The following is a 1,153,433-nucleotide window of genomic DNA, read 5'->3' on the forward strand; positions in this document are numbered from 1 at the left end:
TGGCCCTCCAGATGTTGCCGACCACCAACTCCCATCATTCAGCAACTCCTGAAAGGCCAAAGCTTCCTGCACGTGCTGTACCGAAAATGTTTTTACATATGAAACTGCTTTATAGATCCATGCTTAGTGTTGATAGGTTCGTGTTAAATTGCACGTTTCACAGGAAACAATTCGTGAATGGAAACGAATAAACAACAAGCTTTGCCTTATAGGAGAGCCAGCTCTAAATTTCTCATCTCTCCCGAATCTGCAGCCACTCAGTTTTCTTCTCTACAAGGAAACAGTTGTGATTCGAGGACCCGATCGCCGCTTGGTGGAATAAAGACACGTGGACACAGTGTATAAGGTTAATGGGCGAGAAAAGGCCACAACTTTATTGATTACAGCATGTGAGAAGGTATTGGCTTAGGCATTGGACCACGGAAGATTTGACTCCACCCACTCGGAGAGGGGTGAGTCTGACGAGGGGTTAACCACCAGTCGGGGGAGCCTGTTGATGCTAATACAACTATAAGCTCTCCCCTGAGGGTCGTGCCATGGCCCCCCGCCACACAGGCATTGGACAGGATCCACGACCGCCGGATTCCTTTAATGGAATACCCAAAATTGAAGGGGTGGGCGATGGCGATGGAAAAAGATTATTCCCCTCCTCCAGTTTATTCACTTCTGGGCCTACTTTCCAGAATATGGTCTGAAGTGGTGGGATGTGAGTTGGACCAGGACCTGGGAGGACAAGATTAAAACCAGCACTTGGCCACAAAGCTCGCTGTGAGTCTTTGGGTCAATAATTGTCTCTCAGCCTTGCATACCTACCCGGGTCCTTGTGAGGATGACACAGAGAAATGGAAAGCCTGGAGTACCATACTGAGCGCCTTAGAAGAAAAACGGGGATAAAAATGTAAAGGGAGATGATGTCATTCTGCTTGTGTGTTTCCGATTCTAAAGGGATGTAGAGCTTAGGTTTGGAATCACACAAAAAAGAAGCAAATCTAAAAACCAAAGGGAAAAAAATCTGGGGTGCAACCAGAATGTTCTGGCCCACAAACATTTGTTTTTACATGCAGGACCTTGGCAAATCCAATTTGTGGATGTCTTCTGCAACAACCTTGCCTAGTGGGTTGTGGGAAAGGTGAGCTTCTTCCAGAGAAAATGTGGCAACCTCATGTTAATATCAATTCAAGTAGCTGAGGAAGGAATTTCAAACTGACACTTCTGTATTTAGAAAGAGAGGAAGGTAATTGAAAACAAACAGGATACGTTTAAACAATCTCGCTTTCTCTGCTGGTGTTGGGGAACAGTGTAAGTTTTCTAAGTGGTATTGAAGCAGAATCTCTCTGGGGTGTTTGCAGAAATAGCTCAGCAAGATTTTAAGTTTAACAGTATCTTTACAAGATAAGAGAGTCTGCATTATACTATCTCCTGGAAGTTTCTGCTGCTTTTGGACTGCAGGTGGTGCTATCAGCCTGCACATAAAAAATATGAGTCAGTGCACTCTGCAAAACTTACTTTTTCTCTATCAGTTACTCCCTGGCTCCCTTTTTGGTAAGAAACAGCTTTGCTGAAAAAGAAAGTTTGCCTAAAAAGGATATATGACAAACATTTCATCTGTGGTAACAGAGACTGGAACAGGAATGTTCAAAGTTTGATACTACCAGGGGAGACTTCAGCCAGAACGTTGTTTTCAAACAGTCATAAGAACATAAAAAGATTCCATCAAGTCCACAACCAGATGCCTATAGAGAGCCCACAAGCAGGACCTGGGGCAACAGCACACTTCCCACTTCTCACGCCCTCAGCAACTGCCATTCATATTGGCTCCAGCAGTGGAACAATGGAAGGGAAATAAACAAGAATAAGCTACACTAGCATCAAGTTTGGCACAACTTGCTCTCTGTTTTGGAGGAATGCTAAGGGGGACTGGGCAAGGTGTCTTCTTAGTCTTCTTTCTTCTTCTTTACTAAATTTCTATGCCACCCTCCATCCGAGGATCACAAGATGGTTTACAATTTAAAAACACCAAAATACATAACATAAAAAGGTAAAAGACCACTGACAGTTAAGTCCAGTCACGAATGACTCTGGGGTTGCGGCGCTCATCTTGCTTTACTGGCCGAGGGAGCCGATGTTTGTCCGCAGACAGTTTTTCCGGGTCATGTGGCCAGCATGACTAAGCCGCTTCTGGCGAAACCAGAGCAGTGCACGGAAACGCCGTTTACCTTCCCACTGGAGCAGTACCTATTTATCTACTTGCACTTTGCTGTGCTTTCGAACTGCTAGGTTGGCAGGAGCAGGGACCGAGCAACGGGAGCTCACCCTGTTGCGGGGATTTGAACCACTGAGCTTCCGATCAGCTCTCTTTCTCCCCCATCCCAGAGAAGAAAATTCCATGCTTCCTATTGGTGCCAGGATGCCTTTCTGAGACTGTCCTGCTATATTTTTTTCTGATAATTGTAAGCTGCCTTGGGATTTCTCTCCGAGCTGAAGGACAGTGCAGCAAAAATTTCAAATCGAGCAAAAGCCAAAGGCGGCGAATGCAATATGTTAAAAGAGAGAATCCCAAGGAGACTGGAGCGAGGATCGTGGTTCTGGGGATGGATGCGTGTGGTCCTTCCTTCCACGGATGCCTTGCAGTTGAAAGGGAGAGCCATTTTCTCAGGGTTGCTTCCTGTATTGTGTTTTTATTAAGGTGGGGAGTGGCTGCAGCAGATCAACTCTCTGCACCCGCAGGTGCGTTGCCTGAATGAGCGAGCCAAGTGTTAGCTTATTAGGTAGCAAGAAAGCTTTGAACAGGCTCTTGTTAAAGCATAGCATCAGCAACAAAGCAGAGGAGGTTGGAAAGACTGGTTGGAGAAATGATGTCTTAGCAGGTCGAAACAACTTGTGAAAGCAACAGCAGACTTTAAAGAAAATAATGATGCTACACATTCGGATGAAGCAAAGGCAGTGAATAAAACATACCAAGTCTTGGTGTTGGAACAAGAAGGTATCTGAGGGAAGGGGCTGTAATAATCATGATCATAAACAAACTTGTCACATTCTGGTAAAAAGCTCTTAAGAACTTTACAATCAAATAGGGACTCTCTTACTTGCAGAAGATATTTGGGTCTCTTCTTTTTGGCGGTGTAAACAATTGGGATTGTGGCTTGTTAAAGAGACATATAAGGTTCTTAATTATCAAACGGGGAAATTGTGATAGCTGTCTTCACTTACACAAGGTAAAAAAATGCAGATTGGTGGTATCACATTGATAGATTCTATTATTATGCCACAGTAAAATAAGAGCTTCAAAATTGGGATTGGGACAAATTCCAGCTGAAGTTAAGCACCCCGTCCCCCACTGATTTTAATGGAAGATTTAAGCATCTGTTTATTAATGTGTATAACAACAACAACAACCTTCCTGAAAACAAATTGAGATCAGCACTCAATAAAGAGAGAAAATAATATAATCGTCATGCAAACTTTGTTCAAGCAAATCAGGATGGCTGCTCAACAAAAAAGATCATCTGGAGGAGCCCCTGCTTAGTTTCAGAAAGGTAGTAGCCTTCAGACCATACTAGGGGGCAATCCCGCAACCAAAGTTTCAAAACAAAGATTTGATTCATTTTCCAGATTAATAAATTCCTCTGACTTTTATTTCTTGCATTAAAAAAACCTAACACCCTACCCATCATGGGGGTCTGTGTCTCCAGCTATCCCACTCCTTGCCCTTGATAGTCTTATAAGTCGCTGCAGGAAAGGGACCATGAGTAGAATAATAGAATCATAGAATTGTAGAGGACCCCAAGGGACACCTAGTCCAACCCACAGTTGTCCCTGGATGGGCTCGAACCACCAACCTTTTGCTTAACAGCCAAATGCCCTGACCCACTGCACCACCCGTGGACTAACATCATGGAAGGCGTTCTAGGGCTAAGGTGAAACTGTGAAGCTCCCTCTTTATTTTTGCTATTGGATGCTGCAGTTTGGTTACGTAATCTTGTTATATATATATATAGTAGTGAAATGTGATTTTTTGTTTTGTTATATTTTCTGTGCTATGAAGTTGTTGCTGTTTTCTTTTTTCTTTTTGCTCTGTTATTATGACATTGTTTTAATCGTGTTTGCTTAATGCACTCCTGTCTCTTTGTTACGATCTGTTTCGAGCCTGATTTTGTGTGTGTAAAAGCGGCATACAAATAGAAGGAGTGCATGAGATTGAAGCACCTTTTTTCCTCCTGAAGAAAAGCAAGCTGGATGGATCTTCCGCAGCCTCCGCATACTCTCCTGGCAACCAAAGACACCTTCACCCTTGTCATACCCTCGTTTCAAAAGGGCTCTGCGGAGAGGTAATCTTATTTGTAATATAATCAGTCTGTTTACTGGTTGGGGAAATATCATCAAGTATTACTTTAAGATACTTAGGGGATGTGACATAGTCTCAAGTAGAAGCCACCCCTTTAGAATGTAAAGGTATTAGTTGGCTGGATTTGCTAATAGAAAAAACAAGCTACGGTTTTATCAAGTCTGACAGTGGGAGAGCAGTTTATTACGCTGGCTGATCACATACACTGTTTCAGAGAGGAAGGGTATTAGAGAGAGATGGCACATCATTAGCAGTAAGTAGAGGTGCGTTGCCATCTGCATACATAAATCACTCCCAGCAAACATGGAACATGATATTTCCTTCTCTTGGGAGTCAGAAAAGAGTGCAGGGGATATGGTGCCAGGGGCAAGGCAGGTGGGTGGGTAAGGGAGAGGCTGGGGCAACTGCAAATGAGAAAAATCATGCATTTGGGAAGCCTGAAAGTTATTTTCACACCTAGATCCAGCCCTGGTTGAATTTTAACACACAAATGAGGACACCTGCCTTTCCGAACCAGATGTTTTGGACGACAATTCCTATCAGCCCCAGCCAGCATGGTTGGGTGACAGCGGGTGGCTCAAATTGTGTGTCAAGACCCCGCAGCCACCCCCTCATTGGAAATAACTCACACAAGGACACGGATATTAGGTTTATGTTATTGGGCAAATGATTGAGGAAGCGAGCCAAAGAGGAAGTCCTCTGGCTCGCTCCTCTGTTTAAATGGCCCCGGCCACATCTCCCGGCCAGTGGGTTGGCTGGCCGGGCTCTGACGTGGCCAGGATCCCCCAGGCAACGGGGGACAAAGTCCCCTGCCCCCAGTGGGGAGTGGGTGACCACGCAGTCTACCGCAAACTCCTCCCCACTGGGAAGTGGAGTGGATTTCCACAAACTGGGACTTCCCAGGTGGAACAAATCCCTTCTTTTGCCTTCTCCAAGGTGTCTCCAAGGTGGTGGGTCCCTTCCAACTCTATGCTTCTTTGAGATCTGGTTTCGGATGTGAGGAAGTCCTCTCTTCTGAGGGCTTGGAGGCTGTGCACAGCACTAAAGAGGGGCAAATGGGGGCAGGTGTTCCCCACACAGACCAGCAGCTTGCTCCCCCCACCCATCTCTTCCATTGCCAGATCCATGTGATTACTTAAAGAAAGGCACTTTTCATATGCAGATTATAACTAGCAGTGCCCCTGTGTCCTACTTTACAGAGAACAGTCATCTATTCACAGGTGTCCTCGGTTTTGAGGGCTGTCCAGTCTGGCTTAAAGACAAGAGGCAAGATTCAACAAAGGGGCCCTTGTAGCAGAAATTAGTGTTAGGATATAGTTCTGTTCCACCTTTAGAACAGGCATGTGGAGTTCTTGTATGTCACATGTCTGTTTACTTCCAGCACAGTCTGCTGGGAACTTCTGTTGTATATAGCTTTTGCCTATTCTGTTTGCTTGGACACGAAGGGAAGCAGACATGTTTTCCTTTGTTCTAATGCTGAATAAACGCTTGTAAATATGCTTACATATGCCTCTGTCTGCTGCTTCTGTTGCAAAGAGTTCTTATCTCTGCTGGTTTGCGTGCTCAGTCTCTAAAGGTCTCTGAGGCTCTGAGTCACCGTTTTGATGCTGTTCCAAGAACCAGAGTTCACCTGGCTGCCGGCCGGTGGGCTGGAGCCAGCTGGGGGCCTGCCAATTGCCCCTGTCTCCCTGACACATCCCAACAGTTAGTGCAAGGATTTCTGCTAGTGCAAACAGGGCTTTTCACTCTCTCCTGCAATGGCAGCCCCATGCCCCCCCATTGCCTTGGGGTGCATGTCAGGGGAGCCCTCGGAACCATGCACAGGGGGAGATCATTCTGTCTGGCAAATTGAAATTCTTTTTGCTGGTGGAATGATCTCCTATGTTGGATTCCTCCCATATAACGGCCACCAACCCAAGTTGATGGCCACCAACTTGGATTAGACAAATTCAGGGAGCGCAAGGCTATCAGTGCTACTAATTCTGATGCCCATACTTTGCCTGCTGGAAACGGCAGAAGGAAAGAGTGTTGCCACTGTGAGAACAGGATGCTGGACTAGATCGGTCACTGGCCTGATCTAGCAGACGCTTCTCACAATCTTAGAAGGGGAGAACAAGAAGCCTTGAAATTTCCCATTAAGTGTTAGCAGCACCTGATCAGAAGACGGAACAGGCACACAAGTCATGTGGTGTTTTCCCCAATATGGAGAGGTGTACCATATTTCTAAGGCACGCGGGTGGCGCTGTGGGTTAAACCACAGAGCCTAGGACTTGCCGATCAGAAGGTCAGCAGTTCGAATCCCCGCGACGGGTTGAGCTCCTGTTGCTCGGTCCCTGCTCCGGCCAACCTAGCAGTTCGAAAGCACATCAAAGTGCAAGTAGATAAATAGGTGCCGCTGTGGTGGGAAGGTAAATGGCATTTCTGTTTGCTGCTCTGGTTCGCCAGAAGTGGCTTAGTCATGCTGGCCACATGACCCGGAAGCTGTACACTGGCTCCTTCGGCCAATAAAGCGTGCCGCAACCCTAGAGTCGGTCACAACTGGACCTAATGGTCAGGGGTCCCTTTACCTTACCATATTTCCACTCAAATTCTAGAAATTATTTCCAATTTGTGTCTACGCATTTAAATCACCACATATTTATTTTTAACATTTGTACGCCACTTCAGCCTTGAAACCTCTGAGCCATTTACGTAGAGCATAACATATACAGAAGAATAGTTAGTAGAAGTCAGAAAAGCAAATGTCATGCAAATTGGTGCCCTGTTACGTCTTCTTTTTTTGGCGATGCATAATTGACCACCCTAATGATAACTGAAACATAAGCTGGAAGTAAGACTCTAAGTGAGCTCACTCTGGCAATTTAAAAGCAGCAACAAAATCGATAGGATTTGCAAAGCTTGCCTTCCTCTGAAATGCACTTTGCCGGTTCTGTGCCCATATATATATATGAATATTTCTGGTACTGCCACTAGAAATATTTGGGGGAAACAGGTGGTGGGGCTGGTCCCCCAGGAATTGCCTCTCTGCCCATCTCTATTTCTCACCCATCAGACTTTGGTAACAGCAATACTAACGATTAAAAGGCTAGTTGAGAAGGTCTCACACTCTGAAGCAACCATTTGGCTGGACTTTGCAGACCTTTCGCCCTCCATCATGTCTGATTTTTTAAAAAAAATATATCAAAAAGAGACTTTGGGTTCAGAAAGCATGGCTGCGTGTTGGCTGAGAGACAGTCCAAATTAGTATGCAGAATCAGAATAAGCCTTCTCTCCCCCCCCCCCAGACAAAGGAAAATGTTACAAATTTTCATGTCTGTTTGAGACATGAATCTTGATATATAAGGAATCCAGACTAAATGAATCAATAAAACTGTAGGTAACCATCACCATCATTTTTAAAATTTCTTTTGGTAGACCTTGTAAGTGCAACTGTTTAGGCATCGGACAGAATTTACTTATTTATGGACACATCATCAATAGGTCTTTGTCTCTGATGTTTCAGAGGCAGTAGTGCAGCCAATCTGAATTGGCTGAAGCAAAGTTTATCAGATGTTTAATATAAGGATAAAGCAAAGCAAGGTACAGCACCAGATTTAGAGTGGTGCATGGAGTTCTCCATGGGGTGCGGGTGGCGCTGTGGGTTAAACCACAGAGCCTAGGACTTGCTGATCAGAAGGTTGGCGGTTTGAATCCCCGCGACGGGGTGGGCTCCCGTTGCTCGGTCCCTGCTCCTGCCAACCTAACAGTTCAAAAGCACGTCAAAGTGCAAGTAGATAAATAGGTACCGCTCCGGCGGGAAGGTAAGCGGCGTTTCCGTGCGCTGCTCTGGTTCGCCAGAAGCGGCTTAGTCATGCTGGCCACATGACCCGGAAGCTGTACACCGGCTCCCTCGGCCAATAAAGCGAGATGAGCGCTGCAACCCCAGAATCGGTCACGACTGGACCTAATGGTCAGGGGTCCCTTTACCTTTTCTTTTATGGAGTTTTCCACCCTAAGACCCCTCAGGGCACTGAGTCAAAGGGGGCACACAATTGAGAAGATCCAAATTTTGGCCTTGCACAGGGCACCATATTATGAAAGATTATTATATTCCACTTCTTTCTCCAGACACAATCTCAATACAAATTGCTCCCTAAACAGCAGTTATCATTACAAAATACCCCCCCCCCATGCTAATTGCTCTGAAGAGGATAATTCCTACTGAGATTATGGCTGGGGGAGAAGGTGCAAACCTCCCCCCCCCCCAGCACGCTGTAGTGTCAATGCCCCCGTCATGCCTAATTTTTTTGCGGGGGAAACTCACAATATGATTGCTACTCATGTCATTAGTGCAACATGTGGTTAGGATCTACCTTAGTATTATTATGATCATGCCTGTTTCAGATGGTGGCGCTGGAGGAGGAGGAGGACTAGGGCAGAGTGTCGTTTGCCCAAGGTCATCATTGCAAAGGTGAGGTTCAAAACAGGGACCCAGAGGTGGTTTTAGGACAGTGTGACTGGTTCTCCACACTGGGCACCAAGCCGAGAGAGTGCTTAGTAGGCACTTGGCCAGCTATGGGAAGGAGTTGTCAAGTAGATGATGCTTTCATTTGAAGACAACGTTTGAGGTCAAGAAGACTCAAAGCATCTTGTGTGTGTGGCTGAGTTTTATGTTATTTAATTTGTTAAAAAAAATCAACATGTTAAATTTATGTGTATCTTAATGTTATTTTCTTTTAGGGTTAAATTCCAGAAGAAGAAGAAGAAGAAGAAGAAGAAGAAGAAGAAGAAGAAGGAGGAGGAGGAGGAGGAGGAGGAGGAGGAGGAGGAGGAGGAGGAGGAGAAGAAGAAGAAGAAGAAGAAGAAGAAGAAGAAGAAGAAGAAGAAGAAGAAGAAGAAGAAGAAGAAACAGAGGAGGAGTCAGAGTCATCTCTTTTGGACAGGATCATCATGGATCCTGTTCAGCAAGTGGATCCTCTTCTCCTTTTTACCGGCTTTGCAAAACTCCAGTGCGGTTGAAATGTGCTAAAGAAGAACGTTTTAAATATGAGTCTGCAGCAAAAGGAGTAACTCAGCAGGGAGAATTTCTGCAAACCTGGAAGAATCGGCGTCTGCTCCTCTCTGACAGTTTTCTCCCTTGCCTGGTCAGCATTACGTTTTAAGAAGGTAGGTACATTCTGGCAGGTTTGACATATGGGTGGCGGTATGATTAAGAGTGGCAGCTTTGTCAAAATGTCAGTCTGGATGTGGTGGCTTTTGAGATGTGGGAGTTGGAAAGTGACAGGCGGAGATAGAGAAGACAAAGGCGGCAGCAGCTATCTCGTAGCTAAAATGCCCAGCACCATTCACTTTTAGAAACACCTCTGGGTTCTTTTTTTTTTTTTTAAAGTTTTTTGGACTTGGGGAAGTGAGTTGTGAAAAGTTTGAACAAGATTTTCTTCCTTCAGTTTGAAAAAACACCCTATCCCTTTCCCGGGTCTGGTGTTTCACTGCAGATATATATATATATATGTGCAATAGGAGGAATAAGCTTCTGCAAAGCCCAGTGCCTCTTGGATGCAAGGAGGACCAAATGGAGAAAAACTGATGCATATACAGTGGCACCTTGGTTTAAGAACAGCTTAGTTTATGAACAACTTGGATTAAGAATGCTGCAAACCCAGAAGTAGGTGTTTTGGTTTGTGAACCTTGCCTTGGAAGCAGAACATGTTCCGCTTCCTGTTGAGTGTGTTCCATTTGTAAATGCTGCTATAGAAAAGCATGCCTTGGTTTAAGAATGCTTTGGTTTAAGAACAGACTTCCGGAACAGATTAAGTTCGTAAACTAAGGTTCCACTGTAATGAGGAAAGGTCACCACAAGTTAGGTCAGAAAGACAGTCTAGGAACCCCGGAGGTTCCCCTCTGCCTCTCTACTTTCTCCATATGCAAACCTACAAGACAAGGTGAGTTTCACCCTACAGCTTCTGACACTTATTTCAGGCTGTTCTCTCCCTATCCCCATTTGAGACTTTAAAACATTTATTTAGCATGTGTAGCTTATTTAGCTGTGGAAATCTATGCCGCTGTTTTAGTTATTTTTAACTGGTCTGTTTTAAAAGTGTGATCTAGTGTTAGTCTTAGAGTAAACCACTGAAATCAATGCACTTACTTAAGTCTGTTGATTTTGATGGGTCTGTTCTGAGCAACATTAGCCGTGTTTAGCATCCTAATAAGTTTATCCTGTTGTCGTTTAGACTGCCTAATTCGCAGTCTGTTGAGAATCACATGCAGGCTGCATCATGTGTGCTATGTACCCAAAAGACAGCCTAAAAGTAAGTGCATATCTAAGTAGCAAAGAAGGAGTTACCACAGTCAATCTGTCCACAATGAGATTGCATAATTTGCCATGCTGCAATTGTGTCATTCAGATTTTCTTTGGCCCCAAACTGAGCCCCTCACATGTAATCGGTTGTGTAGATAAGACTGTGAAATGGGAAGGGCTAGTATTTCAGTGCGTAAAGGAGCTTTGGGATACATTAGGTAGGATAACAATTTTACGATGGATATAAACCCCCATGCTTCAAGATAGAAGCCAAGCACTAACTGCTGGGGTCAAGAGGAAACATCTCCCTGGGGCATCTTAGCACATAATTGTCCATTACAGAAGTTTTACACCTTTCTTCCAAACTTGCCTGCACACTAGCTACTGATAAAGAAAAGGTTCTGCGGCAGACAGTAGACGGTCCACTAGTCTGGCCTAAGATGGGCCAAAAAATGAGAATATATGCATTATTCCCACCACAAAAAAGAAGTCAAAATGTGGTGCAGATTTGCATAAAAAATTTCCTATGGTAATTTAGATGCCTGTTTAGAAATAATGACGACAAGCAATGCATCTCACCACATCCATGTATTCAATTTAGATTTCTGCTTGCTGTTCAAGCTATGATTCCAGGATGGTTTACAATACATTAAAATGCACAAGAGCAGTACAAATACAATTTATGAAAGCAGGAAAAAAGAAGCAAAATCCCCAAAACCTGGGACAACTCTGGGACTTCCAACAAGGGCTCCTTGCTTTTTACTGGTCATTTTGTTGTTGTTGTTGTTGTTTAGTCGTGTCTGACTCTTCATGACTCCATGGACCAGAGCACGCCAGGCACTCCTGTCTTCCACTGCGTCCCGCAGTTTGGTCAAACTCATGTTGGCAGCCTCGAGAACACTGACCCACCATCTCGTCCTCTGTCGTCCCCTTCTCCTTGTGCCCTCAATCTTTCCCAACATCAGGGTCTTTTCCAGGGAGTCTTCTCTTCTCATAAGGTGGCCAAAGTATTGGAGTCTCAGCTTCAGGATCTGTCCTTCCAGTGAGCACTCAGGGCTGATTTCCTTCAGAATGGATAGGTTTGATCTTCTTGCAGTCCATGGGACTCTCAAGAGTCTCCTCCAGCACCATAATTCAAAAGCATCAATTCTTCGGCGGTCGGCCTTCTTTATGGTCCAGCTCACACTTCCATGCATCACTACTGGGAAAACCATAGCTTTAACTATATGGACCTTTGTTGGCAAGGTGATGTCTCTGCTTTTTAAGATGCTGACTAGGTTTGTCATTGCTTTTCTCCCAAGAGTAACCCACAATAGCCAGGGCAAAAGGTCTGCCAGGCTTGCATATTGAGAATGCTGCTTTATAGAAGTGAGTTATATATATGCTTTATATAAGTGACTTGAACCCACCAGGAGTGATGCCTAAATGCCTTCTATATGCACTGTGTCAGGAAGGTTTTGGGCATCACATGGAGGACCGAGTCTCAAGCAAAGATGTGCTCTCCCATGCCCACATTCCCAGCATGTACACACTCCTGTCTCAGTGACGTCTATGCTGGCTTGGTCATGTACACAGAATGGAAGATGGCAATATCCCCAAGGATGTGCTCTACAGGGAGATGGCTTCAGGCACAAGACCTGCTGGCAGACCAACTATGTGTTACAAAGATGTCTGCAAATGTGATATGAAAGCTGGCAACGTCAGCCCTGCCATGTGGGAATTCCTTGCCGATGACTGCAGTGCTTGGAGTCAGGTTGTGTATCCACAGCAGTGACTAGAGAAGAAATGATCACTAGGAGGAACTCAGATACTGTAGAAGAAACATCAGGGTGCATGTGTAACAGTGAAACTGGAGGAGAATAAGAATAAGAATAAGAAAAAACGCCCCAACTACAACAAAACATGTCTCTCCCATATCAGTCTTTACAGCCACAGTAGGCACTGTAATTCCACCAATAGTTTGACTTTACTCCTGATGTCTCACTCCTCCATTGTTTTTTGAGATTAATGGATACCAACAACAACGGGCATGACAAAAATGTGAGCTCTGATCTTACTTCCAGGAACAATTGCGGGGGAAACTGATGAGGAGACATGTGAGTCTGTGTGGTGCAGATGCTAACTGCTGATGGGCAATTTCGAGGCTCCCGCTCTCCCTCCTTATGGTTCATTATCTTCCCAAAATAAATAAATTCAAAAGTAGACAGGCTCTGGTGCTTCTGATAATCAGCTGTTCATTTTGCTCAATGTGCTTTGGAGAAATCTGCTTTGTCAGGAGCTGCAAAACCATTCAATTTATTAGCTTCAACAAATCGGGACCTATTAGGTCCAAACATTAACCATTTTTTCTTGAAGCAGCCCCATGGTTAACTCTAATCTCAAGGTGACACTCCCGCTCCCATTAGGATTTTGTTAATGTTTAGACCTAATGAATCCTGATTTGTCGAAGCTAAGAAACCAAATTGTTTGAAATTGAGCAAATATGTGCATTTTTATGCACATTAAAAACCCTAGGACCTGCAATACTTGGCTGGAGAACTGCACTCCAAAATGAGTGCAACTGTCCAAGGATGGCTGCTATTTGAGCTGCGTATTATTTGAGAAAGTGTGAATTAGGTTGGTTTGCCTTTAAATGCGAACCCTTTTTGATTCTCCTCCATCCCTAACTGCAGTGCACCCCATCTTCTTCAGCAGTAAACATCATGCTTTAATTGGCCAAAGAAGCCACTTTGAGGAACAAGAAGGAAAAATAGAGAGAGGGAGGGAGAGAGGGAGATGGAGAGAAAACAAAACACAAGGCAGATTTTGTTATATAAAGGAGGACTTAGTTGAGATTCATGTTTCCAGAAAACTCTTGCTCTTCACTTTTTAATGAGATACAGTATGTGAGAAGCAAGGTTATGTGTGTGTGTGAGAGAGTGTGTGCGCACGAGGAAGAGAGAGGCATCTTCGTGAGGCTCCCACAAGTATTTCCTTAGCATGTTTAATTAAACAAATGGGAGGAAAAAGGAATTCCCCTTTCTCTCAGGCGCGGTGGTGTCCATGTTCCTTCTCTCTCAACAAGCTGCTAGACCCCTCTGGGAGAACAGCCTGAGGGCTCCCCGAGCAGAGCACAACTCTTTTTCTTGTAAAAGCCACAGATACTGCCTGCCTCGTTGTGCAATGCGCCTCTGTGAGAAGTCTCTGTGGTCCTACACAAGAAACACAGCTGTGGTGGGGGTTCAGCAGTTTAGGCTGCAATCCTAATTCTATTTAAGGTAAAGGTAAAGGGACCCCTGACCATTAGGTCCAGTCGTGGCCGACTCTGGGGTTGCGGCGCTCAACTCGCATTATTGGCCGAGGGAGCCGGCGTACAGCTTCCGGGTCATGTGGCCAGCATGACTAAGCCACTTCTGGCGAACCAGAGCAGCGCACGGAAACGCTGTTTACCTTCCCGCTGGAGTGGTACCTTTTTATCTACTTGCACTTTGATGTGCTTTCGAACTGTTGGTTGGCAGGAGCAGGGACCAAGCAACGGGAGCTCACCCCGTCGTGGGGATTCGAACCGCCGACCTTCTGATCAGCAAGTCCTGGAAGCCAGGAGGACTTACTGTCAAGTAGATATGGGTAGAGGATTGCGTTGCAAGATCCTCAACTGTTGTGCCCTGTTGGGTTCTGCTGTAAAGTCTGAGGCCAGGCAAGGACAATCTCAGTGCCCTGCAATGTCCTGCATCTGTTGTTTTGCTGTTTATGTTTTGATTATATATATTATGGTTTTTATGTTGATCTTTTCTGTGAACCGCCTCAAGGTATAGGGCGGTATATAAATTCAATAAATAATAATAATAGTAGTTGATATTCCTGCATTGCAGGGAATTGAACCACATGACTCCCAGGTCCCTTCCAACTCTACAATTCTATGATAATTGTGGACTGTTTTTTTTTCTGAGATGCGATGGAATCCCACCAGCAACCTTTCACTCAGCTCATTTCTAGGGAAAATTCCTGTGCATGCTGAAGGCGATAGCCTCAGAGAACTATGGAGTGGAATAGAAGCAAATTTTGGTCAAGAACTGCTGGCTCATTGTTATGTACTGAAGTTCTCACCCTGGGCCAGCAGGGGGATACTGTCCACATATGCAAATAAGGGATCGAAAGTGACGTTCAGTGATTGGATAGTTACAGAAAGTTGTTACACTTATGTTGTAGTGGAGCTCTATATAAGCAGGCTGGCTGAACCCTTCAGTTCAGTTCTGTTCTGTTCTGATCTGTAAATAAACACGAGCTGTTTGGAGAATCGCTTTGTCGTCTGATATGTTCACCCACAACTTAACACTCATGGCTTTAAAAGGCCTGATTCTTTTGGGTGAGGTCCAGATTTTGCCATTCCAATTTCAAACACTCCCCCCCCCTTTCTGTCTGAACTAATTTCCCCCTTTGGATCACTCTGGATCCCATATTCATATTTTTCAACTTTCTTGTTGAGTTTACAGGACCCTGTTCCTTCAATCCCTTCTTAGACTGGTAGTTATAAATCCCGTTCTTTCTTAATCTTGAAGTTATATAACTGGGAATTTCGTAATTTTCTTTTAGCTAGTTTGTACTGGAGGAAGTTTCAAGAGGATGCAATTTACGTCTTAGTAATATACATGATTTATTGGGTAATTATTTTTATTTGCCAATCCCATCTTGCTCTTTTCTGTTTAAACATCGCTTTTTTCATTTCATGTATACATTATTTTTATTCTTTATTCTGTTTGTTCTTATATTTACTGCTGAGTTTGTATATCTTCCTAATTTCCCTGCTTTCATTTAAATAAATCTTTCCCACTTACTTTCATTTCTGGCCCAGTCCGTTTTTGGTTGCTACCACTAGTTCCCCGAGTCAAGCTCAACGGAGCTAAAATCAAGGACCTATTTGCACTGACCTCTTTATCTTATATTATTATTATTATTATTATTATTATTATTATTAATTTATTATTTATACCCCGCTCATCTGGCTGGGCTTCCCCAGCCACTCTGGGTGGCTTTCAAAAAAATATTAAAATATTGTAATACATCAAACATTAAAAGCTTCCCTAAACAGGGCTGCCTTCAGATGTCTTCTAAAAGTCTGGTAGTTGTTGTTCTCTTTGACATCTGGTGGGAGGGCGTTCCACAGGGCGGGCGGGTGCCACTACCGAGAAGGCCCTCTGCCTGGTTCCCTGTAAGTTGGCTTCTCATGGGGAGGGAACCCCCAGAAGGCCCTCGGATCTGGACCTATAACCCAGAGTTGCATTTTAAATAAAAGAACACCTTCTACTCATGTAAAAACACGCTGATTCCCGGACTGTCCACGGGCCGGATTGAGAAGGCAATTGGGCCACATCCAGCCCCCAGGCCTTAGGTTGCCTAACCCTGCACAAGACTCTGCAAATAAACAAGTTAATTGTGCAATGAAGTGCCCTGCTTGCGGGTTTTCCATGGGCATGTGGCTGGCCGCTGTGACATTAGAATCCTGGTTGAGATGGGCCCCTGAGCTCATCATGTTCTTATGAACCAGGTCTATGCTTCCTGCCTTCCGCCACCTTTTGGATTCTTCTGTTTTCATCCCATTCCACCCCTCTCTCTTGCTCTCCTTCCTTGATGGTTTCCCATCATGCGTGGTTTTGGGGCTTCAGCCCTTAATACAGAGACTTTCTGGAAACCAGTAAGGCCAAGATATGGAAGGAAGAGCCTTCTTTACTAGACTCCAGCAGGGAGACCAGTTAAAACTGTGGGAAGAAAAGAACAATACATTGTGATCCCAACTGGCCTACATTTCCTTGCCATCCTTCGAAACATTGCTAACTGGAGACAGACACTTCAACCTTATCTGGGAAAATAAATAAACAAGCAAATAGATGCACTGAGTGAAAAAACACCAGCCCAAACGCTCCTCTTGTCATTTTAATTGAATTGTGTCATCTTGGTTTAGTTTGATAAAGGGGGGGGGAGAGGGAGTAATAATAATAATAGAGAGTTAATTAGCAGTTCACAAAACCTGTGGGCTGAGAACAGTCTGCCAGCCATAACAGGGACATCTCATGTAGATTACATTAATTTAGTAACCGTGGGTTGCCTTCCTTCCCACAAATGTGGGAGGGAGAATAGCATAATAAACTATAATAGCCTGACATGCAGATAGGATTGCGACCAGGGAGGAGGTCAGCTGCATGAGAGTTTTCAGCCATCTGCATGTTAACAGCTCCTGATGGTTTCTCCTTGCCTTGGGGAAAGGTGAGGGCGGGCTTGGTTATGTGGGACCTTTTAAGAAAAAAATAAGAAATTGAGATTCCTTGCTCCCACAAAATAAAGTTGAGCAGGTTGGAATGGGAGGGGAACACAGTCAAAGCTCCTGTAGCAGTGGAGACGAAGAATGGTCAAAAATGCCTACCCTTCAAGTGTCCCTGTTTTCCCGGGACATTCACAGAATTGCAGAAGCAATCCTGGCAATCTGGGATTGTTTCATTCTTCTCCTTCCAGTGCCACCATCTCTGAGCATGGGAGGAGCATGTTCTGGTGCTCGCAGCCACTGATTATCAAGGGAACCTTCGTGAAGCGGGACCCTCATGCTCAGGGGAGGCATTTCCACGCCGGAGCAGAGGCATAGGGCATGCACGATGCTCTCGCCGGCTTTTCTCTGCTGCCGCCAAAACTGCCACCACCGTCATGGCGGCATGAGGCACAATGCAGACAGAGGAAGCACGCAAGCAAGGAGGGAAGAGAACGAGCAGTTGCCAGGTATGGGTTGTGGCAGGAGAGGCAGCCAGCTGACTTGCGCATCATTTGGTGCCATGCTCCTGTGTGAGCCAGCCAGCCAGCTGACACACGTCATGATTTTCTGCTGAAAAATATTGGAGGGTATCAGGGCCGGATTTAGGTTTGATGGGGCCCAAAGCTACTGAAGGTAATGGGGCCCTTTATATGTCCAGCTGTCCTTCCTCAACAACAAATCAACAATTTTTTGCTGTTTTTTGTGTTGAATATAAGCTATATGGTAATTTATGGACCTAATAGGTATCTGGAGCCATTTGCACATGCAGAATGTAGGCACCCTATATATAGAAATGAGCAAACCAGTGATATTTTAGGGAGCAGGCTAGCAGACGGGGCCCATTGCTTACATCCTAGGAGCCTACACAACACAAAACACTGTTGCTGTATGTAGGTTTTATTTAATTTATTTTTTATCTTGTTGTTGTTTAGTCATTTAGTCGTGTCCTACTCTTCGTGACCCCATGGACCAGAGCACGCCAGGCACTCCTGTCTTTCACTGCCTCCTGCAGTTTGGTTAAACTCATGCTGGTAGCTTCGAGAACACTATCCAACCATCTTGTCCTCTGTCGTCCCCTTCTCCTTGTGCCCTCCATCTTTCCCAACATGAGGGTCTTTTCCAGGGAGTCTTCTCTTCTCATGAGGTGGCCAAAGTATTGGAGCCTCAGCTTCACGATCTGTCCTTCCAGTGAGCACCCTTCATGGATCACTGCCTTGCCGTGGCGAAGGGGCTTGAATAACTCAGAGAAGCTATGAACTATGCCGAGCAGTGCACCCAAGATGGACAGGTCATAGTGGAGAGTTTTGACCAAACGTGATCCACCTGGAGGAGGAACTGGCAAGCCACTCCAGTATCCCTGCCAAGAAAACTCCATGGATAAAGACAACAGGAATTTTTTATCTTATATTTTGGAAATGTACATCCAGTTTTTTCCCCTTTAATTTTTTTTGGGGCTCCCAAGAGAGTGGGGCCCTAAGCTAAATCTTGTTTAGTTTATACGTAAATCCAGCACTGGAGGGTATGAAAATGGGATTCTGAAAAAATTCAGAAGGACACCCACAGCCCTAAGTGGAATGCACAATGTCTCAAGAAACTGATACCCATTCACAGCTATCATGCGGACCTCCAGGAAGTTGTTCACAGGAGAATGTGGCCTGTTTCTCACTCCTGTGTTATGGGGCTTGTGATCTAGCCAGCCCAAATTGTTTAGGCATGCTTTTCCAGCTTGTGAGCCACCACTTGGCTACCCCTGTTCTTGCAAAGTGTGTTTATTCTTGGTCTGTGTGCCTGGAGCCAGACCAAACACGACACCGTCAGATGTATATCAAACACAATTGCCGTACTAAAACCTCAAATTTACCGCCATGGCATCGCCAAGCTAAAATTGTTTTGTGGATATTTTATTTCATTGGGACTTTGTCACTGCTAGCGTTATGATTTGGTGATGAATCCTGGCACCCTTTGTATTATGTCATTGGTTCTAAACTGTTAACACACACACACACACACACACACACACACAGCATGAGCGAAAGGGAGGCTTTTTGTTTTATTTTTATTTTAAAAAGCATTTTGGAGACCGAGAGAGGAAAAGAAAGGAACAATAACAAAAGCAAAACAGACCTCTCCTGGCTGTAGAGAAAGATATGGAACAGATAGAAATCATAAGAACTGGTTTTATCCAGCACAGGAATGGCAGAGGTAGAAGAGAGATGGTGGCCGAGGGGGGCGACACATAGTGTCATTTACCCCAAGCTGCACCCCCCCCTTAGGGATCGCTGTGGAACTAGGCTTTGCATCCATTTTCTTTTGCAAGCTCATGGAGAGGGTGGGCGATATATTGATGTATCGTCCAAAACCTCTTCAAAGTCCCTATTGTGTTATTGGTTTCATAATTTTTGACCTGGCAATATATCACAAATCATGATATACGTGTGTGGTGTGCAAAAATTATGATGCGGGAAAAACCGGGAAGCCAGCCAGTGCTCCATTGCATGGCGAGTTCCCGCCTCCCCCGGGTGGAAATAAAGACACATGACACAAATATTTAGGTTAATGGGCAAAAAATGTTGACAACTTTATTGGTTACAGGAATGAGCGGTATTGGCTTAGGCATTGGTCCCAACTGACTATCTGGCTTCAGCCCGATTGCTTGAAGATCGGGAAGGGTTAACCTCCAGTAGGGGGAGTCCTGATGATGCACATCAACTAGGAACTCCCCCGGGGTCACCGCTCGGGGCTGTGCCTTAGGCCCTCAGCTCCATAGGCTTCGGACAGGGCCACGCCCCCCGGAATCCTTTACCGGACTACCCTTCGATATTCGGGGGAGGTGATGGCACTTCCTCCCCCCCTTCATCTACATGACAATACCCCTACCAATGCCTAACCGCCAATGCCGAGGATGTTGTAACGATTTGCTACGAGGTAGGAGAAAAACCAAGTGGCTGGTGCCAATTTGCCAAGTGGAAAAATTCCTACCAGGCCCCTTGACGGCGACCAACATAGGTCCATAGCAAGGTCAAAAGGAAAACCTAAAGGGCAGGAGGGTGGGAAACCCGTTGAGCTGAGGTGGCAAAAGAGGGAGATCCCCGGCCGCGCCAGTGTGATATTGCGCAAGCCATGCCCCCCAGGCCAGCCAATTGGCTGGCCAGGGGATGACGTGGCCAATCGGAAGCTGCGGAAGCCCCATCGGACATTCGGCTTCCAAAAATAGTTTGCAAATCAGAACACTCACTTCCGGGTTTGCAGCGTTTGGGAGCCAAAACGTTTCAGAACTAAGCTGTTCAAAAACCAAGGTACGACTGTCTATCGTGATGTTTAGCTGGTGATATAGCATGATGTTGAAAACCAGATATCACCCAGCCCTACGCATGGATGAGTTTAAGGCTTGTGGAGGTGCTGCGGAGGCAGCCATCTTTCCCTTCCTGATGACAAAAGATGGGGGCTTCCTTTGATAGCTTTGATTTAGATTCAATGGCCACAGATTTCAGGGATGTTCGCAAAGCCAGTTCCCATCCCTTCCTGCTCAAAAATTTAAAAAAGTGAAAAAAAGGATCCTGTCCACTACACCTTCCTTGCTTTTAGAATGAGCAGAAAGGGGAGCTTGCTGACAGACCACTCATTTCACAGTGTATCAAATTACAGCCATTCCTGGCTTTGTATCAAATGGCACTGAGATATCTGCTTATCCGTTCCAGGTGCCTGCCAGGACAGGAGCTGTTCCTTTTCAAACCATTTATAGCCACTTATTTTTGCAGGAGCTGTTCACAGCGCGCTTGTCATCACAAACTGGGCTGGCTTGTTCGGTGCAGTGAGAGGTTGCGCAGGAGAAGGCAGGGAGCGGGAAGGGGGAGCAGGCCTCCTGTCGCTGCTTCGAAGATGGCTATTAAATCATATCCTTGGCAAAGTTTTTGCCCGCCGTTCGATGGCTTTTCTGGAGGCTGTGCACAGGCTGGTTCTGTTTGCCCATTGGTAAACTGAAGCATTTGTCCCAGGAAAGGAGCAGTAGAGGAAAGGCCCCAGAGGATGGGGTCACTCAGTGCTTTTGGCATGAGTGAAAAACAGCATCCCTGCCAACCCAGAGCTCTTTGTGCTTCAGCCCACATCTGGTGCTCGCATGTGGAATGTGGGGCTTCCCCTGTTCACTTTAGAGAGCCAGCATGGTGTAGTGGTTAAGAGCAGTGGACTCGTGATCTGGTGAACCGGGTTCGCTTCCCTGCTCCTCCACATGCAGCTGCTGGGTGACCTTGGGCCAGTCACACTTCTCTGAAGTCTCTCAGCCCCACTCACCTCACAGAGTGTTTGTTGTGGGGGAGGAAGGGAAAGGAGATGGTTAGCCGCCTTGAGACTCCTTAGGGTAGTGATAAAGCGGGATATCAAATCCAAACTCCCCTCCTCCTCCTCTTCTTCTTCTTCTTCTTCTTCTTCTTCTTCTTCTTCTTCTTCTTCTTCTTCCTCTTCTTCTTCATGGAGGAGGCAGCTCTGTTCATATGCCTTGGGAACAGAGCAGAATGGTGGTATTATAGGCCCATCACTGAATTCTCAGTTTTCACCATTTTCTTTTAAGAAGAAGAAAAATTTGGATTTGATATCCCACCTTTCACTACCCTTCAGGAGTCTCAAAGCGGCTAACATTCTCCTTTCCCTTCCTCCCCCACAGCAAACACTCTATGAGGTAAGTGGGGCTGAGAGACTTCAAAGAAGTGTGACTGGCCCAAGGTCACCCAGCAACTGCATGTGGAGGAGCGGAGACGCGAACCCGGTTCCCCAGATTACGAGATTATCGCTCTTAACCACTACACTACACTGGTTCTCCAGTGCACACTTCTAACCTTTCATGTTTTAGAATGGAAATACCTAACAGAAGTCTTAGGATTGTGTCTCTTTGGATTGCTATGGTATTGGAGTAAGTGTTGTTAATTCTTCACTTTGCTGAGGTTTTGGAGTAAATTTGCCTGAAGATTTGTATGAAGCTGGGGCCAAATTTCATGTTGTTGGCTAATACTTCTATTAGGTACTATGTTTTAGCAGACTTAAGAGGAAAAGCCACCTGGCACTCTTGACTCAGGAATTGCAGGTCTTAATTTTGGGTTCATGGGCACTTGTGCAAACTGGATAAACCGCTGCTGGATAAACCATAAACACATGCAAACACCCAACACCCACTAAGTCACCCAACCCATCAGCAAATAGGCTTGGGAAAAAGTTTTTGCTTTTCTCAGGGTGTGTGTGTGTGTGTGTGTGTGTGTGTGTGTAAGACAGACAGACAGACAGACAGACAGACACACACACACACACACACACCATGAGAAAAGCAAAAACAATTTTCCAAGCCTATTTGCTGATGGATGGGCTGAACAAATTAGGCCTGTAAAAAGACTTCTGTCGAAGCAAAACAAAGCTTCTTTCAAGCCCAGCTGCATTGTGGAAAGGGCAGGACAGTGCTGGTACAAGGGGAAGTCTGTGCAGGAGCAAAGGTGCAGCGTTGACAACCCATGCTTTTCCTTCCTTCTTAATAAGAAACAAACCTCCTCCTGCCTTTGATGTTCTGGCCAAAAAAGGAAAGGCTATGGACCAAATGAGAAGAACTACATTCATTTCTGAAATGTTACTAAAATTACTATTTATTTTTTTTGCAGAAAAATCACTCAGTACATCAAATCACATCAAAGTAACTATGATGGCCAATTATATTCCTGTTGCTTATTGTTTGAAAGTTGTTTTGGGATTGATTGAATGGGAAAGTGGCATAGAAATACAGCCAACCAATCAGTCTAACAAATCAAATGATCTTATAAAATGGCAATTTCTGTTTCACATTAAGTCATGTTACCAACACCCACCCACCAGTCCTAGGTGGGTAATAAACACTCTTCGTGGGTCACCATACATGATGGGGGCACGGGGAGAAAATCTGTTTGGATTGGTACATCAGAAGTTGTGCAGGGGCTGCCTTGATGAAAAGCTCGCAGTCTCTGTGTGGCTCTGTGCTATATTTATCTGCAAAGCACTTTTGAGCTCAGACAAACCTCCAATCTGTGGTTGCAGAATCAATACACTTTATTCATCACCTCTGGGCATGCCATCCTTTCTCTTATTAGCACTTGCCATTTGACAATCTAATTAAGGTCACCAATCAGCAAAAAAAAAGCTACTTAGAGAACTATTTTCTCCCTCCCCATCTTTAACCAGCAGAACTAATAACCTTGTAAGTTGCCAAATACTCTTCATTAGGTCCCCCCCCCTCTGGCAATGCTTCGTGACCTAGAAAAACAGGCAAAACAGAAGCTGGCTTTTATCACAATGGAGGTGGGTCTAAATGCCAGAAAATGTGATATCGCCTTTTTAATGAGCAGGTCTCACTGTTCTCCATGTTTACAAACCACTGAAAAGTGTCAACGGGAAGTGAATCTTGTGCGTGACACAAACACCCCTACTTCATCCATCCATCTATCCATCTATCCATCTATCCATCTATCCATCTATCCATCTATCATCTCCATCTCTAACACAGGCTTGCTTTTCTCAATATCTTCTCTCCTTGACTACACATACATGGAACAAAATACACATGGCTCACATATACAATATGAATTTCCCAAGGGGTGGAAATCATGATTAATACAGACTTCCGGGTTAGCGCCACCGGCAATGGTGGGCTTCCTCTGATCTGGAGGAACCCGCTCCGTGAAAATCAGGGTCTGGACCGCCACGGCGAGGTGGAGACCCATCAAAAACCACAGGCGGGAGAAGCCTGTGGACCTGGGATTCGGCTGGCACCTTTAGCGCCTCCCCTACTCGCGGGGAAACCCGACTATGGGGATCTGGAGCGACGTGGGGTGAGCGGCGCGGTGCTTCGAATCGATTGCTCTTTTCACGGAGTGAAGCCGCATTGCTGTTGTCGGAGAGCGCTGACTTTTTTCCTGTGGACAATTGGACTCTAAACAAGTACCCGTGAGTAGAACGGAAAATTGGACTATTAAACTTCGTAATTTGGCACCGGAGCGGGAAGGTCTAAACAGGAAGTCCGCCTTCCGCTTTTGTAAACAGCTTGAAGCAAAGACATCGCAAGCTAAAGTCTGGAAAGTCATCTGTAAAGGACTAAATTTCCATAGGTTAAAACTACAAACCCCCCTTGGAAGCAGGAGAAGAGGGGAGAAATCTTAAATTGTTCAAGCCTGCAAGAGAGGGAGTAAAGAAAGATAAATTTCTATCGTCTTGAACCTGGGAACGGGCTGTCAAAGATAGACGTTTGGGGAAAGTTCATTGACTGTGAATAATAACGCATGTTGACAGATAGTTAAATAAGAGAAACATATTGATTCCAATGTTTCCTTTTGCACTAAAAAGGAACAAAGATTTGAAAAACGAAAGCAATTTTGTTGCGGGATCTGCTTGTAAAAGGATGGATACAAATAGAAATTGTTTCCTCTAGAGGGAGCTTTTGAACTGTTGTTGGAGTGGACCTGGGGAACTCTACAGCTGTAGAGATTAGAGAGCGTGAGAAACAGGCTCTGACCTTGGATAAGAATGTTGACACAGGAAACCTTAGTGTCTGCTTTGTGCAGGACAAGTGCTTTGTTGGAGCAGCTTCATGCGAAGATGGATTTGATGACTACTGCAATTGATAATTTCGGTCAAACAGTGACCACTGATATAGAACCTGCTCAACAACTGACCCAGGAATCTGCCCCGACAGGGCAAATTGCGGAGAAGACAAAGGAGGAGGTTGTTGTTGAACCTCAAGTAATACAAGTTGAGAGAGATGCGGCCCTGCAGGAGCATAAGCTGTCGTTTCTGAGGACTGAATCTGGAGTGAGGCAGACTTGGAGAGACGGAGTCCTGTTGGGACTGGAGATGGCAAGTTGGTCAGATCCTCCTATGCAGGGATGCTCTGACCTTTGGGATTTGGTTTTGGGCCAGGAGGAGATTGGAGTGGTCGAGGCACTCAACTTTGGAGGGACATTGAAGTATGTTTTGGAATATTTTTTGGATTTTAGTGCTAATCATGGAGAACGGGCTGACCGGCCGAGAAGGGATAAAGACACTCTTAGGTTGTTCCCCCGAGATCTACTCCTCAGAGACAAAGGAAGGAAATTAAGAACAAGACCAGCAGAAGACAAAGTAAAGTGCAGGTACAATTATGAAGAAGATCTGCAGAAGGGACATGGAAAAGAGTTAAGAGCCTCGGACATAAGATCACCAGGTTGATGGACTAGATGGAACAGATAGAAAGGACTGACAGAACCCAAGACCAGGAAGAAGAGACGGTGGATGAAGATTGGCAGAAAGTTTAAAAATTCATTTAGAGAAATATTGCAAAATTAACAACTGTTAGGAAAATCTTGGAATGAAACTATTAGGCTTTAGTAGAAATGTTATAAGGAGTTATGTATAAATAAGTTTTTAAGTTTTAGGGTTTTTTATGGTAAGATAAGGCTAAAATAAATTAAGACAACTAAAGGACAGAATACAGTGAAAGATGGAAAGGATTTGCTGAGATAATTAATAATTAGAATACAAAAAAGGGAGGTGTGAGGAGGTCGAGGAAATAAGTTAATGAAGATAAGGGTATGGGAATATTGGATTTGTTTTTAAATTTATTTTTTTGTTCTTGTTTTTGATTTTGCTGTATGGTATGTTTGGTACTTTTTATTTTCTTTTTATTGATTTGTATTGTTTAATCTCTTTTTTCTTTTCTTTTCTTTATTTTCTCTTTTCTGTAACTTTAAATTCCCAATAAATATCATAAAAAAAGAAATCATTATTAATACAATAGGAATAGCACATGTGTCCTTTTTTTTGCTGCTCCATCACTACTTCTAAATACATGGAAATGCCTTCAGAAAAAGGATCAAGGCCCTGCTCACCTGTACGTGAATGGGAAGAAAGCAGAGAGCAATACGTTCATGCAAAACTCATATCTGATGTCAATAACGTGACATTTGTTCTTGAGAATGTGTACACTAGAGTACAAGAAGCACAGAAAGCAGCCCAGTTCAGCTGAGAAGGCAGAGGCCACCCACTTCTCCTAAAATCTAGGAGCATAAGCAATGAATTATCCAAAAAGGTTGCACTCTCTCTTTCTGACTCTCACTTTAATAGCTTTTGCTGGCCTGTGTTACTTGTCCCTTTGGGGATTCATAGCATCATAGGAAGAAGCTACTGTATGAGATTTGTGGCTGGGATTGTTATTCACAGAATTGTAGCATTGGGAGGCTTGTCTAGTTCAAACCCTCTGCTATTCAGGAATCTCAACTAAAGCATCTATGGCAGATGGCCATCCAATCTCTCCTTAAAAACCTCCAAGGAAAGAGAGTCCATCACCTTCCAAGGGAGTCTGTTCTGCTGTTGAACAGCTCTTACTGTCAGAAAGTTCTTCCTGATGTTTAGTTGTTATCTCCTTCCTTGTAACCTGAAACCACTGGTTGTGATTCAAGGACCCACCACCCGCTTGGGATAAGAAAGACACATGGGCACAGTATATTAGGTTAATGGGCTAAAAAAGGCCACAACTTTATTAATTACAGCATGTGAGAGGTATTGGCTTAGGCATTGGATAAAACAACAGAGCGTGACTCCATCCCCTCAGGGAGGGGTGAGCCTTACAAGGGTTAACCACCAGTGGGAGGAGCCTGTTGATGCAAATACAACTGAAAGCTCCCCCTGATGTCACTGGGGGCCGTGCCATGGCCCTAGCCACCAGCAAGGGCGTCGGACAGGATCCACGACCGCCGGATTCATTTACCAGAATACCCTTAAAGTGGAGCGGTAGGTGATGGCCACACCCTGCCCTCCAATACACAAACATATCCCAATGCCTAACCTCCAATACCTAAAAGTTGTGACGATTTGCTACGAGGTAGGTGAAAAACCAAGTGGCCGGTGCCAATTTGCCAGTTGGATAAAAATTCCTACCAGGCCCCTTGGACAACCAAGGCGACCAAGCACAGGTCCATAGCAATGTCAAGAACCAAGCAATGAACTAAAGGGAGGGTGGGTGATCTGACGAAAACCAGCAGCAGAATGAAAGGGGAGTGCTGTCGCGGCCATATTTGAACAGCAAAATCCCACCCCAAGCCTCCACCTGATTGGTTGGCTATCTGGGGGCATGGCGCAGCAGCCAGGCCAGCTGAGTAGGGGCTGGAAGGCCCCCTGCCAACACGCGAAATGGCTCCTGCTCACAACTCCTCCCCTCTGTAAGAAGGAGAGGCTTTCAGGTCCTACTCTCTGGAGCAGGAGAAAACAAGCTTGCTCCATCATGGCTATCATATCTCCTCTCAGAGTCCTCTTTTCCAGGCTAAACATACCTAATTTCCTCAATTGTTCCCCGTAAGGTTTGGTTTCCAGGCCCTTTATCTTCTTGGTTCTCTGCACACATTCCAGCTTGTCAACATCCTTCCTAAATTGTGGCACCCAAAACTGGGCACAGCACTCCAGGTATGGTCTGACCCAGGCAGGATAGAGTGGCACTATGACTTTCCTTGTTCAATACACTGTACTTCTATTGATGTAGTCTGGAATAGCAATAGGATGTTTTTGTTTTGCTGCAGCAGCACGCTGTTGACTCACGTTAACAGGTTAAATAAACTCTGGATAACCACCACTGTCAATGAGCAACTCAAATTCCAGGGAGCAGCTGGGCTTTCTAATGTGTATCCTGAGTGCTTTTGCTATGATCTCAGTTTTACTGTCAGATACAGTGGTGCCCTGCAAGACGAATGCCTCGCAAGACGAAAAACTCGCTAGACGAAAGGGTTTTTCGGTTTTGCGTTGCTTCGCTAGACAAATTTCCCTATGGGCTTGCTTCGCAAGACGAAAACGTCATAGAATCATAGAATCATAGAATCATAGAGTTGGAAGAGACCACAAGGGCCATCGAGTCCAACCCCCTGCCAAGCAGGAAACACCATCAGAGCACTCCTGACATATGGTTGTCAAGCCTCTGCTTAAAGACCTCCAAAGAAGGAGACTCCACCACACTCCTTGGCAGCAAATTCCACTGTCGAACAGCTCTTACTGTCAGGAAGTTCTTCCTAATGTTTAGGTGGAATCTTCTTTCTTGTAGTTTGGCTCCATTGCTCCGTGTCCGCTTCTCAGGAGCAGCAGAAAACAGCCTTTCTCCCTCCTCTATGTGACATCCTTTTATATATTTGAACATGGCTATCATATCACCCCTTAACCTCCTCTTCTCCAGGCTAAACATGCCCAGCTCCCTTAGCCGTTCCTCATAAGGCATCGTTTCCAGGCCTTTGACCATTTTGGTTGCCCTCCTCTGGACACGTTCCAGTTTGTCAGTGTCCTTCTTGAATTGTGGTGCCCAGAACTGGACACAGTACTCCAGGTGAGGTCTGACCAGAGCAGAATACAGTGGCACTATTACTTCCCTTGATCTAGATGCTATACTCCTATTGATGAGGCCCAGAATTGCATTGGCTTTTTTAGCTGCCGCGTCACACGCGTCACACGTCTTGCGTTTTTTTTTTTAAAGCCGCTTGAAGAGGCGCAGTTGCGATGGACCGTGCTTCGCAAGACGAAAAAAATCGCAAGACGAAAAGACTCGCAGAACGAATTATTTTCGTCTTGCGAGGCACCACTGTATCTTAAAACATTGGGTTGTATCTAGCACTGGGCACACAGAGTTCAGCTCATGTAGTGGGACTCTGCTCCCCATGTGCCCCCAAATTCTTGTCCATAGGGGCCTTCAACCTTGTTATCTGGAGATAAAAACTGATCATATTAATTTAGGTGTTTATATTAGAATTAATGGGCTATTCATATTGTTAATCTCAGCTGGCAATGTTTCCTTATCTCCCCCCTTTCCCCTTTTTGGTATATGTTCAAATAAAGCATATATTTGGGGTAAGTGTGCACACCCACACCCATATGATGTACATAACTGCATTACATTAGGCTTGCAAAAAATGTTCAGATTAGGATGACTATATGTATTAAGAGAAATGTTGATAAATTTTCATTATCCACACCCCCCTAATGTTTGCAAACTGATGTGGAAATTGGGTGAACTAGATTGGAAAACTGAGAAAAACCAAAATGGTCCATCTCTACCTAGAATAAGCTGATAATTTAAGATTCTTGCTTCAGGACCCACTAAGTCATGGGTAGGCAAACTAAGGCCCAGGGGCCGGATCCGGCCCAATCATCTTCTAAATCTGGCCTGTGGACGGTCCAGGAATCAGCATGATTTTACATGAGTAGAATGTGTCCTTTTATTTAAAATGCACCTCTGGGTTATTTGTGGGGCATAGGAATCCGTTCACCCCCCCCATATAGTCCGGCCCCCCACAAGGTCTGAGGGACAATGGACCAGCCCCCTGCTGAAAAACTTTGCTGACCCCTGCACTAAGCGCAAACCAGGCTTCAGGACCAAGGACAGATCACAAGAAACTACGCCTATCCAGCCTAGCACTGTCTACTCTGACAGATGTCTTGATCCTAATACCAGCTTCTTGCTTCTAGCTGGAAATGTCAGGGATTGAACTTGTGACCTTCTACATCCAAAATGTGTGCTCTGCTCCTGAACTTTGGCCCCTATGTTCAGTAGGCAATGGAGCAACTGCTTGCTATGGGTTCATGATGCAGCAACAATTTATGCACAGATTCAGGTAGGTATCTGTGTTGGTCTGATACAGTTGAAATACATAAGAAAATTAAAAAATTGTCCAGTAGCATCTTAGAGACCATAGGAAAACCACACCCATTGAGTCAATCACCCATCTCCTACTACCCTTCTGAGAAAAACCCTACCCTACCCTCCCACAATATATAAGGGCCTGGTGACTTCTGTTTCAGTGTATCTGAAGAAGTGTGCATGCACACGAAAGCTTATACCCAGAACAAACTTAGCTGGTCTCTAAGGTGCTACTGGGCAATTTTTATTTTTTTTTAAATTTATGCATGGCAACTGAGGCCAGTCTGAGGCACCTGGGCTCCTGGCGGAGGGCTAGATTTAATGTGAAGGAGGAGGACCATGAAAAAGCATGTCCTGTTGTTAAAAAAATGTTAATAGCAGCCATTTTGTGTGTGCATGTGTGCATGAACATGCATATTTATGTATGTGGGATAGAGGAGTTCACATCCGGGTCACAGTTCCACAGGAGGGGAGTTAAGCTTTCTCTTGCACCAATTTCTTGATGAACATTCCTATCTGAGGCTGCCATTTTGCAAAATATCAAAATATACAGGCTTCACAAAACTATTATTTTATCATTATTAGTTATTAAATTTGTGTACCGCCCGATACCCGCAGGTCTCAGGGCAGTTCACAGGATAACATCACAACATAAAAACATGAAATACACACTCAAAATAAAAACAAAATACCCCCCCTCCCCAATGTTTTTCCCATGAAGCAAAGGCCACCCCCTCTTCCCCTCACAAACCTACCATTCCCAGAGTTCCCTGGGAAGAGGGATTGGATGTTAATAAACTATTGTGAGAACTATAGCTCTTTGAGGGGAATGGGAGCTCCCAGAATTCTTTGAGGGTAGCCATGGCTGTCTAAAGCGACCATAAGTGCTTTAAATGCATTGTGCGAATTTGGCCTTAGATGCTCTAGAAAAAGAACTACGCTGCAGCAGCGACTTCAGAATAAGAGGTCTGCTGATTGAATACTTACTGAGATGAGTTTGGGCCATAGGCAAAAGCTGACAATGAGAAACAACATTTCTAGAATAAAGCCTGATATAGTGTTGACGCCTTTGCAAAGTGCTGGACCCTGGAAAGTATGCTCCATACCTCCATGTGGCTGGTGCACAGCAACAGTTGCACTTGCCCCCTTAATTTCTCCTATCTATCAACGCCCCCCCCGACATAGGCACATACAGCAGGTGCTGTCAGCTTGTTACCCATGACATCAGGCCTGTTCTTTCCAATTATTATGATTTTTTTATATTAAAAAATTGAGATGGTTCCATCTTTCAGCACTGTGCTCCACTTCAACAGATGTCTCCGTTTTCGTGTGTGTTGGTGTTTGAAAATTACGCTCGCTGCGGCAAAAAAACCCTCACATGGAACTTGTCAGAGCAACTCAACATGATCACAATAAAGTGCTGATTGCACTTCACGTTAGCTTCCCTCTGCCAGAGTCAAAACGCTAGCAGAACCCTAGAGAGGCAGCAGACTGTAACTCCCCCCGCTTTGGGTGAAAAAACAAAACCCCTTCATTTTACCCTCTTGGCTTGCTTTTGATTTCATAGATTATTTCTGGCCATTGGGCTGAAACTTGGCACAATTTCAGAAGAGTTTAATGCAGCGCATCTGAAGACACAGCACAGGGAGTTTTGAAAGAGTCGTAGGGGCCTGGCACTGGATAGATCTTCCTCACTAGGGGACCAATCAGGAGTTCGTGGTTGGGATTGAGTGGTTTGTTGGCTGTGTCTTCTTCCCAGCGCTAAATGTTTGTATATCTGGCTGCCGGGCTCCTCTCCTGCCAGGCTCAGCAGCACAGCCACACTGAACCCCACAGGGATGCCTCTCCCTCCTGACTGCCAAGGTGATGCAATTGATTGTTGTATTATTGATCGCAGCGGATGTACTTGCCAACTGCAATCGCTCATGAAAGTTTCATGGGACCTTCAGAGGAAGAATGTCTCGATCCGATTCTGGGGAGCGTTCGAGCACGTGGCTTGCATTCCGAGGATCCCAGGTTCACTCCCTGGCCCCTCCGGGTCAGGCTGGGAGACACTGTCCTCTGAAACCCAAGAGAGGCATTGCCAGTCAGGATAGATGGAGACCTACCTGTGGCCATCGTAATGTTGTTAGACTCCAGCTCCCATCACACCCAGCTAGGATGGCCACCAAGGATTATGGAATTGTTGCCCTCAGGTTCTGCTTGTGACCTTCTCGAAAGCATATGGTTGGTACTGTGAGACCAAGGATTCCCTTTTTATTTTTATTCATTTATTGTGGCTTAGGGCCCTCGTATTTACGGGACCGCCTCTCCTGGTATGCCCCGCAGAGGACCTTAAGGTCCATGAATAATCATAGTTTAGAGGTCCCGGGCCCTAAGGAAGTCAGATTATCCTCCACCAGGGCCAGGGCCTTCTCAGTGATGGCTCCGACCTGGTGGAAGGCTCTGTCCCATAAGACTAGGGCCCTGCAGGATTTAACTTCCTTCTGCAGGGCCTGTAAGAGAGAGCTATTCCTCCTGGCTTTCAACTTGAACTTACCCTGATCTTTTATTCCCCTTCCATCCCTCCCCCTCCCCTTTTTATGAAGATTATCAGCTCTGGGATCCCACAGCTAATTCTCCCCTGGTCTCATCGCTAGCCCCAAAAGGACTAATTTAGCCAGCTAGCCCTGGTGATCATCTAATGTTTATTGGATGAATTTCTCCCCTAAATTTATTTTTGAATTCTGAATTTATTGTTATTCATGTTTTCTACTGTATTTTATGCTGTTTTTTGTTGCATCAATTAAGTGTTTTAAATTTGTTGTTAGCTGCCCTGAGCCCAGTTTTCTGAACCGGGAAGGGTAGGGTATAAATAAATGTTATATTTATTTATTTATTTATTTATTTATTTATATTATTATTATGTTTTTATTTATACTTTTCAAATTTATACATTTCATTATTTTTACAATCAATTTAACATTTCAAAGTTGACTTCCTTCCCCCTCTTTCTGCGGTTCCATAAATTTATTTTTTTAATATCTTCTGCATGTCCAAATTCATTTAACTTGCTCATTTAATTATCTACTGTAAATATATATTCTTATAAAACTGCAGGTTATTACAGTAATCCTGCCAATGTTTTTATCTGTTTACAATTTATCTGTAAACATTCAATAAACCATTTCCATTCTTTTATAGAAAGTTTGTTATCTTGATTTCTTATTTTCCCAGTAAGTTTCGCCATTTCTGCATATTCCATAAGTTTTTATATCCATTCGCAGGAGTGCCCAAACTTTTTTCAAAGAGGGCTAGATCTGATGAAGTGAACATGTGTGAGGGCTGACCAAAGTTGTTGACTTTTTTTAGGATTGAAGTTGGAGCTTTTTTTACAATTTTACCCCAAAGTTACTGAGTTTTTAAGGATTTTACCCCAGGATATATACTGCCATGGGGGCTGGATTAAATTGACCAGCGGGCCGAATTAGGCCCCCAAAATAGACTTTGGACATGCCAACTGTTTACTGGGACTTCTGCTTCTTTCCACTTTTGGGCAAGTAAATTCTTGCTGCTGTAGTAACATACATAAATAAATTTTGATACAATTTAGGTAGTTCTGTCCCTATAATTACGATACAATAATCTTTATTGTCATTGTCCCATACAGAACAACGAAATTGAAAAAATCTACATCAGACATCCCAAAACCAACAAGCCTGCTATCCCAGCTATCCCAGCCTGGTTAACCCCCTAAAAACTCTGATACCCCATAATTAAATACAATATACTCACACAGAGACTACCTTACACTGCATTTAAAACCAAAATTGCATTTGGATAAAAACTGTTTCTCAGGCAGCTAGTCCTAGTCTTTATAACCCTGTACCTTCTTCCAGAAGGCAGAAGCTGAAAGAGATCATTTCCGGGGTGCATACTATCCTGCACTATCTCTGCAGCTTTCTTATGACACCTGGAAGCATAGATTTGATCCAAAGTAGGAAGAGTGCACCCAATTATTCTCTCCATAGTCTTTACAACCCTGGACAGCATTGTTTTTCCCCTGACCGTGCAGCCAAAAGAAAAACTTCTGGTTTTTTAAAATAAAAGTTATTTTGAACATCCTTTTCAATTCATTATATATCATTTCCCAGTAAGCTCTAACCTTACCACAGACCACCACATTGACCCTTGACCTCACCCAGCATGGCACTTCTCATGTTTTTACATTTCCAGACACCCCTCTCACCATCCTGGCCAACCTCCTCTGCACATTCCCTAGCTGGCCAGTGTCCCTTTTTGAAAAAAGCATGGCACCCATAACAACAAATGGTAGATTGTCTTCTAACCCGAGTCTTGCCACTGCCCTGCAATCACCAGAGGAACTGGTATCATTTCAGTGTGATCAATCTCTAACGTGCAGAGCTATGATCAACTGTCTGGCCCCGAACAATTATTGTCTTTGGGAGAGAAACATAGTACAAGATCAATGTCTCCTGTTCTTGAAATAGAAACTTGGCTTCCCTTCTGCCTTTATATAACAGCAGGAGAAATCATGACCCTAAGATAATGCCCTATTTCATGGACATTATCTCTGAAATTAGATTTGGCTGTTGCCAAGTAAAAGTACAGCTTGGAGCTCTGAAGTGATATGCATGGCTTTCGTTCCTTCTGTGGCAGGCACACAGTAACTAGAATATGTTAGCAATAGTGGCAAGAAAACAGGACCCCTGGAATGAACAGAACTAGCAGGAGAGGACAGGGTGGGCAGCCAGATATAAACATGTTTCTACTAATTCCCGGCTGGAGTTATTGGCACAGCTGCAAATGTAAACGATAGGCCTGTTGATACAAGGGTATTCTGTTACTTTGACACACTTCAATGCTGGGGCAGGGAAGCTGGGGTCTTGGGGGCTGAATGCTGTCTGCTCTTTCAAATTCTCCACAGCTCATGCTCCTCACTGGCTTTTTTTCACCCCAGGTGTTTCTTTCTAGTTGGAATGTGTCCCTGAATTCTGATAATGTCTCTTGCTTGTCTGGGTGGATGTGGAAGGGCACCTACCGGTAGTTAGGGAGTCATTCATCAAGAAACAGGGAGAAGATTTGAGAACAGTTGTATATAAGTGGGAGTGGCACTCTGAGCATGTGCAGCTTCAGCTGGAAGTGCCGATAAATGGAGAACTTTCGTTTTTGCTTTTTTGCAGCCGACAGACCAATGTTGTCTGCAAAAGGCTGCGTCATGAGTGCTGATAGACTGCGTCTGCCTGCGTCGTTGCTAAAGAGAAAGAGGGACTGAAACTTAAGCATGCCGTTACAGCTATTGCTATACAGTGGTGCCTCGCAAGACGAAATTAATCCGTTCCGCGAGTCTCTTCGTCTTGCGGTTTTTTCGTCTTGCGAAGCATGGCTATTAGCGGCTATTAACGGCTTAGCGGCTTTAAGAAAAAGGAAACAAACTCGCAAGAACTCGCAAGAAGTTTCGTCTTGCGAAGCAAGCCCATAGGGAAATTCGTCTTGCGGAACGACTCAAAAAACGGAAAACTCTTTCGTCTAGCGAGTTTTTCGTCTTGCGAGGCATTCGTCTTGCGGGGCACCACTGTAATGATTGTAAATAGTGCTACTGTGATGCATTTATGACCAGTCAAGCAATAAATCCCTTGACTGAGTTGTGAGTGTTTCATCTCAAAGTGTAACTTCAGTTGCTGACCACTGCTTCCAGAAACTCTGCTAAATGGACAAAAGCTTCTAACGAGGTGCCTACACATGAGTATTCTCACGCAGCGAAAGAGTGATAGACTGTGACCTTTAATACACCTAGCCTAGTGCACAAAGGTGAGATTTGCACCTGTGGCTCCTCTCACTTTTGTGCCTGATTCTGGCAACCAGCTGGGAGGCATCCCTCGGAGGGTGGCCCAGAAGAGAAAGAAAGAGAGAAAGAAAAAGTTGCTCTTGGGCTGAAAAAACTCTGAAAAAACGGTACCCCTGCTTTAATGTCAGACTTCCATGTGAGAAAGAATCTTGTGCATTGAAACCACTTTCCCAAAAGACTAGACCTTTTCCTGATAAGGAAAGCGGTAGGATAATGCAACGGAGAGTGTGGGGCTAGCAATGCTTTGGTGCCATGCCATCTAACCACCCTGGAAAGAAATCAGAATGAATGCTCAATAAGTAGATACCCTGAATATATATATATATATATTCCTGGCTTTTTTCTGGCCCACGTAGGACCAGTCTGGATAGTTGGCCTTGGTGAAGATTTGATGTTTTCATCCCCAAAAAGTTTTTGATTTGAGTTTCTACTGAAATGAGGCTGCATTTTAATGTTCTATTCTAATCTTCTTTTTAAGCTGTATTTTAATCAATTGTTTTATACCTGGTGTTAGCAGCCCTGAGCCTGGTCTTGGCTGGGGAGGGCGGGGTATAAATAAAACTTCTTCTTCTTCTTCTTCTTCTTCTTCTTCTTCTTCTTCTTCTTCTTCTTCTTCTTCATATCAGGGTTAATGCTCAGTAAGCAGATGGACTGCACGCCCCCCGAGTTGCCTCACAAGGAGCAAGCAGCAGCATTTCTTTCTGGAGCAGTTCTTTCTGGAGTACATAGCAAAACATAGGAAGTTTCATCATTAGCAGATCAGATTATCTGCCCGTGTCATGTATCCTGAAGCATTGTCAGGCTCCAGGATGGAGTGGCCGGCTGAGATGGACAAGGAGGGGCAACAGGAGGATGACAGGAGGCTGAGACAGGAGAACAGGGGCTGGAGCAGGTGGGTACTTTTCTCTCTGCCAGGATATAGCAGGAAGTCTAGAATTAGGACTCCAACCACCCTTCTTCCCTTGCATGGAGAGGAGCAGAGCAATGGAATCTTGCAAGGGAAGCTGGGGAGAGCATCAACCCACTGCTATGGCAGAGGAATCAGGGGTGGGCACAATCTAGTCACCTGGTGGGGTCCCCATCACTGGGAAAAGACCCATTCTCCCTGACACAGCAGTCACCTGCATGCCTGACAGTTTTGCAAGTCACACAAAGCTGAGTGTGCCAACCTGTTGGGACAACCCTATTGCTTCTGCGCAGTTCTCAACCCCTTGCCCTGATCTTGGACTCTAAGCTGGAACTGCTGCTGCTAGCCTGATTAGTCTCATGTTTCACGTCACTCAGCCTGAGGATAGCAGTGCTGTGACTCACTACCAGCTGCTGAGCCTTCACCTCTACTCTCCCTCAATTAGGATCTCTTTCTTACTCTCAAGTAGGAGCCTTTGCCATCAAAGTCTGGGCTGGAGTCAGAGCAGTCCAGCATTGTTTCCTCTGATCAGCAGTAACTTTCCAGGGTCTCAGGCCTGGACATTTCCCATAATCTGCTCTCCGACTTTGTAATAGGGGGTTCCAAAGATTGCACCTGAGTATCTACCAGATCTAAAACATGTGCTCTAACCTTGAGCTATGTCTTTCCTAAGGGTGAGGTTAGCACCTCTAGAATTTTGGCACTGTCTGAGATTGCCTAGCTTGCTGGACTCACCCTGCTGCATTCTTCCCGTGGGCTCCTCTCCTGTGCACAAATATTCCCATCACTAGGTGGATTTTATGAGGCCATCTCATTTGGTATGCACTTGTCACATCCATAAGTAGAGATGCGCAGTGACAGGCATCTTCCCTCTAATGGAGATCTGATGTTCCCTTTTGCAGCACTGCTCGATGGGCTTATATAATTCCATAAAATCAAAATGATTTTATATTATTAACTAGATGGGCCTTCGACAGGCTGCTTTAACCATGGATAAGTGAAAAGGAGATACAGTGGGCGGGGGGGGGGAGGGAAGTGTGAAGAGAGAGGAAAAGTTGGGGGCGGAAGCAAAAGAGGAAGGGAAAAAGAAAAACATAAGACTGTAAGAAGAGCCCTGCTGGATCAGGTCCCTGGTCCTCCTAGTCCAGCATCTTGTTCTCACAGTGGTCGACCAGATGATTGTGGGAAGCCTGCAAGCTGGGCATGAGCAAAGCAGCAGCCAGGCTATGTGCAGCTTAGGGCTCATCCACAGTTACTTTTTGCCCCTTGCTTTCTAGGCGCAAGTCCACTCCATGTCTGACCACTTTCCCCCCCTCCACCACTTTCCCTGGGAAAACCTGCTCTTTAAAGCTGAATCGGAACAAACAGCAAATTAGATTTTCTGCAGATTCCCGTTTGCTCTGATTTAGCAGTAAAGAGCAGGGTTTTTGCCAGGAAAGTGCTGGAGAAACAGGAAAAGAAAAGAAAAAGTGCTCAGGCATAGATGTTTAAAAGGGCAGACTTCTGCCTCGAAAGTGTGAGGCAAAATGAAGTCTTGATGATCCCAAAGATTCAGAGGCACAATGCCTGACAGTGGTGGTAGAAACTGCATGAAAGACATTGATGGATGCAGAGAAACCCAATCCATCTGCCTGCTCCTGATGAAAGGCCCATGAATGAAAATTTTCCTCAGTAGTCAGATCTCCTAATTTCTGCAACAATTTGCATTTTTTTAAAAAGGCCATCTGAAAATTCACCAATATTTAGTATGAATTATTTCTATTAAACACATTTTTTTTTGGGTGGGGGCATGTTTAACACACACATTTTCACAAAGCAATTGCCCTTAATATAACATATTTTGGGATGCTGTTTTCCACTAATGTCTGCATTCCCGTGCACATTTTCCTTGAAATATAATGCATTTTTGTATACATCACCTGACTGGAGAACTGCATTGCAGAATTTGGAGAAGGGTGAATTTCAAAAGAAGCCTGAATTTCAGTTTGTGTCTTGTTTCAGAAAGTGAAATTAGGAATGTTCACCTTTAAATGCAAACTGAATGCAGTTTCCTCTCCACCCCTAAAACTGCATGTTGATGGACACAGAGGAGCCCAAATTCTGTGCTTGCTCCCTACGAAAGGTCACTGAGTGAAATCCATTCCCTCCAGCTGCCTGAATCATGCTGGATTTTAGGCTGCTATCCGATGTGAGAATTTGCTCTTAAGTATTAGCTGTGATTACTATCCATAGTGTCAGATCCAGCCCAGCAGTGCCAACAAGACGGGAGTTTTTTGACATCAATTACTGTGGCTCTGTCTCCTCTCTGGGTTTCACAGCAGCCCACAGAGCACATTTCCAAGAAGCAGAGATTTGAATTGCCAGATGTTATGTAAAGCAGCACATTTCAAGGCAAGATGCCGAGTTGAATGACTGGCTCCCTTGCTCCAGAAGAAAGCAGTGGGCTTTAGTATGTAGAAAAACATTATCATGTACAGGCAAGCCAGACTCCTGCAACAGTTCGTGGAAGGCCAGAGAGCCTGCTGTTTGTAATAAAAGACAATGTCTTTGGGGCTTTGTAGAGAAATGCACACTTGGTGAGGCTGATGTGGGAATCCAAGGGGTCTGGGAGCATTGCTGATGAAAGTCACCTCAGCAGATAACTGACTTCTCCTGAGATTTACGTACTTCTGGCACAGAAGAACACCTCTTTAATTTAAATTTTGAGATCTCGTTTGCAGTGTACAGAAATGGAGAGTTTGGGGTATGGGGTGGGGTGAGGAGTCAGAAATGGACCTTCCCTGTTCAGAAATCCCCGAGCCACTGGGAGTTGAGCTCAGTCCCACTCTGAATTTTGCCCCAGCTCAAAATAGCTCAGTTCTAGCCTTCTTGCCAACCCATTTCCCACCTCCTCCTTTACCCATCCTTTCCTAAAAGCACTGGGCCACGGTTGTGGGTGGTGGAGGAGTGATGGGTTGAAGGATAATGGGTGCTGTGACTCAAGTTTAGTGCTGCTTCTAAGGTACAGGTCACCAGCCTTTTTGGGTCCATGACTACATTTGCAAACTGGAAAAATCATCGTGAGCACCACACATGAGCACGCATGCACACACACACACACACACACACACACACACACACACTCCTCCCAGCAGCAATGAGGCACGAAAAAAGTGTTTTTGCTTTTCTTTCAAGTTGAATTGGGGAGGAGGCTGATTTTCCTGCAGAGTGAAGCTGGGAAGGGAAGAGTTAATATTCCTTGCCCAGCTGAAGTCTCCCAGAAGATCCAACAGCCACTACATCAACCATGCTAGAAAAGAACCTTTCGTTGGAGCCTAATTGCAGTGGGGGAGGGACCAGTATCTTTATTTGTGAGGGGACCCAGTTGCTGGGAAGGGAAGAGTTAACCAAACATTGCTCTTTTCCATTGCAATTGGGATTTTTAAAAAAGCATTCTGATGACTACTGTTTCAATTAAAATGTAGATTTCAGATGGTTGAAGTTTCTCTTTCTAAGAAACAAAACGAAATGAAAAACAAAAGAAAACCTTATTGCCTTTCAATTTCTCTTGAGTTTTGTATTTAAATTAAAACTGCATGGGAGATATTCTCGACAAACTGCCTTGGGAGGAACGTAAATATGATCAAGCAATTAAGCCCATCAGCTTATAGGAATGATGCTGAACTGGTTGGCTAGTTCTGAAGCCACAGCTATCTCCTTTGGAAGCCACGTCATCCAGGATCCCTGGCACTTCCCCCTTAAATCAAGTATGGCCATGCTTGGTGGGACTGATGGGATTTGTAGTTCTCCAGGGGCCAGAGGTTCCCCACATCTGCCTTAGATGGTGGAATAGAAGGGTATGGCTTTAATCACCAGGGACTGGCATAGGAAACCGAGGAGCTGTTCTAGGTGCTGAAATTATATAGGGCTGGAAGGAGGAAACCATCTACTGCCTGTCTAATGTAGGAGCTTGAAGCTATGGTTATTGGTGTAAATCATATTATGCCTACAGTATAATGCCCAGACAAAGCTTTCTTTTTACATTGGTGTTGCCGGATAACTGATGGTGGACCAGTCCCTTTCTTCTAAAATAAGTGCACAATCAATCCTAATATGGACACTGTGCTGGCACAGGGAGGAATCACTGCTGGACTCAAGAGACCCCTGCTTTTCCATTCCCCCCCTGGTAATTGCAGGGACTGGGGCATCTGTGTGGATCTTCTGCATGGGATCCCAGGCTCCCTTTGACCCGGTGCAAATAGAACTTGAGGCTTGAGAGAGTTGAAATGGGGATGTTCCAGAAGATGAGCATGTGCCTCACAAGGCCTATCGTGACCCAACACACAGAAGAGGGTTGTGGGTGGGGAGCATGTCTCTCTTGCGGGAGTGGGGAACCTTTGGCCCTCTAGTCCTTGTTGAACTACAACTCCCATCAGCCTCGGCTGGTATGGCCAATGGTAAAGAATAATGGGATGTACAGAGGCAGATTTAGGGGAGTGCGACTGGTTTGGTTGCACTGGGCATTGGACACTGGGAGTGCCATGGGGTGCCATAACTATGCTGTCGAAAAAAAGGCAAGAGGTGGGGGTGCTGAATTTTCACATCACACAGGGTGCCACTAAAATTTGAGGTGCAGCTTTTGATTAATTTTAAAATGTTATTTGCCATCTCACAGAAACATTTTCCTAGACTGGTTCTTCAGATCATAGCATCTCCCTCTGAGGCACAAAGCACTAACTGAGTCTGTTTTAAAGCCTAGAGTGAATTTAATTGACAGGGGTGTGATTGACATTATCTGATTTTATTTTTTTTAAGTTCACCTTGATGAACTACAATGCAGCAGAGGTGTATGTGTGAGAGTGGGGCCTTGTGTAGCCACAAGATACCCAAGGCAGAGGGCTGATCTGGCAACCTTCTGCTTCCATGGTCATTGATGGACAAAACAAATTTGCCAAAGGAAAACTACAGCATCTGCTGAACAACTGAATGATGCAGTTTTGTTGCACAATTCTTAATGGCCTCAAACATTTGGTGAGCTGCCTTGAACGGAGAGTGTCTTCAGCCTCCTCCAGCCAGGCACTGATGGCAATTGTGTGCTTGAAGAACAGAAACGAAAGCAAATTTATAATATATAATGTAATATGTGATATCCACTTTGACCTCTGTGCAAGGCAATTGCCTCCATAGCAGGGGAGATCTAATTAGAGTCATACGTTGGTAGACACCAATCTTTCCTGCTCCTCTTGCAAGTGTGGAGCTATCTATTACTCAGTGGGTACTCTAGTTCTGAACAGCTGCTGTTTTTGTATTTTGTCTTAGTTTCTGCTTCATTATTGGGATGAGGCCTGTCTCCGTGCTGAAGGGTCCTTGTCCCCTGCAGATGGCACTGCGTGTGGGTGTAGTACTCCTCCTGGCACACTCTCCTGTCATTGAAGATCAACAATCCTGCCCTTGAAAGCAGCCCAACACAGGGTTCAAGGATCAGACTTCATTTCAGACTGTGCACCATGCATCACAATCCTACAAAGGAAGTTCAAATGAGTTTAATGAGACTTAGGACTCAGCTACATTCATAAAGATAAAGTGCTTTATATACGTTATAACACTGTGACAACCAGATGGCGCTGTGGAGTCCCATCTTTTGCCAACGGGATTTCCCTGTATGACGTTTACATGCGTTTAACTAAATCACGTTTTTGATGTGTCTGGATTCAGTCTTATATGTATATGTAGCTTTACAACACAATCTTATACTTGTTTGCTCAGGAGTATCCCATTGAGTCCATGAAGCCTACTCTCAGGTAAGTTGGTATGGGATTTCAGCCTTCATAAGCCTTTGAGCAGCCATCTCTTGGATCAGGCTTCAGCTGGTGGAATTAACAGCAGCAGCAACAGCAACAACAATTATACCCCACCCATGTTGCTGGGTTTCCCCAGCCACTCTGGGTAGCTTCCAGCAAAATATAAAAACATAATAAAATGTCAAACATTAGAAACTTCCCATTACAGAGCTGCCTTCAGATGTCTTATAAAAGTTGTGTACAGTGGTACCTCGGGTTACAGATGCTTCAGGTTACAGACACTTCAAGTTACAGACTCCGCTAACCCAGAAATAGTACCTCGGGTTAAGAACTTTGCTTCAGGATGAGAACAGAAATTGCATGGCAGCAGCGCAGCGGCAGTGGGAGGCCCCATTAACTAAAGTGGTACCTCAGGTTAAGAACAGTTTAAGTTTAAGAACGGACCTCCAGAACGAATTAAGTTCTTAACCCAAGGTACCACTGTAGTTGTTTATCTCCTTGACATCTGATGGGAGGGCATTCCACAGGGAGAACACCTCTGCTGAGAAGGCCCTCTGCCTGGTTCCCTGTAACTTCGCTTCTCGCAGTGAAGGGAACCATCAGAAGGCCCTTGGAGCTGGACCTCAGTGTCCGGGCTGAACGGTGGGGGTGGACATGCTCCATTATATCATAAGGTGAAATACAATGGATGGATGCAACTCTGATGCAACCAATGCCAGATTTTTTGTTGCTTGAAGTAAAGCTCTTTTCTGAAAGGGATGCTTTCGCAAGGCTCGCCCCTTATAGTACTTTCCTTGAGCGAAGTATCCTGCAATAACATGGTCCTGCATTTTATATACTGCTTTAAGAAGAACAGTGTATCCAAACTATAGACCTGCAATGGAAAAAGACATCTCAGCCATCATCACCTTTATAGGAAATTGAGAGGACAGGCAGCTGAAAACTGAATTATACGGAGGTCTTAGCTGCACAAAAATAAATAAATGGTACAGCTAAAAATGGCATGGGCGTATGAAATTGTCCTGGGAGTGGTGATGGAAATATGTCCCTATCACTGGCTATTAGTAATGATTATTGTTCATGAGTTCCTATGGGAGGAAGAACGGGATAAAAATTCAATGAACAGCAACAGCTGCTTCCAGGTTCAGAGGCAACAGGCAGTATTCGACAAACAAGTTGCACTAGGATTATCCCTAGCATAATTGGATCCACCCCTCCCATTCTCTTGCCCCTGAACTGCCCCTAAATCTGCCCCAGACGGTTGTGGGAAATGCCAGAGCAGATTTAGGTGTGCGTGGGAAGAGGAGATGGGGAAGCATTCCATTGCTCATGGAGAAAGCCTTGTGCCAACAGAATGTTCACCTTAAAGGTAAAGGGACCCCTGACCATTAGGTCCAGTCGTGACCGACTCTGGAGTTGCAGCGCTCATCTCACTTTATTAGCCGAGGGAGCCGGCCTACAGCTTCCGGGTCATGTGGCCAGCATGACTAAGCCGCTTCTGGCGAACCAGAGCAGCGCACAGAAACACCGTTTACCTTCCCGCCGGAGCAGTACCTATTTATCTACTTGCACTTTGACATGCTTTGGAATGGCTAGGTTGGCAGGAGCAGGGACCGAGCAATGGGAGCTCACCCCATCGCAGGGATTCAAACCGCCGACCTTCTGATCGGCAAGTCCTAGGCTCTGTGGTTTAACCCACAGCGCCACCCGTGTCCCTTCAATGTTCACCTTAGTACTCCCTTAAATAAAACCCTCTGTATATTTGAACACCAGTTTTTGGAGGGCAACACTGTTTGCGGACTTCCCATAACTATCTGGCCAGACCCTGCGATGTGATCCAGCAAGGCTCTTCCTATGTTCTTATGTCAGGTGTTTGTGGAGCTTTTTGTTTCCTTATTTAACCCCCCCCCTCTGTTTTATAAAACTTTTGAGAGCTACATCCAATGATATATTATACATAATGCTGCCTTGAGTGCATGGATGTTAAATCTTGTTTTATACACTACTTTATATTAATATTGTATATTATGTATGGTACAATATATTTTTTTATCCTGCATTTCTTGCTTCTGTTTGCAAACAGCTGCAACTCTCTGACCCAGATTTTCATTTCCTTTCAAGGCTTTTAAACACAATGAAGAAAAACGTACAGTAAGTTACTTTTTTTCTCATGGATGGAGAATATATATATATATATCTTTTCCCTCTTTCTTTGACAAACTTCACTTTCTGAAAACTTTAACATCACCGACATCCTGGATTTTTAAGCAGAGAGGCAAGGCAACAGTTAACGAGATTGTCCTCTAGCTTCCGATGTCAGCAAACATTTGAGATTTTCATTGCATGCTTGGTTCAGTTTTCATTCTTTCCCAGTCAAATTTAGCAGCTGAAACTGCAGAGGCCTGGGCAAAATTGACTTTATGTATTCAAGATGTGTCAAGAAGAAGAGGCTAAAAGGTGGTGGCAGTGGAGTGAAAAAGTCAGCTTTATTTATTTTGCTGAATGGTAAACATATTTTATTTATGCATGCAGAGAACTGCTTGCCTGAGATTCTCCACACCCCCCCCCCACTACAAGCCCAGGCCTCAGCTGGGCTGACACCATGCACCAAACAGACTCTGTGTTTGCCTTATCTCCCCAAGAATGAAGCACTCTCAGAATTGACGGAAATGCACAAACACACAAATATTCAAGACGCCTCTTGAATTAATGGGATGTGACAGGGATTAATCAATTAATAAGTATGATTAATTGATTATAAAGGCTTGAACTCGGGTTAAAACCTGCCCTCTTATTAATGGATAGCAAGCGAAGTCCGTGGAACACTTTGAGCTTATCCATACTACAGAGTTGCAAGAAATGACCGTGTATATGTTCTCCCCATATAGTTAAAGGTCCGTATAGTTAAAGCTATGGTTTTCCCAGTGGTGATGTATGGAAGTGAGAGCTGGACCATAAAGAAGGCTGATCACTGAAGAATTGATGCTTTTGAATCATGGTGCTGGAGGAGACTCTTGAGAGTCCCATGGACTGCAAGAAGATCAAAACCATCCATTCTGAAGGAAATCAGCCCTGAGTGCTCACTGGAAGGACAGATCCTGAAGCTGAGGCGCCAATACTTTGGCCACCTCATGAGAAGAGAAGACTCCCTGGAAAAGACCCTGATGTTGGGAGAAGGGGACGACAGAGGACAAGATGGTTGGACAGTGTTCTCGAAGCTACCAGCATGAGTTTGACCAAACTGCGGGAGGCAGTGGAAGACAGGAGTGCCTGGCGTGCTCTGGTCCACGGGGTCACGAAGAGTCGGAAACGACTAAACAACAACATGTTCTCCCCACACCAGTAAAAAGAAGTTTCAGTCTGAGCAAAACCATGCAACAACAGCCCTAAGTATATTCTTATACACCATTTTATGTACGTCTTGCTCTTAAAAAAGAAAAGCAACGCTAGCTGGAAGTGTGCATTGATGTGCAAATTTTACCAGATCATTTTAATAATGGATAGTGCATCTTTTAAAGGGCCTCTTTTTGGTGGAACGGCATGCCATTTTGTGGAGTTGAAGTATTTTGCTGACTAGGAAGGGTCCCATAAATTTCCAGACGCAGCACTCATTCATCACCCATTTATAATTGCTAAAAATGATTGGTCTCCTCTTATGAAGACTCTATATTACGAACATCCCTTAGAAAGCTGCTACCTTTGATGTGCGCTTCAAAGGGAGACCATGCAACAGTCTTGCTCACTTTGCAGGCAGTCGTGGGCCTACATTACAAATGCTTTCCATTAATCCCACATGCCATATTTTAAAAGATGCCGAAATTAACTGCTCATCTCTTTTCCTCCATTAGGTAGGGGAATAATCTGGCAAAATGGTTGCTAATGAGGCCTTTGAGCTGTGTGCAATATGAAAAAGCATTTCACGGAAATTAGGTTTCTCAGAGTAGCGTATTTATAATTAGTTGATTTCCTCTGTTTCGGAAAAAAACAACAACACATCACCCAAGTTGATCATTATGTCTCAATTAACTAATTATTACTATTATTTTATATATTGCCATCAGTGTACATAGCACTGTATGCAGAAACATCAACAAAAGGCCAAGTGTCTGCTGGAAGTACCAGGCAGTCTAGATCAGGGTTTCCCAAACTTGGGTCTCCAGCTGTTGTTGCACTACAACTCCCATCGTCCTTAACTAGCAGGACCAGTGGTCAGGGATGATGGGAATTGTAGTCTAAAACAGCCAAGTTTTGGAAACACTGATCTAGATGATGACACTGGGCAACACAGGAACTTAGAAAGTTGTTTTATATTGAGTCAGACCCACTGATCTATCTAGCTCAGAAATTATTATTATTATTATTATTATTATTATTATTATTATTATTAAACTTTATATCCCACGTTCATTAATTTCAATGGGTCTGCTCTCAGTAAAACCTACTTGCCTGCCACCCCTTGAATTAAAATTCATCATGGAACTTTGGTTAGCAGAAAGAGCTTAGATTAATCAAAGTTTGCCTTCTTTCTTTCCTGATGACACTTAGCTTGTGGTTTTCATTACTTTTTAATGATTAGAGTTTGATATACTAAACTATTAATATGCATCTTAAAATATATCAGATGGACGCTATGGGAAAAAACTCCAAAGGTTTGCATTAAAAATGTAGCCTGCTGGGCTTGCAAGATTTTTTCCTGCATCTGTTTGCAACCTATAAAGTTGGACATTTGGTATATATGAGGGAAGGATGGTAGCCCTTGCCCGCTCCATTTTGAAGAGGTAGGTATGAAGCTAAAGTGGGCTAGCTAAGTTTCCTGTTGTGTCATGCTAATCCAACCCATACTTCCATTATAAAGAAGCAATTATTTCCCAAATATCAAAGGAAGACACAGCAAAGAGTGCTTGTTTACTGTGCCAGGATAAACATTGGTCAAAACCTGCAGCCAGAGAACTCAAATTTAGTAGGACATTCTGCTAAAATAAAATAAAATAAAATAAAAAGGGAGCTGGAAATTGGCAGCATGACCAATAGGGAAGCTATTTGTGTTCCTTCAAATATTCTGCCATTTTCAGCTTTTCAGAACCTTTCATTCTCTTTACACTTGAGATAAGCTTTTGAGGTTCATGTGACGATTTGGGCTGCATACATGCTAAACCTTTAAAGCACACTTTCTCCTACCCCAAAGAATTCTGGAGACTAGTTTGTTAAGGGTTGGTGGGAACTGTAACGCTATGAGGGGTAAACTACAGAATTCTTTTAACGTAAGAAATAATCTTCTCTGCATGTACTTTAAAAGTATAGTGTGTTCACACTCTAAAACCAATGTTTATTTAATTTCCTGTATTTTAATTAATTTTCTTCTGGACAATCTTGCTGACTGCTAATCACTTCAGGCGTCTGCAGTTTATTAAAGCTCCCAGATTCTCCCCTTTCACTAATGTCCAATCCATTGCTAGTAACGAGATGTCCCGTCCCCAAACAGGAATGGAAAATGGGGGAAAGGAGGCTCAGACAAGCTGCTATTCACAATTTGAGTTGGTGTTTCTTGTTTGTTTTTAAAATAAGTGCATCAGTGCTGATTTGGCACGTTGAGGAGAGAAGAGAGGGCACAGTCAGCAAAGCACCTTTTTAGAAAACCAGTCAGTGCTTCTGAACTGACAATCCAGTACTATTTTCCTGCTTATGTGATTATCTCTGAGTATGGAAAATGGCCCTGACATGCTTGCAGTTGTTACCTGTGTTCTATCTTTACATCTACTTCCTCATCCTTTTTGGACTTGGTCTCGTTTCAGCCAGTTCGAGAAGCAACAGCGAAATACTTTTGCTGGCAGAGAGCAGCCCAGAGCACCTGTCAACAACCTTGACAATGCAGAACGCTTTAAGTGAAAAAGGCCTATGACAATCAAAAGGTTAATGCGGACAGGAAAGATAACAGAGCCTGATCCCTTCAGACTTCTTATGAGATATGCTCCACTGACTGATGTTGTCTGCTAAGAGGTGTTTGTACTGCAAACACAGAGTGAATGAAAATGCAGCAACAGTGGCAGAGCACAAATGGTACAAGGAAGGAAGGTTGTGTGAGCAGGATTTATGCTAGCAGTGAAAATGAGAAATGTGTCTCGGAAGAAAATGTCTGTTGAAGTCAGTACTCTCTCGGTCATTACAATATCAAGGAAGAGAATCCCTCTGGGGGGCCGTCTTCTGTAGAATTCTTGGGAGCTGAATATTTGAGTGGATGCCAACATTGGTCCGTATAGTTAAAGCCATGGTTTTCCCAGTAGTGATGTATGGAAGTGAGAGCTGGACCATAAAGAAGGCTGATCACTGAAGAATTGATGCTTTTGAATTGTGGTGCTGGAGGAGACTCTTGAGAATCCCATGGACTGCAAGAAGATCAAACCTATCCATTCTTAAGGAAATCAGCCCTGAATGCTCGCTGGAAGGACAGATCCTGAAGCTGAGGCTCCAATACTTTGGCCACCTCATGAGAAGAGAAGACTCCCTGGAAAAGACCCTGATGTTGGGAAAGATGGAGGGCACAAGGAGAAGGGGATGACAGAGGACGAGATGGTTGGAGAGTGTTCTTGAAGCTACCAGCATGAGTTTGACCAAGCTGTGGGAGGCAGTGGAAGACAGGAGTGCCTGGCGTGCTCTGGTCCATGGGGTCACGAAGAGTCGGACATGACTAAATGACTAAACAACAACAACAACAACAACAACAACAGTACACATCATATGGAATCTGCACTTTCTCCTCTTCTGATTTGTTAGTGAGAGCATCATAAGCACCCTGCTGGATCAGACCAAAGATCTTTCTAGTCCAGCATCCTGTTGCCTATCATGGTCAACCAGGTGTGTTTGGAAGCACGACATATGAGCATAAGAGCCCTCTTTCACTTGTGTTCCCCAGCAACTTGTATTCAGCCACTGGAGGCAATATAGTCCTCATAACTAGTAGCCATTGAAATCCTTCTCCATGAATTTGTCGAATCCAAGTTGGGTAGCAAATTGACCAACCCACCAGCCTGTGATTGTAACTCAGCCATCCAGGTCTTGTCTGCCCTGAACGTGGACCCAACTGTGATGGCTAAAACTGTTGATTGACTAAAGAATATAAACAGGCGAATCACCTGCCCCTACCACCAACTGAGTAAGTGACTCTGCTTATATAAATGACATATAGCCAAAACCTCAAGATAGATACATTTCCGAATTACTGAAGTACAAAATAATGGCAAGCAGGGACTTGCCCTCTTGCAAGCTGCAAAGCACCACACATATTGTAAGTCTATATTAATAAAGAACCAGATAAAGAAAAAAGTTAATTAGCTTTTTGCTAATTACATCATCTATGGCCGTTTAAACTGTGTGTTCTTGTTACTATGTTATGCATTTTTGTGCTTTTCTGTTGTGAACCACCCTGTGATCCTCGGATGAAGGGCAGTATAGAAACAACAACAACAACAACAAGAACAATTCTTAATGGGTTATCATAGTCCATGTTCTACAATGCGAAATCATTGTAGCTGCAGAGATCCTGCGATTCCTATCCCATTTATGTCAGTGTCCGTACAGACCCAACAGGATTGTAAAACATTTCTCATCCAGGGATCAGCGAGAGGACAAAGACAGCATTAATGGGTCCTCAGCAGTGGGGAGTAATGTACATTTCATGTCAGCCTCTTGTCCTGGATCTCCTGGGTTGAGGTTGCCACTGTGCTGAAATGATATTTGGTTGTTGCATGATGGATATTTCTTCTTGACTGCATGTATCTTACAAGGACACATCATGTAATGTCAAGAGAAGCCACTTTGATGATGTGCTCAGAAGCTAAATATTTAATATGGCTCTATATTTATTCTGTGGTGCATTTCAATCTTTAATTTGAAATATACTCAGAAACATGAGAGAGATATATCTATATCTATATACATTTTATATTGTTTCATGCCTGTGAAGTCATTTAACATGGCCTGCTTCTTAAGATTTTACGTACCTTTGCCATGATGCACAGGTTGAGAAGGTAGTAAGCAAGCATGCAGGATGGCAATTAATGGCATACTGTGATCCTCCATAGGATTGGGCTTATCAGTATTCTTCAGTGCATGACTGGAATAAGAGGTGGTCAGCATCTTGAGGTTGCAAAGTGTTAATTTCCACACAGAACCGTACTCCGACTGTTCACTCCTACTTTCTCCTACCGTGGCAGATTCCTTCATTTTCTTCACATGGCAATGGTGCCCACTTGAGTTCCAGAACTGAGTTCCAGAACTGAGGTGCCAGCCCCGCTCTCTGAGGCCACCCCCATAGAAACCTAGTGGGAAGAATTCAACATCATGTTGTTCTGATCACTTCATCATCAGCACAAGTGCTCGAGATTGCCAGATGGAACAGTCCCTCCTTTGCACCCTCTGCATGCTGTTATTGGGGTTCTCCTGACCCCCTAAGAGCCAATGTGTGTGTGTGTGTGCTTGCGCACGCAAGGAGATGAGAGGAAAAAATCTCCATTGTGCAAGTGGAAATCCTTTGTGTAGAGCTTGTGCTGATGGGGACTTGTTAGGTGAATCCTGCCCAGCATCTCCAACTCCCAACCTATGGAGATGACCTAAGGGGATAGCATAGTTGATGGCATCCGAAGCCACTGGGAGATTTAGTAAGTGTCAGGAACGTGGCCCCCCAGAACACAGGGGATGAGTTAGACTCAGAAAGTGAATTAAGTGAACGAGGGGCCAGATCTATAGATGAAAATTGGCTGTCAGAATTGAGAAAGGGCAGTTCGACCCCCCTTCCCAGAGAAGACTCTATTAGCTTTCACAGAGAGGAAGAGTTGGAAGGCAGCCAGAGCGTTGCTAGGCAATCAGCAGATAGGCAGAGGTCTGAGTCCGGGTCGAATTGGACTGACCAGGAGGGGGGAGTTCAGCCTTTTGATCCCCGATCCAGGTTTCTGGATAAAATCAGAAGGCAACAGAAGGGCAAGAGGGGAATGACGGAAGTCTGGCGTCCTTCCTGCTGTGGGAGGGGTGAAATTTCAGACTGACCAACAAATGTAAATGCGAGCAGGCAAGATGCTGGGCTCTGGATGTGTCTTTTTGTAAAATAAACGTACATAAAACTGCCGGATAGTCATTACTCCTTATCGGGCTTGATTGCCTGCCAGAGATCATTACAGTAAGAGTAACAGGGTTACACTTCTCCTACCCCTCTCCTGTTAATACAACCTGGTATGGCTACCAAGGCTGTTTATGTCCCCAAACTGGTTCTCAACTCAGACTGAAATGGGGCTAGATAACCACCCTCTCAATCACCTTGCCTGAAAAGGGGTATTAGTAACTTGGCAGTAGCTCAAAAACTCGAAGTCCTTTGTGTGTGTGTCCTTTGGTGCTGCATGCGTCCTGCATTTCTAGGTGACTTGATTGCCCACTAATCAGCCCACCATCCAACTCAAGTTGTAACAGTGTCAACTTATCCTTGAGTCTTGGAAGATGTATCACTAGCTGGCCATGTGATTTCTCAAGAGCAATGATCTATAATGAGCAAGTTTGGCAATTCCCATCCATTCGGCCCAAAGCAGGCAGTTTCCGAACCTTCCTCGTGCTGATGCCTCCTGGAGCTTCTTTGACTTATTGCCTTCAAAGTAAAATAACTGTCTCTGTCTGAGTGCTGTCACCAAGTTCCAAGGGTGTCAGCTTGCATAGCATAACATCAATCATGCTCGTTTCTTTTCGCTCGGGAAAACAGATCCAGAATGTGACCCAAGGTGATAGCAACTCTGAGGAATGTGGCTATCTAAATTGCTTGCCAATATCACTTGAAGGAAATATTAAAGCTTCTCATTGACCTGCCTCCTTTTTCTTTTAGAATATAAGGTTCTCAGACCCTGGAAGCCTCTGTCATCGTGTTTCATGTTAAGCGCCCCGCTGTCTTTGGTAAACTTGACTCAGACAGAACTAGGTTTTCCTTGTCAATGACAGTTGATTGAAGATGAGTTGGCAAGGCGATGTTTCTCCCACCATGAGATCACCCCATGGTGAGATCAGCGTGGAGCCGAGTCTTCTGAAAAACTTCAGCATGCCCTCATATCTCCTATCACCACATAATTGATATGTCTGGGTTTTGAGGCTAGACATTTAGCTGGTAGTTAGGAAGGCGAATGCATAGAATCATAGAATTGTAGGCTTGGAAGAGAACTCCAAGGGTCATCTAGTCCAACCCTCTGCAATGCAGGAATCACAGCTGAAGAACCCATGGCAGATGGCCATCTACCTCTGTTTACAATCCTCCAGTGAAGGAAACGTCATCACCATCTGAGGCAGCCCATTCCACTGTCGAGAAAGTTATGCCTAATGTTTCATTGTGTGTATGTTATTTTCACAAACAGATGCATTCGCGTGCACAATTTGTCTGAATACAGTGATACCTCGGGTTAAGAACTTAATTCATTCTGGAGGTCCATTCTTAACCTGAAACTGTTCTTAACCTGAGGTACCGCTTTAGCTAATGGGGCCTCCCACTGTTGCCTCGCCACCGCCGCACGATTTCTGTTCTCATCCTGAAGCAAAGTTCTTAACCCGAGGTACTATTTCTGGGTTAGCGGAGTCTGTAACCTGAAGCGCCTGTAACCCGAGGTACCACTGACTATGCATTTCTGAACACATGATTTTGCTGGAGAACTGCATTGCAAAATTCAGGGTGAATCTTCAAAGGGTGGCTGTGTTGGTTCTTGTGCTGTTTCTGAGAGCACAAATCAGGTGGGTTCTTTAAATGTGAACTGAATAGAATTTACCCCTCATCCCCATGTGAGTGTGCTTTGCAAAGGGACAAAGAGTCAGTTTTGGGGAAGGGCTTCATTACTGCAACTGCCCCTGAGCTCAAATGCAGCTGAGGAGCACTGACTTGACCAGGCAGGTCCAGAATGTCTCCTCTCTAATTAAATGCAAAAGTACATGAAGGAACCCCTTTGTGAAGTGAATCTAATTAGCCTGGAAACACGCAGGGCGGTTTGAAAAGAGGTTCTCTTTCCAAGTTCCACCAGGTAACGCTCAGTGCCCAAGAGAAGGCAAGGGTTAGGACACTTCAAAAGCAAGCAAATGGCAGGGAGGTGGTGGTGGTGGGGTCAGGTGGGAGAGGTTTCAAGGCACCTGCCCAAGCTGTGTAGGAATATATAAAAAGGCTGCTCGGAGCTCCTTGTTCTAACCTCCCCTTTTTATCTCCCTCATTATGAGCTGGGAATAAAGAGAGCATGGAAAAGAAAGGAACGATAAAGGAAAGAGAAACCTGGTTCAAGAAGCAACTTCTGTCTCTTTCAAGCCATGTTACAGCAGGAGAAAGAGCAATAAAGGATTTTGAGTTATCTCAAAGAGTTGGGTTTGAAATTGTTTTAAAGATAGGCAGTTTTAAAAACTTTTTAATGCACACAATTCCTTTATATATGTCTAAGAACATAAGAAGAGCCCGATGGATGAAGCTGGCGCTGACCCATCTAGTCCAGCATCTTCTTTTCCCAGTGGCCAACCAGATTGTTGTTGTTGTTTAGTCGTTTAGTCGTGTCCGACTCTTCGTGACCCCATGGACCAGAGCACACCTGGCACTCCTGTCTTCCACTGCCTCCCGCAGTTTGGTCAAACTCATCCTGGTAGCTTTGAGAACACTATCCAACCATCTCGTCCTCTGTCGTCCCCTTCTCCTTGTGCCCTCCATCTTTCCCAACATCAGGGCCTTTTCCAGGGAGTCTTCTCTTCTCATGAGGTGGCCAAAGTATTGGAGCCTCAGCTTCAGGATCTGTCCTTCCAGTGAGCACTCAGGGCTGATTTCCTTAAAAATGGATAGGTTTGATCTTCTTGCAGTCCATGGGACTCTCAAGAGTCTCCTCCAGCACCATAATTCAAAAGCATCAATTCTTTGGCGATCAGCCTTCTTTATGGTCCAGCTCTCACTTCCATACATCACTACTGGGAAAACCATAACTTTAACTATACGGACCTTTGTTGGCAAGGTGATGTCCCTGCTTTTTAAGATGCTGTCTAGGTTTGTCATTGCTTTTCTCCCAAGAAGCAGGTGTCTTTTAATTTCGTGACTGCTGTCACCATCTGCAGTGATCATGGAACCCAATAAAGTAAAATCTCTCACTGCCTCCATTTCTTCCCCTTCTATTTGCCAGGAGGTGATGGGACCAGTGGCCATGATCTTCGTTTTTTGATGTTGAGCGTCAGACCATATTTTGCACTCTCCTCTGGCCAACCAGATACTTGTGGCAAACTGGCCAGCACAACCAGAGCGTAAGATCACTCTCCTCTATTCCAGTTTCCAGCAACAAGAACTGTATTCAGGATCATTACGGTCTCCGCCATGGATGCAGAGCATAGCCATCATAGCTAGTAGCTATAAATAGCCTTCTCCTTCATGAATTTGTCTAATCTTCATTTAAAGTTGTCCAAGTTGGTGGCCATCATTGCTTCCTGTGGGAGTGAGTGCCACAATTTAACTATATGCATCATCATCATCATCATCATCATCATATATTTATAGCCCGCCCATCTGGCTGGGTTTCCTCAGCCACTATGGGTAGCTCCCAACAGAATATTAAAAACACGATAAAACATCAAACATTGTAAAAGTATTATTATTACTATTATTATTATGATTATGTCACTTTGAAATGCTTCACAGGAAGCAATTCATAATCGAAACAAACAATTTGAGGGAGTAAATTGATAGGTGTTCTCTCCCTCGCCTCTCAATTATACGGCTGCAGTGAGCTTGTAGTCTATTTTTTAAAATTATTTATATTTTATTGAGGTGATTTCAGTTAAAAGAAATAAAGTGATACAGGGAAAAAGAAGGAAAAGTGAGAGGGAGTAAAACAGCAAGAAAGATATATATAAAAGTGAAGAGAGAGCGAGAGAGCATGATATACGTTATTCCCATACATTTTTCAATCAATTGGTATAGTGTTATTGTCCTAGTGCTTCTGTAAATGGTAATAGGCTACTACATTTTGTATAAACTCATTCCAAATGTTATCATATTTATTTATCCATACAGAGTCTGCGCCTGTAAGCAGTCCGTTCATAAATTGCCAGTGATGTCATGTCATCAGTCCCTTGACTGATGTATATCACATCTTTATTTTCTGATGTATATCATATCTTTATTTTTCCAGTTCATTAATATCAATCTCTTGGTCCCCATTAGGGCATGGAAAATCCATTCCTAGGGAAGGCAGCACAATCAGGAATTGCTTTAAGGTGCTCTGCAGGCACAGAACCAAAAGACCCTGGGATTTACCACCCATACCTGAATCCACCAAAGGGCTGCCGCTTGGTTCTGAAAAAGGTGTTGCATCAAAAAGCAATCAAACAACAACAAAGCTTCTTAAAAATTGCTGGAAATTATATATATGGAAGATATGGATGACAATTAGGTAAGGGGAAAGAAAGCACACTTCAGGCCTGCTGAGTTTAAGGGGGCGGAACTTCCTGGTGGAACTTTGTTACAGTCTTGTTTTAGGAAGTGTAAATTAGGTAAGTTTGCCTTTCAATGTGATATGAACCGAATTTCTGCCCTATCACTACTCGGAAGGGGCACCGTTTGTTTAGCAAAAGGTTCTGTTGCACCCTCAATTCTGGGGCTCTTGTTTCCATTGTAGTCAGCCTGGTCAGCCTGATGTGCATCATTTTTGTTGAAAGCACTTGGCAGCACAGTCTGGAACACTTGTTGTTTAGTCGTTTAGTCGTGTCCGACTCTGCGTGACCCCATGGACCAGAGCACGCCAGGCACTCCTGTCTTCCACTGCCTCCCGCAGTTTGGTCAGACTCATGTTAGTAGCTTCGAGAACACTGTCCAACCATCTTGTCCTCTGTTGTCCCCTTCTCCTTGTGCCCTCCATCTTTCCCAACATCAGGGTCTTTTCCAGAGAGTCTTCTCTTCTCATGAGGTGGCCAAAGGATTGGAGCCTCAGCTTCATGATCTGTCCTTCCAGTGAGCACTCAGAGCTGATTTCCTTAAGAATGGATAGGTTTGTTCTTCTTGGATAGGTTTGTTCTTCTTCTGGAACACAGAGGATCACAAAACAGTGGTTCATCTCTGACTTTGATGCCTGCTTGGCCCCGATCTATAGTGTGAGCCCATATTTTGGGGGAGGGAAAAACCTTGCATGTTCCAATCTCTCTGCCAGCCAGGCTGACATAAGGCAGCCGCTACTGTCAAGAGTTTTGAGAGGCATGGCTGTTTTGGTGAGACATGTATACTGCAGGGATGAGGCTTGGAGGAGGAGGAGATTTTCTTCTTGTTACAGAGAGTGTGAAAGAGACTTGAAAGACCATCCATCATAAAATGCATATACGGAAAGGATCATCTCTAATTACCCAACAAGCAAGGGCTGTCTGGCGTTGCATCAAACTTTGTTTTATCCATGACATTTAACTATGCCATACAAGAACAGAAGAAATAAATAAAATAAATAAAAAATAAATAAAAAAATAAGATCAAACCTATCCATGGTCTCCCAGGTCCTAGTCCAACTACACCATAATGACTCTCATGAGTCAGTAATGACTTAAGTTGTGCCTCTACAAGGCTTTGTGTGAAGACAGGAGGCATGACCCAGGTCTGGCATACTGTGAAACTCTGATATGAAATATAAGCCATATTATGTACCGTTCCAGGTAACTCAGTAACCTGAATCTGCTGAAAACTCAACTCTGATTATGTATCTGTTCCTTGACACAGGAATAAGTGCTGGCACTCCATACCTGAGGTCAGGACCTCTGTCTCCTGTTATGGAGGAAGATCTAAAATGCAGTGTACACGACACATTTCCAGAATAAAGGTACAATAACATGAATGCAATGGACAGGACTTTTAGGGTTCATAGTAAGAGGTGATGGTGATGTCTTACCAGTCTGGAACACATGATTTGGGGAGGATAAGGGATAAGGGATCCTCCATATGACCTGTTTGCTGAACATTCATCCTGATATCCTTGCACAAAGCTTAGAGGTTGGACTATGTCTATGATTTGTTTGTGGGGAGGATATATGATGATGACTATTCAATCTGATTTGTTTCCATAGTGTTCATTGTTGTTAACCATTTCTTTTCATCCCACACTTTTGAAATGCATTTCCTCATCACTTTCAAAGTTTTTTTTTTAAAAAGTGGATTTTTTGTGTTGGGGTGATAGTGCTCTTGAATCCACCTTAATTACACCAACCTAAATTCCCATTGTTTGATCCCTGCTCCTGCCAACCTAGCAGTTTGAAAGCATGTCAAGTGCAAGTAGATAAATAGGTACTGCTCTGGCGGGAAGGTAAACACCGTTTCCGTGTGCTGCTCTGGTTCTCCAGAAGCGGCTTAGACATGCTGGCAACATGACCTGGAAGCTGTCTGCGGACAAACACTGGCTCCCTTGGCCAGTAAAGCGAGATGAGTGCCGCAATCCCAGAGTCATCCGCGACTGGACCTAATGGTCAGGGGTCCCTTTACCTTCAAATTTCCTGATATATGTGTGCATCCCCACTGCAAAATACTCCAGAGGCTATTGGTGGGTATTATTAGCCACAACACCTAAAAGGAACCTCCATATCCAGAGGATACCAAATGCTAGTGTCAATAAACAGATGCTTTGGGGAAGCCCAGGGGAAGTGCATGAAGACATCAATCAACAAAGGACAATCCACAATCCTCAGTTGATTGATGTCTTCATGGGCTGCGTATAGGCTTCCTTGAAGGATTTGATTGACCACTATTAGAATCAGAATTCTAGACAGGAAGGACCTTTGTTTCCTCCAACAGAACTCTTATGACCAGTTGCAAGGAACTGTGTCTGGCTATGATAAAGGATTTTGTAAGAAATGACCAAACAAAGCTATTTAAAAGGAGGACTTTATTTATTACACTGGAGATTGGTGCCAACACACCAATTCAGCTTTTATACACAATAAATCAGCAAAGCTCTTATTCGTTTCTGAACCAAGATTGCAGTGGCACGGAAAACACTGAAAACATCAACTTTCTTCCCTTTTTGTTTTTTATTTCTCTTTTTCTGTATTATTATTTTTTGGTACAAAACTGGTACAAAGAACAATACAAAAAGAGTTGTGCTGTTTTGATGGGTTACAAAAGAACATTTGAGCTCAGTTTAACTTGTGCACTATTTTCCCCCCTTGAGCTTTTTGCCACCCTTTAAGCACCCTGTTTTCCAAACATCAGGGATACACCAAGGCTCCTTCTGAATCAGAAAGGAATAATGAGAAAACAAACAGCCTCTTCTCTAAAATAACCACAATCATGCTGGCTTTTCCCCACTGGAAAAGGAAACATGCAAAAGAAATATGAAGAAAGCATCCTCTGTTGCACATTGATATTGGTTTTATGCTCGCCACTTTGATTGACAGCGGCAAGCAAGAGCTAAACTATAAACACAGTGAGCTAATTGGAGGTGGCTTGGTCCAGTACCTAATATTCACTATCTCTGCCAAACAAAGGTGCTTTCTGAATTTTGACAAAGCTACAGTGTCCAGTTTCTCATTTTTTAAATGCACACAGACTTAAAAAAAATGTACATACTATTTTCACAGACAGTTACTCTGAAGAATTCCAAACACCCTTTTAGAGTCTAGCAATGCTTTGAGCTGCAAAGTGTTCTTCAAGCAAATTGTACTATGTCAACTGTCCAAGTAGTATAGCAGAAATCAGCAACAGAAGTCCCTAGTGCTAAATCTGCCCCTTGAATAGAGCATGATTGTATCCCACACCTACAAGTTGCCACCCCAAGGGAAATATGATTACGAGGAAGGTGAGGTGACCTTGCTTGCAGTCTCTTTTGGAGAATAAGGACGTGTTCTGGTCCACCACCTCCCATTCTCTCCTCAAAAACAAATCTCTATGTATAGCAACCCTATGAGCATCTTTCAGGTTGTGCAAAGGGGTAAATCCACTTTTTAAAAACCACACCCGTGCACTATATACATTTATTCATCTTAAAGCATAAAATAAAGAGTAGGGCTTAAGCTGGGAGAAGCTGTTGCTCAGTGGCAGAGCACATGTTTGATATGTAGAAGGACTTGGGTTCAATCCCTGGCCTCTCCAGGCATCCCCAGTCAGTGTAGAGCACGCAATACTGAACCAGATGGACCAATAGTCTGATTTAGAATAAGGCAGCTTCATTTGCTCCAATCATGGTTGCCAGATTTGCACAAGTGCTTCTGTGACCAGGTGACTTGGTTCATTCATACAGGGTCCTCAGCTGAATGCTGATACAGAGATCTGAACTATATCCCTTCTCCTCCTCGCAGATAATTTTCTTGATCCAAGCCCAAACCAATGTGATGAAATGGGTTCTAGTCCAACAAACCTTATACCAAGCTATTGGTTTTTGAACAGAGGTTGGAAGGCCATCTGTTTTGGATGCTTTAGCTGAGATTCCTTCACTGTAGGGGGTTAGACTAGATTACCCTCAGGGTCCCTTCCAACTCTACGATTCTATAATTCTACGAAAGTGCTACAAGACATTTTGTTGTTTCTGCTGCAATAGACTAACATGCCCCCTTCTATAATTTCACAGGGTTGGTGTATCAAACCAAGAAACTTGCTCTGAGTTCCATTTATTTCCAGTAGTTCTATTTAGGGCATTCAAAAGGATATTGGTATTTACAAGCCACGGTGTGAAGATGCCTGGTGGTGATGTTTCTGTTATTAGTGATAGTGATGCTTTTATTAACAGTGAACACTGTAGCTCTCTGGCCCAAGGTGTACTGTGGGATATGATCTGGTAGGACTGGAATCTAGAAGAAAGTGAGGAGAATTCTCCGTGGTAGACGGGAGGTTAAGGATGCTGACCTCTGCTCGGAGCTTGGAAGACCCGTGGCTGGCTTTTCTGGTTGAAGTAATTGCTTTGTCACCTGCAGAGGCCAAAAGGCAATGTCTTGGTAAGAGACCTAGGGGGATAAGTAGAAAATACACACTTTCTGACTTGGACAAGGGCAACTCTTCATCGTGTTGGAGGCTAGTTTCTCTTTCTGTGTTTCCTTGTAGGACTTACCTAGCTCAGGGCACCATCCTATGCCCCCCTAAGACATTCCAGGGGCCACAGGCTATTTCAGGCCTCCTGCTCCAATGTTGGAGACACAAGGCTTCTCCAGAGTGGAGGGCCTCAGTATGTAATTGAGGCAATAATCGTGCATTAAGGCAGGATTCATACTCGATCTTCCACAAATCATTCCACTTTATTCGTTCTTCTACAATGCTGCCCCAATGTTATTGCATTATAGCCATTTGGAGAGCACAATAGCATAGCAAAAGCCAGACCCTCCCCCAACATTTCTGGGATGAAAAGTTGAAGGATTTCAGCAGGAAGTTGCAAAGCATGCACTGACTAGAAATGAAGAAGAGAAGAAGAGAAGAGTTTGGATTTGATATCCCGCCTTCCACTCCCCTTAAGGAGTCTCAAAGTGGCTAACAATCTCCTTTCCCTTCCTCCTCCACAACAAACACTCTGTGAGGTGAGTAAGGCTGAGAGACTTCAGAGAAGTGTGACTGGCCCAAGGTCACCCAGCAGCTGCAAGTGGAGGAGCGGGGAATCGAACCCAGTTCCCCAGATTACAAGTCCACCGCTCTTAACCACTACACCGCGCTGGCTCTTCATACTGGCTCTGAAGCAGTATGTCCACTCTGAAACTCTGGCAAGTGCAAACATTATTGAAATCGAGATCGCATATTGGTGCCCCAATACCAGTACAAATAATTTTGACTGCATTATAGAAAGGATGTGTAGAGGGGCCCAGAGCTCTGACATGGTAAAGGGAGATCTGATATTTGATCCACACCATCCCTGCTGCTGCAGATGTTTTTGAGCTCTAACTCTGGAGCTCTGACATCAGCAGGACAAAAAAGGATGTGTGTTGGGGACATATCAGGGACATACCAGGGGAACACCGGGAAATGGCTAGGATCCAAATGATGCTAAGGCATCCTAGCCTCGTGACATACTCAGGAGTGTGCCCAAATCTCTCCCTCCTGTTGCTTCCAATAGGAGAGGAAATGTAAAAAAGTAAAGAATAAAGATTTAAGCATAGGACAATTCAGTCTCTCACTATTCTCAGGTGAGATTCAATCACACACTGGTGAATTCAGGTTATGCAATTATAGCTGATCGGGAGGTCTTAAGCACATGTTTGCCCATCGTTACTGAAGCAAATGAGACTTAAAATTAACTTTGGTTGGATTGTACCTGTTCTTATTACCACTACTCACTTTCTAGCTACCTGCCCACTGGCTCCAGAAATAGCACAGTTGTTATATCTTTGCATGAAACTACCTTATAGAAAGCCAGACCATTTGGTCCATGTACCCAGTGCTCTAGGGACGTGGGTGGCGCTGTGGGTTAAACCACAGAACCTAGGACTTGCTGATCAGAAAGTCAGCGGTTCGAATCCCTGCGATGGGGTGAGCTCCCGTTGCTCGGTCCCTGCTCCTGCCAACCTAGCAGTTCGAAAGCACGTCAAAGTGCAAGTAGATAAATTGGTACCACTCTGGTGGGAAGGTAAATGGCATTTCCGTGCACTGCTCTGGTTTGCCAGAAGCGGCTTAGTCATGCTGGCCACATGACCTGGAAGCTGTACACCGGCTCCCTTGGCCAATAAAGCGAGATGAGCGCCGCAACCCCAGAGTCGGTCACGATGGGACCTAATGGTCAGGGATCCCTTTACCTTTACCTTTACCTTTACCCAGTGCTCTGAGTGACAATGATCCTCCAAGGTCCCTGGCAGAGGTCTTTCCCAGTCCTACTATCTGAGACCCTTTTTAACTTGAGATGTCAGGGACTGGAACCTTCTGCCTTCAAATTACGCACTCTCCCACCAAGCAATGCCTCTCCCACAAGCCCTTTCTGCAGCTCTCTAGCTCATGGGATTAACTAGCCTTGAATTTGGGTAATAATAATAATAATAATAATAAATTTTATTTATATCCCGCCCTCCCCAGCCAAAGCCGGGCTCAGGGCGGCTAACAACAATCAAATAATCAAACAATCAAATAATCCAACATTCTAAAACATTTCATTATAAAAATTAATTAAAATCAAATTAATGGCAACCGTTAAGCAAAGTTCTGTGCAGGTTGCCAGAGGAGGGAGTCAGGCTGGGCCCTGACCAAAGGTCTGGTGGAACAACTCTGTCTTGCAGGCCTTGCGGAAAGATGTCAGGTCCCGCAGGGCCCTAGTCTCTTGTGACAGAGCGTTCCACCAGATTGGAGCCGCAGCCAAGAAAGCCCTGGCTCTAGTTGAGGCCAGCCTAACCTCTCTGAGGCCTGGGACCTTCAGGATGTTTTTATTTGCAGACCGTAGGTTCCTCTGTGGGGCATACCAGGAGAGGCGGTCCCGTAGGTACGAGGGTCCTAGGCCGTATAGGGCTTTAAAGGTTAAAACCAGCACCTTAAACCTGATCCTGTACTCCACCGGGAGCCAGTGCAGCTGGTATAGTACCGGATGAATGTGATCTCGCAGCAAAGACCCCATAAGGAGTCTCGCCGCGGCATTCTGCACCCGCTGGAGTTTCTGGGTCAGTCTCAAGGGCAGCCCCATGTAGAGCGAGTTACAATAATCCAGTCTGGAGGTGACCGTCGCGTGGATCACAGTGGCTAGGTCAGGGCGAGAGAGATAAGGGGCCAACTGCTTAGCTTGGTGGAGATGAAAAAATGCCGCCTTTGTTATAGTTGTAATCTGCGCCTCCATAGAGAGGGAGGTATCGAAGATTACACCCAAACTCTTAACGGAAGGTGCTGGCACTAATTGCACCCCCGCAAGAGATGGGAGTTGCCCCCCCAATCCCATATCGTCCCGTCCCAGCCAGAGGACCTCTGTCTTCGAAGGATTTAACTTCAACCGGCTTCCACGTAACCATCCAGCCACAGCTTCCAAACATCTGGTCAGTGTGTCTGGGGCCGAGTCAGGATGGCCATCCATCAACAGATAGAGTTGGGTGTCATCGGCATACTGATGGCAACCCAGCCCAAAACTCCGGACAAGCTGGGCGAGGGGGCGCATAAAGATGTTAAAAAGCATCGGGGAGAGAATCACACCCTGAGGCACTCCACACACCAAGGAGTGGCGCGATGACAATTCTCCCCCAAGCGCCACCCTCTGTCCCCGACCAGAGAGAAACGAGCGCAGCCATTGAAGGACTGTGCCCTGGATCCCCACGTCGGCAAGGCGGTGGTCCAGGAGTTCGTAATCGACCATGTCAAAGGCTGCTGACAGGTCTAGAAGAATCAGCAGCCCCGACCCGCCTCGATCCAGCTGCCTACGGAGATCGTCTGTTAGGGCGACCAGAGCCGTCTCGGTCCCATGACCAGTGCGGAAGCCGGACTGGAATGGATCCAGAGCCGATCTGGGTACATGCAGTACTATATCTCTAGAAAAAGAGGTGATGGAATGCATCCATATAATGGCAATGGTGCCCACCTGAGAGGTATTGGAACTGAGTTCTGGTGAGGTCCATCTGAAAAAAAGCCCTGGTTAGATGGCAATGAATTGATCAGTTTCAGCATATTTCCAAGCAGTTTTTGAGTAAGGCTGCATTACACAGGATATAGATAAAGGGTTCCAAATTACCAGCTTTTCTAATTTCAAAGCACTGGCACATTTGGGCTTAGTTTTCAGAAAAATAAAGGCTCATTTATTGCAAAAATAGTAGTGTCACTGCATCTTCCAGGACATGGGTTATGTCCTATGGTTGCCTGAACATGGAATCTAACTGGGGTTCTATGCATTCAAAGCCTACAAGGCAAGGAAGCACCAGGGAAGCATTAAAGCTGATGCCACATAAATCCAATGGGAAGATCATTTCCGCCCTCTCAACATTTGATGACCACATCCTTAGTGAATGTAGATATATAATCAGTTCTGTCACTTTTAGGATTAGCTGCATCTATCAATGCAAAAAATAATAATGAATCATTGAGATGCCAGTCTTCTAAAAAAAATGAAATGGCAAAAAAGTATCACCTATGAAGGCCTCTTTGCATAAGGCATAAACCATTAAGTGACACTTTCTGCCGTGGTGTTGTTGTTAATATGACATGCCCCAGACACATGTTCAGGTTGCATTTGTTTAGCTCTTGGCTAAATTGACATCCTGGGGTATTTTCAAGGGGGCTGTAAACAATGTGTTCGCAATCAAGCAACTGCAAAACAGCATGTCAACCAATTCCATAACATGATAAGAAAGTCACCTTGTTATCTGGTTATCCATTTCCTTGAAAGGATTGCTTGTGTATGAGAGTCTCTTCAAACTCTAGTAAGAGCTGGCTTACATCGTTGTGGCTGCTGCATAGTCATAAGGACATAAGATAGGTCCTGGTGGATCATAGCAAGGGGTCATTTTCTTCAGCATCTCACAGTGGCCAACAAATGCCTATGGGTAACCCAGCAAGAAGGACCTGAGTGCAGTAATGCTCTCCCCACTTGTGACTCCCAGTAACTGGTATTCAGAGGCATATTGCCTCTGACAGTGTGCTTAGTCACAGAATCAAGGCATGCAGTGGCTGTTTTGCAGTGGCAAACTCTATAAATTGGGTGCTTGTAGCCTCACCACCACCAGTGTGCAAAGGGAGAGGATTGCTGTGGCACGGAGAAAAGTGTGCAGTTATCACAGAGAGCCACCACACACAAACACCTGATTACCAGCTACCACGTGGAAGCTCTGTTAAAGCAGAACCTCCACATGGCAAATATAATGCATGCTCATATTAAGAGTGTTGATGGATTTATATGGCATGCTAAATACTTACCTTTTGCTAGCTTCAGCTTTTTGATCTACAAAGCAAGCCCCCCCTTCTGTTCCTGGTTTTAGAGTGAATCATTACTAAATACCACTACCAAAGCTCTTTATATGGAGTCAGATAACTTGTACATCTAGCTGATTGTTTTCACCAGGGGTGGGGAAACCAGATCCTGCTGGGTTCCACCTCTCATTGACCAGAGAGATCAATAGCCATGAATGCTGAGGTGGTTAGAACTTGGGAATCCAATAACAGCTGTAGGGTACCATGGTCCATATCTCTTCTCTCACTTGCACTGACTAACAGGGCCTCTTCAGGGTTTCAGACACAAATCGCTCCCAAGTCCAACCAAAATATTCTGCAGATTTGAATCTGGGAACTTTTGCAATGCATAGTACAGTGGTACCTCGGGTTAAGTACTTAATTCGTTCCGGAGGTCCGTACTTAACCTGAAACTGTTCTTAACCTGAAGCACCACTTTAGCTAATGGGGCCTTCTGCTGCTGCCACGCCGACAGAGCACGATTTCTGTTCTCATCCTGAAGCAAAGTTCCTAACCTGAAGCACTATTTCTGGGTTAGCGGAGTCTGTAACCTGAAGCGTATGTAACCTGAAGCGTATATAACCCGAGGTACCACTGTATGTGCTCTACCACTGACGTATGGACCTTCCCCTGGAAGAAGCAATCAGAGCTAGGAAGCTTCTGAATGTTATCTGGTGTGGTGCTCTCCACTGGAGCCAATCAGATACTCAAATCAATTTTTGGGGTGGGTGAGTACTTTTTTGGGGGGGGGATTTGATATCCCGCCTTTCACTCCCTTTAAGGAGTCTCAAAGCGGCTAACATTCTCCTTTCCCTTCCTCCCCCACAACAAACACTCTGTGAGGTGAGTGGGGCTGAGAGACTTCAAAGAAGTGTGACTAGCCCAAGGTCACCCAGCAGCTGCATATGGAGGAGCGGAGACGCGAACCCGGTTCCCCAGATTACGAGACTACCGCTCTTAACCACTACACCACACTTGGTAGTTAAAAGGCTCATCTAGAAAGATTTGAGACATGGGCCAGTCAACATGAACTCTATATTATGCTGGTATAGGCTAAATACTTTCCAAAAGGTTTTCTGGATTCCGCATTCAAGCAAAATAGCGTCCTTTATGAGAGGTGGTTCTGGTTATGGCAACAAGGCATGAATATGGGATAGTTACTAAGAAACAATGAGGCTCTTAAAAATAAAATTCCACCAGTTTTTTCCATGAACCAGATAATGTTGCTCTGTAGTACATAATCATTTATGGTCTTGAGTTTGATACTTTCCACCCGTTGTAATTTTTCTTCTCTTTTTAAAAAGGTAAAAGCAATACAAAATAGCTAAAGATCACATGACTGCAAAAAGGAAGAGGGAGAAATGTATGCAAGGGGCATGCAATTCAGAAAGAGAGGGGGATAAGGTTTGTTTCATCATTTAGGAGATCAGGTAAACTTAGTGCTGGAAGGACATTGGAATGTCAGGTTAAGGGGAAGGAGTGATGGTATGAAGAAGATAGTTTTCATCATGTGTAAGTGCCAGAGTGAAGAAAAATGAGGTCCCAACCTCAAAGTAAGTCTTTTCAGCAGGCATTGGTATCATTCGGTTGACGGGCAGTATACTTCCTCCCGGGAGAGACATTGGTGGACATCCAAGTACTGTTTCACAGAATCTATCAGAAAGTTCTCCTGCAGAGTAAAAATGGGAGTTGCCTGATAGCCCAGCCTCCCAGTGGATTGTCATTTGTTAAGCTTCCCTGTTTCCCAAGGATGCCCTCTTCACAGTTTTTGTTTTTGTCAAGATACTAAAGTACAAAGTCATGTTGGTTAACCATAACGCTTTCCCCAAATAATGCTGGGAATGGTAGTTTGATGAGGATTTGGTTAATAACCCACAGGCATTGTCACAGTGGTTCCTTGGGAAGAAGGAACAGCCGTGAAACCAGTTTAAGACTGTTCATGTAGATAGGCCCACAAAACCTTCACTGGTATCTTCTTCATCCACAATCCCAACCAAAGAAAAACCAGTTAAACCAGAATACTTCAATGTAAGTCTATTTGCAGTCTGGTTCTCTAATGAGAGCTACGTGTGTGTGTGTGTGTGTGTGTGTGTGTGTGTGTGTGTGCAGCTTGCGCTTAGCATGAACATCCTTTTCACACCAATTTAGCACATGCTGGTAAAGTGGTTGGCAGCCACTTGTTCTTGCACACCCACATGGATGAGCAGGTCTCGATCCTTGCACTTGGTACACAGGAAGCTGTGCCCATCTAGCCCAGAACTGTCTATTTTGGCTGCTGATGGTTCTCCAATAGGGTTTCCTTTCTGGGAAGAGGGACACCTCGTCCCAGCGTCCCAGCCCCAGTCTAGTGCAAAGATAGGTTGGATTGCCCAGTGACTTATTAAAGTTGGGAGTTGGGGTGCAAATGACTTAAATCCAAATGCTCTGGCTTAAGTGGTTGATTGGAGTCACAGGCCACAGTCTCAACAATAGCACAATCAAGTCATGTGCAAGCAATAGCATCCCCTCTCCTGCTATGTTTGCATAGTTAACAATTATTTTTTTTTGTAATTTTGGGAGTTTCAAAAGTAGCTTTTGATATAGCCTGCTGTTTAAAGGGTACGAGGTGGCAGGGCGAAGGGGGAGAAGTTATGTGTGTGGGAAGTCTATATGCACCAAAAGTGTGGATTGTGGCTGGTTACCAAATGGCAATGAAATTGCATCCCCAGTGAGTAAAATCATGAACGATAAGACAGAATGTTCCCTCCAGAATACTTTTTTTTTTTTAAAAAAACCACATTCCATTATCAGACACGACACATTTCAAATGCTCGTTAATTTACAGAAATTGCATTTTATAGAAAATATGATACAATGAAATATAAAATGCGCGAGGAGCACTTTCAAAGTCTATAGACAAAGGAGCTTGCATTCTGAGACAGTCTTTTAAAACAACATCCACTTGAATTACATTTCTCCTCGCTCTTTCCCCTCCCTTTTTCAACTTCCAAATGAGAATTAATTTGTAGATTGGAAAAAAAGAAGGGGGGGAAGCAGGATCAGCCCCATCCCTCATGGATAATCCGATATCATTTCCCTAAAACTGTGCACATTCTTGGATTTAACAGAAATAATATCTAAGCTCTCCTACATTTTCCTCCTCCTCCTCCAACCTGCTGCAGCAGGACATCTTTCTTATTGTTTAACTCATAGATAATCCAAGATTTCATAGCACAATTAAGTGGCTCATAATCCATTAAATGTGGTTTTTACATTACACAGCCATGCAATCTAAATAATTGTACAAACATTAGACATAAACCTCACTAGTCCAAATCATTAAAGGGGAGAAAAAAAACCTTTTGTTTGATTAAAGAAAGCACATAATCTAGATGGTTTTTTTAAAAAATAAAAAATAAATACTGACCCTATTTAAAAACAAAAGATAGTATGCTACCATTTATAACAGTGAGGTCCCATCAGAATGCAGCAAATCAGTGGCTGAATTGTCACCATTTAAACACATTAATCACACGATACCTATTTATACCTCTGGCTCTTTGTTCTCATCCAATAGGCATTGGTTACACAACAAAGTACCTATTCATCAGGACAGACATGAGCTGGTTTACATATATTTGCATCAAGCTGGCTCATGACATTCAAGAGATGCTCATGTTGTAGGCCCCAGATGGCATATTGGTGATCCCCAAAGCAATTTTGGTACCTGGTGGCCCAACCAAATTTTAATCAAGGGAGAAGCATACAGGTTGTACGACATATAGATAAGTCACACACCAACATTGCATCTCTCTTTGGGTTTCACATGCAATGTCCCAACCATGCTCAAGTGGCAGGTCTTCGTATCTGGGAAGCCTTCAATTCTACATGGAGCCAACTTCAATACAGAGCCTGATCACATGCAAGGGGCCAGTTTGTGTGTCGGAACACATCCTGCCTCCCAGATTACTGTCTGGAAAATAGCACCCCTTATGGACGTTGACCATCTCTGTAGGACAAAGGGCAAGTATTTAGTGGTTCTTTCCCAGAGAGCTGGGATGGAGAACTTGTGGCCCTCCCAGATGTTGCTGTGACTACAGTGCCTATCATCTGTGACTATTGGCGATGATGGCTGGGATTTGAAGGAGTTTAACAGCATATGGAGGGCCACACCTTCCCCATCCTGTTGTAGAGGCACAGAATGATACTAAAGACATCTCTCTTGGGGATATCAGTAGTACGAATAACCCAGCACTGCACCCAATAGTTCTCAAAATGTGAAGCTGGCCACTCTATGGCGGTGCAGATTCTCGCCACAGGAAATGCAGTCTCTTCTTGGACTCCACCCTGTGGATATCATATGAATTATGAAGTGGTCTCATCATGAGTCAGACTGTGGCGTATTATCTATTCTGGCTGACAGCAGTTCTCCAGGTTGACGCATTTCCTAGGCATTTCTCTAGGCAAACTTCGAACGCTGAACCAAGACCTTCTGTACGCAAAACAGGTTAATTATCACTGAGCTATGGCTTCTCAAGGTCTATGTTAGACTGAGAAAAATAATAGCTCACTACCATTCCTTTCAAATAATTGCAGAAAGGAATGCTGTAGTGCTTACTCTCTCTTGAGGATCAAAAAGCATCTTCCCTCCTCCTGTGTGCTTTCCTGAGGGTCTTTATTGGACGTACTTACACTTCTTTCCTTTTATTTTTCTGGTGTCTTCCCTGACTGAGGGCAAAGGAGGCTGTCTTAATTTTGTAGTAGGCTTGATCTGCCTGTTAATTTTTGACATGATTATAGTTATTGCAACATAACTGTCTCCCATTGTTTTTATAACGTTAATCTTTCCTTAATGCTCCTCAGTACATGGCAAGAGCTGGTGCTTTCTATGTTCTGGAGAACATTAGTTCTAGTAGGCCTCAGGAGAACATGATCAATGCCAGACCACACCATGTGAGCTGTATTCAGAAGCAAAACTCATCATGTGGCAAATGCCTGTTGGATATAATTTTAGCACATACAAGCAGTTTTGAATTTGAGATTTGGACTGGGCTGACTATTCAAGCAGCCCAAAAGTTTGTCTGGGATAGCAAAGTTTTGTTGAGTACCAATATGTGCGAGCAGCTCAAGGGTCCTGGGCTCCATTACTTGGATCATGTGCAGTACAACTGATTTGGGCAGAAATGTTTCTTGAACCAACCCTGACCAGCACCTCACGTTGTGGGGACTTAACTCTTCAAAACAAGGACCCTCTGAAGTACCTTCCTTTTGACAATGGAGCAACATACAAATAAATGGTCAGGTAAATACGCTAGATTAATTGCTATGCTCTTTCAGTCTGCGTGTGCTTTTAAAATTAAGTTCATTGGTTTTCCTTGCTGATTCATGGAACAGATTATGTGGGCAAGTATATCAGCTGACTTGACGCAATAAACCATAGACTAAAACCATTCCGGCCTGCAGGCCTAACTAGTCTCCTCCTTAAAAATCTCAAGAGAACAAATGGCATAACCCTAGTAAGACAGTGGCTTTTGCTGGGTCTACTTCTGATGGTGAAAGAGCACGCAAACGATTTCAAGGGCCTCAAACACCTGCTTCTATTGGCACTGAAAACTGACCTATAGCAATGGCCCCCTATACTAAGTTTGCAACTCTTCAAAACAGAGATGGGCAATTTCTTCATTTGGGTACTTACTGATTTCCCGTCCACCAACCCACCTACCAAATGGCTTATATCTACATTTTGCTTGTGTTTAGCTCCACCTACCTGCTATGCTATGGAAAGGGTGGAAATTCTGGGCAACATCACACAGGCTTCAAAACAGGTAATCTGGGGCTGTACACAATGCAACTCAATGCACTGGAGTTCATGTGGCTGAACCATGTATACGAGCCGCCCCATTTTATAATCTCCGGTGACAGAGCTTCCACAGCCTCCCTAAAACCATTTCTTCAGTTGCTCACAGTTCTGCGTTCCGAACATTCGCGCAGAATTCCACATTCATCAGGGTGAACATCTGATAAGAAACGTACTACCTAACCATGGTGGATGGGATTCAGCAGGTGGAGGGAGCTTCAACGAAAATAAAAGGAAGAAAAACAACTCTCACACACAAGCGGCCTTTGGTCTTGTCATCATTTACTGTTGGGCTTATGCAAGGTCTTTTGTGTCACACGCACCAAAGGCTAACCAATGCTATTGTTCTAGGAAGCTACATCACGTGTGACCAGGTCACAAAGAGAAAACCCAGGTCGATAGTTTGCATCGGCTAAACAATGAATTATATATACACAACAGGTTTACTCAGTTCACCATCTGCTTTAGGCCAAAAGATAGCAGATTTTTTGTTTTTGTTTTAATTCAAAGCATCTTTCTTCCTTAGTTTCCCCCCCCCCACCCCACAAACAACTTGCCCATTATTTTTTTTAAATAGCAAAAAGGCCCAAAAAGAGAAACCATTCCATAGTTCCTGGTTTTTGTTTTGTTAATTCCTTCCCAGCTAGAACTGGCATAGGGTCATATAGAGTGTGGTGTCCAAGACGGTGGAAACGTAAATTATTTTTGTTTGTTTCTTTTGAACACTCCTGAGATTGAGGGAATCTGATACGTGTACCAAAAGGCACTTTCAAATATATATATCTGTATATATATTTTAAAAACAGTGCTTCTGTTCTAAGAAATTCAAGTTAAGACAGAGTGCCTTTCACTCCCTTTAGTCATAAAGTGGATAGACCAAGCAATATCCCTGCTGACACATCGGGAAAAAGAAAAACAATTTTTTTTTGGGGGGGGGACAAAAAAACACACAACCGCAGCAGAGACGAGTGTTCATGCTAGACAGCTCGATGTTCTTTAAAAAGGGGGGGGGGGAAAGAGAGAGAAACAGAAATAAAGAAAAAAAAGAGAGGAAAATAAACTTTCTAAGTCACCACTCAAAGGAATACAGTCAGCAGGAGATATTAATTTTAAAAAAGCTGCCACTTCTGTACAGTTCTTGTTTAGTCTGCTTTCACTCCTTTCTTCCTCAACACTGGGTTTCTTTTTTTACTTCTTCATCTTCATCATCATCATCTTCTTCTAATGCTATAGCTTTCCTTTCTTCCTTTCTTTCTTTTTCCTTTTGCAAAACAATAAAGTGAGGTCAGTTTAGTCGTCCTCGCCTCCCCCGTACATGTCCGCCAGTTTCTTGAACCTTGGCCCCCAGTCGTTAAGGTAGTCGTAATCTTGATCTCCGGAGCTCGAGGAGTTAAGTGAGCTGACGGACCCTGCTGTTGAACCACTGCCCTCATAGTCAAAGACAAGAAGGGAGTCGTACGGTGGGGCCGTCGGGTCATTATCTGCCGCTCTCAAGCCCTGGAATATCAAAGGAGAAGAAGGAAGAGGTTACCTCGCGCCGGAAGCATCACTCGTAGGAGCACCCTAAACGTGGCTCCATGGCGCAGAGCTTAACGCAGAAGGGTTGCATCCGGCAAAGTCATCCCATCTGTATCAGGACTTCAGCCACCTTCGCGCCATTCATTTGAGGCAGTCACGTGCCACTTTAAGCAGCTGTGGCTTTCCCCAAGGCATTCTGGGTACCGTAGTTTGTCAAGGGTGTGTTGAGACTTGTTAAAACAGGCATAGGCAAACTCCGGCCCTCCAGATACTTGGGACTACAATTCCCATCATCCCTAGCTAATAGGACCAGTGGTCAGGGATGATGGGAATTGTAGTCCCAAACATCTGGAGGGCTGGAGTTTGCCTATGCCTGTGTTAGAAGGCCCCTGTTCTCCTCACAGAGCTACCGTCTCCAGAATCATTTAACAATAAATCCCTCTTCCCAAGGAGCTTAGGGAATTGTAGCTCTGGGGTGGGAATGGGTGTCTCCTAGCAACTGCCACGACCATTTAAAGTAGCATCATAATGTTACTTAGCATGGTGTGTATGTTGGACTACCCCTTGTGCAACGGAACTTCCCTTCCCTTGCCTCTCACTGTGCTCCCCACCTAAATTAACTCTGGACGGTTGGGGAAACTCCCAGAAGAGATTTTGGGTTCAGGTGGGAGAGGAGAAGGAAGGGAAGTTCTGTTGTGCAAGAGGAACAAGATATTGGTTGGATACAACCCTATGGCCATATCTCTACACTGCACATGTTTATGGTTTTTTTAAATTAAAAAAAATCAGTTTAACTGTCAGTGTCCCTTAAAGAATCGTGATAACTCTACCTTTGCGAGACTACAGTGGAACCTTGGTTCTTGAATGGCTTAGTTGATGAACAAATTGGCTCCCAAACGCCGAAAACCCGGAAGTAAGTGTTCCGGTTTCCAAATGTTTTTCGGAAGCCAAATGTCCAATGCGGTTGTCGGCTATTGTTTCCGGGGCGCCTGTGCCACTCGGAATCCGTGACTTGGTTTGCGAATGTTTTGGAAGTCAAATAGACTTTCAGAATGGATTGAGTTCGAGAACCAAGGTACCACTGTACTGATATTCCTAGCTTCTCTTGCAGAGTTACTGTTGCCAGGGTTTGCTGGTCACAGCAAAGAGCCGTTAGACCAGTTTAAGACTGCAATGCATCGTATGCATACTTGCCTGTGAATAAGGCCCATTTAAAGGTGCTGGACTTACTTCCAAGTAAACATGCACGGGATCATGCTGCATATACATGTAGCATCAATCCAACTGTACCTGCATGAAACCATGCATTTGGTTCTGTGCCGCTAAAACAGAAACTGATCTGCTGCCCTTGTACGCCTGTGTGTGTGTGTGTGTGTGTGTGTGTGAGAGAGAGAGAGAGAGAGGGATAATTCACTCACGTTCTCGTAAATCAAATTAGCAGATGCTAGTTTGGGCTACTTATTTGATGAAGATTCTCTCTCTCGTCCCCTGCTCTGTCAAAGGAGAGGGGATAAGCTCTGTAATCAGCCATCTTTTACAAGAGTTGCACTTAAAATCAACGTGCTGTCTATTGCTACTAGTCATGATGGCTATTTACTAGTTCCAGCATTAGAGGCACTATGAATACCAGCTGCTGAGAAGGACAAGTGTAGAGAGCACTATTATGCTCACGTTTGGCTTGTGGGCTTCCATCCCACACCTGGTTGGGCATGGGAAATAGGATCTTGGACTAGATGGGTCTCAACTAGGGCCAGGGCCTTTTCAGTACTGGCCCCGACTTGGTAGAACGCTCTGTCACAAGAGACTAGGGCCCTGCAGGACTAGACATCTTTCCGCAGGGCCTGCAAGACAGAGCTGTTCCACCTGGCCTTTGGTTTGGACTCAGTCTGACCCTTATGTTTCCCTCCCCTTATGGTTTTGATCTATGGGCTACTTTTAAAATGAGGCTGCATTTTAAATTGCATTTTAACCTGTATTTTAAATTGGTCCCCCCGCCTTATGTTTTTACTGTGATTTTATTGGTGTTAGCCGCCCTGAGCCCAGCTCTGGCTGGGGAGGGCAGGGTATAAATAAAATAAATTATTATTATTATTATTATTATTATTATTATTATTATTATTATTTGCAGCAGGGAATTGAGATGGTAGTACTCAGCCCAGTCTGCAAATTCCATGTGTTTATTCCAATGATCAAACAGAACCTACAGCTCTGTTTTGAACTTGGCGCTGATTTATAGATGTTGAGAGCTGGGCCAGCAGGTACTGAAAATCACAGGGGAGGGGAGTGTTCTTGTTCCTGGATTCTGCTTATGGGTTTCCTACAAGTACCTATTTGCCCACTGTGAGAACAGGATGCTGAACTAGATGGGCCACTGTCGTGATCCAGAAGGCCTCTTATTATGTTCTTGTGTGAGGGAATTCCATCAGACATCAGATAATTCCATCCGAAATGGAAACGGGAGCAGAAATGGCCACAATTTACATGCTCATCTGAGGTCAGAAACGGAAATCATGGGAGCAAATTTGAGTGGTATTCGCCACCATTGCATTTAGAATCTGCTAATGTTGTGTCAAACCTAGACAGCATCTTAAAAAATAGAGACATCACCTTGCCGACAAAGGTCCATATAGTTAAAGCTATGGTTTTCCCAGTAGTGATGTATGGAAGTGAAAGCTGGCCCATAAAGAAGGCTGATCGCCGAAGAATTGATGCTTTTGAATTGTGGTGCTGGAGGAGACTCTTGAGAGTCCCATGGACTGCAAGAAGATCAAACCTCTCCATTCTGAAGGAAATCAGCCCTGAGTGCTCACTGGAAGGACAGATTGTGAAGCTGAAGCTCCAATACTTTGGCCACCTCATGAGAAGAGAAGACTCCCTGGAAAAGACCCTCATGTTGGGAAAGATGGAGGGCACAAGGAGAAGGGGACGACAGAGGACGAGATGGTTGGATAGTGTTCTCGAAGCTACCAGCATGAGTTTGACCAAACCGCGGGAGGCAGTGGAAGACAGAAGTGCCTGGTGTGCTCTGGTCCATGGGGTCACAAAGAGTCGGACACAACTAAACTACTAGACAACAACAACAATGTTGTGTAAAATTATGTTACTTTCTGTTTTGTTTTTGACATTTTCCCTCCATTGAAATGGACTACATTATTAATTATGTTAATTTTGGCCACAGCGGATAGTGAGATGAATAATGTACATTTTATAGTGGAAGCCAAACTGCAGCGGAATGTGAACAGCGTTGCTTGAGATGACCACAGGACGGGATGTAAATCGCTGTCTCCCTACTTCCCTATCAACAGGCACAATCCTTCTCCCCTTTATATGCACTGATTATGTGTGTGATTATTGTGTGAAAAGAGTAACAGGGGGCACATTTTTGATGGGTGAGAGCCTCGCACGCAGTATGAGGAATGAGAAGCATGAGTTTAAGGAGAGGAATTCCTGCCGGTCTCCAGAAGCATGTAAATGGGGTTGGTGTGCACCACAGTGGGCAGAGAGGAAGAATTTTTTAATGATTAAAAACCGAGAACAAAATGTCTCAAGAGCAGGAAATGGATATAATAACAAAATTAAATTGCTCCCACATTGATGTATCAGGCTTTATGAAATGGATCACATTTTCGCCTCAGAGGAAATAAAGCATCGATTGGTTTGCAAACACGCCGCCTGTCTTTTCAATAGTAAAAGGATCAAGTTGGCAAATTAAAGAAAAATATTAAATGCACAGTTTCGAGAAATGCACGGGGGAATTCATTCCTTTTCCGGAAGGCTCAAGTTCAGACAAGCAAGCATGGGAGACTGCATGACCGTGATTGCAAATGTTCCACAGCTATTGCTGTGGAATCTGGGGCTGTTTCTATTATTCTTAATTTAAAAACATGTTTCCAAGCCAGATTGGTGGCAAAGAAAATTGTGGTACTGATAAACATTTGCTAAATACAGTTGCAGTGCCTGCTCAGGGAGTTATCCTGTACTTTTGGCAAATCCCTGATTCTCCACTCCCTGTTGGCACCTGTGTGAGTTGTACCACTTGCTGATTTCTTCCCTCTCCCTCCCTGTGGTGATATTTCCACACATGGCCACTGGACCCACATGGGGGAATATTGGCACTCTTGAAGGGCAGTGGATTGCACTTATTGGTCCTGTCCAGGGGCTCCTGTTTATGCATCCCAATTCTCATGGACCCCAAGAATGCAATCTGTACCGCGAAAGAACAGAGAGTACTGGTACTTTATTACATTCACACCCCACCTTTCCAGGTGGAATGTCCATGGTATCATGTGAGCAAAAAAAGACAGAGATCTGCTGAATGAGGCCAAAGATCCTTCTGGTCTCACACTTTGCTCCCTGGATAAAGCAATATATCCTTTCATAACTCGTTGGATGTTGAACTTGTTGAATGAAAGTCATGGGTGTTGTAACATAGACTATGATGCATGGGCTAAACTTTGGAACGAGAGTCTAAAATTCACTGCATGCTCCGCTTTAAAAGAGAATGTTATGAAAATGGTCTATCATTGGTATCTCACTCCCACCAAACTGGCAAAAATGTATAGGACAAGTAGCAAAACCTGCTGGAAATGCAAGGAAAAGGACAGTGATTTTTACCACATGTGGTGGTCATGTAACAAAATAAAAGAGTTTTGGGAATCGATGTATAATGAGTTAAAAAAGATGTTTAAATACACTTTTCCAAAAAAACCGGAAGAATTTTTGCTAGGTTTGGTGGGAGAAGATATTAAGAAGACAGACCAAAGATTATATCTGTATGCAACAACAGCAGCTAGAGTTCTGATAGCCCAAAAGTGGAAGTTACAGGAGATTCCGACTGTAAGGGAATGGCAGATAAAGCTGGTCGAATACGCGGAAATGGCAAAATTGACACACAGAATTCGCAATCAGGAGGAGATGAAGTACTAAAAAGAATGGAGTAAATTTATGGTTTATATAAGTGAGAACTGTAGAAATATGAAAACGTTGGCAGGATTGAATTAAATCTTATGTCACGGTGTAATTTTTAACCAATGAAACTGTGAATTATAGATTGGAATAAGAAAACTTGCGGAAGGGAAGGACGGAAGTCAACGGCTCTATGGAGCATAAAGTAGGATATATGTAATAAGACTTGATGTTTTTGTTGGCTGGTGTTGGTGTTCTTAAATCTCAATAAAAAGCATTTGAAAAAAAGAAAGTCATGGATGTTGGCCTTTTGGAACACCCATTTAAAGAGCATAACTCACTCACAAAGTCTCCAGTGCCCCTAGGTTTGGGGGTGGGGTTGAGGTTTCATAGCTCTGTCACCATTATTAGGTTTCTCGTGTGCTCATGTCTCTTAGGAGCTCTGTGACTTCTACCTCCTTGTGTTGGACGAAGCAACCCATTCCCCTCTTTGCTACTTTGCAGTGTGTATGTTGCTTATACAGTTTTGATTTGCTGTTAAAATGGGATTTTATTGCTTGATTTGATTTCAGATAGGCTTGCTTTATGCTAGGCAATCTGTTGGAAAGTCAGAATAGAAGTGCTGTGATTAAGCAAGCAAATAAACGAATAACACTGCGTGACATTTCAGAGTATGCAGGAATTTTCAGGCGCATGGTGCAGTTCTACCGCTGAAGCCAAGTAGGTTCAGCCTTGGATGGTAGACCACCTGGAAATGATGGCTGAGGTTCAAAGGACTATTCGAGGACTTGGGCATGAAAACTTCAATTTTTAGTATTTTCTATTGAACCTTGACTATGGATTTAAGACTCTGTTGATGAATGTCTTGGTTAACAGAGCTCTATACAGCTCCCTCCCTGGGCTCTCCATAAAGACCTGCTTCAGGGTTTCTGCTAGGCTAAGGGGAGAGTGGGTTGGTGTTAAGTGGACATTATTCATTGAATTCACCATTCTTGAATACAAATGCACCCTTGGAGCAGCAGGACTTCTACAACATGCCACACACTGCTTTGGAAATTTGTCTCAGTTCCGAAAGACTTTTTTCACGCAGCATGGAGAGCAAATGTTTGAATGTTTCATATCTAAAGTTCCCTTGGTGTGTACAGAACTAGCACTGGAGATCTTCGGATCAAGGCCCATATATAAGTCTCGTTGGAGGATAATTTTGGGAGAATATCGGAGTGTACTTGTAATATATGATAATAAACAACTGTTTGCCACATAGAAACCTACTACTGTTTTGGTGCTAGGTTAAAAACCTTGGGTTGTATCCAAAGAAGTGCTACACAATTTGTTCTGTTAGTGCAAGAATTTCTGCTTGCACAATGGAACTTTGGAACTTCTCCCCTCTGTGAGCTCCCGAAATCTGTTCTAGCCTCCGAAGCAGATTTGGGGCAGGCATGTGTGTGTGTGTGTGTGTGTGTGTGTGTGTGTGATGTTCTGTTACCCAAGTGTAAATTTTTGCACTTATGGAATGAGTGCATTGCGCATTGCCCCTAATTTACCCAAGCATTTTAAGCACCGATTATGCTACTGGTCTGCTCTATTGTTTTAAGTGTGGTAAAATGTATTTTCTTTCACAAATTTGTTCTTGTTGTACTCTTTCTTGATGGGCAAAATTCAGCAAAAGTGTCCCACCAGTGCAAGCCCACGCAAGGATTTCTGCAAGTGCAACATGGTTTTCCTGCTCTCTTTCCCTCATGCACCCCAATTGGCTGTGAGGAAGGTCTGGGGAACCCCTGGAACAGCCTGCAAGGGAAGGGAAGGGCAGATCATTCCATCAGGTGAGTGGCGGGAGTTATCTGCTTAGTACTACGTTGAATTCCTTCTGGTACGCTTAGCTCAGCAATGCCCATTTTACACTATGTGCTAGTATCTTTAAGGGTTAAGGAGGGTCCAAAAATATTTCCCCAGTGCACAGTTAAAGGTAAAGGTAAAGGTACCCCTGACCATTAGGTCCAGTCGTGGCCAACTCTGGGGTTGCGGTGCTCATCTCGCTTTATTGGCCGAGGGAGCCGGCGTACAGCTTCCAGGTCATGTGGCCAGCATGACTAAGCCGCTTCTGGTGAACCAGAGCAGCGCAAGGAAACGTTTACCTTCCCGCCGGAGTGGTACCTATTTATCTACTTGCACTTTGACGTGCTTTCGAACTGCTAGGTTGGCAGGAGCAGGGACCAAGCAATGGGAGCTCACCCCGTTGCAGGGATTTGAACCGCCAACCTTCTGATTGGTAAGTCCTAGGCTCTGTGTTTTAACCCACAGCGCCACCCACGTCCCTAGGCACAGTTACCTGGGAGTAAATCCCAAATAGATAAACTGGAACTTACATCTGAACAGACATGCTTAGGATCTTGCTGTTAACAAATAAAATAGTAACAATTTTTTGGGAGGAAAAAGCTATCGGCAAAAATTGGCAGGCCCCCTTTCATGCACACATGCATCTAATTTTGAACTCTGTGTAAGTTAATTGCATCAGTAGCCTTTGCTGGCTATACGAGCCTCCAGCAGCCGTCCTGGGAAGCCTTCAAGTATGTACCTCATTAATAAAGTCCCCGATGTCCCCAGGATGGGGGATTACAGGTCTTATAGGATACTGGGGCTCAGCAACAACTGGTCTCTCGTCTACCCGTCTGACTCCGTTTGCCTTGTTCAAGACGTGATCCATACTCTCTGGCTGCTGAAGTTGACTTAAATCATAATCCTGTAACAAATGGAGAAGCAGAGAGTGAGGCTCAGGCGGCTTTTCACTGAAAACCCTTCAAGTGCCTCTATGCTGCAGAGGTCTGTAAATAACCTCACTGGCTCAAGTTCAACTGGAATTGAGGCAGAACCATTCCACCATGTGGCATTGGGCATTGATGCCTGCACCTATTTAAACATACGTGACTCATGTGATATTGATTGTTTGCTGGAGGCAGCTGAACAGTGCTCCAAGGCACATTGGGGAGCTAAAGACAATCTAGCATTGCCCTTTAATAATCAGTTATTCAGCTCATATTTGGACACCTGACAGCAAAGATCTCAGAGTGAGTTGAGGAGAGGAACAGAGTCCAATGTACCTGTTTTGCTACCTTACAGGCTTTAGGGTTGAGTTAGCCTTCCAAGTTCTGATCTGCAGTTTATTAAGAATAGTCACACCGATTTCCCAGATTGTAATCCCTTACACTCTTTACTTAGCAATCAACCCCATTAAGTTCAGTAAAGCTTGCTACCAGGTAAGTAGGTATAGGATTGCATCCCAAGTAAAATAAAACCAGATTACAAATTAAGTGCAAACTGGCATGGCAAGTTACAGAAAACTGGCTCTGGGGAGGGCTGTATGTCAACTATGAATGTTGTGTTATAAAGAGCATTGAGCAGCCCTGAACTCATGTTTGACCCTTTTTGGATTGGGCATGGATTCCGTAAAGTATGGAGTGATGAAATCTCAGAATCCAGCAAAAACCAGTTTGCAAGCAGTTCAAATAGGGTGTCCTCAGCAGCATACGGAAGTTTACAAATTGCAGCCCAACCAAGTCCTGTCTTTGGGCTGATGTTCAAGTACCAGTCGAGGGATGGGGCAGAAAGTGAGTTCAGCTTGAGTTTTAATGTGGACTTACTTAATTCACACTCCCTGAAACAAGCCATGAACAGAAACAAAGCTATTGTTAAAAATTCACACTTCTGCGAATCTTGTGGCAAAATTCTCCAGCAAAATAATGTGCACACGAAGGTCAAGTGCACACATAAATGCATATATTAGTGAAAGTAACATACAAAAAGCCAATGTATTAGGGAAAATTGCTTGCAAAAATGTGTATATTGGGGGGAATTAAGGCAAATTTGTGTATATTGGGAGAAATTCACATGAAAAGACCAGTGAATTTTCATGAGGACCTTAAAAACAACAGCCAGGAACTGATGCAGAAATGCGGAAAACTAAACTTCGGAAAAAATGAGAAACTGAGAAAAACCAAAATTGCCAGGCTTGTCCATCCCTAAATACAACATGTGGCAGCCATGGAGTTGTTACAGAGTCGTCTAAACTGTGAGTCTACATGTAGGAAGCTGGACCATGAAGATGCTCTCCTCACCTGGTCTTCTTCTCCACCTCCTTCCTCATCATACTTCAGAATATTATCCCGGACATCATCCTCAGGGTCGATGAGAAGCTGTTTTGTGTGACGCTCCTTTTCCCTGCGCTTCATCCACACCACAAACAGCAAAACCATGGCTGCAGGGAGAAACAGAAACACAATGGAAGAGATGCAGCTGAGTGAGATGATTAACTGTCCCCCATGGGCTAGCAATTCAGCCACAAGGAGGCCATTAAAAGTGCCCTCGCCTTTTCTCTACAATTGATTATTATAGAGGTGATGGTTTGTCTGGGAGTGGAGCTGCAAAACTCAAAACAGACGGGGGAAATAAATGCCCCCCTCTTGTGCTATTAGGAGCCATGTTTATTAAGCCAGAGTTAAGGGTTGAGGTCACTGTAAATAGTTCCATCACCTGAACACGGAATATCACCAAGGTGCGTATTTCAGCTAAACAAGATGGGAACAAACTGTATAGTTCCTTGCTTTTAGCGCATCACACAGCACAGCCTGAAATGAGAGATAATGACTTCCTGGTTAGCTATGAGGTGCTCTGTACATGTTAACCTATGCTGCAGCTTAGATACTGCTATATTATGTGATTTTTTTAAATTTTCAATTGACAGCAGCCTACTTCATCAGAGGCAGGAAGTAGACTGACATGGTAGTGGGTTGGGGGTTCATGGAGAAATGACGAGATGCTCAAGTCCATAGTCCAACTACACCTGGAGGGCATGCCACTTGCCACTTTCCTAGAGGGCATGGAAACACCTTGGGATGTTCTTCCAAAGAAAACCCAGCTGTCCATTTTGTTGACTTCAATCTGTAAAGGGATATCATTTGCTTACGGAGGCATTCCAGGGCAATTTAACTCCACCATGATTCCTGGGACGGTGTTTAAAATCTAGCTGTACGACAGATATGCTGGATTTCATTTTAAATTAATAGTTGTTGCTTGCCGCTTTGATTGCTTTGGGAATTTCTACTGTGGCATTCCTATTACGGTGTTGTTACCAGTGTGGCATGTTGCTTTGCGGCACGGAATGTGATGTACACTTCAAAAATGAAAGAAATGTAAATATTAAGCTGTTGCTGGCCTGACTAAGCAACAATGTTGAGGGGGAAAACCAAATGGCGTTCTATTGCTTTCCGTAGGTTGATAAGCACCCTTATTAGTCAGCTTGATTAATGAGCTTTTCCTGATCAATTATATTTGATTAATTTATACACATTTGATACGATCCTTCCTCATGTACATTGTGCTTGCAAGAGTATCCCTGTAAGGCTGAACAAAGTCCTATATTTCTCCACTTCTTCCTGCCTAAGTGCAGAACCTTACATTTGTCCCTACTGACATTCATTTTGTTAGCTTGCACCCAGTTCTCCAATCTGTTAAATTCATTTTGAATTCTGATTTTGTTTTCTGCGGCATTAGCTACCCCCCTAGTTTGGTGTCATCGGCAAATTTGATGAGCATCCCCTCAAATTCCTTCATCCAAGTCATTTATAAAGACGTTGGACAACAACGGGTCCAGGGCAGAACATCATGCCATCTAGTCCAACCCTTTGCATTGCAGGAATCTCAGCTAAAGCACCCATGACAGATGGGACCACAGTGTCTCTCTCCCTGGGACCAAGGCAGCCACAAGCAAAGCATTTCACCCAAAAGAAAAGTGGCCATTTTGGAAAAGAATTGTTTCCGTTCTCAAATGCACCCAAAGAGGCACACCAACATGTTAAAACCAGCCATGAGGCCAGCTAATTCTATAGGCTGCTTCCCCTCCCCACCCCCTCAGCCCTACTCTCTGGAAAGAATAAATCCTTTTGAATTTGCAAGTTGTTGCAGCTGGGCTAATTTCATTTTAATGATGTGCGATTCTCTCAGAAGGAATGCAACAGAGGCTGGATAAAACATTAGCTCGCATAATCAAATTTGGACTTATTCTCCTCGTCTTTATGGGCTTTCTATATATCCAAAATCACATTAACAAATGCACTGTGATACTCTTTCAGCTGCTCTACTTGGAAAGCAGATCTGAGCGTCTTTGAACTCTTTACTGAAAAGTGCTGGTGGGTTTTGCTGAAGGAGAGAAAGCAAATCGAGGAACTGCAGATCTGGTTTGGGCCAGCCTAGATAAACTTTCCTCTCTTCTCTTTACTTGAAGAGGAGCTTAGTGCAATTAAAAGAGTTGACTGCTGCTTTCGCCATCAGAAGTTGTCCTACCCATTTCCTACCCGCCTGGGAAAATGGCCACAATTAGTATGCAGAGCCAACGCAGTGTCAAGGTTGGAGAACTGGGGAATGTCCAGGTTTAAATCCCTCCACTGCCATGAAGCACATTGGGTCTTTGTGTGCTCAACACTATAAGGCAGCTATGGAGACTGGTCTGTAACAGTGGATGGAGCAATGCCCCTTGAACCTCAACCAGCCCTCACTTGCCTTGCTACAGACCCCCAGTCCAGGGGGTTCTGCCGCTTGCCAGTTTCCTCCTCTTAGTTTCAGTGCCACCTTAATAGGACACAGCAGTCAGAAGGATGGGGACCAAACTAGAATTAGTAGTCTCCGCCTTCAATGGACTCTGGCTCTACCTACTATTGGTCTCCTTGCCTCCCATCCTATCAGTCCCAATGGGGAGCAGCCACTGCTGTAAGGAGGGCATAGCTGTCAACTTACAGATTTGAAAATAAGGGACCAGCAGCCAAAATAAGGGACCTGCAGCCTCACCTGTTCCAGGCACTCCAGCCTTCCTGTCCTCCTGCAGTCTGGTCAAACTCATGCTGGTAGCTTCAAGAACACTGTCCAACCAACTTTGTAACCAGAGGTTCAACTGAATAGAATCTGAATCACATGCACCACAAGGCCTATGCAGCCTCAACTTAAGATGGCTCCCCGGTCTGGCTTTGCACTGCAGTTTGCAGCAGCACGTGCAACAAAATGGCGTCCAGCATTCAAAAACCCCCTCAGCTTGCATTAACTAGCCACACACAAGGCATGCCAGCTCCACCCCCCCAGTCGTTCTTAGACTTCTTATTGGGTGAGCAACACAGCCAAGCAACACAGTTGGAGCCTCCCTCCTCCCTGGCCGGCAGGGAGGGAGGGAGAGGAGCTGCTTCCTTTGAAATTTAAGGGACATCATTTAAGGGACATTTAAGGGACATCAATAAGGGACAGCGGCGGGACATGGTGCTGGAATAAGGGACTGTCCCTTCAAATAAGGGACACTTGACAGCTATGAAGGAGGGTGGGGAACCTCTGCTCTGTAAACGGCCTTCCAGGCCTCTCTATTTGACCTTCTGGGCTCTTCCCAGGACACACTTTTGCCTGGCTGGAATTTGTCTTTGAACTATGATAAGGTTTCTTACTTGCCTTGAAGGAGGATGGAGAGGTATGTGTGGGTATAGAAAGCTCTGACTTTTGCATGGCTGAAATGTAACCAACCATACAAAGGTAAGAGTTACTTTGCTCTGCCCACTTCTACAACAGAACCCATCCACCCCTAGTAGCTGATCCCCGTAGGGGTGCTTGCAAGGGAATGGGACCATTAGGCTGAAACACAGGTCCCCAGCTTCTGCAATAAGGTCATACTCCTATATGCTGGTCTTGAGGTTTTGCCATGGATAATTGCCTGGGTGCTAAAATCCTACAGAACGGCATTGGGGGAGACTTTATTTCAGAATAATGAGGAATTATTAAGTATTTATGCTAAGGGAGCTCAATTGGAATAGGAGTGTGTGCTGTCATCTTGGGTATGCCTCTAGCCAACAGGTTTGGAGGTTTGCTTAATATTGTTCCCAAACCCTGCAAATGCAGAGACGGCGGAAGCGTAATGAGAAATCTCCCCCAGGCTCAGACTGGCTTGGCCTGGGAAGAAGCCAAGCTCCTTCTCACTCACCCAGCCCTGGTAATCAGGAAATGGTTCAGCTTGTTTCTGAATGAATTGGAATTAGGCTGTGTAAATGACATACATTAAAAGCATATGGCACACTCCCCAAGAATCCTGGGAGCAAGCTAAGGCTGCTGGAAATTATTATTGTACAGTGGTACCTCGGGTTAAGCACTTACTTCGTTCCGGAGGTCTGTACTTAACCTAAAACTGTTCTTAACCTGAAGCACCACTTTAGCCAATGGGGCATCCTGCTGCTGCCACGCCACCACTGCACAATTTCTGTTCTCATCCTGAAGCAAAGTTCTTAACCTGAAGCACTATTTCTGGGTTAGCGGAGTCTGTAACCTGAAGCATATGTAACCTGAAGCGTATGTAACCTGAGGTACCACTGTATTATTATGTGGGGTGTGTGGGGTGTCAGAGGAGTGGTATTATCTCTGGTAGGGGGCACATCATGCTCCTTCTGGGGTAGCAGCAACCAGGAAGGAAGGAAGAAGGAAGGAGGGAAGGAAGTGTGTCCCCACTTCCAGTTACACAAAATGCCAGGCACAAGTAACACCTGGGAAACACAGTTTCCCCAGGAGCAACTGAAATGGCAAGGGCATATTTCTGAGCCGCAAAGTACAGATTTCAGTGGCATCGCTACACAGCAGAAAAAGTGCAACCTGCTTCTAATTCCTTTTCAGTTTTGTTTTATCTTTTTTTTAATTAAAAAAAATGGTCTCCCAGCTTCAGTATTTCCTTTCATCAGCATGTCACCAAATGCAAGATGGAACACAGAGAGAATGTCTTTGGATGTGCACACACCAGCAGATTCATATCCAAAGAATCCATTTGGAGGAAGGCGTTTGGCAGGGAAAGCCTCATGCTTGTTGTTGATGTTTCCTCCCCCCCCCCACATTCCCCCACTCCCTTTTCTCTTTTCCAAGGGCTTTCTGCAATTTCTACCCAACAAAAATTCACTGAAGTGAGGACAAGAGAACCGGACAGCTAATTACAGCCTCCATATGTCAATTGGCCGCCCTCCCTTCTTTTCTAGCAAAACAAAATTGTTTTCAGAGTGCTTCACATTTCTTTACCACTTTCCCTCCAGGGCTTTTTTTTTGGGGGGGGGAGGAATAAAACACAAATGTAACAAAAGAGAGAGATTTCCTCCTCCCTTAAAAAAAGCTCTGTTATTTATGCCAACTATTGAAGTCTTGCCTACCCACCCCACTTTGTCTCGCACAATAAGCAAACTGCCTGATATGAGAAAACAATATTATAATGGCTGGTTCCCCCCATCCCCCCCCCGAAAAAAAAGATATATCTTCTTTTTTGGTCACACTTATAGAAAAACTGTCCCATTAACAGCTTTACAGCTTTCTTGAAAAAGAGGCTTTCAAAAGTGTCAATAGCAGATCCAGCTCAGCCTTTTTTATCCGCTCGCACAAATACACAAAGCTCTATTACTGCTGCTAGTCCTGCTTTTGCTCTGCGCAGAGCTTTCTTGAAGCCCATTGTCTTCCTCAGTCACAGTTTTCCCTCTATTGCATTGCTTTTCTCTCCAGCGTCTTAAGAGTCACAGCTTAAGATGCCAAGCACTTGGCGGCTGATGAGGCATTTTGCTGGCGGATAATTTAAATGCCTTGGACAGAACTGACAGGGGACGTGTTGAGGCTTCAGGGCCGGCCCTCTTACTAGGCAAGGTGAGGCAACTGCCTCGGGAACAGAAAGTAGCCGCAATATGTTGGTGGTAGGAGGCTTATCTATTCAGCTGCATTATTTGTATATTTATTAATTTCTATCCAACCCTCCCTGCCCGAGGAGCAGCACTAAAGCAGCCTGGACGTGGGGGTGGGATGGCTGGGGGCGAGGTTACCGCCAGACTTGAGTTATGGCAGTGCTATGTGATAGCTCTTTATCAGGGCTAAATCCCGCACCCTTCCTAAATTCTGAAAATAAAAATGTAAGTAGGAAAGATCTTCCTACCCCCCAATTCCATTTTTCACCACCGATATAAGCCTAGGGTGGCTGCCGAACATTAAAAAGTCAATTAGAATGACAATGAATGTAAAAAAATATGTGTTTGCAATAAAATCTGTAATTTAGAACAGGGTAATGGATTTGAAAATGGAAAAAGGGTTCTCCTAAATCAAATGTCTTTCAGCTGTAGTTAATTTCAGTCAACAGAATTTTCTCAAGTGTTTAAATCATACTTTAGACTATGATTTATATGTAGAGTATGTGGGGGGGGGGGGAGTAAAAAGACATCTTGTGCTTTATTGCTCCTGTTCCTTCCCATGCAAATTTTTTTCGCTGTGCAAAACACAAAGGGGGGAAAAAGGCTTTAAGAAGCTTTATTACATTCAACATTCTTAAAAAGCAGATGTGTATTTACTGCTCATTATCATCACGTCACTATAAAATTAGCATGTGTATATTAAAAATTGTGCAGGAAATCAAAGTGCTTATTTTGCATGTGTAAATCTGAAGGCTGTTGTCTGTTCCACGTAGGTCTTTTTTTTTTAATGCCTGAGCATTTTTTGCCATTCCTGGGATGGGACGGCATCTTCAGAGGTCTATGAGATGCTCCTAAAATGCTTCCTAACATGTAGTGGTGCTTACTTATATCGTGATGGCAGAGTTCTCCAGCCACTCTTCCTCTAATTGGTTGCTGCTGGTGGGAGTGAGGAAATGCATAACACGATGACATCACAATACAGGTAAGCATCTCTAAGGACCACGGCGAGAGATTGGGGCCACTCACCGTTGGGAAAGACTTGACATGGGCTTCTGGTGCTTCTGTTTCTGTAGGTTTCCACATTCCACACATAATGTGCAGTTGCACCCTTAAACAGATACCTTAGGGCAGGGGTGCCCAAACTTTTTAAAAAGGGCCAGGTTTGATGAAGTGAACATGTGTGAGGGATGACCAAAGTTGTTGAAGCTTTTGTGGGATTTTACCCCAGGACATATACTGCCACTGGGGCCAGATTAAATCGACCGGCGGGCTGGATTAAGCCTGCGAAACGGACTTTGGACATACCTGCCTTAGGGTCTGCCATAGAACAGCAATGGCTTTTCTCACCTGCCTCTCCCTATTCTCCAGTCCATGGGAACCTTGACTCTGAGAACAGCAAAAGCAGTTGGGGAGAGAGAAGAGGAGTTCAGAAATATTTCTTTAAAATAATTTTATATGTTGTGTGTCCTTGTTGCTCAGTTTGACCTGTTAACATGGTTTTGTATGTTTTGTGGTATTTTACGCATTGTGACTTGCCGTTATTGATTATAGTTTAATAATTCTTCATTGCAATTTACAAGTGTAAACTGTTTAATTATTGTTTGCTGATATTTAATTTTACCATTTACTCTTATATTCTAATGGATTATTGAATATTTCTGAATTTGATATGAGTTGTTTATTTTCAAGTTATTGCGACTTTTTCGTATTGGATCAAATTGTTTTTATTACGTGTGTGATCTTTGCTGTCTATTTTGTTGTTTTTTTCAGATTGTAAACCGCCTTGTGCATAGTAATATACAAATTAAAAATGAAATGAAAAAGTGAAATGAAATGGAAATCTTGCTTTCAAACTGCGAATGCTAACCAATTAGGCTTCCTACTGCCATCCGGACACTCAGCATTTCCTATTTGTAGCGATTAGTCATGGCAATGAACTCCTGAATAGTTAGAATAGTCATGTGCTACCTGTTTGAAAACTGCAGCTCTTAAGTGCCCACAGCATCTTTGCAAGGGATGAAGATCAGGAGAAAACCAGAGTCACTTGGCCACACCTCTGTCATCTCTTAGCAACCTCGAGTAGGCACCTACAACCACTGTAAACAGCTTAGAGACTGATTTCGTATTAACTGCTACATAAATATATTAACTAAATACATTTATAATAATAAATAGAGAGGGGTGGGGCTTTGCATTTCTGAAGAGCTAGCCCAAAACTGCTGATCTGCTGTAACCTTGAGATAGCTGGGAGCAGCAACTGCGCTGAATGACCAAGAAGACAGTGCCTGAGTGTTGAATTAGGCTGTGGCTCCAATGTGACTCTGTTTTTATGACTGAGAAAGTATTTTATGAAAACGGTGGGCTCTGTAGTGTCTTTGTGTGTAAACAGGGACGTGGGTGGCGCTGTGGTCTAAACCACTGAGCCTCTTGGGCTTGCTGATCGGAAGGTCGGTGGTTCGAATCCCCGTGACGGGGTGAGCTCCCGTTGCTCTGTCCCAGCTCCTGCCAACCTAGCAGTTTGAAAGCACGTCAAAGTGCAAGTAGATAAATAGGTACCGCTCCGGCAGGAAGGTAAACGGCGTTTCTGTTCACTGGTCTGGTTCACCAGAAGTGGCTTAGTCATGCTGGCCACATGACCCGGAAGCTGTATGCTGGCTCCCTCGGCCAATAAAGTGACCCCAGAGTTGGCCACAACTGGACCTAGTGGTCAGGGGTCCCTCGGCCAATAAAGTGACCCCAGAGTTGGCCACAACTGGACCTAGTGGTCAGGGGTCCCTTTACCTTTACCTTTACCTTTACCTCAGCTGATACCTAACTGGCTCAGTCAGAAGCCTCTAGTCAGGACTCTCATGGCAAACCTGGGTCTCTAAACTAACGCAAAGCAAGGAGGAGGGGATCTGTAGCATAAAAGCAGCAAGAAGGAGGGTGTGCTTTAATGCTTCGCCCACTAGGTTTTCCTTGAATACCATTGGAGGGGGGGTCAGAGTTTGAATGCAGTAAAAAAGGTAAAGGTATGCAGGTGGCACTGTGGTCTAAACCGCTGAGCCTCTTGGATTTGCCAATTGGAAGGTTGGTGGTTCGAATCCCTACAACGGGGTGAGCTCCTGTTGCTCTGTCCCAGCTCCTGCCAACCTAGCTGTTTGAAAGCATGCCAGTGCAAGTAGATAAATAGGTACCACTAAGGCGGGAAGGTAAACATTGTTTCCATGCGCTCTGGTTTCCGTCACGGTGTTCTGTTGTGCCAGAAGTGGTTTAGTCATGCTGGCCACATGAGCCAGAAAGCTGCCTGTGGACAAACTCCTCCCTTGGCCTGTAAAGCGAGATGAGTACTGCAACTCCATAATCGCCTTTGACTGAACTTAACCATCAGGGGTCCTTTTCCTTTACCTTTTTAAGAGCTTGTGTGCAGGTGCTTTTGAACTGCAACACTTACTTAGTAAAATGATGATGCATATCAGGATAGCAATGATAGCTCCTGTTCCCAGCCCAGCTGCGGCAACGGCTCCTACGGTGGTGCAGTCTCCGTTTTCATCACAAGGGCACACCTTGACCTTAATGACAGACGTGTTGAACAGAGGAGGGTTTCCAGAATCCGTCACAATGACCGGAACATCATAGACACCAGCTTCCAAGTACATTATTCGTAAACTGAGTTGGGCGTAGTCACCTGCGGGGAGCAAAAAGGAGTCAGCTGCAGCACTGAGGGAGTCATATAATCATGGGGTTGGAAGGAACCACAAGGAATCGTAAGAACATGTCCACAATGAAAAGTTCCTCTCCCCGCCCCCATGACCTATGTTAAGAACATAAGTAGATCTTTGCTGGCTCTGGTCTAGCTCTCTGTTCAACCAGATGCCTAAGGAAGCCCACAAGTAGGCTAGGGGGATAAATTCAATTTGGTTTGTATTTAAAGGCAAAACTACATTCTACAACACGCTATGAGAACCAAAACACAGTCATCCTTTGAAATCCGGACGTCTTTGAAATTGTTATGGAAATGCGAGGAACTGAACTGAAGTTTGTAGACATGAGAAACTTAGGGAGCCCATACTGACAGATTTCCCCATCCCCAGCTGCCACTGAGTGAGGTTTATGATAAGCCAAGCAATGAGGTCAGTTACAGCTCACTGATTTCAATAGCCTCTCCACTTCCCTCTTCCTATGACAATGAACGAGCCGTCTTCCTACTTTCCCATCCTCAAAAGCTACTTCCTTGTTAAAGGAGAAAAGGAGGGTGACTTTTATGCAATTACAGCCGGAGGAATGATCATTGATCCTGATTGTGGCTTGTGACAATAAAAATGGAACATAAGGAAGACTGATAATAGCTTCCCCCCCCGGGCTATTACTGATGATTTATTCCCAGTTCAATCCTGATAACGGTGCATAATTATGAACTGCATTAAAACCTAGAGGGCGGGGAAGTCGAGTGCCAATGAAAGCGCTTAAGAGTTCTGCTCAAGGCCCAATCCATGCAATTTCTTATTAACTACCTTGCCTATAATGTCAGCCAGAATGTGGGGTTTAAAAAATAAAATAAATCAAAGGGAAAGGACTAAAGGAAATTTGAAAGGGTGAAGGCTGATCCCCTCCCTTGCTTGCGTCGTGTGCCAAGCTGCAAATGCCGCTGGGTGTTGCCTGCCTGGTTTACCATTTAGCCGCGTAATGGTCCAGTTCTTCCTGATGGCAGATGGCACACTTGGCAGCTCAAAGACAAAGGGCCCGATGTTTGGATCGATGTCAGCATCGGCGGCTGTGATGTTGATGACATTCAGGTTTGGCTTTTCACAGATCTGTGCCTCCTTTGGCTGGAGCTCAGGAGCATTATCGTTGATGTCAATTAGATAGATCTGGAGTGTGCCAGTGCCGCTGGCCGGGGGGATACCTAAATGAAGGAAGGATCATTTCCGTGAGTGATTGTTAAGGTTGGCATAGAAGTCGCCAGGCAGGAAGAGGGACCTGCTCTCACCATGGCCCCCTGTTTAGAAAGTACAGGAAAAGTCAACTACAGTTACCAAGGCATTGGGACAAAGCCACTGAGAGCAAAGGCTAAAGCATTTCAGACTTTAAAAAAAAGTATAGTACAAATACATACAGGAGAGACAACATGATACTTTATGAATGGTGTGGAGAAGGTGTATTGAGAAATGGTTCTGGATTTGGTTCAGAACAGACACAAGAAAACGTTTCTTCCCACAACTTAAGTCACATCTATACCACTATAACAGACATGGCTTCCTCTGAAGAGGCCTGGGGAACTGTAGTTTGCTGAGAGTTGTTAGGAAACCCCTCGCACAGCTACAGTTCCCAGCATCCTTATGGAATTTTCCATCCCTAAAGGTCACGAAGAAGTTATTTTATGGCAGAAATACTTAGAGATTACAGTCGTACCTCGGAAGTCGAACAGAATCCATTCCAGAAGTCCGTTTGACTTCTGAAATGTTCAGAAACCAAAGTGTGGCTTCCGATTGGCTACAGGAAGCTCCTGCAGCCAACCGGAAGCCGTGGAAGCCCTGTTGGACATTTGGCTTCCAAAAGAACATTTGAAAACTGGAACACTCACTTCTGGTTTTCGATCGTTCGGGAGCCAGAACGTTTGACTCCCAAGGCGTTTGGGAGCTGAGGTATGACTGTACCTATGTCCATTCTAGTTTGGTTTTAGACCTGGCCATGGTACCGAAACTGCCTTGGTTGCCCATTTAATGATATTTGTTGGGAGAAAGTGGTAACAAGACCCTGCTCTTTCTCCTTGATCTCTCAGCAGCTTTTGATACTATTAACCATGATATCCTTCTGGAAGTTACAATGAAACTCACTGAATCTTGGGTTAGTCACTGCCTCTCAGTCTAATGTATCATATTTACTTGAGTCTAATGCGTCATGGAATCTAATGTGGACCTCAATTTTCAGAACCTTGAAACCTAAAAAGTATTTGTTGATGAGTGTAAATGTGCCATTGAATCTAATGTACACCTTAATTTTTGCAACGTCATTTGGCCAAAGAAGGTGAGCATTAGATTCGAGTAAATACGGTATTTCAAAGGGTCATTGTGCTGATACAATGCAGTTAGGGAGGAATAACCATGTATGTCACTTTGAGCTCCTTGGAGGAAAGTTGGGATCAAAATGTAATAGCAGATAAACCAAACCAAACCAAACCAAACCAAACCAAAGCAACCCAAGATGAACTGAGGCTAAAAGTAGTACAAGCAACAAGTAAAAAATAACCACTCTTACATTAATAGGAAGTGAAAATAACTAATGTTGAAATCATTAAGTCAATAAAAGATGTTAAAAGGGTGATAAGTCCTAGGAGGGGTAAAAAAGGTCTTCACTGGGCAACAAAAACACATTTAAGTAAAGGTAAAGGGACCCCTGACCATTAGGTCCAGTTGTGACTGAGTCTGGGGTTGCGGCACTCGCCTCGCTTTATTGGCTGAGGGAGCCGGCGTACAGCTTCCGGGTCATGTGGCCAGCATGACTAAGCCGCTTCTGGCGAACCAGAGCAGTGCACGGAAATGCTGTTTACCTTCCCGCCGGAGTGGTACCTATTTATCTACTTTCACTTTGACGTGCTTTTGAACTGCTAGGTTGGCAGGAGCAGGGACTGAGCAACGGGAGCTCACCCCGTCATGGGGATTCGAACCGCCGACCTTCTGATCGGCAAGTCCTAGGCTCTGTGGTTTAACCCACAGCGCCACCCGTGTCCCTTAAACACGCATTTAAGGAGGTGCTAAGTGAGCATCTATGGGGGCAACATTCCACAAGTTGGGGACTATGACCGAAAAGGCCCTATATCTAGTTCCCAGCCTCCATACCTCAGCAGAACAGGGGCCCCTTCTTGGATGCTTATAAGGCCCAGGTAGACACATAGAAGAAGAGGTGTAATTTCAGGCTACCAAGATCCCAAGCCATGTAAGGCTTTCTAGGCTAAAGCAAGCGCCTTTAATTAGGCCCACAGATGAATTGGAGGCCTTCATCTCCTGCTTTGAAGCTTCCAGAGGCATCTGTTGCTATTGGCAACAGAATGCTGGGCTAGGCAGACCTTGATCTGACCCAACAAGGGCAGTTCTTCGAGTGCCAGGTAGTATCGCAGTGAAGGATTTATAGCCACATATAACAAAGGTGCAAGCTTTCCCCCTTCACACCGCTGGAGTGATGAGAGTAGCTGAAGGCATCAACCATCTCCCAGGCATGTAAATATTCAAGGTTCAAAAAGCATCCTTCAAGAGCAGACACCAGCGGTTCTAACACTGGTCTCCCTCCCCACAGGGGTCCTGCAAGATCAATGGCTAAGCCTCTAACGAAGGGTCAGCTGTGCCAAAGCTGCCAGATCAGGCTCTCGGCTTTGAGTTTGACTTTTATAAAGGTTAAAAGCCATCACTGTCCTGTATAATCCTTTGCAAAACACACACACACACACACACACAGAGAGAGAGAGAGAGAGAGAGAGGAATATTCCTCAACTCCCCAGATCTGAATGCTTCAGTAACTTCCCTCTAGTTAGAGGGGGGAACAGACCACTTTTAAATTGTTCAATATTCTTCTTTTCTCCCATCTACCATCCCCAGTGAACTGCAGACAGTTTTGTTCCAGGCTTCTACCCTGACTATTTCCTCCAAAAGCCTTGCCTGAGTAGTTTTTTTTAAAGCTCATGTTCTTGGCTGGTTTTTTTTTTTTTAATGCTTTGAAAAGAAGAAGAAATAAATAAAGCAACCCTACTCTTTTTTTAAAAAAAAGGAACGAAAAGAAACCTTCCACTGATTCTTCCTGGCTATTTTTATAAAGCTTTCCATCTTACTCTCCTTGTTTGTTTTTGCTGACTGAAGAGTCTCAGAATCCCCAACGAAGCCCTTCCAATCCCTTTCTGATTATTGTTACGTTAACTCTGCCAACCTCAAGGTCTGGTACTGAAGAAACTTTTCATTCAGCCTGGTGGCCCTGGACAGAACTCCTTCTAGGCTTGGTGCCTTGATCAGGCACTGAGGTTGCTGAACAGTAAAGCGAAGCCCAGGGGTTTTTCCACGACTACCTGCAACCGCTGAGTTAGTTATTATGTAGGAATGCTCAAGTGACTCTTCGTCTTACACAGTGCTCAGGTTATGGCTTGCGGGGGCTTAAATCTCATCTATTTATTTTACAACTCACAAATCTCTGAGTTGTGCCTCTAAAAAAAGAAAACTGTCCAAATGTGATGTGCATTTAGAGGTGAAACAGTGAAAACAGACATCAAGCACACACCTGAGTTTAAAATAGAACATTTGTTTTTGACTCGAGCTCAGTTACCAAAACAGTCTTCTAAAACTCGTTTTATTTACTGTTAAAAGGCATCTCTCTCTTTTTCCAGCCTGCTTTTCGCTGCCCCCTCAAAAACTTCATCTTTTTTACCTTGTTTGTCATCTAAGTCCTAGATGCTAATGACAGAACAGAAGTCTGCAGCAGCCTCGAAAGTGCTAGTTTTAAGCGAGATCACAGGGCGAAATACACAGAGGTTTATGAGTCGGGGACCTCAATGGTCAGGGACCAGGAAATCTTAGATGGGCACCACGAAAAACCAATTTCACAGAAGCAGGCAAACTTCAGAACCCATCCCCTAAAACAACAGGTAAAACACCAACACCCCACTCCAAACAAATAAAACAGACATCATTTCCAAGAATAGGCGGCATTCCCTCCCCAAAACAACCAACTCCTCACTAAACAAACAATTCCTTCATTTAACAAACAACAACACAAAACCAAAAACATTATTTTTAAAAAATAAATTGTATTAAAGTATTATTAAATAAAAATAAATATTGAAAGTCAGTATGTATTGGTTGGTTGGCATCTGCCTGTCTCAGGAAACAATGGAGTGTGCCTTTGGGGGTGAAGTCAAACCCTGGAGAATCACAGAGCCTGTTGTGGCTGCAGAGTAACTCCTAACTGCTGCTTCACACATTGTTTTTGCTGCATGAGCAGTGCTGAAGTGACTTCTCTGGGGCACAAGCCGGGGCAGCGGGTATGGAGGTCCTGGGCTGCCCAGACAACAAGACCCCCTTCTTGACCTCTGTTATGTACTGAGTTGAATAGGATACAAAATGCAGCAGTCTGATTGGTCCTAGAACAATAGGATTCAGAATGCATCAATCTGATTGGTCCTAGAACAATGCAGCAGTATGATTGGTCTGCAGGAGCCACCCAATCCAGCTCCAGGTGGAAGTGAATCCACAACCTGATTGGCCTACAGGAGAATCCCGGAATTAGCCAATCACGTGCAGCCCATTGTGTAAATAATGTATATAAAGCAGATATTTTGGGGGAACATTGATTCCTCCTCACCACTATGAGCTGAATAAAGAGCATGAAATCCACTCTCGACTCCGAGTATATTTCAACCTCACTGATGTGGTCCAAAGGAAAGCAGAACAATACGTTTGGCACCAATATATATTATATTGCTATGCATAAATATCAATAAATTCTGCCCCTCACTCCGCTGCCACAGTGTGAGGAACACAAGCTTTCTTCCAACACAAGGCAGTTGGTCATTTTCCGAGGTGGATCTGATTGTCCGTAAAGCCCTGCTTAGGCATTAAGCCTATGCATTCTCCATCTCAGGTAAGGGGAGACCAGGACTGCTCTTTAAGTCCCACCTCTTCAATTGCATTCCTCTGCATGGCTCTGCAGCCCTGTGCATCCTGCAGGGTCAATGGCTGCAACGAGCCCGCTGCACCATTGTAGGCTCCCCACACAATTCAGAACCTTGATTGCGAGCCTAGGCAAGATCAGGAGGCTCTCAGCTGCGGAGATGTTCAGGACCCAGCAAATGGAGAGCTGCAGGCCTGGGTGGCCAGGATCGCCAAGGAGCAGGCAGGGGTTAAACGGAACATCTCTGCCCTCTTTGCTGGAGGATACATGAGATCAAATGCCTAAACAGGGCTTACATACACCACCAGTGGTTTCTTGACCCTGGGGGAGAAAAATAACACCCAACTTTATGTGGGATGTGGCAGGGGTGCTGCAAAATAATGTTGGATCCCTCCAAAGGTCTTGTCCGATGCCTCTGATCTGTATAATAATAATAATTATTATTATTTATTATTTATACCCCGCCCATCTGGCTGCGTTTCCCCAGCCACTCTGGGTGGCTTCCAACAAAGTATTAAAATACAGTGGTCTGTTAAACATTAAAAGCTTCCCTAAACAGGGCTGCCTTCAGATGTCTTCTAAAAGTCTGGTAGTTGTTCTTCTCTTTGACATCTGGTGGGAGGGTGTTCCACAGGGCAGGTGCCACTACCGAGTAGGCCCTCTGCCTGGTTCCCTGTAACTTGGCTTCTCGAGGTGAGGGAACTGCCAGAAGGCCCTCGGAGCTGGACCTCAGTGTCCTGGCAGAACAATGGGGGTGGAGATGCTCCTTCAGTTATACTGGACCGAGGCGATTTAGGGCTTTAAAGGTCAGCACCAGCACTTTAAATTGTGCTCAGAAACGTGCTGGGAACCAACGTAGCTCTTTCAAGACCGGTCACGGCAGCCACTCCCAGTCACCAGTCTAGCTGCCGCATTCTGGATTAGTTGTAGTTTCCAGGTCACCTTCAAAGGTAGCCCCACATAGAGTGCATTGCAGTAATCCAAGCGAGAGATAACTAGAGTATGCACCACTCTGGCGAGACAGTCCGTGGGCAGATAGGCTCTCAGCCTGTGTACCAGATGGAACTGGTAAACAGCTGCCCTGGACACAGAATTGACCTGCACCTCCATGGACAGCTGTGAGTCCAAAATGACTCCCAGGCTGTGTATCTGGTCCCTCAGGGGCACAGTTACCCCATTCAGGACCAAGGAGTCCTCCATACCCGCCTGCTTCCTGTCCCCCCAAAACAGTACAGTGGTACCTTGGGTTAAGTCCTTAATTCGTTCTGGAGGTCCATTCTTAACCTGAAACTGTTCTTAATCTGAAGCACCACTTTAGCTAATGGGGCCTCCTGCTGCTGCTGCACAATTTCTGTTCTCATCCTGAAGCAAAGTTCTTAACCCGAGGTACTATTTCTGGGTTAGTGGGGTCTGTAACCTGAAGCTTATGTAAGCTGAAGCGTATGTAACCAGAGGTACCACTGTACTTCTGTCTTGTCAGGATTCAGCCTCAATCTGTTAGCCACCATCCATCCTCCAACCGCCTCCAGACACTCACACAGGACCTTCACCGCCTTCACTGGTTCTGATTTGAAAGAGAGGTAGAGCTGGGTATCATCCACATATTGATGGACACCCAACCCTGGTGATAGGATTATAAAACCCCTTCCCTTTCATCCTCGAATTGTTTCTGATTTCCTGAAGGAGCATCTCCTCTTCTGTCCTCAGCTTGGAGCATAATAAGGAGAAGAAACGTACAGCAGATTACCTATTTCTCCTGCCCCATCTTTCTACTGGTTTTACACACTCACGTATGGTGAGAGTCTACATCTTCCTTCCCATTCATCTCCCATTTGTTTCTTCATGATAGTCTGGGACAATTTCATGCATTTAATTTATTCTGGCAATCTCCCGTCCCAGCTTCATGAGGTCTTCCTTCCTCTCCCTTCCTACTTTCTTTCTTTCTTTCTTTTTTTTTTTTGCTTTTTTTGCTTGAAAACCTGGGGAAAAATATATATCTAACTTACCCTGACAACTCTGTCAGGGCAACATTCCCATTTATGCATCACATTACAGTATTATTGAAGCATGGATGATGCAGGACTTGGGCCTACCGTTGTCAGCTGCCAGGAACGTAGCCTCGTAGACGTTGTTCTTAATGTAGGCCGACTCGCGATCAAGGATGGCAGCAGTGGTGATCTGACCATTTGTGGCATTAATGTTCAGCCAGTTTGCAGGATCTGACAGCTTGGAGTATCTGCAGAGAGCCGAGAATAAATACATGGCAGTCTCTTCCAATGACATGTCCTGAATATGGCTTGAAAATAAGGCTTGAGTAGTGTTTGGGCATTCTTGGTTTTCAGACTCCTGGCTCTTCATTTCAAAAGAGCACTCAGACATTTAGTCAGGCCTAAGATGCATGTTATGTGTGAGAGACCCCCATGACTGGAACTTGCAAGACAGACACACAACAGAGTTCTGGGAAGCTGCCAATTTATTGGAACTGTGGTAAGGGCTGGGAAGGAGTGGATGAATCTCTCTATTTTGGTTCCTCTCAGTTGCTCATTTTTCCAATTCTAAATTCAGTTCTCCGCATTTTCAATTCACCGTATTTTTCGCTCTATAAGACTCACCAGACCATAAGACGCACCTAGTTTTTGGAGGAGGAAAACAAGAAAATAAATATTCTGGATTCTGGGATAGCTGCGGAGCCTGCATTCGCTCCATAAGACGCACACACATTTCCCCTTACTTTTTAGGAGGGAAAAAGTGAGTCTTATAGAGCAAAAAATATGGTACTTTTTAAGTCCTCGTGAAAATTCACCACTATTGTAGAGCATGTTTATTCCAATGCACCAATTTTCATCTGCAATTTCTCCTGATATAATATGTTTTTGTATGTTATCTTTACTAAGATATGCAATTTTAAATGCAAACTTTACCCTAGTTGTATGCATTTTTGTACACATTACTTGGCTGGAGAACTGCATTGCAAAAATTGGAGAAGCGTGAATTTCGAAGGACAGCGGTGTTTTGATTGGTGTAATGCTTCGGAAAGCACAAATTAGGTAGCTTTGCCTTTAAAAGTGAAATAAATCAACCCCCCCATTCCTATCTCATTGTACTCTTTCCCAGATCAGAACTGTACTCCCCCATGACTGCCTGCCCTGAAGAGAGAAATTGTGTGAAATGTATTTTCCCTACCCACCTCCATAGAGCAAGCAAGAGCCTGAGGTTGAAATTTTGATGTGGAAACAATTCTCAGGTTGCATCTCATTTTAAAAGAAAAGAAAGAAAGAAAATGTTTGGGGAGCCAATAAAGGATCTTATGCCTAATGTGCAGTTTGATCTTTATTGACAAAAAAGGGCCCTATAAATGTTTGGCAATTCTTATTTTGACTTCTGTAACTGCACAATTTCCCAGGAAAGTCTTCATGCCCTGTTGTTAGGCTTTGGGGGAATCAGCTTCCTCCCCCATGGTAGTAAATAATAAGTGATCAAACAAAAGGAATGTCTTACCAGTTAGATTCTTTAATAATCACAGTGAGAGACAAAGAACCTGTCTACCTAGAATGGCGGTGCTCCCAATTAAGGGATACTCCCCACTCTGTCCCTATTAATCTACATCACTCCTACGTTTTATAATCTGAGTTTGTACCTTCTGTGCTTTCTGTTCTGAGACTTTCTGAGTTTTTCTCGACCTTGGGCTGAGCAGAGGAATGCTATCCAGAGACTGTGAATCAATCTGTTAACTCTCTCTCTTCCAGTGTTTATTCTCCTAGATGTTCCCCATCCAGTATTTCCCAGCTTCTGGCGTCTGAACTGTGCCCCTCTGCAAACCACTGTTCCAAATCCATACTGTCCTCCTGCTCCTGGGAAGATTCAGGATCAGGGGGAGGGGGGGCTCCCACCATTCCTCTTCAGTGTAGCCCTTCTCAGCACGGTTTCTGACACCTGTGGTAAGTGCTGCTTATGGCATGGATACTGCCATGCTAGTGGTAGCAAAAGCATTATTTAGTAATACATGAACAGTAATAATATTGCCAGGTTAAAAATTATGAAATCGACATCACAATATGGACTTCAAAATGGTATTTGATGATATATTGCCCAGCCCTGGTTAATGCATAAAGAGACTCAGCAAAGGATCCTGATCAAGACTGTTCAAATTGAAGGAAAGGAAAATGAAAAAATAATAATCCAGAACTTTCATCTAGAAAAATAAAAATGCATGCATTTCCAGACACTCTTTATTAGAACTTGTGGATATTCAATGAAGCTGAACGTTGGAAGACTCAGGACACACAAAAGGAAATACTTCTTCATCTTGATGGCCAACAACCTGGATAGCTTTTGAACAAAATTAGGCAATTCATGGAGGATAAGGCTACCCATGGCTATTAGCCACAACACTTGTCTTCTCCCCCTACAATTGCTGGAAGCTACCGGAGGGGAGAGAAGGGACGCGGGTGGTGCTGTCGGTTAAAACACAGAGCCTAGGACTTGCCGATCAGAAGGTCGGCGGTTCGAATCCCCATGACGGGGTGAGCTCCCATTGCTCAGTCCCTGCTCCTGCCAACCTAGTAGTTTGAAAGCACCTCAAAGTGCAAGTAGATAAATAGGTACCGCTCCGTCGGGAAGCTAAACAGCGTTTCCGTGCGCTGCTCTGGTTTGCCAGAAGCAGCTTAGTCATGCTGGCCACATAACCCGGAAGCTGTACGCCGGCTCCCTCGGTCAATAAAGCGAGATGAGCGCCACAACCCCAGAGTCAACCACAACTGGACCTAACGGTCAGGGGTCTCTTTACCTTTTCCTTACCAGAGGGGAGAGCACTGTTGCACTCAGGGTTCTAATGGGCATTGTGAGAACAGGATGCTGGACTAGAAGGGCCAGCAAGAATCACTGAACTCATGGGGAATTAAACTCTGGCCCTTTTTTTTGCTGTTTCGACTGTGCCACTTGAATCAGACCTGTGCAACATGGCTTGGAAAATCAGCCACAAACAACGAAAGAGACACGCAGGCCTTCTAGCACTGAAGCTTGCAAGCGGAAGGAAAGCCATCCAAGCAATAGCACCACCACCCAATTGTTCTTCTGCTCTTGGACCAGAAAATCCTAAGCTGGGTCTTTCCCACTCCACATAGCTGGAATGTACAGCCTGCATTTGATCGGAAGGCAAACAGTTTTCTGTCTGCACACCTCAGTGCCGCTACGAGCGAGGAAGGGAAATAAGCACCCTTCAAAAGCCCGGAAGCTTCAGAATGAAACAACTAAGAAAAATGGCCTTGTTAGCTGAGACATTCCCTCTGTCCTTAAAGGTTTCACTGCCTGTCCAAAGCCAACAGGCAGAGGCAGTGAGTAACCACCGTCATTTTCTGCTCCAGACAGCTCCATCCCCGGTGAAATATCTCAACCCTCTAATGATTATAAAATGTCACAAGTGATGTAAGTTTAATTGGCCCCGGCTCTTGTTCCACAGTGTGCCCTCCTGCTATGCCAAATATATCTAGCATTTGCAATAAAGGAGCAGCCAGATAACCAGTGAGGCTGGGAGGCAGGGAGGAGAGTTAGAAACCCCCTTTTCCTTAGGACTCAACTGAGCGTACTGTGGAGAACACGGGTCCTTCTCATTCAAATCTTACAGTGGTGCCTCGCAAGCCGAAATTAATCCATTCCGCGAGTCTCTTCGTCTTGCGGTTTTTTCGTCTTGCGAAGCACGGCTATTAGCGGCTTAGCGGCTATTAGTGGCTTAGCGGCTATTAACGGCTTAGCGGCTTTAAGAAAAAGGAAACAAACTCGCAAGAACTCGTAAGACGTTTCGTCTTGCGAAGCAAGCCCATAGGGAAATTCGTCTTGCGGAACGACTCAAAAAACGGAAAACTCTTTCGTCTAGCGAGTTTTTCGTCTTGCGGGGCACCACTGTATTTAAGCTCACTCAGCTGTGTGTTCGGTTGCAGTTAGCAGCTCAAACCGATGGTTCAGTGGCACTCTGTCTCTGGAGCATATGTGTCTCTCAGCCACCACAGAGCATGAGAATGTAAGAAGAGACTGCTGGATCAGACCAAGGACCCATGAAGCCCAGCTCTCTGTTCTCACAGTGGATAACCAGATGCCTATGTTGTCAGCAGCTCCCGGCTAGTTGCCCGGGAAAGTATAAAGACAAGGAAAAGTTTCTTACCGTCCTTTTATATTTCAAACTTTACAGAGAGAGGCTATAGAACCCAGCCTCTTGGAAAATGGCATTGTCCCAAGTGAATCTCCACCCCCCACTTCTCTCCCTTTTCCTCATTAGTCACCTCCTCCTCTATGGGTGCCGCTAAGGCCATTAATCTTTGAGCTCTTCGCTCTCCTACTTTTAAGGTTCGCCGGGTTCTGGGAACTTTTAAGGTTCTGCTGGGTCTGGAATGCTTTCTAGTGACAACATGTAAGCCAGCTGCTGCTCCGGTTCTGTCTGCTCCTCCTCTCCCACTATTTCCCAACTTTCCCCTTCATCTGCTTCTGAGCTGTGACCTCCCGCAAACCTATGTTGTAAGTCTATACTGTTTTCCTCTTCCTCCTCCCTGGAGGAAGATGGGGAGGCAGTCTCCACCATTCCTCCTCCTCTGCCCAGCTCCTGACAGGGAAGCACAACAGCATTGTCCCCACCTGCAATTCCCAGAAGCTGGTATTCAAAGGCATATTGTCTCCGACCACAAAGGCAGAGCATAGCCATCATGGCTAGTAGCCACTGGTAGCCTAATCCTCCATGATTTTGTCCAATCCTCCTTTAAAGATGGTGGCCATGGTTTAACTACGAGCTGGTATAACTACAGTTTCCTGTGTCTGTCCTGAATCTTCCAACCTCCAACTTCATCGGATGACCCCGAGTTCTAGCATTATGAGAGAGGCACATGAAAAAGTATGGGGCAATTAATACACGATAGGTGGAATTCAACACCATGCAATAACAATTGTTCTGTGAGTACAAGCATTTCTGTAGGTAGTGTTTAGCTGTGTCTTGTGTCTGGAGACAATAAACACCTTCTTATTTTGAACCATGTGGGAGAGGAGTTTCCCCCTTAACTGGGGACTCTGGAAGAAGCTGTCTGCTGGGAACAGGAAACTTCTGAAGACTCAACCAGGGCTTGGCTGATACATCACACTGGTTGAGGTGTGGTAAACTACCAACTGACTTTCACAAGTCACCAGCAACCAACATGGTGCCTATTTGACTCTAACTCCCATCATTCCCAACCAGCATGATCAATGGGAGTCCAGCAATATATGGAAGGCACCATGTTGGCTATCCCTATAATATATATTCTTGCAGATATTTCCCTCCACATCTGCACATGTTGTATGGTTAAAAAAAAAAAATCCTCTTAGCAGGGTGATCCTATGATAATGTTACCCTGTATTCAGAGAGTTTAGCCCAGAGCATTTTATCACCATGGTAGAATTGACTACACTGCAAACATCTAGGTCACAAAAGCCTCTCCTCCTTACAGAGGGGAGGAGTTGCGAGCAGGAGCCGTTTCCCGTGTTGGCAGGGGGCTGGAATGCCCCCTGCCCAGCTGGCCTGGCTGCCGTGCCACACCCCCAGGTAGCCAACCAACCAGGTGGAGGCTTGGGGGCAGGGTTTTGCCGCTCAAACGTGGCCGCAGCAGCACTTCCCTTTCATTCCGCTGCTGGTTTTCGTCGGATCACCCACCCACCCTCCCTTTAGTTCACTGCTTGTTTCTTGACATTGCTATAGACCTGTGGTTGATCGCCTTGGTTGTCCAAGGGGCCTGGTAGGAATTTTATCCAACTGGCAAATTGGCATCGGCCGCTTGGTTTTCGCCTACCTCGTAGCAAATCATCACAACTTTTAGGTATTGGCGGTTAGGCACTGGAATATGTTTGTGTATTGGAGGGCAGGGTGTGGCCATCGCCTAACCCTCCACTTTATGGGTATTCCGGTAAAGGAATCCGGCGGTCGTGGATCCTGTCCGACACCCTTGCTGATGGCTAGGGCCATGGCACGGCCCCCGGTGACATTAGGGGGAGCTTTCAGTTGTATTTGCATCAACAGGCTCCTCCCACTGGTGGGATAGACTCACCCCTCCCTGAGGGGGTGGAGTCACGCTCTGTTGTTTTATCCAATGCCTAAGCCAATACCTCTTACATGCTGTAATCAATAGTTGTGGCCTTTTTTAGCCCTTTGACCTAATATACTGTGTCCATGTGTCTTTCTTATCCTCAAGCGGGTGGCGGGTCCTTGAATCACAAACCCAGATTCGAGGCACACCATGTGCTAAATCATCTTCAGCATCCATATAGACAAACAGACAGCGCCCCTTCTTCCCTGATATTTTCTAAGGAAATGCAATGCACATCCTTGCTTTAGATTGGTGGTTCCTTCTCACCTTACAGCTTGCTGCATGAACCGGTCAGGATCCACAGCTGAAAAAGTCATCAATGCCGTCCCCGTAGGTACTCCTTCCTCCAGCCTGATGAGCTTGTGGTTTGTGGGGAAGTAGGGTGGTTCATTGACATCGGTGACGGAAATGGTGACTCCTGCAGTAGACTGGAAGGACATTTGGATGCCGCTGGCCAGGGGAGCTTGGTTGGACACCATCACTGTCAGCATAAAGGCTCTGTTCATCTCATAGTCAACTTCCTAGGAAATGCAAAGAAATACACAAAAGAGACAGAAAAGCTGTGCACGTGAACTACAGACTGGAAATATGATAATCACTAGCTATCTCATTATCTCACGGGCATTTCAGAGGCACATTTTAACTTTCAAGGGCAATAGCCACGGTCATTTTGAAAGAACGCCTTTTTAATGGCAAACAAACTTGACTGTTTACTTGGCATGTGTCCCTCATGGTTGAGTACCTGCATTTGTCACATGGTCAAATTGCTTTAGCTGATGTGGGACTGTCACTCCTCCAGAATGCTGGAAGACAGCACTTCAGAATAACATGACCTACGCTGTCTGGTCTGGATAGATGCTTTCCCTGCATCCCACAACTTCCAAAGGCTTCCAAAGGCAGATATAGCTCTAGGTTTGTGGGGGTAGTTGCCAAATAATCCCTGCTGAGCACCCTTCTGCCTTAGCAGTCCTAGGTGGTGGTTGTGGTGCCACAAGACAACAGCAGTGCTGCAGTGAGTGTCAGGTGACTGTCAGCTGCTGTTTTCATTTCCCCACAATGCCATTGCAGTGAGACTATGTTGGAGACATTGTGGGAAAAGTAACTGGTGGCTCCCAGACCTAGCTATGCAGCAATGACCTTTTTCCCTTCCTAAAATGGGGGAGTAAGGCAGGCATCTGATGTGGGTCCTGCTGGAATCCTAAGCTCTGTCATCTGCCCAGTGATGCTGTTTCTTGTGGCCTGCCATATTAGCCTGTTGCAGGATGGAGAAAAATATGTCTAGTGGCACCCTTAAAGGGCGATTTGTATTTATTTCAAAAACAAGTGATGGCTCTTCAAGTGCTCTGCCAAACAAAGCAATACAAAGCAAAATACTAACAAAATAAAACTGTCAAAATAGTGTGCATTCAGTAAAATGCCTATAGTATGCATTTTTGCACATATTATTGATTGTCTGCATAAACCCTTAGAAGCAAGATAGAACACACAGCCAGCTTTATCTGGCATAGCTGATTGAACTGCTGTGTCACAATAGTAGTATCAATAATCATTACTGTTAGGATTTGTGTAACAAATTTATATACTGCACAAAGAAAAATTTACCTAAGCAACATAAGAATGACAGAAAACATGCATTAAACAAAGAATTGAATTCAAACTTATATAAAAACCATTTGGTCACTCAGATAACTAATAACACATGGTTATTTGGTCTGCACTTTGCAGAAAGCTTGATTTGCCACAAATACTATTAATATTTATTTATTTTATTATCCATGCTTTCATACTAAGATGGCTTATGTTTCCCCACCCCCAAAAATCAATAAAACATATATCCATAAAAAATCAATTAAATACTAGTGGATACTGGTTGGTTAAAAGGGGTGGAAATCGTATTATGAAGACCTGTCTAAACAGTACAGCTACCACTGCCGATGTCTAAACTGTCCCTCTGATGATGATTATGATAATGGTGAAAATCAAGAAACCCTTTTGTCATAATTCTGTGCAAATCTAAATAGGACTGAAATGGTGGTCATAGTAATGCGCAACTCTTTTACCAGTGTAATTTCAGATTTCTAAGGGAGCCTTCTTTTTAAATCTGGGCTCCCAACCTGGGGGTTAATCTGAGTTACAGAAGACCAGGGCTAAGATCTGAATCATCCTTTCAGTGGGAATACTGCATGCATAACCGCACATAAGGACTTTAGCCTATTTAAATGTGCCAGATCCACAGAGGCAGTGCCAGACAAGTCGCTCACCCCAACATATTTAAGATGGAAGTGTTAATATGATAGATATCACTTCTCTACTTAGAAGTTTAACCTGTGAGACAAAGTTTCCACACCACTTTGTTCCTGCTGTGTGTCCCCCAATATATTTTGTGCGTTATCCACCAATTTGCTGGCCACCTAATTCCTGATACATTTATGTCATAGGGCTTAATAGTCAGAACCCAACCTGTACATTTACACTGTCAGAAGTCAGAAAGCATACAAATCTATCTATCTACTGTCTTCTTCAACAGCTCAGGAGCTCAGAGCAGAACACAGGATATTCACTATGAACACATGGCTTAATAAAAACTTGGTGGTGGCACGTTTGAACAGACCGGCGAAGATTAAGTAAGCTTTCTCTAATATTTATTAGTTCACATCTCAAGGGGCCAGAACGGTGCTGTTATGTCAGGCACTGAAAACAAAAGTTACATGGCTAGGAGGCATTTAAGAAAGAATAGCTTACTGCAAGTAAAACATCTCAGGAGGAAAGGTTTAATTTCTCTCCCCCCTGCTTCGGTTAACCTTGAGTGGAGTTATCAAAATAGAATTTGCTGAAACAGTTGGGTTGGAGACACTGAATGGAATACAGGGTTTGATAGCCTACAATGGCCTGAGTAAATTCTCCTATAACATACATTGAAAGCACTCTTATGCCACTTCAAACTGCCATGGCTTCCCCCAAAGGACCCCCTTATTCCCCTCCCAGAGCTACAATTCCCAGAGCTCCCTGGGAAGAGGGATTGAATGTTAAGCTACTTTGGGAATTGCAGCACGTTCATAATCTATCACTTTGCTCACCCACAGGGAGAAGCCCTTTGCACCTCTCCTGAGTTTCAAAGATCTGGGAGGGTAGGGGTCCAGTCTTGGCACTCAATGAAATGTGGGTATGCCTAAGGGGACATGTTCAGTGTAGGAGAGGCAGAGCCGGTGCAAACAGGAACCGAGCAGGAAGAGCAAAGCGTCTCTCAAGCACTATGGACTTTTGAGGAAATGTATAGTAAGACCACCAGAAGCACTGGCAAGCACACTAGCACCAATGGGCACTGCGTTGGCGACCCCTGTTGAAAACTTCGTGGTACTTTGCTCCAGTCTATGCCACTATGTCTATGGGACATGGGTGGTGCTGTGGTCTAAACCACAGAGCCTAGGGCTTGCCGATCAGAAGGTCGGCAGTTCGAATCCCCATGACGGGATGAGTTCCCGTTGCTCGATCCCTGCTCCTGCCAACCTAGCAGTTCGAAAGCACATCAAAGTGCAAGTAGATAAAAAGGTACCACTCTGGCGGGAAGGTAAACGGTGTTTCCGTGCGCTGCTTTGGTTTGCCAGAAGCAGCTTAGTCATGCTGGCCACATAACCCAGAAGCTGTACGCCGGCTCCCTTGGCCAATAAAGCGAGATGAGCGCCACAACCCCAGAGTCAACCACAACTGGACCTAACGGTCAGGGGTCCCTTTAGCTTTTACCTATGCCAGTAATTGGTAATTAGTAGCAGACAGTTTTCTACATGGAGAATGTCCAATAATATGAACATAGTCTGCAGCCTGAATCATAGAATAGTACAGTTGGAAGGGATCCAAAGCATCATCTAGTGGTCCAACCCCCTGCTATGCAGGAATCTCAACTGAAGCATCCAAGACAGATGGCCGTTCAACCTCTGCTTAAGAACCTCCAAGGAAGGAAAGTCCACCACCTTCCAAGGGAATCCGTTCCACTGTCAAACAGCTCTTACTGTCAGAAATTTCTTCCTGATGTGTAGTCAAAATCTCCTTTCTTGCAACTTGAAGCCATTGCTTTGAGTCCTACCCTCCAGGGCAGGAGAAAACAAGCTTGTTCCATCTTCCCTCTGTGACAGCCCTTGAGATATTTGAATATGTCTATCATATCTCCTCTCAGCCTCCTCTTTTCCAGGCTAAACAAACCTAGCTTCTTCAACCGTCCCTTATAAGGCTTAGTTACCAGAGCCTCGATCATCTTGGTTGCTCTCCTCTGCACATATCCCACCTTGTCAACATCCTTGTGGTACCCAGAAGGACCATAACAAAGTGGTGGAACATCTGCATCACACACTAAAGGTCCGTGGCTTCTCTAGGTAGGGGCTGAGAATGTCCCTTGTCTGAAGACCTGGAGAGCTACTGCCAGTCTGTGTAGACATCATTGAGTTGGATGGACCAGTGGTCTGACTCAGCCTACGACAACGTCTCATGTTTGTTCTCATGGAGGGCAAGCATAATTTTCATAATAATTATTAAATAATAATAATTATAATAATTATAATAATACGTCCATAATTTCCCTGCTTCGGGCCAACAACCCCTCCTGCCAAATGTGAGGAAACCCTTTGAGAAATTAAAGCTTTGGGCTGACTGTTTATGATGAGTCGACTATACATTTTGTCCCACTGTCGCCCAGATGCCCTGTTTATTGCATATTATTTCATTGTGTCTCTAAAAGCTTAGACAGGTCCTACCTAGCGGCTTTGTAGTTTGAGAGGATTGCTGTGACCTCTTTCTAGTGGAACTGAGAGCACATAATGCAAATAAATTGAGCTATGTCTGAGAGTTATTATTTTATTATTACAATATATAAAAATATATATAATAATAATAATAAAGTACCTTTTTGTTCTAAAGGCATCTTTAACTATCGGGAACAAGCTACAACTTCTTGCTGTTATGTCAGGAGTCAGACAAACAATAATGGAGAATGCCTCCATTTCAAAACCATTTCTGTAATCCACTAGGGTTCATATTAACATTTTATTGAGTCAGATGCCACAGGGAACCTATTGCAGCACTTGGAGATTCTATGTAGGCCCTACGTGGAACGGAAAAGCCAGACTCCCCTCTCCTCCTTGTCCCCCACCCCTGTTTACAAGGCTTGCGAGGGAGATAAGTATCTTGCGCCACCAAGGAAATAGCTTTCGTTGAGATGAAAAAACAAAATTGAAATTGTACATCATTCGTTGCCTCTTGGCACACAAAGTTCGCGTGGCAGACAAACTTACAGTGAAAGCCAGTTAAAAGGGCTGCAGGTTTTAGTGAGGGATCCAGAAGTCTCTGAAGAGTTCTTTGATTGATGTGATTTTTCAAAGTGCGCCATCCAGCTGTTTGGGATATGCTGGGTCCTCAACCCCACTTGATACAAACCACAGCAAATTTGTCAATTTAGATTTCTCTCTGCTTTTTTATTTTGCCTTTTCTGCATCTGTTCACTTTTCTTCTCCTCATAGACACATGTTTCTATTTATTTAAGGCTTTTTAATTTATTTACTATTGATTATATTTATATCCTGCCTTTCTTCCAATGACCTCAGGGTGGTGTACATGGTCCTCCCCCTCCTAATTTTATTCTCACAACAGCACTGTGAGGTAGGTTTGGCTGAGAGACTGGGACTAGTTCATTCAGTGAGCTGCAAGGCTGAGTGAGGATTTGAATCCTATTTTCCCAGGGCCTGGTCCAACACTCTAACCAGTACAGTGGTACCTCGGGTTACATACGCTTCAGGTTACATATGCTTCAGGTTACAGACTCCGCTAACCCAGAAATAGTGCTTCAGGTTAAGAACAGAAATTGGGTTCCGGCGGCGCGGTGGCAGCAGGAGGCCCCATTAGCTAAAGTGGTGCTTCAGGTTAAGAACAGTTTCAGGTTAAGAACCTCCGGAACTAATTAAGTGCTTAACCCGAGGTACCACTCTACTCTTTGCCTAATATACACATTTTTGCAAGGGATTTCACTGTGATAAGGTAAATTTGTTCATTATTTTAGCTAATCTACAAATTGATAGGTACGTTAACTTTGCTCCAATTATACTTCTTTGCCCTCCTCTTTTGGATTAAGGACAGCACTGCAAAATTGAGTGAAGTGTGAACTGGAAGAGACAATCCCTAATATAAAAACTTCTGACAAATGCTAGTAAATACCGTACTTTTCTATCTATAAGACGACCCCATGTATAAGACGACCCCTATTTCTGGGGACTCAAATTTAAGAAAATGGGGAGAGATGGCACAGAGTTGTTGAGCTTTTTTTTAGGGGGGATTGATGAAAGTCGCTCACCAGTGTGCATCGCTAAATAATACACCTCCCGTCCATCCCATCGCTGGCAGAAGCTGCCAATTGCCCGCCCAACTGCCAGAGCATCAGCCAATCAACACCACCAATTAACACAGCAACCAATCAAACGTCCACCCTATGCACCACCCATGTATAAGACAACCCCCACTTTTTAGCATGATTTTAAAAGAAAAAACCCTCATTTTATACACAGAAAAGTATGGTAAGTCCTTTTATTAAGGGTGGGCGAACAAAGCATGGAATTTTTTTGACTGTTATATATGCATATATATATGTTATATATCATATATAACAGAAAAAGCAGCTTTCATCCTAACTTCAAGGATGATTTCTTGTTCCCGTTTCTGGCACGAGGCCTCTAAATGGGGATGAAGGCAAGGCTTGATGAACTCAAGATGCCAGAAAGGGGCAGCAAAAATGATCAAGGGGCTGTAGAAATTCCCCTGTTGAGGAAAAGTTATGATGTTTGGTGCTTTTTCCTTCAGAAAAAGGCAAGAGAGGGACAACATGATAGAGCTGTATAATATTATGTATTGTGGACTAAGAGGGCGGGCGGAAGATTTCCTCCATCTCTTACAACATTAGAACTTGAGGCTATTCAAGGAAGATGAATGGTGGGAAATTCAGGGCAGATTAAAGGAAGTATTTCTTCACGTGGCAAAGATCTAAACTGCGAAATTCACTCTCCTACAAAAGGTAGTGATAGCCACCAGTGCGGATGACACCTACACTTTTAATTGTTCTCTGAGACATGGAGGGGAGGTAGAAGGAAAACCAGGATGTTCCCGATCAACTCAGAAACTGAGATAGCTTCTTCAACGCCAGGACTGTCCCTGAAAAATTGGGACACTTGCAGGGAATGCGATGGGGCCTTGTTTTCTTAAGACAAAAGTTGGGGAGCAATGTATGGTAACTCTTACTTTGGGAAGTAGCTTGCATTCCAACCATGCAAAAGTCATAGGGAAGATGGGAAGCTGCCTTAACAGCAAGTCAGACCATTGGTCCATTCAGTTCAGTATTGCTTACACTGACTGGCAACAGCATCTCTCCAGGGTTTCAGGCAGCAAGTATTTCCTAGCCCAATCTGGAGAGTCCAGGGATCATAGAATTGTAGAGCTGGAAAAGGACCCGGAGGATCATCTAGTCCAACCCCCTGTCCCATATGGGGATCAAACCTGCAACCTTGCCGTTATCAGCACCGTGCTCTAACCTACTGAGCTATCCAACAATGACCTTTGGCAAAAAAAGCAGATGCTCTACCAGAGGTTTCCACACATGTCTCCATCTGGGCAAGCAAGAGACATCAACACAGGTCAAGGACACAATTCAGTTGGGCAAAAGCTCTAGAGGGCGACATGGAGCAGAGCCCGAGAGGGGTGTTGCTTGGACAGGGAGCATGACCTAGGGCAGGCATCCCAAAATTTGGCCCTCCAGAAGTTTTGGGACTACAACTCCCATCATCCCTAGCTAACAGGACCAGTAGTCAGGGATGATAGGAATTGTAGTCCCAAAACATCTGGAGGGCCGAGTTTGGGGATGCCTGGCTTAGGGCATCCGAAGAGCCAGACAGATTCAAACTCCAGGCCCTCGGTTCCCTTCCCTGTCAGAGAGTGATTCTCAGGCAGCAAGGCTGTTGGATTCCATGGGAGAATTCTGAATGGATCGGTAAAATGCTACCATTGATGATGAAGAAAGATGCAAGCAACAGAAGATTGTCTTATAGGTCATGGATTGAATCCAAGATAAGGGCGATGAAAAGGGATGAGGTTGTAGGTATGTGTGTGTGTGTATGAAAGTTGCAGGAACCACAGATGGAGCAAGTTAAAATGACTTTAAAAATAATAATTGCTTAACCAGGTAGCAACCGTGAATGTCCCCAAGGTCAATGCAAGAACAAGCTCACAAGCTTCTCCCTCCATCCTTGTGGCATTTCACGGATGGCATTGCATTCGGAGGCAGGGCAGTTTGTTAGGTAGCAGCAAATGTTCTTCGCCCATGAATCACTCTTTCACAATGCTGCTCTTTCAACTTTAGCAGCGCAGCATAGTACATTAAAAAAAATTGCTGCTATGGGAAGGTCACACTTTTCAAAAGATTGAAAAAGCTCTGTTCTCAGCAACATGCTTGCAAAAAAGATTCTTTTCGAGAACAGTGTATCGGACACACTGTGCAGGTCCTTGCCGATCAGAGCAGCCTATTCATTCGCACATCCTTTCTTGTCTTGATGGTCTATGCCACAGACTCTATGGAAAACAGCTGCAGGAATCTTATCTGCTAACTGATTCGCTTGATGTTCTCTGTGCATAATAACACACGGGGAGAGAAGGTGTTGACCCGTGCTGCTGATTTTCTAAGCAGCGTTTTCAAACAAATAGCAAATGTGGGTTTCTTTTTGGAAAGGCAAAAGGCAACAATCACCTCCGCATGCAGGTTAATGGTATGGGCATTGCGCTCAGGGTCTAAAACTTAAACGAGATATTATCAGGTATGCATAGTTGCCACTGATGTTGGTAATGTCTCGTTTTGAGGAGAATTGGTTAGATCCAAAGTTGGACTTGGTTAATGTAGACCCATTGAAATCAATAGGGTGAATTGATCATGCTAATTTAATGGTCTATTCAGTGAGAGACATGGCCTGGGAAGAGGAGCTGTGGTGGGACAGGTTCTGAGGAAAGCCCTGAGGGCAAGCTAAAAATTGGAGGTAGAGTGTTGCACCCATGGTCTCCACCCTTGCCAAAGTGCTTTATGGTCCAGACCCCTTCATTAGAAGATCTTGACTAACTCTTCTACAGGCAGAAATCTCCAATAAATTGCCCATGACAGAATTCCAAATGGGGTGAGTAGAAGGATGGAACCCCAAATGAGGTGAGCAGCACAATGTACATACCCTCACAACTGTTACCAACCCTTCATTGGTAACGGGATCTGTCCTGATGGTGAAGTGACCAGAAGGGTCTCCACTGATAATCCGGTAAACGGCATTCCAGTTGGGCGAGTGAGGCTGATCTCTATCCATGACTGTCAAATTAGCGACCACAACTTCCACTCTGTTTTCTGGAACCTCACCGGAATACTGAAAAAGAAAAAGAAAGTGCTGTTAGCAGCATGCATGTTTGTGTGTTTGGGGATCTTCACATAATGGAAGACCAACTGGGATGGTACAGAAAACGTGTGGGCCCAGTGTTTACTTTTCAAGTGCCCTCTTCAGACAACCAAGCAAACTCTTGGAGTGTGTGTGTGTGTATTGTCTCTTTAATGCGTGTTCACCTGGTTGTCTGTACGCTTGGAGGCTCTGAACAATCAGAGTTAAACACAGAGATTCAGTAGCAGCAAGTGCATTTCCCAATCTGCCTCCCCTGTTTATTTTGCTAAATTAATTAATTAAGAGTTTTCAATACCAACCTTCAACATAATGATGACACCGCAGTTTACAACAACCAAGGAAATATTTAAAAAAGACTTAAGAAATAAGAACATTGACAGTAACTATCATAAAATACATAATTTGGCACCGTGACTTGAAAACGTCTCAATGGTCGTCTGAAGGACAGTTCTCTAATGGGAGGTCTGTCAAGGCTAAGCCCAGTTTAAAGATAAAGAACCACATGGAGGGAGACTGTGAGGGGCCATGAAGTTGGCCATCAATAGTCAGCACCTGAACAGCAGACTGAGAAGGTCCACAGGTCATCTGGTAACAGTATCTCCCACTACAATACAGTGGAGGCTGGTTCAGTAGGCCAAATGGGGTGTTGCCATGCCAACCTCAGCCAGTCCCACCTTGCCAGCCTTCTTACTTACAACCAGTCTGTTATGTACTAAGCTCAGATCCTATAACAATAGGCAAGTAGGATCTTAGAATGCAACAACTGATTGGCTTGCAGGAAAAGACCAGTCAGGTTTCAGGAGGAAGTTAATCAGCCTATTAGGCTGGTAGGATCGTAGAATGCAACAACTGATTGGCCTGCAGGAAAAGACCAATCAGGCTCCAGGAGGGAAGCAGAACCAGCCAATCAGACAGGACTCATTGTGTAAATAATGTATATAAGAGCCTGAGGTTGTTTTTTTTTTGGGGGGGGAATTCAATCACTGTTTTACAAGCTACAATAAAGAGCATGAAATCACTACAGGACTCCGAGTATATTTCACAGTCCAAAGGGTCATTCTACCTGTCAGGCTTCCTCCTCCTTACTCTCATTGTTGTTCTTGCGGAAGTTGGTAGGGAGGAGGAGCTAGAATTAGTTGCCTCTGCCTGCCATTGGCCCTAGACCCACCTACTGTTGCCCTTTCTGCCTTCCAGTGGCTTAGGATGCCACCTGGGAGGGAGCGAAACAGACGGCAGTATGGATGCACATTCAACTGCCTAATAGTGTCCACAACTTTCAGGAGATTGCAGCCACAGAGATAAGACACTAAGAGTTGTCCCGTTGTCTGGAGAGGTTGCTTCCTGGTTCGCATGGAGAAGCCATTTTCAATGGCGTGTCGGGATTCACAGAATGCTGTGTGAGATAGTAAGTCTGCAGGCTTGAGTTTGCTAGCTGATGCAACTGGCTGATGCAATCAGCCTGCAATACTTTCTATGGAAGTGCTGCGTCAAAATGACTTGGCAGTAATGTGTTGACAGTTGATTGGCTGTCATCGGTTTTAAAGGGAAACCCGTCCAGCAGTAAAAGAGGTGGTGTAGAGGAGTGTGGTCAGAGAGAGCGAGAGAGAGAGAGTTAGAGGTCTTCCTATTTGCCTTAAGGTGCAGCCAGGTACTCTGTTTGACTGTGTGAACTGCTCGTGTAGCCTGTAGCCTGTAGATATTTGTATATATAAAGGTAAAGGGACCCCTGACTATTAGGTCCAGTCGTGGCCGACTCTGGCGTTGCAGCACTCATCTCGCTTTATTGGCTGAGGGAGCCGGCGTACAGCTTACGGGTCATGTGGCCAGCATGACTAAGCATGGCGAACCAGAGCAGCGCACGGAAACGCCATTTACTTTCCCGCTGGAGCGGTATCTATTTATCTACTTGCACTTTGACGTGCTTTCGAACTGCTAGGTTGGCAGGAGCTGGGACCGAGCAACAGGTGCTCACCCCGTCGCGGGGATTCGAACCGCTGACCTTCTGATCGGCTAGTCCTAGGCTCTGTGGTTTAACCCACAGCGCCACCTGCATCCCTATTTGTATATATAGCTCACAATAAATATACTGCACTGAAGAACCTGGAACTCTGAGCATTTCTGCTAAAGCGCCGTGAAGAATTCACGACATGGAGCCCAGCGATGGAAGCGTGCAGCTGTATTGAGGCAGCATTGGGTGTTGAAATTTGGCACCCCTTAACAATTTTGCACCTGGGGCAACCGCCCCTGTACCCCTCGCTTCAACCAACTGAGCTATTTAGGACCTTGGGAAGCTGCCTTATAGCAAGTTCAGTATTGTCTACGCTGGGGTAGCACGTATCCAGAGTTTCAGGGGGGAGGCATTCCCAGCCTTATTTGGCGATGCCAGGGATTGAACCCGTGGCCTTTTGCATGCAAAGGAGATGCTGTACCAAAGAGCTGTGAGCACACACAAAAAGGGGGGAGGGTGTGTGGAGAAGCCTTCGAAGCTTGCATTAGACTTTCACAGGAAAACTGTACTTTTATCTGTATTCAAAAGCTAATAAAGAGAGAAGCCCTTTCATCAAACTACTTGACTTCTGGGGCCTTGTGTATTGCACAGAAACTCGCAGAGTCTGCCTTTGAGAACACAATAGCCTTTCATCTGTAACCCAACACTCCTGTATGCTCCAGTCGTGATACTATCATCTTGTTAGGAAGAAAAATTGTGAATTTATCCAAAATGGGATCTCATCCCAGTCTTAGTGATGGAGCTCCTGTGCCAATGACCTTTAAGAGCTCTTTGGCTCAACAATAGAAGATCTTTATCTCGCAAACTCTTGGCGGGGGGTGAGGGTGGAGAGGACACGTTAAAATTCTGATCTGATAAAAATAAGAATAATAAAAAAAGCAAGCAGGGGCTTCCGTTTTCAGGTTTTGTTGAGTTTGCTTTCTCATCGAACGTACCTTTGTTTCGGTCCCGAGGAATGGATAACGTGAAACAGGAGCCACCCCAAAATTATTTGATTGTGGAGGGTAACCCAATAGTGCTGCTTCAGTGAGAACTGTTTGAATACTTTTTTTTTGGTCACCAGCTCAATGTAGAATCACAGAGTTGGAAGTGACCACAAAGGTCATCTAGTCCAACCCCCTGCAATGCAGGAATCTTTTGCTCAATATAGGTTTCGAACCCACAACCCTGAGATTAAGTGTCTTGTGGCACCTCAGGTGAATGGGTACTTAACTAAATCTTCCCTTGTTTTCAAGCAAAATCCAGTTTCTGCACCAAGGTAACCAAAATAAGCTCAGGCAGGAATATGTTGTGCAAATTAAGCACATTATTCTACAATTATGTTTTTGTGGGTTTTTTTTTTGCTTCTGGAAAACACAACAGACCAAAAAGAACAGTAGTCTTGAGAGCATTTTGGACTGAGAATTTGGAGAATTTCTAAGCATTCCTTTTAACCTCTAGAATGGGGTAGGAAACCTGTGGCCCTCCAGAGGTCATTGGACAACCAGGTCCCATCAGCCCCTGCCAGCATGCTGAACAGTCAGATGGGAGTTGTAGTCCTGCAAGATCTGGAGGGCTGAAGGCTCCCTGTCCCTGCTCCAGAAGAAGTTATCTAGAAAATGTAAGTCTATTGCTGTGAAGTAACAGAATCACAGAGAATGTGTTCCAAAGTGTCAAAAGTTATTGGAAAAATGTCCAGAAGTAGCAGCAATCAGTATTAAATCTGTACATGAAAACTTGCTGAAGTATACACTCTAAGATAAGATTGCTTTTATCTGGGCTCGGAGCAGAATGCATTTTCAGTTTCGTCCTTCGCTGAGAGCACACCCTCAAGATCACTTTAAGCACAATAGCTATCCCATAACACTTGAGTTGGATGAAGCATGCATTAGGCTGGTGCAGTCATAGTAAGTGGATAATCTTCATCCCCCACCCCCTTCAAGGAAGATGAGGATTCTAACCATTTTTTGGGACCCTAAATGCCGACCCAGGAAGTAGTAGTGACCCCAGATGGATTGTTTTGGATGAAAGGATATCCGATCCTAAGTGTGCAGCTGTGGATTCTTAGGCGGACTCCAACTGTCACTGTTGTGTGGGAAGGATTGAAAAACATATTGAAAATTCAGGTTAGCTCCAGTAAAGTGGATTAAAGGGTTCTATGGCACAGCCGATTCACTTGTTGTTGTTGTTTTATTACTCTTTCCAGTTACGGAAATGATCGAGAAATGCATTGAAAAGTGTGTGCTGAATGAATGGGAAGAAGCGTAAGCACCACACAAGCAAAAAAGGATGGATGTTCATTGTCACCCCGCAAACAAATCAGAACAAATGCTCCTTAAAGAACAGTCATAGCGTTAGCACCGTGGAAGCGCTGCACAAGCAAATCAGGATAGGTTGGCCACTTACTCATCACCAAAAGAAGAGGAAACAAATCACCCCAAAAGAAGACAAAAGGGGACACTGATTTGCTAAATACATTTACATATGCTAATTTATATGCATAGATGTAAATCTAGCATATAACTGAACTAGAAATACTGCGCATCTCACCAAGCTGACCAGGTGAATTGTGTGGTTACCTGGTTTTCTGTCCAGGGGCTAATTGTTGACCAGCCCATGATTTCGTTTCCAAATTTTAAAAATCATTAAATGGACTGAAGACTGGGCAGTTCTTCAAATGAAGGACTGCCCTCTGTAAAGTGGGACTCATAGATTAGGAAGCGAGGAATGCCATTGAGAATTGTTTGCCCAAAATGCATTAAATATTAGCAAATAGTATGTTTGGAAATGCATACATTGGGATAAAATATGGAGTGAAATACAGACTTTATATACTTTTTTGTTATGAAATGCGTAATTATTTATACACTTTTTTGTGTGTGGAGTTCATGAAGGAGGGGCTGATATGGTTGGATTGGTTTTATTTAAACATAATTTTCCGATGGAAAAATCCAAATTCTTTCCACAGTGTCATTTCACTGACTTTGGGGCTATTTGTAAAAAAAAAAAAGGGGGGGGGCTGTGGATTTAGATAATAAGAAATGAAATCTTCAAGAAAGTTCTGATTTGCACTCTTCTTTCTCAGGCATCGATTCAAACCCCATCTCCACGGGGAGCACCGTCTTCTTGTTCTGCTCCAAAGCCTTTTGAGTATGTTCTTCTGGTAAAACTGTCACACCCTTACACGGTTGCAAAGGGGATGGAGAAAGAGAGGTAGGGATGAGCAACAGGCAGCGCGGCATCTGTAAATGGGCTCATTAGTTAAGGCTAATTGTCTCATTAGAAAAGGGTGTGTGCATAAATGCAGAGATAATTTATAAGATATCCCAGTTGGGAACAAAACAGCTTCAGCCACCCTTCCCCAAACTGATGCCCTCCAGATTCTTTTGGGCTACAGTTCTGAACAGCCCCAGCTAGCACAGCTGGAGGGCAACCAAGTCAAGGAATGCAGCTTTAAAGGGAGCCATTTAAATTAAAAAGACTGGCATAAATAGCTGCTTCAAAGCTGTAAACTTCCTAGCTGAAAACTGTCTTCCATAAGGATGTTTTTTACTTTGCTTATTCATCGTTCTTGAGCATTTTTCTTCTTTCCTCAGACATTGCAATGGAGAGCTTTCATTTCTATTGGTTATAAAATGGAGGAGGTTGGGATTCAGAGCATAACAAGAGCCCTGTTGGAGAAGATCAAAGGCTTATCCACTCCACCAGTATGCTCTCCCAATGGCAAACCAGAGGCCTATAGGAATCCCACAAGCAGGAGATGGTAGAAGGCAAGCTTAAAACAAAATCTGGATGTCAGAGAACGGTAGCCATGGGGCAACCTGTATGTTCCTTTCATGATGGATTCCACCCTCCCCAAATTAGCCAGTACAGAGCAGATGGGTGGGGGCGTGGGAACCTGCTTCAAAGGGCCAACCATGAGCAAGCAAAAGATTCCTATTCGTCCCCGAAGCAACCAGTCACAATTGAAGTGAATCTTAGGAGCAAAGTTGCCAGGACTACAAAAGGGCTGGCTGGGTGGGCTCAGCATGGTTTATGTAGTCCTTGAAGTCCTTCTTCTTCTTCTTCCTTTGGCGATCACTCATAGACGAGTAAGATTGTCTTCCATAAACACGGTTTTAACAATGAGTCCTTAGGTGACTGTGGAGGCCAGTTCTGGATCCACACATCCTTCCACAGTGGGGACATTGGTTCCCGGGTGGGAGTTGATCATGGTGTGGATTTGCCAAGCGTGCCTTCCTCTTAGCATGTTTCTCCCTTGCGTTCTGAGTTCTTCAAAGTCCATGACACCTTTGGTAAACATTGTTCTCCAACTGGAGTGCTTGCAGGCCAGTGTTTCCCAGTTGTCGGTGTTTATACTACATTTTTTAAGATTTGCCTTAAGACAGTCTTTAAACCTCTTTTGTTGACCACCAGCATTACACTTTCCATTTTTAAGTTCAGAAGTCCACCCCCTCCATAGCAACACACATAGGTGTACATCTTGTCCTTCTACCTAGACCTAAGTAGGAATAGAAGTAGCTGCCTTCTGAGCTACAGCTCTACCTTTGAGCTACAGCCCATTCCAATAGCGACTTCTCGATAGCAACTTCCCTGGTCCATGTTGTTGCACCAGCTAGGGAAGTACCACCAACCTCGGGAAGTCCCAGGTCCAAAGGATTTCAACTTGCACAGCTTGGAGAACATTATTCTTGAGATTCCACTGAGCTACAGTAAGGGGGAAGAAACAACTCTGGCTCCAGTGATCCAATGGTCCGATCACCAGATGCACATTGCCTTCTATGATGCCACGCAACAACCAGAGATTAGCAAAATATATACCGTGAACCCCAGAATAAGTTGCGCCATTATGGCGTCTTTGTTTGTTTCTTTGTAGTGATGCTGTTGGAATTTGCAGAACAGGTGGTTGCTTGGATCGGAAGACTCTGTGCCATTGGAGTCTGCCAGCCAGGAGAAACAGTTTGCTTTATTCTGCCAACAAACACTGCTTTATGATAGCAAAGATGTACCCCAGACTGCTGTTTATAGGAATCCAATGTGAATACATATTAGCTCAATAAAGCTACTACCTGTGGTTTGCTTCCTGACTAAAGCGCAACACGGGGAAGGTTGGAGACCATTTAATTGAATTGTGGACATTTTTGTCGGCAACATCTGGCAACGTTACATCTCATTGCACACATCTAGAAGAGCAGCGCCTTGGCACAGGCATCTCATTTTCACTTTGGACATTTTATCCTCATTATTACATAATACATATTACAGGGGCATTGGCTAATGGATTCCTTCCTCCTGGCTCCACACATATTAATGGAAAAGTGAAAATTGCAGAGAGGTTGCATTGAAGGGAGAATACCACAGCAGGGGGATGTGTAACACGGGCAGATGTTACAAATGAAATGGTTCATGACAAATAGGCTCAGGACAAGCTGACAGGGTACCTGGCATGGACTAGGCTGCATAGTACATAAGCTGTGTAACAGCCCTGGAGAACACATGGCTGCCATGAAATTTAATGCATGGTCCATCAAAACCACCTTGCTTGAAGATCAAATATTAACCACAAGTATTCATGCTATCAGGAATATCATGCCCTCAAATAGTCAGGTGTCTATCCTTTTCAAGGCAAAAAAGAGACCACCCCCCAAAAAACAAGTAGTCATTTTGACATGTTCTGGGGACTTCCTAGATGCTGCCATCATGTCCTGCTGTTGCTTGCAAATTAAATGTGTTTTATAATGGCCTGATAAGGACCTGTGAACTGTACAAAATGTTGAGGTGTTCATTGAAGGGAAAAAGAAACTAGAGGTGGGGTACATGTTTGCAAACCCAATGGTCACATAAGGCGAGAGAGTCTCATGAGTGAGTGAACCATACCTTGTCTTTAATAGCATGGTGGGAGTGTTGGGAATCATTCTGCAAAGAAACAGTAAAGATGTTGGTACCTTTAAGAACAGTTTTTGTAAGCTCTGGGCAAATTGGGTACAGCTGGCCATGACTACAAAAGGAGGAAAAAGCTGCAGTTTGAACTTTGCCTGCAGGAAAAACACCCACAAGCTTTGCTGTTTGTTGTTTTATAACAAAAACTTTATTTGATTTGGTTTTACACCTGTCTTGTGGTGTCATAGTCTCTGTCATCTGCCACCAGGAGGAAAACCCCCCTCTATAACAGGGAGGAGTGTGGAAACTTGTTGGGACATCTTTGTTGCTTCTGACCAGTTTTGAATTTCTTTCCCTGCTCACTCTTGAGCACCGTCTGCTGCTGGGCCTGAATAAAGATCTCTTACTTTCAAGTAACAGCTTTTGTATGTTACTTGTTACTTTTGTATGTAGCTTTTGGGTGTAAATGCATTAATAATATGAACTGATGGTTCCCCCACTTCTCCTTGTGTCCCCCATTTCTCTCTCCCTCCCTCTCTCTCAATGAGTTTGCAACAACAACAATGGTTAAAGGTCACTTACCAACTAAGGTTTGTATTTGGTTTATAATCCTTAGTCAGCTTTAGCCTTCCATGTGAAACTGGACTTCCTCCTTAAGGAGCCTTCACCACCCAAAAACTACTGAGCTGTGACTGCAGAGTGTCAAAAAAAATTAAACTGCTCTCAAGGCTCTGCTGCTCTCACTGATGCTTTTAACTATTCTGGAGCAAAATAGGCCAAGGTTTAAACGATCTTCTGTGAAATGCTTCAGCTCTAACCATGGTTTATTAACTGCGGTTAGCATAGACTATGGTTAATGTTACCCACTGCTTAGCATGGTTATGTGCTAATCAGGCCAGTGTTGTGATTTTGGATTTTGCTTACTTGAATTTTGAGGGTCCTTGGCTCTGACAATGCAAAGGCATTTGTGGATGATGTACTCGTTTCAGCTTTAAGTGGCTTGAGATGGGGACTTGAAAGATCACATTTTGTCACTCTGAAATTTAAACAAGTAGGTTTATATTCCAATTTGAGAAAAGCAAATGTATCTGTCTTCCTTTTTTTGGCAACAGGAAATTGAAGTCTAGTAGTTTTTTAAAAAAAGAAATGCCCTAATCTTTGGCAATTTTAAACTCCAGGGTCTGAAAAATTCATTATTACTAACTCCCATCAAGGGGGTTCATGAAGCCAAAATTACTTAATCATCTCCGTTTAGCTTCGTGTGTAGACCTCAATTTGAAAAAAATTATCTTCTTGAATTGTTATTGCAATTAATTTTCTCTTCCTTTTTTTTTTCCTACAGCAGACTATGTTACAGTAATTAGATATTTTATAAAAATGACTTATATTCATTCAAGATAGCTGGCTTCACTTTTACATTTGATTAATCATATTACCACCGAGGTCTGAGGTTTGTCTCCAGGGAAACTTTAATGACCTCGTTTTAATTCTTCTTTTAACCATAGAGAAGGTGTAAATGAACAAATATAAAATGATCTTCTCCCCCCTCCACAATCTCAAGATTAGATCTTAGGGAGCGTTGGGTTGTTGCCCCCCCCCGCGTGGCTGACCCATTTTAAAAAGACAATCTACCAATTCTAATTAGATATAGGGTGCATTCAGACCTAAATAGAGACTTGAACTATCTCTGATAACTAAAGTTCAGCTCGATCCTTATGGATGAAAGAATTTTTAAAGGAAGGTTTAGTGTTGAAGGGTCTTGTGCCTCATATGCACACAGCTTCACCATCTTCAAAGGCTGCCCTATTTATGAATGGAGGAAATACATTTGCATCTGTGGATGGGCTTTCTTTGAAATGAATGGACAGGCCATATATACAAGAGCTAAAATGTACACCAAGCTGCTTTTTACTGACCTACTTCACATTGGAAGGGAGGGCTTTTGATGCCTGCTATTGATGGCTACAGTTGGAGGCAGCTACGATTCTGAATACCAGTTGCTAGAAACCACGGAAAGGTTTCTCACAGCCCTCTGATTGGCCACTGCGATAACAGTGACGTTGGATCAGATGGGCCATTTGCCTGATCCACAGGATCTTCTTATGTCCTTAGGACTGTCATAGTCTCTTCTCCTTTCTCCCTAACACACCTTGCTCATTAGGTGTACCTGTCCCATTGATGGGACGTGGGTGGCGCTGTGGTCTAAACCACTAAGCCTCTTGGGCTTGCCAATCAGAAGGTTGGCAGTTTGAACCCTGGCAACGGGGTGAGCTCCCGTTGCTCTGCCCCAGCTTCTGCCAACCTAGCAGTTTGAAAGCACACCAGTGCGAGTAGATAAATAGGTACTGCTGCAGTGAGAAGGTAAACGGAATTTCCGTGCACTCTGGTTTCTGTCACAGTATTCCATTACGCCAGAACTGGTCTTGTCATGCTGGCCACATGACCCAGGAAGCTGTCTGTGGACAAATGCCAGTTCCCTCGGCCTGAAAGCGAGATGGGCTCTGCACCCCATAGTTGCCTTTGACTGGACTTAACTGTCCAGGGGTCCTTTACCTTTACCCTTACCTACCCATCCCACCTCAAACACCCTCAGACATTCCATGTTTAGGCATTAAATTGAATTCAGTGTACCTGAGTGTATAGTAAAAACCCATTAATTCTACCCCACTGGATGTGGTTCCACTAAAACTACCCCTCACAAAAACAAAACAAAACAACCCTACCTTTCTCCCATGGAAAACAAAGATACAGCTATCTGGATACTTTCCTTATGTGGTAAACAACACCTGTGGGGGGCAACCCAGCCAGATGGGTGGGGTATAAATAACATTAAGATCATCATCATCATCATCATCATCATCATCATCATTTGTAGTGGGAAAACTGCAGGAAGAGGAAGTGTTAAGAAGTACTTTACCCTACTTTAGATGGCAGCCCACATATGTGCATTTTGTAAGACAGTGGTGTCCAAACTTTTTTCAAAGAGGGCCAGATCTGATGAAGTGAAGGGCCACGAGGGCCGACCAATAGGCCGTGCTTTTTTTAGGACTGAAGCTGTTCAGCTTTTTTTAAGGATTGAAGTTGTTGAGGTTTTTTTTAGGATTTTACCCCAACAAATGCCTGTTGTAAGAGGAAAAAAGTTGAGCCATAGCTACTCGTGGCTGCAACTTAGCCTTAAGCCTCACTGAGCTCAGTGGGACTCACACCCTGGTAAGCCTGCGTAGGACTGCCGCCTTGGAAACCGAAATTAAAAGCCCATTATCCCTCGCTTTCTGTGCGCTGCTTTGTGACAAAGAAATGTTATTTCCCATGGAGTGTGCTATGTAGCTCCATTAAGTCAACATCCTTGGATCTAAGCCAAATCAATCTAATCGCCTCTATCGCTGCAAACAGTTATGTGGACATATGTCCTACTCAAACCAATGAGATTGATGTATGCGCAGACCAGAAATAAGCTGCAGAGTTCAATAGGATGCAATTAGCTTAAATTCAAATATGTCAGTTTAACTGGGTTGTAAATGAGGCTGTTAATTACTCGAAGTTGTTGGAAATGACAAAGTTAACTCCTCTCCCCCATTCTTCTAGAAGTGTTATTGAAAGAGACAAAAACTAATAATTTTGTTGTGGGGGTGTGGGGAGGAAACCTTTGCAAATTATTTGGTCAGCTTTATCGGAATAATTTGCTGAAATGTGCACACAAATGGGGATGTTAAGCATCAGTCACTTTGAGTTACTTTGAAGTTAGCGGTGAGGAGTATACAGAAAGCCCTCTGCAATTCTGGCAGCTGGGAGGAAGAGACACAACGGCGATAGAGCTTCTATGGAAGAATAGTAATAACAATCCTGTTTAATTTTCTGCTAAAAAACAAAGCTCTGCTGCAACACATCAGGAGATCAGGGCATGGTTTGGTTGAGCATACATAATATACAACAGATAGTATTGTAGCTCCTTGAGATGTCAATCAGAGATGCCTGTTGGCCCCTTTTCTATCTGACTGTTACTTTAATGACAAGGGGTGGGACTTACAGAGCCTAATTTCCCCCTCCCTCAGTTGCAAATGGCAAGCCACCTGTTCTGCTATGGTCTTTTATCCAACTCTAGCTCAAAATAACCATTTCCAAGAGTTGTGGTCATCTTTCCTTTGCTGTTTTCTTTTTTCCAAAACTCCTAGACTGACTCCAAGGGTGAGCTAAGAGTGGTAGCAGAATGCCTGGCTAGAGGCCACTTTTACTACTTAGTCCCTTTGCAGCTCAAAACCACACTCCCCACGGCTTTCTCCCTGCAGCAGAATATGATTCTAAGATGAATTACGACGAGAGGGTAAAGAGTTGACTAGCTTCTCCCTGCTCACCTTCCTTCAGCTCATATGTAGCCAGCCTAGGGGAAGAATTGCTGGGGGAGAACCTGCTGAGGAAAGACTCACAGAACTCCAGGTAACTTATAGTTTGAATATTGCAGCAAGTAGCCTGGAGGCCAGTGCAACTGTCCATCTAGAAGAATATTGTCTACCATGGGAAAAGTGCTCTAGTGTCTCAGGTAGGTACCCCCTCCCAAGGGATGGGTGAATCTATCAATTATGATTTCTCTTAGTTTCCCTTTCCCCCCAGTTTTAGGTTCAGTTCTCCCCATTTCCACATCAGTCTGCAATTTTTTTTAAAAAAAGTCTTCATGAAAATTTGTCAGCTTTTTAAATTTCTCCAATATACAGAGTTTTGTCTCCAAATGTTTCTAATGTACACATTTCTGAAGAGCAATTTCCCCTAACGCAATGCACTTTTGCATGCTATTTTCAATAACATATGCATTTTTATGTACAATTTATCCCAGGGTGTGCATTTTTGTGCAAATGACTTGGCCGGAGAACCAAACTGCAAAATTGGGGGAAATGTGAATTTTGAAGGCTGGCTGTGCTTTGTTTTGGAAAGTGAGAATTATGAAGATTGGCCTTTAAATGAGAACAACACTGCATTTCTTCCCCATCACCTGCTTCTCAATCCCTTGAGCTGGAGAAGGCAGGGATTGTGCTTGAGACCTTTCGTGGGCAAAGCATGTGTCCTGTCACTGATGTGAGCCATGTTAGAGAGAGAAAATATCCACAGCACACTTTGCGAACAAGAACACTAAACCAGAAATTATAATGAAACAGAAGTGATGGTGTTCGCTAATAAAAAAACACAAGAACCAAAGTGACTTATGGATAGTTTTGGCTTTAGCGTGGTTCCAAAATTTAAATATTGGACTGTCCAGGGACAGTCCAATATTTACTTCTGCTAGATTCTGCTAGATTCATCCAAGCAATTGGCAGTGCTTCTGGCAGTGGGGAGGAAGGAATCTGGTGGCTAGGGCCACAGCCCATGTAAATATACAGAACAGAATTGTGGAGCCAGTATTTGTAATCTTTAGAAGTGGGGAAATCAGTTTTCAAAGATTCTCCTGTGTTATCTGGGGGGAAACCAGCCCCCCGGAACATAGGAAGCTGCCTTATACCGAGTCAGAGTATTGGTCTGTCTAGCCCAGTTGTGTCTACACAGACTGGCAGCTCTCCAGGGTTTCATGGCCAGGGATGCAGGGGATTGAACCTGGACTCTCTGATGTGCAAAGCTCTGCCAATAATCCTTCTCCGAGACAAAGGAGGTTTGCCATAGTATCAGGAAGTCACCAGATCCTCTTGGCTGAAGACGCCATAGATTGAACCTGGGACCTTCTGCCTGTAACGGAAGTGCTTTGTCCCTGAGCTATGGCCCTTGTCTCTAAGCCAGGGGTGAAGAACCTGTGGCCCTCTAGATGTTGCCTGGCCAGAACTCTTATGGCTGAGGCTTACGGGAGCTGGAGGTCACCCACCTATTGCCCTAAAGAGATGACAATGAAGGTCATGGTGCCCAGTGGATTCTGCTGTTGTTTTCAGTGGTGAATATTATTGGGAGATAAGTCGTTATTTAAAAAAAAATGTTTAGGGAAGTATTTAATGACTGATGTTTTAATGTATTTTTCAGTCTTTTGTTGAAAGCCGCCCGGAGTGGCTAGGGAAAACCAGCCAGATGGGCAGGGTAGAAATTAATAATAATAATTATTATTATTCTGGCAAAGCACACATTATCTTGTACCTGGTCAAAATGCTGTGAAGCACCCTTGTTGGAGAAATGTTGCTTATTGTTGAATATGAGAGTGTGAGGAAATTAATCAAAGATAGAGGTTTTGGCAAAGACTCCTGTTTAGATCTGGGAATCATCCAAGGGACTTATTTTTCTAAATGGTACCATCTGTTGGAAGCGGATCGCATCCAGCAAAGGTATTTCCACGAGTTGTCAATTTCCTCTACAAGGCTGCATTTCTAGACAACGCTGTCTGCGTATCTCAATGGCAGATGTTCTGGCATGCTCAGCCCTTTTTCAGATACAGACAAAATACTTGGAGTGGGGGCAGGGCTGGCTCAGCCCCCACCCTTGAGTTCCTCGCTGGCCCCGTTCCACAAATGCCTGTGTGTTTGGCAGGACAGGTAAAAAGGGGAACTGATGTGCTTACAGTTGAGCGCTTTCACGCCATGAGCTGCTACACTAGGCATGGGCGGGGAAAATCTCCAGCCATGGGCCAAATTAGGCCCATCAGGCCGTTCTAATTTTGCCCACAAGGCCATTTTCCATCAGCCATGCTCACCTGCCTCACACCTGCCAACGTGGCCACATCATCACCCCAATAACACAGGGATGAGTTGCATCAAACAATAAGCTGAGATGAGATAATGGATGACAACCATCTGTGTGAGCAGATCAGACCTTCATCACTCATGCCAAGGGTCTTCCTCTCCTGCCCCTACAGCCCACTGCACCCCCCCCAAATTTCCTCCATAGGTTTGGGGTACCACCCTGAGCTAATTTGGGGAAGAAGGGGGAAGAAAGGAAAAGGTGAGTCGTGTTGCACAAGTGGGAGCTTGCTGTCACAACAGTGGATGTCACCCCACTTTTTTTTTAAATTTCCTTTTTCCTAGTTGCCACTTTTGCCTGAACCCCCTAGTTTTGCAATAAATCAAATAGTTTGGAAGCATCACAGATTGTGTCTGCTGTGTCCTCTGCCACCTGCTCCTTAATCCTAAGTGTGTGGAAACAGCCTGCAAGTTATCTATGATGAAGGAAAGGCACTTTTAGGAGTCCTTTCCCTTTATTATAAGCCTAAATTGTCTCCAGGGGAGGTGTATTACCTCTGGTGGGGGACATGTCATGCTCCTTCTGGGGTAGTTTGTTCACCTTTGGTCCCTATCTTGCACTCAGCTCTCACCTGTGACTCTTAGAAGCTGTCAGCATGCAACAGCGGCCACAACCCAGGAATGGTTTTGATTAAAAGGATGGTGAGAAATACCTCTGCTGCAGACCCTGAAGAATCTCTGCCAGGCAGGTTAGACAATATAGGGCTAAACGGACAAATAACCCAGCTTTCTATGGAAGAGATTCTTTTCCCCTCCTATACACCATTGCACATTTGGCAATCAGAGATGCTCGACCATTTAGAAAGCTATTTCGGAGGGTCTGGTTTTGACTTGCATCAAGTATTCATCCGGTGACAGCCAGAACAAGACTAAGAAGGCATTTTCTATTCTCCTTGGCCTTGGCCATCAAAGAGCAGCTTTCTTCCCTCCCCGCCGCATTCCCTCCCATGCTGCTGCTGAACCAACAGTTTTGCTCCTTTTAATTATTTACAGGAGTTTTTCTCTGGACCTGAAATGCAATTAAGAGCAGATCGTCCATTTCAAGTGAAAAGCGCTGAATTCTTTCTTCAAACCAAGCAGGCTGATTTGCAACTTCCAGGATTGGTTGTTTGCATTGAACTGAGAGGCGCAGGAAATTAAGGGTGCAGTCTCTGGCATCAGGTGAGGAAGGGCTGTGTCAGAAACACGGTGAATGCCACCATCGAGAGAGGAAGACGACTCTTACTCGGTGCCATATTTTGTACCTCACTGCTAAGGCAGGGAAAAGAAAGGTCTGAGGCACAGATGGGGGAACCCTGCAGCCCTCCAGATGTTTTGTGCACTCTAGCAATGTCCATGGGCCACAGGTTCCTTAACCCTGTCCTGACTTCCATGTAAAGTAGGGGTAAGAAAAATTGGGCCTGGGGTTCAAATGCTGCCCTCCAAACTGCACACCCATCACTGATCCTTTTTGATACCCTCCTCAAATGCTTTCGCTTGGCTGGTGTGCATCCTTGCTGGGATGGAGGATGGAGGGGGATGTCAGGAGCTTGGCCTACACTCGAGTAGGACCCTGGCAGAGACACATGCCTGACTGGCATGTTCTCTCCCTCCTGGTCAATCGTTCGGGAGCTTCATTAGCTTTCTTCAGCCCGAACATCACAGCGACCGATGCCAACAGACATCGGCACACTTAGGGATCCGCAGAGTCTTTGCAGTTCACGTGACAAACCTCAGCAACTCAGCATTTTAGCTAATCTACTTTATTTACATATCAACACACACGGAGCACTGCAACATGGCTCCCTCTCTCTCTAGCATCAGGCAGCAAAGAGAAAAAGAACAAAGGACCATAGTCCCACTTCATGGAACACAGGAACACAAACATCCTGTCTCCTTCACTTCCCACTCTGCGGAGTCAAAACATATACCGTTATGTGGTAGACAACAATCCCATGACTGTAGTCATGGAGCAGGAATTCTAACAGGGGATCCCTGTCTTGCTTCTATTCCCCCCCCCAAAAAAAAGTTATAAAGAGCTGCCATCTGATGTATTATGAATTGTCAGTTTTCCCTACAATTTCTGCAGTGCGTTGCAAAGTTCACAAATCCTGAGTGCATTTGTTTTTTTTACATATACGCGACAGATGTGGATTTATTATCACAGTGACTGTAGGGTTTCGTTTCGTTTTATTTAAAAAGAAACCTGGCTACTCTTCATCCATATTGGTACTTCTTTTGTCTTTGTTTCCCTCCCAAGCCACTTCATTAATTGCTTGCCTGATACCATGCTTAGCATGAAACGGCTTTCATGCCTGGTATCAAAAAGTCTATGTGGAAAGCTTCTAATAGATGCTCAAGGCAGTTCACAAAGATTCCCCCACAAACCCAACACAGTAACAGCTGAATTAAGACCACATATTTCTCCAATAGCATACCATGTACCATCCAAATCAAAGTGCCTCCTAAAAACTTAAAGAGATGGGAGTTTCAGAATAGATGTATCTGTCAATTTTGGTTTCTTTCAATTTTTCATTCCCTGGCCCCAATCGTAAGTTCATTTTGCTACATTTCCACATCAGCTTGTGAATATATATATCTCTATATATCTATATATTCATTCCTCAGGAAATTCAGTAGCAGTTTAGCCCACATTTATTTTTAAAATCAAGCTTTTGCAAGCAATTTCCTGTAGGTATGTCTGTATGTCACTAATATATGAGTTTTATGCATACTTTACTATATACTTTTTGGACACATGATTTGATTGGAGAACTGCACCCCCAAAATTTGGAGGACTGCACATTTCAAACAATAAGAACATAAGAAAAGCCTGTTGAGTCAGGGACCCAACTAGTGCAAAGTCTTGTTATCAGAGCGGCCAACTGAGTTTCAGTTCATATATTGTTTTAGGAAATGCACGTCATGTAAGTCCACATTAAATGTGAACTGGAATGAATGCCTTCCCCATCCTTGTTGCAGAATCCTGAAAGCACGGTAGAAATGGCTCAATTCCATGACCTATTATCATACATCTCAAGCCTAGCTATACTTTCATTCATTTTAACTGAACTTACTTTCAGATAAGGGTGGTTAAGGATTACATGGAGCAGACCGTGTCCGCCATTTTGTTTTCACAGAGACCACCCAAACGCCTCTCTTAACCTCACAAGAACGGCACAAAAGCAATTGTTTGTTCCAGCATCTGTAACTCGGAACATTTTTCAGCACAGAGGCAGTTGTGGCTATATCCCTTTTTCCTTCCTCCACAATTCTTCCCTGTGGCCTCATCAAAGTCTGCTTTTCTCTTCACGCACAGACTTGCGAAAGAAAATCCAAGTTGTGATTAGGCAGGGCAGCAACTGAGAAAATGGATATCCGTAGCGTGGTTGCTTTTAAATAGGCTCCTTTTCTGCTTTAGATTCTGGCACTCAACGGGAGTACCTCAAAGCGATGCCAAAGGGCGAAATTTAAAGTAGCTTTTAATAAGACCTCCTAAGGCTTGGAGAAGTGGAACGGACCAGTGTGGTGGTGTGTTTTTTTTAAAAAAGGAAAAGGAGCTTGATTGCAAACGCTCTCTCCCACCCGCTCCTGCCCCGCCACAAATCCACAGCTCTACTAATCACAAACACTTCAGCCTGGCTAACATATTATTTTCCTTACATGGGCTACTGCAAAAGGGATAAGGAAAAAAAAAATAGAGAAGTTCTGCACAGTAGGCAAATTTAAGCTAACTTTTAATTAACATTTAAGGCACAGAAGTGTGATCATGCAAATTTGTCTGCGTCTCCTCTCGCTTGCTTGATTGTTCTTGATTGAATATGATAAAAATAGACTTTATTTGAGTTGTGTGTGGGCATGGATCCCCCTTTCGGTCCCATTCCTCTCTGATTAAGCATTTGCTAACTTTGAGTGGATGTCCTCCGAAGGCGAAAAACCGCGTCGTAGGCAGAACTGTGGAATGGCATCGTAGGCTTGAAGTTCTGGAATCAGCATGACCACGCAAGTTGGGTAAATAAGCTTCTTTCCATCACATGTGAAAAGCCCTTGATTAAAAGGGTTTTCCTTCACAGTGCCAGCATCAGCCTATGGAGGGAAGGAGTGCCGTTCCATGCCTTGACTCTTGCTTTTCAGTTCGCATGCAGCTATCACTCAGGGGTGCAGCATTCACTCAAGGCTAACACGACTCAGCAGGTCTGGTTCTCCTATCAGCACTGGGAGGGTCAGCACATGGAAACACAGTGATCTCGCAGCAAGACAGAGCACCACACACAGCCTTATCATCCCCAGATACATGCATGCACAGAACAAGAGCCAGGAGCTGCAGGACTGCTGAGCTGGATCAAGCCATGGGCTTGGAGTTCCCTGGTCCTGTTGTAAGTGATGCCGAATTTAGTGCTGCTACAATGCATTTTGATTGGGTTGCGTGCAGTGCTAACCCTACTCACCCATTGAAATGAATGAATAAGACCAGGCACCCCCAAATTCAGCCCTACAGGTGTTTAGGGACTACAGTTCCCATCATCCCTGACCACTGGTCCTGTTAGCTAGGGATGATGGGAGTTGTAGTCCCAAAACATCATCTGGAGGGCCAAGTTTGAGGATGCCTGAATAAGACTAACTTACGGACTATTCATTTCAGTAGGCCTAAAATTTAGTTGCATGCAATGCATTTTTTTGTTTTTGTTTTTGAACACTCTAAAGGGCTGGGTATTATCATTCGGGCATGTAAGGAAAAAATGGCAATTGACTACAAAAGAATCAACTGCAACTGCTTTGAGTGCATACTTCTTTGGATGAGCATTGGCCCAGAAAGCAGCCTAAAAATAGTTAAATAATAATAATATAATAAAAGAGCATTTGTTGTGGCTACTATTTTCCCCTACCGCATAATAATCCGATCCAAAGGAGTTCCTGAGGAATAATACATGTGGCATGGCACACAGGCTGAATTAGGATTCCTGCTTACTCTTCAAGTCGCAGGAGATTCAGGACAATGATCTCTACTAACTGACCGAGGGAAAGTGGGATTCCCCCAAGAGTGCAATCCTAACTTGTTCTACTTAGAAGTCAGTTGAGGGCAGACAACATAATGAAAAGAAATACTAGATGCTCCTTCAGATAAGATGAGATGCAAGCAAAGCAAAAACACCACCATTCTCTGGTGTTGATGTCCTGCATAATAACAACAATTTATAATAATAATTTATTACTGATACCCTGCGCATCTGACTGGGTTGCCCCAGCCATTCTGGGCGGCTTCCAACATAATAAAAACACAGCAAAGCATTGCCCATTTATTGCCTGTGAAAAGTAGCTGGGAAGAGATACCTAAGGAGAAGAAGGCCTGCACGACCCTTTGAGCATCAAGGGGTTCATGGGATAAATAGGCCCCAATTTACATATTAAGATAATTAGTTCTTTATCTTCCTTGCACAGACACTTCCTCCTATTTGACATATAGCTATGGGGACAGGGCTTAGCTCGTTGCTTCATTCATGCAATCATTTCCGTCAAAAACCATCATTTGGGGAGAGGGCGTTGTTTCATGTTAGTGGTTTCTCGGCCGTTCTTGTTGGCTATTGCAGATTCTCATTGGCTCTTGATTTAGAAGAAGAAGAAGAAGAGTTTGGATTTGATATCCTGCCTTTCACTCCCTTTAAGGAGTCTCAAAGCGGCTAACATTCTCCTTTCCCTTCCTCCCCCACAACAAACACTTTGTGAGGTGAGTGGGGCTGAGAGACTTCAGAGAAGTGTGACTGGCCCAAGGTCACCCAGCAGCTGCATGTGGAGGAGCGGAGACGCGAACCCGGTTCACCAGATTACGACTCTACCGCTCTTAACCACTACACCATACTGGCTCTCTTTTATGTGAGTAAGTCTATCTTAAATGTTTCCGCTCCACCCTTTAACCAGGAAAAATATATATCTAATAGTCATAATAGTATTTGTTTGCTGCTTCATCCAAAAGAAATGTCTCAAAGTGACTTAGCAACAAAATGAAATACTGACAAAAGCCAAATTGAAAACAACGCACAATACGATATTCCTAAAATGCTCATTCTGCGATGCAAGGAAAAGGATAAGTCCTACCCCACTCCACTAAAATATAAGCACCACAACAGAGGGTAACTTAACCACTAGAAAGCACCTTAGCTTGGGGCCTAGTATGGTTGTACAGTGGTACCTCGGGTTAAGAACTTAATTCGTTCCGGAGGTCCGTTCTTAACCTGAAGCACCACTTTAGCTAATGGGGCCTCCTCTCACCGCCGCGCCACTGAAGCGTAATTTCTGTTCTCATCCTGAAGCAAAGTTCTTAACCCGAGGTACTATTTCTGGGTTAGCGGAGCCTGTAACCTGAAGCGTATGGAACCCGAAGCGTATGTAACCCGAGGTACCACTGTAGTGGTTAGCACCTCAGACGAAGACCTGGAAGATCAGGGCTCAAATCCCCACTTGGCCATGAAGCTCCCTGGGTGACCTTGGGTCAGTCATTGCCTGTCAGCCTCACCTATCTCACAGGGTTGTTGTGGATATGAGGAGGTGGTGAGTCATGTACACCACCTTGAGCTCCTTGGGGTATAAATGCAATAAAATAAAATGAAATAAAATAAAACAAAACTGTCAAGTACGGTGCCAGACATGTTTCTCACAGACTACTGAATCAGCCTGTTCTTGTGTATGCACCTTCCATACCTCCTGAAGATGAGGCCCCCGAAAAGGGTGTATGCGTGTACAGTGGACGCTTGGGTTGCGAATGTGATCTGTGCGGGATGCACAGCGTTCCCGCAGCGTTCGCAACCCGCGTCTGCACGTCTGCGCATGTGCGGATTGTGATTCAGTACTTTTCCGCATGCGCAAAGCACGATTTAGTGCTTCTGTGCATGCGTGACTGCTGAAACCTGGAAGTAACCCGTTCCGCTACAGTGGTACCTCTGGATGCGAACGGGATCTGTTCCGGAGCCCCGTTTGCATCCTGAGTAGAACGTAACATGTGACTGCACATATGCACATGCGCAAGTCACATTTTGCCGCTTCCATGCATGTGCGTGACGTCATTTTGAGCAGTGAAACCCGGAAGTAATGCGTTCCGTTACTTCCGGGTTGCCGCTGAGCGTAACCTGAAAATGCTCAACCTGAAGCATATTCAACCCTGAAGCAATATTCAAGCATATTCAAGGTATGACTGTACTTCTGGGTTTCAGCAGTCTGCAACCCGAAAAAACGCAACCTGAAGTGGACGCAACCTGAGGTATGACTGTATATATTTGCACCATAGTGTGTATCACACACACAATAACTTAAGAAGAGCTTGCTGGACCAGGCCAATGGCCCATCTAGTCCAGCTTCCTGTTCTCACAGTGGCTGACCAGATGCCTGGAGGAAGCATTGCTGCAGGATTTGCTCTTCTGCTGTGGTCTCCAGCAACTGATGTTCAGAAGCATTGCTGTGGAGGCAGAGCCTTGCCATCATATCTATATTCTCCAACTTGTCTCACCCTCTTTTAAAGTCATCTACGTTGGTGGCCATCACTGCCTTCTGTGACAGCGAGCTCCATAGTTTAACTATGTGCTGTGTGAGGAAGTATTTTATTGCATTTGTCCTGAATCTCCTAATATTCAGCTTCACATTCCTCACTTTGTGCCTCAGCAGCTCATCCACCCGTGTCTTGTGTCTAAAGCCTCGTCCGAGTTATACGAACAAGAAAACCAGATTGCGTTTCTCCAGCTGCATGGCTTGACTGTCCCAGTCGACCACCAGCACAGCCAATTCCTTTTTTTGCTCCGGTCCAACTGTTAAGTTTTACATAGCAACGTTAATTCCCGCTGTAGAACACGTGGGGCTTAGCAGCAGTGTATTGCAAAGCCCTCCCGGGCTATGTTTATATCCTGAAACTATTAAGCTTCAAGCCTCCTGCTTTGATTGACAGGTAATTTGAGAGCAAGATAGGATGTGCTTTTGTGCGCGTTAGTGGTGAGCTCAGCCCTTGATTTCTCCTCCGCCGGCGCTGTGCCAAGCGCAAGCCTCCGTTGCCATCTTCCAGCCTCTTTCCTCCCCCCCGCCATAACTCAGAGCAGAATTGCTTCAAATAGAACTGTGTGGTTCTCTTGCCGCTGAAACAAATCATACTCTGAAAAGACACAGTGGGGCTGCAGTGGTGGTGATGGGAGATATCATAAGGTGGAAGGAGAACAGAGACAGGGCTTTGCGTCACTCTTGCATTTCACAACACCCAAAGCTGGCCATGGTTCTGATTGCAAAAGTCAAAGAGAAGTACACCTGTCCTGCAGGTGGAGGTGAAGCAATTTGCCATGGATACATTGCAGGATGAAGTCAAGGTACAAAACCATTCCCCACTCCCCCCAGCTGCTGGATAGAGCAAACATGTGCCTTAAATTCTGGCTGGGGTAACCAAATGTTAGGGATGTGGGTGGCACTGTGGGTTAAACCACAGAGCCTAGGACTTGCTGATCAGAAGGTCAGTGGTTCGAATCCCCACGACGGAGTCAGCTCCTGTTGCTCGGTCCCTGCTCCTGCCAACCTAGCAGTTCGAAAGCACATCAAAGTGCAAGTAGATAAATAGGTACCGCTCCGGTGGTAAGGTAAACTGTGTTTCCGTGCGCTGCTCTGGTTTGCTAGAAGCAGCTTAGTCATGCTGGCAATATGACCCGGAAGCTGTACGCTGGCTCCCTCGGCCAATAAAGTGAGATGAGCGCCGCAACCCCAGAGTCGGCCATGACTGGACCTAATGGTCAGGGGTCCCTTTACTTTTACCTTTAACCAAATGTTACATGAAATACTCTTTTTATGACTGGCCATAAATTGCTCACCTGCTTGGATGAGGACCATAGCTTTGTGGCAGAGTGGCTGCTTTGCATGTGAAAAGTCCCAGGTTCAAGATCTGGCATCTCTAGGATGCCCCTGCCCCCCGTCCAAACCCCTGGGGAGCTGCTGCCAGTCATCACAGAAAATTCTGGACTAGGTGGACCAATGGTCTTCCTATACTTAAAGCAGCTTCCTACATTATCATTTGCTTAGTGCATTTAGGCCAGGGTTCTGCAAACTTGGGTCTCCAGCTGTTTCTGGATTACAATCCCCATCTTCCCTGACCACTAGTCCTGCGAGCTAGGAATGATGGGAGCTGTAGTCCAAAAACAGCTGGAGACCCAAGTTTGGGAAACCCCGATTTAGATCCTGCCTTTATCTCACCATGGAACTCAACGTAGGCACATCTGAAATGTCAAGGTGGACTTACATCCAAGCACCAGTCTGATCTATGCCAGCTTTCAGGGCTCTGAAATGGGATGCCAGGATTTCTTGACAAACAGTGCAGCGCCAGATTTAGTGTGGTGTGGGTGGTTCCCCTGCCCAGGGCGCTTAGCAAAGGGGGCTCAAAATTGAGAAGATCCATCACTGATAAGATCCATTTGGTGGCAGCAGATTTTGGCCACACTCAGAGAGCCTTGCTACCAAAGATTACCAAAGTCCACCCCTGAGAGGTGGATCTGCTTTTTTGGTCCAAATGTGACAGGTGGGATTCTAGATGCCCCACATCCATCTTTCATGGCAGGAGTGGCTAAGCTGTTGCTCTTCAGATGTTGAACTAACTACAACTCCCATCATTTGTGACCATTGGCTATGCTGTCTGGGGTTGATGGAATCTGACACCATCCCTGTTTTAATTTATAATAATAATAATAATAATAATAATAATAATAATAATAAATATTTATTTATTTATTTATTTATTTATTTATTTATGATCGTAATTTGGTTGCCCAGAATAAAACGTGGTTTGTTGTATCGTTTGCAGCCTTGATTGCTTTTTGCAAAAATACAGAATATGTGCGAGATAGCAAATGCTTAGATTCCAGTCTTTCCTTGGGAGCAGGGGCCATCAAACAAATGTGGGGCTCATGTCTAAGAAAACATGCCCAGGACTCGGCTATTAATATTGCTAGAACAAGGCTCTATTTTTGTGCCTACCTGGAATGGATTTCTGACTATAACCAGGAGGCTGATTTATTTTAAAGGTCACTTTTGCTAAAGAGCAGTAGTTTATATAACTGTAAAATACCCTCAGGTTTGAATTATGGAAAAGAGCAATGGGGAACATGCAAAGCTGTTTCTGGCCCTTGCAAAAACTTTCTGCTCAGTTCTCAAATTTAGAGAAATGGGTGAGTTGTCCTTTATTCCTGCTCGAGGGGGAGGCAGCAGTTTTTGATCCGTTTAAGCTGGATTCTAGGCAGAGATGTCTTGGTGACCGTAATGCCTTGTGGGCTTGCATGCATGTGAGGACTTTTAATGCTCCGCGGACGTTTGAATGCCTCCTCCCAAAGCTTCTCTTCCTAAAGTTGTTGAATAGGCAGGGTGCTCTAACAGGGGACAAATGATTTGCAAAATCAAGCCCCACGATCCCCTTCTCCCTTTGCAAAGCATCTTTCAGAGAGGGATGCTTTGAAGCAAAGAGGAATGTATAGGGAGGGGAGCTCTTAACCCTTCAGCTGCCAGGTGGTCCCCCAATCTTTCTTCCAGTGGCTTCCTTCGCATCAAGGTTCCAGGCTGGTGCTTGGCAGGGAAACATGGGTCTTGAATGCTGAAGTGAGTACAGTGGTACCTCAGGTTAAGTACTTCATTCGTTCCAGAGGTCCGTTCTTAACCTGAAACTGTTCTTAACCTGAAGCACCACTTTAGCTAATGGGGCCTCCTGCTGTCACTGCACCGCTGGAGCATGATTTCTGTTCTCATCCTGAAGCAAAGTTCTTAACCTGAAGCACTATTTCTGGGTTAGTGGAGTCTGTAACCTGAAGCGTATGTAACCTGAGGTACCACTGTAGTGGGTAACAGAAGTTATGGGGAAGATTCAGAGGAAACCAGCTGGTAGAGGAAGGGGTTAAGCATTCCCTTCCAAATATGGGAGTTGTTTTAGGGAAAGAAAAGCACACATCGTCCATGGCCACCTTGCTACAATAAGGGAAGCTCAGTCCCACACTGAAAATTGCACAGGGCGAGGCAGAAAAAATGGAAGCACCTTTTGCTGAGGAAGAAACCTTTCGGGATCTGGAAAGGCAGGTTTGGATGAAACACTATCATTATTCATTTCAAATCCCCCCCCCCCCCAATGTTTTGCAGAGGAAAGGGGATGTCAAGACTTCATTGCAAATGGCTTCAGTGTAACCTATAGTTTGCCTTACAACTTCACACCGGGAAAAGTGAATAATTGGCTCTACTAACTCATCCTGTCATGACACTGGAGTCAGATTCCCTTTCTCCAATTGCTTGGAACTTAGGAACCTGCCTTATAAAAAGCCAGACCTTGCTCTATTACTATTATTATTATTAATAATAATTTATTTCTATACCGCTTTATATTTTTAAGAAAAATCTCTATCCAGCTCAGTACTGCCTACACCAGCAGTTCTCAACCTGTGGGTCCCCAGATATTGTTGGACTACAACTCCCATCACCCCTGAGCTCTGGCCTTGCTAGCTAGGGGTGATGGGAGTTGTAGTTCAACAACATCTGGGGAAACATCTGGGGACCCACAGGTTGAGAAAGGCTGGCCTACACAGATGGGCAGCATCTCTCCAGGGTTGCAGGCAGGGGTGGTGTACCCCAACCTTACCTGGAGATGCCAGGGATTGAACCTGAGAAGCTTAGCATGAATGGCAGGCCTTGTATCACAGATCTATTGCCCCTTCCTTCATGAGGATGTGGACTCTGAATCAGAAGGGGAATGGCCCAGAGGACCAGCCCCAGAAGATGGTACCACTGCCTCTCTGGCCTCAGGATGTCATATTGCTGTCCTCATAGAATCATGGAATTGTAGAGTTGGAAGAGACCCCATGGGTCCAACCCCTTGCAATGCAGGAATCTCAACCAAAGCCATCCAACCTCTGCTTAAAAACACCCAAGGAAGGAGAGTCCACCACCTTCCACTGTTGAACAGCTTCTGGAGGAAGAACTGAGGGGAGACACTCCGTCAGGCAAGGCCTCCTTCCACCTGCCTTGCCCCACTCTCTGCTTCTCAATGTGTATTGTATTGTTTTATGTACTGTGGCTTGCCGTTCTTTTATTGATTATAGTTTAGATATTATTGTAACTGTGGAGTGGATTTCTGTTTAACTTTTATATGTTGATATTATTATTTTATACTATTCTAATGATAGTTGAATGTTACTTTTTTGATGGAGGTTGCCTATTTTAAAGTTATGTTTTATTATCACATTTTTGTATTGCATTAGATTGTTATAAGATGTACATTTTTTGTTTCTTCAGCTTGTAAACCGCCTTGAGTATTGTAAGATAGAAAGGCGGTATACAAATTAAAAATGATAATGATAATGATAATAAGTTCTTCCTGAGGTTTAGTTGGAATCTCATTTCTTGTAACTGGAAGCCATTGGTTCAAGTCCTCTGGAGCAGGAGAAAACAAGCTTGCTCCATCCTCCATGTGACAGCCCTTGAGATACTTGAAGATGGCTGTCATGTCTCCTCTCATAGTGGATTCTACTGCAGAAGCTGCAATGGTACCAGAATCTCCCCTGCTCTGCAGGAGTAGTGGATGGCAGGAGAGGATTGTTTAGTTGTTTAGTCATGTCTGACTCTTCGTGACCCCATGGACCAGAGCACGCCAGGCACTCCTGTCTTCCAGGAGTGCCAGTGTGGTGTAGAGGTTAAGAGCAGTAGACTCGTAATCTGGGGAACCGGGTTCACGTCTCCGCTCCTCCACATGTAGCTGCTGGGTGACCTTGGGCCAGTCACACTTCTTTGAAGTCTCTCAGCCCCACTCACCTCACAAAGTGTTTGTTGTGGGGGAAGAAGGGAAAGGAGAATGTTAGCCGCTTTGAGACTCCTTAGGGTAGTGATAAAGCGGGATATTAAATCCAAACTCTTCTTCTTCTTCACTGCCTCCCGCAGTTTGGTCAAACTCATGTTCGTAGCTTCAAGAACACTGTCCAACCATCTTGTCCTCTGTCGTCCCCTTCTCCTTGTGCCCTCCATCTTTCCCAACATCAGGGTCTTTTCCAGGGAGTCTTCTCTTCTCATGAGGTGACCAAAGCATTGGAGCCTCAGCTTCAGGATCTGTCCTTCCAGTGAGCACTCAGAGCTGATTTCCTTCAGAATGGATAAGTTTGATATTCTTGCAGTCAATGGGAGGGGATTAGGCCCCTTTAACTGGAAAGGTTCCTTCCAGTGAGGGTGGGGCCAGCAATTGGGATGCAGCTGTGCTACTATATGGGGCTCAGTCTCAGACTGATTGTTGCTGAAGTAACATCTGAGCCCTGTCATTAGTGCATGCATAATAATATGCTGGTTGCTCCTTATGCCAGAAAGGACAGCAAGACATCCAATTTTTCTTAGGAAAGGCATTTTTTGTCTGTGTAGATGGTCAAAATCATTATCTTTTTAAACTGGAAGGGCAAAGGAGGTGTTTACTAGGCAGGACCAGCCCTGCTATTAGGCAGGGTGACACAGCTGCTTTAGGCAGTGGAAGGGAAATGGACACAGCTGTGTGTGCCCTAGAGTATGCCATGGGGCAGTCCCATTGCCTGTGCTGAATTAAGAATCGACTGCCAGCCTAGTGAGCTTCTGTGCAAGAAATGGGAAGAAGCAACATCTTGTCCTTTGCCTCGGGCAGCAAAATGACTTGGGCTGGCGCTGTTACTGGAGACTGTGCCCTTTGCATTAGCTGTGGATACAACTACCACAGAATATTCTTCTGTAATGGTAAGAAGTTGGTGATCATTTCTGTTTGAATTTAGCTCTTTTGGGGATCTATATCTGCAGCCTTGATGACAAATGTCTCAAAATTGTTTGTAAACATGATATGAATCCACTCTGCTTTAATTCTGCAGAATTTTTTTTTTTTTTTAGTCATTTTGCTTTACGGCTGTGGTCTTTGGCTGATTCTGGTAAAACTGAACTAATTCAATAGCGAATAAGGCGTTAAGGAGAGTGAGTCATCTGTACATTATGCAGAATAAAAGCAGGGATTTCTATATTGCAGTATTTCTGTATTACAGATACTGATGCCAGACAGCTGGTAGTTGCTTAAACTCTACTTACTGCATTTACAAAGTATTTGCTCAGGCAGGAGTCAGACCTTATACACTTTGGGTTTTTAATTTTTTAAATAAAAAATGGCCACTAGATGTCACTACCTTTCACTGAAATGAAGGTTAAAAGGGAAGCCTCTCTCTCTCTCTCTCTCTCTCTCTCTCTCTCTCTCTCTCTCTCCTCCCCCCACCCCATTTTTCCTGGCAGTTTAAAATGTTTTACCATCTTAACCCCTGCTTTGAGTCTTAGGATGCTGTGAGTAGTCTGTGCTGCAGTGCAGTACGGAATATGCTTACAAGGCAAGAACCAGTTTAGCTTACTGGTTGTGCTTGGATGGGGAGTCTGTGGCCATGCAAATATTACTAGGCTACAACTCACATCATCCCTTCATGCACCTCCTCCGCGAGAGGAGTGTGGCGACATGAGAAAGGGCCTTTTTTGTGGTGGCTCCCTGTTTGTGGAATGCTCTCTCCCCAGGGAGGCTCACCTGGGACCTCCTTCTCCTCATGGCTGGTCGAGTGAGGCCCATGCATCCTGGGCTGGCGCACTCTTCCATTTCTTCCCAAGACAGATGGACTACCTCTCTGGCCATGCAGACGGATAGGAGTGAAAAGCTGAACAAGATTTGGAAGTCCTCACGCTCCCCATCCCTAACCTTAAATGAGGAACATATCACAGTGTGGAATGTGTGCAGCTCTGCTTAAAATCCCCCACAGCTCAAAACATCACAAAACACTGTGAACATCATAAATAAAATAAAATAAAATAAAATAAATCCACAGCAGAAGACAGTGTACTTACAAACAAGTGAGAAAGTGTAAATACCAAATGTGTCTTTCCAAAGCATTACCTTTGATCCAGATTCTCACACTAGGTGAGAACTCTCTTATGAAGGCACACTCAGATCTGTTTGGATGTTCAAAAGCTATGTATTTACAACTTCCACAAGAAAGCATTTCCATGAAAGAACGATAGGGTGCGGGGAGTCGCAAGAACATAAAACGAGTCCTGCTAAATCAGAGCAAAGGACTGTCAAGTCCAGCATCTAGTTTAGCTGTGTGAAAACGATTGTCTAAATTCAAGCTGCAGAACGGGCTTTGCTTCCTATTTGCTGTCTTAACTGATAACTGCATTTGGGCTGAGGAAGAAATATTCTGGAACAGAGATATTTCCAGAGTCTGGTAGATCCTGTCAACATCTGGAAGCTTCCAAGCCAGGCACATGCAGGAAGACAAATAGGCCACTTGGTTCACACCATACATTTAAAGCACTATGATATCGCTTTAAACAGTCGTGCCTGCCCCCGAGGATTCTGGGAGCTGTGGTTTGTTAAGGGTGCTGAGAGTTGGTAGGAGACCCCTCGCAGAACTACAATTCCCAGAGAGGTTTAACAATTAACCCTTCTTCACAGGAAACTCTGGGAACTGTAACTCTATGAGGCGAATAGGAGCTGCCTGGCGCTGTGGGTTAAACCACAGAGCCTAGGGCTTGCCGATCAGAAGGTCGGCGGTTTGAATCCCCACAACGGGGTGAGCTCCCGTTGCTCGGTCCCTGCTCCTGGCAACCTAGCAGTTCGAAAGCACGTCAAAGTGCAAGTAGATAAATAGGAACCGCTCCGGCGGGAAGGTAAACGGTGTTTCCGTGCGCTGCTCTGGTTCGCCAGAAGTGGCTTAGTCATGCTGGCCACAAGAAATGGAAGCTGTGCACCGGCTCCCTTGGCCAATAAAGCAAGATGAGCGCCGCAACCCCAGAGTCGGCCACGACTGGACCTAACTGTCAGGGGTCCCGTTACCTTTAACAACTCTCAGTACCCTTAGCAAACCACAGCTCCCATAATTCTTTGGGGGAAGCTTCACCAGTTACCATAGCACTTCAAATATGTGGTGTGAATTGTGGCCTAGGATGTTTTAATTACCCATCAGAAGCTGCTCCACATTCTGAATCCACTCTGATGCTTGGTGGATAATTTCCCGCCGCCACCCTCAGTCTGCAACAGTATTTCTGGAATGCAACTAAACAGCTCTGCCCACTCCTAGTTTTCACACATAACACAGTCTTTTATTTTTTTTTAGTTCTTTTGTATCTGTGTATGTTAAAACCTAGACTTTCTTCTTCTTCTAAAGCTTTTCTGCAACAAGATTCACACACACACACACACACACACAGTGCATAAGACTGGATCCCAAGTTTTGTTGGTGTTGGGTATGAAAACCAAGGTGGCCATGCAATCTGATTTATAGAGGACAGTTCTCTATTTGAAGGCACCTTTGCTGTGAAAGTCTGCCTGGCATAAAGGTAATGATCCCTGAGCAGGGAGACTAGTACGGTATTTACCTTCTGGAAAGCAGCCTGAGTGGACCCAGAGATCACCCAGTTACAATTCCCTCACTATGTTGAGATGTACTGTATGGAATTATGGTAATCATGTCCAATTTTGACTCTATTCATATAATTCAATGGGCTAAGTTCAAGGTGTTGATTTGGGTGTATAATGCCCTACTCAGCTTGAGACCAGGATAGGTTAGAGATAATCTTTCTCCTTATATATCCAGTTAAAACGTTTTAAGTGCAATATACAATGTGACACTAGATGGTGGTGGCGGGCCTTATGGAAAATTCAATGTACAGTGGTACCTTGGGTTACAGATGCTTCAGGTTACAGACGCTTCAGGTTACAGACTCTGCTAACCCAAAAATAGTACCTCAGGTTAAGAACTTTGCTTCAAGATGAGAACAGAAATTATGCAGTGGCAGCGGGAGGCCCCATTAGCTAAAGTGGTACCTCAGGTTAAGAACAGTTTCAAGTTAAGAACGGACCTCCAGAACGAATTAAGTTCTTAACCCGAGGTACCACTGTACTTTTAAAAACGTGTTTTTTAAAAAAGCATTTTCAGAATGTTTTTTTATATGTGTGTAGATTCCACCTAGGTGAGGGGCTTCTGCAGAAACCATCTTATCAGGAAGTCCATTCTGCACAATATAGGAATTAAGTTTTTAGCATTGTGGCACCCAGGCGTGCCGGTCTACTGTGAAACTGATGAAGCTTAAAAGCTTCAGGGGCTTTAATCCCAGAGAGGTCCCAGAAGCGACTTTAGTCCACATTGCTTAAAAAAATTGGGTCTAGTTGACCGAATTTGAGTCACACAACTCAACCTGGTTAATTTTTTTGTTGCCTGTGTTTCAACAATCCCAAAGTTTGAGAGTCAGTAGCACAGAGGTTGTAAAGATGTGGTGATCTGCTGCGGAACGATTCCATTGAAGAAGATAAAAGTAGTTACCCAGACCTCACTGCTGGTTGCGAAGGCCCCCCCCATGACAGTTCAAGCTTGAGGGCCCCCAAAAGGTAGGTCCGCCACTGGCGGCACCTACCTTTTGAAACTGCCTCCTGTTATATATGAGATGGGCGCCATCTTTTCAGCCCCCGCTGAAGGTTTCCCTCTTCCCACAATCCTTTTAGGTAGACATATTTCACAGACTGCATCCGTGTTGGAACCAGGTGGGTTTTACTCAGAGTAGCCCCATCAAAATGGATGGACCTTGACTTCTTCACGTCCACTGATTTCAATGGGTCGATTCTGAGGGAAACCTAACTGAATACCACCCATTGTTTTTAGACATTTTTATTGTTTTATCAATTGTTTGTTTGCCACCCTGGACTCCTTTAGGAAGAAGGGTGGGATATCAATTTAAATAATAATAACAATATGCCATTTTAATGCAAATATGTGGCTTCTTTTGTCTTTTTTTCCGGCAATGTGTCTCCACTATTTGTTGGTGGTGCCTAAGTGACCAGAATAGTGAACATAAGAGGAAGAAGAAGAGGAGGGAGAGGAAGAAGAATATAATGGAGGAGGAGGAGGAGGAGAAGGATGTGAACATCTCATGACATGGAGAGAATATATATTTCCACAATCTTTTCATTTTCTCAGTATTCCACTTCAGAGCAAACTGGTAGCCAGATAGCGGAGCTTCTTCATGAATCATTTCTCACATCTCCCTCTCCCTCTTTCTCCCCCAACCCCCCAATTTTTATTTGCTGAAAGTCTTTGTTACACAGTTATCTATCAAGTTCTTTCTATCTGCCAAACCGACAAACGGAGACGAGCCGTATCAAATGTCCATGAATTACAAACACGTTGTGTGTCCATACATCATTGCGCTGATGTATTGATACTTACGGTGCTGGCAGTGAATTCGGGTGGGTTGTCATTCACATCTGTCACCATAATGATTGCCGTCGCCGTGTTCGAGAGACCGTAGTTAAGATTTCCTTCCATATCTGTGGCCTGAACGATGACTGTGTACTGCTGAACTTTCTGGAAGGGGAAACAACAAAGGGGACAAGAATGTGAAATGTTTTTTCTGTCTCTCTATACTTTTCTGCAACTTCATTTTTAAAAGAAAAAAGAAAGATATCACCCTGTTGAGATCTATCTCTGCTGCAAAATGTTTTCTTAGGACAAACTTTTGTCTCCCCTGCAAACACAAGAGACAGCAAAAAAAGCCTCATTCTTTCTCTCTCTCTGTCTCTCCTCACAATAAATGATGCATTAATATCTAGCTGGTTCTAATGGAAACTTTTCTGAAAATAGTAAGTTGTATGTGAGGTGAATAAAACTTGCAAGCCATGTTTACATGAATCCTGTAAGTCCTATTTGGGTGTTCAGTTTCCTCACATGGTTAGAATTGTGTGAGGGAGAGCTAGTTCAACTATCTTGATCATCGTGCCTATGCCTAGCCCAAATAACATTTAGGGATGAGTTAATCTGTCAAATTCAGTTTCTCCCCCACCCCTTGTCTTAATTTCAGTTCTCCACGTTTCCACACCAGTTTGCATTTTGTTAAAAAACCCAAACTCCTAATGAAAATTCATTGGCATTTTAGTGCAAATTTCTCCTAATACACTTGTTTTTGCACACCATTTTGCTTAATGCACCCTTTTTTTTTTTGCAAAGCGATTTCCCCTCCAAATAAGGAATTTTTATGTTATTTTCATTTGCATTTTTTTGTTTATGCTTTACCCTTGCATATGCATGAATGCATGCCTGTATTCATTCTTTTATTTACTCATCTGATTCCATCTCCAAATTGCTTCCCACAAAACACCTCAAAGCGATTTCACGGTAAAAACATTAGCAATAGAAACAATTACGCAATTTCATCTATGCAAAGCAAATGTAACAATTAAACATAAAATATAGAAAAAACTTTGATATGTTAAAAAACCAGCAGCAATTTCATATTGATAAAAACCTTGCCTCACAGGACTGTTTTGAGGATAAAAAGGGCCAGTCCTATCATTAGGCAGGTGGAGAAAATTGAACATATGTTGGCTCCTCCTCAGCCGCCTGACCATTCCACTCTGCTGGAGACCAGAGTTTTGTGTGCCACTAAAATAGCCTGGTGCAGGTGAGAATGCTGCTCCTTGCCAGTTCCCAGTGGACTTCTGCTTGGACTGGTCCTGAAAATGGTTTACATCCATGGACACAGACCTAAAATCTCCTGGAAAACACTAGCTATAAAATGTGATAGGGTGAGGGGACGGGTGGACAGAGACTTTTTGTTGTGGTATTGTTTTTCCTGGAGGTATAAGACGTTCTGCTTTCCCCTTATGGAAGCCAAAATAAAAAGGGAGAATTATCAGAGCAATTATCAGGCAAACAACTATAAATACCTGCAACACCAGCTCAGTGAGTTCACTTAGGCAGATGAAAATCCATTAAATGAGCTGCTAATATTGATGTGGAGCTTTAGAAAGGGAAGGGAATCTTGACGCAACAAATGACTTATTGGCCTTATCATTTCAAAGTGTCTCCTTTACTAGGAATCGCTGAAAATTGAATTTCCTCAGAGAGCCAGGATGTCCCGTCTGCTATTGACTGGGATCATCAGCCACAGATGATTAGGAATGAACAAAAGCAAGTTTTATTTTTGAAGCTGTTCAGACCCACAAAGCTGAAAGCAGCCTCCTAGAAATGTCTGGGGACAAGACGCTGGAGAAAGATTGTCTCCTGAAAGCCACTCTCCCAATGCTACTCTTTGGACTCAGTCCTGGAGGTGGGATTGGAACCAATGTAATACAGGGCCCCCAATTCCGGTTCAGGAGGATCCCATGGTAGATGGCATCAAATGCCAATGGGAGCTCAAAAATATAAAAATAATATCAGCAATACAAAGGAGATGATGTTGGACTTTCGGAGGAAGGAGGAGAACTAGCCCCGTTGTACATCGGGGAGGGCTGTGTGGAGAGAGTCTCTTCCTTTAAATTCCTAGGAGTTTATCTCAGTGAAGACCTTACTTGGAAAATAAATACAACCCAGGTGGTTAAGAAAGCCCAACAGAGACTCCATCTCCTCAAAGAATGATATCAATCAACATTTGATGATCTCCTTCTACCGGTCCACTATAGAAAGTATCCTTTCATATTGCATCACGGTGTGGTACGCTGGTTTGACATCAACTGATAGGAAGTGCCTACAGAGGGTGGTGAATACAGCACAAGATATTACGGGCTGTCCTGTGAATCTGCTGGATGAAATAGTGGAAGAACATTGCCGCAGGAGAGTGAGGAAAATTCTTAGGGATGATTCACACCCTGGCTGGCACTTTCCTGATCTCCTGCCCTCAGGCAGAAGATATAGAAGCATGATTAGTCGCACCAACAGGGTAAAGAACAGCTTCTATCCATGGGCTATTAGGCTGCTGAATGAAAAGATAACAGGGCAACTGACTTTTGGGTTTGGTGGGTTTGCATCAGTAAACGAGGGGAATTAAGACTAAGAGAGCTGAGTGGGGGGTGCTCGTGTAATCTCACTGTATACAAGTTGTACAAGTGACGATAAAGTATTTCAATAAAAAAGCAGGAGTGAGGTCAAACCCTACCATCCCACTCTCTGGAAAGGTCATCCATCAGGGTGACCAAGGTCAACTCAGTTTCATGGCTGGGCCTGAACCCAAATTGGAATGGATCTAAGTAATCTGCATCCTCCAAGAATATTTGCAGCTGCGTCCACCACCTTCCCCCCAAAGCAGGTATTGGCAATTGGCCGATAGCTGTTCCCACCCAAAGGGTCCAGAACCAGTTTCTTTAGGAGTGGTTGCAGCATTGCTTCTTTCAGTGCAGTACAGAGTACCTCCTCATGCAGCAAAGGGTCAACCACACTCTGGACCCAACCAGACAGCTTCTCTCTGCTAGATTTAATGAGCCAGGAGGGACATGGTTCAAGGTGGTGTCAGAATTCCTGCTCCATGATTGCAGTCATGGGATTGTTGTGTTTCACATGACGGTATATGTTTTGACTCCACAGAGTGGGAAGTGATGGAGACAGGATGTTTGTGTTCCTGTGTTCCGTGAAGTGGGACTATTGTCCTTTGTTCTTTTTTCTCTTTGCTGTCTGATTCTAGAGAGAAAGGGAGTCATGTTGCAGTGCTCCATGTGTGTTTATATGTAAATAAAATAGATTAGCCAAAATGCTGAGTTGCTGAGGTCTGTTACGCAACTGCACAAACTCTGTGGATCCCTAAGTGTACCGGTGTCGGTTGGCATCAGTCGCTGTGATGTTCGGGCAGAAAAAAGCTTATGAAGCTCCTGAATGATTGACCAGGAGGGAGAGAACATGCCAGTCGGGCATGTGTCTCTGTCAGGGGCCTACCTGAGTGTAGGCTTAACTCCTGACAGGGGGTACGTCAAGATCACTCTGAAGTTGAGCGATTTTATCCAGTTGCTCACAGTGGGTCTTCTTACATGTGGTTTTGACTCAAGCACATTTTGCAAGGAATTCCCCCATATATCATGTGTTTTTCTATGTCGTTTTCACAAATAAATGCATCTTTATTCACACATTCCCTTAGTATATGAATCGCAATATTCAGGTAAGTGTGAATTTTGAAAGACGGATGCATTTTGCTTCACATACTGTTTTGGAAAATGCAAATTAATAATAATAATAATAATAATAATAATTTATTTATACCCTGCCCATCTGGCTGGTTTCCCCAGCCACTCTGGGCAGCTTCCAACAAAACACTAAAATACAATAACCTATTAAACATTAAAAGCTTCCCTAAACAGGGTTGCCTTCAGATGTCTTCTAAAAGTTTGATAAGTAAAATGATAGATTTCCCTTTAAATGTGGACTGAACCAAATCCCTCTCCAATTTCTACTCAGTACAGCAGGCCCACAACTTACATGCATTTAACTTGTGCACGTTCAGCTTTACATGTGTTGCAAAAAAATATTAAAAATTTAGAAGGGGGTAGGATTCCAGGAAAAATGGCATTGACAACCCTGCTTACCATTTAACCTGATGGGTTTTGAGTATACAAGATTTTGGGTTTAGGTATGAACCCCAGAACTTAACCCGGACAAAACTTCTGTCTACAACAGAAGTGAAGTGGGAGGGGAAAATAATTTCTCCTCTCTGCCCTCCCATCCATCAAAGAACCACGGCATCTCTCTGCTTTCCTGCGCAGCTTCTTCCTCCCATTTAAACTTTGCGGCGCTCTCTTCTACCTTGTTTTCAGCATGACCCCTACAAAGCAGTGTCTGGGCTCAGAGGTCGTCACTTGCAGATTTATCAGTCGGAACAACCTGGGACTGTCAGAGCCGTTTGCTGCTCTTGTCTCACTGTCTTGCCTCCAGCTAGGGCACAGCAAAGACAACATGGTTTCTGTGTCAAAAGTAATTCGGGAACCCGTGATGCAGTTATGCAAACTTTCATCTGAACCTGAAAGCTGAACTGCAAGAAAAGGTCACGCAAGTCTGAGAAAAAGACTTTTTGATAGCAAGGCTTCTAAGTGCTTGCTCCAGCGAAGCCCCATTGCATTGCATTGCATCACAGAAGACCTTGCTGGGTGAAGCTGTTTGAAGGTGGTTGTTCCAGTAACATGGCCTTCTGTTCTGCAGCCCCCCCCCATCCCCTGACTTTTGCTCTTTTGGCTTGTCTGTTATTCAAAGAACATTACAGGAGAAAAGGCATCCAACAGTTGACCCAAGATAAGAAATCTGAAAAGTTTCATTTTTAAAAAGTTTTTTTTTTAAATTTCAAAAACTTCACTATCTTGCCATTCTTGTCCTCCCAGCCCCTCCACTCAAATCCAGGTCACTTATGAAAGCTCCGATTTTTTGAACACTAATAATGATATATTTATACAGTGGTACCTTGGTTCTCAAACTTAATCCGTTCTGGAAGTCCGTTCCAAAACCAAAGCGTTCTAAAACCAAGGTGCGCTTTCCCATAGAAAGTAATGCAAAATGGATTAATTCGTTCCAGACTTTTAAAAACAACCCCTAAAACAGCAATTTAACATGATCTTTACTATCTAACGAGACCATTGATCCATAAAATGAAAGCAATAAACAATGTATTGCAGTCACACAATCAATCAATCAGTAGCTGAACTGGGTTCCACACACTCACAAAAACAAAGAAAAAAGCTGCAAAAACCAAAACTCAAAATAAATAGCAAAAACAGACAGACCTCAGCGTAACACTCAAAACGAAAGTGTGGCACTCAAATAGGAAGTGTGGCCCTCAAAACAGAAGCGTAACACTCAAAACAGAGCACGTTTGGTTCTGAAAAAAGTAGGGAACACTTACTTCCGGGTTTGCAGTGTTTGGGTTTCAAGTTGTTTGAGTACCAAGATGTTGGAGAACCAAGGTACCACAGTATATGTATCTGTGCAGTGCTAGCTAGGAAAGGTCCCTGCATATCCCAATACCAACATAAGAACCAATGTCTCTTAGGAACATGGAAAGCTGTCAGTGGCCCATCCTAGCTAATACTGTCTACTGAGACTGGAAGAAACTCTTCAAGGTTTTAGATGGGGCATTCCCAGCCATACCCAGAGACGCTGAGGATTGAACCTGTCTCTACATGCATGACAGAAGTGCTATCAATGAGGTACAATCATTCCATAGACACCTACAGTCTTGCAAGACATCTAAGCCAGGCATAGGCAAACTCGGCCCTCCAGATAACAGGACCAGTGGTCAGGGATGATGGGAGCTGTAGTCCCAAAACATCTGGAGGGCTGAGTTTGCCTATGCCTAGTCAAAGCAGTGGGAAGGGGTAGAAGATAGAGTGTAAACCAGCTAAACACAACTTTATAAAATTGAGCTACAGGTGATATCCATGCTGGAACATATTCAGGACTGGAAAGGTCATGTTACCAAACTAGACCACTGGTTTCATCTGGATCAACATTACCTACCATTGTCTGACAGCAGCTAGCCAGGGTTTTAAGCAAACGTCTTTCCCAATGCTATCTGGTGATGCCAGGATTGAACCTAGGACCTTTTCCCTGCACAGTATGTTCCCTTCCACGGAGCTATACGGATCTCGCTTTGGAGAAAGAGTCATCTTATGGCCCAGGGTTGATGTAATATGCAAGCACAAATGGACTGGATCCAACAGTGTTTCAGTGCTTTTTCACTAACATAAGGAGAGTGGAGGATGACGAAGGAGTTGCTATGGCCTGGAACAACAGCCTGCAATCCTCAATTACCTTCAACAAGGTAAAGACTCAAACATGTTGAATGTGACAAAAAAGAAAAGTGGGGAATGCACCATTGTCTTGAGAATTCTGTTTTTTGCCTCTCTCCAAAATTGCAGATAAAGTCATACCTTGGTTCTTGAATGCCTTGGTACTTGTACGTTTTGGCTCTCGAACGCCAAAAACCCAGAAGTGTTCTGGTTTTTGAATGTTTTTTGGAAGCCGAACGTCCGACGCAGCTTCCTGCAGCCAACCAGAAGCCACACCTTAGTTTTCAAACATTTTTGGAAGTCAAATGGACTTCCAGAACAGATTACGTTTGAGAACCAAGGTACGACTGTATGTGCAAACTCTCATTGTGAGGACAGTTCCCCGTTATAGGAAATGCAAAAGAGATGAATAAAGCTAAGACTGAGATCAGTGTGAACACAAAGGAGCAAGGATTGGCATGATAGGTGCTCCACGCACCATTGATGTAATGAACTTCAGTTCTTCTGGGAAGCCACTTTGAGAAGATTGCATTTGTTGGGATTAGAGGGGAATTCCCCTTACAGCAGCAGCTTCTCCATGCCCCCAACCTCTTCGCCACAGCCAAATGACCTTTTGTGGCACTGTGGTCTAGACTACAGAGCCTAGGGCTTGCCGATCAGAAGGTTGGCGGTTCGAATCCCCATGACGGGGTGAGCTCCCATTGCTTGGTCCCTGCTCCTGCCAACCTAGCAGTTCGAAAGCATGTCAAAGTGCATGTAGATAAATAGGTACCACTCCGGCGGGAAGGTAAACAGCGTTTCTGTGTGCTGCTCTGGTTCGTCAGAAGCGGCTTAGTCATGCTGGCCGCATGACCCGGAAGCTGTACGCCGGCTCCCTCGGCCAATAAAGTGAGATGAGCGCCGCAACCCCAGAGTCGGTCACGACTGGACCTAATGGTCAGGGGTCCCTTTACCTTTACCTAATTCCCATCCCAGCCTGAAGATGAGGATAAGAGGAGGGGGGTGAGCTCCTCCTTCCTTCTGAAAGGCCAACCAGCACCACTCAGAAAGTGGCCTACAGGCTGCCAGTTAGTTGATGATACGTAGCTCAGTAGATCTCATCAGTGTTGCTACTGAGATCTTTGACTTAACAAATTCAGCTGCCTAATGGATATCACTGTAGTTGGAAGTGCAATGACATTTTATCCTAAATAGGAAGTAATGGGTGAAAGCATAGAAGGATAAAAACAAAAAAGAACACCTAGTCTGTGCATTCAGGAAATTAAAGATACCCCTGAAAAGCAGAGAATACCCCAATTATTTTGAGAAGTGATGAAAAATAAGAGGTGATCTGTAAAATATTAGCCATCAAATGCTATTTCATTTGAATGTCTAGAGCCCGGATTCATAAGGCATAGCAATTTCAGATAAGCCTCTTCAGTTATCTCTAATTAAATCACCAGTGAGGCATGCCCCAATATGTGAGAAATTTGAACGAAGCTTCCCCCCTCCCTGAACACTAACTTTTTCATGCTTGTGTGTTAAGCTGATTTTATTGAGCCATTCAGAAAATTACCATTTCAATGTGTCTTTACAATTTGTCACAGCATTTCTCTGGGAAAATCTCCACCCTCCCACCATTGAATTTTTGGGGATATCATATAGTTATTAAGGCTGCTTGACAGACAAAGAAAGGGCCAATGTCTGAGGCCCAGAGTTTGCAAATACTCAGGTATAACTCAGGTGCTTAAGGATCAGCACATTAAGAGGTGACTTGTTCTTTGAAGGTTCTATAGAACTTGTACAGTCATACCTCAGGTTACAGACGCTTCAGGTTGTGCGATTTCTGGTTGTGCACCGTGTTGAACCCGGAAGTACCGGAACGGGTTACTTCCGGGTTTCAGCACTTGCGCATGCGCAGAAGCGCCAAATCACAATCCACGCATGCGCAGACGAACGGGTTGCGGGTTGCGAACTCTGCAGGTTGCGAAGGTGCCTCCTGCATGGATCACGTTTGCAATCCTAGCATCCACTGTACTCTCAGTTTGCTTCATGCCCTCCCTCCAAAGCCAGGTGTTATTATGGGTATGCTATAGTAGCATTTCCCAACCTGTGGGTCATGACCCACACATGGTTGGTGAGGCCCCTGCAAGTTGGTGGTGGGGCTTTTGAAGTAAACCCCAAACAATTGCTTTTAATCCTTAACAAATATGATGAATACCACTTACAACGTGTATCCAAACCTCTTACAACTTGCAGTGGAACATCAGAAAGTCTTAAGACTTATGTTTCAACACTTGGGAACCAATCTCTGCTGGCTGGTGGCAAATGTGGTGAATGTTCACCACAAGGGAGTTGTTTTGAGTGACTATTACAGCTCCCTTCCAGGTATCCAGCAATCAGATAGTTGGCGTTCTTACATTCCCATAAACAAAACTGTGAATAACTTTGTAAGTACAACAAATTTCAGATTAATAGGGGCGTTACATACATTTTTGCTCGGGTGCCTCAAGCCATGGCTATAAAATTGGCAATATTTCAGTTAAACATGTACAAAACTGACTTCTGCCGAAGACCTATGGCCTAAAATTCATGTGATGATAAATCAATGGGCCACAACACCAAGCAAATTTGGGTTGGTGGGACGCCATATTGAAAAGGTTGGGAGCAAGGTTAACAGCAGCCATAGGGCTTCAGACAAATCAAAAATTAAGATTAGAATGGCAATGTTTCGAGGAATATATGGAAAAACACTGTTCTGAAAAGAATATGTTGATATACATGGATTAAGCATGTAAAGTATAAGTGAGAAAAATAATTAGAAAGGGGTATAAGAGGTGCATTATCGAAAGAATGCAATGACAATATTTAAAGATGAACCAAAGGAAGTTGAGTCGTGGTGGAGGGAAGTCACGGGGGTATGTAGAATCTATATTTGTAGTATAGGGGGTATATGTATTTTTTCTTTTTGTATCAGTATTTGTTTGTTTGTTTTATTTTCATTTTTTGTCTCATTTATTGAGATATATATATATTTTTTAAGGAAAAGGTTGGGAACCACTATACTACAGAACAGACTGCAGGAGGAAAATCTTAGGCCTGGGGGCAAAATGAAGCTGTCCATTCCCCTCTCTCAGACCCTGAGATTCTCCTTTGGCCACGCCCCTTCAGTAAGCCACACCTTCACCAGCCCTTCTTCAAACTCTGCTCGCGTGTTTTGCCTGCCTGGAATGTGTTTTTCAACTGTGATAATAACTCTTGCCTCCCTGATGGATGGAGAGATGTATGTAGGGTGCATGGTTTATATAGAAACCACTGAGTTTTGCCTGGGTGGAGTGTGGCCATCTGTGAATCTGTTGCTCTGCCAACCCTGTCCACAATGGGCATGTAGTCCCTGAAAGGGAATATGGCCCTGGTGTAGAGGCCTCAGAGTCAGCCCAAGTCATTTTAGACCTTTGGCTGCAATTTGGGCAGTTCACCTGGGCTCCCAAACACACGCTGTTCTTTAATTTCATTTATATATTTAAGAGACTTCAAAGCCATCAATATCTTTTGAAGGATATACCGAATTTTTCGCTCTATAGGACGCACTTTCCCCCTCCTAAAAAGTAAGGGGAAATGTGTGTGCGTCTTATGGAGCGAATGCAGGCTGCACAGCTTTTGCTGAAGCCAGGAGAGCAAGAGGGATCGGTGCGCACTGATTCCTCTTGCTCTCCTGGCTTCAGTGAAAACTGCGCAGCCTGCATTCGCTCCATAAGACGCATAAGGCGCTCCATAGCCGCCTGAAGCCTCCCTTCGCTGAAGGGGCGCTGCGCAGAGAGGGAGAGCTGAAGAGGCGCAGCACAGAGAGGGAAAGTTCCGCAGTACTCCTTCAGCAAAGCGGGAGGAGAAACGGAGCCCCTTCCGTTTCTCCTCCCACTTTGCTGGAGAGGTGCTGAGCAGAGAGGGAGAGAACATTTTTTTCCTTGTTCTCCTCCTCTAAAACTAGGTGTGTCTTATGGTCAGGTGCGTCTTATAGAGAGAAAAATACGGTGATTAAAAGCATTTTAAAGCAAACAAAAGGCTTGCCAGATGGAACGATTACACCCTCTCCCACATTCTGTTCCAGGGATTCTTTCGATCTCTCCAGAACTGATTTCGGGGGGCACAGAGGGAGGGGGTTAATCCCCATTTTGTGCAAGTGAGAGTCCTTTTGCTTAGCTTCTGGTGAAAGGACTTGAAGTGTAGGTGGGTTCCCATGAGGCAAGACACAGTGATAACATCAAGAACCTTTATTGAATTAACAGAACTGTGCAACAGGGGCAAAGCAACTGCTTATATACATTTCTAAAGGCCTGGGCCACTCCCACTCCCAACGTGATTGGCTGTCTAAACTTCCAAGCTGCGAATCATAACTCAGAGGCCTAAATCCTGAAATGTTCTGTGATTGGATATCATGTATCGAATCAGAACACGGGCTCAGAATCCTTAGTCCAGACTCAAGCTCAGACAAACACAGACCACTGAATACATAACAGGACTCATTACTTGAATCCCTCCCAAAGAGTTGCAGCCAGTGCTAGCCCCACTCAGAGTAGACCCACTGAAATGAATGGACATGACTAATTTAGGTTTGTTAATTTCAATGGCCCTTCTCAGAGTAGAACTTAGTTGAATACGACCTCATAACAATAATGATATTGGTTAAAAATCACCTTTATAAAAGGTAATTTACAAACATACCACAAATCAGCTAAAAATAGTTTTAAAAACAGTTTTAAAGAGTTTTAAAAACAGTTTTAAAGAGGTGTTCCCTCTTTAAAATCAAAGTAAACATCTAAGACCAAGACAACTTTTCATCCAGGTGGACAAGCTAAGCAAATCAAATCAAATGTCTTCAGTTGTTTTCAGAAGGTGCAGTTAGTGGGCGGCTGTCATATTTCAACAGAGATGCTTTTCCACAGAACAGGGGCGGCCAAAAGCTCTGCTCCACATTTCTCTGGAGCAGTCTTTAAAGAGAAACTACTCTGCAGAGTAGAGCGATTTAACTGGGTGTATAAGGGATAGTGCAGTCTCTCAAGTAACCTTGTACTGAACTGGATCTAACATTACATGTTAGTGACAAAATCTTGAGCTTAACCCAGCAGACGACTGGTAGACAGTGCAAATCCCCCAAACAAGATGTTATATGTTGCTGGCATTTATATTAAAGGTTCCTATCACCCTCCATGCCTAAATTTTATCTGACTGATTTAAAACTGATTGCAGCAGTCTCGTGAGAAGAAAACTAACAAATATTTAAATGCATTCGTACATTATCAGAGGCGATGATTCCCTTTCCTCCTTCTCTATCAGCTGTGCCAGGGATTGGCATCAAGGCAACAGGGGGATGAGAATTCCACGTAATCCACCTGATTTACAATTTACGATTTCTGGTGTGGCGCTTTTAAAAAGGACAGTCGTTCAATATGCAACATTTAGATCTATCTTAGGTACTTATCTTCGTCTTGATGCCATAAAGTCTAACTCTTAAATAATCTTTTAACACAATTCCCTGATCATTTAAAAAAAGGTAGGTTAAAGATTTGTTCGTAACGTTTTGGGTTTCTTTTTTTTGCAGCCTAGTGTTTAGCACTGAAACTGTGGTCTGCTGAACAATGACATGTAAATACCAGTTCCGGTTATCCCTCTATACCAGGCATGGCCAGACTTGGCCCACCAGCTGCTTTGAGGCTACAACTCCCATCATCCCTAGCTAACAGGACTGGTGGTCAGGGATGATGGGAATTGTAGTCCCAAAACAGCTGGAGGGCCGAGTTTGGCCATGCCTGCTCTATACTATACTTGCACTTGATTACCATCAGGCCACACCCCCCATTGGAAGATTGGCGCTGCTGCATCACAATCCTGAATTTGCATGAAGTCAGGGCAGCGTAGGGGGATGGAAAAAGGAGGCAGTTTGCATGACAGCAGTGGTCACGGCATGGGAGCAAAAGGGGAGACACACTGAGTGGGGAAAAAACAATTGTTTAAAACATGGGTAGGCAAACTACAGCCCAGGGGCCGGATCTGGCCCAGTTGCCTTCTAAACTTGGCCTGCAGGCGGTCCAGGAATTAGAGTGTTTTTACATGAGCAGAATGTGTCCTTTTATTTAAAAATGCATCTCTGGGTTATTTGTGGGACATAGGAATTTGTTCATTTCCCCTCCAAAAAATACAGTTCGCCCCCCCCCCCAAGGTCCGAGGGACAGTGGACCAGCCCCCTGCTGAAAAAGTCTGCTGACCCCTGGTTTAAAACAATGGATGGATTGCAAAGGGAGAAACATTGATGAGGTTTTTATTTTTTAAAAAATAAATTAACAAGGAAAAACACCAGAAATTGGTACTGCGCAGAAGCTAACATGTAATAACTAACCTGGTTACAACAGAACCTTTCCCAACTTCCTTCATGCTCTACTCAAACCTCTCTCATTGTTTAAAACTGCCGTTTCCCCTCCCGCAGGCTGCATCTAGTAGGTATTGCAGTGTGAATGGGGATTGCCCCTTCCACTCAACAGCTGTCAATCACAGACCAGTGCAGAGGCCAGATGAAACAATTCATTTTGGTTTCCCAAAGGCCAGTGGAGGGCTAGTGAATAAGGGGAAGATTGATATCCCAAGGTTGGGAGCTCAATATGCTGGGAGTTGCAAAAGAGAAGCCCCCTTTTTTTCTTTCACCCAACCATCCTTCTAACCACGGAGAGATACACAGCAGAACCTCTCCGCCTTATCTTTGTGGGCTGGCAGAATCATATGTTTAGTCATGTTTCGATATCCTGGTCTCATGCCATTTAGGGTAAGCCGTATTAAAAAATGTATCACTGAAGTTCAGAGAGTTCACTGGCGGACTAGTGAGCATTTACTCACGAGGATAAACCTTCTTTCCCCTCCTACTGTCCCCAACCATCAGGGATTGTCATGGCAATCAGGCGATAATCCCAGGTGATTAATCACCCTGGAAAATTTGTAAAAGAAACAAACAAACCACCAAATAAAATGGAGGCAAGTGTGAATTTCGAAGAACCGTTGTGTTTCAGTTTGAACATTGTTTCAGAAAATGCAAATTCAGTAAGTCCGTCTTTAAATGCAAACTAAATCAAATTTACTTCCCATATTTACCCACCACTGCAGCCCCTGGAGAATATATGGTGATCCAATTTTGGGGCTGAAAAATATGACCCACCCCTGAAATGGGGCTACTGATTGCTTCCCCTGACCAGTAAATAAATACACATAGGCTCTACTATCTGCATGCTTGCTATATGATTTTCTGTGAACGCATCATGTTTGTTAAGCAGGACCTACAAGTAAATAGATAGATTGATGAAAGATAGAAAGACAGAAAGATAGATAGATAGACACCCCAAATGTTTTGGAAAATCAGCTGATAATAGATCTTGAGCCCCTTCGTATTTGTTTCCATTTTCTTCATTTTTTAAAATAACCTTCACTAAAACATGGAACTTTGCCATATCTAAGGTTAGCAACAGAAAGTGTGCCCTGTCTTATCAGATACTTGCTCTTGATTAGGAGATGCAAAGAGTGGGGATGGAGGCCGTATCTTTTGTTTCCCGAATCTTTTCCATTTAGGACAATGCTATTACGTGCCTGCAGGAGTCGGAGAATAAGAAGAAGGTGGGGAGGGAACAAAGTGCTGGACCTGAGTATGAAAAACCGATGCTGTTAAAATCCAAAGAATTTGCTCGCACCTAAATAGCGCCTTTAAATTCACCTCATTCTTCAAAGTTGACACAAGGCCTGGTTTTCTAAATTGCGCATCTATCGTTAAGTTTGCATGTCAGCGATATCTATTTTCTGGGAGTCTGCAGCTTGACTACAAAAATTTGTGTGTGTGTTTTTTTTCTTAAATCCAAAACTTGGCAAGCACACAAATGCTCAAGGAAAAATGGGTAAGTGCAAGGGGGGGGGGGAGGGAGAGGCTGAACTGATTCAATATTATAAGTGTAAAGAGGAATGCAGAGGGGGTTTTTGTTTTTTACAGTCCTTTTAAAAAGGGCCCTGATCCTTCATGCGGGCGGAGCGACAGACACTTTTGCACAGTATATTAACCTCAACGGAGACAGCAGGTTCCTCAAGACGGATGAATTCCTTAATATACCGTGGCATATTTATCACAAATAATATAAAATTATGCAGCCCTCTTAATGGCAAAAGCATAGGGCACCATCCAATGCGCTCAGCGCCGCTAGCATAAGGATTTATGCTTGCGCAAGGGAACTTCCCCCTCTTTCCTCCCCCTCCAGTGCATCCATGCCCTCCCCAAATTTGCTATGGAGAGGTTGTTTTTTTTTGGGGGGGGGGAGAAACCCCAGAACATACTTAGGGACGGCATGGGGAGGAGAGCAGGTTTGTTGCATTGCACAAGTATAAATCCTTCTATTAACAGAATGGGTTACTTGGCGCTACATTGGATACAACCAGTATTTTTCTACAAGAAGTGCTGCTGTGAGTGGAGTGGGGGCTTTCTCAGGTAAGGGCTGGGAGGTTTCTTCCCTGTGCCTCAGCTCTATGGGTCAAGGAAGCTGCTCTGCCTCTCTGGCTGGAAGGACAAAGCAGCTTTCCCATGTGTCATCTGTTAGAATCATAGAATCATAGAGTTGGAAGAGACCACAAGGGCCATCGAGTCCAACCCCCTGCCAAGCAGGAAACACCATCAGAGCACTCCTGACATATGGTTGTCAAGCCTCTGCTTAAAGACCTCCAAAGAAGGAGACTCCACCACACTCCTTGGCAGCAAATTCCACTGTCGAACAGCTCTTACTGTCAGGAAGTTCTTCCTAATGTTTAGGTGGAATCTTCTTTCTTGTAGTTTGGATCCATTGCTCCGTGTCCGCTTCTCTGGAGCAGCAGAAAACAACCTTTCTCCCTCCTCTATGTGACATCCTTTTATATATTTGAACATGGCTATCATATCACCCCTTAACCTCCTCTTCTCCAGGCTAAACATGCCCAGCTCCCTTAGCCGTTCCTCATAAGGCATCGTTTCCAGGCCTTTGACCATTTTGGTTGCCCTCCTCTGGACACGTTCCAGTTTGTCAGTGTCCTTCTTGAACTGTGGTGCCCAGAACTGGACACAGTACTCCAGGTGAGGTCTGACCAGAGCAGAATACAGTGGCACTATTACTTCCCTTGATCTAGATGCTATACTCCTATTGATGCAGCCCAGAACTGCATTGGCTTTTTTAGCTGCCGCGTCACACTGTTGGCTCATGTCAAGTTTGTGGTCAACCAAGACTCCTAGATCCTTTTCACATGTACTGCTCTCAAGCCAGGTGTCCCCCATCTTGTATTTGTGCCTCTCATTTTTTTTGCCCAAGTGCAATACTTTACATTTCTCCCTGTTAAAATTCATCTTGTTTGTTTTTGTTAGCAGGGATGTAGAAGAGCCCCAGCAAAGCCTGCTTGCAAGGAGACCCTCTGTGTAGATGATGTCTGGTCCAGGTTCCGGGGAGGGTCTCCTTGTGAGGTGGAAGTGCAGTGGGTCTTTCCTGAGGTTGGTCAGGTGCTTCCCATCTGAGAGGTGCCGGAGCGCAGCCCTGGATATGACCCTTTGAATCCAGCCAGTTTAAACCTATTCAGTGTTACAGAAAGCAACTTGCACCTGCCCTAGCAACTCAAAATTCCACAATGGGGTGCAACTGATTTGGCGTCAGGGGTATCGAATCACAGAACTGCAGAGCTGGAAGGGACCCCCAAGGGTAATCTAGTCTGCCTGCTGCAACGCAGGAATCACAGCTGAAGAATCTCATGACATGGCCACCCAACCTCCATTTTTAAGCTTCCTAATGTTCTTCCTGACAAACCCAGACAACATCTTTAAAAAGCAGAGACATCACCTTGCCAACAAAGGTCCGTATAGTAAAAGCTATGGTTTTCCCAGTAGTGATGCATGGAAGTGAGAGCTGGATCATAAAGAAGACAAAGAGTCGGAAACGACTAAACGACTAAACAACAACAAATGTTCTTCCTAATGTTTAGTTGGAATCTCCTTGCTTGTAATTTGGTACTGTTAGGCATTGACCAAGGCAGCCCAAGCCCAATATCTTTTAAGGTAGTATTTGGCCAAGGTAAAACTGCAGCGGAAGGGAAACAGTGTTGCATGTGATCCATTTTTAGGCAGGGCATGAAATGATACCTAGTTACATCCCCACAGGCATGTGCCTCCTTGAGAAAAGAGGAGCAGAGGCTATCGCTTTCCCCTGTTTTTCCTTTCAGGGAGCACAAACTGTTAAGATGACTCCGAAATCTGCATTCAAGTCAGTTCCAGAGCCATAAAGAGCCGCATGCTCATTTTTAGCACAAAAGTTCTAATTCTTGGAACTCCGCATTCAAAGCCATATGCCAGTTTCTGCACCTGCAGATGCACTGAGTAAACACTCTCTTCTATAGCATACGAATCTGAATTGAAGTCCCGTACCAATCAATATGTTCAATGCGCTTGCAATTAAAAACAATTCAAAAATTGTATCAGAAATGACCAAAATATTTGTCCCTTTTTATGCAGCTTCCCAGCTTTCCAAAATTCTGATAAATAACTCCGTGCAATGCTAAGACTTTGAACTAATAGTATACTAACTCCAAGGGTGCACAGGAAAATGTTTTTCATGTTGTAGGTCCATTCATTTTCATTATCAGACTTCATTTGTTTTGCTATTGATTCATTAATTCAGCATTCATATTGTTATACCCATTCATACCCCCCCCCCTTTTCTGGCAAGGTGGGGCATAGAGGAAGTGATTCCGGCAGCTGTCTCCTAGAGGCTGCCATTTTATTCTTCCAGAAGGTATGGCCTCCATAAAAAGAAAATGATTCCCTGATTCTGGCTAGAGAAAGTAAGCCCCCCATATCCTGTATGAGTAATAAACAGAAATGAATGATCTAAGAACACAAGAAGAGCCTGCTGGATCAAGCCAACCAGGTGCCTCTGGGAAGCTTGCAATCAGGATTTGAGAACAATAGGACTCTCCCTTCCTGTGGTTTCCAGCAACTGGTATTCAGAAGTATTGTACCTCTAACTCTCAAGGCAGAGCATAGCCATTAGGAATAGTAGCCAATCAGTGGCTGAGCATTTCTTGCTGTTGTCCAGGGTATGTGCGCATACACGGGCTGCACTGGGCCACCTGCCTGGCCGCGAAGTGGGGAGCCAGGGCCAGCCAACTGCTTTGAAGGGTGCACTCACAGCACCCCTGTGAGCGGTGGCGCTGTGGCCTAAACCACTGAGCCTCTTGGGCTTGCCAATCCGAAGGTTGGCAGTTCAAATCTGCATGAGCTCTTGTTGCTCTGCCCAGCTCCTGCCAACCTAGAAGTTCAAAAGCACACCAGTGCAAGTAGATAAATAGGTACCGCTGCAGCAGGAAGGTAAACAGCATTTCCATGTGCTCTAGTTTCTGTCACGATGTTCTGTTGCACCAGAAGCGGTTTGGTCATGACCCGGAAAGCTGTTTGTGGACAAACAATGGCTCCCTCAGTCTGAAAGCGAGATGAGCACTGCAACATCATCGTCATCTTTGACTGGACTTAACTGTCCAGGGGTCCTTTACCTTTTACCTGCTTTGAGAAACTTGCAAAAGTGGTGCAGTGCTGGCAGGGTACATGCCTGTTGCATCCTTCTCAAGCTGCCCTCCAGCTGGGTGGCATGAGGAATGTGACCCCCCCCCCAGAAAACAGTGCCCAAGATTGCAGCCCCCCCCCAGGCCCACCCATGCTACACCTTTGTAGCTAATCTATATCCTGTCCTTCTTCCCCCAAGGAGCCCATGCAGATGTTCAACTAAACCCATGCACATAGCTCAGTGCTCTCCTTCCTTGCCCTGGATGTGTCATCTGAATAGGACTTTATTCTGGCGGCCTGGCATGGCAACAGATCTCTATCATCATCACACTACTTAAACATGAGACAGCCCCCCTACAAAGGTGGGGTGACAAGGAAGCGTGCAAGAGACCTCGGCAATGTTCAAGGAAGCAAATAACTCTTTCCTATCATCCGAGGGGAGCTTTTGGGTAAAGGTGAGCATCTCTTCAAGGTAACATCATCCTAACGAAACCAACAGTTGCCAGGAGATGCCCTCTGGTGAAGATGTCAGGGCTGAGTTCCTGCTGTCTGAAGTTTGTTTATTTAGTTGTCATAATGGTCGCAGCTGTCAGAGGGGGGGAAAAAACTAATCAGGAGACAAAGATGAATGGAGAAGACTGTAAGAAAAGGTCCTTTTCTACACTGCTCCAGTGCAAATAATATCTATCTCTGGCTGATGTGTAGCATCACTTTGATTCCCTAAAGGAAGCACTCTAAGGTGTTTGTGTGAAATCCTAGCTATGTCCGTTGCTGCTTGATAACGTGCAAAACAAAAATAAACCCAGCCCCCAAATTTCAGCCTTTTGCTGTCACATCCTGCCAGAACCATTTTAATATGCATGGCAAACATATTAATTCATTCTGAAACTTTTTGTTTTGGTTTTAAAAATATGAATCCTGAACATCTTTAGACCCAAGAAAGCTATTTGCTCTCCTGCTTTTAGTTGCTACAGCTTTTTTCCAGACTGCAATTTTGGCTTCCACTTGGCCGCCTATGCAGGTCAGGGCAGATTTGGTTCATACATCGAGATGAAAAAGATAAATGTAGGTCAATGAGTGCTTGTAATATGGGCTGCAAAGCCCAACATATATCTTGGGTGCGTGTTGCAACAAGGGGGGGGGGAGTCATCTTTCACTAAAAAAAAATATTGGTGAACTTACTCACCCATTGCAACCTCAAGCTCGACAGCTTCACTTCAAATGATATGCACTTTCCTTGCAATGCAGGGATGCTGGAGGGCAAGAAAATGCCCACTATGTGTCAACCTTGTAATTGCTTCTTGCAGAAAGAATGGTACAGAGACCAGTGGACCTTTTGCTTCCTCAATGAAAAGGGCCATAGCTCAGTGCTAGGTGTCCTGCTTTGCAGGCAGAAGGTTCCGGGTTCAATCCCTGGCATCTCCAGGTAGGACTGAGAAAAGATTCATATATGGAACCGTGGAGAGCTTCTGCCAGTCAGAGTGGTCAGTACTGGGTAAGATGGACCAATGGTCTAACTCAATATAAATGCAGCTTCCCATATTCTTGTATTTTAAGACAGCATCTTAAAAAGCAGAGACATCACCTTGCCAACAAAGGTCCGTATAGTAAAAGCTATGGTTTTCCCAGTAGTGATGTATGAAAGTGAGAGCTGGACCATCAAGAAGGCTGATCACTGAAAAATGGATGCTTTTGAATTATGGTGCTGGAGGAGACTCTTGAAAGTCCCATGGACTGCAAGAAGATCAAACCTATCCATTCTTAAGGAAATCAGCCCGGAGTGCTCACTGGATGGACAGATCCTGAAGCTGAGGCTCCAATACTTTGGCCACCTCATGAGAAGAGAAGACTCCCTGGAAAAGACCCTGATGTTGGGAAAGATGGAGGGCAAAAGGAGAAGGGGACGACAGAGGACGAGATGGTTGGACACTGTTCTCGAAGCTACAAACATGAGTCTGACCAAACTGCGGGAGGCAGTGGAAGACAGGAGTGCCTGGCGTGCTCTGGTCCATGGGGTCAAGAAGAGTCGGACACGACTAAACAATAACAACATATTCTTGTAGCTAGATTTTTAAAAACAGTATAGGTTGGGGAAAGGATGTAGCTCCATGGCAAGGCATCTGGTTTGCATGCAGATAGTCTCTGGTTCAAACTCTGGCATCTCCAGGTTGGGGTGAGAAGGACCCCTGTCTAAAATCCTGGAGATCTGCTGCCAGCCAGTGTTGGGAGTTAGATGGACTAAAGGTCTTGCTTGGTATCATAGAATCATAGAATTGTAGAGTTGGAAGAGACCCTGAGATTCATCTAGTCCAGTGGTTCCCAACCTTTTTTTGGCCATGCCCCAGCAAAGCATCTCTAAAATCCTGATGCCCCCCATGACATATAATTCTTATTATTCAAAGAGTGAACTCGTGTTCACATGAAGGAAGTCTAAAAGACCATTAACTGTTAATAATTCATTCTTGAATTGTCCCCTGTGGGGCGTGTGCCCCATGTTGGGAACCACAGATTTAGTCCATCCCCCTGCAATGCAGGGATATGCAACTGTTCCATACGGGGATCGAACCTGCAATGTTGGCATTATCAGTACTGCTCTCTAATCCAGATCAACTCTATGTTTCCATAATACGAGTTGTGCATGCACTTTTTTTTTTAAAAGGCAGGATCCTATACTATGGTAAACCAAATTCTGCGTTAAGCAATGCTGAATTCTGCAAAATACATGTATTAATTTATTATATAATTTTCCCCTTGGTTTCCTTCCAAGATGGCGCTCAAGGGAGTCTCCTATCCTGGCACAAACCAGACACGGACCTGCTTAGCTTTGGCATGGTGGCAGTATTATCTGAATCGGTATTCATTTATGTAGAAAGCTGCATAAAGAGGTTAAAGCAAGAGCCCTCTAAGTGGTGCACATCATAGAATTGTGGATAAAACACAGCTAAAATCCACACAAAAATAATAAAAACCAAGCATACATCAGATAACTATCATTGCAACACAGATAAAATACAGTGGTACCTCGGGTTACAGACGCTTCAGGTTACAGACACTTCAGGTTACAGACTCCGCTAACCCAGAAATAGTACCTCAGGTTAAGAACTTTGCTTCAGGATGAGAACAGAAATCACGTGGCGGCAACACGGCGGCAGCGGGAGGTCCCATTAGCTAAAGTGGTGCTTCAGGTTAAGAACAGTTTCAGGTTGAGAACGGACCTCCGGAACGAATTAAGTTCTTAACCCGAAGTACCACTGTAAGTAGCAATTAAGGAAATCAGCCCTGAGTGCTCACTGGAAGGACAGATCGTGAAGCTGAGGCTCCAATACTTTGGCCACCTCATGAGAAGAGAAGACTCCCTGGAAAAGACCCTGATGTTGGGAAAGATGGAGGGCACAAGGAGAAGGGGACGACAGAGGACGAGATGGTTGGACAGTGTTCTCAAAGCTACCAGCATGAGTTTGACCAAACTGCGGGAGGCAGTGGAAGACAGGAGGGCCTGGCGTGCTCTGGTCCATGGGGTCACGAAGAGTCAGACACGACTAAACGACTAAACAACAACAACAAAATCATATGAATGGATGGGGTTTCTGGAATTAAAAAAAAGTTTTTAGCAGGTGTCTAAAACAACATAGTGGAGGGCAGTAGCAGAAGCCATGGTGGAACTGTGTCATTTGATCTCCCGCCAGCTGGGTCACTGTACCACACCAGAATGGAGGGTGGGTGGGTGGCAGGTTTGGTGCAGTGCAAACATGCCAGCCGAACTGGAGCTCCTGCTGACACATTTGCTCCATGCTGACCTTGTCACAACCTCACCCATCCCCACCTCCATTCCAGCGTGCTGCAGTGACCCAGCCAGAGGGAGGTCAGGTGAGCCTCCGAGCCCCACAACACCAGTCTGCTATTGGTGAGGGCACCTGCCCAACATCAATAATGTCTGTATCCGATGCATGTGTTCTTCCACTGAGCATTTGCCCGTCCCAGCATATTCCACCAGAATATATGTGTTTTCAAACTTTCTCCTACTAGGGTCTACTCAAGTTGGCTGAACATTACTGAGGCCCACCAGTCACAAAGCAGGGGCAGAGCATGTCACAAAACGGTGGCAGATGCAGGCAGAGTTGGGCACAATCAGCCAGCAAATACTGGTATCACTTTCTGCTGATCCATCTTTGAAAATTGCTACTTTTTGTCATGGCATCTTCCTTGTGGCAAGAAGTTCCACAGCTCAGCTTTCCTCAAGCTTACTGCATACATTTGTTCTGGAGGTATTGTAACTGAACTTCTTCATTTTAGGCAGAGTTTGCTTATCCAGAGGCTCTTAGTGGATGGTTGTTGTTGTTGTTGTTGTTTTTAAACAATACTTTCATCTTCTCACCCCACATGGCTCTCAAAATATTTTTACTCATCTCCTGTAATTTCAACTCCCGTTCTCCTTTCACATTCAACTTGTACGATATCGTCTGCCTACCAAACTGCCAGTTTCTTTTATTCTTCTCTTAGCCCTTTCCTTTATTTAAACAGCAGCAGCAACAACAACAACTACATTCTACTTAACACCTCCTCTCAGTGGCAGAGTGTATGCCCACGTTGCCCGGGGCGGGGCACTCCCCTGAGAGGAGCGGTGCATGGGGGATGCTCTCCTGCACGCCACAGGTTAGGAGAGGGGCAGGGAAGCTACTGCCCACTCTCGCCCTGCTCTCCACTACCAGGTCAGGCTTGACCCGGCGACAGAACTGCTGCAGCCGGGCATAATGTGTGCCATGGCCGAGGAGGGTACACCTGCTCTCCTCACCTGACCCAGGGGCCAAAGCTGCACCAGGCACAAGCGCCGCGGCCAAGGCGCAGCTCCTTCTGGTGTGGAGCCAGGATCAGATGAAGGAGCTTGCTGCAGGGGGGCCTGTTTGTGCCTCCTCTCACAATTGCGCCTGGGGCCACGGCACCCAGGGCTCTGCCTCCTCTGGTCCTTTCCTCCGAGGATACAGACCTTCCTTCCCTCCTCCCTCCCATTGTAACCTTCTCTGCTTTCCAGGCACCTTTACTCAACCTGCAAGGAGTTGCAGGGGGTGGCATCTGCCTAACGCAAAGCTCTATCATGGCTAGAGGGTAGAGCAAGCAAATGAGGAGGCACTGGGCACGTTGTGATACTGAGTGAGCCCAGTGCCAACTGTATGAGAAACACTGTGTTGGCAAGTTTAAAGAACCCCCCTAGATGAATCAGGGTTCATGGTACATTCCCACCATGCCCTGGACAAAACTGTTCTGCGAACGTTAAGGAAAGATGAATCTGGAAGTGTTGTATCCTGGTTAGAAACGGCCCCAAATCACAGCCTACCCCATTTTGACCTAGCAGGGGCATTCTGTTTAGGTAGGAAGCAAAGGGATTTAGATTCCAGTCCAGGGTCTTTCGTAAGCAGAAGCTGCAGATGGTGATAAAACTATGTGTCAAGGTTTTTGCGAAGTGGATTTGTAGCCCTGTAGGGAGAAAGGTGAAAGCATGAAATATGTTTAATTTTATCGTGTGCTGCAGTCATATTTGTATCCAAGAGGGGAAGGGGACTCTTTGCCTCTGAGGCAGCCAGGCTCACGTATAGCACTATTTTTCTGCCTTGTGTCCTATTTATATGGCTCTATGTGGCTTCAGAAAAAAATAAAATAAACATCTCTTTTTTCAGTAGCAAATGTCAGCCCATTTCAGGTTTCCACTGGCAGAAGAAACTGGCTTAGTTGTAACAGTTCCCCTGTTTCTTGGGGTGATCCATTATTGAATCAATGCTCTTTAATGTGGAATGCATATTGAGCCTGGTTGGTCCATCAGAGGGGAAGACATGGTGGGAACAAGCACCATGTGACACATTGCCCGGTCCTCTGGCCAGTCATTGCTGGATCCAAATGCTTGTTTGAAAGAACATGACTTTCCACATTAAAGTTCTCACCACAGCTGCTAATCTCCTAAATAAAGGTAAAGGTAAAGGGACCCCTGGAGGGATGCGGGTGGCGCTGTGGGTTAAACCACAGAGCCTAGGGCTTGCTGATCAGAAGGTTGGCGGTTCAAATCCCCATGACAGGGTGAGCTCCTGTTGCTCGGTCCCTGCTCCTGCCAACCTAGCAGTTTGAAAGCACATCAAAGTGCAAGTAGATAAATAGGTACCGCTCCAGCGGGAAGGTAAACGGGGTTTCCGCGCGCTGCTCTGGTTCGCCAGAAGTGGCTAAGTCATGACCACATGACCCAGAAGCTGTATGCCGGCTCCCTCGGCCCATAAAATGAGATGAGCGCCGCAAGCCAGAGTCAGCCACGACCGGACCTAATAGTCAGGGGTCTCTTTACCTTTATGCCGTTTACCTTCCTGCCTACCTATTTATCTACTTGCACTTTGATGTGCTTTCAAACTGCTAGGTTGGCAGGAGCAGGGACCGAGCAACAGGAGCTCACCTCGTCACGGGGATTTGAACCACCGACCTTCTCATCAGCAAGTCCTAGGCTCTGTGGTTTAACCCACAGCGCCACCTGCATCCCTTAATCTCCTGGATAGACTACTGCAATTGACTCTATGTGGTGCTGCCCTTGAAGAAGGTCCAAAAGCTGCTGCTTATGCAAAATGTGAATTCTCAGTTGCTGAGTGGATCATTCTGGTCCTGAAGAAGTTGAACTTGAGAACCAAATACTCAGATGTTGTTGAGTTGCAGCTCCCATCAGCTCCAGACAACATGGCCAATGGACAGGGATGTTGGGAGTTCAACGCCTGGAGGGTACCAGGCTGGAGGAAACTGTGTGACTAATCCTGCAACTTAAAATGGTGCAGGGGTAGAATGAAGGAATGGGATTCTAAACAAAATGTTTCCCGCTCCCCCTTTCCTGGAGCATATTGCAAAGCATCAGTTGCTTTTCACATCAAACAAAGAGGAAAGCACTCTACTTTTCTCATCTTGACAGCAAAGAACATCTTCTACCTGCATTTGAATAATGTGAATATATTAATTAAGGTTGATAATGGTTCTTAATGATATCCATCAGCAATGGAATGAGGCTATATTTATCTTTACTTTTTTAAAAATGAGGTGCCTAAATATAATTCCCCATATTATGAAGGCCTGAAGCTATGCAAACTTTCTGTCTTTTATTAAGCATGCTTTGTACAATGAGAGTTTTAAAGAAACAGGTATTTTCTCAAGGGGCGGGTTGTACCATGCACCATGCTTATTGGGAAACATCAGCATGAAACGGGCTGTTCATGGCTACAGCTGAAGCTGCTGCTATTGACAGCTGGACAAAGCACAATTTCACTTCCATAGAAATGGGTGTTTGTGTATGAAGGGATGGTACAGTTCCATCTTCCATTCAAGAGTCTGAAGATCTCTGCATTCAAAAGGCCCAGGTTAAATCTCTGGCCATCTCTAGGTAAGGCAAGAACTGGGATTGTTCCCTCTCCGAAACACAGAGAGGCTGCCAGTTGGTGTACGCTAGCCTGTCTCATTTGCAAGGATAAAATCCAGTCTGAAATCCAGAGGACAGGTGTTGCCTATCAGTGCAGGTAATAGTAAGATGGACCAATGGTATAACTCAGTACATGGCAGCTCCCCTGAGCATCAGGCACCTACATGCTACCAGGATCTCAGTGGCAGTGGAGGACCTTAGGGTCTCAGATTTCAGTGGCACTCAGGGCAACACCAAAATTTCCCCTGGCCTCTGGCGCGCCATCCTAAATAATAGTTGTGGCATCCCCTGCAGTGCCCCTGAGACTCTGTGCCCAGTTCAACCGAAGTGGTCATGTTCCCCTAAATCCACCTTTGTCCGTGGCCTACAAGGCTTCCTATGACTCTATGATTTTAACATTTGACTGGTCAACTGACATTCCACTTATCGGTTCTTCACATGTGAGACTCTGTGATCAAAGATTCTAAATGAGAAATTATATTTTCCGTACAGGAAGATCTGGCAAATGCTGCTTCTCATTATTCTGGCCAGAGTTCTGTCAGAACAAAACGCAGCAAAACTTTATTTAAACATTTGCAGATGAAATAAATCGAGGACGGTTGTCTAACAGTGCATTGGTAATTACCCCATACATTAATCAAAACAGACAACACGCCTTCTAATGAATGCCTTTTCTCACCTTTGGAAGAGTTTTGGAGTGTCTTGTTCACCTACGTATTAGTCCATAAATATTCTAATTAGGCTCCTACTCCAGCTGAATAGGATTAGCAATAAAGACATTTTAGACTAGGTACAAAAGAGATACTCCAAACTTCCCTGTCTTGTCTACAGCTCTCCTGACATTTATAATCATGTAGAAATGTTAAATTTACATAGCTTTGCCTAGTTAGACATGGTTGTAATTATCCCCCCTGCCCAAGTATCTCTCCCCACTGTCAAAATAGGAAGACAAAAGCTGAGAATGGAAATGACAACTGGTGGGGAGAACACCTTTATAACCCCCTTTCTCAATATGAAATCTGACATTTTATGTTTGAAATTAGCGTTCCTTACAACCCAGATACAATCAGTATGAATCAACACATCAGAGAGGAATACACAAACAACCATGATGGCTATACGTTGCCCTCTATGGCTGCAAGCAGTTATGTTTCCGAATACCAGCCGCTGGAAGCCACAGGAGAGGAGAGCACTCTTGTGCTCGGATCCTGTTTATGGGATTCCCACAGGCATCTGGTTGGACGCTGCAAGAATAGGATGCTGGATGGGTCATTGGTCTGATCCAGCAGGCTCTTTTTGCATTGGGTAATTTGTATATTTTTTGGAGAATAATAATAATAATAATAATAATAATAATAATAATAATAATATATCTTTATTGTCATTGCCCCCTTCGGGGACAACGAAATTACTTGACTGCTCCATAAAAACACTAATACAGCAAGGGAGATTAGATGACTTTCAAAGTCCGGGCTTCCCATTCAGGGCCGAGATCGCTCTGGAGAAGAAGCTGTTCTTAAGACGGCTCGTTCTTGTCTTCATCGTCCTGTATCTCCGTCCCGACGGCAAGAGCTCGAAGAGACAGTGACCAGGATGCGATGGATCTTTTACTATGTCCAGTGCCTTCCTATGGCACCTTGTGGCATAAATCTGCTCTAAGGTGGAGAGTGGGCAGCCAACAATGCTCTCTGCTGCCTTAACAACCCTGCACAACCCCATCCTGTCCTGGGTAGTACAGCTTCCGTACCACACACATAAGCCATAAGTGAGCACGCTCTCAATGGCACAGTGATAGAAGGCAAGCAGCAGTTTCTGCGGAAGATGCAAGAATGTTTCTTGAGTAGGGTTACCAGACGTCCGTGGTTCCTGGGGACAGTCCCCAGATTCACCAATCTGTTCCCTGGACAAAATCTGTCCCCGGATTTTAATTAATGTCCCCGGATTTATGCCTGGGGACTTCCAGTGAGGCAACATGGTGGGTGCCATGGCAGTGAGCAGCACCGGAGGTCCCAGCCACATCAAAGTTCCAGCCAGCCAATCCGCTGGCGGGGGGGGGGCTATTTAAACTGAGGTGCGAGGCACAGAACTTCCTTCTGGCTCATTTCCTTGATCAACGCTCGCCCCGAAATCACACAGAGCTCTGCGCACCCGAGTTGGGGGGGGCGAATGAGGTGCTGAGGCAGTGAAGAGAAGGATGAGAAGCCCAGAAAGCAAGAGAGAGACAGAGACAGAGAGAGAGAGAGAGAGAGAGAGAGAGAGAGAGAGAGAGACGGAGCCTTGTGTGTGTCTTTTATTGCGTGTTTTCCCAAGACCATCGTGCACCTTTACTCGATCTCTCTCCCCCCCACACCTCTTTTTCTTGGGCATTTGTGTGTTTGTAGATGGGCTTCTCTGCCTGCCTTGTGTCAAGGTGCACGCCCGACAACTTTGGGGTTCCTCCCCCCTAAAAAAGGTCAAGAACTCTGGGCAACCCTTTTCAGTGTGGTGCAGTGGTTAAGAGCGGTAGTCCCGTAATCTGGGGAACCGGGTTCGCGTCTCCGCTCCTCCACATGCAGCTGCTGGGTGACCTTGGGCCAGTCACACTTCTCTGAAGTCTCTCAGCCTCACTCACCTCACAGAGTGTTTGTTGTGGGGGAGGAAGGGAAAGGAGAATGTTAGCCGCTTTGAGACTCCTTAAAGGGAGTGAAAGGCGGGATATCAAATCCAAACTCCTCTTCTTCTTCTAAAATAATAAAGCATGATTTTTTTTTTTAAAAGTGTCCCCGGATTCCTTGAAAAAAATCTGGTAACCATATTCTTGAGTGTGTCTGGGATATGTTTTGTATTTGTGGTATTGTGGAAAATCTCCCTATACAGTCAAACCTTGGATCCCAAACGCCTCTGTTTTGGAACGTTTCAGCTCCCGAACGTCAAAAACCCGGAAGTAAAGCTCCGGTTTTCGAACCTTTTGTGGAAGACGAACATCTGACGTGGCTTGCGCTTGAGTGCAGGAAGCTCCTGCAGCCAATCGGAAGCCGCGCCTCAATTGTCAAACATTTCGGAAGCTGAATGGGCTTCCGGAACAGATTACTGTACGTTTGACAACCGAGGTTTGACCGTATTGAGTCAGACAATTGATCTATCTAGCTAAGTTCTTTCTATACAGACTGGTGGTGCCTCTCCAGGGTTTTAGATAGGTATTTCTCCAACCCTATTCAGAGAAGACAAGGACAGAACCCTGGTCCTAATTAGCAGCTCTGTGATTGCTTGATCAGTTTGCAACCCAGCCTACTTTTACTTGGTACAGAGAAATGCCAAAAGGGGATTGTCTGATGATGTGATGAACATGGGTTCAAGCTGCATCTGTTCATCGACCTTTTCATTGATACATGCCATAGAAGTTGAGCAAGTAGGTCTTTCCCCCCCAAACACTGATAGGAGACGCTTCAGCTGCTGAGTAGATAGATGTGAGCATCATCGGTGTTAAGGGAGATCTGCGCTGCATATGGATACAGACACATTTTTCATAAGCTCCAGGGATAAACTTTCATCATTCAAATCAGATTCTGGGACTGCGTCTTAGTTCAGGTTTAAAAGCAGATCAATACCCTTGTCACAAGTAAAATAGAGTCGGATATAATCAACTCTTGTCTTGTTCCTTTCTAATATAATTTTCCACCATATTAACAGCCCTTTATGATAGCTCGCCTTCTTTCAAACAGATATAATTCAAAATCACTACATAGTTGAATTGGATTAATTTTGTGACGTGCACCCTCATGTACACACACACACACACACACACACACACGGGTCCTTTCTCCAGAAATGGAATGCTTCATTTCATTACCCAGCTAGGATTATGCATCTGTTTCATGGGTCTGTGATAAGGTAATTTAGGCAAGGCCAGGGCTGCTGGCACACAGGGGAGTGATGCACAACGCCTTTCAAGGGAGCTATTTCCAAAATTAAAGGCGCTAACACATTTCACTGCCCAAATAAGAAAAGGGTGCATAGCTTGGTGTTGGTAGAGGTTGGGGAACACTTTCAAGGGCTGCATTCCCTCCAGTGGAGACGGATTTAGGGCAAGTGGGACAGGTTCCAGCACACTGGGTGCCAAGCCTAGGGTTTGCCACAGAATGTCACAACTATGACGTAGTGAATTGAGCAGAACGGAAGGCGAGGGACGCCACAAATTGTGGCCTTGCACAGAGCGCTGCTTAAATTTGAAAGACCAAAACCTGCCTCCAGGGGTTGTAAGTGATTGTAATTTGTAAGTGATTGGTGGGGCCAGGGGCAAAAGTGGTTGGAGCAATGGTTTATTTATTTGTTTCATAAAATTGTAAAAAACGAACAAACCTCAAAGCGATTTCCAAAACTTAAAACAATGATGGGACTCTTTGTACAACTGGCTATATTTCAGCCATGCGAAAGCCAGAGAGTTCTACACACACACACACACACACACACACACACACACCCTCTACCCAGGTAATCAAGAAGAATTATCGCAGTTCAAGAAAACATTCCAGTCTGGCAAAAGCACCTGAAGATGGCTTGAAGCAGAGCCATTGTTAGGTGTAGCTTGGGGAGGAGATGTGGCCTTGGGGATAGTCCCAGGGGTTGGACACAGAGAAGCTCTGAGGACCACATTTGGACCCCGAGCCTGATGTTCCCTACTCATGTGGTGGAGCATTTCCTTTGCAGGAAGAATTGTTTGTTTGTTATTCCCCACCCACCTGGCTGGGTTTCCCCAGCCACTCTGGGCGGCTTAAAGGTAAAGGTAAAGGGACCCCTGACCATTAGGTCCAGTCGTGGCCGACTCTGGGGTTGCGGCGCTCATCTTTCTTTATTGGCCGAGGGAGCGGCATGACTAAGCCGCTTCTGGCGAACCAGAGCAGCGCACAGAAACACTGTTTACCTTCCCGCCAGAGTGGTACCTATTTATCTACTTGCACTTTGACTGCTAGGTTGGCAGGAGCAGGGACCGAGCAACGGGAGCTCACCCCGTCATGGGGATTTGAACCGCCGACCTTCTGATCGGCAAGTCCTAAGCTCTGTGGTTTAACCCACAGCGCCACCCGCGTCCCTTGGCCCTGGGCGGCTTACAACATATCTAAAAACATGATTAAAAACATTAATCCTTAAAATTTTTCCTAAACAGGGCTTCCTTCAGATGTCTTCTAAAAGTCAGATAGTTGTTTATTTCCTTGACATCTGATGGGTGGGTGCCACCACTGAGAAGGCCCTCTGCCTGGTTCCCTGTAACTTTGCTTTTCACAGTGAGGGAACCAGGAGAGGACCTCAGTGTCCGGGCTGAGCTCAGTGGAGTCGCTCCTTCAGGTATACTGGGCCGAGGCTGTTTAGGGCTTTAAAGGTCCGCACCAACACTTCGATTTGTGCTCGGAATACCCCAATTCCGTCTCCTGCATCTGCATTTACTAAGCTGAGGAAGATGTCTCTGCCTGACATTTTGAACAGTGGTCAGCTGGAAAAGACAGTTTTATCAATCATTCTTTCTGAAATAGGTAAGAGCACAGAGGGGACACTCTCATGGGCAAACTTCGCAACAGGAGAGCTCCCATTGCTCTTGAGCTGCTCCCATTAATTTCAGTGAGCCTTGCACAAGAGCAAAAAGGTGGATTGTGCTCCCTTTGTTTCTTCCAGTATTTTCAGACCCACTTCCTGCCAGCCAAGTGCCTGTCATACATTTCACACTAATGCCATGACGATAAAGGCACTGTCCTGCGATGATGACCAGTCGCCGCCCGATTGCTTCTTCAACAACTGCCGTGCGACCCTCCAGATGATTCTTTCAGATTTCATTTCAGCTCAGAGGGCGGCGGAGAGAATTCAGAAAAGAGCTCAGTACCTCACATCGCTTGGCTTGTTTCCTTATTTATAAAACCTGGGGAGCCACTAGAGAACATTTCAGCGGTGCTTAAGGAACTTCCGAACACGGGATTACGGCTTGCGTCCTGGGCTCCCAGTGGAGTATAACCAATGCCTGGCTCGAGAAAATGTCACAATTTATCAGGTAATTGCCTCCTGTTAGATGATAATGCATTAGCAGTAGGCTTTCAATAATATCACCTCAGATCATGACATAGCACTCTTCCTGAATAGTAATAATCTTCGCTTTCAGAATAAGTGGTGGCGTGCAAGCCAGCTGCTGGAATATCTGTCAGGAGCAACACAAGTGCACTAAAAACAAAGTGTTTGCCGTCGCTGGCTTGGTGTACGGGAGGGAGGGTGGGTGGAAGCGAAGGGGAAGGGGAAACAAAACACAATAGCATTGTAAGGTTATTCTGCTAACATATGCATCCATCCAGCTACTGCGTTGTTGTGATTATTATTATTATTGCTATTACTATGACTATCGTCATCAACATTTATGAATCACTTCCTATGAAGCATCTCAGAATGATTTGACTGCACAATAAAAGCATATATAAATCAGCTGCATTTATAAAAAACAGTTTCAAATCAAATGCAGGTACTTGCAGGGGTAAAAAAAATAAAAATCCACTTAGGTTTGTTGAAAGAGAACAGTGTCTTTTTTCTTTTTTTCCCTTTTAAATAAGTACATCTATCTATCAATCTCTGCTGGATCTTGCCCTTCCAATAAGGAGCTCCAGGGTGTATGGGTTTTTTGCTTTCACAACAACCCCATGAAGGAGTTGATTCTGGGAGAGAGTATGGGTGCCTCCAGATGAGGGCTTAATTTGCACATGTATTGCTGTTGAGTTACAACAACAGGGTTGTTCTTGTGGTTGGGCTTTGTTAAGCAGATTTTCCTCAGAAAGGGTAAATCTGGATTAAATCCGGGGTGTGGGGTGTTGTACAGGCTGAAATTTTGATGTCAACAACTTCAAGTTGGTGCTGCAAAAACACTTGCATGCACGCGGAGTACTGATGCCACAACAAGCAACCATCTGGAAGCACCCTGAGTGTCTCAGCTGGGATGGATCCAGCTGCTCAGAGGCAGAACACGAGGCGAAGATGAATTTATTTTTTTAATGAAAACTTTTTTCTTCATGGTTTGGGGTAGGTGGGGAGAAGTTGGTGCCTGAAACTGGGAGAAACTTGGGAGCGGTAGCCAACATAGTGCTCAAAGACCTAGGTACAAGACGTATGGTTTTGTAGCAGCCTGCTGTCAGATACACTGGCAGACACAGGAGTTTCCCCTTCTCTGAGAGCTTCTGATAAGAATTAATGAGCCTCTGGCAGGTTTATAGCCCATTTTATTTAAAACAATGTACAGAGAGCAGCCCCGGGCCACCCTCCACCAGAATAGCAGTTGGTCACTCTGAATCCCCGCTCCTTCGGCAACAGGAAGCACGTCAGCGTCCAGTTTTTCCTCCCCTGTACTTCCATTGTTCTTTAACCCTTTCAACCCTCCAAGTTTGGGGGGGAGGGAGGAAAATTCCCCCCACTCTCAAATGAAAAGCCTTCCAAATGCTCCCTATCTCCTTATCTCCTGGTTGCTTAGCTACTATCTCAAAGCTGTGCAACTCTTCCCCCAACTGTGTGGCCTCTGAATCTACTACTGGGAATGTTGAATGAAGTTGGGGAAGGCAAATTCTCCCCTTCTTCCTCTGTCAGAGGCTGCTCTGTCTGTTACTGCATTCCTCCATCTTCAGAGTCAGACCAGTCTCTGGCATCCGACTCTGGCCAGCCCCTGACACCTGCATTCTGCCAATGAATGATGGCAATCCTAGGGATATAGTTTTATGGTCTCTTTCAGGTACAACAAGATGGAGCAGGCTTCTGCAGATGATAAGAGACTCTGAGGAAGCTAGAAGCAGCCTTCTGGCAAAGGTACCACATAGTCTTTCCATCCTGCCCCCTCAAATTTCAATGAAGCTTATTCTTGCTAGAGTTTTAAAGGGGAATGTTCTGAATTTTATATGCCCTATGTCAGGGCTGAGAAACCTGTGGTCCTCCAGATATTGTTGGACTACAATTCCCATGATCCTTGCCTGTCACTGCTCTGTTGCATAAGGTCAGCCCTTCCACTGCACAGAAAGAGGCAGCCACGTCACACAGCTGATCTGAGATGTCTTGACATGTCAGCAACTTGCTAGGTAGTTTATTTATGTATTGTATTTTTTGCTGCCAGAGAATGATGCTTGTGTGGTTTTTCTGCCTCAGGTGCCAAAATCACTTGGCTGGCCTTGGGTATTATGCACCTTGACATGTGTGTGTGTGTGTGGAGGGGAACGACACATGTGCCATCTGTTCTGCCTCAGGCAGCAAAATAGCTTGGACAGCATTTAGAATATGGCTTGGCTTACTTGCATTATTCACGTCTGGGCTGCTTCTTCATTGGCTGGAAGACCCGCTGATGGCCTCCCGCCCTAGGGCCTGCAAAGGCTTGAAGCTATCCTTGGATACACTGAGGCTGCCTGCCCTGAAATCCTCCTTTGCCTCCTTGCAGGTGAGCACCAGGAATGCAAGCAACTAAGTGATGCAGAAGCAGTGTGCCTGTTGACTGTCTCTCCAGGGGTGTAGGGAATGAAACATTGCTCCTGTCCCAGACAGCCTGAAGCCATTTCTGAATCTACAGGAAAGCTGAAGGATGGGGTGCTAAAGCCATTTTGATAGACAGCTGTGTGGTAGCAATTAAGGCTCCTTGTTTCCGGCTACATCTGCCCAGAGGAGAAGACATCTTGATAAGCTTAGGATGAGCCAGTCGAGCTGTAAGGAGGATGAACCATTTTGCCAAGATTTTGCTGGTGCCCGTTGCCTTCCTGCTGCGAACATCTGGTTGTCATTTCCTCTTAACAAAGCTTGCTTGTGGCACAGGAGGAGGAGACCGTCTCACCCACTGTGCTCCTGCCTTCAATATTCGGAGGCTGCAGTGTGTAATATGAGCAGCAAAATGAGGGAAAGTGTCACCCAGTTCCTACAAATGCCCTACAGGTGAGGATACAGCAAATGAGGACATTCAGATAGCGGCAGCTCCAGGACGTGTGTGTGTGTGTGTGTGTGTGTGTGTGTTTAGGGGACAGAAAAATAAATCTCAGTGAGCACTTTTGACTTGGAAATTGTGTGGGGTGCAAAACTGGGATTTTAGTCACCATGTTGACCACTACTTGCAGATTGAAAAGGACAGGATTGTTGGGTCAGGGGTGCTGTGCCATGGAGTCTAAGAAAGTGCAACTTGTTTGAAGCTGGCTCTGAACATGCTTTTAACTTAAAGAAATGTAATAATGGAATTGCATATTCTCCAACATTTCTCTGATGAAAATAGGGACGTCCTATTCCATTAACAGATCCAGCTCCGAGCGCCTTCTGGCCGTTCCCTCACTGCGAGAAGCAAAGTTAAAGGGAACCAGGCAGACGGCCTTCTTGGTAGTGGCACCCGCCCTGTGGAACACCCTCCCACCAGATGTCAAGGAAATAAACAACTATCTGACTTTTAGAAGACAACTGAAGGCATCCCTGTTTAGGGAAGTTTTTAATGTTTCATGTTTTATTGTAGTTTTATTGTATTTTTTATATTTTGTTGGAAGCTGCCCAGAGTGGCTGGGGAAACCCAAGCCAGATGGGCGGGAAATATATATGGATAGATGATAGATGATGATAGATAGATAGATAGATAGATAGATAGATAGATGATAGATAGATAGATAGATAGATCAATATTACACACACACACACACCCCACCCATCTGACTGGGTTGCTCCAGCCATTCTGGGCAGCTTCCAACATATATAAAAACATAATAAATTATTAAACATTTTTTAAAAAAACTTCCCTATACAAGGCTGCCTTCAGGTGTCTTCTAAAGTTTGTACAGTTACATATCTTCTTGACATAGGAATCACATAAGTCCACAACCTCCAACATTTCCCTGCTGAAAATGGGGATGTCCTCCGGAAAAGCGGACAATCCAGGATCAAATCAGAAACTGGTATGGCTTCTGTAAATCCAGGACTCTTCATAGAAAGTAGTGGCTTCAATATTCAGAGGCTGCAGTGTGTAATATGAGCAGCAAAATGAGGGAAAGTGTCACCCAGTTCCTACAAATGCCCTACAAATGGAATTATTCAGATGTTTTAGAAATGACTGCCCTTACTCAGTAACTAGTTTTGCTGGAAAGCTGTTTTGAAAAAGCACCATTCCTACCTGCACAGCTGACACCTCCCACTGCTGAAGCTATCACTTCTCTCCACATCACTATTGGCTTTTGGTTGGTCATTTGGAGAACAGCCCAGTCCATCACCTTTCAAGGGGTTGGAAGTGGAGCCTCTGTTTGCAGATTCCTTCTCTTCTCCATGGGGTGAAGACATTTTTCTGCCTGAGGCAGAACACCAAATCCCCACCCCCCTCCAATTTACAGGGCAGAGTTCCAAGGGCCAGGCAAATTATTTTGGCAGCGGAGGTGGAAAATCCCACGAGCACCTCTTGTTGGCAATAAAAAGACCATCGCGGTTTAGGAAATAACAACTGGCTGACACCTCATGACATCCAAAATCAGTTGCCCGAGGAAGCTGTCTCACTCTGTTTAATGATAGGACTGGCCCCACGCACAGCTGTGGTAGCATATGTGTCTCTGGTTGGAACGCATCGAGTTGACACACACAGTTGACAGTGTACCAGGTTGCATTCTGTTTTATCTGTTCTGCTTCATTGCCACACTCCCCCCCCCCCCCCACAAATCCCGGGGGAGAGGAAGGCTCAAGGTAGCTTGCAACCACCTTTTCCAACTTGGTGCCCTCCAGATGTTTTGCAGTGGGGACAGCTGACAAACTGCCCCTCCTAATGAACAGACTCCCTACAATGGTACTTAACCTGGGTGATTTCATTCTGAAGGACAGGTTAGCTGTGAAGGCTGATTCAGAATGTGCTCCATATTTGCATTATCAGAGACCTTCTAAAAAAACTCCCCTGAGTGATATTTGCTCCTGAAAGTGCTAAAACAGCTTCTTAGGGGCCAAATACATACCCTCCAGCATTCCTCCGATGAAAATAAAAAGGTAAAGGGACCCCTGACCATTAGGTCCAGTCGTGACCGACTCTGGGGTTGTGGTGCTCATCTCGCTCTATAGGCCGAGGGAGCCGGCGTTTGTCCGCAGACAGCTTCCAGGTCATGTGACCAGCATGACTAAGCCGCTTCTGGCGAACCAGAGCAGCGTACGGAAACGCCGTTTACCTACCCGCCGGAGCGGTACCTATTTATCTACTTGCACTTTGATGTGCTTTCGAACTGTTAGCTTGGCAGGAGCAGGAGCTCACCCCGTTGTGGGGATTTGAACCGCCGGGACATCCTATTCAATAATAATAATAATAATAATAATAATAATAATACCTTATTAAAAGTTGTATAGTTATTTATCACCTTGACTTGGGGGTAGCATGACTCTATAACCTCCAACAGTTTTCTGATGAAAATCGGGACATCCTAAGGAAAACCAGGATCAAATAAGAAACCGGGATGGCTTCTGTAATTCCAGGATTGTCCTTGGAAAAAGGGACCCTTGGAGGGTCTGCAAATAGCAGCTGAGGGTGGGGATGCAATTTCTGCAGAAAACTGGAATGCAGAAGCAGGTTCTGGACTGGAGCCCTGTGGCTACTTTTACTTCAAAATAAAGGCTGGCCAATTTCCACAGACTTTTTTTTTTTTAAGTGGGTTTATCAGAATGTGTACCTTGTCCCTATGCTATGTAGTCAAAAGGGAACAAACTTTAAAACCGTAAAGCTGTGGTTTCCAAACGTGTAGCAATGTCTGGCCTATGTGAACATTTCTGCCTCTGGACCACCAAGGGTTAACAGACTAATCCTGTCTTTAAAATGCTAATACCTAACAATGGTCTGTGGATAAGTTAATTAGTGGAGCCAGCTTGTGTTTAATTATTTCACTTGACCTGGTGCAGCTTTATACAATAATCCCTTTAGAGAGGCGGATGGGGCTATTGGAAAAAAAATATGTGATTTAACCAAAAGAAAACTTTAAATCGTTTTTTGAGCCGAGCAGGTGCTTTTCTCTAACTTGAAATTGGAAGGGTACACTATTTTTCCACCGCAATGCAAGCTCATGTGGGGGAAGAAAAAGTAGATTTAAACTGCTAAGATTATGCTAAAACCCGGTGAGCCTTCCAGTCGAATACTTAACATTTTTTCCCCTTATTCAGCTGGGATTTTATTTATTGAATAATGTAAAAAGCAACCAGCTGTAGACAAGGTGGAGGGATTTGTGTGTATGTGTGTGTGTGTGTGAGAGAACAATTTGAATCAAAGTGCAGCACCCAGGGCTGGATGTGAAGTTACTCAAATGCACATGGAAATCAAGTGGTCTGCAAAAGTGGAGGTGCTCATAGAGCGTCCTGCCAGGTGGGTTGAATCTGCTAGCTTAACTTCCTGGCAGGCAGCGCCTTATTGCTCACTGGGAGGGAGGGTGTCCTGGCTCCCAGCTGTTGAAGAACAAGAACTCTAGGGAGAGTTCTTTCCAAGGTCTTTAACGTTTAGGGTGATGCTGGTTAAAGACACAGCAGGCAGTTAATCTGAAGAACAGTTATACAAAGGCATGGAAGGTGTCTAGCTAAGAAGCTGATCCGACACTAGCATAACGGCCTCGGTGCAGAATATCTGAAGGAGCGTCTCCACCCCCATCGTTCTACCCGGACACTGAGGTCCAGCGCTGAGGACCTTCTGGCGGTTCCCTCACTGCGAGAAGCCAAGTTACAGGGAACCAGGCAGAGGGCCTTCTCGGCAGTGGCACCCGCCCTGTGAAACATCCTCCCACCAGATGTCAAAGAGAACAACAACTTTTAGAAGACATCTGAAGGCAGCCCTGTTTAGGGAAGCTTTTAATGTTTGATGCATTACTGTATTTTAATATTGTGTTGGAAGTCGCCCAGAGTGGCCGGGGAAGCTCAGCCAGATGGGCGGGGTATAAATAAATTATTATTATTATTATTATTATTATTATTATTATTATTCCCCATGCTATTCTTTATAAAGGAATGGGGCAGGCTCTGCTTAGTGCAGCAAGTGGTTCTGCTCCTAAAGAGAGCAGCCTAGCACTCCAACTTGAAGGCAAGATCTGCTCCATCAGTTCATGCCTTCTTTGGTGGAGTTGGCACATAGGTGATGGGTGTGTGTGTGCCTCTGCCCCCTCTGGAGAGGCCAGGATATACACAGCATCAGGGGCACCAACTTGTCCCCCATATTGGTGAGGCACATCATGTGATTTCACGTGACGTGTCCTGCCCAGTGGGACATTCCGTGGGGAGGCAGAAGCAGAACGTGGCACTGGGCTCCGCCGCTCGGCCTCCTCCCCACGAGGCATCGGGCATGGGGAGGGGGGGAAAGGAGGTAGAACACGACACTGGGCTCCCACGGCTCCTGGGTGGGGGCTGGGGCACCCGTAGGGCACCCAGCAGTGGTGGGGGATGTCGGCCCCTTCAATGTTGTGGGGGAGGGCCCCTGTTCATAGTGCCCTCTAAACCCGGTGCCAGTGCCCAGCATCCGACAACTCCAGGGTGGCATGAGAGGCACTGTGGAAGTGTCACAGATAGGCTCTGAAGGCTGTGGAGAGAGTAGCAGGGCTTGGGGAGGGAGGCAGGGCTTGGGGCTCTTGCCTTGGAGACAGGTGATTCGAGGGAGCAGGTTGAAAAGATCCCATACACTTGGACCCTACCCAGGATACTTATTATCAGACTCCCCCAAGTCTGGCAGAGACCTCCTCAACCTGCTGGAGGTCTCCTCCACATACCCAACAACCCTGGATTGTTCTGACTTGGCCAGCCCAGGACAGAGAAGGTGAGGCAGTAGGGAGGTCAGCATGGTGCAAGTAGCCTTTCAAGTTGGTCAGATTGGTTCTGCCAGTGCGTTTGCACCATGCCACCCTCGCTGCCCTCTCCCCCCACTCTCCCTCCTGGGAAGCAGCAGTAACAAAACTGCCAGGAATCTAGCTTATCCAACTCATCTGGTGAGCTGCTTCTAGGAGGAACCATATTCAGGATCATCAGAAGCTTGGTGGTGAATGGGAAAAAGGATATATCAAACAGCAACTTACTGAGATACAAATGTACTGCGTGAGAGACCTAGAGGCCATCCAATATATATACATAGTTTTGACCCTTCCACATGAGAAGGGAAGAAAAGCTTGTTGGATCAGACCAATGGCCCATCTACTCCAGCATCCTGTTCTCACAGTGGCCAACCAGTAGAGCCAGATGAGGACCTTTGGAGGGCCTGAGCAATGAAAATATTATGGTGGCCCCATACGGAATTCAAAATGAAGGCAATACATAATGTACAATTAAAATCCAACCGGCTGTATAGTTCACTCTGCCTTAACGTGGGAACACAGATGCAAATGATTGGAAACCCTCCAGGCATCTCTATCTGGCCACTGTTATTTTTTCCTAGGTCTCATCATCTCCCATGGACTGTCCCATGGACTGCAAGAAAATCAAACGTATCCATTCTTAAGGAAATCAGCCCTGAGTGCTCACTGGAAGGACAGATCGTGAAGCTGAGGCTCCAATACTTTGGCCACCCCATGAGAAGAGAAGACTCCGTGGAAAAGACCCTGATGTTGGGAAGGATGGAGGGCACAAGGAGAAGGGGATGGCAGAGGACGAGATGGTTGGACAGTGTTCTTGAAGCTACCAGCATGAGTTTGACCAAACTGCGGGAGGCAGTGGAAGACAGGAGTGCCTGGCATGCTCTGGTCCATGGGGACACGAAGAGTCGGACACGACTAAACGACTAAACAACAAACAACATCATCTCCCTAGCCACACTCCTCACTTCATATCCCCCTTGAGAGGTCTTCCCTAGCTGGAATGCCTCACTGAACTCTGGTCATTCTTCTTCCTTGCTCGGATGGAAGATAAGAGATGTGTGGATGCGTTCAGAAATGGCCTACCTTACAAAGGCAGAATTCACATCCATTGCTCCACCCACATTTACCTCTCTCCATGCCCACTGTTGGCATGTTGCATCCAGAAGGGGATGTGGCCTTTTTGGGTTGCAAAAGGTTCTCCACCCCAACATACATTAACGTCTGTGATGGAGGAGAGGTGCATGTTTTTAATGCTCACTGTGAGGCACTTTGAGCAGGAGAAGTTGGGTAGAAATATTTCAAGCCAACAAATAATTGTATCTGCTTTCATTTCTAGGAATCCTGAGGAGAGAGCTAAACCTTGAAGAGTGTTGTTAGCAACTCACCCTCGCACGGAGCAATGGATCCAAACTACAAGAAAGAAGATTCCACCTAAATATTAGGAAGAACTTCCTGACAGTAAGAGCTGTTCGACAGTGGAATTTGCTGCCAAGGAGTGTGGTGGAGTCTCCTTCTTTGGAGGTCTTTAAGCAGAGGCTTGACAACCATATGTCAGGAGTGCTCTGATGGTGTTTCCTGCTTGGCAGGGGATTGGACTCGATGGCCCTTGTGGTCTCTTCCAACTCTATGATTCTATGATTCTATAAATATTAATACGGCATCCCCCATTCTTCCCAAGGCAAAAACAGGGCCTGTGATTCAGCAGGCATAGTGAGCAAAAAAATAGAGGCTATTTCTGCATTCATACATCAGTGGATTCCATTTTCCTGGCGTTTCCCTAACTTTTAATTTCTGCATTATATCTGAGCTTCCACACAACTTAAAGGCCAGTTCCAGAAATACACTGGAATACAGTGCAAGTTTAGTGCTCATTTCCATGTTATTTGCAAATGGATTTCCACCCCTGGAAGCAAAGAACATGGAAATGAGCACTAAACTTGCTATTTTCCCGGAAGTGGCTTTTATGTTGTGCAAAAGCTCAAATATGATGCAGAAATTAACAGTTAGGAAAACATTGGGAAAACGGAATGAGCTGCTGCCACAGCTCTTGCCACATATCTATGCATGGGAACCCTTAAGAACTTTTCTCCTCATTTAGGTCTTCTAATGAGGCCTTAAAGGACCATAAAGAAGGCTGATCGCCGAAGAATTGATGCTTTTGAATTATGGTGCTGGAGGAGACTCTTGAGAGTCCCATGGACTGCAAGAAGATCAAACGTATCCATTCTTAAGGAAATCAGCCCTGAGTGCTCACTGGAAGGACAGATCGTGAAGCTGAGGCTCCAATACTTTGGCCACCTCATGAGAAGAGAAGACTCCCTGGAAAAGATCCTGATGTTGGGAAAGATTGAGGGCACAAGAAGAAGGGGACGACAGAGGATGAGATGGTTAGACAGTGTTCTCGAAGCTACAAACGTGAGTCTGACCAAACTGTGGGAGGCAGTGGAAGACAGGAGTGCCTGGCGTGCTCTGGTCCATGGGGTCATGAAGAGTCAGACACGACTAAACGACTAAACAACAACAACAATGAGGCCTTCCTGTTAGGGAAAACTAGACACGACTCCATTCATACAATTAGCAATTGTGTGAATGGCTTTTTAAAAAAGTAAATTGATTGATTACTTGTTTAACAAAATTTACATACCGCTTACTCGGCAGATGACCTCTGAGTGGTTTACATAGGGCAATTTAAAACAGCCAATGGAGTTCCCTTTAGACCTGGTGGACATAGGGGGAAAAGGTGTCACCAGTCCCCTCAAGATTCCCCAGCAGGTGTCAGGATGCTGTCAGCGGCTCCCGGCTGGTTGCCCAGGAAAGTATAAAGACAAGGAAAAGTTTCTTACAGTCATTCTTTATTTCAAACTTTGCAGAGAGAGGCCATAGAACCCAGCCTCTTGGATAATGGCATTGTCTCAAGTGAATCTCCACCCCCATCTCTCCCACTTAATCATTTGTCATCATCATCATCACCTCCTCTACAGGTGCCGCTAAGTGCCCTCTGTCTTTGAGCTCTTTGCTCTCCTACTTTTAAGGCTCACCAGGCTCTGGGAGATGGTGGGTCTGGAGTGCTTTCTAGTGACAGCGTGTCAGCCAGCTGTTGCTCTGGCTCTCCTGTGATTTCCCAACTTTCCTCCTCATTTGACTCTGAGCTGTGACCTCCCTGTAGGGTAAGGATGGGGAGGCCGTCTCCACCATTCCTACTCTGCTCAGGCCCTGACAGCAGGGTCTCAGCCCCCCAATATTAAGGGGCAGAGGGGGCCGAACAGCTGAGCTGAGTGCAGTGCGGCATCAAAGGCAGCCTTCTCCTGAGCATGAGAAGAGGCGCTGCAGCCATGGATGCTACATGGCACTGGGCAAGACCTCCTCGTGATGATGTGCCTCCTCCTGATGACATGCATGTGCTGTGTGCTGCACACGTGGTTCCACAGGTGTACATTGGGCGTGTGACATCATTTTTGCAAAATGCTGCTGGGCCCCCAACTTTCAGCCCACGGTGGCGCCTCTGCTCTAGACATTATGGACTGCAATTCTCACAATTTCTGCCTATTGGCTATGGTGCCTGGTGCTCAGGGACATCTTACCCATAGGCGCTAGGGATGCTGGGCACCCAGGTGCCAGGCTCTCAGGGGTGCCAGGCTGAGAGTCCAGGGCCTAAGAGTTGAATCCGGGGAAGAGCCCGCACATCAGTTGGAGTGCCGCGATGGGCTCTTCTGCTGTGGGTAGCTCTGCGCTGTGATTTCGGGGGTGACTGAGCCAGCGAGATGCTGAGGTGGCCGGCTGGCTCTGCTCTCCTGCATGCCTGGGACTGGGCAACTGGGGGGGGGCACCAGGTGGATCTTTGCACCCCGGCACCACATATGCTTAAGACAGCCCTGCTGGTGCTGATGGGAGTTGGAGTCCAGCAACATAGGGACTCCACTGTGTTGGCTATCATGAATCTTAGCCTGGAGAAGAGGAGGTTAAGGGGTGATATGATAGCCATGTTCAAATATATAAAAGGATGTCACATAGAGGAGGGAGAAAGGTTGTTTTCTGCTGCTCCAGAGAAGCGGACACAGAGCAATGGATCCAAACTACAAGAAAGAAGATTCCACCTAAACATTAGGAAGAACTTCCTGACAGTAAGAGCTGTTCGACAGTGGAATTTGTTGCCAAGGAGTGTGGTGGAGTCTCCTTCTTTGGAGGTCTTTAAGCAGAGGCTTGACAACCATATGTCAGGAGTGCTCTGATGGTGTTTCCTGCTTGGCAGGGGGTTGGACTCGATGGCCCTTGTGGTCTCTTCCAACTCTATGATTCTATGATTCTATGATTCTAAGCTATTCATTTACAAATGCCTATAAATGCAAACATTAAAATGCAGGTTCAAGGAGGTCCGATCCAGAAAAGGACCTGGGAGGCAGATGAGGTTTCAAGCCTTTGCTTAAATTGGGACGGGTTTGGGCTCCTGTGCCTGCTGACTGGAAGCTTCTTGCCTAGTGGGAAAGGCCATTGCTCAGAGATAGAACATCTGCTTTGCAGGTGGAAGAAGGTCCTGGATCAATCCCTGGCTCCTCCACATACAACTGGGAATGTCCAATGTCTAAAATGCTAGAGACCCACTGCTTATGAGTGTTGACAACACTGGGCTAAATGATATGAATCAGTGTAATGCATTCCTGAGTTCCTATGTGCAAAATGTGATCCAGATTCTGAGTGCAGCGGGGGCCAAGCCCATGCAATCCCCACCACCATGACATGGACTTGACCCTGATCCATCAGAAGTGTGGTGGATGCCATTCTGCAAGACTAAATAGTGTGTGTGTGTGTGTGTGTGTGTGTGTGTTTAAAGCTGCTTCTGTCTCCTCCCTCCACAAACCCCTCACGTCCTTGCATTATGGCAATTAATTCACCAGAAGGTACAGAGCACATTTCTAAGAGTATTAGCTTGGGTTACACAAAGAAACTCCTTTTGCTAATGAGTGACATTATACACGACACTAATGTGCTATTAAAGGTCATGGTTGCACATAATGACAAAATCAAAATGGAGCGAGGTGAGATTATTTTATACACTTCTCGTACTAACACCAGCTCCCAGCCAACAGTTTAAATCTATGGCTGGCTAAATTCGGTTTAGCGCTAATCAGCTGTTTCCTTTGACAGGAAATGTTGCTGCAGAAATAGGGACAATTTCCTAGTAGAATAATTTCAACCGTTTGATTATTTTAGTAATGATACCCAAGCTTATTAACATATAAAACCTTTGTATTTATGTTTTTATTGCACAGGCCCGCAGAGTTAAAAGCTAGCAGAAATAATGCCATAGAAATGAATGCCGTTCATAGAGGTTTGCAGTTCATTATATGCAATGAATGTTCAACTTCACAAATCTCTTGGAAAGGGGCAGGACAAATAAGCAGCAAATAAGCCATGTGGAACAACTCACGAAAATGAGAGGAAAGGGTCGATTCATATCTCCTCTTGGATCAGGACCTATTTTTTGTGGGGAAATGGAGAACAAGCTCTTGTGGTCTCTGAATTGTTCATTTCTCCACTGGAACACATGCTGAAACCCAACGATCATTTCCCTTACTTCATGGGGCAAGCATATAAGAGCAGAGCATCTTTGTCCCTTCTCTCTTGCTTCTTCATGATTTCTCTCTCTCTCTCTCCCCTCCCACAACCCCACAACCAAGGATGGAAATAATAAAACCCGAAATAAAAATAAACGGAAGGCCGCCTTGCAACAAAGGTGTCATTTTCCTTATAGCCATTTGTTCTCATTTGACAAGAGACAACCTGCACACTGTGGGAAGTCACAGATATGTAACTTGGTTGCACATCAAGGTCTTTCTGGAGAAATTCTGCAGCAGATGGTGCAACATGCCTGCTTGAAGATGAGGGTAAATCTTTAGACGGGCAAAAAACCAGAAGGAGAGGGAACTGATTGGAAAATGGCAACAGCCAAAAATAACCACCAGCAAAGTAGATGAACATAAGAAGAGGCCTGCTGTATCAGGTCAATGGTCCATCTAGGTCAATATCTGGTTCTCACAGTGGCCAACCGGATGCCTTTGGGAAACTCGCAAGCAGGATCCAAGGAGAAGAACACTCTCGACTTCTGTGGTTTCTAGCAACTTGCATTCAGAAGTGTTATTGCCACCTTGGTCTGATACGCCCAAGTTAGTATTTCATCCTTCTCTTCCCAGCTTAAAGAAAGCATAAAATGGGCATGGAAGGAATTCACTTGTTGCAGAGGGAATCTCTAGTAGAGATCAACTTCAGGGCCAGGGTCAAGGGATGGTGAATCCCATGAGCAAAATGCCTAGTTAGAATGATCAGCTGCGCTGCAGTGAATCAAGGGCCCCAAGTCCAAAGTCTGAGACCTGATGTACTTAGAGGATTACCTGCTCCCATACTCCAGGGTTGGGGTACCTGATCTCCTCTAAATATTGTTGGTCTACAACTCCTATCATCCCTGATGGCTGGGGCTGGTACAAGTTGAAGTCCCACAAGATATGGAGGGTCACAAGATCTCCATCACTTTACAGTTTGAGCATCCTCCAGGTGCCTCCATTGTCTAAAGTGAGACAGGTGGTGACTAGGGAGAGGGCTCTTTAGTTATGACACACAACCTATAGGATGTCTTTGCCATGGAGTCTTGCCTGGCGCTCTCATTTATGTCCTTTTGGCTCCAAGTGGGGTCCTATTTATTCTTCCAAGCTTTTAATCTGCAGTGGGAACTGTTCTGATGCTTTGTGGTCTTTATGATGCTATTTATTCTGGTTGTGCCACATTCGGACTGTCACTGTTTGGAGGTGGGATTCACTCGCATACTATCAAATTCTGGTTGCACAGTTAAAGTTGATTTGCACAAGAAACCTGTTTTCCCCAAAGACTTGAATATTTGCAATATGGAAAGCGATGGGAAAGTGTGAGATAAGACTTGCTATGATGCAAAGTCATCTAACTCCCCACGGAACATCATCCTGGCTTGTTTTCATATTTTTAAATATTACTATTCATTATCATTTATTTTATTTTCTTAAATTTAATCCCCACCTTTCCTCCTAAATGAGCCCATATTATTGTTAGGATTTGTAAGATGCCCTGGAAATGCTTTTCATTAAACAGCACGAGGAAGATTATACCCAACCCGTCTTGTTGGAACGTTGGGATTTTGTTAATAATAAAAGCTATAATGAGTGAGCATGTCCAAACCCCTACAATGAAATAAATTATCTGATTTTGTACAAAACTTTGTTCTAGCATTATTGGTTCCTTCCACCAGTGTATGTGGGAAAAGGAAATATCATAGAATCATAGAGTTGGAAGAGACCACAAGGGTCATCGAGTCCAACCCCCTGCCAAGCAGGAAACACCATCAGAGCACTCCTGACATATGGTTGTCAAGCCTCTGCTTAAAGACCTCCAAAGAAGGAGACTCCACCACACTCCTTGGCAGCAAATTCCACTGTCAAACAGCTCTTACTGTCAGGAAGTTCTTCCTAATGTTTAGGTGGAATCTTCTTTCTTGTAGTTTGGATCCATTGCTCCGTGTCCGCTTCTCTGGAGCAGCAGAAAACAACCTTTCTCCCTCCTCTATGTGACATCCTTTTATATATTTGAACATGGCTATCATATCACCCCTTAACCTCCTCTTCTCCAGGCTAAACATGCCCAGCTCCCTTAGCCGTTCCTCATAAGGCATCGTTTCCAGGCCTTTGACCATTTTGGTTGCCCTCCTCTGGACACGTTCCAGTTTGTCAGTGTCCTTCTTGAACTGTGGTGCCCAGAACTGGACACAGTACTCCAGGTGAGGTCTGACCAGAGCAGAATACAGTGGCACTATTACTTCCCTTGATCTAGATGCTATACTCCTATTGATGCAGCCCAGAATTGCATTGGCTTTTTTAGCTGCCGCGTCACACTGTTGGCTCATGTCAAGTTTGTGGTCAACCAAGACTCCTAGATCCTTTTCACATGTACTGCTCTCAAGCCAGGTGTCACCCATCTTGTATTTGTGCCTCTCATTTTTTTTGCCCAAGTGCAATACTTTACATTTCTCCCTGTTAAAATTCATCTTGTTTGTTTTGGCCCAGTTCTCTAATCTGTCAAGGTCGTTTTGAAGTGTGATCCTGTCCTCTGGGGTGTTAGCCCAGAAATGTTCAGTTCCCTCCCCCACCACATTCATAACTAAATAAGCCACTAACTCTTCTACCAGAAAGCTCTCCCTTTTATCTTTCACTTGGTGGAGAAACCCAATCTCAGAGTGCTGCAGTTTCTGAGAGCCAAGCAGCGGTAATCACAGAGCTGGGGGTTCATGCATTTTTTAAAAGCGCTATGCGCGACCCTGCTCCAGTAATTTTTGGAAGAATTTTACTAGGGAAATTCCATACGAAGTGATTCAAAAGCCTCTGACTCTTTGGTTTTTAAGAAGAGATGAATGTGCTAGTAAAGACTATGTGTTTAAAGAAGATTGTGGGAAAGTGAGTGCCATTCCTGCTACAAGCGACACAGAGCTGAAATACTTATTATCTCAAATAAGTCCTGGTGGCATTTGAGAAGTCTCAACATTTATTGCCATGCCAGCAATACGCATGGAAATGCAGTCGCTTTCTCTGCTTTCCCCTCTCTCTGTGTCCTCCCTCCCTCCACTTTTTATGTGCTCAAAGTCCTCTTTTATAAAATATTTAGTTCAAGCTCTCCAGAGGGCTGGATCGCCTTTGCTGTAGACCGGATGAAGCTTTACAAGGCTGCAGAGAAATATACCCAGCCGCAAGAGAGATCAGTGCAGTTGTATCCAAGAATGCTGGGAAATGCTATCAGTATCTCAGCTGTTGGTAGGAACTATGGATGGGACAGAAATTCAATTCAGTTTGCATTTAAAGACAACATTCAAACTTTCCGAAACAAGTTGAAAACCGAAACACAGCCATCCTTTGAAATTCACACTTCTCCAAATTTCCGAATGCAATTCTCCCCCCAAATAATGTGTAGAAAAATGCATGTATTAGTGAGAATGACATACAAAATACATTAGGGACAATTGCTTTGCAAAAATGTGTATATCAGGAGAAAATTGCACATATGAATTGCACTGATGAATTTTCAGGAGTACTTTTTATTTTTTTTTAAAAAACCCTCAAACCAAAGTGAAGAACTGAAGACTGCTTAAGTTTAAGACTGAAAAAATGAGAACCTGAGAGAAATCAAAACTGACTGATTGGCCCATCCCTAGTTAGGAACCCAGGAAGATGGCTTAATATTGAATCAGATTGATAGCTCAGTTGGTTAGAGTGTGGTGATGATAACGCCAGGGCTGAAGGTTCAATCCCCATATGGGACAGCTGCATCTTTCTGCATTGCAGGGGGTTGGACTAGATGATCCTCAGGGTCCCTTCCAACTCTACAATTCTATGATTCTATGACCATAGGCTCATCTAGGTCAGTGTTGACCACATTCACTGGCAGCGGGTCTATAGGGCTTCAGACAGGGGAAATCCACAGTCCTACCTGGTAATTCCAGGGATTGAATGTGGGACCTTGTGCATGTAAAGCATGTTCTCTGCCATTGGGCTTTCCACCCATCTCCAACCTTTGACCTTGGGTGATCACTGTGGTCCTCTTCAGTGCCACCAAAGACATTCAAACTCTCAGATACAATTAAAGTGGTGGCACAAGAAACTCATTGGGTGTTTCCCCAATCATTTAATAAGGGGTAGTCATTCAGTTAATAGTAATGTGGTGATAGTTTGCCATAAGGAGAACTTGAAAGATGGTCTATCTCAACACACAAGGCATGTGTTGTGCTGTGTTGGGAGCCCTATACCAAGTCAGACAATTGGTCCATGATCTGAACTGTCTGGCAGATGCTCTCCAAGAGTTTCAATCAAGGATCTCTGCCAGCTCTAGTTGGAGATGGAGGGAGTTGAGCCTGGGACCTTCTGCATGCGGAGCAGGTGCTCTACTACCCCATCAAAGCATAGATGACCACGAGATGTCCATCCTTCTTCATCTGCTCTCTGTGCTGCAAGTCCTGTACCACATCCCCAGCTCACAGGCTTCCTCCTGTCATGAAGTAATCTGAAATATCTCCTTACTCCATAAGCTGCAGGATAGCATGACAAAGAAGACCAAGGATATCATCTGTTTCAGGGAGTCAGCTGAGAAGCTTCTCTTCCCTGCAGTTGTTTCATGGCTCAGGTGCACCAATTTAACATGTGTCGTTCCTGGAAGCCACATAATCCCTCCAAAGAAAGCCCATACAGATCCCTTTGTTTGTCAGTATCAGTGGCGTGAAGAATAAGCTCGCCCGAGCAAGCTGTGCTGCCTTTGCAACCCTAGGTGGGATGACACCATCTGTGGTTTATTCTGCACAGCTTCTTTTTCAGATAACTTTTTCTTTGCTGGATTGTGAAGCATTGAAACAGGAGGACCTGATGGCGCGATAATGCCAAGGCTGTGTACGCAAGCATGTACATTTGAAGTATGTTTGAAGCACACGACTTTCTCCAAATAATCCTGGGAATGGTAGTTTACCCCCCCCCCCCCGAATTACAGTGTTGGGGCGTGTGCAGAGTGCCCATTCGACATGCCAGCAGAAGGTGTCAATGGAACAGAAAAACACCAGATAGTTTGGGTCGGGTCAGGTCCTTTACTGACAGTATAATGCAGTTCCATGGCTTATAGGATACATGTTGTTGTTGTTGTTTAGTCGTGTCTGACTCTTCATGACCCCATGGATCAGAGCACGCCAGGCACTCCTGTCTTCCACTGCCTCCCGCAGTTTGGTCAAACTCATGCTGGTAGCTTCGAGAACACTATCAAACCATCTCGTCCTCTGTCGTCCCCTTCTCCTTGTGCCCTCCATCTTTCCCAACATCAGGGTCTTTTCCAGGGAGTCTTTTCTTCTCATGAAGTGGCCAAAGTATTGGAGCCTCAGCTTCACGATCTGTCCTTCCAGTGAGCACCCAGGGCTGATTTCCTTAAGAATGGATCGGTTTGATCTTCTTGCAATCCACAGGACTCTCAAGAGTCTCCTCCAGCACCATAATTCAAAAGCATCAATTCTTCGGCAATTAGCCTTCTTTATGGTCCAGCTCTCACTTCCATACATCACTACTGGGAAAACCATAGCTTTAACTATATGGACCTTTGTCGGCAAGGTGATGTCTCTGCTTTTTAAGATGCTGTCATAGGATACACACAGTTGTAATATACAGTCCTTCCAGCAGCATACAGATTCCCATGGGAATCTGGTCAGTCACTGTGAGAACAGGATGCCATTGGCCTGATCCAGCAACCTTTGCTTATGTTAGTGTGATCAGAAACCCTACCTTTATACACAGGGTGTATCTGCATATGAGAGGGAGGTAGCTTAGTTTCACTCCAAAGAAAAGGCTCCCTATGTTTAAACAACTATTTAAATAAATAGCTTCAATTTCAATGAATGGAAATCATGGTGGAGCCGGCCACTGCAATGCCATTCTATATATCTCTCTTTTTTAATTGAGGTCCATGGGCTTGGCAAGAAGGAAAGCTGTTGGAAATGTTGCATGTGGAGCTCTGAAATGTGTTTTGTTTGTCTGTTAAAGCACAGTAGTGGAGGGTCTGGGTTTGTTTGTTTTTAAAGAATGCTGTGGATACAACCCAATTACCAGGGAGAAAAGGGGCCGATACGAAGCTGTAAACTTAAACAATAACAACAATAAGAATAAAAACCACTTGGCCACGTCTTGATTATTTTAAAGTCAGAAAGCTACAGACTTCAGCTCCCCTCACCCACAAGAGATTATGGAAGAAAGACAATCATTTTTTACATCACATACAAAAAGTCCCCTAGACCTCCTCGTCTACAATTTGGCAACCTTAATTCCCTCTGGAAGAGCTCCTGTGCCTGTAGATTTTATCCGCTTTGACCAAAAAGACTTTTTAAAAAATAAATAAATAGATTTGCCTCATTTTATACAGAGCAACTTGGAACCCCAAACACAGATTGAAGTGCAGAAACCACAGTGTGACTCAGAAGCAGACTGGAATGTTTTAAAAATGCACAGACACAGATATGGTGCAAATCTCAGGGCATCTGCACACTCCTAGTATATTTCTGTATGCCTTCTGCAACAGCTCTAAAAATTCCCTTCCACCAAAATGTCTAATAACACTCCTCTGTCCCTCTTTCTCCTGGCTGTGCATTTTTCTTGCTAATCCATATATTGCTTGCCAGTGCCTGACATTTCCTCTTTAATCTTGAAACATTCCTTAACAAACTACTTTCTCCTCCTTTGCCCTTTACACGTTTCAGCAGCAACATTTGCTTTCAACCTCTTAATTTTTTTCTTTTACACTCGCCTGTTTATTTCAATGCACCTTTGAATCTCCCACTGATGAAATATCATCTGAACATCCTGAACTACAAACTACCTACTTGCCTAACAATCCCTTCATTAGCTCAATGGAAATGACAACCTTTTGTCCTGCTTTGGCATTTTACGCTGTCATGCGAGGACGGAGCTTAAAGCAGGCTGCTGCGAAACCAGCTCCCTTTAATATATTTTTTAAGAACTATAGTCCAATTATCACTATCTTCTTTGGGGATCCATTCAATTAAGTGCAGTCATAATGAGTGAATGGACACATGGCTCTGTCACCATATCTATAGCCTCATTAATGGGAACCAGGTAATATAGCTTTAAATCCATCAGTAATTCATATGATGCTTCCCTCCTTCTTCTGCAGTTTGGGTGGCTTTTTCTATCTTTACTTACTGAAGACAAGGGTAATATTTCAAGGGGTTAAAGTGTTTTTTCCAACCATGGTATGGGCCTGACTTTATTCAGTTTTGCAAACGGCATGGCAGTATTTGAAACTGAATGCTGGTTCAGCCATGAGCCCCTAGCCCCCGTCCCGCTATTGATAGGCAGACCGTTTATAGTAAAGGATGCTCTAGTGATGTTTCATCAGTGGGAGGTAATTGCTGCAAGACGGCCTCTTGACAGCTGGGGATCTCTCTGTGAGTTTGAATGGGATACCCATCAGGGTTTAAAGAAGGTGGCATTTCTCCATCTGAAGGAAGGGAGAATGGGTTCGTGTTTCCATTTGGGAAAGAGAGATAGGAGGTAATGAAGAGCAGAGAGTTTTTTTAAAAAGGCAAGGAGGTTGGAAGAGAGAAAGCTTCCAGCTAGAGTTAGCTAGTACTGGCAGTGTACTGATCACATTGCTCTCTGAGGCTCTATCACATGGGTAGGCAAACTAAGGCCTGGGAGCCGGATCCAGCCCAATCGCCTTCTAAATCCAGCCCGCGGACGATCCGGGAATCAGCATGTTTTTACATGAGTAGAATGTGTCCTTTTATTTAAAATGCATCTCTGGGTTATTTGTGGGGCATAGGAATTTGTTCATCCCCCCCCCCCAATATAGTCCGGCCCCCCACAAGGTCTGAGGGACAGTGGACCAGCTCCCTGCTGAAAAAGTTTGCCAACCCCAGCTCTAGCATGTCAGTATGCCTATTGCTCAATGGTTGAACAGATGCTTTGCTTGCAGAAGTCTCAGATTCAATTTCTGGAATCTCCAGTTAGAGCAGATAATGTAGACCACTGTATTAGGCGGTGCCATCATTCATTCCTTACTTACACATAAAAATTCTATTCCACCTATTTCTCCAAAGCAAAGCGACTATATCACCAGCCAGTAGCAAAAGCAGAATAAAGAAAAGATAATGCCCAACTCACAGATATCACTTCAAATTAGTAAGCTAACAATGCCCAACGTGTTCAACAAATTACATCAGCACAAAGATAACACAGAATGAGGTCTTCTTCAACCCTCTGGGGCCTGATGGATCTCGAGCAGCAAGGCATTCCAGAAGGTGGAGGCCACAACAGAAAACGTTCTGCCCCAAGTTGACACCAGCTTTGCCCCCTGAGGCCCAGGCAATCAGAGAAGGGTCCCAGGTGATGAATGAACCATATCGGGGAATCATAGAATCATAGAGTTGGAAGAGACCACAAGGGCCATCGAGTCCAACCCCCTGCCAAGCAGGAAACACCATCAGAGCACTCCTGACATATGGTTGTCAAGCCTCTGCTTAAAGACCTCCAAAGAAGGAGACTCCACCACACTCCTTGGCAGCAAATTCCACTGTCAAACAGCTCTTACTGTCAGGAAGTTCTTCCTAATGTTTAGGTGGAATCTTCTTTCTTGTAGTTTGGATCCATTGCTCCGTGTCCGCTTCTCTGGAGCAGCAGAAAACAACCTTTCCCCCTCCTCTATGTGACATCCTTTTATATATTTGAACATGGCTATCATATCACCCCTTAACCTCCTCTTCTCCAGGCTAAACATGCCCAGCTCCCTTAGCCGTTCCTCATAAGGCATCATTTCCAGGCCTTTGACCATTTTGGTTGCCCTCCTCTGGACACGTTCCAGTTTGTCAGTGTCCTTCTTGAACTGTGGTGCCCAGAACTGGACACTGTACTCCAGGTGAGGTCTGACCAGAGCAGAATACAGTGGCACTATTACTTCCCTTGATCTAGATGCTATACTCCTATTGATGAGGCCCAGAATTGCATTGGCTTTTTTAGCTGCCGCGTCACACTGTTGGCTCATGTCAAGTTTGTGGTCAACCAAGACTCCTAGATCCTTTTCACATGTACTGCTCTCAAGCCAGGGGAGACCATAAGTGGTGGTGAAATGCTCCTGTGTACAGTGGTACCTCAGGTTAAGTACTTAATTTGTTCCAGAGGTCCGTTCTTAAACTGAAATGGTGCTTAACCTGAAGCACCACTTTAGCTAATGGGGCCTCCTGCTGCCACCGCGCCACCGGAGCACAATTTCTGTTCTCATCCTGAAGCAAAGTTCTTAACCCGAGGTACTATTTCTGGGTTAGCGGAGTGTGTAACCTGAAGCATATGGAACCTGAAGTGTATATAGCCCAAGGTACCACTGTGCATGTAGGTGCCTGTGCACATATAGGTGCCTGTTTCCTTTCTTGTGCAAAGGAAACAGCCATGCTGTCCACTGGGAGCTCTCACCTCTTGGGGAAATGGAGAATATGCAACAGATTCTTCAGCTTCTAACCTGCAATTAATCAATCTGTTCAAAGCCATTGACCAGAATAATACTCTGCTGGAAGGCAAATGTTGTTCCCAAGCCTCGCTAAACGAAGAGCAACACCTTCAGCTTTTCTGTGGCTGCTGTTCCAAGTTGTGACAGTAAGCCTCCTACTACCATAGGAAGCTGTCTTGTACTTGGTCAGGTCAAATCATTGGTCTATCTGACTCAGCTTTGCCTACACGGACTGGCAGCAGCTTTCCAGGAGTTCAGGCAGGGGTCCCTTCCAGCCCTAACCTGGAGATGCCCAGGATTGTACCAGGGACCTTCTGTTTGCAAAGCAGATCTTCCACTGAGCTACGAACTTCTTTGTTCAATTGCCCTGTCTGGGGATGAAGCCAATGGAAGCAATTTTCTCAGGTTCTGTTCAGTCGCTGACACTCGCAGCCTCTTTAACATTCTCCACCTACCCAACTGACTTACCCAACACGAGCCGATTCTGCTGCCTAAGGGTCAATTGTAGCTGATAAGTCTGCTTCAGGCAAGCCAGAGAGCTCCATGCCAGCTCCACCTGGCACCCCTCCTGTTTTCTCTTTCCAAATCTTTTTGACGGCCCATCAGGTCCCCCACTGCTGGCTGCTGACTGGCTGTCAATGTTTCCCTCAAGTTCTCTGAATTCACCAGTGGCCACCTTCCTCCTGCTCAGAGGCGGCGTTCAAGGATTTCCGCTCTGAGGCTTGGCGGGGATGTGTCAAAGCAGCCCGGAATCCTTAAAGCCTTTATGCAGCCTCCGAGCAGAAAAAGGCAGCCCGAGGTGTTTGAAAGAAACAGACAGAAACAGTGGTGCGGGGAGGGCGGGAGCGGAGAAAGGAAAAAGCAGGGAGGGTGGGAGGGCAAGAGTTTGGGCAGCTGCCTCTCCTTGGGAACTTGGAGACTTTGAGGCAGCTTGCAAGGATAGGAAGAAAGGGGGGGCATTACGACTGGCATCTCCCTGCACATTAGATTTTGGCACTTTAGATCCATGGCTTTCAAAGAAGGAGGCAGGACTCTGAAAGTTACTGCAGTCAGTGCCAGAAGAGGCAGAGTCTCCTCCTGATCTCTCTGACCCTTCACTTTCAAGCAGGAAAAGCATGTTTGGCATAGTCAGTGTATGTCTGGGAGCTATAGCTCTATGCTGCAAAAGAGGGGAGGGGGTTCGTGACCATCATCAACACCATTATTTTGTCATCTTCACTATTTATGAAACTTGCTAGTCACTAGCTGTGACTCACAACCCATTTAAAAACATAAGCACAACTAAAAATATATTACTCTGCGAACCTCTCTTATTCTGTGAACGGCCCTGAGATCTTTTGATTGAGGGCAGGATATAAATTATAATAATAAAATAATAATACTATATAAATCTATTTATGCAAAAACACATGCGATTCATAGAAAAATACACAAAGCAGCCCTGCTTCCCTCAAGCAACAACATCATAAAGGTTTGGCGGCACATTTATAGCAAACGACACCATCATAGTTGATCAAAAGCCTAGAGGAAAGGTACGTTTTAACCGGCACAGAAAAGATGTCAGGGAAGGTGCCTGGCAGAACTGGGGAGAACATCCCACAAATCTGGAGCTGCAACTGAAAAGGCCCTTGAATCTGTCATCAGCCTCTGAACCTCCCTCAAAGTAGGGACTCACAGAAAGACTTTAGGTAACGGGACCCCTGACCATTAGGTACAGTCGGGGACGACTCTGGGGTTGCAGCGCTCATCTCACTTTACTGGCCAAGGGAGCCAGCGTACAGCTTCCGGGTCATGTGACTAAGTCCGGTCAGCATGACTAAGGCGCTTCTGGTGAACCAGAGCAGCACATGGAAACACTGTTTACCTTCCCGCCGGAGTGGGACCTATTTATCTACTTGCACTTTGATGTGCTTTTGAACTGCTAGGTTGGCAGGAGCAGGGACCAAGCAACGAGAGCTCACCCCGTCACGGGGATTTGAACCGCCGACCTTCTGATTGGCAAGCCCTAGGCTCTGTGGTTTAACCCACAGTGCCACCCACATCCCAGAAAGACTTTAGATTGAGATCTAATGGTCCATGCGTATGGTGGAGATGCAGCACAGGGGAGGATGTCTTTAACCCATCCCCTACCAGTCATTTTCTCTCTGCAGCATCACACCCATATCTTCCTCGCCCACACTGGAACTGGGGTTATGGATACACATTTGTCATACCAAAAGCGGAAAGTGGCTGGGAGGGGAGTTGCAGGAGGGAAAGCAGTGCAAGGGAGGAAGGGTTAAGAGACCCTCTCCCGCCCACTGATTCTCCTCTGCAAATGTCCCCTCTGCTTCAACTCAGAGGCACATTAGGGGTTCCCAGATGCATTCCAGCAGCTGAATATTTAGTTCAGATAAATTGCCCTAACTTAAATAAACTTAAGTTAGGGTAAGAGGTGCCTAGGCTTGTTGGAGCTGCTACTTGGGTCCCCTACTTGGGTACCAAGGCAAGCGTTGGAGGTGTTGCACTGGGATGGAGGCAAAGGCCCCCGCCCCAGTGATGAGAAGCCATCATGCATGCTCTCTGCTTCCCATTGAACTCTTACCTCTCTGTCAAGCCCAGCAGCCACTGTGACGATGTCTCCAGTCTCGCTGTTAATGGTGAACATGTTCTGCGATGGGCTCTGAGGGGTTTGCGTCACGATCCGGTACCTCACCATCCCATTGGCTGTAGTGACGTCGTCTGCATCGTTGGCCGTCACTGTCATCACGTAGGTTCCTTCACACAAGGTAGAAATGACAATAGAATCAATCATCATCTGAAATGCAGTATGCCTGTGTGTGTTGATGAAAGGGTTTAACTGGAAGATTCCGTAGAAGCTAAAGAAGATCAGGAAGAGCTCTCTCAGCACCTAGATTGGTTGATTAACTGATGTTAACTGTTGGTTAACTGCTGTTGTTCTCTGCTAGCCAACACGTGAATGTTTAACCTTAAATCACATGGGAGGCTATTGAATTGCAAATTGCCATCTTGGTCTTTGAAGCACAATATACATCAGGAGGCTTAGTCTGGTCAGAATCAAGTATTGACTTCTGAAGTTAACACTAAATACATTACTTCTGGTAAATGAGGCACTGTAGCTGCTAGAGGGCTATAAAAATTTGGGTCCTGGGCCTTACCAAAAAAGAGAAGAGGACACACAGAGAAAACTTCTGCCATTGCTATTGCTCATGAAAGTAATCCCCTTCCAGGGAGCCATGAAAAAGCAAACAAATTCCTCCCTCTTGAAAACATTGACATAAGAAGAGGCTTGCTGGATCAGGCCAATGGTCCACCTAGCCCAGCATCCTGTTCTCACAGTGGCCAACAAGATGCTTGTTGGAAACCTGCAAGCAGGATTTGAGAAGAAGAGCACTCTTCTCGCAGGAGACTGAACACCAGCAACTGGTATTCAGAAGCATTGCTGCGTCTAGCAAAATGCTGCCCCACTTCCACAGGGGTTGTGAAAGTGGGGCGGCGTTTTTGGCAGCGCTTGGAAACGTGGCTCACTAGTGGAGCGTCCATTTAACCTTTAGCAACCACCACCACAACAAAAAAGATGGTATTCACACAAGAATATCAATGGAGATGGCAGGCAGAGTTGCTGCATTAACCTGGAGCACTTTCCTGAGCACACAAAAAAACGTACTTATTTCCCAGAAATTTACAGAGGCAGCAAGGTTGCAGGCTGAAAGCAGCTGAAATCATCAAACATCCCTGGGCTGAATCACGTAGGGAATGCTATCGTACTGGAGTGCACTGAAAGGAACAAGCCACAAAGAAGCTGGAGATGAAAGCTTCAGGGTTTGAGTTGGCAGAACCTTCCAAGATAGTCTGTTGCCTGGAAGGACCCCCCCCCCCCAGCTCATATGCTATAGTTCAGGGGTGGCCAACTCCCAAGAGACTGTGATCTACTCACAGAGTTAAAGACTGGCAGTGATCTACCCCCTTTTGGGGGGTTCAAAGTTGTTGAGCTTTTTAAGGGAAAGCCCTGTTTTTTTTGGGTTGAGATGAAAGTTTCTTTTAGGAGACCCAAACTTGTTGAGCTTCTTTGGGGGGAGCCAGTGATCTTCCAGTGATCTACCACAGATGTCCAGTGATCTGCCGGTAAATCACAATCTACGTGTTGGGCGTGCCTGCTATAGTTGATAAGGGACACAATACACTGAGCAGTTATTTTGCACAAGGCTCACTGAAACGAACACGCACGGGCACAATAGTCAATTGTGCTGCATGTATCAGTTTTGCTCACTTTGCAGCCCTTAATGGTACTCAAAATCCAGGATCAGAGGTGACCACATCTCCCCATCTCACATAGGACTGTTTATGGAGCCTTCTTTGTACTTGGGGCTCATGGGGTTAACCCAGTTGGACAGAGAACCAAATACAAACCAAGCTTTGGACCTTCGAATCTCTCACAATGACAATAAAAACAAATAACTACATAAATAAAGGACCTGCCCACGAGACGCTGACACAAAACCCCCACACAAACACTATGCAAAGGTCATCACCCCCAACCTTCCCTCTCCCCTCTCAGTTTCCCCAATGTCTATGACAATAGTGTCTCAAACCGAATGTAAATGAGCTGTGAAAAATGACTCTATGAATTGAAAGTGGGGATGCTATATGTACTTTCCCTTGTTTATTTGTTTGTTTTGTATCACAAAAAATCTTTGATAAAATCTAAATTACAATAATAATAATAATCTTGGACATCTTAGCAGGGCAGGGATTTTCACAGAGGATAAGGCCATCGATGACCTGTAGGTGTGATGGCTATGCTCTAGCATCACTTTTGGAAGCAATAAGTCCCTGAATACCAGCTGCGGAGCATTGCAACATCCCATAATCACATGTTCAGCCACTTGGAGAGCAGGGTGCTGGACTAACTAGACAGAGCTCTTCTTATACTATAATGTACACTCATTTGTCCTTTCCCTAAGAAATGGATGCTTTGTCCCAAGGTAGATGCTCCATAACTTTCTCCCTAAGGGAGAAACACTATTCATGTCTCTCTCTCTCTCTCTCTCTCTCTCTCTCTCTCTCTCTCTCACACACACACACACACACACACACATCTCCCCCTTACCCATTTTTTATGCTTGGACGAAAACTTCTTTGTCACCCAGCTTCCTATACAAAGCACCATGCACTTCCACCATGGCTTATTTAAGTAGTTAGGAACAAAGCACACCCCATTTAAGTAACATGGGCAATGATGTCTTAAGACACAGCTGCAAGGACCACTCACTAGTTCTCTATCTACTTTTGCAGTCTATTGAAACTGAGATTTCCTCAGCACTCCTACTGGTTTAATCCTCTCCTACGTGCAGGAGAGGGGACCACTGTGATCATTCCATCTAGCCACCTGCCACTGCTTTCCTTGTTCCTCCCATAATTTGATATATCAGGAATAGGGATGGATGAAACTGTCCATTTCGGGTTCTCTCGGTTTCTCATTTTTCCAATCTTCAGTTCAACTCTCCATATTAGTTTGCACTGATTAGCATTTTGTAATGTGAATTTCTCCTAATGGAAATATTTTAGCACGTGATTTTTGACCAAAGCACACATTTTGCAAGGGACGCGGGTGGTGCTGTGGTCTAAACCACTGAGCCTAGGGCTTGCTGACCGGAAGGTTGGCGGTTCGAATCCCCACAATGGGGTGAGCTCCCGTTGCTCGGTCCCTGCTCCTGCCAACCTAGCAGTTCGAAAGCACGTCAAAGTGCAAGTAGATAAATAGGTACCACTCCAGCGGGAAGGTAAAGGCGTTTCCGTGCGCTGCTCTGGTTTTGCAAGAAGCGGCTTAGTTATGCTGGCCACATGACCCGGAAAAACTGTCTGCGGACAAACGTCGGCTCCCTCGGCCAGTAAAGCGAGACCCCAGAGTTGTTCAAGACGGGACTTAAATATCAGGGGTCCTTTACCTTTACCCATTTTGCAAATGAATTTCCCCCGTTTATCAGTTTGGTACGTTAATTTCACCAGTATAGGTATTTTATGGTGAAATTTACCCTCTGGTATGCATCCTTGTGTACATTAGTTGGATGGAGAAGTGAACTGAAAAATTCAGAGAAGTACAAATTTTGAAGGGTGAATTAAGTAGGCTTGCCTTTAAATGTGAACGGAATCAGATTTCTTCCCCATCCCTAGTGAGGGCTCCTTCTTTATTCTAGTATCCATATGCCCTGGATGGGGAGCCATTTATCTTGCTCCACTATCCTTTGATGTATCGGGAAGGGACTTGTGCCTCTCTGTTTTTATTCCACCCCACACTCACTCTTTCCCCCTGCTCTGTTCACTCCTCCTTCCTACAACTCTTTCAGTGCCACTTTTAATACTTCGCCGCTCCAGGCACTACAAGCCTAGGTTTGATATTCTTATTCTGGCACCTCCTTTGGCGCCTCTCCAACCTTTGTGATGAAAGAGCAACACTTTTTAAAAAAATAATTTAAAGAAATGTTCTGCATTTGCATTAGTCTAGATTTACACCGGACGTACCGAAAGCCACTTCAAGCATGACAAAATCCCTATTTGGGGCAATGCTCCTGGCTTGCAACTCAAGAGTGGATTAGGATGTGTGACAACTGCACACATGTGTATTTTATTGTGTCAGTGCACATGCTGTTTCCGAAATCTAAGTGCTCTTCCTGAGAGCACCTTTATCGCTCAAGTGATAAATGACCTTCTTGAATTCAAGGGGGTAACGGGCAAACATTTATTTTTCTTTCTAAATGGGTTGGTCTTGATCAGCGTTCGCCTCTTGACATTTCCCACTAACATGAGAACTGCCAAAGCTCTGGTCGATGAGCTGAAAAGGTTTCCTGGTTGACTGTTGCCTCTCCCGCCACCTGCTGAAAGCCACATTTGATGGATCTAGCATTGATTCCTATTATTATTATTATTGGGACGCGGGTGGCGCTGTGGGTTAAACCTCAGCGCCTAGGACTTGCCGATCACATGGTCGGCGGTTCGAATCCCCGCGGCGGGGTGCGCTCCCGTTGCTCGGTCCCAGCGCCTGCCAACCTAGCAGTTCGAAAGCACCCCCGGGTGCAAGTAGATAAATAGGTACTGCTTTATAGCGGGAAGGTAAACGGTGTTTCCGTGCGCTGCGCTGGCTCACCAGAGCAGCTTTGTCACGCTGGCCACGTGACCCGAAAGTGTCTGCGGACAGCGCTGGCTCCCGGCCTCTAGAGTAAGATGAGAGCACAACCCTAGAGTCTGTCAAGACTGGCCCGTACGGACAGGGGTACCTTTACATTTACCTATTATTATTATTATTATTATTATTATTATTATTATTATTCCAGCTCAGCAGGCATGCTTTGTCATACCCCCTGGGCTTCTATCCACACAATGACCTTGTGAAGTAGGTAGAAGACAAAATCAAGATTCAAGATTACCTTAATAGATTGGAGAAGCGGGCCAAAACTAAGAAAACAGATTTAAATAGGGACAAATGTCAGGTTCTACACTTAGGCGAGAAGAACCAGTTGCACAAATATAAGATGGGGGACACCTGCCTTGTCCAAAGTACGTGTGAACAGGATCTAGGGGATTATTTCATCTTTTCTAAAATGCTGAGCCTGTGCTGGACAGCACAAACATTGTATGAATCAGAAGTCAGCAAACTTTTTCAGCAGGGGGCTGGTCCACTGTCCCTCAAACCTTGTGGGGGGGGCAGGACTATATTTTGGGGAAAAAATGAACAAATTCCTATGCCCCACAAATAACCCAGAGATGCATTTTAAATAAAAGGACACATTCTACTCATGTAAAAACACACTGATTCCCAGACCATCCGTGGGCCAGATTTAGAAGGCGATTGGGCCGGATCCGCCCCCCAGGCCTTAGTTTGCCTACCTATGGTATGAATGTTTTGGATGTATCATTTTAATTTTAATTCTGTTATGAAGAAAGTTCTTCAGGTAAAAGTCTGAATAACATTTTTCTGTTTAGAAAATGATTTATTCCAAAAGGAGTCCATTCTTGTACTTCCAGGTGCTTCAAGCTGCACAATATTAATTTATGGAATAAGGACAATATTAATTTCTGTAATAAGGACAAAGGCTAATTCTGGATGGCTGTGATAGTTTCACAACCACAGCTCCTTCCTTTGGCCAGCAGCCCTGGCGAAGCAGGGCTGTGCCTGACCCACAGAATGCTTGTCATTTTCGTCATTAATGTACGTTAATTGCCAAAAATTATGTGTCCAAAATGGAAGGAAGACCCAAGGGCATGCAGTGTGGAATTATGACCGCCTCTGAAGTTCTAAACTCTTTGAACAGCTATCACCCAAAAGCTTTATTTTTATAGCTGTATTAGAATTGCCATTATACCAAGCTAGGTTAAAGCAAGATTGATGTTCATTAGTTAGACTTAATGCATGTTAAAACAGAGAGGTAATGGGGCATTTATCAAGAGGCCAAACCCTCGTCTAAAAACCCGTCCACTTTGCTCTTTATGCCTCCAAGCAATGTACAACCTTTCCCCAACAACACTTTGTCTAGTGCTGTGATCTAAACATAAAACAGTGATAATTATTCTTTACTGAGCTGCACCTTACAGTTTATGTTTATAAATTCTTATTATTGCCAAATCATTAAAGGTTGGTTAACCTTTTCGGTCTAATTTCCGAACTACACGATAGTTAATTTAATCATCCCCCATAGAAAAAAAAATTCAATCATTATGGGCAGACATGTAGTAACAGCCATATTATATTAGATCTTCATTAACCTGAGCTAATAATGTCTTTCAATTGATGGAAAGTTTCCCTTCTGGCAATTTTTCCTCCTGAATATGTGATGTTTTGTGGAACGGATAGTGTGCTTATGAGCATTTGAGGGGAAAGGACAGAAGTTGAGTGTGGGAGAGGAGCTTCACAAGTATGTAATGGGTTCTGAAATGAACTCCTTTAGTTCAGCAATCCCTGAGTCCTAAGGTCATAAGAAGAGTCTGGTGGATCAGCTCAATGGCCCATCTAGAGCAGCCTCCAGGTCTCACAGTGGCCAATCGTATCCCTGTGGGAAACCTGCAAGCAGGACCCATGCACAAGAGCCCTTTCCCCATTCATGATTTCCAGCAACTGGTCTTCAGAAACATTACTGCTTTTCACCATAGTCATCCTGGCTAGTAGTCATTGATAGCCTTATCTGCCATGATATTTTTTCCATCTATCTATCTATCTATCTATCTATCTATCTATCTATCTATCTATCATCTATTTATCTCTATCTCTATCTCTATCTATATATCGTATTGTTCGTTCCATAAGACGCACCTGACCATAAGACGCACTTAGTTTTTAGAGGAGGAAAAGAAGAAAAAAGTATTCTGAACGGAACAGTGGATGTATGATTTTTGTGGTTCATGCTGTGGCTACAGACATGATATGTGATTTGACGGTGAGTTTGGGGGTAGCCCAATGCAAAAATCCTGAGAATCCATGTGGATCTGTGCTTTGTAACCACGTTTTTGCACCACTGCGGCCCCACGAAACAGTGGATGCGTGATTTTTTTGGTGCAGGCTGTAGCCATGGACATGCTATGTGATCTGATGGTGAATTTGGTGTGGCCCAATGCAAAAAATCCTGAGGATCCATGTGCTTTTATCTCCCCCTCCCAGGCAGCCTCCTTTATTGCGAGAGTCCCTCATCTCCCTCCCGATCGCTTGCCGATCAGCTGCTCAGCGGCTTTGTTTCAACACCTCCTTCCCTCTTTCTTAAAAAAAAAAAAGCACAATCTGCTTTTCGCCTCTGGGCAATTCGGCTCCAGGGCCCACGCATTCGCTCCATAAGGTGCACAAACATTTCCCCTTACTTTTTAGAAGGAAAAAATGTGTGTCTTATGGAGCAAAAAATACGGTGTGTACATATATATATATATATATATATATATATATATATAATTACATTTTCTGTTTTGCAATTTAAAATACCGTATTCTTCCATGTATAACATGCCCCCGTGTATAAGACGCCCCCTCTTTTGGGGGACTAAAAATAGAGAAAATGGGGGGAGATTGTCTGTAGTTGAGCAGCTTTTTTGGAGGAAGAGGGGTTGCCGAAAATCGCTCACCCGCAGGACCGCAGCAGCCACTCACACGCACATCGGCGAAGCAACCAATCATCTGCACATTCGCCAAAGACAAGCGCCAATCGCCTGCCCAATTGCTGCAGCAGCCAATAGCCAGCGGACTTTCCCGCACCCATCAATCACCCACAAAAATATTGCTGGCAATCTCCTGCTCGCTGCATCCACCAATCGTCCATCCCAGCTCTCCACTACCCGTGTATAAGACAACCCCAATTTTTCAGCCTAATTTTAAAATAAAAAAAACCTCATCTTATACACAGAAAAATGCGGTACTTATTTTGCATCCTGAAAATATCAACGACTTCCCTTTTTCTCTTTCCATGGTTCATTTTACATATCATAAATCCCTGCATATTTTACAAAAACTATACCATTCAGTATTCCATTATTGCATCCATCAAAACTTATGTACACTGTTGAATTTATCTTAATGCTGCCAGCATTTTCAGATATACACAATTATTTCCCATATATTCAATAAATGTTTTCCAGTCTTCTTTAAATTGTCTGATTCTATATGTTAAGTCTGCAAGTTGTGCATATTCTGTCAACTTAAGTTGCCATTCTTCTTTGGTTGGGACCTCACTCGTTTTCCAATTTTGGGCTAACAAAACATGGGCCGCAGTAGTAGCATACATAAATAATCTGTTTTGACACCTGGGAATTTTAGTCTGAATTATCCCCAACAGAAAGAGCTCTGGTTGTTGTTTTTTTTTTTTTGGGGGGGGGGAGTGCCTTTAAACATTTTTTTCAATTCATTATAGATCATTTCCCAATACTCTTTTACAAGTTGGTGGCCATTACTGCTTCCTGTGGAAGTGAATCCTATACATCTGTGTGAAGAAGTGCTTTGTTTAATAATAATAATAATAATATAATAATAATAATAATAATTTTTATTTATACCCCGCCCTCCCCAGTCAAGACCGGGCTCAGGGCGGCTAACACCAGGTATAAAAACAATTGATTAAAATACAACTTAAAAACAAAAGTACAATATTAAAATGCAGCCTCATTTCAGTAGAAACTCAAATCAAAAATTTTTTGGGGATGAAAATGTCAAATCTTCACCAAGGCCAACTATCCAGACTGGTCCTACGTGGGCCAGAAAAAAGCCAGGGGAGTCCCCAAATAGGAGTTCCATCGCAGAAGGAGAAAGGAAAAAGGAAAGAGGGAAGGGGATCAAGTTGATTCCAAGCTAAGGCCAGGCAGAACAACTCTGTCTTACAGGGCCCTGGTCTCATGAGACAGAGCATTCCACCAGGCTGGAGCCAGTGTTGAAAAGGCCCTGGCTCTGGTTGAGGCTAATCTGACTTCCTTAGGGCCCAGGACCTCTAGGGTGTTGCTATTTATGGACCTTCAGGTCCTCCATGGGGCATATCGGGAGAGGTGGTCCCGTAGGTACAAGGGTCCTAGGCCGTGTGTCTTGAATGTCTTGAATCCTCCAGCATTCAGCTTCATTGCTTGTCTATGAGTTATGAGCAAGGGAGAAAACCTTTTCTCTCTCTCCACGCCATGCAAAATTATATAAACTTCTACCATGTCACCTCTTATTATAAGGTAATTGTTCCAAACACTGCAAACTTTCTACATGGGGCAGTCCATGGGGCAATCACTTTGATCATTTTGGTTGCCATTTTTGGAACCTTTTCCAACTCTACAATGTTCTCGTATCCAGTGCTATTTTTCCAGAAAAAGAGGTGCCAGAACTTACCATGAACACCTTCCTTGTTCTCTTCAAATGGCAATGGCACCCACCTGAAAGGTGCCAGAACTGATTTCTAGAAAGTTCCAGCAGAAAAAAAGCCATATGCATATCCACTTCCACTTGTGATTTAGCTTTGAGTGGCTCAGTGCCAGATCTTTTGTTAGTTCTGTTTTCCTCCTCTCTGCTTTCCCCACACATTTTCACAAACCTACCATATTGCAAGAGGGAGGGGAGGCGAAAGTTGAGGGTTGTTATCTAAGTTGTCTCTCACTATCCACAAGGAAGTTTTCCAGATTTGCTCAGAGTAGGGATTGGGGGGTGGGGGTAGGGAGCAATTTGATTCAGTTCGCATTTTAAAATGAACCTACCTAATTTGCCCTTTCCGAATCAACATGCAAACCGAAACACACGAACCCTTCAAAAATTCGCATGTCTCTGAATTTTGCACTGCAGTTTGCCAGGCATGTAATATACAATCAACTGTGTGTATTAGGGTGAAAAGTGCCCCAAATGCATGCTAGTGAAAGAAGCCTGCAGAAATGAATTATATTAGTGAAGGGTGCTTGCCAAAATGCTTGTATATCAGGCAAAATTTCATATATCATATGAGGAGAAATTCGCATTAAAATAACCATCAGTTTTCACAAGGACCCCTGACAAGAATTCACAGCCTGATGTAGCAATGTGAAGAATTGAATGCAAGACTGACAAAACTGAGAAACAGAGAAATGGAAATGGATAGATTGCCTCATCCCTCCTGAACTGCAAAGGAAGTGATTTATTGACCAGGAGGGAATACCCCCCCCCCACTGTGGTTTCCAGAATTCCCACTGGCATGGGGGATGCATTACTCATATTCTTTTACATGGAAGCCCTCAAATAGCTTTACCCATTGCTTTCACCCATGATGATTATATGGAGTCTCCACATTTAGGGGAAGTATGTACCACTAGATACCATTTGTTGGGGAACCACAACAGGAGATGCCTATGGCCTTCTCCTCTTCCTCATGGGCTTCCTAGAGGCATCTTACTGATCATGATGGGAAGCAAGATGCTGGACTAGACTACTGGCCTGATTGAGCTTGTCTTGTCTTTTGCTCTCACTTGATGCTGATTGTTACAAAAATAGGTCTCCGCAATAGGACGTGTGCCAAGGAGTCTGACTTGAATTAACACTGCAGTAACTGCAGTAGCGTCTGTGAGACTGGGGCAGGGGTACCCCATCCATGCCCCACTTTCAGCGCCGGATTACCAAATAGGCAGAGCAGGCACCAGCTGATGGGCCCCACGCCTCTTAGGGGCCCTGCGACAACGGATTGAAATACTATTGATTTGATCTTGAAAGACAATTACAATCAAGCTTTCTTAGATCAATGTTATCCCACTAGAGAGCGTGTACAAGGAACCTCCAGATACGAAGCTTTCAAAAACGTATTAGGAGATAATTTGTAAGGACCCCCCCCAACCGATATTTTGACTTCCTCGGGGTCTCCACAGGGTTTAATCTGGCACTGCCCCCCTTTGAGTGCATTTGCCTGGCTATAGTAATACCTCTTCCTTGACTGGTTTGAGAACTCTCTCTATCTTTGTGTGTGTGTGTGTAGGAACATCTGACGTGTGTGCCGTGGTGAAGCTTCATGGTCTGGCACCGGGGGGCGGAGAGCAGGCAGGGGTGTGGCTGGTGTGCATTCTGGGGGCCGTGGTGCACTGCCTGCGGGGGCATGGCATGTGTCCTGGGGGCGTGGCACTATGGGGGCGTGGCACCCAGCGCAGTGGGGGGGGTGCGGCGCTTGTCCAGGGGGCAGCCACAATGGTGGCCCCCTCCCCAATGGTGCCAGGGGCGGTGCGCTCCTCCGCTCCCCCGTTCCCCTGCCAGTGTGTGTGTGACTGAAATGCAGCCTAGGGAACTGTGCAAAGGCAAGAGAAACATCCATTGCTCCACCCACATTGGCTGTTGGACCTGTCTACTGCTAGCATACGGCCCTCAGAAGTTTGTCCACGAGACCATGTGGCCCTTGGCTGGAAGAAAGCTTCCCTACGCTCTTCTATAAGGTATACAAAATAACCTCAACAAATGCTTTTAATATAAAAGGCACTGCTTTTCTCTCTCTTGCTTTGCAATTTAAACTTAATAATATCCCTGCGGGCTTTTATACCTTGCTGTGCATCATGTTGTTCCCCTTATAATCTCCTGGCCCCTTGGTTGCAATCTGGGTGCACAGAATGAAAACATCTGTATCTACATTTAGATACGATTACACATATATGGTTGACAAGGTATGGCGCGAGCAGAGGAAACCAAATAATAGCAATTCATATCCTTGTCTGAAAAGACGTCAAGAAAAAAGAATGGGAACGGGGCTGCCCAAATAACAAGTAACAGCAATCATCAAGAATTTTAAAAAGTCATGCATAAGCCAAGAAAATGAATGAAATGCCTTCCATTCTTCTGCAGAGGCAATGAGTTGAAAAGAACTTTTGTAAACACAAAAAGCTTCAGCACCAGGAGCTACTATGGCCTCTGTGGAGCTAGGAGGATAGGGAATTGGTCCATCTAGCTCAGTATTGCCTATCCCAGGGGTAGCCAATATGGTGCACTCCAGATGTTGTGGACTACAAAACCCATCAGCCCCAGCCAGCATAGCCAATAGCCAGGAATGATGGGAGTTGTAGTCAAAAATGTCTGAAAGGCACTGTGTTGACTATGCCTGACCTAAACTGACCAGCAGTTGCTCTGCAGGGTTTCAGGTCCTAGAAGGAAATGTGGAAGATCTGAGACCCTTTGCAGGCAAAGCACCACCAGTGAGTGTTGGCCCTTCCATATGTATAAAGGTAAAGGGTAAGGGGACCCCTGACCATTAGGTCCTGTCGTGACTGACTTTGGGGTTGTGGTGCTGATCTCGCTTTATTGGCCGAGGGAGCCGGCGTACAGCTTCCGGGTCACGTGGCCAGCATGACTAAACCACTTCTGGCGAGCCAGAGCAGCGCATGGAAACGCTGTTTACCTTCCCGCCGGAGCGGTACCTATTTATCTACTTGCACTTTGACGTGCTTTCAAACTGCTAGGTTGCCAGGAGCAGGGACCAAGCAACTGGAGCTCACCCCGTCGCGGGGATTTGAACCGCCGACCTTCTGATCAGCAAGTCCTAGGCTCTGTGGTTTAACCCACAGCACCACCCACGTCCCCACAGCGCCACCCACGTCCCCTCCATATGTATACCCCACACATTTCCTTGCTTGAAGCTTCGCCTTCCCTGTAAGATATATTTTGCAGTGCTCCACTGCTATGAATGTTCCTCAGCAGCCACTATCCTTTGCTGGCCACGAGGGCAGCAGGGAAGACTGAAAGCATTTCAGCTGTATGCTGCACTGGCAGCATTTAGTAACGGTGGCTGAAGTCCTTTCCAGGTGTTCAGTGACCACATGAAGAGGGTGAGAATTGGGATAACACTCATGGTTGCTTGGAGAATAGGTCAGCGGGCACCATCCCAAGGGCCGCTGCACACTTTCCCTGAATGTGTGAAAAGGGCAAGTGACCTTTTGTGTTTGCCCACAAACTGTGAGACATGCAGGAGAAATGCAAAAGATTAGACTCTGAATCTCCAGGGGCACCCAGAAATTGAATTCTGAAATGTTTTGTTTTGTTTTGTTTTTCGGTGTTTATTTTTACTTTTTTTTTTAATTAAAGATTTTCTTGTTTTACAGAAGTATGTGTAATGTCTCTCGTATTTTTTCCATGTAACATTTTTACAAATCGGTTTCATTTGTTGAGACATTGGGGGGGGGGAAGGGGGTGGAGGGGGGAAAGATGGGGGGGTCGGGTGGCGATGTTTCTATGTTGCTTAATGTATGTAGGGTTTGGTGTCAGCGTTGCTCGTGCTGTTCATTTGTGTTTCTTTGGTGGTGAGAGAGGTTGGGGTTGGCCTAGGGTGTGATTGTTTCTTTGTGATTGGCTGTGGTGGTCTTTGTTTTCGTGTGTGAGTGGGGTGGGTGGGTGTTTTGGATCAGGTTAGCCATATTGATTTGTATGCTGTTGGTGGATTATTGTCATTGTCTTGTTGGGCTGTGTATGTGATAAAGAAATGTTGATATATTCCAAGATAGGAGTTGGCGACGCCTCTGTCATATCTGACCCCTAAGTGGCAATATCTGTCTTCCCAGATGCCAATGCCAAAGGCAAAGCCAGAACATGAACAAACAGCAGCATCTGTGGCAATGGAAGGCAGGGGTTGGCTATTTTGGAGATGGAGGCCTGGGGCCTGCTTGCACCCAACTCCCTTGTTAGATTTTCCCTCTGACAAGTTAGACCAGCTGTCTTGTTGCCCTAGCAGGGATGCCCAAACCAGATCTGCTGCAAACCCAGGATTTAAAAAAACACAACCAACAATTTGCAGACAACAGTAGCAGCCGTTTGACACCACGCACGATCGAGCTCCAGTTGGAAACTCCAACCATTCTCATTCACTGTTATTTGTTGTAATCAATGGCAGATTTTGACCTTTCAAGCAGCTAACCTAATTAATAAAGGACGTCACTTCCTAACTGCTGGAGATTATCAGCTTCATGAAAGGTGCGGTGAGATGCCTTAATGAGGATAAAAAAGAACAAGCTGGCCTGAAGAGATTTTTTTGGGAAGAATGCAAGACGAACCCTGTCGTGAGCGACTGAAGTGATGCCTTTCATGTTAACAAAATTAAGTGCTTGGTTAAGAAAACAAACAAACCTTTTCTTCTTGCACAGAAGTCTGCCGAGTTGTGATCGCATTGTTGGGATGTGTGTTCTGCGTGTTTTGTGGAGGTTGATAATCATAACTAATTAACCATGCAGGCATCGCAGGAGAAGGACTGGAGTGTAATAACGACTCATGGCAAAGCACAATCTGTATCTTCAGAACAAGCATCATGCATGCTGGCAAAGCCACATGGCCTCCATTGTACGGCAAGTCAATGAGGACATCAGGGGTGACTGTAGGGCCCCATAACAGTCAGAAGTCCTGGGCCCTAAGGAAGTTAGATTATCCTCCACCAGGGCCAGGGCCTTCTCAGTGATGGCTCCGACCTGGTGGAATGCTCTGTCCCATGAGACCAGGGCCCTGCAGGATTGAACTTCTTTCTGCAGGGCCTGTAAGACAGAACTATTCCACCTGGCTTTCAATTTGAACTTAGCTTAATCTTTTATTCCCCTTCCTTCCCTCCCCCTCCCTTTTTATGAAGATTACCCACTCTGGGATCCCACAGCTAATTCTCCCCTGGTCTCCTCGCTTGCCCAAATAGGACTAATTTAGCCAGCTAGCCCTGGTGATCATCTAATGTTTATTGCATGGATTTCCCCCCTAAATTGATTTTTTTAATTCTGAATTTATTGTTATTCACATTTTATGCTGGTTTTTTTGTTGCATCAATTAAGTGTTTTAAATTTGTTGTTAGCCACCCTGTGAGCCCAGTTTTTTGAACCGGGAAGGGTGGCGTATAAATAATAAATTATTATTATTATTATTATTATTATTATTATTATTATTATTACAAGGAAAGGGTTGTGGTTCAGTGGCCTATTCTGCATGGAGAAGGGCCCAGATTCTATCTTCTGGAGTTTCCAGGTAGGGTTGAGCAAAGACCTGTATCTGAAACCTTTGAGAGCAACTGCCAGCCAGAGCTTACAATGCTGACTCAAAGACAGCAATCAACTCTGGTTCCCTTCTTTTGAGACAAGGCTTGGAGTGTTTGTGAGTGTCTGCTTCTAAGCACTGAGGGCAAACCTCCAAAGGAGACGAGCGTTGCTGGTGTTATTGCTTATGTGAAGAATGTTGTAATTAAAATCCTTTTTGCCTTCTCTAACTCGGCGCCACGGCAGTAGCTCTGCTTCCCCCCCCCCCGCCTCCCTTCCACAGTCTTCTTCTTGTTATTGATGTCCCTTTTAAAAAATTAAATAGCTGGGAGTGAGATCTACATGTAGCAAATTAAATTGGAGAAATCTCATAAAAATAAATATTCTGCAGAATGCCAGGAACGGTGTTTTTTAAAGAAGCCAAAAAACAAAACAAAAACAAAAAAAGAGAGGAGATTATTCTATTAGTTCTCCTGTTGTTTATTTATTTATTTTATTCCTCTGCCGGCGGAGATCCCCCTGAGAGATTAAAACTGTGGACTAATGCACAGATGGGGCGAGATACTTGAAAGTCATCTGGATATTAAGAATTTAAATCTTTTAGCCTCAGCGATTTGAACAGAAAGCCAATTATGGGCCTGAATTAGTTTTCAAATTAAACTGCAATTTAAAGGTTTGTGAAATTAATCCTTTAAGGCATAGCCTTGCATTTCTACATAAGCTCACACAAAGATCCCAAATCTCCTGCCAAGTCTTGGGGGGGGGGGAGGGAAGAGGTGTTCCCTTTTACCTGCTAGTGCACTTAATGAAGAAATCGCACCGCATCCTGCCACTTGCGTTCCTGGTAAAAGGACACGGAAGAGCGTTGCTGAATGAGTTGGTAAAATTATAGGAGAGAAGGAAATGAAAGTGTCAGAAGCAAAAATTGCAGAGCAGTAGGATGTAAGAAGAGGAACCGGTCACTGGACTGTGGACTGTGAAAACAGCTCCCTTCCCTGACGAAAGCTGAAGCTTCCCATTAATTGCAAGAATAACAAACCCCCTCTGGGGAAGGGGCTGTAGCTCAGTGGCAGACAACTTGCTTTGCAAGCAGAAGGTCCCAGGTTCAATTCCCAGGAAGGGCTGGAAGAGAATCCCGTCTGAAATTCTGGAGTGCCTTTGCCCATCAGAGTAGACAATATGAAGCTAGATGGACCTTTGTATAAGGCAGCTTCTTATGTTCCTACAACTGTCTGTTGCAATGGGTTGTCTTATGAATCCCCATACACACATTCCAACACAATAGGAATATAGGGTTCCAAGACATGTTTTGGAAATCTGATTAAAGTCGATTCGTTTACACCAGGAGTAGGCAAACTAAGGTCCATGGGCCGGATGCGGCCCAATTGCCTTCTCAAACCGGCCCGTGGACGGTCTGGGAATCAGCGTGGTTTTTACATGAGTAGAATGTGTCCTTTTATTTAAAATGCATCTCTGGGTTATTTGTGGTGCATAGGAATTCATTCATTTCCCCCTAAAAAAATATAGTCCGGCCCACCACATGGTCTGAGGGATGGTGGACTGGCCCACGGCTGAAAAAGGTTGCTGACCCCTGGCTTACACTATTCTTTGCCAACCCAGTCGCAGTCCCCCTCTCCCAGAAGTCAGGCCCCGTAAATAAGAAGACACATACACAGTGTGCTATGGGATTAAATTAGGCCACAACTTTATTACATTTCAGATGTACCTTGGCTTAGGCATTGGGCGTGCATCCCTCTCAGCCCCCGGCTGGGAACTGAGGAAGGGCCAGGATTGGAAGGAGTTCAGGGGGACACTGCAGAACGTAAGTTTACACGGCAGACATCTCCAATTCCTCCCATTATGGGGTTCTGACCATGTACCGAGCACTCATGGTCAGTGGGACCCAGCGTAAAACCCCTCTACTGGGGCCTTGCTAACGCTGCCACATGAGAGGTGCGCTACTGCGCTACCCTTCAGTTACACTGATGGACTAAAGCCGGATGTCACAGGTTGATCGATCATGGCACTAAGCTAAGTAATAGCCGGTGTGTTTCTTACTGATCCCCCCAAAGGCTGAACAACTTTTGTCAACCCTCCCTTAAAAAAGCTCAACAACTTACAACTTTGGTCAATCCTCCCCTAAAATAAGCTCAACAACTCCTGTCAATGGCAATGGGTAGATCACTGCCAGGTTTTTTTATCCTGGGAGTAGATCGCAGTCGCTTTGGAGTTGGATGTCCCTGGACTAAAGGATTCTGCCCAAGGCCTAAAACCGCCAAAGTTGTGACAATTGCTACAGGGAAGGCAAAACCTGCAGAGCAGGGAAAACTCCTTCCTGGCCCTGGAAACAGTAACCATCATGCGACTGTAGCAAAGCCCATGAACCTGAAAGGAAAAGGTGTGACTAGACTGCAATTAACACTACGCCTTAAAGGGAGGGTTGGGTGGGTGACGAACTGAACAGAATGGCTGACCAGCAATGCTGGCAGCCCCCTTTTCTGGCTCCTGGCTCTGCTCCCGAGGCCGCAGCTGATTGGCTGATGGTGTCTGCCATGGCGACCTGCAGCCTATGGGGATGGCCCAGGGGATGGGGCAAAGGCAGGTGTGGCCTCGTGGGCCAGGGAAGCCGCACCGGGTCGCAAAGGCCGCCCACGTCAGGACTGGTGAGCGGTCATTCACACCAACAAAGATCAAAACGTGCTGCCGGTTCCCAACAGAAGCCTTGCGAACAAGAAAATCTTGTGAAAAATTATGAATACATTGACAACAAACCTCCTTGGCAGTTTTGTGGCGGGGTGGACTTCTGCATAACATCTGACTAGGAATGCTCTCGGGGAATTCAGTCTTTACCCATTTCAGTTTGACTGTCCTAGGCTAGTGACCAGATGGGAACTGAGCTACCCAGTACGTTTCTGAGCACAATTCAAAGTGTTGGTGCTGACATTTAAAGCCCTAAACGGCCTCGGTCCAGTATACCTGAAGGAGCGTCTCCACCCCCATTGTTCTACCCGGACACTGAGGTCCAGCACCGAGGGCCTTCTGGCGGTTCCCTTACTGCGAGAAGCCAAGTTACAGGGAACCAGGCAGAGGGCCTTCTTGGTAGTGGCACCCTCCCTGTGGAACACCCTCTACCAGAACAACAACTACCAGACTTTTAGAAGACATCTGAAGGCAGCCCTGTTTAGGGAAGCTTTTAATGTGTGATGTATTACAGTATTTTAATATTTTTTGGGAAGCCGCCCAGAATGGCTGGGGAAGCCCAGCCAGATGGGCGGGGTATAAATAATGGGCAGGGTATAAATAATAAATTATTATTATTATTATTATTATTATTATTATTACCCACAAGCCTTTGCAATTCCTGAATGGTTTGATTCAGTTCTCGGCTCAAAAAGCAGCAGAATGAATGCGTAAAAAAGAAAGAAAGAAAAATGTTTTAAAACACACATTTTAATGCAAATTTTGTGTGGTTGAAACATAGACTTATAGGTAGGGATGGCGCTTTCTGAAAATCTTGATGTCAGACTTATCTGCATGGATTTCTCCCTTCTCATTCCTATCTTGCTACTTAATCTCAATGAAAGATGAGTCTCACTGCAACAATTCCACTAAAAATGCTGGTTTCCTAAGTAGCCAGCACATACACAGAAACATACTGTACTACAATGTTTATATATTAGTTAAAAGTAAAGGGACCCCTGACCATTAGGTCCAGTTGTGGCCAACTCTGAGGTTGCGGCGCTCTTCTCGCTTTACTGGCCAAAGGAGCCGGTGTACAGCTTCTGGGTCATGTGGCCAGCATGCTTCTGGCAAACCAGAGCAGCACATGGAAAGGCTGTTTACCTTCCTGCCGGAGTGGTACCTATTTATCTACTTGCACTTTGACGTGTTTTCGAACTGCTAGGTTGGCAGGAGGAGGGACCGAGCAACGGGAGCTCACCCCATCGCGGGGATTCGAACCGCCGACCTTCTTATCGGCAAGTCCTAGGCTCTGTGGTTTAACCCACAATGCCACCTGCGTCCCATTTATATATTAGTATATATCTAAAATTACGCTGCATAAATATACAACATATCCTTCCTCCCATTCTACTTGCAGGTGAACACATTCAAAATTGACCTGGGCTAGAAACAGACTGGCTCACCCCTTCTGCTCTATTTATTTCTTTCATAAAATGTATACTTGATTGCATGCATAAAATGTATGCTTGATTGCTAAAAATAAAGAACCCTCAAAGCAGCTTACGAAAAAGATAAAACAAAATTATAAAAACGGCGGGAAATAACAATAAGAATTTAAGATTTTCGAAAAGTTAAAATAACAATAGGCTAAAAACAGGTTTAAAAAATCCACATCACTTTCTAAGCATGATATGGGTAGGCTTGTCTAAACAAAAATGTTTTTGGCAGGCACTGAAAAGAGGATGGTGAAGACACCTGCCTGATATCAATAGGCAGGGAGTTCCAAAGATTTTGTTCTTACAAACATGAAATGGGTGTTATGTGGCATCTGCAACATTCTGCTGATTGGGGTGGTTGAGTTGGCATATATGGTTTAAGGAAATCTTTCTTCTATTGTTGCAGTATGGCTTTAAAGGTAAAGGGACCCCTGACCATTAGGTCCAGTCGTGACCGACTCTGGGGTTGCGGCACTCATCTTGCTTTATTGGCCAAGGGAGCCGGTGTACAGCTTCTGGGTCATGTGGCCAGCATGACTAAGCCACTTCTGGCGAACCAGAGCAGCGCACGGAAATGCTGTTTACCTTCCCGCCGGAGCGGTATCTGTCTATCTACTTGCACTTTGACGTGCTTTCGAACTGCTAGGTGTGCAGAAGCAGGGACCGATCAACAGGAGCTCATCTCGTTGCGGAGATTCGAACCGCAGACCTTCTGATCGGCAAGTCCTAGGCTCTGTGGTTTAACCCACAACGCCACCCACGTCAGCAATGCCCAATTTGCAACAAGGAGCATCTTCTGGGGACGGAAAGCATACCTGCCACCTGTACGCCACTGAAAGAAGAAACTGTGGAATCTGGAGACCTTTATCTACTCTTGAAAGGAAACTTCTGCAGCCGGAAAAGAACTTTGCTGATTAAGACTGCTGGAGGGTCCAGTGGGAATTTTCAGTTCTGGCTTTGCAGCTGCTATTTTTTTATTTTTATTTTTGAAACTTAGCTATGTTCTTCATAGAGAGGCAAAGTTCAAAGAAGCAGAACATTATTTGAGGAGAGTAAAACATGGCCTTTTAAGATACACTTTCAATCAGCAGCAGTGCATTAAATCAAAACAGCTCGGGAAAAGGGGGGGGGAATGCTGATTTGGGGTGTGTGTTTTTAAAAATGGTTCAAATCTATTTCATGTTCTGAACTTGTTTCAAAAGCTCAGCAAAGACCCGTGTTTAACACGTAATAAAAAAAAAGCGAACACTAAAGGCTTCATCTGCATAACCTTACATTAATGACATGAGAAGCAGTTAGGAAGAATTTATTCTTCGGCATTTTTAAGGCAGAGCAAAGGGAGTTCCTTTTTAATGTGAGCCGGGGGTGCAATATATAGCAGGCTTGATATGCCTTTGCTTACATGGGCTAGCAGTTTAATTCCACAAGGACTATCTTGCTTTCAATATAATAATGTACTGTTTGGCATTATAAAACGACTACTCTCCCCCCTTTCAATAAAAGAAAGAAATAATTTCTTAGAAATCACAAAGGCAACCATAATATTCATGGGCCTCCCTTCCACCTTTATACCAGGAGATTTTAAACTCACCTCTATCCAAAAGTCTGAGGATGAGTAACTCAGCTGAAGCAAATCTCCCCACTCCCCAAACTCCTCCTCTGCAATTCTTGTCTGGGAATTTTGAGGGAGAATATTCTCCAGTGCCTGGCATTTTGACATCTGATGGCATTTAATAACCGATTTCAATATTTGATATGAACTGACAGTTGGTATGATGGTATTTGATAGCTGACAAACTGTGACAGGAAACATCTGACTGTCTTCAGTTTTTGACATCTATCTTGCAACAGCAGTTCGTTATTTTTGTATTAATGTAGTTAATACCTTTATCCAATTAGGTGATAGGCAGACCTTGATTTTAAAGCATAATGTCAAATTTCAGGATTCAATTCCATCATCACTATCTACATTTCAAAACAGAAAATCTGTAAAATTTGAATGGGTTAGAACCTTGCAAATTGCTCTGTGCAAAAGCCTCTGTTGTAGGAGCTACAACATATTGGCATATTGTCCATTGAAACAAAGCTGAAGAGTTGCACCCAGCTTGTCTCTATAACCCTTCCCAACCCTACGTTACCCAATAAACAAACTTGTACACACTTCAATTCCCAGCATTGTTGGTTGTCAACTGTCCAGAACTTCTACTGACCAAACTTCCCCAGGAAGGGAAGTCTAGTGATCAGTATTAATGTATACATGGGTAGATCTTTTCAAAGTAGGGTTGAATGACCACAGATTTCAGATTATTCACCACTGTACCTTCCCTAAACGTGACATTAATAATAATAATAATAACAATAATAATAATAATAATAATAATAATAATAATATTTTATTTATATCCCGCCCTCCCCAGCCGAAGCCAGGCTCAGAGCCACTAACAATAAAGTAACACAGCATTCTAAAATCAATTCAAAATCATAATAATGGCAACCACTGGGCTAGAGTTCTATGAGGATTACCAAAGGAGGGGGTCAGACTGTGCCTCGGCCAAAGGCCTGGTGGAACAGCTCTGTCTTGCAGGCCCTGCGGAAAGATGTCAAGTCCCGCAGGGCCCTAGTCTCTTGTGACAGAGCGTTCCACCAGATTGGGGCCACAGCCGAAAAAGCCCTGGCTCTGGTTGAGGCCAGCCTAGCCTCCCTGTGGCCCAGGACCTCCGAGATGTTTTTGTTTGAAGACTGTAATGACCCAGCCAGCAAGGTTTTCCCCATAACTTAAAGTGCATCTTTTGCATTATTGGACAAAAAAGAGTTAATTGTTCTGGATAAAGAACAAAGCAGAATAAAAGGACAAGGCTGAGCCAGTTGGCGCCCACACTTGCAGCTGTCAAGGCACCCATAGGCAGGACCATCTGACTCCATGACCTTGTCTTTTTTCTCAAAGGCATAACATCACCATTATTGCTGTAGGTGCAGAATGAGGGCTTCTCATGGCTCGGTCCCCACGAAATTTAGCAAAGGCAAGGAAGAGAAATTCAATACCCAATATAAACCTTTTAAGAGAATACAGATTAAGTAACGGGTTAGTTCTGGGGAAATACATCAAAGGAGAATGTAATTGCTTCTGAATAGGAGAGACAGTTTTGTACCCGTATTACAGTTTGGGATAGATAGTAAAACAACAAGAAAGAAAAAAATCCCACCCAAGCCCATAGCTCTAACCAGAGGAGCAAGCATTTTGTAGTCAAAGGTATCCAATTCTGATTTAATAGCTTAAAGGCTTATCCGGATTTTAAACAGGAAGAAGCTGCAATTTACTCTATCTATCATCCTAATAAGCAGAGCTAGTTTAACATCTGGTAACTCTTTTCTGTATTGATTTGTTTTAGAGTAAGACACAGGAAGTTTGATTTGCCATGGAAGTGTCAAGAGGACATCAGCTCATTTCAACGTACATGTGAGCTCATAACAGTTTTTCGCCCGCTGAAATCCTGATGGAGTGTAGGATCCTTCTTGCACTAAGAGCATTTTAAGCGTGCTGAAAACATCTGCATGCACCTGAACGTCAAAGGAATTATCCAAATGCATTCCAGAAACCCAGAGCTTGCTGCCAAAGCTCCTCCAAGACGTGCTCTTGCAAAATAGAGATCCTGCAGGAGAAGGGCTTGCTGTATACTATATAATCACTAAGGCTCGCTCAGGTTACATAGTGGGTGGTCAGTGAGTTCAATCATGTCCTGAGTTTAAAAACTAATCTGAACTGAACAGGCAATGTATAAATTGACAGTTATATGTTTCAACCTTTAAACACCTGCTGAATTTTTTTTCTGTGCCAACAGGCTTATGCAGGGAATTATGAAAATATATTTCCATAATAGGTTGTTGGTGGTTGCTGACTTTTATTTTTAATTTTTAAAGTTATATAGATAGATATAGAGATATATAGTTGTAAACCATTTTGACAATTTTAGAAGATAGTTAGTTAGTTAGTCAGTCAGTCAGTCAGTCAGTCTGTCAGTTAGTTAGTTAGTTAGTTATTTAGCGTGGGAATGTAAGGGCCCAATATTCAACAATTCTGTCCACGAATCATACAATCATAGAACTGCAGAAAGGCAGAATTGAAAAGGACCCCAAGGGCTATCTTGTCCAACCCCCGGCAATGCAGGAATCTCAGCTAAAGCATCAAAGAAGCAACAAGGGATGAGGCCAGGAGTGGAGGGACTCAGACTTTAGGCAGAATGTGCCCCCCTCTGGCCATTGGCACTCTCCACATTCTGTGCTGGCCTTGCTCAATAAATTCCTTGATTGCTGCTCTTGGCTGGTTGTGTCCTTGAAAGGGTGACCATGCTTGTCTGGCTGGAGAGCAGAGGGGTGGTGTGTGTATGTGTGTGTGTGTGTGTGTGTGTGTGTGTAGAAATCTGTGACTTTTGCATGGCTGGAACACAGCCTACTCTACCAACGTAAGCATGGCATTCATTGCTCCACACATTTTTGTGGCCCCACCCCCCACTCTCATGTGGCCCCGGGAAGGCTGCCCATGAGGAAATGCAGTCCTCCTCCAGCTGAAAGAAGGAGGTTAGGGCAAGAGTATTGTTAGCCCAGAAATGGAAGTGAGAAGAAATCCCGATGAAAGAAGAATGGCAGACAAAATTAATGGACTACGCAGAATTAGATAAAATGACAGGAAGGATTCAAAACCTGCGGGACCAGAGATTCACAGAAGGTTGGAAGAAATATATGAACTATTTGAAGAGCAACTGTAATCAACAAATTACGCTAGGAGGACTACATGAAATTTTGTAAGGAGAAATATATGAAATATTTCAAAGTAAAGAAAGAATAGAGATATTAGTTATGAGATTTAAATGTAATAGTGAAAGTAAGAAATGTATATTAAGTGAATAGTTTGGAAAATTTTCAGATGTGATTGATGGAAGTAAAAACAAAATAATGGTACAAGATATGAAAGTATGTTTAATTATGGTTGAAAATGATATGTTGAAAACTAATAAAAATGTATATAAAAAAGAAAGAAAAGAGAAGGTTAGTCCCCCCCTAGACTAGATAAAGAAGGAGATGGTGATGTAGGCAGTAGAATGAAGCAGGCATGTGGGCTGCCCCACAACAAGCTACAGGTAAGGAAGAGCACTTTTGAATGTTGTATGACCTTCAAAACAAAACAAAACCCTCCATGCAGCCAGATGAAACCTTAGCACTTCTGGGAGGCAGGTTCTAGCCTGGACATTTCTGGATGTGTGTCAGGGACTGGCTGGATGAAGAAGAGTGGTGGTGGGACCTTGCCTCCCAAGAGACCTCCAGGAAGGGCTCCAAAGATGACACCTTAGAGCCTGGAGCTGGTGGTGGGTCTAAAGTGGTGTGGTTTGCTCTATCAGCTCATTCTGCTGCAGGTGTAGACCCAGTGTCAGTACAACAGCAAAACAAAGCAAAAGAGAAGAGGTGTGGACTTTCCCCCCTCAAGGCATGAGTCAAAACACTTTGTCCCTGCTACGAATTTTGGTGCCCTATTCCAATTCCTCAACCGGCAGAAAGGCAATCAATCCCAATTGCCTTTCCTCTTGTTAAAAATGGTGTCCTCCGGAGGTTTTTTATATGACAACTACCCCAGGCAATGGAGAGGTTATGACAAATGTTTGCTGACACAATCCAGGAGGCATGTGATATTTAACCCTTCCACCAGGTAAACAACAGTGGAAGACAAATTTATCAAGGGAAAACAACCTCATTAAGTCTGCCCTGAGATCTTGATTTCTCAGCACGTTCCCTACTGTTCACAAAATAACCTACATTTCTCCTAAAAAAAATAATACACCAAACACTGAATTCCTTCACATTTGTTATTATTAAAGCTCCTGACAGATGAAATTTGCTGTCAATTAGCTGCCTTAAATTTGTCAGATGGACCGATTTAATGGACTAATTACTGGAAATAATTGATTTATCTCAATGCAGGTGGTCACATTTTGAAGACGATGAAGGCAACAGTTTCTCTTGACTAAGGAACATAGATGGTTTAAAAAGAGCATTTTGAAGAGCTAACGGGGTGGATAAAAAGCAGAGACATCACCTTGCCAACAAAGGTCTGTATAGTTAAAGCTATGGTTCTCCCAGTAGTGATGTATGGAAGTGAGAGCTGGATCATAAAGAAGGCTGATCGCCAAAGAATTGATGCTTTTGAATTATGGTGCTGGGGGAGACTCTTGAGAGTCCCATGGAGTGCAAGAAGATCAAACCTATCCATTCTTAAGGAAATCAGCCCTGAGTGCTCACTGGAAGGACAGATCCTGAAGCTGAGGCTCCAATACTTTGGCCACTTCATGAGAAGAGAAGACTCCCTGGAAAAGACCCTGATGTTGGGAAAGATGGAGGGCACAAGCTACCAGCATGAGTTTGACCAAACTGCGGGAGCAGTGGAAGACAGGAGTGCCTGGTGTGCTCTGGTCCATGGGGTCATGAAGAGTCGGACACGACTAAATGACTAAACAACAACAACAACAACAACAACAACAACAACAACAGGGGTGGATATAAGGTACGGAAACCCTTTCGCAGTGTAGAGTTTCATCATTTTTTGCTATAAAAAATGTATTTATAAACAGTGGCTAGTGGGTGAGGGGCAGTGACAGTGGTGTGGGAAGTTTGACAAGATAGAAAGAGTGGTGGCGAGACTGGAGGAGTTGAGGGTTGGTAGTGGCAGCCTGGAGTTCCCCTGACCCCACTGCCACCTTGGCTTTCTCCATTCTGATAAATGGAGTTCTACCAGCAGGAAAATCTCACTGCTGACTCCCGCCTTTCACAAGCCACTACTGAAGCTTGGCTTGTTGGGTTAGGTTCACAACACCTGGGAATGCATCCGGGCCCAATCTCTCTCAAAGATTGCAAATCGCTCCGTTCCTTGAGCCGGTGCAGTGATATTCTCCATGGAGGTTGGTTCATTCAGGAAAACTGGGCACTGTCCCACCAACCTTGGCCTGCCCTCGGCCAGCTCCCACCTGCCTGCCTGCCTTCCTCCTTAAAAGCAGCCCTGGCTTTCAGCCCTTAGCCTCAGAGTTGCTCTGCAGGGAGGAGAATGAGCACAAAAGAAGGATTAATTGGCTCTGCCTGTCATCGGCTCCAGTACTAGTTACTGTTGGTCTCCTTGCCTTCTGCCCTACCAGTCCCAATGGGTATACGCCCTCAATGGATGCTCTGAATAACTGATTTAACTGATGGGGAGTGATAGAAGATCTAAGTTCTGCCTAACTTACATTGAATTGCATTACTTGCTATCTGAGACCCAGAAGTGGTTCACGTTCCAGCCTAAGCTGCATTATGCAAGTTTCAGCTACATCATTTCTTCTGTTTTGTTTTTAATTTCCTTCTGCATTTTAATGAGAAGGGAAAAGAGAGAAGCAGAAAAAAAAGGGAAAGCCTAGAATCATAGACCAGGAAGGGAGAAATTAGGCTGCCTAAACTAGGATTTTGTGTGATGCAGGAAATCCAAGGGAGTCAATGCATCCCCAACAAATGGCCATTCAGCCTGTGCTCAAACTGACGGAAAACTCACCATATTTCCAGGTGATTGCCTCCATTGTTGAACTGCAAGGACATGGATGGTCAACGTGGTGCTCTGCAGATGTTTGTGTCCCTCCAGATTTTGCTGTATTACATATTCCATAATCCCTGACCTTTGGCCATGCTGGTGGGACTGTTGGAAGCTGTAACAACAGCTGGAGGGAATTGCATTAAGTTACCCCGCTCAAGGAACGTCCTTTGGGAAAGGAACTTTTGCATGGAAGTCAAAGGTAGGGGCTACTCAACACTAGGCACAGATCAACGTGCCAGTTTTGGCTTCTGTCAGTTTCTTGTTTTCCAGTATTATTCTCAGTTCTACATGAGTTTGCCATAATAATAATAATAATAATAATAATAATAATAATAATAAATCCTCTCAAAAATTCAACAGCATTTTAGTGCGGATTTCTCCTAATAAACACATTTTTTTATTTGCAGTTTCCCCAATTTATTTATTTTTTGCAATTCGGTGTTTCCTAATATAATACATTTTCATGAATATATCCATTTTTATGCACATTTCAGCCTAGTATATGCATTTTTGTATACATGACTTGGCCAGAGAGCCGCACTGTAAAATTTGGAGAAGTGCGGATTTCAAAGGCTGCCTTTGTTTCAGTTTTAAGAAAGTGCAAATTAGGTACATTTGCCTTTAAATGCAAACTGAATCGAATACCTCCCCACCCCTACTCAGCTCACACAGACCCCAGAGTTACGTAGTACAGCTCATGCCAGGCCCATGCAAAGCTTGTCTGAAACCCAGGGCAGGAGTCTTGAGCATGAGATGTGCTGCCTCAGCTCTGCTGCCTAATCTGATCTGATGCTACACGCAAGTATGCAGTAACTCAGGTCCAGATTTTACTATTGAAGACTTCCATAAAAAAAGGTAAAAGGTAAATGACCCCTGCATGATTAAGTCCAGTCAAAGGCGATTATGGGATTGCGGCGCTCATCTCGCTTTCAGGCTGAGGGAGCCGGTGTTTGTCCATGGACAGTTTTACGGGTCATGTGGCCAAGCATGACTAAACCACTTCTGGAGCAACAGGACACCGTGATGGAAACTAGAGTGCACGGAAACTCCATTTACCTTCCCACTGCAGCGGTACCTATTTATCTACTTGCACTGGTGTGCTTTTGAACTGCTAGGTTGGCAGGAGCTGGGACAGAGCAGCGGGAGCTCACCCCGTCACAGGGATTCGAACTGCTGACCTTCTGATCGGCAAGCCCAAGAGGCTCAGTGGTTTAGATCCATTACGTCATTGGTCAGCTGGGAGGCAAGGGGCATTCATGGCATAACAGTTTAAGTCTGGTGGAGCCCCCAACCAGCTTAGCCCTCCGAAGCCCAGGGCAAGTGTACCCCTGCCTCTGTATGGGTCTGGCCTGTGCTTTGGGCTTGTAATTGCATTACTTGCTATCTGAGACCCAGAAGTGGGTCATGCCCAGGGCTCTTGACTAATAGCATCTATTTCCTTGCACTAAAAGAATCTTGTCGTTTTTATGATTTGGTGTGAACGAACCCAATGCTGTTCAAGGGCTGAATGTGTCAACTGCTCTGGGATTCCTCCACACCCCCTCCTGTTCTTTAATGGACGCTCTACATAAAAATAAACAACAATGCCAAGGATGGGCAAGGGACACAATATAAAACAGCACTTTATTATCTAAAGACTTGCAACAGTTCCACGGGCAATTCCTACCGTACCTGGTTTGGATCCTTCATCAACGGATCCGTTATAGACCTGGTTTATGAACTCTGGTCTGTTGTCATTCATGTCAATAACGTAGATGTAGAGATCAATGGGGTTCTCTACTTTGTTTCCATTCATATCCACTGCATGCGCTCGAAGCTGTTAAGAAAAAGAGAGGAGGGGGAAAACCACGTCAGTAATGGGATTCAGCACTCGGCGGGGCTATGTGTCATCTTCTGTCATTTAGACTCTTCGACAACATTAGGATTTATAACTGTCATAATAATGGAAATTTTCTATGGGGTTTTCTATAGCAAAGCTATCCAGCTGATTTTGGTATGCATAATAATATGAACCTTGAAGTTGTGCTGCAGTTTTAGCGGCTTGCTTGAATTTCTGTGTTCTGGACAAACCTCATGAGTGGTGCAGCTGTACATATGAAAAAAGCTGCTTTTTCTATAAAAGAGAAAAAGGAAGAGGAAGATATATTGACTTTCTTTAAGCAAATCCCATCATAGTAATGGGGAAACCTGACCTCATTTCTTGAAAGTTCCACTGGATTTGCACTAAACTCTAAGTGTGCAGTATCAGTTTTGGGGGATGCTATCTGGGCTTTGGATTTCTCAAAAAACGGAGGACACATTGTCATACTTTGAAGTCCTGTTGGAACCTAAGGGTTCTTCATCCTTCCTCCTGGTTTCTGTATGGCAGAGTTACACTGTGGCAGCCTCACCGGTAGGTTACTTAGTCTCTCAGGCCACTGCATCAACAAATGTCCATGCACAGGAGAGCGGCAAATGCCTTTATAGAGACAGATTTTTTATTTCTGCAGCCCAAACCCAGAAACGATAAAGGCAAAAGCAGTCAATCAAGAAGAAAGGAAAACTTCCGGAACTTTTGTCTCTGCCAAGCCGTTATCAATACAAATATTAAGAACACATCATTTCTTCAGAACCACCATCTGTTTTTTCATCCTAAAAAACCTATCTTCCATTTTCTCAGATGATTACTCATTGTTCTGTCTATTTATGTAGGTAGTTTTTTTTTTTAAAAAAAAAATCTTTTTCCTGTTCCTAGTGGGCCATTTTCGTGGTTATTCACACTGATACTAAAAATGATTGAACACAGCATGTCATTTCAGCTGAGGACTCAACAACTAATTGCAAATAAATAACGTGTTGTTGTAGGGATGTGGAGGAGAACTTTGTACAGTCCTTTTTAAAATAAAAATAAAAATGAACTGGTCTAATTTTCACCTCCTGGATGGGGATACATGAATTGGAACAATTATTATCCTTCCAAGAGTCCACTTCTCTGAATGTTGCAATACAGTTCTTGGCTCAATCAATTTAAAAGTCCATCTTTTAGGATAAAATCTGCTTCAAAATCATGTATTTTAGAAACCAAATTTTGTGCAGGTTTAATCCTGAAATGGGATGAAATGGATTTAGGAATAAACACATGCAAAACTGATGTGTACTGGAAAGAAACTGACCTGCCCATTTCCACTGATGCAGAAATATCTGCATGTGAGCAGCCCAACTTGCACTACCTTTGTAGTGTGGGAGCTGCTACTTCCACAGCTCCTTCAAATGCCATGAAGATGTGTGGCGTTTGCTGGGTCATAAGGAAAGGGTTAAATGAGTGTGAAGTGATTGGCCAGTGGGAACCCAAGGGGAGGAGTTAGAGTTAGAGTTCATGTTGTTAAGGAGTCAGTTGGGTGTTAGAGAAGAGAGAGGGAGGATAAGTCTGGGGGTTGGGATAGTTTGATGTGAGTGAGTGAGAGAATCTGTTAGGAGGAGTCAGTTAAACAGTTGGTATAATCAGTTAGTAGGTAATATGAAGGTATAGGTCAGTAAAGAAACTAAGATTAAGAAACTGACAAGAAAAATTATCTGAAACCATAAACTTGTTAATGCTTATAAATAAACTTGTTTAATTGGTTTAATGTTAACAACTGTCTGGACGGCGTGTGTACCCAAGAGAAACGGGTTGGTGGCAGCAGGGAAGCGATCACAGTGGTGGCACAGGGATCAATAGACCGTCAAACGTCCGGGGACCCTTTATGATCGCCACAAGGTGATATCAGGAAAATCCTGCTGGTGCTGCTCCTATCCAAGTGGCTTCAGGGGGAAGGAAGGTTCAGGAAAGAGGAGAGGCTCTGGAAGAATGAGAAGACTGGTGGGAAAGGCATTCCCCTACCTTCTCCTGTGAAGATGCTACTGCTGCGTGCCCCCTTTTTCTCCTTTCTCAGCCTTGTCACTCACACTTGCCTCTTCTTCCTGCCTGATGCCCCTCTCCACTGAAAGCCCAAATGGCTCTGGGCTCTCAACCTGACCTGCAGTGATCTGGGACCCAGATCTCTCCAAATAGGTCCACATTGGCTCAGGGTTTGGGCCACAGATAAATCTGGTGACCAGCCCTTCTGATTATATACCATCCAACACACTGAGGCTGAAAACCAGGACCTGCGTCTTCCAGGCCACTCTCCCACACAAGTCATGTGACTCTTGTGAGAGCATAAAGCCCAAAAATGTGTGGTTTTGGGTTCTGGGCTCTCGTGAGAGATATCACACATACAGCATGTCCTGATTTAATCAGGGCAGTTGAGGGGTATGTGGTTAGTAATGCAACCTTGAGTGTATTGACTTCCAAGAAAATTCCATTGAGAGCAATGGCACTTCTGGATGTAAGCAGGTCTGGAATTTGTTTAATAAGCCCTCATAATGAAGTACTGCCATGCTACTGAAGTGTCTCCACATCCATGGTACACATTTTAAGGTTGCACAACTGACAGTGTGTAGTAGGTTCTAAGCATGGATGGGCCACAATGGTACTAAGATGTTCGGTATTTTAATTTTAGGACCTTCCCTTGGATTTCCCTTTTACCTTGTTCCATTTTCTTTCAGATTTTGCTTGATGAGTTTGCAGCTCTTTCTTGGGGAGATACAGCCAAATGACACCAATCGAGAGCATATACAAACACTTAACAAATATATTGGATGTCTTGAATTCCATTGTGAATCACTTTGCTTACATTGAATCTGAGCTGGCATTCTCTTGTCCGTCCGCCAACATTTAATGCAAATTTAGCTCACAGGCTACATAATTTACTGTCACAAGATGGCCAACTTTAAAAGGGGTTTAGACAAATTTATGGGAAATAAGACCATCAAGGGCTGTCAGCTATCATGGCCATGTGATACCTCCAGCATCAAAGGCAGTAGGCCTCTGAATTCCAGTTGCTGGGCAGCACAAGTGAAGAAAATGCTGTTGAATTGAGATTCTGATTGAAGCCTTCCCCTAGACACCTGGTTAGCCACTGTGAGAACAGAATGCTGGACTAGATGGGTCATTGAGTTGATCCAGGACGTTCTTCTGGTCCTGAGTTTGGAGAAATCCATTTGGAGCTCTCTCTAGTCTGCTCAGAATTTCAGCCTTTGAAAAAGGCTGGTTTCACCTGCAAAGTTGCCCACTTCGCATTCTATCCCTGACCCTGAAACATTTTATAAATACGCTAAATAATATTAACAGGAGGGGAAACGCACACCTTTATGTTCTTTTCCCTTGGTTGTGAAAGGTTATCCATTTATTCCTAACCTCTTGTTTTAAAATCCATTAACTGGAATGGTAGGAGCTCTGGTTTTCTCATCCCAACATTGCTATGTTTCTTCAGGGTTCTTTGGTGAGGAATTTGTTAAAAGGAAAGGTTAAAAAGCTAGCGAAGGGAAGCATCCCTTTGCAGAAGCCATGCTGCCTTTTCCTAAGCAAGGCTTATTTTTCTAAAGGTTTAACAATTCTAGTCTTAATCATGCTTTCGACTGATTTACTAGAGACAGAAGTTAGGTTGACATGCCTGTAATTTCTTGGATCCCACCTGGCTACTTTTATAAATTGGTTTTACTTTGGCTACCTTCCAGTCAAATGGGTTAAGAAGGTATTTTTTTATGGAGAAGTTGCATATTTTAGTTAATAGTTCAGCAGTTTCATATCTTAGCTCTTCAATAATCCTCAAATGCCACCAATTCTCCATGAATTGTTATTTTTAAATGTCATCCTTTGTCACCTCTATTTGACACAGTTCTTTTGACGCATTATCTGAGGGGGGGAAGTGGTTTTCTGCACATATTTCCCCAGCGTGTCTTGATGTGAAAACACAGGAACACAATTCACTCCATTTCTCTTCCATTTCCCCCTCTTCCCAGGCCATGCTCCTCTCCCCAGATCATACCCCTCACCAGCCTTGCTTTGCATCATTCTTGAATGCTTTTGCCTGGCTGGAATCTGCCCTTGAACTGGGATAACATCTCTTGCTTGCTGGAGTGGAGGTGTACATGTAGAGACTTAGGGACATAGGAACCTGCCTGATATTGAGTCAGATCATTGGCCTGTCCAGTTCAGTATTGTTTTTGCTTGGTGGCAGTGGTCCTTCAGGGTTCCATCCATAATTCCTTCTCACCTCTACCTGAAGATGCTGGAGAATCAATCTCGGTCCCAGTAGGGCCTTCTCAGTGATGGTTCCGACCTGGTGGAATGCTCTGTCCCATGAGACCAGGGCCCTGCAGGATTTAACTTCCTTCCACAGGGCCTGTAAGACAGAGCTATTCTGTCTGGCTTTCAATTTGAACTTAGCCTGATCTTTCCCCCCCTTCCTTTCCCCCTCCCATTTTTATGAAGATTACCTGCTCTGGGATCCCATAGCTAATTCTCCCCTGGTCTCCTCGCTGGCCCGAATAGGACTAATTTAGCAAGCTAGGCCTGATGATCATCTGATGTTTATTGGATGGATTTCCCCCCCTAAATTGATTTTTGATTTTTGAATTTATTGTTATTCATGTTTTATAGTGTATTTTATGCTGGTTTTTGTTGCATCAATTAAGTGTTTTAAATTTGTTGTTAGCAGCCCTGAGCCCAGTTTTCTGAACCGGGAAGGGTGGGGTATAAATAATTTTTTTTTACTATTATTATGATTATTATATTTTATTTTTATTAAGTTTGTATACTGCCCTTCATTCCAAGATGGCTGGGTGGTTCACAGCACAAAAATACAAAATAAAAATATGAACAAAAGCAAACCAATAACCCTCCTTTCACAGACACATTTAAAATGCTGTAGAATGTTCATCAACCAAAGGCCTTGTTGAAGACAAACGTTTTTGCCTGGTGCCTAAAGATATGTAATGAAGGCTCCAGGCGAGCCTCCTTGGGAAGAGTATTTGACAAGTGGGGAGCCACTGCAGAAAAGGCCCATCCGCATGTTGCCAACCCCTTGTGGTGGAGTCACATGAAGAAGGGCCTCAGATTATGATTGCAGGGTTTGGGCCGGTTTACATAGGTTTACATTGTGGTGCTGGAGGAGACTCTTGAGAGTCCCATGGACTGCAAGAAGATCAAACCTATCCATTCTGAAGGAAATCAGCCTTGAGTGCTCATTGGAAAAAACAGATTCTGAAGCTGAGGCTCCAATACTTTGGCCACCTCATGAGAAGAGAAGAGTCCCTGGAAAAGATCCTGATGTTGGGAAAAATGGAGGGCACAAGGAGAAGGGGACGACAGAGGACGAGATGGTTGGACAGTGTTCTCGAAGCTACCAACATGAGTTTGACCAAACTGCGGGAGGCAGTGGAAGACAGGAGTGCCTGGTGTGCTCTGGTCCATGGGGTCACGAAGAGTCGGACACGGCTAAACGACTAAACAACAACAACAACATAGGGAGAGGCGGTCCTTGAGGTATTGCAGTTCTGAGCTGTTTAAGGCTTTACAGGTAAAAACCAGCACATTGGGTTCGGAAACTAATTGGCAGCCAGTGCAGTTGGGCCAAGATCGTTGTAATATTCTCAAACTGTTTTGCCCTGGTGAGCAACCTGGCCACTGAATTCTGCACCAGCTGAAGTTACTGAGCCATTTTCAGAGGCAGCCCCACATATAACATATTGCAGTAATCTAACCTAGAGGTTTCCAGAGCACAGATAACAGAAGTTAGGTTTTCCTGTGCAGGTAGGGGTATAGCTGGGTCACCAGCTGGAGCTGACGGAATATGCACAAAATCCACATTTAAATACCTATTCTTAGAAAGTATGCATTTCTGAAAGTATTTATTCTCAAATTGTGCCTTAATATTTTTTGAAAATATTTTTTTGAGTGGCGATCTGCACTGGAGGTGTGAAAGGCAGTGAACACCTGAGGCTGCAAGCCCAAACGTGTCTTCTCAGAAGTAAGACTGACTGAATTGAGTGGGGCTTACTCCTACGTAGGTGAGATTACAATTACAGCCATAGTTTTGATTTGGGTTGGTTTTTTTCCTGCACAATTCCTCCCGAAACAGCATAAAACCCCATTGCTCCATGGGAAGGGGTTTGTTCTATGTTCATTCAAGGTGCACAATATCAAGTAGAGAACTGCTCAGGCTGTGATAAGCGGGATAAACAATTTCAGAAACGTTAAAGGGGGAAAAGTTGGGGGAATGAAAGCAGAGCACAATCCTCGGACCATCCAGTAAGATGCTTTTAAATGTATATTTAAAGCAAACTTTCTAAATGGAGATTCTGATCCCAGTAGCTACTTGTCTTGGGTTTGAAATTCCTTTTTTTTTTTTTAATCCATGTAATAGCTTTATCTGTTTTTATAGATGTAGTGGTTTTGAATTGTTCTTACATACCCACTTGCTTTATCTAAGTGTTTTGTGAAAATGTGCTTTGAGATGTGTCACAAGAAGAGACTTATTAATCACATAGATAGATAGATAGATAGATAGATAGATAGATAGATAGATAGCCTGGTGGGTTTGTAAGGACATTCCATTAAAAATCCACCTGGAAGCAGGGCAGAATGGGTTGAGTCCTGTTCTCTCTGAGAACTGGGATGGACCAGATTTCAATGCGTCCCTCCTTCCCTAGAACTGATTTGCAAATTCATGTGGAAAGCTCAGATCAGGTTAGTTCATATCGGTATCCGCAAAGACTATATTTGCCAAGCACCCTTCACCGGAACCTCTGCTTGGGGAATCCCCACTTGCCAGCCCAGCTCTTGACACAAATGTGCCATTAAACAGATGTGTCAACCAGGGCTTGTCTGCGTGTATCACGGCAGCAGCTTTAAGTGAGATTACGAGACACTTGCTCGCTGAATTGCTTTTTGCTCGAGTGCAAACCGCGAGCGAATGCATATGTATGTGGGGCAGTGCAGGCGACACGCCGATAGGCTTACAGTGCAAAGAAATTACTTAACTCCTGGAGATTTCAAAGAAGAGCTATCAAATATAATTAAAACTTTGTCTGGGAAGGGAGGGGAGGATGGGGAGGCAGATGTGAAAGGATGAGATATCTGCTTTGCTCTCTGCTTTATCTCAGAAAGGAGGTGTTTTTTTCTGAGCTGGAGATAGAGCAAAGAAGGAATCCATCGCCATTTCAGTTTGAAGATAATAACTTTAATTCTAGCTGAGAATTACTTTCCCCCCCACCCCAAGGGCAATCTGCCCTTTGCCCTTTGACATTATTGAATAGCTGCATCTAACACAAGTGGGGATTGGTAAGCAGGGAAGCGGCAAAGCTGTAAATACACAGGTGGGGAATGGACGTATCATACATATTTCATGATTTTAGAATTACACAGTACAAAATATACATTTAAAGACTAAACATGAGGCTCGGTTTCTTCTTTGTCTTTATAAAAAATATATGCAATAAATGCACTCTTGTCGTGGTGGCCAACCAGATACCTCTGGGAAACCCACAAGTAGAACTTAAGCCCAAAGGTACTTTCCCCAATTTCAATTCCCTAAAACTGACATTCAGAGACATACTGCCTCCAACAATAGAAGTGGAATGTAGCTATCAGAGTTAGTAGCCTCAACCTCCATGCATATGTCTGATCCTCTCCTAAACGTATCCAAGCTCATCTTACAGGAGTGAACTCCATCGTTTAACTCTGTGCTGTTCAGAACTGAAGGGCAAACTGGGTGGCAGGATGACGGACCAAACTAGAAGTCAGGACCAAAGATTGAGCAAGGCTGCAGAAGCACACAAGGATTCATGTCAGGAATGAGACAGCTCTCAGTGAAGATTTGCAGTCGGCTGCAAATCGCAGCCAGGAACAGAGAAGCTCAGAGGTTAATCAGGCTGAGCAAAGGATACAGCAGTTAGAGGCAACTCCTCTGGGCAGTGGAATGCAGGTTGCCAAGGGAACATTGGAGAGTGGGCTGGAAGACAGCCAAAACTCTCCAGACATGCAAAAAGACGTGAGCTTACACAGTGACAGCTTGTCAGGACAGGAAGAGGTTGGAGCTGAGCCAATCAGCCCCTGGTGTCATTGAATGGGAGGGCTGTTAGACAGGAAGCAGAGCAAGAGACGTAAAGTACATAAGTTCAGTATCTTCTGTCAAAACCGGAAGCAGTCTTCAGAGGGGTCATCACAATTGATAATGCTGGCGGCTTGTTAGGACCGTCTGGAGATTTCTGTTTGTTGTTGCAATAAATCTTCTTTTTTAACTATGCTTGCTGTGTTATCAAGCTGGGAACCTAGACTCATGACATCAAGCTAGGCTCAGGAGAACCCGTGAGCTCATTTTGTACTCCTTGCTATCCAGATGTGGCCCAAATGCCCACCCCCTGGGAGGTGGAGTCAGTACAAGCCCAAAAGGTGCTACCTGCAGTTCAGTAGTTTGCCACATGGGAACGGCTGCACATGGATCCATTAGAGCAGGTAGCAGGATGGCTGACTTTTGTCTCTATGAACCGCAGACCTCCATAGCACATCACAGGCTACTTTTGAAGCTCAAGCTACATGGGGCTCAGTTGCAACAATCTTCGCTATGCACCTAATTGTACTGCCACCACAGGCCTGATTTGCCTTGTTGGGGCAATGGACATACCCTACAACATTTCTCCAATGAAAATAGGGACATCCTAAGGAAAAGCAGGACATTCTGGGATCAAATCAGAAACTGAGGCTGTAAATCCAGGACTGTCCCTGGAAAATAGGGACATTTGGAGGGTCCGAATGGAGTCAGCGGACAACACTGGAACTCAGGGGGAAAGGAGACAGCTTAGTGGCAGACCAGAGGATCTGCTCTGCAGGCAGGTGGTCTCAGGGCCAAATCTTGACATCACCAGCTAGGGCTAGGAATGCCCGCTAGCTGAAACCCTGGAAAAACCCAGTCAGTGTACTGAGCTATATGGGCCAGTGGTCTAACTCTGTCTAAGGCAACTCCCAATGTTTCTAACACATGCACATGGAATCTACACTCTGCTTGTGGGCTTCCCTGAATTACTGAAGACAGAATAAATCACAGAGAAACCAGAGGCGTTAAAAAATGCTCAAAAATGCATTATTCATAATGACTGCAGACTATGTATGCTCGGTGTGCAGAAGCTGGGATTTTGTGCTATGGAGAATTCACTACCTGGCTATTTTTCTGTGATGAGGTGGACTTCCTTTAGAATAAATACAAGAGGCCACTGTTGAAAATGACGTATTTGTCTAGATCGACCATTGGTCTGATCTTGTCAGGCTGTTCTTAATTAAAAGATGAAGGCCTGGAGACTTAATGAAGTCCAAAGGCTATCAACTTGTCTATGGAATTAATTAAAATCCATAGACTGGAATGATTTTTTTCCTGTACTTTGCAACTGGCACCACCACAGGAAGGCACAGAAGGTTAAAAAGGAAACCCTTGCAATTTCTGATGTGGGCTGCGCAAACATTTATCCGCTGGTTTTCCTGTTCAGAGGTTTGGGCCACAGCTACTGACTCTTAATCCAAGAGGTGATCTTGTTAGACTAATCAACTGTCAATATTTTTTAAATGTAGGACATAGGAGAAAATGGGCTCCCAAATAAGAATGGACAATCAGCATTCTTAAGGTTTTGGATAGGATTCTGGTATTCTGTACCGTTTAGACTAAAATTGTCAACCAAAAGCTTTACTTTTCTGGTTTTTCACCACCACAGTTACTAATACTGGGCTTCAGTAAAACAAATCATTTAATTAGACAGCGCCTATATGATACCCAAGGGACACGGGTGGCGCTGTGGGTTAAACCACAGAGCCTAGGACTTGCCGATCAGAAGGTCGGCGGTTTGAATCCCCACGATGGGGTGAGCTCCCGTTGCTCAGTCCCTGCTCCTGCCAACCTAGCAGTTCGAAAGCATGTCAAAGTGCAAGTAGATAAATAGGTACCGCTCCAGCAGGAAGGTAAACGGCGTTTCCGTGCGCTGCTCTGGTTCACCAGAAGCGGCTTAGTCATGCTGGCCACAAGGTACGCCGGCTCCCTCGGCCAATAAAGCGAGATGAGCACCGCAACCCCAGAGTCGGTCACGACTGGACCTAATGGTCAGGGGTCCCTTTACCTTTTATATGATAGCAAGCGACAGAATAATCTGGCCACAATAAGGAAATTTTGTCCATGATATGATTATTTCCCAACTAGTCATTTTGACACTTTGGCACCCTATTTGCAGAATTAAACAATTCCAAAATACAGACGTGCTTTCACTTTCATAAGATTGAATATACTGCCTTTGGCTGTACTTGAGGGTCGATTTCAAAAAATTCCACTGGAAAAACGGTTGTCCCTGTGGAGGGGGAAGTACTGAGTCAGTAGCTCATGTGAGGAGTGACGTTATTACCCCTCTATTATTGTCCATGCTGGGTCGCTCAACCATTGCTACTGTGTCTTTTCTTCTAGCAGATCAAGATGATCAGGTGACAGCAAAAACTGCAAGGTTTTTAGTGGGGGCAATTAGAATAAGATCTATTATTTGATTATTGAAGTAAACCCCCAAAATGTATTTTCTATGGTTAAGTTTCTATGGTTAAGTTTCTACCTCTATCTTCAGAGCATTTTATTATATTTTATTGCTATGGCTAGTGGCTGATGCAAATAAAGATTCTATCATCTCTCTATCATCTATCTATCATCTATCTATCATCTATCATCTCTATCTACAGTGGTACCTTGGGTTACAGACGCTTCAGGTTACAGACTCCGCTAACCCAGAAATAATAATAATAATAATAATAATAATAATAATAATAATAATAAATTTTATTTATATCCCGCCCTCCCCAGCTGAAGCCGGGCTCAGGGCAGCTAACAACAATAAAACAGTACAAACGTACAGCACAAACAACACTCTAAAATCAGCCAGCCTAACTTCTCTGTGGCCTGGGACCTTCAAGATGTTTTTATTTGAAGACCGTAAGTTTCTCTGTGGGGCATACCAGGAGAGGCGGTCCCGTAGGTACGAGGGTCCTAGGCCGTATAGGGCTTTAAAGGTTAAAACCAGACCTTAAACCTGATCCTGTACTCCACCGGGAGCCAGTGCAGCTGGTATAGCACCGGGTGAATGTGGTCTTGCAGTGAAGACCCCGTAAGGAGTCTCGCTGCAGCATTCTGCACCCGCTGGAGTTTCTGGGTCAGTCTCAAGGGCAGCCCCACGTAGAGCGAGTTACAATAATCCAGTCTGGAGGTGACTGTCGCGTGGATCACAGTGGCTAGGTCAGGGCGAGAGAGGTAAGGAGCCAACTGCTTAGCTTGGCGGAGATGGAAAAATGCCGCCTTTGTTATAGCTGCAATCTGCACCTCCATGGAAAGGGAGGTGTTGAAGATTACACCCAAACTCTTAACGGACGGTGCTGGCACTAATTGCGCCCCCGCAAGAGATGGGAGTTGCCCCCCCAATCCCATATCGTCCCGTCCCAGCCACAGGACCTCTGTCTTCGAAGGATTTAGCTTCAACCGGCTCCCACGTAACCATCCAGCCACAGCTTCCAAACATCTGGTCAGTGTGTCTGGGGCCGAGTCAGGATGGCCATCCATCAACAGATAGAGTTGGGTGTCATCAGCATACTGATGGCAACCCAGCCCAAAACTCCGGACAAGCTGGGCGAGGGGGCGCATAAAGATGTTGAAAAGCATCGGGGAGAGTATCGCACCCTGAGGTACTCCACACACCAAGGAGTGGCGCGATGACAATTCCCCCCAAGCGCCACCCTGTGTCCCTGACCAGAGAGAAACGAGCGCAGCCATTGAAGGACTGTGCCCTGGATCCCCACGTCGGCAAGGCGGTGGTCCAGGAGTTCGTGATCGACCATGTCGAAAGCTGCTGACAGATCTAGAAGAATCAGCAGCCCCGACCCGCCTCGATCCAGCTGTCTACGAAGATCATCTGTTAGGGCAACCAGCGCCGTCTCGGTCCCATGACCAGCGCAGAAGCCGGACTGGAATGGATCCAGAGCCGATGTTTCATCCAGAAACCTACCAAGCTGTTCAGCAACCGCTCTCTCAATCACCTTACCCAGGAACGAAAGATTCGAAACCGGGCGGTAATTGGATAGATCTAAAGGATCTAACGATGTTTTCTTTAAGAGCGGGTGCACCACTGCCTCCTTCAGTTCCCCTGGGAATGTCCCTGTGCCAAGGGACAAATTGATGATATCCCCCAGGGGGGCCCGCACCTCGTCTGGACATGCTCTAATCAGCCAAGACGGGCACGGGTCGAGAGGACAGGTGGTGGGCTTTCCAGCTCGGAGGAGTCTGTCCACATCGGCTGGGGATATCCGGTCGAAGTGGTCCAATACTGGACCCGAGGACAGTCGAGGGGCCTCCAGTTCCTTTATTGTATCCAAATTGGCAGGGAGGTCATGGCGGAGCAACAAGACCTTCTCTGCAAAAATAGTACCTTGGGTTAAGAACTTTGCTTCAGGATGAGAATTTGCTTCAGGATGAGAACAGAAATCACGCGGTGGCAGCATGGCAGCAGCGGGAGGCCCCATTAGCTAAAGTGGTACCTCAGGTTAAGAACAGTTCCAGGTTAAGAAGTGACCTCCAGAACGAATTAAGTTCTTAACCTGAGGTACCATTCTATCTATCTATCTATCTATCTATCTATCTATCTATCTATCTATCTAGATGCACGGCAGAAGCACAATTCTTACAGTTGTTCCTGCTCTGGGTAGCTTTGTCCAAAGCTCTTGAGTATCATTCTCATTTTGGGCAGTTTGTCCGTAGCTTGTGTCTTTTTGAATTACTCTGAGTTATTTCTAGACAGTTATTTATACCTCACTCTTCGGCTTGCAGAGCTCACAGAAGAGCTTCACAGAACATCCATACAGAACACACACAAACATCGGAAAGCTCTATGGAGCAGAAGTCTAAAACAGAAATACAAAAGCTGGCAGCAGCAGCAGCAGCAGTAAAATCTTAAACAGTAAAATCCAGTTGAAAGAGGAAAGGTTTGGCTTATAGTGAAGGAAGTCCAAAGAGGGAGCCTGGCTGCGGGGTCTTTTTAGGAGGGCTTTTTAGAGGTGTGGAACTGCCACCAAAAGTTTCTGTCTCTTGTGCTGCTGGCCTGAGGTGATGACACAGAAAGCAATGCCTACCAAGCAAATCCTGACACCAAGGTAGGCTTGGTAGATACTCTTTTCCTCAGACGTCATTACATTCAGGGCTTTTTTTCCAGCCGGAACTCACCGGAACTCAGTTCAGGCACCGCTCAGGTGGGCGCCGTGGCAATTATAAGAGAACAAGGGATACATTTGTGGTGGCACTTACTTTTCTAGAAAAATAGCACTGATTACAGTACGTTCCATGCAAATGACTCCTGGAATATCTCTTTCCTATGAACCTTGTTTTACTACCCTGGAAGGAGTTTCTTTGGATGGAGGAACGTTCCATCATGCGAGCCCCCACCTGCAGTAAGAAGTGGCCCAGCCCAGCCGCAGGTTTGCTAACTCAAGGCAGTGGCGTTGCAATGGGGTGTGTGTGTGTGTGGCGGGTTCCATGTTTGCAGGGGTGCCAAGAGGTCATCCTGCGGGGGCTCTTGGCAGCACGAGCAGCCATTGCGCTGCCTTAGCCACTTTTGGAGGATCCTCCATTTGCGGCTGCAGCCGCGAGCATAGGATCCCGGCGCCGGCAGCAAACCGCTAAGTACAGCGCATGTGCAGCTTCACACGCATGCGCCGTACATAGTGACGCCACACATGCACTGTATAGTGGTTTGCAGCCAGCGCCACTCCAACACCGTACGGACGGTGCTGGGATCCTCTGCTTGCGGCTGCAGCTGGAGCGGCGCCGGCAGCAAACCACTACACAGCGCATGTGTGGCGTCGCTACGTACGGCGCATGCATCGTACATAGCGCTGCTGCACATGCGCCCTACGTAGTGACACCTGCCCCGGGTGTTACAACGCCTTCCTTCGCCCCTGACTCAAGGTGAACTTAGTCTAGTCATAATTGGTTGGGCTTAAGGGGGCTGTCTCTAGTACTCTTCCCATCACTGCACTACTGTGATGAGAGAGAATACATTATGGAATTTCTCTCAGCCTGCAAAACTGCACTTGAAGGCATCCTCAAGGAACTCCAGGGATCATCTAGTCCAGCCCCTTGCAATGCAGGAATCTCAACTAAAGCATCTATGACAGATGGCCATCCAGTCCCTGCTTTACAACCTCCAAGGAAGGCGAGTTCACAACCTCCTGAGAGAGTCCATTCCACTGTCAAACAGCTCTTAGTGTTAGAAGGTTCTTCCTGTACTTAGAGTAGAGCCACTAAATTAAATTACTGAATAAGATGAAGCTATATGAATTTCAGTAGCTCTACTCTGAGTAAAAGTTGGTTTAATTCCACCCTAAATTTGTATCTATGCATATAAACAAGTTGATGTAAATATTATGTAAATCTATATCTTTTTTTAGTTCTCTTTTCCCCCAGTGATGCATGAGAACCTAGTAATGTGTGTTGTATCTTTGGTTCCAAAGATCTCCCTTCAACATTTGTTAAAGATTGAAGTATTGAAGATTTTGCCAACAGTTCTATTCCAAGCAACTTCCATTACACATCAACCAGATTAATTCAAAAATTACTCTATTCCCCCTTGGTACACACAAAAAATAAGGTTGGTGTTAATTAGGGAAATGGATGATGAACACGGACAATTAAAAAAATACACACAATGATATAATAATTGTGATCACGAAGCAGTGCAATTAGGTTAAAAGGAAAGCATTTGTTGAAAACTAGGGATGGAATTAAACAGGACTCTGATTAATATCTACACTAATTCTGATTTTAATTGATTTGGAAATTGGACACCGAAAGGCAACAGTAGGAAGACACAGATCTCTGCATGTGCTCAAAGAGGGTTTATGTGAATCTGCTAATCTAGGTATCTTCATTGGATTTTATGCCTGTAGGAGACCCTCCAAGTGTCCTTATTTTCCAGGAACAGTTCCAGGTTTACAGAAGCCGTCCTGGTTTCTAATTTGATCCCAGAACATCCCTATTTTCTTTCATCAGAGAAATGTTGAAGGGTATGGAGTTCTACGACCCCCCGAGCCAAGGAGATAAATAACAATACAACCTTTAGAAGACATCTGAAGGCAGCCTGAGCTCTGTGAGTGCAGTTTTGACGCGCAGAGTGTTTGAGGACTGGGACATAGTAGGGAAAACAAAATACTTGTTTACAAAGCTATTGTATTACCAGCTTTACTGTACACTTGTGATATATGAACCACTTATATAAGCCATCTCCAACTCCTCGAAAGATTCCATCAAGGCTGTCTCTGAAAAATTTTGCACATTGCTTGGGAAGACAGGCGAACTAATGTCAGTGTACTGGAAGAAGCAAAGATCACCAGTGTTGAAGCAATGATTCTTCAACATCAACTTTGTTGGACTGGTCATGTTGTGCGGATGCCTGATCATCATCTTCTAAAGCAACTACTCTATTCTGAACTTAAAAATGGAAAGCGTAATGCTGGTGGTCAACAAAAGAGGTTTAAAGACTCTCTCTGGAGGCAAATCTAAAAAAATGTAGTATAAACACCAACAACTGGGGAACACTGGCCTGCGAGCGCTCCAACTGGAGAACAGCTTTTTCCAAAGGTGTCATGGACTTTGAAGATGCTCGAACTCAGGGCAAAAGGGAGAAATGTGCTAAGAGGAAGGCACGCTTGGCAAACCCTCACCATGATTAACTCTCACCTGGAAATCCATGTCCTCACTGTGGAAGGACGTGTGGATCCTGTATTGGCCTCTACAGTCACCTACGGACACACTGTTAAGACTGTGTTCATGGAAAACAATCTTCCTTGGCTACGAGTGATCACCAAAGAAGAAGAAAGAAGTTGAACCCCCTGCAATCCAGGAATCTCAGCTAAAGCATTAATGAGAGATCGCCTTCCTCTGCTTAAAAACCTCTAAGAAGGAGAGTCCACCACCTTCTGAAGGACTCTGTTCCACTGTCAACAGCTCTTACTGCCAGAAAGTTCTTCCTGATGTTTAGTTGGAATCTCCTTCCTTGTACCTTGAAGCCATTGGTTCGGGCCCTACCCTCTGGAGCAGGAGAAAACAAGCTTGCTCCATCTTCCATGCGAAAGCCATTTGAAGATGGCTATCATATCTCCTCTCAGTCTCCTCTTTTCCAGGCTAAACATACCCAGCCCTATGATTAAATGATTTTAATGTATTGCTAGACGGCTAAACTCAAGATCTATGATTAAAGGAAGTTCTTTTTGGAATTATAAACTCAACGTTTTCACCCCTAGCCATGAATATATCATAACGAGATAGAGGCACCCATTTCTAAGCAACCTTGAAAGCCATTGTCTTAACTCAGTATATTTATTAATGAACGCTTTTTATAAAGTAGTCCCAGGTCACCGAAAGTCGTCATTATGACAGATAAAGTTATTTCTTTTGGACTGCGAGTTTCTAATGCTGGAATCCTAATGACTCCATCAAAGGCATTATTCTGAGACCATTTCCCCCAATTATCCCCCAGTTATAATGGTCTGCCACCAGTGAAACATTACTGACAGCTCCGAAGCAGCACAAAGCCCAAGTCTCAAATATTCCTTTTGCTTCATATTTCGCCAGGATCACTGGAGAAAATAATTGCTTTTGTTCAAGGAGGATAAAATAACTTTCCCTTAGATTCCCCTTTAACCCTGGGGAAATCTCTTCTTCCCTCCAGCTAAGGAGGTAATATAGTTTAGTCGTCCCTCCACCTCTGTCCACAAGCAATGCCAACAGAGTTCAATGTATGACAAAGCAAACACAGCTTGGCGGGATCAGTGCTTGCCATGGAACTCTTTAAGAAGATGAAGTCAATGCAAGCAATCCTTACAATTTCATAGTTACTTGATTGTATCCATTTGGAAAGCCATTTGGCTCAGAGGCTGTGCTCTGCATCCACCCATTGCCAGCACAGGAGGCCAAAGGCTTCAGATATTTTCTGGGGGATCACAGGAGGCCATTCAGTATATAGGATGCAGACAGGTCTTTGCATCCATGTGTGGGAAGCAATAGATTTTGAACAAGGGCTATAGCTTAGTGGTAGGGGTGCGGGTGGTGCTGTGGGTTAAACCACAGAGCCTAGGACTTGCCGATCAGAAGGTCGGCGGTTTGAATCCCCGCAAAGGGGTGAGCTCCCGTTGCTCGGTCCCTGCTCCTGCCCACCTAGCGGTTTGAAAGCACATCAAAGTGCAAGTAGATAAATAGGTACCGCTCTGGCAGGAAGGTAAACGGCGTTTCTGTGCGCTGCTCTGGTTTGCCAGAAGCGGCTTAGTCATGCTGGCCAATGACCCGCAAGCTGTATGCTGGCTCCCTCGGCCAATAAAGCGAGATGAGTGCCGCAACCCCAGAGTCGGTCACGACTGGACCTAATGGTCAGGGGTCCCTTTACCTTTACCTATAGCTTAGTGGTAGAGTAAATTCCTGTATTTAAAAGTTCCTGGGCTGGCTTCAAGTTCATTTCTAGACCCAATTCAATGTGCTCACTTTAATGTTTAAATCCCTGAATGACTCAAACCCCAAATATCTGAAAGACCACCTCCTTCCCTATGGAGCACCGCCACCAAAATTCATCAGGATTTTAGTGCAAATGCTCCTAATATTGTATGCAATATTGCCTATATATACTCATTTCTGCAAAGCAATTTCCCCGAATACAATGCATGTCTATATGCTATTTTCAGTAATATATGCATTTGTATGTGCAATTTTCTCTAATATATGTGTTTTCTACACATTTGGCTGGAGAACTGCACTGCGAAAATTGGAGAAGAGCACATTTCAAAGGGTGGCTATGCTTCGCTTTGCAAAATGTTAATTCAGTAGGTTTACCTTGAAATGGAAACTGAATTGAATTAATCCCCCATCCCTATATAATGAGGATCTCTCTTGCAGCCTCTGTGTAAGAAGCAAACCTGGCCCAGGTGGTTCTGATTTCCAGAAAGCAGCTGATTATTTTCTTCAGACTCTTGTATTACTTCAGGGAAAACACAATAACCTGAACTCTGGTGTACTGAGATTGTTGTAGCAGATGAATGTTGGGAATGGGAAGACGGAGAGGGCTGGACAGAATTTTGGGTGCCAGATGGGCAGGTGGCAGACTGCTGCGCAGGACAGGATGTTGGCAAGACATTTTGGCTTGCAAGAGAATAGTAACAGGTTTTCAGTATCAAGAAGGAAGAGGCACAAAACTATTGGTAAGGTTTTGGTGAGTCTGTGGTTGATAAACTTGCGATTACTAGAGCAGAATTGTAGGATGAAGATAGAAATATAGTGCAAGACAGGAAGGGAAAAATGCTTTTGAAAAATGCAAGCACACAGATGCAAGTTGCAGGGGGGCCATAGCTGATTTGTAGAACATCTACTTTGTGCACAGGAAGGTCCCAGGTTCAAATCCTGGCATTTCCAGGTAGTGTAGGAATGGCTCCTATCTGAAACCAGTACTGCTGCTGCCAGTCACTGTAGACCAGGCATGACCAAACTTGGCCCTCCAGCTGTTTTGGGACTACAACTCCCATCATCCCTATCTAACGGGACCAGTGGTCAGGGATGATGGGAATTGTAGTCCCAAAACAGCTGGAGGGCCAAGTTTGGCCATGCCTGCCGTAGACAATCTTTAGTAACGTGGACCAGTTTTCTGGCTCAGTGTAAAGCAGTTCCCTATGTTTCTAAATGTAAGTGGAAAAACTGGGCACTCCATAAGCCTTCTGCATATTTTCTGATGTGATGAAAACTGTTATGCCAGACAGATAGTCACCTCTTTGGGTTGGCATGCCTTTAATATCTGAATATAGCAGCCATTAGGTTCTTGGCTCCAAAGTGAATGTAATAAATGAATAAATGATAAAAGAAATTTTAAAAAACCTGCAAAGTACTTCAGATACCAGACTTCTTATGCAAGCAACCAAGGGAAGCCTGATACGGACATATGGGCTTCCTATGGGAGGCCATGCAACGTTTAAAAAGGAGCAACAAGTGTCATGATTGCTACATGAGACATTTTAGTAGATAATACTGATCGCCACAGATCTTCCTCTAAGACAGAGGTGGCGAAGGGGATCCAGCTAGAAGGCAGGATCCTTATCTTCCCCACCTCTCATGGGCCAAGTTTGATAGGTAAGGAGCTATAATCACCTGACATCACAATGATCATTTTTTTGTCCATTTGGACAATCAACTGATCACTGTGGCTTGAAAAGTACAAAACTGCTTTGGCCCAGGCACATCTTTAGCTACCCCACACCTGGTGTCCTAGGGGAGGTGGCTGTGGTTTGGTGAAAACGGTCTGACATGTCAAATGGGGAGGCCTGGAAGATGTAATGATGTTCATCACTCCTGCCATAAGATGTCATTCTGGTTATTTATCTTCTTCCTAATCAGCTAGATGTCTTGTTCCACTGGTCTGGATGTTTAATCACCAGCTCTGGTCAGGGATCTGACCTATGAGGAAAGGAATGCTCTAGCACAGACCCATAGTAACGTTAAGAACTGGTCCTTGAGCTAGTTTTGTCCTCCTCCCTCCCTTTCATTTTTCCTCATGAGACTCTCTTAGAACTGATTTTTGAAAGCTGCTCTGAAAACCATTTTTGGGGGGTGGGGTGGGGTAGAGGGCAGGGTATAAATAAACCAGGAGCTCACTCGTTTTCAGCCTTTCCCTCAAATAATTTCTAAAGCACAATTATTGCCCTGCCCTTATGCGCCCAGTTAGGAGCTGATGGATTGGTTTCGGTGCTGTCAAAACTGTGTATTCTGTGCTTAATTCTGAGTGAGATGTGCTTTGAGATTGTCAGCTCCAACAAGAAGGTAAGAGAAGAAAATATTTGAGGACTGAAAGCCTCAAAATACTAGAAGCTGCATGCTTACGTGATAGGATGCTCTTTCTTCTCTATCCATCGGACGGGTCACGTACATTCTCCCAGACACAGGGTCAATGTTGAAGACTTCCATAGGTGGCTGGTCAGCTCCCACGCCAGTGATGCTGTATCTTATGTGGATCTCGCTGTCCTTATCCGAACGTATCTGAATAAAAGATGAAAGGGAACCATGAGAGAGCCTGGAATGCAAGGCAGGCGGGAAAGAAAGTTCATGGTGACATGCACACAAAGACACACAAAGCTTTCAAGAGTAGAGAAAAATAGCCTATTATTCTACACACATGTGGATTTAGGCAGGGGACAACTCAGCAACCTGTTCACAAAAGACCAAGGAGATGCTTGTTTCAGGAATCTTTCCAACATCTTCTGTGACACAATGCACGCTGTGTGCTTACGCATTTCAGCCATGTGTGGACTCTGTGTTATTTATCCGAGCCCCTGAGATCACAAACAATTTCTGTGAGATCCACAAGCCACTGGCTCATAGGTCCCATGGCTTGCATCAGTAATAGTGCCCAGTGGATTCCAGAAAGGCAAATGGGAATTTGGGAAACAAAAGGTGAAGTCACTGCCAGACTGGTCTGTTTTAACAATCTGTGAAAATGCACATACACAATCTCTTTATCTGATCAAAATATTTGCATGTTGCCTGCCCTACAGCCATATTATCAGGGCAGCTTGCAACAAAGAAATAAGCAAATTAAAACTGCATACAATAAATCAATAAAACCTGTGAAAACAGCATATCAATAAACCATAATACAGATATATATATATAAAGAAGAGGCAGATTATGAGACTTGGGAAAATAAAAATGACATCAAGGTAGATGCTGGGTAAGCCTCTCTGGAACAGGTAGTCCACTGCTGGAGTGTGACTACTGAAAAGGACCTTTTTTTTTTTTTAAAGGATTGCTGCACATCACATGGAAGGAACACCCAGAGAAGATGGAGCCATTCAGAGAATAACACAGTTTCCTTTCTCTTCTCCATTGCACAAAATGGCTATCAGCCCTGATTTGTCAGAAACAGCATGCTTCTGAATTCCAGTTGCTAGAAATTGGAGAGGGGAGAGTTCTGTTTGGCGCATCTCTTGCTTGTGGTCTTCCCACGGGCAACCATCTGGTTGGCCACTGTGAGAATGCAGGATGCTGAACAGGACAGGCCAATTCTGAGCACAATTCAAAGTGTTGGTGTGGACTTACAAAGCCTTAAACGGCCTAGGCCCTGTACACCCAAAGGAGCATCTCCACCTCCATCATGCAGCCTGGACATTGAGATCCAGTTCTGAAGGCCTTTTGGTGGTTCTCTCACTGTGAGACATGAAGCTACAGGGAACTAGGCAGAGGGCATTCTCAGTAGTGTTGCTCACAACTATTTGACATCTTGAAGGCAGCCCTGTTCAGGCAAGTTTTTAATGGTTGATGTTTCACTGTGTTTTTTATATTTTTTTGGAAGCTGCCCAGAGTGGCTGGGGCAACTCAGTCAGGTGGGTGGCATATCATCATCATCATCATCTAGGAGGGCTCCTCTTATAATCTTAAAATAGATTTTTACCAGCAGAGAAGTTAATACTAGATGAGGTGCTGACACAAACTGATAGATGGCTTTGACTCAGGGTAAGAAAGAGGAGATGCATCACTCACAAAAAAAAGAGGACCTACTGTATGAAGATACAGTGGTACCTCGGGTTACAGATGCTTCAGGTTACAGACACTTCAAGTTACAGACTCTGCTAACCCAGAAATAGTATCTCGGGTTAAGAACTTTGCTTCAGGATGACAACAGAAATTGCACGGCGGTGGCGCGGTGGCAGCGGGAGGTCCCATTAGCTAAAGTGGTGCTTCAGGTTAAGAACAGTTTCAGGTTAAGAACGGACCTCCAGAACGAATTAAGTTCTTAACCTGAGGTACCACTGTATGGGTTTGTTTAAAATGTGCCTATGCTAATTTATCTGTATAGGTGCAGATTTAGAAATTACTTTTGTTCTTTAAATGCAATATGTTTCGCCATTGTCTGCTGTGTCCAGGCAGCATAAAGACCTTGTGTGCAGTGTGACAGTCCCTCAAACAGGGGACCCCCTTCAAACAGAGGTTTATCCTGTGTAAAGTAGGCCATATTGCCACCCTGTTTTGACTGTGCTTGCAGTTCACCGAAAGTCAGTTTCAAGGCCACCTCTGCCACCCCATCATGCATATTTTCCCAAGGAAAATAAAAGCAAATAAACAACAAGCTCTGCAAAGATAGTTTCATTCACGTTTCCAGCCACCAGATACAAGACAGTAAGTAGGCCGGTTGAGATGTAACTGTGGCAACCTTGATCTGTTATCGCTCTGCAATCTGAAGTTAATTTTCTGATCAGCAATGTAAAGGAGTCCTTGTAAGATCAGGACTATTTCTGAAAGGGGTAAGAGAGGTGCAAGATTCAAGGGAGAAACAAACCATCTTGACACCCCCCTCAGCTTCAGAAAACAGTCTGATGAGTATCGTGGTGACAAGCAAATGCTCTCTTTGACATCTCCCTGCCCAGATTTATGAAAAAAAGAATGTGGAGGGGTGGGGAAATGGGGGTGGAGAGAGAGAGAGATAATAGAAGCCCACTTTACAGCAAAAGAAGATTGAAACTTCACATCTCGATGGCAGCCGCTTTCCGGGGTGAGTCGGGATGTGCTGATGAAGATGCACATCCATGTGCAACAGGCACAAAGGAGATGGCTATGTTACTAAATACTGTATTTTTCGCTCTATAAGACGCACCAGACCACAAGACACATCTAGTTTTTGGAGGAGGAAAACAAGAAAAAAAAATATATTCTGAATCCCAGAAGCCAGAACAGCAAGAGGGATCGCTACGCAGCGAAAGCAGCGATCCCTCTTGCTGTTCTGGCTTCTGGGATAGCTGCGCAGCCTGCATTTGCTCCATAAGACGCACACACACATCCCCACTTAATTTTTAGGAGGGAAAAAGTGAGTCTTGTAGAGCAAAAAATACGGTAAATAAATAAAAGAGCAAGCAAGCAGGCAGGGAAACAGAGAAGTTCTGCTCTGGCTGAACGGAGGCAGCTATGCAGGTAGCGACGGCAGGAACATTTTGTCCTTCAGAGCAGAGGTAAGTCAAGGAAGGGATGTAGGATTCCTGCTCTCCCTCACTGGTGTCTTTTAACTTCAAAAGCTATCAACCATTCTTTACAAGTCGGGTGTCAACTGATCAACATACTTTCTAAAAAATTGTGTTGTTCTCAGTGTCTCCTAAAGACTTTTCATTTATTTAGGCAAGCCTAGCCTGATGCGTAACGTTAAGATGTTATTTTATTTTATTATCCGTATTTTAAACAACCGCTGATTTTACTCACAATTTTTAGGTTAACTTGCTTTTTATAAATTATTTCTTAATGAGCGCTTTGTACACTATGTAAACAGCTTAGAGGTTATGGATGATTAAGCGTTATAGAAATCCTGCTAAATAAATAAAAATAAATCATATCATTTGCCTTTTAACTAATTAATCAATTGGTGAGAGTGGATGCTACCCAAACTTCAGTAGAAGAGTTTTTATGAGATACTGAAGGATTTTTAAGATAACTTTCAGCTTAATAAACATGAGCTTCCATTCATTGTTCAAAGAAAGAGCATCTCTCATATTTTGTTTGTCATTTCCCACTGTAGTCTCACACCAGGAATAAAACAGTTCCAGTAATTAAGAACTGTGCTCTCAAATCATCACCCCATTGATTAAGGGCCCCCGTGATTCATTAACTAAAACTTAGCTGATTGATCTACTGATTAAACCACTTGAATCTTGCAACCTTTGTTATTTATTAATTACACCTGTACCACACTCTTTCTCAGAAGACCCCTAAGGGCCAAGCCGTATTTAAGAATAACTGGCATAGGGTAGGAGTTCAGACCAAGGTGGTGGCAGGGCTTTCATCCTTTACCCTACTGCAGTCCCAATTGGAAAGGCTTCTCCCTGTGCCAGTTATTTGCAATGGGAGGAAAGCATCCATTAGACAGACAAAAGAAATAACTTCTTCACACAGTGCATAATTAAACTAGGGAACTTGCCTTCACAAGAGGTGGTAGTGGCCACCAACTTAAAGGTAAAGGGACCCCTGACCATTAGGTCCAGTCGTGGTCAACTCTGAGGTTGCGGCGCTCATCTCGCTTTATTGGCTGAGGGAGCCGGCGTACAGCTTCTGGGTCATGTGGCCAGCATGACTAAGCCACTTCTGGCGAACCAGAACAGCGCATGGAAACGCCATTTACCTTCCTGCCGGAGCGGTACCTATTTATCTACTTGCACTTTGACGTGCTTCAAACTGCTAGGTTGGCAGGAGCAGGGACCGAGCAATGGGAGCTCATCCCATTGCGGGGATTCGAACCACCGACCTTCTGATTGGCAAGTCCTAGGCTCTGTGGCTTAACCCACAGCGCCACCCTTACGGCCACCAACCTGGATGGCTATAAAAGAGGATTAGACCAATTCATAGAGGATAAGTCTATGGATGGCTACTAGCAACCCTTGCTATGTTCCACCTCCAGTGTTGTGGTGGGGGGGACATCCTTCCTGAGTGGCAGTTGCTTGGGAACCACAGGAGTGATGTGTGCTGTTGTGCTCATTTTCTGCTTATGGGCTTCCCATACGCATCAGGTTGGTTGCTGTGAGAAGAGAATGTTGGTCAAGATGCATCTCTGGCCTGATTCAGCAGGCTCTTCTTATGTTCCAGCAAAATAAAAATAAAAATGAGGGTTTCAAGTTTATTAATGTTTGTGTTGTATTAGCAAAGATGAAGCCAGAGAATGAGGCCAGCCTAGTATTCTCTGCTGATTCCAAGAAATAGAATGAATCAACGCTTGAGGGAATAGCTATGGGAGGCTGTCATGATGAGCTCTTGAATGTACTTCTACAACACCACTGATGGGTCACAAACCATTTGGAGGACAGAAGGATCTGGCTAGGCCAAGACTCTGATTGGTGCAAGGGGAGGACAGATGAAAGAAAGTCATAATGGAAGTTGAGGTCAATTTCTAAAAGCAGCCAAGGAATATAATGCAGGCAGTAGGAGTGACAACGCTGAGGAGTCAGAGAGATGCTTGCAGAAACAGTGATGTGGTGTTGGGACTTAGACAAATCTGAATGACTCAGTAACAGGGTCTTTTCACTATTTTGTTTGTGGTGGGCTAACCCACATGGAAGGCATTGAAATCCAGGAAGCATTGTGCTCACCCTCAATTGCCATCCTTGTCCTTGTTAACTGCTTTGTGTGCAGAATGTCCCAGCTCCAATATGCAGCCACATCATCATGCTGCAATCCTGCACAATCCTGAGATCTTTTTCATATGTACTATTGCCAAGCAGGACACACACACACACACACACACACACTCCTACACCTGGTGCATTTCATTCCCCTCCCCTAACGGCAGACCTTCTTCTTTGTCTCTGTTGAATTTCATTTTAAGAATATAAGAAGAACCCTTCTGGATCAGGGCTGTGGTCTATCTAGCTGAGCAACCTGTTCTCATAGTGTCCAACCAGATGCCAATGGGATGCCCACAACCAGGACCTGAGCACAACAGCAACACTCTCCCCTCTTGCAGTTTCCAGAAATTGATATTTTGTTTGCTTCCATCCTGCTTTTTCTATTGCATTTTGGATTTTTTCCCTATCTGCTGAGGTGTTTGCTGTCACCGCCAGTTTATGTGAACCACAAATATGGTAAGATTTCCCTCTGCCCTTTCCTCTAGAAGTCATTGATGAAAACTGTTTCACCCTCTTCTACCTGTAGGTAGTCAGAAGTTCATGGTAGGGCAAACTATACCCTGTTATAAATTCTGCTTCTGGCATTTGTGGAAGGCAAAGGTTTTGGCTAATAGCAAGATTAAAATCAACTGCTGAACTTCAGAGTCCAGGGGTGGTTATTTTTTTAAAAACAACAACAAGAAGGTCCATTACTGCTGTATTAACAGATTTAATTTCAGAGCTGTAAGATTATAGTCCTTTAGTTATCACTTAAAACTTAAAAGTTTGAAGCAAGGGAAGTGTAGCTCAAGGAGCTTCCAAGTATTTAAGGCTCTGAGATGTGATTATGTACGGTCAATGGGATAACACGCTTGAAATATATATATATTATGAACCTAGTCACCAAAATTAAAATTACTTCAAGATGAGGCTATACAAAAATGGTGAGACAATCCGATTAATTTATTCCAAATGGGGAGAGTGGCAGAGTGCAGTCCCCAGCCCTCCCTCCCTGCCCCTGCCAAAGGATGTTTAAGTGTAACAAAAAGAGTCAAAACAGCACAGGAGTTTGTAAAATCCAGAAGTGGCAGCAGAAAATCATTTCGGATATTTATTTTTGTACTTTAGGGCATCAGCTGGCGGTGTGGCTTGACACTGCTTCGGTATTAAACTCCGCATTACCACATGTCATCTTAGAAGAGCTGATAATGTGACTACTCCTTGGACAACTCACGAGGCTTTTCACAAACCTCTGTCAAACCAAATCTCTCTCTCTTGATCAATAACGGTGCACAGAGAAGGGGGCTATTTGCAGCGTCTAAAAGGGCTGGATTAGCAGAATACTGTAAATACAGATGGCAGGGACTAATTCCAGCTCTTAAGCAGTGATCATGCAAATCACTTAGGCATGCGAACAGCTCCCTTGAGTTCAAAGGGATTACTCACATGAGCAGAGTAGCTTGCGCACCCTGCATATTAGCTGAAATCAAGACTTATTTTGTGCAATCAGGGCAGCCTGGCTTGGCACCATGCATGCAAACCCAACGGCTTTGGCCATGATAAGTGCACGGCAGCTGATGTTGTCCTTAGCTCCCCTGCTGATAAGAATTTCAGTTCCTGAAACAGCAGTGGTAGCTGGTGCCATTATTGGGATCGGTAGGGCAGAAGGCAGGGAGACCAGCAATTTTGAAGGCAAAGGCAATGCATACAGCCTCCAACATCCCGGTGAGGAAAATTAGGACACCACGTCAGCGGAGGCCCCACTCCCTCTCACTCAGATCCCCCCTATCTCTCTGCTCTCTGCTCCCCCTTCTTTCACTGTCTCCCTTGGGGTTCACAACTCTCACCTCCTGCACCATCACGATGATGGGTCCTTACACACCTTCGCCCACTAACACTGCCCGCCACCTGCCAAGTACAGAAGGAGGAAGGGGGATGGTGGAACGTGACCACAAAGTGAGAGCACAGAAGCAAAATAGTCTGTATTTGGCCCCACCCTCTGATGGGAACCAACTGATTCATGCCAGAGTGCGAGACACAAAAACAGTGCATTTTTTTTTGTCCCACACTCTGGTACAGGCAGAGTGCAGGAGCCAAAATGGGACATCCCGGGTGTGTGTGTGTGGAATCAGAAGCTGGGGTGGCTTCCATAATTGTGGGATGTCCTGATCACCGCACGACTGGGTGTTAGGGAAGAAGGGAGGCAGGCAGTGGTGGAGAGTAGGCGGGGGCAGGGCTGGCATGCATCCTGGGGGGGCGGGGCGAGCCGCCTGTAGGGGCGTGGCACCCAGTGTGGGTGGGGGGAGATCCACGATGGCACCCTGCCGGGATCATGCTGCCGGGGGCGATACGCTCCCCCCGTACTCCTCTTCCTCTGCCAGTGGAGGCAGGTGGGTGCTGGCTGAGAGTAGACTGAAGTTGATGGGGCAGTGTTCCTGTCAATAGCTCATCCTACACTCAAGTAGGAGCCTGGTGGAGACACATGCCCGACTGGCATGTTCTCTCCCTCCTGGTCGATCGTTCAGGAGCTTCATTAGCTTTCTTCAGCCCGAACATCAAAGCAACCGGTGCCAACAGATATCGGCACACTTAGGGATCTGCAGAGTCTGCGCAGTTCGCAACTCAGCATTTTGGCTAATCTACTTTATTTACATATCAACACACATGGAGCACTGCAACATGGCTCCCTCTCTCTCTAGCATCAGACAGCAAAGAGAAAAAGAACAAAGGACAATAGTCCCACTTCATGGAAGACAGTAGCACAAACATCCTGTCTCCGTCACTTCCCACTCTGTGGAGTCAAAACATATACCGTCATGTGACAGACAACAATCCCATGACTGCAATCATGGAGCAGGAATTCTAACAGTTCCATTCATGCTATTGGACGAGCCTCCACTGTGCATCAGAGAGCTGATGTACATGACCACTGAAGCCACAATGGCAGATGGAAATCCAGCTCAAAGCACTGTACTGACTTCCCATCTGTGGCATCTCAGGGTGTCAATAAGCACTGCAAATGCACTATTGGGATGCTAAAGTGATAGTTTACCTATGAATTAACTATCTAGGGACATGGGTGGCGCTGTGGTCTAAACCACTGAGCCTCTTGGGCTTGCCGATCAGAAGGCTGGTGGTTCGACTCCCTGTGATGGGGTGAGCTCCCGCTGCTCTGTCCCAGCTCCTGCCAACCTAGCAGTTCAAAAGCATACCAGTGCAAGTAGATAAATAGGTACCACTGCGGCAGGAAGGTAAACAGCATTTCTATGTACTCTGGCTCCTGTCACGGTGTTCTGTTGTGCTAGAAGCGGTTTAGTCATGCTGGCCACATGACCCAGAAAGCTGTCTGTGGACAAACACCATCTCCCTCGGCTTGAAAGTGAGATGAGCGCCGCAACCCCATATCGCCTTTGACTGGACTTAACCATCCAGGGGTCCTTTACCTTCTTTACTCTATGAATGGGAAGAGAGCAGCTATGTCCAAGCAGATAGGAAAATCTGAACCACACTGATATGGTGAGAGGACTTCTCTGGACCATGGACCTTGCCTCTCTATCAGTGAAGAAGCTTCTCTTTCTCCACCTACACAATGCAAAATCACCTTGCACACTTCTCCATTCCACTGTTGATTAACAGCCAACGATCTGAATTATACCAGCTCATCTTATTTGTGATGTGATATTGCACACAGACACCCTGCCCCCCCAAAATAGGTTGGCACTTTGGGAAATAAAAAGAAGCATTTTTGCACCTTAAGGAAATCAACAAGAATGGAAGTGACTTGAAGAAAGCTTCTTTGCCTCTTTCAAGTATCCATGAGTTTTCGAGTAAGTGACATGAAACACTGGTAAATGGAAGGCAAATAAGCTTTAAATTGCAGGAGATGAAAGGCAGTATATGGAATGGAAGCCCAGGGCCAGACCAGTTAGGGCACAAGAAGTTTTCAGGATTTGTTTCATTGGTCAGCACTTAAAGAAAGCACTAAAGGAAATAAAAATGTCCTTTTATATATTAATCCACAACTGCCACTCTCCCCTCTTCACTCCTGCCTGAGTCTGTAGATTTAGTACTTAGTTGCTAAAAATACACTGGCAGAATTTTATTATCGGGATTTGTTGTTGTTTTATCTGAGACATAAAGGCGTTCACCCACATTTGTACAAAATCTCTTATTTCACTGTCAGGTACAGCCTCATGAGAGTTTTAATTAAGGGTGCCACTGAATGTCAGCATGGGGGAAGAGTGGAAACAAACTCCCCCATTTCAGAAAAGGCAATCCAGCTATGTGCTGAAGAAAATTCCTTACTGAAACTTGCCTTTGCTCATTATGACCTTGCTGGGGGAGTCATCTGCAGCACCTTGCTCATCAAATATGCAGATAACACCAAATTGGGATGGGTAGGTCTTGCCGCAGAAGACAGAATCAGGTTACAAGATGACCTTAAAAGACTGGAGAACTGGACCCAAACTAACAAAATGAATTTCAATAGGGACAAATGTCAGGTTCTATACTTAGGCAGAAATAAACAGCTCCACAAATATAGGATGGGGGACACCTGCTTTGCCAGTAATACATGTGAAAAGGATCTAGGGGTCTTAGTAGACCATGAGCTTAATATGAGTCAACAGTGTGATGCAGCAGCAAAAAAAGCTGATGCTATTCTAGGCTGCATCAACAGATGTCTAGTGTCCAGCTCAAAGGAAGTCATAGTACTGCTCTATTCTGCCTTGGTCAGACCACACCTGGAGTCCTGTGTCCAGCTCTGGGCATTACAGTTTAAAAAGGATATTGACAAGTTGGAAGGCGCGCAGAGGAGGGTGACCAAGATGATCAAGGGTCTGGAAACCAAGACTTATGAGCAATGGTTGTGGGAGTTGGGAATGTTTAGCTGGAAAAGAGGAGACTGAGAGGAGATACGATAGCTTTTCTTTCAATATCTTTAGGGCTGTTATATGGAAGATGGAGCAAGCTGGGTTTCTCCTGCTCTGAAGCCACAAACCAATGGCTTCAAGTTACAAGAAAGGGAATTCCAAATAAATATCAGGAGCACTTTTCCGACAGTAAGAGCTGTTTGACAGTGGAATAGACTCCCTACGAAAGTAGTGGAGTCTCCTTCTTTGCAGGTTTAAGCAGAGGTTGGATGGCCATCTGCCAAAGATGCTTTAGTTGAGATTCCTGCATTGCAGGGAGTTGGATTAGAGGACTCTTTGGGTCCATTCCAACTCTACAGTTCTATTATTCTGTGTTCCAGGATTTCCACCGCTGGTTGTCAGTGCTAATCCAGGGGAATCCCTCTGAGCCATCCTAATGTAACTGCAGAGGGGAATCTGTTTATTTTGTCAAGACGATTAATCTTTGATTCTTTGGGTGTGTAATATTAGTGGCAGAGTGGCACTATTTATTTCGTTCTTCAATTTATTTACTGCTTTTATTCATTGCTTTCCCTGAAAAAGTCTCTAACACCTCCAGATATATAAAATAAATAATTGTCCTTGTCCCTCCTTTATAGAATGATAATACAATAGAACAAGAATATCTGAAGGGTTTCACCCAACAAGACTCAAAAAGGGCATATCTAACATACACTTTCAGGTCAAAGGGTGACAGTCTTTAGGTATTAAATCTCTGCCAACAACTCAAAAAAAATCTAAATCGAAGATAAGCTGTCTCTTGAAGTCAAAAGCTTTCTTCTTTTCCCTGCTTTCACAGCAGCAGCAACAAGAATCAGATGGAAATCCTACCATAGCTATCAGCTTACCCAGTCACTGTCTGGGATACTAATCAGGGATAATGTTGAAAGTTTCTGACTATTTCCATAGGAAAACTTATTCCAATAAGCTATCATTTTGCTATATTTACTAAAGACGCCAATTTTAGTAGATTTGCTTTGGTTCTTAACAATGAGGATGGCAAGCCATATTGTGCCTAGAATATTGTCCCAAAATCCTTTTTTTTAAATGGATTTAGCACTTGGGGGGGGGGTGTCCATATGACTTCAAAGCTGTGTTCCATAGAGCAATTGCCCCACTGCTCTTGCCTGAAAAGGTTAAAGATGGGATTCATAGAATCATAGAACTGAAGAATTGGAAGGGACTCTGCGGGTCTTCTAATCCAATCAGAGGGTCATCTAATTCAACCATCCAACCTCTGCTTATAAACCTCCAGCGAAGAAGAGTCCACCACCTTCAAAGAGAGTCTTTTCCACTGCCCAACAGCTCATACTACCATAAAGTGTTAGTATCATCCTACTCGCATGTAGGACCCTGGTAGAGACACATGCCTGACTGGCATGTTCTCTCCCTCCTGGTCGATCGTTCGGGAGCTTCAAAAGCTTTCTCTAGCCCAAACATCACAGCGACTGATACCAAGAAGCATCAGCACACTTAGGGATCCCACAGAGTATTTGCAGTTTGTGTAACAGAACTCAGTAGCACAGCATTTTGGCTAATCTACTTTATTTACATATAATACCCTCGGAGCATTCTGACTCAGCTCCTTCCTCTTTCTCATCAGACAGCAAAGAGAAAGAACAAAGGGCAATAGTCCTACATCACGGAACACAGTAAAATAAACATCCTGTCTCCGTCACTTCCCACTATGTGGAACGAAAACATACACTGTCATGCGATAGAAAACAATCCCATGGCTGCAATCACGGAGCAAGAATCCTAACATAAAGCTCTTTCTGATGTTTAGTCCAAATCTCCTTTCTTGTAACTTGAATCCATTGGTTCAGGTCCTTCCCACTGAAGCATGAGAAAACAAGATTGTTCTATCTTCCATGTGATTCCTTTAGATAGTTGAAGATGGCTGTCATATCTCCTCTCAGTCTCTCCTCTGTCCCTCACTAAGTATACCCAAGTGAGTTGTGGCCCTTCTGTATATTTGATCTAACTTGCTTTCTAGGTTCAGTTTCATCTATTCAACAGGAATGGGCCTAATGCAAAATAAGATTCTGCATGTTTTTGCCCAAGTCCTACATGTTATCCTAGCTGAAACCAAGCTACATAAATGCCACCACAGTGGGTTCTTTTTTAAGGCTTCAGGGAACCTTAGGAAAGCCCAGGATGCTCACATCTGTAGGAAAGAGACATGCAATTCCTGAGCTTGTCTGCCCCAGCTCTGGGAACTCTGAAGTCCCAACACAAGCAGTCTCATTTATGCAAAGGCTTTGAATGCACCCTTTGTTAGCTCTCACCTGAGTCTTGGCCTTTTCTTGGCCTTTAAGCCAGTCATTCTCAGACGTTTCCTCCCCATGAAGAAGAAGAGTTTGGATTTGATATCCCGCTTTATCACTACCCGAAGGAGTCTGAAAGCAGCTAACAATCTCCTTTTCCCTTCCTCCCCCACAACAAACACTCTGTGAGGTGAGTAAGGCTGAGAGACTTCAGAAAAGTGTGACTGGCCCAAGGTCACTCAGCAGCTGCATGTGGAGGAGCGGGGAATCGAACCCGGTTCACCAGATTACGAGTCTACCGCTTCTAACCACTACACCACACTGGCTCTCCAGTTGCCAAGGGTCTTGGTGGAGCACTTAATGATTTTTCTGCCTGTTGTAGCATTTATGACGTCCTGTGCTAGATGCTGTATGATTTTAAATTCTATTTTTATTGCCTCTTTCATTCTCTATATGTTGTATTACCATTTGAATTCCATGGAATTCAGATGGTAATACAATAAAATAAAATGTAAGACATAAAAGAACAATACAAGTGCAAATCAATACAGATATTTAATTTGATGGATGTGCTGTCTCCTGCTTTCAACTACAGACATGCCACAGACCACCTGAATGAAGCCTAAGGACCATGAGACCACAATTTGGGAATCCTTGTTTTAAGCATATGGCGAGGCCAAAAGCTTTCCCTGCCAGAAACCCTTCCTGGGATTAGTAGTCAGGAGGTGGGAAAAAACTGTTTGTGAACCAGAATCAAAAGACATTTTAGAACTCTTTCAAAATTAGCTTGGTAACCTGCTTTATCTTTATAAACTCCTTTGAAGTAGTTTTTTTAACAACAACAATCATGCAATGTATAAAATTTTATGGAATAAAGTTCCAGGGGTCAGCAAACTTTTTCAGCAGGGGGGCCAGACCTTGTGGGGGGCCAGACTACAGTGGAACCTTGGGTTACATATGCTTCAGGTTATAGACTCAGCTACCCCAGAAATAGTACCTCGGGTTAAGAAATTTGCTTCAGGGTAAGAACAGAAATCGTGCTCTGGCGGCGTGATGGCAGCAGGAGGCCCCATTAGCTAAAGTGTGCTTCAGGTTAAGAACAGTTTCAGGTTAAGAACGGACCTCCGGAACGAATTAAGTACTTAACACGAGGTACCACTGTATATTTTTTGGGGGGGAATGAACGAATTCCTATGCCCCACAAATAACTCAGAGATGCATTTTAAATAAAAGAACACATACTACTCATGTAAAAACACGCTGATTCCCGGACCGTCCGTGGGCTGGATTTAGAAGGCGATTGGGCTGGATCCAGCCCCCGGGCCTTAGTTTGCTTACCCATGGAATAAACCAACCAACCAACCAACCAACTAACTAACTAAATTGTGGGCAGGTTTTTAGCCTTCTGCATTGATGTTTTTAATTATGCCCTAATTCTGATTTGAGCTGAAGTCTGTTTGCCTGTCACCAACTCTACGTTTGGCTAGAAGGAACCACTTTTTATATGCAAAAACAAAACAAAAACAAAAAACTGGGATAAGGAGAAGCTTGAATAGCTCATGTTTCTTCTCCTGCCAGTTCTCCATATGTACAAATCGCTCACAATTGCCGCAATATGTTGGGGCGAGGGAAGTGAGGTGGGGGGACGGGGGACAAGCCAATCCTCAATATGCTTATTTAGCATCTGAACACAGCTTTGGACTATTTAAACATGGGATATGGCTTTGGTCCTTTACTCGAGAGAAAACAAAGGAAAGTTCTTAAGTTGCACAAAAGTTGGCCAACAGCAGGAGGCTCACCAATGCCAACGTTAATTAAGAGCATTTCGAACAAAGCATAGCTTATGTGCAGCGGGTTATGCTTGTAAGCATTTGAACTTTGAAATTGCTGTGGCAGGCAGAATGACTGCAAACTTCCTTTAATGAGACCAAGGGAAGAAGAAAAAACACACACCCCAAGAGTTGCTTTGCAAGGGCATTCCATTCATCCGTCTTTATGGCCATATTCCCAGTCATTTGTGCTTTTTTTGCCCATCCCTTAATGCTCAAGATGTCTTCCCTCTTTGATAATCCCTCTTGCTTACAGACTGCTGCTATGGGACCATTTTTCTCCTCTAATTAGACAAATGGGAGGATCCGCCTGCATTTCCTGCATCCCTAAGCACCCAGGAAGGAACTGTTCATAGACACTTGTCAACTTTCCCAAAGATTCATAAATATGGGGACATTCCCATGGGCCATCTAAAGTCAACACTGCTTCATTCATGACAAGCCTCCACCTTTCCCCCTTTGAATGCCCCCAAGGAACACGATTCCACAGCTCCCCTAGTCAACCTGATCCATTGCTGAATGCTCAGTTCTGGTGGGACGCTTTCCCCCAATGCTTTCTTTAAATCTAGCTGACTTAATTTCAAAACCCTGTAAGCTAATGCATTAGCCCAAAGTTGAACAGCGAGATTCGGAGCTGAACAGGGTTTTCAACCCAGGATCATGATCCATGCTTTGTTCCATATGCCTGAAGGCTTTTCTAGACCCACTTCATCCTCTCCACCAAAGCTGCTCCTGGAAGTCAAAAGACCCCTAGGAGCAGCATCTGACCCTGCTTCCAACTAGCTTTCATTTAGAAAGTCATCCGGAGGGGGTGTCACTAAAATCCTGCATTTCTCAATTGTTTTTTCTGGGCAACAATAACTCCTGTCCTGGAAAAGAAAGAAAGAAAGAAAGAAAGAAAGAAAGAAAGAAAGAAAGAAAGAAAGAAAGAAAGAACTGGCTTCAAAATGAACCAGGAAGTCCCTCTACATGGGCTGAACCAAGACATACACTCAAGGAGGAGTTACAGATAGGTAGCCGTGTTGGTCTGCCATAGTCAAAACAAAAAAATTCCTTCCAGTAGCACCTTAAAGACCAACTAAGTTAGTTCTTGGTATGAGCTTTCGTGTGCAAGCACACTTCTTCAGATACACTGAAACAGAAGTTGCCAGACCCTTCTATATAGTGAGAAGGTGGGGAGGGGTATTACTCAGAAGGGTGGTGGGAATGGGTGATTGGCAGATAGCTGAGATGAGCCTGTTGACGACTCTTAACGACTGCAATAGGTCTTACAGGAAAAAGCAAGGGGTGAGAAGGTGAGAAATGGCTTTGTCATGTATAATGAGATAAGAATCCAATGTCTTTGTTCAGGCCAGGTCTCTCCATGGTTTTAAGTTTGGTAATGAGTTGTAATTCAGCAGCTTCTCCACTCAAGGAGGACTGAGCCGCTTTAAAACTGGGGAGCCCCTTCTCCATTGCCTGGTTTGATTTCTCCTAGTGTTAGGCTCTAATGTTCTCTATAGCATGCATCCACTATAGCTATGACTTCTCTCATTGGCTAAAAACAAGGAAAGGTGGGAGCAGAGGCAAACCTAGTCTCCCTTGTGCCCTCTCAAGTAAATGTATCAGTGTCCCACACCTCGGTCCCTTGTGCCCTTGGCAAGGAGATGTATCGGTGCCTTCCAAGCTGGGAGAGACCATGGCCCAGAAACTAAAAAAAATTGCTTTTCATCACTTTTCGTGCTCTGCCAGTGATTTCTTCTGTGGCCATCGGGGTTGGGGCTGCTCTATTCTGCCTCCCCCCCTCTTCCACTGGTCCAAGTGTCTTCCTGCCTGCCTCCCTCCCTCTGCTAGCTGCTTCCTCTCCTAGCCACTCTGAGCCAGAGTGGAAAGACATGATTTGTACACTTACAGACAAACAACAAACACCCCTGGACCTGTGCTCTTGGCGGACCCCAACTTGGCAACCCCTAGGTACACCCCTGGGTGGGAGCAGGCTATTTTTCTCACAAGCTGGTTAGAATGCTGCCTATACATTTTGCTTCGATTTCTTTATTCATAGAGACCTACTTTTTCTTTTTAAATGAAAGCCACACACCTGGCCTCTCTGCTGACTTTGGACCTGGTACATCCATATCCCCTCTACCCCTGTGCATGTCAGCCCTGGAATTTTTTTCCCCTCCATCCCACTCTTTCGTTGTATAAGGAAAGAGATCCTTCTGTATGCTGAAACCTAGCCAAAATGAAGTTTCACTTCTAATAGGAGGTGATCATTTTATTACATAGTTTCCATAAGCATATCTCCTCGTCTCTTTTCTGCAACATGGAAAGAGACAGGTAGATAGCAACCTCCCAGCGATGCCAGACGCTTTTCCTTTCATTTCAGTTATATTGCCAAGGAGGGAAAGGGTTTCATCACAGAAGGAAAGGTGCTTTAAAGGCAAATGACTCATCTCCAAAAAATGGAACAGCATCACCAAAGCAGATCATCCCGACACCTGCTTTCACAACTGATGTGAAAAGGCATTACAGTGAATCACCCCAGCCCTAAAATCCACCTAACCTCTAGCATTAAAACCAGAAATGATGAAATCTAAGTGAAGAACTAGAAGCTCAGCAGTGGGGCATGAGGAAGAAGGAATAGTAGCAGTGCCTTCTTGCTAGCTGCAACACTGCATTTTTCAGGGTGGGAATGGGGCTGGTGGTGGCAACTTGCAGTTGGGTACCAGGAACCCAAAGCACCTCCAGCATCTTCACTGCCTCATGCCTACCCATCACTTTCCCAGCAAGGACAGTGCTGACAGGAGGACAGCACTGCTATCACTGTGCTGCTGCAGCCATTAACACAGAAACAAAGGAAGGCAGATATTTAGCATTATTGCAATCATAATTGGCATGTCCAGTGATGAATGCTACTCCCTTCTAATGAAAATTACCTGACTCCCCAAAAAGCAAAATGTCACATTGATGGGGCAAGGCTAGGCTGGGAGTTGTTGTTGTTGTTTAGTCGTTTAGTCGTGTCCGACTCTTCGTGACCCCATGGACCAGAGCACGCCAGGCACTCCTGTCTTCCACTGCCTCCCGCAGTTTGGTCAGACTCATGTTTGTAGCTTCGAGAACAGTGTCCAACCATCTCGTTCTCTGTCGTCCCGTTCTTCTTGTGCCCTCCATCTTTCCCAACACCAGGGTCTTTTTCCAGGGAGTCTTCTCTTCTCATGAGGTGGCCAAAGTATTGGAGCCTCAGCTTCACGATCTGTCCTTCCAGTGAGCACTCAGGGCTGATATCCTTAAGAATGGATAGGTTTGATCTTCTTGCGGTCCATGGGACTCTCAAGAATCTCCTCCAGCACCATAATTCAAAAGCATCAATTCTTCGGCGATCAGCCTTCTTTATGGTCCAGCTCTCACTTCTATACATCACTACTGGGAAAACCATAGCTTTAACTATACGGACCTTTGTTGGCAAGGTGATGTCTCTGCTTTTTAAGATGCTATCTAGGTTTGCCATCGCCTTTCTCCCAAGGAGCAGGCGTCTTTTAATTTCATGACTGCTGGGAGTAGGCCTTCCCAAATATTGTTCCAGGCAGACCAAAGGCAGGAGACAAAGCTGGAGGCTGGAGTACCAGCAAGTAAAAACCAACTAAATAAATCATGTTTAGGCAGAGAGGTAGGATGTGGAAGCACACCTGTGGGAGGTCATCACCAAGAAGATGGAGCTCCCATGATCTTGCTGACACTTTCCCCCAGCCCTGTCAATGTAGCATCACTGGTGTTGGGAAGCGGCTACTGCTGCCTACCCACTCCCTCAGGTGTGCCAACTTGAATAAAATATTGGGGGCTCCAGGTAAGTCCCACTCTGCATAACTGATCACATGACACAGCACGCACACCATCTGAATGGTGATGCCCATTTTATTTTTATTTTTTGATTTTATTGGGGAGGCTGAAGCAAAAATATGTCAAAGTCTGGGAAAATGTGAAACTGAAAGAAACTGAAATGGGACGGATTTTCCTGAGCAGTGATGCAACACCAGGGGGCACTATGGGAAATTAACATGGCAATCAGACCCAACTACCCAGCACATTTTGGAGCAGTGCTTTCCACTATCAGGAAAATGGAGCTGAGGAGAAGACTCTCCAGAGGTCATTTGCTCAGGTCCTCCTTGTATCTGGGTGTGAGCATGGTGCAGCAGAAGGGAGGTGCAAGAAAGGAGCAAATCCCAATGTCACGAAATGGAAGTGAGAAAAGGAGCAGAATCTTCAGCAAACAGCCCTACAGTTCCAAGAGTGAATGCTTAACCTTCCCGTATTGAGCGTCCCAGGAGCTCAATAATGAATGACAAGAGCAGCATCAAGGGCCCTTACAACCACGCTTGCAGCGCCGGAAATGTCAGCTCCAAAATCTATTATGATAGGGCACGATCCAGCAAAGTTAAGCACTTTTCATTGATTTCAATGGGAGAGTTAAGACAGTCGGTTTGTGCCTGGGAAATGAGATAAGGGAGCCTGCCCTAATTTGCCTGGCACAGGAAGTTATGAAAGTGACAAGCTGACTGCAGCAATAACAAGCCAAGGTTGAAAACATCTCATGCTGGGTTTCAAAGAGTTCCTTCTTTGAGTCCTTTACTTTCTGAACACTAGTAATCGTGGAACATATCCTGTGTGTGACTTGCATGCCTGTGGGGCAGGGGCAGAGGGGTGCTTCTAGATCCATGATGGGTCGAGGTTTCAACAAGCACAGAATCTAGAATGTGACACAGATGAGTTTTAGTAGATGCATGAAATCATAGAACTGTAAAGTTGGAAGAGACCGCGGGCGTCATCTAGTCCAACCTCCTCCAGTGTAGGAATCTTTCATCCAATGTGGACCTTGAACCCATGGCCCCGAGATTAAGAATCTCATGCTATACAGGTGGAACCATTTTGCAGGATATAGATGGGCGTTTGTGCAGCAGGAATAAATGGAGGGGGAGGTTGGGACCCAAAATCAGAGATGAAGAGTTGCATCAGGAATGAGGATGTAGGAGAAATAGAGCTGGAGGAGGACCTTGGAAGTGCAGATCTTTGCAGAACACCCATTTCCCTACTCTTTTCTTTACAACCATGCCCTGCTTACCATATGGAGCTGTGTGCTCCCCACTCTTTCTGCGTACATGTATGTGTGCTTGTGTACAACATGCAGAAAATTATTAGAGGGTTTGCTTTGCCTCTTAGTTGATGCGTTTAAAGAAATTTGCTGAACCTCATTTTAAGCAAACACACACACAGTTTTAGTAGAGTCAGATAACTACAGCTGTTCTTTCTCTTTCAGAGCCTGCTCAATTTTAGGTCTTTCCTGTGGGAAAAGGATGCTCCAGTCTTCCTTTGTTAAGAGGGGTGAAAACGGGCACCGGTTAATTATTAATAAGGTTCAGCAACCTTGTTCCAGAAACTTCCCCATTCCATGCTGCAAAGGGATGGCCATTTTAAATCCTGCTAACTAAATGCTAGGGACATGGGTGGCACTGGGGTCTAAACCACTGAGCCTCTTGGGCTTGCCGATCAGAAGGTTGGCGGTTCGATTCCCTGTGACGGGATGAGCTCCCGTTGATTGGCCCCAGCTCCTGCCAACCTAGCAGTTCGAAAGCATGCCAAAAGTGCAAGTAGATAAATAGGTACTGCTCTGGCAGGAAGGTAAACAGTGTTTCTGTGCACTGCTCTGGTGTTCCGTTGCACCAGAAGCAGCTTAGTCATGCTGGCCACATGACCCGGAAAAACTGTCTGCGGACAAACGCCAGCTCCTTCGGCCTGTAAAGCGAGATGAGCGCCACAACCCCAGAGTCATCTGCGACTGGACTTAACTGTCAGGGGTCCTTTGCCTTTTAACTAAATGCTAAACTCACACAAGTGAGAAAGGGGAAGGATATATATATAACAAAAAATACCCCACTCTCCAAATCCATCCCAACACTTCCAACCCATGCTTTACATCCTCAAGATGAAAGCCAGGAGCTATTTGGGTCAAAGAACTCTGAAAACCTTTTAGTCCTTTGGTCCTTCCACTCTTGCCTTTGATGAAACCATTTGCAGGTGGGATCCTTTGTACCTGCTCATCTTGCCAAAAGAGACCGGGGAGCCCAGGAAGCTTCAAGGATGTCTGCTTCCCTAGTCTGCTTCACCGCTCGTCATTGTTATGTTGCAGTTCCTTGCTCTGCTGAAGAAAGGGATGGGTGTGCTACTCTTTTTCCATTTCTGTGCATGTTCCCAAGAGATACGGCAGTGATGTCAAAATCCCAGGGCCTACAGCCACAGGTTTCTCTTTGTTCCTGAACCTCTGGCAAGCAGGCTTCCATGCTGGCCTTTCACAGTGTCATTGTTCCTATTTGGATAGTGCAGGTAGGCACACATGAGACAAAGCTGCCTACAGCAATAGCAGGCCAAGCCTGAAGAACAATATTTCCCCCTTTTTTTAATGCTCAGATTTCCAGCTTATACTGTGGACACTCTTAGCTCAATCAGATGAGTCCCAAGAGCAGGGAAGGCAGCGGGCAGCATCTCAGGAGAGCCAGGGAGAAGGATTTAGGCATAAACAATGGCATCCCAAGTGACCCAATAATTTCTGCATTACCGAATATAGAGGAGATAACAGCTCATCCTTTAATGTGCTGTGGAGAGAGCTCTCAGGAGGGAAACATTACCCGCCTTCAGAGCAAAGACCAATACTCTGAAAAGGCAGAAATCTGTGTCAGGGGGAAACATTACAGGAGTGGAATGAATGTTCACAAAGATATAGGGGCTCGGCACTCTTTGGAAATTGCTAAGGGCAGAACTAAACATGGCAGAGCAAATACAGGGATTCTAAGCCCACGGCCCCCTTGTAAGGCTAAGGCAGGTGGGGTGCAGACAGGCATAGAACTGAGGGGAATATTTCTCCCCCAGACTGCCACTCCTCCCTGCAGCTCCTTTTTTGACTGATTTTCTCCAGCTAGACATCGGTGGTAGTGCAAGAATAATAACCAGACAGAGAAATAGTCAAGTATGACCAACTCATGAATACTTCCCCCAAAATGTCACCCCCCCCCCCAATTCACATTACTTTATTTTGGAATCCATGTTGGTTAATAACAAGTATTTCTGCCCTTAGCAAATCCAAGAATTTTGTTCATCCCTGAACAAAACTTTCCTTGTAATGCACTTCCAGAGGGTGAATCGATCTATGTGCCCATTGTCACTGCAGGGGGTTGGACTGGATGACCCCTGGGGTCCCTTCCAACTCTACAGTTCGACGATTCTATGAAATGTGAATCTTGAAGGATACCTGCATTTCGCTTCGTGTCTTGTTTCAGAAAATGTGGGCGCGATGAAGGCTTGCGTTAAAATGCAAACAGAACAAACTTTCTTCTAGTGCAGTATAACCACAAAAGCAAAAACAAAACAAAACAGCAACACCCCAAACAAACCCACCTCTGCCACCATTCAAGGATAACACTTGAGCCTTCAGCTGGGATTTATCTGTTTACCTCCTAAACCTCCTGAATGAATGAAAGCTCAAGAGCTCTAACTCTGGAACTGAGCATAGCAAGGGCCTGTTAGCTATTTAAACCGCTTTTTCAGTTCAGACCCTGTAACTGGGAAAATAGGCCTGATTTCATTTGGAGATGCAGGAGTTAATTATGCCCAACTCTGTCAATCATATAATATTACCAAGGGCAGCAAAACCAAGACCCCCACACTTCAAAGGACTGACTTTTTTTATTTCCCTCTTTCCTCATCAAGAGATGAGATTGTCTCTGTGCCTCGCTGGCTCCTAAGATCCCTTCTAATGGAATTTCCTGGCTCCCATACCAATGCAGAGCTTTAAATAAAAGTCAAACATATTTTTATCATCTTAAGGCATGAGGGTAAACCAGGATGCGTTTGTGGCAATTATGTGTTGTCCAAGAAACTAAGATGGAATGAACCATTATGCTTTTTTTAAACAAAACAAAACAAAACAAAACAAAACAAAACCCCAAGCTTCAGAGAAAGGGTCAAGTGAAACTGATATCTCTGTAAGGAGAGTGCTATGGAAATAATATGAAATACTTAAGAAACTTTACAAATCATTGCCTATGCTATTAGGAACCAGTTTGGCTACTTGACCCAATTCTCACACTAGTAGTTTTTTATTCACTTTCTATTTTATTTCTTTCTCCGTTTGTATACCACTTCCCATCAACCAAAGGACCCGAAAGGATCTTGCAACTGAAACTAAAAACATCACATACAGTCATAACCTATCAACAGATAATGCGGTCCAAGGAACAGCTTAAAATAAACATCCACTTACAATAAACACTGTTATTGCTATCTTCAGACAGGAGATTTTAAACTCGTGTTGTAAAAGAGGTGTTTTTCACAGCATTTTGAAAGGTGGAGAGGGAGGGAGCCACCACTGAAAAGGACCTGGACTGTGCACCCACCAATTTAGGCTCTTGCTGCTGTAAAATTATAGAACAAATGGGATCCACCTATTGTTATGAGCTGGAATCATAGAATTGTAGAGTTGGAATGGACCCCCGAGGGTCATCTAATGCAAACCCCTGCAATGCAGGAATCTCAGCTAAAGCATCCATGATGGATAGCCATCCAACCTCTGCATAAAAACCTCCAATGAAGGAGAGTCTACAACCTCCTGAGGGAGACTATTCCACCACTGAACCTCTCTTACAGTCAGAAAGTTTTTCCTGATGTTTAGTCAGAATCTCCTTTCTTGCCATTGAAGCCATTGGTTCGAGTCCTACTCTCCAGAGCAGTAGAAAACAACGTTATACCCTCTCCCATGTGAAGCCCTTGATATTTGTAGATAGCTTTCATATCTCCTCTCAGCCTCCTCTTTTCCAGGCTAAACATACCCAGCTCCTTCAACTGTTCCTCATAAGGCTTGGTTTCCAGACCCTTGATCATCTTAGTTACTCTCCTCTGCACATGTTCCAGCTTGTCAACATCCTTCTTAAATTGTGGCGCCCAGAACTTGACACAGTATTCCAGGTGTGGTCTGACCAAGGCAGAACAGAGTGGTACTATTACTTCTCTTGTTCTGGACACTATACTTCATTTTGAGAAGTTCTCCCACCCAAAAAATGTATGCATGAAAAAGCATATATTGGAGCAAAGTGGGCATGAAAATGCATAGAGTTATGAGTTTTTTTGGGGGGGGTCAGTCTGGATGGACTCCTGGGTCCCCTTACAGAACCTGTGTTCCTGATTCCATGGGGGTAGAGTATATAAGAAGAGGAAGCTTTCCAAACCAAGTTAATGGCTTTGGCTTTCTACTAAAGCACCATGATCTAGCATAACCACGTAGTTGCTCTGTGCCATAGACTAAATGAGTGAGTCGTTCCTTCAACTCCTTCACCTGGGTGGACACCATGTGATCCTAGGTAGAAGAAGTTGGATGTGAGCTGAGCTGCAAAACAGATACGGAGCTGAAGACATGTGTTTGCTTTGTTTTGAACTTTGGGGCTTCCCTGGAAACCAATGGGGAAGTAAGAAGTGTTATTGTTGCGAGCTCCTCTATCTTAAGCTCAGGTTGCATATATGGGTAAATAAAACCATATATTCTAAAGACACCACGATTTCTGCTAACCCCTGAAACTGATCCCTGAGTAAACCCAGGAACCCCTGAAGTCTCTTGCTGCTCAGAGATTGGGGTGGCACATACAGTGAAAATTACATTCTCGAATGCATTACATTAGAGATGCGTGCTTGCAAAAACATTCATATTGGGGGAAATGCCGTTTACCTTCCTGCCGCAGCAGTACCTATTTATCTACTTGCACTGGTATGCTTTTGAACTGCTAGGTTGGCAGAAGCTGGGACAGAGCAATGGGAGCTCACCACTATTGCATGGATTCGAACCGCAGACCTTTCGATCAGCAAGCCCAAGAGACTCAGTGGTTTAGACCACAGCACCACCCGCATCCCCAAATAATAGGTGGACCAAGGGTTTGACTCAGTATAAGACAGCTTCCTGTGCACAAAACAAAATAAAAACCTAACTCAAAGCACCTTAAAAGAGGCATATTCAGAAAAAGGGAGCAATGGAGATGATAGGAAAGGAGACAGTAAGAGCAAACCATAAGTAATATTCTTACTTGCACCCTTTTTTTGCACCCTACCTCCTCACTATGTACTGTGATGGATTGCAGCCATAGTTCCCAAGAGGAGTTTCCAATCTGTTACTAAATGTGTAGTAAATACAGAGGAGGAAAGTGTTTGCGATGAAAAAAGGTTCTTGTTGAAAGTCTCCTCACTGAGAGAGGAGAATGTCTCACTCCCAAAAAATAGAGGAGAATCACACCCAGATGTTGTGGGGTGTGTTTGTGTTGAATGACAGAAGCATTTAAAAAGGATCGCCCAGAACCAATTGGTTTGCCCCCTTCTGGAGCCTTAATGGGAAAGGCAACCAAAATGTTTAGACTAGGATACCATTGCAAGGAGTGTCCTCCCCCCCAGAAAGCTATAATCTTGGTCAGCAGGAATTCAAGTGACATGACTTGAACAGCGCTGGTGCAAGGCTGTGAAAGAACGGAGCGAAGAACTGTCAGCATTTTTAACTTTGCAGGAACATTCCCTGTCGCTGCAGTGTGTGAACATGTGAATTAAAAAAAATGAGAGAAAGACTTGCATTTCTCTAGGGAACAAGGCACGGGGAAAGAGGGAATTAGCAAAACCAAATCCGCTTGCCAGATGCTCACACTTCAAAATAATAAGGCATTCATGGACCCAGGGCTGAATGTGGCCCTTTAGATCTCTGTGTCTGGCCCTCAGAATTCTGCTCAGGCCACACACCCTCCCCAACCTCACCCTCTTCTGACCCTGATTCATTTAAGTTTTTTTGTCTGACTGGAATGCGTCCTTCGATCACGCCTCTTGCACCCTTAGATGGGCAATGGAGAGGAGTGTATAACCCACTAGCAATGAATGATGGGAGTTGTAGTCTAACTGCATTCTCCCACCTCTGCAACAGGAGGCCTATTGCCAGTCATGGCAGAAGTCTCTGCAACAGTCCATGGAGATCTTTCTTCTCCTCTTACCATTGTTGGTTGTATATCTGCCCTTGGAGCCATCTCCGATTCTCTCAAGAGCAAAAGGCTGAGGCATGAGTCCATGGACGGTGCCAACATTTAGGCAACCCAGAAAGAGCTTGCAGACGAAACCAGCAATTGATACGGCCTCCCAAAGGCAACAGTGTTCGATGTCCTTTCTCTCTTGTTATGAATGCTTTTAATATAAGCCTGGTCCCGCTTTTTATGACCCAGTATGTCCCTTTCTGATTATTTGGAGAGTTGCAAAGAAAGAGCTAGTCAGCACTTTGGCGCTCCCCACAGCTCATAAGCGATGGATCCAAGACCATCAAATTGAGCTCCCTCAGAGGACTCCTGTTGTCATCTCTTTCTTCATAACCTCTCCAGAGAGAGAGAAGGAGTAACGAAGCACATCAATAACCTTTTTCTCTAATTCCTATGAAGGGGTGACGGCAACTCATTCCTTTCACTGGCCAGCCATAGACACTGGGGGCTTGATTTTACACTGCAATTTCGGGTGACACCATTTAGCTGGCTAAATGACCCACCACCACCACAATCACTCCCATTACCGTATATTTCTATTCCACCTTTTCCCTCTAAGGACCTCTAAGGTGGCGTTGCATGGTTTTCTCCCTCCTCATATAACCCCCACAACAACTCTGCGAGGTAGGCTATGATTTGCGGCAGTGACTGAGCTTCACGGCCAAGTGGGGATTTGAACCCTGATCTCCCAGGTCTTACTCCAATGCTGTAACCACTACACTACACCACCCCTTGGTGCTGGTGGGAGACAGAAGATGGTTAAACCTCTCCATGAATTGCCCTGCTGGGTTTTTGCCAGCAGGGCACAAATGAGAGCAATTTCTCACTCATTGTTTTGGTTTTCTTAGTTTATGGTTTCATTCCCATTGGGAAACAACAAGGATCACAGTAGGCCAATTTCTGGGCTGCTCTAGATCTCACCTTGGTTTGAGGGGCATGGTAGGTAGATTTCTCATAGCCAAGCTTTCCCTTCGAGCTGTCCAGCATGCTCTCAATGTACCCCACCAGACCCTCTTTTAAAAAAACAAGTGATCTGTGTTCCTGCTCTCTCTGTTGCCCGAGTGCTGCTAATTGCTAATGAGAAGCCCTTAGGTCCCTGCAGTTCTTTTATGCTTATTTTGTTTTAAACTGTACTTCTGACTGTTCACAGCCATGAGAATAGAGGACTGTCAAGTGAAAAACAGGACACCTAGGTACCCTGGTAGAGACAGAGGAAATTTATTCCCACTCACATAATACTGAAAGTTGATTGGGGGGCGGGGGGAGGGGGAGGGCTCGCCCTGATAAATCAAGTGGCAGTGAAAACTGATCAAAGGAAGTACTCCTCCAAACATCACATGATGAATTTATAGACTTTAGTATTTCAAAGCACGGTGAAAGCTTAGAGACCATTAAGGAAAAAGCAGGCAATTTCATGGAGGCCAGGATAACCAATAGCTACTTACTCAGATAACATGGTTAGTACTATTTGATTTGGTATTTACATGCTGCTTACTAGTCATAATTTCTAAGCAGTGTACAGAATTATTATTTTTTTAAAAAAAAATCATACCAAGAACAATTAAAAGAAGAAGAAGAAGAGTTTGGATTTGATATCCCGCTCTATCACTACCCGAAGGAGTCTCAAAGCGGCTAACATTCTCCTTTCCCTTCCTCCCCCACAACAAACACTCTGTGAGGTGAGTGAGGCTGAGAGACTTCAGAGAAGTGTGACTAGCCCAAGGTCACCCAGCAGCTGCATGTGGAGGAGCGGGGAATCGAACCTGGTTCACCAGATTACGAGTCCACCGCTCTTAACCACTACACCACAATCCATCATAAAACCAGAAAATTACCTTAAAATGAGCTTGTACCCAAGAACTGGTTCCTGAGTTTGCTTATTTCCTCCTCCCTCCTAATCCATTTTCCTTTCGTGCCATGTATTTTTGGATTGTAAGGCCAACACCAGGGGCTGCTTTGCTTTTATTGATTTGTAAACCACTCTGAAAGCCTTTATTTTCTTTTTTTGCTGACGAGCAGGGTAAAGCATGTTTAAATTAATAAATAAAGCCTTCTTCACGTTTTGAGGAAGCATACCCCTTGGTACATGGGAGGGTCTATATAGGCCTTAGCCATCACATTAAAATCCTGCATCATAGTTCAGTCAGTCAGTTTTAGACTCTGAACTTAATGGTCACACCCACACCCACACCCTGTATCTTTAGATAGAAAAGCGTATTACTTCACTTATTTCAAACTTCCTTCAAAATAACCCTGTGAGGTAGCTTAGGTTGAGAGATTGTGACAGGCCCCAGGTATTCAGCTAATGAACTTCATGGCTGATGGGGTGATTTGAACCCAGGTCTCCGAGGCTCTAGTCAAGCACTCCACACCACATTGGTTCAGCAGGGTATGCAAATGAGCTCTAAGGCAGACCTGCCCAGTCTTCCTGCTGCCATCTAGACAGGTAGGAGTTCGATGTTAGGAAAGCTCTGTTGTTGAAATTAAACAGTGTGCTTGAATTAAAGTGAATAACCTTTGCTATTCTCCTCTCGACTTTATATATCTTGCCTTCTCCAGCAGTGTCAAACGAATGTCAGCAGGGAAGATCATTCTTCTATTTATTTCAGATACCTTCGCCGGGATCCTGAACTGCTTTTTTTTTCTTTTCTCCTTTTCCTTTTTAAGATTTGCCAATTACCCACATACCAACTGTCCCACTGATGGTCTGATCTCACCGTAGGAACATTTAGTTCAGAGATACAAAAGCTCTTTCTCTGCCCCCCCCACCTCTCCATACTGCAGCAACCATTCTATGGGTTCTAAAATCAGAGCTGGCATAAGGAGGTGCATTGCAGATGACCTCCCCATAAAAGCTCCCAGACTCAGCTGCCTCTGAATTTCTGCCCTCTGTCACCTTGCAAGCTGACAGTAGGGTGGGGGCAAAGCAGGAGTGTAACAAACCCCACAGTGCATCTTTCAAAGAAGTGTGGAACTTCCAGAATTAGGAGAGATACAGAAACGCAGGCCATCTGGTGGAATATTGTCTATGCAGACTGGAAGTGGCCAACCATGGTTAAAGGCAGAGATCTGATGTCCACCTGGACCTGGATGTGCCGGGGACTCAAAGCAGATGGGGTACCACTGAGCTGCAGTCCTTTCCCTTAAGAGGGGGCCACATGCATACATTTTGACATTGGTGTTGTCTGTTTGTTGAGCATGGAATTCAAATCCTACACAGATGTTGGTAACTGAGCTGGTTTATTAACAGCAGGGGTGATGAACCTCAGGCCTGGGAGACCACCACATAAAAATGCAAGATAAAAAACACAAAGTACATAATAAGAACACAAACTAACCAATAGTTCCCCCTTCCCTATCCCCTTCCACAACCAGGGCTTTTATCAGCCAGAACTTGCTGGAACTGAGTTCCAGAACCTTTCAGGTAGGTGCCATTGCCATTGAGGGAGGTGTTCGTGGTGAGTTCTGACACAGATTGTGCTTCAGGGAACAGAGGATAAAGAAGAAAGTGTGCTTGAATCATTTTTTGAACTAGCTGGATGTTAGCAAAGTGGGTGGGTGTGGAACTGAACAGGGTTTCTTTTGGAGCAACGTCTGCTTTTCCTAGGAGCTCCCCTTGGTGCTGATCCTCACCCTGTTTCCTGCTTTGCCTGCTGCATAATTCCCACTGAGTGACCCCCTCCAACAGTCTGGCTGGAACAGAAGACAGGTTAATGAAGTTGCTGCTGTGTTGTACACAGCCCTATTGTCTGACATGACCTTCTTATCCAAAGCACCCCAGAAGAGTTACTGCCTGCAGCTGAGTGGCTGGATAGACTTGAGCTGGGCATTGGAAGGAATGAGCAGTAAAAAACCCCCTCCTGACCTCTGAACTTGGCTTCCATGGCTGGCTGCTTCTCACAAATATTGGGTTGCCATGGCATCGGAAACTAACCTTCCTGGGCATGCAGCTGGAGCCTGGGTTTTATAATTCTCTTTTTTGAAAACAAAATAAAAAGCCTGTGTTCATATTATTTTCATTGCAAAGTCGTGATAAAACATTTTTCACCTAAACTCGGCCATCATTTGAGACTATAAATGTGCCAGCCTTCCTGTGGCATTTTCTCCAATATGAACTGCGGAGTAATATTCTCAGCATTATATGCAACCGTTATTCTATTAACATGATGGAATGACAATTGCTTTTATGATGTGAGTGTCTCTGTTGCAGGGAATGAGGCTCCAGGAACGAATAATAAACACATTATTCATAGAAACATTGGGGAGTAATCCTCTGGTTTTGCATACTGTGATGATGTAAAAATAATATGCTGAAAAATCCTGACAAATTAAAGGTATTCTGGATTATATAAGAGACTGATCCTTTAAAAATCATGGAGAAAGGAAGCAGTGGTCAGCGTCTGTATCTAGGGATTGGGGTGGAAATTCACAGGACTCCAGTCATAAAACAAAAATATAACAGAATTATTATATTACGTTTATATGCCATCTTTTCCTCCAAGGAGCTCAAGCTGTCATTCATGTTTCTCCCCCTCCCCATTTAATCCCTACAAAAACCCTGTGAGGGAGGTTAAGGTGAGAGGTTGTGGTTGTCCCAAGGTCACCCAATGAGCTTCATGACGGAGTGGGGATTTGAACCCTGGTCTCTCAGGTCCTATGGGACGTGGGTGGCGCTGTGGGTTAAACCACAGAGCCTAGGATTTGCCTATCAGAAGGTCGGTGGTTCGGATCCCCGCAGCGGGGTGAGCTCCCGTTGCTCGGTCCCTGCTCCTGCCAACCTAGCAGTTCGAAAGCACATCAAAGTGCAAGTAGATAAATAGGTACCACTCTGGCGGGAAGGTAAACGGCGTTTCCGTGCACTGCTCTGGTTTGCCAGAAGCGGATTAGTCATGCTGGCCACATGACCCGGAAGCTGTACGCCGGCTCCCTCGGCCAATAAAGTGAGATGAGCGCCGCAACCCCAGAGTTGACCACAACTGGACCTAATGGTCAGGGGTCCCTTTACCTTTACCTCTCAGGTCCTAGTCCAACACTCTTAACCGCTACCCCACACTGACTTTCAGAAAGTAAAGATCACATGGTATCCCTCTTGTCATGTGACAGGCAGGGGGATCCTGAGAACCATGACTACCATTTGATTTTACAGGGTGAGCTTGTGGTCTTCACCACTGTGAGAAAGAAAACTCTGGAAGTCACTTATTAATATTAATATTTGCTGCGATGAAGAGAAAAAGCAGTGATTTCTTTCTTCACTCTTTGCTAGCAAATAGTTTTTGTGTCCCCTCTCCCAGTTCTGGTTCCTTTGTCCTATAGGTGTACCTGTGTGTTCCATTCACACATCCAAAATTATTAGAACACAAACTGTCTCACCGATGCACCTATATAAAGAAAAAGATAAATGCGTCTAACCTAACTGGATGCAACAGCCTGAGCTGCAAGTAGCCTTCTATCAGCTATTTGGATGGATGAGACTAAATCCAATCCCATTTTCCCCCAGACAGCTGGCTAGTCATATCACTGGTCTTCTGACACAGGTCTATGAACACAGAGTCCCGCCCTTTGGGTAGTGAGAGAACAGTGTTCAGTGCACAAAACAGCCATTTCCAAAGGCAGTTCTGCACCCAGCACATGAGATGTGCACAAAAGAGTGTTTCTGCCCCAAAGCTGGATTGGGGAGCAAGTGCATTGGTATCAAACCAGGGTGTCAAAAGGAGATTCTGCACAGGCTTGCTAAGTGCCAACTATCAACTGATAGTCTGTGCTTGGTAAACACCAGGGAAGGGGCTTTGTGACTGACTGAAGGTACCTGCATAGCACCTTTTGTCCAAGACCCACTTTCCTCACGCCGTGTATGATGTCATTGGCCATGCTTCCTTGCGCTGATGGGAGTTGTAGTTCAGAAACTATGGAGGGTCAAAGATTCTCCATGCCTGTATTAGTGCAACACCACTAAAACCAGGCAAATTCTCGTTTGTGCACATTGCTTTGATGAGACTGTAGGGAAAGTGTGTCGCCCCAAACAGAACTATTCCGAACCTTTTGATAAATGTTTGGGACATGGAAATTGCAGCCATCTGACTTCTAGCCATGACCTTGGTTTGCTTTATCTGCCAGCATCTCCAAACAGAAGCAGGAGCAGTGATGAGTCGATGTGGAATGTGATAAGGACGCAGATGGAGATACTGTTAGAGATAAGACCGCAGAAGCTAAAAACAGAAAACAAAATGTAAAGCAAAAGGCAAAATGGATCGGCTTGCTGCCTACTTAGCAAGACCATATTTAAATCCTGATTGTAACCGTTGTTATGTTTGGTTTATTTGTGTTTAATTTTAAAAGAGTGCCATTGTTTAGCATTGCCTTAAGAGTTCTATGAAAATAACTGCTTGGATTTGCCTGCCATTCAACACTTCCATATTAATGCAAGTCTGTTAGCATTTAAAATTCATTACACCTTCTCAGAATTTAATCCAACTGCTGTGCAATTTGTTTTTTTTCCCCTCATTAGCATAACATTATCCATTGCATTAAGTCTCTCTGTTCTTATTGTAATAACTGTTGTTTTCAAAAATCTTATCTTAGGGTTGCAACAGTTAGGTTGCAATCATATACACACCGACCCGGGGTAAATCCCATTGAACTCAATAGGGCTCCCTTCTGAATAGAAAGGTGTGAGATTGCACTGCAGCATTCTTAGGGGCTGCATTCGGCCCCCTGGGGCTGGGTTTCCCCTTTCCTGGCTTCTGCCACAGCAAATTTTTAGCCTTTATTGTTACAGGCAGAGGGTCTTCTCGGTAGTGGTGCCCGCCCTGTGGAACGCCCTCCCATCAGATGTCAAGGAAATAAACAACTTTGTACTTTTAGAAGACATCTGAAGGCAGCCCTGTTTAGGGAAGTTTTTAATGTTTGATGTTTTATCGCTTATTATTATTATTATTATTATTATTATTATTATTCTGTTGGGAGCTACCCAGAGTGGCTGGGGAAACCCAAACAGATGGGCGGAGTATAAATAATAAATTATTATCATTATTATTTTAAGGTGCCACAAAACCCTTCGTTGCTTTTAATTAGACAACATTAACATCAAAACACTTCAAAATATGACAGTTAGGGATCTTGGGTGTTCAGAAAGTTTATAAACTAACACCAGCTCCCTGTTTTAATTTTTACTAAAGTGAACCAAATAATTTAACTTAATCCTGTTCTGAAACTTTCTCTCTCTCTCTCTCTCTCTCCCCCCCCCCCCGTTTCACATATTGTGGGCAGGGTAATGATCTCTCTCGCACACCAAGCTATTGCATTTTTAACATACCACTTTAGACTCAGATCCTCAGAGTCCGTATGTTGCTGAGTTGCCTGACAGAAAGCCAATGTTTGCGAAGGAAAACATTTTCACCCTCTCCCAGGGAGAACTAATCTGCTCATTGCCGTGAACAGTGATCCTTGACTGCTTGATTTAACCATGGAAACCTTGTCTAGGAAACCAAATTTCTAACTCAAGCAACATAGACTTGGGCCTTGTCAATATTAGGCTGTTGCCACATCTGGGTCGCCTAGCTCCCCTTTTGTGTTTTGCAATTTGCCACCAGGCGACTCTTTAAACTTTGCATTGCTCTAGAGTTCCTGTCTTTGTAACAACGCAAAACGTGCCCTTTTCGATGCAAGCTAAGAATGTGTGCTCAGAGAAAGGAGAAGGAGAAAAACAGAAGAGGCAGAAACCCAAATTGGACAGCAATATGTTGCAGCACAAAGAGTGCTCCCATTTGGGGTTGCAGCCAGGCTCCCTTTCCAGGTTATCCTATTTTGTATCCACCCTGGTTTTCCTCAAAAAAGAAGCCTACACCAGTTAGCATTCCAAACCCAACTAACAAACTACAACTCACATCATCCCTGGCCAGTGGCCATGATTGCTGGGGCTGATGGGAACTGTAGTTTAGCAACACCCAGATGATTCCCTACACTTACTGTGTCTGAAAGGCTCTTGTGTTCTGTCCAAGTCCAGTTTAAAGGTCACTTGGTCACAGTCTCTCTGTCTTTCCCCTCACTATGGGGAGATGCATTGTATTTCTATTTAAATTACTGGGTGGGAAGCAATGTAGCAGTAAGGAGATGGTTCTGTCAGAGTGAGCATTTCTGATTGTCCAGTCAAACCATCTCTCCTTTCCTCCCCCTGAGTGGTGGTTGAGGGGTTATCACAACCCTCCAAAGCAGATTTGGGGAAGGCATGGGGTGGGGGATGGGGAGAAAGAGGGAAGCCCTCTTGTGCTAGCTGGAGTTTTTACATACTTACATACCTGGCTAGTTGAATCCAGGCCACAGTAATTATTTCTAAATGTATACACATGCATATAAATCAACATTTGCAATTTTCATGCAAATCTGTGTCCTCTTTTTGGGGTGATGTGCAAAAAAACCACCCTAGATATCAGACTTGAAGCTGGCCCTGGCTAAACCAACCATAACTGTGGCCCTGGCTAAACCAACCATAACTGTGCACACGAGAACCTGGGACTTCAGAAACAGGGAGATTGTCAAGCATCTAGAAGAACACAATACATAGCAACACCCTTGTGCAAATTAATTGAAACAAAGCATGTTTTCTATCTTACTCGTAATCCTGTACTCAAAACAAACAGGAAAAGTCAGTTGATCATTATGGTGTCGGAAGCCAGCAGCCAACAGAAGGAATGATGCGCTCGCCACAATATATTGAGGTTCTTCAAAAGAGAGTTATTCCAGAGCTGGAAAAGAGGTATCCTGATGGTATTGGGATATTGCAGCAGGACCTAGCCCCCTGTCACACATCAAAAGTGATAAAGAAATTCATGACAGAGCAGCAAATACAGGTACTTGATTGGCCAGGGAATTCCCCAGACATAAACCCCATTGAGAATTTGTGGGCTATATGCAAAAGTCGCCTCCGTGCTGTAGACTGTACAACTATGGAGAAGCTCATTCAGGCGCTGATTCAAGTGTGGTACAGCCATACCTTGGGTTACAGACACTTCAGGTTGCGCATTTTTGGGATACGGACGCGCTGAAACCCGGAAGTACTGGAATGGGTTACTTCTGGGTTTCGGCACTTGCACATGTGCAGAAGCGCTAAATTGCACTTTGCGCATGTGCAGAACGCCGAATCGCAACCCGAGCGTGTGCAGACACGGCGCTGCGGATTGCGGATGCTGCGGGTTGCAAACGTGCCTCCCGCACGGATCACGTTCGCGACCCGAGCGTCCACTGTACAGGGATCCGAAAATCAACACTGACTGCTCAAAACTAGTAGACTCCATGCCAAACCATGTTCAAATGCTGCTTAAAAATAGCGGAGGTCATCTCCGTTACTAATGTACGTATATGTGAGTTTTGTACATGCATATGTGAGTTTGTACAATAAACTACTTTGTTTGTTTCAATTAATTTGCACAATTAATTTGTACATTTTTCCTGTTGGGTTACAAGTTGTTCAGGCTTGGATTAGTATCTGCAGCTCTGGGTGATAATCTGGAATTGTTTGTTCTGCATGGAATTGGCTCCATTTCTTTGATTGTGGCACCAATCAATCACTCAGTCAACAGCTGTGGAGTTTGGCACAGTTCCCCACCCCCAGCGAAGCTGTTTCGGGGAGATGTGAACCAATGTTTCCAGCACAATTGCCAACTGACCGGAAAAATGGCCTCGCCTGCTGTACTGCCATTAATGGAGCTTGCTCTGCAGAAACCAGCCATTGATGTTTTTCACTGCTTTGGAGCTGGACCCAATCACCTGCTCATATGTGTGGATCAAACCTCTGTTCAAGGCAGAAGAGCCAGGAGCTAGTGAAAATTAAAAAAAATTGGCAACCCCGAAAGAAAAAGCAAGAGAAAGAGAGAGAGAGAGAGAGAGAGAGAGAAAGAAAGAAAGAGGGAGAAGGTCCTTTCTTTCCAGATACACAGCAAGGAAGAAAGGTTTGTAATTAGATGTGCATTTTAAGTAGCCAAGGCGCAATGGGGGGCTTAGAGCATTCATATAAATTATACCAATCAGCAATGAAAGGGAAATAAATAAGGACATCAAATGTGACACTTTCTTATAAGTGATGTACACCAGTACTAAATCATGGCAAACAGTGGCTTAGAAAACAAGGACTGAAATGTCATCGCGAAATGAATTTTCAGCACCAGCCTTGCTAGATCTGTAAATGCATATGATCATCTTAATGATGTATGTTCAAGAGACATGATGAATCGCTGTGTTAAAGGGGGACTGTGGAATACGCAGACATTCTGAGATTATTCTTTAGAGAAATGAATGGCATATTGTAAACGAATCCAATGAACGGTAGCATTAAGTTTTATGCATTTGTTGCTGCTAGATCAGGCGGTTAAACAAAGGATGCAATGTTTTCTAGTCCAAGAGAGGGGGATCTGGTCCCACATTTGCACCCTTCCACCCCCCCAAAAAACAGTCTGAATTTTAATTTGCTCCCCTTTTACTTCGATGATGGTGATAATTTTAAAAAGGTGAGAAATAGTAAGGGCCAAAAGCACTGTGTTTTTGAGTCGTGGTCAGTACTGTGGAAATCAGGGATCTAATCATAAACACAGTTACAATAAAGTAATCCCCACTCGATTTATTTCTAATTTTGAGAAGGAATGCATATGGCTGCAATGTAAATTAAGCATATGACCCAGGTTCCTGGGCTATATTCATACCATGAATTTAAAGCACTATGCCACTTTCAACAGTCATGGCTTATTCCAAAGAATTCTGGGATTTGTAGTTTGTTAAGGGTGATGACTGTTGTTAGGGGGTCCCTATCCCCAACCCACCATAGAGCTACAATTTCCGGAGTTTCCTGCGAAAAGGGATTGACTGTTAAACTATTAATTACGAATTAAGCTCGATTTACCAGCAAGTCAGTTTGTAGTGAGTTAGTACAGAGAAAGAAGAATACAATATTTGATATTAGATGATGGGAAGAACTCTGTTGGATCAATCCAAAGGGCCCACCTGTTATCTTGTTTTTACTTTATTTATTAAATCTATATCCTGCCCTTCCTTCCTAAGAAGGCCTGGGTTGCAAACACATTTAAACAGTACAATTAAATATGGAATGCTCAATTTAAAGACGATTAAAAGCACCCAAAACATTTTAAAACAATTACATACCCTCACAACTAATAATTTCAAGGTTGCTGAGAACTGTATCATTCAGCCATCAAATGACTGGATAAACCGGAATGTTTCTAAATTCCCCCTGAGCATTAACGAGGAAGAAGGATGCAATATAATAGGGATGGTATTCTGCAAATGGCCACTGAGAAGGCCCTGTCATGAGTGAACCCCAACCAAGTAGTGACCAATAGCACATCTTGTTACAATGGCCAATTAGATATCCCCAAGCAGGACCTGAGCACAACAGCACTCTCCATACTTGCAATTCCCAGAAACTTTGATCTTTTTTTTGCATGCCAAAGCATAAATGAACACAGCTTTGGCATTGGGAAGAACTATACTCAGAAACCCACGGGAAAACATTTCAATATCCCGTGATGCTCCATTGTGGAGCTGACAGTTGCCATTGTGAATCCTTGTACTGGTTATCCCTCTTGAACTACTTTATGCACTGAAATGTGGCTTGATACTGGCAGCTACCAGAGCAAGAAGAAGAAATATGCAGAATTGTGGGCTCCTGCCCATTGCATTAAGTCTTTCCTGTGCTGTGATGCATTCCCTGGCTCCAGAAAGACCCCACCTCCAAGACCCCTGAACAAAAGGGGAAAAAGAGAGGGGGAAACCTTATAACTCAGTGTTGTGGAAGGGAGAGAGGAGCTATTGACCATAGCTTGTTTAATATTATCATTTGTGTCCTGATCCGATTACTCAGAAGCAAATCCCACTAAATTCAATGGGACTTACTCCCTAGTAAGTGTGCTTAGGATCTCAGTCCTAGCCACTTCAAGCAAATTATGCAATTATTATGCAATTACGGAGCTAGCTCCATAAACCTATGACGGTCATAATTAAAATCACATTCACAGCAATGGCATGTCAACTGCTTAACGTTTTCTTCATTGCAGTTCGAAGAAAACTGAGACAATATCAATTAGCCAAGCCAAAAGTAACATTTAGTTTTAAATACATTCATAAAGATGATTTTTATGGGTTACGGGTGGAAGAAGTTAGCATTTTCTGACACGCAGTTACAGAAACCCTGGTTTCAGTAGCAATGTAAGAACATTATTCCACATAGATTCAGGATGGGCAATAAGATAATTGATAAGCCAATATTTTCTTCCATTCCTTACTCTCTCATCAAACCAGTTCTTGATTCCTGTGTTGCTTGAAAGCTCAGGGTTCACAAAGTTGTAGTTAAAAAACACCAGGGCAAACAGGCAAACAGCACTCCCTCAGGAGGTGGTAGTTTTGGAGGTTTTTTAAAGCAGTGGTTAGATGGCCACATGTCATGGATGTTTTAGTTGAGATTCCTGCATTGCAGGGGGTTGGACTAGATGACCCGCGGAACCCTTTCCTACTTTACCATTCTATGCCTGACAGCCAACTCTGCCCACTACTGCCCACACCAGCTGGTATGCAGTCCCCAAGCACCTACCCATTGTCAAATATGCCCACCCTGGAGTAGAGAGACCCTCTGTCTTATCCAGTAGAAGAAGAGGAAGAATCCTGCCTTTCACTCCCCTTAAGGAGTCTCAAAGCGGCTCACAATCTCCTTTCCCTTCCTCCTCCACAACAAGCACTCTGTGAGGTGAGTGGGGCTGAGAGACTTCAAAGAAGTATGACTGGCCCAAGGTCACCCAGCAGCTGCATGTGGAGGAGCGGGGAAGCGTAATCAGTTCACCAGATTACAAGTCGACTGCTCTTAACCACTACACCACACTGGCTCTTGTGTAGGGGTCTTGTGTCCTCCTGCTTCTTTTAACACTTATGTTTTCCTTTCTGGCAATATTTGTTTATTTCATTTGTGTTTGCGATGTTTTGATACACCTGCAAAGCACAAAATGGTCAAAGGGAAAGGTTTCGAAACACGGCACGTCTCTTGCGTTTATGCATTCATCTTCCAACTTTGTCCTTTCCCACTAAAGTTGTCTGAAGGTCACCTGCTCATCCAAACCCCCCGAACCCTTTACCTCTGGCATTCCAAAGGCAGCTTTGCAAGAGGGAAGAAAATATCCAGGCACAAAGGCTGAATTTTAAAACAACAGAACTCGACACCCTTTATGGAAGCCAGGTGCAAGGAAGCATTCAAATGTTACCTCTTGCCCAAAGAATCAATTTGTGCATTGTTTGTTGTGCAGCCTGTTCTATTCTTGGTGTGCTTAGTACGCAGTTCAAAATAAATGACTACTTTTAGACTCCTTTTTTTTTTTTTGCAAATGAGAATAAATTAGAGGTTTGATCAAACAAACAATTATAACGACCATGATGTAATTATGATGTGCTATCTATAGACAACAGAGTGGGCACAGATAACCTGTCAGAAATGACTTCCAATCTGAAGGGTCACTTATCACAATCTAAGTATACCCATGAAGAACTCCTTCACCACATGTTTGGGCTGTGCTCTAGGAACAGGTTGGCAACATACAGAAGAGAACATGGCTTCTACAACTTGAGAGTTCTATTGAGAGCTAGACGCCTTGAAATTACTGAACCCAAGCCAGCCATGTTGCTTAACTACAGTGGATCTACAGTGGACGCTCGGGTTGCGAACGTGATCCGTGTGGGATGCATGTTTGCAACCCGCAGCGGTGCATCTGCGCACACGCGGGTTGCGATTTGGCACTTATGCGCATGCGCAAAGCACAATTTAGCGTTTCTGCGCATGCGCGACCGCCAAAACCCGGAAGTAACCCGTTCCAGTACTTCTGGGTTTTGGTGGATCCATAACCCAAAAAAAAAAACTCAACCTAAAGCATCTGTAACCCGAGGTATGACTGTACTTTGTGGAAGACCATCATTGGATGTAAAGGTAAAGGGTAAAGGGAACCCTGACCATTAGGTCCAGTCGTGACCGACTCTGGGGTTGCGGTGCTCATCTCGCTTTACTGGCCAAGGGAGCCGGCATTTGTCCGCTTCCACAGACAGTTTTTCCAGGTCATGTGGCCAGCATGACTAAGCCGCTTCTAGTGAACCAGAGCAGCGCATGGAAACGCCGTTTACCTTCCCGCCAGAGCAGTACCTATTTATCTACTTGCACTTTGGCGTGCTTTCGAAATGCTAGGTTGGCAGGAGCAGGGACCGAGCAATGGGAGCTCACCCCGTCGCGGGGATTCGAACTGCCAACCTTCTGATTGGCAAGTCCTAGGCGCTGTGGTTTAACCCACAGCGCCACCCGCGTTCCATCATTGGATGTACGTAACCCTTAAAAATGGTGCCCAAGAGCGAACTTCAGCAACTGTAGCCTATCTGGGAAACACCTAGAGCAGAGTGTGGCGGAGAAAGGCACTTCTCCTTTCTTGTCCCCAACATCTGGGGGATAGTCAGGGCCAGCCCTGTCATGAGGCAGAGTGAAGCAGGTGCCTTCAGGTGGCAGATGTTGAGTGCTGAGGAGGAGGCAGAGCTGTGCACACCACAGGGTCTAAGCTAGCCTGCTGCTTTCCGGTGGAGTGGAGAACGCTGTCCAATTGCCAGTGCTGAACTAAGATTCAGCTGTCATTCTGGTTGGCTTTTGTACATGTAATGAGGTGGCGGGCAGGGAGGAAGCACCATTTTGTCCTTTGCCTCAGCCAGCAAAATATCCTGTGCCAGCCCTGGGGATAGTTTTCTGTCTCAAAAGTCCAATCTGGGATACATGGATCTGGTTTTCAGATTATTTGAATTCTGGCCTATGGTGTCACTGAGCATTCTGTTTGCATCATAATTTTGGTTTTGCACCTACTTAAGCCCAAGCAGTGGAACATGGATGGCTGCTTTTACACCATTCTTTCCTCTGGGAAAGGATAGTGGAATCAATTCATCTAAAAATGTATAGGCCGAGCAGCCTTTGGGACCGCATAGCTCTAGCAGTGATAATTCCATAGGAACATTCATCTAGGCAATGCCCTCCTTGCCACAAAATCAGCTCACAGCATAGGGGGGGGGGGGGACAAGAATTTTGCTTCTCACAAGCCCTGTGAATAGTAGCTTATGAAGACAGGCCAGCCCAATTCTGCAGGAGGAACTAATTTCTCAAAGGAACCCGTAGGCTTCCCAGAAGCATCTTTTTTGATCACTGGATTCTGAGATGGACCTTTTGTCTGACCCATTAAGGTTTTTCATAAGTTCTTCAGAAAAGCTGTGTGTGTGTGTGTGTGTGTGTGTGTGTGTGTGTGTGAGAGAGAGAGAGAGAGAGAGAGAGAGAGAGAGCCTCCATTCTATCCAAACAGGTTGAAGCTTCCCCGCCATTCCTATTTATCCATTAGCCATTTTAGATCACCCTTATCAATGATCAGACTCCATCTGAAGAGAGTACTCATCTAACATGCAGGCAAATGAAGGAAATCTCTCCACTCTGAGGAAGAGCACAGGGCGCTGAGCTGAGTGCGTGCAGAATAGTAGTAGTAATAATAAGAATACCTATATTTATATGTGTACCTGCTGAGAATATCCATAAAAGCAACTGTACCAAAATGAATTTATGTGAAAATAGGGGTGAGGGTGGTGCTGTGGTTTAAACCACTGAGTCTCTTGGGCTTGCCGATCGAAAGGTCAGCAGTTTGAATCCCTGCAACAGGGTGAGCTGCCGTTGCTCTGTCCCAGCTCCTGCCAACCTAGCAGTTCGAAAGCACACCAGTACAAGTAAATAAATAGGTATCACTGTGGCGGGAAGGTAAACAGCATTTCCCTGCGCTCTGGTTTCCGTCATGGTGTTCTGTTGCGCCAGAAGCAGTTTAGTCCTGCTGGCCACATGACCTGGAAAGCTGTCTGTGGACCAACGCCAGCTCCCTTAGCCTGAAAGCAAGATGACCGCTGCAACCCCATAGTCACTTTTGACTGGACTTTACTGTCCAGGGGTCCTTTACCCTACCTTTTACCTTTATGTGAAAATAAGATATATTTAGGAGGCATGCCAAGTTTTCAGGGCACCATATTACCAAAGTCCACCCCTGCCTTCCCCAAAGTTTGTTTAGGAACAGCAGAGGTCAGTATCTCATTAGCATGGGTTTTGGAGTCACTTCTATTGTTACAGTTGTCTTTCCACCAACTGATTCCTTTGCCAACAAACAAGGAGGGGGAGAAACCTGCCTGTCTATAGCTGTCATAGGTAGGAGAGAGACAATAGTCCAGAGAAATGGAAGTAGTTCAGAAGAGGTATCACATCACTTAGTACACAGACACAAACACATTGTTGCCTCTGATCAAACAGCTTTTACAGCGTTTTGAAGAGCCGTATACAAAACCTGTTCACCAGAGGACGCAATGGGATGAGAGTACATACTACGGACAGCCTTTCCTCTGTAAAGGCATTTCAACTCTCTGTCTGTCTTCAGGCTCAAATCACCAGCTGCGGACGGCAGATTTTGAGAGCTGAGTTCCTAAGATAATAACAACATGTGATATGACACACACATAGCCAAGTTTGCTTGATCCTAGAGAAGGTGAAGGCGCATAGAGGGAGATTAAGGTAGGAACCTAAATAAATCTGTTTCAAGTAGAATCAAGACTCAGCTTATTCCCTATTGCTGTGCCTTGTGGTTTCTGCTGCAGCGCTGAGGTGGGTGACTCAAAGATTTGAAGTACAACGGAGAGCTGGGCAGTTGTACCAAAAGAAGAAGCAACTGCAGGAGCAGACAATTACTCCAAAATGAATTCTAAATGTTAGCTTTCAACCAACTATATTAATGTATGACACATATGGGTTTAAAATAGCTCAACTAGTACAAATGGAGTATAATCCCATCGTGACAATTACTCCATCTCCAGCTGTTTCGGCACTGCTCAATAGAATCTTTCTTTCCTGGCAAAAGGAATATTTAAATGCTACTTTATCAAATCCTTTATCACTCAATTGTAAATGCCATTCAGTTACCAAAGCATTTCATAAAGGTAGTAATTACAAACAGCTTCAATATTGCACATGTATTTAGGGAAGAGAGTCTTTGAAGAATTTCTAAACGAGATTTGCTGGTGTGGTCCAAATTGATTTTATTTTGTTTTTTTGCCTTTGGTCTCCTTTGTAAATTAAATATTGCCTCTTTTGTTTTTGTTTTTTGTGTGTGTTTTGGAAATGTGATTAGCCAGGAGGGGATAGGATTAAGACCATACTTCAGGTTGCTCCTTTAAAAATGCCACACAGATCAAAGACTATACAAATGAAATAAACGTCAGTTGCATATGAGAACAGGGATACACAACTCCCCGTTTAATTTAGCCTTTCCAAGATGTTGATGAGATCGCTTTAGACGAATTTGTTTCCAATATCATGATGGCTCATATGGAGTTTTTTTTAAAGACAGTTGTCTTCAACATCTTCAGAGGTAGGATCTGCCTTTAACTCAAACTTGTTACTTCACATTAAGGTGTAATGGTCCTTCTCTCTATCCCTCTTCCTGCCCCTGCATTCTATCTCCCATCGCTGCCCCTTTTAAATACTTAACAAAAATGTGACACCTGGAGTAGTCAGGTGTTCTGGCCTGGCCATGCCTTCTTACACCTGGATGGGCTGTAGCTCAGTGGTACTGCACCTGCTCTGAATGCAGAAGGTTCCAGGTTCAATCCCTGACACAGGATATGAATATTTCAGGGTGGAGGGAAAGGAGAAAAATGAAATTCTGAGTGCTGGAAGTCAGCAAACGGTGTAGGCTTCTGCAGCTGGGAAAAAGGAGGGAGCTATCACATTTCCCAATCTGCATTCCCTGAAAATAAAGCTCTGCAGTAAAACATAAGACATGAAGATACGCGGCGCCTGTGGAGAAACAAACACTGCAGAACCGAACATGAAAAAATCTCCTCTGCTGGAATCCATGCAGCCTTTTAAAACCAGTAAACCTTTAAAGAACATAAAACATTTAGATGGCATTTGTATGGCTGCATCTTAAATACCGCATTTTTCACCCTATAGGACGCACTTTTCCCCCTCCAAAAATGAAGGGGAAAGGTGTGTGCGTCCTATGGGGCGAATACAGGCTTTTGTTGAAGCCTGGAGAGTGAGAGGTGTCGGTGCGCACCGACCCCTCTCGCTCTCCAGGCTTCAGGAAGCTATCCGTAAGCCTCGCGCGCCCGGTGGGAGGTCCCACCGGCCGCGCAAGGCTTGCGGGCAGCAGCCTGCAGCCTGAAGCATGGGGCGAGCTGTGGAGCCTGCCCCGTGCTTTGGGCAGATGTCGGCAAGCCTCGCGCGCCCAGTGGGAAGTCCCGCCGGGCGCGTGAGGCTTGGGGTGGCAGCCTGCAGCCCAAAGCACGGGGCGAGTTGCGGAGCCCGCCCCGTGCTTTGGGCAGATGTCGGCAAGCCTCGCGCGCCCTGCAGAAGGTCCCGCCAGGCGCGCAAGGCTTGCAAGCAGCAGCCTGTTCTGGGGGCTGGGGTCGGGGGAAGCTCGGGCTTCCCCCGCGCCAGCCCCGCGCCGGGGGGGGGGAAATAATTTTTTTTCTTTATTCCCCCCCCCCCAAAAAAAACCTAGGTGTGTCCTATGGGGCGGTGCGTCCTATGGGGCGAAAAATACGGTAGTGTAAAATAAGGGTAGGTTTGTTAGTTGCACATTTGGAACCAAAGCACTACTGAACCACTCCTGTCCACTCTCAGCTGCTGAGAGTGGACACGCATTTTCCGGGAGTCAGCTGTCTTGTCTATACTACCCCAGCAGCTTTCTTTGTACAGTGGTACCTCGGGTTACAGATGCTTCAGGTTACAGACTCTGCTAACCCGGAAATAGTACCTCGGGTTAAGAACTTTGCTTCAGGATGAGAACAGAAAAATAAATAGCAAAAACAAAAGCGCCAAATACAGTGGTACCTTGGTTCTCAAACTTAATCCATTCCAGAAGTCCGTTTGACTTCTGAAATGTTCGGAAATCAAGGCACGGCTTCTGATTGGTGCAGGCGCCCCAGAAACAATAGCCAACAACCGCACCAGACATTTGGCTTCTGAAAAACATTCAAAAGCCAGAACACTTACTTCCCGGTTTTCGGTGTTTGGGAACCAAGGCATTTGGAAGCCAATGTGTTTGAGAACCAAGGTACTACTGTAGTAATAATAAAGCAGGTTTGAAGAATCTAGTCGAAATGTGAAGAAATGCAAATGCTGATTTCTCCCCAACTTGTACTCTGGACAGGTTCTCCTAGCCCAGACTACTCTGACCGAAAACAGATCTTTAGGATCTCAGGAAGACTGTGATCCAGCACCTGCTACCAGAGATTCCTTGCCCCCGGGGATTGAACCCATGTCTGGCACAGAGCCCCTGCAATGCTCCCCTCTGTTTGCTTCTATCATCCCAAACTCTGCTTGGAAGCCTTTGTCATTTGCAGCTGACCGCATATGACTAGCTTTGTGCATGTTAAGCAAGAAGCCATTGGATATGCAAAGAGTAATTGGCCAGAATAAGGACAAGACAGTGCCATTGATGGGTTTCCCTCCTGCTGCCCCTTTGCACCTTCAGCAATGCTTACTGGATTTTAAAAGAGGTTGACCCATGCTCACATGAAACCCTTTGCAGACTCCTGCAGCTTGCACTGCACCTCACTTTTCTATTATTGCAGTTACAAGACGGAAGATTCATCATTAAGAAGCAGTTTGAGAAATTACATCTCAGATAGGAAGATTGAGAAGAGGGAAAAGGTTATGCAGATAAAGACTGAGGAGCCAGTTTTCTTCTTAATGGGCCTGACCTGCAGGTTTCTTCAGATGCTTAAAAACCTTTTATTCATGTTCTACATTTTCTCTCTTCTTCCATGCATTTGAAAAGCACTGGAAGCCAACTGGAGAGAGGGGGTGGTGGTGCATGGAGAGATCTGTAACGCTTAGATGGGGAACGATGGACTTTTAAAAACTTTGTTTTTCAAAAAGGAAGCATCTCCAAAAGCCTCTGATCAGAATTTGTCTGGAAGAAACCACACATTTGATTGTTAGAAATAAAAGTCTAGGAAAAAAGGAATTGATCCTAATGGTAAATATTGATTTATGCTTTTTCCTCTGCTTTGTGTTCTGGTGTGGAGGAAGAACAGGCGGCCACAGAAATTTTCGGAAGATTAAAAGAATTGAGGAAATATCAAACCCAAGAGCTGAGCTACTGGCATGTCTGCTGAATTTTGTGAAGGTTAATGTGCAGAGAAAACCAAGAGAGTTAGTTTTAGAGCGACACAAACTTTGGACAGGGAAAAGTGAATCAAGTATGAGATAACAGTTTATCTTGTTTTTGTCTTGTACAGTATGCTTGTGCAGGATTTATAAAACAAAAACATTGATTTATGCAGAGTTGAAACGCTTAAAATTCCTCGCTAATATTATATCGACTTTCCGTTCCTCCTCCCTGTCTCTCATCATCAACTTTGTTGAAATTTAAACTGTAAGCTCTTGGAGCAGGACTAAGCATGCTGTCTGGGAGTACTGACTGCCTTTGGGGGTGGGAAATGATAAAGCCCCCCAAAAAAACTAGGCAGGGGGAGAGAAGAAATGGCTGGCTGAACCCCACACTGCAGGGTTCTGTGTTAAGTCCCCTCCTTGTTTATTCTGATGTCCTTGCAACATTACCAACTTGATATGGCAGAAGCGGGGTGGTGCTTGTTGTGTTTATTCAAAACAGGTCCCACACATTTATTTTCTTGAGCTCTATACCCTCCAACACTGGAATAAGGAAAATCAGGATACGACCTCAACGGAGGCTGCACCCCCTCTCACTCCGGCCTCAACCCTTCTTGGCTCCCTCCCTCCCTCGCACCTTTGCCCATCTCTGCAGCCTCTGCCTCCACCATCCATGTGGAAGCCAGTAGTGTTTCCATAAATGCAGTGCCAGCGTCCAGAAGTATGTCAGCTGGAAAGTCATGGCAGAAGGAGGAAGCGTGATGATGCATGGGGGTATGGTAAGTTTGACTTTCTTTTTTGGGTACCACGCTCTGGTGTGAGCCAGCTGACTTGCATGGGAGCCAACGTCTGGGACTGGGATCAGAAGCTGGGGCAGCTTCTCTAAATCCAGGGTGTCCTGCTTAAAATGAGACAGTTGTGCAGTATGGAGGTCTGAGTTCTGCCCCAGGGGCAGTTGCCATGACCTTCCTGGCACTTTGAATTATGGGAGGGAGGAAAAATGGAGGGTTGGATCCAAGACTGTCAGATCAGGAATTTCAGTCCTGGGGAATGAATTCATCATGCATTGGTGCATGAGCTTCCTTTGGGAGCCATGAAATAGGCGCTCTTCTTTATTTAAGCTTCCATTTTAGCTTAATATATAGCAAGGGAGGGGAAGCCTTTTCATTCCCAGGGGGCACATTCCCTTCTGGGCAATTTTCTAGCAAGGCACATGCCCAAGGTGGGAAGAGCAATGAATGCAGGTGTTACCTTTGCTTACACACACACACACACACACACACACACACACACACCCCTCTTTTCTATCCCTCACCCAGGCAAGCAAAAGGCATTATCAGAGTTCAAGGACATCATAAAGCAGACATTTCCACCCTTCCCATAGGGTGAAGCGACGGCAAATGTCTCTTTGTAGAAGAGCATAGTGGCATTTTATGCAGCTGGCTTTGCAAAGCTTGAAACAAATCCAAGGAAACAGATTGTTATCTTTTAAGGTTAGAAATCAGACCTCGCTTGTCTGAAGTGCAGATATCTTAGCAGCCTGCTATGACCTAATACTAAAACCCCAGCAAATGCAATCTCTGTCACTAAGTTAAGAGGGATCCTTGCCTCTCTCTCTGTGTTCTCTATTGGCTTTTTTTAATCTATTCACTGCAGTCTCATGCCATTATTAAAAAGGCACTATCAACACATCTCTATAGCGCTCACCATTCCATTTTTCCATTATTATTTCTCATGAAGAATCTGATGCCTGAATTTCACTTTTCTTTCTTATGCACCCTCCCCTTCTTCCAAGCGGGCTGTGATGTAGCACTTTCTGTATAAGGGCTCAAAGAGAACAATGGTATTGAATGCATTTCCATGCTAAGCATGGCATTGGGGATATTTCCAACATAGACTGAGTTGTGCCATAGTTGTGAGCCGCTTCGCACTTTAAGATCTTCAGAAGAGATCCTGTTGAGGGCAGGGGGATCAGGACTGGCAACCAGATCTAGATTGCAGGGATCATGTGGCAGCAGCCTCTGGGTGGATTTCCAGGAAGATTGACTGCCTAGCTAACAGTGCAATTCTAACTCCTGCTGAAGGTGGTTGAAAGGGCTTAAGATGGGCCAGGAAAGCCTGTCTGTTGGCCAGACACTGTTCAGCTGGGAGGGCAGCATGTCTTTCTTTAAATCCCCTGGTACTTACATGCAGATCTACTCCACAGTGCTTCAGTTGGTCATAGAGATTGGTGCTTTTTGGAGTTGGTCATAGAGATTACTGCAATGCATCATACATAGGGCTGCCTCTGCAGGTTGTTTGGAAACTTCAGCTGGTGCAAAATTCAGCAGCCAGATTGCTCACCAGAGAAGAAGAAGAAGAAGAAGGGTTTGAATTTGATATCCCGCTTTATCACTACCCAAAGAAGTCTCAAAGTGGCCAACATTCTCCTTTCCCTTCCCTTTCCCTTCCTCCCCCACAACAAACACTCTGTGAGGTGAGTGGGGCTGAGAGACTTCAAAGAAGTGTGACTAGCCCAAGGTCACCCAGCAACTGCATGTGGAGGAACGGGGAAGCGAACTCGGTTCCCCAGATTACAAATCTACCGCTCTTAACCACTACACCACACTGGAGCAAGACGGTTTGAGCCAATTACAACAATCCTGGCCTAAATGCACTAGCTGTTGATTTGTTTTCAGGCCCAATTCAAAGAGCTGGGGTTTTTTTTACCTATAAAGCCTTCAGTGCCCCAGGACTGCAATACATCAAGGACCACCTCTTTCCATATGAACCTACCTGGACCTTGCAATCATCATCTGAGGCCCTTCTTCATGTGCCCCCTCCATGGAAAGTCTGGAAGGTGGTGGCACAAGAGCGGGGCCTTTTCAGTGCTGGCTCCCCATTTGTGGAATGCCCTTGCCAGGGAGGATCACCTGGCACGTTAATTCTACACCTTTAGGCACCAGTCAAAAACGTTCCTCTTCAACTAGGCTTTTAAATGTGTTGTGAGAGGGAGGGGGTTTATTGGTTTGTGGGGGTTTTCTTGTTCTTGTCTTTAGCATGTATTTTGTTTTTGATTCTTTTATTTTTATGTTGTGAACTGCTCTGAGATCTATGGATGAATGGTAGCATACAAATAATAATACAGTGGTACCTTAGTTTACGAACTGAATCCATTCCGGAAGTCCATTCTTAAACCGAAACCGTTCTTAAACCAAGGTGCGCTTTCCTTAATGAGGCCTCCTGCCACCGGTGCCCTTCCACCGTTCGGCTTCCATTCTTAGACCGAGGTAAAGTTCGTAAACTGGGACACTATTTCCGGTTTTGCGGAGTTAGTAAACCGAATCGTTCGTAAACAGGGCTGTTCTTAAACCGAGGTACCACTGTAATAAATAGAGGCCAAACTGGGGTGGTGTTGGAGCTGCGAGACTGAAAGTCCGCTCCCTAGGATTGGGCCCTGTACTTACTCCAACTTTGAGCTCGCACCAGTATTCTCCCTGTCATCTGAAAGCCTTGTCACGCCAGACGAGGAGAATTAACTGGTGGTAAGGTAAAGGTAAAGGTAAAGGGACCCCTGAAGAAGAAGAAGAGTTTGGATTTGATATCCCGCCTTTCACTCCCTTTAAGGAGTCTCAAAGCGGCTAACATTCTCCTTTCCCTTCCTCCCCCACAACAAACACTCTGTGAGGTGAGTGGGGCTGAGAGACTTCAAAGAAGTGTGACTGGCCCAAGGTCACCCAGCAGCTGCATGTGGAGGAGCGGAGACGCGAACCCGGTTCCCCAGATTACGAGTCCACCGCTCTTAACCACTACACCACACTGGCTCTGACCATTAGGTCCAGTCATGACCGACTCTGGGGTTGCGGCGCTCATCTCGCTTTATTGGCTGAGGGAGCCGGCGTTTGTCCACAGACAGCTTCCGGGTCATGTGGCCAGCATGCCTAAGCCGCTTCTGGCAAACCAGAGCAGCGCACGGAAACGGCGTTTACCTTCCCGCTGGAGCGGTACCTATTTATCTACTTGCACTTTGTGCTTTCAAACTGCTAGGTTGGCAGAAGCTGGGACCAAACAATGGGAGCTCACCCCATCACGGGGATTTGAACCACCGACCTTCTGATCAGCAAGTCCTAGGCTCTGTGGTTTAACCCACAGCGCCACCCGCGTCCCTCATAACTGGTGGTAGGTGGAAGCAAAACTGCTTCAGGGTTCTAGCACTAAGACTTGCTTCACCGTAACTTCTGCTAATGAACTGCATGTCATTTTCATAGCTGAGTCGCTACATATCCTTGGGATAAAACTGATGTGCATCTTACCATCCAACACAGGCACTGGTCTGCATGCACTTTCTTACTAACCAAAGAGTTAGCTCAGTCAATAGCATTCCATTCCTAATTGGGAAGGGGAGAGAAATTTGGGGTTGACTAGGTGCCATCAATTTTGGCGTTGGGCAGCAAGTTCTTAAAGAAATGGGAGTGCCTGATCACCTCATCTGTCTCCTGAGAAATCTCTATGTGGGACAAATAGTGAGAGATTTTACTTTCTTGGGTTCCAGGATCACTGAAGATGGTGACAGCAGCCACAAAATTAAAAGACGCCTGCTTCTTGGGAGAAAAGCAATGACAAACCTAGACAGCATCTTAAAAAGCAGAGACATCACCTTGCCGACAAAGGTCCGTATAGTTAAAGCAATGGTTTCCCCAGTAGTGATGTATGGAAGTGAGAGCTGGACCATAAAGAAGGCTGATCGCCAAAGAATTGATGCTTTTGAATTATGGTGCTGGAGGAGACTCTTGAGAGTCTCATGGACTGCAAGAAGATCAAACACATCCATTCTTAAGGAAATCAGCCCTGAGTGCTCACTGGAAGGACAGATCCTGAAGATGAGACTCCAATACTTTGGCCACCTCATGAGAAGAGAAGACTCCTTGGAAAAGACCCTGATGTTGGGAAAGATGGAGGGCACAAGAAGGGGATAACAGAGGACGAGATGGTTGGACAGTGTTCTCAAAGCTACCAGCATGAGTTTGACTAAACTGTGGGAGGCAGTGGAAGACAGGAGTGCCTGGCGTGCTCTGGTCCACGGGGTCACAAAGAGTCGGACACGACTAAACGACTAAACAACAACAACAACAACAACAACAAGGAGCAAAATGCTGTGGTTAATTCTTCACTTCCTTGCAACGTGTGTTCTAGGGTGACCGAAACGAACATATTATGTACATATTATCTACTTGTGTTCCAGGAGCTAATTCTGCTGGGAACCCCTAGAGAGTGTTGCTGAATGCACTAACCTTTCAGCCTTTGTTAGCAACAAGCACTTGAAGAATCTAAGCCGCTTCTTGTTTTCTATCATCCAGCACAATCTCTTTTCATCAGAGAAAGACTGAAAACATCTCTGCTGGGTAGATTTGATGCTCCCAGAGGCAAAATCTTTAGAGGGGAACTTTGCATACCATCCAGCACTATAGTGTTTACCAGAATGTGGGAAGGAGATCAAAGCCACCTTTTGAAAGGTGTGATCCAGGGACAATGTTGAAATCCTTCCCTTTTCCTGCAGCCCTTGGCTTGGTTTCCATTCATTTCTCTGCTTCGTGGATAAAATAACACCCACAGTCCCTGGAGCAGGGGCACAACTTAACCTGTAAGCATTTTTTGGCAGTCTGAAAGAATCCCTTGAGGTTCAAAACCATGGCAATTCCTGGCAATTCTACTCGGCCTCCGAATGCATATCACGCACAAGTCCTTTGCTGTCATATTTACCATTTGCATAAGATGGTATTTGGCATTTCCCCCCACCCTGAGGAGGAGGGGAAAAATATGCGAGAGGAAAGGAGAAAGAAAATGTAGATTACTGGAAAACTGTCAGTCTAGCTTGTGTTTCTGCTCAGATGAGAAGGATGTGGATAAATAATGCCTTTGATTGCCTTCTGAGAGGGTGCGGGTGTCAGAAGTGTTCAAATTGCATCAGTTTCTTTCTGTGTTTCTTCTGCCAGGCATAAACAATGTGGACCTTCTTTACTTTGTTAAGAGATGCCTTTAATTCCACATGGTAATTTGCTATTTGATCAGAGAAAAGGTGCCCTGAATGAAAACTCTTTTGCTGGTGACGGAAGAGAGTATAAGGGGCCGCCGCCGCCCCTTCTGCCATTCCTCATACCAAATGCTCATTCTAGTATCATGAGGTCTGAATTAGGGGGATGTGTAGAGAAACAAACACACACAAACACACACACACACACAGAGATAATTTACTTATGCTATTTACTTATCCTGTATCCCCTATGCTTGAGGGGGCTTGCAAACGACCAAAATGTCCAATTAAAAATGAGATGGCCGTCCCCATCACATAATAGTAAAACCACCACAACAGCAATTATAAACAAATCCAGTTACCACGGAACAAGAGCTCACGACCAGCCAATCACGATGATCCATTTCCAAATGCTGTCTTTGAAATGTAGGCTCTGCAGTTCCATTAAATTGTTCCATTTTGGGGCAAGGGTCATAGCTAAGTGGTAGAGCATCTGTCTTTCATGCCTTTCAACCCCCAGCATCTCCAGGTAGGACTGGGAGAGACCCCCTTTCTGAAATTTTGGAGTGGCAAGTATTCAGAGTAAAGATTCTGAACCAGGTGGTGTGAGACCTAATATTTAGGAACACAGCATCCTCTGTTCCTAAATAGCTCTGACCCCACTTGCCTGCCCTTATGCCTGAACAGCAACATACTGTCAGGGAACTGCCATCGGAGCTAGAGGCGGAGGGAAGGCTCCAAAGGGATGCAGGAGAGGGTCCCAGTAGGGAGAGAGGCAGCCCATCTGCTGGGGAAGGAAATCAGCGTAACACCAGTGGAGAAGGGGGGCAGGTGGGGGAATCGGGGAGGAGGCTCCAAGACTCTTCACTGGAGACCAGCGGAGAGAGTACAGGTACTCCGCTGCCCACACCCTCCCTGCGCAGAAGACTTCCGCGCAGGGAGAGTAGGAGGAGACTTGGCGTCAAACAACTTTTATGCTGGAAAAGGTTTAAGAAACGCCCACTGACGGATTCTGCCAGCGACTGAGACAGTCACGATGCTGGAGGCTGTTCAGTCAGAAAGGGTTAACCAGGTAACCTAGCCAGGAGTGGCGGCAACTTACGCACGAGCAACCCCTAAACCCATTACACATACAATGACTTTTCTTTTTGCCTTCAGATACTTCTTCAAAGCCTACATTTCCCTGTGAACATTCCACTTAGCCCTTTAATTCTCACCCCTAACTGCAATGTTGAGGAAGTATGGCTCGCTGCCTTTGCCCTCGCTTCCTGCTGCATTTCTTCTTGCTTCCCCTGTGGGCCAAAGCCAAGGGCCTCTTCCAACATTGGTGGGCCCCCAGCTACCACTTTTTAAATTTCCCATCGTGCCCCAGGTTGCTCTGGGGTACCATGAGAAATGGAAAATGGCAGACCGCTCTGCTAGTGGGAGCCCTGTGCCAGGTTCGAAAATGGGCCCTGATGGGGTGTTTGGGTCTCAGGACCTGCCTGAGAATGCTGGGTGCTGTCAAAATTCCTGGCCTGTGGAATGTGGATGAGGGTTAATATTATTTTGCCAAGTTTAAGTCTCTCATGGTGGAGCCTGCACCCCTCCAGATGAAAGTGGTTGGGGATTTGTAGTCCGACAACATCTGGAGAGGTGCAAGACCTACATTGGCTCCAAGTATGTTTCTCAGCACAATTCAGAGTGTTGGTGCTGACCTTTAAAGACCTAAACGGCCTCGGCCCAGTATACCCGGAGGAGCGTCTCCACCATTGTTCAGCCCGGACACTGAGGTCCAGCTCCGAGGATCTTCTGGAGGTTCCCTCACTGAGAGAAATGAGGTTACAGGGAACCAGGCAGAGGGCCTTCTCAGTAGTGATGCCCACCCTGTGGAACATCCTCCCATCAGATGTCAAGGAAATAAACAAATATCTGACTTTTAGAAGACATTTGAAGGCAGCCCTGTTTAAGGAAGTTTTTAATGTTTGATCTTTTATTGTGTTTTTAATATTCTGTTGGAAGCTGCTCAGAATGGCTGGGGAGGCCTGGCCAGATGGGCAGGGTATCAGTAATAAATTATTATTATTATTATTATTATTATTATTATTATTATTATTATTATTATTTCCCCAACCCTTCTGTAGACCTTTTGGACAAGGGACCTTTGTGCAAAGACCCCTGGCACTTGTGGACAGAAAATGTTGGGTGTAGCCCACTGTCTCATGAAAACCTGCAGAAAATTACACCAAGCATGAGGCTTTGGGGCTAAAGGGCTTTTCTATCCAGCGCAGGATGTACTAAACACCTCCTTCTATACATAAGTATTCAGAAAAGAGTGAGTTGTTCAGAAACCTTTCTTCAGCTGGCTTAGAAGAAGAAGAAGAGTTTGGATTTGATATCCCGCCTTCCTCCCCCACAACAAACACTCTGTGAGGTGAGTGGGGCTGAGAGACTTCAAAGAAGTATGACTGGCCCAAGGTCACCCAGCAGCTGCATGTGGAGGAGTGGAGACACGAACCCGGTTCCCCAGATTACGAGACTACCGCTCTTAACCACTACACCACACTGGCTTACTGGCTTAAATGTTTGATGCACCCGTTCAGCAATGGGGATTGTGCTGAAGGGATGTGAAATGATATCATTTGGTTAAGTTGATCCACTGTGATGCAGACAATGCTCACTGCTTGATAGAACATGAGAAGCCTGGTCTCCAAAGAACCTGTGTGTGTGTGTGTGTGTGTGTGTGTGTGTGTGTGTGTGAAGAATCTTGCAACAAGCCCAATCATGAAACATAGAGAAATTCTTATAGAAAGGCTTGTGGAAGGGAAATTACAATATCTGTTCAAGAAGCGGCAAGGATATTGTATTGGGATCTGGGAAGCTTTAAGGAACAGGGAAAGTTTAAGGACTTAGAGGATGGATTGCAACCGACTGACACTGGGATTTCACCACCCCATGATATTGTAGAGATGGAAGAGGTTCAGAAAAGGACAACCAAAATGCAGCAAAGGTTACAATATTTGGGACCTTGGGAGGGGGGAGATGAGGAGGGATAACATGATGGAGGCATTTACTTACGGTGTTGAAAAAGTGGATATATATAAATTTCCATCCCGCTCTTGTGCTACTAGTAACAGGGGCCACAAATGAAGCTGGTTGGGGTTTTTTTTTGGGGGGGGGGAGAACAGACCTCCTGACCAAAAAGTATTTCTTCATAGAGTTAAAACTATGAAATTCCATTCCCACAAGATGTAGTGATGGTCACTGAGTTGGGTAGCGTCGCAAATTTACATTGAAATTCGGGACGATCCTTTATTATACAGGATTGGTGGCAACCCTAATTCAGGGCCACATCCCCCTTTGGGGAATCCTTTTGGGGGCCAAATACAAGGGGTGGGTGGGACCAGAAGAAACAGTACACAGAACTATTCACATAATTTTTACTTTTGTACTGTAGGCTAGTTTCTACACCCCACTCTATCCTGCACCCAGGCCAACAGAGGTATAATCAGGTTACAAGGACACACATCACAGCCGAGACAAAACAACAACAACCCTTCAAGGAGGCTTCAACGCAGGGCAAGTCAAGGATGTGACCTGGGAAAGGTCCAATAGGACCAGATAGGGAAGCTTAGAGGAAGAAGAAGAGAAGAAGAGTTTGGATTTGATATCCCGCCTTTCACTCCCTTTAAGGAGTCTCAAAGCGACTAACATTCTCCTTTCCCTTCCTCCCCCACAACAAACACTCTGTGAGGTGAGTGGGGCTGAGAGACTTAAAAGAAGTGTGACTGGCTCAAGGTCACCCAGCAGCTGCATGTGGAGGAGCGGAGACGCGAACCCGGTTCCCCAGATTACAAGACTACCGCTCTCAACCACTACACCACACTGGCACATCCGGGCCCCTCACTGCTGATAGAGGCTAAACCAGTGTTTCCCAAACTTGGGTAGCCAGCTGTTTTCGGACTACAACTCCCATCATCCCTAGCTAGCAAGACCAGTGGTCAGGGATGATGGGAATTGTAGTCCAAAAGCAGCTGGAAACCCAAGTTCAGGAAACACTGGGGTAAATGCAGGTAGCTAGGAAGTTCTGTAGTAGTAATAATAAATAAATAATAAATAATAAATGAAGTAGTAATAAATAAATTTTATTTATACCTCACCCTCCCCAGCCAAGACTTGGGCTGCTAACACCAAATATAAAAACAATTGATTGAAATACAACTTAAAAACAAGATTAAAACACAACATTAATATACAGCCTCATTTCAGTATGAACTCAAATCAAATACTTTTTTGGGGATGAAAACGTCAAGTCTTCACCAAGGCCAACTATCCAGACTGGTCCTACTTGGGCCAGAAAAAAGCCAGGGAAGTCCCCAAATAGGAGTTCTATCACAGAAGGAGAAAGGAAAAAGGAAAGAAGGGGAGCGGATCAAGTTGATGCCAAGCCAAAGGCCAGGCGGAACAACTCTGTCTTACAGGCCCTGCGGAAAGAAATAAGATCCTGCAGGGCCCTGGTCTCATGAGACAGAGCGTTCCACCAGGCCGGAGTGAGTGTTGAAAAGGCCCTGGCTCTGGTTGCGGCTAATCTGACTTCCTTAGGGCCTGGGACCTCTGGGATGTTGCTATTTATGGACCTTCAGGTCCTCCGTGGGACATATCGTGAGGCATCTAATCATAGCCTGCATTTTTATCAAGGCTTATAGTTTGATTAGGGTCTGTATTTTAAAATGAGCTTAAAGATTTTCAAATGTTTTATGCCAGGCAGAAGACCAGCTGCCTAAGTACTTTGGCAAGATGTTTATCCTCCTGGACAAGGGGGCCCCCTGATTTATAGCAGAAAACAATTCTCAAAGTCGTAAAAAGGGAATTACAAGTTGAGAGCAAGGTTACACTGACCCTACATAATTAAGAGTTGGTAAATAGTGCCTCCCATTAAATTTGAGACATATCTTCCTAAGGTTAAAGGCCAAGAGCAAATGGAAAAGAAAGCAACTGGCTGGAGAAGTGTAAACAGAAGAAGAGGCTTTTTTCCTATTTTATTTTGAGGCTGTAAACTATTCCTTCCTTTCACTTTGAGAAGGTTTATTCTTCTAAAAAGCTATCTATGATAATGTATGAAATATACTGGCTTAAATGTAATTATGCAAAGGATCTAGAAAGAAAGAAATGTTAAATTCTTATTTCATAGAGTCATATTGCTGTAGGAGACCAGAGGGGCAAACGAGCCCAGCCCCCTGCCAGACGGGAGACGCCATCGAGCACTCCTGACATATGGTTGTCAGGCCTTTGTTTAAAGACCTTCAAAAAGGAGATCTTTCATTGATGATGCATGAGAATGTGAACCCAAGATCTCTGACATCTGTTTAAGATAAAAATTTAAAACTATTAACCATCTGTTTTGGAGGGCAATAGGGCAAGGAGGGCAAGAGGTGAGCTGATAATTAAGGTTCCTTGTTGAGACAAATGTAAGATATATGACTGCTTATTTGTCATTTATAGATAGAAGAATATATAGCTTTTTGTATCCCATAAAAGGCAATAGGAAATGGGTGTATCTTTTAGGATTGGTTATAGCAATCAGCCAATAGGAAATTCAACCAGGCTGATTGGACAGAGGCAGCCAAAGGAGGAGCAAGGGGGCTGGGCTGAGGGAATATAAGTGCTGGCCATAATGGCAGGAGACCAGGCCAGAGCTTGGTAACCATATACCACTGTGCCTCTCATTTATTTGTCTGACAAATAAATTATTATTTTAATTTCTCTATTGCTGCGTTGAATATTTCATTCCAGCTAAGCGTTAACCACAAGCAGGGTGCTACATTCGGGAGAGGCGGTCCTGTAGGTACGTAGAGGACATCCCGTAGAGATGTAGGTAGGTCCTCCGTTGCTCCAGTATCTCAGGGATGGGGAACCTGCAGCCCTCCAGATTTTTGGTGAACTTCCAGCTTCCATCAATCCCAGCCAATGACCAGGGATGATGTGAGTTGCAGCCCACTAACATGTGGAGTGCTACAGCTTCCCATCCCTGTAGCAGTTAAATCCCCCCCCCCCCAATACACATTAAGAATGCTAATTAAAGTTCACACCATTTTACACGGAGGGGGAAACATAGTATGCAGAGAGGAGCAGGTGATGGCGCCGGCACCGAGTGTCGAATCGAATACAATATCCATCAAATCATATAGAATTAGAGTAATCATCTGTTTAATTCGATTTAGCTTGTAGCCGCTAAATGAAATGCGCGTCATGTCCCACAAATGCATCATCATCGCCTTGTAAAATGAAATACATGCAATATTAAAATGGAGATAACATTTATTAAAACCATTATGCAAAGAACCTGAGATGATATTTGAACGGCTCGCAGGGTGTGATGACTTGTTATGGTTACTCAAGCAGCTTAGATATTTATTCACAGGCTAAGCAGCTGCACTTTTTTTTTTCCGATCAGGGAAAGAGAAGGGAGGAAGATGCATGTTTCTAGACCTTCCTCCAAAGGCTCAGTTATTAGAATTACAAAGCCCAAAATCATCCTGGTGGGGAACATTCCAGAGAGGGAATGCACAGTCCCAGCTGAGGGGCAACGGCCTGTGTGTATTTGTGTTTTAAGAAGAGGGGTGTATTTGTGTAAGGGTGTGAGAGGAAGTGGGGTTTGTGTGTGTGTCACGAAGAGTCGGACACAACTAAATGACTAAACAACAACAACAACTATAGGAAGAGCTTTACAAATGGAATGCACTTTTCACCTTTGACTACACACTGTATATTGTGATGTCATATTGTATATTGTGATGTATATTGTCACTGTCTCATGGACTGAGTTTCTGCCACATGCTTTTTTAAAACTTCTGGATCATTTTGTATTTTTAACAGGTCTGGGGGGGGGGGAAATCCATTTGTAACAAGGTTGTATTATATAAATACAACAAACACACTTGACGTTTGCAGGGCCTTACTAGGACCAGTGTATTTTAAAATATTTCTTTCTTAACAGAGTTTGGTCACTGCAGCTGCAGCAGTCCATCACAATGGCCCAGTTCACATTTAACATTAAGAACAACCACAAAGATCACACAATCCCTCCCCCGTCTATTTGCCATCTCAATACCTGGGGAGTAAGCCACAATTTGGCTTAGCGTTGTGTCCGAACCTGGGATCATGGTTTCCCTTGTTCCAGGAAAGCCGCAGGTGGTAAACCAAGAACAAACCTTCATTGCATCTTGTGGTTCATCTGCTGCCCAAGGTTTGATGCAACGCAAATCATGGCTTAGCTCTAGGTCACATGTCAGCAGCAGGACAAGGGGAGGAACACAGTGGCCACAATTGTGGTTCTGGGCATGCTCACATTTGCTCAATTGCACATGGTCAGTGATAAATGTGAACTGAGTCAGGGCCCTGGTTGAAACACAGCTACACCATGACATAGCATTGTTAAAGGTAAAGGTAAAGGGACCCCTGACCATTAGGTCCAGTTGTGGCCAACTCTGGGGTTGCAGCGCTCATCTCACTTTATTGGCCGAGGGAGCCGGCGTACAGCTTCCGGGTCCTGTGGCTAGCATGCCTAAGCCACTTCTGGCGAACCAGAGCAGCGCACAGAAACGCCGTTTACCTTCCCGCTGGAGCGGTACCTATTTATCTACTTGCACGTTGACGTGCTTTCAAACTGCTAGGTTGGCAGGAGCAGGGACCGAGCAATGGGAGCTCACCCCGTCGCGGGGATTCAAACTGCCGACCTTCTGATCGGCAAGTCCTAGGCTCTGTGGTTTAACCCACAGCACCACCCGCATCCCAGTGTTACAACATTGTTACAGAGGCATTATTAGAAGGTGGGGGTGGCAGGTCCCACTGGCTAGTGACTTTTTCCAGTAACCCACCCCCAATTCCTGAAAGTTTCTAGGATCTCTTCTACTCACCTGAAGAAAACAAAACCCCCTTCCCATGTTTTGCACCCTGAAAATTGAGCTATGAAGGTGTGTCAGGGGGTGGGGGTGTATTTTGGGCTCTGTTATACTTGAAACAAGCCTTTGTGCTGATAAACGCAGAAACAGAATATGAGCGGTGGCTATGGGTGATGTGCCTATTTACTCAAAAGTAAGCCCACTGATTCCCTGGAACTTACTTCCACTGAAGACTGCTTACACCAGCTGCCTGGAGGAAATAAATTACAGATACATGGGGAAATCGTGCATTGCTTATATTGGTCCACCAAGCCAAAACCTTGAAACTTTTCTACACAAAGGCTCCACGTGTATTTATGCATAAATAAATAAATACACCTGCACTCATTTGTTCCTTTTCCTGCAGCCCCCTTCTTCTTTGCTTACTCTTCCAAAGTTATCCCTGGGCTCACCTGAATCAAACATTTTGCAAGATGGGTTGTTTTGCACATTTTTAATAAGTCTCTGTTTTGCCATCGGAAACATTTGCCAACAGTGCACATTCTGTTTGCCGACATTAACAACAGAAATTCCCTTTGAACCAACACAATCTCAGCAGGTTGGATGACCTGCTGCAAAAGGAGGTGTCTCTCCTCCCCCCCCCCCACTTTTGCTGTCTTTTTGCAAACAAGGAAGAGCTTAATTCCTTGGAAACAGCAAGCAAAACTTTCATCCAGAGGTTCCAGCTTAAGCACATCCTAATTATTTTGACTAATCACTGCAAGTCAAAGTGAGAGATCAGCACTCTGGCATGCACAGACAGACTGGTACCTTTGCAAGGTCACTGACAGTGGTAACTGAGACCCATTGGGATTGGTAGGGTGGAAGGCAAGGAGACTGACTGTAGGTGGAGACAGAACCATTGACTGGGAGAGCCTATGGATCCTGAACTGGCCTCCACAGTCACCTATGGACACACTGTTAAGACCGTATTCATGGAAGACAATCTTACTTGGCTACAAGTGATCGCCAACGAGAAGAAAGACAAATGTTAGATTTGTCTCCATCATCCTCCCTGCTGAATTCTACAACAGGCAACATTGACCCAGCAGGCCTCTTCTTAATAAAGTTCTTTCCAATCCCAAATCATTGCCCTTTTTTTGGGATTTTTGTTGAGCCTTTCAAAGCTCTGCTCAGTTACACAGGAACATAGGAAGCTGATTTTTACTGAGTCAGACCATTGCTTCACCTAGCTCAATATTGTCAGCATTGACCAGTCTCAAACCCTGAGTGAGTTAGGGACTTTCCCTAGATGAGAAGACAGGCTCCAGCAGATTGAACAGACAAGAGCAATGGGTGTGTGTCTTGTGGGATGTAAGAATCGGGTGCAGTCATGCTAGAGTAGGCATGAATGTTGTCTCAGTCCTCCAGCCGGAACATCCTGCTTTCCAGGACTGAGACGAAACTTCCTATGTGTAACTTGAGATGGGTGTGGCCTCTCTCCTGAAGTAGAAAGAACCAGAAGCACAGGTTGGCGACCATCTTGTCTCTTTTGTCTCTATCAATGCCATCTCAATAACAGTACTACTAAAATGCACCCTTGGTTCCAGGCCAAGAGAAGAAAAGGGGGGGCTTTCTCCCATAAAGAGATAGTCACCACATTTAAACTATGTTCTAACCTTATAAGTCTGCCTTCTGGGAACCTTTGTGTGAACAGATGATTACTTGTGAGTAAACATTTTATATTTTACAGAAGACTGTGTAGCGTCTCATTTTAGGAGGGATTATATGGGGAAAATACCAGGAAATATTTACAGAGTCTCTAACGAGTCTGAGCAAGCTATCTGCTGTGCGTGTGTTTTTCAAAAGGGGAATGTTAACTCTGCTGATTTTGTTGAACTTGTAAAGACAAGTTGGGATAGGATATCTTAGACAATATATCCTCCCCCGCATCCCTAAGCATTCCCACGTGTCTAATGGTCAAGAAGGTCATTTCTGCATGAGCTGCAGAGGGAAGTGAGGGACAGATGGGGCTCATCAACCTGGAAAGATAACCCATCCAGGAGAAGGAAAACTCTCATCCTGAACCTCCACTGCCTTGAGGGGTATCTTCGGGAGAAGAAAATGCTAAGCAGTAAACCCTACACAAATCTGGAGTGGAGTCCCTAAGATGCTTGGATGGTGCCTTATATGCCTCTTTCCAGCAACTCCTGCAGCCCAGCTAGTGCCAAACATATTGCTCTGCTTTCCTTTGGACCATATCAGCAAGGCAGGGAGAGGGATCTTGTCATCTGGGCAGCCCAGGACCTTTATACACACTGCCCAGGCTTGCACTCCGGAGAGATCACTTCGATGCTGGTAACAGAGCAAAAACCACAGTTTGCCTTGACCCCTGGAGGCACACTCCATCGTCTTTTGAGACAGATGCCAAGAACAACAACAAAATTGGCTCTGTCTCCTGGAGATGCTGGTGGGGACCTTATGGACTACCTGCTCCCATGTGAAACTATTCTCACACATTGGTCGTCTGCAGAGGCCCTCTTCCTGTTTCTTCTCCAATCAAAGGTCTGGAGGGCGCTGATGTGGGCTGGGACCTGCCTAGGAGAGGCACCAGAGTTATGAAACTCGCTCCCCATATGAGATACAGCCTGCCCCCTTTCTCACTTGCTTTTCGATGTTGGGTGAAGACAGTTCTGTCCAGTGGGCATGTGGGATCAACACTGAGTCATAGCTATTGTGTAATTTCCGGTTGCTTTTGTGGTTTTGGGTTGGGGGTATTATCCTTTTGAATCTCTCCTACCGTCTGATGATACGGTTAATGTTATACACGGGGGGTTTTTTGTGCAAGCTATTTTGTGGTGCCTGTATTTGTCACACAATAAAAGCAGGATGGTATATTAAACAGATACATTTTTACTACCCAGCTGCAGGGAAATTTGCTTTTCAGAGAAGCTGCCCAGCAAGATTTCTCTTCTTTCCCCGCTGCTAGCTTTGATGAGTCACAAAATGCTGAAGACTTTCTGACCAGGCAGCATCTCGAGAAAAGATTCAAATCAGCTGCGGAAGATGCTGAGAAAGAACACAGTGACATTCGGCATCCTCTTCCTCCGCTGAATAAACAGCAAAGTCGGCTCATTGTTAGGGAACAGGGGGAGAAAAGGCTGCAGCAACAGGAGACGTTTGCTGTACAACAGAATGAAAATACCCCGGGGACACTTTGTCCTCCGAAATCTCTCACCTTCCTACATTCCCTCCCTTCTGACATTGCTGTAGATGGCTGTTGCGAAGAATAATGTGATTGCTGTATTTGTCTATTTCTATATATATTTGACTCTGGGTCTTTCACAGGCAGCTGGCAAAATATGTTGTAGCGCCTGGCAGATATTATTTTGGAAGGCGGCAAAGTTAAGTTTGTCAGAGTAGGGCTGGCTTCACAGATAAGGCAGGCGAAAGGGTGGAGGGCAGGGGTTCTGGTACAAGAGGAGCTACAATTCCCAGAGTTCCCTGCAAAGAGGGATTGACTGCTAAGCTCCTCTGGGAATTGTGGCTTCATGAGAAGAACATAGGGTCTCCTAAGAATTCTCAGCACTCTTAACAAACACACCAGGGCTCCCAGGATCCTTTGTGGGAAGCAATAACTGCTCAAAGAGTTATGATGTTGCTTAGTTCTGTGAACCGCCCTGAGACCTCTGGGTATAGGGTGGTATATAAATTCCAAGAAGAAGAAGAAGAAGAAGAAGAAGAAGAAGAAGAAGAAGAAGAAGAAGTATAGTGTAGATGGGGCCACAGTTCAAGGACACATTCTAGCTAAACAAAAGCACTCAAGCCTTGGGAGAATTACATGGGCCAGTGTCACAGTGCTGCCGGGCAAGGAATTAACTCTTTATTGTCGAAAGCACACTTGCAAGTTAGGGAAAGACATGTCCATCAGTCCTACATCTCTCAGCTACTCCTAGGTGTGCACTCATTGAGGCAGTTGCCCCCACCCCCTGCCAACCTCAGCTTATATATATATATTTTCAACCAAGCTGTGCACAAGCAGGCAGAGACTATGCCTGCATGTAACCTGCTTCTGCTCCTCCCTCTTCAACCCTCTTCTGGTCCTGGGAGACAGTGGGACAGGAGAGGTGGAGGTAGGAGAAGGAAGCGGTGTGGAAGCCCTTGGTGTATCTCTTCCTTCTCCTGCACCTATACTTCACTCTCCAATCCTGCAGCTTCTCCTGCCTCTGACTCTCATCTCCTGGCTGTTACTGCCTCCCCTAGATCAGTGATCCTTTCTTCCAAGTCAGCCTTCAACCCCACTTCTCCTGATGCCCACTCATCAGAATCCAGCCACCACCTCTCCTCATCCAGTCAGTACCTGACAGCTAGACAGAGAGGCTTGGAGGGCCATATGCAGCCCTCAGGCCTTAACTTCCCTGTTCCTAGGGTTCAGGGTTGCCATATTTGCACAAGCACCAACTTCCCCAGTGATTTTCCTAGCAGCACGCTATGACAGCTCTTTAGCGCAAAACTTCAGGCCATCTTCCCAAATGTGTTGCCTTCTTGGAGCAGCTCCCTGGGAAGAGGGATTGACGTTAAGCCACTCTGGGAATTGTAGTTTTCGTTGTTTAATTAGGCTTCCTTGTTCATATTGTTTTTATCCAGTGGTGTTTATCCACAAACTACGAGGTGCCAATCAGCCCTTTCTGCCTAAATAATAAAATGGATGATGATGGATCCTGTCACTTTAAATACAGTCAGGCATGGTATTTTCTCTTCCCCCCCTCTGCATCCCAATCAATCTGTTTTCAGCCTTCCAGGGGGTCATGACACTCTTGTGTCAAGAAGCCCTAGGGATGCTCAGTCAAGTGGAGTCGATGTGTGAAAGATGGATTGATTGTAAGACACAACTAGCTAGAGAAGAGGCTGGAAGGGAGGTAGAAATATATATACAGCCAGAATCTCCAGACTCATTTTCTTTCCGCATTTGCAATAAATAAGTGTGTGGTGGGGATAAAACGAACCTTTATATAGCTGATAGCAAACCCATGTCTTTCTGTATACATCCTGGATTTGATGGTGGGTTTTTTTTTTTGCATTTAAATAATGAATTTCAAGAGGTAAAGGTCAGACATTGTGTTTCCATGCCAAGGAGGGCATGTCAGTGCTCACAATCTCCGTGGAACATTCTGCAATCCAAGCAAGGCAACATATTCAAGTTGTAGCAAAACCATGTTTTCTAATATGCCTCTGCCTCCCGATAACACAGAAGAAAATTAAACGGTGCTCTTTTTATTCAATTATGGTAAAGCCGCTTTCGGGGAATCTCAGCAAATCTCCAGCTATAGATATAAAAAAAGGAGGGCCTGTCTGAAGTTTGACTGGAGTCACAGAATATTCCTATTCTGGCAAAATTATCCTAATAGGACAGCCTCAGATTCTGGTTTTGTGCACATCCTCACCCGCAACTGCATTTTGAGCCTGAAAACTCTTTCATGTAGAAGAAAAACAACCACCCTGAAATGTACTTCTATAACAAACTGTCCTAAGATAACTCTTTAAAAAATGGTCCTCAAGATAGCACAGTCCAAAAAGGAAACTATATCATTGCACACTTACTTTTCATTAGTTATATGGTGTCACTGATCTGGGGCTTAAACAGCAAACTTCCTTGCCTGCAGTTGGAAGCCAGGATCAAGAATAAATGTGTTCGTGCCCTGTTCATACTAACATAAGTTAGCTTTGGGTAAGTGCCATAGCTCAGTGATACAAAATCTGCTTTCTATGAAGAAGGCCATGGGTTCAATTCCCAACACCTCCAAAATGGTTTGGGTATGGCTTCCTGGACAATACTGAGCCAATGGTTGGACTTTGTACACAGCAGCTTCCTGCCTTTCTCAAATACATCCTGGAGTCCACTGCCTCCTCAGAGACCGGCTTTAAGGAGAGGGGCTGTCCCTCAGACGTATAGGAAGTGTTTTGCATGCAGAATGTTCCAGACTCAATTCCTGCCATCTCCAGGTACAGCTGGTAATTTTCCTGGTCCAAAATCCTGGAAAGCCTCTACTTTGTCAGTGTCCACAATGCTGAGGTGAACAGACCTGGTATGGTCTGACCTGGTATAATATAGTTTTCTACATTCCTAACCTTGGGCCACCAAATTGCTTCCTATCATGGAGGAGCATTTGTGTACTTTTCCTCATGCATTGTATGGATGTACACATCATGACCCTATTTCCACAATACCCCCCTCCCACTGCACACCTTTTGGAGCAGGAATCTCTGGAAACTATGGGAGTTGTAGTTCAGCACCATCTGGAGGGCCACAGGTTCCTTATTCCTGCCCTATAATATACTGGACGAGGAAACAGCTGGCTGGAACCCTGAAGAGCACTCATGCTAGGAGGTAAGGAATACAGTGGCATACCGTGGGTTGCCAGTGACCAGGGCCACGTGGAGCAAGGGAAATGGATGGCGTACGCATGCACATTCAACTCCCTAATGGTGTCCACGTCACCCAGGAGACCGCAGTCACAGAGATAAGAAAACAAGAGTTGTTCCATCGTCTGGAGAGATCACTTCCCAGAGAAGCTGTTTTAAATGGAGCCCAGCAACGAAAGCATACAGCTGTATTGAGGCAGCATTGGGTGTTGAAATTTGGCGTCCCTAACCATTTTGTGCCTGGGTCAATCACCCTGTGGTGCCCCAAACTACGCCACTGAAAGAATATATAGCAAAATTTGTTGCAGGTTCCACTTGTCTGCATCTGAATGAGGAATTCTAGATTATTTCCTAATGCAGGGGTTTTTTTTGTGTTTTTTTAAAGCTGGTCACAGCTTTCCATTTTCTGCCCAACCTCCCACAAGTATATTTCAGCTTCCGTCGGTTTTGTGCAATGAATTTGCCATGTGCTGTTTGCGTCCTGAGAACAGTAGCCGCGCCTGGTATTTATAGAATGTTTCGACACATCTAGTGCTTCAAAGCGCTTCACAAAAGGAGATAACTCACTAGGACAGCCAGCCACCTATCTATTACAAAATAAATAAATCGGTTTTAAGTTCAGACTTCAAAAGGGAAGCGGTAGCTGGCCTACTCAAATCTCAGTGGGCAAGGGAATTCCGCAGAGCCAGTCATAATAGCGAAAAAGAGCATGTTCGTGGGGTGGCACACTGCTCCCCTTGCCCAGTATAGATTAATGAACAGCAGGAATGGAAATGTTAATCATTAAGAAAAGGTTAAAATGTTCTTGCTGTGCAAGAGCGCCGCATAAAAGGAGGCGACAACTGTTCGGAATACACCACATCAACGCAGAGATCTTGCAACGGCTAACTTCCAACTGGGAATATATTAGGAAGGAGAAACAACAACAGAAAAGGAATCCTCAGAGGATAAGGCGGATGCAAAAACAGCAAGCGGAAATCAATCGGAACCAGGGCACGGCTCTGGTTGCTTGATGTAAACTTCAATTTACTCTTTCCAAACTGAAAGCCAAATGCTGTGGGGTTGGAATTGGTACCGCATAGCCTTGCCTACCATCCTTTTACCAGATTTATAGCTGGAGTATGGCGCTGTGGGTTAAACCACAGGGCCTAGGACTTGCTGATCAGAAGGTCGGCGGTTCGAATCCCCGCAACGGGGTGAGCTCCTGTTGCTCAGTCCCTGCTCCTGCCAACCTAGCAGTTCAAAAGCACATCAAAGTGCAAGTAGATAAATAGGTACCGCTCCGGCGGGAAGGTAAACGGCGTTTCCGTGCGCTGCTCTGGTTCGCCAGAAGATGCTTAGTCATGTTGGCCACATGCTGTATGCTGGCTCCCTCAGCCAATAAAGTGAGATGGGCGCCACAACCCCAGAGTCGGTCACGACTGGACCTATGGTCAGGGGACCCTTTACCTTTACCTTAGCTGGAGTATCAGTCAACTAAACACAGGCTGGAAGCAACTACACATTGTGGGAAACTCCTTCCAACCTGAATGCTAACAGGAATTGAGGAATCCAACTTGCATCTGATTTGGCGTACATGTGTGACGTGTGCTTCATTTTTCTCCCCTCCAGAAAAAAGCCAGCGCATGCAAATTTAGCTTACGTTATGTTGGTGTACAGTCAATGTGCATGTACAGGAGAGGTAAAAAGATTAGGCCTGAGGCCTCCGCTCCCCTCCTATCTGTGGAGGAATGTTCAAAATTCCCCAGGTACCCACCAGGTACATTTTGCTACTGGCGTGCAGGCCCAATTGCAACTTAAATGGAGATTTCTGGCTGCCAGATTGGTAACCACAGTTTAAAAACCTCTGCCATTTCCCTGTCCACTGTGTGTGTTTCTCCTTCTTGTATATCAGGACAAGTGAACCGTTTTAAAAGCAAGCTACAGTCAAGCAATGTAATTTACGGTTGCCATATTCAGGGTTGTTGAGCTTATTTTTTGGGGGGGAGAGGGGGAAGTTGTCAAGCCATACATCCAGATTTTTCCTGGACGTTTCAGCGATTTCCGTCCACTCTTTCTGATTGCCAGAAATTCTGTCCAGGAAATTCTGGATGCATGGCAGCCCTAACAACAACAACCAACTTATTATTTATACCCCGCCCACCTGGCTGGGTTTCCCCAGCCACTCTGGGCGACTCTCAACAGAATATTAAAAACACGATAAAACATCCAAAACTTCCCTAAAGTTGAGATCATAGAATCCTAGAATTTAATCCTAAAATGGTGGCATTGGAAGGGATCCCAAGCATCATTTGGTCCAACTTCCTGGCAAACAGACATTCTCCTGTATCCTAGGTTTAAGATGCCCTTTGGTGCCTACCTTATATATCTGAGTTTCTAACACTGCTGGGGAACCCAGACCCGGCTCAGTTACCCATGCCTTAATTACTGCTGGGATGGATTGCTGTAATGCTCTCTACATGGACCTGCCCTTAGAAACAGTCTAGAAACTTCAAAGGTTCAGAATGTAATGGCCATTTTGCTATCTGGAACTCGAGAGACATCATTTGCACTGGCAATCTCTCTCTCTTCCCAGGATTAATGTCAAGTGCTGGTTTAAGGCCCTAAACAGCGGTAGTGAAACTCCTGACCCGTCAGCCAAGTTTGGCCTGGCATGGGGTAGTCAGTCTCTGTAGAAAGCAGGCTTGAAGTCACAATCTATCAGGCATCAGACAGTGACTTCCAGACTGCTGATCAGTGGTGCCTGACTCTGATAATGAAGGTTGAATAATTAGCAGATATTTAATATGCAGACAGGGAGTGCAGTCTACCACCTGTATTCGAAGTGCCACTGCATTCCAAGTTTAACCCACCAAATCTGCTACATGGCCTCAAGAACACTAGTATTGAGAAACTCTTGAGGTCTGGTTTACATTTCTCACAATGAAGAGGGCTGATAATCCTTCAAAAACCTTGGAAGGATTCCATAAGGATGACAAAAGTGCAAGTAAATATCTTTATTAATAAACAGTGGGGGGAAAGCAGAAAGCTCATCCCAACACTCTTCACACCCCCCGAGATTCCCTGCGGTGGCATTATGAGGATTAATTAATCTCTACAAAGCACCCTGTGATCCTGGGAAAAAAAGGCATTATGAGTGGGCAAATAATTATTAAAGTCTGATTAATCATGTAAGGGGATGTGGGAGGTTGCACACTTTGGTTTACAAAAGTCACCAAAATAAAGAAAAAAAGTGAGAAGTTCATAGAATCATTGACTTGGAATATAGGAGGCTCAGTATAGGAGAAATAAAGTAACCGAGATTGACAGCTTCACCTATTCCTACTCCAAAGTAAGCTCCATTGAGCTCAGTGGGAATTATTCTATAGTATACAATTGCAGTCAAAAGTTTATCCTTTGAGAACAGGATGCTGGACTAGATGGGCCTTTGACGTTGTCAGATGCGGGTAGCAGTTGCTCGTGAGTAACCAGGCAGGACTCCGACCTGTCTTTTACAGGTTTTATTGGTGCAAACCATTTACAGACTCTTGAGAGTCCCATGGACTGCAAGAAGATCAAACCTCTCCATTCTTAAGGAAATCAGCCCTGAGTGCTCACTGGAAGGACAGATCCTGAAGCTGAGGCTCCAATACTTTGGCCACCTCATGAGAAGAGAAGACTCCCTGGAAAAGACCTGATGTTGGGAAAGACTGAGGGCACAAGGAGAAGGGGACGACAGAGGGCAAGATGGTTGGACAGTGTTCTTGAAGCTACAAACATGAGTTCGACCAAACTGCGGGAGGCAGTGGAAGACAGGAATGCCTGGCGTGCTCTGGTCCATGGGGTCACGAAGAGTCGGACACGACTAAATGACTAAACAACAACACCACATTTACAGTGCAGAAACACAAAGTTTATGTCTGTCTTAGTCACTTGCAGAATCTGGGAGTGGCCCCTTCCGGTTTCTTCCCCAACATAAGAACTTCGGCACCCCAAGCCTCCTCCTCCCCTCCTTACGTTTCACCCCTCTGAGCAGGCTGGGCGACGGAAGGGGCATGCGTCCCTCCTGGCCAGCCTGGCTATGTGAGGCGCTGGGGCTCTCAGCAGCATCCTTGAGCCCTTTCCCCACTTGGCTGGCCCCTTCCTTCTCTCCTTCACTGGAGGTGTGGCTTTCCCCACTGCTGGAGGAGGAGCTGCTCCTCAGGATTTTTGGAGGCACTCTGTATCCCAATGGCCCCCCCCTGCCTCTGTCCCCTGTTCCGATGGCAGTCCCCTGACAGACATGATCCAGCAGGGGTCTACTTATGAGTTTAACTAAGCAGAAATACCCAGGTGGACGTGATTTAGTGATCTTGCTAGTGAAGTGGGAAGGTGGGATTCATTATAGAATTGGAAGGGATTTCACTCAGAAACCAATCTCTCCCTTGTCTTTTTCTGTTTTGTTTTGACTAGAGAGCACTCAAAAAAATCTGCAGGGCAGAAGGATTGCATGTTCGCTCCTTCTCATTACAGCAGTAGTCATTAGGCTAGGATGATGTGACTTTTCTCAGGGCTCCATCACCTGAATTTATCTTGTCTAACAGCCACCGCCACTGATTTCTCTTCAGCCTAGGATGTATGTTTACCTATTCAGAGGGTGAATCAGATGCAGAAGTGAGCTGAGAGTCAAGTACTCCCAGCAAGAAGACCAGTGATTCTCGAATCACCAAGGAAATGATCACATAAACAAGAGCAGGATTATTCTCTTGGGTGAACTCAACACACCATTCCGGACAAAAAAACAGTGACCTGTGAACGACCCAACGCAGTCAGTGATGGTTTTGACTGAAAGCCGCTGGAACTCTTAAGTTTGTGCAGGCAGGAATTATCATTGGATAATGCTCCTCAGATAGCAGTGCTGAAACCTTAAATTGTACAAGCAACCAAAGTATTATAAAATATAAGAAATGGCTTGCTGCATAAGGCCCAGAGTCTATCTGCTTCAGTCCTCCGTTTCCTATCATCACCAGCCAGATTCCCCTGGGAAGCAGGGCAAAAAGGAAACTTCCCAACAAAATATTTATAAGAGCTATACATCTGCAGCATCCAGTTTTCAAAGATACACTGCCCACGAGCACGAAGGCCCTATTTAGCTATCAATGCTAAGAGTTGTGAATAAACATAACTTTTCTTAAGTATGCCTGATCCGTTTCCTTTAAATAAAACCCGTCTAAACTAGCCTGTAAGTCTTCATCGTTGCTACCGAAATGGGCCTTTGAAGAAAGAGAAACTGTATATATATATATTTATTAAAACTTATATGCTGCTCTTCGGCTGAAAAAAATGCCCCCAAGGTAGCTTACAACAGCAATGAAGAGCAATATTGTTTAAAAAAATATTCCGAGCACAATTCAAAGTGTTGGTGCACCCCCAATATACCTAAAGGAGCGTCTCCACCCCCATTGTTCTGCCCGGACACTGAGGTCTAGCGCCGAGGGCCTTCTGGCGGTTCCCTCCCTGAGAGAAGTGAGGTTACAGGGAACCAGGCAGAGGGCCTTCTCGGTAGTGGCACCCGCCCTGTGGAACGCCCTCCCACCAGATGTCAAAGAGAACAACAACTACCAGACTTTTAGAAGACATCTGAAGGCAGCCCTGTTTAGGGAAGTTTTTAATGTTTGTTATTTTATTCTGTTAAAATTCTGTCGGGAGCCACCCAGAGTGGCTGGGGAAACCCAGCCAGATGGGCGGGGTATAAATGATAATAATTATTACTACTACTACTACTACTGTTGTTGTTGTTAAAAAAAACATCAGCAACAATAATGAACCAGATAAAATGAGCAGCAATAAACATGAAGAGGCTTAAAAAATAATAATACAACAATTCTCTTAAAATGCACTCCAAATGGTACACACACACACACCCATTCACCTGTAAACACAGCACACTTTTTCTTGTATACACTCAGTGAGGTTGCATTGGAGCACTGAGGCATCCACCACATCCTGCCTTATGACAGGGCTACCTCTGTGCCCTTTAATACTGCCAGTCAACCAGTATTTTCCTGTGAAACTGCACATTCCCAAGTAACCATCACAAGACTCAAACAAAATAGTAATCTTCAGACTCTGGCACGCTCCATCCAATCCACCATCTTTGGCCCTGGCTACACCCTTGACTTGTAAGATCTGTTCTTGTTTCTTTCCTTATCCTTAGGTTTCAATCCTAGCTCCTACATGCCCCAAACTCAACTTCTGAACTGCCCAATTCCCCCAGTCTCAACCCTTAACGCATCATTTCCTGCCCAGGCTCCACCCACCCTGATTCTGCTTCCTGTCTATGGACCTAGTTTTTCAAAATCAACACCTGGCATCTCTAGTCCTTATCCGAAACTCCATTTTCAATCTGGGGTGCTTGTGCTATCCGGAGTCAGGTTTGCTATTTCTGGCGTCTGTCTTCCTTCTCCTCTAAAATGGATTTTTTTTTTAATAGCTACTGCAGAAGGCCAGCATGTTGCAGAGTAACAAAACCATTTCCCTCCTCCTGCCCGCCTTCTTCATAATATCACATCAAATTGCTGAAGTAGTACCATATGGTGCTTGAGTACCAAGCCAGAACAAGTTGTTCAGCTTGTCATAATCTGGAAAGCTGCAGGAAACTTAAATAATTTCTCTGCAAAGTGGAAGATCTCAAGGCACTTTGCATTCCCCCCCTCTTCCTCCCCAGTTTTTTCTTTGATTCACACACCATTTCCTGGCACTTGCCATCAGCAGAAGTGAATGTGTGCAGTTCCCAAAAGGGATGATGTATATATTAAAAAAAACAACCCTCAACAAAATCATTTTCTCCCCCATTGAAGCTTTCTGATTCTTCAACAGCAAAAGGGATGAACCAAGTCCTCATCTGCTGTCTGGTGGGTTTTTTTGTTTATATTTGTTTTTTTTTTTTTTTAAGAAAACCTTCCCACTCATGAGAAACATCATCTTTGCTCAAAAAAGTACGGTATGTATTAATCTTATATGGCTCTCTCTAAAGGCAAACCTAGGTGGTGAGAAATCACGATGAACAGTATCGAATGAAGTCATGCTGTCTGCGCAAGGCATTCCAGTTGTGCAACGAATTCCTGTTTTGTCCAGGCATCCAGTGCCCTCCCCAAATTTCCAGGGGGCTGGGGAACCCCAATAACAGATTTAGGGGGTGAAAGGGAAGGAAGAAGGGAGGCAGTTCCAGCATACAAGTGGAAAACCTTGCTCAAATGGAATAAGTTATTTAGATACTGCCATATATGTATAAATTATGGGCTGGATTTGACTAATTGCGCTAGTGAGGTGGTTCTTGGGGTGTGTGTGTGTAGCGCACTATGTTGTTGTGGCAACTGCGGCGGGAAGATTCAAGGGGGGAGAACCATGTGTGACATCCTGGAAGAATGCTGGAATGTTGTTCTCATTATTAGTAGTAGTACAGTGGTACCTTGGTTTGCATACGTCTTGGTTTGCATACGTCTTGGTTTGCATACGTTTTGGATTACAAACATGTCAAACCCAGAAGTGCGTGTCTTGGTATGCAACCTTTTTTTGGATTACAACCCTTTTTTATTATTATTACGAGCAATTCTTTTTGGGAGGCCCCATTGGCAAAAGCACGCCTTGGGTTACAACCTCTTTTGGTTTACAAACAGACCTCCGGAACAGATTATGCTTGTAAACCAAGGTACCACTGTAGTATTGATGATGTTAATAATGGTGAAGCCATAAAACTGCTAGCAGATTTGCAAAGCTAAGCAGGGGCCTGTATGGTTCCAAATTGGATGGGGGACCGTGTGCTCAGATTCCTGCATTGAAGGGGATTGGACTAGATGATAACATTGGGGTTCCTTCCAACTGTACAAGTCTATGATTCTATAGTCTGTGAATAATAATGATACGGTCGTCATCTTATAAGGAAACCATAACCCACTATGTGTTTCCAAGAGCTGCTCCACGCCCCCAACTCAAAACAACAACAATCCACAACCCATTGAAACCAATGAAATTTGGGTATTGTTGCAAATCGGGGGGTGGGGTGGGGCATTTTGTGTCAACCCTAAATACTAGGAACTTAGGCTGCAGACAGACCATACATTTAAAGCACACAACTTCCTCCAAAGAATCATGTGGACTTTACTAAAAAATGCTGGGGATTGTAGCTTTGTGAGGGGCAAACTACAATACCTAGCATTCTTTGAGAGACATCATGGGTTTTAAATATATAATACAGTGGTACCTCGGGTTACATACGCTTCAGGTTACATACACTTCAGGTTACAGACTCCACTAACCCAGAAATATTACCTTGGGTTAAGAACTTTGCTTCAGGATGAGAACAGAAATAGTGTTCCGGCGGCGCAGCAGCAGCAGGAGGAGGCTCCATTAGCTAAAGTGGTGCTTTAGGTTAAGAACAGTTTCAGGTTAAGAACAGAACTCCAGAATGAATTAAGTTCTTAACCCGAGGTACCACTGTATATAATTTGCATCGTCTCTACTGTCTATGTTTAGTCAACAGAGCAGGAGTAAACCACTGTATTTCTTGTCCCTGGGTTTGGGGACCTAAGTGGGAGATTTGGAGATGGCATTTGCTGGCTTCAATTGGCCCCTGACCAGGCCCTGAAATAAGGAGAAACACTGTATTACAGGCTTCCTTAACCTCGGCCCTCCAGATGTTTTTGGCCTACAGCTCCCATGATCCCTAGCTAGCAGGTCAAGGATGCTGCGAATTGTAGTCTCAAAATATCTGGAGGGCCGAGTTTGAGGAAGCCTGCTGTATTATGTTGCATTATTCTTATCATGCGAAAAGGTCTACAATTTTGATTTTCATCTTTGCACCGAGCAGAGGAGAAATAAAATGGTGGGGGAAGAGAGATGATGTTTCATGTACGATGGGAGGATATAAATACATTTCTTTTTTAACCCACCTCTGTTGTTGTCATGTTTATTTGACATTGAAAAGTTGGGAAGTAACCCAGACATATGGAGGCTGCCGAAAATAAATATATTAAATTCATTAAGCGCATCAGCCCCTTCCTCTCTTGATGGAAGAAGTGGAGTGAAAATAAGAGATGTTTTGCCAGTGATGCGTGCACATTAACGGTGGGTAGGATGGAGGAAATTAGTCACTTCCCCGTCATATATGTTCATAGCGATACAGGTGAGATTATAAAAATAAATACAGGGAAATTCACCAAAGGAATAATACCACTGCAAAAGGGAGTAACTGAGGAGAATGGCAGCTACATGTCCCCGCTCCCCCCAAAAGCCACAAGCATTTGGCCCTGATTCAGAGCATGCTTGATCCTCTTCATGTGTTGCTTGAGATACTCCTAAAAGTAATCCTCCCCACCCACAAAAACACACAGTTGCATCCTGTCCTTTCCCCCCCGGGGGTACGCAGGGGTACACATTGTTGTTGCTTAGTCGTTTAGTCGTGTCCGACTCTTCGTGACCTCATGGACCAGAGCACGCCAGGCCCTCCTGTCTTCCATTGCCTCCCGCAGTTTGGTCAGACTCATGTTTGTAGCTTCCAGAACACTGTCCAACCATCTCGTCCTCTGTCGTCCCCTTCTCCTTGTGCCCTCCATCATTCCCAACATCATGGTCTTTTCCAGAGAGTCTTCTCTTCTCACGAGGTAGCCAAAGTATTGGAGCCTCAGCTTCAGGATCTGTCCTTCCAGTGAGCACTCAGGGCTGATTTCCTTAAGAATGGATGTGTTTGATCTTCTTGCAGTCCATGGGACTCTCAAGAGTCTCCTCCAGCACCATAATTCAAAAGCATCAATTCTTCGGCGATCAGCCTTCTTTATGGTCCAGCTCTCACTTCCATACATCACTACTGGGAAAACCATGGCTTTAAGTATACAGACCTTTGTTGGCAAGTACACATACCCCTAAACATTTTGTGAATCTTTGTACTTTTGTCCATTTACTGTATTTATTTCCCCCGATTTGAACTATCAAATGGTGGTTTTCTTGAGTCAAAATGAGAGTACCCCTAAACATTTTTTTAGAAGAAAAAAAAAAGTATTGGTTGCATCACCCGGATTAACTGCCCCCATGTTTTTACACTCTCCCCCACTCTATTCTGTGGGGAAGCGATACCATGAAAGGAAGGGTTGCCTTCTCGTTTATTTTTTTAAAAAGCCTTTGTTAATGAAGTCATTGCTTCAACAGTGGAACAGTCTCCCTTGGGAAGTTGCACAAAGGTAAACTTTAGATTCATTGCTCTGCTCACTTAGCCTCTGACCCAGTGGCGTGCAGCGATTTATTTTATTTTTTTGGTAGGGGAACAGTTAGAGCCAGAGACACCAGCTTGCGAGGGCAATTGGGACTGTGGAACATCATGCGCGTGAGCATCGTTCCTCCCTTCCTAAGCCGAGCAGAAGCTTCCCAGACTTTGGGAAGGAAGCACCAGACTTTAATATTTTAATACTCTAATTTACTGGGAACTTTTAGGGGACTGGCTTTGTCCCCCTAATCCACTGACCACACGCCACTGCCATGTGGCTGCTGTAATGTTGAGTAGGGGGAAGGTGCCCCTTGGAGTTAAAAAAAAATCCCCACCTGAAGTGTAGGTGGGTTCCCATGAGGCAAGACACAGTGATAACAGCAAGAACCTTTATTGAATTAACAGAACAAGGCAACTGCTTATATGCAGTTCTGAAGGCCTGGGCCACTCCCACTCCCAACGTGATTGGCTGTCTAAACTTCCAAGCTGCGAATCATGACTCAGAGTTTAAGGGCCAATGGCAGAGGACGAAATCCCGAAATGTTATGTGATTGGATATCATGTATCAAATCAGAACACAGGGGCTCAGAATCCTGAGTCCAGACTCAAGCTCAGGCAAACACAGACCACTGAATACGTAACACCACCCATCCCTACAAGTGAGCAAGGGTGTTCACCTGGGACAGCGTCCCAACTCATGGTGTCCCTCCATCAAGGGTTTCAGCCATGGCCTACTTGGACAGTGTCTCCTGTGTTGTGTCACTGAGGTGATCTCAGTCCAAATGCTATTTCATGGGCACTCCAGCTGAACATGGTCGCTTTAGTGAGGCAGGCCCATAGCATTTGCCCCATCAAGACTGAGGGAGTTATATGACTTCCTCAATGTGCACCATATTCCTAAATAATAATAATAATAATAATAATAATAATAATAATAATAATTTATTATTTATACCCCGCCCATCTGGCTGGGTTTCCCCAGCCACTCTGGGCAGCTTCCAACCGAATATTAAAAACAATACAGCATCAGACATTAAAAACTTCCCTAAACAGGGCCATCTTCAGTTGTCTTTTAAAAGTAAATTAGTTGTTTATTGCCTTGACATCTGCTGGGAGGCGTTCCACAGGGCAGGCGCCACTACCGAGAAGGCCCTCTGCCTGGTTCCCTCTAACCTCACTTTTCGCAGAGAGGGAACCACCAGAAGTCCCTCAGAGCTGGACCTCAGTGTCTGGGTAGAACGATGGGGGTGGAGACGCTCCTTCAGGTATACTGGGCCGAGGCCGTTTAGGGCTTTAAAGGTCAGCACCAACATTTTGAATTGTGCTCAGAAACATACTGAGAGCCAATGAAGATCTTTCAGAACCGGTGTTATATGGTCTCGGCAGCCACTCCCAGTCACCAGTCTGCTGTAGGCCACATCTAGTTCCAATTACAGGAACTGTAGTTTGGGAAGCGTGTCAAGAGTTAAGGGGCCCCTATTCCCCTCCAGTTTCCAGAGTTTCCTGGGAAGAGGAATTTCTTGTTAAACCACTCTGAGAACTGTGAGGAGAATGGGGGATGCCTAACAACTATCAGCATCCTTAGGAAACCACAACGGACTCATGGGCCAGCCAAACAGGGACCTTGAGGCCATTCCCAGGGATCTTGGGCAGTTAACTTCCAAACAAATTCCTGCATCGCAGGGGGGTTGGGCTAGATGATCCTTGGTGTCCCTTCCAACTCTACAGTTCTATGATTCGATGAAACTACAGCTACCGGAATTGCCCTGGGGGAATTCTCCATGATTGTGGGGATCAGCGCTTTAAATATATGGAGTGAATGTGGCCCTGGTCTTTTCTTAGCTCCGAGATTGTCACTTTCCATCTGGTTTCCTTCCTGGGAAAGTCTTTGTTTCCCGGCATGCACTGGTAAATCTTTCATGACTAAGAATGCAGCAAAACGTCTCTGTCTGCCTCTCCCCGCCCACATAGAAATGATGCAAGTGGGAGGTAAGGACTTGTTTACTTCTCAGATATACAAACATGCATGAGTGGACACAGCGAGCGAGAGATTCATTATCTCCTCCCGCTATATTTTTCTGCTACCTTTCCTACCATTTTCCTGTTCACGGGGGCAAGCTCCATGAATCAGCACTGTGACTCTCCCGCACACCTCCAGCTGTAAATCTAGGCACTGTATGATTCAGCAACATGTGGATGATGAGCTTGGGTGTTTGTGCACAGATATTGCACATATGCGATGCTCACCTCTCCTGCCTGTGACGGCTGGGCCAGAGCCAGTCCCAAAGAGAAAGTCTTGCCTTCCCTGCAACAGCATTCCTGAATAAGGATGCTCAGCTGTTTATTTTTTCTTTTCTTTTTCCAAATAATCTTTATTAGTTTTTCGATTAGATACTCCACAGACACATATTGTATTACATTTTACATTTAGACTTGCTCTTCAGAGCTGACTTCCCTCCCTCCTTCTTCTGGTTTTTTATATCACATATAATTTTACCGCATTATTTTCTTCCATTTTATATATTGTTATTCATTTTCCATATTTGTACATAGCGTATCAATAAACAAATAAGTCCTCATGTTTATACAATTCTTGTTGTCTGTCTGTATTCATTTACCACTGCTAGTTATATTAGTTTCCTTATATATTTTGCTTCTTATTATTTTCTTTATCCATCACTTTTCTTAATCTTTCCCGTTATGAGGTTTGTTTCCAATTCTACTGGTTTTACTATTTCATCTTATCTTTCCTATATACAACATAAATTTTTCCCATTCTTTTTGAAATGTTTCATCGCCCTGTTGTTGAATTTTCCCTGTTAGTTTGGCTATTTCTGCATATTCCATTACCTTCTGTCGCTTTTCTGTTTCTGTTTCTTTCTTCAATCAGTCTGCATTTTAAAGTGAACTAATCTGATTTTAAGACAGCTAATCTAATTCCTCGGCTAATATGTGGATCAAGAGACAGTCGTCCTTAGGTTCTTGCACATCTCTAGGTTTTCTAGTGCAGTTCTTGGCTAGCTCCCTGCTCCCAACTATCCATAATACTCCTGTCCATCCAAATTGTGCATGGCAAGCAGGAACAAGGAAGGAGGAGTTATTTGATTTTGCTCGCTTTTCAGTGACCTGATTCCCACTTCTTGGACCAATATACACACTGACCTTCAATATTCAAACTTCTCTGAACTTTGCAATGCCATTCTCCCACCAAACAATATGTACAACGTGCACTATATTGGGGGGGGGAGGGGGGACATGTGCATTGAAATGGAATTAGTGGGAATAAATGCATTATATTAGGGGAAATTGCTGAGCCTGGACAGCTCAGTTGGTTAGAGTGTGGTGCTGATAATGCCAACGTTACAGGTTTGATCCCCGTATGAGACAGCTGCATATTCCTGCAATGCAGGGGGTTAAACTAGATGATCCTCTTCCAACTCTTATGTTTCTATGAGTGTGTTGGCTAAAACTGCATACAAAATAGATCAGCAGAAAGATGCTGATGATATTTTCCTGAGCTGTTTTTTTTTATCACTTTCTCTGAAAGTGTGAAACAAAATTTAAGATTGAATGAAAGATGAGAAACCGAGAAAATGAAAATTGACAGATTCATCCATCCCTAGATGGGACCGAGTCCACCCTGTCCTGTTTCCATGTGAAATCTGTGCAGAAATGCAGTTATTTCTGTAACAAAATAAAGTAAAAATAATAAATATTCTTACAAAGCTGTCCAAGGGCTGCAGCTTTGCCTCTGATTCCCCCCCGCTCCCCGCCTTTTTAATAATAATAATAATTATAATAATTATAATAATAATAATAATAATAAATTTTATTTATATCCCGCCCTCCCCAGCCGAAGCCGGGCTCAGGGCGGCTAACAACAATCAAATAATCAAACAATCAAATAATCCAACATTCTAAAAACATTTCATTATAAAAATTATAATGCGGAAAGATGTCAGGTCCCGCATGGCCCTAGTCTCTTGTGACAGAGCGTTCCACCAGATTGCAGCCGCAGCCGAGAAAGCCTTGGCTCTAGTTGAGGCCAGCCTAACCTCTCTGAGGCCTGGGACCTTCAGGATGTTCTTATTTGCAGATCGTAGGTTCCTCTGTGGGGCATACCACTCCAAAGGGGCATACTAAAAACTCCAAAGCTAGTTGATCCAGACTGTGGTCAGCTGGCTGACCTGTTTTGGAGCTTTTTGTAAGGAGGCGAAGAACCAGTTACCAGACAGGAGCAGCTGTGTAGCCCTTGGAAATACAGGACTGTGGATTCTGAAGTGAACCAAACCTATGATCTGCCTGGACTGAATCAGGTTAGTCTGTTTTTGAATCTGATTTCTGCAGATTCATCTCCCATTTCTCCTCTGGACCCAGTGAGTGTATCTGGAAATGTAATTTGTGACTTATTTTTCATCTACCACACCCAGAAAACACACACCCTTCACTGATTTCGGTAGGATTGCTTTAAATGATTTTATACAAGTCTTCAGTCAGAGAAATAAAGAGTGAATTTACCCAGTGGGGGAGGGGGAGCATAGGGTGTAATTAGCACCCTCTGTTTGATGAACAGGTTCCCACATCTTTAAGTGAACCCCTTTCCTGCTTTCAAAATGGTGTTTGATGTTGCTATCACAGGGAGGACTTCAATATCAGATCACATCAGTGCAGAATACAGGTTTTTTAAAAAAGGAAATGTTTATTAACCTGGATCAGAGAATAGCCTTAGATCCTACATTAGCATCTCCATTGACTCTTAAGTATTTTTACCCAAATTTTACTGCCGGGAAAAAAGGAAGGAAGTTTGAAATACTTCTCCATCTTGGCTTCTGCCGTTCATTATATATTTGGTAAGGACTCATCAAATCTGGTGGGATTCCTCCTTTGGTCAAAGGCTGCACGCTTCTGAATTCCAGTTGTTGGAAACTACAGGACTTTCCTACAGAGGAAGGGCATCAACAGTGCTGGTAAGCTTTTCCTATTCCCACCAGGGGTGATAAATGCAATGGTGTGCTGGCTGCATTCTTCTTTGGGGTGGAGGTTCTTAACTTCAATGGGTATTCATGCGTCTACCAGTTGGGTACACAGCAAAATGTTCTCCCTCTCCAAGGCTATAGAATGCCAGTGAGTCACGGTGATTCGATTTAATTTGATTGAGAGATGAGTGAGGTGTAGGGGTCATTTGCAAAAATCAAGAGGTCTCAGGCCTGTTGAAAAGACGATGGGAACACCCCACTGGTCGAAGCTAATGGAGAGCAGCTAGGGGATGTCTGCTGATTTCTTATCCTAAGTGACAGCCTCTGTGACTCAACCTCCCAAATGGAGGTTTGGGAGTGAATGTACTTAGACAAATAGGAGCCACTGCTGATCTCTTCCAAGCCTTGTTCCTGAGGTAGATCTGTTAGGATATTTCCGTTCCACCTTAAAAGGGAGCAGGCTTTGTGAGTAACAGAGTCTGCGCATGTCCTGTTCACAGGATGTTTATGCTTGCTGTTTCCTTTCGATTTCAGTCGGGCAGAGATGCTGACACAGAACGGTCATGTTTTTCTTTGTTCTGTTCAACGCTAAATAAAGTCTGTAAATATGCTCTTCTGCGGTGCAAGCTTTCTGGCTGTGTTTCTGCTGATAAAGGATGTGCACGAGCCTGGAATGTGGCAGTCAATTTCCAAGGCTTCGTGTCGCTAATTGCTGGGTCTGCGTGGCTACAGAGATCGATGGACGTCCGGCAGCCGGCATGGGGGCTCAGATGGACGCTATCTCCCTGGCAGTATCCCAACAACAAGGTTATGGGCCCAGATTCACAGCACCTACAGGAGAGTAAAGCTGCAACAGACTGCGTCTGAGAGGTATGTCAAAAGCGAAAGAGAGGTTTTTCTCTGTTTACCTCGGAAGGAGCTTTTGGAACTCCGGCAGATTAATGGCTCTGGAAGCCAAGCCAGAGAGTTCGTGATAAATGAGCTGCCAAGATAACGAAGTCTTTGAAGGCATAAAGAGACTCCCGGCTCAAAGGAAAAGCTGAAATGGAGTTTTTCCAAGTTTCAGGGGCCATTCACTGCCCTAAGTTACATGGGCAGAATTATGAAACCTGGGCAAAATGGTGTGAATCTTTGCTGCGTCAGTTTGGGGTGTGGCATACCGTTTCTGAGCCCCCCCCAGTTCCTCTGACAGAGAAATGGGAGGCCGAAAATTTGAGGGCGATAGACGTAATCGTCTTGTCCGTCTCTCTGGAGGAGATAAAGACGCTAGCTGGCAATCTGACTGCACGTGGCATGTGGAATGCTTTGATGAAAGCTCACAAGCCAGTCATCCCAGCCCAGAATTTGACTGCATCGGAGGTCCTAGCTGTTTCCCAGAATGCGAGTGAATGCAGGGATGCTGAGGGCACCGGTTGCAAGCTGCAGGGGGAGCTGACCGTCACGTCATCCCAGGCAGCATTCCAGCCTCCAGGGGGAGCCAAGGAGTCGGCAGCTGAGAGCTCTGTTTCTCGTGGGAACCAAGGTCATCGCCTTTGCAGAGGCCGGAAAGGCAAAGGTAAACAAAGACAGATGCCTGCAGATGGCCAGAAGCAGAGGGAGGGTGAAGAGCCCGCGCCAGGGAAAAACAAAGCGTTGTTTGCTGGCACAGCTTCACCAAAGGCTAAAGGCACGTCTGCTGACCAGAAGCAGGGGGGCAAGCTGCAAAAGCCCACGCCAGTGGAAAACAAGGCTATGTTTGCTGGCAAAGCTTCACCAAAGGCTAAAGGCACGTCTGGTGGCCAGGAGCAGCAGGGGGGCAAGCTGCAAAAGCCCACGCCGAAGGAAAACAAGGGTTTGCTTGCTGTAAAGACTGCTCCAACAGCCAAAGGCAGATTTATTGTCGATTCAGGTGCGACCCGCCACGTTTCAAAGGACCGCCATCTCTTTATCTCCTTCAAGCCTCAGGAAGGTGAGATCCACCTGGCTGACGGAAGGACGTTGCAAATCGCAGGAGAAGGGACTGTGAAACTTGCAAGTTTGCACACAACCATCAGCGGTGTACTTTATGTTCCAGGCGCTGCAAGCAATTTGCTAAGTGTCCCACAGCTTACTGGGCGTGGTTTTCAGATTTCCTTCAAGAGGAGCGTCTGTGTCATCAGTAAAGGCAAAGAGGACTATTTGCATGCAAAGTTTATGGATGGTTTGTTCCATATAACTTATGATGACACTGCTGTTGTATCTAATGCTGATTCTTGTTGTGTTGCACAAACTAACCAAGTTCTTCATGCAGGATGCATTCATGATGCACATCGAAAGTTTGGTCATCTCTCTTGGAAGGCACTGGCCAAGATGCCAGAGGTGGTTGAGGGTTTGAACATCAAACCCTGTAAATTTCACATGAAATGTGTATCTTGTGCAGAGAACAAGGTGAAGGTTGCTCCAAAAGGCAAGGAATCTAGCAGGCAGGCTTCCAAGCCCTACCAGCTAGTGCATGCGGACCTGGTTGGTCCACTTACGCCCTCTTTAGGGGGAGCAAGGTACTTCATGGTTCTAATTTATTCTTTTTCCAGGTACATTCATGTGTTTTTGCTCGAACAGAAATCGCAAGCGTTTCCAAAGTTTAAGGCATTCTGTGCTTGGTTGGAGAATGTGCACGGTAAACGTATTGGTTCTCTGTTTACCGATCGAGGTGGGGAGTTCACTTCTCAGCAGTTTGAAGCTTTCCTGACTGAGAAGGGAATCCAGCATGACATGTCAACGCCCAGATCGCCATGGATGAATGGGCTTGCGGAGCGGGCAAATCAGACATTGCTGCAAGGAATGAAAACCTTGTTGCATGATGCCAATCTCCCTGATAAGTTTTGGGGGGAAGCTTTGGGGAATTTGGTTTACTCCTTTAATCGCAGATTGTCATCACCCATTGGCTGTACCCCCTATGAGAAGATGTTTGGCAAGAAACCCAACACCAAACACATGAGAATCTTTGGTTCTGACATGTGGGTACACTCCCCACAAACCAACAAGCTTGGGAAGCGTGGGGCACATGGTTTGTTCATGGGGTACGAAAAAGGTGCATACAGGGTATGGATGACTAACTCTAAGTCCATTAAGTTCACAAGGAGTGTTGAGTACAATCCTAAGTGGGGGGAAAATGTGGGAATTTTCCAGAGTTACCCAGAGGAGGATGAAGGTGATGTCAAGCAAGCAGCTAAAGCTGAGGAAGCTGCTGAGGATGAGGATGATGATGATGAGGATGATGATGATGATCAGAGTTCGGATTCCAGTTCAGTGGGCGGTGCTGCTGCTGGTGTCAGTGACAGTGATGACACAGCAGACTACCAGAGCGCAAAGGCCTCAGTCAGACCATCTGATGCGTCTGACAATGAACTGGAAGAACCACTGTTCACCATTGGTCAATTTTCTCCTAAGAAAGAGGAGATGAGTCCAGAAGACTTGCGTCTAGTACGTAGGTCTGAAAGGGCGACCAAAGGCAGACCTCCAAAGAGGTATGCTGATGAGTTTGCTAAGACAGCAACTGCTGTTCTTAGTAGCTCAGAGAAGGTGTGGGAACCTTCAAGCTTCAAAGAGGTTCAGGAGTTAACCTCTAAAGATGCTGAGCCTTGGCTTAATGCCATGAAGGCTGAAGTTGATTCCTTGAACAGGAACCAAACTTGGGAACTGGTACCGGTAGTCCCAGGAATGAGACTGGTTGGCAGCAAATGGGTCTTCAAGGCCAAGACAGACCAGAATGGCAAGGTTGTCAGACACAAAGCCAGATTGGTTGCCAGAGGTTTTTCACAGGTACCAGGACAGGATTACCACGAGACCTACTCACCCACAGTCAAATATGAGAGCATTCGGCTGATGCTCAAGGTCGCTGCGGAGGAGAAACTGCATGTTTCCCATCATGACATTAATATAGCTTTTTTGTACGGGATTTTGAACGAGGAGCTGTTCATGCTTCCACCCGATGGGATGGAGATACAGAAGGGAATGGTCTGTAAACTGCGGAAATCCTTATATGGTCTTAAGCAGAGTGCCAGGTGTTGGAACACCAAGCTCACTGAGACGTTGCTTTCTCTAGGTTTTCACCAGGGCAAAGCTGATCCATGTGTGTTTGTCAAGGAGGAGGGGCAAAACAAACTGTATTGTTTATGTTTTGTTGATGATCTTCTGATGTTTTGGAAGAATCAGGCTTTTTACCAAAGCACCCTAGCTCAGCTGAAGGAGCACTTTGACATGAAGGATCTTGGTGAGGTATCCAACTATCTTTCTCTGCAGGTGGAGAGGGACCAAGCAGGTAATTTTCTGGTACATCAAACACAGAAAATTGCTGATGTATTAACCAGGTTGAATTTGGTTGATGCAAACCCAGCAGACACACCGATGGTGACAGGTTACCAGGTAGACAGTACTGCTGAAGCGTTTTCTGACACAACGCTGTACAGATGCATTCTAGGCAAGTTGAATTTCATTGCCAGATGTTCAAGACCTGACATAGCTGTAAGCTGTAATTTGCTTAGCAGACATGCCAACAATCCTACAGTTCAGGATTGGAAAGCTCTGAAGCGCATAGCCCGCTATTTGAAAGGGACTATGCACTACAGGCTGAGGTTCACCAGTCAGAAGACTGGAGGTCTTGAAATCTTTGCTGATGCAAGTTTTGGAAGTGACACCACGGATGGTACAAGCACTTCTGGAGTATGCTACATGTACAACCACTGCCTGTTTGACTGGTTGTGCAGGAAGCAGACGACAGTGAGCCTAAGTTCCTGTGAAGCAGAACTCAATGCCCTGTCATTTTCACTCATGGATTGTGAATGGTTGATGCAACTGTTTAAGGACATCGGGGTTTCTGTGAAATGTCCTGTACAAGTGTATCAAGACAATAGATCTTGTTTGGCTTTGCTGAACTCCGAGAGTTGCAAGCAAAGAACCAAGTACTTGCAGATTAAGCTACATCGTGCAAGGGAGTGTATTCAGAAAGGACTGATTCGGGTATCCTACATGGCAGGAAATGAAATTCCTGCTGATCTGTTGTCTAAGGTTGTTAACAGAGAACAACTTAAGGTTTATGTACAAAGGTTGCAATTGGGTTGAACCACAGGTACTACAGGTTACACGGAAAGGGGGAGGATGTTAGGATATTTCCGTTCCACCTTAAAAGGGAGCAGGCTTTGTGAGTAACAGAGTCTGCGCATGTCCTGTTCACAGGATGTTTATGCTTGCTGTTTCCTTTCGATTTCAGTCGGGCAGAGATGCTGACACAGAACGGTCATGTTTTTCTTTGTTCTGTTCAACGCTAAATAAAGTCTGTAAATATGCTCTTCTGCTCTTCTGCGGTGCAAGCTTTCTGGCTGTGTTTCTGCTGATAAAGGATGTGCACGAGCCTGGAATGTGGCAGTCAATTTCCAAGGCTTCGTGTCGCTAATTGCTGGGTCTGCGTGGCTACAGAGATCGATGGACGTCCGGCAGCCGGCATGGGGGCTCAGATGGACGCTATCTCCCTGGCAGTATCCCAACAAGATCGTTATTTACCCCTTGTTGCTGATGCAGATCTTCATTTTCCCCTTCTTCCTCAGTGGGGAGGAGAGCACCATTTTGTAGTTTGCCTCAGGTACCAAAATGTATTGGGCCAGCCCTGTTTAGAACGGCGGTAGGACTCACCGTCTTGGTGACAATATGCTATGCATTGCCACTGGAAAGTTTAAAGGGAAAACACTAGAATATTGCACTGGAATGCAGCCTAAGGCTTCAGTCCTACCCTCCCCCCTTACCTGGGAGTGAAAATGATGATGATGATGTTCCCTGCCCATCTGGCTGGGTTTTCCCCAGCCACTCTGTTTAAGCTCCACCAAATTCAGTAGGACTTATTTCTGAGTAAACATGGTTAGTATTATACTGCACTACTGTTTTCTGCTTTCGGTGATGTCTCAAGAACCAGCCCAGCTCCCATATGATTTTGGTTCCTTGTTCATCCGAATGTGTTACAGAATGTTGAAAAACCTGCCAAATATCTCCTCAACCCAACTGGCTTCCTCTGAGGATTCCTACTGAAAACACACTAGCTTCACAGTGAGCTTACTTAATAGGATTCAAGTGGCCTTATCTGGATACCCTGGCATTATAGTTCTTAAATCATTGCTACACTGGCTATTCTGACCAAGTCAGAGGGAGCTGAATCAAAGCTTCAAAAATTAACTCACTTTGGATGACATGCTGAAGACTCTTGAACACTGAATGTGCAATATGCATCAACATGGCAGCTGTGAAGAGTAATAATAATAATAATAATAATAATAATAATAATAATAATTTATTATTTCTGCCCCACCCATCTGGCCAGCCACTCTGGGCGGCTTCCAACAGAAGGCTAAAAATACATTAAAACATCAGTCATTAAAAACTTCCCTAAACAGGGCTGCCTTCAGATGTCTTCTAAATGTTATATAGTCGTTTAATTCTTTGACATCTGATGGGAGGGTGTTCCACAGGGTGGGCACCACTACCGAGAAGGCCCTCTGCCTGGTTCCCTGTAACTTCACTTCTCACAGTGAGGGAACTGCCAGAAGGCCCTCGGAGCTGGACCTCAGTGTCCCGGTTGAACAACAGGGGTGGAGATGCTCCTTCAGGTATACAGAGTGTAAGGCGAGCCTTTTAAGATCCTGACACAACTATACCTGGGAGAAGTGGGGGATAAATCTGATTCAATCCACATTTTAATGCAAGCCGACCTAATTTGCACTTCTCAAAGCAACACATGGTTCAAAATGTAGCTATCATTCAAAAACACACTTCTCAGCATTTTGTGATTCGTGGAGGGTAACACTATCAGCAGCTACTAGTCATGATGGTTATGCTTTTCCTCCATGGTTGGAAGCAGAATCAGGGTTGCTTCCGAATATCAGTTGCTGAAAACCTCAGGAAGGAAAAGTACTCTTGTGCTCAGGTTCTGCTTGTTATGTTTCAAAAAGACTGGTCATATTATGGCTCTGAATGTTAAAGATACAAAAGTTCAATATACATAAAATGCTGTGATCAAATGCATTGTATTTAAAATGATTGTAGAGAAGTTTAAATTAGTTGAAAGCTTTTACTTTAGCTAATACAGTAAAGCCAAGCAGCTATCCCCAGCAGGAATTTGAAACCTGAGAAACTCCGCTGCCTTTGCCTTGTGGGAAGCCAGCAGAAAGATCACCAGATCAGATTATTGGGAGAAGGAGCTTCCAGAATAATTGAGGCTCTCTCTGGGATCAGAGAGAGATGTTCCTAGGCTGTATTAAAGGAATGAACAGCTTTGTCTGCAATACATTACTTTGTTCTTAGTAATGTTCAATTGCAACTAGTTTTAAGACTGTTCTGCAGTAAAGCTTTTGGAGGTGGAAAGCTCGTTCATTTCTACACAAAGTCCAGATCAGGGATTGATTCCGCTGAACAACTATTAACGCTGAAGACTCTTTCAGGGCCAAAACAGATAAGGCAGCAGGATACCTAGGCCTAGAACTCTCACCATTTCCCCCTAAAGCTTAAGAGCAAATAGAGACAGAGGAATAAATTGGGTCAGGGCCACGTTGCTGCAGGAAGATTTTCATTTGTACCATTTCCCTGAGACTGCCTAGTCTAAATCAAGCATTCTCACCACTGCACCATACTGACTCTCAAATATCTCTGTAAGCCTTGATACACCATTCCTTGCCCTTCACAGTGTTAGTGTTACAGATCTGTGGGTGCTAAATGGTTGGATTTTTATAACTGTTGGGATTTGATTAGAACTGATATGTAAGGATGGAGGGATAGCCAGACCCAAGTGTGTATATGGGGTGGTGAGAAGTGTGGTGGACCCACTCATAATCAGCACACGTAAAAGCTAGTTAAATAGGCATACTTGCTGGGCTGTGTATTAGGGCAGTCATCCTAGCAAATCAACAAGTGTTAATTGAAAAGACTAATTTCCTTGTGAGGTGACTGCCTGGGGGGATAGACCATTCGAAGTTCAAAGCATCAAAAGTGCTAAGTGTGAATAAGGTGTGGAAAGCTAATCCCCTTTGAGGTAATGAGCTTTAGCACATCAAAGGAGGGACCTTCCTCTGGGTTATAAAAGAGGCCAGAACTTAGGCTAGCAGTGGAGTTATGGGGTTGGAGTTGAGAGTGATGCAACCAGGAAGCAGAGATGGAATAAACTGGTGCGCTTTGGGATGATGATGCTGTGAGCCCCTCCAGTGGAGGTTGTAAAAAAGGCAAAGGTAAAGGGACCCCTGATCATTAGGTCCAGTCATGGCCGACTCTGGGGTTGCAGCGCTCATCTCACTTTATTTGCCGAGGAAGCCGGCGTACCAGCTTCCAGGTCATGTGGCCAGCATGACTATGCCACTTCTGGCGAACCAGAGCAGCACATGGAAACACCGTTTACCTTCCCACCGGAGAGGTACCTATTTATCTACTTGCACTTTGACGTGCTTTCAAACTGCTAGGTTGGCAGGAGCAGGGACCAAGCAATGGGAGCTCACCCCGTTGCGGGGATTCAAACCGCCGACCTTCTGATCGGCAAGTCCTAGGCTCTGTGGTTTAACCCACAATGCCACCCACGTCGTATATATGTGTGAATAAACCATATATCATAAAAACGCTATAGCCTCCGTTATGCCTAATTTTCCAAAGGAAACACAAATGCTGGGTAAGTGCCTGAAACCATTGAAGTCTTGCACACCACTTGGCAGAGATTGGGGTGCTGTGTAACAGCTAGGTATTCTTAGCCTCCCGTAAGCCAAGTCGCAATGAGACAGAGTGCTATTGATGCAGATGTGATAATGTTATGATCACATGCCCTGAAGTGGCACAATATTGACACCCTCCCTGGCTTTTAGATTTCATGATTTGGATTTCGGTGTGGAAAGGAGGATACAAGAGGCTTGAAAATCAGTACGGCTCCTTCTCTAATTACTGATTAATCACAAGTGAAGGTTGCTTAAATAATGATTCATGGGGAGAAGAAGGAAGTCTCATTAAGAACAAGAGGTTAAGAAGAAAAGGAAAAAAATCCCAAGACGTGTGTTTTTACAACTCTATGCAAAGAGAGAGAGAGAGAGGCCAAAATGTAGTATCAGCACATTATGAAACAGGAAACTATTGCCAAGATTTAAATTGTGCATTCATGTCTAATCAAACAGCGTAGAGGAAATGTTCTCTCAAAAGCGGCAGGTAAACCATAAGATGTAATTGAAAGGGAACGACAGAGAAATTCTTTTAATGGCTTCAGAAATACATAATAGTGTCACTGTATCCCCAAGACGCTTTACAAGGCCTAGCAGCTGTTTCGTAAATTCTGAATTGCCTCTTAAAAAAAAAAAAAGATCTAATGTGCAGAAAACTGCGCCATAAACATAATGCTTGATGCAAAATTATTTGGTAGAACCTAGGCAGTTGTTTTAAAGCGTGCATCGATCTTTGAGCTCCTATTTAAATGCCCGCCTTCCTGCAAAGCCAGATGCTACCCTGTAGTGCTTTCCTGCCATCAAGCTGAATCCATATGCTTGCTAGGTTTGTGTGTGTGTGTGCGCACGCACGCGCGCGCTCGCATGTGCACATGTGTGGATGTGTACATTTTCACTCGTGCAAAAGACATTGCCAAGCTGTATTTTCCATCAGCGACAGAAATCTCTTGCCTTGCCTCTGTAAGTTCTCCTCTGTCAAATGCATAAATAACTATTACAGCCTCGGGAAAATGATTTATGTGCTGATGATATCTGATTCTTTTTGCCCCTAAATGATCTTGTTGTTAGACGCTGCAGAATGCTATTACCAGTAAGTAAATTGTATCATCAGTTTCCTCTAAATCACAATCCTCCCAGTGGAAGGGAGCCTAATACACCCCCCTCCCACTGCCACTCTTTAAAATATATGCAAACATCCATACAACTTTACACACTCACACTCACACACATAGATCTATAACATTTCAAAGAATGGTGATGCTTCATTTGTAGCTTCCTATGCCAGGGGTCAGCAAACTTTTTCAGTAGGGGGCCGGTCCAATGTCCCTCAGACCTTGTGGGAGGCCGGACTATATTTTGAAATAAAAACAAAAATGAACGAGTTCCTATGCCCCTCAAATAACCCAGAGAGGCATTTTAAATAAAAGGACACATTCTACTCATGTAAAAACACACTGGTTCCTGGACCGTCCCTGGGCCGGATTGAGAAGGTGATTGGGCCGGATCCAGCCCCTGGGCCTTAGTTTGCCTACCCTTGCCCTATGCTATCAAGGAGGTACACAGATGCATGTACACAGCTTGTTTGTTCATCTCCAGGGAAAGGGGCATGGCTCACTGGGTGACCTTACGTGCAGAAGGTCTCAATCCCTGGCCTCTTCAGGTAACGCTGGGAATGTCCGATGTCTGAAACTCTGGTGAGCCACAGTCAGTGTAGACAATAACATACACACAATGAAACATTAGGCATAACTTTCTCGACAGTGGAATGGGCTGCCTCAGATGGTGATGACGTTGTCAGCATTGCCCTAGAGCCAGTGCACCAACTGGACTCTTGCACCTCAACCCCGACTGGGCTAGGCGAGCTGGGTAGCACCACCAGAGACCTCCTTTCTCACAGGAACAGGTCACAGTGCTGTGGACTCACAGCTCAGAGCTGAGAGCACCGGATTCACTGTCTCAATAATACAGTCGTTGCGCAGCAGAGTTTTGCAGAGTCTTGCAGAGTATAAACCACTCGGAGAGCAGCTCTGTAGAATATCTTCCTTTTATTCTATAACTACAACTATGATACAAAACTATATACAGAGCTGAATATTCTAAGCATAAATCAATGCTACACTGAGAGTCTGCAGCTGCTCTAACAGCAATCTTATCTCTAGGATCTCTAACACTCTCACTCTCTCCGATACACTGACTGACTGACTCTCTCTCTCACACACACACAGATATGTTGCTGGGCAGAATAAGTAGATAGGCAGGACACGCCTCCTTCTCTCTGGAGAGTCAGCAGAGACCATCAGGAGATGATCAGGAGATTCTTGGGTATGGGAGGGGTGAAATCTCCTCACTAAGTGCCTCTATTTTCCAGGGAAAGTCTTGGATTTAGAAAACAGGCCCGGTTTCTGATTTGATCCCGGAATATCCCACTTTTCCTTAGGACATCCCTATTTTCATCAGAGAAATGTTGGAGGGGATGAAGTTATGCGAACCCCGAGCCAAGAAGATAAGTCAATCTTATGCAACCTTAAGAAGACATCTGAAGGCAGCCCCGTATAGGGAAATTTCTTTTTTTAATGTTTAATGTTTTAGTATGTTTTAAAATATGTTGGGAACTGCCCCAGCCACTCTGAGCAGCTTCTAACATATAACATATTGTTGTTGTTTTTGTTGTTGTTGCTGTTGTTGTTATGGAATAGGACTCCCCTATTTTCATCAGAGGGATGTGGGTGGCGCTGTGGTCTAAACCACTGAGTCTAGGGCTTGCCGATTGGAAAGTCAGCGGTTCGAATCCTTGCGACAGGGTGAGTTCCCGTTGCTCGGTCCCAGCTCCTGCCAACCTAGCAGTTCAAAAGCACGTCAAAGTGCAAGTAGATAAATAGGTACCGCTCTGGCGGGAAGGTAAATGGCGTTTCTGTGCGCCACTCTGGTTTTGCCAGAAGTAAATGGCCACATGACCCGGAAGCTGTACGCCGGCTCCCTCGGCCGATAAAGCAAGATGAGCCTTGCAACCCCAGAGTCGGCCATGCCTGGACCTAATGGTCAGGGGTCCCTTTACCTTTACTATTTTCATCAGAGAAATGTTGAAGAGTGTGTGAGTGAAAATAACCCCCATTTGGAGTCTGCAAATATGGAGATGATGAAATTCAGGGGGAGTGTTGCAAAATGTGTGTGTGTGTGTGTGTGTGTGTGTGTGTGTGTGTAGAAATTCACCAATCTTCCTTGCATCTCCTCAGGCAATTGGCCTTCATTTTTATTTTCCACCAACCCCCCAGAATGATACTTAGCATAGTTTCAAGTAGCATTCTCAGGGGGAAATGGTGATTGACAGTGAGGCTGCCATCCCCCCCGCCCACTCCCAGGAGTGCCCCTTGGAAATATGCTGTGTCATGATTAGGGATGGGTAGATCGATCAGTTTTAGTTTCTCGTTCTTCTAGAATTAAGTTTCATTTCCCCCATTTCCACATCAGTTTGCTTCATTTTTAAGTCCCTCGTGAGAATATCACCACCATTTTCATGCAAACGTCTGCTAATATGCACATCTTTGCAAGCAGTTTCCCCCAAAATGCATTTTTGTATGTTATTTGTGCACTGCAAAACCTGAGGATACACACGTTTTGAATGTTTGAATTTTGTGCATATTTGTGCACTGCAAAACCTGAGGATACACACGTTTTGAATGATGGCTGTGTTTCAGTTTGCATATTGTTTCAGAAAGTACAAAATAATAATTAAAATGACCAATGGCTGGTCATTTGCTGCATACGCAGCAAAGATTAGGATCTGTGCGACAAAAACAAAATAAAACACATTTTTGCTTTTGTAGGTAACTGTTCTGAGCATGTGATGAGGTGGGAGATGTTGCTGGAAATATGTTGCTTTCCCCCGCAACAGGCATTTTCATGCCCCTGCAGCGGTTGGCTTCTTCATCTTAGGTATTCAATATTGGGCTATGATTTTTACTTCTGGCCAAAAAAAAAAAAAAAAAAAAAAAAAAAAAGTTTAGTAAACAACCATAAAGGTGCACCTATCAGCTAAAACCCACTATGAACTAGCAGAATAATAAGAAGAAGTTCATAAAGTGAAGGATTTGGAGGGGGAAGATACCCTCCCTGCTTTGTCAGAGGAATATTAAAAGGTACTTATTTGTGTCGCAAAGGTTTCTGAAAAACGGGTAGTCGATGCATAAGCATTCTCTCACACAAACACATACCCACCCCTCCAATTTTAGGTGCCTGAAACCTCCTTGACAGCTCCACTGGGATAAACACCCATTTCTGAGCAAACAACAGAATGCCTGTAAAGACCGCCTTGAGACAGTCACCCAAATTGTTTAGTTACCCAGATTGTCATCAGCAATTGTCTAATTATACAGATTTTGTTTAACAGAGGTTCCTAACAAGTGTCTGTCAACTGGAGCAAATTAGACACAAATACCAAATGCCATCAAAGACATGATCAGCTGTCCCTCGGGAGTTCTCATCAAAAATCGAAATGCCGAGAGAAGGATTGTATCCCCAGTTCGAAGGAAGCGTTAGCCAACAACACTCCTGCGGCTCATTCTTGAAACACAGACGAAACGGCACCGTTGGATGAGAGGAGAAGCATCTCCACAAGGATTGACATGGTGTGATACCTTTGGCTCTGGAAATCTTAGCTGCTATAACAGCTTGAAGTCCAGTGCAGTTGAAAGCAAAGAAAATGGGCTGATTCCTTCAAATTATTACGTGGACTCCAGCCACTACTTGCTCACAGTGTCTTGACTGCAAAAACCAGAAGACCTGCTCCCTGCCTCGTGGTCTTCTCCCACCTGGCTTGGGAGGGCCAAGGGACCTGACTGACTCCAGTTACAAACTCTATGGTTTTCCCAGTAGTGATGTATGGAAGTGAGAGCTGGACCATAAAGAAGGCTGATCGTCGAAGAATTGATGCTTTTGAATTATGGTGCTAGAGGAGACTCTTGAGAGTCCCATGGACTGCAAGAAGATCAAAACTATCAATTCTGAAGGAAATCAGCCCTGAGTGCTCACTGGAAGGACAGATCCTGAAGCTGAGGCTCCAATACTTTGGCCACCTCATGAGAAGAGAAGACTCCCTGGAAAAGACCCTGATGTTGGGAAAGATTGAGGGCACAAGGAGAAGGGGACGGCAGAGGACGAGATGGTTGGACAGTGTTCTCGAAGCTACCAGCATGAGTTTGACCAAACTGTGGGAGGCAGTGGAAGACAGGAGTGCCTGGCGTGCTCTGGTCCATGGGGTCACAAAGAGTCGGACACGACTAAATGACTAAACAACAACTCACTCTGGGGCTGCTAAGGCCAGAGGCCAGAGACCACCTGAGCTATCTCTTAAGGACACGGGTGGCACTGTGGTCTATACCCCTGAGCTTCTTGGGCTCGTCAATCGGAAGGTCAGCAGTTTGAATCCCCATGACAGGATGAGCTCCCGTTGCTCTGTCCCAGCTCCTGCCAACCTAGCAGTTCAAAAGCATACCGGCATGAGTAGATAAATAGGTACCACTGTGGCGGGAAGGTAAACGGCGTTTCCATGCGCTCTGGTTCCCGTCATGGTGTTTTGTTACATCAGAAACGGTTTAGTAATGCTGGTCACATGACCCAGAAAGCTGTCTGTGGATGATTGCCAGTTCCCTTGGCCTGAAAGCGAGATGAGCATCGCAACCCCATAGTCGCCTTTGACTGGACTTAACCGTCCAGGGATCCTTTACCTTTTTTACCTATCTCTTAGTGCAGACCCAGGTCATCGAGCCTGAGCTTTTATAGCCACCACCCAGCATGAATACCAATGGCTGCAACAGCAGCTGATATGTTCTATGTTTATAATGCGTATTTTCTTGCTGATTGTGATGTTTTAAATGTGCATTTTGTATTTGACTTCCTTTAGTAATGTTTTCTTTTGAAATGTTTAAGATGAAAGGTTTTTTTGTTTTGTTAACTTTGCTCCATTAAATGTGCATTATGTTGATGACCTCCTTTGTAATATTTTACTTTTGGAATCTTTTAAGATAATTTTAGTTTCCTGCTAATGATTGTTGCTTTGAATGCATACTTTATATTTGACTTTCCTCAGTAATGTTTCATTCTGGATTGATTCGTTTGATGTTTTTATGTAGGTTGTAGATAGCTTTGAGATTTTTTCCTTAAAAATGTAAGGTGGTACTATTATTATTATTATTATTATTATTATAATTTATATACCGCCCTATACCCGGGGGTCTCAGGGCAGTTCACAGAGTAAAATCAAGATATAAAACCACAAAATACATAATAAAAATTAAAACAACAACCCAATAACCCACCCCCCACAAAAACACACACACATTTTAAAAGGGCATAGGATGTAAATCAGATCAACCAAAGGCCTGGTTAAAAAGGAACGTTTTTGCCTGGTGCCTAAAGGTGTATAATGAAGGCGCCAGGCAAACTTCCCTGGGGAGAGCATTTGACAGGCAGGGAGCCACTGCAGAGAAGGCCCTGTTCTCGTGTTGCCACCCTCTGGACCTCTCAAGGAGGCGGCACATGAAGGACGGCCTCAGAAGATGATCTCAGGGTCCGGGCAGGTTCATATGGAAAGAGGTATGATGATGATGATGATGCCCATATTTTGCTTTTTTTTAAATTAAAAAACTACCCTACTTGTCTGCTCAGTTCAGTGCCACCCCCGCCTCTCGGCTTCTGTTGTTTGTTATTGTTGCGGCACCCCCTGTAGTGCTCTCTCGGCTTGGCACCCAGTGCAGGTGAAATATTCCCCCCCCCCCTTAAATCCACCTCTCCCCTGAGATGTAGTCCTCCCTTTTAGACCAAGTTGGACCCATGGTTCATCTAACTCAGTATGTGTCTACATTGACTTGGCAGCAGCTCTTTCCAAGCACCAGCTGGAGATGCCAGGATTGAAGCTGGGGATGCCCTCCCCCCTGCATGCAAGCCCCCCAGGCTCTTCTTATTGTTTGCTCGAGGTGATTAGATTGGTCTCAACTAGGGACAGGGCCTTTTCAGTACTGGCCCCAACTTGGTGGAACGCTCTGTCACAAGAGACCAGGGCCCTGCGGGACTTGACATCTTTCTGCAGGGCCTGCAAGACAGAGCTGTTCCGCCTGGCCTTTGGTTTGGACTCAGTCTGACCCTTATGTTTCCCTCCCCTTATGGTCTTGATTTATCAGCTACTTTTTAAATGAGGCTGCATTTTAACCTGTATTTTAAATTGGTCCCCCCCCCATTATGTTTTTACTGTGGTTTTATTGGTGTTTGCTGCCCTGAGCCCGGCTCTGGCCGGGGAGGGCGGGGTATAAATTAAATTTATTATTATTATTATTATTATTATTATTATTATTATTATTCTCTCCATATTGCTTCTTCCCAGAACCTTGTCACAGTAAGAGAGACGCAGCAAAGCAGGATTCAGTCTCCTTCTGCCGCGAATTCAGTGCTAGCAAAGAAGCATTTTGTGCCACGGAAAAGGAAGCAGAGAGAGACACCCGTTTGTGGCAGGTGTTTTAAGAGCTCACACTCTGCCCACGCACAGCGCTGCAGCAATTGAAGGGCTAAATTAAATCTCTGAAGATTAAATTAATGATGGAAATCTAAAATATTAATAAATTCTAATTGAATATTCTCCGATAAATTATCGAGGCATTCTCGGCAATTTGGTTCCACTTGCGGTTCTTGGGGAACTTTCAACTGCATAAATACAGCTATTAAAGCAATTCAGGAAAAGAGGAACATTTCCCCCCCCTCCCTTGCTCAGACAAGAGAATTCTAAATACAAAAGGGGCTAAAATTTCTTTCAGATGATTGATTAAATGATAGAGTCTGAGACAGCTGAAATCATTAAACGACGTTTTTCTTTTCAGTCCCACTGGCTGCAGCAAGGACAGCGCAAAATCCCATAGGTCTGAATACAAGGAAGTACAATAGGTATAATTATAATATAGTCCTGAATGCTATTGTTAAGAGGAATTCAAACGGTGGATACATTATTCATTCCACAGTGCAAAGTACGTATGTCTAATGTCCGGTAAACAGCAGCAGTGGAGTTCTGTTGCTGATCGTCTTTTATTTGAAAGAGCTCTTAGCAGATTTCAGGGCGGTAATTTGCTCATGGGTGGAAAAAAAATGGAAGAATCCATGTCCGCAAGGGGTTCAAATATCAGCAATCGTGACACTGACATATTTGTGGAAAAGCAATATATCCAGCAATTGCTGGATGTGCAGGAAGCCCCAGATTTAATCTCTGACATCGCCAGGCAGGACTGGAAAAGACTCAACTAACTGGATCCAACTAGTTGGTCTCGTCACCAGAAGTCCTGTGCAAGAGTAATAATAATAAGAAGAAGAAGAAGAAGAAGAAGAAGAAGAATATATTATTTATACCCCGCCCATCTGGCCGGGCCTCCACAGCCACTCTGGGCGGCTCCAAACAGAAAATTAAAATACAATAATTCATCAAATATTACAAGTTTCCCTAAACAGGGCTGCCTTCAGATGTCTTCTAAAAGTCAGCTAGTTATTTATTTCCTTGACATCTGGTGGGAGGGCGTTCCACAGGGCAGGTACCACCACCAGGAAGGCCCTCTGCCTGGTTCCCTGCAACCTCACTTCTCGCAGTGAGGGGGAACCGCCAGAAGGCCCTCGGCGCTGGACCTCAGTGTCCGGGCTGAACGATGGGGGTGGAGACACTCCTTTCAGTATATTGGGCCGAGGCAGTTTAGAGCACTTGCACAATGAGGCTTCCCCCTCTCCTCCCTTCATGCACTCCTACAGAGAGGTTGTGGAGAAGATGGGGAAGTGTGGTGTAGTGGTTAAAAGCAGTCGACTCGTAATCTGGTGAACCAGGTTCGATTCCCCGCTCCTCCACATGCAGCTGCTAGGTGACCTTGGGCTAGTCACACTGCTCTGAAGTCTCTCAACCTCACAGAGTGTTTGTTGTGGGGGCAGAAGGGAAAGGAGATTGTTAGCCGTTTTGAGACTCCTTAGGGTAGTGATAAAGCGGGATATCAAATCTAAACTCTTCTTCTTCTTCTTCTTCTTCTTCTTCTTCTTCTTCTTCTTCTTCTTGCAAAGCGCTTGTCCTGGTGCAACGTTGGGGATAAATCCCACTGTCTGTCTGAAGCTCCAGAGAGCTTCTGCCAGCTACTGTAGACCAGGCATGTCCAACTTTCAAGAGACTGAGATCTACCCCACACTATAAATAAACTGGCAATACGCGGGTAGCGCTGTGGGTTAAACCACAGAGCCTAGGGCTTGCCAATCAGAAGGTTGGCGGTTTGAATCCCCGCGACGGGGTTAGCTCCCGTTGCACGGTCCCTGCTCCTGCCAACCTAGCAGTTCAAAAGCACGTCAAAGTGCAAGTAGATAAATAGGTACCGCTCCGGCAGGAAGGTAAACGGCGTTTCCATGCACTGCTCTGGTTTGCCAGAAGCGGCTTAGTCATGCTAGCCACATGACCCGGAAGCTGTAAGCCGGTTCCCTCGGCCAATAAAGCGAGATGAGCGCCGCAACCCCAGAGTCGGCCACGACTGGACCTAATGGTCAGGGGTCCCTTTGCCTTTAATCTACCAAAGTTGTTGAGCTTTTTAAGAGAGCCAAAGTTGTTGATTTCTTGTGGGGTTTTTTGAGTAAGGGGGCCGCGATCTACCACAGACACCCCCCCCGCGATCTACCAGTAGATCACGATCTATCTGTTGGACATCCCTGCTGTAGACAATACTGAACTAGATGGACCAGTTGCATGACAGAATAAGGCAGTTTCTTGTGTTCGTGCATGCCACACATTTATTCGCTCTGTTCAAACCATCTAAGTCGGTGGACGTTATCGTATCTTGTGACAATGAATTTCATGTGTGGGTGTGCTTTACAATAATAATAAAAAATGAAAGAGTCCAAATTCTGATGTGTTTCAAGATGGCCACATCATTAAATGGAGGATTGTTAGAAATTATTTTAGCCCTTCTCTTAGGAATAATCGAGTCAGATGTCCCCAGGGATCAAAATAATTTGTTTCTTTGCACAACTACGGCAGCTTGAGTGGTATACGCTCAGAAATGGAGGGAGGGAACAGTACCATCAAGGGAGATATACGCCAGATTGGCAACCTTAACCACTAGAATAAGAGCTTGAGAAGAAAAAAAGCATTTTAGGAAGATCGGAAAATGTTTTTAGAATATTTGAAGAATCGTTGCAAACAGGTTGAAATGTTAGCAGGATTAGATTAAATTCAGCAGTATAAATTAAGCTGGGATAAAATGAGAAAGAAAAACACACACAGAGTAATCAAAATTTGCAGCAGTAATGGATAACTGGTGGAGCAGTTCAGCTGTGGAACAGACTCCCACAAGAGGTGATGGACTCTCCTTCCTTGGAGGTTTTTAACCCCTAAAACAGCAATTTAACATGAATTTTACTCTCTAACGAGACCATTGATCCATAAAATGAAAGCAATAAACAATGTACTGCAGTCACACCATTCATCTATCAGTAGCTGAACTGGGTTCCACACAGTCACAAAAAAAGAGCCGCAAAAACTAAAACTCAAAATAAATAGCAAAAACAGACAGACCTCAGTGTAACACTCAAAATGGAGACGTTCGGCTTCTGAAAAAAAGTTTGCAAACCAGAACACTTCTGGGTTTGCAGTGTTTGGGTTCCAAGCTGTTTGAGTACCAAGGCGTTGAGAACCAATACAAGGTACCACTGTAAATCTACCCCATGACAACTGATGTTCTGTGCTTGTTTTCTTAAGATGCTTTCAGCAAAACGAATCCTGCCCCAGTGCTAGGGATCATACCCAGAGGCCTAAATTCACACCTGTTCCAGCCTAGCTTTTTGTCCCTAGTTGTTCCCAGGAAATGGGACTTATCGCAAGCACATTACAGCTAGATGAGTCATTTCTTTTTCTCCCTCTCTTCCCCATTAATTTATGCAGGAGTTTTGTACATTTTGTGCTGATAAGAAAGAAAGAAAGAATTCTTGGTGCAATTCTTTGCTGTAGAAGCTGAGATTGAAGCTTCAATTACCTGTGACTGACAAAACAAGCATAATCTTAATCACCGTGGTGTTGGGTCCAGGTTGCATCATCAAGTCGTATACCGCAACGTGCATTAGGTACTGCTAAAAATATTATCAGTTTCTAGAGACTTTACACATTTTTATATATATACAACGACCACTCTGCAATCTTAAGCAACCACACACTCCTGCAGTCCTGTACACCATGCAAAATGATGGACCAAACCTTGGGTTTCAAAGCACTTTGTTCCATTTTAACTTCCTTTGTTATTGGAAGCCACAACCAATTGTCCCATGGGGGAACCACTGAGAGCAGTTTGTCCGGGACCCACCAAAACTTGGAGCTGGGCGATGAAGCCAATTAGTCTTGGCTATATGATGAGACCATTGGGGGCAAACGCTGGCTCCCTCGGCCTGAAGGCAAGATGAGCGCCGCAACCCCATAGTCATCTTTGAGGAGTTTTATCTTTTTTACCAAGGGAGAGGGAAGGTGGTAAAAAACCTTGGAGGTTTTCCCCTCCCCACCCTCCTTTTCAAATGCTCAGGAGAAAAACAGCCCTTTAGATTTTTTCCAAGCATTTTAAGGCAACACATGAAAAGCACAAATGTTTTTTTAATACAAGCTGGGATGTGTGTGTGTTTTGTGAGTGGGAGTTTGCTTTTCCACATCACTAATTTTGACTCCGCATTAATAAATCTATATTGTCAAGCAGTTATTTCTCTTAATTGTCCATTAGCTTGGGAGAAAGCACAGCACTGACATGCACGTGATAAAACAGGTATTCTGGACAATTTTTCTTAATTGGCCATTAGCTTAGGAAAAGCTTTTACTGGCAGCCATAGCAACAGCGCACATTTGCTGCATGCAAGGTACACAGAGGTGTCTAAAAAATAAGTTTTAAAAAATAGTCTTAAAAGGCCTACATTCAACAAGGATGGACATATTTGTCAATTTCAGTTTCTACTTTTTCCCAGTCTTGCCTCAGTTCACTCCATCTCTGAATCACTTTGCAATTTATTTATATTTTGCAGTTTTTTAGAGACGTCTGCAGAAAAATTGTATGCATTTCCATGCATATTTCTTCTAATAGATGCACATACAATTTCCCCCAACATGTTCATTTCTAAGCTATTTACCCTCATGCAATGCATTTTTTAAACACTGGTTTCCGCTAATCTATGACTTTCTGTGCACACATAGCTCTAATATATGTTTTATTGTGAGCCTCCTTTGGTTGGGGGGAGCAAACGTTCAAGGATTTCAGTTTGCGAATTGGTTTGCGAACTGTCATTTTGGTAGGTTTGCATTAAGATCCAAACCAAACTTAATTTCTCCTCTCTCCCCAAATGCACCTTCAGAAAAATCCACATGCCAAAAACTTTCTGTGCCTTCAGCCTGACTGACCTGAAACATGATGCATGCAACATTACTCTTTGAAGAACAGAGGATTTTCTCTGAAACGTTATTGAGAAATCTCATGCTATTTGTTGGGAAAGCCAAGATTTCCACACGGAGAATGCCTTGTTTGATTCATGCTTTGGCTCAACGACAAGAGTTAAGCTCTGCTTTAGCCGGGGGATTTTCAAGATGCACACTTTGATAGCCTCTTCTGTGACAAGTTATCAGCAGCTGATGAAGCTTAGGACGTAGCCAAGACTTTGCATTGTTTTTCCTCTGTGGCTTAACAGTGTATTACAGATGATGCTATGTTACATATGATGTTGGTGTGCTTTTTAAGAACAACAACAACCTCCCTCTCCTCTGAGTGCATAGATTTGAATACCCTAAGAATTCTCTTAGCATTAGACATTGATATTGGTAGACTTGTGGTTTCGCCTGGTGCCTTTATTGTATATTTGTAGGCACCAGGCGAAAAAGTTCCTCTTCAACCAGGCCTTTGGCTGATTAAATGGCCTTTGGCTTTTAAATGTGTTTGTGGGAGGGGGCATTAATGTTCTGCTGTTTTGTTTTACTTATTTGCTTTGTTTTTATCCTGCATTTTATTCTGTGTACTGCCCTGAGATCTTATATAATGAAGGACAGTATAAAAATCTAAATTATTATTATTATTATTATTATTATTATTATTATTATTATTAGCAATGACAAACCTAGACAGCATCTAGATCTAAAATCAGCCCTGAGTGCTCACTGGAAGGACAGATCATGAAGCTGAGGCTCCAATACTTTGGCCACTTCATGAGAAGAGAAGACTCCCTGGAAAAGACCCTGATGTTGGGAAAGATGGAGGGCACAAGAAGAAGGGGACGACAGAGGACGAGATGGTTGGACAGTGTTCTCAAAGCTACAAACATGAGTCTGACCAAACTGCGGGAGGCAGTGGAAGACAAGAGTGCCTGGCGTGCTCTGGTCCATGGGGTCACGAAGAGTCAGACACGGCTAAACGATTAAACAACAACAATTATTATTTTATTTTGCTCATGGTAAGGAACAAGGAGGAAGCCACAGGGCACCAAGTGTAATGAAAGAGTATGACTAAAGCAGTATCTTGAATGATGCTAATGGTATTCTTGGAATCTGCACCTGCGTGTAACATTCAGCTGAGAAGCCACTCAAGCGTTGGACGTTTCTTGGAGATGATTATTTCCATTTATTTATTTAGTACAAGAACTGCAGGGGGAGAACATCTTTGGAGGCCCCTCTCTGGATGCTACATCCAATGACAAGCAACTGGTGGCCACTGGGAAAAGGAACTTTTTGGTGGTGGAGTGATAAAGATAATGTCTCTTTCCCCTCCGTCATGACCCAAAGTGGCTTGCCAAAACAGTATAAATATTAAAGCCAGTTGTAGTGAACAAAACCAATAAAAACTGTGAAATACGTCTATGTAGATAAAATACAGATCCTGCCCTACTAAAAGAGGCCACAACTACCTGAAACCTTTCAAATCAAGGACCAAAATCCCAGGTAAAGAGACATGTTTTTACCTGGCACCTTGAAATAGATAAAGATGGTACTAAGCATGGGGAGAACATTCCACAAGTAGGGTGCCACCACTGAAAAGGCCCGTTCTCATGTTGCTGCCTTCTGGACCTATTGTGGAGGTGGCACATGAAGAAGGGTCTCAGATGACAATTGCAGGGTCTGGGTCAGTTCACGTGGGGAGAGGCGGTCTTTGAGATATCGGGGTGATAAGCCGCAACAGTCTTTATAGGTCAAAATGAGCAATTTGATTTGAGCCCAGAAACTAACTGGTAGCCAGGGTAGTCATGCCAGAATTGGTGTTCTGTGTTTGAACTGCCATGCCCTGGTCAACGATCTGGCTGCTGAATTCTGCACCACCTGCGTGGCTGCTTTTGAACCACTTTCGAAAGCAGCCACCCATATAATGCATTGCAGTAATCCAGCCTAGAAGCTACTAAAGTGTAGAAATTAGGCTCTTCCTGTCTGGATAGGGGTTTAACTGGGACAGTAAGCTATGTATCTACTTCTTCAGAGGAAGTGTAACTCCATCCAGAGCAGGCCACATCTAATCCATCCAGTCTAAAAAGATCCACTAACTGTCTTATCTGCATTAAAGGTAAAGGGGTAAAGGGACCTCTGACCATTTGGTCCAGTCGTGGCCGACTCTGGGGTTGCGGCGCTCATCTCACTTTATTGGCCAAGGGAGCCGGCGTACAGCTTCCGGGTCATGTGGCCAGCATGACTAAGCCGCTTCTGGCGAACCAGAGCAGCACATGGAAACGCTGTTTACCTTCCCGCCAGAGCGGTACCTATTTATCTACTTGCACTTTGACGTGCTTTTGAACTGCTAGGTTGGCAGGAGCAGGGACCGAACAACAGGAGCTCACCCCGTCGCGGGGATTCGAACTGCCAACCTTCTGATCGGCAAGCCTAAGAGGCTCAGTGGTTTAACCCACAGCGCCACCTGTGTCCCTTCTTATCTGCATTAAGCTTCCATTAATTGGCTCTCCTCCAGTCCATTACAGAAACAAGACACTGATCTAGACCATTCACCGCAGCACCTGCAGATGCAAAGAAACCTGGGAACTTCAGTTTGTCAATGGTGCTACAATGGTGGAATTGCAGTTCTGCAAAGGTGAAACTATACCATTTCCAGGTTTCTTGGGAGAAGCCCTGCACTTTAAATGCGCTTCAAATGAATGGCATGCATGCAGCCTAGAACTGAGCCTGAGGGAGAGAAGGACTTTCCTGTTCATTTTGACTGGCGACAGAAAATTATAGGTGGTCTGCTTTTGTTGTGCCTTTGTCCAGCGTTTCCTTAGTAAAAAGAAAGGTCCTTTATTACCTTTTAAAGGAACACAAGCCGGGCCTTCACTCAACAAACATCGCTTGACTGCAGGCAAATACCATCTGTTGTTTTCCCCCTCATACAGTTAGAGGTTAATGGATACTGAAATGTTAAGTTCCAAACAGCAAGATACATTGAGAACACTGGGCTTGTGATTGATAATTTCACCTCTCTTTTTTTCCTAGGCAGTTGTTTCAAGGATGTTCAAAGAGATGCTGGAACGTTCGTAGCCAAGCAGAGGTGGGCTCAAGTTTCCTTTGACTTCCCTTGCTTAAACCAAATGGTTCTGCTCGAGGCAAAGAGAAGCAGGTATGCAAATGGGCAGATTGTCAAACGCAATAAAATAGCATAGAAAGTAAGTGCTTAGGGAGGAGTCCAACATGGACATTCCATTGAAGCATGGATTTTTGTCGGAGCAATGGAACATTCTCCTCCTTCTTCTCCCCCCAGATGCTCCCAACACCTGTTGGAAAGGTTACTTCAACCCTTTGGAGCAGATTATGGTAGGGCATGGGGTTATGCAAGGAACAGAGGAAAGGGAAGAAGTCTCACTGTGCACAGAGAAGAGGGCAATTGATGGCTACTATATGCCTTCTTGAGGGATGCGGGTGGCGCTGTGGGTTAAACCACAGAGCCTAGGACTTGCCTATCAGAAGGTCGGCGGTTCGAATCCCCACGACGGGGTGAGCTCCCGTTGCTCAGTCCCTGCTCCTGCTCACCTAGCAGTTCAAAAGCACATCAAAGTGCAAGTAGATAAATAGGTACCGCTCCAGCGGGAAGGTAAATGGTGTTTCCGTGTGCTGCTCTGGTTCCTTGGCCAATAAAGCGAGATGAGCGCCGCAACCCCAGAGTCGGCCACGACTGGACCTAATGGTCAGGGGTCCCTTTACCTTTATATACCTCCCCAAGTGTTCCATTTTAAGCGAGACATTCCAGATGGACAGAAGCTGCTCTGGTTATCAGTTACCATAGGAGGGGAGAATGCTCTAATGCTAGGGTCCTGCTCGCCTGTTTCCCACATGCATCTGGTTTGTCACTGTGAGGACAGGATACTGAACTATACGGACCATTGGCACAATCCAATAGGCTCTTCTTATGTTCTTCTGTTTAAACAGAAATCCTTCCATTGACAGGACTTGTTGGTAGAACACTGCGCTTGGATTCCCGGGCTGTGTTCACACTTACGTAGGCTCACTGCATTTCTAGAGCTCGGTTTTAAATCTGGGTTCACAACACATTATATATTTTTAGGTATCAGGTGAAAACATTCCTCTTCAACCAGGTCTTTGTCTGATGAATATTCTACAGCCTTTTAAATGTGTTTCTGGGAAGGAGGGGCGGGTTATTGTTTTGCTGTTTTGTTTTTAATTACTTACTTGTTTTTATCCTGTATTTTATTTTGTGAACCACCTGAAATCTTGTAATGAAGGGCAGCATATAAATCTTCTTCTTCATCATCTCTAGAGTGGATTGGCAGGGCGGAATGTTTCATATTTCCACCCCAAGTTAATGCCTTTTGCATACATTTATAGGCACAGAAGGCTCTATATGGCCAGAGTGTTGGACTAGGAGCTAGGAGAATGCCCAGTCAGCCAGGAAGCTCACTGGATGCTCTTGGGCCGCTCATTCACTCTCAGCTTGGCATACATCACAGGGTTGTTGTGAAGATAAAATGGGGAGGGGGAAACTATGTATGCCACCTTATATGCCTCCTTGGAGGAAAGGTGGGATATAAATGCAACAACCACAGGTAAAGTAAAGGTAAAGGACTCCTGGAAGGTGACAATGGGGTTACAACACTCATCTTGCTTTTCAGGCCAAGGGAGCTGGCATTGGTCCGCAGACAGCTTTCCAGGTCATGTGGCCAGCATGACTAAACCGCTTCTGGCACAACAGAACACCGTGACAGAAGCCAGAGCGCACGGAAATGCCGTTTACCTTCCCACCAGTGCGGTACCTATTTATCTACTTGCACTGGTGTGCTTTCGAACTGCTAGGTTGGCAGGAGCTGGAACAGAGCAAAGGGGAACCCACTCCATCGTGGGGATTCGAACTGCTGACCTTTCAATCGGCAAGCCCAAGAGGCTCGGTGGTTTAGACCACAGCACCACCCACATCCACAACAACCACAACAACGTACATGTGGGAATGACTGTGCATAGGTCAGAAAAGGAGTTTCCTGCCCAAAGCTGCTGTCTGAAATGAACCGTAGCCTCTCCTCTGTTGCATCCTTGGCATACTGGTTCATCAAGACCCTCACATCAGATGCAGCTGAGGCTCAGAAAGTAAATTCATGGAATGAAGAGGGATTGCAATTGACAGGGAGGGCTGAATACGTTTGCAAGAATAACGTGGCACGTCTTGTTTCGTTTACCATATTTTCCCAAAGAACGAAACGCTTTAATGAGCAGAGAATTACTGCTCATCCCAGCAGAACTGGAAAGAGGGCTGTACTTTGGGCTTATGTGGGCACCATCCAGCGTTATTCACCTTGGCAAGGATTGAAACTTCATTCAGGCGGAGCCTCGCTCAAATACTGACAAGCAGCTAATCAACTTCCCATAAAATGGAACTTTCTGTATTCACAATAGAAAGCCGGATGATGGGGGGAGGGAGCCAAAAAAAGATTTGCCCATGAATTTCAAATTAGTTTGACCTATAAAAAAATGGGAAACAGGATGCAGGCAGCTGCAGGGAAGGCAAATTCAAGCGCACTGTAAAATGCTCACTGTGTTTGTGCCTTGCTGTTGTTTATGAATGGGATACCTCGGATTCTCTCAGTTTTGGTTTGCTCAAGGTTCTCATTTTTAAAATATTAAGTCCACTTCTATACATTTCCACATAACTTGGCAAAAAGTGAAATTAAGTCATTAGCAAAGATTCCTTAGCATTTTGGTGTGACTTGCAACTTTTGCAGAGCAATTTCTCCTTCAATAATGCATTTTTATAGCCTCCCCCCCATGAATATATACATTTTAATGAACATTTTACCCCAGCATATGGATTTTTGTACATATCACTTGACTGGAGAACTGCACTGCAAAATCTGGAGAAGTCCGAAGTTTGAAGAATGGTTGTGGTTCAGTTCTTGGGTTGTTTCACAAAGTGGAAATCAGATAGGTCCACTTCTAAATGCAAATGAATCAGCTTTCTCCTCCATCCTTAGTCATAACAGTTGAACCTCCTCTCCCTCTCTCTCTCTCTCTCTCTCTCTCTCTCTCTCTCTCATGCATACACTGATTTCATTGCACGTGGAGGTTCAGAGAGATTGTTCCTGTCAGAAAAGACAGGTCAGTAGGAAGCAGCTATCTGTTTATTTTAATTCTCGCGGTAAGTTGCCGTAGCAACATGGTATAAATGAAGAGAATAAATAAATGTAAAGAATAAATGGATACATAAAATTACTGCATATGTGGAAAGCTCATTGAAGCTTTGGAGAGAGACACCTGGGCTACAGATAGTTTAACTTCCAGGCAATGCCACAATCAATTCAAGGTTTCTGATGCCTGACAAACAGGAGTCTTCAAAACCAGATCAGAACTGTTCCCCTAGATCTTTCCGACAAGAGAATACCCTGGGGTGATGATTATCACGAGGATCTGAAAAAGCACTGAATGGTGGTCTCTGAAGACATACAATTTTTCCCTAAATGTTACATTAAAGAGAGTAGCACTTTATGGGTCAAACTACACTTGATGTCAGATAGTTCACAGTTCTTGCTCATGCTATTTTACTTCAAGTGAAAAGCTTCATTTTGAAACCTTTAAGATAACGTTTTAGTTTCCTGTTAATTATGTTGCTTTGAATTTATACTGTCTTTCTTTTGCAATATTTTGTTTGGGATTGTTTTGTTTGCTGTTTTAATGTAGGATCCTCAAGGATCTCTTTACAGGGAGCTGGCTTCAGGCACCAGACCAGTTGGCAGACCATTACAAAGATGTCTGCAGACATAACATGAATGCTGTGTAGGAATCCCCTGCGAATGACCCCAGTGCCTAGAGACAGGCAGTCAGGTTGTGTATCCACAGCAGTGACCAGAGAAAGAATGACCGCTGGGAGGAGAACACCTTCATCTGCCCTACCCGGTGGCAAAGCATCTTTTCATGTGGAGGTGGGATATATGCTGCACACCAGCCCAAGCCCTCGCACCAGCCCCAAGCTACTTTCCCCCAAACCAGAAGCTCTAAAAACAGCAAAACTGTATTTAAAATTCATGGGCAATTAATATTCCATAAATGGCTGGGCCAAACCTCAAAGGAAAGAGAAACATATTCAGTAGACACCTAACATCATGATGCCTAATTTCAGCTGATGACCAATTCCAGAAGGCTGGAGCTGAAACACTAAAAGCCTGGTTTCTAGTAGCCCCTATGCACACCACCTCCGGGGCATGTGCAGGGCTGGATTTAAGTTTGATGAGGCCCTGAAGGTAATTGGGCCCTTTATATGTCCAGCTGTCCTTTGTCCACAACAAAATGTCACTGTTTTTTGTGTTGAATATATGATATAAGGTAATTTATGGACCTAATAGGTATCTAAAGCCATTTGCACACGCAGAATATAGGCACCCTATATATTGAAATGAGCAAACCGGTGATAATTTAGGGAGCAGGCTAGCAGGCGGGGCCCATTACTTACATCATAGGAGCCTACACAACACAAAACACTGTTGCTGTATGTAGGTTTTATTTTATTTGTTTTTTTATCTTATATTTTGGAAATGTACATCCAGATTTTTTTTCTTTAATTTTTTTGGGGGGCCCTCCAAGAGAGTGGGGCCCTAAGCTATAGCTTGTTTAGCTTATACGTAAACTTGGCCCTGGGAATGTGCTGCTCTCAGCAGTGCTCCATCTGTGGGGTGCAGTTGGACAAAGGTGATCCCTTAGGTAACCTGGTTCAGAGCTGCTTATAGTAAAATCAAACTGCCTGGTGTTGACCACACAGCGTTTGGCTTACCTCTCTCAGCTTTAGTTATGTCTGTTTATGCCTCATACATGTAGAAAATAGAATGTTTAAGACCTGGCAGCTGTGAGGGCCACAGTTTTAGTTACACAGTGGAAAGCATACTGGAAATTATTTTATGGGAAGAAGGGGTTAACTAAAGAATTATGCTCCACTGCAACCCAAGGATTATTCTCCGCTGCCACTTTTTTCAATGCCTCTGCGCACATGACAGAGTCAGCCAATCATGGAATCCATACCTTACAGAATTAATTACTCAACTTAATTGCTTAATGACTGCTGGCAATTCTTAATTGTAGTTGCTTTCTTAACTCTCTGATGCAGGATAGCTTACCGTGAGCATGATCAATCCCCGCAGAATGTTTACGAGTTCTGCGCTACACTAACCATGACAATTTCAACTTGTACTCCAATCAGACTCTGAGTATGTGTCAGCTTCTCAAAATTTAAGTTTGGATACTGATAATTTAACTATTCAAACTGATTTTTATTTTTATTTTTAAAGATGCTTCATCAGTATTCTCATAGCTGTCAACCTTCCCTTTTTTTGCGGGAAATTCCCTTATTCCAGCGCCATTTCCCGCTGCTTCCTGCTGCTATCCTGGATTGTTAGATATCCCATAGATTGTCCCCGGGACAGGTGAGGCTGCTGATCCCTTATTTTTGAGGCTGATGATCCCTTATTTTCAAATCTGAAAGTTGACAGCTATGAGTATTCTTCAATCCACACTCCCAAGTTATCACCATAATAGCCCTTTTGGGGAGATAGGATCCAGTGCTTAAAACGACAACACATGGGGGCGGGGGGGGGAGTGGGGAGATCAATACGAGCTGCACCCCTCCACGATCATCATTCCCATCACCCTCCACTCATGGAGGCTGCTTTTGTGAAGGAGGAGAATCCATGGAGGTTCCCTGCGCATTTCACAACTCTGGCTTTCCAGGGCTCCAAATTTCCCAGAGAGCCTCTGCACATCCAGGAAGCCCCTTGCTTAACACAGGTGTGCTCCATGAGATGGGAATGATGACAAAGTAAGGCAGGCTAGAACACTTGTCTCCACATGGTCCTAATGCCCAAAGAGGCCTAGTGTCTTCTTGTTCCTGACTCCCCAAAGATGGAAATGCAAATGTTAGCCATTCCAAAATGGAGGCACTGCTATTGCATTATAAGCTCCTGTTCAATTATTTCCCTTCTTTGTGTTTTTTTTAAATCCATGGGTGAGCAGAGACTATTACTGCATCAAACTGGAATGGTTGGCAAGATCAGATACCAATCCTACCCAGAAAGTGGGAAGCTGTCCAAGGTCTCCAGCCATGGGATGCTTCCTAGGAGCTTTTGTTGACCATTAGACAGCTGCAGTACCTGCTAGGAAAGGGAAGCCTGACTTGCCCAGCCTTTTCATCTTCTACATGTGGCTTAAGGGAGCTGCCAGGACACTGCCAGGTACTGATGATTGCATGGTCTTCCTCCCTCCCTACAGATGGTTTGTGTGATGGAAGGGTGAGAGGGTCAGGTTCCACGATTGCAGGAAACTTGGGTAAAGTGTCCTTTGGTGGGGACCCTCCTCTGGCAGTGGACCAAAGCAGAAGAGCCATGGTGGTAGAGCTCTAAGCAGCACTGGCTAATGTTGTGCGGAACCTTTGAGCTTTTGTTTTGGTTTGTTTTTACCATTCAATAGGATTGGAGTTGGGGGTGACGCAAACATGCCTCCAAAATGGGTGGCTAGAAAAGGGAGGTGGGTCAGGTGTTATTTATCTTATGAGGTGACCTGGTCTTTCCTTCTTCCCAGTGAATTCCTTGAGGACATTCACAGTGTCTCTTTTTAAATGGGCTTCCAGCCTGGGAGCGCTTCCTGGAATGACCACATCGCCATATGATCTTTTGTCCCAGTGGCTCTCCAGGGGGCCTGGGGGAAGGCAGAAAGAAGGCTGCATGAGTGGGCCTCTAGCACTCAAGACACCCCAGTTATATTTCATGTGTCATCCAGGAAATGCATTGGGTTAAGGAGAGTATACATTTTCAGATGTAATTTATGTTATCAAGACTGCGCGTACCTTGGAGGGATTTAACAAACCACTTTTCGCTTCCGAGTGTCATGTGCTTAGCGAGGCAATGGCTAATCAGTATGGAGCAGGTAATGACAGCATTCATTTTAATCTTGGAAAGGACTCGGGAAGTATTGTTTCCTGACAAGGCATGCAAATGATGCACCCTCATTTTGTCCAATTATTTTCTAAAATTTCTTGCAATTACGTTGCAATTTTCTTCCAGAGGACAACTTGACAAAATGTTTGCCGGTGGCTTTTACTTCTTCCTTCATTTGTTTTACACAATATTTGTTTTGGGAGGTTGTTTTTTTGCTTCCAAAATAGAAAGCCTGGTAGATGCAAGATACACGGCGTGGGTTTCTGTTTTGCTTTGGCTACTGACAGCAAACATATCCATATGTACTCTGCGTCATTCAAACTTCCCTGTGCCATCTTGTAAGTGAACTGGACTATAACTTAAAAGTCTCTGCTTGTAGCCTGTCATTTCCAAGCGCACCATTAGTGATGCTGATGTCATGGAATGATCACAAACTTTCTAACTTGCTGAAGGGGGTAATGGCCAGTTACAGAGTTTTGACAACTATGCACCTAGTGGGAAGTTTGTTGGGATGAGCCATCAAACAGGGCCAATTAACAAGGGTGAGTAATGCTATGAGTGCCAGCTGGCAAATGCCTCTCTGGGAACCGAAGGAGCTAAGCAAAAGAGGAGCAGCTGACAATGAAAGGCAAGAAACAGAGGAGGCCAAAAGCTTTGGGAGAAACCTCAGGCCTGAGGTTGAGTATGGCGCTCCCCAGGCCACATACACCCTCCCCAGCCACACACTCCTCTTCCCAGGCAACACCCCTCACCACTGCACCACTTTGCATCCTTCTTGAGCATTTCCTCCTAACCTGGAACGAGTCCTTGAGCTGCAGTGCAGCCTATAACCATGGCTAAGCACAATGAACTGAAACAAATGCAGATGGGCGGGGTACAAATAATAAAAATATTATTATTTATTATATTGCTTTCTACTTCAGCCATGCATTCCCTCCTTCTGTTTTTTCCACCATGCTGGCTTTTGAACTCTAAGTGCCTATATGGAGGGACCTGTCTCCAGGGGCGGAGGAAGGGGGATGTGGTGGGGGCAGACCACCCCGGGTGTCTTCGCTGAGGGGGGTGACATTTGGCAGTCAAGGGCGGGTGATGTGCTGAATGTCCGCATTGGAGGCTTGCTCTGCCCCCATGGGCAGCTCACTCCAATCCTGGCTGCAGGGTGTGTGCACTGCTCCATGCACCCAAGTGGCTATTGAACATCAGGGAGGGCACCCTCCACACCCCACACCCCTCAGGAGTGCGCCCACCCTGGGCAGCACAGGCATAGGCTCTGCCACTGCCTGTCCCCTTGTACTGTGTAAAATGTCATGTTCACTGTCGTCACCATATAAAAAACAATTAAACATCAAAAATAAAAGTGGGTGGATAGTAAGCAAGTAAGAAAAAGAGGAGTCCATGATGGGATTTGGTTCTGGAGCATGTAAGGTAATAACAGAATCCATAATGCCTCTAAGCATGTGCAGAGTGTCTCTCCCCCACCCCATGTAACCACTAGCCTTGGCTACAGCTTCCCTGGGGTAACAGAGCATTACAGATTCACTGCAACTGTGCTTTGATAAGTGTTCCTGTTCCTGTACCATTGATCTTGAGACGTGCTCTGCTTAGGGTGTCTCTGTGTGGAGAAGCTGTATACAAATGCAAAGAATGGTAATAATACAACGGTACTTACAGCTCTGAGCATCTACAAAAATATGGCGCACCACTTGGAATTGCAAACAGCCTATCTCCAAAACACAGCCAGCCATCTCCTGACTCACGACAAAACTACATATTGCATTAAACGTCTCGCTGTGCCTTGTAAGTGCAGGTCTGTATGCTGTCACACAAATTGCCAGCCTGATGGATCAGGACCCTGACATGGGGGTAAAGGGGCTTTAACTGCTGGCCCCTTTGCTATGGCCCTGATCTGGATCACAGCAAGGTGTGTGTGGGGAGAGCTAAAGACCCCTCCCTCATCCTCTTGCTAATGTCTCAATATGGATCACCCCTCCTGAAGCAGCAATTTGTGTTAAGTTATGGAAGGGGAACCTCAGGCCAGGGGGACAAATGTGGCCCTCCATGTCTCGTTATCTGGCCCTCAGGACACTCCTAGGTCAAAAAAGCACCCACCACTGGTGCTGCTTTGCATCTTTGTTGAGTTCCCCTCTTCCAGGCTGGCGTGCGTCCTTCAACTTTGATTATGCATTTCACTTGCCCATGTGAAGAAAACTAGCCCACTGTACAAAGGTAAAATACACACTCATTGCTCCACCAACTTTTGCCTCTGGCCCTTCCCAGCACTGCCATGTGGCCCTTGGAAGGCCGCCCAGAATGGAATGTGGCCCTTGAGCTGGAAATAAGTTCCCCATCCCTGTGTTAAAAAACAAAACCCACTTAAAGGCACAGGTCTACTGCTAAAGTCGCACTGAGTTTGGCCTTTGGCGTTGGAGAAATGAGCTTCCTCTCCGAAAACGACACCTCAAACAAGCTTTGGGAAATGTGCAGGGTGCCATCGGACCGACAATCAATCATGGGTATCCATTATTCAGCCGTCCCACTCACCCTAACCAGCTGCTGTGGGAAGGGTCCTCTCGAATTTTCTGGCACGTTGATCGGCGGGATGACCCAGTCTCGCTTCTGCCGCCTCAGCCCATGAGAATTCTGCTGATGGCGCCAGGGCAGGAGAGTGTCGCTCGGCTGCTGCAGGAGGTCTGCTGACGTGTTCTTCTTGCCTTTCTGCTGATTTGGAAGGGGGGGGGAGGAAAACAGGTATTGTTTTGATTTTGCTTAGTTTCATTTACAAAAAAAGGAAGACAAAGCAACAATGCAATGCATGTAAGGAAAAATCAACTCCTCGGGACCATGTTGAGGCTCATTTGGGTTGAGAAATAACTGGGGTGTGTGTGGGGGGGTGTATTTTTGTTATTACAATGAAGCAAACATTTCTGCATTACAAAAGCGAGTGGCACTCCTATTGACAACTTCATTTTTCCACACGTATGGAGCTGTCATTAGACAATCAAGCCTTCTTCCACGACGGATTGTCTTCATTATGCCAACTGCAGGAAGCTTTATCAGCCCCTTGGAGGATAAAATCTGCAGATTCCTAATAAATATAATAAATCACAGGGACGAAATGAAACAAGCTGAAAACACCCCTGGCGTTACCAGTGGTAGGTCTGGGTCCATTACGCAGTATTAAGCTCCTCGCTAGCCTGGAATTTTAAAGCACTGCTGACTTATTTGCAGTCATCATGGAATGAGATTCAGGCAGTCTGAATGCTGTCTAAAGAGATCCATCATCTGGTGGACACTAGGTAGAAAGGAGGGTCCAAAAGAAGATTGGTACATCTTGGAGCTCTGCTTCAAACTATATTTACTTCCACACAGATCTCTCCAAATGATGACTGTAAAAACTGTGATTGGCATGATTATGTGTGTGGTCTTTCGTCAGTGGTTCTGGTCCTTAAAATGGGAACCCCATGTATTTAATTTGGCACCTAGCCTACTAAGCACCATGGGACCATGTGTGCCAAGGGCCCAGCACCCTCTTGAAGCGGAGAAATGAATATAAATGTGCAACATTAGCCCTTGTGATTGGCAGTATATTATTATTATTATTATTATTATTATTATTATTATTATTAATGACATGACTTTGGCTTATGAACCAGATGCAGCTAAATACCAAACCAAAGAGTGTCAGGCCTCCCAGAATGATGCAGGCAAAATCAGGGGGTGGAATGTCAAGCAGAGAAAAAGGTGAGGTAGGCAGCCTCTGCAAAGAGCAATGCTTTAATTTTGCACTCCTGTTACCAGCAGGAGAACACATGCACACAGTCAAACTGTGTAGGATTGAATCCGACACTCACCAGCTAGTGAGTAGAGGATTCAGTCCTGCTAACTGCAGGGTGCTTCACAAGGAGCACCCGGCAGGGTTGTATGGAAGGCTCAGTTCTTCTGACTGAAGGGTGCTTGCAACTTGGCAAGCATGTTCCCCACAGGGAAGGCACTTGTGAAGCACCACCCAGCAGAATTGCACTCTCTGCTCACCAGCTCAACCCCAATTAAATTTTCCCACTCCCCATTGATACAGGGCCACATCTAGGTCAATGGAAGGTTCTGGAATGACCTGATCAACAGAACAATGGCTTCTGTCTGCTTGTCCTGTTCTGGTATCACAGAGAAGTCCACAGGGGAAGAGAGCAAGGGATGTTGCCTGCTTCAGGACCAAGGAGAGCTCCTAGTGTGTGACTTGCTCCATAAGCATTGGAAATGAATTGAGGCCTTATGAGCGTCTGACTCCTGTTCGTATCTTCTAGGCTCCTCCTCATTTTAGAGAACCAGGGTGCCTTAAGGGGCAGGCCAAAGTTCAGGCGAAAGCCCCCCAGTCTTCATGAATTCCCCCCTCCCCCATGAACTCAAAATCTCTCCACTACCCAGTCATGCCCTTCTCAGTTTATGTTTGGGGGAAACAAAATGCAGATTTAGATGGTGTTCGTGTTTTCTTCTAGACTGTGTGATTTTGCATTTGTCATCCTGATTTAAGCAAAAACCTGTGGCCATACAACCCATATGGCTTAACTGGGCTTCTTTCTTTAAGGAGATTCAAGGCTTCAAGCTCACTTGAGAACTGGGAAGGGGAAGAGGGGCATTGGCTCTGAAGCCCCGGGAAACCAAATCAGAATCATTCCTCCATTTCTGAGCTTGCCCTGAGCTGTTTCTTGGTGCTGATAATGCCAAGGTTGCAGATTCGATCCCCGTATGGGACAGCTGCATATTTCTGCATTGAAGGGGGTTGGACTAGATGCTCCTGAGGGTCCCTCCCAACTCCACAATTCTATGATTCTATGAAAGGATGTTATCATGGTTCCCACATCAAATATAAGGATTGAGTCCAAGTGAAAATCATTTGTTGAATATCACCCAGGGGTGTTACAGCTGTACTTTCAATACAAATCTCATATTTATAAACCAAATGTGCTAGTTATCAGACCACAACTTCTGTAAGGGGAAGAACTACAGGCTAAAAAATCAAGCATGTGTCTTACTGGCAGAAGGTTCCAGGTTCACTACCTGATATCTCCAGGTAAAACTATCACATAGCACTGGGATGGGGAAACTGCGGTCCCTGGCTGTTATCAGATTCCAGCTCCCATCACTTCCAAACAGCATGGACAGTGGTCAGGGATGATGGGAGTTAGACATGGGGGTGTGTGTTTCTCATGTCTGATGTAGCAGATGATGTGAAAGACCTGTCTGAGAGTCTGAGGAGCCTAAGTCAGGACTAACAATGTTGGGTTTGATGGGCAGTTAAGTCTGAATTGGTATCAGGCAGTTTCCTACCACTGCCCTCCTAGTAATGTGGCAACAGATTTATAACACAGGTGCTAAATGCTTTCCAAATCTTAAGAGTACAAAGTCTTGCTTGTCTGTGCTTATCTCCTTCCTCTTACATTTTGAGCTTTTCTAGCACCTGTGCTTAATCCTCTTCTTGAATATACTCATTAATAAGTGGCACCAGGAAATGTAAAAGGGCACCTAGGAGCTCGACATGCATTTATGCATCCACGAGACCTAAACAATCCACATTTGCTCCATGGAACGGACCCCTTTTAAAAATCAGTTTGCAATTCCCAGCTGGGGGATCTTGAGAGAGCAGAAGCTTAGGTCAGTTTTGATAATTGGCATGCAAGAGTGAGAGACAAATTACGAAGGGACGGTAAAATAATTTGTGCTCTAGCAAGTTTACACCAGGGAATGTATGTGGGCTAAAGAGAGACTTGAGAATTAACATGACTCCCAAAGCCCTCTGGATGCAGAAATAATTAGTATCGGCTCAGCAAGACCATCCTGGTCCTTTCATTCTTTCAGAAATATTTGATGGCTAGTGAGTGGAACATAACTCTTTGTCACTTGTAATGAGGTTTTCTGACATTAGCATAGATTGCCAACCAGACTTTGAGGTTGGCTGTGTGCACTGAAGCTAAGGGGCCAATTTGGGCATTTTCAAAAGGGTCTCCCCTCCTCGCCCACTGGCTTGGTCCTCTCCATCACCATACAAAGAGGAAAGAAGTGTGATATCACACTGTTTTCCATCATGCTTCCAGTTTTCAGCTCCAAGTAGGGAGGGGAGAACTTAGTGGGATGCTAGAAGCCTATTGTGCTTTTTCTAAAAATGAAATAAATAGAACTAAATCATTTCCTTGCAAGGGGAGCTGGCTTACTTATATGTATTGATCAGATGTTTCTCATTGCTGAGATATATTGGGCTGGAAATGCACCACAGGACCCAAAGGGAAATTTCCTTCAACTATGCTCTTTCCAAGCCCAAAGGACATTGGGATGTGCTGCTTGCAAGATTTCTCATCACACTAGGCAATATCAACCCCACAGTTTGCACTGGAAGTGGGTAAATACAAGTGTCTCTCTGCTTCCCACCTGGTCCAGGTGCATGAGATGACCACATCCCACCTTCCAGCAACTGTGCTTCTGAATAAGCTGAAATTCTCCCATTTACCAGGGGCAGCCTCTATTTTCAATCCCTATCCTTGATTTGCCTCTTAGGGGTATGTTGTAGGTATCAAGGTATTTTGTTTCATTTTTTTAAGTTACAGATTATACATCTGCCAAGTGTCCCTTGCGTATTTCACAGATACCATCTCTTTTGCCAGATTAAACATCCCATTAAACTTTTTTTTTTTTTTTAGTAAATAATACTTATGTTGAGCTTGCTAACACATATGCTGCAGAAGTCAGTACAACAGAGATGGGGACCCTCATGGATACAACTCCCAGCATCCCTGCTCACGTTGCTCAGGACGGATGGGAGGTGCAGCTGAACAATATCTGGAGGGTTACAGATTCCTCATCCCTGCAGTAGAGGATAGGGTATCATAGAGGAAATGAAAGGCATTGCAGAGCAGGTGGAAAAGTCAAGGAAGACCCAGGCAGTGATCTTTCATGCAAGGATTCAAAGCATGCAGACTGCATACATTATACACATACATACCCATCTGCAGATGTTTAAAGTTGAATACAGTTATTGGGAGCAGCACCATAGGGTCAGAGGGGATTACAAAGTCCTTGATATGTTAATATCTTCTATGCAGGCTCTATATACTACAGCATCCATGATAGCATCATATGCTCTATGGATGAAAAGCAATTGTATTGCATTTCACAGGGTTTTTTCCTTTCCTTTTTCTTTCCATGGTTTCCGAATTACGAAACATGCAAAATAGCAATTGCACCAGCGCATCACCAACATAATTCGCCCTACCTAAGCATTACTGATAATGAAAAAAATAAAATAGAATATGAGCAGTGTATGCCAAACCACAGTGACATATTTAATTATAGATAACATAGATCAAATCTCCCCAATGGCATGCAACTCAGATCCATCCCAAAAGGGACTAAGGTTGGGCTGCATCACTTTCATTCAATACATTCTGGGTTTGAATGAAAGACTCCATTTATCAATGAATTATTATGTTGGCGTCTCTCCTCTGTTTAGCTCTTCCAGATGTGTGAGTTCAGTTTCAAAAACCAGTGGTGGGGTTATCTGAGTCCCTTTTTTAAAAGAATGGTCAATTGTGCTGCAGTTGAAATATGAGTGACCATTTCCACATTCTCAGGTAGCACTGTGCCCTTTAAAAATCCTAGTAAGATAACCAGTGAGTCAAATGGCATATCACTGCCTCTAATTTTTAAAATTTCTGTCATCAGCTTCTAGGTAGCTCTAACTCTTTCCCTGGTTTAGGGACATGATTTTGGGATCCAAGCTGTTTCCCAATCCTTCGCCAGCATGACACTAACTGTGGGGTGTGTTACACCAGTACAGTCAGTTACAACGTGCTTCACTTTCTAGAGTGGACGGAGACAGGGGGATGTGTAACTTTCTGTTCCTGCTGTAAGTGATTCAGCAGATGAGTGAGACTCCATAAAAGCAGAGTCACACAGCCGTTTTGTCTCAATTCGATTCAACTCTCAGTTAAGACTCATCCATTTTGCTGTCTACTGGCTCTCAGTTGGGCCCATCTTCCCAAAGGATGTAAGCCACGTTTTGTGTTTGTAACACACAACGTGTTGTAAAGCCTGCCTGTTAGGATGTGTACTGTGAACAACTTGTGAGTCAACTGATTGTTATACTTTTAAAGACAGACTCGTGAGTCTTTATTGTATTTTAAGAGGGAGAAAAGGGAAGACCAGGAATAATCCATATGGGGAAGCCAGATTGGATTAGTCATCTTGTAAAGATTCAAACGAATCTGATCAACCAGCTTCTGTGAATAGAGGGGATTTGCTCTACTACTTCACTCACTAGTGTGAGTGAAGGAAGGATAATACTTAACAAATATTTCCTTACCTATTATCCTAAACATCCCCACACAAACTGTCATTGACACCACTATCTAGCCCTACAGACATTGAAGCTCCGGTGTCAGTTGAGCCAGAGTATTTGATGTTTCTGTGGTGGTGAGGTGAGGAAATCCACAGCACTGTCTCCAATGTCAGAAAGGGAGTTCTGAAGGGAACCATGTTTGCTGGAATGCCCTCCATAGGATTGCAGTGTCAGGGAACCAATCCAAGCTTGCACTCTGGTGCATTTATCCAGTGTAAAAAATAATAATACAAAAAGTACAGAGACTACATGAGAACGAACATGAATCACAAACATTCCCTTTCAACAAAGCCTCCTTGTCTCCACCCCCAATATCTTCATGTCAAACCAAAACAATAACTCTCTTTCATCTTCATTTGTTGACAATGTGTTCTCATAGCATTAATTTCTCCCATGGTGTTTAAATAAGTTATGCATGTTCTCTGGTGTTCAAAAGCTAAGTAAACTGTGTGAACAAAACTGGTGGTGGGGCTGAGTGCCAGATCCATTCACTTTTCTGTAAAAAGAACAAGCTATGAAAGTAACAGAAGAAAAGGGAGCATTATACGCATGCATAGAGATTTCCTTTTTCTTTTTCTACAGGATCCTACAGTTGTAATAAACCTGGGGTGGACTAGATGATGCTTCTCCATGATCTGGACCATATATATATATTGAGGGCCTCCAGAAGCCCATGCAAATCCATAATATTTGGATGTGGCCCAAGTCAGGGGTCACCAACCTGGTGCCCTTAGGTGACAGCATGCCCACCATTACGTCCTATGCAAGGTGCGGCTCAGATCAACATGTACCAGAATTTGCAAAGATTGCTCAAACATCCATACATATACATTTCACAGCAGGATGCACACACCACAAAATACAAGTGGGTCTGCACTGTGAGCACTACAAATCCCATAGTGAAGCACATCCTAAGTTTGAAAAATGGTGCATATGTACCCACACAATTTTGACATGTCCTCACTGGGAATACCTGGTTCTCTGGGAAAAATTTTGGGCAATCCTTCCTGCTCTTTTATCCAAACCAACTTCAGTAGAACAAGTCCCTGTTCAATCCCTGGGCTACGGGATTCATTTAAATCCCTAGCATCACATCTCTGTGCCTCCGGTCCTCAACTGCTTGCTGGCCAACACCTGCCTTGACATCGCAGGTGCACAATCACAGGCTTGATGACCCCTTGTCTATGGGCCTTGGCATTGGCAGACAGAGACTAGGACAGAACTGCATTTTTCTCGGAGATAAAGGCTAAAGTGATCTAGTTAACAGTTGCCACTACCTCGGAGAGCAATGCAGAAAGACTCCAAAAGCCACTGCCTCCTCATTTGGCTGACAGCAGAACCAGTGAGTGTGAAACAATACCAGCTTTCACCTTACGCTACAGTTAGCAGTAACCAGTCCAGCCAGCTGGCAGTTCTCCCCTTCCAGCCAACCTGCTTTTGTTATTAGTCAGCCCCTGGCTAGAGAGACATCTGGACATTATTACCCAGCCAAGCGTGGACCACCAGTCCATTTACATAATACAAGATCAGATTTTGTGTACCAGCTTAACGGCGCCTTTTGGATTGCTGTAGCTTTTTTCAGGGGACAGAATAAGCCACCATTGTGAACCTAAGTTATGGGGTGTCTTAATGCATCCCTTGAAGGCTATTAATTTTATAGTTATTAGCTCCATAAAGGAAATATTATATGTTCTGCATGGCGATGCACTGCTTTGACTCCATGAAGAAATTAGGAATGGAGGAAGGTTTTTTTTAAATAAAATAAAATAAAATAAAATAAAATAAAATAAAATAAAAATAAAAATAAAATACCCTCCCCAAAACCCACCATGTTATTCCTGACATTTTTGTTTCCCTGCCATTAAGCTTTACTCTTTTCAGTTCCTCTTCATACGTGTTTATTTGTCACATTTGTTAGCAACCTTTCAGCAATATGTTCTCATGGCAGCTTTCAATTAAAAGTAGAAAAAACCAGCAACAAACCTAACAACTGAAGGAATAAAGAACACAAGGGGGGAACTTCCGCCAATAAAAAAAATCCGCCAATAAACAAAAGAACAGTCAAACTATAAAACAACAATTAAAATGAACTGTATGAGAGCTGTGTAACATACAAAGTCTTTGCTTGGCAACAAAAGACGTCAAAGTAGAGGCCAGGAAAGCATTAATGTGGAGGGCATTCCAAACACCAGGGCAACAGACATATGTACACACAATTATGTTTTGGAAAGCGGATTGTCCATCTGTTCTGCATGGGTTTGGCTGCCATTCGAGATATCATCACCAAACTTGGCAGAAGGTGTTGCTGAGCTGGGGGCACAGGTCACTGTCAATGTTTGGATGCTGACCGCCATTTTGAATCAAGATGGCAGACTCAGCAGTGACTTTGGTGTGACATTTTGGATGCCTCTCAAGACACAGTTGCCAAATTTGGCATGAGGGCTCATAGATGTTTGGATGCTGGGTGTCATTTTGATTCAAAATGGGAGATAGTAGACCAAAACATGCCTTTTACCTCTCTTTGGCCATTTTGTTTAGCATATGTTTGGCGACCTGTTGAGATATTGTCGCCAAACTCTGCATGAAGTTTCCCTCGGTGGGGGGAGATCACCTTCACTGATGTTTGCATGCTGGGTGCCATTTTGAATCAAGACGGCAGATCAAAACATGACTTTGGCATGACTTCACCTGATTTTTGGTGTAATGGGTCCAAACTCAACAACTGCACTATCCATTATTATTAATATTTATTTCACATATTCCTGGGCAGCACAGGGCACTCCCTATTGGTGTGTGTGGGTGGGTGTGTGATGGGATTAACGGCAGCTTACAGATAAAGACAAGAGTTACTAAAAGCATAGAAAAAACAATAATTTTTAATAATCATGTAAACATTAATAGAAACAAAACTATATACATATATGAAATCTGCTTAAAACATATAAATAGTTACAATAAAAAAGCACAGTACCGGCCCTTTCATGAAAAGCAGTCAGTTCCCAAAAGCCTGTTGGAACAAGAAGTTCTTCACTTGCTGGTGGAAGGACAAAAAGAAGGGAGCCACTCTAGCTTCTCCAGGGAGAGAGTTCCAAAGCCTGGGAGCAGCCACTAGGAAGGCCCTAGTGTGACTGTGAGGGTGTCGGAACCGAAAAAAAAGACTTCCTCTGAAGATGTCAAAATCCATGCATGTTTGTATGAGGGAAAGCCATTCCACTTCCGAGTGGGATGGTGTTGCGGTCAGATCACGTGGCCTCCACACACAGTGGGCGCTGGGGAAGCCCCGTGTCATGGCCCCCGGCCAACCAATCCGGTTGGCCAGGGGTGTGGCTTACTCCTTTTAAACCACAGTGCAGCAAGGGGGATCTCCTTCTTGTTCCGGTTTCTGTGGATCTCCTGCCCTCCCACCCGCTCTTCATGCATTCATCATATTAGCCTTGCTATGGACCTCAGTTGGTCACCTGTTGAAGGGGCCTGGTAGGAATTATTTCCACCTGGCACATTGGCACTGGACATTTGGTTTTCCGCCTACCTCATAGCAATCGTCACAACTTTGTAAGGTTTGGCAGTTAGGCATTGGTAAAACCTTGTTCGGGGGAGGGGTGGTGTGGCCATCACCTGCCCCTCCATACTAAAGGGTATTCTGTTAAAGGAATCAGAGGGGCATGGTCTCTGTCCGAAACCCAGATGGGGGCTAGGGCCATGGCATAACCCCTATCGGTGACCCTGGGGGAGATCCTAGTTGATGTGCATCAGCAGGGCTCTCCCTACTGGTGGTTAACCCTTGTGGGACTTCTTGCAGGCAGGCAGGAGTCAGATATAGTCGGTTCAATTCCAATGCCTAAGCCAATGCTGCTCACATTCTGTAACTAATAAAAGTTGTGGCCTGAATTTTGCCCATTAACCTAAATATGGTATCCACGTGTTATTATTCAACATAAAAGAGGGGGAGGGGCGGTGCAGGGTCTTGACACGCAATATGGTCTTTCAGATAGCTTTGACTTAAGCCATGTACAGCTTTATAGGTCATAACCAGCACTTTGAATTATGCCAGGAAACAGACTGGTAGTCAGTGGAGCAGTTCTAATAAGGGAGTCATAAGAGACATTATCACAGTTCAAGAACACATCCCAAGCATGCCAAAATGTGCTCAAGGAGGCTGCAGTGCAGGACTGGCGAGGACTATGGGTTGAGGAAAAGGGGTCTGGGTTAGCATCTTTTGGGCCAGACCAAGAGAGTCATATTCAGCCCACGAAACTGAGGTCACCAGACCCTGCACCAAGTTCATGGTGGTGTTCAGGACAGGGCATGTACACATTCCCACCCCCAAACTGCCAGTGCTGGATTCACTTCTAAACCAGAATGGACTCCTTCATTACAGAGGAACTCAGTTTCCTGCAATACTTCAGACAATGGCTGAGAAGGTACTGGATTTGCTGTTTTAGAAAAGTTTCCTGTTTGTAGATACTCCAGGGTAACTATTCAGGAGCACATCCACAAACCGTGCAGAGAGAAGAAATGCGAAGAATTCAATTTAACTTAGTCTGACAACAACAAAAATCACCTTTGCTTGCTAGCTATTTTTTAAAATAATAATAATGCTAGTGGAGAAACAGAGTGATGTATGAATTGTATTCTACATGTACAAGACATTCAGCTGCCATTGGCACTGGTAAAGGTAACAAACAAGATTCTTTTTATCTTATGTATGTATGTTTATATCTTTTTTTAGCAAATAGGGTGAGATTTCATTTGGCATTGTCATGCAGAAGAAATGAAAGGTTTGTGGACCGAAAGCAGAATACACACACACACACACACACACACACACTTGTTTGCTTAAATAATTACTGTGTTTGCATTTAGGTCACTGCCGAATTTGCCAGAACTGAAGCATCAGCAACCCTGAAAATCTGCAGCAACAGTAGACGAAACTACCATGTCCAATGATCCTCTTTATTTCAGACCTTGATTTGCTTCTGCCTATTGATGTTAAGCTGTTCTCTTTGTCAGGGTGTCATCCCCTCTATTTCCTAGCATGTTCCCGTCCCCCTGTTGAAAAGCTATAATGGCTACCTATCAGCCATATTTACAAATAGTTGTAAGCTCCGTGGTGAATTTAATCAAAGGCAGCTTCGCATCGCGTCCTATTAGCATCAAAACACAAATTGCTATTCATGAACGATTTGTGTCAAAGTGCTCCGAAAAACTGGCATTTTTAGCTGCAAGATGCTCTCCTGAGCACAGCGCTTCAGCAAGGGCATTAAATTAATGTGTTTGCATAAAATGCGTTTGCTAATTGACAAAGAAATGGGAATTGGGCATCTGACTTCTACTTTAAAGTTAATGAACAGCGTTGGGAAGGAATATATGTACAGGTAGACAAGATCACCTCTTTGCTCCTAAAAAAAAAAAAAGTATCTTAATTTCGGAAGCAAACAGGAACCAATCCTAACAGGCGGCTTGAAGTGCCAGATCAAACTGTTTGATCATCGGCACTTCCAAAGGCAAACAGAGGCTGTGGCACATTTGCGACCTTTATCAAAACAGGCGGCACACAATCAAGAATGCTATGTTTGCTTAGGAACTCATTAGATAAAATTACCTCCCCATTTACAGAACAGTATACAATTGCAGGGTGGTTTTTATTTTTTTATTTTCTGTTAATCAGCTAGTTAAGCAAGAAATTCATTACTTTCTGGGAGGGGTGGTTTCAGTTAACAGGAGGGCTGCATAGAACAGTTCGCATTAGAGTCAATTAGTAAGAAAAATTGTCAATTTTGGCAAGCATGCAGGATTCATTGGTTGACAGACGGGGAAAAGACTGAGTGAGAGACTAACACAGACATCTCATAATGACCAAAAAAAGGGGAAAGAAGGAAGGGAAGGAAAGAAGGCGGGTGATAAGAGATTTGCAGAATGTTCAGTGCAATTGCACTTTGCAAATCTGGTGTGCTATAAGGGGGTGTTTATGAAAGTCAGAGGTGGCCAGGTTTTTTTACTCTTAGAGGACATTTGCTTTTGCAAATAAGAGTTTGGAGACCAGAAGTACATAATTTGTTTCAGGTTCTGTAATAACGTTGGGCTCATCTAGCACAATGGTCTTCCACTGGTCTAGACCTGACTCCCAGGCTGCAACATAGAGGCCATATTCATGTTTTCACATTTGTCTTATATGTAACAGTGCTAATAATGCACATTATTAATCCTCAAATGGCAATTCACAGAAATATGCATCTTATTAAAAAATGTCTCGTGCCTTTCTCCTGCCACATTGCGGCACTCATAGGAGCTGTTAAAATGAGTGCCTCGTCAGATTAACGCGTCTTAGTCTGGACACGCACTCCGTGCTCCTTTGGCTTGGTCAGCCTAAACTGGAATTCAGCATGGCAGCAACAGCTTTGCTGTGACCCATCTGATGTGAACTTGCAACCCAATGGTGGGTCCCAACCTGCTGGTTGAAGACCTATGATCTAGCAGTAGGGGTTTGCTGGTTATGGAGCATCAGTGAAACAGCAGCATTAGATACAAAATCCAATGAGAAGTAGGGATAGTAACATAAGATCAGCCCGGTTTGATCAGCTGAACAGCCCATTGAGTCCAGCACATTGTTCTCAAAGTAGCCTATGGGAACCCCACAAGCAGAACCTGAGTGCAACAGTGCTCTCCCCACCTGCATCAGATGGACAGGTGTAATAATGTGGCCCTCTCCATCAGCATGTCTGAGGACTGCTTCCTCTTGGCTTCTTCTCTGGCACAACTGCCTCCATCAGTGATCGTTTCTCCTGCAGACGTGCATTCATAAAAGGCATATGCTCTTCTGCTATGGCTATGGCTTCTCTCCTCAACGGAAGAATGCACCAGCACTACGGATGGTTCGAGGTCCAGCTCCGAGGGCCTTCTGGCAGTTCTCTCACTGCAAGAAGTGAGGTTACAGGGAACCAGGCAGAGGTCCTTCTCGGTAGCGGCACCCACCCTGTGGAACACCCTCCCATCAGATGTCAAGGAAATAAACAACTATCTGACTTTTAGAAGACATCTGAAGGCAGCCCTGTTTAGAGAAGTCTTTAATGTTAGAGAAGTCTTTAATATTTTATCGCGTTTTTAATATTCTGTTGGAAGCTGCCCAGAGTGGCTGGGGAATGATAAATTGGGGGGATGATAAATATTATTATTATTATTATTATTATTATTATTATTATTACAAGGTTGAACGGTCTTCTAGTTTATTCCTTAGGCTTCTGCTGTAATTTGCTTGAAGGCTGCAATCCTTTCTCATTCACTCCTTTATAACTGCTTTTTAAATGTTTTTGAAAGAGATGTTTTTGCACTGCATTGCTTTCATTTCTTCTGCTCAGTGCGAAACCACCTACATTGCATGTCTTGAGCCCCATTCAACTCCAGTAATCTCTGGTTATAGCACTACAGATAGCAAAGAGTGGGGAAGACCCTTCCCCTCCCCTTCTGGAAGGCTGCGGCTGCCCATCAAGGAAGACATTACTGAGATAGAGACATCAACCACCTGCCTCCATCTAAAGCAGCTTCGAAAGGGTACTGTAAACATAAAGCACACAATCAAAGCAAAATTAAGCATGCATAAGTACCATTAATTTAAGTGAGTGAATAGAGCACATAGTTAAATCTCTCTTATTGCAAGTAATATGATTTAATGGTGCTTAACTTTGGCTGGATCACACCCAAAAATACAGTTCTAAGTCTAGCTGTGTTGCAGAAAAAAACAACAACTCAATAGTACCTTAGAGATTAGCTAATTTGTTGTAGCATGGGCTCTCGTAGGCAAGAGTTTTACTTCATAAGATGAATGGAAAGGGAAAATATAGGCACCCAGAAGTCCAGAGGTGGCATCCTAATCCATGAGGTTGTCTACCACCATGGCTAGGTGATGGCCCAAGCAAGAGGAGGTCATAAATGGCAAGGGTTCCAAGCAGATGGTAAGGCAAGATCAGAACCTTGGAGAGGCTTGTAAATATGCATTTCAGAACCACAGTTGGTGATCATAGAGCTGAGGAGGAACATGCAAGTGTCTTGGGGCACCTGGCAGATTTTTACACCCTAGGCTTAGGATTTATGAAATTCAGGGCCCATTTCCTGAATTCTGCATCAGGGCATTTAAAGGGCTGGTGTCTTCTTGTGCAGCCATTTGCTTCGACTAGGCCCTGAGTTTTCAGTCTGGGGAGATTCCGCCACAAGGCTCCCCTGATCCTCAAAGGAACCTGTGGACCTCTGCTATCAGAGTCTGGGGGCAGAGTTGTCTCCTTGGGATTAAAGGGAAGAGCTGTGGTCTCTGGTGTCTGCTGCTGCATATAGGACAGACCAGAAAGAGGAGGCATCTCCTCCTTGGGACTGCCATTAGAAAAGAAAGACCCTGTCTCCAAGGATTCCTGGTCTGCAGCCATGACAAGTGGTGTGTAGTGTTATGCAAGTGAAATGAACAATTAAGAATCGTGATTAAAATAACAAAACATGTTTAAAACATAGCCTTTTCTCTTTGGGCCATTTGCTATAGTTGAATGTCCTGGTAATATCTGGGGACTTTACAATTGCTCTTAGCTTAGATTGCTGTTAGCAGGGCATGAAGTGAATGATATGAGCCGTCAAGACAATGTCGAAAAAGGACTCAGTCTGAATCATGTAGTAAAAGTTTCCAAATGTCAAAAGTATTTCTTAAATTAAAAAAACCCCCTAGAATTGCACTTTTTTTTGTTTTTGTTCCTAACGTTGTTGCTCGCTGTGTTGGCAGTCATGAAACACATTGTCAAACGTCTCCTAAGATGAAATTTAGAGACCTTCATATTTACCATCTAATTGCAAAGCTTCATCTGAAAACTAGATTTCTCCCATGTCAGTTAACCTGAAACAGGAATGCAGCTGGAGAAGGGGGCAGAGAGCAATAAGAGCATCTGTTCCAAGCACACCTAGAGAAAGTGTGCAAAATGGAAAGCAACATTTATACAATAGCCTGAAAGTTATTTGGGAGGAGGAGCTCAGTAGCACAAGCGGAAGCATCTTTCCAATGTCATTTGGGTTTGTCAGAAACTTCATGTCAGATGGGATGAGCCTGGGATATAGGGTTGTTTTTTTTATGTCAGTGTCTTACATTCTGGAAGAGTTGCTATTGCCATGAGAAATAACCTAATGGAGATCCACCAAATGACCTGCTTATTGAGCATTCATCCTGATTTAATTGCATAAAGCTTATATTGTGGTTAGACTATGCCCACACACACAGCATACATTCAAAGAACTATTATCCCAGTTTAACAGTCATGGCTACCTTCAAATAATATTGAGAACTGTAGTTTGCTAAGGGTGTAACTCCTGTTTGTCTCCCAGAGCTACAATTCCCAGAGTGGTTTAATATTCAATTCATCTAGCAATTTTCACTCCGTAAGGCAAACAGGAGTTTCCTAATAACTCTCAGCACCAGTAATAGAATACAATTCCAATAATTCTTTGGGAGAAGCTATGATTGCTAAAATGGTATAATCCTGCTTTAAATATCTGACCCAAACGTGGCCTATGTCCAGTTGTTCTTGAGCATTTGTTCTGATTTGTTTATGACAAAGAACATTCATTTGGAATAGTCTTCCCTGTATCATTCATTTTTCAAAGCATTTCCCTTTTCCAAACCACAAAAAGCGTTGTTGTTTTTCTCCCTGGTGCTCAGGTGGCAGAGAGATTTCATTTCCATTGTGCAAACCTAATGCTTTGGTATGTGCTTGAATTCCTCCTGCAAAATATTGACAGTCTGGAGGCACCCATTGTCAGCTTCTCCCAACTGACCCAACATTACCAAAGCAATGTCGCAGCAGCGCTGCTAAGCAAGCATCTGCCAGAAGAGGCCCTCAATATGTTCTAGAGGTGATGAAAGACCTCTTTATGGAGCAACTCTTTTGGCTGTTGAACCACACCTTAAGCAGGATGGAGAAGTTCTGCACAATCAAAGAGCTGCAAGCAAGTGAGTTCAAGACCCATTCAAATTAATTGACCTAAATTAGTTATATTCCTTAATTTCAAGAGGGTCTATTCTTAGCACAACTAAAGTGGTTGTATGCAAACCAAAAATAGCATCTACGGACATTGGTTCTATGCTCTCCAGTCGACAAGAGAAGGAAAATGTGACTGACGGGAACAGAGGAAGTTGCCTTATATTAAGTCAGACCAATGGTTCACCTAGCTCACTGTAAACTGACTCCAGGGTTTCAGGTAGGGAATCTCTCCTGGTCCTACCTGGGGATGATGGGGATTGAACCTGGGAGCTTCTGCATGCAAGGCTATTGCTCTACCATTGATATAAACTATGGAACTTGCTCCCACAGGAGGCAGTGATGGTGGCCAACTTGAGAACTGAAAAATTCAGAGAGGGTAAGGCTCCCAATGGCTACTGGCCTGTTAAGATATTCCGTTCCACCTTAAGAGGAACAGGCTGTTGTGTGTCACATGCCTGTTTACACTCCAGCACAGCTTGCTGTGAACTTCCGTTTTGTGTATAGCTTTTGCTTATGTTGCTTGCTTGGACACGAAAGGGAGAAGACATGTTTTCCCCTTTGTCTGAATAAACTGCTTGTAAATATGCTTCACACAGCCTCTATCTGCCCTTCTGTTGCGAAGAGTTTTTTACTCTGCTGGCTTGCGTGCTCAACTTCTGAAGCTCGAGTCTCAGTTACATCCTGATCCAAGGACTGGAGATCGCTCGCCAACCGGCTGGTGGGCTGGAGCCAGCTGGGGGCCTGCCAAATGCCCCTGATCCCTTGGAAGCATCCCAACATGGCCATGATGGCTATACTCTGCCTCTGTGGTTGGAGGATGTACAGTGGTACCTCGGGTTACATACGCTTCAGGTTACATACGCTTCAGCTTACAGAATCTGCTAACCCAGAAATAGTACCTCGGGTTAAGAACTTTGCTTCAGGATAAGAACAGAAATCGCGTGGCGGCGGCGCGGCAGCAGCGGGAGGCCCCATTAGCTAAAGTGGTGTTTCAGGTTAAGAACAGTTTCAGGTTAAGAACGGCCCTCTGGAACGAATTAAGTACATAACCAGATGTACCACTGTAAAGCTTCCGCATACCAGTTGATGGAAACCACAGGAGGTGAGAATGCTCTCATGCTTGGGTCCTTCTTGCAGGTTTCCTAAGGGTTTCTGGTTGGTCTTTGTGAGAACAGTATGTTGGTCGAGATGGGCCACTGGTCTGATTCAACAGAACTCTTTTACAGCCCAGTGCTTTAAAAACAACAACACCCCACAATGTTTCAGGTTGTGTTCCTTCCTATAAATCTCTTCTCAAGGTTACCTTTAAAACTCCTGCCTCTGGAAACTTGCTTATATAGAATCTCATATATTTTAACCATGAGGAATCATCACAGCGGTGATTGTGTATGTTGTGTGTTGGTGTTCTTTATGGAACTTTTTTTTACATCAACTTTTTGATGCGGCATAATGTGACATTGGCAGGTGGAAATAAGAAACAGGGAAACTGGAGGTCAAAGGGCTGCAATCAGGCAGGGTAAGAAACATACATCATGAGCAGGCGTACCTGGGTCTCTGTGTTTGTTTTCTTTTGTTCAAGAGAAGTGATTTATTAGTGCATGGGTGGCTCGGTTTTATGAAAGACAGGCAGCAAACAAATTTCACCTTGGGGTGAGATTTTAATACATTTCAGGACCTTGACAAGATTAGCATATTATCTCTTCAATGCCTTATAACTTGAGCAAATGAGAGCTCTGTCAAAGTGAACATATTTGTGTGCTAACAGATCTATTTATGAGTATGGCTTGCCTGGGTGATGTGGCAGAAAGTACCTCACATATAACAAGATGGATGTATATATCTGTCTTAACCTAGCCTCAGTTGTTTATGCTCTGATGACCTCCCATCTGGATTACTGTACTGTGCTATAAATGGGGCAGCCCTTGAGGATAGGCTGGAGGCTGGAGCCAGTGCAGAATGTGGCTGCTAGGTTGGTAAGTGGGATAGCAGGATGGGACCATGTGACATCAAACCTGAAAGCACTCTGCTGGCTACCAGTGAGCGACTGGGCCCAATTAAAGGTGTTAATACTAGCATATAGTGCACTCTTTGGCCTGGTGAGGTTGTCTCACTCATTATTGACTTTCAAGAGGAATTTTTGGCTTCATGGGCAAAAGTGTACCTTCATGAGACAACTCTGATTGGTGGGTGGGACAACCTACCTATCAATTGTATGGTAGCATCATGACATCAGCTGACCCACCCACCTGTCAAAATCCATTACACAGTGGTTGTTTGGGTGTTTGGGTTGACGTTTGATTCCACAGTGGTTCCCAAGTGATCAACAGTCAACCAGCTGTTGGGAACTGAAGGATCAGCCCTCTATCAGCTGCAGAAGAGCCCAAGCCCACCTTCCCTTGCCAACGCACCCTTTAAGACTCCTGATTACACAATCAGCCATGTTTTTACCTGCCCCACATCTGATGTGGGGTCTCACGGGCCAAATTTGCACCCCTGCTGGATCACATCTGATCCTTGACCTGGATGTTCCCTTCCCCAGCATAGGACACATGGTGGTTGCATGACAAAGATGTAAACAATAACTCCTCAACAACCTATCTAGTATTTGTGGTGTTGATCATCTGACTTTCATTAAGCCAGCAAATACACGCTTCCTAAGTTATCCACAAGGAAAGCCCTTATAAGCCATGCCCAGCAAAAAGAGAGAAATAAAAAGGCTTCCCCTTTTCCCTGGGAATGCAATTTCATTCAAGTGTATCTTTCATAAATGCTGACATGAGCTAGAAGGCCAAATTATTCATTTCATAAACAAGGTTTTCTCTCTCTCCCCATTTCTTCCTTTTGCAGAATATACCCACAGGCGCCATCAACACATTCAACTGTAAAAATAGCCAGTTGGATGAGAACAGTGTGAAAAAACTTTTATCTTAAGTATTTACTGTTATTCCAGAATATCACTCCACTTTCGGGCAGGGAGGGGGGGAAGGCGGTAATTCAGCACTCTGGTGGTAAATCTGTGACCTCATTTGCATTTTCTAATTGAATTGCTATCAGGTTTCTTGCAAGAGTGAACAACCAAAAAGAGAAAACGGGGGGGGGGGGGACCATCCTGAAAAGTTCTTACACTTTCATAACACCACTTGGATTAGCTGGGGGGAGAGAGAGAGAAAGCTTACTTTATGGGTTTGTTTAGCATGAAAAATATTGTTAGTTCATGGAATGCCATAGACTTTGCCATTGAACAGACAGCCTCAAGAAGCTGGGATTTCTCCTACATCATCTGCCATTGGAAGTGCCCCACAATGTCTTGGAATGTTGCTACATCAGACATTGTAGGGAATTTTCAATGACAGACAATGTTCAGATCTAAACCCCATCACAGGGAGCCAGGATTAATGCTAACAGGGGTTCCTACTGAGCTGCTTGTGCCCAGGCTTCTCCCCACAGATATTGCCGCCATTCTGCTTAAACATATCCTGAAATGTTTGCTGGGGAGAGGGATGAAAATACCATACTTTGTTTCAAGGGGGTGACCGGGACCCAGCTTATCATTGGGCAAGACGACAGAGTCCAATTAAAGAGCAAGAAATGGTGAATTATTTAGCTTATCATCAATTTATCATCACCACCATATGGATTTTCTGCCTTAAGCACCAACATGTTTTGGTCCATCTCTGTAAGTGGAAAAGGTTACTTGGCAACTAATAAACAACTGCATCTCCTTTAGGCAATGTGAAGCAAAGCAAATAACACCACATGCACGGTCAGTTATCTCTGGATTTACAAAAATTATATAGGCTGTCCAATGATATTGTCCCCTGGTCAGGTCACTTTTCTGGGTATTGACACTTTGATATTGTAGAGCACGCCACTAAGGCAGGCATAGGCAAGCTCAGCCCTCCAGATGTTTTGGGACTACAACTCCCATCATCCCTAGCTAACAGGACCAGTGGTCAGGGATGATGGGAATTGTAGTCCCAAAACATCTGGAGGGCCAAGTTTGCCTATGCCTTCTCTAAGACATGTATAGAGAACCTGTGCCCCCCCCCCATTACTCTGAGCCAGTATGACTTATAAGGGGTGATGGGAGTTGTCGTCCAATCACATCTAGGGGGCCACAGGTTCTCCACTATGATCATGCAGCTCTGGAATCGACTGGCACTGGGAAAACATGGGCTCAATCTCAAACAAGGTGCTGTAGGTTGTAGGTCAGAGAAGTTCTATTGAGATTAATGAACCTAAGTTTAGCATGTTCATTAATTTTCAGCAGGTTTACTCTGATTAGGACTAGCATTAATGAGCTGGAGGATCAAGGCCACTGACTAGACAGAAGTTGAACCCTGAGAAGACCTAGAACTGCTATTTTATTATCATCCTTGCTGGAAGTTGCAAGTGGGCAAAGAGTGCTGTTGCTTTCAGTCCCAGCTTGCAGGCTGGCCACTGTGGATCCAGGATTAGATGGGCCTGATCCAGCAGGCTTATGTTACATCCTTACTATGTTCTGATTATTGAAGAAGGTTTTGCTTAATCAAGTGTGTGTGTGTGCTATTTGCATGCCTATTAAGACATCCAATCCTCCACTTACATCATGCAGAACTACAGTCTAGCTGTAGGTTCACCATATGAAGAATTCTTTGTCTACTCTTGTCCTCAGAGAAACATGTGAGAGGAGACCCAGCATGTAACAAAAAGCATATTTTAATTACTGCAAAACAACAACAACAACACAACAACTCTGTGCATAACCTTCAGTGGCCGCTAAGTGTGTGCATGTTTGTTTTAATTCTACTGGATTTCTGAAAAACAACATACCAGATCAATTTCCCTGAACAGACGTGTCAGGGTCAGTGCTTCAAAAGCACTGGGATTTTCACTTGATAATGTTTAGTTTCAGTGCTGTTTGATATCCTTCAAATAATCCCATGAACCTGTTTCATTTCTTTTGCAAACAAAACTCTTGTTTTGTTCATAAAAGCGAAGCAGGAAGCTTTAAATGAAGCAGAAGCTCAGCCACCCACTATGATGACACACAATAATACAGTCTGTGACCTTGTCATTAGTCTTGTTTTCCACTCTTTTTTCACCCTCCAACTATACACTAATAAGGCTTTTAAGAAAAGAATGATGTGAATTTTAAAAAGCCAGAGTTCTCTCTGTCTTGAACCAGAGTTCAGCTTGTATTAATATTCTACAAATTTCCAGTCAAATATTTTGCTAAAGTTGAAATGCACTGCAGCTTGTATTCTCTTCGCCGGGGAGAAATTTTATGTAGCTCACTCGAGACGACAGTGTGATCTGTAATACTGAAACAAAATGTGTTCATATTTGCAGAGTATAGGGCACTCCGGCTCAATTGCAAAAAGCATTAAAACAGTGTTGCTCTATGAAGGACTCAGTTTCAATAGAATCATAGAATCGTAGAGTTGGAAGGGACCCTGAAATTCATCTACTCCAAACCACTGCAATTCAAGAATATGCCGCTGTCTCATACATGGATCAAACCTGCAAACTTGCCATTATCAGCACCATCAGCCAGTGTGGTGTAGTGGTTAAGAGCAGTAGACTCATGATCTGGTGAACTGGGTTCACTTCCCCGCTCCTCCACATGCAGCTGCTGGGTGACCTTGGGCCAGTCACACTTCTCTGAAATCTCTCAGCCTCACTCACCTCACAGTGTGTTTGTTGTGGGGGAGGAAGGGAAAGAGATTGTTAGCCAATTTGAGACTCCTTAGGGTAGTGATAAAGCGGGATATCAAATCCAAACTCTTCTTCTTCTTCATGCTCTAATCAACTGAGCTATCCAGGCACAAAAATTACCCCTTCTTCACTCCCTTCTTCACTATCCCACTCGGAGGACGTTGTTCCCCCATCACCCTCAGACCCAGGGGATGGCTCCCCTCTAGCTACTTGGCCACACAAGAATTGCACACTGTTCACCAAGGGTGGCATGATCACTGGAAAAGAAGGCCTTCCCAAACTCCAGATAACATCTCCAAAAGCTCAGCTAGCAGTTCCTATTGGGAGCTGTTCAGGGTTCTGATTTGCCTTGCACTGCCCTGAGCTGACCTGAAGCAGCTTTGGGTATGCATATATGGGTATGATGTTTAGTGGGAATCTCTTTTCTTGTAACTTGAAGGCATTGGTCCAAGACCTACCTTCCAGAAAAGGATTGACAGATGAATGTTCTGCCTCTGACTGAAGACCTTTAGGGTGGTAGAGTCACCAGGTATCTGATTAACATCTCTTACCATTAAGCAGTTTAAAATACTCTTACCATTAAGCAGTTTAAAATAATGGAACATTATTGTGTTTTTAACTGTTTTATTTTGTATGTTTTTTCTTACTTTTTACTTTTTTGCTGTAATTTACACTTTTTTCTTTGCTTTCTGTATTTTTGTGAAACTTTAATAAATATCATTTAAAAAAAATAAAATAAAATAAACTCTACAGGAGGAGAAGGAGGAGTTTGAATCTGATATCCTGCTTTATCACTACCCGAAGGAGTCTCAAAGCGGCTAACATTCTCCTTTCCCTTCCTCTCCCCAAACAAACACTCTGTGAGGTGAATGAGGCTGAGAGACTTCAGAGAAGTGTGACTAGCCCAAGGTCACCCAGCAGCTGCATGTGGAGGAGCGGGGAAGCGAACCTGGTTCACCAGATCACGAGTCTACCGCTCTTAACCACTACACCACACTGGTGTACAGTCTATAACATAAAGTTGCTATATCTGACCTGGCCTCTGGAGTGAGCGGAAAAAAAGTCTTTGCCCTCTTCAGATATTTTAGAGTATTATGCCATCCTGCTCCCCCCACCCCCCTCAAGTCTTCACTTTCGCAAGCTAAACACAACCTGTTCCTTAAGTCCTTCTTCACAAAATCCCCCTCCCCCGCCCCGTCCCAGAGCCTATGCAGTCATTGCTTTCCCTAAAGGTCAGGATGAGCTGGCAGCTAATTTTCCAAAAGCTGTCCCTCCAACCTGACAGTCCTCCATCTCTAGATAATAAATTTTCAGGTTGGAAGTCTGGATTACTTCTTCAATAGCAAATGGCACGTCTGCAAAGCTACAGGGCCAAAGAATGGGATCAATGAAGGGAAATTTATTGCCGTGGGATTCTCTGCTGAAGAGCCTCAGGTACATATTCAGATGTCAGCAACACAGGCAGAGTCAGAGTCAATGTAAAAAGAGGGGCTTGGCGGAAGCTCCAGGAGCAGAGGAGAATTAAGCTTCCCTTTCCACCCATTTGTCTGAAGGCTGTATCTCAACCAAAGGGGACGATACATCACCACAAAAGAGGACGTGAAGGCAGGAAGTGGGTGAGAAATTCTCCCCAGTTCACCAAAGTTCAATCTAAAGGATGATCGAGTGGCCTTTTAAGAATAAGGAAGAACCCAGCTCAAAAGTCAATTCCCCCCTTTAGCTACATTAACCTGAAAGCCTGCACACGGGGAATAGAATTCACAGCCGCGAAATGATTCACAAGGGTCTCATTACTGCATGTTGCTATGCCTGTTTGGAAAAACATGCCTGGTCTGATTTATTTATTTATTGCTCACATCTCCCGCCCGCCTTGTTCCTAATGTTTGGATGGCCAACAGCAAGATGAGGTACCATTTTGGGATGGATCCAGAGCCCTAGGTTCTTAAACAAAGACTAAAAATAGCAATAGCACCCTCCTTCACCCCAGCCTGGGTTTATTCCTGGCCACAAAGGCTGTTGGGAAATTGAGCAAACATCGTAGCCCTTGGTTTGCTGTCTACTATGAATGCAGGGGCAATGGCTGTTGGTGGAAGAAAAGAGGCAGGAAACCGTTCCACTGTTCATTGATTCTATTGAATAATTGCTTCCTCTCCAGACACTTCCCCCTAGCCTAGCTAGCCTAGAGAGCCAGTGTGGTGTAGTGGTTAAGAGCGGTAGTCTCGTAATCTGGGGAACCGGGTTCGCGTCTCCGCTCCTCCACATGCAGCTGCTGGGTGACCTTGGGACAGTCACACTTCTTTGAAGTCTCTCAGCCCCACTCACCTCACAGAGTGTTTGTTGTGGGGGAGGAAGGGAAAGGAGATTGTGAGCCGCTTTGAGACTCCTTAAAGGGAGTGAAAGGCGGGATATCAAATCCAAACACCACTTCTTCTTCTTCTTCTTCTTCTTCTTCTTCTTCTTCTTCTTCTTCTAGAAATGGACATTCTTGGTTGATTCAAACATGATACAGTCTGTCTTGGATTGTACCATTTCAGACTGCAGGTGAAGGATCTGTTTCTGGGATTTATTTATTTTTAAACACCCCACAGGTCATGGAGAGTTAGCACATTAGGGAGAATAGTCTATATTGCTTGTTAACACGAAGACCTTTTAAATATACGATCCCCACATTCCAGCCAAGATATTAGCATGCACTGTTTCTGCACATTTTAATTGACCATTAGAGATTGTGGAGGCCTATAATGATGTACAAGGTCCTTTGAGCACAGTGCCCCAAGCCTTTCTGGGCTATAGGCCAAAATACTAACACCTTGCACCAAGGCCAGATTAAGGTGGTGGTGGTGAAATTCCCATAATAAGCCCCCTACCCACTGCCCCCACAAAAGCTTGAAACAATGTGCCACAAAAAGAGTCTTGTGGCATCATAAAGCCAACAAATTTATTGGCAATTCTCCCCCTCCCCTTCTCGGAATTGCTATCATTGTTATTTTTACCTTGTGTCCCTTGTGTTGTGATTTTTCTCCCACCAGTAACCTGACCATAGTTTCCCAGCTTTCTACGGCCTGGTGGTCCCATGCCGTCACCATAAATATTGTCTGCTCCGAGGGGATTTGCACCTGTTGGGTGGCGTAGATAGTCCCATCTGTCCTCACCTTGAAGTCCAAGTTGTCGGTTTCGTATTGGATTCCTTTACTCTCAGAGCAGCCGCTAAATTTCACTGGGGAAAAGAAGACAAAAGAGAGGGCGGTGGTTATTGAAACTGTTATTATGCCCTCGATGTGCGCAGCACTTATCAGGGTAATGTAAGCAACAGCAACAAAATCAAGATAGGTTCCTGCTGTGAGGACCTTGCATTCTAAATATGATGACAGAGGAGACGCAAATAGAGGGAAAGTAAAAAAGAAAAGAAAAAGGGGGACAGTTGCGAGAAAATGCAGTTGCACACATTTGGGGTGTGCTTTCATTGGCAAAGAGGGCTATGACATAGATCAGGGAAGTATGGTATAAAGTTAGAGAATTAGTCTGGGAAACTTGGGTTCAAATCCCTTCTCATCTAGAACACTTAAGAGGTTACCTTGAACCAATTGGTGGCTCTCTTAGGTGGCTCGTGTACCACATAGAAGGGCAAACGAAAATGATCAGGAGGAAGAGCACCTATGAGGATAAGCTACATTGTTTGCATGCTGTCCAACATTTTTGGATCCAAAACCGGGACATGTGTCTTCTGGGATGCGCTTCCGTTCATGTCACATGACCTGCACAGAGTTCTAGCCACCAAAAACACTTGGGGGGGCGGGGCTAGAACGTTGCAGCACCCAAAATGGCTGCTGAGATCTCACGTGAAAAAATGTGATGTTCCATTTTTTTGGGGCGCTTGGTAGGTCTGTGTTTGAGACACTTCATTTCACAAAAAAGATAGTGATATGACTCTGAGTGAAGTGTAGGTGGGTTCCCACGAGGCAAGACACAGTGATAACATCAAGAACCTTTACAGAACTAACAGAACTGGACAACAGGGGCAAAGCAACTGCTTATATGCATTTCTGAAGGCCTGGGCTACTCCCACTCCCAACGTGATTGGCTATCTAAACTTCCAAGTTGCGAATCATGACTGCCGCATTCTGGATTAATTGCAGTTTCTGGGTCACCTTTAAAGGTAGCCCCACGTAGAGTGCATTGCAGCAGTCCAAGCGGGAGATAACTAGAGCATGCACCACTCTGGCAAGACAGTCTGCAGGCAGGTAAGGTCTCAGCCTGTGTACCAGGTGGAGCTGGTAGACAGCCGCCCTGGACACAGAATTCACCTGCACCTCCATGGACAGCTGTGAGTCCAAAATGACTCCCAGGCTGCACACCTGGTCCTTCAGGGGCACAGTTACCCCATTCAGGACCAGGGAGTTATGAGACCTTTCTCATAACACCAGAAGTGATGAACCACCAATAAAGCTGGATATTGGAAGTGTCAGGACAGATAAGAGAAGAGAAGGCACTTCTTCACACTGCGCAGAGTTAAACTCTGGAACTCGCACCCACTGGGAGCAGTCATGGCCACCAATTTGGATGGCTGCAGAAGAGGATAAGACAAATTCATGGAGGCTGTCAATGGCTACTAGCCATGATGGCTATGCTGTACCTCCACAACTGGCGGCCACAATGCCTCCACATACCAGTTGCTGGAAACGGCAGGAAGCGAAAGGGCTCTTGTGCTCAAGTTCTGCTTCCTGGTTTTCCACAGGCATCTGGTTGGCCGCTGTGCGAATGGGATGCTGGACTTAGATGGGCCATTGGCCTGGATCCAACATGCTATTCTTATGTTCTTATGTGAAGAGGGAAGGGAGAGGACGCAGCACTGGGCTGAAATTCTCAATGATGGACTCCTCTTTTAATCATCACATCTGGAGCCAGCCTAACTTCCATGTTTCAGTGTGTAGCTTTTGGGCTCTTCGTGGGCATCTGGCTGGCTGCTATGAGAACAGGATCTTGCACTAGATTGGCCTCTGGCCTGATCCTGCAGACTTTTCTTATATAAACTTATCCATCAGGGTTCTTCTTAGGTTCAACCTAAGCTAATTCCCATAATTATTGCGAGGACAAAGTTGTCATGGCGGCCACTTATGCTGAAATATGTTCTTTTGGGAGAAAGGGCAAGGCAGATCTCTGATCAGCAACTTCACATAAAGAGGAGGTTGGGAGAGAGAGCTGAAGGGAGAAAGGAAAAGGAGGACGCGAGAGTTCAGATGGGAAACAAAACCCCATAAAAGGACAGTGGCTGGATGTCAGGCCATTTCTGATAGTGTGCTTGATGTTCTCAAAGAAACATCAAGGAAATTATATAACGGTGTATTTGACCTTTCAAGAAAGCTCTTGAACTTTACTACCATTCCCAGAGAAACTGCTAGTGGCTATTTCTAGAAGAGTCCTTTCTAAAGTTTCATTACATCTGAGAGGCAGTCGATCCCCACTGCTATGAGTGGATTCCTCTCCTGCCTCCATTATCCACTGAATATGATGAGAAGCAATTAGCCACATGGCTGGTCTGTCATTTTGTGAAGCCTACAGCTATCTACCTAGTCTATGGGATGCTTACGCATGCCTTAATGGCAACTTAAATGTCCATAATCATTCCGTTAACAGATTTTATTTTTTTACTTTTGGGTTGGACGACAATTAAAACACTCCACTGAAACCGAATCCTTCTCTCCAACTCAGACATACACTGTCAGTCTGCTTGACAGCCATCTTGCCCTTCCTTATGAAAGAGATTTGAGACAATGTGACACGAAACGTACTAAGGAAATGCAGCTTAAGTAAATGCCATCTGATAAATGTGTTCATATTGTAGAAACTACAATTGTGTTTTAATAGCACGTTAATTGAAAAACAACAACAGAGGTCTCTGCAGATGGTGGGGAGGTGTGTGTGTCAGCAACAGGCTGGATGAGAAACATTGGGAGCCACTAGCCCAAGAGCTCCCTGGGGAGGACTCTGAAGATGACACCTTAGAACCTGGAGCCTGGTGGTGGAACACTAGGCAGCAGAAAGGAAGAGCTAGGAGCTGATAGAAATAGGAGACAAGTGATCAAGGAGAGTCCAGGATAGGATTAGAAGCTGAAAGTCACAGAGTGCACACAGACAGTCCCTGACTCTGGGGTTGTGGTGCTCATCTCGCTTTATTGGCCGAGGGAGCCAGCGTACAGCTTCCGGGTCATGTGGCCAGCATGACTAAGCCACTTCTGGCAAACCAGAGCAGCGCACGGAAACGCCGTTTACCTTCCCGCCGGAGCGGTACCTATTTATCTACTTGCACTTTGACGTGCTTTCGAACTGCTAGGTGGAAGTTTTTAATGTCTAATGCTGTATTGTTTTTAATATTCAGTTGGAAGCCGCCCAGAGTGGCTGGGGAAACCCAGCCAGATGGGCGGGGTATAAATAATAAATTATTATTATTATTATTATTAGTGGGCAGGAGCAGGGACTGAGCAACGGGAGCTCACCCCGTCGTGGGGATTCGAACCGTCAACCTTCTGATTGGCAAGTCCTAGGCTCTGTGGTTTAACCTACAGCGCCAACCGCGTTCCATCTGTATATCTATAATGGTGGCAAAATAGCCACATTCAGGCGTCCAGTGCCCTCAAGGGATTCTAAGTGTGTTAGGGAGAATGTGCAACGGTCTGGCCCTGCTGCCACTCCATATACATAGGCCAAAGGCCCATAGCAGGTCCAGGTATGTATGTAGACTCCCTATGCAATTTAGAAGCCCAATCATGTGGGCATCTAAATTGTATGGAGAGCATGAGCAGAGAACCTGCTTTGGCTCTTCCACTCATGGACCATGGTGGGACTCGGCTGTCAGGGATGCAATAGATGTGGTGGAAACAATGGGTTCAGCTCCACTCTCCCAGCCCACAGGATTGTATTCATGTTTGCCACGATGCCCAAAGAGGACTTATATAAATGTTGGTCAGTCAATCAAGATATATTAGTCAGCAAACCCTAATACTTATGTTAATGTATGCTGCTCTGGATTTGAACCCTGGAGGCATCTAAGGTACTGGGGTTAAATGCATTTGGCTAATATCTTTTTTAATCCACCATTTTTTACCCTGAAAGCCATCTCACAGGTTCACTTTGACTTGCAAAACTGCCTGGTAACATCCAAGAGAATAACTTGTTTTTAAAACATTTACTCTCAAATGGACAGTCTCAAGATGATTTGCAGCTTCAGCTTGCTTCAATGATTTATACATAGTTTGGGGACTCAGTCTGAATATTTTTTGTATATATTTGATACTGTAATATTTTAATGTTATACTTTTGTTTTGTTTTTACCTTGACTCCCCCCCCCCTTTCTTTTAAATAAGCCTTGCTGCAACCGGTAGTTTGGTGTGAGTAGACTAGGTCTCTAGCGACAGTTAAAATATAGTTTTGGCATTTGATTTGCAGATGCATTGAGTGAAGACTAGACACAGACTAGCGCATATATTTTTAAATTACTCTCTTCTGGCTCATTTTAATGGCAGACATAAGTGATACCTTCTAGACTAAGAGCAGGAACAGACAACAGTTTCTAAAGTCATGAGCATTGCTGGAGAAGCATTTTCCATGGGACAAGGCCTCATTTCATTTGCCCCACCCTCAACTAGGGTCCAGAGGTTGAGTCTAGCTGTTTTTGACTGGTTCTCTGTTTGGGAGTCTATATGTTATTTCCAGGTATGGATGGCATCTGATGGCAACTTTCACCTGCTAGAAGGAAACACAGCAGCATAAGAGTAAAGGTAAAGGGACCCCTGACCATTAGGTCCAGTCGTGGCCGACTCTGGGGTTGCGGCACTCATCTCGCTTTATTGGCTGAGGGAGCTGGCGTACAGCTTCTGGGTCATGTGGCCAGCATGACTAAGCCACTTCTGGTGAACCAGAGCAGCGCACAGAAACGCCATTTACCTTGCCGCCGGAGTGGTATCTATTGATCTACTTGCACTTTGACGTGCTTTCGAATTGCTAGGTTGGCAGGAGCAGAGACCGAGCAACGAGAGCTCACCCCGTCACAGGGATTTGAACCACCGACCTTCCGATCGGCAAGCCCTAGGCTCTGTGGTTTAACCCACAGAGGGAGGGGGATAATTTTCAGCTACTCCCCCCACCCCCCGCAGTGCTCTGTATGTTAAGTACTGGAATTTAATTCATTGACATTGTTAATGCTTCTATGTATTACTAGGTGTTTAAATCTGATCGGTTGGTAACTGAATTCTAGAGAGTTCTCATGGGATTGGCTAATGTTGATCACATGGGGGGTATCTAGTGAAGGAGAGACTTATGTGAAGCAAGATGACTGTCTTTAAGAATCAACTGTGAACACTGCTAAGTTGAATTGAGTGTTGGAGTGCTCCTTCTCTGCCTGAAAGAAAGAGAGCAAAGCTGTCGGAGAAGGTAAAAATGGAAATATCTCATAGGAGCTGCAACATATATAATTGAGATACAGAAGGGTGAAAGTGCTGAGCTCTGGAAAGAGAGGAAAATACAGTTGTTTGGAAGTTAAAAGAAGAGACAGTGAGCCCATGCTTGGAGAAGCATGTAAATATTATGTTTTAATTCACCTATAAGTTTCTGCAAGAAAAGTTTTTTGAATATTAAAATCTGGACATTGGGTTTAATTTCCAAGAAAGTGTGCCAGTCATATATGTGATTCGAGCTTCTCAGCTGTATTTTCGCTACCCTTTCATCAAAACTGTACCCCTTAAATCCTACTCCAGAGGGTTGAGGAACCCTCCAAAGCAAGTTTAGGGAGAGTGTGGGTTGCTGCAGGGGGCATTGCTGCAAATTGCCTTTATTCCCTTCTGGATATGGATTCTCTTCCATCAGCAGATGGTCACTGTTGGAGATCTCCTTTTGTGTTTAGCCCACCATTTTCTGGCATCAAGCAGAGACCTTTTCATTTGCTCAAGGTGTGTGTGTGTGTGTGTGTGTGTGTGTGTGTGTGTGTGGAGAAGAGAACAAAGTCCCAGCTCTTTCTTTTTCTTGTCTGCTGCCAGCATCGTTGGGATGCTTACTTCAGAGCGTGCATTTCTGAACGTTTTTATATTGCTGTCATTTCATGCCACCATTAGCCCTCTCCCAGCGTGCACTCGCAGGTTGCAGAAAGCTATGCACTCTCGTGATGTTAAAAACCTATCAGCGTTCGAAATACTTCTTACTACTGTTCCTAGGCTCCTCCAGCATCCCCCCCCCCACCTTGCAAATATTTACAAGAGTGGAGTAAAGCAAGTCCACTTTAATGAAGTGGATTTTACTCCTCTTAGAATGGGTGAGAAGAACCCAGTTTTTTGTGCTGAAGAAGATAATCTCCCACAGCCCATTTGTTTGAACACATTGAAATATCTGTAGATACGAACATTCATTCATTTATTGGGTAGGCAGATGCCTTTGGAACTGTCACCTACAGAGGGGTGGAAATGACAAGCCAAGCCAAGAGCAAGTGTCACATTTGACTAATAAACAACGATGGATAATGTCCTAGGTTTTTTTTGTGGGGTGGTTGTTAGTGGGGGTATCTATGCAATTACTGTGGGAGAATTAGGTTTTAAGCAATTTCACTGTCACAGCTTGCTCAATTTAATTACAGTTTATTCCAAAAACCCAGGAGGGGAAAAGGTGCTTCACTGTTTTGTTCCGTGAAGCGAATTCCACCCCACCTCAGCCTTTGCTTTCACCTTTTTATTGCCATTTGGCATGTGAAAATGATCTCGTACACCTGCGACGTGCAAAGCATCTCAGTCTTGACATTTCCGCCCCCACAATCAATGCCTCCCACCTCTGACGCTGGGGGGGGGGGGAGAGCGGAAAATATTGGTTTCTATGGACTAGGTGAAATAGGCATTTTTGGACCCCTTTCTAAACCGGTACATTCAGGAAACGGTATGTTGCCATTAAACTTGTCTGTCATTTCTTTGAACTATTTTAAACACAGGTTGCAAAAATCAAAGCACTGGGTTTCCCGATTGCACTCAACAGCTTTGAAGATCAACTGTGGAGGGAAAGGACCAATTCCCTGTATATTTTGGGGTGCTGATTCACATGTGCATGCCAAGGGCTCCCTGAATCTTGTAGCATCATTTTTCACTCCTTCCAACAGCACCAACTGGGTTGGGCTAAAAATAAAACCATTGAGAAACCATAGAAAGGTACCAGCATGCTCAGGGAACTCTGAAGCTCGCAAAAATAAGAAAGAAACCCCAAAGGGGGCACTCCACAACAACAATTAAAAAAAAATAGTCCAATTAGGATCCAACATGTCCAGCAGCCACATAATTTTGAGTGTCAGTTGGAAAAGAAAACTGGAGGGTAGGTGAAATGGAGTATATTGGGGTGGGGAGCATGGATAGCTGGCTGGAACCTTAAACAGGAGAACTCCTGTTAGGTGAGGATACACACTGCAGCATTTTGTTGCAGATTCTGCTTAAAAGAGCAACTTTAGAACACTGTTCGAATGCTTGGGAACATTAAAGTCTCCAAGTTATATGTTATCTTACAATCCTTACAACAGTCCGGTAAAGTATGTATGGACCTCTGAATATGTGCAGGCCTCCATCACATTGTCAGGGGTCCTCATCAGATTCCTAAATATATGGAAGAGCTGTCTATATGTAGAGTCCATTTTCATATTAACAACAGCAGTAGATGCACAGTGTTAAATACAGTGGTGCCTTGGTTCTCAAATGCCTTGGTTCCCAAACACCGAAAACCCGGAAGTAAATGTTACAGTTTTCAAAAGTGGGTTGGTTTTTTTAAGCCAAACGTCCAATGTGGTTTTCGGCTATTGTTTCAGGGGAGCCTGCACCTTAGTTTTCGAACATTTTGAAAGTCAAACGGACTTCTAGAATGGCTTAAGTTTGAGAACCAAGGAACCACTGTATTTGGCGCTTTTGGATTTGCTATTTATTTTGCGTTTTTGTTTTTGAGGCTTTTCGGTTAATTTGTTTTTGTGACTGTGTGGAACCCAGTTCAGCTGATTGATTGATTGTGTGACTGTGGAAATGGATAAAAGTCCTCCCTCCAAACAATGACCATCATCAGAGCAAGTAAGAAAATAATAATAATTTTAATTTCCATCATCTACAATACTGTCTTATTTGTTTTATAGCACAGTACATTGATTATTGCTTTTATTTTATGGATCAATGGTCTCGTTAGAGAGTAAAATTCATGTTAAATTGCTGTTTTAGGGGTTGTTTTTAAAAGTCTGGAACGGATTAATCCGTTTTGCATTGCTTTCTATGGGAAAGTGCGCCTTGGTTTGGAATGCTTTGGTTTTGGAACGGACTTCCGGAATGGATTAAGTTTGAGAACCAAGGTACCACTGTATATATACACTTTAGCGATACTGAAAATACTTAAACATCTGCTTAAACCACAGCAGGTTGCTCCAATATGCTGCTCTTGAGTCTTGTGTCACCATGTTGATTTCTGTGCTCCATTATCTGAAAATGACTGCCTCGAAGACAAAAGGCCCTCTGTGATTTGCTAATTATTTCTATTAGTTTAAAACAACGCTGGCTAAGGACAGGGGAAGCCAGGAGAGAAATCAGCTCTCCTTTTAGAAACAAGCTGAGGCCCTTGGTTGGTACTGGGCTTCCCGAGGCAGGAGGACAAGAGAAGCCACGAAGGGCATCTTACGGGCAGGGATGCTGTTTCAGGTGTCCGGAGGGAGGGAAAAGGGATTGCAGGAGGGCAGGGCTGGAGAATTTGTGGTCCACAAGTTGTGGCTGGGTTACATCTCCCATCACCCCAAACCATTAGCCTTGCTGTCTGGAGCTGAAGGGAGTTGGATTTCAATGACATTTGGGAGGCTACTGGTTCCCCAGCATGCCCTCCTACATACCTCAGACGAAAATAGGGACAACTCTCACTCCCTCACAACTGACCCTCCTTGATGCCCCATTTTTTGCCCCTGTCCCAGAGCATTTCCTGTCAGAAGAAGGGCGAGTTCCTACCACCACTTCACCAACGTGACACAGCACACACACCCTCTGCCATCCCGAGAAAACCCCGTAATCCTGATTTTATTTTATTTTATGGTAAGGTAAAGGTAAAGGCAAAGGCACCCCTGACCATTAGGTCCAGTCGTGGCCGACTCTGGGGTTGCGGTGCTCATCTCGCTTTATTGGCCGAGGGAGCCGGCGTACAGCTTCCGGGTCATGTGGCCAGCATGACTAAGCCGCTTCTGGAGAACCAGAACAGCGCACAGAAATGCCATTTGCCTTCTCGTTGGAGCAGTATCTATTTATCTACTTGCACTTTGACGTGCTTTCGAACTGCTAGGTTGGCAGGAGCAGGGACCGAGCAACGGGAGCTCACTCTGTTGCAGGGATTCGAACCACTGACCTTCTGATTGACAAGTCCTAGGCTCTGTGGTTTAACCCACAGCATAGATTAACAAAAGGAAAGAAAAAAAGCACACCGATAAATACATTTTAGAAAGGGGCAAAATTAGATGCAGATGCACAAAGCGTTTTCTTTTTTAATGAAGACTCCTTGAACTCTGCTTCCCCTTTCTTCCTGCCCAGGGCAGCCCTGTCCTCTGACTGCCCCTCAGAGTTAGCACATCATGGGGGTCTGTGTCGCGGTGATGACAGCTTCTCCTCTTCTTCACCTGCTCTCCAGCAGCCACTACAAGCTGCCCAAGGGAGGAGGCAAGCAGCGGCCATGGAGAGGCAACAAGATCGCAGCCGCTGTTGCTCAGGAGAAGCGCCGGTTCGTCCTCCTGGGGGGCTCGGCGGCAGCAGCACTGGCTGGGAAACAGGGACACTCTGGGATCATATCAGAAGCTGGGTGGCTTTCATAATTCTGGGACTGTCACTGGAAAATCAGGACATTTGGAGGGTACGCAGTAGAGGATGCAAAGATTGACAACCTGCTCTTGGAGATATTCCAAATTACCGTATTTTTGCTCTATAAGGCTCACTTTTTCCCTCCTAAAAAGTAAGGGGAAATGTTTGTGCGTCTTATGGAGCGAATGCAGGCTGCGCAGCTATCACAGAAGCCAGAACAGCAAGAGAGATTGCTGCTTTCACTGCGCAGTGATCCCTCTTGCTGTTCTGGCTTCTGAGATTCAGAATATTTTTTTTTCTTGTTTTCCTCCTCCAAAAACTAGGTGCATCTTGTGGTCTGGTGCGTCTTATAAAGCGAAAAATACGGTATATTGCAAAACAAAAAAAAGCAACAAGGGATTTTACCCAAACCTGGTCTGGCTCTTTTTCTATATATTTGCAAGGTGTTGCAGACTCAAATAGAAATGGGGGAGAAACTGGTTCAGTTTGCATTTTAGTATGAACCTATCTAATTTGGGTTTCCCCAATCAATACATGCATCAACATGCACCTGCCCATCAGGAGTTGCACTTGGAAGTTTGCAACACAGTTCTCCAGCGAGAACAACAATGTGTACAAAAATGCCATATGCTAGGGGAAATTGTGCATGTGTGCGTGCGCACACACAGTGTCTATTTGTGAAAATAATGTCAGAATGCATCATCTCAGGGGACGATGCTTGCACAAATGCATATGTTGGGGAAAATAAACAGGCAAATGCACACAACTTTCAATGAGGGCTTTTAAAAGAGTTTTCGAATCGGAGGAGCTGAACGTAAGATTGCAAAAAATGAGAAACAGAGGGTAACCAAAACTGACAGATGCGTCCAAGTTTGAGGCTTGGATTCCGGCAACAGGAGCCAGGCATCTCTCTTATGACTGGGATAGCACTCAGGTGCAAGGAACTTTGGGTCTGATCCCTGCTGTGACATTTGTGCAATTAGGTAATTTTAAACTTAATTCTAGACTCTGAGGTCTGAAGGAGGGGGGCTCCCTCTTTAGATAGCAATGTGCATTGCTTCACTTACTTCGAAATACTGCCTTGCTGCATCTGAGAACCTTCATGCTCATTTTGCAGAGCAGGAGCTGAGACGTTTGTCCCATGAGACCAGGGCCCTGCTCTGTCATGCTCTGTCCCATGAGACCAGGGCCCTGCAGGATTTAACTTCCTTCCGCAGGGCCTGTAAGACAGAGCTATTCCTCCTGGCTTTCAACTTGAACTTACCCTGATCTTTTATTCCCCTTCCATCCCTCCCCCTCCCCTTTTTATGAAGATTACCAGCTCTGGGATCCCACACCTAATTCTCCCCTGGTCTCCTCGCTGGCCCAAATTGGACTAATTTAGCCAGCTAGCCCTGGTGATCATCTAATGTTTATTGGATGGATTTCCCCCCTAAACTGATTTTTGAATTCTGAATTTATTGTTATTCACGTTTCATATTGTATTTTATAATGTTTGTTGTTGCATCAATTAAGTGTTTTAAATTTGTTGTTAGCTGCCCTGAGCCTGGTTTTTTGAACCGGGAAGGGCGGGGTATAAATAAAAATTTATTATTTATTATTACCTGGTGTAGACACTGCTTCTTATGAGCTAAAGCCCCGGGGCTAGCCCTTGTAATAAACGCGATAGCTTGCCTTGAAAAGAAAGCTGGCAATCAATCTTAATGGGTGTAAACACTTCTTCTAAATCACGGGATGTCAGTGAAACTACTTTCCTCCTGGCTTTAGGGGACGTTGTGTTCGCATCCTGCGCTCTAACTCTTGCTCCGGACAGGAGATTGGGCTGCATGACCTACAAGGACCTTTTACAGCGGCATAATTCTATTTAGAAAGCTGAGAATGACTGCAATTTGCAAGGGAAGCAACTTTTGAATTAAAGAAGAAAGGGGGCGGGGGGGGGCTGCCTTTACTCAAAGCTCAGATCTCCCCAGACTCAGATCTACGTTCCTTTGACCAGCCTAAAGTCTCACGAACCACTGTAGACAGTTAGTGTTCAAACGCTGCGGCGTCTGTAATTAGGGTTCGAGATAAACAGCAGAGCTTTGCATTTTATCAATTTTACATGGGGGTTGGGGAGAGGGGAAACCGTGTTTAAAAATATATGTGCGTATCAGCCTGTGGAACGCTTCACTGATGCTTATCAGAAGCTTATGCCAGAAGGCGCATCAAATGCCCACCAGAGAGAAAGAAGGCATAGTACCTTCATTAGCAGGAGTTTTCGGTTTAACCCTTTACCCTCATCATTTTTAATTGCTTGCTCTGTGAAGGGAGGGCGGGTGTCGAATTGGGGGAAGGCATCCCAGGTGATGAATTGATCAGTCCAGCGAGTTCGTTCATGTGCCGCATGTTGTATTCAAGAAGCGTGCAGAAGAACACTGCCTTTCCATAACTATGCATTTCTGAATCAATCCTTTTTGAAGCATTCATTCTACCGCGCAAACAGCCAGTCCCAAATATTTAATAATATATAATAATAATATTTTTTTATTTATACCCCGCCCTTCCCAGTTCAGAAAACCGGGCTCAGGGCGGCTAACAACAAATTTAAAACACTTAATTGATGCAACAAAAAACAGCATAAAACGTGAATAACAATAAATTCAGAATTCAAAAATCAGTTTAGGGGGGAAATCCATCCAATAAACATTAGATGATCACCAGGGCTAGCTGGCTAAATTAGTCCTATTTGGGCCAGCGAGGAGACCAGGGGAGAATTAGCTGTGGGATCCCAGAGCGGGTAATCTTCATAAAAAGGGGAGGGGAGGGGAGGAAGGGGAATAAAAGATCAGGCTAAGTTCAAATTGAAAGCCAGGCGGAATAGCTCTGTCTTACAGGCCCTGCGGAAGAGGTCCTACCCCACATACACACAGGAGCCAACTCCTAGGGGCCAAGGGGTCTTCACCCTCCCAATAAAATATTTGAGGGGGCCGAGCCCCCCAAAATTGATAGGCATTGCCATTCAAATAGTGTTCGTGCAAAGCATCATGTGATTGATTATGTGGGGCAGGGCTTACCTGCTCCCCCATATTTGATTCAAGTTGGCACCCTGCACTTAGACAGCCATCTTTGGAACTCCCTGCCTAATGAAATCAGTTCAGCGCCTTCATAGTACTCTTTTTAGCACCTGGTAAAAACCTTTCTGATTAGACATGTAGAAAATGCCATGTGGTTTAATCTGGTTTTAGCTTTTTGGTGATTTTAATTATCCTTTTGAAGATCCTAAATAGTTGTTTTTATGGTTCTTCACCAATAATTTTATTGTATTATTCTTTTTGTAGGCTGTATTCTAATCAAACGGTATATACTTGTTGTGAAATATAAATATGATAAATTCACATCAGCGAAAAAAAAAGGGGGGGAACACAGATTTGCAAGTGCTAATTTATGGGTGTATACACAAATTTATAAATGTTGACTATAAGCTAAATACAAATACGATACATCCCATAATATGGCATGTGTGCTGCCCAATCTGCTGCCCAGGTACTAACTGCTGACGGGCAGTTTAAGGCCTTTCTTCCTCTCCCTTCTCAGAGTTCTTTATTTTTAATCTGGACTTGGCATGTTAGTCCTTTAAATGAATTGCTCCATTAAACAGAAGGCTGTCCACTGACAACTCTTCAAATAGAGGACTAATATCTGTAAGGAAGGTCACATAGCCACTGTATGCTGACCCGCTTTAGAACTGATGTTCCAGGTCAGGTATATCATAGTTTGCTAGAACAGGAATGAACAATGAGCCTGAGTTCTCACAATCTTCCTTGAATCCACTGAAATAAGCAGCATAAATAAATAAATAAATAAATAAATAATAAATAAGCTAGGTTCACTGTAGGGTGCTCTCTCAGTGTGCAATGAGATGAGAAAGGGGCAGGAGACCCATCATTTGACAGTGGAATGGTCTCCCTCAGGAGGTTGTGGCCTCTCCTTCCTTGGAGGTCTTTAAATTCTATGATTCTATGACCTTCTGTATTTTTCTTTTAAAAAGAAAGCGAGAGGGAGAAGTAAAAATGATCCGGGTGGTGAATGTTGGATCAGTGGTTATTCAAACTCACAGGAGAATTGGAATGCTGAACTAGAATTATGATAGATCGAATATACAGAATGGGGAAACATACCGTATTTTTCCATGTATAAGACTAGGTTTTCCCCCTAAAAAATAATGTCCAAAATTTGGGTGCGTCTTATACACGGCGGACATCTCCCCCCATTTTCTTAAATCTGAGTCCCCCAAAATAGGAGGTATCTTATACATGGAGGCGTCTTCTAGATGGAAAAATATGATACATCACAAAAACGAGGTGCAAGGAGCCATGTTTCCTGTATTGTAGGGGGGGGGGGTAGGACTAGATGACCCTTCAGATACTTTCCAACTCCACAATTCTATGATTCTAAGCCTTCTCCAAAGAAGGCCTGCTTCCTTATTCTGTCTTGGGGAAAAAATGAGCCTACACTGCCCCCCACTTTCAGCCATGTATCTGCTCACCCAGCCTGTGATGCAACCCAGCGCCTGCATTAAGTGATACTCATTCCAGTAGAAGCAGAAGGCTTTTATTTTGTAAGTAAACACAAGACATTTAGTTCCCTGCCACTCTCCTGGGATTGGATTGTACGGATTACAAAGAGCTAATGATGTAGAGTTTAACGGAAGACACAAAAACTCAAAGGATAGGATTTAGCTCTGCTTTTGCCTGGGAGAACACATTTAGCTCCATGAAATTTTTATCACCTCTAAATGCACCCTTCTTGCAGGTAGAATCTTGGTGGTTGGGTTTTTTTTTTTTTTATTGCACTTGGAAAACTAGCTGGCAATCATCTCCTGGCTTCCTCTTTTTTCTCTTAACACAAAAACTATTGAGTCAGCAATAGGCTATTACTGTATTTTTCCATGTGACTCAAATTTTTGTGACTCAAAATTAAGAAAATGCACTGTGCGCTATCTGTGTATAAGATGACCCCTTATTTTAAACTTCAAAAATTTAGGAAAAATATAGTCTTATACACGGAAAAATATGGTATATTTGAAGTTTAGCACCAGTGTAAAAAAAATAACCTTTTGTTTATTATTGCAGGCCTATCAGGTTGTGGGAAAACCACCAACCCACAAAGTGTCTCAGCAATATGCCAATGGCTACCGATATGACATCCGGGTGATGGAGGAGAGAAAGGATGCAGTGAAAGGATGCAGCCGATAAAATCTGTGATCCACATCACATAGGAGGCTGCCTTAGGTTGAGTCATTTAGCTCAGCATTGACTGAACTGACTAGTAGCAACTCTCTAGGGTTTTAGACAGTGGGTTTTTCCAGCCCTTACCTGGAGATGTCAGGCACTGGACCTGGGACAGACACTCTGCCACTTACCTACAGTGTTTCTCCTTTTCCCAACTAGCTGCAATTTACATTTGCAGAGGCCGATCTGCAAAGGCCAGGGCTTGCCACCGCACAGCTGGAAGGCAGGCATTGGTGGAGAAGTCACAGGGTGCCCCACTCAACCATGGAGAACTGAACCTGCCTTTCCCTGCCACCAGATCAGCAAGACCAGTCTAATCCCAAGCAGGAATCTACTACAGGACGGACCCAGAAGATAAAATGAAAGAACGCTCTGCCTCATGAGACCAGGGCCCTGCGGGATCTGATTTCTTTCCGCAGGGCCTGTAAGACAGAGTTGTTCCACCTGGCCTTTGGTTTAGGACCAGCCTGATCCCTTCCCCCTCTTTCCTTTCCCTTCTGTGATGGAACCCCTATTTGGGGACTTCCCTGGCTTTTCTGGCCCACGTAGGACCAGTCTGGATATTTGGCCTTGGTGAAGATTTGACGTTTTCTCCCCCCAAACAGTTTTTGATCTGGGCTTCCACTGAAATGAGGCTGCATTTTAAGTAGCATTTTAATCTTGTTTTTAAGTTGTATTTTAATCAATTGTTTTTATACCTGATGTTAGCCACCCTGAGCCCGGTCTTGGCCGGGGAGGGCAGGGTATAAATAAAATTAAATAATTAAATTAAATTAAATAAGTAAATAAATAAATAAATAAATAAAATATACACCACTTATTGTCCCCTTTAGCTTCCAGTCAACACCACTCAAAACACAAGCTGGAAAAAGTGATATCTCTTTCATACTCTATGGGTGGTAAAAACTGTTCTTGTCTACAGGTAGAATCATAGAATTGTAGAGTTGGAAGGGACAGGGTCATCTAGTGCAACCCACTGTGATGCAGGAATCTCAGCTAAAGCATCCATGACCGATGGCCATCCAACCTCTGCTTAAAAACCTCCAAGGAAGGAGAGCCCACCACCTTCTGAGGGAGTCCATTCCACTGTCGAACAGCTCTCACTGTCAGAAAGTTCTTCCTGGTCTTTAGTCGGAATCTCCTTTCTTGTCATTTGAAGCCGTTGGTACCTTCTGGGGTGGGAGAAAACAAGATTTCTCCATGCGACAGCCCTTGAGACATTTGAAGATGGCTATCATCTCTCCTCCCAGTCTCCTCTTTTCCATGCTAAACATACCCAGCTCCTTCAACTGTTCCTTGTAAGGCTTGGTTTCTAGATACAGTGGTACCTCGGGTTACATACGCTTCAGGTTACATACGCTTCAGGTTACAGACTCCGCTAACCCAGAAATAGTGTTTCAGCTTAAGAACTTTGCTTCAGGATGAGAACAGAAATTGTGCTCTAGCGGCGCGGCAGCAGCGGGAGGCCCCATTAGCTAAAGTGGTGCTTCAGGTTAAGAACAGTTTCAGATTAAGTACGGACCTCCGGAATGAATTAAGTACTTAACTCGAGGTACCACTGTAGTCTCCTACCCTAAGGCAGCTCCTCACAAAAAAATAGGCCACAGGGTGAACCAGACTCAGAGAAACAAACACAAGGGCCAATAGAACCTGTAATAAGTCCAGATACCAACTGAGTCAACACAGCAAAGCACTTAGAGTGCTAGAGACTAGGGCTCAAATCGCAACTCAGCATCAAAGCTCATGGGGTGACCTTGGACCAGAAACTTTCTTTTAACCTAGTCTACCTCACAGGGTTGTAGTGAGGAGGAAATGGGGAGGGAGAGAAGCAGTACACCGCACTGAGCTCCTTGAAGGAAAGGTAGGATAGATAAGTAATAATAAATAAGTATCCACCCTGGTATAACTATCATGGGACCCAACAACATCAGCCATAGACCCAGGTTCAATTCCTGGCAGCTCTACTTTCCAGGTACAGCTAGGAGAGATCTCTGTGTGAAATCTTGAAGGGTTGCTGCCAGCCAGTGCAGACAATACTGAACCAGATGGACCAATGGTCTGGTTCAGTATAAGGCAGCATCCTTATGCAACATCTGCTTGTGTCTAGACTTCAGCTATAGAATTGATGCTTTTGAATTATGGTGCTGGAGGAGACTCTTGAGAGTCCCATGGACTGCAAGAAGATCAAACCTATCCATTCTTAGGGAAATCAGCCCTGAGTGCTCACTGGAAGGACAGATTTTTTTTTTTTTTTTTTAAATAATATTTATTAAAAGTTTCAAAAATACAGAAAGTAAAAAGTAAAATACATTTCAGATCCTTATTTTCATATATCCACTTTCTGGGACTCCCCCCTTCCCCCACCCCTACCATATTCCTTTTTCATGTTGTTAACTCCACAAGCTCTCAGTTCTAATTATAAACATAATTTGTTTAAACCATTATTCGAATTTAAGATTTCTACACTCCTCATCAATACCCTTAATAAAAAACCAAAAATTTCTTTCCCAGAGCCCACCCCATTTTCATTCCACAATTTCCCTTTTTTTAGTAATTAAGACACCCCACATAGTAGAAATATCAGAAATAAGAAATAAAAGATATAATAGATAAAACAAAGCCAGTTCAAAAAAAAAAGAAGTTGACAAGCCTTTGGATTTTAGTTCTCCCCCTCTGTCCCCGGTTTAATTTCCCCCTGACCACCAAACCATGTTATCCGCCTGGAATTCTTACAATCCATAAATCGCCTATTTCCCCCAACTCCTTGCTGGTTTTGTTTTGTTTTGTTTTTTTTTTTTTTTTCCTTTCATAATTATTTTTAAAACACTTAACTTCAGATCTTTAATAAAGCTCCCCCCATTGTTCCTTCCAAATTGTAGTCCAGTTTCCTCTTGTTCCGCTGCTGAAACGTTCTAATTCAGAAGCTTAGTAAGTCTGCAGGGATTATTGTTATTCAGGAACAAAAACTTGCGTTCAGTCCCTTCCTTTCTTCAATAGAAAATTCTATTGTCTCCTTTAGCTGAGCACCCTGTAGACAAAATATTATTTCCGTTTTGCAGCTTTCCCAGAAGATAACCAGTTCTGTAAAATTCCAATGGTATTTTTCCACTTACGACCATCTTTGTAATGTCCCGAAACTCCTCTAGGGGGATTGTTGTAACTTTGTTTTCTCTAGTCCAAAAGTCCGATTGTTATCCATATTTTCGCCATTTTGTATCCAAGTTTTAACAAGTTGTAACAAATTGTAACAAATTTAGCCAGCAAAGTTCTCATAATAAAATCCTCTCTGCTTTCCGACTTTGACAGCTACTTTGACAGCTGTCAAAATCTCCGACTCTTTTCACCAGGCTCTCTCTTCAATCACCCCGGTTCCCAGGGGGGGGGGGGTTACGTTTCTTCTCCCTCAATTCGTCCTCCAGCACAGTTCTTATGATTCCCCATCGTGGAATTCTTAATTTTTATCAGCAATACAAATCTTTTTGGACCTTGGTTTCCCCGTCCTTGTCTTGGAAGGTTTACAATAGGGGGGGGGACTGACTTCCTTTTTGGATCCCCCCCCGCTCGTGTCCAATTCAAAAAGAAATTCTTTTTTTCCTCCTTTTAAACCCAATTTTCAAATTACTCACGGGTTGTTGTTAAAAAGTCCGAATTTTCAATGGAAGAAGTCAGCGCTCTCCGCCGGATGGCATGCGGCTGCGCTCGGCAGGGATAGCAGAGGACTCAAAGCACCACGCTTCTCCCCGGCACCCGATCCGTAGCCTTTAAAAAGGCTCCTTCACGAGTCGGGAGGGCGCTGACGGTGCCAGCCGAGTCTCCATGTCCACGGCCCTCGTGGCCGTGGTTTTTAAGGGTCCCCGCATCGCCGGTGCGGTAGGACCCAGCCCCTGCCGAGCAGGCTCCCTCCGGAGCTCGGAGGGAGTCCGCCATTCGGCGATGGCGCCAACCCGGAAGTCCACTGGAAGGACAGATTGTGAAGCTGAGGCTCCAATACTTTGGCCACCTCATGAGAAGAGAAGACTCCCTGGAAAAGACCCTGATGCTGGGAAAGATGGAGGGCACAAGGAGAAGGGGACGACAGAGGACGAGATGGTTGGACAGTGTTCTCGAAGCTACCAGCATGAGTTTGACCAAACTGCGGGAGGCAGTGGAAGACAGGAGTGCCTGGTGTGCTCTGGTCCATAGGGTCACGAAGAGTCGGACACGACTAAACGACTAAATAACAACAGACTTCAGCTGCAGTTTCTGGCTGGACAGCTCCACTGCTGTCTCTCAAATCCTCACCCAGCCTGAAACATGCTCCTTGCTATGGTTGGACAGCTTCCTTGCCGTGCTTGTAAATGCACAACTCCAGCTCTCGATTGGTAAAGCACGTTTGCTTAGGAGATGTGAACAACTGCTATGTTTACTCCTTTCTAATCAAGACTATTGAAAATCTGGAAGAAATTTAACCAATTATATCTCCTTGGTTAAGCTCTCTCACTCTCGAGTCAATGAATCTTCTGCCTTCGTCAATATCTGTTTAGTAAACTGCATGCCAGAAGCTTTCTAATGAATACGATTAGCCTTACATGCAAACAGAAAAGTACTTAGGGCAAAACAAGGCAGTTTACACATCAACTTTGTCTCAAGTCAATTTTTCTCTTTTGGAGAAGTCAATAGCGGACATTATGCTGATGGTCTGAGAAGATCATTCTTTGGCTCACCAATTTTTTCCAGAGTTATTAAACAATATTTGCCCAATATGTCACGGGTTTGCAAAACAGGACCATGATTTAGCTTTGGATATTTATTCAAATGAAGCTAAAACCAATGCATGGGATACAAATAGCATGATAAAGTGCAGCTGTTATCATAAAGCACGCTTCGATTAAACTAGGTTGTACCAGCTCCAAGGCTGAGAACAATAGGTCCTGTGCTGCTAATAAGAAATTGAACCACCTGTGGCCTATTGTTTTAACTGCAGGGACCAGAAATATCTAATTTAGACTTGCATCTGAGATCATAAGAGAAAGCATTACGGTGACCCAATTAGGGATGGAGGAGGAAACTGCTTTTAAAGGATTTCTGCACAGAATTTTGTGCCTGATTGAGCCTTTCCTGCATTGGACCACCTCTTTCATCAAGAACCCACTTAATTTTGAGCTGCTTGCATATTGCCATTTTTATTTTATTTTAAAAGCCCGACTAATTATATGCAAAATTATACGCAATATATTATACATAAATAACATATAAGAGAGTTAAGCCCCATGTGATGCAATATTACTGCAGCATAATTTTGTAAGTAGCAATGTACAAGCATCTTTATAGTCATATGAACAGCTGTATGTATCTGTTTATGTCCTGGATACTTCAGGGAATCTGGTGTGCGTATTCATGTACAGCAGTAATGGGAGGAGATGGGGTGATCCAATTATCAAAGATCAGTGGTCTTATTTGACAGAGTTTCTCCTGATTCCTCCTGTCCTACCTTCCACAGTGTTCTAAGGACCCCCCAAACCATGGAACTGGATTTTTTTTGGTGGGGAGGCCAAGGGGTGGATAGCAGAAGGAATAGGCAACAATTCCTTTCCTCTCTCTTCTGCTGATGGCAGATTCTGCTGGATTCAAGAGCCTTCCATCAGCCCAGAAGACCATATTCTTGACATCCTGGCTTCCAAAGACATCTGGGAGGACTGCTGTTGGAGAGTAAAATCCTGAAACTAGACAGCTAAATCCAGCAAAGGACTTCTTACTCACCCTAAATCTGCCCATCTCCCAACGTCCCCCATTTGCCTGAAACCAGTTTGACTCAAACAGAGGTTGCTTAAAGAAAGAAGACTTATCTCTCACATTTGGGATGGGAGTAAGAGCACCCTGGAGAGGATGACTTCCATAGAGACTAGATGGAACCCCTGCCCCCGCTCCAAAAAGATGACTTATAGCAGCAATCAGGCACAAACTCATTCTGAATATGCTGGTTAAAGCAGCCTCCTTTCTCCACATAGAACTGCTATTTACCCTGCAGTCCTAACCCCACTTAGGAATGTGGGTGGCACTGTGGGTTAAACCACAGAGCCTAGGACTTGCCGATCAGAAGGTTGGCGGTTCGAATCCCCGCGACGGGGTGAGCTCCCATTGCTCGGTCCCTGCTCCTGTCAACCTAGCAGTTCGAAAGCATGTCAAAGTGCAAGTAGATAAATAGGTACTGCTCCAGCGGGAAGGTAAACGACGTTTCCGTGCGCTGCTCTGGTTCGCCAGAGCGGCTTAGTCATGCTGGCCACATGACCCGGAAGCTGTACGCCGGCCAATAAAGCGAGATGAGCACCACAACCCCAGAGTCACCCACGACTGGACCTAATGGTCAGCGGTCCCTTTACCTTTACCTAACCCCACTTAACTGGAGTAAGCCCCATTGAATTCAACAGGACCCACATTTGGAGAGGCATGGTTAGGATTACAGCCTGAGTTAGGTGTTTGCTTGGTTTTATGTCCTCCATCCTTTGCCCTATAACGGAAGCATTCGCTGTAGATTCTAAAAGGCTGATATGCTTAGGATCAATCATTCTGCCTCACTGGAATATAAAATGCATCCGGTCAGATGAAAAACGAACACACTGGGACAATTTTTGAGATGGAAACCATTGCGTTGCAGTAGGTTAGACACCTTATTAAGGTTCCCCGCCCCCCCAACCAGACGAAAAAACACTTTCTAACCTACCTGCTCTTATGCATATATCTATGACAATCATTTGTGGCTTAAAATGAGGGGAAGAGCCAATTTGTATAAAGATCCATTGTCTAGTGGTCTGGAGATGATTCCTGCTAACCACTGAAATCCAGGTAAGTGAATATTTACAAGCCTGTCTCACGACATACAATATTTAAACACAATGTTAGCATATGCACAATGGATCTAGGCCAGAAGTTGCTACAGGAAAACTTCTAGGACACCACTCTGCCTGGCCATCTGCCCTCACTAAGCCTCTGAGCAGCTGACAACTCACTTTTGCTTTATTATATGACATTCGATGTCTACTTTCTGCAACTGCTCAGTTTCACCTGCACTGCTCTCCATGCCATCCACCCTTAAGCAGGGGCATACTTTGGAAACCTCTCACAAAATGGCACCCTACGCAGGGCCAAAATTTGCCACTCCCAAATAGATTTCCTGATGGTTCTCCTCTCTAAATCCAGCACTGCTTTACATACCTTGAGGTGCTCACACGTTCAGTAAGTCCTCAACTCTTGCGGCGGTTACATTCTGGGGGTCATGCCTAAGGCCCAAATTGTGCAGTCAGAAGACATTGGGTGCAGTGACAGGTCGGATTGCCAAAGTCTTTTTCCCAGATGCTGGTCCCCTTTCTTACCCCTTTTTATTCTTTCTTTTTTTTGCCAAGTGCATATAGCTGAATGTGCACAAGCTGAATGTGCATAAATTGTAAGCTTACCTTACTGTACCTGTGAGTCCACCCCTAGGTTTTCTGTATTAATTAGTGCTTCACAACAAGGGGGTGACTGTGCGATTGCGGCGCAATCATTACAGCAATAAGAAGGCATGGAATTAAAAAAAAAAGTGATCCAGCTTAAAAGGGTGTGAAATATACGATACTCAGAGTTGAGTATGAATTTCATGCTCTTTATTCAGCTCATAGCAGTGGCGTAGCGTGGGTTGTCAGCACCCGGGGCAAGGCAAGTAATTTGCGCCCCCTAACCCGTGGATTTGCACCCCCTAACCCGTGGATTTGCGCCCCCTAACCCTAACCCACAGAAGTTGCGGCCGGTGCGGCCGGCACCCCCTGCACCCCCCACGCTACGCCACTGGCTCATAGTAGCAATGAATGAAACTTTCCCCAAAACGTCTAGCTAGATATACATTATTTACACAATGGGCCCTGCATGATTGGCTAATTCCGGGCTGCTCCTGTAGGCCAATCAGTTTGCAGATTCACTTCCTCCAGAAGCCTGATTGGCTGCTCCTGCAGGCCAATCAGGTCGCTGATTCACTTCCACCTGGAGCTGGACTGGGTGGCTCCTGCGGACCAATCACACTGCTGCATTCTGCATCCTTTTGTTCTAGGGTTCAGCTCAGTACATAACAGGGTGCTAGCTTGACACATGTTTAAAGGCTCCATTCAGAAGTGTTAGCTCTTTGCAGCAGAACCATTCGAAAAGCATACATGCTATTCGTGCTCGCCTGAGGGATATTCTGTATTCCAACCCACCTCAATCAAAAGGTGGGTTAGAAGATTTGGGAAATACGTCAGCTCTCCCCCAAACCCTTTTTTCCCCCTTTTCGGACAATTCCCCTTTAGTTCTTGATTCTATTTACAACCCCAAAACAAATAATTCCACATTTAATATGGCTGCCTGAAAACCTAAAACTAGAACATGCCACACTGTAACATTTTGTTGCAGCCCTAGGATTATTATTTTTTAAACCATTCATCACCGGTGCTCAAACATGCTTTCCTTAAGTTCCTTTTTTTTTTTTTGCTGACCAGGCTTATCACATCCTTATGCAGCAGCAAGGTTGCATTAAATGGTTATCCCGGCTGCACCTTTCCCAGCAGGTAATTGCAGCCTCCTTCGTTATGGGTGAGTCTGCAAAGGAGATAAGGTGCTCCGTGGGTTGTCAGACCACACAATTTACACCCCAGTAGGCTATATAACCCGTCTATGGTCCTGGAGCATGGCACGTGGAATCACACCACCTCCTCGTTAGAGTCATCAGGTTTACCGATAAACTAATGAGATGCTTTGCAATTAAAGGTTTCAGCTAGCAGGGAAGCTCTTTTTGCCTTCGCTCAGGCCAGCCTGGGTGCTTTCCTACCTGCCAATAAATAATCCCACACAGCTTCTGGCCTTGTTGCAGGGCTTTCCATGATTAACTCTGCATAAGTTGGCCCAAATGACCTCATGGATTAATCAATGTGTTCCGTCTCTTGGAGAGCAAAGTTCAAGCTGTAGGAGCTACCTCCGATAGGGCTGCGTGTTTTAATTATGACTGGAGTATGAAGTAAATAAATCCCAGTACAGTCAATTTGTCAGTAAAAAGAAAAAAAAGAGAAAAAAGTCTCCCGTTTTGCCATTGTAGCACTAACGATTTATTTTTATTTGGAAAAGCACAGGCGTTTGCTAATATATTTATAAAACTGAACATTTCAGACATCAATATATGTACAGGAGGCTGGCTGCAGATGTAAGCTTTGCAAGCAAATGGTAACAGCAATGCTTCAGAGGTGAATAAAATTAGGTAAAATATGAACTGCCCGCATCTAGACAGACAGCTCAAGGCCTGGCTGTTTATTATGTCCATGACAGGCATCAGAACTGAAATGGATTTGCTTCAAAAGCTGTAAAATTTGACGTAAAGTCTCTTTGAATATTCAAATATTCACCACATGTTTGCTAGCTGAACCAGGCAGCCCGCCATGTTTAACAGCAGGGCTTATATATGGTTGTTGGTTTCTGACAGCATTCGCTAGATGGATGACATGCAGCGGTGCTTTGAAATGGATGGTATTTGATGGCTGGCATGCAATAGCATGCAGTATTTAGCTAAAAGAGATCCAGTAAGGTCTCTCCCCAGCCTGCCCTCTCACCCAACCAGATGGGAGGTCAGAGAAAAATCCCCGGCAGTTTGAGACTTGGTCTTCAAAGCATCAGATTAGGGTGGATGCTTTGGTTTAGGGAATTACAAGCAGTTCCTAGGCACTTCATTCCTCATCCCCACCAGCTTCCCTGCTTTCTTTTCTTCCAGTCTCCCAGCAGCCCCTATAAAAGGAAGCACTTGGGATGAACCTCCTGTTATTTTGCTTTGTTTTGCTTCATCAACCTTAGCTTTCTTGCTTTGCCAACTAAATCCTTGGCTTTCCCACTCACCCTCCGGACACTAAGAGAAAATAAGTAAACACACACCCATAGGCACGACAGCCCAAGTGTTTGGGGGCTGGGGTTCACAAAATCAAATCGCCAAAGAGGCACACAGAAGCATCCTGATAAGTTTCTCCCCCCGCCCCACAACACCTTCCTTTAATTTACAATTTGAGATGAACCGTTTGGCAGCTCGAAACGCCTGGCACCGCGTCAGCGTCGGTTTGCTGGGGCTGAATCCAAACACGAACCTGAACTTTACCAGCTCCGCTCGTTTTTGTAAACAGATTCCCTTTGCCTGCCAAGCGCTTTCCGAAAGGACACAAAAGACGGTGGCTCCCCCCCACACACACGCAAAGGGGGGGGGAGATGCACAGCCCTCAGCACACATTCTTTTACTTAATTAAAAAAAAAGAGAGAAAAAGCAGGAGAGAGGCACTTCATCATTTGAGTTTCGTTGAGAAGCATGGCAGCGTTCCTGCTGCAGCTTCAGTTGCGCCTGCGCCATCCAGCTGCACCCAGAAAGGTTGGGATAGAAAACATACAACTGGGCAATATTCAAAGCCCACTTCTGCCAAATGGTACACCTGCAGCCTCTGTGGACTTCCTGGTGTTGGTGTGGGAGTCTGGGAGCTAAGGTGTGCTGCCTTGAAGATCTGGAACACAGCTTGATCTGGTAGGGGGGCCTTTCCCCCCCTCCAGTTTAGGGATGGTAAAGGACATTGATTTGGTTCGCATTTCAAGGTGAACCTGCCTCATTTGTGCTTTCTGATACAGTATGCCAACCTTTCTCAAACTTGGGTGCCAAAATGTTGTTGGACTACAGCTCCCATCATCCCTGACTACTGGTCCTGGTAGCTAGGGATGATGGGAGTTGTAGTCTAACAACATCTGGGCATCCAAGTCTGAGAAAGGCTGCAATAGGCTAAGGGAAATGCAGCCATCCTTCGAAACTCACACTTCTCCAGGTTTTGCTATTCTCCAGATAAGTAATGTGTGCATAAAATGCACAGAAAAAATGGGAACAGAAATGTATGCATCAGTGAAAGTAACATATAGTAATGCATTGTACAAGGATAATAATAATAATAATAATAATAATAATAATAATAATAACATATTTATTTATTTATACCCAGCCCATCTGGCTGGGTTTCCCCAGCCACTCTGGGCAGCTTCCAACAGAATATTAAAATACAATAATCTATTAAACATTAAAAGCTTCCCTAAACAGGGCTGCCTTCAGATGTCTTCTAAAAGTCTGGTAGTTGTTTTTCTCTTTGACATCTGGTAGGAGGGTGTTCTACAGGGCGGGCGCCACTACCGAGAAGGCCCTCTGCAAAAGTGTTTATGTGCCAGGAGATGCACACCTACAGAGTCTCAGGTAGCTCACGTAGCTAAGGTTTTAGGCTCAGACCAAAATTTCAAATTTCAGAGACGCCCTGTGCAATGCCAAAATTTGGCACCCCTGCCTCTTGGCTTCAATTCAACATCATTGCTGTGGTACCCCCTGTGGTTCCCCCAAGGCTCCATGCCCAGTGAAATACAACAGTTCACCCTCCTCAAAATCTACCTCTGACTCCGCTCCCATAGTCCCTAATACAGGCATGGAGACTTGTGGTCATCCAGTTTTGTGTGCCTTCAATCACAAGTCTGTTCTGTCCTGTTTTCTGAGGATTTCTTTTAACAGTTGCGAAAAATTCTCCTTTATACTGTTACCTGTTTTTGTTTGCACTTGCCCATAAAATAAGCATTTTCTATGCATTTCCCCCAAAATACATATTGTGCACATTGTCTCCCTCCCCCACCAAAACTTATGCGTCATTGCATGCATTAAAACAAAAACTTCATTGCAAAATTCAGACTGTGCAATTTGATTGTTATCTGATTGTTACAACCCTGGAAGCTATGAATTAGGTCAGTGCACTTTAAAACCCAGACTGAATGGAATTCACCTCTATCCTAAGAGATGAGGGGAGTTGTAGTCCAACGACATCGGCAGAGCCACTGTTTCACCATCCTTGCCCTAATGAGTGTTATGTTCAGCAAGGCTGAACGTATGGAATATCAAAAGTTTTGCCTCAATTTGACAGGGGCTTAATTAAAAAAAGGAGCAGCTCATTCAGCTTTTAGGGTGGGGCAACTGACCCTTGAAGCTTTCCTGCTGCAGCTGCTTCCAGTGGCAGCTGAGAGCTACTGGATCTCAGGTAGGTTTTGTCCCAACACCCCAAAATTTGTCCCCTGAAGAGTCCCAACCCTTTACACAACCTGCGAATGAGATCTCAAAAAGGGTGTGTAAGGGTGTGTCAGAAAAACCCTGCAATGTGCATTGATGGTGTTGCAAAAACGACAATGCAGAAATAATTGGAGTGGATTGCAGATCCTGCTTCCCTTTGGCTGAATCCTGTTTGTTTCTTTTCTGTGTGTTTTTAAAGAACGTAACTGTTCTGCTGTCTTTGGGAAAATCCTCCCTTGCAATTGCTTTCTGAGCAGGAAACTACATATTTTCTTGCTTCAAATTGTTGTTGTGTGTTAAAGCTGCCCTCTTTCTGGAGTGCCTGAGTTGCACAATACACCCAGATTGCGGCGGATATTACAGGTTATCAGAACACCCTGCTGGGTGCATGATTGCTTGGACAACCCCGTCACATCTGTGCTTTGCCTTCAGAAAGCAGCCCAGGGTCAGGGGGCCTCTCTCCCAGCACTGCACACTGCCGAGTTGCGGTTTATCAGACGGTGCTCTTTGTCCTGAGGCACCAATTGCCCATCATTTGTTTCACATCAGGCTTTTGCCATTAGATATTGCTGTCAACGATGGGCATTTCTCCCGAGCTGTCAATCACAGGCAGCACAACTTTAGGGGATATGCGCAGATCCTCCAAGCAAATCACCTAGCATTTGCTCACATCTGTTGAAGACCTTTCTTGTAGAGCTTCTTTAAACTGAGTCGGAATACTGGTCCATCTAAGGTCACCGTCATCTGCTCTAACTGGCAATGGTATGCCATGGTCATCTTGTTGTTGTTGTTTAGTTGTTTAGTTGTGTCCAACTCTTCGTGACCCCATGGACCACAGCACGCCAGGCACTCCTGTCTTCCACTGCCTCCCACAGTTTGGTCAAATTCATGCTGGTAGCTTCGAGAACACTGTCCAACCATCTCGTCCTCTGTGTTCCCCTTCTCCTTGTGCCCTCCATCTTTCCCAACATCAGGGTCTTTTCCAGGGAGTCTTCTCTTCTCATGAGGAGGCCAAAGTATTGGAGCCTCAGCTTCAGGATCTGTCCTTCCAGTGAGCACTCAGGGCTGATTTCATTAAGAATGGATAGGTTTGACCTTCTTGCAGTCCATGGGAGTCTCAAGAGTCTCCTCCAGCACCATAATTCAAAAGCATCAATTCTTTGGTGATCAGCCTTCTTTATGGTCCAGCTCTCACTTCCATACATCACTAAAGGGAAAACCATAGCTTTAACCATACGGACCTTTGTTGGCAAGGTGATGTCTCTGCTTTTCAAGATGCTGTCTAGGTTTGTCATTAGGCCAGAGATATTTCCCATGACATCAGAAGATAAGAGGACCCTGCTAGATCATTCCAAAGACCCATCTAGTTCAGCATCCTGTTCTCATAGTGGCCAACTAGCTGCCCCTGGGAAGCCCACAACCGTAAAACCATTCTCTTCACCTGCAACAGGTATTCCAAGGCATATTGCCACCAACTCTGGAGGCAGAACTACTGGAGGCCCAGCTACTTGAGATCCTTTAACTCAGAGATGGAAAACCTGTAGTCCTTTAGACTGTTGGACTCCCAACTCCCACCAGTCCCTACCAGCGTGGTCAATGATCAGGGAATGATGGGAATTGTAGTCCAACAAGAGTGGGAGAACTGTTCTGCCAACAGTTTCCTTCTTTCTGTAGTCATTTTCCAGTTTCTCCACCACCGAGCTTTAACCCTCAACATACACACAACGTTCTTCTGATTCAATGCAGCTATTAGTATTGTTGTCATTGTTCCTAGTTTCCAGAAAGCATAATGATGAGCTTGAAAGCGTATGAGTTCTGGGCAGCATGGATGTCAGAGAATTCCAACCAAAACAGGCATGGGAGTGCTAATTGGTGATGTTTGATTTTTTTATGGAAGAGAAATTAATCCAGCGAATATTATTGCTTTTTGAAGTTGTTTCAGCCTACGAATGATGTGTCACTGATTATATCCCTCCGCCCCATTTGCTTTGAGCTTCCTTTGCATTGAAATAAACGGGGCTGCAATAATGCAGTGACACTGTAATTTATGTAATTAATTACATAACTTGCATAATTTTGCCACAGCAGACAGCGAGACAAATATTGTAGGTTTCAGCAGAAGGTGAACTGCAGTGGAATGGAAACAGTGTTGCATGCAATGCATACAGGGTGGAAGAGGAAGTGATGCCTCTCTACACGCTTAATAGTCCTTTGGGGGTCAGTGTTCTGTGTTCTGCATGGCTCTTTGCCCATCCATTACCAGCAGATGCAGAACGAATTGTGCGAATTGGAATGTACATGAAATCTCTTAAACATCTCACAGAATCCCCCTTCTCTTGGCGAAGAATTGAAATCCTGGCACACAATTTTTTTTTAATAAAACACACACACACAGAAAGCATGTCTCCTTGAGGACTTAGCAGACATTCAAATGCAGTCAAAAACCATTGCTCTCCTACTGATTACACCAGTATGCAGTCTTTGCTGTCCCTCAACTGTTATCCATCAGCTCTGCTAAGACAAGCCAGATTGCTTGCTTGCTTGCTTATGTATGTATGTATGTAGTATGTATGTATGTATGTGTAAGCATGTGGGTTGGGAGTGTCTTGTTCCAATTTCATTTCAGATGGGCGGGGTATAAATAATAAATTATTATTATATTATTATTATGTAAGCGTCTCTGGGAGTCTTTTTGGCTGATAAGTGGGGTACAAATGTTACCAACAAACTCAGCATTTAAAATCAATTTTGTTGAGCGAGTCACCCAAGCTCTCAAATGACACCAACGTTGGTTTGCTGCCAGCTATTGATTATTTTTCGTTTGCTGCATTCTTTATTTTTATTTTATAATGAACAGAGGGAGGGGGAATAAACGAAGGGAGGATTAATGGCATGCAAAGGATGCCCGCATGAATCATTCATTGCATGTTGTTTTGCATACCTTACACTTCGGGAGGGGTATAATTTCGCACGCCAACAAAAAGGCCCGCTTTGCAGTGCTCTGCGTTTTCCCTCAAAAATTGCAGGTGCGTGAGCGCGCTGCTCCCAGACTCTGTCGAGTGACTGCCTCCTCGCTTGCCTCCTCTTCCATCTTTCAGAAACACTGACATTGCTACATTCATCCTGCTGCAGCTAAGGGCCATTTCACACATTACAGAGAGACAAATCTAAGTTTGCCACCGACTGTAAACGCAGCAGGAAAGATGCTGGCAAGCGGGACTCCCTGAGGAGTGTGCTTGCATGATGCATGCCTTTAAATTAAAAACACCTCTTTGTTGCATTCACACTTAACTCAGTTGGAGCTTTTAGCTTATTTGGCAGTTGTCAGGTTTATTTAGATGCTTGTGGTTGTTGTTTTTTTAATCTGTACTTTACATATATATCTATTTTACATATTTCTTATTTCTTTATTGCTGTAAATGCACATTTCTTTGCTGTCGGATGCCTCAAGTGCTCAGAGAAGAAAAGTGAAATAAAAATGGAAACACAAAATTGTTTATCAATTTATGTTGTTGTTGTTCAGTCGTTTAGTCGTGTCCGACTCTCCATGACCCCATGGACCAGAGCACGCCAGGCACTCCTGTCTTCCACTGCCTCCCGCAGTTTGGTCAAACTCATGCTGGTAGCTTCGAGAACACTGTCCAACCATCTCATCCTCTGTCATCCCCTTCTCCTTGTGCCCTCCATCTTTCCCAACATCAGGGTCTTTTCCAGGGAGTCTTCTCTTCTCATGAGGTGGCCAAAGTATTGGAGCCTCAGCTTCAGGATCTGTCCTTCCAGTGAGCACTCAGGGCTGATTTCCCTAAGAATGGATAGGTTTGATCTTCTTGCAGTCCATGGGAGTCTCAAGAGTCTCCTCCAGCACCATAATTCAAAAGCATCAATTCTTTGGCGATCAGCCTTCTTTATGGTCCAGCTCTCACTTCCATACATCACTACTGGGAAAACCATAGCTTTAACTATACAGATTTATACTATACGGATTTATCCATTTATAGGCTGCTTAATTACCAACATTTCTTCGTGGTGCACGTAAAAATGAAAAAGCAATGGATAAGATCAATTAGAAATGATCCTAGCAACAGAACAGTCTTTGCAATGCACCTGAAGTTCAACATAGAGAGGGACTGTCTAATCTCAGCCTGGAGGGAGTTCCAGAGATACAGGCCCACAATTCTGAATGCCGTGAATATGAGCCATGCATCTGAGCCATGGGGGGGATCACTAACAGTGGATCCCCCAGAGATCCCAGTGAATAGGCAGGGATCCTTGAGGCATCCTAGTTCTAAGTTGTTAAGGGCCTTGTAAACTGATACAAGAATGTAGAATTTGGTCCAATCAACTAACACTTTAAGGCAAGCTCCATTCACTTTGAACGATCAAACCCGCAGATCACGTCAGGATCCTGCCTCTGGGGTGAGCATCCCCCTCCTGGCCCATCACTTTGGATGGGCATTGCCTGGAAAAGCAGGCGGGAATGGGTTTATAAAATAAATTTAAAAAACAAGAGAAATCATTGCAACCACTGACAGTGATGCAGAGGCATACAGAAGCTACAGTTGCATCCTCACTAGAGCTTGCAGTTCAGGTTCTCCCCGATCCTCACAAAACTCCAGCCAAGTTTTCAATGTGGTCTCTATACGTTTCAGTGGAAGCAACGTGAGCAACTGCATCATGCTGGAGTCAAGGCATTTCTGAATAGATGCCTTCTCTTTATATAGCAGGGCCTTTTGGTTGGAAAACGTGCACATTTATTTGCAACCGATGAAGACTTTCCCGATTTAAAACTCAGTCTGCCTATCTATTTATCCATCTAACTACTTTGCCTATCTTCTCTACATACACATAACTGAATATACTCAGAACCCATTGATGTAGTTGCAGATTTTGAAGCGTAGTAACTCATCATACTATCTTACTTTGATTCAGACCACTGCTCCATCTAGCTCGGCATTGCCTAGCCCAGGCATGGCCAAACTTGGCCCTCCAGCTGTTTTGGGACTACAACTCCCATCATCCCTAGCTAACAGGACAGGTCAGGGATGATGGGAACTATAGTCACAAAACAGCTGGAGGGCCAAGTTTGGCCATGCCTGGCCTAGCCTGACTGGCAGTGAGAGGTTGCAGCTCTCCAAAGATTTCCTCCACCTTTTCAAAGTGTTGGCGCTGACCTTTAAAGCCCTAAACGGCCTCAGTCCAGTATACCTGAAGGAGCGTCTCCACCCCCATTGTTCAGCCCAGACACTGAGGTCCAGAGACAATTCATCTTGCCTTGGCCACAAAATACTGCACCAGCTGAAGTTTCCGGTTATATCAGCTGAGCAGGGGTAGGGCAGATCACAGGGAGAGGAGTTTTAGTATCCCATCCCCACTGACCAGCTGATCAGTTAGCAATTTTGCTGTGGCAAAGAGGAGGCTCTGTGTGTTTGGCCACACATGCACGGGTTTTTGGTCTGCGCCTGTTTGTGTCTGTGAGATAGGGTGTGAATACAGCCACTTTTGCAACCCCCATTGCTGATGCAAGTTGTTCTAGAGAGAATGTGAAACCCCCCCACCTCAAATCTTTGACATTCTCCCTGGTTTTTGGAGTTCTGCTTGATTATATCAGCTCATAACGCATCTCCCATAGGGATTTACACCACTGGAGTTTATAGTTTCTGCAGCAGCTATTAAGGAACATCTCCATCTACAGAATCTCAAGCTATAGGGAATTAGGTTTGGGGAAAACAAGACCAAGCTGCTGTCTTACCATTCAATGTTTCAAGACAGGAAAGCTGCCTCATCAAAGCAGATTTAGGACAAAAGACAGAGGAGGCCAGAGGAGGAGGAAAAGGATCAGCCAGGAAGGCCTCAGGAAGATTTCAAGTCAGACACGATCCCTACTGAATTGCGGTGATCTCCCGACACACATTCCACTCCCTCTCTAGGGCTGAGAAACTAAATTGCATCTGCTTATAACCACATATGAAGCCATCCCACAAAACCTTAAAAAACTAACAGAGTTGCTACTTTGGGGATGGTTTGCCTCTTTGGGTATTCAAGTGTTCAAGTGGGAAAAGGATCGTTTAAAATAAAAATGATATAGAACCATTTTTAGGCTTCTCTCGTTTATCAGTATGTTGCTGTGTTTATACACAGTATATCCTCTCCAGGCATGCCATCCCTTCAGGGGTGAATATGTCCCTCTAGATCTCTCAATATGGCCCCATGGGCTTTCTCTCTAGGTGTCACTCCCCTCTCCCAAGGCCACACCTTTCACCTGCCCTGCTTCCCCCACCCCTCCTGGAGAGATTTTGCCTTGCTGGAATGTGGCCTTGAACTCTGATTGTGCCTCTTGCTCATCCAGATGGAGGATACAGAGAGGTGTGTGTATGAGCATGTAGAAACTAGCTGGTTGGCATCCATCTGTCTCGGGAGACAATGCGGGGTGAAGTCAAACGGTTAGAAGGTTGCAGCACCTGCTGTGTCTGTAGACTTATAACTGCTGCCTCCTGTGTTGTTTTTGCTGTGTTTGTAGTACCAAAGTGACCTCCCCAGGGTGCAAGTCTGGGCAGGTCCTGTATGGAGGTCCTGGGATGCCCAGACGAGAAGACCCCTCTCTCAGTCTCACTGATGTGGTCCAAAGAAAAGCAGAGCACCAGGTTGGCTGCAGGAGTTGCTGGAAGGAGGCATACAAGACACCATCCAACCACCATATGGCTGGCACTCCAGATCTGTGTAGGGTTTACTCTATAGCCTTTTCTTCTCCTGAAGATGTCCCACAAGGCATATAGGCGCATTGCAGGAGAGGTTTAGGATCATCGTTTTCCTTCTCTGAGATGGGCTACCTTCCCAGGTTGATGAGCCCCATCTGTCCCTCATTTCCCTCTGCAGCATATACAGAAATCACCTTCTTGACCGTTGGACCCACTATTGGTGTCATCCACTTCACCCACCAGAGCCTGTCTTCACTTGCAGGTAAAGTCCCTAACTCACCGATGGTTTTGGACCACCGGCTATCCTCACCTAGCTTAGCCTGCTAGTCAAAGCTGTTCCCAGGGTGTGGCCATTGTCACATGCTGACAACTTCTAGGAGCCACAGGTGAGAGCTGAATGCAGGGCGGAGGCCAAAGGTGGACAGAGTACCCCAGAAGAAACATGACATGTCCCTCACCAGAGATACTGCTGTAGAAACTGGCCTACTGTACAAAGGTAAATTTCACACCATTGCTCTGCCCACTTTTTTCTCTGACATGTGGCCCCCAGAAGGTTGCTTCCAAGGGAATTTGGCCCTCAGGCTGAAGAAGGGTTTCCTACTCCTGTTTTGTTGGTTCCCTCTCCCTGTCAACATTTAAATGGTAAGCTCCTTGGGGCAGGGAGCTGGCATTTCTGTCCATGCCACCGTCTCAACTTTAGAGAGTCTCAAGCTCTGTGTGAATTGATGGTGCTGTTTAAATAATAGATAGCAATAGCAGCAAAAGCATATTTTAATCGTACTTGAAGCAACAAAACAAGCAGCTTATGCCTGCCTAGAAGGGAAACAACAACAAAAGTGGTGAGTTGATGGCAACACATATATTGCTTGCTTGCAAATGTAAAGCAGTTATGTCTGAGATCACATTAAGATGCTAAGACGACGGAGGCCTTGATCATTAATTTTGGATAGTGCTGCCCATTAAATTATCTCTGGGAAAGCTCTCTGCGCTTCACCTCCACTCCCTTCCATCTCAGGGATGCTGAAAGCAAACACTAATTGCTGATTCCTCTCCACCTTCCCTAAAATACTTGGGAGGAGGGTGTGGATGCATGCGCGAGTGCATGGGTCCATGTGGCAAAACGGAATTGCAACGATTAGCAGCACCCATATCATTAGGAGAAACTATGGAGGTCTTTTGTTAATCATTCAGAAATAATATGATAAATATGCAATGCAGAAGTGTTTGCGGAATAAAACATGATAAAACTAAGTGGTGCAAGATTGAACTTGTCTCAGAGAGAGAGAGAGAGAGAGAGAGAGAGGAAAAGAGGGGTTACATTAACATAATAGAATTCAGTGCAGGCGGCCATCTGTTTTAATTGAGCAAGCTTATTCGTACAATGCTCTGCACCGCTAATCTTGTTTAGATTAATGTTAATGTTCTATTAAAAGGCAGTTTATCATCTCACAATGTGAAGTTAAAATAAGCACACCCAGATTCTGCCGTTAAGGCAGAGGGAGAAAATGGATAGCTCATTACCCAGCTATTGATCTCCCTACAACACAACTATTAAGGCTGGGAAGTTTTGCTGGAAAGTAACTCATGATCTTCTTCCTTAAGGTTGAGTGTAAATGAACACAGATGAAAAGTTTGGCTTCCCTAGTTAAAGATTTAAGACAGGCTGCTTGGCAAAATGGGCTCAGATATGTACTGAGGCTGAGGGGAGGGGGCGGCGGGGGGAGACAGAAGGCGAGTACAGACGGGATCTAATGGCCAGTAAATTCTTTCAAGTCATGAAAGTAGAAATCAAGACAGCTTTTCTTTTTCTTTTTTTCACCCACTGTCATAGCTTATGGTGAGAAAACAGTGTCTTTTCCCTCCTTGTCTGTATTTTAATGAGAAAGCCAGGAGTTGACCATTTCTTGGAAACATGCCTATCATTAAGAACAATCCCAAAGGCAAAAGAAAGGAGCTCGGTCTGCGAGCCACAAAGAACATCTGACACCAGAATCAATATAACAGAGATCAGCATTATCAGCAGTGGCAACGGGTATCATTTTCTGCAAACATGGTGGCTCCTGACAGTCTTTCTCGGGACCTCCGAGAGCAGAAGCAAAGTCCTTCTGGGGGGGCAGAACAGTAAGTAAGCTTGCTCTCTTAGGAAAAGTCTGCACTAGGCTTCCACAACATTAATCTGCCATGCATAATGCAGTCTAAACACCGTGTTACTGAAACACATGGGACTGCTTCCGAAGACAATTCAGAAACCTCTGCTGGTGCAGAATTCTGTGGCCAGGTTGGTCACTGGGGCAAGGCAGTCTGAGCATATAAAGCCAACCCTGGACTGACTGCTCTGACTGCCAATTAGTTTCTGGGCCTCATTCAAAGTGCTGGTTTTCACCAATAACGCCTTAAGGACCGCCTCTCCCCATATCAACCTACCCAGACCCTGCAATCATAATCCAAGGCCCTTCTTCGTGTGCCTTCTCCGCAAGAGGTCCAGAGGGTGGCAACATGAGAACAGGCCTTTTCTGCAGTGGCTTCCCATCTGTGGAATGTTCTCCCCAGGGAGACTCACCTGGAGCCATCATAATATAGGTGGCACTCAGAAACTATCCTCTATAACCAGGCTTTATGGCCTTTAGCTATCTGTGGTCTTCTAGAAGTGGGTAGTTTTAATGTATCTACATGGGCTTGTTGGTGGGTTGGTTGGTTTGGTTGTTAGTCACTTGACCCAATCTAGTTGTATGTAGTTGACTACTTGAGTAGTCCATGTCAAATGCACATCCTGGTGTGAATAACACATCATGGCTGGATGTCATTTATATCCTTTTTTCTTCTTCTTAGACCATTAGTTTCTCTTGCAACACATGTACCATCTTGGGATGGCACTGATCAGTGAAATGCAAACAAAACGAACCACAAGGGGAAATAAGATGAAAAGTCAGCTGCAATGTCACAAAACTACCCTCTTTCACTATTAGCAAAGCGCTCCTCTCTTCCCCAGATTTCATTCCAAATCTGAACCCAAAGGGTACAATTTAGTACTAATTGTGCCTATATGTACTGGAAACGAATCGAAATAGCACTAAACAGAGCAACCATCAAGCAAGCTCATGTGCTCATTGCATTGCTGTAGAAATGCAGGGATAAAAATAATTAACATCCCATTTTACCTTCATCCGAGGATTTCATAATGGTTTGTGGACATTTAATAAACGCCACCATGCGTGTGCTTTAGAAAGCGGTGACTTGGAATAAAAGGGGGGCATAAACGGCCGTCGCAGATAACTACCTGACCATTAAGCCTCAGTTCATCGCTGCAGCTAAAAGAGCTAATGTGATCCTTGGGCAAGAATCAGGCAAGAATGTTATCGAGAGGAAAGAAGGGAGAGAGCTTTACCTCCATTGCAGCATGCCATGCATGATGAAATGGCAGCGTTAAGAAAATAACCGCTTTAATGTTCTAGTAGACACCAGGATATGAGCCCATTCAAGGGGTCTTGGGGGAAGAATTCCGTCTGTACAGCAACACAGAGAAAGGGACTATCGGGAGGCTGGTTGCACCAGCAACTAAGTTTCTCAACATCCACAATGTGGAAACCTCAAGCCTAGGGGACCGTACACAGTTCACATCCTCTCCCAACACCAGCCCTGATTTGCACCCACCTCTAGTGTTTTTGCTTGGCTGGAATGCAGCCTTAAACTCTGATAATGCTTCTTCCATGCTTAGATGGAGAGAGGGGTGGATGCACACAAGCGCATGTAGAAACTAGACTACTAAGGTAGAGCTCACAATGTATCGCTCTCCTCACGTTATACTCTGCCCCCTCCCCTACCAATGGTATAGGAAGGCCAGATTTTCACCTTTATTTACTTTCTGGTCCCCAGCAAAATGCTCCCTCCACGCCTTACAATCATAACTACAGAGACCGACACATAATAAAAGGCTTCCAAAAAACATCCTATTGTTTAAATCGGAAGCAGTCAACAAGGTGCCCTGCAGACATTGTTGAACTCTAATGCCCATCCTTCTCAGCTGGTGGACCTGATAGCTGAGGCTGATGGGAGCTGTTATTCAACGTTATATGGGTGGGGGCACCATGTTGACTACTGTCGATTTAAATCACTGTGAGAAAGACAACAGTTATAGCAGCCACCTGAGGAGATGCAGCAACTCATTTTCCAAGTGACAGGAGCAAGCTGGCTAGGGTCGCCATGTTTCAAACAGTGAAAATCCAGACAGAAACATTGTTGAGCCTTTCTGGCTAGGAAAACTTCTCTGGGGAGGGAGTTTTGGAGATATGGTGCCACCACCAAGAAGGATCTTATCACAGGGGGCAGCATCTACAGCAAGGTGCTCCAACCCATTGGCCCACGAGGCCATTTTTGGTGGCCCTCAGCAGCATTCAAGAAAAAAACAACATATGAAATCCTTTTTAAAAATAAAATAAAATAAATGGTTGGCTGTCATGCATTTTTAATGAATGCACATACATCTATTTGTGTATTAATGGTGTTTAATAATTACCGTATTTTTCGCTCCATAAGACGCAGCAGATCACAAGACGCACCTAGTTTTTGGAGGAGGAAAACAAACAAAAAATATTCTGAATCTCAGAAGCCAGAACATCAAGAGGGATCACTGCACAGTGAAAGCAGCAATCCCTCTTGCTTTCTGGCTTCTGGGATAGCTGCGCAGCCTGCATTCGCTCCATAAGACGCACACACATTTCCCCTTACTTTTTAGGAGGGAAAAAGTGAGTCTTATAGAGCAAAAAATATGGTAAATATACTAATTCTATTGTGTATTTAAATATATATATCTAATTAAATATATTCAGTAATATTAAATATATTGTGAACACATTAATTCGCAAAATGGAAATTTAATTCAGCATGTGTTGACCCACAGTGTCGAAGTCCTCTTGGTCTGAGAGGTTGGCTGGCCCTCATCTTCAGAGTCCCCTCCAACATCCATCAGGCATGAGGATATTTCTATAGGAGCAAAGGTTTTCCTTCATATAACTAGGGCTCTGGCTCTTTAGGGCTTTATCCTCTTGCCCAAGACCCCAGGAAGGAAGAGCATTTGCATATAAATACATATTCATGTGCACATTTCCTCTGTTATGCAAATTGTCATGACACATATTGTGTTAGCTTCAGGCAACTCACATTCTGAAATGAGCAGTGGCCCTTTGGCTCCTAGTCTATTCCTGATTTGGACCTCCTCGCTGAACAAGCTGCCCACCCATGGACTAACCTTGTGTAAACAGCATACCAATTTTCTGATTATCCAGATGCTTCGCTTGTCCCCATGGCCAATCAGATTAATGAGTTTGCAATGTAATTATTTCACACGCACACACACACAAAAATATGCATGCAAAGCAAACAGATCTTTGCAAAGAAGCGGGTCCTGGCTGCGTCTCCTCCTGGCACCCCCAGCGGCGGCAGCTCCATCTAATTCCTAAGGTGCATTACGCTCTTGGCCCATTTAGGTAATTTGTCAGGATGGACGGAATACACTTTTTGTAATCAGAGGCCGGAGGAATTAAAAGAGCTGGCGGAAAGGATCCTGGGAAAATGCATGCAATGCGGAGAATGGGAGCAATCAATACAAAGCATCACACCTTGAGAGCTCTACCCTCTGGCCAATTCTTTCCCCAGAGAAACCTATCCAGAAATAATAATCGGGGAGATGACAGCTGAATGATGGAGGCACAACAGGATATCTATTATTTATTATGTGCCCCTCCAACGCTCTGGGCTGTGTGCAGAATCCTGACAACGCTACAAAAAAGAAGAGGTCAAAAGGCAACCAAACCTCAGCAATTTCCCACTGCCCCCCCCCCATTATGCCAGAGGGGAGGGGAGGTTTCTATCTGGCTACTACTCAGCCAAAAGTAAGCATTGGTCCTATTGATTTCAACCGGAGAGAAAATCCCAGGCTTAAGTCTCTCTGGCAGAAATCAAATGGGCTTCAAAGTGCTTAGCTTTGGCTGAATCATGCCCAGTAATAGTTCCCCCAGTGGTTAATATCTTGGGGACCTTAGACCAGGGTTTCCTAGTCTGGGCACCATGGTTTGGTTTAGGAAACCACAATAACATCCTAAAAGCTGTGCATGCCCAGGAAGCGATGGCTTCTTCCCAGGCCAATAAACAAAGGTGTATGGGGGGGGGGGGGGAGATTATGTTATCTCATCCACACAACAGAGTTTTCTAAATTTTGCACATGGCTTGGCTTAGCTTTTTACCCAAATCCAGGCTGGCTTGTCCCCCATGGACAAACCACAGGTGGTAAGCCAACAATAGACCTTGGTTACAGATTCAGGTCGGTAGCCGTGTTGGTCTGACGCAGTTGAAATATAATAAATAAATAAATAAATAAATTGTCCAGTTGCACCTTAGAGACGAACTAAGTTTGTTCTTGGTATAATCATAATAAATAATAATTTATTTATTTTTTAGACTCCACCCTTCCCGGTTCAAAAACCGGGCTCAGGGCAGCTAACAACAAATTTAAAACACTTATTTATAAAAGCAGCATAAAATACAGTATAAAAACATGAATAACAATAAAATTCAAAAATCAATGATAATCCCCAGGGCTAGCTGGCCGAATTAGTCCACTTGGGCCAGCGAGGAGGCCAGGGGAGAATTAGCTGTGGGGTCGTAATCCGTGACGGAGGCACGTCTGCAAACCGCAGCGTTTGCATCCTGAAGCACCACGTCTGCGCATGCGTAAGCAGCGAAACCCGGAAGTAACCCATTCTAGTACTTCTGGGTTTCCCGTGGTCCGCAACCCAAAAACATGTAACCTGAAGTGCCCGTAACATGAGGCATGACTGTAAATAGTGGGAGGGTGGGGTGGGGTTTACAGCTCATAGTTTGTTTGGAGTAAGACCAGAAACCTATCCTGGGTTGAGACGTAACCACAGCTTAGATCTCAGTTTTATGGTGGCAGCTGGACCAAGGGAGGAGTAAAGTGACTATAATCTGCACTGTGTTTACCAGAAAGCCTTGCTCATTCACACTATGCAATAGCTTGGTCCCTTGTGATGTGTGTACCATGCCGTTTTTGTCACTTTGCGAAAATATTTCATATGCACGTGAATTTTTGATGCAGCAAGAGCTCAGCCAATAGGCAAGTCCTCATATTCAACCCATGTAAATGGGGAGTTGCCTATAGTGTCTGGAATACCACAACAAGCAACTTAGACTTCAGACCTAAGCACCCTTACTAGGGAATAAGCCCCACTGAGGACAGCCGGATCATGGGGACCTTGAAGACATAGCGCAGGATTGCGCTGTTAATTGCCCACTACTGATTTAGACCATTAACCCTCTTTTCCGCCAGCTGCTTTTCCAAGACAGATTGAGGAACATGCGACTTGAGCTAAACGAACCCTGAGCCAAATTTGCCAAGGCATTGTTATCTTCCCCGGGATAAATTATGCATTCACCCATTGTTTGAAAGTTTGGAAATCACCGTTGGTGGTAAACTTTTCACTAGAACACACAGATGGTCCTGCCTGATCCTGTTAATGAAAAAAATCTCTCACGCAGCTACAAAAACTGACGCGATCATCTGTTTTTCAACATTCGGGGGGAAAAAAGAATATCGAGCGAGGTGTAAGGTGCGATACAAATGAGAATAATTAGCTTGTGCCATCTGTGGACATTAAAAAAAAAAGTAGGGGGAGAAGAAGAAGATGAAGAAGAAAGGAGAGTCTCTTTATTCCAAGGTTTTCTAATGGTAAGCATTATATCTTCAGCAAAGTATGCAGTTAATAACTTTTCAATTTATGGCGACCTTCTGCTCTGATTTACTTAAGGAACTAAGATACTTGCTGCGCCTCACACCTTTCCCACCTTATAATTAGCAAGTAATAAAAAATGCCATTAAAAAGTAATAAGTCTGCAGCTCTCCGACAACCCACTGATTAATTCTACAGTTTGCAAAGCACTTTGGAGGTTACTTGGCTGAACCTCCAGTTTTTAACCCAGTTCTCCGGAAGTAAGGAAGTCTTCCTGCGCCACAAAGTCCAGAAGCCTAGCGATGGCTGTTGAGAGGTGTCCTTTGGGATGACAAATATCAATGCAAGGCTTTTCAAGGTTCATGAAGGGGTCGCGGTGGGTCTTTGGGGGGCAAGCGTTCAGTCACAGTCTCTTGGTGGTATGAAGGGCCTTGGCGCCACGCTGATATTTACTGAGCTGTGCTGTACCGTAGCTAAATGCTCGATGGAGACCCTGTGTTGAGAACTAGGTCTTGACAGCACATTTCTAAAATGCTGCAGGAGGGTGTGATTACAAGGGGAAGCAGTGAGTTGGGGAGGCATACTTAACTCTTTCCTCCCTTGGCTTTTTTCTTCTGCAATCCCCTCCCCGTACCTGCTTTTCCTCCTATGAACACCACAAGCCCAGCCTCCCATTCTTGCAGTGGCCAACCAGATGCCTGTGGGAAGGTCCTAGGTGCTTCTAAGAACCACACCTGGGAAAAAGAAGCTTGGGGAGGCGAGTGCAAGGCAGAATCAGCAGGTAGGAGATGGGTAAAACATTCATTTTCTCTCCTCCAAATTGCACTCTTATCTAGCCCCCTTTTTTGATGTTCTGCAAGGTCCAGGCTTTGCAGACCAGTATCATTTGCTTAATATCTACTTTGACTCCGACTTGTACCTTTTCAGAAATGCTGTTTTAAAAGAAACAGCTTCCCACACCACTCCCATTTTGTACCACCCTGAGGAACTGGCCAGCACAGTAGAAATATCCACAGGTGGAATCCCTTTGCTTCTCATTCCAGCACGCTTCACAACAGTACGGGCACATAGTCAGAAATATATTGGATTGCGGAAGCCTAAGGGTGCATTGAAATGGGAGTTTGCAATCCATGCACAAGAGTCAGACTCAGCCAGGGCTGCCAGACATTAACCAAGGCAATGTGGGACCCAAAAGTGGCAAGCCACGTCAAGGTATGATAAGATAGGAAATGTCAGGGGATTGTTGAAACATTTTTCAGACAGGGCCTAAAGGCCTGGAATCTTAATTTCTAATCACATATGCTTTTTTTAAAAAAAAAAAAAGTAGAAAGGATTTCCCATTTGGGAGCTGCCCACAGGTAATTTGTCTGTTCACTGTGAGAACAGGATGCTGGTCAAGACAGGCCTTTGGCCTGATCCAACAGGGCTCTTGGGATCTTAGAAACCAGGAACATTGGCCTCTAATAGGAAATCTATGCTGGTCTTCGAATTGTAGCATACATTATGCATCCTACTTGGGAGATGTTCCCACAGAAGAATATGCGCAAAACACCCTGATGTACAAGGACTGTGCATGAAAAAGATCTTAGCTGCCACTCTCATGCTGTTTTAAATACCATCAAGAAGAAGAACTTCATATATTATTGAGGAAACATGCAACACTTCCTTGCACTTTTCTACCAGGCTGAAGAAGCCATGTTTGGCCTTCTACAATCACCACCAGTAAGTAGTGGTACATTTAACTAGTTCACATTCTCCCTTAAAAAAATACATTCTGTCTTTTATGATGTTGGGTCTGCAATGAACTTCATGCTGGCGTATGCATATAATCCTGAGTATTTGTTTCCTCCGTTTCCTCTGCACTACCACAATCTGCGGAAGGGTGTTGACGAGTGGAGCTGAATCCCAATGAGATTTTCTTGGGAAGCGTCCAAGCCAGGCTGTGGTCATTGGTTGATTCCAGAGAATATGTTTTCCCACTTAGGGACCTTGAGGTCCATCTGGTGGGAGTTGAAGGCTTGAGCCAGAGCAGGAATGGAGAGCCTTTGGGCCTCCAGATGTTCTCAGGCCACAGTTCCCACCATTCGTGACTGCTGCTCATGTTGTGAGTCCAGCAATATCCACAGGGCCACATGGCCAGCACCTGATCTGAGTCGGAGAATTACAAAACTGTGCAAGTGAGCTGGACACTAAGGAGCACAATAACCAGCAAAGCTTCAGAAGAAATTGAAATACTTCTGTCCTCACTGCCAGTTCCTTCTCTTCCTGGCTACCTGCTGAGTTATCTGTTCCTCCAGAGTAGACTCCTTGACAACAGAGGCTTCTGGCAGCCAAACCAATGCTGATGCTGAGCTTCCCTCAGGTCTGCTACCATCTTTGCTATGGAGGTTCAGGGGGTGAAGGGGGGAACACATTATTGAGGCAGTGTTCAGGATGAGAGGGGTTTATTGGAGGCGGCAGACAAAACATCCATGTTCTAAGGCATTTGGAGCTGCCTCGGGACTTGGGTCCATGCCTCTGCCTCAACAGAGTTCTTCCTGGGGTCTGTGTCAGGCAGGATCCTGACCGCTGGATGCTGAAGAAGCCCACAGGCACTATCTTCTGCTCCACTGACTGGAGAGGAGTGGTCAGGCTCCCATTAATAATGATAGGTTTAGTGTTGCCAGTCAGTCCCACATGCTGATGCTCCATAGCTTTTCTTAGTCTGATAGTCCATGGTCATTTACGAGGCTAGAGTCAGACTGTCTAGGTCAAGCCCTGGAGTCCATGACCAGATGATTCTGTGGAGAACCATTCTCCCCAGACTTAGGCCACTACCAGACTGTCACCATTTTGCAGGTGGAATGTATAAGAAGAGTCCTGCTGTATCAAGCCAGTGGCCATCTGGCCCTGCCCCCTGTTCTCACAGCAGCCAATCAGATGCCTAAGGGAAGCATTTGGAATCTGTGGTGTACAGTCAAATTCCTGTTGCACAATTAAAACAGAGCTGGCCTTCTTGTGCAAGAATCCATCTTCTGCCACCCCCAGCTACGCTTTTCACAGTAAGGAAAGTGATGGAGAAATTATGTAAGAATTATGTAAGAATATTATGGTTATGAGAAGTTGGGAAAAATAAGATTTAAGTTTTAAGCTTTAAGGTTTTTTATAGTAAGGTAAGATTAAAATAGATTAAGGTAAAGTAATGACAGAATATTATGAAATATGGAAAGGATTTGCTGCGACAATTAACAACTAGGATACAAAAAAAGGGAGGAGGAGGAGGTCAAAGAAAGAAGGTAATGACAGTTGAGGATTTGAGAATGATGGATTTGTTTTTGAGTGTTTGTGGTGTATTTTTGTTTTTTGAATTTGTATTGTTTGATGTGGTCTGTTTTTTCTTTCTTTTTTTCTGCTTTGTTCTTTTCTGTAATTCTAAAAAATTTTCAATAAATATCATTTTTTTAAAAAAGAGAGAAATGCACCAGAAAATATGGGATGACAATTGCTTAACAATGGCCTCAGCCCTGTATACCTGAAGGAGCTTCTCCACCCCCATTGTTCAGCATGGACACTGAGGTCCAGCTCCGAGGGCCTTCTGGTGGTTCCCTCACTGTGAGAAGTGAAGTTACAGGGAACCGGGCAGAGGGTCTTCTTGGTACTGGTGCCCACCCTGTGGAACACCCTTCCTTCAGATGTCAATGAAATAAATAACCTTTTAGAAGACATCTGAAGGCAGCCCTATATAGTGGTACCTGAGGTTACATATGCTTCAGGTTACATACGCTTCAGGTTACAGACTTCGCTAACCCAGAAATAGTGCTTCAGGTTAAGAACTTTGCTTCAGGATGAGAACAGAAATCGTGCTCCGGCAGCGCGGTGGCAGCGGGAGGCCCCATTAGCTAAAGTGGTGCTTCAGGTTAAGAACAGTTTCAGGTTAAGTATGGACCTCCGGAATGAATTAAGTACTTAACCCGAGGTACTACTGCATAGGGAAGTTTTTAATGTTTGGTGCTTTGGATGTTTTTATATATATGGAAAGCCACTTAGAGTAGATGACAACCCAGTCAGATGGGCTGCTTGTTGCTGTTGCTGTTGTTTAACCTCACCACAAAACTGTGTGGAAACAAAGATGCTCCACAAGCAGAGCATCTGAAAGTGGCCTCTGTCTGATGGCAACCCTGAGTTGGTTTTGGATTCTGCTTTCCTGTTGCCCCTGGATGATTCACTTGCGCGAAAGGAGTTGGGTTGTTGTTCTTGTTTTTTGCCGCACACGCATTCACCTGCTCTCTGCTTGTGACACGCTGTGGCTGGCCTGGATTCTCCCTTTTCATCACACATCACAGATGCCGAGGTATGTTTTGAACTGAGGCAGTATATAGGCAGCCAGCAATGTTGTTGTTTTTTTTTTCCTGGTACAGCTTTAACCAAAAGAACAAACACAATCTTGGCTTTTAAAATATCCAAAGGACAGCAGCGTTGCAGAGTAAATAAACACTAAGTCGGGCATCTGTGTGTCTCAGAGCTGAATGTGCGATACACAGCTACGTGGTTTCATCAGGGCTTAATTGAAGACTTGGCTTGAATTTTAGGACCACAGCTTAATAAGTGAGCCAGTGAGCCAGTGTGGTGTAGTGGTTAAGAGCGGTAGACTCGTAATCTGGTGAACCGGGTTCGATTCCCCGCTCCTCCACATGCAGCTGCTGGGTGACCTTGGGCCAGTCACACTTCTCTGAAGTCTCTCAGCCTCACTCACCTCACAGAGCGTTTGTTGTGGGGGCAGAAGGGAAAGGAGATTGTTAGCCGTTTTGAGACTCCTTAGGGTAGTGATAAAGCGGGATATCAAATCCAAACTCTTAAACTCTCTTAATAAGAAAGGGACTCTGAGCATACACTGAGTACTGTTCTGCCACAGCACACAATTGGGATGACTGGGTAAGGCTGCAGAGAAAGTGGATCGGATAGGGTGACCATGTGACCTACTTTGGAGAGGACAGTCCTCTGTTTTGACAGGCAGTCAGAATATAGTCCCCTTTATGAAGATGTCCTCAATTTAAGGACTGTTCACGTCAGAACTATTAACAGTTTTGTACTCAGTTAGGTTTTTTTTTCTTTCCCCCTCAACTAGCATCTGTGTTGCCAGACTAGATGGGGTTGAAGAAAGGGTTAAATTCTGCTCAGCCTGAAAACCACCAGGGATTTTGCAAAAGGAGCAGAACTTTGATAAACATCTCCAGTCTTGCATTAGACAAAAGCCTACATGCTACATCAATCCAGGCACTCGCATGCAAAAGGTCTTTCAGCATATCCTGAAGGTCAACTGATACTGAATACAGATTTGATGCAAAAGGATAAGGAGATGGCCCCATCAAGTTGAACTCAGACCAGGTTCCACATAGGCTACAGAATTAGGGTGGTGTCCAACTAAATAACTGCTTGTGCAAGGATTACTGCCAGAGCAATGGACTTTCCCCTACCCACCTGCACCCCACAACCCCAAAATCTGCTTCAGGGGATTGGGGGAGACCCCAAAACAGATTTAGGGGTGCAATGGGTGGAGAGGAGGGGAGAGAACAATGATAAATCCTTGATGGAATGTTCACCTTCGTGCTACAACCCTAAGGGAGTACAGCTTTGTGATGGTGCAATGCAGTATCTTACATCAAAGTTCAGCAGGCCACCTCTGTGTCTGTTTTCGAAAGGCTGCCTTCTATTTGAAGATGCTTTCTGCTTGAAGGTTTCCCAGTTTGAGTCTGGATAAGAAGGGAGAGTGAGCAAGAGCCTCAAAGTTGTCCATCTGCACACTAAGCTGATGCAAAAGCCACTTGGTGCCTTCCTCACGAAATTAGAGCAATTCTTTCTAAACATGCCCCAATAGATATACATTATATATCTATATCTATCTATCTATCTATCTATCTATCTATCTATCAATACATATACATATACATTAGAGATACAATAGATATACAGTAACCTAAGCATACTTTGTGAAAATTGGTATCCTTATTGTCCTATTTTTGTGTGATACAAAACCTTGTATTTGGCAATGTACAGCTGGCCCCATGCTAGGACAGGATCCCTGGCAAACATCACAAACCCCCAAACATCAAAGAACCCCACCAAGAAAGGGGTCAGATAAAGCAGAGCAGAGGGAGACAGAAAGGAGGGGTGGAAAGAATATCAAGATTCTTATTCCTCATTGGTTGCTGAGTAGCATCTTGAAGCCAGCACTTCTGGTAGAGGCACTGCACACCTTACAAATTCAACTTGTCAGCTAAGGTGTCTTAAGTGGATGTGTGAAAATGTAAAGTATACATTTGCAATGCAGACCAGCCCAATTCACAGTTCCGGAAACAATACATTAATATCCTTTGAAATTCACACTTCTCTGAATTTTGCACTGCTGTTGCACCCACCCCAAAATGTGTACAGGAATGTTTACTTTTGTGGTAACTGTGCATAAAAATGCATATATTAGAAAACATACCAAAACATACAATTCATTATAAAAAGTCCCCCCCCCCCCCCAGATTATGAGAAATTGCATATGGCACAGAATATGTTAACAACAATGTAAACAAAAATGCCAATTACTTTTCATGAGGATTTTTTTTTTAACCCTACAAACTGATACAGAAATGTGGCAAACTCAATTTATGTCTATGAGAAAATGGGAGGGCCACTAATACACACATCACACTCCTTTTTCGTTTCCGTGGCTCCCTGACTCCTCCTAAAGCCACCCTCTAGAGATTTCCCACCGCTGATTGATAGCGTGTCAAAGTGTCCCTTTTAAAGAGTCTCTGAGGCCATTCTGCTGCCTGCTGTTTCCTTCCGCTAAGTGCTGTCTGTCATGTAGCAGCAGTGAGATTTGCAACGATACAGTTGTGGGTCATCCCACAAACCCCTTTTGCAAGCCTTTTTAGCCTCACAGTGTATTCAAACAGAAAAGGTTAGCCGTGGGCATTAGCGAGTTTCCTTTGTATGGGGGCCATATTTTATTTTATTTTATTAACAGACATGAACATTTCAGAACCTAGTTTTGACATCATTGTGCCTTAAAAAAGCAACAACCACAGAATTAAAGTGTTGAAATAGATCCTTGGAGGTCACCTGGTCCAAACCAATGTTCCATGGAGGATCTGCAATGCATAGTGCAACTACAGCATCCCTGACAGAGATGGCTGCCCAGTATCTGCTTAAATACCTCCAGCAGGTGAGAACTCACCACATCTCAAAGGCGGTCTAATCCATTGTCAAGTGGCTGTGATTACTGGGAACAGCTTTCTAATCTCTAGATCACGGTGGACCAATTTTCCATACTGAGCAGGTCACAAGAGTACTTCAGCATGGAACCCACAGGCTGCACGCTGCCTTCTTGCAATGAGGGAGGGGGAGGAAGGTAAACAGTGTTTCCGTGCGCTCCTCTGGTTCGCCAGAAGCGGCTTAGTCATGCTGGCCACATGACCCAGAAGCTGTACACCGGTTCCCTTGGCCAATAAAGCGAGATGAGCGCCGCAACCCCAGAGTCGGTCATGACTGGTCCTAATGGTCGGGGTCCCTTTACCTTTACCTTAGGGTTTGGGAAGGAGACACAAGGCTCTGGCAGGGTCTTAGAGCACTCCCAGCTCCTTCCCAAAGCTGAGAAAGTATTCACTAAGCTTTGGGAAGAAGGTGGAAAGACTCTATGACCCTGTCATAGCCCTCATGCCTTCTTCCCAAAGGCAAGTGCCTCTTTTGGGGGGTGCCAGCACAAGGGCAGAGAAGAGTCATCAAATGTTGACAAGGGTCGCGTGTTGGACCGCGGTGCTTTAAAACAATACAAAACTACTTTTTTAAAACAAACAAACAATCTCACTGTGAAAATAATATTTTCCCATTTGGGAAAAGTGGGTGACATTACTGAGAGCCGAGGATCTAAGATATGGGGGCCAAATGCAGCCCCCACCAAGCCTCTCTTATCGGACACTCAGAGTATTTTCAGGCCACATCCTAAACTGCCCTTCCTCCACCCCCATCATTCTACCCGGACACTGAGGTCCAGTGCTGAGGGCCTTCTGGCGGTTCCCTCATTGTGAGAAGCCAAGTTACAGGGAACCAGGCAGAGGGCCTTCTCAGTGGTGGCGCCCGCCCTGTGGAACACCCTTCCACCAGATGTCAAAGAGAACAACAACTATCAGACTTTTAGAAGACATCTGAAGGCAGCCCTGTTTAGGGAAGCTTTTAATGTTTGATGTATTACTGTATTTTAATATTTGGTTGGAAGCCGCCCAGAGTGGCTGGGGAAGCCCAGCCAGATGGGTGGGGTATAAATAATAAATAATAAATAAATAATAAATCATCATCATCATCATCATCATCATCATCATCCCATAATGCCTTTTGAGATGGAGGATAGAGAGGGTTGTGGGTGGGCTTAGCAGCCAGCCTACACCCATGGCTCCACCCACTTTCAGTTCTAGTCCCACCCACCACTGGAACATGGCCCCAGAAGTGAATGTTGCCTTCTGAACCCCAGCCCACTGCCTGATCCTTTTAACTGGAGATTCCAGAGGTTGGACCTGAGTCCTTCTGTATGCAAAGGATGAGGTGTCTTCATGGGCTATTTCCCCGTCCCTAGAGGGAGCTGCTGGTTATGAAGTGTTTCCTACGTGCTTCAAAGATGTCAGATCACAGCCAAGGTATTTGGGATGGGTTGAGCATAACAGTTTGGGGACGTTGCGCAGAATATAAAGACCATCATCATATGCTAGTGAATTAGCAGAAGTGTTTGTTTGATAAGACTATCACCCTCACCGAAATGCAGAAAAGAAATGTTAATTTAATTGGATTGCTTTGTTTCCTATTTATCTTAAACACATCAACAATGACGGTCGCACTAGACAACATTCCTTAAAAAGAAAAGAAGCCAGACTAAGAAAAGCTGCATTTCTTTTATTCGCTTTGATTTAAATGTAAATTGCCAACTATCTTTACAACCAGAAAGTGTGTGTGTGTGTGTGTGTGTGTGTGTTGAAAGAGTGGTGGGTGAAAATATATGAGAATCCACAAAATACATGCTAAATGTTGTGGTTCTCGCTTGCTTTATGGTGCCGCTGACAGATGTCGGCCAAGAATGGTAAATTCCAATCAAGTGAAACTGAAGATTAATTGCAAAATCCTTCAAAGCCCTTTTTTTTTTTTTTTGGAGAGGGGAGGAGGGAGTATGGGGAGTGACGGGATGGGTGGGGGGAGGAGGGAACAGGTAAGTATACATAAAGATGCAGAGACTCTCACAAATTTACATCACCTATAATTAGATTTGCTGAATGCTACACAGTCGGAGGACTCAAAACTACAAAAAGTGCCTTTGTGTGCAATAAGATGCACGCACAGATACATGAGATGTGTATAATTATAAACAGTTGTTGTGCCTGCCCATGTTTAATTCCTATAAAGCAAAATCAAGGCAGCGACAGCCTTCTAAGTAAAAGCAAAATGATTAACTGAAAAATAAGGAATGCTGACAAGGACACACAATACATACACACACACACACACACACACACACAGAGAGAGAGAGAGAGAGAGAGAGAGAGAGAGAAATACCTTAATACTCATTGATGAATGTGCTCAGAGCTCCACTCAGACATTTTGATAATATGATCAGTAAACATATTTGGGGATGAGTACAAAACATTCACTTAAAATTATGGAAGGGATCCCATGGACCATCTAGTTCAGTAATAATAATAATAATAATAATAATAATAATAATAATAATAATTTATTATTTATACCCCACCCATCTGGCTGGGTTTACCCAGCCACTCTGGGTGGCTTCCAACAAAATATTAAAATACCCCCTGCAGTGCCCCCAAACGGGGATCAAAACTGTGACCTTCCTCATTCTATGTTCATCCGCCTGGTTGGAAGGGGGCTATGGCACATTCACACAATACATTTGAAGCACTATGATGCTACTTTAACCAGTCAGGGCTTCCCCCCAATAATTCTGGAGCAGTAGTCTGTTAAGGGTGCCATGACTTGTTAAGAGGACTCACAGAGCTAGTATGCTCAGTTTCCTCGAAAAGGGCATGGGCTGTTAAACCGCTCTAAGTTAAATTCACAGCTTTGGATCCAGCATAGAGCAGACATGCCCCAGAGTCTCCAGCTTCCAGGACCTCACTCACTCCAGTTGGCTTATTTTTTCTCCATCCTAGGATGACATGGCACCCAGGAAGGTGAGGTGAGAAAACACTCATCCATTTGTCTCTATGGCAACTGAGCTCACTCTTTAAAATGTGGACGATGGGTACTAAGCTGAGCAGCTAAGACCATTACCTTGACAAAGGTTTGCTCTTATGGATTCTACAGAAGGGGATATCACAGATAGCACCCAAACTGTATGTAGCACTACGCATTCTTTAGCATGTGAAAGAAATTGTGAGTTTTTCTTACATCAACTCCATGCTGGAAATCCTATTGCAAATGTGTCTGCATTCCTCAGTAAAAGCAAAATTACAATATTACATGTTACAGTGTATTTAACAAAAAGGCATCCACACACATAACATACACAAACACTTGCAAAGGCACAGCTGATATCCCTTCAAAAGCAAAATTACAGCTGACAATCTTTAGCTTTTATTGTTCCATATAGCCTATATCTGCCAACTAGCAAAAAGGAAAAAGAAGAAGAAAGAATCTGTCTATCAGCTGGATAGCTGGATTATTTCAGAATTAGCTAAACAGTTTCCCCTCCTTCCCTTCCTCTTATTATTAATGGCATATGCATATTTAATTTTAGAACTGTAAATCATATAATTAAAGCTCTGCCTGAAGAGATTATTATGTTTCGAACACAGCTCTGCATGGTAGAAGGAAATGGGAGAAAGGGAGACTTTCATATTTCTAAATTTAATTCAAAATCTAGACAGGTTCGAAGAAAGGAGCAGCGGAGATGGTCTTTGCTAGAGGGACAGATTCACCATGGTCCTTCGACGCCTGAGGGAGGGTAAATAGATTGGCCTCATTTCGGAAGCTCTAGCCTTTAAACATTTTGGAGGTTTAATCTGGGTCTCAACTCAGCATCACATAATGCATACTGCAATAAGGTACTGTTCCCAAGTCATGTACCCCCTTTTGAGACTTTAGTCTTACAGGCATGCCCTGTCTTGGGAAAAGATTTGAATTGTTTTATGCAGCTAAAAAGGGACGTGGGTGGCGCTGTGGGTTAAACTACAGAGCCTAGGACTTGCCGATCAGAAGGTTGGCGGTTCGAATCCCCGCGATGGGTTGAGCTCCCGTTGCTCGGTCCCTGCTCCTGCCAACCTAGCAGTTCGACAGCACGTCAAAGTGCAAGTAGATAAATAGGCACCGCTCCGGCGGGAAGGTAAACGGCGTTTCTGTGCGCTGCTCTGGTTCGCCAGAAGCGGCTTAGTCATGCTGGCCAAATGACCCAGAAGCTGTACACCGGCTCCCTCGGCCAATAAAGCAAGAAGAGCGCCGCAACCCCAGAGGCGGTCACAACTGGACCTAATGATCAGGGGTCCCTTTACCTTTTTATGCAGCTAAAAGAAACCTCCAATGGTAAGTCTGCTCACCTTTTCCCGGTGGGCGGTGTTGTGGCCAGATAGCAGGGTCTCAACAGTTTACCGGCCAAAGGAGCCGAGGGACATCACCTCTCTGCTGTGTCGTGCTGGCCGTGTCATTGTTGCTGGGGTTCTGCCCCCGTGGGACAGCCCCGGTCAGTCAGCTTTCAGGATGGGTGTGGCCGCTGGTGATTTAACTGCGGCGCAGCTGGCCAGCCCCCTCTTTGAATTGTTTAATGCAGCTAAACCCCCCCCCCAAAGATAACGTAATATTTAAACAATCTGCCATGTACTCTTTGGAACCCCAGGGGGTACGTGTACCACAGTTTGAAAAAGACCGAGGGAAATGCTAAAGATTGTTATGAGGCACATGACCTTTGGCATAAATGTACAATTCTGGTTTTACTCAAGCTCTCGATAAATGAAAAAATTGTCTTCCCAAGACAGCTTGCTTGTGCATTCTCAGAGAGATGGCCACTGTAATGCAATTGTCTAGCAACCAGAGATGAATTATTAAAGCCTGTTTTGTTATGTGCATGGCAAAGTCCACTCCTGGCCTATTCTTGAGGCTGCTAAATAATCACCTGTATGGGACTGGAACTACTACGTCTCCACTGACACCGAGGAGATTGATCATTTTTAAACAATGGCAACAATGCAGACGCCTGGCCCCTTTTGTCATTCACTTGCATAGGAGGAGGCAGCAAAAATCCATTCCCCATTCTCTCTCTTTGTTTAAGGCAGCCATGAACGTAGAAAGCCGCCTTTAATGGGCAATTCTAAATGTGTTTAAAGGTCATAAAATTAGACACAGGAGAAATATTGAAGAAATGAATGCCCAAGAAATAATAGTCATATGCTACATATACACGTTCACACTCTTTGAAAACATCTCATTATGGTTTCTTAAAATATCCAAACCATGCCATCCAGGTTCATACCTACAGTCGTGAACTATATGAATGGAACGAAGACTGTAATATTGCAAAATTCCACAAAAATATGAAATGATATAGGGCCAGGACAATTTAAATTTCACATCTCCTTAAAAAGTTCATATTGCTATAAAGCAGTAAGGTTTTACAGCAGATATCCTTCATCAGTCCTCCATGGCTCATCCAACATCTTACATAATATCTTTAATAAAATATACATTCACACTCTTTAACTCCAGATTAATCACTATATCACTGGTTCCAAACTGACAGTAACTAATGAGATTTAAGCTCATGCAGATTTGGAGGAGGATTATACAAGTGCAATCAACAACTTCCCCAATTAAAGGTTTTGTTTGTTTGTTTTAGCCCTGCTTTAAAAAAACAAATGAACAGACTAATATTTCAGACAATAGAGTTTCTGTCAGGTACAGTGGAACCTTGGTTGTTGAACGTAATCCGTTCTGGAAGACTGTTCAACTTCTGAAACGTTCAACATCAGAGGAGCAATTGCCAGCTGGCAAAATCAACTGAAAGAAATGGAGAAATGTGCCTTAGGCACTTTCAAAAATGAAAGCATTCACTTCCGGGTTGTCGGCCTTTGAAAGCCGAAATGTTCGACTCCTGAAGCGTTCGACAACCAAGGTTCTGCTATAGTACTAGAGAAGGCAGATCATTGGTCAGATGTGGCACGGATCCTGTATTGGGCAGGTCAACCTCTAATCACTCTAACATCACAGTGATATTCTAATACTAAGTAGGAATAGCCTGGAACCAGAACTGAATAAGAACTCCTCAGAGGATGATTCCACCCAAATCCATAGAATGTACTAGGACATAAGGGAGTTGGCATACCTTGGAGTACACCGCGAGGCTGCCACCTGGCTATATGCACTGCAGGGGTACCTGTAAATTGGGGAATATTTGCACTTTGATAGCACATGCCCCACAGTCCCAGACTCTCCATAATCAGCCGCAAGACCAGAACCAGTGAGGAGCTCAAACTAAACTCTGCACTAGAAGCACACATCTATTGGCAGAAACATTTGAACAGTACTCTGGAGCAGGAATGAAGAATCAAAGCCTTTGGAGGGGGATCTTTCTCAGTTGGAAACGTGCATCGTCACATGGGCAACTTTTTGGAGTCTGCATGCCAGTGGTGGGTGGAGCCAGAGGCAAAAGTGGGAGGGGCAAAAGATGTGAATTTTACTCTTCTATACTAGGCTACTTTCTACCCAAAGAGAAGACAAGGGTTTCTATATGCAAACACACCTCTTCATCCCTCCAGTTGCCAGCAAGCAGAATGACCTATCCCATTCCAGCCAGAAAAAAGGATGTGAGGAGGCCAGTCCATCACCACCCATGCCCGCCATCTGAAACAATCATCTCAGCTTGCCTGAAAGCCCCTCACTTTCTGCTTAGATGTTGATGGAACAACATCACCATCTGCCCATCTCCATCTCCGAATCCTTGGCTAGACAGCTCCCCCGTTACTGTGGTAAACCTTGCCATGGACCTGATCCCTGTCCAGCTGGTCAACTGTCCACTCCTGCTGGTAGAATAATGAATCTAAGCACACCACCCAGAGTTGGCAGAACTGGGGCAAGTACAAAGAGATAGTGTTGGGTGGGCATGGCCATCCTAAAATGGCCACACAAGCCCAACTGGGTGGCCTGTGGACCTGATTTGTCTCACTGGTTCCCTACTCATGATCTAGAGCTTGCATGATTGCCACATTGGGCCAACACTGATCCATTAAGGTACTGACTTCCTATCTCCAGCCAAGAGTACAAGCACATGTTTTCCCACATGTAGGGCAAAGAAAGCGCTACAGATACACCAAACAAAGCTCTGTGAGGTCCCTGTGACTGGCTGACAAGAGTGCTTGGTGGCTGCATTTGTCACTGACTTCTTTGTCTCCATCACCTTGAAGCCCTCTGCTTCTATGGGTAAACTCCTTGAGTGTTGGAAGGGTAGCACCAGAAAAGCATGAAGCTAACAACACACAGTATTGTAACAATTTGTGGGTTGCAATGCCAGGCCATTGCAGAAGGAAGTCTTGAACGCCGAGTAATCCTGAACTGTGAATTACAATGTTAATCACTTGATCAGGCCAATTTATTATGTACATCTGACCTGTTTAGAACATTCCGTCTCCAGATGAATGTTTTTTCGCTATAAAAAGCCAAAGATTTGTATTTTGACTCTAAGGACATAATTGTGCGGACAAAGTTAATCTTAAATGCTATTATGGAGGCAAGTTAATACACTTTCTCCCAGTGTACTTATAATCCACATTTTGCCAGTTAATTAGATGAGTATATGCTCCTCCATCCCACTATATGTGACACAATTAAGAAACTGGGCTTTTTTGTTTTAATTACAGCAATGTTTTGACATGTTTTGACAGCACCAGTTTTCTACAGTTTGCTTGTCTGGGTAGTGGTGGGATAGAGTTATCTGTTTACAGCCTATATAACCTTTATGAAAGAATCATACGGTCAGCCAATTAAAACTCAGAAGATTGAGAAGGTCGATGCTCAGCCTCTCCCACGGTATTTCACATTAAAATGTAAGTAGATCATTCCTGTGGCACAGGCCATAATGAGAAAACACACAACAGAATGAAATGCAATGCTTTCTTTCTGCCCTTGAGATGATGTTGAACTACAACTCCCATAATCCTTTGCCACAGGCCTCAGGGTGGTGGAGACATTTGATTCAGTTCACATTTAAAGACAAACTTTTCTAATTTGCACTTTCTAAAACAATACCCTAACTGAAACACAGTCATCCTATGAAATTCACATTTCTCCAAATTTTGCAATGCAGTTTTCCAACCAAGTAATGTGTCCCAAAAAACAAATGCACATTTTTTAATGCACCATGGTAAAATGCACATTTTACCGAAAATGACATGAAAAAGTGCAGTACATCACATTAGGAAAAATTATTTCAAAAATGTGCATATTAAGTGAAACTGCATGCAAAATCTGCATTTCTGGAGAAATTGACACTGAAATGCTGTTGAATTTTCATGAGGACTTAAACATCTGGAAACGTATAGGCAGAAATGTGGAGAGCTGAAAAAAAAGGCAAATTGACAAAACTCAAAATGGACAGATTCTCCCATCCCTCTATAGGCAATGCTGGCTGAGGCTGATAGAAGCCTCTCCTTCCTTGGAGGCTTTTAAGCAGAGGTTGGATGGCCATCTCTCATGAATGATCTAGTTGAGATCCTTGCATTGCAGAGGATTGGACTAGATGACCCTTGGGGACCCTTCCAACTCTAAGATTCTGTGATTCCATTTCAGTGCCCCCTCACCCAATCCACTGCAGGGTGTGCTTGTGTAAGTGGTGGGTGTCTCCCTCTTTCCGGCCCAGAACAGCTTTACTAGCCTCATTCTGCCAGCGGAGAGCTTCCCATTCCACTCACTGATGGGCTTTCTTCTGGTGGCAGCCTTGTTGGACTTCCTTCGCCAACCGAGTTTGCACAGCGACTGGGGCAATGGAATAAAAACTTGCCTGCAAGATCTTTGCTTACTTTATTTTTACATAATAATCAAACAGCTGCAACACTCCACTCCACTCCAGCCAGTACTATACAAAGCATTTGGTCAACTTAAATACAGTTTTCAAACTAATCAATTACCCTATCACATTGCCGCATTCGGTGCAGCAGGTAAACTTCCCCTGCTAATTAGTTGAATTGTTGAGATGCTACAGGTGTGTTGAATTGTCAAAAGCTCACAGCTGTGCTGCCATGCAGGTTATAATTACAAACACACACACCTCTGAGTAGCACCATTGACCACATTAATATTAGGACAACCCAAAAAATGGGTATTTCAGGGGTAGAGAGGGATGGATATGTCTTGGGATCAGATGGATCCCCAGTGCCATCAGTTGACAGCATGGGTCCAATTTGGTTCTGATCTCTATGCCAGCTCCAAGCTGGTGTGGCCTGGAATAGGCTTTTGCCTGCCTCCTTGCCTGCTGTCCTGGCCAGAGTGAGTGACAGGCCTGCAGATACGGCGGTGTCTGAACGGCTGCACCAAGCCCCACTACTGCCCAGACAGGGTTTGAATCATTCTGCAAAACTCCATGACAGATGACAACAAGGAAGCCTCTTGGGCTCTTGCAGATCTGATCAGCTAATCACAGGCATCGGAGCACCCAGTTCTTCATCAGCTTTTCCTGCATGAGCACCATAGAAATGAAGGCCGATTGCATAAGCTTATTCCCTTAAAGAGAATCTCTCTCAGACAATTTATAGTGGAATCTAGGTAAGTATGCATGCCATTGCAGCCTTATTGGAGGCTTTTGCCCAGGCATCCGTTAAAGTTTTTATGACTCCTCCATATGGGAATTCCAAATGCGAAACACTAAAAATAAACTTCCAAGTTTGTTTTATTGTGCTTGCCCGTGACGAACAATTGCACACTCAAAAGGCAATGGGTTTCACACTTTACAGTAAAAAAATCCTCCTACATAAAACTGCTTTCCTTATAGCAGCTGTTTTCTGTGGCTGTTGGATTCCTTTTTATAACTTGCTGCCTTGCCCCCTTGGCAAGTTCTTCCACGGGTGTTACAAAATAGGAAACAGAAACATATTTTATGGGCATATGATTTGTGAACTGGCAGTATTGGCAGGATTATATTTTAACAAAAAATTGTACTGGATGCTGGAGAGGGATAAAAACCCTTGGGTCTCTGATGAGTACAGATCTAACTACAGCAAGAGAGAGAGAGAGAGAGAGATGCTCAGAAAGCAATTACTTGAGGGTGGATGTTTAGAGCTTTTCTTGCAAGGGGATATAAACTATGGAGCTTGCATATTTTGCATTAGGACCTCTTTCTGGGTATAATGTTTCGGGTCCTTTTAATCCTGAGTCAGAGGCCAGATTAGTTCAAGAGGCCTAAAATTCCTCCATTTGGTCAGAATCTTCTGGCTGGCTGTAACTGATAATGGCTGATATAAACGTCCTGGACCAATAAAGCATGGGGCCAGTCACACAGGCCTCTTAGATTAAGCTACCGTATTTTTCGCCCTATAGGACGCACTTTTCCCCCTTCAAAAATGAAGGGGAAATCTGTGTGCGTCCTATGGGGCGAATGCAGGCTTTCGCCGAAGCCTGGAGAGCGAGAGGGGTCGATGCGCACCGACTCCTCTCGCTCTCCAGGCTTCAGGAAGCTATCCGCAAGCCGTGGGAGAGCTGCACGACTTCGCGCGGCTCTCCCATGGCTTGTGGAGAGCTTCCTGTTCTGGGGGCTGGGGTCGGGGGAAGCTCGGGCTTCCCCTGCCCCAGCCCCGCGCCTGGGGGGGAAATATTTTTTCTCTCCCCCCCCCCAAAAAAACTAGGTGCACCCTATGGGCCGGTGCGCCCTATGAGCCAAAAAATACGGTAATTCCAGCAGAGGAAGTGCATAAACAAACAAACAAACAAATAGTGATCTCAAATGAGCAGAACTGTTTGTTGCCCAAATTGTCCCAGACAATGTCATCAGAATCGCATCCTGCAGCCATGAGGGCAACCAGCTCATTTGCACGCACTGACGAAGCCACGGGACATGGGAGGTCTCCTAATTAGCTATATTACTTTGGCTAAGGAGATGATTTAATGAAACCTCGGTTATTTAAACAGCCGGAGGATGTCCAAACAGACAATCCAATTAGCAATCAGACGGTTCAATCAATGAGATTTCTCCTTATAGAAACCAGTGTAAAGAAATTACTAGGGGCACCTATGATACGGTTTGATTTTCAGGGAATTCCTGGGAGAAAAGGGGATGCACTAAAATGAAAGTTTCCCCAGGTAAGAATCTAAGAAGAGCCTTCTGGAGCGACCCAACTTGTCCAGAGCCCCGTTCTCACAATGGCCAATCTGATGTCTATGAGCCCACCAGGAGGACCTGAGCAGAAGAGCACTCTCTCTAGCTTCAATCCCCAGCAGCTGTTATGCAGAGGCACAGCCTCCAAGAATGGAGGCAGATCTTAGCCATCAGGGTTAGTAGCCCCTGATAGCTTTATCCTCTATGAATTTTCCTAATCCCCATTGAAAGCCATCTAAATTGGTGGCATCGTTTAACTATTGAACTGTGTAAAAGAGAACTTGCATCGTTCGTCCTGGATCTTCCAACATTCAGATTGATCCTTGCTCCCTTTTCTCTTTCTGTCATATGCAGTAGATGTGGCACACAACACAGGGTATAGCTCCCCAAAAGGTCAAGCCAAGTTGAGTTCCCTCTCCTCCCCCACCCCCAATTTGTCATAACGTTAACAGATTATTACTTGACATTCCTCATGCCATGAGTGCCTCTGTACTGCATCAGCCAATGACATAGAACAGGGGTCAGCAACCTTTTTCAGCCGTGAACCGGTCCACCATCCCTCAGACCATGTGGTGGGCCGGACTTTTTTTTTTTGCGGGGGGGGGGGGAGGGATGAACGAATTCCTATGCCCCACAAATAACCCAGAGATGCATTTTAAATAAAAGCACACATTCTACCTCATGTAAAAACACCAGGCAGGCCCCACAAATAACCCAGAGATGCATTTTAAATAAAAGGACACATGCTACTCATGTAAAAACACACTGATTCCCAGACTGTCGGCAGACCGGATTGAGAAGGCGATTGGGCTGCATGTGGCCCCCAGGCCTTAGGTTGCCTACCCCTGACGTAGAGGATCAGGGAAACCCACAATGTGGTAATATTGAACCACACAATTACATAAACCATAGTTATTTCTGCAGACTAAATTATGCAAATTGGCTGTGTGTGTGTGTGTGTGTGTGTGTGTTTATCTATCTATTGACGCAATGCAACCTTCCTTCCATAAACAGCCTTACAAAAACGTAGTCCTTTTGGCTCAGACCTGATCAGTAGATGAAAGAGGAGTTGAGAAAGCTGCAGTAAGGTGTGGGCATTCTGGGAATGGGACACTGAAGTATACAAGCCATTATGACCTTACCCAATAACTTCTGGAAGGATTTTTACAGCAATTGCCTGCATATATTCAAGATTTTCTCTGTGATAGTGAGAGACAGTTGTAACTGGGGTTTTTTTAATTAAAAAAAACTAAGGTTCTCATGATGTTAAGACCACAGTTATGCACCCAACTTGCTCAAATATTGATTCAGGGGTTGTTTTTCACTCTGCCGTGTGAATTTCTTTATCTGTAAAGAAAGCCAGACTGACCTAACTTTCTCTTCCGCCAGACAGCCACAGTTATGTTTACAAAGTACATTGCTAATCACTCCGAGCAAGTATCAGCTTAATATCATTAGCTTTGACAATCTGGAGCTGGGATTTAAAAGAATTATTATTTTTCTCCTAGACAACGTAGGCCTCTTTTTGATCTTTCCACAAAGCCAGGCAATTGGGGGGGGGGGGAGTCCTCCATATTTTTCTGCACCTATCCAAAGAAATTTATCCTTCACACCCTGCCTCGTGCCATATGTTGGAAGCCAAACGAGTGAAGGATTTAGCTGTCAGCCTCTGAAGGCACTACAGGCCCGGTTCCAACTCCTCAGAGCATCAGATCTGAAAAGTATGACATTTCACTTTAGCTTCTGTCAGCACTATCTGCAGTGCATCACGGGCACCGTGCGGAAAATATTCTTGATCGGCAGCTCATATGCACTGGATAAAATGTTCATTAATCTTTTGCTATTTTTTTGTGGTGAACGGCTGAACTTTTTTGTATGTGTGATGCAAGAAATCTCTCATCTGGCTAGCACTCCCAGGAACATAGGAAGCTGCCTTAGGCTGAGCCAGAATAGTGGTCCGTGTAACTCAGTATTGTCCACACAAGGGCTGAGAATGGCATTCCCTTCTGGGCAGCTGACTGGGAGTCACATGCCAATGGCAGACATGAGTGTTTGTAGACATCCTCTTTTGTAAAAACAGCACCTCCCCTTCCCATAGAAAGCTAGCACAGCAAATAGTTGTTGTTTAGTCGTTTAGTCATGTCCGACTCTTCGTGACCCCATGGACCACAGCACGCCAGGCACTCCTGTCTTCCACTGCCTCCCACAGTTTGGTCAAACTCATGCTGGTAGCTTCGAGAACACTGTCCAACCATCTCATCCTCTGTCATCCCCTTCTCCTTGTGCCCTCCATCTTTCCCAACATCAGGGTCTTTTCCAGGGAGTCTTCTCTTCTCATGAGGTGGCCAAAGTATTGGAGCCTCAGCTTCAGGATCTGTCCTTCCAGTGAGCACCCAGGGCTGATTTCCTTCAGAATGGATAGGTTTGATATTCTTGCAGTCCATGGGACTCTCAAGAGTCTCCTCCAGCACCATAATTCAAAAGCATCAGTTCTTCGGCGATCAGCCTTCTTTATGGTCCAGCATAGTAGGTTAGTCTATAACTTTTCTCCAGACATGTGCCAAGCTTTTCGTTTGTCATTTAGTTGCTGGTCATTTTCCATTAGTGCAGTCCACACACCTCTTCCACCTACATGGAAACCAGGTAGGGCCATGGAGCGTCCTGATTCTCAGAGGACAGAAATTGCATCATAAATTGGTTAAAGATGAGAGACACATATGATGGAACTCCAAAGTTTATCAATGAGCGGGAACACTTAGAGTTTTGAAAGCTCAATAGATTTACGAATAGAAAAGACAAATACAGAATTGCTCATGCATTTCACAGTGTACCACAAGCATATATATTTTTGCTTAATAGAAGCTTTGGTATATACAACTGGGCACACTCTCTGCCTCTTGCCCCAGCATTGTAGCACTGGCTCTGACATTAGGCACAATGAGCCACTTGCCTCAGACAGTGGGTGCTGGGGAGACTGGGGCAGGAGGTGTTGGGGAGGTGCTAGGAGTGCAGAGCTGTGTGCTCAGTTCACCCATCACTGCACCCCAAATCAATGTTCAGTGGTCAGGTTTATTCTTATTTATTTATTTATTTATTTCTTAGCCCTCATCCAGTTCACCTCTGAGTCCAGGTTATCATGACTTCTCCTGACTCAGAGGTTACAGAGAAACAGAGCTTGGTCCCATCAGTGTTTTGATGGCATCTCAAAATCTCCTAATCCCCGCTCCCTACAGCTTCATATAGCTATTATACAGCACTGGCGACAAGATGGTATCCTGCAGCATCTCACAGCACAACCACCAGGGGGCTGAAAGACAACTACCCTACTGACCCTGGGGGTGATGATAATAGTGAGAGATTTTACTTTCTTGGGCTCCATGATCACTGCAGATGGTGACAGCAGCCACGAAATTAAAAGACGCCTGCTTCTTGGGAGAAAAGCAATGACAAACCTAGACAGCATCTTAAAAAGCAGAGACATCACCTTGCCAACAAAGGTCCGTATAGTAAAAGCTATGGTTCTCCCAGTAGTGATGTATGGAAGTGAGAGCTGGACCATAAAGAAGGCTGATCGCCGAAGAATTGATGCTTTTGAATTATGGTGCTGGAAGAGACTCTTGAGAGTCCCATGGACTGCAAGAAGATCAAACCTCTCCATTCTTAAGGAAATCAGCCCTGAGTGCTCACTGGAAGGACAGATCCTCAATACTTTGGCCACCTCATGAGAAGAGAAGACTCCCTGGAAAAGACCTTGATGTTGGGAAAGATGGAGGGCACAAGGAGAAGGGGACGACAGAGGACGAGATGGTTGGACAGTGTTCTCGAAGCTACCAGCATGAGTTTGACTAAACTGGGGGAGGCAGTGGAAGACAGAAGTGCCTGGCGTGCTCTGGTCCATGGGGACACGAAGAGTCAGACACGACTAAATGACTAAACAACAACAACAACTTATATCCCACCCAACTGACAGGGTTGCCCCAGCCACTCTGTGTGGCTTCCAGCAGAATATAAAAGAAAAAAATGAACACAGGACATTACAAACTTCCTGAGTCACCTTTTCAGATAAGACTAGAACCTCTGTAAAACAGTGTCTCCACTACCCATCCTACAAAGTCAGCTCAGAAGGAAGCCATGGTCAATGCTATCAAAAGCCAACAGAATTCAAGTAAAAACAAGAGGATTGCACTCTACTTACCCTCCTCCCAAGAAAGGTAATCTATCTGGGTGACCGAGGCCAATTCATTCCCATGACCAGGCCTGAACGCAGTTTGAAAGAGGTCAAGGCAATCTGCTCCATCCAAGACTACTTGCAGTTCAAGCTGGCTTCAAATGGTGCAGGGACACCATCTTGCTTTTCACCTCAGGTAGCAAAATGTTTTGACCTGGCCCTGACTGTCCCCATCCCCTGTGATGTCTCAGCAGCCATTTATGCTGCTGATTCAGCGGTCCTTGGAGAACTTCAACGCTGCTCAGCTTGGCTGTTGCATTTCTGAAGAAGGAAGTCTAGAGAGCAGGGATGGGGAAACTTTGGCCCTTCAAAGTTGGACCCCATCTCCCATCAGCCCCAGCCAACATGGCTAATTTTCAGGAATGCTGGGATTTGTAGTTCAGCAACACCTGGAGGGCCCTAACCTCTCTACCCATAGCCTGGAGAGTAGGAGATAGGGCTAGGATTCACACCTTTCACCTCATCATGAAGGCCTGATGGTGCTTTTCCACTACAGCTGGTTTCCCTTTGTGCCACACATTTGTTGGGAGCATTTCTTGTTGCTGTTTCATCTCTATGTGAAGGTGTTCACTGAATTATGCAATTCGACTGAAATCCTTAAAGCAGCTTGCTTAAAAATAGCCTTGCTGACAACCCTAGAAACATGCCAGAATAAATGTTGCGAGAGATCACAGTTAAGCCTGCTTGAAATATTTTTATTCTTGTTTGTGTTTCATTTTCTATAGCTTTATTAGTATATAAAGAAATAATAATAATAATAGTAATAATAATTCCAATTATCATCATCTTCATAGAATATATAGTTAAGTTCAGGCATTTGGTACAGCAAACCTCAATTGGATCAGCAGAGTACCCACATGTTAGGTGATGGGTGGGCATTCTGTATTGGCCATCAGACGATGGACTTGTCCACCCGCCTTGACCCTTCCTCCAGCCCTAGGAGTCTTCAGAAGGGAGCTGCTGCTAGAACAATTGGAAAGGGTGAGAGGCTCCAGAAGGGGGTGATTTCCAGAGGAAGAACTGTGAGGGGAGAGTGTCTCTGTGGTTGCCCTCATGGGATGATTGGTTTCACTGGTGCTGCCCCACCCTTCAGCCCTAGCAGCCTTCAGAAGGAAGTTGCTTAAAGGATACTTGACCTATTAGTAAGCTGTGTGCTTCATGGCTGGAGACAGCAATGCTTCTGAATACTAATGGTGCTCCTGAACACCAGTTCTTGGAAACCACAGGGAGCAGGGGAGAGAGTGCCTTTGTGCTCCGGTCCTGCTTGCAGGTTTCCCACAGGCATCTGGTTGGTTGCTGTAGCTTCCAGGTCAAGCACAAGGGAAGCCTCATATAGAGCACATTGCAGTAATCCAGTCTTGAAGTAACTGATGCATGAACTATGGTGGCCAGGCTTTCCTGGTCCAGGAATGGCCATAGCTGTCCAACCAGTTGCAGTTGATAAAAGATCCTTCTAGCCGCTGAAGCTACCTGACCCTCCAGTGATAGAGATGGATCCAGAAGCATCTCCAACCTGCGAACCTGCTCCTTCAGGAGGAGTGAAACCACATCCATGGCAGACAGTTGTCCGATTTCTGAGACATAGGAACTACCAACACACAGTGCCTCTGTCTTCCCAAGATTCAGGCTCAGCTTGTTTTTCCTCATCCGTCTCACCAACGGCCATCCAAGCGATGGGCCAGGGATTGCACAACCTCTCCCGATTCAGATGTCATGGAGAAATAGAGCCCAGTGTCATCAGCATACTGATGGCACCCTGTCTCCAAACTCCTAATGACTGCTCCCAATGGCTTCATGTAAATATTAAATAGCACTGGAGATCAGATAGTGCCCTATGGCAACCCATGAATAAATAAGCTAAGTTTCTATTTGCAAATTGCTCTGTGAGGTGTGCATAAGGTAAGATCATAAAGACAAAATTCACCAAGTATTCCTTATTTAAATAGATTAATCCAAACTGCTCCCAGATCTCCCGGGTCTCCTGGATAAACCAAGCTCACACCAGCCACTGAACATGTAGCCACAGACATTCATCAGCATCAACCTTACTGCATGCTTGTGAAACATGGACCACTTATGAATGCCATCTCCAACTCCTCGAAAGATTCCATCAACGGTGTCTCCAAAAAATTCTACACATCACTTGGGAAGACAGGCGAACTAATATCAGTGTACTGGAAGAAGCAAAGGTCACCAGTGTCAAAGCAATGATTCTTCAACATCAACTTCATTGGACTGGTCATGTTGTGCGGATGCCAATTATCATCTTCCATAGCAACTACTCTATTCCAAACTTCAAAATGGAAAGCGCAATGCCGGTGGTCAACAAAGGACATTTAAAGACTCTCTCAAGGCAAATCTTTAAAAAATGTAGTATAAACACTGACAACTGGGAAGCACTGACCTGCGAGAGCTCCAATTGGAGAACTGCCTTTACCAAAGGTGTAATGGGCTTTGAAGACACTTGAACTCAGAACAAAAGGGAGAAACATGCTAAGAAGAAGGCACGTTTGGCAAACCCTCACTGTGATCAACTCCCACCTGGAAACCTATGTCTCCACTGTGAAATAATAATAAGAAGAATAAATTTTTATTTATACCCCGCCCTCCTTGGCCGGGCCGGGCTCAGGGCAGCTAACACCGGATATAAATCACAACACAGTGGTACCTCAGGTTACATACGCTTCAGGTTACATACGCTTCAGGTTACACACTCCGCTAACCCAGAAATAGTGCTTCAGGTTAAGAACAGAAATCGGGCTCCGGCGGCGCGGCGGCAGCAGGAGGCCCCATTAGCTAAAGTGGTGCTTCAGGTTAAGAACAGTTTCAGGTTAAGAACGGACCTCCGGAATGAATTAAGTACTTAACCCAAGTTACCACTGTAAAACATAATAGAAAAAACCCCAAAACCCCAAAAAACCAGTTAATTAAAATACGGCTGAAAATATGGCTTAAAATGCACTCTCATTTTAGTAGTAGTTCATAAATCAAGACCATAAAGGGAGGAAACATCAGATATTCACCAGAGCCAGCTATCCATGCTGGTCCTACATGGGGCAGCAAAAAAGGCAAGGGAAAATTTATATACCAAATCCCATATAAGGGGTCAGAGTGAGTCCAAGCCGAAGGCCAGGCGGAACAGCTGCATCTTGCAGGCCCTGCAGAAAGATGTCAAATCCCACAGGGCCCTGGTCTCTTGTGACAGAGCGTTTCACCAAGTTGGGGCCAGGGCTGAAAAGGCCCTGGCCCTAGTTGAGACCAATCTAACCACCCTGAGGCTCAGGACCTCCAAATTGTTGTTATTTATGGACTTTAAAGTCCTCCTCGGGGTATACCAGGAGAGGCAGTCCCATAGGTACGAGAGTCTTAGGAAGAATTGGCCTCCACAGTCACTTATGGACTCACTGTTAAGACCGTGTTTATGGAAGACAATCTTACTCAGCTACGAGTGATCATCAAAGAAGAAGAAGAGTCACTGGACATTCATCAACATGGTTTGGAGGCATCAATGTGGAAAACACAGTCTAATCATGCCTAAGCTTTGAAGAAACAAAGCTAAGCTCTTCAGATATTTGGAAGTGACCATCATATCAGCTCTCAGTCTTCTGCACCTTGGCAGGCCAGAAGTGGCCTGCAGGTCAGCTATTCCTGCTCTGAACTTTCCATGGTCAATCTGGCTGCACGATACAAAAAGAAGCCCTTTCGTCTGCCACGTTGGACTGTACAGTTCCGTTTTATCTTCGCCTAAGCCATCGTCAGTGGAGCAGAACCAACGTGCTTATGGGGAAAGCCGCTTATGCCGCCCGTCTCTCTGCAAGTTCTCTTTCTAAAGCGCCATGAAATAGACACACAATGACGCTATTTTCAACCTGTGTTCCAGTCCCTCTAAAGTGAGGACGGAAATTGAGGACACATGTCAACAGCATCAGCTCAGGCCCGTCACGCAGGGACACAGATGGGGTTGTCTATTCTGCACTGTTTCAGGATTGATGGGAAATTGGGGGGGGGCAGGGTGCCAGCAGCGGGCTAAGGAACACAGGGATCTGTCTTATACCAGATCATGCAACTTGTCCACTTAGCCCCATATTACTTACTCTGGCTGGCAGCAGAATGTGCTCTGCATTTGTGAGGATTCACTGCCACGGTATGTGCTCTGGAAAGCCACTTCCGAGCTAGAGAGGAGGTGGGGTTGTGGTCTTCACGCCCCTCCCCCACCCTCGCGGGGGCTGGCTCCAGCCCCCGCGATGCTAGGGAATCCTCGGACACGTCATCCCTGGACCAGCCAATCGGCTGGCTCGGGGGGCGTGGCCTCATGCATTTAGGTCTGGCGTGGCCGAGGGTCTCCCTCTTTCCCGTGCCGCAGCTAGCCAAGTTTTTCCCCTCCCCTCCCACCCGTTAGGTTAGACTCTATGACGATGCTATGGGCTTCGGTTGGTCGCTGTCACGGGGCCTGGTAGGAATTTTCCCATTTGGCAGATTGGCACCAGCTACTTGGTTTTCACCTACCTCGTAGCAATCCGTCACAACTTCCCGGTATTGGCGGTTAGGCATTGGTGGGGGTATGGATCTTTTGTTATGCAGATGAAGGGGGGAGGGAGGAAGCGCCATCACCTTCCCCCAAAACAAAGGGTAGTCCGGTAAAGGATTTCGGGGTGTGTGGCCTTCTCCTAAGCCTATGGAGGTGTGGGCCCATGGCACGCCCCTGAGCGGTAACTCCGGGGGGAGCTCCTAGTTCACGTGCCTCAGCAGGACTCCCCCTTCTGGTGGTTAACCCTCACCGGTCTTCCAGCCAGCGGGCTGAAGCCGGTTAAGTGTTAGGACCAATGCCTAAGCCAATACCACTCAATTCCTGTAATCAATAAAGTTGTGGCCTAATTTGACCCATTAACTCGAATTCTTGTGTCTCGTGTCTTTATTTCTGAGGGGGGAGGCAGGAACTCGCCACGCAACTCCCTGCCTATTGACATTATGCAGGTGCCTTCACTCTACTGTTTTCAGATGCCTGCCGAAAACCTGTCGGTTTCAGCAAGCCTGTGTAAACACTTGATCTATTTGCATAGTTACATTTGTTTAAAAAGTGTTGCAGGTTGGTTTTTTTATTTTAAAAAGCGATTTATTTATTTATATTCATTTAAAAATATTTATATATCACTATTTTTTTTACAAAAGGGTGTTGTACAACAGTAAGCCATATATATATAAAATAGGAAATCGGCTAAGTATTGTGGAAAGTTGTATTGTTAGTTGCCTGTTGGAATAGAAAGCCTTTTCGCAGGTGTTTAAAAGCAGAAACAGAAGGTGCCTTCTGAATCTCTGTTGGAAGAGAATTCTACATGCCAGGGCAGATGATATTGAAGTCTCAGTTACTTGTTGCTGTCAAATGAGTCTTTCCAACTCAGGGAATGACCAACAATCTCCTGCAGATGATATCAGTGATCAACCTGGGATTTAAGGGTTTAGGCAGTCCCTAATACGCCCTGATGGGACGCAGGTGGCACTGTGGGTTAAACCACAGAGCCTAGGACTTGCCGATCAGAAGGTTGGCGGTTCAAATCCCCGCGACGGGGTGAGCTCCCGATGTTTGGTCCCTGCTCCTGCCAACCTAGCAGTTCGAAAACACGTCAAAGTGCAAGTAGATAAATAGGTACCACTCCGGCGGGAAGGTAAACGGCATTTACGTGTGCTGCTCTGGTTTGCCAGAAATGGCTTAGTCATGCTGGCCACATGACCTGGAAAAACTGTCTGTGGACAAAAGTCGGCTCCATCGGCCAATAAAGCGAGATGAGCGCTGCAACCCCAGAGTCGGTCGTGACTGGACCTAATGGTCAGGGGTCCCTTTACCTTTAATATGCCCTGACCTAAGTTGTCCAGGGCTTTGTAAATTATTACAAGGTTTTAGGCATCATTATTTTTAATTGGTCTCTATGTTTTAGCAATGGATCTGTACACTGCCTAAAGATTTTTATTTTTGAGCAAGCAGTATAAAAATTATCAAGAAAAAACAAGAAAAAAACATCCTGTTCTGTCATTCTGTCAATGGAATTCATCCCCGTACTTTAGGTATCTTCAAATAAAAATATGCCCACAAACATGTACAGACAGAGACTTATACAGCCTCCCACAAAAATAATATTAGGGTAAACCTGCACTTGTGAGCACTCAGCAATGTGAAACTGAACTGCAACACCCCCAGGGATTCTCTAGCGCAAAACATGTGGAGGAAAAAAACACATGCCAGGCTTTCATTATCTCCCTCTTTCATACTGAGTTAATTTCAGGAGGCTTTGCAAGCTTGGAACATGTGAAGTCGAAGGATCTAATGAACAACTATGTATGGGTAAACATGGCTAATTAGGCACCATCAAACCGTTACAAACTGACAACTACAATTTTCATTTATTGATGTGGTATGGATCTTCTGCTCTTTGTAAACAATAGCTAAAAAAGCGGGGCAGAGGGGTGAGGAAAACTTTTTGAACTATTAGGTGCAGGATGCATAATTAACTCCTGGTAGCAGAGACATCACCTTGCCAAAAAAGGTCCGTATAGTTAAAGCCATGGTTTTCCCAGGAGTGATGTATGGAAGTGAGAGCTGGACCATAAAGAAGGTTGATTGCCAAAGAATAGATGCTTTTGAATTATGGTGCTGGAGGAGACTCTTGAGAGTCCCATGGACTGCAAGAAGATCAAACCTATCCATCCTTAAGGAAATCAGCCCTGAGTGCTCACTGGAAGGACAGATCCTGAAGCTGAGGCTCCAATACTTTGGCCACTTCATGAGAAGAGAAGACTCCCTGGAAAAGACCCTGATGTTGAGAAAGATGGAGGGCACAAGGCGAAGGGGACGACAGAGGACAAGATGGTTGGATAGTGTTCTCGAAACTACCAGCATGAGTTTGACCAAACTGTGGGAGGCAGTGGAAGACAGGAGGGCCTGGCATGCTCTGGTCCATGGGGTCACGAAGAGTTGGACATGACTAAACAACAACAACAACAATTCACTGCCCCAAGAAGTTGTGATGGCCACTAACTTAGATGGTTTTTTAGAGGGACAAAAGGAAACTGCAACAAATTGTTGCAGAATGTTATGCTCCTATTCACTGTTGGCAGCCTTGTCCTCCCCCATGAGACTCCAGTCCATCCCCCTCCCTCCTAGTTTCGCATTTCCCTCCCACAATAGCACTATATGGCTACTGAGCATGAACAGTTCTCATAGAGTTGGGTCCCCCCCCCCAAAAAAAAATGGTTTGTATCTGCGTGTTTGTGTTTGTGTGTGCTTTTCCAGACTTGTGGATCCCCCATGTGGAGTCTTCATTGGTGGTTTTTAAGCAGAGGTTGGGAGGCCATCTGTCGTTGGTGCTTTAGCTGAGATTCCCGCATTGCAGGTGGGGTAGACTTGATGAACCTTGGGGTCCCTTCCAACTCTACCATTCTGCGATTTCACTGCTAATCTTTTAATGGGACTTCTATTTCTTCATATGCAACCAAGAAGATTCTGCTCACAACCACATAGCTGGCCAACATTATTTTACTTTCTAAATGTGCTCATTTATTTCTCCAAACAATGAGCCGACAAAGAGTGCAGAAGTCTGAATATACTAGGTTTTCTTTGTTGGTGAAAAGATTACCCTCCCTCCTTTCAAGAAGAGATGCCTGAACGCAGTAAGGGCAAGGTGTGTGTGTGTGTGTGTGTGTGTGTGTGTGTGTGTGTGTTTACCGCTGGCACAAACAGCTAAATCCTTCTTTATCACGGACCATGAAGGAATGTAATCACACTCATAAAATGAACACCCGCTCATAATAGGTTGGAGATGAAATGCCAGATAGTAGAAGTATAAATCTGGAAATCCCATACTCCCAGAATGCCAGGCCCCGCTGCAGATTTTTGTCAGAGAAATGAGGTTGTTTTGTGTGTTCCCGATAAAGTCTATTGTGAATTTATTCAAGCAGCTAAGTAAGACGGCAGTTGCCTGGAAAGGCAAAACGCCCATCAGGTACGCAACTCCAGGGGCTACACTCATCCCACACGACTTTGATCCATCTTCACAAAGATAGGAGAGCTTGTTGCCATCTGCTGTCTTCGGAGATTTGTTTTCTAATAATATCACCAATTGACGGAGCACTTTGTAGCAGCAACAATGAGCGTTTATGGAGAAGGGTGGGGGAATAATCTGCTAAATACATAGTGAAAGCTTCTCTCTTCGGAGATGAAAACAAAGAGATTTGGTAGGGGCAGCTCTCACATGTATCAATATCACTTGATTTACTTGGCACTTGTGCCTGGGCCACTGAATGTGGGATCCGAGTCCCTTGAAAAACTCCCTCAACTGTTCCTCCTAAGGCTTGGCTTTAAGACCCTTGATCATTTTGGCCACCCTCCTCTGCACATGTTCCAACTTATCAACATCCTTCCTAAATTGTGGTGCCCATAATTGGACACAGTATTGTGGCGCTGTGGGTTAAACCACAGAGCCTAGGGCTTGCCGACCAGAAGGTCGGTGGTTCGAATCCCCATGAAGGGGTGAGCTCCCGTTGCTCGATCCCTGCTCCTGCCAACCTAGCAGTTTGAAAGCACGTCAAAGTGCAAGTAGATAAATAGGTACCGCTCCGGTGGGAAGGTAAACGGTGTTTCCGTGCGCTGCTGTGGTTCGCCAGAAGCAGCTTAGTCATGCTGGCCACATGACCCAGAAGCTGTACACCGGCTCCCTCGGCCAATAAAGCAAGATGAGTGTCGCAACCCCAGAGTCAGACACGACTGGACCAGTCGTGGGGACCCTTTACCTTTACCTTACCTATTCCAGGTGTGGTCTGACCGAGGCAGAATAGAATGGTACTATGACTTCCCTTGATCTGGACCCTATACTTCTGTTGATGCAGCCTAGAATAGCATTAGCTTTTTTCGCTGCTGCATCACACTGTTGAAGCTTATGTCCTACTAAGAACCCTAGATCCTTTTCACATGTACTACTGGTAATCTAGGTGTCTCTCTTCTTATATTTGTGGAGCTGGTTCTTCCTGCCTAAGTGTAGAACCTGACATTTGACCCTATTGAAATTGATTTTGTTACTTTTGACCCAGATCTCCAATCTGTTAAGGCCATACTGAATCCCAACTCTGTCTTCTGAGGCCTCCCAGTTTGGTGCCATCTACAAATTTGATGAGCATCCCCTCAATTCCTTCATTCAAGTCATTCATAAAGATGTGGAACAGCAACAGGCCCAAGAAAAGAACTTTGTGGCACCCCACATGTCATTCCGCCGCCCCCCCCCCCCCGGAAAACAAGGAACCATTTATGAGTACTCTTTGGGTTCAGTCAGTCAACCAACTACAAATCCACCTAACAGTTACCTTGTCCAGTCAACATTTCCAAGCTTCTCCACAAGAATATCATGGGGGATTCTGTCAAAAGCCTTACTTAAATCAAGATACACTATGTCCACAGCATCCCCCTGATGTTAGATGGTGTTAGATCAGCGATGGCTATATTACATCAGTGACCTGCTATATCAGCCACTGAGGGTACTTCAGATTAACTGTTAACTCCCAAATTGCACACAATCTCTCATTCTTTAGCCTTATTTATTTCAAATTCCTCCAACCGCTTGCTTCAAAAGTAATCTTCATTGGGACTACTCCAGAGAAAATGGAGCACAGACGTTCTCCAGACAAGTCTGGGTCTCTGAAATGCAGAGAAATCTCTCTTCTCAGCATGGGGGAGAGAAAACCCAGAATAATCAAACCTTGTCCTTCATGCATGGAGACCAGCAGCCATTAGTCTCCATTGGCAGACCTGAAGAACAAAAATTTCTTTTTGATTCCTTCTGTACACTGTGCCGATATTTTATGACCCACTGCAATAACCACAAATTGCTAACATTTATTAATCTCGAAAGTTTTTCCCCTCTCCTAAGCATGAGCTACAGTACAGCATGGGTCTTCTATAGGGGGAATCCAGCTCGCAGAGCAGGGGTCAGCAAACTTTTTCAGCAGGGGGCCAGTCCACTGTCCCTCAGACCTTGTGGGGGGCTGGACTATATTCTGGAGGGGGGAAAAGAGAACGAATTCCTATGCCCCACAAATAACCCAGAGATGCATTTTAAATGAAAGCACACATTCTACTCATGTAAAAACATGCTGATTCCCAGTCCGTTTGTGGGCTGGATTGAGAAGGTGATTGGGCTGGATCCGGCCCCCGGGCCTTAGTTTGCCTACCCATGTCACAGACAATGCTTCCCTCCAAATCCAAACTGAAATGGAAAGGATGGTGCAAAGGAGCAGAGAAAGCGAAATTTGCATTACCAACTGCCAAGCAAAATCTGAGCTGGACTTTTCCAGAGAGATTCACTCTGACAGGACTCCTACCTGTGGTTGTGCAAAGGTCTGCAGCCAGAGCCACTCCAACCTCAGAACTGTGACATCAGAAAGGCCAAAAAAAGGAGGTTATGTCAGGGGCATGTCATGGGTGCACCAGGCGTGGCTGTGAATCTGCATGGTCCAAAATCCTCCCATTTGCCTGTGTGGTGGTCAGAGTGTTGGACTGGGACTGGGGAGGCCAGGGTTCAAATCCCCGCCTAACCATGAAGCTCATTGGGTGACCTTGGGCCAGTTACTTCCTCTCAGCTTAATCTACCTCACAGGGATGTTGTGGGAATTAAATTAAATGAGAAAACTATGCACACCACCTTAAGCTCCTTGGAGGAAAAGGTGTGATATAAATGCCTCAAAGAAAGAAGGCAGGAAGCAACTAACCAGTCTTGGGAGCAACGGGAAGGAAAAGGTTTTCGGAACATATCAGTGGTAGAAGGCCAAAAAAAGGAAGAGGAACCTCATTTTCCTATTCCCAATGCAATCTAACAAGGCAGTAGAAAAGGCAGCTCTTATTCTGCCTTGATTGCTCCCTTTCCCATAGGATTACTCTTTTAATCAATTAATATAACCAATTAGCTGATGAAGCATTGCAGCATAACCCAATCTTGTAGGCACTGGGACAATTCAAACTTTAAAAAATCACCCCACGTGGCACTTTTGTATCAAATCAAACAATACCCACGTTCTCTAAATTTTCTAAATGCAAAAGTTAGCAATGCAGCTATGAACCATATTTTAATTTTTTCCCCTTTTGCATCACTGAATACTTACCGAGCAGAAGGTACTATCTGTGATAAATGCTACCTGTCAAAGCTTTTACTTTGATCATGCTTGAAGGAGGGAGGGGGGCCAGAGGAGGAAGGATTTCTAAATCATTTGCTTGGAAATTTTTAATTCTTAAGTGGGTTGTTTGTTTGCCTCAAAGGGAAGCTCTAACCTATTTTACATTGTCAACTCTATTTTTAAACAAAGTTCTTCTTTGTACTTTAAAGCTTCCCCCTAAAATACTTCTTAGGCTCATTTTGTAAAATTAAAACGGGAGAGATGTTTTTTAAAACTATCACCTGCATCAGCAAACTTCCTGGCACTTTTATTTATCCGCTGGCTACAGGAAGCAGAAATCTGACTGAGGGCTCCATTTGCTTAGATTAAAAGCATCCTGCTAATTCTGTTGTTTTGCGTGGCACCACGACAGATCAAAGTGAGTCAAACATCATACGGCGCTGATCTTTGACGGGTGGGTCGGGATCCACTAGTGCACCAGGACCTGATCCAAGGTGAAACACAACAAGAGCCCAATCACTCTGCAAAAACATGGTAAGAGATTAAGGGAATGGGTCTCTAAAGACATGGTTGGGTTAAAAGGTGGTGGGTTTGAAAAGGATGGAGGCTACTGTCATACAAGAAAATTTCCTCTTCTCTTCACGTTATCTGAGGACCAAACTATATATTGGGGGCATGGATTCATGACATGATCTCATGCTTAAAGCTCCACCAGCCCAGCTACACCTTGTCAACTTCTACTAACATATGAACATAGACAACTACCTTACTCCGAGTCAGACAATGGGCTGACCTAACTCACTGTTGTCCACACAGACAGGCAGCTGTTTTCCAAGGGGTCAGGTGGGGAACATTCCCAGATTTACCTGGAAATGCCGGGAATGGAAGCAGGGACCTTCTGTACACAGTGCAGATGCTCTGCTACTGAGCTATTATTTATTTCCTTCATATACCACCTTTCTTTTCGAAGCATCTCAAGATGGTGTAAATGGTTCTCCATTTCCCCATTTCCTTATTCCCATCTTTCATGATGGGCTCTGAGTGAGCTCCAGGCATGATGCTGGCACATTGCATGCCTCATGCGATAAAACATTACAAAGGGTATGAAGGGCTGTTGATCCTGATGGCAGCAACACACTCCTGGTGCATACAGCAGATCACCCAAATGTTCCTATTTTCCACGGACAGTCCAAGATTTACAGAAGCCATATCAGTTTCTGATTTGATCCTGGAATGTCCCGCTTTTCCTTTGTTGTTGTTGTTTAGTCATTTAGTCATGTCCGGCTCTTCGTGACCCCATGAACCAGAGCATGCTAGGCACTCCTATCTTCCACTGCCTCCCACAGTTTGGTCAAACTCGTGTTAGTAGCTTGGAGAACACTATCCAACCATCTCGTCCTCGGTCTTCCCCTTCTCCTTGTGCTCTCAATCTTTCCCAACATCAGGGTCTTTTCCAGGGAGTCTTCTCTTCTCATGAGGTGCTGGAGGAGACTCTTGAGAGTCGCATGGACTGCAAGAAGATCAAACCTATCCATTCTTAAGGAAATCAGCCCTGAGTGCTCACTGGAAGGACAGATCCTGAAGCTGAGGCTCCAATACTTTGACTGCTTTCCCTTAGGATGTCCCTATTTTCATTGGAGAAATGTTGGAAGGTATGAAGTTATCTGACCTCCGAGCCAAGGAGAAAAGTAACTAGACAGCCTTTGGAACACATCTGAAGTTTCTTAATGTTATTATGTTTTTAAATATGTTTGAAGCTGCCCAGAGTGGCTGGAGCAACCCAGTCAGATGAACGGGCTATAAATATTATGATCATTATTGTGAAATAGGACATCCCTATTTTCATTAGATAAATGTTGTAGGGCATGCATATAACAGGGATGGGGAACTCAGGCAGAAATGTGGCCCTCCAGGCCTTTGAATCTGGCTCTCAGATTTCTCCCTAGGCTACATGCCCTCCTGAGCCATTTGCCTTGCCTAGCCCTCTCCTTAAGCATTCTTGCCTGGGTGGGATTTGTCCTCAAGCTTGAAAATGCCTCTTGCTTGTCTGGGTGGGGCACAGAGGGGCATGTGTAGAAGTTCGCCCACTGTGCAAAAAGTAAAATTTGCATTTGTTGCTTTGCCCCCTCCCCCCTCCTGCTGGCATGTAGAAAGGTTCCCTACTTCTGACGAAGAAGTCAGTCAAGAACTCAAGGATCTGACGAAAAACCGTCTCTAGGCACAGTGGGCAGGGGGAGATGGAGAGATTCAGGAAGAGGTGTGCCCTCTTATTTTATTTACAGAGAGGTGTAAGCCTCCTCAAAACCTTAAGCTACTTTTACTGGTTGTCTCGTAGGCGAGCGAAACAGATGTGAAGAAGGCTGCTTTCTAACCCTGGCGCTTTCGCAGCAGGTCTGCCAACTGTCAATAAATTTATGAACAGTTTGTAGATCTACGGGAAGTTTTGAAGGGGAGGCAAAAGAGAGAGAGAGAGAGAGGGAGGGGGAGAGGGAGAGAGAGAGAAGCAGCCCAGGAAGGCAGAGAGGAAACATATTTATTGAGGACAAGCTGGCAAACACTTCTGGTTATAGGCAAGGGAAAGAAGTGTGAAGTTGCAGAGTCAAGCCACAGCTGTCTCTTTCCACGAGGGAGAAAAAGGAAAAGAAACTCAGATACAGTCAGAAAGCCTGTGCTCATAAATTCTATCGTGATAAATACAACCACCAGGTTTTCAAGATCGCCACCCAAGCAGAATGAACAGGTGTGGTTCTTGGTGGGACTTCTGATCCCAGATATAACCCTGCTGGGATTCAGTGGCATTCCCAGAAACCTGCTGAGATTTAAAAAAAATTTTAGTTGCTGTGGTTGTATGAATCATGGCCGCGGCATGTCAGCTCCCGCTCTCACTTGAAGGAGAGCCGTTTCAGACAACTTGTGCCCCCATGCCATCCTGGTGGGTTTCTGCAGTAATAGTGTGGGAGTTATAAATCAAAATCAATCAATCAATCAATCAATCAATCAGAGTATTGAACTAGATTGCCCTTTGAGAAACTTCCAGCACTACAATTCTATGATTCAGTAAAAGGCAATTTGATTTTTTTTTTAAGAAATCAAAGCCATTTCAGATACAAATGTGACTGCATGAAGGCAAGCCATAAAAGCAGGGACAGGCCTGAGGGAGTTTCAATGTGGGGACCCTAAATTTGAAAATGTGCCCAGTAACCAAATTCCTATGAGGACATGGGAGCATTTCTCTTACCTTTCAGATAAACTAATTGCTTTCCTGTCCTTGAACACCTCAGCAAGGGTTAAATTATATCAACAGAGTGAATGAAATTGGCAGGCCTTTTTTGTTATGCAAATGGAAGCTGGCACAGCCTCTGAGTTGTGGGGAAGCTTTAACTCTTTCTCTTTCTGCCATGGTTCCCAACAAAACCACTTCTTTGAAGCTTTGGTAAGAGTGAGTTCTGGTGAGAATGTGGCCCAAGAGGAACGCATTAAGAAGCCTGTATTTCTCTTGTGTCAGACTCCCCTTGTTGAATTGCAGCTCCAGTGGCTGAATCTTATAATAATGAAAATTTTCCTAATCAAAAATCACAGATATGCAATATTGGATTCTTGTCTCATTACACATGCTAAAGCTATTTTTGGTCAACTGCATGCTTTCCCATGCTTTTTCCTGTAGGACTAATTGCAGTTGTTAACAGTCAACAGGTTTACCACACCCATTGAGTCAATCATCCATCTCCTACTACCCTTCTGAGAAAAACCCCACCCCACCCTCCCACCATATATAAGGGTCTGGTGACTTCTGTTTCAGTGTATCTGAAGAAGTGTGCATGCACACAAAAGCTCATACCAATAACAAACTTAGTTTGTCTCTAAGGTGCTACCGGAAGGAAATTTTTTATTTTGTTTCGACTATGGCAGTCCAACACGGCTACCAACCTGAATCTAGATATGCAGTGTGAGTCTGCTCTCTCAACCTCTTCAGTGAAGAGGTCATTGCAGAGATCAAGGTTTAAAACCCATGTAAACAAGATGCTAGACCTCAAAGAATCCTGCAGAGGTAGGTAATTTTCACACACCCCAAATCCCATATAAACAAGCCCTATATTTTAATAATCAGGATTCTCTCCAAAACTATACATTGAATGACTTTCTTTGTCAAGTGCTTCCTCCCTCCTTCGTTTCATTAGCATGGATTTACTCTCAGTCTGCATCCACTTTATTTATTCCTGATAGTTTAAAGAAAGCATAATAATGAACCTATCCCTGAATTTTTGGTTAGACTAAAAATGCATATCCATGAGGTACTCTTTTGAGTTTCCTATTTTTGTTTGAATTAATTATTTGCTAGGCTCTCGCATGAATAATGTTGCTAAAAGGAATCCTTGACTTTGCTTTTCTATACATTTTCAAAGAGCATGGTGGCATTTTCTTTCCTGAGCTGGGAGCAGAAAGTTCTGAATCAAGCTGGAATACAAATAGCACAGCAGGAGAGAACAAACTTTGGAGGAAGAGTTTCTACTTCCCTGATTTTCTTTTTTTCTTTTTCCTCAAATACAGATGTGTTTGGACCTCCAGACATTGATAAACAACAACTCCAGACATTGCTGGACTACAATTTTCACAAGGAATATCTATCTATCTATCATCTATCGATCTATCATCTATCGATCTATCGACCTATCTATTATCTATCTATCTATCTCACACAAACTGATGTGGAAATGCAGAGCACCAAACTTAATATCAGAACAACAAGAAAATGGTAGAAACTAACATGGACAACTTTGCCCATCCCTAACCAGGAGCACCCTTCAAGTCCGCCTCCAGTAAGAGGAGGGCAGAATTCTAGCACCTTTCTGAGTTGTGCAGAAGAGGGAATTTCAGTGAGAGTGGTGTGTTGGCGATCACTCATAGCATAATAAGATTGTCTGCCATAAACACGGTTTTAAAAGTGAATCCGTAAGTGATTGTGGAGGCCAATTCTGGATCCATACATCCTTCCACAGTGGGAACAGAAGTTTCTTGGTGAGAGTTGATCATGGTGAGGGTTTGCCTAGTGTGCCTTCCTCTTAGCGTATTTCTCCCTTGCATCCTGAGTTTGAGTGTCTTCAAAACCCATGACACTTTTGGTAAAGGCTGTTCTCCAACTGGAGCGCTTGCAGGCCAGTGTTTCCCAGTTGTTGGTGTTTATACTACAATTTTTAATATTTGCCTTGAGAGAGTCTTTGAACCTCTTTTGTTGACCACCAGCATTACGTTTACCATTTTAAAGTTTGGAATAGAGTAGTTGCTTTGGAAGACAATAATCAGGCATCCATACAACATCACCAATCCAACGAAGTTGATGTTGAAGAATCACTGCTTCGACACTGGTGATCTTTGCTTCTTCCAGTGCATTGGGATTAGTTTTCCTGTCTTTCCAAGTGATGTACAATTTTTTTTGGAGACATTGATGGAATCTTTCGTGGAGTTGGAGATGGCATTTATAAGTGGTCCACATTTCACAAGCATACAGTAAGGTTGGTAGTACAATAGCTTTGAAAACAAGCATTTTGGTTTCCCTGAGAATGTCCCAGTCCTCAAACACTCTGCACTTCAATTGGGAGAAAGCTACACTCTCAGAGCTCAGGAAATGCTGGATTTTGGCAGTGTAGACCAGGCAGTGTAGACCAGCCTGAGCTAGTTGGGCCAATAATCTGGCTTGTTATATGTCATCTCCTTCAGTTCCCGTGAAGGTTGGATGGGCAGGGCTGCTCCTGCTTCCTGCTCCAGCTGCCAAAGAGAGGATGAGGCATAGAAGAAAGGAAGATCCTTCCTGTCAGAATGGCAAAATGCTTACACAATTTTGCTCAGCGTCCAGTGAGTTACCAGCTGACCAACCTGGTCTCGAGTCCCTAGGCAAGAAACATGCTGCTTCTTCTTTATTTATTTTTTGCCTAGGGAAGACTGGAGATGTGTGAAATTTCTCAGCAGGCCTAATTGCTCTTCCGATTCCACAGCATCATTGCTAATATCACATGCAATTAAATGGGAAATGTAGAGTGGCAGCCCAGCACAGACTACCAGCAATTCGTTTGTACAGTAGAAACTTTGGGATGACAGTGGCAGGGAGCAGGGGAGGGTAGAGGGGAAAAAGGGAATGTACAGTAACTGCGGCCTGGGGAACCAGCAGAAAGCACATGGCATACAAAACGCTGGGAAAGTCTGTTCACAGCCGGCGTTTCATTAATTTTTGCCAGGGGAGGAGATTGCTTTGCACAGCTTTACTACCTCTCTGTTTGGGGGCAAGTTGAAAAGCACAACACAGAGTGCAGCCAAAACTGCCAAGTTTCATACAGTAAAAAAAAAAAGGTGGGAGGGAGAGGAAAAGAGAGAGGGTGGGGAGGGGAGAGAAGGGGAAAAGGGAAAGGAAGGTGAATCATCCTCATGCAAATTTCTTCTGGCAAGCCACAGAGAGATGTGCAATCAGTCAGAACTCAAGGCTTAGCAGAAGACATTTTCAACAAAGCCGGTACTCAGGCAGGGGGAGCAGGTGAGTTTCACACAGGAGCAGGTGCTACAATGAGCTTCTTGTACAGTTCTGCCTGGGATCACTGTAGCAAGGCAGCCACCAAATGAACAGGCTTAGCCAAGGAACTTTTCAACAAAGGATGGGGGAGCAGGTGGGTTTCAAGCCGGAGTAGACTCTGAAATGAGACACCTGTAAGGCTCTGCTTGGGATGAACAGTGGCGTTGACCTCCAGAGTGAGCTTTACAGAAGGCTGTGCAGAAGAAGTTGCCTTGTCCGATTTACCTATCCATCCCACTATTGTTTATTTTGATTGGCAGCGTCTTTTCGGGATCACAGGCAGAGATCCTTCCCGGATTCCCACATAGAGTGAGTAGGCAGCAGCCTCCAGGCCCTATGCCTTTTAGGGGCCCCGAGACAATAATAATATTGATTTGATCTTGAAAGATAACTACACTCAAGCTTCCTTAGTTCAGTGTGATCCCACTAGAGCACATGAACAAGAAACCTCCAGATACGAAGCTTTCTGCTAGTTAGCGTGTCGCAAGTTCCTGCCGACTCCAGATCCTAGTAGAATATTTGCAAGTAGCCAATAATTTGTGATGAGCCCCCTGAGATTTTGACTGCCTAGGGGCCTGAACAGGGTTTAATCCAACACTGGTCCTTCCTATGATGCCTTCCTGGTCCAGGGTATATCCTGGGAGCTTCTGCATGTAAGTCCTGTTTTCCTCCTTCCAGATGTTGATAAAAACACATGCAAAAGGTTGACAAATTAAAAGAGAACTTGCCTTCCTTCTTTAATGGCATTTCATTTTTTCCTCTTGGCTTTTTAAGACTTCTACTTACTGAGGTTCAGCACCTTAACAGCAGTCTGACTCCACATATTAAGATGTCATCTGGCTTTCCAAAAGCACACTAGACCTACGCCAAATATTCACTATATCCACAGGCACGATTTATTTATAACCTACCCTGTCCTTAGTTAACAACATTTTATCTCAGTCACCGTGGGGAGGTGATGGGGAGAAACAAGCATTTTGGAAATTCCTATGGAACAAAGAAATCTACAGAAATCCCTTCATTATCAGCACTCAATCACACAGCTGACAATTACGAGAACGAGACTAAAAAGAACCCTAAATGACAGCCATTGAAAAATTAAAATACGACACAAAAACAAGTACACAGGGAATAAAGTTTCAACAGAATGATTGATAGTATGGAGAGTTCAACAGCAACAGAGACGGGTTTGTTACATTGCAATGCCTTTTATTATTTTGAAAGGTTTTTAATGAATATGTCGCAACTCGCATTTTCTGAACCAATAGGCTTTTGACTTAATGGATTTAGATCTATACTCCACTGTAATAATAGGGATAGGTTAAGTTAACAGCCCCCTTTCAGCTCATTCAACAACACAGCAAAAACTAATGAATTGGGGTAGCATTCCTAAATTACAGATTAGGGAACGGAAGCTAAGACTACAAACTACAAGAAAGAAGATTCCACCTAAACATTAGGAAGAACTTCCTGACAGTAAGAGCTGTTTGACAGTGGAATTTGCTGCCAAGGAGTGTGGTGGAGTCTCCTTCTTTGGAGGTCTTTAAGCAGAGGCTTGACAACCATATGTCAGGAGTGCTCTGATGGTGTTTCCTGCTTGGCAGGGGGTTGGACTGGATGGCCCTTGTGGTCTCTTCCAACTCTATGATTCTATGATTCTGTGATTCTATGATTCTATGATTCTAAGATACTGGTTTGCTTGAGGACCAGTGGATACATATCCAGATTTTGCAGGCATTGCCTTCTCATTCTGGATTCTTATTTCTCAGAAATGCATGGAATCTGCATGAGTTTTCTCCAACACAAATGTCATTCGCCTTAGTAGCTCATCCATCTTTTCCACAGCACAATACTGATTTCAAAACTAAAGGATGTCAATTTTTTAATTGATTCTTTTTACCTCTTAATGTTTCTTTTTTGAGGTTTTGGGTAAAATCTCAAAGACTAAAGCTTCCTTGCTCCACCCCTCCCCCAAATCCATAAAATCTATAAAAATATGGATTTTAAACCAAAACACTTTAAACACGGAACAAACCTGAGTCCTCCAGATACACCATGTGCCACATACAAGAATTCCCTAAAAAATTGATTAGCAGATCCATGGTTTTCAGCTCTACTAGAAAGAAATTCCCAAAAATAAGTGGTCAGAGAATGATTTGAAGGCACCTAATGTAGCTTTCCTGCTGACACTAAGCATCTGTGTTCTTCATGCTGCCTAGACATACTGGTGTACACGTTACCAGTTTAAAATGTAGCTAGGTCACTCTTTTTCTCAATTTGTATCAAACCTGGTTTGGAAGGGGAAACACACTGACAGGACAGAGGCAGGATAGATGTGGATTGGGGCTAATGTAAGCAGCTGTGGGAGTTAGCTGGATGCAGAGTAAACAGGAGTGTGTACACAACCCCATTTAACAACCATATGCAAACTACTCTTGAATGCCACAGAGCCAAAAGACACATAGCAATATACTTCTCTTGCTGGCAAAATGTTTTTGCAGACCATTGTTGTGAAAAAAAAATGCATACCTTGTTGTGAAATAAAATGCATACATTTTGCAGACCATTGTTGTTTTGCAGACCATTGTTGTGAAAGAAAATGCATACATAGGTTGCTGGTGACTTTTAACCAATAAGCTTAAAAAGAAGGAAATTTTGGTCTCATTCAGTGCTCTCTGTCCACAAATGCAAGGGTGGGGTTTTTTTTTTGCGCTAGTAGATGGTTGAATTTTAATGCTGTGCAACGGAGGAATCCAACGCAGAAGTTGCGGTAGTGGAAACTCATTGTGGAACAGATACAATGCAAAATAGGCAACATTCACACTATACATTTGAAGCGCTACGATACCACTTTAAACAGTCATAGATTCCCCCTGAAGGATTCTGGGTGCTGAAATTTGTTAAGAGAGCTGAGAGTAGTTAGGACACCCTTATTCCCCTCACAGGACTACAACTCCCAGAGTTCCTTGGGAAGAGAATAGACTGTTAAATTACTGTGATGAGAACTGTAGCACTTAATGCAGCCCAAAGTTTCCATTTTTGAAACAAACAAACAAACAAACAAACAAAACCTTACTAGATTGTCCTTAGAAATGGTAGATCCAGATTAAATGAGAGGGGGTGGGGACAATATAGGATGGCATCATGAGGAGGACATGTGTGAAATTTTCATGGAAGTGCTTACGTCGTTGACTTTTGAATAAATAAATAAAAATGCAGCTATTGGAGAGCACGTATTAAGACTTGTGCATCTCATTGTCCAGATCCCTGTATTTCTTTTGTGCTTATGTGTGTGTTTGCGGGGAGGGAGTTATGTCATATCTGATTATAGTAAATCTTCCCCATCTCCTCCATTCCATCTGTCCATAATGTTAACCTACACTTTGAGGAAAGAGCGGTCTACATTGTCTAATGCACCCTTCCCCTCAATTTTAATGGATTTGGTTCTGCCTGCAAAGTCTTAGGGAAAGGGTCTTTTTGAAGGCGGCTGCTATGTATTCATGAACAAGCATAATAGCACAGGTAATGTGCATCTGCAAGTATCAGAGGGTAAGACTCACCCTTTAAAAATAATGGCTACGCTCAGATAGTACTGGCCAGGGAGCGAAATACATAAAGCCTTTTCATGTACAAGAGGCATTGATGGATTTGCAAGATAGTATATCTGTTATTTCTCCCTCCCCCTGAGGACAGCATCTTTTGAAGTAAATAATTCACTTCAAAAAGAGAGAGAGAGAGAGAGAGAGAGAGAGAAGCGGGGGGAAAGCGAGAGTAACATTTATGAAAAATCAGCAATTGTCTAACCCCTTCTTGCCACCTGCACAGCAATTTACCCTTATTTTAGGCATTGCACTTCATCTCAGCCATTCAGTGAGATTTTGCTGTTATGGTTTTGACTGGGGGGGAGGGCAGGAGGGAGAAGAGAAATCGTATTAAATATTCTGAAGGGAAACTAAGCCAGACTGCATACAATTTGAAGGTAATTTGTATTAAATTATGTCTCCTGCTTCGCTGTGTATGGCGGGAGACAATGTACATTGGCAAGAACAGCAGTTGCTCTAAGTTTCTCGGAGGGGTACGGGAAAGGCTTTCTAAGGAACAAAGATTATATATGATCTCAAACGCCAAGGAACCTGCAATGAAGTTGATACTATCTAGAAAGGGCTGCATCTTGATGACATTCCTTTCTCAAAGGGCTGTGTGTTCCTGAGAGTGACCCTATGTCCTACTTTACAGAGGACAGCCTTCTTTTTGAAGGATTGTTCTATCTCAGAGTTTCCCAAACTTGGGTCTCCAGCTGTTTTTGGATTACAACTCCCATCATCCCTAGGGACCAGTGGGAATGGTAGTCTGAAAACAGCTGGAGAGAGACCCAAGTTTGCTTTATCTGAAGGGTTGTCCCAGTCTGGTTGAAAGGCAAAGATCATAAGCAGCGAGGAGAAGGTCTTTGAAATGGTCCACCCATGGTTAGATCTCAACAGCGGACTTAGCAGGCCCTTAAATCACCTAGTCCAAGTCTTCTCTTCTGTGATGAGATGGACTGCATGTCGGATTTGTTTTCAAATTTCCATCTCTATGCACATATTGTATTTTGTATGCATTCTCTTTTGGCATAAGAGGCTACTCTACTCTAGCTAGATTAGACTAAAGGTCTAATTAGTCCAGTATCTTACTTCACAAAGCAGCTAACTAGAAAGCCCACAAGCAGAGCTAGAGGGGAACAGTCATCTCTCAGTGGTGTTTCCCCAGGGATTCATATTCAGTCTCTACCAAAGGCTGGGAAATAAATGGTGCTATCAAATAACTAAAAACTGAAAATTCCAACCTCAGAGAACTGCAGCTACCACAGACGCAAACACAAGCCACCCAAGATCTCTACACAGTTCCTGTTCACTTGCCTAGCAGCTGTTTGTGTGAACTCACCCCACTGAAAAGCACTGTGCCTGAAGTGACGCCAGCGGTTTGTTATCTGAGGTGTTGTGTAGGCATACCTTCCAACATCCTACAGATGAAAATAGGGACATTTCTCACTCCTCCCCAACTGAACCTCCTTGCCCCCCCCCCATTTCCTGTGGTCCCCTCCTGCAGACCTTTTCCACCACAACTACACCAACGGGACACAGCTCACACGCCCTCCATCGCCCTGAGGAAACACCTCAATCCTAATTTATTGTATTCTTTCATAGGTTTACAAAAAGAAACACACACACACACACACACACACACACACACACACACACACACACACTGTGATGGCCTGGGACTCGGGCTCAGACTTGGAACCAGAGGAGACTCAGTCTGCACCAGATCCTTTGCCTCAGGCATCATCTGAAACAAGTCTGGGGCCTGACCCTGAAAAGTTCCAGTCTGCACAGGTTCCCCTGCAACAAACACCAGCTGGGATGAGTCAGGGGCCGGAGCCTGCCCTGGCTCCAGATGCGGGGATTACCTTGTTGCCTTCAGCTGGGCCATCACTTACAGCTGTTCCACTACCGGTTTGGTCAGGGAAGGCTGAGGCGGCCCCTGGGTCTAGTAACCCACCGACGTCTCCCGAGCTGCAGGGACTAAGGTCTGAGAGAAGGAGAGACCTGAGTACTCGCAGGAGGAGTGCTCACCTTCGGGCGAAACAGGGAGGTGAGTCGCCAGGGGATCAGGACCAGCCCCTACCCTGACAAAGATAAAAGGCTGTCGGACCCCGCTCCAGATTGCGGGAGCAACATTGCTGTTGCTAGAGTCTGCCTGAGATCCTGTACCTGTCCTTGCCTGGTATCCTGCCTTGGCTCTGTCGGACTGACTCCTAGCAGAACCTTCGGATTCTGGACCGGTCCTGGACGGCGTTTCACAGGTTACCCCTGGGCCCAGCACGCACACACACTAATTTATAAACTACAAAAGGAGCAATGCTAGACGCAGATGCACAAAGCACTTTTTTAAATTAAAAGAATCAAGACTCCTTGTGCTCTGCTCCCCCTTTCTTCCCACCCTGAATGACCCTGCCCTCTGCCTGCCCCTCAGAGCTGGTGCACCATGTGGGGCTGGGCCTCAGCCATGGCAGCCTCTCCTCTTTCTCACCTGCTTTCCAGCAGCTGCTACGAGCTGCCCAAGGGAGGAGGCTGGCAGCAGTAGCCATAGAGAAGCAACAGGATGGTTCCTCACAGCTGCTGTTGCCACCGCCATCATCATCACTTGGGATAAGCGGTGGCTCATCCTGCTCCCCAAGCTCAGCAGCAGCGGTGCTGGTGGGGGGAAATGGGGACATTCCGGGATCAAATCAGAAGCCGGGATTTCTTTCGAAATTCCAGGACTGTCTCTGGAAAATCAGGACACTTGGAGGGTATGTACGTGTGAAGACTCAGTTCCCAGAAACAATGTGTCTCTGGGCGGCTTCCAGTGCATACAAAAACATAATAAAATGCCGAACGTTAATAATACCAGTCTGATCCAATGCAAAAAAAAAAAAAAAAAAAAAAAGTGTCCCGATAACTTTAAAATAAACAACTTATATCAAATAAAGCAATATTCAGGAATCCATTAGAACAGAATATTAAACAGTAAAATTAAATATCTGCAAATAATAAACAGTTTGCACTTATCAGTTACAATAAAGAATTGCTAAACTGCAATCAGTGAAAGTAATGGCAAGTCACAATGCATAAAATACCTCAAAACGTACAAAACCATGTAAAAGGATCAAATAATCATATAAAATTTATTTTTTAAATATCCTTGAACTCTTCTGATTAACAGGTGATTAACAGGCCAGCTTTTATATGTCTGCCACTAGCTCCAGCTTCAGCATCAATTTCCAGGCCACAATAGGCCTATATTATCAGACTAGTGTCTGGAAGTCCCAGCCCCGACATGTCTGAAGAGCCACATTGCGTCTTCTGCCTAGAAGCCTCTAAGCACAGTCCCCATGCATGCCATAGAGCTGAAGTATGCGTTGGACACATGCTGGCATTTTATAAGTTTAATATGGCTTAAAGCACAGCATCTGTGAAATGGATGATAACTTGCAGCACTTGTACGGTTCAGCATATTCAGAGGTTTGCCAATCTGGTATCTGTCAGGGTTCAAAAGTTAATTAAAAACCAGCAGGCAAGATGTATGTATGTATTTATTCCTCAGCTTTTTTTTTTTTTTTTTACTTTTTACACATTTTCAGGGCAATTCCATCCCTGCAGTACTTAGCCCATTCAACTCCCTTCTTGGCAAATGTAATCTCTTAATAAGTATAATTTCAAATGATCCTGCAGGTTTCATGCCTCCCAAAAAGATACGTGAGGGTTTCGTGTTTACTGTTCCTTTCGCTCATTTTTGTTTTGTTTTTGGAGGGTGTGTGTGTGTGTGTCTGTGTAACGGATCATATTGTCAGAAACAGATATGTGATTTTGATTTGCCCCCTAGGCATCGAGGTAATTTCCCCATGCTATTTGCTCTGTGGGCATCTTCACAACACATTGTGAATGGATTTTGTGATGTCTCTTTGAAAGCGCTGCATGCACAAGACATGTGGAATCAAACTAATGAAGCAACCTCTCTCTCTCTTTCTCTTTCCTCTCTCCCTGGCTCTCAATACTCTTCTCTGACGCTTCCTCAAGCTTATACAAAAGAGGTCTCGGATCGGACACTGACAGACAAATATTAAAAATAGAAAGCTCTTGGAGTTGGTCCGCATGTTCTTGAGATAATGAGGTCTTAAGAAAGACGTGGATGTTCACCTGGAACATTAGATCTGACATCCCTTTTGAGGTGAAAATTGCTAGGCTTTCTGATGACCTGCTTCCTTGCCAGGTACACACAGGGGGAAAGGCTAAGGGCTAAAAGAGGAAGAAAAGAGAGGCAGAGATGAAAGATTTCAGAGAATCGTAGAATTGGGAGGGAACACCAAGTCTATCTAGTCGACCCTGCAATGCAGGAATCTTTGGACAAACTGACAACCCGGAGATTTAAGAGTCTCATGCTCTACTGAAAGAGAGCCTTGCTGTTTTCACATCCCTAAGTATTTTAATTTATCATTTATAATATAAATTTATATTAAATTTATGAAAAAGGGATGCTACCAGAAACGTATTTGTGAGAACAGAAGTTGCTGCTTTATGCAGTGTCAGATCTTTGGTCTGTCTGGCACTAAAACTGCTAGCACGTTTACAAAGCTAAGCACTTAATAGAAACAGCAACATTTTGTGCCTGGGGAAAAGGCATTTCTCCAGTCTAGCGACTGATGGGGAGCTGTGTGCAGAAGGGGCTGTGGTGCAGCTGCTACTGTATCTTCCCAGCAGGTGGGTCAACGTTGCTTATCAGGAGGGAGAGGTGGCAAGGAAGTTCTCACGGTGCATGGAGGTTGGCTCCAATAGTGCATTTCCATGGCATCAACCTCCTTACCATCTACCCCTTCCTCTCTTCCACCTGGGAAACATCAGCACCCTACTTGCAAGGATGCCCTGTATCCAAGGCCAGTCCTTTACTCCTGAGGAGTAATTCATGCCTCAGGAGTCCTTGCCTGTGGTTAGACACTTCACTAGATGGGCCAGGTTTCCATGGCACATTTACAGGGCCACCTTTCTGTCTGGCTGAGGACCTGATCAGCCTTGATGACAGAGGATGAACTCATCTTGGGGGTATGGATGGCTCCTCCTCAGCTTTGCTAGAGGATTGTGACTCTTCTTCCCCTAATTGAGTCTGACCCAGGGTTTGGTGTAAGGCCAAGGCCTCCTGCATGGCTGACTCCACAGGAAGTGAGTGGGCCACACCTAGTTAGTCACTTTTGTCATAATAATAATAATAATAATAATAATAATAATAATAATAATTTATTCTTTATACCCCGCTCATCTGGCTGGGTCTCCCCAGCCACCCTGGGCGGCTTCCAACAAAGTATTAAAATACAGTGGTCTGTTAAACATTAAAAACTTCCCTAAACAGGGCTGCCTTCAGATGTCTATGCCAAATATGGTTGTAGGAGTTGACTTCTCGTGAGTATGGCAAACATTTGAGGAATTCAGTCTTTGTGAATCCCTATGCAAAATGATCTGATCCACCCCCTTGCAGGTCAGAATTTAGCTGCCCACCAAACTCCCCATTTTTCCAAACATGGCAATGTGGTTCTCAGCAGCTTAAAAACACACACACACACACACACACAAACACACACACACACACACAAACACACACACAAACACAGATACACACATGAAAGACCTTTCCATTCTATTTTTGAGAGAAAACTTATATTTAAATTCACATTTTGAGAGAAAACACACATTTATACACATTTTGAAGGGTTTTTTAAAAAAATTGCTGGTGAATACAGAACAGAATGGAATTATGGGTAAAAACGTTCAAAATCAACACAGACCAGAAAGAGACAGGTTCATCCACCCCTATTCCACCTTCCCCTGCTGTGAACACAAATTATGTCTCTTTTCTCCTTAAAAAGAGAGAGAAAAGGGAGGGAAAGTGAGGGGGGAGGAAGAGAGGAAGAAGGAAGGGGGGAGACCTGCATTTTTTGAACTGCTTAGAAATATATATTCATCTGTATTTCGCTGTTGATTATGAAGGAATTGTTTGGCCAAAATCCTAAACGGTTCCAGTGAACAGTAATATTGATGTATGAGCAAACAGTCACAGCAAGAAGGCAAGCAAGCTTCACAGAATTAATTTTAATTATTATGCCTCTGTTATACAATTAGATCTTTTTTGTTCCAACATTATTTCATTTATAAATTTTAATTAAAAAGCCCAACCCTCCACAGCGCTTACATTTATGCAGGTATTAAAAACCCCCCAGTAATAACTATAGATTTCCATATATATCTGCTGTTAAAGGGGAAAGCAAACAATAGAGTCATCTCCTAGACGGTTTTTAATTTCTCAGCAGGAATAAGCACTCTATCATTTGAAAAGTGAAAGATACAAATGGCATAATGTGAGAAGAAAACTGCTTTTGTGCACTTAATATGCTATTTTTACATAAAATAAAAATTTGCTAGTGCACACTGACCTCCCTGACTACTGAAATCTCCTCCCTCTACCCCTGTGGGCACATTTGCATAACAGATATAGTGTTGCCAGCACCATTCATCCAGTGCAACTTACTTTATATTGACAACAACAGAATGTGACTTTCAGGGGAGGGTCATGGGCCTTGCGGGTGCCAGGAAAAGCCTCACTGAACACATGCACATCTCTGGGTGCCACACGGGTGACCAATGCTCTACCAAGTAGGACTTCCACATGCCAAAGTTCTAGATAGGTAGGTTCCCACAAGCACATGTATATTTCTCATGTGAGCTGAACCTCATCTACCTGAATACTTGAGGTAGCAATAAAGAGGAGGGCAAGGGATATGGGTGGTGCTGTGGTCTAAACCACTGAGCCTCTTGGGCTTGCTGATCAGAAGGTCGGCGGTTCCAATCCCCGTGATGGGGTGAGCTCTTGTTGCTCTGTCCCAGCCCCTACCAAACTAACAGTTCGAAAGCACACCAGTGCAAGTAGATAAATAGGTAACGCTGTGGCAGGAAGGTAAATGGCATTTCCGTGCCCTCTGGTTTCCGCCACTGTGTTCCGTTGTGCTAGTAGCAGTTTAGTCATGCTGGCCACATGATCCGGAAAGCTGTCTGTGGACAAACGCCGGCTCCCTAGGCCTGAAAGCGAGATGAGCACCGCAACCCCATAGTCGCCTTTGACTGAACTTAACTGTCCAGGGGTCCTTTACCTTTTACCTAAAGAATATTTGTCTCCGACCAGGGTAATAACCAGTTCATTCCCATGTAGCAGGAACTGATTTCTTAAATGTGTTCAACGTAGGACAAGTTCTCTCTGAGGGGCGCGTGGGGCAGAATTTCCATTCTGTTGTTGTTGTTGTTGTTGTTGTTGTTAATAATAATAGAATTTATATGCTGCCCTATACCTGGAGGTCTCAAGGCAGTTCACAGTTTGCATTTAATGGCAGGCCAACCAGATTCACACATTTTGAAACAACCACAGCCTTCCTTTGAAACTGGAACTCCCTTATTTATTTGTTTTTCAAAAAAGAAAAGGAAAAAGAAAAGAACCCACAGAGTAGGGCCATGGGCGGCTCGGGCTCAGCCTGCTCTGTATGCCAGGGCTGCTGCCAGCCCAAGCTGGAGAAAGAGGCGCAAGGGCGAGGGTAATCTGCATGCTGCAGCCGCTGTCACTTTAAATAGTCAGAGCTCCCTCCCCCAAAGAATTCTGGGAGCTGTAAAACGTGATGAGAGTTGTTAGGAGACTCTTGTTGCCCCCGCAGAGCTGCAGAGCTGCCTGGGAAGAGGGATTGATTGTGAAACCCCTCTGGGAATTGTATCTCTGTGATGGGAATAGGAGTCTCCCAGCAACGCTCAGCACCCTTAACAAACCACAGCTCCCAGAATTCTTTGGGGGAAGCCATGATTGTTTAAAGTGGTATGACACCACTTTAGATATATGGTTTGAATGTGACCTTGGACTCACCAGGGTCAGCCTTCCTCAACCTCAAGAGTTTTTGGTCTCCATTCCCATCAGCCCCAGACATCACAGCTGCGTTGTCTGGGGCCGTGCAGAGCTGCAGTCCCAAAACATCTGGCTGCATCAGGTTGCACTGTGCCTAAGTTTAGATCGGGAGCAGGGGCTTCTCTTCGGCTTTGCAAACTGCTGAGCATATTGATGGCGGAGGAAATAATGGCAGCTTGGGAATTGGATTTTTACATATGCTCCTAAATTTACAGCATATACAAAACTAACTCACATTTGCACATGTATGGAGATTGGCATCCACTTTTCAACCAATAGTGCTCTCCTATCCACACACACCCTGCCCCCATCCCCGATGCAACTAATTTATGGAGGTTTGTACTTTGGGATGCTACATTATTCCAGGCCTGTGCCAAATCTCTCAGAGCTCAATAGCCAGCCTGCCGACTTAAATTAAAGGATTCATCAAGCCCCCTTTTTATTCATCCACAATCTGAATGTGCCCATTATTTTGCACTGCCTCCTTTCCCGCCGCTGCCCTTTTCCCCCCTCTCCAGTTCAGTTCAGCTTGAATTTCATTACAGCTTTTCTTCCCCCCATCTCTTTGTAGGTCCGCATTCATCACATTTGTTCTGAATGGGAAAGTCTCCCTATCTGCGGGGAATGTTGACAACAGATTGTTTCACAATTAATTGAAAAGCAAAACCTGGACATTCTCAATCACCTGCTGATGGGAATTCCTTGGTACAACCTCAGTAAATCAACGGTGCGTAGCTGCGGAGAGGAAAGGCAGCTCCGAGTGAACAGCCAGCCGTCGCTCCAACCATATGAATGCACAGTGAAAATCAGGGCTTAGGTGGGAGTAGAGAGCCTTCGGAAGAAAGATCCCTCTCCTCCACCAAAGCTTGAGTGTGACCAAGGAGATGTCATTTGGCCTGGCGGAGACAGCTCAGCAGGGTTGCCAACTTTTCTGTGAGTTTTGCTCTTATGCATTTAACATCAAACCCAAGGATAGCTATTACACACGGGCAAAAAAGAAAGACACAGAGGTTTGCATATGCTAAGGTAAAGGTAAAGGGACCCCTTACCATTAGGCCCAGTCGTGGATGACTCTGGGGTTGCGGCGCTCATCTCGCTTTATTGGCTGAGGGAGCCGGCGTACAGCTTCCAGGTCATGTGGCCAGCATGGCTAAGCTGCTTCTGGCGAACCAGAGCAGCGCATGGAAACGCCGTTTATCTTCCCGCTGGAGTGGTGCCTATTTATCTACTTGCACTTTGACGTGCTTTCGAAATGCTAGGTGGGCAGGAGCAGGGACCGAACAACGGGAGCTCACCCTGCCACGGGGATTCAAAACGCCGACCTTCTGATCGGCAAGTCCTAGGCTCTGTGGTTTAGACCACTGTGCCACCTGCGTCCCTGGATGCTAAGGTACAAACGCACATTTAGAAGCAACAGCTACAATTTAAACAGAAATACAATACATAGAGGGGGAAACCAAGTGTTCTGTGCTAGTGACAGAGTATATGCTACCACTGCCAGGGGTGTGTGGGTGGGGAAACACCCGCCCCCCGAGAGGGGCAGGATGTGGAGGGAGCCCGTGGTGGGAGCACCAGGCTAGCCCCCACTGCTGCTTCAAGGGCACCTTGCAAAGCAGCATGGGGAGCACCTCCTCTTCTCTCCTTCTCTCTGCCCTCAGGTCAGACCTGACCCAGGAATGGAGCTATGGCCGACTGGCTTTGTTGGGCCCTTGTGCGAGGGAGCTGACTCCCTTGCACATTGGAGTCAGGCCCCGGAGGCTCAGTCCGGCCGCGGCTTCCCTCCCCATGGCCTTGATGAGATAGCCTGCTGTGGGGGTACCTGAACACACACCCTCAAAAAAAATTGCCCATGGGTCATGCCCCCCCCAAGCTATTCCACTCTTCCTTGTGCCATCCATCTCAGTTGGCTGTTTAGGTGCTGACTGTGGCTGTGCCCCTCCTGATCTCCTGCTGGAAGATATGACTGAGTTGTGAATGCCATAAAGCCCAATATGAGACTTAGAACTTAAACTACTTCAGATAAGCTTGAGATTCCTGCATCGCAGGGGGTTGGACTAGATAACCCTTGGAATCCCTTCCAACTCTACGATTCTATAGTCTCAGAGGCAGCTTCTTCTAGATCAGCGGCTCTCAACCTGTGGGTCCCCAGATGTCATTGGACTCCCATCATCCCTGAGCTCTGGCCTTGCTAGCTAGGGGTGATGGGAGTTGTAGTTCAACAACATCTGGGGACCCACAGGTTGAGAAAGGCTGTTCTAGATGAACCTTACTGTGTGATAAGATCTAGGAGGAAGGCTGGCTCAGAGTATCACTGTTACATAGGTTCAGCTGACAGCAAAGAGAAGAATATTTTGTCTGTAATGGCCCCCAAAGCTAAGGAATAATTGTACTGACAAGGTTTAGTAAGCAACCTCCAATTTAGCAAGTTCTGAGTTGAATTAGAGCAAGGGGGTTGCAAAAAAGCATCCTTCTCTCGTTTACACCTCTTTCACACCCCTTTAAAAAGAGGCAAAATGTTTGCAAAGGTATATGTCTCTTGCAGCGCCAGCCCAAAGTGTCTTAATGCCTACAGTGAAGGACAATATGATAGTGTCTCCTAATTCCATGCACAGAAGCTAACTGAATTGGCAGCTTCCTCATGGTTACAGGATGATATTATGCATCATATAACAGAAAAACATGGCTGGGGGCTCATAAGGAGCTGGTATTACTGCCCCAAGCATCTCCAGCCCAAGGCGGTTGCCTCACTCTGCCTTATGTTAGGGCAAACCCTGAGTCGCTTGTCTGACTGTGAAATAACCTCCAAGCGTGACAGCAACTTGCCCCATGGTGTACCGTGACCTTGTACTAAAGACCCAGGAATACACGCGTTCATTAGGTCAATGCATGCACATGAATCTGTGTACACATGTAGGCAAGGACATTAAAAAACCCCAGCAACCTTGCTGACACTCTTTCACCGCAAATTAGTTGCATCCTCCTGACATTCAGCAGAAGGCAGATGAGGATGCCCATCTCATAATACGGTCTGGATGGTTGACATTCACAGTTGGCTATGCATCGAAATGCAATGGTGTTGAGCTGCATTGAATGCCTTTTAATGGGATGCACATTCAGTGATCCTTCAAGTGCACATTCCCATCACCATCTTGTGCAACTAGAGCAGGACCAAGTTATGGAGATCTTGCCCTGCAGTGCTGGTGGGCAACAAAATGGCCAGTACAGTCTAGCAAGGCAAGGAGTGCTGGCTCAATAGCCTTAGCAACTGGAACAATTTCCCTCTGCCACCCATTCACAGTGAGGGCAGTGAGAGTGAGCTCTGCTCGTCCTCCCTATCATCAGGACAAATGTGATTGGCTACCTGGTGAATGTCACCACCACATTCATCCTGTGATCACTGATTGGTTGGAATCACAGTGGAAGAGAAAGAAACTCTAATATCATTATATTAGGACTTCAGACAGGCATGAGGGGGAAAACCTAAAGGTTTGGCCTTTTACTGCTGAGGAAATTGCTATGGTTGAAGAAGATTTTAAAAGGACCTTCTTTACCCCACAAAACCCTCAGAAATGCTCTTTTTCTTTTTAACTTTCCCAAAGGTATTCAAAACCCATCTCATCAGGACAAAATTTGGATACTGATACTAATGCTGGCTAGTTGCAAGTTTCCAGGGCGGCGGCGGCGGGGGGGGGGTCTGTGTCTACATTCTTTTGTATGTTGAAGATTTTGTGGGCATCGTGAAAATCAGTGCATCTAAGGAAGTGATTAAAAAAAACAAAACAAAACTATGTTGCCTCTACGCCCCAATTCAGATGTTGACTAACAATACGGAAATGTCTCCTTCTGTTCTGTGCAAAACGGTTTATTAAAACAAGAGTCAATATCATCCTATATATTAAAACATCACGCCAAGTGTCAGAATAGTAACGGATCTGTCAAGCTTCCCCATTACAAAGCCCTATTTCAAGCCATAAAAATCCCCCTTGGGCCGAAAATTGGCATACAAGCAAACTTGAAAGGAAGCCATTCTGTGGGGTTTGAATCATAAGAGTGCAAAGAAAATTGATTTAAAATGTTTGAGAGACTTTTTGTGCTCATATAGCTGTCAAAAAATGAGCTACACGCTTTAACATCCCCCCACCCGGGGGGAGGGAATGCTAGCTTTTGTTTTGTTTTTGATTTTTTTTAAGTCCCCACTGAAAAAGTCAAAATACAGATAGGGGGAAATGGTCAGACTGAAGAATCAGGGAAGATCAGCTGTAAATGGTCGGGATAGCTCAGTTGATTAGAGGATGGTGCTGGTAACACCAAGGCTGCAGGCCTGTACGGGATATCTGCATATTTCTCCATTGCAGGGGGTTGGACTAGATGATCCTCAGGATCCCTTCCAACTCAACGATTCTATAATTCTATGAAGAACATAAGAATACCCCTGCTGGATTAGGCCAAAGGACCATCTAGTCCAGCATCCTGTTTTCACAGTGGCCAATCAAATGTCTCTAGGAAGTGTTAAATCTCCAGGAACATAAGGAGTGATGTCTGCTGTCTACAGAGAAGTGATGTGATGTTTGCCAGGAGGTCTTTGCTCTATCTGTGTCAGCGGAAGCAGACTCAAAATCTTGTCGTTCTGGGGAGTTACCTTCTTAGGCTGGGGTGTTAAGAGGCCAGAAGAGGAGTTCAAGTCTATCTCCTACAAGGCAGCATCAGTTCCCCCGCCGTCTCTAGGAAGCTCACCAGAAGGACAAGAGCACAACAGTGCTCTCCCTCCCCACCTCTGAAACCGCAGGACACCTACGTGGTTTGGGTTCCCCAGCAGCAACCATATGCCACTGGTTGGACCCAATTTAGGGAACAGATGGGGAGTTTGGGGCCAAACTGAAACTGGAAAATGGTGGGTTGTCCTTCCAGACTAAGGAGCGCCTTCAATGCTACGTGTTGCACCACTGCGTCTCAACTAGGATGCTTAGAGCAGGGCAGGCTCTTTCTTAACCAAAGTCAATGTGGGGTGGCACACTGGATTGACACCACAGCATATGGGGAAGGGGATGTTACCCTTTCTCCCTTCTTCTGCTTCCACCATCTCCTGGTGGCCCTGGGCATCTCCAGGTGTGTTCTCTGTCTGAAAGCCACTGAGAGCCACTGTCAGTCAGTGCAAGCAATACTGCGCTGGATGGACCAGTGGTTGGACTAAGTATAAGGCATCTTCCCATATTCTTCTGCTATATTCTCCAGATACGTTATTTAGTTACTTAAAATTTCAGGTTTAGGAGCAAACAGTAGTGTCGGGAAGGGGTGATTTTTTGCTGGGGGGGAGACCAGAATGGGAAAGAAAGAGCAATCCCCTCCCTGCATGCCATAGTCCTACACATTCCCCCATCATGACCAAGCTCCACAATTTGGGGGCCATTACAGAGAAGGCCCTCCTGCAACTCAGAGGGAGATGGCACTGTAAGAGCCTCTCCTGGAGATTGAAACATCTTGACTGGCACGTGGGGGGGGTGCACTCTTGTGGGTATTGGGGGGGAGAGCGGTTTAGGGCTTAAAAACACAAAGTTGGGTAGCTTGAATTAGGCTCAGAACAAAATAAGCAACCAGTATAGCAGGATGGACATTGTGCTTGTCAAAAGGCAGTGAAGGCCATCAACTTGGATGCTTTAAAAGAGTAGAAAAATCAATGGGGCAGGGTTTCCCAAACTTGAGACTTCAGCTGCTTTTGGACAAAATTCCCATCATCCCTGACCACTGGTCCCGCTAGCTAGGGATGATAGGAGTTGTAGTCCAAAACAGCTGGAAACCCAAATTTGGGAAACACTGCTTTAGAGAATATGGCTATTAATGGCTACTAACCCAGATGGTGCTGTGGGTTAAACCACAGAGCCTAGGACTTGCTGATCAGAAGGTCGGTGGTTTGAATCCCCGTGACGGGGTGAGCTCCCGTTGCTCGGTCCCAGCTCCTGCCAACCTAGCAGTTCGAAACCACGCAAAGTGCAAGTAGATAAATAGGTACCGCTCTGGCGGGAAGCTAAACTGCATTTCCGTGCGATGCTCTGGTTCACCAGAAGCGGCTTAGTCATGCTGGCCACATGACCCGGAAGCTGTCTGCGGACAAATGCCGGCTCCCTCGGCCAATAAAGTGAGATGAGTGCCGCAACCCCAGAGTTGGCCACAACTGGACCTAATGGTCAGGGGCCCCTTTACCTTTACCTTTAACCCAGATGGTTATGTTCTACCTCTACAGTCAGATGTGGCATGTTTCTGAATATCAGTTGCTGGTGGGCAGATTTTTGTTGCTTTCAGGTCCTGCTTGCATGCTTTCTATAGGCATTGGGTTGGCCACTGTAAGAAACAGGATGCTGGTCAATCTAGGCCATTGGTGTGATCCAGCAGGCACTTATTATGTAAGGTCAACATCAACCCAATGCCTACAGCCTCTCATTTCTCACCTCTCTTTATGCTATGATATTAAACCAAGGCTCTCCAAGTAAGAACGGGTTTCAGACATAACTAACTTGAAGAACTCTATTAATTTGAACTAGGATTAAAGTATGTATACATCAAACTTCAGCTGCAAGATGGATACATTTGTGTTGGTGTAAAATCTGTACGTGAGCAAGGTCATATGCCGTAGGGAACAGGAGCTATTGGAGTTCAAAGCCTGATTGTTCAAGGGCACTTAGAAATAAGATATCTGAGTTGTTTAAGGCAACCAAAGTATCAAATAATGTTGAGTGCCATATGAACATCAACTCATTCCGGGGCAATAAAGTGGACCTTTGGGAAATAAATAAACTGGTTAATTTATCACACAAAGAAGCGCTCTGGGTATTATCCAGTGTAATTTTCACACTGGTGAAGAGGATCATAAAACAAAAAGTGATTCAAACAACCCTTTGCGGCGTTTGGTTCATTTCCCTTCACCTTGCAGAAATCAATACAAACTTTTGATTTACCTTGAATCTGCTCTCTCTCTCCAATGCACCTTGTGTGCATAACTCAAACATTCAAAAGCTTCGCATCTCTACAGAAGGCAAGGTAGGTGTTTGTGGCACTCCTTCCTAGCACGGCACACAGAGCGAAAAAAGCACTTATGTTTACTCGTATTAATTTGAGTGCTGGTATTACCAGACAAGAAAAGATTATATTTGTGCTCTTTGTTTGCTTCTAATTTCTTTCAGTATTGAAAAGCGATTACCAAACCAAAAAAAGTAAAAAAGAAAAATCTCTTTGCAGTATGAATGCAAACAAGAGGTCAAGAAAGAGACAGAAAAAGCTCGTTGCACAGATGTGCTAGATTTTCTTCGTTGTCCCAATTTGCATTCTCCAACTGGAAATCAAGCAGGGCTTGGAAGCTTGGCTGTATTAATTGCAGTATTGCTAAGTCATTCTGATAAGGGCACTTGGAGGGTATATGAGAGATGCCTCACTAGTGTTTTGGTAGCTGGACTATGGAATCTAAGAAGATAAGAACATAAGAAGAGCCTGCTGGATCAGTCCAATGGCCCATCTAGTGTCGCATCCTGTTCTCAGAGTGGCCACCCAGATGCCTGTGGCAAACCCGCAAGCATGGGCTGAACATAAGGGCATCCTCCTCTTCTGTGGTTTCCAGCAACTGGTATTCAGAAGAATTACTGCGTCCAACCATGGACAAATAATCTAAGACAAATCTTTTCACTGGATGCTGCTGATTTGAAACCAACATGTGCTATTGACATTGTCAGAGTTTGTATAGTTTGATAGCTTGCTATCCAAAATGTCAGGAGTCCAGTCCCCGGCTGATAACACAGTGAACGTAGTTAATTTAAAAGGATGACTTATTGTCAAAACAAACAGATCACTCCGGACGACTCTAACACAGCCTCCGCCATCATCAATCATGATGACCCTTCTGAAAAATGCTTCTGGCAAGACCAGAAGCAACTGAACTTTTGCTTCATATGTCTTTTGTTTTGCTTCCTATCTTGCAGCCCTCCCATTAGTCAAGACCTCGGTCTGAGGGGGTTAGCTCCCTCCTCTTCCCCATTCTCTGAGAGGCTGTCTCTTAACTCTTTTCCACCTGTTTGTGCTTCCTGCAAGTGTTGACTGCGTTCCCGTTCACTCTCTGCCATTCCCTTATCAGCTGGCATTCCAAGGAGTGGGGGATTTGGCACTAGGCAATGCTCATCCTGCATGGCAGTTAACCCTCTCTGTTCCTGACTGCTTTCTTCAATTGGCAGCAACCCTTCCGTGGAAGCTGGCTGCAAACTTTCCCTGGAAACTGGCTCATTCATGACACAAAGTAACTCATAATCAGAGTATGCTCACTAAAATTGATAAACTGAAGTTACTTACATCTTCTGATTTCACTGTGTCTGCTCTAAGATTGGATATTGCAGGTATCAGCCATACTTTCCTCATTCTTCCCCTAACCTTGAGCTACAAGCCAAGCCACTCCTCCAATTCCTAGTTGTTGCTGTGGCATCACCAGTGGCAGGCAGGCAAGGAAGTCTTTCTCAATTTCTTTGGAGTTTGGACATGTTGTTTTCAAGGTGACCATCATCATCATCATCATTTATTTATACCCCGCCCATCTGGCTGGGCTTCCCCAGCCACTCTGGGCGGCTTCCAAAAAAATATTAAAATACTGTAATACATTAAACATTAAAAGCTTCCCTAAACAGGGCCGCCTTCAGATGTCTTCTAAAAGTCTGGTAGTTGTTATTCTCTTTGACATCTGGTGGGAGGGCGTGCCACAGGGAGGGCGCCACTACCGAGAAGGGGAAATCTCACTTTCCAGGGTCCCTGGAGCATAAGATACTGCTGTAGCCATGTTTCAAATGCCATGAAGGAAAAGGGGAAAGATATCTCTACGACCATAGCAGCAGCCAGAGAAGTGCATTTACAAACTCATGGAGAGAAGACTGGAGTTTCAGACTCCATCAAACTTTGGATCACGTCATAGTGAACATGATGAAATCTGAATAAGCATTGGGATTAATCAAATAAAATCAAATAAAAACCACTCAATTTGCTGAAACCAATCCTGTTCTGAATTGGGCGTGTGGGGTGTTCATCACCTATCACTGAGTGTCCTAAAATCCATTACTGCATTAAGATGGCAAAGCCACATCTGTCAGAAATCAGACAAAAGTTTCACAGACAGCAAATTATGTGCTTCATCCACCTCCCAAAGTTCAAAGACTTGAGGTTGGGGAAAACATTTGTCCTAAAAATTCAAGTTCTTTTTCATTACGCTGAAAGACTACCTGTGAAGAGTCTTGGTCAATTAGCATAATTAGCATAATCTAATATAATCAATGTCATTTGAAATTTATGTTGTTTTTTAATGTTATACAGTGAACTTTACCAATGAACTGGATGCTCTGTTATTTCCAGAGGGGAAATGGTGTATGTGTTAACCATCACTTTAAAATATGCCAACATTATAAATGTGTACATTTCACTACTCAGGAGCAGGTGGAAGGAGAGAGAAAGAGGACGAGACCCACAAAGTTTATAGCTGTTAAAACTGCAGAAATATCACACATCCTACAAGCTAAGCTGCTGCTTTTCCCGAGAGCTGTCAAACAACCATTACATGGTGGGTTTAATTAAGGAAAATAAATGATAAACTATTCCAAATTTCAGAATATATTTCTCGCTTGAAAACTCTAAAATAACAACAGTATGTGTTTGTGTGCTCATGCACTTGTGTGTTTATGGGAAAAGCGAAAACACAAAATTAATCATCTTCAACTTGGAAAGAAAAGATGAGCAGCACCGTATCTATCTGACAGCCAACATCTGTAATGATTATGAACTGGCTTATTAATTACCAATACTGTGATGAGACCCAAGGCGCCATCGATCCGCTGCATCCAGAAAGTTCGCTTGCAGAAGGAATGAATCTTAAGGTGCTTAACTGTTGCACCTGCAGACATTTAATTATTACGCAAGGTAAATCATTGCAAGAACAACATTTAATTTCGGAATAAATGATATTTATTGAAAGATTTTTTTTTTAAAAGTTACAAAAGAAAACAAAGTAGAAAAAGAGAGAAACAAGCCACTTCCAACCATACAAATACACAAAATAAGAGAGAAAAAAACAAAAATACACCACAAAAATTTAAAAACATTTAAAAACAAATCCATTATTCTCAACTCCTCAACTGTCATTACCCTCTTTCCTTGACCTCCTCCTCCTCCCCTTCCTTGTGTCCTGGTTGTTAATTGTCACAGCAAATCCTTTCCATATTTCATAATATTCTGTCATTACATTACCTTAAACTATTTTAATCTTATCTTACTATAAAAAACCTTGGAACTTAAAACTTAAATCTTATTTTTACCAACTTCTCATAACCATAATATTCTTACATAATTCTTTAAACATTTTTACTAAACCCAAATAATTTCATTCCAACATTCTTCTAACATTCATCAATTTTATAAAACAGTCCTAGTAATGAAAAAAAGAAATAAAAACAAATCCAATCTTCATCCAGCGTCCCTTCCTCCTGGTCCCGGGTTTGTCAGTCCTTATTATCCCATCGATCTGGCGCATTAACCTGGTGACCTTATATCCGAGGCCCTTAAGTCTCTTCCATGTCCCTTCCGCAGCTCTTCTTCATATTTGTAACTGTATTTTCCCTTGTCTCCTGCTCGTTTCACTCGTGGGAACTCCAGCTTAGCAATATTTTTGACCCTTCTCGACAGATCAGCCCCTTTTCCATAATCGACACTAAATTCCATGTGGTATTTAAAAACATGTTTCAAAAACCCTCCAAAATTAAGAGCCCCCACAATCCCAAACATCTCACGGCCCATTGCCAGACTTGAAAAGTCCAAACATCCCTGCATAGGAGGGTCTATCCAACCCCCCATTTCCAAACCAAACCAAACTTTTTCTTTCCAAATCTGGCTTTTTCCAAGTTCATTTGTCAAATCCAAAAGCTCATATTCCTGTTGGGCCTGTTCTGTCAGGGCACACTCCTGATTTAATTCCTGGGTGGGCTCCACATATTTTCCCACTGCCTGTTCAAAATTTCCCACTGCCTGTTCAAAATTTCTAATCGAATCAGCCATCAAATTCGTCTTCTCATGTAGCTGTTCCAGTAGGGCATTTGTTTTATAGAAAGCACACAACAGAGCTTCTGAATACATTGTCCTGCAAGGTCAGATGTCTATTCCCACGATTGTAATCTGTAACAGCTGCCAGCTCCCAGGAGTTGGTTACAGTTTCACAGTCTCCCTCCAGGGGGAAAACTTCTATTTGATCTTTCTTTTAAAGACAAGTCTAGCAACAGAGTTTCCTTTTTTCAGATATTTTGTCAATATTTGTTCCGTTAAGGTGCGAAAGGAAACAATGCAATCACTATGTTCCTCTTCTTTTAGCTATCTGTCAAAAGCGTTTATCTCTGGTCAATGAGCTTCAAACGTCAGCCCTGACACCCTGCTCCAGGATCAGGACGGTGGAAAGTTACTTTACTTTAAACTCACTTCTGCAGGTTTAAACAGTCCAAAAAAGATCCCCCTTCTTCTCCTGCTGCCGAAGGGGGGTTCAACAATTTTAAATGATGAAAGCCAATCCTTTAGAGGCGATTTTCTGAGCTCTAGTTTACGTTGTCTTTGCTTTATTCTGTCTACAAAGAAACGGAAGGCTGACTTCCTGTTTAGACCTTCCCGTTTCAATACCAAATTGAAGTAAATTTTTAAGTCCAATTCCTTTCTGCTCACAGGTCCTTATTTAAAGTCCAATTGTTCAAAGTTTAAGTACTCACGGGTGCTTATTTTAGAAGCCAAATTGTCCCAGGAAAAAGGCAGCGCTCTCCGGCAACGGCTGTGCGGCTTCGCTCCACGGAAATAGCAGTTGACTCACAGCACCGCGCCGCTTCCCCCTCTTCGCTTCGGAGCCCGTTAGTGGGTTCCTTTGCGGGTTGGGGGGGCGCTAAGGGTGCCCACTGAGTCCCATGGTCACAGGCTTCATCCGCCTGTGATTTTTAAAAGGGTCCCCGCTTTGCCGTAGTGGAAAAGACCCGTTTCGCGTGGAGCTAGTCCCTCCAGTTCAGAGGGAGTCCGCCATTGCCAATGGCACCACCCCGGAAGTAAGAACATTTAATTTCAGGGCTAGTTTATTTACTCGAAAACCACTGGGCATCCCAACACAAAGCCCACTAGTTCTTACAACCCCATTATCTATTAATAAACCAAATTTCCTAAGGAAGAGTGAACTTCAGAACTAACCATGACCTCAGATGCCACATGTTTCTGTTTAATGTTCCCAATGCTGCCATTTATAAGCTGTGTTATGGGCTAGAAATGAATGGTGAGGGTTGTGGTTTAGAGGGAAAGTTCATGCTGCAATAAGGCAGTGATGATGGTGATGACATGTGGTACCCAACCAGGGCATCCTTTAAGCACAAGGATTTCCACTTGAGCAATGGTACTTGACCCTCTCCTCCCATCAAATGTGCCTCGCACCTAGAGATCTGAACTCCTGGGGGGAGGGATAGGAAAAATCCCACCTCCCCCAAACCCAATCAAACCACATCTCCCCCTGTTTTTCCCTTGAAGCTTTTTTTTGCCTCCCCCCGAAAAAAACTGAAGAGCATAAAGGCTAGTGAAATATTTTCTTTTAGAATGATGAACAATTTTTTTAAGGCCAGGTCTTCATATATCTACTCCCCATTAAATGATTTCTAAAACTGTGTAACAGGAAGACATGACTGAATAACTCCTCGAAAGATTCCATCAACGGTGTCTCTGAAAAAAAATTACACATCACTTGGGAAGACAGGTGAACTAATACCAGTGTACTGGAAGAAGCAAAGATAAGTAATGAGTCTTCAACATCAACTTCGTTGGACTGGTCATGTTGTTCGGTTGCCTGATTATCATCTTCCAAAGCAACTACTCTATTCCAAACTTAAAAATGGAAAGCGTAATGCTGGTGGTCAACAAAAGAGGTTCAAAGACTCTCTCAAGGCAAATATTTAAAAATGTAGTATAAACACCGACAACTGGGAAGCTCTGGCCTGCGAGTTCTCCAATTGGAGAACAGCCTTTACCAAAGGTGTCATGGGCTTTGAAGACACACGAACTCAGGACGCAAGGGAGAAACGTGCTAAGAGGAAGGCAAGCTTGGCAAATCCACATCGTGATCAATTACCACCCAGAAACCAATTTCCCCACTGTGGAAGGACGTGTGGATCCAGAATTGGCCTCCACAGTCACTTACGGACTCGTTGTTAAAACCGTGTTTATGGAAGACAATCTTACTCTGCTATGAGTGATCACCAAGGAAGAAGATAGATGATAGATGATAGATAGATAGCTAGATATAGATAGATAGATAGATAGATAGATAGATAGATAGATAGATAGATAGATGATAGATATAAATGATATAGCTATAGCTATTGATATAGATGGCATGAGGATTTCTCCTTTGAGGAAGGGGAACACACAGATCAGGCTTCACTCTTCTCTGTGGCTGTGCACCAGAGCTTTCCATGTTGGTGACACACTTTTTAGACATGTATCATTTCGCGACACAGTAATTCAGTTTTACTAGCAAACTGGAAGTTAAACTAACCCCTTTCCAGCCCAAGAGGAACACGGGGAGCATTCGCGCAACACACCTACACACTGCAGCCGACACACTAACGTGTCATGACACACCGTTTGGAAAGCTCTGCATTATACCTTTACATCACAACTGAAGCATATTTCCCCTGTCAAAGAATTGTGGGGACTGCAGTTTGTTAAGCATTTCTGGGAAATGAAATTTTGTAAGGGATAAACTGCAGTTCCCATGATTTGTTGAGGAGGAAAATGTGCTTTGACTGTGCTTTAAAGGTATATTCTCTCATTCTTTCTCTTGTTTAGGAATGGGCAAATCTGCCAGTTTTAGGTTCTTTCAGCTTCTCTTTTTTCTTTTTGCAGTTCTACATTTAAAAAGAGAGACATCATGAAAATTCATCGTTTCAGTGCAAATTTCTCATAACATGCATATGCTTGTATATACTTTTGCCTGGTAGCTTGGCAAAGCAATTTCCATCAATTTAATGTATTTTTGTTATTTTCTCCTATACATGCATTTTAATGCACACTTTACTATGGTATATGAATTTTTGTATGTGCAATATGACTGGGGAACAGCACCTTGCGAAATTTTGAGAAGTGAGGATTTCATAGGATGCCTGTGCTTCAGCTCTTGTGCCATTTTGAAAACTGAAAATTCACCAGGTTCTCCTTTACACGCAGCCTGAATCAAATTCCCCCCAATCTCTCCTCTCTTTAGACAGAAATTAATCTCAGTGAAGGAAACAGTAACATTTCAAATAGTCTCGCTCTCTCAGGTGTCTCGGGACTGTCTCTTTTTATAGACTAACACAGCTGCTCTGCTAGAACACATCCCATAGGAATTATGATCTATACCGCTATGTATTTTGCATTCAAGGAATGATACAGAAACCGAAGGAGAGAGTGACGGCAGGGCATTGAACACAATGGGTTGTTTCAGGTCATCCAAGTTCCATTTCGGCGTTGCAAACGCTTAAGCGAAAGCTGGCGCTGATCCTGTTTGAAACCCTTTCTGTTCCTTCCACAGACAATGTTGTGTGAAACATGTAAAAAGCTCAGAAACAAACACACATTTGTTACGCAGCAAGCTCTGAAGATCTCGTGCTGAATGCTTTGTAGATTATTCTTCAGTGTTTTTGGGAGGAAGCCAACACACACACACACACACACACACACACAAAACACATCAAAAACCCTGAACTGAACACCAGAGATAAATAGCACCAAAAATCTGTTTATATTTCCAATCCATCCACCCTTTGCAGACGAAGCTCTGGGAGTCTCTTGTCAGTGATAGTACCATGTGTATGCATGAATCCATGATATACAAAGACACATCTTATGCATTATGAAGACACAATTTCTGTGCCATTTCGGCATCATTCGTATGCTACAGGAAACTCTTGTTCTTTGCAATCAGAGGCCCTGGTAAAAACGATACCACTGTGCCATGTTTAATTAACAGAAAGTTAGCTTATGGAGTATTTAATGCCACACCCTTTGGTTAGGCCGCATTTGCACTATGCCTTTAAAGCCGTATCACACCACTTTGGCTTTCTACAAAGAATCCTGGGAATTGTAGTGTTTTTTAAGGGTGCCACTCTCCTCAGAGAGCTACAATTCCCAGTGTGATTTTACAATCAATCTTCTCTTCCCAGGGAACTCTAAGAACTGCACTTCTCTGACGGGAATACAGGTCTCTTAACACCTTTGAGCACCCCTAACAAACAACAGTTATGGGACAGCGATGGCTTGGGTCACTGTTATGTACTGAGTTGAATAGGATCCAAAATGCAGCAGTCTGATTGGTCCTAGAACAATAGGATCCAAAATGCAGCAGTCTGATTGGTCCTAGAACAATAGGATTCAGAATGCAGCAGTCTGATTGGTCCTAGAACAATGCAGCAGTATGATTGGTCCGCAGGAGCCACCCAATCCAGCTCCAGGTGGAAGTGAATCCACAACCTGATTGGCCTACAGGAGAATCCCGGAATTAGCCAATCACGTGCAGCCCATTGTGTAAATAATGTATATAAAGCAGATATTGTGGGGGAACTTCCATTCCTCCTCACCACTATGAGCTGAATAAAGAGCATGAAATCCACTCTCGACTCTGAGTATATTTCAGTCACCTTGGTGGATAACTTACTCAGGAACAATGTGTGTCCCTGTTCGTTCTTCTGGAACTCTTGGTGGCTTTCTTGCTTCGCTGGGATGGGACTTGGAGCCATTTATAGTGGTTCTTCCTGGAAGGGAGTACCTAGAAGGTGATGCTGGGGGATTCGTGTTCAATGCCTTTCCTTAGTCATTGGTCTGTGGGGTCCCTTAGGGTTCTGTTTTGTCATCCATCCCCCCCCTCCCCGATATGTAACATTTACATGAAACTGCTGGGAGATGCTGTCCGGAGTTTTGAGGTTTGTTGTCACCAGTATGCAGCTGACACGCAGCTCCATTTCTCCCTTCCACCTATACCCAAAGAAGCTATCTGGGTTCTAAACCAGATTTTGTCATCAGTAGTGGGCTGGATGAGTGCGAGCAAACTGAAACTTAATTCAGACAAAGCAGAGGTGCTTTTGGTCAGTCAGAAGGCAGAACAGGAAATAGGGATTCAGCCTGTGCTGGATGGGATAACACTCTCCCTGAAGACACAGGTTTGCCGTTTGAGGACACAGACCTGAGAATGGATGCCCATGTCTCTGTGGTGGGGCACAGCCAAAGCTGCACCCATACCTTGAGATGCCTGATTTGGCCACAGTGACCAATGCCTTAGTTACACCCTGGCTTTTTGTTTTGTTGTTGTTATTATTATTATTTTGTTTCCCGCCCTCCCCGGCCAAGGCCAGGCTCAGAGCGGCTAACATCATAAAAACAACGCAATCTGCATAAAAACAGACATCAGTCAATTAAAATACATCTCAAAATTAATTCAGACAAGTTAAAATCTGGGTGAGTGGCAATTATCAGGTTGGAATTGAGAGTGGTTAATACTTGGCAGGACCAACTTTTCCCACTGATCATACAAGGACCTGTGAGTGGGTTGAAGGCCTCCTTCGGGCTTGTTTTATACAAAGGAAAGTAAGTCAAACTGCTTCCTGCCCCAAGGCCTGGCGGAACAGCTCCATCTTGCAGGCCCTGCGGAAAGATGTCAAATCCCGCAGTGCCCTGGTCTCTTGTGGGAGAGCGTTCCACCAGGCCAGGGCCACGTCTGAAAAGGCCCTTGCTCTAGTCGAGGCCAGTCTAATTTCCCTGGGGCCCGGGATCTTCAAGGTGTTGTTTTTAGTAGACCGTAAGGTCCTCCGTAGGGCATACCAGAAGAGGCGGTCCCGCAATGTGCTCTACATGGGGCTGCCTTTGAAAAGCGCTCAGATACTTCAACCGGCTCAAAGAGCTGCAGCCAGATTGCTGACCGGGGCTGACTATAGGAAGCAGACAATTCCCTTGCTAGAACACCTCCACTGGCTACCAGTCTGATTCTGGGCACAATTCAAAGTGCTTTTCATGACCTATAAAGTCCAACACAGCTTAGGTCCAAGCTCTCTGAAAGACTGTATTACCCCATACAAACCTGCCTGGGTTTTGAGATCTTCAGGGGAGGCCCTTCTCTTTGTCCCACCACCCTTACGGGCACACTTGGTGGGAATCCAGGAGATGGCCTTCCTGGTGGCTGCTCCCAGACCTCAGAACTCCCTCCCTAGAGAAGCTACATTGGTTCCTTCCTTGTTGTCCTTCCTCTGGTAGGTGAAGACGTCCTTATCCAACAGGTTTTGGGGAATGGGCTGCTTTTAATAAAAGGCCCAGTGGTGTGCTGTTTCTATTGTAATTATTTGTATGATTTTAATATATGCATATAGCTTTAATGTTGGGACGCGGGTGGCGCTGTGGGTTAAACCACAGAGCCTAGGGCTTGCCGATCAGAAGGTCGGGGGTTCGAATCCCCACGACGGGGTGAGCTCTCATTGCTCGGTCCCTGCTCCTGCCAACCTAGCAGTTTGAAAGCACGTCAAAGTGCAAGTAGATAAATAGGTACCGCTCTGGTGGAAAGGTAAACGGCGTTTCCATGTGCTGCTCTGGTTCGGCAGAAGCGGCTTATTCATGCTGGCCACATGACCCGGAAGCTGTACGCCGGCTCCCTCGCCCAATAAAGTGAGATGAGCACCGCAACCCCAGAGTCGGCCACGACTGGACCTAATGGTCAGGGGTCCCTTTACCTTTACCTTTATAGCTTTAATGCTATCAAAGTTTAATTCTTGTTGTTTTAAAAAATGATTGCTTATAATGCCCCCCCCCCACCGCACAATGCTTTGAGTCCCATCAGGGGAAAAGGTGGGATATAAATCAACCAATCAATCAACTCCTGCAAGTCTTTGAGGAAAGCCATGACTGTTTAAAGTGGCATGATACTACTTAAAATGTATAGTGCAGACGGGCCCAAGCTTTGATGGCTCTGGAACACAAACATTCATGGAAGGTGGTTAGTCTTTCATTGGTTATTGGGCAAGTGAGTTAAACAGAACACCCATGCAGAAACAACAGAACTATAAACACCAGATCCATCTATCTGACCAGATGAACCACTTCCTATGGGTTGCAAACAACAACAACTATAGCCTGCACTTCCACAGATGCACTTGCCATAAGGTCTCATGGTCCAGATCATGTGGCAGTTATACATGCCAACAGCAAACCTCCCTGCTTCAATCATCTCAAGAGGAAACAGCTGGTTCCAGATGTCACTGCAGCCATTTGTGGCCCGCAACTATGCAGATAAATATTTGGGGCATGCTATCGAATAACTGTTATCCACAAGGAAGCTGGAGGAGGCTGAGGACCCCCCAAAACCACATAAAAGAACCCCTTATTAAAGCAACATTTAATATAGGACACAGTGAGTACAGGATCAGTGGGTATCTTTAAACCTGTTTGCAAAAGAGCCTTTGGCTACAATCCAGGATGTTGCTAAACATGCTTAAGCCCCACTTATTTAAATGGGGCTTAAGCGTGTGTAACTGTGAACTGGATTGCAGCCTTTGTCAATAGCTAATGTTTACTGGATATATACGTCATTGGGTTCTAACTGTTGTGTGTTTGCAATCTTTGGAATGTGCATGGTACCATTAATGAGAAATCTTCCCCAAAGAACTGAAATCTGAAAGGGGGGAAATAGAGTGTTTGCAGTTGCTTTATCTCTGTATTTATGCAATCTGTTTTATGATGCTGTTTCTGGCTTCCTCCACAGTGATGGGTGAGGGAGTGGGGAGGGAAAAAAAAGACAAATCTGCAACAGAAAATAAAACACAGGACCTTTGTCATCCTTGGCACGTAGCAAATTTGTGTTTGATTTTGAGCTTCAAAACATTTCAGAGGCATCGCTCTGGAAATAAATGAAAATGGCATGTACAACAGGAATAGGTGTTTTTTCCCCCCTCAATAACAAAATAAAACTGAAATAATACTTATTGCTGTAGGCTATGATCCAAAACCCACTTAACTGGGGATAAGTGCCACTGAGTTCAACAGGACTTTCCAAGAGACATATATAAGATTGTACTGTAAGGGAGCTTCATGCATTATTTCAATACTGCTTATAACAATCCCAGGACGCGGGTGGCGCTGTGGTCTAAACTACTGAGCCTCTTGGGCTTGCCGATCAGAAGGTCGGCGGTTCGAATCCCCACAACGGGGTGAGCTCCCGTTGCTCGGTCCCAGCTCCTGTCAACCTAGCAGTTCGAAAGCATGCCAGAAAGTTCAAGTAGATAAATAGGTACTGCTCCGGCGGGAAGGTAAACAGTATTTCTGTCCACTGTTCTGGTTTCGGTGTTCCGTTGTGCTGGAAGCGGTTTAGTCGTGCTGGCCACATGACCCAGAAAAACTGTCTGCGGACAAGTATCGGCCAGTAAAGCGAGATGAGCGCCGCAACCCCAGAGTCGCCTTTGACTGGACTTAACCGTCCAGGGGTACTGTACCTTTTTTACCTACCTAGATAAACTTAAATAACTTAACTGCAACTGGACTTAACTGTCAGGGGTCCTTTACCTTTACCTTCTTTTATAATAACCCCATAAAGTAGGTTCGTACAACCACCCCCATATCGCAGAAGGCACACTGTGAACAAGAGACAGACAATGGTTTGCCTAACACAGCAGTGGAGAACTTTTCCAGCCCAATCCCTTTTGGGCAACCTTCCAGGGACCACATGGTGAAGGTGGGCGGGGCCAGAGGCGAAAGTGGGCGGAGCAACACGTGTGACCCTTACCTTTATACAGAATGCAGTCAGAGGTTTCTGCACACACCCTCTCATCTCTCCATCTCCCATGCAGGCATGCAAGAGGCATTCTGACAATTCCAAGGACCTACAGAAGCACTCAAGGAGAGTGTGGAGAAGGACCATGGCCTAGGGTGCAGGTTGTGGCTTGCAGAGCATCTCAGGGGCCAGGCAGAGAGACCTGGAGGGTACAATCTGTCCCTGGGCCTGAAGATCCCATCCAGTGGCCTAAGACCAAATTGAGAATTCAGGGCGTACCCACAATTGGAATCAGCTCAGCCTGTTAGCCATTGCACCACAGTAGTGCTCAAGGTTCCTGATTGTAGTCAGTCTGGTAAACATGCTTGACTAAATGTCCTCCTCTTCAGGCTGCCTCAGACAATGCAGACAGCCTTGGATCTGGAGCAGGCAGGAGCAGCACATAGAATTATAGAACTGTAGATTTGGAAGGGACGCTGAGGATCATCGTCCAACCCCCTCCAATTCAGGAAGCTGCAGCTGTCCCATACAGGGATTGAACCTGCAACCTTGGCATTCTGAGCACCAGTCACTAATCAACTGAGGTCAAGCTGTGCACCTCCACAACAATTAGACATTTATACTGTGGCCTGGTACCTCCTACATGATAAGACATTTATAATGCTTGGCGGTTGGCTATATTTGCCTTCTCCATAAAGATGCGGAGGGAATTAATGTAAATGTTTCCTCAATGTTTTGACTATGCAAATTGCCATATGCCTTATGCATGATTCTCATTTGCATCCTATGGTGAAAATAAATGAGAGCTCCGTTAAAAACGATGCCACGGCACACCAACAAACCCTCAAACTTTGGCATAATGGAAAGCCTTCTCACAAGTTACCATGGCTGAGCCGCTCAATGTTATTAGCACACGTTGCATAATGGGAGCAGCCAAACAAACTGCACCAAATTAAAATCTAGATTTCAGTAGGACTGGCAATGTGAATAATCACATGACTCCCTGCTGCAGTTCAGTGCAGACACAAAGCTTGGCACTATTGGGTGTGGAATGAAGCCATTGGAGGATCCCTGCTTTGATTTCTTCCTCTTTTTTTCAGAAAAGGGAAGGCACTGGCAACTCACAGGGCTTCAGAAATAGGGTCTATCATTAGTAGACCATGGGAGGTGAACTCAGAAGTGGCAGGGGGGCTGGGAATGTGGAAAGAACAACGGGAGGGAGACCTGCTGCAAATGGATGTTTCTTTTTCATCACTCCTACAATGTATTCTGCAATCAGAAGCTGCAAGAAAGTACATACATACAAATGCCTCTCTTCAGAGTAACACAGAGGCCAAACTTCACAAGCCGGCGGGACAGCCACATTTAGACTACTGAAATGCATTGTCTGTGGGGCTGCCCTTGAAGGCAGTTTGAAAGCTGTGGTTAGTGCAAAATGCAGCCTCCAGAATTTTGACTGGGAGAACTCAGTGGGAACACACACTATCAGTTTTGAGGGATCCGTACTGGTTAATGGTCTGAGCTCAACTCAGTGGGCTGGTGCTCACCTTTGAAGTATTTCAGGGCTGGGGACACAGGAATCTTAAAGATAACTGTCACACATATTGACCTATCCATGCACTGAGACCCTATTCAGAGTGCTGTCAACTTCAGAGGTCAAGAAAGTGGCAGCATAGAAGAGGGCACTGCCATCTTTGCCATTCCCTGGTTGCAGAACTCCCTCCTCAAAGAGGATCGCCTGGTCCACCCTGGATTCTCTTTCAGGCATTAGGTTAAGACCTTTTTATTCTACTGGGTGTTGTAACAGTTTGCATTTTAAAATAATACTGAGAGCATGATGCTGTATTTTTAAACCATGGAATCGAAGTGTTTACTTTGTGGTTGAATTGCTAATCCAATTTGTGCTAATTATATTATTTGTTCACTCCTGTTAATTGGTTTATTGCATATTTTTTTATTATTGTGCTTTATTTTAAATTACGTTGAAAAGCTCCCTGGAATAAAGATTACCAAGGGTGGTGTATGAATACCGGGAAACAAACAAAGAAACAAATGAATCCATGACTAGATCTCCCACAAATTTGCTACGGCTTCAAAGATGCTGCGTTGGACCCAATCAGCTTTGGTAAGCCATTTGCCTTGCAATCTCTCTTGTGGTTTCCAGCAACTGGTATTCAGAAATACGGTACTGCTGCCTCCAATGGTTGAGATGCACCTCTGTAGGGAAAGAGTTCCACATGCACAGACCTGCCAATGAAAAGACCCATTGCACTACTGGTTAAATATTAGGAATAACTTCTTGATGGGACCAGGGGAAGAGTCAGACTCAGAAACTGAACTAAGTGAACAAGGGACCGACTCTGCAGATGAGAGTTGGCTGACAGAGTCGAGAAAGGGCAGTTTGACCTCCCTTACTGGGGAAGACTCTGTTAGCTCTCAAGAAGAGGAAGAGTTGGAAGGCAGCCAGAGTGTTGCTAGGCAATCAGCAGATAAGCAGAGGTCTGATACCGTGTCAAGTGGGAGGGGGGAGGCCAGCCTCTCAGTCCCCGTCCTAGGAGACTGGATAAGATCAGAGGGCAACGGAAGGGCAAGAGGGGGAGGGTGGGAGTTTGGGGTCCTTCCTGCTGTGGGAGGGGTGAAGATTCAGACTGACCAACTATCATCAATGTGAGCAGGTGAGAAGCCATGCTCTGGATGTGTGTGGGTTTTTTTGTTGTTTTTTTTTTGTAAATAAACATACATAAAACTGCCGGAGAGCCATTACTTCTCATCGGGGATTGCTTGCCTGCCAGAGATCATTACACAGGCTGCCTTGGCAGGTAGTGGACTTTCTTTTGTGAAAGTTTGCTAAGCAGAGAATGGCTAGCCGCCTATAAGGGATGCTGTAACAGCAAATGTCCTGCATCAAGAGCAGCATGGACTAGATAGCCTTTGAGGTTCCTTCCAGCTCTGTGATTCTATGATTGCACTGCAAATTGGTTTCTCAAAAGGCTACATTGTTGACTTGGGATAATCCGTTAATGGCTATTGTGGATATCCCTTAATTTTGCAAACCAGTCCTTAATTGCCTCATATTCTAGCTAAATGCCTTTGTAGGGCTCTAATTTGCTGACGATCTGCTTTATGAATTTTCAGTTTTACGAACTCTTCCTTAATTTTATGAACTTCTCAATCCTCAATCAGCTCATAAAGATCTTGAAGTGCCTATTTTACTAATTATCTCCTAAGCATCTTGTTTAGCAGTAGAGATCCCCCCCATCTCAAACACACCTTAAATCATGCCTAATGGGTTTCTATTGAATGCCCACAAATATGACAGCGACGTCAACATTAAGGAATTGCTTTGCCATATATCACTGCATAGTGTGGGTGGGTGTGGGGGGAGTAGTTGATTTAAAGGCTGAGGATCTTTCATCATGAACATCAATCACAGCGATGCTTTGTGGGAAAATCTTTCAAAACACACAAACATCTATTCACTAGCATGGCCATTCACCAGATTCCAAAAACATTAGAATGTTTCAAATGCTTGTGATTTATCATTTGGCATTTGTTTTTGTGACACCCCTCCCACCCCACTTTTCAAGGCAAAGAAGGGTGTCTGATTGGTTCCCTGGCAAGGAAAAGAAAAGAAAACCACAAACAGGAGGCTGCTGGCCCATTTGTGATCCAGTCTGAACTGTGGGGATTCTGTGTGAATGGGCTTCTCCCTTTAATGTCAGTCATTTGCATGGATTTGTCCAGAAATGAACTGGGAAGAAGAAGAAGAAGAGTTTGGATTTGATATCCCGCCATTCACTCCCTTTAAGGAGTCTCAAAGCGGCTAACATTCTCCTTTCCCTTCCTCCCCCACAGCAAACACTCTGTGAGGTGAGTGGGGCTGAGAGACTTCAAAGAAGTATGACTGGCCCAAGGTCACCCAGCAGCTGCATGTGGAGGAGCGGAGACGCGAACCTGGTTCCCCAGATTACGAGACTACCGCTCTTAACCACTACACCACACTGGCTCTCAGTGTGGGAGGCTTGTAGGATTGTGGAAGTTGTTGGAAGTGCACATCCAAACAGCCACACCCCAAGGAAACAGATGGATTGGGCTATGGGGACTTGTTCATTCATTTATTACAGTTATAGTCTGGTGGTTCTTCATACCCTATGACAGACCCTCCAAGTGCCCCTATTTTTCAGGGACAGTACCAGATTTACACAAGCCATCCCGGTTTCTGATTTGATCCTGGAATATCCTACTTTTCTTTATGATGTCCTTTTTCCTTCGGAGAAATGTTGGAGGGTATGGAGTTATCCAACCTCCGAGCCATCTGAAGGCAGTCCTGTACAGGGAAGGGTTTTTGTGTTTAATGTTTTATTATGTTTTTATATATGTTGGAAGCCACCCAGAGCCACCCAGATGGGCAGGGGAAATAATAATAATAATAATAATAATAATAATAATAATAATAGATAAAAGAAGGAAATTTTGGCACAGCTGTAGGATAATCAGAAACTTTGGGTGTGTTTCCATAGCAGAGACTGAGGCAGTTCATTTTGAAAGGATGGAAAGGCTTTGCTCATTAATAGTACAGAATTGTAGAAAAACTAGAACCCACCCCCCTGTCCAGGGCTTGAATTCTTCACTGCCATCCTCAGCTTCCCCCTGCCCAACATATTAACTCTCAGCTCATCCCCCCCACAGCCAAGCTCTGCTTCTGAAGCATCGCTAGTAAGATGCTGCAATCAATTTCTGCATCTAAGAAAACATGCTGCCGTACATTTCTTCTCTCTCTTTTTTAATTAACCAGGTTTAACTAAACCAGTCTCTTTGTGCCTAATAATCTCAGAGGAGAGGGCTCACCCACCTGACCACCTTGGGAAAGCAGTTCTCTTCCAGAGTCTCTACATATAATACGTATCACCCTTTTGAAAGATGATTGTGGTGAGAGCATTCTTCTGCATCTCTGCTAATTATTCTTCAAGCTCAGAACACCATTAAAATCTAGTAATGCCCATTTTTCTTCTACAATAAGCATTGTGATGTTCCAACACAGACACAGCTAAATAAAATAAAAATACATGGGAAACAATGGCCTATTTTGCAAGTTGACAAAAGCAAAAAAAAAAAAAAGTTAACTGATGACTTTGATCTGGGAACTTTCTTCAGGGATACTTGCATATCCAGTCATTGCTCAGACTCGTCTTCAGTTTCTACCAAAGAAATAAATAAAATGTTCTTGTTCCTAAGCAACTTCGATGCTGAAGCATGAGTCACGTCAGCCGGGGGGTGGGAAGAGAACAAGCTGCCCTTCTGCGACTCAGAAGGAAGGCGATTGAAAGGGAAACATTTAGCTAGAGCAATTATGTTGGAATAGAACACAATGGAGATTTCATAGAGGAACATCTTGCTCTACAATCCCAGCAGGAGCTGAAAGATGCAAAGGGGAAAGGGCTCCAGGGAGAAGATCTGCACACAGAAAAAGAGTCTGTCAGTCAGTGTTACTGAATATCTATACATACTGGTAGATCAGGTGTAGAGAACCTGTGGCCCATAGGCCTCATTAGACTTGCCAAGCCCTGGAGGATGGCCTCCTGGGCTGCTTGGGGGGAAACGGTGCCCATGTTCCATGCGCTTGACATGATAGATCACATCAGGCGCTGGGAACTTCAAGCCATGGCTGAAATGAAGAAGTGTGCTCTCAACTCTTCATCCGAACAGAAAAAGCTGGCATTTTTCATACTTGGCACCTTTTTCTGTCATCCTGAAGTCAAGTTGGAGATGCAAAGGATTTCTCTCTGAGGCGTGACCTGAGCTTCACCCAGCAAGTAAAAAAAAAAAAAAAAAGAGTCGTCTGAAGTCATTGTGACATCAGGTGATGGTCAGATGGATCGCCACCCTGGTCAGGATCTGGACCACTGGTTGGAACTTGTTCCCCATCTCACTCTGCAATAGACAGATAAGGTTGCTGTGGAGAAGAAACACCTGCTTGTTACCCTCTGGACATCGTTGCCAAATCCTGCCCAGAAAGTCCAGGAGTTTCATGGGAACTCTCCTGAGGTGGATTGGCACAGCCTCAACTAATTCCCCTTGCCTTTGCTACCCTGTTCCTTTACCTTCTCTCCATATTGGTCAGGAATCTTTAGAGAACAGGAAGCCACATGTCCCGCCTGGAAGCATAATTACCGAGAGCGGTTTAGAAAATCCAGTAAATTCTTTGGGTACCACACTCTCCAGAGGTCAAGGGTGATCTATAAAGGTACGCCCACCTTCAGCCACCTCAACAGTGGCATTACCTTTGATGTGGACTGGTTAATGTCATAAGGAATCGTGCTCAACCACAGCAGAAGCTTTGATATGTATGTATTTTTCCTTCAAAAAAGAAGCAGCTATGGGTTTTAAACCATGTTTTGAGAAGACGGCAATGTTGGAACATTCAGCAATACGAAACCTGCTAGATAACAAAATTCTGATTCACACATTATCCTGGGATACATGGATCAGTATCAGAATTTGCAAAGATTGAATTCCTCAAGTATATATTGTGTATGCGCGCGGGCACACACACACTACATACAGCACCTTGAACGGTCTTCACATACTCAATCCCTCTTCAGGTGTTGCCTCCCTGCATGATATAGAACCCTCAGAGTAGAAGCAGGTCCCAAGCTTCAGATAGCTCCTCTCCAAGTTGCATAGGCAATGTGGAAGGGGATGGAAATATGTTCAGCCTCGTGCAACCCTCACATGTCACCTTACCCCAGTTCCTCAGCCCCTTAAGAGGGCTACAGTCTAGTTACAAGGCTGCTGACCACTTCCATATCATCCAACCAACAGCACATAGCCCCATCGGTCTGTAGGCCTTGGACAGCCTTGTGCCTTTCTGAGCAAGTGGGATTTCCATTAATGTTCTGTGGCACAAGCTAGGAAAGGCTCTTATTGAAGCCAGAGCACTTGCAGCCACTAGTTAAAACCTGTTTCAAAGATTGCAGCTTATTTCTCTCGACACCCTGCTCTTAATTTGTCATATTTAGCTGGTTTTACGAGTCAGCTGTAAGAAACCCACTATATTCTGCAAATAGATGTGCTCTGTACTTTAAACTGATATGTCATTTATCTCGTAGTTAAGTGCCCTATGAGGTTATGCAACTCATCTTTGGCTTTGCAAACAGGTATTTTTGGAATGCTTGCTCTGGCCATTGGCTACTTTATATAAAGCAGTTGAGTCACCCAAAGAAAAGAAAAGATAAATGTTTATACCTTTGATCAAGAGTCTTTGAAGGGCTCATTAAAAAGGAGAGGCAACAGATAGTTCTAAGGGTACACAGACAGGCATGATTTGTGTGGTGATACAACAGAGGAACCACACTCATCAAGCTATTTTGTTCAGATGCATTATATTCTACCTTCAATTGAGCTAAAAGTTGCCGAAGAAGTGGGAAATGCACAGTACTGACTGGCCAGAACCAGTTCAAGCACAACCCCTGTATGTAAAATATGTATATTGTACACTAAATACCTCAATGCAACACGTACTATAACACAAAACAATGCAAACTCAAATAATATATGCAGGGTCTCAAATCAATCTTGGAGAGACATATACAACATTACAAGTTACTATTCAATGTCACCGAGTTCAAGAGTTCAACTGTAAAGTACTGAAGGCCAGAGCACAGTTTCTCTGTGTTAAATCTTGTAGATAAGAAGCTGTGTATGAGGAGGATGAGACATCCGGGTAAAATCTTTGTTTCGTCCCCTTCTTTCAGGCTGGTCCAAGAACATTGGTCCAAGAGCTGAGTGCCCACTCAGGAGCTGATCCAGTTGTGAGCATTGATTTGCCTGTTCACCAATGTAAAATGGCCATGGCTATCTGCTAAAGGGCAACAACAACCAAAGACAGAGCTGAGATGTGAGAACAAGATGGGCCGGGACCTGATCCAGCAGGTCTCTGGTTCTTTATGGGAAGTCTAGAACATGTCTTGCAGATGTTGCTGAACTACAACTCCCATCAGCCCCAGCAAGTATGACCACTGGGCAGGAATGTTGGCAGTTGTAGTTCATCAGCATCTGGTGGATCAAAGGTTCCTCGCACCTGACCTAAAGAGTATTCACTTCATTAAAAAAAAATATCCATATGCCTAGAATGTAAACGAGCAAATATCCACCACCATCCAAAAATAATCACTCAGAAACTGAATTAGTGGTGACTGTTTAAGTTAATATTCCACTGTGTTGACATGCTTTCTGTAGTTTAATATATTTTTAAAATGGTCTGATTTGCAATGTTACTTGCTTTACACCAAGGCAATAATGCCACTAGTGGCAGCATGCCTTTCATCCTTTTTAGAATGCTTGTTTATTTCTTCTAATTTAGAGCCAAACTATAAAATATTAAGGAGTTATTAGTTTAAAATATAGAACGGAAAGCATCTGAAAATAGACCTATACTGTAGCCAAAGCATTCACGGCTCTTCATACATTAATCAATAGTTCATATATAAATAATTAGCACCAAGTTCACTTGGTGATGAAAGTGGAATTTCTTTGAATAGAAGGGAAAATATGAATATGAAAATACTGCTCATTCTAAAGTTCATTCTAGAGACTCTTCCCTGCTGAGAAGAGGGCAATAATGGATTTATTTTTTCATGGTCTGAAGCTTTTAGAACTTTTTGAAAAAAATATATTTGTGTTTCCCTTTTTTCTTTGAAACATCCAAAAATGAAAGGGCACTGGAGTTTCTTCCATTCTGTCTTTCAAGGTTTCATCATAAACAGAAGTTCTCAAACTTAGTCATACTGAGATGTGGGTCTTCTTGTTCATAGGAGGCTCAGTGTATACTGAATGAGACCCTTGGTCCATTGAGCTGAGAGTAGCTAACCCTAGATGGCAGCAGCTCTCCAAGGTCTAAGATGGGGTGTATCCTAGACCAGGGCTGTCTGGCAGGGCGGGATGGTGATGTTTACATGACCTCCCATCATAAAACTCCTTCCTTGGAGGTTTTTAAGCAGAGGTTGGATGGCCACCTGTCATGGATGCTTTCGCTGATATTCCTGTATTGCAGGGGGTTGGACCTGATGACCCTTGGGGTCCCTTCCAATTCTACAGTTCTATGATTCTATGAAAAGTCTTCCCTTAGACATGTGTGGGTGACTTCCTGGTCCTGAATGGGGCAACTGTGCCCCTGAAGGAGCAGATGCACAGCCTGGGAGTCATTTTGGACTCAAAGCTGTCCATGGAGATGCAGGTCAATTCTATGTCCAGGGCAGCTGTCTACCAGCTCCATCTGGTACGCAGGCTGAGACCCTACCTGCCCGTGGACTGTCTCGCCAGAGTGGTGCATGCTCTAGTTATCTCCCGCTTGGAGTATAGCAATGTGCTCTATGTGGGGCTACCTTTGAAGGTGACCCGGAAACTAATCCAGAATGTGGCAGCTAGACTGGTGACTGGGAGTGGCCACTGGGACCACATAACACCGGTCTTCAAAGACCTACATTGGCTCCCAGTACATTTCCGAGCACAATTCAAAGTGTTGGTGCTGACCTTTAAAGCCCTAAACGGCCTCTGTCCAGTATACCTGAAGGAGCGTCTCCACCCCCATCATTCAACCTGGACAATGAGATCCAGCACTGAAGGCTTTCTGGAGATGTGTGTTTAATATGCAGGAATATCCAACCCCCTAGGTATAGAAGGACTGAACCTTTTCAACTGGAGAGTCAAATTCCATGTCGGTCAGCCCTCCCAGGGTTGCACACCAGTGGCGGGCATGCCCAAAGCAAAAGAGGGTGTAGCCAAAGTAGGTGTCACCACCCCACACCGTCCCCCCTCCCCCCATCTCTCATACACATCCACACATACAGACTAAATACTCACATATGGGGAAAACTTACTCACCCTTGCAGCACACCTATTCATGAAGCTCCACCACCAAACAGCCCAGCACCTGGTGACTGCTTTTCATTTTTATATGTATTTTAAAAAACCCTTTCAGGAGATGATTTCTCACACTAAGCCTAATTTGACCCTAAGCTTCTGGTGAAAAAAACCCCCCACCTTCTTTCTAGTACAGGGACAGTTTTAATGGCTCAGGGACAACTTAGAAACATAGCAAGCTGACAGAACATTGGCTCATGTAGCTCAGTCTTGTCAACACGGATTGTCAGTGTCTCTCCAGGAGTTCAGGCAATGACTTTCACAGCCCTAACTAGAGATGCCAGAGTTTGAACTCAGGACCTTCTGCATCCAAAGCAGATGCTCTTCCACTGAGTTACAGCCCTTCCCCAAGAACCAAGGCTGCACCTTTGTCTCCTTCGCCTTCCCCAGAGAAGGTACCAGCACCACACCTTCCTCCCCATCATTGTATGGTGAGAGGGAGGAACTCAGCAAGAGGAACCTACTGCTAGAGATAGAAAGGCAGCATAGAGCACTGAAAGAAAACAATTAACTCTTATCTCCTTCACTTTTTCCACCTTGCAACTAAATTCTGGGTGTTCAGCATAAAAATCTAAACAGCATTAGCAATCACAAGGCCCACAATCCCTGGCAGTAAGACTCCCTATGTTTTGGCTCCTTTCAAGGATCATTCAAAAGCACCCTTTAAGAAAGATAAAAAAAGAAAGTGCACCGCAGACAATACACATTGGTCTAGTTGACACACAATGCTAAGCCAAACCAATCTCAGAGAGATTATCATGGCTCCAGTGCTCCTTCCCTGGTTCTGCTACTACCATGCTACTGGCAACTAAACCATGGTTTGGTTTACCACTGTATGCAAATATGAGCTAGCAGTCTATTGGCTTCAGATACACCATGTTGGATGAGCCAAGAACAAACCTTGGCCGCAGTTCTTAGTTTGTCTGCAGTGAGACAAACCACAAGCTCAGATTTGTGCTAAACCATGGTTGAGTTCCTGGTAGCATGGCAGAAGTAGAATTGGAGGAGGAGGTGGGTCCAGGAAGTTGCAATGTTTGCTTGTACATGCTATGCCATAGTTTGTCTTAGTGTTAAGTGCAACTTGGGTCATAAGAGAAGTGAATTCCCCAGCCCCCTGGTTTCCTGAGTTGCTCACTCAGCACATGAACCCATCCACTGAGAGAAGTTAGGGCAGTTTTGTCACCTTTCCCAAGCAACTAAGCTATTATTTCTCAAGGGACAAAGGAACACCTACTCCATAAGACCAGCAAAGTTAATAGATCATCATAAGCCTATTGGCTGAGAAGTGAGCTTTCAGAAGAGAAATAGTGTCTACCTCATATATTTTCAAGGGATTTGTCCTCTGGCTCTCTCCTCTTCTGTCAGCTTTATGTTTTAGAGATGAAACTGTATGTCTATATTATTTCGCAGCTTGTTAACTAGCAGCCTTAGGAAGACATACAAACTATAAGGGATTATTTCCTCTTAATAGTACAATTTTATCTCCGCCATATTTTAATCAGAAAGAAATACTGGAAGAACATTTGAGAAAAGGTTGTTTAAAGGGGGGATGAAATGAGAGCTAGTGCGGCATAGAGACAATGGCGATGTTCTACCTCCACCGCTGGATAAATTATGCCTCTGAATACTAGTTGCTGAAAATCAGAAGTGAGGAGAGCACTGTTACACTCAGGTCCTGTTTCCAGACTTCTTGTAGGCATCTGGTAGGTCCTTGTAAGAACTCCCATCATCCCCGCCCACTAGATGGCCTGTCTGGGGCAGATGGGAGTTGGAGTCTAAGAATATCTTTAGGGCCAGAGACTATCCACACCTGGTCTGCGATAAAGCCTCCTTTACATATTGCCTAGGGAAGTGGTGGCCAAACCAGCCCTCCAGGTGTTTTGGGACTACAATTCTCATAAACTCTGACCATTGGTCCTGTTTGCTAGGGATGTTGGGGGTTGTAGTCCCAAAACAGCTGGAGGGCCAAGTTTGGCCACCACTGCCCTAGGGTGATGTAATCCCTATTGCTTCCTTTGTGGATGTCCCAGTTCTGCTCTAAATAACAGGTACATCTTCTACCCACATGGTTAGGGTGGAGAGCATGCAGTGGGTAGGACCTCCACAGTTAAGCAATATATCACCAGCACTGTACATTGCCTGCCCAAATTATAAAGTAGTGGTTGCCTTTGGAGTTATATATATATATGCAGTGCGTGTGTATGTGTGTGCATTCACATGTGTGTACCTAACTGGTAATAGAATGGCGGTTGCCCCGGGTGCAAAACTGTTAGGCGCAAAATTGCAACACCTGGTGCTGCCTCGATACAGCTGTTCACTTCTGTCGCTGGGCTCTGTTGAAAGTGGTTTCTCCATGTGAACCTGAAAGTGACCTCCAGACAACAGAATGACTCTTCTTTTCTTATCTCTGCGGCTGTGATCTCCTGGGTGACACTGATGACGTTAGGCAGTTAAATGTGCATCTGTACTCCATGTCTGTTTCCTTCCCACCCACTACCCTCCACACATCCCCGGGTGCTGGCAACCCATGGTAAGCCAGTGAGATCTGGTAGGGTTCTTTTTATGATTCCTTGAAGAATAATTCAGCCTTCTCCCAAACCTCCATTGTTGGAGGCCATATGCTCCTGAATACCGGTTTCTGGAAACCACAGGAGAAGACAGGAGAAGTCCTGCTTGTGGGCTTCCTACAGACATCTGGTTGGCCACTTTGAGAACAAGATGCTGGATTAGATGGACCACTCCTCTGATCCAGCATGCTCTTCTTGTGTTCTGATGATACCCTCCAGATGTTCTGGGCTACAGCTGCCATCCGCCCCAGTCAGCAATGGCCAGCTGCAGGTTGGGGGAGGCTGGGGAAAAAGAAAGAGACCACATACGAGACAGCGCAAATGAGAAAGTGAAGCTAACTGACATGCCTCTGTGTTGCATTGGCATCTCAGACAGGCCATCTCTTATTATGAGGTGCCCTTAGAGAGTTCAGCTGGATGGAACCGCTTAGCGCAGCAAATGGATTTGCTAAACTGAGAAGAAGTTGGCCCTTTTCTGAACACAGCAATCTGTGCAACTGCACATAGGGCAGGCTGTTTCCTAATTGTTATGGATAAGGTACAAAGCTTTTTAACAATGGTCAACAGCAAGTGAAGAAAAAAAGGAACTTAAGAGAGGAAAGATTGGGTTTTATGTGAAACTGAGATTAACTGCTCCCTTCGCCATCCACCTCCCTATAGCACCCTATCCAATGTGATAAAGCTTCACGGGTGCTTTTAGGAAGGTAATTACCTCTAAAACAGAATTAATGTAGCTCAAGTGAAGTAAGTGACCTGCAAGCTCAAGTGGCATAAAGGTTATCTCCACGATAGTGACTAATACAGACCTTTCTGACCACAACCTAATTCTGACATTTAAAGCTACTTCCCAACATATTTTTTTTCCACTTCTTTGAACACTGGCAGAATTTGCTCTTTCACCATGGCAATAACAGCCCAGACCTGAAAAACGTGTCCCTGCTATACAGGTGAGCCAGCTACAAGCTTTGCTTTTATAACAGCACTCTCCAAAAAAGCATTTCTCAATGTTTATTCACAACATTGTCACCTCACCACCTCAGCTATCGCAAAGCTCATTGCTATAGTTCAAATAATCAAGGCCAGAGTGATAATGCTTGGATTTGTTTCTTAGCAGCGATTTGCAATGTTCAAAGGTAGACCAGCGGGAGTAAAGTACATTAGAGAAAGGAGAGGTAATCCATATCTCTTCCTCATGAGCCATTTGCTGTCTTCATTTAGCACATCAGTTGCTAAATACAAGAGGACACCACAAACTGATTGTTACAACTTTGTGGGCACATAGGTTGACTGGAAACTCGGGTGCCTTTGATGTACCCTTCCATTATCATCACGTCAATTACTTCAGACCTATTATTTAGGTCTTGCGGAGCATCTAAAAGTCCAATGCCTGCCACTACTGGACCATCAGATAGATAGATAGATAGATAGATAGATAGATAGATAGACAGATGATATATGCAGACAGGCAGGTGTCAGGGACTGGGAAGAGGAGGAATGGTGGAAACTACCTCCCCATCCTGACCCTTACAGAGAGAAGGAAGAGGAAGACAGTATAGGGGTTTGAGGGAGGTAGCAGCTCAGAAGCAGATGAGGGGGAAAGCTGGGAAATCATGGGAGAGCTAGAACAACACCCAGCTGACATGTTGTCACTAGAAAGCATTCCAGACCCTCCCATCTCCCAGAACCCAGCGAGCCTTAAAGAGCCTTAACGAGCTCAAGGACAGAGGGCACACAGCAGCACTCGTAGAGGAGGTGATGATGATGATAGAGGAAGTGGGAGAGATGGGGGGGGGTGGAGATTCACTCAGGACAACACCATTATCCAAGAGGCTGGGTTTTATAGCCTCTCTCTGTAAAGACTGATTAAAAAAAAAAAAAACAACCCACAAAACTTTTCCATGTCTTTATACTTTCCTGGGCAACCAGCCAGGAGCCGCTGACAGCATCCTGGCAGCAGGTATGCCATCTGGTGCTGATGGGAATTGTAGTCAAAACATCTGGTGACAAATTTCCAATTGTCATCCTTATTTCCATTGTGGTACTTATTGCACCATGGGTATGAATGTCAAAATGTCAGTTGACCGTTGCTGGGGAAACCTAGCCAGATGGGTGGAGTATACACAATAAATAATAATAATAATAATAATAATAATAATAATAATAATAATTGCATGTGTACGCATATATTAACCATCTTCAATCATTGTGTCTAGGAGCTGTGGAGTATAGGGAAAAGAGCCCCATTTCACTGGGAATCACAATTCCACACATAGTCAAGTGAGCACCGGACAAAACGAGTTTCGCTTAGGAATCTTGGCATTCTATAACATAAAATTATTTCACTACTGACCATAAGTTTACATTGGGTGCCTTTAAAAGAACACACCCCAAAGCAAACCCAAGTCCATGAGAAACCGCAAGACAGAAAGCATCTCTCCATGATGAAAAAGAAAATAGTAAAACACAGCAAATTGTACACAGCAGAGCGAGAAATCAATTAATTCAACAAGACATAAGATGCTAAATTATTGTACCAGTAGATGTAGCCAGTGGTTATCATCAATAGCCTGTTGAGTAATTGCCTTTGCTACTGCAAGAATACAATGTGGTGCCTGTTATGTATTTTAGACACTTTCCAGACTGTACTATAATTTTATTGATTACCAGATCAGCGGCAGGGGGGTCAGTGAGCGGCATTATAATTTAATGTCGATCTAGCATATTCAATTCATTGGTTTTCATGAACTCTGAGAACAGTTGCCAAGTTTCATACATTGCACTGAAACTACTTGGAAAAGCACCATGTGTGTATAGATCATGTTGCCCAATATCAAATCAAGAGTGCATTGCCTTAATCTACTCTGAAGCAGTGACCAGCTCAAGATTTCTAGACACTTGCTAGAAATCCATCTTTCCCCACTTCAGCAATTCCTCCTCTTCAACTTTCAGGGGAGCAAAACTGATGGGGTCATTGACATTGATGGTGGAAAAACCAATGCTGTAATCAACGTGAGGCTGGTAATGTTTTCCTCCTTAGTACGCCAGGAGACACAAGCATCAATGGCTGGGACTCATCCAGACAGACCTAATTACCAAGTCAGGAACTAAGTCTCTCCAGCATTCTCACAGTCGAAATATGGAGAGCTCACTCCCATGCCCATTGGGGATATCGTGGAAAGTGGCTTTCCCCTGCCTGGACAGAGAGAGATTAACTTCTGTAGTCTGTACTTTGGAATTCTTAGCTACCACCTTCCAGCTTCTGAAATTTCTCCAGGCATTGTCCAGTTACTTTGAGCCTGTACTCAGACTAAGAAAAAGGATGCATGTTGCAGAAGTTTGTGATTGGGGGATGCAGATGAGGGACTCTATAAATGGGGAATGGTTTCGAGGGCTCAATATGTTTCCCAGCAAAGGAAGGGGAGTCATGAGGGGAGTGTGTATGGTGGACTTCCCAAGTTTCTAGGACTCATCATGCATCAGAAATGCAAGGAGACCTAGAATTCAGAATGAGTCCAAATTAGCTCCATTTAGGCGAGTTCATTCTGAAGTGTCCCTTAAGACATCTGCAATCAACAGAAATTTTATTTTTAAAATGAAAACTGAAAACTTGCAATATACTGCATTTGTCTGAAACCATGGACAAAACATCTCTGATAATATTTTCCTTCCAGAAGCATACCTTGTATTTTCTAATTGTTGAACGCTGGGCTGGACATCTCATTTTCTTTTTAATTGGAAAACTCTTTTCGAGTGGGAAACATATAAGGTTGTACCCAATGCTAGTGCTATTCATTCCGTTTTGTTGGCTATTTTCTGAGTCAATGCCTCCCCTGCTTTTTTTGGTTTCCTTAAAACACAGTTTTGATTCATATTGTGTTACATTTTAGTGTCTCAAAAGCCCCCTTTATTACTTAGAAGGTTCTTCGCTTGAAGTTCAGGGATAACTAATATAAAATGAAGGCTGGAGACAGAGGCCAAAAATATGCCAATGGAATTTAAAATACCTGCTCATTTCCAGATAACCTCCCCCTCTCAAATGTTGGAACATCCTATTTATAGGGAAGGCAAGTTCCCATTTAAAGTAGAAAGGGTACACTAAGAGCAGAAATGAAAGCAACAGAGGCAGCATTAAAGAGTGAGATTATTCAGGAACAAAATGGAAGTGATGGACTTAAAAATGCCACAGGCATCCTTCGGAAAGTATTATTAATAGGGAAGGTATGCAATAATGTATTCCTTTAGAATTATATTTTCTACTCTTCAGAAGTGCAAGAAACTTACTACAGGTCCAAGTTCTGATGTGATATTTTGCAATGGAATTAGAGTTGCTGGCAGAAAAAACAATGCTGCCTGATTTTTGCATGTGCTAATCTACTCTCAGGTATTGTCTAGGCTACATTATACTGCTTAGAGATGGATGTGCTTTTAAAGAGGCAACATTAGTCACAATTATGTCTATTACTGCTAATAATGTTCATCCATTTTTATTTTTATTTAAATGATGTGGCTTTGCACTGCAAAAACCATAACCTGCTTTTTGAGGATAAAACATATCCTAAATACGTTATTCCGGTCCGAGCGAAGGGAGGAAAACAACTTGGTGGAAATAAAGGAGAAGTTTCACATGCACCTAATACCCAGCGCCACTTCATGGATCCCTGCCTTGTTGCGGCAAAGGGGCTTGAATAACTCAGAGAAGCTATGAGCTGTGCCGTGCAGGGCCACCCAAGACGCACAGGTCATAACCGAGTGTTTAGACTAAATGTGATCCACCTGGCAAACCACTCCAGTATTTTGCCACGAAAACTCCATGGACATAAAAAAGGAGAAGCTTTGAGAAGCAAGTGAGAGTTTCCAAGGCATGCTCTGGTTCATGGGGTCACGGAGAGTCGAACACGACTAAGATGACTAAACAACAACAAAATTACCCAGCCAGATAGATCACTCGGAAGAAGAAATCTAGATAGGAAGAGTAGGTTAAATTGTATCACTGTTGCTTGCTGTAAAGTGGTCCTTGATCAAACAATGGGGGGGGGGGGGAGAGAAAAGGGACTTCAATCAATAGCGACTGGGTGACTGAGTCTGGGAGACACTCATCACTGAAAAAACCTCATGGATAATTGCAGAAAAATGGTTCCCAGTGATTCTTTCTACACAGTTTAGCACCTGTTCCTAGAATGTGAATAAATAACCTCTCCACATCACCTGCTGAAAACATTCCAATGCACCTTCTGTTTGTTTTTCAGGCTTCCTGTCCTTACACCTGTGTTCTAGATACACTCATAAGCAGGCAAGGTTTCACATTTACACCATGCTGCCTCTCTCACATTGATTGCGTCTTTTATTTTCTGCCGTTCCTGGAGAGAAAAATAATAATGAAAATACTACACAAATGCTGAATAGAGCGTCATCAAATAGTCATGGGGATGTTTTTTATTTTTATTTTTAAGGCTTATAAATAACTCCTCCACAAAGAACACACAAACTGCACATTTCCAAACAATTACGTGCATGAAACAGAACCAGGTCCAGTTTTTCAAAAGGAATCTGATTCCAATGAGGCAACTCGATTGCTGTATCAGTTATAAAGCTACTTCATTGTTCTGCATGTTTATGGATTTTTACTTCCCCGCTCCACTGAATCAGTATAGAACTATTATGCTATCCTCTTGCTTTCTGTTGAGGTGCTGCAAAAGTCAGGGGTCCTGATCCAGCTACACACACAAGCAGACAGATCCACACACCTTCCCAGTGGTCCAAGATCAAAGGTTGGTGCTGTCAGATCTGAAGCAAGATGTGTAGAAAAACTATGTAGAATATCCAAATGCATTTGTGGACTTTGCTGTTTTTCAGTAGGTTTATATTTGCTGTGTTAAATAAGCCATTCAAATTGTTTGACCTCCACTGGGTGGTGATCAAAGCAGCCACCTACTCAGCTGTTTACACCAGCCTTCTACAAAACATGTCTCTCCCGTATCTGTCTCTACAGTCACAGCAGGCACTGTAACTCTCCAACAGTTTGCCTTTACCCACAAAGGTTTGCTCTTCAATCATCTCCCGAGACAGACAAATGCCAATGACAACAGCCTTGAACACTGGAGAGAGCTGATGCTGTCATTTCTCTTTCTAAAGAGCTCTCAAGCTACATCTTCAAACTGTGAGATTAAGGCATGCTTTGGGGGTTTCTAAGGGAAGTCCCTGGATAAAACACACTAAGGGAGGTGGATGAGCACATGCATGAATTGCAGTCCTCTGGATCACATCCCAAGAGTTCCTTCCAGTGTTGGCTGATGCCCATTGGTAGGACAGGAGCCTAAAAGTCAGAGGAGCCAGAGCCTACTAATTCTATTTCTGTCCCCTTCCTTTGGTTGAGGTCTACTAGAGCAGCAATCAAACTATGGAGGAGGAAGCAGTGCTACCCCTGGACTAGTTGTAAGCAAGAACGGAAAAGGGTTCACAGACAGCAAACTGAGGTTGGCGGGGCCTTGCTCCATTCATCAAAATGGACCAGCAGATTTTGGAAGTGTGTGTTGTTGGGATGTTCCATTCCACCTTAAGGCATGATTGTTGTGTGTCACATGCCTGTTTACACTCCAGCACAGCTTGTTGAGAACTTCCGTTTGTGTATAGCTTTTGCTGCCTTGCTTTGGACATGAAGGAGATCGGGCATGTTTTCCCTTTGTCCTGATGTATGCTGAATAAACTGCTTGTAAATATGCTCACACAGCCTCTCCTGCTACTTCTGTTGTGTAGTGTTTACTCTGCTGAATAGCATGACCTAGCTTTTGAAGCTCGGGTCGCAGATTCATGCTGGTCCAAGGACTGGTGTTCACCTGGGACACCGGCCGGTGGGCTGGAGCTCATTGGGGCCTGCCAATTGCCCCTGTTTCCTTGGTTGCATGGCAACATGTGTGTGTGGGGAGCTTCAGAAAGGAGGAGAAGAAGAGGAACCCTGCTGTTTGAGTGGAAATCTGCTCACACCATGTTTGGTACGACCCCACACAAACAAATGTCTCTTCCCATTCTAATCTCCCATCATAGTTTCCTGTTTCACTTCTTCTCTGTTCCTGATGACATTATGGGGAAGAAAAACACCCTCAACCACATTTTTTTTTTTGTTGGTTCCCTGTACATATGTCTAAATAATTATCAAAGAAGCTGCATGGTTTGCTAAGGCGGACCGCATCACTGAACAACTCATTTTCTACCAATGTAGCCCTAGTATAACTTGGTCCTTTTGGTAGTAATTGAATTCAGCCTACTGCTGTCAAAACAGAGAATTTATGAATAATAAACTGATTGTAGCCAGTACAGCTAAGTCCAAGATAGCAAGCTCTGTCAAGGAATCTGATGAAATTTAAAACACAATAAAGATTAATTTAGGCCTAAACTTACGCTGTTTCCACACTGGACAATAAAAAGCAAATAAAGCTGTCACTCTCATGTAACATAATCTATAGAGCTACAAGGTAAAGAAGTGTTGAGACAAAATAAGTTGGCCAGAGATTTTGGGGGGTGGGGTGGGGTCTTATTTAGCAGTAACATGAAAAAATATATGCCACAAGTAACTTGAACAGTCTGCACCTCATCTCATTTTTCATTCCAGTTAATGTAGTTGTGTTTCTTAATGGGAAAAGTTAGTACCTCAAAAAAACAGATACTAAAACAGATACTGAAGATATTTATACCTGGCCAGTCAGAGGAAGTCAGTCATTCACTCATGATGTAACTTGCAGGTATTCCACTTATTTTTAAAGTTTATCCACAGCTTCTAGTAGTTCTCTATGGTGATCCCTAAGTTGGGTTTTCCACAACTCACCCCCTGCCCATCACGAGCCAGCTGAGGCTCAGTGTTGGGCTGTTTTGATGGTCATTGGCCTGATGGCATCCTCAGCATCAAGGCATCTTCAGCCAACCATCAGTGGTGTAATTTGTCCAAGACAACAGCCAAGGCACATTATCGATAAGTCTCCTTGGAGTGGGTGAAGGACAGGGCCTCCACAGTATATAATGTCAAGCTCCCGTGGTGATTCAGTTCATATGACATAAGGCACTGGGGGAGAAGCCCAATTATTTCCACCAGGCTGCCTCAATTGATCCATGAAGCTGTTTTGCCCAAGCAATACCCACCTATGTCTGGATTGAAATGGTTTCTGCAGGTTCAGTCAACCACATGTGCAAGGCCTTGTGCAGATAATCAGTTGTTTGCTGGTGATGAGCTGATAGTCCATAAAGCCAAAAATGGCTCACCAGACACCAGGTGGCTGGCAAAGGGCAGCCCAAATTTTAGCTCGCAGGGGTGGGAAAAATAAGGATCTGGCTTGCCGTGCAGCTCCAGTCTCCCACCCCATCAGAAGACTTGCTGTGAATTAGTGAAAAGCAGCAGAAATGACAAAAAACAAAACAGGAACAATATCTATATAAAGCAGCTAAGTTTGGCAACGCAGCAGCTTCCAAATTTTCCGTTCTTAACCGCAGCATTAAAATCATTAACAGGGAAATAAAAAGTACATATTCCTGCTGTCTGGGAATTAATCTTTGAGGTCACCCCGTAAGCCAATGGAGAAGAAGGATGTGTAATCTCATTACAAATTCAATAAAACTATTCCATCATGGGGGGGGGGGAGAGAATTCAGCAGAGTCTGTGGCTTCAAACCACAGCCCTCCATAAATCTGTCTATGAACTACAATGTTCAATTAATCTCTGAACCCATTTCAATACTGAGTCATCATCTTTACTGCGGTTGACATCTCTGATCTAAGAATAGGTACCTGTGCATGCTGAACTGTGACTTATGAAGCAAAGCCATTAGCACTTAGCCGGGAAGTTTTATTACTTGAAAATCACAGGTCAGAATTTTGAAATGTGACATTCCCCAGCAGCGCTTAACCAAATTCGGCCGGGAGCTTATTTGTGTAAACTGGCACAGTTGGCTCATTAGTGCACGCTTTGCTTTTGCAAATGTTGATCTCAGTTGTTGCTTCCACCTGCCTAAGAGGAGATACAAGTTTCCAGAAAACAATTCTTTCTACCTGCTGTATGGGGGGACAAAATACACTACAGGGGTCTTTGCAGACCCTGCAATGAGAATGAAAGAACATAAGAAGAGACCTGATGGATCAGACTAGAGGCCTGTGCAGTTCTCTCAGTGCCCAACCAGATGCCTATGGGAAGCCCACAAGCAAGACATGAGTGTAACAGCAATTTCCCACAAAAGTTCCCCACAACTGGTATCCTGGAAGTAATGTAGCCATTATGACCAGTAGCCACCAGTACTTCTTGTGGTAGCAGATCTGGCTATGTGTTTTATGAATAAGTACTTTTCTTTTTTTGGCCTGTCCTGAATCTTTCAACATTCAGATTCATTTGACTGTGTGTTGTGTACAGATGGTGGGGAAATTTTGCTCTGCTCATGTTTTAATATGAACCAACCATAGTTTGAAATTCCCTGGAACAAAATGCAGCTATGCTTGACAATTCACTCTTTTCTGAATTTTGCAGTGCTGTTTTCTTTACAAACCGAAATGCGTACAGGGATGTGTATATTACTGGCAGTAATCTACCACAAAATGCATTCTGTTGGGAGAAATTGCTTGCAAAATGTGTATACTAGGCAAAATTGCATGCTAAAATATTTCCATCAAAAGCAGTGTACACTGGTGACTAGCATGACTAAACCACTTCTGGCACAACTGAACACTGTGGCAGAAACCAGAGCGCACGGAAATGCCATTTCCCACCGCAGTGGTACCTATTTATCTATTTGCACTGGCGTGCTTTTGAACTGCTAGGTTGGCAGAAACTGGGACAGAGCTCAACTCGTCATGGGGATTCGAAATACCGACCTTCTGATTGGGAAGCCCAAGAGGCTCAGTGGTTTAGAACACAGTGCCACCCACATCTTTACCTGCAAGCTTCCTGTATAAATAAGCACACCACATGCTTAGAGAATAAATATATATGGAATTAGGGACTGATGGGAATGAAACGGGAGGCTAACCTGCGGCCTTCCAGGTTTTGCTGAACTCCAGCTTCCATCATCCCCGACCATTTGCCATGCTAGCTAGGGCCAGTGGGAGTCATAGTTCAGAAACATCTAGATAAAGCAAGGGTGAGGGGCTGTGGAGCTTCAGAATATTAACCAGTCTAGATTCCTTAACTCCTATACCTGGAGCCTGTCTTTACCTACAAGGGCTAGGGCAAGATTGTGAATGTGGTAGTATCATAACTCATGTCTGATGCTTTTTCCACAAGTGATGGGCAACAGAAACATTGATAAATTGCATGTAGTGGAAACACTCAACTACGTTCGCGGCGCCATAATGTATCTGAACGAGCAAGAAAAGGAGGGTGCTACAAAGCCTTCTGCCTGACCCCAACCCCTGCTGGAGGCTTGGCATCTGAATAACATTATTCTGACTGCATCTGCAATCCTTGTTTGCTGTTAAGCTCACCCACCCTCCCACCAGCTCCGGGTAGCCAGAGGTGTTAGCAGAGCAGAGAGGGACAGCTCTACAATTTTGACAGATGCTCCCTTCAAGAACTTTGTTGCTCTCACTGACGATGCAGTGTTTAGGCAAATTAACCTGTCCACAAAAAATTCTTTATTACTATGCTTGAGCACAGATGGAAATATGAACCTGACAGTCCTGGGTACTAGCTCAGCAATTAACTGAAACGTTTCAATAGACTAATGAACTTTCATTTCAGGCATGCTCTCTGTCAGGAAAGGAGACAATCTGTTGTTTGAGGAAATGTGAGAGAATTTCAAATAGATCTTGACAGCAGAGAAATACGAAAGGTTGGAAAAGAACCCAGATAAAACACTGGAATACCTAAGCAATTGGGGCAGTGGAGGAGGGGGCAGTCTTGTCAACTTGTCCACCCCCTCTGGTGTTTTGGATGATAACTCCCATCTAATAGGGGCTGATGGAAGTTGTATTCTAAAACATTTGGAGGGCATCAGGCAGGGGAATTCTGTTCTAAGGTCAGCTGGTGTGTTATTCTTATATGTCCTAGAGTTTTAGAGATATCTCCAACATGCGGATGCCCAAATGAAAACCTAGCAGGATCTTCTGGGGGTGGCGGGAAGAGAACATCTCTTCTTACTGGAGAGGTCAGTCATGGTGGAAACTGTTGGTTCGTTCCATGGGCCAGCTCCCTTGCCCCCGAGACACTCATCTTTACAAATAATAGGCTGCTCATGGATGAAGGTAAAGGTAAAGGGGTGCCTGACCATTAGGTCCAGTCGTGACCGACTCTGGGGTTGCGGCGCTCATCTCGCTTTACTGGCCGAGGGAACCGGCATACAGCTGTGGCCAGCATGACTAAGCCGCTTCTGGCGAACCAGAACAGTGCACGGAAACGCCGTCTACCTTCTCGCCGGAGCGGTACCTATTTATCTACTTGCACTTTGATGTGCTTTCGAACTGCTAGGTTGACAGGAGCAGGGACCGAGCAACGGGAGCTCAGCCCGTCGCGGGGATTTGAAATGCCGACCTTCTGATCGGCAAGTCCTAGGCTCAGTGGTTTAACCCACAGCACCACCCGCATCCCCATGGATGAAGACCAGCTCATAAATAAGGAAAGAGAGACTTGGGGGAACAGCTAGATTGTCTGTCACTGTATAGGGCAGATTCCTCTGCTCCTAAGGGTTGAGTCATTTTGGGAGAGTGTGTGTAATTCAGTGGTAGGACATCTGCTTTGTCTGCAGAAGGTCCCACATTCAACTCTCAGCACCTCCAGGTATCTTAGTAGCATCTGCTGAGGTAGATGAACCAATGATCTCCCTCAGTATAAGGCAGCTTCCTGTCTTCCAGACAGGAAATGTTAATGGTTTGAAATGGCCTTTGGCTGCAAACCTCGAGAACCTTTCTAGTGACTAAGTTGCATTCATCACAATGGGACTCCCTTCTTTCTGGGTACAGATGCTCAAGCATCTGAGCACACATAGACTGGTTGGTTGCAACTTTACCAAGTATTTATGAACAGTGAAATCCTGTACATGCTGACTCAGAAGTAAGCTCAGCTGACTTGTATATACGATTGCAAGCTAACACCACTATTTAATATGTATTTTTACCCCTTCTTAGGGCAACACTCTCACAAAGAAATACACCAATTAAAACATGGGAGGATATCTATCTGACAAACCCTTACTTGGGAGTAAGCCGCATTGAAGTCAATGATACAAATGTCTGAGTGAATACTATAGGATTGTGCTGAAAAGCTCTTGCATTTTAAATAGCCATGCTATAACCCAGGGAAATAAGTACGTGCGCACACACACACACACACACACACACACACCACTTAAGATTCATTTATACATTTTAAATACAGGAGACAGAAGAAGCCATTGTGCAGAAACGGGAAACGAGGCATGTTATTCTGTGTAGCAAACAGAATGGTTTGCAAAGGTACGAGTATGCAGAGGTGTTAGCATAGTTAAATAAGGAATTTGCTCTTTGGGAAATAGATGCATGGTTTTAAAGCATTCAGGAGAAGAAAGTGTATGAAAAATGCATTTGAAAGTTGTAAAAACACATCAGAATGACATTTCTGGGAAGAGATTTAAATTATGCATATGGCACACTTTAATGGTCTGTGTGGACTTGGCTTTTTTTAAAAAACACACAACAAAACTCCAATAATGACAAAAACATAGTCTGAATCATACTGTTGTGGAGGAGAGGGCTTTCGAAAGATAGTAGCAGTCAGAAGCAGAAATGTTTCTGTAGACCAGTTGCTGTCCTCGGGTCCTGCTTGTGGGTTTGCGATAAGTACCTGTGAAAACAGGATGCTGAACTGGCTCATTGCTTTCTAGAAAGACTCTCAGTGGCTCTCCAAGGCAGGAATCTCTCCCAACCCTACCTGAAGGTGCTGGGGATTGAACTGGGACCTTCTGCAAGCCAGTTCTCTGTCCCTGAGCAATAGCCCTGCAGGGACACGACAAGAAGCAGAATATATGCATGGCACTTTGCTCTGGTCCAGTGTTTTTCCCTCTACAGTGATAACCACCTATTTGGTTTGTGCAGGTTGGAACTCCCATAACCAAATGTTCCTTCAGATAAATAAAAATATAGTGCAGACAAACGACTTGCATGGCAGGGAGGCAGCTAGGCTAGAAACCTTTCCCTTGACTTCCAGTTTGTACATGGAGGGCTATTCCCTCCCCACTTTTTGGGTATCATATCTTCCCACTCCAGCTGTGGTTTGAAATTGTACTCTGAAGCAGAGGATGTCACTAGAATTGGTTAAGTCTGCTAACTGAAAAGCACAGTGGCCACCAGAGCACAGAGGCAGGGGGTGGGACTGTCACAAAAACCCACAACAAATGAAGCCACCACAACAGTTTTCTGCTTAAGCCAAGACTGTGTGGCTTGTGTCCGACCAAGCTGAAAGTAGAAAAACCCTGCAATTTTAGAAGAAGTTACCTGAGACCTTGATAGTCTGCAGTACGTTGTTGGAAACCTGAATTTGGCTGTGTGTGTGTCCACAGTTATGCAAGCTTGGCTTTTCATCTATAGGGAAGCATATTCTTTTGACAATACAAGCTAAGCTTCCCAGTAACATATATCACATTCCACCTGTTTAGCATTTCTTATTGTCAGGGCCACAACTGCATAAACCGATGCAATATTGAAGCTAGCAGAATTTATTGCCTAAGATGGAGAATCCACAAAGGACGTCAAAGTTAACATTTTCCGTGCAGCTCAAAACTTTTGCATATTCAGTAGCTGAATAAAATGCCCCCTTGCCTTTTTGTTTTTGCTATTTCTGAATAAAAACTTGAAAATCTTATTGCTTGCCCGGTGAGTTGAAGGATACAAACAATGACAAAAAAGTATCTATTATTTTTTTGTAATTATCCATCATGTCCTTACTTTGTGGTTTATGGAGGGATAATTTTGCCTTCCAGTTGTATATAACACAGCACTTAATCTTGGGTGAAAAACTAGCACTGTAATAAAATGGCACATGGCTTTGGCTGCAGTGCTTATAAACAGTTTGCTTCTTTCATAATAAAATATTTAAGCCGAACATTGCAGCTTGTTCCCTCCAAGGATCAGGACTTTGAATAGCCCCAAGCCTGCCATACCGTGGATTGGAAATGCTCCTTTTAAAAAAAACAAACCCAGGAAAAAAACCTCAAAACAAGGTATTAACTGATGTGCTGTGTAATGGATGTTCTTAAGCCATGGCAGACCTTTTAAAATCTTTAAACTATTAACTTCCTGGGGAGTTAATAGATCCCAGGAATAATTGTTAAAGTTTTAAATGAGTCTTTCCTTTTATATAGGAAAAAAAGGTCAGCACAGTAAAAATGTCATCAAGCTCCTAATATTTACCCTCAAATGAGCTGCGTTTGGGGTCAAATCGTTTGGGGAGCTCATTTCATACCGGTTGACATTTTGGGTCAAACGTTCTCGGATCATATCATGACGATTGTGCCGAAGGCTTCACCACAAACACAGACTGGCATCAAAAGTGCCTTTCTGTGCTTCCTCCAGGTGCCTCCAGGTTTGTGGAATTGTTGGATTCCATTTGTAGTATGCGGATGACTGCACCAGTCTAATCTGAGGTGGGGATTGGAATCAGATCAGGCCCAATGCCACCATATGGATCCCAAACCTCTCCACCTCCTTGTCCATGGAAGTACCCATTTCAGGGCTCTCTGTGGGCTTCCAACAACTGGCAGAAGTTCTCCAGAATTTCAGGTCGTGTTATCCCCCAACTTTATCTGGATATGCTGGGGTCTTCTGCATGCCAAGCGGATGTCCCACCACCAAGCTACAGCCTTTCTCGTTGTGTTATTAGCTGCTGAGCTTGCTAAAAGGAGGAATCCACAGAAGCTTGTGAGTACAACACGAACACCACATTTGGCCTGTCAAGGTTTAGCTATAAAACTAGAGGGGGGTGGAAATAGGCAGATGGCTTATTGACTGAGTGAATCAATTGCTTTTGTTATCCACGCTCACGAAACCATGCATTATATATCAGCTTTCCATGTCAAACGGTCTCTGCTCACTTCAGGAATGAGGTTTCCTCCACTTAACAAAAAAAAGCGCGCAGGTTAATTGAAACAGGTGTTGGAGCAAGTCAATGAAGCTGCTTGGATGGACATGACGCCGGAGCCTGAGAAAAATCTGTGGTTTATAACTGCACGGCTCTCTCAACTCCTGTGATAATTAAAGATAGAGTCGAGTTTCATTGCAAAGGGGAGAAGAGCTCTGGTGGAGAAACTGAAGGGGGGGAAAGTAGCAGATGTTATAAACAGACTCAAAAAGGAGGCTGAAGGGATCATGGTGCTGGAAGTGCCACAGAAGGGATCAGATCATTCAGTTTGCAATTGAAGGGTTAATTCTGTTAATGCTCCAGCCAGCTAACAAGATGGAGGCAGGTGGAGGTGCTGCTTAGCAACCAAGGAGAGTGCCACGATCTTCGCTGAGGTAGCATGTGCTCTAACCGGCAATTGTGAGGGAGTTTTTCCTTTGTATGCTTGATGAAATGTCTTCCTGCTCCATACAAGGCCTGAGCTAGGAAAGGCAAAACCTTCCTGTTCCTTTCTCCTCAAATTATACACAGTTTTTGTTCAGAGTCGTCTTTAGTAACGACTCTGTGACATGGAGCAGGTTACCCAGCTTTAGCGCATTGGCTATTGTCCGGACAGCTGAAGTACCTTTATATCACTTTGGTCCATCTGACCCATAGGGAACAAGTGATAGCAGTCCAAGTGAACGACATTGCAAAATTCTGAGAAGTGCAAATTTCAAAGGATAATGGCATTTTATTTCGCCAGATGTGTTAGCACTTGTTGTCTGTTCCAAAGCATTCAAGTACCAATGGAAAGAGTCAGTTAACCTTAGGATATTTCCTCAAGTGTTCTGCTGTTAGATTACTTAGTCTATAGCAAGCTGAACAGAATAAGCTTGGATCATCATTGACCCATGACATATCTATGGCCATTTCATACTGGGGATCTGATGAGATGACCTCAAAGGGCCCCCAGCTTTCATCTATATGAATAACTACATTTGTGTGTGTGTGATAGGCAGGGTCATCTTGCATTTCAGTTATTTCCTTCTAGATTCTCAGAAGAGTCAGATGTTTTTAATTACCCTTCTACTATAATTTGATTATGGCATCAGCATTCACTGAATTACCCTTCTACTATAATTTGATTATGGCATCAGTATTCACATTGCTGCTGCAGTGCTTTTTTTTCTTCCCCCAGCGCTGGCCCGCTCCTATTTTTAAACTCCACAGCTGGCAAAGTTTGCTCTTGGTTCAGAGTTGGAAGCAGAAATTGTCAGCCGCAATACAGTCTTGATGGTGAATAAATTTGAAAGCAAACAATGCTTTTGTGGGCTCTCTTGAAGTTGAATGCTGTTCTTGAGTACAGAGAGATTCTATCAGTGACATTGGACGCTGCATGGGTTTGCATACAAATTTGGGTTTAATTCCTTCGAAAAGAAAAGTACTACAATTAGGGATGATGCAAAATTCCTCAAGTGTCAAGGATAATTCTGATGACAGTGCAGGATCCAGATATTAGATACATATTGCATATTCCCCACCTTACAAATATTGAAGGGGAAAGGGGAGTTCAAGAGATAGGGCTGAGTGGAAAACTCGTACCCTGTTCTGCAGAATCTGCATCAGACTTGGACTCAAAATGCTAAGATCATTGCAGAAAAGCTACAGCAGGATGCACTTTGTTTATGACCCCTAATTTATCGGGTTCACCCATACTGCTTGTATTTGAGATGTTGCCCTCACTCCAAATGGGTTTCATTTGCCATCATCAGTTATAGTATCAAGTGTAGGGATCAGATGGGATTACCATGAGGAATTATAAAATATACATCAAGCCATCGTGTCCACGATGAATGCATTGTGTTGACTGGGTTTGATATATTGACGATAATTTCTGATTAAATCTCATAAAATTCTACATTCATGCCTTTTTCCTCTACTGCCCATTTCTCTCTCTTCACAAGTCACCCACACACTTAGACAGGCAGGCATCCTGGGTCCTCAAAGATAATGGGCAGTTTCGTCGATGTAGCTTTTCTTATATATTAATCTTAGGATGTTAATCTTAGGGCCAGGAAACAGGTTTCACATTAAGGTGATAATGGTCACTGTCCTCCTGGCCATCCTTCTTATCATGTGTACTGATTGTTTATGACCTCCGGGGTTGCTGTATTCGCTCCTTTGAAGTTTTCATTCATTTACTCCAGAGTATGCATGCCTAACTAGTGTTTATAGTTTAACTTTGTCCCCACTTGAGGTTTGTTTGAATGCTCAAAGGAAATCTGATTGGTTCTTACGAGCACTGTGTAAAGGATTCTTTTGCTAATAAAATGGCCTGGTGAGGGGTGTGATGAAATTCACTCCCTCCGAGAGCCTTGCTGGTCAAAGCCTCGTGTCTCATTTTAATCAGGGTCCAGTCCTTCCTTTGGCCTCAGTATGCAACAATCAAGTAGCCAAACCTGATTGGCTACATAGTGTTGTGACATCATCATGTCCACTCTAGGATCCCTAACTGGTTTTGATCAGTCGAGGAAGAACGAAACATGCTTCATACTACATTGTTTACCATACCTGTGTGCCATAAACTAGGGATAGAGAACCTGTCCACCCACCTACAGATCATTAGCATCAGCACCAGCCAGCATAGCCAGGGGATCATGGGAGTTGTAGTCCAGCGACTGGTTCCCCTTCCCTACCATAAACCCTCAAATTATCTCTTTTCTACAACTCCCATTTTACAGGAACGTTAGACAATGTGGCAAGTGGCTTCTCTTGCTCCTCTACACGTGTTACTGTCACTCTAATTATGACGGGCAATTAATACGGAAACGAGTGTTTGTCACAATAAATCTCCTTTGCAACATGCAAATAATACAATTGTATATTTATGCTGCTTTTCATCCCAGAGGATCCCAGAGCACTTCAAAAATGTCCAGGCAGCAGCTGTTTGATAGCAGCAACTAAGACTGAACAACAGTTTAGGGGCAGAAATCAGAGAAGAGCGCTGTTCCCTGCTGAAACAACAAGGGGAATTTAGGTAAGGGAAAATGTAATTACCCATGCTGCCATTTGGCCAATATGCCTGGAGGGCTAACATCTTGCCTTATACAAAATGTTGCCTTGAACCACTCTGAGGGCATTCATCTGTTGACAAACAGGGATTTAAAAAAAAAAAAAATGTATTGGGGAAGGTTGTACAGCACAAACACAGCTGAGCATTCTAATTGAAGCCGGTTCTAGGTTCTTTATAACATGCAAATGAAACAAATGGCTTATTTCGGATTACCTTAATGTGTGTTTTTAAAGCCCCCCTGCCACTGACCATAACAGCTTTATGAACAAAATGAATAAAGAGGGCAAAAAGCATCTGAAACAATGCAGAGCCAGAATCTCTTTGGCACAGATGCAGGAAGCATTTCTGTCCCCACAAATCTGCAACTTTTTTATACGTAAGAAAATGCACAGGCCCTGGATGCATTCCTATCTTCCTACATAAGATGTCCAAACTACTCTTTTTTAAAAAAAAAAAAAATTGGAGATTTTTAAGAGGCCGACTGGGAAATGTTGAACGCAACATTGGTGTGCAGGACTCACATTTAAAATTGTAAATATGAAACTCCATCCCTTATTCACGCAAGTCAATTAGGCCTATGGCCAACACAAAGTCTTTTAATCTATGAACAAAGTGGCAGAGGGGTGTAAGTCAAATTTAATCCATCCAACATCAGGATATAGCATAGCCTATTAGCTAAGTGGAGCCTTGGAGTTCCAGCTTAGTTAAGTATAATTAGGGGAAACCCTGGAAGAGAGGGAGAGAGAGAGAGAGAGAGAGAGAGAGAGAGAGAGAGAGAGATAATTATATTCACCTCCTGTTTCATTGTTATGTGGGTTATACATGAGATTCAGGACACACAAAATGAAGTGTTTTGTTCACACAGCACATAGTCCAGCTATGGAATTTGCTCCACAAGCTGTAGAGTTAGATCAGCATTTGCCAAACTCGTGTCTCCAGCTGTTTTTGGACTACAACTCCCATCATCCCCGACCACTCATCCTGCTAGCTAGGGATCATGGGAGTTGTAGTCCAAAAACAGCTGGAGATCCAAGTCTGGGAAACACTGGGTTAGACAAAGTCATGGTGAATAAGGCTATCCATGGCTACTAGTCACGATGGGCCTGTTCTACCTCACCTGGCAGAGGCAGCATGCCTCTGAATACCCACAGCTGGGAATCAAATGCACGGAAAGTGCTTTTGTGGGCTGCTTGTGGGCTTCCCATGGGCATCTCACTGGCCACTGTGAGAAAAAGGACGCCAAACTAGATTGGCTTTTGGTTTGATCCAGAAGGATTCTGCTTGAGTTCTTACTTTTAATATTGAGCATAGCCAACTTAGTACAGAGATTCTATCAAGTGTATTGAGCCCTCACCTTTCTTTAATGGAAATATATATATTAAGGACACCCCTATGTTTACTGCCATTCTTCAATGGGGAAAGGAGGAACTCTATGAATTCAGTGAAGTTCTGCCTTTTTCATCAGTCTCCTCTCAAACTGCCGCCAACAGGAAACCAGTATGGCAAACTGATATAAGCAAGCTCGCTGCACTGCCGAGGAGGCACCTTAAACAGAATTTTCTAGCTAATTTCATCTTCATGAAGGCAAGAAGACACCAAGGAAACTAGTTTAATGTCCTTTGAAACACTATAAAAATAATCAGTGGTGTGTCTATCTCAGGGGATGCGAATCAGTGGCTCTCCATATCTTGTTGGACTTAAGTACCCATCAGTCTCGGCCACTATGGACAATGGAATGATGGGAGTTGGAGTCAAATGACACCTGGAACATGACATGTCCCCCATCCCTGGGCTAAATATCTACTGACATTTATTTCTGCTTTTTCTTCTTCTTTAGTTCTGTTTTCTTTTTTTTGGGGGGGGGAATACTTAAGAGGCTCCCCCCTCCCTTGGCAATTAAAAACAGTCATCAACACTGCATTTCACCCTGGTTTTCCTTGACAATCCCTTATGATTAAAAGACTCAAATAAATACCTGCAGCTTATCCTACGTTTGCAAAAGTAATGAAAACATGCAATTTTAGCAGTATGCCTAATTATTTCTTTTTTTATTCTTTATAAAAGTGTGTGTTTTGTTCTGACTTCGTGTGATTTCCTCCTCCCACCTCAGTGCAGTTTTTATATCATGATTTCTCCCGCCTGGGACACAAATTGCTTGTTTAGTTATGAGCGTCAGTGATTGGCACACATTCATCCTTAATTACCTTATTTGTCTCATTGTTTCTTTGTGCTGCCCTGCGCTAACTGCTGGCCACCAATTTAGGAAGGCTTCACATGGCCAAATTCTCATCTGATGGGAAGGATCACTATTGAAGATAATGGGCCTGGAACAAAGGCTACTTCGAGCGAAGAGCTTCTTCCCGTGACGGCACATGGAAACCTCCTCCCCTCCATGCTCATCACATGACTTGAGACACCCGGGGAATATATTTTTATTCTAACATTCTTATTACATCCTGACAGAAGCTTGATTATCCCTGGATATCCTCTGCAGGCAATATTAATTTTTCCGTTCCTCTTGTCTAGGGTTAAATAGCTTTTTAAAGAAGTCTGCTTTGTAAAGAAAAGTTTATTAGCAACCTTGGGCGTCTTTGTTAAAGTACAATGGCAGAATTTTAAAAAAATGCTTCTAGACATACAATAGAGTCCTGAATGAGTCTTCTTTGTCAGAAATGGAAATCATACAATTGTGCCACAAACTGGTGTCTCAACAATGCATCTGCATCGTGTGTGACTTTTTGAATTACGGAAGAGAGTGTGAGCACATTCTCAACCTCCTTTACTCCAGAAGCTGGAGTTTTGGCTCAGGTAAGTGTCTGGAAAAAGCCACAACTGCATGAAACCATCATCACTGGTTCATTCGGGCTCTTGTCCACATGTTCCTCATTGCCTACAAATCAGTCGGGAAGAAGAACATCAGATGGGAGCCACGTGACAACTGAGCTGTTGACAGCAACATTAAGGTCATCATTAAAGCTGTGGTCTAAAACACAAGAAGGGCCTGGTTGGATCTGACCAAAGTCCAAGTAGTCCGCCATGCTGTTTGGCAATAGTGGCCAATTGGAACCCCTCCTTCCAGTAACAGCATAAAACGGTCCCACCTTATTAGGGGGAATCCACAGACCTGCAGAAATGTCCTACTATTATGACTCTGGGAATTATGAGAGGCAGAGAGAGAGAGAAAAACTCTGGTCCCTTTTTCTATAGCCTGCCTACATATTCATTCTCTCTCTCTCTTTTCCATTTGTTGACGCTTGTTAGAACTAGGCCCAGGTTGCTGTTGGGGCTGTTGAATTGTGCAGATTTTGTACTATTATTATTGTTACTGTTGCATTTAAATAATTCCCAGGTGCTCTGTAAGCTTTTGATCAAAGAGGGTAGCACATGTCTTTTTAGAAAAGGACTACAGTGGTACCTTGGGTTACAGACGCTTCAGGTTACAAGATGCTTCAGGTTACAGACTCCGCTAACTCAGAAATAGTACCTTGGGTTAAGAACTTTGCTTTAGGAGGAGAACAGAAATCACGCAGCGGTAGCGCGGCGGCAGCGGGAGGCCCCATTAGCTAAAGTGGTACCTCAGGTTAAGAACAGTTTCAGGTTAAGAACAGACCTCCAGAATGAATTAAGTTCTTAACCCAAGGTACCACTGTATAAGCCTCTCTGTTCCAGTTTACAAAAGCTCCCCTGCCTTTTTTCCAGACTGTGTGTGATTCTTATTCACAACTGTGTCCCAGGAAGTTGTTTCAAGCCTGTGTCTAGAGATAAGAGATCTGGGATTAATGGATCCTCAGTTTCTTAACTCAAATGGTTAGGGGCGAGCATATTTGTCTCCTACGGGGAGCCTTACAAACCAGACACAGCTGATGGTCAGAGGCTTCTCCAAGGAAACACAACTTAAATCTACAGTGTTGGCTTGGGCATGATTTCTATTAATCGGAATCCAAGTTTTTTTCCTCTTCCAATGAATGCATTAACTCTGGCGGCAAAAACACTTTGCAAGACTCAACATTAAATCACTTGGCTTTCCTTTGAAATGTTGGGCTTTTGTAAAAGAAAGAAAAGAACAATCAGTTTTACCTAAAATTTATTTGATTTTATTTTTCGCTTGGACTTTCCTAAAGCGCTCTCTCTCTCTCTCTTCCATTTTGTGTTAAAGAAAGCTGGAAAAATTATGGTAATTTTAATGCCCATTCTTCTCCTCTTTCTCTCTCCCTTTTTTGTGAACCACCCTCAGTTTATATGTATAAATAACTAAATGCTCTTATTAGAGCTAACATACTGAGAAATACATTCGCTCTAGCTTGTCTCTGTGTGAAATTGCAGGAAAATCAGCTTCCGTCTCTCGTTTTGATTTCCCCAACACAAGCCCAGTGTTTTTGATCTATTATTCCCTTAATGCCTAGTTTGACACTGGGGCCACCTGGCCATTATAGGAAGGCAAAGGACAACTCTTCTGTTGGCAGGAAAAACAAAGAAAAACCCAACATTTCTTCTAGGACCAAACATATTCATGCCAGCATGGCGGTCAATTTCGGCTTGCATTAACTGAGATGGCTGTCAATGACCACCAGAAATGGTATTCCAGCAGAGGCTCTGGAATGCGTCAGTCACACAAATTTGTGAATTGCCAACACCAACATTGCCAGGAACTTGCTGTTCCAGCTGGACCACTCATCTAGAGCTGCCAATGAGGTTGGCTGCTCTGCTTTATAATTAAGATTTTTTATTTCTTTTAAATAATTTGATCAGCAAGTATAACACCAAAAGGACATATTAACCATGCAGTCCTAACCATATATGCTCAGAATTAAGCTGTACTGAATTCAGTGGGGTTTACCCACAGGTATGTGAGGGTTAGGACTGTAGCCAGCCACACTATTTCCAGACCCAAATTTCCAGAGCCCCCTGTTTCCCATCAGAGCTTCCATTCACAGGGGGAGAGTAGCAAGAAACCCCATGTGGAAGCATCAGTTTCTCTGCCACCAAATAATGTCTCTGAACCCACAGGTTGCTCAGAATGCAGCCAAACAGAGGGAGCATAACCCAAGTGGTATTGATGTAAAAGCACTCTACCTCATGGCAGAAATCAATAGCTTAGCAGACATTCCAATCCCGAGCCCAGTTGAATGGACCCAAGATCCCCTCTCAAATCCCTGTCTGAGAGTGAAAGCAGGAGGCCAATGGGATCTGAACAGAATTTCCTGTTGAGTCAGGCATAGCCAGAAGTCCACAGATGCCATTCTCATTAAATTCAACATTGCCTTCCACTGACAAGGTCACAGCTGTATTCCTAAGTGAGTACTCCAGCCTATGCATACAAAGTCTAAAGTGGGGTGTATTTTATAACAGAAAAAAATAAATAAATGTTAGCTTTCCCCCAGGAAACCTGTCATAACCTGATCATATTGTGGTATACCTTCAAACCTCTCTGTGATTGTTTATTTAAACAACAACCAAAAACACATTTTTTTACCATTTTTTCCTTAAGCTTCTCAGAACCTCAGGCACAGCCTGTGTGTACAAATAATAAAAATAATATATATATATATATTTAATGTATCTCCTGCCCATCTTGTTGGGATTCCCCAGCCACTCTGGGCAGCTTACACCATATCTAAAAACACAACAAAGCATCAAGCATTAAAAACAAAATATCCTATACAAGCAACAAGCAAACCAAAAAATCAATAGAAACGAATAATAACAACAATAACAATAAGAAACAGTTTACAGTTATACTCAAGTTAAAGTAACCCCCAACCCCCAACTAAACATTTAACCAACATCAACCCGACAAAAACAAAACAGAGGAGCCAAAATTAGAACATTTTAACCAGTTGCCCCAACCCAAGAGTGTATGCAAATCCCAAGACTGGGGGATTTCTAGATCTGAATAACGAATGACCTGACTTCTATGTTTGATGATGTTGTGTCCTGATGGCACATGCTTTGGCGATCCTCTGATACATACTTGGAACATATATCTTTTCCCCACTACAATATGCGCCACCCGATGTTATTTCCTTATTCTTTGAGAACATTACAAGTAGCAACAGAACATATCAATGCTGGTTAAATGCACAAATGATCCTGTATTGCAGCAGAGGGGGCAGAGGGGGTTGGAACAGATGGCCTTTGGATCCCTTCTCAGTTTGATGAATCTATGATCCAGGGAGCCTAAAGGGTAAACAAGAGTGAACTAATAGTCTTGCTCAGATAGAGACAACTTGTACTGGATAAAATATGAAGCGTGCAGCTGTTTATTTTACAGATTATTATTATTTTTCCTTTTACACTTTGAAACTTTATGGGATCTCATTAGCCGTTTTATTTTACAAATGAATGTTCTGATGCTAGCACTTAGAAGGCAAAATGGCTCTTGTATTTTGTGTGTAAAAGAGGGGAGAGGTGCAGGATAATACCCACATCTACTTAACACAGGACTTCCTCTTTCAGTTCAAGTTCATGCAGTCATTTGGGGAGGGTACTCTAAGAATAGGGTGCTAGGGCACAAGGAGTCTCTTTCTCTCCATCCTTCAAATAAGGTTGAGAATGAATGGGGACAGTATGGGCTGTTCGACAGTGACATGGACTCCCTTGAGAGGATGTGAACTCTCCTTCCTTGGAGAATCTTTATTCATGCATTGTAGGGGGTTAGACTAGTAGACTAGTAGACCTTTCGGGCTCCCTTCCAACTCTACAGTTTTATGATTCTTGATCATGCAGAAGATGAACATGACAACGGTTTTAATTTATTAAAAGGTAAAGGTAAAGGACGCAATGGCAGTTAAGTCTAGTCAAACCTAGCTATGGGGTTGCAGCGCTCATCTCACTTCAGGCCAAGGGAGCCAGTGTTTGTCCACAGACAGGCTTCTGGGTCATGTGGCCAGCATGACTAAACCACTTCTGGTGCAACGGAACACTGTGATGGAAACCAGAGCGCACAGAAATGCTGTTTACCTTCCCGCCACAGTGGTACCTATTTATCTACTTGCACTGGTGTGCTTTCAAACTGCAAGGTTGGCAGAAGCTGGGACAGAGCAACGGGAGCTCACGCCGTCACGTGGATTCAAACCGCCGACCTTCTGATCGGCAAGCGCAAGAGACTCAGTGGTTTAGGCCACAGCACCACCTGTGTCCTCTGCCATTCACCCTTTGGTCACAGGCTGGTTTACAAGAATTTAAAATACAACATATAAACAGTTTTAAAGTATTATGATTACAAAAAAAGTGACCATGAAAAAAAACCCTAAGGCGTGTTCTGAAAATATCAATCTTACAGCAGACTAGAGAGGTACACTGTCAGCATTCACCAAAAATTGTATAATGAGATTGCCTCACTCTGTGTTGTGGGAGTTCCATAACATAATAATAATAATAATAATAATAATAATAATAATATTTTTTTATTTATACCCCGCTCTCCCCAGCCAAGGCCGGGCTCAGAATGTCCTCTTCTGGGCCACTGCCACCCTGAGTGTCTGAGGATTGTTTCTTCTGCTGAACTTAACACTGGGGGGCGGGGTGTGTGTGTTTCAGACATTATGATTCCCTCCAAAAGCTGGGGGGAGAATTGTGCAAACTAGGGCTGGTATTCAACTATGTTGTACTCAGATTAGGTCCACTGAAATTAATGGACCTCTCTTAGTCATGTTAATTTCAGCTGTTCTGCTCCGAATAAAATCTAGTTAAGTTCCAACCTGCTCCCCCCTCCCCCCAATGATTGGGCATTCAAGTCCTGACTGCAATGGATCATGCTGGAAGAGATCTTCATGATGGATGGTAGGAGATCATGTATCTCTCCCACCACTTCCGCTCCAAAATAAATCCATGCACAGCAAAATCCTAATACTGACCAAATTACCATCCATGTACAATAGTCTAAGCCCCTGAACTCAGCAGATGGCTTCAGAATAATTCCTTAAAAGTCTGGTGCTTGCATCCACATAAATAGCCACATGACCATTTACGATTTCAGCTGCCAATCTCTGTAAAATGAATGATGGTTACAGGGTGCCCAGATCTACTCCTGCCTCCTGCTCTCCAACAATTGTTTTCAAAAGTACACTAAAAACTAATTCATTCAATGACTTGGACGGGGGCCAGGCTGCCCGAATAATCAGCATAAACAGAAAATTATTCCGAAGGTTCTGTTTGTTGGGTTCTGGAAATGGAGTGCAATTAATTTTCTGTCCTCCTAGGTGAAAATATTTGGATAGAATGCCCTTTTCGGAAGCAATAGCCTTTAGGTTCTCTTACTTGCAGTATGAGATGACCGCTATTTTTCTTGTCAGCACGGGAACCAAAGAAAGAGAAAGAACCACAGTAAAAATGCCAAAGAAACAGGGAATCTTTACTGCAGAAGTTAACTGTCTGAATATAATTACTAATTTAACACAGTGTACTTGACTGTGGAAGACTTGTACATTGCAGTTTCTGTCCAAAGTCAAACTTTTTTGGGGGGGGGGGCTATTACTCTCCTTATTTTCTTCCATACACCTCCAAGTATTTCACTCTCCTTCTTGGTTTATTCCCAGCCAATCATGGATCATATTGAGAAGGGTGTTATTATGTAACCAATGAGACTTAACCTAAAAGAGTGTAGAGAAATTGTCCAGAAAAGGATGTGTGTGCTTAATGTGTGCACATGTACACGCATGTGTGTGAGAGCACACACACAAAAAACTTCTATCATTGTACTCAGAAAACAGTTTCAGCTCAGCACTATTATGGACCATATGTGATACATGCAGGTAAAAAATTCAAAATGTAAAGGAAGGAATGGCTTTTGTTGTAATTGTTTAAGTCTTTCGCCAAAGCAAAGGAATGTAATAAATAAGCTACTTTTAGCCAGAAACATTAATTTATCTCATTTGACCAGAAACTGAAGAACCATAGAAACTGGGCTAGTCGTCTTTTTATAGCAGCTATATAGCAAAGCAGGTGTTCCTAATGGAGTGCTATTTAATAATAATATTTTTAAAAACCCAGTCTGTAATTGTGTCCAGCTATTCAAAAGCAAGCACAACGTGAGCCTAAGCTGCTCTTGGTATACTGGCCTTTGACTGAGTCTCATGAACACAAGGCCCATAAACAAAACAGGGACTTAGGGAAGGCCAACAAGCTCTGTGATGGAAGAATGTATTCTGTAGAGGGGTTACATGTTCAAACAATGGCACTCCTATTCCTGGATCTCTGGTAGCGGGTCGAGGAAAGAGCTTCTCTGGAGATTTTGGCAAGACTTCTTCCAGACAGGGTTGGCTGTGCTGGACTCGATGGAGCCTCTGCCTGACTCAGGAGAAAACAGCTTCTTGTAAAATTATGGATTCTTGAGAGCAATCCCACAACAGTGAGACATGCCAATAAAAATGCATTTGCTGTTTCTGCTGACACTTAACACAATATTATGAATGAAAATATTAGTGTTGGCACTGTGACAGCTTGTGATGTGCCCTCTTGGATTTAGTATACACACTATGCTAGAAAATGAGAAGGGGGAAAAAAAAGAGGAATCTTAAGTCTACGGATAGCGGTGGTACTTAAAAAAATAAAAAATAAAGTCAATGATCTGCTTATGAGAAATGGAGACCTACTGATGCAAGCTGCAGTCTTGCTGATAAAAAATGGATTTCCCATAGCTGTGCCAATAGCGGTGGGAACTAATTGGCCTGAGTTTGCTCCTGCTGACAATCCTGCATTTGTTTTTGGCTCATGGTGGAAGTCCCAATCAATCACCAAGCCCAGCTATCTCTCACCCATAAGGAGGCTGCAATTAAGACACAGCTCCCGTGTATTCAGGGAAAGGAAATTGATACAAGATTATCTGAACCTGATAGAGGCTGAGCATGGAACAGCTCATAGATCTCCAGCTAGCCTCCCCAACCCCATCTGTAGCCAGCTTTCCATCTTCTGCTCTCTCGTTTAATGGCTTTGGATGTCACTGAAAGTGCCAGAAAGTGGATGCGTAAAGGACTCGTGGTTCAACTGCAATGGGTCCAAAGGGAAACCTGAACTCAAGGTGCAGCCGCAGCTTGTGCTATTTTCTCCAGCCAAGCTTATCTTCAGACAACACATTATTGTCAGGACCAAAAGGATGTAACAATCCCAGTGCCACCGAAAACAAATAAAATGTCAAGTTATCTCCATAACAGACAGCTGTGTTACCGTCCAAAATAAAAAATCCCTTCTGACACAGGGTAACAGCTGTTATTGCAAACAATACTACCTGCTCTTGTCCCTTTGGTTTTGGTATCTTGTGTTTCTTTGTGGCCAATAAACATTCAGTCCCAGCACTGGAACTGGCCAGAGATCGGGACGTGAGTAGATGTCTACATAAAGATGGGAATCTAGCAAACAATGAGATCTTGTTACAACCATTTCCCCACAGGAACAAGGCATAGGTATACATGTGGGGTGGGTGGATGTATAGCTCAGCTTTCAAGAACTGCACAGAACACGTGTGTGCGACTTTCAAAGGTGGAAGCACTTTTCTTGAATTTACAAAATCATTTGAGTCACTTTACAGCCTTCCAACAGGTGCTCCAAAATACCCCAAAGCAAACTTAAATAAAATCAAGGTGCACACCCTTTCTGAGTATGTTTAGATGAAATAAAAGCACACATCACTTGCATCAGTACAACTGAGCCAGCATAGCAAGCAATATAAGGTCAGGTTATGCACAAAGGGTAAAGCTCTTCCTGGGCTGCATCACTTTGTAAGATGAGCACAATCAAATGCTTCCCTGCACATAGGAAATACACCCTTCTGCAGGAAAGGCTAGATTGAGCTTCCTTCCTGGGATGCTAGCTTAACATGTGCAAGGCTAGTATTTGTGCATGCGTTTCGTGCACAGAAATGTGCAAACACGCAAGCCTCCTCATGCATTAAAGGTCACAAACCAAGAAGAGTTCATTCAGTTCTTGCATATGAGGGAGACCTGGGACGCTCTTGTTAGCCTCACAGCCTGCAGTCACTGAACTCTTGTATCACAGCATGAAAGTTTGCAGGAGGGACGCCACGATATTTGTGGAGGCTCCCTTTGTGATTTAGAATCCAGATTGCATTGCAATGAACATGGCGGCCCTCAGCCACCAATTCTGCTTGGAGTGCTGCTGCCCACCACTGCTGCCAGACAAGCCCACTAAGGCTCATGAACAGAGAAAGAGGCAAACCTGCCTGCCATCTTACTTAAAAGCCAGACCAAGGGGTTGGCACTGACTTTCAGCTTCCTCCTCCCCAGTCTCTGTAGAACTCAGCAGGGAGAAGGATGGGGACTAAACAAGAATTGATTGGCTTCACCTGTCATTGGCTCCTATCTACTGTTGGGCTTCCACTCTGCCCGTCCCAAAGCGCACCAATGACTATTGCCAGGATCTACTCAAACCTGGAGCCAGGCCTGGGGGAAGCAGCCTGTGCGGTAGAGAAGTGACAGGAAGTTTAAGCCTCTCCATGCTGATTGCTTCTCCATGGCAACTACCTTTTGCTTCACCACATAGTGCTCCAAGCACAATGATGTACTTAAAACATGGGTAGGCAAACTAAGGCCCGGGGGTCAGATCCGGCCCAATCGCCTTCTAAATCTGACCCATGGACGGTCCGGGAATCAGCGTGTTTTTACATGAGTACAATGTGTCCTTTTATCTAAAATGCATCTCTGGGTTATTTGTGGGGCAAAGGAATTCGTTCATTCCCCCCACCAAAAAAATAGTCTGCCCCCCCAAGGTCTGAGGGACAGTGGACCGGCCCCCTGCTGAAAAAAGTTTGCTGACCCCTGACTTAAAACATCCATTGCAAACCACGCAGAATTGAGTGGAAAAGGGGTTGGAGGGGAAGGAAGGGCCAAGAGCCAGTGTGGTGTAGTGGTAAAGAGCGGTGGACTCGTAATTTGGTGAACCAGGTTCGCTTCCGTGCTCCTCCACATGCAGCTGCTGGGTGACTTTGGGCTAGTCACACTTCTCTGAAGTCTCTCAGCCTCACTCACCTCACAGAGTGTTTGTTGTGGGGGCAGAAGGGAAAGGAGATTGTTAGCCACTTTGAGACTCCCTAGGGTAGTGATAAAGTGGGATATCAAATCCAAACTCCTCCTCCTCCTCCTCCTCCTCCTCTTCTTCTTCTTCTTTTTCTTCCCACTTTCCTATTTCTCTGCCCCAAATCCCCTCCTCCCAACCCCCCCCGTGTTCTGTTAACAAGAGGTCATCAGGCTTTTGATGCATGTGTTCGTGTGTAGTGTGCAATCCTACCCCAAGTCTCAAGACAGGGATGGGGATTTTCCAACCTTGTTGTTGGACTACAACTTCCACGATCCGAGATGGCTGGCCATGCTGATTGGGGCTAGGGATGGGGGACAAATTCAATTTTGTTCTCATTTAATGGTTCATCTACCTAATTTGCACCTTTTGAATCAATGCAAGAACTGCAATGCAGACATCCTCCAAAATCCGCACTTTCCGAATGTTGTAATGTTGTAACGCACCAGGCAAGCAATGTGTATAACAGTTCATCTCGTAGAATAAGTTGTGCATAAAGGTGCATGAGTCAGTGGGAAAAAACCCATTGAAATTCATTACATTAGGGAGAAGTGCTCTGCAAAAATGCGTATATTCAGCAAAATTTCATACAAGCATGTACATGTGTCAAGGCTGCCTCAAGTCTCAGCTCACAAAAGACCAACGCCTATCTCTTCTTATATACAAAAGTGTTTATTGCAGTTCATTGTTTGCTTCACATCCGAGGCGCGCAGCCCTACGTCTGCTAGGCTTAGACCGCTGAAGTCCCCTCTGAATCCGTCCCTCCCCTGCACCAGTTTAAGAGGCTTGCGCTGCTCCACCTCTTTCTCTCTTTCCTTTTCCGCAGGGTCTTTCTGCCCGCTGGGGTTTCGCCCCTCCTGGATTCCTCTGACGTGGAATCAGACTGCTCTTGCCCCCTCCTGCGGGCTTTGGGACCTGGCCCCTCCTCCGGGCTCCCTGTACTTCCGCGCGCCTCTACATTTGAACTTGGCGTGTGCGCCCAACCTCTAACTTTCCTTTTGACAGCTACGCTACTCCCTTCACTACTCCCCTCCCCTTCCGGGAGGGTGGCTTGCTCCGACCTCCCTCCTTTCTCTGCTGCCGGAGCCGCTTCCCCTGATACACTGAAACCTCCACCCCCTTCGCTGCGCTCTGGCGGGGAGGCTGGTCCTGACGCCCAGCTGCCACTTTGGGATCCCCCGCTGGCCCCCTGCTCCTGACACGTCCCCCCTGGGGCTCCCCTGGCCTTGACCACCGGCGCCCCCTTCTGGGAATCCTCTGATTCGCTGGAAAGACTCATGGAATCTCTTGAGTCATTGTCATCCTCTTCCTCGCTGTCCTGGGATTCATCCCCATCGCTCTCCATCTCCTGCCTACCCTGTGCCTCTGTCCCTGAACCCCTGACAACATGTTATAGGACATAAGAAAAAAAGATGAATTTTTATTATATATTTTTTTAAAATGAAAATGGCAAACTGCTATAGAAATGTGGAGTACAGTGGTACCACAGGTTAAGTACTTAATTCGTTCCGGAGGTCTGTACTTAACCTGAAACTGTTCTTAACCTGAAGCACCACTTTAGCTAATGGGGCCTCCTCCTGCTGCTGCTGCTGCACTGCCGGAGCACAATTTCTGTTCTCATCCTGAAGCAAAGTTCTTAACCTGAAGCACTATTTTTGGGTTAGCGGAGGTTGTAATCTGAAGCGTATGTAACCTGAAGCGTATGTAACCCGAGGTACCACTGTACTGAATTTAAGATGGGGGGGGGGGGGAGAGAGAAACTGAACTGGAGATATTCACCTGTCCCTAGCTGAGGTCAATGGGATTTGGGGATTTGGGATTTGGGGATTTGGGGATTTGGGATTTGGGATTTGGGATTTGGGGGCTCAACACCATCTTGAAGTCTGCAAGTTCCCATCCTTGTTTCAAGACGACATGATATTCTCTATCCTATTGTTTGTAATCTCTCCTGATGAAGAACATCACAGCTCAACAGTCATTGTGGCTTGCCGTTTTCCTTTAAGAGACCCTTGAGACACACTTATGAAACTTCCTCAGTCACCTTTATCAGTTTTAACTACTTTTATGTCTCCTAGAATTGCCGCATCATGAACCACGGTATTAGAAGAACTTGGTGCTGTCAGCAACTCTCCCTTCGGCTCCAGACACCACAGAAACAAGCGTACTACGCGGGGCTAAAGAACTCTTCACAACTTTGTTTGCAGAAACCCACTTTCATAACACTTCTCATAAATAATAACAGGTCATTTGACTTGGAAGGAATCAAGATTCTCATTTCATTTCTATAAATAGTTCTGGCACCTTTTCATTGAGGACATTTGCAAGCATCGGTTCCATTTTCTGTTGCAAAACCAGTACTTTAATTTTAAGCAAGATGCTGTTTTTCAAGTGGCCAATTCAAGCAGCCTTTTTTCCAGAAATGGAAATTAGTCTTTTGCAGTTCTTTTCACTTAAACCCTAGACAGCGACTGTCAAATTAGGAAACCATTTAGAGTGGTTTCTGTGTACAAGCCATTGTTGCATTCTTTTGGGTCTCCAAAAGCCTTGGGAAGAATATTCCTTTCTACTCCCATGAACATCCTCTGTTAAAAGGCTGGGTAAATCGGAACAAATGGCATTTTGTGGAAAACTGTTTGCTCTAATTCAGCGCTTAAAAACAAGGGTTTCCTGGGGGCTGGGGAATGCAGTGGGGCAAACAGAAGTATGGCTGAGCCCTATATTTTCCTGGAGGTAGAAGGTGGAGAGGAAGAGGGGTGAACTTCTTGCTGATTACAGACTTTACCCTCTTAAAATATAGGTGTACATTTATGATTAGTACCCCATCAACTCTGGATGAAAAATGCTGTGAAATGACATATAGGTGTACCTCGGTTCTCGAAAGCCATCCATTCTGGGAGTCCGTTCGACTTCTGAAAACATTCTAAAACCAAGGCGTGGCTTTTGGTTGGCTGCAGGAGCTTCCTGCACTCAACTGGAAGCCGCCTCGGAAGTTCGGTTTCCAAAAAAACATTCGCAACGTAACACTTACTTCCGGGGTTGCGGCGTTCGGGAGCCAAAACGTACAAGTACCAAGGCGTTCGAGAACCAAGGTATGACTGTACACGAAAAGCAATTTGATGGGAATGGGCCAACCATGAAATGGTCCCACTGTTTGGGAGAAAGGGTGGGATAAAAATTAATAAACACATACCAAAAATGACCATTTCCTTCCAATTCCTAATCCTGTGCCCTGACAACCGGCAGAAGGAATTTGTAAAGTTAGGTTCATGTTCTCTGCCATGTGGCCTCAGATGTGTGAACCACACATGACCATGTTCTCATCTCACTGAAGTCTTTGTTGATGCCATCAGAGATCTGCAGATGTTTTACGTGTTCAGGAATCTCAATATTTTCCTTGCACTTCTTTTTTTTTGGGGGGGGGGGGACTGCATAAGGCCAAGTTCACAAAACAGTGGATGATTGTAGCTGTGCAACAGGTACAACATGCAGGAAATACTTCCGTCCTGCACTCGGGGCCCTTTGCATCCTTGCCAACCATTCCTCCTGCAATGTCTGGCTTTTTCTTGAATTAGGAACAAGGGAGATGAAGTTCTATGAAAAAGGCTGAGTACAGCCAGAGGGAATGTAAGTGAGCAGGCAGCACTGAGAGAAAGAGCTAAATGGGGACTCTGCAGGCTATGTTAGTAGTTGCTGGGACTGGTAGCTACCACAGTCATCCACAGCTCATCACTATGTGGGGCTTCTTTCACAAGCCCATTTGAACCAGGGCTTGTGTCAGGGACCAGCAGTTGGATTCCTTTTCATGGAGACTGAGGACTCTAGACCTGAAGAGGATGGGGATGGAAGGCCAGCCCAGAGGTATGCCTACCCATCATAGGGATGTTGCACTGCCCTCCCCTGATTCTGAGGGATTTGCACTGTGCAAAACCCTTGAAGACCTGAGTCTCCTCCACTCCATCACAGTAGATGGTTTATGGAAAAGACTGGGTCCCTTTAAGTCAAGCTGCACCTTGCAGTACAGGCAGTACTAACAACAATTACTAGGGCTATGCACCAGATTCAACCAAAATCCAAGGCCAAGGACTACTGCTTGGACTCCCTCTGTTCTTCTCATCTCCTCCTCCTCAAATCTGGAGCAGATTTGGGGAAGGCACAGGGCAAGTGCAGGGGGGAGAGAGAGCAGAACTCCCATTGTGCAAGCAGAAATCTTTGTGACATGTTAGTAGAATGTTGTTGTTGTTTAGTCGTTTAGTCGTGTCCGGCTCTTCATGACCCCATGGACCAGAGCACGCCAGGCACTCCTGTCTTCCACTGCCTCCCACAGTTTGGTCAAACTCATGCTGGTAGCTTTGAGAACACTGTTCAACCCTCTTGTCCTCTGTCGTCCCCTTCTCCTTGTGCCCTCAATCTTTCTCAACATCAGGGTCTTTTCCAGGGAGTCTTCTCTTCTCATGAGTTAGTAGAATACTGTCCAATAAACACAAACACTGAATCTCTCTCTCTCTCTCTCTCTCTCTCTCTCTCTCTCTCTCTCACACACACACACACACACACATTATTTGCAGGCAAGTGGTAGACCAACAAAACTACATCTAAACAGGAATAGAGGGGTCTCTACCAAGAGGATTAAAATTGATGTAGTTGGCTTGAGTGAAGGATGGAAGAGTTATAAAAAAAGCCTGTTTGCATAGGTATACTAGGGAACTGACAACGACAAGGATCTACTTGAGTAAAGAGATGATGGTTGCAGGTCTTTGGTAAAAAAAGTAATGCACAGATGGGAAGAAAACGGATACAGAATGACAAGTTTGCCTACAAAAACAGACATATGTACTCATGGGATAAGTGGTGCAGACAGAAAAAGAATGTGCCTAATTATAAGAAATGTGCTCCGTTTATCAGCGTGGAAGGCACACAATCGCACAACACAGGATCCAAATAGTTTTCCATAAAGATCAAGATTGATTTGCTGACATACAGATAGCTTTCAGTACCTGACTGATGACTTAACGACTCCCTAAAAACCAAAGATTTCAACCCATTCTGGATTATTTAGTGCCTCTTCCATGGCTCGTGCCCATCCTTTGAGGAATGGCTTCCTTCCACCTGGCACTCAAAATGTAGAAAATCAGCATCACAACATTTCGGAGTTGAGGCGTCCATGCACAAAGTGCCAAATGGCGGCAACAGATGGGGAAACCATACATTGCGAAGCACCACCTAAGCAATTTAACATATGCAAAGCCTGGAATTCATAGCACATCACCTGACAAACGACAAAGATTAGTATCAATACCATGAAGACAAAATATGCAAGAAGCATATCCGGAAAGCAACAGAATCCTGCTAGCAACAACAGTAAAAAATTAAGATTAAAATGAGATCATGCAGAATGACATGATCATAGATGTTCAAGGAAATCCATGTCCAACAACTCTTGCTTCTCCTCCAACAATTTCTGAGTGAGAAGAAGAAGAGAAGAAGAAGAAGAGTTTGGATTTGACATCCCACCTTTCACTCCCTTTAAGGAGTCTCAAAGCGGCTAACATTCTCCTTTCCCTTCCTCCCCCACAACAAACACTCTGTGAGGTGAGTGGGGCTGAGAGACTTCAAAGAAGTGTGACTGGCCCAAGGTCACCCAGCAGCTGCATGTGGAGGAGTGGAGACTCGAACCCGGTTCCCCAGATTACGAGACTACCGCTCTTAACCACTACACCACACTGGCTCTAGAGCAAACTAGGGTAGAAGAATACTGAATGAAAACTTGAGCAACCACAGGATCGAAGGCATCTTTCAAATTCTGAAGAATCCCAGCTTCTACCAAGAAACTAAAATAATAAATCCTACATAATGGGCAGAAGGAGAAGGGGACAACAGAGGACGAGATGGTTGAACAGTGTTCTTGAAGCTACTAACATGAGTTTGACCAAACTGCGGGAGGCAGTGGAAGACAGGAGTCCATGGGGTCATGAAGAGTTGGACACGACTAAACGACTAAACAACAACAACAACAAATGGGCTTCTAGGTTGTCTGTCTGCAACAGACCTTAATAAAATGAAAGCGGAGGTCTAAATCTCAAGTTACAGAGCACTTTCTTTGCATTGAGAAGGCCTCAGGTTCTCTCTCTGGTATCTTCAGTTGCAGTGGCTGGAATCGCCTCTAGCAGAAACCTTTAAGAGGCACAGCCAATCATAATAAATCATACTTCTCTGGGTGGACCCATAGTCTGACTCATGACAAACCACCTTCATCTCACCCCAGCTCATTCTGTGGCTTTGTCCTTCCAATGAAGTACATATTGAATGGGATACTTTTCTTCCTTTTTATCGGCCACCGTTCATTATTCAGGGAAGATTTTCTAAGCTAGCTAGGAGTACACACAGAGAGCTCAGAAGAATGAATATAAGCCTAGCTCGTCATTGATCACAGCGGGGATCTGAAAAATAGAGTTGTCACTAAATTACACCTCAAATTGGTAAAAGTTTCACACATTCAAGTTATTGAGTGGTACCTGCAATTACGATGTGTTGGAGGCAAAGTGCTAATAGACAGTTCCAGTGTGTTCGTTCACACACACACACACACACACACACACAGAGGAGATATCCGCAGGATGGTTTGACAAAGCGTTTCAGTAAATGAAAATGTTTCAACAGGAGGGGCCAGCTTCACAATTGGATCAAACACAATCCTATCAGCTGAAGATTAAAATGCCAACCAAAGAACCAGAAATCAATTTGTAGGAGTGTATTTCAGCAACTTGCATGACGACTCACACAAATAAAATATTTTCGCAAGTATATATCCATGGGAATTATTCTCAAAGCCAGCCAGTGTGTGGGGGCACCCTCTCTCTCTCTATATATATATGTGTGTTGTGTGTGTGTTTCAGAGTGTGTGTGTGTGTGTGTGTGTGTTTCCCAAGGCATCTCTGCCTTCCAGCTGAGTTTAAAATTGTGTAAAAACTGTATCTCTCTTTTGACATTTCGTATTGTCAGAGCAGCAGGAGGTTAAAAGTGCAGAAAAGCAGAGCTGTGAAAATTAAGAGGACAAATGCTTTAATTAAGCTTTACTGAACTTCTAAGAAATTCTTGGCTGGAGCCAAGACTTAAAACTACTGCATTTCATCTGAATTTCATGTCCCTGGTCATCATTATTATCATCTGTCTGTCTGTCTGTCTGTCTATTTATCCAACTAACTGTCTATTTGGAAGCTGTTTTTCTGTTCACTATGCATTTGAACACTTGTTAATATGTCATAACCAAATCTTGCATGATGGTTCCTTAGATTGAGCATCATTTTTATGTCTATGTTTGGGCATGGTTGGGTGCCATTTTGAATCAAGATGGCGGACTGAACCTTTCAAAGCTGCACTGACTTTCTCGGGCTTCCAAGGATTCCTGAGCAGCACTGGATATGAGGCTGTTAGTTAAGCTGCAATGTCTTACACACTTACCTGGGAGCACATCTCATTGAACTCAAAGGACTTACTTTGAGTAGCCATACATAGGATTATGTTGCAAATACAGTACAAGAGCCATTAAGCAAAATTAGGATTTACTTTTCCGTAAACGGATACAGGATTGCATTGTAAAAATAGATGCATCACGCCGAACTGAGCAAAAACACACCCAATTCCTCCTCTCCTGTAGTTTCCCAAAATAGATATAAAAAGCTGAAAAAGGGAATGCTGGCATTTTCCCCAATCTTACTGGTTATGTATTTTCCCTTGGAATGAGATATCAAAGAATATGGAGTTGATAATCTATACTTGTCCAACGTATCTGACTTGTCCAGCACAATCTATTCTCCAGATGTCGACACCACCAAATCTGCTCTGTGTAGACCTTCTTGAAAGACATTTGTGATTAATTAAAGGTGTGGTGGCACCTGTACTTGCTTGCAGATATTAGGTGTACATAGTCCTTTACTCTGAGATGGCTGCTGAACACTTTTCTGTGTTGGTAGGCTTATCCATACAGACCCATACTTTGGTTGCATCTCATCATCATCATCATCATCATCATCATCATTTTATTTGTATGCCATCTTTCCACAGTTAAAACAATGCTCAAGGCGACTTACAACATAACAAAAGCCATAAACAATAAATAAAACACATCAAGAGGTACACAACCAAATGGAAAACAATTTCCACATAAATCATAAAATCTAAAACTAAAAATTCAACATTAATATCAATATCAATAACAATTTAAAATGACATAGATAAAAAAACAATATTCTTGAATTAGTTTTTGGTGTGTTTATTGCTTTTAGATGCTTTTAACTAGTTTTAAGTGTTTTAACTTATTTTATTCTAAACTCCGTGTTGTCATTTTTATTTTAGGATGGAAGTGATGCGACGCTTCAGGAGAGCTGGGGACATTTGCCGCTACAAAGCTAAATAATTTTCCGCTACACCGTATTGTTTTAACAGGAGCTGCCTTTGAAGAAGATATTGTGCTTGTGTTTGCTTGATCAAACATGCTCACCTGCGCCATCTAAATCATCTCTTTATTGGCATGGGGAGTTCTGTGTATCAACAGATGCCCCCAAGCCAGCCCTAGTCTCATATTAATGGAACAATGCACAGGAGTCTCTAAAACAACATCCAAAGACCACGATCTGTTCCGTACCAACGGGCTTTACAGGTGCCGGATGAATGACCAACTGAGCCGCGTGACCGGCTAGCTGATCCTGAAAATAAAAACAGAGCACACATGACGTGATAACATTTGGAATTAGCAAATCCAGCACACACTGGAGGATTTGGTAGGGAAATGATGGGAGATGGATTTTTCTGCCCCCTGGAGATGGATAGAGATGAGATTTTCTAGTTGAGAAAGTTCCTATGCAAACGCCATGCATGGTCAAGCTAACTGAATAGTGGACTGTAGAAGGAACTCAGAGCCAAGGAACTCCTTTGTGGTTATCCAGGATGTGGCTGACTACTCAGTGAATCGCCTTGGGCAAACCTCTCCCTGCCTTGTCTTCTGCCAACTGGAACAACACTCACTGACTGCCTGGACCTGTAAATGTCAAGTCAAAGGGAAGTGTTCTGAAGTGTGCATTCTCTTCCCAAATCCCAATATGTTTATTGAATGCAACAAAGGGAAATTTTTTTGGGGGGAGGGGAGGGTGCACAATCATCTGCTTTGATGGGAAATGACATGAGCAAATTTCAAAAACTCCCTGGAGTTTTGAACCGTTGCAGAGGCAGATTTAGGGGAGCACAACCAGTTTGGTTGCACTGGGTGCGGAGACTCAAGGGTGCTGCAGGGGACATCGCCACAATTATTTAGAATGGCATGTGAGTGGCAGGGGGCACCCAATTTTGGCATTGCACAGGGCGTCGCTGAAATCCATCTGTCATGGATGCTTTAGCTGAGATTCCTGCATTGCAGGGGGTTGGACTAGATGGCCAACCATCTAGTAACTGCCTTATATATGCTATTATACAGCAAATAGGGATAGCTCAGTTGGTGAAGCATGAGACTCTTAATCTCAGGGTCATGGGTTCGAGTTGGGGCAGGGGGTTGGACTAGATGACCCTTGTGGTCCCTTCCAGTGCTACCATTCTATGATTCTAAAATGGTCTCATTCACTACAGCACAGGCTTCTTTCGAACTAGGCCAGGCTGAGGTTGCTGCAGGGTAGAAGTCAGGATTGCCAGAGCCTCTTTTTGGGGATGCAGGTGGCGCTGTGGTCTAAACCACTGAGCCTCTTGAACTTGCTGATCCCATTGCTCTCTCCCAGCTTCTGCTAACCTAGCTGTTCGAAAGCACACCAGTACAAGTAGATAAATAGGTACCACTGTGGCAGGAAGGTAAATGGCGTTTCCGTGCGCTCTGGTTTCCGTCAAGGTGTTCTGTTGTGCCAGTAGTGGTTTAATCAGTGCTTTTTTTCTTAAAAAAATGTTTAGGGGTACTCTCATTTTCCTACTCATATTGAAACACTGCCCCTCAATGAGGCCAAACTTAGATTCACAAAACGTTTAGGGGTATGCGTACCTCCATGTCCCCCCAGAAAAAAAGCACCTGAAGCGAGATGAGCACTGCAGCCCCATAGTCACCTTTGAGTGGACTTAACCATCCAGGGGTCATTTGCCTTTTTATTGCAAATATGTTTTGGGATGTCTCATGGGTGGTGATTTAGAAAGGAAGTAAATAAATAAACAGACTGACAACTCCACCCTCAAATGCAACCCATAGTTTTTGGTAACAGAAAGACCACAAAGTTCATCGAAATGAAATCAAGTGCTATATAATGGTAAGGTTCAAAGATTCAAAAGATTAAAATGTGCTGGAAATGTTTCAGCCCAAATCCTCCTTTCATCCTCAGTGCCAGTAACCATTTCACGTGCAATGCTTCCAGTATTTGAAATATTCAAAGTAGTGCAAGCCTTCGGCTTCTCGGGGCTCGATATGTGACTCTCCACAATCAATGCATCTCATTTTAGTCACCAGAGCCTGAATTCCTACTCCATTAATAAGAGCCAGGGCAATACATCCTAAATAGATGTTTTAAAGCTGTTCTGCGTGTGTTGAGGAGCAAGGCACCATAAGAGAATAAGAACGTAAAAAGAGCCTGCTGCATCCGGCCAATGGCCCATGTTCAGAGATATACCCATTTTACAGATGGAATATTGGAACCGAAACAGAGTGGTCTGCAAGATCCAAAGCTCTAACTGCTCCATCATGCCAGCTGCTGGGCTCCCCCAACCCCTGGAATTGTACTCCAAATGTCTTCTTCAAAATCCATTAGCACTATCACTCAAAGGCTCCCAGCCCACTCTCTTATCTCAGTGACCCTTTTCACTTGGGTTAACCTCTCCTTTCTGGTTACCTTTCCATCATCATTTTGTAATCCCCAATGTGATGCTCAGCTCCCATTGTGCGCAAATGCTGCCCATCCCCTTTTGTTCAGATGCAGAGGCTTGCCTTTGTCACTCTCTTGCTCACATCCTTTTCTTGCAACGCATATAGGAGTTTATAGCTTCTTTAAGACACTAATAGCCATCAGATATGGCCATCTTTGACCAGTGCAGAACATGCAAACATACATCTTGTTCACACTAGAAAGGGACAGGCACGTCCTTAGGCATTCGTAATGCAAGAACTTACAGGCATGTTCAAAGGCTGTTTCAGGGGCCTAATCCGGCCCGCCCATCAATTTAATCCAGCCCCCATGGCAGTATGCCCTGGGTAAAATCCTAAAAAAGCTCCGTAACTTCAATCCTTAAATAACCTCAACAACTCTGGGTTAAAATTGTTTGGGCACCCCTGCGGAGTGAAGCCATCCATACAATTTTTTACAAAGAGCAACAAAGAAGTTACAGGATGCAATATACTGTACAAAGGGACAAGTTCCAGCTTTAACAATCAGGGAAAACCCGAGGTGAAGGAATGTATGTTTTCCAAAGATTTCTGAAGCAGGTAGCTGATGGTGTAAGGGGAAGACAATTCCAAAAAAGAGGGGCAACAGTGGGAAATAAACTTCTACAAATCACCACCAAGCGATGGTCTGTAAAATGCAGTGCCACAAGTCGGAGCTCTTCAGATGATGCCCATGATCTATATAGGGGCAAGTGGTCTTTCAGGTAAACAGGCCCCAAGTTGTTCAGGCCTCTGTGTGCTACTAACAAGATGTTGCCTATGGCCAGTGCAGCTCTCTAAGCACAGACAGAATGTGTACATGTCTGAATCTCCCATTTAACACCCTGGCTGCAGCATTCCAGAAGACCGTTAAGGGTAGGCCCACAGTGCAGTAATCCAATTGTGAGATTACCAATGCATGGGTTGCAAAGGCCACAGCTGAAGCTGGTACACACCAAGAAGCAGAAAGCAACTTTCCATCTTTGTTTCACTGAGAGTGGGGGAAGGAATGCTAAACCTGTGAAACCTGCCATCAATAGATGGAAACAGCACCTAAAAGTGCCACAGAACCATAGAATTGTAGAGTTGGAAGGGACCCTGAGGTCCCAACCCCCTGCATTGCAGGAATCACAACTAAAGAATCCCTGATAGATGGCCATCCAGCCTCTGCTTAAAAACCTCCAATGTAGGACAGCCATTCTAATATTTTAGTGGCATGCTTAGTTTTTATGCAGTCATGTAGCAGCAGCTGCTAGTGGACAGAGGCTGAGGACAGAAGCTCTGGTCAGCCATTACTTAGGCTATAGGCTTAGGCACATTAACTACTGAATAAGTCAAGGTGAGCACAATGGGACTTGCTTTATAGTAAACATGGATAGATAGGGCTGTACCTCTAGTAACAATAAATCTCAAGTCAATAATAGTCTTGAACTTACACCTGCCTGTCCCTGTCCCATAGCAAAAGGGAGAAAACTAATCTCTGAAGCAGACTAGAGGGTGTTGATTTAAGCATGGCATCATCCTGACCCATATCTGGAATGCATGGACATTCGGATCATAGCATCCTAGAGACCCCGCCATGCTGTTTGCATCCTGCAGGCTACTAGCATTTCACATTTTGTCACAAACAGAGTATTGTGTACGGAGATAGGCTTTGCAGCAGTGTCAATTTTATAAGCAAATGCCGATGCAAATGTTTGCAGCATGTTGCTGGCTGCACACCTGAGATAACATGTTCTATTAAGAAAGCTAGTATCAAAATGTGCACGCACACACAATCTACGGGAACGCTGAAGCAGGTAGAGGGCGAGCTCTATGTGCACATCAAAGCACATATTTACTCTACATTTGTCCCAGCAATTAAGAAACGGCACATGTGGACCCACATTTGTTGATAAAAACTTTCTTAATGAGATTTCCCCACTCACTTAATCATTGGCGGCTGTGCTTATGAATGGAATTATACACGCAAAATACTTCTGGGCATTGAGGACTGCGATGTGCCTCCAACGAAACAAGGAAGACACACACACACACACACACACACACACACCATTAAGTAAGACGAGGTGGAAATAGTCATGCCCTGTAGTTTGGCTCAGAACCAGCTAATCAGAGGTGTGTGATTGGCTGTGAAAATGGGCCTTCCATTTTTGGCTATCAGTGCTAAAGGCATCAACAGACCATCCCTCCATGGGCCCAACATTTGCGTACAATTTATAGCGTTCACAATCTGAGTACACGTCATCTGAACCACATGTAGCTATACATTTCTCTTGCTGAAATTGTCTGAATTTCCTATGCTACCAGGGGAAACACAATGCATGAATGAAACTACCCACATTCAGCCTGATAGCAGCCTGATATATAGTCTTAATCCAACCGCTAACAATGATGCTTAATCCAAAATGTACACAGGATTGCAACTTTAGATTTAGGCGATAACCCACAGCATATGCAATTATCATAATCCTATCATTTTGCTGTACCTGAGCTCTTCATGATCCTCCATCAACAATGGAGCCATTGGGGGCTTACGGAAAATATAAACAACGTGTTAGGAATTTGGCTGCTGATTTGCCACAGACAATCATGTCTCGTGCTCTTCATCCTATGATTTGGGCAATGAAACAATGCTTAAACTCAATTAGAGTATTTTAAATGTATATCCATCTTTTAATGTGCAGACATTGGTGGTAAGTGAGATTTAACAGGGTAGCAGCTGAACAGATGTTTAGGAAATTGTGTACATCAATCGATGCTGAGTGGGGGGAAAGGAGCCATATTTTAATTTAGCTGTTCAAGGTTTTTGAAGTGCTGCCATTGTGTGTTATGCCTGGAAATTAGTTTCTGGGTTTCTTTTCCCTCCCAGTACAAAGGCCACTGCATTACTTTTGTAAACTGAAAATCTGGATGGAATCAAACAAGCTCCAAATCATTAAAGCCATTCTCAGCAACAAATAAAAGCAGAAAGTCACCAGTGCATACATGTACAATGCTTATTTTAAAAATAAAAGGCACTTTACTCTCATGTGTTCTTCATATATTAGTTACCGTGCTTCTTCCTTGTAGAAGCTTTGAAATGTGCAGCTTGTATCTTAACACTCCACAGATGAGGGTTCACACTTGTGGGCTGCATATTATTTTCCATAAAGAATAAAATTTCATTTTCAGTCCTCGTGCCATTCTTAGAGGGTCCACATTACTAGCAAAGCCACAGACGGAATCCAGAGAGAAAAGATATCCTGACAACACTTTACTGAGCAAAACTGAACAGAAAACAGCATATAATTGGAGGAGATAATAAACTGAGAGCCTTTTCTCCTTCAGGACTTATATAACACAGGATTCCTTGGGGGAAGCCATGACGGTTTGAAGTGGCATCATTTTGCTTCAAATGTATGGTGTGAACATAGCCAATGGCGCCAAGGAGAACTTGGCCAGGGAATGCAAACACGATTTGGACAACCTGCGGCGCCATTGCCAAATGACGGCCATCAGCATTCCAATCAGCGGCTGATGGCTTTATTTCCCTGGTGGGTTTCTCTGGATCATCCCTGACAGTAGAGAGTAAGGGGGGAGGGAGAGAGGAAAAAGTGCTTAGTCGTTCGAGTCGTACCCAACAGATGGTTACTGATCAGATATTAGTACTGGAGGCCGAGGTCAGCTGGCTGCCAAGAAAGCTAATCTGAAGGCTGTCTGTTACTTGCCCGCTCCGGGGACGCCACTTCGCTACCTGGGCTTCCGACAGGTGACTCGCTTGGCAATGTTATTGTCTGTATTGTCTGGAGCTCTCATCTATAATTCATAGCCCTGTGATCCTTCCCCCCGCTACATGGCCGTGGTTGGCACCGGGTCACTCAGGGGAGAATTTTGGACAGACTAGAGGGCAGGAAAGGGCAAGGGAAGAAAAGGGAAGCGGCGTGTTCGAGAAAAGCCACCTTTACCTCCTGCAACCTTGTAAAAACAACCACCACTATCTGCATTTCTCAGAATTCAGTTTTCACTCTCTTTATTGTTTTCCCACGTCCTTTGCATCCTTGCTAGACTGATCCACTGTCAGTATACCTCTGAACACCAGTTTCTGGAAGCTGCAGAAGGCTAGGGGGCTGTTGTGTTCAGGTCCTGCTCCTGGGTTTCCACATGCATTTGGTTGGCCAGGAGGATGCTAGACTGGATGGGCTTTTACACTCTCAGGGGCTTTTTAAACAATGGTCCCACTGGAGGCTGAAGCAAACAAATGTCTTGTGATGTCCATGACAGGATCTCCAGACTGGGGTAGAGGGATCATTTTCCTGCTCCAAGTTACACCTGTGAGGCTCTTCTTAGTCCCACCGAGGGATGGGGTGCGAAGGGGCGATGCATCAGAACGAACACCTGAGGATTGCTTTGCTGAGTAAGACGAAGAAGCCATAACATTACACACTTCTATTTTACAAAATTCATTTACTGCTTACTTGACAGATAATCTCCAAGTGGCTTAAAAATCTAAGCAGTTTGGGTGAATATTCATTTGGGTGAATATTTCACTGGAAATTACTTTAAGGCTGCTCTCTTTGTAGTTGTGTTTTATGCTATGTTTGAAATCAAATCTTTATATATATATATATATATATATATATATATATATATATATATATATATATCAAGGTGTGCTTTATAAGCCGCCTTGACTTCACCTGGTGAAAAAGGCGGGCATATATATTCAGAAAGAGATTGCTAAAGACCATTATTTCACTTTCCTCCAGAGCCTGGCATGGAAACTCGGTAAGTACACAGAAGTCTTGGTTAAGCATCCCTAGATGCTTAGGATAGATGGACGACTGCGCTTCCTGAAATCAGACTCGTGAGATCCATTAGTTGAGCAAAACCATTATTGCTAAATGAATGGCTACATTAACATCAGTCTAGCTCAAAACAAAACTGAACACAACAGCCATGTAACGATTCTTGCTATTTCGAAGATCAGGTCCACCCCCTCTTCTTCTTCTTCATCTTCTTCTTTTTAAAAGCTCATTTGAAATTAAGACTAGAGCAAAGATCCACTGCAGCATCTATGTAGAGATACGATTTTGAGAATCCCTCCCCCCCGCAACCTAAGCACATTTCTGAGAAGGATTTATATTTCTGACCAGTTCATTATCATTCCTTGGATCTAAGGGACTCAGGATGATGCCCACAGTTCTCTCCCTCCCAGCTTTATCCTCACAACATCCCTGTGAGGTAGACACAGTGACTAGCTCAAGGTCACCCAGTGAGCTTCCATGATAAAGGAGGGCTTCAACCATGGTCTCCCATGTCCTAGTCCAACACTCTAACTCCTATACCACACTGCCTCACAGGCAACTTGAGGTAAAAGGTAAAGGTAAAGGACCCCTGGATGGTTAAGTCCAGTTAAAGGCGAATATGGGGCTGCAGTGCTCAACTCACTTTCAGGCCAAGGGAGCCGGCATTCGTCCACAGACAGCTTTCCGGGTCATGTGGCCAGCAGGACTAAACCACTTCTGGCACAACGGAACACGTGAGGGAAACCAGAGTGCACAGAAATGCCATTTACCTTCCCATCAAAGCGGTATCTATTTATCTACTTGCACTGGCGTGCTTTCAAACTGTTAGGTTGGCAAGAGCTGGGACAGAGCAACAGGAGCTCACTCCATTGTGGGGTTTCGAACCACCGACCTTCTGATCGGCAAGATCAAGAGGCTCAGTGGTTTAGACCACAGTGTCACCAATGTCCCTCACTGCTAACAGATGCCAGGGGAGAAAGGAAAATAGGCTACTCCCAGTCAGTGTAGACAATGCTGATCTAGATGGACTAATGGTCTGACTTGGTAGCCACTTGTTTTTCCTCCTGCTGAGCTGACCCCTCTCCCACCAAAAGGTCATCTGATAGGAACAACAGCTTGCCTGCGGAAAGCAATGCTAGATGCCAGTTATTTAAAGTTCACTCTTCATAGTGTGCCCATTTCGTAATTGTTGCGAGCAACTTTGTGGACTCTGGTTGAAAAGCAGGGGGCAAATAGTCCAAACACAAATACACAAATAAAACCCAATTAATAGAGGCAATAATTCAATCTTGGTTTCACATTATTGCAGCTGCAGAGCTAAAAAAAAAACTTGGTTCACTCCTTGGGAAGGTGTTGTAAGGCCTCAATTAAGGCTAAAGGTTACCCAACTAAGTATTAACTGACATGGTGAGAATTTTTGTATACCCCATTTTCCCCCCCTATGTGTTTCACGTTTCTTCTTTATGACTGCTGTTGTAATAAATAATTCTTCATGAAAGTTACTGCATCACATTCTTAGTTAAATTATCTGTCTGTTGATATATAATTTTATGGCATCACTCCAAAAAAGTGGTGCTATGAGCCATCAAACCTCAGGAATACACCTTTTCCAAAAGGTTTCCACAATTTTGGCCACTAGCGTAAAAGCTCTCTACCCAAAGGCATGCAAAATGAACCATTTCATAGCTCCAATAAAAAGTGTGGGATGCTAATAGCTATTATACATCCCATAAACAAGGGACACAATTGCCTTGTTCTTTGGAGAACCATTTGCATCATGGATACACCTAGCAGCAGTCCTTTAAACCTTGCAGAACGTCTCGCTTCTGAATCCTCACTTTCCCCTGTCCCCACTCAAATCTTTCACCCCATCCCCATCCCCACACAGAGACACTGAAAATCAAGCAGCAGTACTGATCCCATTCAGTGAGGCTGAACTTTAATAAGCTAGCTACAGACAGTCTTTCCAAACTTGGGGTGGCCATTTCACTGTATCTCCTTTCAAGGCATCTGGTTTTCACCTGGGTGGGGAGAAGGAAGCCCCTTAAGGCAGGAAGCTAAGACAATTATGATCCATTCATTCATACTGACCCGACTCCACAGGACGTTCTACAAATTAATTTATATCACACTTATTAAGCGAGAGCCACACATTCCGATTTTAAGTAGCACCATTAAGTCCCATTATCACAACTAATAATGCTCATGGCATGAGACTTCAATAGCTGCTCTAAGCTTGCTTTTATTGAAAGGGAACAAGAAGGGGATCAGGACTAGACCTATGAATATCCGCATTGTCTTTTAATAATGATGCTTTTAAACTATAATCTGTCTTAACAGCCCATTGCTACAGGGGAGACATAAGAGAATGGAGTTGTCATCTCTACAGCATGTTAAATACCTCTGAACACATAGCCTTATTCTAATCTGGATTCGGAAATTAGTATTGATTATTTGGTAAGGTGTATCTCTCTCTCTCTCTCTCTCTCTCTCTCTCTCTCTCTCTCTCTCTCTCTCTCCCCCCCCCCCCCAGCGCCTGAGTAGCACTCATGAAATTGTTCCACCTAATATGGGTTTTCACTCCCCATAAATATGGCACAATCCCCCCTCAGGCCCAATCAATAGCAAATATTGTCACATCATTGCAAGTATAGCAAAGGGAGTTGTTGGAACAGACCTGGCAGAGTCAAACTTTGTCATTGTAGACCTCCTCCAACCCCAACCGCCCCCCCCCAATATAATTGAATCTCCCTGACTTGCAGTCAAACTTTAATTTACCTGATATACATGTGCAGGAGGGGACACAGGTGGCGCTGTGGGTTAAACCACAGAGCCTAGGATTTTCTGATCAGAAGGTTGGCGGTTCGAATCCCCATGACGGGGTGAGCTCCCGTTGCTCAGTCCCTGCTCCTGCCAACCTAGCAGTTTGAAAGCACATCAAAGTGCAAGTAGATAAATAGGTACCGCTCCAGTGGGAAGGTAAACGGTGTTTCCATGTGCTGCTCTGGTTTGCCAGAAGCGGCTTAGTCATGCTGGCCACATGACCCAGAAGCCGTACGCTGGCTCCCTCAGTCAATAAAGTGAGATGAGTGCCGCAACCCCAGAGTCAGTCACGACTGGACCTAATGGTCGGGGTCCCTTTACCTTACGTGTGCAGGAAACCTTGCATGTTTCAGAAAAAAACAAAATAAAACAAAAGAAGAACATCAAGCTGAACATTTCTGGTATAGCTCACTACTTGTGATACTACTTTTCTACTTGCAAGGAGTTTGTTTCTGTGCTTGGGGGGGGGTAAGAGTGTGATCTCCACCTCCAGATGGAAGTGGTGCAGTCCATACTTCTACCTTATTTGTATCAAGGGCCTCACTGGGTGGGTTCTGAAGTCATGTGACCTCCAGAATCCTTATTGGTGAGAGACAGACCTTCTGCCTCTAAGGTTGGAACTCAGATTCTGCCCTAATTGCAGCATTGTCCTCAAGAGCAGCACGATTATTTTTTTTCCAGGTATGAGTGGGAACCATTCAATTGAATGGCTAACTTGTTACCTGAAACTTGGTCATCACTATGGCCCCAGCCATTCAATGTCAAGGTGGAACCTATCCACACAGCCATGTCCACTGCACATCTTGAGATCCACTCTTGGTCACATTAGAGCGTGATAGAATGCTGCTAAAAAGCTTCAATGTGTTTCACAACATTTTGACCACCAGGGGGAAAGAGTGAGCACCATTTGGATTTTTGCCTCTGGCACAAAACGCCTCTGCTACTTTCTCTCCCCCCCCCCAAAAAAAAAATGTATGAGAACTCTGCAGAAACAGTACTAGCAATGCAATTCACTTGAATGAAACGGGAAGAAGACATAGAAATTATTAATTCTGCCTTCTCCCTTGGCCGAGTCAGCGAGAATGCTACAGTTTGCAAGGCCTGCTTTGATATTCTGAGCTTGCAGCTTTGCATGTGGCCAATAAGGGAATCTGTTTGATCATTTGCTATTAGACAGAATGTGGCTCTACAAAGGGAAATATGAAACTTTGCATTACAACAAAAGCATTCCAAACTTGTTTGCTTTTAATGTGACAAACACATGCACACACACACACACACACACCACACACACACACAGAGGATGTTTACTGCACTACAGATCTGCATTTGACCCTTAGAAAATGAACGCTATGTGTCAAAGCAAACTGCAAAGGCTTCCAGCCCTTTGTGAAGCATTATTGATACGTGTCTTGACTATCCTTGCATGCCTCCCCCTGCCTTTCATTTTCTCCAGTAGCTCATAGAAAGTATTAAAATCTCTTATCATAGATTGCAAAGGTGCTTAAAGCTTCCAACATTAAGCTGCTTGTGCAATATTCAGATGAGTGCCAAATGCAATCCATCAAGATGCCCCCTCCTCAAATAAATTGAGAATAAATAAATATACCAAATAGCAACTTTAAAAAAAAAGTCTGGAGTACAGAAAATAATTAGTGGAAGCTTTCTAGCGATTTTGTTCAGAGGATGTGTGGGAATTAACCCCACCCGCTGCCACCCAAGGGATAATATCTACTCAGTCTTGGAGGGTAGAGAGAAGAGGAAAACATTTGCCATCTGTGAAGAACACAGACCTGGTTTTCCTTAGGACAACAGCTAATCTTAAAACTAAGGATTAATATCTGTAGTACAGTCACCTCCTACAATTCAAGACACAATGATTTGGAGCCTTATTCATCTCCAGACAATCCTGAGCCTTCCCATACAACATAAATCCATGGATGTTGGCTCCCAACCAGAATAACCTATTCATACGGAATTTGGCCAGGGCACAGAAGCCTATTCATGCTTTGTTTGATGGCTTGGGCAGAAGAGACCTGTAAGGGAAGCAGGGATTCCATGTCAACAAGTCCCCTTAACTTGCCTACAAATTCAAGGAAGGCCAAAAAATGACTGAAGGAAGCTGTTTCGGGATGCGGATGGGTGGGGGTGGGGTGAAGGGAGAAAGCTTCTTATATCTTTTTAGAAACACTCTGGAAGTTAATCCCCCGCCAGACTGGATTAACTACCATGGCAGCCTTGTGGGTATGGCGATTGTCAGAGATATTTAAACGAGGAGGAAATAGGAAATCTCTCTCTTTAACCCTCTCCCCGTTCCTGCTTTAAGCAGAGGGATGTTCTGGGATCTGTGCGTTGCACTTATATTTGGTCTATGCCTCTCTCTGGGTGAGCATGCATGTGCAAACATGCATGTGTGCACACACATACACACACAATTCAAGATGACAATAATGCCTCTCAGCTGCTCCAGGTCGGTGTTAGAGGTAGACATCACTGGGCATTTGATGAGACCCACAGCTTTGCAGTGCCATGGCCCACAACCCATGGACCATGCACTGAGCAATGGAGACACCCAAGGAGGCAGAGGCAGCTCTGAATATCCTTGAGTAAATAAATGCCCGAAGTCTGGCCAACCTGGCCTGCTGCTCTCCTCTGATTAAGAGGAGGGGGGTCTCACTAGCTCTGTCTCCCTATGGAGACAAAGACTGCAAAATAAGGTGAAGGCCATTTAACTGCACCGTCTGCTCCTCTGGGGTTCACTACACTACAGGTCAGGTCAACATTTACAGGGACTGCAGTCTTGCAGAGATGTCAGTATGTACAGTTGCCACAGCAGGAGCCGGGGAGCTATCCAGGGTCCTGAAGGTGCTATGGATGACATGGATCAGGTTTCCTCAAACTCGACCCTCCAGATGTTTTTGGCCTACAACTCCAATGATCCCTAGCTAGCAGGACCAGTGGTCAGGGATGATGGGAATTGTAGATGGATTCTTGAGTTGGGTCCTCGCCTTGAATTTCTGACTCAGCCTTTTGATGGTACACTGCTGTGTGTCCCCTGTGAGCATCGGACTCTCACCAAACAAGAAAGCCAGAGTCTCCTGGCACGACTGCTCTACCTCCTTGTGTGCTGATACTTCCTGTCCACCTGCCCTCTCTGCGCATATAAGCAGTTACAAGAGTAAGGACATGGGACTGCATTTAAGGCAAGAGAGGGTACGAGAATGGGGAGTGAGGGCATCAGTGAGGATGAGATAAGCCCATCCAGGAAGTGGGACACAGTGAGAGCACCTTGCTCAAGGGCTCTCCAGAACCAAAGAGCAGCCAGCTTTTGACAACCCCTGAAGTCACATGAGGCTACCACCTTGCTGAAGATAAGAAGGTCTGGATGTGGTCTAGATGAGGATGTGGGTAAGGGGTGTGGACTCGGGAGAGTTCCAAGAGAATGGGAGGTGGAATTTGGCCCATTGCAGACTGAGGCTTCTAATGTTATCAGATGCTATCCTTCCGATATAAAAAGTCCACAGTTTAAGAGCCATAGACATTGCGGCTGCTTCAGTGCTGGGGGTGCAAATGACCCAGGGTGAGACTTTAAACTGAGCAGCAAGATATTATTAATTCTATGGGAACTGACTGTGATAATACTAATTACCAGCACGGTAATGCAGTAGTCCTATAATAAAGGCTTCTGCATATAGAAAGACACTGTAATTCTCTCACTAGCCTAGGACCATTAGCGAGGTGTGCTTTGTCATTAGCTATATTATTTGAAACTTTTATTTAAAAATGTAAATTAGCGGCATGCTTTTTGCAGCTCCCCCCAAACCTGTGGGTTCCCCCCCTCTTTTAAAATCTTTAATTAAACAGAGCTAATGATGGTTAGCTAAATCTGCAGAAATAACTGTAGAGAGTTTCCAGACCAGGATTATTACAAGGAAGCAAGCCAGTGGTATTTTATATTAAGCAAACATGCAGCGGGAGACACTGGGGCAGGAATATAAGCTCTACCTCACCATGCCCTTGGCCATGTTTGCAACTGTCCTTCAGATTTCCTTCTGGAAAACAGAATATAGGAAGGTGCCTTTGCTCCATCTCGCTCAGTATTTTCTACCCTGGCTGGCAGTGGTTCTGCAGAGTTTTGGAAAGGGAATATTCCCAGCCCTATCGGGGGGTGCCAGAGATTGAACTTGGGACCTTCTGCATGCAGAGTAGATCTTCTACCATTGATCCCTGGTGAGCCTACATGATGAGCAGAGACTTTCCACTTCAGAAGATCTCTCTCCAGCTCATGGGGGATGATCAGAAGGACGAAGGTGGCAGAACCTGAATATTTATTGTATTTCTTTATTTATCACTTTTACATCCCACCATTCCTCCAAGAAGGGATGCGGGTGGCGCTGTGGGTTAAACCACAGAGCCTAGGACTTGCCAATCAGAAGGTCGGTGGTTTGAACCCCCGCGACAGGATGAGCTCCCGTTGCTCGGTCCCTGCTCCTGCCAACCTAGCAGTTAGAAAGCACGTCAAAGTGCAAGTAGATAAATAGGTACCACTCTGGCGGGAAGGTAAACGGCATTTCCATGCACTGCTCTGGTTCGCCAGAAGCGGCTTAGCCATGCTGGCAACATGACCCAGAAGCTGTACGCCGGCTTCCTTGGCCAATAAAGCGAGATGAGCGCCGCAACCCCAGAGTTGTCCGTGACTGGACCTAATGGTCATGGGTCCCTTTACCTTTACCTTTATTCCTCCAAGAATCTTTAGGTAGTCTATATGCTTCTGTCCCTCCTCCTTTAATCCCCACAATAACCCTGTAATGTAAGTTAGGCTGAAAGACTGTGACTGGTGGATTTCATTGTGAATTTCATGGCAGCCCATGGAAAGCTAGCACATCAGGGACCTAAGCTAGAATCCTCCCTCCTGACATGCTAGCTTGCAATCCAAGGAACATACGCATAGAAACTTAATACTTGGGTCACACATACACCATACATTTAAAGCTCTCTTATACCACTTTAATAGTCATGACTTTCCCCAAAGAAACCTGGAAACTGTAGCTTGCTTGTCACAAAGCTACAATTCCCAACATGCTTAACAAACTGCATTTCCCATGATGCTTTGGGGGGAAGCCATGTCTGTTAAAGTTGCATAAAGTGGTTTAGAGGTTATGGTGCAAGTGTGACCTTGCTACAGAAGAAAATACAAAATCATCCTAGAGCATTCTAAGTACTGCAGCTATCAATTCTTTTGGTACTCCAAAAATTAATGGCGACTTTGCCTGTGCAATGGAAGCTTTTATAGTCCTTGGTGTGGAAGAAAGGAGTGGGAAACTTTATTGTATATTTCTTGATTATTACAAATGATTGACCCGATATTGGATAACATGAGGCCCAATCGTTTATGCGAAATAATAAGGTAGGCTGCTGAGTAATTATTGAACACAAGGAATTCCTAACTCTCTTCATTGTGCGCGTTTTTTAAAAAGAAATTAATCATTGCAAACGACAGAGAATTCAGTTGCATAATAAAAGGAAGAAACAGCAGAGCACACAATAGGGTATTTAAATGTTAATAGAGTCAAACAGTTTAAAGCGTAGTGTACATTCAAATGCCGGTTTGCGCTGAACCAATTATACTTTCTAAGTAGTGGTGTATACCCTTGATTACAGCTTGATGAACATATTGATCCAGCTGGTGACAAGTGTAATTTTCTTCACTGTACATATCTTCGTTCCCCACCTCCTTTCCTGACCACTTTAACAAGCCATCACACTACTGCACCCTTTAAAAACAAATTTTGTTTCCAGTTGGCACAGCATGGGAAGGGGAAAAGAGCCTGGGTTGTATTTTGGAAAGAATTATCAAAACGTCTTGTCATTACAGTCAGACGAGAGCATGTGGATGGGAGACCTCTCTGCTATAAAGACTGCATTTTTGTGATATGCGACACCTGTCTCCGTGGAGTCACAGAAATACAGAATTGTAGAGTTGGAAGGGACCACAAGGATGATCAAGTCCAATCCTCTGCAGTGCAGGAATCTTTCATCCAAAATGGGGCTCAAACCCACAATCCTGAAATTAAGAGTCTCATGATCTAATCCTGAGCTAATCCTTCAGGGTCCCCACCACTGATGGCTGAACCAACCATTGCCATTGACTGTGGGCACATTTTGATCTCACTATGACACGTGCACTTCAAGTGAAACACTTTACTCTTTTCCATAGGAGTGAATGGCAACTATTCACCACCGGAGAAACTGCATTTATGGACATCACTTGAAACTATATGCTCCTGCCATTGCTAGGTGAGCCAGTTCCTATCAATGAGGCATTATTTCTGTTCCTTTGTCACACCAGAATGTGATAGAACACTGAGATGGAGCGTTGCAGCCAATGTTACTTTTACTCAGAGTGGGCACAATGGAAATAATGGTCATAACTAACTTGGGTTCGTGTAACTGAATAAAGCCCAGAGTCGCAGCATTTTCCGAAATGGCTTTTGCATATTAAATATGCAATACGATTTAATAAGATGAAAATGTTCACTCCTGTCTAAGCGTAAAATAAATATTGACCTCATTGCTCAAAAGTGTTTGGAATACAGTTAAGCTGCACATTTATAAAGGTTTTATATCACTTTACTGGCAAGATTCCTGGGCTGTGTAGGTTGATGAAGAGACAACAAATTCTCAGAAATCCTTAGCTCCCATATAGAATTACTGCTTCTAGATTATCTAATGAGAACGAATGCTTTTTAAAGCAGCTTATTAACTCTGTACTTGGTCCTTTCTCCAAAATCAAGAAGGACTGAATATGCACATACTTAGTTTAGCTTCCTTTCAGATTTATCAGTTTGTGAGTGCAGGAAATTAATCAAACTTTGAATTCAATAGGCTAAAATCATTCAGGTGATGTGAAGCTGTTTTCTTCCAGCCAGGAAAAAAAACAAACAAAAAAAACCCCCACCCTCATCCACTAATGTAAGTTTCCTTTCCATAAGTCATTAAACTGATTAAAGAAGCTTAATAATTATTGTTTAATGTCAATACATTTGCATTTCATTAACATGCAACACCTGATACATTAGGTGCACATCAAGTATGTACATAAATTTAACTTAAAGCACAGCCATTTGCTTTTATCTGTTACATCAAAGAGTATCATAAGAATAGCTGTGGGGAGAAAAAGAAAAATCTTTCCCCCTCTCTTTTCTTTAGGTTTTCAGAAACAGCTTACAAGAAGTAGCAGGAACACCAGTGCAGAAATAGATTCTTCCCTATTAACTTTTCATGCTTCTCTAAGACCGCCAGTACCATATAAATACATTCCTTTCCCTTTAATTTCAACTTTGTTCATCCAAAAAATATGAAACCCTGTCCTGGAACCCAGTGTTTCTCAATACTGAATTTACACTTCTCCTATGGATGATGATGATGATGATGATGATGATGATGATGATGATGATGATTATTATTATTATTTTATTTTTTTAAAAAATAAAGAAATAGATATGCAGAATTTTCTGACCAAGAAAAAAAAATCTGTGTTTTGCTATAAAAACCATGAAAAGTATCATTCACACAGTGTCTATTTTTGCTGTATCCACACAGAAACCTACAAATCTGGCCATTTTCACAGCTAATTACGAGATAGGAGTGCCTTGATAATGTCTGGCTAACATATTTTTTTTCAGAATTTCAACTAAACCAACTAGTGAGATATTTCTGCATTTTGTTTCAGTTTGTTACTGAATTTTTAATTTGCAAATAAGTGATTGTGTATTTAATTACCGTTTTCATATTTATAACTTTTATTGAGAACATTCAAGCACATATGAGTAGTAATACAAATAAACAGAAACGCATGGCTAGATACATGACGATATCACAAGTACCGGTAATATCAAAAAGACACATTTAAGGAAGGCAATGCATTAACGTTCCAAACAGAATCATCGTAATCATACAATCAATTGGCCAGAGGCAACACCAGATAACGCCATTTGTAGAGGGGATTTTCCATCTCCATAACAGTGATGTCAACATACTTCAGTTATGAATGCTTCTATTTTAATGTGAACGTTTTTTAGCTTGTATGCATTTTAGCTACACATATGTATTTTGTGTTTACATTTTGATGTCTGTGCTACATGTATTGATACTTTGTGGACAGCTTAAAACCCTACTTTTGGCATTGAGCAGTATATAAATTAATAAACAAAAGGAACAACTTTCTCACGATGCTGGGTTTGGCAATTAAATCTATTGACTAGGATGGGCTGCATTCAGCCAAGTCCTAATCAGTGTAGCCCCAGCGAAATTAATGAACCCAAGTTATCCACTTGCTGTTTTGTGAGTTGATTGTGACATAAATGTGAAATGTTCTAAGGTTTTGATTTTGGGTCCTACTGCAAGCCAGGGAGGGAGGGGGGGCAGACTACAACCCTCCAGATCACGTGTAGGCAAACTAAGGCCCGGGGGCTGGATCCGCCCCAATCACCTTCTAAATCCTGCCCGCGGACGGTCCGGGAATCAGCGTGTTTTTACAGAATGTGTCCTTTTATTTAAAATGCATCCTATGTGGGGCATAGAAATTCATTCTCCCCCCCCCCCCCAAAAAAATATATAGTCTGGCCCCTGACAAGGTCTGAGGGACAGTGGACCACCCCCCTGCTGAAAATGTTTGGTGACCCCTGCTCCAGATGTAGGTGACTTCAGCACCCATCAGCTCCAATTGCTAATGGTCAATGATGGGGGAATGGTTATAGTGGTAGTCTCACAACATCTGGGGCAGAGGCTGCAGGTTCCTCCGCCATGTTGTAAGCCATCCCGGACTCCCTCCTGGGAGGAAGGATGGGGTATAAATTGGGCAAAGGAATGACTTCACAGTGTTTATTTACTCCAATGGGTTTATTCTGAGTAGGACTGGCACTGAACTTTTCATGGTGGTTTTCATACAGAAGTTGGATGATCATCTTATATTAGGTAAAGGGACCCCTGACCATTAGGTCCAGTCGTGACCGACTCTGGGGCTGCGGCGCTCATCTCGCTTTATTGGCTGAGGGAGCCGGCATACAGCTTCCTGGTCATGTGGCCAGCATGACTAAGCCGCTTCTGGTGAACCAGAGCAGCGCACGGAAACGCCGTTTACCTTCCTGCCGGAGCGGTACCTATTTATCTACTTGCACTGGCATGCTTTCGAACTGCTAGGTTGGCAGGAGCAGGGACCGAACAACAGGAGCTCCCCCCATCGCGGGTATTCGAACCACCAACCATCTGATCAGCAAGTCCTAGGCTCTGTGGTTTAACCCACAGCGCTACCCGCATCATCTTATATTACATCTGCTCAAATGTGATCAACTCCTGCCTGGAAACCTATGTCCCCACTGTGGAAGGATGTGTGGATCCAGAATTGGCCTCCACAGTCACTTACGGACTCATTGTTAAAACCGTGTTTATGGAAGACAATCTTACTCGGCTATGAGTGATCGCCAAAGAAGAAGAAAAAGAAGTCATCTCTCAACAACCAAAGCTAATTCCCACCCCCTCTTCTTTTTGTCTTTGCACCCAAGCAATTTGGTTGCCAATAAATATTGCCATAGACATTTCTGAGATCATGGTTTATCAACGAATGGCTCCTGTCCAGGTTTGTTAACTGTCTTACTTTAAATGTTGTGAGGATCCGACGTCCTTTTAAAATGTGGGTGTTTTTTTTTTTGGGGGGGGTTATTGGGTTGCTATTTTTATTTTGATTATGTATTTTGTGGCTTTGTATTTTAATTTTATTCTGTGAACTGCCCTGAGACCTCCAGGTATGTTGTTGTTTAGTCGTTTAGTCGTATCCGACTCTTCGTGACCCCAAGGACCAGAGCACGCCAGGCATGCCAGGTATAGGGTGGTATATAAATAAATTCAATTAATCATCATCATCATCATCAGTCAGGGGATCTACAGCTATGATTCCTGCACATCCGGGGGTTGGACTGGATGACTCTTAGGGTCCCTTCCAATTCTATACCTCTATTATTCTATTCCATGAATACCACCCATGAACTTTATATTTAAGCAGTTGATAAGGCAAAAAAACCACCACCCCACAAGCTTTCCCCACAAGTTAGAGCCGTTATATATGTGACTGGATTGGGGGCTGGTGGGAGGGATCACACCCTGCCTTCAAAAAAGATCTAGCTGAAATTAGGTTTACCAAATGCCAATTTACGTTTCAGAACGCTCTTATAATCAAAGTATTTTGAGAAGATAAAGAGATCAAAACATGTATTTTGTGTTAAATGTAATTTTGCACTATAGCTAAGAATAAGTCATCCCGCTTGCAATTATTTAGTATATATGTCTAAGCTGTTTGTGTTAGCACCAACAAATCACAGATGTGCTGCACTCTATTTTCCTGGATTTATTTCTATTGCTTAAATTAAATGAAACGAGGAACACTGCTGTGCTCACGGTGTCAGGAGGGTAACACATTAGTGCTGTGAAATTAAGGGAGGAAAGCAATGCTGATGGAATTAACTTTTTCTTCTCCCACACCAAAACTGAGTTATGGTTAATTGAAAAAAAAGAGGTTTAGCAACCAAAAGCCATTTCATCTCTGTTAGCATACCCAGGTCAGGTGGCTGTGAAAGGAAGCGCTACACAGGATTTCAGCTATAAATATTATAATATTTAAAAAAGAGTGTTTGACTGATAAAGAGTTAACTCCAGCTTTGAACTATGCGATTTACTGACCAATTTGAACTGTGACACTATGGCAAGCAAGAATGTCACAAAAAAGTGTAGAACGACACTCACACGCCCATATGGAGATCTTGCCAATAGGCAAATATATTTAAATTTAATCAATTGCTTAATCAGCCAGTTAAAGGGCAAATGATTAATTAGCACAAACTTGATTGCCTACAAATAATATAACCACCAGTGTATACAAACTAGGAGTGAGGGAATCGGTTTACTTCTTGTCTGTCTCATTTTCTTGTGCATTCACTCAAAAGTCTATTTCAGAGTCTAAAACCGTTCCAGAGAGCCAGTGTGAATGAGAAGTTACACTGCTGGACTAGGACTTGCTGAGTGACCTTGGGCCAGTCAAAGTTTCTCAACCTCCCCTACCTCACAGGGTTGTTGTGGGGACTAAATGAGGAGGAGGGATAACTGTGTACACTACCTGAACTATGTGGACCAAAATTACCATATAAGTGCAATAAATATATATTTTAAAAATCACATTTCCACATTAAGATTTTGAAAATCCATGAAAATCCATATTTCATTGTGAATTTTCCCATTTTCTCTCCAATCTATCAACGTATTTTACTTCAAATTCATATTTCTAAATGTATTTTTATTGGGAAGAAAAGGCTAGGACGGTGTTAAAATGTTCAGGAAGTATGAAACCTGCTGGAAAACTAAGGCTGTAAGCCTTACTTCACTTACTGAGGAGTAAACCACAATGAATTCAATAGGGCTTACTTCTGAGTAGTCATGAGTCACATCCACACCACACAAGCACATGACTTCTACCAAAGTATCCTTTACAGTTTACCCCTTAGAGGGTTGCACTTCCAAGCACTCTTAACAAACTACAGTTGCCAATATTCTTTTGCAGGGAGACCATGAGCTGTGTGGATATCGCAACAATGAGCATTCCACTGTGTGAGTTGCAGCCAGCTAAATTCTACCCAGACCCACTGAAATTGATGGACCTAAGTTGGTCACACCCATTAGTCTGCACAGGTCGGCTCTGAGTGTTGTTAGCACTGAATACAACCCTAAGTTTTGATCGGCATATTTGCCTGTGAGGTAGTGACCTGGACCACTTGCATTTGAATCTGCACATATCTCATTCATCAATTCCAAATCTCAGTAGAAATCTTTCCGTTCCTAACAACAACTCCATTTTCTGAAAGAAACAATTCAGGACCACTTTTCTAGCAGAATACAGGTGTTGCATATTGGTTACTGCACCTCAGCAGAAAGCCTGTGTAGTTACTTCAGCAAAATCCACATTAACATGAAAGATTAACATAATTACAGCAAACATAAAAGAAATCAATAGCAGTGCAGGGTTGCCGTTTCCAAACCTTCCAGGTTCTCTCTTGATACTTCCTGTGGATTGACAGTCACCCCCACTCTCCCTGTTCTGCCTTTAAACTTTGAAGCTACCTGAGTACATTACCATTAACGAGCCACTTTGTACAGCAACTTGAAAGGGTCAAATGTTCTCCCCTGCCAACTTTCGCTTTCTTCCCTGACAGACCCCTTGATGTACCTCCCTGCACAAAAAGCCAAAGATGTAAAGGGCCAAGGGACAGCCAGGGCCCGTGGCGGTGGGGAAAGGAAGGAAGCTTTTAACCAAATAGCTTGCTTGTTTATTACTCTAACTGCACAGCCAAATGTCAACGCCATCGTTTGGAAGCCACTTAATTCTGCTACTAATGGGGTGCTGCCAAAGCCATTAAGGTTGCTGACTTAGCTATTGGCAGCACAGATTATTTCTCCGTCTTCAAAGAAATAATAATCTAAAGGCCACTTGCATCACTCGGAGGAGCTGCACCAGGGAGGGAACCTCCATCACTAGCAGAAATAGTCTAGAGAACATGAGAATGTAAGGACTCCCTGGATCAGGCCCATCAATTCTAGCATCCTGTTCTCACAATGGCCAACCAGGTGCCTGAGGGAAACCCACAAGCAGGATTCAAGCATGAAAGTGCTGGAAGCCACAGTGTTCTCCCAATTGTGGCTTCCAGCAATGGGTATTCAGAAGCATTGATGGCTCTGACAGTGGAGGTAGAACACAGCCATCATGGCTAAAAGTCATTGAAAGACCTACATTGGCTCCCAGTACGTTTCCGAACACAATTCAAAGTGTTGGTGCTGACCTTTAAAGTCCTAAATGGCCTCAGCCCAGTATACCTGAAGGAGCATCTCCACCCCCATCGTTCAGCTCTGAGGGCCTTCTGGCGGTTCCCTCAATGCGAGATGTAAGGTTACAGGGAACCAGGCAGAGGGCCTTTTCGGTAGTGGCGCCTGTCCTGTGGAACACCCTCCCATCAGATGTCAAGGAAATAAACAACTATCTGACTTTTAGAAGACATCTGAAGGCTTATGGAAGTTTTTAATGTTTTATCGTGTTTTTAATATTCTGTTGGGAGCTGCCCAAAGTGGCTGGGGAAACCCAACCAGATGGGCAGGGTATGTATGTATGTATGTATGTATGTATGTATGTATAAATTCTTCCCATTTACTTTTAAAGCCATCCAGGTTGGTGACAATCATTACATTTTGTGGGGGGAAATTTGATAGTTTAACTATGCACTGTATTAATAAATACTTCCTTCTGTCTGTCCTGAATCTTCCAACATTCAGTTTCATTGAACGGCCCTGAGTTCTTATGTTATGACAGAGCAAGAAAAACTTTTTCCATAGGTAAAGGTAAAGGGTAACTGGACCGTGACCGTTAGGTCCAGTCGCGGACGATTCTGGGGTTGCGGCGCTCATCTCGCTTTACTGGCCAAGGGAGCCAGTGTACACCTTCCAGGTCATGTGGCCAGCATGACTAAGCCACTTCTGGCGAACCAGAGCAGCGCACGGAAACACTGTTTACCTTTCCGCCAGAGCGGTACCTATTTATCTTCTTGCACTTTGATGTGCTTTCGAACTGCTAGGTTGTCAGGAGCAGGGACTGAGCAATGGGAGCTCACCCCATCGCGGGGATTTGAACCGCCAACCTTCCAGTCGGCAAGCCCTAGGCTCAGTGGTTTAACCCACAGCGCCACCCGTGTTCTCTCCATACTCCACGTTTCTCTCCGTACCACACATAATTGTCCATACTTTTCTATCGTCCTATCTCCTACTTGCCTTGTCTCTTACTTGTCTTTTCCCTAAACTAAGTCCAAAGAAGAGTCCTTGGGTCAGGAGACAGCTGGGATGAAATCTGGTTTCAGCCGACATCCACAGTCTGGGGGTTCCCTACGTTTGCTTAGTGTGACCAGATAACATGTCTATGCCATGGGTGAGGAAAAGTCTCTCCCCCCTCCTGTGGCCACTTTCTCTCCTGGATAACCTTCCAGGGCTTACAATCCAGTGGTGGACAGGACCATGGGCAATATAGTCAGAAGAAGACATGTGAATTTTACTGCGATAAACTAGGCTAGCTTCTAAACAGATTAGCACCCCTCCCAATCTATCCTCCAGCCAAGCTAGCGTGAAGCATTTATCAGAGTTCAAGGACACATTCCAGAAGGTAAAAATATATATCAACAAACACAGAGGATGGAAAGCATTTTTTCCAGAGATTTGACCTTCTTGACTTTCCCCTTTAACTTCCTTTTTTATCAGTCCCTCACTTTTGAGATATTTGTTGAAGTCAAATGTGACTGTTGGATTTTCTTGGCAATTGCCCATTTACATACGGTATATATTGAATTTGATAGCACAATGGTCACTGTTCCCAATCAGTTCAGGAGCACTTTCATCTCACACCAGGTTTCGCGCACCACTCAAGATGAAATCTGGGTTGTCACCACTTTGGTTGGTTCCACAGCAAAATGTTCCAGAGCACAGTCTATTTACAGCTTCTAGAAACTTTACCTCTTTGTTGGATTCAGGTAAGGAGCCGTCTTGGTCTGTCACAGTCAAAATAAAAATAAAATAAAAAATAAAAATTGTCCAGTAGCACCTTAGAGACCAACTAAGTTGGTTCTGGTTATAAGCTTTTGTGTGCGTGCACACTTCTTCAGATACTTTGTTGGAGCACACATTCATCTAGTCTATGAGAGGTTACTTAAAGTCACCTATGGCTATAACATTTGCTCTCATTCTCCATCTCAAGGACTCCTCGAGCATTTTGATCAGGTGAACGATAGCATGTCCCCAGTACTGTACTAAATCATTCTTGGGGCCTGTTATCACCATCCACAATTTCTGTTCTGAAGTTTGCCCCTGTAGGAATTTTTAGCTTGTAGGAGTTATTGCCTCTTGCCCAAGCCAATGATCTGCATATTTTTTTTGCTCTAGTATATGAATATGTGAACCAGAACCCTCATGTTGAAAAGGCAAGACTGCACTTACTCCTTAATGAGTGGACCACCGGATAGCTCAGTTGGTTAGAGTGTGGTGCTGATAATACCAAAGTCACGGGTTCAATCCCCACATGGGACAGTGGCATACTCCTGCATTACAGGGGGTTGGGCTATATGATCCCCAGGGTCCCTTCGAACGCTATGATTTTATGATTCTATTATTCTACCTCTTGCACCCCAAACTCTGCATCTCAATGCTTATCTTCATCAAACTTCTAAATGGCACGCTCATTTAGGAGTCTTTTGCATATGACAATCTCTGCATTGAGTTGTTTCAGATGCTCTTCCACCTCCCCAATATTAGTCATACCTTTCAAAATTAACAGCAATCATAATGATATGTCTAATCCACTCATTACTACTTTTCTTTTGGCTTTCTTTTATTGGCACCACGCAAATCCACCTCTATCACCTGCAGTGTGGAATGTAAACATGCTGCATGTCTATCCGTCTGCCTGTCTGACACAATATTTCCAACCGAAAGTACAAACAGAATGATTATAGTTCACAGCACTAGATAAAACAGGTTATCATTTCTAAGAGAATGAATGCTATCTCACACTTTCCTATAGCTGAACAGGCTAATGTACTGATTGGATGCAAACCCGTGTAATGTGGGAGAAAATAAAGCTGAAAACTAAATATCCCCTGCTCTCATATGCTTCTCATATTCCTATGGGAAGCCGAGAAGGGAGAGAGAGAGAATAAAATTCCCTGTGATAGCACAAGTTGCAAAAACACAGACCACATAACACTTGACATAAGCAGCACAATATCTACTTTGTTAGGTTATGCCAGATGAAAGGCGAAAACTCACCCTGTTTCTCCACCTGAAAAACAAGGAAATTGTTCTAAGCGCCCAAGCTGCCTACTCAGTAAGTTAATGGAAAGAGACAGAAATTATGCATGTATGGAATATTTCTTACAAGAAAGTAGAGATGCTAACAGCTTTGTTGCTGAGTGCCATCATCATAAGGAAACGGGAAAGCAACAGAAGTGATGGCGAGAATGGGAGCCTTGTACAAAAAAAAAAAAAAATGGATAATACACCAGATGCAATGGAAGCAGCAGTATACATGAATAGTCCTGAAAAAGAAGAAGAAGAAGAAGAAGAAGAAGAAGAAGAAGAAGAAGAAGAAGAGGAGGAGTTTGGACTTGAGATCCCACCTTTCACTCCCCTTAAGGAGTCTCATAGCAGCTAACAATCTCCTTTCCCTTCCTTCCCCACAACAAACACTCTGTGAGGTGAGTGAGGCTGAGAGACTTCAGAGAAGTGTGACTAGCCCAAGGTCACCCAGCAGCTGCATGTGGAGGAGCAGGGAAGCGAACTTGGTTCACCAGATTACGAGTCCACCACTCTTAACCACTACACCATATTGGCTCTCTAAGTCCCTAAGCAGAGTAAATAATAAAGTCTGTATTGCTATAGCACCCATAGAGACTAAGCCCATCCCAAAGTCTTACATACCCTGTGCACATAAAGTTTCCTTTCATGCAGGCAGCTTCATTTATAAGTGTGCAGACATGGAGTCACTTGTTCCACTGAAACTGAGGAAGTCATTGCAAGATGGGCAGCTCCACACATGCAAAGTAGTTACTATGATGATAGATCAGGGTGATTTAATAGTTTTGTCCTCCAATTCAGGGGCAGGACCAAGGCTCGATGGGCCAGGAGGGTTGCACACCTGTCGGTCACCTGACATCACAGTGACATCAGGTGATCCATTTTTTTTCTTACGAAGTTTGGAATCCAACCACACTGGCGAAGGCACAGAGATTTCCAGGCTTGCAGAGTGGTCACCGGTGCTTGCAAAGCGTTGCACCTCCTTGATGGGCAGATTCCTTTCCAATTTAAGAGATGATGGTGAAATAGCAACAGAAAACCTTGCTTTACCATGCTACCCTTTCAAAAGTGTAAATTAACACAGGGTGCCTCCTCTCCCCTGACTTAGTGGTAAGAGCAGTGCTGAGTAGTGGTTGATATTTGCCGCAAGTCATGCAAAAGCTATAGGAATGTAAGAAAACCACCTTATTCATCTGCCTCAGTAATTTTGGCACTCACTGACAGAGGCTCACCAGGGTTTCAAGAAGAGAATATTTCCTGCCCTACCTGGAAATACCAGAGATTGAGTCCAGGAGCCTTTGCATGTGAAACATGTGTTCTGACACTGACCTATGGCCTTCTCCTACAATGCCACGCTGGCCCCTTTGGTGTGTTTCCATGCTTCACTTGCCTCCAATTCTGAGAAATGTGCTTCTATTTGCATGTGAAGTAGTATCATTCTTGACTGCGGAGTGTGTATACATGCAAGTCTGTTGCCCGGGTGGGTGGTCAATGTCAAGGCCCCTCCTCGTTCACTCTTTACGGTCCTTTATCTTTAAATCCTACTTGGGGCCAAACCGCTCTTCCAAAAGAGGACTCCTTCAGACAGAGGAATGTCTTCTGCCCTATTCCCCTTGCATAGATACAACACTCAGCATGGTTTAACAATCACAATAGTGTCTCATACCAAATGTAAACAAACTGTGAAAAAGACTCTACAGTGGTAGCTTAGGTTACATACGCTTCAGGTTACATACGCTTCAGGTTACAGACTCCGCTAACCCAGAAATATTACCTCGGGTTAAGAACTTTGCTTCAGGATGAGAACAGAAATCGTGCAGCAGTGGCGCGGTAGCAGCAGGAGGCCCCATGGTGCTTCAGGTTAAGCACAGTTTCAGGTTAAGAATGGACCTCCGGAACGAATTAAGTACTTAACCCGAGGTACCACTGTATGATTGAAAGTGGAGACGCTATATGTACTTTCCCCTGTTTATTTGTTTGTCTTTAATAAAAACTGCTCTCTCTTTTTTTACAAAAAACCCCCCTCTTCACAGGGAATTCTAGCAATTGTAGCTCTAGGAGGGAAAATGGGGTCTCCTGACTACTCTTAGCACCCTTAACAAACTACAGCTCCCATAATTCTTTGGGGGAAGCCATGATACGTCTGTGAGGTAAACAGGAGGTCTCCTAGCAACTCTCAGCACCCTTAACAGACTACAGCTCCCAGAATTCTTTGTGGGACTGTTTAAAGTGGTATCATAGTGCTTTAAATGTATGGTGTGAATGTGGCCAGAGTGAGAGGCAGGGAGCTAACTGGTCATATAAACTGCTTGCTTTCTGCCCTTCCAGATGCACTCTGGCCATAAAAAGGGTTAGCCACCCCTGGAGTAAAGGTTTATGATGCAGCAATGCTCCCATGGTGAAGCTCTGCATTGGCGCCTTAGTGTGAGAGGCCATCTAAGAACTGTACATAAACCATTCTAATCTTCTGGAAGAGCAGCAGAGCCCAAATGCAGAAATAAATAGCAGTCATAGAAGATCGCAGACTACATTATCAAGAAAGTGGTTTTGGACAAGAAAAGAGGGTGGGATAAGAAGACAAAGCAGCAATAAACATTCTGCCTGCAAAACAGGCTGTTTTGTCAGCACACTTCTTGGGTGCCGTTATCTGTGCACGTCTGTGGGAATACAGCAATCATGGGACAGCAAGAAATAGGGACTCATCTTATGTTTATACTCGTTCTTGCATCCATCCAAAACACCTTCTAAATTCGGCCAACCAGTTCTCTTTAAGAAGTTCGAAACAAAGATCAACCTTTTTGGCTCCAGAAAAGGAGTCGTTCCTGGTGTTTGGGGGTAAAGGAAAGGATTTGTGGGGGTTTTCCCTCTCTGTATTTTTTCTTTCTTTTTTTTTAAGCTGAAGATCCAAGATGAAAGCTTGCCATGTTCACAAGTTTCTGCACTTGAGCAACACCGGAGATAGGAGCAAACTTTTAAAATCCCAGATAATCCTCACTTTACTAATAAGCAGTTTTATCTAAATCCTTCTTTAAAAGTTGTGCTTCCTAGAACGATGCTACGGGAAGTAAGTTGCCACGTCCAATTTACAGTTTCTTTTCAGCGAGTATTAAACCTCGGTGGCGGCTGAGCCACGGCGGCTGAGCAGACCTGTGTGCCTCAACAACCACAAAGCCTTATCTTGATCCCTTGTCCTTAAGTCCCCAACTTCAGCTCTATGGAAGGCCTGGTGGTGCAAAGGGATGACGGCCAGTTGCTCCCTGACAAAATTGGTACTAAAAAGCTCTTGGTATTTCACAGCTCTGGTGCTGTTATAGAAGTCAGCAACATTTACACACACACACACACACACACACACACACACAGAGAGAGAGAGAGAGAGAGAGATGGTCAACTCTATTAAAAGATTTGGTTCACATGACTCTAACCATGGTTTAGTGTGCTAACCACGGTTTAGTGTGAATGACGGGGGGCTCCTGGAGAGGAGATCACAGTCGCTTCACTCCTTCTCTGCTGCTGCTGCATGACTGTGAGCTAAACCACGGTTTGGCTTACATGTCATCTGAACCCAGGCTTGTGGTCTGTCTTGCTCCAGACAAACCAAGAGTCACTGCCAACATTTGCTCTTGCTCTTCATTATTAATTTTATTTGCACATTCAACAAGGGGGGAAAAAAGGAAAGAGGAAAAAGTACAGTCATACCTTGGTTCTCGAACAGAATGCATTCCGGGAGTCTGTTCGACTCCCAGAACTGTTCAAAAACCAAGGTGCGGCTTCCAATTGGCTGCCGGAGCATTCTGCAGCCAATAAGAAGCTGTGGAAGCCATGCCGGACACTTGGCTTCCGAAAATCATTCGAAAACTGGAACACTCACTTCCAGGTTTCAAACGTTCGGGAGCCGATTTGTAAGGGAGCCAAGGCATTTGAGACCCAAGGTACGACTGTATTTGTTAAAAATGGATGAAAAAATATAAAATAATACAGGCAACAACTCATCTGTATGGGGGTTGCATTCTGATGCACCACTTGCATCAGTGGGGAGTGTGTAAGCCCACCTTGTTCTGGTCTCTTCCGGGGCTGAAAACTGTGTGTACATCAGCAATTGTGCATATGCCAAACACACACAAATGGGGAGTTACCTGTATATAAATACTACTAATAATACTAGTAAAACATCATCCATGGACATAGTGAGTATTGCCTTTGACTGGACTCAAACGTCCAGGAGTCCTTTACCTTTTACAGTGATCATTAGTACATGGCTCTTAAATATTTAAATTAATATAAACCTTACAGGTGTCCAAAGAGGTATCAACACAAGATTGATGCTTATATGAAAATATTTGAAAGTAGCCAGGGCAGTGAGATCCGCTGCATATTAGACAGGCGGTGTTCATCCAGCCAGCCTTGCAGTCATATAGCCACCATAAGGGCTTGCAAAGCCCACTTTTTCAGTTAATCCCCATATTATAGGAATATAGTTTAAAAATACATGAACATCTGCAAATGACAAAACCAATGAAAGCCAGAACGTCAAACCAAAAGGAATATAACTCTGAATGGCTCTACACTCTATGCTTCAAAGTTTACAGTTCTTGGTTTACTGATGGTGACTTGGCTGGGGGAGCAAGTAATAGGGAAGGACTACCTAATCTGAATTATCTAATGGAAGAATTAAAGAACCTTTTAATGAGGGTGAAAGAGAAGAGCACAAAATATGGTCTGAAGCTCAACATAAAAAAAAACCTAAGATCATGGCCACTGGTCCCGGCACCTCCTGGCAAATAGAAGGGGAAGAAATGGAGGCAGTGAGAGATTTTACTTTCTTGGGCTCCATGATCACTGCAGATGGTGACAGCAGTCATGAAATTAAAAGACGCCTGCTTCTTGGGAGAAAAGCAATGACAAACCTAGACAGCAAAGACATCACCTTGCCGACAGTTAAAGCTATGGTTTTCCCAATAGTGATGTATGGAAGTGAGAGCTGATTGCTGAAGAATTGGTGCTTTTGAATTATGGTGCTGGAGGAGACTCTTGAGAGACCCATGGACTGCAAAGAAGATCAAACCTATCCATTCTGAAGGAAATCAGCCCTGAGTGCTCACTGGAAGGACAGATCCTGAAGCTGAGGCTCCAATACTTTGGCCACCTCATGAGAAGAGAAGACTCCCTAGAAAAGACCCTGTTGTTGGGAAAGTTTGAGGGCACAAGGAGAAGGGGACGACAGAGGACGAGATGGTTGGACAGTGTTCTCAAAGCTACAAACATGAGTTTGACCAAACTGCAGGAGGCAGTGGAAGACAGGAGTGCTTGGAGTGCTCTGGTCCATGGGGTCACGAAGAGTCGGACACGACAAAACAATAACAAAGCGATTGGCACTGATGTAGCATAGGAGCTAACGATGTGAGCCAAAAAACCTTGAGTGTCTGGCATGCTCTGGTCCATGGGGTCAAGAAGAGTCGGACACGACTAAATGACTAAACAACAACAACTACCTAATGCAAAAAGCCTACAGCTCACTGGCAGAGCACATGCTTTGGATGCAAAAATCCCCAGGATCAATCCCTGATCGCTCCAGATAGCAAAGCCTCCTGTCTGAAACTGCTGGCCACTGTATAGCAGGCAATCCTCAGTGAGATGCACGAATGGTCTAACTTGGCTCATGGTTTGCTATGAGCTTCACAGAAGCATCTGGCTGAACACTGTTAGAAACAGGATGCCGTGTAAGCTGCATCTTTGGCCTGATCCAGGAAGGCTTTTCCTATGTAGGTTTCCCCCCTTCTATTTCTTAAGCAAGCTGATAATGAAAAACCCCTCTCAGCAGCAATTTTACACTCTACCGCCATAGTCTATTGGACAAGAAACTTTTACTGCCTGCAGATGTGCTCCTCAGCATTGTCAAAGTAAATTAGTGTGATGGCATAAAAACCAATCCGTGCCCTGGGATTATATGATAAATAGAATCTATTAAAGCACTTGGTAAGCCCTCCTGTGAGATATTCCCTCCCTGACCCAGAATTTAATTGGAATTATTTAATCATAATGAGACAGTAATAAAGCAGCATCACCTGAATAATCTGTTTTATTACCTGTTCCATAATTAGCTCCTGTTGATTATAATAATTCTTTTTAGATATACAAAGAGTATGATGTAAATGACGTCTTGGAAAATATATTAGAGGCAGAGACTATAGGTATCATACGTAGATGGAGCTGTTATCTGCAACAGGTATTTCCCTCGCATGATATCCCCTGTATCTGAACAACACAGGGCTGCTTCAGACTTGGATGTTCATCACCTGATGAATTCTAGGTCAAGTGTTTACAGTGGTACCTCGGGTTACAGATGCTTCAGGTTACAGACGCTCCAGGTTACAGACTCCGCTAACCCAGAAATAGTACCTCGGGTTAAGAACTTTGCTTCAGGATGAGAACAGAAATCGCGCGGCGGCAGCGTGATAGCAGTGGGAGGCCCCATTAGCTAAACTGGTGTCTCAGGTTAAGAACAGTTTCAGGTTAAGAACGGACCTCCAGAACGAATTAAGTTCTTAACCCTAGGTACCACTGTAATTCCATGTCATAGAGCCAACACTACCCCAAACCACTGGTGGAGGAAGAGGGGGCAAGGGGAGCACACTGCCCCCGGCACCACAATCCTGGTGGGGTGCCATCACGGCTGCCCCCCCGTGCGCCATGCCCTCAGGATGTGCACCTGGTGCCAGAGCATGAAGCTCCGCCACTGCCCCAAACACAATGCTTCTTAAGGGTGCCGGTCCATACATTCATGTTCAAGTAAGCAAGTAAGCAAGTGGCATGTGTGTACCAGTGATATCTATGGGACTGCACATTGGGGTGTGGAAAGGGTCCTTGCAGGTTAAAAAAAAGTCATTACTTTGAGATGCGGATGGGAGCATGGCACAGTTCAGGAAGACCAGTGCTTGTATGCAAGGACTTTCATGCATGCACACTGGGACCTAATGCAATTCTAGGCTGCATCAATGGAAGTGTAGCGTCCAGAGCAAGGGAAGTCATGGTACCGCTCTAGTCTGCCTTGGTCAAAACCCAACTGGAGTGTTGTGTCCAGTTCTGGGTGCCACAATTTATGAAGGCTATTGACAAGCTGGAATGGGTGCAGAGGAGGGTGACCAAGATGACCAAGGGTCTGGGAACCAAGCCTTGTGACGAACAGTTGAAGGAGCTGGGTATGTTTAGCCTGGAGAAGAGGTGACTGTGAGGAGCTATGATAAGCCATCTTCCAGTATCTAAATGGCTGTCACGTGGAAGATGGAGCAAGCTTGTTATCTCCTGCTCTGGAGACTAGGACTCAAACCCATGACTTCAACTTACCAGAAAGGAGATTCCAACTAAACATCAGGAAGAACTTTCTGACAGTAAGAGCTGTTCGGCAGTGGAATTGTCTCCCTCACTGGAGGTTTTTAAGCAGAGGTTGGATGACCACCTGCCATGGATATTTCAGTTGAGATTCTTGGATTGCAGGGGATCGGACTAGATGATGATTATTATTATTTGAAAGTATATACTGCCCTACAGTGCTATTTTTCTAGGAAAAGAGGTGCCGGAACTTACCATGAACACCTCCCTTGTCCTCTTATAATGACATTGGTACCCATCTGAGAGGTGTTGGAGCTGAGTTCCAGCAAGTTTCAGATGAAAGAAAGCCCTGCAGCTTTCAGCCTCTGGATTCCTTCCAGCTCTACAATTCTATGATTCTATGGCCTCACCCTTTTTTATTTCGGTTGCAGATCTGAAATGACTTGCAAGCTGTTTGGTATTTTACATTTTTTTTTGTAAGTCACTTAAGAGTCATTTTTTATGGCAGAAAGCAATGAATAAATGCAATAAACAACAACAATAACATAATCGCAAGCTTTAAAGCCAATATGAATTCAGTTAAATTAAGAAATAGCAGGAACAATCCCTCAATGCCCGGCAGCTGTTCACTTTCCTTTTCATCTTGATAACTTTTCCATTTTGCTCTCGAAAGGAGTGGAAGTTTGATGGCCTGACAAACCGTTGACACAATTACAATTAGTTGAGGGGGCACATATGGAAGCAGTCCTATTTGCACACCCCATTTCAGACGGATTTCAGTGTGCTCTGAAATAAATGCTAGTTTGAAATATCTAGCCTGCAATAATAATGATTTGATTTCTCATTTCCCTTTGGTGAACTCCCATGGTGTCCATACGCAGGGCTAACTGCCATTATGACTTTTACTGCTTATAACTCCAGCAGCGAGTCAACTTACTTTCAAATATTTCTGGGAAACGGCTGTGTATTCACAGAAACAAAAATGCCCTATAAACTTTAGTGGCAGCTCGGGAAATTGTAGATAAAGATGCTGCCAGACAATATTTGCAGATATTGTTGATCCATTTTTAATGAACAAGAGCTTAAACTATGCAGCTAATCAGCCAAATTTTAGTGTCCAAACTAATTCCAGTGGATTGAGATAAATGATGGAACCATAAATTGATTCGCGTAAAAAAATATAAAAAATTGGCTGAGTATAAATACTAGCAGCCGGCCTTTCTGCCCTTGATTGGCCAACAGAGTAGCACCTTCTGCCTTCTGTACTCCAAGCTGTGTCCAACTCAAACCCTTCACTCCAGCTATGGAGTATCAAGGATCTGGGTTCAAAATCACACCCTCTATCTCTGGATTTGAAAATGGGCACCCACAACCACACCGTGGCCTTAATGCTATGAATGGTGAAGCCTACTCTTTTCTTTTTCTTTTTTAAATGATATTTATTAAGAATTTTTAGAGTTACAAAAAAGAAACGAAAAAGAAAAAGAAAAAACAAAGGAAAAACAAGCCACAATCAAGCAATACAAATTAATAAAAATCAGAATCAAAAGATAACACATCACGATCAAAAGACAAAAATGTGCCACAAACATTTAAAAACAAATCCAATATTCTCAAATCCTTAATTGTCATTACCTTCTTTCTTTGACCTCCTCACCCCTCCCTTTTTTTGTATCCTAGTTATTGTCACAGCAAATCCTTTCCATATTTCAAAATATTCTGTCATTACATTACATTAATCTATTTTAATCTTATCTTACTATAAAGAACCTTAAAATTTAAAACTTAGATCTTATTTATACCAATTTCTCATAACCATAATATTCTTACATAATTCTTTAAACATTTTTGCTAAAGCCAAATAATTTCGTTCCAACATTTTTCTAACGTTCATCAATTTTAGAAAACAATCCTAATAAAAAAAATTTTTTTTCTTCCAATATTCAACCAGCGTCTCTTCCTCCTGGTCCCGGGTTTTGTCAGTCCTTTCTATCTCATCAATCTAGCGCATTAACCTGGTAATCTTATGTCCGAGGCCCTTAAGTCCCTTCCATGTCCCTTCCGCGGCTCTTCTTCATATTTATACCTGTACTTTACTTTGTCTCCTGCTCCTTTCACTCGTGGGAACTCCAACTTAACAATGTTTTTGACCCTTCTCGACAAATCAGCCCCTTTTCCATAGTCCACACTAAACTCCATGTGATATTTAAAAACATGTTTCAAAGTCCCTCCAAAATTGAGAGCCCCCACAACCCCAAACATCTCACGGCCCATTGCCAGACTTGAAAAGTCCAAACATCTCTGCATGAATGGTGAAGCCTACTCTTAAAGTATATCACATATAGGCGAATATTACATGCAAAGCAGGTCTTGCTTATCCAGTGGGAGAAGGAAATACTAATTGCCTTAAAACAAAACAAAACTGGAGAGAAATGCAGTATCTGTCCTCTTCAGGACTGTATTGCTCTATGACTGCTGAAACAGCATTTGCCATTAAAAAAGCCTTGGACAACCCCTAAGCTTGCACACTCCCCAGTCTACTTCAATGTTCGATTAAGCTCAGCTTGTTGTGTTGTCTGAACCACAGCAAACTGATTAATCACAACTATTTTTGTGTCACGAGCCCCACAGTGCTGTTAGGATTGTGTTTGGATTCGCAGGCTCTGGTGTAGGAGGAGGAAGAAATGGGGGACACATAATAGCAGGAATGTGGGTTGGAGTAGGAGGATCTCCATTTTCCACCTTGACTCCTTTCAGCCACTTTGCTGGCCTCCCCTTCCCTGACCATCCTGCAAAGCAGAGGCCTTCAGTGGAGGCCATTGAGGGCTTTGAGCAGCTGGGGTCAGGAGATGAAACAAGAGGTGATAGTGACTGAACAGAAGCCCAAAAAGAGGGTGAAGTCTTGTTCCCTAGACCCAAACACCACTTTTTCAGGTGGGAAAAGTCCCTCCCACCCCAATGGGGCACATGTTTGCTATCCTGCTATTTCCAGAAGGTGATTGAGTCTCATGAGTGAACACACCATGACTCATCTTTAAAAGCTTGCTGGCTGGGGAGTGGAAACTTGTTGGGACATCTTTGTTGCTTCTGTCCAGTTCTGAAGTTCTTGCCCTGCTCTTGAACTTCAGAACTGTGATTCCTAAGCCCTGCATCTGCTGGTGACCATGCATCATTACCTTTCCCAAATAAAGATACCTTTCTTACTTAGAAGTAAGAGCCTCTGCTTTAGGAGTGGGAGCAAGACCAGGTTAATAGAACAGGCAAATCCATAGTTTCCACTGACTACAGATATGATTGGCCAGAGGTTAGGGTTCAGACAAGATGCTAAACTGCAGTTAACCTATAATGGAAGTGAGAGTTTCCTATCTCCATTCAGTTGCATCAGAGAAGGAGAGGGTGAAGTTCACAAACACAGGGGAAAAGGTCTAGGCTCATTCCTGTAAACTAACTATGGTTTAGTGTTATGTTCCAATTCAGTCATTGGCAGACAAACTCTGTAGAGCCAGAACCATCGGTATTTCAAGGGAAACACATACTGATTACAAAACACTGGGATGCCCTCCAGACTACAACTTCCACCAGCGCCAGCCAGCTTGGTCAACAGTCAGGGATGAGGGCACCATTTTGGCTCCCTTGCATTAGGCAGGAGGAGTAACAAAGCAGACTTGCTTATGCCACAGAGAAACCCAACCAAATGACAATGGGGTAGGGAGGGGCCAAGGAGTGAAAAGATAAAGAGCTCGTGCTTTTATATAAATGTGATCATTCTGCCTAGCCGGAATTACTGACTTGGGGGAAGAGAGGAATGATTCAATTAATACAAATAAATTACCTTTTTTACCAAGTTAAATAAAAGCTAATAAAAATGAAGCAGCAAAGCAAATGGCAGATTTATGCTAACGATGAGGAGTTTCAGTCCAAGATGGAAATCACGTTATATGATATTAAAACAGATCAAATTAAAATTTAACAAATGCACATTCAATGACAGATGCTAAATATTCTTCTCTTCCTGCTTTTTTTTTTTTTTTGCAGTCGATGTGGCACAAACTGACCCTCTAGAAACAAATGAAGGGAGAAATAAGAATACAATATGCATTGTCTGTGTGGGAGCAGCAGCTTAAAGCTCAGCAATTACGCACATACACTTGGAGGTGCCTGCACAAGAGCAAAGAAAGAAAAGAACGGGTGGCAATTATGATAACTGATGACAACATATAACAATAGAGACTACTGGGTTGTAGCTAACAAAGCCATCGCATTAGGCAAGGACTTTCACTTGGGCAATGGGATTTCCTGTCCCTCATCTCTCCACCTGCATGCCCATGCACATCCTTAAATCTGTTAAGGGGCTTCTGCAACTCCCAGAACAGATTTGGGGAGGAGCACAGAGGAGAAGAGAGGGGTGGGGAGTCCTTTGGCACAGGTGGAAGTCATGGTACTGACAGAATGACTTTGGGGATACAGTTGTACCTCGGGTTAAGAACTTAATTCGTTCCGGAGGTCCGTTCATAACCTGAAACTGTTCTTAACCTGAGGTACCACTTTAGCTAATGGGGCCTCCTGCTGCCGGAGCACGATTTCTGTTCTCATCCTGAAGCAAAGTTCTTAACCCGAGGTACCATTTCTGGGTTAGCAGAGTCTGTAACCTGAAGCGTCTGTAACCCGAGGTACCACTGTATAATTATTATTACTATTACTGCTACTACTACAGTGGTTCCTCGGGTTACAAACACTTCAGGTTACAGAATCCGCTAACCCGGAAGTAGTACCTCGGGTTAAGAACTTTACCTCAGGATGAGAACAGAAATCGCACACTGGCAGTGTGGCGGCAGCAGGACGCCCCATTAGCTAAAGTGGTACCTCAGGTTAAGAATGGCTTCAGGTTAAGAACGGACTTCTGGAAAGAATTAAGTTCATAACCAGAGGTACCACTGTACTAGGGGCTGCTGTACCAGCTTGCTATGCTCACCAACTCTGCCAACCCCCACCCCATTGCCACCTCCTATACCCACACCTGGTCAACCGCCTCCACAGCTCACTTCAACCCCATTCCCCGGCCCCTATCTCTCCCCTCACTGCTCAGACCTCTCCCCTCAGATCTCTCCCCTCACCCCCTTCCATCAGAGCTTGTTGAATGTTTAACCGGGGACCCTCTGAAGCATCCCCACCCTCCTTTAAATGCCACCCCAGTGATGTTTGACAGAGGATGGGAACACTTCTGAGAAACCATGCTCATCATCCTGTGCAAATAGCACACTGCCTAGGATACTGGTACTGTTGCTGCTTCCCATCAACTTCCAGGTAGCTGGGGGATCAAGCACTGAAATTGCTTAGCAACCACAACACAATCCTCTCCCTTCAATAGCCTGGAAAAAAATGGCTGCCCCAAGAAGCCAGGGCTGCTGTAAAAGGTGGTGCCAGGCAGCGTTGGGATATCTGGCTTTTTTAGGATGTGACTTCCTTGCTTTATGCCCCTGCTGACTGAGAAGCCAGAGACTGCCCAGAGAGATCCATAGGCAAATGGAAAGATTATTGCTGAGAAGGCTGGAACAGGATTCTCCAGGATCTTCGATGGATGTGCAAATCTGTCATTTTCAGTTTCTGTCAGTTTTTCATATTTTCCCTTCTTAAATTTGGCTCCACACATTTCCAGATTAGTCTGCAAGTTTATTTTAATTACCCCCCTCCAAAAAAAATCCTCATGAAAATTCATCAGCATTTAGGGGTGAATTTCTCATAATATGCACATTTTTGTTGAACAAAGCCCTTTAATATAATTCATTTTGCATCTCATTTTCTCTGATATACAAAATTCCATGCACACTTTAGACATATTTTTTGCATGCATTTCTTGGTGGAGAAGGGGAAAGCAAAATTAGAGGAAGTGTGAAATTCAAAGGATGGCCTAGTTTTGGTTCCTGTCTTGTTTGTGGAGAGTGTTGATTAATTCGCCTTCAAACACAAACTGAGTTGGAATTCTCCCCCATCTCAAGGTGCCTCTAGTAACTGACCAACCAACAGCAGCTAGTCTGTCCAAAGTTCCTGTGCATGTGGAGACTGAAGGTGGTTAACAGACCCTTGTCTGAACCAGTTTAAGAACATGCTTGTGATTTTAAATGAAGTGGCTTATTGGCTGCATGCTAAGAAGAAATTCAACATTTCCTCTGATGTAAGAGACCTTTTTTTTTTTTTAGTATAAAGTCACCAAACCACAGAAAACAAAAATGCAAGTTCACAAAAGGCCACCTCAGGAGGTGAGAACGAAAGAAAAGGGTAGGAAAAAACCACACAGAGAACAGTTACATGTTTAACAAACTACAGCAGATGTTGTAATTTTAGCTGCTTGGGGTGGAAAGCATTTGACAGCAAACATTGTTATTTCCTTACAAGCAAGCAAGTAAATAAATGCATACACAAGGCCATTTGGAAAACTTTAAGGAGGGATTAAAAGAAAAGACAAGAAAGCTACACAGGCAAAGAAGCAGGGATGCTAATCATGAGTGGGACTCAGCGTTGGAAAAAATAAATGAAACACAATTCAGCAGCAGTGTGGGGATCAATCCAGAAGTGCAGGGTACCTTCCATACAGCTCTGCTCCCTCACAGCCATGCTGCCTTCTAAGATTATGCAACCTTCTAAGATTATATAATGATCTTATAATTATACAATAATAATCTTTAGGGATGCATTGAAATGATCAGCACAGTTCTCCATGTGTTGCCTTTAAGTTAACAAGCCAAATCACACCTGAATGGGCAAACACCTGTAGCATGAGTTTGTCTTTAGGACCTCACAAGTATGGCTATGTGAAAGACACATGATCACCAGGGAGCTGGATGATCCATTTTGACATGGTCACGTGCACCTGCACTGTTAAACCTATGCATTAGCTCACATGTAGACTTCACCACTGCTGAGGTCCATGCTACTGCATGGAAGTCCAGGGACCTGGTAGTACTATGGCTGACGCTGCACACAACAACAACAACAACTTTATTATTTATGCCCCAGTCATCTGACTGAGTTGCCCCAGTCATGTGGGGATCCATTCCTGTAATTGACAAGTGAATGAGGTTTATCTGGTTAAATAATGGGGAAGGCGCTTCAAAATAATATTTTATAAAGGAAAAGAACCTAGGGCAATCATGTCCACAAAAGCAAAAAAGTTGTTTGGTGTGGGAATTCTAATATTTTATCATAATTAAGGCCAGAGGAAAGACTGCTTGAGCTTTCTCATGCCTAACAGTGATTTTCACTTGTTTTGCTTGTTGTGAAGGGCCTATTCACAGAAAGTTGGCACATATTAAAATATGGGTTGCATCGCCTTCTCTGACGTTGTCAGGCCACAGTGACATTCCCCCAAATGCAGTATTTCTGGCAAAGTTGCCGGACTGCACAGCAACCATTCTATCATTGTGATTTATCTCCCAGGAAACCAGTTCACCAGGGACAGTGTTAACTTAATCGATTTCCATCCAGAGTCTAATGTGTCCAACTAGTGATTGGCACTGATGTAGCATAGGAGCTAACGATGTGAGTCAAAAAACCTTTGGTTCAGATCTGCTCTTCTTGCATCCTCACAGGGCACTAACTGGGGTCACACCCTAGTTTCCAGACTGCCTGATAGTGAAGGAATTGTCTGATAATTCCCTTATACCAAGGCTATCTTCCCCCGCAAAAAACTTGCCTCCATCATGAGCTGCTCAGCCCTACTCTTTTGCCTCAGCGGTCCTTACTGAGAACTGTTGCCTAGCAACTACCAACAAACCTGGAAAGCGCAGGGGAACAGGCCGCAATAGCTAAAAGGAGAAGCAGTAGTGCCAGGACCTTCCACTGCTGAGGCAAACTCTCCAAACGTTGTTGATGTCCAACCCCTGCCATCATCCCTACTTGATATCCATGCTAGCTGTGGATGGTGGAAGTTATAGTCCCACAATATCTGGATGCAGAATGTTGCTTTTCCTTTCTCTGCTTTGTGTGTGTGCAGCTTGGAAGATGCTTAGCAATGCTAACTCTTATGGCGGTCCCTCTTTGCAACTTTCACAAATGTAATGAAGTGATGAGGGAATTTACTAGGGATCTAGTCTGTCTCCTTAAACAGGGGGTGGGGAACCTCAGGCCCAGGAACTGAATATGGCCCTCCAGAGCTCTCTTCCTGGCCCTCAAGACCCCCCAACTACATATCTTCTTTGCAGGCCACACCCCTCACTGGTCCTAGATCACACATATCCTTGCCTGCTTTTGTCTGTTTGGAACGGGTCCTCGAATGGTTCTTGCTTGCCTGGAGGAAAGTTAGATAGGGATATGTGTGGCCTACTGCACTTAACTGCTGCTTTGCAGGGCATCTTTGGAAGAAGATAAGGCTAAGGAGTAATCCCTATGCAAATATGGAGTGGAGTCCCTAAGACAGTTGGGTGGCACCTTAGATGCTTCCTTCCAGCAACTTCTGCAGCCAAACTAGTGCCAAACGTATGCTCTGCTTTCCTTAGGAGTACATCAGCGAGGCCAAGAGGAGGGTACTGTTCCTTGGGCAGAACCAGGGTCTCCATACACACTGCCCAGGTTTGCACTTCAGTGCTGCTAATGCAGTAAAAACAATGTCATGAGTGACCTGTCTCTGCAGCCACATGGTCAGCAAGAGAGTGCAACAGACATCATGATATGCTCCACACAAGAAATCCACAAAGCTTAAGCAAATGAGTCAGCTGCAGAGATGGGGGAACCTGACAGTTTGATGAGTTGCATTTCTAAAAACTGTTGGGAAAAAAATTGAAATTTATTGTTACGGTCAGAGATCAGCTTGTGAAACACAAATGGAACTACAATCCCAAAAGCAAAACAAACATTTAAAACAATATACAACAATGGATTTTAAGTTTAAAAATGCGGTAGGCATATAAACACATAAAAACGTTAAGATAGACTACCATAAAGAAATGACCTAGAGTCGCCTGTGGAACTGGGTTTGGGAATTTTCTTAACAAACTAGTGTGTGTGTGTGTGTGTGTGTGTGTGTGTACTTATTTTTGGAATGGATTGTGGGGGTTTTTGCTCCTTAAATGGGGCAGAACTCAAGAGTATGTAACACTCAAACTGTGACTCAACTGTTAATTTTTTTGTTTCACTTAATTCAATTTTCAGTTTACTTCATATATCCTGCCCTTCTTCCAAATGATGGTGAGGACAGCATGCAAGAGTGTCTTCCTTTATTGTTCTCCCAACAACCCCATAAGGAAGGTTAAACTGAGAGATGGTGAGCAACCTAAGACCATCCACCGAGTTTCCTGACTGACCAAATATATGAACCAAGGACTCCCTGGCCAACGTCTGATATCTGTTGCCCTTCAAGTGTCGCTGGACTACAACTCCCATAATCCCTGACCAATGGACATGGTGGCTGGGGATGATGGGAGCTGATGTCCAATGACACCTATAGTGCCATTGGCTCCACATCCCTGCTCTTCACCGCTTTGTCTTTTCCCATTAGGATTAGAGTCCTTCTGAGACGCAGTTCAAGTAAACCTGGATTTCCGATTCCTTGTCTCCCCCCCCCCCACTTGTGTTAGGTTAATGAATGTGGATTTTGCCTGGAAAGCAAACAGAATCAATTTCAGAATCACACACACAGATTCCCCTATTAGCAGTAGCAATGGCAGAATCCATAACTGCGGGACATTAATACTACCGTAAATTGGAAAGTATCTATTTCCACGTATCTTATGTAGATCGTATAAAATAAGTATGTGCAATGTGTCCATGCTGCTGATAAGTAGCCTGCAGCAAAGTAGAAAACGTTCATTTCATCTCAATTCCAAAGCTGTGAGACTTGACTTTGGGGATTCGGAAGTCGGCAGTAAACCAAATCACACCATTCGCAAGATTTGGCTTCCCCTTTGCTTTTTTTCCTGTCCTCCCCAAAAGTTTGATGAGACTGAGCTCCCTGCAATAGAGGCTGATTGAAGAAGCTGTCAGCTGAGGCGAAGACTGTTCCCATGATGAATTAGTCTGCAGGCATTTCGAGACCAAACATTTTTATAAGATCTCTTCTACACAGCAATAGCTTTTAAATAATTCCATTCTGACATGTCCCAACCATCACTAGATAAACCACCCGTATCCAAACTACGAATATCTGTCAGCGCAGCATTCCTAACACTTGCTGTTCACTCCAAGGCACACCAGCGCACCTCCGCTTCGCTGAATTCTCCTCCAGAAACTAGTGCTTGCTTTTTTTCTTTGGGGGAGCTCAGCCTTTGACATCAAATGCACGCTGAGGCCCTAAGCGGTATCAAGTTTCCGAGGCCCCATTGCATTAACTCCCCTCCCTCAAAATGAAAATAGAAATAATGAACTTTTATAATTCTGTGTGTGGGCATGGTTAAGGACGCAGCTAAAAAAACTAGCCATCCAAGTAAAGCATATATCTTGCAATAACTCTTGAAATGTTAATAAACCAGTATCATTTGAAACTTCCAAAGTATGTTCTACGAAAAGACTAAAATGGCAACAACAACAACAAACAAGCAATGTGCTGCAGAAAGAAAAATGCTTGGGCCTATCAGTCCCGAGTTCAAATTCCATCTAAGTTTTGGAATTCCTCACCTGTTGACATTAGGCAGGCACCTTTTGTATATAGTTTTAGATCCCTGTGGGAAACTTTGTTGTTGTTTTGGCAAGCCTACCCAGACATATAGTTCAATTAGCAATATTTAATTTGAAAGTTTTGTTGATTTTATCTGTGTTTTAATGGTTGATAGAGAGAAGAAGGGGAAGGATTTTAGCTGTGTTTTATCTATAGCTTTATTTTAATACCACTTGAAGAGCTTTTGGATCAAGTGCTTTATAAATCTAAAAACAATACCATCTCATTTGTGTTCCATTATTTTTCTCTCGGCCTCCGCATGCCGTATGTATGTATGTTTGTATATCTTGCACACCAGGACTAAGACTAGCCCACAACCCCAATATCTCTGTGGAGATCATTTGTTTCTGTATGGAGGAGCCTTTAATTATGTGACATTGACAGCAGTACAGCTGAGAACACAGGTTTGCTGCCTCCCAGGGTCAGCATTTGGGGTGGATTCAATTTTTGCTTGCATTTCAGAGAAACCATTTTGTTTGAAGTTCCCAAACCAATATGTAAACCAAAACACAATCTTTTGAAATTCACACTTCTCCAAATTTTGTGAGGTGTGCAAAAATGCATACTGAAATGTGCTGAATGTCAAGAGTTCAAACCAGGTCAGAAACACGCACACACACACACACACACACAGGAGACAGTGCAAAATATCACACTGTATGGGAACCAGAAGCACGTATTCTTGGACTTCACTGTGAATAAGATGCATGCCTGGTCATCAGAACCTCCTCCCAGTCCAACAAATTGTGTAATTGTGCTAACAAACAAACTAATCTATTCTCTCAACAGAGATACAAAGGCTTTGCCAAATTAAACTTTCATGAAAACTAATGTGCTCTGAACATCTGCTACCACAGCTCATTGAAAGCAGCCTTTCTTTAGTTTGTTGTGGGGTGCATTAGAGCATAATTCAGTGTCCCTGTCTGAATAAATATAATAAATAGGGCTAATAGGACTTAGCCTTCTCATATTTGGGATTTACAAATTATGTGGTGTTGGGGCCAGTTCAACTCCAATTAAGTAACCTTTAAAAAACAGAAAATTCAAACAATAAGACCTATTCCCCCGTGATTCAAATAGAATGTAAAAAAATATAAATCTGTTTTAAGGGTTATTACTACGTATAGTATAGGGATACAATGATACAGGGAATGTTATCCTGGATCTGTAATGAACCACCTTCCGCACTTGGTGCTAATTTCCATGGGGTTTCACAAAAAACAACATTTGACACTTTATTCTTGTATTTCTCCTCTCGAACTCAAAACGTCCTGGAGCTATGTGGTGGTTTAAATGAAAGAGTTATTAGTGGAAGGAATTCCATTTATACAATGGAACTTCACCTCCTTCTTCTCAATCCATACTCTTCCCAACAGTGTTCGAAATCTGCCAGGTGGAAGGCGCTTTTGCACATGGCTATTGGGCAATTGCGACCAGGTGAAGATGCCCGGGCTCCTGACATCTCCACCACCTGGAGGTACATGCCTGGGGATCCTTGGATCTTGACTACTTTCACACACCAGCAACACATCCTGTAGAATTCTGTCCGTGGTATTTTATCTGCACAATCAGAATGAATTTCGGGAACAATATTTCAAGCCTTCTGGCCCCAAAATGGCAACTAGACATTCCGTTTTGGCGACTGTAACCCTGGTTTAAGGAGCCATTTTGGTGCATAGAGTTTCTAACACTGTTCTCAAATCAGCTTTGGAGGGCTGCGGGGAACAGTAGAACAGATTTAGGAGGTATGTGCGAAGAATGCAGGGAAAGAAAAGGGAGGGGTTTTTCTGCTGCACAGTCAAAAGTCCTTCAAATTTGCTGGATACCACCCATGCATTTAAGAATACAGAATGGTCAGCAACTTAACTTAATGTAAGAATTGATGCTTTTGAAATATGGTACTGGAGGAGACTCTTGAGAGTCCCATGGACTGCAAGAAGATCAAACTGATCAATTCTTAAGGAAATCAGCCCTGAGTGCTCACTGGAAGGACAGATCCTGAAGCTGAGGCCACCTCATGAGAAGAAAAGACTCCCTGGAAAAGACCCTGATGTTGGGAAAGATGGAGGGCACAAGGAGAAGTGGACAACAGAGGACAAAATGGTTGGACAGTGTTCTCCAAGCTACAAACATGAGTTTGACAAAGCTGCGGGAGGCAGTGGAAGACAGGTGTGCCTGGTGTGCTCTGGTCCATGGGGTCACGAAGAGTCGGACATGACTAAACGACTAAACAACAACAAAAAAGTAGCTCACATGTTGTGAAATGCAATTTGTTCACCACTTTTAGGTATTTGGGATATGACAAAATTCCATTTTAGGACTTCCGGGGTGGTGCCATCGGCAATGGCGGACTCCCTCTGATCTGGAGGGACTAGCTCCGCGCGAAATGGGTCTTTTCCGCTACGGCGAAGTGGGGACCCTTTCAGAAATCACAGGCGGATGAAGCCTGTGACCATGGGACACGGCGGGCACCCTTAGCGCCCCCCCAACCTGCAAAGGAACCCACTAATGGGCTCCGAAGCGAAGAGGGGGAAGTGGCGCGGTGCTGAGAGTCAACTGCTTTTTCCGTGGAGCGAAGCCGCATAGCCGTTGCCGGAGAGCGCTGCCTTTTTCCTGGGACAATTTGACTTCTAAAATAATCACCCGTGAGTACTTAAATTTCAGACAATTGGACTTTAAATAAGGACTTGCGAGCAGAAAGGAATTGGACTTAAAAATTTACTTCAATTTGGCACTGAAACGGGAAGGACTAAACAGGAAGTCAGCCTTCCGTTTCTTTGTAGACAGAATAAAGCAAAGACAAGGTAAACTAGAGCTCAGAAAATCGCTTCTAAAAGATTAACTTTCATCATTTAAAATTGTTGAACCCCCCTTCGGAAGCAGGAGAAGAAGGGGGATCTTTTTCGGACTGTTTAAACCTGCAGAAGTGAGTTTAAAGTAAAGTAACTTTCCACCGTCCTGATCCTGGAGCGGGATGTCAGGACTGACGTTTGAAGCTCATTGACCAGAGACAAACGTTTTTGACAGATAGCTAAAAGAAGAGAAACATAGTGATTCCACTGTTCCCTTTCGCATTTTAAAGGAACAAATATTGACAAAATATCTGAAAAAGGAAACTTTGTTGTTAGATTTGTCCTTAAAAGAAAGAACAAATAGAAGTTTTCCCCCTAGAGGGAGACTGTGAAACTGTAACCAATTCCAGGGAGCTTGCAGCTGTTACAGATTACGATCGTGGGAAATAGACTTTTGACCTTGTAGGACAATGTATTCAGAAGCTCTGTTGTGTGCTCTCTGTAAAACAAATGCCCTACTGGAACAGTTAAATGAGAAGACGGATTTGATGACTAATGCGGTCAGAATTTTTGAACAGGCAGTGGGAAACTATATGGAGCCCACCCAGGAACTAAAACAGGAGTGTGCCCTGACAGAACAGATGAGAGAAGAGGACATTGCTGAATCTTGGGCGCCAGAGATGGAGGGAGCTGTGGCCCTGCAGGAACATGAGCTTTTGGATTTGACAAATGAACTTGGAAAAAGCCAGATTTGGAAAGATAAAGTTTGGACTGGTTTGGAAATGGGGGGTTGGATAGACCCCCCCTATGCAGGGATGTTTGGACTTTCCAAGTCTGGCAATGGGCCGTGAGATGTTTGGGGCTGTGGGGGCTCTTAATTTTGGAGGGATTCTGAAACATGTTTTTAAATACCACATGGAGTTTAGTCTGGACTATGGAAAAGGGGCTGATTTGTTGAAAAGGGTCAAAAACACTACCAAGCTGGAGTTCCCACGAGTGAAAGGAGAATATGAAGAAGAGCCGCGGAAGGGACATGGAAGAGACTTAAGGGCCTCGGATATAAGGTTACCAGGTTAATGCGCTAGATCAATGGGATAAAAAGGACTGACAAAACCCGGGACCAGGAGGAAGGGACGCTGGATGAAGATTGGATTGTTTTTATTTCTTTTTTTATTATTATTAGGATTGTTTTATAAAATTGATGAATATTAAAAAAATGTTGGAACGAAATTACTTGGCTCTAGTGAAAATGTTTAAAGAATTAGGTAAGAATATTATGGTTATGAGAAGTTGGTAAAAATAAGATTTAAGTTTTAAGGTTTTCTATAAGATAAGATGAAAATAGATTAAGGTAATGTAATGACAGAATATTATGAAATATGGAAAGGATTTGCTGCGATAATTAATAACCAGGATACAAAAAAAGAGAGGAGGAGGAGGTCAAAGAAAGAAGGTAATGAAAGTTGAGGATTCGAGAATGATGGTTTTGTTTTTGTCTGTTTGTGGTGTATTATTTTTTTTTTGAATTTGTATTGTTTGATGTGCTTTGTTTTTTCTTTGTTTTCTCTTTTTCTTTTTCTGCGTGTTCTTTTTTGTAATTCTAAAAATTTTTCAATAAATATCATTTTTTTAAAAAAACAAAATTCCATTTTACTGAAATCAACAAAGCAAACAAAGGAATGAATACACTGCAGAAATTAACACAGTCAATTACTTTACTGTGGAAGAAAACATGGAATATGGAAGTGTGGAGAGGAAAAGGTTACATATTTTACTATTTGTTTTAAGCACTCCTGCACATTCAGGATAATGTTAAGCAACAAATAAGTGCATTTTCATAAATGCTTTGCTCACTTCCAATTAATCTTTCCAAACTTTAGCAAAACCCACATTAAACGTATGATTAATGGCCTGCTGTAAGTGCTTAGTGGCTCCCGCGGTAGAACATTTCTGAGGTCTAAAGCAAACTCTGACAAAATCCGCATGCGGAATGACAACCTGAATTGAATTTTGCTGAAGTCATCCTGACTCTTGAACTCCAGGAGTTAAGTCCCTCCGCCTCTTTCTCATATTTCCATGGTATTGAAATGGAAATACATTTCAGAAGGATAGCCCAAAGCATAGAGAGAATATAGCACTTGGGTAATTGTGGCCAAGTAACAGAACAGACACCATTACAACTCAACTATCGCCGCCCTCGCTACTTACATTACATTGCCAAGTAACCACTGCAATTTCTCCTGCTTTAAATTAGGTCCGACCCCAAAGCTACAATCACCGAAGAAAAAGAAAATTGCCGAATTCCAAATGGAGAAGACGCCTTCCATCTCCCGCATCTAACTCTGATATACTCCCGCTATGTTCCCATATGCATGAAGTAGTTTTAATTGAGAATTCACGATGGAACTCTGGCGCTGTTTAATTAAGGGGGGGATAGGAGGCCTTCGGATCCCATCGAGAGTTTGCCCTGCCCCGCCAAAGATCTAGGCAGCTTGCCGTCCAACATGAAAACTGAAATGAAGACAAGGAAAATGGGACCTGCAATGTTTAGCTGAATAATCAATCAACCGGATGCTCAGAATTGGGGAGCCAACTGTCCTAACATGATGCCTTGCTGTCACCGGTGTGTGAAACATTTGAAAACAAAGCATGCATTTTTAAAGAATATTTGCTATCCCTCATCATCACATTGATGAAAAGAGATAAAAGTGGTTTAATTAGTTGCTTGCACAATTAATCAACATTAATTGGGTGGCAGCTCTACTTAAAAAAATCACACAATGGCTGAAGAAGAACTCTATACTGTTTCTTGCTGAGAAAAGGCTATTGTTCTGTCATTACTGGGCAGGTTCTAAGGATCTGTGAGATAGATCCCAGGATGGTATAATTACCATTAAGTCAGTTCAGATTTGCTTTTTTAAATATTTGATGTATTGCATATTAGAATACACACCAGGAGAATGTCCCACCATATTTATAGTTTTTGTATTGTGGTTATTTTGCCATTGCTTTGACCTACCTGCACAATATAAAATCATGCAGGGCATTGTTTACCCTGGCAGCACACCTCTTTCCCTTGCACACACAGAGAAGACAATAATATTAATAATCAGTGTTCCTTAATTCCCACATGCTTTACTGAATAGAGCTTACAAAATCATTTTAATACTGAAAAAGTGGTAAGCAATGCTAGCTTTTGAGGAAAGTACCACAATCCTGGAACCATTATGAAGAAGGCCTTCTTCCTTGCCACAGATAACATTAATTCCAGGAAGCATACAGCTAGAATTTTAGAATTACAGTGTTATAAAACTGGGAGGTCCATTGGAGGTCATCTATTCCAACTGCCTTCTCAATGCAAGTTTTGCAATCTGGATGGAACTACAGATTCTAAAGCAGATGGCTATCAAACCTCCACTTAATTACCTCCAGGCTCTAGCAAAGGGGGTACTTGATGATGAACTTAGCAGGTTGGATGGTCTATCCACATACAGAATAATAAGCTTATGATAAATGGAAGACTTCAAAAGGTCAGAGCCTGTGCGCATGCACGGACACACACATGCGCGCGCACACACACATAGTGCGACAAGTGACTAATAATAATAATAATCCATGTGCACCATCCACATAAAGGAAAACTTAGTTCTGCTCCTAGGATACCCAAATTATGTGGTAAGAATACATTACACAAAATCATACTCTGTTGTTGTTGTTGTTGTTACAACTCCAGCAGTGTTTTCCATTGTACAAATATACTTTGCAATTCTTCATGCATCTAACTTGCGGCATGGCTGCATGGAGACTTGTTTTGCACCATCTGCACCGCAGATCTAGCTTTTAAGCAATGCAGATTCATTTAAGTTTTGTGGTATGTGAGCAATGACATGGACATGGAAGAATGGAAGGATTGGGGAGGTATGGAAATCTGTATAACAAGGACCTGCTGGAGGGCAGGTTTGCCTTCCATGTGGTCGGGGGAGATAAAGGTATTCCAGGTGATGCATCCTCTTAGTCAGAAGATGGTGATGGCATGGTCCCAAATAAGGAACTAGTCAACCTCATTTGATTAGATTCCTCTGCCACACAACTCTGGGACCTCCTCATCTCATGACATGACACATAAGAGTCATTTGTTTGTGCATTTGTGCAGCACTCATGCATTCAAAATGAACCTAGTATGCATATAGAACACATTCCTTAATCTATTATCACACCTTTCTCTCCCACTTCCCCCTCTCCTAGTCCCTTAATCTGGGAGCAGGTGGTGCTGTGGACTAAACAACTGAGCCTCTTGGGCTTGCCGATTGGAAAGTCAGCGGTTCAAATCCCTGTGACGGGGTGAGCTCCCATTGCTTTGTCCTAGCTCCTGCCAACCTAGCAGTTTGAAAGCACGCCAGTGCAAGTAGATAAATAAGTACCACTCCGACAGGAAGGTAAATGGCATTTCCATGTGCTCTGGTTTCCGTCATGGTGTTCTGTTGTGCCAGAAGCGGTTTAGTCATGCTGGCCACATGACCTGTAAAGCTGTCTGTGGACGAACACCGGCTTCCTCGGCCTGAGAGTGAGATGAGCGCTGCAACCCCATAGTCGCCTTTGACTGGGTTAAGTGTCCAGGGGTCCTTTACCTTTTACCTTAGTCCCTTAATTATGCTCTACGGCTAACTTTGTTCAGTCTAACACACTCTTTCCTATAGTGAAATAACCCCCTCCATCTAGCCGAATTGGTCAAAAAACATACATTTTAAAATTTTATTTAATTTTGTGTTTTTTAAAAAATACTTTCTTGGCACTAGCTATGCCCAGGTAAAAATAAAAGCCACTCTCCTTCCCAAGCAAAAACACTGATGTGATAAAATAAAATATAAATGTGTTACCTGGAAAATGGTTATTACAATCAAGGCAGTTTTGCTGTGCCCTGTAATCTCCCAGTGAGGTATGTTGCTCCAGTTTTTATACAAAAAAGCACACACCTTGTGTTTTGCTTTCCTTTTCTGTTAATATGCACACATATACATTTTGCATATGCCCATGGAGAGGGTTTGGGAAGAACTCATAAAACCACCTGTTCAGCACACCCTGCAGGTGATATTTACAAAACCTTAAGCATATTGTCAGCAACTGATTGAGGGCTGCCGCAGTTGCCATTCCTCCAAACACATCATGATGTATGAAAACAAGTGCTGTATTTAAGTCGTTGGGAGTATTTATCTTCCCTGAGCAAAACAGTCAGCGTGTTCCCAAGAAACCTTAACTTTCTTTGACAAAGCTCCTATCACAAGTGCAAGAAAAAATACCAATTCTTTACAATAATCCCCCGTAACGCAAGCACAGAAACCACTGGCATTGCAATGCCTCTAATCACACAGATGACAGACTAGTTAACAGCCTCCATCACTGCGGAATATCTCATCATATTCTCAAGGAACAGGAGCCTGACAATGGATGGGAACCTACACTGTTGCCAGAGGTATGATCGGAATCAGTAGCACACAGAATCTGCGATAAGCCGAGATAGAAAAGAGTGAGCTTCCTTTGTTTTCGATAATATTCAGCCATTTCGCTTTAAGCAGGGTTGCCGGTCCCCCTCCCGCACCTTCCAAGATTTGTTTGGGTGTGTTCCCCATGCAGAAGAGCAGCATGTCTGTATCAGGCAGGATGCTTGGCTTGGGCTGAGGTTATCATCATGCCCTTTAATGGAAAACTGGTGGGAGGACAGAATGGAGTATTCTGGAGTAGGGCATGGTTGGCACAATGAACACGAGCACGGCTTCTAGGGTGGGCACGATGCCATGTTTTGTTCCAGGTCCCATTTGTTTCCCCGATTTTATAGTTGAGTTGCATATCTAGTCATCTGGACGTGGACTAGGGCTACTCAAAGTTAAGGCAATGGATTCTACCACACTGTTCATTCCACAGGAGCAAACAACAAAACTGCAAAGCAATACATTTTTTTTAATGAAACAAATAACAAATATATATATATATATTTTAAATGTTAGGAACATCTGCAAAAAGTTGAAAACAGACACATATCCTCAAAGCTAACAATTTCTAGATTAAAAAGGTAAAGGGACCCCTGACCATTAGGTCCAGTTGCAGCCAACTCTGGGGTTGCGGCGCTCATCTCACTTTATCGCCCAAGGGAGCCGGTGTACAGTTTCCGGGTCATGTGGCCAGCATGACTAAGCCGCTTCTGGCGAACCAGAGCAGTGCACAGAAACGCCGTTTACCTTCCCGCCGGAGCGGTACCTATTTATCTACTTGCACTTTGACGTGCTTTCGAACTGCTAGGTGGGCAGGACTAGGGACCGAGCAACGGGAGCTCACCCTGTCGCAGGGATTCGAACCGCCGACCTTCTGATCAGCAAGCCCTAGGCTCTGTGGTTTAACCCACAGCGCCACCCGCGTCCCAATTTCTAGATCACTGGGAACAATACATTTCAGCCAACAAATGCCAGGGTACAGTAACGGCAAACACAAACACACACCCACACACACCCATTCTGCTCTTACTGCTGAGCCTTCACCTAATTGCAGTAACTTCCTCTTGACTTGCCGCTCTCCCCCCCCGCTTGGTAAGTGGTAGTGACATGCACCATTAGGAAGATAGGGGAACAAAACAGCTCCACCCGCTCAGTCCTGCTGGCTGCCACTTCCTGGGTGAACAGGGATTTACATTCAGCCTAACTGTTAATAATGAGGAAGATGGTTGGCTCTCATCAAGGAGAGCACTCCATAACCAGGGAACCACTACCGAAAAGGCCCTGCCACATGTCAGTGCTAGCAAGGCACCACTACTGAAAAGGCCCTGTCATGCTAGAAGCTGTTATTTTAGGAACTTGGTTCCCAAACAATTTGGGGCTTTGTATGCTCATGCTAACACCTTGAATTGAGCCTGGTAGCTCACTGGCAACCAGTGCAGTGCTTTCAGGACTGATGACACAAGCTGCCCCACTCACCACCCTAGACGCTGCGTTCTTCACTAACTGCAGTTTCTGGTCCGTCTTCAAAGGTAAGCCCACATAGAGTGCATTGCAATAGCCCATGCAGAAGGCCACTAGAGTATGGACAACTGAGGCCAGGCTATCCCAGCCTGGAATAGTCTAGGAAAAGTTGCAAGGATGCAGTGTACATAAGCCAGGAGGACTGGGCCTCACATTTCTCACCTCTGTACTAAATAAATCAACCAGTAAACATCATTTCAAATCAGAAGCAGCCAGTGCACAGTGGATTCAAAGCGCATTATACATGGAGTCCAGCTGAAGCCACTGTTTCAGGGACAGCATGGGTATTAGGCTGGGTGAGGCAGGCTGCCTCAGGCAGCAGATTTGGAAGCATCATTAAAGGGCAGCAAACAATCAGTTATTCATTGTAATATTTTTACCACCAACAGAGGGGCACCGTTTGGATTTTCTGCAGCAGGCACCATAGTGTCCTGGTTCGCCTCAGAGGCGTTTGATTGATACACCTTGCAGCCAGTTTGCAGTGCAAGAGAAGGAAGAGGGAGATAGATCATAATTCTGCCCCACCCCCTACTTGAAAAGCCAAGCTGGCCGCCACACGGAATAATCAGAAAACCCTGCTGTGAGGACACTGAGCTGAAGCTGCTGCTGCTGCGCATTTGTGGCCAGTTTTGCAGCAGGAGAATTAGGCCATTGGCAAGAGCACCGAAAGGCACGGTGGCATCGGAAGAGAGGCCAGGTGGTTTGTTGTGGAATTTAGATTTGGTAGCCAATAGAATTTTTCAGGGGTGAGGAAACTGTCCCCTGTGAATGTTGCTGAACTCCAACTCCCATCCTCCCTGAACCCTGACCAAGATGGTTGGGACTGATGGGATATGGGAGTCCAGAAACATTTCGCGGGCTGCAGGTTTCACATCCCTGGCCAATTTCATCATGTTCAGGGAGGAGAATAAACTAGCAGAAGATGCAGAGGCTGAGGTACATGTGAGAATAAAATGAAGTACGAAATCAATATAATTTCAGTTTAAAATATGCACTAATATTTTGTGAAATGAATCTCTCTTCTTCCCAGAACGGATTTTTCTCCTTCTTAATTTGCCTGCCCCCTGTGCCCTTAGCAGTAACTTAAAACACACGTACAAAGCACGGCTTATACTGGCATCGGGATAAGTGAAGGGGAAACATTTCACTTGCTAGCTTCCCTCGTTCCAGCTTACAGATAAAGGCACAGAAGCAGAGCCAGTTTCGTTTCGTATCCAAACGCAGAAACTCCGCCGCTTCCCCTCTTATCTCTCTACCTCCTGAAATGGCTCAAGGGATGGAGAGGCAAGAAGAGATTTGCAGCAGTGGGAGGATAAACAAAGGGGCCTTCTCCTTCCAAAGTCTGGCCTGATGGCACATCAGGCCACCACCCTGCTGAAGCTAAGCCGGTCTGGGCCTGGTCAGTGCCTGGATGGGAGACCCTCTGGGAACTGCCTTGAGTTCCATGATGAATGTAAGGAAAAGAAACATAAAATGCATTTTCCACCCTCTCTGACTCCCACAGGACACTAGTGTAAGGAGGAAAAGGTAAGGCTGGCAGAAATGACAATGATGAAGAAAGAGAAAAGGCTGCCTGACTGCATAGAGGGAGATCTTGGTGACCTCCTTCACTGTGACATCCCACAGGGCAGGAGCACATGCAGTGGTACAGTGGTACCTCGGGTTAAGTACTTAATTCATTCTGGAGGTTTGTTCTTAACCTGAAACTGTTCTTAACCTGAAGCACCACTTTAGCTAATGGGGCCTCCCGCTGCTGCCGTGCCGCTGCTGCACGATTTCTGTTCTCATCCTGAGGTAAAGTTCTTAACCCGAGGTAATATTTCTGGATTAGCAGAGTCTGTAACCTGAAGCGTATGTAACCTGAAGCGTATGTAACCCGAGGTACCACTGTACCTCGGTTTAAGAACAGCCTTGTTTATGAACTATTCAGTTTACGAATCCGAAAAACCAGAAATAGTGTCCCGGTTTGTGAACTCGGTCTAAGAACGGAATCGGAAGGGTGGAAGGGCACTGGCGGCAGGAGGCCTCAATAGGGAAAGCACACCTTGGTTTAAGAACTGTTTCGGCTTAAGCACGGACTTCCAGAAAGGATTAAGTTTGTAAACCGAGGTACCACTGTGCTGGAGACAATGGCATTTGATTGGTCTCTGCAGGACTGGGGGATTTGGGGCTACCATGAAAGTTTGTCCTCTCCTTTGACCACCAAGTCCAGAGTAAGCCAGTACTGAATCTGCAGGAACCCTGATGCCCCTCTGTACCCAATGACTCCTGCATCCAATGAACCTCTCGAAATGTATACATTCACAGGGGAGAAGGAAGAATGGCCATTTCAAAATGTCCGTGTTGCGTTTCCCATCCGTTTATGGACTTTACATGATTTATAGACATGTTGGTGGCGAAAAATGCCTATTTCCTAACTTTCCTTGCTAGGTATTGCCTCCCTGGCAGAGAAACCTCTTCTCGCCCCACTACCCACCCTGATGGGAAGCTTTTAACGGGTGGCGTGTTAAATCAAATCGCTCCAGTGTGGTTTTTCATCAGTTAATGGCTGCTGTGAAATGGCATGAAAGACGGTGTACCCTAAGGGGGTGGATGGCAGGGATTAACGGGGAAGTCCAGAAGTGGGGAGATGGACATCTTCTAAGGTTCTCTTTATTAAGCAAAATATTAAAATACATGGCAATGATTCTGAGCAACACAATCAAAAAGGAAACACATATGTCTACTCTTACATTAGGAAAGCTGTGAGCTGCTGCTGCCTTTGTTGTTTCATCTCCCCCCCTCCCCCCCATTAAATCAGACACTTCTTCTAAATCAAGCCCTGGGGGAGTACGAGACAAAAGTGATGAGAAGGCAGTGTGTGAATACAAAAGTGGAGCATGTGTTTTATAACTAACTCTGCTCAGAGATCAAGGGAAATGTCATTGTTTATAGCCATCAGAAAAGAATCAATGTAATTATATTTGTAGTATCAATTCAGGTCATTATTCTAATACATACACCGCAAAGCCACATGAGCAGTTTGCAGCTGAGCTGATGTGTTTATTACTTAACTCCTTCCTGTTGAGTTACTTTATTATTATTATTATTTAAAAAGACATGTTCCTCTTCCTCCAAATGCATGCACCCAAACTGAACAGAGGCAGGGTGTAATACCTTGTCACTTTAGCTGAAGGATGTTGTTGGGTCCACATGAGCAGACACAAAGACACCAAAGTCTCAGTGTATTCACCCTGCACAGAGAGGGTCCCCCTAAGTGGCATCTGGTCCATTCGGGCAAATGGGCCACTACCCAACCAACCTCAGTCTGCCTTCAGCCAACCCCACCTGCCCAGCGGAATAAAGATCTACATCGGGACGTGCTGACCCCATGGATTCTGCCACCTGTGGCAGTCGCCTCACCTTCCCTCATGGGTGGGCCGGTCCTGACGGTGGGACATCTAAAAGAGCAGAAAAAGAGGTCGAACCGCAAGATGGTGCAGGCAAAATCCTCACCAATGTTGGCCCCATAAATGAAGGAAAGGCCCCACCTAGATCATCCACTGCAATGCTTGGTCACAGAAAAAAGCTCTTTGGACTTCTCCTGTGTTCAGAACAGAGTACCCAATGAAATGTCAGTATGTTTAAAGGAGAGGCTGGACCAATGCAAATAGAAACTGAGCAGAGAAGGCATTGCAGATATTTATTGAGACCTCTCAGACATCCAAGAAGGTACTGGCAGGCACAGTGGTGACCACAGCTGGTGTGTTGGCAACCCAGGTTATCTTTATCCCTATAAAAATTATGAAGTCTGCTAAATAAAGGAACAACAACCCCAAACCTTTAAAGGACGGGAAAGAAATGTGTTTAAAAGCACAAACTCCCAGCAACAACAAATAACCGGGATTGCCAATGTAGTGTCCTCCTAATGGTCTTTGACTACATCTCCCATCATCACCAGCTAGTATGGCCAATGATCAAGGATGATGGGATTTGTAGCTCCAACAACATCAGGATGGCACTATGTTGACTGTCTCATGGATAGAATCCAGCCATCATCTCAATCCTTCTCAGCTGGCCTTTATTCCACTTACTGACATCCACCCAAGTGCTGATTCCAGGGGAACAGGAATCAGGACCTGGAAGTGGCAAGCTAGGTTGGGCAGATAATAGTTACGTGCATGTTCTGTAGATGTCCCCTGCCCCTACAGAGATGTTCAGGAATCCTCCCTCTTCAGAGATACAGACTCACAAAGGATTAGGGTTTCCATCTAAGTATTCATAGATTGTAAAGTCACCTGTCCCATTTGATTCATAGCACCTCAACTGTGAATGTATAAAAACAGCCACGGGGGATTCAAAACCTGGAGTTACACATGTGTTAAACAGAGACTGTGCAATCCCAAAGCCATAAAAGATGACTGAAGCTAAAATCAATAGGACCGAAACATGTATCGAAAGCACAACCCAAAGAAAATTCTACCCATATGGAAAGGGCTAGATTGTTCTTACTTTTCCGCAAAGTTCCAGGATTTTGCTAATCAGAAATATAGGAGAGTCATGTAGAGACATTTTCTTACATCTTTGTGGTAAAGACAGCAGAATCTGGAAGCTGCCAGATGAATTAAGAGCTGAGAGACTTACCTAAGGGAAGAAAAAGAAAGAAAGAAAGAAAGATGTGAATTAATAAATAGAGCTGCATTAGGAAGACACAATCAGATTTGGTTTGTCACACGCTATGATAAATGACCAGATTACTTATGTATACTCAATGAGTTGTTGTTGTTGTTTGTTGTTGTTGTTGTTGTTGTTACTATTAAAATTAAATTTTCAATTATGTTTAGAAGCTAAGCAAATTCTGAGCACTAAGAGAAAGTCATCAATTATTCATCCAGGAGTGACTTATATTATAATCCATATAATCCCTTTTCAAAAGTGTCAATATAAGGCAGGCAGTATTTCCATTTTAGAATGCAGTCAATGAATCATAGAATCGTAGAGCTGGAAGAGTCCATGAAGGTCATCTAGCCCAACCTCCTGCAAAGCAGGAATCCTTTGCCCAAAGTGGGGCTCAAACCCATAACCCTGAGATTAAGAGTCTCATGCTCCACCAACTGAGCTATCCAGCGGCTATGATAAAATAAATCACAGAATACTCTCAGTTACCAGCTGGGCAGAAGACTAAGCAGGTACACGGGGTACCTGGTCACAGTCTTCTCCACTGTGGTCAGCTGTGTTATACTTCTACAGTGGTACCTTGGGTTACAAACACTTCGTGTACACGTCTGTAACCTGAAGTGTCAGTAACCCCAGGTAAAGGTAAAGGTAAAGGTAAAGGGACCCCTGACCATTAGGTCCAGTCGTGACCAACTCTGTGGTTGTGGTGCTCATCTCGCTTTATTGGCTGAGGGAGCCGGTGTCCAGCTTCCGGGTCATGTGGCCAGCATGACTAAGCCGCTTCTGGCAAACCAAAGCAGCGCATGGAAACACCGTTTACCTTCCCGCCGGAGTGGTACCTATTTATCTACTTGCATTTTGACGTGCTTTTGAACTGCTAGGTTGGCAGGAGCTGGAACTGAGCAACGGGAACTCACCCCGTCACGGGGATTCGAACTGCCAACCTTCTGATTGGCAAGTCCTAGGCTCTGTGGTTTAACCCACCCTCTCATAACCCAAGGTACCACTGTATAATTATTATTACTATTACTGCTGCTACTACAGTGGTACCTTGGGTTACAAACACTTCGGGTTACAGACTCCGCTAACCCAGAAGTTGTACCTCGGGTTAAGAACTTTACCTCAGGATGAGAATAGAAATCGCACGGTGGCGGCAGCAGGAGGCCCCATTACCTAAAGTGGTACCTCAGGTTAAGAACGGTTGCAGGTTAAGAACGGACCTCCAGAATGAATTACCGTAAGTTTGTAACCAGATGTACCACTGTATTTCAATTATTTCTAAATTTCCATCTATTATAATATGCAAATTCCATGCAAATCATTACCCGCTTTTGGGAAATGCTTCCTTTTTTCCCCACCGTCGCCACGACTGATCTTCCCTTGAAACAAGCAGACATAAAAGGAGCATTGGGTGGGCCCTACTCTCAACTACACATGAGGCTACAGTGGGGGTCAGTTACGCTGGGGGAGTCATGTGCTGAATGCCATCAAAGAAATCCCAGAATCCTTTGCAACACAAATCAGCTCCTCAGTGGGCAGGGCAATAAGAAATGCAGAAAAAGAAAAAGAAATAGAGGGGAGGGGAAAGCCCACATTATTATAAGCAAACCAATACTACTGGATAGTAAAATTCTGGACAACAGCCAACCCCATTATAACTTTATCCCTGTAAGGCTTGAAGACAAGTGTTTTACAGACCTACTATTTCTTCAGCATGCAATTTATAAAGATTAAAGATTAACATTTACAGAAAAAAAAGTTGCTGCTTAATAGTTTGGCGATGCCATAAAAACTAACACTTTTCATTATAATAGCATTTTATGGCACATAAGAGCCAGAACACCCCACAGGTCTTTTCCCTTCCTTCTCAATATCTAATGGGAGTGGGGGAGAGACATATGCACCCTTTAAAGAAAAGAGACCCCTCAAAAGAATAAAAGCTTTCGTTGTTGTTTTTCAATCCCCCTGCGTCAGCAAATATATATCATTCCTTATGTCCCTCCAAGGTGAGGTCTGTTGTGCAGAGAGATAAAGCCTTGAGGAAAGAAATGGTTTAAAATCAAATTAGTCATTGTATATGCATTCTGTGCCCATTTTGACAATGCAGAATTTTAATGAGCCGAAATCTGCAAAGGCATTTGCACTGACAACAAACTGTTTAATTCACTCGGCAATTCCAAAAGCAAGCTGGAGTAATGACTTTATAATTTTTAATTATCATGGAAGAGCCCTCATCTGTGTGTTCCTTTTCTTTCTCTCGCTCTCCCCCTCTCTTTTTCTTTTACGACTGTGCATACTCTATTAAAATTTTAATATCCATATTTTCACCTTCGGCCAGTAATATTTTCATTATTCTGCAAATAAAAACAGTAATGTAAACAAATCGTTGGCAGGCATTCACCAAGAATTTAAAAGAGTGACAACCAGCTGTATTGGTTTGAATTTGCATGTAGAATCAGGCTCTAAACTCCCCCCCCACCACCACCCTCACCTGAACTTTATAAAGGACTTGTAAAGGCAAAAATCTCTGCTACAGTTGAGCCCTCAATCCATCTTTTGTTTTTTAATGCAATGGCAGACCATTATTATGTTATATGACGGATAATATAAGATGATGTTTCTGAATATGTGTGGAGTACCTTTCTCAAATCAATGGGTAACCTAAGGGCCCCACACATCTGGAGTGATAGGAAATAGTTTTGAAGACAATTGCATACCCTCCAACACTTTGAACCCCAAATCCGGGACGCCATCTTCCTGGGTTTTTTTTTATTGTGAGAGCTCTGCGGCCATTTTGGTTTCTGTGATCTCGCTTGATTTCACTCCACAGCAACCCACCCCCCAAAAAATGTTTTCCCCAAGGCATGCTGCCCTAAAATGTGCAGTTTGGGGAACTGTGCGAGATCATAGCCCTGAAAAAGTGGGGGTGGGGTGGGGTGGGGAATCACGTCGTGGAATCGCAAGAGATCACAGCAACCAAAATGGCTGCCATTTTCCCATGATAAAAAACCGGGATGCCCTTTTTCTGGGACACTTAAAGGTAAAGGTAAAGGGACCCCTGACCATTAGTTCCAGTCGTGACTGACTCTCGGGTTGCGGCGCTCATCTCGCTTTATTGGCCGAGGGAGCCGGCTTACAGCTTCCGGATCATGTGGCCAGCATGACTAAGCCACTTCTGGCAAACCAGAGCAGCGCATGGAAACACCGTTTACCTTCCCGCCGGAGCGGTACCTATTTATCTACTTGCACTTTTGATGTGCTTTCGAACTGCTAGGTTGGCAGGAGCAGGGACCGAGCAACGGGAGCTCACCCCATCACGGGGATTCAAACCACCGACCTTCTGACTGGCAAGGCCTAGACTCTGTGGTTTAGACCACAGCACTTACAGGGTAAGAAATCATTTCCAGGTTGGATTGGGTCCCACTAACTCTCATTTTTGAAACCAAACAATGTCTGATGTAGACCAATGTGTTCGAAATTACTATTGGTTGGGGAGGTTTTGTTGTCAAGGCCAGACTGTCATGAAACACACTGATCTACTTGTGTTAGGTGGCAGACTGGGAGGGACAACAAAACGAGTGTCCCCACACCGAATGTCCAAGACCTATTGGGCCACCAAAATGAGTGAACACAAGTGGTGTCCCATCTAAAGAAGACTGGCAAGTTATATTAATGGAATATGCTGAAATGGCAAAATTGACTATGAAACTGAGAGGAAGAGATGACAACAAATTTAAGGAAGAATGGAAGATGTTTATTGCATATTTACAAAAGCAATGAACACAGGTTGATACATTAGCAGGGTTTTAAGATTACTTGTAATTGTGTTATGAATGTATAATATGAATTCAAATAGGATAAAATTTAACAATAGACATGCAGTACAGTAGTACCTCGGGTTACAGACACTTCAGGTTACACACTCCGCTAACCCAGAAATAGTACCTCGGGTTAAGAACTTTGCTTCAGGATGAGAACAGAAATCGCGCAGCCGCAGCGCGGCGGCAGCAGCGGGATGCCCCATTAGCTAAAGTGGTGCTTCAGGTTAAGAACAGTTTCAGGTTAAGAACAGACCTCCAGAACGAATTAAATTCTTAACCCGAGGTACCACTGTATGTTGATAAATAAAAGAACCAAGGAAGGGATTAGAGGGAAGTCAATTTGCTTTGCTTTGTTTTTGTATTGTTGTTGTTTTTATTTTTGTTATTTTGGAAAATCAATAAAATGTTATTAAAAATAAATAAATGAGTGAACACCAGCCATCAAATTCTTGTGGATCCTGGTGGAACAAGACCCCCACACCAGTGCTACAGGATGCCGGTGATGCTGTTGAAATTCTTCATGTCTGGCTCCACAATGATATGATGACTGGTGGTAAATGTAGAGGTCATAATGTGGCCAGGCCATCACCTGTAAGAGATACGTTGCCCTTTGCTTACCACTGGTGACATTCGACAGGGTCTTAGACAACAGGGAATTGTGTTGGGGGATGTGTGTCACTGAAGAAGTAAATGAATGGATGAATCAATGTAATGTTCAGCTTAGCTTTGGATGAAAAGCAGACAGAACAAGCCTTGCTGATGCGGTTCTGCCCACTTTACCTCTAAAGAGCAAAAAAAGAGAAAAGAAAGAAAAAGAAGGCATATCCCATTTCCCTGATTTAATAGACCATATTAGAAAGCAACCAGAAGCTGAAACAGCACCTTTGGTCTCCCCACACACCCCACGAGCCTCTTTCCAGGCCAAGGTAGTAGTTTATGTCATATTTCAGATAGTGTTTGTGCTAGGAAAGGCTAATACAGTTTTATTTTCCTTGAGAAGTTATCCAGCTTCCATCCTTCATATTACTTTGATCTTGCTAAGCTTCCCACCTCTCTGTGTGTACACACACATACACAATTTGGTATCAAGCAGAGTCAGGTACAACAGGCAAATCTTTTCCTCTTCATCAGAGCCTGACAATAGACTCAAAAGTTAAAGGCACCCCGTCTGGAAAAGCTGCAGTGCATGACATTTTATTGAGACAACCCCCATAGGGGAATCAAACAGTGTGAAACATGGCTAACTTCGACTGGAAATGCAAGCGATTAAAAAAACAACCACATACGCAGAAGCGAGCCAAGTTTACAGTCCAGTGCCAATACAAATGGTGCCGAACATCTCCTGTTAAGTTATGCCAAGCCCAAGTCTTGCCCGTCAAAATGTAAACTATGTGGGTTTATATCCAAGCTGCTGGAAACTTACATGGCTTTGGGTGAAACTTTGCAAAACTGTGAAAGGCTTTTTAAAGAGGTGGCAACAGGAATTGTCTAGTTATGACAGCATTGCCGCATGCCACCCCAATCTCTGAGCAGTGTGAGATTCCAAGGGTTGGAGGCACTTACCCAGGATTTGTGTTTCCTTTTGGAAATTGAGGCACAGTGGAGAGTGTGGTGTATTTATGATATGTGGATTATACAACCTGAGGCTAGGATGGAGGGGTTCCCAGCATCAGCACCCTCAACGGGTCTTGTTTCTCTCATAGCCACAGCCTTGGATTCAAGCAGAAATCAAACATCATGCTCTGCTTCTCTGGCTTTATTTCTGGGCCACATCATTACCACCAACTTACCTCTAAACCTTTTATCTTTCTAACTTGCTGTGAGCTGGGCCCACCCATTTGGCATCTCACAAACATCTTGCCTTTGTTCTCTTAATAGCCCTTCACCCCAGGCGATGACCTAATCAGTATGCTTGCTTATATTTTGACACTTGCTGGACCTAGGGGTTAGAAAGGCCTGGCACCCGAACTTGTATGACTGTGTTGCATTGGTAATGTAGCAGCATAAAACTACGCAATTCTTGACTGTCAAGGACCACACACAGTCAGTAAACACAAAACGGGGTAGAGGAACAGCAGAATAGTATATCATCATGAAAGCAAACTTTAGCTATTTTAAAAGTACACTTAGGAGTTGGAGGGGAGTTGTGACCCACAATAATTCAGCTGCCATTTTTTTTTTCATATGAGAAAAAAAAATCAGCTGATCCATACTTCAGAAGATATGTTCTCAAGACTTCATGGTTAATTTTTCTAAGCACCAGGCATCTGTATTTTTGCAAGCCTGGTCCTGATGGTTTAGCTGGCCAGCACAAAAACAGCCAGGAGCAGCTACCACAGAAAGCTCAGTTTCTTTGGTATGTGGCAAATCCAAGTGTACAGTAGATTAAGATGAGGAGGTAAGACGTCTGGGGATTGTGCTGGACAATGGCTGACATAAGAGGAAACACAGATGGCAAGCAAAGAAAGTGGGGAACATGATGCTTTATTCTTCAGAAGCTCTCTCTGTGTTGTGCCACATCCCTGCATCTAGGATCCATTGTGAATATTTAGATGACCCATGGGTCACCACAATTTGGGGAAGCCCTCAGCACCCCTTTCTACACTTGAGAATGTGACTCTTCCATCATCTTCAGACTCTGAAGACAGCTCCTCTTTAACTTCTCCTGCTCCACAGCCATGGAGGACCATACAACTGCAGAACTGGCTACAGGGCCTTCAGGACTTCAGATCTCTCTCACAGAGGGGAGGAGAAGTCATTGGAAGGGAAAGCCCAGCCAGCCTTCTGAAGCTTTCAGCTGTGTATGGGCCTCTGCTGAGACAACCTCTTCCATGGCTCAGGTAACAAGGCCCAGTGTGGTCAGAAGAGGTTCTGCTAATTGATATAACATTCCTTGAAGCACTAAGTCCAAGAAGGGCAGGATACTGTGAGGTCATATGGAGTAAAGAGTCAGACATGCACAGTGAACAGAGGAAGAATTAGTCTTTCTCTCCCTCTTCCTAACTTATTAAAATCCTCCAGCCTAATGGCAGATGGTTTTGTTAGTAAAAGGAGGCAAGATAGACCCATTGAGGTACTTACTTGCAGCCATTGCTCGAAAGGATTTCCAGTCTCAATGAAAGACAGATTCATTTTCTGTAAATGAGGGCAAAGTCACCCAAAAGGCTTTGCTTCATGGATGGCATATTTCTGTTCACCAACAAGCATTCTGATACATCCTGCTGCATCACTTTGATTCTCTTTCTTCTCCTTCTTCTGCTCCATTTTTATTTTTTAAAAAAATAAGATTTCTACCCACTATCCCTCCCTTCAATATAGATTTCAGGTCAAGTGCAGGGCAGTTTGAAAAGGCTTAGGCAGTTTGAAAAGGAAAATATTAAAAGGGCAGAAGTGACAAGAAAGGCTGCCTCCCTGTCGAAATTCAGGAACAAGGGGAACACTCAGAGGGAAGATCATGACTGTCACTTTGATGAGCGACAAAGTGTGCCGTGCCTGATACTGTCAGAGAAAGCACACCTTGCGCATTTCCCTTTTTTTTTGGAAGCAGGGGATTGTGGAGAATTGTATCATGCATTTGCATAAATGCATTGCTTTAAATTACTAAAGAATCCTACATGTTGCTAACAATTGCTATAGTTTTCGAATGCTGGGCTGTTCCCTCCTCTGGAGGACAGTGAAGGCTGTCACATTACAGCTAAAAGCAAACTGCCCCATCAACCTCTGTCTGTTCTCAGCCAGCTGCCATTTGCCTGCCTTCTCGCTTGTTATGTGTCACATGTCTGTTTACAATCCAGCACGGTTAGCTGGCCTTTCGACCCAAGGAAGCCGACATCATCATCACCACCACCACCATCATCAACATTTTATTTGTATGCCGCCTTTCCATAGTTGAAACTATGCTCAAGGCACCTTACAACATGACAAGATTGACATAATTACAAACATAGCAGAAGTCATAAGCAATAAATAAAACGCATCAAAATGTACACAACCAAATGGAAACAATTTCCACGTAAATCATAAGATCTAAGACTAAAGATAGAACAATAATATCAATAACAGCAACAATCTCTCTCAACCCCCTCCCCCATAAACAATACTCCAGCCCAAGAATCTGTTCAACAGCTTTTGTAGCTGGAGTCAGTCCACACTCTACTCTCCCAGGCCAGATGGAGAAAGGCCACTGAGGTAGGGTGCAGGTCTTCCAGGGCTCACAGCCAAGATGGTCTCATTTAAAACAACACAGATAAAAATTAAAAATAATTTAAAAGGGGAGTCCTCGGTGCTAAACAGCAGCCACAGTCTTTGTGAAGCCTGACAGGCCCCTCCCCAAGCCAGGTGGAAAGAGGCAAGGACAAGGCCCTCAGTAGGCAGTCCTCCACTTCAGTGTGGTAAGAGATTCAAAGTCACCATCAATTTACTGATATGCACTGTTTTCCCCTCAGATGTATTGGCTTGACTCCTAACTATCTGCACAATTAAATATTATTTATTTACTGAACTTATTAATCACTATGCAAATAAGTTCTTCAAGTGACTTTTTTAAGTTACATGGAGCTTAAATAAAAAGAATACACGTGTTTGCCATAAAATACAAGAAACTTCATAAAAAGCCCACAGACAAAGCCCAATAATACAGCAACCAAAGCTTTGGCAGCAGCAGATCGTCAATAATAGCTGGCAGCTGCCAGTCATCAGAGTCCACCAAATGCAGGAAGGGGGAGGAGGAAAAGAAGTTGTTACCTGGTGCTGAAAACAAGTTAGCGATGATGCCAGGCAGATCCCACTGGGGTAAAATAACTACCACAGTTAGTAGCTCATAGCATGAATGGTTATCTGGGATTTTGTATATGTTTGTAAAATTTGCAGGCTGTTTTACATTCAATATTACTGCAACAGAGAAACGATTTGAATATACGCGAGTCACTTTATTTATTGTTTAAATATTGTAAATTTAAACAATAAATTTAATTTAAATATTGTAAATATGGTTATGAGATGCATATATTTGGACCCTAATTAGGCATCTGCAAAAAAGCTGCTTCCACTCACAGACAGGGCTAAGATAATAATAATAATAATAATAATAATAATAATAATAATAATAAATTTATTTATATCCCGCCCTCCCCAGCCGAAGCCGGGCTCAGGGCGGCTAACAACAACAAAATAATACAACATTCTAAAATCATTTCATTATAAAATTAATTCAAATCAAATTGATGGCAACCATTGGGCTAGAGTTCTGTGAAGATCCAGCGGAGGTCCCATTGGAAGAAGTGGAGAGAGGCAATTTCCACCATTTCCCGCTTCTTCCTGCATCATCTGACACCACCTCTGGAGCACGTTCCCAGGGGGCACAAAGGAAAGGGGAATCGGCAGAAGTTGCATTCACTCCCACTTCTGCTGAGGAAGCTCTCACTGAGAGAAATTCAAGTTAGGATCTAAGCCTTTGTGATCAGAGTGGTTCACGGAAAATTGAATGTGCAAAAAGCAGAATATCCATAATACGCAATTATGCTACACTAACAACACAGCAATGACCATTTGACAAGTAACAGGTCATTCAACACATATCAGAAGATTAACTGAGCGCAGAACATGCCAACAGGTCAATTAACAACCCACAGGCAAGCTTCTGCAAAATTCTAGTTGTGAACTGCAAATGAGACTGTGACGTGGCATACTGCATGTGAAACTCCTTGTCTTAAAGAGTTTGGCTAATTTCCTTTTTACTCGTGTTCTGCCAATACCTGGAGACACTTCACCGGTGGAGGGGAAGAGTCTCAGCAGCTCAGGGGCGGGGCATCTGCTTTGCATGTAGAGGGTCCTGGGTTCAAATTCTGACATCTCCATTCTTGAAACCCTGGAAACCCACTTCCAGTCAGAGTCAAGAATACTGAGCTAATTAGACCAAGCAGGAAGCTTCCTATGTGTGTGTGGTTTTTTTTAAGGTGTTCAATCCTATCACAATTTTATTTATTGCAAGCTCTAGCCTTCTGTGCTCTTTGTATTATTTCTGGGCTTCTCCTAGTACCGTATTTTTCGCCCTATAGGGCGCACCGGCCCATAGGGCGCACCTAATTTTTTTTGGGGGGGGAATAAAGCCTGCGCCCCAGGCTTCGGGATGCAGGCTGCTATCCGCAAGCCTAGGGACCCCGGGGGAACTCCCGCTGGGCTCCCCAGGCTTGCGGATATCTGCCCAAAGCCCGGGGTGCGCTCCGCTGCGCTCCCCGGGTTTCGGGCTGCAGGCTGCTGTCCGCAAGCCTTGGGAGCCTGGCAGGAAGTTGTGCCAGGCTCCCAAGGCTTGCAGATAGCTTCCTGAAGCCTGGAGAGCGAGAGGGGTCGGTGCGCACCGACCCCTCTCGCTCTCCAGGCTTCAGCGAAAGCCTGCATTCGCCCCATATTTGCCTTCATTTTTGGAGGGGAAAAAGTGTGTCCTATAGGGCGAAAAATATGGTATTTGTTGCTGCTGTTTTAATGACGGACTTGCTTTCTGTCTCATTAGCCACTTTTGGGACAGGTAAAGTGGGAGGGAAGGTTTTATTTTTCTAGAAATGCATAAAACAAAAGCTACTGCAGCCTTATCCTGAGACAATTTATGGGTCATCGAAAGAACACTCACTCAAAGACTTTTGCCAACTTAAGTGCCAGACACCTAAAAAAGAAAAAGTTTTTTTTTTTTTTTTTTTTGCCACAATGTGATATTAATTAAATTCTGAGCAGCAGGTCATCAGTAAAGAACAATTCACATGAGTACACCACTCAGAAAGAAAATACATTATTTCCACATGAATGTGTGAACTGCTTCAACTGGGGGGGGGGGAACCTGTGTTAGGGATCATGTGAAGTGACACAAAGAATTACTCTGTGGCGATCAATTTCTGAAATGCAGATGTTCAGAGAGAGAGAGAGAGAGAGAGAGAGAGAGAGAGAGAGAGAGATGTTTGGAAGACTGGGAGGGTCTGAGGCAGCAGCCATCAGGTGCTTCGAAAACACCGTCCCAGAAATCATGTGTTAAATTAGTCTCGGAGTGCACCATTCTCTACAGAAAGTGGGACAATGTTTGCTAACCATCGCCCAGACATTAATCTGTGGACATTTGGGATTGCTGCAAGGTTCTTGCAGGGAATATTTGAGCGGAAAGGCTTAAATGTGCAGCTGAAGCAAAGCCAGAGAGACGGAATGAATATAATGCGTATGGCAAGGAGTATGGTGACTGTGAGATAGAGAAACCCCTGTCAGCTTTTCATTTTAACATTTCTGTTTTCTGCGATCTGGTTATTGTTGTTTGCATTGCCTTATACATTTTGTATTTTCTTCCAGTTCAAAGGTGGGAGAACAACAACCATAATTATAATGGTGATAATCAGTGGGATATGAGAGTGACCAAAAAGAAAACAGCAGATTTCTGTGCCATGACACGTCCAGGCAGTTTACAACAAAGTCCGATATTATAAAAGGGAGACATACATTCATAGCGGGGGGGGGGGGTGGACGCAATCCTTAAATAAGCAACACAAGAACTCTATGAACTCAAATATCTATATAGCAGTTATACTACTAGCAGTAGCAGCAATTACTCCATTTGTCTAATCCAGTCTCTCTTCCTTTCATTGCTTCCAAAAAGGAGTGTCTTAACCAACCGCTGAAAACTAGAAAGGGATGGGTCAGATCAGAAGCAGATTTTGGGTTCGCCCGCACTGGGCACCAAGCTGGAGATGCCTAGCGTACTCTCAGAGCCTGAATTGTGGAACATCAGCTCGTTTGATTGGCAGGCAATATGAAGCCTCTGGATTGGATGGGCCCCATTAAGGGCGAGGCCTCTTTCCCAGACTGGTCAACAGCTCAGTTCCTTCAGCATTCAACTCCTCAAACTCAAACTCCAGCACCAGCTCAAGACCTCAGCATTAAGCTCCAGAAGTGATTTCAGGGATGTGGGCAGGAAAACACATATGCTCCAGGTCTCAATTCAGGTGTGGCCAGCCATGGTCCTGCGTTGGCCTGGCCTGATGAACCAGAGCAACAGAAGTCAGTCTGGCCAAGGCATTTGCATTCTCTCTCTCTCTCTCTCTCTCTCTCTCTCTCTCTCTCTCCCCCAATCTGGTTGATATGTGGCACAAAATTAATGCTTAGCACGCTACATGCCACGCACACCCTCCTCTGTCACAGAAAACTTTAGCTTGAATCCTGATATGACAACTTGAAGTGTTCAATATTTCATAAAAGCTTCACAGTGGGAGGGAAAAAACAACAATCTGTGATATGGCTCCCATTCTTAAGAGTATCTGACTTTTTTTTTTTTTTAATAGCAAGTATATATAAAAATGCTATAGGCAATCAAGAAAAACAACCACCACCAATATTTTGAGAGTGGAGGAAAAAGAGGCTTAAAAGGTTGGGGGCCATCATAATTATGTTTTAAAGGGAGGTATTGATTGCTTACCGCCAACCACCCAAGGCACGGTGGTTACTAAATTCATAACTCTTTCCATCATACAATAAAAGGAAACCAACGTCTTAATAATCCAAGAAATATTGCAGTGTCGCTCCCCGCCCCAAATTCTCTGGGAATCAATGAAATTTAGAACCCTGGAGGTACTGATCTTCTATATCAGGGGCCATCCCATAATAAGATATAGTCCTATTATAACAGCACATCTCAGGGGGCTGATGGTCTTTTTGAGAAAAGAGGGGAAAGGCAGTGGGAGTGCATCAGTACAAAACTTCAACATGGAGGTCCAGTGATACTCTGATGTGGTCCCCTCATGTCTGTGCCATGAAACATTGGATGCAGGGTCAGTTATGGCTCATGACGCATCACCATCATTTTGAGAAAAATAGCAAAAGAAGCATTGGGGGGGGGGGGCAGGATGCATGCTTGTGTCTCCAGCTTTCAGAACCCCAGGAGAATACAAAAGGTATTTCTTTGCCTCCCAGAGGTGCGAAAAGATCTAGCCAGGTGAGTCTATACAGGATGAAGAGGTATACAATAGCAACATCACAGCAGAAAAGACCTCGTTCCTAACAGAATAAGAGACAGAGCCAGTAGTAATCAGGGGACTTCTTTTAAACTGCTTAGTGGCTGACCAACAGCCCAGCAGCTGCATTCTGGACCAGCTAAACTCTGTGAACTATCTCCCTTCTCAAGAGCAGCCCTGTGTAGAGCACATTGCACTTATCAAAATCAGGACTGGACATACTGCTTCCCCACTTTGCATCGGATTCCAGACCTCTGATACGTTCTTCTATTTTGGGATGCTCAAACGTCTCTCTCCGTGGTGCTGTTCCCCGAGTCTCTGGTGTGCTCATTTCCACAACCCCCTTGCCTTTTCTCCCTTCCTGGTTGTCTACGTAGATGAGGGACTTTGATTACAGGCTAAGGTTACAGGGACAATCTGTCAGGAAATGCATAAGAGGTTCTAAAGGACTTTTGAGTTAAAAGACAAGAGTTCTGCTTTATATAAAAAGCAAATACACAGTCTTTTGCAGATAGATCATTATATTTAGCTTTGCGACATTTAAATGGAGGTTTCCAGCTACACTGTTATTAGTTATGAAAGGGTGGGGTGGGGTGGAAATGTGTTTGGCACGTGGGAATGATTTCCGTTCCTTGCGAAGGCCCAGAACCACTTTGCAGCTTACTGTGCTATGGACTACCTTGCTATACACGAATATAGGAAGATGCCTTATACAGAGTCAGAACAATGATCTGCCTAGCTCAGTAGCATCTCCAGTAACTGACAGCAACTTTCCAGAATTTCAGATGAGAAGTCTCTCCCAACTCTACCTGGAGATGCTAGGGTCTGAACCTGGGATTTTCTGGACATGAAGTGGATGTTCTGCCACTGAGCTATGCCCCTTTGACCCTGGCAAGGAGAAGTTGACCAGAAGAGGAGAGAAGAGAAAGAGGTTCCTGAGACAAACGCTGACCTGAGCATCAAGGAACTGTGATGAGGAGCGAGGGCTAAGGAAAAGGTAAACTCAAGTTTTTCAAGTTACACTTCTCGTAACACAATTACATAGGTTCTGGCTGTCTTGCCCTTGATAAAGGGTAGTCCCTCAATGAAAGCATTCTTCTTCTCAGATCTGTTTCAAACACAGAGTGGGTGACAGTGTCTAGGCCAGGAGGACAGCAGGCCCTCCAAGTGTCCCTATTTTCCATGGACAGTCCCAGATTTACAGAAGTAATTCCAGTTTTTGATTTGATCCTGCATCTCCTTAGGGTGTCCCTATTTTCATAGGAGAAATGTTGGAGGGTATGGAAAAGGATGTTCCTATTTTCATCAGCAAAATGTTGGAGGATATGGGGCAGGGCAGCTCCCGCAACATAGTTCTTCCGTTAAACAGCTGACTTGACAGCAGCTAGAGGCTGATGCCACTAGAGGGAGACTGCTCTGTGGTACCCACTGCAAATAATAATAATAATAATAATAATTTATTATTTATACCCCGCCCATCTGGCTGGGTTTCCCCAGCCACTCTGGGCGGCTTCCAAAAGAATATTAAAATACTATGATACATCAAACATTAAAAGCTTCCCTAAACAGGGCTGCCTTCAGATGTCTTCTAAAAGTCTGGTAGTTGTTGTTCTCTTTGACATCTGGTGGGAGGGCGTTCCACAGGGAGGGCGCCACTACCGAGAAGGCCCTCTGCCTGGTTCCCTGTAACTTGGCTTCTCGCAGTGAGGGAACCGCCAGAAGGCCCTCGGTGCTGGACCTCAGTGTCCGGGTAGAACGATGGAGGTGGAGACGCTCCTTCAGGTATACTGGACCGAGGCCGTTTAGGGCTTTAAAGGTCAGCACCAACACTTTGAATTGTGCTCGGAAACGTACTGGGAGCCAATGTAGGTCTTTCAAGACCGGTGTTATATGGTCTCGGCGGCTGTTCCCAGTCACCAGTCTGGCTGCTGCATTCTGGATTAGTTGTAGTTTCCGGGTCCCCTTCAAAGGTAGCCCCACGTAGAGCGCATTGCAGTAGTCCAAGCGGGAGATAACCAGAGCATGCACCACTCTGGCGAGGCAGTCCGCGGGCAGATAGGGTCTCAACCTACGTACCAGATGGAGCTGGTACACAGCTGCCCTGGACACGGATTTAACCTGTGCCTCCATGGACAGCTGTGAGTCCAAAATGACTCCCAGGCTGCGCACCTGGTCCTTCAGGGGCACGGTTACCCCATTCAGGACCAGGGAATCCCCCACACCTGCCCGCCTCCTGTCCCCCAGAAACAGTACTTCTGTCTTGTCAGGATTCAACCCCAATTCAACCCCAAAGTTGGGGAGCAGACAGTAGAGGCAGATTTAGGACAGAGCAACTGGTTCTGCCACACTGGGCACCAAGCCTAGGGGGTGCCACAGTGCATCACAACTATGACATAATGAATTGAACAGAATGAAAGGCGAGAGGTGGGGGGCGGGATTTTGGCCGTGCACAGGGCACCACTGAAATTTGAAAGACCAAAGTCTGTCTGTTGAAACAGACAAGTAGGGAAAGCATCAGCCCCTTACAGGGTAAGTGGCAGCTGCCCAAATTTGATGGGTACCAATGAAGAGGAGGAGGAGAAGAGAGTTTGGATTTGATATCCCGCTTTATCACTATCCTAAGGCGTCTCAAAGCGGCTAACAATCTCCTTTTGCCTCCTCCCCCACAACAAACACTCTGTGAGGTGAATGCGGCTGAGAGACTTCAGAGAAGTGTGTCTAGCATGATGAGTCTCTATCCTAGCAATAGTAAGTACAAGAGAGAACACAAAGGTGCAAAGGCTGGGAGTCTCCCCAATTGTAGGGAGAACTCATTATAGCAATGCAAGCGACAAAATTTAAGAGGTAGTAGAGCCTGGGTCTTTGGAAGTCAGACATTCATACATTCCATAATAAAAAAAAGGAGATACAGATATAGATAGATAGATTCCATCTTTCCCCCTCTTTTTGAGTAGATAACAGTCAAATTCATCATTCAAATGAATCAAACTGAGGATGTGCTCTTATGTATCTGTGGCATTAAATAAGATTTGCTCCACATACTGACTTAGCAAAGCAGGATTTTCCGTGTCCAGCACTTGTGTGGCGATAGAAAATTGCTTCCAAGAAATGCAGAGTTTTGTGTCTGACTGCTTTTTTGTGTGTTTGGTGGGGGATAGCTATTACAAATGCCTTGATGCTTAGCTACAACATTTTGGGCCGTTGAACACCAACAATGTGCAAGGAGAACCTGTCGTTGAAAATGAAGGCTTAACAGCTCATGTCTGCTAAGATGCAAATATAATGAAATAGGAATATATATATTATTGATAGTGCTGTTAGGTGTTCAATACGATCACCAATCTCTCCCTGCAGAAAAGTTGTTATATATTTAGGCCTGTTCAGTGCTGTCATTATTACTGCAACTACTACTAGAGTTTCCTCCCTGTTTGTAATTTTTTATGGACTGTTCATATTTTTTAAGCTCTATCCATAGGCAAGTGAAAAACCTATTATGGTTCAGAGTTTGGCCATATTTTCTGCACAAGGCAGAACGATCTGTCTAAGCAAATTTCCATCACTTCAATTTCAAAAATATGTATTTGAGTCAGCAAAAGAGCAAACAGTAAATATGTTACACACACACACACACACACACACACACAATCTGAACTAAAAACATTTGGGGTTTCTCTCTGTTTTCTCTTCACAGAAACACAACACACAGCCTCGTGGGCTTTTAATAACCGGAAGGCAATTGCAAATTTCATAAATGACATGCAAAAACCTGCATCACATCCATCTAGAAAGCTGAGATGGTTATGTAGGTTAATCAGGATATATATAGTGAAGATTGGACATTACCAAGCTGTTTTCCGCCTCTGTATATAATAAATGAAATCATTATGCTTATGTGATTATATACTCCAAGATTACACCACGGTAGTAAGAAATCTCATTTTGCCCTACTTGCTTCTGTTCCTGATGCCTTGAGTAGCTTCTCCAAAACTTGCTAAGTTAGAGGTTGCAACCCTGATTACTACAGCGATTTAACATGTGCAGTGTGTTGTTCAGAGATGGTTAACCTGCGGTCCTCCAGATGTGGCAGGAATATCATCCCCCAACACTGGCACGGCTGGTGCACATTTGAGTGCAACAATATCTGGAGGGCATCAGGTTGCTTAGCCCTGCCTTACTACTTCCTGGGGGATGTTTTGTTTCGATGCTATAATGTACAGTGGTACCTCTGGTTACAAACTTAATTCATTCCGGAGGTCCGTTCTTAACCTGAAGCTGTTCTTCACCTGAGGTACCACTTTAGCTAATGGGGCCTCCCACTGCTGCCACCACGCAATTTCTGTTCTCATCCTGAGGTAAAGTTCTTAACCCGAGGTACTACTTCCGGGTTAGCAGAGTCTGTAACCCGAAGTGTTTGTAACCCGAGCTGTTTGTAACACGAGGTATCACTGTATTTACCATATTTTTCACTCCATAAGACACACTTTTTTCCTCCTAAAAAGTAAGGGGAAATGCGTGTGCGTCTTACGGAGTGAATGCAAGCTGCATAGCTATCGCTGAAGCCAGCAGAGCAAGAGCGAGAGCTGCGCAGTGCCTCTTGTTCTGCTGGCTTCCCGGCGAAGCGGGAGGAGGAACTGAAGGGAGCCCTTACACAGAGCCCCTTCCGTCCCTCATCCTGCTTCGCTGAAGAGGCACTGGACAGCTATTGCTGAAGCCAGCAGAGCAAGAGTGAGAGCTGCGCAGCGCCTTTTGCTCTGCTGGCTTCCCAGTGAAGCAGGATGAGGGACGGAAGGGGGTCCTTCCGCTGCGCAGCTCTCCCTCTTGCTGTGCTGGCTTCAGAGATAGCTGTGCAGCTTGCTCTGTCTTTTCAGGGAGGTGGGAGAAGGGACAGAGGGCAGCTCATCAGTCCCTTCTCCCACCTCCCGGAAAAGCCAGCAAGAGCCGCTCTATCTTTAAAGAGCCGCGCCGAGTGAGCATGTCTGCAGCTCTTGCTGGCTTTTCTTCTTTTCCTCCTCTAAAAACTAGGTGTGTCTTACGGTCGGGTGCATCTTATAGAGCGAAAAATACGGTATACAGTGGTACCTCAGGTTACATACGCTTCAGGTTACACGCTCTGCTAACCCAGAAATAGTGCTTCAGGTTAAGAACTTTGCTTCAGGATAAGAACAGAAATCGGGCTCCAGCAGCGTAGCGGCAGCAGGAGGTCCCTTTAGCTAAAGTGGTCTTCAGGTTAAGAACAGTTTCAGGTTAAGAACGGACCTCCAGAACGAATTAAGTACTTAACCCGAGATACCACTGTATTAACAATTTCAAATCTGCTGTAAGTCACTTGAAGAACTTCAGGTAACAAGCATCATCATCACACTCATCCGGAGGGTGTCTCAGGTGAGCTGGCACAGAGCAGCAGGACAAAAACCAAGATGCGGGTGGGTTTAAAAGAAAAAACCTGTGAATGATTCAGAGCTGCCTTTTGGCCACTGCAGCCACATCCACATGATACATTTTAGAGCATCCTTATACCACTTGAACAGTCATGGCTTTCCCCAAAGACTCCCGAGAACTGTAGTTTGTTAACGGTGCCAAGAGTTGTTAGGAGGCACGTCAAAGAGCTACAGTTCCCAGGATTCTGTGGGGGAAGCCATGACTGTTCAAGTGATAGAAGAGTGCTTTACAACCTTTACAATGTATTGTGCTGGCAAATTCACCAGCTCTTTACATGAAGAGGGGCTGGGTAGTGCAGAAAGGAAGAGAGAAATATTATTATTATAAACATGGGGTGCCACAGGCTCTGTCTCCTGTCCTCACCTGTTTTCCAGAAGTGAGGAGACTTGAAGAAAGGCTTTACAGGATTATCTTAATACCTGGACTGGTTTGTATAGAAGAAGAAGAAGAAGAGTTTGGATTTGATATCCCGCTTTATCACTACCCGAAGGAGTCTCAAAGCGGCTAACATTCTCCTTTCCCTTCCTCCCCCGCAACAAACACTCTGTGAGGTGAGCGGGGCTGAGAGACTTCAGAGAAGTGTGACTGGCCCAAGGTCACCCAGCAGCTGCATGTGGGGGAGCGGAGACGCGAACCCGGTTCCCCAGATTACGAGACTACCGCTCTTAACCACTACACCACACTGGCTAGGAGAAATCCCAAGCCATGTGGGCCTCAAATATTTCAACCAGCACATTCAATTGCCATTGGACTGAGAGCTGGTGCAACGGTGTTACGCCTAGTGAGATATACTTCATGAGCTGGCCCCAGTTACCAATCTAGCCACCCTATTTTAGGCTAGCTGCAGTTTCTGAGCAGTCTTCAAAGGGCAGCCCCATCTACAATTCATTGCAGTAGCCCAGACAAGATTCCACCAGTAAATGGGTAAAGGTAAAGGGTAAAGGGACCCCTGACCATTAGGTCCAGTCGTGGCCGACTCTGGGGTTGAGGCGCTCTTCTCGCTTTACTGGCCGAGGGAGCCGGCGTACAGTTTCCGGGTCATGTGGCCAGCACGACTAAGCTGCTTCTGGCAAACCAGAGCAGCACACGGAAATGCCGTTGACCTTCCTGCCGGAGCGGTACCTATTTATCTACTTGCTCTTTGACGTGCTTTTGAACTGCTAGGTTAGCAGGAGCACCCGTGGCGGGGATTCGAACCGCCAACCTTCTGATCGGCAAGTCCTAGGCTCTGTGGTTTAACCCACAGCACCACCCACGTCCCATAGCAAATGGGTAACCACAGCCAAATGATGAATGAATGAACAAAGAAAGCATTTCAAAACTCTGTGGGGTTGTTGTTGTTTTTTTGTAAAAGTCCACCATAGCAGAAAGGAAAAAAGGGAGAGAGAGAAGTAGAGAGTCTGGAGAAATGCACACATTTGATAGGATAAAGCAGAATTCAATACCTAATAGCAAAGGGTAAAAGAGAGGCATTTAGCCGTGTCAAACAGAGCATGGTACCTGTCAAGTATCTGCTCTCTACAATGTCATGCAAGAGTGTACGTGCAATTTCCCAGATGGATCGCCCCCTTATACATTTCAGCTCCAAAGAGTTGAAGAAGATTCAAGATGCCACTGTGCTCAGTGCTTCCTTATCTGTTTCCCCATTTTATATTGAAGGCATTTCATATTTGCTAGGCATTCTATTTTGGACTCAGAATGGGGAATTAAAGTCCTTCCATGTTGCCATTGGACAAAACTCTTGCTAACTTTCAGTGCCTATGATCAAAGTTTCCATCAAGATTCCACAGGGATTTTGAAGTACATTTAAAAAAAAAAAATACAGAAAGAAAGAAAGAAAGAAAGAAAGAAAGAAAGAAAGAAAGAAAGAAAGAAAGAGAAAAAAAGACCTGACACTTTTGGGGAAGGCTGGCCTAGTAAAGAAATCAAATTCTACATCTCCAGGCTTAAGCTTATTAAATAGGAGGGAAATGAAAAATGTATGACCAGGGATAAAAGAAGCATTCTTGTCTGCTGGGTTCGCTGGTTTTTGAAGTCAGAATCTTTGTTGTCAGCAATCAGGGTTTGGTGGCAATTTAGCACCCGGTGAATGGAAGGTGGGCTGTGCCGTGAAATGTGAGAAACTTGACACAGATGCCAAACTGGGCTAGGACAGCCGTCCCTTGCTAAGCTGACAAGAAGGCAAGGCAAAATATTATTGCCAAGCAGAATGCTCAGTTTGTTCATTAGCTGGGCTGCACACACTAAAGGACTAAGATCTTGGTGCTGACCACTGGCACAAAAGCCTCCAGACCGCCGTTCTCCCTCTCCCCCACCCCAGTTACCCACGGCAATTCACCTCTAGCTGACTTATGTGTAGCACAGACCAAAATATCATGAAATATTAAAGAATGGCTCTGAAGATCATTATCTGACACACTGTGCAAAGTTAAGCACTAACCAAGAAAGCTTAATCAATGCCCTCTTGCTATTTGTTTTTCGCAAGGCAGCACACAGCAAACACCATGTGCCTGCGACTATATGAGAAACCTGAGAGCTGATGTGGCATAGTGGTTAGAGTGCTGGACTAGCAGCCTGGGAGACCAGGGTTCAAATTCCCACTCAGCCACAAAGCTTTCTGGGTGTCCTTGGGCCAGTCACCCCCCTCTCGACCTAACTCGGTGGTCCTGGATTCCAGATTGAATTACAGAGCAGAGGCAACTCCCAATTTACACAAGGATTACATTCCAGGGCCTCCCCGCGTGTAACCGAAATAATGTACATTGGGAGCACCCTGGAGGAGAAGGGGGCTTGCACAGCTTCTTCCCCACAGATCAGCTAAGCTGGTCAAGAAGACCTGCTGCCCCTCCAGCTTGCACGATCTGGGTGGCAGCGGGGCTTGCTCAGCTGATGTGCAGGGAAGCAGCTGCGGCAGCTACACTACCCCGCAAATCAGCTGTTAGGCGGGGAAGACACCGGCTCACAAGGAGACACTCCCCAAAGCCCAAAGAGAATGTTCTCTCTGGGCTCTATGGAGGGTCTTCTTGCAAGCCAGCAGGACTCTCCAGGGTGCTCCCCATTTCCAGGTTCCCCTTCCACAATCCCAGCACCATGCACATGTGCAGTCACATGCAAATAGAGCATGCATAAATACAACCATAGGCTCATCCATCTCATATGGATATTATACATACATCACTGGCTCCCAGTAAGTCTCCAAACACAATTCAAAGTGTTGGTGCTGACCTGTAAAGCCCTAAACGGCCTCAGCCCAGTATACCCGAAGAAGCGTCTCCACCCCCATCATTCAGCCCAGACACTCAGGTCCAGCTTCAAGGACCTTCTGGTAGCTCCCTCACTGTGAGGTTACAGGGAACCAAGCAGAGGGCCTTCTCAGTAGTGGTGCCTGCCCTGTGGAATGCCCTCCCATCAGATGTCAAGGAAATAAACAACAATCTGATTTTTAGAAGGCAGCGCTGTTTCGGGAAGTTTTTAATTTTGGGTGTTTTATTATCGTGTTTTTAATATTCTGTTGGGAGCCGCCCAGAGTGGCTGGGGAGGCACGGCCAGATGGGCAGGGTATAAGTTGTTGTTGTTGCCATAGTTCCTATTGTTCTTCTTCATCCTATACACCCTTCTGCATCCTGTACACCCACCCCTTCCTATCTTCCTTCTCTACAGAGGTCAAGGTAGCACAGAGCTCCCAGGTGTCTAATCTTGTCCCATTGGACCAAATGCAGGCCTGCTTGCCTCCAAACATGCTCCATTGTGTGCCTTCAGAACATACCCTTGTCCCATAGTTGTCACGGCTGTGACCTTGAGTGGATCACAGAGGAGGAACCATCTGGGCCAGGTCAGTAGTGCAACCTGCAGGGAGGATGAATTAGGCTGCAACCCCAACTCGGAACAAAAGAACCTGGAGCTGTGAGTCTCAAAAACAACAGCCTCATGGCCAGATTCACCAAAGGAAGGACTCGCTTTATACCAGGGCCCAACACATTCCAAGACCTGCTTGCTGGACACAGCACAAGGCTGGAGCTCACAAAGCAAAGGGAATAAGAACTGCAGTCCATAGTCAGCCAGGTAACAGAAGGCCCCCAAAGACTTCTTATATGAGAATTTGGCTTCTTGGCCTCAACCCAGAAGTTTCCCAGCTTCCCCATTTCTCAAAATGTGGCAGGGATAAGAAGCGGGAATAGCAGAATTCCCAAAACTATTTATGAACAGGGAATGTTTCTGTGTATCTATTAAGGATAGCACAAGTTGAATTTTAAACAAATGTCTATTTTTCCTCCAGCAAAAAAACAACAACAAACCCAGGTATTTAAGTCCTGGACAGCTGGAGATCCCAAAGTGAAAATTGTACACATCTTCTAATTCCTCTTTTAAAAAAAGTTTTAAAAAAGAAACTTCAGTGTGACGTGAACTTTATATTGGGGTTATTGTGGAGCCCGAGGGAAGTGGAAGGGAGGGCTGCAGTCCTTAAGAAACCTTAAACTGGGGGGGGGGGGGGGGAGGAACCCAGCATTTTCCTATGGAAAGCTAGCAATGGAAAAGTCTAATATACATGGACACATCACAACTTGGCACTTATGTATAATTCCAAAAGCATAGCTCTCTCTGCTCCGCAGCAAATTTCTGATTCCTTCATCAGTTAGTGTTCCACAGTCTCTCAAGCATGTTGTCAAAAGACATTATCGTCGCCAGGAAACCTAAGGTCATAGGAGCAGCGGAGAAGATTTTACTTCTTCTTCTTTTTCTTCTTTTTTAAGGGAGGCTGCTGGGCGGGGATGGGGGGTGGGTTTCCAAGTATTTACAACAGATTTCAAATTGGTCCTGCTGTACCCTTTGCAAAAATATTTTCTACATCTCCTGGAGACGGATAATCATTTCTAAGAGAGTCAGAAGTGCTTTGTAAGAAGCACCACTACCCCCTAATTTATGTACTATATTTTCTCCCACTGTCACCTTTGGCCAATTTGGTTGTACAATCTCTCTCTCTCTCTCTCTCTCTCTCTCTCTCTTTCTTTCTCTGTGTGTGTCTTTGCAAAACCTGTTTAGCGGAGGTCAAAGTGGGAGGGATGTACACCCCATTAACTGCTATCCCTATTTCTATCTGTCTTCTACCCTTTGGGAACAAAAAAACAAAACAAAAGAGCACATTTCCATCTGCTTCTAGTGTAGCCCAAAAATATCTCTTTCCTTATAACACAGAAGAGCAGTGATTGGATGTAGCATGTTTGTGTGTGTGGCTGCAAGCATGCATGTGTCCTATATAAGCATTTCCTTGTCAGTTTTTCATGCATTAAAGTATTCACTTTTAATTTTGTCATTATAAAATTACACACACACACACACACACACACACACACACAAATATATATAGTCAGGTAGGCCCCCCACATAATTTAGAGCCCTGTGTGATTAGGCTTTTAAATCACAAGAAGCTACAACAGGCTCCTTGAACAGAAGACATTTACACTGACATCCCACCTCTCCTTCAAGGTGGTCACATAGTTTGCCCCCTTTCTACAACAGCCCTGTGAGGTAGGTTAGCAGACCCTACAACTGTCCCTATTTTCCAGGGACAGTCCCAGATTTACAGAAGCCATCCTGGTTTCTGATCTGATCCTGGGATGTCCCACTTTTCCTTAGGACATCCCTATTTTCATTGGAGAAATGTTGTAGGGTATGGAGTTATGTGGCCCTGAGCCAAGGAGATAAGTAACTCTATAACCTTTAGAAGACATCTGAAGGCAGCTCTGTACAGGGATGTTTTTTTAATGTTTAATTATGTTTTTATATATGTTGAAAGCTGCCCAGAGTGGCTGGGGCAACCCAGTCAGAAGGGTGGGGGTATAATAATAATCATCATCATCATAGGACATCCCTATTTTCATCTGAGAAATGTTAGAGGGTCTTCTTCTTTAGCTATCACTCATAGACAAGTAAGATTGTCTTCCATGAACACGGTCTTAACAGTGAGTCCCTAAGTGACTGCAGAGGCCAATTCTGGATCGACATGTCCTTCCACAGTGGGGACATAGGTTTCCAGGCGGGAGTTGATCATGGTGAGGGTTTGCCAAACATGCCATTCTCTTAGCACATTTCTCCCTTTCATCCTGAGTTTGAGCATCTTCAAAATCCATGACACCTTTGGTAAAGGCTGTTCTCCAATTGGAGCGCTCACAGGCCAGTATTTCCCAGTCGTCACTGTTTATACTACATATTTTTTAGATTTGCCTTGAGAGTCTTTAAACCTCTTTTGTTGACCACCACCATTACACTTTCTGTTTCTTTGAGTTCGGAACAGAGTAGTTGCTTTGGAAGATGATAATCAGCCATCCGAACAACATGACCAGTCCATGTTGAAGAATCATTGGTTCAACACGGGTGATCTTTGCTTCTTCCAGTACACTGGCATTAGTATGCCTGTCTTCCTAAGTGATGTGTAAAAATTTTCGGAGACACCTTTGATGTAATCTTTCAAGGAGTTGGAGATGGCGTTTATAAGTGGTCCATGTTTCACAAGCATGCAGTAAGGCTATTAGAAGGTATGGTTAAGTTGATAGGTGGGGTCTGGTCCAAGATCACCCAGTGAGGGTTATGGATGAGGAGATTTGAATCTTGGTTCCAGAGCTCCCACTCTAACTACTACACCACACTGCCTCTCTAATTTGTCTAACTTGATGTGGAGAGTGGTAGGTGAGCCAGGGCCATGGCTGACAAGACATGGCCTCCATGCGCTCCACCTCACGAATGGCCAAATAGGACTGCTGCTGATCTCTCATTCCTTTCACATTCTCCTCCTACCATACAGCACATGTGTGGGGTTTTATTTGGTTTTCTTTTTAATAGGTGGGTGACTGGCAGCTTGTCAACCCTTCGCTGTTGCTTGCTGTTATGAACTAATCAGCCTTGTTTCTCAGGAACGCTACCCTCCACGAAACTGTCTGCTCTACCCTTTGTTCTTCCTGTCGGCTTTCATTAATTTATTAATCAAACACATTTGGTCGGGGGAAAGTACTCCAACACAAACTGCAATGCACAGCACAACCGCCTCAAACCTCAAACAGCTCCATTAGAAACGTGAGTGCATTTCGTCTCCATTGCTCAAGCTCGGCAAAAAAAGAAAGAAAAAGAAAACTGTGGGTCCAGCCACATAAGCTAAATGCAACACAGTATATTGCACCAGCTAGCACATTAACCACAAGCCAAATCATGGCTTTACATGAGCATGAAAGGCTCTGAGTGCCTGGTGAGAAGATTGGGACCGCTGTGCTCATCACCTGGTCTCCTAGTTGCTGCACCGCTATGGACTAAGCCATCAGGACATTAGATTGTCACTGGCTCCCAATTCAAAGTGTTGGTGCTGACCTTTAAAGCCCTAAACAGCCTCGACCCTGTATACCTGAAGGAGCATCTCCACCCCCAACATTCAGCCCGGACACTGAGGTCCAGCTCCGAGGGCCTTCTGGCGGTTTCCTCACTGCGTCAGGGCCTCTGCTGCTTGGTGGGGACCTTCAGTCTGGCCAACTGCTCCAGGCAAGGGTTGCTAAGACCAATAGGCTGAGTTGTGTTTTTGTTTCCTTGGATAAAGAGTTAATTTCACTGGCGCTGGAGTTTTGCTTCCTTTCTTGCTGGCCTGCGTTTGACTCCAGCCCTGACGCATTGCTGGCAGCTTGTGGATTCTCTGGGTGACAACACAGCTTAGGTCACAGTAGACCAGCAGCAGCAGGCCTAGAGGAGGAACAAGGCCGTGATCTTCTCTCCAGGAGGCCCCATGATCACCTATTGCGCTCATTCAAACATGAGGATACTGTGGCCTTCCAGATGTTTCTGGATGACAACTCCCATTCTCCTGGGTCAATGGCTATGTATGTGTTCTGGCTGCCAGCAGTATATTATTTATTTATTTATTTATTTATTTTCTTTATAAAAAAACACACCAAAAAAAAAAAAAAAAAGGCTTTCTCCTTGTCAGGACCCAAGGCAGCTCAAAGTGTGGATTTAAATGAATACAGTTAAAAGCACTTGACCAATATAAACATATATATTTGAAATAAATTAATAACCATTAAAAACACCACTGAAAACACCTAAAAAGCATTTAAAAGAACAATGGAAAAGGAAATAATGTGCAATACCCACACAACAGCCAGTTAGTGACCCAAGACCTGCCTGAAGAGAAGAGAGCTAAGCCTGCCGCCGAAAGGGAAGCAGAGAGGGGACCATCCTAGCTTCAGGTGGAAGGGAGTTCCATAGACTTGGAGAAGCCACCGAGAAAGCCATTCCTTGTGTCCTCAGTAAATGTGTTTGTGCAGGTGGCAGGACCAAGAGAAAGGTCTCCTCATAAGATCTCAAAGCCCAGACAAGTTCCTATAGGGAGAGACGGTCCCTCAGACCTTCTCTGTCCAGTCCTGGCCAAACTGCCATAACGTATCCTTTGCCAGGAAAGCAAATGTGCCGCTGTTCCATAAATTTCTTCCATGAAATCATCAAATCTCTGTCACTCTTTCTGTCTCGGTGCTGAGCATTCCAGGTCATTGCACTGGTTAAGTGAACAACCTCACAAATGCAGAAATAACACAAACAGAGATTGTTCCAATTTCCTACTGGTAACACTTTAAAACAGGGAGAGGGGAAGGTAGAGTAATCAAACCTGCCCTTGCTGTATAGCTTAATCCTACTGGGCTCACCTCCCCCTTTTTGGGATGCTTATTTCATCATTTATTGGCACCTGATAGCTTTCTCAGCGAAACCTCTTAACCCTCCATCGTTACTCGATAGTCAAAGTGTTTTCTCCCACGGAGCAGCTGCTGATTCCAGACTAGCAAAACGTTCGTCACAATGACAGCAGAGAAGGATGTGGAATAAGAGCTTTTATATGGCAGGCCCTGAGGTGGGGGAAGGAAGGAAATACGTCTCTGCATACAGCACAGAGACAGACTGCACTTCCAAGTGGGTCTGCTATAAAGGCCAGAATCATCCCGTGTCCGAGACCGGGGGGAGGGGGTATTTTTGCACACCTCACAAAAGTGCACAAGAGTTACAAGAGAAAATTCACTTTCTGGTTAGAAGACAATGGAAGCAGAGAACATGGTCCACTCCACAACATGCTGGAGGAGAACTCCTATCAAACCCAGGCAGCATGGCCAATGGTCTGGGACGATGGGAGATGAAGGGCACCTGGCTGGGAAACTGCAACCACTACTTGTTAAGAAGCAAGGTGATTGGCTACACATTTCAGAAGTGGGTAGCTGATCCCCATGGAAAGCTGGACCCAAAAGACTATTGGTCCAGTCCAGCAGTGCTTTTCTTGTGTTCTGTGGGCTGGGGTGGAAATTGGCACAGCCGAGATGAGATTTTGAAGTGGTGCCTGCCACCCACATAAGTACACAGGGATGGGTCAACCTGTCAAATTTGTCTTCTCTTTGCCTTTCATTTTCTCAATCTTGTATTCAGTTCTGCACTTTTCCACATCAGTTTGTGATTTTTTTAAGATAAAAAAATAGTTGCTAAAATTACCAGATTTCTTGCAACAGTCCTGTTTATATGCAATTTTGCACAACATCCACATTTTTGAGGAGTGATTTCCCCCAACACTGTGCATTTTTGTACATTCATTTTTATGCACGCTTTACTCCAATACATGAATTTTGTATCTGTGAAGCGGCTGCACTGCAAAAATTCTGAGAAGTATAGAATTCGAAGGTTGGCTGCGTTTCGGTTCTCGTTTTTGCTTTGAATGGTGCAAATTAGGTAGTTTCACCTTAAACGTAGAGCTGATTCAGATTTCTACCCCACATTACCCAGATAAACACCCCACCCCAAATTCCCAGCACCACCACCAACCAACAGCAACACAATATAAGCTGGTGTCTTAGATTCAAGATGCAAATTGACTAACTCTCCTTTGTGAGATCTAATGTAGTAAAAACTAAAGACTTGTTCTGCGACAGAAGCAGATGTTTTTAATGTCTGATTTGTCAACACACTTCACCTCCCCACCCCACCCCACTTTTTAGTACCGGCTAATGTACTTCATTAACCCTGAATAATGCCAAAGAAGATATTCCCTCTCGGAGCAACAACATCTTAAATTTGCAACCCTTTTAAAAGACTGAAAAATGAATCACTTCGGCACAACACCCTCCTCTCCTGTTAGTTCAGCTGTGGTGAACTTTGCATACTGTTAAAAGCTTTCCCAGGCTGCGGCTAGAAAACAAAAGACTCGTGTAAACAACAACAGCAACGCCATTTAGGTAACACAAAAGAATATGCACACAATAAGAGCTTGGGTTGACAGGGGTGCTATTTACACTGGGGGAAATGCAAACTGAGAAAGAATGAGAGGCTGCTGGCAGTAACTGAAGTTCGAATAAGGGTGTTTCGGTACTGAAAAGTAAGTGAGCATCTAGCTTTTATGGACACACTAGAAACAGCTGGTAGCCACTCCTAAGATAGCCACTCCTAAGCGGGAACATCAGACACTGTTGTACACAGAGTCAGATCTATTGGCCCCTGTAGCACAGCATGGTCTACAATGACTGGAAGGAGACCCTCCTAGACCTGGAGATGCCAGGGCTTGAACCCATAGCAGATGCTCTACCAACAGGCTGTGGCCTTTCCCTAAATGGACTGCTATGTTAGCAGAATATGCACAGTATCACACATGACCCCAGTGTCCCCCCCCCAAAAAAAGGTGCCAGAACTCACCATGAAGTTGTTGCAGTAAGTCGCTGGGCAACTCGGGGTAGCCCTCAACAAATGCTGGCGCCCCTGGTTCTGGTGCAGGTCACTTAAATGTGCCTCCGCCTCCCCTGCTCTCGTAGATTCAGGCAGATGCCTAGGGCAGCTCGCAATGCAACACATGTAAATGCATGCTTGTGCGATGATAGAGGCCTGGCTGGAAAGCCTAAAGCCTGCCACCACTATGCAGGAGATGGGTTAAAGAAAAAGAAATACAGTGGTACCTCAGGTTAAGTGCTTGATTCGTTCTGGAGGTCTTTTCTTAACCTGAAACTGTTCTTAACCTGAAGCACCACATTAGCCTACGGAGCCTTCTGCTGCCGCCACGCCGCCGGAGCACGATTTCTGTTCTCATCCTGAGGCAAAGTTCTTAACCTGAAGCACTATTTCTGGGTTAGTGGAGTCTGTAACCTGAAGCATATGTAACCTGAAGTGTATGTAACCCGAGGTACCAGTATATGAACTGGCCTCACCAATTGAGGCTAGGAGCTAGGTGGAGGCACAAATCTCAAAACAATAATAATGGTGTGGACTCGCACATACTGACCAGCTTCTGTTTTGACATGAAATGTTCGTTTTGGGCTTCTCAGAAGTATGGAAAGGCAATAAGCGGTCAGGGGAGCACCGGCTCACAATGGTACCCACCTGAGAGGTGTTGGAACTGAGCTCTGGCTGGAAAAAAACAACAACTGCATAACCCAAGGTTCCCAAACAAGGTCCCAAGAACTCCTTAGGTGTTCTGATGAATATGGTAATCGTGCAAGGAGCTTGAACCACAGGAATGAGCATGTGAGCTCCCCCCCTTTCCTGTTGTTCTCATTGTGCCCCCTTTGTGTCGAAGGGCAATTATGTGGAGTGGGGAGACTTCTGTACTTGTGGTGGCTCCTCAAATGTTTTGGAACTCTGAGGATTCAGAGGGTGGAAGACATTAACTATGTAACAGCTTAAACCTGCCCTGCCCTTATCTCTGCACCAAAGAAGTGTGAGGCAGTTTCTGGTCTTCTGAGTCAAGTATAAAAGTTGTTTTGGGGGTGGGGGTTGCTAGTAGGGATGGGGGATTCATTCAGTTCAGTTTGCATTCCAGTGAAAAACTCAGGCTTCTCAAACCAATTCACTAACTGAAACAGAGCAATCCTACAAAATTCACACTTCCTTGAATTTCATGGTACAATTCTCCAACCAGTGTGTACAAAATTTCACATATTACGGGTAAGTGTGCAAAAAAAAGGCATGCAATAGTGAAAAGAATATACAAGAATGCATTATATTAGGAGGAAAAAAATCTTGCAAAAGTATGTACGTGACTCAAAACTGCATTCAGAACTGGGTGATTATAACTGAAAAATGAGATGCATGAGTAAGGAATTGTGGCAAATTATTTGTTAACTTCCCTTTTGGACGGCACTCAGGGCATTTAGCTTGATATTTTAAAGAAGCTACTCTCAGTCTGATCTAATATTTAAATGGTTAAACAAACATGGAGATGTACTTCTGAAAAAGGAGAACTTTAAGCACATTTAATGCACTGAGGGAAAAGCCCCATCAACCCATTTTTCTGAAAGCATAAGAACCAGCACTAATAAACCCAAGATGAGAAAGCAGCCCCAGATTTATACATATAACTCACTAATTTTCTCTGATATTAAAGTGACATTTAAATTGCTCAGTATATTATAATATCTTCAATTTGATTTTTTAGCTGAGCCGACTATATCTTTCCATTTCCTTCTGGTATTAAGTGGTTTATTATAAACTGACACGGCTACTTCTCGGGAAAGTTTCATATTCACATCTTGATCTCCTTGCTTAATAAAACCTTTACGACAGCAACACTTCCCAGTGACAGATTTGAAAAGTTTGACAGTAAAAGAGTTTCTAAGTGGGAGATCAAGGCCTGCTCTCCTAAGAAACTTTCCACTTTGTCCCACATCCTCATCTGTGGAATAAAACTTCTCAAGCAAATACCACACAACCAAACCTTAAAAGAGTTCTATGACCTGGGGGGGAGGGGGACCCTATGAGCTTTATAAATCTGCAGACTTGGGAAATTTGATTGTATCCTATTTCTCAATGTACCACATTTGAGTGGACTGCAGTGATAATTTAGTTCTGCTTTAGCAACTGTTTTGCATGTGAAAACTTATGTACCCCTTGGGATGCTGGATTTTAGGTGAACATTGAGTTGCATGATCTGAGTGTTTGTATTGTTAACATAACCTAGACAGCATCTTAAAAAGCAGAGACATCACCTTGCCAACAAAGGTCTGTATAGTTAAAGCTATGGTTTTCCCAGTACTGATGTATGGAAGTGAGAGCTGAACCCTAAAGAAGGCTGATCGCCAAAGAATTGATGCTTTTGAATTATGGTGCTGGAGGAGACCCTTGAGAGTCCCACGGACTGCAAGAATATCAAACCTATCCATTCTTAAGGAAATCAGCCCTGAGTGCTCACTGGAAGGACAGATCCTGAAGCTGAGACTCCAATACTTTGGCCACCTCATGAGAAGAGAAGACTCCCTGGAAAAGACCCTGATGCTGGGAAAGATGGAGGGCACAAGGAGAAGGAGACGACAGAGGACAAGATGGTTGGACAGTGTTCTCAAAGCTACAAACATGAGTTTGAGCAAACTGCGGGAGGCAGTGGAAGACAGGAGTGCCTGGCGTGCTCTGGTCCATGGGGTCACGAAGAGTCGGATACGACTAAACGACTAAACACCAACACCAACATTCTTAATATAAAGAGGCCAACTTGTTTACTATCCTGGCACGCTCCTTGTAAAATATTTATTTGCTGTTCAAGTTGCGGTGCTCAGTCACTAAAGCTTCTTTCACATGATCTAGAAGTGCATGCAATGAACAGACAGATGAGTGAGATCACACCTACTGACCCCACCCCAAAAACACCTTGGGGTAGATTTTGCAGAAAAGAGAGAAGAACGGGGAAGGGAAAACAAACAAACCGAAGGAAAATGAAAACTGTCCATGCTCACAGATAATGCCCACTAAGTTCCAAGTCTGTGCTTTCATTCTCCTGAAATAGGTTTTAATTAATGGGTACATGATCAAACTGCAACAACAGCTAATGAAAATAACTGCTACGACCAGATGTTGCTGTCCGAGAAGACGCTTCCCCAAGTGTCAGCAGTTATGAGGAAGGGAGCCTTTAGAAAGGTCATAATTACAGACATAAATGTCTGTTCGTTCTTATTCATTTCCATGCAGTGTTAATCCTGACACGTAAAAAGCAGCCGCTGAAGACCAAAGAAAAAAATGCTACGTTTATCAAGGAGCAGCATGTACTTTTTTATAAGGCTGAATTGGGAAAAGGGCAAGAAGGATCTGCAAGGAGGACCATTAAAATATTTAACCGCTTTGTCTTCTTCCATTTTGATGGCAACTTAAGCACAACGGCCTTGAGCAACCTTTGTTAAATCTTTTATCTGTTCACTGCATTTCACGTGTCTGAAACTTCCTGAAAAGGCTATTGTTCCTTCAAACAGAAGCTGGGTATGGGAACCAGTTCAGACAAATATTGCTGGCTTCCTCTTACCCATGGTCAAGAGAAAGGAATGCACACACCCTTCTCATAATGGTCCTTTCCCAAGGTGCTTATCAGAATTAAGGAACGCCACAGCACTGGCCTTAGGTTCAGTAGCTGGCAGTGTTCAGTCTTAGGTTCAATCTGGGCAGGGCGGAGTGAAGGTGATGTTGGGGATATGCGGACACCACACTGGAGCCAGTCCAGGGCTGCTGCTGGTGCACCAGTCCCAAACTTACCATCGCTCTGTGCTGTCCATATAAGCTGCAGCTCTTCCTCACCCCACCAACCTTGTTGGCACCTGTCCGTCTTGAGAGACAATGCAGTGTGTCTCCTGGGGTGAAGTCAAATGGCAGCTTTAGCAGCAATAAAGTGTGTAGATGGAGGTCCTGGGCAGCCCAGAGGACAAAACACCCCTCTCAGCCTCACTGGTGTGGTCCAAAGGAAAACAGAGCAATACTTTTTGGCACCAGCTTAGCTGCAGGAGTTGATGGAAGAAGGCATAAAAGGTACCATCCAATTGTCTTAGGGACTCCACTCTGGATTTGTGTAGGGTTTACTCCTTAGCCTTTTCTTCTCCCGAAGATATCCTGCAAGGCAGCAGCCATCCAAGTATTTATTCATAGCATCATCCAGAGGCCGGCAAGCAGGAGGCAACAGCACTCTCCCTCTAGTGATTCCTAGCAACTTATATTCAGCCTCCCAATGTATTTTCATTAGAAAAAACAACAACAATGAAGCAAATTGAGCTTGTGGATCTTCTTTGCCATTCTTTCCCCCCCTAAAATCAATGCAAATTTTCTAGTTCCTGGTTCTGTTCTATTTCCAGGCCAGTTCCTCTTTAACTTGCATTGTCTCCCCGCTGCTCCCCACTTCACTGGAAAGAGGCCTTCTGTACGCACTCATTTCACACCAAGTTCTACTATGATTAAGAAGTGAATCTCAGGCAATTGATCGCCTTCTCCTGAAGGAACAATCCTACCAGGATTTTTGCTTGTTTGTTTCGTTTTTAAATTTGAACCAATCAAATGCTCAACTCAAACCCAAGTAAGAATAATCTGATAATTTTTGGTTCATTTTATGTAATAGTTGGATTTCTGTTAGAAAGCACAGTCCCAAAGACGGTCACATACATGCCTTACAATTAAAGCACTGTTATTCCACTTTATGGCCTCATGGCTTCCCCCCAAAGAATCCTGGGAACTGTAGTTTGTTAAGAGTACTGAGAGTTGTTAGGGAGACCCCCCATTACCTTCACTGAGCTACATGGATTGATAGTTAAAACCACTTTGTTTCATCCAAACAACTTTCGGTATACGTAACATATTCCCAGAATTCTTGGGAGCGAGCCATGACTGCCAAAGTGGTATGAGAGTGGTATAAGAGTGCTTTAAATGCAAGGTGTGGCTGTGACCTATATTTCTGTTTTCAAGTAGTATCACAAGAAACAGCATATGATCTGAAATAACCTACAGATGAGTACAAAACTACACTGAGCTCCTCTGGAGGGATTAAAGTTCATACCACGTGGAAGTAGATGGGAATTTAGCCCTCAGTAAGGAAGACTACAGGAAAAGGAGGTTATTGACGTTTTTCAGATTATTTAAATCACCCCGGCTGAAGGATAAGAAAGCAATTTCAGAAACAGCACCTCCTCTTTTGCAACCTCCTCCTCCTAGCTTTTGGACGCCAGGGTTTTACCCCTTTTCTTTTCTGAGCAAAAGAGAAAGCAGCTGCAGGAAACAATGTGATATCAGCAGTGGAAATCACAATCTTGCACTACGAAGGGAGGGGGGAAATAATAATAATAAAAAGAACCCAACATTATCTGTGATTAAATCAAATTTGCTTTGTCCCTTTTAAAATGCCTAGGGAACATAATGCATGCTTATTTCCACACAAACCAAGCCAATATAAATGGAAAATAAAAAAAAAGGCATTACGCTCTTTTGAGGTGATTGGTGGCAAAGCAGGACAACCGTGAATACTAGGATATATAGTATCCTGGTTCCTGTGGAGTTCCTGTGGAGTTATTTTGATTTACCATCCAGTGTGCTTGTCTTGCACAATACAGACTGCTCCCCCAAATGCATATGAACATAAAAGAATCAGCTGGATCCAGCCAGTGGTCCATCTCGCTCAGCATCCTCTTCCAACAGCAGCTGACCAGATGCCCACAGGAAGCCCACAAGCAAGACCTGAGTGTGATAGCCCTATCTCTACATGTGTTACTGAGCAAATGGTATTCTGAGGTATGCTGCAGTGTAGGCAGAGCATAGCCATCATGGCTAGTAGCCCCCGACAGCCTTAGCCTTAATGAATATGTTTAATCCTCTTTTAAAGACAATTTGTTGGCCTCTTGTTGGAATGAATTCCATACTTCCCCTATGTCCTGTGCCCTTTTAAAATGTGTTGAAGGCAGTTATTGGGTTGTTGTTGTATTTATTTTGATTATGTACTTTGTGGTTTTATATTCTGATTTTATCCTGTGAACCGCCCTGAGACCTGGGGGTATAATAATAATAATAATAATAATAATAATAATAATAATATAGAAAATCTTCTCTCAATCCTCTTTCTCTATACAACACATAATTTTATTCAAAGGAAAAGAAAAACACAGCAACCGAAGAAGAAGAAGAAGAAGATACCATCTTTTCCCCTGACAGTTACTCAACCAAGGTAGATGTGCACACTTTCAAGGTAGATGCACACAAATCTTTCTTTAGCCAAACTCAGTCACCCCCCACCCAAACAATGAGCTTCAACACTGGACAGCAGGCAATGGAGAACTCCTGCAAAGAAGACTTCAGGCAGGTTCATGTTGGAGTGCTAAGCTGGAACCCGTGGGAGGGTTTGCAAGAAAGGAGGCAGGGCTATATAATTCCAAAATTTCAGAAGGGGGTGGGGGTGACGGAGGCCGAGCAAGAATGCCTTTCTTACGGCTACCAAATGAGTTTGCGGCTAAGGTGAAACCTGGACCAAGGACTTCTCAGCATGCAGCTCACACACTTAGGTAGTACTGCCTGCCAATTATACTCCCTGTCACCTGAATCCTGCCATGTTCTATTTATTATTTATTTATTTGATTTTATTTATTGAGTCTATATACCACCTTTCCTTACAAGGAGTTCCAGGTGGTGCACTTGGTTCTCCTCCTCCCTATTTCATTCTCACCCTGTGAGTTGGGTTCGGTTACGAGATTATGAAGATTAGCTTCATAGCTGAGTGGGGATTCAAACCCTGGTCTCCCAGGTCACAGTCCAACATTCTAACCATTATGCCACTGTAACAACCCATCGGAGAGCACAAAATTGACCCAAGTCTCACTGGGGGGAAAGGATCCTATTGGAACAATAAATGCCTTGGTGGCAAGAGTCTATGAGTTTAACAGTGGAGCTAATTAGTTAGAATGGTGATGGGCTGTCTCTTGTAAGTCCCATCTCCTAGCCCTGGGTTTCCTGCCATAAAGCAGCAGGTGAGACTAGATGGATCTTTGGTACTCTATGGTTTTAGCAGATGGCACACATTGTCCTGGAGCCAGTGTCAGAGAGGCCCAGGAGACTGGGATGGTAAGCTGTGAAAGAAGAAATAAATCTGTGTTGCGGAATTCAAGGAATTCATTTCCCTTTTCACTCTGATTGCCACTTAACACTCCAGCTTGGCACATGAGTGTGATGTTAAAAATGAAGAAGAGCTAAATATATAATAGGACTTTGAAAGCAGTACAGAGAACCTTGTTCACCTTGGCAGATGCAAAAAAATTAGCTAAGTGAGACCCGGGATATCATTAAAAATATATTATGCCTTTATTTAATTTTATTTAAAGTGGGACAACAGAACAGCCAACAAAGAAAAAGAAAATGCTGTCCCAGCTTTTCAACATAAATCAAATGAAATCAGAGCTTTCGAGGGGTTTTATTCCCCCTCTCTCCCCCTCCCCCTTTCAAATTTTATTTTAATAACTTTGCCGACAGTCTTCTTTTGAAATTAATATATCTGCTCTAGTGGCTCCCAGTTTTCCTTGCAAAAATCATGACAGCTAATAAGAAAGCACTGTCATGTATTCTGACTAAAGGTAATGTATATGTGACAGCCGTGTGATCATTAGAAGAAAAGAATTTCCCAAAGACAAAAGGAATAATTAAAATCAGCCTGAAGACCTAGCCTTGGATTTAAATGTTTAAATGTTTTAATCGGCAAGAACAATGGCTCCCTGAATCATTGGCACAACCAATACTGACAACCTGCCATCTATTAATCAAATGTTAAAATAATAGAAGTGCAGGTTTTAACACCAAACAGTAGATTAGTATGTCTGACGAGCCTTAAAAGAGCACTCCTTTTTTACCCCTAGATAACAGGTGTATGGAATGAAAGGAACCTTTTGATACATTTATTCCACATCTGAAGTAAGCTTTCATGTGGAACTACAGGTGGGTGAAGACAATCTGGAATATATTTTGGAGGCATCACAAGATGATTAGACAAATTCATGTGGGGAGAGGCTATCAACAGCTACTATCCCCAATGGTTACCTTCTCCCACCTCTAAATACAAGCTGTAATCCATCATTTTTTGAAGGACATGTTCTCCATCTCTGCTTTACACCAGTGTTTCCCAAACTTGGGTCTCCAGATGTTTTGGGACTACAATTCCCATCATCCCTGACCACTGGCCTTGCTAGCTAGGGGCAATGGGAGTTGTAGTCGAAAAACAGCTGGGAAACAATTTGGGAAACACTGCTTTTTACACACACACACACACACACACACACACACACACACAGAAGAACAAAAGACAACTAGCAGCAGTTGGTGATATCTAAAAAAACAGTTCAGTCAGCACAATGATTCTTCCCCCATCCTCTCCTCTCTCCATGCCTGCCCTGAATCTGTTCTGGGATTTTCCCCAATCTTCTAGAGCAGGTTTCGGGAGTGCACAGGGAAAGGATTTGGGGAGGAGGTTCAATTGCCACAAAAATCTTTTTGCTCACAGAGCTCCTTTGTTGGCTACCTTCTGATGAGACTAGCTTTGGAGACATTTAATACCCAGCTTGCAGCTTCAGACTCAACTGTTCACTTTCCCTTCTCCTTCTGAGCCCTTCACAGCAATGATATGCAGAAGAAAAAAAGGGTAGTGCATTTCTCTAATACAGCTGATGCTTGCAAACGTTTATTAAAAGCTTTAGCATTCAGCATGTCAAGTATTCAAAGAACAAGATGGATCTTCGTGTCAGAGACGTGATGCATCAATCTTGTCATAGAGAACGAAGTGTTCTAACATTATTTAATTGGCTTTCACCATTAATATGTAGCAGGGGCTTAAAAGAAATAAAGTGATTATTTTAAAAATAAAATGCTAAATATCTGTGTTTATTGTTATTAAATGGTTCAATCTGCGGGGCCCTTTTTAATGCAAGACTGGCTCAGCTGCACTGACTTCCAGAAACTCGCTTGAGCTCAGAGAGAGCTTGAATCTTTTAATTTTTATTATTATGAATTGTACTCTGAAGACCCGCTGAAATTCTGGTATTTTACAGTTAAAGTGATTAATCTTCTTACATTAGCAAACATGCAGCTATTTCCCCCCTTCTATATAAATTAGGAAGAAGTAAATGGATGGCTTTAAAAGAGAATCAGACAAATTTATGGAGGAAAGGTTTCGCATTGGCTACTAGCCATGATGGCTATATTTTAGCCCCTACTGCTGGGGGCAGTATGTCTCTGTGTACCAGTTGCTGGGATCCAGAAATGGGGAAAGTGCTGTGGTACCTTGGTTCTCAAACTTAATCCATTCCGAAAGTCTGTTCCAAAACCAAAGCATTCCAAAACCAATCAGAAATGGAAAGTTTGAATTACAATGGGGAGGAGGCAAATTAGCAGCGCAGCAGGAAACACAGGGGGATGCAAATTAGCAGTGCAACAGGACACATGGAAATGGAAGGCTTGAATTACAATGGGGGGATGCAAATTAGCAGCACAACAGGAAACACAGGGGGGACTCAAAATGGAGCACGTTCGGCTTCCGGAAAAAAGTTTGAAAACCGGAACAACTACTTCTGGTTTTGCTGTGTTCGGGTTCCAAGTTGTTCGTGAACTAAGCTGTTCAAAATCGGAGGTACCACTGTATTGGCTTCCTTTGGGCATTGTGTTGGTCACTATGAAATCCGGATGTTGGACTTCCAAGTTCAGTCTCCAGCATATCCATTTAATTTTTTTGGAAATACCTGTCTCAGAGATTTCAGGGTGCCATTTATTAGTCTCAGTGGACAATTTTAGGTTGGGGGTTTAATTCAGGATAAGGCAGCTTTATATAGCTCGGTGCTGATAATGCCAAGGTTGCAGGTTCAATCCCTCTATGGGACAGCTGCATATTCCTGCATGACAGGGAGCTGGACAAGATTATCCTCAGGATCCCTTCCACCTCTATGATTCTTTGATGATTCTATGATGATCTACAGTCATATCTTGGGTTGCGAACGTGATCCATGTGGGAGGAACGTTTGCAACCCGCAGCATTCGCAATTCGCAGTCTGCGCACGTGTGTGACGAGATTCGGCACTTCTGCGCATGCGCAAAGTGCGATTTAGCATTTCTGCGCGTGTGGAAGACCAAAACCTGGAAGTAACCCGTTCCGGTACTTCCGGGTCGGCGCGGTCCATAACCCGAAAACGTGCATCCCGCAGCGTTTACAACCCGAAGTATGACTGTATCACTTTGCATCTCATTCCCATTCATAGGATATTATGCAGAGGTTTAGAGTTCAGTGGCTTGAGTCCGCTGCTGACCCAAATCCCACATCTCTTTTCCCTTTAACATGGGAAATGCTGTTCCTTCTGTTCCTTCCCAGATTTGTACTGTGTGGGGGGGGGGGGGTTAAACCAAGAAGTTAATATAATACACAGCCCTGCAAGTCAAGAGAACTCGGTCAAAGGCATTTCACGAGTGCTAAGATTGAATGGATGCATAAGAACATTATCTTGCATGGGCTGAAGGAAAAATTCTGCAGAATAAATACATTTGGAAAACCCTGCCAAGAGCAGAAATCTTTTGCGTTTCCGAGATAAAGGCGGAGCTGGCAAGTCCTTTAGACTCCAAACAGTGGAAACAAATTAACTGAAACACTGCAAGCAAAATGGTTCACCCAATGAACCAACAAAATCAAATTACAAAAAAGAAAAGAAAAAGAAAAACAAGACCTGCTCGTCACAAGTGTCAAACCCATGAAGGTCATGCCAGGGGAAAATAAAGAGTAAATATAGCCTGTAAAAAGGGATAGTTGCAGAAACACCAGGACCTACCGAGCAATCCCAAATACAGCAATTTGCAATTTTAATATCCCCCTTTCTGAGGACAGTCCAACCAAAAATTTAAAATTGGATCTGGGGAAACAGACAAGCTTAATATTAGCTTTAAAAAAGATTTTTTCCCCTCCCACAGTACTGCAGTATATTTTCTACTGGAGTAAATTTTGCAGATCAGACATGGGAAACATGCGACGATGCAGGTGTTGTTGGACTACAACTACCATCATCCCTGACCACTGGCAATGCTGGCTGGGGCTAATGGGATCTGTAGCCCAGCAACATTTGGAAGGCCACAGGTTCCCCCACCTCTGCCACAAACTGAAGTAAAGTTATTTCTTATTATTGGAGTTTAACAACAACAACAACAACAACAACAACAACAATAATAATAATAATAATTTATTATTTATACCCCGCCCATCCGGCTGGGTTATCCCAGCTACTCTGGGCGGCTCCCAATCAAATGTTAAAAACAGTACAGCATTAAATATGAAAAACTTCCCTAAACAGGGCTGCCTTAAGATGTCTTCTAAAAATTGGATAGCTGCTTATTTCCTTCACATCTGAAGGGAGGGTGTTCCACAGGGTGGACGCCACTATCGAGAAGGCCCTCTGTCTGGTTCCCTGTAACCTCACTTCTCGCAATGAGGGAACCGTCAGAAGGCCCTCGGCGCTGGATCTCAGTGTCCGGGCTGAACGATGGAGGTAGAGACGCTCCTTCAGGTATACTGGGCCGAGGCCGTTTAGGGCTTTAAAGGTCAGCACCAACACTTTGAATTGTGCTCGGAAACGTACTGGGAGCCAATGCAGATCTCTCAGGACCGGTGTTATGTGGTCCCGGCGGCCACTCCCAGTCACCAGTCTAGCTGCCGCATTCTGGATTAATTGCAGTTTCTGGGTCACCTTCAAAGGTAGCCCCACGTAGAGAGCATTCTGACTTTCCACCAAGGTGGTTTACAATTTCAAAACATCAGAACAAATGCATTAGATAAAATGAAGTGTGATGGGAGTCCTACCAGGTTCACTGGGAGCTGATGGCATAATGGCATAGTTATCGCTACCCTGGGCTCCCTCACTTTTCCCTCTGGATGCTTAGATCTTTAGCAGCCCCAGGAGAGTTGGAGAGGGAGAAGCTGCCCCAACAGTTCTCTCAGGCCACTGATGGTAAGTAGCTGGTTTTAATGATTTCAATTAACACTTAGTCCAGGAGTGGGGATACTGTGTCCCTCCTGCGTAAGCTTGTTTTCTAAGATCCCACCTCCTTGGAAGGCACACTGAAGACTGCTTGAGATAACAACTTTAGCCAATGGGGTTCTACTGTTGTCCCAATTGTGACTTTAAAAGAGGATTAGACAATTTCATGAAAGGTAAGGGTAGCAGTGGCTACAGAATGCCAGTCATTGGGACTCACTCATGGGGAGACTGCTGTTGCATTCAGGGGCCGCTTGCGGGCATCTGGCTGGCCAGTGTGAGAAGATGATGCTGGAGAAGACAGGCCTTTGGTCTGGTCCAGCAGGGCTCCTTTTATGTGCTTTCATGGCACAGAGGAAGCAGCACAACAAGCAGAAACAAGGCACCAGTGCATCTGTTGCTTGTCATAACATCTTCTGAAGCCTGTCCGTAGGGATGGGTAGATCTGACAATTTCAGTTTTCTCATTTTTCCACTTTCAACGTCAGTACTCCCAACATCAGCTTGCTTTTTTCTTTTTCTCATTTCAGCAACATTCTTTTAATATACACATCTTTGTATACTAGTTTACCTATATTTATTTTGCAAAGCAATTTCCCTGATGAAATGTATTTTGGGGGCATGTTACTTGTCTGGAGAAGTGCCCTGCAAAATTTGAGAGACGTGAATTTTGACGGATGGGTGTTTGCCTTTGCTTTGGACACTGCAAATTACCGTAGGTAGATTCACCTTGAAATGTGAACTGAAGTGAATTGCTCTTCCGTCCCTGCAAAGCTGAACCCATCTATTCCACCTTCCTTCATGTATGCATACATGTGACGGCCAGCATTTGTCCACTCTGTGCAATCTCCCGCCCTTAGTCCTTGGGCTGTGGCTGTATTTAAGCAGCTGTAATTTACATGAATGTAAATGCTGTCTGCATTTCCAATAATGAAAGTTTTAGCATCAAAAACTAGCATTCTGTCCCTGACTTTCCATCACTTATCCCTGCTGTTATCAAAGGTTCCTGTTGTAGCGTACATATTAATTATGCATGCAGGTGGCACTTAAGGGAGAATCGTTTATTTCACCAATGCTAGTTGGTCAGGAGCAAAGCAATGTGGAAGAAGAAATCTCCAAGGAGAACATAATAACAAAAAAAGACAGAGAAAGTCATGTATCAATATTCTACATATGGAACAAGGGCATTTATCTATGTGGCCTGCGGAGTTGTCAGAAACAGGCAATTGTGTGACTAAATAAATAAGCGTATTCTCTCTGGAGGTTGTTGATGCCCATATGACACAACATCGCTGGCTCTTTTATTTTAAAATATCCTGTACTGTGGCACATAACAGACAAACAGGATTAGCTGAAGGCAAATTCAATCCTCAGTTCCAAACCAGAGGTTGCTTGGAACATTCCCATGCAAAATCAGTTCAGGTTCATCTGTCTACCTGGGAGAGAAGCCAATTCTCAGCAGGCTGTCATGCTCTGTGGTGACTAAGAAACTGAGCACAGGATAGAACTTTCCTTATGATATCATGGTGACTTTTACCCAAAAAGGAACTGAGAACCATCTTCAGTAAAAAGTGAGAAAAAGTTGCACAGAGATGCAAAGTTACCTTGACCCAGATCTCTGCATAGCACACATAGCACAACAGCCCACCTTTGAAAGATAACACTCTTAGAAACAACATGGGTTTCTCTCAAAATAACTCAATAAATTCTCATTCTCTCTCTCTCTCTCTCTCTCTCTCTCTCTCTCTCTCTCACACACACACACACACACACACACAGTATGCTTAGGTGTTGAAGCAGCTAAAAAACAGTTAGTTTAAAAAACCTAGGAACATAATACCACCTGGAACCTGTTAGGTGGTGAGCAAAAGGAGGGCCTTTTCGGGAGTGGCACCGTGGCTGTGGAAGTCTCTTCTCTCTGAGATACTGCTGACGCCAACTCTTGCAAATTTTTAGCACCAACCGAATGCACATCTTTTCTTTGTGGTGATTAGTGAACATTAATTTTTGAGCTGTTTCTTATTTCCTCCATTTTCTGCATATGTGTGTGTATATAAAACAACAACAGATGCACAGAAACACTTCGAACCATGGAGTTGAAAACAATCTCTCTCCCTCTCCACCCCCATCTCTGAGACTATAACTGAATGCATGACCTCTAACATATCCATGGGGGAGATTCATTAAGTACTTCCTTGAACTGCTGCATGATTTCTGCATGATTTTCCTGCATACCAGAAGTGCAAATGGTAGGAAGCTTTTGCCACCATCATAGTAAAATTCAAAGTTGCAAAGCTATGTTAGCACCAGCTAGTTTTAGTGAGACTGGTATATGAGCCACTTCTACAGTCTAGGGAGCTTCCTATGTTGTTCTGATGCTCATCTCAATTGTGCTCTACTTCCACATTTATTAGAAACATGAAAGTTAGTGTCTCATTAAATGGGTACTAAATTTCATGCAAGATCTCTTGTTCACAGTTCTGAAAAGCTGTCTCGAGGTTCCCTCCGTCATTTGTTTCCCACACCCAGCAAAAACAATGGCGTTCGTAAGATTGTACTGCTGTCTCTGCCTAGCCAGTATGGTGTAGTGGTTAAGAGCAGTGGACTCGTAATCTGGTGAACCAGGTTCGCTTCCCCGCTCCTCCACATGCAGCCGCTGGGTGACCTTGGGCCAGTCACACTTCTCTGAAGTCTCTCAGCCTTATTCACCTCACAGAGTGTTTGTTGTGGGGGAAGAAGGGAAAGGAGATTGTTAGCCGCTTTGAGACTCCTTAAGGGGAGTGAAAGGCGGGATATCAAGTCCAAACTCTTCTTCTTCTTCTTCTATATTTAATATGATAGATATTTAAAATTAAACTCCAAGAACTACCCACAATCCTGACAGAAAAAAATCACAGATATAAAAAGTAAATATAATTTCAACATGGGGGTGCTTATTAAATTGCCACGGCCGTTTGAATCGAAGTGAACATCTGAATGAATTTAGGGATCTCTTTTCTGACAAAACATCTGAGGAATGCTCGGTTTCTGCAAAAGATATGCAACTAAGTAACTCAAGGTTCCCCCAGAGATTCTTTACATCCCACATCTTTCACTGTTTTACCTAAAATTGAATTCAACACAAATTCCAGGGTTCCTGAGGCAAAACAGCTGAAGAATTTTGCAAGGAATCTTCTGCTCCGCAAGCAGTGCTTAAGCAACAGTTATTATCCTGGCTCCTACCCCCAGACACAATATCCGGACTCACAGACTAAGGAAACTCAGTAAGAAGTCAGCACATGGTCTCAGCACCAGCTCAGAATACTGGACACACAGTTCAAAAGTCCATAAGCAGAGTTCTAGGATGTACGGCAAGGAATAAGCAAAGTCATGCTCCAAACACATGGCATATTCCTCCTGCTCCACTTTAAAGAGTGGGGCAGAGACCATCATTTGCAGAATTCTCATCCCGAGCTTGCAAGAGAGAACTTCAACAGTTAGTCTGCTTGGTCTGTGGTGCATCCTTGGTGACAGGACCTTAGTTCAACCTTCCAACTCTCACTCCACCTCCACTTCAGCCGGCTCTGCTGATTAGCCGGCCAGCTCTTTGCCACTTTCTCAGAATGCAGCATAGGGACTGACTCAACCAACTCTTCCTCCTGGAACATCTGGCATTGGCTGGAGCTCCTTCTAAAGGCCCACTGCACACTGTCATTGGGCAGGGCCTTCTCTGCACTGGCACCCCAGCTATGGAACTCTTCCCTCAAAGGTACCCTTGGGGCAAACACATGGTCTTGGGTGCCTGCTGAAGATATATCTCTTTACCCAGAGTTCTCAGGGTGCCTGGTTTGGTTTGTCCAGCAGATACCTGTCTATGTTTTTGTTTAACTTGATTACGGCTTTTGTTTGGTGCTTCTATACTTTTTTTAAAAAAACATATTTTTAATTAAATTTTGTGTTTTACAATTTAAAATACTCCTTTTAACATCCTTAAAATATCAATAACTTCCCTTCTTCTCTTTCCGTGGTTCATTTTACATATCATAAATCCCTGCATATTTTAGAAAAAACTAAACCTTTCAGTATTCCCTTATGGCATCCATCAAAACTTATTTACACTGCTGAATTTATCTTAATGCTACCAACATTTTCAGCTGTACATAATTATATCCTATATATTCAATAAACGTTTTCCAATCTTCTCTAAACGTATGTTATTCTTGTTCTCTTATTCTATATGTCTGCAAGCTGAGCATATTATGTCAGCTAAAGTAGCCATTCTTCTTTAGTTGGGACCTCGCTCGTTTTCCTTTTTTGGGCTAACAAAATACGGGCCGCAGTAGTAGCATACATAAATAACCTTCTTTGACACCTGGGAATTTCAGTCTGAATTGTCCCCAACAGAAATAACCATGTTTTTTATTATTTGGGGAGGAGTACTTTTAAACACCCACCCAATTCATTATGAATCATTTCCCAATACTCTTTTACCCCTTTACAAGTCCATGGTGCTTCTATACTTTTAATGCATTAGCAGCTATGTTTGTGAATCACCCTGGAACCACATGTGAAAAATGGACATATAGAAATCCAACACGTAAACAATAAAAGTAACTTTTAATAAAAGCTCTCAGAAGTGGCAGTGATGGCTACTAGCCTTAAAAAGGGTGAGACAAATTAATAAGGTTATCACTGTCGACTAGCCATGTTGACTACATTCTGCTTTCATGTCTGAGCCAGTATAGCTCTGAATACAAGTTAATGGAAATAACAAACAGAGATAGTGCTGTTTGCACACAAATTCTTGCTTGCAGGTTTCCCAAAAAGACACGGTTGGCCACTGTAAGAACAAGAGACTGGAGCCACTGGCTTGATCCAGCAGGATCTTCTCATGTTCCTTTTGGCTTCTACCCTTGATCCTCACGTCTATACCCGCTGCTAGGACGCAGTGATACCACTGGGAATCGAGTGCATCTTTTTACCTGTTCCTGCAAATTCAAGTCCTTGTCAATAAGATACCCCGAGCGGCTTCAGACTTCAATAGCTTGGTTCCGATATGCTTGTAAGTGGTGCTGAATATTCAGAGTGCTGGTGTGTTTTTTTTGTGTGTGTTTTTTATCCCTTCTGTTTCCTTGCCAGTAGGAAATAAAGAACACACTTTTAGCTAAATGAGAACTGAAGTGTATTGGAAGAGTGCTATAAATTATACGCAGGCCACCAAATAAAATTCAATTTTCAGGCAATGTGAAAGTGTAATGTGTCTGGAGAAGCTGTTTTGCATATCACACAAGGCAGCAGGCAATAAGGAGGAAGGAATGACTAAAACTTGATCTGTCACATGTACCTCTTTGATTGTTTCCCCTGCTTTACCTATTCTAATCGCACTGTTGCAGTGTTGATTCAGAACACGGCAGCCCATGAAAAATGTCACCGTTCGGTCGGCGCCGCGGATCCACTGGCAATTTCGGCAAGCACTGGATGCACATAAAGGGTGATAAGGCGCTCTATCCCGCCATGCTCAGCAGGTTTTCCATTTCCTCCTGCAATTACACATCAAACTGTTTTAGCTTCACAAGCTCCGGCACTATAAATGGCCTGGAGGCAGAAGTCTGCTTCGCACACTGATGAGCCTTTCTTCAAAGCAAGAGTGCAAACTCAGGTTTTGGGTAGGGCTTTCTGGATAAAATAATAATAATATATATATAAATAAAAACCCTGTCTCCCAGAGCTTTTAAGCCTCACCTCTAACTTAGTAATGCTACCTAAGCATCATTCCCTTGGGGGATTCCAATTAACACCTAATTTGGTGTCAGCATTAACTGGGGTTGTTTATGTAAAGAGGCGGCAAGCAGCAAGACACCCTTAACAATTGTTAATCACATCTGAACCCCAAATTTGGCCTTGGGAGCTCAGAGCAACACTCATGGGGACGGGTTGCACATAAACAATCTGCTTTCTATTTTTTAAAAAATAGCCCGGGCTCAGTCTCTGAAATCTCCAGTCTGAATAGCCCTAGTCTGAATCCCTATAGAGCACAAAAACCTTGTTCGGATAGCACTCTTTTTAAAAAATTCAACTATTTGGATGGAATGGCATACTTTCAGATCCCACAAAACACATCTTTCCTGAATAAGCTCTCTGCCTAGTGAGAATCTCTGAAACCCTGCCTACGCGTTTACATTTCTAACGTTTAACGCTGGAATCATATCAGTTGCCATTCATCTGACAACGCAGAGAAGCAAATCATTTCTTGGGGCCAAAGGTAAGCAATCCTCACTTTCAGTCACAGGAAACAATTGCGTATGGAAATTTGCTGAGCAGAGGAGTGGAGTCGAAGAGCAAGTTGGAACTCTGGGTAAATTCATACTAAATAAGTGCTGGAGCACTGTAACCAGGATACAAACAGGGTTCTGGAAAAAGATCCAAACTTGTGCAGTTCATTCATAAACACTCCATGTCAATGATGAATCGGGCCATGGAACAACAGCTCCTACGTTTTTGAGTGCCTATCTGAAGGTTGCTTGTGCTGATTAGAGCAATTTAATGCCCAATGGAAAAGAAGAGAGAGAGAGAGAGAGAGAGAAGCAGGAACAAACATACCACTAGGACATAAAGAGAACCCTGCTGGATGGCCACATAACATTTATAGTTACAAAATGGCTGTTGTTGGGTGTGTGGCATAACACAAAATGGCTGCCACCTAAAAGAGCAGAAAAAGAGAGAGGAATGGAAAATAGTTGGGGGCACGCTCTCCCATCTCACGAATTGTGGATTTTTGAGAGTATACGTACTGAATGAAAAATTGTTGGTTATGGTCACAGACCAACAAAATGAGGTATAAAAATGAAACATACTGCTCATTAAAATAATAAAAATCCAAATAGATACACACATACATTTCTTCATCTTGGAAAACATCTCCTGACCTAAACCGAAGTCAGAAAAAAATTGGTGACTATCTCAGAAAGGGAAATTTACTGATACCTTTTTACAGGTACTTTACGAAGCATTGGAAGGCACAGGTGCCCATGGGCACCAGGTTGGCAAGCCACATCCTGTGTGGGATTAAACTACTGCAATCCTCAAGTTCTGTTGAACTCAATGAGTAGACACATACAGGGCAGAATTGTAAAACCTTTATCTTATTTAAGTCTGAATTATTGTTTCACCGTTTGGAGAGGCCATGGACATCCTAAGTATTATCTCCCTCACTGAGTACAAATTTTATAGAAAGCTCTCATCTGCTGTTATATTCCATGCAGAGTTGGAAACCGGATGGGATGTGTGTGTGTGTGTGTGTGTGTGTGTGTGTGTGTGTGTGTTTAACATCCCTTTCAGCTCTGGCATCGCTCAGTGCTCTAATTTGAGCAGAATTTACCCCATACTGTTTATAATGAAATGATTATTTCCTTCCTGCTTGGCACCTTCTCGAAGGTGGCATTGTTCTAACACTCTCAGATACTGCACAGGAGTTAAAGAGAAGAGGGGGAGAAGCTTGGATAAAAGAAGTGAGTCACTGCAGTTTCTTGAGGATAGTGAAAACTCGTAAGGATCGTGGAGGCAATGGATGACCCAAGCTCTGTGGCAGCAATGTGGTCAGAAGGGCTAACATCCTCCACAATGCGGCTAACAACCCTGGCACAAGCCATCTGCCATACGGTCTTGAAGGAAAATGTTGCTCGTGGCGCCGAATCCTACAGAATATTCATAGAATCACTGAATTGTAGAGTTGGAAGGGGCGCCAAAGGTCATTTAGTCCAGGAATCTCAGCTGAAGCATCCATGACAGATGGCCATCCAATCTCTGTTTAAAAACCTTCAAGGAAGGAGAGTCCACAACCTCTCCTGGGAGTCTGTTCCACTGCCAAACAGCTCTTACTATCAGAAAGTTTTCCCCCGAATGTTTAGTCGGAATCTCCTTTCTTGTAACTTGAAGCCACTTGTTTGGGTCCTACCCTCCGATCAGGAGAAAACAAGCTTGCTCCAGTTCCCATGGGACTGCCCTTTAGATATTTGAAGAGGGCTACCATATCTCCTCTCAGTCTCTGACACGGTAGTGGCTTGAAAGTGGGTGCTCTTCATCATTTCGCCTGCAAATCATCCATAAGTTGCTTTAGACTTTATGTGAGAATAACGCCACTGGTTTTTATATTGTATCTCTGGTTTTATGGCACTGTTTTGTTTCTGAATACCGCAGAGAGGTTTTTAAATATTAAGTGGTCTAGAAAGGCTTTTAAATGAATAACTTGTTTTAATAGGGAAGAGGACAAAAGTGAAGCATAGTGAGAGGAAAACGAAACATGGGTTTCAGAAACAGGGGGAAAGGGTCAAATTGCAGAAACAGACTCTGAGGAGAAATGGTATTATGGCTATGGAGGGAAAGGAGGGCAAGCAATGATGTGATTTACATTTCTTGCTGCCTTTCAACCAAACTACTCCTCAAGGCTGAGTCCAACCCCTGCAATGCAGGAATCCCAACTAAAGCATCCAAGACATAATAATAATAATAATAATAATAATAATAATAATAATAACAAATTTATTATTTATACCCCGCCCATCTGGCTGGGTTTCCCCAGTCACTCTGGGCAGCTCCCAACAGAATTAAAAGCACAATAAAACATCAAACATTACAACTTCGCTAAACAGGGCTGCCTTCAGATGTCTTCTAAAAGTTGTGTAGTTCTTTATATCCTAGACATCTGACGGGAGGGCGTTCCACAGGGTGGGCACCACTACCGAGAAGGCCCTCTGCCTGGCTCCCTGTAACCTCACTTCTCGCAGTGAGGGAACCACCAGAAGCCCCTTGGAGCTGGACCTCAGTGTCTGGGCAGAATGACAGAGGTGGAGACGCTCCTTCAGGTATACTAGGCTGAGGCCATTTAGGGCTTTATAGGTCAGCACACCTTTGCTTAAAAACCTCCAAAGTAGGATGGTTTCAACCTGAAAGGACAAAAAGGAAGTGTGGAAGTCAAACCAGCCTTATTTTTAAAAATAAAGTGGGATCACGGGGTGCTTACAGGCCCACCTGAGAAGACTGGGGTGGCATCCCATACTGAGCACTGGACTGAACTTGTCCTGTTTCATATGTTCAATTTGGGTCACAATTCTTCAGCTTGAGAACCGGTTGCAAGTGCTGAAATTTAAACAGGCTTTTGCGAAAATTGATCCAATTTCAGCTGTGCCAGTAGTTGGCAGTCTGTCTGTCTCCAGCTCAGGCTAGTTAGAGCACAGGGATTTCCCTCAATCGACTGCAGGCACCCAGGGAATCAATTGCCCCCCTTTGACCTAGCGCTCCCATGAAGGTTACTGATGAATAGAAGGCTGCTGCGTATTGCATTTCACGCAGATGGGTTTCCCTTTCACACACGGGCTGCTTATTGATGCCCTGATGGGTCGTGATCAGCTGCTAAGCTAACATTGATTTACAGAAAGGTGGCGGTGGGAAGGGGGGGGGAGGACAAGGATGTTTCGAAGATGGATTGAAGCCTACACTTTTTATTGATGGAAACTTCAGCATACGAATGAGACAGTGGTATCAGGCTACCTGTTTGCTCCGAGGATGACTTTGAAACCTTCACATTAAAACAAACTTTTAAAAGAAAAAAAGGAACTCAGAAACTCACTATTTGCAGAAATAAAACAATAAAAAAATACATGGCACTCATCCCTGCCACAACTCATAATATTGTCTATGCACTCATTGTTGACCACATTATTACAGAACAAGGAATTGTTCTGATGGCTGGAAAGTTACAGTGGTACCTCAGGTTACATACGCTTCAGGTTACATACACTTCAGGTTACAGACTCTGCTAACCCAGAAATAGTGCTTCAGGTTAAGAACTTTGCTTCAGGATGAGAACAGAAATCATGCTCCGGAGGCACAGCGGCGGCAGGAGGCCCCATTAGCTAAAGTGGTGCTTCAGGTTAAGAACAGTTTCAGGTTAAGAACGGACCTCGGGAACGAATTAAGTACTTAACCCGAGGTACCACTGTACTCTTAATTAGTAGTGTAGTGATTATCAACCCACCTTCACTTGAACATAACTAGAAACCTCCATGCAACCAGGGACCTGATCCAGTAGGTTCCACAATCACACAAGGCATGACTCAAACTTTGGCCGCAATGCAACCCACTAGATGAAGACCTGTGTTCTAGATTCTAACCCCATTCTAGCCCCCGCCCTCCTGCTGGGCCATATTAATCAAACACACCGAGATCAGGCCCAGCCATACGATGAGGCAGAGTGAGGCAGCTGCTTCAGGAGGCAAATGCTGAGGTACGAGGAGTGGCCAAAGCTATGAGTGACATGTGGCCTGCCCTTTAACCCCTATACTAGCCTACTGCCCTCGAGGGCAGTGGAAGACACTCCCATTTCACTCAAATTCAACCGACAGTCCTATTGGTTTCTGTGTGTGCCTTGAGGGAGGGCACCATCTTGTCCTTGGCCTCAGACAGCAAAATGTATTGGGTCAGCCTTGACTGAAATACTACCAGCCTTGTTTCCCCAAGTAGGATCCAGCACAACCAACATAAAAAAAGCAGTCCACAACCCCAAGACATTGTGCGGCAGTAAAGAGGGATCTTACATTGAAGATCAGCATTCACTGATCTCCCTTCCCTTTCCTTGGAGCTTAGTTATTTCATCTGATCCGCAGTTTCTATGTGCTGCTAAACATGGATTTTTTACATCGAGCAACAAAATTCATGTTGCCTGTTAAATATCTTATTTTAATGGCAGCCTGTTTATATCAAGATCAAGCACAGGGAATGTTTTTAAATGCTATCCAGTGATTTGTTTCGCACAAACTCAGCAGCCAATTGTAAGCTTTTAAACATGCCCAGTACACCCTTAGGGTTTTTGTTGTTGTTGTTTTGATCCATTGTTATGTCAGCATATTCACCTAGCATTTAAAATCTATGAATACAGGAGACTGATGGCAAAAATAAGACACCCCAGGTGTAAAACTACATGCAGAAAAGAAAATCATACATTTATAAATATCAAGGAGATACCCCATTTGATGCGTGTTTGCCAATCAATTGTATAGACATACATTCCTAGCAAATAATACAGACCTGGAATTTTTACCACACTGTAGCAATTCACATATTTAAGCATTTCCTTGGGATGATTTGGTAGGTTTGCAATTGTTCAAACTCACTGTCTTTTTGATGTTAGGGAAGGAATTTCCACAAAGATCAGATTGATTTCTGATATTGGAGGCTGAGGGAAGAGGGGACATTTCCTCTCTTAGATGTTTGTGTGTGTGCATGCACACATGCTGCTAGCATTTCCAAACCCTTCATGATCTCTGGCTGGGCTTCTTGCATCCTTCAACTTTACGATATTGTGTAAGCAGCTTGTGGATAGGTCATCCAAACACCATCCAAATGCATGTATGCACTGAAACATCCAAAACAAGAAATACAAAAGCTCTATATGCTATCAGAGAGCAGATTTGGGTCAAGCAGGGATCAGGATTAACTCCCCTTGCATATAATTATGCACTGCTAACCAACAGACGGCACCTGTAATGAAATGTATAGCCAGAGACCAGATATGTCCCATTTAGCAATCAACAGCATTATTCTTCCCCGCCGTAGACCTTCCTCATTTGGCCAATATACTTTTTTTTGTGAGTGGCTATTGAATATTTCCAAGAGAACATCCTGTCCTCACTCCAAAATCTTTACAGCGAAGCTCACGGTGGAATAGCATTTCAAGCCCGGCGCCAGAGTTTCCACAATCCCCTTTTCTGAAAAGCTTGGGGGGATTCTATTGTTTTGAGGCTTAATTTTCAATTTGCATCTTTAAAAAGGTGCCATTTCATCCAAATTTCACTCGGCCACACATTTATATTTATCTGCAAGGGACCACATTTGAGCTCCTTTTGAAGAAGAGAAAAGGAGGGGAGAGGAAAAAGCGTAACCATGCTCACAGAGAATCTGATTTTCTAAAAGAACGGCATACAATGCTGGCTTAACTACAATTTAATTTGCACAAACAACCTGATTTATAGATCTCTTAGGCAAAGCTTCCTACTCAATCCAGAGCTCCAATCAGCTGCAAGAAGTTGGTTGGGTGGTTCTCTACTACTCGAATCCCCACAACAGGGTGCGCTCCCATTGCTCAGTCCCTGCTCCTGCCCACCTAGCAGTTCAAGAGCAGGAAGTGCAAGTAGATAAATAGGTACCGCTCTGGTGGGAAGGTAAACAGCATTTCCGTGTGCTGCTCTGGTTCGCCAGAAGTGGCTTAGTCATGCTGGCCACATGACCCAGAAGCTGTATGCCGGCTCCCTCGGCCAGTAAAGCGAGAAGAGCGCCTCAACCCCAGAGTCGTCCGTGACTGGACTCATTTGAGAAAGACAGAACACTTGGAAAACCGTTAAAAGGATATACATTGAAATTTAACCAAGGGGAAGCGAGGAAGTCACTTAACAACATTAATAAGTATAATTTTAATAAGGTTATGATTTATGTTTGTTTGTCTGTTTATCTGTTTGTTTGTTTGTTTGTTTGTTTGTTTGTTTATAATTTTGTGAAAATCAATTAAAAAATTGAAAAAAAAGAGAAAGACAGAACAGTTGTGCATCCTTTCCACCATCAAGCCAAGGAAGTGCTGATAGTCCAAGGTTGGGCTTCCATGTTGTCAGACATCAGGACTGTGTACTACTATATAAAATAAACTTTGAGGGCTGGATTCTGAAGAAAAAACCCCATGCGAGTATAGAATATTACTTCAATACTTTTCAGTTTAGGGTGCCTAATGATTCTTGACTTTGAGTGACAGGACCCAGACCACCACAGGGTCTTCTGTCAGAGCTGTGTGTCAGGTCCCAACGGCTTGATTTACAAGCTCCATGAGTCAGGCACCAATTAATTATTCCCCACGCATTTATGACCACTGCTTGGATGAAGGGAACACTGCTAGTTCAAGCTGGGATGCTGGAGGCCATAATACAAGAGTATCTCACTTGATTCCAGAAACTCAATCCCACGCCACAGCCTTCTATGTAACTATGATATGCTGTGTTCCTTCAGTCTGGACAACCCATTGCAAAGGGAAGGCACCACACTATCCTTCTGTGTTTCCAGTTATCAGTCTCTCCACTGCTTCCTGTACCCCAATAACTTGCTAGCACATGGACTTGGCCACCACATGGTCCTGATGTCTGAGTTGAGTTGTTGAGAAGATAAAATGGAAGCAGGAAAGCTATGCATTCTACCTTGAGCAGTGGGATCATGTGGGTGGGTGGTTGGGTGGGTGCATATGTATATGTCTGTGTGTGTGCATGTGTGTGATCAATTGTGTAACATGTGCATTTTTGTATGCAATTTTGCCTAATATATTTTTTGCAACCAATTTTCCACAGTGAAGTGCATATTTTGTGCGCATATATACAGTATGCACATATTTTGTGTATACTTTTCCCCAATCTACTCAACTTTGTAAGCATTTGAGCATGGTGGTGGTGAAGAATTTCATCACAAAATTCAGAAGTGTGTGAATTGCAAAGCACCGCCATGTTTCTGTTGACATGTTGCAAATTAGGTGGGTTCAATGCTGAGATGCAAACTGAATGAATTTCTCCTCCATCCCTAATCAACCTCCTTCCTACAGAAACCCCTTCTTCTGCATGCTCGTCCTTTGGCCAACACAACCAGCAAATTTCCATCCTTCTCTACTGTATCCTGCTCTTCTTTGCTTTCACCTCCATAACCTCGTGCCCACCACAGCCTGCCTTGATTGATGCTTCCTGGAATGTCAGCCTTGGTTGCCATATGAGCAACTGAGTAGATCGCTCCTGAACTGGCACTGCAACCTTCTGACCTTGCAATCTCCCATCCTGGTCTCTTAATCTTGCCTTCCTGTCACCAAGCCTGACTCCTAGCATTGTTCAGTGACCAAAAAAAATCCATTAACTTCAGACCTAATGCATTAGGTGAAGGTGATTTAAACTCCAGAACTCACATACGCAAAAATGCAGAGCCGTTGTCCTTGCTATCTAGCATGGTAGCTTGAACTTGCTGCTGAAACTTTACCTCTTAATTTGCTTTCTCTTCTCCCCACCAGATTATTTGTCTTCTTAAGAGACACTAGACAACAAAAGCATCAACTGGAGCCAAGTACTTCAAGGTGTTGAACCAAGTGAGAAAGCATTATTCATCATGTAAAAGAACCCTTCCCTTCACTCTCTCATACACATTCTAAAAAGGTCAGTTCCCCAATCATTTCCTTCCCATCATTTCCTCATTAAATCAGAATTTCCTAACCTGGTATCCTCCAGGTCTTGTTCAGACACAGTCAGCATGGCCAATGGTCAAGGACAATGGTGTCCAAAACCATCTGAAGGACACCAAATTGGAGAAGGTTGCATTATACCATCTTGCCTTGGGGAGATTTCAATGCAACACTAAACTGGTGGAGAGGTACTGTGCATGACCTGTACTTCCAGTGCAATATCTATAATGGGCAGGTGCTCATTGCAAGAGTGAAGGAAGAGTTTCCATTGGGTACAAATAGTAGTAGTGATAATAATAATAATAATAATAATAATAATAATAATAATAATAATTCATTCTGCTCTTTTCAAAGCCGTCACTTTCCCAAGAGCAAAAAGGCCTGTTTTTAGTGAAAGCTTATTTGTTTTGCTAGAGTAACAGAGCACTTTAATTGCACAGACTTAATCTTCCCTCTCTATGCTTGTATCCCTCCCACAAAATATTGACAGTTTAGAGGTGCCCTGTGGCAAAGAGATAGAAACTGGTTTCCAGCCTTCCTGGAGAAAAATTCTATGTCACTCCAATGTTTTCATATCACACTAACCAAAGATTGTTGTAACCAGCCCCTGGGCCCTTGCAGTGAAGGGTAGGTAAGAATTCTAACAAACAAGCAATAAAAGGCATCAGCATGAGACCCAATTTTTTTAAAAAAGCATTACTTTTTAAAATATATGTCTTTATCTACTCCCCCCCCCCCCCATGCTCCAACAGAGCTTTTGTTTTGCAGAATTGCAGCCCTGGTTTGACTCTCTGCTGCTTTTCCCCTTACAATTAACATTATAGGAACTTTACATGCTGCGTTAACTAGTGATAAAGCTTTCAGGAACCATAATGGTTTGAAAGAGGGCAATTAAGCTGCTACTTATTCCAAACCAAAGTCCCCATTTTCTTGTCCTCCATCTGGCTAAGAGCCTTCGGGCGGCGGAGAAGATGCCACACCAATCACACACAAAAAAGAGAGCTTCCATTACAGCAACGCTTTCACAAGGACTGCACACTTGACTACCAGGAGTCCCATTACCCAGACACAAGTTGCTCTCCCCTCCTTAAACCTATTAGCTCCACAGGCATCATGGACATAAAATGAAACCAAACAGACACAGCCAAAGCAACGAAGGAGGCACATCAAACACTCTCCCCTCCTGCTGGTCCTCCATCAGGCGTTTCAAGAGAAACCTGCACCCTTCCGAACGGAAGCCAAACTCCAACCTAGATTGTGGCTACTTCTGTCAGTATAACAACCTTCAGTTTCCCGGAGACTCCTGTTTTAATTGCTGTGTTGTTCTAATGGGATCGTTTCATTGTGTATTTTAATTATGAATGCTTATATTTTAATGGGAGAGTCTTACTGTGCATTTTAATTATGGGTGTTTATATTTTAATGTTTGTTGAACTAGGTCCTATACTTTGTAAATGGCACAGGAGCCTATGTTGGCATTAAACAGAATATAAATGGCATTGTTGTTGTTTAGTCATTTAGTCGGGTCTGACTCTTCATGACCCCATGGGTCAGAGCACGTCAGGCACTCCTATCTTCCACTACCTCCCGCAGTTTGGTCAAACTCATGTTAGTAGCTTCGAGAACACTGTCCAACCATCTTGTCCTTTGTCGTCCCCTTCTCCTTGTGCCCTCCATCTTTCCCAACATCAGGGTCTTTTCCAGGGAGTCTTCTCTTCTCATGAAGTGGCCAAAGTATTGGAGCCTCAGCTTCAGGATCTGTCCTTCCAGTGAGCACTCAGGGCTGATTTCCTGAAGAATGGATGTTTGATCATCTCCTCCTCCTCCTCTTCCTCCTCCTTCTTCTTCTTCTTTCACCACTACTATCCAAACTCCCCAGATCTAAACACATAGGGAAAGTATAATTTATTCTATCAGCAATGTTGCATTTGCCTTTTGTGTAAACTAAAAAGGTAAAGGGACCCCTAACAATTAAGTCTAGTCGCAGACGACTCTGGGGTTGCCGCGCTCATCTCGCTTTACAGGCCAAGGGAGCCAGCGTTTGTCTGCAGACAGTTTTTCCGGCTCATGTGGCCAGCATGACTAAGCTGCTTCTAGTGAAACCAGAGCAGCGCACGGAAACGCCATTTACCTTACCGCCAGAGCAGTAGCTATTTATCTACTTGCATTGCGTGCTTTCAAACTGCTAGGTTGGCAGGAGCTGGGACCAAACAACAGAAGCTCACCCCGTCATGGGGATTCAAACCGCCGACCTTCTGATCAACAAGCCCAAGCAGCACAGCGCCACCCACGTACCTTTTGTGTAAACTGCCACACGATAAAAACTGAATATGCCAACTTTGAAAGTCAACATATAAGGGCAGTTACTGCCTTGATACTTGGAATCCCACCCACCCAAAAACACCCCCACATCTCTGTCTGAGGCTGCCTTGCTCTCCTTTCCTTATAATACACCTTTCCCCAGAAGCATCTGGCTTAATGCCTTAGCCCTCACCCTCCAACGAAAACCAGACCTAAGCCCACATTCTCAACCCCAATTATACGCAGGACTAAGCCATTAGACACGAAGTAGACATGGTAAGTGCTTTAACTGCGTTTGCTGAAATTTGTCCATTTGCATTCCTGTTTCTCTTCCCCCTTTCCTCTTCTTCATATGGAAATTTAGATTTATGTAAGTATAATCCATGTTGTTAGCCTCATTATTAAGAGTAGGCAAGTACCTTACAAAACCAGCAGAGGACTGACTCCCCTCACTTCACTTTTCTCCAGAGGAGTCGAGCGTGCTCAGTAACTGTCTCCCTAGAGGAGTTCCTGCAGTCGGACTGGAGAAGGAGGCCTAGATTTTTGTTTCAGGCCTGTTCCTCCAACCCCCAAGAGTTGCCCAGGTTTCTGGTCAGCCACCAGATTGGGGTTCAATGGACAGTGCCTGCAAGGAACTGTAAGATTTGTTTCGACCTGGAAATGCACTGAGAAATTTGAGGTCTTTTGAACTGTTGGATCGCCAAATTGGTTTGCACACACACACATCCCGTTCAGCTTCTTTTGTTCAGCACAGCCCCAGTGCAGCTGTATAGCCTTGTTTGCAATGCATTCAATGCACCATAGTCATATCATATATATCTCTGCATATATGAAGAAGCATACGTTTCGTTTATAATTTATTTGTTACTTGTGCTTTATTCATTGGATGAGCTAATGCAACTATGGGGGGGGGTGAGTACCTCCCCTCCCTTCCCTTCCCCTCCCCTCCCTGCTTTTTAATTCTGTTTGCAGCAGTGGGCAATTCCAGGGCAATTTTTAGCAGAAAAGAGGCATCAGTGTTTGGGGAGTCATCTCTCCTCCCTGCAGTAATAGTCTTGATCCTCCCCAATGATGATATCTTGGAGAAAGACAACCATTTGGTAAGCAAACTGTCTAGTCCAGACTTCAGATTCATCCTGTGGAAGGTAGCCAGTGTGGTGTGGTGGTTAGAACACAGGACTAGGACCTGGGAGGCCAGGGTTCAAATCCAGTCAACACCTTTCAATCTAACCTACCTCACAGGGTTGGGGGGGTTCATGCATGCCAAATCTTGAGCTCTGCAGAGGAATAATATCAAAGAATGAATGAATCATTCCTGCCCCCTCTGCCTGACATGAGCAGCTCTTTGCTCCGTTCAGCAGAAGAAGTGAGCACATAAAGGGCTTATTCTTGTGCGAGTGCTTCCCAAACATCATGGCGTTAATAGGGGTGAGGATTCAGCTTGAGAAGCTGACACTTCCCTCAGCGGAATCTGCCACTGAGACTACCCCATCTGCTCTTGGTTCTTTTATGAAACAGAAGGTTTCACATATTTCTGATGAAACGAATGCAAAAACATTGCCGCAACATAGCTCCCTTCAACAGAAAATATACACTTAGCAGATTTGCAAACAGATTTCGAAGACATGTAGGAAGAGTTCCCTGAAAGGCTTTTCTTTAAAATAATAATAAAAATAATTAAAAATTGGCTCGTTAAAGAACAAGGGAAATGTTTTATTTTTCACAGGTTTGCTTCTTCCAACAGTTATTTGTTTAGCGATTCTGAAATAGCAGCAAGGCTGCCAAATTTGCAACTTTGCTCTCTTATTGCTTTCCTCCCCCCGCCCCTAATGATCCTGATTGCACAAAGGAGTTGGACCTGCTGGGGTGTTCAGTCTCATCACATATAAGGAAACATGTGCAGAGAAGTGGGGTGCACTGCCAAGCCCCATTCACCCTGGCACATTATTGGTAGGCAGGTGAGGACAGGGGTAGGAAACCTCCAGCCCGCAGGCCAATTGTAAATTGTGCCACCCATGGGTTAAGATTGGAGGCTGCCCATTGGTGTTGACCCATGACAGGGCCTTGTCAGTTGTGGTTCCCCATCTGTGGCATGGCCTCCCTAGCGAAGTCTGCCTGTCTTTCTTGTTACTGCCTTTCAGGAGAAATTTTTAAGCAAACATTCCTGCTTACGCAAGCATTTGATGGTTGAAAGGCCCTGTTCTTGGCAACACTGAGATCACTGGTTGAGAATATTTTAAATTGTTTTTAGAATGTTTTCAAACTGTTGTCAGTTACTTTAAAAAATGTTTTATCATTGCTGAGTCTGCCACCCTGGGTTCCTTTGGAGAAAAGGACAGGATATCAATCAAACTACTACTACTACTAATGCTAATAATAATAATGGGGTTAGGAGTTCATTTATAGTGCAATCCAAACACAACATCTGCAAGGGTGAGCCGGTTTGGAATAGGCTCAGTCAGGGCTATGCCAGTGTAACTCCCTCAACCTGGCAGAGCTGGGATTGTGTTGGCTCAGTCAGTGAAACTTCAGCGGGTTTAAAACAACAACCCACTGTGTAAGTCCCCAAAAGGGGCATCCCAGGGGAATGTTGGGGTGGGACGGTGCCATGAGAGACCTATACCTTTTCCAAAACTCTTTCAGCTGAGTCATGTGACCTGGCAACCCGGCAGAACTTATGCTGGCGAAAAAGGATGGTGTAAGTCAAATGATGATGTGTTAAATATGTATTCTGTAGTTGACCTCCTCTGCAATGTTTTATTTTGAAATCTTTAAGATAATATTTTAGTTTCCTGTTAATTATGTTGCTTTGACTATATACTTTATATTTGACTTTCTTCAGAAATGTTTGATTCTGGATTGTTTTATTGATGTTTAATATGCTGTAAACCACTTTGAGATTTTTCTTAAAAATATAAAGAGGTATACATAGGAAATGAAGAAGAAGAAGAAGAAGAAGAAGAAGAGGAGGAGGAGGAGGAGGAGGAGGAGGAGGTCAAAATCAATTTTGAAGGCTCGTTTTTCCTTTCCCAGGCTTAGGCTACCTCAGCTGGCAGCAGGCCTGTTCTTGAACAGAGTTTAGGTAACTTACATTGGCTTAAGTTAAACTGGAACATTTTTGCTGGCTTCCTATGCATAGGACTGCTCTGTCAGTAGGCTAATAAGCGTGGCTATACATGAGGTTGGTGAGACATCGTAACACAATGGAACATTACATAATGGAATGTTAATATGATTTAAACACATACACAGACGCACACACCAATTCAAATTAAAATAAATGAATCAGCTGAAATCAGAGTGTCAAAAGACCAAAGCTGAAGAACACTCCCTCCTGCAAGGTGTTTCCATGATGAACTGCTGCCAAGAACAATCATGTTCCTTTGTTTGCCACCATCACAATTACAATTAAATTTCTCTCCAGGCCAGGTGTTGCATGTCGTTTGAATGACATTGGTTGTCCCCCCCACCTGATATGCTAAGAAGTGTGAAATTTGGCTGATGCATCGAAGCTATAATCCAGCCCACCATTGTAAGAGAGAGTGATGGGTGTGAAAATTAAACAAATTAACTCAACCTCTCTTGGGAACACTGACATCCCGAGGGATTCTCCAGAACTGTCAGCTTCAGATTCTGATCGATTCAAGTTTGGTTTTCTGTTTAGATGGGGCACATCATCCTTCAAAGCTCTGAGGAAACTTGAACAGGGATAATGGTACTAAGCAGACATATCCCTACATGGGCGAAAGGCATGTTTTCCTTTTGGGCAATGGAGTTTCAGAACTGGACTTCATTCATCAACATAGCTGCATATTGCAAGGTGAGGCTGTAGGCAATAGGCAGCCACATTCAAGATCTGGAATAGGAGCTGCTCATATGTTTGGGAAAGACCATAGCTCAGTGATACATCATCTGCTTTGTACACAGAATATTCCAGGTTCAATCTCCAGACATCTCTAGGTAGGGCTGGGAGAAGATCCTGTCTGGAAATCTTGGAGAGCTGCTGCCAATCAGTGCAGGCAGTTGAGCTAGATGGATCAATGGTATGCCTCCGACTCAGACCTCCTCCTATATTCCAGTAAATGCTTAGTAGAAAAGGCATGGGAGCTGACTGCTGCTTAGGCAATCGCTGGTCATGCAGAATAAATATGGAAATAGAATTAGGAACTTCAGACCAGACGAGCAGCGAGACAATGCAAGTACTTATGGGGAATGTGGGATGAGAAGGGAGCCACCCAGAGTGGCTGGGGCAACCCAGTCTGATGGGTGGCATCATATTATTATTATTATTATTATTATTATTATTATTATTATTAATATTATTATTATAGCTTACACTGAAGTGGCAGTCTGAACACAGAAACAACAACTCTTTCTTGACCAAGCAAGGAGAAAAGATCAGGCACTGAGTTTGCCAGTTCAGAGGCATATTACTGCCTACCTATCAAGTAGGGGCTTAATAGGGGACGCACCATATCAAACAATCTCCCTGACCAGAAGAATAGAGACTTTAGGTTGCTGTTAAGGTAAAATATATGGTTCCAGTTACAGATAGGTAGCCGTGTTGGTCTGCCATAGTCAAAATAAAAAAAATCCTTCCAGTAGCACCTTTAAGACCAACTAAGTTAGTTCTTGGTATGAGCTTTCGTGTGCAAGCACACTTCTTCAGATACACTGAAACAGAAGTTGCCAGATCCTTCTATATAGTGAGAAGGTGGGGAGGGGTATTACTCAGAAGGGTGGGGGGAATGGGAGATTGGCAGATAGCTGGGATGAGCCTGCTGACGACTCTTAACGACTGTAATGGGTCTTACAGGAAAAGGCAAGGGGTGAGAAGGTGAGAAATGGCTTAGTCATGTATAATGGGATAAGAACATGTATAATGGGATAAGACATTGGATTCTTATCCCATTATACATGACTAAGCCATTTCTCACCTTCTCACCCCTTGCCTTTTCCTGTAAGACCCATTACAGTCGTTAAGAGTCGTCAGCAGGCTCATCCCAGCTATCTGCAGGCAGCTTTACCTGCAGCAATTGCATGTTGATTGCCCTCTTAAAAGACAAAGTCCAGCAACTGGAGGAACGTGTAGCTACGCTCCAAAGAATTAGAGAGCTGGAGCTCTTCTTGGAAGCAACAGAGCACACCGTCTCCACCAAGGAGGAGACAGGGGACTCCCCTGAGAAGGAGGCTAGTTCACCAACACAGGAGCCAGATATATGGAGAAACGTGACTCAAAGAAGTAGGAGGCCCAGGGTTCGCTCTGATTGTTTAGAAATACACAATCGCTTTGAGGTCCTCTCCCCTAGCATGGAAGACGAAGAGCAGACTCCATTTGAGGATCTCTCCCTCATTACAATCGATCAGGTATATGAAGACGAGCAGCAAAGTCAGTCCTCAGGGAATGTGCAGGTGACATTGGAACGGACAGCTCACGGAAGAACCCCGACCAAACCTAAGAGGAGGCATGTAGTGGTGATAGGGGATTCCCTACTGAGGGGAACAGAAGCAGTGATCTGTGGGCCTGACAAGATGTCTCGGGAAGTGTGCTGTCTCCCCGGGGCTAAGATCCAAGATGTAACTGAACGACTGCAAGGAATCATAAAACCCACTGACAAATACCCCTTCCTCTTGGTTCATGTGGGAACCAACGACACTGCAAGCAATAGCCTCCAGAAGATCAAAAGAGACTACGAGGCTCTGGGCAGGAAATTGAAGCAATTAAATGCACAAATTGTCATCTCATCTGTCCTCCCAGTTGAACGACGTGGCCCAGGGAGAGAGGGAAAAATAGTGGAAGTGAACAGCTGGCTTCGCAAATGGCGTAAACAGGAACGGTTTGGATTCTTAGATCACGGACTGCAGTTTCTTGAAGATGGACTTCTGGCAAGCGATAGGCTGCACCTCACAACGGTTGGGAGAAATGTTTTTGCCAAAAATCTCAGAAACCTCATCAGGAGGGCTTTAAACTGACTAATGTGGGGGAGGGAGACAGTGCTCCTGAAGGTAGGAGTCTATCAATTGATGAAGATGATCATCCAAATGTCATAGACCAAATGGAGCAAACAGCACGCAGACCTAATGGTGGGAGGAAAAAATCCTTAAATAAGAGACACGGGGGAATGATTAATGGACTTCAATGTCTGTACACTAATGCGCAAAGCATGGGAAATAAACAAGATGAGCTTGAGCTCTTGGTACAGCAAACTAAATATGACATAATAGGCATCACTGAAACCTGGTGGGATAAGTCCCACGATTGGAATGTAATAATGGAGGGATACAATCTATTTCAGAGAAACAGACCAGACAAGAAAGGAGGAGGAGTGGCATTATATGTCAGGGATGTGTATACCTGTGAAGAGATCCAAGATTTAGAACCTCAAAGCCAAAGTGAGAGCATTTGGGTCAAAATTAAGGGAGAGAAGAATAACAGTGACCTCATTGTGGGAATTTACTATAGATCCCCAAGCCAAACGGAGGACATAGATGATGCCTTCCTGGAACAGATGGCCAAGCATGCAAAAGGAAGGTAGATAGTAGTAATGGGGGACTTCAATTACCCGGATATTTGTTGGATGTCAAACTCAGCCAAGAGCATAAGGTCAAACAGATTCCTCACTGGCCTTGCAGACAACTTCATTGTCCAGAAAGTGGGAGAAGAAACAAGAGGAACAGCCATTTTAGATCTGGTCCTAACCAATGTTGATGACCTGGTTAGTGGGGTAGAAGTGGAAGGATCATTAGGCGCGAGTGATCATGCTCTTCTGAAGTTTACTATACAGCGGAAAGGAGCAGCCAAGCATACTAGGACTCAATTTCTTGACTTTAAGAAAGCCGACTTCATAAAACTTAGGGAAGTGCTGGGTGAGATCCCATGGACAGTAATACTAAAAGGAAAGGGAGTTCATGATGGCTGGGAGTTTGTTAAGAGGGAGATAGTAAAAGCACAACGTCAGGCAATACCAATGAGACAGAAACATGGAAGGTGCCTAAAGAAGCCAGGGTGGCTATCTAAAGAACTTTTAACTGAGTTAAGATTAAAAAAGGATGTGTACAAAAAATGGAAAAGGGGGGAAACCACCAAAGAGGAATTCAAACAAATAGCCAGCACGTGTAGACACAAAGTCAGAAAAGCTAAAGCATAGAATGAACTCAGGCTTGCTAGAGAGGTTAAAAGCAACAAAAAAGGCTTTTATGGGTATGTTCGTAGCAAAAGGAAGAACAAAGAAACAGTGGGGTCACTCAGAGGAGAAGATGGTGAAATGCAAACAGGGGACACAGAAAGGGCTGAACTCCTCAATGCCTTCTTTGCCTCAGTCTTCTCCGATAAAGAAAACAATGCCCGACCTGAAGAATTTGGAGCAAATGATTCAGCAAAGGAAACACAGCCCAGAATAACTAAGGAGATAGTACAAGAATACTTGGCTAGTTTAGATGTATTCAAGTCTCCAGGGCCAGATGAACTGCATCCAAGAGTATTAAAAGAACTGGCAGATGTGATCTCAGAACCACTGGCAGTCATCTTTGAGAATTCCTGGAGAACAGGCGAAGTCCCGGCAGACTGGAGGAGGGCAAATGTTGTCCCTATTTTCGAAAAGGGGAAAAGAGATGACCCAAATAATTACCGCCCAGTCAGTCTAACATCAATACCAGGGAAGATTCTGGAGCAGATCATTAAGCAAACAGTCTGTGAGCACCTAGAAAGGAATGCTGTGATCACCAATAGTCAGCATGGATTTCTGAAAAATAAGTCATGTCAGACTAACCTGATCTCGTTTTTTTGACAGAATTACAAGCCTGGTAGATGAAGGGAACGCAGTGGATGTAGCCTACCGTGATTTCAGCAAGGCATTTGACAAGGTGCCCCATGATATTCTTGTAAAGAAGCTGGTAAAATGTAGTCTTGACTATGCTACCACTCAGTGGATTTGTAACTGGCTGACTGACCGAACCCAAAGGGTGCTCATCAATGGTTCCTCTTCATCCTGGAGAAGAGTGACTAGTGGGGTGCCACAGGGTTCTGTCTTGGGCCCGGTCTTATTCAACATCTTTATCAACGACTTGGATGATGGACACAAGGGCATCCTGATCAAATTTGCAGATGACACCAAACTGGGAGGGGTGGCTAACACCCCAGAGGACAGGATCACACTTCAAAACGACCTTGACAGATTAGAGAACTGGGCCAAAACAAACAAGATGAATTTTAACAGGGAGAAATGTAAAGTATTGCACTTGGGCAAAAAAAATGAGAGGCACAAATACAAGATGGGGGACACCTGGCTTGAGAGCAGTACATGTGAAAAGGATCTAGGAGTCTTGGTTGACCACAAACTTGACATGAGCCAACAGTGTGACGCGGCAGCTAAAAAAGCCAATGCAATTCTGAGCTGCATCAATAGGAGTATAGCATCTAGATCAAGGGAAGTAATAGTGCCACTGTATTCTGCTCTGGTCAGACCTCACCTGGAGTACTGTGTCCAGTTCTGGGCACCACAGTTCAAGAAGGACACTGACAAACTGGAACGTGTCCAGAGGAGGGCAACCAAAATGGTCAAAGGCCTGGAAATGATGCCTTATGAGGAACGGCTAAGGGAGCTGGGCATGTTTAGCCTGGAGAAGAGGAGGTAAAGGGGTGATATGATAGCCATGTTCAAATATATAAAAGGATGTCACATAGAGGAGGGAGCAAGGTTGTTTTCTGCTGCTCCAGAGAAGCGGACACGGAGCAATGGATCCAAACTACAAGAAAGAAGATTCCACCTAAACATTAGGAAGAACTTCCTGACAGTAAGAGCTGTTCGACAGTGGAATTTGCTGCCAAGGAGTGTGGTGGAGTCTCCTTCTTTGGAGGTCTTTAAGCAGAGGCTTGACAACCATATGTCAGGAGTGCTCTGATGGTGTTTCCTGCTTGGCAGGGGGTTGGACTCGATGGCCCTTGTGGTCTCTTCCAACTCTATCATTCTATGATTCTATGTTACATATGAAAGAATACATCAACAAACATTAGAATTGAATAATATACTAGCTCAAAAAGTTGAGTTCAGCCTACTAAGTCTAAGACATATATATTGGAAACAGGGAGAAAGACCGACAAAAATTCTAGCTAATCGTCTAAAACAAAAGAAAGCGAACCAAATAATACCTTTAATAAGAAATGAAAACAACATCACAGCGACCTGATCAATAGATATCAATAATGAATTTTTTAAATTCTACAAAAAATTATATGAAGGGCCACAAAATATATCAGAGGATGAGGTGGAGAACTTCTTTCGAGACATTAAAATACCAACTATTGAAGAATATCAAAAAGATGTGCTATCAGCACCCCTAAATAGATCAGATATTGAGAACGTAATAGAAACAATGGGGAATGGGAAATTACCTGGACCGGATGGTTTTCCTATAGAGTGGTATAAAATATTCAAAAATCTACTAGTCCCCAGACTTCTAGAAGTCTATGAGGAAATAGCTCCTAAATCTACTAGTCCCTAGACTTTTTTTTTCTTTTTTGGAGGGGAGGGTGTTTAAAGTGATAGAGCAGCCGTTGCTAAGGAGGAATGGAGAGGTCAGGTTTTAACTTCTCAGCCAAAATCAAACAAACAGCTCAACAGAGGCCCATCCTTGCCACACAAAAAAAATAAAAGTTTAAACCTCATCCCTGTGCATTCTTCTCTGGGAGCAAGAACCACTGACCTCAGTAGGACTACAATCTGAGCAAACATCATCATCATCATCATTATTATTACTATTACTATTATTATTACCCTGTCCATTTGGGTGGCTTACAGCAGATAAAAAATGAGATTCATTGGTAAGTTAAGTAGCCCAAAATAGGTTCTGAAGCAGCTTTCAGTAACGGCACCTTATTACCTTAAGGCACTGTCTGGAAACAAAGAGCAGGTCTAGTTAAAGGTATTTTCTAAGGAAGGTTATTATTTTGCCGAGACAAAGGATACTTTAATTTGCCACCCAAGCCAGAATATGCCCTGCTGAGAGATAAACTGCAATTTGATTACTTGCTTCAAAACACAATTTGATTTGATTTGAAGTGGAGGGCTCCTCTCAAACTTCCTTGTTGCAACCACCGGTTAACAAGGGCCTGAAATTATGCCTCAAAATTCATAACAATAGCAACAATGGGCCAAGCTATGTGTGGTACCCAGTGGAAAACCAGCACAAGATGGTGATGGGCACAGTTCCTAAACTCCTCACCCACAGTGCCATTTTCCTTATGAAGAATCCTCCCAGTTACATTTTTCACCTCAAGTGAAAACATGTGAATATATATATATATCCAGTGGCACCTTAGAGACCAACTAAGTTTGTTCTAGGTATAAGCTTTCGTGTGCATCCACACTTCTTCAGATACCCAGAACAAACTTAGTTGGTCTCTAAGGTGCCAGTGGACCTTTTATTTTATTTTAGTTTTTTTTTATTTTGACTGTGTCAGACCAACACGGCTACCTACGGTACCTGAAAACATATTCATATTCTTGTAAGTGCACCTGTGTCTGTCCATTTACAAAAAAAGCACCTTAAATGACAGATCGTCCTCTTCCTCATCAATTATTATTACAGTGGTACCTCGGGTTAAGTACTTAATTCGTTCCGGAGGTCCGTTCTTAACCTGAAACTGTTCTTAACCTGAAGACCACTTTAGCTAATGGGGCCTCCTGCTGCCGCCACGCCACTGGAGCACGATTTCTGTTCTCATCCTGAAGCAAAGTTCTTAACCTGAAGCACTATTTCTGGCTTAGTGGAGTCTGTAACCTGAAGCGCATGTAACCCGAGGTACCACTGTATTATAAAACACTAACAATAATATTGTCCTGTCCGTTCACCACGGAGCTCAGGAGAGTCTTCATGTGTTTTCCCAACCCCCAACAACATTTTGGAAATCGAAACCTTAGGCTGGGTGGGGGGGATTAAATGAACGTTCAAAAAATAGGATGAACAAGCTCACCCCTTCCCCTCTCTCTTTGGAACTAAACATGACTAGTTTCTCAGACATCCACTGGAAATGTAAAAGTGTGGCTCCATCCAAGAAACCCATCTGGACTCTGCATTCCAGTCATAGCCCCTGAAATGTTGTTGCCTGGTTTACTTCTCGCAGCCACCCCTTCATTCCCTGGTAAATTGCATGCAGTTTGTATGGGGCTGAGGTGGAAGGGGGTTCAGGAGCCATTTTGCACCAGAACACACCACAGCTGTCAACTTTTCCCTTTTCTTGTGAGGAATCCTATTCAGAATAAGGGAATTTCCCTTAAAAAAAGCAAAACGTTGACAGCTATGGAACACACACACACACACACACACACACACACACACAGAGTTCAGTTGCCTCTTAGCAGTGAAAATAAAAACTGACTTACCGTACTTTTCTGTGTATAACACGCCCACCCCCACCCCGTGTTATGTTATTGGGGGCGTCCCAATAACATAACACAGCTAGCAGCAGCAACCAATCCCACATCACCAATATGCACTGACCATGTATATGCCACACACACCCATTTTTAAACATAATTTTTTAGGGGGGGAACTCATCTAATACACAGAAAAGTACGGTACATTCCTCAAAGGTATTCCTTGGCGGATGGCAGTACGCAGTGTGCATACAGTCTCCAGATGTGCCAGCTGCCTCAGATCTAGGCAAGCAGGCAGGCTGCAAAGGGTTTGACCCAGAAGTAGGGACTGCTGAGCCACCCACTGCTTATTTCAGATTCCCTTGGTGGTAAGCCTTATGGAGTGGCCACCAAGACCATATAAAATAAATAATAATAATAATAATAATAATAATAATAATAATAATAATTTTTTATATATATACCCTACCCATCTGGCTGGGCTTCCCCAGCCACTCTGGGTGGCTTCCAACAAAATATTAAAAATACAGTAATGCATCAACATTAAAAGCTTCCCTAAACAGGGCTGCCGTCAGATGTCTTCTAAAAGTCTGGTAGTTGTTTTTCTCTTTGACATCTGCTGGGAGGGCGTTCCACAGGGCGGGTACTGACCTTTAAAGCGCAGTATACCTGAAAAAAGCACCTCAACCCCCATCATTCAGCCTGGACACTGAGGTCCACCTCCAACAGTCTTTCGATGGTTCCCTCACCGCAAGAAGTGAAGTTACAGGGAAACAGGCAGAGGGCCTTCTTGGCAATGACACACTCCCTGCGGAACGCCTTCCCATCAGACGTTAAGGAAACAAACAACTATCTGACTTTTAGAAGACATCTGAAGGCCGCCCTGTATTGAAAGGTTTTTTAACATTTGACGTTGTATTAGGTTTTTATATTCTGAGAGAAGCCACCTAGAGTGGCCGGGGAAACCTAGACAGATGGGTGGGATATCAATAATAAAATCATTATGAATTATTATTTATGTGCTCCCAGAGTTTGCATCCAGGCCTGAGAGTGCTGAGGTTCAATGGCATCTCTGCCCAGAAGGCTTCCTGGTCTTAGGTAAAGGTAAAGGTAAAGGGACCCCTGACCATTAGGTCCAGTCGTGGTCGACTCTGGGGTTGCGGTGCTCATCTCACTTTATTGGCCGAGGGAGCCGGTGTACAGCTTCCGGGTCATGTGGCCAGCATGACTAAGTCGCATCTGGCGAACCAGAGCAGCACACGGAAACGCCGTTTACCTTCCCGCCGGAGCGGTTCCTATTTATCTACTTGCACTTTGACGTGCTTTCAAACTGCTAGGTTGGCAGGAGCAGGGACTGAGCAACAGGAGCTCACCCTGTCACGGTGATTCGAACCACCAGCCTTCTGATTGGCAAGTCCTAGGCTCTGGTTTAACCCACAGCACCACCCGTGTCCCTTTGCTGGTCTTAGTAACTAGGATACAAATGCCTGGACACTTTCTGATGCACCAGAGTTCGGGAACATCAGGTCTGGGGGCTGCAGGAAGCCTTTCAAGGGACCCTCACCAGGCTACACCCCTCACCAGGCCTACTCTGTGTGTTCTTTGAATGCTTCTGCCTGTCTTGGATGTGTCTTTAAGCTGTGATGATGCCTCTGTTTGCTTGGATGAAGAGATGTGGATCTATGGAGCCAAAAGCTTCTGTCTTTTTGTGCAGTTGGACTGCAATAGAGAAGGAAAGAGTTGCATTGGTTGTCCTGGAGTTCTTTGCCGCAGCTACCACCCACTGCTTGTAGGCAGCTCTTCCAAGAGATTGTCCCCACAGCAACGTCCCTAAGACAACATGACTCGTAGACTCAAAAGTGCTCCCCAACCCTGCTTTGTACCTGTGACTTTTCTGTGTTTTTGCAAGGCGGGCGGGGGCAAATAATCAGGTTTCAGTAGCTCGAGTGACACAGTAAAAAGGAAGAGAGATAAATGGCGGAGAGCAATGTGCTTGACATTTCCAAGGAACCGTAGGTTGAAGCGACTGTCCTCTCCCCCCTCCCTCCTTCCCCCTTCAGAAATAAACGTGCAATATTGAATTTCTGGTGAAAGCTTTTGAGACACAGGCCGGGATTCTTTGAAAATGTCAAATTTAACAGCACGAGGAAATGTCTTTTGAATCAGAAGATGAGAACTCAGGGGAGTTAAATTAACAACATAGCACAACATTTTACCAAGTAATAGCACTATATTTTTTCTCTTTTATGGAGCACTGCTCAGGGCAATATCTAATCTCTTGAGTTTAATGAACTTTTAAAACTACTCCATAAATACTCCCGGGCCATGACATATACAGTCCTAAGATAAATTCAAGCCTGACTTCAATGGACGGTATCACATTTCTGTTATTAAAAAGTGTTAATTTTAATATCCGAGGCAATTTCATTTCCTACAAAACGTGGGAGCAGAGGATCTGCACTCGGATCGCAGGGGCAGGCTTTTTTGCTGTACATGTTAAATACAAAGACATTTTAAATATAAAAATATATGCAGAGAAACTTGGCTTGTTGAGCTAATAATAGGACTCTCCAGAACCAGAACAGCCTACAAAAAGGATACTCAATATTTTGGTAACCCCATAGCAGTATATTTAGTTTTTCTCTGAATTATATTCACCCAATTGAAGAATAATGTGAGGTCCACTTCCATATAAAACATTCAAGGAATATCCAACAGAGCTACATGCAAATAGCCAACACATTTCTCTTCATCTGTTCTTCCTTCCTTCAAGTTTTGGAAGGTGAAATGTGTCAGCCTAGGAAGCTGCCTTATGCTAAGGTCACATCCAGACCATACATTTAAAGCAGTATCATACCGCTTTAAACAGTCATGGCTTCCTCCAAAGCATCATGGGAGCTGTAGTTTGTTAAAGGTGCAAAAAGGTGTTAGGAGGACCTGGATTCCCCTCACAGAACTACAATCCCCAGAGTTCTCTGGGAAGAGGGATATGTTGTTAAACCACTCTAGGAAATGTAGCTCTCATACCCTCCAACATTTCTCCAGTGAAAATAGGGACGTCCCATTCCATAATGATAATTTTACTCTTTATTTCCCACACATCTTTCTGGGTTGCGCCAGCCACTCTGGGCAGCTTCCAACATATATAAAAACATAATAAAACATTAAACAACTTTTTTTAAAACTTCCCTATACAGGATTGTCTTCAGACAGCTCAGGGGCTGGATAAATCCATACCCTCCAACATTTCTCCAATGAAAATAGATAGGGATGTCCTAAGAAAAGGTGGGACATTCTAGGATCAAATCAGAAACTGGGATAGCTTATCTAAATCAGGGATGTCCCTGGAAAATAGGGACACTTGGAGGGTCTGAGCTCTGTGAGGGGAACAGGGGCTCTCTTAACAACTTTCAGCATCCTTTAAAAAACTACAGTTACCAGGTTGCTCTGGGGAAAGCCATGATGGTTAATGTAATCTAGCTGTGTACTGTCTACACCAGGGGCATCCAGCTTGCTCTACTTCCCTCATCCCCTGCTGTTGACTATGGTGGCTGAGACTGAAGGAAGTTGGAGTCTGACGACATCTGAAGGGCACCAGGTTGGCTAATCCTGGTCTACCAGCTGGCAGAGCCTCTCTGCCATTTCAGACATGGGACATTCCCAGCCTGCAAATTCTGGGGACTGGTCACCAGGCTCCTGCAATTTGGGGCTTTTAGTATATGCTGCAAACATGTCTGGATTTTTCCAATGACATTTTACTGTTTCGTTTTATGTATTTTTCTCTTTTTTTCATTGTACACTATTTGAATATTTTGATATTTAGAAGTCTTAATAAAGTGTACAAAATGGAAAGAGCGCTGCAGTTTCCTCCTTAAAAACATCACCAACCCTCCTTTCCCATCTCACAGCCATTTTGAAGGAATGCGGTGCCTTTATTTACACCCCACACTCTTCATTCTGGCTACAGAAGTTGTTACTCATACTTTCCCCTCAGGAATTTGCAAGACATGAAAATGGCAAAGCAGACTGGCCAGGTAACATACTAGCACAGGGCAAAGAAAATGACGCCCTATCTTGCATTTCACTTCCTCTTCCAGTACCATGTGAGCAATTGGCCCTGAAAGCTTGTATCCGCAACAGGCTGAGTTGTGGAGAAATCATTTGGCTAATTTCCTTAATTTCCTGACATAGCACTGGAATTATTATTTCAAGAAACATACTACTACTACTACTACTACTACTACTACTAATTTATTTATACCCCGCCCATCTGGCTGGGTTTCTCCAGCCGCTCTGGGCGGCTTCCAACAAAACATTAAAATACAATAATTCAAAATATATTAAAAGCTACCCTAAACAGGACTGCCTTCAACCTTCAAACCCAAGATGTAGCCCTCCTGTGTCATTACTAGCAGTGCCTCAGCTAATCCATCATCAGCAGAAACAGAGTTACCAGGATTCTGACAAGCTACTGAGGCTGCGTTCACATGACAGTTTATTCCATTTTCATGACATTTCCCTGACGGTTAATTTCCAGCTTCTACTTGAGCTTTCATGCATTGCAAACACCTGTTTTTAAATACTGTCTAGCTCTCCAAATGTTGCTGGACTCCAGTTCCCATCATCCCACACCACAGGCTGTGTTGGCTAAGGCTGATAGGAACTGGAGTCCAGCAGTCTATGGAGGGTACCATTTTGGTGACTATTGGGAGTAAGTTTCATTGACATCCTTGGGGCTTGTGTCTGTGTCAAAATGGGCAGCCTTACGCTGCCTTTTCATACAAAGTGAGATAGGCCTTTTTTCTTCATCACACCGGGGAAAGATGGCATATAATGGTCAAATTGCAACCACATCATCAAATGCTGGGTTCAAAAAAGGAGACCCCCAGTGACCTTTCCACTAGAAAAAGCAAGCTTAGAAAGCAAGCATCTAACTGAAACAAATTAGATGGAAACGAAGAGACACGAATCGGTTCCACAACAGTAAGAAGCAGACAAGACTTTGCAGACAACAGACAAAAGCTTTAAAAAAGAAATCTATAATTTTTCTTTCTCTCTTTCAGACATTGGACTTAAATCCAGAGGACAATCTTGCCAGAATTTGTCTGTGCAAACAAGTTAGAGGAATTGTCTTCTGTCTCCTTGTTGATTGAAACAGTATTCTTTGTTTGTTTGACTATATAGTAAACCCAGCTCCTCCGAGAGAATGAAAGGCTTGCAAAGTTCACAGTGTGCCATATTATGGATGAAGTCAGCCCGATGAACTCTTGCATCTCTGAATAGTAGACTTATAGATAATGCACTAATTATTATATTCTTATTGCCCTCTCCAGTTTACACTCAAGGTTGTTTCATATTACAGACCTAGGAGTTCCAGGAGCCTACTTAAAACAGCAGTACACATTTGTGTTAAAAGGAGTTTAGGAGGGGAAAACAGAGAAGGCATCTGAAGGTCATTTCAGCCCACTGGCTGAAAAGCAATAAAAAAAAAAGAATAAAATACATAGCTGCAAAACAAAAACTGGATCACCTAAAATAATCTGGAGAACAGGGATAGTCAGGTCTTTGAAGTGAGAGGGGAAGAAGCAAAAAATATTGGAAGACAAGGTTCCACATTTGAACAGGAAGCCTACATGTAATTATATAATAGTTTTGGTCCAGTTTATACACCACCTAAATTGTGCATTTCTGCAACACTAATCCTAGTAACCAGGGCAACCTGGTTTCCTTGGGCAACTGCTAGGCTCGAAAAAAGCCTCCTATTGTTATTGTGATTATTACTGTTGTTGTTTGGCTTTCCTTTTTCTCCTAAGCCTTATCAAATTAGTCTACTTTATATTGGCAGTTTTTTGAAATTTTTGTGAGGGTTTTTCAATGTTTTAATGCAATTTTATGTTGGGTTTTATATTTCATTTTTATACATTGCTCGGGTATTTTCCTCATGTAGAGAGTTTTATAATTTCTGAAACAAATGCATGCAATTTATTTATTTAATGCACTTCACAAAACAACTTTACAGTCTCTCTCTCTCTCTCTGTCTGTATCTCAGATAGTTTAGTTGTTAGAATATGAGATTCTTAAACTCAGGGTTATGGGTTTGAGCCCCACATTGGATGAAAGTTTCCTGCATTGCAGGGGGTGGACTAGATGGCACTGGTCATCCCTTCGAATTCTACAATTCATTCATATACTGTTCATAACATAAGAATGCTTATGAATGTCTGTCTTGTATCTGAGGTGAATTTGAGGATCACATTCTATCTTAGCCAAGGAATCAATTACAAACAAGCATGGCATCATTTTTTTAAAAAGTATCTTAATAGTTTTCAATGTTCTCATCCCTCCCACTGCTGGTATTAGTTAAACAATGTAAGGGTAGTGAATGCTATCCAGATTTAATTTTAATTGAAATGTTTCCAACAACAGTAACTTCAGACAAAAAGGCTGTATTTATTTGAACATAACACTAACTGACTCCCCAATTGAGCATTTCAGTTCAACTACTTTGGGCTACATTCTGCCACTTTTGAAATATCTATACAACATTCAAAATTGAGATGGCGTACATGGCTTGTTTTCATTTATAAATATAAGTCAGACATGCTAACTCAGATCCCAATCAACTTAAGACATCTGAAAAATGTTCTGTTTCAAAATATTTCCATAAAACTGATGGAAGCCTTATTGCAGTGTGTCTGCAATGAGTCCTGTTAAATAAATGAAATGTCGATGATGAAGACCCATGTACTAATCAACAGTCTTGAGGCAGCTTACATTTTGAAACATACAAGAGCTATGATGGAAGGACAAACCTGTTTTATAGATGTTCCAGCTGCTGCTCTATTCCTGAATTTCAGGGCCTTGACTGACTTCAGAGGATGTGGCTGCTCTAGCAGCCCAAAGTTAATCTCTCTCAGGAGAAGGATTTCCTCACGTGGGCTACCTGGTGACAGATGTGAGAGGCACTGGGAAGCAAAAGGGTCTCTACATGAGGAGAACAAGGTGGTATCACTTTGGGGCACCACAGTATGGTCCCACATCTGTGAGGGACACCAATTTAAGATTTATTTGTTTTTGTTTTTTTGACCATGGGAAGCAAACGTTTGTCAAAATTTGCAAAAACACAAAAATCTCAGGCTGAGCTACCACAATATGAGCATGATCTTCCCTGGACCCAAACATAAGGCTTCTTTATTTATTTCTAAATGCCTAGAAGGTGGTTAGTAACATAATATCATATTTCACAGGTGTCCCAGAAAAAACACGAGACATTCCATTTTCCCCATGACAGCACGGTGGCTGCTTTGTTCTCACACGGTGTGCCGAAACACACATTTTGGGTGCCATGAGAACATGCCTCCCAATATTTTTTGTGATCTGGCACAGGTCATGTGACTTGCTTGGGAGCATGGAAAAGAAGACACACGTCCCAGTTTTTGGACTCAACAAGTTGGAGGGTATGTCATATGTGCATGTGTGAGAGAGACTATGGCTGCATTTCACATGTGGGGTTTATTGAGCTAGTTTGACTGATTACAGCGGTACCTCTGATTGCGGACACGATCCATTCTGGGATGCCGTTCGCACCTCAAAAAGTCCATAACCAGAGCGGTGCTTCTGCGCATGTGCGAACCGCACAGAACTCTTCTGTGCATGCGCACGCGACGAAACCCGGAAGTAAACACTTCCAGGTTTGCCACATTCTTAACCCAAAAAAAACGCAAAATGAAGCGTTCGCAAGAAGAGGTATGACTGTATAAGGCTAGTGCTTCTGTCCTGTTTTCTGACATTGCTTTCGCACTTTACTTTGCCTTTTCCCTCGCATCTCAATCACTATACAGTAGTACCTCGGGTTACATACACTTCAGGTTACAGACCCCGCTCACCCAGAAATAGTGCTTCAGGTTAAGAACTTTGCTTCAGGATGAGAACAGAAATCGTGCTCCAGTGGCAGCAGGAGGCCCCTTTAGCTAAAGTAGTGCTTCAGGTTAAGAACAGTTTCAGGTTAAGTATGGACCTCCGGAACGAATTAAGTACTTAACCCAAGGTACCACTGTACCACCAAGTTGAGGTCATCCCTCTGTGTCCTCTACATTCTGCCGCTCTTCTAGGCTTTAGTTTTTTGGCAGGGTTTTCTGTACCCCAAACTTGGCACACTTTCTGCTCAGGCAAAAACAGAACAAAAGTGCAAGCCTTAAAATGGGCATGGAGTGCAGTGCATGCCAATATGCCGCCTCATGGCAGCATATTGGGCAGGAAAACTGTCACACAAAACTCCCATGATTTTCCGGGCTGAGGGGACTGCAAACTTTCTTTTTTTTCTTTTTTTTACAGAACCAAGTAACAGGGAAATGTTACTTGCACTATATTCCATTCCATTCCTTTTCCACAAGCCACGTTTATATCACGTGAAAGCTCGACTACAATGTGCAGAGTAACAGTTAGAGAAATGTCAGGGAAACGGAATAAACCGCAGTGTGAATGCAGCTAGGGTGTGCACACGCAGGCAGAGAACGTCAGCCCACAATGAATAACAGACAAGAGCTCTCTCTCTCTCAAAATTAAATCTACCCTATGTCAGATCAGTTTCATATACTCTGTGTTTTGATCTATTCCCTCCCCCGCCCCAACCAAGAAAAATCTCTCCTAAGCAAAAAGAAATGTTTATCATAAGGGAGCTTGGCACTCAGGATGAATTATCTGAAGCAGTTAAAAACAGGTATTAAGTGCAAACAATGCTAACTGATTATAGCAGTGGGAGAAACATCAGCAGTCTGAATCTGTTTACGTTTGCATTCTCTGTTTTACTGCCATAAAGATTTTTCTTTTTTCCTCCTGCGTTTTGCAGCCTTTCCTTTCCAGCTATGGTTTAATCAGAGAGAGACTGGCAGAATTGGATGTGCTTGAGGATTCCCACTGAAGGGACATGGGAGCCAGGGGCAGTGTAGCATAGTGGTTAGAGTGTTGGACTGGGACCTGAGGGGCCAGAGTTCAAATCCCTACTCAGCCATAAAACCACCTGGGTGATTTTGGCCAGTAATGGTCTCTGAGCCTAACCTACCTTACAGGGCTGTTGTGAGGGTAAACTGGGGAAGAGCTCCTTTGAAGAAAGCTGAGGAATGTGGTAAATAAATCTTTGCCAATTCCCCCCCCCCCCCCTCGTGCTGCTCTGAAGGAACCCCCAACTCTCCGGAGCAGCTTTTAAGGGGACACAGAGAGGCAGTATGTGCAACTGGGGAACTTTGCCTGCCTGCCCCCTTCATTCAGCAAAACTCTGATCAGGGCAATTATGGATCCAGTTTACAGAAATGAGTACCTCCTGAGTTCATAAATGTATTATTCCACCTCGACTAGGATTCAATGGCTCTTTGGGGGAAAGAGGAAAAAACAGATAGCAGTTCCAATAAGTAGAGGGGAAAGGAGAGGAGGGGATGTCAACAAGATCTAGGAAACAGCAGAAGCAGTGTTCTCTTCTGAATGAGGCAAGGAACTTTCCTCAGCCTGAGTGAGTGATGTGACCCGGGGAGATTTCTGGGGGCCTGATGAAGAAGACTGGAAGGCCATAATCAGGATCGGGCCTGAGGTTCCCTCCTCTTGTCTTCTGACAAAACTGGAATGCATGAAGTCCCAGGAGATAGGTTAAAAAACAACCACAGTTCTGGAACAGTCTCCCTCAGGAGGTTGTAGACTCCACAGTAGGTTTTGAAGCAGAGGTTGGATGGCTATCTGCCATGGATGCTTCAACTGAGATTCCTGCATTGCAGGGGGTTGGAGCAGATGACCCCAGGACACCTTCCAAGTCTCTGATTCTATGACCAACATCATTTACTTTCTTCATAATGAATTGTTTCCTAGTACCCATTGAGGTTCTCCCCTCTCCTGTTTCCTCTGTGTCTGTTTCAGGCCATGTAAAATATGAGCGACAATCACCCCGCCTCAGGTCATGTACATTTCATGTGAAGGCCAAAGCAGCACAATTCCAAAATTCCTGTCCAAGAGCGAGGTGCTTCAGAATTTCAGCACAGAAGGAGAGTGGGATGAAGTTGCGACAAACATGATTAATGTGGAAAACAGTGTCAGTTCAACCATCGTGGCAGTAATGAAAAGTATTAATTTGTGCAAACATTGAAACATGTAAAGTAAGACGGGTTTTTTTTAAGAGGTCCAGCATGGCGTAACCCTGACACAGTGCATTAAAAACCATTCATTACAATGAATAAATAGCTTAATGAGATTGGAAGCGTCTAGCAGTCTCCACATAAGCAGGTGATGAAGTGAAGCATGCTAACAGCGTCAACGGGCATAAATTATGCAAGAGCAATATTTTTAATGTTGTCTAGTCACTTGCACTGCTGCTTTTGTTAAATATTCAAGCGAACGCCTTTCCGAAACAGTTTCAAATTAATCTGGGCAATAAAAAGTGCCTGCAGCAAATGCGACGACCCGATTTGCATAACTCTCGGGGGGAAAACAGAGAAATGAGAGACCCCGCGGACAGACTCTGCCCGGCCGGTTTTCTCTGCCTGGCGCACAAAGGTTCAACCCTCTCAACCATTCTCAGAAGCCACCTGAGTACTTTGTTGCATTTGGGCAATGTGGGCTTACAGCCCAAGGCAAGATGTTCTTGTAGCACTTCTTACATGCATGGTAGACTGGGGTTGTGGCACTCATCGCATCTTCTGCTCCACAAAGGGAATTAACAATGAACTAGATGTCCAACAAGGTTTCAGTTAGGGGCACCCAACGTGGTGGACTCCAGATGTCGTTGCACTACTATTCCTATCATCCTGATGGTGGCTGGGGCTGGTGGGAGTTGGAGCCTAACCAACAACTGGAGGGAACCGCGATGGGTACCCTGGCTTAAATTCTGGGGACGAGGGTAGAGGGCCTTAATGAAATCAACAAGCCACCTGACTCCACAACCCCCAAATTATGCCCCATAGAGCTGGACCATAAAGAAGGCTGATCGCCAAAGAATTGATGCTTTTGAATTATGGTGCTGGAGGAGACTCTTGAGAGTCCCATGGACTGCAAGAAGATCAAACCTATCTATTCTTAAGGAAATCAGCCCTGAGTGCTCACCGGAAGGACAGGTCCTGAAGCTGAGGCTCCAGTACTTTGGCCACCTTATGAGAAGAGAAGACTCCCTGGAAAAGACCCTGGTGTTGGGAAAGATGGAGGGCACAAGGAGAAGGGGACGACAGAGGATGAGATGGTTGGACAGTGTTCTTGAAGCTACCAGCATGAGTTTGACCAAACTGTGGGAGGCAGTGGAAGACAGGAGTGCCTGGCATGCTCTGGTCCATGGGGTCACGAAGAGTCGGACACGACTAAACGACTAAACAACATAGCTTTCTAAACAGTAGCTAAATGAGGGGGGTGAGACAACCTGTCAAATTCTAGGTTTGCCTTCTAATGCACAGTTTTGTTTGCTAGGCCGACATGGAAATAAAAAGCCACTAGGACACTTGAAGTGGCAAGCTGCATCAGCACCCAATAATGGCTTCTGCCAGTATCATCCACTGTATTGCACAGCCAACCCCCAAAGTACTTTGCCTCCCTTCTCCCTTGACCCTGTTCCTTAACCAATGTGCAGCTGCTCCACCCTCTTAAGTCAAATCTCATGACTTCTCTGCCAAATACCACTGTTATATGTGGCAACTGCAACTCTAGAAGTCCATTATGCTGTATGCTAGACTTCGACACAGCAAGGCCAGCTCCCTCTGGTGGGCCTGCCCTCTACCAGTGGTACAACATCTGCATCTACACAAAAGGTTTCAGGTTCACAGCCAAAACCAGAGAAGACCACTGCCTCAAAAACCCTGGAGAGCCACGGCCAATCCATGTAGATAATACTGAGCTAGATTGATCCATGGTCTGACCATAAGGTAGGTTGCTATGTATCAGCAGCCCGTGGTAGTTCTTGAGAGCATCATGGGACATCATGGGACATTAAAATGGTGGCTGGACCCAACTGTGTAGGGTGGAGGGGGCAGTCCAAAGATAGGCAGAAGCAGTCAGCGCTAGTGATGTGAGGTGAGAATATTCTCTGCTAGGAAATTCTCCAGAGAATATTCTCCACAAACTGTAAATTCTAAGGTAAGAACCAATTTTTCAACCCACATTTAAAAAATCTAGTAAATAATAAGTCAAGCTGTGATATCGCCAGTGTAAGTAATGAATAATGATTTTTTTTTTTTAATCCAGTTACATTACTGGACATTGTGTCATTCACCATTGGCCGTTCTGAAATGTGAGCTACAGAAAACATTTGAAAAAGAAAAGGTTTAAAGGGCTATTCATTTAATTTGATGAACATTTGAATTTTTATGTATTTCAACTATATGTACAGTGGTACCTCGCAAGACGAAAAACTCGCAAGACGAAAGAGTTTTTCGTTTTTTGAGTTGCTTCGCAAGACAAATTTCCCTATGGGCTTGCTTCGCAAGACGAAAACGTCTTGCAAGTTTGTTTCCTTTTTCTTAAACGTCTTGCAAGTTTGTTTCTTTTTTCTTTCCTATGGGAAACCGTGCTTCGCAAGACGAAAAATTCGCAAGACGAAAAAACTCGCAGAACGAATTAATTTCGTCTTGCGAGGCACCACTGTAATAGCTTTTTTTCTATTTTGGTGTGACCTTATTCTTAGCAATTCTATACCCTTGGGCATACAGTGTGACTTTTATTTTTATTTTTTACAGAAAGTAGCTTTATACACTTAAAGTACCTAGGCCCGGCATGTCCAAAGTCCATTTCAGGGGCCTAATCTGGCCCGCCAGTCAGTTTCATCCGGCCCCTGTGGCAGTTTATTTCAATCTTAAAAAAAAACTCAACAACTTCAATCCTAAAAAAGCCAACTTTGGTTAGCCCTTTGGTCGTCCCTCACGGCCCTCCACTTCATCAAATCTGGCCCTCTTTGAAAAAAGTTTGGACACCACTGACTAGGCCTATATAATTATGTGTAACAGCACATCTAACTCACTGCATTGCCCCATTGAATAAAAGCATCTGTACAGTTTTTGTTGCCATCTGAACAAGTTTACCCATGAATAAACATTTATATGAACTAATTATATCATTTCCAATGCATTAAAATAATATCATTTTCAATGCATTAAAATGAATATTCTCCAATTTTACATGAAAATTCTCTAATATTCTCATTAATCGAGAATAATCCAAAAGATTATTGTCGAGAATTTAACATCACTAGTCAGCGCCACCAATGGCTCGAGGTGCCACAGGTTGTATGTAGGCTAGGCCACACCAACAGCTCATGAAAACTATAGTGCTAAAGTTATCAAATTTTTGTAGTCTATATTGTGTTTTCATTGTTATAACCTGCCCCAGGAACTTAAGGTGAAATGCAGGTAATATATTTATTATTATTAGTAGTAGTAGTAGTAGTAGTAGTATTCAAATTTGCATTAATAGATCTTTTCCCACATTTTTAATTCTTAAATTATTACTGATTTTTAAATTCTTTTTTCAGCTAGTCATGGAGGTAAGGGGAAGACAAGGGAACAAAACTGCCCTTCACCAATCTGTCATTTCTCCCTAGGCTTCGCACACATCGTTGCATGCAAATATTCAAAACAATGAGGGCTAGAAACTTGTTTTTTAAAAATAAAATAAAATAAGAACGAAAGCTTTGTTTCTTATGAAGGTGAGATGAGCACTAGAAACCTTCAGTCTGATCTTTCTGTAATTGGGCAGAATCACAGCATACACGAAGCCTTGCCTGTAGGCCACTGCAGTCGCTCAAAGGATCAAACAGAAACAGCTTTAAGGTAGAATATCTTTTTTTAAAAAAAAATGAAATAAGTCTATTTCTAAAAAAGCAGAAGCTTTCATATAACAAACGGTACTGATTTATTTTAACAGCAGGGGTAGTTAATAGACCACGTTAAACTTCAGGAATATTAGGAACATGCTCAAACTTTTTCTTTTCCAATTAATTTAAGGAACTTATTAACAAATCAAACCACTTTATTTAAATTAGGCACCTAGCCATGTAATTAATTAAGTAAAACCATTTAAAGCCCATTTTTCTCCCCATTTTCGATGGCGGTGCTAAAGCAGTTAAATGCTAAAGCAGAGGAGGAAAAAAGCCAATTAATTTACCAATGACTCTTCCCGCTCCCCTTAAACACACACATAGACATACAGTAGCACAGAAAATCAGCTCTCCTCAGCAGAGATGGCATTTTGAATCCCCCCCCCCCTTTTGTTTGTTTAATGATCATTTTGGTGGGTTTTCTTTTCCCCTCCCCCCTCTTTCCCTGTGTACAGACACGGCTCTGGTTGTTGGATTAATTTCAATAAACGCAAAAAAAAATCTTTATTCTAACTGTTCCGAAGCACTTGTTATTTACATTTCGAAGTGCAGGATTACTCATGCATGGCTGACTGTCAATTAATTCAATATCGCCCTGTGGATTCCTCCATTTGTAATTGGAAAAACAGAGCTTTCCTTGGGCTCTACAGAGAACAGCAGCTGTTTAACTACAGGTGGTACTTGAAGCAGCCACATCTACACACATCTCGTTCGGGGGGTGGGGAGGACGGCCACATCGCCAAGAAAAACGGGGAGCCTGAGGCCACAATGACACATGATGCCACATGTCACCCTGTAATCCAGGGTTGAGGAACCTCAGGCCCCATTGTGGTCCTCTAAACCTTCTATCTGGCCCTCAGGATTCTCTCCCGGCCACACCTCTTCTTGCCAACAAAGGTCCGTATAGTTAAAGCTATGGTTTTCCCAGTAGTGATGCATGGAAGTGAGAGCTGGACCATAAAGAAGGCTGATCGCCGAAGAATTGATGCTTTTGAATTCTGGTGCTGGAGGAGACTCTTGAGAGTCCCATGGACTGCAAGAAGATCAAACCTATCCATTCTTAAGGAAATCAGCCCTGAGTGCTCACTGGAAGGACAGATCGTGAAGCTGAGGCTCCAATACTTTGGTCACCTCATGAGAAGAGAAGACTCCCTGGAAAAGACCCTGATGTTGGGAAAGATGGAGGGCACAAGGAGAAGGGGACGACAGAGGACGAGATGGTTGGACAGTGTTCTCAAAGCTACGAACATGAGTTTGACCAAACTGCGGGAGGCAGTGGAAGACAGGAGTGCCTGGCATGCTCTGGTCAACAACAACAACAACTGCAATGCAGTCTACCTGGGGCTACCTTTGAAGGTGACCCGGAAACTGCAACTAATCCAGAATGCAGCAGCTAGACTGGTGACTGGGAGTGGCCGCCGAGACCACATAACACAGGTCTGGAAAGACCTACATTGGCTCTCAGTACGTTTCCAAGCACAATTCAAAGTGTTGGTGCTGACTTTTAAAGCCCTAAACAGCCTTGGCCCAGGATACCTGAAGGAGCTTCTCCACCCCCATCATCCAGCCCAGACACTGAGGTCCAGCGCTGAGGGCCTTCTGGCAGTTCCGTCCCTGCAAGAAGTGAGGTTACAGGGAACCAGGCAGAGGGCCTTCTCAGTAGTGGCGCCCACCCTGTGGAACACCCTCCCATCAGATGTCAACAAATACAATTACAATAACCATTAAACAGTTCTCCTCCATGCCTTCCTCGAGTGGCTTTACCAGAGTACAATTTGTTCTTTTTTTAAAAAAAATAAAAGATACAGCTTCTTTTATTTACAACCGTGTCCTGCATTTCAAGGGCCATAGGTCCCAAAGGTTAGAAATTTATTTTGTCCAGATTCTCATATCTCATAGCAGGGCCTTCAGATCCATCCAAGGGGATCAACGGTATCTCCAGAAGGCAGCAGCCCTCTACTGCTGCCTCCGTCCCAAAAACCAGTGTTTAGCGGCATACCACCTTTGGACAGTGAAGGTTCCATTGGACACTGACCGGACAATCCTCTGTGAATTTCTCCAGGCCCACGTTAAAGTCATCTACAGAAGCCACAAGTCATATATGCTGCATGTCCTCAGGGTAGACCCGCTGAAATGAATAAAACCTGATGTGCTGGTCCGGGGGGGGGGGGGTTACTGTGCAGCGTGGTCCGTGTCCGGTCCGAGGCTGAAGCGGGGTCCAAGACAGGGAGTCGGGCGTGGTCAGGAACTCTGGCAGAAATCAGGACAGGGTGCCGGCAGGAACAGGTAACCAACGATGTTGCTCCCTCAACCTGGGACTGGGCGGGCTGGCCTTTATCTCCTCTGAGGCATAGGGTGGCCCCAGTCCACAGGTGACTCGCCTCTCCTGGCCTGGAGGCGAACTTAGTTCCCTCCACCTCTCTGCCCTGAGCCTCTGCAGGTCAGGAGAGGCTGGAGGGTTACTGGACCCAGAGGCAACCTCACCTTCCCCTGACAAGGCTGGGAGAGGAGCACCTGCAGGCAATGGGTCCTCGATCACCTCCGGAGCCAGAGCGGATTCAGCTGGTGTCTGCTCCTAAGGATCTGGCACAGGTGAGGGCCCTTCAGGTTCAAGCCCCTGCCCCGGCTCAGCCGGCCCTGGAGGCGGGGACTCCTGTGCGGCCTGGGATTCCTCAGGTTCAGTCTCTGAGTCTGAATCCCAGGCCATCACACCTGACTTAGTCATGTCTATTAACTCCAATGGCTCTACTCTGAGTAGGACTAGCACTAGATACAGTCCCATATTTCTTCCTGCCCAGACAGGTTATATACACTGATCTCTGCAGAGTAGTTTAAGGTTGCCATACTCAATTCGGACAGAAAAGTTGTTGAGTTTTTTGGGGGGAGGGGGCAAAGTTCTGGAGCAAAGAAATCGGACATTTTTGAGCTATCTCAGAAGAAAATTGGCAAAAACGACACTGATGACTCTGCCATACGTCAGAAATTTAGCTCATTTCTGCCTGGACACTGCTTGCGGTTGCATTATTCTGGATACGTCCGGGAAATTTTGGACATAGGGCAACCCTATGTAATAGCTAAGCCCGAAGAAATCAGCACTGGCTTAGTACAGTAAGCCTGCAACTTAAAGAGAGGTTACGATTTGCGGATGGCACCTAATTCCAAAATTGTATATAGTCAAAACCCATTGGGTTCAGTGGTGGGTAGGATTGCCAATGTCATCTTTTCCTGAAACCCTGCTACCTTTTTATTTAATTTTATTTCTTTTTCGCTACACGCATGAAGCTGAATGTGCCCAAGTTAAATGTACATAAGTTGTGGGCTTACAGGGATATACTCACATTCCGTTAATCAGATGATATGATTCAACCACCACCAAGCCTTTTTTCCCCTTCTTTTTTTAAGGGAATTAATTTGTAATGAACTTAACAACAAGGGTAATTAAAAGGTGTGTGTTGTAAAGGAATAATGCCTGATGACATAGGGTTCTCTATCTCCCTCCCCTTCTCCAAGGATGCTGTAACACAGAGGAAGGATGCTATGAAGCAGCGATTCAGGAAGCATAATGAACAGGAAGCTTTGATAAGGGGGACAGTTAATCTGTGTAATGAAAAACTCACTAGTTTAATATACTACCAACTCCACCACAGCTTGTTTTACAGTAAGTTTTATGTGGTAATTACATTTAGCCCTCTTATTAAGGGGGTTTAATATCTGATTATTAACAACAACAGTAATAGTAGCAGTTGCTGTTACTGTTATTACTAAAATCATCTTTGGTGTAGCAACATTATTGAAACACTAGCTTTGAATTATGATTTCAATAAAGTCGGGAAACGCTGTGTGCGTTTTAAGGTCCAAGCTGTTTCTGCCTCCTTACTATTCAAGAGAATCATTTCTTTCAAAGAATGTTTACAGCACTTCAGAGATACGGCAACATTCTTGAAAATGACTGTTCCTGTAGACCCGTTATGTGGATGGGGGTGGGATATCATCTACAATTGGAGAGGGGACCATAATTTGGTGCCAGAGCACATGCACAGCACACAGGAGATCTCCTGTCATCTCCACCCAAAGGACATAGGTCTTCAAGCAAAGCATGGGCAGGAAGCCTGAGGCTCTTGAGATGTTGCCAGCCTGTAGTTCCCTCCGTGCCTGATCTTTGGACACCACACCGGGCAGGGTCTGATGCAATCTGGAGTCCAGCAATGCCTGGAGGGCCACAGCTTCCCCAGAGCTGAAGAGCTGCCTCCAACTGTGAAATATACTCAGAGTCCTGCGGTGATTTCATGCTCTTTATTGCAGTTTGTAAAACAGTGATTGAATTCCCCCCCCCAAACCTCAGGCCTTTATATACATTATTTACACAATGAGTCCCGTCTGATTGGCTGATTCTGCTTCCCTCCTGGAGCCTGATTGGTCTTCTCCTGCAGGCCAATCAGTTGTTGCATTCTAGGATCCTACCTGCCTATTATTCTAGGATCCAAGCTTAGTACGTAGCAAACTAGGTAAAGGTAAAGGGACCCCTGACCATTAGGTCCAGTCGTGACCGACTTTGGGGTTGCGGCGCTCATCTCATTTTATTGGCCGAGGCAGCCGGCGTACAGCTTCCGGGTCATGTGGCCAGCATGACTAAGCCGCTTCTGGCGAACCAGAGCAGCACACGGAAAAACCTTTTACCTTCCCGCCGGAGTGGGACTTATTTATCTACTTGCACTTTGATGTGCTTTTGACCTGCTAGGTTGGCAGGAGCAAGGACCGAGCAATGGGAGCTCACCCCATTGCGGCGATTCGAACTGCTGACCTTCTGATCGGCAAGTCCTAGGCTCTGTGGTTTAACCCACAAACAAACTGGAAAGGGGCAATTCTGAACTAGATGGGCTAATGTTCTGTCCTTAGTATATAAGGCAGCTTCATTTGCTCATATTGAGTCACATAAACAGAAGGAAAGCTGAGGAGACAGGCGGGGCAGTGGATAGCTTGGGTCTGTGGACTACAACCCATGCCAGTCCCAAGAAGCTTGGCCAATGGTTAAGGAAGATGGGAGTTGTAGTCCATTGGATCTGGGGTACACCACTTTGGCTACCCTGGGATAAAGTGTCAGAGTTCCCCTCTACAATGACCAGAGATCAAATCTCCACCAAGCAAAGAAACTCAGTGGATGACCTCGGACCAGTCGCTACTTCTTAAGCCACTGCTGAAGGAGTGCCTGAGCTTCTAGGTGGGTTACCTGTGCTTCCCCCAGGTTACCCCCAGATGCTGATGGACTCCAGCTCCCATCAGCCCCAGCCAGCATAGCCAATGTTCAGAGAAGAGGGGAGCTCTGGTGCAACAACATCTCAAGAAGAAGAAGAGTTTGGATTTGATATCCCACTTTATCACTACCCGAAGGATTCTCAAAGCAGCTAACATTCTCCTTTCCCTTCCTCTCCCACAACAAACACTCTGTGAGGTGAGTGGGGCTGAGACACTTCAAAGAAGTGTGACTAGCTAAGGTCACCCAGCAGCTGCATGTGGAGGAGCAGAGACGCGAACCCGGTTCCCCAGATTACGAGACTACCGCTCTTATCCACTACACCACACTGGCTCCCCCATCCTTGCTGCAGGAGGAAGGCATGGAATGAAACCCTAATAAATGACCTTTGCACAAGTATCAATAGTCAAGTTTGCCTTTTTAAAACCGCCTTTGAATAAGGAGAGTCAAGAATTTCCATCACATTTTTACTGTTATTAAGCTTTCGGAGTTGGGTTCCAATTCTACCCCTACCCATCAAAAATAATGAACATGACTACCTTAGCTGCATTCATTTCAGTGGGTCTATTCTGAGTAAAACTCAGCTGGACACAACCCGGAATATTATTGTACATTTAATTAACATTACATTTGCTTTGCTATTTATTCTTTGGGCTGACATTTGATTCATTTAGTTGCAGCCACTTTCATTTGTCTCTGTTTTGCCCTAACCTCTTTCTTGTTTCCCACCCCCCATGAAATAAAAGGGACACAATGAACAGAATTAGCCAGTAAAATCAGCTCCCATGACAAGAATTGGTACATCATCACTCCATCTCGAAGGGTATGAATATTTGGGGGCACCCATTAATTATTCCAACCATTAGAAGATGATTAACATTTAACAGAATTTATCTTGTTCAATGTAGCTTTTAAGTCTTTCCAAAATAAACACACACCTCCCTTTTGAGTTTCTTCCAGCTCTGAAACACCTAGGGTTTGTTTGTTCTTTTACTCCGAATCTTTAATTCTTTTTTTTCCAGACAGTTGTCCTCAACACGCACAAGCGATTCACTATGATCCCCGATAATGACTTCCGATACTGTCCCTAGACTCTGCCCGCCCTTCTCCATTCCACAAGCAGAGTTTTTAGCCTTATTGCTATTAACTTGCCTGCACAGTTGCTCAACAAAACCAAACAGGTGTGAGACCAGAGTATGGAACTCAGATAAATGAAAAGGCTGGCTTCCTGCTGCAGACAATCACAGAACAGTGGATGCCCTGGCTTCTACAACCACAGCCAAAACAAACGCAGCGGGATATAATCAGTCTTCCAGTCCAGTTTCACACAGTGCGTTTCCTGCTTCCTAACAGTGTTACTGAGGATTTTGTGGCTATCTCGGTTGTTGGTTTAAGAGCACAAACACCAAATAAGCATTTATTTGATGACACGTTAAAATATGAAATCTCCCAAATTGAGTCCTCCCATTTTAATTAGTTGAGGGTTTAATGGGAATGCTTTACAGCATATTTTAATTATGGATGTTTCTATTTTAATGTTTTATTGGTGTTGTTATATTTTGTATTTTAAATACATATGCATTCATTTTAATGAATGCATTTTTATACTTGTAAATGGCTTAGAGGCCTGTTTGGACAAAAAGCAGTACAGTATAGAGTTAATAAATAGGAGTGGTAATGAAATGAAAATTGAAGACATCCTTAAAAAAAAACTTAAAAAAAAACTCCTCCTCCAGTATTGTGATGGATCTCCAGACAAGAGCAGGAAGTAATAAGCAGAATTTGACATTTAAAGAGGATTCTCCAAATGTTCAAAGTAGTTTACAATCCTGTATTAGAATTTGCCCAGGCATTCTGCTTTGTTTGAATCTTGCAGTGTGTGTGTGTGTGTGTGTGTGTGTGTGTGTGTGTGTGTGATGAGAGAATTTATTGGGATATTTTGTCTTTTTTATGCCATCCAATTTGTGAGCAAGATTTAAATTTTCTGAAATTAATGTTGGAGGGCTCTAGTAGGGTTTGAAAGGTATAGAAGTGCTCGCTCTCCCCCCCCCCCATATATATCCCATTTTAGCCATACTCCAGAGTAGACCTAGTGAAATTAATGCGTTTGACTGATTTAGGTCTACCACGAGGAATAAATAATTGTATACCACCCAGTATACTGTTGCATACTTTGCAATATTAATTATGTTTTCCCCCTCTGTTCCTATTTTGAGAGTCATCTGGGGGAGGAGGCTTAAAGGAAGGATAGTAATGTCTACAATAATCCTTGTATGGCAGTCAGTGTTTTTGTACCCCATAGGTTAGGTTGGGAGGTGAGACAACAAACAAACAGCTTCCCCAAGTTAATTCATGGGGAAGCCACTATGGGATACAGAATATTTTGTAGCTGGCTTCAGTAGTTTGACCTACACCCTTCATTTCAGTGGTGTAACTTCGTTTCCTTTTGCTTCTATTTTATTTGCTGTGAACTCATAATGGGAGCTGCCGAGAAGGGAAAGGGCACTGTTGACGTGGATAAATCCCAGACTAAAGATCACCACTAACAATTTGAAAGGGGATGTAATCTGGCGCCACTGAACATCAGCTTGAGATAGACTGGGACCTCATACTCTGGTTTCCAGAACAGTCAAGGGCTCACATGTAGCATCAGTTCAGTTCCAGCAAACATGTAAGATTAATAATGATATTAAATAGTAATAATAATCATATTGCTAATGCATTTGGTTCCTCAATATTAAGTATCTACTCAGCTTGAGTCGTGATTAAGACCATGTTGGATAAAGAGCCAAAAGCCAGTTGATTTAGATTTGCACATTATTATTATTATTATTATTATTATTATTATTATTACCCATCTGCCAGGGTTTCTCCACCCAATCTAGGCATCTTCCAAAACATATAAAAGCATAATAAAACATCCCTTGTTGTCTGCTCATTTGTGAAATGGAAATAAAACAAAAAAAGTCTTATTTCACAAAACAATTCTCGCATACGTAGAGGTCCCAAAATATTACATTTATTAATACTTATTCAAAGTGTTTCTTTTGAGCTTTTTATGTACACCATATACACAGGGCCAGCAACATGGTGCTGTTAAGATGTTGTTGGACTGTGGTTCCCATCACCCCCAGTCAGCATCGTCAATGGTCAAGGATGATGGGAGCTGAAGTCCAACAACATTGGAAAGGGAACTTGTCCCATGCCATCCTCAAATCTTGTCTAGAAGGTTTATGGGGTGCACAGGCGTGAGGTGTGTGGGGGAGTTCCATTGTTCAAGTGGAAATCCTTGCACCGATAGAATGAGTTTGTTAAATAACACTCCCCATGCTACCCACCTTGACACAGGCTGATAATTATGGTAATGGAAAGCTCCTGAATTAAAAACACAAAGAACCTGAGACTCAAGATCCAAATGGAGCCAGCAAGCATGGGCAAAGCTGATTGTTCTTTAGAGAAAGGAGGAAACCCATTACAACCCCTCTAGGAATTCAACTTGCTGGGGGGAAAGTACAGCAGTGCTCTGATAGCACCAGGCACCGAAACTTTATTGTTTCAATATATTTCTTTAGAGACCCTACCCATCAGTTGCCACAATATCATTTTCTAATACGCAGTGAGAAAGTTGCACCCTGAAGCCAAAGAGAACCCTTTTTTTTTATTTTGAAACGGGAGAAGATATTCAAAGTGAAGTAAGGGACAGCCACAAAAGCAAAATGAAAGAGAAGCAGCTGTGATCTCTCTATCTCTATCTCTCCCTTTGCTCCTGCTGCTGCACATTCTAGCTTCATATATTGCCAGGTTATTTTAGGGAACTGCTGAGGGAAGATGTTGGTTGCAAGAATGGGCAACCAAAATGATTGGGAGGCAGTGTGAGCCTCCATATACCAGTTGTTGAGGATAACAGGTAGGGCGAGTGCTGTTGCCCTCAGGTACTATAAGTCAGGCTTCCTATAGGCACTTGGTTGGTTACTTCTGGGAACAAGATGGCGCACCTGTTGTTGTTGTTACAGTGGTACCTCAGGTTAAGAACTTAATTTGTTCTGGAGGTCTGTTCTTAACCTGAAACTGTTCTTAACCTGAGGTACCACTTTAGCTAATGCGGCCTCCTGCTGCCATTGCGCCACCGCCGCGTGATTTCTGTTCTCATCCTGAAGCAAAGTTCTTAACCCGAGGTAATATTTCTGGGTTAGCGGAGTCTGTAACCTGAAGAGTCTGTAACCTGAAGCATCTGTAACCCAAGGTACCACTGTAATGTATTTATTAAATTTGTTTACCGCCCTATATCCATAGATCTTGGGACGCAGGTGGTGCTGTGGGTTACACCACAGAGCCTAGGACTTGCCGATCAGAAAGTCGGTGGTTCGAATCGCCGCGATGGGGTGAGCTCCTGTTGCTCGGTCCCTGCTCCTGCCAACCTAGCAGTTCGAAAGCACGTCAAAGTGCAAGTAGATAAATAGGTACCGCTCTGGCGGGAAGGTAAACGGCGTTTCCGTGTGCTGCTCTGGTTCGCCAGAAGCGGCTTAGTCATGCTGGCCACATGACCCGGAAGCTGTACGCCAGCTCCCTTGGCCAATTAAGCGAGATGAGCGCTGCAACCCCAGAGTCGGCCACGACTGGACCTAATGGTCAGGGGTCCCTTTACCCTTTACCTTTTATCCATAGATCTCAGGGAGGTTCACAACATAAAATGACAATATTTTTATAAAAAAAAAACAACAACCACAAAATACATTTTTAAAAATTATTATCAAAGGGCTGGAGCAACTCCCCTATTAAGTTGCTCCAGCCCTTTGAGTCTCCTAATTGTACAGTCTCCAATGAAGGTGAAGGATGAAAGATTCAGAACAGACAAAATAAAGTACTTCTACACACAGTTAAAACTATGGAATTTGCTGCTGTGAGATGCAATGATGGCCACCAATGTGGATGGCTTGAAAACGAAATTAAGACACGTTCATGGAGGTTTTGGTTTGCAATGGCAAGAAGCCTACATAATATCTAGTATTAGAAATGTTGTGCCAGTTCTTGTGGGGCACAGATGGGAAGAGGGCCGGGGACCTCATGTCCTGCTTGTGGACTCCCCACAGGCCGACTGGGTTGGCCAGTGAGAGCAGAGCACTGGCCCAGAGTGTCCTGAGGTCCCATCCAGCTGGGTTTTTCTCCTGCCCTTTCTTCACAAAGCCCAGTTGGCTTGGTGGGGGGGACGGACTGATTTTCAGCTGGAAGCAGAACTAAAGCAAAGGCTCCACATAACTTTTTAATATTGTTTTATTTATTATCTCCAGCAGTGTCTACTTTGATGGGCAAGTTCCTGCATATATTTGCACAGAAGCAGTGGTGTGTTTTCTGGGAAATTTTGAACTGAATTTTTCCAGGGAAATTTGCAATGCAAATTAGGGCAGTTTGTGCTGTCCTTATGCCCTTTAGACTGATCTAAGTCAGCATGTTTATTTTACTTGTATATAGTGAAGAAAGATAAAAACATTTGAAACTGCCCAGCTTGCCTTATATTGTTTTTTTGTTTCATCTGACATTCTTTTATTGTTACTAATGAATTTACAAAACAGACAATTTCCCATGGGGGAAAAATAGGGAAATCTTAACTCCCACAGAACAGATTCATTAATTCCAGGAGAAGCCTGACTTCATGTCAGTGACACTCAAACTTTTATCCCTATTTAAGAAATAGCCTTGGCTCATCATTTTGATGGGCAGGCAATTTTTGAAGATGTTAGATTATTAAACATTTTGTCTCCCATAAGCCTCCATGTGGGGAAAAAGATGAACATTAACTTATGCAGATCCACGAGTTGACAGTATTAGGACGGAGTAGAGTAATCAAATATTTAATACCAATGATTACATTGATCACATGTATTCTTTAATTAATGGTGCAGTCATTAATTAATCAATCGGTGCATAGAACAAAGCAAAATGGTTGCTTTATAAATAAACGTTGTCCAATATCTTGACAGTTATTTTGAAATGCCGTTAACAGAAAGAAGAATGGAACAGATTGGGTCCTGATACTAATCCTTGGAGGTAGAGGAGACATTTATTATTTTCCTTGATGTGAGAATCACCTTCTACTTGCTGTTTGTAAGGATGACCTCTCCCTTTTAAGCCGTACTATTTTTCTAAAAAAAGAGGTGCTGGAACTAAGTTCCTTTGAGTTCCCCCTGGAAAAAACCTCTGCTTTTAACCCATACGTAAAGACACCATAAAATCCACTGGCACGGGATCAACAGTAAGCTACAATACATTAGGATGTTAGTGTTATTGCCCTTAGTAAATAACACATGCATCATACTTAAAAGGCTAAAACTCAGTTATCTTAGATACGTTTCCATTTTCAAGACAGACAAGAGGTATATTACAGCTAAAGAGGTACATTTGCCTGGTGGATTCCAGCATCAGGGTCAAGCTTAGTAAGTAGCAGTAACTTGCAGAGAGAACGGAAAGCACAAAAACAGATGCCACACAGGCTAAATGGGCACAGCTGGTGGGTTTGCTAACTACTTTCCATGTTCATCGCTCTTTTAACAACATAGGGCCCATTGCCTTCTCTTGATCTGTAATCCACACAGGGCCTCGAGGAAGCAAATGACCTAAAACAAAATGATTTGTTAACTCTACACAGTGGAGCAAATGAATAGAGCGTGATATCACCTTTGAGCATAGCAACCAGTTCCTTCCTGAAGGCGGTGCTCAGCAACAAACCCATGGTCTCTGTGACCATGCAGCTGCAATGTGGAGGAGAAACAGCAGGAGGCTTAACCTTTGCCCAGCTCCACTTACCACTGAAATCTCTTCTCCAGCTGAGGCTTCAGAAGCAACTTTGCCATGTTATCATGAAAAGCAACACAGGAGAGGAGGTTGGAAGGGAAACTTAGTGGGTGAAGCATTAAAGCACACTCTTCTTCTTGCTGCTTTTATGCTACAAATCCCCTCTACCTTGCTTTGCATTAGTTTGGAGACCCAGGTTTGCCATAAGAGTCCTGACTGAGCCAGCCAGGTGGTTAAAGGTAAAGGACCCCTGGAAAGTTAAGTCCAGTCAAAGGCAACTATGGGGTGCGGTGCTTATATCACTTTCAGGCCAAGGGAGCCGGCGTTTGTCCACAGACAGCTTTCCAGGTCATGTGGCCAAGCATGACTAAACTGCTTCTGGTGCAATGGAACACTGTGGCGGAAACCAGAGCTCACGGAAACACCGTTTACCTTCCCGCCACAGCAGTACCTATTTATCTACTTGCACTGGTATGCTTTCAAACTGCTAAGTTGGCAGAAGCTGGGACAGAGCAACAGAATCTCACCCCATCGAGCAGATTCAAATCCGTCGACCTCCTGATTGGCAAGCCCAAGAGGCTCAGTGGTTTAGACCACAGCACCACCCGTGTCCCTCTATCAGCTAAGAGACACTGCCTGCAGGCACAGCAGAACTGAAAGGGCAGGGCTAATGCTGTACATTCCCACTACCCCCCTCCATGTCTTTGGAAGTCAACACCTAAATAGGTGGCGTTGGTGTGTGTGAATTGCTGAAAGGGGAAGGGGCGAAACATCTTAGTGCCTCATTTTCCCCCACTAACTGCTCCCATCACATCTTTTAAAAGACACATCTTGATGAAAGCTATGTTGTACGTTGGAGTGAAATCAAATCAAATGAAGACGACTTCCCCCCTGTGAGGTGATACTTAAAGGAAAAAAAGGCTCCCGGAAGAGAAAGTTCTTTGTAGAGTAATTAGCTATAATACACTTCTTTGACAAAATAAAAAAAATCCTTCCAGTAGCACCTTTAAGACCAACTAAGTTAGCTCTTGGTATGAGCTTTCGTGTGCAAGCACACTTCTTCAGATACACTTCTTTGAGACAACGATCAAACAAAGCCTTTTTAAAAAGCAGTGTTGGGAGGTGGGGAGGAAGAGAGGAGACAGACTTCCTTGAAGGACTATAACCAATGCTTAGAATTTAGACGTTGGGTGTTCATCTCAATTCCAGATAGTGCAAAATGCTCAGATATGTAAGTTCATCTGAAGTTGCAGGAAGTCACAGCAAGAAATCTTTTGAGAACTCAGTTGTGTCTCTTTAGTAAAGCTCAGAAGCTAGGATCCAAAGACTTGGCTGAGTACCATGTGCCCAATGGGCATTTTGGACTTACATCAGTCTTAAGAGCAGACACATTATATATTAAAACTGAGGGCGATTTCAAATGACACATGAGATATAGAATCATAGAATCTTTGAGTTGGAAGGGACTCCAAAGGTCATCTTGTACAAACACTGCAATGCAGGAATCTCAGCTAAAACATCCATGACAGATGGCCATCCAACCTCGGTTTAAAAACCTCCAAGGAAGGAGAGTCCACCACTTCTTGTGGGAGTCTGTTCCACTGCCAAGCAGCTCTTACTGTCAGGAAGTTTTTCCGAATGTTTAGTTGGAATTTTCTTTCTTGTAACTTGAAGCCATTGGTCCTGCCCTCCACAGCAGGAGGAAAGAAGCATGCTCTCTCTTCCATGTGACAGCCCTTAAGATATTTGAAGGTGGCTATCACATCTCCTCTTGGTCTCCTCTTTTCTAGGCTAAACATACCCAGCTTCTTCAAGTGCTCCCCATAAGGCTTAGTTTCCAGACACTTGATCATCTTGGTCGCCCTTCTCTGTACACATTCCAGCTTGTCAACACCCTTCTTAAATTGTGGTGCCGAGAAATGGACGCAGTATTCCAAGTATGGTCTGACTAAGGCAGAATATAGTGGTACTATTACTTCCCTTGATCTGGACACTTTACTTCCTACATTTTACCAACCAGCTTCCTTGCAAGAATATAATGGGGGACTTTGTCAAAAGCCTTACTGAAATCAAGATACACTATGTCCACAGCATTTCCCTGATTCACCAAGTTTGTAATTCCACCCAGAAAAGAAATCCGCTTGGTCTGGCATGACTTATTTTTGAGAAACCCATGCTGGGTCTTAGTAATCACAGCATCCTTTTCTAAACGTTCACATACCGACTGTTGAATTATCTGTTCTAGGACCTTCCCTGGTATTGATGTCAAGCTCACCAGTCACCTCCAATCTGTAGGGATCTCACCTGTTTTCCAAAAATTCTCAAAGATAAAAGACAAAGGCTCTGAAATTACATCTGCAAGCTCCTTTAGTACCATTGGAAGCAGCTCATCAGGCCCTGAAGATTTGAATTCATTTAAAGTAGCTAGGTGTTCCCCTTACTACCTCTTTTCTTATCTTGGGCTGCAGCTCCCTCCTTACATCATTTATTCTGTTACCACCAGGTTGGGCATCACTTTCCTTTGGGGTGAAGACAGGGACAAAGTAGGTGTTGAGTAGTTCCACCTTTTCTCTGTCACCCAATAGCATTTCTCCATCTTCCCCACACAGAGGACCTACCATTTGCTTGTTCTTCCTTTTACTTTAGACAAAGCTGAAGAAACCTTTTTTTTAAAAAAAAAAAAAAAAATTAACCTCTCTTGCAAGCCTGAACTCATTCTGAGCTTTAGCCAGCCTGACTTTCCCCCTGCAACTGTTGGCTACTCATGCTTACTTCTCCTTTGTGCAATGGGACAGGGTCTGACATTTGTCCTGCAGCCACCACCAACTTCTACACCTGGAATGAAGACACAGGGCATCACACCTGGATTTAAATAAAATATGGATTTAAACAAGCTGCAAGCTGCAAAGGGCAAGGTCCAAACTCTGCCACAATCTCCATAACAATGCCTTCATCTAAGGTGAGCACTAAGAAGTTCTGCCTCAGAGGCAACTCCACCCTGTCTGTAGAGGCTTCCTTAATGTTTTCTATGCAGTTCCTTCATTCAGCCAGAGCTGGATGGAGGTGCAGAGGCTGAATACCTTGCCTGACACCACTCCACAGTCAAGAGCCTAGAGACAAGACAGAACATCACACAGCCTGAAAGGCCTACATCAAAGGGCTCAACCCCTTCCAGCAGAAGCATGACGGCAAGGATACCCAACGCAGTAGGAGCTGTTGAAATTCAGACAGCTTCCAGGACAGGATGCCAAAAGCAGGTCTCAGAGTACTAAGCCTGGATTTTATTAACACTATTGAGATATGAGTTCCAATACAGAATTGTGCTCTTGGAGAAGTTAAAATTCTGACACAAAGCACAGCTACAGGTGTGTTGAATAAAGCCCGATTTTAAAAAGGGACAGCGGTTAATTCAGTAGGCTGTTGCATATGAACAAATGCTTAATGCTAGTGCCTTTTTGCTATCTGCTTTCTAGGAATCAAAAGCCTATGACTGAGCCCTAGTTCCAGCACAAATACACTCTGCCCTCTCTATATTCTTGAAAAGCTTTGTGCTCAAAGTGTGTCCAACTGATCTGTAATGGCCATCATCTGACAATCAGTTCATTTGCACCAGGCTAAGTAGGGGACAAGTGTGATGGAACAAAAGTCATTGTATTAGGATGAATTTAGGGAACTTTAGCGGGGGGAGGAAATAACTCTACACAGTCATTGACAGACTAAGGACAGAAGGCTTGACAATAGCCATGGTGAATCACACGAAACAAAGACAGAGAGACTCCTCAAATGCCCTTTGGTCTTTTGAACTATCACATTATTTTTAAGTCTTTATTTAGGACAGCTGGATCCTCTCTATTTTTTGAGGGTCAAGATATTTCTTTTGTAAATTTTAGTATATCCTTAAAGGAAAAGAAATAGAACAAAAATGCACTCATCCAAATGTCTTTCCACCAGTCACCTTGACTTGTTTACAGAATGGCACTGAGATGGTGGCAATCTGCCTTTCTTCAGTTTTTGATTTTTTTATTTGTGTGTGGGTATATAAGCAGCTTACCAATTGTTTTCAGCTCCTGGTGCTTCTCCTCCTTTCAGGCTACTGCTGTGCCCAAAGATCTGTGTAGCTTAGTTAGACCACTACACAAAATGAAATCCTGAAATCTTGTTTCTGTTTTGTGCAGAGTTACAATCGAAGCCGCTCTCCATTTCCACACGTCAGAGATGAACACTGCCAAATAGTGCAGGTGTCAATTCTAAGATTGATTTTTGAGCTTTTCTTAACTGAAACAGGAAAGCATGTGGAATGAATCATTGGGTCCAATCTACAAACCGTAGCCAACCACACCCTAAGCCACCATCCCCGCTCACAACCAAGGAAATCCAAGTGAATAGTAAGAGAACCCATACAAGTAACGCTGACACAAACTCCCCCCTCACTAAGTAGAAGAATAGAAGCATAACCACCTGACCCCACCCCACTCACCATTCCCCCTCTCCTTCCTTCCTTCCTTCCTTCCTTCCTTCCTTCCTTCCTTCCTTTTTCTTTCTTCTTAACTGTTTAAACCAATTCATGAACCAAGAACCTGTACATTGACCACTATTAATGAAACATATGTTGTAGATATTTTTCCACATTCATTATGCTATTTTTGTGATATACAAATGACATGAGAAAACTTGGTACTGTATACTTGTTTGCATAACATTATTCTTGTTTACAAAACCCAAGAAAAAACCCAAAGTGGAATTGGTGGGAAGGGGACATTCACACATCCTTACTGAGAAAACCAGGCAAAATGGCAGGTTAATGCTTTTATCTGCAAAAATGAGTCTCTTGCGCGAGTTTCTGATCCAGGTAAGAACTTGGAACTGGCTCGAGTCGATGATAAGTGAATCCTTCCAGGGTGGCCCGTTCGCAACATGAAAAGGGTGCAACACGCGGCGGCGCATCTGCGCACACACGGGGTTGCGATTCACCGCTTCTGTGCAAGCATGTGATGTCACTTTGTGCTTCTGTGCATGCGCAAGCAGCAAAACCCGGAAGTAACTCTTTTCGGTACTTCCAGGTCGCCACAGGACATAACCTGAAAGAACGTAACATGAAGCAAACGTAACATGAGATATGACTGTATTTATTTATTTATTTATTTATTTATTTATTTTTGCATTGCGCTCTTTCCACATGTTCAGCCAAAAGGTTTGTTTGCAACATAATATGTTACAATTCTTGCCTTCAAGAGAGGAGTCCTCTATTTTTACTTTTTTTTTTTTTAATGTATTTGAATTTGTATCACCACTGCAGTCTATTGCAACTACTGCTTGGAAGAAGTGAGCAGCAGATGGAGCATGACAGCCTCAAAATCCTTGGCAGAGAAGCAACAGATGTAACCCTGGCAAAGAGGAGGGAATACGAAGAGGGTTTTGCCAGAAATGCTCTCACACCAGCAGTTAAGGGGAGAGCGCCAAAGAATGTCTTGAGAGAACTGCAATCCATCTCAAGAATTGCACATGTCTATACCATGGTCTGTACATTAAATGCCTATCTTTCCCATATGATGTAGGAATGACAAAGGAGACATAACATGAATGGCTACAGAATATAAAAAAGGTAAGGTAAAGGTAAAGGAGGGACAAGGGTGGCACTGTGGTCTAAACCACTGAGTCCAGGGCTTGCCAATCAAAAGGTCGGCAGGTTCAAATCCCCACTACAGGGTGAGCTCCCGTTGCTCGGTCCCTGCTCCTGCCAACCAAGCAGTTTGAAAGCACACCAAAAAGTGCAAGTAGATTAATAGGTACCGCGTTCCCAAGCACTGCTCTGGTGTCAGTGTTCCATTGAGCCAGAAGCTGTAGTAAGTCATGCTGGCCACATGACCCAGAAAAAATGTCTGTGGACAAACGTCATCTCCCTCGGCCTGTAAAGCGAGATGAGCAACACAACCTCAGAGTTGTTCGCAACTGGACTTAACTGTCAGGGGTCCCTTTACCTTTACCTTTAAAGGTAAAGGACCCCTGAATGGTTAAGTCCAGTCAAAGGCAACTAAGTGGTTGTGGCACCCATCTCGCTTTCAGGCCGAGGGAGTCGGTGTTTGTCCACAGACAGCTTTCCAGGTCATGTGGCCAGCAGGATTAAACCACTTCTGGCGCAACAGGACACAGTGACGGAAGCCAGAGCGCATGGAAACACTGTTTGCCTTCCTAAAGATTTCTGTTTCTGTAGAATGTTTTGGGGTACCTCCTTTCAAGTAAGTAACTTCAGAAGAAAGTCGTGAAGAAATATTTGCTCAAACTGGCTTTAAGGAGCAGCATTGAAGAAGCAAGCGAAAAGGACAACAATTAATGAGCTCTTGGCAGGATTTCCTCCACTCTGAGATACAAAACAGAGACTGGTCACATAAGCAGGGCCCTGTGACACCCCTCACAGGTCACCAATCTTTACTTGAATGCAATGTCTCAATCTCCACTTTTAGCATCACTCTCACATCTAGCAGAAGCTGTTGGTTCATTTTCCTCATTGAATGGACTATTATTAAACTGGGGGTGGTGGGGGGAAGCAAATGGTTGACATTTAGATTTAGCTCCACACTCCTTGCTTCTAAGATATGTTGTTGTTGTTTAGTTGTTTAGTCGTGTCCGACTCTTCGTGACCCCATGGACCAAAGCATGCCAGGCACTCCTGTCTTCTAAGATATAGGGAAAGGTAAAGGGACCCCTGACCATTAGGTCCAATCTCAGACAACACTGGGGTCGTGGCGCTCTTCTCGCTTTACTGGCCGAGGGAGCCGGCGTACAGCTTCCGAGTCATGTGGCCAGCATGACTAAGCCGCTGCTGGCGAACCAGAGCAGTGCATGGAAACGCCATTTACCTTCCCGCTGGAGCGGTACCTATTTATCTACTTGCACTTTGTGCTTTTGAACGGCTAGGTTGGCAGGAGCTGGGACAGAGCAATGGGAGCTCACCCCATCATGGGGCTCTGTGGTTTAACCCACAGCGCCACCCGCGTCCCTAGGCTCTGTGGTTTAACCCACAGCGCCACCCGCGTCCCTTGCTTCTAAAGTATATCTGTCCATAAATTCTGAAATTTATTAATGGTATATAAGCCCATTTATAGCAACATGTAAAGGGACACGGGTGGTGCTGTGGGTTAAACTACAGAGCCTAGGACTTGCCGATCAGAAGGTTGGTGGTTCAAATTCCCGTGACAGGGTGAGCTCCCGTTGCTCGGTCCCAGTTCCTGCCAACCTAGCAGTTCGAAAGCACGTCAAAGTGCAAGTAGATAAATAGGTACTGCTCCGGTGGGAAGATTTCCATGCACTGCTCTTGTTCGCCAGAAGCAGTTTAGTCATGCTGGCCACATGACCCGGAAGCTGTACGCCGGCTCCCTCGGCCAATAAAGCAAGATGAGCACTGCAACCCCAGAGTCGTCCGCAACTGGACCTAATGGTCAGGGGTCCCTTTACCTTTACCTTATAGCAACATGTAGCCAAACAGTATTTGATTGAGCCAGCCACTATTGTAGGATTCGTTTTCTCCCCCCCAAGCAACTTCTGTTATGGATTTATCTCTCACTCACCTGCAGAAACCTCTCATCTTAAAGGTGCTTTCCATTTAATCATACCTTTTGTTATGACAAACTGTTATTAGAGTTGCACGCAGCATTGTACTTTTCCATTTCGCATGTGTGTGGGCTGTTCAACAGGAAACAAAATAAATTGCGTGTTCGGCGCCTAATATTGTTACAGAGGAAACAAGAAGAAGAACTAAATAATCATTTCCCCTTGCCTAAGAGCTGCACGCAGCTTGACGCAAGAGATCTGGACAAAAATAAGCAAGTGCAATTTTCTGCAGCGGAGATGGGGGACCTGTGACCTTCCAGATGTTGTCAGACTCCAACTCCCATCAGCCCCAGCTGACAGGGCCAATGGCCAGGGATTATGGGAGCTGTAGTCTAACAGCATCTGCAGGACTACTAGTTCAGCATTCCGGCTATACAGTAGTCCTAGACATGTGTTACTCATGTGTAGGCATACATGAGTACAGCCTGGGACAGTGTTAGCCCCCACCCCCAGATGTTGGGTCCTCTTTCTTTCTTTTTAAACAACCCCCATGCTGCACAAGAAATCCTCTTCGCGTGTAAGACCTCTGTGCTATTTGGACACTAGGTTCACTGGGGTCCTTAATGTGAAAACCCCTACATCTTTTGGAGCAGCTTGGACACTGGCATAGGAACACAGGTCAGGATGGGCTGCCTAATTCCATTCAGTTCAGATGCTCATTTCCCCGTCCCCCATTCCTTGTCCCGTTCTGTCCCATTTCCATGTCAAAGAATGGTTTCTTTCCAAAATGCATGAAAAATGTGTGTGTGTGTGTGTGTGTGTGTGTGTGTACATATAAAACTTCCACTTTGGCCATAGGTGCATGAGGTTTCATGGGGAGTTTTTGTTCCGTTTTACCACATTTGAAAAATATATTATTTTTGCCATTCCTCTCTATACACACGCATACCCAAAATGAGAACCTCTTTGCAAAATCAGGAAAACTGCGCTACCTGGAAGTTTGATGCACTGCATCCCACAGAGAATTCTGGGTGGTGTGGGTCAGTTTGCTTCACTTTGGAATGTGAACTAGACAAAAGCCTTGAGCATCCCCAGCTGCAGGGAAAGCTGTGTTGATTTATTTTAATGCTACTTGGCACCACATTTGTATTATTTAGCATAATGTAATGTGTTAAAAGTAACAACAGCTGGCCAAAAGTTCTAAAATTAGAGTGAACCTATAAGTTGTCTTGTGAGAACTTTGGTATTCTGTTTTGATGGGAGGATTTTGCCTCTGGTTACAGAAATGGGGCTAACACCAGGGGAATGTGTGTGTGTAGATAGATAGATAGATAGATAGATAGATAGATAGATAGATAGTTTGGGAGGCTTACCATGTATGGAAATATGACTCCTTTCTTGTCTGCTTTAAATGCAATGACAGTGACAATGACAGTGGCGGCAGTGACAAAACTGTAGTGCTCAACAGCCTCCAACTTGCACCCCACACTTTCTCCAAACCCCCCTAAAGGATGACCAGATGTAGTTTTGCTCCAGGACATTCTGGAAGAAAATGGCAGCCATTGGCTGTGTGTTCAGAAGACAGTCATCACCAAATAGCAGCTGCACTAAAATTGTCTGTGCAAGAACACAAAGATCAGGCCAAAGACCTAATCAATCCAGCATCCTGCTTTCACTGTGGCCAACCAGATGCCTATGGGAAGCCCACAAGCCCCCAAACTGGCTGTGGAGAGATGGAAGAACCTGCAGAACAGTGTGCAGGTGGAGGAGGAGGGAGGAATAATTCCATATGGCAAGTTGAAATGCTTGTGCAGATGCAACGATTGGAAAAGCGTCAGAGAATGGTTCCACCTTCCTATCTTAGGGAGAAGGCAAGATGCTATGGGAGGAGGCTAGCCCCAGATACCCTGGGCCCAAACCATTTAGGGCAGGAACAGGGAACCTGTGTCCTTCCAGATGTTGATGGACTTCAACTAGCATCATATCCAGCCCACATAATCAATGGTCAGGGCTAACAGAAGGTGTAGTTCAACAACATGTAATTCACTGGTCCAAATAGCTCAGTTGGTTAGAGCATGGTGCTGACAATGTCAAGGTTGCAGGTTCGATCCAGGGAAGCTGCATATTCCTGCATTGCAGGGGGTTGGACTAGATGGTCCTCAAGGCCCCTCGAGGATTCTATGATAGCCTTCTGTGAGATATCCTTCTATAAACATCTGGAGATCCTGGTTCCTCAACCTTTTCCATCCAGTTTCTACACTAATCACACACTTAAACCCACATTTAAATACATATTTTATCATATAAATATGCATTTCTAAATGTATTCATTTAAAAATGCATTGTGATGTGTGTGTTTTTAGCTGAAAATTGCATGAATCAGGAGAAATGCAAAATTTGGAGAAGATCCACACATTTGTCCAGACAGTTTACAGCAAAATTCACAAATTCCTCAAGCATTCCTAGTTGAGACAATGGTTTAGGTCTCCTGGGTCCCCTTTCATTTGCTGTAGTCAATGTATTCAATTCCTTTAACTTGCCCCCTCTAATATCACACACTTCAAACCTTCTCTCGTCCTTCTGCACTCCTTTATTGTGTTGACTACCACTGCACACGGGACGCAGGTGGCACTGTGGGTTAAAACACAGAGCCTAGGACTTGCCGATCAGAAGGTCGGCGGTTCGAATCCCCACAACGGGGTGAGCTCCCATTGCTCGGTCCCAGTTCCTGCCAACCTAGCAGTTCGAAAGCACGTCAAAGTGCAAGTAGATAAATAGGTACTGCTCTGGTGGGAAGGTAAAGGGTGTTCCCGTGCGCTGCTCTGGTTCACCAGAAGCGGCTTAGTCATGCTGGCCACATGACCCAGAAGCTGTACGCCGGCTCCCTCAGCCAATAAAGCGAGATGAGCGCCACAACCCCAGAGTCGGTCACGACTGGACCTAATGGTCAGGGGTCCATTTACCTTTACTTTTTACCACTGCACACGATATTCCAAGGAAGGTTTAAGCGGAGTCAAGTGGAAGCGACTCTCTCACCTCCTCAAGCCTTGCCCACAAAACCTCTGTCCAGGCAAAAAACTTGCAAAACTGTCACATTGCTGACTCATATAGGCAGCTTGTGTTCTGCTGAAATGAAATTCTCAGATCAAAGGCACAGTTCCCATTATTACATGGCATGCTCCCCACTGCCAAACCAGAATAAATATTATATAGAACACCTTTTAACACCCCAGGCATAAATACGTCCGACTGATTTCAGTGGAGTTTTGTTTCTATAGAAGAATCCCACCCCCTATACCAAAACTCCTAATGACTTCCTGGACATGGGGAAATTTATTCCTTCTAGAAATGAAAGGTGTGACACAAAAAGACAAAATCAGGTGCAGTCCCCTAGACCCTGGCCTGAATTCTTGTGGGGTGAAGAGGCACAGAGCTTATTGATATATAAGCTGGGGTACTGCATTTTGCAGAAATTAATATGGTCGATGGTCACAGTGGATTTAGTTCCAGGGGTCCAGAGAGGTGGTAGTAAGTGGCAGCAAAGACAGATCAAGCCAAATGCCTCTCAGCACAATGAAAGACAGTGATTCTGTCCCTTATGTGTTGTATGTTACTCCTCGAAAGATTCCATCAACAGTGGCTCCAAAAAATGTTACACCTCACCTGGGAAGACAGGCGAACTAATGCCAGTGTGCTGGAAGAAGCAAAGATCACCAATGTCAAAGCAGTTATTCTTCAACATCAACTTTGTTGGACTGGTCATGTTGTGCGGATGCCTGATTATCGACTTCCAAAGCAACTACTCTATTCCAAACTTAAAAATGGAAAGCGTAATGCTGGCAGTCAACAAAAGAGGTTCAAAGACTCTCTCTGAAGGCAAATCTAAAAAAAATGTAGTATAAACACCGACAGCTGGGGAACACTGGACTGCGAGCACTCCAACTGGAGAACAGCTTTTTCCAAAGGTGGTCATGGACTTTGAAGACACTTGAACTCCGGACGAAAGGGAGAAATGTACTAAGAGGAAGGCATGCTTGGCAAATCCACACCGTGATCAACTCCTGCCCAGAAACCAATGTCCCCACTGTGGAAGGATGTGAGGAGATCCAGAATTGGCCTCCACAATCACTTACGGACTCATGTTTTATCTGAAGGAGCATCTCCACCCCCATTGTTCTGCCTGGACACTGAGGTCCTCCGCCAAGGGCCTTCTGGCAGTTCCCTCACTGCGAGAAGCCAAGTTAAAAGAACCAGGCAGAGGGCCTTTACGGTAGTGGCACCCGCCCTGTGGAACACCCTCGCACCAGATGTCAAAGAGAACAACAACCACCAGACTTTTAAAAAACATCTGAAGGCAGCCCTGTTTAGGGAAGTATTTAATGTTTAATAGATTATTGCATTTTAATATTCTGTTGGAAGCCGCCCAGAGTGGCTGGGTAAGCCCAGCCAGATGGGCAGGATATAAATAAATTATTATTATTATTATTATTATTATTATTATTATTATTATTATTATCACTACTACTATTATTAAAACCATGTTTATGGAAGACAATCTTACTCAGCTATGAGTGATCACCAGAGAAGAAGAAGTATGTTACAACATGATAGACATTTTAAAAAGTATGCATTGCCTGGAGGAAGTGGACAAAGAAAAGTTTTTCTTCCTCATGACGCTAGAACTTGTGGACATCCCATAAAGCTGAAAGTTGGGAGATTCAGGACAGGTAATCACAAAGCCATAGAACTGTAGAATTGGAATGGTTTCCCAAAGATCATCTAGTCCAACCCACCTGCATGTGTCTGTTTAAACTATGGAACTCACTGCCACAGGAGGCAGGGATGACCCCCAACTTGGATGGCTTTGAAAGAGGATTGGACAACTTCATGAAGAAGGTTATCCATGGTTCTGCCTCCACGACTTGGAGCAGCCATGATTCTGAGTAACAGTTGCTGGAAACCACCAGAGGGGAGAATGGTCTTGTGTTCGAGTCCTGATTTCAGGCGTCACACAAACATCCATTTGAACACAGTGAGAACAGGACACTGTGCTAGACAGGTCATTTGCCTTATTCAGCAGTGCTCTTTTTTATATTCTTATCTGCACACAGATAAGAAAGATGCAGAAGCCATTGCGAGAGGATGGTGAGGTTTGGTGGTGACTGAAAACAACGACTGACTACTGAGTAATTCCAAATGTTTTGTGTTTCTGTGTAAATACAGGATTTCAAGGCGGAGGGCAAGGTTTGTTTGTCCCCCCAGTTTTTGATGTCCTCAAAAATGGGTGAGTAACAACAAAATGCTTGGGGGGGGGGGGAGAGAAACATTTCCATATGAAAAGTTGAAAAGGGGGAGGGAATATCATTCTGCAAAAGATTTCTTAACAGACCGGCTGCTTGTTTTGCACCGCTCTGTGATTAGTTAAGGTTTCTGAATGCATGAATGAGAATTACTTGACTGACAGACTCTTTATCAATAGCATAATCAGCTTTCTATTGTTGGAATAAGTCATTTATTTCCAGAGTAGAAACATTTATTTCAGCTGTGGAAATATCGCCTTACTTAAAGTGTATGAAAGCAACCCTCGGTGGTATCAGGAAATTTAGAAAGAGAAAAGGCAGACAGGCGAGAGCAGCTTCTTATCTATAGAACTGTTATTTTAAATCAAAAAACAATGGCATTTATAGGGATTTGCAGAGCAGCCTAGTATTTTTCCACTTTGATTTCTACCTGTGGACCAATATAAACGTCTGGGCTAGAACTAAATTTATGATAATTGCGCCATATATAATTTCAATTGCAGAAACATTCGGGTATTAAACCAGTACTTTATCTCTGTTGAGTGCACTGTCTCAGCAGGAGGATGGAGATACCATTTTGCCACCTGTTGGCATCATTAAAATAAATAAATTTTGATACCAGAAAAAGAGAGGGGTGGGGAATAATGAAGAACGCAGCCAGGTAGTGGCAGGAAGCTGACAGGAGAACATTTTGCTGCAAAATGGACCCACACCAATTTCTGAACCTACTGAATTGCCTGAGTATTTTTAGGCGCCATAATTAATAGCTAGCAGCTTTAAGAGTCTAAATGTTCATTATTAGAGGGGGAAATGGAAGGAAGAAAAAAGGTCTGATCCATTTTAAACATCTCTGACAGCTGCCAGTACACTGTCCTTGCGCAATTCATCACAGATATTTATATTTAGCCAGCACGGGTTTGTGGGAAGCTACATCCTACGGTACATTTCTCTCTCTCTCTCTCTCTCTCTCTCTCTCTCTCTCTCTCATTGTTATAAAGGATCAGAAATACTGGCAGATAGAATTTATGTACAAATTACGCACACACATACCCGCGCCCACAAATGGTGTGTGAAGTTCTCATAAGTCCCACTCTCTTTCAGCAGACAAATCTCTCTCTCTCTCTCTCTCTCTCTCTCTCTCTCTCTCTCTCTGTGTGTGTGTGTGTGTGTGTGTAAATATCAACCGCACTCAGCCATGAAGCCCACTGGCTAACCTGGGGCCAGTCACTGTCTCTTAGACTAACCTAACTCACAGGTTTGTTGTGAAAGTTGTGAACTCCTTAGAGGAAACGTGGAATTTCAATGTAAAAATAAATCTCTCTCTTTTTATATATATAAAAAGAGGGCCAAACCAGATACATTAAATGTACCTTTGCATTTGCTACCTTGAGGAGGCTACAATTAAGCAGCTATGCAGCAGGCATGTAGAGGGAATTTAACTCTTTCCACCCCAGCTGACAAAAGTTATTCTTTCAAAACTGCTTATTTGCATTGAGAGGAAGACTTCAGTTGACACCAACAGGCTCCCCCCACCCCAAGACAAGCAGCAGCTCTGGAGTTGCTATTTGCCATTCAGACCAATGAGAAGACAGCAAAGGGTTAAATCCCCCCTCCGCACCTGCTGTGAGCCCAATAATTGCTCTCCCCCCAGGTGGATGCTATCTGCATTTTTTGTTGAATGTGCACTTAAATGAAAAAACAACAATTTATCACCACATGTAGTTTGTCCCCCAGTTTTGGATCATGGAAGTCAAGGTGACAGACACCTGCTTCCCAGGTGAGTCCTCCCCACACATGACATGCATCTAGACACTCACTGGACCCAAACCTGCTTGGCTTTAACAAGATTGCTTCATCATGCACAGCTCTTGGGATATCTTGATGGTAAAAATGGGAATGGGGGCAGGGGTAGAGAGAGAGCCAAGACCTTAGAATTTTCAAAACTTTTCTTGGCCTCGTAAACTTTCAATAAGAAAACTACTCAAGTGGGGAGACTGAGAGAGTATAGTGGATGCTCGGGTTGCGAACGTGATCTGTGCGGGAGGCGCGTTCGCAACCCGCAGCGCCGTGTCTGCGCACACATGGGTCACGATTCGGCGCTTCTGTGCATGCGCAAAGCACGATTTAGTGCTTCTGTGCATGCGCAAGAGCTGAAACCCGGAAGTAACCTGTTCCGGGACTTCCGGATTTTGGCGCATCCGTAACCCAAAAACACACAACCTGAAGCGTCTGTAACCCGAGGTATGACTGTAATATGCAGGATAGTAGTCATAGGGTTGGAAGGGATGCCAAGGGTCATTGAGTTCAACCCCCTGCAATGTAGGAATCTCAGCGAAAGCAAACCATGACAGATGGCCACCCAATCCCTGCTTAAAAGCCTCCAAGGAAGGAAAGTCCACCACCTCCCTACTCCAACAAGTTCTCTGCATCTATGCATCCATTCAAAGATATTAGGAGTTCATTTTTCATTCTTCCTGGGCAAGATCCCTTGAGAGTCGTGCCAATAATGGTGTCTGCCTTGCACGTTGCCTGTCTGAATTAGCAAAGACTACTGCTCCTCCTATTCCACTATAGCATTCTAAGTGGTTTAAGTCAAATGATCTGATCTTAACAGTCATTGTGCTCTCAGAAAGTTTAAACTTGCCTTTCTTTCTTGTCTTCTCTCCCTCTTCTTTTTCCCCCGGACTGAGATGCACAATTGGCTGCAATCCATAATCCTGACATATATTGTCACCAATGCCAGAGGGGCAAGAATGAGTGCTGCCTTTGCATTTCTGAAGTGTTTCATGAGCTCAAGACTCCAGGATTAGAGCACTCAACGGCTAGCAAGGAACTTGCCCACCCACTAATGCACACATTCCTCCCTGCGCTCCAACAGTGTCCAAGAATGATATTGTGATATTGTAATTTTAAATTGCAAGCTGTCCTGTTGAGTGCAAAGGCGCTTGTAGATAGAAATGTTGAAATAAAGACATAAAGCAATGCAGAGTTTAACTTGTGCTGCGGGGGTGATGTGGGGGACCAGCAATACCCCCCCAACATTGCTGAACTACAACTCCCATCATCCCTGACCATTGAGAATGCTGGAGGGGCTGATGGGAGTAAATATGTGAAAACATCAGATACAGCGCAAATCTCCTAACCCGTCTCTATTGTCTTTAATTGCAAAATGATCCTCTGGTGTAGGGTTGGGCGATATCAGCTTTTCAACATTGCGGTATATCAGCAGGCAAACATCGTGGTCTGGTGATATACCATGATGTTGAAAAAACAGCTTGAATTGGTCTCAGCCTGCAAGGCGCCAGGTGAAATTGACGTACCTCCCACCATGGGAGCGGAGGTGGTTTCACCCCAGCACCTAGCGGGCTGGGACAACACAGCTTTTAAGTTGTATTGGTGCTTTACCAATGTAGCTTTCGTTCTCGCTCTGTCCAGTATGAGGGCAGAATGGGATGGCAGTTTCACTCAATGATATATCGCTGGTGAAACTGCCACCACACCTGAGTCCCTCTGCTAGCGATGCTCGCTGGAGAAAGGAGTACTGCTGAGTAAAGCCGACATCACGGTCTGCTCCCCTTACCGGTCCTGGGCGATATATTGATATATTGTCCAGACCTACTTGGATGAAGGACAGTACAGTGGTACCTTGGGTTAAGAACTTAATTCGTTCCAGAGGTCCGTTCTTAACCTGAAACTGTTCTTAACCTGAAGCACCATTTTAAGCAGTGGGGCCTCCCGCTGCCGCTGTGCCGCCGGAGCACAATTTCTGTTCTCATCCTGAAGCAAAGTTCTTTACCCAAGGTACTATTTCTGGGTTAGCGGAGTCTGTAACCTGAAGCGTATGTGTATGTGAAGTGTATAAATTTAATAAATAAAGGTAGATAGATAGATATATAGATGATTGATAGATAGATAGATAGATAGATAGATAGATAGATAGAGATATAGATGAGTAATTAATCAATCCATCCATAAAATGTGTGTGTGTGTGTGTGTGTGTATGGAAGAATGCATAAAGTGGTTTGTGAAAGAATAAACCAGTAACATTATCAATCAAAACTCTTTAAAACAATTTTTTTAAACATTCAAAAATAGTCACAATCAACAATAATCTAAATACATATTAAAACACACATCAGCATTCTTACATGTCTGGGTAGGTTTTCCTAAACATGAAATGCTTTTGGCAGGTGCCAAAAAGAGTTCAGAGAAAGCACCTGCCTGGTGTCAATAGGCAGGGAGTTCCAAAGGGCGACATATCTTATGAGTATAGAATGAGTATTATGTGGCCCAGTAGCAAACTGGCAACCAGTACAGGTCTCTGAGCACAGGAGTTATATGTTGACAAGGTCTCGCTTCTGTCAGCAACCCTGCTGCAGCATTCTGCTCAGAAAAGTAAAGGAGGGAAAAGATGACCCCCCCATGCAAGAATTTCCACCAGTGTAAGAGACCACCCGCTTCTATCAGCCTGAATGTCAGCTTTTCTACCCAAGGTTTCTTTGTGTGCCCTCACCACTTCAATTGGCATAATACTCAGAACGCTCATTTGGAAAACAAGGAATGGGTTTTCTTTTAAAAAAATAGTTTGGGAGTGAAATGGAAGAGGTATTGCTCCCTGAGCAGAAGTTATGAGCATGCTAACAGCTGGCACCTAAAATGCCAAGCCATTATGATTTTTAATGTCCTTGTTATCGTGATTTTCTTTTTTAAAACACCCAAAAATCATAGCTCCAAAATGCTTAAGAGCACAAAAAGGCCAGAATAAGCCTGTTGCTGAAAGGTGGATGGGGTTGATAATATGAGAGACACATCAATGACACTGGACTTTCCCACATTACTGAGCTGGAAACCTAGACAAACAGGAAACTTGCTTATTTTATAACTACCCAACGTACCAGCAAAATATGCATTGCATAAGGTAGTGGCCTCCATCTCATTTTTTTGGTGAGAGGCCTTACCTTTCAGATTGCTATAGCACACTCTGTGTGGGGTTACCCTTGAAGAAGACCCAGAAACTGGTCCAAAATGCAGCAGGCAGATTGCTAGGTTGGATTCAGTTTACAACTCACATAGCCACCTTTTGGAAGAGCTGTATTGATTGGCAGTTTGTTGCCAGGCCCAATTCAAGCTGCTCACCTTAGCTTCTAAAGCCCTAAATGACTTAGGTCCCTAATCCCCCAAAGTCCACATTTTTCCCTACAGACCCTCTTGGGTGTTAATATCAGCAGAGGGGGCACTTTGGATAGTTCCACCATGCTCAGAAATTTGGTTGGGGAAAGGTCCTTCTCTGTGGCAGCCACTAAGTTCATACCCCTCAACTGGTCCAATTGAATCAGGATATCCCATTTTGAGGGGTCTCTGCTTTCACATCAGAGCACAGCTCCCCAAAATGTGTGGGAGCACAACACCCCAAAACATGATTCTTTGGGTTCCGTACTTCGAAAAGTGCCAGTCCTTTAAAACATTACTGTTGACTTTGTAACCACCTGTGGCTCAATGGTACTTACTTACGTACTTACGTACTTACTTACTTACTTACTTACTTTGTTTGATTTATATAGCGCGGTACCTCGGGTTAAGTACTTAATTCATTCCAGAGGTCTGTTCTTAACCTGAAACTGTTTTAACCTGAAGCACCACTTTAGCTAATGGGGCCTCCCGCTGCTGCCGCGCCACTGGAGCAGGATTTCTGTTCTCATCCTGAAGCAAAGTTCTTAACCCGAGGTAATATTTCTGGGTTAGCGGAGTCTGGAACCTGAAGCGTATGTAACCCGAGGTACCACTGTACTGTTCTTTGCCATAAGATCTCAGGGCAGTTCACAGAGTAAAATACAGGATGAAAGAAAGTAAAACAAAACACCAAAACAACACTGCCCCCTTCCCACAGACACATTTGAAAAGCTGTAGAATAGGATCATGTGGGACGCGGGTGGCACTGTGGTCTAAACCACGGAGCCTAGGGCGATCAGAAGGTTGCCGGTTCGAATCCCCACAATGGGGTGAGCTCCCGTTGCTCGGTCCCAGCTCCTGCCAACCTAGCAGTTCAAAAGCACATCAAAGTGCAAGTAGATAAATAGGTACTGCTCTGGCGGGAAGGTAAACAGCGTTTCTGTGCACTGCTCTGGTTTGCCAGAAGCGGCTTAGTCATGCTGGCCACATGACCCAGAAGCTGTCTGCGGACAAAAACCGGCTCCCTTGGCCGATAAAGCGAGGTGAGCACTGCAACCCCAGAGTCATCTGTGACTGGACCTAATGGTCAGGGGTCCCTTTACCTTTACCTAGAATAGGAATCAGTCCAAGGCCTTGTTGAAGAGAGACGTTTTCACCTGGCACTTAAAAATATATAATCAAGGCACCATGCGAACCTCCCTGGGGAGAGCATTCCACAAACGGGGAGCAACTACAGAGAAGGCCCCCTTCTCATGTTGCCACCCTTCAGACCTCACGCGGAGGAAGCCCACAAAGAAGAGCATCAGATGATGAATGCAGAGTCTGGGACAGTTCAAATGGAGAGAGGCGGCTCTTCAGGTATTGCGGTCCTGAGCCATTCAAGGCATTATAGGTCAAATCCAGCACTTTGAATTGGGCCCGGTAACTAATTGGCAGCCAGTGGAGTTGGGCCAGGATCAGTGCAATATGCTCAAACCTCTTTGTTCCAAGGAGCAATGTTATGTGCTTTGCATTAAGAAGGTCCTTGGTTTAATCACGGGCATCTCTAGGTAGAGCTAAGAGAAGATCCTGCCTGGAACCCTGGCAAGAAACTGTGAGTCAGAGTAGACAATACTAGATAGACCAACAGCCTGACTCAATATAAGTCAGCTTCCTATGGAAGAAAGACTAATTGAAATGGGGTCAGGACTCTTCCCACAATGCTTCTACCTGGCATATTTCCAACTACAATAGATGTAAATGTCTCTGCCAGTCGCAAACCATGCCTGTTGCTTGACTCTTTGTTAATGGCAGGCAGGCTTTCTTCCATAAAAGAACACAATCAATGTCATCGTAAATAACTCTGACATGTGTAAAAACACAGTGCACCCCTGCACAGGAAATAGAAAATATCTCTGATCTCCATAGACTCAAATTGTTTTATCAGATGTTAGGATATAATAAGAATATGTGTTCCTCGCCCTCCCATCTCTTTATTCAGAAATAAATCAATAGAATAAAAATGCCAACATAAATCTATGGAGCAATTGGTCCCTGAGAACACCCTGGGAGTGCAGGAAAGAAAAGGAAGAGACGAGACTCTTACCAAGGGCTGCTTCATATAACTTTTCAAGGAGTATAAGGTGCACTCATGAGAATTATGCCAATTATGCAATGAGAAATGTGTGAGCTATACTTAACAGACATATAATTTCAGGGGAGCAGCAAGCACCTGTTTTAGAGCTGTATGCAGTTGCCTTGACTAGAGCAACAAACAGTTTTCAAATGGTGATGGACAAAACTATATTTTGGGGGAGGGACATGTCACTTCCATATGTTTAAAAACATTGTGCTTTTAATATCCTGTTGGAAGCTGCCCAGAGTGGCTGGGGAAACCCAGCCAGATGGGTGGAGTATAAATATATTATTATTATTATTATTATTATTATTATTATTATTATTCCACTCATATCTACTTTTCTGCCACATTCCCACATGAAAATTTGTATTGAAACTTGTTTAAATAAATAATTCTATTTTCTAAAAAGATGTACAATGGTACCTCGGGTTAAGTACTTAATTCGTTCTGGAGGTCCGTTCTTAACCTGAAACTGTTCTTAACCTGAAGCACCACTTTAGCTAATGGGGCCTCTTGCTGCCGCCGCACTGCCGGAGCACAATTTCTGTTCTCATCCTGAAGCAAAGTTCTTAACCTGAAGCACTATTTCTGGGTTAGCGGAGTCCGTAACCTGAAGTGTATGTAACCTGAAGCGTATGTAACCTGAGGTACCACTGTATTCCCAAATATTATTTGATGTTTCTTGAGTAAAGAGCTACGGGTTGTCACATGTTGGGGACCCTAATACATATTTGTGGGAATGCCCAAAATATGAGGTCTCGGTGCTCTGCATTTTCAATTGTATCTAAGATTTTGTATCAAGAAGCTGAAACAGAAGCTGGGCTTGCCTTGCTCTATCTTTTCAAAGTTCTGTCAACTGAGTCAGCATGGGCTGAGCAAGTTATACTGGCAAATCTCTAGCTGAGCCAAAATAAGGAAGTTATGCTGCCATAGCTCCAGTTGAGCCCTGGTTTATCCAGGAGAGCCTGAGATCCTCCTATTCTGAATTTGCACATCCCAGAAGATCTTGGGATTGGATTGCACTGTTAGTCTAGTCCATTGAGCAATAGATGGCTCAAAGACAAAGTGATCAGCACTCAGAGTGGGAATTTCTAATATATAATTAAGCCACTGCCATACAAATGGAACTGTGCACATGGACCTCTGCAAAGGAAGGAAGGAAGGAAGGAAGGAAGGAAGGAAGGAAGGAAGGAAGGAAGGAGTATCTGTACCTTTAGAAAACAATGTACAGTTGTACCTCGGAAGTCAAACGCCTTGCAAGACGAACATTTTGGCTCCCAAATGGTGCAAACCACCGTTCCAGTTTGCAAATGTTCTTTGGAACCTGAATGTCTGTTGTGGCTTCCGCAGCTTCCTATTGGCTGCAGGAGCTTCCTGCAGCCAATCAGAAGCCGCGCCTTGGTTCCCAAACGTTTTGGAAGTCAAACAGACTTCTGGAACCGATTCTGTTCGACTTCCGAGGTACCAATGGACATTAATACTAGGATCTATGCCAACCAATTGGGAAATCATAACCTTGAGATGCTATGCCATTTTCGCAAACAGGCAATTATAATGAAAGTATAGCAAGGCTGTGCATCCCGTCCCCGCCCCCCCCCAAAAAAATCACAACATGCAATTTGCAACCTCCTCTAGATCCTTACAGCAAACACATCTCCTCCTGCATACCATGATTATGGCCTAGATCCCAAGACCTGCATGCATCATATTCACTCCTTTCCCCCCCAAATGCATCCTCCCACTTTGAGAACAGGTCTCTGCTCCAATATGAGGTCATGAAACCTGGAAAGAAAAATGGGGTTCTGGGTGTTTGCATGGGAGTCTCTTCTTTGCAATTAAAAGAGCTTCTGTTCCATCCTTCTTCCAGTCTATATAAAAAACCAACCTGTTCAGTAATTCAACAAGCTGCCAAGAAGTGCTAGGAGGCTTATAAAGAAAGGTTTTACAAACTTCCATTGGGGACGAAAACACTGACAAACTGAAAAGAATTCAGAAAGCCATGAAGCTGGTGAGGTGTCTGAAGGGAAAGCTTTCAGGGAAAGCTGGAGGAAACAGTGGATGTATTTGACCCAGAGAGAGAGAGAAATAAGATCCAGGAAGATTGCTTCAAAAACCTTGTAGAGCAAGCTTCTCTAAAGTAATGCTTTCCCAGTGTTCTGGACTATGGCAGCCATTAACCCCAGCCAGCTCAGCTGAACTGGCTAGGGCTGATGGCAGTTGTAGCATTAAACATCTGGAGGCACCAGTTCGGGAAGGCTGCTGCAGAGAATGAGCTACTGCAGAGGGAGAAACTACTCAGAGGTGGGCAGCATCCTGTGGAGTAGTAAGGAGCCTTTTAGCACACACTGGATGCAGATGCATAGTACAAGGGTCATCACCTTTAATGGATTAGTACCAAGACAACTTAAAAAGCAGAGATATCACCTTGCCAACAAAGGTCTGTATAGTTGAAACTATGGTTTTCCCAGTAGTGATGTATCTAAGTGAGAGTTGGACCATAAAGAAGGCTGATCGTCGAAGAATGGATGCTTTTGAATTATGGTGCTGGAGGAGACTCTTGAGAGTCCCATGGACTGCAAGAAGATCAAACCTATCCATTCTGAAGGAAATCAGCCCTGAGTGCTCACTGGAAGGACAGATCCTGGAGCTGAGACTCCAATATTTTGGCCACCTTATGAGAAAAGAAGACTCACTGGAAAAGACCCTGATATTGGGAAAGATTGAGGGCGCAAGGAGAAGGGGACGACAGAGGACGAGATGGATGAACAGTGTTCTCCAAGCTGCCAACATGAGTTTGACCAAACTGCAGGAAGCAGTGGAAGACAGGAGTGCCTGGCGTGCTCTGGTCCATGGGGTCACGAAGAGTCGGACACAACTAAACAACTCAACAACAACAACCAAGACTACTTAAGAAACTCCTTCTCCCATATTAAGCTACCCAAGCCTATCAGGGGCCTGCTCTGTGTCTCATCTATTAGAGACAGTGTAGGTGAACACAAGGACTTTTACTATAATGAAGCCTACATTTTGCAAACCCTCCCTGGGCACATCTGCCGAGGTTCCTTAGACAGATCTGTCTCGCTTTGGACAGCTTCAGCTTTGAATCTGTTTGCCTTTTGTGGGCAACATTTTGGCCTAGTCACTGGATAGAGGCTGAAATAAGTTACTGGGGTTCTGAACTTGATTTTAACTTTGCGAATCTGTTTCCACCTTGGATTTAGAAATATAGAAAATATAGAAATATATAAAAATACATACATGCCCTTGCAGTTCTTGCTTGGGCAGATGGGCTATGCCCAGAGAAGCAGAATAGAACTATTTTTAAATGTGTGGTGTGTCTGTATGTGTGAAACAGAGAGACTTCGTAGTTGTGAGGGTTTTGAAAATGATTATTTAAAAACAAAGCATTATTATTGCTTGTTGTCCACAATGAATGCAAAAATAATGGAAAAACAACAACAACAAAGAATAAAATAAATCTAAATGGGTTCAGTAAGATGGGCAATTCTCAGATTGACAGAATCTATGACAAGCAGCAGCGGGTATCATGTTACAATATTAAATCCTAAATTACACATCTTGGAAATAATAGCTCCTGACTAAAAGAAGAGGGAACCAAAGGAGATCTCATAGTCTCATTCATTGGGGGTTATGTTCAGCACATCACTGAAGCTAAATGAATCCTATTTAGCAGTTCTTCTAGAGGTGACACCTTTTTTTACAAGGAAATGCTGGAAAGAGGTGTAAAGGAAATGTTTTAGCCAAAAAGCTACATCTTTCCTAAGGAGACATGTAAGCTGCCCCTCAACACAATACAATTTCTGTGAGGCATTCAAGTTCACCACAATGGCTTATTTATTTCTATTAAATACAATTTACCATGTGTGTGTGTGTGTGTTCATATATATATGAATGAGATACCTTCAGAGGCTGGTGGATATATTGCCCTGTAGCCAAGATACTCAACCATGTGCCCCACAGACTATGTGGTCTGTAACTCTCATCAGCACCAGTGGTTACGAATGATGATAGTTGCAGTCATCCTCATATGAAAGACCGCACGTTGGGTACCACTGCTCTATAGACAGATGATTAAGACAAGTCAATGTGCTCCTCTTGCAATATTAGGCACACAGATACAGTTATAATATAGGACTAATAGGAAATCATTTCCATAACAATATCATCCACCCAAACATCTGGTTAAATTAAACTGCTTTTGCATGCCTATGAAATCTAAGGAATGGTTGATATGGGCCAGTGGGAGGAAGGAAGTTTTAAGAGTTGTCATCAACATCATCAACAACAGAGAAGATCATCCTACAAGCACAAAGTCCAAACACACACCCCAGATACTCAGAACAGCCAGCAAGTCCTCTCAGGAGTAGAGACATCCCAGCAGGTGCAATGGCCCTATTAGGAATAACCAGCACCATGAATTGAGCCTAGAAGCTGATTGGAATAGTTTGTGTGAAAATACAATGCTCACTAGTGCTCCACCTTAAAGTCAAAGCCTTTGTCATTATCTTTTTTTTTTATTCCAAACATATATATCTGTCCATTCACCAGGACAGATGGTAGACACACCTGTGGAAAGCGGGGGGAGATAATCCGTGTTTCCATAAAAATACCTAGCCCTGGAATGTGAAGCTTGTGCATATGCAACCACCATGAATAGGGTGGTTTAGTCCAGTAGAGGGGAGTCACTCAATTGAAAGAAAGGAGGAGGAAACTGAAATCTGTTTTGCAGGGGAGCTGAAAAATATTTCTGGGACCTGGCAATAAGACATCTGTATATGTATGGCTACAGTCATGACTCTAGAGCAGTCTTTCTCAACCTGTGGGTCCCCAGATGTTGTTGAACTACAACTCCCATCACCCTAGCTAGCAAGGCCAGAGCTCAGGGATGATGGAAGTTGTAGTCCAACAATATCTGGGGACTCACAGATTGAGAACCACTGCTCTAGAGTCTTTGGAGACCATGAGCCCAGCACTGGGAATAGCCCCAGAAGCACCTAACCTACTGAAGGACTTTGCAATAAGAGCCTGGCAGGCCAGCTTTCCTCCTCTCCAAGGATGCTGCACTGCCCTCCTCTGTCTCAGAGGACACTTGTCTCAGAAACCCCAGCACAACTAGAGTCTGGAGTAAAATCTAATAGAGAAGGGTGGGGCTCTTTAAAGGATGAGGGACCTCTTAGTGAAAACAGCTACTAAGGCAGAACCTTAGCTCATTTATAAGGCTCAGTCCAGTGTGTTCCTACCCAGTGTTTCAGACGGAGCCGTTCCAGGAGCTGTCCATGGTACCTATGCCTCTGCCCAGATGAGTGTTTGCACCAGAGTGGTTAATTAGCAAGGAGATGGAGAACGCAGGGAGATTTTTTTTCCTTTTTTTTTGTACAGCTGGTATTATTGTTTATAATTGTATTCTAATTGCACAGCTATGTACTCCAAGCTGCAAATTATGTTGTTTGCTGTGCTTGTCCTGTTGCTTTGGGACTGAAGCTATTTGCAAAGACTCGGCTCTGAAGTACCCAGCACCTTGGTGAATTAGAAGAATGTTTGGGCTGGTCAACAACGAAGTCTGTGAGCAAGAATAGACTAATTTTCTCTTTTTGACTCATGGCATTGAGGGACTACAGCATTGTTCATGTGTTAAACAAATTACTTATTCATTTAGCTTTTTTAGGGCAATTATGGTATTGTTTTGGATAATTATGGTCCCGACTAAAGAAAGCAGTTCCCCTTAAATACCTCAGCGCTGGAGATGTGGCAAGGACAATGTTTGTACAGTGTTCTTTACTTAACAAGTTTTGGGGAGAAAGTGCTGGTCTGTGTAACTATGACTGTGCAGAAAATGTTAAAACTTTCAGTGGAGAATATTTTATTGAACTATATCCCTGCAGTATGAAAATTATCAATGGGACAATGGAAATGGATTTTCTGTGCCCTAATGGTGGCCAAGAGATTGATATTGAATAAAGATATGATAACCTTCAATCAATGGACTGATGATATGACATCACTGGCAATTTATGAATGGACTGCTTACAGGCGCAGACTCTGTATGGATAAATACGATAGCATTTGATTTGGAATGAGTTTATACAAAATGCAGTAGGCTATTAACATTTACATAAGCACTAGGACAACAACACTATATCAATTTATACAAGAATGTAAGGGAATATTGTATATTGCTTTTTTTTGGTATATTTTCATTTTTCTATGCATCTTTGTTGTTGTTGTTTTTCTCCCTCTCATTTTTCCTTCTTTGTTCCTGTATCACTTTATGTATTTGAACTGAAATCACATTCTACAAATATATATATATATATATATATGCAAAGTTTCATTCCACCTAAGCCCTGCAAGACTCACACAAGCAAATATTACACATACTATTTAAAGACCTGAAACCAACATTTATGGTAGACGTCTTCACAGAGGCTGTCCGTTTGCCACATTTCCAGGGTCAACATACAGAATGCAACATTAGGACTTCCAGCTACCGGTGAGAAGGAGTCTGAGTGAAAATAGTAATTTTGTACTGCGCACTAAAAGCTTGACATTCTGTGATCCGCACCCACCAAAATGCTATCTTCAAAGTAAACAGTTTAATGCAGTGTAATTACCATCGGACAATGGATACTCTCCTGGGTGTGAGGGGTCCACTTATGGATTCTTAATAGACTCCAATGGGAGAGCTCTCTTTTGGACTAGCAGAGAACACTGCTGGGTATCTAACTTAGAGAACAAAGACGTAATGGGGGCAGAAGAGAAAGACCTAAGCAGTCAAATCCAATGAGAACATTTTGGGCAGGGCACACTCAATGTAAGTGCCTCTTTTGGAATGCCCCAATGGAATGCCCCTAGTCACCGCAACATCCTGTTGTTGTTGTTTTTTATAATATATTTTATGATCGGGGCAGCCAACCGGGCATATACATGGTTACAGGTGCATATTATCACTATTGATCTAAAATAAGATTGTTTTCTACTACAAAGTGGAACTTATCCCTAAATCAATTGATTCTATCTGACTAAATTTTGCTCAGAGCACAGTCATTAATAATAATAATAATAATAATAATAATAGGAAGTTGAACGGAATCCATTCTGGAAGTCCATACGACTTCCAAAACATTCGGAAACCAAAGCACAGCGAAGGATCCTGCAGCCAATCGGAAGCGCGCCGGACGTTCAGCTTCCAAAAATCGTTCGAAAACTGGAACACTCACTTCCAGGTTTCGATCGTTCAGGAGCTGATTTGTTTGGGAGCCAAGGCGTTTGAGATCCAAGGTACAACTGTAAACACATTGAAATAAATGGAGCTAAGTTAGCCATATCCATTAATTTCAATGGGTTGTATTTAATGTCCTCATTTTGGCTGTGCAATGGAACTTTCCCTCTCTCTCTTCTTCCCATGCACCCCCTAACCCTCGAGCATATTTGGGGAAATCCTTGGGCTAACAGAGCAAGTGCAATGGGCATTGCCCAGTGGGCATACTCTGAATCCAGATAATATTTGATAAACATAACTTACATTGGGAATAATGAGAGAGTAACCAAAATGGACAGATTTCTTCCTTCCTAGTGTGCTGGTCCCGGGGGCTAACTGAGAGGTGAGGTCCGAGTCCAGCCTGAGGTCGATGGTGTGGTATGGAGGCTGTCCATCAAAGCTGTAGCTGGGTCCAAGGCGGGGAGTCGGGTGGGGTCAGGAACTCTGGACAGGGTGCAGACAGGAACAGGCTAGCAACAACGTTGCTCCCACAACCTGGGACTGCGGCTGACTGTCTTTTATCTGGCCCGAGGCATAGGGCGACCCCGGTCCACAGGTGAGTCGCCTTTCCTGGCCTGGAGGCGAGCACTCCTCTTGCAGGAACTTAGTTTCTTCGCCTCTCTGCCCTGAGCCTCTGCAGCTCAGGAGAGGCTGGAGGGACCCAGAGGCAACCTCAGCTTCCCCTGACGGGGCTGAGAGTGGAGCACCTGCAGGCAATGGGCCCTCCATCACCTCAGGGGCCAGAGCAGACTCAGCTAGTGCCTGAACCTGAGGATCCAGCACAGGTGAGGACCCTTCAGGCTCAGGCCCCAGCCCCGGCTCAGCTGGTTCTGGAGGCGGGGACTCCTGTGCAGGCTGGGATTCCTCAGGTTCAGCCTCTGAGTCCGAATCCCAGGCCATCACACCTAGGACATGGGGTGGACTTTTGTCTTTCAAATTTCAGCAGTGCCCTGGGCTCCCCTGCTTCTCACCTAGATCATAGTTGTGATGCCCTGCGGTGCCCCCTAGGTTTGGTGCCCAGTGTGGCAGAACCCGTCGTGTTGCCCTATATCCATCTCTGCTAGGAGTCCGTAACAGCAATAAAGAAATTTATGGTGACTAAGATACTCCATACCCCCAGAGGAGTGGCAGCCCCAGTTTGCAAGGAAATCTAGCATGACTGACTTTTCCAGCCCTTTCATGAGCCCTGCGAAAAAGTATTTGCCAGTCAAGAGTTTGCATTAAATTGCTGGTTAGGCAACGGGTAATTACCATCACCTGTGGTGTGCATGCAAGTGTCACCCTGGAAAAACGTGCCTGCAAAGCATGACGCCCCTTCCTACCACCAGGCTACTGCTCAATGGCTCCATTTGACTTGCTCTGTGCACATGTTGCCTGTTGTGGTCGCCAAGGCAAGCCTTTTACCCGTCATGCGCAATAAGCTTCACCATAGGCTTCCCCGGAAGCCCAGACTTTAATTTGCCGTTGCTTTGATGTCGAAGCTGTAAACTTTGTATTATTGCACATTTCTGCTAAAATAGCAAACTGGGACCTGTGCAGAACCTCAGCATCGGTCTTTGTTCCTGCTGCACTTGGATGTTCAGTTCAAGGCCGGCACACGGCAGCTGCTTCCGTTTTTTTTCTAGTTTAACAATTCAGCCTCCCCTCAGCTCCCAGGGCTGCATCAACAAGCATACGCTGCTGGAGGAAAACTAGTCGCAAGGGCAGGCCTGTGCATAAATTATCATTTTTTTCTCTCTCCCAATGATTGCTCTACACTGGCATTTGTCACCTTGTTTTAAACCAAACTCAACTGTGCTTTGACATTGCACTAAGCATTTCCTAATTATACAGTGACCTTTTTTTGTACAATAGAATGCTATTAGTGTTCCATTAATCTGTGGTTCCTGGATGCTAATTTATTTCTTGTTTGGCCTGGAATTTTAATAATAGCATCAGGAGATGTCAAAACTGCAGAAATTTTTTATTGCAACACTTTCGGAGAACGGACGAGGGAGGGAGAAAGCAATATACAGATCACTCCCAGAAGAGACCAGAAACACCCGCCAACCGATTCCATTTCCATTCTGCAATGGATACAGCAGGTCACAGTGTTCAGACTGAACTTGTTTAAAATGAATATGTGCTTTTAGAAACAAACGCTCTGGATACTTAATATTATTTTTAGTCCTAAAATAAACACTTAAGATTAAATATTTATTTCTAACCTTCCTTTTTTCATAGAATAAGGGCAGGTTCTAGTCATTAAAACAAAAGCTCTAGTCTAGCAGAGTGCTTAAGAAAATGAGGGAAATCACTCTCCTTCCTTGGAGGTTTCTAAGCAGAGGTTGGATGGCCATCTGTCATGGATGCTTTAGCTGAGATTCCTGCATTGCAGGGGGTTGGACTAGATGACCCCTGAGCCCCTTCCAACTCTATGGTTCTATTTCCTGAAACTGGCCACAGCTGGCCAGGATAAGGATGGAGGAATCTGTCAATCTCTGATCTCACAGTTTCTCATTCCCCCACCCTCAGTTTTGAATTCAGATCTCCACTTTTCCATAGCGATTTGAAAATTAATATTATTAATAAAAACTTCTCAGCATTTTATTGCAAATTTCTCCATTTGTACGTGGTTTTGACTAATATACATTCCGCCACCCCCAGCAATCTCTCCTAAATGTATGAGTATCGTGCACATTTCCACCCTAACATGCATTTTGCACATATTGTTTGGTTGGAGAACTGCGTCACAAAACTCGGAGGAGTGCACATTTCAAAGGACAGCAGTCCTTCAGTTCATGTATTGACTCTAGACGTGTGAATTGGGCAGATTCTCATTTAAATACAGTGGTACCTCTAGTTAAGAAGGTCCTTTCTTAACCTGAGGTACCACTTTAGCTAATCGGGCCTCCTACTGCCACCGCGCCGCCACTGCGCAATTTCTGTTCTCATCCTGAAGCAAAGTTCTTAACCCGAGGTACTATTTCTGGGTTAGTGGAGTCTGTAACCTGAAGCGTCTGTAACCCAAGGTACCACTGTACAAACAAAATCAAACGCATCCTCTAGCACTACCCCAGGACCTCTGCAGAGGGCTTCCCCACACCATCCTGCTAGTTGCCAATAGATAGATAGATAGACAGAGAGATAGACAGAGAGATGGATGACAGATAGATAGATAGATAGATAGATGATAGATAGATAGATAGATGATAGACAGATAGATGATAGATAGATATAGATAGATGCATACTGGGATGTTTCATAGGAGGTGATTCACAAATGAAATGAAATAAATTATAGACAGTCAAATGAACAGAGCAGGGAAGTGAGTTTGACACCACAATCTCACTCCAATCTCCTGCCATGTCCATTGGGCTCACGACAATCTCTCAACCTACCCTACCTCACAGGGCTGTTGGGAGAATAAAATGGGAGGGGGAGATCGAAATATGGAGCTTTTTAGCTCCTTGGTGGAAACACTGAATGTAAATGTCGCTAAAAACAAATAGATCCCTGCCGTTGGGCTGTCTTCCATGTGTCTCTTTCCATGGCTGCTGTGTGTCTACTGTATCTCTCTGTGTGAGTGAGGGAGCGGGCAGGGATTACATTGTCCCATGTGTAGACCACAATGAAACCATGATTAGAGTAAGCTGCCATAACTATGTTCAATTTCTAAGACTCCAGCAGGATGTTTGGGTAAAAGATGAGGGAATCCTACCTCTGATAGATAAAGAGAATATCAAGGATGATTGCCCAAAATATTGGACACCTCTAACCTTTGAAATCAAATAATCCTTCTCTCCACTCCATTTCTAAACTGAAGGCAATAAGTTTTGTGCCCAGAAGGCATGTAATAGTATCTGTGTCTTATAGGATATACGAAAGCAGCACCAAAAAGGGGGGGAAGCACACAAAGATAAGAACGCCGTGAAGATTTATCAGTTATTGCAACTACCTCAACTGGATCCGTTCCAGGGTAGCAATGTCCCCCAGGAAAACACATCCACACTTTCTAATGGACCATTTACAACTGGAAATTGCATTTCTATTATTTGTGCATCTCCTTGCAAATGTGTGTGGTCTTCTTGTTTTTGTTTTAAGCTATACAGTTCAAAAATAAGTTTTGGGTATTTGCATTAGGGAACCTCGCTGAGATACGTCCAACAGGAAATCAAGACCAGGCAAGATAAATTAGCCATCTGCCTGGAAGACAACAAATCAAAAAATATGTTTTAATGTTATTTCAAGCTGGTCTTAACAGAGTTGGAATCACAAAGGCTTGCAGAAAATGGAAACCCCCCAGAGAAGCTTTCTGCAGAACTGTAGCATAGTTAAGGTTGCCATATTACTTGAAGCTGGCAACTTCAAGCTAAATGCAGAAGGGCTGTGAGAAAATGTTAGTGATGTCCTAAGACATCTGGGCACCCCAAGTATAACCCCAAGTTCTCCCACCTTGGTTGCCTTCTCCAACAAGGATAACAAGAGCTGCTGTTCCATCTAACAGCAACAGCATTTCCAGGTATGGCAGGAATGGGGAATCTGTGGCTCTCCAGGTCTAGTAGGACACCAACTCCTATTGGTCTCAGACAACATCACCTGCCCAGTGGAACCCTGAAGAACTGGAAATTGTATGCAACAAGTCAGTGTGTGGCCCACAGGTTCCATGTCAAAGTACTCACACAGCTCACCTGGTGTGAAAAGTTGGGTCACCCTGATCTTGAGGGTACTGGGTAGGGCTGGATGAGACCTGGTTTTCAACTTTGTGATATATCACCACCTAAATATTGCAATATACATCAGAATGTCTGAAATGAAGTTTATGAAGGTATGAAGTTTACGGCATGTAATGCCTTAAGAGAGAATATTATGAAAATGATATACAGGTGGTACATGACACCAGTCAAGCTTGCAAAAATCTATCACTTGCCCGATAATAAATGTTGGAAATGTAAAGAGACTGAAGGTACATTCTTTCACCTTTGGTGGACATGCCCAAGGATTAAGGCTTTCTGGGAGATGATCTATAATGAAATGAAAAAGGTATTTAAATATACCTTCCTGAAGAAACCAGAGGCCTTTCTCCTGGGCATGGTCAGCCAATTGGTGCCAAAGAAGGACAGAACTTTCTTTATGTATGCCACAACAGCAGCAAGAATACTTATTGCAAAGTATTGGAAGACACAAGATTTACCCACTCTGGAAGAATGGCAGATGAAGGTGATGGACTATATAGAACTGGCGGAAATGACTGGCAGAATCCGAGACCAGGGAGAAGAGTCGGTGGAAGAAGATTGGAAGAAATTTAAAGACTATTTACAGAAACATTGCAAAATTAATGAATGTTAGAATGATGTCAGAATGAAATTAAGTGGCCTTAGCAGCAATGTTATAAAGGTGTATGTACAAATGGATTGTTAACAGATGAGAATTTAAAGTTATAATATGTTAAGTTAAAGGATTAAGACAAAAACAAAGAGGGAAAGGAATTGCTGAATTAACTAATAGAACTGGAATACAAAAACGGGAGGTGTGAGGAAGTCAGGGAAGTAAGGAAATGAAATGTAAGTTATGGAATGATCGATGTGTTTTTGTTTTTTTAAGTGTTTTCTATCTTTTTTCTGTATTTTGTATTTTTTTCTTTTTTATTTCTTTTTCTTTTTTTTATATATGCAATTTTTTCTTTGAAACTTTAATAAATATCATTTTAAAAAAAACAAAAACCAGAATGTCTGAAATAAGGATAGAACTATGTAGAGACATTGGCTGGCTTCACAGCTTTCCCCCCACATTGTGATGTTTGCATAGTGCGTGTGCGCACGCACACACATACACCCCATAATTCACAATATATTGCCAGGTCAAAAATTCTGACACCAATATCACGACATGGGCTTGAAACTGGGTTTGGACAATATATCGCTTAGCCCTAACATGTTTCACAATATATAGCCAGGTCAAAAACTATCAAACCGATATCACAATATGGACTTCAAACCGGTTTTGGGTGATTTATTGGTATATCGCCCAGCCCTAGTACTAAATTAGGTAAGGCTGCATCTAAGTGATGTTTTCCATGGGGTTCATCTGCATACAACAGTGCAGCAATGATTGGTTCTGTTTTGCAAGCCATTCCAGTCTGCAATTCCTCATTCCCTGCCACATACACAGCTAGTGCATATGATACTACTGTGTTCGACAGTTCCCAAAGCTTTCAGCTTTCCAACGCTGCTAAGTTGGTTTTAGCTCTAAAAACCCTCCAGGCAGTAGCACCACTGATATGTATGATAAACTTCTAGAGCCCAAGTGAGCTTGTGCAGTGCCCTAACTTGTATTTCAGCTCTCAAGTTGTCATATGGATGAATTAACGAATTACGTTTGTAGCAGTAACTGTTCTAGTTACAATTATTACCGGGAGAATGGATTTATAATATGCAAGCTCCCCTTTTCATTACAAGCGTTCTCATGAGAACGTACAATGAGAATTTTAAATGCCTCGCACTCCATATGAAAGACGGCTGTAAAAGAAGCAGCAGCAGCGATATGACCTTTTAAAATAAAATAAAATAAAAAAGATTCAGTTATTTGACTCCTTATTGGCTCCCGGGGCTTGTCCACAGTTAAACTTGAACCGGCCTGTTGGAAGGAGATCTGAGTGTGACCTTGTCTGCCCTTTCCTAACCTTGCGCTAACACCAGTTGCACAGAAAGAAAATCCTCTTCAACTTTTTATCTGCCCTTGGGCAAGACGAGTAAGGAACAATTAGACAGACAATTCTCCAGATGCAAAGCTATGTTTTTAAACGATGTAGGCAGGTGCTATGAGGAAGTGCAATGCTCCTCAATCATTTTTTGAAAGGGTCTCAATGGGGCATTTATAGCGAGGGGATAAAATTCAGAAACTGCCCCAGTTCAGAAAGCCTCACTCCACTTTCAGCTTGGCCTAGATCAGGGCTCACTAATGCAGCTAGGATCTCCTACAGAACCTGCACAAGAGCTTGCTGGGGTAGCTCAGTTGGTAGAACATGAGATTCTTAGCCATGAGTTCGAGCCCCACCTTGGGCATAAGATTCCTGCATTGCAAGGGGGTTGGACTAGATGACCCTCGTGGTCCCTTCCAACTCTACAATTGTATTATTCTAAGTTCTCAGTCAATATCCCCTCAAAAATCCACAATGCATTTGTACCATTTATTCTTCCTGCTCAGTTCCTGCTTGGGGTAGGTTTGTTTGCCCTACCCTTACACAGCTCCATGTAGCCATTTTGTGACTGGTACCCATGTCTCTTTCTCTAAATTCCAGATGTGTCCATCTGGTCTTTCCAAATTCACACCCAGATCCAGATTTAGTTTGACCTCTGTGCTCTACTAGGCTGCATAGTGTCCAGATCAAGGGAAATAATAGTTCTGCTGTATTCTGCCTTAGACCACGTCCAGAGTACTGTGTCCAGTTCTGGGTGCCACAATTTAAGGCGGCTATTGACAAGCTGGAATGTATGTAGAGGAGGACAACCAAGATGATCAAGGGTCTGGAAAAAATGGGTGGGTGGGAGGACCAAAACATTTAGCAAATTCAGAACACTCTTACTAGTACTAGTGAAAACAGCTGCCAGGGGTGCTTTCTGTACAGGTAAGCCGCTTCTTGGGCAAAAAGTTGACCTACATAGTATGTTGGACTCCTTGCAAGCTTGCTGATATGGTGTAGTAATGGGCTGACATACCCCCAAAAATATTTTGTGGAACTCTGGGCAATCAGCTAAAGAACCTTGTGCCCGATTTGTTTCCAGATGGAACAAGTCCTACCCAGGGCCTAAGAGGGAGAGCCTTCTCCCGCTCTTCAAACTAGATCACTTAAGCAGAAAGTGTTAGGGAAGTTTCATTTTTTAATATTCATACCCCACCTTTCCTCCAAAGAGCTCAGGGTGGTGTATACAATTCTTCACGCTGGGGGTAGGTTAGGCTCAGTGTTAAGTTGTGGGTGAACATATCAGACGACACAGCGATTTCTCCAAAGCAGCTCTTTATTTGTAAGCTGGAACAGAACTGAACTGAAGGGCTCAGTCAGCCTGCTTATATAGAGCTCCAGAACCTCATTACTGTAACAACTTTCTAAAACTATCCAATCACTGAACGTCACTTTCGATCCTTCATTTGCATAACTATCTACAGTATCCATCCAATCACTGAACGTCACTTTCAATCCTTCATTTGCATAACTATCTACAGTATCCCCCTGCTGGCCCAGGGTGAGAACTTCAGTACAGAACACTCAATTGGCCCAGTGAGCTCCATGTTTGCATGGGGACTCGAACCCTGATCTTCCACGTCCTAATCAGACACTCTAACCATGATACCACAATGGGGACAGCACCCATCAGGCACTGAGCAGACCAATTAAATCTGGGAACAGACTCCAAAAGGGCCTGGCTCTGATATGTAGTTGAACATAGAAGTCCAGCTCTCAGGAACCCAGTATCTAGCCTCACTTTCCTTTCCAGGTTTGGTTCGGTTCTCTTGCTTAGCAAACCTGAAACTCAGCGAGGGTGTCCCTTCTTTTTCATTGGCTGTTGTGAAAAGAGGAAGCAATAGTACGACAACACGGCCAGCCTGCAAACAAGGGCAAGCAACTGAGATGTTGTGTATTTGTACCAGTTAGAAGAGATGTAGAAATGGCGTCAACATTCCTTTGGACCATTAATCTGACCTGACTGTTAAGATTTAGTAGCCAAGGGAACTCCAAAGAGCTATTTTTAACAGGTGTGTGAGAGAACATGGCTCCAGCATTGCAACATGGGTCTTTGGAGACAGACCAATTGGCATGTAATAAATAACGACACTTTGGACTGGCGGACGGAAGGAACAATGAAAAAAATTGGACATAGCAGACTTAAAGGGGGTGGGGAGAGGAAGGAATTAAAAGTTTGGCTACTCTGACATTCCTTTAGCTGTTCTAATTTCAACACGCAAGCACCCCGTCTCATTTGCAAAACAAAGCCGGTGTTGACAATGCCCGACCTCATTTGCTTAGTTAATGAGACACAGAAATCCTCGCAGAAAGTTGCATTTTGCCTTTTAGACAAAAACGAAAAAGGAACGTCCTGGGTCATTATATTGGCAACCCCAGTAACTTGGTGGCATGTTTGCTGTCACCCTGAAGCCACAGCATACAAGTGACCTTGGGGCATTCTTGCACGGGAACATTAGGAACTTGGCATGTCAAAATGGAAATGCTTTGCGGGAGAAGGAGCTGGTTCGTCGCCTTGCCCCTATAGTAATCCCTCTTGCCAGAGCCACAGAGCAGAACTGATGGCAGCCTCCAAGGAGACCCTGCCTCCTGCTCTTTGAAAGCCAAAGGGGTGGGCAATATGAAGAATGAGACAAATCGGAGATTTATTAAGTAGGACTTCAAAGGTAATGCCAACACATTAGTTCAGATTTCGCTAGAGAGAGAGAGTTTCAGGGATTTGTAATGCAGCCGAGAGCACCACATCTCAGAACAAAAACCTGTTATTTACAGAGACACTCCCCCCCCCCCAAATAACTTCTACAGAAGGTACAAATCATCAACACCACAGTGGCACAGCAATAATGTGTGTATTTTAATTAATGCCTTTACAGAATGATCTTGCAATAGATGCTTGCTTTTCTGCTTTTTCTTTGGCAACACTGCTATTATTAATAGTTGTTTTACAGAACCTTTGAAAAAGTGATCCCAGTACAATTTTCTTCGATAACCTTTGCCAACAAGAAGAAGAGTGGAAAATTAATATTTGCAAGCCGGGCGCACGCAGGGTGGCACCAGAGCACCTCCCATGCCCATGCAATTACCTCAAGGTTTCACATTATTTCACAAATATTGCCACCTCCCAGAAATGAACTTTGCATCTTCTGTGCCCTCAATATATATGTGTTTCCTGGCATCAGCACTGCAGGCCTACAGTATAGATCACTCTTGCTTTGCTGGTCTTAGTAGGAGCCAAGGAACTATGTATGGCAGTGTTTCCCAAACTTGGGTCGCCTGCTGTTTTTGGACTACAGTTCCCATCATCCCTGACCACCGATCCTACTAGCTAGGGATGATGGGAGTTGTAGTCCAAAAACAGCGGGAGATCCAAGTTTGGGAACCCCTGGTGTATGCATGGAATCCTCGCCTGAAATAACCAGAGGCTCAGTTGCAGTCAGCCACACCTCTAGCTTCAGAGTTTTCAAGAAATATGGTCCACAGACTTCCCAATTTTTCAACCACAAGGGCTAGAAACCTGCATTTTGTTTTTTGTTTGTTTTTTAATGAAAAAAAAAGCCCTGAAGTTCTCAGAAAGCTGAAATATTTACTTTTTCTTTTCCTGTGGAACTGTAGCACATAAACACCCTTTGATAATAGTACAGTCATACCTCGGTTACAGATGCTTCAGGTTGCGTTTTTTCAGGATCTGGACCGCCGAAACACAGAAGTACTGGAATGGGTTAATTCCGGGTTTCGGTGGTCGCGCATGCACAGAAGCGCTAAATCACGCTTTGCACATGCGCAGAAGCACCAAATCGCAACCTGCGCATGCGCAGACGGGTTGTGAATGTGCAGCCTGCACAGATCACGTTTGCAACCTGAGCGTCCACTGTACTGTCTTGCATTTCTTCTGGCCAGGAAACACACCCCAAACCCTTGGGACTATTGGATATTGGTGCACTATGGCAGGCCAAGAGGGGATGAAAAAAAAATACTCCTTTCCTTGCACAGTCCAGACCACGGAATCACTCCATCAAATGCATAAAGTGAAATAAAATGTGAAATAATAAATAAATAATTCTGATACTGACAATTCAGTAGGAGGTAGAATGCATGCAAAATAGGTATGTAAGTTAAACACCCTTTACAACAGGAGTGGCAGGTGATAAAACAATCGACTTTGTAATGTGGAGTTAATTAACAACTGCAGTGGAAGAGGAAACCATTGTCTCTATTCAGACTCAGATGAATACAGCTGAACTTCTTGATGAATGAAGCCTGCTGTCAACCTGCCTTCTTTGGGCGGTGGCAATGTTACCATGGCAGGAATGCAGTGCATCTGCTGAATCTCTGAGGTGCCTGGTCCTGAAAAAGTACTGTCTATGCATGGCTGCAAATTTCAGCTTCCCAAGTGACCATCAGAACATGCTGTTGGTTTTACAGATTTTCAGAACTCTGCCCTTATAAAATCCGATGAAGTTTGTGTGGGGAGACACTAATTCAAGGCACCATAATACAAGTTGCATGTCAGAAGACAAGGCAGCAGTCTAAAAGGAATCTTTCCCTGTGCAAATAAATCCTATTGACAGGCAAAATGTCCTATGAAAAAAAATTGGGGTGGGGGTTGCCCCCCCTCCCAGTTTTACGACTGCATAAATCATGGGCCACAATGTTTGCTCGTGCTAATGTTCAGCCACTTTATCAAATTCACCCAATGCAGTTTATTAGACTTCTGTAGCTTTTCAAAATTAAGTGGAGAACAACCAAGGCAAAAATTATACACAGGGTTTTTTTAAGAGGGGGGGAATGCCGGGCTTTGCAAAGGCTCCTATTGTCTCTAACGCCCCCACCTGCCACTCCATTGTTCAAATGCATATTGAGTACAACACATTCTGTGCTCATTAGGGTATAATCAGCAATTAGAGTCTCTGTCCCATTTTCATGGGCACTGTCTTCCCTCGGTTTGCAACAAAATTGTCTTTGTCCAAATTGTGCTGACACACTCAAAACGAGGAGGTTTTTTGGCACAGCCTGTGCTTCTCCATGGCGAAGCCCGAAACAAAGAGCGATGAGCATGGGAGAAGCTCACACGAAAGTGGTCGACCCTGCCATAAAATATCTTTTTTATTTCCTGGGACACTACTCACGGCGCTGGATTTGTCCAATCAGTACACAAGCACTCCACTCACACATAAGCATAGCAATTCAGGCACTGTGCAGAAGAACATTGAGAGATGATATTTCTTTGGAGGAGATGGACTCCCACTGAAAATGAGAGGGATGCAATGTCCCTCAGACTCATCGTCTGATTGCAAGAAAAAGGAAGAGAAACACATGCTTGTCCTGCAGAAAGACCCAAATCCATTTCCTAGAACAATTATAAGGAATGTAGGTTGCGGAGCTAGAAAGGGACTCTGCCAAAACTGGCCAAAACTGGGCTAAAAGATAAAGGTAAAGGTACCCCTGACCATTAGCTCCAGTCGTGACCGACTCTGGGGTTGCGGCGCTCATCTCGCTCTATGGGCCAAGGGCATAGCTGTCAACTTACAGATTTGAAAATAAGGGACCAGCAGCCTTGAAAATAAGGGACCAGCAGCCAAAATAAGGGACCTGCAGCCTCACCTGTTCCAGGCACTCCAGTCTTCCTGTCCTCCTGCAGTCTGGTCAAACTCATGCTGGGTAGCTTCACTGCCCAACCAACTTTGTAACCAGAGGTTCAACTGAACACTGCCCAACCAACTTTGTAACCAGAGGTTCAACTGAATAGAATCTGAATCACATGCACCACAAGGCCTATGCAGCCTATGCAGCCTCAACATAAGATGGCTCCCCGGCCTGGCTTTGCACTGCAAAGTTTGCAGCAGCACGTGCAACAAAATGGCGTCAAGCATTTCAAAACCCCCTCAGCTTGCATTAACTAGCCACACACAAGGCATGCAAGCTCCACCCCCCTGTCGTTCTTAGACTTCTTATTGGGTGAGCAACACAGCCAAGCAACACAGTTGGAGCCTCCCTCCTCCCTGGCCGGCAGGGAGGGAGGGAGAGGAGCTGCTTCCTTTGAAATTTAAGGGACATCATTTAAGGGACATTTAAGGGACATCCATCAATAAGGGACAGCAGCGGGACATGGCGCTGGAAAAAGGGACTGTCCCTTCAAATAAGGGACACTTGACAGCTATGGCCGAGGGATCCGGCTTTTGCCTGCAGACAGCTTCTGGGTCATCTGGCCAGCATGACTAAGCCGCTTCTGGCGAACCAGAGCAGTGCACGGAAACGCCGTTTACCTTCCCGCTGGAGCGGTACCTATTTATCTACTTGCACTTTGACGTGCTTTCGAACTGCTAGGTTGGCAGGAGAAGGGACCGAGAAATGGGAGCTCACCCCGTCGCGGGGATTCGAACCGCCGACCTTCTGATCAGCAAGTCCTAGGCTCTGTGGCTTAACCCACAGCGCCACCCATCAAAATGCCGAAGATGCCAGCTTACTGAGCGGTTTTGCATTTAGACTTCACATAACCCTTCTTTTAAAAGAGCTCCACCGGTTGGCAGTTCATTTCCAGGCCTAATTCAAACTGCTCACATTATTACTTAAAACCTTAAGTGACTTAGGCCCCAGATACCTGAAGTACCACCTGCTTCCCTCAGACCAGGGGTCAGCAAACTTTTTCAGCAGGGGGTCGGTCCACTGTCCCTCAGACCTTGTGGGGGGCTGGACTATATTTTTTGGGGGGGGATGAATGAATTCCTATCCCTCACAAATAACCCAGAAATGCATTTTAAATAAAAGGACACATTCTACTCATATAAAAACGCGCTGATTCCCGGACCGTCCGCGAGCCGGATTTAGAAGGCGATTGGGACGGATCTGGCCCCCGGGCCTTAGTTTGCCTACTCATGCCTTAGACCAGTGATGGCCAAACTTGGCCCTCCAGCTGTTTTGGGACTACAACTCCCATCACCCCTAGCTAACAGGACCAGTGGTCAGGGATGATGGGAACTGTAGTCCCAAAACAGCTGGAGGGTCAAGTTTGGCCATCACTGCCTTAGACCCTCTCAAGTGGGGCCTACTGTTCAGAACTTTGGTCAGTGGCAGCCTGAGAGAGGACATTTTCTGTGGAGCCAATTAGCTGGGGGGGGGGGCTCATTTCCCACAGAGGGGCATAGGGAACCTTCACTCTACAGGCATGCCCCCCCCCCCCGCTCATGCACATTATTATTTTTTTTAATAATTTTTTATTAAGGTTTTAAACAAACAAAAAAGAAAAACAACACACACAAAAAACAATACAAAACTTAACAATAAAAACACAAAGCATAACAATTAAAAACAAACTCTCTTTTCCTTTTCCAATTTTAAATTACTTATTTTCTGGACTTCCTCATACCTCCCTCTTTTGTATTCCAATCCACATTATTTGTCCAGCAGTTTCTTTTCCACTTTTTTAATCCCAATCTTTAATTTAATAAAATGTTAAAATATATAACTTCAACTTTTTTAAACCTAATCCTTGATCTTAATGTCATATAGCTTTAAATTTTTCCCTTTTATTATCAAATTTCCATTTCTTTAAACATCTTTAATCTTGATCTTTAATCTTAATCTATCCTTAACTTTAACCTGTACAGCTGGAAACCACTTATTTTCAGTCCAACATCACTCTAACATTCCTTAATTTTGCAGTGTTTCTGAAGATAGTCTTTGAATTTCTTCCAGTCTTCCTCCATCGACTCTTCTCCCTGGTCACGGATTCTACCAGTCATTTCCGCCAATTCCATATAGTCCATAAGTTTCATCTGCCATTCCTCCAGCGTGGGAAGTTCTTGTGTCTTCCAATACTTTGCGATGAGTATTCTTGCTGCTCCCGCTCATGCACATTAAACTCGTGCACGACCACATATACACGCGGCACTGGGTAACAATTAAATCATTCAATCCATGCCTGGAAATGGCAGGAGAGAGCTGGCGACTCCTCGTGGCTCACAAAGAGACTCTCCACAGAGCCCCAAGAGGACGTCAGTGAGGGCGGATGAAGCCCTGAAGAGACCGGAGGCACAGTGGGCTTTGTTTAGGCTGCTCAACCTCCCCGCCTAACAGCTGGTGTGTGGGGTGTTACAGCAGCGGTTTCTTTCCTGCGTACGCTCCAGTCACCTGCCAGCCCCAGAGCTTCAATTCTGGCTATGGATATTTTCACATGCAGTATTTTTTGTATGAGAGAGAGAGAGAGAGAGATTGGCAGAGAGGGTGCCTAGAGGGTGCTCCCCACTTTAAATGATTTCACTTATGTGTGTGGGGTCCATAACATTAGTGGGGAGTCGCCTGTATAGCTTTTAGCATATTGTCCAAGATGCACCTCTTTACCCTAGTATGTGTACCATATTTTTCGCCCTATAGGACGCACTTTTTCCCCTCCAAAAATGAAGGGGAAATCTGTGTGCGTCCTATGGGGCGAATACAGGCTTTCGCCGAAGCTTGGAGAGCGAGAGGGGTCGGTGCGCACCGACCCCTCTTGCTCTCCAGGCTTCAGGAAGCTATCAGCAAGCCTGGGGAGCCCGCGGGAGTTCCTGCGGGGCTCCCCACGCTGCGGATAGCAGCCTGCCGCCCGGCGTGCGGGATGCCCTGAAGCAGAGCGCCCCGCGCGCCGGGCAGACATCGGCCAGCCCCACAAGCTCGGGGGACAGCGGGGAGCCGCAGCGCCGCCATCCCACTGTTCCCCTGACCTGGTTTTGGGGGGGAAATAAAGGAAAAATGTTTTTCCTTTATTTCCCCCCCCCCAAAAAAAATTAGGTGCATCCTATGGGACGAAAAATACGGTATATGTATCTGTGTACACACACACTCGCACACAAATATACAAATATATATACACGCACACATGATTCTGTATGTAAACTGTTTTAATCTTCTATTTTTACATTGCCGTAACCCACCTAGATTATAATTATGATGATGATGATGATGATGATAATTAATAACACAACCACCACCCACCATTTCCCAAATATAAGTAGATGTTTACATACCCAGTTCTGTGCCCAAAATCCATCCCACATCTGGAGTATGTTATTTAACTCTTAACCTCATCCTGCCTTGATTAAATGGTCCAGAGGCAGTTAAGACTATGGTCAGAGCAGGAAATATGGGTGCATGCATTCTGATTCCCTAATTTGCCTTTCTACCATCTGCCCATTCCTTATTTATTTATTTATTTATTTATTTATATCTCAATACATATACAAAATGTTTACATAATATTACATATACCTTATACTTGTAAATTCACGTTTTTCATTTCATTATGTATCAATATTTAGTCATTTCTGACTAACTTCTTGTCTTACCCTATGACTTCCCTCCACCCGTGTGTGACTTCCTAATTTTTATTTTATAACTTTATTATTGTGATTGTATTCTTGTATCTTAATAATTAAACATACATTCTTGTATAACTATTTAAATTCACTTTGTGAGATCAGTCTATACATATCAATAAATTTTTGTTGGAGCATCTTTTAATCATATATTCGTCTACACATTTCCATTCCTGTTTGAGATTTTGGTTAGATTGCATTCTAATTGTTGCCGTCATTTTTGCTAATTCAATCATTTCAAAAAAAATTATGTTGCCAATCTGCCACTGATGGTACTTCTTCTGATTTTCAATTTTTAGCAACCAATAACCTAGTGGTGGCTGTTACATATAGAAAAATTCTCTTCATGTCCATTCCTATACACCTCAGTTTCTTGCTGACCTTTCCACAAGGACCTTTCCTCACCACCTAATGGAACATGGTTCTTCTTCCCGGATGGGAGAAATGCCTCACATCATTTTGGTAACATCTTCATCCCCTTGCATTCCTTGTCTCCTCACACCCAGCTAGAGACCCTGCCCTTTCCTTTGAAGCATGTAATAGGCTATGCGCTGAAAAAGGCTATGCAGCCTCATGTTTTGTCTTCCACGGTGGCGACACAGACCTGCCCCGGGGAAGTTCACCAAGAGGGCATGACAGCTACAGCCACCCCATTTGTCTGAAAACACCTGGCAGCTCATCCTTTCCTGTCCATAATTTCTGACGGCGCTGCTTTCATTCCTGTATTTGCTGCCATAGCATCTCGTCTATTAGTTTAGTTTAAACATTAGTCATCTTCCAAAAGGGGCGCAGAAGGCAACTCACAGAAATAAAATTGTGTCAAGAAATAAGTCAAAAGCAATTACATTACGCTAGCAGCTAAAAAAGGGGTTAGAGTTATTGGAACTGAATGGTTATATTGGGATAGTTTTGGAAATCATGTAGATCTTCACCACTTTTTATGGAAATGAATGTGGTGGTGGATGGAAGCTGTCTGTTTAAACCAGATTCATTTGAAGGCTTACTACAGTGGTACCTCTGGATACGAACGGGATCCGTTCCGGAGCCCCGTTCGTATCTAGAAGCAAACGTAACTAGTGACGGCACGTCTGCGCACACCTGCGTCGCTTTTCGCTGCTTCTGCACATGCGCGTGATGTCATTTTGAGCGTCTGTGCATGCGCAAACGGCGAAACCCAGAAGTAACGCGCTCCATTACTTCCGGGTTGCCATGAAGCACAACTCAAATGTGATCAACCCAAAGCGTATTCAACCCGAGGTATGACTGTACTAAGCTTGACATTAATCCAATTTAAAATCTGGTGGATTCAGAATCAACAACGATCCTAAGCTTTGTCACACTCCTGATATCATGGAGAGTGCAGCAAGACCTAAAGACTTTCCCACTATTTTCACACTCAGGTGGAAACCCTCCTTGTATCCCAGGGAGAACCTAAATATATTAAACTCAAAGTATCTGAAGATCCACCTGATCCTTATGCACCACCTCGATCACTGCGGTCTTCTGCTGGGACTATTTGGTAATCCCACAGGCCCCTAATGTTTGGTCAAGCCTTTAGTGTAGAAGGTGCTGTCCTGTGGAACTCATTGCCAAGTGATGTTTGGCAGGAGCCACCTCTGCTGCTTTTTAGGGGTTTTCTGAAAACTGTAATTCAAACAGGCCTTGCAAACCTGAGATACTTTGCCCACCGGCTCTTACCAATGCATTTCAAATTTTAAAAAATCATTACTGTAATTCGTTCGTATTCTGCCTTGTGATGTTTTATATATTAAAGTGTGGTTTGTGATTCGAGGATCCGATCCCTGCTTGGGGAATGAGGACACATGGACACAGTATATTAGGTTAATGGGCAGAAAAAGGCCACAACTTTATTGATTACAGCATGTGAGAATGTATTGGCTTAGGCATTGGACCACAGAAGATTTGACTCCACCACTCGGAGAGGGGTGAGTCTGATGAGGAGTTAACTACCAGTAGGGGGAGCCTGTTGATGCAGATACAACTATAAGCTCTCCCCTGATGTCACCGAGGGTCATGCCATGGCCCCCCGCCACACAGGGCATCGGACAGGATCCACAACCGCCGGATTCCTTTAACGGAATACCCAAAAGTGAAGGGGTAGGCGATGGCCACACCTAGCCCTTCCCAACACCAACAACACATTCCAATGCCTAACCGCCAAGTACCAGGAAAGTTGTGACGATTGCTACGAGGTAGGCAGCAAAAACCAAGAGGCCGGTGCCAATTTGCCAATTGGAAAAAACTCCTACCAGGCCCCCTGGTCAACCACGGCAACCAACCATGGGTCCATAGCAAGGCCAGGCTAAAAGCTACGCCCTACAGGGAGTGGTGGGTGGGTGACTTGAGGACGATCAGGAGCGCAATGGCGGAGCAAGCTGGTGCGGCCGCATTTGAGTGGCTAAACCACGCCCCCGCAGTGTCCCCCGATTGGGTGCCCAACCGGGAGGCATGGCGCGCCAGCGGTGATGAGGGGCAGGGGGCAGAACGCCCCCTGTGTTACGCGGGCATCGTCTCCTGCTCACAATCCCTCCACTCCGGAAGGAGGAGAGGCTTTATCAATATTTAAACAAACCTGTGGCCTGCCAGATGTTGTTGAACCCAGTTTCCATCAGCCTCGGTCAGCACGGCCAATACCCAGGGAAGTTAGGAGTTGCAGTCCAGCAACATTCAGAGGTTCAGATTTCCCATCCCTGTTCTTCCCACCCCTTTCTCAACATTACAGAAGGAAAGGGTGGCTGCCATAGGCCCTGGGAAAAAAAAGGGACATTCCATTTTTTCACATAAGATCTTGGTGGCCATTTTGGGTGCTGCGCTCTCACCTCAAAAAAGTCATTTTTCAGGGGCAAATCATTGGGTGCTAGGCAAGAGTCATGTGACTCGCCCAGAAGCGCATCCCAGAAGACACATATTGGAAAAAGCTGGGACAGTATGGACTGCAAGGAATGTTGGGCCTCAGGCTGAGAATTGACCAAAACAAAAACAAAAAAACCCACCATGGGAACGACAGACACAATTTCTCAAGTAAAGGCCTGATCCACAAGAATATTGGGTGCATGAACTGAGGTGGTACCACAATGGTAACTGTCACTGTATAGATCAGGGTGGTCCAACCTGTAGACCTCAAGGCATTTGTTTATGGCCCTCAGCACTATTTGACACCCCTCCCCCCAGACCTTGAACTGTCTTCCCAAAATCGAGGGTAAGTGAGGTGTTGAGCTTTGGGAAGGAGGAGTGAGGCTCTGACAGTGTCCCAGAGTCCTCCTGCCTTCTTCGCAAAGCCTAGTTCACACTTTCCCAGTTTTGGGAAGGAGGTGGGAGGGATCTGTTTGATGCTGTATTCAGGGGTCAGCAAACTTTATCACCAGGGGGCCGGTCCACATTCCCTCAGACATTGTGGGGGGCCAGACGATATTTTGAAAAGAAGAAGAAGAATGAATTCCTATGCCCCACAAATAACCCTGAAATGCATTTTAAATAAAAGGACACATTCTGCTCATGTAAAAACACGCTGGTCCCTGGATCATCTGCAGGCCGAATTTAGAGGTGATTGGGCCAGATCCGGCCCCCAGGCCTTAGTTTGCCTACCGATGATGTATTGTGTTTTTGATATTCAGTTGGATGGGCGGGGTATTATTAGTATTAGTATTATTATTAGTGTTAGTATTATTATTATTATTTAGGACCATGCCAGAGCCTCATGCCTCCTTCCCAATCTCTGCACATAATTTACCTGGATTTGGGAAGGCAGTGCAAGGGCTGGGGCAGGGTTGTCAAATTTTGGCTGTGCAACAAGACAGTGAGCAACCAGTGGCTTTCGTGTCAAAGTATTACTGCAGCCCACTTGGTATGAAATGTTGGGCCACCCTAGTCTAGCTAACAGGACACAAGGTTAACACAGCTCAACGGTGTCACTGTCCCCTTGCAATTCTCCTTTGCAGAACTGTCCCGTGCCACGGACGGGAGGCAGCAGCTCAGCACTCCCTGTACAACATTGTCCACACAGTACTTATTAATGGGTTTTCTTCCTCCGAATGCAGGTGTCATCAGTCAAGAGGATCCCTTCTCCGTTTAATTATCATAGCCAAAAGACAACTTGCTCTCCCCTCAGCACGCAGTGTGATTCATTTTCCCAGACGACATGGCACATATTAGATGAAAAAGGGTAATCTTAGCCAAAAAAGAAAGAAAAAGAAAAAGCCCTAATCACCGAGACATTGATAAGTATATCCTTTTTTCCCCTCCAGCCAAAAGATTTATTCAGTCCTCCTTGAAACAATGGATTTATTTTGTCATCACAGCTGTGATTTACGACGGCAAATCAGAGCGCTCTCTCTCCCAACGCCTGATTATTATGGCAAGTTCTAAAACTTTGTTAATTATACCGGCTCACGTTGCTTTCCATCTCCTCGGTAAACAAGACATTTCTCTAAGCCTTCGCATGGAGTTACTTGGGGGACACCCCAGATAATGTCAGTAATCAATTCTAAAAATATATTCTCCTCTAGCAGAAAAGACATATTCTGTATAATACTTCACTTTGTATTTACGCTGTATCGAAAGCTAGCTTCCCCCACTTCTCTTCTGCCCATGCAGGAGATAGCCTTAACATTTGGAAAGGAAAAAGGAAATGACTGATGAGGATGAATGGCCCCCCATGAAAGCCTTGTTGCCTTCTCTTTCCCTCAAGGGAAGTTCTGCCCACTTTAATTCATGCTGGCATCAACTGGACTATTTGTCGAGAAAGATACTATTGGCTCTCAGGGAAGGTCTTAATTTCTACAGTGTTGCTGAAATGCTTTGAGACAAGGGCCTCCGTCAAGTTTTATAGCAGCGTTTCCCAACCTAGTGACCTTCAGATGCTTTTGGGGCACAACTCCCATCAGCTGCAGGCAGTACCACCCAGCCTAGAAAATCTGGAGGGCACTTGGTTGGGGAAGGGTGTTTTATAGCATCTGCTCAGAATTTATTCTTGCTATCACAAAGACAAGCAAACACACGATTTACACGAGATTCGTTCTACTGACATTGGATGGGTGCAGCATGCTTCTAAATTGCATGCATTCACACACACACATATATAGACTATATTGGGATCCTAAAAATAGTTAACGGGCCACATCACTAAAGGTTGATATCCAAAGAGCACTCCGATCAGACTTCAGAACCTAATGGCTGCAATCTGATATCCAACGAGAGCCGCAACACATTTGATTTGAACTTGATAGAAAAAAAAGAGAAGCAGGAGCACTGCTACAATCAGACAAGAAGCGCACATTGATAACTCATCCAAACTTAACATTAGGAAAGCGCCTTTGCTATACTGTTTTAAACATCTGCTAAAATCTTTTTTTTAGTTCACTCAGCCTACAAGGCCAGATTCAAGCAGTTCTGCTAGAAGATGCCCCCCACAAGCACTCCTGCTTAGTGGCGTAGCACAGAGGCGGTTGCCCCGGGCACAAAATTGTTAGTGGTGTGAAGTTTCAACACCCAGTGCTGCCTCAATAAAGCTGTGTGCTGCCATCGCTGGGCTCCACTGAAAATGGCTTCTCCATGCAAACCAGGAAGGGACCTCTCCAGACCTCTTATCTCTTTGGTTGTGATCTCCTGGGCGACATGGAAGCTACCTTCCCTTTCTGCAGCCCCGGGCACTGGCAACCCACGCCACGACACTGCTACTGCTGGTGCAACCAGACTTTCCCTTGTGTGCCTCCCTCCTACTAAAGAAATTGGCTCTTGGCTGACTGAGAAAACCCTCAGAAAAGCATGGAGGGGAGGAGACGGTAGTCATTCCATCGGCCAAGCACAAATGCTTGTATGGATCAATTGTTTTAGCACAACACTGAATTCCTCCCAGACACAATGGGCATGACTAGCTCAGGTTCATTAATCTCATTGGGTATACTCTGGGTAGGGCTTGGCTAAATACAACCCCATTAGATAGAATCCAACTTAACACCAAGGAGATTGTTCCATCAATGCATGTATTTCTGCTTGCCTGATGGAATGCCTATCCCAGGGGTCAGCAACCTTTTTCAGCCTTGGGCCGGTCCACCATCCCTCAGACCATGTGTGGGGGGCAGGCGGACTATCTTTTTTTTGGGGGGGGATGAACGAATTCCTATACCCCACAAATAACCCAGAGATGCATTTTAAATAAAAGGACACATTCTACTCATATAAAAACACGCTGATTCCTGGACTGTCCACAGGCCGGATTGAGAAGGCGATTGGGCCACATCCGGCTCCTGGTCCTTATGTTGCCTACCCCTGCCCTATCCTGTGCTGTTCTGGGTGTTCTCGTGACCGTCCAGAGTGGATTTGGGGGTGTGGGGAGACATGCAGGGGCAGAACAGTGGGGAAAATCCCAATGAACTAAATGAAGTTATTCCACTTGCTTCTGCTAGCAGAACAGATTAGCTGAATCCAGCCCCTGTTTTCTAAAAATATTTTCCAATTATATATGTATGCTGTTGGTAAGTATTTATGTTCACACATTAGAGATGTTTTCTGTGTTATTAAGTGGTTTACTTTTTTTTTCTAAATAAAATTAATTCCAGCCAAACTGACAACTTTTTCTCCCAGAAGTTGGACTGTTTTGCTGCTGGCAGCTTTATATTGTGAGCAATGGGGAAATATAGGACCATCTCAACTAAATTGTATTACGGGCAGCTTCCGTGCCAACTATACAATACAGATGAGTGATGTCATCAGAATGGTGCCTTGCGGTTATTGAAGAATAATTGAGACACAATAAAAAACAAATGAAGTATGCATGGTTGGCCTTTTCTTGAGGAACCAGCCTTTGTTTTGCCAATCATGCATCTCATTTCACTGTCAATATGCCTAGAACATATGAAGAGCTTTTCCAGTTTTGCTCTGCAAACATTTGTTTAGCAAAGACGTTTATATCAGGCAGAATGAGCATGAGGCTCCCAAGAGGTTTTCTGGGTTTTATTTTCTTTCTTTCTTTCTTTTTAAAGGAAAAAAAGATCTGTACATTGAAGATCTGTGCAATATTTATCTAATGACTGGTATAAAAAACATGTTTTCTTTAATGAGGAATGAAATCAATAATAGCAAGTTAACACAGTTTTCTATTAGTATTACAGTTGGACCTTGGAAGTAGAACAGAATCCATTCCGGAAGTCCGTTCGACTTCCAAAACATTTGGAAACCAAAGTGAGGCTTCTGATTGGCTCCTGCAGCCAATCAGAAGCTGCGGAAGCCCTGTCAGATGTTCAGGTTCCAAAGAACGTTTGCAAACCGGAACACTCACTTCCAGGTTTGCAGCATTCGGGAGCCAAAACATTCGACTTACAAGGTGTTTGGGATCCAAGGTACAACTGTACAGTATTAACAGCAACTATCATTTTATTATTTATTCACTTTGTATCCTGCCCTTTGTCCCTAATGAACCCAGGATGTCTGACAACATTCTAAACAAACATTATGAGCGATCTTTGGATTGCTGAAATATATAGGGTTGTATCCAACTAAGCCAACTAAGTGATCTTCATAGATCACTGCCTTGTTGTGGCAAAGGGGCTTGAATAACTCAGAGAAGCTATGAGCTATGCCGTGTGGGGGCCACCCAAGATGGACAGGTCATAGCTGAGAGTTTAGACTAAATGTGATCCACCTGGAGAAGGAACTGGCAAACCACTCCAGTATTTTGCCAAGAAAACTCCATGGACATAAAAAAGGAGACGCTTTGAGAAGAAAGTGAGAGTTCCCAAGGCATGCTCTGGTTCATGGGGTCACGGAGAGTCGAACACGACTAAGACGACTAAACAACAACAAATCCAACTAAGGGCTACTCAGAACACAGCAGACCCACTAAAATCAATAGAACTATGTTGGTCATGTTCATTAATTTCAACAGGTCTACTCTAAGTAGGGCTGGGAACGTCCCCAGTCTGAAATCTCAGAGATCTGTTTCCAGTTAGTGCAAGCCATGTCAAGCTAGATGGACTGGAAACACACAACAGCACCCCAATTAGTTCTTAAATATAGGGAATGGGAAGCTGTTATAAGAGCCATTAAGGCTTTCGTTCCTCAGCATGGGACACTAAAGCCTCGCCCAAGAATTTTTAATATGTTGAAGGATAATATCCCACCATACCGACAAAGAGTTTGGGACAAAGAGGCTCCAAGCACTCTTAATCCAGGCAGCTGTCAGACCCAATAATCACATTATGCATGTCTTCATAGCAGGACTTGAGTCTCACAGGGCTAGAAACTTGGGCCTTGATTGGCTCAGGAAGGACGGAAGCTATGGAAACAGCTGAGAAGAGTGCTTCTACACCATTCAGATTCATCCTACAGGACAACACTCAACTAACTCTAGTTTCATCGCAGGCACTGTGGCACCCATGCTGTAGGATGTCAACTGCAGCAGAAGAGTTGAATTTTCACATGTGCTACGACTCTGGACAGAAGTAGCTCAAAATGTTCTGTTTCAACTCTTTTTAACTGGGGTCGAAAAAACTTTTTACAAAGGAGTTTTTTGAGCCAACAAGCTAAAAAGAACAGGGATGGCACAAATCCCTAAATACGTTAAATACCGTGGAGGAAAAATTTACAAGGACAGTATGTGTAGGTTAATGGAACCCTGGGGCAGCTTTAGCTTATGCATCAGCAACTTACACAGGTTTTACACAACAGTTTATTTTACAGTTCAATAAAATGGGAAGTTACAGGGCAATTACAACTCCCATGTCCCTTGCTACTTATACTTTTACTCCTGAGATACCAGAGCACTATCTTCACACTGTGATATCAATATCAAGTTTTTAGGATTGGCAGAAAAACATATTGGACAAAGTCAAGCTGGTTCATAACATCATTATCCACGTTGTCTATGGCGCTGTTGACAAGGGCAAGGAAACATTTAAAAAATAATGTAAAAAATAAAACCATCAATGGAACAGTCAAAATGTAACAGGAAATATGGTTTCCCACTGCATGGATGAGTCACAGCTTTCATTTCTGATTTTAAAGAAACTATTTTTAAAATGTGCCAGAATCTAAGTGCGGCTTCCAATACTGCTTGGTTTGAGCTAGCTAGAGTTTAAACAAACCACAGTCTTCCCTGTCCAGATGTAACCTCAACAGTGGTTTGTTTAAAAGTCAAAGCAACCATTTCTAAAGAGCTACTCCTCCTCACACCTAATAAAGGGGGAAGGTGAGCGCTAAAAGCAAGGTGTGGTTTGTTCATTTCAAGAGATATGGGGATTTTCCAATAGATCTAAACTAGACCCGCCCCCGCCCCCGGCCCCGTAAAGCATATAATAGAATTGTAGAGTTAGATGGGATTGCGAGGGTCATCCAGTCCAACCCCCTTCAATGCAGGAAACTTTTGCCCAACATGGGGCTCGAACCTGAAACTAAGAGCCTCATGTTCTACCAACTGAGCTACATGCATCTCTTCTAGCATCCTTGCCATAGTTTATTACACACCTGGGACACAATGAATATGATGGGTTAGGAAAATAAAAAATAACACCAATGAGAATACAATTCACCAAATCAGATGGCTACACAGAGACATAATTGTCAGCAATGCATGGAGGTTGACTGGAAGGAGGCCAGAATAAATCTTGAAAAGACACCGTGGGAAAGCTCTTCTGTCTGCTGATGGCTACTTTGGAGGTTATACAGGTGCTTTATACAGCATACCTCAAAACACACGCTGGGAATTACTGCTCGCATCTAGTTTAAGTCAATAGCTAGACCCAAGAAAAAAAAGAGAAAGAGAGAGAGAGAGAGGAAAATAAACACCACACACCCAACAACAACAGATGGTGCAATTTTCATAAAATTAACACACACAAAAATGGAAGTCTCATAAAAATAAGACCTGAGAGACATGAAAAAGATGCAATGAATGCCATTAATGCAGGGTTTATGAAGTTGGAGAATCATTACAGATAAGGTGTGTATTTATTACTCCTACAGGAGCAATCTCTTGGCATAGATTTTGCTATCTGATGCCCAGTGCAGAGACACTTATCTGTAGCTCTATCTGGCTCAAAACTCTCACACGCCTCCCCAGTGATATATTTGCAGTAACTGCTTGTGATATATCAGCATCTTTCCTTTTATTTATTTCCATCTTCTAGCTGGAGGAGAAAAGAATACAGCCCATGAATGCCTTCAGTGAAACTTTGAAGTACTTAAAAAAACCCACCCATCCTCTGATGATACGCTGCCACAACCGGAGCTACGGGGTTCTCTCTTTATATACTGATGATTTGGGAGTGAGAGGAGATGTTGCAAAATTCTTGAAACATAATAACCCGAAGTGTAAAGCTCCAATGCCTGCACAGAAACAGGGAAGCTCCATGTGAACAGAGGATTCATTGTATTGTTTGATTATTGAGGCTGATCTGCATCTTTTGTTACGAGTAATTCATTACTCGCCACCAAAGAGAATGGGAATCACCACCCTGCTCTGGTGGAGCTCAGTGCATGAATGGGAGTCTCGTGGACATTTGAATTGTGGCAAAGACCACAAAACTCTCCGAGAGAAAAGGACTGGCAAATGCATTCTGTTCATGACCTACTGATAATCAACAACCTGTTGTTATTTTGACCCATTGGACTCAAAAGGTGGGAAAGTAATAGACATAGGGTAGTAGTGGGCAACACACAGTAATTGTGGTAGTGGTCTTTTTTCTATGATCTTGCCTTTTAAGAAGCAGACATACAGTACCACCTGGAGATCCCAGCTGCAGTTCAAAATCAGCGATATGCATAATGTTTACTTTGCAGTTTTGTTACAGATATACCTGCAGCTGAAGAGACAAGTCACTGTGCAGGTTTCAGAGTATCTTGTCTCAACAATAGCATGCATCATTCACTTGTGGGAAAGCACATCACTTTGGGAACACTAGTTATTTACAAAGCCGACTGCAAGATGCCTGTGAACAGGTTTACTACTCCAAGACTGGGAAACAACTGCAACACCCTAGGAACTGGCCAAACCCCTCTAGCTTCCCCCAAATCAAATGCTCATCCACCAAGAGACAGCCAATTAAAAGGTTCCACCTGTGATATGATCAATCACATCCCGATGTCTTAAATGGAAAAAATGAGCATTAAAAAACCCCAAAAACCCTGAGGTTACATGAACCAAATGAAGTCCACTAGTCAAGTGTGTCAACCTGCAAGTACTTGATAAACATAATTCTTGACCTCCAGGCATATAGAAGGCAATGGTGCAAGTCTCACAAGGAGAACCAGTGCCAGAAGCAGGTGTTCTTTAACATCTGCTAGGGCTCAAGAACCCTGCTAGGGTCTACTGTTGACACCTGCTTTGCATCCTTTTTTTCTGACCTGGGCTCTCTGTGATTCCCCACCCCCCTGCTTTACCATCAGAAAAGCACCAGGAGACTGCATCTAACCGTCCCTTTAAAATTTCCCACAATGACTCTAGCCTAGCACTGTTCTGGGAGATGATGCAAAACTGAAAGGTTGGCTAAGACACAGCCACTCAACGGTGCCAGCAGAGTCAGATAATCTTGCCAGTGCCCAGTGACAGAGGAGGGGTCAAGCATCCACTCAGACCTGAAGCTGACAAGGTGTGCTGGCCGGTGCTCAATTCTCCCACCGATCTTACAGGGGTTCAAAGCACACAGAGATAGGGGAAGCACTGTATCTCAGTAGTGGAGCATCTGCTTTACATACAAAGGGTGATTGGTTCAATCTCAAGCATCTCCAGGTGGAGCTGGCAATGCCTCCTGCTTGAACCCTTGGAGGGGTATTGCCCATCAGTGTAGATAATACTGAGCAATAAGAACCAATGGTCTGACAGCATAGGATAGCTTCCTATATCTCTGTACATTAACTACAGTTTTATCACCATCACCCTCAGTTTCATAATGTGCCTTAGGCTTTGGGAAAAGCAGGAACAAAATTATCAACAAAATATTCCTTTCTTTGGATCTTGACCAAGGTTACTGAATTTTCAAGTTTGCTCCCAGTACAGAAAAATTCCATGAAGCAATATCCTTTAGGTCTGTAACTCTTCTATCTGTGCTTTAAAAAGAGAAGCAGAGACAACTGAATCACTCAAAAGAAGAATCCTTGGTGCCCAATGAGAATGAAATGTATCCTCCTTATCCAAAATGCAAGCAAAGTTCTGTTTGCACATTTAGAATTTTAGGTCGCTGACTAAAGGCAGTCATCATAGATGCATGACACACCTTCTCACGGGTTTTTGAAAATCCTCTACTCCATTTTCAAACTTTTTCACATATAAAGTCCTTTAAAAAAAGTTTTACACCATTGAAAGACAATGTGGATGACCCCACATGGATTAGCAATGCTGCAGGGTGAGAAGGTATATTTAGCTAGAGGTGTCACTGGTGGGTGGTGGGAAGAGAATGAGTAATCTGGTGATGTTGACAGTTTTCTAATTTCAAGAGAGGGAGGAGAGAGAAAACAGTTGCCCACACGATTTGCTCAGGGCATAGCTAGTAGTGGGCTTGGAATACAGCAAGGTAGAATCACAAGGAGAACCATAATAGTGGCAGTTCAGTGATGGGCCCAAGTACTAGGGAGAGGCCTCTTCTTTAAAGAAGTCCTCAAGAAGCTGGACAGTCATCTATTGGGGACACCCTATATCTCAATTCCCTAAGGTCACTGAACTAGAAAGCTTACAAGACCCACACACCACACCTATTCTATGGTCCCTGAATGCTGAATAGTTAAATAGGTTTAAGTAGTGCAATAGGAATGAGAAACAGGAATTGTTGAAATGCCCTCATCTATACAGTTAATATGGGACGCGGGTGGCGCTGTGGGTTAAACCACAGAGCCTAGGACTTGCAGATCAGAAGGTCGGCGTTTCGAATCCCCACGACGTGGTGAGCTCCCGTTGCTTGGTCCCTGCTCCTGCCCACCTAGCAGTTTGAAAGCACGTCAAAGTGCAAGTAGATAAATAGGTACCACTCTGGCGAGAAGGTAAATGGCGTCTCCGTGCGCTGCTCTGGTTCGCCAGAAGTGGCTTAGTCATGCTGGCCACATGAATCGGAAGCTGTACGCTGGCTCCCTCAGCCAATAAAGCGAGATGAGCACCGCAACCCCAGAGTCGGTCACGACTGAACCTAATGGTCATGGGTCCCTTTACCTTTATACAGTTAATATGGTTGAAAAACCATCCCTTGCCTCAACTAGCCTACTTACCTGTAAAACAGGGATGGGAAACCTGTGGCCCTGCAGATGCTGGACCACAACTCCCATAACCATTTATCAATGCATTGGCTAGGTCCGAACAGAGTTGTAGCCCATCATCACCTTGGACAGAAGTGGATTTCCCATCCCTGCTCTAGCGGACATGTAACACGGTCTATATACTCCCCATCAATATTGTTTCCCATATGTACCTATTTCATGGTTCTCCTTCTGGGAGTTTAGCTTTCCATGGAGTTTCCTTTGAATGGGGGAACATGGAAGACTTTGTAGTTCTTTTGCCCAGCCATTTAGAAATGTTTGGTCCTGTCCCACTGGCCAAATATACAGATATAGGCTGAAGAGGAGGCATAGCCTTGGGGAAATCCCAAAGGCCAGGAGGACAGGTCGGGAGGACCACATTTGGGTGCTGAGCCTCAGCTTCCCCACCTGCTGTGTGTACTATTAAAAGGGTAAATGATGTACCAACAGATGCAGAATTAGGATGTAGCAGAAATCTGCAGGGTCTGCATCACATTAAGAAAAAACACATTTATTGTTTATCCTTGCAATACAAAGTGCAAAAAAAAAAAATCACATAGAAAAGAAAAGAACCTATAAAGGCCCTCATTACTTTGGAAGGAAGGAAAAAAGAATTAACCTAGAGGAATTAATGAAAATTAATGTTTTTTCACATGCAGGTATTAAATGATTAAAAACCTTGTGCCTCCTTTTACTAAGTTTAATTTCAGCTTGCAGATCCCCTAAAAAGCATAATTAATGGGCATTTGAATGGGAAGTGAGTAGTAGGTGCTAAGCCATCATATAAATAAGAGGCAGGCCATTTGTGACGGCACAGCCACTGCTCCTAGAGGCTTGATATGATATATAACTTGGGGGTGGGGGAAGCCATAAACTAAGCCCGGAAATCACAGTTTGACCAGGAAGCAGTTGAAGACTCCTAGCCTCCCCACAACTTCCTTAGCTCCCCCCCACACAACTGCAGTTCCCAAGGTTCCCTGGGGCAAGAAGAGGACTATGAAACTTGTTTAACCCTTTAGCAGATACACCGTAGTGCTGAGCTGTGCTGCCTTTTATTCTGATCCTCAGCTCCCTTTGACTACAACCATTTCCCCACCTCAACTCTCTCCTTTTGGTCAACTGGATCCAACAGCAAAATTAAAATAATCCTCTTTTACTACCGCATTATCCTTTAAGTACTTAAGTTTTAATTATATCCCAAGTCTACCTGAGGACGTTAGAGGGAACCTTCCCAGGAACGTGGCAAACGCATTTTGACTACAGTGTATGAGTGCATGTAATTTCTGCGGTCCCCAGTTGTTAATGAAATCCCCAACATTCAGATTTTAATTGAACTAGATAAAGATTAAGAAGCTTAGCAGCAGCTGGCAATGCGAATTAGTTCTCAGCAGATTTTTATGTTGTACTCTAAATCATGGCTTTTGTAATCTTCCTAAATTGTCCTTTATCTTCCTAATGCAGATATGATTCTCAGAAAATAACATCAGGCTTCCACTATTCTCCATTGCCTGTAAATTCCTGAACTGTAAAATCTTAATAGTCTTTTTTTTAAAAAATAAGTATTATGATCTATAGGTATAATGTGCATTCAATAAAAAAATCTTACTGTAATTAGAAGAAAAAGTTTCTTAACGTGACCTGTTTTGCAGATTAGATTTATATTAATGGCATAAAGAGGGCTGAGACTTATTTGGGTCCCTGTAGCATTGAATGAGGAAGCAGAGCTGGATTTAATACTTAGATTCGTTGGCTTAGACTGTCTAGTAAAGTATTAGAAGGCTTTGAGTTTACCTGAAGAATGTGAAACTAAAGACATTGCTACATCACAGGCTTAAAACATTATTATTTTTTTAAGCAGCAGCAGCAACAACAACCACAGTCATCTCCACTTCCCTGGAAACTCTGGGAACTGTATTTCTACAGATGACTAAGACTCTCTATAAGAGAATTCAAAGAATTCCAGCCTTAACAAGCAAAACCATGGAGATGGAACAGCTAACAGAGCAATCGATGTCTATGTAGATATCCCCAAAGTATAAGTGTGGTGGAGAAGCTAAGCAATTCAATGATAATTGAGGATTGTTTCTTAATCACCTACAAATCAGCTAGTCCACTATAAAAAGTGTTGCTTTTTTAAAAGTTACTTTTAACATTAAATCAGATTAATGTGGGGGAAAGGGTAGTTATTATTTTGCTGTTTTTACTTTACTTGTTTTTATCCTGTATCTTATTCTGTGAACAGCCCTGAGATCTTATGATTAAAGGGGGTATATCATAAATAAAGGTAAAGGGGCCCCTGACCATTAGGTCCAGTCGTGGCCGACTTTGGGGTTGCAGCGCTCATCTCGCTTTATTGGCCGAGGGAGCCGGCGTACAGCTTCCAGGTCATGTGGCCAGCATGACTTAAGCCGCTTCTGGTGAACCAGAGCAGCACATGGAAACGCTGTTTACCTTCCCGCCAGAGCGGTACCTATTTATCTACTCACACTTTGACATGCTTTCGAACTGCTAGGTGGGCAGGAGCAGGGACCAAGCAACGGGAGCTCACCTCGTCGCGGGGATTCGAACCGCCGACCTTCTGATCGGCAAGTCCTAGGCTCTGTGGTTTAACCCACAGCGCCACCCGTGTCCCTATATCATAAATAGATAGATATTAAATCCAAGGAGAGGTCTTTCTAGGGCCATGGAGAAACTGTCAAGCTCCCTTGATATCTTTGCTCTTGGGTGTTGTTAATGTAATCTGGTTATATCTATAGTATTGAAAAGTTGCTTTTTATGCTGTTTGCTGTTGTGCTGCTGTTTTATTTATGTTATTACAACATGGCTTTGCAATGTTTGATTTTGAAATGCATTCCTGTTTCTTTGTTGCAAGTCGCTTTGAGCATGTTTCAGTGTGTGTGGAAAAGGGGAATACAAATATAATGGCGAATGAATGAATGTGGTCAATTGTGGGAGGGAAGAAACTTTCAATGTTGTGATGAAAAAGCTCTGTTCTGCACTGTTATGGGCACTTCAGCCAGAATCCACAGACGTACACAAAGGTTTACACAGTTTCTTCTAGCCCAAGCAGATTTCTGGCTCTCAGCAACTTCTCCCCATGAGATATAGACTTTTGCAACTCTCTGCAATTTCAAAAGCGGTTGGCCGTGGGGCATTTAGGCAAGGTGCTAGATAAGGTTTGCTACGTGAGAAAAGCACAAGTCTAAAACCCCCGCTCTGCGGATCCTGACCTTCATCCTCAGATAGTTTGACTTACTGTCCTTGTATGTGTTAAAAAAAAAATGGGGGAGGAAAAGCTGAAATCCATTAATTTTACAGTGGCCCCCTCAGCTCTCAGCAGCAGATATAAATTCTGCCGTGTAAAAGACGTATGGATCGCATGACTAAAAGCTTTAAGAGTTACTTCAAAGTAGTATAAAGGCTCTATTTAGTTGTAAACCAATGTTTTAAATTATTCAAGTATGCTCGCTAAATGGTTGCTAGTTCAGGAAATGTATGAATTTACAAAATGGGAAACCAGATGTAAATCAATTATTTAATTGGTCTTTTTTTCCTCGTTTCCTTCTTGGGCGATTTCAATTGCCTTGATTTAAATCAATCCAGTTTTCTCTAGCATTTGCATTTACCTTCTCAACTTAAATTCTGGATTAACAAAGGGAGGGATCTTTATGCGACAGCTGCTCTTCAACAGACATACAGAGGAGGCTTATTGCTTGCTGAGCTTACACAGCAAGCCTGCTGCATTCCCCCACCAATGTTATGCCCCACTTCCCTACTGCCCCCGGTGCAGATTTTCTAGTCTTCTGTGTGGCCAATGCGACCTCAGATTTGGTTTCTATGTTTCCCTGTAACACAGCAACATATTGGCTGGTGCCAATGGGGACAGTGCTGGATTTACGTGGTCATACCTCGGGTTACAGACGTTTCAGGTTGCACGTTTTCAGATTGCGCACCGCGCCGAACCCAGAAGTACCGGAACAGGTTACTTCCGGGTTTCGGCGCTCGTGCATGTGCAGAAGCAGTAAATTGTGCTTTGCGCATACGCAGAAGCGCCAAATCGCGATCCGCGCGTGCGCAGACGCGGCGCTGCGGGTTGCGAACGTGCCTCCCGCACAGATCACGTTTGCAACCTGAGCGTCCACTGTATAAGCTAAACAAGCTATAGCTTAGGGCCCCACTCTCTTGGGGGCCCCAAAAAACATTTCCAAAATATAAGATAAAAAACAAATAAAATAAAACCTACATACAGCAACAGTGTTTTGTGTTGTGTATGATGTAAATAATGGGCCCTGCCTGCTAGCCTGCTCCCTAAAATATCACTTATACAGGGCCCCATTACCTTAGGGCCTCATCAAACCTGAATCCAGCCCTGAATGGGGGACTTTTAGGGTGGTGCCAGAGCAAATGACAGGTAGTACCAACTAATTATGCCTTTGTCACCCTCCTCCTCCCTGCTGAATTCTACAAAGGTAACACTGAGACTGAAGAGAAGGAGACTGACACTGGAGGCCACCTATTAGAATTGGCATCCGTCTGTCTTGGGAGACAATCGAAGAGTGCGCCTTCAGGGGGAAAGTCAAACTGTTGGTGAGTGACTGTACCAGCTGCAGCTGTAGAGACCGATAAGGGAGAGACATGTTTTATTGCAGGTGGGGCAGATGAAGGCTTCCTGTTTCGCTGCTACAGGTGCATTATGGCATTTCTTCTCTCTGTGCTCCTCCCGGGGTCATTCTCTGGTCACTGCTGTGGATGCATGACCCATCTGTTGTATAGCGCTGTGCCCCAATATGTGATTTTCCCTTCAGGACTGGACACAATATTTCTGCCCCCCTCACTCACCCATTCCATGCTCGGGGGAGACAAGGGACATTGTCCCTCTCCCCTGCTCCACGTCATTGCCATTTAAAGCCCTGAATTGTCCTGGAGCCCAAATATCTGAGAGAACACCTTGTCCCCTGTCAACTTGACTTATCTACTGAGATGAGTGGGAGAGGATCTCCTAGCTGTTCCTCCACTAAATGAAGTGTGCATTGCAGCAATCTGTGTGAGAACCTTTTCAGTGGTAGAATGATCTTGCCACTGAGCTGTGTCTTGCACCAACTTCGTATTCTTCCAGATGCCAGCTTAAAAATCCACCTTTAGTGACTGACAGGGTTACGTCATTTTTGTGGTGTTTCTAAATTGTGTCCTCCCTCAATGAGGGCACGTGTTGCCGTGTGACCTGGCAACCAAACCCTGTGTTGTGGATGGGTACGATTGGATAGCAACAACACCCTATTGGTAGGTCTCTTAATGCTAGGTTTAATCAGGCCAATGAGATGCTAACCAAATGGATCGAGGGACCTATATATGCCCATGCACATGACCCTGAGCTTCCTCTTTGGGCCAGTGCATTGGAACACCCACCCACCTCTCCCTATATTTAGGACTTATGCTTGACCTTCCTATGCCATCGTGTGTCGTCTGTCGTTGGGACAGGGGCACGGCAGGAATTTTCCCCACTTGGCTGATTTGGATTTCACCTAAAGTAAAGGTAAGACGACCCCTAACCATTAGGTCCAGTCGTGACCGACTCTGGGGTTGCGGCGCTCATCTCACTTTATTGGCGGAGGGAGCCGGCATACAGCTTCCGGGTCATGTGGCCAGCATGACTAAGCCGCTTCTGGCGAACCAGAGCAGTGCACGGAAATGTCGTTTACCTTCCCGCTGGAGCGGTACCTATTTATCTACTTGCACTTCATGCTTTCGAACTGCTAGGTTGGCAGGAGCAGGGACCGCCTGCCGTGTAGAAATCATCACAATTTGTAAGGGTGCGGACAGGCTCTCGTTCAGGTGATAGGGATGGGGGAACGCTCTCGCCATCCCTTTGAGAAGGGTATTCCATTAAAGGAATCCAGGGACTCAATGGTTTGGTCAACCCTGAGAGGGGTTGTGCCCGTGCCTGTGTCCAGGGGGGCATCTGGGTGGTGGACTAGCCTGACCCCGGCTTTCCACTGTTCCAGGTGTTCACCCTAGGCTGACCTATGCTGGTGCCCTGGGTCAGCGCTGCCTGCCACGGTGCAGGGAGCTAGTCGAACCAGAGCCTATGCAACCACTCACTTCATGTAATCAAAAAATTGTGGCCTAAATTCTGCCAAAAAACCAAACCAAAATTTGAGTCTTGTCTGAATTTATTTAAGGGGGAGGTTAAAAGGTCTAATCACGCAACTATGCTGCTTATGTATTTTATGAGAATTTTTTTTGTTTTGCTTTTTTATGATTTACTACTTTTATATTACCTTATTTTTGTAAACCACTTGGTGACCAGATTTGGTGAAGGGTGGTAAAGAATTGGCTGCTGGTGGTTAATGAAATTATGTAACACACTACATGCCACATGTTTCATTGCTACTCATAAGCAATGATGCAGGGAGGAAAATTCCCCAAACGTAAATGATTTTTGGAAAAATTTCCCAGTGCTTAATTTTCCCCCTGTTTCATAGGTTCATTAGCAAAAGAACGGATGCCAACTGCAGATACAGTATTAGGAAATTTTGGAAGCTGTGAAGGTTTCAAGTTTGTTTACTAAATGCAACTAAAATAAAAGACAGTGATTTAGATCACTCTCTAGGGCAGGGAGAGACAGGGGATGTATCAGGCTCCAACTCCATCAGCCCTGGCCATCATGACCAATGGTCAGGGCTGATGTGAGTTGGCGTCTGAATCATCCAGAGGAAACTACATTGGCAACTCATGCTCTAGTCGACAGCATCAGAATTTTTTCTGTCTTTTTAAAAAAATCAATTTTATTCAAGGTTTTCAACCTAATATTACCACAAAATTCAAACTAAACCTTTTCTAAACTAAAAAATTTCTGATGCAGATTGTAGAGGATTTTTAAAAAGAAACATAATATGTTCCTATTTGGAATTTTCTGCAAAGCCCCCGACGCTGTCTATAGCACAGAAAAAGGGACTTTTCACAGCAAAAAGCCCATCTTGTCAGTAGCATCTGGTTCTGCCTTATGTCCAGCAGTCAAAGTTGGTGGCAGAAGTGATCAGATGATCAGATGCTGAACACATGTCTCCCGGAATACAATATAGCATAATAACTATTCAAATCAAAACACACACACACACTTTTTTTTTTTCCTCCAAAGAGCTTGGAGGTGGTTTCCATTTAGTTCCGAAACAACCTCCCATCTTCCACCATTTGACTTCATCATACGCCTTCAGGACCAAGAACCGCTGATCTTTCAAACCCCAGCCCTATTATTTAAAATCGTCACACACCCAAAATGCAAATTGAAACCTATTTTGCCCTCTCGCTGCCATTGAAATCAGCTGCTTTCAGAGCAGGGGGTATGTTTGTTTGTTTGTTTGTCATTAAGGGGGGGGGGAGGAGAGCGTCAAGGGGAGCCAAGTGCAACAGAAGTTTGGAAAGGGGGAAGCGCATTCCTCAGCAGGAAAACTTCAGCCATGAAAGCCTCTCTTACTTTTATACAAGTTGGCTGATGGAAGGGGACGGCCCAATTAGTGTGGTTGTATGTGGTTAGCAAAAGAAGAAATCTAAAGAGGGTGACAACAAGCTGGCTTGAGCTTCTAGACAACTGAGGTGCCCTTGGGGGATAATTAGTGGAAAATTTTAAGACTTCAACAATAACATCTTAGCATAACTAAGCTCAATTTGTGGCTGCCTGGGGAAAGAAAAATATGCTTCACCCCACCCCAAAAGGGAAAATAAATAAATAAATAAGGCATGCATTCATCTAGCAATGCAGGGATAGGGAGAGAACTGCATAAATAGATCAGAAAAAACCAGCTCATATTTTAAAAGTTTTCCCTTCATATTTGTACTAGAAAAAGATTTTTGGACGAGGAACGGCTCTTAAGTCATACCAAGACCATGAATGCAAGCTGCCCATGCACAGACCAAGAGGTTCGACAATCACTGGGGAACCTGTTCAGAAGAACACAGAGTTTGAAACAAGACAAATTTTGAGATCCGGTGTGGTGTAGCAGTCAGTGTGCTGGACCTAGGAGACCAGGGGTAAATGCCCACTCAGCCATGAAGCTCAGGGGCTGACCTTGGGCCAGTTAATTCCTCATTCTAACCTACCTCACAGGGTTGCGGTGAAGATAGAAAGGGGGAACCAAGTGTCCCACACTGAGAAGGAAGGGCATAAAGGGGAGAGCCTTCTGGAACCATCTTTTCCGTCTGCTTTGCCCAACACCCGGCCTAGAAGTGTGTGTATTGTTTTTGCAGCCATTTGGATGTTTTGTATTTTATCGTTAGCTGTGGTTTTAGGGTTTATTAACATGAAATGTTTGTTTGCCCTCTTGATATTAATGTGACTTTCTATTCCATTTCATAATGGCATGTCCCGCAGAGGACCCTAAGGTCCACGAATAATAATAGCTTAAAGGTCCCGGGCCTTAAGGAAGCCAGACTATCCTCCACCAGGGCCAGGGCTTTTTTAGTGATGGCTCCGACCTGGTGGAATGCTCTGTCCCATGAGACTAGGGCCCTGCAGGACTTGATATCCTTCCGCAGGGCCTGTAAGACAGAGCTATTCTGCCTGGCCTTCAATTTGAATTAGTCTGATCCTCTATTCCCTTTTCCCTTTCCTCTTCTATGAAGAAACCCTTTCTGGGACCCCACATTTCAATTCTTCCCTGGTCTCCTTGCTGGCCCTAGTAAGACCAACTTGGCCAGTTAGCCCTGGTGATCATTTGATGTCTGCTGACTGGTTTTTTTTGGTGCCCCCCCAATTATTTTTTTGAATTTTATTGATATTGACGCTGCATTTTATGTTGTATTTTATGCTGTTTTTAAGTCACATTTTAATCAATGTTTTATATTTGCTGTTAGCTGTCCTGAGCCCGGTTTTTAAACCGGGAAGGGTGGGGTATAAATAAAAATATATTTATTTATATTATTTATATAATTCTTCTGTTTCATAGTTGTTATGTGTTTTCTTTAAATGTTGTTATATTGTATTCCATACACTGTTGTGGGCAGCTTTGAGGGTATGGTTCTACCACAGAAAAGCCGCATACAAATAAACTCAAGATGATCATAAGTTAGAAGGGACTATGCAGGTCATCTAGCTCAACCCAATGCAATGCAGCGTTTTCCTTACCCAAAGTGGAGCTCAAACCCACAAATCTGAGATTAAGGGTCTCATTATCTACCAGAAGAAATAATGAAATAAAAGTTAAGGTGGGCCCTCTCTCTCTTCTTTTTAATAGCTGCAGATCCGTTTCCCAATTTCTTCCATCTTGATCCTTTTTTAATCTTTCAGATGAGAAAATCCAAGGTCCCAGAGATGGGACGCAGGCAGCTGAGTATACATGAAATGAGAACAAATCACAAGATCTCATATGAAGCTGATGGGAAGATCCATGGGAGGGCTAATATTGAATCAGAGTCAGAACATGAACCAATACATCTGGAGTGAGAGCCAGAATGGGAGGGTAAGGAGGCAAACAGGCATACTGACAATGACAACTAGCTAGAGCAAGCATGGGGAAAACTACACAAGGTAGGCTAGCCACTATCTGATGCCCATGAAGGATGCAGACCCAGCAAAACCTTACAGCCAGACCAGAGAAGAAGTTCCCTGAATGATAAAGTTATCATTATCTAGTTATCTCCTGCTTGGACTACTGCAATGCGCTCTATGTGGGGCTACCTTTGAAGGTGACCCGGAAACTGCAATTAATCCAGAATGCGGCAGCTAGACTGGTGACTGGGATTGGCCACTGGGACCACATAACACCAGTCCTGAGAGATCTGCATTGGCTCCCAGTACGTTTCCGAGCACAATTCAAAGTGCTGGTGCTGACCTTTAAAGCCCTAAACGGCCTCGGTCCTGTAAACCTGAAGGAGCGTCTCCACCCCCATCGTTCAGCCCTGAGATCCAGCTCTGAGGGCCTTCTGGCGGTTCCCTCATTGCGAGAAGTGAGGTTACAGGGAACCAGACAGAGGGCCTTCTCGGCAGTGGCGCCCACCCTGTGGAACACCCACCCTTCAGTGTGAAGGAAATAAACAGCTAGCCTATCTTTAAAAGACATCTGAAGGCAGCCCTGTTCAGGGAAGTTTTTAATATTTAATGCTGTACTGTTTTTAACATTTGATTGGGAGCCGTCCAGAGTGGCTGGGGAAACTCAGCCAGATGGGCGGGGTATAAATAATAAATTATTATTATTATTATTATTATTATTATTATTATTATTATTAAGCCCTGGGTTGTAGCCAATGCTAATCCTACTTAGAGTAGCACCATTGAAGTGAGTATTCCTAAAATAACATCAATGGGTCTAAGACTAACATTGGATGCAGCCCTATATTCACATCAAGGAAAGCAAACTAGCTCCTTCTTGCACCATTCACTGATCAGTTCTAGGGGCATCCATACACACAGGTGGAAGATTATGATAGGTTTGTTTTGCATGGTTTTGGAAGCACCCCATTCACCAAGTTGAAATAGGGAACAAGAAAAAAAATGTTTGCATCCAATGCTAATTCAGAAGTCTGGGGAATCAGCTGGTCAAACCACCAGACTACCATAGGCCAGGGAACCTTTGTCCTTCATGATGTTGCTGAACTATAACTCCCACCAGCCCCAGCAAGCAGAGCTGTAGTTCAGCAACTCCTGAAAGACCAAAGGTCCCCCACGACTGGTAAGATGCTATAGACTGCAGGTAGGTGGGCATCCTCATAGCTTACTGTTCCTCATGGAGTATATTTCCAGCACATGCAAAGTTAGTACATCAGGAAGATGTACACCAGATGTGTTTACATCTGCATCATCAGTGTAGCACCAAGACCTCTCTGTGCATGTATGCCCTACAATGCAGTCCTCATTCACACAATCCATGACCAAAAACCATATGTTGACAGTGGTTTGGTAGTGATATCAAATGAATCAATATTGGCTCCCACAATCCTAGATGCATTTAGTAGGAAACACAACCCACAGATTAAGAATGGTTTTTCACCCAAAGAATGAAGGTTTGGTGTGAAAATTCAACAAAAAGACATATACTGCTTGATCACAAACAGAACCTCTTAGTGTTTTACAAAAAAATACTATTTTTCTTCCCAAATGTCATTCTTTATTTCATGGGAATATATTTATTCTCTCATAGCATTGTTGTCTGCGGCCCAAAATGTTATTATATTCTACTAGTGAGAGTGGCAAATGAAGTGATTATTAACCTTTACCTGCTTCACAGGATGATGTTTGGTTTAATTAGCTAATATTTGTAAGGAGCAGAGAAATCCGTTGGATGGAAAATGCCAGGAGTGCTAAGTAATCTCTCCCCCCCCCCTTGGATTGCTAACTTTTTACACATTTTAATGTCCTTTATTACATCCCCCTTCCCTCCTCGTAATCTTATTATAGAATACTGACATTCGGGCAGCCTCTGTTATTTGCAGGGGGGAAATTCGATGGCTCAGTGCACCAGTTAAGGAGACCCGAGGATCATGGGCCACTTTTGTTATTAGAAGTGACAGAGTAGAGAATACGTGATTTGCAACTGCAATCTTTTTACAATACCTATTCCAACAGTCAGGGAGAATAACCATTTGTCTAAGCTGGTTTGGACCAGGCTATGAACCAAAGCCCTAAAGAACGGAACAAAATTCCCTTAATCATGTCGATACTGTGCAGCACAATCCCATAGTTACGCTGAAGGAAGTCCTAGTGAAATCCAATGTGGCTTACATCCATGTAACTGCATGACTGCTTGGCAGTTTTTGGCCTTCCAGGGATCTTTGTAGCTAATTACAGTAATGGATTTATTGGCAGTTTTTAATACATTCATTTGACAGTCATACACAAACATAGAGAGAGACAATCAGAGACAGAGAGTCAGAAATAGTCAAGACTGTCCTCCACTAGATCCAATTTTGAAAGGACTCAGTTGTTATTATTAACCGATATTAATCTATTTCATTTCTAAGAACATTCTGAAGTTTTGACCCATTGCGCTCCCAATGACACCAGGGGTACAATACAGCCTGAATGCCTACCCCACAGGCATCAATGACCTTGCCTTTGTCTTCCTTCCCTTGCCCAAAAATCTACTAAACAGGCATGGAAGAAAGGCCATGAAATGTGTATTCCATTATGCCACAGAAACACCACTATCGCAGGTTCCATAAATGTTAATTCCCAGGTCTCCCAGTGTTGGAGGAAAACAAATACATTTCCTTCCCTTAAGCTTTTAGTTGTTGTTGTTATCATCATCATTACTGTACACTACCCATTTGACTGGGTTGGCCCGGCCAGAGTAGAAAAGGGTATAAAAGAACACATGATACATCCAAAATTAAAAGTTTCCCAATGTCTATGGGAGGTTGTATAATTGTTGATCTCTTCGACATCTGATGGGAGGGTGTTCCACAGGGTGGGCACCACTACTGAGAAGGCCCCTCTGCCTAGTTCCCTGTAACTTCACTTCTTGCAATGAGGGAACCACACATGTTACTTTAAACCACATGACGGCACTGTTTGTCTAGCAATCTAGCCAATACCTCTTTGTCTAAATTACCTCCGCCCCTAAAGCTAAGCCAATTTGTTTGCTGTTCTTTCCAGAGAAGATGTCTGCTATTTTCTCTCTCTCCTCTCCACTCATCCTGTAAATATAGTTCCTGCATGAACAATGCCTTTGAACTCCTGAAATTGTAGGTGATTACTTTAATTTTATTCAGTCAAGCTACAAGGTCTGCTAACAGTTCCTGGGAGGGGAAACTTTGAGAATCGTACCAGGCAAGCCCCTCCTTCCAGCACCATTGCACAGACAAAGACATGTTAAACTCAGGATAGGCAAGGGACTGTTTCATGAGCACACAGAGGTATTGTGCCCAGGGTATCAATGACTTAAGGCCCTCAGATCAGTAGGCTACTAACTCACATTCTTTTTTTCCTTTTTTTTTTTTTTGTAAATTCCCTATTTTAAGATAATTTTCAACTGCATTGTTTCAGCACTTCGAGTTTTTCTGCCCCGGCTCCTTTGGGAAGAAGGACCGAATATAAATAAATAAATAAGGTAGTGTGTGTATGTGGCTGAACCATCTGATTCACATAAACATCGGAAAAGTAACTATAAGCATTCTGCCAGGTGCAGCTATAATCTGACCAACGTGGGCAAAACCACTTTTAACAGCAGGTATCCATTCAAGGCAAGATATTACTCAGCAGATTGTCCAATTAAGGCTACTGCATTAAGGGAAGGATCAGATTGGAGAAGATGGCCTTTATTGATCAATTGTCCCGTACAACCACCTTCCTTTTGTCTCCCTGAGGGACCTCTGAGCTTTAATCACAACAGTGCCTTTGCCCTCCCTTCCGTCCGTCTTCTCTCATACATCACATCTTAGATGTACTAAGCACGGCCTCTGTAATTGCAGGATATGCACAGCACAAGATAATGAGTAATGTTATAAACCGAGGCTGAAAGTCGAAGTTCCAAGATTCAGGTTCTGGATAACGCCACGGAGAAAATCAGCAGGAAACATTAAAGCATTGCAAATAATCTATGGGTTGGCTTCCATTTGCTGAAAGAATTTATACACCACATTTAATTTCGAAGAAATGCAAAGGTGGGTCACAACCAAAGCATCACAGCCACGCTTGTGAGGTTTATGTAGAAGGAACCAGTACAGTGGTACCTCGGGTTACAAACACCTTGGGTTAGAAACACTTCAGGTTACAGTCTGTGTACAGACTCCGCTAACCCGGAAGTAGTACCTCAGGCTAAGAACTTTACCTCAGGATGAGAACACAAATCGTGCAGTGACGGTGTGGCGGCGGCAGCAAGAGGCCCCATTAGCTAAAGTGGTACCTCATGTTAAGAACGGTTTCAGGTTAAGAACATGCAGTTTCAGGTTAAGAACGGACCTCCGGAATGAATTAAGTTCGTAACCAGAGGTACCACTGTACTGAGCACCTCGCCAAGAAAGCCAAATGTGGACTGAGCATGCTCAGTAGACACAGAATGCTGACTGACAGTTGGAAAAGAATTGTAAATAACACAATTGTGCACTGCATAGAAGAGCATAGGTTTGAACATGGGCAGACCTGCTAAGATGCAAAGACATGCTCCCATGCTTTGCTGCAAATCCCACTTGCTTTTTTCCTAATGGCATCCCCTCCCCCTCCCCCTCAATCCCCATTCCGGATGGCAATGGCATAACACGGGAAAGACAGATCTTTCCTGACAAGCGAAGCGAGCTGCATAATGTTGGCCTAAATGGCAATGAGGTTCATTAATTAGCTGGCTGCTTTGGAGAGTGTTGTTCCCCTGCAGCTATATTCCGCTCAAGGGGCTTTTCAATAGTATTGAATGGATGAAACAATTACTAAACAGAAATCCACTAACTGATAGCCACCATCAGTTTCCTCCGGCTCAGAGTTTTCACACAGGGCTTGTTATGTAACTCACAGAATGCAAGGTGGGGCTGGGGAGAGAGAGGACTTACCAGCATCCTTGCCTCTGCACACTCTTGGGCCTTCACACATGCAGCAGAATGAGGGGGCAGCTGTTCTTCTGCGCCAGCACAGGCTGTGCCACTTCAGACTACAGGTACCAGCATGGCACCGAAGCAGAAGAGCATTCAAAACCCCATGAAACCAGAAGTTTCCTAGCACAATGGCTGGTTTTCTGTTGCCACGGACTTCTGAGTGCCTGGAGGCGGATGGAGGATGGATGGCGGCTAACGGATTGAGGTTGAATCCTGACAAGACAGAAGTACTGTTTTGGGGGGACAGGGGGCAGGCGGGCGGGTGTGGGGAACTCCCTGGTCCTGAATGGGACAAATGTGCCCCTGAAGGAGCAGGTGCACAGCCTGGGAGTCATTTTGGATTCACAGCTGTCCATGGAGGCACAGGTCAATTCTGTGTCCAGGGCAGCTGTCTACCAGCTCCATCTGGTACACTCCCTATGATGGAAGCTTTGGAAAGCTCGATGGGAAGCGATTCATAAATTGAATAAATAACACCTAGAAAAGATAGCCTCTCAGTTCAGGCTGTGGGGTGCTGTGTATGCCTGAATGCTCCTCACACGTAAGCATACAAGGAAGTAGTGCATCTAATGAAGGCTAAGGATTTGTATCTAATGCAGTGTTAAGTAAGCATCCAATTGGTGCAAGGATTCTCAATTTTCTCCTCCTCCTCCTGTGCACCCCTAAATCTGTTCCAGGTTTTCCACCAAGCCTCCAGCACAGATCTGGGGGGGGGGGGCGCGGAATTCTTGCACTGACTGGACACTTACTTAGATTAAAACCTAATCTTCTCCCCAGAGTATCATTTTTCTATGTGAAGAAGTTGCCTTTCTTTCTTTTTTTAATATAGGGAAGCATCTGTTACCTGATCTCTAACCAGGGATCTGAAATGGGGCAACCCGGGAAAAACTGCTTCATGTCACTCACCAGACCATGTGTTTCGGCTTAGCTCTGAGATGCACATTTAAGGGGAATAAATATAGAACATTTGGATTTCCCACCCCTGCCCGACGGATGGCTAAATGTTTTGTTTTGCCATTTTAAAATGCATTAAGCTTATTTTCATTGTTGATGCCACCATTTTAGTTATGATGCTTTGAGTGCAGCTCATTAAAGTTGGGTGCAGAAGTAAAACAACCTTGAAGCAAGATCATCATATTGAAGGTTTAGGGTATCTGTAATTCTAACTGATCTCCGGCTTGGCATTAAATCTTCAAAGAATGTCAAGGAGCGCCTTAAAAACCAGAGATGCTTGACTGTATATATAGATGGGGAACAGATGCAACTGTGTAATTTGCCCATAAACAAGTAGAAATGGAGCCGTCAGCTATTCAGAGATCCTTGTATGCAAGCTGGCAGGAGCATCCTTTTTCATTGTCTTTTTCTTGTTGTTACAGTTTTAATGCCTTCTGAACTGGTCCAATATGCAGTGCTGTTAAAAAGCTTTTACACTGTCATATGTTTGCTTTCGGGATTACTATCCAGAAGTGCCAGCTCATAACTCGGGTCCTCAGATAAATCCATTGCCTTCAGAGTTTGCTCCCTTCTTGCAACAAAAAGAAAAAAAGAATTTTATTACTCCAAGTTATGCATACAATACTCCTAAAAAGTGGCCATCACCTGCTCCAAAAAAATATCTGCTAGGAAATCAGTTTCCTACAATGCACAGGAATTTCAGTGGTGATATGTGCTCCATTTCTACCAATATTTTCTCTAAAGCCGGGGAGAACAATGGGGTGTCCTCCTGATGTTTCTGGACTATAACTTCCACTGTCCCTGTCCTTGCTATCTTAAGCTGGTGGGATTTGCAGTCCAACAATGGGGGCATCGTGTTAGCTACCCCTGCTCTAAAGGTTTGAGAGCTGTAGACATTGGAATTCAAAGTCTTCCACTATGGCAGTAGTGGTAAGGCCTAATCCTTACAATACCTGAACCAGTCTTCCTTCATATGTACAGTGGACACTCGGGCTGCGAACGTGATCTGTGTGGGATGCACGTTCGCAACCCACAGAGGCGCGTCTGTGCACGCGCAGGTTGTGATTCAGCGCTTCTGTGCATGCACGACCACCGAAACCCGGAAGTAACCTGTTCTGGTACTTCCGGGTTTCGGCAGGTCCATAACCCAAAGAAACGCAACCTGAAGCATCTGTAACCTGAGGTATGACTGTATTTCATGTTTTCACGTCCATTGTTTTGGAATAATATAGACTTGCACACACATGATACACGTCATGTGGATCCATATCATAGAATCAGAGTTAGAAGGGACCCTGAGGGTCACCAAGTCCAACCCTTTGCAATGCCGGAATCTCAACTAAAGCATCCATGACAGTTGTTCATCCAACCTCAGCTTGAAAACCTCCAAGGAAGGAGAGCCCACACAGGGCCATCTTACCCATAGGCACTAGGGGTGAGGGGCACCCAGGCGCCGGGCTCTCAGGGGCACCGGGCCGAGAGTCCGGGGCTGAGATTTGGAGTCTGGGGATTGGGAAGAGCCGACAGCCACTGCCGAGTCAGCGGAGCCCATCGGAGAACCACAGATCTTCTGCTGCAGGTGAGAGTGGCGCTGAAGCAGCCAGCCGGCTCCGCCCTCCTGCGTGCCTGGAATTGGCGGGCCGTCGAGAGGCCCATCCAGCACACACTGCTCACACGAGGCTCCCGGCTTTGCTCAGTTGCCGCCGCCTCAGGATCGACTGTTGTTGTGCTGGGCTCTGCTTGCCCCCCCCCCCAGGAACCCGGCCCTGGCCTTGCTCTGCTGCCTCCACCACCACCTTGGGCTCCTCTGTTGCTGCTGAGGCGGCCAGCCAGGCCAGCTCTGCTGTGCGCCTTGCAAACCTGTCCTAAACAAAGGTCAACAACTTTGGGTAACCGGGGGGGGGGGCCACTGGGCGGATCTTTGCACCCCGGAAACGCATCTGCTTAAGACGGCCCTGAGCCCACAACCTCCCAAGGGAGACCATTCCACTTTCAAACAGCTCTTACTGTCAGAAAGTTCTTCCTGGTGTTTAGTCAGACTCTCCTTTCTTGTGACTTGAAGCCATTGGTTTGAGCCCTACCATATTCAGTTTGTGGTGGTCCATCGTAATCCTCTGGTCTAATATATCCCGAGACAGACTGGGGAGCAGAACAGACTGCCTCGTTAGAAACTGCACCTGCCTTTTCTTGGGTTGTTTCTGGAACATTTGGTTGTGACACCTGTCCAAATCAGCAGCTATCATTAACTATTTAGAAAGATAGTTGTATCTGATGTTGTGGATTCAAACCTTCAAAAGTTTGAGATGCACTTACAAAATACCCCCCACATTGACACTGACTGATATGGTTGCAAAGATCCTAGGGCACACCAGAATCTGGAAAGAACCAAAGTTGACTTTGGAAGTTACATAACACTGAGACAGCAGGGAAAAGAAGAAGCTCACATTTAGTTGGCACTTTGTTTCAGAAGCAATGGTGCTTTTGTATATTGAGATTAACAAAAGCCAGAGGAAGAGACAGCTTGTGCATTTCGCCATTGGAGAGAAGTTTGCTTCCCTACTCCTGACGTGCCAAAGGAAGAACATCCACAGGCGCATGAGCTTTCTCTGACCCTGTTTCACTTAAACACACACACACATATATATAACCTATTCTAGTATTGACTCTTTCCACAATACTACAAATTATTATGCAGTGCTCAAAGCAACGCTTAGCATTGTGGAATTGGGGATTCTCTGTACATTATGAGGAAGGGCCACAGGTTAATGGCAGAGCATCTCCTCTGACCACAGAAGGCCCCAAATACAATCCCTGACATCTCCAGGTAGGTCTGGGAGAGAGACCTGTGTCTGAAATCCAGGAAGCTGCTTCCAGTCAAGGTTGACAGGATAGAACCAATGGTCTGACTCAGTATAAGGCCGTTTCAGATGTTTTGGTCTATGTCTCCCACAATACCCATATGCTGGCCATGCTAGCTGGGGCCTAGCTGTAGCTGCCCCAGAATACGGGAGAGCAGCAAACTAGGGAAGAGGATCATAAACAGAACAAACAGTTGAGTCTTCCAACAGCTTTGCATGCTTTTGACACTAAAGAAAGTGGAGACACCTCTGCAAGCTTCCATACAAAAGTATTCCTGGTGATGTATTCTACATCTTGCATCTTTTCAACCCGTTTTGCTCTTCGGGGAAAAATCATGAGGAGCCAAAACAGCAGAAAGGACTAAGAACTATAAACCTTATTCCCATTTTTCTTCAATTGCTGAGGTTTTGATTCTAGCCTACATTGGCAGACAACTGCAACAGGCACATTTAATTAAGCCCTCTGGGGTTTTAATAAATATGTACCTCTGAAAAAGAAAGGTGGAGAATGTGCTGCTAGGTAGCAATCTAATACGACTATTTTAAAAATATAGAAAAGGGGGAAATCCTGAAGTTTGTAACCTTCATTTAGCATGAGATTACAGCGAGGAGATATCAACACGAAGGACTTAGAATCAAGGTTTCGGTCAATTCATTTCCATTTAAGAGTGCTTAATTTTCCACTCATTAGGATTAGCCATCAGTTCTTAAATGAAGCAATATATTCATACTCACTAAATACTCAAACACAATCGCTCCTTGGAAATTCAAGTAGCTCACAGCGAGGCACATGATCTACCACCGATTGGCAGTTGAAATGGGCAGGGAGCTATAAGTTATTATATTACCATACTTTTACGTCTATAAGACGCCCCCCCATGTATAAGACACCCCTTATTTTTGGGGACTCAGATTTAAGAAAATGGGGGGAGATGGCACAGAATTGTTGAGCTGCTTTGGGGGGGGGGGGTTTACCCAGGGTTGGTGAGCTTTTTTTAGGGGGGATTGCCAAAAATCGCTCACCTGATCACCTGAACAAGTTGCAAAATTTGCCTCCCGTCTGTTCCATCACCGGCAGAAGCTGCCAATCGCCCGCCCAACTGCTGGACCGTCAGCCAATCAACACCACCCATTGACACAGCAATCAATAACATACACAATAGCTGCTGACAGCCGGGGCAGCAACCAATCAAACGTCCACCCTATGCTCAATCCATGTATAAGATTACCCCCACTTTTTAGCATGATTTTAAAAGGGAAAAAATCATAGTATTATACACGGAAAAGTACGGTATATTATTAATTTGTATACCGCCTTTCATCTGTAGATCTCAGGGAGCTTCACAGCATAAAAAACAAGATAAAAACACAAAATACATAATAAAAACAAAGACAAAACACCCCAGACCCAGACCCCATACATTTAAAAGGGTACAGGATGTTAATCAGCCAAGTGCCTGGTTATAAAGAAACATTTTTGCCCAGCACCTAAAGATATGCAATGAAGGCACAAATGGAGAGTTCCTGCAGAAAAGGGCCATTCTCATGTTACCACCCTCGGGACCTCTCATGGAGGAGGCACATGAATAAGGGCCTCAGATAATAATCACAGGGTTCAGGTCAGTTCATATTGGGAGAGGTGGTCCTTGGGGTATTGCAGTCCTCAGCCATAGGTCAAAACCAGCACTTTGAATTGGGCCTGGAAACTACAGTCATACCTTAGAAGTCAAACAGAATCCGTTCCAGAAGTCCGTTTGATCGTTCGGGAGCCGGAACATTCGACTCCCAAGGCGTTCAGAAGCTGAGGTACGACTGCAATGGGAATCCAGTGCAGTTGGGTCAGGACTGGTGTTAGGTGCTTTTATCTTTTCTAAGTAACTTTTTACTGTATTTTCGACAGTGACAGTATGCAAAAGATAAATGACCACAAGAACCCACCGAGCCAAAGGGGCAAGCAAAATAACAGGAAGAAAGGAGAAATAAGGAAGAGAGAAAACCATCTAAAAGAAGATTAAGAGACTTCCCCTTTATCTCAGCATGCACATTTCAAAACTCAATGGGAGGCAGGGAACATCCTGATCACCACAATTTCACCAAAAATGAAAAGAAAGAAGCACGTAGAAAGTGCATGACACTTCCCCCTGATAAATCCAGATAAGGCAGGCAAGCTGGTGTTTGGTAGAGGAAACTTTTTTCCTCCTCGCTGAGTTCTAAAAACTACAACATCTAATGTGTTTCAATTGGCAATAGCACCCTCTCCGCCTCTCCCCATAAATATGTCCTTAGGCACCTTACTCTGAGAGCCAGTGTGGTGTAGTGGTTAAGAGCGATAGACTTGTATTCTGGGGAACCGGGTTCGCTTCCCCGCTCCTCCACATGCAGCTGCTGGGTGACCTTGGGCCAGTCACACTTCTCTGAAGTCTCTCAGCCCCACTCACCTCACAGAGTGTTTGTTGTGGGGGAGGAAGGGAAAGGAGAATGTTAGCCGCTTTGAGACTCCTTAAAGGGAGTGAAAGGCGGGATATCAAATCCAAACTCTTCTTCTTCTTCTACTCACAAGGGATCTCTCTCTAGTCCCTTGAGGAAATTTTTCAATCAAAAGATCTTGCATGTGCTATGATTTTTCACCCTACGAAAATTAGATTGTTTTCTACCCAACGCCAACTGGAGACTTGCCTCCCTGGTGCTGATCATCTTCTCCTTCTTTTGCCTCTGTTCCCCAAAAGAGTGCATCTCATAGCTACCAACAAGGCTGTCTCATACCCGATCAGCCTCTTCAGCCATCTAGCCTAGTAGCTGGCTTTGGGAAAATGTGTGTCCCACGGGTTCTGAGTCCAAGTTCTCTGGCAGCCCACTTGGTATGGATGGAAAGTTGGACCGCCCTGTTCTAGCCTGCCTCCTCCTTGTTGTTCTTCCTCTAGCAGGTGAAGACTGTCTTATTCCAAAAGGCCTTTTGAAAATGACTGTTAGGAAATGATAGGGCTTTAATGGTGCTGTGCATTTACCTACATAAAAAAATATTGAGTTTTAATATAGCAATATAAAAGAATGAACTGTAATAACAAAATATAGAACCATACAGATAATTAAAAAGTCATTTTTCTTATTACCTGCATTTAATATATTGCTTTAAGTCTAGAAAAGGAAGGGGTGCCCTTCAGAGTGGATCAAAATGCTTGTGTTGCATTATGCGGTTTTAAAATGTTGTTTTAATTCTATTAGAGTTTAATTATTTTTAAAAACTATTATCTTTTTGTGTGTTTTTAGCTTTCTGCATTTTATCTGTATCTAAATTTGTGTAAGCCACCCTAAGTCTCGGGTCTGGGCAATGGTCAGGATATAAATAAATATAATAAAACAATAATAGGAACTACCAACTTCTTTACTTGCCCACTTTGGAAGTTCTCCTGGGATACTGAAAAGGTCAGAGCTGGTTCTACCACCACTTCTCGAGTCTCTCCCTTCTCCCTCTCCATCCACCCTCCCCCAATGCCAGTCGATCATACCACCATGGTACAAAGTCAGGTGTAGCCTCCCAAAAACTGCTGCTTGGCTTGTTCCACCTCAGACTGCCTGTGTGGCTGAGACTCCGTACAGTCAACACCACACCCTCATAAGTATCAAGAAGATCTACAGCCCACCCTTCATGGGTACTGAAGGACCTAGGTGGTGCTGTGGTCTAAACCACTGAGCCTCTTGGGCTTGCTGATCAGAAGGTCGGCATTTCGAATCCCCACGATGGGGTGAGCTCCTGTTGCTCTGACCCAGCTCCTGCCAACCTAGCAGTTCGAAAGCATGCAAGTAGATAAATAAGTACCACTTCAGCGGGAAGGTAAACAGCATTTCTGTGTGCTCTGGGTTCCGTCCCAGTGTCCTGTTGCACCAGAAGCAGTTTAGTCATGCTGGCCACAAGACCCGGAAAGCTGTCTGTGGACAAACACCAGCTCCCTTTGGCCTGAAAGCAAGATGAGTGCCGCAACCCCATAGTCGCCTTTGACTGGACTTAAACGTCCAGGGGTCCTTTACCTTTTTTTTACCTTGGTACTGATACCAGGGTAGAGTGCAACACAAAAATAAAATACCATATATTCTCATTCATCCTCTCATCCCCCCCACCTGTTGTACCAAAAATGTATTACTATTACTATTACTATTATTATTAAACACATATGTCATTGTGGCATAATGGTTAGTGTTGGACTTGGACCTGGGAGAGCAGGGTGCGACTTCCCATTTAGCTATAAAGCTCGCTGTTTTAATTTGCTGGAAGCTGCCCAGAATGGCTGGGGAAACCCAGTCAGATGGGTGGCATATAAATTATTATTATCATCATCATCATCATCATCATCACTGGGTGACCTTGGGCCAGTCATCATCTCTTTGCCTAAACTACTTTACAAGACACAGGTAGATAGCCGTGTTGGTCTGACACAGTCAAAATAAATAAAACATTATCCAGTAGCACCTTAGAGACCAACGAAGATTGTTCTAAGCTTTCGTGTGCATGCACACTTCTTTAGATACACTGAAACAGAAGTCACCAGACCCTTATACAGTGGTACCTCAGGATAAGAACTTAATTCATTCCGGAGGTCCATTCTTAACCGGAAACTGCTCTTAACCTGAGGTACCACTTTAGCTAATGGGGCCTCCTGCTGCTGCTGAGCCACCGCTGTGCGATTTCTGTTCTCATCCTGAAGCAAAGTTCTTAACCCGAGGTACTATTTCTGGGTTAGTGGAGTCTATAACCTGAAGCATCTGTAACCCGAGGTACCACTGTATATAGTGGGAGGGTGGGGTTTTTCTCAGAAGGGTAGGAGATGGGTGATTGGTTCAATGGGTATGGTAAACCTGTTGACTACTGTTAATGACTGCAATTAGTCCTACATCCCCTCATCCCCTCACTATATATAAGGGTCTGGTGACTTCTGTTTCAGTGTATCTGAAGAAGTGTGCACGCACACAAAAGCTTATACCCAGAACAAACTTAGTTGATCTCTAAGGTGCTACTGGACAATATTTTATTTATTTCGACTACTTTACAAGGTTGTTGTTAGGATGAAATGGGGAGGAGGAGGAAGAGAACCATGTTATACCATCTTGAGATTCTTGGAATATAAAAGTGGTATATAAATCATTATCATTATTATTAGCAGCCATGCTGCCAAATTGTTATATATTTATATAATAATATAATAATAATTTATTATTTATATCCCACCCATCTGGCTGGGCTTCCCCAGCCATTCTGGGCGGCTTCCAAAAAAATATTATTTAGATAAACACACGCACATATACACACAGCCAGCAGGAACTTCAAGAACTTTTATCTAAAAGATGAACATTTTACAACCCACTGCCTGTTCTATTTGTTCGGAAGTTGAGATAATGAAGGGGGGGGGACCCTACCGAAGCATCGTGATATGTTTTCCCCCCTAAAAATGTAATTATGGTTCTCTCCGTCATCCGTGCCTCGTTAATGAGTCCCCCTTCCAGTGTGCAGGCAACTGTAAAATACAAAACCAGTCCACTCTCGACAGAGGGTAAGGCTTCAGCTCAGTTCTGAGCAGAGTCAGGAAGTTTCCTGGCACCGCAGTATAAGCAACTGAGTCATAGTTTCCCCATCATATTTCCCATTTGCAAAGTGCAGCATGTCTTATTTTCTGTTGTTTTTCCTGAACAAACACCCCCTTTGTTAAGGACTGCCTTTGTTTGCCTTGGGATGTTCAAAACCTCCGGCATAAACTAATATAAGCTTCTAATCACTTGGATCTTAAAGCAAACAAACAATCCAGATAATGGTTTTAGGAGAGCAAGGACGGACAGCTTCTTCAGACCTTCCAAATGTCCCTATTTTCCAGCGACAGTCCCAGATTTACAGAAGCTGTCCAGGTTTCTGATTTGATCCTGGAATGTCCTGCTTTTCCTTAAAGGTAAAGGTAAAGGGCCCCCTGACCATTAGGTCCAGTCGTGGCCGACTCTGGGGTTGCGGCGCTCATCTCGCTTTATTGGCCGAGGGAGCTGGTGGACAGCTTCCAGGTCATGTGGCCAGCATGACTAAGCCACTTCTGGCGAACCGCCGTTTACCTTCCCACCGGAGTGGTACCTATTTATCTACTTGCACTTTGATGTCCTTTCGAACTGCTAGGTTGGCAGGACTGCTTTTCCTTAGGACGTCCTTATTTTCATCTGAGAAATGTTGGAGGGGTACGGAATAGGGCGTCCCCAGCGCTGAGAGGACGTCCCCTCTCAGGTGGGTGCCATTGCCATTATAAGAGAACAAGGGAGGTGTTTGTGGTGAGTTCCAGTGCCTCTTTTTCTAGAAAAATAGCACTGGGTGTCCCTATTTTCATCAGGGAAATGTTGGAGGGTATGGATAGGATGTCCCTACTTTCACTGGAGAGGGGTGTGTCCCCTTCAGAGCAGTCCAAAATGCTTGTGCTACATTTCTATATAAACCATAATTGTTTTAACCAGCTTTACCAGCTTGAAGGGGGGGCAGGAAGCAGGACAGAATTGGTCTCCTCCATAGATGCTCATCTGCACAGCGTTTACACCCAGGGGTGTCTTCTCTGCATTGTTGTCAAATTACTTTGATATTTCTTTATTGCATGACTAAATTTGCCTTGAGATTTAGATTGAGGTTGAATCCTGACAATACAGACGTACTGTTTTGGGGGGACAGGAGGTGGGCGGGCGGGTGTGGGGGACTCCCTGGTCGTATAATGGAAAATGGCTGGATTTTCAGGGAACGGGGTTCTCTTAGGAGCTCCCTTGAATACCACCCACTGTGTGATAGAAAGGTGGCATCAAAATATATTTAAAATTAAATATGTAATAATGAAATAAGACTCTGGAATACAGAGTTTGAAACTACTTTCCATTAATCCAAGAAATATGTTACAAACAAAAAACAAAAAAACCCCTCAATGTCCATATCTGCAGAATCTCGCAAACTCTCAATTCCAGTGTATTTGCAAGTTTCAGCCAGAGAGCTTTTTCCACTTCTGATTTAATTGCATTAATAAAAGGCATCTTCTCTTCACCTTGCAGCCTTCACGGCAAAGCCAAATTATATGACCATATGGTTGCACAAAACTTGCCAACAGGTTGACTAACACTCAAGATCGAGAAATACAATTGACAACAAAACATTGCCTTCAAAAGCTATTGTGAGCGCCCCATGATCAATTCATACCAGAGCAAACAAGTATAGTGGAACATCTGCAACGACAATGAGCTAATTTAATCACACTTCATCAAGAGCACTCCGCTTTCAGCTACTGTTGTTCCTGGAAAAATGAAGCCTGCGTAAAAATATGTCATGAGTCAATGTGGCATTCTATGGGAACAGGGGGGGGGGGGAGTTTTAAAAACTGAAGCAAGCCTTCATTAAATGCAATATATCAAATTAGCTCCCACAAAAATGAATGTAATTAGTCAACATATCCAGATTTAAACATACAGAGAACTCTCTCACACACACGCATGCACACACACTTCTTAAAGATATGCCATTGAAAATGTTTTTACATTATGTTGAACTTATCAGGTCTGATCCTGGCAAAGTCAGATTTGCTTATTGTTTATGATGACTTTAGTTATGTTTGCAAAACAATTTTTTTACATGTTGTAAGCTGCCTTGAACATGGTTTTGACTTTGGAAAGGCAACATGCAAATAGAGTGGTTGATTATTGTCCCCTGATTTAAAAAAAAATGCTCAGGGAGATCTTGAGAAGTAGAATGAATTCAAGGAGGCATCTGAAGAAGGAAATGATGCACTAATGGTTGACTTCAGGCAATCTCACATATGCTGGATACATGTGGACCAGTCATGTTATGTATTAAGATTAGCTGCAGTTCTCACTCAGGGCCACCAGTATGCAAATGAAGGATTGAGAACTGCCGCTCACTGATTGGTTAGCTAGTTGGGAGTTGTTACTGTTACGAGTTACTTAGTATTATATGAAGCAGCCAACTAGGCTGCAGTCAGTCTGACTCCAGGAGCAGTTCTAACTGCTGTAATAAAGAGCTGTGAATCTAACAGAGCTGTGTCCTTCGTTCATCCTTCCCACTATTTAACAAGTCACAACAAAGAAGTGAAATTTCTAGATCCCTCAAATGACTGTGTGCTAGTCATGAAACTGACCAGAGGGGCATCAACCATATACTTAACCTTAAACAGGACCTGGTGCAAAAATTAAGCATTGTTGTACCAATTGGGAACATTAAATGCTAGTGCACATCAACCTCCTACAATGGTCTGTTACCACGGTGCAGGACCAGAAGTTCCTCAAAGATGCATCATACACCCCTCTCTTCCCTGTTTTTAAGTGTCTAATTTGCTAAGCCATATCCACACCAGACCTTGAAAGCATTCTTATGCCTCATTTAACAGTTGTGGCCTCCTCTAAAGCATTCTGGGAACTGTAGTTCAAAGTAACTGAAAGTTGTTAGGAGGTTTCTTATCCCCCCCCCCAGCCCCCGAGCTAAAACTCCTAGAATGTTTTTAAACTATCTGTTCTTTTTCACGTGGAACTCTGGGAATTGTGAGGGGAAACAGGGATCTCCTAATGGTTAAAGCAGCATAAGAGCTTCTGGCACCTAGTCCAGAGGTTTTCAACTTTTTTTGAGTCCACGGCTCCCTTGACCAACTACAGTCTTTCTATGGCACCTCTGTGGGGCTCAGGAGCCCAGTTATGTCACCCCTTGCCTGCAGAGCTGGCAGTCTCTCCATCCTTTTTCGAACACCCTTGTGGAGTATTTCCTCAGCCTCTTTTCCTCTCCTCTCCTTGGGAGTCCTCTGGGCAGCTGCTGCTGCTGCCCCAGTCTCTAAGCTGCCCCTGCTGCCCCAAAGAGAGGTGCCTTCTCACACTGCCCCACAGGGGCCTGGGAAGCACCCCCTGGCCAGCCCCAGAGGCACCATTCACCTAGGGAGCTTGTGGCCAGGGAAGGAGTGATGGTATGAAGAAGATAGTTTTCATCACGTATAAGTGCCAGAGTGAAGAAAAATGAGGTCCCAACCTCAAAGCAAGTCTTTTCAGCAGGAATTGGTATTATTTGGTTGACGGGCAGTATACTTCCTCCCGGAAGAGACATTGGTGGACATCCAAGTACTGTTTCACAGAATCTATCAGAAAGTTCTCCTGCAGAGTAAAAAAGGGAGTTGCCTGATAGCCCAGCCTCCCAGTGGATTGTCATTTGTTAAGCTTCCCTGTTTCCCAAGGATGCCCTCTGCACAGCTTTGCTTTTGTCAAGATACTGAAGTAAAAAGTCATGTTGGTTAACCATAACGCTTTCCCCAAATAATGCTGGGAATGGTAGTTTGATGAGGATTTGGTTAATAACCCACAGGCATCGTCACAGTGGTTCCTTGGGAAGAAGAAACAGCTGTGAAACCAGTTTAAGACTGTTCACGTAGATAGGCCCACAAAACCTTCACTGGTATCTTCTTCATCCACAATCCCAACCAAAGAAAAACCAGTTAAACCGGAATACTTCAATGTAAGTCTATTTGCAGTCTGGTTCTCTAATGAGGGACGCGGGTGGCGCTGTGGGTAAAACCTCAGCGCCTAGGGCTTGCCGATCGCATGGTCGGCGGTTCAAATCCCCGCGGCGGGGTGAGCTCCCGTCTTCGGTCCCAGCTCCTGCCCACCTAGCAGTTCGAAAGCACCTCTAAAGTGCAAGTAGATAAATAGGTACCGCTTTCTAGCGGGAAGGTAAACGGCGTTTCCGTGTGCTGCGCTGGTGCCGGCTCGCCAGAGCAGCTTCGTCACGCTGGCCACGTGACCCGGAAGTGTCTCCGGACAGCGCTGGCCCTCGGCCTCTTAAGTGAGATGGGCGCACAACCCTAGAGTCGGACACGACTGGCCCGTACGGGCAGGGGTACCTTTCTCTAATGAGGAGAGCTACTTGTGTGTGGAAGCATGCGGATGGCACTGTGGGTTAAACCACAGAGCCTAGGACTTGCCGATCAGAAGGTCGGTGGTTCAAATCCCGGTGACGGGGTGAGCTCCCATTGCTAGGTCCCTGCTCCTGCCCACCTAGCAGTTCGAAAGCACGTCAAAGTGCAAGTAGATAAATAGGTACCACTCCGGCGGGAAGGTAAACTGTGTTTTCGTGTGCAGCTTTGGTTCGCCAGAAGTTGCTTAGTCATGGTAGCCACATGACCCGGCTCCCTCGGCTAGTAAAGCGAGATGAGCGCCGCAACCCCAGAGTCGGCCACAACTGGACCTAACGGTCAGAGGTCCCTTTACCTTTTACTTGTGTGTGTGTGTGGCTTGCACTTAGCATGAACATCCTTTTCACACCAATTTATCACATGCTAGTAAAGTGGTTGGCAGCCACTTGCTCTTGCACACCCACATGGATGAGCAGGTCTCGATCCTTGCACCCCCTGGCCAGCCCCAGAGGCACCGTTCGCCTAGGGAGCTTGTAGTCAGGGCTGCTGCAACAAATAGGTGTGCAAGCCTTTGGGAGGCAGAGATGTAAGAGGGCATCAGAGGAGGGAGGGAAGGAAAGAGGGACAGAGGCCAGGGTTGCCCACGACACCCCTGAGCATCATTCAAGGCACCCCAGGGTGCCACGGCACACTGGTTGAAAACCACTGGCCTAGTCTGTTGGTTCCGTTCTCATTGCCAGCCCAGCTTCACCAAACTCTAAAAAGTGAAAGTGAGTTTTCTATTTAAACAAAACTGGACATTAGAGAAAACTCACCAGCTAATAATTAACGAGCAGCTTACATCTGTCACATGCAGGTTCCTTAAGAAAAATCATAAGCCTTGCAAAATGATGCCAGAGTATAGTTATCTGCTGTATGAGAAAGGGGGGGGGGACACCCACTGCTAGCTCATTTCTGAGGAGCTTCAGGCTACTTGTAGCACAGAGAGGAGATGAATCAATAAAAATGTTATCAGTAAAACAGTTTGATTCCTGCACAGTTAAGCAAGTGCACGGCCACCTCCATATCTCCATCCCCTCAGGCCAATATAATTTTACACAGTTACCCAATTTTCAGCAGAGAAAACTATACTGGGAATGTTAACAGATATACTCAAGTGCTTATTTCTGCATAGGAAAGAAGGGGGGGAAGTGGAGAATCGCTCTCCTCACCCCTTTCTTCCATTTTGAAATGTTTTTTTGTTTTTTTAATGTAGTAAAAGATATGAAACAAAACCTCAGACGCAAGGAGCTGGGCCTAATCGGGAAACAAAAAACTGCAGAATTCTGTGGTAGAAATATAAAGAAAGGAAGTATTTTTACAGGAATGGAAAGATGTGGATTTGCTCCCCTTATTTAGGCGATTTCAGGAAACAACTAAGGGGGTGGTCTCATTCCCCATTGTAAAGGAACCATAATAAGAGGACAAGGAGACAGAAGACCAAATATATTTTACCCCTGTGTACATATGCAACAGGCATCAGTTATTAGTCCAGCTGTTCTCATAAGCCAACATGTGAGGCTATTCTTCAGCACCACTCTCATACCCTCCAACATTTCTCTGATGGAAATATGGATGTCCTATTTAATAATAATAATAATTTTATTATTTATACTCCGTCCAACTGACTGGGTTGCCCCAGCCACTCTGGGCGGCTTCCAACATATATAAAAACATAATAAAACATTAAACATAAAAAAATCACTATACAGGGCTGCCTTCAGAGGTCTTCTAAAGGTTGTACAGTTACTTATATCCTTAGCTTGGGGGTCGCATAACTCCATACCCGCCAACATTTCTCCGATGAAAATAGGGACATCCTAATGGAAAGTGGGGCATTCCAGGATCAAATCAGAAACCTGGATGTAAATCTGGGGTTGTCCCTGGAAAATAGGGACACTTGGAGGGTGTGCACTATCCAGCATGCGCTGAAGACATGCACTGAAGGCACACGATGAAGGCTGCTTGTTGAAGCAAGCTGGCCAGGGTCCGAATGCCGTGGTCCTGCTCATCAGACCAAAGGTCCCTGCAGTTAAGAATCCTGCTTTCCATTGAGACCAACCAGCTATCTCTAGGGAAGCCACAATACTACTGCTGCCCCTCCATTACATATACAGTGGTACCTTGGGTTACAGACGCTTCAGGTTACAGACTCCGCTAACCCAGAAATAGAACCTCAGGTTAAGAACTTAAGAACTTCAGGATGAGAACAGAAATTGTGTGATGGCGGCACGGCAGCAGCGGGAGGCCCCGTTAGCTAAAGTGGTACCTCAGGTTAAGAACAGTTTCAGGTTAAGAACGGACCTCCAGAACGAATTAAGTTCTTAACCCGAGGTACCACTGTACTCAGCTACAATTGATACAAAGAAGGGATTCCATTAGTGAGAACATGGCTTGGACCTTCGCAAGCACAAAACATCTCAAACTCAAGGAATGGCCCAGGAGGTCTTCTTGCAATGCTGCCTGGTTGGTGTGGACCCATGATAGGTGTTTCCCACGGGTGGAGGCAATTCCGGACACTGCGGTCCAGTGCCGAGGGCCTTCTGGCGGTTCCCTCCCTGCGAGAAGTGAGGTTACAGGGAACCAGGCAGAGGGCCTTCTTGGTGTTGGCGCCCACCCTGTGGAATGCCCTCCCACCAGATGTCAAGGAAATAGACAACTATCTAACTTTTAGAAGACATCTGAAGACAGCCCTGTTTAGGGAAGTTTTTAATGTTTGAAGTTTTATTCTGTTCTTAGTGTTCTGTTGGTAGCCACCCAAAGTGGCTGGGGAAACACAGCCAGATGGGCGAGGTATAAATAATAAAATAATAAAATTGTTGTTGTTGTTGTTGTTGTTTATCTATTATAAAGTCAGAATTTAACACAAGTTGTTAGATGGAGAATAATAAATTTTCTCCATTTCTTGTTTCTTCTCTTCTTTGTCTATTTTCTTTTTCTTCCTATGTTTAAAAAAAATGATGGATATTTGATGTTTATGCCTGTATACTGTTCTTCTTTCAAGCGTTAATAAAAATTCAAGAAAAAAAGGAATGCCATCCTTACTGAGGTGTGCCTGTCTTCTCCCTCTTTATTAACTTTCAGTCGCAATGAATAAGTATGCCTGTTCACCCAAGCATTTGATGGCTGAAAAATACTGTTTTCAGAAACCTTGAAATTACTAGCTGTGACCGCATGTGATTGTTTTGCATGCTTTTAGATGTTTCTAATTTTTTAAATGTGCCAAATGTGTTATTCTGTTTTTAATTGCACTGCTTTATCGCCAACGTGTTTGCTGCCCTAAGCTTCTTCAGGAAGAAGGGCAGGATTCAAATGTAATAAAATAAATAAAACACAATTAAACTGTTTGCAGTAAAAAGAAAAAAAAGGGGGGGAGTTAGCAATCCCAGATTAAATTTTGGAGATTTGGAGTAGATTGTCAGCAACATCCTGGTGACATACAGCTCTAGTTCTCCTTTCCATCTGCAGGTGTGTCAGTGGATTTGCTAGACCAATGTTTTGCCCTGGTAACAGGCTGGGAAAGAGCCAACAAACTGAATCCCAATCCAGCCAAATGGAGATGATGTTAGGATATTTCCGTTCCACCTTAAAAGGGAGCAGGCTGTGAGTCACAGAGTCTGCGTATTTCCTGTTCACAGGATGTTTATGTTTTCTGTTGCTTTCGTTTTCTCTCTCTGTGTCGTAGACACTAAAGCAGGCAGTCATGTTTTTCTTTGTTCTGATCAACGCTGAATAAACTTGTAAATAATGCTCTCCTGCGTGCAACTTCTGCTGTGCATTATCTGCTGATAAAGAGTGTGCATCGGCTCTAGAATGTTCTGGAGCTCATGTCGCTAATTGCTGATACTGCGTGACTACGGGAGGTCGATGGATTGTCCGGCAGCCGGCTTGGGGGCCATGATGGACTTTATCTCCCTGGCAGTATCCCAACAGATGTCAGTCGCCAGCCTTGTGTCCGTGTGGACACAATTGGACCCGCACCAGTTACGAAACATGCCTGGGGAATGGGGAATGGCTAAGAATGTGTTTTGTTACATATTCTGAGAAGCCATGTCCATTGCATGCTTGTAAGTTTCAGATCTGTAACAACAACAACAACAACAATAATTTATTATTTATACCCCGCCCATCTGGCTGGGTTTCCCCAGCCACTCTGGGCGGCTTCCAACAAAACATTAAAATACAATAACCTGTTAAACATTAAAAGCTTCCCTAAACAGGGCTGCCTTCAGATGTCTTCTAAAAGTTTGGTAGTTATTTTTCTCTTTGACATCTGGTCGGAGGGCATTCCACAGGGCAGGTGCCACTACCAAGAAGGCCCTCTGCCTGGTTCCCTGTAACTTGGCTTCTTGCAGCGAGGGAACTGCCAGAAGGCCAGTGTAGATCTTTCAAGACCGATGTTATATGGTCTTGGCGGCCACTCCCAGTCACCAGTCTAGCTGCCGCATTCTGGATTAGTTGTAGTTTCCGGGTCACCTTCAAAGGTAGCCCCACATAGAGCGCATTCCTGTAGTCCAACAAGGAACTGTTGTGCTCTAAAACCAACCCATTTCCTTTCCATCCTCAGTTGCGCCCCCCCAACCAATATTTAAACCTTCGACTGAGCTCTTAAGGCCTTTATTTTGGTGAGCTTTTAGTGCGAGCTGAAGATGCATCTCCCTGTTTTATGCTGAATCGTTCTATCCTGCTCTTCCTTTTAATGTAGAAAATTGATTTCAGGTTCTTGGTCTGGGTTTGCTTGTTTTTTTGCTGTAACTTGAACCGTTTTATGTATTATTAGCCACTCTTGTTGAGGAAAATGGGGCGTAGATTTTTAAATGAAAAATAATAACCAAATGTGTGCTTTTATTGTGAGTATACGTGTGCAAAATATTTGTATATATGGACCCTCCAAATCCACTCTAACATTATATGGTCTCATGGTTAAGGTGGTAAAACAGGTTCCAATATCTGATCAGCTGTACATTTCACTGGGAGGAGCATGATCTAGTCACAATTTTGGCCTAAATCACCTCACAGGGTTGTTTTGAGGATAAAAAGGGGGGGCATGTATACCCTGGCATTGAGCCGCTTGTAAAATATGAACACAAATATTTTCATATTTATCCAAACAAAGTCTACGTCAGTTCAAAAGTTGCGAGTGTTATACAGAATGAGTTTATACAAAATGTAAGGTAAAGGTAAAGGGACCCCTGACCATTAGGTCCAGTCGTGACCGACTCTAGGGTTGCGGCGCTCATCTTGCTTTATTGGCTGAGGGAGCCGGCGTACAGCTTCCAGGTCATGTGGCCAGCATGACTAAGCCGCTTCTGGCGAACCAGAGCAGCGCATGGAAACGCCGTTTACCTTCCCGCCAGAGTGGTAACTATTTATCTACTTGCACTTTGACGTGCTTTCGAACTGCTAGGTTGGCAGGAGCAGGGACTGAGCAACAGGAGCTCACCCCGTCGCGGGGATTCAAACCGCCGACCTTCTGATCAGCAAGTCCTAGGCTCTGTGGTTTAACCCACAGCGCCACCTACGTCCCTTATATAAAATGTAGTAGGCTACTAATATTTACATATGTATTAGGATAATAATATCAAATTTATAAAAGAATCTATAGGTTTAGGTATTTTTTGTATATATTCTCCACGCCCCCTACGTATTTGTGTGCCTTTTTATTTTCTCCTTCTCTTTTTCTTTGCATCGCTTTATTTCTTTATAATTGAAAGCTTTTCAATAAAATATTAATACCAAAAAAACCCCGAACAATAATAAAACTAATGCACATCTATGTAAAAAATATGCTTTTGACCCCAGCAGAAATGAAGAGGACCAGGGTTTACCATAGAGGTGCAGAAAGGAACAACTTACAGCCTCCGAGCATCACCCCTTAGTTTTGGAGATATAATCTTCCAACCCTCAGCAGAGATTTAGGGTCTGAATATGCCTAGACCAACATAACAGCTATATTTAGCATTTTATAAAGTGTCTTTCAAAGCATTCAGGTTCTTGGGCCTCGTTACAATAGCTCTATAAGAGGCATTTTACAGTCTCCATCGTGCAGGCAGTATCAGATGACACCATTCTTGCCTTGTACTTATATCTTAAGGTGTACATGGAAACTGATGCAGATTTGGAAATGTTCTTTGAGCGCACCGAAATATGCTAAAATTCAGTCTGATGCCTGTAAGAATCCTGAGGTGATTTGCTTTGTGGATTTACTTGTTAGAAAAGAGAATGGCCTTTTAAAAACACTTCAGTCAACAGAAGACACACTGGCTGGCTAGAAATAAACCTGAGATATTGGTAGTTCACATCTAAAAACAACAACCCTTAGACAAAATTTGTTCTGCCTGTGGTTTTTATGGTTATGATACAATTATTTTAACATGTAAATATCATTTTGTGTGTCCAGAGTATTAAATAACCACTTTATAGATGCAGAGATATCTGGAGCAGTGAGACAATAGGTTCCGAGTAAAGTTCCTTCAGCAACACAGAAAGAACTTCGGAATAACTATATTGATCCTTACAAATGGCAGCGGTTGGGAGGTTCGTGTTAACCCATGACAGGGTCTTTTCCTTGGTGGCTCCTCATTTCCCTCCCTGTCACCATCATTACTGAATTTCAGGAAGAATTTGAAAACATTTCTGTATACCTAGGTATTTGCTAGCTGAAGGACATTTTTTCCTGGCAGCCTTCGGATCACTATATGGCAGAATGTTTTTAACCATTCTTAGAATGTTTTTAGATTTTTAGGTGTCTTAAACTATTTTTAAAATGATTTTTTTTTAAAAAAAAATTATCTTCTTGTGGATGTGTTTACCACCCCAGGCTCCTTAAGGAGGAAGCGTGTGATATAAAATCAATTCAACACCATCATTAAACTATACCTCAGAGGTGGGGACATACATCTGAACTGATGCACAACAGTCTACAAAAACAAAGCATTGGGGAGGCTGAGGGTTGACCACGCCTTCTCCACAGTAATAGCAACTAGATTCCACCCCCTTAAAAGTGACCTTTTTTAACAAAGAAGGTTTCTGCAAAAACAGCTAGTTGGTCAACCACTTCGTAACTCAAGCATGAAAAGGCTGACTTCAAAATCTGAGAGGGAATTTGCTCAATTCTGTGAGTACAGAGTCTATACATTTTAAATAAAGCATTGTTTAAATAAACTGCTATGGATGCCCTACATTAGCCTTAAATCACCAGGGTGGTGGTGGAAGCATGGATTCGGCAACAATATATTAGGATTAAGGGAACATTTTAAATATGCCCAATTCACATGATGAATGGAAATGAATACAGTGGTGCCCCGCAAGACGAATGCCTCGCAAGACGAAAAACCCGCTAGACGAAAGGGTTTTCCGTTTTTCGATGCGCTTCGCAAGACGAATTTCCCTATGGGCTTGCTTCGCTAGACGAAAAAGTCTTGCGAGTCTTGCGATTTTTTTCGCTTCCCCCCCCCTTTTTCTAAGCCGCTAGGCCGCTAATAGCCTTTTAGCCGCTAAACCGCTAAGCCTTTAATAGCCGCTAAACCGCTAATAGCGCTAATCCGCTAATCCGCTAATAGGGTTGCTTCGCAAGACGAAAAAACCGCTAGACGAAGAGACTCGCGGAACGGATTAATTTCGTCTTGCGAGGCACCACTGTACTCTAAACAGATACATGGCTCAACTGGTGTGAAACAGTTCCATGGAAGGAGGAGTAGAAACAAGCTTTAGTCCAATTAAAAAAAAATGGAAGTTTAGTAGCATATCGTTAGGATGCTTTTATGTACTGGACTATTTTTCTCATGGTTTGAAGCAAAACAATTGCAGGGAATAAACTTTTCAGTTAACTTTGCACACAAGTACAGTGCACCCTAGGGTTACGTTAACTTCGGATAACAGAACTTTTGGGTTGTGACCGCGGCAAACCTGGGTTTTGACGTGTACGCAGAAGCGCTCTGCACACTGCACGCATGTGCAGAAGTGGCGCCTCTTCTTATGAAATTTTTGGGGTGCACACAGACCCCCAGAATGAATTAAATTTGTATCCGGAGGGTCCACTGTATATAATACCAGTGTATATGTGTGGGTTTTTTTAGTCATCATTTCTGTCTCTTTTGCTAGGTACTATTTAGTCCATTGAGGAATTTGGTGAAATGGGAAAATGTCTGCTCCTGCAGTTTGTAGTTCAATATGTTAGCCTTTATAGTGCACAGTATTTAAAGAGCATCTGTCTTTTCCACCTTTCACAGCCTTTGCCTGCAGTTTGCTAGTTCCTTTAAAGGAAATACAAAAGGGAAATATATTTTGAGATCAGGGTGTTCAGTTATTTTAGAGATGCAGGCAACCCTAGAACAGTAATAGACAGCATTTTGATGAAGGCTGCTTTGATGACATGCAACAAACCTCTGGTAATTCAGAATAAGGAGCCACAAAACCAGTTAAACTAAAGTGCAGTCAGGTTGAAAAGATAAAAGCTGGTGTGGAGCTGGAGTTGTGTCTCTACCGATGGGCAGTAGCCAAGAACCTGCTGAATATTTAGCAAAATATGCTCAACCATCCCTACAACTCAAGATTAGAAGATGCGTATGGATTAGAAATTCCATCTGGAGAGGATGTTCCTTTGTTTCATTTCTTTTACCATATTCTAATGCTTTCCCTTTGTAGGATACATCTGACATTGCTCACTTGCTCTACTCCAGTTTGCTTTTTCTCAGCATTCAGTTCAGCATTCAGCTGGTCTCCTTGCATTCTGTCTTTGTTTTTTGTTTGCTGCATCAGTTATTTAGAGCTTCCACATACTGGAATATCATCCAATTTGATACCCTCCAGACCCTAGAAAATTATTACACTTTCCCCCCACTTTGGAAAGGCTCCCACAAAGACGATATGCCAAAAGGCAAACTTCCAAATTATGCATTAAAGGTGGCAAGTTTGCTGCTGTTTTCATCCAGTTTGGTCTGCCAGCATCCCAACAGGGTATCCAGCACATTTAAAATATTTGCTGCCGCCAATTTCTGAACAATGTCCTTGAGGGGAGGTGTATCATAGCATCATAGAACCGTGGAATTGGAAAATACCCCAGGAAACATCTAGTTCAACTGCCTGCAATGCGGGAAACTCAACTAAAGCATCCATGGCAGATGGTCATCCAACCTCTGCTTGAAAACATCCAATGAAGGGAAGTCCACCACCTTCAAAGGGAATCCATTCCATTGTCAAGAATTTCTTTACCATCAGAATTCTTTTCCTGAGGTTTTGTTTCAATCTCCTTTCTTGTAACTTGAAGCCACTGATTCGGGTCCTGCCCTCTGGAACAGAATATAACAAACTTGCTCCATGTTCCATGTGGCAACCCTCTAGATATCTGAAGATGGCTACCATATCTCTTCTCAGTCTCCTCTTCTCCAGGCTAAACATCCCCAACTCCCTCAACTGTTCCTCATAAAGCTTTCCAGACCCTTGATCTTCATGGCCGCCATCCTCTGCACACTTTCCAGCTGGTCAACATTGTTCTTAAATTGCGGCACCCAGAACTAGACACAGTACTCCAGGTGTGGTCTGACTAATTAATAATAATAATAATTTATTATTTATACCCCGCCCATCTAGCTGAGTTTCCCCAACCACTCTGGGCAGCTTCCAACAGAACACTAAAATACAATAACCTATTAAACATTAAAAGCTTCCCTCAACAGGGCTGCCTTCAGATGTCTTCTAAAAGTTTGGTAGTTGTTTTTCTCTTTGACACTACCGAGAAGGCCCTCTGCCTGGTTCCCTGTAACCTGGCTTCTTGCAGCGAGGGAACCGCCAGAAGGCCCTCGGCGCTGGACCTCAGTGTCTGGACAGAACGATGGGGGTGGAGACACTCCTTCAGGTATACTGGACCGAGGCCATTTAGGGCTTTAAAGGTCAGCACCAACACTTTGAATTGTGCCCGGAAACATACTGGGAGCCAGTGTAGGTCTGACCAAGGCAGAATAGAGTGGGACTATTACTTCATTTTTTCTGGGTGCCATTAGTCTTTGGTTGATGCAGCCTAGTATTAGGGTCTTTTTTGGTTTTGCTGCTGCATCACACTGTAGACTCATGTTAAGCTTGTGGGAATCATTCTGTCTGGAAAGCCAAAATGCTTACCCAGATTGAATGCTTTCCTTAGTACAACAATGAGTTCCTCTCAGAATATTATAGTGGTTCTGTTCCTACCTGTAGCACTGTTACCAGAGAGAGGCATTGGACAACAGCTGCCCTGCATACTTTCAGATTATTCCAGTCTCTGACCTATGTGCACAGCACTGGCTGTTCTTTTTTCTACAAAGACTACTAAACTTAACCAGTTCTGAGCACCCTTCAACCTTCTTGATTTATCCTGGCTCCTTCATTCACTAGAGTTCCACTTAATTCAACTGAGCCAAATACTGTCATTAAGATATTTTTTAAAAAATAGATTTTGTGTCTGTAGGGCCTTCAGTTGAAATACTGGCACAGAAGGTGAGTCTACCACAGACATGTAGGCTTTAATGTTGCTTTGCTGATCCAGCACTGGATAGAGGATGGATTGATGATGCCCAAGTTCCTTTGCAACTCTACGATTCTGTGTCATCTTTACTGCGTTTGACACTATCCTTTCTGATCCTCTGGAGAAGTGCCTCCTGTTCTGTACTATCCTCTCAGATTCCCTTTCTCAGGAATGCAGTTAACTTGTACTCCCACAGCAATCTTCAAAGTCTACTAGTTCTGTCTTGGGTCCTCTGAATGATGAAAAATGCTTCCTCCATTCCAAAAAAAATACTATTATTATATATCGTGGCTAGGTATAAATCTTGCATCAGCACTGCTGGCTTCTTTAACTTAAGAATGTTCATTCACTGTCTGAGTCAAATGTCCTTCGATGGCATATTCCTTAGGAATTTTTAAAAAATTTTTGCCTATCTTCTCTAGTGCTGAGCATTCTTCCTTTTCAATGCAAATCTGCAGTGAGCAGACACTGGGGACGTTTACTGGGCCATGCAGTCCAAGGGCCTGTTGACCCTTTCCCGTCTGCTTTTAAATTAGCGTATGCTAGAGCCTATTGTTCTCGTGTGTTCTTTGGATACTTCATAGGCTCTGTTATCTGAATAACTTTCATCTCAAGTTAATCCAGCCTCAGTCAGTATTATTTTTGCATTGCTTTTTAATTAGATCCAATAACTATCTTTCAATGTATCACCCTTCTCTGCAAAAGTACAATCTTATATTAATTGCATAGGAGTTATGTTGTCTTGTTTTGTTAGTGGGCCTTTGGGTCTCTTACCGTTCTCTATGCTCTGTATAGTCTGTTAATGTATGAACGGTTTACACATGCAAGTTACAGGGAACCAGGCAGAGGGCCTTCTTGGTAGTGGCACCCGCCCTGTGGAATGCCCTCCCACCAGATGTCAAAGAGAACAACAACTACCAGACTTTTAGAAGACATCTGAAGGCAGCCCTGTTTAGGGAAGCTTTTAATGTTTGATGTATTACAGTATTTTAATATTTTTTTGGAAGCCACCCACAGTGGCTGGAGAAGCCCAGCCAGATGGGCGGGGTATAAATAAATTATTATTATTATTATTATTATTATTATTATTATTATTCCGCGAAAAAGGACAAGAGAGGGTTAAGCTAGGTGTGCTGGTTAATTCTGGGTGTGTTTGTCTTGCACCTGCAACAAGTTCAGCATGTGAGAGTGAGTCAGGAAGCATGGGAGAGTGAGTTAGCACAATCTAAAGTCTAAAAATGCTTGTGTTTAAAGCAAGTCTGCTGTTGGCCCCTACCCTTGGCCAGAGCCTGGTCTGTATTGAAATGAGGTTGCAAAGAGACTCTATGCTGCTGGAAGGACTATATATTACAACTCTATGTAACCTATAAGCTGTGGAACTGCATTATACTGTCAATAAAGGGACTGACTCTACCTAGCTCTGTCTGGTGTTTTTCTGTTCCATTGGCAACACTCCACTGGTGCAACATAGCTGGACGTATCCGAGTATTTCGCCATTTCTTTCCATCCAAGGCCAGCTCTCTGCAGTATTTACAGTTCCAATAGCTAGTAAGAGACACATTTCATTGAACCCTTGACGTTATTGAACACGATGCACTGTCTCCCAACTATTGTATTCAGGCTCTATGCAGCAATTGTAAATAGCTCAGCTTATTTACCAAGTTTGTATGCAAATTCCTGCCAGCCCTCCTAACCCAGGCCTGCAAGCAGGGTTTCTATAGGCCAAGGGGGAAGCTGGACTGTGTGTACAAGGGTCACAACAGAGTTAACTCACTGCAGTTTAGTAAAATACAATTACACTTCTATTTCTTCATCTTACAGCGCAGTCTGTAGTGCAAGGCTGAGAAACCTCAGATATGGAGGATATTTCAACCATCCAAGTGTCTTTATCTACCCAGCCTCCGACTCTACCCAAGGGCCTACCTTTATTAGGGCCTACCCAAAACTATGACACATAATTTATTCTTATTCGGGAGGGGACTGCATATGAGTTTCATGGAAGTTATAGCAGCTGGGAAACCCTAAGATGCTGTGTTAATACTTGGATCAAGCGTAGGAAGGGGAGGCGGGGGGGTGGTCCACCCCAGATGTCATCCATGACGGGGGGTGACAAAATCCACACACACACCCCACAGCACTGATCACACACACACACACACACACACACCCTGGTGGATTGATGCCGTATTGATCACACACACACACACACACACACACACCCCGGCAGATTGGCGCGGCACCAATTGTCCCACCCCCGTAGCTCCGCTACTGTGACCAAGGCAGCTGGACGATGAGCCAGAGTTTTTGGATAAGAAAGAACAATGTTGAGGGGTTTAGCAAGCTTTTTAAAGTAATTACAGTCATACCTCAGGTTACAGACTCTTCAGGTTGCGTTTTTTCAGGATGCGGACTGCCGAAACCCGGAAGTACTGGAACGGGTTACTTCCGGATTTCGGCGGTCGCACATGCACAGAAGCACTAAATCCCGCTTTCCGCATGCGCAGAAGTGCCGAATCGCAACCCGCGCATGCACAGACACACAGGTGCAGGTTGCGAACGCTGTGGGTTGCGAACGTGCATCCCGCACAGATCACATTCGCAACCCGAGCGTCCACTGTATTGAAGGGAGAGGAGAGAAGAGTGGGGAGGTAAAACTCCATCGTGTTTTAGCTAGCTCCAGCTAACAATTGTTTCTAGCTATGCAAGATAGCTCTGCAGGCCGGCAGTGGGTTTCCTGTCTGGCCTCCTACATAGCTGAAGCTGAAGAGGCTCAGCTCTGCAGGCCGGTAGTGGTTTTCCTGTCTGACTTCTCACCTCAGCTGTGCAAAGATGCAAACATGTATGCGAAGCAAATAATATTTGCAAAGATCTGCAAAAGGGAGGGGGGGCTTAGCTAGCCTAATAAGGTAATAAAGTGTATCTCTGCCTGTTGATTGGGGAGCAACTGGGGAGCCAAGCTTGCAGCTTCAGTATAAGAATGCTCGGAAGACAATAGGGGCGCGGCCAGTCTTTGGAAGCTATTCCACTGGCTGTCTCTGCGCAGATTCTGCAATAAACCTTTTTCTCTGTGAAACCCACCCTGGTGTTTGCTTGACTCCTTCATGCTAACGGCAAGGGCACGAGGTGACTGGATCCGGACCCCTTAGGTTCAGATATCCTAACAGTATCAGTGCAACAATAAAAGTTGGGATTTTTTATTTTTATTTTTTAAAAAAACCTTCACTTTTCCTACAGCAACCATTGCCATTATTATGTAGTGCTCAACACACACAAAACATTACTTAACAGGAGAAACTGTACCATCTGTGGAAATGTTTAAAACCACAGTCTGTTTTGAAACTTGGTGTGAGCTGGAAGTGAGGTTGGGGAAATAGGTGTCCTAGGAGCGCATCACCTTGCAAATCTAGAACTCTGTCGGACACAATCTGACAAATTAATCAGCAATCTACAACCATTGAGGGGGGAGCAGATTCTTTCCACCAAAGCAAATTGCAAGGTAGTACAAACAGTATCAGAGCACTCTTGGCACTCACTATTTGCTCCATGCTGTCAGTTAAGCAGTTTAAGGAGTCCGAAATAACAGGCAAAACTCTCTAGCTTTGAATGCACACAGGAGACAGGTGTATTTTTTGCAAGGGAAAAGTGCCACTTCAGAGGTCAGTGGGGAAGGTTGCATTTTGCACACAGCTGAAAGGTTTATTTAAAAGAAGAAGAAAAATAAAAGGGCCATATGTTCATAGCCCATAAGACTATGACAGTTACTTTATTCAGAAGTAAATAAATAAATAAAATGAGACAGCTGGAAGCACGAGAGGGATGGAGGGAACAAAGCTGTTGTGTGTGGCAATAAGCAGTTAGGAACTGGAATTCCCCCTTAAGAGGACCCAATAAAGGAAGAAACTGCAACTATCAGCACATCAGAGTTCAAGCTGGGTAGGCCCAAGTCTTCAAATTGTCAGAAGAATGGATTTGAAAAGAAGTGAAGTGTATCACTCTGAGTGCTTCAAACTCAGAAAATAAAGTTTGATGAGCTGAAGGGTCTGCTCTTAGAATTTTAGGGGTCACCAAAAAAGATTTCGGTTGAACACTCTGCAGTTGCAATGGACAAAATACAAGAACACTTAATTCAGGTGGAGAGACTCTCCAGGGAAAAAAATGCAAGAGCTGGTTTATGGTAACAGTGCCATTGTGCTGAGGTTGGCATGTAAAGCCACACGCAACTCAAGAACCCGGTACCTAAAGGATTGCCTTTAATCCTGGTAGGTTGTTCAAAAATCTGGAAGAGAGGTCCTTTCTCCATGTACTGCACAGTAGTGGAACACCCTCCTCTCAGAAGTTCAGCCGGCATCTATTGCATTATCCTTTGGCATCAAGCTTTAAAAACCTATTTCCCCCCCTGAGCCTTTTGGTGCTGAGATTTTATGGAACCACCTACCACATTTATTAAATTAGTTTATCCTCAGTGGCCTCTTGCGAGATCTCCCTCATGAAAACCTCTGAACCAGCCAAGCCTGGTAGAAGGCCACCATATTTTCTCTGGGTATTGGTTCATACCAGCTGGATTCTACTATTTCAACCCAAGCCAGAAAGGCAAATTTATTGGCCTAGCTTATGTCTTCACTCCTACCCAGATTTTCAGCATGCTGGTGTGTTTTTTGTTTATTGCTGGTTTAAATGTTTTGAATGTTTTAATCGTTTTTACTGATAATAGTAATATACTTTTCCTCTTTTCGCAAAACTCTTTTGAGGTTTTTTACAATCAAGTGGTTTACTTGATGTAAATGAATAGCCATTTATTTATTTTATGAAGCAAGTAAATGCGTGAGAAGGCACTGAGCAAAAAGAGAGGCAAAGAATGAACTCTTAAAAATCTGTAAAGACTTGATTTCTAGTATGGACAAAATATGGTGTGCATCATACTATTTCTGTTTCATTTCTAATTTCACAAGTCTTTGTTTTGAATAGTTTAATTAAAAAGGTAACTACTAGGATTTTCTTGCACTGATTACCAAATTAATGTTGGTTTATATGAAATAGTTTTGGGGGATGTATACAAAAAACTACAACAATGCCTGCCCAGGCATATTTTGTTTTCTGTAAATAAAACTTTTTGTGCACTTAAAAAAACTAAACCGCCCTGAGACCCCCGGGTATGGGCGGTATATAAATTCAATTAATAATAATAATAATAATAACAATAATAATAATAAGATGTTGTTGTTGTTGTTATTTCTGTCCCCCATCCACTCAAATGAGACATCATGGTTTGACATATAGAGAGAATACAAGCCATGAAACCTATTTTCCACTCCTCAATTTCACACAATGATGCCAAAATGCAGTGGCATAGCGTGGGTTGTCAGCACCCGAGGCAAGGCAAGTAATTTGCACCCCCTAACCCGTGGATTTGCGCCCCCTAACCCGTGGATTTGCGCCCCCTAACCCTAACCCCCAGATGTTGCGCCCGGTGCGGCCGGCCCCCCCTGCACCCCCCACGCTACGCCACTGCCAAAATGTGATTCAGTCAACCCACCCTTAACCCAACGGCCCTATAAATCTAACTCTCTTAGAACTTCTCGTTGTGGCCTCTACATTCCACAAACAGCCACTGTTTGTAACTTCATACAACAATATGGAATTCTGCTCAGTATATCTATTAACAGGCAGCACTCCTCATTTTCCCCCTTCGGGTACACAGACAGAAAGTGGGGAGGAAATCATTGTTTTATTAAATCCTGGGTAACAAGAGTCTCGGGGAGGAAGAAGCAGTTGCTAAAGGACTCTAGGGGGTTTGCTGCCCTTTTAATGGGCTTTGCTATCCCTTTACTAACTGGACCTTAACAGGTAATGGAATATGCTATGAAAGAAATGTCCTTGGCCCCTCTCCAACAGGTGGGACAATTAAAGGGTCTTTCTCCTAAGGGGGAAAGACATTGAAACTGCCACAGTCTATTCCCTAGATGGTGAAATGAAGATGTTTCTTCAAAGGAGCAACTTAATGGAATATGAGAAGGCTAAGCATTAGGATGCTCTATTGTTTTTTTACATTAAAAAGCCAACTCATATAAACTGGGGGGGACGACTAAAAAAGGAAAACCAATTATGTTCTACTTTACTCAGAGCTGGCCTACGCAGAAAGCCTAAGCAAATTCAGATGTGGCCTTCCAAGGTGAGCAGGAGGAGAGAATAATAGCTAAGTGGTAGAGCAGATGCTTGCTTGTAGAAGGCCCTACATTCAGTTCCCAACACCTCCAGGTCAAGTTGAGAACGTCCCCCGTCTGAATGCCTGGCCAGTTGCTGTCAATCAGTGCAAGCAATACTGAGGTAAATAAGCAATGGCCTTACTCCATATAAAACAGCTTCTTATGCTCCTCAGATGCCTTCAACAACCTGTCCATTAGATACGACCAGTGTCAGAAACTCACTTAGATAAGCTAGGTGCCAAATGGCTCCTTAAAGCAAGGTTACAGTTGCTGCAACAAATGTCTGGTTGCCATTTTGGGGTCAGACAGCTTGAAAGTCGTATTAAAATGGTACCTTGGTTCTCAAAAACGCCTTGGTACTCGAACAACTTAGAACCCAAACACTGCAAAGTGTTCCAGTTTGTGAACTTTTTTCGGAAGTCAAACGTGCTCCATTTTGAGTGCCATGCTTCCGTTTTGAGTGTTATGCTGAGGTCTGTCTGTTTTTGCTATTTATTTTGCATTTTTGTTTTTGAGTTTGACCAAACTGCGGGAGGCAGTGGAAGACAGGAGTGCCTGGCGTGCTCTGGTCCATGGGGTCACAAAGAGTCGGACACGACTAAACAACAACAAAACCATTTATTATGTGCTCTATCTGCAAGGTGCTGTCAGGAGCTCGTCCTACACTTGAGTAGGACCCTGGCAGAGACACATGCCCAACTGGCATGTTCTCTCCCTCCTGGTTGAACGTTCGAGAGCTTCAAAACCTTTCTTCTGCCCAAACATCACAGTGACCGATGCCAACAGACATCGGCACACTTAGGGATCCACAGAGTCTTTGCAGCTTGTGTAACAGAACTCAGCAACTCAGCATTTTGGCTAATCTACTTTATTTACATATAAACACACATGGAGCACTGCAACATGACTCCCCCTCTCTCTCTAGCATCAGACAGCAAAGAGAAAAAGAACAAAGGACAATAGTCCCACTTCACAGAACACAGTAACACAAACACCCTGTCTCCATCACTTCCCACTCTGTGGAGTCAAAACATACACCGTCATGTGATAGACAATAATCCCATGACTGCAATCATGGAGCAGGAATTCTAACAGGCGTATGCTTGAAATAAGTTCTTGTTAAGGGCAATACCTGAGCTGAATGACCCAGCTTCTGCAGTAGACAATTATAATAGCAGGGCAGCTGCAGAATCCCTGGAGACCCCAGCCACCATTACAGGATGGGGTCAGAACCCCGCCTCACACATTCCCTTCAGAGTTTCTAAAGCCCCAAGGAGCCTAGGATACCTGCTTGGCTCAACTGTATAGTACTGGAGTGTGTCTTAATCAATGTTCTGTGAAATACATTAATTGAGTTTTAAGTCAAATCACCGGCCGTGCCAGCTTTATCTCTCCAAGTGTTTTATTACCACAACGAAATTTGCAAGGCACTCTCAGGCCTGCGCCTGCAAAAGTGGGTTTGAAGCGAGTTCCAACACAGCTGTTGCTTTAAAATATGTCCCACAATTTGATCGTTTCTCTACCAATCATGCAAGAGGAACTTTTGAATCTGCCCAGAAAGTAAACCCTGACTGCAGTGGTGAAGAACGCACAGCTATGACCGCAACTGACAGAGCTAGGGGGCTACAGCCATCAGGGTTGGCGGCATTTTTCTCCTGATGCCTTTTTTTCTAAAGGAACAGAAGGCTCTTTTTGAGGCTTGTGCCCAAGTTGACAACACCACTCCCCTGCTATCCTCCATTAGCTATATGGCAAACCAGTGTCCTCTAGGCAAGTGGTGAGGTGGAGCTGAGTCACTAAGCCCGTTGTGTTTTTTTTTAATTGCTTAATCCATTTTATTTATCTTTGGAGCAGACTGTTTGGGGAGCCAAGGACACCTGCTCCAAAACACCCCTGGTCTATAAACCTTCCGGATTCAGAGAACAAATATGCACGTTACTGAAATCTTTCACTAGCGAGAGCACAAGTCAAAGTGCTTCATGGTTATGCTTAAAATGAAACTCATTAAAAGATGAAAAGGGCGTCTAAACTCCTCTAACAGAGGAATAAGTGAAAATTTGAGAAACATGGGACTCTGGAGAACCCTAAGATCCTTCGGCACGCTGCAAAACAGGGCATCGGGCCTTGTTGTTGTTGTTTAGTCGTTTAGTCGTGTCCGACTCTTTGTGACCCCATGGACCAGAGCACGCCAGGCACTTCTGTCTTCCACTGCCTCCTGCAGTTTACCCTTTCACAACTCATGGCATCCTAGACTTTTCCAATTTAGTCCCGCAGAACCCAACAGGAAAGGTGAAGAAAGGTGAAGAAATGGAACCAGGGAAGAAATGGAACGAAGCCTGCTCCTACCCAGACAGCCCAGTTTGCCACTTTGGGTTCCATTTCTTACAATCTTTAGAGCACACAGTTGGTGCCTTCCACAGCCACTGCCAATTACACCTCGTAGTTTAACAATAGCCTCCCAACTTTTCCATTTCCTGGGTAAATACACACACACACAGAGGTACCTTGGTTCTCAAATGCCTTTGTACTTGAACAACTTGGAACCCAAACACTGCAAACCCAGAAGTAAGTGTTCCGGTTTGCAAACTTTTTTTGGAAGCCAAACATGCTCAGTTTTGAGAGTTACGCTTCTGTTTTGAGTGTTACACTGCAATCTGTCTGTTTTTGCTATTTATTTTGCGTTTTTATTTTTGCGGCTCTTTGTGTGTGTGTGTGTGTGTGTGTGTGTGACTGTGTGAAACCCAGTTCAGCTACTGATTGTTTATTGCTTTCATTTTATGGATCAATGGTCTCATTAGATAGTCAAATTCATGTTAAATTGCTGTTTTAGGGGTTGTTTTTAAAAGTCTGGAATGGATTACTCCATTTTGCCTTACTTTCTATGGGAAAGCGCACCTTGGTTTTGGAATGTTTCAGTTTTGGAACGGACTTCTGGAACGGATTAAGTTTGAGAACCAAGGTAGCACTGTGTGTGTGTGTGTGTGTGTGTGTGTGTGTACACACCTGCACTGCAGAAACAATTATTGTCCCTGCAAACCAGCTGCAGCCCCCAGAAGGAAGATAAGACACAGAAGAAAATCCCAAAAATCCATTTGAACATACTATATTTACTATAATATCATAAGGGGCTCTATCCAGTTCCCATTTGACATAGCAGAAGTCATGCCACTACTGCCCCCACCCAGAACCTCGTATTGTACATTTGAGGATATTTGCACAGATTTACATTCTATCGACATTTCTTTCCAATTATCTGTCATCCCTTCATCCTTTGCTATGCAGCTCTTTGTCCTACAGTTGATCCCACAACCATTTTTTTTAAAAAAAGAAAAGAAAACCAGAGGTCATCTGCGGTGCAATCTTGCCATAGTATAACAGTGCCTGCTCTCACATCCAATTTCTCAGGAACAAAATTAATCACCAATTGTATTGCTAACCCAGATTCCTACGCAGGAAAGTCTCAAGCTCCTTGCGTTGCTATTGTTTTCTAAGCCTGTTCAGCAACACTCTGTTTACAAGAACCACTTTTAGCAGTGTGGTCTGAACCAGCAAGGTCATTGCAAATATCATACAAACAAAAGGAACGGCACGGAAGAACCTTGTATTATTATTTTTGTTAAAGATGTGGGGATATTTTATGCACCCATTTTGTCTGTTTCTATATATCTAACACAGAGATAGCATACTTGCTGCTTTGAGACATTCTGAAAAGCAGGGTATAAATTCCTTAAAGAAAATCAAATATCCCATCATTATGCATCACTCACATCACACATACACACAAAATGAGGCTTGTAAAATGCTTGTGACAAGGGAATCTTAGCTTCATGGGAATGGAGGGTGTAGAGGCATTCAGAAATACAAGCCTGCTCTTGCCCACCCATCAAGATTGTTAAGTCATTAGTAGTTATTATTAAACCCAGTCATGTCACTGACATTAATTTTTAGCACTCAAATAAAGCTGAGCTGTTCTAAGAATATTTTTATATGCAAATGGCAAACACAACATCTTACATACGGCAAATTTCTGCGGGCTCCAGAGCAGTGGTGTCTAGTGACCACTGGGACAGACAGAGCAAAAAGCAGGAAGATCACCAATAGGTATAGACAAGACTAGTGACAGGTAGAGCCATCTAATTCAAGTTTTGTCTCCATCCTCCTCCATGCTGTGTTCTCCAAAGGCAACACTGAGAGGAAAAGACTGGCAGTCAGTGTTGCCCCCTGAACTGCTTGTAAGTAAGACAGCAGATATGGGAGGGGTGGGGGCTGGCTGAGGACAGACTGAGATAGGTGGGGCAGTGCCCCATTTACCCCAATGAATTAGCCTCCACTGTTCCAGAGTGTGCAAGCTTGGGGGCTAGAATGGGCGAAGAGTTGGGCTAAGATCTTGGTCACACAGGACTTTTTGTTGGCAAGTAAAGTAGATGGAAGTGATGTGGGTAGCGCTGTGGGTTAAACCACAGAGCCTAGGACTTGCCGATCAGAAGGTCAGCGGTTCGGATCCCCGCCACGGGATGAGCTCCCATTGCTCGGTCCCTGCTCCTGCCAACCTAGCAGTTTGAAAGCACGTCAAAGTGCAAGTAGATAAATAGGTACCACTCCAGCGGGAAGGTAAACGGCATTTCCGTGCACTGCTCTGGTTCGCCAGAAGCGGCTTAGTCATGGTGGCCACATGACCCGGAAGCTGTACGTCGGCTCCCTCAGCCAATAAAGCGAGATGAATGCCGCAACCCTAGAGTTGGCCAAAACTGGACCTAATGGTCAGGGGTCCCTTTACCTTTAAAGCAGATGGAAGATTCAGTAACTGGAAACTCTGAAAGAGAAATTGGTCTAACCACAGATTCCCTCCTTCCTTTGGAGCAAGTGATTTCAGCTGATTTGCAAAGCAGGAATATCAAACCCTTTGTTAACACTACAGTGTTGACCTGTGGCACCAAGAACTCCAGCCCCGGGGTCTTCGAAAATGCTTCAATGTGGCATCTATTTCTGCTGGGTCATTGTCTCTTGGCATTACTCCTGTTGGTCTACTCCAAACAATAGCCAGGAGGTAACATACAACACTGAGCCCCTACTAGGAATGGACCTCTCTGAAGCCATTCTCACCCAGCCAGTGAGAACATGGCTGGCTAAATTGTGGGGTGTCACAGCCAATCAATGGGACCGAAGATGTACCACTGTGGCCTGCAACACACACCCTTTTTTTCAGTCACTTTGCCCACACGTACGGCAGGGTGGGCACTCTTCCTCAGAGGGCAAGGAACTGCTTTTGCATAGCCAACTATTCAGAAGACACAATAATGGGTAACTCTGTATGAGAACCAAGCTTATCACAAACACCACAATATCAAATCCCTTCCTTCTTTGTAAGAACTTCAGAAATCAAATAGCTTCCCAAAGAGAGAGACCAAAGCCTTCTGAATAGCAATTCCATCGGGAGAAAGTAGGTTTAGATTAAAACCACAATACGTTCAGAAATAAATAGATAAGCCTTTCCTTCCACAGTCCTAGCTGATGGAGTAGAACTAGGTCATAGACAACTGTTAAGGATCAACTCCCCATCCATTTGTGTGTTTTTTTGGAGGGTGGGGGGAGAATGAAAGCCATCCACGTTAACTACATTCCTCTATCACACTAGGGATTATAGTCAATGAGGAGTGGGGGAGTGTTCTGTATTGATAACACTTAATTGTAAAATTTGTCCAGCTTTGTATTTAAAACGAGTGGGGGAGAAAAGAGGTGGTTAATAATAAAAAAACACTACACTGATAAAGCTCAAAAGCAATAAGGGAACTGAAAGATAACCACATGTATGGTCTGCCTTTCTGATATAATACAAGTGGAAAAAAACAATGCAATTAGATACTTGCACTGGTTGGAAAGATAAAAGTTGGCAGTTTTGCTTTATCTGTGCAAATTTCTTAAGCTTTGTTCCCATTTCATTTGAAGGAGGAACGAATTACCTTGGCTGCACCCCAGTTTTCACATAAGCTATTCGTGATTTCGGAGGCAAGAGCAACAAGGTGGAATCTACTGGGCATTCTGGCCTCTTGTCACCAGTCAGAGGAGCAAGGGACATGGGGAGATGGCTTCCTATGACAGCATCACAGCAAGGTGAACGTCAGAGTGATGCCCAACTATCAACCAGAAAAGGAGTAGCTGCAGGGAGTTCATTGTCCTGCCACAAAAAAATGGTACTCCAACATTAGAACGGGACTTGAAAGAACTTGGAGGCATGCCAGGTCCAACATGGTCACTGGAGGCTCAGGTGGCCTTGGTGGGTACAGGTGCCTGGTTCCAGCTGTGGCTGGTCTGCCTGCTACAGCTGCTTTTGGACAGAGGTGACTTGGCCAATGCTCTGGTAACTTCCGGATTGGATTGCTACAGTGTGTTGTATGTGGGGCTGCCCTTGAGAACAAGTCAGTCCAAATTTCAGCACACAGATTTCTAGAACTCAGACGATCCCCATTTTAAAGCACTTCTTGCCCAATTGCTCCTGGCCCCAATTCAAGAGTGCACATGTTAGTGTTTAAAGCCCTAAATGACTTATGCCTCAAATATCAGGAAGCACCTGCCCTTCCCTATGGACTCTCTCGGGTGTTAAGATCAGCAGAGGGAGCTCTCTTGGTAGTTCCATCACTCTCAGAGGTTTAGAAATGGCAGCCTAGCAGAGCGCATCCTCTGCCTCATTCTCTACCATCAATATTTTGCTGTCACCCATCCTGGGACCCTATGGTGAAGGCTGCGTAAAAAACTCTATAACCAAGACCAGCCGTACATTATAGAAGCTTCCTGGCCAGGTGTAATAGGAAAGCAAGGAGCAGTAGCCACAATTCAGTGTATGGCTGCCAGCACAGTGTAGCAGCCAGAAGGAATGGCAAGAGGGGAGGGCAGCATGATGGGATGAGTGCCAAGGGCACCAAAAGACTGGACCCAGTTTCAAATATGTATTCTCTATATCAGTGACATTCAGACATGTTATGCGGATCCCTTGGGGCTCCTTGAAAGCTAATTGGGGGGTCTCAGTAAGACACTGGGTCATGGTGGACAATCATCCTTGAAGAAGAATCCTGTCCCCCGCTGCCAATTGGTAGTGCAACTCTTGGGCAAAGTCTGGCAAAAACCATGGGGAGGTTTATGCATATAGGAAATCAATAGCAATAGGAAAAGAGGCAGTGGCTCATGCTCTGAATGGGAGGACCAAAAGCCTTCATTCAGGCTAAGGATTCCCAATCTACTCTATGAACTTCTTATTAAAGGAGGAGCTGTCCACAGCACCACTTGAAGGAAACAAACACTGAGTTCTATTCTCGCCTGGCCAACATCTGTTTCCCTTGCTCTGATGAGTTTTGTTACTATGGGCAGGGCTTTTTTCCTAGACAGAGAGGTGACGGAACTTGTTGACCTTTTTAGGAGGAGCTTTTTTGGGGGAACACACCCTAAAAAACCCTGCCTATGGGTGTTCACACATTACATTCAGTAAGTGCACAGTCTGTACACAAGCCAGACTTACACGTGTAGAGACAGTTTGTACATGTGTTCAGTGCAATGTGTGAATAGGTATAAGACCAGGGGATGGGTCTGTAAGATGTATTGGCTAGGCTGTTGTTGGCTAGTCTTCCTTGCTTTAGGATTGACATCTCTTATGGTGGCTGCCAACTCTCTCACTTATAACCTGAGGTTCCCCCATCTGGATGTGATGAACCACTCTGGCACCTCACCTCCCCAGCTCCTGTGCTGTCATCTGACCCCCAGATTCTACCCAGATTCTGGGCATAACTTTCAATCCTGAGATGGCTGCACATCTGCCATTCTGGCCCAGTGTATGTAAACCCATTCTTTCCCAAGGCATCACACATTTTAAGCAACTCCGATTGTTTCTGTAATTTTGTGCCCATCTAATTAAGTTTGCAACGGTACCTTGTTTTATTAATTTACCGCAGCTAATCCCCACCCACGCCCCAAATCCCCACCCCCAGTTAAGTCTTGCAATGTGAAGTTGCTGGGCTTCTGTCTGAAGTTCAGAGCCTTGGCCCTATTCTTATCTCCTTTCCCTTCGTTGTTAAGTCTCCATGGAGATAAAGGGACTACATTGTCTCTCATCTATCCCCAGATCAGGCACCTGTCATGATCCAAGTGGAAATCTGAAATCCCAATGTATGGGATAGAATAGCGGCCTTTTGGAGAATGAAAATACTCCACTAATTATATCATCTGACCACCTGCTCTAAGACAGGGCACTTTACAATACGGATGGCCAAGGTGCCAGCTCTCAGTTAGTTCATGACAGAGGCATGAAACAGACCACACTGGACCCCTACCCTACTGCTGCCCACCACACCCAAAGATCAAGCAAGACGAAGACTGTGGAAGAAGCACAGGTTTTTGAATGCTCAAACACCAAAGAAAGTAGTGACTCTTCCCAAGCAATGGAAGCAAGAAGGAAGGTTCAAGGAGCCCGAAGCATCAGTCCTTGTCAATCCAGCAATGTAGTGAATACAAAGCTCTATATGGTACAGTAGCTATTGCCATCATCATCATATTTTGTGTTAGAGGCTCACTCAACCCCAACAGAAGCCAAGGTCAAATGAAAGCTCAGTTGTTGGTAGCATTCCAAAGAGGAGCTCAGAACTGCAGATGTAAAGTGATGCCAGCGGAAAAGGATATATTACTGAGTACTAGAAGTATTTGCAGATATCAGACAAAGGTATCCATGGGAGATTGATACAGGGCTAGGATTTACAGAGGGAGGGGAGCAGCCAAAAGCTGTCTGCAAAAAATGTCTCAGGTTCAGAGAGACAGGTCCTGCTGTTGGTTAAAACACCTTCCACCCATACTTCATTTGCCCCATTATGCCATTTTAGGAGGTGAAACTCATTTTTTGCAACTTTATTCAGTTGCAATTATTTTCTGGGGTGTGAGGAATTCAGATCTGCTATTATTGTATTTGTGACTGGACAACATTTAGCTTGGTAAATCCACATTTGATGAAGAGGCACGTAAGCTGCTTTTGGAAAACCAAATAATTTTAATTTTAGCTTCTGAAAATATCAGCTAATGCTAAATAAATCTAATAAATAAAAATAATATTAATAGATTATAGAAATGCAAGTCCTTGGCAATCATTTTAAATCATTTTATGCAATTTTACACGTATTTTACTCACCAAGCAAAACTAAATTATATTAATTTAACCAAAATATATTTTGTACTGTCAAGTCATGTTACAACTTGTTAGCACCCTTCATTTTTTTGGAATTCTGAAACTGAACAATTTGACATGCCTCTTTACAGGGTCTCTCTCCCAGGGATGACTTCAAATGTAATACTGAAAGTGCAAAGATAATGCATTTAGGTAATAAATACTTGAAATGCTGCAATGCCTGTGCATTCAACTGGTTTTTAAAAGTTAGTTTTCAGTCTTTTAGCATGCCCTTCTATTGCAATGCACATTAGAGAAGATCAGTCTTCAACCGTCTATCCTTCCCTTTTCTAAAAAACCCCACAAAAAACCTGAATCCACATGATCCATTTGCATGCTCAATTAGGCATAACTAATCTGTTTTTAATGATTTCAAGCATGAACTTTCACTTAACCTGAAGAAGTGTTCTGGCGTGGTGGGGCTGCGTATTTGGTGGAGGAGACTCAGCTGGTGCTCCCGATTGCAAGTGAGACTTTTCGTCTCCTTCTCCAACTTCCTCCAGTATTACATAAAGCTGGCATCTGGCAAAGATGTGAGCCCTTGGCACGAAAGCCAAAGGGCTTCCCCCCTGTGGCTTTCAGCCAAGGGTGACCAACCAATTAAGAGCATAAGACGGAGAGGACATTAAGGGAGTGTCGGCCCAGGCACATGAAGACCCACAAGAGGAAGAACCAAATGGCTATAATACACTAGTGATGTCCCAGTTCTGGAACACTGTCCTCCAGAAGGCATGAATGGTCACATGTTTGTTGCGAGTTCACTATTTAGCAGAAATTTACTTATTACATCTAGTGTTTGGTGGCTATGGTTATACTGATTTTGAGTCTTGAGTCTTTTGTTTTATTGTACTAAATTTGTGGCTTTATTATTATTGTTGCTAAAATTTTACTGATTAATTATGTTCTGTGATTTGTAATGATACTTTTTTAAAAAAAACAAACAAACCATGAACTGTCATAAGGTAACATGTATATACAGTGGTACCTTGGAAGTCGAATGGAGTCCATTCCAGAAGTCCGTTCGATTTTGCAGCCAATTGGAGGCTGCGGAAGTCGAGTCGGACATTTGGGTTCCAAAGAACGTTCGCAAACCAGAACACTCACTTCCGGGTTTGTGGCATTCGGGAGCCAAAACGTTTGACTTGCAAGGCGCTGACTGTACATTGACTAAATAATACTACTTGGTTGCGCTGTATCCAGATGTAGTTCCAGCATTATTTACAAGCATCACATTAATTAGTAGGGCCTTAGAAGTTCTACTACAGGGGTCTCCTAGCTTTCCTTGCCTCGGGCCGGTGCCTCCAGCGACGATTGCGCAGCGGGCCGGAGGAGCACGTGCCCATACAGGTCAGAGGAACACCGGAAATAGCTTGTGTGCATGCGCATGGGCCTCCTCCGACCTGGATGTGCACTGGAAATAGCATTTGTACACACGTTGTGCACATGCAAACGCTATTTCCGCTGCACATCCGGGTCAGAGGAGGCCCATGCACATGCACACAAGCTTTTTCTGGTGCTCCTCCAACCTGGAAGTGGGTCCCCACGCTGCACTGCACCAGTAAGAGTGGGTGGCGGGCGCTGCCCCGGGCTGGATAAACGAGTCCCTCGGGCCTTATCCGGCCCCCGGGCCGTAGGTTGGTGACCCCGTTCTACTAGTTGCCCTAACTGCCAAGTGGCCCATTGGTAGTTGGGGACCAATCCCTACATAAGAGGGGCATTATTTTAGCCTCGTGATTGACATCATGCGTCAAAGAGCATAACACCAAGTGGCATTATCCATTAGCTCACTGTGCTTATTGTCCAGCATTTTGCAAAGACTTCCAACGCACCAGAGAACAGCCAATCAAAGATGTCCTTCATCCCAAGGGAGTTCTTGTATTAAGCACATCCCATTTGTGCTACGTTGCTGAATTAACAAAATCTCATCTTATTGTGAACTGACCAGGCAATCTAAATAGCTTCCCTACTTCCAAAGCGTTACATGCTTATAATGAAGCTGGCAGGCCTGCCTCAAAAGATCATTCATGATAAAAGGGAAGGTTTTATTGTTATGAGCTAGTAAGCACTATGAAGTGAACACAGCAGGCTAAGCCCAAGGTCTAAAGATGCTATAGAACTGGGTTTCAGATAAACAGGAATCCCTGCTATGGTCAAGTTATCTCAAGAGTTCACTACAATAAAGAGTGGACTACAATCTTATGCTCTGTTCTGGATGCCATTGTCCTCCCCCAGAATTCAGAATACAGTAGCCATTCTCCTGCTGCTCAGCAGAAGCTACTGCTACTTTACCAGGCTGTGAGAATTTGTTTTTAAAAAGATACCTGGCTCTGTCCTGCATGAAAAAGCAGAATGACCAGACTCTATACTGAAGCAGTTTTCAGGTGCCATGAAAACAATGGACCGGCAAGCAACATGCTGCTCTTCTTGCTATTAATTTTGATCTGAGGAGCAGATGAGTTACGGGGCAATACGGGGCAGTAGGGGAGGAAGACAATGCTTATAAAGAATGTTTAAGTATTGTAAAAAAGTATTGTAAAGCTGTAGGATAGAAAGACAAATGAGTATGCGTGTTTAAAGAAATTGATCGGTATGCTTTAAAGTGCACCTGCAATTTGTAATGCAAACTCCATACCCACACAAGTCACTGTAAGCCAGGCATCCCCAACCTTCAGCCCTCCAGATGTTTTGGCCTATAACTCCCATGATCCCTAGCTAACAGGACCAGTGGCCAGGAATGATGGGAATTGTAGTCCAAAACATCTGGAGGGCCGAAGGTTGGGGATGCCTGCTGTAAGCCTTATCCTAAACAGGCTTAAGAAAGAGCCTCAGGAATTCACAGCAGTGGTTAGGTCCTAGCTCAGCCCTTCCTAACCATGTGCTCCCCAAGTTTTTTGATTGTGACTCCCATCACTCCTGATCATGCTGGATGGGGCGGATGAGAACTGGAGCCCAACAACATCTCAAGGACATAAGGTTGGTGAAAGCTGCCCTAGCCTGTTGAGTTAGCATCCACTGTGGATACTGAGTCCTCATACTTTCGGACACAGAAGAGAATAGGGATATGCAACATGTCCCTATGATTAGTATGCTTGTTGACACTCTCAAAGAACTCCCAAAGGTTTGTGAGAAGGGATTTGTCCTTGCAGAAGCCATGCTGGCTCTGCTTCAGCGAGGATTGTTCTTCTATAAGCTTAGCTTTTTGATCTTCAACAATACTTTCCACCAGTTTCCTAGGGACAGACACCAAGCTAACCAGCCTGTAATTTCCAGGATCCCCTTTGCATCCCTTTATAAAAATTGGCGTTAAGTTGGCTACTTTCCAGTCCTCAGGTATGGAGGCTGCTATGAGGACAAGTTACATATCTTTGTTAGAAAACCTGGTGATTTGTCAGTTTTTGTTTTGTCTGTTAGGCCTAGAACTTCATCTCTGCTCACCGCTATCTGCAGAAAGGGAGTGTCTGAACACTTCCTTCCTGCAAAAGCTCATTCAGACACTGGGTTATGCCCTATATTTTCTGTTGTGAAGACAGATGCAAAGAATTCATTCAGCTTCTTTGCAATCTCCTTATCCTCTTTTAGCACACCTTTGACTCCCTTGTCATCCAAGGGTGGAAATTGGCCTCCACAGGCACCTACAGAAACACCGTTCATGGAAGACAATCTTACTTGGCTACGAGTGATCACCAAAGAAGATGACAAAGATGACATCCAAGGGTCCAACTGCCACCCTGTGAGCCTCAATGCTCACATGTTTCCCTAAAGCCAGTGCTTGGCTTGATGTTGCATGCAGACTGAGCCGCAGACAGTGATGTAGTTTTAAAGCCTGCCTTTGTACTATACAGGGAAGCTTTCGTTCCATTTAGAGTACAGTTTGGGCAGAAGCTGAACAATACTGAGTGATTCAATCTGGGCTCCCAAGCTGCACTTAAAAGTTGCCAGTTGTAACATAAACCAGGACTCCTTGGGGATAACATGGCTTTAAACCAGAGGAGATGCACAGCCTAATCCACTGTGTGCCTTCCCCAGGCCTCTCCATTATCAGAACTGCAGGTGCCCATATTTATATTGAATTAATACAAGAACACTCTCCGTAATACCCTCAGAATTAAGCAAGTTGCGCTTTGTTTTTTTATGAATAAAGTAATGTACCCTTTAGGGGGTATGCATGCATTGCAAAGATTTGTATCTCTTTTTATGGCTTTCCACAGACATTTTAAAGGCTCAGGAGGGCATTCTGAGTGCTGAAATAACAGTCTGGCTTTGCTTGAAGATGGCAAACACACAGAGCAAGAATAATCAGAGTCTGCATTACCTCGGCACTCTCAAAGCAATGGAAAGCAATGTAGAGGAGATCTTTAGATTGGTTTTAAGTGCCATCAGTGCCCACACGAACGAGGCTGTGGTAAAGCTGATTATGAGAGAGCTCAGTAGACAAGAGCTGCCAGATGAATTATTGACAATACCCAAAGGGCCCGAACCACTTACTCCAAAGTATTCCCGCAGACTTGAATAAGACTATTTGGGAGATCCACATTCAGAAACGCCACATGATAATGGGCCCCCAAGGACTGTGGCCTTTCGGGATGAAGACAAAGAAGCGCATGCATAATGGGTTGGTATTATCGCTGGATTTAATACCCATTCTTCACCCAAAGTGTTGCATCCAGAAGGTGTCCTTCTGCACATGGAAGGTGCCTTCCACTCAAATAATGATTACTTCACAGCAAACACAAGAGCAGCCAACAAGAAAGCTGTAGTCAAACCCAAAGAGGATGTCCCAGTGGTCCCCACTTCTTTACGGTTGAACAAATCTTCCCCACACCCCATAAATATGACTTAAGCCAATCACTACCCTCTGGCTCATCTGCCTCCCAGGATTGTCATAGAGGTAAAATTATGGGACAACCCACATCCACCCCCAGTGGAGGCTTGGTATTAGGGTAAAATGAAGTGGTGCCCTCCCAGCTGCACACACAGTCTTCTGCCATGCCACCAACCCCTAACTGCAATGTACAACTCAGTGAAATTGCTTGCAACGTTCTGCTTCAAGTTACCCACTTCGGACTGTTGCATCTCAGTACTGCCTCAGACGACTTGTGAACATATTCCAGAGAGAGGGGGCAGTTTGTTTCTCTATTTAACAGCCTCTACTACCTAGAAGGCGTTGTGGGTTAAACCACAGAGCCTAGGGTTTGCTGATCAGAAGGTCGGCAGTTCAAATCCCCACGACAGGGTGAGCTCCCATTGCTCGGTCCCTGCTCCTGCCAACCTAGCAGTTCAAAAGCACATCAAAGTGCAAGTAGATAAATAGGTACCGCTCCGGCGGGAAGGTAAACGGTGTTTCCGTGCGCTGCTCTGGTTCGCCAGAAGCGGCTTAGTCATGCTGGCCACATGACCCGGAAGCTGCACGCTGGCTCCCTCGGCCAATAAAGTGAGATGAGCGCCGCAACCCCAGAGTCGGCCATGACTGGACCTAATGGTCAGGGGTCCCTTTACCTTTACTACCTAGAATTCCTGCAGTTCCCGGGAGTAGGTCAGAGTAGGCCTGGGAGATATATGGATACAGGGGCAGAGTCCTTCCAACTCTATGATCTACCAAAGGGTGTGAAAGAGAGGAGAGGGATAAAACAACAGATTTGGGGGCTGAATAAACTTTCAAGGGTATTGAGGACCCCCTCTCCCAAATTCTCTAGCTTAATTTCAGGAAGCAGGAAGAAACTAGATCACTGATGGGAAGAATTGAGGGGAGGTGGACAAAAAAATTGCCTGCATGGCTAAAAACAACAAATCTGTCAACATGATAACTTTTGCTCAACAAAAGCTTGTGTCTTTCATTGGACTTCGTTATTTGAATGAGTCCGAGTGAGTGTCCTGGGAAGGAAGATTGCAACTTGCACTGGTAACTTCTTCTTTTTAATTGCCTTGCTTTTCCTGAGCTTGTCAATGAATTTCTTAATTTTCTAAACTGAATTTTTGAATGTATGCCTGAGGTGGAGCTTGGAGTGCCACGGCAAGTCTGAGCTCTGCTGTTTTGTTTATTTTAAATGTGGTTTAAATGGTTGTTATTAAGCTAATTTAAACTTGGTAACATATCAGGAGCACAACACCAACTTTTAGAGTTCTATTTTTATTTTATTATCTGGTTGGATGGCAACTCAGTGTTAAAGCACCTGAGCATACCTGCTTGAAGCTTATCTGTTCAACAGGACCCAGAGCAGCTGAAAGTAATTAAAGACGGAGCTCAAAAAAGAGAGAAAGAAAGAGAAAACAGCCCAGTCAAATCTTCTAGTGAGGAGTTATGGTGGCTGCAATGAGGATTTAAGCCTGCTTAATGCTATTTTTCTAGAAAAAGAGATACCAGAACTCATCCTGAATACCTCCCTTGCTCTCTTAGAATAGCAATGGTGCCCAACTGAGAGCTTCCAGAACTAAGTTCTGGTGAGTTCTGGCTGAAAAACAGCCCTAGCTGTCCTATCTCCTCTGAGTCTCCTCTTCTCCAGGCTAAAGAAACCCAGCTCCTTCAACCATTCTTCATAAGGCTTGGTTTGCCGGCCCTTGATCATCTTGGCTGCCCTTCTCTGCACACATTGCAGCTGGTGAATATCCTTAAATTGTGGTGCCCAGAACTGGACACCGTATTCCAGGTATTAATATTTAGTTGGATTTTTACTGTGCTGTGTTTGCCCTGGCGTGTTTGCATTTGCATTGTTTGTGAGCTGCCTGGGGTGTCCTTCTGGGCTGAAAGGTGACATATTAACAATAATGTAACATACATTGAGCATGGCCCTTTGGAAGTTGTCCTGTGAAAAAAGGGAGGGAGGAGAACAGAGGGTTTGCCATCCCGATAGGCTTAGTTGAAGGGAAGGATGGTTACAAAATGTGACAGATAAGAAACCGGCAAGCAAGATCTAAAACAATTCCTGTTTTCAGCTCAGACACTTGTTCCTAATAATGCCAAACGACTTACAAAATCTTGGGTTTTGTGATGCATCAGGCTTCAAATCCTGTTTGTTTATTCTTCTTTTAAAAAAGAAAGAAAGAAAAATGTTTGTTTCCCTAAGTGGAAATGTAGTGTGCTGTGCTGCTTTTCTTCTTAAAAGATGCCTGGAAACCCCAAATCGTATTACTTTCCAAGCTAGAGAGAAAACCCATTTTACTTCATCGATTGCTTGACCTGTATTTGTTGTAAAAGGCCCATAGCAAGATACCACAGAGACCAACTTGACTGGTAAAACTGATAAAAAGCTTTGCATAGATCATTTGTTTATAAGCAGCAGAACCCTGTCTTGCTATTAAAAAAAAAAAAAATTGGTTTCCTCCACATGTTATTCCAGAACGAAAGGGAAAGCAGTGTCGGGAACTTAAAACGCAACCAGACAGAAGCTCTACAAATTGCAAATATTTTGGCTGGGACATCAATTCAAGAACTGCTAAAAGCCACTTTTGTGGAGTGACTTATAATGGTGGGGGGAGAAAAAAGCCCTGTCCACAACGTATATTTTAAGACTCTTATGCTACTTTAGGCAATCATGGCTTCCTTTAAAGAATCCCAAAAGCTATACCTTACATGGTGAGTTGCTAGCAGGCCCCTATTCCCTTCACAGAGCTACAATTCCTAAGTTGCATGGAAAGAGGAATTGATTGTTAAGCCACTGAGCTCTGCGAGGGGAACAGGGGTCTGTTTTTCTTTCTCTGGGGAAAGCCATGACAATTTAAGGTTGCACATGATTGCTTTAAATGTACACGTGAACTTCAAATACAACCTCTTACACACAGGGCTTTTTTTCCCTGCCGGAACTCGCTAGAACTCTCAGGTGGGCACCATTGTCATCATAAGAGAACAAGGCAGGTGTTCATGGTGAGTTCCAGAACCTCTTTTCTGGAAAAATAGCACTGCTTACATGACAGATGACCCATGGGTCCCTTCCAACTCTAAGATTCCATTATATAGTTTGGTTTCTCTTTGTTTAGGTACCAGGAAATCTAGTCTAACCACCTGCGGTGTAGGAATCTCAGCTAAAGCATCCATGACAGATGACCATCTAACCTCTGCTTAAAAACCTCCAGGGAGACCTTCCACAGTCAAACAGCTCTTACTGTCAATAAAGTTTATCCATATGTTTAATCAAAATCTCCTCTACTGAAACTTAAAGACACTTCGTTCGAGTCCTACCCTCCAGATCAGGAGAGAACATGCTTGTACTCTCTTCCATGTGACAGACCTTGAGATATCTGGAGATGGCCATCGTATTTCCTCTCAGTCTCCATCTCTGAAGCTCAGCTTCCATCCCTGTATCCTCCACCGAAAGAAGACAGAATGGCCAGGTAGCAAGGAGAGGAGCACCAAATCCTTTGCAGAACCATAAATACTAGACATTATTGTTGCCTTATAACAAGCCAGACCATGGGGTCTATCACACTCAGGAGTCTCTCCTGCGACTAGCAGGGAATGCCAGAGACCTCTTCCATACAATGTATGGGCTCTTTCACTGAGCAATGGGCCTTCCCCTTAAGTAGTGGTCATATGCTTGCTCCAAGTCCATGTTCTGTCCATGACCACAGCTACTACTATGCCATAAGATCTACTGTCTTGTAATATCACATATGTGCTTAAACTACTGATGAAGCCCAGGACGGTGAAACAAGGCCAATATTCCAGAAATCCTTGTTTAGACTCTGTGAAAGGATTTTGTGGAACTGTAACAACCTTTCATGTGGATTGTTTGGACTTTATGAACAGACAGGTGGAATAGACACCATTACATGGATGGACCTTATGCATGAACTGACTAGTGAATTATCTGATCCACTGGGTCTTCTGCTTTGTTCGTTTGTTGACCTTTATGAGTTACTTCTGTTGAAATTTACAATTTGATACAATGAATAGTATACCTTATTTATCTAAGAACACAGCCAGTTCGTCTTGTGTGTTTATTGCGGATGCTTTACGTGACCATAGGTGGTGGTGTTGGTATTGGTGTTGTTGTTGTTGTTGTTGTTGTTGTTGTTGTTGTTGTGTTGCCAAGTCCATGTTCCGCAGCAAGCAGGAGCCATGGTAATTATCAAACTTCCCATGCCCACCTATTTATTTCTGAATCAGGACTCCAATTTGAATAAATATGGACAGTCTGTTGGCCACAGAACTCTGGGCAAGATTGATTATCAGTCTCGCCAAATAGTTTTGTTTAAATCCGCCCATGAGAATGCTACAGTGACTGTGCCCTACTTGCTATGCAGCTAATGGAGACAACGGATACTGTACATGCAGGAATCTTGCAAATTTTACTGGGCACACTTGCTGTATTTGGGGACCAAAGTTTCTTTTTTTGGTGGGGGCAGGTTGAGAAGACACTCTGTAGAAATACAGAGATGGTCAGTCCTCACAGACATTGCATTATCGTCTCCTGCACAGCCAGGCATTTTGGAGGATAAAACAGGATGGTGGCTTCTGTTGCCACTGGCACCAAACAGTACGCAGCAGAGAAGCTGGAGGCAAGCATGAGACCAGCCTGGAACAGCAAAGCATCTCTCAGACCAAGAAGGGGCAGCAGACAGCTGATCTGATGGTGAGCTGGCCGGCAGGCAGGCAGTCAACATCAGGCAGACAGTGGGAGAACAGGAAGCAGATGTCACCATCGCATCCATTTCAGAAAGACTGGGTGGCAGACCAGCCAGAACATTTTGGCCAGGGATAGGCAACAGGCTTTAGGAGGTGGGTGTTACAATAGAAAAATTGTTTCCTATGGCACTGTGAGCATTTCTTTTTGGTCATGCTTATTTGTTGAGGGCAATGTGCTTGTCATACTCAAAGTACAACAATGACACCAATGGACTTTTATAACTCGACCACTGATTTCATTGGGTCTCCTCGGAGTATGACTTAGTTGGGAAGAGGGCCCTGGGTCAGTGGCAGAGCATCTACTTTGCATGCAGAAGGTCCCAGATTCAATCCAGGGCATCTCCAGGTAGAGCTGGGGGTGTTCCCTTCCTGGGACCCCACAGAACATCAGTGTAGACAGTACAGTGGTGCCCCGCAAGACGAATGCCTCGCAAGACGGAAAACCCGCTAGACGAAAGGGTTTTCCGTTTTGGAGGTGCTTCGCAAAACGAATTTCCTATGTGCTTGCTTCGCAAGACGAAAATGTCTTGCGAGTTCCTGCAGGGTTTTTTTCCTCCCCCCCCCTTTTTCCCAAGCCGCTAAACCGCTTATCAGCTGATGGCTAAGCCGCTTATCAGCTGATCTTTAAGCCGCTTGACAGCTGATGCTAAGCCGCTTATCAGCTGATCTTTAAGCCGCTTAACAGCTGATGCTAAGCCGCTTATCAGCTGATCTTTAAGCCGCTTATCAGCTGATCTTTAAGCCGCTTATCAGCTGATCGTTAAGCCGCTTATCAGCTGATCGTTAAGCCGCTTATCAGCTGATCTTTAAGCCGCTTATCAGCTGATCTTTAAGCCGGCTAAGCCTCTAATACTGTAGCGCTAAGCCGCTAAACCTCTAATGGGCTTGCTTCGCAAGACGAAAAAACCCGCAAGACGAAGAGACTCGCGGAACGGATTCTTTTCGTCTTGCGAGGCACCACTGTACCAAACTACATGGACCTATGCTTTGCCTTAGTGTAAGGTAGTGCTTTAACTATGCAGACTGTATAGTTAAAGCTATGGTTTTCCCAGAAGTGATGTATGGAAGTGAGAGCTGGACCATAAAGAAGGCTGATCGCCGAAGAATGGATGCTTTTGAATTATGGTGCTGGAGGAGCATCTTGAGAGTCCCATGGACTGCAAGAAGATCAAACCGATCCATTCCGAAGGAAATCAGCCCTGAGTGCTCACTGGAAGGACAGATCCTGAAGCTGAGGCTCCAGTACTTTGGCCACCTCATGAGAAGAGAAGACTCCCTGGAAAAGACCCTGATGTTGGGAAAGATGGAGGGCACAAGGAGAAGGGGACAACAGAGGACGAGATGGTTGGACCATGTTCCCGAAGCTACCAGCATGAGTTTGGCCAAACTGCGGGAGGGAGTGGAAGACAGGAGTGCCTGGTGTGCTCTGGTCCATGGGGTCACAAAGAGTCGGACACCACTAAACAACTAAACAACAACAACAACAAGGTAGTGCTACATGCCACTCCAACCTCCAAGCGGTGCAAGTTTACTTGGGTACCAAACTCACTTACCAGGGTCTGTGTTTCCTTTGTGGAGACTGTGGTGTCTTTAAGATAGATTGTTTATTTACACATATATAGGTAAAAGGTAGAGGACACCTGGAGGGTTAAGGCCAGTCAAAGGCAACTATAGGGTTGTGGCGCTCATCTCGCTTTTCAGGCCAAGGGAGCCAATGTTTGTCCGCAAACAGCTTTCTGGGTCATGTGGCCAGCATGACTAAACTGCTTCTGATGCAACAGAACACTGTGATGGAAAGCACAGCACATGGTTCCCTTCCCACCACAGCGGTACCTATTTATCTACTTGCACTGATGTGTTTTCAAACTGCTAGGTTGGCAGGAGCTGGGACAGAGCAATGGCAGCTCACTCCGTCGTGGGGATTCAAACCACAGCATTACACCCCAAGGGGGTCCTTTGCTTCTTTCATAAGTACAGCAGGCTTGGGTCTGCAAGCAGAGAAGTCAGCCATGCTCTGTCTTTGTTATAGCCTGTCCCAAGCCATCCCACATGGTGCTTTCTCCTCCCAGCCTACGTCATCCAAAACCGAAATCCCAAACCCTTCTTTTGTTTCTGCTCACTAACACAGAGCTGGAGAGCAGCCCCACTCTTCCTTCTCTGACTTGCCAAACTGACACTTTTTTCTGTTTGCTTACATCAGGCAAAGTGGATTCCTAAACCAAAACTACTGGTCTTCTGTCTTACTAACTCTCCCATTTGTGACTGGCACAACCTTTGCATCGCTGATTACCTCTTGATTTCTCCTCTACCAGGTGGTTTCCTGGACTCTGAAGAACAGGTCTGAACTCCAGCCCCTACTACACCCAGGAATTTAGGGGCTTGTTTAAATTGTAACCCTTTACTGAATGAATCCATATAATTTAGGGGTATATTTATGCCTCCCAAAATCTCATAAAAGTAGCTTCCTGTTTTGCTATGACATTGCCCAGTTAAATAGTTTTAGAACACCTGACAAAAATAAATAGAACTGTTTATATATAACACAGAGACCCCACACAAGCTACAAAAATCAGTAGAAGCAGCACAACACACAGTCAGCAGGACTGTAATTGAAAAACAAGCTTAAAGGCTCACCAAAATAAAAAATAAAAAGCTTTGCCTGATGCCTTAAAAGAAGGTGCACAAGTAGGTAGCCCTCTCTGGGGAGAGAATTCCAAAACTAGGATGCCACCAAGGTGGTCCTCTCTGACAGACACCTGCTTCAGCTCAGATGGCAAGGGCACCCACCCTCCACTGAAGACCTTGGCATCAAAGGTGAAAACGGTTTGGGATTTTTCTTCCAGATCCCGAATGCATTTTTGGGGGAACCACCCAGAAGTAGCCCAAGGCTGGAAACAGAGACTACAGCCCAACTGGAGCAATGGGGGAAACTGCTGTTTATCATCATCCACACACCGCAATGCTTTCATCATACAGCTGCCAACTCTGACGGCGCAGGGGGTGGGGGGTACTATTCATCTCCAGACTCACTTAACTCCCAACTTCCTCTCTCTTACCCTTGTAACTAATATTTTCACACACCCGAACGTAGTTGTATTTGATAATAAGCGATGAAACATTAAAGCCTGCAGCAGAAAGGAATTCTGCTCAGCTAACTTTTTTTTTTTTTAATGCACAGCACAGGAATCCACTTGGGAAGGATTCTTGCTCAAGGAAATAAAACAGCCAGCATTACTGACAAATATTTTTGAAGGAAAAACAGATGTTTTCCTTTTATTCTTTACAAAAGAAATATTCATACCACACGCTCATGATTGGGCTTGATGTGCGGCTGTTGTCAGATCTTCATCTCCAGCTCAAGCATTTAGGTCCCGAGTTAATCCAAAAGGGTTTCCACATTGCCAGGAGGAGAAGCAGAGCAGCACCTAAAGAATTCTGCAACTCTCCACTTTGCCACATGCATCACAGACTTGACCAGGAGTGCATTCAGAAGTAGGGAATATCGCTTTAGTTTTCCTACTTATAATGCTACCATTTCTCTCCCATTTTCGTATCTTCCTTCCACAACAGTTGTGTTATGGAACCACAGTTTTTTCAACCAACATCCTGGCATGTCGCACTTGATTTCATTCAAACCAATGGATCTGGTGTGGCACAATGAGGGACATCCCTGGGCAATGCTGCAACTCCCCCATCCTTTTTACTCATGTGTGCTTCTGTTTCCTCATGGTTCCCCCATGAAAACAGCAGGAGAACATTGTATACTGGTGTATCACTTTACCGTTGCAATTTTCTGGGGTAAGGGATTTTGTTCTAGCTGAGTAACATAGAACCGAGAACTAAACATTCCACCAGTTTTCCAGAACTGCCTTCTACATTGCGTGAAAGGCCAAATATGAGTCTGCAATGAACAGTCAGGGAAACATTGAGGAAATGGAATAATCAGCCATGTGAATGCAGCCCAGGTGCATTCTGAAAGTCCAGGCTTTAGCAAGAAGGGGCAAAAGGCAGAGAGGCTAGGTGACCCAGAACCAATGCCAACCCATTCCAGCTTTGCCCCATAATACTCCTCTGCTGAGTAATTCAAGGGCAACACTGAGACTAAGGAGTCAGAATCTGATAGCCAGTGTCACTCCCTGGACTGAATGCAAGGAGATAGGTAAATAAAGGCTGTCTGAAGGGGGCCTCATCTCTAAGACTGAGTACTGGCAATATCATATTTGCAGCAGTGGTTGGTGCCCAGTGTGATGGGTAGGGCAGAAGGCAGAGAGGCTACGTTGATCCAGAACCAATGCCAACCCATTCCCTGCTTATTTGAATTATCTGGTGAATTCTAGTCACCATAGTTCAAGGATGCCTAGAAGGAAAACAACCTGGAACAAGATCTAAAGGCCTTGGTTTACCACCATGATGCTCTTCAGATGATGGTGGCCTGCAGCTCCCATCATCAAGGACACAGAAGCTACCTTATACAGAGTCAGACCATTGGGGCCATCTATCTCAATGCTATCTCTGCTGACTGGGAGCAGCTCAGACAGAGTTCACTCCCAGCCCTACCAAGGGGTGCTGGGCACTAAAATTTCTGCATGCAAAGCAGATACACTGAGCCAATGAACCTGCTAGATGAGGCCAGTGAGAGTTCAACACCTGAAGGGCCATAGGTTGGCTACTCCTGATGAAGATCACAGGAAAGCAGGGAGAGCTCAATGGGAGTGGATATGAATACAGGCATTCCAAGGTTCAGTCCTCAACATCTCTAGTTAAAAGGATCACGTAAAGGGATAAAAAGACCTGTGCCTGAGGCCATAGGGAGCTGTTGCCAGCCAGAAGTACTGACAGAGATGGAGGGTCTGACCTAGGATAATCTAGCTCTGTGCATTGCCAAGCAATTCAGGTGGAAGAACCAGAAATGCAAGCATAGATGCAACCAGCCCTACCATTGCACAGAGTGAGGAGATTTTGCATGTTACAAAACGGCAGAAAATGGTTCACTATTTAACTGGCTATTGTATTTTTACTTCCAACGAAAGGTGCTTACGCAGTCTGCTGTCAAAGTAATTTGGCCGGCCTTGATTTGAGGGAGAGTTGTGGCAGGGGCGCAATTTGCTCCTTTGCCCCAGGAAGCCAAGAGTCAAGGGCCACCCATCCTCGCACACAGGCCTCACACTCAAGGCGCAAATGCTCAACATGCATGAAGGATCTGATGACAACACACCGAGCCCATTCGTATTACGAATACTGAACAGAAATTAGCAGAAAGCATCAGGTTTTCCCCTTCAAAATATTTGTCAGCAACGTCGGCTGCTTCATTTCCCCCAGCAAGAATCCATCCTGAGTGGATTCCTGTGCTATGCATAAAAATACCTTAATCTAAAAATAGAAGATTAAGTACATAGGATTCTGGAGCTGGTGAGGTGCTGGCAGATTTCAAATATATTAAGAAAGATAGTTGATGTAGGAAGAGGCAAGTACTGAACTACCATTTTCTCCCCATATTAATGTGCCCAGTTACTACCATTGATCATATGAAGCCCTGCAATGGGCGACTCAAAGATTGTACAACAATGACCAGAGAAGGTGCTGATATGGTTGTGATGGCCTTGTTTTTGGAACATGCCCTTCACCTCCAGGGAAGCTTGCCATCACAAACCTGATGGCTTTTAGGCACAAAGCAAAACTTTGCATTTTTCAAGGCCTTTTCAAAAAGTTTTAAGATCTCCATTCAGCTCTTTCTCTGTGGGTGCTCTCTGCCACTACTGCTGTTGCTTTTTTAAATTGCATTATTTTAATTTATTTTTTTGGTTTCTGCAAGCTGTCTCAGAAACTGCAATACCAATAGCATTCTTCTTTTAAATAAGTCAAACTAATAAAAACACGTTCAGTGTGCACATAAAGGGTAAGGCAAGCATCAGATGTTGAGCTAAAAAAGAGGTAGGTGGAAAGGTAATATTAAGAAGACCCCAACTGGATCAGGCCAAAGCCACATTCTGTACTCACAGTGCCCAACCAGATGCTTATGGAAAGCCTGCAGGCAAAACTCTGCACTTGTGATTCTAAAAGAGAGCCAGTGTGGTGTAGTGGTTAAGAGCGGTGGACTCGTAATCTGGGGAACCGGGTTCGCGTCTCCACTCCTCCACATGCAGCTGCTGGGTGACCTTGGGCTGGTCACACTTCTTTGAAGTCTCTCATCCCCACTCACCTCACAGAGTGTTTGTTGTGGGGGAGGAAGGGAAAGGAGAATGTTAGCCCTTTGAGACTCCTTTGGGTAGTGATAAAGCGGGATATCAAATCCAAACTCTTCTCTTCTAAAAAGCTACTGTTCAGAAGCACACTACAGTGGTGGGAGAAGATAGCTGTTGTTCATCCTCCATGAATTTTCCCAATTCATGCCTCGCTCCAGTATACCTGAAGGAGCATATCCACCCCCATCGTTCTGCCCGGACATTGAGGTCCAGCTTCAAGGGCCTTCTGGCGGTTCCCTCACTGCGAGAAGTGAGGCTACAGGGAACCAGGCAGTGGTGGCGCCCTCCCTGTGGAACACCCTCCCACCAGATGTCAAGGAAATAAACAACTATCTGACTTTCAGAAGACATCTGAAGGTAGCCCTATGTAGGGAAGTTTTTAATGTTTGGTGTTTTATCACTTTTTTATTATTAATAATAATATTCTGTTGACTTTCTAAGGATAAACCAGGCTTAGAAGATGCTACCTAGAAAGACTGCAAAATCTCTCCCAATGTAGATTGGGTCTGGACTGGCACAAGCTAGCAACATTTACTGTGAGATAGAAGGCAAGTAAATCACCTTGACTTGACCAGTGTCACTGAGTGGATTTTTCTTTCCTGGCTACTTCCCCTAAACAGCTTTAACTTTAGGGACTTTAAAAACAAAAACAAAAAACCCCTGTCACAATCAAGTGGTTTTGGCAATGAGAAATAGGTTGAACAAGGCAATATCCAACATATTTAAACCCAAAGTTTTTACTTAGCGGGGGGCGGGGGGGGGGGAGGTAAGCAAGTTAAACCACTTTTTAAACATTGTTCTTAAGTCTTTTTTAAAAAGAAGTGGAGTCCCATAAGAGCAATTGTCAGGGGTTCAGGGACAGAGGCACAGGGTAGGCAGGAGATGGAGAGCGATGGGGATGAATCCCAGGACAGCGAGGAAGAGGATGACAATGACTCAAGAGATTCCATGAGTCTTTCCAGCGAATCAGAGGATTCCCAGAAGGGGGCGCCGGTGGTCAAGGCCAGGGGAGCCCCAGGGGGGACGTGTCAGGAGCAGGGGGCCAGCGGGGGATCCCAAAGTGGCAGCTGGGCGTCAGGACCAGCCTCCCCGCCAGAGTGCAGCGAAGGGGGTGGAGGTTCCAGTGTATCAGGGGAGGCGGCTCCGGCAGTAGAGAAAGGAGGGAGGTCGGAGCAAGCCACCCTCCCGGAAGGGGAGGGGAGTAGTGAAGGGAGTAGCGTAGCTGTCAAAAGGAAAGTTAGAGGTTGGGGGCGCGCGCCAAGTTCAAATGTAGAGGCGCGCGGAAGTGCAGGGAGCCCGGAGGAGGGGCCAGGTCCCAAAGCCCGCAGGAGGGGGCAAGAGCAGTCTGATTCCGCGTCAGAGGAATCCAGGAGGGGCGAAACCCCAGCGGGCAGAAAGACCCTGCGGAAAAGGAAAGAGAGAAAGAGGTGGAGCAGCGCAAGCCTCTTAAACTGGTGCAGGGGAGGGACGGATTCAGAGGGGACTTCAGCGGTCTAAGCCTAGCAGACGTAGGGCTGCGCGCCTCGGATGTGAAGCAAACAATGAACTGCAATAAACACTTTTGTATATAAGAAGAGATAGGCGTTGGTCTTTTGTGAGCTGAGACTTGAGGCAGCCCTGACAGCAATATTTAAAAAGGAGGGAAGTGCAGCCAACAAACCCTAGAATTGACTGTCCTCCTATCCAAGCCATTACTTATCCTTTCCCAGGCCTCTCAAGAGGTCACTTGCTGGCCAGATTTTCAGCCTTCTCTCTTGGCTTTTCTTCTACGGTGCTCCACACATAGTCTCCAAACTGCACAGTGTTCCAAGCTCCTTTAACTGTGTTTTATCTTTACCCATGATAGACATTAGTTCCAACTCAACCCCCACCTCCAAACTCTAGGCCCAGATGCAGAGTCCTGTATTTTTTCCCAAATTCATATTTTTGTGGGGGGAGGGGAGTTTCCCCCTTAAACTACAGTAGTACCACTACTTACAAACGCGATCAGTTTCAGGGTGCCGTTCGCACCCCGAAAAGTCCATAAGTAGAGCACTGCTACTGTGCATGTGCAAAGCGTGATAAAGCACTACTGCGCATGCACAAAGTGCACAGACTGCTTCTGCGCATGCACACACAGCGAACCTGGAAGTAAACACATCCAGGTTTGCCACGTTCGTAACCTGAAAAGCCACAACGTGAAGCAAATGTAACACGAGGTATAACTGTACTGAATCCATTTCTCTCTCTCTTTCCTGTGACCTTTTGGTGACAACAGCCTATAGAAAGCAGCCATGTGGGTTTGCTTCCAGACTCGTGATCTTCGGCCGGCGAGTCATAGAATCGTAGAGTTGGAAGGGACCGTGAGGGTGGTCTAGTCCAAGCCCATTTCAATTGCTTACCAGTAAATTCAGGGTGCACAATGAATTTGGTGTTCTTATGCTATTTCTTCACACAGTGCATAGTTAACCTGTGGAACTCACACCCACAGGAGGCCATGGTGGGCACCAGCCTAAATGTCTTTTAAAGAGGATTAGACAAATTCATGGAGAATAAAGATACCAGCCATGATAGCCTGGGACATGGTCTAAACCACTGAGCCTCTAGGGCTTGCCGATCAGAAGGTCAGTGGTTCAAATCCCCATGATGGGGTGAGCTCCTGTTGTTCTGTCCCAGCTCCTAGCAGCTCAAAAGCATGCCAGTGCAAGTAGATAAATAGGTACCACTGCAGCAGGAAGGTAAACGGCATTTCCATACACTCTGGTTTCCATCACGATGTTCCATTGCGCCAGGAGCAGTTTAGTCATTCTGGCCACATAACCCAGAAAGCTATCTGTGGACAAACGATGGCTCCCTCGGCCTGAAAGCAAGACGAGTGCCACAACCCCATAGTCACCTTTGACTGGACTTAACCGCCATGGGGTCCTTTGCTCTGACTCCACAGTTTGAAGCTAGTGATGCTTCTAACTACCCGCTTACTGGAATCTACCATAGGATTGGGAACGAGGAGTGTTCTTGTGCCCGGAGCCTGCCTGCATGTTTCCAGCAGACGTCTGATTGGCCACTGAGGCAGGATGCTAGAAGAAATGGGCAATTTGCTCAATCCACCAAGCTCTTCCTATGTCCTTATATTCCTGTCAAACCCACTGCCTCGCCCCACCCCCAAAACCAAATTTTGCAATACGGAAAGTGACCCGAAAATGCACTGGAAAAGTACGGAATGACAGTGGCTTCGTAGGTCATATATAAGCTTTCCGCAAACAGTATCACCTTCCTGCAAAGAAATCAGAACAAATGTTCCAACAGCAGACACTGTGTAACCCCCTCTGAAACTTTGTGAAAACAAGCCAGGATGAATGCTCATGGGTTGTCTGGAAGTGATCTTTATAACAAAGAACAAAACATAAAAACCCTGGCACAGTTTCATCCCTTCAGAGAGGCTTTGAACTCTCTTCTGAACACCCCTCAAGAGGATACGGTCGGAAGTACTGGCGCAAACCCCCAAACAGTGCAAAAGCTTGAAGCATCAATAAATCCCTCACTATTATGGATCAATGACATGGCAAGAGCAACTATACATATCCCACACACACACTAAAAGAGCTAGCAGTTTCTCAGTCCCCAAAACAATGCCATAACTCTGAACCTCATCCGTAGCACCCGCTGCTACCTCTGTCACAAATGGAACCCACGACACAATCCATTTTGTGCCTGGGAAATTGTACTTCAGACTGTGGGACATCTCATCAATCACAGTGACAAAAGATCATACCCCAGTGGTATCTACTCTGCAGGCTTCAGTGCCATCAATTGGATAAGTGACCTACATATGGGCATCTAAGGTTGCTGGAATTTTTTTCCCCACCCTAAAAAAGCTGTGTGATAGAAGATTCTTGTACTTTTTTGATGTATTTATTGCTACAAAATCCCAGGAAGGTCTAGAAGAGCCATGGTCTTGGTTTTTACAGATGAGCAGCTGGCATCCTGAAAAATTAAGTGAGGACAGAGATATTTATTTACTAGCAAATGAATTAATGGATGATCCTAGTCTATCTCAGGACAGACACACCCTCCCTCCAAGCTCCCCATAAATGTATCAGTGATGTCGGGTAGAATTTCCCTCCAGAAGTTTTGTAATGCTCTATTGATGTACTGGAAGTTTTTCCACCCCCCTCCCAAAAAAACCCCCCCATCATTTTATTTAAGCATTCTAACATCTTTTCATTTCAAAACTTATTGTTCAGCGTTTCCCAGACACTTCCAGTGGTTTTCAATGGGTGTGACTGGAGAGGATAGGAAGTTTGTTGCAAAGATTCAAGGACAATCAAAGACTCACTTGGACATTTCAGCTTAGAGTATAGTATCAATGCATCTGAAATTCGGAAACTGGGATGGATGCAAGACTAGCCAAAACTGTAGCAACAGAATGGACAAGATGACCTTCTAAGTACCCTCTCTGATGGGAGGTAGCAACCCTAACCTATTGCTGAAATAGCAGAAGATAACTTACCCATAACTCCTGGAAATAGACTCAAAAATGCTCACTCTTTTGAAAGGATAATGGAACTCTTTTATACAAGCATTTTTTGGCAGGTAGGAAGAATCTCGATCTTGTATACAATCGTTACTAAATGTTCAAAAGTTTCCCTACTGAAATTTCAACAAGTAAGATCTACTCACCAGCATTCATCACCGCTTTGCACAAACAGCAAGGTATTATGGCTCTTACTAAGAGGTATTTGATCTAGACACAGACTTCCTGCAAATTCACCACTTGGTATTCTGTTTTCTTTCTTTTTTTGGCCTCCTTTACTGCAGCTACGCTTACACCTGAAAGGGTTGTACCCAGCATATTGGGACAAAAGGTTCAGAAACCACATGATCTATCAATAGAGCTGTCAGTCCTTTTAGACAAGCACAGATTCATTCCTGTGCTGATTCTGAGGATTTGTGTAACAAAGAGGGGGGAATGGTACTGTCTGTGTGCATCGGGCACAAAGGAAATCATATTTCTACAGTCCTTACATAACAGGACAAAACAGAACCAGGCAAAAATGGTTCACAGAGTCCATTAGCCTGTTTTCAACAGAGGCACCCATACCCTGGAATGTCACCCACTGCAAGTCAAATAACCTTTCAATACCTGTTAAAAACATACTATTGCAAAGGTTGTGCACCACCCACAATCTCTGCTGGGCGGTAGCAAGATTTCAGAGGGTTTCAGTCACTTACCCAAAGTCGTGTTTCCATGTCAGAGACTGTAGTTAAGATATAGGCTTTATTTAAGACCTATATACACCTGGGCAGGGGTCAGCAAACTTTTTCAGCAGAGGGCTGGTCCACTGTCCCTTAGACCTTGTGGTGGGCTGGACTATATTTTGGAGGGGGGGAAATGAATGAATTCCTATGCCCCACAAATAACCCAGAGATGCATTTAGAATAAAACCACACATTCTATTCATGTAAAAGCACACTGATTCCCGGACCGTCCATGGGCTGGATTTAGAAGGCGATTGGGCTGGATCCGGCCCCCAGGCCTTAGTTTGCCTACCCATGGTAGATGGAGGAAGAGAGTTCACAGCATTACATCCCCAAAGGGGCTTGTTCTCCATAGCAGAACAGCGGCAGAGTCCAGGGCATCCTGCATGCCATCTCTGCGTCTCTGCCCCAGCCTGCCAAGATGGTTCTGCCCTGCATGGGCTCTGCCCAGTAATATTTGCTCAGTGGTCCCTCACCTTCTCCAAACCTCTGTTTTAAAATGGACACTTTTTCCTGTGTGACACCATGCCCCCCTCCTCTGTAACCCTGACAACAAACGCCTGTTCTGCACAGACCCGAGGATCTTTCTTTGATGTGTTGATGACTGGGCATGGTTTCATAATGGCTTGCACTCAACAAGCCTGACCAGGCTAGTTTGCATAGGCTAAACCCAGTAATTTCCCTGTTTGGCACACTTCAGGAGAACTGCTGCCGCCTGTATTTTCCCTTCAGTATCTCTAATGTTATCTAGATGCTACGGTTTTACTAATTTCTAACATTCACTAACTCTAGCAGTTATGGGGGCCCTGGCACCCCTAAACTCTGTTACCTCAAATCTGTAACAATACGTTTACCAAAGCTTTCCTGCACTCTAGTTCCTTGGCTCGCCTCCAACTACTGTATTTTTTGCTCTATAAGACTCACTTTTTCCCTCCTAAAAAGTAAGGGGAAATGTGTGTGCGTCTTATGGAGCGAATGCAGGCTGCGCAGCTATCCCAGAAGCCAGAACAGCAAGAGGGATCGCTGCTTTCGCTGCGCAGCGATCCCTCTTGTTGTTCTGGCTTCTGAGATTCAGAATATTTTTTTCCTTGTTTTCCTCCTCCAAAAACTAGGTGCGTCTTATGGTCTGGTGCGTCTTATGGTCTGGTGCGTCTTATGGAGCGAAAAATACGGTGAGTTCTCCGCAGAGCAGAGCCATTGAAATGTATGTACCTAAATTAGAAATGTCCATGCATTTCAACAGGTCTACTCTGAGTATGTATGACCAACAGTGGATGTTGTTGTGTTGTTGTTGTTTAGTCGTTTAGTCGTGTCCGACTCTTCGTGACCCCATGGACCAGAGCACGCCAAGCACTTCTGTCTTCAACAGTGGATACAACCCTTATTTTTTGTTTTGTGCATTGCCTGGTTTTATTTGGGTTACACAGAAGTGTTTTGGTTTTATTTTTAAAGATGTTTTATTGAATTCCTCTTGTATTTTTACTGTATTTGGGTAAAACTGCTTATCATATTAGGCGGCATAAAAGTAGAATAAAAGATGCCTACAAAGTAAATAAAAATGCAGTTTCTCACAGTGAAGGTGATGATGTAGCTTCATCTTTTCCACTTCCCTTTCATTGTGTCCTGAGTTATGAAACTTTGGCCTAGCATTCCCAACAAGAACTGTACCACTTAAGACTTCTATAAAGTGGGCAAATGAATGCTCCTTTGCTCAGCAAAATTCCTTGCACAGAAGGTCCCTGGCATGCTAGCCATTTATGTGCAGGGATTAATTTGTTTTCATAGAAAGCAGCCTTCAGTTTGAGAGTCCTCACCTCCAGCAGTCTCAAGCAGTACTGTTCAGAGACAGGTTTACTACCCTGAAGATAATCAAGAACAGAGAGGTCTTGGGTGCATTTGCAGACCCTTCAAGTGTCCCTATTTTCCAGGGACAGTCCTGGATTTACAGAAGCCATCCCGGTTTCGGATTTGATCCTGGAATGCCCCTATTTTCATCAGAGAAATGCTAGAGGGTATGGAGTTATGCAATCCCCGAGCCAAGGTAAGTAACTATACAACCTTCAGAAGACATCTGAAGGCAGCCCTGTATAGAGAAGTCTTTTTAACGTTTCATGTTTTCTTATGTTTTTATATACCCTGGAAGCTACCCAGAGTGGCTGGGAAAACTCAGTCAGATGGGCAGGGCACAGATAATAACATTATTACCATTATTATGGAATAGGACGTCTCTATTTTCAATGGCCCTTCATGGATCACTGCCTTGCCGTGACGAAGGGGCTTGAATAACTCAGAGAAGCTATGAGCTATGCCGTGCAGGGCCACCCAAGATGGACAGGTCATAGTGGAGAGTTTTGACCAAACATGATCCACCTGGAGCAGGAACCAGCAAGCCACTCCAGTATCCCTGCCAAGAAAACTCCATGGACAAAGACAACAGGCATATAAAAGAGTGCCTGGCGTGCTCTGGTCCATGGGGTCACGAAGAGTCGGACACGACTAAATGACTAAACAACAACAACATTTTCAATGGAGAAATGTTCAAGGGGATGCATTTGAGAACCTAGCAGATTGGTACTTTCCAAAGTGGTACATGAACCAAACCTCAACTATCCTTCAGAATTCACAATTCTCATAGTTCCCTGGTGCAGTTTCCCTCTGCAGGGGTGTGATAATGCTCTTTTAAGAAACAACCATGGTATTGGGAAAATTGATTGCAAAAAAAAATAAAAAATGTTATTTGAGGCCAAATTGAATATAACACTCTCACTAATGAGAGCTAGCCCTCAAAATTCTGCATTCCTTAGGAACAGAGTTTCAGTTCAATGCATTTGTTTAAAAAAAGTTAAAATCTGATATTAATGTGAATCAGGGTTCAGGAAGAATCACAGGGTAGTAAATGGCTTCAACAGCAACATGTTTGCAATTTCTCTCCGGCAATAGACAGATCTCTAGAATAGCCTCTGATAAAAAGCAATTAATCTGAGCCCCTCGGAAGAGAAGGTTACGGTCAAGGGACTCCGCTAAGAAGTAAAGTCTTTTAAATGTTAAACATGGCTCAGTTTATGGAATACTTGAGCTCTAGCCCATATCAATTATTATTGAACAGAGAGGCGACTGATAGTGAAAGGCTCCTGCAGAGAGAGAGAAGAGCCCAGCTGGATTAAGCAAAAGGCCCAACCACCAGATAGAATCATAGAATTGCAGGGTTGGGACCATGGGGTCATCTAGTCCAACCCACTGCAATGCGGGGATGTTTTGCCCAAAGTGGAGCTTGAACTCACAGCCCTAATATTATGAGTCTCATGCTCTACCAAGTGAGCTACCCCAAGAAAGATGCTTGGGGGAAGCTTGCAGGCAGGACCTGAGCACAGCTGCCCTCTCCCCATTTGTGAAGCAACTGGAATTCAGAGGCTTACAACAACTGGCATTCAGAGGCTTACTGCCTCCAATAGTAGAGGGAGAACCCAGCCATCATGACTAGTAGCCTTTAACCTCCATAAATTCAAAGCCAATTTAAGGAAAAATCAAGATAAGCCAGGCACAGCTCCCTGCATCCAAGGAAATATGCGAACATAAATGGCCTCCACTCATAGCCAAACTGTGCTTTGTGTCCATACTTTGCAATTTAAACTCGGCCTATTCTTAATTCCTGAGGCATTTTCCAAGGCGACTGCCTGCCCTGCTTCCTGTATGGTCAGCATTCATCAGACCAGGCTGATGAGGCCACAGTATTGGTGCCTGCTCAGAACCTACGGTAATTATTATCCCAGCATTTGTCCCCTTCCATAGTTAAAACCATGCTCAAGGCAGCTCCCAACATGAAAAGGTTTACATAATTACAAACGTAGTCATAAACAATAAATAAAACACATCAACCAAACTGGACAATTTCCACATAAAACATAATAAAACCTAAAAATGAAGATACAAAAAAAATCACTAAAAGAAAGAAAGAAACAAAACTACAGCAACCCCCCTCAACAAACTCTCAGCCCAGGAGTCTGTTCAGAAGCCACAGCTTTTGTAGCTGGAGTCAGTCCAGGCCGCACCCTCCCAGGCCAGGTGGGAAAAGTCCAGCAAGGCAGAGAGTGGGCCTTCCAGGACTCACATCCAAGATAGTCACAGAAACTGTATTTCCTTCACAATAGCAAACACTGGGTGGTATTCAACTATGTTTTCCTTGGAGTAGCCCTCATCAAATCAATGGAATTAACTTTCTGCTCATTATCTAGTGTTTTTGTTGCTATTGAACACTGCAATTTACAGAAGACTGACCTAGCTCACCATCAGGGGCAGGGACCTCATCCTCTTATTCTCTCAAGCATCATGGATGCTGACAGTCCCAGCTGGCTTATTATTTCATACACACAGCCAGCCAAGTGATATAAAAGTTTGGCCAGATATGCCAAGGAGTTCAGCATCTCTTCCACACCAACACTGAGAGAGAGAGATAAATAACTGTAAATCCAGCACCCAGGCAACTTTGCCATCACTATTCAGTTTGACCATGTGGCTGCGTGGGACTTAAGGATCACACACTCAGGATCTGGAATTAGCAGCACACCCCTCACTTTGGACCCCCTTTTTCTGTGCAACAAGCAAAGCATTAAAATATTCTGACTGAGGTTTGTGGGTCCCACTTTTCAGGTACATTGCTTTGACTCAGCTGCTATATTTCACGTGTTGTGTGTGGTCTGCAGATTCTTTCTTATTCGGAATCGCTTAGCAAACAATGTGATTATAAGTTGGGAGATGGGCCTCCATGATCTCTCTAGCTACACCCAAACCATACTACTGGAGTGAAAGAAGGTCCCACTGACTTGATCATAACCCAGGAATTTTGCTAGAACACCAGAGCTTGCCACCCCCACCCCCCCGGATAACCCCACATAAGCCAAACCTGGCATGCACCTTCCTCCTTTCAGAGATAACCTTGCTCAATTCCAGCGTAACTCAAAGCATGTAGATGCCATTACAAACTCACATCAGGAGCGGGTGGTAAGAATATCAAAACACACAGACCATACGATAAACTCAAGCTGCACCAGAAAAATATCCAGGCAGTCTTAAGTATTGAGAAGTTAGCTTATATCCTGCACCATCATCAGTGGAGGTGACAGAATACCAATACAGTGGTACCTCGGGTTACATACGCTTCAGGTTACAGACTCCGCTAACCCAGAAATAGTACCTCGGGTTAAGAACTTTGCTTCAGGATGAGAACAGAAATCGTGCGGTGGCAGCGGGAGGCCCCATTAGCTAAAGTGGTGCTTCAGGTTAAGAACAGTTTCAGGTTAAGAACGGACCTCCAGAGCAAATTAAGTACTTAACCCAAGGTACCACTGTATAACCAATTTGACTACAAGACACAGTTGCATATGCACCAATCATCCAGCCCCATCCAGCCCCATAGTGTGGCTTTCCAGGTACTTTTAAAGACTCCTATTTACCTGGTTCCAGGTAAGCAACCAAACAAAGGAGGTTTGCGACTTCCCTGGGGAGGCACCACAGTCAGCTTCATGAGTTGAGACAATGCGTGGAAAGGATCTGGTAGCTGTTGTTGCTACAGCATGCAGAAAATAGCTTGCATGGCAGCTGAACCCAAAGCAGCGTGTGTTGCAATCAGAAGGCAAGCATTAAACATCTCACACTTCAAAGCCAGGGCAATTTATTTGCATTTCCCCTCTCCCTTCCCCTCCCCCAACTGGGGCTTGGCATTGCTAATTAAGCTAAATCTTCAAGGCCAAAGATCTTCAAGAGGAGAGTTCAAGTCAGCCTGGATGGGTCAGCCGGTTCCAGGCCTGACAAAAGGGCACCACAGAAGGGACAATACTTAACTGCGGCTGAGCTTTGAAACACACACACAAGCCATTATTCGGTGGACATTAGAATCAGTCTTAGAAACACACTCTCTCTCTCTCTCTATATATATATATATATATAAGCTAGGCACCAAATGGGATGCAGGTGGTGCTGTGGGTTAAACCACAGAGCCTAGGACTTGCTGATCAGAAGGTTGGCGGTTCAAATCCCCGCGACGGGGTGAGCTCCCGTTGCTCGGTCCCTGCTCCTGCCAACCTAGCAGTTCAAAAGCACGTCAAAGTGCAAGTAGATAAATAGGTACCACTCCGGCGGGAAGGTAAACGGCGTTTCCGTGCGCTGCTCTGGTTCACCAGAAGCAGCTTAGTCATGCTGGTCACATGACCCGGAAGCTGTACGCTGGCTCCCTCGGCCAATAAAGCGAGATGAGCGCCGCAACCCCAGAGTCGGCCACGACTGGACCTAATGGTCAGGGGTCCCTTTACCTTTTACTAGGCACCAAATGGCTCCTGAAATCCAGGTTACAGATGCCAAAACAGAATACTTAGTTTCCATTTGGGGGCCATACAGCTCAAAAGTCAATTTTTTCCATACGACTTTTCGTTTCCGAAATTCATTCTGATTGTGCAAATAAAATATCATGGCTAGAATTCTACAGGGTATGTTGCTAGTGTGTGAACACAATCAAGATCCAAGGATCCCCAGACCTGCAGCTCCAGATGGTGGAGCTATCAGGCACCATCCCAGCACCCAGGCATCTTCACTTGGTCTCAAATGGCTGAGAGCCAGGTAAGAAATGCACCTGGTGCCTGGAAAATTTGGAATGCTGATTAGAATGGTCTGGAGCAGGGGTCAGCAAACTCTTTCAGCAGGGGGCCAGTCCATTGTCCCTCAGACCTTGTGGGGGGCTGGAATATATTTTGAAGAAGAAGAAAATGAATGAATTCCTATGCCCCACAAATAAACCGAAGATGCATTTTAAATAAAAGCACACATTCTACTCATGTAAAAACACGCTGATTCCCCAACCATCCACAGGCCAGATTTAGAAGGCGACTGGGCCAGATCCAGCCCCCAGGCCTTAGGTTGCCTACCCATGGTCTGGAGAGATAAAAACATCTCCAGGCATGGCCTTCAGAGTCATCTAAGCAGTAACCATATAACAGGGATAAGGCAAACATAGGAACCTGCCTTCTGTTGTGGATGAAAATGGTATTCTTCAACCTTGAGTTGCCAGATGTTGCAGGACTGAAACTCTCACCTTTCCCTGTTCATGGGCTAAACTGCCTGGGGATGATGGGAATTTCAGTCCAACACCATGTGGGGACTCACCTGCTATGGACACATTGTTCCCAGATGGTTTTCCATGAGTAAATGTAGCCTTCAGGCTGAGAAACATCCCTCATCCCTGTTCTCTGGCTAAGAAATGCTAACCAGTGAGCAAACTAGTCAAAGTGACTTTCTTAAAGCTGCATGGGGGAAATGGGGAGCCAAGAGCCACCAAGGTTTTTAAACAGTTAATAGCATAAAACAGGTGGTGGCAAACACAATGAGACAGCATAATTAAATACCACCTTCCACTCTCAATTGCTCAACCTCCCTTCTCGGAGCTCTGGAGAGAACCACAAGTGACAGCTGCTAATCATGTTATTTAATGCACGGAAGGCAGGTGTTCAGGAATTACAGCGATGTGATCTGGGTACAAACCCAAACCGAAAAGACGAACAAGCATCGCTAGGCACCGTGCTTCAGTCTAAATGCAGGAGTCAGCCTGAAATTAATTCTTATTTAGATTTGACAACCCGGGTTTATTTTTTTTAAAAAAAAAAACTTCTTTTTTAGCACTTAAACCACAAATTCCCTCTCCCTTTTGCCAAATTTTAATCCCCACTGTAAAGTCGTTGTATGACCATTCCAAGTCCTTGACCTCCACGTTTCTCTTGCATCACCAATATTACCAGGTGCTTTCGCCCAACCTTTCATCGACCGCATTTTCCCTTTCTCTTCGCTCCCCAGCCAGCACCCTCCCTAGCCTGCGGCAGGCTGTTCTCACCAGTTTAAGTTAACATTAATAATTAAACAAAGCAGAGAAAGAGATACCAGCGAAGTAATTGTCCTCTGCTACAATGCAGAATTTCTCCCCCCCACACACACTCACATACACGTCTGTTCAATGTTAGCCTAAAGAAAACAGCTTTAACCATCTTATTTCATACATTTCCATGCACCAGTGATCATGAGCATAAGTTTATTATCCTGCTAAACAACAAAAAAAGAAGAAGACGTGATATATCAAGGGAACGAACAAATAACGAAGCAATAATAAAAGAAACACAAGGCAAAAAATAGCAACACAGAACGCCAATAGTTCTGCAAATCAGTTTCAGCTAAGTAAGTCCACATTAAGATGTGGCCCGTGCCGTGGTTTGCAACCTGCTGGATTTGCTACCCTATTGGGGAAAACTATTTGAAGCCTAATTAGCATGGAATTTGGGGAGAATGCAAACACTGTTTTTTTAAAATTTTATTTCAGTGAGACATAAAGCAAAATGCCATGGCATTTCCTCCATCCATTCATCATAAACAAGTTAATTACTGTGTAACAAATGGGTGCCTGCTGGATTCCCAATGTTTTGGAGGATGTTAAGAGAGCTGAGTCAGGCAAAGAAGATGAACCACAAAGTAGTAGTTAATAGCTTATGGCGTACTTATAATAAAACAATGACTCTGTAAAAGCTTTTGTTGTCAAATTAAGGCTAAGCCATTTCCATTGGAATAACTCAATTACAAAGTAGTCATTATCTGTTTAACTGAATTCCAACCAGGAAGCCTGTGCCCCCCCCCCTTTCTAATCTAGATGCAATGGAAGGAGGAGTCATGCCAGTCCAGGGACCTGAAGAATGACACACAGATGAGCACTGGAATGCTGATTCAGTTCCAACACACACACACACACACACACACACACACACACACGCCAAACAAGAGAACCTCAACAATGAGTCACATCTGCTTTATTATCAGAAGTTCCAAGCATGTGATTTAGCTCTCCTTTCCAGAAGGAGGCACAAGCAATTGTCAAGACAATGGCAAACCATTTAAACGCAGCACATCTTTGAAACTAAGGAAATTGTTCCTACAGTGACGGCCACCGATTTGGATGGCTTAAAATAATAATAATGAAGTTTTCACAATACAATAAAAGAAACAAGCTAATCTGCAGGAAATAAAGAGAAGAAAGAATCAGAAAAAGAAACCACGAGATCCTCCCTCATAGCTTAACTTCCATCCCCTGTGTAGGAAGATGTGTCCTCCCAGATCTCACCTGGGCTCACCCCTCTTCTCACAGCCTCTCACCCTGTGATATCTGTGGGATATATTATTACTAGAGTAGTCAAGTACAACCTTTTCCTGTTGCCTAGAATGGACACATAGAGGAATGTGGCTCCAGACAGGGAGGACTTCCTGTCATACCTTCTCTGGAGCTTCCTCCTCCTGCTGTGTGTGACCAGGTAGATGGGCGTGACCTAGCAGACCAGATAAAAGGGCTGGCCACACAACCATCTTTATCTTCGACTCCTGCTCTCTTATTCTTGGACTCTTGCTCTCCTGGCTCTTAAGCAGTGCATGGCTCAACCTTCACATAGGATGGAGCCCACAAGCAGAAAGTCTGAGATGTAGCCCAGACTTCACTGTAACCACAAGATAAAGCCTGCCTTCGGATTACTGCTGTGAACTGAATGTGAGTAAAACTTTATTCTTACTTTTGAATAAGATTGTGTTGTGTTATTATGTTAAGAGGGAAATAAAGGGGAAACTTACCAGGAACAATCCAGACTGGACAAGTCAGGCTGGATTGCTTAATTAAAGGATTCTAACGAATCATCAGCTTGCTTCCAATAAGTTGCAAAGGGAATGTGCTCTGCTGTTTACTCAGAAGCATGAGTGAGGAGGGAAAGTAACAAAACAATATATCCTCCCCTACTTCCTTAACATTCCCACAATATCTCCCCTTAAGCCACCTCTCACATGAAATCCAAACTGTCTTTCCCCTGCACCTGTATACCATTCTTACAATTTGGATGGGTTTTAGAAGAGAATTGGACAACTTCATTTGGGATGGGGTTATCAATGGCTACTAAGCCTGATGGATATCGTTCTAGAGTTTGGATTTGGATTTGATATCCCGCTTTATCATTACCCTAAGGAGTCTCAAAGTGGCTAACAATCTCCTTTCCCTTCCTCCCCCACAACAAGCACTCTGTGAGGTGAGTGGGGCTGAGAGACTTCAGAGAAGTGTGACTAGTCCAAGGTCACCCAGCAGCTGCATGTGGAGGAGCGGAGACGTGAACCCAGTTCACCAGATTACAAGTCCACCGCTCTTAACCACTACACCACACTGGCTCTCACCTTTGGTGTGTGTTGCAGAATGCCTCTGAACACCAATTCCTGGAAAACGCAGGAGGGCAGAATGCTCTTGTGCTCAAATCCTGCTTCCTGGCTTCCATGAGAAGAGGATGTTGGGCTACTGCATTGTTAGAAACTCAAGATATATTAGCTAGACACCAAATGGCACCTTGAATCTAGGTTGTGGTCACCACAACGGAATGTCTATTCACCTGGGGGTTGGACTAAATGTCCCTCGGGATTCCTTCCAATGCTCCAATTCTATGGTTCTGTGATCTCAACTACATTGCATGACTGTAGCTTGCTCTTACAACAATTCACTTGTCCCAGTATGCAAGGAGGAGAAAAACACAGTAGAATTGGAAATGGAATTAACCATGGAGTAAAGCAGAAGTTTTTAACCTGGGGTCACCAACCTGGCGCCCAGAAATCTCCATGTAGTCACACTTGGACCAGTAGCTAATTTTGAACACCAATTATTCTCATGTTCTTAAATACGCACACCAGTTCAGTTTGTGTGTTTTTATTGGGCCAAAGTGAAGTATTCCTCTCATTGTCTTAACAGCTCAGCACATCAGAACACAACTTCCTCCTTGCTGCGCTGATGGTGGCAACGAGACAAGTGCCTACTGCAATTGCATTTCTTCATTCTACATCTTTCCTTGGGGTTCTAAAGCAAGGGTAGCTAACATGTGTCCATCCATATGTTGCTGGACTACAGCTTGGCTGGGGGTTATGGGAGCTCGAGTCCAACAACAGATGGAGGGCTAAAAGGTTAGCCACCCAGGATCCAACAGAGCTACCTTCCTTCCATTGAGTTATCCCAATCTTTTCAGCCCAAGCTAAATATCAGAGGTCATGCAGCCATTACACTCCCCTCAGAGACTGGCATCCCAGTGTTATGTTTTCTAACCCCTTCAGGCAGATCATTAAATAGAATTCACATGCAAAGAACCTGCTCATCACACAGCGAGGTCCTCCATCCCTGCCCCTCCTTATCTATGAAGTCAGCACAATTTCTGCAGAGAGTTCCACTAAGTGGTGCGGGCAGGGAGCTGGGAGGTATTGACAGCCACCTACTGGGAAGCAGTATGCCTCTAAATACCAGTTGTTAGTAATTGCAGGTGGGAAGAGTGCTAGTGTGCTCAATAGCCTGTTTGCAGCCTTCCCAGGGACATCTGGTTGGCCACTGTGAGAACAGAGCACTGGTGTAGATGAGCCTTTGGCCTCATCCAGCATCACTTATGCTCTCAGGAGGAGGATGAAAAAGCAGCCAAAAAGGGCACTTATTCCCGTAGCAACTACCAGCAGCTGAAGCATCTGTCCTAATTTTGATCTCAAGGGATAACTTCAAATTTACCCTTAAAACACTGATACCCATGTAGTTCCTTTGTGGACTCAGCGCCATGCCTGCGTAGGAATATAAGAAACTGTCTTCTAAGCACTCTAACTGCCAGCAGCATTCCAGAATCTCAGGTTATATCACCTGATAGCTGGTCCTTCTAAACTGGAGATGACCGCAGTTGAGCCTTGAACCTACTCCATGCAAGGCCAACGCACTGACACTGAGCTCTGTTCCTTTCCCCACACAAAAATACTTGTGGTCATGTTTCTGGTAGTAAACTTGCAGTTCACAGTACCACCAGAGGAGTGGGGACATTTCAAATATGTGAGCTTTGTACGAAATTCCAAGTCAGGGACAACAAATAACCATACTACTTGAAAAGTCTATCTAGACCCTTTGGGTCATGTATACAAAAAGGATATTGAGCAACAAGCATGCAGAAGTACCAATTGATAAAAACACATACAAAACCTGTTTGGAGACCCAGAGCTTTTTAGCCTAAGAACAAAAGCACTGTCATATTGAATCACAGTGGTCATCCTGTTTCCATGAGTGACTAGTCTTCTGATACCAGAAACCCAGAAAAAGCTCTGGTTGGTCTTATGTTTAAAAGAAACAAGGCAAACTTCAAACCGACGCTGGCTTACTTCACAAAACCATGGAAAGGTCTAACCAGGTACAGACCATAGTTTAGTTGAAATGCAGGCAAAACTTTCTGATCGTCACCTCGCAGCCACATAGGAAAAACAGAGGGAATGTCACACGGATGGAAAGAAAGAGAAATGCATTTATACGAAGTGTCAGGAAATAAAATGAAATGTAAAGGTAAAGGGACCCCTGACCATTAGGTCCAGTCGCGACCATCTCGCTCTATGGGCCGAGGGAGCTGGCGTTCATCTGCAGACAGCTTCCGGGTCATCTGGCCAGCATGGCTAAGCTGCTTCTGGTGAACCAGAGGAGAGCATGGAAACGCCGTTTACCTTCCCGCCGGAGCAGTTCCTATTTATCTACTTGCACTTTGACGTGCTTTCGAACTGCTAGATTGGCAGGAGCTGGGACCGAGCAACAGGAGCTCACCCCGTCACAGGGATTCGAACCGCTGACCTTCTGATCGGCAAGTCCTAGGCTCTGTGGTTTAACCCACAGCGCCACCTGCGTCCCCTAAAATGAAATGTATCCTTGGATAATTAACTCAATTCATAAGCAAGGAAGAGAATGTGTATGTGGGGGGAGAGTATTTTTAAAGTAACAGATTTATCCCAGTTGTTATACAAATTAGAGATATTTGTTTCATAATGATAAACAGCAACATGTATTTCAGCATACGAATTCCAAAAGGTGCAAAACAGATTTCTCGACTATTGGCAAGCAAAATAATTACTTTTTTAAGATAGATCACAAGGAGTTCCATTGATAAAATTGCTACTCGCTTCCCAGTAGCAGAATATGTTCCATAAGCATACAATGAGGAGAGTCCAGTCAGAGTTCTCCAAGGTCAAGACCTTTTGAAATGAATGGGACTACCTGGCAAGGGCATAGTAACCACTCTTCAGTGGAGCTTGTTACTGGCTGCTGCAGCGACATTTCGGCATCACTTTAAGCTTCAGCCAGCAACAGAGTCGTTCTGAAGGAAAGGCCAAAAGAAGCATGGATCTCAAATGCATCAGATCCAAGCACTGCGTTTGTAGCTGAAAGCTTCAACTATGACCAGGATTTTCACGAAGTGCGAGAATTCATACTATGGAGAACAAGGACAGCCCATATTATCAAACTGCATTGAATGTGTACGTGCACCAAGAAACTCTGGACTCTTGAGAAATTTCCTTCTGCTATCTAGTCTTATGTTAGCTTATTGGCAAGTTGTTCTTTTCTTTTTCTTGGCCATCCTCTGTAGAAGAGCTGGCTCTTTCACAGCTCAAGCTAATTTTAATGGGACTTGCCTGGGTATCTTCCCACTGGATTGTGTCCATTCTCATTATTGCACCATTTATTATATTATGCTCAGATATATTGCTCATCTCGCTCTGGTTCATTCCCCCCCCCCTTGCATGTGCAGTACGACATTTGTGTTGCAGATCTTGAGATTCTTCCTAGTCAATATAAGTGACGCCACTTAGAATCATCAAATTGTAGATATATCATTATATATCCTATTCAATATAAGAGGGACTTCCAGTTCTCTGCTGCATCACCATCTCCCCCAAAAAAGTTGTGTGTGGTTTTTTTTTTTCTGGTTGGCTTCTGCTTTTGAAGGTATTAGGTGCTTCTGCAAACCTCAGGGTTCCTGCAAGCAGGACAATACTTTCTGTTGGTATCTCAATGGCTCCACTCTGGATGCAAACCTGGTGACCTGCACAACCTCAGCTTGCTATCCAAAGTGATAGTCATCTGCTTATTCGCCATTTATCAAGGCTCATGTGTAAGCTCTGGCTTAGCTTTGAAATGCTAGAAAATATCCAAAAGGAAGAAACTCAGTCGAGACCACAAGGTGTGGCATGTCCATAGGATGCTTCAACCAGTTGTTGAAATCAAGAGGCATAGGGCATGACACATCTGTGTCCTGACTGGGCTACTGGACCACTTTGCCTTTGAACAGAGGAAGATTCTCTAACAAAACCATGCTATGTCTTAAGGACAACTGGCAACTGCTTGCTCCTAGTGTCACAAAACACCTTCTCTGAAATCAGGCTACACGAGAGCTGGAGCAGTTAAGTGGCACAACAGTGTTTGAAAAACATCCTGAAGGATGCCCACAAATACCCTCTCTGCTTGCTTTTGCTTAGGCACAAAGTTAAAGCATGTTTTCCAATGTTTGCTTGTTTTTCAAAAAAAGATGCTAGTTTTTTGTTTTTTTTTGCTTGGTTGGTTGTTTCAAGTATTTCAATGATTTTTGGTTTCTTCTTTGGGGTGCCAGCAAGAAGATTTTTTTGTAATAAATAGCTAGCTTGCCCTCTGCCAAAATAAAAAAAAATCCCCTTTAAAAATAAATCTCCCCAGAAACCACTTCTCTTGATATGAATTCAGACAGAAATCACTGGAACTTTTCATTGGCTGAATGAAATTTGAATACATTTAACATATTCCACTAAAGCATCCTGGGGCAAAATCTCAGAGTGGGAAATGCCCATGAAAGTAAAAGCCCTGCCCAGTAATATCATAGAGACATGCATAAGATCCTCAGCATCTGATGAAGTAAGTTCATGAAAGTTTAGGATACCCCAAGAGGGTCAATTTTGTGGCAGCAGACTAGCAGACTGCTCTGGAAACAGACCCTCTGAAGGCTCATAATCTACTCCCAGCATCAACTCAAGGGAGTTTCAACATGATCAGGAGAAACAATCATTGATGGAAATTGCTCATTCACAGGAAGTGCTCAAATGGCTTATTGTGATATAATTTTCTATTTATTTAAAGATCACAATCAGCTGATGTTATAATTACATGGCAGCTTCTCTGCAGCCTCAGCTGGCACTGCCTTTGAACTGCCTTCCCCAGACCTTCTGTTCCATCTCTATTGTCCAGCCAGCAACAACACAACACAATGCATCAAACACCCAATTGTCATAAATCCCCTTCCAAAAGAACAGGCCAATTACATTGTCTGCAAAGATGAAGAGGCAAGATAAACATTAGGAAAAACACTGTCAGTCAGAGAAAGATAGCAAAACAAGGGGAAGAAGCAGCCTGGGAGCAAATGCATACAAACCATGATGATCCCATTGGATCAGGGATACAATGTTAACTCAAAGCATGTCTGAAGCCACTTGTCTGGTTACCTGCTGCAAAGAAGGCCCACTTCACCTGAACTGAGCAAGGAATACTTTACGATTTGGAAGATTTAGCTCAATGGAGTAGCAGGTGCTTTGCATACAGACAGACCCAAATCCAGACTAGTCTCCATTTAAAGAGAGCAGAATAAGACCCCTGCCTGAGAGTGGGCTAGATCAGGGATGGAGAACCTGTGGCTATCTAGATATTTGACCTAGAACTCCCTTCATCAATGGCTATGCTGTCTAGGGTTGAGGGCGGATCGAATCTACCAACTTCTGGTGGGCTACAAAATCCTTATTCCTGAGCTAGAGAGGCTAATCATCTAAGCCTGCAGTCCCCATCTCACTTTAGAATTATAGAACTGTGGAGTCATCTAGGGGGTCATCTAGTCCAATTCCCTGCAATGCAGGAATCTTTTGCTCAAGGTGGGGCTCGAACCGTTAACCCTGAGATCAAAAGTCTCCTGCTCTACCAACTGAGCTATCTCCTGGAAGTAAGCCCCACTGAATCCAATTGGACACTTAAGCAGACATGGTTAAAACCATAGCCTAAGTCAGTATAGGACAGCTTCATGTGTTACTCCCTCCCCACACAACCTTCATGTTGTCAGACAGTCAATGATCAACCTGCAGGCAGGTGGTGGACGACTGGAAGAAGAAGAGAAGAAGAAGAGTTTGGATTTGATATCCCGCTTTATCACTACCCGAAGGAGTCTCAAAGCTCCCTTCCTCCCCCACAACAAACACTCTGAGGTGAGTGGGGCTGAGAGACTTCAAAGAAGTGTGACTGGCCCAAGGTCACCCAGCAGCTGCATGTGGAGGAGCAGGGAAGCGAACCCGGTTCACCAGATTACGAGTCTACTGCTCTTAACCACTACACCACACTGGAATAGCCACCAGGCCAACTGAGAAGCTCCCTTCTGCTGCTGCCTCTCATCGTACAAACCCAGCATTAATTCAACCTACGGAGTGCTTGGATCGAGTCAGTTAAATCTGAAACAGCTCAAACTTTGTTCATTAATTCCAAGTTCAGAGAGGGGAACAAATTAAAATGGACTTCTGAACGTAAGGCAAAGGCACAAAACGGATTGAAAGCCCAGGGTGTAATAAAAGGGTTATAACACTGAAGTGGCAAAGGTGCACACTCAGCTGCAAATTATGGTCAAGCAATAAAGAAGTTCAGAACTCATATACCTTTCTAAAGGAGTCAGCAGCAGATGCATTGTGCAGCCAACATCTGCTGTATTCTTGGAGGAAGGCCCATATTCCTCTCCCACTTCACCTCCAGCCTGAGGAAATGAAGCCTTTCACAGCCCGTGGCCTTCCTCCATTCCTTTCTGAGCTCCCAGTAGGGTTATAATCCAACACTTGAGGACATACTGAGCTTTAGACTGCTTATTGTCCACATAACCGGCAAAACACTGACTCGTCCCTTTCTGCCAGTGTCAAGTCACACAGGAATTGTGTGGATTGGGGGGACACTTCTGGCAAAAATGGTTGTCCATTCGTGTGGCCCTCTCTTGCTCTCCAGCCAACTTCGCTTGCCCTCAGTGGCATCAGATTTGATTGGCTATGCAGCTATGCATCATCGTGACATCATCCCATCCCAGGAATGGTACCCGACTAGTCGGGAAGCAGGAGAAAAAGAGTAGCCAGGAGACAAAGAATTGGGGAGGGTGCAGCAGCAGCTAGATACTAGCTACTCAAGGAAACAATGGATCAAGAAGGTTTCAGCAACGCACCATCTCCCAAGCCTAGCCAATCTCATAGGGGGTTGTAAAATGAGAAGAGAGGGAACCATGTGTGTCACTTTAAACCCCTTGGAGGAAATGTGGAATCACAGCTGTCAACTTTTCCCTTTTCTTGAGAGGAATCCTATTCGGAATAAGGGAATTTCCCTTTTAGAAAGGGAAACAGCTATATGTGGGATATAAATGTAAAAATAGTCAAAATTAAGTGGTGGCAGGATATTTGGGGAGGGGGCAATACCCCAAAATAATCAACTCAGTATTAACTGCTACATTTAATAATTAAAGTGGTAGAAATAGAAAAAAGGAAAGTATTTTGCAATGTATAGCTGCACTTGTTAGCATACTGCATCTCAGTAATCCTAGCCTGGAGAAACTTCCAGGTCCCTAGCCAGGTCCTTAAATAAAATTGCACATACCTAAGATTTTGAGCTGTTTTCTCAGGTTCACATAGGATGTTTCCTCACGATATTATTTATATTTCTCAGAATATAATTACTCCTCTGAGATAGGATTTTTAAAAAATGACTCATGACTTACCAGACAGCCCTCTTACAATACAGCCATGCCAGTTTCTAGAGCAAGACACACACACACACCACACACACACACACACACACACACACACACACACACAGCAATGCATGTAACACTGTACAACCATAATCAGTCTCCTCTTTCTGGGCAGGAAAGACAGGAGAAATGAAATCTTTGCAGAAAATAAAAGGGTTTGGAAGCAGAAAGAAACCATTCAGGGCAACGTTCTTGGGTTTCAGTGTGCCATTTTGCTGTCTCATTACAACAGACCCTCAAGGAAACAAAAACAGCCCATTGCAAATTGAGCTTCGTTGGCCTCCTTTGCTAAAGTGTTTGCCATCTCTTGCTTACTCCAAAACTCACTTCTCTTCCTTCAGCAACATCTCCCTGCCATATCAGATTGGCACTGCAGAAGCGGCAGCGTGACATCCACAGCGCCTATTAGCAATTAGGAAGCGAAGTACAGAGGAGTGTTCCAGTTTGGCTTTTAAGATTCTCACAGGACTAAACTAAAGGCTACATTTCCTGTGCCACACAAATAGGAAAGTTTAATTATTGTAATAACTTTAAAAGGAAGAGGCAGGGGAAGGGGACAAAAAGGAAAAGGAACAATGCTCACAAATAAGCTATTTTCCTTCGGATTATGAAGCCGTTTTAAGAGTTTCTCGTCACACACACACACACACTCCAGTTGTAATCCTGCAATTACTGTAAAGTTAATTGGTACTTTCTCACTGGCTGTGTTTTCATGTTGTCAGTGGGACAGTAATGAACATGAATGCCACATTTGAGAACAGAATGTCTGTGGGCTTGTTTACCACATAATCCAACAACAATGTCTGCTTTATCAGGCATTGCAAGCAAAGGATGGTTTAAGGATCTTCACATCTCAAATGCAAGGATGCTCTGTACAGAGGTGTGCACACCCCAATATTTTAAAAAATATGACACAGGTACAGATACGTCTGCCAACAGCAGGTAGAGGTTAAAAAACAAACCAAAACCATGAAGTAAGGGCTGGTGTGCCACACTACTCTGACATCCTTTCACTCAAGCTACACAATATGCAACAGAAGAATGTGGTCTTCGTCTCACCAATGCACAAGTCCACAATTCACCATTCATTTTGCTGATGAAACATTTGAGTCTGGGGTCCCTGCTTTTCACATCTGTCAGCTGTTTCCTCTCCAGCGGGACAAGTGTTCCTTAACCTATCCCGCTGCATTCCCAGTTTATACTTCCTACCTTTGAGTAACTTCTGCCCTTCCATGATGTTTTGGGAAACCAGCGCTGTGTAATCATCTTCCGAGAAGCCTGGCTTGCAAGTGGGTCTGACTGTAAGATCCCCATTGGGCGCCTGCAGAGTCCAAAACAAGAGCAACAGAACACTGTGAATTGTATTGTTGTTTCTAGTGGGAATCTCCAGGGTTGGGGGGAGGTTTCTCAGCCCGTGCGCAAGTGTCTGCAAACAGGCAAGTCTGAGCAACAGAAACAGCGTTCATCAAGTCTTACACTGATAACATGTTTCAAGCCGGGTGGGGAAAATGAAACACCAGTCAGAAAATAGCAGTAGCCTTTTGCTGAAGAGATGACCGGGGGGGGGGGGGGCGAATATTATTCAGCAAGGTTGCTGGGAATGGTGGAGGCTTGAGTGATGCACACAGCAATAAATCTCCCCGTTGGATTACAGGCACCCTCACATCTCAGATCAATACAAATCAAGCCATGGCTGGCAAGCCTGAGGACTCGCATGCCAGAAGCACACCCCCCCCCCCAGGTTTAAGAAACCCATCTGATCACCATCTTTGGCCCTAGTCATTGGACAATCGAGATCTGGAGAGTTACTGTTAAAGCTACAGCAGGATGCAGTTAAGTCTGCATATATACCCAGCCTGTACCTCCCTTAACAAATCAATGCAGAACTGCTGAGCAATCACCACCTGGCAGGCAGGCAGAGGGAGAGGGAGGAAGCGAGTGTACACATGCAAGCATCCCTAGCTGGAACGCAAAGCAAAATCCTGAAAGGTTCACAGGGTAACCCAGAGAAACAGAAATACGCACAGTCCCTCTGCCTGTCCCTGACCACCCCCAGCGAGGCAATTTAGGAGCATCACCTAGACACCCTAACCTGCAGGCTACATCCATAGCTTATGCCATGTAACTTCCTCCCTTTAGGGACAGAGATTTGTTTCCAGCTGCACACTGGAGCGAATCGTCGTAGAAAAAGGCTAGTTTCAAGCCCAAGCCTTGGAGGGGAGAATCAATTTTCCTTGTGCCTTGGCTTTCCAGATCTATGTGCTCAATCAGACTCCAGCCAACATACAGGCACAGAAGCTGAATGGCTTGTTAGCTGGTGATTTGTAAACAAATTCCTATATAACAAATGAGGTTGGGAAGGTGGTGGTGGTGGGGTGTCACCCCTGTTTTTCTACTACCCCAGGCAAGATTTTTCTAGGGACTCTCCCAAACAGATTAAAGGTACATGCTGATGACAAAACCAAGTGGCCTAAACCCTATAGAGAGTGGGGGGGGGGGGGGGAGCAAGCCAGGCCAACCCCATGATCACTGGAAAAATTAGGCGCTTTGAGGACTTAATATGTAGCAGAAAGAAGCAGGCTCAGCTGAGGTGGCTTTTTAAATAACGGTGGACTGAAAGAAAGCCACACGGCATGTGGATGAGAGGGGGAGAGAAGGGGCGAAGAGAACAGAGAGTCTGTCTCCTGGCTTGCAGAGGAGCTTACTAAGCAAAAAGTAAGCCAATGTAATATCGGCGAGAAATCACACTTGGGAGAGAAATGCCAGCTACCGTCTCTGGAAAGTGCATGAGAGGGACTCGGCTGTGCACTCCGCCAGTCTCCTGGCAAGATCTACAATTCAGAAGCATTTCAGAGTCTGACAGTAGATAATAGGCTTTGGATTTCCAATCACCCACTTATTACAATGGCCCTAGCAGTGGGGCCACTGCAGCAGAGAGTCGGTGGTAGGGTTACACAGCCAAGCCTTACAAAGCGGCTTTCCCTTGATGGGTTTTTAATTAGGACACTATTCTCTCTCCCCACCCCCAATCAAGTTCTCTCTCCAGGCTTACAAATAAAGTGCCTCAATTTGTCTTGGGAAAGGAGGTCCCAAACAAGAGCCATTATTGGGGTGCCATTTGCCAGGAAGCTCTCCTGTCCAAGCAATGAATGGCACACTGCTGTAGGCAGATTTATGCAGGAGAACTTCCCAACAGATCGTGTCCATTGTCAGTCAGAGCTCCAGTACTGGAAATGTGCTTAATGATAATAAGACTCTAGAGGGCTTTCCATATCAGCCTGGAAAGGAAGAGAAATTGCAATCTGATCAATTTTAACTCAAAAATGGTTTTGAGAATCAGGCTGATTTGGCAGCCGTGGGTGTCCTTCTGAAATCATCTTAAAATTTAGAAAGAGACAAAATATAGGAATAATCAAAAAGCAGGAAGGGAGCATGGCACCTAATATCCCGCCCACAAAAAAAGTATTTCAGCATTATGCATCCCTTTCCTTTCATTTTAAAAGGCTTCGTGGCAGACCGCATGGTAAATATTCCCTTAAAATACATACAGCACACCAGGATATTTGGAAGCAAGTTAGAGCTGCCAAACCAGATTCTGAGCTGCGTTAATGCACATTTGCAGTCAAGTACAAGTCTGTTATTCCCCTAAAAGCTATTAAAGCAAGTTTCTCTAGGGAATACCTATTTTGGGGGAAAGGGGGGGACTTCCCAATTTTTATGTTATAAGTAGTTTTATCAGGTGCATAGCAGGACTCCCTGCACATATCTGTATTAGCCTCAGCCATGGGTGTGTCTGGTTGAAAGATGCACAATTTCTGCTCTTTAAAAAATGCTATTAAAAAGCAACGCGGCAGAGGTGAGGCTCAAGAGTCCCACATCCACACAACCACCCTTAAGCCGGTCTCGATTTGCCTGGGTCCTCCGAGTGCTCCAGTTCTCTTTACAGCGTCTGTTGATAAACCGCAACATCCAAGACTTCAGCCACGCCACGTGGGTTAAGCACACGAGGGCAAGATGCGTTCTGAAGTTCTGGGAGGATCCTAACAAAGCAAAGCTTTTTTTAAAAAAATAATAACCCATCTCTAATATGCAGATATAATTATATGCTCCTTCCAGCGTTGCTGGCTTTCTTCTTTTTTCCCGTTTGGATCTCATCGCCAGCTAAAAACCAACTTGGGATGCTCTATCCGCGCGGTTGTCTACAAGCCCAGGTCTCTATGCCCGGCTACGGCAAAGAGACACATTTCCGCCCGTTAAGTCGCTTTGCATTTAGCAAAACGACCATCCAGCTTTCCCCAGCACTACTGCCGCCGCCGCCCCCCTCCTTTGCTCAATCCTTCCTCCTCCTCCTCCTTCTCTGGATTTTCGTCTGCCAGTTGTCTATGAATTGATAGAGGGGAGAAAGGGGAGGGGAGGGGGGCTCAGCGGGGAGACACACACAAGCTAACATTGTTGCACATACTCTGCAAAAAAAAAAAAAAACAAAAAAAAAAAGGAAAAGGGAGAGCGCTTGGCCGGCGTGGCGGTGGGCTGTGTGTGTATGTAAGTGCTGTACGGTGGAGCTTTTGCAGGAGCTCTTCCTCTGCCCCCCCCCCCACACATACACGAGAAACCTCTATTGCACAAGGCATCTGGAGAAGGGGGGGCGCTCAAGCCGCATGCAGAAATAAGGGGACCCCCTTTCCTCAACACACACATACATAAGCGGAGCTATATCCCAGCCATCTCCTAGCGTGCAGTTAATGATGTGCGGAAAGAGAGAGGAATTGCAAGGAAAGCGGTACTCTCGTGGCTCCTTCCAGGCTAGCTTCCAAGCCCCGGAACCCAGCACGGTCCCCTTCCCACCCCCCTCCCCTCCTCCTCCTCGTCGTCTCCCTCCGGCAGCGCCCCATCCCTCTCCAGGCGGGAGATGCTGCTGCTGCTGCTGCTGCAACTTACCCGGGCCGAGCCCCCGCAGCAAAAGAACAAGAGAAGTAGCATCCTCGAGCCCAGGGGCATCTCCGCGGATCCAGAGCCGGGCTCGCCCGCCCGCCCGCCTGCCCGGCTAGCTGCTGCCTCCTGCCGCCGCTTCCACCGCGCTCCGCCCGGGCAGGGCAACCCCCAGCGCGCGCCCTGCCTGCTCCGCCCGGCGCTGCCTGGTTATCCCGCGGCGCCTCCGAGCCGCCAACTCTTCGCAGCCGCCGCCGCCGCTGCTTCTTCTCCTCTTCCTCCGCCTGCCTTGCCGCGCTCAATTCCTCGCCGCCGCTCTGAACTGCAGGTGAAGCGCTCTCGGTGCTGCTCGAGCGAGTCCCCGCCTCCAAGCCCGGCCCATACGGCGCGGAGGGGCAGGCGGGCGCCCTTAAAGGAGCAGCCGCGGCGGCAGCAGCAGCAGCCAGAAGGGGAGCGCGCGCGCTTGCCGGCTGGCCAGCCCAGCGCGCACACACACAAAAAGGCTCGGGAGGGAATCCTGCGCTCTCCGGGACGGGCTTACTCGGGAGTCAGCAGAGGTTGGGTGCTGATTCCCAGGATCCACTTAGTAAGGACTTGCCCCAGCTCCAACTCTCCCGCTGGCGCAGGCAGAAGGAAGTTCCGCGGGTCTTACTCCCGAGGAAGCGCCTGCGGGGTTGCAAGGGGCATCATCCGAAGGCGGGCTTCCTCGAGGCTCTTGCACGGTTGTGTTTTTGCCGACGATCGGGCCCCGCGGCTGCAAAGAGGTTTACTCGGAAGTAGGGCCCGCGGAGTTCAGGCAGGGCTTGCTCCGAAGTAAGCGTGCGCTGCATTAATCGAGCTCGGAGCCCGTTAAGCAGTACTGGGTTGCTTTACCCAGCGATAGCTCGGCCTGCATTTGTCTCCTAAAGGGAGGTGCGCAAATGGGACCTTGAGGCTGCTGCTATCCTGTGCGCGCGAGTGGTGCCCGTTGAATTCAATGGCACTTGCTTCTGAGTAGACATATACAGGCGGGAAATGTAAGCTGCAATGCTTTGCACACCTGCTTGGAAGTGGTGCCCCTTCAAACCAATGACCATTGTGATTGCACATCTGTAGGGTTGTGCTGTGGTTTGGTTTCCTTTTTTTAAAAAAAAAAAATACAACCCTTTGCACACTTGCTTGAAAAGGAGTCCATTGAAGTAAACATGGATAAGATCAGGTTGCATGAAAATTTAATAGACTGGATGTATTATGCATGTTTACTCAGAAGACAGCCTCTCTCGGAGTTTGGTGGAATTTACTCCCAAGTAAGTTTTACACCCAAACTGAACTAACTCTCTCTCTCTCTCTCTCTATATATATTGGGGTGGTATTTTTAGGGCGCCAGAAAAGCAAAATAAATGCTTTTATGATCTTATAGATATTAGTAGGTTTTAATGATTTTATTGTACACAACAATAACTTATATTTTTTGAGTTGGTGGTTTTTAAAATATTCTTCTAAATAAAATAAACTAGGCTAGATATTTTATTGGCTAAATGATTATAGGATTGTACTCCAACACAAAACAAGTTTACTGAGAGGTAATATCCCTTCAAGTTCTTCTTTTTACCTCTTGTAAGAATGAAAAGAAAAGTGTCTTGCCTGGGATTGAATCCTGCTTAAGGCTGCAAGCCTAGCCATGCCTACTGAATTCTACTGAATTCACTGGAGACTTGAGTATGGTCTGCAGGCTTAGTCATGGTCAACCTAGTAGAGTAATAGATTTAAGTATATGTTTTGTTTGGACTTCCCTTTGCCTTTTAGACCAGGCTTACTCAACCTTGGTCCTCCAAATGTTTTTGACCTACAACTCCCATGATCCCTAGCTAGCAGGACCAGTGGTCAGGGATGGTGGGAATTGTAGTTTCAAACATCCAGAGGGTCAAGGTTGAGGAAGCCTGTTTTAGACTTTAATACAGCAAATCTAGCTTCCCTGCCCACCCTGTACCCCCCCCCCAACTCAGGGTAGCTACATGGAAAGGGGGACTCCTGTACCTTTAATAGTTGTTTGGCAGAGGGGTATTATTTTCAGCAGGTGAAGCTTATATGACAAGCCACAGCTGCTGACATTTCTTCTTCTGCACAACTATTAAAAGTCATACAAGCTACAACTATGGACGTGGGTGGCACTGTGGGTTAAACCACAGAGCCTAGGACTTGCCGATCAGAAGGTCGGCGGTTTGAATCCCCATGACGGGGTGAGCTCCTGTTGCTCGGTCCCAGCTTCGAAAGCACGTCAAAGTGCAAGTAGATAAATAGGTACCGCTCCAGTGGGAAGGTAAACGGCGTTTCCGTGCACTGCTCTGGTTCGCCAGAAGTGGCTTAGTCATGCTGGCTACATCACCCGGATGTAGCCAGCTCCCTCGGCCAATAAAGCGAGATGAGCGCCGCAACCCCAGAGTCATCCACGACTGGACCTAATGGTCAGGGGTCCCTTTACCCTTTAAGCTACACCTGCTGAAATTCCTTCTTGGTTAATAAAAGTCGTGTATGTTGCACCTTTGGAATCCCTTCTTGTACTGTATCCCTAAAGGCGCAAAAGCCCTGCCCTCTTTGGCATCTGGTTATCCTACCCACAAGCCTCTTGGCTCAGGCCCTGTAGATCCTCATGCAACAGTTAAGATGGACAAAAATCCAATGGCACAAAACATATGAGGAAAATTATACCAATTAAAAAAATTAAAAACCAGCACTATTTCTTTCCCAGGTATGGCTTGTTGCATCTCTAATTCGTTACTCAGAAATGTTAAATTTGGAGCGTGGAAGCTCCTGCCGGTACAATGGGCCAATTGGCACATGTCAGCTCACTGTAGTCTTAAACAATACTCCACCTGTGGGAAACTGCAGCTATGGATCAAAACACCCCAGGCAGCACCATCATACAGAATGTTTTTATTTCCCCCAAGTGGCAACAGCTTAAATGCATGACATGGAAGAGAGTACACATGTGGCAGGTTCAGCAGCATCTTCGTGGCAACATGGACGCATGATGATGTCGCGAAGCTTTGCAACATGCAGAACGTGGAATTTTGGGCTTGCTGGATATTTCAGGGACAGTTATTAGTGTACCTAAAGGGGCACTGCCTTTGGAGTATAGTAACAGCCTTAGCCTAGGGCTAATTCATCTGTGAACATGGACGCAAGTGACATCTCATTATTTGGATAGTCAACATAGCCTCATGGGAAGGGACATTGGTAGTGGCAAAGGGTCACAGCTTCAATCTCTGGCATCTCCATTTAAAATATATTAGATCATAGAGTTGGAAGGGACCCTGAAGATCCTCTAGCTCAGCCTTTCTCAACCTGTGGGTCCCCAGATGTTGTTGAACTACAACTCCCATCACCCCTAGCTAGCAAGGCCAGAGCTCAGGGATGATGTGAGTTGTAGTCCAACAACATCTGGGGACCCACAGGTTGAGAACCGCTGCAACCCCCTGCAATTCAGGACTATGCAGCTGTCCAGGGCCATCTTTACCCAGGGGTACAAGGGATGTGGGGCACCAGGGCACCGAATTCTGGGGGGTACCAGGCACCTGCCAATGAAGCTCCCTAGCTATCTACCTGTTATGAAATAATAAATAGTTTTGATCAAGCTAGGAAAACAAAATACATATATACCTAGGTATTGCCGAAATGTATGTCCACTGTTTCACTAAACGACTTTCAAATTTGTGCGCTCATTTACCAAAGACGTGCCATGCCAGCAGCGGCACTTGTCATTCACAACGGTGGCGCTTGACTCAACGGCGGCGCTTGTCATTCTCAACGGTGCCGTGCATGCAAAATTAACTCTTACATCATAATAAAAGTTAATTTGGGGGCTAAACTAAATTTGGGGGCGCTGGGCGGATCTTTGCACCCCGGCAGTGCATATGCTAAAGACTGCGCTGCAGCTGTCCCATACGGGGATCAAACCTGCAACCTTGGTGTTTTCAGCACCAGACTCTCACCAACTGAGCTATCCTGAGAGACAGGGAAGAGTACTCTTGTACTCTGGTCCTGCTTGCAGGTTTCTCATAGGCATCTGGCTGGCCACTATAAAAACAGGATGCTGGAGTAGATGCTGGACCACTGACCTGACCATTCTTGGCTGTCTATTCGCGCAAACCCAGGTCCTCCCACAGCCATTGCCCTCCATGAACCACCATTGGCAGGACCAGCAGGAAGAGCAGCAAATACGTTTTCTGCTGATGATAATATTTATTCTCCTGTTAATTATTCTGTTTTGGATGTGCATTTTATATTTGACTTCCTTTATTAATGGTTTCTTTTGAAATGTTTAAGATAATTTGTTATTGTTGTTGTTTGTTGGTAACTTTGCTGTGTTAAATGCGCTTTCTGTGGTTGACCTCCTTTGTAATGTTTCATTTTGAAATCCTTAAGATAATCATATTTTGGTTTCCTGTTAATTGTGCTGCTTTGAATGTATACTTTAGATTTGACTTTCTCCCATAATGTTTTGTTCTAAGTTGTTTTATCTGATATTTTATTGTGTCGTGAAACCACTTTGAGTTTCCCCCCCTTAAAACTATAAAGCAGTAGAGAGATGGGATGAATAATAATACTAATAATATTAATCCATCAGACTCTTACGTTCTTATGAATGAGTATTGAAGGCATGAGAGAAACACTTTCACCCATGATATTTTCATGATTTCAATGTCCATAGGTCTACCACTAGGCTCATGGAGGAAAAAAGGACAGCTGCTTTTATTGAACACCCTCAGTGCATTGGAGCTGGCATGTCGGAAACAAAAGAGGGGAGAAAGATGCAGGAGCCCAGGTCTCTGCATAAGCCCACATTCATTTGCAGATGCCACCCTGGTTCTCCTAACCCTGGAGTTAAGTTAAAGGTAAAGACCATTTAGGTCCAGTCGTGGCCGACTCTGGGGTTGCGGTGCTCATCTCGCTTTATTGGCCGAGGGAGCCGGCGTACAGCTTCTGGGTCAAGTGGCCAGCATGACTAAGCCGCTTCTGGCGAACCAGAGCAGCGCACGGAAACGTCGTTTACCTTTCCGCCGGAGCGGTACCTATTTATCTACTTGCACTTTGATGTGCTTTCAAACTGCTAGGTTGGCAGGAGCAGGGACCGAGCAATGGGAGCTCACCCCGTCGTGGGGATTCAAACCGCCGACCTTCTGATCGGCAAGTCCTAGGCTCTGTGGTTTAACTCACAGCGCCACCCGCGTCCCATTGGAGTTGAGTTAGATGAGAGCAATTCCTGCAGGGTTCCACAACACTTCCTGGAGCAAAAGCTAGGCAGTTGTGCAGATAATCCTCCCTAGGTCTCATCTCACCACTGCACTGGATATTAGAAAGATATAGTAGCAAGATACCCAGTACTTGCTTTTAGATATAAAACTATTTTATGCCCCCAAACTCTCCCTCTGCCCCCCTTTCCCCTTTTCTTTCTTTTTAGCTGCTATCTTCCCCGCCCCCATCCATGCAACCACATTTTACCAACACAAATGGCCAACTCTGAAAATTAAAATAGCAAAGGAGGTGGCAGAAGCTAGGTGAAAGCGCTGGGGTGCTCTCAGCATCAGGTGTTCCTGGAACCTAAGCTTGGTGCCCCTTTAGACCACTCCATCCACTCTCTGTATAACTGAGGTCCTTGAGGAGAGGGGTGGTTTCAGTCAATCGGCCATTTAGGATGCCTCCAGACCATCACTGCTCCCTCTCTCTAGCAAAGTCCACTTTTGTCATGGATTGGTTGGACGCAAACAAACAGTGAGAGGAGCTAGTGGGGGAACCTCCAAGGGAAGAAAGCTCAGAGCCGGAGGAATGGTGGTGGGATGGCAATGAGTAGTCAGAGGCAGATGACTGGGAAGAGGAGGCATTGGATGCTGAAGAGGTAACAGGGCTCAGTGAGCTGGGAGAGTCTGTGGCAGAGACCAGTCCGGAATCTCAGGCAGAAGCTGAAACAGGAGAGTGGGATGACAAAGGTCAAATGGCAGAGATGAGTCAGGCTGGTGAAGAGTCGCTGGGGTCTCCCCCTCCTGCCACAGCAAGCTGACTTCCCCTCTGGTCTCCCAGAACCAGGAGAGGTATGAAGTAGCAGGAGCAAAGAGAGACACGCAGGCACAGTTTCTGATTGCTTAGGAAAAAAACTCTGGAGAGGAGGAGACAGGTGGCTGTGGGGAGGTGAGGGCCTTTAGTCTCGGCAACTTTTTTATGGGCAACAAGACCTATTACTGTGCTCAGGCCTGACACTCCTATGCGGACCCTGTTTTGCTAATACAGTGGTACCTTGGGTTACAGACGCTTCAGGTTACAGACTCTGCTAACCCAGAAATAGTACCTCAGGTTAAGAACTTTGTTTCAGGAAGAGAACAGAAATCATGCTCCGGCGGCGCGGTGGCAGCAGGAGGCCCCATTAGCTAAAGTGGTGCTTCAGATTAAGAACAGTTTCAGGACAAGAATGGACCTCCGGAACGAATTAAGTACTTAACCCGAGGTACCACTGCACAATGGTACCTCGGGATGTGAACAGGATCCATTCCAGAGCCCCGTTCGCATTCTGAATGGAATGTAAGATGCGACAGCACATGCACAGGTCATGTATTGCTGCTTCTGCGCATGCGCGTGACGTCATTTTGACTATCTGCGCATGCACGAGCGGTGAAACCCGGAAGTAATGCACTCCGTTACTTCCAGGTTGCTGTGGAGCACAACCCGAAAGCGCTCAGCCTGAAGCACATTCAACTTGAGGTATGACTGTAAAGAGTTAACTCCAGCCTTCTCAGTGTGATTTACTGATGGCTCGCTCCTGTCAACTTTTTTAAATGACATTTTGCAGTTAGGGAAGTGAGGAGGAAATGCACTGAAAACTCTACGGTGAATGAATGATCAATGGGGAGCTGTAGAAACACCCCCACACCACACAAGTGAATCAGGAAGAATGCTCATTGTCGTGTAACCTCCCCACAAACAAATCAGAACAAATGGGCAATAAAGACGGTCTAATTTTTGCATAAGTAAATTAAAACGAAGGGTCAATATACAAGTCATCTGGAGATACCCCTCACCTAAAACTGTGCCAGGCTTCTCCTTCTGCATTGGGGTTTTTTTTTCCTGCCCAGAACACACACGTGCTACACCCACGGGCACAATGAAGAAATATTAATTCAAATATATTGCTGAAGGCACCGTTTAGAAAAAGCTAAGAGGATGTGAAAACCCTTAAAAATAAATGAACATCATCTGCCCTTCCTAACTCCACAGCCTGAGGCAGCCCACGCTGATTTGGCTCATAGAGAGGCCAGCTCTTTCAGTGTCTCACTGGTGGTAGATTTCTTGCAGCGTGAATGTGTGAACAGCCTGCACGGATGAAAATACTATATATAACAGGGGCAGAGGCACTTCATTTTTTACTAAAACCCTGAGATCTACCAAAAGCAGTAGTTCAGGAAGGGTGGCAGAGAATTTATTTATTTCTATTTAATTCATTGCTGCACTAAGTCAATGAAAGGCATTATTACATTTTATCCACCCAGTAACCCTGCGAGGTGGGCTTGATAGAGAGGGAGTGACTGGCCAAGGTCACCCAGTGAGCTTCATGGCTGAGGATTTAAACCCTGGTCTTAATGTTCCAACCACTACAGCACACTGGAATTGAGGAGCAAGGTGCCTCTGAGCACATGCTTAGCTAAGGAATTCTTTTTTTAAAAATACAGCATACCTTGGTTCTCAAACAGCTTAGTTGATGAACAAATCGGCTCCCAAACTCCCCAAACTTGGAAGTAAGTGTTCCGGTTTTCAACGTTTTTCAGAAGCCGAACGTCCGACACAGCTTCCACTTGAGTGCTGCCAATCGGAAGCCACGCCTTGGTTTTCGAACGGTTTCAGGAGTCGAACGGACTTCTGGAACAGATTAAGTTCGAGAACCAAGTTTCCACTGTACCAGAACTGGAGTTTGCAAACAGATTGTTGGTTTTCTCCTAAGTTTGCTAAAGGAGCCCCACCTCTTTTGCATGTTCCAAGCAAGCATAAAGGTAAAGGGACCCCTGACCATTAGGTCCAGTCGTGACTGACTCTGGGGTTGCGGCGCTCATCTCGCTTTATTGGCCAAGGGAGCTGGAGTACAACTTCTGTGTCATCTGGCCAGCACAACTAAGCCGCTTCTGGCGAACCAGAGCAGCGCACGGAAACGCCGTTTACCTTCCTGCCAGAGCGGTACCTATTTATCTACTTGCACTTTGACGTGCTTTCGAACTGCTAGGTTGGCAGGAGCAGGGACTGAGCAATGGGTGCTCACCCTGTCGCGGGGATTCGAACCGCCGACCTTCTGATCGGCAAGTCCTAGGCTCTGTGGTTTAACCCACAGCGCCACCCACGTCCCATTCAAGCAAGCATGAAGGCATGCAAAAAAATAAAAATAAAAATGGGATTGTTAGCCCTCGCAGTTCTAAATGCCCAAAGCAAAAGTTCAATCATTCATCCTCTCCAGATTATCCTCCTTTTGCTGTTCCTGACTGTGGTCTCCCTTCCGCCTCTCTTCCTCCTCTTCTCTTTTCATATTCTCTTTCCTAGAAGTTGTAAATGACGTGTGTTGTAAAAGATGGGCTGGGAAGGACCGCAGGGGTAATCTATACCACTGACTGTGTGATGTCTTGGGGAGTTTCTTATTTTGAAGAGTTCGTGGCATTGCATCATTAAAAAAAAAAAAAATCCCGTAAAATTCCAGATCTTTTTAAAGGTGCCAATTAAACAATTTTGGGAGCAGCCCTCCACGCTGCTCCACGAGATAATTTAGCGACATCTTATCTCTGCAAAGCAAAGCAGAGCACCGTTGTGTTCACAGAAGTCAGGTTTTCATCTTGGAAATGATTAGGTTAGCCCTTTTTAGTTCTTATTTATGCACCACAGTGTAATGTTCTGTACAAGAAATATGAGAGGGGGGAAAAACTAACATAGCTAGGAGAAAGCACAGCACGAGCTCAAGCTTGGAATAGCTTCCTTAACAAAGCCACTTGCTGACTGCGAGACTCAATCGTTTCTGCTGAATTTGAAATGTTTTGAATAAGGAAGTGGGGGGGGGGGGGAGAGCGATGTTAACACAGGTTTCTGGTAGGTTTTGCTCTGATGGCCTGACTGGAAATGCTTACAGAAGAAGGAGCTGCAATTTAAAAGGAGCAGAGAGAGAGACCTGATGTAAATTTCCATCAGCTCCTTCCCTTCCACAGATCTGGCAAGGCCCCAGGGTGTCCTTCTTAGCGTTGCTGGATTTCTTAGGTGCAAATGAAGAAGTGGGTCAAGGTTTGGCCCGGCAGCATGAGCAAATGCAAGTGACAGAGTTACTTGCGGCAGCAATTTGGGGGACTGCCAGTCAGTGCAGCTAGTACTGAATTAGATGGAGCAATGGTCTGGGTCAATTTAAGGCAGCTTCCTGTGTGTGGTTGCAATGGAGCATAGAATCATAGAATTGCAGAGTTGGAAGGGATCCTGAGGATCTAGTCCAGGGTTTTCCAATCTTGGGTCTCCAGCTGTTTTTGGACTCCAGTTCCCATCATCCCTGACCACTGGTCCTGCTAGCTAGGGAGGATGGGAGTTGTTGTCCAAAAAAATTCCACAATGCAGGAATATGCAGCTGGGATCGAACCTGCAACCTTGGCGTTACGAGCACCACCATAGCTGTCAACTTACAGATTTGAAAATAAGGGACCAGCAGTCTCAGAAATAAGGGATCAGCAGCCAAAATAAGGGATTTTCAGAGCACAGGTATGTTCGACATCTGAGCCCCTCCAAGCCAAAGGCAGAAAGCCCAGCCAGCAGCCAAATGAAGCCTCAAGCAGTGGTTCCCACAGCGCAGCAACCCAGCAAAGGGGATGCAGCAAGGAAAACCACCGTCACCTCTCCGCTGGGAAGCGCTGAGCAAAGGTGAGTCCCCACGCAATGCGGCCGATTTGATAGGCACAAGGCATGCAAGCTCCACCCCCCAGTCATTCTTAGACTTCTTATTGGGTGAGCAACGCAGCCAAGCAACACAGTTGGAGCCTCCTTCCTCCCTGGCCGGCAGGGAGGGAGGGAGAGGAGCTGCTTCCTTTGAGGGAGAGAAATTTAAGGGACATCATCAATAAGGGACAGCAGCGGGACACAGCGCTGGGATAAAGGACTTTCCCACCAAATAAGGGACGGTTGACAGCTATGAGCACCACACTCTAACCAACTGAGATATCTGGCATGCCCAGTAGCAGTATCCAAAGTTCCCCATGCCCATTTTTAATCCTGTCAACAACCCTGTGGGGTAGATTAAGCCCAAAGAATGTCCCAAGATGATGACAACGAAGAAATTGGTTCATTACCTGCCCTTCACCCTGAGGTTCTAGGGTGGGTTACAACAATCTGGAATGCAATATTAGAAGCATTTTGAAAACAAATGACCGGTGAGCTTTTATGGATGATCAGGATTTGAACCCAGGTCTCTCTGACCCTAGTGCATCCCATCCAATATTTCTGACATGGACTGGCAGGGTCTTTCTAGGGTTTCAGGCAAGGAGCATGGTCTGCCTGGAGAGATGCCAATGACTGAACTCTGGACCTTCTGCATGTAAAACAGATGCTCTCCCACCAAGCTACTGCCCTTTCCTGATATGTATGTAAAACATGCCTCATCAGCCCTCCTCTAAAACAGGGTTGTCAGTTTTATTACTGAACCTGCTTACATGCCTCTAACAGCAGGCTTCTGCATTGCAATTTAGCAGGCAAAGCTTTTCCAGGCGCAGAGACAAAAGCACGCTGTTGAATTTCTGTGCACAAGGCTGTGGTTAAAGGGACAAAATCAGGGCCGGTAATAAAGGGGGCAACACGATTAAAAAAAAACAAACCAGAGAATTTTGTGCGTCCAGCTTTGTTCCCCTGGTCTGTTCTGCAGTTAACTCAGTCTTATAAATGCTCAGTGTGAAACACGAAAGAAACATGTGCTTATTTGTGAAATGCGGCGGTCCCCCCCCCCCATTTTTTCAGGAAGAATCTTTGAGTTCTTTCAAAGCATAACCGGGGTTCCCAGAAATACATGGGGTACAGCTGCACTAGACCCAAAGCCAGCAAGGGGGCAGACTCTGTGCTTCTATAAAAAAAAAAAAATCACCCCGCCTAAAGAAAAAGTAAGTCTCCAGCCCTTATGGAACTAAAGATATGATGAAGAAAAAAATGTACAGGCTTCATTCAAACTAACAAGTCTGTGGTTATACACACACACACGCCTGCTATTGATTGATTGATTGATTGATTGATTGATTGATTAATATGCCATCTTTTCGTCCAAGGAGCTCAAGGGAGCTTCCCTGCAAAGTAGCCCAGTGTTGCTATACTAATATTGTATCAGTGGGAAAGGGGGAGGTTGACTTTGAGGGAGTAGTGCACATCAACAATATAAAATACAGGAAATTACAAAGGGGTGTGGTTCCTGATCAAAGCAGCAATTTAGTGGGGGCAAGGTTATTAAATTTTGTCACCACTCAAGGGGAAAAGTAGGAGGGTTACTATGGGTGGGCTTTTGCTGTTGGTATAACGGTTAGAGTTCTGGACTCTAACCAGGGAGGCCAGAGTTTGACTCCCCACTCAGCCATGAAGCTCAGAGGCTGGCCAGCCTTAGGCCAATTACTCTCTCTCAGCCTAATCTACCTCACATGGTTGTTGTGAAGATGCAATGGGTAAGGGAGAACAACGTACGCCACCTTGGGGAGAAAGGTGGTTTATAAAATGTAATAAATAAGCAAACATTTCAATGGGCATATTCACCATGTCATATGCCTTTTAACAACAGCCAGGCATACAGAAATGTAGCAGCTGACGTTTTTCCTAGCATGGAGATCAAAAGATAGCCAAAAATTTCACTGGCTTTGTGCCAGGCTGCTGTTCAAGTAACAACACACACAACATAACAGGCTGTTTTTAACTATGTAACTTCTATTTCAAACAAAATTCAACATATAATATCTCACAAAGTGTAATTCCATAGACCAACACATCATGCAAACAGAACATATCAAGAGAAATTAAAGTCCAATGGATAGTCAGGAGATAAAGTCAATTTGGTTCCTAAATTGGCATATTGGCAATAACCACAATATGGTATGCTTATGTTTTGATGTTCCACATATCGCTGCTTTGAGGATTCTAATGTTCCTTGTACGTAGATATCAGATCAGATGGAAACTTGAAGGTATGGCACGACAAGGATTCTGGGATAATACCTTGTTTCATCCAACCGGGCTTCGTCAGCCGTGCATACTCTAAATTAAACAAACATGATATAACACAATCCTTATACAAACTAAGTAACATAACATACAAATTAAACAAGAAGTTTACATACCATATTCTCGTATGACGGAAACATGGAACAAAATAAATTCAGTTAATCCAATCACTGGCCAAAGTTCCTTTTTATACAGAGAGGCAGTACAGTGGCACCTCGGGTTACATATAGAATCATAGAGTTGGAAAAGACCACAAGGGCCATCGAGTCCAACCCCCTGCCAAACAGGAAACACCATCAGAGCACTCCTGACATATGGTTGTCAAGCCTCTGCTTAAAGACCTCCAAAGAAGGAGACTCCACCACACTCCTTGGCAGCAAATTCCACTGTCGAACAGCTCTTACTGTCAGGAAGTTCTTCCTAATGTTTAGGTGGAATCTTCTTTCTTGTAGTTTGGATCCATTGCTCCGTGTCCGCTTCTCTGAAGTAGCAGAAAACAACCTTTCTCCCTCCTCTGTGTGACACCCTTTTATATATTTGAACATGGTTCAGGTTACATACACTTCAGGTTACAGACTCCATTAACCCAGAAATAGTACCTTGGGTTAAGAACTTTGCTTCAGGATGAGAACAGAAATTGTGCTCTGGCGGCGCGGCAGCAGCAGGAGGCCCCATTGGCTAAAGTGGTGTTTCAGGTTAAGAACAGTTTCAGGTTAAGAACGGACCTCCGGAACGAATTAAGTACTTAACCCGAGGTACCACTGTATAGATTCTAACACAGGTGGCTACAATGTCTGTAAATGTTAATGTTTTGCAGGCTGCTGTTCAAAGCATAGGAGCTGAACCAAGGGGCGAACCAAGAGTTCCTATGTTCCAGGAGTGAGGTTTTCAGCCCAAAACCATATTTCCCCATGGACACCCCTTTTGTACCACATAGAATAGGTGAGCAGGCTCAGAATCAAGCAAGAGGCATGATCATAGCTCAAGGAAACATTCCAGCCAGACAAAAACAGTTGAGGAAGGTCAATGATGGCGTATGGCTTGGGGAAAGTCTTGAGAGCCAGATAGGGAGGCCTCGGGGGCCACATTTAGCTTGAGGCTCCTCATCCTTGCTAAATCCAGAATGCTGCAGCATGATTGCTGACAGGGTACTATATAATAATCATTTTGCATTTCATGGGATCATAGAATCGTAGAGTTTGAACCTGAGACCTTCTGCATGCAAAGAATATGCTCCACCACTAAGCTATGACCCTTCCCGCTCTAATTTGTGCCCATGATAGCTCCTGAAGGAACCCGAGTATCCCTTGCCACACAATTTGAAAACCACTGACCCAGTGGAAGGATTTAGCAATAATCTCTACTAATGCACCGCCTAAATGCGGCCTTCTGTAATCTTCCCCTGGGGACCCAAACATTTGGATGTGGAGTTGCGAGGGACTTGGTGCAGCTGTTGCGGCTGCCATATGAAATCTAAAGATCTCAGGGGGCAAGGATTTGTGCTTCAGTGTCGCTGTGTTGTTCTTCGTTCCTTAAAAAAAACTGAAGCTGATTTGTGTGAGCCGAGTGTAAGCGAGTATTCTCTTGCAAACACCTATGAATCGTTGACTCTGGCTGGACTACAGCTGTTGCTCAGCGTGAATTCTCTCTCAAATAACTATTAGCATGACAAGTTCTGCCGGTATTGTCAAAATAAGTCTCACACCACGAGATACTGTGAAGAAAAAGGCAGAGCAGGAGAAATAGATTTCTTCAGTGTATTTAAAATAGGCTTCTAATCTGGCGACAAAAGCACCGGAGCTGTTTTTCCCCCACCCACCCTCCGCAGCCAAAGAAACAAGCTTTTTCCATCTTCAGTTTTAGCACATTTGCTACTACCTCCAGACACTTGATAAATATATACATATATTCCTTTCCAAGTTCTTTGTATTTCTTCCAACTTTCTGGAGGGATAAGGATAGTCATGATAGCTTCATGCTCCATCTAGATGTGTTGGACTTCCAGCCCCAGGCAGAATCAGGAGTGGCCACAGAGGATGGGACTTGTGATCCACCAACATCTGGAGGTCAGAAGGTTGGTGAAGTAGACATTTCCCCAGGTAAATGTCCATATATGGAAAGCCCCTCAAGAAGGCCACAATATCTCAAGAACCCCCGCTCCACAAATGAACCTACCCAAGTGTCCCTATTTTCCAAAGACAGTCCAAGATTTACAAAAGCCATCCCTGTTTCTGATTTGATCCCGGAATGTCCCCCTTTTCCTTAGGACATCCCTATTTCCATCACAGAAATGTTGGAGGGTATGGAGTTATGCAACCCCTGAGCCAAGGAGATGAGCAACTATACAACCTTCAGAGGACATCTGAAGACAGCCCTGTATAGGGAAGTTTTTGTTTTAATGTTTAATGTCTTACTATGTTTTTATATATGTTGGAAGCCACCCAGAGTGGCTGGGGCAACCCAGTCAGATGGGCAGGGTATAAATAATAAAATCATCCTCATCCTCATCCTCATTATTGAATAGGATGTCTCTATTGTTATCAGAGAAATGTTGGAGGATATGGACCCTGTTATCATCATCATCAGAGGCCCTTCTGGATGTTCCTCCTACACATGAGGACCAGAGGGAGGCAACATGAGAACAGGGGCTTTTCTGCAGTGACTCCCTGTTTGTGGAATGCTCTCCCCAGGGAAGTTCAGCTGGCGCCTTCATTATACACCATTAGGTGCCAGGCAAAAACATTCCGATTCAACCGGGCTTTGGGCTGCTTAACATCTTCTACCCCTTTTAAATGTGTTTGCAGAAGAGGGGTGGGGTGGAGTTATTGGTTTTTTTTGGGGGGGGCTCTTTGTTCTTGTTTTTATTTTTTTGTGTGTTATTTTAAAAAATCATATATTGTTATGTTATGAACTTCCCTGAGATTTACGGATGAAGGGCGATATACAAATTCAATAAATAAAGATATAATAATAATTAATTAATAAGCCTTTGACGGCGTCTTGAGATAATTAAAAATATTGCCAATACATGGATTGTTTTTAATATTCAGTTGGAAGCCACCCAGAGTGGCTGGGGAAACCCAGCCAGATGGGCAGGGTATAAATAATAATATATGATGATGATGATGATGATGATGATGATGAATGAACTGGAGCTGTTTGGAGCGCATGGATCTGAATGAGCTGGCTGATGTCCAGTGTTTATTGAGTACCAGAGTGATGCTGTGAATACAGTGACCGACTAGAATTGCAGGATTCTAGGTTTAAAAGCTCACTCACGGCTCAGGTAGGTATGAAGTGGAGGAATACCCACTTTTTTATTGAATAGCAGCCACTTGGAGCATTTGGATCAGAATGGAGGACTTAGTGACTTTTCTGGCAAACCCAATAAAATCTTTCTGCCCCTCCCTCCGTGCTGCTCTTTGTCCAGTTGGAAAAACACAGAGATCTCTGAGATCTGGATGCTTGAAATGACCTCGGGCTCACAAGTCTCTCACCAGAATGAGATCTGCAACTTCCTCTTTCAAATGTTCTGTTAGAAACAAGGAACTGGAGGGAGGGAATACCTCTTGCTTCTGAAACCAACATTCCTTGTCTCTCCCTTTTGATTGTCTGAATTGGCCAAAGGGTTTTGATGGGAAAGGGGTGTGTGTGTGTGTGTGTGTGTGGAATGGGAGGTTCATCCTACACCATCTGAGCTCTGTAACAAGTCACGTGGCTTGCTAGCTGACAACTTTTACAGGAATGTACATGTGTGCATTAAATCAACTTACTAAATGTCTGAAGAGCGAGGCTGTTTCTCTGGAGAGCCAACTTGTTACATTACACCGCACTCGAGAGAATAGAGGGCTCTAAAAGATGAGAAATCCATGGAACAGACTGTGCCAAGATAATGAATGGAATGTGGAAAACAATGAAGGAACTTTCTCCCCTCACTGAGCACACGCAATTCTCAATGACAGCAATGGGAGTTATATGTGCGTGTCAAGGGGATAATGGAACCGTGAGTATCAAGAAGAGAACTATCGGATGTCAGGTAAGGTGCTCAAAATAGAAAATAAGCTCAAAGGAGGGGCGGGCATCTGCGAAGTTCTATAAAGCACACAACGTGGGCCTGATCAATATAAAAGTATGGGAACAACAGGTTCTCTCAACAGGAAGTAGGGCCACTGAGATGCCACATAAACTTCTGACTATAAGCCGGGAGGGGGGCATAGCTTTCCATGCAGATGACTTTAGGTGCAATCCCTGGCATCTCTAGGTTAAACAGGATCAGGTAGAACATGATACCTGGGGAGTCAGTATCAGAGTACCGTAGTTTAACACTAGGGTAGATGATCTGGTGCAAATCTGCTTCCTATGGACCAGGGGGAGCTAATGTCATGGCCAGTTGGCTGAACTGACATGGGCACAATGGTCAAATAACATCAAGTGAGCGCCGGGTATCCCTGCATCCCAGGATGCAGCTATCCATATAGCAACATGCTTGAGTCTATTGCACCTTGAGTCTATTACAGCTATTAATATTGCACAGCTTGAACTGACCAGATCAGGCATAGGCAAACTCGGCCCTCCAGATGTTTTGGGACTACAACTCCCATGATCCCTAGCTAACAGGACCAGTGGTCTGGGATGATGGGAAGTGTAGTCCCAAAATATCTGGAGGACCGAGTTTGCCTATTCCTGGACTGGATGCATAAAAACTGAGTCCTTTTGGAATGAAATTTCGTCTAGACCTATTTGTTTGATTCAGAACTTTACTTGCAGAACTTTATTCAAAGCAGAACAAACGCATCAACAATACATCCAAATAGTTCCATAAAACACATGCTGATCAAAGCATAGGATCAGTATCTTCTTAGAAACAACTTTAAACAGGATTGAGATCATAACTCTGTCTTTTCCCCTATCCCAGCCTCCGTTCCAGCCTCGGGTTGTGCACTCCTGGAGACATTCATTTACATCCTTACTCCCACAGAGCCTGGGAACAAAGACTCGGCTACCACCCTTCCAAGATGGTGAATTTGCAATTCAATAGCTCTCATGTGATCTAAGGCTATTCACTCAGGTGTTAGCTGCTAGAGGAGATAGTTAATTATCAACCCATTAAGCAGTGCAGAGAGCCCTCTTTGCTGTTCTTTAGCTTCAATGGAATCTTCCAGTTAAACCCTTTCAGCAATACACACAGGCATTCTCCATTTCAGTGTCAATTAAGCAATTATACTTTACAGGATCTCTGTGTGTGCCATCACTGTAGTGGGGGGGGGGGTGTTCTGCAGGGACAGCCAACAGGTTTAGCATCAATGCACCCCATTGCTTCTCCACCACAGAGAATTATTTGTTGTTGTTTAGTCATTTAGTCATGTCCGACTCTTCATGATCCCATGGACCACAGCACACTAGGCCCTCCTGTCTTCCACTGCCTCCCGCAGTTTGGTCAAACTCATGTTGGTAGCTTCGAGAACACTGTCCATCCATCTCGTCCTCTGTCGTCCCCTTCTCCTTGTGCCCTCCATCTTTCCCAACATCAGGGTCTTTCCCAGGGAGTCTTCTCTTCTCATGAGGTGGCCAAAGTATTGGAGCCTCAGCTTCAGGATCTGTCCTTCCAGTGAGCAGTCAGGGCTGATTTCCTTAAGAATGGAGAGGTTTGATCTTCTTGCAGTCCGTGGGACACAGAGAATAATGTAAGCAAATCACTGCCATCTATTCTTATGGGTGGGTAAAGGGGGATCAATGGTACACTTGGTAGCATTGTTGCAGCAAGGGTACTTTTTTACCCCCATCTTTAATATCAGCAACTCAGGCATCGCAGACAGGACTTTCTAGAGGTCCTTGCAGGAGGTACCCACAAGCACCCTACCCATCATAATGGCAGACATCTTCAAGTTGTAATGAATTGATGTTGGATTGCAAAACATTACTATTCTGAAGTCAAGCAGAGTGATTAAAAAGAAAAACAACTCCCTGTGGGAGAAGAGAGGATGGAGAGAGTAAGCAGATGCCACCAAAGCACGAACAACAGCTGAAAAATCATAACTGGGAGGCAAATGATCACAATTTTCACCAGGGTGCTTCGATTCAGTTTTGTAGCACAGAGGCCAGGGTGGTAGTTCAGGCTGAAAACTCACAAGACCTCTCAGTAAAATACATTAGTGTCAACTTAGCAACACTATGTTTAGATGAGGTGACCGAAAGCATGTTGGGGCATGCACGCCTTGAGCTAGTCATCTCGTCCAGGTCAAGAGCACACACACACACACACACACACACACACACACACACACACTTTTTTTTTAAAAAAAGTAACTGGTGAGGCTGCACCACAGTTTGCAGGTCAGCTTAACATGGACTCCCTGGAGATGCAAAATGCAAACTGTGCTCTCCTGAGCCAAAACTGTAATAGATTTTGGTTTCAGCTCCGATTGTGACACATCGAAGGAAGAGGATCTGCTCTCCGAATGCAAGACTCAAACAGCCAAACAGTTGGCGACTGGTCAAGTCTTGTTTTTCTGTTTAGCATAGTGCCACCTTGCAGATGGCATGATGTGTATGTGTTTGTGTTAAATCAGGCAGTGTGACACAGGAAAGTAACACCCCGATAAGGAGGGAAAACTTGTTGAAGATTCCTTATTCATTATTTGTATGGACGGCAAGAAACAAGACAATTGAAAATGATTGACGATTGATTGACATCCCACATTTTCTCCACCGAGCTCAAGGCAGTGCATATAATTCTCCCTTCCCAAATTAATCCCCCCAACAACCCTGTGAGGTAGGTTAGGCTGAGAAGCAGTGATTGACCCAAGGACACCCAGCGAGCTTCGTGGCTGAGTAGGGACCAGTCTCAGTCTGACATTCAAACTACTACATCACACTTTCATTGACTTTGCAAGGTGAGCTGAGGCACAAAAATGGTGGAGAATTTGTGGAGGGTTTCAGCAGCTGCAGCTTGTTATGCAAGGCATGCCCTGTGAAGTGCTTTCTTCTATACAACTGTTAAAGGTGCAGGAGGCTGTTGTCCCCTTTCTGCATTTGGCCAGCCTACCACACTGTGGGAGGGACGCTGGTGGCGCTGTGGGTTAAACCACAGAGCCTAGGACTTGCCGATCAGAAGGTCGGCGGTTCAAATCCCCGCGGCAGGGTGAGCTCCCGTTGCTCAGTCTCTGCTCCTGCCAACCTAGCAGTTCGAAAGCACGTCAAAGTGCAAGTAGATAAATAGGTACCGCTCCGGCGGGAAGGTAAACGGCGTTTCCGTGCGCTGCTCTGGTTCGCCAGAAGCGGCTTAGTCATGCTGGCCACATGACTCGGAAGCTGTACGCCGGCTCCCTCGGCCAATAAAGCGAGATGAGCGTTGCAACCCCAGAGTTGGTCACGACTAGACCTAATGGTCAGGGGTCCCTTTACCTTTACCTTTACTTTACCACACTGTGGGAAGTTTGTTGTTGTTGTTGTTGTTGTTGTTGTAGTAGTAATAGTAGTATTTGCTGTGCATTGTTCCCTTAGGTACAGACAAGACCCTCTTCTCCTCTTGGCTTACGACAAGGGTGGGGAACTGTTTTTGTGTATTTTGGGGGGAAATATCCTTGTATGTCCCCCATGGGCCAAGTTTGACAGGTGGGCGTGACAATCCACCTGTCAACCTTATGACCTCAAGTGACTGGCCTGTCAACATTTTCATTGATTTCCCTGCTAAAATGGAAATGCCCTGCTGCAGGCTTGTGTTAAGGGCCCTGCCATGGAGCTGTATAAGAACCCTGCTAATAAGCCAGATAAATCATACCATAAAATCAGAGAATTGTGGAGTTGGAAGGGACCCAAGGGTCATCTAGTCCTACCCCCTGCAATGCAGGAATCTACCAAATGACACACCTGCTCTGTGACCCAAATGAATCGAATCCTTGACCAAACTGACCTTTCCCTTTGCTCCCAGAGAATTGTCCTGTTGTCCCTACTCTTTGATTGATCCTTCTCCTGCAGCAGCGAAGAAATGAACATTCTGTGACATCACAGCTGCTTGGCCATTGGCCGAGACTCACAGGCAATATGTGGCAGTATATTTGTAGCCTAATATATAGGCGAGATTAGGCACAAATCTGTTTTCTGTTTTAAGGCCAGCTTGGCTCACTTACTTGATTCTGAGGTAAAGATAGGAATAAACTTGACTGTCAGGGGTTTTTTTTGGTTTTTTAAAAAAAAAGAATCAAAAGAAAGGATTATAAATTCTATATTCAGACATTAAGCTCATTAATTTCACATTATGGCAGGATAAAGTGTGTTAGTTTAAACTATGTTTAACTTCACCGAAGGTAAAAAATGACTTTGAAATAGGGGTTTTTAATTGACTGTAATGTAGCTATTGTTGGATTTCTTCCAGGCAGAGCCTGAAACAGTTCACTGAAGACACCATTGCGTTTTCTCGTTCCTTATGCGAGGTCACGTTACTGTGGAGTTGATTTAAGCAATGTATTATTACTGTCACTACTATCTTTCTCATTACAATGGCATGAAGCCATTTTTCCTGCTTCACACAACCAGTTCAGATTTCCCTTTCTTAAATCAGACATAGAACAGCAACAATCTACTTATTTTGTTTATTCTTGTGTTTCTGTCTCACCTTTCCTTCCAAAGGACACAAGGTGGCATACATGACTCCTACCTTCTGTCACAACAACCATGAGAGGCAGGGTTAGGCTGGGAAAGTTGCCCAGAAAATGTTGAGTGGGAATCTGAATTCACATTTCTCCACATCAGTCTACAATATTTACTTACTTACTTACTTACTTACTTACTTACTTACTTACTTACAAAGGTCCTCAGGAAAATCCATCAGCATTTTGGCGAAAAATTCTCACAATACCTACAATTTCTATGCAATTATGCCTCAGATGCCAATTTTTGCAATCTTCCCTACTATCATCTATCTATTATCTATCTATCTATCTATCTATCTATCTATCTATCTATCTATCTATCTAGAGCCAGTGTGGTGTAGTGGTTAAGAGCGATGGACTCGTAATCTGGGGAACTGGGTTCGCGTCTCCACTCCTCCACATGCAGCTGCTGGGGGACCTAGGGCCAGTCACACTTCTCTGAAGTCTCTCAGCCCCACTCACCTCACAGAGTGTTTGTTGTGGGAGAGGAAGGGAAAGGAGAATGTTAGCCGCTTTGAGACTCCTTTCGGTAGTGATAAAGCAGGATATCAAATCCAAACTCTTCTATCTATCTATCTCTGTCTACCTATCTATCATCTATGTATCTATCTATTTGTATCCTAGCTTAGTAATATATGCATCTCTGTGCACATCACATGGCTGGAGAACTTCTTTGCAAAATTAGGAGATCTGCAGATTTCAAAAGATGCCTGTTTTGTATTGTTTCGGAAAGAGCAAAATAGTTAGATTAAATTAGTTTCATCTTTAAATTCAAACAGAATCAAATTTCAGGGGAGAGGTGATTCAGAACATGTGGACTGATCTCATCCATAGACCCCCCCGACACACACACACCCCAGTCATTCTCCCCTCTCCCCACCAAATGTTTCTTGATTAGCATCAGTCTAAAGGAATCCTAGGTGTATGTGGCTCCCTCCATTAATAAGCGATGCCTGATTGACTAGGATTCTCACTCCCCCAAGGTACCCAAGGCTACCAAATGCTTGAATTGGGAAAATATGCATCCGAACAAAAACAAAACGAAACACCTCCTGCTCCTCCCCCACCCCCAAAGTACTGAATGCAAAAAAATTAATTATGTGTGGCTGGGTATTCCATTTATTTAATTCGTATATCATTGTCTAGCTGAGCTGATAGAAATAAATATTTTAAAGTGTCATTCTGCCACTAAGTGGTGCTATTTACAGTACAGCGCCTTCATGATGCTCACAATTTATAAGGGAAGGAGAGCTTTGTCAGAGCGAATAGACCAATGCAGACTCCTAGGTAGAATCTAGTATAACTTCATTAATCCTTTTGCTCAATGAGATAAATCAGGAAGAAACGAGCAAAGCAGATAAACAAAAGGAATCTTCTAGCAGGAATCTCTAAAACTCCAGCTCAAATCTTGACATAGCTCTTTGTACTGCAAAAACTACTGGCTTTTCCAGAGAATATTCACTGGAATATTGGGATACAGTACACTAATTCAACAGGGTCAATTTCTAATGTGGGTATTGGTGTGCACAACTGTTTAAAACCTTGCTTACATCTAATTATATGTTGTTTGTTTGTTTATTTGTAAGGCAAAATCCATCCAGCAATCAGAAGCTGAATGCATAAACCCTTGTGTGAACTAGCCAGAGAAGGAGGAAATAATAATAATAATAATAATAATAATAATAATAATAATATTAACACTCTGCCCATCTGGCTGGGTTTCCCCAGCCACTCTGGGCGGCTTACAACATAACTAAATAATAACGTAATAAAAACAATATAATAAAAAAATCAGTCTTTAAAAACTTCTCTAAACAGAGCTGCCTTCAGATGCCTTATAAAAGTCAGATAGTTGTTTATTTCCTTGACATTTGATGGGAGGACGTTCCACAGGGCGGGCACCACTACTAAGAAGGCCCTCTGCCTGGTTCCCTGTAACCTCACATCTCGGCACTGGACCTCAGTGTCCGGGCTGAACGATGGGGGTGGAGACGCTCCTTCAGGTATACTGGACCGAGGCCATTTAGGGCTTTAAAGGCCAGCACCAACATTTGGAATTGTGCTCAGAAACGTACTGGGAGCCAGTGTAGGTCTTTCAAGACCAGTGTTATATGGTCTTGGCAGTCGCTCCCAGTCACCAGTCTAGCTTCTGCCTTCTGGATTAATTGTAGTTTTCGGGTCACCTTCAAAGTTAGCCCCACATAGAGCGCATTGCAGTAGTCCAAGCGGGAGATAACCAGAGCATGCACCACTCTGGCAAGACAGTCCACGGGCAGGCAGGGTCTCAGCCTGCGTACCAGATGGAGCTGGTAGACAGCTGCCCTGGACACAGAATTGACCTGCACCTCCATGGACAGCTGTGAGTCCAAAATGACTCCCAGGCTGCGCATCTGGTCCTTCAGGGGCACAGTTACCCCATTCAGGACCAGGGAGTCCCCCACACCCGCCTGCCCCCTGTCCCCCCAAAACAGTACTTCAGTCTTGTCAGGATTCAACCTCAATCTGTTAGCCACCATCCAGCCTCCAACCACCTCCAGGCACTCACACAGGACCTTCACTGCCTTCACTGGTTCTGATTTGAAGGAGAGATAGAAACATCTAGTCCAACTCCTTGCAATGCTGGAAACATAATGAAACCAACCCTGATAGATGGCCTGACAGTTTATTTTAGTTCTGCAATAGTGTTGGCCTTGCCCTATATCTGAAGATAGCAGGTTAGCTTAAGGTAAAGGGACCCCTGACCGTTAGGTCCAGTTGTGACTGACTCTGGGGTTGCGGCGCTCATCTCGCTTTATTGGCCAAGGGAGCCAGCGTACAGCTTCCGGGTAAAGTGGCCAGCATGACTAAGCCGCTTCTGGCGAACCAGAGCAGCACACAGAAACGCCGTTTACCTTCCTGCCAGAGTGGTACCTATTTATCTACTTGCACTTTGATGTGCTTTCGAACTGCTAGGTTGGCAGGAGCAGGGACCAAGCAATGAGAGCTCACCCCGTTGTGGGGATTCGAACCACCAACCTTCTGATCAGCAAGTCCTAGGCTCTGTGGTTAGCTTAGGAGGCACAAATAGAGTGGCTGGGTTAAAAAGAGGACAGAGCTTCTGCACCCTTAACAACTGTGTGCAAGATGGATGGAGAAGCTACGGCTGCTTCTTCCATGGAACTATTAAAGATGCAGTGTGCTGTGGCTCAGTCAGCAGAGCATGAGACTCTCAATCTCAGGGTCGTGGGTTCAAGCCCCACATTGGGTGAAAGATTCTATGCTTCTATGAATACTGTCCTCTATTTCATCTGGACCACCTCAGAAATATAAGTTGAAGATACTATACAAAACATTAATGAGAACACTCCATTCACCCCCCTCCATTTCCATCTAGTGGCGGCTGGTCCATTAGGGAAAATGGGGCACTGACCTACCAAAGTCTACCCACAGCCAGCCCCCACCTACCTGCCTTCCCACTTAACAAGCAGTCCAGGTGATTGGGTTAGCCAACTTTTCCTCCTCCATCTCAGCTATGCCCTTGTAGAACCGCGGAGAGGACAGGGGAAGGGGGCGGGGCTAGAACTAGTTGGTTCTGACTGCCATTGGCTTTGGTTCCATCTACTGTTTGGGCTCCCTGCTTTCCACCCTGCCAGTCCCAAAGGGCGCCAGACACCCCTTCTCTCTGCACATTTCAGGATAGTGACTTAACAATTCTGTTGATGCAAGAAAGTGAAAGAAATGAATGGAAGTGTTCTTTGTCTACCATCCATTAAGTTGGAATCAAACTGAGATTTTAATTATGTATTGAGTAGATGACTAAGAGTGTGATCAAGGTTAATAAAATTAGGGAAAATGACTTTTCTCTCCCCCTCTCATATAATATTAGAAGTCAGTGGGATGCTGATGGGGAGTAGGTTCCGGGCTGACAAAAGGAAATATTTCTTAACACAGTGGGTAATTAACTTATGGGTTCCAGTGCCATGAGATGTGGTGATGTGCGCCAATTTAGAAACCTTCCAAGAAGAAGAAGAAGAAGAAGAAGAAGAAGAAGAAGAAGAAGACGACTTAGACAAGTTCCCAGAGAATAGGCATGCCAATGACTATTGCCCCAAGATGGGCAAATGAACTTCCATGTTCAGAGGCAATCTACCTGTCAATACCAAGTTAAGAAAATAAGAACCTAAGAATAGCCCACTGGATCAGGCTAATGGCCCATCTAGTCTAGCATCCTGTTCTCACAGTGGCCAACCTGTGGGAAACCAGACAGCAGAACACATATAATATAATAATACCTTTATTGTCAATGTACACCCTGTGTACAATGAAATTAACCGAGCTTCCCCCCCCCAAACACTCAATCTCATTGCACTCAGTGTGCTTATCGCACAACACACCACCTTGCAAGTCAGTTGCACTATGTTATTTTCCATTCAACAGCCTAACAGCCCACGGATAGAAGCTATTTTTTAGCCTGTTGGTATGACTGATTATACTTCTATATCTCCTGCCTGAGGGTAGAAGATTAAAGAGGTGCTGGCCGGGGTGTGTGTCATCCCTGAGAATTTTTCTCACTCTCCAAAAGCAACAATCCCTTGCGATGTCATGTAGTGGACTCAAGGGACAGCCCATGATATCATGTGCTGTATTCACCACCCTCTGTAGAGACTTTCTGTCCGTGGCTGTCAAGCCAGCATAGCACACTGTGATACAATATGAAAGGACACTTTCTATTGTGGACCGGTAAAAGGAGTTCATCAGTTGTTGTTTAACATTATTCTTTTGCAAGACCCTGAGGAAATGGAGTCTCTGTTGGGCCTTTCTGACCACCTGAGTTGTGTTGGTTTTCCAAGTGAGGTCCTCACTAAGGTGAACTCCCAGGAATTTAGAGGAGGAGACTCTCTTCGCACAGCCCCCCCCCCCCCGATATACTGTTAGTATCTTCAGCTCACAGGCAGAGGTACCTGGCCTCCCCCGAGGCAATTGAGCGAGATACTGTGTTTACCGTCCGTCTGCGACCCCGGCAGGCTAGGTAAACAAACCTGGCGATTCTTCTCATTAGCCGTGAGAAGAACACACCCTCTGCTTCTCTGCTTCTCTCTCCCTCCCTGCATTCTCCCAGGGAGGAGAAATGAGACAGACAGGAGTCCTTTCTACATGTTTTATTCCTGTCACTCAACAGTACATAGAAATGTGACTGCACCCTTCAGTCTCCATCAGAAGAGTCACAACTCCTCCCCTGTACTTCCAGCACAGGTCAGATGACACACTGAGCTAACATCCGGTGCTCAGTACAGAGAATAGGCTCCACCTTTTCTCCAACAGTACATCTGCACTGTTTTGCATTCCAGCCATCTGGAGCTGGCTTTTGCCTTGGTGCTTTTTCCCAACATATACAACTGGGCATGTTCCCCTCTCTTCCTCCAGAAGTCCAACACCATCTCCTTTGTCTTACTAATATTTAGGTACAAGTTATTCTCTAAGCACCATGTGGATACATGAATACCAGAGCATTCTCTGCTGTGGTTTCCAGCAACTGATATTTGGAAGCATTATCACCTCCAGCTGTTGAGGTAGATCATAGCCATAATGGCTAGTAGCCACTGATAGTGCTGTCCTCCATGAATTTTTTGAATCCTCTTTTAAAGCCATCCAAGTTGGTGGCCCTCACTGCCTCCTGTGGGAGTGTGTTCCAACCTGGTAGATCTAGGGTTATGGTTGCCCCATAAGAATATGGAAGCTATGGCCTCCCAGATGTTGCACTCCAGGTCCTGTCACCCCCAGGCATCATGGTCAATGGTCAGAGATGATAAGAATGGTTGTCTAGGCACATCAAGGAGGCCACATCTTCTTAATCCCTGCACTACAGGGAAGTAACAGCTGTTCTGCTAGTTCTACCTGGAAGATAAAAATGGCAGTGGGATCTTTCCAGTGTATAGGAGGAGGATGTCTTGCACTGTGAAGCCCACCAGAGCAGATCCCTAATCATCTGCCAACTTAAAAGGCATGGTGCCCAAGCTACATGATGATGTCTGAGTGGAGATAGCCCCATGGCAAAGTTCCAGGAGCAGGTCTAGTCTACAGCCACAGTTTGCACATGTTAGATCCATTAATTTTCTTTGCACTATACTTTGCAACTTTTATGAGCATTTCAGAGCAGGAAGAATACATGTCAATCAAGAGGTGTACTTCCAGAGTTTGTTTTAATTTAAAGTCATATTATAGATGATTTCTACAGTATATCTTGCCCAAAACAACGCTTGCCAATTGTTTGGCCGTTCCTCATTATGGCTGTTCTGGGGAATGTGGTGTTAAGCCTCTAAATTAACTTGTCTCAATTTTGCATCTGCCCCCCTCCGAGTCCTATGAATTATTCTTCGAGCGTGAGTTGTTAAGTCCATTTTTGAAATGATATTGATGTGCAGGGGTGCAGCTTCTCCTTGAGAATAAGGGATGATTTATTGACCAAAATTCATAAAAAAATACCCACAAAATTAATGTTTCTTTCAGTGTTTGCACACAAAAATGAGGACAGATGCCAGAAACAGACGTGAATTTCCCAGGGGGAGAAGAAATATCAGAGGTAAATCAGGTTTATACTAGAGACATTATTAAAAAAAAAAATCCGAAAAAAATAAACAAACTCCTGTATGCAAAAATCCGGAAAAATAAATAAACTCCTGCATGCAAAAATAAATGCTCAAAACATCTAGAAGAGCTGGCAAGATAATTCAATACTGTGTGCATTCACACTTCCCAGAATGATGAGGGGGCTGCTCATCAATAGTAGTTCCCAAAGAGGCTTTCTTATTAAGGTGGTAGCATTTTGGGAGAAAAGCTGTAGCTCCATGGCTGAGCATCCATTTTGCATGCAGAAGGTCCCAGCTTCAACCTCTGGTTTCTCCAGGCAGAGCTGGGAATATCTCCTGTTTGAAACCCTGGAGAGCCACTGCCCATCACTGTGGAAACTGCTAAGAAAGATAGCCTCAGTGTAATGCAGCTTTCTGTGTTCCTGATTAAAACATGCAAAGAGCTCTTCTTTGCTAAAATCTTAGCTAGCCTCATCTACTTAAGTCCACAGAGGAAATGCCAAGAATACTGAACTGGTGGTTTCCAAACATCCTGCCCTCAGAGAACCCCTTCCACATTGTATTTTCTGCTGCACAATCCTGGAGCCATAGTCCTATCCTCAGGACTCGGTCCAGTCCCAATGTACTTACTTCTGAGTAGAAATGCATAAAATTGTGCTGCTGCTTAGTATTAAGTACGGCATTCCTGGGCACTGGGCAGGGGGAGAATCATGTATGTCACCTTGAGCTCTTTCCTTCCGTTTTTTAAATCTCGTTATAACTTTGGCTTCTCACAAAATTCCCCAGATGCATCAAAATGAAGAACTCCCAAATGAGTTTCAAATTCCACATGAATGAGTGCATACCTCCTCAATGGTCCCACTTTAAACGGGACATCCCAGAATTACAGAAGCCACCCCAATTTCTGATGGGATCCCGAGATGTCCCATTTTGGCTCCCGCAAGATCGCAGTCCCAAAATACACCCATTTTGGTGGACCTCACTCTTGTGTGAGTCACTGAAAAACACAGAGTCCGTCACAGTGTCTGCGAGACGCTCACAGTCCCTGAATAGTGATGGTGCTGCCTAGAGAGCCACTACTTCCACCCAACATTGGAGGAGGAGAAGGCAGACACTCACTCTGGCTTCCTCCATGCCTCCTTTCCACCTTCCAACAGGCTGCATCCCCTGCCAGCAGCTGGCTCTAAGGAGAGAGCCTGGGCTCTCTGTTGCGCAGCGGTAAATTAATTGATGCAGAGTCTTCTTTATAAACAGAATAAAACTTTTACTTGAAGAAAACAAACTTGTTCAGAAACAGTATAGTCAAAGAGCATACACAGAGTGCTCATAGCAACTATCTGACTCCTCGCAGAAGCACAGTCTTAAGTTAGTGATTTACTAGAGTCCTGGAGCCACTCGGTCTGCCTTAGCTTTACATAGCAGCAACAACAGCGCTATTCCACAGACTACTCCATACACAATCCATACAGCTCTCTGACTGAGAACCATAGAGAGGCTGCCTACCTTTTATAGGGAGAATGAGTCATCACCCAAGATGAGTCATGAGTCACAATGACGTAGCAGTTTGCTGTTAACAGTTAGCATTCAGCAGGTTTAGGATTAAATGATTGTGTAGGCCTTGTAAGCTTTACTGCTTCCTCTGCTCTTAGCCTCCAGGAAACCTGCCCTGCCAGGATGAGTTGAAGATTCCAGCCTTGCAGTGGGTTGGGCTCAGATGACCCACAAGAGCCCTTCCAACTCTGTAATAAATTAATAATAATAATAATAATAATAATAATTTATACCCCACCCATCTGGCTGGGTTAACAGAATATTAAAATACAAAAATCTATTAAACATTAAAAGCTTCCCTAAACAGGGCTGCCTTCAGATGTCTTCCAAAAGTCTGGTAGTTGTTGTTCTCTTTGACATCTGGTGGGAGGGCGTTCCACAGGACGGGCACCACTACCGAGAAGGCCCTCTCTGCCTTGTTCCCTGTAACTTGGCTTCTCACAGCAAGGGTACTGTAGCACACTGCTTGTGGTTAACGCTTAGCTGGAATGAAATATTCAACGCAGCAATAGAGAAATTAAAATAATAATTTATTTGTCAGACAAATAAATGAGAGACACAGTGGTATATGGTTACCAAAGCTCTGCCCACTCCAGCCCTGATGGCCAGCACTTATATTTCCTCAGCCCAGCCCCCTTGCTCCTCCTTTGGCTGCCTCTGTCCAATCAGCCTGGTTGAAATTCCTATTGGCTGTTTGCTAGAACCAATCATAAAAGATACACCCATTTTCTATTACCTTTTATGGGAGACAAAGAGCTATATTTCCTTCTATCCATAAATGGCAGACAAGTAGCCATATATCTTATCTTTGCCTCGACCAGGCACCTTAATTACCAGATCACCTTTTGCCCTATTGCCCTATTCACTCCAAAACAGATGGCTAAAACAGATGGCTCATGGTAACAGAGATCTTGGGTTCACCTTCTCACACACCATCAATGGAATAAGAATCTAACATAAGAATCTAACATTTCTTACTTTCTAAATCCTTTGCATAATTACATTAAGCCAATATATTTCATACATTAACATAGATAGCTTTTTAGAAGGAAAGGAACTTAGTAAAAACAGTTTCAAAAGCAACCTCTTCAATTTACAACTCCCTTTCCTAGCCAGCTGCTGTTCCTATTAGCTCTTGCCCTTTAACCTTAGGAAAATATGACTCGAGTCTAATGGGAGGCACATGGTATTACAATAAATTTTACTATTTACCAACTCTTAATTAGTGTTTTTGCAGCTTGATTGTATTCTGTAATTTGTAGGGTCAATGTAACCTTTGCTCCCAACCTGTATTTCCCTTTTACAACTTTGAGAAACGTGTATTTGTAAAATACATTTACAAATATATTTTTTAAGCTCATTTTAAAATACAGGTCTTGATCAGATGCCTCAGTACCACCAGAAGGCCCTAGGCACTGGACCTCAGTGTCCGAGCAGAACGATGGGGGTGGAGATGCTCCTTCAGGTATACTGGACTGAGGCCATTTAGTCATGTGACACATGAGAGAGCACAGCCCCAAAAGATGCTCATCCCGATTTTCCTCTGCAGTATGTTGGCAGGTATGAGAGGGTTTGGGTGGCACTCGCTACAATCCAGTTTTCCAATTTCTGGAAGCTTCCAAACTCATCTTGCAGATTCGTGTTGCAAAAGAAATTGCCCCCTCCCAGCATTTCAAACCAGTAGTTTTAGATTTCTGGAGAACACCTGTCCAACATGAAACTTCCTGGGGGTTTAGCTTTTTCTAGTTATTGCCTGTAGGTAAACTATGAATGCTTCATATTTAGTCTCTGTGCCTGTTGTGCTCAGTAGATGGTTTGAATGTAGGTGTTATCACAGAGACAGGAAGCAGCTATTTATGTATCATGCAACTGCAGTTTGCAGCATCTGGAAATAAATTATAGTTCTTTCTTCGAGAAGCCAAGGCTACCACATCGTTACCATGTTTACTGACAGACATCCTTGTTTAGAACTTAATAGTTAACCTCACAGCTGGATAGAAGAATCTGTCAAGTCAATTCACAGACTGTGAAAAATTATTTGAATGCAACCATGATGCATTTGTGACTCTCTTCCACCCTTTCTTAAAAAAACTCAACAGCAGGGCACCTGCCAGTCTCCACAGATGTATAGATGTATCTGACAGCAGGTGAAAAACTTCAGCAAAAGGGTGTTCTTCACCTTCCTTGGGAAAGTGCCATAGCTCAGGAGTAGAACAATGGCTTTTCATGCAGAAGGTTGAATGCTCAAGCCTTGGCAACTCTAGGTAGGAAATGTGCCCAGTCTAAAACCCTGGAGAGACAAGAGAAGGCTAGTGGGACCAGTAATGTGACTCAGTATAAGACAACTTTCTATGTTTAATATTTTGAAGGTGGTTCAGAAACTTCAGATGGTGCAGAATTTGGTGGCCGGGGCAAGACTGTTTGAGCATATTACACTGATCCTGGCCTGACTGCCAATTAGTTTCTGGGCCCAATTCAACGTTCTGGTTTTGACCTATAAAGCCTTGAATGGCTCAGGACCACAGTACCTCAAGGACTGCGTCTCTCCCTATAAACCATACCCCGTAACATTTCTCCAATGAAAATCGGGACATCCCATTCCATAAAGATAATTTCACTGTTTATATCCCACACATCTTACTGGGTTGCCCCAGCCACTCTAAGCAGCTTCCAGCACATATAAAAACATAATAAAACATTAAAGATTAAAAAAAAACCCTTCCCTATACAGGATTACCTTCAGATAACTCGGGGGGAGGGGGTCAGATAACTCCATACCCTCCAACATTTCTCCAATGAAAATAGGGACATCCTAAAGAAAAGTTGGACATTCTGGGATCAAATCAGAAACCAGGATAGCTTCTCTAAATCAGGAACATCCCTGGAAAAAGAGAAACACTTGGAGGGTCTGTATGAACTACCCAAACCCTGAGATCATCCTCTAAGGCCCTTATTCCTGTGCCTCCTCCATGAGAGGTCTGGAGGGTAGCAACACGAAAATGGGCCTTTTCTGCAGTGGCTCCCTGTTTGTGGCTCCCTGTTTGTGGAATGCTGTCCCCAGGGAGGTTTGGCAGATATTACTTTTGTATAATAGGCCACTTTCGACACTTGCATGTCGCTCTCTATCCTTCATCCAGGCAAGTATGGGGTATTATCAGAGCTCAACGACACATATCAGCTATGCAAAAACATGAACTGAGGGTGCAAAGCAGGACTGGTGAGGGGTGTACCTTGGGAGAAGGCAGGAGCAAGGGAAGGATGACGGGTTGGAGCAGGTGGAGGCAGAGGTGGGGGCGTAGGATGTGTCAGAAGCAGAGGAAGGGGCTGTCCAAGAGAGGGGTGGGCCGGTAGAATCCCCACCACCCCCTGCCTTGCTGTCTCTTAGAACCAGGAGAGGTTTGAAGAGGGAGGAGCAGCGATGGTTTCTGTGTAGAAGTCTCAGGTTGCATGCATATGAGGGTACATAAGCAAAAAATAAGGGGACACAGGGGACACTGAGCCTCTTGGGCTTGCTGATTGGAAGGTTAGCAGTTTGAATCTGCACGATGGGGTGAGCTTCTGTTGATCTGGCCAAGCTTCTGCCAACCTAGCAGTTTGAAAGCATACCAGTGCAAGCAGATAAATAGGTACCACTGCGGTAGGAAGGTAAATGGCATTTCCATTCGCTCTGGCACTCATCACGGTCCTCCATGCGCCAAAAGTGGTTTAGTTATGCTGGTCACATGACCCAGAAAGCTGTCTGCAGACAAGCGCCGGCTCCCTTGGCCTGAAAAGCGAGATGAGCGCCACACCCCATAGTTGCCTTTGACAGAACTTAACCGTCCAGGGGTCCTTTACCTTTTATCTTATAAGCATGCAGGAAGGTGTGCTCCCACTGTTGTTGCAACTGCTCCTTAGGGCACAGAACTTGGAACAGCTGCCTGCTGACTAGAAGTGTGTATGCAGAAATTGCTGTCACTGCGTGTCCCCCCCCCCCAAAAAAAAGAATTGACTACCAGATGTATGCCTCCATTGCCTGGGTGCTCTGGACAGCACTTATATTTAGGAGTAAATCCTATAGCACTAAGTAGTTCTTAGGTCTGAGTAGACACACACGTAGGGTGTTAAATTTTGTGTTAGGGATATATACCATCTGGTGGTTTTCTGGCAGGAACCAGCACTACTTCTGGGTGGGGAGGTTCAGCATCTCTCTCTCTCTGTGTGTGTGTGTGTGTGTGTGTGTGTGTGTGTGTGTGTGTAGAATGCCTTGTAGCAAGAAGTAGGAAGATTCACCTGGGTGGAATGGAGGACAAGAAAGGTCAGGTACATTGTGCATGCCTTCAGGTAGCGGTTGTCAAGGAGATCAGGATGCTGGGGAAAAGAGGAGTGGCAGGTAAAGTGTACCGCAGGTGGGGAATGGTGAAGGGGCAAAGTGAGTGTTGCTGGGATCCTTCATAGATTTATCAAGGCAGGAGATGATGCCAGGAACCGCCAGAAGCGTTTGGTCCAGGGACGAAGCATTGCAGCCTGTGCTGCGAGGTACAGAACACCTGTGGGGACCATGGGAACTGGCAGCCCTCAGCACATCACTTTGGTACCTGAGCATCACTGAGTACAATCTGGCTAATGTAGAGAACTACAATGTCATCCCATTGCACAGCTTTAAACTGCAGTGTTAACTAACAGATTCTTTCACCCTTTGAAAAAAATTAACTTGCAGAAACACCAAATGTAGGAAGGTGCGTCAAAATGGCATTTTTCATTATTTCAAATAAGATTACGAGTTATGGAGTAGGAAATTTGTTCACAGCCCTTCCCTGAATAGTGAATCCGAGCTGATGTGGTTTTTTATTTTTTGTGGAACTACGTACTTAACATTTTTAAACGGCAACCAAATCCATAAATAGCACATTTTACGGCGTGGTTCCTAATGAAAATGACTTATATTCACCTTCTGACTAAAATAAGCACAGAAGATAAACAGACAATGCATTCTCTCCAATTAAGGCACCATACAGAAAAGGTTAAATATTCCACCTCAAAATCACACCCCAAAACTGTGGAAAGGATTCATTCAAGGCCTTCTGTTTAAAAATTGCTCAAATGAAAACCTCTGAACGCTCTTTACTAGCTTTGTCTCAAAAATGTACTTATGCGCCTCAAATGCCAAACAGCCCCAAAGCATTGCATTACATGCAAAGATGTATAGCAACACTGAGATGGCTGGTATTTCTGTATCAACAACACCAGGGAAAACATAGTGTGAGGTGGAGGCAACAAGGGAGAGAAGGTGCTTAACCCTTCCTGTATCACTCTTCTTAGTTTGCTCCTTGCCTCCAACCACTTTCTGAAACCTTTTCCTTTTCACAAGTTTATTTGTGTTAAAGTTTCAAACAGAGCCCCCCTGGGTTTCGTACTATTGTGTATTAGTGTGAAATGTTTAGTGGCCACATACTGGCACATGCATTCATTGGGCTTTGGGCTCTTGTCCCAGATCAGGGACCTGATTTTAAATCTTCCATTCTCATCGCTCCTGCCCCATGAAATGGGAAAAAAATTAAAGCTCTGTGCTTATTGCAAGTGATGCTTCCAAGCCAAAATTGCATGCTTCAAACTGTCTACCACTGGTTGCTGCTGGATGAGGACTGCAGCCATGAGTTCAACTGTTACAGCATCACAGAATGTTCACAAACATTCTGCATTCCATTGGGGAGAGATTAGGTCTACTTTCACTTTCAGAAGTGCTCACTAAGCCATGCCTTGTTAAACACTGGTTCATAATTTGCTTCATTTATATGTAACGACACTGATTTTATTGTTTGTGTTGTATATTAAATTTCCTGCTTATTTTATGTATGGGCTCTAATTAGCTGTGTTACATTCCACATTTATGTTATGCTGTGTATGTTTTCTGGGAAATAATTGTGTGAAAATTTTTGTTAGCACAGTAATTAGAAGAGGGGTGGGAATAGTGTCAAAGCAGAAGGCAAGGGAAACAAGGACAGTGCCAGAAAATGGGGGTGGGGGTGGGAGTGGAATGTGAATTTTCTCACAATCAAGCTCCCTCATCTAACAATATTTCTCCTTGCCTGAAAGCGCTACTTTGAACTCAAAACTGAAATGTAGGAACATTAATCACAGAATACTGTGGATTTAAGACCACATCTGATTTTTGCTTTGCAACAGGAAATTCTAATGCATTGGATAAATTAAACTATTGGGGAAATTTTGTATTGTTCTTAATGAAATGGTTATGCCTGATAATGCTTTGTGCTTTTTTTTTTTTTTTAAATCAACCAAGAGTCTTGTGGCCTGTTCAAGAGTAAAGCATCAATCATGGCATAAGCTTAAGTGGACTACAGTCTATTTCATCAGATGCATAATAACCCTGAGTTATAGATGTATGTATATGTGTCTATATATACACACAACATTTTTAGGGGTGGGCAAATGTGAGATCAGAGGGAAATAAAGTACAGAGTAAAAGCAGTGATAATTGCATCCTCAACAGCGGTCATTCACAAAACAGCTCTCGGTGATACAGACTTTTTGGCATTGGTAAGCAAATTAATACATATCGTTGGTTAAAAATCTGTGCTCTTCGTTCAATCCACGAGTGGCAGTTTGGAAACTCTAGATGCACTGCAGAACTGGGAGCCTGCTAGCAAAGATTTAGCATGTGATTTGAAATGATGTGAACTTCAGCACTGGTATGTTCTGCGGTTCCTGTGTACTAATAGCAAACTCATTCTCCAAGCGCCAGTCCAGCATCTAGCCAAAATGACATGGCCCATGAAGAAGAAGGAGCTGTGAGGGACCCCAAAGTTCTCAGAAGGAAACAGAAAAGCCAGTAGGACCAAAGCCTTATGAAGGCAAGCCCAGAAACTGCTGGTCCATAAGGGCAAATAGGGTCAGCCTGTCTTTCTACCTAGAGGACACCACTGCTTGTCAGCTTCCTCCTCCTCTGTAGAATTCAGCAGGGAGGAGTCTGGGTACAAAACTAGAATTCATTGGCTTTGCCTGTCATTGGCTTTGGCTCCAGCTACTGAATGGGCTCCCTGCCTTATGCCCTTCCAGTCCCAATGAGCAGCAATCACGACTGCCAGACTGCAACTTTTTTTTGCTGCTGGTCCCACCTGGCCTTCCAGCTGTCCATCCCTCTGTTTGCTCCATCTCTGGCTGAATTTCCTTTTTTTTTTTTTAAATGATATTTATTACAATTTCAAAAGAAAAAGATTACATTGATAAAAAAGATAACAATAGAAAAAAGAAAAATACAAAGTACAAAAAAGAAAAAAAAGTTAAAAACAATTCCATCTTTTCATCACTTCTCTTACATTTACTTGTTTCCCGGACCTCCTCATACCTCCCTTTTTTGTATTCCAATTCAATTTGTTAGTCCAGCAATTCCTTTCCCTCCTTTTTAATCCTGATCTTTAATCTTAATATATTATAACATTAAGTTTTTTCGTATTGAAAACCAATTTTTCCATATTCTTTTATACCATTACAGCAAGAAACCACTTAACTTCAATCCAACATCATTCTAACATTCATTAATTTTACAATATTTCTGTAAGTTGTCTTTAAATTTCTTCCAATCTTCTTCCACCGACTCTTCTCCCTGGTCTCGGATTCTGCCAGTCATTTCCGCCAATTCCATGTAGTCCATCATTTTCATCTGCCATTCTTCCAGAGTGGGTAGATCTTGTGTCTTCCAATGCTTTGCAATAAGTATTCTTGCTGCTGTTGTAGCATACCTAAAGAAAGTTCTGTCCTTCTTTAACACTGATTGGCTGACTATGCCGAATTTCCTGGGTTGTCAGCCCCCTTCCCTTCTTGCTTCCCTTATTCTGCTGCCATCTTAGGCGTTGAAGGCAGAATTTTTTTTCCAACCTGCCCTTCCTCAGCTGCTGTGGCCGGCTTTTCTTGGCTGAGAACACCTCAAGACCTTTCTGCCTGCCTCATCCCTCCCTCTGTAACATTAAGGCAACTTAGCCAATGGCTCCATAGTTAGAGGCAGCCATGTTTCTGAATACCAGTTGGTGGGAGTCATAGGTGGACAAAGGACTCTTCTTCCTATGCAGGGATCCTGCTTGCAGTTTCTCACAAGCATCTGGTTGGCCACTGTGAGAAGTGGATGCTGGACTGAATGGAGCATTGGTCTGATCCTGCAGGCTCTTTTTATGCCTGCTAAATTTTAATAATAATAATAATAATAATAATAATAATAATAATAATTTTATATCCTGCTCTCCCCAGCCAAAGCCGGGCTCAGAGCAGCTAACAACAATAAAAGTAACACAGCATTCTAAAATCAATTCATTCTAAAATCAATTCAAAACCAAATTAATGGCAACCATTGGGCTAGAGTTCTGTGAGGATTACCAAAGGAGGGGGTCAGACTGTGCCTCGGCCAAAGGCCAGGCGGAACAGCTCTGTCTTGCAGGCCCTGCGGAAAGATGTCAAGTCCCGCAGGGCCCTAGTCTCTTGTGACAGAGCGTTCCACGAGATCGGGGCCACAGCTGAAAAAGCCCTGGCTCTGGTTGAGGCCAGCCTAACTTCTCTGTGGCCTGGGACCTTCAAGATGTTTTTATTTGAAGACCGTAAGGTCCTCCATGGGACATACCAGGAGAGGAGGTCCTGTAGGTACGAGGGTCCTAGGCCATATAGGGCTTTAAAGGTTAAAACCAGCACCTTAAACCTGATCCTGTACTCCACCAGGAGCCAGTGCAGCTGGTATAGCACCAGGTGGATGTGATCCCACGGTGAGGACCCCGTAAGGAGTCTCGCTGTGGCATTCTGCACCCACTGGAGTTTCTGGGTCAGTCTCAAGGGCAGCCCCACATAGAGTGAGGTACAATAATCAAGTCTGGAGGTGACCGTCGCATGGATCACAGTGGCTAGGTCAGGCTGCTTTCAAATAACTCATTGCTTAAAACTCTTGATAGCCACCTTTCTAGGGGATCATGTGATTCTTTGTTTCATTTCGTTTTTTAAAATGTGTCAAAAAGTAAAAGTGAGTTTTTATCACCACTTGTAGAAACATTCTAAAGCCACAGAGCAAGCTTCAAAAACAAAACTATTTTATATATACTATTTTTTTCCCCTAAAGGTTAATGCACTGCTCTCCAGAACAACCTTTTAAAATCTTCTCCATCAAAATGGAGTAATAAAAAAGGGGGAAAGAAAAACCAAAAGGGGTTACAGGAAGAATTGGAGGTTTTGTAACGGAAGTCTCAGTACTTGTAATGAAGGCCGAAGTTTCCAAAAAGTTCCTGGATATCATTTCTTCTTAGCTTCCGGACTGAAATATTCCTCATAGCCTTGAATGTAAGTGGAACTATATTTTGTGCCATTTTGTTAGTACTTTAGCCCCAAATTGATTTCCCTTTGGGGCGGGGAGGGGGCTGAGCTACCAAGATTGTTCAAAAAGTAGTGAAAAAACGGCCTAAACTGCGCAGAAGGCTACATAATGTAAGTGAGAAGACTCAAAAGAAGACCAAATATAAGCACTACAGAAGAAGGGCCGTGGCTCAGTGGCTCTTCTTCATGTGCCCCTTCAAGAGAAGGGGTGGGTGGAGACAAGAGAATGGGCTACTCCAGGGGTGGCTCCGTGCTTGTGAAATTCACTCCCTGGCACTGGCAGAGGAACGGGGGTGGCGGGGGGGGAGCGCACTGCCCCCGGCATCATCGGGGAGGCGGTACCATTGTGGCTGCCCCCCCGGACACGCACCACACTGCACCCCCCCACCATGCCGGCACCACACCTCTCAAGTGGCACACCATGCCCTGTATACATGCCACACCCCCGCGGGCAGCATGCCACGCCCCTGGGATGCACACCACACCCCCGTGGGCGACGTGCAATGCCCCTGGGACGCACGCCAGCCACACCCCCGCCTGCTCTCCGTCCCCAGTGCCACAGCATGCAGCTTCGCCACTGCTCCCTGGGAAGGCATGCTATCATTGGCTGTTTCATTTGTTTGAGAGCCAGTGTGGTGTAGTGGTTAGGTGCGATAGACTCATAATCTGGTGAACCGGGTTCGCGTCTCCGCTCCTCCACATGCAGCTGCTGGGTGACCTTGGGCCAGTCACACTTCTCTGAAGTCTCTCAGCCTCACTCACCTCACAGAGTGTTTGTTGTGGGGGAGGAAGGGAAAGGAGAATGTAAGCCACTTTGAGACTCCCTAGGGTAGTGATAAAGCGGGATATCAAATCCAAACTCTTCTTCTTCTTGTTGTTTATGTACCAGGCCTTCAGATCTATGTTTGGGAGGGTCATTTCTCTGGTTTCTTTTTGTGTGTGTTCAGCTTTTTAGTAGGGTAGCTTGGATTTGTCCATTTTAGATGTATTTATGAATAAGCATTTCAGGCTGTTGTTGTTGTTGCTCTTACCATTGGTTTGAATGATCCTTGTTATTTCTACTCTGAAAACTACTTTGAGACGCTTCCATGTAAAACAGGTGACAAATAAATATAAGAAAGGGGGGGAAAACAAGCATGTAGTGCTACCGCCAGCATGTGGTGGACCTGCAGGAGGACCACCATGGCCCCAGAGTGGTCCTCTTATTCCCTATCGGCAAGCACAAGCTAGAAAAATGCAAGCAGACATCTTACTTACCCTCTCTAACACCAGCGTAGCTCAAGCATGGAGGAAGCTCCTTTATCTGGCCGTTGCTCATCCACAATGTCACCCTGATAATTGCTGAAAGGTGTGCCGCAACTTGTTAGCTTCTTCCAGGAATGGGGAACCTTTTTTCTCCAGATTGAGGGCCATGTTCCCTTCTGGGTGTCAGAGACATGGCCCACAGAGAGGAATTGGCAGATGGGGAGGAAGAGGCAGAGGAAAACAGAGGGCTGCCTGTCACTTCTCAAAGCAACACTGAGATGCAGCAGCAGGAGGCAGGTGGTCATAAGGGGTTGGATTTAACTCCAGAGGAGAAGGAATTGGCTGCACCTGTGTCTCCTAGAAGTAGGAGGCGGAGCAAGCAATTACAGCAAAGGAAGACCAGCTGATATCTGGCTTTGGAAGGGGCCGGAGGTCAGTCGAGTCAACTGACTCTGATAGTGAAGAATGAGCTGTGGGAGGCTCTGTTTGCTGTAAGCCTGTAATCGCCAAATAAAGTTAAAGGAGTTAAACTGCCAGCTTGCTGTGTGTTGCTGTTGTTTAGTCGTTTAGTCGTGTCCGACTCTTCTTGACCCCATGGACCAGAGCACGCCAGGCCCTCCTGTCTTTCACTGCCTCCCACAGTTTGGTCAAACTCATGCTGGTAGCTTTGAGAACACTGTCCAACCATCTCGTCCTCTGTTGTCCCCTTCTCCTTGTGCCCTCCATCTTTCCCAACATCAGGGTCTTTTCCAGGGAGTTTTCTCTTCTCATGAGGTGGCCAAAGTATTGGAGCTAAACCTAACACCGGGCAACATTCTGCAGGACACATGCCAGTGATGGGCAGCACCAGAGGCAAAACTAAGCAAAGTAACTAGCTTGAATTTTGTGAGAATGGTGCATCCATAATACTATGCAAAGGGTTAATGCTGTAGCATACAATCTTGTGATGTCATATGATGTAAAACTTGGGGTTTTGCTTTTGCTGCCCAACATCCCGTGGGACTCTGGGTCCCCTAAGTCCATGCTCGGTCAGAGAAAAATAGATGGAGGGCAGGATCCAATGGAAAACAAGGCAGATATTTATTTTTCTGTTGCAACAGAGTTCCCTTCCCTCCTTCTAAGGAGGGAGAGACCCTGTACAAAAGAGTACAGGAATCCTTAAAGACTTTTGACATTGCCCAACCCCCTTAGCCAAAGACCACCCCAAAATCATCATACATACACCACAGAAGGAGGTGGTCTGCAGCAGAAATCCTGTCTGCCAGGATACCTGATAATGGTCACTGATTGCATTACCTGGGCAGCCCGGCCATTCTTTTGAGATGGTTAATACTTTAGTTCCTGATTCCAGGTCACAGGCTCACCCTATTCATGCATGCCCCTAAGACAGGATTTGTAAGTGAAAAGACAATGGGAAGGCTTTCCCCATTTGCCTCCCTTACTGCAGAGGAATATTTGAGGTCATTGCGAGAGTCAATATGGCTTCAGGATTGCTCTCCCGTACTATTTCAGACACATGGTTTATATATTTAGATATGTGTGCATTCATGAATATTTATTCTATATTTGAGACCTTAAAAATCTTATAAAACACACACACACACACACACACACACACACACACACACAGAGGCAGGTTTTTCCAGTTAGTTCGGTTATCAACTGTTTGAGAATTTTAACTGTGAGAGCAGGAAGTGTGTTGCATTATGCTGCTGCCAGCATCAGAGCCAGTCTGTAAATATCAGTCAGATGCAAATTCATGTAAATATAGGTATCACCTGCCTCTCTTGTACATTCAATCTGACAAGAGCAAGTAAAAGTCACATGTTATTTTTAAACTTTAAAAGCAAGTGTCGCATGGTTTTTTGAGGAGAAAAGAGAACTATTTAAAAGGGTCAAAGGACCTGCCTGTCAAAGGAACTTCCGCCCAACTAATTACCACATTTTTTTTAACCTTTTTCCTATAGACTAGTTTCTATAAGTACCGCCTCTTCACCCACTGTTCAGGCAAGGAAGAATTACCTCTGAGGACCAATTCTAGCCAGATCGGCTGATATGGATGGGGATGGGGACTCTACTAATCTTCAAGTAGGCCACAAAAGTATCAAACGCTTGACACTTCTAAAAGGGAAAAAAATCTCCTGTAATCCATATGGGATTTTACCAGTAAGAATGCTCAGGTCACTGCTTATTGGCTACTAGTAATCATGGCTTTATATTACCTCCATGGCCAGAGGCCGTATGTCCTTGAAGCCCAGTTGCAGAAAACCATCAATGGTAACTACAGTGGTACCTTGGTTGTCAAACGGCTTGGCTCCCGAACAAATAGGCTCCCAAATGCCACAAACCCAGTAGTGAGTGTTCCGGTTTGCAAAAGTTTTTTGGCTGTTGAACATCCTCCGTGGCTTCTGGTTGAGTGCAGGAAGCTCCTGCAGCCAATCTGAAGCCATGCCTTGGTTTTTGAATCATTCCAGAAGTCGAACGGACTCCCAGAACAGATTAAGTTTGACAACCAAGGTACCACTGTATTCTGCTGCACTCACAGCCTGCTTGTGGACTTCCCATTGGCATCTGGTCACTGCAAGAACAGGATGTTGCACTAGATGAGCCTTTGTCCTCTGTTTGCCATTGGGGATGGTTGGTTTCTCCTGTGCTGTCCTACCTCCAGCCTGAAGAACCTTCAGAAGGGAGTGGCTGCCATGGGCATTATGTGTATGTGTATATTTTAATGAGCTGAATAGAGTGGAATATTATTAAGAGTCTTTGGCTGCTATTTTGCTAATGCTGTTAATGTTGTTCTTAGGATTATAAGGGACGCGGGTGGCGCTGTGGGTTAAACCACAGAGCCTAGGACTTGCCGATCAGAAGGTCGGTGGTTCGAATCCCCATGACGGGGTGAGCTCCCGTTGCTCGGTCCCTGCTCCTGCCAACCTAGCAGTTCGAAAGCACGTCAAAGTGCAAGTAGATAAATAGGTACTGCTCCCGCGGGAAGGTAAACAGCCTTTCCATGCGCTGCTCTGGTTTGCCAGAAGCGGCTTAGTCATGCTGGCCACATGACCCAGAAGCTACATGCCAGCTCCCTCAGCCAATAAAGCGAGATGAGTGCCGCAACCCCTGAGTCAGTCATGACTGGACCTAATGGTCAGGGGTCCCTTTACCTTTACCCTTTAAGGATTAGAAACGTTGTACTGATTTGTTAATCGTATAACATGATTTTTGCTTCAATTGTGAGGCTTAGCGTATTTTTTCAGCGGTTGCTGAACTAACAGTGTTTTATAGATTTTAATTGTTCCACTGGTGATTTGTTAATTATTTGATATGATTTATTCTGCACTTGTGATGTTATATCATGTTGTTACTGTTTGTAAGCAGTGTTGTGATTCATTTGAATGAAAAGCAGCATAGAAATATAATAAACAAAATGAAGTATTTGTCTTGACACAACAGTCCTCTTCCTTCCTTCTTATACTATCAGCACAAATTCCTCATCTGCATTCAAATAATAGAACATATGTAGACTTTTCAATAAATACATAATTTATAAATCTCAAAATTTTGCAGGCACAATTAAGAATCTTGGGTCAACCTCTGACCTACCAAATTCCCCTTCTCTGTCTCAATAACGATATGGTCAATGGCAAACAAGAAACATTGTTTACCAGCTTCTGCCTGAATCAATGGAGGGTTGTTGTTGTTTAATTCATAAAGATATGTTTTCAGAATGAGGTAGAAGCTCTGACATTTAGCCAGAAGCAGGATGTTTGCTTTACTAGTTTCACTGGAAAGCACAATGCTTCTCATGTATATAAAGTGAATTATCCAAAACTGAATGTGATTTTGCACATCTATGCCACATTAGGTTTAATGATAACTCAAAATATTGGTACAAATGGAACTTGCAGCTGAGGTATTCACTTGCATTCGCCAAAGTTCTCATACATTGCAATTCTCTGGCAGCTGTTTCACACACGTTCGTGTGTGTGTGTGTGTGTGTGTAAATGTGTGTGCATGGCTAGTTGTCACTGAGATGGTGAATTTGTGTTTGGGTCAGTGGAGGTTGATTCATTAGGGTGAGTATCCCACCCACACCAATATGTTCTCAGCCAGCTCCACCTCCTGCCTTATTACCTTCAGCCAGCTCATGGGCTAGAACTGGCTTTCAGCTTCTTTCTCCTTAGTGCCTGTAGAACTCAACGGGGACTGGGGGCAAAGCTAAAATTAGCTGGCTCCATCTGTTGTTGGTCTCACTAAAAAGTCTCATTGGGCACCACCCGCCTCTGGTCTGCGCTTTACAAAGTGTAGGAGGAAGTCCACATAGCTGAATGAACAACAACTAGGAGAAGATCCATGTACACAGAAAAACAGCATGTCCAAGAGCAGGGTCTAGCGTCATATTTGACTTGCTAGTTTTTGATGTGTAAAAATCTTCCTTCATGCCTGCTGGGGAGCATTCTGTTGTTGTTTAGTCGTGTCTGGCTCTTCCTGACCCCATGGACCAGAGCACGCCAGGCACTCCTGTCTTCCAGTGCCTCCCGCAGTTTGGTCAAAGTCATGCTGGTAGCTTCGAGAACACTATCCAACCATCTCGTCCTCTGTCATCCCCTTCTCCTTGTGCCCTCCATCTTTCCCAACATCAGAGTCTTTTCCAGGGAGTCTTCTCTTCTCATGAGGTGGCCAAAGTATTGGAGCCTCAACTTCACAATCTGTCCTTTCAGTGAGCACTCAGGGCTGATTTCCTTAAGAATGGATAGGTTTGATCTTCTTGCAGTCCATGGGACTCTCAAGAGTCTCCTCCAGCACCATAATTCAAAAGCATCAATTCTTCGGCGGTCAGCTATATACCCCTCAACCATCCCAGACACCCCAGAATTACAGAAGCCATCCAAGCTTCTGATTGGATTCCAGGATGTCGTGTTTTGGCTCCTGGAAGAGCACCACCCCAAAGATTCCCTTTTGGGGCAGGGTGCACTCTCATGTGAGTCACATGACTTGTGCAAGAGTGCAGCCCCCAAAGATGTGCAGGGTATGCAAAGGGTATGCATCCCATCATTTGAGCTCCTGCAAGCTCGTGGCCCTGAAAGATGCACGTTTTGGGGGGCACTCTTGCATGAGTCACATGGCAAAGGGGCTGGACTGTGAGTGTGAGCCTGGGAAAGCGAAACAAAATCAGAGAATGTTTTGGCTACAAGTTTACGTGCCCTTGGAAGGGACTTTCCATAGCAGCCAGAGTTTAGCTGCCAGGTGCAAAAGAGCGTAAACAACTTGCAGTCAGCCTGACTGAGAAAGGAAAAAACAACTGTTGGATTTTACAGCTTGTTTGACAGTGTGAGCTGGAGGCTTGGCTTCAAGATGGATGCCAAGAAAGGGGGAGGTCTGCCTTGCCCACCTCCCTTAACCAATGACAATTATTCATCTTGGTCTGTAAAGATGAAGGCCCTGCTGCAGAATCAGAGGCTTTTTGATGTAATTGAAAACCCCATCCCTGCAGCACCAACCAGAGGTTGGGAGTCACAGAATGTAAGGGCCAGGACTGCTATAATTCTGTGTGTCTCAGATGATCAGTTGGTGCATGTTCAGCATTTAGAAAATGCGAAAGAGGTTTGGGACACGCTGCGTACAACGCATCAGAGAGATGCTGGTTCTTCAGCGTTGCTGTATTTTGAGAAATTGACCAATCTGAGACTTGCGCCTGATGGAGATGTTCAAGCGCACCTGACAGAAATGAAGTTTCTGCGTCAACAGATGGTGGAACGCAATTTCCATCTTCAGGAGGAAGTGTTTTGCTTCATGATGATAAACAGCCTTAACCGCACCTACAAGGTTGTTGCCAGTCAGCTTGGTTCCCTACCGGCCGCGCAGCTGACCGCAGAGAGTGCGTGTGCTGTGGTCCTGAATGAACACGACAGACCTGCTGCACTGGAAGTGAAAGACAGGGGGAGGGAAGAACAGAGTTCTAATTCCCCCACTGCTGATGCTACTAGAGAGCATGGAGTAGCATTGAGTGCTGTCCGATGCTACAATTGTGGACAGACTGGGCATCTACAGCGAAACTGTAAGAAGCCGCGCCAGTCAAGAGGAGCAAAGAGCAGCTCTACGAAGCCTGAGGCGTCAGGCAAAAGCCGTTCCAAGTGCCAGGTGAAACCTGCAAAGGCTATGATGGTGAAAGGAACCACGCCAGATGTTGGGAACTCGTTCATAATTGACACGGGCGCAACGGTTCATATGTGCCCGCACAGACAACTGTTTTCGACGTTGAAGAAGCAAAGCTTCGCTGTGAAACAGGCCAACGGTCAAGAGTTGGAAGCGACCGGAATTGGAACTGTGTATCTTGAGAGTCTGAACTTGACTATAAGTGATGTTTACCTGGTTCCAGAACTGAGATTTAATCTGCTGAGCGTGTCGCAGATTGCAAAGAAAGGACTGAAACTGTCCTATGATGCTAAAAGCTGCAAGATCTACAAAGATGGAGAACTGTTTCTTACTGCCAAAGAGAAAGATGGACTGTATTTGTTGACTTTTGATCAAAGTGATTACATGAAATGTAATTCTTCTGTTTCTAACGAAATCTCTCTTGCAGGTGTGACCAGTGTGAGCACCAGGAAGCTGACCAAGAAGGTCGACAGAGCATTTCAGCGGGTGTATGCTGATGTGATTGGTCCTCTAGAACCATCTAGAGGCAGTGCAAAGTATTACCTTTTGTGTGTGGATTGTTTCACTAATTATTCTTGGGTTTATATGATGGAGAAACCGCAAGAAACTTTAGAAAAGTTTCAGGAGTTTTGTGACAAGGTTAAAAATATGCATGATGCTAACATTGATTGTCTTTTCACAGATGACAAACAAGTTTTTCTGTTACAGAAGTTTCAGAAGTTCCTGGATGGAAAAGGGATAGACCACAAAGTTGCTGTTTCGACCGAAGCGTGGAACAGGGGGGTCTGTGTGAGGGTGAACAAAGAATTGCAAAAGGGGATGCATGCGCAATTGCTAAGTTCACATTTGTCACATGAATATTGGGCCGAATCGCTAGCGTCCTATCTTCATGTGTGGTTGAGAAAAGTCTCAACAGAGTTGGGATGTTCTCCTTTTGAGAAGCTGTTCAATAGAAAACCTTCTGTTGCCTATTTTAAGGTTTTCGGGTCTCAAGTGAGAACAGAAGCTCCAGGTGGAGTAAAGAATGCCAGAGGCATTTTTGTGGGATATGAAAAGGGTCTCTACAGAGTAATTTTGTCTGAATCTGGTCAGGTGATTCTCACAAAGTTCCTAGAGAGTGCTCCAGAGCAAGAGCGGGTAGTACAGACATTTCCCACAGGTGACAATTCAGATGATGATGATGATTTTTCTGATGTCACAGATTACAGTGGTACTGACGATGACAGTGATAGCTCAGAGAGTTCAGTTGTAACGGTCATTGAGAGAAAATCTCACACAATGGATAGACCTTCACAGGTGAAGGAAGAACCACTGATAGCTACTGGTTCTCAACAGAGTCCAAAGGTTGAACCAGTGAGCACAGAGGATCAGAACCTCAAACGCAGGTCTGGGAGAGTCACAAAGGGTGTACCACCAAAGAGGTACTCAAAAGAGTTTGCTAACTTAGCTGTTGCATGTGTTGCTATTGTTAACAACTCAAAGCAGGTTAAAGCAGTGTCTAAGTCAGAGACAAAGACACAACAGAGAGTAGCTAGCCAAGGTAATGCAGAAGCACTCATTCCTTGGAAGCCAGACAACCAGAGAGGTACACTGGTGAAACCAGTGGTGGGGAGTTCCAAGGGTGGAACTGAAACAACAGGGGACTGTTATATGTATAACAACTGTTTGTTCTCTTCTCTGGATCATGTTTTGCCAATTGATGCTTTTGGGGGAGGATGTTGGGAAAAAGCACCAAGGCAAAAGCCAGCTCCAGATGGCTTGAATGCAAAACAGGATGTTGTGTTTTGCAGATGTACTGTTGGAGAAAAGGTGGAGCCTATTCTCTGTACTGAGCACCGGATGTTAGCTCAGTGTGTCATCTGACCTGTGCTGGAAGTACAGGGGAGGAGTCGTGACTCTTCTAATGGAGACTGAAGGGTGCAGTCACATTTCTATGTACTGTTGAGTGACAGGAATAAAACATGTAGAAAGGACTCCTGTCTGTCTCATTTCTCCTCCCTGGGAGAATGCAGGGAGGGAGAGAGAAGCAGAGAAGCAGAGGGTGTGTTCTTCTCACGACTAATGAGAAGAATCGCCGGGTTTGTTTACCTAGCCTGCCGGGATCGCAGACGGACGGTAAACACAGTATCTCGCTCAATTGCCTCGGGGGAGGCCAGGTACCTCTGCCTGTGAGCCGAAGATACTAACAGACACACCATGCAGGAGCAGGCCAGCAGAAGAGGGCATTGCCACTTACTGGGCTGATGCAGGGCTGCTCATGTGCCCTGGTGGAGTCAGTTCTTGCTCTCCTGCTCACATGGTAAGCAGCAGAAAAACTGCAACCAAGAGTCCAGCTGCCCAGCTACCTCCTTCTCCTGCTGCTGTGACTTGGCCAAACAACAGCCAAGATTTTGCAGAGGTATGTATTGCATCTGTACATGCACACAGGGCTCACAGCCAGTGTCAGAGCTAGCTGCTCAGGCACCCAGAGCGGTGCACTCCCCGGGGGCGCAGCGATCTGCAAGGGGAGGCCCAGTTGGCGTGGTGGTGATCTGCCTGGGGACCCCGATCGGCACGGCGGTGATCCAGAGGGGATTTTGTCACCCCCCCTCTGGGATGACACCCAGGGCGGATTGCCCCCACTGCCCCCCTTCCTACGCCCCTGCTCACAGCTCCCCACCCTGGGGGTGACTGCATTGTGAAACTCCTTCCTCTGCATAGAACCCACACACTCTAATGGCAGGCATTTTGCCAGCGATCTAATACACAGCCAGGCAGCACAGGCTGCTGATGTACTTTGTTAGAAAGAGGAGTTGCACACCAGCAGAAATCCTTAGCAGCTCAAACTGCTGTCTAGCTAGGCATAGGAAAGGGCAAACAAACATTTTTAGAATGTGCATCTAGCCCTCAGGATTCACCGTTGATTTTGATATAAAATGTTATTAACTTTGGCTCCTTGTACGAAAGGTCGTGATCAATAATTGTTTCAATCTGCCTGTTTCCCCCCACCCCTCCTCCTTCTTTCTCGTCTGTCTCCCGAGACATTTCTGGGCTGCTGCCAATGTAGTTTTTGGCTCACCAGCACATTGCATTGTATCGCCCGCTCCAGATCTGTGGGTGTTTATCTTATCTTTTCATTAGCTTGAAGATGTGTATATGTGTTCTGCTTTTCTTAAATTTACGCAGATTAGAAGTGTCCATAACTCTTCTGAGGTCAGCCCAAGGAGAAAAGAAGAGGCTCAGCTCTGGCTTACCATTCTATTCTGCCTCGGTCAGCCCACACCTGGAATACTGTGTCCAATTCTAGGCACCACAGTTTGAGAAGGATGTTGACAAGCTGGAACATGTGCAGAGGAGGGCAACCAAGATGGAAACCAAGCCTTATGAGGAGCGCTTGAAGGAGCTGGTTGTGTTTAGCCTGGAAAAGAGGAGGCTGAGAGGAGACATGATAGCCATCTTCAAATATTTCAAGGGCTGTCACATGGAGGATGGAGCAAGCTTGTTTTCTCCTGCTCTGGAGGGTAGGACTCGAACCAATGACTTCAAGTTCCAGGAAAAGAGATTCCAACTAAACTTCAGGAAGAACTTTCTGACAGTGAGAGCTGTTCAACAGTGGAACGGACTCCTTCAGGAGGCTAGATCTCCTTCCTTGGAGGTTTTAAAGCAGAGGTTGGATGGCCTCTGTCAGCTGAGATTCCTCCATTGCAGGGGGTTGGACTAGATGACCCTTGAGGTCCCTTCCAACTCTATAATTCTATGATTCTAAACCAGTAGTGTGTGTCTTTTAAATCATTGGCTCAACTTATATTCCATCCTGAAGATATCAAGCAGAACAGTTACCCAGAGCACAATGACTTGTATCAACTGGAAAGGAACTTTCCTTCCCTTTCACTGAAGCCTTTCTTAAAAATAAATAAATATGCACACAGTGACATGACACCCTTTTAAGATCTAGACATTTTGAAGTGAATACTGCATTGGTCACCTAGCAACAATCTATCATCACTCCATTGGATATAGTTAAAAAGGATCCCAGGAAGTATGAGAAGCAACCTATTACCTTGTGTTAGGTGAGCAATCCTATATCCCAGTTGTGCTGAAAGTGAAGTTATACTTTGGAAAGTTGATTTGAAGTTTATGGATTGTATATTGTTAAAGGAGAACTATATGAAGATGATGTGCAGGTGGCATGTCACACCAACAAAATTGGCAAGAATGTATCAAACAGAACAAAGGAATTGTTGGAGATGTAAAGAAAGGGAAGGTACTTTTATGATATGTGGTGGGAATGTAAGAATATTCAGATTTTTGGGAAATGATATATAATGAATTGAAAAAAAAATGTTTAAAATGACATTTACTAAAAAAAAGAAGCTTTTTTGATAGGAATTTTAGGACAACTGCCGAAAGAAAAATGGACATTATTTATGTATGCGATGACAGCGGCAAGAATTCGGATAGCACAGAACTGGAAGACTGGAGAAATACCAACAAAAGAAGAATGGCAAGAGAAGTTGATGAACTATGCAGAGTTGGCAAAGTTAACAGATAAACTATGTGAAAAAGGCAATAGTGACTTTGAAAAAGAATGGGAGCCTTTTACATCATATTTGCAGAAACAACAACAAAAATAGAGTCACTGGCATGATTTAAATAAACATTTGCAATTTTATTTATATAAAAAAAGAAACTTAATAGTACAATAATACAAAAGTATATATAAACAGCAGAATGTAACATGAGATGTAATAAACCAGGGATGGAAGTTGAGGGAAGTCAGTAGGAAAGGGGGAAATTGAAACCTGAATGTAATGTAATGATTACAGATATTGTAAAAATGAAAAACCCAATAAAAAAAGAATAGCGGGGGGGAAATGAAAGAGAGGTTATGCCATTGTGGAGTTGTGCTGGCTTGTCCACACAGCTGAGCTGGCATATCTCCACTGGTGGTAGTGGACCATATGTTCATCCGGTGCAGAGGTATTTCTCTGTATCCAAAATCCTCCAGCCAGCACCCATCTTTCACGCTGTTACTAGAAGTGCAGATCCTCTAACTGTTAAGCCTGATAATTATTTGTGCTTGTCTTTTTAAATTCAACAAAGAGTCTTGTGGCATGTTCAAGAGTAAGTCATTCATCATGGCATAACTCTTTGTGGGCCACAGTCTGATTCATCATAGCCATAAAGTGTTGTCCTGAGTTATAGCTGTTTGTGTGTATACAAATACACAGAGAATTGGGGTTTTTTTGGGGAGGTGTGTGTGTGTGTGTGTGTGTGTGTGTGTGTGTGTAAATTCAATGTAAGAGGGAAATGAAATGCAGAAAAATGCACAAAAGTACAGAAAGTGATAATTATATACTTAACATTGGTAACCCAAAAAACAGCTCTTGATGATACAGACATCCTGGCACTGGTAAGCCAATTAACACATGTAATGAGTTGAAAATCCTTTGTCTTGTGGTTCAGTCCGTAAGTGATAGCACTGAAACTCTTGTGTTCTTTACCCTTGGAAAAGGGACTTGCAGTCTCATTTGTAGTGCCACCCTTCCCTGGACAGTGGCTAAATGTAAGGTGTGATAATGTAAACTCACATAATATAAAGACAATGATCTAGATTAGAAATGGCCACAACTTCATTGATTACAGATGTAGGTGGAATTTTGACTCAGGCATTGGAAGTAAATCCATTTTAGCCTCCTGATAGAGGGTTGAAACTTTTTCAGGGTCATGCCAAGGATTATGGCCTCCCCAAGATGCCAGTCTACAGAGATGGCCCTCTGAAGTTTGCTGCTGGAAGCTCTATGGCCCATCTGTGCCACGCTTGGCTTTGGGACAGAGACTTCCACCGAGAACCCTCTAATGGGGTACCCTAAATATGCTAGTGGATCAGAATGTTGCACCACCTCACCCAAAGTAAAGCTTTATTTCAGGAATGTTAATTCGCACTCCTGCGTCTGCCAAGCTCCTAGATTACTTCCTTCTCCCAGAGGTGGCAGCTTCAGCATTCTTCCTTCTCCAGTTTTCCTTTTTCTACTTAAGCCTCCTTTAGAGTAAATCCCAGATTTCAGGGACAGTCAGATCTGAGGCAGGCTCTTGCTAAAGGGAATGGAAGTGTCCTAGCTCCTTGCTGTTGGTCTTGTTGTTTAGTCATTTTGTCATGTCCAACTCTTTGTGACCCCATGGACCAGAGCACGCCAGGCACTCCTGTCTTTCACTGCCTTCCACAGTTTGGTCAAACTCATGCTGGTAGCTTTGAGAACACTGTCCAACCATCTCGTCCTCTGTCGTCCCCTTCTCCTTGTGCCCTCAATCTTTCCCAACACCAGGGTCTTTTCCAGGGAGTCTTCTTGTGCTGGTCCCGGGGGGAAGGTTACCGTTGGCGTAGTCAAAGTCCGGTCCTGGGTCACTGGTCTGGAAACAGTTCACAAGGAGCGAGGCGAGGTCTGAAGCAGGAAGCTGGGCAGGGACAGGATCACTGGAAGGTCAGGTCTGGGTCCGGGCAAGAACAGGTACTTAACGACGTTGCTCCCGCAACCTGGCTGACTGGCCTTTATCTTCTCTGAGGCCAGGGGCGGTCCCGGCCCCCAGGAGACCCACCTCTCCTGGCCTTAAGGCGAGCACTCCTCCTGGGAGAAACCAGTTCCCTTTGCCTCTCTGCCCTGAGCCTCTGCAGTTCAGGAGAGGCTGAAGGGTTACTGGACCCAGGGGGAGACTCACCTGTAGGCACTGAGTCCTCAACCACCTCCGGAGCCAGAGTGGATTCACCTGGTGCCTGCTCCTGAGGAACCAGCACAGGTGCAGGCACTTCAGAATCAAGGCCCTGCCCCAGTTCAGCCGGCCCTGGAGGCGGGGACTCCTGTGCAGGCTGGGATTCCTCCGGTTCAGCCTCTGAATCGGATTCCCAGGCCATCACACTTCTCTTCTCATGAGGTGGCCAAAGTATTGGAGCCTCAGCTTCAGGATCTGTCCTTCCAGTGAGCACTCAGGGCTGATTTCCTTCAGAATGGAGAGGTTTGATCTTCTTGCAGTCCATGGGACTCTCAAGAGTCTCCCCCAGCACCATAATTCAAAAGCATCAATTCTTCGGCGATCAGCCTTCTTTATGGTCCAGCTCTCACTTCCATACATCACTACTGGGAAAACCATAGCTTTAACTATACGGACCTTTGTTGGCAAAGTGATATCTCTGCTGCTCTTATGCTTCCCCATGGGGAAGGAGGGCTGGGTAAATCCAATCTTTGAGTTTTCCCACTCTGGGACCTCCCAGTGGATCTTCCATGGATAGTGCAAGTTTCCAAAATTTCCAGGAGGACCCCTCACTTAGGGCCCAGCTATTCCAGCTTTCTCTCTGGGATATCCTGTTACCACCGCATACCAACAACACTACCAATACCACATTGGAGCAGGGGAATGAGCATGGGATGGTGTGGATGATCTTATTAGCAGCTGTAACAGGCTTGCCAGAGGAAATACGTGTCCAGAGTTGACATCAAGGTCTGTCACTGTAGGCTAGTCCCTGGTTTTTCTAAATTTTAAGCCTGTAGCAAGCAGAGTTTTTACTTCAAATGATTATCACCTGCTTAACTGGTTTGAAACCAATTTGCATCTGTGGAGGAGAGAATGACTGTGGCAGGTTTCCTGACTCTGAATTTGCAAGGGACTTCTTGCCCACTGTACATTGCAGAGAAATAATTCAGCTACACCTCTTTGTAGGAAGCTGCGGAGTGGGATAAGTCAGAGATCAATTTGTGAATAATAGGCACATCCTTTCATTATGTGAAGCATTTTTTTCCTTCCATACAATTTTGTACCACCCATAGAGATAACATATCTGCTCTTCTGAAGCAAGGGTTTTGAGAAATATTTATTATTTCTCCCTCTTGTAATTGTTAAAAGATAATTGAAACTTCCAATGAAGGACTGATTTTTTTTTTTTGCAAACAAATCTAAATACTAGTTCAATGCCTTGTTGCGTCTCATGCCTTGAATTCACATTATACTAAAATAGATGGAGCCTAGAGCAACTGGAACACGAGTCTGACCAAACTGCGGGAGGCAGTGGAAGACAGGAGTGCCTGGCATGCTCTGGTCCATGGGGTCACGAAGAGTCGGACACGACTAAACGACTAAACAACAACAACAGAGCAACTGGTCCCCATTCAAGTCTCAAACCACTCCCTATCTACTACCCACTTGCTTTCCATTCAGCCCCTCAACTATTTCTCAACATTTTATGACCACTAGACATTCTCAGTCTTCATTGGCTATTGGGCTCAGTTCTCCACACTGCCTACTCCTCCACCCAAGATACTTATGCAGACCATGTAGTTTCCCCCCAAATCTTGTGAATTCTTCCCTCTAGTGTATGGTCAGTACCATATTGTCCACACAAGCAAGAGCCTTCAAACCTGACTATTAGAACTGGATGGACTTATAAATGTTGCCAGAGTTTGGGGAAGTCCATTCAGTCTCAAATCTGCATCAGAGACGTTACTCATCACATGCAAAATACACTTTTAAAAAAATGATTCGCGCAGATTTCACAGATGTCTTGGAAAACAGACAAGCTGGCAACAGTGTGTTTGATGCCCTCTGTTCTGATTTCATAAATGCAAATTCTGAAATGAAACAAAAGCGCCCCTCCCCGTCCCCAACCCTTATCTGCTCTATGAAGACTTGGCATGTTTAAATAACTATTATCCCTTAAATGTATTCAAGTGATGTTGGAATCATTATTCTAACAGATAGAATAGGCATTAAATCCACAGGGGAGTCATTAAAAGATGGCTATTTCTCTCTGTTTGACCGAAGCAGCAGTTATAATGTATTTATTCAGGATTTAGCAAATGGAATTCAATTAGAACTGAAATGGTGTTAAATTGAGTAATTCCTATTGTGTTTGCTTGACAGACAGGAGTGGCATGACCTGAAAAGCTAAAAGGAGCTGAGTCCCAGGGATTCTGCTGCACTTGTTGACAGCATGTCACTAAACTGTTGTATATCCTGCTTAACTCCTTAATCACCCACTTAACACCTGAGGAAAAACTAAAGGCCTCACCGGTGTATTGATATTAGGTGATCAGAGTCCTACCTTTGTACGAGTAATCCCCTTTATTCAAGATGGCTTGAAGGGGGCTTAGCATTCCCCTCTTAATGTCATGTTAGACTCAGGTGTGCTGGTAGCAATTATACTTTACATAACGAGAGAGAATGGAAAACTATACAGCTTCTTTCCTCTTCTGTGATACCATTTTATGTTCGGGAGGCTTTGCAATTTCAAATGTCTCCGGAGACTTAAAATAAATAAATACCATATTTTTCGCTCTATAAGATGCACCAGACCATAAGACGCACCTAGTTTTTGGAGGAGGAAAACAAGAAAAAAAATATTCTGAATCTCAGAAGCCAGAACAACAAGAGGGATCACTGCGCAGCGAAAGCAGCAATCCCTCTTGCTGTTCTGGCTTCTGGGATAGCTGCGCAGCCTGCATTTGCTCCATAAGACGCACACACATTTCCCCTTACTTTTTAGGAGGGAAAAAGTGAGTCTTATAGAGCAAAAAATACGGTAATTAAAAAAAGGGGAAATGTGTTTACACATGCTCATGATGAAATCTAACGGGGATTGGCATATTAAAAAACACACACAAAACCCACCCCTCAACAATGGATATTATTTATTTGTTTCATACAATTTACACACCACTAGGTTGCAAGAAAAGAAGCTCAAAGCGGTTCACAGAAAGACAAAACTATAAAATGAATAGTAATATTGTGTTATTCAGTCAAATACATTCTTATGAATGTTGCCAAATCGGCGCTAGAGATGAATTAGGCCAATGGTGATTATATTATATAATACAGTGGTACCTCAGGTTAAGTACTTAATTCATCCCAGAGGTCCGTTCTTAACCTGAAACTGTTCTTAACCTGAAGCACCACTTTAGCTAATGGGGCCTCCCACTTCCGCCGCGCTGCCGGAGCACGATTTCTGTTCTTATCCTGAAGCAAAGTTCTTAACCTGAAGCACTATTTCTGGATTAGTGGAGTCTGTAACCTGAAGTGTATGTAACCCGAGGTATCACTGTATATTGGTCCATGTGTGCATACATAACAAACACACAGAGTAAACTTAATAAGCAACAGCCTGAGTGCAATGACTTTGAGCCACAAGTGTCCTAAATGTTTCTATTTCCCCCTCACTCAAACCATATAACAAGCTTTATTTCCTCCAAGAGTTCATTTTTATTTATTTTTTTGCTTCATGATAATAAAATCCGTCCAAAAAGACACCTGGGACTTCAGCAGGAAAAACCTATGGGTTCTTACTTCCATATGGCATTAAAGGAAAACAGGTTTCTCTAAACCGATCTTATTTATTCTTCCTTTGCAGTCCCCCTAATTAGTCTACTACTTAACCTCAGACAATGCTAACCACCATATCTCACCAAACCATCCTTGACACATCAATGAACTTTTGACCGGCTGGTACTATGACTGCAAGCCTCAGCTGGCTTTCTTTGTGAATTACTTAGCTGAACATTTCATCGATGAGTGGCAGCTGGCCAGTTTTAATTGGTGACATTGCAAGCTAAGGGCTAGTTTCAGTAAAGTATGTTACTATCGTAAGGAAACATGGGAAAAATATTATAAATCACTGAGTCCACTCCCAAGTTCCTTTCTTAAGCATTGCAAGAACCACCAGTTTGAGTTGGCCTCTGGGGGATTAGGATTAAGTCTAGAATAGACAGATTTAGATGAAACTGTTTTTCTTTTTGCTGATTTATTTTTTCTTTGTTTCATGACTTGAGCTTTCACATTGGGGAGGCCTATAAATCTAAATGGATTGCCAAGGAAATAAATAATAATAATGGTATCCTCATGGTAATGATGGGTAACTTTTGTTGCATGATCCTATTCTTTTTTCACCATCTCAGTAAAGAACACCCAAATGAAGGCTTTGGTAACTGGCAAATTTATTAAAAGGTAATTGATCAAGCCATTATTTAACTGGTCAAAAGGCAGGTGATTGGGGCATTAAAATCATATCATCATCAGCAGACTTTACAGAAGAATTCTGTGTTCCTGGCAAAGTATTCTGCATTGTTGTTGTTGTTTAGTCGTGTCCGACTCTTTGTGACCCCATGGACCCGAGCACGCCAGGCACTCCTGTCTTCCACTGCCTCCCGCAGTTTGGTCAAACTCATGCTGGTAGCTTCGAGAACACTGTCCAACCATCTCATCCTCTGTCGTCCCCTTCTTCTTGTGCCCTCCATCTTTCCCAACATCAGGGTCTTTTCCAGGGAGTCTTCTCTTCTCATGAGGTGGCCAAAGTACTGGAGCCTCAGCTTCACGATGTGTCCTGCATTAGCAGAGAGTATAGTTATATATTTACACAACCTGCTCCAATTAAATATACTATGTTACCTATGGTGCAGCAGCTACATAGTGTAGATGCCTTAATGACTTGTAGAAAAAAATAATCCAGCTCACTTCATCAAACAGAAGGCATCACTATTAATTTGCAGCATTGCTTCCAAAAGGGCATTTACCTGGCTGTGGGCAGAATGTTTCATTTACAATCAAATTTAGAGGTGATGACTTTGCATGGAGGTAAATATATGGAAAAGCAAAATGGAAATTCTGGGCCATCAGAGAAAATAGATGTTCCGGTGGATTTATGAATGCTATTAACACTACAACCACCTACACTCTCTGATACCTTATAATCATTGCTGCGGTACTTCTGCAATAAAATAATGCATTAAAGAAATAATTATAGCTGCAGACTACATACAATGGGGATATAAATAGCATTTTAAAACAGCAGCAAGTCAGAGTCCTTATTTAATGCCTCTGGAGCGCAGTCATACGAATTACTCTAGGCAGCCTCGGTTAAATGGAAAGAATATGTTTTCAATTTCCTTACAAGCAATTCGGCTGCTCTCCATGGTCCTTATCCTGCAATTAGTTAAACACATACATAACTCTGCTCTTGTGAGGGGCCCCCATTCATCTCCACAGACGATTCAGCAGAGCACTAAAAGTGCATGCAGGATTTTAAACAGAGGCAGAGTTTGCGTTGAGGCGTTGTTGGCAATAATGGGCATTTTAGGTTGGAATAGCAGACTGGGAATCTCATTTGAGTCCCTTCTGCTCTGCTAATACTCTGGAGTTCATGGGCTCTGTGGCAGATGCTGGGCATGCAAAGAGAGGCCAAACAATACATGGAAGAGGTGGAGACACCAGCCCACAGAGGCTCATCACACGCCACTGTCATCACAAGCCATAGCTTGCTCACCTCTCACACAAAGCCATGAAAGAATGCCTTCTCAAATATCAACCATTTTGGGCCTTATGATCACCTGGTGCTGACTCATCATGATGGGGCCTTCTCAGTGTGGTGTGTCTGTCTCCTTCATTATTTACTTTCAGAAACAATTTTAAAATATCCCTGTCCACCCAAGCATTTGATGGGTTGAAAGATACTGTACCCCAGATCCTTGAAATTATTGGCTGTGATGATACATGAGTGCTGTGGTAAACTTCGCCCCCAGCCGCTCGCTCCTCCCTCACCTGTCTTTGCTCTCCGGCCAGATCAGGTTTCTTGAACAGGGCTGGCAGGCACGTTTACGTTTTACAGAAACAGGACAAAAAGAACCGGTAAGGCTGCCACCACTCCCTCTGTTCCGGGGAACCCAGAGCCACAACCCAGGGAGATGGCTGTGCCCTGTTATTGCTGGGTATCCCCACTCCACAAGCTGTATCCACAGACTTGCAGACAGAAATTCTACGGTAGAGCGTAACCAAGCGTAAGGCTAGGAATTAGCTTTCCCCCCGGAAAGGCACACAAACCAAAACAGTTTCTTATTTAAAATTTATTTTAAAAGAACATAAGAAAAACATGCTAAAATAGCAGGCACATCTTTAGTAAGTTACAAGCAAGAAAATAAAGACATTATGAAATCTAACTGACTTACATACTCACGACTAAGACACAAATAGAATAGTTAGAGTCCTTTCAATGTTCCGCATTTCAGAGGCTTTCGCAGTTCTCCATCACAAAGGACGTAAGGACAGCTACTTAGATGGAACATCAGCAGCCGGGCGATTTGCGGATTGCAGAGCGCGCTTTCTCAGCCATTCCCAAGATCTTTTATCCCCGATTTGCACGTGGCGTCAGAACCCCCGAAACCAATCATAACTCTTGATGATTTTTAAATTCTCCAATGACCGGCTTGTGGGCTAATCAATCTAACTTCTGGCAGCTGGGCCAATTAAGAACCCAGAGCTTAAATCAAAGGGGTTTCCTCCCTTCCGTGGAGCCTCTGCAGATGCACATTCCCAGGCAGTCAAGGCCAGATAACATCACTGAGGGAATGCACAGAACTTCGGACCCAGGTGTCAAACCTTCCATTAAATCAGGGGTTTCCATTCCCATAATAAACCTTTCACACGCCGGGTGCCTGTTAGTCTGGGGTTAAAGGGACAGAACTTATTTCCCATGGTTCTTGTGGCTTGTGGGTTACCCACAAGGCCTCACTCTTGTTGCTTGACCAAGGAACAGCTTCTAAACAACACTAACTTTACTACAAGTGCTTTTAAATGTCTTTAGATATTTTTAATGCTTTCAAACCACTTGTAAAATAATTAAACTCTTTTCCTGCAATGTTGTTTCCTGTCCTGGGCTCCTTTGGGAAGAAGGATGGAACAGAAATGTAATTGATAGAATAAATGAAGTATTTGGAATAAACCCACAAACCCATTAGAAAGCAGTGGAAAACCATGGTTCACTGTGGCCTGGATTCTCTTTGGGGTGGAACTCCTCTCTGTTCCTAATCTCATTTTGGATTCTCCATGGTGAGATTGCCTGTCAATCAGTTTGCCCCCCTCAACTTCTGCAACCTCATTTGTGCTGTAACCCAGTGATAATAGTGGTCAGGGATGAGCCAATTGTCCAATACTGGCAAAATATCATGGGCCCAGGTCAGATTTACATTGAGAATCACCTGGATCCTTTGGGAGCACTGGGTTTGCAACATGGCAAGGACTGCACAGAGGTGCAGATGGTATAATACAGTGCTGCAACATTCGCATGGGTGGGATAACTTATGGTTGCTTCTGTTTGTACAATTGTAGCAGCTCAAAAAGGTGGCAGTGGGAGCAAACAAATTGCAGAAACCACACGTCCACCCCCGCACCATCTTGAGGTTCCAGTGATATGATTTGGCACCTACACACAATCCCAGCTGGGTCAGAAGTTGGCTAGCAGCCCAGCTCCTGCAGGAAGTGGTGTGGGGCTCAGTGAGCATCTGCCATGGGAATTCGATAGGCTCATTTCAAAACTTAGCTTTTAAAAATAGGTGTGTGTGTGTGTGTGTGTGTGTGTGTGTGTGTGAAAGAGAAACGTGTTGCAGGAGTTTCAGAAAAACACACCATTCCGTTTCATCGCTGATTGGGATCTATCTCTCAATCTCTGCTCCCTGTCATGAAACAGCAGTAAACCTGTCAAGCAAGGTTGTTGCAAGGACATATGGATCTCGAAGCACCATGTGTAGTTTAAAGGTGCTTTAGGAATGGCAGATGCCAATGAGAAGGAGATGGGAAGAGTACTAGAAAAACTTATGTCAAAAAACAGCAACAAAAACAACCCAGCGCTCTAAACTGACACTCAGCATTGGCCCGGTAGTTCTCCAAAATATAAGCCCAGCTGAAAAGAAAAAGGTGCAGTGTTGTGGATGGAAGCCCAACTAAGATTTTGAGCAGCTCCCATGCCTTTCAATGGGTTTTCATTGGGGAAAGTCTTGATTGATTGTGCCAGAAAAATATTTAAAGAGACTTGTTTCAGGGCAAATAGTGGTGGGTTTGGCTTTTCTGTAAATACTGAGATGTTGATAAAAGAGGTAAACATATGACAAAAAAATCCCACTGGACACTGAAATCCCTGCTGCAGTGCAGGGAACCAGATGGCATGCCTTTTTCAATAACTAACAAGCCAAGATTGTTTTTTCCAGGAGGCATATGCAGCTACATTTTCCATTAAAGAACATGGGTACCCAATAAGGTTTTAGACAATAAAGTTTTGTTGACTTGAGGGAAAAAAAGATTCAAGCTCGGGGTAGAGATAATTACTTAAAAAAAAATCTTCTAGGAAATAAATAACCTGAGGTTCAATTAAATTAAAATTTTATTGTATATAACTATGATTTTCTTTGCTTCAACCCAAACCATTTCAAATCATCTGGAAATCTAAAGGGGGTGGGCAACCACTACTGTACTCATATATAACAGAAAAAGAAACAAAGAATACAATGTTAAGTGAAGTAATTTCAAAGCTTTAGGAAATGGGATGTTCAATACACCCATTGCACATTAATTAGTATTTCTTCTTTGTCGGGCAAGTTAATTGCACTCTGTAAATGCTATGAAAGCTGCTGAACACTTCTGATTACCATCCTGAGCTTTACTCAAGGAAAAAAAATATGTCATGCACCATTTGTAGTAAGAAAGGAAGAGGATTAGCATTAGAGCTGACATATAGAGGAGGTCAGTATATGTCAGTTCCTTTCCCCCTCCCATGTATAATTTAAAGATAAACCCACACATTCATTTATTTCCTAATGGGCATTTCATCCTGTAGAACTCATGCCTCTTAAGAGTTCACTGAGACAAATTCTGTAGCTGGATTTTAATGGGGATGGTCACTAAATGAAGGTGGACAGGCAATGTTTTCACTGTCATCACTGATTGCAATGCATACAGTGGTACCTCGGGTTACAGACGCTTCAGGTTATAGATGCTTCAGGTTACAGACTCCACTAACCCAGAAATATTACCTTGGGTTAAGAACTTTGCTTCACGATGAGAACAGAAATCACATGGCGGTGGTGCAGTGACAGCAGGAGGCCCCATTAGCTAAAGTGCTGTCTCAGGTTAAGAACATTTTCAGGTTAAGAATGGACCTCCAGAATGAATTGAGTTCTTAACCCGAGGTACCACTGTACTCAAGGAGGAAGGGCAATAAGGTTTCATGATTCAGGATGATATACAAGAAAATATCCTCCTGTCCACATTTCAGCACAAAGGACAGTGCATAAGTTGAAAAGGGATATAGTAAGAATAATCATTTGTGGTCAAGCACACTGATTCAGCAGTTTCGTATGGTTGTGGAGCTCTGATAGTCATACATTCATTGCTATGGAGCTAGAAGATGAATGTGTGCTTTTTAAGGGTATGTGTGGATTTCTTCTTCCATTGAAATGGGAACCACAGCTGGGGAGAGTGCTATTGCCTTCCTGCTTGAGGACTTCCCATAAGCATCTGGTTGGCCAGTATGAGAACAGGATGCTGGACTCGATAGGCCTTCGGTCTGACTCACAACAACTCTGTTTATGTTAATGAAAGTTTCAACCAACCCACAGTAGAGTGTTGCCCATATATATCTGACTACCCACAGAGCTCTGGACCAAAGCAAGGTTCTACTTCATTCTTCCTTTGGATTTCATGCACCTGCTTAAACCTGGGTGCTTGCATTTCTTTCACTTTGCCTTTGTCCTACAAACTTTCTGGACAGAGAGTCATGCTAGTAAATTTTGCAGCTCATTTCTTGCTCTGGTTCTGCTAGGGCTGAAGTGATTGTAGTTCATACTGTGATCCGGTTAATTACGGTTGAATTCAGTATGTCAGCATGAACTGATTCCGTCAGGGCTTATTCTTCACTAAATGCAAATAGGGTTTCCAAAAGTGGGTAGAGTAGGCCAAAATATCTAAAGAGGCCCATTTCAAAGATTAGGTAGCAGCAAATCTGGGTTTGCCCTGAGAGCTGCAACCAATTCTAGCTGTCTTATGAGTGTATCTGTGTGACACAAATACTATTTTACTTGCTTCATATACTTTCCTTATTCAGGTGTACACTTAAAATGGCTTAGGTTCTTCTGTCACAAAGACCTTAATAATCATTCAGAACACAAGAAGCAAGCATCCAGTATGTAAGAATCATCTCAATGTTCTAAAGTGAATCTGTTGCTATGAGGCTGATAAGGACAAGGATGGATTTTAGGAACAGGCCTGCACAGAACCAGAAGCATAATTTGAAACTCTTTTGCTGAGCCGAAACTGGAACCAAAACTAGTTAATGAATAAAATTCAGTAAAGAGTCTTTAAAGTGCTTCAAGTTGGTTTTGATTCACTTAAAGAAAAAAACGAAAGAATAGTAGTTCATACCAAACTGTGCTTGATTTACCTTCCTGCTTCTCCTTTTTCAAATCTCTGAAAGCCACTCAAAGACAGAGAACAAGAAATCTTTTTTGCTCCATTTTTTTTCTTATTTTCAGTAGAACTAAAATATAATTTTGTTTACTTGGTACCTGTAATATTCCTTTTGTATTGCCAGTTGTGTTCCAGAGGAATGAAAAATTGATTTTTCTCTTATATGCTATAGCTAAGAGCAACACCTATGATCTTCATACAATTACAATTGTGTGTGTGGTCAATCTGTTATATAAAATTCTGTGATGATTCTCCAGGAAAGACTGTCAGCACTTCTGCCTAGAAATATGATGGGAGCGCACAGAAAGCCTTGCACATTTGTTCAGAGACCAGACATTTGTATGCATTTGCTTTGTGTACTTGCCTTTTCTGCATCCCCAAATTATTATTTGTACTTTTGTGGCATTGCTAAAGTAGCATTTCCCAAACTGACACTTTTTAGCTATCTATAATGGAGCAACATGGCTCCATTGCATTCAAAACTGAGCCAACAATTCCGCCCACTCTCTCTCTCACACACAGACACATTATAAACAAATGGGAAGAAGACTTCTGGAGCCTACACAGGGTAAGACCATCTGCCTTGCACACAGAAATTCCAGGTTCCATCCTTTGCATCTGCAGGTAGGGGAATGAATGTCCTTTACCTGACACCCTGGAGAGTCCTTGCTAGTCACAGTGTTGACAATACTGAGCTACTGTAGATGGACCAATGATCTGACTTGGAATACTTACTCAGCAGCTTCCTGTGTTACCTCTCCTTTGAAGAGGGCTTCTTTTGTGAGCCTGTCTCAGAATAACTTTGCTGGCTTCTCTATAGGGGACAGAGCTGGATAGGTATAAACGAAACACAGTATTTGGAATAACATTTCTGCAGTATAGCTGAAATGCAACCTTCTCTAGTTTGTTTCACTAACAGCAATACCTCCTCTGTTTCCTTTTGGTGTGTTTTCAAGTGCTCCCTGGAAGGTTTGCCTTTTTGTGGGAGTATTAGTGATAGGTGATAGTAGGCTAAGTAATTTAACTATGTCTTAATGAAGAATAACTGTGGGACACAATGAGAAATCTGTTTTTTAAAATGCCAGGTAACATGGAGAAACAAAGTTTGCACTATCAGGAAAGTGCCATAAGTATCTCACCAATAAGGCACATGATTCTCATGCAGAAGATCCTAGGTTTATTGGCATCCCAAGGAGACCTGAGAAAGCCCACTGTCTAAAACCCCGGAAAGTCACTACATGAACCAGGAATGGGAAACCCAAGGCTCTCTAAATTGTTGCTGGACTCCAGCTCCCATCAGGTCCAGTCAGCATGGCCAACAGGCAGGGAATATGGGAGCTGCAGTTCAAAAGCACATGGAGGGTCATAGGTTCCCCACCCCTGATCTACTTTAGGTAAGTAAAGGTAAAGGTAAAGGGACCCCTGACCATTAGGTCCAGTTGTGACCGACCCTGGGGTTGCGGCACTCATCTCGCTTTATTGGCCGAGGGAGCCGGCATACAGCTTCCAGGTCATGTGGCCAGCATGACTAAGCCACTTCTGGCAAACCAGAGCAGCGCACGGAAATTGTGTTTACCTTCCCGCCGGAGCGGTACCTATTTATCTACTTGCACTTTGACGTGCTTTCGAACTGCTAGGTGGGCAGGAGCAGGGACCGAACAATGGGAGCTCACCCTGTCGCGGGGATTTGAACCGCCGACCTTCTGATCGGCAAGTCCTAGGCTTTGTGGTTTAACCCACAGCACCACCCGCATCCTTCTACTTTAGGTAATAAGACCTAAATCAGACTAAGCCACTTCTGGCAAACCAGAGCAGCGCACGGAAATGGTGTTTACCTTCCCGCCGGAGCGGTACCTATTTATCTACTTGCACATTGACGTGCTTTCGTACTACTAGGTTGGCAGGAGCAGGGACTGAGCAACGGGAGCGAGAATCTATTTAAGTGCTCTGTGTAAGGGATCTCATAGCCTCCAGTCACAATGGCTGGGAGAAGAGCTTTGGATGAAGATAGCAAACAGAAAATCAGTCAAGTTAATCTAGGGTTTGTGTATCTGTGAATCAAACACCCTTAAAAAAAGGTATCATTCTTTCATTTACTTGGCTGACATTTACTGCGTACTTGAAGCTAATATCGCTTGACATCTCTTTCAATCAATCATTTGAAAGAACAATTGTTTCCCTCAAACTCTACCATAAACACCATTTGTTTTCTTCAAGAAACTTCCCAAGCTACAGATAGTAACTACCCAATCAGATAATGTTTCATCTGCTTTAGATCTTACAGGTGGATGATGTACAATTGTGTAGAGCATAAAAGACATGCCCCATCTATTCTGCTGAAGAGAATATCTGTTTCCTATTGTTCAGGGATGCAACTCCAGGTTTCAAAGTGTGTACATTCACCAAGAGCGAAGGTGAGCTTGTATACCTTGTACAAAAGCCAGGGATGTGTGCAGCACAAATGTTGACATCTTGCCAGTGTGTGACATTGACACTCCTTATTTTGGGACACAAAGGGCACTTCCAGGCTCACTCTGTTTTCAGGTGGGATTCAATCATATACTGGCAAATTCAGGTTGCATAATTATAGTTGATTGAGATGTCTTGTGCACTGAGCCTGCTCCCCTAAAAGATCATACTGATTTGCTGAAAGAAAAGTGACAGGAAAGTGCAGTGGAAACTGTGGGATAACACTTGCTTTGACATAGCATGATCCAGCCTCCCTGTAAACAAACCAGAGTAAATGCTTATTAGTTAATGCTATTGAATTCCCTTGCAAACAAATCAGGTTGGATTTTCAGTGGATGGTAGGTTGGTAAAGCAACCCCATCATTCCTGAAAGAGCAAACAAACTATGACGTGCTTGAAATTGAAGCTTTTAAGAGACTTAAATTTTAACATCACAATTCGCAAGATTATTCTAAGTGGTCTGTGTGCAAAAACCCGTTCTTTTGTACTTGAGAAAGGTAATCAAACATTGTTGTGTTGCTCATTCTTGCAATTTAAACTAAATTTAGCAGTTTCAAGTTTTGTGATTTTCATCCCCCCGACAAGGCCACTGTTTTTGAAAACGGAGGTTAGCTAGCCTCACCTAGAGTGCAAAATAGCTTGGCACCGGCACCGATGGCAGGTCCAGAAAAAGTGTGGCCAGAAAAGAGAGAGTGTGGCTCAAGGGCCACATAGAGAGTTTGGGAGGAGCATATTTGACTCCCAGGCTTGAGGTTCCATGTCTCTGGTTTAGTTTGATAGAGATTTCTGGAGAGCTCAAAAGCTGGCACACTGTTTTGTGGCATTCTGGTTGACCGAATAAAGGCAATGCCTCACTGTGGCTTTTGGATGTTTTTGTCCTATGGGCCAACATGGCTCCTATTGCCTTTTCTGATGTATAGTTCTCTGCGGAGTCTTTCACGCTTCATTTTGTGAAAAGAGCTTAGCTTCTGGGAACCCTGGATCTGTACCACATGCCAATTCACTATTTTAATTGGGTCTTTCAGTGGGCAGGAAATGCAATATCCATTTTAGAAATTCAGCAAGGTGAGCAGGAACACCTTATGATTTAGTGTTTTCCTTAGCTGTGTAGCATAACACAGTGAAGCACCATCCATCTCTGGCACACAGAGTGTGATATTCACCCCTTCTTAGATATGAATTCATGACCTTCCTTATATATTAGATATTAGGAGTTCTCAAACATCACTGTACTTTGTCACAATAAAGCCAACATCTTCCTCATGAAAAGTCAGCTTTCCTGTAGATGTGACAGTTAAGAGTTCTTATCAAGCTTGTCTTGTGATACCTCTTGAAAACGCTCTGCCGTAAGTTTGCTGACATGACCCCAATCTTGACAGACATCCGCTGACATATTTTCCTTGCTTATGCAAGCCCTCCCTTCAATCTCCGAACAAACCCATACAATTTAAATGTGAATGCAGTGGAGTCTTAATAATCACAATGATTTCAGTGGCACTTTGCATAGGCTCAGAAGCACTGCCCTCTCAAAAACATCCAACAATTTTGATCCATTCAAATCTTTCAGATCTAGCAAAGTAATGTATGAAAGGGCAAATTTCACCTCCTAAGGCACAAAGACTATAGATACCATGCCAGAGATAAGAATAAAGGGAAGGGCCATGACTTAGTGATAGAGCATCTGTTTTGCATGCAGAAGTTTGGGGGCCAATCCTTTGCATCTCTAGACAAGACTAGAAGACAGCCCTGTCTGGAATTCTGGAGAGACACTGCCACTCAGTGTAAACAGTACTGAGCTTCATGGACCAATGGTCTGACTTGTATAGGGTATCTTCCAATATAAAGCACTAAGCAAAACCACTCTCTGGGTCACCTCTAGGGTCAGCATGGTCTTGTGTAGACCAAATACTTTTTATTTTTACTGGAACTCCAAGATCCACCTACTGAAGCCACATGCAAAACAGTGGGTCCATGGGGGGCAGAATGAAAAAGACGAATTTTACTCTGGTAGAGTAGGCCAGATTCTCTTCACAGCCCCCACCATCACATCTCCCATCTTGGCAAACTAGAAGCAATATCAGAGTTCAAATACCTCTGGAGAAACACTCAAGGAGGATGCAAAGCAGGGCTTCAAGGACCAACCAGAAAGGCCTGGAGGGCTGCATTGGCTCTCCAGGCTTCAGGTTCCCCAATCCCTGCCCTAAATGCTCAGGGACTCCAATCCCGAAGGATTCTATCCATCAATGTTATAAGATCTTCCATTACTCCAAGTACCTTCTTAACTGGAAGTATGTTACGTGATCACACAAAGCAGACGGTTTCTCAGTGATGGCTGTGGAACGCCCTCTCAAAATGCCCTCTCTGACTCCAGAGTAGGCAACCAAGGCGTTGGGTCTTGGAGAGAAAGCTGTGTTGATTTCTAGCTGTGGATGGTATTAAGATGAATTCCCTCTTCTCACCTAAGTGCTCTACATGGGAAGCCTTCATCCTTCTGATGTTATCAGCCTCTAGGTCCACTGATCATTGGCCATGTTGGCTGGGGCTGCAGCCTGGTTTTCCACCTCTTCTTAGGTCAGGGATGTGGAACCTGTGCTCCTCCATATGTCATTTGACTCCAACCCCCACCAGCTGCAGCCAACTTGGCCAATGACCAGGGATCATGGGAGTTGTAGTCCAGCAATATTTGGAGGGCCACAGGATCCACATCTGCAACAGAGCTGCACAGTGCGTCATTTCAAGTTTCACTGCAGTAAAAGAAAACCCTCACACCACTCAGTTTACACAACTTATTATTCCGCTTAGTCAACTTTTGTGCATGCTGCGCTTGCTCTTTGAACTTTAGAACTTAAGTGCTGGATTTCAGAGTGGGCAGGATGGAGGAGATGATTTACAGAGTTCTCTGTGGTGGTGTACAAGCGGAGGATATTTATGGGCATGAAGGGTTGACAGAGAGGCGAGCACAGAGCAGGAAGTTAGCAGCACAGATTAATGACATGGGTCATTAAAGCAGGGTAGGCAGCAATGTTAATAATCAGCTAATAAAACATGTGCGTGCACACACACACACGCACACACACACCACAGAAGGCTAGGAATCAATCCACAGATAGAGCTTCTATTTGTCTACTATATAACGAAACATGCTAATTGCCTCATATATTGTGGCAGATGCCAGGATGCCCTGTGTGATCCTGGCATATTTCTCTGCTTTGGGGATTCTGCTATATCTTGGAGATGTTGCTTTTTAAAAGTTGGACTGTGTGAGCTCTGGTCCAGCTGTTTGCCTCTTAATGTAGCATCAACATGGGAAGAAGCCTCCCTCCTCCTGTAGTGGCTTCAAGGCTCCAAAACAGGGAGCAGCAGCTGTGTGTTGAGATGCTGTTTGCAGCCCTTGGATAAGGAGAGAGTTGCCACTATCACTGCTCATTCAACCTCATGGCATCTCAGCAGTTTTGCTAATTCAGGCAAGGGTTTGCACCTATTCTTGCTAATCTGAGCAGGATTAAGCCCCTGCCCCAAAGGGTAAATCCCACAGCCCTTGCTACGCATGGCAGTTCCCTAACAGGAACTGACACATGTAGTCAATGCAATATTGAACCCCACCCAAATGCTCATTAGTTGATTGACTCATCACCCATCAGAGCGACACCAGCTGACGGAGAGGTGGGCATTTTCTTTTTTAAAAAAATGACACATGGGTCAAATTGGAACTCCTGGAGAGAGTTATAATCAACACCTTAAATTGGATCCAATAGCATATAGCAGGGGTCGGCGACCTAAGGTCCATTGGCCACAAGCGGCCCATGGGGGTTATTTAACTGGCCCCCGAGCCACCCCTGAACCGAGCTGCCTGCTCACTGAGTCCCCACGCAATGTGCTAAACCGGCACAGCATGGCGCGGGGACTCACTACCGCAGTGCCGGAAATTGCTTCTGTGCAGACGCAGACGCTGGAAATTGCGGGTGCATGTGCTCATGCGCACGCGTGATCTGGCTCACAGAGGGATCTCTGCTGGAGTTAACTGGCCCAGGCGAGGTAAACCTTGCTGACCCCTGGCATACTACTACTACTACTACTACTACTACTACAACTACTACTAATAATTATTTATACCCTGCCCTCCCTGGCCAAAGCCAGGCTCAGGACAGCTAACACCAATAAAATAACAATAAAAGCATAATAGAAAAATAAAATAAAGCAATTTAAAATACAGGTTGAAATGCAATTTAAAATGCAGCCTCATTTTAAAGTCCATAGGTCAAAACCATAAGGGGAGGGAAACATAAGGGTCAGCCTGAGTCCAAACCTAAGGCCAGGCGGAACAGTTCTGTCTTGCAGGCCCTGCGGAAATATAGGCATCCAATGCAAAGCTTGCAAGATACTTTTTATATGGCTGTGCACTGAAGTGCCTAGGCAACATGCTAGGGACAGCATTTTGCAGTTTCTGAACTGCCTTCAAGGTTAGACCTATGTGGAGTGCATTACAGGACTCAAGACCACATAGAACGCACTACAACACTGTTGCTATGAAATTTTGAACCTGGGGAATATATCTTCGGCAGACCATCTTATTCATTTAACTCCCCTCCCACTCCCATATGTACCTCTAATATGTACCTATATATCGTCACATATATTTATATGGAAAGCACTCCCCAGTGTATTAATACTGTTGTGCCTTCCTGAAGACTTGAATTGAAGCCAGTGCCGGAGAATACGCATTTCTGCTGTCACCAGCAGTGAAGACTGACTCATTGTTTATGGAATATTTCCTGTCAAAGTCTGCAGGTTTTGAAGAACTTATTTGAAGAAAACGAATATGGGGGGGGGGGTGGAGAGTCCTCACTTGTCAAATAAGATGCACACCTACGTACTTCAGGAGAATACAATATTGGATGTCGAAAAACCTGAGGAGTCAGCAACAAGAGTTTCTCCACTATCCAGAGGGATCAATGGGGAAATTCTGCCAGAGAAAGGCTTGGTCTACCCATGCAGCTGAATGGGAAAGTAGAATCTTGAGTGATAAAGAGTGGACTGTGTCATTTTATGTTGCAGGTAGAGGATGTATCTAATGCTCTCCATGTAACTTCTTCTGCAAGTTAAAAAAGAAAAAAGTTGGTACTTGAGGAATAAAGATTCAAGGCCAGACTTTTTCTTGCTGGGTTAATTTTCCACTTGCAGAAGTGGGGTTTTTTAATACTAACATTAGGTGTAAAAAATATGACTCTCCCCATCTGCAGCCTGATATGGCACACTCCATTCTGCTACTTCATTCCCTCCTCATACTGTTGCATCTTTTTGGATCAGACACAAGTGCTGTGCAGGCTGTAGCAAAGGACAATAGTCCCACTTCACAAAACACAGTAACACAAACATCCTGTCTCCATCACTTCCCACACTGTGGAATGAAAACATACACAGTCATGTGATAGACAACAATCTTATGACTACAGACAAGGAGCAAGAATCTTAACAGTGTAGGCACTAAGATGCTGCTGAATTTTCATGAGGACTTAAAGGAACTTACAGGCTGATGTGGAAACATGGAGAACTGAACTTAAGAGAAAGAGAGTGACAGTTTCACCCACAGGGAAAGTTCTGAAGTGCATTCAGTCTATGTGCATTCAGGTGAATAGGTTCGGAGTTCCCCTTGCTATCAGAAACCCCAAATGCCCTTAGCATTGCCCTTGCAAGCGTCTGGCTCAAAATAGGAAGGTATGAAGCTGCGCTCTGCCAAACCTTTCGATGGTCTCCCCCCCCCCCACTATTCAAGGGGTAGAACATCATTTCCAAAGGCAATGCTGCACCTATCTCATTTTACTGTAAAGGTAAAGGGACCCCTGACCATTAGGTCCAGTCGTGGCCGACTCTGGGGTTCATCTCGCTTTACTGGCTGAGGGAACCGGCGTACAGCTTCCAGGTCATGTGGCCAGCATGACTAAGCCACTTCTGGTGAACCAGAGCAGTGCACGGAAACACCGTTTACCTTCCCGTCAGAGAGGTACCTATTTATCTACTTGCACTTTGACGTGCTTTCGAACTGCTAGGTGGGCAGGAGCAGGGACTGAGCAATGGGAGCTCACCCCATCGCGGGGATTCGAACCACCGACCTTCTGATCGGCAAGCACTAGGCTCTGTGGTTTAACCCACAGCGCCACCCGCGTCCCTGTTATTTTACTTTACAAGTCGACTAAATGGCTGTTTATTTTTCTTTAAGTGTTGCTTTAAGATGTTGGCTTCCAAATGGGCAGTCCTTTCTGAGGTGCCCAATGCTGCAAGTATCTGCAAGGCTTTAAATAAATTCCAAGAGCAAATCTTAAGGATGGGTAGGATAGAAGGGGATAGAAATGTGCCAGAGGTGGAGAAAATGGAGAGAGGATTTCATCCTCTCTCATAACTCTACAAGCCACAGCCACTGAATAAATGCTGAATGAGGGGAGATTCGGGGTGGACAAAAGGAAGTATCCCACCCCCCCAAGAACATGTATTTCTATACACAGCACATAGTTAAATTATGGTATTAGTGTTGATGCTGACCATTAAAGCCCTAGGCTCAGCCCTTTATACCTGAAGGAGCATCTCCACCCCAGTCATTCAGCCCGGACACTGAGGTTCACCACTGAGGGCCTTCTGGCAGTTCCCTCACTGTGAGAAGTGAGGTTACAGGGAATCGGGCAGAGGGCCTTCTCTGTAATGGTGTCCACCCTGTGGAATGCCCTCCCATCAGATGTTAAGGAGATAAATAACTATATAAGGTTACCATACATCCAGAATTTCCCGGAAATCGGCAGAAAATGTCTGGACACATGCCAAACCATGTTGGCAGTGTCGTTTTTGCCGATTTTCTTTAAAAGTAGCCTAACTTTGCAAAACAAAAACAAAAACACAAAAATGTTGGGCAAAACTTTAAAAAGCTCAATTTTCACATCTTGAAACACAGCAACCCCATAACTAACTACAACCTTTAGAAGACATCTGAAGGTAGCTCTGTATAGGGAAGTTTATAATGTTTAATGTAGCTGCCCAGAGTGGCTGGGGCAACCCAATCAGATGGGCTGGGTACAAATACATCGCCATCATCATCATCATTACAAGAGGTGGCAATGGCCATCAACTTCAATGACTTTGAAAGACAAATTGATGGAGGATCAGCCTACCAATGATTACTAGCAATGATGAATATATATATATATATATATATATATATATACTGCTTCCACTATCAGAGCAAGTATGATTCTGCAGACCAGTCACTGGAATGCAATGGGAAGAGTGGGATATTGAGCTCATCTCCTGCTTGTGAACTTCTCCTAGGCATCTGGTTGGCCACTGTGGGAATGAAGATGCTGGAGAAGATGCCTTTGGTCTGATCTGGATGAACTCTTACAGTGTTGCCATGCAAACTTTCCATCTAGTTAGTAGAATTGACTTAATAAATTACAGCACCAAACATATTATAGGGGATGCAGTTTCTGGTGTCAACTGCATGACCCACGTAGCAAATGGCGAGAACATTAGTTTATAGCTCTAACATCTGACAGGGATGGGGCACCTGTGGCCTCTAGATGTTGTTGGTCTCCAACTCACACCAGCCACAGCCAATAGCACCTGCAGTCCAGCAACAAATAGAGAGCCCCAGGTTTCCCACTCTTGTTTTGACTGACAGATTAAATTACTAAAGAGTTACACTTGATTACTTGATGCTTGCTGTATTGATTACATTGAAAGGACAAGCTTGCTTGTTGCTTAGTAAGGAATGAAAAAGAAAAATATTAAAGTGGATCTTCCCATCTAACAAAGAGTAGTATCTGTTCCTTATTGAACTGTATGTTTTCTTATGTGTCTTTCTTACATCCCTTAAAAGGCATCTACACTGAAGTTTTGCTATAAATTCACATTTAAACTGGATCAAATAATTAATTGGTTGACAGGCATCTACACAGTCTTTAATTGGCTGACATCCCCGGTGCTAATTATCATCAAGAAGTTTGAAAGCAGAAGCACAGTCTCCCTCACTTTTTGCTACATGTTGGAATACAAAAAAAACACACATTCAAAGCATGTTGCTATGGAGATGGCGATCCATTTTGGGGACTGATCATTTCCTAGAAATTAAGACCTCTTACACTAAATAGTATGAAGACGTTTTTGTGTGGGTTTGAATGTTATATAAGGAACTAGCTACAGATCTGACAGGTATAGCAATGCACAAATAGAATAATTTACAAAAAAACCCTCATCATCTCCATTTGTATGCAAGGCTGAGCCTCATCATTTCCTAAGAATATCTATCTGCCTATCCAATATACCACATTTCCTTTGAAAAGCTCACGGCAGTTAGTGAAATAAATCGAAAACAAATAACTTCCAAATTACTGAAAGAATACAGAAGGACAGACAGGCATAAGGAACCTGTGGCCTTCCAGATGTTGTTGAAGCAGATGTTGTCATCCAGCATGGTGAATAGCCAGGCAAGATGGGAGATGTCATCCAACAACATCTGAAGAGCCCCATTCTCCCCATCCCTGCATATTATATATATATGAAGAAATATGAGGTGTAGGCTGAATTTCTGATGAGGGACTAGAAACCATGCTCTGTGGGGAATGGCTGAAAAAGGTGGCTATGTTTAGCTGGAGTAGACAACATTAAGATGTCTTCAAACATCTGGAGCAGACAACCGTTATAGTGGTCTTCAAATATCTCAAGGGCTTTAATGCAGAAAATGCCACAAGCTTGTTCTGTGTTGCTTCAGTGGCCAGAACTAGAACCAATGGGTGGAAATTACTAAGACAAGTACAAATACCTGTTGGAAATGTAAAGAGAAATAAGGTACCTTTTATCATATGTGGGGGTCATGTAAGGTAATGAAAGCTTTCTGGGAAATGATACATAATGAATTGAATTTTTTTAAAAATAATAATAATAATAATAATAATTTATTATTTGTACCCCGCCCATCTGGCTGGGTTTCCCCAGCCACTCTGGGCGGCTTCCATAGAAACCAAAAATACAGTAAAATATCACAGATTAAAAACTTCCCTGAACAGGGCTGCCTTAAGATGTCTTCCAAATGTCAGGTAGTTATTTATCGCTTTGACATCTGATGGGAGGGCGTTCCACAGGGCGGGCGCCACTACCGAGAAGGCCCTCTGCCTGGTTCCCTGTAGCTTTGCTTCTCACAATGAGGGAACCGCCAGAAGGCCCTCGGCGCTGGACCTCAGCATCCGGGCAGAACGATGGGGGTGGAGACGCTCCTTCAGGTATACTGGGGCCGTTTAGGGCTTTAAAGGTCAACACCAGCACTTTGAATTGTGCTCGGAAACGTACCGGGAGCCAATGTAGGTCTTTCAAGACCGGTGTTATGTAGTCTCGGCGGCCGCCCCCAGTCACCAGTCTAGCTGCCGCATTCTGGATTAGTTGTAGTTTCCGAGTCACCTTCAAAGGTAGCCCCACGTAGAGCGCATTGCAGTAGTCCAAGTGGGAGATAACTAGAGCATGCACCACTCTGGCGAGACAGTCTGTGGGCAGGTAGGGTCTCAGCCTGCGTACCAGGTGGAGTTGGTAGACAGCTGCCCTGGATACAGAATTGACCTGCGCCTCCATGGACAGCTGTGAGTCCAAAATGACTCCCAGGCTGTGCACCTGGTCCTTCAGGGGCACAGTTACCCTATTCAGTACCAGGGAGTCCTCCACACCAGCAAGCCCCCTGTCCCCCCAAAACAATACTTCTGTCTTGTCAGGATTCAACTTCAATCCATTAGCCGCCATCCATCCTCCAACCGCCTCCAGGCACTCACACAGGACCTTCACCGCCTTCACTGGTTCTGATTTGAAAGAGAGGTAGAGCTGGGTATCATCTGCATATTGATGGACACCCAGTCCAAATCCCCTGATGATCTCTCCCAGCGGCTTCATATAGATGTTAAAAAGCATGGGGGAGAGGACGGAACCCTGAGGCACCCCACAAGTGAGGGCCCAGGGGTCTGAACACTCATCCCCCCCCACCACTTTCTGAACACAGCCCAGGAGGAAGGAGCGAAACCACTGTATAACAGTGCCCCCAGCTCCCAGCCCCTCTAGACGGTCCAGAAGGATGTTATGGTCAATTGTATCAAAGGTCGCTGAAAGATCCAGCAGAACCAGGAAACAACTCTCACCTTTGTCCCTAGCTCGCCAGAGATCATCAACCAGCGCGACCAAGGCAGTTTCAGTCCCATGGTGAGGCCTGAATCCCGATTGGAAGGGATCCAAATGGTCCGCATCCTCCAGGCGTGCCTGGAGTTGTTCAGCAACCACGCGCTCAATCACCTTGCCCAAGAATGGAAGATTTGAGACTGGACGATAGTTGGCCATACTGGCCGGGTCTAAAGATGGTTTTTTAAGAAGCGGTTTAATGACCGCCTCTTTCAGCGGATCTGGGAATGTTCCCTCACAGAGGGAAGCATTCACCACCCCGCAGAGCCCATCGCCCAGCCCTTCCCGGCTTGCTTTTATTAGCCAGGATGGGCAAGGATCAAGGAGACAGGTGGTTGGTTTCACGCGTCCAAGCAGCCTGTACACATCCTCGGGGGTAACGGATTGAAATTGATTCCATGCAACTTGACCAGACAGAGCTCTAGCACTCTCCCGCCCCGGCCCTGCTCCCACGGTGGTGTCTAGCTCCTTCTGAATATGAGTGATTTTATCTGCAAAAAACTTTGCAAAATCGTTGCAGGAGATCTTGGGGTCTTTACAAGGCCCCGGTGGTAAAGGTGGTTCCGTTAAATTGCGAACCACCTGAAAGAGTCTCCTGCTACTATTTTCTGCAGATGCAATAGAGACGGTGAAGAAAGTCTTCTTCGCCGTCGCTATCGCCACTTGGTAGGCTCGACGTTGAGCTCTAACCTGTGTCCGGTCAGATTCAGAGTGAGTTTTCTGCCACCGACGCTCTAGCCGTCTCAGCGATTGTTTCATCGCCCTCAGCTCCGAAGAAACCACGGGGCTGTCCGGGCTCCATGCAATCAGAGAGGGCGCTTCGGAGCCAGACAGTCGATAGCCCTGGTTAACTCCGCATTCCAGCGGGCCACCAGGGAATCAACTGAAAGGCCATCAACATGGGTTAAAGCATCCCCTACCACTCTCTGGAAACCATTTGGATCCATTAAGTGGCGGGGGTGGACCATCCGAATTGGTCCCACCTCCCTGCAGAGGGGATGGGTCACAGAGAAGTCCAGTTGCACCAGGAAGTGATCTGACCATGGCACTTCTTTTGTTTCACTTTTACTTAGTGTCAGATCACCCACGTCACTAGAGGTGAACACCAGGTCTAAGGCATGTCCATGACTATGAGTTGGGCCAAACTTATTCAGGGACAGCCCCATGGAGGCCATGCTTTCCACGAAGTCCCGAGCGGCCCCTTGTAAGGTCGTGTCGGCATGGATGTTAAAATCCCCTAGGACAACCAAACTAGGTGTCTCCAGGAGAAAATCCGCCACGACCTGAAGCAGCTCGGACAGGGAATCCTTGGTGCAGCGGGGAGGTCGGTACACCAAAAGGAATCCTGTACCGCCCCTATTGCCCAACTTCCAGAACATTCACTCAGAGAACTGGATCTTCCCAGTAGGACGCCTGGCGCAAGCTAGTGACTTCCTAAAAATCACTGCAACCCCCCCTCCCCGCCCACATGACCTGGGTTGCTGTGCGTAAGAGAAACCTGGTGGGCAAGCAGCGGCAAGGACAGGCCCATCTGCTTCCTCCAACCAGGTCTCTGTCACACATGCCAGGTCAAATCCTCCATCCACAATCAAGTCGTGGATGGCAGTGGTTTTATTCATCATTGACCTGGCATTGCACAGCAACATTTGCAGGTCATGTGGGTTTCCCCTGTTGATTCCAGTATCCATCCGGTCAAGGCCAGACCCGGAGGCAGGGATAGTCTTCAAACAATGACTAAACCTGCCTCTTCGGTAATGACATGGTCTGGTCTTAGCGTAACTTCGCCTCCTGCCCATGATCACCGAGATCGGATGTCCCAGTGCTTTCCCCCCTGTGGAACTTGTCCCAGCCATCGTGTTGGCTGGGGAGCCACTCCCAGGCAGCCCTGATCCCGCCCCTTAAAAACAAAACACAAACTATACAGAACCAATAAAACAACAACAACAAAAAGGAACAGAACAATTATACTAAAATTAATCCCCAACCAACTATCCATCCCACCCACCCACCCCCAACAAAGGAAAAAAGGAAAAAAAGGAATAAAAATTTAAATTGCCACCGACTGCTTGAGGACATTTTAAAGCACATTAACCACCTGGAACAGGGAAGCAATGGCAGAACACTTCCCACACTTCCCCAAAAATTTGTTCCAAATAAGGGCCTGGGCCAAGCCCCCTGGGCCAGTTGGAAAAGGCCCTGGAAGGGAGCAGGCCCTGCAGTCCTCACCCAGCCGATGGTCCGAGGCTTCCCCGCAGCAGGAGTCCCTTTATAGCTGGGAGAGAGGGCCTCGGCCACGCCCCCTGGGCCAGTTGGAAAAGGCCCTGGAAGGGAGCAGGCCCTGCTGTCCTCACCCAGCCGATGGTCTGAGGCTTCCCCGCAGCAGGAGTCCCTTTATAGCTGGGAGAGAGGGCCTGGGCCACGCCCCCTGGGCCAGTTGGAAAAGGCCCTGGAAGGGAGCAGGCCCTGCAGTCCTCACCCAGCCGATGGTCTGAGGCTTCCCCGCAGCAGGAGTCCCTTTATAGCTGGGAGAGAGGGCCTGGGCCACGCCCCCTGGGCCAGTTGGAAAAGGCCCTGGAAGGGAGCAGGCCCTGCAGTCCTCACCCAGCCGATGGTCCGAGGCTATTTAAAATAACCTTTGTAAGAAACAACAACCCAGAAGCTTTTTTACTAGGAATTTTAGGTACCGACATTCCAAAGGAGTTGAAAAGATTGTTTATGTACGTGAGAACAGCCACATGGATGCTACTAGCCCAGAGATGGAAAGAAGACAAAGTCCCCACAAGAGAGGAATGGCAAATTAAGATGATGGAATATGCCGAAATGGCAAAACTGACTGTAAAGCTCAGGAGCCAAGAAGACAACAGGAAGAATGGGGGGAAATTGTGACTTATTTAATAATATGCAGGTGAAAATGTTGACAATGGGACCGATGGAGGGGATGGTGGGAGGTCAAGGGATTCAGAGAAATCCCACCATATAGTTATGTATTTGGTAATGTGATAACTTTTTTTACTTGTGAAATCAAATAAAAACTATTTCAAAAAAATAATAATGGGTGGAGATTACAAGGAATCAGATTTTGGCTAAACGTTAGGAGAGAACAACAGTTTCTCACAGAAGCAAAACCACATCCTGGTTTTCTACAATCAAGCGCTATGTAAATTTTATGAAAACAAACAGTACAAGCTCTTCAGCAGTGGAACAGACTAACTCAGGAAGTGGTGGGTTCTCCTTTGCCGGAGGTGTTGAAACAGAGCCACAGAGAGACGCAGAAGAATCAACAAGGTCATGTTCCTAAACCCTGCTCACCTCTCTCCCTAATGGCTAGATTCCTGCAGCCTGCTTCCAGGGCACTGTGGAGATTTACTAAAATGAGATGGTTCAGCAGGTTAGGGCCCGAACATAACACAGTAGAGTGGCCTGCAAGATGATTGCTAAAAATTCCACAGTCCAGACTGACATGTTGTCAAAAGACATCACTGAAAACTAGGAGACTCTTCACTATATTAAAGGGGTGGGGAGCCTGTGACTCCAGATTTGGTTGGATTTTGGTCCCCATCATCCCTGACCATTGGCCATGGTGGCTGGGATTGATGGAAGATGTACTCTACAAGTTCTAGTGGGCCACAGGTTCATCACTCTTCACAGTTTGACCTGCTGCAGTGCTGTGTTGGAAATTCCTGCTCTTTAAAGGCTTTCTGACTGCAAGTGGGACCGAGCAGGGAAGCTCTGTTCTAGCTCCTCTGCTTAGGATGGCAAAACCACAGCTCCTTAGGATCCGCCTGTCAGGACTTCCGGGGTGGCGCCATCGGTAATGGCGGACTCCCTCTGATCCGGAGGGACTGGCTCTACGAAAATCGGGTCTGTTCCGCTACGGCGAAGCGGGGACCCTTTAAAAAATCACAGGCAGGTGAAGCCTGTGACCGTGGGACACGGCGGGCACCTTTCGCGCCCCCCCAATTTGTAAAGGAACCCAATTACGGGCTCCGGAGCGAAGCGGGGCAAGCGCCGTGGTGCTGAGAGTCAACTGCTTCTTCCGTGGAGCGAAGCCGCACAGCCGTTACTGGAGAGCGCTACCTTTTTCCTGTGACAATCTGGCTACAAAAACAACTACCTGTGAGTAGGTTAAATTTGGACAATTGGACTCTAAACAACGACCCGTGAGTAGAACAGAAAATTGGACTAAGAAATTCCTTTTAATTTGGCACTGAAGCGGGAAGGTCTAAACAGGAAGTCAGCCTTCCACTTTTTGTAGAAAGATTAAAGCAAAGACATGGCAAGCTAGAGTTTAGAAAATCGTTTGTAAAGGATCAACTTTCATCATTTAAAATTACCGAACCCCCTTTGGAAGCAGGAGAAGAGGGGGGATTTTTTTCTGGACTGTTTAAACCTGCAGAAGAGAGTGTAAAGAAAAGCAATTTTCCACCATCTTGAACCTGGGAGCGGGGTGTCAGGACAGACGTTTTTGGGAAGTTCATTGACTATAGACAAACATTTTTAACAGATAGTTAAAAGACGAGAAACATAGTGATTCCATTGTTCTCCTTCGCAGCTAAAAGGAACAAAATATTGACAAAATATCTGAAAAAGGAAACTTTGTTGTTAGATCTGCTTTAAAAAAAAGAGAGATGGATACAAATAGAAGTTCTTCCCCTAGAGGGAGCTTGTGAAACTGTTATTAATCTGAACTGGGGAGCTTTGCAGCTGCAATAGATTAAGATCGTGGGATTAGACTTTGACCTCGCACAACAATGTACTCGGAGGCTCTGGTGCGTGCTTTCTGCAAAACAAGTGCTTTATTGGAACAGTTACATGAGAAGACGGATTTGATGACTGATGCGATCAGAAATTTTGGACAGGTAGTGGGTATCTATATAGAACCCACTCAGGAATCAATTCAGGAGTGTGCTCTGACAGATCAGATGAGGGAGGAGGTTGTGGCTGGACCTCAGGAGGCAGAGATGGAGGGAACTGTGGCCCAGCAGGAACATGAGTTGTTGGATTTGACGAATGAACCTGGAAAAAGCCAGATTTTGAGAGATAGAGTCTTGTTCGGCTTGGAGATGGGGGGCTGGATAGACCCCCCTATGCAGGGATGTTTTGAATTTTCAAATCTGGCATTGGGCCGGGAGGAGTTTGGAGTTGTGGGGGTCCTCAACCTTGGAGGGACCTTGAAACATGCTTTTAAATACCACATGGAGCTCAGTGTGGACTATGGAAAAGGGGCTGATCTGTCGAGAAGGGACAAAAATATTGTCAAGGTGGAGTCTCCACGAGTGAAAGGAGCAGAAGACAAAGTAAAGTACAGGTATAAATATGAAGAAGATCTGCGGAAGGGACATGGAAGAGACTTAAGGGCCTCGGACATAAGGTTACCAGGTTAATGAACTAGATGGATGGGATAGAAAGGACTGACAAAACCAGAGACCAGGAGTAAGAGACGTTGGATGAAGATTGGAAGAAAGTTTCAAAAATTCTATTTAGGAATGTTTTGTAAAATTAATGAGTATTAGAAAAATGTTGGAACGAAATTATTTGTCTTTAGCAGAAATGTTAAAAAGAACTATGTAAGAATATGCTATGGTTATGAGAAATTGGTATAAATAAGATTTAAGTTTTAAGTTCTAGGGTTTTTTATGGTAAGATAAGGCTAAAATAGATTAAGGTAATTTAATGACAGAATATTATGAAAAATGGAAAGGATTTGATGAGATAATTAACAACTAGAATACAAAAAAGGGAGGTGTGAGGAGGTCGATGAAATAAGGTAATGACAGTTAAGGATTTGAGAATACTGGATCTGCTTTTAAATTTTTTTTTTGTTTATTTCTGCTTTTTGATTTTGATGTATTATGTGTTTTGCTTTTGCTTTTTGATTTTGACTTTTATCGATTTGTATTGTTTAATTGTTATCTGTTTTTTTCTTCTTTTCTTCCTTTTTTTTGTAATCTTAAAATTCTCAATAAATATCATTAAAAAAAAAAGGATCCGTCTGTAAGTCGTGGTTCAGCTTTTTCAGTTTATAAAGCTATGAAAAATAGCTTGATGATTACGGGGAATAAGGCAACACAGAGATTGCCTTTGCCCAGGAGGTGGCATAAGAAACGTGCTGTGATGTACTCCTTCCATGAATGTTTCATTAAAATAAAAAATGCTGCGAGACCAAAATTTCGTGTAGCAGTTAATTTCTCTTTGCTTTGTAACGCCCCTGTTCTAGCTCTGTTCTTGAAGAAGCCAGCCATTTGTAATCTGATTCAGCACTTGCAAGCTGTGTACTCCTCCTCAGGATCTTATGCCTACAACTGTTTTCCCCATGCAAACATGTTGAGTTTAATCAATTATCTGGGATATAAAGCTCTATTTGCTCAGCACAAATCCATAGATTAGGTCTCACGGATAGCGAAGGATGCAAAAGAAGAGACATGCAGAAATGGACCATTTGAATGTGAAGATCAGTAAGCACGGCAGCACATTATTATCTTTTAAAGCCTTGCTTGGCACAGTGATATAAAGGCACATGGTTTGAGCAACCTAATCAAGGATCGCATTCACAGGATTATTTGCTCATAATGTAAAGGTGATTGTTAAGTGTCTGAAACTAATTTACCTATATCAGTTTTCTTCAGCCTTGGGTTGGACTACAGTTCCTATCATCCTTAGTGTGCTTAGCCAATGGCCAGGGATGATGGGAGTTATAGTCTAACCACATCTGGGGGCTTGAGGATGAAGAACACTAACCTCCATCATTGATTGCGATGTTCTGGTTGAGATTGGCTCACTTATCTTTGGTTGAACGGAGGGATGAAAGGGGTCTGCCAGCTTGCCAAAGGAGTTGATAAGGTTCATTACTGAGTCATTTGCAGTTCGACGGATCACTCTTCTTCCCAGGCTGAGAGGGGAAATGGCGAAAACAGGTTATTTATTGGGACAGTGTGATTTTTGCAGCTGCTGTTATAGTTGCAAAACAATGAAGCACGGGATGGAGCAATGGAGAATTTCTGAAACAACAATGGGATATTAGCTCCGCCCAAGGCATGATGGAGAACAGCAACAACTGGGAAAAGATAGACATACTATTTTACAAAGACAGGAAGAAACATCACCGACAGAATAATTGCCACACACAGAAAGAACAAAGATGCAGTTTGAGTGCCTCACCTGTAGATTTATAAATAATATAATGTGTCAATACAAATGTAAGTTATTAATATTGCAGTTGTTGTATAAGGGATTGTTATTTTGACTGGAGTGTATTTGAAATTAGTAAGATTTTGGAATGCAGAAATAAAGTAAATAATTAAACCATCAATTCTAGCATGCAGGGGCCACCTAAATTATATAATTTGTTATCTGAATGATTAGTATTAGTAATTGCATTATAATTTGGCATTGTTATAATGAGGCTCTTATTGGATTATTGTAACTGAAAACTAATAAAAAATATTATCAAAAAAAGAGATAGGCTTCCACAATTTGGAATCATGAAATGTGAAGTGCCAAGACGACATATGTCTGCCAGCTGTCGTGTTTCCTCTTTTATTTGCAATGTTTAATACCCTACCTTTCAGGTCAATGAAAGTAAGGGAGGTCTATAGTTAAAAAGAAACAAAGCAATTAAAATACATGTACAAGAAAACAACACTCTAAGAGGAGAAAATAGTAATGGTTTCTCTGCAAAAACAGACTATTGGGTCGGCCTGAGATATTTTGCTCCCTGAGGCAGGAAAGTTATGGGGGTTCCTGGAGTGGCTCACACAATCCTGTCCTGCAGCAGACAGGTACAGTCAAGGAGGAACAAATGGGAAGGGGGCTACCACTAGTGTACCCCAGCCGACACAAGTGTTAAAAGGAGTTACAGTGTGGTGTAGTGGTTAAGAGCGGTAGTCTCATAATCTGGTGAACCGGGTTCGCGTCTCTGCTCCTCCACATGCAGCTGCTGGGTGACCTTGGGCCAGTCACACTTCTCTGAAGTCTCTCAGCCCCACTCACATCACAGAGTGTTTGTTGTGGGGGAGGAAGGGAAAGGAGATTGTTAGTTGCTTTGAGACGCCTTCGGGTAGTGATAAAGTGGGATATCAAATCCAAATTCTTCTTCTTCTTCTTCTTCTTCTTCTTCTTCTTCTTCTTCTTCTTCTTCTTCTTCTTCTTCCTGGCCACCACTGTCCCCATAGAAAGTGTCAAGTCCAGGAGAAACTCCAAATTATGCCCTTCTTCCTTCAAGGGAATGCAACCCCCTGAAGGGCATTCAGCCAATTGCTGCTATAACTATGCCTTGATCCTACCGTTTTGCAACTTCAGATAACATTTATTCCATCATGATCCAGGGGAAATACAAGTACTTCCCAGAGCAGTGGAACCTGTGATTTCATTTTCACATAACTATCTGTAATCACAGAGCAAAAGCCCTTGAAATATTCCCCCAAATGTGGCAAAACGACTTCTCATTCTTAATGGAGGGAACAGAGTCAAAGCTTATCTATATGAGCTACCTAGAGACCAGTCAACCAGATGCCTTTCTTTTGGTGTCGTCCCTCTGTTGCAATTTTTTAAACAATTTCCAGTTATGAGTGCATTTTATTGCCAAGGGGTCCATAACTCCCAGACTCTACTTTCATGCAGCTGCAAAAGGGGATGTAATAAGTGGCAGCTGGGTCAAGGTTCATAGCTGTTTGCACTGAGTACAAAAAGCAGGCAGGGGAATCAAACTGTATTAGCAAATATCACAGGGCCAATGCATAATGGGGAAAGTGAGGATTATATTGCTGCTTTCATTCATACGGGATGGTTGCACATTACACTTTACTGATAAGTATTATTGTTAGTATCCGTCTGTCTCGACAGACAATGGAGCGTGCCTCCAGGGGTGAAGTCAAACCTCTGGAGAAACACAGTGTCTGCTGCGGCCGCAGAGTCCAGTTACTCGGTCCAGTATATCTGAAGGAGCGTCTCCACCCCCATCGTTCTACCTGGACACTGAGGTCCAGCACCGAGGGCCTTCTGGCGGTTCCCTCACTGCAAGAAGCCAAGTTACAGGGAACCAGGCAGAGGGCCTTCTCGGTAGTGGCACTTGCCCTGTGGAACACCCTCCCACCAGATGTCAAAGAGAACAACAACTACCAGGCTTTTAGAAGACATCTGAAGGCAGCCTTGTTTATGGAAGCTTTTAATGTTTGATGTATTACAGTATTTTAATTTTTTTTTGGAAGCCGCCCAGAGTGGCTGGGGAAGCCCAGCCAGATGGGCGGGGTATAAATAATAAATTATTATTACTCGTAGCTGCTGCCTCCAGCATTGTTTTGTTGCATTAGCAGCACTGAAGTGACCTCTCCAGGGCGCAAGCCTGGGAAGTGTGTCTGGTGAGGGGAGAGACTCCATCAGGCAAGGCCTCTTTCCACCTGCCTTGCCCCACCCTCTGGCCCTAGGAGTCCTCATAGGGGAGCTGGTCCTGGAGGAAGAACTGTGAGGGGAGAGACTCCATCAAGCTAGGCCTCTTCCACCTGCCTTGCTCCACCCTCTTATCTCTGCTTCTCAATTTGTATTTTATTTTATGTACAGTGGCACCTCTGGTTACGTACTTAATTCGTTCTTAACCTGAAACTGTTCTTAACTTGAAGCACCACTTTAGCTAATGGGGCCTCCTGCTGCTGCCCCGCGATTTCTGTTCTCATCCTGAAGCAAAGTTCTTAACCTGAGGTATTATTTCTGGGTTAGCGGAGTCTGTAACCTGAAGCGTATATAACCCGAAGCATATGTAACCCGAGGTACCACTGTACTGTGGCTTGCCATTGTTTTATTAATTATAGTTTAGAAATTATTTATTGTAACTGTTGAGTGGAATTCAGTTTAACTTTTATATGTTATTATTATTTTATACTATTTTAATGACTGTTGAATGTTACTTTTTTGATGTAGGTTGCCTATTTTAAAGTTGTCTTATTATCACATTTTGTATTGCATTAGATTGTTATAAGATGTACATTTTTTGTTTCTTCAGCTTGTAAACCGCCTTGAGTATTGTAAGATAGAAAGACGGTATACAAATAAAAAATGATGATGATGGAGGTCCTGGGCTGCCCAGGGTGACAAGTACTCCCTCTCAACCTTGCAGATGTGGTTTGCAGGAAAGCAGAGCAGTACATCTGGCACCAGAAGGGATGCGGGTGGCGCTGTGGGTTAAACCACAGAGCCTAGGGCTTGCCGATCAGAAGGTTGGCGGTTCGAATCAGTATGGCTAACCTGATTCAAAAACGGGCACTCACCCCACTCACACATGAAAACAAAGTTCACCACAGACAATCACAGACAAGCAACCACACCCTAGGCCAACCCCAACCTCTCTCAGCACCAAAGGAACACAAGTGAATAGTAAAGAGAACCCGCACAAGCGACGCTGACACAAAACCCCAAACATACATTAAGAATAGAAGCATTGCCACCCGACTCCACCCCACTCACCACGGCCCCCTCCACCTCTTTCCCCCATTTCTTCCTAATGTAACACTAATGTCTCAACAAATGAAACTGATCTGTAGAAAATGTAACTTGAAAAAAGAGACATTGCACATACTTTTGTAAATCAAGAAATCTTTAATAAAAAAGTAAAGAAAAAAGAAAAAGCATTCCAGACCCAGCATCTCCCAGAACCAGTTGAGCCTTAAATGTAGGAGAGCAAAGAGCTCGAAGACAAAGGGCACTTAGCGGCACCCGTAGAGAAGAAGAAGAAGAGTTTGGATTTGATATCCCGCTTTATCACTACCCGAAGGAGTCTCAAAGCGGCTAACATTCTCCTTTCCCTTCCTCCCCCACAACAAACACTCTGTGAGGTGAGTGAGGCTGAGAGATTTCAGAGAAGTGTGAGTAGCCCAAGGTCACCCAGCAGCTGCATGTGGAGGAGCAGGGAAACGAACCTGGTTCACCACATCACGAGTCCACCGCTCTTAACCACTACACCAAACTCAGGAGAAGGTGATGATGATGCAGAATGAGGAAGAGGGAGAGAAGGGGGGGTGGAGATTCACTCGGGACAATGTCATTATCCAAGAGGCTGGGTTCTATAGCCTCTCTCTGTAAAGTTTGAAATAAAAAAGGACTGTAAGATGCTTTTCCTCGTCTTTATACTTTTCTGGGCAACCAGCCGGGAGCCACTGACAGCATCTTGACACATGGTGGGTTCTGCTGGCCCTGCATGCCCTGTGTCTGCACAGTCACAATCTCCCTGCCCCCTTGCTTCTCCCCCTGCTGGTGAGCTGCAATGACACCGCTGCTGAAAATCTAGCATGGCAGTTCTGCTCCATCAAGTGAGCCACTTCTGAATATACTCCCAAGCACATATGTTTAGGATTTAACCTCTGACTTCTCCCATTCAGGATTGCTTCCTACGTTTAGTTTTCTTATTTTAAAAAAATGCACACCAAGGTCTGACTTTCTATGTCTTGACATTTCACATGCTGCTTCATGCAACATTATGTTCCTCTGGTTCTGTTTCCTCTCTTGTCTAGAGGTCACAAGTTCCACACGAGCACCAATATTATTAACTCTGCCTGATGTGCATACAGGATGACATTATAAATGCTGTTGCTGTGCTGTCATGGTGGGAAATGCTGTTACTATGAATAGTTGAGCAGATAAAAGCAAAACAGCAGGTGGAAAAATAAGATGAAGATAGCTAAAAAATACTGGAAATCTCCCCAAAAGGTGCTACAGGGGGAAAACTTCGCATAGAATAAAGAAATGCAAATCATGGACTGCTTTGTCCATAAGGATCTGCAAATTATTATTATTATTGTTATTGTTATTTAAAGGTTTACCAATAGGCTAGCCACAATTTGCACCAAATTATTAATTAAGTAATTAATTTTAAAAAAAACAACAACCCAACAACCCTGCTGTGTAGCCCTTAAAAGTTTACCAAGGTGGCTTATGATAAAATAATACTGATAAACACAGCAGCAGCAATATTAGTTAAACAATTAAAAACAAAAGTAGAGAAGATCTGTTTTGTTTATTTCACTTATGAGTTGCCTCCTGTGAAACATCCTGAGGTGATTTAACATTGAAAACATGTATAAAAATCATTTCATATTTAATAGTGAGGCACACAGGCATAAAATAGCTCTACTCCAAAGGCTTGCTGAAAAAGTAAGGTCATGGGAAAGCAGTGCACATTGCACCTCTCAGATGTAACGGGAGGGAGGTGGTTCTACACTAAAAGGCCCAATTCCTACATCGTGTGGAATAGACATCGCAATGAGAGGGTGTTGGCTGTCTCTTACAGGGCACATGGAGCAGTTGTGGGGTAATAAAACACCATCAGCCAGTAGGAACAAAAGACAAAGACTCAATCCCAACCATAAGATTTTAAGGATTTGAGGCTCTCCTGCAACTCAGAAAGGAGTGCGGAATTTTTAGGATGTGAGTTCCATAGTCTGGCAGTGGTGGACTTTGGGCTCTCAAATTTCAGTGGCTAAAGTGTGGAGCTAAAATTGGGCATCCCCACTGCCTCTCCTACTCTGTTCTACGGCATTGTTGTGGCACCCCCTGCAGTGCAGCACCCAGTGCCTCTGCAATGGCCATGCTGCCCTAAAACTGCCTCTGCAGTCTGGGCACCTCAACTGAAAAGGCCCTGCCCTGAGTCTTATGGTTGGGAGACTCTGTGGCCCTATCAGAGGCAGAGCTAACATGCTGTGCACCCGGGGGTGGGGTCATGGGGGCGGGGCGAGCGTCCAAGGGGGGCACCACCTGCGGCGAGCATCCCAGGGGCGAGGCGCCCATGGGGGTGGAGCAAGCTGCCCATGGCGTGCTGCTTCCGGGGGGGTGGGGGGTGGAGTTGTGCAGCTTTGCCAGCAGCCTTCCTCCCTTCCCTCTTCATTTTGACAGCTCAGGGGATGCTCCCCCCCCCCCCGGGAAGCAGCCTGGGAGTGGGGGGGGGAATGACATGCCGCCTGCCCACGACTCCCAGACCTCCCCTGAGCTGGCAAAACGATGGTTCGGGGTAGGCTTGGGAGTCACGGGCCGGCAGCACACCAAATGTCACCCCCTCAGTGATGACACCCAGGGCGGACCATCCCCACCACCCCGCCTTCCTCCACCCCTGGGCCCTATGGATTTTGATGTGGTGTAACTCTCATCTCCCCGATCCTTAACTGTGCTGGCTGGGGTTGATGGGAATTGGAGTCCAAGGACACCTGAAGAGGTTCCCTCCAGCCTTGCTTTACATTGATTGCTCATGTCTTTGGAAAGGACAGACAATTTGGCAACTCGTCATTGGGCAAAAGCTTCAGATGACCAGCCAATCAACACACGAAACAGCATCACCTGCAATCCTATATCCAGTTACCTAGGAGTAAGTGAATACCAGCATGCCTCTGAATAACAGTTGCTAGGAAGCATGAATGGGGAGAGTGCTATAGGGCTTAGGTTAGGGTTGCCATTTTGGGGGGTGATTGTCCAAGATTGTTGACCTTCTTTGGGTGATTGGCACTGGCGGTGTCGAGCGGGCTTCTGCAATCACTGTCTGGGAGGCAAAAGCGACCTCTCCACAGTGCTTCTGCTTCTGCTTCTGCTGGGGAACAGACAGGAATCCAGATATTGACTATTACATTTAAAATTCCACCTGGGCATCCATGTTTGTCATTGCCCCATGGACATGACCAGAATTTTCCGGTTTAGATGGCAAGCCTATGGTTTCCCATAGACAACTGGCTGGCTGCTGTGACAGGATGTTAAGCTGAACTTTGGCCGGACCCAGAAGGTGTTTGTATGCCATATTTATATCCTGTCCCTCATCATGTATGATCTCAGTACAAGTCAAACCAAATAATACAAAACAGATAAAACAAGTACAATTGGAAACCAAATTCGCAGACAATTCTTCAGTCTGGGCATGTTCTTATGAGTAAGCTCTATTGTACTTAAGAGGGATTCATTTTCGAATAGATGTGTGTAGGATGGTGCTATGACTCAACCCAATGCGATGTGGGCTGATCCATCTCCTCGGGTACATTTTCCTCAGCAATTCTCATCAAATGAACGGGGCGCTTTAGGAAAGCTTAGTTCTGAAACGCATCAAGCCTAGAAAAAAAATATTTACAAACCAAAATTATGAAGGGAAGGGGGGAGGGGGAGAGAAGCCGAAACAAAATCAACGTCACTTGATGCACTAATAGCTCCAATGCATTTAAATGCTGACCAGTTAAACTTAGACCTTTAAACACAGGATGTGGGTACAGTTTGACCTTAGGTCATACATTTACCTAAGTAGGTCCTTCAGAATAAAAATCCAGAAACAGCTTCAAGTTCTTCACATATGTTTTTCATAACTGTTATGAGTTTAAAAGGATTCCACTTAAACAAAATTCTCCTTTTCAATCACTGAAAGCCTTTTACTCTCTGCCCCCTGCCCCTACCTTTGGTTCATGCCAAATTTAAATATTTTAGGAATGCTTTTATGCTCACAACTAGACTTTGAAGAACTGGCTTTTCACACACATTTCTTTGCTAGGAGTCAATGTTGGTATGGAATACAGTATTTCATTGTTCCAAGAATGTAAAACAATCAGCACTTCTGTATCAGGTAAACATGTGCCCAGGGGAAGATGAGGCGTGGGCTCATAGAAAGCAGTCAAATGGAAATCAAAACAACAACAGAATAGCTCGAGAATGGACTCAGAAGTATGCGATGTAATTAAATAAATTATTGGATAACCTCTACAAATAAAGATAGGGGAACTCTGAAAGAGAAAGTCCTTTTGATTCGGTGCCCTCCACACCTCGGCTTCCGTTCTGCTGTGCTCACTATGTCCTATGTGTGACTGGTCATGTTGTGTGGATGCCTAATTATTGTCTTCCAAAGCAACTACTCTATTTCAAACTTAAAAATGGAAAGCGTAATGCTGATGGTCAACAAAAGAGGTTTAAAGACTGTCTCAAGGCAAATTTTTAAAAAATGTGGTATAAACACCAGCAATTGGGAAACACTGGCCTTGGAGAACAGCCTTTACCAAAGGTGCCATGGGCTTTGAAGACACTCGAACTCAGGACACAAGGGAGAAACATGCTAAGAGGAAGGCACACTTGGCAAACCCACACCACGATCAACTCCCACCTAGAAACAAATGTCCCCACTGTGGAAGGACGTGTGGATCCAGAATCGGCCTCCACAGTCACCTACAGACTCATTGTTAAAACTGTGTTTATGGAAGACAATCTTACTCGGCTATGAGTGATCACAGAAGAAGAAGAAGAAGAAGAAGAAGAAGAAGAAGAAGAAGAAGAAGAAGAAGAAGAAGAAACAACTAACCCTCGCAGTGTCTCATCCTGCCAGTGACAGGTTCAAAGAAATGTATTTATCACATTGGGCTTTTTGCATTATCTGTACTGCTGGCAAGTATGCCAAAACCCACTCCATAATAAAGAACTATTTGTATATCTGCCCCCTCAGCCCCCAACTTTTTGACATACTTGTAGTTCAGTGGAATTATATTCAAGAATGAAAGAGAAAACTTGATACAATTCAGGGAGGGTGGGTGGGGGGATAATGCCTACAGTGGTGCCCCGCAAGACGAATGCCTCGCAAGACGAAAAACTCGCTAGACGAAAGGGTTTTTCGGTTTTGCGTTGCTTCGCTAGACAAATTTCCCTATGGGCTTGCTTCGCAAGACGAAAACATCTTGCACTTTTTTTTAAAGCCGCTTGAAGAGGCGCAGTTGCGACGGACCGTGCTTCGCAAGACGAAAAACATCGCAAGACGAAAAGACTCACGGAACGAATTATTTTCGTCTTGCGAGGCACCACTGTACTTTAAAAAAATATACTACATTAAAATCTTTCTAGTCTGCCAGTGCCCCAGATTTCTCCACTATTGGGGAAATTCAGCAATCCAGTGTTCCATTCGTGTTTGGTGACAATTGCCTGAAAATCATGCTATGCTCTAGGAAAAAGGTAAATAGATTGCTAGTGACTTTGTCTCTATAGAAACAGGACTGGTGATACAACTACAGCATCGCTGGACAAGTCCACTTTCCCCCTATGAGCAGTGATGAGGGAGCCCATTGTGGAAGTGAGGTAATTTGACCAGGTCTGGGTGATTTAGACTCAAACCTTCCCTGTTAGAAACAGCTATGAATTCAGAGATTCTATGTGTGTGGTAAAGGTAAAGGGACCCCTGACCATTTGGTCCAGTCATGACCAACTCTGGGGTTGCGGCGCTCATCTCGCTTTATTGGCCGAGGGAGCCGGAGTACAGCTTCTGGGTCATGTGGTGAGCATGACTAAGCCGTTTATGGCAAACCAGAGCAGCGCACAGAAACGCCGTTTACCTTCCCGCCGGAGCAGTACCTATTTATCTACTTGCACTTTGACGAGCTTTTGAACTGCTAGGTGGGCAGGAGCTGGGACCGGGCAATGGGAGCTCACCCTGTTGCAGGGATTCAAACCGCCGACCTTCTGATCGGCAAGTCCTAGGCTCTGTGGTTTAACCCACAGCACCACCCATGTCCCATTATGTTTGTGGTAGTGTTTTCAGTAACAAGGACTTTTCTTTATGTGTGGGAGGTCCTGTTACCAGGTATTTCTTGAACTGGGATAAAACTAAAGATGAGGCAGAATGGAAATAAAAATGGAATTTTATTAACAAGCACTCTATGAGGAATGAAGCGTAGTGGTTTCACTAGTAAAGGCACAGTACTTAGTTTCAATCCAACCTTTTTTTACAAATGTAATAAAGAACTTTATTTATAACTACCATGCTGTTTCTAAGAAATCCAATGCTTACTAGGATGGTTATCTGTTTTACCTTGCCTGTAAAATGCCTCTAGCCCCTTTCCAGGATCTCTTCTGACCCCTATGGATATTAAACCACTTTGTCCTCCTTAACAAGCTCCAAACCACACAGCTACTTCCCTAGCCAGGCCCTATCTCACAGTTAAATTGCCAAATTCTATCTTCTTATTTTTGACTGAAACCTGATTAGCTGTTTCTCCACTTGGCCAGCAGGATGACCCAAGATCTTTCAGTCACATCCATTACCCACTTTGTGTCTCCCTTTGGGTTACCTAGATTGACTGAATTCCCACCCAATTTTGATTCCACCAACTCATTACTAACGGATTCCTTAAAAAAAATTATTAGAATTTCAATATAACAATTTATCAAAGATACACCATCCTCACCCCCCCCATTTTTCCCTCCCCAAAAAAGAACCCCACCACCACCCAGACGTCCCTCAGCCACTCTCTCTGGTTTTTCAACACTTGTTATTCTCTGCCTATTATAAAATTGTAAAGATCCTTAATTTATCTATATATATGTTACCAAGAAAAAGTTTGTATATGTTTATTCAGAACCTGCCAAGGAGTCCAGTTCATTTTGTTGTTTCTTTAAGTACTTTGTAAAGGGTTCCCATTCTTCTTTAAAGTCACAGTTGTCCTTATCATGTAGTTTGTGTGTCAGTTTCGCCAATTCCGCATAGTCCATCAGTTTCTCTTGCCACAGTTCTTTGGTCAGGATTTCCTCGTTCTAACGGATTCCAACATCTTTGGGGCATCAACTGAATTTTCACTGATTCTCCTGACTGAGATCCGATAGCCAACTCTATTGCAAAGATTTCCACTTTCACAAGTTGAACTTTCCTCCCCCTCAGTGTTCCACCTGCATCTCGTGCCTTTCACAAATCTGCTCTGGTTGGTTGAGGAAATCCTTGGAAGAGATTCTGAAGGACATGGGAAGAAGGAGGCGTCAAAGTGGAAATCCTTGCTTTCCTTGGAACGAAGGAGTCAGTGCTACTTTGTGGATTTCCTTTTATTTCATCCCCTGCCCCTCAAAAATGTGGCATTGTAGTTTTTGCCCATAAATTTCGGTGTTCTTTCTGAAAGTAAACCATGGTGCGCATTAAGGTTACTATTGTAAACTCATTGACCTTTTCTTGGGGGGGGGGGGGGGAGAACACGACAGTAGACATTCTCTTTCAAAGGCACATTCAGTGTATAGAAATATATTAAACAGCTGCTGTTCTTCCAAGCCAGATTGCTGCTGATTTATGCCACATGCCTCTTTTGCTCGCCTTATCATGAAAAGCCACCCTGTTGAACATCCTCTTCCATTGTGGTGAGAAAAGCTAGCAGCGAAAATTGTGTTTCAGTAGCATGGGGATTCTCTGTCGTTCATGTGAATCAAGAGGTTGCAGGGAGCTTGGGCTGGGACTCTGTGTTCTTTGTGAACTTCCGCAAACATTAATTATGCAGCCATCAAAATAATTTCCCCATGCATAGTGCTGACCTCATTCACTAGAGGGCAACCAAACCCCAGCTTAAAAAACAAAACAAAAGAAAAACCCCTAGCTCCTCCTTCTGACTTCTCCTTTCAGTGACAGAGCAGATTTAATAAGACTCTGCCTGGATTTCATAATGAATACCCTATTAATTTTGCATAAGTGCAAAGTTACTGCTCAAAAAGCCAGTTAGGCTGTTGAATATACATGATCTGCTCTGCCGACAGGTACCCAAGGAGCCATTTATTTCAGTCCTACCTCCCCCCTCCCCACTGCACAGAAGGCAAGCGGTGGGTGTGTTCCTCTGTTTGAGGCTTTATTGTTTGACTCAAGTTCCCCCTACAGAGCTCCGTGTAATAGAGCCCCTTCCGAACGTTAAACAGTTTCTGCAGATCAAAACGTGTGGGTTTATTGGCAGGATCAGAAAAGCTGCAACTGTGTGATTCTGCTGAATTGGGCGGGGGGGGGGAGAGAGGGGGGGGAGAGAGTAAGTGCTCCTGGTTTGCTCAGATGAGAGTTTCTTTCCTGTTTGAGAAGGCCTGTTTCGAGTGTTCCCTGGCCACCTCACACCTCATCAGTGCATCACCTCTCCCCCAAGGAATGTGGGAGTTTCAAACCCACATTCTGACAGCAAGTCCCCTTTGTGCTCCCAGATCTTCACATCCGAATAGGAGAGCCAAGGTGGCCCTGCCAAGAGGAGCAATTAGCTCACAACGAGAGGCGCCACAGTAAGCACCACTAATTTAATTTTTTTAAAGTTCACCCTACATCATAAAAATAAAATAAAAATAAAGTCCAACTGCCAGATCATCTCCTTCTGAGCAGTAAATATGAAGGAGCTATTAACCAGGATGTTTTATGGAGGAAGGGCTGTGTATGATGGGAAGGGGGAAAGAAATAATAGGAAGAATGATTACACAAGCATGGACCAAACCAACTGGAAAATAATTATAGGAATTTATCTTTTGTTCTTAGATGCAATACAAATAAAGACTGTGAATTATTCCCCATTGCTAGTCATAGCCTTGATTGTGCTATATTTTCTTCTAATATTTTTTCCCCTCTCAAAGTAGGACTCTCTCTCTCTCCCCGTCCCCATTTCCTTTTTTTGCCAGCCAAAGGAAAGACATCATTAAGAACTGTTGGATGCACAAGCAGAATAAAGCATGCTCACATGTATGTGGACCTTGCTTACAATTGCTCTATTCCCAACAGTGACTGAATTGTGCATTGTGCAGTTTCTGAGAAGCAGGAGCAAAGGGGGCTGTGGGTCTGGGAGGAGGCTGGAAGGGGGAGATGTGCAAATACATTTTTCCTCCTGTTACACAGCTGACAGCGCCTTGGGAAAACAAGCCTAAGAAACGAGCAACCTTGAGAAGTGTGTATATGCCAGCAGGGATATTTTCAATGTGAACCCTCAGCTCTCACATTCGGTCCTTAATCATCCTGCTCTGCTGGGCAAGGGGAACCCTCAGAAACTTGCAAAGCACCAAAACAAACAAACAACCATGCCAGCATTAATGTTTGGGTCATGTTGCGCTGTTATCCTTCCAATGGTGTGCACTAAAGTTGACATTCATGTCCAGATTCTCCTCCCTGCAAATTAGGGTGGCAAATATTCACTGCCTGTGCATATTTTTGCCATTTGGTATGCAGTTACTTCCTGCTTTCAACAGCAGCCAACATTTGACAGTATGTGATATGGTAAAATTCATTGCCTGACAGTGACCAACGGTGCATTTTCCATAGTAGCTGCTTCCTGATGTTATCTGCCTCGCAGTAAGCATTTCCTCTTCTTTTTGTTCCTACTCCATTCATTCCTTCATTTTCGCAAAATTCCAAAGGTTTTTCAGCAGCCTAATTCAGATTCACCCACCAAGCTGGCATTTGGGAGTCTCTATGAAGGTACTGAACTTTCCAAAATGTTCTTGGGAGCTTCCAGATCTCATTGTACTTCCAATGTGTACATGGGCCACCTGTCATGGATGCTTTAACTGAAATTCCTGCATTGCAGGGGGTTGGAGATTGCACTTGGGGGGTATTTCTAACACTAAAATTCTGTAATTAGAAGTATGTCAGGTCTAGAGGCCTTGGTGCTTGTTATGCCCCTGCCTAGAGGCCTTGGTCTAGAGGCCTTGGTGCTTGTTATGCTACGCCTTTAAATGATTTGGGAGATGCCATCGTGCACTTGGTCCCCTGTCAGTGGTGTCACTGCACTTATTGGGAAGGGAGAGGTAGTGGGGATATCAGCATGGTGCAGGAACAGTGGTGGGAGCACCAGATAGGCCTCCTTGTGGTCTTTCCCTGAAGGAATCATTGTCGGGTGTGGAGCACACTTCCACCCGCAGACAAACCGCAGCTGTCTGAACATCATGCCCTCTATCTAACCTTTTGCTCTCTTAGTAGTCTGCTGTGCCCTCTCTGTGACCTTTGTCTCCTTTGATTAAACATTGTGCAAGGGGAAAGTGACCTGGTGGAAACTGGTGCCAAAATAACCTTGTACCACCCCTCGATCTTGGGATTGGAAGATGTGTAAAGGTCACAGTCCAAAATGTGTCTGACTGGTTTTGCATATTGTGCTAATAAAAAAAGCTTTGGCAGAGCTGGCTGGCAGCTTGCTTATGCACAGCTCACCTGATGACCAACACCTGACTCGTGTCCTTCACTTCATTGCCACGCTTCATTTCCCTCTCTGTAAGCATAGTATTGCTGCTGAGGTAAGGTGTGTGCTGCCCCCCTCCCTGCCAGACAGCCTGTATGGGAGTGGAGAGGGGCCCTGTCTGTGCTGGGAGAGACATGGCAAACCTTCTAGTACCCCCTGTTAAAGAGCAGATCATGACCCCTCTAGAAGCCTCCATTGAACCTCTGCTACTACTGGAGCTGGAGAATGGGATGGTGGGAGCAGGAAGGGTCCCATCAAAGAAGAGCACAGGCTATAGACAATCCTCAGTGCAGCATGTCCCAAGTATCTCGACATCACGGGGATTTCAGATCTTATAATGGCGGAATCCTGTAGCTACTCTGCAGAAGCATGGGTACAGGTCTCTTTGTAGCCTGCATTCCTCTGGTCTTTGGTGGAACCTTCTCCATTGTTTCCCATTACTGATGTCAGGGATAGGGCAGAGGAGGAATGGTGAAGACCACCTTTCCAGCCTGACCCTTCTAGAGAAGGAGACAGTTCAGAATTACAACAGGGGTTTGAGGGAGGTCACAGCTTAGAGGCAGATGAGGGGAAAAGCTGGGAAATAATGGGAGAGGAGGAGGAGGAAGAAGAAACACCAGGGGAGAGAGAGCTGACAGACTGAGTGTCCTTAGAGAGCATTCCAGACCCCCCTCTCTCCCAGAACATGGCGGGCCTTAAAAGTAGGAGAGCAAAGAGCTCAAAGGCAGAGGGCACGCCCCAGCACCCATAGTGATGACTCATGAGGAAGTGGGAGGGGGTGGAGATTCACTCGGAGCAATGCCATTATTCCAAGAGGCCACATTCCCAAGCCTCTCTTTGTGAATATTGAATAAAAGCAGATGGTAGGGGCTTTCCCTTGTCTTGTCCATTCCTGGCAACCTGTCGTGGGGGTTGGTTCCTCTGCTGCCTGACAACTACTAACTAATATGAAGTTGGTGGTGATAAGATCCTGATCAGCAGGGATTCAGGCTACAGGGAAGTCTGGGCCCTTGTGTGAGACTGAATATGCACCATAGCTTGAAAGCACATTAAAAGAATCCTGGGAACAGTTCCCAGGACTCTTGTGTGCACTTTGAATGTGCTTTAAAGGTATGGTATGTGCTCAGCCTAAGTCTTCATTGTTCATTGTTCATGTCAACAGTACCTGTTCAAATGAGCCAAAAGGTTTGAACCAGTTTGTTGTCATCTATTATCACAACAGCAGTGCTGGTGCCATGTCTTGGGATGGATGGACCACAGCTAAATAATCACATTATTGTTATTTTTTTACAAGGACAAGGAATGGTACTCGAAAAGCAGATACCTTCTTCCTCCCAACTCTCCCAAGAGCAAGCATCAAAGCACACCACCATCATGTCATTCTCCACGCCCAATTAGAAGTGCTTTTCACCTTCCCAAATGGCCCCCAGCCCATCTCCTTTTTCCTCCGATGCATCTAACAATTTCCTTGGAAATGCAATTCATTATACCAAAGCAGAACTAAATAAATAAAAAATACATATACTCCAGAGAGGGAAACAGATTGCTAGATATAGATTAGATGTTCAGGCTAATCCTTCAAAACCATTAAATATTTAACGTAATCACACCACAGGTGACAGGAAGATGTCTGCATTGTTTAATTAGACTTAATTAAACATAAGGAAAAAAAATCTAATATTAATTCAGGACTAGTTTCTCTCTGAATTGATTAAAGGAGGAAGAACACCCACCCTATATTCTCTTTATTGAGAACCAAATGAAATGTATTCCTTCATTCATTAGTAGGATTCTAGCCAGGCAGTGTTCATGATCAATGAAGGGAAGAGTTGGTGATGTTAAAAAAAAAAATCAACCCACAGCACCAAAGCCTTGTGGATGCAATTTCACACTGAATCCTAATTGAAATTCCTTCAGTTCAGCTGAATCTGTCCTGATTCATACCTCTTGAATCAAGAAGGGAACTGAAACGCAGCTACCTTGCAAAATTCACACATCTCTGGGTTTTAAGGTGCATCTCTCCGACAACTGAAGTAAAAACCAGGCAGAAAATGATGTTGAGTGGTACTCTACTAACTCATCCCATCAACTTGCAAAATGGAATCCCCCACTTTCCTTCCTCTCCCCCACATCTGCTCCAGAGGGTTGGGGGGAACCCCTAGATCAGATTCCTGTTGGGGGGAAAGTGGGAAAAAGTTCTGTTGTGCAAGCAGAAATTGCTGTACTAAGTTGAATACAACCCATTATATTAGAGAATTATCAGGAATGCATTTGTTGTTGTTGTTGTTTAGTTGTTTAGTTGTGTCTGACTCTTTGTGACCCCATGGACCAGAGCATGCCAGGCACTCCTGTCTTCCACTGCCTCCCGCAGTTTGGTCAAACTCATGCTGGTAGCTTCGAGAACACTGTCCAACCATTTCCTCCTCTGTCATCCCCTTCTCCTTGTGCCCTCAATCTTTCCCAACATCAGGGTCTTTTCCAGGGAGTCTTCTCTTCTCATGAGGTGGCCAAAGTATTGGAGCCTCAGCTTCAGGATCTGTCCTTCCAGTGAGCACTCAGGGCGGATATCCTTAAGAATGGATAGGTTTGATCTTCTTGCAGTCCATGGGAGTCTCAAGAGTCTCCTCCAGCACCATAATTCCAAAGCATCAATTCTTCGGCGATCAGCCTTCTTTATGGTCCAGCTCTCACTTCCATACATCATTACTGGGAAAACCATAGCTTTAACTATACGGACCTTTGTTGGCAAGGTGATGTCTCTGCTTTTTAAGATGCTGTGTAGGTTTGTCATTGCTTTTCTCTCAAGAAGCAGGCAAATTGCATGCAAAAATCCATATACTACAGTACCTCAAGGATCACCTCTCCTTGTATGAACCGGCCTGGTACCTAAGATTATAATCTGAGGCTCTTCTTCATTTGACCCTTCCACAGAAGATTTGGAGGATGGCAGCACAAGATTGGGCCTTTTCAGCAGTGGCTCCCTGCTTGTGGAACGATATCTCTAGGGAGGCATGTCTGGCGCCATCTCTCCCCACCCTCATTTTCAGGTGCCAGGCAAAGGCATTTCTCTTTACTTGGGTTTTGGCCCTTAATTTGAAGGGTGGCACCATGGCCTCTATGTGGAATGTATAAGTCCTGCTTTTTATCTGTTTGTTGTGTTTTTAGGTCCCGGTCCCCCAGAATGTTCTTAACTGGTTTCAATATAAGTTGAATTTGAGTGTACTCTGTGGGAAAAGTGATTTTTATTATCAAGGTGAACCCCCCAATAAAACAAGAAAAATACATACTTTTGGGCTGATATTTTAAAAGAAATATTGATGTGGAAATGTGGTGAACTGGACTTAAGGTTGAATGAAAAACTTAAACTTTTGAGAAGTAAGTTAATAAATGAATGGAAGAAACTGTTCTAGCTGCTGCTGCTGCTACAAAATGTAAAATACAAAGGAATTAAAATATACTCCCATAAAATCAGAGAAAGTACCCCCCCAAAAATGTGTGGTTTTCATATGGGCCCCCAATACTTGTAGCCCCCTTCATTAGATCCCTAACACAAGTCCCTGGCAGGTTTTTGAATAAGGCGAATTCCTCTTATAATTAATGGTGAGTTTCAATTTCAAAATATCATCTTTTACTCTGGCCTTGTTTGCGAGAACATGGAACATCTAAAAGGTGAGACGGACCTAATGTCCTATTAAAAAACAGCTGCACGCAGGTCATTGACTCAAGAATTTTGTGCACAATTCATGCTAATTCTGCAAGTTCTGTGCGTGAGAGAGAGAGGAAAAGAGGGAACACTTTAAAGGAGATGTTGCCATGCAATGCAGGGCTCGTATCCAATGTTATGAATCATTTACTGATAGCATTTTGACACCTCTCTTTGGGAAAAGATATGGCTCAGAACTCTATTTAAGTGTAGATGAGCACATCTGCCGTAGTCAAGATCTACAGAAACTTTCTATGCCTTAGTACCTATTCTGTAATCATTGCCATTTTTAATGACACTTAATTGGGAAAGCTGGCAATTGATCCAACCCAGATTGTTGCATGCTTGAATACCTGGGTAAATGTGAAAAACATTCCTTCCTCTTTCTCCCCCATATGCTTCCCCCTCATCTTTTAAGACAGACCTAATGCCCTCTAAATGTGTAGAACTACAACTCCTATCAGACCCAGCCAGCTTGACCAAATGATGGAGGCACAGCTGTGCCAGATGGGGCTGATGGGCATTGCAGTCTAAAACATCTGGGAGGGTATCAGGTTGATGAAAGCTGTTCTCCTTCTATGGTTTATGGAGAGATTACAAAGGGAATTTGGAGTTGGGCCTTTCCTGTGCTGGCACAAAATGCAGAAATGAGATGAATTTAAGACTGGATAAATGAGAAACTGGGAAAAAAAACAACAACCCAAAATTAACAGATTTGGCCATCTCTGAGTGAGAGGAGACTTCAGTTCTGTTCTGCTTTCTGAGGTGCTAAAGCAGGATATTAAGTGAATCTTGCTTTACTCCTAGCAAATGTTAAAGGTGTGTACTGACCAGATGATTTGACTGGTCTCTGTAGCTTTGGAAAGTGGTCTGATCTGTTTTGCAGGTGCTCTGTGTCTTCAGACCCTGAGTAGATCTGTAGAAAACTGAGTTCTGCTTTCAACTCCTGTCATGGGGAATGTAAACATTGTTTTCGCTCCCCCCTTTTCACAGAACTGGATGAAATAGACAGGCACAGCAGAGTGGATTAAGGCTGCCAAATTGTAGCCAGAGAAATCCATGAGTTTATTCACAGGGCACCTTTAAAATTTGATTTTTATATGTTTATAAAAAGGGGGGAGGATCCTATAACTTTTTCATTTTCTACCAGAATTGGATGCATTTTTCAAGCAGTGCCTCACCTTTGGAGGATAAATGCAATGATTCTCCCACAATGGCAGCCTTTAACACTTTATCACAGGGGGTGTGGAGGTGGTGGAAAAATAGCACGTATTCCCAGGAAAGACTGGGGTGGGTGAAATGCCATTCTCAGCAGAGACCCCAAGCATCATTTGGTGGGGGCTGAGCTTCTTCTCGCAACCTTGTGGAATGCTGGAGCTACAGTACAGCTTGTTCTCTCTGGGAGAGAGGTCTTACACAGGGGATAGGGATGATGGAAAAATAGCAGAAATCACTAGGAATTATGAAATGCCAGCTGTTGCTCCAATGGTTGTTGTTAAAATTTCAATACCACTCTTCATCCAAAGCTTATTGGGCAGTTTACAATATAAAAGCAAAAGAAGAAGACGACAAAGAAGAAGAAGAAACGAAATCAATAACTCCTCAGTTTAAAAGGCCATAGATGGTTTGGTTAGCCAAAATCCAGGGAGAAGAGGAATGTTTTTTTCCTGGTGGGGATAAGCTTATGCTCCCCACAACAGAGTTTTGAGGAGACAATGTCTCTCCATTGACTTTCATAGGAGAGTACAGGCACCCACATGAAACCAAAAACAGTTTGCTTCTCTCCACAGTGACAGGAAAGCCCTGGGATAATTCTTCACTAGGATTAAAAGCTAGACCTGTAAATCACAACCAAAGATCCCCCACCTTACCACTCTCCTATCTCAGAGCTTCTGGCATTTCCCCAATAAGCTTGGCTTTGTTGCTTGCAGGGAAACAATAGTCATGCCTTCTTATTCTTCTGGACACCCAAGGCCACAGAGCCACTTTGAAAACAAAGGAAATTCATGAATTGCCTTGAACTGCAGGATCCACATTAAAAATGCGAGGACCTCCTCCAAATCACCTCAATTCACCTTTTAATTGGGGGGTATGCACAAGGCTAATGCACACCCGCAGTAAGTATTTTTGGCATGTACTTGAATGGGTCGAGGAACCAAAACCAGCCAGAGGAAGAACAAGCAAATACGAGGTCCTTTGCATGAAGACAGAGAAATGCCATTGGGTCACAGAGAGAAGGTGGAACTGTTCAAAGCCTGCTTTTCCTCCATCCAAATGGAAAGCAGGGCCCAACCTGCTGATAACAGAATAAAAAATTCAAGGAGGGAGCTGCAGCCCAAGACAGGAGAAAAGTTGGTAAGGGAACAGTTAGCTGCTTTAAATGAATTCAAATCTCCAGGGCCTGATGAGCTGCATCCAAGGGTACTAAAAGAGCTTGCAGATGTAATCTCAGAGTCTCTGTTTATAAGCTTTGTGGTTTCCTAGAGAACAGGTTAGGTCCCTGCAGACTGGAGGTGGGCAAATGTTGTCCCCATTTTCAAAAGGGGGGGGGGAATGAAGACCCAGGAAAATACCAAACGGTGAGCTTGACATCAATACCAGGAAAATTCCTAGAACAGATAATCCAACAGCTGGTCTGTGAGCACTTAGAAAAGGATGCTGTGATTACTAAGACCCAGCATGGGTTTCTCAAAAGTAAGCCAAGCCAGACAAATCTCATTTTTTTTTTGATAGAGTTACAAGCTTGGTGGATCAGGGGAATGCTGTGGACATAGTATATATTGATTTCAGTAAGGCTTTTGACAAAGTCCCCCATGATATGATTGCAGAGAGGGTGGCAAAATGTGGACTGGATGAGATAACTGTGAGGTGGATTTGTAACTGAAAGACTGACTAAACCTGAAGAGTATTCACTAACAGTACTTTGTTGTCCTGGAAAAAAGTTACAAGGGGGGAGGCACAGGATTCTGTCTGTTGTTCAGTATCTTTATAAATGACTTGATGCAGTAACTGAGGGGATGCTCATCAAATCTGTAGAGGATACCAAATTGGAAGGGGTAGCTAATGCCGCAGAAGACAGACTTGGGATTCAAGATGAAACCAAGCCTTATGAGGAATGGTTGAGGGAGCTGGCTATGTTTAGCCAGGAAAAGATGTCACAGAGTGTCACAGCTATGACTTAGTGAATTGAGCAGAATGGAAAAGGGAGCACCAAAATTTTGCATTGCACAGGGCACGGCTGTAATGTAAAAGACCAAAGTCCATCCCTGTTCTGACTAAACATCAGTAAGAACTTTCTGACAGTAAGAGTAAGACAGTAAATTGCTGCTGCTGCTGTGAGCTGTTTGACAGTAGAAAAGACTCCATTGGAAGGTGGTGGACTCTTCTTTTGTGGATGTTTTTAAGCAGAGGTTTTTAAGGGGACACAGAGAGGCAGTATGTGCAACTGGGGAACATTGCCTGCCTGCCCCCTTCATTCAGCAAAACTCTGATCAGGGCAATTATGGATCCAATTTATGTAAGTTAGTAGCTCCTCAGTTCATAAATGTATTATTCCACCTCGACTGGGATTCAATGGCTCTTTGAGGGAAAGAGGAAAAAACAGATAGCAGTTCCAATAAGCAGAGGGGAAAGGAGAGGAGGGGATGTCAACAAGATCTAGGAAACAGCAGAAGCAGTGTTCTCTTCTGAATGAGGCAAGGAACTTTCCTCAGCCTGAGTGAGTGATGTGACCCGGGGAGATTTCTGGGGGCCTGATGAAGAAGATTGGAAGGCCATAATCAGGATCGGGCCTGAGGTTCCCTACTCTTGTCTTCTGAAAAAACTGGAATGCATGAAGTCCCAGGAGATAGGTTAAAAAACAACCACAGTTCTGGAACAGTCTCCCTCAGGAGGTTGTAGAATCCACAGGAGGTTTTGAAGCAGAGGTTGGATGGCTATCTGCCATGGATGCTTCAACTGAGATTCCTGCATTGCAGGGGGTTGGAGTAGATGATCCCAGGACACCTTCCAAGTCTCTGATTCTATGACCAACATCATTTACTTTCTTCATAATGAATTGTTTCTTAGTACCCATTGAGGTTCTCCCCTCTCCTGTTTCCTCTGTGTCTGTTTCAGGCCATGTAAAATCTGAGCGACAATCATGTACATATGATTCTATGATTCAGAGTGCTTTTTATAATACAGTGGAACCTCATGTTATGGACGGGATCCATTCCTGAGGCCTGTCTGTAACATGGAACTGATGCAAGCCAAAGCGCCGCATCTGTGCATGCGCGTGGTGCAATTTAGCACTTCTGCGCATGCGCATGGCGCAACTTAGCACTTCTGTGCATGCGCGAAGTGCGATTTAGTGCTTCTGCGCATGCGTGAGTGGCAAAACCCAGAAGTAACCCATTCCGGTACTTCCGGGTTGCTGCAGGAAGCAACACGAAAACACGTAACCCGAAGCGGACGCAACATGAGGTATGACTGTAACGCATTGATAATTTTGTGAATCAACAACAGGGAATGAAAGTTGCTTTCCTGTCTTGTTTCTGAGCATTTGGAAGCCTCTGGCTAGCCACAGTTGGAAACTAAATGCTTGACTAGACTGACCTTTGGTTTGATACAGCAGGGCTCTGATGTTCGTAGAGGAGTCCTGCTCAAGCCGTAGCTGAATAGAGCGTACATATATTGACTTCAGTATTCCCGAGGATCATCTGCTGTATGATATTGATTCCATGTGCTGCCAGTTTCATCGGTAAACTATGTTGGGAGGGTGAGGGTGGAGTAAATCATTTTCGTGCATGGGAGCTTCTTCCTTCCCAAAGTGAAAACGCATACGAAATGATGATGCAACCGCCCAGAACGGAGTGACTTTTCAGACCCAGTTTCCTTCATCAAACTTAAGGGCAAAGCGAACTAGGAATGAAGTGCTGGAAGGAACACAGTGTTCTAAACATATTCGCATTTGATAGCAAAGATGCTTCCTTTATAGACATCAAGATTACACATTTCAAGAACAGCAAATCAGATACACACAACAAATCTCAACGGAGTGAAAAATAAAAAAGATGAGACAGAGAATCATTTCTCTTTGAACATCGGGCTTTTCTGTTCTCTCCTTTTCCTGCTGGCTCTCTCCCTTGTTGGTTTTCAATGCGATATCGGAGTCAAACTGCCGTCCTTCCTCTGGAGGAGGAAGGAATTCATCAAGCATCAATTATGGAAAAAGGAGGATAGTGATTCCACTTCACAGAAAGACCTTTCTAACAGGTAGTGATCGTTGGACATTGCAGAGGTACCAGAAACTCTCTCATGAAGCATTATCGTTAGCATCCATATGTCTCGAGAGACAATGGAGTGCGCCTTTGGGGGTGAAGTCAAACTGTAGCATTAGCAGCACTGACGTGACCTCTCAGGGCGCAAGCAGTGTGTATGGAGGTCCTGGGCTGCCCAGATGACATGATTCCCTTCTTAGACTCACTGATGTGGTCCAAAGGAAAGCAGAGCAATATGTTTGGCACCAGGAGTTGCTGGAAGGAGGGATGCAAGGAGGCATTGAACCATCGTAGGGAATCCACTCCAGATTTGTGTAGAGTTTACTCTTTATCCTTTTTCTTCTCCTTAAGATGTCCCACAAGGCAGTGAAGGTTTAGCATCAGAGTGGAAGGTAGGGCTGTGCATGGACCCCCACAGCTGCCCTGTGGCACCAATCTGTGGCCCTACCAATGACCCACTTGCCGGGAAGCTGGCATAGCTATTACACCTTACCTGACAAGCCACTTTTGCCTAGATGACGACTAAGGGAGCCAGTGTGGTGTAGTGCTTAAGAGCTTTAGACTCGTAATCTGGGGAACTGGGTTCGCATCTCCGCTCCTCCACATGCAGCTGCTGGGTGACCTTGGGCCAGTCACACTTCTGTGAAGTCTCTCGGCCCCACTCACCTCACAGAGTGTTTGTTGTGGGGGAGGAAGGGAAAGGAGAATGTTAGCCGCTTTGAGACTCATTAGGGTAGTGATAAAGCAGGATATCAAATCCAAACTCTTCTTCTTCTTCTTCTTCTTCTTCTTCTTCTTCTTCTTCTTCTTCGGACTCAGCTAGACTGGTAGAGAAAAGGCGATTTATATGTGTTATCAGGGACATAGGAAGGGGTGTGTGGTGTGTGTGGTCCGCCCCGGGTGTCATCCTCGAGGGGTGTGTGTGACAAAATGGCACACCGCGGGGGTCGGCACTTACTGTGGGGCCTGGCCTGCAGTGTGCCTGAGCCACGCATCTCACCTGGGAGTGACGCAGTGGCTCGGGGCCCCGCGCTGCCCGAAACAGCAGCGTGTGGTTTGTGTCTGTGAGGTGGACTCCGTGGACAGCTCACCTCACCACTCCCCTGGGTGGATTGCCGCAGAACCCCCATGTAGCACCCCCCCGGGCGGATCGCAGCAGCACCCCTGTGGGCGGTTCGCCCCACCCCCCTCCATAGCAGCTAGCTATGCCCCTGTGTGTTGTATGTGCAATATAACATTGTGCCACCGGATGGCGACGTGGAGTCCCAGTTTTCTCTACCTGTTTTCCCTGTTTAAATTTACAACGCTTTAAACTCAAACGCTTCTTTGATGTGTCTAGATCTAGCCACGGCATCATTTTCAGGATCATGGGGGGGGGGGGGTGGGCAGGGGAGGATGGTTATTCTCAGAAAGCATGGATGCAGTTATGTTTCTTGCCGAAAGGGTAGAGATTCTGCATCTGACTAGACAGGTCAATTGCTGGTCCTGAAGGATTCATTGAATTGGCCAAGGGCAGCCTTAATTAGTAATACAGCGTCAATATAAACAGCTAATTAATTGCACAATGGAATCAAAAGCACAGCAATGCATTAATTACAGTTCTACATAGCCTTACTCGTGAAGTATTTTCAAAACAATTCCAAAATTCCCCTCCTTCCTAAAAAAAGGATTGGTTTGGGTGAGGGAGTTTAAAAAAAAAAAAAAAAAGGAGACTCAATCTAATGCCAATCTTTTTTTGCCCCCTCCCCCACCTGGAGAACTTTCTGCAATGTATTTTGACAAGGCAATTCATCAAATTATTGAAAAGCAAATACTGGCAGAGCTGCGTTTATTGCCGCAGGCAGCATTTTAGCACTATCAATACCCCACTGTATTTGTCATAAATCTGACATTCAAATCCCACCTAAATAGAAACCTACTTTCTCTGTATGGGTCAAGAATGGAATGAGAGGAGGAGGGAAAAGGACATCAAATCATTTGCATTTTTCATGTAATTGGTAAGCTGATTACACACATTCAGTACTTTGTTGGAAATAATCAATCAATCATCTCAGGAGGAAAAATGTCTTTAAAGGCTCATTATGGGCTTGGTATTCAATTCATCCTCTTGAGCAAAACATGAGTGAGAAAATTAGGCTCCCTGTAAATGTGGGTGAGCTGCAGGCCTGAATTTCTACACAAAACAAGTTTCTGGTAAATTCAATGAGAAATTTCTTTTTGGGGGCTCTCTTTGAACTTTGGGAGAATTAACACACACACAACCTATTGAAAATATTTGCCAAAATGCTTGCCCCCATCTCAGTTTTCTTTTGAAAAGGGTGAAGAGTTTCAAGTTGTCCTGCTTGGGTCTTGCAGGGCAAGACATCAACTTGCTCTTTAAAAGTCTAGAGTGGACTGAGGCTTTTTGAGAAAACTACTGCTTGAGAAATCTTGGTTTGCCAACAGTCTGGAAATAAACCCTTTTCCTGTCTCATACCCTCCAGCATTTATCCGATGAAAATAGGGAAGTTCTATTCCATGATGATAATAATAATAATTTTATCATTTATACTCTACCCATCAGCCACTCTGGGCAGCTTCCAACATATATCAAAGCGAATTAAAACATTAAAAAAAACCCTTCCCTATGCAGGGCTTACTTCAGGTGTCTTCTAAAGGTTGTATAGTTACTTATCTCCTTGGCTCAAGGGTTGCATAACTCCATACCCCTCCAAAATTTCTCTCATGAATATAGGGACGTCCTAAGCAAAATTGGGACATTCCAGGATCAAATCACAAACTGGGACTGCTTCTGTAAATCTCGGGCTGTCTCTGGAAAATAGGGACACTTGGAGGATCTGCCAGGGTCTTGGACCATGTGATCGCTATATTTGGCTGCCTGTCGTGGAACCTAACCAATGAATCACGTTGCTTGCTTCTGGAATCTTGGAATCTGATTATTGTTTTCAGACTTGACCACTGTCTTGGATCACATCATTTGCCTGTGACCCTCCTAGGTCATGTTGTAGGGTGATGAGTTGACCCAAGCATGTTAATTTCCTGTTGTTGTTGTTTAGTCATTTAGTCATGCCCGACTCTTCGTGACCCATGGACCAGAGCATGCCAGGCACTCCTGTCTTCCACTGCCTCCCACAGTTTGGTCAAACTCATGCTGGTAGCTTCGAGAACACTGTCCAATCATCTCGTCCTCTGTCGTCCCCTTCTCCTTGTGCCCTCAACATTTCCCAACATCAGGGTCTTTTCCAGGGAGTCTTCTCTTCTCATGAGGTGGCCAAAGTATTGGAGCTTTAGCTTCAGGATCTGTCCTTCCAGTGAGCACTCAGGGCTGATTTCTTTAAGAATGGATAGGTTTGATCTTCTTGCAGCTCAAAGTCCTTTATGACATTAGTTCTGCTTGGAAGCAAGGATTTTTTGGGGGGGAGGTGTTGGTGGTGGAGGGGATGCCTAATTCACACTTCCTGAAATACTGTGTGAAGCACCGCTGTTCTTTGAAATTCACACTTCTTCAAATGTTGTGAAGCAGTTGTGATGCACACATCAAGGGAAAGGGTGCATGTTGTAGCAAAATCAATATACAGAAATTCATTTGTTAGGGGGATTTGCTTGCAAAACTGTGGTATATTAAGCCAAACTGCATGGCACAATGTATATTATGCAAAAGGCATGCTAAAAGGCTAACACATTTTCCTGATGACTACAAAAAACAACAACCAGAAATTGGTGCAGAAATGTGGAAGAAAAAATGGGAAAATGAGAAAGGGGGCAGAAACTGAAATTGACTGAGTTGTCCATCCCTGCTCAGAAGTGTCATATATCTAATTATATGGGTTGACGCAAGTGTCCAGGTTTGGATATTTGCATGCTATGTTCTGAGAGAATGGATGAATGACAAGTTGTCATACTGAGGTAGGGGTGGGCATGTCAATTACAAACCTGGAAAAAAAGTAGGTAAAAGTTGGAAGAGATTGTCTGCCTTAGAGTCGAGCCAATATCCTCTTAGATTTGACCTACTAACATTTGCTTCTACTGCTTAATTAATACAAAGTGCTTTTGCAGTGTGTGTGTAACTATCACAATACAAACAGAAACCACTCTATACTCCATGGTAGGTTTTTTAATAAAAGCCTTGAAGTTTTTCCAAGTAATTAATGAATCTAGTTACCTAAGAAAAGAAAACAGAATAATGATTATAATTAGAAGTATTCAGTGACTTTGCTTCCCACTATTTAGATGTAGTTACAGGCAGGGTTTCTAATTAAAGCCCTCTTGATGTTTAGGTATCTCTCTGTTCAGTTCTCATTAAAACAGAGGAATTTCTCTCTCCCCACTTACATTGGTGGAATTGCTTAATACTAGAAGTTTCTTGTCACTAAATGATTTATGCTGGTGTGATGGTGTACCAGAGAATATTTTAACTAATTTGCTGTTCTTAACGATCTCTTTTTATTTGACAGGTCATTGCAGTGGTATAACAAAATTGTTAGAATCCCATCATAAGGACTAGGACCCTAAAACTCAAAATTAAATTCTGATGAAAAATAGCATGGCCAAATGCAATAAGACTTTTCAATCACTTAAACTATACTCATTGAAATTATTTTATCTACACCTTGGGGCTCTCGCCCTCTTTTGCATCCAGCAATCTCAATGAAAAGGCAGGGAAACTCCAAATATTTATTAACTCATTTACAGAGCAATGTAAATTCCCACGGTGGAGAGTCCTACTGTGTTCTGTGAGATTTGCTGAATGCAATTTCACAAAATGACATAGAGTACAATTTTCTTCTCCCTGTAATCCTGTACTTGCTTACCTGGGAGGAAATCCTGTCAAACACAAAGGAGCTTACCTCTGAGTAAACACATGTAGTGCTACACAGCAAATATACATCTATCCCACTCCTCCTTTAGAAATATGAGCATACTCCTTTAGAAATCCAGTATACCTGAAGGAGCGTCTCCACCCCCATCATTCTGCCTAGACACTGAGGTCCAGCTTTGAGGGCCTTCTGGTGGTTCCCTCACTGCGAGAAGTGAGGTTACAGGGAACCAGGCAGAGGGCCTTCTCAGTAGTTGCACCCTCCCTGTGGAATGCCCTCCCAACAGATGTCAAGGAAATAAACAACCATCTGACTTTTAGAAGACATCTGAACATCTGTTTAGTGAAGTTTTTAATGTTTGATGTTTTATCATGTTTTTAATATTGAGTTGGGAGCTGCCCAGAATGGCTGGGGAAACCCAGCCAGATGGGTGGGGTATAAATAATAAATTATTATTATAAAATATTATTATTATGAGAGCTATAAAGTGTGAGTATGTCAAATGAGTGCATTGCAAAACTACACTGAGACGGTCTGCAGTTGAGTGAACACTCAGAGCTTGTACACACCAGAGTTTACTGTGAGATTCCACCATTTGCATTCCCATTTAATTTTTGTAGCCCCAATGACATCACCCTCAAAAACCACCAATCTTTATGTCGGCTGATGGAATTGCTTTTTTCTTCTTCTGTGTTTCGTTGAGTTCAGTGGGAACCACTGCTTTATGAACCTCACCCCTATCTACATAATCCCACTTCTTCGCCTGCATGGCTTCTGTCGGGAAGCAGGGTTGAGGAAACATTTACAGGCCAGATCTTCATGGCCTTCTGGGCAACCTTCACAGATCCACATGCCGGGAGTGAGTGTGGCCAGAGGCAAAGTGGGCAGAGCAAGGAATGGCAATGCTACCTTTATAGAACAAGGCTAGCTTCTACACACCCACGCACCCATCTCTAACCTCCAAACATGCAAGCAAGATGCATGATCAGAGGTCAAAGGGCATATTCCAGCCAAGCAAAACCTCAGAAGTTGGCTTGCCAAACAGGACAAGGGAGGGGTGTGGCCTAGAGAGAAAACAGGTGGCTGAGGAAGGGGTATGGGCAGGGGAGAGTCCACACACATAGAAGCTAGGAGGCTACAATTGGGCCCTAGGGCTTGAGGCTCTACAGCAGGCACCCCCAACCTTGGCCCTCCAGATGTTTTGGCCTACAACTTCCATGATCGCTAGCTAACAGGACCAGCGGTCAGGGATGATGGGAGTTGTAGTCCAAAACATCTGAAGGGCCGAAGTTTGGGTTGCCTGCTCTAGAATGTTCCAGAATCCTGAGGTCATGGCAGACCCTCCAAGTGTCTCTGTTTTCCAGGGGCAATTGTCGATTTACAGAAGCCATCCTGGTTTCTGATTTGACCCTGGAATGTCCTGCTTTCCCTTAGGACGTCCCGATTTTCGTTGTAGAAATATTGGAGGGTAAGGAGTTATGCAACCCCCGAGCCAAGGAGATATGTTACTATGCAACTTTTAGAAAATGTCTGAAAGAAGCCTTGTATAGGGAAGTTTTTAAATGTTTAATGTTTTTATATATGTTGGAAACCACCCAGAGTGGCTGAGGCAACCCAGCAAGATGGGTGGGGTATTAATAATAATAATAATAATAATAATAATATACAATATGAAAGGCTGTCCTTATTTTCATCGGAGAAATGTTGGAGGGCATGTCACGGCTCTTACCTATCTCTATATATTTATTGTTCCTGATGGTGAAAACTGAAGCATATAATCTGCAGACGATGACGACATAGTCCCAGTGTCCCCTGGTCCTGCCAACAAAGGGAGTTAATCATTAGCATTGACTAGAATAGGCCTCATTGGCTGTTAGGAACATTTCAGCACACTTAGAAAATCCACCTGGAATCCTGGTGTGTAGTTTCTGGGTTTCATTAGCCAGAGCACAAAAGAAATCGGTGTCCCTTTGCTGCGTTTTGTTGGACATCCGTGGAAACTTTAAATGGCGCTCTCTGGGAAAATGAGGACTGTAGGAGAGCTTGTGCTGGATTCTGTTATTAACACAGCTGCGCCCTTGTCAGGGGAAAAAAAAGGTATAATTCAGCACTGCCTTAGATGAAAAATAATTTCAAAGGAAAGTCTCTGTTGCCGGTTGCTTTGAATGGGTCTGTAAAATACCTGAACTCTGAAATCAAACCTGCTCTGAAGAATGGCAGATTAATCAACTGCCCTAAAACCACAAAGACCTGTCCACGAACTCCCAATTTTACCACCAGAATTGGCTTGAAAGTGTCACACAACTTTTGTTTCCTTGGAGTTAAAATTCATTCATTGTCTTACTGGGGGCGGGATAAACGCAGCCTTGATTAATGAGTTCCGTAGTGCATTATTTAACTATAAAACCAGATATAAATCACTCTGTTCTTCATACATTATATATATATATATTTCCTGCTGGAAGGTATTGAACTCACAAAGACAGAGCCCATATTTAAGATGGCAAAATGCAGTATCTTTTGAAACACTCTCAAAATGTGTTGTCGTTGGCGGAACACGAGGCAGTGATTGGGTGAGCTGCCCTTATGTCACAGTGGGGCCGTAATTGGCTGAGCTGCTCAAATCCTAGAGAGGACAAAAACAGCTGTTAGAGCCTAGGGCAGAGATGGGGAACATTCAACCAGATGGGTGCATTCTCTTGTGAATCATACCTTTGAACGGCAGAATACATTCCAGATATATAAAAATCAGCATTCCCACATTCACCCATCATTCTACCTCTGTATCCTCTGCCCATGCAAGCAAGAGACAAGGTCACATTCCAGCCAGCAAAAGCACTCAAGGATGGCTTAGAAGAGAGCTGGTGAAGCCTAGGGAGACCCAGGGGACCAGAGAGGGCTAGAGGCAGATATTTGGCTCTTGAGCCTGATGTTCCCTACCCTTGGCTGAGCAAATTAGGTTGAAGAGGCTAGGAAAGGGATACCATTGGTAGGGACTTCAGGAGAAGGCAAATCCCTAGAAGCAGAGGGATGTGGGATGGAGGGAGGGAATAGTCCAGAGGAAGGAGTAGAAGGAGGAGGTGGCCAGAGGAGTAACCTAAGGCCTAATGTGATTTCACAATATGTTTTACCCTTGTGGTTCCCTCATTCTTGATATCTGGGGTGGGGTTATTAGGATCAGGGGCACAGCTTGGTGGCATTTAACTCTTTGCAAGAAACGCAGTCCTGACCAGGACTGGGATGCTATTTGCCCTGGGACTGTAGTGGTGGCTGATTCAACTCCCTCTCTTCCCATGTTGTCCTCTCACTTCAGCTTGGCCACCTCTGCAGCTGCTATGTAGTAGGCAGGTGAGGGTCCATCCCAGGCCATTTGCATCACATTCCACTGAGCCATAGGAGAGGAGGGTAAACCAACAGAGCTTCTCCCTGTTCAGGAAGACACATTTTTCCTCATTTGGAAAAAATGTTAGTAATATGATTAGGGGACCATGTAGGCCAGTATTATCTATGTTGAGTGGTGGCTGCTCTCTGACAGAGGTCTGTTCCATCACCTGCTACCAGGGCCGGCCCACTCATTAGGCAGCATGAAGTGATAAGCACATGGTTACGGCACATGGTTAAACTATGGAATTTCTTACCATAAGAGAGTATTTTTTGCCACCACCTTGGATGGCTGAAAAAGAGGATTAGAAAATGAGTGGATGGTTCTGGTCTGCCTCCACTACCTGAGACAGTTATTGGGAATCACAAGTGGGGAGACTTCTCATAGGCATCTGGTTGGCCACTCTGAAAACTGGATATTGGATGGGGATGGGGATTTGGTTTGGTCCAGCAGGCCTGCTCTTAAGTTTTGAGCTTTGTAAGGGAGTAAGAGGAAAGTTATGGGACGCGGGTGGTGCTGTGGTCTAAACCACAGAGCCTAGGGCTTGCCAATCAGAAGGTCGGCGGTTCGTTGTTTGGTCCCAGCTTCTGCCCACCTAACAGTTTAAAAGCATGTCAAGTGCAAGTAGATAAATACGTACCCCTCTGGCGGGAAGGTAAACGGCATTTCTGTGTGCTGCTCTGGTTCACCAGAAGCGGCTTAGTCATGCTGGCCACATGACCTGGAAGCTGTCTGTGGACAAATGCTGGCTCCCTCGGCCTATAGAGCGAGATGAGCGCTGCAACCCCAGAGTCGTCTGCAACTGGACTTATGGTAATGGTCAGGGGTACCTTTACCTTTACCTGAAGAAATTTGGGGTGGACGAAGATGGAATGAAGGTCACTGGCAGGAAAAGGTTGGAGCTAAGGGTGGAAAGATAGGATGGGGCACACCTCTGGAGATCTTCAAAGGTAAACACAAGAGCTGGGAGGACCAGGAAGATCAGAGTTCACATCCCCACACAGTCATGAAACTCACTGGGTGATCTTGGACCAGTCACAGTCTCTTAGACTAACCTACAACACAGAGTTGCTGTGAGGATAAAATAGGGAGCAGGAGAAGTGTTTATGCCACCTTGAGGTCCTACATATATACATGCAATAAATAAATTTAATTGTAGCATGTGAGGTGAGCATCGCAAGGAATTCTCACTTCACCAGGCCTGTAAAATATGTATCTTTTCCTACTCTCAAAGAGCTTTGGTTGAAATTTCCACTTCTTGCAAGCCTTCCTTGGGAGGGGAAATCAACTCAGCCGTTGCGCCCAAATCTCTATGCAAATGGATGGCAAAGTGACAGCATTAGTGCAAGCCAAGCTAATTATCGGAAGGCAAGAAGGGTGAGAATATATATATTGTTCAGAACTTCATAGTTTCAATCTAGCAGCTTCAAGAGCAAAAGCCAAGGTCATGAAGTATTCAAAAAGAACACGTTTCTAAGCCTCTTGTTGCAGGAGTAAATATCCACTGCAGACGCAGAGGTTTGCCGTAGCCAAAGGAAGAGAGAAGAGGAAAGAAGTGAAGAGCCCATGCCAGTGCGTAAACAAGCAACATTATGCAAATGAGAGTTATGTAAATGAGAGGAAGATTTACTCAAGTTATTTACATGCTTTCTAATGGTTTCCAAAAGCAATAATCCCCTTTTTCTTTTTACAGTGGTAGATATCTTGCAATTGTGTCTTCTAGCTATTCGATAATAGCTTGGATCCTCTCCTGGCAAATGCTTCATTTCAGAGAACGGGACTTTTCAGTCACTCCTGCTGTAAATGGCCTTCAAATTAAGGGCACAAGAATTGCTTTGCTGGGTCATTGCAAAAGGCCCATCATGCCCAGCACTTGAACGACAACTGTGAACAGCCGGGTGCTGTGGGGAACTCTCGGAAGGGGACTGATCTAATCATTCATATCTTGTTTGTTGCCAGCACATGTTATTCCCAGATAGATTGCCTCTGGCTGTGGAAGTTCCATGTGGTGTGCAAATGTCTCCTGGAAGGCCTATTTGCCACTAATTTGTATAATATAATGATTTTTTTAAAAAAATATTTAAGCTGGTGACTGTTGGGGTAATGGGATTCCATATGTTAATTATGTGCCGTGGGAAGGAGTGCTCTGTTTTGTGATACCTCAATCAATTTCATTTATTGATCCTGACTTATAGTATTGTGAGAGACAGAACAGAATGTCTGTTAATTTACTCTCTCTCCATCATTCATAAAAAAATTCCAAGGTACCAGATTCTGGGGACGAACTGCAGTGAAAGGCCAGCACTTTCATCCTTTGCTTCTGCTCTGATTATTCAGAGGTGTCTAATATTTTTTTGCGGCCTTAGCTGGAAATATAACACTGGACCTTCAGCTGATCTAGCAAAGCAGAGTTTTTTTGTTTAAAAAAAGAAACATTCCTTTGAAAAACCTGGAACGATTCTCTGAGACATTCAAGAGAAATGCCGTTGCAAATAATTGAGGGCTTTCTAAACCAATTGACCCGCAAATTAACCAACCCATTTTTAATCAGCTTGAACATTCTTTAAAATGATTGTGAGCAAAGGCTGCTTTGCCTGTTTGTTGGTTGGGCCGAGCTAATGTGACCGTCTTGGGTCAAGTCAACCCCATAAATGTGGCCTTCAATCAGGACAATCAGCCACTCTGTAATTTATCAGAAAATGTTACGAATAACTATGGGCTATTTATTTTTCTCTTCACATCATTAGCATTCAAAAGAAAAACAAACCCACTCAATCAGAATCAAAATCATTGGATCCCCGCCTTTACTCTTAAGAAGTGGCTCATCTGACATCAAAAAAGATGGGCAAAACTTTAAACATAGTAGGGTGTCTTTATTCAATTATGTGTCTGTTCCACAAAATTCATTATTCTTCTGGCGTCTAGCTATATTGGTTCGTTTTCTTTTGCTTTCCTCTCCCTCCTAGTGATGAAACTTCCTGACACTTCTGTCAGCCAGATCTCCTACGACGTTCTTCCAGGCTTACGATGTTCATCCAGCAGTCGGGTGGCTAGTATCAAAGTGAGAGCTTCTCTCCTTCCAAGCTATGATCATTGTTTTGGTAAGCTACAGAACTCCAGGAGGCTTCGAAAATACCAGCTCTGTTCCCCAGGTTTCACACTGTGTATTCAAAGGCGTATCAGTTACTTCAAGTGCCTTTTAAGTATCTCTCATGGTAATATCAAATATCTTCTTTTTTCATAAATAATTAACATTAAGCAACAAGTCTGAAAACACTTCAATTGTAAGTAGATGGTTGGTTTCTCGTTTCCTGCAAACAGGAATTCTGGAACTCATTTCAGATACTTGACTGTACCTCACCCAAGTCTCATTCACACACGGCACACAATGCAGGTACAAGCTGTTTTTGAATGTGCACGAGTACTAGTGCGAAACTGCACACATGCTGATTTCTACAACTCAGCTGTTGTGAGAACAGGTGTGAACGATACACTTCTTGAATGCTCCATGTGAATAATTGCATGTGAATTAAACAAGTATACAGGTCAATTTAGCGTACAGGGGCACACAAACGCTACACTCATTGAATGTAACAGGTGTTGTTGTTTAGTCGTTTAGTTGTGTCTGACTCTTCATGACCCCATGGACCAGAGCATGCCAGGCACTCCTGTCTTCCACTGCCTCCCGCAGTTTGGTCAAACTCATGCTGGTAGATTTGAGAACACTGTCCAACCATCTCGTCCTCTGTCATCCCCTTCTCCTTGTGTCCTCAATCTTTCCCAGCATCAGGCTCTTTTCCAGGGAGTCTTCTCTTCTCATGAGGTGGCCGAAGTACTGGAGCCTTAGCTTCAGGATCTGTCCTTCCAGGCATAACAGGCCCTCTTGGGCTTGCCGACTGGAAGGTTGGTGGTTCAAATCCATGCAACGAGATGAGCTCCTGTCACTTTGCCCCAGCTCCTGCCAACCTAGCAGTCCGAAAGCACACCAGTACGAGTAGATAAATAGGTACCACTGTGGCGGGAAGGTAAATGGCATCTCTGTGCACTCTGGCTTCTGCCCCGTTGTGCCAGCAGCGGTTTTGTCATGCTGGCCACACAACCTGGAAAGCTGTTTGTGGACAAACACTGCCTCCCTTGGCCTCAAAAGCGAGAGGAGCTCCGCAACCCCATAGTCACCTTTGACTGGACTTAACCATCCACGGGATCTTTTACCTTTTTACCTTTACATTACAATAATAATCAGCCACGGTCTATTTCTGGTTGCTGACTCTTTTGCATGTGTTGACTCAAAAGTCAGTTCAGTCTCACTTCTGCATTAATCGGCATTTTTTCCAAGAAAAAAAAGCATCAGCAGGGAAATCTACATTTAATTAAGAAACATGCACTATCTTAAGGTCTGCATTTCTTACTGTGCCATTTTAGGGTAGTTTAACTACATATCCAAAGCTCTGCCAGGCTCCCATTTGCAAGATAGAAGTAAGGTTGGAGAAATACTCTTCTCCCCAAACCTCCATTGTGTTAATCAGTGTCGCTGAGGTTGGGAACAATGTAAGGGAAATTCACAGGAGAGATTTAGGTTGCATCCACTTGAAAGCACTCTTTCCCCATAGTCATGGCTCCACCAAAAGGACCCTGAGAACTGTGTTTTGCTAAGGGTGCTGAAAGTTCTTACGAGACTCCTGTTTCCCTCAGGGAATACAATTCCCAGAGTGGTTTAACAATCAATCTCTTTTTCCAGGGAAATCTGGGGATTTCAGCTCTGTGAGGAGAATAGGGGTCTCCTAAGAACTCTCAGAAGTGGACTTTGGTAATAGTGAGTGAGGACAAAAATTACCCCCCCCCATTTCTTATTTTCATAATAATAATTCATTTTGGTCCTGTTGCTTTTTAATGGATTTTCTCAATAGGTATAAATATAGGTATGATGATGATTATAATGTTGAATATGTTCCCCTTTGGCTTGTTGCCCTGTGTGTGTGTGGGGGGGGGTTGGGGAACCACCTGCACCACCCTAAATCTGGTGCTGCAATTCTCCTCGCCCTTAACAAAACTACAGTTCCCAGGATTTGGGGGAAGGCGAGCCTTGACTGTTAAATTGGTATCATAGTACCTTGAAGGTATTGTGGAAATGGGGACCCGCCCATGAGTTGGTCTAGATCTCCATACCCTCCAACATTTCTCCAATGAAAATAGGGGCATCCTGTTCAACAACAACAATACCCCACCCATCTGACTGGGTTGCCCCAGCCACTCTGGGCAGCTTCCAACATATATAAAAACATAATAAAACATTTTAAAAAACCTTCCCTATACAGGGCTGCCTTCAGGTGTCTTCTAAAGGTTGTATAGCTACTTATCATCTTTCCTTGGGGAGTCACATAACTCCATACCCTCCAGCAGTTCTCTGATGAAAATAGGGACATCCTAAGGAAAAGCAGGAGATTCTGTGATCAAATCAGAAACTAGGACAGCTTCTATAAATGCGGGACTGTTCCTGGAAAATAGTGACATTTGGAGGGTCTGAATCTCTCTTTGGTTTTGGGATGTGTCAGTGGACCATGATGTCTTTGGATCCTTCAGATCCAAGCCCTTTCCGATTCTGCCCATGACACAGTCCTGAACAATCCCCACACTTCACCTTTGGGGCTCTACCGACATTGGAGCACTGATGTCAACTGGGCTAAAGCCATGGATGTTTCTGCAGAGACAGGGAGGTAGCATCCAACATCAGATTTTGCTCTCTCATTTTCATAATGAGAATGTTTTCTTTTGGTCCTGTTGCAAAGGCTGCTTTGCCTGTTTGTTTACTTCAGAGTGGGCGATTCAGTATCTCCTATGGTCTCTGGGATGCCCTCACAGGGTCCACAGAATTGCATTTTCCCTAATATGCATATTCTAAAACACATTTTGGAGTGTAGTCCAAGAGATTTGAATGGCACTAGTTAAGTTGGGGAAGGCATTTCTAAAGACCTCAGCATAAATTGCTTTTTATCCGTATGCCTTAAAAAATCAGAAAACCTACATATGTCATGAGGATCATGTCAAAGCCATCTGGGGATGCTTAGATTCCGTACTGCTTGTCTCCAAAAGCCATGTCAGATGTGTGACCATCAGTTCCCATGGCAAGAAATGACCCATTCCACAGAGAAGGGCCCTTTCTCCAATAATCAGATGCAAAAAAACCCACACTTGCCCAAGCATTCCCTCAACAGAAGGATATTTCCCCATCTAGTGGATTAACGTAACATTTATTTTCCAAACTGGAAAGAAACACAAATCATGCTCATTAGATAATGCATACTTTGAAATGTAAGTAGAGAAATATGTGCCATCCATTCGCTGTGTTTTGTTCTTGCCCCACTGCATTTCACATCTCTGTCTTCCACTCACAGGTCCTTATCAGCTGTGAGATTCCACCCCTCCCTCATTATTTAACATTATTTTGAGGGTAATTTTATGCAAAGCCAACAGCATATCAACTTTCCAGATGGTTGGCAAGGAAACTGCCAGCCGATATTTGATGCCTTTGATGGGATACATTAATGAAGTAATTTTGAGCTTTGCAGAGGGAGAGCGCTCTTCATCAGATGGCTTTTGTATTTTGTTATCTGTGTTGCTTCAGAGTGGACAAATAAAACACTCTGTTGACACTGTCGTGACATTCCTCTATTATTCACCAAAGCATTCAGCTCCCTGGTTCATCATCTATGGGTGAAGATGGATGGAACATTTTAAGAGTAGCCAGTTTGGTAGCAAGACCAATGGTTTGTTTTTCACTCTCAGAGCAAGGTGCACAGAACAAAAACACAGATGGCAGTTTGTTTTTTTAAAAAAATGGTTTAGCTCCAGTAGGAAAATCTGGTGAAGGAGGTACTATTGGCTAGTGTCTGTGTCATCAGTAGCACACCTAACCTTGCCCCCCTGCAAAACAACAACAACCCTGGAGCACTTTTGCAATTGACTTTAAGGCTGCGGTTCTTTACACACTTACTTGAGAGAGAGCCTCACTAGGCACAGTGGGATTTAATTCCAAGTAAACGTGGTGCTGTGAGTTAAACCACAGAGCCTAGGACTTGCTGATCAGAAGGTCGGCGGTTCGAATTCCCATGACGGGGTGAGCTCCCATTGCTTGGTCCCTGCTCTTGCCAACCTAGCAGTTCAAAAGCAAGTCAAAGTGCAAGTAGATAAACAGGTACCGCTCCGGCGGGAAGGTAAACGGCGTTTCCGTGCGCTGCTCTGGTTCGCCAGAAGTGGCTTAGTCATGCTGGCCACATGACCTGGAAGCTGTACACTGGCTCCCTCGGCCAATAAAGTGAGATGAGAGCAGCAACCCCAGAGTCGGCCACGACTGGACCTAATGTATAACATTCCTCTGTAAATGTTTGTGATGTTAAGGGGTAAAGTGCAAGAAAATAATTTATGAGCAGATGCTCATATGCCACCTCCATAATTATTTAAAAGGCAAAAACACTGTATGATGTTCATCAAGAGGCACATGGCTGTGGGCTGATCCAGTGTTTGACTTCTTGGTAATGTATGTTTGCAACCTGGAAATCTGGGCTCATACTGCAGATGAAGAATCTATTGCAGGTTTATTATTATTATTTTTTTAAAAGCCCATGTGTTGGATCCAGGCTTTGTGATGGTTAGAGCAGACTAATGGAAATCAATAGGATTTAGGTTAGTCACAATAAGAATGACTAAGTGGTGATCCTAACACCACCTACCTGAATTAAATGAATTGAATTAAATGAGACTTACTTCTGAGTAGACGTGGTTAGCATTGCCACCTAAGTCTGGCTCTAACCCTATGGACTTCATCTGAAATGCACAGAGGACTGTAGCTTTAGTATAGCCTACCACATCGATTGAGTAACAGCTAACATTGCACCAGGAGCAGGAATCAGAGCAAGTGGATCATCAATAACCAGTGCGATTTTGTTATATTTCCCCCTAGGATTGGCTGTTTTTTGTCACTAAGCCATACGAAGTGTTTGCAGTAGATTTACTCTTACATCTTTGCCCCAATAAGTTACTTATTCAGAGAGAAGTGAAGAAAATCTTTTTGCTATATGACAACCGTGATACTTCTCTGTATTGCTTTCACTTTAACTATTTACGCTTTCTGCAGGCTGTGCAGATTTGGAAAAACAACAACATCGTATCTGTAGAAAGAGAGCTAGCCTTGCCTATGGGCATAACAGATATTTTCTCCATCTGATTAGGATGCTCTATTGTTTTTAACATTTGATTGGGAGCCAACCAGAGTGGCTGGGGAAACAAAGCCAGGTGGGCGGGGTATAAATAATAAATTATTATTATTATTATTATTATTATTATTATTATTATTATTATCACATGCTGAAAACAGTACAGTGGTACCTCAGGTTACAGACACCTTGGGTTACAGAAACTTCAGGTTACAGACTCCGCTAAACCGGAAGTAGTACCTCGGGTTAAGAACTTTACCTCAGGATGAAAACAGAAATTGTGCGGCGGTGGTGCGGCAGCAACGGGAGACCCTGTTAGCTAAAGTGGTACCTCAGGTTAAGAACGGTTTCAGGTTAAGAACAGACCTCCGGAATGAATTCAGTTCTTAACCCGAGGTACCACTGTACAGTGAAGGTGCCTTCACTAAGAATGGGTGCTGCCGCACTGAAAGATCGATTCTGACAAGTGTGGAATGAGTATTATGTGGCACCGGTGAAAGTGCAAGCAGAGGCGGATTTCAGGCAGCACAACTGGGTGCCAAGAATAGGGGGCATCACAGAGCACCGACTAGGAGGTAGTGAATTGCGCAGAAAAGAAGGCAAGTTGTGGGGCAGGGTGCCAAATTTTATCACTGCGGAAAGGTGAAAAAACAAAGTCTGCCCCTGGTGCAAGCTCTGCAGATCAAAGTGGTCAAGTGAGCATATATCAGGGGTGCCACCTCCTAGGAGCCAAGCCTCAGTATATTTTGGGAGGGGGCCAGGGAGAAATGTAAAGTATTGCACTTGGGCAAAAAAAAAATGAGAGGCACAAATACAAGATGGGTGACACCTGGCTTGAGAGCAGTACATGTGAAAAGGATCTAGGAGTCTTGGTTGACCACAAACTTGACATGAGCCAACAGTGTGACGCGGCAGCTAAAAAAGCCAATGCAATTCTGGGCTGCATCAATAGGAATATAGCATCTAGATCAAGGGAAATAATAGTGCCACTGTATTCTGCTCTGGTCAGACCTCACCTGGAGTACTGTGTCCAGTTCTGGGCACCACAGTTCAAGAAGGACCCTGACAAACTGGAACGGGTGGCATGCTTTTGAACTGCTAGGTTGGCAGGAGCAGGGACTGAGCAACGGGAGCTCACCCCGTCACGGGGATACAAACCACCGACCTTCCAACTGGCAAGCCCAAGGCTCAGTGGTTTATACCACAGCACCACCTGCGTCCCTACCACACCCACTTAATCCTCCCTAAATGCAGAGGGTTGGAGGAAACACCAGAACAGATTTAGGAGGTACCTAAGGCGAGAAGACGCGGGTGGCGATGTGAGTTAAACCATTGCCAAGAACGGTTTCAGGTTAAGAACAGACCTCCGGAATGAATTCAGTTCTTAACCCGAGGTACCACTGTACAGTGAAGGTGCCTTCACTAAGAATGGGTGCTGCCGCACTGAAAGATCGATTCTGACAAGTGTGGAATGAGTATTATGTGGCACCGGTGAAAGTGCAAGCAGAGGCGGATTTCAGGCAGCACAACTGGGTGCCAAGAATAGGGGGCATCACAGAGCACCGACTAGGAGGTAGTGAATTGATCAGAAGGACGGCAGTTCGAATCCCCATGACGGGGTGAGCTCCCATTGCTCAGTCCCTGCTCCTGCCAACCTAGCAGGTGAAAAGCACGTCAAAGTGCAAGTAGATAAATAGGTACCGCTCCGGCGGGAAGGTAAACAGCATTTCCGGGCACTGCTCTGGTTCACCAGAAGTCGCTTAGTCATGCTGGCCACATGACCCGGAAGCTGTACGCCGGCTCCCTCGACCAATGAAGCGAGATGAGCGCCACAACCCCAGAGTCGGCCACGACTGGACCTAATGGTCAGGGGTCCCTTTACCTTTAAGGCGAGAAGAAGAAAGGGAAATTCCATTGTGCAGCCAAAATTCACTGGACTTGAGGAAGCACTTCACTGGTACTTCTTTGTGTCAACCAAGTTTTTCGGGTGGCAACAGCACTTTTTCAAAGGTGGGTATTTGAAGAGATTCCTTGTCTTTAATTAGCAGATGATCTACCTTTAACATGGGAGGGTGCTCACCAGTGCTTACTCCAAACCATTTAAGAAGGCAGCTGTTTATTTGACGTGCCAACAACAATGAACACATTTTTGCTTCTGCTTGGTGGTGGCTGTGTCATATGACGCTAAAAAGCAGATTCTCCCATCTGAAGTCTCAGATGGACAACCAAAAACATCCTTCTGTGCTCATCTCTCTATATGTCATCCAGAAAATAGTATCGATTAGGAAGTCATATGTTCAAGGAATGGTGGTGCCAATTGGCATCCTTTTGTAACTGGCAGTTCTTCAAAACAAAGAGAAGATGGGGTGGGGGTTAACTGCATTTATATGGCAGTCCCTAAAGAGGACATCTGTTCATGGAAGAGGGGTTGGGGGAAAACCTACCAAAAGTAGTGATTGATTTATGATCTGTTAAATTGCATCTGTACAAAACACACAAAAAATCACAGAAGAAGAAATCACAGGGGAAGAGACTGGGGGAGGAATCAGGAGCTGCTGGAGAACTAACAGCTGTTGTGCTGGCTTTCTATGACAGTATTTGGAGAAACAGAAAATGCAAAATAGGTGAGGCATTATCTTTTATTATAGCATCAACAGAGAATGGCTGCATCCTGATCCTATATGCTTACTAGTCCGCTATTACATAAGTACACCTAAGGCCCATAGTATTCAATGGAAAACCAGGTAAAAAGAGTCTGTGTAAATCACTTCAATAAAATAGGAAGTTCTGCTTTTATAGGCAGGGTTGGCTCTATCGTTTGGCAGTGTGAGGAATCCACGAAAGGTGGAGGTTGCCAAAGGGCAGTAGGAGCTCCTTGTGGATTTCTCCAAACCCCCAACTACTTCCACAAGCATCCCAATCTTTGCTTGTGGTCAACTTGGGCTGGTTGGCTGCCTTGCCAAGTCACCACCTCCGAGCACATCGCAGATGTTCTACCTCCCCAATGTGCCACTGCTTCTAAACCAATCAATCTCCTTGCCCAGCCTCCCAGAGGCTCATCCTAACTGAAGCCAGACCACGCTAGCATAAGGGTTACAGTTTCCTGTTCGTAGCCTTCATTCAAGAGTGGCGCATGTTTTTCAGTCTAAGGGTCAGTTCTGTGGGCTGTATGCCTCATGCGCACGTGCACATACACAGGTGCATGCATTCACATTCACCCACCACATGCACACATTTGGGTACATGGAAAGGCAGGGGTATGTTTGTGCTCACATACACATATTGCAGCGGGCACCCCACTCAGCAGAAGGGAGGTTCTTCCTCGCTGCTGAGCTAGGTTAGGAGGAGGTCCTACCTCCTTTTCTGCCCTTTCGGATGTGGCAACCATTTTGTGTTAGGCCGCCCCACTCCACAGCAGCCATTTTGTGTTATGCTATATATTGATGGCAGCCACTTTATGAACGATGCTCCCTTAACTTTTTCAAAATGCCCCCTAATTTAATACAACTCTGTACATTATTTTTAACTAATATACGTATGTGCTTGTGCATTCTTTAAATTAGTACATGTATTTTTGCATGCACCAGCATTGCAGAATTCAGAGAAGTGCACATTTTGCAGGAGAGCTGTGTTTCCATTCTCTTACTGGTTTGAAACTGGCAGTTCATGTAGGGTTGCGCTAAAACCACTGCTATTTTTTCTCGAAAAAGAGGTTCCAGAACTCACAATGAACACCGCTCTCAGTTCTGGTGAGTTCCTGTTGGGAAAAAAAAGCTCTGACCGAAACCCAAACTGAATTAATTCCTCCCTCATCCCTACTGTAGTATCCTGTGGGTTTGGAAGCAGCAGCCACTGCCCGAGAAACTTTGCAACAGATCTGCCCTAATACCAAGAAGCAGCAGGAGAACTTCCATACTTAACTTTCCTAGGAACAACAGAAGCAACTCAACAAGGCAGCAAGGATGTGATCCATGAAGGGAATCACACCCAGAGAGGAGAGGGGACTTCTTTAAAGAGACAGGCCACACATGACACCTGGTCTTCTATGGTCTTTTCTATTAGTACTTACAGAGAGTTTCATACCCATAGCTACTAAGTAAAGGCACACTTAAGCCACACAGATCTTTTGCATAAAAAATCTGAATGTTCCTCCCCCTCCGTTGTTCACTTGCAAAGCCTCCACCAATAGCTCCGGTGTTTTGAAAAGCTTACTATGCATGGCCACAGCAGGGAAACACCATGCTGTTTGCTACCTGAAGGGATAATGCATGCCCCAAAGAATGAACTTAATGAAAATGTTAAGGATATATCAAGTTTGGCATCAGGGATCTTTAGAAATGCACTTAGCCGGCAAGCAGGGCAAAACAATGCAATATGTTTCCAGAGCGGATTGAGGGAAAAGGCAATGCTCAGAGGAAATTTCTCCCCAATGGTTATGCTAAGGCACAAAATGAATGTGTGTGTGTGGGGGGGGGGGTGCAACCCAAGAAAATAACACAGATTCTTGCTGAATCAAAAGCTTTGCTGCAACCCCACAATCATACTGAATACAAGGCATAATTCACATGGTCAACCCTCACAAAAATTTGCAAAGTTAATATCTGCTGATTTTGACAGACACACGAAACTGTTAATATATATATACAGTGGATGCTCGGGTTGCGAACGTGATCCATGCAGAATGCACTTTCACAACCCACAGCATTCGCAACCCCCGTCTGCGCATGCGTGGGTTGTGATTCGGTGCTTCTGCGCATGCGCAGAGTGTGATTTAGCGCTTCTGCACATGTGCGACCGCCGAAACCTGGAAGTAACCTGTTACCGTACTTCTGGGTTTCGGCGGTCTGTAACCCAAACCCCCCCCCACAACCTGAAGCGGTTGTAACCTGAGGTATGAATGTATCCCATAAATGAAAAGCAAGCTCATTCTTTGAGTGTGAATCTGTTTGCACTCAAAATGGCACCATCTGTGCACTAGAGAGAGGTGTAAAAGGCTTGGAGGAGAACCCAATGTTTGCAGAAGTATCTCCCTCCCCGCAAAACCCTACTCCTTAATGGGAGAGGAAAAAACAGGAGTGGAATAGGGTATGGCTGGCTGACTAGAACCCTCAGCCACAACACTTTACACTGCAACATTTTGTTGCCAATCCCACTTATATTCATGATTAACCCATCATCCTCAGTTTACGAAACCTTTTAAAATTTGCATCTCATTTTACAGAAGAAGACGACCTAAGAACAGCAGTGCTAACTTTAAGATAATAGCAGCATTCCTATTGGTCAAAGTGTAAGCAAATATGTTCCTTTTGACTTCTGTTTCAAAGGAACAAGCAAACTATAATGAAAGCAATCTCCCCTCCGCAAACTGTTTGAAGGGTATTTATTGTGCCGATGAAATTATTTGGCCTAACATCACCACATTTTCTCTGTAACTGAGAGGTGAGGGCTGACCATTGAATCTGATCTGCAGTTATTCTTTCCACCAACCTATTTATAGCTTTTCCTGTAGAATTATTGAGTCTTCTCTCTCTCTCTCTCTCTCTCTCTCTCTCTCTCTCTCACACACACACACACACACACACACACAGGCTTCTAAGTGGTTTACAAAGTCTTTTTTTAAAAAAAAAAGTTGCACAGATGGTTAATAATATGCACAGTAGCCTAAACATAATCATTAATCAGCATGGGGAGGGGGGTTGGTAGTCAGGACAGGCAAGTGACCTCTGTTCCCATCCTTGTGCCTGATTTGGGAAATCTCCAGCTAAGGTCCATTGCACAACCAAGTCCTTTACTCACTAGCAATAATGCGTGACACCCAAGAATTATCTAAAAGCAAGGTTTTACTTCTTGCTGAAGCAGGAAAGGTTACAGCAAGCAATCAGGAAAGTGATCAGAGTCTGGAATCCTGATTTCTGTTAACACACAGTTTCTATAACCATATAGATCTGAACCATATGGTATCTGAATAAGTGTCCATGCACGCGAAAGCTTATACCCAGAACAAACTTAGTTGGTCTCTAAGGTGCTACTGCACATTTTTAAATTTTATTTTGACTATGTCAGACCAACACGGCTACCTACCTGAATCTATAACCATATAGGTTAGATATGCAAGACCCCCGGTGATATATTACCACAAGCTTAATGGCAAAGACAGATGTTTCCACACCTCAGCTAACCAGGCATTTCCCTATTTACACCTTTTTTAAAAGGTCATACCCAAAGGAGCGTCTCCATCCCCATCGTTCAGCCTGGACTCTGAGATCCAGCAGTGAGAGTCTTCTGGCGGTTCCCTCACTGCGGGAAATGAAACTACAGGGAGCCAGGCAGTGGAACGCCCTCCCATCAGATGTCAAGGTGATGAGTAACTATATAACCTTTAGAAGACATCTGAAGGCAGCTCTGCATTGCGAAGCCTTTTAATGTGCAATGTTTTATTATGTTTTCCTGTATGTTGGAAGCTGCCCAGAGTGGCTGGGGCGACCCAGTCATATGAGTGGGGTACAAATATAATAATAATAATAATAATAATAATAATAATAATAATAATAATTCCCTTGCACGCTTTTATAACTTTTGCTTACACCATTTCTTTGGGTTTTTTCCTGTTCCTCCCTTAAGCTGGCATTTTAGCATGATTACAAACAAATGATTATGCCACTTAAAAATGGTGTCAGTGACTAATGGCTCAAGATGGCGTCTTCAGTTGTAACAAAGATGAAGGTGGTCTTGCTTTGGTTATAGCATCCCTAACAGTTTATATTTGAAATTAGCCAGGGGTGGGGTATTGTCCAAAGGTGTATCGTTTTACCCTTGTTTGCACTGAATCGCATTTCCCATTTTACTGCCAAAAAGTTTTTCAGCAGTGTAACCACACAGCTCCTGAAGAAAGTTCTGCTGGGTTTGAATTTCATTTTTCACCATGAAAAGCATCTTTATAAAAGCTCACAATGCATTAAGTCCATTCCTGTTTCCATTCATTATTGATTTTACTAATGGGACAAATTGGATGATACTTTCTCTGGTTGCTCCCTTAAACATTGTGAGGAGCACAGAGGAAAGGGCACCTTAAACCCCTGCCCATCTCAGGGCGCTTGCAAAGGTGAGAGTTGAAGTCGGGCCCATGCATGTAGAACCTAATGTGCATTTGCTTCTGCTGCATCGTTGACTCACAGATCCTGTCTCATGCTCTGACAACGTGAAATGGGTCTGGGCACACTTGTCTATTTTCTGGGAAAGCAAATCCCATGTGAGTCACTGACAGTGGCCAAATTTCTATGGGGAGCAATGAGAACAAGAAGGCAATCAGCCACCTAATGTCAGGCTTCGGGGAATTGGCTTTCTCCCCCCAAAGAAGCAGATAAGAGATTAAACGAAAGGAATGCCTTACCAGTTAGAATCCTTAATAACCACAGCGAGAGAACAAAGAACACTTCTCCTAGAAATGGCGGTGCTCCCAGTTAAGGGACACTCCCCCCTCCGTCCCTATTAATCTACGTCACTCCTATGTCTTGTAATCTGAGCTTGTACCCTCTGTGCTTCCTGTTCTGACACTTTCTGAGCTCTTTGTGACTTTGGAGAAGGGGGGTAGATGCTATCCAGAGACTGTGAATCTGATAACTCTCTCTCTCTTCCAGTGTTTCCTCTCCTAGCTGTTCCCCATCCAGTATTTCCCAGCTTCTGCCTTCTGAACTATGCCCCTCTGCAAACCACTGTTCCAAATCTATGCTGTCCTCCTGCTGCTGGGAAGATTCAGGATCAGGATCAGGGGGAGGGGGTAGCCCAGGGTAGCCCTCCTCAGCATGGTCCCTGAAAACTAAAAGGTTTATTTCCAGGAGTTTACCTGAAGTTATTTGTTGCTTTGTCTATAACTGAGGTGTTATTACTATGCTATCCTTCTTTGTATTGGTCCTGTATTTAAGATTTTGGTGTGCTCTGCATTTTCTTTTCCTGGTCTGCGGACTGAAATAAAACGGTGTTGGTGTTGATGATGAATTCTTTCTCTTCTTTCCACAGTCTCAACAAGAATCTCCTCCCCATATGTAGCAGCTGGAGTTTCAGACCAGGGCCTGGGAGATCACAATTTCAGTCCCCACTTAGCCATGAAGATCACTGAGTGACCTTGGGCCAGCCTCTGCCTCTCAGCCTAAGGGAGAATCATGTACACCCCCTTAAGCTCCCTGGATAAAAGTTGAAATATAAATCCAATAAATAAACAGCTGAAAATCACACTGGTATTAATGGCAGCATCCCTTAAAATGCAACTAGCAGGTTCTGAGATGGGATTTTTGTCAGACATGTGCAGGGAGAGAGTTATTTACCCTCATTCACCCCCACCATGCTATTTACATAATTAGAAAATTTGCACATCAATTGTATCCATGCCTTGTCTAGCTCAGCCCTCAGCCACCTTACACTTCCCTCAACTTCTCTGTTGGAGTTTTAGTACATCTGAAGGCAATCCGTTGCTGAAAAGCCACATGAGCCATGATCTAAAAAGCGGTCCACAACCCTACAAATCGCCCACTCACCAAATTTCAGTTCTCCCTCTTAGTTTTTGGGTTGCTTCAAAAGCAAAATCAGGAGCGAGGCACAAAATGGATCCTTGGATCTCTAAGGTGTCTTGCTTGTGGCACCAGTGCCCATGCTTGGGACTGCCTCTGCTTCAACCATCAAACTGAGAGACTCATAATTTCCGCCATCTAACTTGGTCCTCAGAGGCATGCGAGCAGCCGTTGTTGGACGGGGAAAGTGGGGGAGGTTATAAATCAATTTAATTTCCACAAGAACTAATCCAAAGACAATTCAGTCTTGTGCAAAATGGTGAGGGGAGGGTGAGGGGAAGAGTACAAGAAAGAGATATAGGTGTGGAGGATTGTATGTATGTGTGTGTGTGTGTGGGAGACTGATTTGCTTGACTCTGGCATCTCAACTCTTGGTGCCATTTCAGACTGAAGTAGTAACTGCATTCTTCTTTTCTTTTCTTTTCTTTTCTTTTCTTTTCTTTTCTTTTCTTTTCTTTTCTTTTCTTTTCTTTACGTCAAGCCATCTTCCTGTGAATCCGCACAATGTCAATAAAGGAGTCATCAGAAAGAAAATGTCAGAATTACCTTTAAGCAACCCTCCTCTTTTTTTAACAATAGAAGAAAAGCTCTTTATAAGTATCCAGGCTCTTTATACATTTCATGAAAGATGAGCATTTACTCTTTCTTTCTGCCATCTGATTCCAGGATCAAGGTCCAGGTCAAGGGGACCTGAAAATGAGGGTTATTGTTGCTTGCAATTTGAGAGACCGTGGGTTTTCTTTTGAAAGAAGGTGTGTTTAGGAAAGAAAAGAAGAAAGGAAAAAGGACCAAGGTGACATTCTGGGTTTAATGCACTTGTTTTTGCGCTCCTATTTCTTGGCCTTGGATTAAGTTAAATGAAGAATAGATTTTCCGGGTTCTGTTTTCTCTGCTGTGTGGTGACTTCTGTGGTCACCTGTTTATGAGGTTCACATGCTGCTGTGTTGTTCTGCTTGGGCGCAGAAGGAAATGAAAGCACCTTGCTTTGCAACAGTATTCTAGAGAAATGAAATCCATGTATCAGAGCTGCCCAGGGTTTGAACCAGGAGCCCCTTGTGGTAAGCCAGTCAAGGCTTTAGAGTAGTAGAAGAAGGAACAGTACTCCTTTCTCTGATCTAAGGATGGTTCCACCCCACACATTGGTTCCTCCTGACCTAGCTGGAAATTATAGGCTTCTAAGTGATGCTGGTGTACTTTGCATAGACATCAGTTGCCCTCTGTCAAAGAGGCACTGTAGCCAGTGAACCAGCCATAGCTGGAAAGAGACCACCAAGGCTGTCTGAGTTTCTAGTGACAATTGATTTAGCAGCACTAGCATACTACTGACCTGCTTCTTCCAGGGGAGTGCAACCTTGTTGAGACTGGCCATCTCTCCACCTCTGGTGCTTTCTGGAAATGGAAGTGGCACTTCTCTTTTTACAGGAGTGGTCTAAACCACTGAGCCTCTTGGGCTTGCTGATTAGAAGGTTGGTGGTTCAAATCCCCGTGATGGGGTGAGCTCCCGTTGCTCAGTCCCAGCTCCTGCCAACCTAGCAGTTTGAAAGCATGCCAAAAAGTCCAAGTAGATAAATAGGTACTGCTCCAGCGGGAAGTTAAATGCACTGCTCTGGTTTCGGTGTTCTGTTGCACCAGAAGCGGCTTAGTCATGCTGGCCACATGACCTGGAAAAACTGTCTGCGGACCAACGCCGGCTCCCTTGGCCTCTAAAGCAAGATGAGCACCGCAACCCCAGAGTTGTCTGCGAATGGACTTAACTGTCAGGGGTCCTTTACCTTTTTACATTGCAGAAGTTTCTGTGCATATATACACCAACCCACACACCTCTCCATCCTGGCAACAAGTGAAAGGCATCCCTGCAGTTCAAGGACACATTCCAGAAAGCCAAAAGCACTCAAAGAACAGATCTGGTGAGAAGGTGTGTCCTATGAATGTTAGAAAAATGTTGAAATGAAGTTATATGGCTTTAGTAGAAATATTATAAGGAATTAAGTACAGATAGGTTAATAGAGTATTAAAGGAAAAAATAAGGTTAGAATGAGTTAAGATAATTATAGGACAGAAAACAGAGGAAGATGGAAAGGAATTGCTGAAATAATTAACAGAAGTGGAATACAAAAAGGGAGGTGTGAGGAGGTCGTGGAAATAAGTGAATGAAAGATGGGATAATGAAATTGTTTGATTTATTTTATTGTCTTTGTCTTGCTTTGTTAATTTGATGTGTTGTATTGTACTGTTTTTCTTTTTCTTTTTTTTTCTTCTTTTTTTTAGTGTTTTTGGAAAAATAATAAATATTATTAAAAAAGAGAGAGAGAGAAGGTGTGTCCTGGAGAGACTCCCAAGGGCCACATGGGCAGGTCTGGAAGGCTGTATTCAGCCCAGGTAGCCAATGATGCTCCTAATTTTTGGAGGCTTTTATTTTGCTCACAGAATGCAAATTTATTTTGAAAGGAAGCCGGAGGATCCCTAGAGTCTTTGAATTCCAGCAGGAATGCCACCATTTGCATAATGCATTATTGATTATTATTACAGGCTGTATTTTTGTGTTGTGGTTCTGCTTTTGTTTTTCATACTTTTCTGCTTAGAGCTAGCCACGCTAGGCTCTCTGGAGAGGAAGGGTGGGATTTAATGATCATTGCCATTGATTCCAAGATTGATATATTTGAAAAGGGCTTTCTGCATGTACCTTGCAAGCAATGCCATGATTAAGCCTAGGGATGGTTGCGGCTTAAATGAATATTGCACTGTCAAGTGCTTATTGGAGGACTTTAGAACCATAGCCTCCAACTGCTTATAGTCACTTGGGGTCAGTGGGATGTTACATTGCAAAGGTATCACTGACAATTAATGCCATGGCATTTGTGAGGGGGCTCTGCTTCTATGCAAGGAATGATGATAGGTTGGGTAACATCCTTGCAGGAATTACATGAGGAGGCTTAAGTGTTTCTTCACCTCGGTTTGAGCAATGTGAATGGAGGAGACTTCAGAGGTGAAACACAGGAGCAGTGTCCCTATTTTCCAGGGATAGTCCCAGATTTACAGAAGCTTCTGATTTGATCCCAGAATGTCCACTTTTCCGTAAGATGTCCCTATTTTCATTGGAGAAATCTTGGAAGGTATGGAGTTATGCAACTCCCGAGCTAAGGAGATAAGTAACCTTTAGAAGACATCAGAAGGCAGCAAAGTCTTTTTCATGTTGAATGTTTTATTATGCTTTTATATATGTCGGAAGCCACCCAGAGTGGCCGGGGCAACCCAGTCAGATTAATAATAATAAATAATAATAATGGAACAGGACATCCCTATTTTCATCAGAGAAATGTCAGAGGGTATGCAGGAGAAGTAGATCCATGGACTGCTGCACCATATAAAAGTAGTAAGTTATGGACAAGTAATAACTTAGAACTCTCCTACTCAATACCCTAGTTTTGTATGTGTGTGGCATTTTCTGATTAATATCTGTATTTTGTAGTTACTGGGTAGAGTTTAGTCATCCCTAGACTTCTACTGGGCCAAGAACTATTTGAGCAACCTTATTTAGATGTCATGTTATACCATGGTTTAGCACAGTGACCCCCAACCTCATGCCCTCCAGATGTCTTGGAATCAAATACTCATCTCCCCCCACCAGCATGGCCAATGGTACTGGATGAAGGTAGATCTGCTTTCCAACATCTGAAAAGCAGCCGGTTAAGGAAGGCTAGGTGGGATGCGGGTGGCGCTGTGGTCTAAACCACAGAACCTAGGGCTTGCCGATCAGAAGGTCGGTGGCTCGAATCCCCACGACGGGGTGAGCTCCCGTTGCTTGGTCCCTGCTCCTGCCAACCTAGCAGTTCAAAAGCACATCAAAGTGCAAGTAGATAAGTAGGTACCGCTCCGGTGGGAAGGTAAACGGCGTTTCTGTGTGCTGCTCTAGTTCGCCAGAAGCGGCTTAGTTGTGCTGGCCATATGACCCGGAAGCTGTACGCCGGCTCCCTTGGCCAGTAAAGCGAGATGAGTGCCGCAACCCCAGAGTCATCCATGACTGGACCTAACGGTCAGGGGTCCCTTTACCTTTTAAGAAAGGCTACCTTAGCATCATGAACCTAAGTCTCATTCGTTCCCTCCTTCTTTGTATAGTGTGCAGTGCAGTCATGAAAAGCTTTCATTTTTAATATAGCAACAAACATTGGATTTCCATTTCATCCAAACCCAGCAAACAATGGTTTGCCCACAAAACAGTGTGCCAAACCATGGTAGGCACAACACAAAACCACCATTTTCAGAGTTTGGATCAAGTGGCCAACTAGGGTTTGTTGAAAACCAGGAGCGGAAGCTTCTATTCCCTATGAGAGATCAGAAGGGGGATGCTTTAGACTCTGGCTATAATGGTTAACTTTTATGTCTGAATGCAGCCAATGAGTTCCCATAGCAATCAAAATGTATAGTGTGGAGAGATGAGCTAGACGAGTTTTCCCCAAAGATTTTGGGGCACTGGCTGCCCCCTTGGTTCCATAAATTCATCCCCAATTCCTCCTACCCTAGGAAAAGCATGGTTCGAAACAGTGGTTTGATTGGCCCACTAAGGAAAATGATAACACGATAAGACAGCAATAATTGGTTTCACAATTATTCAAAATCTAGTTGAAACGATTTAGTTTAATTAATTCAACAAAATAGATTAACTTCATCCAGTCATACCAACTTTGAAAAATCTGATTGTCATTTACATCTCCAGCATCCCCATGCCACCCCATGCCACCCACTGCCTCTCAGCACCCCCTCGGTAATCCCCCAGGCCCCCAGGGGGCAGTACCTCCCGCTTTGGAAACGACTAAGCAAGATGATTGTGGCACTTGGCATTCTGCAAGTGTAACTGTCCAGCCATTAGAGACATTTTCTTTGTACTCCACACAGTAATCTCCTAGTCCGATGTGTTTTCACAGGTTCTTTTAGAAAAATGTATTGCCTGCTAGAAAAAAGCTGAATTACAAAAGTATTGCCTCGTGCATTTGCATTCGTGACACTTTTGTGAGATCTCAAAGCATTCAAATAAAGATTGTCTAGCACACCTCGTGTAATTATGTCTATCAAAGTACGCTAACATCTGTACAAAATGCTTGAAGAAGGCACTCAGGATCTCTACACATCGAGATATTGTAGAACACTTACTGAGAAGTCAGGTATCTATAGTAACAGCATGCAGGTATTCTAATGCCAGTGTATTTTCTGATAATGGGCCCAATAATGAAATAGTTGTTTGATGCTCAATCACATATAATGATAGCTTTTTCCACAATAAGCATTCATGCTATACAGATGTGTGCAGATAACTTATTCCCCCCCCCCAAAAAAAAGAAAGAAGAAAATGGCATATGTGTTTTTAGCTGCAGTCACCAGAATAGGTATTATTCTCTTTCCTTGATTTATGGCTAAAATATTTAGAACACTTGTTGAATAATAAAATAATACCTATAATTTTATGGATGCGGTGAATTTTCTGCATTCTAGAGAAATGAAGCCAATTATACAGCAGGCTGCTTTTGGTTCACACATGCATGGTTATTGCATGGGGACCGGCATGTTGAACAAGCCCAGCAGCTGTTAAAGGTCTGAAGGTGAAACTATAGATGATTTGGCAACACTATGGTGAGATAGCCTGCCTTTTTCGTTGGCTTGTTAAAACAAGTGTGTGCATGTAGGGTGATCTGGATGAGGTCGTGTTTTTAAACCTTTCCCCCATCCCCATTTCATCAGCTTAAATCGCCAGAGTTCCCTGTGGAGAGGGATCAATGGTTAAACCACTCTGGAAATTGTAGTTCTGTGCGGTGAATAGGGGCCTCCTACTTAACTCTCGGTGCGGCATGGGTGGCGCTGTGGGTTAAACCACAGAGCCTAGGACTTGCTGATCAGAAGGTCGGCGGTTCAAATCCCCGCGACAGGGTGAGCTCCCGTTGCTCGGTCCCAGTTCCTGCCAACCTAGCAGTTTGAAAGCACGTCAAAGTGCAAGTAGATAAATAGGTACCACTCTGGCAGGAAGGTAAACGGCATTTCCGTGTGCTGCTCTGGTTTGCCAGAAGTGGCTTAATCATGCTGGCCACATGACCCGGAAGCTGTACGCCGGCTCCCTCGGCCAATAAAGCGAGATGAGCGCTGCAACCCCAGAGTTGGTCACGACTAGACCTAATGGTCAGGGGTCCCTTTACATTTTAACTCTCAACAACCTTAGAAAATAATAGTTCCCATAACTCTTTGGGGGAAAGCCATTTAAAGTAGCATCGCAATGCTTTCAGTGTTTGTTTGTTTTCTATACCGCCCTATACCCAAAGGTCTCAGGAAGGTTCACATAAAATATCAAATGCATTAAAAAAAATTAACAACCTAATAACGCCCCCCCCCCCCGAGCCAGCATTTTTAAAAAGGGTATAGGATATAGATCAAGGCAAAGGCCTGGTTGAAAATGAATGCTTTTGTCTGGCACCTAAAACTGTATAGTGAAGCCGCCAGGCGAACTTCCCTGGGGAGAGCATTCTGTTAGTTTCTGTTCTTATCACTGTGCAGCTGCTTGGAGTCACAGGACTCTGTTTACATTCCAGAGACCTTCCAGTCTCATGGGAGGGGAGACGGGATGTGACGTTAGTGGTTTCCTGTTCGTTTGTTCCTTTGTTCGGTTGCTCTCTTTACAATGTAGCCCAAACTCTTTACAATGTAGCCCAAACCTCTCATCTCTTTCCTGTGCTGGAAACTCTGCTGAAGAATGTGCCTGAGGCCTCATTGAAGGCTCAGGTCGTTATACGTCGGGAGGCGATTCCGAAGACTCGGGGGAAGAAAATGAGCTTTATCAGCTTGGCCGAGCGGAGATCCCAACATATCCACAGATAGGGAGCCACTGCAGAAAAGGTCCGTTCTCGTGTTGCCACCCTCCTGACCTCTCACGGAGGAGGCACACGAAGAAGAGCCTCAGAAGTTGATCTCAGGGTCTGGGTAGGTTCATTTGGGACAAGGCTATCCTTGAGGTATCGCAGTCCTGAGCCATTTAAGGCTTTATGGGTCAAAACTAGCACTTTGAATTGGGCCCAGAAACTAATTGGTAGCCAGTGCAGTTGGACCAGGATTGGTGTAATATACTCAAACCGTCTTGCTCCAGAGAGCAACCTGGCTGCTGAATTCTGCACCAGCTGAAGTTTCTGAACCGTCTTCAAAGGCAGCTCTGCATATAACGCATTGCAGTAATCTAACCTTGAGGTTACCAGAGCACAGACAACAGTAGTTAGGCTATCCCTGTCCAGATAGGGGTGTAGCTGGGCCACTAGCCGAAGCTGATGGAAGGCACGTAGAGTGTGAATGTGGCCCAGAGTGTAGGAACAATTGTTTGTCAATTGTTTGTGAATGTTCACTCTTACATTTTGCCCCACACAGCCACAGGTCTCACAAATGGCGAGTTCTCATGGCAAAAGTCATGCCTCGAAAGCACAGAGGAATGTTAAGTGTGGATAAGCCCGTAGCCTTTCTGTTTCCCTTAGACTACCTTTATCTCAGTCGGAACAACCAATTAGTGAACACAGCATGGTTAAAAAATGAGGAATAGTGGTATATCCATGCTAACATTGTAACCACTGTAAGGGATTCTTCTCAGGTCTGACTTCCTTTGCGAGAGTCTATTTCTAGAGCGATGCCCAAAGCACAATTAGACCATGCGTTCCAAAGGCAGAACAGATATGTATAAGAGAGAGATGCAAGTTATGAGAAAGTGAAGCTCTGCAGGCAGACCACCGTGCATCAATTTTTCAAGGAGGCATGGGGATCAGTCTGGGAATATGTCTGAAAACCAAAGAGTTTGCCTGTGTGGTGCATTTTAAAGGAGAAAAACGAGGAGCGAGCATGGGATCAGGGAGAGAAGAAACTTTGTAGATTGGCAAAGAATGGACAAGTGAGTCCTGGGATAGGAGTAGATGGAGTGGTTTATCTCTGGGAGCAGAAGAGAAAAAAAGGAGATTTCATCCAGGATACTCAGAAAGTTTTCTGGCTACAGCAGCACATGTAAGATAAAAATAAGCTTGCAGCTTTCTCAGCGCCATGGTGCCTGGAAGAACCCAAGCACGAGAAAGTAAAATAATAGGTTTCAAAAGCAGATAAAGATGGAATGAAGAGCAGCACAGTAGGAGTGATTTTTACTGGAGAAATGATTGGCAGGCTAAGGGTTATGCACTCCTGTCGTCTAGGAATGAGGAGAAAATTCAATTCAAGTTGCATTTAAAGGCAGACCTACCTAACTCACACTTTCTGAAGCAATATGCAAGCTGAGATCTAGCCATCCTTCAAAATTTACAATCCTCCATCCCACCCCCCGTGCATTTCTCCACTTGGAGGAGTGCAGGGAGCATAAATTCCATGGTGCATCTGCATAACCGAACGCCTTCATCTGCCCCAGCTGCAGCAAAACATGTCTCGTCCACATTGGTCTCTATAGCCACAGCAGGCTCTGCAACCTTCCAACAGTTTGAGTCCACCCCCAAAGGCAGTGGCAATATAATAGTAATGAATTAAATAACTAACAATTCACTGCCCTTTCATGACACCCAAAATCAGCCGCCTGAGGAGGCTGCCTCACTCTAGTAAAAAAGGTAAAGGACCCCTGACAGTTAAGTCCAGTCGCAAATGACTATGGGGTTGTGGCTCTCATCTCACTTTAGTAGCTGAGGGAGCCAGCGTTTGTTCACAGACAGTTTTTCCGGGTCATGTGGCCAGCATGACTAAGCTGCTTCTGGCGAAACCAGAGCAGTGCTAGTAACGATTCCCAAAATGGCTTACACACACACACACACACACACACACACACACACACACGTTTTTGATTCACACACGTTTAAGTATCAAGTACAGTTTACCCACAAAGCAAGGCTCTTCTGGTAAAGTTTCATTTGACAAAACGGGCTTCTCTATTATACCACCTTGTTGGTGTCACTTGAACTGTCTTTTGAAATATATACATATATATTCAGAGGAAATACCTACATTGTGGAATACTCCTGTCAGGCAACTGCCATCGGAGCTAGAGGCGGGGGGAAGGCTCCAGAGGGATGCAGGAGAGGGTCCCAGTAGGGAGAGAGGCAGCCCATCTGCTGGGGAAGGAAATCAGTGTAACACCAGTGGAGAAGGGGGGCAGGTGGGGGAATCGGGGAGGAGGCTCCAAGACTCTTCGCTGGAGACCAGCGGAGAGAGTACGGGTACTCCGCTGCCCACACCCTCCCTCCGCAGAAGACTTCCACACAGGGAGAGTAGGAGGATACTTGGCGTCAAACAACTTTTATGCTGGAAAAGGTTCAAGAAACTCCCACTGACGGATTCTGCCAGCGACTGAGACAGTCACGATGCTGGAGGCTGTTCAGTCAGAAAGGGTTTAACCAGGTAACCTCGCCAGCAGTGGCGGCAACTTACGCACGAGCAACCCCTAAATCCATTACAACTCCTATGAGACATACTGACTAAGTGGCCTTCCTAATTTAATTTGGCATCAGTAGAAGGCCTGTCTTTCTGGCAAAAGGGCTTGATTGGTTTCTGAATTGGTTCTGAGGGGCTTCGATGTCAGATTTGATCCTCTTGCTCTTTGAACCTATTTTATCAAAAGGCTAGCATTATCGTTCATTAAAAATGAACCCCTCAGTGACCTATAAAGCCTTAGTTTCCTTGCTTTGGGCAGCTGCCTGCTTAGCAATAGGAAGAGACAGGAAGGGTGAAAAACCATACCCTCCAATTTTCCAGGAACAGTCCCGGAATCACAAAAGCGATCCTGGCTTCTCATTTGATCCCAGAATGACTCTATTTCTTCCGCCAGTACTGCTGTCAGTGAGCTCAGGGAGGAGGATGCGCTGGTGTCCCGAGAGATGGTGGAGATGGTGGTGACTCTCCATGGATTCTCCATGGCTGCTGGATACCTTTGCATAGTTTACTTAATCCATTCATGATGTATCGAAACTGTAATACTGTGCTGCATGTGCCGGATATATATTTTTTTATTGTTGCAAGTTTTCTTATATTTTGTAAACCAATAAAAATTATCAAAACGATAGCATTTGACACTGTAATATTGTGTTCTTAATTGTAGGTTGTTTTTTTTTAAAGAATAACACTTTATTTAGAATTCAACAATAACAAAGGAAAAAACCACAGTAATTGCTACATCAATTCGTTACAATTAACCAGTGTTAACAATATATAAATAGTAATAGAAAAATTACACAACAACACTTTTAACTTGTAGGTTATTACTTGTTTTTGTAGGAGAAACACCTTGACTTTGGGATACAGAAAAGAGGAATATACTTCTTTCTTTTTTGGTACAACAAATGAACAGTACCTCTGAACATGTTAATACCTGTAAACATAATTATCAGTAATATATATATAGAGAGAGAGAGCAAGAGTGACAAACAAAGAAACAATTGAACCAGTTTGGGAATAGTTTTATTACTTACACATCCCAGGACTTGTGCATTTAGTAAAACGGGTACCTAGATTATAACTATAAAACTGGAACTCAGGGATAGTCCATGAAGCTGAATGTTGGTGGATTGAGCACAGAGGAAAGAAAGTCATTTTTCACATGGTGCATAGCTGAACTTGTTCCCACAGCTGGCTTCAAAAGAGGGTTAGGCGAATTCATGGAGAAGAGGTCTATCATAGGCTATGACTCCTGATGGCTATTTTCTACCTCCATGGACAAAGGTAGTATTCCTCTGAACAACAGTTGCAGGAAACCACAGGAGGGGAGAGTGCTGTTGTCCTCACATCCGACTTGCGGATTTCCCACAGACATTGGTTGCTGTGAGAATGGGATGCTGGACTAACTGGGACCATTGGACTGATCCATCAGGGTCTTCTTATGTTCTTAATGTCTTTGTTGTTGCATTTTTAAAGGCACAGGAGCCTTGGCAGGGGGGGGGGGAGTAAAGAAATAATTGTAGAAAATTCACTGGCCCATTAATTTTTTAAATATTTTTTTAGACTGGACGTATATCAGGGATGCGTTTTAGCACCAGTTCCATCAGATAGATTAGACTCTTGGCACATCACTGTCTTTGCTGATTTACTCCAGCTGAGGATCCAGCTCATAACTCTTTGTCTGCCTGGGAATTTAATCAAGTAAAAAGGATCTGTTGTGTGCAAGGGAGGGAAAACACACATATAGCATTTCTTTCTTGAGTGGGTTGCATGGCTGGGTCTCAGTAGCATTGTTTTCCCATTTCAGGCTGTGCTCTAGAAGGATATCTGTGAATAAAGTGGTCTGTTTATTAGTAATTACTGCTATTGCTATAGAAACAGAACAAAAACCAATATAAATTACGTATAATTTCCCACCACTGAAGTTCACATACATGATTACGGCACCGAAGTAAATCCCGAGGAATACTACATTATGTAATTATCTCCAAAGTGTGCTAATGGCCCTGACGGAAATACCATTTCATCCTTGTGGCTCCTGGTGACCCTTCAGTAATTCAAGGGAAGGGTGACTGGAGCCACTCAAGGGCTAATGGGTTAGGGCAACTGCTGTGCATTTCCTGGTCATTTCTGGCACCCACTGACAATTAATTATTTCAAATGGACAAAGTGATATTATTGGATATATGACAACAATGGACGTCTAAAGGATTGCTAGCCTTCCCAGGAAGCATCTGGAAACAAGCTGAAGTCTACTGGACCATCACAGAAGAGACGATGCCTACCAAATTGAGAACAGATTCAAATGGAGGGGGTAAAGTTCTCTCATAGGGCTGTAGCACTATGAGGGCTGGGTGGTGTCAGGCTTCAGGGACTCAGCTCCGCCCCCCCCCCCCCCTTTGGCAGCAGATAAGCAGAACAAAGCGAAAGGAGCCTCTTACCAGATAGAAATTTTAATCACAGCAAGAGAAACAAAGAATTCATTCCTCAGAATGAAGGCACTCCCAATTAAGGGGTCCACCCACTTCCTCCCTAGTCGCCCACATCACTACAGCATCTTGTGTGTTTTGTTTTTTTTATAAGATATTTATTAAAGTTTCAGCATATTACAAAAATAAGAGAAAAGAGTAAAAGAAAATAAAAAAAACAAAAATAAAAATACAAGGTAAAAACAGTTAAAAACAAGTCAGTCTTTCCATATCTTATCTTTCATTTGCTTGTTTCCCTGAACTCCTCACACCTCCCTTTTTTGTATTCCAGTTCAATTAGTTAATTCAGCAATTCCTTTCCCTCTTTGATTTTATCTTAATCTTTTATCTTAATCTATTATAGCTTTAAATTATCACCTGTTAACAATCCTTTTTTACATATTCCTTTATAACATTCCTGCTAAAAACCGCTTAACTTCAATCCAACATCATTCTAACATTCATTAATTTTGCAGTATTTCTGTAGATAGTTTTTAAATTTCTTCCAATCTTCTTCCACTGACTCTTCTCCCTGGTCTCGGATTCTGCCAGTCATTTCCGCCAATTCCATATAGTCCATCACCTTCATCTGCCATTCTTCCAGAGTGGGTAAATCTTGTGTCTTCCAATACTTTGCAATAAGTATTCTTGCTGCTGTTGTAGCATACATAAAGAAAGTTCTATCCTTCTTTGGCACCAATTGGCCGACCATGCCCAGGAGAAAGGCCTCTGGTTTCTTCAGAAAGGTATATTTAAATACCTTTTTCATTTCATTATAAATCATCTCCCAGAAAGCCTTAATCCTTGGGCACGTCCACCAAAGGTGAAAGAATGTACCTTCAGTTTCTTTACATTTCCAACATTTATTATTGGGCAAATGATAGATTTTTGCAAGCTTGACTGGTGTCATGTACCACCTGTAGATCATTTTCATAATAGAGAGAATATCACTACAGCATCTTGAAACCTGATCTCGCAACCTCTGTGCTGCTACCTTATCTGCTCTCCTTGACCTTGGGCTGCTGAGCGGCTGGATGCTTTCCAGCGACAATGAGTCTGTTAACTTTCTCTCTCCCAGTTCTCCTCCTCCTACCTGTTCCCCACCCAGTACTTCCCAACTTCTGCCTTCTGAACTATGTCCTTCTGCAAACCACTGTTCCAAATCTATGCTACTTCCCTGCTCCTGGGAAGTTTCAGGATCCTGATCAGGAGCAGGGGGAGGGAGAGGGGGAGGCCCCCACCATTCCTTCTCAGTGCAGCTCTCCTCATCACAGTCCCTGACAGGTGGCCAGGTGAATCATAGGGTTAACAAGGACCCCAAGAGTCATCTAGTTCAACCCCTGCAAATGCAGGAATCTCAGCAAAAGCATCCATGACAGATGGCCATCCAACCACTGCTTAAAAACCTCCAGGGTAGAAGAATCCACAACCTTCAGAGGGATACTGTTCCACTGTTGAACAACTTTTAACTGTCAGAAAGTTATTCCTGGTGTTTAGTTGGAATCTCCTTTCTTGTAACTTGAAGCCATTGGTTTGAGTCCTACCCTCCAGAGCTGGAGAAAACAAGCTTGCTCCATCTTCCATGCGACAGCTCTTGAGATATTTGAAGATGAAGAAAAGTGGAGAAAGCTTATGCACAGGAGTGGCCTCCTAGTAGTGGCAGAACTATTGTAGACCAGGACAGTAAGGGACAGTGTAGGGGGCTGGGAAAGTTGGGAAGATTCAGGTTCACCATTGGGAGTACTGGATTTGCTCTGCCAGTGTTCCCAAACCTCCCAACGTTCCCACCACTCTGTGTTTCACCTTCCCATGCAGGTACATGATGATGATGCTGCCACCAGGAGGCTTAGTCCAGCATACCATCGTCTCCTCCTGCCCCTCCAGATGTTGCTGGATTTCTTACTCCCACACAGCTGTTGGAAGTGAAGGAGACCTGCTTCCTTTTGCGTGTGGGTGTTTGATTGCAAAAGCTCGCCCATGGAAAGTTAATACACCAGGGAGGCCCTCTCTCACACCTGTTTTCTCTATGGAAAAGGCCACATTCTATTCTTAGTTGCGGGTCTGAGTCAGTTTGGCATCTGTCACAAAATATCACAAGTAAACTCTGTGTAAGAAGAAATTGGCCTCTTCTGGAGCCAGCGCTGGGACAACATGGAGCAACTTGGGGGCTTACCTTTATGCATTCTTCTTTCTCCAGACATTTTTCAAGGGCATTTGACAGTCACAAGAGCTGGATGGAAACCAAATTACTCAAGGCTTGCATGGCTAATTAAAACCATCACAATGGGAGGCAAAAGTCCGTGAAAGGTTTAATAAATAAATAATTGCCGAGACCACCCTGTAGCTCACAGTTTGACATTTCATTATCCAGCAGATGAAGGTATGAGGGAGAAAACAAAATCTGAAAGATGCCGAGAGGGACAGGATGGCATATGCAAAACCTTGTGCGGCCGGATCTCTTTGCATATGGATTCAGGAATGGCTGAAGGAGACCAGCCCTGTATGGATTCTAAATATAATTTCCTTCCTTCCTTCCTTCCTTCCTTCCTTCCTTCCTTCCTTCCTTCCTTCCTTCCTTCCTGACCTCTCCTTCTCCCTTCTTCTAGTCTTCACTTGACTCTCTTCCGACACCAGCGTGGGTGAGAGGCTGGAGCTGTGGCTCAAGTTGCCCATGAGAGCCAGCTGTTTACCCCTGGCCCTGAGTCAAGGGGAAGAGCAGAGCTGGGATGGTGAGGGAGGCAGGAGGTCAAATGCGAGGGGCCCCCCCCTCCACAAGGGGCAGAAGATTTGGTGTCAAGAGAGAGTGTGTGCCCCACAATCCCCAGTCCCCGACCTGTCCCATATTTTGCCCCACCAAAGGTGGCAACCTTACCCTGAAGTCATCCTCAGCCTGAGAGTTGGACTACAACTCCCATCATTCCCAGCCAATACAGCTAAGCTGGCCGGGGCTGATGGGAGTTGTAGTCCAAAGAATCTAGAGGGCACCAGGTTGGCACAGTCTGCCTCTGTTCTTCCTCCCGTTCAGATGTTTCTCTCAAACTCTTCCGCTGAATTAGAGATGGAAGTGGATGGAAGAAGAAGCTTTCTGTTGACGAAAGAAAGAAAGAAAGAAAGAAAAAGAAACCAAACCAAAACTCCCATTCAAAGGTCTATTACCTCAACACTTTGCCACTTGTAGAGGAGAGGAGGAGGGGTAGCAGGGGGGCAATTTAAATCATAATGAAATGCTAACAGACTAGTAGGACCCGTTTGTATGTTGGTTTCTCAGAGGAAAAGAGTTGCCTTGCCTTGCTTGTAATTGCTGTCGGCTTTTAAGCTCTCCTCTTTTCAGAAAACACTTTCAAGTGTTCCTACAAAGGGGAGGGGGGGCAGTTACCAAGCAACCAGCAAGCTCTGAGTGCCTAGAATTCAAACGTGATTGACATGGACTCCCCCACCCCACCCCAAAGTGAGCATGCCGCTGCTACCACTACTACAATGGGTACCATGAGAACATAAGGAGAGTCTGCTAGCCCTCGTACCTATGGGGCCACCTCTCCCGGTATGTCCCACGGAGGAACTTAAGGTCCATAAATAGCAACACCCTAGAGGTCCCGGGCCCTAAGGAAGTTAGATTGACCTCAATCAGAGCCAGGGCCTTTTCAACAGTGGCTCCGGCCTGGTGGAACTCTCTATCTCATGAGACCAGGGCCCTGCAGGATCTGATTTCTTTCCGCAGGGCCTGTAAGACAGAGTTGTTCTGCTTGGCCTTTGGCTTGGAATCAATTTGATTCCCTCCCCCTCTTCCTTTTTTCCTTTCTCTTCTTGTTGGGGTCGTGGCATGATCCTGGCCCACATCTCGGATCCATACACCTGGATCCCTTTAACAGGATACACTTGTTGACCCCCCCCATTAAACAAAGGCTTACCCAATGCCTAACTACCCCTCAAGGCCAAACGGCTCGCCACCAACTCTCTCACACCTGCAACCAACCTCTAATGCCCTCTATGATGCCTTTCAGCCACATATTGTTTCCCACGTCATAAAGATGTACTTTCAGACCATATATGAGGAGCGTGAGTTGTCGTGAGCTATGCTGATTGCTAGACTGATTGAAAGGCCATTTTTAGTTTGTAATTAAAGCTTTGGTAGATTCATTGCCTCTGTCAGTCACTCAAATCTTTCAGCCCCAAAGGCCAAAGCATATACATATACAAATAAAAAAAACCTCTCTGGTCCATCTAAGCTGGCATGCAGTTTACAGGGATCACTGACTGTTTTTATGCCCAAGGGTGCATTTGGGGTTTTTTGAGTGTGTGTCACCTCTTCTCATTTCCCCCCTCTCTCTCCCAGATTTCCACCACCACAACCAGAGAATCAGAAAGAGAGAAAGCAAATAGACATACACTCACTGTTCCAAGTGATATGGGTAAAAGTTGTATCCTGTAGAATTATCCAGTAAAGGTAAAGGGACCCCTGACCATTAGGTCCAGTCGTGGCCGACTCTGGGGTTGCGGCGCTCATCTTGCTTTATTGGCCAAGGGAGCCGGCGTACAGCTTCCGGGTCATGTGGCCAGCATGAATAAGCCGCTTCTGGCGAACCGGAGCAGCGCTTGCACTTTGACGTGCTTTCGAACTGCTAGGTTGGCAGGAGCAGCGACTGAGCAATGGGAGCTCACCCCGTCGCGGGGATTCGAACCACCACCTAGGCTCTGTGGTTTAACCCACAGCGCCACCCACGTCCCTAGATAGAATATGGATAGAATTATCCAGTATAATCTTCAAATATCTCAAGGGCTGTCACATGGAAGATGGAGCAAGCGTGTTTCTCAAGCTCTGGAGGGTAGGACTCAAACCAATGGCTTCAATTTACAAGAAAGTTGATTCCGACTAAACACCAGGAAGAACTTTCTGACCCTAAGAGCTTTTTCAACAGTGGAATGGTCTCCCTCTGGAGACTGTGGACTCTCCTTCCTTGGAGGTTTAAAAGCAGTGGTTGAATGGCCATCTGTCATGGATGCTTTGGCTGAGACTCCTGCATTTGCTGGGGTTGAACTAAATGATTCTTGGGGCCCCTTTCTGTGATTCTACTCCGAACCTTGAAAAGAGCTTAGAGATGAATGCAGAAATTGGAAAGAACATCTCATGTCATTTCAGGGCCCGGATCTCAGCCAGGCTGGCGTGGGATCATCACAGGTCTGATGTGGAGGGTCCTCTGAAATGCTAGACAGGACTCTGTATTGGCGGTGTGTGTGTGTGTGTGTGTGTGTGTGTGTGTGAACAATGACAAGTAACTATTATCAGAATCACTTCCATGGTTGATTCTGGAGACTACAGGGGATAATTTGGAAAAACTCATTTCTGCAGGGTGGATCCATTTTTTATCCATTTTAAATATAGCATAACCACAAAGCTTTTAGGGTGGAGTGTATTATAAATTGAGTGGGTGGATGGATAGATAGTAGAATGTCTTAGCCACTCTGGGAAATAATCAGAATTCTTCTTACCCGATGAAAAGGCAATAGTAGAATATAGATAGCAGTTTCCATGAAATGAAAAGCTCTCAGAGAAAGGGTGGGTGACATTCAATCTCCTGTTCTTTCTCTTCAAGGACGGCTAGGAGGACTACTTGGTTCAAACCTCGGAAGAAGTACTGAGTTCCTTCCCCAGGGTGCCCAACAGGTTGCAATTCCCCCCCCCCGTCAACTTGAATTGAGGTTAATAATATCTAAATTGGTTTGGCTTTGCACCTCTAGCTCCCATAGCTGGTCCTTATCTGATGGATAAAAGTGGCAGATGTCCTTGATGCTTCAGCAAATAGATTGTAAGAACCAGAGTGAACTTCACAGGCTTCACGAAGAAGATAAATGGCTACTACAATCTTGATTTTGCCCCAGCGTTCCCACAGATGCATCATACATAATGAATACTGATCTGAGTGCCTACAATGAAATCTAGATCAAAAGGTTGCCCCAGTTTGTACCACCATCTGGTAGGGAGACGTTGAAAATCTTGAAGTGGTGGGGGGAGGGAAAAGAGAAATCCCATACATTTTCTTGAGTGTAAAACAGTAGTTATGTGCTTATAGTGTCTGGCTATGTGCACATATATCTGTCGTAACTTTTTTTTTGGGGGGGGAGGGCATGTGAGGTGGACTTGAAGACAACTGGAGGAGACTCAAACTGGTATGAAGAATGGCTGCTTACCATCTTGCCCACCCCGTTCCCTGTTGCGGCGTTAACAGGGTACCCCGTTAGAAGGGTCTAGAGGGAAGTCTCTGTCCAAAGATCTAAGTGCGTAGGGCTAGCGGGCCATAGAGCGTCCCTTGGCGTTTGGGGGCCATCTGCGTAAACCTGTGTTTTGCAGTGGATCCACCCCCGAATAGACCCTGTCATGCCTTAGTTCCTCAGCGGGGGGGGGGGGGGAGGGAGGGGCTGAGAGGGATACACACCCAGCGCCCATACCAAAGCTTCCTATTTCTGAAGAAAATAAAGTTGTGGCTATTTAAATCCCAGACAGTTGTTGTGTCCATTCATTCTACCATTCAGCAGTTACACACGCCGGGAGGGGGGTCTCTGTGGCTGAGCACGCAATGCTACTAAGCCTGCTTGTGGTATAAACTGGAAATATAATTATCTTTAAGATACGGTAATCAGCAGGCAAATCAGTCCATCCACCTCTCCCTTTGGGCTGGTGCCCACCCCTGTCAGGTTCCATTGGTTTAAGAACAACAACAACAATAACAACAACAATTTATTTATACCCTGCCCATCTGGCTGGGTTTCCCCAGCCTCTCTGAGCGGCTCCTAACAGAACATTAAAAATACGATAAAACATCAAACATTAAAAACTTCCCTAATAGGGCTACCTTCAGATGTCTTCTAAAAGCCAGGTGTTTATTTCCTTCACATCTGATGGGAGGGTGTTCCACAGGGTGGGCGCCACTACCAAAAAGGCCCTCTGCCTGGTTCCCAGTAATTTCACTTCTCGCAGTAAAGGAACCGCCAGAAGGCCCTCAGAGCTAGACCTCAGTGTCTGGTCAGAACAATAGGGGTGGAGACTCTCCTTCAGGTATACTGGGCCAAGGCCATTTAGGACTTTAAAGGTCAGCACCAACACTTTGAATTGTGCCCGGAAACATACTGGGAGCCAATGTAGGTCTTTCAGACTGGTGTTATGTGGTCTTGGCGACTGCTCCCAGTCACCAGTCTAGCTGCCACATTCTGGATTAATTGTAGTTTCCGGGTCATCTTCAAAGGTAGCTTCACGTAAATAGTATTTTTTATTATTTATACCCTGCTCATGTGACAGGGTTTCTCAAGCCACTCTGGGTGGCATATTTTAAACATAGAAAAACATCATACATTAAAAACTTCCTGATAAAGGGTTCCACACTGGTTGCCGCTTGCAGAGTGCCACTCCACTTGCTCCTCCTTCCATCTGCCCAAAGAAGAAGAAGAAGAAGAAGAAGAAGAAGAAGAAGAAGAAGAAGAAGAAGAAGAAGAGCAGGTGGTGGTGGAGGAGGAGTTTGGATTTGATATCCCACTTTATAACTACCTGAAGGAGTCTCAAAGCGGCTAACATTCTCTTTTCCCTCCCTCCCCCACAACAAACACTCTGTGAGGTGAGTGGGGCTGAGAGGCTTCAGAGAAGTGTGACTAGCCCAAGGTCACCCAGCAGCTGCATGTGGAGGAGCAGAGACGCGAACCCGGTTCACCAGATTACGAGTCTACCGCTCTTAACCACTACACCAAGTATGCTGCTAACATAATCCCTGTTGGTAGCAGCCAGCAAAAAGCCACCCCCCCACCGCCCCAGCAAAGTAAACCTGTCCTGACAATCCACTGGATTCCAAGCTGGCTCTGTTGCCATCATGTGACAGCACTGGGCCCAATCCTAACAGCTTCACCAACTCCAGGCTCACCTTCTAACATGTGTCCCTACTGCCTTGCATGGCAGGGCTACAGGTGCAGAGGTGGCCCCACTTCTGGACTGTGGGAAGGGGAGACAGAATTTCAATTGCCCCCTCCCCTAAGTCAGATTTCACATTGCTGAGGACTCCACATTGCTCCAGCATCCTCCCTCAGTCCATGCACACAGCAGTCTCTCTTTTTATGTGGTTGGAAATTCTGTCAGCTGAATGTGTGGAGGTTATCAGGATCATACCTATTGCCCCTGCAACTTTTCCCTGCACACAAGCCTATGCAATTTTATTCTATGTATTCATTGCAGTAATAGTTCACTTTTTTCACCATGGAGCTCAAAGAGGGATCCACAGTTATCTCCCTCCTCATTTGATCCTCACAATAACCCCACGAGGGAGGTGAGGCTGAGACCATCAAGCTTCGCGGCCGAGTGAGGATTTGAACCCAGGTCTCACAAGTCCTTGCCTGATGCTCCAGCCACTCCTCTTTACAAAGAGCCCAAAAAACATTGTGAAAGGGGCTGTTCTCACCTATCAGGACCAAACTAAACATAACGTTAAGTATGTTTTGCATTTAATGTGCCCCTTAAAATTAAATAAATGCAAATAGTATCTCTGTTGTTTGTGAGAATCGCAGTGTTGGAATCACAGTGGGTGGGGAGGGGGAGTTTAGTCCTTGTTTCTCCTGCTGAGATCCTGACAAAAACCATTCCTTTGAAACTGCTATTTGCATTGGGAGGAAAACTCCAATTGGCACCCAAATGTGCATGTTAAATGCAAAGGCACATTTAACATCACATCTAGTGTGGCCCTAATTCCTCACTTACTGATGAAAAGCTGTGTTGGGACAGGCTAGCTGCTGAAAATTCACTTTAGCTTTCTTGTAAAAAAAAAGTTGTGCAATTGCCTTTACATTTATTTCTGTGGCATTTGTTCTGAAGCTGGTTTTGGTTTTCTATCTATTTTACATTTGCATGGTGAGCTTTCTCGTGAACCCTGAATGTTCATCACTGTGGCATGCAAGTGCAAATAAATAAGCAGTAAGAAATAAAGCCACTTTGTATTTATCGAAAGTCTGTTTTGCATTGTTTCTGCATTGCTCTTTGAGATATATGTCTAACACAGAGAAAGAGAAGGATGAACCCAGCCCCTCCCCCAATTATTATTACATTTATATCCTGCCTTTCCTCAAAAGAGCTGAAGGGTGGTCTAACAATTCTCATTTTACCCACACAATCACCCTAGGAGGTCCCAAGGTCACCCAGTGAGATTTACGGTTGAGTGGGGTTTGAACCCTGATCTCTCAGGCCCTAATCTAACACTCTAACCACTATACCACACAAGTGCTAAAGCAATAACATATCTCACTTTTTAAAAGACTGAATACTACTGGGGAGTGACTGGGAAGAAACATAGGGTTATTGGTTTTGCCACTGACATTCCATACAGTAGAAACTTAAGGAAGGGCCTTCTTGGTGGCTTCACCCAAGCTTTGGAGCTTCTTACCGAGGGAGGACTGCCTTGCCCCTTCTCTGGGGACTCTCCGCCAGCACACACACAAAATGTAATATAAACATTGACAACTGGGAAACACTGGCCTGCAACTGCTCCAAGTGGAGAACAGCCTTTACCAAAGGTGTCATGAGCTTTGAAGACACTTGAACTCAGGATGAAAGGGAGAAACATGCTAAGAGGAAGGCATATTTGGCAAACCCACACCATGATCAATTCCCACCTGGAAACCTATGTCCCCACTATGGAAGGATGTCTGGATCCAGAACTGGCCTCCACAATCACTTACTGACTCACTGTTAAAACTGTGTTTAGGGAAGACAATTTTACTCGTCTACGAGTGATTGCCAAAGAAGAAGATGAAGAAAAAGAAGATACTCATAAGCAGATTGTTACGTCCATTCAGTGGCGTAGCGTGGGTTGTCAGCACCCGGGGCAAGGCAAGTAATTTGCGCCCCCTAACCCGTGGATTTGCGCCCCCTAACCCCCAGATGTTGCGCCCGGTGCAGCCGGCCCCCCTGCACCCCCCACACTACGCCACTGCGTCCATTGTAAGTATTTTAGGGATGCGGGTGGTGCTGTGGTCTAAGCCACCGAGCCTCTTGGGCTTGCCGACTGTAAGGTTAGCAGTTCAAATCCATGCGATGGGCTGATCTCCCATTGCTTTGTCCCAGCTCCTGCCAACCTAGCAGTTTGAAAGCATACCAGCGCAAGCAGATAAATAGGCACTGCTGCAGTGGGAAGGTAAATGGCATTTCTGTGAGCTTTGGCTTCAGTCACGGTGTTCCATTGCACCAGAAACAATTTAGTCATGCTAGCCACATGCTAGCCAAACTGCGGGAGGCAGTGGTAGACAGGAGTGCCTGGCGTTCTCTGGTCCATGGGGTCACGAAGAGTCGGACACGACTAAACGACTAAACAACAACAGCAACATGACCTGGAAGAGCTGTCTGCAGACAAACACTGGCTCCCTTGGCTTGGAGCGAGATGAGCAACCCACCCCATAGTCAGGTTTGACTAGATTTAACTGTCCAGGGCTCCTTTACCTTTACCTTACCTGTGTAATTTGTTCAACAGGCTGTTTTTATTGTTTTGCTCCCATGTTTTTAACAATTTGATTCCCCCCCCCCCTTTACATTGTACGGTAGTTAGTAAGCTGCCTTGAGCACTCTTTGGTGAAAAGGTAAGATACAAATTTATCAAATAATCAGACAAATTTGTAAGCAAATAGGAAGTCCAAGCCTTATTTAAAGCAATTGCAACCAATCAAATGCCCAGGAAATAATCTGTCGTGTGGCACATTCTCCAGAGACATGCAAAATCCATGCTCATGAGAATGCATGATGTCTGAACAAGAAAATGTTTTGTCTGCATTTGAGTCGTGAAGCAAGTTGCTGAGACATCATCTCAAGCAGAAAGTTCCAGCTCATTGAAACAACGGTAGATTCATCATATGCATGAATGATTTCCGGAACAACAAAAATTAGAACATGACCAAGCAAGCAAGAATAAGTGCAGATTCTGTACTCCCACACAGTTGAACCCAAGAGTGTCAATGCGGAGCTTCCCTGGGGATGTCGGCACCAATGATGCATTCTTAAGCCAGCGTGTTCTTGCAGGAGATCAGGCTGCGTCGCCGGGGAGGGAAACACACAATTCTTGCAAAAACACAAAGAAGGGTCTGTTGTCAGCATAATGTCACAAATGCACATCCTGTGAACCTTGCATAAAGCCCAGAATCAATGGAAACCAGGGCAGAGCATCTTCTGTACACTAATCCCAGTGCAGAAGGGGAGATACTACAGCCCAATTGCTTATCTCATTCCACGTTTAGAATAGTAATTGTTGGAGGAGCTTTCGTCCCTTGCAAGCATTCAATCTGGGGCAACCCTTCAAATTATTTCTGCTAGGCAAGCTACTCTGAGAAAGTGATACCAGCTTTTTCCTGCTGAAATAGATCCTGTAATACTGAGTGACACTTCATATTTTTGGCACCAAACTGGCACTTAGTTATTTTAAGCTATCACATTACACCATGTAATGGCATAGAGAGCCAAGGTGATAAGAAACGCCAGCTCCTCCTGGCTATGGATTCGAAAAAGGCCTATTTTCCGTTCATCTATTTTTAGGCATTCGAGTCACTATCAACTCGAGTCATACCCATTATGGGGAGAAATAACATGACAAGACCAACAATTCAGCGAAGGCACTTTATGCCAACTTGTCAAATTCTCAGGCTGTCAGGAGGGACCACTTTGTTGGTATTCAAATTGTGACTAAGCTGAGCAGCTCTTAGAGGCAGGAGAGAGAAATGGAATCACACTCACACTTCGTTGCATTTATACTTAATTAATACTTAATTTCACAGGGCTTTTTAAAGGTTTTCTTTTTTTAACAAGCCATAGCCCAGGAATGCTTACAACCACACTGTAAAGGAGGCCTGTGTGATGGTCTCATAAAGCAGATGTTTTGTTTGCGAGAAGTCCCAGGCTTGTTCCAAGAGGTGGCTGGTGCCCGTTGAGACTTGTGGGACATATGCCAGAAGGTCAATAATAGGCAGAGCTAGAGCCAATGTCAGGTGCAACCACATTCAAGAATAGGCAGAGCCAACTAATTCTGGTTTTGTCCCCATCCTCAACCCAGCGGAGTCCTAGAAAGTCAACACTGACGCTAAGAAGGATAAAGCTGACAGCCAGTGCCACCTATTGGACTGGTTCTAAAGAAAAAGGTAGGTGTTGGGGCTGGCTGAGGACCTAATTGTCAGGAGTCCAGATTCCCCACTTGATAACACAGTAAGCGTAGGTAATTAAAAAGGAGGATTGATTGCAAAAACAAACAGATAGCTCCGGACAGCTTCAACCAAGCCTCCAGCATCATTATTCAAGATGACCCTTCTGAAGACTGCTTCCGGCAATGACAGAAGATATTGAACTTACGACCCTTACGTCTCTTGTTTTGCTTCTTCTCTAACAGCCCTCCCATTCGCCGACTCTTTGGACTGAGTGGATCAACTCCAACCTCTTCCTGTTCTGAGAGGCTGTTCATGCCTCTTTGTTCTTCCTGCAAACTTTGGCTGTGTTCCAGCCTGCTCTCAGCTACTGCCTTCTCAGCCAGCCCGTCAAGGTCAGGAAGAGCCGAAGTCTGCAGCTGCCGGCTCTCCCCTGCCTGACTAACATCTAAGCCTCTCTGTTCCTGGCTGCTTTCTGCAGTTGGCTGCAAACCTTTGCTGGGAGCTGGCTCATTCCTGACACTAATGGTCCAGCCTCCACTGATAAAAACATAAGAAGATGGGAAGAACGTGCTGGATCAGGCCAATGGCCCATGTAGTCCAGCATCCTGTTCTCACAGTGTCCAACCAGATGACTATGGGAAACCTGCAAGCAGGATCCAATCACAAGAGCAGTCTGTGATTCCCAGCAACTGGCATTCAGAAGCATTGCTGGAAGCAGATTAGAGCCATCACGGTTAGTATCTTTGTTCTCCTTGAATTTGTCTACTCTGTTTTAAAGTCATCTAGGTTGGTGGCCATCAATGCCTGCTGTGGGAGAGAGTTCCATAGTTTAAATATGCACTGCATGAAGAAGTATTTTCTTTTATCTGTCCTGACTCTTCCAACATTCAGCTTCACTGGAGGTCCATGAGTTCTAGTATTGCAAGAGAAGGAGAAAGTCCACTTCCTTCACCCCATACATAATTTCATAAACTTCTACCATGCCATTATAGTCTCCTATTACTCACCTTGTCTCTAAACTTGTTGTTGTTGTTACTCGTGTCCGACTCTTCGTGACCCCATGGACCAGAGCACTCCAGGCACTCCTGTCTTCCACTGCCTCCCACAGTTTGGTCAAACTCATGCTGGTAGCTTCGAGAACACTATCCAACCATCTCGTCCTCTGTCGTCCCCTTCTCCTTGTGCCCTCCATCTTTCCCAACATCAGGGTCTTTTCCAGGGAGTCTTCTCATCTCATGAGGTGCCAAAGTACTGGAGTCTCAGCTTCAGGATCTGTCCTTCCAGTGAGCACTCAGGGCTGATTTCCTTCAGAATGGAGAGGTTTGGCCTTCTTGCAGTCCATGGGACTCTCAAGAGTCTCCTCCAGCACCATAATTCAAAAGCATCAATTCTTCGGCGATCAGCCTTCTTTATGGTCCAGCTCTAAACTAAGGAGGCTCAAATGCTGCAACCTTGCCCCACAGGGGAGTTCCATCCCCTTGATGGAAGAGAGCTCTTTCCCCTTGATCCAGAGCCAGTGTAGTGTAGTGGTTAAGTGTGGTAGATTTATAATCTGGTGAACCAGATTCGCATCTCCCCTCCTCCACATGCAGCTGCTGGGTGACCTTGGGGTAGTCACACTTCTTTGAAGTCTCTCAGCCCCACTCACCTCACAGAGTGTTTGTTGTGGGGGAGGAAGGGAAAGGAGAATGTTAGCCGCTTTGAGACTCCTTTGGGTAGTGATAAAGCGGGATATCAAATCCAAACTCTTCTTCTTCTTCTTGATCATTTTGTTCGAAACCCCAGGTATTGTCCAAATAACCATCTCCTTGCGGAATTAAACTGATCCTTGTAAAATGCAATGTGCAAATGTTAATTTGTTAGAGTACACGAAAACAATTTAGGGTAATAGAAGGCTGTGCGTTAAATGTAAATAACAATACAAGTACAATGAGAAGAACTGGAAGTCTTTTATTTAGAAATTCAATGAACGATTGTATAATAATGCAAATTCTTTTTTTGTATGTGTGTGTTTTTCCTCTTTCTTTTCTTGTCTTAATCTTTTCTTTTTTATGTTTATGTATGTATATATGTTTGTATTTTAATTCAATAAGGATGGTTTAAATAGAAAAAAGAAACCCCAGGTAGGTTTGGGGGAGATTTCCTACCTGAAACCCTGGAGAACTGCTTCCAGGCAGTGCCAGCAATGTTGCGCTAGAATGACAGTGGTTTATGGCAGTTTCCTATTATTTCTCTCCAGTCATTGCTGGGAATGGAGGAATAATTCGTTTGGTCTCCTTATTGCGGTGGACCAGCCCCATCCAACACTTCAGAAGTGTCTTGTGGATCAGAATGCCATTCTTAACTAAAACGTCCATTTTTTTCTGGATGTTGTAATACTGTTTCAGCATGCAAAAAGTGCACACAAAATTACAGTGGTACCTCGGGTTAAGCACTTAATTCGTTCCGGAGGTCCGTTCTTAACCTGAAACTGTTCTTAACCTGAAGCACCACTTTAGCTAATGGGGCCTCCTGCTGCCAGAGCACGATTTTTGTTCTCATCCTGAAGCAAAGTTCTTAACCCAAGGTACTATTTCTGGGTTAGCGGAGTCTGTAACCTGAAGCGTATGTAACCAGAAGCGTCTGTAACCCGAGGTACCACTGTACATATTCTGCACACACACACACACACTAATGTATATTTTAAGATGAAATGCACTTTAAGATGAAAGGCAATAAAACTGCAGACCACGTGTAAAATGTCTCTACAAAATGCATGCAATTTAAATGCGGTCTTTTTGTGCATTCTTTTAAAGTAGATGCATGAAACGGGATGGAACAAACCCATGACTGTGAGCCGGCAAAGCTGAAACAGGATGGAATTATGCTGCTCGTTCTGTCCCTAGTGGCAATAATCTGTTCCCACCACTGAACACAATGGCTTATTCAGCCAAGAAGCCCCACCTGCCTGCCTGCAATTCTAATACTAGGCTCACTCCCTGGGGAATCCATAAGGATGGAAGAAAGTGAGCCCACCATGCAACTGTGGCATTCTTGCAGCAATATCAGCTTGAAAATAGTGGTCCCCCCCCCCATCACTCTGCATTTCTGCAGGATTGCTGCCATTCACAGAAATATATATATTTAATTATTATTATTTTGCTGCAAGGAAAGGATGACATTTCCCAAAAGTTTGTTTGGGATGGTGGTGCCTTACTTTAGGGCAGGCATAGGCAAACTCGGCCCTCCAGATGTTTTGAGACTACAGTACCCATCATCCCTGACCACTGGTCATGTTAGCTAGGGATGATAGGAGTTGTATTCCCAAAACATCTGGAGGGCCGAGTTTGGGGATACCTGCTTTAGGGTGATGATATTGATGACTGGAGCAGCTGATCAACAGTGTGCATTATTCATTAAGCCTATTCTTAAGATTCTCACAGTAGCTCAGAGCTATGTCTATTTCCACCTCCTAGGAAGCTAGAAGAGAGGTGGGGACATGGTTTCAAATGCACCAGTGGAGGTGATCTGACATTGCTGCTGCATCTGGAATGTGCCAACCTCTCCGCTGTCTTTTTAAAAAATAATTTTTATTAAGTTTTCAATTTTACATTTCAAAAATGAACATTTTACATACTTTTAAATATCCAGTGACTTCTGTTCTTCTTCTCTTTCCATGGTTCATTTTATATATCTCCCATTGGGGTTGGCAGTTACTTTAATTTGGGTATAACTGTAAACTGTTTATTATTGTTGTTGTTACAGGTTTTCACTGATTTATTGGTTTATATGTTGCTTGTATAGGATATCTTGTTTTTTAATGTTTGATGCTTTGTTGTGTTTTATATGTTGTAGGCTGCCCAGAGTGGCTAGGGAAACCCAGCCAGATGGGTGGGATATAAATTAAAAATTATTATTATTATCCTGCATATTTTGCTCTAACCATTTAAGTCCGTTCTCCATTTTACATCATTTAAACATTATTTACACTGTTGAATTTAACTTAATGCTGCCAGCTTTTTCAGCTGTGTACAAATATTTTCCATATATTCAGTAAATATTTCCTACTCTTTAAATAAATGTTCTTCTTGTTCTCTTAATCTGTGTGTTAAACCTGCAAGTTCTGCATATTCTAACATCTTAAATTGCCTGTCCTCTTTAGCTGGGACCTCACTCACCTTCCATTTTTGGGCTAGCAATATTCGTGCTGCCGTTGTTGCATACATAAATAAACTTTTCTGACACCTGAGTATTTCTGTCTGGATTATTCCCAATATAAAAAACCTCCCCACTGTCTTACCCCTCCCCCTATACCTCCTGGTAAGAGGCAAGAAAGGGACCAATCAGAGATTGGGTGAGTGATGCCAACCCACTGTGGGATGTGAAACACATAGCAGTCAAGAACAACATTCCTAGAATGGACAAGCTAGGAGATGCTTTGTACCAGCTAGGAGAAAACTTCCTGTGGGTGTGGCCTAATTTGGGTAGAGGAGCACACATTCTTCTTTTGCTCCTCTCTTCTCCATTTTGTTTTTCTACGTGTCGGCAGTCACTTGGGCCTAACTCCCTTAAGGGATAGTTCCACATGTACATGTAATTTTTTGTAACCTAAGTCTGCCTTCAGGGATCCAACTGTGAACTGAATGAATGTGAGTAAATTACTTTTATATAGACATTAAAAATATTGTCGTGTATTCTTTTTAAGAGGGACAAGAAGGGATCTTATCAGGAATCTTATAGAGAGAGGCTCAGATGAGCCTGCAACAATCAAACCACTGTGAATTTAAAAGGGAATGTTTAACTCTGCTAAGTTGTAGAACTTGCTAACACAAGTTAGGAAGGATATCATCAAACAATATATGCTCTTCTGCCTCCCTGAACATTCCCACAACCACAATGCATCCTGCTATGGAGTGAGCCCTTCAGGGCGCACTCACTGCTCCTGGCTGATACCCAGCCATACCAACGACTGACGTCAGACCTGTAAATGTGATTAATACCTTTTCATTTTATCCGGGGAGGGGGGGAGAGAAGCCATTTGGCATCTGCAAAAAAAGGAGAGGGACAGAGTGGTTGCCATTATATCAAGAGATAGAGATCAGGTTCAGGAAAAGAAAACCCATCAAAATGCAATAAAAGAAAGAGAGTAGCTTTGTCAGCAGGCAAGAAATCCATGCAACCTAAAGCTGGAAAATATAAATAGATTCTAATAACAGGATTACTTTGCAAGTATACAACAGGGATTGGGGGGAAAAAACCCCTGCAATTAATTTATTAAGAGGGGGGAGCAGATTAGCATTTTCTTCTCTATTAGCAAAAATAAATTCAAGCATCATTATTCATCCTCTGAAGGAGATTTGAAGGAGCATGCATCGAAATCGTTCCTTCATGGAATTAATTTGAGAGAAAGAGAGAGAGAGAGAAAGAGAGAGAGAGAGAGAGAGAGAGAGAGAGAGAGATGAAAAGTTTAACATTTTCCCAAAGCACTATTATTACAAAGATTATTGAGTGGTCTTCTTCATTTACCTTGTCCAATCACCTCCTTTTCATGAAAAAAAAGTTGGTCCTCTATTGGGTACCATTTCCATCTTTCTTTCTTACAAACTAAAAAGAGCCCAAAGTGGTTAGCATTTGCAGAATGTTGACTTCATTCTTTTGCTAGCTGACGAGGAAAATTGTGCAGCTGTGTTTCTGCGAGTTTGGAAAAGGATAAGACTGAAAGATGTTTTCCTTTCCCCTTTCATGCCGATGTAAGGAATTCTAACTTCTATAGCATTGATCATGTTAATATGTTTTTGATTTAGTGGTGGGCCATATTCTTGCGGATTTGTCTGGGAATTTTTGATATATTGTTAGGCAATTTTCTCGCTGTGCGGTAAAGACATTTTGATTGATTGATTCCACTCCTACACGAAGAGAGTTTTGTTGCTGATTAACTGATCATTTACACTGGTAAACTAGATTATAGGCTCTCCCAGACAACCTGCTTATTGAGCACTTGTCCTGATTATTTGCCTCATATTTGTATGGAGTTTATTTGTATGGCTGCATATTAAGCATTCTTTTTTATTATTTGCACAGAGGTTATATGACATTGCCCAATGTCAATATTATCCCATGCATTCCGGGACATTTCCCCGTTACTTTTCTTACAGCAAAAATAAAAACCTGGTGTTTTGCTTTTGTTTTCATAGATTCATAGAATTGTAGAGTTGAAAGGGACCCAGAGGGTCGCCTAGTGAACTCCGTGCAATATAGGAATCACCGCTAAAGAATCCCTGAAAGATGGTCATCCAACCTCTGTTTTAGAACCTTCAATGAAGGAGAGTTGTGGTTTTTTTTAGAAGCTAGCATGTTGTACAAGAGTGTCAAATGCACTTGAATTGTGTGACCTAAATATGCTGATATACGACTGAATCATTCTCACACAATAGTGACATTCTAAAGTGGCCTATGGGGCAGTTTTCAACTACAGTGGTACCTTGGTTCCCAAACTTAATCAATTCCGGAAGTCTGTTCCAAAACCAAAGCGTTCTAAAACCAAGGCATGCTTTCCCATAGAAAGTAATGCAAAATGGATTAATCTGTTCCAGACTTTTAAAAACAACCCTTAAAACAGCAATTTAACATGAATTTTACTATCTAATGAGACCATTGATCCATAAAATGAAGGCAATAATCAAAGTACTGTTCTATAAATAAATAAGACAGTATTGTAGATGATAAAAATTAAAATTATTTTTTTTTCCTTACGTGCACTGATGATAGTCATTGTTTGGATGGGGGGCTTTTATCCATTACTGCAGTCACACAATCAATCAATCAATCAATCAGTAACTGAACTGGGTTCCACACAGTCACAAAAACGAAGTCACAAGCCACCGTCACAAGTCAGTCCCATAAAACAAAGAACAAGTCACAGTAAAAAAAAGGAAAAAGCAACACGAACAAAAATGCAAAAAAATTAGCAAAAACAAAAGCTCCAAATATCACCTCTGTGTTGCGTGGGTGCTCGAGACTCAACAGGAAGCCTCTAATTAGCAGCGGGGGACTCAATTTACAAACAGAACACACTCAACAGGAAGTGGAAGATGTTCTGCTTCCAAGGCAAAGTTCACAAACTGGAACACCTACTTCTGGGTTTGCAGCGTTCTGTTTCCAAGTTGTTCATAAACTAAGCTGTTCTAAAACCAAGGTACCACTGTAAATAGTTGCGCTAATGTAAGGATTACTGTGAATGCAATGGGATTCCCCCTTTCCCTCCTGCACCATCCTCAAATCTGCTCCAGATGGTTGGGATGACAAATCCCAGAATAGATTTAGGAGGCATTCAAAGGAAGGAGAGGGGAAGAATATTCCACCGAAACTTTTGCTTATTGCTACATTGAACACAACCTTATATCTTCTGCTTTCACCTTGGTATTTATTTACATATCAGCTACCCTTGAAGCACATTTCTGATTTGCTAAATGTGCTTTCAACATGCGTATGGCATGAAAGGGAGGGGGAGAAAAATCTAATTAGAAACAACAAGTATACAAAGTTACATTGTTTGACAATTACTCTTCTCCAAGTGGGGCACTTCTGACTTAGAGCTCACCCATGAGAAAAACTATACTCATCATCCAAATGAAAGTAATTAATTGAGGGTCGGGAAAGCAGTGGAGATTCCCAAGGAAACAACTGGGCGGCAAGATTGGCTATTAAATATTGCTGCAGGGGGAAGCTGAGAAAGTATTATATGCCCCCCTCCTAAGAGCTATTTAATATACATTGATCAGTCATTACTTCCCATATATACAGGGTTTATCTGTTTATCAGCAGCCCGGGATTTAGTGTCAACCATCCCGACAGATTCCCAATACAGATAATAATAGGGTGAGGACAAAAAGAAAATGGGAAGATCCATCTTTCAATGCCTACTGCCATCTTAGGAGATCAATAGCTGTCATAATGTCCTTATCATTCTGGGAACAGAAATACTATTTGGGCAATAAAGCTTTCCTGTTTTAGTTGTTAATTTAGATCAGCTGTGACAGAACTCTGAAATTTTGGCCTGGTGCACGAAAGAGCGTTAAGCACACACACACACACACACACACACACACACACACAGGGATTCCCAGTTATTGTGTTACTCTAACAAGTCTTTCTAGATGAACTGCAGATTAGGAATGCTATTATGCAGAGTTGAGCTGAAACTAAAGTTGCTGATGACTACAAAACCAGTGATACATATACTATGAATTTCTGCTGCTCATAATACTCACTTTTTATTTGGAGCCAGGAACTATTACCCTGAAACTCTTAGTACATTCATAATCAATGAGACATGCCTTGAGAGGATGCCCCACTTTTTTACCTGCATAGTCAGCATCCGATGGACTGGGAAAGTGGCAGAAGAGGGATCTGTTGCCATGTGCTGCCTAGGCCAGAGGGTGTCTCACCCTCTTTCTGCAACAACAACCAGTCAAAGCTGGTCCATTAGAATGAATGTGGCACTATGTCATCAACCTCATCCCAGCAGCCTACATTCTTCCTTATATTCAGTGCAGCAGGTTATTTGGCAGGGAGAAGGCTGGGGGAAAGCCCAAAATTAGTTGACTCCACCAGCTGTTGGCTCTATCTCCACCTACTGGAACACCTTATACCAGTCTCAGTGGGCACCAGCCTCTCCTGCTGCTACTTCCAAGGTCAGAAAGTGCCTTTACTATCTAATAGAAGGCTCCAAAACAGTGTGTTCCAGCTGTTGTGGTTCTGGGCTGGTCCAGGATCCATTGGCTCCCAAGCCAGTTTCACTGCTGTCAAACATCATGGGGCCCAATCTGGTTGCCCCTCCCTCTTGCTCCATTAGGTAAAAGGTAAAGGTAAAGGGACCCCTGACCATTAGGTCCAGTCGTGGCCGACTCTGGGGTTGCGGCACTCATCTCGTTTTATTGGCCGAGGGAGCTGGCGTACAGCTTTCGGGTCATGTGGCCAGCATGACTAAGCCGCTTCTGGCGAACCAGAGCAGTGCACGGAAACGCCGTTTACCTTCCCGCCAGAGTGGTACCTTTTTATCTACTTGCACTTTGACATGCTTTCGAACTGCTAGGTTGGCAGGAGCAGGGACCAAGCAACGGGAGCTCACCCCATCGCGGGGATTCGAACCGCCGACCTAGGCTCTGTGGTTTAACTCACAGCGCCACCCGCGTCCCTTGCTCCACTAGGTAAGATTGTGCAAAGAAAGTTGTTCTTATCTCCAAGTATAGGTGGACCCTTCCAGCTGAAGAGGAACCAAGCTTTAGATGCTCAGAGAGATCTAACAAGATAGCAACAAATTTTTTTAAAAAGTGCAAGTATTGCAACCGAGGCTACAACACAGTACCACTGAGGGGCAGTTTTTGCCACCATGGTCCCCATGGGGAGGGACAGCAGGATATAACAACAACAGCAGCAGCAGTTTTATAATGTATTTATTTTTCATACCGTGTGTGTGTGTGTGTGTGTGTATCTATCTATAGATGAGATAGAGCTGGAGATAAATATTCCTGAATGAATAGGCTGTGTGGAAAGGCTGCCCTTACAGGTGGCAGTTTTGCAAGAAGGACATGAGGTGGGAAGCTTTACAGAGATGAATAGGAGGTGGAAAGAGAGCCGAAGGAGCCACAGAATTTCACTAAAGAAATGAGAAGGTGTTGGAACCAGTCTGAGAGAGAAGATCATCAAAAGTTTGCAAAGGAAATGGAAAATACAGGACTTTGAACAAGTTGCTGAATGACAGAATATGCACTCAGTAGGGGGGCTTCAGTGAGACTTGTCACTTGTCTTTTGATAGCGATGTTCACTCTGATGAGATAATGCATTTGATTTACATATATTTGCAGGCTGATTTTGTAAAATTTATATATATGACAGCTGCTAATCCAAGTGAGATACCCACTTGAGCAATTATGTCAGCCCATGCTTGATAGAGCCCATCAAAGGTGATCTGGTGATTTAACCACATTGCTGTGGATCGAGGGGTGCAGCTAGCTGCTCTGGCACCTGGAGCTGTGGGCGCAGGGCGAACCACCCACGGGGGTGCCACAGCGATCTGCCCAGGGGGGGCGGTGCGGTGAGCTGCCCACAGAGTCCACCTGGCAGACGCAAGCCCCACGCTGCCATTTAGAGTCACTCCCAGGAGAGACACGTGGCTTGGGTGCGCTGCAGGCCAGGCCCCACAGAAAGTGCTGCCCCCCGCGGTGTGCTATTTTGTCCCCCCCCAGGGATGACGCCGGGGGCGGACCGCACCCCCGGCACCCCCCCTTCCTACGCTCCTGTCTGGATAAATCTCTCTGCTCTTTATTTCACACACACTTCTAATACTATCACAAATATGGTATCAAGAACCACCCTAAATCACAGCTGACTTAAACCAATCTGCAAAGTCTACGCATCTGTAAAGACATCTGCGTATTTTAATACACACAATTGAGAACTAATAAAGATACTAGATGAATGTTCATCATTGCGGGAGGATGTGTGCAGGACGGAAAGGAATTGGCAGAGTTAATTTTACAACCTGGAAGCACTTTTTTGGGGGAGAAAATCTCTCTTTAGGAAGAGTTACATTTGAGTGTTGGGGATGTCAGTTCGGAAGAAAAGGTGATTAAAGGGGTTGGACGTGATGGAGGTATGCACAATTGTGTGTGATGTGGAGAAAGTTGATAGAGAGAAGGTTTTCTCCCTTCCTCTTAATACTAGAAATGGGTATCATCCAATGAAGCTGAATGTTGGAAGATTCAGGACAGAGAAAAGAAGGTACTTCTGCACATGGCGGATAGTTAAATTATGGGAGATGCTCTCAGGAAAGGTACTGATGGCCAACAACTGTGATGGCTTTAAAAGAGGATTAGACAAATTCGTGGAGGGTCAGTCTATCAGTGGCTGCTGGACATGATGGCTATGTTCCAGTTGCTGGAAGCCACAGGAGAAGAGAGTGCTCTTCTGCCTAGGTTGTGGTTGTGGGTTTCCAACACAGGCATCTGGTTGGCCACTGTGAGAACAGGGTGCTGGACTAGATGGGTCATTGGCCTCATCCAGCAGGCTCTCCTTATGCTCTTATGAGCGAAAGGCTGGTCCTACCATGCTGCAACTGGAAAAGACCATGCTAAAGTCACTTTGGATGCCTGCTTCTTGGGAGAAAAGCAATGACAAACCTAGACAGCATCTTAAAAAGCAGAGACATCGCCTTGCCAACAAAGGTCCATATAGTTAAAGTTTTCCCAGTAGTGATGTATGCAAGTGAGAGCTGGACCATAAAGAAGGCTGATCGCCGAAGAATTGATGCTTTTGAATTAGGGTGCTGGAGGAGACTCTTGAGAGTCCCACGGACTGCAAGAAGATCAAACCTATCCATTCTTAAGGAAATCAGCCCTGAGAGCTCACTAGAAGGACCAATCCTGAAGCTGAGACTCCAATACTTTGGCCACCTCATGAGAAGAGAAGACTCCCTGGAAAAGACCCTGATGTGGGGAAAGATGGAGGGCACAAGGAGAAGGGGACGACAGAGGACGAGATGGTGGGACAGTGTTCTCGAAGCTACCAGCACGAGTTTGACCAAACTGTGGGAGGCTGTGGGAGACAGGAGTGCCTGGCGTGCTCTGGTCCATGGGGTCACGAAGAGTAGGACACGACTAAACGACTAAACAACAACAACAACAAAGTCACTTTAAGGAGGGAAAATTATTTCCCATCGCCTGGTGCATTTAGCTTGAGAGATGCTTTTGATTAAACCTGGAACTTTTCCCGGACAAAGCATAGGCTCTCCATCAGCAATCTCCTTGCCCCTTCACCTCCTCTTTCCCTGCCCTTCCTCCACATTTATCCTCTTCTGCCTTTTCCCCAATCTTCCTACTTAACTCGATAAAAAGGAAAGGCAGGATTTTCAATAATTCTACAGAGCTCCAAAACTGTTATGACAGGGGCATAATTTAATTATTGCAAACTTCTTTTCTTCCTGACAGCTTCTTCTTCTTTTACTTTTACTTATTTTACCCAAAAGGATGATATACCCTTTTAAAAAAACGTTATAACTAAAATTGGAACAGCCTCTTCTTTTCCATTTCTCTCATAATTTATTGTTATTGATAAAGGTGGGAAATTTTTTTCTCAACCTAAGGGTCATATTTCCTCCGGGGGGGGGGGGGGAAGAAGCCGGAAAAGCAGCAAATGTGGCTTTTGCTTTTGTGGTAGAGGATGTATTCCAGTCATGCAAAGGTGAAAAGGTTTCTTTACACAGGTATCCATCCCTTCTCCAGCCAGGCAGGCAAGAGGCATTATCTCAGTGGAAGGACACATTGCAGCCAGGCAAAAAACACCTGAGACAGGTGAGAGCAGGAGCAGCGAAAGGTGTGACCTGGGTAGATAATTTGATCTGGGAGAGAGTCCTGAGGGCCACAAAACTAGGTCTGGAGGGCCGCATATGGGCCCAGCTCTGATATAGATAATGAAAAAATCTCAGTAAACTACAGAAACAATGACAAGCAGCAGCAGTAGATGCTGAAAGCAGGAGATGGCTGTGATATCACAACGGACCCATTTTTGCACTGGATTTCTAGATGCTCTTTATGTTTCTCCCTCTAGTGGTATGAGGTGACAGTCTTCTTCCTTCCTTCCTTCCTTCCTTCCTTCCTTCCTTCCTTCCTTTCTTTCTTTCTTTCTTTCTTTCTTTCTTTCTTTCTTTCTTTCTTTCTTTCTACCACTTAACTCTAAATGGTGTAGAAGAAATACAACACAAATAAGGGCAGAATTCAGTCAGAACGGTAAAATCAGATTTCAATTAAAATGCCTAATGGATTTATTTATTTTTTTTAAAAAAAGTATTCAGGAGTGGATTAAACCACAGAGCCTAGGACTTGGCGATCAGAAGGTTGGCAGTTCGAATCCCCGCGATGGGGTGAGTTCCCGTTGCTCAGTCCTTGCTCCTGCCAACCTAGCAGTTCGAAAGCACGTCAAAGTGCAAGTAGATAAATATGTACCGCTCTGGTGGGAAGGTAAATGGCATTTCCATGCACTGCTCTAGTTCGCCAGAAGCGGCTTAGTCATGCTGGCCACATGACGCGGAAGCTGTACACCGGCTCCCTCGGCCAATAAAGCGAGATGAGCGCCGCAACCCCGGAGTCGGCCATGACTGGACCTAATGGTCAGGGGTCCCTTTACCTTTACCTTTTAGCCTCCCGAAGCTCAACAAGGAGGAGGCCTGTCTGACCTCAACTGGAAAAGAAATGAACCCAATCCTGAAAGCACAGATCCTGGTGGATGCAAACCATGCACTGAATCACAGAGGAACCACTAGCGGCGATTCCCCCAAAGACATCCGAGAATAGGAGGGACTGGGCAGGCCTCGAGCCAACTGGATCCAAATGGTGAAGGGCCTTGTAAATTAATGCAAGTACCTTGCACCCGGCTCAGGTTTGCCAGCCGGTTCCACTTGAGCAGGTCATTCCCACATTGTTTCCGATTTCAGATGGAAAGTCAAAATGTCAAAAGGGAAAGGAAAGTTCCTTCAGTTTCTAATTGGCAGTGTTGGAAAGGCTGACATTTGTGATAAAAAACCCGAAATGCTTGGAAACGAACATTTCCTTGCAAGGTGGCAGCGTGAATGTAAGAGAGGGAGAGAGAGGGAGATGGGAGGGGGTGAGAAAAGGAATAAGGTTTCATTAGCAAAACCAAGCCTCACTAGAGAGAAAGGAACATTATGGAAGCTGGGGTATTCAAAGTCACATTTCGAAGGTGTCCTCTTTGCATAGGCAGGAACGCATCGTCCCTTGGAGTTAGGCCACCTCACCCTTCGTAATGCCTACTCTTATTACCTTCTGTATATTGCAGATAGAGAAGTGATGGCGCATGCCTAAGGCCACTTAGGCAGTTCATGGCTCAGGTGAGAGTTAAAGTCACTGATTCCCTGGTCCTAGATTGGTTGGTTAGGCAGGATGTTAGCTTTAGCCTTTACTACACGGCTTCCACATCCATTCCTACAGGCACACCAGTCAGTTTAATGACTCTTTATGCTATGTTCTGTTAGGGGGATACGGGTGACGCTGTGGTCTAAACCACTGAGCCTCTTGGGCTTGTTAATCGAGAGGTTGGCTGTTCGAATCCGTGTGACAGGGTGAGCTCTGGGTGCTCGGTTCCAGCTTCTGGCAACCTAGCAGGTCGAAAGCATACCAGTGCAAGTAGATAAATAGGTACTGCTGCGGCAGGAAGGTAAATTGCATTTCCAGGTGCTCTGGCTCCGATCATGGTGTTCCGTTGCACCAGAAGCGGTTTAGTCATGTTGGCCACATGATCCAGAAAGCAGTCTGTGCACAAATGCCGGCTTCCACGGCCTGAAGTGAGAGGAGCACTGCAACCCCATAGTTGCCTTTGACTGGACTTAACTGTCCAGGTGTCCTTTACATTTTTAATTTTACTATGTTCTGTTAATGACCCTGGATTACCTCTTTTTATCCATGTCCTCCTTAAGGATGGGGGGGTGGGATTCAATCACATTTTAGTGCGAACCCAGCTAATTCACACTTTCTGAAAAATGCATGAATCATAATGCAGCTGTCCTTCAAAAGTCCCACTTTGGATTTCGCAGTTCAGCTCTCTCATCCAGAAGTCCGTATGTTAGGGGAAAGCGTGCATAAAAATGCATATAAAGTAATCATATAACGATTCATTGTATTAAAGGAAATTGTTTTCCAAACTGGTGTCTTTTATGAGTAAAGTGCACTAAAACACTGATCAATTTTTAACTTTCTGTTTTTAAGTAAATTAATCAGATATCAATTAGAAAGTTAGAAAGCAAAATGTGGAGGCAACATTTTAAGGCTTATTAGGCAGGCATGGCTAATGCCGTTGCTATGGACTTAAGGGACAATCTAAACACAATATCTGTTGAGACAAGAGAGTAAGGATCTGTCCAGTGCTGTTTTTCTAGAAAAAGAGATGCTGGAACTCAACATGAACACTTCCCCCATTCTCTTAGAATGCTAATGGCGCCCACCTGAGGGGTGCTGGAACTGAGTTCCAGTGAGTTCCAGCTGGGGAAAAAGCCCTGCCAGTAAGAGGTTGGATCTGTCACATCTCTGACTCAGCCAACCAGTTCCTGGTTCAGCCAAACTATACCTGAATAAGCCCATGTCCCAGTTCAGCCAATGCAACACCAGTGTAACACCTGCATCTCAGTGAAACCAGGGTTCAGTCAACTGAGACAAGACTGGTGGATCTTACATCAGCACAAACCCTGGAAAATGGGCCAACGGCGGGGTGGTGAGGGAAAAACTGGGCTCAGGAGACTTACACTGGATCATAACTCCATTCGGCTCAGTCACATGACCTGGCAACTTGGTGGAACTTACACTGGCAGAAAAGAGTGGTGTAAGTAAACTTCTTTTTTAAAGGATTGTTTTCCCTCTGCCAGGCTTAGGCCAGTTCAGCTGGCAATAACCCCACTCCTGAACAGAGTTTCAATACGGGTGATTTATGCTATCTTAATTTTAACCAGTGCCAGTTCCACTGGCTTCAAATACTTCGCTTTGCTCTGCCTACCACTGCTGCTAAGCAATCAGAAGGGAGGAAAATGACGCATCTCCTTTGCGTTCCCTGGTGAAGAGGTTTGCTCTCATCCCACAAGAGCAGCAAGAAATACATGCAACACCTGCAGCAAATGATGCCTTGTCTCTTTAATGGCTGCGTGTGTCTGGTACAAATTAAACAAAGTAAGCCTTTTCAAGTATGGAAATAAAATGATAGAGAATGCTTCACCTGTAGATGTTCAACCTGTCAGAAACCTTATCATGATTTACATTTGGACCCTACACTTCACTACAGGCAGGGGCGTAGGAAGGGGGGTGCGGGGTGCCCGAGGGTGTGGCCCGTTCCGGGTGTCATCCCCTAGTGGGTGACAAAATGGTACACTGTGGGGGGTGGCACTTACCATGGGGCTTGGCCTGCAGCACACCCAAGCCACGCGTCTCTTGGGAGTGACACAGTGGCTAAGGGCTCTGCACTGCTCGAAACGGCAGAATGGGGCTTGTGTCTGCCAGGTGGACTCCATGGGTGGATCGCCATCGTGCCCCCCTGGGCAAATTGCCCCGCCCCCTTGGGTAGATCGCCCCGCCCCTGCTGCTCCGGGTGCCAGAGCAGCTAGTTACGCCCCTGATTACAGGAGTGTGGCATTTGCCCTCCTAGGTGTGTGACATCATACTGGGTCATAAGGAAAGGGTTAACTAAGTGTAAAATGATTAACCAATAGGAACCCAAGGGGAGGAGTTAGAGTTGTTACGAAGTCAGTCTGGAGTTAGAGAAGGGAGAGGGAGGAAAAGTCTGTGAGTTGGGCTAGTTTGATGTCAGAGAGTGAGAGAATCTGTTAAGAGGCGTCAGTTAAACAGTTGGGAATAATCAGTTCGAAGGTATTAGGAAGGTATAGGCCGGTAAGGAAACTAAGGTTAAGAAACTGACAAGAAAAATTATCTGAAACCATAAACTTGTTAATGCTTAGAAAATAAACTTGTTTATTTGGTTTAATGTTAACAACTGTCTGGACTCAGTTTGTACCTGAGAGAAACAGGTTGGTGGCAGCAGGGAAGCGATCACAGTGGTGGCACAGGGATCAATAGACCGTCAAATGTCCGGGGACCCTGTGTGATCACCACAAGGAGCTTGTAACATTCTGATATATATGCAAGCATTACATTTTTATGAACTAAAATGTTCATTCAGATGAATTTGAATCAAACCAGTTCACTTTGTAAAAGGAAGCACTAGAACCGGAACTAGTTCCTTTTGACACAGGAGGAACTATAGCTTGAACTAGTTCCTTTTAAAAATGAACTTCCCAGGTACGGGTCCACTCCAGGGCACTTTGAACCCAACTCCTTTTTCCACTTGGAGTGAGCCCATGCTGAATAGTAGCATTTGCTCATGGAAATGTAGCCCGCAATGGAAAGGATATAAGAACTGATTTCACCTCCTGCTGAATTCTTTTTCTTACAAAACATCTTTTTCTCAACCCCTCCCCTTTATTTCCAATATTCTCAGGAGAGAAGCCTGAAAAGAGAGGCATTATTTCAAATGGAAAAACATTGATTATTTTTTTATTTTTACAAACCTCCCAGGTAGTCTCAATTTACACATTGTTTTTTGTTTGTTCCTTTCCTTATTGGCTTGTTTGAAGTCTTTGATGTTTTCCGAGCCGAGGCTTGGATTGCTTGTGCATCCAGCATGACCCTGTGTCAAATGGGAATTCCTTTCAAGCAGACCCTAACGTTAGGAAACGAGTGCCTTGAATTTCTCAGTCTAATCTTGTTGCTGCCTGCTTTCAAAAGACAGTTTGAGTCGAGGTGAATCTCCTAAACTAGACCAGGAAAGAAGTCAGTGATTGGGGAGTGGAGGAGTTGATGCAATTTATGAGTTATGCAATGGAAAAACAGAAGATTATGGTTTAGAGTGGGGAGCATGGTGTCAGTAGCTTTATTAAAATATACATTCTGAAGGAAAAAGGGAAACATTTCTATAGAATCTCACTGGTAATACAGAAAGCAGTAAAATGGATTTAAGGGACAGAATTCACTGTGTTCTGGAATGCACATACTGCATTGTTGACTCACATATTATTCCTCTTTAGAACAGAAAGTCTGGCTCTGTCAGGTCTACAGCATAGCACTGATGAGCTGGCAGAAGGCTGTGCTTGATGCTGATTGGCTGGGAGCCAGCTATGCAGGAGTGCTGATTGGCTGGGAGCCAATTTGTGTGTGTGGACGTGTATGTGCTTAGTTCTTTCCCAAATGGCTGATTTTCCAATTGAAAGCACATGTACCCCAAGCAACTTTCCCTTCTACAGGTAAGCAGATGCATACTTAATCTTGGAAACATGCAATTGGCCAATGAGGGAAGGAGTTACCTGTCCCTAATGCTCCTCTGATCAGCAATGCAGCCTCCCAAGATTGCTTTTCATTGAAAAAGACTATAATAGGGCTTTGTTGTACTCTTTTACAAGCATTGTGTACTTTGCCCCACATAGTTCTGGTTCTATCTATGGTCTTTGGCACTTTTGCATTTGTTCACCCATATTTCCATCCTATTTATTTAAAACAGTTTCTATGTCACCTTTCACCAGAATGATTACAGGGTGATTTACAATGAACTAAAATACACACACAAAAATATCCAGGCTTATTAAATGCTGTTACGAAGAATTAATGGCTTGATAATGCCTGAGTAAACAGATGAGTTTTTAATAAGCAGTGAAATACCAGTGCTGTAGGTGCCTGCCAGACCTCCAAAGAGAGATCATTTCATAAGGTGGGTGTTTGAAATTAATTTCTGTATCAATATCTTTAAAAAAAAGAGTCAGCACAAAACATATTTAAATATGTATTTTAATTCTATTTTCTCTCCAAATAAAAAATACATATTTTAAAGCATATATTCTCTCCAAATTTACATTTTGAAATATATATGTAAAAATAGCTTTTCCACCCATGGAACCAGTATTATGGGATGCACTCCCTGCTGAAATATGAGAGGCCCCATCTGTATTGGCATTCCGTCGGCTTTTCATGATGCACCTGTTTACCAGGGATTCCTTTGATCTCTGGACCTGAGCCTCCCTTTTTAATTAATGTACTTTTTAATAAAAAAAATTTATTGCATATTTAAATTATGAAAGTTTGTATATTAATGTTTGAATGGAACTGTTTTATTACATTTTTGAAATTATAAATGTTTATATTTTAATGATTCCATAATTGGTTTTTATGCTTGTAAGCTGCTTAGAGACCTGTTTTTGCATTCACTGGTTCACGAACAAAGAAATAAATAGTTTAGTTGCAATTTTTGAGCCTCAAACTCTGTTGAAACACAGCGAAAGCCAGGGGATGAAAACACAATCGTACACATGTCTACTCAGAAGTAAGTCTCATGGATTACAACAGGGCTCTTTCCCAAGAAAGTGTTTGTAGGATTGCAAGTTCTGATCCACATATTTAACTGAGGAATGTGGATCAGATATTCATATATATATATATATATATATATATATATATATATGAGAATCCATGAATATTGAACTATTTCTTCATAAACAACTTGGATGAAGGTATTGAGGGTGCCACAATTTAAGAAGGATATTGAGAAGCTGGAACAAGTGCAGAGGTCGTCTTCTTCTTTGGCAATCACTCGTAGCCGAGTAAGATTGTCTTCCATAAACACAGTTTTAACAATGAGTCCGTAAGTGACTGTGGAGGCCAATTCTGGATCCACAATTCCTACCACAGTGGGGACATTGGTTTCTGGGTGGGAGTTGATCGTGGTGTGGATTTGCCAAGCGTGCCTTCCTCTTAGCACGTTTCTTCCTTGCATCCTCAGTTCAAGTGTCTTCAAAGCCCACAACACCTTTGATAAAGGTTGTTCTCCAATTGGAGCGATCACAGGCAAGTGTTTCCCAGTTGTTGGTTGGTGTTTATACCACATGATAAATGGTTTGGAAACCAAGTCTTATGAGGAATGATTGAAAGAATTGGGTATGCTTAGCTTGGTAAAGAGGAGACTGAGGGGAGCCACGGTCAAATATCTAAAGGGTTGTGGTGGCTTTAAGAAGGAGCTTCAAATCCTAAATTTCTCTTTTCCTACAGATGCTTGTAGAAAATAATACTTGCAGCTCAGCTTTTCGGATACGAGAAGGTGGGACATTATGAATTCTCCCAGATCTATGAATACCTAAATCAAAAGTGGGGAACATTTTCCAGCTGAGGGGCACATTGCCACACAGAGAACCTTCTGGGGACCACATGTTGGTGGCAGATGGGGCCAGAGGCAAAAGGAGGTGGAACAATGGCTGAGCATGATATATCCTAGCCATGCAAAATTTGAAGGTTTCTACACAAATACATCTCTCTATTCTCCAGACGTGGTTGGCGCTGTGGGTTAAACCACAGAGCCTAGGACTTGCCGATCAGAAGGTCGGCAGTTCGAATCCCCATGACGGGGTGAGCTCCCATTGCTCAGTCCCTGCTCCTGCCAACCTAGCAGTTCGAAAGCACGTCAAAGTGCAAGTAGATAAGTAGGTACCACTCCAGCGGGAAGGTAAACGGCATTTCCGTGTGCTGCTCTGGTTCGCCAGAAGTGGCTTAGTCATGCTGGCCACATGACCCAGAAGCTGTACGCTGGCTCCCTCAGCCAATAAAGTGAGATGAGCGCCGCAACCCCAGAGTCGGTCATGACTGGACCTAATGGTCAGGGGTCCCTTTACCTTTACCTTTACACAAATACATCGCTCTATTCTCCAGATGGGTAAGCAAGAGGCATTAACATGGTTCAAGGACACATTCCAGGCAGGCAAAAATTGTCAAGGAGGTACTAAAGGAGGGCTGGTGATAGGTATGGTTTTTTGGGGGGTGGAGGGACTGAAGGAGAGGCCTGGAGAAAAGGGTGGCTTGATGTTATTTATTTATCTTGGTCTTTCTTTCCGGTTGTCCCAAAACACCATGGGATTTCAAGCAGGTTCGGATGGAAAAATACATATTCCCAACATGCAGGTTTGTTCTGCTGACCAAAGAACCTCTGCTAACGTAATGGTGACGAACCCCCTTCTGTGGCGCAGGCAAAGGAAACAAAATGCAATCTCCACAATCGGTTTTGCTTGAATCCAATCCAGCAGCATCAAGGAGCTGGAGAGACCCGACCATAAAGGAATCCTTGGATTAGTCACAGCCTTTGTTTCCTCTATGGCTCCGTTCAGTTAAACTTGCCCTGACTGACCTCCCTTCAAGATACGTTATCATATTTTCTCTGAGTATTATTTTCTTGGGGGGAGAGGGGGGGACTAAAGAAAATAATGGGAAGGGAAGAAAGCAAAAACAAGACAAGCAATTCCCTTTTTATTGATTTCTCCTGTCATCTTTTCTTGATACAGAAGTACAGTTTAGGATCCGTCCTCCGCCTCCGCTCTCATGGTGGCAAACAATGTATGGTGCATCTTCATCACACACACATCTGAGGGGAAAGGTAGAGGGAAATTGCCTCAAACTTTTCCAGTTCATTGCCCGATATTTCCCATTTCCTTCAAGAAAATAAATCCTGCACGTAAGTCTTCAGGAGTAACAACTCTACTCTCGCTGCAAAAGGCATATGGTAACCCCATACACCGTGGCCTTCTCATAATTGCCATTTTAAAAAGTACTAAATTGAATATTTTATATTGCTAGTTTCTCAAAATACTACTAATTTTTTTTCTTGGAGAAATTTTACTCTGACTGTGAGCTGTAGCCACAAAATTGTTGTGTACATGGAACAACTTCCATGAGTGCAACAAAATGTTACATATCTCTTCTTCCCCTGGACCCTCCTTCCCAATCTACTCTAGGTGATCCCCCCCCCAACCTCCTGTAGTAATTTTTGTGGCAATATTGGGGGCATTGGGGCAACAAGAGGGAGAAGAACTTCACTCTGCACATGCAATTTGGTTGAATGCAACCCTATAGTTTTATATGTCAATTTTATGTATTGGGTGGTGCTGTGGGTTAAACCACAGAGCCTAGGTCTTGCTGATCATAAGGTCAGCGGTTCGAATCCCCACGATGGGGTGAGCTCCCGTTGCTCGGTCCCTGCTCCTGCCAACCTAGCAATTCGAAGGCACGTCAAAGTGCAAGTAGATAAATAGGTACCGCTCCGGTGGGAAGGTAAACGGCATTTCCGTGCATTGCTCTGGTTCGCCAGAAGCGGCTTAGTCATGCTGGCCACATGACCCGGAAGCTGTACACTGGCTCCCTCGGCCAATAAAGCGAGATGATCACCGCAACCCCAGAGTCGGCCACGACTGGACCTAATGGTCAGGGGTCCCTTTACCTTTACCTTTATCCATTCTTTTAAAACCACTTTGGAAATTTTTGTTATTGTAAGTGATTCATAAATAATAATGAATCACACTGAGACACTGCATTCAGTGATGATTCCTTTTAGCATTTGACATGTGTCCTGGTCCTGAAAAAAAAGCCTTTTCATTTTGAGAAAGGGTCTGAGTTGAAGACAGGGTTGAAAATGTCCCAGAAGGGCCTCCTGGTTTAGTGAGATTTTTTAAAGAAGCGGAAGGTGATATTTTAGACTACAACTCCCATCATCCTGGATTGCCTAACATGCTGGCAGGGGCTGCTGGGAGTTGTAGTCCACTGCTTCTGGAGGGCACCATGTTGGCTACTGCTGCATTGAAGCACAAGAAGTATCTGCTTCAGTTACTTCACTCAAGACAGTGAAAGATAACTCTGGTCTGGATTCACACAGCAGTAACTTCCAGAAGTAGGGCGAAGGAGGAGAAGGCGCTTAGGGCACTGATTCCTAGAAGAACTGACCTTCTAGCTCATGGTTTTCCCATCTGTGGAATGCTCCTCCTGGTGAAGTACATCTGTCTCCTGAATTGTTAACTTTCAGGAGGAATTTTAAAGCATTCCTGTTCACCCTGGCTGAAAGATACAGTTCCTGGCAACTTTGGAATTAGTAGCTGGGGCAGTATGTCCCCATCTTTAAATGTTTTAAATGTGTTTTCATTCTATCTTTCATGGTTTCATGATGTCCCTTTGTTTGTTTTCCACCCTGGGATCTCTTGGGAGGAAAGAGGGCTGGATAGAAATTTGAATAATAATATAATAATAATTAATATATAAAAAACAGAGACCAAATTTCCAGAAGCCCCAATCAGAGTTATGCAACGTCATATTAGAGTGATGCTCCAGAGGGATTTTGAGAAAGAGATGATACCTAGGAATGGGAGTGAGTCCAGCCCACAAAGTCAATTTCACCTCTGGCCAGTCGCCGCTCTCCCTATTGATGACTCCCTATTCACCCTACTATGAGCCTTAAATTTGAACTTGAAGTTCTCTGTGGAAAACTTTTGGCTCAACCTCTGTTTTGAGATACGCTTGTTACTCGTGGTGTTGCTTCTGAAATGTTTTCATAGCAGTTTCGTTACTCCTTGCATTTACTATTTCTTCCATGACTTCGTTTTAATTGCTGCTCTAGCTTTTGCGGTTGCATTTTTTGTAGATACTTTGAAATGTTGTTGCAGCTATGGCTGAGAGGCAGGACATGAACAGCTAAAGAAACAAACGTAGCTGGCCACAACGTTCCATTGAGAAACCACACAAAGCACATTGAGGGTGGGGAAAGCGACAAATATCTTCTCTCTCTGGTTGATGTAGCTGTTCACCCTCATCAGCAGACTGTGTGCATTAAACGACACCACATTGGTGTGTGGGCTGAGCCGCCTAGTAGCTTTGATAAATGCAAGCATGTCCATGTATCCAAATTAGAATCACATTGATGGCTTTTTTTAAGGGGAGGGTGGTGTTTCAGCACAAGGCAGGCATCCACTCACATAAGAATGCTTCTCTTTCTTTTCCTCTCTACCTGAATCTCCCTGTGTGTCCCACCCACAATATCTGCTTCAGAAGTAGACCCTCCAGAGTAGATTTTGGAGGCATGTCTGGGGCATAGCTGTCAAGCGTCCCTTATTTGGCAGGACAGTCCCTTATCCCAGCGCTATGTCCCGCTGCTGTCCCTTATTGATGATGTCCCTTAAATTTCCCGGGTTTCAAAGGAAGCAGCTCCTCTCCCTCCCTCCTTGCTGGCCAGGGAGGAGGGAGGCTCCAACTGTGTTGCTTGGCTGCGTTACTCACCCAATAAGAAGTCTAAGAATGACTGGGGGGTGGAGCTTGCATGCTTTGTGCTGATCAAATCGGCTGCGTTGCCCGGGGACTCGCCTTTGCTCAGCGCTTCCCAGCGGAGAGGTGACGTGGTGGTTTTCCTTGAAGCTTAAGGCTTCATTTGGCTGCTGGCTGGGCTTTCTGCCTTTGCCTCAGAGGGGCTCAGAAGTTGAACATACCTGTGCTTGGAAAATCCCTTATTTTGGCTGCTGATCCCTTATTTTCGAGGCTGCTGGTCCCTTATTTTCAAATCTGTAAGTTGACAGCTACGGTCTGGGGGACCTGGAGAGAGAGAGAAGAGAAAGTAGAATTCTCCGTATGCAAACAGATTTTGATTGTGCAAACAGGCAGAGATCACTGGGTTTGACGTCAAATACATTTTAAGTGGTTTTGTATTAGTTGAATCAGCCTTGTGAATGGTTTGAGGATGGTAGTCCAAAGAAACCTGGTTCAACCTGCCTTTGTAGAGGGTTTTCCCCTCTGGGTTGGAAGTTTTATTTGATCTTAGGAATTCAGTGTAGCAGTAAGCAGATCGGTCAGACAGTGCAAACATTTCTGCTAGCATGATGGAATGATCTGCCTTCTCATCTCGCTGTGCATTTCTCAGGGTTTTCCCCCAACCCACCCACCCAGCAAATGGGGGGCATGCGATGAGGAAAGTTGGAAAACCCCCATTATGCTAGCAGAAACCTTTGTGTGACCTTCAATGGACAAGGCTTGTTTCTTGAAGCCCACCTAATGTTTTTTCCCCCATGCAATAATATTTATATGCTGATTAGTATAAACAAGGCAATCTCAAAGTGGTTTATCAGGACAGAGATTCAAATATATTAAAAGACATGCAGTAAACAAAAGCATGGCATGGCTAACTTTATTTAGGATTTCTTTTATACCTACCAACCAAAGTTCTTGAGGCAGCTTACAATATATTTAAAACTCAATAAAAAGGAAAATGGTACAACAGAGCAGAGCAAAGATGTACACACATTTTTTCCAACTAGTTCTCTGATGTTTCGTCCAGCTGCCTAACCTATTGCCTACCTGAATGAAATTTTGCTGTGTTCACAAACCTGGGTTCAGATAACCTTCATCCTTCAACGCCTCTCAGACCACTAAGTATCATTCACAGGGTTATTTTGAAGATAAAATGTGGAATACCTAGATGTTAAATTAATACACGCCCACTGAATGCAACAGGAAAGTATAGGAGTTGAATAAAATCTGCTATGTATGCCCTATATCCTACGCAGGCGGTTGGGGAGAGAAATTCAATTCAGTTCACATTTAAAGGTGAGCCCACCAAATTCTCACTTTCTGAAACAGTACCCAATCTGAAACACAGCCTCTGAAATTTGGACTTCCCCGAATTTTGCAATGTAGCTTTCCAGCTAAGTAATGTGCACAAAAATGCATGTGCCAGGGTAAAGTGTGCATAAAAATGCACACATTCATGAAAATAACACAAAGTAATGCATTGTATCAGGTGGAAATGCTTTCTGAAAATGTGTCTCTTAAGCACACTAAAATCATGATGAATTTTCAGGACTAAAAGGGGGAAAATGCAACCTGATGCAAAAATGTGGAGACCTGAAGAAAAATGAGAAGCTGAGAGAAACGAAAATGGATGGATTTAGGATCATAGAATCCTAGAGTTGGAAGGGACCCCAAAGGCCATCTAGTCAACCTCCTGCAATGCAGGAATCTCAGCTAAAGCATCCATGACAGATGGCCATAAAACAGACTTGCTCAATGGGACTTCTCCCTTCTGCAGTTTTTGGAGGTGCACAGAAGTGGAGTCCTGTTGTTTGAGATGCTGCTTGCACAGGGCTGGATACAACCCATTATCTTTCGACACAACCCACTTCACAGAGCTGTTGTGATGATTAGGGATGGCGCATGTTGCTTCTCTGTGCTCGGATAGTGCTGGTAGGTTTCGTCAGGCTGGCTCACAACGCTCCAAAACTCAGCGATTGGAATTTGGGTGTGAAAAAGGTTTTTAAAATTTGGTACTGCAGCCTTATTGGGAGAACTCACAGAGCAGTCCGAGGATAATTCTGCTTGTGGACAAGTGAACTCCACCAAGTTCACTCTCTTGTTCAATTTCCACAAACTTTGTCACCATCCCTAGGGATGATAGAATGCAACCACCTATAAGCTGCTCTGTATAGTACTTATCTCTAATACATTCTGGAGATATCTCTTTGTTTTCCCTCCCCCCCCCCCAGATAATTCTCTACAAGAACAGCTTGTGTGCTTCTATAAGTCAAGCTAGCCAGGCCCTGCCTTGCTAACTGTCTGGCTAGGAGGCCACCTGGGAAACTTGTATAAGAAGCACTGACCTTTGTGAAGAAAGGGCAAGGTATAAGCCTGATAAATAAATAAGCGGAATAAACATGTGTGCCCAGTGTTTTCCCTGCTCTTGAAAAATGAATGCCCTTGCAAGGGAAGGTTCTCTGCCTGTACGTTGGGGTTTGTGTTCATAAATTCATGCATGGAGCTATGTTTCCAAATTCAGGTATGTCCCTTCAGTGGAAGTGGTGGCTGTTGGCCAGCTGACACCACCCCCCAACTCCACCCACAAATACATGCAGATGTTGCATCAGCTTTCCCAAAAACTCATTTTCATGTTTAACCTGGCAGCCACAAGCCCTACCCTCCAACTGAATTAATCTGTCGTGACACTGAAGATTTAAATTGCTGTTGACTGGGCAAAGCAATGGGGTGGGGGTTCCAAACCCTCATGTGATGCTTTTAAAAAGCTAAAAACAAGGCAAATGCAAACTGTGCTTAATACAATATGTACAAGAAGAAATGGAAATAAGATTAGAAGTGATGTGTGTGCCAAGAGGCCTTTTTTAGGCAGTGCAGATGCAAGAGAACAAGGTTAATAAATTTTATTTTATTTTCCCCCATCCTCAAAAGCTGGCAGAAGTCCTCGTAGCAACAAGGTCAATTCTAACCTTATTTCTGCATTTTTTCCACAGATTCTCCTCCTCATTTCTTCTCTCATTCTCCTAAGAAGAAAATGGGGACCATTTAATGGATGTCGTAACACTTTTGGTTCTAGAGATGTCCTCGTTTCAAGAATGGTTAAATGTCACTGCGAATCTTTGAAATGATTAAAAGGAAGCAGGTAAAGTGGAGACAGAGGGATAGACACAGACTCTGCCTTTTGGACTCTGTGGGGCATCATTCTGACCAACTTAAGCTCCATTGATTTCAATGGGTCTACTCTAAGCATGAAAAGCAATGACAAACCTAGACAGCATCTTAAAAAGCAGAGACATCACCTTGCCAACAAAGGTCTGTATTGTTAAAGCTATGGTTTTCCCAGTAGTGATGTATGGAAGTGAGAGCTGGACCATAAAGAAGGCTGATCACCGAAGAATTGATGCTTTTGAATTATGGTGCTGGAGGAGACTCTTGAGAGTCCCACGGACTGCAAGAGGATCAAACCTATCCATTCTTAAGGAAATCAGCCCTGAGAGCTCACTAGAAGGACCATACCTGGGGTTTCGAACAAAATGATCAAGAAGAAGAAGAACAATACCTGGGGTTTCAATTGGACAATACCTGGGGTTTCGAACAAAATGATCAAGAAGAAGAAGAAGAGTTTGGATTTGATATCCCGCTTTATCACTACCCAAAGGAGTCTCAAAGCGGCTAACATTCTCCTTTCCCTTCCTCCCCCACAACAAACACTCTGTGAGGTGAGTGGGGCTGAGAGACTTCAAAGAAGTGTGACTACCCCAAGGTCACCCAGCAGCTGCATGTGGAGGAGCGGAGATGCGAATCTGGTTCACCAGATTATAAATCTACCACACTTAACCACTACACTACACTGGCTCTGGATCAAGGGGAAAGAGCTCTCTTCCATCAAGGGGATGGAACTCCCCTGTGGGGCAAGGTTGCAGCATTTGAGCCTCCTTAGTTTAGAGCTGGACCATAAAGAAGGCTGATCGCCAAAGAATTGATGCTTTTGAATTATGGTGCTGGAGGAGACTCTTGAGAGTCCCATGGACTGCAAGAAGATCAAACCTATCCATTCTGAAGGAAATCAGCCCTGAGTGCTGAGTGTCACTGGAAGGACAGATCCTGAAGCTGAGGCTCCAATACTTTGGCCACCTCATGAGAAGAAAAGACTCCCTTGAAAAGACCCTGATGTTGGGAAAGATGGAGGGCACAAGGAGAAGGGGATGACAGAGGACGAGATGGTTGGATAGTGTTCTCGAAGCTACCAGCATGAGTTTGACCAAACTGTGGGAGGCAGTGGAAGACAGGAGGGCCTGGAGTGCTCTGGTCCATGGGGTCACGAAGAGTCGGACACGACTAAACAACAACTCTAAGCATGGCTAACAAGGTTGGCTTGTAATCAGTTATCCGACAACTGTAGACACTTGGATTGGAGGCAGGTCCATTATAAAAGTAGACCCATTCCTCAGCACATTTGAGACCTGTTATGCAGAATGGGCAATTTTCTTGTGCTTTTATTAGGGCTCTTTATCATTCATAACTGCACAGAGGTGAGGATTTTAGTATGTGCTCCTTGACATATTACTCTTGGCTGTAAGCAAGTGTTTGAAAAATGTAATCTGCCAAAATGCCATTCTCTGCACAACCATAATTTGGGGGAAAGGGATGGTAATGACGAGGAAATAACAGCTAAAGTTAGATGAAGGGTGTTTGGGTGGTGTGATGTCTTATCGCAGGCAGAGATGTCCTACTGAATTGAATGGAGCTTGCTTCAAGGTAAGTGGGGTTTGGATTCTTCTGCCTGAAATCTCGATCTCATCCACACTCTTTTTCAGCAAGAGCTCTCTGCCATAAAACCCTTAGAAACAAACTTTTAAAAATCAATACTGCCATTTCACTCTTGCAGACATTACGGTTCTTTCTCACACATCATAATCATCATCTTCTTCTAACACTATCAGTGCATTTGGCATTTTATAGAGTAATGTAAGCTGAGAATAGTCGTTACCCTGCCCACCTCGCAGCCTAACAATGCAATCCTATACAGGTCGACTTTGTAGGAGGAAACCCCACTGAAATCAATTGAGCCTCCTCCCAAGGTAAATGGGTTCAGGATTGCAGTGTAAATTTGAGACACCATTCACTGGGATCTTCTGCCCTACAAGTTGCTAATCAGTGCATAAGGGAGAAGAAGGGGTGAAGCCTTTGTTTCAAAACTTCTTTAATGCTTCTGCTATCACTGCCTGTGGAACAGAGGCAGAGGAAGCAGGAATCATACCGGAGCAAAGATGGGGGAGGAAACAGGTAGTTGGTGGGCATTTTTCAGCCCACTCCGATTTGGGCTCTGAAAAAAATTTCCAGTTTCTCCCATTTGGGGTGGGAGTGTTCAAATCCATTCTGAATTAAAATGGGGAGAACTCAAAGTCACCTGTCTCCAGAAGGAAATGAAATATGTGCAAACTACCTATGACCAGAGATTACCTTAAAAGTGGCTCAATTCTGTGCTGCTGCTGTAACATTAAGGAGACCAGCCTTGAACGAATCTTACCGCCGATCTCTTAATATGTTTTAAAGTAGCAATTAAGGTTTTAACTTACATATTTTAGCTGTTTTTATCTGAATTATTTATCGTGTATTAGCTCACGGAGCTTAATTTTAACATATTTATGCTTGCGTGCTCTCTGTTGTTGCATATGTTGCACTCTGGTCGGTGACCGAAATAAATCGATTCATTCATTCATATGACCTAAGTTCTAAAATATTCAGTTTGTTTAGATGTACATACACATATACCCATTTATTTATTTATTTATTTATTTTATTTACTTTAATTTATATACCATCCTATACCTGCAGGTCATATGCATATACATATACAGTAAATCAGAACAACTGGGGCTTCTTGATGTATCAGCTCCACCTTGGAAATCGGATTATTGCCCTGTTCAGAATTCTAACGCATGCCTCCTGTTACCAGCTGAGTGGGACTGCATTGATTAGCTATGTCCCTGATGCCTATCGCTCAACATCCTAAAAAGCAAAGAGCTGCACCAACAAGTACAAAATAACCCCCCTGCAGCGCCACAAATCCAACTCAATGGTGTAAAGTTGGAAAATGTTGATCACTTTTCCTACCTGGGCAGTTATCTCTCCACAAGGGCCAACACATATGCCGAAATCCAGTGCAGCTTTCTCCTGATTGAAGTGCAGAGTGTTTGAGGACTGGGACATTTGCAGGGAAACCAAAATGCTTGTTTACAAAGCTATTGTACTACCAGCTTTACTCTATGCTTGTGAAACATGGACTACTTAAAAATGCCATCTCCATCCTTGAAAGATTCCATCAACGGTGTCTCCGGAAAATTTTACACATCACTTGGGAAGACAGGCGAACTAATACCAATGTACTGGAAGAAGCAAAGATTACCAGTGTTGAAGCAATGATTCTTCAACATCAACTTTGTTGGACTGGAGATGCTGTGCGGATGCCTGATTATCGTCTTCCAAAGCAACTACTCTATTCCAAAATTTAAAATGGAAAGTGTAATGCTGGTGGTCGACAAAAGAGGTTTAAAGACTCTCTCAGGGAAAATCTAAAAGAATGTAATATAAACACCAACAATTGGGAAACACTGGCCTGCAAACGCCCCAATTGGAGAACAGCCTTTACTCAGGACGCAAGGGAGAAATGTGCTAAGAGGAAGGCATGCTTGGCAAATCCACACCGTGATCACCTCCCGCCCGGAAACCAATGTCCCCACTGTGGAAGGACGTGTGGATCCAGAATTGGCCTCCACAGTCACTTACAGACTCATTGTTAAAACCGTGCTTATGGAAGACAATCTTACTTGGCTATGAGTGATCACCAAAGAAGAAGAAAGAAGAGGAAGAAGAAGAAGAAGAAGAAGAAGAAGAAGAAGAAGAAGAAGAAGAAGAAGAAGACTGCATGTGTGAACTAGTCTCATCCCTTGGTGCCTGGACCTAGAGCATGAATGTTCAGAGAGACAGAGACTTCACACAGCTGCTCAGCTGCCAGAGCCATGCCTAAGTATGTGATGTCCAGGATAAGGCTACGTGGTGCTGCCCAACTCACACTTTGGGAAAATGCATGCTCATGTGTGGCATCTACTGTGGGAGTGGGTTCTGGAGACAGAGCAAGAGGTCTGGAGCTGAGGAAGTGAGCTTTCAACCCAACCGGGGTCTAGAGGAGACTGAGAGGCTTATATTCTCATTGTTAACTCCTCTTTTTCCTGGTCATCTGTTGGATCATTAAGAATGTGAGGATAGCCCTTCAGAATCAGGCCAATGGCCCATCTAGCCCAGCATCCTTTTCTAGCTGTGACCTGAAGCCCATGAGCCTGAACTAAGTACAACAGCATTCTCCCCTTCTGTGGAGAGAGTCCTCCTGAGTAGACCCTTGTACCCTTCCTCCTGAGTAGACCCTTCAACCCAAAGAGACCTCCGGCAGTAGAGTCTTCTGGCAGCCAAGGGGACACTCCTGTGATTGTGGGTTTTCCATTGGGGCTGACTGTTGCCTTTGCTCTTGAGGAGCAGATGATGATCGGGCAGAACTGGAGATCAAGGTATGCCTGTGGTTAGACGGATCATTGCAGGGGCTCAGGTGAGACACGCAGGATCCAAACCACTTTAGGCTGCCTTGGGTACTCCTGAGATGTTCTTCCGGGTCCTCAGTTGGAGTGAGGTCTGATGCTTCTTCAGAGGAGGTCTCGCCAAGGCCTGGGTTGGATGAGATCCTGACAATGCATGAGTCAAAACTTATGAATAGGTCATTAAGAACTCCCAAACTTCATGGAGCAATTTTGATGATGAAAATTTTGGAAGCATCCTGTCTGAAGGCTACAAAACCCAATTTGCTCGAGCATTTTCTCCCAACTTTTGCTTCATTTTGTATCTCCATCTGAGAGTTTACATTTTTAAGTTTTAGCCTCAAGCAAATGACTAAGGCTGAGTTACTGCCTGAATCCTTGGCAATGGTGAAAGGGAGGGAATTTAATAAGTGAAAAGAAAACACACACACACACACACCCTGACAGATCCATAACTACATGCAATGCAAATAAGCTCTTACATCAAAATGTAGAAATGATAATGCAATTTAATGGCTTAAGGACTTTTTAAAAGGATGAAAATGCCTGCTATATTTTGACAGAGCAAAGATATCTAAGCTGCATGCCGGGGATGCGGTGGAGCCTAGCTCTATAAGTCTTGGAGATGATTTGACAAGAACAATTTCAATGTTCAGTTTAATGCACTTATGACAAATTTAAGTGATGAATCGATGCCCAAGAGGCCATGTGACTGGAATTAGGAGGCACAAATTCCCTTGTTATGGGAGCAGCTACAGGGCAGTTCAGTGCTGACAGGCATACTAAAAGTTAGACAAAGGAAATCTACAAAGAACATTATGTCAATGGCAGAGAAAATGGAAAGCTATATATTTATTAAACCGTAATGTCACCAGGTGAAGCTTTGCGGCACTGAAGACACTTCTTGGTTCTCCAGATGCAGGAAGAGGAAATCTTATTGGCGTAAATTCAGCCGGCGGAGAAAAGCAAACATTACCTTAGAATCCCAGAAGTTGCTCTTGCAGTCTTGTCCTCAATTTACTGTACGCTTGCGGCTTCCTCCTGCCACAGATGTGCCGATCAGCATGAGGTCATGCATGGATTCCTGCACTGCTCCCAGAAGCTATGGGGGGAGGGGCAAAACTGTATGTCACGATTAACATGAAATGCACAGTTCTCATGCTTTTCTTTAATTGCTTGCAGCCAGAGACCCCCCTTTCCTGACTAATTGTCATCAGAATTGTGGCACATGGAGCAAGAAGCTTTACCTCTCCCCAACCACAGCCCCCTGAGATTTATTTATTTATTTATTTATTTATTGGAAAAACCAAACCTCATGAAATTTGGGAGTTTCAGGTTCCTCAGTTTTTTGACTGGGGAAGGAAGGGATAAACTTCTCCTGCCAGACTGCTGCAATCTTGATAACAATTTTAAAAATTGTCCCCCTGTAAAGACAAATATGTCTAATGTGGTCTTTCATCCTTCCTTGGATCAAAACACAAGAAGAATGTAAGAATAGCTCCGCAGCGTCAGAACGAGGTCCCATCTAGTTAGGTGTAGCTAGCCAGATGTCTGCCAGAATTCCAGAAGTGATCAAACCAGCAATCAGACCTGGATGGGGTCTGATGCCATTGAACAATGGCAGTGAGACTGGCTCAGGAATCAACAGATTCTGAACCATCTCAGCTCTTCTCTACCTCTAGAATGTCCCATTTGAGGGGCTTTTGTGGGCTTCCAGTAGCAGGCATCCTGCCCACCTCTGTGTTCAGTGAGTGGAAAGGGGTGTGTGACTTGGATGGCGTGGTTGCTGGTGGTGATGGCTGGCTTGTTTTCTGTGAAAGGTGGGTGATGAGTCACTTTTGCCCAATCCACCACCACCCTAATCTGGATGAAGGGGTTGGTGGTCTGGATTGTTCCATAATTTAGGAATAAATTCCACTGAAGTCAATGGAACTTGCTTCTAAATTGACAAGTATTAGGATTGTGCTCCTGACCAGCTGCGTCTAGGTTCTGTTGGAGATGAAATAAAAGCTGTTTGATGGATCTGTCAGATTACTGACTCTCAGGATAGACTTCTTGAGAGGCTGATCAAGCAGATGCAGGGACTGGATTCCTTGCTCAGGAACAACCCTGGTGTGTGCTTTGTAGGCTAGCTCAGTACCCCACTATCTTAAAAAAGAGCCTTTGTCAGAACTTCTCAAAAACTAGACAAAATTTTGAAAGCACATTGAATACAGAGGTAGTTACTGAAAGTGAAACAGCACACACACACAAAAATCTTTGGCCCAGTTGTGTTCATCATAAGCATCTCTGGTTCCCAGGAATTTCCATCTAAATGTTGCATTACAATTTACATTTGTCATGGGATGTCTGAACACAGGAATACCTGGGGCTGGCTGGTTATCCTAATCTGTAATGATGAAGATGAAATGGGACAGACGTAGATTTACATTTCTTCCCATTTTTTAAAAAAACTGCAGGGTTCCCTTCAAGTGGAAAAGTTTGCCAGCTTTGTCATGAACCAGGGGAGGCAAGGGTGGACAGCAATGGATCAGAAGGAACTGTCACAATCCCAGCCTCTGTTCCTGTGAAATTGCAATAGATTGTTCCTTGCAGAGTGTCTGCAATTATATAAGCACAGGGATTCCTACAGCCGATCATCTCAGAATTTGTAGCACTACATGCAGAGTCTTCTGGTTTAATGAACAAAATTTAGCTCTTGTGGGTCATGGAGAGCAGTCTGATGAACTCTAGGCTGTAAATGTCACCAATTTTCAGATTTGCTTGAGTGGCCTGGTTACCCGCTTGCCTCGCTTTTAGGATAATCTCAAAATCTACAGCAAGTGGAGATAGCAAATTCCCTGGCTCATCTAATGTATCGAAAGGACATTTGGGTTTGATGCTGGCCTTACAAAAGTTGTTATGCACTGAACCACTGTCAGTCATTTTCTCACATCCAAGGAAAGTTAGTTCCTCAGCCAAAGCGAGGGATGCTTCTTGTAGTTGTCTGTCACCTTCTCTGTTCTTCCATTTCAAAGGCTGCAAAGAAAGGTCATGTGATGGAGGGTAAATTAATTTCACTTTACATACTGGTGCAGTCTTGCCAAATACAGTGTTACCTCAGTTTTCAAACGTAGTCCATTTCGGAAGACCGTTTGAATTCCGAAACTTTCGAAAACTGAAAGCTCAGAACGGAAGCCTCAAAACCAGGCATAGGCAAACTCCGGCCCTCCAGATGTTTGGGACTACAATTCCCATCATCCCTAGCTAACAGGACCAGTGGTCAGGGATGATGGGAATTGTAGTCCCAAACATCTGGAGGGTCAGAGTTTGCCTATGCCTGCTCAAAGCGGAAAACTCAAAATGGAAGTCATGTTTCAAGTTTGACTTCTGAGATGTGTTCGAAAACTGAAGCATTTACTTCCAGGTTTATGGTGTTCGAAAACCGAAACATTCATCAATGGAGACGTTCAAAAACTGAGGTACCACTGTACACACTTCTTGAAAGAATGTGTGAAACACATGCATGCAACTCTTTGACATTTGCTGCACTCTGAATTTTGTAATGCCAAAGATGGATACAAAAATGTATATATTGGGGGGGGGGAGGGTTTATAAGGTGTGTATCTTACTGAAAATAACAAGGCATTGACTTGGAAGATGGCTTGCCAAAATGCATACGTTAGGCAAAACAGAATGCAAAATGTGTCTATCAGAAGGAAACACACACAAGTCTCGCTAGATCTGGAGAAACAGGAAACAGGGAAACACTGCACTGGAGCAAAAAAAGGGGTTTCTGGAAAATATTTATAATCACCTTGTAACCAATTCTGGGAGAATATTTTGCAAAGCCCTAGAGGCAAGTGTGGGGCAGACAAAAGACACTGCCTCAAGTGTGGTATAGTGGTATAGCATGTTGGACTAGGACCTGGGAGACCAGGGTTCAGCCATGAAGCTCACTGGGTGACCTTGGGCCCGTCAAGGTCTCTTAGCCTAACCTACCTCACAGGGCTGTTGTGAGGATGAAATGAGGAGGTGAAGAACCGTGTATGCCTTGGAGCTCTTTGGAGAAAAAGCTGGGATATAAATGCAAAATATGCCACACAATTTAATGAAAAGGATCTATAAGGGCCTCATTCTCTGCAACTTTGGATATGGCTGACATCTGACGGATTTGTTTGCAAGCATCTGATTGATGTATGCCCCTGTCGGCCCCTAATGGAGCCTATCTGGAACAACATTTTAACAGCACAAGGGCTTCAGAGCAGGAAAAAGGATCTCAGCCTCACAAAAGAGTTAGCGGGAATGATTTGGGAGCACAGCTCAGACAGGAAGGCTCCCTGCCTCTTTCATATGCTCCTTAAGCCCCTGAAGACTGGCTCAGGTTTAATCGACAGTAGGATGTCTGACTCCTCTTTTCAATCAAATCTGAAAAGACATCTTGCAGGGTGACATGTCAGCTGGAAAAGTTTAACTACAGGTGCAAGGAAACGACAGTGCAAGAGGCTTTTTTGCCTCTCTTCCTACTGTTCTTTGAAGGCTGGGACTAAAAACGTCTGGGTCTGGAAAGAAAGAAAGAAAGAAAGAAAGAAAGAAAGAAAGAAAGAAAGAGGAAGTGAAAGCTTAGCACACAAGCCAACCAGGTGGTTGTCACCATCGATGGTGAGGATTCCGTTGTGATGATGACCTCACTTCAAAGACAGCTACAGTAATCCTTCAGAGAATCAAATTCAAGCGCCTAGGAAGGAGAGAACTCTCACATGAAATGGCTTCCGACATATCAAAGGCAACAGTCTGAGTAACTGAAAGACGAGGGAAACTGTCAATGCACGAAAGGTCCTACCGAGTTTTATTCAGGGGTGGGAGTGAGGAATCATCAGAAGAATCTGCACAGAGAGACCCATGATAGTTAGGTTGGCTGAATTGGTTAGATCCTGCTGGATAGAAGTTTTTTTTGGGGGGGGGGGGTTGTGGCACAGTAATGGAAATATATGCCTACAGATTTGCCAAAGTGCACAAGGCTGCCTTATATTGAATAAAAGAAGGGGTGAACCTGTGAGCTTCAATTTCTCCCAGTTTCTCCTTTTCCCAATCTTAAATTCCCTTTCCCTATCTTAAATTCAGTTCTTCCACTCTGGCTGAGAGCGGAAGAGTGAGTTAAGCCCTGCCAAGTGGTTCAGCAATAAAACTGCCGGCACATTTGCAAAGCTAAGCAGGGTCGGGTATGGTTTTGAATTGGATGGGGGACCGCTTGTTGAGATTCCTGCATTGCCAGGGGTTGGATTGGATGGCCTTTGGGATCCCTTCCAACTCTATGATTCTATGCACCTTAACTACCTGATGGCTCATTGCCAGAAATCTGAGCTGCAGCTCTCACAGCAGGAGAGGAAACATGAGAAGTCAGAGATGGCTAGTAGCAACAATTGTAGCAGAGGAGTTACAGGTTGTAGATATTTGCAAATAAAACCATATATCATAAAGACACCACAGTCTCTGCTGTGCCTAATTTCTGAAGAAAACATGAACCCTAGGTAAGTACAGTGGTACCTCGGGTTAAGTACTTAATTCATTCTGGAGGTCTGTACTTAACCTGAAACTGTTCTTAACCTGAAGCACCACTTTAGCTAATGGGGCCTCCTGCTGCTGCTGCGCCACTGGAGCACGATTTCTCTTCTCACCCTGAAGCAAAGTTCTTAACCTGAAGCACTATTTCTGGGTTAGCGGAGGCTGTAACCTGAAGTGTATGTAACCCGAGATACCACTGTATTTGGAACCCCTGGAACTGCTAGGTGAAGATTGTGGTGACCTCTCTCTCTCTCTCTCTCTCTCTCTCTCTCTCTCTCTCATCTCTCTGTCATCTATTATCTATCTACCATCTATCTATCTATCTATCTATCTATCTATCTATCTATCTATCATCTATCTATCTAACATCTATCTTGAACAGAACCCATAGTGAATTTTAAAAACAACAGCAAGCAGGAAGTCTAACCACATCAGCTAACTGCTATAAATTATATCACAGCAATTTAACTGTTCAATTATAACCCAATGAAAATATTTCGTAAGTGAAAAAAAGTTGTGAAACAATTCTGGCACATGCATTTCAGTTCATTTTATATATTTAATGGTGATAGTCATTTAATCCTTTGTATTTGTGAGAAACCATAACAGCTATTGTACCACGATAGCCAACGTAATTCAATTTTTTTGTTTATTTCTCTTCAAACAAACAAAAAACCCACTGAATGAAAAAAAATTATCAACAGAATCCCTTTGTTAGTTTTCAATACATGGCTATTCAGCCAATCTGAGGATAAATACATTTTACTTTTCTCTCTAGAGACATAAGCTAGACATGCATTACTGATATTTCCTTATCTAGGATGGTGCAAAGGGTGTTAGATAATTATACCACAGGATATGCTGTCATTTTTTTGAATTTGCATATACAGTAGGCTCATTAATACTGATTGCTAATTTTCATTTATCACGCCTCCACCTAATAAATTCTGTACCTCTTGAATATAAGGATATATGGGCAGAACTAGAGAGGGGAACAGCTTGAATGGGGAAGGTTATCAGTTTATCATACCTGAGCTGGAAGCTACCAATGGACGATGAAGGCAACATCACCAAGAAGGGGCATGTTGTGCAGATGTCAACTGATGTTGACTATGGATGTGGCAATTCAAATCACTTTTCAATTGTTTGCTTTATTATTTATTTCCATTATGGGTTCTTTAACGCCATTGCATATTATAATCATGGATCAAATTTACAGCTAGCTCTAAACTGCTTAGAAGCCATTTCAGCATCTCATAGAATCATAGAGTTGGAAGGGACTCAAGGGCCATCTAGTCTGACCCCCTGCAATGCAGGAAACTCAACTAAAGCATCCATGACCGATGGCCATCCAACCTCTGCTTAGAAACATCAGTGGTATATCAATCAACCAATCGATTAAATAATTGGTAATAATAATAAATAATAATAAATTTTAATTTATACCCCGCCCTTCCCGATTCAGAAAACTGGGCTCAGGGTGGCTAACAACAAATTTAAAACACTTAATTGATTCAACAAAAAACAGCATAAAATACAGTATAAAACATATATACAGTAACAATAAATTCAGAATTCAAAAATCAATTTAGGGGGGAAATCTAGCCAATAAACATTAGATGATCACCAGGGCTAGCTGGCTAAACTAGTCCTATTTGGGCCAACAAGGAGACCAGGAGAGAATTAGCTGTGTGATCCCAGAGCAGGTAATCTTCATAAAAAGGGGAGGGGGAGGGAAGGAAGGGGAATGAAAGATCAGGCTAAGTTCAAATTGAAAGCCAGGCAGAATAGCTCTGTTTTACAGGCCCTGCGGAAGGAAGTTAAATCCTGCAGGGCCCTGGTCTCATGGGACATAGCATTCCACCAGGTCGGAGCCATCACTGAGAAGGCCCTGGCCCTGGTGGAGGATAATCTGACTTCCTTAGGGCCTGGAACCTCTAAACTATGATTATTCATGGACCTTAAGGTCCTCTGCGGGGCATACCAGGAGAGGCGGTCCTGTAAATAGGAGGGCCATAAGCCAGATGTTAGTAAATGACCAACATCTATAATAAGGAGTATGGTAGGGCACAAACGGATCTCAATTCTTCCCACAGACCCAATGGCTTCTCAGAGGGCTTTTTGCCAACTTTAGGATTGTGACCTTTAACGCACACCCCAGATCTGATTAATGGGAGAGAAGTAACTACATTCCACTCCTACGGAAACCAATGAGACTTGAGTTTGCTAATCTGCAGTTGCTTGCGTTGCACCCAAAATCTTATTGCATCCTAAATCTATTACCCATAAGGCAAACACAATGCCAAACAGGCACATTTTACCCTTTTCTTGTTTCTAAAATAGGAACTACTAACATTTTGTTCATATTTTTATCCAGGCTATTTCAAAGAAAGAAAGAAAGGAGGGGGGAGAACTGTTCAATTTTGTTTTATCTTTCTCTTTCTTAAAAAAGGGCATTATTAATTTCAGTTTCAACAACTGTTATTTTTTTCTCTATGTGCGTGTGTGTATTCATATTTAAATTAGGTTCCCTCGAGATGGAAGGAAAGCAAAGAGGTTTTATCAAGAGAGACTAATAATATAGCAGGCAAAGCATCCGAGACTTTCCGTATTGAATGTATAAATCATGCTAGCAGGAACCAGAAATGTTTAAATAATATAGAGAGTCTCGCAATAATATACTTATTAGTTTAAGTAATTTGGGGGCTCTTGTTCACATGGCAAATCTCTCACAGAAAATTTTCTCAGCTAATCACTTGATAACTGAAGCCGAGGGAGGGATATACATATTATTCATCCCATAATTCTTCAGGACTTAAATGTTATCATAGATCTTTGTACTGTGTGGTGGTCGATAACGCATTTATTTAGGACGTTCATGGGCTCCTATTAAAGAATTCATTTCTCTTTGCTTGGCAAAATGTACCTGAGATAGAGAATTCAAAGTAATAATTAAAATGTTCAAATATAACACTTAATGAAAACAGCAATTTTTATTGTTAAAAAAAAAAGAAGCCAAGGCTGTTGCAAAAAAATTAATAAAATCTTTCTTTGCACATTGTATTTTGCTGCCGGATTTGCAAGCAGTGAAAATGGGGAGGAGATTTTGTGAATTTGGGAAGGAAGGGAGGGGAATTTGAGTCAGGAGAGAGACAAACGGTGCCTGCTGATCTCTGCGATAGAGTGTTTCACATGAGTGAGACAATGACACCAAAGGCTTGGTATTGTGTTGATGTCAAATGGGTCTCCTTAGTTCAGGGGACGATGATGCTGAAATTAGGCCAGATCATTGAACTGGACCATAAAGCAGTCAGAGAAGAGCACATACTGAGAGTACTGGGACCATAGAGTGAAGGGTGGGTAAAAATTACTTATAGTAATAGTAAAAATACTGTAGTGGCTGCAGGTGATGTTCCAGTTCAAGGTATTGGCAGTAATATACAAAGCCCAAGTATCTGAAGGAGCATCTTCTTCAGTAAGTTCCAACGGATAGTTTACTTCTCCTTCTTCTTGGGGTTTAATGGTAGGAAGACCAAGGAGAGGCCCCATTAATGTCATCTACTGTGATCCTAAATGTCTGCCACCTTGAGGGGTATCTTCAGGAGAAGAAAAGGCTAAGGAGTATGTTAACGGAAAAATCCGAGGGCTCCCTTGGACAAAAACAAAGACACCAACCAGGATAACTTGGAGCAAAACAGCAGCCTGTAGGCTTGGCCTTTATTGGATACTGTCGCGACAGGACTCCCACCCGCACCAAGATGAAGCAAAATGGAAGTCCAGAACAAAAGAAGACCCCAACTTTTATTAGTTACTAATCCCTCAAACTACACCCCTAAGGCTACATCACAACTACATCACAAAAAGGGAGGGGTTGAGGGAGGAGTTGTGGAGGTAACCTGACTATCTTGTCACCTGGCTGGTTCCTCCTCTCCCCCTCCCCATGAGTCATTTCCAGAGGACAAAAGGGAGTTGGCAGTTTCCTGCCCCCAGAGGGAAGATCTGATCATTGTCCTTTGTTCCAGTCCATGTTGAATCCACTCCCATATGCAAGTCCTTTGTGACCTGGATGGTCTTCTGTCTGGGACCATCAAGGTTGTCATGCCAACTGGGCAGGGCTCCTGTGTATGTGCTGGTATGGTTAAGGGATTATGGCCGTCCTGTATCAAACCACTCCCCTTTGATAGTCCTTCCTTCATGGAGTAAAATAAAAGTGGACCGGTGTAAATCCGATGTATGGTTGATTTACTATGAATTTATAACAGGAACGTTGTGTATGTAGTGTGTGTGTGTGTGTGTGTGTGTGTGTGTGTGTGTGTGTGTTGTGTTTGTACAAACTGAATGATTGGGGGGGGGGGTCCTGCAACAAGTAAAAAAATCTGGAGTCCCTAAGATGGTTGGATGACGCCTTGTACACTTCCTTCTGGCAACTCCTGCAGCCAAGCTGGTGCCAAACATATTACTCTACTTTACTTTGGACCACAAAATAGGAATCTTGTTGTCTGGGCAGCCCAGGACCTCCATACACACTGCCCAGGGGAAGTCTCTTCAGTGCTGCTAACACAAAAGTTTGACTTCACCCCCAGAGGTGAAGTCAAAGAGAGACTTCATTGTCTCTCAAGACAGACAGATGCCAACAACAAAAGCAGTAATGCACACTCACAGCTGCCCCTTAATCGAGGCAAACAAAAGTCTTGACCAGAGTTGACGGACAGTCATTCCAGTCATGCAGAAACATTCAAGGAGGGTGTGAGGCAGGCAGGTGAGGGTATGGCCTTTGGAGAAGGCATGAGAATGGGGTGGGGAAGAGACCTGGAGGGCCACATTTGACCTTCACACCTGAGGTTCTCCACCCCTTCTGCGGAGGACAGGCAGGATATACATTTACCAAATAAAAACAAAAATATGTATGTAGTCTCCAGCGCTGGAGACTCTGCACTAGAATAAAGGGGAAACCAGGCTGCTTCTCAGTGATGATCAAAAGTAATTGGGAAAACATTAACGTTACAAACAGAGGTCTCTCATTGAAGGAAATAAAAATTAAAGAGATCTTGAAGCCCGCCTGACAAAAGGTAATCATGTTTCTGCTACTCCAGCACAAAGGGAGATGAATAATAAAACAATACAGATTTAGGGGAAGCCGTTTCATCTTTGCGGGAAAAGAAGAATGCCAAATATGCAGAAATGGTAAAGTTCAGTCGAGACCGTTTCAAAATGAAATGCAAAGACAATCAGGGGAAAATAAATGGTTGCGCGCAGCAAAACACTCATGAAAGGGTGAAATCTCTATTGTTCTATTCCTGGGTGACTTCCCACCCAACCCCCGGAGGTAGTGGCAAATAAATAACCCTTGCACAGCATCAGATCAAAGGCACTTAAGTGTGGATGAAGAGATGAAATACTGATGCAATTTTTTTCTTATGGGAGGCAGTGGGAGGATGAAGAAGGAAAGGTTAAGCAAAAAAGCAAAAGAAGAAAGACAAAGGTGCTGAAGGTCCCTCAATAAATAAAGGCGAGACGGCTGAAGATAAGCAGAGTGGAATTACAAGGCTTGTTACTGGAGGTTCCCCCCGCCCCAAGACCCTCTGGGGAAGATTGAAAGCCTGATGTAGGGTTGCAGGCATCCATGAAAGAGTGTTTTAATATTTCCAGCTGAAGTCGGCATCATTTTCAAACACCGATTCTGCACAGCCGTAGCTTGTGCTTTTTGGAATATGCACCTGCTTAGGAACTATTCCCAGCACTTGGTTTGTTTTCTTGCTCCGTATATCGGCCACTTTTCTGCCAAGGCTTTCTAGGAAGTTTATACTTCTTTGTAGAGAAAGGAAAGGCTTAGAATCTGAGAGACGCAGCACAAAAGGCGACAGGAGCTGAGAGGAAAGAGGGAAACTAGAAAATCTGCAGTACTACAGTAGTACCTCGGGTTACTTACGCTTCAGGTTACATACACTTCAGGTTACAGACTCCAAGAAGATATTGATCTACCCTTGAGATGCAAAGTCCTTCAAACAGGGAAGGGGTCCTCTAAGCAACACCCTTTGGTGCAAAAATGATCCCAAAGAATATAATCCCAGCTATGAGCCCAGAGTGGCTGGGGAAACCCTGCCTGCATTTAAGGTGAAGGGTGATAGCAGCAAATACAGCAGCAGCAGCAGCAGCAGCAGCAGCAAATGATGGAAGTTGAGAGTGAACCTTAGGACAACCTCAGAGGCAATGAAGAAATCCAAGAGAAGATGTGGACTTAAGGTGGGGTTGCTAAAATGGGGGGCTGTCAGTCAAGAAACTATGCAGTCTTGGGTATCTGGAAGGAAGCAGGTGCCTATAAAAACTTTGGGTGGTGAGTAATAATATACAATTAAGCCTCACAAGAACCTTGTGATGTGAAGAGTGCCAGACCTTCCTTTATAATGAGGCTATTATTGGACTGTAATTGAAAACTAATAAAAATATTATATATAAAAAGACCTTCCTTTGCAAATTAATAAAGAGACTCACCCCATCACCTCTACAAAACTGGGAGAACTTGTGGCTCTGAAGGGTTTCTGCTAAGCTGCTGCATGTTTCTGGGTTTATAACTTAGCACATGCTCCTTTTGAGGGTTCTAGCTAGACCAGACCAGCTTTCCTTCTTAAGTTCCAAGGGGATCAACCAGGTCATTCCATTCACTGACATCACCACCACGATGTTCTGTTCTTCTGTTCCAGCCAATGCTTAAGAGGTCATGACTCATGGAGAACACTAATCATGCTTGGTTATCATCAGACTGAGACGCCCTCTCAAGCATGCTGATGCTTCTCTCCTGTTTCTCAAACACACTAATTTTCCTCCAGACCTGTCACTACAGAGGCTCTAAACAGTTGGGATACCTCACCCCACAGGGTCTCAACCACATTGAGCACTGAGGCACAATCATCTGCTCATGAATAGGTACACCTTTGCAAGTTTCTGTGGTAAACATGAGGATGTTAAGCTGTCAAAGCTAGTGGTGGCACATAATTAGGTCCAGAGACTGTGGTGTTGCCCTGCTCTCCCTTGTACATGCAACAGATAGCACATAAGGCCTAGTTACATTGAAGAAGATGGGTGGCAAATACTCTGGGGAAGATTAAGAGGAGTCAATTTAATCTAATTCAATTTGCTCTCAAAGAACACACAGAAATAAACACAGCTTTGTTATCATTCTCCTGACCACAGGATCAATAGAAATATTGCCATTGCATTAAGGTGGTGACAGTGGGGACGGGAGAGAGAGAGAAAAGTACATCAGCTCAGTGATACCAATCCTTTCATCTCTTAACTTGTTGGGATGTCAGCAGTTTCCTTTCACTGAAAATGTGCCTTCTGAATCTTTCAGCTGTCATCTTTGCCTCTCGGCCGGACAAGCTGATTCGTATCAGCCAGTGAACCTTCTTCATCTTTCAAGTTATGTCGATAGCTCTATCAAGTTTGGTCAGGCAGAAGCCTCCATGTCATGGGATGAGGGCAAGGCAGGGGAAAGTTAGCCCCTAAGCCAGCAGCTGCCAACCTTCTGGGGGCCGTGGGCACATTTGCTGAATGGAGAAACTGTCTTGGGCACAGGGCACAGGCTTCAACAAAACACACACAATGGACTATTAGTCCCTTGTCATGGTCAGTTCACTTCCTGTTGAGATTTCGGCTTTCAGCACCTTTTCACCTCTGCAGAGGCAGGGGACTTGTTAGGGTGGTCCATCCTTGGAAGATGGGTTTCCAGACAGCCTTGGAATCAGGAGGGGAAAGCAAACCTGCATATGCAAAATCTGAAGAGTGGATATATACCAACCTCTGTTTGTCTTCAGGGAGGGTGTGTGTAGCCGGAGAGAAGTCAGAACCTACCCCAGATCAGTTTTTTCTGCTCCCCCATTCAGACTAATGAAGCAAAGCAATTTCTTCAGTTTGTAATAAAAATAAAATAAAAACCTCCAAAATAAAAAGAATGCAAGAGAGTTCATTTCCCCAGTTCTCAGATTTTAGGTGCCATGAGAAAGATAAGAAGGTTTGGAGGTTGGAAGGCCCATGTCCAGTTTTGAAAGAGGTTTCTGTATCCACTGAGTTCAATTCTGCGACTGACTCCGGAGGGATGCTCTGGCTATCCATAGATGGTACATCTCAGTCTGACAAAGAAACATAGAAGAGATAGCACGAACGTCCTTGGCTCGATGGCTGTCATGCTGCAAAGACGCTAATTTGTTTCGGAGTGCCTACTACAAATGCAGCTTCAGGTCCACATGTGGGGGTTAAATGAAGAATCATGCACTGACTAGGAATAACAATAACAACAGATGCATCTTGAGAGATGGCACTACTTGTTCTTTGTTAGATTTTGAAAGAACAGCTCTCATGAAACAAGGGCCAATAAACTTCTCGTGAGGGCTCCTAAGAGAAAGCTATAGGTGTGTAAACGGATTGCAGCACTTCGTACTGATCCTTATTTGGTTCTTCAGTGTTGTTTGCATTTTATCTTTCTTTCTTTTCTTTTCTTTTTAAAAAAGGAGGGGCAAAAATCTCTTTGGAGACAAGGACAATGCCGTAAGTGAAACATTACACTGCGGTGTTTGCACAGTCCGCTTTCACACAGAATTCATATGCATAAAAGCAAGACCCACCATTCTATTGCATCTTTGTATGAATTAGAATGAGGATTGAGGATGTGGCTAGACTGACGGGATGGCCCAGCAGCTTAAAATTGACACAATACTCAGGGTATGTGTGAAATATATTCATGCAGCATATAAAGTAGCGCAAGCCCAGCCCCCCCCCCACTACCCTGTGGGAGTCTTGGATATACCCAGTTTGGGAGCCTTGGATCAGACCTTCCCACCCCAGGTCAACCTGATGGCTACTCACCGGCGGTCATGGGTAGGACCCTGGGTGGGAAGAAGGAGAGGTCAGGTGGTCAGGGAAAGCTTGCATCCTATATCCAAAGACATCCAAACCCACCTCTACCCGCCTTCAACCTTGGGTCCCATATATTGTTGGACTACATCTCCCATCATCCCCAGTCAGCTTAGCTAATGGTCAAGTATGATGAGAACTGTAGTCCAACAACATATGTGGACCCAAGGTTGAAGAGCACTGGTCTATAGCACAAAGAGTTAACTGATCTTGCTTAGGTTAAGGGTGTTTTGGTGCACCGACATGAAATAAGTTTCTTTTATACTCTCAGGAAGGTTCTTTTCCTAATTAGTCATCCCTTTTTCTAATTATACCTGCAAAGAATGAAGGGAGCCCAATTAGCCAAAGGAAACTGTAATGATATATTGAATTATTAAATTAACATTCAGGTGACATTTTTTTCCCAATTAAGAAACATAGAAGGCTGCCAACCCAAACAAGTGATTGCAAACAAAGTGAGACAATGTCAGTGGGTGGGGGGGGGGGTAGGATCCAGCCCTTTAACAATGTTTAAGGATAATAGAAAATTAATTGTCAGTTTGGCAGCCTCGCCACCAATGAAAATGAGTGGCATCTCTCCTCCCCTTTTAACTGTGCCTTTCAAATTATGTTTGTGGCCACCTTGCTGGTATTAATTCAGAACAAGACCACCTTTAACCACGCTGCCTGTGGGGGCTGCTTCTCATTTGACATTTTGTACTTTGATACATTTGTACTTTGTACATTTGTACTTTGATATAGCTGTTCAAAGGCAAATGATATTTTCCTGACTCTCACACACTCATTCAAGGCTAGAATGGGCAGCTGGAAACCATGATGGGGGCAGTCTACCCAACCCCCCATAAGCTTCTTTGGATTCAAATCCAGACCCTGATTCCAAGAAACACCATTGCTGGGATTCAATGCAGCTGAAGTCTCTCCATGCTAGTCAAGATGACTATGCTTGCCCTCCACATTTGGAGGCCTTTGAATGTCAGTGTGGCAATCACACAGGGTCTCTGGATGTTTAACGGTCTATTGATCCCTGTGCCACCACTGTGCTTGCTTCCCCGCTGCCACCAACCCGTTACTTTCGGGTAAAACACTGAGTCCAGACAGTTGTTAAAAGTGAACCAAATAAACAAGTTTCTTTTATAAGCATTAACAAGTTTATGGTTTCTCAGATAATATTCCTGTCAGTATCTTAACTTCAGTTTCTTTACCGGCCTATACCTTCCTAATACCTTCTGACTGATTATCTCAACTGTTTGACTGACTGCTCTTAACAAATTCTCTCACTCTCACATCAGACTAGCCCAACCCACAGACTTATCCTGTCTCTTCTAACTCCAGACTGTCTTCTCAACCACCCTAACTCTAACTCTAACTCCTCCCCTGGTTAGTCATTTTACAATTAGTTAACCCTTTCCTTATGAAGGGACGCGGGTGGCGCTGTGGGTAAAACCTCAGTGCCTAGGACTTGCTGATCGCAAGGTTGGCGGTTCGAATCCCCGCGGCGGGGTGAGCTCCCGTCGTTCGGTCCCAGCTCCTGCCCACCTAGCAGTTCGAAAGCACCCCTAAGTGCAAGTAGATAAATAGGTACCGCTTTATAGCGGGAAGGTAAACAGCGTTTCTGTGTGCGGCACTGGTGCTGGCTTGCCAGATGCCGCTTAGTCACGCTGGCCACGTGACCCGGAAGTGTCTCCGGACAGCGCTGGCCCCCGGCCTCTTGAGCGAGATGAGCACGCAACCCTAGAGTCGGACACGACTGGCCCGTACGGGCAGGGGTACCTTTACCTTTACCTTACTTATGAACCCAGTATGACATCACACACCTAGGAGGGCAAACGCCACAGCCAGTTACTAGAAAACTTGGGAAAGGAGAAGAGTCTTCTGCTTGGATCCTGCTTGCAGGTTCCCCACAGGCATTGTGGGTGGCCACTGTGAGAACAGGATGCTGGAATAAATGGGTCACTGACCAGATCCAGCAAGCTCTTTGTACATTGTTATGTTCTTATGAAACTACTTCTCACTGCAGTCTTCAACAACTTGGTGACCTTCAGATGTTTTGGATGACCATTTCCATTGGCCCCATTCAGTACCTGCCACCCCCCATGCACATTAATACGTCAGGTGTGGAACAGGCAGGCATGGTTAGGGGAAATGGTGCCATAGGAGTGCCGCTGGGCCTAATTTGTCCCACTGACTAGAGGTTCTCTAGCATTGGACCACAGCTCTGAGCATTAGTCATGCCAGCTGGGGCTGATGAAAATTGCAGTGGAGCTACGTCAAAGGCACCAGGTTGAACTATGCTTACCTTTTGTTTATGCAATCAGGTCAATGTTCCAAGGGCTTGGGAGAGAAGTGGAGCAGGGACAACAAGCTGCTAAATAAGAGAAGCAAACACTGGTGAGAGTGATTCTACACCTCAACCAGCTTTCTCTGCATCTCCAGGTGAAACTTAAGAATTCTCGATAGTCAGAGAACTCAACTACATTAGTCAAAAAACAATGAATTGAATGCATTGTAAACATGCAACACTCAATGGTGCCAGAGAGCAGAATATTTTTCTACATGATTTTCCATAGGGTCCCCCCCCCTTGTTATAACGATCTAATTTCTGATTTATTTATAGTGGTTTTTTCCCGTGTGTAGATCCACCCAGGGTATGATATACATTATAGAGCTGCTTTTCATATGCTGAGCATAGCATGAAGCCACGATTTCAATCAGATTATATATACACACACGCACTAAAGGCCTCATTTGTACCACACATTTAAAGCGGTATCACAACACATGCATTTTTAATTGTAATTTTCTAAACTGTTTGAAGCTGTGGGTCTTCAGGGTGAAGAGTGGAAATAATGTAAAATATTAATAATACTATTCACGGGTTCCCTCCCCACAATAATCCCAGGAACTCTAGTTTCTTAAGGGTTGCTAAGATTTGTCAGGGCACTCCTGTTCCTCCCACAGAGCTACACTTCCCAGAGTAGTTTAAAAATCACTCTCTTCATGGAAGAGGAAAGAAACTTGTTTTTTCTTGCTCTAGACGCAGTGGTTCTCACCCTGTGGGTCCCCAGATGTTGGACTACAACTCCCATCATCCCTAGCTAGCAAGACCAGAGCTCAGGGATGATGGGAGTTGTAGTCCAACAACATCTGGGGAACCACAGGTTGAGAACCGCTGTGAGTCTAGAGGGTCGGACTCAAACCAATGGCTTCAAGTTACAAGGAAGGAGATTCTGACTAAACAGCAGGAAGAACTTTCAAGAACTGTTCAATTGTGGAACGGTCTCCCTCAGAAGGTGGTGGACTCTCCTTCCTTGGAGGTTTTTAAGCAGAGGTTGGATGGCCACCTGTCATGGATGCTTTAGCTGGGATACCTGAATTGCAGGGAGTTGGACTAGATGGCCCTTGGGGTTTCTTCCAACTCTAGGATTCTATGCTTCTTTGATTTCCACAGAACTCTGGTCACTGTAGCTCTGTGAGGAAATAGAGATCTCCTAACAACCCAAGGCTATGATGCTGCTTTAATCATTTACAGTAGATGGGACCTGATTCTCTCAATGAGGATCAAGAGTCAGAGAAGGTAGAGAGAGAAAACACCAGGGCCCAATCGCTAGCATATCCAACTAAAGCTAGGATAGACTGTCTCAAACCCTACAAAGCCACGGCTTGCCAGTAAAACAGAATGCTGACTTCAACAGGTGGTCGAAGTCAGTATAAGGCAGCTTTGTATATTCAATGCCATTTTTGAGAATGAGAGCTGCGCTTTTGCATTTTAAAATTATATTCAATTATGTTCTAATCAGTTGTGCTCTAATCCCTAAAGTGTATCTGAGGAGGCCTCCCTGGCCCACAATGGATAAGGCATTCTCCAGACAGGCCCATGCAGGAAGCAGAATAAAGTGTATTGCTCCGAGTTGAGGATCTGTCCATTTGACTTAGCGCTCGCATTACCAGGGGCTGCAGGTGAAGTTTATCAAATCAGCTTGAAATTCAGCCATGAGTGGCTTTACGCTGCCTCCTTGGTAATCAACAACCCACTCTTGGAGATTTTTGGCAGCCTCACCTGGTTACGCCAATAAATCTGAGTGAATAGCTGGCTTGATTTGTTATTGATTTCCCGGAGGATATATTTGAGGCTGCAACTTTAGTGATAGGTCTTCAGAGAGGGAAGGCAAGGCAAAAGAAAACACAACACTCTGGCTGTAAAGAGGGACTCCAGTGGTCAAACTCCAATATCATCAGAAGATTCATGACCGGTAATGAACTCAATTTAGGTTGCCTCTTGTCAAGCAGAGGCTGGGGGTAGCAGATGGGGTCAGGAACGGCATCTGAAAGTATATTCACAATTTGGGACAATTGGCCGAGGCCTTCAGCTGTTGTACAGGCCGCTTGAATTACTGTTGATCTCAACAAGAGATAATCATGGTTCAGTAATGCCCTAACTGTGTATAAGGGCACAATGTCAGGATTGGTCTTTAGATGGGATGAACAGCTTGAGAGTAACTCAGCCCGTGCCTGAGTGAGAAACTGCTCAGATTGAGGAACTAAGCTAGGATTCACAGTTTTATCTTCTCCTTTCACTTCCCTCTTCTCTTTTTAAAATTTTATATACCGCTTAAATTGCTAAGAGGTTTACATTATGCTAGATCTTACCTCATACTTGATACTAGATCAGAACGTTCCAGCCTATTCCAACATGAGGCGTCAATGGTCTTCCACCACCCAGCTCACAAATCCTGACACAAATCCATGAGCAATGCTGAATATTGGTGTCACGCGATACGCAAATCCTACACATGACCCCAATCACAAAGCCTCCCCACAATTGTTGTTGTTGTTTAGTTGTGTCCGACTCTTCGTGACCCCATGGACCAGAGCACGCCAGGCACTCCTGTCTTCCACTGCCTCCTGCAGTTTGGTCAAACTCATGCTGGTAGCTTCGAGAACACTGTCCAACCATCTCGTCCTCTGTCGTCCCCTTCTCCTTGTGCCCTCCATCTTTCCCAACATCAGGGTCTTTTCCACAATACAGAGCCCTAAACCAAGGCCCAGCCTCAGACAGACAGAGATTTCATTTCATGCTTCTGGGTGCAGCTGGGATAGTGCAGTCAGTAGAACATGAGATGCTTAATGTCACAGATGTGAGTTTGAACCCCACACAGAGCAAAATATTTCTGCATTGCAAGGGGCTGGACTAGAGGACCTCACAACTCTACAGTCCTGTGATTATATTATTCTGTGTGCTTCAAAACACACAATTATGAAAAGACCATTGTTCTGAGACATAAACAGTTCAAATTACTTATCATTTGAACTTTTGATTGCTCTGGTGCAGTGAAGTTACTAGCAACACTATCACAACGCACCAACCAGAACCAAGTTCTGGTGGGACTCCTAGGGAAGGGTAGAAAGTTTCCAAAAGGTGGACAGAGACATACCAACCCAGAAACTATTCACTAGTATGGGACCAGCTGGAATCCTATTGGCCCATTTTTCTCACCTGACCCCCTAGTAGGGTTAATAGCACTGGTTGTCCATTTTCATTGCAAAGCAGTGGACAACATGCCAGCAGTTTCTTCCTCTGGGGAAATGTCATGGTGGGGCAGGGAGTACAGTGGCTACTGGAACCCCCAGTTTGAAACCTTGAGTTCATTGTACAAACTTAGCATTCTGCAAGACAATTGCTAGTGTGCAATGAGAAACGAATCAAAATTATAACAGAAGGCTCCTGTCAACTGCAGATCATGCCATCTGCAGCAAGAGGCTGTCAACTGCATCTCTGTATGATTCACTGTGTTAAAAATTTTCAGGGACCCAGATAATAACAGAAGTGTTCAAAGAGAAACATGGGTCACACCCATACCATACACTTAAAGCATTATTGTACCACTTTAAGAGTCATGGACAATCCTTGAAATGGTAGTTTCTTATGGACACTGTCCTCAACAATCTACAATTCCCAGCACCCTTAACAAACCAGGGCTGGTAAGGAGAAGACAGATGAGAGGAGGAACAAGGCTACCTGCATGTCACTCCCTAGGAATCCTACTAAACCTGGGACAGCAGCTGTGGCTTATGGCTTTCCTCTCCTGTCTCTCTGTGTATGTTTTACTCTGTTGTTTCTGGACAGAAAGATTATTGCGAGAGATTATTGCTACAGGTGCTTGTGGGCAACAATTCTTATCACTCTGTGTCAGAGCCTGGATGGGCTGGAGAGTGGAGGTGAAAGGTGTTCAGTTACCCAAAAGCCACAGAGTGAGAGTGTGTTGGCATAGAGTACAGTCCTCTTTGTGTGAGAGACAGAGCAGCGGGGACCGAGTGCATTGTCGTAAGTGGAAAATGGGGTTGGAACTGCTGAGAAGACCATTGGTTGTTTAGGCATGTGATTATATTGGAATTTTTTTAAAAATTGTCCTTGCAGTTTTGTTTGCTTACCTTGTGACACAATTGATAATTTGTTGTTTATTGTACCTGCTTATATGATTTTGTAATTTTTGTATCTTCTTGTCTATTTTTGTTACTTCCTATTATTATTAGTAAGACATCTGAAGGCAGCCCTGTTTAGGGAAGCTTTTAATGTTTAATAGACTATTGTATTTTAATATTCTGTTGGAAGCCGCCCAGGGTGGGCAGGGTATATATAAAATAATAATAATAATAATAATAATAATAATAATAATAATAATATTTATTTCCTGCTCTGGGATTGAAAGTATTCAAGAAAGAACAGTCTATAAACGAGGTAAATAAAGTAAATAAAAATATGATACAATAAAATGGCAAAATGGAGAATGAAGAGATCCACCACAGAGGGAAACAGACGAAAGTTGTCCAGGTAGGTGACAAAAAGCTCTAAAATTACCCATCCTTTGCTCAGCAGGACTTTCCTTCCTGCATCTCTGTTCACGGTTAGTGATCTGGTTTGGGAGATTATAGCAACGTTACCTGCAAAGATTTTGTTACTTTTATTTTGAGTGTGAAATACCCTTATCTCCTCCATGCCTTAGGAATCCAATGTTTTTATATGACTAAACAATGATAAATTGGCTACCTTTTTTCCACTGATAATACTGGCGCAACATTAGAAGCATCTGTATCAAAGCTCACTGAAGTTCTAGGAAATTATTCCCTTCTATGGATATTCATGCTCACAGAGAAATGTTGACATCCTGTTCAGGGAGGTTTCTATACAAACCAGTTGGAACGAGTAAGTGAGGCATTCAGAGATGCTGCTTCTACTGTAAGATTGCTATAGGCGTACATTCGATGGCATCAGACCAGATGTTTATTTCAAAAGACCAGTGCATTTAAAAAACAAAACAAAACAAAAAACCAGGATGCACAGAACACTGCAGTGAAATTTCCTGGTTTTTGATTGAAAAACTTTTAGCCTCTTTCCTTATTTCTCAGGTATTTTACCCTAGTGAGGATTTCCAAATTTGCTTTGAATGCCACTTAGCTGACATTCAGCAGCGACCATGTTGATATGTACAATGCCCCTGAGAGATATCTGAGTCTTACTGAACATTCAGAGTAGTGGTGAAGAGACAAAGCTTGGAGTCAGGTAGAATCCAGTTTGAACCTGGCCACTCCCTGACCAAAGTAGGGGGCTGGATTGGAGAGTTTTCTCCCCAGTTTGGCTCATAAATGTGGAGGGGAGTGAGAGTGTATCTGCCTATCAGGTGAACATGAAATACTTCCAAATTCCATGCAAGGCATAAGGTTTGAGCATGGCCCACACAGATTGGGACTTGGTCAGTGTCTGGATGCCAGGGACACGGGTGGCTCTGTGGTCTAAACCACTGGCTTGTTGATCGGCAGGTTGGCAGTTTGAATCCCCATGACAGGGTGAGCTCCCGTTGTTCTGTCCCAGTTCCTGCCAACCTAGCAGTTCAAAAGTACACCAGTGCAAGTAGATAACTAGGTACTGCTGCAGCGGGAAGGTAAATGGCATTTCCATGTGCTCTGGTTTCCATCACGGTGTTCCGTTATGCCAGAAGTGGTTTAGCCATGCTGGCCACATGACCTGGAAAGCTGTCTGTGGACAAACGCTGGCTCCCTTGGCCTGAAAGCGAGATGAGCACCGCAACCCCATAGTTGAATTTGACCATCCAGGGGTCCTTTACCTATTTACTTAGTGTCTGGATGGGTGATTGCCTGGGCTACACTTTTGCTGCCTTGGGTTCCATGGTGAAGGAAAGGTGGGATACAGATATAAGAAAATAAAATTTAAAATTTAGTAAATAGAACTATCTCTGGTAAAATTCTATACATTAATTGTGTGTTATGTGAAGTCATAATGTGTGCTTATGTTTTCAGGAAATGCCAGGGGAGGTTGAGCTGACTGGAACAATGGCAATGCCAGGTCAGTCAATGTCAAAATGGAAGGTAGGAAGACCATTTTTGAAAAGTTAATTGGCAGGGCCACAGCACCCACTTTCGAAGCAAAAGCTCCCTAGATTCAATCCCTAGCACCTCAAAGTAGAGTTGGCAGAGACCCCTGTCTGAAACCCTGAAGAGACTTTGCAGTACTGAGATAAATGGAGCAGTTGCCTCAATATGAGGCAGCTTCCTTTCTTTGTCTGTCTTCTTTTAAAAATGGGGAAATTGACAGGCCCGTTGAATGGTTTGTCTTACATTTTACTTTCCTGTAATTCTGCTATGATTGGAAAAGTGTAGCCATAAGCATTGATGGAAAAACAACAACACCATCCTTTCCCCAATCTCATCAATAGTTTCCTCAAGCTTTAATAAGTTATTTTCTGTGTTTGGCACAGATACATCAATGATTTTTCAGAAACACAGTAAATAAGCTGGTATAAAAGGTAATGAATGCAAATGACTTCCTTGCAAAATGCCACGCTTGCTGACTGAAAGCATTCTGATACCGTCTTTATACGTTGCATTGCAAAATACCTGGGGGATTTATTGAATATACATTTTCCCCTAAATTCACCATGATTTGTCATGTTTTCAGATGTGAATGCTTCCGAGTTGTGGCAAAATGACAGAAATAGCATTCAAAACCCAGTGGCATTCTCCTCGTTCAAACGCAAGATCAGAATATTGCCTAATCCAATGGATGTAGAATTTTTTTTATCAATAGCATTTGTTGCCAATTTAACAGAACTATGTTCTACTTTTTTAAAAAAAGATATAAAAACCCAGCACTGGGAATGTTTTAAAAACTAATAAAACTATGGCTACAGGGGCTATACATTCTGTGTTTTCCCAGATGAGGAAATGTTTCCAATTTTACTTTAAATTAAGTAATAGGCCTGCATGAGCTGAGATATGAAAAAGAAAGAAAGATGGAAATGATAGTGAGTGGTTGGAGGAATTGTAGAAAACCACTCTCACAGCCATGTCTCCTTTAATTTAACACTGGAAATTACAGGAGTGCAGGAGTAGCATGTAGCAAAAACAATTCTAAACAGGTATGGATCATGGGGGAACCCATGGAGGTCACCATGGAGAATGCTCTTGTGATCAGGTCCTGCTTCAGGGTTCCTCACAGGCATCTGATTGGCTGCTGTGAGAACAGGATGCTGGACTAGATGGACCACTGTCCCGATCCATCAGGCTCTTCTTATGTTCTTATGAGGATTCCTCCAACAGTATAAGACATTTCAGTTGCTTCATAAGGCATCACAAGACCAGGACAGCATGAGGTACCTTTGCTGGTCCCATGTATTCCTCATCTGGGTTTGGGCCTGGATTTGGATGTGTTGTGTGAGGTTGAGAAACCGTAAGATTGGGAAACAAAGGAACAATACAGATAAGTATGTGCCTCAAACTCAGCCTTGAGGGCCAGTCACGTACACAAGATAACGCAGTCACATGCAGAAGCTGAAGCAAGCCAAGGGTGTTGCCCATATTTGGCAATGAGTAACATGGATAGAGTAGATTGGACAATGTATTAGAAATGTGTCTTTACGTGATAGGTAGATTGTAAGCCAAGCCTCAAAGGAGGGGCGGCAGCATTAGGGATATATCTTTCAGCTTGGGCGTTGCCCGGGGCTCTTGGCACCATCTTCGGTCCTGGAGCCTGCCTTTGCAAACGCATATTAATAAAAGAAGCTTCTGAACTTCCTCGGTGTCTCTTTGTCTGGTTGTAAGTCCACGTAAGTGACTTCTCACAAATTCTGGCGCCCAACGTGGGGCCCTTGACGATCTGCGTGGTGGGGCACTGGAAGCGGATCAGCCGGCACTCCGGGGTTTCGGAGAGATCCGCTGCCCGGGCCCCGCGGCGACGGATTCCAAGGGCTAGAACGACGGAGAACCGACGTAAGTGAATCAGGTAGAAAAAGACAGAGAACGGCGGTCGGGGACCGCAGCAGTCGGGGACTGCCTCGCCCTGCAGGGACGCCTGCCAGTTTACCAGCCACCGAGAAGGGGGCACTAGACTGAAGGGGGTGAGTATATTCGGGAAAAATCCAAAGAAGGGGATATTGGTGTGTGTGTGTGTGGTCTCAGTGTGAAAGAGAGGCTCCAAACGGACGCGTGAGTGTGGATCAGGGCTCTGCCCTGACGAGAGGATTAGCTTGCGGTTCCATCCTCCCGCGAGGGAAACGGCCAGGCGATTCCGCGCGACTGCGTGAACGAACGGAGGAGACATTTTGTGAAGGGATGGGATCCCGTCATAGTACATGTGGAAAGGGTCTGGGGAAGAATCAGGACCCCATAGATCCAAACAGTCCATTAGGACAGGTATTATTGCAATGGGACGATAAAGAAATAAAACCTTATAGTCAGGGACTATCAAAACCACTCATGATCAGCCTGTGTAGGTAAAATGGCCAGAATATCCTATAGGGCCAGGAGGAGAATACAGATGGAACCCAGATGGGGAAACAGATCCTTATTGGATAAAACAGTTGAAGTACTATTTGATCAAGTCCAAGAAAGATAAGGAAAAGCCCTACATAGAACTCTGGTCCCACGCCACATTTATTGGGCCAGACCCACCACCATTGAGGACATTTCCCTTAAAAGAGAAAAAGGAAGAATCAGATGATGAAAATGCCCTATTGCCACCGGGCACTCAGAGACCCCCCACACCCCCGGGTCCCAATCCGCCAGCTAATAATCAACAACGCCGGCAAGACCCTGTTTCAGCCCCTAGTGTCCAGAATTTGGGTCAAGACCAGCCGCCTGCCTATACACCCCCCTCAGTGACCTCCCCGGAGACGTCAGCGTCTCTGGGAACTCTCCCAACTGCACCACCGCTTCAGGCCTCCGCCCCGGTCACACCGATCTATCCCCGCCTACAGAAAGAAGTAGCACAGTTGAAGAAGGACTTGGAAAGTCTTCCTTTTCCAAAGAGGTTCGGGGTAGACGTTCAAAGTCCAGTTCAGTCCTTCCCTCTTAGAGAAACCCCCGGAGGGATTAATGCAGCAGGCAACCCCGTCATGGTGTATGTAGTAAGTCCAATTAAACCCTCTGAATTAAGGGAGTTGAAACAAACATTACCTAAGTTGCACGAAAATAGTCAGGAGGTGGCGAACATATTACAGATGTGGATGGGGCCACATTTATATACTTATACAGAAATAACATACATTTTAGGTCACCTGTTTACACCGGAGGAAAGAGCCATGATCAGGAGGGCGGCAATGAATTATTGGGAGATGAAAAACATAGGGCAGCCGAATGTTGTGAACGCAGATGTTAAGTTTCCGATACAGGATCCAAATTGGGATCCAAATGACCAGGATCATAGGGACCACATGAAGGATTTGAAGGAAATGATATTAGAGGGAATTAAAAGAGCGGTACCACAGAGTACCAATCTGACAAAAGCCTTTGAGGTGAGTCAACAGAAGGAGGAGTCACCAGGGGATTTTGTACAAAGAATTAGGGATCACCTGACAAAATACTCCGGGGTGACTCCGGACACTGCTGCTTTTGAGGGCCTCCTCAGAATGCAGTTTGTTACAAAGGCATGGCCGGATATTCAGAAGAAATTGCAGAAAACAAATTGGCAGGAAACGACCATTACAGAGCTGATTAGAACAGCCCAACAAGTGTTTGTGAATAGGGATGTGGTAAAACAGAAACAGAAGTGTCAGATGATGGTAGCGGCCATCCAAAAGGCGGGGGAAGGAGAAAAGAAGACAGAACAACAGGGAAAGAGGTTTGAGGAACAGAGGGGATCGGGAGGCTACCGAGGGAGGGGAAGTTATAGGGGACGGGGAGGATACAATGAGGTGAGAGGGGCAGGTCCAAGACCACAGGGGGTTGTGTGCTATCGGTGCCAGAAAATAGGACATTTCGCTCGAGATTGTAGGACCCCCCGGGACCAAATACCGGAGGTCTCTGGAGACAGGAGACAGGGCGGCCCGGCTCCCAGAGGGGAGCCGGTGACAGCCGATCTGTTCAGCTTATATGATGAATAGGGAGGCTCCGGCTCAGGACCAGGGACCCGGAATGAGCCATTGGTGAACCTTTTTGTGGGTCCCTGTCAGAAACCGGTTGTGTTTCTGGTAGATTCCGGGGCAGCCCGCTCCTCTGTCTCGGTAAAGATTCCGGGACTGACTAAAATAGAGACGAAAATAAAGGTAGTCGGAGTCAGTGGAAAACCCACGGAGGTTAGCCAATTTGAACCAACTGAGATCACTCGGGGAAAATGGAGAGTGAAGGGGTCCCTGTTATATATACCTGAATCTGGAATAAATTTACTAGGAAGGGACCTCATGGTGCCCTTGGGATTTAGACTAATGGATGAAGAACAGGGAATACCCATGTATGCCCTACGGGCGGAAGAAGAGGAACAAATTAATTCCAAAGTATGGGTAGATGGGAAAACGATGGGAAGATTAGATATGGAGCCCATCAAGATTAATGTAAAGCCAGGTATCACGCATTGTTGGACACCCCAATATCCGATGAAGAGGGCAGGTAGACTGGGGCTGCAGCCGGTAGTGAATACCTTGCTGCAACAAGGTCTGTTGGAACCCACCATGTCTCCTTTTAATTCCCCTATTTTGGCAGTGCAAAAAAAGGATGGCAAATACAGGATGGTAGAGGATCTGAGGCAAATTAATGAAATTGTGATACCTCGGTTCCCCTCAGTTCCGGACCCTTATACATTGTTAAGTAGGATTCCACCGACCACTAGATGGTATACAGTAATAGATCTGAAGGATGCATTTTGGTGCTGTCCCTTAGATGAGGGGAGCCGGGATTTATTCGCTTTTGAATGGGAAGATGTGGAAACAGGCCAGAAGAAACAATACCGGTGGACGGTATTGCCACAGGGTTATACTGAAAGCCCTTTGTTATTTGGACAAGCCTTAGGGGAGAGGTTGAAGGAGTTTAAGGCTACAGGACCTAACAAGGTTTTGCAATATGTAGATGACCTTTTAATGATTGGGGAAAAGGAAAAAGAGGTGAGACAGGATTCTGTGAGATTGCTTAATTGGTTGGGAGACCTTGGAGTTAAGGTCTCGAGGGAAAAGTTGCAGTTCACGGAGAAAAAGGTAAAATATCTCGGACATATCTTGGAAGAGGGAACCAGACAGTTGGACCCAGATAGAGTGAAGGGAATTATGGAACTTCGGCCGCCTAGGGAAAAGACAGATGTGAGGAGGATGCTGGGATTATTAGGTTACTGCAGGTTGTGGATAGATCAGTATTCAAAACTAACCCAGTTTCTAAACGAAAAACTGAGAGGGAAAGAGGAAAAAGTTCAATGGAATACAGATGATGAGGCTAAGTGGGAAGAAATCAAAAAGGCTTTGATTACCAGCCCAGCCCTGGCTCTCCCTAATTTACAAAAGCCTTTCCACCTGTACGTCACGGTGGCATCTCAAACAGCCGTGGGAGTATTGGCTCAAAAGAGAGGCGGACGGTACCAGCCGGTAGCATATCTAAGCACCACATTAGAACCAGTGGTAAGGGGCTGGCCAGCATGTATACAAGCCGTAGCAGCGGCGGCAGAATTAGTGATGGAAAGCAGAAAACTTACTTTTGGGGGGGCACTGGTTGTCCACAGTCCCCATCAGATTGGGACGGTCATGACAGGGCCAGCCCCCACTTGGATGACGGAGGGGAGGTTGGTCAAATATGAAGGTATCTTGAGAACGGGTACAGACATTACTATAGGGACGGATAGGAACCTCAATCCGGCAGAGTTCCTGCGAGGGGAAAGAAAGGAATGGGAACCAGATGAGCACGATTGCCTAAAAGATATAAAATTGATGGCGAAAGTGAGGGAGGACTTGGGGGAGGAACCTTTGAAGGAGGGGGAGCGATGGTTCGTAGATGGGTCAAGTTATGTGAAGGAGGGAAGGAGGAGGTCAGGATACGCGGTGGTTTGTGAGGACGGAGAAACTCACCCCGAGCTGGGAGGGCCCTTACCAAGTACTGCTAACCACTGAATCAGCAGTCCGAACCAGAGAACATGGATGGACCCACTACCACCGGGTGAAGAAAGCTCCGCCTGAGCAGTGGACGGCAACAACCAAACCAGACGATCCACTGAAGGTGACGCTTACCAAAACAGGAACCAGGACCCAGGCAGCCACCAAAGGACTGTAATGTGTCTATTCTGCACCTGCAAATGTTTCTATGAGTGTTGCTGTTGTGCTCATTGTGAGGGGTGTGTGCTGTGTGTGCATTGTACGGAGGAGTGTGATATCATAATAATCGAGGATCTTCTGATACAGCATTGTGAGGTGAAATTGGGAGGGGGATTGAGGTGCCAGCTAAAAGAGACTCCCACAGTTAAACAGGCATTAGCATATTGGGAAAAACGACATGAGTAAGGGAAAAGAGGCAACATGGCTGACCGTGGTGATACTAGTAATGGGAAGCAATATTTCAATGATGGCCCAAACAGAGCCCCAATGCTCCGAGTGTATTCAAGTCACGAGAACAGGGAACAAAATTACGAGGACTTTAATGTATTATAATGTAGCTCCCGAGTGCAAGAAGGTATTAGATCCTTGTGTCCACAATCAGACCCAGTATTATAGATGTAAAACTGGAAAAAATAAAACAGAATGTTATGAGCCTTTGGCCCTGGGACCCATCACCTCCACCGTTTATGTATATGGATATAAAGGGGGAGAAAGGGAGGGATGGGTAGGAGTGGCAGCATTCACGCAGGCACAGAATAAAGGGGGTTATATAGCTCACAATGTTACCAGGGGGAAGGGACCAGTCCGTGTGTGTTTTGATGCTTGTGCAGCCATAGATAAAGGACAGGGACCAAACAATCATGAGGGGATAACGTGTGGGTCCTATGAGTGGGAACAATCTTATTTGACAATGGAAAAGTATCTATTTCAGCAACCTAGAGAAAGCCATATAGGACCAGGAGGAGGAATTGGCTCGTTCCGGGACTCTGTGAATTACTGGTATACCAGGGGGGTGAGTGACGTCCCCGCCTATAAAGGCCCAGAAGGAATAAATATAACAAGGAAAGGGGCATCCACCGACTGCCGCACGAAAGGGTGTAACCCCACCTGTTTATGGGTTGGGGAGCAACCCTCCACCACTCCCACATTTGTTTACCTGGGTCTGGGAATAGATGGGACCGGAAAGGATCCTTACGGATACCTGATCATTAAAATACATACCACTAAGGTCAGCAGACAACCAATCTCGATTTTTGAAAGTTTCGAGGAAGAAATACAACACTTAAATAATCTACTTCTCCCCCCAAAGGCTCATAACATGTTTTTAAGTTTAGCTGAAACTATCGCCAAGGAGCTAACTGTGAAAAATTGTTTTGTATGTGGGGGAACAAATATGGGGGACCAATGGCCCTGGGTTGCCCACGAAGTAAACTACACTGAGGTCTGGAAAAATGAAAAGAACTATACATATCATCATCCAGGGAATGAAATTTGGCAAATTTCAAATAGCCTAGTGGGGTTGGAATGCTTCGTTAGAAATAAGTCAGACATAAGGAATGGTACAGAAGTGGGAAATACGCCCTGCCTGGGACAATGGGACAACAAGCGGTGGTGGAGTTCGGACAATATAACTAAATGTTGGCCATCAGCATTGGCCAACATGACCAACATGACTTTCCTTCAGGATCCACTGAACCTGACCAGGGAATGGACGACCCCGGATGGATTCTATTGGGCATGCGGGGGATATGCATATAATAAGCTGCCCCTGAACTGGGTGGGATCTTGTGTGCTGGCCACCCTCCGGCCTAGCTTCTTCCTACTTCCCTTGAAAACGAGAGCCATGTTGGGTGTGCCAGTATATGAGGAGATAGGACCGAGAAAAAGAAGAGGAATCAGCATAGGGACATGGAAAGATGATGAGTGGCCCCCTGAAAGGATAATACAATATTACGGCCCTGCAACATGGGCAAATGATGGAACAGCAGGATCTTTCGGAAGGGATCCAAGTTATTTATTGAATCGCATTATCCGGCTGCAGGCAGTAGTAGAAATAATAACCAATGAGACAGCTGTGGCTTTGACTAAATTGGCTAAGGAGAGTGCAAAGAGTCGAACCTATATTATGCAAAACAGATTAGCTTTAGATTATTTGTTGGCAAAGGAGGGCGGGGTTTGTGGGAAGTTCAACCTAACCAATTGTTGTATTGAGATTGATGATAGCGGTAGAGTCGTAAAGGACATAGCTGACAGAATGATTAAATTAGCACATGTACCAGTACAAACATGGGGTGGAATGAATTTTAGGGATTTGTTCGGATCTTGGTTTCCAAAACTTCCGGGATTACAAGCTATTGTAGCTTTAATCGGATTAATCGCGGCAGGATGTGTACTAATCCCATGCGTACTGCCCATTTTTGTCCGGGCTATAAACAACTCCTTGTCCCTGCTAGCCCAACGACATGTGACTACCCAGTTAATGGCCATGAGATACACATCAGTACCTACGGATGAGGAAGAAGGGGAATACTGGGAAATATTACGTGAGTTTGAGGCAAGGTATAAAAAGAAAAGGGGGGATTGTGAGGTTGAGAAACCGTAAGATTGGGAAACAAAGGAACAATACAGATAAGTATGTGCCTCAAACTCAGCCTTGAGGGCCAGTCACGTACACAAGATAACGCAGTCACATGCAGAAGCTGAAGCAAGCCAAGGGTGTTGCCCATATTTGGCAATGAGTAACATGGATAGAGTAGATTGGACAATGTATTAGAAATGTGTCTTTACGTGATAGGTAGATTGTAAGCCAAGCCTCAAAGGAGGGGCGGCAGCATTAGGGATATATCTTTCAGCTTGGGCGTTGCCCGGGGCTCTTGGCACCATCTTCGGTCCTGGAGCCTGCCTTTGCAAACGCATATTAATAAAAGAAGCTTCTGAACTTCCTCGGTGTCTCTTTGTCTGGTTGTAAGTCCACGTAAGTGACTTCTCACATGTTGTATGAAGGGTAAGTTGTAAGCAAGCAAAACAACATTGCTACCGATCCGGGGAAACAGCTGTGAAGGTATTGGTCTCCAGTTTAGTCTTAAACCAGCAGCATTGTATGTTTATAACATGGGTGGGCAATCTAAGGCCCGGGGGCGAGATCTGACCCAATCGCCTTCTCAATCCAGTCCACGGTCAGTCTGGGAATCAGTGTGTTTTTACATGAGTAGAATGTGTCCTTTTATTTAAAATGCATCTCTGGGTTATTTGTGGGGCATAAGAATTTGTTCACCCCCCCCCCAAATATAGCCAGCCCCCCACAAGGTCTGAGGGACAGTGGACCAGTTCCTGCTGAAAAAGTTTGCTGACCCCTGGTTTAGAATCACAGTATAGGGCCAAAGCTTATGTTATGTTTAATACAAAGTGGGGTGTGTTTGTGTGTGGGGGTGTGTGTGTGGGGGGGGAGAGAGAGAGAGAGAGAGAGGCCTTCAAAGGGCCTTGGCGCAGTGGCAGCAGGCCCCTCAGGACCACACAATGTGCGGCATGTGGCATGTGTGATACCACGCACACGTGACGAGCCCCACATTGTTGGGCGGAACTCGGCACATCTGCCCAAAGTGACTCCTCATCAGGTGAAGACCCTAATGTCACAAAGTCCAAAGATGTTATGGGGACTCCAGGCTCCCGTGCTACCAGAGACATCTCCGGGATGTCTGGTGAAGTAACACCAGGCCTTTTTTGCAGCAAACCACAGATGAGGTTCCAAAGAACCCGTATGCACCTTTTGGTTTCGGAGGGTGAGGTCCAACTGCCCCCCATGCGATGCTGACCTCAAAAGATGCAGGTGCAGGAAGCCACCCATCAATGGTGGCTTCAAGGGTCAGAAGAACCAGCCTCCAGTTAAAGAGAGGTAGATAACTATTTTGAAATAAGTAGTGCGACATGGCAGGTAGTGAGTGAGGAGATTTCACCCCTCCCATTGCAAGAATCTGCTGATTTTCCAGAGAGGAGGGGGCGGATTATGCTTGCTACTTATTCTGCTCCAGCCTCACTTCAAAGGGGGAGACGAGTGTTATCTCTGTGTAGATAAGGTCGCTGCAGAAAGCAGCTGTAACACTCAGTGCAGTCCAGCGTCTCCATTTGTATATAGTTTGTATAGTACAGCAGCTGTAGTGAATAAAAGAAGATATTCTTCAGCGCTGTCGTCCGAGTGATTTATGCTCTGCTGTACTCTGCTGTGCGCGACTGTCTTCTGGAAGTGAGATCGGTGCTCACAGCTCTGAGTTGTGAGTCCACAGCACTTAGACCTGTTCCTGCAGAAGAAGGTCTCTGGAAGTGCTACCCAGCTCACCTGGCCCAGTCAGGGCTGAAGTGCTTGAGCTCAGTCGGTGGCACTGGCTCAAAGGCGAAGCTGACAGTGAGCCCATACGAACCTTGAGAGGCGAGAGACTTCTTCATTCATCTTCCTGCCTCTCCTTCACTTAGAAACAGCCATGAAGGAAGTTGGTGGGGTGAGATGGCTGAGGACCATTTCCCTTTAAGCACCATTGGAGGTTGTGTTGCCTGCTATGCAAGTGTTTAGGTTGAAATCCTGCCTGCTAGAACTTCATCAGGATATGTAGGTAATGGAAATTTACTGCTGTTTCTTTAAAATAAACCATACATACATGCAATTGTGCTGTTCCTGTTAATTGTGGCTAGAGTTGGGGGTAAAAATCTCTCTCTGTGTATGTGTGTGTGTGTTTAAAAATAATAATGGTATTTCTGTGCAAATTTCCTCTAAAACTATGATTATCTGCAGTCAGTGGCAGACCACATTCAAACCTCTTTGTCCCCTTAACATGGTCTCCAACTAGCAACCTCGAGTTCCATATTAGTATATAGATTATATTTATTATTTTTAAACAGACAGGAATAATTTGCCTGGTGCTACTTGTGCTTCCAGAGTGTACACTTTCCCTCTCTAATAATATCCATGATTCTGTTTTTTCCTCTCTCTTTTTTTTTTTTTTTTTTTTTGCAACTCAAGACAATTTGATCTGACACGAAATTCTGTTTTGCTCCCTCATAACAACTTTAATAGTGTTATACAGGCTAGACATTTTATCAAGCCGTCTACCTTTTCTGATGTGCGCATTAAGGCCTATTTTGCAGAACAAAGAAATATTAGAGCGTGCTTATTGTAGCACAACTTGAGTGAACCATTTCAGCTTCATTTATTTGAGGGGAACATTTGGCGGTCTCTGCAAAATGGAATGACAGTAGCCATGATGTTATGACTTGATTCACAGCTTTCTTCCAAAAGGATTATCACCTGCTTTTTTGTTCTAAATTGCCACTTCTATAGCAGCCTTCGTCAGGGTCAGTCTTACTATGAGCTGCTATGAAGCACTGTTTCCGGTGGCCAGCAACAAGGCACAACTTTCTTGCTTATTCACATTTTCCTCCAAGGAGCTTATGGTTCTCCCCCTCCTCATTTAATCCTTACAACAACCCTGTGAGGTAGGTTAGGCTGAGAGACAGTGACTGGGCAAAGCCCCCCCAGGGAGTTTCTTGGCTGAGTGAGGACTTGAGGTCTCCCAGGTCCTCTAACTCTAACCGCTATACCATGCTGCCTCTGCTTGCCTAGATGGCCATTGGCATCATCCAGCAGACTCTTCGTATGTTCTCTCATTATATGTTTTCACATTTTTGTATATCTTTACATTAACCATCTTACACATCCAAAAAAAATAAAAGGTTCCTTAGAACCATCGGACTTCCCTCCATGGGTCCTTTCTATAATACAAAGATATCTGCATCCTTTTAAATTATCCAATTACTATTTTTTCCATTAAAAAACACCATATGATAAGAATTTCACATTACAAGCATCTTCACACTCCTGCCAGTGATTTTAGATGTTTACAGTGGTCCTTTAAGTAATATAAAAAATTATTCCAGTCTTCTCCAAATACCTGATCTTACTGGTTTCAGATCTCCCCTGTCAATTTTGCCATCACCGCATAGTCCATCCGTTTTTTCTGCCATTTTTCTTTCGATGGTACTTCTTATTCTTTCCAATTTTGGGCTAGCAATACTCTCGCTGCTGTTGTTGCATACATAAATAGTCTATCTTCACCTACTATACCTAACAGTAAGGCCTCTGGATTTTTTAACAAATGTATTTTTAAACATTTTCTTTAGTTCATTATAAATCATCTCCCAGAAAGCTTTTACCTTATTGCAAGACCACCACATATAGTAAAAAGTACCTTCTTTCCCCTTGCATTTCCAACATAGTTTTGAACTCATTTTATACATCTTTGCAATTTTATTCGGTGTAAGGTACCAAAAACATCATTTTCATATAATTTTCTTTCAGCAAACAACATGTAGTAAATTTAATTTCTTCTCTCCATAACTTCTTCCAGGATTTCGTTTGAATATTATACCCAAAATCCCTAGCCCAATGACTCCTCTTATGTTCTTAATTGGGAGGCTGGTGTGGAAGATATTTGGGACACTAGGAAGGCTTGAGAGGAAGAGTAGTAGGAAGATATCTGAGAAAATTATGGTGGAGATAAGCTGTGGAATAACTATAATATGCAGGTTATCTGCATAACCTAGCAATTCTAAAATATAGACGCAATTTTACTCTCGCAAGATTGAATGTATTGCCCTTGGCTGTACTTGAGGGACGATTCCAACAGATTCCACATGAAAAACACTTATGTCCCTGTACCGAATTGGTGGCACAAGCCTTTCTGCCTTCCATTCTTTATAAAGACTTGAGCAATGAGGTTATCACCCCTCTTTTATTGACCATTCCAGGTCGCCCAGCCACTGCAACATTGTCCTTTCTCTTGGCAGATCAAGATGAGCAGGTGACAGCAAAGGTTACAAGGTTTTTAGCTGGGGCAATTAGAATAAGATCCACTATTTGACTATTGATTCAAAACCCTAAAATGTATTTTATATAATTGACATTTTATTTCTATTCTTTGTATAGCGTATTGTTGTTTTATGACCAATGGCTGATGCAAATAACGATCCATTCATTCATTCATTCATTCATTCAATATGCAGCAATATTTGAAAATTTGGGGAAACAGTCAAGGGGAAGTCCAATGTTAATTGACTGTTAATTGGAAAATGTTGTACTGTGTACCTCGGTTTACGAACTTAATTCGTTCCAGAAGTCCGTTCTTAAACCAAAGCCTTTCTTAAACCGAGATGCACTTTCTCTAATGAGGCCTCCTGCCAACAGTGCCCTTCCACAATTTGGCTTCCATTCATAGACCGAGGTAAAGTTCGCTAACTAGAACACTACATACGGTTTTGCAGAGTTCCAGGTTATGTGGCCAGCATGACTAAGCCACTTCTGGCGAACCGGAGCAGCACACGGAAACGCCGTGAACTTCCTGCCAGAGCAGTACCTAATTATCTACTTGCACTTTGCTGTGCTTTCAAACTGCTAGGTTGGCAGGAGCAGGGACTGAGCAACGGGAGCTCACTCCGTCATGGGGATTCGAACCGCCGACCTTCTGATTGGCAAGCTGTAGGCTCTGTGGTTTAGACCACAGTGCCACCCGCATCTCTTTAAAAGCGAGGTACCATTGTCTTAATTTGCCCTTTTTCTTGAAATTATAAATAATTTTTAAAATAGAGAGAGACAGAGAGAGAGGGAGGGAGAGGGAGAGAGAGGAAGAGTAGGAGGGGAAATGACACCCCCCCCTCCATCTCGGACTTCAATCCAAATTTTGAACTTCATTGAGAAAACAGGTGAGTTTTACAAGTCCCAAAGTCTGTATCCGAGCCCAAGCAAATTTAGTGAATTTCACCAGGACCTCAGTTTTTAATTACGACCCACCAAAGATGAAGTTCCTCCACGGAGCATGACCTTAATCTTTAGAATCTTGCAGCTTTTGAGAAAACAAATTAACTCAAATTTTTCAGCTGAAGGATCCCGGGGGTGGCATGTGATGTCCGCTTGCATCAGTCACATTTCATTATGGGATACAATTTGAGGGAAGTGACACAATCTGAAGTGACTTTCCACAACGCAACGTGTCAGCTCAGAGAGATAAATAAATAAATGCAGTGTGCAACACTCTGCTCTGTCAAGCTCACAGTTCAGACGAGTATGGTCTTAAAAATACGCTTGCCTTTTTTAGAGAGAGAGAGAGAGAGATAAATGGAGAAAAAATTGTAAGCCATGTGTAATACGCATTGATTTGTTGACAGCGCCAGGATTTCATTAATGGTCACGTAGTGGCAAAGATCCAAAGAGCTGGAGGAGGGAAGGCAAAGGTTTGTGTGTACCCTGTGGCATTTTGACTTTTGCAATTGCACAAAAGCTTATAGCTCAATGGTAGTAAAAAAGGTAAAGGACCCCTGGACGGTTAAGTCCAGTCAAAGGTGACTATGGGGTTATGGCCCTCATCTCGCTTTCAGGCGGAGGGAGCCGGCGTTTGTCCACACACAGCTTTCCAGGTCATGTGGCCAGCATGACTAAACCACTTCAAGCACAACAGAACACGGTGGCGGAAACCAGAGCACATGGAAACGCTGTTTACCTTCCCTCCACAGCGGTACCTATTTATCTACTTGCACTGGCGTGCTTTTAAACTGCTAGGTTGGCAGGAGCTGGAACAGAGCAATGGGAGCTCACCCCGTCACACGGATTCGAACCACTGACCTTACGATCGGCAAGTCAAAGAGGCTCGGTGGTTTGGACCACAACGTGACAAGCGCAACATGCTATTTTCATTGTATGGTTTCCCCATATAATAACATAATGTCCAATAATGTCCCTTAACTTGATGAGTTGTTATGTTTCACAATATCCATCCACCCCACTTAAATGATAGTACAATAGCGGTTTGTGCGGGTCAATGTGCAGTCTCCATGTTCAATCAAATTGGGTCTGGGCAGAGAATATTCTGAAAATCTGATAACATGGGGATGTTTCTGCAGTTGGCTAGAGGCTATAGATATCGGTGTTTGACCCCGCACTCATGATGCCCAGAAGCTGTGTGGCTTACAAGTTTGAATACTCTTTGATAATGATTATTTTTCTGCCAGAACCTATAGAAGGTCAGAAGGTATGAAGGATATCCAAAGGCTATATTGCCAATATATCTGCCACACAAAACACACTTCTTGTTTCTTCCTTAAACCTAGTATGATGGGCAGAAATCCCTGCAAGGATCTCCATGATTCCTTCTACCTCGCATTGCAGAAGCAGAGAAAGAAGTAGACCTAGAGCAGACTTCCTCAAACTAGGCCCTCCAGGTGTTTTTGGCCTACAACTCCCATGACCCCTAGCTAGCATGACCAGTGGTCAGGAATTATGGGAATTGTAGTCTCAAAACATCCGAAGGGCCGAGTCTGAGGAAGCCTGCCCTAGAGTCTAAAGAAGGGCATCCCTAAAGAATTCTGGGACTTGTAGTCTGTTTAAGGTGATAAGAATTTTCAAGAGGCCCCTCTTCCCCTCCCTCCCAGGGCCACAATTCCCAGAGTTCCCTGTGAAGAGGAGTTGTTTGTTAAACCACTCTGGTTTAACAATCCATGTGGTTTCAATCCATGTGTTTGTTAAAACGCATGGAAGAGTGAACAAGCTTGTTTTCTCCTGCTCTGGAGTTTAGGACTCGAACCAATGGCTTCAAGTTAAAAGAAAGGCGATTTCGACTAAACATCTGGAAGAACTTTCTGACAGTAAGAGCTGTTTGACAGTGGAACGGACTCCCTCAGGAGGTTGTGGACTCTCCTTCCTTGGAGGTTTTTAAGCAGAGGTTGGATGGCCATCTGTCATGGATGCCTTAGCTGAGATTCCTGCATTGCAAGGGGTTGTACTAGATGACCTTTGATTCCCTTCAAACTCTATGATTCTATGAACTCTAGCTATGCGAGGCGATTAGGCCTCTCAGTAATAAACCTTAGTAATTTAACAAACTATAGCTCCTAGAATCAGCAAGCAAGACCTGAGCACAAGAGCTCCTGTGCTTTCCAGCAACTGGTACAGTCATACCTCGTGCTGCGTTAGGTTCATGTTGCGTCTTTTCGGCTTGCGAACGCGGCAAACCTGGAAGTGTATACTTCTGGGTTTTGCCGCGTGTGTGTTTGCAGAAGCATTCTGCGCACTTCACACATGCATAGAAGCGATGCTCTAGTTGTGGACTTTTTGGGGTGCAAATGGCACCCCGGAACGGATCGTGTCTGCAACTAGAGGTACCACTGTATTTAGAAGCATTGCAGCCTGCAGCTGTGGAGACAGAGCAAAGCCATCTTGTCTAGTGGACATCAGTAGCCTTTTCCTCTGGGAATTTGTCCAAACTTATTTTAAAGTTGGGAATGAGTTCCAATAGTTTAACTATGCTCAGTGTGAAGATGCACTTCTTTTATTTGCCCACAAATCTCCCAACATTTATTGGGTGTCCACGAGTTCTGGCATTATGGGAGATAGAAAACATTTTCTCTGTCCACAGAAAAGCCTGGAGGGTCACATTTACCCCTGGCCTGACGTTCCCAAACCATACCGTGCACACTTACCTGGAGTAGTCTGAGTAGTCTGCACAGAATTGCACGTTGAGCTCTAAGAAATGTATTCAAACGAAGTCCACATGTCCCATTTAGTTTCTCGTGGACAGGTGGACATTTTAGTCAGGAGTGCTGTGAAATCATTGGAAAAGGGAGGTGTTTCTTTTTCCAACAGTTCTGAAACTGTCGGCGAAAATGTCCATTTCCACTCATCCTAATAAGTTTGCAGTTTCAAATGGCACACTTCTCTCCAGATTGGTAGTGCCTTCCCTCTCCAGTCTGTCAGCGTGACATTTCTGCGAACAATGCAACTTGATTTAATCAGGTAGAAAGTGCCTGGTGAAGAGCTAAATGCCTTGTCTCCTGTTATCCTGTCTGTGGTTTACCAATGGAATGCCCCAAGAGCTCTTGTAAAGAGAGAGGAGCTGGAGAAAAGGTGGGAAGTGATCCTTCAACAGGTGCTACAGGATGGCAAAGCGTGGAGGGAATCGATAAGAAAATAACACGGTTGTGTGTATGTGTATGTGTGCGCACATATGTATGTAACATTTGTGTGAAACATGCAAAATGAACCCCATTAAGGTTACTTCTGTAAAGGTAATCAGAGGCATATAATATATTTCCACCAAGAATGCAACCTTTCTTTGTTTTGAAACTTTGACCATACCCTGCTGTGATAGCTTCTTTCTTCTTCTTTGGTGATCACTTGTAACCGAGGAAGATTGTCTTCCATGAACACGGTCTTAACAGTGAGTCCATAAGTGACTGTGGAGGCCAATTCTGGATCCACACGTCCTTCCACAGTGGGGACATTGGTTTCTGGGCGGGAGTTGATCACAGTGTGGATTTGCCAAACGTGCCTTCCTCTTATCACGTTTCTCCCTTTCATCCTGAGTGCGAGCATCGTCAAAGTCCATGACACCTTTGGTAAAGGCTGCTCTCCAACTGGAGCGCTCGTAGGCCAGTGTTTCCTAATTGCTGGTGTTTATACTACATTTTTTCTTCTTTTTCTTCTTTCCCTTGAGAGATTTGCTGTGATAGCATTGCAAACTCCTTCGCACCCTCCAAGGTGGGGTCAAAGAGTAGAGGTCAAGATGGAGACATTGTTCAGAAACCATATATATTAATGTTATGTAGTTATGCATTGTAGTATGAATGAATGGTGTTTTGTATTCTTTGTTTTATAAAATATATATAATAATGTTATGTTACTAAGCAAATTTAATAAAATTAGGGATGGGGGGAAGATGGAGACATTGTGGGTAACTGGTTTCCAGGTATGGATATCATGCAGAATGCTTGTTCTGGGTTGGGTTGCACTCCCCCTTAAGCAGCAGGTAAGTCAGTCTAGGTGTCCTCTTGAATATATCTCTGGAGGTTGAAGTGGCCATAGCGGTTAGGAGTGCCTTTTAAAGCTTTTGCCAACTATGTCCATTCCTGGACGAGAATACTCTGGCCACGTTGATTCATGCATTAGTAATCTCAAGCCTAAATTGCTGCAATGCACTAGATGTGGGGATGCCTTTAAAGTTAGTCTTGGAGCTGTGGCCTATGCAATATGCAGCTTCTGGCTGGCACAGCCTACCACAAGAATGTGGTATCTTTGCTCAAAGAGCAACATTGGCTGCCCATTTGAGAATTGGCAAATAGGTAACAGTTTAAGAGCCCATTGTTGATGTAAAACCCCTAAATGACTTGAGACCTGGTTCCCCAAAAGAACATACAATGGTACCTCAGGTTACATACGCTTCAGGTTACAGACTCGGCTAACCCAGAAATAGTACCTTGGGTTAAGAACTTTGCTTCAGGATAAGAACAGAAATTGTGCTCCGGCAGCGCGGCAGCAGTGGGAGGCCCCATTAGCTAAAGTGGTGCTTCAGGTTAAGAACAGTTTCAGGTTAAGAACAGACCTCCAGAACAAATTAAGTTCTTAACCCGAGGTACCACTGTATAGACCTGCTTAGTTGCTGAGGTCTCAGAATGAGGTTCTCCTGTTTGTGTGGCATCCTGAAGGATCTCTTCTGTTGTGGAATCATCTTTCCTCTGAAATAAGACAGGCACCTATTCTGCTGGGTTTTTGTCACCTCCTGCCTACTCAGGCCTTTGTTGGTCCTTCATAACAATCCTTGCAGAATTGTCCAGATGTTGTATGTTGTTGTTGTTGCTGTACTTACAGGATATTGTTGTTTTATTGTATTGTTATTTATATGTCATAAAACTTCAATGGAATTTTGAATGAAGGGCAGCATTAAAATGTTTTAAATGAAACAAATGCCAGCCCTTAGATACACGTGGCATTTATTTGCCAAACAGTGTTTTTAAAGTGCCTTTGTGGAGGTTCCTGTTTCAGGCAAGAATCCAATACCCTTTTGCAATGGGCTGGTACGAAGAATAAGGCCTTATTATGATGTTTTCAAAGAAGTTGTGAAAATAGGTATGTGATATTATCCAAAATACTTCCTGGATGACGTCGATCAGGGATGTCCGACCGGTCGACTGCGATCGATCGGTCGATCCCCGGGAGCTAGCGGTCGATTGCAGGCTCTTTTTTCTTTGTGGGGAAAAAAGAACATCCAGCCCCTGTCCCTTGCCCCGGCCTCCCCGGCATGATTGCTAAAACAGAAGCCGGAGTTATCGCTGTGAGGTTTTTGTTTCCTGGGCGATCTTCTGGTGAGCGACTTTTTCCTTTGCCCTGTGAGTAAGATCGCAGTCTCTTGGGAGTTGGACGTCCATCACATCGTTGATGGCTATGCCCATTCTTAACTGGGGCAGACAGTTACGGTACCAACTCCCTTATTGCTTCCTGAATTCTGCATACATCACTGGCTTTTAATGAGAAACAAAATGTCCCATATTTGGGAACACAATATAGATGTCTTTCACAATGAATTTGCATTCATTTTCCCCAGCTTTTTTTTTCTTTTTTCTGTCTCCTCTTGGTGCAGATTGAAATGAGCCACATTCATCTCAAAGGATGCACGTGCTCTCTGATCACTGGCCAACTCTCCTACCAGCCAAATGAGACTGTCCTGGTTGCATTGGCCTCTGATCATATTTCATGTTGAACTATTCACAAAACCAAGATTCACTTCCACTAGAGCGGGTCCAAAGTTTCACATAAAATCAAAATCTGGGTAAATTAATTTTAATATTGGATGCTAGAAATAAAACCCATGTTTTCCATTGTGAATATTTTCAGGGTTATTCTGCTGTTGTAATTTAATTTCAAAAATACCTTTTTGTGTATGGGGTGGAGGGATAAACTTCTTCTGATGTTCAGAATCAGCTTTTCAAATGCACTTCTTTGATGCCTTTTAAAATAAAATTACATTCTCTAAATCCAAACTGGGAAAGTTAGGAATAAATAAAAGCAGAATAATATAAAATCCGAATTTTAGAAATAAGTTTGAGTAAGGGGATTCTCTGCCATCACATTTTTTCAGCTTCAATGCTAATAGTCCTACTGTACTTGGAGTGGAGTACAAATTTGTTTGAGAATCCCACCTCCACTTTCAGCCTCTCCCCTCTAAGACTTGTTGCTCTCATCTCTTGGATTTGGAATGAGATTTGTGCCTCTCCATTCTCTGTTTAGATCTGTCAGATGCTACTCATGCAATAGAATCGTCAACTCTCAATTTGTGTTTCTAACGGATGTCAAATGGGAAGCGTTCCTCAACCAGATGCTGAGGGCTTTGCCAAAGAGACTTGCTTCATCAAGGCTGCTTACATAAGAATCCTCTTCACCGTGACCTTGAAATTTGACTTGCTGAGGACTATTCTAAGAAGAAAGGAAAACAAGAAAGGAAAAGAGGAGCAGTGGGAAAGATAATGAGATTTTCATGAAAAGGAACTTAAGAGGAACCTTGTGTCCTTCACAAATTCTATGGGTAACTTTTATTCCATACACAGTTATGGAAATAATATACAGGCAAGGGTTCTGTGTACTTTTGAATGTTTTCTTAGCTTCCTCTTAACTGAAACACGGTATGGTATGGAGCTGCCCTTTTATGCTTGTTTGGAAGGTCCTTATGAAATCCACGTATGGTTTACCAATACCTGGATCAAGTATCATGTACAATAATAGTCAAGAGTTTGGGACATAAAAAGAAAACCATAGCAACTTTCAGAATGCTTTCAATGGAATCGTATAACTAAACTTGACTATTGTTTTCCTACTCTGATGCAGGGCTGGTTCCAGATTGCAGTAAATATTTTCCATTACCTCCAAGAAAAACAAACACCAGCCTAGTGGTGATACCATTTTCACTCTACTCTGGTCAGTGACCAAAATAAATCGATTGATTCATTCATTCATTTTAACTCTACACGGAAGACTCAAGATGCAAATGGAAGACACAAAATAATTCTGAGTTTCCATTAGGCAGTGCACAAGGCCCGTCCAGTTTGGGGCCCAGTCTGTCATTTCATAGGGGCCCCAATCTGACCCAGGACAAGGTGGGGCTCACCCACCTCAGTTCTGGGCTCCAAACTGATTTGGGGTCCTTGCACAGTGTTTAAGTTTCTCAGCCCTAACTAAACATGCAATCAGGAGGGGAAGGGAAGAAGAAGACTCATACAGGCTGCTTGCTTGTATCGCCTTCCCCCTCCTACTCCTCACCACCAGACCACTTGCCTTTTGACAACTCTGGTTCACTCTTCAGGGACCCAATATGGTCCAGAGTGATCTGGGGCTGTCTCAGCTCAGTCCAGACAAATCTTGGGTTGGCCTGATTCTTTTCAGGACCTAGGATTTAGCTGGTACCTGTGAACTGTCCTAGTTTCTGTGCTCTATCTCTTCCAGTTGAAAACACTGCTATGGAAGGAAAACAAGAACATTATGATAGCTGCCTATGTGCATCCACATCTTGTAAATGGTCTAACAAATCCACATCACAGGCCAGTCCATCTAGGGAAGTAGTAGCAAACTAAGACTGACGCCCATTATGGGGAGCAGGAAAAAACTTAAACACGTAGCAGAGTTCCCAAAAATAGACCAGAGGCAATTTTACCTCATCCAGAAGCACTTTACTTGCTACTGAAGGCAAATAAGCATAATGGTCACAAATCCATTACTTTCAGGATTGGCACAGTCCATAAAAATGCAGTTGCAGCACTTACAAAACTTATAAACTTATGTACAGAACACCACACCAGAACAAAGAGATAGAAAGAAAAAGTAAAACCCAGGCTCCTTCTGGCCTATATTTATAGTCAATGTGACCTTAATTGGAAGAGATAGAAGAACCAGTTCAAGCCAGCTGTACTCAGCTTCTCTGAAGGTATAATAAGGTTACCAGATTCCCCCCCCCCCTTCCAATGAATCCAGGGACACTTTTCAACTTCCTGCTAAATAGATGGATTTTGTCGGGACTGATTTGTAAATCCGGAGACTGTCCCCGAGAAATGGGAACGTCTGGTAACCTTAAGGTATAACCCAAACAATCATGAAGCTGCTTTCATACAGAGAAACTTCCAGAAACTTCCAGAACCCTCTTGAATGATTTAGAATAGGAAAGATATCTAGACATCAGATCAACACTTTCTGCACTAAGAAATGCAAACTGACAAAGACTTCTGAAGGTGATTTGGAACTGTGCATGGCAGTAGGATTCACTAATTAAATTATAGAATATCATCTTGTGGACTGGGAAAGGCCCACACATGGAGATATATAAATCCAGTCAAAGTTATTCACTTCTTTCATCACTCTGACCATGGGATGCACCACCTTGCCTTACATTACTAGCTTCTCATTCACTTCTGGATCATGCCCAGGTTTCTATTCCACCCCTTCAAAACCCTCCATGGTTTTGCTCCTCCCTATTTATTTCCCAATATAACCCTTCCTGCTGTGTTCACTCTTCCAGGTTTACCTTCTTCAGCAGACCTTACCCTTTGAAATGATTCCACCCGTTTTCCCTTGCTGCTCCTTACGTGTGGAACTTTACTTCCCTTCTTAAAATTTGCCTTTTCGCTACAAATTGGCCCAGCTGGGTTTGTGATTCATGATTCAGACAAATCAAGTTGCAAAGCCCTACTCTTATGTCAATAATATCAATAACAGCAACAGCAATACTCCAGCCCAAGAATCTGTTCAACAGCCTCGGCGTTTGTAGCTGGAGTCAGTCCGCACTCTACTCTCCCAAGCCAGATGGGAAAAGGCCACCAACAGTGGCGTAGCGTGGGTTGTCAGCACCCGGGGCAAGGCAAGTAATTTGCGCCCCCTAACCCGTGGATTTGCGCCCCCTAACCCTAACCCCCAGATGTTGCGCCCGGTGCAGCCGGCCCCCCCTGCACCCCCCACGCTACGCCACTGGCCACCAAGGCAGGGTGCAGGTCTTCCCAGGGCTCACAGCCAAGATGGTCTCATTTAAAACAACATAGATAAAAATTAAAAACAATTTAAAAGAGGAGCCCTCGGTGCTAAGCAGCTGCCGCAGTCCTTGTGAAGCCTGTCAGGCCCCACACCACGCCAGGTAGAAAGAGGCAGGGTGCGGCCCTTCAGGCCCTCAGCAGGTGGTCCTCCTCTTAATGTGATATATTAAGGTTGTGCCACCAGCTAAAAGTGCAAGCAAGCTGAGAAAGACCCCTCAAGATCCGAGGAGCTGCTATTAGTCAGAGCAGACAGGCCAATGGCAGCTTTGTAGGTGCATCCATGTTTATATATTTTTTGAAAATACCAGCATTTGATATCTGTTGATTATATTTATACCCCACTCTCTGTGAAGCTCAGAGCTTCCTTCCCCCTCCCTGTGAGAGCTAATTCTAGGACTCTGGCTCGAGGGAAGAAGAACGTCACTTGCTTGAATAGACACACTTAGATAAAGGGCAAGAATAAAAGGAGGGGAGAAAACCTGCCTTTGGAAAATGTTGAAGAAAGCAAGTGACTATTCAGGAGGAAAGAGCATCTTTTATGCATAGCACAAAAAAGTTTCAAGGTTAGTGAAGGGTTTCTCCACTACCTTTAGCATAAAGCTCTTTTTTGATCCTACTTTTAGTAATCAATAGGCAGCAACATAGATTATTGTTATTAGGAAACGAGTGTTGACACAATGAACTACTAATGGAATCAACTGGTATTCATGCGCCTGCTGAATGCATGTGTGAAAAGGATTTCATCTGCAAGATTTGCTATTGAGTGAGGGAGTTGTGGTTACAAACATGAACAAGAACAATGGAGCTGGAACTAGGAGGTGTGGGGGGGTGTTCTTTAGCAACAGAGGCAAAAATCTATTTGTGATCAGATCCCAGTGCCAAAACCATGTGGGCATCCTTGCAGTACCCTGTTTCAGCAATTCCAGCGTCTCTCTACATCATTAAAGGCTTGAATGTAAACACTTCAAGTCCTGCAGCTACGAACAGATGAATCTCTCACTTTTCCTTTCTCTGTTTCTTATTTTTCCAGACCTCTGCCCCCTTCCTTTCAGCATCAATTTGCATGGAAAAAATTGGCATGGAAATTGGCATGTATTTTCATGCACGTTGCTCATTTTCATATGCATCCCCTCCTCAATATAATGCAGCTCTGTACATTGCTTTATGTTGTAAGCTAGTTTGTATCCCAGACTGGGAGAATGGTGGGATATTAATATATTAATAAGAGAGAGAGAGAGAGAGAGAGTACAGAGGCAGAGGACTACTGTAACAATCACTCCTGAGCGTTAAGTATAATTGGTTTAATTAACACTGAAATTGTGAATGGCTATGTGTATTGGTGAAAGGGTTTAACTGGAAGATTCCACTGAAGCTAAATTAAGAGGGAAAAGGTCTCTCTGAGCTTTAACCGAGTTTATAATTAAGTATTGTTGTTTTCTGTTAGCTAACATGTGAGTGTTTAACCTTAGATCACATGAGAGGTGTTGAATTGCAAATCACCATTTTGAAGGGATATGCCTTTGATTTCTTTGTTCCCAGGCTCCATGGAGTCAGGATGTGTGAATGGCTTTCCAGAACATACAGCCTTGGGGCCGGAATGCAGTCAAAATGGAGCCTACAAGAGACACTGCTATGTTTGTCAGTTCTGATTATAAGTTAAAGTTATTTCTAAGAAGCTGAGGCTGTGCTGGACATTGAACATGATCTTATGGATCATTTTGGGTGTACCATTTGATGTTTTGTTTTGGAGAAAGTTCTGCAAGTACAGTTTCTGAATAATATCTAGAGGGACTGGACAATGCTTCATTCCAAAAGGAACAGTTTTTATGCATTCAGTTGCTTCAAACTGTGCAATATTAATATCTGCAATACCGAGTGCCCTCCCTGGTGCTGCAGAGCCTGTGATTTTTCTAGTGAGCTATGGGCAGTGAAGCACGTTGAATAGCAGCTAGAGCATCGGTGGCATAGATCTCATACTGAAGCCAACCAAGCACTGGTTAGAGCACATAACTGTACAGTGGTACCTCGGGTTGCATACGCTTCAGGTTACATACGCTTCAGGTTACAGACTCTGCTAACCCAGAAATAGTACCTCAGGTTAAGAACTTTGCTTCAGGATGAGAACAGAAATCGTGCTCCGGCACCGTGGTGGCAGCGAGAGGCCCCATTAGCTAATTTGGTGCTTCAGGTTAAGAACAGTTTCAGGTTAAGAACAGACCTTCAGAATGAATTAAGTACTTAACCCGAGGTACCACTGTACCGATGATGTGGCAGAAAGGACAGAGAAGTCCTACCTTCATCATAGTGATTCTGGAAGATTCTGGAACATACATTATTTCAACTGGTGAGCAGGCCTGCAGCTTTTCTTTCTCCTGTCCCCTCCTTCAAGAAAGGATTGTGTGCCTTTAACAGTTGCATGAAATACAGATGTTCAATAGATGCAGCTTTCATCGCTGTATCACCATCTGTACCTATTAAATTTGGCTGATATGGAAAAGGTCCAGGTCTCTGTTAAAACTGAAGGGTAGGCAAAGTGCCCCTCTCAAACTACCAGCTAATGTTCCCTGTATGTAATGGCCAAACGAGGAAATGACTTTGACACAGTTTTTCTTCTTCTTTTTCTTCAGACTGGTTAATGAGACTCAAAAAAATTATATTTTCATTTATTCAAGCCCCCCCCCCTTTTAGCACGCTAAATGTTTTGCAGCTGTTATCTGAGGGCTAATTCGCAGATTTGCCACCTCATTTTCGTGTGGGGAGCCATTTTGTATGAAACAGCTCTCACAGGAGAAAATGAAAAACGACTGTGTCAGAGAAAATGCTCAACAACCAGCATTCCTCTTGAAGTGGTAACTTTTCATTCCCCTCTTATGTGGGGGGTGATTTCTCAAAAATAGTTCCCCACATGAAAATAATGTGCTAAAGTCACCATGTGCAGATTTTATCACCTCAAAAATAAATATGCTAATGGATCCTCATCTCTCTTTTCAAGAGCCCTGTGAGGTAAGCCTGGAGACCCATGAAAGTCTTTTTCTTTCTTTCTTTCTGAATGTTGAGGATGGTGTGATGTAGCTATCACAGTTTCATATGCACAGTCCCATCACTATCGTATCTGGCAAATTGCCTTGTGGGCCCTCTAGGCAGAAAGGCAAGGGAGAAATGAAATAAAAGAAAAAGAAAATAAACAGGTTATTTTGGCACTTCAAGAACCTGATAGGACAATGGGGCAAAAATAGGGATAAGCTGGAAATTTACATAAGAACGTTCCTTTTTTAAAAAAATAATAATATATCTTTTGAAATGTTTATTTTCTGTCTTCCTGAATTGTGGGACAATTCCAGTCCTCTGCTGGTGAATACTTGGCATAGTGGCCTCCCCAAGGAGAATAGGTGCAAGCAGGCCAGACTGAATGCAGAATAAACAGGTCATCTGGAGCAGCCCTAACAGATTGCTGGAAAAGCTGAGTGCCTCCCCCTCCACCGAGTGGTGGCAAGAGCCCAGGGGGTTCCAGGCATTCACCCAGGGTCTGTGTTCCTTTGGAGAATTGAGACACGGCACAAATTGCCATTGCTTTAAGAAATATGATTTATTCACCTATTTACACCTTCAGTCTGCATGGAGGAAGTCCAGAGCTTACATAATGGCCATTTCAAAAGGGGCTTGTCCCCCACAGCAGTGCGGCCGGCCTTCAGCCAGCCTGCCCAAGATGGATCTCAGTCTTTTCGCTTCCTTTTTATTCCCAGAACACCTTGCTCAAAAACTCCATTTTCCTGTCCCTTCAAACACCCCACCACCACTTTGGCAACATCTGTATCCCCAGGCCAAAGGATTTGTCTCAGGTGGCCCTTTTGCCATGATAACAGATTTGCTCTTTACTAGGCCAACCAGGAATAAGCCAGCCCAGGAATTCCTTGTCTGGCACAGTTCTGCAGCTTCTACTTTCATCCATATCCCAAGTAATCAAAATCCTATTCTTTATTAATTTATTGGGTTTAGAGAGGAGGTCCTCCAACTCTACAATAATAGCAAGATGTCCAACAGTTCTTAACACGTGAAAGATTGCATATTGTTGTAGGAGCCTCCTTACGAATATACCTACATGAAGTTTCAGGTGAGCCTGACTGAATTCCTACCCTCTTCCCATTGGCTACTCCCAGTGCCAAATTTACGTATAAGCTAAACAAGCTATAGCTTAGGGCCCCACTCTCTTGGGGCCCCTCAAAAAAATGTAAAGGAAAAAAAACACTGGGTGTACATTTCCAAAATATAAGATAAAAAAACAAATAAAATAAAACCTATGTATAGCAACATTTCTTTGTGTTATGTAGGCTCCTATGATGTAAATATATAGGGTGCCTACATTCTGCATGTGCAAATGACTTTAGATACCTATTAGGTCCATAATTACCATATAGCATATATTCAACACAAAAAACAGCAACAATTTGTTGTTGATAAAGGACAGCTGGACATATAAAGGGCCCCATTACCTTCAGTAGCTTAGGGCCTCATCAAACCTAAATCAGGCCCTGGCTACTCCTCTTGAGAAGCCACCCTGACTCCAAGTGGGTGAGACAGCTTAGCTCCAAAATACATTCCCAAGGATGACCCAGCACACTTTGTCGGTGAGGCAAAACAAAAGTGCCCCCCCTCCTCTGCCACTGAAGACTCCTCCCTTGCTTATCTACCTCCACTGACTGTCTCTCACCTGCCCTGGCGAGGACAAGGAGGATGAGAAAAGGAAGCTGGTACAGGGAGGAGGAACGCCAACATCGGGGGGTGGTGGTGGTGGCACTGGAGGCATCAGCAAGGCAGGAGTCATTAGCATCGGAGGGTGGAGGAGAAGGAGCCAAGTGGTACAATCCTTGTGGATCCAAAGTTCTGAATGCTGAGCCTCAGAAATTCCCCCAGAACCTTAAAAGTACCCCAATTCCCAAAATGGCTAATGGTCAGAGATTATTGGAGTTGCATTCCAGCAACAATTGGATGATCACACTTTTTCCACCCCTGCACTATAAAGTTCTAAATTCAGTTTCCTGACGAGAATGACATTCCTGCATTTAGCTGCAGACACACTGTGCTACAACAGCAAGAGTCCCCTTATTATGCATGGTAAGTCTCAGCTCAATTTGCAAATCTGTATAGACACTTGAATTCTGGCACACTCTGGCTAAACAATGTCTAATTATTACTAACTTCCCAGATGGTCACTCTCTAAATATCTGGAGAAGGGCAAATAGACTAGCAATCAGGCTTCATTTTGCTGAAGTTGGTAGAACAGCTCTCTCTCTCTCTCTCTCTCTCTCTCTCTCTCTCTCTCTCTCACACACACACACACACACACACACACACACACACACTCTCACACCACACCACACTTGTGGAGTATTGTTCCAGTATTCTGATCACGGAGCAGAAAGATATTAGTGATCTGGAAAGCCACATTGTAGACAAGTCTTTAGAGAGTTGTTCTGCTTCATTCCATTTTGCTTTCTCTGTGTCAAATCCAGGTTTCCAATATTTTGCTGAAAACACCGAGATAGGGAGGAACATAAGAAGAGCCTGCTGGATCAGACCAATGGCCCATCTAGTCCAGCATCCTGTTCCCACAGTGGCCACCCAAATACCTGGGGGAACCCTACATGCACAACCTGAGCAAAAGAGCATCCTCCCTCTTGTGGAGGAGACACATGAAGAAGAGCCTCAGATGATGATTGCAGGGTTTGTGTCAGTTCATATGGGGAGAGGCGGTACTTGAAATATTGCTGTCCTGAGCCATTTAAGTATATAACATGGGTCCTTAGTTTGGGTAAACTAGGAACTATTGGGGGGATCAATGTACATATATTTTGATTCATGATCCCCCAAATAATAGCTTGATGGTGCAGCACACGCTTTTGAGGCAGAAGATCCTTGGTTCAGTCCCTGATATCTCCAGCTTTCAGAACTGCTTACCAGATGCTGGGAAAAGCCACTTCCTTTTTTTTAAAAAAATGTTTTTATTAACAATTTCAACATAACAAATTATCAAAACATATCATATTCATTATTTTTCCCCTTACCCCCTTCAAACCCTCCATCCCCTCCCCCCAGCAACTTCCCTCAGCTCCTCTCTCTGATTTCTCAGCACATATTATTCTCTGCATGTTATAAAATTATACATATCCTTACAATATCTATCTACCATGTTATCAACAAATAAATTTGTGTATGTTTATTCAAAACCTGCCAAGGAGTCCAATTCATTTTGTTGTCTTTTTAGATATATTGTAGATAGCTCCCATTCTCCCTTAAAGTCACAGTTGTCCTTGTCCCGCAATTTGTATGTCAATTTAGCCAGCTCTGCGTGGCTCATCAATTTTTCTTGCCACTGTTCTTTCGTTGGGATTTCCTCATTCTTCCATGCTTGTGCTATCAAGACTCTTGCCGCTGTTGTAAAAATAAGTTCTTTGTTTTTCTTGACCTGCCAAGGAAAAGCCACTTCCTGAGTTCCTGGGAAACCACTGCCGATGAAAAATGGACAATAACTGGGCCAGGTGGACAAATAATTTGACTTTGTATAAGGCAAAATCATCATCTCCTGATTAAAACTATGATAGCGACTGAGTTGTTGACACTGCGCCATATGCAGCAGCAGCATAGCTGGACTAAGTTGTTGCAGGATGCAGGGAGAGGGGCTGACATTCCCAAAGATCAGAAAAGATCAAGGCACTATGAAGAAAGGAAAAGAAACATGGTCATTCACTGGCTGCATCCACACTTGAGGAATCTGTAGGGTTGCCAGCCTGCCATTGTTATACTCGACAGGCCAGTAAACCCATGGGTAACCAGTACGGAATTCTGACCTGTCACATCCAGCCAGGTTCTGTCTGAGCTACACCACAGACCATGAGCCCAACCATCTGCCCTGTTGTTGACTGGGAGTTAGATCCAGGCAGGGGGGAAGCATAGAAGCATAGAATTGTAGAGTTGGGAGTGATCCTGAGAGAGTTCGTTCCATTGTCAAACAGCTCTTACTGTCAGGAAGTTCTTCCTGATATTTAGTCGGAATCTCTTTTCTTGTAACTTGAAGCCATTGGTTCATCTCCTAACCACCAGAGCAGGAGAAAACAAGCTTGATCCATCTTCCACCTGACCGCCTTTGAGATATTTGAAGCTGACTATCATATCTCCTCTCAGTCTCCTGTTCTCCAGGCTTAACATACCCAACTCCCTCAGCCATTCCTCATAAGGCTTGGTTTCCAGAGCTTTTATCATCCATGGCACACGTTCCAGCTTGTCAATATCCTTCCTAGATTTAGGTGCCCAACACAGATGAAGACGATGGAGGGATGGTGAAGAACCCTGTACAAGAGGCAGGGAACAGAAGAAAGGGAAGCTCCCAGATGTGAGTTGGGAGGGTCCATCACTTTCTGTGTTAGACAAGAGTTAATATTTACCTGTGAGACAAGACTGCATTTTTCTTCCTCTTCCTCTTCTTTTTTCTGTTTTCATTTTCATTAGATTAATTTGGTTTTTTATTGCATTGTATTATGAAACATCATTCTAATAATAATAATAATAATAATAATAATAATAATAATAAAGATTGCCTCTAGGTGGTCTGCATTTTGCAGGATGGGAAAAAAAAGATATTGTACCTAGAACTGGTCACAATACTCCAAGTGGGGTCTGACTAAGGCAGAATAGAATGATACTGGTACCTTCCTGTCGCGAATTCCTCGCGGCGCTTTTAGCAGAAACGCTCAGAGTCCCAGGGTTTTCCAGTGCAGTCTTTTTAATGTGAGCTATATACAGGTATTTACAAAAACAGTCCATACAGAGTACCTGCTCCTTAAGGCAAACAAATACTCTCCACCACAGCACCACCATACCACAGCACAACCACCACAACCACGGTTACTGTTGAACAGGCTTTCCTTTTTAAAACAGGTGATAGCCAATCACATTAATCACACTCCTGCTGAGTCACTCTGACCCAGCACTTCACAGAGTATTGCATCATCCTGTTGAAGCCTGCAGGCTTACTCAGTATCCTGCGAATCCCAACACTCCTCCTTAAGTCAAAGGCTTGAGACCTAATAATTCTCTTAAGTCTCGAAATTTAGGAGCATCCAAACATTTTGTATACAAATCCGCCACATTACATTTTGTGTTACAGTGCTGTACCTTTAACACATTTCTTTCCAAAGCATTTTTCACATTTCCGTATCTTATAGCAATATGTTTACTCTTGCTCTTAAAGTTCTGTTGGTTAGCAAGCTGTTGTGCAGCCATGTTGTCACTTAGCACAGTGATTGGCATTTCAGAAGGTATTCCAAGTTCTTTTGTTAGACAAGCAAACCACTCTATTTGTGACACACATTCGCTTATGGCTGAGTACTCTGCTTCACAAGTACTTGTGGCAACAAATGTTTGTTTCTGGGATTTCCACTGAACCAGGGCATTTCCAATATATATGGCATAGCCAGTGGTAGACTTTCCATTTTCTCTGTCCCCCCAGCTGGCATCAGCATATGCATACACTTGCTGATCATATCCTGTATCCAGCATCAGTTTGTAATCTTTTGTGCCTTTCAGATACCTTAGGATTCTTTTAAGTGCTACCCAATCTCTCTGAGCCGGGTCTGCACTTCTTTGGTTTAACATGTGCACTGCCAATGTTATGTCAGGTCTTGTCCAACAACTTAAATATAACAGAGAACCCAACAGAGAATGAAATGCTGTTGCATTCTCACATTTTTGTCCTTCTGGTTCATTTTTGTACTGGGTAGTTATGGGAGTGTCAACCTCATTTGCCCTCTCCATTCCATATGTCTTCAGTAACTTTTCAATTTTTTCCTTCTGACTCAGAGAGTAGACGCCCTCTTCATTTCTCTGAACCTCTACTCCTAAGTAATTCTGAATCTCTCCCAAATACTTCAGTTTGTATTTGTTACCTAGGCTGTTTATAAACCAAGACACTTGCTTTTGTGCAGTTGTTATTAGACAGATATCATCAACATAAAAAAGTAAATAACAAACACTTCCTTGCACCATTGCTGAATATAAACAGGAATCAGCCAGGCTTTGTTTGAATCCCATCTTTTTCAAAGTTGTGTCTATGCATTCATGCCATAGACGTGCACTTTGGTGTAAACCGTAGAGTGCCCTTTGCAGCTTTAACACCATGCTGTCTTTTTCCAGCTCATAACCTGGTATTTGCTGTAAATACACCTCGGCGTCAATAGGAGCATTTAAATATGCTGAGGCAACATCAAAATGATTAACTTTTAACCCTCTCAGACTTGCCATTGCTAAAACTGATTTTACTGTTTCAGCCTTTGCTGTTGGGGCAAACACTTCATCATAATGTATCATTTTCCTTTGTGTAAAGCCCCTTGCAACCAACCTGGCTTTCCTTTGACAACTACCATCAGCCAGCTTTTTCACTTTAAAAATCCACTTACAGCTTATGGGCTTTTTACCTTCAGGCAATTCTGTAGGAACAAACACATTGTTGTTTAGCAGAGAGTTATACTCTGCCTGCATTGCCTTTAACCACGCCTCTTTCTCTAGAGTAGGTAACTCTTGCACTTCTTCAAAGTTTTCTGGCTCAGTTACACAAATCTGGTTTATGGTGGCTGGGAACCCATAATGGTCTGGAGGTTGACCTTTATTACTTCTTGCAGACCTCCTTGGTTCATTAATCTCACCCCCTGGGCTACCTTCAGGACTGCTTTTGGGGTGGATTGATTCTGGAGATTTACCTCCTCCTGTCCCTGTTGCACTTTCTTTTCCCCCTTGCTCCATGCTAGCAGCTGGAGAAAAATGCTCAACCTTTACCTCCTCCCTTTCAGTTTCTCTGGGAGAGCTGCCAATTCTTAGCTTTGTTTCAACTGCCTTATCAGGTACGCTCGGCAGTAAAACTTTTTCTGGCAGCAGGTTTGCATGTATCTTGGGCCAATTTCTTTGCTCATTAAAACTGGCTGATCGACTATAACTCAAAATATTTTTATCATCTTCAAACCTGTAGGCTTTCGTACCACTTTCATACCCAAGAAATAGCAACTGCTGTGCCCTTTTCCCACCTTTTCTTCGGTTCTTTACAGGTATGTCAACCCACACATTTGTCCCAAAGATTCTCAAATGTTGCAAACTGGGACTTTTGTTATAGAGAATTTTATAGGGTATGTCATCTAGTAACCTTGACCACAAGCGATTCCCAATATAATTCGCGGTCTTAATACTCTCAGCCCAGTACTTAATTGGAAGATTTGCATCTGCTAACAATGCTTTCATTTGTGTCTGCAAGACACCTCCCCTACGCTCTGCTACTCTGTTCTCCTGAGGCGTTGCCACATTGGTAAGCCTATGTTTAATCCCTTGGGAACGCAACCAGTTTCTTAGGGAGCTTGCCATAAACTCTCGTCCCCTGTCTGTCTGAATAGAGCACACCTTTTCGCCAAGTTGCCTTTCTACCCTTCTTACCCAGGACTTCAAAGTTTGGGCAACGTCAGACTTTTGCTTTAATGGATAGACCCAGCCAAATCTAGAATAGTCATCCACTAGGATCAAACAGTACTTGTTATGGGAGACACTTGGTGGAAAAGGACCAGTTACATCAGCATGAATCAACTCCAGTGGTTTTTTCGTTTCTCTCTGGCTTGCTCTTGCTACTGGGCAAGCCCTGCTTTTAACCTCCTTGCAGATATTGCAGTCTAAGTAATTATCACAACTTTTTATGTTTTTCATCCCCCCCCCCCCACAACTCCAATGTTTTGTTCAGCACCTTAAAGCTAGCATGAGCCAGACGCCTGTGCAGGAGATGAATACACATATCATGGGTTGGGACATTTTGCACATTCGCAATCTTAGACTCACACTGCAGTACATACATATTAGTTCTAAGGTTAGCATTTGCCAACACTGCCCCATTTTGCTTTATCTGGCACTGATCTCCCACAAAGTTTACTTCAAAGCCTGCTTTTGCCAAGTCAGGAATACTCAGGAGATTGTTTTGCAAACTAGGCACACACAACACATTCCTGAATGTGTGTCCCAGCTGTGGGAATACAACCTCCCCCTCACAAACCACATTAGCTTTCTGGCCCGTAGCAAGACTTACATGTTTTTTGTTTGAAGCCCTAGCATCAATTAGCAATCCTTTTCTTTTACAAAAGGTTTGAGAAGCTCCACTGTCCAGAACCCACAGCTCTTCCTTTTCTTGACCATCTGCAGACACCCAAGCGGTAGACTCTCTCTGCTGCCTCCTGTGCTTCTGCTGTTTTTGTTGTTTTCTCGGGCAGTCCCGCAGCAGATGTCCACTGGACTTGCAGCAAAAACTCCTTTTTACTTTGTTGACCACCAGCTGGTCTGCAGCAGCTCCTCCTGGCTGTTTCTCCGGCTCCCGACACCTCTGCTCTTCCCGGCTGTTGTTCCCTCTGGGATGCTGCAACAGCTGGGCTGAGGTCATCTTTCGCTCTGCACGCTTGTCCTCCTCTGCATACAACCGTCCGGTAACGTATTCCAGAGTCAGCTTATCAGTCTCTACAGACTCGAGGGAATTGACCAGCATATCATAGCTGTCATCAAGGGAACTCAGGACTATAAAAACTTTGTCCTCTTCCCCCACAGGCCTCCCTCTTAAGGCTAGCTCCTGGAAACAGCCTGTTAGGAATTTTAGGTGGTTTACCAGGGAGTCCCCCAGTTTCTTCCGACACCGGTACAGTCTCCTGGTCAATGTTATCAGTGAGCCAGCTGTCTCTCACACATGGACAGCCTTGAGCGCATTCCACGCCTCACTTGCCGTCACCTTATCAGCTACGTAGACTAGCTGGCTGTCGTCCACTCCAAGAATGATCGTAGCCAAAGCTTTCTCATCCTTTTCTAGCTGGGCCTCTGCTAGTGCCAGCTTTTCATCGTCCTCATCCTCCTCAGGGGGCTGTGGTGGAGTTTCCACCACCTTCCACAGGCCCTCACGCTTGAGGGAGTGTTGCATGCGGACCGACCAGATGCTGTAGTTCGTGGCCGTCAGCTTCTCCAGCAACACGCCAGTTCTGGACTGCTCCATCCCTGCAGCTCACCTCCAGCACCCACGGCTAGATAACTGCCACCTGTACTCTGGCGCAGCGGAAGCGTGCTGGGCCCATAACCCTGTCGCGAATTCCTCGCGGCGCTTTTAGCAGAAACGCTCAGAGTCCCAGGGTTTTCCAGTGCAGTCTTTTTAATGTGAGCTATATACAGGTATTTACAAAAACAGTCCATACAGAGTACCTGCTCCTTAAGGCAAACAAATACTCTCCACCACAGCACCACCATACCACAGCACAACCACCACAACCATGGTTACTGTTGAACAGGCTTTCCTTTTTAAAACAGGTGATAGCCAATCACATTAATCACACTCCTGCAGAGTCACTCTGACCCAGCACTTCACAGAGTATTGCATCATCCTGTTGAAGCCTGCAGACTTACTCAGTATCCTGCGAATCCCAACACTTCCTTGATCAGGACACTATACCTCTGTTGATGCAGCCTAGAATAGCATTAGCTTTTTTTTTGCTGCTGCATCACACTGTAGACTCATGTTAAGCTTATGATCTACTAAGACTTCTAGATCCTTTTCACTTGTACTACTGGCAAGCCAGGTGTTTACCATCTTATATCTGTGCAGCTGGTTCTCGCTGCTTAAGTGTCAAACCTTACATTTGTCCCTATTGCACTTCATTTTGTTAGTTTGGACCCAGTTCTCCAACCCATTATGGTCCTCTTGAATCCCAATTCTGTCTTCTGCACCGAACCCTCCAAGACTGGTGTCATCTGCAAATTTGACGAGCATCCCCTCAATTCCTTCACCCAAGTCATCTATAAAGATGTTGAACAACAATCGGCCCAGGACAGAACCCTGTGGCACCCCACTTGTCACTTTTTCAGGATGTTGAGGAACCATTCGTGAGTATTCTTTGGCTCTGGTCCACCCAACAGTAACCTCGTGCAGCAGGCAGAAAGAAACACAGATTTTTAAAAATGCAGTAACAGAAGAACTACAAAGAAAGGCCACAGCTAACTGTTGCTTAGGAAAAAACCCAGCACTCATCTGGATGTATTAATAGCCAGGCCAAGATGAAAAGGATCGATCGGTCTCCTGTGAATGGGGCCATGTTGGAACCCAGGAGGCAAAATAATGTTCTCTTTCTTTCTCTCCCTCTCCTGCCACGGAAAGTTGGACAGCATAAGTTTCTAGCCACTCTGTCTGTCAGATTTCTGCAACAGTTCACATTTAATAATAATAATAATAATAATAATAATAATATCCTCATGAAAATCATTAGCATTTTAGTGCAAACTTAGTCCAGCTTTGTAAGCTGTTTTCAGTGATGGGCACATTTTTGTAAGCCATTCACCCACATACAATGCATGTTTAAGGTTATTTTCACCAATGCATTAATTTTTTTGCACACTTCCCCCTAATCTATGCCTTCCATTATTATTTTTTTTGTAAACATTGGAGACTTGCAGTGCAAAACTGAGGGAAGTGTGAATTTTGAAGGATGGCCATGCTTCGGTCACCATATTATTTCAGAAAGTGCAAATTTGATAGATTTGCCTTTCAGTGCTAACTGGATTGAATTTCTCCCCATCCTCTACTCAGAGCTATCTGTGCTGCAACCACTGGACAACTGTCTTGCTGTCTTGAACCTGGGGGTATTTGATATGGTTGGGTCAGACCAACTAACTGTGAAAAAGGAGCTTTTTAAATCTAGGATCAGCCCTCCATAAAAGAACGCATCCAATATCTGTCCTTTTTCTTTATTTCCTGTTAGCCTGGATGTTTATTTCAAACCTTTTTTTTTTTTGTAAACTATTTCCCCCCCCCTTCTAAAATCCTTGCAGATTTGTAGAACTGCCTAATCCATTAAGAGCTTCGTGCTTCTCAGTACTATCTCCCTCCATTCCACCAGACCAGTTGGAAGAGTGGAAAAAGAGCCCCTTCAGAACAACAGGTCTAATTACTTTGGCTTCTGTTGCAACATGCTTACTGTGATCAGAAGGGCGTTAAATGTATTTGTTGCTCCGCTTCCTCCAGCTATCATCTGTCACTACATGATAGCAAAGAACACTAGATGTGTGGGACAGCGGTCTTAACACATCCTTCCAAGATTCATGCTACAGAGCCCATGAAGAGATTTCTGTCCCACCAACTCAAGAAAGTTTTGTGAAATACAAAAGAAAATATTTGCAAATTTATATCACCAAAGTGAGTATTAAAACACTATTCTTAAAAGAATTAAAAGCAGATTGGCTACTTGATAACACACACACACAGCATTTTGTTCAACGTCATACAAGAACAGAGAGCAATACAAGATTCCTTTCTTCTCACCCTCATTTGACACTGATAAATGTTATCAGTGAGCTGTCAGGATTCCTGTCGGGTTTCAGACTCATTACACCAAGGATAGTCAATGTGGCCCCACTCCAGATGTTTTGGACTACAACTCCCATCAGCTCTAGTCTCCCAGGCCTGTGGTCTGGAATGATGGCATTCTGTTCAACAACATCTGGAAGGTGTCATTTTATTTCTTTATAAAAGTATATACTGCAATATTGAGATGGCGCACCACAAGAAAACATTGTTAAAAACAGTACAAAAGAATCATTCAAACAACTGAACAGCCCCCCCAAAATCTTCAAGACTCCTGCATAGGCCTGTTGGCACAAGAAGGTTTTCAAGAGACATCCAAACATCTAGACTTTCTTGGACTTCATGATCACTGCAGATGGTGACAGCAGCCACGAAATTAAAAGACGCCTGCTTCTTGGGAGAAAAGCAATGACAAACCTAGACAGCATCTTAAAAAGCAGAGACATCACCTTGCTGACAAAGGTCCGTATAGTTAAAGCTATGGTTTTCCCAGTAGTGGTGTACGGAAGTGAGAGCTGGACCATAAAGAAGGCTGATCGCCGAAGAATTGATGCTTTTGAACTATGGTGCTGGAGGAGACTCTTGAGAGTCCCATGGACTGCAAGAAGATCAAACCTATCCATTCTTAAGGAAATCAGCCCTGAGTGCTCACTGGAAGGACAGATCGTTAAGCTGAGGCTCCAATACTTTGGCCACCTCATGAGAAGAGAAGACTCCCTGGAAAAGACCCTGATGTTGGGAAAGATTGAGGGCACAAGGAGAAGGGGACGACAGATGATGAGATGGTTGGACAGTGTTCTTGAAGCCACCAGCATGAGTTTGACTAAACTGCGGGAGGCAGTGGAAGACAGAAGTGCGTGGCATGCTCTGGCCCATGGGGTCACAAACAGTCGGACATGACTAAACAACTAAACAACAACAAACATCTAGACAGAGAAACCAGAAGGAGAACACTTCAATCTCCCAGGACATTCTATACAAGAGCTCAAAGTCGCTGTCTATCTATCAAAAGAAAATAATCTATCAAAAGAATTTCAGAAATAGACTGGATAGAGAAGTTGCTGAATTTCTGTGTTGTTTTTTTAAAAAAATAATATTTATTACTTTTATAGATTACAAAAAGAGAGAAAAAAGCAAAAAAGAGAGAAACAGAAGAAAAAACAAAGGAAAAAAAGAAAAAGGGAAAAATCAATACAATACAATATATAAACAATACAAAACACAACCTAAACTCAAAACTAAACACATTAAACTAAACTAAACAAACCCCACTCCCTAACCTTAACCCTGAATAGAACAAAGCAAAAACAATTTAAAAACATACATCATCTCTTTTCCATACTCTATCTTTCATTCCCTTGTTTCCTCGACCTCCTCACACCTCCCTTTTCGTGTTCCACTTCTATTAATTGTTTCAGCAAATCCTTTCCATCTTTCTCCATTTTCTGTGATATTGTAAATAACATATTTTTTGACCTTATTTTCCATTAAAACTAAAATACTTATATGTGCTTAACTCCTTATAACATTTCTGTTAAGCCCATAAAAAATAAAAAATAAAAAATCATTCCACCATTTTTCTGTCACTCATTAATTTTACCATAAGTCTATATATAAACTTTAAATTTTCCAATCTTCTTCCACCATCTCCTCTCCCAGGTTTCGGATTCTGTCAGTCCTTTCCGTCAACTCCATAAAGTCCATCAACCTGGTGATCTTATGTCCGAGGCTCTTAACTCTTTTCCAAGTCCCTTCTGCAGGTCTTCTTCATTTTCTTTAATGCTAAAGAGCAAATCTTGGGGAAACTCCAGCCTGTCAATCCTTTTCTTCCTTCTGAACAAATCAGCTGAATTTCCATAGTTAAAGCTACAGTCCCTAAAGTATTTCCGGGTATATTTCAAAATTCCTCCAATTCCAAAGGCCCCCAAAACTTCAATCTCCTCCAGGCCCGAGTCCATGTCCCAAAAGTCAGTTAATCCCTGCATAGAGGGCTCTTTCCAACTTTTCTTCTTTAGTCCAAGCCGGGATCCATTCCTCAGAGTCTGACTTTTCCTAGATTCCATCATAGAAGGCCTCAACTTATAGTCCTCAATTTGCTTCTGTAAAACCACAGATCTCACTTGTATTATTTTATGTTCAACAACAACAGCATTCTCCTTCTCCTCCTTCTCCTCCACCATTTATCCTGCCAAAATGGGTTCCTGTACCAAGTCCTGAATTATTTCTGTGTTGATGTTCGCTTTTTGACTCAAGTTGGTCACTTTCTGTTCCAAATTATCAACTTTAAGAGTCATGTCATCCATCTTCTTGTGAAGCTGTCCCAGCGAACAACTTATCTTACATAAAACAGTCACAATGGCCTTTCCTGTCAACATTTTTAAATAGTCCAAGGTCGCTCTCTGGTTCTCAGAATCCTTATCTGCCACTGGAAATTCCCCAGTTATACTCCTGTAACAGTTTCAAAAGCTCCCTCTAGAGGGAAACAGTCTCCACTTGTATCAGTTCTTTCAAGCGCAACTCAAGCATTAAAGATAAATTTTCAGTTACTTTCCCTCTTTTTTAAACGCAGAAAAGGACAATGGAAACAGTATCTTACTCTTATTTAGCTAGCTGTCAAATCCGTTCTGTCAAAAGCACTCTCTCCAAACGTCATCTGGCAGCCCGTTCCCAGGTTCAGAGCAGTGGTAATTTGATTTTTTCACTCTCTCCTGCAGGTTCACTAGATCCAAAATTTCCCCCTCTTCTCCTGCTTCCAAGGGGGTTTTGTATTTTAAACCGGTGGAAATTTGATCCTTTGCCAAAAGCTTCCAAAGGCTTTAACTTGTAACATCTTTGCTTCAGTCTGTTTACAAAAACGGGAGGTGGACTTCCTGTTTATAACCTTCCCGTTTCAGTGCCGAATTAAAGTATTTAAGAATCCAATTTTCTGTTTTACTCACGAGTAGTTTAAAGTCCAATTGTCCACAGGAAAAAGTCAGCACTCTCCGGCAACAGCAATGCGGCTTCACTCCGTGAAAGAAGCAGTCGATTCAAAGCACCGCGCCACTCACCCCACGTCGCTCCGGATCCCCAAAACAGGGTTTCCCTGCGAGTAGGGGAGGCACAAAGGTGCCAGCCGAATCCCACGTCCACAGGCTTTTCCCGCCTGTGGTTTTTAATGGGTCTCCGCCTCGCCGTGGCGGTTCAGACCCTGTTTTCCACGGAGCGGATTCCTCCCGATCAGAGGAAATCCGCCATTGCCAGAGGCGCCAACCCGGAAGTCCCGCTGAATTTCTGAATTATTACCAAACTTAAAACCATGGAGGGACCTGGTCTGAATAGAGACATTGGATTATCTCATTATACATGATAAAGCTATTTTTAGCCATCTCACCCCTTGCTTTTTCCTGTAAGACCAACTGCAGTCGTTAACAGTCGTCAACAGGTTTACCACACCTATCAGTCAATCACCTATTCCCACCACCCTTCTGAATAATACCCTTCCCCACCCTCTCACTATATATAAGGGTCTGGTGACTTCTGTTTCAGTGTATCTGAAGAAGTGTGCATGCACACGAAAGCTCATACCAATAACAAACTTAGTTGGTCTCTAAGGTGCTACTGGAGGGATTTTTTTAATTTTGTTTCGACTACGGCAGACCAACACAGCTACCTATCTGTATCTAAAAATCTAAGCGAGGATGCCTACGAAACCTCTGCTGGAAGACTATTCAACAGCATGAGAAGGCTGATACTGAATGCCCAACTTCTAATGGAGGCCAGTTGGGTATTATTAACATGATGTCAAAATAACAGTGCTCCTCTGGATGATTTCCAAATGTTCTCTGAATTTCTCTCTCTCTCTCTCTCACACACACACACTCCAATCAAAGGTTTTGAAGAAGACACTACATTTCCCAATATCATATGCATTTTTTGTTGCCCCAGATATACTAAGTTGCACATGGTGTTTCAAAAATTATAAACCTACTAGCGACTTTGGTACAAATGCTACAAATGACCTTGGTATTTTGCCCATCTTTCAGAGCACAGATAATGATATTTCTCCACAGCTATAAAATATTACTTTTTATCCTTAAGGAACGAATTCACTGTTAAATATGATGGTGGGGATTATTAATGACAGAAAAAAGTATTAAGAATCTATTATGGGAAGAAGGCATATTCTAACAGATTTTTCACAGACAGGGAGTTCATTTTTTCTTTCCTTTTTAGGGTTGCCACCATCTTGCAATTTGGACATGGCACAGATGCTGTTTAATTCCCCTTTGAAACTGGATGCAAAGTGACTGTTGCAGCTCTTCCCCATAATTGTGTTGCTTGTTGAGTGTCTATCACCCCCACCTACCATGGCCATCATTTTCAAGAAACCCTGAATATAGTAAGCAGGGAAATTGACATGGAATGGAGTTGGCCCTTATTCTCTCTGTGAACTCAGAATTGTATGTCTGAACAAACATCAGTCAATGTTGCCTTCAACTTTAAAAGGATGTGTCTGCACAAAGGGTCTTCTACAGGCAGCAGACACGAATAATGATACAATGATGATTACGATGCACTGTGCCATTCTGAAAACAGGAAAAGTAGCTATAATCACCATTAGGCGATAGTGACCTGTACTGTTTGGCATTGGGGATCTGTGTTTCCAAGTCCATATTTAATTGCTAAAATAAAGCAATGCCTCCAGCTGTCCAGGATTTTACTTACCTGCTTTAAATCCCCTAGAGGATCTAACTTATTTTGCCCTAGTGACAGAGTGAACGACAGGACTGTTCATAATTTGCCAGGTTATAAAGTGATAGCCCTTTAATTCGCATGATTTCCATACTAGAGAGCTGGAGGAGCAGCATTTTCTTTGGTGGATAAAAGTATCGCACACACGTTCTCATTCTCAATAGTCTCTGCTGTATGTCAATGACCCCTAACTGGACCCTGAATCTGGCTAAAAACCTAGCTAAAAATGATTTGCCTTGCCTTTCAAAGACATAATGGGAAAACTGGCAGAAGTGTTGGCCCCAGAGTTTGGAGGGTATTTAGGCAAGATGCCCTCCATGACTCCCCCTCCCTCAGTGAGTCTAACTCCTCACTGCCAGGGGGATCTTGCCAATGGACTTCCACCTGGGATGTGGGCCCTCTGCACTGCATCAATTGTGAACCTTGGAACCAGCCCCAGATAAGAGAAATGAAATTATTCACCATGGGTGGGATTCACCTAACCAGTCCTGTTGGCAGAAGCCCTGCGCAAGGACTTCAGCTTGCACCATGGGGCTTTCTCCCTCTCCACCCCACCCCCCACCCCGTGTCCCTATCTGTTAGGATTCTTGCTCCATGCTTGCAGTCATGGGATTTTTTTTTATCACACGACGGTGTATGTTTTCATTCCACATAGTGGGAAGTGACGGAGACAGGATGTTTGGATTACTATGTTTCCGTGATGTAGGACTATTGTCCTTTGTTCTCTCTCTCTGCTGTCTGATGAGAAAGCGGAAGGAGCTGAATCAAGATGCTCTGAGTATATTATATGTAAATAAAGTAGTTTAGCCAATATGCTGAGCTATTGATTCTGTTACATGAACTGCCAATACTCTGCAGGTTCCGTAAGTCTGCTGATGCCTCTTGGTATCAGTCGCTGTGATGTTCGGACTGGAGAAAGCTTTTTAAGTTCCTGAACAACAGACCAGGAGGGAGAGAACATGCCAGTCGGGCATGTGTCTCTGCCGGCATCCTACACGCGAGTAGGATGATCCTAACACCCTCCACCACTGGCATCAAAGAGAACTCAGAGGAGGAGAGGGGAATCATTCCATTTGGCAAGCTTCAATGCTTGCTCATGCAAAACAGTTGGAAGAGTAGGTCACTCAGTTCCACCCCATGCTAGCCCTACTCAGAGTAAACTCATTTACATGGATGAACCTAAGGCGGTAATGTTCATTAACTTCAATGCCTCTAGTCTGAGCAAGGTTAGCATTGAAAACAACCTCATGCACACATTAAAATGAACATATGAACCAGCGTTATGCCATGTCAGACCGGAGTTGATGAAGAGACAGCTCCCTGGGTTGGGGTCAGTGTTCGAAACTCCCATTGTTCTAGGCACATTTTGCGACAGGGAATTTCATTAGCACAAACAGTTTCTGAGCTCCGGGCGCAGTACTGCACCTTAGATTTCAGATTAAAACTGCAGAGTGGAAGGAAAGGAGGACCTTTTTCTGCCTCCCCACTTCTAGCTACTCTTTGAAGACTGGAGAAGAGACCCTCTTAAGAATATCAGGGGGTGGGCAGGGGAAGGACTAGGCCATGTGAAAAATGAACATAATATTTTAACTGCAGTTCATTCATTTTCGGCCTTGTATTCTTGTTATAAAAATGCATGCCTAGACCTTCTGTTGTTGGGCCCATAACCTAGGTTTAAGGTGCCATGGAGCTCCTAGTTTTCATATCTTCGTTTTTACCACTGGTTGGGGGGGCGCTCCTTTGCTAGCTTTCCAGCAGGTGGTCACTGTTGCTTAATGGGTGGGAGAAGGATAAGGCAGTGGGGTGGTTGGCAGGGGGCAGACATACCAGCAGGACTGGCAGATTAGCTCCATCTGTGCCTTTAAAAAAATCAATTTTATTAAATGTTTTCAACTTTATATACCATAAAATTCCAACTAAAGAGACTAATAGAAAATAATAAATCAAACAGAAAAAAGAGAAAAAGAAAACAAAACACATTAATAATCCTTATATGAGCCTCATGAGACAGAAAGTTATAAATATATTGCTGCAACCCTTGGTCACCCTTTTATCTTGATCTTCACATATACAGAAAGTTGAATCCTCCCACTTCCCACCTGGGAGAGTTTCCTCTTCTTCAGTGTCCCACCCTGAGAAAAACTACCCTGACCTGCCTCTCATACAGGCATCCATGTCTTTGCATCATGATTTCCCCACCACCTCGCGCCCCCTGCTTTTTGTCGGAAATCAAGCCTTTATCAGGAGAAACTGGCAACTCTCCCAGGCACCTGGCTTGATCTCCTGTTGACCTCCCTGTCTGCATTCCTCAGCAAGATCCATCCTTCTCAGCATGAGAAGAACACACACCCTCTTTGTTGCCCCCCCCCCCGGCAGGGGAAAGAGATAGACAGAAACGTATTTGCATGCCTTTATTTCTGTCTTTGCAGCGTTACAAAAAACATGACTGCTCTCTTCAAACTCTAGCAGTCGAGAGAGCAAACACTTCCTGTACAGCTCATATTACACTCTGAGCTAATTCCGGTGCCCTCTGTTTCCCACGGACAGTCCCAACATCATGTGATGTTTTCAAGCTAGCAGCTTGCAGCTGCATTGCTTCTATATCGTAACACTTTTCCTCCTGGTAAACAACACACCTTTTAGGCACCTAGCCCAGCAAGGTTAAAAAAAATGGTAAAGGACCCCTGGACGGTTAAGTCCAGTCAAAGGCAACTGTGGGGTTGTGGCACTCATTTCACTTTCAGGCTGAGGGAGCCGACGTTTGTCCACAGACAGCTTTCTGGGTCATGTGGTCAGCATGACTAAACTGCTTCTGCTGCAACGAGATACCGTGACGGAAACCAGAGTGCACGGAAATGCCATTCACCTTCCTGCTGCAGCAGTACCTAATTATCTACTTGCACTGGTGTGCTTTCGAACTGCTAGGTTGGCAGGAGCTGGGGCAGAGCAATGGGAGCTCACCCCATTGCAGGGATTCAAACCGCCGACCTTCCAATTGGCAAGCCCAACAGGCTGAGTGGTTTAGATCAGTGGCTCAAGCCCACCCAGTAAGCCACTTCTACAGTGATGCTTACTTTGATTGGCAGCTCTCCAAGGATATATCTTGTTATGTGGCATTGAGTCTAAACAAAGGACCTTTTGCCTACAAAGCGTGCAGTATATCTGAAGGAACATCTCCACCTCCATCGTTCAACCCGGACACTGAGGTCCAGCGCCGAGGGCCTTCTGGCAGTTCCCTCATTGCGAGAAGCCAAGTTACCGGGGACCAGGCAGAGGGCCTTCTCGGTAGTGGCGCCCACCCTGTGGAATGCCCTCCCGCCAGATGTCAAAGAGAACAACAACTACCAGACTTTTAGAAGACATCTGAAGGCAGCCCTGTTTAGGGAAGCTTTTAATGTTTGATGTATTACAGTATTTTTGTATTTTGTTGGAAGCCTCCCAGAGTGGCTGGGGAAACCCAGCCAGATGGGCGGGGTATAAATAAATTATTATTATTATTATTATTATTATTATTAGGACATAAGAAGAGCCTGCTGGATCAGGCCACGGGCCCATCCTGCTCTCACAGTGGTCACCCTGTGGGAAACCCACAAGTGGTACCCAAGCACAAGAGCTCTCGGCCCTCCTGTGGTTTCCAGCAACTTCTGCCTCTCCTCCTCTCCCACCAAGCTCCTGTTGGTCCCCAAATCTGCCAATTAGCCATACATGACTACTCTTCCACACACGCTGCTAATTGGCATAAATCTCTCCATGTGATATATTGATACTTGTTTCTTCTTAAGTGTAGCCGAGTTCCTAGTTGCAACTGCTTTTGAAAGCTCATAAGAAAACATCTTTCTCTCTATGAATCCGTAGATAATAAATCATTTGTTTAGTTTAGCTCTCAAGCTCGTCAGCAGAAAAAGAATAAACAGCATCACCTGTCTCTTGCAAAGGAAACACAGTGTTCTGGCAGACAACACACTAATGAGAGGTCGGGTCAAATTCTTCGCTAAAGTCCATGCGAGGACTGGCTGATTTCTCTCTCCTCTATCAATTCTCTTGCAGTGCAAGAAGAAGAAGGAAAGCAACACAGTGGGGATCTTGATTAAGCTGAATGAAGTTCACCAGCCTGTCCTCAAAACCATTTACATTATCTCATGATGCTAAGGCTGTTGTCTCTGGACCACCGGACGTTGCATTTGATCCAGCCCACTCCTAAGGATACATTTGTATATGGGTCTTTTGCAAGGCCTGGGAGCCTCATTATGATAATATGTTCAAATCCTGCAAGCAAAAGCAGATGGAACAGAAGACTTCATAAGTTGCCTCAATTAACCAGTGAAAAGGGTTGCTTTGCCTGTGGAGTTCCATTTGGAAAACAGTGTGGGCTGCAACACTTCAAAGGAAATTGAGTGTGAAAGGCTTGAGGTATAGCTTATTCATTGCCCAAATTCAAGGGAGGGCAGTCAACTCCTCTTTTCTTATTGTTCTCTGTAGGGCTTGGAATAAGGTGAAAGTAATTTTGGAATGATAATACAATCCTATTCCTGTCTACTCAAGGGTAAGTCCCGTTGGGTAAATGCAACCTTGCATATCTCCAATCAGTAGAGGTCAGGGTTGAGGCTAACAGATAGTCAAGGAAAGTACAGTTGTACCTTGGAAGTAGACGGAATCTGTTCCGGAAATCGGTTTGACTTCCAAAATGTTTGAAAACCAAATTGTGGCTTCTGAATGGCTGCAGGAAGCCGCAGAAGCCCCGTGGATGTTCAGCTTCCAAAAATAGTTCACAAACCAGAACAGTCACTTCCGGTTTTGTGATGTTCGGGAGCCAAAACATTCGGGAACTAAGCTGTTTGAAAACCAAGGTATGACTGTACAGTTTCCCATGAAACCTAGGGTTGCCATACGTCCAGGAAATTCTGGGGTGACTAAGGTTTAGGTTCAGGCTCCGTGCGGGCAGCAGCTGGCAGCCGGGGGGCCCAACAACCTTTTTATCCTCCTGATTTTTACCTCTTGATATATGGAAACCCTAAATAAACCCCCAATCTCCACTCCTTCCTCCTGTGTGCAGCCTCTCTCCCCCTGCCTACTGCACAAGGCAACCATGAAACTACCTCTCATGATGTAAGCTTAGGATCCATAGCCATCCCTGTGAGTTTGAAGTTAGTATAAGTCTATAAGCCTTTTTCCCACTTCCCCAATGTCTCCCCAATGTGTGTTTCATTTTATCTTTGAAAGCAATGACTAGCAACGTGTGAATAAGATGGAATGTGTGTTAACTTCACAGCCTCATATCAGAACATCATCAATATACACTTTAGTAGTTTCAAAAGATTTGTTGTATCTTTCTATTAAAGACTTTGGGGGCAGAACAAAGTCCAAAAGGAAATCTAGTAAAGCAAAACTTATCAAAAGGGGTATTGAAAATGCAAAGTCATTTGCTACTTTGTTATAGGGGCACCTGCCAAAATCCAGAAGATGCATGCAAAGGTGAAAAATATGTTTGACCAAAGATCAGTTGGAGTATTGAGTATTGGAAAATGTTCTCTTTTAACATATTTGTTCAGTTCTTTAGGATCCAGACACAGCCATAGGGACCCATCTTTTTTCTCAACTTCAGAATTAACCCATTCTGCAGGTGCTTCAACTTTCTCTATAATGTCAAGTTCAATTAGTCTACCTAGTTCCTCTTTTAGCTTTATCTCTAAGAGCCAGCAGGACATTCCTGGGTGGGTGCATGTACAACTGGAATACAGAGGTCAATCAGTTCTATTTTATATTCTGCTGAAAGCTTGCCAATGTCGATAAATACATCATTAAAAACTGATCTTCAGTGTTCATGTGACCCTGTCCTTCCACACTGCACAGCTTCTTAATAAGAACTAAAGTACAACATGTTTTCAGTCCTAATATAAGTATCCAATTTCCAGCAACAACTACAAACAATAACTTTAATGTTTTGTTGTTTACCTGAGCATCCAGTTCACAAACTCCCTGAGTTGGAATAAGCTCTCAACTGTAAGTTTTAAACTGGATTTTTAAAGTTGTATTCTATGTGGCTTGGCTTTCGCTCCAAGCCTTTCACCTCAGATACTACATTTACTTGAGCTCCAGTATCCAATTTTTAAGTAACAAAAGTTCAATTTGTATTCAGAGTAATTGTTCAGTCACTGAATCCTGATGCCTCTTGTAGACTTCTTAAAATAAAAAGTTTTCTCCTGTGCTGTAATCCTCTCTTTGCAAATGAGTGTTTATGTTTTCTCCACCCTGCAGAAGACTGATACTTTGTTTCTGTCTGGGCAAACATTTGCAAAGTCATTCTGTTGTCTGTTTGCTTTGCAAAAGTTGCAGCTCTTTCCAAATGCAGGACATTGTCTGGGTCTATGTCTGTTCCCGATCACTGCAGATGGTGACAGCAGCCACAAAATTAAAAGACGCCTGCTTCTTGGGAGAAAAGCAATGACAAACCTAGACAGCATCTTAAAAAGTAGAGACATCACCTTGCCAACAAAGGTCCATATAGTAAAAGCTATGGTTTTCCCAGTAGTGATGTATGGAAGTGAAAGCTCGACCATAAAGAAGACTGATCGCCGAAGAATGGATGCTTTTGAATTATGGTGCTGGAGGAGACTCTTGAGAGTCCCATGGACTGTAAGATCAAACCTCTCCATTCTGAAGGAAATCAGCCCTGAGTGCTCACTGGAAGGACAGATCGTGAAGCTGAGGCTCCAATACCTTGGCCACCTCATGAGAAGAGAAGACTCCCTGGAAAAGACCCTGATGTTGGGAAAGATGGAGGGCACAAGGAAAAGGGGAGGACAGAGGACGAGATGGTTGGATAGTGTTCTTGAAGCTACCAGCATAAGTTTGATCAAACTGTGGGAGGCAGTGGAAGACAGAAGTGCCTGGCGTGCTCTGGTCCATGGGATCGCGAAGAGTCGGACATGACTAAACGACTAAACAACAAATGTCTGCTCCCACAGCATGAACATTCATTTATACGGTCTTTTGCAGATTCAGTACGACTCTTCCTCGTACAATTCACATGGGAACATTATTTTGTTTTTGCATGCTCTTTTGGTTCCCAAACCGTCTGCTCTTGTCCATGGTTGCATTTTCTTGCTTTCCTTCCAGAACTTGCATTCTGGCCTTGTTCAGCTTCACAGCTGAGTGTCTTTTTCAAAGTTAAGGCAGATTCCGCGAGCAATCTTTCTCTTTGGTCTGAAGCCTGGCTTCCAATGACAACTTGGTCCCTAATGAATGAATCTGCAAGTCCTCCCAAATTAAATGTCTTGCTTAACAGTCTAAGATGTGTAATAAAGGATTCAAATGTTTTCCCATCCTTTTGCGCTCTCGTATGAAACTGTCATCTCTCAAGGGTTGAGTTTAGGAGTGCAATATTCCTGAAATCTTTGCATCACAGCCTCATAATGAACTTGCTGTTCTTCACTGAGCGGCAAACTGCTAAATACATCTAATGCTTCTGAAACAGCAATATTTTTTGGGGGGGGGGGGAAATAGCTACTTTTTGCTCACCAGTTTTCTTCACAGCTCCACCAGCTTTCATAAAGAGGTTAAGTTCTCATCCGAACCTTTTCCAGTTCTCTGCTGCATTTCCAAAGAGAGTAAGAAGTGCTGAGACACAAGATCTACCCACCAGGGAAGAATGGCAGATGAAACTGATGGACTACATGGAACTGGAGGAAATGACTGGCAGAATTCGAGACCAGGGAGAAGAGTCGGTGGAAGAAGCAGAAACATTGTAAAATTAATGAGTGTTAGAAGGATGCTGGAATGAAGTTACATGGTTTTAGTGGAAATGTAACAAAGAATTAAGTAAAAGCTGATTGATAATGGGTTAAAATGAAAAAAATCAAGGTTAGATCGCTAAGATAAATTATAGAATAAAAATTGAGAAAGATGGGAAGAACTTGCTGAAATAGTGAATTGAACTAGAATACAAAAAAAGGGAGGTGTGAGGAGGTCGATGAAACAAGTAAAGGAAAGGTAAAGATATGGAATATTGGATGCTTGTTTTAGTTTCTTCTTTGTCTTTCTTTTTTGTTGTATTGTTGTATTGCTTTTATATGTTTTATATGTTTTGTTATTGTTTTTTCCTTTTTTATTGTTATTTTTTTCTTTTTTCTGTAATTTTTAAACTCTTAATAAATATCATTTAAAAAAAAAAAAAGAAGAAGTGCTGGAGTTCTGAGTTGCTCCATCTTTTTCCCCTTTATCTTCCTCTCTTCCTGGTCTTTTGTATCTTTTTCACCTTTCTTGTTGCTAAGTGCAGTCAGTCCAACTTGCACCTAACTATTTCTGATACCGTGTGCTATTCTTAGATCCATAACTAGCAGGATACAAAATGTCCATATACATAAGATAAACTTTATTAACTATGTAAAATATGAGGAGCCTCTGTTGGAGAAAGCCATAGCTTCTCGGTTGCTGAATCATTCTCCTACGCAGAGGCCCTTTACAGTCTCTTGTGATGCACACAGGAACAAACCCACATGAATTGACAGCATAAAGAGTACTTTAGGGTAGGTCTGTTCTTAATTAAGGGCAACACAGCCAGAAGATATACAGTGGTACCTCGGGTTACAGACGCTTCAGGTTACAGATGCTTCAGGTTACAGACTCCGCTAACCCAAAACTTTGCTTCAGGATGAGGACAGAAATCGCACGGCGGCTGCACAGTGGCAGCAGGAGGCCCCATTAGCTAAAGTGATACCTCAGGTTAAGAACAGTTTCAGGTTAAGAACGGACCTCTAGAACGAATTAAGTTCTTAACCCGAGATACCACTGTATAACCATATTATTAGACTTGAAACCTAAACAACTTGTGCTTGATATAGCTTTTTCCTCTGCCCTCCTATTCCCTTTTCCTCATGTACCATTCATTTTTAAATTATGAGCAGGGCTGTCTTAGTTTGGGTTTCTGTAACCTGCTTTTTTGGGTGGGGAGGGGGCTGACGGGTAAGGTAAAAATGCCACAAATAAACAAATAGTACCACGCCACATGGCTCCACAAACACAAAGCTCTGGCTAAACCGGTTTCATTTTATCCATGCCTCCAAAACAAGCCAATTTACATACTTGCAAAATGGCTGTTTAGCATTGTGATGTTGTGTAGCCTAGTATTTTACTCTAAGTTCAGTCATTAGGGAGGAATAAAAGTATGCTGCAGTGTTGAGGGAGCAAGGGATTCACGTTGGGGCATACAGTAGTAGCACACTAGGAATTAAATAACACCAAAGTGAGTCACTGGGCAGACGAGATCGATGATAAAATTCAAATGAGCCCACTTGCGGCAATCCAGGGATGCTGATTTGCGCTGCAGGGTGAGCACTGTTTTATAAAGAAAATAAAACAAAAATGAATTCATCACACAATTCTTCACCCCAGGCAAAAGCCGGAATGCTTGATAAGAAAAAATGTATATCCCTGAAAACTAAGAGAGATTAATACAAAGCAATTCTTTCTTTTTTGCCTTTTGTTTGCAAAGAAGGAGCACAGTATAAATGATTAAACCCATAGAAAACACCAAGCATCACCCCATCCAGATAAGGACAGATCTGCATTCTTTGCTGCAGTAGAAGTGGTACACATTTTAAAAAATAATTTGATTATAAACATACAGAAACACAGATCCTCAAAACATATTTCACCTTATTATTTTGTAAGCTACTTCACCGTGCAGTGGACTTTTGAGAGTAATGTAAAATATAATGGTTTGCATAAAACGTATGTGCAAAATTGTGAGCGTCTGACTATACTGACTGCTTTCATTGGTTCACCTCTTGTGATGCTGCAATGCCAAAAGCTTTTTGTGGCCCTCCAAGCCTCTGCAATCAAACTGTTCATATATATATGTACAGTAAGCCTGCAACTTTCGCAGCTATTACCTTCTGAGAATCGTGCCAAAGCCGAAATTGTGTATAGTCAAAACACATTGGGTGGAATGGTGAGTGGGATTGCCAATGTCTTTTCCCCCAGATGCCCATCCATCATCATCATCATCATCATCATTATTATTATTATTACAAAAGTTAAATGTGTCTAAGCTGCCGGCTGTGTGTTGGCTGAGATGACTGGCAGAATCCGTGAGCAGGGGAAAGAGACGGCGGAAGAAGATTGGAAGAAATTTAAAATTTACCTTAAGAACTATTATAAAATTGAGGAATGTTAAAATGTCGAGGTTTGGAGAAAGAAAAGGAGATTACAGTGACATAAGATTAAGTTGAAGAAAAGAATAAGAAAAAATATATTTGATAAAATTAATTAGAATTTGCTGAAATAAATTTTGGAAATTGGGATGTAGGAAGGGGAGGTTTGGGGGAGTCCGAGAAGAGAGGGACATGAAAAAAAGGTTATGAAATTTTACATGTTTGTATGTCTTTTTTTATTTGTTTGTATTGTTTAAAATTATTCTGTAAAACCAATAAAAATTCTTAAAAAAAAAAAAAAAAATAAGCTGCCGGCTGTGTGTGTGTGTGTGTGTGTGTGTGTGTATCCTTGAATTAATTTTTTTTAAATACTGACTCTTCCCCTCCATACATTGCTGATCAACAATTGGGTGATTCATTCAAAGGCCCAATGAGAGTGCTAAACATGTGTTATGCTATCCCATTGATATCAATGGAATTTGAAGCACAGCTCTGGACCCAGAAGTAATTCTTTGAGTTCAGTAAGGTTTGTTCCTAGCAGTTGTGCTTAGGATTTGTGTGTGTGTGTGTGTGTGTGTGTGAGAGAGAGAGAGAGAGAGAGAGAGAGAATACATGCATTTATGTTAGAATTTTCGTATAACCTTTTTAAGGCGAATGCCCACTCAGGGAAGATTAGGATACCTTTCAAATAAAAAACAAAACAAAACAAAATACTTTAAAGCACAATCAAACAACAAACCAGCAACATTTAAAAAAAAAAAAACCCAATAGAAGCAAAGAGCAGAAAGAAATGAACTCAAACTGCAGATTCAGATGTCATTATTTTGGCTGCATCGTACTCAGATTTAGGATTCTAGGATCGTTGGTTCCAATTTCTTACAATATAACGGCTCCAGTTTCCTTTCCGTTTAGCTTGGAGCAAGCTCACCTTTTGTTCATTTTTACTGCCTGTGTGTTTAACCCACAGACTGAGCTACTGTGGATCTCATCAAGTAAAACATAAATGTGAACGTTTGTATCAGTGCCTCCTAAATGAACATGTGTGATCGGCGAACACACTCTTCCATTTTCTCGACAGAAACAAATTGTATCAGAGAGAACCGACTTCCTAATAATAATAAAAAACCAGGCCAAGTATTTGTGCCTTACCAATTTTCCGCATGGCTGACCTTGTCCAGATTTGTTGCCCTCTGATTAACTTTCATTTTGAATTGTCAATTTACCCGCAGAGTATCATGAGCAAAATAGTCACTATGGCCCAATATTTTCAAGGCAGGCTGGGTGAGTCGGCTGCGCAAAGCCCGTGCCTGTGTACACCTCTCTTTTATAGCTGAAAATAATTTACTAAATACCTTAAAGCAACAGTCTCATTGAAGTTCATATTTCCTCTGGGCTCAAGCTGCAAAACATGCACGTTCTGCATTATAAATATTACACTCAATCAATGAGGGCTTCTTTGAAAAATTGCAGACAAAGTTTCTTTCCAAATGATCAGAGGAGATCACACTCCAGGGCTGTGCTTTGAAAAGCGGGAACAAGTGTTTCTACACTGTGTTTTGTGTAGCTTGAATACCATTCTTACACCAGAGACCTTCCTTTTGGAATTAGCCTAATAGTGTGCCTGAGAAATAAAAAAATGAAGTGATTGGTCAATAAAAGTTCCATGGCCCCCTACCATTTTCAGACTTTGGTCAGTTTTCTCCAGTGGAATAGGGGGAAATAACTTTCTGACCAGAAAGGGGAGCGGACTATATTAATGTAAGGTCTATCAGAAGGTGACCAGCTATAGAGATGAGTCAATGTAGATACAGCAACTGCCCCTACAGACCTTTGATGGATTAATTGATTGACTGATTGTATTTCTATGCTGCTTTCCATTCAAATGACTCTCAAAGTGGAAGTCGGATGGCCATCTGTCACAGATGCTTTAGTTGAGATTCCTGAAATTCAGGGGGCTGGACTAGATGATCCTTTCAACTCTACAATTCTACGATTCTATGAAATAGCAGTAACATAAAAGGTAAAGGTACCCCTGCCCGTATGGGCCAGTCTTGCCAGACTCTAGGGTTGTGCGCTCATCTCACTCTATAGGCCGGGAGTCAGCGCTGTCCGCGGACACTTCTGGGTCACGTGGCCAGCGTGACAAGCTGCATCTGGTGAGCCAGCGCAGCACATGGAACGCCGTTTACCTTCCCGCTGGAGCGGTACCTGTTTATCTACTTGCACTTTGATGTGCTTTCGAACTGCTAGGTTGGCAGGCACTGGGACCGAACGACGGGAGCGCACCCCACCGCGGGGATTCGAACCGCCAACCATGCGATCAGCAAGTCCTAGGCGCTGAGGTTTTACCCACAGTGCCACCTGCGTCCCATAATTAAACATAAAGGGACATCAGAAATACAGCGTAAATCATATAAAAGAATTAACAAATTGTCAGTAAAACAATTACAATCTACAAAACACCATTAACAAAGCAGCAATTAAAAATAAACTAAACATAACAATTATAACCAAAGTCGTATTATATGATTAACAAACAATACGGCATTTATAATATTGCCTTGCCAAATGCAAAGTGGCTCTTTTAAATGAGATTCAGAAGTAATACAAAACACAAGTGAGTGAGTAGATGAACAATTTATTCTAAACAGCTAGCAACATATACATAACCAAGCAAGCACTTCAGTCTGCCACTTGGAAGCCTCAAGAAGCGGTGAAGTGACTCCCCCAGGTAGCCTCAGTTTGCATGGCCCTGTGGCCGCCAGTCTGTGCATGAGCTTCTAAGAACTCGGCCCAACACCATCTGATTTATAGAGAGCTAGCCTGTTAGCCTGCATTGCTTGCTCGACTGGCTACATGCAGATTATTCATTAGCCACTTCTCCCAATGCCTCAAGCTCTCCAAACAATGTCTAATATCAAAGAAGGTGAAGGTACCCACCACTCCCGTCCACAGATTAGGCAGGGGTCAGCAAAATTTTTCAGCAGGGGGCTGGTCCACTGTCCCTCAGACCTTGTGGGAGGCCGGACTATATTTTGAAAAGAAAAAAAAAAGAACAAATTCCTATGCCCCACAAATAACCCAGAGACGCATTTTAAATAAAAGGGCACATTCTACTCATCTAAAAACATGCTGATTCCCAGACCGTCCACGGGCTGGATTTAGAAGGTGATTGGGCCGGATCGGGCCCTTGGGCCTTAGTTTGCCTACCCATGGATTAGGACATTAAAGGCTGTTCTCAGCCATCAAAAAGTTGAACAAGAGATAGGCAGGAAGGAAAACCAGGTTAGATCACTAACTTCTGGATACAGTGGTGCCTCGCAAGATGAAAAGAATCCGTTCCGCGAGTCTCTTCATCTTGCGGTTTTTTCGTCTTGCGAAGCAAGCACATTAGCGGTTTAGCGGATTAGCGCTCTTAGCGGCTTAGTGGGGTTAGCGGATCAGATGATAAGCGGCTTAGCGGCTTAGCGGATCAGCTGATAAGCGGCTTAGTGGCTTAACGGATCAGCTGTTAAGCGGCTTAGCGGATCAGCTGATAAGCGGCTTAGCGATCAGCTGTTAAGCGGCTTAGCGGCTTAGCGGATCAGCTGATAAGCGGCTTAGTGGCTTGGGAAAAGGGGGGGGGGGAGGGGAAAAAACCCCACAGGAACTCGCAAGACATTTTCGTCTTGCGAAGCAAGCCCATAGGAAATTCGTTTTGCGAAGCACCTCCAAAACGGAAAACCCTTTCGTCTAGCGGGTTTTCCGTCTTGCGAGGCATTCGTCTTGCGGGGCACCACTGTAGATTTTTCATGCAAATATATAAAAGAAAATTATCAACATCAACAAAATAATAATAAATTAAGCACTGTTTAGTTCATATGCACACACTCCATGCCCCCATGACTCATACTCTTTCGCCCCATTCAGTTCTTTAGAATTGTTCACTGTGCTCAGTGTAGAAGCCAACCAGGAGGTCTTGCAGCTTCTCCCCTTCTGACACTCACAGACAGGTATGTAGAGACAATTTACACTATACCAGTGCTCAGTATAACATGTGAACAATTCTAATGGGAGGGGGGAATGCAGGCCTGCTGGAGGTCTCCTACCTAGAACTGCATAACCTTTTCAGTCACAATGTGTGTTCTGTCTTTCACTTGGGGGGGGCAATAATTGTTTTCTCTGAAGGTTCAAAGGCAGAGGCATATACGTAATTTGACAAATGGAAGTTGAAGGACAAGGAAGCTTTTTCAGCTATAGAAAATTCCTACATCATGGGCTTCTGGGTTCATTCAAACTAAGGAGGCACAAGCTAGAAATTGTTGTCTTCTATCCCTCAGTGTGGTTGAGACAGGCAGAATGGTTTGTTAGGTAGGTTTTTTATAGGATGATGATGATGATGATGATGATGATGATTAGACTTTGTACACCGCCCTATACCCATAGATCTCAGGGTGGCTCACAACATAAAATCACCATATAACCAACACAAAATGCATAATAAAAACCCAATAATTCCTCACCCCTCATATCTTAGCCAAAGCCTCTGAAAAGCACAAGAGGGTGGTTTGGGAGTCGTGTGGAGAAGAATATAAAACCAAATAACCCCCGAGGCAAAGAAGAAGACTGGCCGTGCCAGTCAGAGCAGGTGGAGAGACCCTCCTCGCTTGACACCACCACGCCTGTTCACGTTTGTGCACCGCAACCACCGGAGGGTGCGGACAAGGGGTGGGGGTGGTCAGTGATTTCCTCAGCCGCCAGCCTCACCCGGATACCTCGGTAAAGGGCTGAGGGATTTGAGGAGAGTCCTCCCCACACTCCATGCTCCACCTACCCGCCTCTCTCACCATGCGCTGCTTCACTGTCCTCCACCCAGTGGCGTAGCATGGGGGGTGCCAAGGGTGCCGGCCGCACCGGGCGCAACATCGGGGGGGCGCGAATCCAGAGGGAAGGGACAAGTTCCTTCCTCCGCCGGGCTCCCCGCAGCCACCGCCAGCCTTGCGCCCTAGCGCGCGCGCGCCCCCCGCCGCCGCTGCGGCTGCGCTCCACTCACTGCTCGCAGGAGGAGCAGCCGCTGCAGCAGCGCCGATGCCGCCACCGACGCCTGGCCGGCACGGGCAGCCTCCGCACCCCGACGCGCCGCCGGGCCTCGCCGCGCCCTGCGCTCCCCAAAAACCTCCGAGAGGAAGCCGGTGGGCGGGCAAGGCCCGGCTAAGCCTCTCGCCAGCGGGTTAAGGGGCTTTCGGTTTTAAAAGGATTAGCTTGGGAAGGGGCGGGGGGGGCTGCTCGCCGGCAAGCGCCTGCTCCGCGTTTCCAAAGGCGCTCGCCATCCGAGGGAGACGGAGCGCTTGCAAGGAACGGGCTCCGTGGAGCAGGTTAGGAAGAGATCCCTTCCCTGGCAGGCCGCCGGCTTCGCCAGCTGTTTCCCATTCACGATCAGGAGGAACTTCAGGCTGCTTTCAGCTTTGGTAGAGGGAATCTAAGCAAGGGGATGGAGCCGGTGCCCTGAGGAAAGGCGGCAGCATTGGGTTTGTTTTTAGTTTAGAGAAAAGGCAAGCAAGAGGCGACAGGAGAGAAGCCTGCAAAACTAAGGCATGGCAAGGAGAGAGTGGACAGAGAGGAAAGTTTTTATCCCTCTCTCTGTACAATATAACTCGTGGGCATCCAGTGAAGCTGAACGTTGGAACAGTGGCGTAGCGTGGGGGGTGCCAAGGGTGCCGGCCACACCGGGTGCAACATGGGGGGGGGGGCGCTCGCACTCGGGTGCTAAAATCCACGGGTTAGGGGGCGCAAATTACTTGCCTTGCCCCGGGTGCTGACAACCCACGCTATGCCACTGCCTCCACCTCCTCTTTGGCCTGGATGTCCAGCACCCAGTCGATGGACTTCTGCGCCTGAGACAGAGCCTGCTTGGCGATGGTGTCAGCTTGGCACTAGTTCCATGTGAAAAGAGATTGACTGTTAAACCACTCTTGGAGTTGTAGTTCCAAGAGGGAACTATCCTTACAACCCTCAGCTCCCAGAATTCTTTGGTGGAAGTCATGACTGTTTTAAGTGGTATCACTGTGATTTAAATGTACGGGGTGGATGTGGCCGCAATCAGGAGCCCCAGCTGAATCACTTCCACCAAACACACAGCCCCACCTCCTTCTAGGATGAACACACATGCAGGAAGAAGGGGAGCGCACTAGCTGCTGTTTTTGCTCCAGTTTTTGGAAGACGTTCCTTCCTTTTCTGCCCAAGAACCGTAAGCCTGTATATCTTCTCAATTGGGATATAAAAAGCAACTAGACCAGAACAGATGAGCCATGCCAAAGACATAGGACATCTGTTTCCGTAACTGACATCAACACTTTGCAGACAATGTGAGAATCAGTCAAGACCAAATCTACTCACTTACCACTTCAATGAATAATTTAGCAACAATTGTTTTATTGCTTTTCCTTCTCAAAGAGCTTCTGCTGCCTTAGATGTTCTGCCTTGGACGTGCATCCTCTCTGGGGTTGATCAGGGCTGGATTCCTCGAGAGCAGATGCTTACTTTCGGGAGGAGATCAATTTTGGGGGATTTAATGCATCACATAAACAAGCCTTTGAAAAACATAGTCGACCACTTTGGAAAGGAGCTAGGAGGCCTAACCAACAAGAAAGAACTCTCCAGCAAAATGAGCTTGGGATACAATTGTTGCTACATAAATCGAATTCAATGTGTCATCGGGATGGTCCTGCAAAGCACCTGTTTCTGTTTCAGAGTTGTGGATCAATAAAGGAGAAGTGGGCTCACCATCTGGCAATATCAGGAGTGAGAGCCCACTGTTGTGCTCAGGGAATTGATACTTAGAGCCCCAGCTGAAGTTGCTACTGATATCTCGCCTGGAGCAAAATGGGAAGCAAAATGCCTTTATCGTCACATGAAACGTCAGAGGAATTGCAGAGCTGCCAAAGGGACAGATATCGCTTGCCACATTAGCCTGTTTTTTTGGAGGCAGCTGCATGATGAGTGCAATGTGCCTTTCTGGCACACAGAAAATTAAGACTTCCTTTCATGACAATGGCAAGCAGCTTGGGGGGGCAGTCACTCGGCAGTAGATGTGTTGTTGCATCATCTGGAGAATTCCATAAATATTAATTGCAAGCTACAGATCAATAAAGTGATCTCCTGTGATGATATTTTACCCTTCTCTAAAGAAGTCTTCTTATTTAGCATCATCGAGAAGGAAAGTGCCTGCTACTGGCATACTCATAGTGACGTCTGTTGAAAAATTTGGTCACCTTATCATGAGCCTTTGTGCTTCTCTGGAAATCACTAGATGTTTCTTCCCAAGCCAGAACACTCGCATTCTGTCTTGCAATTTCATTTTAAGCTAAATTCGGAGGCCGTTCTAGTCTTATCTCATTTGCCCACTGTGTGGGAAGCATAAGGACATTAATTTTCTTTTATTTTCAGACATTTCTAAGCCATATTTCAAGCTCATAGCCTTCCCAAGGTGGCTTACATTAATAACATTAATAACAAATGTAGAATTTCATTAAAACACACACACACATTAAGACATGCAGTTCAAATATTCTTACCTACCCTTCACCATTGTGTCTCAGGGCAGGTTATAGCAATATAATCATACAAATAAAAACAAATAAAACAATTCAGAACCAAAGCAGCAGAGTATAGGTTCAACAAAAGGAAACTGGTGGGTCTCACAAAAATACCTTAACTTTCAAAGGTTACTGTTGTGGTTAATCATCATCATCATCATCCACCACTTAATTGCCAAGGTAATTACAAGTGTAAAGCCAATAACAAAAGACACACATAATTAACATAGACAATAAAGTGACTTCATCCAAACGTAAAAATAAACACCCACAATTAAAATGGACAGCAATACAAGCCCATTAAAACAGCACTACAATTAAAACAGTTAAAACAGGAGATGATAGGAACACTTGTCTAAACAGGTCTGTGTTCCAGAACTGGCGGAATGCCAATATTGTTGTGGCCTCTCATATTTCAGTAGGGAGAGCTGTAACGCTGGGGCTGACAGTGGAAAATGCCACCTCTGCATTACTGTAAGCTCATATTCATGAGGCCATGGCAAAACTAAGTGGTTTCCATATATTACAGAAGCTCAATGATACTAGACACACCTCTGTGGGGAGGGAGTTCAACTCTGGGTGGTGGTGATGTTTGCTATTGTCTATAGGAATACAATCTCCTTGACCAGGAAGCCTCTTGGCTGTACTAATGACTACTGATACTCTCAGATACCCTCAGAGATTTCCAGGTCCGGAAAGCAGTTCTTCCAATATGGGAGGTGAACTTCCTGTTTCAAGACTGTAGCTTGCTTTGTACATTTATTTATATATAAAAAGCTGTCTTAGTTACTGGAAAGTGAAGTTCCTTCTTGGCTCATTATCTTGATAAATCATATGAATACAAGGCCTACTGACACTGAGACAAGTCTTGATTAGAAACAAATCTACCAAAATGACAACTGGAAATATAGACGTTCACACTACAGCACAATAAACCACGACAGAGGTCTCCATTATAACGCATTTCTGGTATAATAATTATCAAATAATCAATAGTGAGTTAAAGTATAGAACATGAAATATACTTCGGGTGTGTGAAAGTCCTTAAATTTATCTAATCTAAGTGCTCTTTCTTGGTTAAACAACTGCTACATTAGCATAAAGAATTGCAATCTTTGCTTCCAGTCAGTTATATATATGCCTTCCCTTCCATTTCTCTTCTCCTTTCTTTCTTTTGCCATTGTAATCAAAACCTGCATTTGCTCTCAAATACCAAAACGACTGCAACAAAGACAAGTACAGGTGTTTAAATAATTGCTCTAGTTTTTCGTTCTTGCCAAAGGATGTTCAAAAAGTACATTTCACATTGACTTTGCCTCTGGTGCCTTCTACAGTCACCATGGCTGCTGAAATTGTTGCTGACTGCCCAGCTGAGGAGAAGCCCCACTTCCTCAAGATGAAAATACCTGGAGCTACCAGGGCTTGGTTGCTAGGTAACGCATGTCTGGGAAGCAGGGCTACTGAAACTCAGGCCCGGAGGCCAAATATAGACTCACAGCCTCTCTGTCTCACCCTTAGGACTCTTCCCAAGCCATGTGTGGTAGGTGGTGGGAATGTAAGAATGTGAAGGACTTCTGGGAAATGATTTATAATGAGATTTTTAAAAATGTTGAAATATACATTTGTAAAAAAACAAACAAAACAGAAGCCCTTTTACTTGGTATTGTAGGTACAGAGGTACAGAGAGGTAAGTGTGATAAAAAAATGTTTTTATATGTGACAACTGCAGCAAGAATACTATTAGCCCAATGATGGAAGCAGGAAGAATTACCAACAAGAGAAGAGTGGCAGATGAAATTGATGGATTATGCCGAGTTGGCGAAATCAACGGGGGAAATTTGGAACCAGCAAGACCAGACTTTCCTCAAGGAATGGAAGAAATTCATGATATATTTGAAAGACAATTGTAATCAATCGACATTGCAAGAAGTTTTGTAAGGAGAACTACATGAATTATTGCAAAAGAGGACTAAAAAGGAGTTTATTTAGGATTTGGATTTAATAGCAATAACTATAATAATAAAATGCAAAATTAGAAAGGAAGTTAGAAAACCATCAGTCGAGGTTGATGGAAGTCCTAGGCTGTTATAGCCAAAGGTTTGTTATGTTATTTAAAATGGGATGTTGTGTTTGGAAAACATGTGTAAAAACCAAGTGTGTGTGTGTGTGTGTGTGTGTGTGTGTGTTTGTGTGTGTGTGTGTGTGTGTGTGTAAAGCCATGTGTAGTAGGAGCCGGGAGACCAGGGTTCAAATCTCCCACTCAACCATGAAGCTCACTGGGTGACTTTGGGCCAATCACAGTGTCTCAGCCTAACCTACATCACAGTGTTGTTGCAAAGATAAAATGGAGCAGGGAGAATTATGTATACCACCTCAAACTTCTTGGAGGAAAGTTGGGATTTAAATAATGTTACAAAAGTCAGGTGCCTGCCCCTCTCTCTGCCGAGTGGTAGCAAGATCCCATGGTGTCCCAGGCACCCACACAGGGTCTGTGTCTCTTCGGAGAATTGAAGACATGGCAGAGACTGTTGCGGCTTTAAGAAATATGGTTTATTCACCTATCTGCAAGAAGGGAATCCAGATCTTATGGCCTGGTCATTTCAACAGGCAGCCTCACAGGTAGCCTCAAGCCAAAATTGATCTCAGAGCTCTCTTTTCTTTTGCTAAAAATAAACAAAAAAGCCCAACAACTTTGGGCAAAAATAGTCAACAACTTTTCTGCCTGGATGTGCACTGTTCAAAATACGGCTATGGCCCAGGAATTCCGTGTTTGGCATAGCTCTGCAGTTTGTACTTTAATCCACATCCCATATAATCATTATCCTAGCATTTATTCATTCCTAGGTTTTTGGGGAGGAGGGGGTCCTCCCTAAATCTGTAACAATAATAATGACCATTCTCAGTCCATTTCTCTTGCTTATCTTAATGGAGGATGGAGGAGCATTTGTCTGGGGTGTGAGCATATGTGGAAGATGGAGGAAAGAATAATTTCACAAAACTGTACTGTTCTGATGATTCCATTTTCTTTTGAGCCTATGGCCTAGCTGAACTGAGAAGGCCTGTGCCAGCCAACCTTTCACAAAACAGAACAAGTTGCTTTTAGGTACTGCACGTAGCAAATGTTTGTTGCAGAACACTGGAAAGAACAAACTGTTAGACTCTGTGGTGACCATTGTATGCATGAAAAGAGAATCAGCTAGGCTAGGCATGGCGATTGTGGTTAATCCTGAATTGTTCTGTTGAAAGATGGAAGAGGATACTGGGAGACATTTAATGAAAGGAGAAATTAGTCAAAGTCTTAATAAAGAAAGACGCTGAAAAATGATTATATGTAATTACATGATATTATCACTAGGGCTGATCTGAAGAGCTTAAAGATTATGATTGGTTCTGGATGATGACATTGGGCTGCAACTGCTAAGATTGCTGCGATCCTTTGATTGGTGAATGGAAATCATGTGTGTAATCTGGAAGTGTGCAAGAAACATTGCTTTGGTTGTGGTTCTTTTCAGCTTATTTTTGAGGCTGTCCCTATGCTCATTTGTATTTCAATAGAAGCATATGTTTTCAATTAGACCATGCATCCTTTTCTGTTGGGTTTCTGGGACAGATACCTCCAGTCTAGAAACCCCTCTTAAATTTCTCCAACATGAACACCTCTGCCATTTGTTGTACGAATGTAAAAGTCACAGTTGCCCCACCCACTTTCCCCTCTGGCCCTGTCCACCACTGGCATGTGGTTCCCCCAGAAGATTGTCCATGGGGAAAGTGACCCTTGGGGTGAAATGGGTCAGAACAGAGTCATCACATCATCATCTCATCTACCTATCTTAAGATAAGTGAATGAATCTGTTTGTCTACAAAAAGTGGGGGCTGTTTGCCATTCATCATTTCAGCCATGCTCCCCGCAAGGATATTCCAGTCCATAGTAATAATAATAATAATAATAATAATAATAATAATAGTAATTATAATTATAATAATTTATTATTTCTACCCCGCACATCTGGCTGGGTTTCCCCAGCCACTCTGGGCAGCTTCCAACAAAAGATTAAAAATACATTAAAACATCAGTCATTAAAAACTCCCCTAAACAGGGCTGCCTTCAGATGTTTTCTAAACGTCAGATTGTTGTCTACTTCTTTGACATCTGATGGGAGGGCGTTCCACAGGGCAGGTGCCACTACCAAGAAGGCCCTCTGCCTGGTTCCCTGTAACCTCACTTCTCGCAGGGAGGGAACTGCCAGAAGGTCCTCGGCGCTGGACCTCAGTGTCCGGGCAGAATGATGGGGGTGGAGACGCTCCTTCAGGTATACTAGCTTAGCCCTGCTTCCCCTAACTGGTTTTCTGTCCCCCACCCAACTGTCAAGTCAGTTCTGTATGGTTACTGTATATGATCTTTGTCTGGGTGTTCCTCCAGCCTCCATTTAGGAATACTTTCCACTTAAATATGTCTTTGTGCTTTTGCTGATGCCTCCTTCTTGCGAGTAGGTGTCATTGTTTTGGATATATAAGCAACAACACTCTCTCCTGATCATTGGATAATGTGTTCCCATCCTCTCTCCTTGCTAACCACCTTAGGGGCCTTTTGTCAAGCACAAAGTGGCCCATAAATCTTTTAAATAAATGAATAATGAGATTGTCATCCTTGAAACTCAGGCTTTCCCCTGTATTTTTAAGAGCAGGACTTTTTTTTCAGGTAATGCTTTTCATGACATCTCCTTCGCAGCACCACATGAATGTCTATGTGTGTCAGGCTATGAACTGGTGCCTGTAGCTGTCCCATTAATGGCAACAGTAGAGGAACTTGTGGGTCTCCAGATGTTGGACTACAACTCCCATGAGCCCCAGCCAGTATGGCCAATGGTCAGTGATGATGGGACTTGGAGTCTAACATCTGGAGGACCTCAAATTCCCCACTCCTGCTTTAACAGCAGTTATTGACTGGTAGCAGTTAGGTGCTCAGATTTATTCTGTCTGCATCTCTGTCTTCTTCCATCGATCTCTGCTTTTTTATTTTTTAAAAATAGGACCTACCTGGGTCTACCTGGCACAACCCCTGTCACGCGGATGCTGAGAACAGGTAGTACCCATTAGCTTTGTCTAAACAGGGGCAGATATGTTTTTCATTTATTTCAGCGTTTCTAGTATTCAGCGTTCAGTATTTCCTAGTTTATAGCACTACAGATTATTACTCTGTTTTGAAGGCATGTTTATTGGACTGGTTTATCTGCTTTTATGTTTTTGGGAAAGGTGCTGAATAAATTTTATAAAGAAATACATAACTAGTTAGAACAGAGGAAAGTATATCAGAACACTAAGCATTCTCCATCTGGAAGACTAGAGCTTTGAGGTAAAGATAGGTGTATTATGTCTCTGCCACTTGGCTGATGTATAACAGTGAACAGGGAAAATAAAGGTGCAGAGATATTATGCTTTAAGCACATCATCATCTTTTGTTGCTTTCATTTATAACTCCAATTTAGATCCTCTTGGATCCCCCATAGCCTCTTTGTTAATTATCCCTTTTTCTCCCTGCTTCTTCACCCCCCCCCATTTAATTCAAGAGGAACATGAAGTTTTAAAAGATCTTTAATGCCCCTAAGACACCAATTTTTCTCTTTATATAATAACACTTTAATTCTTCTAGCATCACCATTTGCCTCTTGTATATTTTTCTTCTCTGATATGTTTTTGTGCCAGGGTAGATTAAAGCTTTGCTGTTTTCAACCTTTCCTAAAAAGCCAATAGAAAGAAAACCAAGTACTCAAACCACAATTTTCCGGCCTTTGTAACTTATCACAACAATATCAAAATAGGCTCCAATAAACAAGAGGGGAAGACTAGAGAACAACAGAAGCAGACCTCTGAACACTCTAAGCAGCCTTTGGAAGGCAAAGCCCATAGAATGATTCCTGCTGCTCCCCAGAGGAGGGGGAGACGAGTGGTGATGATAGGTGACTCCCTATTGAGGGGAACAGAGGTAGTAGTGTGTGGAGGAAACAGGGTGTCATGGGGGGTGTGCTGTCTTCTGGGTACAAAGGTCCACAATGTGATGGAGAAGTTGCCCACTGAACACCACCCCTTCTTTCTGATTCGTATAGGTACAAATACATAGCCTCCAACACATAGCAATGGACTATGAGACACTGGGCAGGGAGCTGAAGAGACTTGGGGTACAGGTAGTCTTTTCATCACTCCTTCCTGTTGAAAGTCGTGGCCCAAGAAGAGAGAGGAAAATACTTGAGGTAAACCATTGGCTGCACAGGTGGCGTCATCAGGAAGGATTTGGTTTCTTGGATCATGGTCTCCGCTTCCTTGAGGTAGGACTTTTGTAGAGAGATGGGCTGCACCTCACAGCAGTTGGCAAGAATGTGTTTGCCAAGAATCTTGAGAATCTGACCAGGAGAGCATTAAACTAGATCTTGAGGGGGAGGGAGAAAACAATACGAATGTCAAAAGAACACCCAGCATTGGGGATAATAGCTACATGTATGCACAGGAAACCGAGGTGGTGCTCTAGAAACCGGCTAAAGGGCAAGAAATTACAGGAAGGAAGCAGCTGCAGGGAACAACTCATGGTTTCAGTTGTCTCTACACAAATGCACAGAGTATGGGAAACAAAACAAGATGAGGGGATCATCTATCTTGGATCTGGTCCTCACCAATAGGGAGGAACTGATTGATGAAGTAGAAGTCAGGACTAGAGGACAAGCCAGAAGGCAGCATTAAGGAGCAATTCAGAAGAAGATTAGAATAATCAAGGATGCAGTACCAGATAGAGTCCAGAGAGAAAAGAAACATATTTTTTAAAAACACATTTTTTTATTAACATTTTTAAACAATTGAACAAATCTAATTCAATTTCTATACAGTATTCCCTTAAACTTTTGACTTCCCACCTTTTCTTCCATGATGTTTCTATTCAAATCATTCATCTACTGCCAGAAATATAATATTTCTTTAAAACATACATCCTACATAACATTCCTTTATCATTCTCATTCCTTTGCTTATATTTCAAGTCCTGACTGCAATTTCATTAAGAAAAGAAACAGATGTAAACTGAACAAATACAGGGTATAAATTGAAGAGAAATGAAACAGAGGTTTGACTTTCTTAGTTTAGGCCTACACAAGGGAAAAACTTGTTCAGAATGACTTTGCTCTCCAACTTCATGAGTTGTGAAATCTCAACGGTCTTCCTCACTGAAAGCAAACTCCGAGCTGACTAGAATCTCCAGAAGCAGAATTATCCCCTTAAATCACACACTGGATGGTCCCTGCTGTTCCACTTCCTGCAGCAGGAAGAGGAAGCCCTTGCATATTCCTTCCTGTCCAGAAGGATGTAATGGTGTCAAGTCTCAAGTTCTTCACCAGGAAGGTTTCAGCCTGCAGTTCAGTAGTTGTCCACATGGGGCAGATGGACATGGCAATATTTTATTCATATCCTAGAAAGGGTATCAAACCTGGTTCTCCAGGTGAATAGTAGTCATACTAAACTGTCCAGCCATATCCTCAACTCCATCGCTCTCCTCCTGATGATGTCATAATTATGACAGGGTGGCAAATCCAGAAATGTGTGATGACGTCATCATGACTTAGACTGTAATCAAAGCTGATAGAAAACCTTTCCTCATCCAACAACTGTAACTCAAGGATCAGATCGTACCTTTCACACACTTGTACGTTTGCCCTCCCTGTTCATGAATTAAAACAACACATACTTCTTTGATTTTTCTTCTCTTTTTGAGAAAAAAATATCCCTGGCTCACTGGAAACTCATACATTTCCCAGGAAATAATAGGCAATGTTCTGAGCAGATTTAAAATGTGCAAGCTGAATTAAGGGATAGAGAAGGTGCAGGGAAAGAGTTCATATAAAAATAAATTGGTGTGGTGATATTTAAGTGAAGGCAAATGCAAGTTTAATATCAAGCCCTATTAAAACAATTGAGAATCATGAGAGCTGATTTATTATTTATATAGCACACTAAAAGTTATCTGTAAAGGAAATTGTGCAATATGTAGTAAATTAGACTGAACTGAACTATAAATTCGGATTAAGTTTTATACTGGCTTTAATATTTAATGTGCCATCAGAACTTGCAGTTTCATTTACAGTAGCTCAAAGTTCAGGAGGAAGTTCAGAGGCGTCCCAAGAGAAGGATTTGTGTCCTGCTGCGTTGGCAATGCCTTTGCTCAGAAAATCTCCATAATTCTGCACACCTCCTATTTATTTTGCTGTCCCTGTGTTTGAGCCAGCAGTTTGCCATGAAGAGGGGTGGAGACTGAATGCACAAAGAACACAAAAATAAACAGCACCATGCTTTGAACACAGATGGTATCAATCCTTGGCCTCTCCAGGTTGGGCGGGGAAAGGCCCCTCTGTTTTGAACTCTGGAGAGACACTGCCAGTCAGTGCAGACAACACTGATGGGCCTATGGTAGGATTACCAGACATCCCCGGTTCCCGGGGACAGTCCCTGCATTTGCAAATCTGTCCCCAGACAAATTCTGTCCCTGGAATGTCTCCAGTTTTGCAAATCTGTCCCTGGGAAATGTGGCAGCAGCAGCCTCAGCAGCCCAAAGCCAGCCTGGTAGCACAGTTAGCTCTGGCTGGCTTCAGGAGCTACTAGCTGCCCGCTGCCATGGCGCCCACCATTTTTCCTCGCCGGAAGTCCCCATATGATGTGTTGCAGTACAGATCTCCTGCCCCCTTCCCCCTTTGTTTTGACTGATCGGGGGAGGCTTGGGCATTGCGGGCAGGCAGTCGTTGCCCAGCTTAAAAAAAACTCTGGGCATTTATGTTTCACAGGGTGCAAAAGAAGGGCTTTGCACCTTGCCTGGCAGAGAAACTTTGTGCCTTGAGTCCCTCCTGTGCAATGGCAACCTGCCCATGACTCCTGAGCGTCCCCCAATCTGTCAAAACAAAGGGAGAAGGGGGAAGGAGATCGGGGAAGGCTCAGGAGTCACAGGTGGGTGGCGCGCCATTGTCCAGTTTTTTAAAAACTCTGCGCATTTATGTTTCACAGGGTGAGAAAGAAGGGCTTTGTGTGCTTGGGTCCAGGGTCTTTTGCATCACCATCCCCACTACTGACTCCCTGTTGCTACTCAGCTTCATAAAAAAAAAAAAAAGTGCCCCTGGATTCATTGAAAAAAATCTGGTAACCATAGCCATAGTCTGACCCTGTATAAGTCAACTCTCTGTGTCTTGGAATAGTAGTGACAAGGGATCACAACCCAAAGTGCAAGCAGTTCTTGGGTGTCATGTCAGAGCTAACTGGCAATTCAGTTGCACCCAGAGAACCCTGGCTACAAAGTGGTATGTATGTGTTTTGCTTAGCAGCCAGGTAGAACCTCGGAAATTCCTCCAGCCTGAGGTTTCTAGAGGCTAACAGGTATGACTGTTGCAGCTGCACTCTTCCTTTTTGCCATAGGCCAGGCTTGATCTGTTTCATTCCTCTTATCAGTTTGTGGCCCAGTAAAGTTTGCCAAGACCTTAACTTCCTGGATTCCCGTTGCTTTATTCAGCCACTTCTGTTAAAACTGTGCCACCCTCCCATCTTCTGGTCTAGTACCTTGAGCGCTGGGTCTAGCTGCCATCTTAATTTCCTGCAATGCCCCCATCATGGCATTGATCTAAAGCACCAAGTGACATTAAAATGGCAGCTCCCAATGAGGGCCAGCCTCACTGAAGAGAGGCAGAAGCCTCAGGTGACAGATGTTGAGATGTGTGGGGGCGGTGGCAGCAGCAGCAGGCCCCTGCTCTTCCTTCTGAGCCCCCTAGACTACCCCTGTGATTTTCTGAAATAATTTGTGGTGAGCCCTTTAAGTTAGCCAGCTGCCCACTGGTGTGGTACAAGACACTGTTCCAACCATTGTTGATGTACAAGTCAACTTCCAGTTGGTTTCTGTGTGTTCCAAGGCAGTGGCCCCTCACAAAACAGCAATTCCTGGAGTTTCCTGTGAGAAGGGGTTGATTGTTAGACTACCCTGAAAATGGTAGCTCTGCAAAGGAACTAGGGGTTTTCTAACAACTATTGACACTCGTAACAAACTATAGCTCAGATAATCCTATGGGGGAAACCATAGCTGTTTAAAGCAGAATTATAGTGCTTTAAATGTATGGTGTGAATATGACCTTATTGGGCAAGTCTCTCCCCCCCCCCCCCCCATTACTAGGCAGATAGATAGAATCTGCAATTTGTTTGCCTGGCCCCACTGAAATTTTACACAACATGCATCACAATCATGGTACTGTGATTTTAATTGTCGTAAGTTGCCCTGGCTGTGGCATATACATTAGAAGAGCAGGGGAGAAATAATCATATAAATAAATAAATAAGTTCTTAGATGTTGTGGAAAGGTCTATTCTCAGTGTGAACTTTCAGACTGCTGAGCTCAGCGAAACGGATGGAGTTTTCTTTCAAGTGCAAAAGGAACAGCTCCCTAGAACACACATCGATATTCCATCTCCTTGGCTATATGGTCACCTGACTTAGGGAGAAAAGAGGTCCAACTGAACATTGTTTCTGTCATATAAGACAGCTGCTTTCTTGAATCACCAGAGCTGATGAAATTTATTCCTCAATAGAAGAGATAAATCCCAATATTTCTCCAGCAATGGTTATGAACTTAATCCAGGCCTGAAATAAATTCCGAGAGCATAATAGACTTGCGGGAGAAATGATTATTTATCTGCCGTTTTCTTTGATTGATAAATTCATAGCAAGAAGGTATACCTAAGAAATGAAAAACATGCATATAGATGGGCTAATTCTTCCTCGCAGGACGCATGCAATAGCAGCAGGATAATTAAATATTAATTTAAAAACAATTTTATCTTGAATTTGCTTGAAGAAGGGAACTGTGGTTGACCCAAGAAGCAATGAATGAAGTGGGATGACAGCAATTCTTTGAAGAAGAAGAAGAAAAAGAAGGAAGGTAATACCTAGAATATTTTCATGGGCCAGCCTAACCTAATTTATAGAGTTGCTGTGAGGATAACACTGGGGAAAGGGAGAGCCGTGTATGCCACCATTGGAGGAAAGATGAGATATCAGAAATAAATTAAACAAATGCATTAAACAAATTGTTCTTGGAATTTCAAGGCACATATGCTCATTTAAATATCTGCAACATTATATCTATTGTTTCTCTTGAGATTGGTTGCTCCAGCACAATGTATCTTCTCTAGAAATCCATACTGTAGACCATGGCTTAGAGATATAATACCAGCTTTGCATGCCAAAGGTTCCAAGTTGAGTCTCCAACATCTCCAGGTAGGACCAGGAGAGATCTTCTCTAAAACCCTGAAGAGCCACTGCCCGTCAGTGTAGGGAATATTGAGCTGGATGGACCAAGAGTCTGATCCAGTCTACTGCAGTATATCTCAAGGGCTGCCACATGGAGGATGGAGCAAGCTTGTTTTATCCTGCTCTGGAGGGTAGGACTCAAACCAATGATTTAAAGTTATGAGACAGAAGATTCCAACTGTGCTGGTCCCGGGGGGTTACCATGCGGCGTGGTCCGAGTCCAGTCCAAGGTCGAGGGTGTGGTATGGGGGTTATCTGTCAAGGCTGAAGTGGGATCCAAGGCAAGGAGTCGGGTGAGGTCAGGAACTCTGGCAGAAGAGCAGGACAGGGTGCCGGCAGGAACAGGTTACCAACAATGTTGCTCCCGCAACCTGGGACTGAGCTGGCTGGCTTTTATCTCCTCTGAGGCATAGGGCAGCCCTGGTCCACAGGTGACTCGCCTCTCCTGGCCTGGAGGCAAGCACTCCTCCTGCGAGAACTTAGTTCCCTCCGCCTCTCTGCCCTGAGCCTCTGCAGCTCAGGAGAGGCTGGAGAGTTACTGGACCCAGAGGCAACCTCACCTTCCCCTGAGGCAACCTCACTTCCCCTGAGAGTGGAGCATCTGCAGGCAATGGGTCCTCGATCAAATCCGGAGCCAGAGCAGATTCAGCTGGTGTCTGCTCCTGAGGATCCGGCACAGGTGAGGGCCCTTCAGGTTCAAGCCCCAGCCCCGGCTCAGCTGGTCCTGGAGGCAGGGACTCCTGTGCAGGCTGGGATTCCTCAGGTTCAGCCTCTGAATCCGATTCCCAGGCCATCACACCTACTCAATACCAGGAAGAACTTCCTGACACTAAGAGCTGTTTGACAGTGAAACGGATTCCCACAGGCGGTAGTGGACTCTCCTTCCTTGGAGGTTTTTAAGCAGAGGTTGGATGGCCACCTGTCCTGGATGCTTTAGATGAGATTCCTGCATTGCAGGAGGTTGGACTAGATGATCCTTGGGGTCCCTTCCAACTCTACAATTCTATGATTCTAGACAGTGGCAGAGGAAGCTGCTCGGGCGCCTGGGGTGGCACGCCCAGGTGTTGGGCGAAACACCCTTAGGGGCGGGGCGAGGGCAGGGTGCACCGTGAGGCCTCTGGAATCTGCTTGCCTCCTCCCACTCAGCCACCCTACAGCTGGGGGGGGGGAGGCAGCGGGCGGAGCATTTGGGCAGTGTGTAGCCTGTGTGTGCCCAAGCCACCGCGTCTCTCCCAGGAGACATGTGTGGCTCGGGCGTGCTGGAGGCCCCGCGGTGAGTGCCGCCTAGCATTTTGTCACCCCCCTCAGTGGTGACACCTGGGGCAGCCCACACCCACCACACCCCCTTCCTCCGCCCCTCATTCCAGAGCAATGGCCAAAATGTGATTCCAGGGTGTTATGGCCATCAGGACGATGTGGTAGACTATGGATTTTTTTAAATGCCTTTTGCAACATTTCTCCAGTTACTGTCACACCCATCTCAGAGATGTGCCAACATGAAATGTAGTTATAATTATTGTGATTGGGCAGGGGGTGAAAGGTTACGGGAAACCTTCCAAGAACTTTGTTTTTATCACTCAAAAGAGGAAGGAGTTTTTAGAAAGTGTTCCTGAAAACCATTTTTTTTTTCCTCCTCTCATTTAAAGCTAGCCACAGTAAGCTTTTGAAGTGTTCAGGTCTGAAGTGTCATTACTGCATTCCCTGGGCTTGGCAACTTTTTGTACATGACAAGATTGGCTTCTCTGTACACACAGACCTTTCAAAATGACAGTTTTTAAGAAAACCCCAATGTTGCTTTCATAATGCAGCTAGGTGATTGAGTGACATTTGGTTACACTGTTTTATGACATGCGGCATGTACCTTCCTGCCTTCTGAGCCAATAAAATGAACATTTTGAAAGAGACAATCTTTTAAGTGTGTCACATAAACCATATCCTTGTTACTTCTGACACCATTTAAAAATGGCTAGTTGTAAGAAGTGGAAGCTTAGGGATGACACTCAGTGAAGCTATGCCCTGCATTGCAGAGGGCTTGTGCACATGTTAAATGTGGTAGCACCTTTCAGAGAGGTAGGAGGCAAGAAAAGGTAGAGGATTTTCAATCTCTCCAGGCATGCAAGCAAAGAAACTAGATACAAACTATCAAACCAACCCAACTGAATGTTACTTCAATTAGTTGAGGGACTTTCTTTTAACTTTCAATAACACCAACAGATAGCATCTAGTTTATGTACACATTTACCAGAGGATTGAGCAGATAAGTTCAATAGTGAGTCCAATGGTCAAGAAGGCCATTACTGCACATGCTGTAGAGCAGGGGTAAGCAAGATTTATCTTGCCTGGGCCAGATTGGTCCCGCAGAGATCCCTCCATAGGCCGGATCACATGTGTGTGTAATCGCGCGCGTGCGATTTCTGGTGTCTGTGCAGATGCAATGTCCGGTGCTGCGGAAATGAGTCCTTGTGCCGCACTGCACTGGTTTAGTGCAGCGCACGAGTGGGCGGCTTAGTTTGGGGGTGGCTCGGCGGCTGGTCAAACGACCTCCGCAGGCTGCTTCCAGCCCATGGGCCTTAGGCTGGTGACCCCTGCTGTAGAGGAAAATGAGGGGAAGATGGGGCTGCTCAACCTGGGAAGGTAACCCATCTAAGGAGAAAGAAAACTTTGCAGCTATACTCATTCATGAGAAAGGCATCAGGAGTAAACCAAAGGGCCTTCTGGCGGTTCCCTCACTGTGAGAAGCCAAGTTACAGGGAACCAGGCAGAGGGTCTTCTCAGTAGTGGCACCCAGCCTGTGGAACGCCCTCCCACCAGATGTCAAAGAGAAGAACTACCAGACTTTTAGAAAACATCTGAAGGCAGCCCTGTTTAGGGAAGCTTTTAATGTTTAACAGACCACTGTATTTTAACACTTTGTTGGAAGCCGCCCAGGGTGGCTGGGGAGGCCCAGCCAGATGGGTGGGGTATAAATAATAAATTATTATTATTATTATTATTATTATTATTATTATTATCATCTGATGCCTTGAGGGACATATTCAGGAGAAGAAAGGGCTAAGGAGTAAACTCTACACAAATCCAGAGTGGAGTCCTTAAGAAAGTTGGATAGTGTCTTGTATGCCTCCTTCCAGCAACCCCTACAACCAAGCTGGTGCCAAATGTATAGCCAAGACGGGAGTCTTGTTGTCTGGGCAGCTCAGGACTTCCATATACACTGCCCAGGTTTGCACCCCAGAGAGGTCAGTTCAATGCTGCTAATGCAGCAAAAACAATGCAGAATGCAGCAGCTTTGAGTTACCAGTCTCTTCAGCCACAGCAGGCGCTGCGATTCTCCAGCAGTTTGGCTTCATGCCCGGATGCACACTCCATTGTCTCTTGAGACAAAATTGGGCTTATTTCTGTGAGGGACTGCACTGTAAGTTGTGCCCAGAGCAGACACACTAAAATCAATGGGTGAAAGTTAATTATGACTAAGGATGAGTGAACTTTAGTGGAGGGTCCATGCATCTGTGGTAGAGCCACTGTTTTAGATTCAAACAGTTCCATGTTCAATCCCCGAGAACTTTAGGTAAGGTTGGGGATGCCTTCCTGTCTGACATCCTGGAGAGTCACTGTCAGTGAGGCCAAACTGAACTAGATGGATCATGGGTCGACTCAGTATAAAGCAGCTCCCTAATTTGCCCTGATAGAAATTGTAATTTCCTTACTAATTGCTGTAACAGGTAGTATGATCTCAGGCATTACCTGAGATCCTGTAACTATGTTCTGTTTTCTTGTTGTTCTAGAAAAGCAATGTCAGACACCAGGAAAAGAAAAAGAAAAAACAACAGGAGATGAATATAGACACATGCAGTTATAAAATCTTATACAGTGGTACCTTGGTTTGCATACATCTTAGTTTGCATATGTTTTGGATTACAAACACGTCAAACCCGGCAGTGCATGTCCCGGTTTGCAACCTTTTTTTGGATTACAACCCTTTTTCTTTTCTTTTTTGGATTATGAACAAATTTTTTGGGGAGGCCCCATTAGCGAAAGCGCCCCTTGGGTTACAACCTGTTTGAATTTACTAACGGACCTCCGGAACGGATTATGGTTGTAAACCAAGATACCTTAATTCATTCCGGAGGTCCGTTCTTAACCTGAGGCGTGCTTTCACTAATGGGGCCTCCCACTGCCACCACACCATCACCGTGTGATTTCTGTTCACATCCTGGGGCAAAGTTCTCAACCCGAGGCACTACTTCCGGGTTAACGGAGTTTGTAACCCAAGGTACCACTGTACTTCATTTTGGCTAGGGATGAGGATTAAATGTTAAGGAAACACTTTGCAGAGAAAAGATGAAGGAAAAGAGAAAATTTGTGCATGTGAATTCAGAATGGGAGTTTATGGTTGCACCTAGCATGCAGATTTGTTAGGAAGTCAAGAATATTTCAAGGCCCGATGTGATGACTTGCCTCATTTACCTGCCTGTGGGTAAGGAAGGAGCACCTACTTGTTCCTGCCAGGAAATGCTGCCAGCTGAGAGAGGCAAACAAGCTGTGAGTCAAGAAGTAATGGACCACAAATGGATCGCTTCCGCTCCTCAACACAAAAACCTTAAATAAGGCATTGCTGCAGCAAAACTACATCACCTTCAATTTGGGTCCTATGAGCCTTTATAACTGCTTAAATCTGTTATCTGTGGGGCATAAATGTTTCCCAAAAAGTGTCCTGTTGCTTTGGCTCAGTTCTAGCTTTCAATGCCCTCCTCCAGATATGGTGGCCATGTCATAAGAAAACAGCCTTTCACTACTGGAGAATGTGAGTAGCATAGTAGACTTCTGTGGAGCCATGGTTGGCTACCATGCAGCTTAAAAGGGCTAGTTATCCACCGAAACAAACCTTCTAATGAATTACAACATTTAATGGGTTGAGGAAAGAAGCAGAGTGAAATTGCGACAGCTTGTACAACTGCAAGCCTCTTGTTTCCATGCACCTCAGTCTGCTCCATGTGACTTCACTATAACTCATCCCTGGGAAACCAATAAAAATTCCTATGCACTTCATATAAATCACAATCAGCTTAATGGCCTTAGACAATAAGCAGTTTGACACAGCAGGGAGGGGCCCATTGAATATCTTGCCAGCTTCTCTGCTGCAGTTTTATGCCTTACCTGACACAACACCTGGGAGAACAAGATGAATTATGCCCTCTGTTTCTTGATGAGTTATTGAGACCCTTGTTTATTTGTTTAAAAATATCCATTGGAAAGAAAAAGGAACAAGAAACTTTTTTTGCCTCTTGAGAGTGTCAGGTTTTATCAGAGAGGGGGATGTCCACCCATCACTGATAAACTGAGAGTGTACAGTTTCATCACCCAGAAAATGATGGTTTCTGAAAGGGCTGTGGGGGTCACTCTCCAAATTTCCAGAAATGGGTATTGTTGAAGAATGCAGCATAGAGGGTTGAAGGGGATTCAGCTTCTAGACTTCAAAATAGACATAGCACTGCTAAGTGCCACTAGTGCTTTCCTAAGGATAAGCACAGACCCTTTCTACCCCATCTAGTTGGATGGAATGTGATAGGAATGGTCAGCTTGTGACCTACGAGCTTCTAAAGCACATTCACTGCCACACTTGCAGATTTAAAAGAGAAGTAGAGCTGTGTATCATCAGCATATTGCTGACATCGTACTCCAAAGCTCTGGGTGACCCTACTCAAGTAGACTTTAAACAGAATTCCATATTGAAGGCTCTAAGGGGTCAAAGAGCACTCCCCTAGAATCACCCTCTGGAAATGACCATCCAAGTAGGACTGGAACCACCACAAAGTACAGTGGTACCTCGGGTTACATACGCTTCAGGTTACATACGCTTCAGGTTACAGCCTCCGCTAACCCAGAAATAGTGCTTCAGGTTAAGAACTTTGCTTCAGGATGAGAACAGAAATCGTGCTCTTGCGGCGCAGCGGCAGCAGGAGGCCCCATTAGCTAAAGTGGTGCTTCAGGTTAAGAACAGTTTCAGGTTAAGTACGGAACTCCGGAACGAATTAAGTACTTAACCCGAGGTACCACTGTAGTGTCAACCACCCACCCCCAACTCAGACAGCCACTCCAGAAGGATACCATGGTCAATTGTATTGAAAGCCGATCAAAAGTTGAGAAATAGCATGGATACATTTCCCCTGTCTCTCTCCTGACAGATGTCATCATACAGGGCGACCAAAGCTTCTGTGCCAAAACTGGGCCTGATTGAAATGGATCTAGAAAATCAGTCCAAGAGTGCCTGGATCTGTTCCATGGCCACCCACTCACGAAGAGGAGAATGGCCACTGGCTTGTAATTACTTAGATTTTCTGAATGAAGTGAGGGTTTCTTGAGGAGTCAACACATGTTGTAGAGGTATCGTGCTTGTTGGGCCCATGCCTAAACCCCATGGCATTAAACAGGGCTAAGAGATCTTTTCAACTTTAATCAGCTAGAAATAGTTGTCTTTGGATTTTGTATGCAATGCTAAGCAATGCTGACTGCATGTGCTCCATAAATGAGAAGCCTTTATTGGTAGGCATTGTCAGCTTTATTGAAGTGTCTGGACATCTGTGTGAAGTTGCTGAGGGGCAGAATATGCTTTCCTAACCTGAATTGCTCTCTAGAGAAGAGTGGACTCCAAAAAATCAAAAGTTGGCCAGCCTTGACATTTGGGTGTTGAGATAGCTTTTAAATAACCCATACCTTTACAATGACTTCACCCTCAACTTATGCGACACTATTTCAGATATTCATTCATCGCCTTGCTTTATGAGGAAGAGGCCTGGTCTCTAGGAAGAGAGTCCTCCTCATCAATAAAGACGGCAATTTGTGGGTCTAGATAAAACGGCATCTGTTCATAGCTAACAGGTGTTCACCAGCTCATTCTAATGCAGTGATTTTCAGACTTTTGCAGAAACTGATTCCACAGCAATGTATTTGCCAAAGAACCCCTGCTTGTTACCTGTGAAATCCCTGCACATCCCAGATTATATTTGTTCTGGGATGTGCAGGCTGAGTTATGGATGGATCCATTTCTTTCTGGTCCATGCAATTTCTCATGTGTTCATTCCAGATTTTCTGCATTAATTGGTAATTTGTTTTTATTTAAATCTGCATGAAATTCTGTGTTTAAATACATGCCTGACTTCTATATATTATCCTACAATGCACATTTTAAACACAAGATATGAGTTGTGTGAGTTTTGCAGTAATAACTACACTGCAAAATTTTGAGAATTTTGAAATCTAAAGGAAAATTATATTCTGACCCTCACATTAGTAGGGAACCATGAGTCAGGTCCATCCGTACCTATTATGAAAAACAAATTCTTCAAGCACCCCTTATGGGATGCTGGTTAGGGCTGATTGTACTTGTTATGGGCATATTGACCATCCAACGTAGCTGAATACTGAAATATTGATTCAGGACAGGCAAAAGAAAGAACCCTATATATATAGATATAGATATAGATTATATATATATATTACACGCACACACACATATAACAATTAGATTGCCTAGTTGTTAATTGTGCTATTTAAAAAAGTAGGATTGGTTGATTGATTTCCATTTGAACTATTCTACTTCCTAATGTTTAGAGGATATTTTGTTTGGCTGTCTGCTGTGTTTGTTAGGAATTTCCCTTGTCTTTTCAGAGCTTTTAATAAATGAGCAATAGTTATTTTCATACAAAAGAGGGTTAGGGTTATTAAGCTGTTAATTGTATTTTGTAGAATGCAGAAATTCTCTGCGTGTTTTTTGTTTGTTTTGTTTTGCTGTTTGCCTCTTTGCTTTAACCTATGTTCTGAACCACTTAAAGTTTTGTTAAAATATAGGCGGTATATAAATTGTCCATCTAAAGAAATAGTTAAACTATCAAATTTGCTCCCACGAGCTGTAGCAATGGCCTTAAATTCATTGTCTTGAAAAGACAAGGGAAATTTATGGAGACGATGGCTATCAAGGGCTACTAGCCAAGAAGGCTTTGTGAACCTTCCATTGCCAGACGCAATATGCCCCTGAATACCAGTTGGTGGGAATGTTGTCACACTTGGGTCCTGCTTGCAGGCTTCCAGTACTCAACTTATTTGTCCACTTCTGACACCAGGTTGCTTGACCAGCTGGGCAATGAGCCTGATCCAGCAGGACTCTTCTTACGTTTTTATGGACACTCTTTAGTCCACCATTGCTACATGGTTCAGGATACTGGCAATGGCAGGCGAGCTGTCTTGAAAGGGAGCCATCAAGTGATAAACAGCATGCATTGATTCATTGATTTGTGAGCTCTATTTTCACTCTAGCATGATTGTACTGGTGAATTGGCAAACTACATTTCTCTTTCAACCTCTCTTCTCCTCCCGCTTTCCCACAAATTCTTCCCTTCTGAACTTTTTCTCGGGTGCGTTATTGGGTTTATATTATACTCTCGATACCTGATTTTTCTCTTTTGGAAAGAATAAAAGTGAAATACGCTCCCCTTTCCCCTCCAATTTATGATTGAAACTCCTGTCAAAAAGGTGAGAAGTTGCACCAGAATTAACTAGGTTCTGGTGACAAATGGCAGGAGTCCTTATTCTACATCTGATTGAGCTGCCTCTGTTCCCATGGATAAGCTGTAAGTGCTAATGCTCACAGATCTGGCTTGTGAAAAGGCTGTAAATAAATTCGCTCTTCAAACACCAGCTCCTCTTTTCTCCCTGTTGAGAAGCATCTTTCAATTTCTTCAGATACAAAAATGACAAAAAGAGAGGAAACTGTATTGAAGAAGAGGATGTCATTTCCCCCCTTCCTAAAAGAGTAGCGATGTACCAATTTGTCAATTTCAGTTTTTCTCAGTTTCAATTTTTTCCTGCCTTGAGTTCAGTTCTTCATATTTCCACATCATTTCGTGGGTTCTGGTTCTTTTTTTTGTTGGTTTTTTTTAAAAGTACTCATGGAAATTTGATTGTGGATTTCTTCTTATACACTTTTTTTGGTGCAATTTCGCCAAACATACACATTTTTGCAAAGCAATTTCTTGTAATATTTTCTTGCCAAGCAATGTACTTTTTTGTACATTGTTTTTGTTAATATATGCTGTTTAATGGACACTAGCATAAGTATTTAAATACATCACAGAGTTAGAGAACTGCACTGCAAAATTCAGAGAATGAAGGAAGGCTGTGCTTCAGCTCTCATATTATTTTGCATGATTTGAATTTGGTAGGTTTGCCTTGAAGTGTGAACCAAACTACATTTCTCCCCCATCCCTGCTAAAGGGCTTACTTTATGAAGAATAATTCATGTTTTTATTGGCAATAGTATTCCTCATCACAGCAAGAACCTGGAAAATCAGAACAAAGCAAATATGGGCTGTGGCCTGGTCAGAAAAATGGATTAAACAAATAACGGGCAGTGAAAAGTCAAACAAATGCACATTTTATGCAACATGGCTTGGTTGACTATGCACATTGACCATTGCCAGCCTGTTATCCTCCAGTTGTTTAGGTCTACTGCATCCATCAATGGCTGTGCTAACTAGGGATGATGGGAGTTGTGATACATTACAGCTAGAAGCACAATGTTGGTGAAGGTTGCCCCAATACTTTTTAAATCTTTATCTAGGAAAGGTTGCCACCTAAGCTCAGTGGAATGCTACAGACTGTGTACTCCTACACAAACAAATGGCAATTCAAATTAGCAACATTGCTTTACATAGTAGGCCCCATACTTGATGTCTCCTAGATAAATTTGTAGAGGGCAGAAATACTCATCATTATTTCATTTGATAATTGATTGACTTGGTGGCACCCTGCTGTGTTATGTCCTCATTTTGACATTACGAATTGCTTGCTTGCTTGAAAGAGCATTGTGTTGAATGATGGGAGTTGAGAGATGGGTGATCTCCAATTCAAAACCAGCCATTATGGCTCAGGCTAACGGCAGCATTGTTGAGAGGATGAATGAGCTAATTCTTGTGAACTGCTTAGAGGATTTATTACATCAAGTGGCATATATATATTCTGCTAAATAATAGTAATTGCCGAGGCTTTGCAGACTGATAAAAAGGGTTTGCATACTCTCAGAGGAGGCAGCGATGACCATTAACTTTGATGGCTTCAAAGACAGATCAGACAAATTGCATTGAGGGTCAGGCTATCGATGGCACCAGCTACAATGGCTACCCTCTGCCTCAACTGTCAGAGGCCAAATGCCTATGAATACCAATTGCTGGGTATCACAAGTTGGGCTCAGCTAAAGTGTTCTTGCTCCCCCCCCAGCTATATGGAGCCCCAATGCTTCTCCTGTTCTTGCACAAGCCAGAGAAGCATTGGGGCTCCCTCAGCTGGGGGACAGGATGCCTTTTGAGGCATTGGAGCTGTCCATCTGGGGGGCAGAAGGCCTCTTCCACACACCCACACCCCACTGAGCAGTTCAGCAAAACCCCGATGCTCCTCGGCTCGACCTTGAGCTTGAGAGGCATCAGAACTCCCTTAGTGTGTAGGGCTGGGCCACA

The 1,153,433-nt window shown here is 44.3% G+C and overlaps 1 protein-coding gene and 4 long non-coding RNA genes across 12 annotated transcripts; 2 read left to right on the top strand and 3 right to left on the bottom strand.

Annotated features, from left to right (window-relative positions):
* Positions 1-71,009: 71,009 nt before the first annotated feature.
* CDH4 (cadherin 4) lies at positions 71,010-863,575 on the bottom strand. 8 transcript variants are annotated; one of them, XM_081011101.1, is made up of 16 exons: positions 863,263-863,575; positions 859,534-859,645; positions 391,376-391,440; positions 366,675-366,848; positions 252,020-252,175; positions 231,879-232,023; positions 203,579-203,751; positions 146,860-146,997; positions 113,858-114,043; positions 104,886-105,139; positions 98,613-98,755; positions 91,541-91,774; positions 90,323-90,556; positions 81,280-81,419; positions 79,743-79,907; positions 71,010-72,241 (listed from the first exon to the last, which is right to left on the bottom strand). In XM_081011101.1, exons 1-16 carry the CDS (start codon positions 863,320-863,322, stop codon positions 72,035-72,037), a joined length of 2,586 nt encoding a protein of 861 aa, XP_080867227.1. In that variant the 5' UTR covers positions 863,323-863,575; the 3' UTR covers positions 71,010-72,034. The 8 variants fall into 8 exon arrangements, with proteins under 8 accessions (XP_080867227.1, XP_080867226.1, XP_080867225.1 ...); XM_081011100.1 differs by having other exon boundaries at positions 366,675-366,851; XM_081011099.1 differs by having other exon boundaries at positions 391,340-391,440.
* Positions 333,792-338,342, top strand: LOC308480343. The gene is made up of 2 exons (XR_013988061.1): positions 333,792-333,912; positions 338,270-338,342. It is a non-coding gene; the product is annotated as an uncharacterized lncRNA (long non-coding RNA).
* LOC308480311 lies at positions 484,564-488,353 on the top strand. Its single transcript, XR_013988023.1, has 3 exons — positions 484,564-484,695; positions 485,185-485,546; positions 488,213-488,353. It is a non-coding gene; the product is annotated as an uncharacterized lncRNA (long non-coding RNA).
* On the bottom strand, positions 561,920-582,572 carry LOC308480249. The gene is made up of 2 exons (XR_013987948.1): positions 582,086-582,572; positions 561,920-562,316 (listed from the first exon to the last, which is right to left on the bottom strand). It is a non-coding gene; the product is annotated as an uncharacterized lncRNA (long non-coding RNA).
* A 180,808-nt stretch (positions 863,576-1,044,383) lies between the features above and the next one.
* LOC308480313 lies at positions 1,044,384-1,061,204 on the bottom strand. Its single transcript, XR_013988027.1, has 3 exons — positions 1,061,094-1,061,204; positions 1,050,034-1,050,159; positions 1,044,384-1,044,491 (listed from the first exon to the last, which is right to left on the bottom strand). It is a non-coding gene; the product is annotated as an uncharacterized lncRNA (long non-coding RNA).
* Positions 1,061,205-1,153,433: the final 92,229 nt, after the last annotated feature.

Source organism: Podarcis pityusensis (assembly GCF_964106645.2).
Source record: "Podarcis pityusensis genome assembly, chromosome: 6".
Taxonomy (NCBI): Eukaryota; Metazoa; Chordata; class Lepidosauria; order Squamata; family Lacertidae; genus Podarcis; species Podarcis pityusensis.

What these genes read in the sequence shown, in the direction of transcription:
- CDH4 (XM_081011095.1), bottom strand. Translation starts at nt 863,322, where the DNA reads ATGCCCCTGGGCTCGAGGATGCTACTTCTCTTGTTCTTTTGCTGCGGG. An exon ending in TCCCACAGCAGCTGGTTAGG is followed by an intron (nt 252,176 to 366,674) that starts GTGAGTGGGACG and finishes TCTTTTATTCAG; the next exon opens with ATACGTTCGGATAAGGACAG. An exon ending in GAGGTGGAGAAGAAGACCAG is followed by an intron (nt 79,908 to 81,279) that starts GTGAGGAGAGCA and finishes CATTTGTTACAG; the next exon opens with GATTATGATTTAAGTCAACT.